This window comes from Pelophylax lessonae, assembly GCF_965119305.1.
Source record: "Pelophylax lessonae genome assembly, chromosome: 6".
Taxonomy (NCBI): Eukaryota; Metazoa; Chordata; class Amphibia; order Anura; family Ranidae; genus Pelophylax; species Pelophylax lessonae.
The window spans coordinates 126,570,399-127,723,831 of record NC_138773.1 but is presented as its reverse complement, the minus strand read 5'-3'; the positions used below and the strand labels follow the sequence as shown (position 1 = coordinate 127,723,831).

General features: G+C 45.8%; 3 protein-coding genes and 1 pseudogene across 5 annotated transcripts in view; 2 read left to right on the top strand and 2 right to left on the bottom strand.

Annotated features, from left to right (window-relative positions):
* The window catches only part of BMERB1 (bMERB domain containing 1), a 633,071-nt gene extending 306,381 nt beyond the window's left edge, over positions 1 to 326,690 (top strand). Inside the window, exons 2-6 of the mRNA XM_082261009.1 lie at positions 87,777 to 87,900; positions 214,394 to 214,467; positions 228,004 to 228,118; positions 266,719 to 266,801; positions 326,330 to 326,690. Of these exons, the coding sequence (XP_082117135.1) occupies positions 87,777 to 87,900; positions 214,394 to 214,467; positions 228,004 to 228,118; positions 266,719 to 266,801; positions 326,330 to 326,442 (509 nt within the window). The 3' untranslated portion in view covers positions 326,443 to 326,690. The remainder of the gene's footprint in view (positions 1 to 87,776; positions 87,901 to 214,393; positions 214,468 to 228,003; positions 228,119 to 266,718; positions 266,802 to 326,329) is intronic.
* A 115,351-nt stretch (positions 326,691 to 442,041) lies between these two features.
* Positions 442,042 to 1,029,388, bottom strand: MARF1 (meiosis regulator and mRNA stability factor 1). Its single transcript, XM_082261010.1, has 26 exons — positions 1,029,271 to 1,029,388; positions 1,003,335 to 1,003,542; positions 996,438 to 997,109; positions 943,488 to 943,656; positions 943,178 to 943,404; positions 942,431 to 942,548; positions 940,477 to 940,649; positions 894,988 to 895,413; positions 855,562 to 855,746; positions 855,080 to 855,229; positions 854,790 to 854,970; positions 854,491 to 854,669; positions 853,987 to 854,067; positions 835,792 to 836,028; positions 767,975 to 768,094; positions 700,161 to 700,336; positions 678,740 to 678,960; positions 640,028 to 640,170; positions 620,092 to 620,225; positions 560,899 to 561,101; positions 560,196 to 560,423; positions 513,845 to 514,075; positions 513,543 to 513,755; positions 513,302 to 513,362; positions 497,705 to 497,860; positions 442,042 to 443,398 (listed from the first exon to the last, which is right to left on the bottom strand). Exons 2-26 carry the CDS (start codon positions 1,003,482 to 1,003,484, stop codon positions 443,169 to 443,171), a joined length of 5,064 nt encoding a protein of 1,687 aa, XP_082117136.1. The 5' UTR covers positions 1,003,485 to 1,003,542; positions 1,029,271 to 1,029,388; the 3' UTR covers positions 442,042 to 443,168.
* On the bottom strand, positions 821,625 to 822,979 carry LOC309558072 (annotated as a pseudogene). Its single transcript has 2 exons — positions 822,648 to 822,979; positions 821,625 to 822,504 (listed from the first exon to the last, which is right to left on the bottom strand). The product of its transcript is annotated as an uncharacterized misc_RNA (transcript).
* A 60,488-nt stretch (positions 1,029,389 to 1,089,876) lies between the features above and the next one.
* Positions 1,089,877 to 1,153,433, top strand: part of NDE1 (nudE neurodevelopment protein 1) — a 126,157-nt gene continuing 62,600 nt past the window's right edge. Inside the window, exons 1-4 of one of the 2 annotated variants that reach the window (XM_082260192.1) lie at positions 1,089,877 to 1,089,909; positions 1,122,785 to 1,122,910; positions 1,122,989 to 1,123,142; positions 1,150,387 to 1,150,535. In XM_082260192.1, coding sequence (XP_082116318.1) covers positions 1,122,825 to 1,122,910; positions 1,122,989 to 1,123,142; positions 1,150,387 to 1,150,535 — 389 coding nt within the window. In that variant the 5' untranslated portion in view covers positions 1,089,877 to 1,089,909; positions 1,122,785 to 1,122,824. Of the gene's footprint in view, positions 1,089,915 to 1,122,784; positions 1,122,911 to 1,122,988; positions 1,123,143 to 1,150,386; positions 1,150,536 to 1,153,433 lie in introns of both variants that reach the window. The other variant, XM_082260193.1, reaches the window with a different exon arrangement.

Here is a 1,153,433-nt window from a genome sequence, read left to right as displayed (position 1 = left end):
CGAGGAGGCCATGGTTTCCCCATCTGGCGGCGTGTCCTCCAATAAGGCTCCCTCAGGTCAGGGACCTTCTCATCTGCAATGGCCACACTCACCCCAAATCGGTCCATCTGGCCTTGACTGCATGGAATTTGAAAGGAGCAAGCTCCATAACCTGAATCTCTCTGACTCAGTAATGTCCACCATTCTGTCATCCAGGAAAGAATCTACTAAGGCCACTTATTATAGAGTGTGGCAGGGGTTCGAGGCTTTCTCAGTCCAACAGGGATTTTCTTTCCGTTTCCCCTCAGTGGCGAATATATTGGATTTTCTGAAGTACAGCCTCGACTCAGGACTAAGCTTCAACATGCTTAAAGTACAAATTTCAGCACTTTCGGCCCTTACCAATACCTCATGGTCAAAGGAGTCTCTAGTAGTTGGATTCCTCCGTGCGGCAATCAAGATATACCCGCCTATTCGTCCTTTTCTTTCCAAAGTGGGATTTACCGTTAGTATTAACGGGGTTGCAAAAAAGCCCCCTTTTTTTCCCCAGATTCGGACAGTCCTTTATGGTACCTGAAATTAAAGACGGTCTCAGCCAGATGAGTCTCAGACACTGAGGCCTTCTCCTACAAAGAGCCGTTATGCACCTTCCTTCAGGACAGCGTGGTGTTACGACCTTCTCTGAAGTCCCTTCCTAAAGTCTTGTCGGAATTTCACTTTAATTGGGAATCGGTTCTCCCGGCCTTTTCACCTTCTCAATCAGCCTTGGAGGAGCCTAGATGGTATGATCTGTATATGAAGTCTCTCCCACAGACATAGCTGCCCAGAACGGTCTCGTTACGGAAAACAGATGCTCTTTTTTTTTTGTATTCCCAAAGGATCCCAGGATGGGTATGCCGGCCCCTCCAAGAGTCCTCTTGACAGGGGTAGTTAAAGCAATCAAAACAGCTTACTCCCTGGAAGGCCTCCCTCCACCTCAGGAGATCCGAACACATTCCACAAGAGCGGTGTCATCCTCCTGGGCAGCTTGGTCCAAAGTATCAGCAGACGTGGTCTGCAAGGCAGCAGGTTGGAGATCCCCTAATACCTGCATAAAACACTATAAGCTGGATGTGATGTCATCCCAGTATGCTCAGATGGGAGCTTCAGTATTGTCTTCTGCTTTATCAAGATATTAAAATTTGTTTCTTGCAGCAGTACCTGGTGTTTGTAATTTATTCTTCCCACCCTGTGTTTTGGCTAGTTAAGTCCCGTAGTACGATGGCATGACGCAGAGCCAGGAAAATGGAAAATTGTTACCAATACTTACCGTAATTTTCCTTTCCTGGCTCTGCGTCATGCCAGCACAAACCATCCCTGGTCTGTCACGAGCTCATACAGAACACCTCCACCAGGTACTGCCTGCCTTTAATGCTATTTCAGGGATGTCCTATGAGGGTCAGAGGGGCAGAGTTGACCCGTAGTATGATGGCATGACGCAGAGCCAGGAAAGGAAAATTACAGTAAGTATTGGTAACAATTTTCCATTTTATATATATATATATATATATATATATATATATACATACATACTTTAACTTATTTATAGTTATTTATTATATTATAATTTATGATTTTGTGTTTCAAAATTTATCATACCCGAGATGTTATAAAGAAGAACGCACAATAAAAAAAAAAATCATATGTAAATAGTTGGTTTGGGCTGCTCGGTTCTTAAGAATTACATGCAAAATAATGGTACCGCTTTCAGCACCTAAAATCGGAAAGAATCATACCGCCAGGGAGGTTAAGCTTATGATCTACCAGAACACCCATATCCTTCTCCACTATGGATTCCCCAGTTCTACTGCATGCATATTCTTAGCCCCCAAGTGCATAACTTTACATTTATCAACATTAAACCTCATTTGCCACAAAGTTGCCCAATAAAACAGTGCATTGAGGTCAGCTTGTAAATTGGAGACATCCTGTAAAGAAGTTATTCCACTGCATAGCTTGTGTCATCTGCAAAGACTGAAATGGTACTTTTAATCCCAAACCCTATATCATTTATGAAGATATTAAAAAGTAAGGGTCCCAACAGTAAACCTTGGGGTACACCACTGATAACCTTAGACCATTCAGATTATGAATCATTAACCACTACTCTCTTAATTCTATCTTTTAGCCAGTTTTCTATTCATTTTTCAAACTTATCTTTCCAGGCCTGTAGACTTTACCTTATACGTTAGTCGTACGTGGGGAATAGGGATGATCGAACTTTTGAAAAGTTCGGTTCGGCCAGAACATCCGAACTACCCGAAAGTTCGGCCCGGATTTCAGAACCCCATTGAAATCAATGGACCCAAACTTCAGTAATCAAAAAACACCATTTTAAATAATTTCATAAATGCCCCTAAAAAGTGCCTAGGGTTCTGGGTCATGCCCCAGGGATTATTAATCACACAAAAGAAGTTCTTAAAAATTGTCATTTTTGATAAAAAAGCCAATTATTGAAAACATTTAAAAAAAAGAGAGATTTTTTTATTTTGACTTTGGATTTAGTATCTGGGGGGTCTAAAAAAGTGTACCTGTGAAGTTTCAGCTCTGTAGCATGTCCAGAACCAGAAAAAAATATAATTTTTCAGTAGAGCAGGGATGGTGGGACCCTACTTTTACACCTATATGATCTTTTTTTGGGGGGTTCTGGACATGCTACAGAGCTGAAACTTCACAGGTACACCTTTTAGACCCCCCCCCCCGACACAAAATCACACAAAAAAAAGTTCTTAAAAATTGTCATTTTTGATAGAGAGTCAATTATTGAAAAAAAAATAAAAAAAATGAAAAAATTATATATACCACTATACACAAGTTCAGATGTTTTGCTTGCCTCCAAAGAACCCAAAAAAATGCCCAAAAAAACGCTAGCGCCAAAAAAAACCGCCCAGGTGTGTTGTTGCAGGCATTTTTTGGGGGTTTTTGGAGGCAGGCAAAACATCTGAACTTGTGCACAGTACCACTATACACAAGTTCAGATGTTTTTCCTGACTCCAAAGAACCCCAAAAAATGCCTGCTATTAAACCGGCAAGGTGTGAAAAGCAAGAAGCCATATTCCAGATCTATAATTGCACTAATACAAACAATCTTTTTTTTATGGTTCTGGACATGCTACAGAGCTGAAACATCACAGATACACTTTTTAGACCCCCCAGATACTAAATCCAAAGAATTTTTTTTATTTTTATTTTTTTTTCAATAATTGGCTCTCTATCAAAAATCTATCAAAAATTACAATTTTTAAGAACTTTTTTGTGTGTAATTTTGTGTCTGGGGGGGTCTAAAAGGTGTACCTGTGAAGTTTCAGCTCTGTAGCATGTCCAGAACCATAAAAAAAAGGATTGTTTGTATTAGTGCACTTATAGAACAGGTTGTTTGCTTCTCTCGCTTTTCACACCTTGCCAGTTTAGTAGCAGGCTTTTTTTTGGGCATTTTTTGGGTTCTTTAGAGGCAGGCAAAACATCTGAACTTGTGTATAGTGGTATATATACCCGTATACACAAGTTCAGATGTTTTGCCTGCCTCCAAAAACCCCAAAAAAATGCCTGCAACAACACACCTGGGCGTTTTTTTTTTTTTTTTGACGCTAGCGTTTTTTTGGGCATTTTTTTGGGTTCTTTGGAGGCAGGCAAAACATCTGAACTTGTGTATAGTGGTGTATATACACACATACTTATATGTATATACACACCTAGCCATATATAGGTGTGATAGGAGCGTAACTATATTGGTGTTAATTATTTCATTAGCGCAAGTAGTTTTTTCTGCTCCTTTCACACCTATATATGTCTAGGTGTATATATACAGACATGGTTGTGTATATATACCCCCTATACACATGTTCAGATGTCATATCTGACTCCAAACATGTGCTCAAAAAATCACTAGCAACGCCTGCAGCCAAAAAGAATGCTGGCGGCGGCGAAGCCATATTACAGAAGCGAAAGTGACTTGAGAGAAACTAGCTTTTCTCTATAGCGGTCACCCTGATATGGAAGGGTTTGGTCACCCTGCCATAGCAGTCACTGTCAGTTAACCCTACACTACACTACGGTCCCCTTACACTTAACACTTTCCCTACAGAAACTGAATAAATTAAAGCTAACTAAAGTGTAAAAGAGCACTCTAACTACACTAGATATCCCTTTCCTCACACTAATAAATGCTAAATGACACTTTGTAACACTTTGTAACAGAAGTAACAGAACAGCATTCCACTCTCTTCCATGTCCGGTATAAGAATGCTAGGAATTTGGCAGGGGCTATCTTATATACTGGGGGGCGTATTCACTAATGATTGGACTATGGACCCCCTAGTCACTCCAATCACATTCCTAGCATTCTCCTGCCCCCTCAATTGGCTTTTGATAATGGTTCTGGTCCAATCACAGGCTTTTAAAGCCCATTTCCTGAACCATTGCATTTTGGTCGGTTCTGGTTGCCGAATTCCGAACTTTTTGGGCAAAAAGTTCTAAATTCGGCCAAACCTCGAACACCCAATGTTCGGGCCGAACCGATGGTCGACCCTAACCGTTCGATCATCCCTAGTGGGGAACTGTGTCAAACGCTTTTGCAAAATCCAACTATACTACATCCACAGCCAACCCTCTGTCCAAGGTTTTACTTACCTCCTTATAAAAAGAAATCAGGTTTGTCTGACAACTTCTGTCTTTCATGAATCCATGCTGTCTGTTGCTTAATTTACATAGAACTCAAATTGCGCACGACACTCTGGACTGCCATTGTGTGCAATAACGTCACTGCCTGTATGCCGCACCTTATATTTTTATTGCATTTTTTTTTTTTTTTGTATTTAAATCTTTTTTATTTTTTTATCGTTGCTGAACGTTACAATCGATGTGTTACACAATATCACCAGAAAAAGAAAAACAAAAGCACGTTCCGTCAACACAAATATAGTTATCAACATTTTCATATTCTTAAATGTATTCAAATAGAAAAACATGTTAACCCATATCTGCTTTAAACCCCCCTCCCCCCCTAACCTGTGAAAAAGAAAAAAAAAAAAAAAAAGAAACAGCCCCACGGGTGAGGGAAAACCCCCTCATACCTCCAAAATCCAACACTATTATCACCATGGAGGAGACCAGTCTACCAACCGAACAACATACTCTACCGACTGCACATTAGTAAGGCTCCTTTCTCAGATGTCACAAATCCATCCCAGCCTCCCCATAGTGAAGTGAATTTCTCATGTTTGTGTTTAGATGCCCATACTAACTCCTCCATCCTCCTGATTGCTTCCACTTTAAGTATCCAACTCGAAACCGAGGGGGGTGAGTTTTGCTTCCATTTTGAGGGTATGCAAGCCTTCGCTGCGCTAAGAAGATGGCCAATAATGCCTTTTTGAAAAACTGACATCGGAAGATCCGACATATTCAATAAAAAGAAAGCAGGATCATTTGGAATCGTGTGTACAGTAAATTTCTGAATGATCCTATGGACTTCCGACCAGAAATGTGTTAATCGGGGGCAAGCCCAGAAAATATGGAACATAGTTCCCTCTGCACTATTACAACGCCAGCATGCCTCTGACGCTTCCGGGTAGCATTTATGCAGTTTAGCTGGTGTATAGTACCACCTTGACATAATCTTATAACTTGTTTCCTGCAATTTAGTGCATCGGGAGGACCTTAATGTTAGTACAAGCATCTTCTTAATTTGGGCTGGTGAGAATGTTCTACTCATCTCAATCTCCCACATATGAATCCAGGGTAAGACCGGTTGAGTCTGAGGGGTAACCAGTAGGCCATACATGTATGACAAAGTACCCTTCTTCTGGCCTTGACTAAAGCAGTAATCCTCAAACTCCGTAAGAGGTCTGATATAAGTACTTGGTGGTAAAGGCTATAATAGTGAAGCTACTGACGGAGGAAGACCCTATAAATATTGAAATAGAACGGGTACACAGGGTTAATGGCCCCAGACAATTGGAAGGGGGTAAAACCCGAGATGTACTATGTCGTTTACTAAGATACCAACAAAGAGAGGAGATTCTACGGAAAACATGGGACCTGGGTACAATTGACTATGAAACAGCAAAAAGTAAGATATTACCAGACATATCAAGACCCACCTTGCAACGTAGAGCCCTATTACGTCCCCTATTGGATAAAGTGAAAGCTAAAGGCTATACCTATAGATGGGGATACCCGTATTCGGTAACTATACGGAAAGGACCTAGGTCGTTTATATTAAGGACCCCAAAAGATCTAGAGAGGCTTTTTAAATTTATGGAGATGAGCCCCGAACAAGTACCCAATTGGCTTATGGATCTCCCCCAGGGATCCTTCTCTTCTAATTTTGGATACCACAAGCACGGGGAAAAGACATCTGAGTAATAATGGAAAGAGAGTGATAGAAAATATCAAGGAAAACAGCCTTAATTTTCTCAATCCCACAGATGGACAGACGTTGGAGACGTTGGACCTTTTTCCTTTTTTTTTTTTTTTTTTTTTTTTTTTTTTTTGGGGGGGTGTACATGGATGCTCCCTACCCACCAAATGGGGGGAAAGGGGAATTATAGACTATATGGTTTTTTTGGGGTGAAATGACCAAGGAGAGGAAAGTATGCTGATGGATAGACAGCTGATGGTCTCCTCCTCGAAAAACTCTTTGGTATCCCCCCCCCCACCTTTTCCCACCTCCCCCCTCTTTTTTTTTTTTTTTTTTTTTTATTACGCTCCTCACCCCCCAAACGGAGGGAAAGGGGAGCTACAGACTATGAAGCTAGAGGATGTTTTATGTGTAAAGATAAGATAAGTGGAGGGCTGGGTGGGGGCAGGGATGGGAGAGAGAAGTGATGGAAGATCTATTTGGAATACATGTATATAGTGTGGTTTAGTAATACTATCCATAGGATGTACATGAACTTTTTTTTTTTTTTTCCTTTACTCGCCGCTCCCTGTCTTTCGCCCCCCCCTGACATCCCCTGGCGACTCTTCGAGTAGAGGGAAAAGAAACACTATGATAATACTTTGAAATGAACGCCCTCAGGTGATATGGTATAGTTTTTGGTATATAATTTTTTATCCCCTCCCCCCTTTTTTTTTTTTTTTTTTTTTTTTTTTTAACTGGACTTTTTCCCATCCGCCAATGAGAAGAAAATGGGCCCTTCCCAAGCCCAGCATAATTAAATATGTTTTTGTTCTTGATTATCTCCCCCCTTTTTTTTTTTTTCATTTTTGAGTGGACACAAGATTTTTTTTTGTTTGGTTTTGATTAGACACAGAGGTTTATTTTTTTTATTTTTTCTGGCTATGTAGCACGAGTAAGTGCCTTTTCACTAAAAATATACACATAAAATAGGGGAAGAAAAAAAACACATTATGATTTTCATCGCACTGATTTTATTTTACTTGAGATTTCACACATCGGAGATAGATGGATATAATACCCTCCCCCCCAGGAAACTGAGAGGGGTCTTTACACCCCCCCGTTTTTTTTTTTTTTTTGTTTTTTTTTTCCCCCACACGGAGGTTTTGTTCAAACATTGAGGTTTTATCACAGTAAACATTAATATTATCACAATTACACACTCGTCCCCCTCCATCTCACCCCTCCTTAGGGTTTTTTTTTTTTTTTTTTTCTCTCTTTCCTTAAATCCCTGGTGGATGGGAATGAACTGTAAGAAATGTTCGATATATCTCCACTTCCCGTTATTTTTCCTCCTCTCCCTTTTTTTTTTTTTGGATAGTAAAGTAAAGCCAATGCCCAACGATTATAATGTGGAATGATGTCATAGTATAGAAAGTAAAGAACTGGGAGTTAAAAATATGCGGTAATGAGTCTGGGTGGGTGAGGAGGGGTGAGGTAGGGGTGAGCTACCCTGATCATATCTGACCCTAAACCCCAATTAGGAAACAAGCTCTAGATAACAGGTGGAAGTCGAAGAAGGGAGCTTCATAACAAGGGTTAAATAAGGAGGAATCTAACCTCTTTTTAGAGGGTCTCGAGGGGTTAGAACCCTGAGAGTTGGTGTTTGTGTTTTAGGGAATTTTTTTTTTTTTTTCTTTTTTGTCTTTTCCATTTCCCTGCACTGACCCAGGGGAGGAATATGGAAACAGTACGTATCTTAACAATAAACGCGAAAGGTCTTAACATACCGGAAAAGAGACGAATTTTGTTAAATGATCTTAAAAGTTCTAAGATAGATATAGCCTTCATACAGGAGACGCATTTTCGAGACGACAGACTACCAATTTTAAAAAATAGATTCTACCCAACAGCATACCATGCAACAAATGAAGAGACCAAATCCAAGGGAGTCTCGATTATCATTGCACATAATGTGCCATGGAAATACGAACAGATGACCAAAGACCCCAATGGGAGATCACTTTTCCTAAAGGGAACCATAGGTAACGTCAAGGTTACACTAGCCACACTCTACGCACCCAACAGTCAACAAGATGCATTTATAGGGAAGAAGATCAGGGAACTATCAGAGTACAAAGAAGGCCATCTAATAGTGGGAGGTGATTTCAATATCCCTCTAATCCCCTCAGAGGACACATCAGTAGGAAAGTCCTCAATTTCAGTAAAGACCAGGAAACACATATCAAATACCCTAAACGACGCCCAGCTGATAGACGCGTGGCGTTTAATACACCCAGGCGAACGCGACTACACGTTTTTCTCCTTGGTACATCATCAATACTCGAGGATTGACTATTTTTTTATACCGCACAACCAACTACACGCTATTAGGAATATCCAGATAGGTCTAATTACATGGTCAGATCACGCCCCAATTAAGATGGATTATGAACTGGGTGGCGATCAGGAGGGGGGACATCGAATATGGAGGTTGAATGAAAGCCTATTACAGGATGAAACAGTTAAAATGGACATAAAAAGAGAATTAGAGGATTTTTTTCTAATCAATAAAACAACAGAGACAGATACAAGTGTCATATGGGAGGCACATAAAGCTGTAATTAGAGGCACTCTGATTAAACATGGCTCTAGAATAAAAAAAAAACGAACAGCACAATTAGAGAACCTTCTTTTAAAACTACAAAAATTAGAGGCAACACATAAACATGAAAATTCTCTATCTACGAAAGATAGCCTGTTGGCAGTAAGGAAGGAAATCAATGACATACTCTTTTATAAAGCAAGATCAGCGCTACAGATTAGTCGTAAAAAGGCATATGAATTGGGAGATAAGTGTGGGAAATCTCTAGCAAGGGCGCTTCGTGAACAGACGTTAAAAACATACGTCCCACAAATAATAACGAGGAAAGGCCAGAAGGTAGTACATACAAGACAGATCGCGCATGAATTTAGAACATACTACTCATCATTATATAATCTGCGACCTCGGAATCTGACTCCATCTCAAATAGAGAATTATTTAGAGACATCTAAGATGCCATGCTTATCAGAGAGTGAGAGAGAGGACTTGGGTTCCGAGATCACAGAAGATGAATTAAATGCAGCAATCTCTAATTTAAAAGAAGGGAAAGCACCAGGTCCTGATGGATATACAATTCACTATTATAAAATGTATGTACCTCAATTAAAGAAATTTATGCTGGAAATGTTTAATGCATGGGGTAAAGGCAAGAAAATATTAAAAGAAACCCTACAAGCACATATAACAGTAATACTTAAAGAAGATAAAGATCCAGCATCCTGTTCAAGTTATAGACCAATCTCGTTACTAAATACAGATTTGAAAATATTCACAAAAATTATAGCTACTAGAATTCAAAACCATCTAGTAAAATTGGTAAATCTAGATCAAGTAGGGTTCACGCCGACAAGAGAAGGTCGTGACAATACAATAAAAGCATTGAATCTGTTATATATTGCTCAGCATAAACAGATAAAAAGTATATTTGTAAGTACAGATGCTGAAAAAGCTTTTGATAGAGTAAGTTGGAGGTTTATGATGGCAGTATTAAGACACGTGGGCATGGACGAAACCATGTTGAACTGGATCTCGCAGATCTATTCGGACCCATCGGCAAAGGTGAGAGTGAATGGCATGTTGTCGGAAGACTTCTCGATCCAGAACGGAACCAGACAAGGTTGCCCCCTTTCCCCTTTATTGTTTATCTTGACATTGGAGCCCTTCTTATGTAAAATAAGATTAAATCCAGATATTACAGGCATTAAAATTGGCCAAACTCAATATAAGATATCAGCCTTTGCAGACGACATGCTGTTCACTCTCACCAATCCGATTATCTCACTCCCGAATCTTCTGAGAGAGTTCGATGAGTATGGAGAATTATCCAATCTTAAGATAAACATAAATAAATCGGAGGCAATGGGAGTGGGGCTAGGACAGGAACTGTTACAACAGTTGAACTCAAATTTTAGATTAAAGTGGACTAGTAGATGGTTGAAATACTTGGGAATACAGATAACATCGAAATTCTCCCAGCTGTACGCAGAAAATTACCCCGTATTGTTGAAATCCGTACATATATTGCTGCAAAAATGGGGAAAGGGAGTGCTCTCATGGATGGCAAGATGCAATATTGTAAAAATGTCTATCTTACCAAAATTTTTGTACTTTTTTCAAACCTTACCCATATTCATTCCACAGAAATACTTTAAACAGATAGACAGTATATTGAAGGAATTTATATGGGCAGCTAAACATCCCAGACTGAGTAAGAAGGTGATGTCACTATGAAAAGAGGAAGGAGGACTGTCAGTCCCAGACATGAGGAGGTATTACCAGACCACACAGTTGGGTAGATTTGTAGATTGGTGCCGCCATAGGAAAACAAAACTATGGCCAACCATGGAACAAGCTCAAGTGGAAATTCCACTGGAAAGAGCTCCGTTTTGCAGTAGCATCCAACCAGCTCCTATGAGAACACACCCGATTATAGGTCTTACAATTAAAACTTGCGCAAAAATTTTTCAACAATATAAATTGACAAGAAAATATTCCGCCTTGTTCCCGGTCCTGGGAAATCCCAAATTCACACCTGGTTACCAAGACAAAAAATTTAGAGATCTGATGGAAAAAAGGTTTTTTATCAGGTAGACCACTTCATGACGTCAGAGGGATGGATAACAGAGAGGGAGCTGGTGGACCCCCTAGGAGACTTTCGGCTGGATAGATGGAGAGCGATCCAGCTTAGACATTTCCTGGGGACTCTACCAAAGCCCAACGAGGTGACATTACAATATACAAAATTTGAAGAGATTTGCGTACAAAAAGGGACACTAGCACATTCTATATCTAAATTATACTCGATGCTGGGGGACAATGGAGATAGCCGCCAATTACTATATATGAATGATTGGGAGAAGGAATTAAATAATACTTTCTCAGACGTAGAGAAAAAGCGGATATTCCAGTTGGCCCACTCAACATCCATTAGTACAAAAATACAAGAGATGAATTACAAAATACTGTCGAGATGGTATCAAACCCCAGTTAAAATGCATAAAATAGTACCAACGAACACAGATGGATGTTGGAGATGGGGAGAGGGAAGAGGAACATTACTACACATATTCTGGCTATGCCCCAAAATGGAAAAATTCTGGAAACAGATTTATGAAATTACACAAACCCTGACAGAATATCGGTTGACAATGGATCCAGCCCTCTTCCTCCTTCACAAAACTAACATACCATCTAAACAATACAAAGATTCAATAATACCCTACCTATTGAACGCAGCGAAAATGTGTATTCCCTTAAAGTGGAAAAAAGAGGAACCACCAGACATAAATATGTGGATAAATAAGGTGGAAGAGATTAACAAATTAGAAAACCTGGTACTGAATGCCAATCATAAAATAGAAAAATATAAAGCAATATGGAATGGATGGAATGAGTATATAATCTCGAGACGGCAGAATCCAGTATGAAGGCTTAGGATATAGGGGGAACCCCATAACCAGGGAGAACTCCCCCTTTACTTTTTCTGGCCACTTTTTTCCCTTCCCCCCTGGGTCTCCCTTTTCCCCTCCCCTCCTTTTTTCTACCCCCCATTTTTTTTTTTTTTCTCTGCTTTGTTTTTATTTAGTGTTCTAGTGTTTAGTGTATAGTCTTGTTGTTTCCTCATGGTCTCTGAGTATTAAAAGAGAGGTCAGAGGGTTAAAAAGGTACACAAACAGACCAGCAAATTGGGGGAATACGTAAGATGCGATTATTTCTCATTGATATTGTTTTGTTTTCCCTTACTTTTGTACCCTCCCCAGAGTGGGAAAGTTATTGAAGCTATAAATCTTAACCTCTGTTATAATGTGAATAATACAGGAAACCATGAATGTATAAGAAATGTATGTGAAAAATTATAAATAAATAAAAAATTTAGTAAAAAATAAGTACTTGGTGGTGAGAGCGAACCTAAAAAATGGCGCAATTGTAAAGCCTGCCATACCGATAGAGTGTAAGGGCCCTGTGTTTCTGTCAGTTCTAATAGTGTAGGCCATCTATCCTCTATCAGGAAGTGTGTTACCTGAAAAAAGCCGGCTCTACGCAGCCGCATAAAGCTACTGGAAGATAATCCTGGCTCAAATTTAGGGTTACCTAAGATTGGGTAAAGTGGGGAGTCTCTTGAGAATAACCTCTGTTTAAGTTGAATTGCCTCGCACAATCTCAGTGTTGCGCCTATCAGAGGATGTGATTTCAACGCCAAAGGGCATTCCCTCCACATCCAGGGGGTCCTACTCAACGTCACAGGGGTCTGTGCTTGCTCTATCTGAACTGATATTTTGTCTTTAAAGTGGCAGCCCCAGTCTACCACTCTACCAAGATGGGCGGCTTGATAGTACTTCCTAATGTCAGGTAAAGCAATCCCTCCCATTCTCTTCGGAAGGCTCAGCCAATTTTTTGATATCCGTGGTTTCCCATGTGGCCAGATGAACTTTAAGAATAGGGTATTTACCTGATTAAAAAGCTTCAATGGGATCTGAGATGGTAGAGTTTGAAATAAATATAGAAATTTTGGGAGGATACACATTTTGATAAGATTACACCTCCCGAACCACGAGTGTAGTCCCTTCTGCCATTTCTCTAACAGTATCCGTGTCATAGACATAAGTGGAGGATAATTCAAATTAAATAGCTGACTTAATTTAGTTGGTATATTAGTTCCTAAATAGCGAATAGCTTGCTCCGGCCATTTAAATTTAAAGTTCTTTTGGATCGACTCTCGCATAGGTATAGTTAAATTTACTCCCATCACCGCAGACTTGGTAAAATTAATTTTGAAATTTGAAAATTTCCCATATATGTCAAATTCCTGCAATAAGTTAGGTAGTGATATCATCGGGTTAGTTAATGAAAACAGCAGATCGTCCGCGTATGCCGATATTTTGTGTTGTACCCCACCCACCAGGATACCTCCGATATCCGGGTGACTTCGTATTTTACATAGAAAGGGTTCTAAAACCAACGCAAATAAAAGGGGTGACAAGGGGCAGCCTTGGCGTGTCCCATTGCTAATGGGGAAGGGATCTGAGAGAAAACTATTTACCTTAACCTGTGCAGATGGCATGGAGTAGGATGCCGAAATCCAATTCCGCATATTGTTTCCCAGGCCCACATGCCTCAGTACTGCGATCATAAAATCCCAATTGACCCGATCGAATGCCTTCTCGGCATCTGTGCTTAAGAAAATTCCCGGTTTGCGGGCATTGGAGGCAATATGAATTAGGTTAAGGTTAAGATTGTGTTGTCCCTAGCCTCTCTATTAGGAATAAACCCGACTTGGTCTAAATGTATCAGCGGTTGTACATGTTGGGACAATCGTGCTGCCAGTAACTTTGTGAAAATTTTTAAATCAAAATTTAAGAGGGAGATCGGTCTATAGCTACTGCAATCTGCTGGGTCCTTATCCTCCTTATGGATTAAAGTAATATGTGCTTTCAGAGTTTCTTTAAGAAAGGCTGGTCCTTCTCTGGCGGTGTTAAAAAGTTTTTCTAAATAGGGGCCTAGTTCTGAAAAAAAAGAGGTGTAATAAAACTGAGTGAACCCGTCCGGTCTAGGCGCCTTACCTGGTTTCATCGATTTAATAATTTGGAGTATTTCTGATTGTGTTATGAGTGTCTCGAGTTTTTCCGTCACCTCTAAGGATAGCCAAGGCATCCCTGAGTTCGCAATATATTCCTTCGCCTGGGCTAAATCCAGGGTAGCAACTGGGAGATTATAGAGATCTTTAAAGAACTCACGAAAAACCTGCGTCATCTGAATTGGCATCACTAGTTTCTTACCCTGCTTATTCTTCACCTGCGTAATATATGATGAAGTCCTAAGGTCACGTACTGCGTTTGCTAATGCCTTCCCACATTTGTCTCCTACCTCGTATCCTATTTTCCTTCCTTTTTGGATACCCTTTTTTGCTCTGTCTTGAAGTATGTCCGTAATCTGGCGGCGGATAGTAACCAGCTCCTGCATATTATTTGATGTTTGAGCGTGTTTATGGCATGCTTCCGCTTTTTGTAGCCTAACCAGTAACGACTGGAGGGTGCTCTCTCTCTCCCTTTTAATGCGTGCCCCATGTTTGATCAGTATACCGCGTATGACGGGTTTGTGAGCTTCCCATAATAGGCCAGTATTACAATCATCCGTATCATTGATCCTGAAGTATTCCCTAAGGGCCTCTGTTACTTCCGCTAACACCCCTGGACTTTCTAGTATACTTTCATTCAATTTTCATACCTTTGAGGGGTTTGATGTCATCCTCCCTAGCGAATATCTAAGGAGCACGGGGGCATGGTCTGACCACGTGATATTGCCTATAGAGGTATTGATTACTGAGTGTAGTTGTGCATGTGGAATCAGGAAATAATCCAGTCTAGTATAAACCTGGTGTGGTGGAGAAAAAAAGTGTAATCCCGTTCTGACGGGTGAAAGAGCCGCCACACATCCATCAATTGCGCCCGGTTAAGGGCGCGGGACACTTCCTTATGCACTCTAGGAGCCGTCGTGGATGATCCCGAAGAGACATCTATCGAGGGTACTAACGAGATGTTTAGATCTCCACCCATTATCAACTGTCCCTCGACAAAATCTGCCAATTTATCCAACATCTGAGATAAATATAAATCTTGCTGATAATTTGGTGCATATAGGGATACCACTGTGATCAAGGCTTCCCCTACCAGGCCTTTTACAAAGATAAAACGACCTCTAGGGTCCACAATAGAGTCTCAGTATATCCAGGGTAATCTGTTTGTGATAAGAATAGATGCTCTCCTAGACTTGGATTCCTCATTAGTAGAGTGGTACACATGAGGAAAATGTCTGGATTGTAGAATTGGGAATTTATTAGATCTAAAATGAGTCTCTTGAATCAGAGCTATATCCACTTTCATACGTCTCAGATCCTCCCTAAGCATACGTCTTTTTTCTGGTTGGTTGAGTCCTTTAGTGTTCAGTGATAGTACCCTAATCTCCTCCATGGTAGACACACAAGTGTAAAGAAAAAAAAAAAAAAAAAAGGAACCACCCCTCAACCCAAAACTACTCCCCTACAGTGTTAGCACTAACGTGCACTGTGCGCTACAATCAAGTGTCCCCCCCTTTGCGCACTGTCCTATTTGGGGGTTTGGGAAAAAATAGCCGTTAGAGGGCGCTTTCCCTCCTACTCCTCCCCAGCAACAATATATATTCCCCTGTTAGAAGTACACCCCTCCTCCCTCCCCTCGCCCCCCTTTCCCCTTTGCCTATACTAAGCAAAGATAGGTAGTACAGTAGGGAAAGGAGGTGTATTTCCCCTGTAATCTCCAAATATTCCCTTTCTCCTTCCTGTTGGTCAACTCGGAAGGGGAAAAAAAAAAAAAAATAATAATAATTTTTCCAAGAGGTCAAAAAACAAAACCGGGGGGGGGATTATTTATTTTCTTTCCCCGTTAGCTACACTTATCTATACCAGAAGTCACCCACAATACAGGTGTGAAGTAAACTGGCGTAAACATTTAACTATATATATATATATATATATATATATCCGTCTTCATCAACTTAGTCTAAAACCAATGCTAATAAACTTATGAGATGGAATCATACTCTATGCTATATCTGTCAGTGTAACAGTAGCTAGCATTAATCCCTTTATAACCCCTATATGTTGGATGAGGGGGGGAGGGAAGCCTTCGTCTCCCCCTTCCCTCACCAACACCTGACTCTTATGTCACCTGACACCAAATGACACCTACCCCATAGTAGCACTGACATTTCTGCCTCTGAAACGTTGATCCTATTCCCTTATCTCCATGAACCTCAATGTATTCCCTCGTTGTTCTTAACTTATGCTTACCCTTCAGTTCAGTAACTTCATTATTTTCCTACAGTCCTATTCATATTTTTTATACCCTTATACCCTTTATCCTTTCTACATTCTTTAATTCTGTATACTATACTCCTGTCAGTGCTCCTATCTGTACAAAAACCATGCAATGGAACCACAGAGTCCATGAGGAGTCCCTCTAAGAGTCTTATAGGTAGGTCACTGATAGGAAACTCTATATACTAAACTCCTAGATGTACTCCTGTCTACATAAAGACCAAAATATTGGAACCATAGAGTTCATAAGGAGTCCTTCTAAGAGTCTTATAATGTGATCACTGATAGGAAATTCTGTATACTAAACTCCTAGATGTTTTCCTGTCTGCATAATAACCCAGATATTGGAACCACCGGGTTCATGGGGAGTCCTTCTAAGGGTCTTATATGACGGTCACTGATAGGAAACCAGATGCACTCCTGGCTGCAGCAAAAAAACTAAATATTAGCACCACAGAGTCCGTGAGGAGACCATCTGAGAGTCTTATAGAGTGGACCCTGGTAGGAAGCAGGCAAAAAAAAAGAAAAGAACACAAAAAAAAGAAAAACCAAAGGGAACGGAGTGGGCAACGACATGGCAAATGAGGTTTAATGTGGAGAAGTGTAAGGTTTTGCACTTGGGGACCAAAAACATAAAAACACAATACACGTTAGGAGGGGAACCCTTGGGGGAATCAAAAATGGAGAAGGATCTGGGAGTCTTAGTTGATGATAGATTAGGCAACAGCATGCAATGCCAAGCGGCAGCTTCCAAAGCCAACAGAATATTAGCATGCATAAAGAAAGGGATGTATTCCAGAGATAAGACTATAATCCTTCCACTTTATAAAACTCTGGTCCGACCGCATCTGGAGTATTCTGTCCAGTTCTGGTCGCCAGTCCTCAGGAGGGATGTGTTGGAGCTGGAGAAAGTCCAGAGAAGGGCAACTAAACTGATTAGGGGGTTGGAGGACCTTACCTATGAAGAGCGGCTGCAATCGCTCGATTTATTTTCCCTGGAGAAAAGACGTCTGAGAGGGGACATGATAGCAATTTATAAATATCTTAATGGGGATCTCAGCTTAGAAGAAAAGCTGTTCATTCGAAGGAATTGCATGAGGACTCGAGGACATACAATGCGATTAGAGGAGAAGCGTTTTAACCTCAGGCAACGTGGGGGGTTCTTTACTGTTAGGGCTACAAGATTGTGGAATTGTCTACCACAAGAGGTGGTTTCTGCGGGTAGTATGGTGACTTTCAAAAGACTCTTAGACTTACATCTCAAGGATCAGGAGATTGAGGGCTATGTTAGATGATTACAGTCACACACACCTACACAGGTTGAACTGGATGGACTATTGTCTTTATTCAACCTCACCTACTATGTAACTATGTAACTATGTAACTATGAACAATTTAGAGAAAAATAGTTGATCATCTCCCAGTAGAGAGGCAAAAAAGAAAAGAGGGAGGTAGGGCCCTCATCCAAAAACCAAAAAGAAAAGAAATTAGTGAAATTCAGGGAAAAAAAAAAAAGGAAAAATCTAATCCAGCCAACTTAATCCGACATGAGTAAAGGCAAAGTCAGGAAAAGTAACTCCGCCCCATCCTCTATGGTCTTCTTCCTCACCTCTTCTTCATCCTAGTTCATTATTACCTTCTTTAGGGTCCCTTTGGGCTTTGCCATTCTTTGTCATAACGATACCTCTTGAAGGGCGAGGGAGAAAAATCATCCAATCAGGCACTTCAAAAGCAGGGACTTCTAAAAAGGAAAAGACCGCTGGTAGGTCCTCTCGAGATCTCATAGTGCAAAAACGGCGCTCTCTCTGAAAAGTAACAGAAAACGGATATCCCCAGCGATATGAAGCATCCTGTGCTCTAGCTCTTTCCAATAGCGGCTTGAGCATTCCTCTCCTCTGCAATGTGGGCCACGATAGGTCCGGGAGTATCCTCAATTTAGCTCCCTTAAAGTTAATATCTCCTAAGTCCCATGCTTTCCGAACTATGCTTTCTCTATGTGGGTAATGATGAATCCTACATATTATTATTTTTTTTTTTTTTAGGCTGCTTCTTTATAGGCATTGGGGTTGGTTTACAAAAGGTCCTAGAAATATTCACTAACCAAATTAGGCTTAGGGGAAAATTTTAACATATACTGTATGTGTTGAAACCCAATACTGTGCAGAGGAACTAAAACAGGATTTTGGCTTGCGTATCAAGGGTTGGTTGAAGAGAATAGAGTTTAATTTGTGTCGCTAAGCTACATCTTCTTTCTCTACACCTTATGTAAACCAACCCACAGAGAGTGCTTACATATTTTTTTTTTTTTTTTTTGTATAATCTTTACTTAGGGCATTTATACACTCATTTGCAGGAAAAATAACTGACAGACATTAACCACTTTAGGACCGGAGGATTTTCCTGCTGCATGTCCAGGCCACTTTTTGCAACTTGGCACTGTGCGACTTTAACTGACAATTGCGCGGTCATGTAACGCTGTACCCAAACAAAATTTACATCCTTTTTTTCCCACAAACAGAGCTTTCTTTTGGTGGTATTTGATCGCCTCTGCATTTTTCATTTTTTGCGATATTAATAAAAAAAGAGCAAAAATTTTGAAAAAATAACAATATTTTTCTACTTTGACAGGTAAAAAATATCCAATATATTCAATTTTTGTCATATATTTAGGCCAAAATGTATTTAGCTACATGTCTTTGACAAAAAAATTCTCAATGAGCGTATTTTTAACCGCTTTAAGACCGGAAGATTTTACCCCCGTTCCTGACCAGGCCATATTTTGCGATTCGGCACTGCCTTATTTTAACGGACAATTGCGCGGTCGTGCAACACTGGACCCAAATTAAATTTATGTCTTTTTTTCCCCACAAATGGAGCTTTCTTTTGGTGGTATTTGATCACCTGTGCGATTTTTACTTTTTGCGCTATAAACAAAAAAAGAGCGACAATTTTTTTCACATTTTTTTATATGAAATTCCCAAAAAAAATGTAAAAATCAAAATTTTTTAACATTTTAGGCCAATTTGTTTTCTGCTACATATTTTTGGTAAAAGCGTATTTTGATTGGTTTGCGCAAAAGTTATCGCGTTTACTAACTACGGGAAAGATTTATGTCATTTTTATTGTTTTTTTTTGCGAGTAATGGCATCGATCTGCGATTTTCTTGCGGGACTGCAACATTGCGGTTGACAGATCGGACCCTTGACTGACATTTTTGACACTTTTGGGGGGACCAGTGACATTACTACAGTAATCAGTGCTATAAATATGCACTGTTACTGTAATAATGACACTGGCAGGGAAGGGGTTAACTTTATTCATGATCACGGGGTTAAATATATGCCTGGTGCTTACTGACGTGTGTGGGGGGAGGGAACTGTGTGACACAGGCACAGATCGCAGGTTCAGCTATGCTTTGTTTACACAAGCGGGCGGATTTCCTCACTCGATCCCCGATGATCGGGTAAGAGCGGGAGCGAGCCTCCGGCGGCACGCGCGCGCCACCCACAAGGGGTTCGCATGAGAACATCTCGAACGGGAAAAGTTCTAGTGAACATTCAAACTCTATAAACCACTTGCCGACCGCCCCCCACGCAGATTTACTTAGAGGGCGGCTCGGCAGTGCATATTTACAGCAGGAGCCAGACCGCAGGAGGAGCAGGTTCGATCGCCGTGGGCCTCCCGCAATCTTCAGGGAAACTGACAGGAATGCTGCCTGCCTATATATAAACACCCAGTATTAACCTCTTCCCTGCCAGCGTCATTTATACAGTAACAGTGCATATTATTTAGCATTGATTACTGTAGTAATGTCACTGGCCCCCCAAAAGTGTCAAAAAAGTTCAGTTAGGTGTCAGATCTGTCTGCCGCAATGGCACAATCCTGCTAATAATCGCATCAAAAAAAAAAAAAATTACATAAATCTTTCCTCTAGTTTCTAGACGCGATAACTTTTGCACAAACTGATCAAAATACGCTTATTACGATTTTTTTTCCAAAAATATGTAGAAGAATACAAATTGGCCTAAAAGGATGAAAAAATTAGATTCTTAATTTTTTTTTTGGGAATGTTATATAGCAGAATGTGAAAAATATTATCACAATTTTATTGTTTACAGCGCAAAAAAAAAAATCGCACAGATGATCAAATACCCCCAAAAGAATGGGGGGGAAAAGGGACATCAATTTTATTTGGATACAACGTAGCACGACCACACAATTTTCCGTTAAATTAACGCAGTGCCAAATCGCAAAAAAATGGCTTGGTCATTAAAGGGGCAAATCCTCCGGTCCAGAACTGGTTAATGATGCTTAAAGTGATACAATAAAAATGCAAAATTCTTTTAAATATCATGCCTGGGGGGGTCCCCTTAGTATGCCTGTAAAGTGGCACATTCGTACAATGTATAGATCTTGCTGCAGCAATACTGACATTTCTAAAGGAAAAAATTTAATTTTAAACTTGCTTGCAGCTGTAATTTGTCGGCTCCCAGCAATACAGATAAAAAAAAAAAATGAAAAAACAGCGAAGGTCCCCCCCAGTCCATACCAGGCCCTTCCAGTCTGGTATGGATTTTAATGGATTTTAAGGGGAACCCAAAAAAACCCAATTTTTTTTCATTTACATTTTCTTTTACAATTTTTTTTTTAATTTAGGTCTCAGCAGGGAAGCCTTAACAGCCTATTGACTGTGCACTCGGTGGACGAACATCCCGCTAAGTGCAGAGAAAGTTGAGGTGTTAGGCGAATACCTGAATGGGCGATGTTTAGACCAAACTAATGCTCGGCCCAAACCGTTCACCAATCCCCAGTGGTGCCTGAACATTGTAACCCCTCACAGTTACTCTTGCTGGGCGCAGGAATAGGCCCTGCTGTTAAAAATTAGAAACAAAAATTGAAATTACATGTACAGGTGCAGAAAAACTGGGCCTTGGGTGTTGGTGGTGCCTGAACACTGTAACCTCTCAGTTACTCTTGCTTGGCACAGGAGCAGGCCATGCTGTTAAAAATAAGAAACAAAAATTTAAATTACATGTACTTGTCATGCAGGTGCAGAAAATTGGGCCTTGAGTGCTGGTGGTGCCTGAACAATGTAACCCCTCACAGTTTCTCTTGCTGGGTGCAGGAACTGGCCCGGCTGTTAAAAATTAGAAACAAAAACTGAAATTACATGCACTCTTCATACAGGTGCAGAAAAATTGGGCCTTGGGTGTTGGTGGTGCCTGAACACTGTAACCCCTCAGTTACTCTTGCTGGGCGCAGGAACAGGCGCTGCTGAAATTTAGAAACAACAATTGAAATTACATGCACCTGTGATACAGGCGCAGAAAAATTGGGCCTTGGGTGTTGGTGGTGCTGTAAACCAGAAACATTGTTGGAAGCTAGTATAATCAAGATTCAGGAATAGGATAGGCAGCATAGTCTTAAAGGGATCCTAGATCCCTAGCAAATTCAATCAGTTACATCAGCATAAAGGGGTTGATAGCTGCTGTTGATCCAGGACTAATTTTGATAAATGCCAGCCAGTCAACGGAGTCTGTGGACAGAGGCACTATTTTATCTGTCACAAAACCTCCAGCAGCACTGACTGTCCATTCAGAAAGCATGCTGGAAGCAGGACAGATCAATAGCTCGATAGAATATTGAGAAAGTTCTGGCCAGTGGTCCATCTTCAAGACCCAGTAACCCAGTGGATGCTCAGTTGGAAAGGTATCCAAGTCTGCTCTTGCCCCTAGATAATCCTGCACCATATGCTGCAGACGCAGCCGATGGTTGCTTAAACCTAACAGCCCTGGGTGCTGAGGACTAAAGAATTGTTAAAAGGCATCGGTCAGCCAGCCGCCTTCTCCACCGCTCCTCCTTTGACCGAACAAAGCTTCAGAAACACGTTGTCTAGGAAATGGTAACCTCCCAGTGTCTGAAAAGGTGTTACACAAAGTTTTATTTAAGGCGTCCTCAAGATGTTTCATCCTCTGCTCCCTCTGTGAAGGCAGGATGAGCTCTGCAACTTTACACTTGTAACGTGGATCAAGAAGGGTTGTCAACCAGTAATGATCCTTCTCCTTGATACCACAAATCCTAGGGTCCTTTCACAGGCTTTGCAGCATCAGGGAGCCCATGCAGCGTAAGTTTGAGGAGGTATGAGATTCTGAATCGTCTGGATCACCAAGGATGACATTGTCAAGAGCAAACTCTCCCCAGCCACGTACAACTCCTGGGGTTTCTGAGGAATGAAAACCACCCCTTGAAGACTGCTGTATGTTATTCTCTACATCCATGCTGCCACAATCCTCCTCCTCCTTCTCCTCTTCCTCCTGTGTGTTTTGTGGCCCCAAAGAAATGGTCTCTGCAGAAAGGGGGCATTGTGAAGAAAGGAAGTCCTCCTCTTCCTCCCGCTGTTCTGCCTCAAATGCCCTGTCCATGATTCCACAAAGCGTGTGCTCCAGCAGGAAGACCAGAGTGACAGTGTCACTGACGCATACATCCTCGCAGCTCACCATCCTTGTGGCCTCCTCAAATGGTGACAGGACAGTGCATGCATCCTTTATCAGCAACCACTGGCTTGGCAAAAATAAACCAGGCTCCCCTGAGCCTGTCCTTGTGCCATACTCACACAGGTACTCATTGATGGCCCTCTGCTGTGTGTGCAGCCGCATCAGCATTGCCAATGTTGAGTTCCACCTGGTGGGTATGTCACAAATGAGGCAGTGGAACTGGAAGATAAGAACAGCGCCACTCTAAGTGCAGTAAAACCAATACTTTATTCGACATATAATAATACTGGGTACTCACAAGATAAAACGTTTAAAAAGCATGGTAAACGTATGTAGAAAGATCCATTAATCCAGTGCCTGGGCAAGGAGGGGCTGATGTGCTCCAAATAGATCCGTCCGACTGCGGGAGTGAGCAGTATCCGGACCCCGAGGACACCTGCAACGCCTCCGGCGGCGGACTTCCGGGTTGGGCGTAGAGCGTGGGCGTGATGACGTAGGCGACGCGTTGTCGGAGCATGCGCTCCTTCCTCAGGCCTATGAACCCGCCATCTTGGAGAAGGGCATTATATAGGGGAGGAATGCTCGACTGCCGCAGGGTCCTAAGAGGAGTCCTGTGCGGCAAATACCCACACTGAGGACACATGGACGGCAGTTCTAACCTAAGAGCTAAGCGGATATGGTAGAATATATGCACACAGGGTATACATCAATAGATAAAAGTGGTCATATAATACAAACTATAGAATTTACTAAAAGAAGGAAATAGACATGATAAATAAAAACCTAATAGTAGGAAATATTGTATCTGGTACCGATCCTGATGGTAGCAACAAATAATAATAATGATGATGAATAATAAATATAATGATAAATAAAAAATTGAATAAAAAAATATTTTGGATAAAAAAATTGAATAAAAAAAAAAAAAAAAAAAAAAAAAAAAAAAAAATATATAATTATGAAATAATAATAATTAAATGAAAATTAAAAAATTAAATGAAAAAATACTAATTAATAAAAATAAATATAAAAAAAAAAAAAAAAAAAAATAAAATAAACAAACAAAATAAATGAAACCTGATGGAATAACTTTGAATGGATGGAGCTAGTGACAATTTAGATAAAAAGAAGGGGAGTAGTAGACTATATCATACACTCTCGCAACCTACTTTTAGATGTGAAGAAGGGGAACTGTGTGCACATGCAAACAGTATCGCAACCTTCATTCACTATCAAGTTTAAAATACCAACTGGACTTGTATAAAAACTATCATATACCGCCTAGAAAAATACACATACATATATGTATATATGCACATATACACATATATATATAAAGGCATGATAGTAAAATGGTAAAACATATGGGTTGTGAATTATAGATGGAAGTTGAAATAAAAATAAATAAAATGGTAATATTAAAAACTTCTGATATTAAAAAAGAGTGATAGGTGGTGTCCAATTCAAGAGAAACTAAATATATCATAGCACATGTAACAGAGGATCATCTCTCTCCCACTCTCCGTTAGCGTGACCCTATTCTTCCACATGGCTGGTCAAACCCCAATGGGTCAGGAGCCTCATACCAGGGAGTTGGTCTCTACTTCCTCGTTAAGGCCCCCAGGTGCTAAAGTATCTAATGTATATATCCAAAACGCTTCTCTTTGGCACAGCTGTTTGAAGCGTTGAGCTGCTGAAGGCATGGCGGGTATGGATTCTAAAACCCAGACTCGTAACCCTAAAGAGGAATGATCATGGTGGATCAAAAAATGGCGGGGAACACTGTGCTTGTCATTACCTCCTTCCACAAACCTACGGTGCTCACCAAACCTCATCCTTAGTGTGCGAATAGTCCTGCCAACATAAAACAAGCCACAAGGGCATGTTAAACAGTACACCACAAACTCTGTGGAGCAATTGAAGAATTTTTTGACAGGATAGGTTTTTCCTATTATGTTGTACTCTTTCTGCCCATGGGTCACATGTTTACATGTCAGACATAGTTTTTTCCGACACTGAAACATGCCCACTAATGGAATCATGTTTAGATGGAATTTTAAGGGGATACTTTTAAGTTTGCTCGGTGCCACCAAACTCTTAATATTTCTGGCTCTTCTGTACGTGATTTGGGGCCTAGGGGGCAAGCTACTCCTCAGATGTGGGTCTTCCAAAAGAATAGGCCAATGTTTCACAATCAGTTTTTCCATCTTCCTAAACTGGTTGTGAAACTGTGTAACAAAACGTGGACCTTGGGATTGTGTGTCCAATTTATTTGTTTTCTTTGCCAAGGGGCCTTTTAGATATAAATTTTGTGCAGTGTCCACCAAGGTTTCGGGAAAGGATTTTTCAATAAATTTAGTTTTCAGATGTCCACTCTGTTCCAAATAATCTTCTTTATTCGTGCAATTTCTCCTCAACCTACAGTACTGGCTCTTCGGAATGTTTTGAATCCACCTGGGGTGGTGACAGCTGTTAAAATGGAGGAACGAGTTCCCCGCTGTCGGCTTAGTATAATTTTTGGCTTCAATCCTTCCTTCTCTGTGGTACAACAACAGATCAAGGAAGGCCAATTCCGATGGGCTAGAAACCGAGGTGAAGGACAGATTGTATGGATTGGCATTGCAATGTTGGACAAAATCCAAGAAAGTTGACTGTGGGCCATCCCAAATCACTACAATGTCATCGATGTACCTCCCATAAAATATCAAGTGGGAGGCAAAGGGGTTATTTTTGAAGACATAGTGGGATTCCCACATACCCATTGTCAAGTTGGCGTAGCTGGGGGCAAAATTTGCCCCCATCGCCGTGCCATTGATCTGTAGGTAAAAGGACCCTTCAAATTCGAAATAATTATGTTTGAGACAAAAACATGTGGCATCCAAAATAAACTGGGCCTGTCCTGGATTAATATTGGAACTGTTGTGCAAGGAGAGGGAGACTGCTTGAAGGCCAACCGAATGGGGGATACTAGTATACAAGGAGTTAACATCCAAAGATGCCCACATATAAGTGGGTTCCCAATGGTAGGGTGCCAGGAGTTCTAGAAGATGTACTCCATCCCGTATGTATGAGGGCAAGTCCTGTGCCAAAGGCTGGAGAAACTGATCCACATACAGGGAGAAGGAATTGGTAACACTTTCCATTGATGCCACAATAGGCCTCCCAGGTGGATTGGTTGGATCTTTATGGACCTTGGGAATATGATAGAAATAGGGCAATGCATAGAAATCTCTAAGAAAAAATGCATATTCTGTTTTGTTAATAATTCCCTCTTCTTTAGCCTTATCCAATAATGATTTGGCCTCCAAGGTGTAGCCTGGCAGGGGGTCACAGCTCAGTTTACAATAAGTAGAACTGTCTGATAATAGACGCTGGGCTTCCCTAAGGTAATCATCTTTGTCTTGGATGACAATGCCTCCCCCTTTATCGGCTGTTCTGATGACCAAATTATAGTCCTTAGACAAATCTGTGAGGGCTTTCCTTTCACTGGGAGTCAAATTGAAATTATTGAACCCAGAAAACTTTTGATGTTTATGATTGTTGGCATGACACATGTTTTTCATCTCGCTAAATACAACCTGATAAAAAGTCTGCACATAGGGCCCCTTGGATTTAACTGGATTGAAATTGGATTTTGGGCATAGGCCCGTGTGTTTAACAGGCGGGGATGTGGATGGGTGCTGGGTAAACAACACCAAATCCTCATCCTCATCACTGATATATAGTTCTTCCAGCAACTGTAGACCAATAGAATCCAATTGGGGACAAGGTTGGATATCCTCCAACGGAGGGTCTGGCCGGATGCCTGCCTGTTCTTTGGTAGCCTGTATACTAAAGTGACGTTTAAGGGTCAATAGACGTATGAAACTATTGAGATCCTTAAAAAGTGTAAACGGATTGGGAGAAGAAGATGGAGCAAAATTTAGGCCTCTATGCAGCAGAGATGTTTCTGCCTCTGACAATATATGTGAGGAGAGATTGAATATTTTCATCGTCTCACTAGTCGTAGCCTTTTTCTGATGAGAGTGTCTTCCCCCCCGCTTGCCTCTACGTCTAGCTTTCGCTTGACGTGGGCAAGTAGAGGGGTATGGCCTAAAAAATCCTGGTCTAATGGATAAAGATCCGAACGACAGGTGGACGGATCACTGGTGGTGAGTCCGTGCAGACCAACATGGTCCGGACCACTGGGGGCATCCGAACAAGGCGACGAACTAAAAGTAAGCACTGATACGGCAACCTCTCCCAAAGTGGCCTGATCAATCTCTTTTTCCCTCAAAGGGGAGGAAGGAGATGGATCAACAGTATCTCTAGTGCATGAGATATCCGAACCTGGATTGTTGAGAAGAACGGTCTCAACAGTCCCACTGTCAATCTGGGAAGCACTAGCCATGGGAACTCTAGGTCTCGATCTTCGTATACGCTGTGATTTGGGCCTAATAGAGTTGGATACAAAGGTGGGATGAGCAGCATTCCTAATTGTTGGAGTTCGCGGATGGGGATGGGTGTATGGTCTATTGTATTTGGGTATGGGCCCATTGGGAGGTATTATGGGAGGAACATGACCATGAGTTTGTTGAGGGGCAGATACCTTCCTTGAACCAGAGATCACTGGGATATCTAGCTCCATAAGCGATGGTATATGTGGGGGAGGGCCTTTCTGATTCTTCCAATTAAATACCCGGTCCAGGTTGTAATCCTCCAGGTCCCGACGTACCTGTAGGTTGAGGAGAAATTGCACAAATAAAGAAGATTATTTGGAACAGAGTGGACATCTGAAAACTAAATTTATTGAAAAATCCTTTCCCGAAACCTTGGTGGACACTGCACAAAATTTATATCTAAAAGGCCCCTTGGCAAAGAAAACAAATAAATTGGACACACAATCCCAAGGTCCACGTTTTGTTACACAGTTTCACAACCAGTTTAGGAAGATGGAAAAACTGATTGTGAAACATTGGCCTATTCTTTTGGAAGACCCACATCTGAGGAGTAGCTTGCCCCCTAGGCCCCAAATCACGTACAGAAGAGCCAGAAATATTAAGAGTTTGGTGGCACCGAGCAAACTTAAAAGTATCCCCTTAAAATTCCATCTAAACATGATTCCATTAGTGGGCATGTTTCAGTGTCGGAAAAAACTATGTCTGACATGTAAACATGTGACCCATGGGCAGAAAGAGTACAACATAAAAGGAAAAACCTATCCTGTCAAAAAATTCTTCAATTGCTCCACAGAGTTTGTGGTGTACTTTTTAACATGCCCTTGTGGCTTGTTTTATGTTGGCAGGACTATTCGCACACTAAGGATGAGGTTTGGTGAGCACCGTAGGTTTGTGGAAGGAGGTAATGACAAGCACAGTGTTCCCCGCCATTTTTTGATCCACCATGATCATTCCTCTTTAGGGTTACGAGTCTGGGTTTTAGAATCCATACCCGCCATGCCTTCAGCAGCTCAACGCTTCAAACAGCTGTGCCAAAGAGAAGCGTTTTGGATATATACATTAGATACTTTAGCACCTGGGGGCCTTAACGAGGAAGTAGAGACCAACTCCCTGGTATGAGGCTCCTGACCCATTGGGGTTTGACCAGCCATGTGGAAGAATAGGGTCACGCTAACGGAGAGTGGGAGAGAGATGATCCTCTGTTACATGTGCTATGATATATTTAGTTTCTCTTGAATTGGACACCACCTATCACTCTTTTTTAATATCAGAAGTTTTTAATATTACCATTTTATTTATTTTTATTTCAACTTCCATCTATAATTCACAACCCATATGTTTTACCATTTTACTATCATGCCTTTATATATATATGTGTATATGTGCATATATACATATATGTATGTGTATTTTTCTAGGCGGTATATGATAGTTTTTATACAAGTCCAGTTGGTATTTTAAACTTGATAGTGAATGAAGGTTGCGATACTGTTTGCATGTGCACACAGTTCCCCTTCTTCACATCTAAAAGTAGGTTGCGAGAGTGTATGATATAGTCTACTACTCCCCTTCTTTTTATCTAAATTGTCACTAGCTCCATCCATTCAAAGTTATTCCATCAGGTTTCATTTATTTTGTTTGTTTATTTTATTTTTTTTTTTTTTTTTTTTTTTTTTTTTTATATTTATTTTTATTTTTATTAATTAGTATTTTTTCATTTAATTTTTTAATTTTCATTTAATTATTATTATTTCATAATTATATATTTTTTTTTTTTTTTTTTTTTTTTTTTTTTATTCAATTTTTTTATCCAAAATATTTTTTTATTCAATTTTTTATTTATCATTATATTTATTATTCATCATCATTATTATTATTTGTTGCTACCATCAGGATCGGTACCAGATACAATATTTCCTACTATTAGGTTTTTATTTATCATGTCTATTTCCTTCTTTTAGTAAATTCTATAGTTTGTATTATATGACCACTTTTATCTATTGATGTATACCCTGTGTGCATATATTCTACCATATCCGCTTAGCTCTTAGGTTAGAACTGCCGTCCATGTGTCCTCAGTGTGGGTATTTGCCGCACAGGACTCCTCTTAGGACCCTGCGGCAGTCGAGCATTCCTCCCCTATATAATGCCCTTCTCCAAGATGGCGGGTTCATAGGCCTGAGGAAGGAGCGCATGCTCCGACAACGCGTCGCCTACGTCATCACGCCCACGCTCTACGCCCAACCCGGAAGTCCGCCGCCGGAGGCGTTGCAGGTGTCCTCGGGGTCCGGATACTGCTCACTCCCGCAGTCGGACGGATCTATTTGGAGCACATCAGCCCCTCCTTGCCCAGGCACTGGATTAATGGATCTTTCTACATACGTTTACCATGCTTTTTAAACGTTTTATCTTGTGAGTACCCAGTATTATTATATGTCGAATAAAGTATTGGTTTTACTGCACTTAGAGTGGCGCTGTTCTTATCTTCCAGTATATTGCAAGTTCCTTCTCGTCTTGAGAATCAGCAGCCTTCTGGAGTGCACAGACCGGTGCTTTTTATGGACTTTTTGGACTTTGCCACACAACATCCAGGTCTGTGCATCTTCCCATTAATATTTTCCTAGGAGGTTATTGAGGTTCATTTTTGAGTCCTGTTGCGCCAGTTTTTTATGTTTGTTACAAATGAGGCAGTGGCTGGGAAGATTGGCAGCAATTGTCAGCCAATAAAAAACAAACAGTGTTGCGCCAGAAAAACAACTGTGATATAAGTGAAATTCATAAATCACAAATAACAACTGTGAAGAGGATAAAAGTAAATAGACTTTCAAAATGTAAATGACTAAACAAAATCATATATAGTGCAATATATGTGAATAAATGTCCATCAAATAAATCCCAGAATCCAAACAGGTGACACCTCAGTGAATGTGTATTCCTTCACCATACAAAGTGGCCTCTCACCTTGTTTCTAGACCTGAGTAATGCAGGTCAATCCAAGCATGTTTCCCTCAAACAGGGGAGATGTCAGACTATAAACAGGGAGGCTGATCCTGGATTCCACTTCCGATCATAGATGATCATACATGAAGATTAAAAAAGAAGAAATCTAGTGCTCTCTGCTTATTTAAACAGTAATTTAATGAATAAATAGCTGCACTTACATACATGGCACTCAGCAGTGCCTGCTTAAAACACAGTTCGTGGCAGATCAGGGAAAGATGCAACATCGGGTATGCAGGCTCCGTTCCCTATACACGTTACGTCAATGCTTCTGAGCTGTGACTTCCTCGGTAGACCCCTATTATTATATAATTCTTTCACATATGGATAACACTCAAGAATCTCCCAATTTAGGAAAATCCCAATTGCAGAAAAAATCTGACAAGTTTCCAACTTCCAATCTAAACCCTAATGTCACATCATTCCTAAAATTGGTAAACAAAGAATTGTATAACTTACATATTCACCCCCCCCCCCCCAATCTTCAACATTATGAAACAGAAAAACAGGCCCTCAGACAGCTCTCAGAAAATCCCTCAATTGTCATCAAACCAGCTGACAAGGTGGGCAACATTGTCCTGATGGATAGCTCCAGATATGTAGCGACGTGCAACAAATACCTAAAAACCAAGATTGGTACCGACGCATTACCACAAACATAGTAGAGAAGTATAACAAAGAATTCTATAAATTGGTAGACTTGGCATACTTTAATGGCACTATCGCTAAACCTAACTGGGACTTCATCAGGGCAGTTTTCCCTATAACCCGACATTCTATTCATTGCCAAAGATCCATAAAAATGCAAAATAAAAAAAAAAAAACCCGGTCAGACCTATTATATCTGGAAGAGGTGCACTTACTGAAAATGCCAGCAAATTGGTAGATGAATATCTTAGACCTTACGTTATTTGCATGCAATCGTAAATTCGGGACACTATACATTTTCTTCAAATCATCGACGATGTCTTCATTACTACCAATACCCATCTGGTGACTATTGATGTGGAGGCACTTTACAGCTCAATCCCTCATGAGAAGGGATTAGCAGCCATCAAACACATTTTATCGGCAAAAGAAAAAAGAACTGGGCTTATTGTAAATGTATTACATCATTACTAGATTTCATCCTCTCACACAATGTATTTGCCTTCAATGGTTCCCACTACCTCCAGGTGAAGGAGGTCGCGATGGGGACTTGCTGTGCCCCATCGTATGCCAACCTGCACCTGGGGGAGTGGGAACATATGTTCCTACTTGATGAGACCTTTTCAATGTACACAGAGCACATTGTCATGTGGCACCGGTACATTGACAATGTCTTCATCCTATAGGATGGACCTCTGGACCTACTAGCCATATGTGTAGAAAGAATGAACAAAAATGAAATTAATCTCTCCTTCAGTATGATTTCCCATCCAGACCAAGTGGCTTTTCTGGATGTGGAGGTCTATAGGGGAGAGGACAATACACTCCACAGCGCCCTACACAGGAAGTCCATGGCAGTGAATACTAGCCTGCACGCTTCGAGCTTCCACCCTAAGCGTTTGCTAAATTCTATTCCATACAGCCAATATTTAAGAATCAAATGGAATTGTTCAGACGATAATACTTTCAAAGCTGTAGCAAATGGGCTACTGTGTATTCAAATGCATCTCTCAAAAAAGCATTTAAGAAAGCACGCTCTAAAATGAGACACAATCTAATATACTCAAAACCCAAACAAAATTAAAATACATATAGGATTATTACAAAATATTCAAATCAACACTCACACATTAGGAAAATTGTGGGCAAATATTGGCACATACTGATCATGGATCCTATACTTGGCCAGTGTGTTCCCCAAATTCCAGAGTTCACCTTCCGCAAGGCCACGGCGGTCAAGGATAAACTGGTCAGAAGTGAATTTAAGGGAGAATTAATGAGAGATCCATGTAAATACAAATGTACTTTTATGTGCGGATCATGCAAATACTGCAAGTATATGTATGTAGACAAAAAGCCCATACTGCCCAATGGTCAAAATTTTCGACCTAAACATTCTGCAAACTGTAGAACATTCGGAGTCGTATATATGCTTATGTGCAACTGCGGATGTTTCTACATTGGTAAAAAAATTTAATTTTGGAAGAGAGCGTATAGACACATCAGAAGCATGCAAACATGTAACCCCAATTTACTACTAGGTCGTCATACCATTGTAGTACACAGCAGAAAATTTCCCAAGACCAGGTTTCTGATCCTTGATCGGATCCACCCAAGCCCCAGAGGAGGGGACTGGAACAAAGTCCTCCTCCAGATGGAGCTCAGGTGGATCCATAATGTCAGGGCCACTCAACCCCCGGGACTTAATGAGGCAATACGTTTTAGACCCATTTTGGAGGGGTTTTCGTCAGGTGGGATGGATAAATTATGTTGAATTTGTAAATTAAATAATACCCCCTTATCTGGGTGAATACTTAGTTTGATTTAACTTTTGAATGTATTGTTATATTAATGTATCTGTCAACTCTCTGCCTAGGACATGTGTATGTGTTGTTTATGTAATGTACATCCTGTCTCATACACTTTGCTAAACTACAATTCTACATCGAGTGCTGTTAGCTTAGGAATCATTGATTACAAATCAAATATAGTCTAATTCTTAGGGAAAATATGTAATCAAACGCCCTGGATGTCAAAATTGGATAAAAACCTTTTTTTTTTTCTAAAGTGAATGGTGAGGGCAAAAAGAAAATGCTGCTGGTATAACTGTAGGTGCACTACATATGTATAAGGCCAAAGAAAAAACTAGCGCAAATTCTTATATAACCCAAACCCGGATAGGATCCACTAATGAAACTCTTTAGATGGACATATGAGGATGCCAACATTTTTTTTATAATTTTAAGTGCCATTGCAAGGTTGTAGAGATCTCTTCTACAAACCTGTAGTGTATGATGCTATTGTAAAAAATATATATAATCATTGCTGTTCAGATACCTTCCATGCCTCACGCTTCATGCCCACAGGTGCAATCACTACTTCCCTCATTCAACCCCACTACTATAGATGAGGTTGCTAAACTACTTGCTAACGTCCACTTAACCACCTGCCCTCTGGATCCTGTTCCCTAGCAAATGCTATGTTCACCCTCTGGCCCTATTCTACGCTCTCTAACCCACATCTTCAATCTCTCCCTCTCTTCTGGCATCTTCCCCAACTCTCTAAAACATGCACTAGTCAGCCCCATACTTAAAAAGCCCTCACTGGACCCAACCTATCTTAACAACCTATTCCCTATTTCTCTGCCCCCCTTTTTATCCAAACTCCTTGAACGTCTGGTCTACAACCGACTGTGCGACCACCTTGCCGAGAATAGCCTCCTTGATCCCCTTCAGTCTTGATTTCGGCCTCAACACTCCACAGAAACTGCTCTCCTAAAACTGACAAACGATCTACTAACTGCCAAAACCAATGGACACTACTCTGTACTCCTACTCCTGGACCTTTCTGCTGCCTTTGATACTGTTGAACATCCCCTCCTCCTCAAAAAACTCTATGCCTTTGGTCTCTGTAACTGTACTCTTCACTGGTTATCTTCCTACATATCCAACCGCACCTTTAGTGTTACTTACAATTCTACTTCCTCCTCTCCTCTTCCTTTTTCTGTTGGGGCCCCCCAAGGCTCTGTTCTCGGACCCCTCCTATTTTCAATCTACACGTCATCTCTAGGTCAGCCTCCCACGGCTTCCAATACCATCTCTACGCTGACGATACTCAAATCTATTTATGCACCCCTCAGCTCTCTCCCTCAGTCTCCTCACGTATCACTAATCTACTATCTGATATATCAGTCTGGATGTCACACCATTACCTTAAACTCAATCCGTCCAAAACCAAGCTTATAATCTTTCCTCCACCACGTGCCCCTTCCCCTGACCTCTCTGTCAATATCGATGGCATTACTATCAGCCCATCCCTGCATGCCAAGGTCCTAGGTGTTGTTCTGGACTCTGAACTCTCTTTTAAGCCCCACATCCAATCACTGTCCAAATCTTGCCGCCTCAACCTCCGCAACATCTCCAAAATATGCCCCTTTCTAACCAAAGACACAACAAAGCTCCTGGTCATCTCGCGCCTCGACTACTGCAATTCCCTTCTCATTGGCTTAACTCTACACAGGCTATCCCCCCTTCAACCCATCATGAATGCTGCCGCCAGGCTCATCCACCTCACCAATCGCTCAGTGTCCGCTGCTCCTCTCTGTCAAGCCCTCCACTGGCTTCTGCTCACTCAACAAATTAAATTCAAAATACTAACAACATCTCACAAAGCCATCCACAACTTAGCCTCCAGCTACATCACTAGCCTAGTCTCAACACACCAACCGAATCGCTCTCTTTGTTCCTCTCAAAACTTCCTGCTCTCTAGCTCCCTCATCACCTCCTCCCATGCTTGCCTCCAGGACTTTACCAGAGCCTCACCAATCCTATGGAACTCCTTACCCTTATCTGTCCAATTATCTCCTACTCTATCTATCTGTCCAATTATCTCCTACTCTATCTATAAATGGCCTTCAAGAAATATAAATCAGAGGGCACATTATCGGCTTTCGAGCAATACAAGGAGGCAAATAAGAAAAGTAAATACGAAATCAAAATGGCTAAAATCAACTTTGAGAGACAAATAGCAGAGGATAGTAAAAAGAACCCAAAGAAATTATTTAAATATATCAACAACAAAAAAACTAGGGCAGAGCATATTGCGCACATAATTAACGATGATGGGAGGATGATTACAGAGGACACTGAAAAAGCAACCATGCTGAACGCTTTTTTCTCATCAGTCTTTACATAGGAAAAGGAGGGGTACACTCACCATGACTGTATGGTTAGTAGCAATACACAGGTCTTTCCGCTATGGCTAACAGAGGATGAAATCAGAGAAAGGCTGGATAAAATTAACACAAACAAATCACCAGGCCCGGATGGCGTACATCCGAGAGTACTCAAGGAACTCAGTAAGATTATATCTAGACCACTGTTCCTGTCAAACCAATCTCTTAACATTCTACGAGGAGGTGAGCTGTGAGCTAGATAGGGGCAGACCAGTGGATGTGGTGTACCTGGATTTCGCTAAGGCGTTTGATACAGTTCCCCACAAGCGCTTAATTTATAAAATAAGGTCTGTAGGTATCGACCGAAGGGTTTGCTCTTGGATACGGAACTGGCTAAAAGGGCGTGTCCAAAGGGTGGTAATAAACAGAGCATACTCAGACTGGTCAGAGGTGGTAAGCGGGGTCCCCCAAGGCTCAGTCCAGGGACCAACCTTGTTCAATTTATTCATAAACAGCATTGAGGACGGGATCAGTAGTTCGATATCAGTTTTTGCAGATGACACAAAATTGGGCAGGGCAATAACTGCACAGCATGAAGCAGGTATCCTACAGAATGACCTGGACAAAATGACAGAGTGGGCAACGACATGGCATGAGGTTTAATGTGGAGAAGTGTAAGGTTTTGCACTTGGGGACTAAAAACATAAAATCACAATACACGTTAGGGGGGGGTACCCTTGGGGGAATCAAAAATGGAGAAAGATCTGGGAGTCTTGGTAGATGATAGACTAGGCAATAGCATGCAATGTCAAGCGGCAGCTGTCAAAGCCAGCAGAATATTAGCATGCATAAAGAAAGGGATGTATTCCAGAGATAAGACTATAATCCTTCCACTTTATAAAACTCTGGTCCGACCACATCTGGAGTATTCTGTCCAGTTCTGGTCGCCAGTCCTCAGGAAGGATGTGTTGGAGCTGGAGAGAGTTCAGAGAACGGCAACTAAACTGATTAGGGGATTGGAGGACCTTAATTATGAAGAGCGTCTGCAATCGCTTGATTTATTCTCCCTGGAGAAGAGACGCCTGACAGGGGACATGATAGCAATTTATAAATAACTCAATGGTGATCTCGGCATAGAAAAACAGCTATTCAGTCGAAGGGATTGCATGAGGACTCGAGGGCATACAATGCGATTAGAGGAGGAGCGTTTTAACCTCAGGCAAGGTGGGGGGTTCTTTACTGTTAGGGCTACAAGATTGTGAAATTCTCTACCACAAGAGGTGGTTTCTGCGGGAAGTATGGTGGCTTTCAAAAGACTATACAACAGGGGGGGGCATAAGGATAATGGGACTTTATATGAGGTAGGTTGCTATTGCAAATATCCAAATGAAAATAAAGATAAAATAGTTTCAAAATATTGGTTTATTTCTTGCTGCACGATAAAAGAATAGATCATGCAGCAATAATCAATAAATAGAATAAATAGAATCTCACATATTTACAGTATAGATACAGACAATTCAGGTATGGACATACAAAAGGTAGTAAAGGAAATGTCTTGCTAGGCATATACACATAATAAATAGATATATAATAGCAGATACAAATATCATACAACGGCATATATATATCAAATACATAGCAAGAATACATCCAGTGGCTCATGGGCTCTTTCATACATATTGCGTAATCCATGTCCTGATAAATCTTCATATTTCATATTTTATGGCTCTACGCGTTTCGTGGAGTTATCATCCACTCTTCAGGAGCTTAGTACAAATTCTCTGTAAATAAGAGCTAGTTTAGGCTAAAAAGATCATATATGGATAAAGGAAACACACCGATAAGTTCCCTCAAAAGTTTTCAAAAAGTCTATACCTCTAAAAATCGCATAGTCTCCCGTCGCTGAGTACACTGTGGATATACGCCTGATCCGGGGCTGAGGCGGGTAAACGCCACTTGGTCCAAAAAGTGGGGGGGGGGGGGGGGAGAAGGAGAAAAAATCCCACAGAAGGAATAGAAGAACCAGTGTTTCATCACATCAGTGACCAAGTTATCTAATCAAGAAAATAAAATTTAAATATATAAAAATGTGTCCGGATTACTTGTCTTTTACAAGATATTAGTGTTGTATGTGATAAGAAAAGGGTGGGAGGACATTAGTAGAAAAAAACGTGTGTGCCAGGTGCAGCATAGCTAAGATTCAGCAAGCAGCCAGAGAAAAAAAAAGGGAGAAAAACAAAGTGCAGAGCGTGGAAAAAGTGGAAGTGCAATAGATGACAGGATAGTAATCTCACCAATAGCAAAGTGATTCAGGAGACAACCTTGCTGCAGGGATAGTCCTAGTGCATTCGAACCATGAAAGACAGGTGTCCAACAACTCCACAGCTTTATACCCCCAAGAGCCAGGGCGGATCACCGCCAACGCCATGTAACCGTCACAGAGAGGGGTGGTAAAGGAGTGAACATGGTATCCGGCATAGGCCGGAAGCCACTCACCACATATTACACCCCCAGCAACCAGAGATGGAATAGCAGCCCTAACCCAGTGATCCACCCATGGATCACAGGCTGGGCTAATCATGACGCCGATGCTCAGCATGACAGCCCCGCCCTCAGCCCAGGATTATAGAGCAGAGGACAGGGCGGCAGACCGAGCATCGCAGCCCCGGAAACAAGCAGCCACAGTGTAATCTCGATCCCACACGGGCCGACGACTTAAAAACAAAAATAAAAATATAAATATCATATGTAATAAAGTTTGTTGAAAATATATATAAAAAAAATATATAAATAAATAAGTAAATATAAATTTATATGCATAAGGGAAAAAATAGGTGTGTTAACCAAAAGTAATGCTACAGATCAGAAAAAGGGAAGGGGTCGGGTGTCTTCCACCCTAATACATATGTATGAAAAAATAAATGATCTGAAGCATCACAGCAACCACCTCCATCCCTAGTATTGTATACAACAGGGGGGGCGTAAGGATAATGGGACTTTATATGAGGTAGGTTGCTATTGCAAATATCCAAATGAAAATAAAGATAAAATAGTTTCAAAATATTGTTTTATTTCTTGCTGCACGATAAAAGAATAGATCATGCAGCAATAATCAATAAATAGAATATATAGAACCTCGCATATTTACAGTATAGATAAAGACAATTCAGGTATGGACATACAAAAGGTAGTAAAGGAAATGTCTTGCTAGGCATATACACATAATAGATATATAATAGCAGATACAAATATCATACAACGGCATATATATATCAAATACATAGCAAGAATACATCCAGTGGTTCATGGGCTTTCATACATATTGCGTAATCCATGTCCTGATAAATCTTCATATTTTATGGCTCTACGCGTTTCGTGGAGTTATCATCCACTCTTCAGGAGCTTAGTACAAATTCTCTGTAAATAAGAGCTAGTTTAGGCAAAAAAGATCATATATGGATAAAGGAAACACACCGATAAGTTCCCTCAAAAGTTTTCAAAAAGTCTATACCTCTGATACTTACATATTAAAAACAACAAAGAAAGTCGCAGAGCTTTCAAAAGACTCTTAGACGTACATCTCAAGGATCAGAACATTCAGGGGTATGTGAGATGATTACAGCCACACACACCTACAAAGGTTGAACTGGATGGACTATTGTCTTAAATCAACCTCACCTACTATGTAACTATGTATTAGCTTTTAGACGATCTCTGAAGACCCTCCTCTTCTCCTCTAGAGAAGCCTATCCTACCCACACCTGACAACTGTACCTCCATTTCCTCCATCAGCTCATCCCCCACAGCTATTGCCTTTTGTTTCACTTGACCCCCCTTCTAGATTGTAAGCTCTAACGAGCAGGGCCCCCTAAGTCCTCCTGTATTGAATTGTATTGTAACTGTATTGTCTTCCCTCATATTGTAAAGTGCTGCACAAACTGTCGGCGCTATATAAATCCTGTATAATAATAATAATAATATGTGCTGGAATAAAAATATACGAGCTGCCTCACACAGCCGAGTAAAGTGAAAATAATTATATATTATAAAATAAGCCTGCACGCTGGAAATTATGTGCCAAGTGCAAATAAGTGAAAAAACATTTTTTTTCTTATATATATGAATTGCAGACTATTAATAAACAATATATATATAGCTGCCTCACACTGCCGTGTGATGTGCAAATATAATATATTATGAAAGTGAGCCGCACACTCGAAATGATGTGCAAATGTGCAAGTAGGTGAACCAATATATAAATGTGTTATTTGAAAACTGCCCACTAGTTAGCAGTATATAAAGTGCAAAAAATGGCCACTGATCTAATAACTAAAGTGCAAAAACATGTAGAAAAAAATAAAAAAATGGTGAAATATGCTATATTAATAAGTATAAAAAATTCTAATTAATGTGACCTTGATGTAAAATGTTTGCTGCACTGTGTACATGCCGGATATCCTAGTGTCGGGCAGACACTATTTTATGTGAGTGTAACCAGTTTTTTTTTTTTAATAAACTTATTCTTGACGGGTTTTGTCTCTCTCCTCCCCCTCAATATAATTTCCCTATCTCTGGGGTTATCATCTCATATGAACGGGATCATCGGGTGGATGGAGCAAGGGTGTTGAATTATACCACCAAGATATTGGTCTTTGAAAGCGAGAATGCTGGTTTTACCAGTTGGTGTTCTGGTGAGTCCATTTAGGGGAAAAGGTTCTGCACGGATGGTGGGATCTCCACGCGTGGACACTGAAAGCACATTATTATCTGTATTGTTTTGCAAATTTCATCACCTGGGAGGAATTAATATGCATTATATGGACTGATTTCTGGACTTATTATTTGATGACAGTTCATTCAGTTATATCTCAGGCGTTGTGTATTGGGTTGATGTTTGGCATAATCTTTTATTTTGCTATGGATTCCTGATACATTTTACATCAAGGTCACATTAGCACTTTACATATTTTTATGCTTATTAATATTGCATATTTCACCATTTTTTCTACATGTTTTTGCACTTTAGTTATTAGATCAGTGGCCTTTTTTGCACTTTATATACTGCCAACTAGTGGCCAGTTTTCAAATAACACATTTATATATTGGATCAGCTAATTGCACATTTGCACATCATTTCCAGTGTGCGGCTCACTTTTATAATATATTATATTTGCACATCACACGGCAGTGTGAGGCAGCTATATATATATATTGTTTATTAATAGTCCGCAATTAACCACTTCACCACTAGAGCATTTTGCTGTCTTACATCTGGGCCACTTTTTGCGATTCGGCGCTGTGCAACTTTAACTGACAATTGCGCGGTCATGCGACGCCGTACCCAAACAAAATTTACGTCCTTTTTTTCCCACAAACAGAGCTTTCTTTTGGTGGTGTTTGATCACCTGTGCACATCAAGTGCCAGAAGAAAATTCTTGGATGGAGGGGGTGCTTCCCAGTGATGGATCAGGATGTGGGTGCCGGGTGAGGGAATTCCATGCTCCCCTTCCTATATAGCCCGCACTCACCAGAGAGCGGTACCCCTACAGGGGTAACCAGCGTTGGATTAATGGGGTATTCCCCGATTTCTTCTGGCACTTTATATCACAATATTGCTGCACATTTTTTGGAAGATCATTATATTGATCAAACTCTGTGGACTTTTTTTCACTTTATATTTATTACGGACTATTTAATTCTTTGTTTATATTTATTTTATTCACCAGATATCAATTATATTTATCCTTGGAATCCCTATAAGTGTTTTTAGAGATCCCAAACACTTTTTATTTCACTTGGCACAATATTTATAATTTCTTATAATATTTTTTTATATATTAATTTTCACCTGGATATCCATTATTTCACCATATTGGAAGACCTTTTAGAAATTGATATTTACTCTTGATAGTAATACATCACTTGGCACGTTTTATCACTTAAAATTGTTTTACTTGGATATCCACACTTGTCATTTTTTACCAGCACTGCCACCTAGTGTCTACATTATTTATTACACTAGTCACTTTAATTATCTATTTAAGATTCACATATCCTTTATTATTTGTATTATATCTATTGCCTTTAGACACTGTTCACAGTTTATTTATTCACGCTGTTTTACCTTATTTATTGGTTATTAACTATTTATTGGATATTAACTATTTATTAGTGCTAAAAGTTTATCAATTGTTGGCTAGGATATATATTGTGGCACAATATCAGAATCATTAGGTATATATAAGGACCATCCTCTATACCATTGGTATTATACATTTATTATTTATATTTACCCAGTTTTTGTGAGATACCCTACTCCCTCGTACATATATATTTTTACAAATATTGGCAGCGCCAATTACCCTATCAATTTCCTACTATCCTGATATAGTCTTACTATATTTTTGGGGTAGGCTGCAGCCAATCAATTAATCAGATCCATTCGCGCGGAATTTTCCTTTTTTCAATCCTTATGCTAGGGTCGCCAGTACAGTATTTGTACATGGATATCATAATCCCCCTCAGTCATCTCTTCTCCAGAGAGAATAAGTTCAGTGCTTGTAGTCTTTCCTCATAGCCGATGCCCTCCATTCCCCTAATTATTTTTGTTGCCCTTCTCTGGACTCTTTCCAGTTCCAGCACATCCTTCCTGAGGATGCCTAGAACTGGACAGCATACTCCAGATGTGGCCGGACCAGAGTCTTGTAGAGTGGGAGAATAATCTCTTTATTTCTGGAGTGAATCCCCTTTTTTATACATGCCAGTATTCTGTTGGCTTTGCTTGCAGCGGCTTGGCATTGCATGCCACTGCCAAGCCTGTTGTCCACCAGTACCCCCAGGTCCTTTTCCTTTTCTTAGATTCACCCAGAGGTTTCCCCCCTAGTGAGTAGCTTGCTTTCGTGTTTCTGACGCCCATTAAACCTCATCTGCCATGTAGTTGCCCACCCCATTATTTTGTTCAGGTCCGCTTGTAAGGTTTCCACATCCTGTATAGAAGATATTGGCATGCTTAGTTTAGTATCATCCGCAAATACTGAGATTGTACTAGATATCCCCTCCTCTAGATCATTTATGAATAAATTAAACAGGATTGGTCCCATGACAGAACCTTGGGGGACCCCACTTTCCACACCCGCCCAATCCGAGTACTCCCCATTAATCACCACCCTCTGGACTCTCCCCTGGAGTCAGTTCTCTATCCAGGTACTCCCATACCTACATCCCTTAGTTTGTACAGTAAGCGTTTGTGGGGAACGGTGTCAAAGGCCTTTGCAAAGTCCAGATACACCACATCCAAGTGGAAGCAGGTACCCGTCAAAACTAGATACACCCCCCCCCCCCCCAAAAAAAATGACAAGGCAAATGTGGTGGGGGGAGGGAGACTGAAGCTCCTCTTTAAAGCGGAGTTCCCCCCCTAAGAAATTTAAAGTCCACAGCTACACATACTATAGCTGCTAACTTGTAATATTAGGACACTCATCTGTCCTGGAACCCAGCAATGCTGGCACCCCAGCCAATCGGCTTTCAGGTGCTGCCGCTGCCATTGCCGGTTAGGGAACCCAGCAGTGAAGCCTTGTGGCATCACAGCCAGTTCCCTACTGCGCATACGCAAATCACGCTATGTTCTCCTACTGGCCCGGCAGCAGGGGAAGGAGGAGGGAGGAGAAGGGGCCAAACTGGTGACGTACCTCGCTGCCGCAGAGTCCAACGGAAGGGCGGATAGGGCACCTGTCAAAAACAGGTACCCACTCCCCCCCAGAAAGGTGCCAAAAGTGGCACCAGAATGGGGGAGGAATCAGATAAGCAGAGGTTCCATTTTTGGGTGGAAAACCACTTTAATTAATATGCTGCATAGCACAACTTCAGAATTTGGTCTGGTAACAAAGGTTTTGATTACCTCTGGACATGAAAGGGTTTAGCAAAGTAGCAATACTATTTATGTGATCTATTACTTGCTGCTTTTGTTTATCTTTCCTTTTTGTAAAATGCAGAAATATTATAACAATTCGGTCCTTTTTTGGCCCAAGATGTGATGCTGAGCGGATTTGTATTGTGACTTCCCTTCACCATAGAACTAACCACAAATGGACTTGTCAGCTATTATTGAAAAGAATGATTCTGTAAAGGTTAAAGCAGTCCAAAAATTACAGCTGGAGTGGAAAATGTGTCATGCTCAATTTTAATTGGCCTTTTCATGTGAAGATAATTGACAGGGTTTTCTTTGCAGTCTTTTACCAGTCTTCATTCTCTGTTATATTTGGTTAAGAATCTGCATAAAGCGTTTTTAAGCCCAACAATGAATGCATTGTTTCTGCTCCCTTTTGCTCTGTTAAATACAGTATGCTATTGAAAGTATTATGTTACATCTGTTAATGCAACAGAATAGTGTGAAAAATACCTATCGATCCTGAAAAAACCTAGTCAGCCTAGAAGGTGTGTCGGCTCTTGAGCTATCAATGTGCGTGTAAAGTACATAAACGAACTGTTGGAAGCTCCTGCTAGCACTTTATAGCTTATCTATAGGCATGGCCTTGCGGTTCGCGGCGAATTTAGCTTGTTCGCTACCCGCCATCGGGACAGCCAATTGAAACATTTCAGCACATGGACATGCCCCTACCTTATAAATAGACCAGAGCAGGCGGCCATTTCACATTCTGCTTTTTGTCAACGTAGGGAGAGGTCTGCTGTGTTCATCAGGGAGAGATTGCCAGACACAAATAGCTCTGTTAAGATCCACAAAAGTCCTTTTCAGGGCTGGTATAGTATTTGGTATTTGGAATAGGTCTACTACAGTCTCTTTTCAGTTTAGGGACAGGTATCCAGTCTGTGCTCCAGAGACAGATAGAGATCCGCAGTGACACAAATCGCTCTGTTAATGTCCATAAAAGTCATTTAAAGGGCTGCAATTTATTTGGTATAGGTGTACAGTTTCTGTTCAGTTTAGGGACAGGTATCCAAGTGTGCTCCAGGGACAGATAGAGATCGGCAGTGACATAAATTGCTCTGTTAATGTCCACAAAAAGTTATTTGAAGGGCTGCAATTTATTTGGTATAGGTGTACAGTTTCTGTTCAGTTTAGGGGCAGGAATCCTGTGTGCTCCAGGGACAGAGATCAGCAGTGACACAAATTGCTCTGTTAATGTCCACAAAAGTAATTTAAAGCATAGGCGTGCGCACAGGGTGTGCCGGGTGTGCCTGGGCACACCCTAATCACCTAGGGCACATTAGCATTATCGCTCTGTTTGCCAGTGAGGAGATGGGAAAGATTTCCCTCGGACCTGCTCTGCCATAAGAGAAGTGCCACACACTTCTATTTCACTTTGCCAGCAGGGAGAGTAATGTACCGGGGCCATATACATGTAGGCAAACATATGCATGTGTATTTAAACTTTGGGGTGCACACCCTAATGCAATAGGCTGCGCACACCTATGATTTAAAGGGCTGCAATTTATCTGGTATAGGTGTTCAGTTTCTGTTCAGTTTAGGGACAGGTATCCAGTGTGCTCTAGGGACAGATCAGCAGTGACACAAATCGCTCTGTTAATGTCCACAAACGTCATTTAAAGGGCTGCTATTTATTTGGTATAGGTGTACAGTTTTTTAGTTTTGGCCTAGGTATTCAGTGTGCTCCGGGGACAGAGATCAGCAGTGACACAAATCGCTCTGTTAATTAGTGATGTCGCGAACCTAAAATTCGCCGTTCGCGAACGGCGAACGCGAACATCGGCAAATGTTCGCGAACCGGCGAACCGGGCGAACCGCCATAGACTTCAATAGGCAGGCGAATTTTAAAACACACAGGGACTCTTTCTGGCCACAATAGTGATGGAAAAGTTGTTTCAAGGGGACTAACACCTGGACTGTGGCATGCCGGAGAGGGATCACGCAAAAAAAAGTTCTTAAAAATTATAATTTTTTGATAGAGAGCCAATTATTGGAAAAATTAAAAAAAAATAAAAATAAAAAATTTCTTTGGATTTAGCATCTGGGGGGTCTAAAAAGTGTACCTGTGAAGTTTCAGCTCTGTAGCATGTCCAGAACCCCTAAAAAACAGCATTTGTCTTATATTTTCAGGAATATGGCTTCTCTGCGGCTGGCTTTTTCTCTTGCAGGCATTTATCGGGCATTTTTTTAGGCAGGCATGTCATTTTTTGTATTTAGTGTCTGGGGGGTCTAAAAAGTGTACCTGTCAAGTTTCAGCTCTGTAGCATGTCCAGAACCCCTAAAAAACAGCATTTTTCTTATATTTTCAGGAATATGGCTTCTCTGCGGCTGGCTTTTTCTCTTGCAGGCATTTAGCGGGCATTTTTTTAGGCAGGCATGTAATTTTTTGTATTTAGTGTCTGGGGGGTCTAAAAAGTGTACCTGTCAAGTTTCAGCTCTGTAGCATGTCCAGAACCCCTAAAAAACAGCATTTTTCTTATATTTTCAGGAATATGGCTTCTCTGCGGCTGGCTTTTTTTCTTGCAGGCATTTAGCGGGCATTTTTTTAGGCAGGCATGTCATTTTTTGTATTCAGTGTCTGGGGGGTCTAAAAAGTGTACCTGTCAAGTTTCAGCTCTGTAGCATGTCCAGAACCCCTAAAAAACAGCATTTTTATTATATTTTCAGGAATATGGCTTCTCTGCGGCTGGCTTTTTCTCTTGCAGGCATTTAGCGGGCATTTTTTTAGGCAGGCATGTAATTTTTTGTATTTAGTGTCTGGGGGGTCTAAAAAGTGTACCTGTCAAGTTTCAGCTCTGTAGCATGTCCAGAACCCCTAAAAAACAGCATTTTTCTTATATTTTCAGGAATACGGCTTCTCTGCGGCTGGCTTTTTCTCTTGCAGGCATTTAGCGGGCATTTTTTTAGGCAGGCATGTCATTTTTTGTATTTAGTGTCTGGGGGGTCTAAAAAGTGTACCTGTCAAGTTTCAGCTCTGTAGCATGTCCAGAACCCCTAAAAAACAGCATTTTTATTATATTTTCAGTAATACGGCTTCTCTGCGGCTGGCTTTTTCTCTTGCAGGCATTTATCGGGCATTTTTTTAGGCAGGCATGTCATTTTTTGTATTTAGTGTCTGGGGGGTCTAAAAAGTGTACCTGTCAAGTTTCAGCTCTGTAGCATGTCCAGAACCCCTAAAAAACAGCATTTTTCTTATATTTTCAGGAATATGGCTTCTCTGCGGCTGGCTTTTTTTCTTGCAGGCATTTAGCAGGCATTTTTTTAGGCAGGCATGTCATTTTTTGTATTTAGTGTCTGGGGGGTCTAAAAAGTGTACCTGTCAAGTTTCAGCTCTGTAGTATGTCCACAACCCAAAAAAAACAGCATTTTTCTTATGATTTTTAGTAGAAAACTAATGCAGTGTCTTTCCAGCTGTCTTTTTTTCTTTCTGGCAAGCTGAAATATGATATGCCAAGGCAAACATGCCTATCAGTTGAGCTATGACACAGACAACACTGCACACATGGGGAAATATGTAAAACAAAAAACAGGAAAAGGAAATTAGGTGACGGTCACAAAACATGATATTGTGATTGGCCAAATAAAAAGTCGCCTCGCGATGAGGTCGCGCCAAAGTCGCGCTAAGTCGCGCCAAAGTCGCACTGGAAGCGACGCTACTTTAGTGGTAGCGGCAGTGTAAACCAGCACTAAAACATCCAGTGTGTGAATACGATCAGGTATGATGTTTTATCGGTCAAGTAGTGTAAGGGTTACGCCCGTCGCCCGCTTCACAGTGACAGACCAAACTCTGACAGACCAAACTCCCCGTTTAACAGTCAGTCAGTCCATTTGCACAACCGCAAACTCCCCATTTGCACAAGGTTGGATACCAAGCTAGCCATGTCCCGTTCCTTGTCCTCACTGACATCATTGAAGGTCTCTTCCTCCACCCAGCCACATACAACACCAAGGGTCCCAGAAAGGTGAGAACAAGCCCCCTGGGACGCCTGCTGTGGCTGGTATTCCACCTCCTCAAAGCCACCTTCCTCCTCTGACTTCTCTTCTTCAGACTCCTCTCTCTGCGTTGCCACAGGTCCAGCAATTGACAACGACAAGGCTGCTTCTGGTGGTGATGAGGACCACAACTCTTCCTCTTCATGCTCATCTACAGCCTGATCCAGTACTCTTCGCAGGGCACGCTCCAGAAAAAACGCATATGGGATGAGGTCGATGATGTTGCCTTGGGTTCGACTGACCACCAGGGTTGTCATCTCCGCAAAAGGACGCATGAGCCTACAGCCATTGTTCATGAGCATTCAGTAACGCGGCCAAAAAATACCCAGCTCCGCAGAAAGAATGAAAGAAAATGAATGTTTTTTTTATGAAAAATTATCCTGCGGATCGCTTTTGGTCTGTACACAATGAAGCAACGACCTTATCATCTGGGGTGTGCCAACACAATCCTAGAGGTGATCGCTTCATTGTGATACGCAAGCCCCTTCACCACGACAAGGTAACGATCACGAAGGGGAATTGACACATGTATGTGCCTTTTTTTTTGTTTTTTGTTTTTTTGCAGCCACAGTGTAGCACCAGAGGCCAGAAAAATTAGGCATGTACACATGCATGAAAAAGTAGGTATTGTTGCAGCCGCTGCTGTAGCAGCGGCCTGAAAAATTGAGGTTTTAAGGCAGAAAGTGCACTAAAACATTGCGGCTTGAACCGTAGTTGGTGGCGGAGACGTCACGTAAGTCATCCAGGATGCAGAGAATGATTATATACAGCAGCGTGTGGACCATTTTTAGGCCAAGGCATCTCAGTCATCACCAGTCCTTTTTTAGTCAAATGCATCCCCCACTGTCAGTCCCTTCGGGATCCATGCCTCATTCATCTTAATAAACGTGAGGTAATCAAGACTTTTTTGACCTAGGCGACTTCTCTTCTCAGTGACAATACCTCCTGCTGCGCTGAAGGTCCTTTCTGACAGCACACTTGAAGCGGGGCAGGCCAGAAGTTCAATGGCAAATTGGGATAGCTCAGGCCACAGGTCAAGCCTGCACACCCAGTAGTCAAGGGGTTCATCGCTCCTCAGAGTGTCGATATCTGCAGTTAAGGCAAGGTAGTCTGCTACCTGTCGGTCGAGTCGTTCTCTGAGGGTGGACCCCGAAGGGCTGTGGCGATGCATAGGACTAAAAAAGCTCCGCATGTCCTCCATCAACAAGACGTCTGTAAAGCGTCCTGTCCTTGCCGGCGTGGTTGTGGTGGTAGGAGGATTACTTTCACCTCTTCCCCTGTTGGATTCCCGTTGTGCTGTGACATCACCCTTATACGCTGTGTAAAGCATAGTTTTTAACTTATTTTGTAGCTGCTGCATCCTTTGCGACTGCCGGTAATTGGGTAACATATCACAGACTTTCTGCTTATACCGGGGGTCTAGTAGCGTGGCCACCCAGTACAGGTCGTTCTCCTTCAGCCTTTTTATACGAGGGTCTCTCAACAGGCATGACAGCATGAAAGACCCCATTTGCACAATGTTGGATGCCGAGCTACTCATGTCCAATTCCTCGTCCTCACTGATGTCATTGAAGGTGTGTTCTTCCCCCCAGCCACGTACAACACCACGGGTACCAGATAGGTGACAACGAGCACCCTGGGATGCCTGCTGTGGTTGGTGTTCCTCCTCCTCAAAGCCACATTCCTCCTCTGACTCCTCTTCCTCACACTCCTCTTCCAGTGTTGCCGCAGGTCCAGCAATCGATGGTAAGGCTGTTTCTGGTGGTGGTGATGGTGACCACAACTCTTCCTCTTCCTCTTCACGCTCATCTACGGCCTGATCCAGCACTCTTCGCAGGGCACGCTCCAGGAAAAAAACATATGGGATGATGTCGCTGATGGTGCCTTCAGTGCGACTCACTAGGTTTGTCACCTCCTCAAAAGGACGCATGAGCCTACAGGCATTGCGCATGAGCGTCCAGTAACGTGGCAAAAAAATACCCAGCTCCGCAGAGGCTGTCCTAGCACCCCGGTCATACAAATACTCGTTGACCGCTTTTTCTTGTTGGAGCAGGCGGTCGAACATTAGCAGTGTTGAATTCCAACGTGTCGGGCTGTCGCAAATCAAGCGCCTCACTGGCATGTTGTTTCGCCGCTGAATATCTGCAAATGTATGGCCATGTAGGAACGCCTGAAATGGCCACACACCTTCCTGGCCTGCTTGAGGACGTCCTGTAAGCCTGGGTACTTCTGCACAAAACGTTGCACAATCAGATTCAACACATGTGCCATGCACGGCACATGTGTCAACTTGCCCAAATTCAATGCCGCCAACAAATTGCTCCCGTTGTCACACACCACTTTGCCGATCTCCAGTTGGTGCGGGGTCAGCCACTGATCCACCTGTGCGTTCAGGGCGGACAGTAGTGCTGGTCCGGTGTGACTCTCTGCTTTCAGGCAAGTCAACCCCAAGACAGCGTGACACTGTCGTATCCGGCATGTGGAATAGCCCCTGGGGAGCTGGGGGGGTGCAGTTGGTGTGGAGCAAGACGCAACAGCAGAAGAGGACTCAGCCGAGGAGGTTAGCAAAGAGGATGGAGTAGGAGGAGTAGAGGAGGTGGCAGCAGGCCTGCCTGCAAGTCGTGGCGGTGTCACCAACTCCTCTGCAGCAGAGCCACGCATTCCATGCTTGGCAGCCGCCAGCAGGTTTACCCAATGCGCAGTGTACGTTATATACCTGCCCTGACCGTGCTTTGCAGACCAGCTATCAGTGGTCAGATGGACCCTTGCCCCAACACTGTGTGCCAGACGTGACATGATTTCCTTTTCCACAATAGAGTACAGGTTGGGGATTGCCTTTTGTGAAAAATAATTTCGGCCGGGTACCTTCCACTGCGGTGTCCCAATAGCGACAAATTTTTTGAAGGCCTCAGACTCCACCAGCTTGTATGGTAAAAGCTGGCGGGCTAAGAGTTCCCGACAAGCCAGCTGTCAGACACCGGGCAAGGGGGTGACTCTGCGAGATTGGCTTTTTACGCTCAAACATTTCCTTGACAGACACCTGACTGTGGGCAGGTGACGAGCAGGAACTGCTGAAGGTGAGAGGCGGAGGGGCGGGTTGTTGATAGGGGGCATGGAGGACAGCAGTGGTTGACATGGCTGAAGATGCTGGACCAGGAGGAGGATGGTGGCTTTCAGTTTGTGTGCTGCTTTTACTCATGTGTTGATCCCATAGGCGTTTGTGATGTGAAATCATGTGCCTTCGCAAAGCAGTTGTACCTAGGTGGGTGTTGGACTTCCCACGACTCAGTTTCTTTTGGCACAGGTTACAAATGGCATCGCTGATATCAGAGGCAGACACACAAAAAAAATGCCACACTGCTGAGCTTTGCAAGGACGGCATTCTGGTGGTGGCAACAGCTTGCGTTGATTGGCGTGCTGTCTGGCTGACCCCGGGTGCCGAATCTACATGCTGTCTGACTGCGCCACTAGCTCCTTGCGATGACCTCCTCCCCCTGCTTCCAACTCGTCTCCTCCTCCTCTCTGTCTCCCCATCTGAACTTTCCCCCTCTTCTTCTGCTCTTCGAGCAGGCACCCAGGTGACATCCACAGACACATCGTCATCATCAGCCGCTTCACTTGACAACTCAGCAAAGGCAGCAGCAGCAGGTACAACATCATCATCATCACAATGTACGTCCATGTGTATAATGCTGCCTGACTGAGACATATCCCCGTTATCTACATCCTCTGGCACTAATAGTTGCGCATCACTTATTTCTTCCAACTGATGTGAAAATAACTCCTCTGACGGATCAAGTGAAGCGGCTGTGGTGCTAGTGTTGGTGGTGGTGCCGGCGGGCTGGCGAGTGGTAAATTGAGAGGTGCCCGAAGCTGAGCTGGAGGAGGATGGTGCATTAGGGTTCCGAGCGGAAGCTGTAGACGATTGGGTGTCTTGTGTAAGCCAGTCAACTATGGCCTCAGAATTTTTTGAGTTCAGGGTCTGTGGTGGCCTCTGAACACTGGGCATTATTCTAGGGCCTAAGGAAATCACAGCACCACGACCACGACGGCCCTTGCGGGGTGGCCTGCCTCTGCCTGTCATTTTCTTTTTTAATGTGTTGTGTACTATGAGTGCAAGGTGCTGTGCCACCCTATAGGAGTGTTGGGCAGTGGGTACAGTACACTCTGTGGACCTGACAGTCACTGGCACTCAGGCAACTGCAATTAAAAAATATATATTTTTTTTTTACTTGGCAAGCTGCTGTGCCACCTTATATATCAGTGGTGGGTGGGCAGTGGCACAGTACACTCTCTGTGGACCTGACAGCAGTCACTGGCACCCAGGCAACTGCAATTTTAAAAAATATATATTTTATTTTACTTTGCAAGCGGATGTGCCACCTTATATATCAGTGGTGGGTGGGCAGTGGCACAGTACACTCTCTGTGGACCTGACAGCAGTCACTGGCACCCAGGCAAGTGCAATTTTAAAAAATATATATTTTATTTTACTTTGCAAGCTGCTGTGCCACCTTATATATCAGTGGTGGGTGGGCAGTGGCACAGTACACTCTCTGTGGACCTGACAGCAGTCACTGGCACCCAGGCAACTGCAATTAAAAAATATATATATTTTTTTTTACTTTGCAAGCTGCTGTGCCACCTTATATATCAGTGGTGGGTGGGCACACAGTGGCACTGCAGTGGGCACAGTACACTCTGTGGACCTGACAGTAACTGGCAGCCCAGGCAACTGCAATAATAAAAAATATATTTTTTTTTCAATTTATTGCAACAAGATGCTGTGCCACCGTATATATATCAGTGGTGGGCACAGCACTCACTGCAATTATGACAGAGGAAAAAAAAAATATTTTTTAAAATGCAAGGTACTGTGCCTGTGCCACCCGAAATGAGTGTGGTGTGCACACAGTACAGTCTGTGGTAGGTCTGTGGCCTCTCACACACAGCGGGCAGGCAACTGCAGTGTACAATAGATATATATAGATATATATATAAAGAAAAAACTCTATTACCTTACCAGCCCTTAAAAGGGCTTTTGGGGACACTATATATATATATATATATATATATATGTATATATATATAAATAAAAAAAATCCTCAATTACCAGCCCTTAAAAGGGCTTTTGGGGACACTAGATAGATATAGATATATATATATAAGAAGAAACAACTCAATTACCAGCCCTTAAAAGGGCTTTTGGGGACGCTAGGTATATATATATATATATATATATATATATATAAAAAACACAAATACCAGCCCTTAGAAGGGCTTTTTGGGGTGCTGATATTACAGCAGTAGTGGACCAAGAACACTGCAAGACCAGGAACACTGACTAACTGTCCCTAGCTTAACAGCAGCAGCAGCAGCAGCAGCAGCTCTCTACCTACTCTCACTACACACACTGCTTCAGAATGATCTAAGATGGATGCTGCCCTTGCTTATTTATAGGAGGTGGGAGGGTGTGGGAGGGAGGTATGCTGATTGGCTGGAAATGTGTCTGCTGACTGTAAAGTTCAGGGTCAAAGTTTGCCTCAATGATGTCTTATGGGGGGCGGACCGAACATCGCATATGTTCGCCGGCAGCGGCGAACGCGAACATGCTAAGTTCGCCGGGAACTGTTCGCCGGCGAACAGTTCTATACATCTCTACTGTTAATGTCCTCAAAAGTCATTTCAAGGGCTGCTATTTATTTGGTATAGGTGTGCAGTGCACTATATAGGGGTGTAATCCACGGTATAATATACTTTTCAATATAGAAAGCACATTATAGTGGATTTGTATTGTGCACTGTGCAGCATTGGGACTGGTGTGGTGACTGAGGGTTGCTGCAGCAATACTACAAACAGTGACAAAAGCACTTTTAATGTATTATAACTGGTGTGATAGACCAGTGGCCCCCCAATACCACATATTGAAGTGGGATGTTATTTAACAGTATACTTTTCTAAGAGTGTATTTTAGTCCTGCAAAAATGTGGCCTCTTTTGCTGTGTCAACTTTGCTACACACAGTGACAACAGTTACTGGCCAATTATTTGTAGAACTGGTGTTATAAACCTGTGGCCCCCAATACCACAGATTGAAGCGGGGTGATATCTGAGTATACTTTCCTAAGTGTATTTGTGTCCTGCAACAATATTGCTTCTTTTGCTGCGTTAACTCTGATACACACAGTGCCAAACTCCCTGGCCAATTTTTTGAACAACTGGTGTGATAGACCAGTGGCCCCCCAATACCACATATTGAAGTGAGGTGTTATCTGAGTATACTTTCCTAAGTGTATTTGTGTCCTGCAACAACGCTTACTGTTCAAACTAAGGAAGGTAGGTATGGACCATAAGGTGAGTACCTGGATAGAGAACTGGCTCCAGGGGAGAGTGCAAAGGGTGGTGATTAATGGGGAGTACTCGGATTGGGCGGGTGTGGAAAGTGGGGCCCCCCAGGGTTCTGTCCTGGGACCAATCCTGTTTAATTTATTCATAAATGATCTAGAGGAGGGGATATCTAGTACAATCTCAGTATTTGTGGATGATACTAAACTAAGCATGCCAATATCTTCTATGCAGGATGTGGAAACCTTACAAGCGGGCCTGAACAAAATAATGGGGTGGGCAACTACATGGCAGATGAGGTTTAATGTTGAAAAATGTAAAGTAATGCACTTGGGTGCCAGAAACCAGAAAGCAAGCAACTCACTAGGGGGGAACCTCTGGGTGAGTCTAGGATGGAAAAGAACCTGGGGGTACTTGTAGACAACAGGCTTGGCAGTGGCATGCAAAGCCAACAGAATACTGGCATGTATAAAAAGGGGATTCACTCCAGATATAAAGAGATTATTCTCCCGCTCTACAAGACTCTGGTCCGGCCACATCTGGAGTATGCAGTCCAGGCCTGGGCACCGGTCCTCAGGAAGGATGTGCTGGAACTGGAAAGAGTCCAGAGAAGGGCAACAAAAATAATTAGGGGAAGGGAGGACATCAGCTATGAGGAAAGACTACAAGCACTGAACTTATTCTCTCTGGAGAAGAGACGATTAAGGGGGGATATGATATCGATGTACAAATACTGTACTGGCAACCTTAGCATAAGGAACAAACTATTCAGAGAAAGGGAATACAATAAGACACGTGGCCACTCACTAAAACTAGAGGAAAGGCGGTTTAACCTTAACGTACGTAGGGGGTTCTTCACTGTCAGAGCAGTAAGGATGTGGAATTCTCTTCCGCAAACAGTCATATCAGCAGGGAGCATCGATAGTTTCAAAAAACTATTAGATGGGCACCTTAAAGACCACAACATACAGGGGTATACAATGTACGGTTAACAGCAAACACACACACACACATCATAGGTTGAACTGGATGGACTGATGTCTTTTTTCAAACTCACTAACTATGTAACTATATAAGGGCATTCCAGAGCCGTATGGCCACGTTCAGCGGCAAGTGAATATATCTCTGGCACACAGTGTTGGTACCAAGATACATCTGACCACAGACACATGGTCTAGAAAACACGGGCAGGGAAGGTATATCACTTTTACTGCCCACTGGGTGAACCTTCTGACGGCCGTCAAGCATGTAACCTGTGGCACCCATGTAGATTTGGTTGTACCGCCACCAGGGCCGCTGATAGAAATCATGGGGCCCCCTACAGCCTACCTGATGGGGCCCCCTTTAGCCCAGCCCTCAACCCAGCCCCTAGCCCCTCCCCAGACCCTGCCCTGAAACAATAATTGCATGTAAAAATCAGACAGGCTGGTTGTACCCGAGTCGATCTATCACTTGAGTACAATCAGCCATTTTCTAGGCGGACCTGATCTGATCCCCCATTCACTACAAAAGAGCGATGGATCTAAACTGACTTTTTACACCCGCCTACCTCCAATCCGATCTGCTAAGCAAAACAGAAAGGGATCTGTTCCCCTCTGTTTAGTGGATCCGATTGGAGGGAAGTCAGATGTAAACAGACAGTTGGTTTGTTTTCACCAGATGCCCTTTGAGCAGTGTAGGCTGTGTCCTGGGCTGATGACCTGTCATCTGCCCACTCTGCTCAGCAGGGGGATCAGTGGACAGATCCCCCAATGAACAAGCAGATTCCACCCTAAGAAGCCTTTATAACAGCAACACAGGCATTTTAAAATCATCAGGATTATGATAACACACAGGCAGGTGCTCTATCATGGCTGGCTCTGTCACAGTGTTTTACATGACATGGCTGTTGGTGGCTGACCTTATTAACTTATGACCAATAAGTTAACAAAATCAGCTCCCAACAGCCATGTCATGTAAAACACTGTGTCAGAGCCAGCCTTGACAGAGCACCTGCACCTGCCTGTGTGTTATAGATGGTGACATAGTAATGTACATTACAATCACTGCTATATATAAAGATATCAATATATTACCCACCCCCCAGGCACCCCTGTGCTGCAGCAGCCACAATGAATTCTAGCTTCCCTCTCCTCCTGGACACTGTCAGATGACTGTTGCCGCCGCCCACCTCACAGCCTCTCACTCCTGATTTCTCTCAAGCCGACTACTGAGTGGGGAGATGAGTGGAGGGATATCACTCTGCCAGTGAAGGAAACAGACAGCAGCAGGCACCCGGACTTTACGCAGCCGGTCTATGCAGAGCAGGAACTGAATACACTGGGCATGCGCCCGAAAATGAAAAAAAAGTTCCTCCACTCCCACCAACATGCATAAACAGAGAGAGGCTCAAAAGATAGTAATAATACACCCCCATAAGCTAGAAGGAGCAGCTGAGCGGGGTGTAATTTAGAAAGACCTTTTTTTTTTTTTGCACTGATCGTCTGCAAAGCTGCCCGGGCCCCCCTGCTGAGCCGAGGATGCCGGGCCCGGTACAACAGGGCTGGTTGTACTGGCCTATCAGTGGCCCTGACTGCCACGGATTGCATGCAGGCCTGCCTCTTCTTCTCCTCCTCCTCCATCCTCCCTCTCCTCCTCAGCTGACACCTCCGTTTCCACTGCTACCGTCTCTCCCGCTGCGCCACCCAAGATCCCCAGACCCTATTCCACATGCCAGGTGAGACGTTGCCATGCTGTGCTGCATCTGTTGTGCCTGGAAGCCAAGAGCCAAACTGGTCCTGCACTCCTTTCAGCTTTGCGTTCACAGGCAGATCAGTGGCTGACACCACTCAATTTGACAGTTGGTAAAGTGGTGTGCAACAACGGTGCCAATCTGCTGAGCGCGCTGAAACAGGGCAAAATAACACATGTGCCATGCATGGCACACGTCCTGAATTTGGTCATGCAGTGATTCGTTGCCAAATACCCTGGGGTTCAGGACGTCTTGCGGCAGGCCAGGAAAATTTCGGGCCATTTCAGAAGATCTTACACAGCCATGACTCGCCTTGCTGACATTCAGCGGCGTCACAACCTGCCCGTCAGGCGTCTTATTTGTGACTGCCCAACGCGATGGAACTCAACGTTGCGTATGCTTGATAGGCTGCTCCAGCAGAAACATGCAGTTAACGACTGCCTGTACGAACTCTGCGGCAGGACAGGTTCTGGGGAGTTTGGGTTTTTTTCACCTCACCAGTGTCTGCTCATGCGCGATGCATGCAGACTTCTGTGGCCATTCGATGAGATCACCAAACTGGTCAGTCACGGCCAGGGCGCCATCAGTGACATCGTACCTTACGCCTTCTTTCTGGAGCGTGCATTGCGTCGTGTAATTGATCAAGCCGTCGAGGAGCAGGAGCAGGAAGATGAGGAAGTCGCAATGTTGGATGAATTCCCAGTGGGTGCTACTCCATCTGAGACAAGTCAACAGCAGGAGTCTGAAGAGGAGTCAGAGGAGGATGGTGCCGAGGGGGATCAGGAGGAGCAAGAAGAGCATGCTTTAAACCTTTCTGGGATCCTGGGTGTTATCCATGGATGGGGGTACAAACAAAAAAATGGCGGAAATGTTACCACAATCACAGAGGGCGGTCAGAATGCAGCACTTCCAGGCCTTGCTGCGGGACACTTTAAAAGCCAAAAAAAGGAAAAAATATTTCAGGAATTTAGAAGATTATAAAGCCTCCTAAGTTTTCAAATGGCAATTAAATATGGCCGAAAAACAAGTGTCTGGACCAGAACCACAAGTACCCTCCCCAGGTAAAGGAACCTCGAGAGGAACAAGTACAGTAGTTGGTTTTAAGGACCCACAAAATGAACGTGGAAGAGACACTGTTCCCTACGAAATACTTGGGAGGAATCAGGGAACTTTGATTCCCAATAATAACAATAAAAAGTTTAAACCATTAAGAGAACAACAACATGGTCAACAAAATAGAGGGAAACAAAAAGCAGAAGGAAAAACAGGAAAAGTACATCCGTTTACATCAGAATTCCCAAGGTATGAGAGAAACCGGAGACGTTCAAGATCGAGATCTCCTAGAAGGGTACCAGTTGAATATATGGGGAATTATTTGGATTCTCCCTATAATCCAAGATCCCAATACTATTCCACTAGGAATAGGTATGAGCCTCTATACTATGAAAAGTAGGATACAAGAGAAGAATGGGAAACAACATATACTCCGCTACCCAGAACACCTATAAATTCTAAGCCGCGTGTTTTTTTAGGACATGGACCCTGAAAGGGGAAAAGAAAAAACAACACGGGGGTGCAGGGGAAGCGGTTCTGGGAAAAAAGAAAAAATAGGAGAACCAGGGATATTCAACTTGAGTGGAGTTGTCCTCACAGACTCGGAAAAAGAGACCCTCAGTAAAGGCCTCAAATATGCCCCCCAAAAAGCCCCTGAACAAGTTCGAGACATTCGTAGACATTCATAAGTATATAAGAAAACATTTCTTATATATGCCTTACATAAGGCATTTCTTATCCAAAGCGAATGAAAGAAATTACGTGTCATACCAGCAAACCACGTGCATTCCCACGTGACTTAGAAATGCCTCTTTGTTTAATCCTGGAGTGACACAGAACAATAATGTTATGGTGTTCAGGGACCTTGTATTAAAAGAACTAGAAGAGAAAGAGATTAAAGCCAAACCCCAAAAAGACCTGATGAGAGGGGTCAAAACCCTGTGTGAAAATAAAGACCTCATCATCAGACCAGCTGATAAGGGGGGAGGCATAGTATTGCTGAGTAAAACGGATTACATTCAAGAGATGGAGAATCTTTTGGGGGATAGAAGTACTTATGAGACTCTGAAAAAAGACCCCACTCTCACGTATAAGAAAAAACTGGAAAAAATTGTAAATAAAGGCTTTAAAAATGGTATTATAAATAAAAAAGAGAAGGAGTTTCTTATACCCCTATCTCCCAGAATGCCAACAATGTATTATCTTCCTAAGATACATAAAAGCCTAATCAAGCCACCCGGAAGACCCATAGTAAGTACGTGGATTTCTTTTTGAAGCCAGTTGTTAAGGAAACTCCAGCTTACCTTAAAGATACGGCCCAATGCATTAGAGAAATCACACAACTTGAAGTAGAAGGGAATGTTCTACTAGTTACAGCTGATGTAGCATCCCTATATACGGTAATCCCACATGACATGGGATACGAAGCTGTCAGTATCTTCTTAGATCTAAACTATGAGATCCCACTTAAACAAAAAAATGTATTCTTGAGTTGTTAATATTTAGCATGGAGCATAACTACTTTTACTATGGGAACAAGTACTACCTTCAACGCAAAGGCGTCGCTATAGGGGCTACATTTGCACCAAGTTTAGCCAACTTATTCATGGCTCTCTGGGAAGACAGAAATATTTTTTCCAGTAAAATTGAGGAGCTCATCCTGTGGAGGCGATATATCCATGATGCCTTATTTGTGTGGAAGGGGGATGTGGCATCCCTACACAAGTTCATGGAACATCTTAACTGTAACAACTGGGGCATCAGATTTACATTCGAGTACAATCACTCCATCATTAACTTTCTGGACTTGACAATTTATAGAAAAGAGACTGGGTTTTATACCAGATCCTATTTCAAGCCCACGGACAGGAACAGGTTTATAGCACTTGACAGCTGTCATCACACTACCTGGTTAAGATCAATTTCAAAAAGTCAGTTCAGAAGGATTAGGAGAAATTGTACGGAGAAGTTGGACTTCCGTGAGCACGCCTAAATACTCAAACAACGGTTCGTAGAAAAAGGATATGACCCTCATTTATTGTAAGAGGATATTCAAGAGGTAACCAATCTAGACCTGAAAGAATTGGTCATTCAAAAAGAGAAGAATGGTTCAAATGAAAATAGCCATAGATTTGAATATGCCTTTACCACAAGATTTTCGAGCCATTATAAATGGCTAAACCACCTATTCAGGAAACATTGGAATGTATTACAGGGGGACAAAATACTAGGACCAACTCTCCCAGCTGTACCACAAATAGTTTATCGGAAAGCACAAAATTTAAAATAAATAATAGCAAAAAATCCTGTGGAAAAACCCCCTATTGTGGAGAGATTCCCAGACATGAAGGGATATTTTCCGTGTAAAAATTGCAGAATGTGTAGAGAGGCGAAAACAGTTAGAACCACCAAATTCAAATCCACGGTTACTAACAAGGAATATAATATAAATAATTTTATTTCCTGTCACACAAAGGGTGTAGTGTATCTCCTAAAATGCGGATGCGGCCAACAGTACGTTGGAAGAACTATTAGGACCGCCAGCATTAGAATAGGAAAACACATCACCAGTATACGCAAGGGTTTTGCATGACATATTGTCTCACAACATTTTGCCAGGTAGCATAACAAGGATCCCACAAATCTTTAAATCACTGTAATTGAGAAGTATGTCCCACACTGGAGGGGAAGTAATTTAAAAAGAACTCTATCCCGCCGCGAAACATTTTGGATCTATGAATTAAAATGTTTTAGGCCGTTGAGACACAACATTGAGTGGGACATAAACGCCCCCATCAATAACAGCTAAATAACCTTCCACATTTTAAACATATATTTAATATTTTTTAATAATTTATATTTATATGTAGTTTAAGTATGTATACCCCATAAGCATTTATTTATACATGAAAATCCTTAATTTATGTGTAACCCCCACCTATTTGCATCGTTTGAATTGCTAAAGCAGAATGGAATAGGAATAATTAGCATATAAGGAATGGGAAAATACATAAGTTTGAAATAAATTATGTAATGTTGAAGATTTAATACTATTTTATATCATTTTATATATAGGGGATATTTTATGGGTGAGAATTGGTCTGTAAATTGCCATATTGTTGTGTATCACAGTCCTGGGAGGAAGTAAGGGCAAACACAGAGCCTGCTGTCATGGTCTTACCTTCTTGCTGTTCTCCTTCGTTTGACATGTGCTGGCGGCCATCTTGGTTTCTGGGTTTCTTGTAGCCTCCCACTCTGTGGCTCCTCCTTCCCACTGGGAGGAGCTGGATGCCTAGCTCATATATATAGGAGGTCTGTGGCTTCAGTTCCTTGCTTGGTCCTCCTGTGTTCACATGCTTCTAAGACTGCTGCTGCTTCTGGTTCCTGATCCTGGCTTCGTCTGATTACCCTGCTGGTTCCTGATCCTGGCTTCGTCTGACTACCCTGCTGGTTCCTGATCCTGGCTTCGTCTGACTACCCTGCTGGTTCCTGATCCCGGCTTCGTCTGACTACCCTCCTGGCTCCTGACCTCTGGCTTCGCAAAGACTCTGCTTCGGTTTTGCCATCCGTTTGGACTTTTGCTTTACAGCTTGATTTTCAATAAAGCCTTCTTATTTTCACTTATCTGTTGTTGTACGTCTGGTTCATGGTTCCGTGACATTAGGACCAAGCCATGAATTCTGACGGTACAGGGCCATCCTCGCTACCCACGCTGGTTGCCAGACTTGATCAGCAGGATCACCTGTTGGGTCAGTTCGCCGTGGCGTTGCAAATCCTGCTTGAACGCACGGCTCATTTCGCTCCCGTTGCCGATGGGTCGGTTGTCGCTCCTGGGCCCGCTCCTACTGCCGCTCCGGTTGTTGCGCCAGAGTCTACCCCGACACCTGTTGTTGCGCCTGCGGTGTTTCGGGGTATGACCGGTTCTGCCCCCCTTCCACAGCGCTTTGGGGGAGAGCCAACTCAGTGCCGAGGTTTCCTTAACCAGGTGGGCATTTATTTCGAGTTGCTGCCACATGCCTTTCCTACTGAGAGATCAAAGGTGGGCTTCTTAATTTCGCTGCTCTCGGACAAGGCCTTGGCCTGGGCCAGCCCTTTATGGGAGAACAACAATCCGGTGGTTGCCGAGTTTTCCGGTTTTGTTGCTTCTCTTCGGAGGGTATTCGATGTGCCGGCTCGTGCTGCCTCTGCTGCGAAGCTCCTTATGTCCATCAGACAGGGTTCACGATCCGTAGCTGAATACACCATTGAGTTTCGTACCCTGGCAGCAGAGGTGGGCTGGAATAATGAGGCTCTGGTCGCTGCTTTCTCTCATGGTCTCTCGGATGCCTTGAAGGATGAGGTTGCAGCTAAGGACCTACCAGTAGAGCTCGAGTCTCTTATTTCTTTCCTGATTTTGATTGACACCAGACTCAGGGAGAGACCTTCCTTTAAGGAGAGTCTGCGGAGGCCTCCTAACAGATTGGCGCCTACCTTTGCTGTCCCACCCGTGCCTCCCTCTCCTCCCACGCCTCCTGGGGATGACTTGGCTGGGGATGAACCCATGCAGCTGGGCTTTGCTCGCCTGTCCGAGGGGGAGAGGGTACTCCGGAGACGCGAGGGCCGATGCATGTACTGTGGTCTCGGTGGGCATTTTCGGTTGGCATGTCCGAACCGTCCGGGAAACGCTCGCACCTGAGATCCTGTCGGGGGCAGATCTTGGGTGGAGTCTCCTCGTCCCCGGTTTCCCGTGTTGACAAACCACTGATCACTGTTGTCCTCTCCTGGGTCGGGGGCTCAGTGACGACCCAGGCGTTGGTGGACTCTGGTGCTGGTGGTTTGTTCATTGATAGTGTGTTCGCTGCCGCCAATTCCATTCCTCTGCAGGTCCTAGGTTCTCCACTGGCTCTTGAGGCGATAGACGGCAGACCCCTTCTGCCGCCACACGTGACTCATGAGACCCTTCCAGTGGGGATAGCCATTGGTGCCGTTCACAGAGAGTCGGCTTCCAGGTTATTTCGTCTCCACACTACTCGGTGGTCTTGGGGTACCCCTGGCTCCAGAAGCATAATCCGATTTTCGATTGGAGATCGGCCGAGATCCTCTCGTGGTCACCACAGTGTGGGGCTAGTTGCATCCATGGGCCTGTCAAGTTGCTGTGTACTTCCTCGGACTCTCTGTTGCCTCCTGAATACGAGGAGTACCGGGATGTATTCGATAAGGTGCGCGCGGTTGCCCTACCTCCGCACCGCCCATACGATTGTGCCATCGAGTTACAACCTGGTGCCGTTCCTCCTCGTGGCAAGGTCTATCCACTGTCGATAGCGGAGAATGAGGCCATGGAGGAGTACGTGAAGGAGGCGCTTTCACGCGGACACATTCGCAAATCCTCGTCCCCGGCAGGGGCTGGATTTTTCTTTGTGAAAAAGAGGGGCGGTGAGTTGAGGCCTTGCATCGATTACAGGGGTCTCAATCGCATCACGATCAAGAACGCTTACCCGATACCCTTGATTTCCGAGCTGTTCGATCGCCTTAAAGGGGCCACGGTCTTTACCAAACTCGACCTGAGGGCGGCATATAACCTCGTAAGGATCAAGGCGGGCGATGAGTGGAAGACCGCGTTTAACACCAGGACCGGTCATTATGAATCCTTGGTTATGCCCTTTGGGTTGTGCAATGCGCCCGCAGTCTTTCAGGAATTCATCAACGATGTTTTCCGTGACCTGTTGCAGCAGTGTGTGGTGGTCTATTTGGATGACATCTTGGTATATTCTGAATCCATGGAGACCCACATTCTGGATGTCAGACGAGTGTTGCAACGGTTACGAGAGAACAAGCTGTTCGGTAAGCTTGAGAAATGCGAATTTCACCGATCCCAGGTAACCTTCTTAGGTTACATCATTTCCGCTGAGGGGTTCTTCATGGATCCTGAGAAGGTTTCGGCTGTCTTACAGTGGCCCCAGCCCAGTGGTCTTCACTCCCTGCAGCGCTTTTTGGGCTTCGCCAATTATTATCGGAAGTTCATCAGGGACTTTTCCATGCTAGCCAAGCCTCTCACGGATCTGACCAGGAAGGGCAGTAATTCCCAGGTCTGGCCGCTCGAGGCCATCCGAGCTTTTGAGGCTCTAAAGTCCGCCTTTGTGTCGGCTCCGATTCTGTCGCATCCCAACCCTGGGTTGCCCTTTGTCCTCGAGGTGGACGCGTCTGAGACGGGAGTAGGCGCCCTTCTGTCTCAGCGTAGAACACCAGAGGGTCCTCTGCTTCCTTGTGGGTTTTACTCCCGGAAACTGTCTTCCGCGGAGTGCAACTATCAGATTGGTGACAGGGAGTTATTGGCCATCGTGCAGGCCCTTAAAGAATGGAGGCACTTGCTCGAGGGTTCGGTGGTTCCGGTCCTCATCCTGACGGACCACAAGAATCTGACCTACCTTTCTGAGGCCAAGAGATTGACACCACGTCAGGCCAGATGGGCTCTGTTCTTGTCACGTTTTAATTACGTGGTCTCCTACCTACCCGGTTCCAAGAACATCAGGGCGGATGCCTTATCACGGCAGTACTCCGACCTGTCCAGGGAGGAGTCGATTCCGACTTCGGTCATACCTCCGAATCAGATCCTGGCCGCCATTCGCACCAGCCTGACCTCTCCCCTGGGTGAGCAGATTTTGGCGGCTCAATCTGGTGCTCCCTCTGGGAGACCCAACGGCAGATGTTTTGTGCCTGAGGAGTTGCGCACTCGGTTGCTGCGAACCTACCATAACTCCAAGACCGCGGGGCATCCTGGAAAGAATCAGCTGTCCTGGGCTGTTTCACGTCTGTTCTGGTGGCCTTCCCTACGTTCCGACATCGCCACATATGTAGCGGCATGCTCCGTTTGTGCCCAGAGTAAGTCCCCTCGGCACCTTCCGTTGGGCCTTCTGCAACCCATAGCCACCGGGGAGCGCCCATGGTCACACCTGGGGATGGATTTCATTGTGGACCTCCCTGCATCCCGAGGCCATACGGTCATTCTCATGATTGTGGATCGGTTTTCCAAAATGTGCCACTGTGTTCCTCTCAAGAAGTTACCCTCTGCACAGGAGTTGGCCACGATTTTTGCCAGGGAGGTTTTCCGGTTGCACGGTTTGCCCAAGGAGATTGTGTCGGATCGGGGGAGTCAGTTTGTGTCCAGGTTCTGGCGTGCCTTTTGCTCCCAGTTGGGGATTCATCTCTCCTTCTCCTCGGCCTACCACCCTCAGTCCAATGGGGCCGCAGAACGATCCAATCAGGCCTTGGAGCAATTCCTTCGTTGCTATGTCTCCGATCACCAAGACAATTGGGTTGACCTCCTGCCTTGGGCTGAGTTTGCCAGGAACACGGCGGTGAACTCTTCCTCTGGGACATCTCCCTTCATGGCCAATTATGGGTTCCAACCTGCCGTGTTACCGGAGGTATTCTCTCCCCAGGATATTCCGGCTGTGGAGGATCACCTTTCCGTCCTACGTGCTTCTTGGGTACAGATCCAGAAGTCCCTTGAGACCTCTGCGCAGCGCCAGAGACTCCAGGCTGATCGCAGACGAGCGCCTGCTCCTTCCTACCAGGCCGGAGACCGTGTATGGTTGTCCACCCGCAACCTCAACCTTCGAGTGCCCACTCCCAAGCTGGCGCCTCGCTTTGTTGGTCCCTTCCGAGTGCTTCGCAGGGTAAACCCGGTAGCCTATGCCCTTGCGCTTCCTCCTGGCATGCGGATCTCCAACGTGTTTCATGTCTCCCTGTTGAAGCCACTGGTGTGTAATCGTTTCACTTCCTCGGTTCCTCGGCCTCATCCGGTCCAAGTGGGCAATCGTGAGGAGTATGAGGTGAGCAATATCCTGGACTCACGCCTGGTCCGCGGTCGGGTGCAGTTTTTGGTTCATTGGCGTGGTTATGGTCCAGAGGAGCGTTCCTGGGTTCCCTCCGCAGATGTCCATGCTCCTGCCTTGCTCCGTGCCTTCCACGCACGCTTCCCTCAGAAACCGTTCTTTACTCCGCGGAGGAGGGGCCCTTGAGGGGGACGTACTGTCATGGTCTTACCTTCTTGCTGTTCTCCTTCGTTTGACATGTGCTGGCGGCCATCTTGGTTTCTGGGTTTCTTGTAGCCTCCCACTCTGCGGCTCCTCCTTCCCACTGGGAGGAGCTGGATGCCTAGCTCATATATATAGGAGGTCTGTGGCTTCAGTTCCTTGCTTGGTCCTCCTGTGTTCACATGCTTCTAAGACTGCTGCTGCTTCTGGTTCCTGATCCTGGCTTCGTCTGATTACCCTGCTGGTTCCTGATCCTGGCTTCGTCTGACTACCCTGCTGGTTCCTGATCCTGGCTTCGTCTGACTACCCTGCTGGTTCCTGATCCCGGCTTCGTCTGACTACCCTCCTGGCTCCTGACCTCTGGCTTCGCAAAGACTCTGCTTCGGTTTTGCCATCCGTTTGGACTTTTGCTTTACAGCTTGATTTTCAATAAAGCCTTCTTATTTTCACTTATCTGTTGTTGTACGTCTGGTTCATGGTTCCGTGACACCTGCAAGGGCTACTTCCGGTTCATAGGTTGCTGACACTGGAAGTGCTATTCCCACAATACATAAATAATGCGGAAGTGTTGGCACAGACACCCTCCTGTATAAGGGAATGCCCTATCGGGTATCGGGGGAAACGCGTCATAGAGGAGGCGCTGCATCGTCTCATCCTACAACCGCGGTCCGCACTGCAGGCGGCCGCGACTACACGAGTGATAGCAAGCCTATTGTCCCCTTTTTACATTGCTGAGAAGAGGAGAGGAGTGCAAAAAGTGGCATCCCCTGAGACCATACAGATAAGATCCAGCAGCAGGAGTCATCACACACTCTGATTGCTATACAGCTCTGGTAAGAGGCTATATTTTTCTCAGGCTGCAGAGAAATACAAACGTGTGATTCTCCCATATGGTAAAGGGGTGTTGTCACTTCAAGGTGTTCTTAATTCCGCATTTATATCCCTTATCTCTGGTAAGAAGCTAATCCTGAAGGTGGTGGGATTGAAGCGTGTCACTGAGCACTGAATATTGTTTCTTTCATCCTTGGATTGTCACTTCTGGATAATTATCGCACGGACTTTATTTTAATTTTAGCACGGATACATATTGTGGACTTGATTTTTTTTGTCACAAACCCTTTGGGGTTAATTAACTTCATGGTTCATATTGGTGTATTTGAATATACACCTTGTTTTAATGGTTGTCACTGCATTGATTGATTTAAATCACATATGACAATTGGCACCTCATTAATTTAGCGCACCAGACCTATTTTTTCAATCTATTATTTGTCCAGATCAGGTATCTGGATCTTTGGTAGCAGCTTAATTTTTTTGCACAGAATTGTCAGGGCACTCACCATTACTTTATCAATGGTTAAACCTGACCCTGTAGGAGTATCAGTGCTCCTATCAGGGTGGTTCCTATGATGAACCATATTAGAACCGTTGGTATAGGATTTCATTTCTACATCATTTCCTGGGTGGGGCTTATTATTCCTGATGTTATTGTGGTCAGTATTCCTTAGATTCCTATTGGATTTGTTATTATAATAGGAGTTGTGCCTCTTCCTTCCTCTAGTTTTGGCCCTTACCTGCCCTACATGGTTGCCCCTAGAAGGTCTATTTCTTTCTACCCAGTTTAAATCACTACCACTTGCAGGATGTAAAGGTGGACCTCTTTTCTAGTTGAATTTATGCCCCTCCTGGTAATCCTGTCTATCTCTCTCAAATCTACCGAATTTCTTACGTATTAGGTCCGTTTCAAAAATGATTATTTGATCATTCACTCTACTATCCCAGGTGTTAAAGGATACAATATCAACAAAAGAGGCCAACTCCCCTTGTATATCCTTGAGATCTGCACATATTTTATCCAAATATCTCTTTCTTTGTATTACTATAGATTTAAGGAGTAGCTTATTGCATTCTCTTAATTTCCCTATCCATTCAGCTTGCAAGTCTTCATCTAACCAAAAACACATTTTAGTAAGTCTTAGACCTCTTGGTATCCTATCCACTTCAAGGTATTTTTTCCAGAAGCAGGATGTCCCACCACTGGGTCATTTCTCTCTCAAAAGTGTGTTTTAATTTATCAAAGAGAGACACCATGGTGTCTTCCCTGTTCACAGGAGAGTGGGCGTATTATGGGCTAAGGTAAAGCAGATAGAGAGGACCTCTTTTGCTTGGTTTGCTGTTTTGAGTCCCATGTCACTGACACTCGCAGGGCCGGTGCTACCAGTAAGGTGACCTAGGCAGCCGCCTAGGGCGCAACTTAGCAGGGGGCGCCAACGGAGCATGACCCGAGGTAAGTGACTTACCGTAAGTCACTGAAGGGGTTTTAACCAGTGGCCGCAGACCCGTCCATTAGGGGCGCAGGGGCGCCGCCCCCCCATCCATGCGTCCGGCCCCCTAATCTACATGCAGGGCGCTGGATGCATGGATTCAAATGAAGGTTTTTTTTTTTTCTTGAAGCACGTGATTACAGCCAGAGGCTCTAATAGGCTTCAAAAAAGCCCACCCAGTTGTGTGACAATAGAAAATGAATATTTGCTATTGCCACACTGATTCTCCTCCCGGCCAATCAGGAAGAGGGTCCTGAGATCAGTTTCCCAATTGGCCAAAGGAGAAGGCATCCTATTGGCAGGGAAGGAGGGAGGAGACTGAGGGGGGAAGCCATCACCTTCCAGAGGAACAAGGTAAGTGAACTGGCGCCCGGGGGGGGGGATATGGTGTGGACTGGACTCTAGAGTGACGGGGGGGGTAGGTCTGTCTGCTCCCCCCCCGACCGATGGAGCACCAGCCGCCACTGGTTTTAACCCCTTCAGCAACTTGGGATGGGGCGTGGGAGAGCATATTGGGGGGGGCAGCAGTTTTTAATTTGCCTAGGGCGGCAAAAATCCTTCCACCGGCCCTGGACACTCGTTCCCGTATGTAGTAAGACCGGAATTAGTGTCAGAGGCGGAAGTGACGGGAGGTGGAAATGACGTAGATGGAACTGACGTCACGGTTTGGAACGCATGACGTGACGGCCCTTCTGGGATCCGGCGGCGTGCATTCCACCCACATCCAGTTACCTGACAAGGGGAAAGGGGCTCATGAGGGTGTATTGAAGCCCCTTCCCCACATTACTTTATATATACACAATATTATGCAGTATGTACCATTAGTGTGTGGACACAAGCATATCCATCCCAGATCTTCAGCAAGGCCCAGGGTGCAGGATGGTCACAATATTATATTTACCACCACACTCTATGGCAGCACCTCCTTGGATTTGTTTGGGTATGTTTTTGTAATTATTTTTTTATTAATTTATCATTTTAGTTGCATTGTCTGCATATTTGATCATGTTATACAATATAATATATGAGTACTATGAATCCACAGTACTGTGGGCTGATGGTAATGGTTTGTGTGGCATGGGTTAATAGTATTAGGACCTCACTAATGAGGAAGGAGTCCCCCAAGGCCCCACAGATGAGTCTTGGGCCATTTTGCTATATAAACTGGTGGTTTGACATGGCCCTTTGGCTCTGAGGAAGAGGCAAAGCCTCGAAACGCGTCAGCTGTCTATCATAAAGGACAGAGGACATTTACATTGACTGCTCCAGAAGTTTGGATTTGATATGCTGGGTTATACCATTGTTTGTGAGTAGTCACTTTTTACTAATAAAGCCTATATTGAGGATAATGCGCTAGGCCGGTGCGCCCTTTTTTTGTTCTTTGTTTGCAACATTAACATTGACACTGCTTACAAGAAGTAGAAAAGCTCAAAGATACATTGCTACAACATTTCAGCAACTTTTTCTAGCATCATTTATGTTATTACCTCTGAATATCTTTGCGAACATTCCTGACCTATAATCAATCCACTTGTTTAACACAAAAATCAGTCTGTAACCATTAACTAGTTACCCAGCTGCCACTGAGCGCTGTCATGAGTAAATCTAGCAAAGGCAAAAGTATGGGAGCCAGATCAAGACACCAACGAGACAAAGGTGACAAAAGTGCCGTCATCAGCAGCCCAGCCAATCCCGCCACTCGGTTAAGATGGCTACACCACGGGCAGAATCTGAAGCTTCATCGCCGGCTCAGTCCATAGATAGCGAGAAGACCGAGAAGACACGCACTGATCGCTGTTCAGAGTCGGGTAGTGACATTGAAAGAGGAGAAATACCTCTGATGTAATATGATGTAATATGTCGGGTACACTTCTTCAAACAGAAAGAAGCAATACTTACTAAAGCGAGGGAGAAAGATAATATAGATTTCAATGGTGCACAAATCACTATGTAGCCAGACCTATCGAAATGGACTTTGGCTAAGCGACGGTCCCTTCGGCAACTAACCAGAGCTCTACAGGAAGCCAAGATCACATATACATGGGGCTTCTCTTTCCATTTACAGATGAAAAAAATGCCCATTCGCCGCTCTCCTGCGGATCTCTCAGCCTTTGCTAAAAATCTTGGGCTGCCATTGGTAGAACTGGATCCTTGGCCAGACCCTTCGATGTGGACTTCCCCAGCTCTACCGGTGTGGGAACCTTGGCAACCAAGGGATCTATATCAGGAAAGTTGCCCACACCAATTGAGAGCAGCCGCCCTAGATGATACAGTAGGTTCTCTGGAGACTAAATAGGAAGACAGATGGAGAAGGTAGAGAAAGATTTTGTTTTCAATGAAAAGTCTAGACATTGTATTCTTTAGATTCTTGTCTACATGATTACTCATGTTGTATGAACTGCCCCCTTTTTTTTTTTTTTCTCCTTTCTCTCATTTACCTTTTGGGAAAGAAGGGGAAGGGGAGGAGGGAGGCGTGGGCAAGTAATGAGCTGAAAGAATGAAAAAGAGAGAAATGTGTATTTTCCTCTCCCAACCCCCCTCCCCATTTTTTCTTTTTTTTTTTCATGTATTTTCTTTTCTTTCTTTCTCTCCTGTGAAAGGAGGGGGTAGGGAGGGGGAGGGGTTGGAAAGGAATGAGAGGAAGAAGGGAAAGGGAGAGAGATATGTATTCTCCTCTCCCACCTTCCTCTCTTTTTCTTTCTTTGAGGGCTGCAACCAACTGCAGTGATGCTACTAAAGATGTGGTATTAACCACCTGGGGTGTCCCTGGGGAGGATTCAGAGACAACGAGTGATTGCTCTGGGCAAACCCATTTGAATATCATCTTTTGGACTGTACTTTTTGCCCAAAAACCTAAGGGGATCCTCTGAATGAGTATTTGTTTAGGGAGTAATATTACCTCTGGGGAGGAAATCACTTTTGCTGCCCATGCTTCCGCCTTGATTTGTATAGGCGGTCAATGTGTCAAAGTAGACACGTCCTATCTATGAGTTCAGTTAGAACTGAACTCACTTTCACCTTATTTTTTTTATTTTATTATTTAATTTCCTTTTATCACTAAAATTTTATTTATTTATTTTTTTCTTTTCTTTTCATCCGGCAGTCATGGTTTGATCAGAGGGCTACGTATATTTTGAATTACCATGGAGGCGATAAAATTTGGGTTCCTTAATGTAAGAGGTCTTAACACATAAGCAATGGGTACAGGTACTTTTCTTACAGGAGACACATTTTAAAGCATCATCAGTTATACCCATGCCTACACGTCATTATGACAAGTGGCACCTATCATGTAATAATCCAGTAAGCTACAATATATTACTATATTACATTTTTTATTTTGGGTTCGCTTTGATGCAGGGCAGCAATATATATTTATTCATTGGTCTTTGTCATGCAACCAGATGGCGTGACTTAAACTGCTAAAAGACATAGAACTTTTTCAGACCCGCTGACTCATTGTCAGTTTACTCACAGCATATAATTATACAGTCAGCACTAATCAAACTGACAATATACATAATATCTACATTTTGAAACATCAAAAGATGTACTTAAATTTATATTAATCCCAAAGCAAACATTTATTATATTGCAGCTTACCAATTCTTAGATGTGGTGGCTGCATTCCTTTTTTTATTTGTTTAGTTTTCTCTTTTTTTTTTTTCACCTGGTGATCCAGTGATCCAGCCAATAAGTCTGTTTTCAACATAACAAGCTGCCTAGCAAAAGTGGCAGTTGAAGGGTTGAGATAAACCATTTTCCACTGATAAAGGTGGTTACAATGGTCAGTTTCTATTTATTTCTGTAAAACCTTTATCCCAAAGGTAACAAATTGTTCTTTTTTTTTTTTTTGCTTAAAAAGTGTGAGTTGGAGTTTGGCTTCAATTCGTTAGTGTATCTAAATCTGCTAGTACATCTAACATTCCCTTCAGATTAACAACACTGCTGTCCAAAGCTGTCTCCGTTGCTATTTCACCGAGAGTAAAAGTACTCTAAGGGCTCTTTCACACAGGCGGACCGTTCAGATCCACCTGTCTGTTTTTTTTGCGGATCTGAATGGTCCCCCCATGCATCCCTATGGGGCATCGGATGTCCGCGGAGACATGTCCGCTGACATCCGATCCGTCAAATCTGGACGGATGGAAACCCTATTTTCCATCCGTCCAGCGGATGGGATCGGATGAGAACGTACCGACGGTCAGTTCCAATCCAATTCCCCCATAGAGATGCATGGGGAACTGACAGCTGTGTCTCCGCACACAGCGCGGAAACACAGCTGTCATCCTCCTGTTCAGCGGGGATAAACGATAGATAAACGGAGTCCAACCGACGGACGGACAGTGTGAAAGGGGCCTAATACAGGAGGTGTGTTACTGGCCAGATCACCAGGTGAAAACAGAAAAAACCTAAAACAATAATGCAGCCATTATATCTATGGATTGGTAAACTGCAATATGTTGACATTTTGGTTTTGGGTTTAGTACCACTTTAAATACAGGAACTGTGTATTTTTCTTTTCTACTCGGTAGAATAATAATACAGATAAATGGCAAACACTTTCACCAAAGCCTCTGATATGTATTTTTTACTATATCTTTGTTTTTACTTTCCATTAGATCAAACAATGAAAATTGCTGGTATTCAATTTCTTTTGTTAAAAATCTTCATCATATATTTTTCTAATTAAAACAAATCTGTACTCATAAAAAAGCATCTCAAAATCATAGCGAGTAGCAGTAAGTCAAATTAAACTGGACTTTTTCTGTAATGTTGAAGATATTTTGGACCGTCTCCAATGCACATCCTCAGCTGAAGTGAGTGTCAGGAAGATACCCCTGCATTTTTTTAAGGTGACATTTTAATCCAACAAAGGAAGGTGTTTATTAATGATTGCCCAGCACTGTTTACCCCTAAAATTGAAACACCATTCACTTCTTGCAACATCTAAAGCCAACAGCCCTCTTTCCCCATTTTTCACGGCATGCTTGAAGTTTTAGGGACCTAGGGTAGGACTCCCACACGTGTTAGCAGAGATACAAGGGACTGGGGCAGAGTGAAAAGACAGCTATTATCAACAGCCTGTAGGCTCAGACTGGGAAAATGCAGGAAGTGATGCCCAGAACAAATATGGTTGGTGGATAGGTGGAGACATGGCAGAATGCAGTTACCCAGAAGTTCCTGAAGTTCCTGGGACAGAGAAACTGGAAGGAGATTGGAGACTCCATCTTTGAAATGGGGACAAAATTAGGGATACTTTTTAATCCGGGGAAAGCTTTCTATAATCGGGGTCCTGTCATCTTATCCAAAAACAGGATGGGAGCTTTTAAAGTTGTGTAACCACCCTGTTCTATTACATATCGGTCAATTCATTATTGTTTACAGCATATGATAACACAGTCACGTGACTCATTTGCATTAATTATCGCATGCGGCAAAAAAATATCCAATTCACGAAAAAAAAAAAAAAAACAATTATGCGGTGTTTACCACAAAATGAAAAATGTGCCAGTAAATATCCCCCAAAAAATATGCGGTAAGCTCTTATGTCCAAATTACAAACAAAACAGTGTTTTAAAAAACATGAAATATTTACCACCAGGGTTTTTTTGGCGGTATCACATGCGGTATTTTGTTAGAATGTGAGGGGTCCCCCCCAAAGCTGGTTGCTTAGGGGCAGGCTGAAAAGCCAGCTGCCTCATCAGCTGTCAGCGACCCCCCCCCCCCCAATGCTTACCAGGCACTTCCGGTCTAGTATGAATTTTAAGAGGAACACCACGCCAAATGTATTTATTTTTTTAATGGCGTTGGGTTCCCCCCAAAATCCAAGCATGCAGCCTGGCAGGTCAGGAAAAGAGGGAGCCAAGGGAGCACCCCACCTCCTGAACCATACCAGGCCACATGCCCTTAACACATGCCCCCCCCCTTTTCCTGACCTGCCAGGCTGCATACTCGGATAAGGGTCTGGTTTAAATTTTTGGGGGACCCCACACCTTTTCTAAGTTTGGCGTGGGTTTCCCTTAAATCCATACCAGAAAGTACTGAAGGGCCTGGAATGCATGGGGGGAGGGGGGGAACCCCACGCTGTTTTTTTTTCATAATCTTCAACTGCTGGCATGTTTTCTTTACATTCAGCTGTCAGTGGGGAACACTTCAGTGCTTGTCTCCAGCACCACTCCCATGGACTAGCAGGGAGGAAAGAGACATTGCAGTGTGACAAGCACTTGTCAGGAATGGGGGGTGTTGGACTCTCTTAACACCCAGCAGAAGTGCATCTGCTGAGCAAGCAAATGAGGTGCTGGCCCCAATGAGAGAAAAAAAAAAAACTTTAATTCTTCAGGTTACCCTTTGCAAACAGAAGTACTTGGGTGTGAGAAAGAAAAGAGGAAAAAAGAGGCTAGGAAACTGAAGAAATGCCGGGGAACCCAACAGGAACCTTTCCACACTCTTGTCCTGAATTATTGGATTTTAAGGGTTGTGAGGTTGTCATAAATAGAAAAACACATAATATTTTTTAAAATATTTTACTATAATTTTAATTTAATCATAATTTTATTATTACAGCGTTCAATGCAAATATAATTTGGTCCAACGCGTTTCTCAGAGCGTTCTGCTCCTTAGAAGGCTTCCTCAGGGACCGTATATGACATACAAAAACTGTTTCCACAGGCTTATAAAGAAAAAGAAAAACATAGAAATAAGAAGAATAATAGGAGAACATAGTATGCATGTATTCTAACAGTATTTTTATATTCTTTACATTGTATTACAATAGTAAAGTGTGCTCACCAATTAGACTAACTGCTGAAGATGCTAGACGTCCAAAACATCCCATGGGGCACATTGATAACTCGCCGATGGCCACAAACCCTCAGCGGCAAACCAGTCTACCGAGGGAAATGGACCCTTGACAGGCACCGGACTGTGCCGGTAACTCACAGAGGGCAGATGTGACAACAAGGTGGGGAACGTGAATATATTCAAAAATGATGCACATTTTGGTATCAGTTTCCATTCTCAGAAGAGGGGGGGGGGAGAAGAGGAGAGGGGGAGGGGGAGAGGAGGAGGGGGGAGAGGAGGAGAGGGGGAGGGGTGGAGAGAAAGAGGGGTGGATGAGAGGGAGGGGGGAAGAAAGGGGAAAGGGGAGAAAAAGGAAAGAGAGGGGAAATGGAGAGAGAGAGAAGGGGGGAGGAAAAGAGAGGAGGGGTAGAGGGAGGGGGGAAGGAAGGGGATGGGAAAAAAGGGGGCAAAAATTGATTCCAATGATGTGTTCAACTAGACTTATAATTGCCTGAATTGCATTAAAGGGTTATGCCTATGTTGGTCTCTGCAGACTATCAAACCCCTTCCCAGATGCTAACAACAATATCAACCTTACTATATGATGTAGATTTATCCATATCCCCCCCAAGCCCCCACACTAAATCGCCATAGGTGTTCTGCTAAACGGCTGCAAAAAGAAGTATCATACCTAGATAAGGATAGCAAAAATCCTGGTTTCCCAAAGGTTTGGAGAGAGTTCTGTCGCAGCCTTGTCATCCATGGATAGCAGGGAGCCACGTCCATCTTCCTCTGCTGCCAGAGACCTATAAGGCCGGTCCCACCAGAAATGACAGGGCCATAAGCTGGCCCCATTTCCTCACTTCCGGTGCGGGCGTCATATTGGTATATGCAAAATAGAACCAGCATGAACCACAAAACAGGAAGTGATGCGATAACACGCCGGTCATTAAGCCACACCATCTCAACCAGGTAGGAACTGCCGGGTGAGTCAGGACCACAGAGAGGAGCATAGCCCATCCCTTGTCCCCGTCTGGCACCTGAATGCCTGTCAATTAGGTACCTAGGCACCGGGCCCAGGTACCTAGGCACCGGGCGAGTACCCCGCGCACCCCCATAAATGTAGACGTCAGGCACCTACAGCTAGCAAGTCTCCATTTACATATCAGGTGTCAAAAAGTATCAGAGCAACAAAACAACATTAATAACAATGTTGCCACTCCATATCATGATATAGCTCATAATGCATGCACTTATTGGTATTTCAGCTACTTGCTTCCCAAAATAAATTCTTACTATCCCATATTTCCATGCTAACTAGGTCTAATGGAAATATGCAATATAATTGTGGAACCATAAAAGATGTTATCTTCCTTATAAGAAAGATTTAAACAACATTGCAGTGTTTAGGCCAGGTGGTTGAGTGGCCTGTAAATGATAAATCTATTTCACCTCTTGCTTGAAGATTTGATTATCAAAATCACCTCCTCTGGGGCTTTTTGGGATTACGTCTAATACTGAGAATGAAATCACATTAGGATTGTAGCTATGGTGAAGACCCACATGTTTACCAATCGGCGTATACAGTAATCCCACATCTATGTAATAGAGGTGGTCCTGTATACGTCGTGCAAAGGGTCTCTTGGTCTTCCCCACATAGAACGATCTGCATGTGCAGTATTTCAAGTATACTACACCTTTGACAATCCGCATAAATTTGGGGTTTTAATATACCACCCCTTGGAAGAGGGAGGGTATTACTCTCCCTCACCCAGGGGCACTGATCACAGCCACCACAACGATAGGTGATTGTACCTCCAACAGCTCCCTTGAGATCTACCCTTGGCAGTGAGTAATGATATGAACGAGACAGTCTCTGATGGACCATGCTCTTCGAAAAAATACTTCTGTTTGGGTATATGTTTAGAGATAATTGGGTCATCTGTAAGAAAATGCCAATTTTGATTCAAAACAGTTATAATGTATTTGTTTAACAGTAAAAACCTCGCGCTTATGGTAAAATATAAAATAAATAAATAAGTGAATAAATATAATTCAAAAAAAGTGTCTGTGCAATCATAAGCTGCTTGCTGCAAATAAAGTGCTAGTGCTCTTTAGATAATGTGAACTCAGTGTTGCAACGCTGCTTAAACAATACGTAGGTAAAATGAATGAATAATCTACTTGCAACAATGTACAAAAGTGCTAAATATACCGTGCAAATATCGCAAAATCATGTATAAAAAATTCAAATTCATACATCAAAATTCATATAAATTATAAAGTCCATATAAAGTCTATTCGAGTGCAAAATAAGGTGCTCCTGTGCTTTCTCTGTGCGTGAAAGGGGATGACCCCCTGTAGTTTTCTACTTACCACAATGCGCTTGGTAGGAAGCATGTACTGTAACAATATAATCCTCTTAATCTTAGGCTTGGAATCCGTGATATCGCTGGGAAAATCCTTGATGGTATAAGTATCCCAGAGTTCCCTCATGGAGAAAAAGAACCATCCATAGTGAAATACATTTTAACCAATTTTATTTAGAACAATCAAGAAATGTACTCACAAACACAGTATAAATGTAGGCATGTAAGACACGGCACGGTGGTTCGCTGCTCCCGCAGCGTGCGCTCCACCGGCCGGATATGATGTGGCAGTCCGCTCAGCCAATTGCTAGGCACGTTTCGCTGTCAATCACAGCGTCAGCTACAGATGACGCTGTGATTGACAGCAAAACGTGTCTAGCAATTGGCTGAGCAGACTGCCACATCATATCCGGCCGGTGGAGCACACGCTGCGGGAGCAGCGAACCATCGTGCCGTGTCTTACATGCCTACATTTATACTATGTTTGTGAGTACATTTCTTGATTGTTCTAAATAAAATTGGTTAAAATGTACTTCAATATGGATGGTTCTTTTTCTCCATGAGGGAACTCTGGGATACTTATACCATCAAGGATTTTCCCAGCAATATCACGGATTCCAAGCCTAAGATTAAGAGGATTATATTGTTACATGCTTCCTACCAAGCGCATTGTGGTAAGTAGAAAACCACAGGGGGTCATCCCCTTTCACGCACAGAGAAAGGACAGGAGCACCTTATTTTGCACTCGAATGGGCTTTATATGGACTTTATAATTTATATGAATTTTGATGTTTGAATTTGAATTTTTTATACATGATTTTGCGATATTTGCACAGTATATTTAGCACTTTTGCACATTGTTGCAAGTAGATTATTCATTCATTTTACCATACATATTGTTTAGGCAGCGCTGCAACACTGAGTTCACATAATGTATTTGTTGATGGGCATTATATTTAATGATAACTTGTTTCACTAGATCTACGTGTCTTTGTTTCAAAAATGTATTTATCTCTTTGGTGTCCTTTCGCTCTATTGTACGCCTTTTTAAATAAACTCCTGCTATATGAACGGGCCAGTAAACGAGTCTATAAGGCTTTGCCTTCTAAAACAAAATCGCAGTCCCTGGCGCAGTTCCTACGTAGCCTCAAGTATTTGCTATATGAGATACTGCGTACCAGGGAGTGCGGGTGGCCACTCGTGGAATGTAGTATAGTATTTCCAGCAGTTCATACTCACGCTCTCCCTGTCTTCCACCACCTCTCCCTCCAACCACCTAACAATTACCTGTAGAAACTTTCACCACTTCAACCCTTCTCTTCTCTATTCTTCTATTTACCACCTCTTTGACTAAAGCTAACCCCTGTTGTCCTGCCCCAATCTAGCCACTTATGTTTGCAATAGATCTCTGTCCTCTGCCCTGCATGAGCTTGACCCCTTCACTACACACAGAATCCGGCCTCGACCCCTGCAACACTGGCAAACAGATAACACCAGAAGTCACAAAAAATGTAACTGTGCTCTTGAGCGTCTGTGGTATAAGACTAAAGCTGGATAAACACTATACAATTTTCTTTAGATTTTTTCCTTTAGACTTACCAAAACCATATAATATGAGGTCAGACCTAAACACTTTCAATTTGTATGCAATCAGACAGGCCCTTTCACTACACAGTTGAAATTAAATCTAGGGAAATCTACCAACAAAAGTTGTATAGTGTGTATCCAGCTTAATTCTCATAAAGACTTCAACCAATATAAATCTGCCCTCTAAAAATACAATTCTTGCCTCCACACTGCCAAGCAGGCCTATTTTATCTCTCTCATTAACACCTTCTCATCCAGTCCCCATCAACTCGTCTCTACCTTTAACACTTTACTTGTTCTCTTTTTCCTGTGCACGCTCTACTTTGTCCTCCTTTTCCTCCGCACACTAATTCACTCACTACCCTGGAGATCACTAATCACTTAAAAAATAAGATTGATTAATTTCATGATTAAGTATCCCCCCCCCCCCACTTAACACACTATGTCCACAGGTACAATTGACACTTCCCTTATTCAACCCTGCTACTGAAGACAAAGTTGCTACACTTATTTCTAATACCCACCTAACCACCTGTCCCCTGGACCATGTTACCTCTCAAATACTGAGGTCACCCTCTGACTCTACCCAAACTCCCTTAACTACATCTTCAATCTCTCCCTCTCTTCTGGCATCTTTCCCAACTCTCTAAAACATGCACTAGTCACCCCCGTACTTAAAAAACATTCCATGAACCCCACTAATCTTAACAACCAATGCCCCATCTCCTTGCCCCCTTTTCCTCCAAACTCCTAGAATGCCTGGTCTACATCCAACTGAGTGACCACCTCTTTAAGAATAACCTTGATCCCCTTCAGCCTGGATTTTGCCCCCAACACTCCTCAGAAACTGCTCTCCTAAAATTCACAAATGATTTACTGACAGCAAACTACTTCCGGACTTTTCGGCTGCCTTTGATATGGTTGACCACCCCCTCCTCAAAAAAAATGTTACTCCTTTGGTCTCCGTGACTGTGCTCTTCTTTGGCTCTCATCCTACCTATCCCACCGCATCTTCAGTGTCACTTTCAATTCTACTTCCTCCTCAGCTCTTCCTTTCTTTGTTGGGTCTTCCAAGGTTCTGTTATTGGACCTCTGCTATTCTCAATCTAAGCCTCCTCCCTGGGTCGGCTGATAGCCTCCCATTGCTTTCAATATCATTTCTATGATGATGAAACCCAAATCTATCTCTTTACCCTTCAGCTCTCAACATCTCTTCAGGCATCACTAATTTGCTGGAAGAAAAGAGAAAACAGGTACCCCTTAGTGTAGACTGCAGGACAATTTTAGTAGTAAATAAGAGTAAAACTCACATAGTTGTAATATAAAACAGGAATGTCACAGGAACAGATCCAAAGACATCCACCCAAATCTATCGCTTTACCCTTCAGCTCACAACATCTCCTCAGGCATCACTACTTTACTGGAAGAAAAGAGAAGACAGGCGCCCCTGAGTGTAGACTGCAGGACAAATTTAATAGTAGATAAGAGTAAAACTCACATAGTTGTAATATAAAACAGGCATGTCAAAGGAACAGATCCAAAGACGTCCACAGGTGGTCACTAATTTACTGACCAACATATCAGTCTGTATGTCACACCACTTCCTCAAACTGAATCTCTCCAAAACCAAGCTTATAATATTTCTTCCCTTATGTGCATCTTCCCTTGATATATCTGTCAAGATCAATGGCACAACCATCAACCCATCCCCGTATGCCAGGGTGCTAGGTGTAATTCTTGATCCTGGACTCTCCTGAATGACACACCACTTCTCCAAACTCAACCTGTCTAAAACTGAGCTCATAATATTTCTTCCCTCGTGTGCATCTTTCCTTGACTTGTCTGTCAAGATCAATGGCACAACCATGAACCAATCCCCGTATGCCAGGGTGCTAGGTGTAGTTCTTGACTCTGGACTCTCCTTTCGGCCCCACGTCCAATGACTTTTCAAAGCTTGCTGTCACAACCTATGCAACATCTCAAAAATATGCCCCTTCCTAACCAATGACACCATAAAGCTCCTAATCCACTCCTTAATTATCTTGCACCTTGACTACTGCAACTCCCTCCACATTGCTTACCTTTACATAGGCTATCCCATATTCAGTTGATCATCAATGTTGCTGCCAGACTGATCCACCTTACAAACCACTCAGCCTCTGCTACCCCTCCCAGCAAATCCCTCCATTGCCTGCCACTCACCCAACAAATCCAATTCAAAATGCTAACAATTTACAAAGTAGGGATCGACCAATTATTGGCAAAGTGGATTATTGGAGGGCCGATATTCACTTTTCCTGATATATCGGTATCGGACCCGGAACTTGTCAATATTACTGATATTGTCTGACGTCATTGCGTGTGTTGCCCCACGCGCCTCCGCGCACTGGGCCTAAATCTCTGCCTTCTTAGGGCTCCTCCCTCGCCTAAGACAGCGTCACATGGAGTCGGGAGTCTCTTGGGAATGTATAACACAGCCATACACGCACACACAGCAGCCTGGTGCCAGCCAGCCACCTACACCCATAGGCCCTGTACCAGCCAGCCATCCACCCACAGACCCTGTACCAGCCAGCCACAGGCACTGTACCAGCCAGCCAGCCACCCTCCCACAGGAGTATATGGAAAAAAAGAAAAAGGAGGCGCACACACCTAGTGCATTACCCGTGGTCACTGTTTGCAAAATTTTAATAAAAATGCCAAATGCATACTCACAGACATAAAGATGCTCCAGCTCTGAAGAAGGGGGCCTGACCCCCGAAACGCGTTAGCGGTCCTGACTGAAGGACTTGTTCCAGTTCACACATGGTGGATGCTTGTAACATGATTTTATCATCTTTATGTCTGTGAGTATGCATTTGGCATTTTTATTAAAATTTTGCAAACAGTGACCACGGGTAATGCACTAGGTGTTTGCGCCTCCTTTTTTTTTTTTCCATGTACCCATGTTGGAATTCCCTGCCTGAGGAGAGCAGCACGCCAGCCTTCCCCTTCGAAGTGAGCGCTAGGCTGAATTTTTGTACCCTCCCACAGGAGTTGTACAAGACAGCCACCCACAGCCCCTTTGCCAGCCATCAACCCACCACAGGGTGCCAGCCAGGCAGCCACCCACCACAGGGTGCCAGCCAGCCAGCCACCCACCACCGGGTGCCAGCCACCCACCACAGGGTGCCAGCCAGCCAGCCACCCACCACAGAGTGCCAGAAAGCCATCCACCACAGGGTGCCAGCAAGCCAGCCACCCACCACAGAGTGCCAGAAAGCCATCCACCACAGGGTGCCAGCAAGCCAGCCACCCACCACAGGGTGACACCAAGCCAGCCACCCACCACAGGGTGCCAGTAAGCCAGCCACCCTCCACAGGGTGTCAGCCAGTCAGTTATCCACCACAGGGTGCAAGCAAGCCAGCCACCCACCACAGGGTGCCAGCCAGACACCCACCCACCCACCACAGGGTGCCAGCCAGCCAGTGACAGTGTTTTATTGGGGCCTCATGCAGAGGATTCTTCTGAATCTGCAATAATGACCCTGGATGATGAACTTCATCTGTATTTGAAGGAACCAGTATTGACAAAAGAAGTGGTGATCCTCTTCCATGGAGGAAAGAAAATGAGGCATGCTACAAAAGACTTGCTTCTCATGCTAGAAGATACCTTTCTGCTCCTCCTTCCTCGGTACCAAGTAAGCGTGTTTTAGTGAAGTGGCAGCAATATATGAAAAAATCAGAAGGCGTTTAACTGGTGAACATGCTGAAATTTTATGCTTTCTGCACTATAATATTGTTCTACTTAACTGGGAGTGTTGAAAGTGAATAGTACTAGTGTCCAGTCCACTGTGTTTTGCATTGCAGCTACTAGATTTAATCATTGCAGACAGTGAGTGCACTACTGCAGCAGTTTATGTAAATTTTGTTTTGGGAAGCTTTTAGTTATTATTTTCCCAGCACTTTATTTTTCACTGTTGTCTACTCTTTTAGGACTCGTTTGTTCACATGATGTGAAACTGATGTACCTGCAAGTGAAAGCTGTGTGGTTTTCCTATAAGTTTTCATGCAGTTAAAGTGTGGAGAACGAGCCTTTAATGTTAAAAATGTTAATAAACAAACATTAACATGTTCTGTACCAGATTTGTGTCAAAATTTGTCTTTCATTTTTCAAAACTTTAAATGTACAAGATATCAGCCCATATCGGCCGATACCGATACTTTGTGAGCAAAATATCGGTATCGGCCCTGAAAAAAAACCATATCGGTCTATCCCTATTACAAAGCCATCCACAACTTGGTCCCCAGCTACATCACTAACCTAGTCTCAAAATACCAACCAACCAAGTCATTCTATTTGTTCCTCCTAAGACCTCCTGCTCTCTTGTTCCCAAGACCTCCTGCTCTCAAGTTCCCTTGTCACCTCCTAGACTTCTACTGTGCATCTCCCATACTTTGGAATTCCCTACCCCAATATGTTTGACTATCTCCTACTCTATCCACTTTTAGGTAATCCCTGAAAACTTTTCTCTTCAGAGAAGCCCATCCTGCCTCCACCTAACAACTGTACTTTTATCCATCAGCTCATCCCCCACAGATATTGCCTTTGTATCACTTGACCCTCCCTTCTAGATTATGAGCTATAACGGGCAGGGCCCTCTGATTCTTCCTGTATTGAATTGTATTTTAACTGTACTGTCTGCCCACACATTGTAAAGCACTGCGCAAACTGTTGACGCTATATAAATCCTGAATAGCAATAATAATAATAGTGGTGTTGATCCCCCTACCCTCAGTGCTCTCTCCTTATTTGTAGCAATTTCCATATTTTGTTTGGTGCCCTCTTTTTATCTTGCCTTGATTCTGTGATTGACTCCTTCAGATGCTGTTTTATTATGATCTCCACATTTGTTAAATCTTTCAGTGGCTGTTGCCCTTGCCTGAATTAGACTGCTTTTGGATGTCCCAACTGCATAAGAATTCCTAAACACTTACCCAAAATTCTCTTCCACAAGCAGTTGTATCAGCAGGGAGCATTGATAGTTTCAAAAAACTATTAGATGGGCACCTTAAAGACCACAACATAAAGGGGTATACAATGTACGGTTAACAGAAAACATACACACACACATTATGGGTTGAACTGGATAGACTGATGTCTTTTTTCAAACTCACTAAATATGTAACTATGTTCCATGAAGTCCATTGAGGGATGCAGGTTATTGGCTTTGTACTGCTTCCACACAAGACAGTTAGGGATGGGGTTATATTGGAACTAGCTTAATGTTTTTTATTTGCCAGGGTCCAAATCCCTTATAGTGGAAGTATAATCCAACTGTTTAAGAATTCCAAAATTCCTATGCCCCTCAATGGACCCCTAGACAAAGATTTTACAGAGAATTCAGAAATGTTAACCCCCCCCACACCGCTAATACTGAACAGTTAAAAAATATATTTTATGTATATATGTACAGTATATATACACACACACACAGTGCTCAGCTTAAATGAGTACACCCCTTTTGAAACGTAAGATTTTAATTAATATCTAAATGAACACAAGAACAATTTCCAAAATTTTGACAAAACTGAGTTTTATATAACATCTGTTTAGCTCATTACATAAAAGTAAAGTTAATAATATAACTTAGACTACAATATCTTTACTCAAATTAATTGATGCAAAATGAATACACCCACAATAAAAACTACTACATCTAGTATTTTGTATGACCACCTTGATTCTTAAGGACAGCACCAAGTCTTCTAAGCATGGGATGAACAAGTTGGCTATTTTATTGCACATCTATCTTTTTCCATTCTTCAAGAACGACCTCTTTTAGATCCTGGATGCTGGATGCAGAGTGATGCTCAACTTTAGAATTCTCCATAGGTGTTCAATTGGATTCAGATCAGGATCACAAGATCACTTACTTGGCCACTAAATCACTTTCACCCTGTTCTTCAGAAATGCAACAGTGGCCTTAGATGTGTGTTTTGGATCATTGCCATGTTGTGCATGATGACCAAGGTCACCGAGGGATGGTAGCATCTTTTTTTTTAATATAGAGCAGTACATCTGTGAATTCATGATACCTTCAATGAAATGCAGCTCAACAACAGCAGCAGCACACATGCAGCCCCTCAAAAGGACACTCCCACCATCATGTTTCACAGTAGGCACCATGCATTTTCTTTTGTACTCCTCACCTTTACAATGCCAAACTGTTTTAAAGTCATCAGTTCCAAAAACATTTATCTTGGTCTCATCACTCTAGAGTACAGAGCCCCAGTAGTCTTCTTTTTTAGCATAGACCCTGGCAAATTATAGGTGGGCTTTTTTGTGCATGGGCTTTAGGAGAGTCTAGGAGGTCTTCCTTCGTGGACAACACCCATGCATGCCATTCCTCTGCAGTGTACGTCGTATTGTACCATGGGAAACAGTCACCCCAGTTTGACTTTCTACTTCTTTAGCTAACTGCAGTAAACTTGCAATAAACATGTTTTTTTCTTCTCATCAAAAGACACTCTTGTCGAGGTGTTAATTTCCATCTTTGTTAAATTCTGACTGATAAGTAAAACTTTGCTGATCTTCTTGCAGCCTTCACCTTTCTTGTGTAAAGAAATGATTTTCTTTCCCAAGCCTTGTGACATTTCTCTTCCATGTAGTGCCATTGCTGACTGCATGAAATGGGAAAGGGTGTCCTTTTATAATCAACTGTCTGCTGGACAACTGTTTAATGAATAATTAGAGTCACCTGTAGTTCAGTTCTTGTAATAAGGATTTTATTGTCTAAAATTTAGCTTTGCTCCTAAGACTTATTGGGGTGTATTCATTTTGCAATACGGTCTTGATTTATTTGTTAGGAAAAATACTTTTTCGTGTGTGCAAATGAACAAATCTTGGTTGCAATCAACAGCCCACATTTGTGGGAGTATTTTGTAGTAAAGTGTCCAATAGAAAATGTTGATTCCCAAAGGAAAGTAAAGATTTTCTGACAAATCTGTTGGGGTATACTAATTTTTGCTGAGTACTAGGTGTGTGTATGTGTATATATATATATATATATATATATACACACACACACACACACACACACACACACACACACACACACACACACACACACACACTATATTACCAAAAGTATCTGCCTTTACATGTGCATGAACTTTAATGGCATCCCAGTCTAAGTCCGTAGGGTTCAATATTGAGTTGGCCCACCCCTTGCAGCTATAACAGCTTCAACTCTTCTAGTGGGAAGGCTGTCCACAAGGTTTAGGGGTTTGGCTATGGGAATGTTTGACCATTCTTCTAGAAGCGCATTTGTGAGGTCAGGCGCTGATATGGGGAGAAGGCCTGGCTCGCAGTCTGCACTAAAACTCATCCCAAAGCTGTTCTATCGGGTTGAGGTCAGGACTCTGTACAGACCAGTCAAGTTTCTCCACCCAAAACTCGCTCATCCATGTCTTTATGGACCTTGCTTTGTGCACTGGTCCAAATCATTTGGTGAAGGGGGAATTATGCTGTGGAGTTGTTTTTCAGGGGTTGGGCTTGGCCCCTTAGTTCCAGTGAAGGGAAATCTTAGGGCATCAGCATACCAAGACATTTTGGACAATTTCATGCTCCCAACTTTGTAGGAACAGTTTGGGGTTGGTCCTTTCTGTTCCAACATGACTGCGCACCTGTGCACAATGCAAGGTCCATAAAGACATGGATGATCGAGTTTGGGGTGGAGGAACTTGACTTGTCTGTACAGAGTCCTGACCTCAACCCGATAGATCACCTTTGGGATGAATTACATAGTTACATAGTCAGGTTGAAAAAAGACACAAGTCCATCTGGCTCAACCAATAAAAAACAAAAAGCAGTAAAGAAAACCCAACCATACAATCCCATATACACAATCCTATACCCGCAGTTGATCCAGAGGATGGCTAAAAAACCCCAGCAAAGCATGATCCAATTCGCTACAGCAGGGGAAAAAAATTCCTTCCTGATCCCCTGAGAGGCAATCAGATATTCCCTGGATCAACTTTATCTATAAATATTAGTACCAATTTATATTGTATACACCTAGGAAAGAATCCAGGCATTTTTAAAGTAATCTACTGAGCTAGCCAGGACCACCTCTGGAGGGATTCTATTCCACATTTTCACAGCTCTTACAGTGAAGAAACCTTTCCGTATTTGAAGACTAAATCGGTTTTCCTCTAGTCCTAAAGAGTGCCCCCTTGTCCTCTGTGTTGATCTTTAAGCGAATAGCTCAACACCAAGTTCACTATATGGACCCCTTATGTATTTATACATGTTGCTAATATCCCCCCTTAATCTCCTCTTCTCAAGAAAGAATAAATTCAGTTCTTCTAATCTTTTCTCATAGCTGAGCTCCTCCATGCCTCTTATCAATTTGGTTGCCCTTCTCTTCACTTTCTCCAGTTCCTCCATATCCTTTTTAAGAACTAATGCCCAAAACTGAACTGCATATTCCAGATGGTCTTACTAATGATTTGTACAGGGGCAAAATAATATCTCTCTCTCTGGAGTCCATGCCTCTGTTAATACAAGAAAGGACTTTGCTTGCTTTGAAAACCGCAGCTTGGCATTGCATGCTGTTATTGGGCTCAGGATTTACCAGAACACCCAGATCCTTCTCCGCTATGGATTCCCCCAGTTCTACTGGAATGAATTAGAGCGCAGACTGTGAGCCAGGCCTTCTCTCCAACATCAGCGCCTGACCTCACAAATGTGCTTCTGGAAGACTGGTCAAAGATTCCCATAGACACACTGCTAAATCTTGTTGACAGTATCCCCAGAAGAATTGAAGCTGTTATAGCTGCAAAAGGTAGCCAACTCAATATTGAAACCTACAAAATAAGACTGGGATGCCATTGGCATCCCAATACTTTTAGTAATATAGTGTGTATATATGGATTTTATCATGTGTAATATAGGAAAACCTAGGTAAATTCTGAAAATATGGCTGGTTATATTTAGAGGGCATTCAAAATCATATACATTTCTGTTATAGGAGGAAACGTCAAATGGAAATGTTATTAACTTTTCTACTGAAACACCAAAGAGTTAATAGTCACCATGCTAAAAACATACAAACAGCCTGTAACCGCATACAGTAAACCCCCCTCCATTGCGGGGGTTACGATCCGGACCCTCCCACATAAAGTGAAAATCCGCGAAATAGAAGTACCCTATTTAAATACACTGTATGCATGTGTTTTTATAACTTTCACTGTACATTTAAAAGCATTTTAAGGTCTTTAAACACACTTTTAAAACAATAGAAACTCATTTAAACACATAAAAGATACTGAGAGACAGAGCAAGAGCTATGGAAAACATAAAAATATTTAATTATCAATGATTTATTAACAAAATAACATTACAGAAAAAAAACACAATATACCAGGACCGCAAAAACGGAACCGCGATATATAACGGGGGTTTACTGTATTTCTTCAGTTGAGAGCTTTATTGTGATTGTCTCTTCATGAAACTTCAAATGTATTTTTGGTTGGTTTATTGCAGAATTTATTAAAGTCTATGTTTCTGTTTGCATATTTAGATCAACTTGACATTGTTTCAATGGCTGAGACAACCATGACGCCAGAGGAAATTGAACTTGAAATGACTAAAATCCAGCGGCTTCGAGAAGTTTTAGTGAGACGGGAATCTGAACTCAGATTCATGTGAGTAGTATTTCAAATGGAAATATTTTTAAAAAGGGGAAAATTAGCAAACAACAATTGCTTGATTTGTGAATAGAACTTTGATCATAGACTCTTCATGCTGCCCAAGATAGTACTATTCTTGGCACACTAAACAGATCCAACCTTTTTCCTAAGGCAAGGGGGGGGCCTTAGGAAAAAGGGCATCACATGGGCATCAATCATCTAGTCTTGTTTTTGCCAAGAAAGATTATATCAGTTAATATCAATTTACACATGTCTACATCAGTTTTGTTGTTGTTGCAGAAACCAATCAAAGGTGACAATTGTATAAACAAAAATGTGTCTTGCCTAAAAACGGACATAAACGGAACAGATGTAAACAGATGGCATCTGATAACATCCTTTCCATTTCATGGGATTTGGGCGTTGGCTGCTTAGAAAAAAAAAAAACGAATGGACGGTGATGTAAATGGATGATCAACCGTTTACATCTAATTGTCCATAGAAATGAATTGCTGTCCATTTTTCATCTGTCAATAGATAGATGAAAAATGGGCAGATGGAATGCCCATGTGAAAGGGTCCTAAGTACCATTCTTACACTTTTGCAGTCATAATTAAATATGTACAGAAATCTCATTCCTCCAGAAGCTCATATGCAATGGATTTTAAGGAGCTACAGTATTTAGTTGCCAAAAGATTACCTGAGACTACCTGCCTTATAACTTTTGCAAGGTTTGTTCATTAAGGTTGTAAGAGCTCTTCCTGTAAATTAGCAAATTAAATTTAATTAACAAAATTTCAGATATCAGCCTATCAATTTAAAAATAACTCTGTCATTATTTAGGATACAGAAATAATGCATATATTTTTGTGGGGGACAAATATTGTTTATTTATGGTGGTATGCAAAAAGTATTTTAAAAAAAAAAACAGGAAAAATAGGATTTTTTTTTCTCACAGTTTGAGCAGTTAATATTTAAAAATAACTTTAAAAAACAAAACAAAAAAAAACAATATATATATATATATATATATATATATATATATATATATGTATGTTTGAAGACGGGCCATTGTTGGCCAGCCTGTATTTGTAGGAGGAGTTTGGGGAGAATATATTTCTCCTCCTCTGGCAGGCACATGTCTGGGTGTTTCCTTCTGCTTCTCTAGATTGCAGTCAGCTGTCATCACTTTCACTTCCGGTTTCCGTTCAACAGAGCAAGGAGCTCTGTCTGGCTTCACTATCAGCGAAGGAAGCCTCTCCTTTCATATATCAGGTTTTTGTGCTATGTGGGGGCTGAGTGTTGCAGGGAGGGGGGAGAAGAGAGGACGGGGCCACAGCAACTGAGCATTCATGAGCAGTCTGGCACTCTGGTTAGTGCACTGCACATTATAACATGGGGGAGGGGAGCAGGAAGCAAAGAGTAAGATCCTGTTGGGGGGGGGGGGGTTCTATTATATCCAGCTCTGCTCAGCTTTCATTAACCCTCGCCTCACTTGTCCTGTCATACTGCAAACTTTTCTTATAAAAAAATAAATAAATAATGTTCCTAGGTTCACCTGCTTCTTGCTTGTCACTGTCAACCAACTGCTTTCATAATCTATGCCTGATCCAACAAAATATATATAAATTAAATAAGGGGGTATTTTCAGTGAATTTTCATTTTATTTTATTTTGTCATTGGGGCTCTCCGTTTGCGACAGCATAGTGACCAAGCCGTTGCAGTAAGATACGCATATGGTTGCATTTGACACACACAAGTGTGTGTGTGTATATATGTTTATATGTGTATATATGTATGATGTATGTATATACAGTGGGGATCGAAAGTTTGGGCACCCCAGGTAAAAATTTGTATTAATATGCATAAGGAAGCCAAGGAAAGATGGAAAAATCTCCAAAAGGCATCAAATTACAGATTAGACATTCTTATAATATATCAACACAAGTTAGATTTTATTTCCATCATTGACACTTTAAAAATTACAGAAAACAAAAAAATGGCTTCTGCAAAAGTTTGGGCACCCTGCAGAATTTATAGCATGCACTGCCCCCTTTGCAAGGCTGAGACCTGCCAGTGTCATGGATTGTTCTCAATCTTCATCTGGGAAGACCAGGTGATGTCAATCTCAAAGGTTTTAAATGCCCAGACTCATCTGACCTTGCCCCAACAATCAGCACCATGGGATCTTCTAAGCAGTTGTCTAGAAAATTCAAACTGAAAATAGTTGACGCTCACAAAGCTGGAGAAGGCTATAAGAAGATAGCAAAGCATTTTCAGATGTCAATATCCTCTGTTCAGAATGTAATTAAGAAATGGCAGTCATCAGGAACAGTGGAAGTTAAAGCAAGATCTGGAAGACCAGGAAAAATATCAGACAGAACAGCTCGCAGGATTGTGAGAAAAACAATTCAAAACCCACGTTTGACTGCACGATCCCTCAAGAAAGATCTGGCAGACACTGGAGTTGTGGTACACTATTCCACTATAAAGAGATACTTGTACAAATATGGTCTTCATGGAAGAGTCATCAGAAGAAAACCTCTTCTACGTCCTCACCACAAAAATCAGCGTTTGAACTTTGCAAATGAACATCTAGACAAGCCTGATGCATTTTGGAAACAAGTTCTGGTCGAAATGGGCAAAAGTACCTTTGGAGAAGAAGGGGCACAGAATTTAATGAAAAGAACCTCTGTCCAACTGTTAAGCATGGGGTGGATCAATCATGCTTTGGGGTTGTATTGCAGCCAGTGGTACAAGGAACATCTCGTGCAGTAGTAGGAGGAGTAGAAGGAAAAATGGATTCAATAAAATTTCAGCAAATTTTGGATGGTAACTTGATGCCATCTGTGAAAAAGCTGAAGGTAAAGAGAGGATGGCTTCTACAAATGGATAATGATCCTAAATACACCTCGAAATCCATGGGGGATTACATCAAGAGGCATAAACTGAAGGTTTTGCCATGGCCTTCACAATCTCCTGACCTCAACATAATTGAAAATCTATGGATAGACCTTAAAAGAGCAGTGTGTAACAGACAGTTCACAAATTTCAAAGAACTGGAAGACTTTTTTAAGAAAGAATGGGCAAAGATACCTCAAACATGAATTGAAAGACTCTTGGCTGGCTACAAAAAGCGTTTACAAGGGGGCAGTACAAGATATTAACTCTGCAGGGTGCCCAAACTTTTGCAGATTTTTTTGTTTTCTGTTATTTTGAAAGTGTAAATGATGGAAATAAAATCTAAGTTTTGTTGACATATTATAAGAATGTCTAATCTGTAATTTGATGCCTTTTGGAGATTTTTCCATCTTTCCTTGGCTTCTTTATGCACATTAATACACATTTTTACCTGGGGCGCCCAAACTTTCAATCCCCACTGTATGTATGTATGTGTGTATGTATATGTGTGTCTATCGCTATAGGGGATTTTATCTTCATGGTTTCATATCTATTGCTTGATAGTAGTTACTGCATTTCTATAATGTTGTTTCAGGTGGATCCTAGGTTATGCTGAGGGTTAGCAGGTTTGTTTTGTGTGGTCCATCATATTGTCTTGTATTTTCCTGTCATGTCAGGGGTTGTGCAGTTAGTTCTCACACATACCAGGACCTGTCACGTCTACAGTTCCATACAGGCTGAGGTTTCGTTTTTAATTGGTTGTAACACATACAATCTCCTCGCCTGTATATCATACGTCATACGTCGCACGTTTATTACGATACACTCCTATTTCTACCTACCACGGTCTGTGGGTACGTTAGCCCTGAGTGTTTTGTTTCTAATTGCCTGGTCTGGTGCTACAGGTTACTCGGGCTCGCTTACTGCATATACACTAGGGTACAGTCACCAGATACATTCTCACGCGCTCTGCTCGCCTTTGTCTAGGTGGCAGCTACCTCATAAACATACATAATTAGTCAGGTGGGGGTGTCCTTGTTTCAGAAACAGTTTGTCAGGATCTTCTCTATTTTTCTTCACAGGTCTAACATTCGCACATATCTGAAGCAACGAATTTACCTTTATCCCTCCTACTTCGTTTAGGCGTTCGGAGCAGCGTAGCATCCCATCCCTGAGAAACTGGACTATACACAAGCTGATAGCTGAGCTTCAGCACAAAAGCATTCCATTTCTAGCCACGGTTAGGAAGCAGAATTGTTCCAGGACCTGTCACGTCTACAGGTTCCATACCGGCTGAGGTTTCATTTTTAATTGGTTGTAGCGCATACAATCTCCTCGCCTGTATATCATACGTCGCACGTTCATTACGATACACTCCTATTTCTACCTACCACGGTCTGTAGGTACGTTAGCCCTGAGTCTTTAGTTTCTAATTGCCTGGTCTGGTGCTACAGGTTACTCGGGGCTCGCTTACTGCATACACACTAGGGTACAGGCATTAGATACATTCTCACTTGGTCTAGGTGGCCGCTACCTCATCAACATACACCTGGGCTCAGTTCCAGGGGGTTACGAGTTGGACCAACCTTGACATTAAGCTGTTCTGCAGGCACTTCACCAACCAGAAATCTCCAGTATGTACTACATGTCAATCATCAGCACACACCACTACTTGGTGTCCCAAATGTTGATCATTCTTTTAGTTACATAGTTACATAGTTAGTGAGGTTGAAAAAAGACATCAGTCCATCCAGTTCAACCTATGATGTGTGTGTGTTTGCTGTTAACCGTACATTGTATACCCCTGTATGTTGTGGTCTTTAAGGTGCCCAACTAATAGTTTTTTGAAACTATCGATGCTCCCTGCTGATATGACTGTTTGCGGAAGAGAATTCCACATCCTTACTGCTCTGACAGTAAAGGACCCCCTACGTACTTTAAGGTTAAACCGCCTTTCCTCTAGTTTTAGTGAGTGGCCACGTGTCTTATTGTATTCCCTTTCTCTGAATAGTTTGTTCCTTATGCTAGGGTCGCCAGTACAGTATTTGTACATTGATATCATATCCCCCCTTAATCTCTCTTCTCCAGAGAGAATAAGTTCAGTGCTTGTAGCACATCCTTCCTGAGGACCGGTGCCCAGAACTGGACAGCATACTCCAGATGTGGCCGGACCAGAGTCTTGTAGAGAGGGAGAATAATCTCTTTATTTCTGGAGTGAATCCCCTTTTTTATACATCCCAGTATTCTGTTGGCTTTGCTTACAGCGGCTTGGCATTGCATGCCACTGCCAAGCCTGTTGTCTACCAGTACCCCCAGGTCCTTTTCCATCTTAGATTCACCCAGAGGTTTCTCCCCTAGTGAGTAGATTGCTTTCTGGTTTCTGGCACCCAAGTGCATTACTTTACATTTTTCAACATTAAACCTCATCTGCCATGTAGTTGCTCACCCCATTATTTTGTTCAGGTCCGCTTGTAAGGTTTCCACATCCTGCATAGAAGATATTGGCATGCTTAGTTTAGTATCATCTTCAAATACTGAGATTTTACTAGATATCCCCTCATCTAGATAATTTATGAATAAATTAAACAGGATTGGCCCCAGGACAGAACCTTGGGGGACCCCACTTTCCACACCCACCCAATCTGAGTACTCCCCATTAATCACCACCCTTTCCCCTGGAGCCAGTTCTCTATCCAGGTACTCACCTTATGGTCCATACCTACCTTCCTTAGTTTGTACAGTAAGCGTTTGTGGGGAACGGTGTCAAAGGCCTTTGCAAAGTCCAGATAAACCACATCCACAGGCTTACCTTTATCTAGGTGGCAGCTCACTTCATAGTTGAAGGTTAATAGATTGGTTTGGCAAGAACGATTTTTCATGAATCCATGCTGATTACTACTAATAATACCATTTTCATTACTTGTATGTGGTCCCTTAACATCCCCTCCAAAATCTTGCAGACTACTGATGTTAGGCTGACGGCCTATAGTTACCCGGGATATATCTTGGCCCTTTTTTAAATATTGGTACCACGTTCGCTTTTTTCCAATCAGCTGGCACCATACCCGTCTGTAAACTATCCTTAAAAATCATGAATAATGGTCTGGCAATCACCTGGCTGAGCTCTTTAAGAACCCCTTGGATGCAAGCCATCTGGTCCCGGTTATTTATTTATGTTAGGTTTCTCTAGTTTAATTCTAAGTGTATCTTCTGTTAGCCATGGCAGTACTTCCTGAGGTGTATTATTTAGTTTGGCCTTACAAGCTGGGTTAGTGTAGCCCCCCGATTCTTTTGTCAAGACTGAAGAGAAGAAATTATTTAACACTACCGCCTTTTCCCTGTCCTCTGTGGCCAAATCTCCCTTGTCGTCTTTTATGGAGCCAATGTGTTCTGGCCTCGCTTTCTTACACTCCTGTACCACTAGGCAGGTGACTATGGATCCTCTGAGAGGGATTTTTGGGTCAGGTGTTCAAGCTGGGCAGACCCATTCATTAACTGGGTAAGGCGCAGTTGTGCAATAATTATAATTATACGGGCTGCAACTATAACCAGTGCAGGCCCCAGTACATCTGCACTAACTGCTTCAGAGTACACCCCAAATCCATCTGTCAGCCCTCTAGTTCTTCCTGTCTAAGCCGATTCAGCGTGTTCTTTCTTGGGGCTTGTTTAGAATACCACCCACACCTTGCTTTCAGATCGTTCTGGCTGGTGGGTTTTTTCGGAAGGTTTTCACACAGGCATTATCGCATTACCATCGGAATCCTTTCATATAACCTAGTATTGGCAGGCAGTCCTGCTCCTATTGTTGATCTGCCCATAAAGTAGATGGCCCTTCTAACACCATTACGTTTCTAGGTATAACTCTTGATACCAATCTTATGCTTGCCCATGGAGAAATTTGTCAGGTCATTCACGAGTATGTTAGGTCCCCGGTCTGTTTCAAAGAGTTAGTCTCTTTTAGGGATGCTTTATTTCACAATGAGGATTATTACACAGGGTAGATCTTTTGTTATAGCTCATTGGCTCTTCTTCCCCCCTGCACCAGGATGCTGACTCGCTGATGAGTTGGCAGGCTGATGCACGAGCTGATTTTGCTCATGTGGGACCAGTTTCCATGTGACTGGAATGGTATTTCCATGTTCATTCCAGGTCCCCTAGAGTGTTTCAAGATGTTGCAGCCTCAGTGGGTTTTGCGGCCATTTTGGGGCATCAATGGTTGGTTAGTCATTGACCCCAAGAGTGTTAAACATTCCCAGTGTTGTTCAGACTTCAGCTTTGTTTGAAATCTACCCGATACTTGCTGCAGCAGTCACATGGGGCCCTGGTTGGTCTGGCACACAGTGATTTCTTAACTGATAGTTTGGCTACAGCCGGAATTGTCAATGAGGGTAGATCCGGGTCCCTCATCATGTTCTTCATGCGCAGGTTGACATGGTTAGGCCTTACTTACAAATTTCATTTACTTGGTGAAATTATCACTGGTAACAACATGTTGCAGCAGACGCCTTATCTCGTTTTAATTTCCCACAATTTGTCTTACAGCATCCAGAGGCAGATCCGGTAGGCATGATGGTACCACCTTATTGCCTGCTGATCATGGATTAGTCACACTCTGGGCTCAGGCGGTTGATCTGGTTAATATTTCGTTATCCAGAAACACAATCAAAGCTTACACTACAGGTTGGAAGACTTTTGTTAAGTTCATGTCCCTATACCCTTGCAGTTCTCCTGGGGATGTCAAATATGTGATGGCTTTCGCTGCCTATTGCCATAGAGAATTGTCCCTATCGCTCAACACCATAAAGTTATCTCTCAGGTATTCAGCATTTCAGGTCCCTGCAGGATCCTGGCAGTCTTTCCATTTTTGCGGCCCACCCCCTCAAGCTATGTCAAGGGGTATTCAGAAACTCAGGGGCAGTCACTTTTCACACATTTACCAGTTACTGGTTAGCTCTCCATAGGCATGTCAGACATGTTGTCCCATTCCCCAATTGATGTAGGTCCCAGTTTAGTTCTCAAAGCAGCCGTTTATTTAAGTTTCTTGGTCTCCTCAGACCCGGGGAGGTGTCCCAGGACAGATGTCATGCACCTGTGCTACTCAAAGGCAGTCTAACTCGGTTCCCCGACCATTTTTCTTTGCAACGTCCCAACAATAAAACAGGCAGAGGAGTCAGGGATTTGTAGTGAATTATTACAGAACCAAAGTAGCTGGTGCCCAATAGTTGTGTTTGACCTACTCGTCAAAGAATTTGCAGCTGCTCCCCTTAACAGTCCGTTACTCCCTTTCCCCACACGTCCTCACAACTCCAAGCAGTTCATTTCTCACGTTAGGATTTTGTTAACGGATTTAGGTTTAAACCCGAAACACTTTTCAGGACATTCGTTTAGGAGCAGTACAGTGTCCACAGCCTCCAAACAGGGGGTTCCTTCACGCATCATCAAATATATGGGACGCTGGAATTCCTCCTGTTACAGTCGATATATGCCAGAACCCCACGCCAAAGTCATTAGGGCATTTGCTACTTACTTGATTAAATTGTTAATGTTATCCTGTCATTAATCATTTTCCCTCATACCTACTCTGGTGTTTTTTGCCCTCTTTTAGGTATACTGACCAGCACGACTTTGGCACACCTCAGGTCGTGGTAGTTACAGTTATCGCATTAATCATTGAAGACTCAGACTACAAGTTTGAAGGCGGGCCATTGTTGGCCAGCCTGTATTTGTAGGAGGAGTCTGGGGGGTATATATATTCCTCCTCCTCTGGCAGGCACATGTTTGAGTGTTTCCTTCTGCTTCTCTCCCACCCGTATCACACCATTTTTTTTCTATTTCAGACACCTCTTTACCTAGAGTATGCCCTCTTTAAGGTATACTGACCAGCACGACTTTGGCACACCTCAGGTTGTGGTAGTTACAGTTATCGCATTAATCATTGAAGACTCAAACTACAAATATATATATATATATATATATATATATATATATATATATATATATATATATATATATATATATGTGTGTGTGTATATATATATATATTGTGGCAGAGCGTTGCCCTGCCAGGGTCTAGAAAGCGATTGTGGCCCAGAATTCTCAACCAGGGAGCTTGTGAAATGAACAGGAAACTGGCTTTTCAGTTTCCTCTGTGTTTTAAAAAGTCCTGTTTGGGACCTGGAGCCTGGAGATTTCTAAATGATCCGGATGGGATAAAATCTCCAATCCTGGGTCCAGCTATTCAGTATAGCCAGCATACTAATTGGTCAGGTGTGTGCTGGGCTTTTAATAATGACCTGGCCATGGTTCTGGGCTCCACCCCGGCAGATAGGAGGTCTGGCCCATGAGTCAGGAAGGCTCCACGTGGGAGTCAGTGCAGCACGAGGCTGCTATCTATGTGCACCCAGTTGGAGAGTGACCAGTCTGTAGGAAACAGACAATGGCCTGGAGTTTAAGTCCAGAGCAGCAGTGCTGCAAGTACAAGCCAGGAGGGCTGAATGTTATTGATGGTAAAGGAGAAAAAATGCTGAAAACCCCTGCGAGGGAAACCTATGTTTGTGTTTTTCTGAACTTTCTTTTAACCACTTCTGGACCGGAGGTATTTGCCCCCTTAATGACCAGGCCATATTTTGCGATTCGGCACAGTGTTATTTTAACGGATACTTGCACGGTTGTAAGACACTGTACCTAAATAAAATTGATGTCCTTTTTTACCACAAATAGAGCTTTTGGTGGTATTTGATCACCTGTGCGATTTTTATTTTTTAAAAATCCAAATTTTCTTACATTTTAGGCCAGTTTGTTTTCTGCTACATATTTTTGGTAAAAAAAAAAATCGCAATAAGAGTATTTTGATTGGTTTGCGCAAAAGTTATCGTGTCTACTAACTATGGGAAAGATTTATGTCATTTTTATTGTTTTTTTTTTTATTGTAATGGCTGCGATCTGTGATTTTTTTGCAGGACTGCGACATTACGGCGGACAGATCGAACCCCTAACTGTCATTTTTGACACTTTAGGGGGGACCAGTGACATTACTACAGTAATCAGTGCTAAAAATATATACTGTTACTGTAATAGTGACACTGGCAGGGAACGGGTTAACATTGTGGGTGAGCAAGGGGTTAAATGTGAGCCTAGGGGAGTGATTTTAACTGTGGGGGGAGGGACTTGTGAAATGACCATAGAGACATGTGATCCTATATAGAAGGATCACAGGGGCTCTATGATCATTCCAGGGAGAAGAACGGTCAGCTGTGTTTACAACAGCTGCCCATCCTTCTCTCTCAGCGGGGAATGATCGCTGGTGTCAGGCGGCAATCAGAGCTTCCCCGCTGACGAGCGCGCTCACCCCCTAGCTCCCCGCGCGCGACCGACATATACCTACGGTGGTTTGCGCAGGAGTAGTCATAAAGCGGTTAGTAAAAATGGGCAAGAAAAGCCCTTAAAAGAAGACAAGTGAGTGGTGGTGTCCTTAAACGCTTTACCTTTGATGCTAATCCTCAAATATGGTAGTGGAGGAAGGGGCAGAAGTGGAGATCCCTGCAAAGATGTAAGTTCATCTGTTCTATGAACTGTGTTTGGTGCATGAGACTGCACAATCTGTGTGTACAGATGAGCAGATCATTTCTAGCCACGGTTAGGAAGCAGAATTGTTCCAGGACCTGTCACGTCTACAGGTTCCATACCGGCTGAGGTTTCATTTTTAATTGGTTGTAGCGCATACAATCTCCTCGCCTGTATATCATACGTCGCACGTTCATTACGATACACTCCTATTTCTACCTACCACGGTCTGTAGGTACGTTAGCCCTGAGTCTTTAGTTTCTAATTGCCTGGTCTGGTGCTACAGGTTACTCGGGGCTCGCTTACTGCATACACACTAGGGTACAGGCATTAGATACATTCTCACTTGGTCTAGGTGGCCGCTACCTCATCAACATACACCTGGGCTCAGTTCCAGGGGGTTACGAGTTGGACCAACCTTGACATTAAGCTGTTCTGCAGGCACTTCACCAACCAGAAATCTCCAGTATGTACTACATGTCAATCATCAGCACACACCACTACTTGGTGTCCCAAATGTTGATCATTCTTTTAGTTACATAGTTACATAGTTAGTGAGGTTGAAAAAAGACATCAGTCCATCCAGTTCAACCTATGATGTGTGTGTGTTTGCTGTTAACCGTACATTGTATACCCCTGTATGTTGTGGTCTTTAAGGTGCCCAACTAATAGTTTTTTGAAACTATCGATGCTCCCTGCTGATATGACTGTTTGCGGAAGAGAATTCCACATCCTTACTGCTCTGACAGTAAAGGACCCCCTACGTACTTTAAGGTTAAACCGCCTTTCCTCTAGTTTTAGTGAGTGGCCACGTGTCTTATTGTATTCCCTTTCTCTGAATAGTTTGTTCCTTATGCTAGGGTCGCCAGTACAGTATTTGTACATTGATATCATATCCCCCCTTAATCTCTCTTCTCCAGAGAGAATAAGTTCAGTGCTTGTAGCACATCCTTCCTGAGGACCGGTGCCCAGAACTGGACAGCATACTCCAGATGTGGCCGGACCAGAGTCTTGTAGAGAGGGAGAATAATCTCTTTATTTCTGGAGTGAATCCCCTTTTTTATACATCCCAGTATTCTGTTGGCTTTGCTTACAGCGGCTTGGCATTGCATGCCACTGCCAAGCCTGTTGTCTACCAGTACCCCCAGGTCCTTTTCCATCTTAGATTCACCCAGAGGTTTCTCCCCTAGTGAGTAGATTGCTTTCTGGTTTCTGGCACCCAAGTGCATTACTTTACATTTTTCAACATTAAACCTCATCTGCCATGTAGTTGCTCACCCCATTATTTTGTTCAGGTCCGCTTGTAAGGTTTCCACATCCTGCATAGAAGATATTGGCATGCTTAGTTTAGTATCATCTTCAAATACTGAGATTTTACTAGATATCCCCTCATCTAGATAATTTATGAATAAATTAAACAGGATTGGCCCCAGGACAGAACCTTGGGGGACCCCACTTTCCACACCCACCCAATCTGAGTACTCCCCATTAATCACCACCCTTTCCCCTGGAGCCAGTTCTCTATCCAGGTACTCACCTTATGGTCCATACCTACCTTCCTTAGTTTGTACAGTAAGCGTTTGTGGGGAACGGTGTCAAAGGCCTTTGCAAAGTCCAGATAAACCACATCCACAGGCTTACCTTTATCTAGGTGGCAGCTCACTTCATAGTTGAAGGTTAATAGATTGGTTTGGCAAGAACGATTTTTCATGAATCCATGCTGATTACTACTAATAATACCATTTTCATTACTTGTATGTGGTCCCTTAACATCCCCTCCAAAATCTTGCAGACTACTGATGTTAGGCTGACGGCCTATAGTTACCCGGGATATATCTTGGCCCTTTTTTAAATATTGGTACCACGTTCGCTTTTTTCCAATCAGCTGGCACCATACCCGTCTGTAAACTATCCTTAAAAATCATGAATAATGGTCTGGCAATCACCTGGCTGAGCTCTTTAAGAACCCCTTGGATGCAAGCCATCTGGTCCCGGTTATTTATTTATGTTAGGTTTCTCTAGTTTAATTCTAAGTGTATCTTCTGTTAGCCATGGCAGTACTTCCTGAGGTGTATTATTTAGTTTGGCCTTACAAGCTGGGTTAGTGTAGCCCCCCGATTCTTTTGTCAAGACTGAAGAGAAGAAATTATTTAACACTACCGCCTTTTCCCTGTCCTCTGTGGCCAAATCTCCCTTGTCGTCTTTTATGGAGCCAATGTGTTCTGGCCTCGCTTTCTTACACTCCTGTACCACTAGGCAGGTGACTATGGATCCTCTGAGAGGGATTTTTGGGTCAGGTGTTCAAGCTGGGCAGACCCATTCATTAACTGGGTAAGGCGCAGTTGTGCAATAATTATAATTATACGGGCTGCAACTATAACCAGTGCAGGCCCCAGTACATCTGCACTAACTGCTTCAGAGTACACCCCAAATCCATCTGTCAGCCCTCTAGTTCTTCCTGTCTAAGCCGATTCAGCGTGTTCTTTCTTGGGGCTTGTTTAGAATACCACCCACACCTTGCTTTCAGATCGTTCTGGCTGGTGGGTTTTTTCGGAAGGTTTTCACACAGGCATTATCGCATTACCATCGGAATCCTTTCATATAACCTAGTATTGGCAGGCAGTCCTGCTCCTATTGTTGATCTGCCCATAAAGTAGATGGCCCTTCTAACACCATTACGTTTCTAGGTATAACTCTTGATACCAATCTTATGCTTGCCCATGGAGAAATTTGTCAGGTCATTCACGAGTATGTTAGGTCCCCGGTCTGTTTCAAAGAGTTAGTCTCTTTTAGGGATGCTTTATTTCACAATGAGGATTATTACACAGGGTAGATCTTTTGTTATAGCTCATTGGCTCTTCTTCCCCCCTGCACCAGGATGCTGACTCGCTGATGAGTTGGCAGGCTGATGCACGAGCTGATTTTGCTCATGTGGGACCAGTTTCCATGTGACTGGAATGGTATTTCCATGTTCATTCCAGGTCCCCTAGAGTGTTTCAAGATGTTGCAGCCTCAGTGGGTTTTGCGGCCATTTTGGGGCATCAATGGTTGGTTAGTCATTGACCCCAAGAGTGTTAAACATTCCCAGTGTTGTTCAGACTTCAGCTTTGTTTGAAATCTACCCGATACTTGCTGCAGCAGTCACATGGGGCCCTGGTTGGTCTGGCACACAGTGATTTCTTAACTGATAGTTTGGCTACAGCCGGAATTGTCAATGAGGGTAGATCCGGGTCCCTCATCATGTTCTTCATGCGCAGGTTGACATGGTTAGGCCTTACTTACAAATTTCATTTACTTGGTGAAATTATCACTGGTAACAACATGTTGCAGCAGACGCCTTATCTCGTTTTAATTTCCCACAATTTGTCTTACAGCATCCAGAGGCAGATCCGGTAGGCATGATGGTACCACCTTATTGCCTGCTGATCATGGATTAGTCACACTCTGGGCTCAGGCGGTTGATCTGGTTAATATTTCGTTATCCAGAAACACAATCAAAGCTTACACTACAGGTTGGAAGACTTTTGTTAAGTTCATGTCCCTATACCCTTGCAGTTCTCCTGGGGATGTCAAATATGTGATGGCTTTCGCTGCCTATTGCCATAGAGAATTGTCCCTATCGCTCAACACCATAAAGTTATCTCTCAGGTATTCAGCATTTCAGGTCCCTGCAGGATCCTGGCAGTCTTTCCATTTTTGCGGCCCACCCCCTCAAGCTATGTCAAGGGGTATTCAGAAACTCAGGGGCAGTCACTTTTCACACATTTACCAGTTACTGGTTAGCTCTCCATAGGCATGTCAGACATGTTGTCCCATTCCCCAATTGATGTAGGTCCCAGTTTAGTTCTCAAAGCAGCCGTTTATTTAAGTTTCTTGGTCTCCTCAGACCCGGGGAGGTGTCCCAGGACAGATGTCATGCACCTGTGCTACTCAAAGGCAGTCTAACTCGGTTCCCCGACCATTTTTCTTTGCAACGTCCCAACAATAAAACAGGCAGAGGAGTCAGGGATTTGTAGTGAATTATTACAGAACCAAAGTAGCTGGTGCCCAATAGTTGTGTTTGACCTACTCGTCAAAGAATTTGCAGCTGCTCCCCTTAACAGTCCGTTACTCCCTTTCCCCACACGTCCTCACAACTCCAAGCAGTTCATTTCTCACGTTAGGATTTTGTTAACGGATTTAGGTTTAAACCCGAAACACTTTTCAGGACATTCGTTTAGGAGCAGTACAGTGTCCACAGCCTCCAAACAGGGGGTTCCTTCACGCATCATCAAATATATGGGACGCTGGAATTCCTCCTGTTACAGTCGATATATGCCAGAACCCCACGCCAAAGTCATTAGGGCATTTGCTACTTACTTGATTAAATTGTTAATGTTATCCTGTCATTAATCATTTTCCCTCATACCTACTCTGGTGTTTTTTGCCCTCTTTTAGGTATACTGACCAGCACGACTTTGGCACACCTCAGGTCGTGGTAGTTACAGTTATCGCATTAATCATTGAAGACTCAGACTACAAGTTTGAAGGCGGGCCATTGTTGGCCAGCCTGTATTTGTAGGAGGAGTCTGGGGGGTATATATATTCCTCCTCCTCTGGCAGGCACATGTTTGAGTGTTTCCTTCTGCTTCTCTCCCACCCGTATCACACCATTTTTTTTCTATTTCAGACACCTCTTTACCTAGAGTATGCCCTCTTTAAGGTATACTGACCAGCACGACTTTGGCACACCTCAGGTTGTGGTAGTTACAGTTATCGCATTAATCATTGAAGACTCAAACTACAAATATATATATATATATATATATATATATATATATATATATATATATATATATATATATATATGTGTGTGTGTATATATATATATATTGTGGCAGAGCGTTGCCCTGCCAGGGTCTAGAAAGCGATTGTGGCCCAGAATTCTCAACCAGGGAGCTTGTGAAATGAACAGGAAACTGGCTTTTCAGTTTCCTCTGTGTTTTAAAAAGTCCTGTTTGGGACCTGGAGCCTGGAGATTTCTAAATGATCCGGATGGGATAAAATCTCCAATCCTGGGTCCAGCTATTCAGTATAGCCAGCATACTAATTGGTCAGGTGTGTGCTGGGCTTTTAATAATGACCTGGCCATGGTTCTGGGCTCCACCCCGGCAGATAGGAGGTCTGGCCCATGAGTCAGGAAGGCTCCACGTGGGAGTCAGTGCAGCACGAGGCTGCTATCTATGTGCACCCAGTTGGAGAGTGACCAGTCTGTAGGAAACAGACAATGGCCTGGAGTTTAAGTCCAGAGCAGCAGTGCTGCAAGTACAAGCCAGGAGGGCTGAATGTTATTGATGGTAAAGGAGAAAAAATGCTGAAAACCCCTGCGAGGGAAACCTATGTTTGTGTTTTTCTGAACTTTCTTTTAACCACTTCTGGACCGGAGGTATTTGCCCCCTTAATGACCAGGCCATATTTTGCGATTCGGCACAGTGTTATTTTAACGGATACTTGCACGGTTGTAAGACACTGTACCTAAATAAAATTGATGTCCTTTTTTACCACAAATAGAGCTTTTGGTGGTATTTGATCACCTGTGCGATTTTTATTTTTTAAAAATCCAAATTTTCTTACATTTTAGGCCAGTTTGTTTTCTGCTACATATTTTTGGTAAAAAAAAAAATCGCAATAAGAGTATTTTGATTGGTTTGCGCAAAAGTTATCGTGTCTACTAACTATGGGAAAGATTTATGTCATTTTTATTGTTTTTTTTTTTATTGTAATGGCTGCGATCTGTGATTTTTTTGCAGGACTGCGACATTACGGCGGACAGATCGAACCCCTAACTGTCATTTTTGACACTTTAGGGGGGACCAGTGACATTACTACAGTAATCAGTGCTAAAAATATATACTGTTACTGTAATAGTGACACTGGCAGGGAACGGGTTAACATTGTGGGTGAGCAAGGGGTTAAATGTGAGCCTAGGGGAGTGATTTTAACTGTGGGGGGAGGGACTTGTGAAATGACCATAGAGACATGTGATCCTATATAGAAGGATCACAGGGGCTCTATGATCATTCCAGGGAGAAGAACGGTCAGCTGTGTTTACAACAGCTGCCCATCCTTCTCTCTCAGCGGGGAATGATCGCTGGTGTCAGGCGGCAATCAGAGCTTCCCCGCTGACGAGCGCGCTCACCCCCTAGCTCCCCGCGCGCGACCGACATATACCTACGGTGGTTTGCGCAGGAGTAGTCATAAAGCGGTTAGTAAAAATGGGCAAGAAAAGCCCTTAAAAGAAGACAAGTGAGTGGTGGTGTCCTTAAACGCTTTACCTTTGATGCTAATCCTCAAATATGGTAGTGGAGGAAGGGGCAGAAGTGGAGATCCCTGCAAAGATGTAAGTTCATCTGTTCTATGAACTGTGTTTGGTGCATGAGACTGCACAATCTGTGTGTACAGATGAGCAGATCATTTCTAGCCACGGTTAGGAAGCAGAATTGTTCCAGGACCTGTCACGTCTACAGGTTCCATACCGGCTGAGGTTTCATTTTTAATTGGTTGTAGCGCATACAATCTCCTCGCCTGTATATCATACGTCGCACGTTCATTACGATACACTCCTATTTCTACCTACCACGGTCTGTAGGTACGTTAGCCCTGAGTCTTTAGTTTCTAATTGCCTGGTCTGGTGCTACAGGTTACTCGGGGCTCGCTTACTGCATACACACTAGGGTACAGGCATTAGATACATTCTCACTTGGTCTAGGTGGCCGCTACCTCATCAACATACACCTGGGCTCAGTTCCAGGGGGTTACGAGTTGGACCAACCTTGACATTAAGCTGTTCTGCAGGCACTTCACCAACCAGAAATCTCCAGTATGTACTACATGTCAATCATCAGCACACACCACTACTTGGTGTCCCAAATGTTGATCATTCTTTTAGTTACATAGTTACATAGTTAGTGAGGTTGAAAAAAGACATCAGTCCATCCAGTTCAACCTATGATGTGTGTGTGTTTGCTGTTAACCGTACATTGTATACCCCTGTATGTTGTGGTCTTTAAGGTGCCCAACTAATAGTTTTTTGAAACTATCGATGCTCCCTGCTGATATGACTGTTTGCGGAAGAGAATTCCACATCCTTACTGCTCTGACAGTAAAGGACCCCCTACGTACTTTAAGGTTAAACCGCCTTTCCTCTAGTTTTAGTGAGTGGCCACGTGTCTTATTGTATTCCCTTTCTCTGAATAGTTTGTTCCTTATGCTAGGGTCGCCAGTACAGTATTTGTACATTGATATCATATCCCCCCTTAATCTCTCTTCTCCAGAGAGAATAAGTTCAGTGCTTGTAGCACATCCTTCCTGAGGACCGGTGCCCAGAACTGGACAGCATACTCCAGATGTGGCCGGACCAGAGTCTTGTAGAGAGGGAGAATAATCTCTTTATTTCTGGAGTGAATCCCCTTTTTTATACATCCCAGTATTCTGTTGGCTTTGCTTACAGCGGCTTGGCATTGCATGCCACTGCCAAGCCTGTTGTCTACCAGTACCCCCAGGTCCTTTTCCATCTTAGATTCACCCAGAGGTTTCTCCCCTAGTGAGTAGATTGCTTTCTGGTTTCTGGCACCCAAGTGCATTACTTTACATTTTTCAACATTAAACCTCATCTGCCATGTAGTTGCTCACCCCATTATTTTGTTCAGGTCCGCTTGTAAGGTTTCCACATCCTGCATAGAAGATATTGGCATGCTTAGTTTAGTATCATCTTCAAATACTGAGATTTTACTAGATATCCCCTCATCTAGATAATTTATGAATAAATTAAACAGGATTGGCCCCAGGACAGAACCTTGGGGGACCCCACTTTCCACACCCACCCAATCTGAGTACTCCCCATTAATCACCACCCTTTCCCCTGGAGCCAGTTCTCTATCCAGGTACTCACCTTATGGTCCATACCTACCTTCCTTAGTTTGTACAGTAAGCGTTTGTGGGGAACGGTGTCAAAGGCCTTTGCAAAGTCCAGATAAACCACATCCACAGGCTTACCTTTATCTAGGTGGCAGCTCACTTCATAGTTGAAGGTTAATAGATTGGTTTGGCAAGAACGATTTTTCATGAATCCATGCTGATTACTACTAATAATACCATTTTCATTACTTGTATGTGGTCCCTTAACATCCCCTCCAAAATCTTGCAGACTACTGATGTTAGGCTGACGGCCTATAGTTACCCGGGATATATCTTGGCCCTTTTTTAAATATTGGTACCACGTTCGCTTTTTTCCAATCAGCTGGCACCATACCCGTCTGTAAACTATCCTTAAAAATCATGAATAATGGTCTGGCAATCACCTGGCTGAGCTCTTTAAGAACCCCTTGGATGCAAGCCATCTGGTCCCGGTTATTTATTTATGTTAGGTTTCTCTAGTTTAATTCTAAGTGTATCTTCTGTTAGCCATGGCAGTACTTCCTGAGGTGTATTATTTAGTTTGGCCTTACAAGCTGGGTTAGTGTAGCCCCCCGATTCTTTTGTCAAGACTGAAGAGAAGAAATTATTTAACACTACCGCCTTTTCCCTGTCCTCTGTGGCCAAATCTCCCTTGTCGTCTTTTATGGAGCCAATGTGTTCTGGCCTCGCTTTCTTACACTCCTGTACCACTAGGCAGGTGACTATGGATCCTCTGAGAGGGATTTTTGGGTCAGGTGTTCAAGCTGGGCAGACCCATTCATTAACTGGGTAAGGCGCAGTTGTGCAATAATTATAATTATACGGGCTGCAACTATAACCAGTGCAGGCCCCAGTACATCTGCACTAACTGCTTCAGAGTACACCCCAAATCCATCTGTCAGCCCTCTAGTTCTTCCTGTCTAAGCCGATTCAGCGTGTTCTTTCTTGGGGCTTGTTTAGAATACCACCCACACCTTGCTTTCAGATCGTTCTGGCTGGTGGGTTTTTTCGGAAGGTTTTCACACAGGCATTATCGCATTACCATCGGAATCCTTTCATATAACCTAGTATTGGCAGGCAGTCCTGCTCCTATTGTTGATCTGCCCATAAAGTAGATGGCCCTTCTAACACCATTACGTTTCTAGGTATAACTCTTGATACCAATCTTATGCTTGCCCATGGAGAAATTTGTCAGGTCATTCACGAGTATGTTAGGTCCCCGGTCTGTTTCAAAGAGTTAGTCTCTTTTAGGGATGCTTTATTTCACAATGAGGATTATTACACAGGGTAGATCTTTTGTTATAGCTCATTGGCTCTTCTTCCCCCCTGCACCAGGATGCTGACTCGCTGATGAGTTGGCAGGCTGATGCACGAGCTGATTTTGCTCATGTGGGACCAGTTTCCATGTGACTGGAATGGTATTTCCATGTTCATTCCAGGTCCCCTAGAGTGTTTCAAGATGTTGCAGCCTCAGTGGGTTTTGCGGCCATTTTGGGGCATCAATGGTTGGTTAGTCATTGACCCCAAGAGTGTTAAACATTCCCAGTGTTGTTCAGACTTCAGCTTTGTTTGAAATCTACCCGATACTTGCTGCAGCAGTCACATGGGGCCCTGGTTGGTCTGGCACACAGTGATTTCTTAACTGATAGTTTGGCTACAGCCGGAATTGTCAATGAGGGTAGATCCGGGTCCCTCATCATGTTCTTCATGCGCAGGTTGACATGGTTAGGCCTTACTTACAAATTTCATTTACTTGGTGAAATTATCACTGGTAACAACATGTTGCAGCAGACGCCTTATCTCGTTTTAATTTCCCACAATTTGTCTTACAGCATCCAGAGGCAGATCCGGTAGGCATGATGGTACCACCTTATTGCCTGCTGATCATGGATTAGTCACACTCTGGGCTCAGGCGGTTGATCTGGTTAATATTTCGTTATCCAGAAACACAATCAAAGCTTACACTACAGGTTGGAAGACTTTTGTTAAGTTCATGTCCCTATACCCTTGCAGTTCTCCTGGGGATGTCAAATATGTGATGGCTTTCGCTGCCTATTGCCATAGAGAATTGTCCCTATCGCTCAACACCATAAAGTTATCTCTCAGGTATTCAGCATTTCAGGTCCCTGCAGGATCCTGGCAGTCTTTCCATTTTTGCGGCCCACCCCCTCAAGCTATGTCAAGGGGTATTCAGAAACTCAGGGGCAGTCACTTTTCACACATTTACCAGTTACTGGTTAGCTCTCCATAGGCATGTCAGACATGTTGTCCCATTCCCCAATTGATGTAGGTCCCAGTTTAGTTCTCAAAGCAGCCGTTTATTTAAGTTTCTTGGTCTCCTCAGACCCGGGGAGGTGTCCCAGGACAGATGTCATGCACCTGTGCTACTCAAAGGCAGTCTAACTCGGTTCCCCGACCATTTTTCTTTGCAACGTCCCAACAATAAAACAGGCAGAGGAGTCAGGGATTTGTAGTGAATTATTACAGAACCAAAGTAGCTGGTGCCCAATAGTTGTGTTTGACCTACTCGTCAAAGAATTTGCAGCTGCTCCCCTTAACAGTCCGTTACTCCCTTTCCCCACACGTCCTCACAACTCCAAGCAGTTCATTTCTCACGTTAGGATTTTGTTAACGGATTTAGGTTTAAACCCGAAACACTTTTCAGGACATTCGTTTAGGAGCAGTACAGTGTCCACAGCCTCCAAACAGGGGGTTCCTTCACGCATCATCAAATATATGGGACGCTGGAATTCCTCCTGTTACAGTCGATATATGCCAGAACCCCACGCCAAAGTCATTAGGGCATTTGCTACTTACTTGATTAAATTGTTAATGTTATCCTGTCATTAATCATTTTCCCTCATACCTACTCTGGTGTTTTTTGCCCTCTTTTAGGTATACTGACCAGCACGACTTTGGCACACCTCAGGTCGTGGTAGTTACAGTTATCGCATTAATCATTGAAGACTCAGACTACAAGTTTGAAGGCGGGCCATTGTTGGCCAGCCTGTATTTGTAGGAGGAGTCTGGGGGGTATATATATTCCTCCTCCTCTGGCAGGCACATGTTTGAGTGTTTCCTTCTGCTTCTCTCCCACCCGTATCACACCATTTTTTTTCTATTTCAGACACCTCTTTACCTAGAGTATGCCCTCTTTAAGGTATACTGACCAGCACGACTTTGGCACACCTCAGGTTGTGGTAGTTACAGTTATCGCATTAATCATTGAAGACTCAAACTACAAATATATATATATATATATATATATATATATATATATATATATATATATATATATATATGTGTGTGTGTGTATATATATATATATTGTGGCAGAGCGTTGCCCTGCCAGGGTCTAGAAAGCGATTGTGGCCCAGAATTCTCAACCAGGGAGCTTGTGAAATGAACAGGAAACTGGCTTTTCAGTTTCCTCTGTGTTTTAAAAAGTCCTGTTTGGGACCTGGAGCCTGGAGATTTCTAAATGATCCGGATGGGATAAAATCTCCAATCCTGGGTCCAGCTATTCAGTATAGCCAGCATACTAATTGGTCAGGTGTGTGCTGGGCTTTTAATAATGACCTGGCCATGGTTCTGGGCTCCACCCCGGCAGATAGGAGGTCTGGCCCATGAGTCAGGAAGGCTCCACGTGGGAGTCAGTGCAGCACGAGGCTGCTATCTATGTGCACCCAGTTGGAGAGTGACCAGTCTGTAGGAAACAGACAATGGCCTGGAGTTTAAGTCCAGAGCAGCAGTGCTGCAAGTACAAGCCAGGAGGGCTGAATGTTATTGATGGTAAAGGAGAAAAAATGCTGAAAACCCCTGCGAGGGAAACCTATGTTTGTGTTTTTCTGAACTTTCTTTTAACCACTTCTGGACCGGAGGTATTTGCCCCCTTAATGACCAGGCCATATTTTGCGATTCGGCACAGTGTTATTTTAACGGATACTTGCACGGTTGTAAGACACTGTACCTAAATAAAATTGATGTCCTTTTTTACCACAAATAGAGCTTTTGGTGGTATTTGATCACCTGTGCGATTTTTATTTTTTAAAAATCCAAATTTTCTTACATTTTAGGCCAGTTTGTTTTCTGCTACATATTTTTGGTAAAAAAAAAAATCGCAATAAGAGTATTTTGATTGGTTTGCGCAAAAGTTATCGTGTCTACTAACTATGGGAAAGATTTATGTCATTTTTATTGTTTTTTTTTTTATTGTAATGGCTGCGATCTGTGATTTTTTTGCAGGACTGCGACATTACGGCGGACAGATCGAACCCCTAACTGTCATTTTTGACACTTTAGGGGGGACCAGTGACATTACTACAGTAATCAGTGCTAAAAATATATACTGTTACTGTAATAGTGACACTGGCAGGGAACGGGTTAACATTGTGGGTGAGCAAGGGGTTAAATGTGAGCCTAGGGGAGTGATTTTAACTGTGGGGGGAGGGACTTGTGAAATGACCATAGAGACATGTGATCCTATATAGAAGGATCACAGGGGCTCTATGATCATTCCAGGGAGAAGAACGGTCAGCTGTGTTTACAACAGCTGCCCATCCTTCTCTCTCAGCGGGGAATGATCGCTGGTGTCAGGCGGCAATCAGAGCTTCCCCGCTGACGAGCGCGCTCACCCCCTAGCTCCCCGCGCGCGACCGACATATACCTACGGTGGTTTGCGCAGGAGTAGTCATAAAGCGGTTAGTAAAAATGGGCAAGAAAAGCCCTTAAAAGAAGACAAGTGAGTGGTGGTGTCCTTAAACGCTTTACCTTTGATGCTAATCCTCAAATATGGTAGTGGAGGAAGGGGCAGAAGTGGAGATCCCTGCAAAGATGTAAGTTCATCTGTTCTATGAACTGTGTTTGGTGCATGAGACTGCACAATCTGTGTGTACAGATGAGCAGATCCTGCAAGAGGAAAGAGACTAGCCTTAAAGAGACCATGCTCCATTTTGTTGCTGAACTGTGAAAAACTGCTCTGGAGTGACTGCAAAGATGGGTCAGTCAAAACTAAAAAAAGAAGCAAAGATGGCTGAGATGAGAGACAGGGCTCTGTGGCGGGAGGGGTTGTTACCCCCAGGAAGAGTCCAATACATGCCTGAACAGAATTTGTCAAGGTAGGATATGTTGCTGTTGCCCCTGGCAACACTGATGCAAGGAGACCAGCCATCAATGTGTAGAGTCCTAAGCTTGCAAGAGGATGCAGTGTGGGAAGCATGGACAAAACACTGAGCCAAGTACGCTGTTTGTGGTGCAATGAGTGGGAGCATGCCTTCTCCAAAGGCCCTTTGACCCTGTCTCCAGTGCAAAATTACCTAGCAAAGCAAAGGTCCACATCTGTGTTTGGGAAGCCTGCTCTGAGTGCTAGGAGTGAGCAACAGGTATACCAGAAGCTGGAGAGGAGTGCCTATAGCAATGTCTGTAATGTCAGGTCTGTGGACTGCAAGACAAAGATCTTGCCTACATAGAATTGTGGCAAGTTTAAAGCAACACCGCTTCATGGAGAGAGAAGTCTACATGTTTGGAAAAGCCAGGCAAGTGTACCTTGGAGATTGCCGTTAACCATAGCAACAGAAGAAAATGTGCCAACTGGAAGGCGGAGCTACAGAGGAGAGGTGGCCCACCATCCCCATAGATATGCCAGTAAGTTTCTGTATGTTAGGAGAGTGCCGCCCCCCTTAGCAACAAGAGAAAGTCGCCAAGTACCATGCCTGGAATGTGGTCAACTTGGGTATGGCATTTTTTCTTGTCCCACATTCTGGAATACTGCTGGGGATAATGTTGCTGGGCAAAAGTGGATGTCTGCAAGCCCAGACTCCTGTTTAAAAATGTTTCCAGTCACCCCTGGCAACAGAGAGGAAATTCCTTTTGTGCCTGCAGGGGGTGCTAAACAGACGGAGATGCCTGCTGTAGTTTCATCCCATGGCCACCAGAGGGAGTTGGCCAGTTGAGGTGCAGTAGAAGAAAGTCAACGTACTCAAGTGAACATGGTAAGACCTGCTACACTGATGGGTAAGACTGATGCTGCTGAAGTCATGGGAAAGACTGACTGTGTGAATGCTCACACTGGACTGGACATGATCCCAACTGGGAGATCCACTGTTGTTGCAGAAAAGGACTTGCCTTGCTGCAGTGCCCTGTCTAGTGGGGAGGCAAGTGTTAAAATTGAATGTGACAATGTGATGTGTAAAACTGCTAATGTGCTGGCTAAAGTTGATGGTCCAGTTGCTAATGGGCTATTGCAGCTCACTAGAAATAAAAACATTGCTACTGTGTCAGCTGGACAAGGTTCTGAGTTTAATGAGGTAGGGGTAATTGCTAAGCAGGATATGCTATTTCCCCCTAGCAACAGTATATAAGGCTGCAGAGGTGTCCCTAGAAACCTCCAGGAAACTGTGTATTGGAGCCGGAAGTTGCCCGGGACAACTGTGGTGCCACTCTGATGGATAAGAGGGTACTTGGACTTGGTGATGAGAATATGTTGAATGGAAAACTAAAACGTCTCAAATTACTTGTGTTCATAATGGGTAATTTGGTCTGTCACAGTTGACAACAAAAGCGTTCATGAGTTTAATTAAGCGCCACCAGAGCAAGGTGGTAAAGTTATGGTATTTGAAGCTTGTTATGTTTAAAAATGTATTGCCACAGTCTAATTTAAACAAAAGTGATATGTGCAATATGTCTGCTGTGGAGCCACTCTGTCCTGTGTCTTCTTGGGCAACTGGAGTGGTACTGCATGGTACCACGGATGGAAGCACAAAGAAAGTAGACTAGGACAGATGGGCAAAAAGCCTGTTGGCTTTTTGGAAAAGGCCTCCATTGGTAACAGTGGAGCGGACATGATTTTGGCAGTGCCAGATGAAGGACCTGCAGAGCAACTTATAGACAAGGTTGCACTTGCTGCTGCAGATGATATGGCTCACAAGATGGAAGTGCCAAGCAAAGGGGCAAACGCACAGCAGAGATCATGCCCATGGTCCGCAAAGGGGATAATGATGTGGTAATGAGTGACATGCTGCCAAACAATCTAGTATTGGTGCCAGATGGCACAAGTAAAAATGATGTGATTGGGTTTAACCGCTTGCCGACTGCTCACAGTATATTTACTGCGGCAGTCGGCCCCTCACAGGCAGAGTGACGTAGGTCTACGTCGCTCGCCTGTGAGGCTCTGGGGAGCGAGCGCGCGCCCGTGGAGGCGCGCTCCCGCGCGGTCACGGACCCCTCCGCGCGTGTGACCAGCGCACCCGATGTCCGCCGGTCACTCGGCGATCGGCGGGGGAGAAGGAGAATGTCAGGCAGCTTGTGTAAACAAGCCATCTGTCATTCTCCTCGCTGTAAAAACACTGATCACTCGGATCTAGTATGTAGATCCGTTGATCAGTGTCCTTACAGCTCAAGCCACAGCCAATCACGGTAGAAAGCACGCCCCTAGGGACACACACAGCCCCTCCCTCCCAAATAAAGTTAACCCCTTCACTACCAGTGTATTTTTACAGTAACAGTGCATATATATAGCACTGATTACTGTAGAAATGTCACTGGTAACCCCAAAAGTGTCAAAAATGTCAGTCAAGGGTCCGATCTGTCCGCCCCAATGTCGCAGTACCGCAAAAAAAATCGCAGATCGCCGCCATTACACGTTAAAAAAAAAAACACCAAAAATGACAGAAATCTTTCCCTTTGTTAGTAAACGCGATAACTTTTGCGCAAACCAATCAAAATACGCTTTTTGCAATTTTTTTTACCAAACATAGGTAGCATAAAACAAATTGGCCGAAAATTTTAAAAAATTTTGATTTTTACATTTTTTTTTTGGGGAATTTCATATAAAAAAATGTGAAAAATATTGTTATTTTTGCAAAATGTACGCTCTTTTTTTGTTTATAGCGCAAAAAGTAAAAATCGCACGGGTGATCAAATACCACCAAAAGAAAGCTCTGTTTGTGGGAAAAAAAGGACGCCAAATTTGTTTAGATACAGCGTCGCACGACCGCGCAATTGTCTGTTAAAGTCACGCAGTGCCGAATCGCAAAATACCCCCTGGTCGTTTAGCAGGAAAATCCTCCGGGGCTTAAGTGGTTAACAATTCGAATAGGAAATTATGTAGTGATGGTCAGTTGTCAGGACAGTTGCTGGAAGAGAGTCATGTGCCAGTGGAGTTGGTGGATATTGATGTCACTGTGGGAGGCGGTCACTCTGCTCTGTGCGATTGCTCTCCAAACACTGCCCTGCCAAACACTGAAATTAATTATGATAAATGTGTTGATGGTTTTGACAATGAGGAAAAGTGCAGCTCACTGGTAAATGTTTTGGTTACCATGGGTGACAACGGAAAAAAAAGGTAGACCTGATGGTCAAGGTGACGTGGTTTCTGCTAATCTTAAAAAATGCAGAAAGATGAATAGTGGTATGACAAACATAGAAGAGGGAAAAGGTGCAGTAAAATTTGGCCCCCTGCAGGTTCAGGGGGGTAATTCTGGGAAAGATTTCCAGAGGTCCAGGAACCTCCCAAGTTATAAGAGTAAAAGATCTGAGGACACTGGCCCAAAGCTTAACAAGGTGTCGTTTAAAAGATTTTAAAATAAAAGAGCCCACACATATTATTGGGAGTGTTTAAAAGTGTGACCTCTTCCAAAATAAATCAAGCAAGAAGGATTGGTCCGGAGGAAATCGAGGGAGCACTTTGTAACTTTAAAGATACCTGACACCTAAAGATCAGTACTTGGCCTAGGGGTAAAAATGGTACTAAGATCACTACTATGCGTATTTCGGATTTTGCACTAATGTTGCCTTATGTACCTCAAGGATTGCATTGCTGTACTGTGTGTACATTCTGACTGAGTTTCAAGTTTTATATTCTCTGTTTTAATAAAGAATTTGAAAAAAAAAATGGTACTAAGATTTGTAAACTCCCTGATGATAAAAGGACTAGTTTGGCCCCCAAGGAAAATAGGCATATGGCGCTTTTGGAAGCGCACTCTTAAAAAGTCAAGGGGTGTCTTTGTAGTACCCATTCAGTGTAGCAGGGGGACATAGGGAAAGTCACCTAATAAGACTGGGTTTGGCCCTTGTGGGTGATAGCTGACACAGAGGTGCCAATATGAAGAGGTTAGGCTGGTGTGTTATGCTCCCTCCGGGGTCTAAACAGGGGGGGGGGGGGAAATGTGGCAGAGCGTTGCCCTGCCAGGGTCTAAAAAGCAGGCAGGTTGAGGGGCTCCAGGGAGCTTGTGAAATGAAGAGGAAACTGACTTTTCAGTTTCCTCTGTGTTTTAAAAAGTCCAGTTTGGGACCTGGAGCCTGGAGATTTCTAAGTGATCCAGTTACATAGTTACATAGTTACATAGTTGGTGAGGTTGAATAAAGACAAAAGTCCATCCAGTTCAACCTGTGTAGATGTGTGTGGCTGTAATCATCTTGCATACCCCTGAATGTTCTGATCCTTGAGATGTACGTCTAAGAGTCTTTTGAAAGCCACCATACTACCCGCAGAAACCACCTCATGTGGTAGAGAATTCCACAATCTTGTAGCCCTAACAGTAAAGAACCCCCCACGTTGCCTGAGGTTAAAACGCTTCTCCTCTAATCGCATTGTATGCCCCCGAGTTCTCATGCAATCCCTTCGACTGAACAGCTTTTTTTCTAAGCCTAGATCCCCATTTAGATATTTAAAAATTGCTATCATGTCCCCCCTCAGGCGTCTCTTCTCCAGGGAGAATAAATCAAGCGATTGCAGACGCTCCTCATAATCAAGGTCCTCCAATCCCCTAATTAGTTTAGTTGCCCTTCTCTGGACTCTCTCCAGCTCCAACACATCCCTTCTGAGGACTGGTGACCAGAACTGGACCGAATACTCCAGATGAGGTCGGACCAGAGTTTTATAAAGTGGAAGGATTATAGTCTTATCTCTGGAATACATCCCTTTCTTTATGCATGCTAATATTCTGCTAGCCTTGGCAGCTGCTGCTTGACATTGCATGCTGTTGCCTAGTCTATCATCAACCAAGACTCCCAGATCCTTCTCCATTTTTGATTCTCCCAAGGGTTCCCCTCCTAACGTGTATTGTGCTTTTATGTTTCTAGTCCCCAAGTGTAAAACCTTACATTTCTCCACGTTAAACCTCATTTGCCATGTCTTTGCCCACTCCGTTATTTTGTCTAGGTCATTCTGTAGGATATCTGCTTCATGCTGTGCTGTTATTGCCCTGCCTAATTTTGTGTCATCTGCAAAAACTGATATTGAACTACTGATCCCGTCCTCAATGCTGTTTATGAATAAATTGAACAAGGTTGGTCCTAGGGGGGACCCCGCTTACTACCTCAGACCAGTCTGAGTACGCGCTGTTTATTACCACCCTTTGGACACGCCCTTTTAGCCAGTTCCGTATCCAAGAGCAAACCCTGCTGTCGATACCTGCAGACCTTATTTTATAAATTAAGCGCTTATGGGGAACTGTATCAAACGCCTTAGCAAAATCTAGGTACACCACATCCACTGGTCTGCCCCTATCTAGCTCACAGCTCACCTCCTCGTAGAATGTTAAGAGATTGGTTTGACAAGAACGCCCATTTGTAAACCCGTGCTGGTTACTACTGATGATGCTGTTGTCCTTAGCAAACTCTACGATATAAGTCCCTTATCATCCCCTCCAGAAGTTTACATACTACTGATGTCAGACTGACAGGCCTATAATTTCCCGGTATATGCCTCTGACCCTTTTTGAATATCGGAATCACATTAGCTTTCCTCCACTCCCCTGGTACATCTCCTGTCCTAATACTGTCCGCAAAGATCAGGAACAGTGGTCTGGATATAACCTTACTGAGTTCCTTGAGTACTCTCGGATGTACGCCATCCGGGCCTGGTGATTTGTTTGTGTTGAGTTTATCCAGCCTTTCCCTGATTTCACCCTCTGTTAGCCATAGTGGCAAGTCCTGTGTATTACTACTAACCATACAGTCATGGTCAGTGTACCCCTCCGATTCCTGTGTAAAGACTGATGAGAAAAAAGCATTCAGCACGGTTGCTTTTTCAGTGTCCTCTGTAACCATCCTCCCATCATTGTTAATTATGTGTGCAATATGCTCTGCCCTAGTTTTTTTGCTGTTGATATACTTAAAGAATTTCTTTGGGTTTTTTTTGCTATCCTCCGCTATTTGTCTCTCAAAGTCTATTTTAGCCATCTTGATTTTGTGTTTACACTTCCTATTTGCCTCCTTGTATTGGTCGAAAGCCAATACTGTGCCCTCTGATTTATATTTCCTGAAGGCCAATTTTTTTCCCCTAATAAGTTTTTTAACGCTCCGGTTTAGCCAGCCAGGTTTGGCTTTGTCCCTTCTAAATTTATTTCCCATAGGAATGCACTGCAAGATGCCTTTGCTTAATATGTTCCTAAAGCATTCCCATTTTTCCTCTGTGGTCAGGGATCCCAGGGTTCGGTCCCAGTTTACCCTTTCCATCAACAAGTACAATTTTGGAAAGTTTGCCCTTCTGAAGTTAAGGGTTCTTATGTTCCCCACTTGCCTTGCTATATTGTTATTTACGCTAAATGTGATCATCCTGTGATCGCTAGAGCCCAGGTTGTCCTGGACTCCTACCTCCGAGATTAGGTCTGGGTCATTAGTGATCAATAGATCCAGGATTGTGTTTTCTCTGGTAGGGGAATCCACCAACTGTGACATGTAATTATCCTGTAAGGTTTCCGTGAATTGACGGCCCTTATGTGAGTGTGTAGTCCCCTCTCCCCAGTCAATGTCGAGATAATTGAAGTCCCCCAATATGATGACTGATCCTAGCTTTGCCACTTTACCCAAAAGTGCTAAAAATTCCAGCTCTACCTCCTCCCCTTGTTTAGGTGGCCTATAGCAAACCCCCACAATTACTTTTCCCTTTTCTCCTTCCCTATGGAGTTCTACCCACACGGATTCTAACTCCATACTCATCCCTTCCGTAATGTCACTCCTCTCTATCACCCTTACATTATTCTTGACGTAGAGACATACCCCTCCCCCTCTTTTTCCTACCCTGTCCTTCCGGTACACTGAATACCCTTGGATATTTGCCAGCCAGTCATGTGAGGGGTCGAACCAAGTCTCCGTTATTCCCACTAGGTCTATGTCCTCCTCATGTACTAACATTTCCAACTCATCCATTTTATTAGCTAGGCTCCTGGCATTAGCATATACCCCTTTTAGTTTTACGGAAGTTAAACGTGATTGGTTATGTTTATTCCTGTTTGGTCCGCGGTTCTCCCGCACAGACCTACCAATAGACGTTGTGGACCTACTGTCGCTGCTGACCCTACAACTGCCTTCAGTCCTTTGCTCCCTCCTAACTGACTCTACTTCTGAGCCCTCCCCCCGTCTCCTAGTTTAAAAGCTCCTCCAACTTGGTGGCCATCTTTCTCCCCAAAAGAGCTGTACCGCCCCCATTAAGGTGCAGCCCATCCTTACTAAAGAGCCGGTAGCCGACTGAGAAGTCAGCCCAGTTCTCCAGGAACCCAAACCCCTCCTTCCTACACCAATTCCTCAGCCACTTGTTAAGTTCCCTAATCTCCTTCTGCCTCTCCTGTGTGGCTCGAGGTACAGGCAGTATTTCAGAGAAAACCACCTTGGAGGTCCTTTTCCTCAATCTATTACCTAAGTCCCTGAAATCGTTCTTAAGGATCCTCCACCTACCTTTAACTTTGTCATTAGTGCCCATATGCACCATGACCGCTGGGTCATCCCCAGCCCCGCACAACAATCTGTCTGCCAGATCTGCGATATGCCGAACGCGGGCGCCCGGTAAACAACATACTGTTCGGTACACGAGATCTTTTTTACAGATTGCCCTCTCTGTCCTCTTGATAATTGAGTCCCCCACTACCACAACCTTTCTAACCTTTCCTGAGTTACGGCCCCCCTTCTTCCTGGAGCCGACCCCCCATTTGGGATGAAATCTTCAATCCTGGGTCCAGCTATTCAGTTTAGCCAGCATACAAATTGGTCAAGTGTGTGCTAAACTTTTAATAATGACCTGACCATGGTTCTGGGCTCCACCTCGGCAGACAGGAGGTCTGGCCCAGGAGTAAGGAGGGCTCCACGTGGGAGTCAGTGCAGCACGATCCTGCTATCTATGTGCACCCAGTTGGAGAGTGACCAGTTTGTAGAAAACAGACAAGGGCCTAGAGTTTAAGGCCAGAGCAGCAGCGCTGCAAGTACAAGCTAGGGCTGAATGTTAGTTATGGTAAAGGAGAAGAAATGCTGAAAACCCCTGCGAGGGAAACCTATGTTTGTGTTTTTCTGAAATTTATTTTAATGACAATGGGCAAGAAAAGCCCTTAAAAAGACACAAACACACACACACACACACCAGACCTGAGATCAGAAAGTGACTTACTCATATGGCAATGGACTACCCCAGACTGGAGGGGTGCTCCAGCTGTTAAATGAGCTTGCAAGTAATGTGCTTTTGTGTAATGTCTCTAAATGTCTCAATTAAGAGACCTTCTAACTGCAGGCTTCAAAGAAGAGGACTCTGTTAATGGGAGCTACAGGAAAAAGTTGTGCATGCACAAAATAAGCACAGCCCACTAGTTCACTGGAGAACGGGCATACCACCCAGCCTAGCATAGCCTACAGCTGTCCATTCAGGTAAGCTGCACTGATCTGAGTTCTGTAGAGGGGACTAGCTGGTTTTGGCATAGGGGAGGAAGTGTGACAGTTTTGGTTAATGTAGTTTGAGCTGAGGAAAGGTAAGAAGTGTGCTTTTGTCTCCCTGCAATAAGCTCTCAGCACCGTAAACAGGCACAGCAATATCCAGAAATGACAAAACTATATACAATAAGGAAAAGAAAAAAAGCATCCAAAACAAAAGATACAATCACTTACCCCCCCCCCCCCCCCCGATGGATTACTCACTAAACATATACAGACCCAAAGTTTAGGGTTACCCCCTCCTGGGGACCTCTAGAAGGTGTGTGGCACTGTTCCTGTTCCATTTACTAGACTAGCGACATCCCTAAGAATACAGTTTCTTCAGCAGAGACCAACTTACAGCACACAGAACAGCCACCTTTAAAAAAAACACTTCAAGGCCTTTTCTGGCACTTTTTGTAAAAATCTGTATTTTTTTATAGAAAATTACTTAAAACCCCCAACAATTTTATTGTTTTTCGTTTGCAATAATTTTTATTAAGTTTTCAGATAACAAGATGACAACCATCAACAGTTCAGAGCAAACAAATTTAGGATCATAAAGGAAACTCATCATAATGAACACAGGCAACAATGGCAACATGATACAGTGGGACAGCTCAAAAACCAGAGTCATATAGGGTGATCCAAATAAGAGTAGAAAAATAGATCACATGTACCAAATGATCTCCCAAAAACCCACATCCGTACCCAACACTGATCGCAACCATAGGCTCCCGGACGCCCAGCGACCCCATGAAGGCAGTCGCCCGGGTACCGCAGGAGGGTGGACGCCACCCCTCCCCCCCCCCCACCTGGCCTCGAACATAACAGGGCCATTCAGTAAGGTGGTTAAGACGCCACAAAGGCCGCTAAAAAATCATAGTCACACCGTAGTTGTGTCACATAAAATGAGAAGGAAGGACAAAGACAAAGAAAAAGTAAAGGGAGAAACGGCAGAAGGAAGAGACAGGAGAGGTAAGAAGTAAGAGCAGTCTCAGAGTGGGCACCATTTGGGCAATGTGGCTCTATCAAATAAGGAAAAGGAGTCTGTTCGGCATTAATTACAATGAGGCCGATAGATATTGGATCCAGGGTTCTCAAACTCTATCAAATTGGCGGCGCCTGTCCAAAAGAGTAGTCAAGAGGCGTTCATTCAGCATGATCCAGGTCAATTTATGCCTGACAAAGTCAAGCGGAATAGTGGGGGACCTCCATTAGCGCGTTATAGCCAGCCTGGCCGCCGTAAGGACAAATGCCACCAATTTCCTAGCCCCACGGGGCACCTGGCCCGGGGCATGTCCAAGAAATGCCTGTTCAGGAGACTTGGACCGGTTGACCTGAGTAAGCGAATAAATAAAATTGTACACCCGGATCCAAAATCTCTGTACCTTAGGGCAGGTCCACCAAATATGGAGGACCGTGCCACCGGTGAACATAGGCAGCTATACGTGTCGGCACCATATGCCAATGCATTAACACCTTAAAATTAGCTTCAATTAAAGAGGTATTCACATATGACCTAGAGGCCTTCCTCCCAATCTAGAACCTGTCCTCTAGTTCATACACAGATCCAAGGTCCTGTTCCCATTTTTGCATGTATGGCAGTTTGACCGAAGAGGAGGTAAGGATGCCATAAATTTGTGAGATGTGCCCCGTATGCTTATCAAAGGACCCACACAAGTATTCCATTGGAGTAGAGTTTGTGAGATCAGAGGTAAATGTAATATAATAAAAACAATCAGCGCAAGCCCTAATTAAATGATACAAAATAATGTGCACAAAGCTGCAAGCAATCAGTGCCAAACACAAAAACACCTAAGATAACTAAATAAATAATATTGCTGCGCTAAGTGAATAAATCAATCGTTGCGTGTAATAAAATATTAAGTGACCAAATCTAATCCAAATCAATCAATATACTGTGATATCAATGTTGAATCAAAATATTAAATCAAAAAATAAACCGTGATAAAAAGTCCCAATACACAGTGAAAATAAAGTGACACAGTAATAACTGAAATCTTAATCCGTGAATGTGATCAAAGGTGCTGCATGCTTCACTCCAAGTGCTCCTGGTGACAAGTGTAAGATTAGCAGCTCACCTCAGAGACAGACTCCTGAGAGTCAAATACACTTTGGGTTAATCACAGTCGCCTGGTACGCCTTCCTATCATCGCCTCCAGATACTTTCTCCAGAAATGTAGGCATCCGGTATAAAAATAAAAAGGAGATCTAATGCTCTCTGTCTTAATATGGCTATTTATTGCAAAAGATGAAAATGCACTTACAATGTCAGGCACTTAAAGTAGTGCGGACTTTCCAGGCATCACAACACTTCCTGCAACCTCCGGGAATCAGCGTGATGTCGTGCAGGCTCCTCCCCCGTACGCGTTGCGTCATAGACTTCGTCAGCGGGGACCTGCCTGTGAGATCAGAGGTACACTGCAAAGAACAGAGGTAATGTGTAAGCTGAACATATCTATAATATTCTGAGTTAGGAAGCTGATGCTTCTCCTGCAAAAATGCCCTCGTCAGAATCCCTCTATGGTTACAATAATCTGCAATGCGAATAAGACCTTTATTGGTCCACCAGGCAAAGGCTTAAGGTTGGAGACCAGTGGTGAAATCAGGATTGCCCACTATTGGAGCCTGAGGGGCATGGGGGGAACGGAATCCATGGGTCACTGATAACCTATCCCAGAGGCCCAGGGAGAAGGATAGTGTCGGGCATAGCATGGGAGGCCTGTCCCTCTGTTTCATCCACATTATGTGGCTAATGGGTTTGGAGGGGTGATGTGCAGATTCAAGATACATCTAGCTCGCCCAGTGGGAAGAGTGGAAATGGATCAGGTGTGACAATTGTGCAGCATAGAAATATTTAACCAGGTCAGACTCTCTCAGCCAGCCCCTGCTCCTTGGCGTAAACAGCGTGCCCCTGTTCCCCCGTGGTCTCCGTTGACCCCACACAAAGCGTAACAGTTTGGCCTGGTAGGCCCATAAGACAGGTATCCTGACATCCCCAGGGAGAGTTCGGAATAGATATAGCAATTGCGGCAAAACATTCATTTTAGGCGTGTACAGTCTGCCAAACCATGAAAGGGGACTCCTCTCCTAGCACTGGAGGTCTTGAAGCAGCAATCTGAATAAGGGAGGGTAGTTGGCTCGATACAGCACGTCTACAGTGGGCGTTAGGTGAATACCCAAATAGGGGAGGTCTTTACTTTGCCACTTGAAGGGAAAGTGATTGCGTAATTGGCGTAAAGTTGTATCATCTAAATTTAAATTCAGTGCATGATTCACTGAGAGGCCTGAAATTTGAGTGAAGTGTTGTAAGGTCCTATAAAGACATGGTATGGAAGTGGTGGGAGAAGAGAGTAGTCATAAAATATCATCCACAAACATAGCACATTTATGTTCAACCCCCCCACAACGTATTCCCTGCACATCCATCTGCAGCCTAAGTTTAATAGCCAAAGGCTCAAGGGCCAGTATAAATAGCAAAGGGGAGAGGGGACACCCCTGTCTGGTTCCTCTCCTAATCTCTATCCCGGATGATTTATGCCCTTTAATGACTACCCTGGCCAAGGGAGATGAATACAGAGCTCTCAGAACCGTAAGGAAATGGGAGCCAAAGCCATATTGCCATAATATATAGAACATATAATCCCAGGACAAGGAGTCAAAAGCCTTGCTAAAGTCCAGGGATAACAACATCCCCCCGGTGAGGACCACCCCATCCCAATCTGAATGGACCGCCGAAAAAACATCTATTAGGTGACTGGTTTGGTCCAGAGCCTGACGTTTGGGCACAAAGCCCACCTGATCCGGGTGGATATACAGGGCCAGGAAAGTGTGCAGTCTGTTGGCCAAGATTTTTGTCATCAGTTTAAGATCTACGTTGATAAGGGAGATTGGGCGGTATTTGGAGCAGTCACTGTGGTCCTTGCCTGGTTTGGGGAGGACGTTAATGAAGGCCTCATTATCGCTGGGCGACAATGATCCCCCGTTCCGCAAGTCAATAAAAAAGGAACATCAATGAGGGGTGAGCAATTCCGCATATTTCTTGTCATAATGTCCCAAGAACCCGTCCGGGCCAGGAGCCCTGGACGGATGCAGGTATTTTATCGCCAGGGATACCTCCCCTTCTGTAAATGGTAGGGCATATCGCTAAAGAAGGACTCGACCTTAGACGTTGGCAAGGGGCCCGGGGGTGTATATAGTCTGGAGTAAAAAGTGTGGTATTTGCATATTATCAGATCAGGGTTTTGAGAAAGTTGTCCCTTTTTGTAAACGCAACTGAGGGAATGCGGGGTTATAAGGACGGGGGTTCAATTTCCCTGCTACTAGCGTAGAAGGCTTATCTCCTAATGTGTAGAAGCGGTGACGAGACCAGCGTAAATATTTCTCTGCCTTGGTAGTAAGGGAGAGGTTGAGGGCCATCCGTGCGGCATTTATTTTAGTCCGGAGATCCCTAAGGGGGTTTTTCTTCTGCTCCAATTTGAGCAGCCGCAAGGCTTCCTCCTGTTCCACAATTGTTTGCATGTTACATAGTTACATAGTGAGGTTGAAAAAAGACATCAGTCCATCCAGTTCAACCTATGATGTGTGTGTGTGTTTGCTGTTAACCGTACATTGAATACCCCTGTACGTTGTGGTCTTTAAGGTGCCCATCTAATAGTTTTTTGAAACTATCGATGCTCCCTGCTGATACGACTGTTTGCGGAAGAGAATTCCACATCCTTACTGCTCTGACAGTGAAGAACCCCCTACGTACTTTAAGGTTAAACCGCCTTTCCTCTAGTTTTACTGAGTGGCCATGTGTCTTATTGTATTCCCTTTCTCTGAATAGTTTGTTCCTTATGCTAGGGTCGCCAGTACAGTATTTGTACATTGATATCATATCCCCCCTTAATCGTCTCTTCTCCAGAGACAATAAGTTCAGTGCTTGTAGTCTTTCCTCATAGCTGATGTCCTCCATTCCCCTAATTATTTTTGTTGCCCTTCTCTGGACTCTTTCCAGTTCCAGCACATCCTTCCTGATGATCGGTGCCCAGAACTGGACAGCATACTCCAGATGTGGCCGGACCAGAGTCTTGTAGAGAGGGAGAATAATCTCTTTATTTCTGGAGTGAATCCCCTTTTTTATACATCCCAGTATTCTGTTGGCTTTGCTTACAGCGGCTTGGCATTGCATGCCACTGCCAAGCCTGTTGTCTACCAGTACCCCCAGGTCCTTTTCCATCCTAGACTCACCCAGGGGTTCCCCCCCTAGTGAGTAGCTTGCATTCTGGTTTCTGGCACCCAAGTGCATTCATTTACATTTTTCAACATTTAGGCTCCATTCACACCTGGGCGTTTTTGTTTCAGGCGTTTTTTCAGGCGTTTTTATGGGCGTTTTTTCAGGCATTTTTTGTGCAGGCGTTTTTAAATTGAATAGAGAACAATGGAAAATGCCTGTGATCTGCCCAAAAAGAAGCTCATGTACTTTTTTGAGCGTTGGGCGTTTTGCTTCAGGCGTTAAAACGCTCAGATGTGAACAGGGGCCATTTAAATGAATGGGATTTTACTTGTTGGGCGTTTTGGAAACGTTTTTTTTTTAGCGTTTTTGGAGCTGAACACGCCCAGGTGTGAATGGAGCCTTAACCTGATCTGCCATGTAGTTGCCCACCCCATTATTTTGTTCAGGTCTGCTTGTGTTTCCACATCCTGCATAGAAGATATTGGCATGCTTAGTTTAGTATCATCCGCAAATACGGAGATTGTACTCGATATCCCCTCCTCTAGATAATTTATGAATAAATTAAACAGGATTGGCCCCAGGACAGAACCTTGGGGGACCCCACTTTCCACACCCGCCCAATCCGAGTACTCCCCATTAATCACCACCCTTTACACTCTCCCCTGGAGCCAGTTCTCTATCCAGGTACTCACCTTATGGTCCATACCTATCTTCCTTAGTTTGAACAGTAAGCGTTTGTGGGGAACGGTGTCAAAGGCCTTTGCAAAGTCCAGATACACCACATCCACAGGCTTACCTTTATCTAGGTGGCAGCTCACTTCATCATAGAAGGTTAATAGATTGGTTTGGCAAGAGCGATTTTTCATGAATCCATGCTGATTACTACTAATATCATTTTCTTTACTAATGTCTTGTATGTGGTCCCTTAACATCCTTTCCAAAATCTTGCAGACTACTGATGCTAGGCTGACCGGCCTATAGTTACCCGGGATATATCTCGGCCCTTTTTTAAATATTGGTACCACGTTGGCTTTTTTCCAATCAGCTGGCACCATACCCTTCTGTAAACTATCCTTAAAGATCAAGAATAATGGTCTGGCAATCACCTGGCTGAGCTCTTTAAGAACCCTCGGGTGCAAGCCATCCAGTCCCAGTGATTTATTTATGTTAAGTTTCTCTAGTTTAGTTCTAAGTCTATCTTCTGTTAGCCATGGCGGTACTTCCTGAGGTGTGTTGTTTAGTTTGGCCTTACAAGCTGGGTTAGTGTAGCCCCCCAATTCTTTTGTGAAGACTGAAGAGAAGAAATTATTTAACACTACCGCCTTTTCCCTGTCCTCTGTGGCCAAATCTCCCTTGTCGTCTTTTATGGGACCAATGTGTTCTGGCCTCGCTTTCTTACTGTTTATATACTTAAAGAATTTTTTGGGGTTCTTTTTATTCTCTTCCGCTATATGTCTCTCATGTTCTATTTTAGCCGCCCTGATTTCGTCTTTACATTTCTTATTACACTCTTTGTAATGCTTGAATGCTGCCAATGACCCCTCAGTCTTGTATTTTTTGAAGGCCTTTTCTTTAGCATTAATATGCATTTTTATGTTGGAGTTTAGCCACCCAGGGTTTAGCTTTGCTCTTTTAAATTTATTTCCCTTTGGAATGCACTGGTCAATCACTTTAAGTATGCTCTTGAAGCACTCCCATTTTTCCTCCGTGTTCTTTGTTCCCAGGGTTCTATCCCATTTGATATTTTCTAGCAGAGAGCGCAGTTTTGGGAAATTGGATCTTTTGAAATTCAGTGTCCTTATATTACCCTTGTGTTTTCTATTACTGTAATTAATACTGAAACTAATTGAACTATGGTTACTCTTTCCTAAGTTTCCTCGTATTTCTATATCCGTGAGCAGGTCTGTATTGTTGGTAATCAGTAGGTCAAGTACCGCATTGTTTCTTGTCGGTGCATTCACCATCTGACCCATGAAATTGTCCCGCAAAACATTTAGGAACTGCCGAGCCTTGGCTGAATGCGCGGTTCCTTCTGCCCAGTCTATGTCTATATCTGGATAATTAAAGTCCCCCATTATAATGACATTTCCCATCCTTGCTGCCAATCCTATCTGTAAAAGGAGGTCCGCCTCCCCCTCCTCCCTCAGGTTGCATACGCCCAATATTACCTTCCCCACAGTGCCTTCCCTTTGAAGTTCTATCAATAGGGATTCTGCCTCGTCCATAGCTCCATTATTAATATCATCCCTCATATTTACCTGTACACTGTTCTTAATATACAGACATACCCCTCCCCCTTTTTTACCTTCTCTATCTTTGCGATAAAGCGAATACCCCTGAATGGTCGCCATCCAGTCATGAGAGCTGTCGAACCAAGTTATTCCCACAAAATCTAAGTCCTCCTCAAACATCAGCAGCTCCAGCTCTACCATCTTGTTGGCCAGGCTTCTGGCATTGGTATACAAACCTCGTCATTTTGGCCGTTTACATATATCCTCATTTGATGTTTTTAGGCTGCTCTTGTGATTTTTTCCCCATATCCACCCTGAGTTTAGGAGCTCCGAGCACCCTACCGCTAATGTCCCCTTTTGTGCCCTCTGAATCTTGCTTTCCACTGGCTAATTCTACATCTGTACCCTCCCACCCATCACCTAGTTCAAAAGCCCCTCTAACTTTTCGGCCATCTTCTCACTCAGTACGGCTGCACCCTCCCCATTTAGGTGCAATCCGTCCCTACCATAGAGCCAGTGGCCGACTGAGAAGTCAGCCCAGTTCTCCAGGAACCCAAAACCCTCCTTACTACACCAGCTCCTCAGCCACTTGTTAACTTCCCTAATCTCCCGCTGCCTCTCTGGTGTGGCTCGAGGTACAGGTAGTATTTCTGAAAATACTACCTTGGAGGTCCTACTCCTCAACTTAGCGCCTAAGTCCCTGAAATCTTTTAGGACTCTCCATCTTCCTCTGCCTATGTCATTGGTACCCACGTGTACCATGACAGCTGGGTCTTCCCCAGCCCCGCCCAATAATCTGTGCACTCGATCCGCGATGTGCCGAACCCGAGCGCCCGGTAAACAACAGACTGTTCGGCGCTCATGGTCTTTGTGACAGATTGCACTGTCTGTCCTTCTGATGATTGAGTCCCCTACCACCAGCACCTGTCTTTCCTTTCCCTTTCTCCCGGCCTCACTGGAGGAGTTCTTCCCCTGGCAGCTAGGGGCGTCGCTCTGCTCCAGCAATGCTGGTCCCTGACTGGTTTCCCCAACATCATGCAACGGGGCGTATTTATTGGGGTGCTCCAGCCCAGGACCGGCCTCCTTGCCTTGTCCCCTTCTACCCCTCCTAATTGTCACCCCTCTACTCTGCTCTGATACCTGCACCTCCATTACTCCGCCCACCTCTGTGCAGGCACCTGCCTGCGCCTAATGGGTACGATCCCGGCTCTCCCTCGGTATGGACATTCGCCTCTGTGTTGCCAGCTGCTTTCCTAGATTCAGGACCTGAGCTTCCAGGGAAGCAACGTGCTTACAATGCCGCCGGGCATTGTACCTACTAATCTAATCTAATGGGGATTCAGTCATTTAAGTCTATCCTGTGTGGCTGTTTCCTGGCTTCCTAACTCTACCTTCTCACCCTCTGGCACTCCGCTACACTCACTTGACACTCAGTCGCACCACACTCACAGTTGCACCACACTCAGTCGCACCACACTCACAGTCGCACAACACTCAAAGTCGTACAACACTCACAATTGCACAGCCTGGTCAGTCGCACAACACTCACAGTCACACAACACTTACAGTCGCACAACATGTGAATGGCACGCATGTGAATGCGTTTAAATCTTGCCACTAGTTGAATCAACCTGCCCCTTATCGTCGCCTTGTGGGCCGCCCAATTAATGCTCGGGTTAGTATTGTAATGATATCTTGCGTTGGCACTCTGGTTTGTCAAGCCGCCATTTCGTTCAGGCGCTGTCACAGGCATCCATCTTGTGTTACAAGCTTAGTTGACAGTGTTAAAGCCAAATGGGTCATTCTTACCAGCTTCATCCTCCAGCCTTTTGGCAGTTTAATGACCCCCTGGGTCACTATATGCCAGGTTCCTGCTAAGCTGACATTTTTCACACCTTTACTATACACAAGCAGAGTGACCAAGCAGGAGTTGTGTCTCCGCGGACAGCAGGGGGTCAGATTAGATGTCCAGTGAAATCGCTTTGTACATTCTCAAAGCCAAATTGTTAACTTACATCTCACCATCCGTGCTCAAATCATATCTTTTTACCCAAACATAACCTATTAACAAAAAGTAGATATTTGAATGCCGCATGGCACGCTGATCATGACGAGACCGCACATGGTCATCCTGTAGTACAGGAAAGTGAAACGATCGATAAGATACCCCTTCTGTGATAAAATATATTCATGTTTGATATTGTTTGACAGCAAATGACATGCTTAGTTATAAAATATCAGGTTCCAGAATCTAACCCTTACATACGTCGAGATATTAAGAGTGGTATGACTCTGTCCACAAAGTACATTTGAAAGAGTCATAAACCACAGGACAGCCCTTTTTGCCACTCTGATTATAATTGGTCAGGGCTGCCCGTCACCACCCCTTTTGAACTCAGGGAAAAGGACAGGAACTGATAGAGAGCTCAGTTCTCATCCTAAGATCGACGGCATAACACCGCCCCAAGGAGAACCAAACATACCTGTTCAACTCTGACACTTAAGGTAATACCAGGACTGTTTTAATGCAAGTATTTTCATTCTTTTATTCTCCTATTTCTAAATTGCTGTATATTGTGTCTCCATTTCTTTGTAACCCATTTTTCTGTAAATATTTTTATTCGCACCAATTTTTAACCTTTCTATAATTAAACCTTATTTTGAAAAGTGTTAAACTTTGTCTCTAAGCTCTTAAACGCAACTTGACCCAAACGGGCCTGCCTCCTGAAGTGCGCTATTGTGTGTTATAGACAGTTATTTTAAAGTCATAATTGATATTTGTACTGTTTAGGCTAACCTATCTGAAATATTCTTGTCAGGTGACAGTGTGTGTTACAGACGGTTATTCTAAAGTCATAATTGATATTTGTGAAATCAGGAGCATCCGCTAAGCTCAAACGTAGCGGTGGTGGCAGTGAACGGGTTAATCGTTTAATTAACCCGGTGACAATCGCTCTCAGTCTGCTGGCATCTAGATTGTGGTCCCGCAAGCTGGACAATCTGTGTGCTGGGTGCAGCTGAGAGTGGCATTGTTACGCAAGTGACGGCAGGGTGTGAGATTGCTTGGTCTTTGGTCACGAGGTGGATGAGAAGGCCAGGGGTCTGATACCCGTATTCGTCACATATTGGCTGGCAGCGTACGTGGGATAGTCTTGCATTTAAGAGCATTCAGTGCACTGTTAGGAATTAGCTCTGCACTGAAGGATTGTAACGGTTGTGGAAAGCAGTCCTTAGAGACAAACTGGTGCATATTTTTTGTTTTTTGAAAAGAGACATACAGCAATCTCTACTTTTTACAGCTCCTTCCTATCTTTGCTTTCTGTTCTATCTTTTCTGCTTGCAAACATGCCTGGTTTATCGGAATATAAAAAAATGAACAAAAATGAACTTGCTACGGAGTGCGCATCAAAAGGACTTGACGTCAGTGGCAAAACTCGTGAAGTAATGATTCATGCCCTGCAGGAGTATGATATGCAGGCAAGCCGAAATCTGGCGGAACCAGAGGAAGAGGCTTCAGTTTCTTCAGAGCCCAGTGATTCAGGAACGGCCACGCAGGATGGGCCAGCAGAGACTGACACTGGAATACCACTGGATGTCACCTCCACTCCACAGCATGTGCAGACCAGCCCCAGCTTGCCTGCAACCAGCATAGACTCTCCTCAAATGCAGGAAACACTACAACGTGTCAAGGAGATGGATCCTATGGCGTACCTGCAGTTTCTAGAACGGCAGGCTGAAAGAGAGGCTGAGAGAGCAGAACGCAGGGCTGAGAGAGAGGCTGCTGAGAGGGAGAGGGAGGCTAATCGTCGGCACGAACTGGAGATGGCTAAGCTCCCGCCGAAGCCCCAGTCTCAGAACCTCGGATCCCTAGAGCACAGGGACACCTCTTTGCTTGTGAGCCTGGCAGCCAAATTTCCAGTCATGGAAAAGGACAGTGACATTGATGTGTACCTGCTGTCGTTTGAAAAGATTTGCCGTCAGTACCAGTTGCCCCAAGCACAATGGGCTCGGTACCTGACGCCAGGGCTGCGAGGCAAGGCCCTGGACGCTTACGTCGAATTGCCAACGGAACAGGATGGTGATTATGAGGCCATCAAGGCTGCAATCACCCAAAAGTACCAGTTAACCCCGGAAGTGTACCGGAAGCGATTTAGGTCCCTGCAAAAGGGACCTGGGGACTCATATATGGATGTGGTAAGCCGCTTACGCACCACGTTCCGTCAGTGGACTAAGGGCCTGAAGGCCATTACGTTTGAGTCCCTGGAGGATCTCATGATTGGAGATCAATTGTTGCACATCTGTCCTACAGACGTCAGACAGTTTGTGCTGGAACGAAAGCCAGCCTCTGCCCAAGAAGCAGCAGAAGTGGCAGATGCCTACATCCACACTCGGGTGTCTGTCCATCGCAAGGCTCATCTGTATGGCGGGAAAGGAGGGAAATCGCCCATGGAAACACCTCCTGCACCTAGGAGTCAAGCTCCCCAGCAACCAGCCCCTGCAGTTCCTGGTGTCACCTTCCCTATAACTGACACCCGCAGATGCTACACTTGTGGAAAAGCGGGACATCTCAGGACACAGTGCCCTGAGCAGAAGCAGATGACATCACCTGGTCAGCTGGCCAGCAACTCTTCCTCCGTGCTGTTTGTCCGCAGGAAATCCCGGGTGACCGCCGCCAACTTGCAGCCCGTCACCGTGGGCAACCGGACTGTAACTGGTTTCCGGGACGCAGGAGCTGAAGTCACTCTGGTCAAACCAGAAGTGATAAGAAGAAGGGACATCATCCCTGGAAAGTTTTTTACCCTCACTGGAGTTGGGGGGACCCGCTCACAGGTACCCCGTGCCCGTGTTTTCCTTGATTGGGGTGCTGGGAGTGGGATGAGGGAGGTGGGAGTCTCTGAGGAAATCCCCACAGATGTTTTGTTGGGTGCCGACCTAGGCACCCTTGTTTCTTACTACACCCCTGCTAAAAGCACCCTGGATGCCTCCACGGAACTCTCTGGACTTGAAAAGGTACTGTGTGCAGATATTGGGTTAATGTCTGGGCAACCTATGGATGGACAGAGGGAGGGAGAGGGGTGGAGTGGTGTTGAATTACCAGGTCCTCCATCTTTTGAAGAAGGAAAGGAGGCCCTCTTGCCTGTGAAGTTACCAGGGGTATGCTGTAGTAATGCTAATGATGATGCAAATAATGTTGATGATGATGATATTAATGATGGAAATGTTGATGATGATAATGTTGATGCTAATAATGCTGGAAATGATGTTGCTGATAATGTTGATGGAAATGATGATAATGCTAAAGATGTTTTGTCAATGTTGGTGGTCCATCGCAGTGTGGCAAAGGCAGGGGAGATGCAGGCCCTGGTTGCAGAGCAGCAGGAGGTGGTCTCTATGTCCTCTCCTTGTTCTGACCCAGTGGACTCCACCTCTGTTAGGCCTCAGCAGCTGTCTTTGTTTGCCACAGGACAGCTTGCTGGGAGTGTCAGGCAGCACTGCGGATCGACCAGGCTATCCGATCACTTAGGACTGGAGCTGAAAGGCCCCCAGCTGTGATGAGTAAACACCAGCTTGACTGGGACAATGGGCAGATAGGTGTGACAGGACAACAGGCAGGAGGCCTGGAGACTGAAGGGGTTAAACAGCTGTTCATTGTGTCCAGTCAACCTCACATGTATTGAAGGTGTCACATGATCTGTTTTGTAAGGATCTCTGTGAGATCAAGCAGGCAGGGCCTGGAGTGAAGCACCAGGGTTTGTGGCTTGACCTGATCCTCACACAGCATCCTAGCCCAGCACATGCCAGGGGCAAAGGTAGTACCCCTGAACTGGGAAAGACAGGTGTCCTGTTAGCGGTAGCCGACACTCAGGGAGTGGGTTTGGGCCTTCAGCTAAAACCCCCTTTCCCCCTCCAGGTATCTATGCTGCTGGCAGGGCTTACTGCATGCCGCATCAGAGATATTGGAGACCCTGGGAGGACACACCCTGACGTCCACGAGATGGGCGCCTGGGTGTCCGCTCCCCCCATACCTGCGACCTCTCCTGTCTCACAGGAGGTGCAGGCCGATGGGGAACAGGAGACCGAGAGAAGGCTTTGTGGAGCCTTTAGCAGGCTGAAGGTCAGCCCTGCGATTGTGGCCTACCCCGTACCCAGGAACCATGAGGTGTTAAAGCAGCTGGCTGGGGCCCGCTGTCTAACCATCCTGAACCTGAGCAGGGGGCGTGGACCAAACCTTCTAACCTGGAAGGCTCAGGATGAGCCAGCCTTCCCCAACCCATGTGGCTTAACTGCGTCTACAGCAATGCTATATGGGGTTGGGAACGCATCAGACACCTCCCTACGGGTCACGTGTGATCCACGGGGAGAGTTCGAACCTGGTGCAATGGCCTGCTTTAGGGGCCTGGTAGTGTTTGGCCCTGTCTGGGTGGAACACCCAGAGCTCTTGTCCACAGTCCCAAACGTTCTGGCACGGCCTAGTTTGACAGTTCTGCATAGTAACTGTCAGATGGTTCTATCAGCGGTTTTGTACTGGGAAAAGCAGAGGGGAGTAGGCACCCAGAGATCTGGAACTGAGGATACCAGGACCTGGCCTACTCCTCAAACCCCAACTTTGGTTACGTCATTCCTGGGTACAGCTGGCCACAGGAGGATGCTGGGATGCGACGAGAGTGGCTCAACTGAACCCGTGACTGGCCTAACCAATGGTATCCTGGTTAAACTGGCATCCTTAGCGCCAGTGTGGCAGGAGGAACGTCCGGCCCTGACGGAGGTACTGGCCCGTGCACCTGGGACATGGGGCCCGGAATTTAAATGCCCAGCCCCGGCACCACCCTATGCCATTACCTTTGGGCCAGATGCAGCCCTAGGCCGGAGGGATGCTAAAGGAGAGGAAACTCTCATCCTCTATTTGAGCCGGAAGCTGCTCCCCAGGGGAGTAGCCTCTGTCACCCAGCAGAAGAAAGGTAGCACCCATGGCAACGCTGATGGGTTGTCACGTCAAGCCGAGCTGCAGGAGACAGGTGCGTCCGGAGGGGAATTGTGCTTCCCCTCCTATGCACCCACAAGAGGGGGAGGTGTAATGATATCTTGCGTTGGCACTCTGGTTTGTCAAGCCGCCATTTCATTCAGGCGCTGTCACAGGCATCCATCTTGTGTTACAAGCTTAGTTGACAGTGTTAAAGCCAAATGGGTCATTCTTACCAGCTTCATCCTCCAGCCTTTTGGCAGTTTAATGACCCCCTGGGTCACTATATGCCAGGTTCCTGCTAAGCTGACATTTTTCACACCTTTACTATACACAAGCAGAGTGACCAAGCAGGAGTTGTGTCTCCGCGGACAGCAGGGGGTCAGATTAGATGTCCAGTGAAATCGCTTTGTACATTCTCAAAGCCAAATTGTTAACTTACATCTCACCATCCGTGCTCAAATCATATCTTTTTACCCAAACATAACCTATTAACAAAAAGTAGATATTTGAATGCCGCATGGCACGCTGATCATGACGAGACCGCACATGGTCATCCTGTAGTACAGGAAAGTGAAACGATCGATAAGTTACCCCTTCTGTGATAAAATATATTCATGTTTGATATTGTGTGACAGCAAATGACATGCTTAGTTATAAAATATCAGGTTCCAGAATCTAACCCTTACATACGTCGAGATATTAAGAGTGGTATGACTCTGTCCACAAAGTACATTTGAAAGAGTCATAAACCACAGGACAGCCCTTTTTGCCACTCTGATTATAATTGGTCAGGGCTGCCCGTCACCACCCCTTTTGAACTCAGGGAAAAGGACAGGAACTGATAGAGAGCTCAGTTCTCATCCTAAGATCGACGGCATAACACCGCCCCAAGGAGAACCAAACATACCTGTTCAACTCTGACACTTAAGGTAATACCAGGACTGTTTTAATGCAAGTATTTTCATTCTTTTATTCTCCTATTTCTAAATTGCTGTATATTGTGTCTCCATTTCTTTGTAACCCATTTTTCTGTAAATATTTTTATTCGCACCAATTTTTAACCTTTCTATAATTAAACCTTATTTTGAAAAGTGTTAAACTTTGTCTCTAAGCTCTTAAACGCAACTTGACCCAAACGGGCCTGCCTCCTGAAGTGCGCTATTGTGTGTTATAGACAGTTATTTTAAAGTCATAATTGATATTTGTACTGTTTAGGCTAACCTATCTGAAACATTCTTGTCAGGTGACAGTGTGTGTTACAGACGGTTATTCTAAAGTCATAATTGATATTTGTGAAATCAGGAGCATCCGCTAAGCTCAAACGCAGCGGTGGTGGCAGTGAACGGGTTAATCGTTTAATTAACCCGGTGACAATCGCTCTCAGTCTGCTGGCATCTAGATTGTGGTCCCGCAAGCTGGACAATCTGTGTGCTGGGTGCAGCTGAGAGTGGCATTGTTACGCAAGTGATGGCAGGGTGTGAGATTGCTTGGTCTTTGGTCACGAGATGGATGAGAAGGCCAGGGGTCTGATACCGTATTCGTCACAAGTATCACTAGATATGTTGTCCCTGAAATATTGACGAATAGCGGTTTCAACTTCAGAAAATAGTGGGGTCATTCAGCAGGGAAGCGTTAAGGCGCCACGAGAACGAACCAGGCCGTAACCCCTGCACCCGTAGCAACACCTGTACTGGAGAATAATCTGACCACGACACCTCTGGGAGCAAAGGATCGACAGAAGCTAAGAGGATAGTGGTCTATACGGGAGTATGTTTTATGGACCAAGGAATAATGAGAAAAATCCCGCTCAGTGGGGTGAAAGTCCCTGCAAACATCAATAAAATCATTGGAATGTAATAAACACGCCAGTTTACAGCCTTGTTTAGGGATATGCTTGACCACCGGCTTGTAAGGGTTGGACCTATCCATCGCTGGATCAAGGGAGACATTACTATCGCCCCCCCCAAAACCACTTGGCCCCTAATATGGGGGAGCAGGGCAGAAAGCATAGAATCAAAAAAAGAAACCTGACCCGAGTTGGGGGCATAATACGATACAAAAGCTACGGGAGACCCATTAATCGTACCAACTACCATAAGATACCTGCCCTCCCTGTCCTTGATCACCACATCGGGGGCAAAATTAGTTTTTTATCTATACATATGGCCACCCCGCCCCTCTTCTCCCGGGAACAGGGCGAATAAAAGGTGGGATATTTAGCGTGCATATATTTAGGGTGCATATATTTAGGCGTGGAGGTAGTAGAAAAGCGTGTCTCCTGTAAGAGGACAACATCAGATTTCCATCTGTGATATTGTTGGAAGGCTTTTATACGCTTGGTAGGGTTGAAACCCTGGACAATGTGTGTTAAAACTGTCAAAGAGGGGATAGTAGAAGCTAACATGATAAAATGGCAGACTGTACTCGCCTGTCGCCGACGATCCCTCCATCGACTAACCACCTGGTCAGCTGTACGGAGCCCCGGAAGCCATCTGGTGCCACACTCCTGGAGAAGAGAGAGACAAAAAGGGTAAAAAGTGCAGAGACTAGAGAAAAGAGACGGAGAAAAAGTACAAAACACATAAACAAAAAAGAGGGCCCCCAGCCATGACTGGCTAGGAGGCATAGGGAAGGCTGCCTTCCCATCACAAGATGTAAGGTTGCCCGCACCGAGTGCGGAGGGGCAAGCTCACAAAGGAGTGGCATGGGACCACGCCACGGCAGCCCCAGCAATCAACATTATGAAAAGAAAACTAGAGCAGCAATCAACCAACATAGCGGACCAATCACCCCCCGCCCATTTAGAGGCAGATCAGGGGACTGCCCACCCGGCTGAGAGCACCCTCGGGTGTAGAGACACCAACATATACCCCAACTAACAACTTGGTGATAAGAGAACCTGTGGCCACACCCCAATTTTATTGTTTTTAAAGCAGAGGTCCTACAGAATAAAATGGTGGGAGTTGCAAACTTTTATATCACACAATATTAGCGCAGTGGTTTTTGGAAAAAATACACTTTTTGAATTGTAAAGCACAAAAACACAATATAATACCCAATTAATTGGAAAAATATAAGAAATTATTATACGCTGATACGAACAGTGACCTTATATTTGTTCCCTCTGGCCAACTAAGCAACTGGCTTCACACTTCCCCCACTAAAGAATCAAAAGGCATGAGTCCAGCAACAAATAAAAGTCAAATAAATAAATAACCTGCTAAATAACTGGAAAAAACAGTAAAGGACAACATTAATTCAACAATTGCCAGAGGATTCATATTTAGATTTGGCCATAAGTCACTGTCAGGGGGTAAGCTATAGTTGACCCCCCACCAAAGTTGTAGTCGACAGGATTGGCAGCTCTTTGAGTCCTTTGGGTGGTAAAGATAGCCTCTTCAAAGCCCTCACTCAATGAGTCATAGGCCAGTTTTTTTTTGGGGGGGGTGGCGAATTACCCTTTTTGGTCTTTGCTCTTTTGGCACAGATGGCCCTTCTCCAGCAGACTCTTCATCTACTGTAGTTCCAGGAGTTATTAGAACATTTGTGTTCCTCGGCACTCTGTGAGGTTGGAAGGTCTACTTGACATCTGGTTGGTGACCCTGGGGAACCTCAGGCCTGAGGGCCCTTGGATTAGTCTCAGGAGAAGGACTAGGCATCCATAGGCATGGATTGCCACAACCAGTCCATACTAGCCATGTGCAATTCGTATTAGTCTGAATCTAAATTCGGACTCATTTTTTGCTTATTCAGAGATTCAGATTTATCCAAATTTCCAAAAAAAAAAAATAGTAACGAATTTTGTTAAAATTTGTTTTGTTTATTAATTTTCCAACGAATTCCAAATTTTTAGAACAATTTGAATTCTATGTGAAGAATGGCTGGTTAAGGAGCAGGCCAGGAATAATGGCTGGTTGTTAAGGAGCGGCCACTCGTCAGCTGTCAGCAGATTTCCCCACTGACAGCCAAATGTAAACAAAAGAATGCCAGCAATGGATAATAAACAGTGTGGGGTCCCCCCCCCTCTATCGGTACCAGACCCTTTGGATCTAGTAGGAATTTTAAGGGTAACCCCATGCCAAAAAAAACAGCCCCCAGATCCTGCCCCCTCTCCCTCATGTTAATGAGCATGGGGTACATTGTACTAAAAAAAAAGTGTAAAAATAAATAAAAACAAAGTTTTTGACAATTCAAAAAGCAATGTCCCCCAAAGTAAAACCAGCATCAAACATGGTAAACACCACCGCCGCTGACTGGAAAGAAAAAAGAGGGGTCCGCATCCAACAAAGGTTTGTGCCATCTGACAGCTCCTAAATAATGGAGGCCTGCCACAGACAATGATGTCACAAGGGGCGTAGGCTTTAAGAACTATAAGACGGTGGGAACCTTCCTCATGTGCAGACCTCTTTTTCAAGTCAGCATCGGAGAAGTTCATCGTGATTGACACTGGATTTACTTCAGGGGACATTGTATTTTTTAATAAAGTAATTGTCAAAAACTGTCTGTGTTTTTAATTGTTTGACACTTTTTTGGTGAATGAGTAGGGGTACAATGTACCCTTACTCATTCACATGGGGGCCCTGGTTCTGGGGGCCCCCTTGTTAAAAAGAGCTTCCAGATTCTGATAAGCCTCCACCCACTGAACCCTACAAACACCAGCCAGGGTTGTGGGAGAGAGGCCCTTGTCCTCATTAACATTGGGACAATATGTTTTGGGGGGGCAGGGCCCCCCTACCCCAATGCACCCACCCAAGTTGAGGGCATGTGTCTTGGTATGGTTCAGGAGGGGGGGCATTGGTTCGCCCCCCCACCCTTTCCTGATCAGCCGGGCTGCATGTTCAGATAAGGGTGGATTTTGAGGAGACCCCACACCATTTTTTATTTTGGCATGGGGGTTCCCACTCTGTTTTTTTTCCTTTATTTTTCATGGCCTGCATTCTTTTGTTTATATTCTACTGTTAGTGGGGATACATTTTTGACTGATTCAGATTCAAATTGTTCTGAAAATTTGGAATTTGTAAGAAAAGAAATAAACAAAACTAAACTAAACAAATTTCGAAAAAAAATCAGTGAAACGAAATTAGTAACATAACACATTTTTCCAAAACTAAACAAAACAATTTTTTCTTTTCTGTACATGTCTAATTTATACAGAAATCTTCCTTTTCACAGTCTTCATCTTCCTCTGCAGCTGGGGAACAAGACCAAGTCACTGGATTTGATACACTGGCAACCCAGGTAATTGCTTGCAAATGACATACAATAAAGCTGGGATTTCCACCAGCCAGCTAGCTTATGCTTCTCAGTAGTGATAAGCTGATTGTTCGAGTCGAACGTTCGACTCGAACATCGTGTGTTCGCTGAACACACAAACAAATGTGGCGGTTGATGGGAAATTCACCCGCTGATTGCTGTCCATTAAGTGCTTGTGATTGGACAAAGCATGCACCTGACCTGTATGCTTCAGACAATCACAGCATAATGTCCTGTCAGAGCCATGATTGGCCAAAGGCAGGGTGCCTTTAGCCCATCATGGCTCAGGGGCTAAGTCCACGCCCCACACTATATAAGGCTGCTTACACGGTAGCTGTGTGTAGTGTGTTGGTGGAGATTAGGCAGGTAGTGGATTGTGCTTTCATATTGATTGTAGTCAGTGCAGTGTAGAGTAGGGCTGATTCTTGTGTAACACAGTGTAGTGCAGTCAGTGTAGTGAAGTGTTGTGCTCATTCTTGTGTAACACAGTGTACTGCAGTCAATTTAGTGTAGTACTGTGCTCATTCTTGTATAACACAGTGTAGTGCTGTGCTGTGATTTTTGTGCAACACAGTGTAGTGGGGCCACTGAAGTGTTGGCATATACAACACGTCTGTGTCACCCCAGTGATACCATTTTTTTTTTTCTTTTCAATTTTTTTTGCAGCATCAGGTTCTAAAGCTGCAATATTAGTACTACCCCTTCTGTGTCGCAGTAGGGTTTTTTTTTTTTTGGGGGGGGGGGGGTTTTGTGGTGTGCAATAGCACAAATTTTATTGAGGGCATAATTGCTTTCCCCCTTTTTGTGTCGCATGTGCTATTCCTTTTGGGTCAGCAGGGGTTTTCTTTTTTTTTTTGGCTTTAAGTTTTTCTTTGTTTAAAAAAAAATATATATTTACCAAGTAAAAAAGTATTGCACCCAAGCACCATATTCCCTTCCCATACTCTATAATAAAAAGTAAATTAAACCCCCCCCCCACCCCAAAAAAAAATAAAAAACAAAGATAAAACAGTTTATAATGCACCAAGCACAAAAGTGTTTCACCCAAGCATCATATATCCATCCCACATTCTATAATAAAAAAAGTTATAAAACGCCCCCAAAAAATCCCCATCATGTCCAAAAGGCCAACAAGGAGAGGCAGACGCTCACAGGCCACGAAAAGAGGGCAATCAGCCTCTGTGTCCACAGTGAAAAGTGTTGGTCGCAGAAATGGTGCATCCTCTGCAGGCGGAGCACGCTTTTCCTTTTTTTTTTTTCCCCGATGCTGACCGTGTTATTGAGCCACAGCATGTAGAAGATTAGTGGAGTGGATAAATAAGCCCTCCTCATCCTCTGTCACTCAGGCTCATACTAGTTTGCCTTCCACCGCAGCTGCCAAAGCAGCCTATTCCACAGGCTCCTTGTCCACAGCTACTCTCCCTGTAGCCTCACTATCATGCACGGAGGAGTCACCTGAATTATTTGATCATAGTGTCAGTTACATAATGCTGGAGGATGTGCAGCAATTTAAATGCTTCGATGTTGGTTCCCAGGGTGAGGAAGGGAATAACCTGAGCCTAGAGAAAGGGGGTGAAATGACAGACAAGAAACTAGCAGTCATGTTTCCCCAGCTGCAGCATACAAGTTTGCTCCAGTGACGAGAAGGGAGGGAATGATGAGGTCACTGACCGTACTTGGGTGCCTGAGAGAATAGAGGAGGAAACTGAGGAGGAGGAGGCTGCACAAATCTAACCAGGCAGAATGTCCTCCAGGGGCTGGCTTAAGGGCAGCCACCCTATTGCATCGCACCACAGAGCTCCACAGGTGCAGGACTCTGCTAACTCTCTGCTGACTTCCAAAAGTTCATTGGTGTGGGCTTTATTCAACACATGTGCAGCAGACGGCAGTGTTGCTGTTTGCAATCTCTGTCTGAAGCAGATCAAGCGTGGCCAGAACACCAGCCGCTTGGGCACCACATGCTTGATAAGACATATGACAACCTGCCATGAACTCTGTTGGCAACAGCACCTGTAAGACCCACATCATAATGACATGCAGACTTCTCCTTGCTCCTCATCTGGGATCTCTACCCCTACTATACCTCAAGTCCTCTCAAAAACCTGCACTGAGAGGGATGAAGGTACAGCAATGGGTGCCACAGGTATTTGCACCCAATTTGCTAGCAGAACACCACCTGTTGATTTCACCAGCAGGCAAATTTTGATACCCTAGTTGCTTTGCTGAACCGTAAAAAAAAAATACTGTCCCAGCCATCCACATGCTCAGTGTTTAAATGCTAGCTTGGCCAAATTGCTAGCACTACAGCTGCTGCCTTTTCATCTGGTAGACTCTGCCCCCTTTCTTGAATTTGCAGAATGTGCTGTACCCCAGTGGAAGGTTTCAAAAATTAATTTCTTTGCACATAAGGCCATTTCAGCTCTGTACCATCATGTGGAAGGCAATGTTTTGCCCTCATTGGACAAAGCAGTTCACATTACTGCTGACTCTTGGTCCAGCAGGCATGGTCAGGGATGTTACATTTCCTTCACAGCGCACTGGGTAACTCTGCTGGCAGCTGGGAAGGATGTCGGACAGGGTTCAGTGCTGGAGCTTGTTCCACCACCACCCCTCCAAAAAGCTGGTGGTGATTCTGCCACCTCTGTCTGCTCCACCCCTCCTCTTCTTCTTCCTCTGTGGCCTCTTCTGCTGAATTGTCCTCTGAACCAGCAGTGCTCCCTAAGCGTTCAAGGGGCTACGCAAGCAGTCAGGCTACAAGATGTCATGCAGTGTTTCAGTTGGTCTGTCTAGGGCACAGGAGCCACACCAGGGTAAAGATTCTGTCAGCTCTGCAGGGGCGGGCTCAGAGATGGTTGATGCCACAGTAGCTTGAGCCAGGAATGGTTGTATGCTACAATGGCACCAACCTTCTCTCCACCCTCCGACAGGGACACTTGACACGTGTTCCATGCTTGGCACATGTCCTGAATTTGGTGGTGCAGCATTTCTTGAACAGGTACCCCAGCTTTTAACAAGATCTTCTGAGGCAGGCCAGAAGTCTGTGGCCATTTCTGGCAGTCCTACATTGCCAGTGCTCGGCTGGCTGACATTCAACAGGAATTCAACCTGCCCATCAACTGCCTCATTTGTGACATGCCTACCAGGTGGAACTCAACATTGGCGATGCTGCAGTGGCTGCACACTTAGCAGAGGGCCATCAATGAGTACCTGTGTGAGTATGGCACAAGGACAGGCTTAGGGGAGCTTGGCTTCTTTTCGACACGCCAGTGGCTTCTGATAAAGGATGCATGCACTGTCCTATCACCATTTAAGGAGGCCACAAGGATGGTGAGCCACGATGATGCATGCATCAGTGACACTGTCCCTCTAGTCTTCCTGCTGGAGCACAAGCTTTGTGGAATCATGGACAGGGCATTTGAGGCAGAACAGCGGGAGGAAGAGGAGGACTTCCTTTCTTGTGGAGCCACAAAACACACAGGAGGAAGAGGAGGAGGATTGTGGCAGAATTGATGTAGAGGATAACATACAGCAGTCTGCAGGGGATGGTTTTCATCAGGGCTTTTTTTCTCAGAGAATAGGTGCAGGTACCCCCCCTTTCGATCACCCCTTATCTCTGCCTCCTACACACCTTTTAGCATGCCCCTTGGTACCACCCCCTAGCCACCTCCCAGTACCGACCCTTTTAGAGAAAACCAAGTATCAATTTTTTTTTTGGTGCCAAGTAATTTGTATGGAATTAAAAATTAATTATATCAAGAAAAGCAGTAAAATAGATACCTACAGCAATTACAGACCCCATCACCAACAATAGATCCCCTAGCAACAACAGATGCCACCACCAAAACAATAGATCCACTTCAGCAACAATAGACCCTCTCTACCAAAATATATATATCTCCTAGCAGCCAACATCAATAGGCCCTTCAGCAGCCAGCAACAACTCAACAGTGGATCTCCCAGCAACAATAGATCCCCCACCAGCAACAACAGACCCTCCCAACCCCTTCCAGCAACAATAAATCCCCAGCAGCTGGCATCAATAGATCCTCCAGCAAATCCCAGCAACCCTTGTCATTACATACATGTAGTGCTAGAGGTGCCGGAACTGCGTTCCCCCGCATTTCCGCTGAAAAAAAGCCCTGGTTTTCATCCCCCAGAAACCCCAGTAGTTGTACATGGCTGGGGAGAGGTTGCTCCTGACAATGTCACCCATAGTGACCCAGAGGACTCAGAATCTCATGCCTCCTCAAACTTATGCTGCATGGGCTCCCTGATGCTGCCAAGCCTGCGAAAGGACCTGAGGATTTGTGGTATCAAGTAGAGGGATTATTTCTGGTTTGCAACCCTTCTTGATCCCCAATACAAGGGTAAAGTTGCAGAGCTCACCCAGCCTTCACAGAGGATGAAACATCTTGAGGATGCCTTAAAGAAAAATTTGTGTCACTTTCTAGACACTGGGAGGTTACCTGGACAAATTGTTTCTGAGGCTTTGTTCAGTCAAAGGTGGAGCGGTGGAGCGGTGGAGAAGGCGACCGGCTGACAGATGCCTTTGAACAATTCTTTAATCTTCAGCACCCAGGGCTGTTAGGTTTAAGCAATCATCGTCAGCATCTGCAACATATGGTGCAGGATTATCTAGGGGCAAGAGCAGATTTGGAGACCTTTCTAACTGAGCATCCTCTAGGTAACTGGGTCTTGACGATGGACCACTGGCCAGAACTTGCTCTATATGCAATCAAGCTACTGGCCTGTCCTGCTTTCAGCGTGCTTTCTGAATGGACATTCAGTGCTGCTGGAGGTTTTGTGATGGATAAAAGAGAGCGTCTGTCCACAGACTCTGTTGACCGGCTGACATTTATCAAAATGAATCAGTCCTGGATCAACAGCAGCTATCAAGCCCGTGATGCTGATGTAACTGGTTGAATTTGCTAGGGATATGGGATCCCTTGAAGATTGTCTATGCTGCCTATCCTATTCCTAAATCTTGATTATGCTACTTCCAACAATGTTTTTGGTTTACGGCACCACCAACACCCAAGGCCCAATTTTTCTGCACCTGTATCACAGATGCATGTAATTTCAATTTTTGTTCCTCATTTTTAACAGCAGGGCCTGTTCCTGCGCCCAGCAAGAGTAACTGTGAGGGGTTACAGTTTTCAGCCACCACTAGGGATGGGTGAATGGTTTGGGCAGAGCATAAGTTCAACCTAAACATTGCCCATTCAGGTACTCGCCTAACAACTGAACTCTGCACTTATCGGGATGTTTGCCCGCTGAACGCACAGTCAATATGTCACAAATGGGGGTCAGGCTCCAAGATCAGTTGCTATAGTAGTGGAAGCTCAAACAGGAACCAGCAGGATAGGAACACAGGCAGGTCATCCTGGCAGATGATGCAGGCTCACCTAAAGTGCGGAATCTAAGTACTAACCCATGTTCACCAGAGCTCCTGATGGTGGAGATGGACTTTGCTGCATGTTAGCACCAGGTCGCGGGCCTCAGGATCGCCCCACCAGGAGGTGATCAAGCCAGGGTCCAGTAGCAGATATAGCAGGTAGGGATCAAGAAGAAGACTAATCGAGGAACAAGCCAAAAGTCAGTAAAGATTTGTAGCGAAGATATGGACGGCAGCAGAAGAGACAAGCGTGATATTGGCTGGCGAAGGCACAATATTCTGGCAACCGGAAAGTGCGGAGACATGGCTTAAATCAGGAAGTTCATATGGTATGGATTTTGGGGGGACCCTACGCCATTTTTTTTAAAATCATGGCGTGGGGTTCCCCTTAAAATCTATATCAGACCCAAAGGACCTGGAATGGACTGGGGGGGGGGGACCTATGCCATTTTGTTCATATTTTTTATCTTTATTACCGGGAGCCAATAATACATTACAGCTGCGAGAAAGTTTAAATGACATTTTTTCCTTTAGAAATGTCAGTATTGCATCAACAGGCTACATACATCGTACAGATGCGCCGCTTTTCATGCACACTAAGGGGACGCTCCAGGCACCATATTTAAATACATTTTTCATTTTTATTGTTTCACTTTAAGCATAGTTAAAATCACTGATCCTTTAAAAACTATAGTTTGAAAAACATTTTTTTGTATTGATGCATGTCCCTCAGGGCAGTACTCGGGTCTCCATATACTTTTATGGCGATAACTTGCTTATAAGCCTTTAAAATGAGGGATTTTTTTCATGTTCATGTCCCATAGGGTTTAATAGGGCTTTGAATGTTCGCTAGAACTTTTCCCCTGTTTCGAGATGTTCTGGTGCAAACTGAACCGGTGGGATGTTCGGCCCATCACTACTTCTCAGGGGCACCATGGTCTCTCAGCAGAATTTATTCACCAGGTTGCAAGTCCTGGAATCCAGCATTCCTTTCTTTTTTGTTGACCCAAAGCATTTGGAGCAGCCTGCACCTTTTAATAAGCCATCTTTAACCCGTTGGTGCTGGCCGTACAAAAATACATTATATTGTCAAAAGTATTGGGGCGACTGCCTTTACATGCGCATGAACTTTAATGGTATCCCAGTCTTAGTCCATAGGGATCAATATTGAGTTGGCCCACCCTTTGCAGCTATAACAGCTTTAATTCTTCTGGGAAGGCTGTCCACAAGGTTTAGAAGTATCTATGGGAATGCTTGACCATTCTTCCAGAAGCTCATTTGTGAATTCAGGCACTGATGTTGGTGCCAAGGTCAATTAAGACATGGATTAGTGAGTTAGGGGTGGAGGAAGTTGACTGGCCTGCACAGAGATCTAACCTCACGATGGCTACTTGCCATCAGGAGCTTTCAGATCATGTGACCGCCATGACAGCCAATCACGGTGGTCACATGTTCTAAAACCCTGCCCCACCTCCTGGCATTCTAATCCCCTTAAAGGGCCAAGAGGTTAAGGCAGCCAACACAGTTTCTCTATGTTTCTCTGGCAGGAACAGTTGTCTTCCAAGGGGCCCTGTCGGTAGATCATACTGTCATGTAGCTGTAATTGATCCTATTCTTTATAGACCAAGCTACTTTCTTTGGAGAGTTCACTAGCAGCAGATTTGTACATCCAGTTTCCAGAGCTTTCAGAGTCACACTGCAGAAAGGAACTTCCATCTGGTCTCTTCTCAATTCTTTCTTAGAAATTGTAGGCAAACCTTCATCCCTGACTGAGATCACAGTAGAGCTTAGAAACATCTCTACTGACTTCAGTTCCTGTTGCACCCCTGGCATAATGCTTAAATCCTTCGCACAAAGCTTGTACCCCTTCTGACATTAGTTGGGTCCACTCTTCTGAGGAAATTTCTGGGTCATAGGGTCCATAGGGTCTCCTCGGCAAAGTGTCAACACCTCTGTTACAAACTACTGAATGGTACTTCAAGCTGAAAACGGAAGCCAGATAGAGCAGCCAACCATCTATGCCCTGTGGCATCTAACTTGGCTGTGGTAAGTATATACTGCATGTAAGCAAGTTTTGGTGGTTTTGACCACAAAGTCTGTGCCCTACAGATAATCTTTCAATATATCCACCATTAGCTACTCAAAGCCAAGAACTCCAACTTGTGCGGGGGATAGTTCTTCTAAGCAGGGGTAAGACTTCTGCTAACATACGCAACCACTTACAAGTAACCATTGTGCTCTTGATACAGCATCCCCCACCCCCAACCCATCTTGGCCGGCATCGTCATGCAGTTTGCAAGGTTTGATTGGATCAGCATAGGCTAAGACAGGGGCATTGGTTACATTTCTCTTTAACTGGTAAAAGGTCTGCTCACACTGATTGTTGTACTGGTCTTGTACTGGCTTTCATGGTTTTCTGGGCCCTTTTCGTTTGGCTGGCTTCGGTGTCTTCCTTACCTTCACTCTTCAGTAACTTATTAAAAGGCTATCTTTGAGAATCTCTATACAAATCTTCTGTAGTACAAGCAGAATCCCAGAAATTACCTCAGTTCAGTCATGTTGTTTGGTCTCAGCCATGAGGTGACCCCTTCTAGCTTGTTGGGGTCAGTATCCACTCCCTCGGCAGAAACCACTCACACCAGATAAGTGACAGGAGCTGGTATAATTGGCAATTTCCCAGAAGTACCTTCTGCCCCTCATCATAAAGTCTCTAGATGCTTCTTATGCTCTACAAGGGTTCTGCCGAAAACGATAATGTCATCTAGGTACACCAAAACTTCAATGACATACATGTCTCCTACTGTTCATTTCATCTGTCATTGGATGGTTGCTGGAGCTTTCAATAGACCTTGAGGTATTCTGTCAAACTTGTAGACCCCAGGGGACAGATAAAGAACTTCTCTCTGTCTTCTGTGTGCAACAAAATCTTCTAGCACACTGAACCACTTGAGTCTGCGGTAATTGATGCACATCCTTAGGGAACTGTTCTTCTTCTGCTCTATGGGATGCATAATGCCTCATTAGCCATTGGCTTTGACCTTCACTGTTATTTCCTCTCATCTTTAAATTTTGAGTTGGCTGTTGTAGGCGGGCACCCAGTTGGATCCCTCACTGTGGCCCTCTGTAGTTTCCCACATGGTTCTGGTGCTGGCTTTCAGACTTTGGCCACATTGAACAGTCACTTTGGTAGGTTCCCACTCCTCCACAGTTAAAGGAAATCACTTGGCCTGCTGGTTTCTCAGCAGTCATAGAGTTTAAAGATGGATTGGGCCCTGGAACACTCTCACCAGGTGATGCGGCAATTTTAGTCTCTGATAAGAGTCATCATCTCCATTATCTGGGTAATCTGGCTCTGATTTCAGGCTCTTATTTTTGTTCTCCAGCATGGTTTTCCCTTCTTGCACAATCCTGATTATTTCAGTTACGTCAAGTTCCCACCATCAGTTTTCAAATGAATCATGATAGATTCTAAGAGGTGAGCTCCCCTTAAAACCTGTTGAGCCCGAACTTCATCTACTGTTCTGGGATCTATAACTTTCTTAAACAGCATTATTTTTTCAAGACGCCTTATGTGTTCAGACAGCTTCTCTCCCACAATCTGTTAAGTACAGTATGCTCAAACTGGCCTTTTCTGTTTTTCACAAGCACATCTTAAGAGATATTTAATCTGGAGGAAATTGAACCATGCTTTATTGGGTCTTTATTTGTGTTCCTCTGGATTAACTGTGGGTAAATGCTCAGTCCTGGGACCAATTTTGTTAAATTTATTCATTAGAAACATAGAGGACAGAATCATTAGCTCAAACTCAGTTTTTGCTGATGACACAAAAATAGGCAGGGCAATAACTTCTCATCAAGATATAGAAATCTTACCAAATGACCTGAACAAAATAACAGAGTGGGCAACTACATGGCATATGAGGTTTAATGTAGAGAAATGTAAGGTATTGGACTTGGGGGCTAAAAACACAAAAGCCAAATAAACTCTAGGGGGGGGGAACCTCTGGGGAAATCCAGGATGGAGAAAGATCTGGGGGTTCTAGTAGAAGATAGACTAAGCAATAGCATGCAATGTCCAGCTGCAGCTGCCAAAGCCAGCAGAATATTAGCATGCATAAGGAAGGGGATATATTTCAGAGATAAAGCTATAATCCTGACACTTTATAAAACCCTGGTCCGGCCACATCTGGAGTATTCTGTTCAGTTCTGGTCGCCAATCCTCAGAAGGGAAGTTCTGGAACTGGAGAGAGTCCAAATAAGGGCAACTAAACAAATTAAGGGATTGGAGGGCCTTAATTATAAGGAGCGATTACAAGTGCTTAATTTATTCTCCCTGGAGAAGAGACGCCTGAGAGGGGACATGATAGTGATTTACAAATACCTCAATGGTGATCCCAGCATAAGAAAAAAAATATTTAGTCTCAAGGGGGGTAAGAGGACACGTGGCCAAACAATAAGATTAGAGGAGAAGCGGTTTAACCTTAAGCTGCGTAAGGGGTTTTTCACTGTAAGGGTCGGTGAGAATGTGAAACAATTGGTGGTAACTGCGGGGAGTATGGCTACATTTAAAAGACTCTTGGACGTGCATCTCATAGATTACAACATTCAGGGTTATGGCAAATGATCACGTCACTGACACACACACATCTACACAGGTTGAACTGGATGGGCTGTTGTCTTTATTCAACCTCAACTACTATGTAAAGGATAGTGTATATGGAGGTTTTCTATTTGCAAATGTTTTTTTTTTAATTGTTTATGGACTATTATTATTTTTCAACCTTCTTCACTATGTAACAATGTACTTAGTGGCATTGTTTTGCTTTATTTTCCAGAACACATGCCTAGTTAACATAGATTGTGCTCACAGCCAGCAGTAAATTATAAAGATCATTACATTTTCAGAGATTTTACCATAGTAACAATGACATCAAAAGAAAATTATCTGATAGAGCTGGTCATGTCATTTTCTTCTCCCATAAAGATAACATTGGAGCAGTTTAATATTCTTTTTAAGCTTGGTAATTTATTCTTTCCGTAAAAGTCCTGTTATATATATATATATATATATATATATATATATATACATACACTGCTCAAAGAAATTAAAGGAACACTTTAACCACCTCCCACCCAGCCACTGTACATGTACGGCCGGGTGGGAGTCTCGTCCTTCTGATCGGACGTTCCGGAACGTCCATCAGAAGGAGCGAGATCGCGCCGCCGCAGGCACGCGCCGCCGCAGGCACGCGCAGCGGCGCGATCTCGATGTGCCTGTGTCCCTCGGACACAGAGCAACAACATGCGGCAGGAGGGCCCTGTGATTGGCCCTCCTGATCACATGACGGCTGTGTCCAATCACAGCTGTCATGTAACGTAAACACAGCCGTTGTAGCGGCTTCAATCTCTTCTCCTCCTGACAGATCCGGTCAGTGAGGAGAAGAAGAGAGGATCAATACTGCAGCCAGGTGGATCAGTGAGTATTTCTAATTGCTCACTGATCACGGGGGGGGGGGGGGGTCTGTGCTGGTAATCAGAACATTGATTACCAGTGCAGCCCTGGGAGCGGGGGTGCCACTAGAGCCACCAGGGATGGCAAACAGGGCTCAGAGAGCCTGCCAGTGGTGCCCTCCCTATCAGTGCTGTCCACCAATGCCATCTATCAGTGCTGCCCACCAGTGCCCATTATTGCCATCTATCAGTGCCACCCACCAGTGCCCATTATTGCCCACCAGTGCTGCCTATCAGTGTACATCAGTGCCACCCATCAGTGCCGATCTGTGCCGCTCATCAGTGCCACCTATCAGTGCCCATCAGTGCCGCCGATCAGTGCCCATCAGCGCTGCCTATCAGTGCCCACCAATGCTGCATATCAGTGCTATCTATCAGTGCCACATATCAGTGCCCATTAGTGCTGCATATCAGTGCTACCTATCAGTGCCCATCCGTGCTGCATATCAGTGCCACCCCATCAGTGCCACCCCATCAGTGTCTCCTCATCAGTGCCTGTCAGTGCGGCGTCATCAGTGCTCATCAGTGCAGGAAAAAACGTATCTATTTACTAAATTTTATAACCTAAACAAAAAAACTTTTTTTTTTTTAAACTTTTCCGTCTTTTTTTATTTGTGCACCAAAAAAGAAAAAACCTGGTGATGATCAAATACCACCAAAAGAAATCTGTATTTGTGGGGAAAAAATTACACAAATTTGGTTTAGGTACAGTGTTGCATGACCGCGCAATTGTCATTCAAAATGCAACAGCGCTAAAAGCTGAAAATTTGTCTGAGAAGGAAGGGGGTTTAAATGCCCAGTATAGAGGTAGTTAAAAAAAACATCAGATCCCAACAATGGGGAAAAAATAAAATATCATACTGGATAGCTATACTGATATGACTGGGTAATGTGTTAGGAACGAAAGGATGCCACATTGTTTTATGGAAATGAAAATGATTAACCTACAGAGGACTAAATTCAAAGCCACCCCAAAAATAAATAAAAGTGAAAAAATGTTGCAGCAGGCTACTCCATTTTGCTGAGATTTCATTGCAGCAACTCAGTTGTTTGTATGGTCCCTACGTGCTTGTATGCATGCCTGACAACGTTGGGGCATGCTCCTAATGAGACGACAGATGGTGTCCTGGGGTATTTACTCCCACATGTGGACCAGGGCATCACTGAGCTCCTGAACAGACTGAGGTGCAACCTGGTGGCGTCGGATGGACTGAAACATAATGTCCTAGAGGTGTTCCATTGGATTTAGGTGAGACGAGCTTGGGGGGCCATTTAATGGTATAAATTCCTTCATCCTCCAGGAACTGACTGCATACTCTTGCCACATGAGGACGGGCATTGTCGTGCACCAGGAAGAACCCAGGACTCACTGCACCAGCGTAGGGTCTGACAATGGGTCTAAGGATTTCATCCTGATACCTAATGGCAGTCAGGGTGCCATTGTCTAGCCTGTAGAGGTCTGAGCGTTTCTCCATGGATATGCCTCCCCAGACCATCACTGACCTACCACCAAACCAAACATGCTAAACGATGTTACAGGCAGTATAATATTCTCCATGGCTTCTCCAGACCCCTTCACGTCTTACACATGTGCTCAGGGTGAAGCTGCACTCATCTGTGAAGAGCACAGGGCGCCATTGGTGGACCTGCCAATTCAGGTGTTCAATGGAAAATGCATATCGAGCACAGTGCCTGGCAATGAGCACAGGGACCACTGCGGAAGGATGTCGGGCCCTCAGGCCACCCTCATGAAGTCTGTTTCTGATTGTTTGATCAGAGACATTAACACCAGTGGCCTACTGGAGGTCATTTTGTAGGGCTCTGACAGTGCTCATCCTGTTCCTCCTTGCAAAACGGAGCAGATACCAATCCCGCTGATGGGTTAACTGCCTGTCTCCTGGAATCTCCCCCATGCTATTGAGACTGGGCCGAGAGACACAGCAAAATGTCTGTTAATGGCATGTATTGATGTGCCATCCTGGAGGAGTTGAACTGCCTGTGCAACTTCTATAGGGTCCAGGTATCGCTTCATGCTGCCAGTAGTGACATGGACCCTAGCTAAATGCAAAACTAGTGAAAAAAAGTCAGAAAAGATGAGTAGGGAAAAAAAATGTCAGTGTTTTAATTTCATTAACACCAAAGCAGCTGAAACTGATTAACAACCCCCTCTGCTACTTTACTGACCAGATCAATATCCCATGAGTTTAATTGACTTAATGATACACTCTGATTAAAAAGTGTTTCTTTAATTTTTTGGAGCACTGTGTGTGTGTGTGTGTATGTATGTGTGTGTGTATGTATGCATGTGTGTGTGTATATATATATATATATATATATATATATATATATATATATAATATATGTTTGGTTCAATACCAATTACCAAGGATACTTTTAACTTTGAACTCAAGCTTGTATGCAAGCTTATTAAAATGCTGTGTTTGAGGTCTAAATATAAAACTGTAGATATTATCCATAGTCTGTAACCATAAGAAATAATTTTTATTTAACTAAAAATACTGTATGTTGGTCATTCAGTTAGTGCAGCAGTTGGCACGTGAATCATTTCTTTAGACAATTCACTGGTGTTGACTTATGCATCACATCCTTCACCCCCACACCAAATTTTTTTTTTTTTGTTTTCGTTTTCTTGTTGGTTTTTCAAGTAATCACATCACAGCTCATTTGTCCTAAGGTAAGCTACCTGTACCAGATTCTCAACTGTGTCCAGTCATTTATTGAAGTGTATGTGTAGCGAGGTTCTCCCCTTTACAATGTGCATAAGAAGACTGTATGACATTTTGAAGGAACTCGGCTCCATCTAGTGGCCAAACTGCCACACTGCAGCTACTTGGTGATTTTCATCAGAAGTTTGTTATACTACAATACCCACAATTCCGTTGGAATACCAGGGTGCATTGCTTCACTGCACAGCCTTTTGGGGGAAGCTTTATAAAGGAAGGGAGGAGCCAGGCTCTCTCTCTTGTCTCCTCACACAACACCTAGAAGGAAGCAGGTGCTGTGGGCTGATGCTGCGGACTAGGCCTGAAGTGACTGAGTGGAAGAGTTTCATCTTTAGTAAAGGAGCCTTCCCAGAGAACCCATCGATGCTCTGCAGAGACTGGGGTCGCCCACATCCAACCACAAGGGTGGGTAAAAGAAAGCTTATGAGTTATCTTTTAGTTGCATAAGTATACAAAAATGGCTATCTTAATCATATTGTTTATTATTGTGACACTAACTTTATCTTCCTTAGTTGACTCTTGTGATGTCTTACAGAGTCAACTTGTACTTTAATTCTCAGTAAAGCTATTTTGGTTAAGCAAAAGTCTGTGTGTTGCACCTTGTGTCGCCCAGAGGGATTGCGGCTGGAGAAAGTTAACAAGTTATTATTCCTTCTTGGGGTGATATATCCTGAATTGTGTTCTCCTGTAGCCATTTGGTATTATAGTCCCATTTCGTGTCAGTTGTGCCTAGGGAGGGTTCGAGCCAATTCCAGGGGTTGGTAGGCAGGACATAGACCCAATAATCTAATCAGCAGCTCCTGCAGGGGTGGTGCTACACGTGGAGGCTTGTCCGGGATTTCTACAGTCCTGCAACACAACCCTCCCATCTGCAAAATCGCTCTCCACCCAGAAATGGATCCTGCCACTGCAGCAAAGTGGTGCAGGGAAGAGAATGTCGTAGTGGGAATTGGCCTGGTGATCGAAATCAAGGGAGAGATCTGGACAGAGGAAAAACTCCTCCCAGTCCTAAGGGCACTGTCCACAGACAGGAAACTCTGGGTGACTGACATAAAGACAGGCACCACCGTTCCACACACTTATGCCTTGTGTGAGTGGAGTCCCTGATCACTTTAAGGGGACCAGTATAAAGACTACTGACCAACAAAAACTTTTCTTGATACATCCAGAGGTCCCTACTGAAGGTCCCACATCCACTATGCCTGGGGGATCCAGTAGAGAAGGAAGTGTTCAAGAAGGGAGTCCAGAGTCACCGCCTTTGACCACCTTTAGCTCAGAACTGTGTGCTGTTCTTGGGGAAATCATAGCAAAATGTAATAAGGACTCCCCAAACTATCTGATGACTGGATATAGGAAGCTCAGGACCTTCTCTGGGAAGCAGCCTGTGCCTTCAGTAGAAGATGTGTTTGAAGAGTGGTTAGATCCCGCCACTCAGGCCCTGGAAGAGTGGGAGGTACCAGAACAGCAGAAGAAACAAAGCATCATGGAAAGTTTGAGGGGACCTGCACTACAGGCCATACGTAATCTCAAGCTTAGCAAAAAGAACTGTACTGCGCAGGATTATCTGGATATTCTGCAAGATTTTTACATATTACATAGTTACATAGTAGGGGAGGTTGAATAAAGACAATAGTCCATCCAGTTCAACCTGTGTAGGTGTGTGTGGCTGTACTCATCTCACATACCCCTGAATGTTCTGATCCTTGAGATGTAAGTCTAAGATGTATTTGGTCGGACGGAAAACGTGACTGAACTTCTTTACCAGTTAGATCACTGTCACCAAGAAGAGGAAGAGAAGTTGTCCGAGTTTATTAGACGCCTGGATAAGATCATTCTTCAGATCCTGCTAAAGAAACGGATAGATCCCCGAAAGGTGGATGAGACTCGTGCACGACAGGTGTTAAGAGGGGCCCAACCTTTAGACCCCATTGCCATACTGTTGCAAACTCGCCAAGACGGTGGCATTCTGGAGTACCCTGACCTGATCCGAATGGTCTGAGAAGAAGAGGTCATGTTGGACAACAAAAGGAAGAGTCGGCAACTTCATTCAACTACCCGAGTCAGAGTGATAAGTGCAGGAGAAGGTGACTCACAAGTTGAACTCCTAAAGACCCAGGTGTCCCAGTTGATAGAAATGGTGTCCATCCTGACTAGTCACACATCCACTATACCTAATGGGGACACGTCAGAGAAACCGGATAAACCTCTTAACTTTAAAGTTGACCCAGACCGAAACCTAGGAGATTGATAACTTGTTTCAACTGTGGGGGAGTAGGACATGTTAGAGGAGTATGTCCCAGCCCAGAAAATGTTGCCTCCAAACCTCGCAAGCCAGCGGAAAACTTCAGAGGGCACCAGTGAAGGAGTCGACCGGGTGCCCGCCAGTTCCAAAGGACTCTAAGAGACTCACTGGTTCAGAGATTCTGAGTCAGGGAGTCAGATCTAGGTACAACGCCCCTAGTTCTATACTCCAGGCTACTGAGAGGAGGAAAATCAATGCACACCGGGCCCAGAGGGGACTGAGGTCCAGAAGAAACTCAAGGAAGAAAAGAGCTTGGGTGCAGAGAACTGAACCAGACAAAAAGGCCACTTCAAAAGAATTCCCAGCTAACTTGGTCGGGCCTTCCCCTGTAGTCTCCGTCCAGGTAGAAGGAATTTACACAAGAGCCCTCCTTGACACTGGGGCACAAGTGACTCTTCTGTATAGAGACTTTTATGATAAACACCTCAGCCATCTACCTCTGCAAAAACTGGAAGACCTTGAGATATGGGGTATCGGGACTCAAAGTTTTCCCTATGACGGGTATCTGCCAATCAAGATGACCTTTGACCCCTCAGTGGCTGGTAAAGCTGAAACTTTCGACACTCTGGCGGTGGTCTGTCCTCATCCACCAGGGGCCAGCAAGAGTTCTCTCATCGTAGGGACCAACACTGACCTGGTAAGGCGCCTGCTGACACAACTGGTCCAAGGACAGGATACTCCAAAGCCAAGGATTCACCCCATGCTAAGGCAGGCCTATCAACGACTAGGAGCAGAAGACCCCTGTAGAAGGAGTTGGGAGGATCTGGAAGTTGGACAGAACTGAAAAGGTCCTGCAGCCGGGAGAGGTGGCTTGTTTAAGAGCTTCGGTCAAACTCACAAGCAGCCAGGCCCTTTTATCATCTTCAAATCAAGTCCACAGGAAGAACAGAGAGGGATAGAAGTGATCCCCGAAGTGATCCCTTTGAAGGTGTTGCAGTAAAACCATGGAATGGTTTTAGTGAGTGTCCGAAATACCTCTCCCACACCGGTGAAGGTACCGGCCAGAGTGCTGTTGGGCCAGGTGAACCCAGCCACCCCAGTTGCCCCATCTGACCTTAAGAAGGAGGAAAGAGGTGAAGTCGTCATAGAGGAGCTCTCCTCTGGATACGCTGCCCTCCCACCGGAATGGGTGAAGAGGACCAAGGCCCAACTTGCTCGATGGAAAGAAATATTTTCTAAGGATGAGTTTGACGTGGGGTGTGCAAGGAGTGCCACTCATAAGATCCGCCTGAATGAAGACAAGCCTTTCAGGGAAAGATTTCGGCGAGTCTCCCTAGGTGACTTAGAAGATCTGCGTCAGCAGCTGGCAGAACTCAATAGGACCGGGTCATTCGAGAATCCAGGAGCCCATACGCTTCTCCGATAGTGGTAGTCCGGAAGAAGACCGGATCCCTGAGGCTTTGTATCGACTACCGAACACTGAACAGAAGAACCATCCCAGACCAGTATACCACTCCTCGAATTGAAGACGCCCTAAAGAGCCTGTCAGGGGCAAAGTGGTTCAGCGTGATGGACTTAAAGAGTGGGTATTATCAGATCCCCATGCACCCTGAAGATCGGGAAAAGACAGCATTCATCACCCCTGTGGGGTTCTTTGAGTTCAAATGCATGCCTCAGGGGTTGTTAGGGGCCCTTGCTACCTTCCAAAGGCTGATGGAAAGGACTGTTGGAGATATGAATCTGATAGAGGTGCTGGTATACTTGGATGATGTTATCGTGTTTGGCAGAACTTTGGAAGAACACAAGGAGAGGCTGGAAAAGGTCCTGAAGAGACTACTTGAAGAAGGCCTGAAACTTTCTCCTGAGAAGTGCCAGTTCTACCAGTCTTCAGTCCATTATCTGGGCCACATCGTGTCTGCAGAAGGGGTGGCCACAGACCCGGACAAGCTGGATGCTGGCCGAGACCTACAAATGTGACCGAACTTCGGTCGTTCCTGGGGTTTTGCTCCTATTACAGGAGGTTTGTGGAGGGGTTCGCCAAGATTGCCCGACCCCTCAATGAGTTACTAAAGAACGAAGAAGATGATGTTCCTGAACTGGACAAGCCGGTGAAGTCCACCATGGGACCAGGAAGGCAAGGAGTCCATCCAGGATCAGTGGACCCCAGGATGTGAAGAGGCCTTCATTCAGTTGAAGAAGAATCTAACCACTGCCCCTGTGTTGGCCTACACAAACCCCACAAAACCATATGAACTACATGTCAATGCCAGTCGAGATGGGCTGGGTAGGGTACTCTACCAGGAACATGAGGGTCACCTGCGACCCGTCGCTTACGTGAGCAGGATGTCTGCTACCTGCTGAAAGGAATTATCCTACACACAAACTTGAATTCCTGGCCTTAAAGAGGGCAGTGGTCGACAAACTGAAAGATTACCTGTACGGAGCTGAATTCATAGTTAAGACCGATAATAATCAACTTACCTACCTGCTGACTACAGCCAAGCTGGATGCCACAGGACATAGATGGTTGGCCGCCCTCTCGAGCATTAAGTTCAGCCTGAAGTATCGGCCAGGAGTTGGAAACAGGGATGCAGCCGCTCTATCCAGAAGGGTGCATGTACCACATGAACTTGATGAAGAATGGACCCACCTGGCTCCTGAAGGGGTGCATGCCCTATATCAGGGAACTGAACTTCGATCCAGAGGAGGATCAAGAGCCGAAGAGATTGGGGTTTCAGCTGTTGGAGTACCCGGATGCTATTGCAGGGTATCGCAAGTTGAAGGGGAAGATTTACCCCGGCTGTCCAAAAGGGACTAGCGGAAGGAACAGCTAGAAGACACTCTGGGAAAACTTCTGCTGGAAGCCTTGGAGATTCAGCGCCCTGAGTTACTTTTAACAGACTCTCTGCAGGGGGCCTGTTTGTTGCATAGAGAATGGACCCGGCTAAGGATTCGAGAGGGGGTGGTATACAGAAGAGGGCCATCTGAAGATTCGGAGTAGAAGTGGCAACTGTTCTTACCAGCTAAATACAGGGAGAGGGTCCTGCCTGCTCTCCATGATCATGGTCATCTGGGACCTGAAAGAACTTTTCAGCTTGTCAGAGACAGGTTCTACTGGCCCTGTATGCGGGCCGAAGACGAAGGATACTGTCATTCCTGTGTTCGATGCATACAAAGGAAGACCCTACCACGTCAAGCAGCCCCAATGGGCCATCTGCAAAGCCAGGGACCCATGGAACTGGTGTGCATTGATTTCCTTTGCCTAGAGCCTAATCTGAGTGGTCAAGGCAATATCCTTGTGGTAACAGACCACTTTACCAGGTACGCCCAAGCATTCCCAACAAAGGACCAGAAGGCCTCAATGGTAGCCAAAGTTCTTGTAGAAAAGTTATTTGTACACTATGGGTTACCACAATGCCTTCATTCAGATCAGGGAAGAGACTTTGAAAGTACACTGATAAAGAGATTGTTAGACCTGTTAGGCATCCAAAAGACTAGAACTACTCCCTACCACCCACAAGGAGATGCCCAGCCTGAACGGTTTAACAGGACTCTTTTAGACATGTTGGGGACTTTGAGCTCAGAGAAGAAACAGCATTGGGGCAAACATGTAGCTGCCATTGTGCATGCCTACAACAGTACTGTCAGTGATGCTACTGGATATTCCCCATATCGTTTAATGTTTGGTCGAGAAGCTCGGTTGCCAGTGGACTTGGCTTTTGGCATCTCGCCTGATCACACCTCATCAGCATCACACAAAGGGTACGTGGACCGATTGAGGAAGAGTCTAAAAACAGCCTATGATAAAGCTCAAGCAACATCTGATCAACAGGGGTTGAGGAATAAAAGGAACTTTGATTTAAAAGTTTGGATCCAAGACTTGCAGCCTGGGGACAGGGTATTGTTGAGGAACCTGGGTATCCCTGGAAGACACAAGTTGGCTGACCGTTGGAAGTCCCAACCTTATGTCATCTGCAGTTACCAAACCTTCCTGTGTATCAGATTCAGCCCGAAGGAAGTGTGGGTCCAATAAAGACTTGGCATAGGAACCATCTACTACCTCTCTCTGAGGCGGTTCGCATGCCTCCTGTCATGGATTCGTCGGAGTCCCCTTCAGCCTCTCGCATGTTCAGACCAGTCACCAGGTCTCAGTCAACACTCCCAGATGTGAGGGATGGAGATTCTACAATTGAAGGTCTGGAAAATGAAGAGGAGATACCTGATTGGATGTGGTCATCTCAGTTACCAGAACCCACAACTGCGTCCCTGTCTTCATCCAAACTGGTTGAAAGAGGAACCCTTTTGGGCAGAAGCTCCTGAATTCGTGCCTTTGCACATGTAGCTGATGATGAAGATCCTGAGGAGGAGGTTGCACCTTTCTCTGAAGAAGAATTAACTGCTTCTGCAATCCCAGAGTCCTATGTGTTGGAACAAGAGGAAGCTTTTGAAGAATCCCCAGAAGCGGCTGGTTCCAGCATTTCTGAGACTGTGACTCCCAAAGAACAGAGGGAAAGAAGAGTCATTCACCCACCCAAAAGACTGACTTATGACCAATTGGGTGAATGCTCGGAAGAAGCTGTCCTTACTTCTAAGAGAACTCTTGATCAGCCTAGTTCTTCCACTGCAGATTTAGTGGAGGACAACCCTAGCCCACCCCCAGGCACATCTGTACAAGCCACTCAAGTGTCGGGGGTTTGTAAACAGAACCACCTTCCCTCCCCCGACAATTGGTGGGAGGTTCCTTTGTCGAATCTGTGTTGTAATATGCAATTACTGAGTTTGAACTCTACTTATAGAAGGGAAGATGATCCACTGTTATGCACATATTAATGTTTTTTTGTGTACTGCCAACACATGTAACGGAGTACATGCTGTTGTCTTCTTTGGGGACCAAAGTTTCTAAAGTGGGGGGAGTGTGTAGCGGGGTTCTCCCCTTTACAATGTGCATAAGAAGACTGTATGACATTTTGAAGGAACTCAGCTCCATCTAGTGGCCAAACTGCCACACTGCAGCTACTTGGAGATTTTCATCAGAAGTTTGTTATACTACAATACCCACAATTCCGTTGGAATACCAGGGTGCATTGCTTCACTGCACAGCCTTTTGGGGGAAGCTTTATAAAGGAAAGGAGGAGCCAGGCTCTCTCTCTTGTCTCCTCACACAACACCTAGAAGGAAGCAAGTGCTGTGGGCTGATGCTGCGGACTAGGCCTGAAGCCTGGGCCTGAAGTGACTGAGTGGAAGAGTTTCATCTTCAGTAAAGGAGCCTTCCCAGAGAACCCATCGATGCTCTACAGAGACTGGCATCGCCCACATCCAATCACAAGCGCGGCTGGTGACAGAAACCGGAGGCGGAGAGCTCCTGAAGAAAGAGGCCGTTTGGTGAGCAGGGCACATGCCCAAATCTGATTCTAGCTTGGAAGAAAGTAACTTTAGCCGGTGCTAACTATACTTCAGATAGTACGCAGTACACTCAGCGGCCTAGTGCACCTTCAAGGAGACTAAGCATTTAAACACAAGTACATAAGGTGTCAGGGGCCTATATATACACCACTAAGAAGATTCATACGCCCAATTACGCAGTAACATTGCGGGTGATTGTAACCTTTTATGGTCACCCTTTTTGACTATATATCCTTACTTTTAGATTACAAATAGCTTGTGCACCAACAATTGCTAGCGAAGATTCCAAACCAAAAGGAAGGAACTGTGTGTGGGATTCAAATAGGTTCTGCCTACCTGATACAAGAGACTAGATGCGTGTAAAGTGCAGTCTGAATTGGGTAAAAGAAAGCTTATGAGTTTTCTTTTAGTTGCATAAGTATACAAAAATAGCTATCTTATTCATATTGTTTATTATTGTGACACTAACTTTATCTTCCTTAGTTGACTCTTGTGATGTCTTACGGAGTCAACTTGTACTTTAATTCTCAGTAAAGTTATTTTGGTTAAGCAAAAGTCTGTGTGTTGCACCTTGTGTCACCCAGAGGGACTGCGGCTGGAGAAAGGTAACAAGTTATTATTCCTTTTTGGGGTGATATATACTGAATTGTGTTCTCCTGTAGCCATTTGGTATTATAGTCCCATTTCGTGTCAGTTGTGCCTAGGGAGGGTTCAAGCCAATTCCAGGGGTTGGTAGGCAGGACGTAGACCTAATAATCTAATCAGCAGCTCCTGCGGGGGAGGTGCTACATATGTAAACTCTAACAAAACAAATAATATCTCTTTTTTGCACCCTTTTGGTCTGCTAAATGTAGTATTAAACATATCATGTTAAATCTGTTCAACATGTGAAAAAATACCTGTTCATTTTGCCAGAATTCTTTGAGCTGATAACTTCCTTTGTACAAGAAGGGATTATAGAGATGAAGAGGGAAGGAAGAGATGAGGAGATGTCTGTATTTTTTTCAGTTCATCAGAATTGGCACCCTGTGCAAAGAAATTCACAGCTGTGTTGTTGTGCCAAAGGGGAATGCAGGAGCATACTATATATCTGACACATCAATAGTTATTATTCTGTACTTCAAGCATGTTTAAAGAACTAAAACATGGGAAATGTACATGGTTGTCTTAATAGACCCCTGGGCAAAGTAATGTACAGAGGCACCCACAAGCGTGCCCCAATTAATACACCTACTCTCAAGAATTAAAGTATTATTTAATAGCATTAATTAATAGTTGATAGAACTAAACAAAAATGTATTAGTACAAAAGTAAAATTTAATTTTAAAAAATAGAAAAATAAGCCATAAATCAAAGACTAATCAACACAAATATCCAAACAATATAAAACGTTTTGAGAAACAAATGCAAAATATTGTGGCTTTTTAGTCTGATTAGAAACAACAAATAAACACAACCAAGAAGTTATCCTAAAATAAAATAAGCCTCTGTACATGCTGTCTCATCCTCTCTACACGCTGTTCCCCTGTGTATATACAGTACACTGACATAAACACCTTTCCCAGCCTGTCAGTGGCCTGTATTTATGTACAGTATGTCTGTGCATTACTGTTAGGCCTTGTTCACATAAGCATACTTAAAAAAGCGGAGTTCCGGGCACAAAATCGATATTTTTTTTTTGTGCCCATCCGCTTCTACACCTTCACCTGAAAAGGAATTGGATAGTTAGGTTTTTTTTTTTTTTTATTTACTCACCTTGTAATTAAAGATCGAAGATACTCACCTAGTCTTCACTTCCTCCCTCTGTGCCGCGGCTCCGTCGTCACTTCCGGGCTTGCACTGATTCCTGGGAGCTGAACGTCATCGCTCCCAGGAATCAATGCGACGGCATCGGCCCCGCTCGTCACTTCCGGGCGACGCCGCATTCCCCTGCTAAACAGCTTCTGGGCATGCCCAGAAGCTGTGGAGGAATGCGGCGCCGCACCGGAAGTGACGAGAGGGGCCGGTGCAGGCGCATTCTGGGAGAAGAAGACACCGAAGAGGACCGCGCTGGCTTCAGCTGCCCACAAGAGAGATGGAAACGCTGTGGAAGAAATTTTATAAGTGAGTATTTCTTCTAAAAGGTAAGTGCGAACCGGGACAGATCAGAGACTAGCCATTGTGGAATGTACTAGCCCTGACTGTCCCGGGGGTATGTTTGTTGAAAAATGATTTCTGTGCCCGGAACTCCGCTTTAAGCTGAAACCCATGTGAGGGCCATGTTGGCCTACACAGGCATGAGGATGCACAGGTGTTCAGTAAATCCTAATGCAGGCAGTCCCAATCATGCCAGTTATGAAGCAGAGGCTGCATAGACACAGACCCAAGCTGACATCCATGTGGGGACTTGCATCCCCATGAACAACAAATTGGGAGAAACAGCTCTGTATGTACAGCCACTGCATCCTAATTGACATAAATGGAACTGCACACGGATGCACGCAACACCTGTGCATCCTCATGCCCATATGGGCAAACATGGCCCTTGCACCGATGTATGCTTAAGTATGCCCATGTGAACAAGGGCATACGGCTCCTGCATGCCCATTAAGTAACAGGTGGTTTCACTTGACATGAACGGGACTACCTGCACTCAGATGAGCGTAACATCTCTGCATCTGCATACCTGTGTGGGCAAACATGGCCCTTGCACAGGTATGCCTTAAGTATGGCCATATAAACAAGGTCATACAATTCCTGTGTGCCTATTGAGTAACAGGCAGCTGCAACCACACGAACAAACTTCTCATTCACACTGTATGGGCCAGACAACTCATGTGGATGAGCCCTAATTTCAAACAAATTTTAACAGATTTTTAAGCAGACCCCTGATGTCTCACTTTTAAGATAGAGAAAGGAACATAAATCCCCTATCCTTTCTCTGCAGCCTCAGCTGTACTGTAAATGGATGAACAGCATTGTGCTTTGTGAAGAGGTACCTGTTCAATTTCTGAATGAATACCATAAGTGATCAGTACTGATCACTCACTATGTTCTTTCAGAAAAGAAAGGGGCCAGTAAATATGAAACATTAGCAGATTCCTTCCCTCCTTCTCCATCCTGAAGTGATCCCCTGTGCCCCTGCAGCAACTGGAGGGATATAGAGGAGGATAAAGCCAGCAGCGCTGCAGGAGGGCCACACACGGAGGCCCAGGCAGCAGGGAGTAGGGGTTTCTGAAGAGGACACAGTGATGGTGCAGTGGGGGGCTTTTACTGGAGCTGATCTTTCTGTAGTTCCACTCTTAAGCAGCTGAAAGCCAGTGGGAGTAGAGAGGAGGTAAGCCGACAGCGCTGCTGGGGGGGGGGGGGGGGGGGGTCAGCAGGGGGATCAGATCCTGAACAGGAGGTGCGATGGGGGGAGAAATTACTGGAACCAATCCCCTGCATGACTCTCCCTCCTGCAGATGAAAGCTTGTGGAAGAGAGAGGAGGAGAAGTTTGCTTTCAGTTTGCTGTATTGGCTCCTACTGAACCTATCACCCCCTCCTGTTCTTGAACTAATTCCCCCTGCTGAACTGATTGGCCCCAGGCCCTTACAGAAGGCCCAGCGGTACTCTCTTATCCACCTGTGGCCCCAGGACAGTGCCCATGGGTGCCAATGCATTATGACGGCCCAGCAAAAGTTTTGCCAAGATGTATGAAATATGTTTTTGCCATGGCATGCCTTTTAATGGAGACAATAGCATGATCAATCTTATTTAATAACAAGATGTAAAGAGTTCCAATGCAGATACACTTGCCAGGTACGAAAATCCAGTGTCTCACTGCTGATGGTACAATAATTGCAGGAACACAGTTTCACACCAGTAAACATGAAGTCATAGTTGATTCAAAATGCTAATTTACTTAGCTTCTACATTGCCTTCCCTATTTATTTCTGTATGGTCCTCATTCTTACAGTCAAGAATGTATTCAAAGCTCCAGTGTTGCCATATAGAGAGGGAGAGGAAAGAACACTTTCATAGTGCAGTATTTTAAATCATTTATTTAAAAAAGAAGGTTGTATTGCACAGTGCACTTACATCAAAGAAGACCGGGATCAGCATGTATTGTACAGGAAGTGCCTTGATGTAAGTGCAATACTACCTACTTTTTTAAATTAATTATTTGAAATACTGCACCATGAGAGTGTTCTTTCCTCTCCCTCTCTATATGGCAACATTGGAGCTTTGAATACGCTATTTCAGGAGTTCCCAAATTTTGGGTCACAAGCTGATTTTTAGTGGGTCGCGCTGAGCCGGATTTTACTTTTTCCTTCTATGTACTGCACTCTTCCTTCCTGTACTCCCTCCCTCTACCCAGCATCTGATGATCATCCCTGTATTAATTTTATGATTGGACAGAGAGCCAAAATCATCCAATCAGCACACAGCTCCACCCTCCTGTACACAGATTCCTTACTCACCGTGTGACTCTCCCTGAGCTGTGTGCGGGGCATGGTTCTGTGTTTTGAGGTCTCTATGAGGAGGAAGAAGATGACCCCCCTCATCTTGATTATTATCGGGGTGTCAGGAGTGTATTGTGGTGAGTCTGTTATAGTTATAATTATGATGTCATATATTTCTTGATATTAGGAGAGAGACCATCTCATATATGAAGAGTAGTGATGCCACACCTGTACAGATATCTCCTGTGTATGGGCAGTAGTGATGTCACACCTGTATAGATATATCCTGTACATGGGGAGTAGTGATGTCACACCTGTACAGATATCACCTGTATATATATATAGAATAGTGATGTCACACCTGTGCAGATATCTCCTGTATATGAGGAGTAGTGATGTCACACCTGTACAGATATCTCCTGTATATGAGTAGTGATGTCACACCTGTACAGATATCTCCTGTATATGAGGAGTAGTGATGTCACACCTATACAGATATCTCCTGTATATGGGAAGTAGTGATGTCACACCTGTACAGATATCTCCTGTATATGGGAAGTAGTGATGTCACACCTGTACAGATATCTCCTCTATATGGGGAGTAGTGATGTCACACCTGTACAGATATCTCCTGTATTTGTAGAGTAGTGATGTCACACCTGTACAGATATCCCCTGTATATGTGGAGTAGTGATTTGCCCCCTTAATGACCAGGCCATTTTTTGCGATTCGGCACTGTGTTACTTTAACTGACAATTGTGCGGTCGTGCGATGCTGTAACTAAATAAAATTGATGTCCTTATTTTCCCACAAATAGAGCTTTCTTACCTTTTAAAGTATAAAAAAGAGAATAAAAAAGAGAAAAATAACCGCGCTAAAGTGAATAATATATAAAGAGCAGCGACTTCAAGTGCGACCACACCCTCAAATAATGTATAGAAAAATAAGCCGCGCTGCGTGAAGTGGGTAAACAAAAAATTAATGTCCAAACAAAAATCAATGTCCCATATAACAACTTGATTGGCGCTGAGAACATAGGTCACACTCCACGGTCTCTGTAGGAAATGTGCTTACCGGATAACCACTAAAGATGTGCAAATTCATATGCTGAGATATGGTCACAGATCCGGGAGATGGGAGTTGTCAGAGTCCTCAGCGAATAACGTGTATAATATGCAAAGGAAAAAAACTTACATAGTGTGATACCGTAATTTAAATAAATTTCCACCACCAATAAGGAATCCCTATCAATCGTGCAGCAGCTCACCAAATGAATAATGAGTAAAACGTGAATAATCCAGAGTGAGAAGAGGAATGTGGAACAAACCACCACCAATTGTGAAGCCTCTTACCGAAAAAATAGGTCAAATGAGCAAATAGATAAATCCAGATCGCCAAGAAACCAGAAACGTCACTCAAAGCCCTATTAGCCTCTTACCAGATGACAAATACTCCAAGCAGTAGATTTAGTAGTGCTTGCCCATCATGTATGAAGCTCCAGGACCAACAGCATCAATGGTGTTGACTAGAAACTCAGTGCCAAGATGTAGCCCGAGTAAAAGAAAAACCGCCAATAGTGTAATAAAATAATGACTGATTTATTTAATAAAGGAAAGAAACACTCACAAGCTTAGTAGATAAAAACGCGATGGATGGGAGCCGCCGGCCGGACGGCAAAGCACATCCGCTCCTACGATAACTTCCGGGATGACGTCAGCACGCCGCGACCGGACGGCGTTTCGTCCAAGAAGACGTTATCAAAGGTACGGACGGCGTGCTGACGCCATCTCTTATAGAAAAAACTGATTATGATACCCGGAAGTGTTTGAACAATTCCGCCCTGAAACTGTGAACCGGACATCCAAAGACCGGAACTGGGGTGGATCTATCTCACCATTTTAATTAAGGGCACTTATCAACTTCACTAACCCAGGAATGTCATGTATTAAATGCAAAATCCATCTAAAGGTATAGCAGGCCCATTTAACACAGCCGATGTCAAATAAGAAATTGCCAAACCATAAATGTAAGCAAAATTAACATAAGGACATATATGGGCATTGTGTGTAACTATATCGTCTTGTGCCCAGATGCACTGAGAACACAAAAATAATTACCGTATTGTGTACAAATTGGATCAAACTATAGCGGAATGAGTTCAAACTCCAACCGGGGATCAACATCATGAATATAGACCAAATGCTAAATATTACAAATACATTAAAACGGTTGAAATAGTATCCCCAATAGAGGAATATATGACCATAAATGACTAATACCATTCAACAAAGCATGATAGCCGTCATATAGTGTGTCATCAATTATACTTATAAACACCATAATGTGTGGTATATATAATTTCAGGGGAAAGAGAAAAATAGATCTACATCTAGTGTTTGAACCAATGTGACCAATTCCTAAGGGTTGATCACTCTATACACATAATAAAAAATTATATATCTAAAAGGAAAAATTAAAAAAATTATTAAGAATTATCTAAAAAAGCATTAACCTCAACATCAACATTAAGGCCATAAGGCACATAGCATTTTACACGATGTATCCAGGACATCTCAAGTTTTGAGATGCCCCTCACAAGAGGTTCACCCCTCCAATGTGGCACAAAGCGATCTATGCCCAAAAAAAGGGTGTGTTTAGGATCTTTATTGTGTACTGCTGCATAATGTTTAGATACTGAGTGTTTAGGGAAGCCCTTCCTTATATTCGCCACATGTTCATTTAATCTTACATTAAGTGGGCGTTTTGTCCTGCCTATATATTGGTGTCCGCAAGGACACTGCAGTAGATAGACAACCCCAGTAGTTGTACATGATATAAAAGGCTCTATATTATGCTTACGTCCTGTGCTATTGGATACAAATTCTTGAACTCTTCTTCGTTTATTAGAACTAAGGGTACAGATTTGGCAACGATTGCACCTATAGTATCCCGTAAGTTGTTGCAAAAAACTGGGTCTGGGGCCAGGGGGTTCCAAGATATTGGGAGAAACTTTGTCCCTCAAAGAGGGGACCCCCCTAAAAACCACCTTAGGTTTAACAGGTAAGTTTTCACGAAGCACCACATCATTATTTAATATGTGCCAATGACGAGCGACCAAATTCTTTATGGTCATATGTTGACTAGAGTATGTGGTCACAAATGGCAGAGTAAAAGGATCTGTCTGATCCTGCTTCCTAGATTTACTCAACAAAGCCTGTCTATCCATTGATCTCACTTCAGACAGAGCATGTTGAAGGAATTCCTCATTATATCCCTTATCCAGGAATCTTGTAGTTAATGTTTGTGCCTGTCTATCAAAGTCTCGTATATCGGAACAATTCCGTCTAATGCGGAGGTATTGTCCCTTGGGGATGGCTCGCAACCAAGGAGCATGGTGGCAACTCTCGACAGGAATATAGGAATTCCTGTCGGTGGACTTGAAGTGGGTGGAGGTGACAAATTGTCCATCCCTGATGGAAATATTCAAGTCCAAAAAATTAACACCTAATTGACTACATTCATAATTTAAATGTATACCTCTGTCATTAGAATTGAGGTCCTCCAAAAATGAGGATAGGTCATCATATGTACCGTCCCATAGGAGGAGGACGTCATCGATATACCTAGCCCACAGAAGAATCTGTGGGTGGTGATATGCATAGATGACGTCCTCCTCCCACTGGGCCATAAACAAATTGGCCAGGGACGGGGCATACTTGGCCCCCATGGCCACGCCAGTGATTTGACGATAAAATTGGCCGTTATACCAAAAATAGTTGTGCTGTGCTGCAAATTTGAGTAACTCCATGATAAAGGAAATTTGGGGTTCTGGTAAATTAGAGTCACGAGTTAAAAACATGTTGACGGCATCAAGACCCACCTCATGCGGAATTACCGTGTAGAGAGATGAAACGTCAGCTGTGACCAGCCATAGATGTTCTGTAGGACTTAAGTCAGCCAACATATTAATGACATGTTTAGTGTCCTTAATAAATGAAGGTGTGGCTTGAACCAAAGGTTGCAAATACGTGTCTATGTATTTCCCCACCCGGGACGTCACAGAGTCAATACCACTGACTATGGGACGCCCGGGGGGGGAAACCAGACTTTTATGTAATTTCGGCAAGTAGTATATCACCGGAGTGCGAGGACACTTAGGGATCAAGAAAGCCTTTTCTTTGTTGTTAAGGATATTGGAATTATAGCCCCTCTCTACCAACGATTGTAAAGTTTTTTTATATGAGGCTTTGGGGTCCTTGGGTAACAACACATAAGTTTGTCTGTCACCAAGGATACGCTGCATTTCGTGCTCATAGTCTTTTTTATCCAGTACTGCGATACCTCCTCCCTTGTCTGCAGGCCTTATCACTAAGTCTTTGCGCGCACATAGGGAGTCCAGTCCCTTTTGCAGATCAGATGAGAGAGAAGATTTATGGACTTGAATATTGTCCAGATCTCTTAACATGACGTCCCTGAACACTTTTAATGAAGGGGCCAAACCTCCAGGGGGATTGAATAGTGATGCATTAGCAAGACCGGAATGTTGAAACTCCGTGCTGACCACTCTATGTTCTTTGATAGGATTACTCAAGACATAACGTTTGATATTAACCCTACGGACAAATTTGTGAATATCCATGTAGGTCTGAAACTTGTCCAGCCTCTTAGGCGGGGCAAATTTCAAACCCTTATCCAAAATCAACTTTTCTTCATGACTCAATTCAACACTACTTAGATTGAAAATCCCCGTGCCTGCTAGCTTTTTGCTTTTTTTGAGTTGGCACCTCCTGCCTCCTCTAGTTCCTCTTCTGATTCTGCCGGACGTTTTACACCTTGTAGGGCCCTGGGAAAACCCCAACCAGGGTAAACTGAATCAGGATCAGTAGAACTGTGGGGCTTATTGTTATCCCTTATTAGTTCCCTTGAAGAGTGAGGGGTGGGATCATTATAAAAGCCCACTGTATTGGTCTTATGGGAGGGTTGTGCACCACTCGGGGCCTCGTTGTCCTTAAGTGGGTAAAACCTGTTCTGGATCGGAACATTGTATTGGCGATTATCAGCCCTATTAAAAGAATGTTATCTATCCTGCCACTGGCGATCGCTTCCTCTTCCTCTCATGGGTTCAGAGGGAGGCTCATACCATTGTGGGCCAGATCTTAGTGGGCTATAATCAAAACGTCCTTGAACTTGTCTCTGTGGACCATAGTCAGGACCCTGATTCCTTTGTGAATGGCGAGGGTCTGGGTACTGATCAGGTCCCCGTCTCCATTGGGGTGTATTGGAGTAAGAGGGTTGAGTGTAAGTCCCTGATTGATGGACAGGGCCATCATAATAATCCCGATTCTGGTTTTGCCAACTATTGTTGGGACCCGGGGGATTAAAATTACCATTAGGTCTCCCTTGATATGGTTGATGATGAATATCCTTACTCGCATTCTGCCCTCTGTAAGGGGATTTGAAAGATGGACGTCTGCCTTTATTGCGAGCCCCTTTCTTTTGTTTTTGAGAGGTTGGAGGGGCTATGGGTACTCCCACTGCTTGAGTGGCTGATGTATCCATTGTCTCTACCTCACCATTCAAATTACCGAGTAATTTTTTTTGCCACTCAAAAACAGTACAAGTCAAATAGTCTTGTAAATCCCTATTGTATTTTTTCCGTTTTTTATTTTTTTGATCTTTTTCTTCCTTCTCTAAATTTTTTAATAAGTCTGCTGAGGCATTTTTATATTCCTCACTTTCTTTGAAGGGGGTCAACTTTTCTTTGACTAATTTGATCTCCTCATCCAATCTGGAGAGCTTGGCGTTTTTTCTGCCTGTCAAATATCTTAAAAAATTGACCCCAGCTTCATTGAAATATTTGTACCAATCCTCCAAATCCACTTCATCAAGTTGGGGACTGACCTCCCACCGGAGGCTTCTGGGTACCATGGACTTCTTGGTGTATGTGTCCAAGAAGGCAATGTCCCACTGGGTGTGTGTTTCAGACACGAGTAGATTCCTCAATCGCATGAACAAGCCACTCATGTCTGTTTCACCTGTGGGGATGGTTTCAAAAACTCCATCTGTGTTCACAGATCTGGAATCTCTATAATCAAATATATCCATATGATGGATTAACTTAAGCTGCAGTTAAAGGTCAGAAACAGAAGAATAAAAAAGAGAAAAATAACCGCGCTAAAGTGAATAATATATAAAGAGCAGCGACTTCAAGTGCGACCACACCCTCAAATAATGTATAGAAAAATAAGCCGCGCTGCGTGAAGTGGGTAAACAAAAAATTAATGTCCAAACAAAAATCAATGTCCCATATAACAACTTGATTGGCGCTGAGAACATAGGTCACACTCCACGGTCTCTGTAGGAAATGTGCTTACCGGATAACCACTAAAGATGTGCAAATTCATATGCTGAGATATGGTCACAGATCCGGGAGATGGGAGTTGTCAGAGTCCTCAGCGAATAACGTGTATAATATGCAAAGGAAAAAAACTTACATAGTGTGATACCGTAATTTAAATAAATTTCCACCACCAATAAGGAATCCCTATCAATCGTGCAGCAGCTCACCAAATGAATAATGAGTAAAACGTGAATAATCCAGAGTGAGAAGAGGAATGTGGAACAAACCACCACCAATTGTGAAGCCTCTTACCGAAAAAATAGGTCAAATGAGCAAATAGATAAATCCAGATCGCCAAGAAACCAGAAACGTCACTCAAAGCCCTATTAGCCTCTTACCAGATGACAAATACTCCAAGCAGTAGATTTAGTAGCGCTTGCCCATCATGTATGAAGCTCCAGGACCAACAGCATCAATGGTGTTGACTAGAAACTCAGTGCCAAGATGTAGCCCGAGTAAAAGAAAAACCGCCAATAGTGTAATAAAATAATGACTGATTTATTTAATAAAGGAAAGAAACACTCACAAGCTTAGTAGATAAAAACGCGATGGATGGGAGCCGCCGGCCGGACGGCAAAGCACATCCGCTCCTACGATAAATTCCGGGATGACGTCAGCACGCCGCGACCTGACGGCGTTTCGTCCAAGAAGACGTTATCAAAGGTACGGACGGCGTGCTGACGCCATCTCTTATAGAAAAAACTGATTATGATACCCGGAAGTGTTTGAACAATTCCGCCCTGAAACTGTGAACCGGACATCCAAAGACCGGAACTGGGGTGGATCTATCTCACCATTTTAATTAAGGGCACTTATCAACTTCACTAACCCAGGAATGTCATGTATTAAATGCAAAATCCATCTAAAGGTATAGCAGGCCCATTTAACACAGCCGATGTCAAATAAGAAATTGCCAAACCATAAATGTAAGCAAAATTAACATAAGGACATATATGGGCATTGTGTGTAACTATATCGTCTTGTGCCCAGATGCACTGAGAACACAAAAATAATTACCGTATTGTGTACAAATTGGATCAAACTATAGCGGAATGAGTTCAAACTCCAACCGGGGATCAACATCATGAATATAGACCAAATGCTAAATATTACAAATACATTAAAACGGTTGAAATAGTATCCCCAATAGAGGAATATATGACCATAAATGACTAATACCATTCAACAAAGCATGATAGCCGTCATATAGTGTGTCATCAATTATACTTATAAACACCATAATGTGTGGTATATATAATTTCAGGGGAAAGAGAAAAATAGATCTACATCTAGTGTTTGAACCAATGTGACCAATTCCTAAGGGTTGATCACTCTATACACATAATAAAAAATTATATATCTAAAAGGAAAAATTAAAAAAATTATTAAGAATTATCTAAAAAAGCATTAACCTCAACATCAACATTAAGGCCATAAGGCACATAGCATTTTACACGATGTATCCAGGACATCTCAAGTTTTGAGATGCCCCTCACAAGAGGTTCACCCCTCCAATGTGGCACAAAGCGATCTATGCCCAAAAAAGGGGTGTGTTTAGGATCTTTATTGTGTACTGCTGCATAATGTTTAGATACTGAGTGTTTAGGGAAGCCCTTCCTTATATTCGCCACATGTTCATTTAATCTTACATTAAGTGGGCGTTTTGTCCTGCCTATATATTGGTGTCCGCAAGGACACTGCAGTAGATAGACAACCCCAGTAGTTGTACATGATATAAAAGGCTCTATATTATGCTTACGTCCTGTGCTATTGGATACAAATTCTTGAACTCTTCTTCGTTTATTAGAACTAAGGGTACAGATTTGGCAACGATTGCACCTATAGTATCCCGTAAGTTGTTGCAAAAAACTGGGTCTGGGGCCAGGGGGTTCCAAGATATTGGGAGAAACTTTGTCCCTCAAAGAGGGGACCCCCCTAAAAACCACCTTAGGTTTAACAGGTAAGTTTTCACGAAGCACCACATCATTATTTAATATGTGCCAATGACGAGCGACCAAATTCTTTATGGTCATATGTTGACTAGAGTATGTGGTCACAAATGGCAGAGTAAAAGGATCTGTCTGATCCTGCTTCCTAGATTTACTCAACAAAGCCTGTCTATCCATTGATCTCACTTCAGACAGAGCATGTTGAAGGAATTCCTCATTATATCCCTTATCCAGGAATCTTGTAGTTAATGTTTGTGCCTGTCTATCAAAGTCTCGTATATCGGAACAATTCCGTCTAATGCGGAGGTATTGTCCCTTGGGGATGGCTCGCAACCAAGGAGCATGGTGGCAACTCTCGACAGGAATATAGGAATTCCTGTCGGTGGACTTGAAGTGGGTGGAGGTGACAAATTGTCCATCCCTGATGGAAATATTCAAGTCCAAAAAATTAACACCTAATTGACTACATTCATAATTTAAATGTATACCTCTGTCATTAGAATTGAGGTCCTCCAAAAATGAGGATAGGTCATCATATGTACCGTCCCATAGGAGGAGGACGTCATCGATATACCTAGCCCACAGAAGAATCTGTGGGCGGTGATATGCATAGATGACGTCCTCCTCCCACTGGGCCATAAACAAATTGGCCAGGGACGGGGCATACTTGGCCCCCATGGCCACGCCAGTGATTTGACGATAAAATTGGCCGTTATACCAAAAATAGTTGTGCTGTGCTGCAAATTTGAGTAACTCCATGATAAAGGAAATTTGGGGTTCTGGTAAATTAGAGTCACGAGTTAAAAACATGTTGACGGCATCAAGACCCACCTCATGCGGAATTACCGTGTAGAGAGATGAAACGTCAGCTGTGACCAGCCATAGATGTTCTGTAGGACTTAAGTCAGCCAACATATTAATGACATGTTTAGTGTCCTTAATAAATGAAGGTGTGGCTTGAACCAAAGGTTGCAAATACGTGTCTATGTATTTCCCCACCCGGGACGTCACAGAGTCAATACCACTGACTATGGGACGCCCCGGGGGGGAACCAGACTTTTATGTAATTTCGGCAAGTAGTATATCACCGGAGTGCGAGGACACTTAGGGATCAAGAAAGCCTTTTCTTTGTTGTTAAGGATATTGGAATTATAGCCCCTCTCTACCAACGATTGTAAAGTTTTTTTATATGAGGCTTTGGGGTCCTTGGGTAACAACACATAAGTTTGTCTGTCTCCAAGGATACGCTGCATTTCGTGCTCATAGTCTTTTTTATCCAGTACTGCGATACCTCCTCCCTTGTCTGCAGGCCTTATCACTAAGTCTTTGCGCGCACATAGGTAGTCCAGTCCCTTTTGCAGATCAGATGAGAGAGAAGATTTATGGACTTGAATATTGTCCAGATCTCTTAACATGACGTCCCTGAACACTTTTAATGAAGGGGCCAAACCTCCAGGGGGATTGAATAGTGATGCATTAGCAAGACCGGAATGTTGAAACTCCGTGCTGACCACTCTATGTTCTTTGATAGGATTACTCAAGACATAACGTTTGATATTAACCCTACGGACAAATTTGTGAATATCCATGTAGGTCTGAAACTTGTCCAGCCTCTTAGGCGGGGCAAATTTCAAACCCTTATCCAAAATCAACTTTTCTTCATGACTCAATTCAACACTACTTAGATTGAAAATCCCCGTGCCTGCTAGCTTTTTGCTTTTTTTGAGTTGGCACCTCCTGCCTCCTCTAGTTCCTCTTCTGATTCTGCCGGACGTTTTACACCTTGTAGGGCCCTGGGAAAACCCCAACCAGGGTAAACTGAATCAGGATCAGTAGAACTGTGGGGCTTATTGTTATCCCTTATTAGTTCCCTTGAAGAGTGAGGGGTGGGATCATTATAAAAGCCCACTGTATTGGTCTTATGGGAGGGTTGTGCACCACTCGGGGCCTCGTTGTCCTTAAGTGGGTAAAACCTGTTCTGGATCGGAACATTGTATTGGCGATTATCAGCCCTATTAAAAGAATGTTCTCTATCCTGCCACTGGCGATCGCTTCCTCTTCCTCTCATGGGTTCAGAGGGAGGCTCATACCATTGTGGGCCAGATCTTAGTGGGCTATAATCAAAACGTCCTTGAACTTGTCTCTGTGGACCATAGTCAGGACCCTGATTCCTTTGTGAATGGCGAGGGTCTGGGTACTGATCAGGTCCCCGTCTCCATTGGGGTATATTGGAGTAAGAGGGTTGAGTGTAAGTCCCTGATTGATGGACAGGGCCATCATAATAATCCCGATTCTGGTTTTGCCAACTATTGTTGGGACCCGGGGGATTAAAATTACCATTAGGTCTCCCTTGATATGGTTGATGATGAATATCCTTACTCGCATTCTGCCCTCTGTAAGGGGATTTGAAAGATGGACGTCTGCCTTTATTGCGAGCCCCTTTCTTTTGTTTTTGAGAGGTTGGAGGGGCTATGGGTACTCCCACTGCTTGAGTGGCTGATGTATCCATTGTCTCTACCTCACCATTCAAATTACCCAGTAATTTTTTTTGCCACTCAAAAACAGTACAAGTCAAATAGTCTTGTAAATCCCTATTGTATTTTTTCCGTTTTTTATTTTTTTGATCTTTTTCTTCCTTCTCTAAATTTTTTAATAAGTCTGCTGAGGCATTTTTATATTCCTCACTTTCTTTGAAGGGGGTCAACTTTTCTTTGACTAATTTGATCTCCTCATCCAATCTGGAGAGCTTGGCGTTTTTTCTGCCTGTCAAATATCTTAAAAAATTGACCCCAGCTTCATTGAAATATTTGTACCAATCCTCCAAATCCACTTCATCAAGTTGGGGACTGACCTCCCACCGGAGGCTTCTGGGTACCATGGACTTCTTGGTGTATGTGTCCAAGAAGGCAATGTCCCACTGGGTGTGTGTTTCAGACACGAGTAGATTCCTCAATCGCATGAACAAGCCACTCATGTCTGTTTCACCTGTGGGGATGGTTTCAAAAACTCCATCTGTGTTCACAGATCTGGAATCTCTATAATCAAATATATCCATATGATGGATTAACTTAAGCTGCAGTTAAAGGTCAGAAACAGAAGAATAAAAAAGAGAAAAATAACCGCGCTAAAGTGAATAATATATAAAGAGCAGCGACTTCAAGTGCGACCACACCCTCAAATAATGTATAGAAAAATAAGCCGCGCTGCGTGAAGTGGGTAAACAAAAAATTAATGTCCAAACAAAAATCAATGTCCCATATAACAACTTGATTGGCGCTGAGAACATAGGTCACACTCCACGGTCTCTGTAGGAAATGTGCTTACCGGATAACCACTAAAGATGTGCAAATTCATATGCTGAGATATGGTCACAGATCCGGGAGATGGGAGTTGTCAGAGTCCTCAGCGAATAACGTGTATAATATGCAAAGGAAAAAAACTTACATAGTGTGATACCGTAATTTAAATAAATTTCCACCACCAATAAGGAATCCCTATCAATCGTGCAGCAGCTCACCAAATGAATAATGAGTAAAACGTGAATAATCCAGAGTGAGAAGAGGAATGTGGAACAAACCACCACCAATTGTGAAGCCTCTTACCGAAAAAATAGGTCAAATGAGCAAATAGATAAATCCAGATCGCCAAGAAACCAGAAACGTCACTCAAAGCCCTATTACCCTCTTACCAGATGACAAATACTCCAAGCAGTAGATTTAGTAGCGCTTGCCCATCATGTATGAAGCTCCGGGACCAACAGCATCAATGGTGTTGACTAGAAACTCAGTGCCAAGATGTAGCCCGAGTAAAAGAAAAACCGCCAATAGTGTAATAAAATAATGACCGATTTATTTAATAAAGGAAAGAAACACTCACAAGCTTAGTAGATAAAAACGCGATGGATGGGAGCCGCCGGCCGGACGGCAAAGCACATCCGCTCCTACGATAACTTCCGGGATGATGTCAGCACGCCGCGACCTGACGGCGTTTCGTCCAAGAAGACGTTATCAAAGGTACGGACGGCGTGCTGACGCCATCTCTTATAGAAAAAACTGATTATGATACCCGGAAGTGTTTGAACAATTCCGCCCTGAAACTGTGAACCGGACATCCAAAGACCGGAACTGGGGTGGATCTATCTCACCATTTTAATTAAGGGCACTTATCAACTTCACTAACCCAGGAATGTCATGTATTAAATGCAAAATCCATCTAAAGGTATAGCAGGCCCATTTAACACAGCCGATGTCAAATAAGAAATTGCCAAACCATAAATGTAAGCAAAATTAACATAAGGACATATATGGGCATTGTGTGTAACTATATCGTCTTGTGCCCAGATGCACTGAGAACACAAAAATAATTACCGTATTGTGTACAAATTGGATCAAACTATAGCGGAATGAGTTCAAACTCCAACCGGGGATCAACATCATGAATATAGACCAAATGCTAAATATTACAAATACATTAAAACGGTTGAAATAGTATCCCCAATAGAGGAATATATGACCATAAATGACTAATACCATTCAACAAAGCATGATAGCCGTCATATAGTGTGTCATCAATTATACTTATAAACACCATAATGTGTGGTATATATAATTTCAGGGGAAAGAGAAAAATAGATCTACATCTAGTGTTTGAACCAATGTGACCAATTCCTAAGGGTTGATCACTCTATACACATAATAAAAAATTATATATCTAAAAGGAAAAATTAAAAAAATTATTAAGAATTATCTAAAAAAGCATTAACCTCAACATCAACATTAAGGCCATAAGGCACATAGCATTTTACACGATGTATCCAGGACATCTCAAGTTTTGAGATGCCCCTCACAAGAGGTTCACCCCTCCAATGTGGCACAAAGCGATCTATGCCCAAAAAAAGGGTGTGTCTAGGATCTTTATTGTGTACTGCTGCATAATGTTTAGATACTGAGTGTTTAGGGAAGCCCTTCCTTATATTCGCCACATGTTCATTTAATCTTACATTAAGTGGGCGTTTTGTCCTGCCTATATATTGGTGTCCGCAAGGACACTGCAGTAGATAGACAACCCCAGTAGTTGTACATGATATAAAAGGCTCTATATTATGCTTACGTCCTGTGCTATTGGATACAAATTCTTGAACTCTTCTTCGTTTATTAGAACTAAGGGTACAGATTTGGCAACGATTGCACCTATAGTATCCCGTAAGTTGTTGCAAAAAACTGGGTCTGGTTTCCCCCCCGGGGCGTCCCATAGTCAGTGGTATTGACTCTGTGACGTCCCGGGTGGGGAAATACATAGACACGTATTTGCAACCTTTGGTTCAAGCCACACCTTCATTTATTAAGGACACTAAACATGTCATTAATATGTTGGCTGACTTAAGTCCTACAGAACATCTATGGCTGGTCACAGCTGACGTTTCATCTCTCTACACGGTAATTCCGCATGAGGTGGGTCTTGATGCCGTCAACATGTTTTTAACTCGTGACTCTAATTTACCAGAACCCCAAATTTCCTTTATCATGGAGTTACTCAAATTTGCAGCACAGCACAACTATTTTTGGTATAACGGCCAATTTTATCGTCAAATCACTGGCGTGGCCATGGGGGCCAAGTATGCCCCGTCCCTGGCCAATTTGTTTATGGCCCAGTGGGAGGAGGACGTCATCTATGCATATCACCGCCCACAGATTCTTCTGTGGGCTAGGTATATCGATGACGTCCTCCTCCTATGGGACGGTACATACATAGTTACATATAGTTACATAGTTAGTGAGGCTGAAAAAAGACACAAGTCCATCCAGTTCAACCTATGTGTGTGTGTTTGCTTTTAACCGTACATTGTATACCCCTGTATGTTGTGGTCTTTAAGGTGTCCATCCAATAGTTTTTTGAAACTATCAATGCTCCCCGCTGATACGACTGCTTGCGGAAGAGAATTCCACATCCTTACCGCTCTTACAGTGAAGAACCCCTTACGCACTTTAAGGTTAAACCGCCTTTCCTCTAGTTTTAGTGAGTGGCCACGTGTCTTATTGTATTCCCTTACTCTAAATAGTTTGTTCCTTATGCTCGGGTCGCCAGTACAGTATTTGTACATTGATATCATATCCCCCCTCAAGCGTCTCTTCTCCAGAGAGAATAGGTTCAGTGCTTGTAGTCTTTCCTCATAGCCGATGTCCTCCATTCCCCTAATTATTTTTGTTGCCCTTCTCTGGACTTTCTCCAGTTCCAGCACATCCTTCCTGAGGACCGGTGCCCAGAACTGGACAGCATACTCCAGATGTGGCCGGACCAGAGTCTTGTAGAGTGGAAGAATAATCTCTTTATTTCTGGAGTGAATCCCCTTTTTTATACAACCCAGTATTCTGTTGGCTTTGCTTGCAGCGGCTTGGCATTGCATGCCACTTCCAAGCCTGTTGTCTACCAGTACCCCCAGGTCCCTTTCCATCCTAGACTCACCCAGAGGTTCCCCCCCTAGTGAGTAGCTTGCTTTCTGGTTTCTGGCCCCCAAGTGCATTACTTTACATTTTTCTACATTAAATCTCATCTGCCATGTAGTTGCCCACCCCGTTATTTTGTTCAGGTCTGCTTGCAAGATTTCCACATCCTGCATAGAAGATATTGGCATGCCTAATTTAGTATCATCTGCAAATACTGAGATTGTACTAGATATCCCCTCCTCTAGATCATTTATGAATAAATTAAACAGGATTGGTCCCAGGACAGAACCCTGGGGGACCCCACTTTCCACACCCACCCAATCCGAGTACTCCCCATTAATCACCACCCTCTGTACTCTCCCCTGGAGCCAGTTCTCTATCCAGGTACTCACCTTATGGTCCATACCTACCTTCCTTAGTTTGTACAGTAAGCGTTTGTGGGGAACGGTGTCAAAGGCCTTTGCAAAGTCCAGATACACCACATCCACAGGCTTACCTTTATCTAAGTGGCAGCTCACTTCATCGTAGAAGGTTAATAGATTGGTTTGGCATGAACGATTTTTCATGAATCCATGCTGATTACTACTTATAATACCGTTTTCATTACTAAAGTCTTGTATGTGGTCCCTTATCATCCCCTCCAAAATTTTGCAGACTACAGATGTTAGGCTGACCGGCCTATAGTTACCCGGGATATATCTCGGCCCCTTTTTAAATATTGGTACCACGTTGGCTTTTTTCCAATCAGCTGGCACCATACCTGTCTGTAAACTATCCTTAAAGATCAAGAATAATGGTCTGGCAATCACCTGACTGAGCTCATTCAGAACCCTTGGGTGCAAGCCATCCGGTCCCGGGGATTTATTTATGTTAAGTTTCTCTAGTTTAGCTCTAAGTCTATCCTCTGTTAGCCATGGCGGCACTTCCTGAGGTGTATTATTTAGTTCGGCCTTACAAGCGGGGTTCATGTAGCCCCCCGATTCCTTTGTGAAGACTGAAGAAAAGAAATTATTTAACACTTCCGCCTTTTCTCTGTCCTCAGTGGCCATTTTTCCTTTATCATCTTTTATGGGGCCAATGTGTTCTGGCCTCGCTTTCTTACTGTTTATATACTTAAAGAATTTCTTGGGGTTCTTTTTACTCTCCTCCGCTATATGTCTCTCGTGTTCTATTTTAGCCGCCCTGATTTCATCTTTACATTTCTTATTACACTCTTTGTAATGCTTAAATGCTGCCAATGACCCCTCAGTCTTGTATTTTTTGAAGGCCTTTTCTTTAGCTCTAATATACATTTTTATGTTGGAGTTTAGCCACCCAGGGTTTAGTTTTGCTCTTTTAAACATATGATGACCTATTTTACATATGATGACCTATCCTCATTTTTGGAGGACCTCAATTCTAATGACAGAGGTATACATTTAAATTATGAATGTAGTCAATTAGGTGTTAATTTTTTGGACTTGAATATTTCCATCAGGGATGGACAATTTGTCACCTCCACCCACTTCAAGTCCACCGACAGGAATTCCTATATTCCTGTCGAGAGTTGCCACCATGCTCCTTGGTTGCGAGCCATCCCCAAGGGACAATACCTCCGCATTAGACGGAATTGTTCCGATATACGAGACTTTGATAGACAGGCACAAACATTAACTACAAGATTCCTGGATAAGGGATATAATGAGGAATTCCTTCAACATGCTCTGTCTGAAGTGAGATCAATGGATAGACAGGCTTTGTTGAGTAAATCTAGGAAGCAGGATCAGACAGATCCTTTTACTCTGCCATTTGTGACCACATACTCTAGTCAACATATGACCATAAAGAATTTGGTCGCTCGTCATTGGCACATATTAAATAATGATGTGGTGCTTCGTGAAAACTTACCTGTTAAACCTAAGGTGGTTTTTAGGGGGGGTCCCCTCTTTGAGGGACAAAGTTTCTCCCAATATCTTGGAACCCCCTGGCCCCAGACCCAGTTTTTTGCAACAACTTACGGGATACTACTATAGGTGCAATCGTTGCCAAATCTGTACCCTTAGTTCTAATAAACGAAGAAGAGTTCAAGAATTTGTATCCAATAGCACAGGACGTAAGCATAATATAGAGCCTTTTATATCATGTACAACTACTGGGGTTGTCTATCTACTGCAGTGTCCTTGCGGACACCAATATATAGGCAGGACAAAACGCCCACTTAATGTAAGATTAAATGAACATGTGGCGAATATAAGGAAGGGCTTCCCTAAACACTCAGTATCTAAACATTATGCAGCAGTACACAATAAAGATCCTAGACACACCCTTTTTTTGGGCATAGATCGCTTTGTGCCACATTGGAGGGGTGAACCTCTTGTGAGGGGCATCTCAAAACTTGAGATGTCCTGGATACATCGTGTAAAATGCTATGTGCCTTATGGCCTTAATGTTGATGTTGAGGTTAATGCTTTTTTAGATAATTCTTAATAATTTTTTTAATTTTTCCTTTTAGATATATAATTTTTTATTATGTGTATAGAGTGATCAACCCTTAGGAATTGGTCACATTGGTTCAAACACTAGATGTAGATCTATTTTTCTCTTTCCCCTGAAATTATATATACCACACATTATGGTGTTTATAAGTATAATTGATGACACACTATATGACGGCTATCATGCTTTGTTGAATGGTATTAGTCATTTATGGTCATATATTCCTCTATTGGGGATACTATTTCAACCGTTTTAATGTATTTGTAATATTTAGCATTTGGTCTATATTCATGATGTTGATCCCCGGTTGGAGTTTGAACTCATTCCGCTATAGTTTGATCCAATTTGTACACAATACGGTAATTATTTTTGTGTTCTCAGTGCATCTGGGCACAAGACGATATAGTTACACACAATGCCCATATATGTCCTTATGTTAATTTTGCTTACATTTATGGTTTGGCAATTTCTTATTTGACATCGGCTGTGTTAAATGGGCCTGCTATACCTTTAGATGGATTTTGCATTTAATACATGACATTCCTGGGTTAGTGAAGTTGATAAGTGCCCTTAATTAAAATGGTGAGATAGATCCACCCCAGTTCCGGTCTTTGGATGTCCGGTTCACAGTTTCAGGGCGGAATTGTTCAAACACTTCCGGGTATCATAATCAGTTTTTTCTATAAGAGATGGCGTCAGCACGCCGTCCGTACCTTTGATAACGTCTTCTTGGACGAAACGCCGTCATCCCGGAAGTTATCGTAGGAGCGGATGTGCTTTGCCGTCCGGCCGGCGGCTCCCATCCATCGCGTTTTTATCTACTAAGCTTGTGAGTGTTTCTTTCCTTTATTAAATAAATCAGTCATTATTTTATTACACTATTGGCGGTTTTTCTTTTACTCGGGCTACATCTTGGCACTGAGTTTCTAGTCAACACCATTGATGCTGTTGGTCCCGGAGCTTCATACATGATGGGCAAGCGCTACTAAATCTACTGCTTGGAGTATTTGTCATCTGGTAAGAGGGTAATAGGGCTTTGAGTGACGTTTCTGGTTTCTTGGCGATCTGGATTTATCTATTTGCTCATTTGACCTATTTTTTCGGTAAGAGGCTTCACAATTGGTGGTGGTTTGTTCCACATTCCTCTTCTCACTCTGGATTATTCACGTTTTACTCATTATTCATTTGGTGAGCTGCTGCACGATTGATAGGGATTCCTTATTGGTGGTGGAAATTTATTTAAATTACGGTATCACACTATGTAAGTTTTTTTCCTTTGCATATTATACACGTTATTCGCTGAGGACTCTGACAACTCCCATCTCCCGGATCTGTGACCATATCTCAGCATATGAATTTGCACATCTTTAGTGGTTATCCGGTAAGCACATTTCCTACAGAGACCGTGGAGTGTGACCTATGTTCTCAGCGCCAATCAAGTTGTTATATGGGACATTGATTTTTGTTTGGACATTAATTTTTTGTTTACCCACTTCATGCAGCGCGGCTTATTTTTCTATACTTTACCTTTTAAAGTGACATCAGTGAAGAAATTACACTTTGCTACAATGTAAAATTGTAGCTAAGAGTGTACAGCTTGTATGACAGTGCAAATGTTCTGTCTCCTCAAAATAACTTAACACACAGCCATTAATGTCTAAACCGCTGGCAACAAAAGTGAGTACATCCCTAAGTGAAAATGTCCAAATTGGACCTAGTTAGCCGTTTTAACTCCCCGTTGCAATGTGACTCATTAGTGTTACAAGGTCTCAGGTGTGATTTGGGAGCAGGGGTGTTAAATTTAGTGTTATCACTGTCACTCTCTCCAACTGGCCCTGGAAGTTCAACATGGCACCTCATGGCTCAGAACTCTCTGAGGATCTGAACAAAAAGAATTGTTGCTCTACATAAAGATGGCCTAGACAAGTGATAGCGAACCTTGGCACCCCAGATGTTTTGGAACTACATTTCCCATGATGCTCATGCACTCTGCAGTGTAGTTGAGTATCATGGGAAATGTAGTTCTAAAACATCTGGGGTGCCAAGTTTCGCCATCACTGGCCTAGGCTATAAGACGATTGCCAAGACCCTCAAACTGAGCTCCAGAATGGCGGCCAAGACCATACAGCAGTTTAACAGGACATGTTCAACTCAGAACAGGCCTCGCCATGGTCATCCAAAGAAGTTGAGTGCATGTGCTCAGCGTCATATCCAGAGGTTGTCTTTGGGAAATAGACATATGAGTGCTGCCAGCATTGCTGCAGAGGTTGAAAAGATGGGGGGATAGCCTGTCAGTGCTCAGACCATGCGCCGCACACTGAATCAAATTGGTCTGCATGGCGGCAGTCCCAGAAGGAAGCCCCTTCTAATGATGACTCACAAGAAAGCCCGCAGACAGTTTGCTGGAGACAAGCACATTATCGACATGGGTTATTTGAAACATGTCCTGTGGTCTGATGAGACCAAGATAACCTTATTTGGTTCAGATGGTGTCAAACGTGTGTGGCGACAACTATGTGAGGAGTACAAAGACAAGTGTGTCTTGCCTACAGTTGAGCATGGTGGTGGGAGGAATATCATGGTCTGGGGCTGAATGAGTGCTGCTGGCACTGGGGAGCTACAGTTAATTGAGAGAACCATGAATGCCAGCTTGTACTGACATACTGAAGCAGAGCATGATCCCCTCCCTTCAGAGACTGGGCCCCAGGGCAGTATTCCAACATGAAAACAACCTCAAACACCACTCCAAGATGACAACTGCCTTGCTAAAGAAGCTGAGGGTAAAGGTGATGGACTGGTCAAGCATGTCTCCGGACCTAAACCCTATTGAGCATCTGTGGGGCATCCTCAAATGGAAGGTAGAGGAGCCAAGATCTCTAACATCCACCAGCTCCGTGATATCATCATGGAGGTGTTGAAAAGTACTCCATTTGCAACCTGTGTACCTCTGGTGAACTCCATGCCCAAGAGGGTTAAGGCAGTGCTGGAAATTAATCGTGGCCACAAAAAATATTGGAATGTCATATTACTCATTTCCATGTGTATATACGTATATGCTGTCATATTTGAATTAATCATATGTATATTATTTACAAATGTATCTAATTGTTGACAGAATACCACCTAAGGTTATAACTACCCCTGAGGAAGAAGTTACTATATACTTTGAAACGCGTTTTTTACTTACCTGCTGTGGTCATCACCTGCACTTTGTGACATGTAATATGTACTTCTTGCTGATTTTATATTCTCTATATTTATGTATCTTCAATAAAGTCTTATTTTGATATTCTACATGTTTTTTCAATTTTTGGAGTGCCTTTAAAATCCCATCATTAGGGGAACCCTTTCTTTTTCTAAATTGATCAAGGGATGTGGCACCATTATTAGAAAGCCTACCTAGAGCAAAACCTCTGTCTGATTAAAGTAGTAAATACCATTCCCCGCTCGCTCTGGGTGGCCTTTCTTAAATTTAGATTACAAATAATTTTAGTTTTTGTATAACAAATAAATATTTTTGCAATAGTAAAAAGTATAATTTTTCTCTCTTGTATTTGTTGACGGTGATCATTGTTAAATTGTTTCTGCAATCAATATGTCCACCTACATAGGTGAGGAATGGGATACTTTAATGTCAAATTATCTAAATGATTTTGGTAAAAAAGAACTTGTGGAATCTGAACTTTCCTTTATGTTTTTCCAGCTTTCAAAACTCCTTGAAAAGAAATCCTAAGTTTTTTTGGCACGTGAAGTCCTTTCAGGATTATTTACGAGACAATATCAATCCGTTTGGTCTCAGGGTCCAGATTTTCCCCTTGTTGGAGGATCTGAGCCCTGAGTTCAAAAATGAGTGGGAAAGATCACTGAATGACTGTTCAAGGGCCATGATGAACCTCCTCATCAGGGAATATACGAGACGTTCAGAGAAAATAGATGTTGAAATTGGGGGAATCTGTGAGAAAATTCAAATCTATAGGACACACAAGATGTTCCAGGAGAGACAAAATAAACTCAAGGAACACCTCAAACTATTCAAAAAAAATATTCTAATAAAAAAAGAAAAGAAGTATAGTCGAGACAAAAAGGCCTTTCAACAAGCAAAGGCCTATAGATGGACACAAAATAGAAGAGTTAATAATCTAACAAACAAAAAAGAATACTACACTAACCCTTTACATTCTTCCTCCGGTGTTCCCCCTACATCTTTTCAGGCACCCATCAAACCCAAAACGTCAGATCGAACCAAACGTCTACACCATGGTGAACCATTACCAGGGCAAGTAATCAAAAAGCCCAACACGAAACAAGATAATAAGGTAGGACTCTCCCTCTTTAAATCTTCTGTACCCAATCAAGATGAGGGCAATGTTTCCCAGCCCTCTCTCTTCCCACATACGAATAGTACACCCAATAAAGTAACCACTGGCCCCCCCACTCACCCTTCCTTCTACAATTGACCTCACGGATCCAACTTTTTTAGAATTTCTTCACCAGAGGGCACTCAAACTTACCCCAACCACACATTAACTTATTTCCATTCCACACAGACTACTATATCTTCTACACCAGTTTCCACTGATCACGTTCAATCAGATTTTTTGATTATCAACTTGTCCAGTTATAAATTATCCGAGGAGGAAACTGAGATCCTATCTAAGGGCCTCAGCTTCTGTCCAAGGGCCAAATTGGACAAATTTGAGTTCCTAAAAGACTTACATCTATTTGCTCGTAAACTTAATTTTAAAGTTCTCTTTCATAAAGAAGGCAATATTGACAAACTAAAAACAGGCAAGGATCCAACCCTTGATACATTAATTTTGTTATTGCAATAAAATGACGATCTTATTGATCGCATTGATCTACCACGTTTACTTGCTGGTCCAGATATGGACAAGACATCCCCCAAAATTCAAGTTTCACATCTCACTAAAAAATCCGACAAATATCCCAAAAAACAAAACACCAATATCACTAACTTTTTGAAATTGGTAACCAAAGAGCTTGACAAGCTTAACATTTATTCTTCGTCTATGTCTAATATCACAATTAAACAAAGACAAGCTCTCAAAAATTTAGCTAATAATCAATCTATTGTAATCAAGCAAGCTGATAAAGGCGGGAATGTTGTTCTTATGGATAACACCTCGTATGTTGAGATGTGCCAATAAATTCTGAAAAACCAGCACTGGTACAGACGTATCACAGCTGACATTGTACTCAAATATCAGAAAGAATTCTATGAATTGATAGACTTGGCATACCTGAATGGCACAATTCTCAAACACACGTGGGAATACATCAGAACAACATTCCCAGTCACACCCACCTTCTATTCACTCTCCAAAGTTCACAAGAATGCCACAAATCCGCCAGGAAGGCCCATTATTTCTGGCCAGGGGTCCATCTCTGAAAATGCACCTACCTTAAACCTTATGTAATTTGTCTGCCCTCTTATGTTCGTGACAAAATTCATTTTTTTGCAAATAATTTAGGACATCATTGCCCCAGACAATTCGTTTCTGGTTACCATTGATGCCGAGGCCCTGTACAGTTCGATTCCCCATGATCGGGGAATTGCAGCTGTACAACACACCATACTACACTGGGGCACTCGTGGTGATGCCTATAGTGAACTCATTCTGTCTCTCTTACAATATATTTTATCGCACAATGTCTTCACCTTCAATGGCTCCCACTACCTCCAGGTACAGGGGGTAGCGATGGGCACATGTTGTGCCCCATCCTATGCCAACCTGTACCTGGGGGAGTGGGAGCAGTACTTTTTGTCTGATGAATCTCTTTTTATGTATACGGACCAAATCAAAATGTGGTGCCGATACATAGATGACATTTTCTTGTTGTGGGAGGGTCCGCTTGACCTTCTACAAAATTGCATGGAAAGGATGAACAGAAATGAGTTTAACTTGACATTTACCATGAGTGCTGACCGCGACCGGGTAACCTTTCTTGATGTTGAGGTCTTTAGAGGTGAGGGCGGTGGGCCTGTATCGCAAGCCCACTGCGGGCAACATCATCCTCCATGCCTCCAGTTTCCATCCTAGATCCCTTGTACGTTCTATTTCATACAGTCAGTATTTGCGCATTAGGCGCAACTGTACAGATTCAGAGACATTTCAAAGAGCAGCCGTTGGATTGCGTGAGAGGCTTTTACAGAGAGGCTATTCTAAGACCTAAAAAGGCCTACAACAGAGACAGACATGAGCTGCTAGCTCCGACTGCCCACAAAGAGGACAAAACAATGAGAATTATTCCAAAATTATCTGAACAACATCTTAGCATAAAGAAAATTATAAAAAAAATATTGGCATCTACTGGCCATGGATCCCATTTTAGGATGCCATGTTCCAGAGACCCCTCAATTAAGTTTTAGGAAAGTCCCAGCCCTAAAAGACAGGCTTGTGCAGAGTGAATTTAGAGGAAACAATGCTAAAGACCCTTGCAAGTATAAGGGCAGTTTTATGTGTGGGAGCTGCAACTATTGTAGGTTCATGTATACACACAAACATGCCATTCTTCCAAAAGGCCAGAAATTTTATGCTAAGTATTTTGCCAATTGTTGCACAAGTGGAGTGATTTATTTGTTCCTGTGCAACTGCGGATGCTTCTACATTGGCAAGACAAAGTTAGAAAAACTAAACGAGTTTGGAAACGAGCATATCGTCACATTAGAAGCATGAGAACCTGCGATCCTGAGCTCCCCCTAGGCCGCCATACCACCCTCGTACATGGAGGAAAATTTCCAAATATAAAATTCCTTATTTTGGACAGAATCCACCCAAATCCAAGGGGTGGAGACTGGAACAAACTACTCCTGCAAATGGAGCTGAGATGGATTCATCTTTGCAGGGCCACAGAACCACCCAGTCTCAATGAAATTATCTCTTTTATACCATTTCTTGAGGGTTTCACTTCGGGTGGGATGGAGAAATAATCAGAATGTTTTCCAATTTTCCATCTCTGATAATAAATAGTTTCCCACACACATTGAACTAAAAACTATTTCAGTGATCTGCCGTTTACATCCCTGGCTGTTTAGCTTTGACTGGTATTACATATATCAACATGATTGGAATAAAAATAAACTTTTTTATCTTCTTTATTGGTGGTTTTGACCGAATGATCAAAATATTGATATGTAGACCCTTCATCTAATTTTTTTATATATATTGGATGTCTTTTACCATATGGACCTACTTGTTCGATCAATATACTCATTCTGCTCCCTTTTTTGAAGTTGGTCTTCTGACCCCTTAGCTTTCTTTTTGGTGGTCATTTTTGGCTTCTATGCTAGGTTTTGGGCAGCCCGGCACGGACACAGGCGCCACCTTGTGTGGACGCCTGTAATTGAGCAAGACGTTTTTCATCTCGATCTCTTCTGAGATTCTGGCGCATGCTCAGTACTTCCCCGCTTGTGTTCCACGCTGGTGGAGTACTTCCGTGCCGGTGGAGCGCTGAGGCTGGTCGCGGTTCCATCGCGTCATGACCCTGCGCATGCACGCAGGATGGGGCGGCGCCGAGCCCAGGCACTCCAGGGAGTCTGTCATAGGAGACAGCTGAGCAAGATCCTCGATTGGAGTCAGTGAATGGGGGGGCCAATTTGCCTTAATTACAGGTATTATTTAAACAAAGCTCTTCTGGCAGTCATTTGCTATTTTGCCTGCCATGAGCGTGTTAATTCCTTGATCTCTGTATGTATACAAAGGTAAGCCTCCCACCCAGGACTCCATATTGATTTATACTTTATATTTCAACATAGAATCTATACTTTGATGCATATACATACGTGGTCTTTTTGCCCCCAATATGCATCTTGATACTCTCTATTTTTTATATAGACATTTTTTCCTTTTTTTAGTAGATTCTTTTTTGACTTTCTGTTCAGCAGGGTCTCTAGTTTCTTGGACTTCAGTTGCCCTACCAGCTTAAGTTGTGAACATACACTTTGAATAGCCATCCTGGGATCTCCACTAATATCGATCATCCCATCCATGCTATGTTTTACCAGTCAGGCTTTCCACAACCTGGTTGTTTTTAACCTTCGCAAGTGATATAATTCAACACAAACGCAGTTGATGTAAGTGTTTCATAATTTATGAGAAATGTTACTCATTTCCATGTGTATATATATGCTGTCATATTTGAATTAAACATATGTATATGTATATTATTTACAAATGTATCTAATTGTTGACAGAATACCACCTAAGGTTATAACTACCCCTGAGGAAGAAGTTACTATATACTTTGAAACGCCTTGGGTACTTACCTGCTGTTCCTATGTGGGCATCACCTGCACTTTGTGACATGTAATATGTACTGCTTGCTGATTTTATATTTTCTATATTTATGTATCTTAAATAAAGTCTTATTTTGATATTCTACATGTTTTTTTGGAGTGCCTTTAAAATCCCACCATTAGGGGAACCCTTTCTTTTTCTCAAGATGTTATCAAGGGTATTGTCCCCCGGGAGGTCTTTCGTCCAGGCTTTCGCTGAGGTTTCATGTAGAGGCTTGGTGAAAGGATATTGGATATTGTTGAGGGTCTAAGAGCTTGTCACACAGTGAGGTTCGAAACCTCTTGGATTTAATGGGGCAAGACTCGGTGACAAAGTCAGTGAGCTGGAGTACATGTAAGAAGTGGCTTTTTGGTATACCAAGTTCAGCTTTCAGAGAAGCAAATGTTTTCGGGGTTCCTGCGGTGACCTCAAACAGGGCAGCCACATTGACCACCCCCCGTGTTTTACATTGAGAGAATGCCTCATATTGCAGTCCTTGAGGAAGCATTGGGTTCCCAATAATTGGCAGGAATGGAGAAATAAAGGGGGACACGTCAAGTTTCTTCCTCGATTTCTTTCCAGGCTACTACAGTGTCCTTGATCAGTAAGTTTTGCTTGAGATGAGGGGGAATCGAATTATGATTACAATGGAGAAGCCCCACTAGGTCACAGGGCTCGACCATTGCAGCCTCCAAGGAGTAGTTCTCCCGGAGTATCCAGTCAAAGCCCATTCTCAGCAAGCAAGATATATTATAAGCTCTAATATTTGGGAGGTTAACTCCCCCCCTTGCTCCTCGGGAGATAAAGTTTACTAAGAGCAATTCGGGGTCTTTTTCTCCGCCAGAGGAAAGACATTAAAGCTGAATTTATTGTTTTGATATCTGCATGTTTTAAAAGTAACAGAATAGTTTGTAAACGGTATAACAGGTGGGAAAAGCTTACCATTTTAAAAAGAGAGCATCTCCCAAAGAGCGACAAAGGAAGCCCCATCCACTTGTCCAGTTCACCAACAATCTTGAACAGACAAGGAGTCACTGCTCAAGGTGGTGTAATTGCCTGATGACTCACACAGGTGCATGCCCCGGCTCGCCTCCGTGAAAACTTGATAAAAGAAAAGGAATTGGCAGCACTCCAGGTTGAGTCAAAATCCAGATTTATTGACTGGACATCCAAATATGACAATCGTGACAAGGTAGACGCGTTTCACACACTGACTGTGTGCTTAATCATTACGTTTTTTTTTTTGACGCGTTTCACACACTGACTGTGTGCTTAATCATTACAAAGAAAAATGGATATAACATCTCAATATATACACACACAAAAATCCAATCATCAATTAAAAAACAGGTGATACAAATAAGGGGTAAACCATTTTCCTAATTACCGAGGACACTGATAGACCCATAAAACATCTATGTGAAACCAGTGAAAAATCAAATGTGAATGCTGTGACACAATTGTGTATGAAAAAATATATAAGTGCAAAAAATCTGATAAAATCTAAATATGTATAAACTATATGTGAAAATTGAATGTATTGTGATTAAAGATATGGATAAAATTACCATTGTTTAATAATATGTGTCAATTATAAAATGAGAATAAAAGCTCAAAAAAAATGCACAAAAAATATACAAAAATAAAAGGAATAGTGAATATATATTGATATCTGTATAATCCGATTATGTGAATATAAAACTATGAAATAGTTTGTTATTAAATTTTAAAAATGTTTTTTGTCAAATATATAAATCTATTTGTGCATATTAGTTGTATGGGTCAGAAGAAAATCGATCGTATGACATACACAGACCAAACGATATACGTACAATAAAAACAATTTTGAACAATATCGTTTTTAAAACAAAATAAACACATATGATCCTGTGTATATATGCATCAACCGGTCACCCATAAAAACAATTACAATCATATCGGGGTGACCGGAGAGAGATATATAGTTCGAGGAGATCAAGACTACATACATCAGATTATAACATTAGATACTGAACAAGATAGAGGATCCATACATGGTAAGATCTAATTGTAAAGAATCCATGATTGGAAGGATATATGGAGGGATAGGGGATCCATACATGGTAAGATCCAATTGTAAAGAATCCATAATTGGAAGGATAAGGGATCCACACATGGTAGGATCTAATTGTAGAGAATCCATAATTGGAAGGATATATGGAGGAATATAGGCATGGAAGATGAACAACTACACAGAGTATATCTGATATTATGCAGGATGATGGCCAAACATTTAAGCTCATTATATAAAAAGAATATAAAGTATATGTAATAATATAAACTCTGCAGTGTTGGCCATATCATGCTATAACTCTTAGGGATGGACGTCGAGATCTAGTCAGAGTTCAAAGGATCCGAGGGACAAAGCTAAATACACCAGACTACAACACTAGATATCGTGCAAGACAGGGGGTCCATACATGGTAAGATCCAACTGCGCAGAATCTGCACATAAAATGACATAAATATGGGAGATAATTAACTATGCAAATTATCGTTAATATTATGTAGGATGATGGCCCAACCTCTAAGCTCATTATATAAATAAAATGTAAAGTGAAAGTAATATAATATGAACTCTTTAGTGTTGGCCACGTCATGCTATGAACTCCCAGGAATGGATATCGAGATCCAGCCAGAATTCAAGGGATCTGAGGAACAAAGGATCAGTTAATCAAAAGATCCAGAGATCCTGGCCCCCAATTGTGAAAAAACATGCGGCTATGTATATGGGCAATTCCTGTTGTAATTGAATGTGGAAATGCAACAAGTTTGGAGGCAATTATGTATCTGGATTTATTACCCGATGTCAACATCCAATCCCAAGCAATGTGTGAAATAAATCATATAGTATACAGTATATTTATTGTTATATCGTATCAACACTATTAGCAGATTGACATGGGAACTGTAACAACACTGGAGATGAATTCTCCAATGTGTTACATTGGACGGACACTGGATATGGAGGATTCCAATCATAAATGGTTTAAATCCATTTTATGCGAAGGAGAAAAATACCCTCAATATTTGTGAATATCCATATGAACCATTTTCTATATAACATACCGAACACACATACGTAGTCTGCGAATAGGGCCAGAAATTATATATAATATCATGAAGATGTATGTTTCCACAAGACCTAATGGATGTTGTATCTACAAATAAGGAAATTATGGTTTGGCCCAACCCATTGTGCCGTATGTGTGCAGATCCAAATGAATCATGTCAATGATCGCCGACATCTCCTGATGTATGAACAAAAGAGATTATAATGGTAAATCGTCGGTTTATTGTACATAAGGATACAGAAAAATGACTTCCTAGATATAGGTCGCTATGGATCATTATCTTTTGGATATGCACACATGTAGCTGATGTTTGGAGATGTAAGAAGGGACCTATTCATAAAAATGGGTTACATTCCATTCAAAGTTCATGCCTTGTGGCAACCTAGTTCGCAAGTGGAAGATCCAAAAGACCTCTCTCTTGCATAGAAGCCGAAATATGTCACCCCCCCCCCCCCCCCCCCCGTGGTGGTGTTTTCATTTTTTCAATAACTTGTATGTTCATAGCTGTGGTGTCTCCATTGTGGCACAAGTTAAAGTGTTTGGCTACATTCGTTTTTGATTTTTTATTGACGCTATATAGGTGTTCATTGAAGCGATCTCGTAGTCGCCTAATCGTTCTACCCACATATTGTACATGGCAGATTTTACATGTTAACAAATATATGATATAGTTGGTGTTACAGTTAAAGAATTCACTTATGTTATATCGTTTGCCTGTACATGTGGAGACAAATTGGTCTCCCCTGAGTATGTGGCTACAACATGGGCATCCAGTACTGCCACATCTATAGTTCCCTTTAAAATGTAGCCAAGTAGGGTTTTTTGGATTATTTCTACGAAAAAAACTAGGGGAGAGTGATTGGCCAAGGGTAGGGGCACGTCTTGGGACTACATTAATGCCTCCCTTAAGTAATTTTGCACAGGTTTCATCGGTACCCAACATAGGGAGGTGTCGATTAATAATGTCCCGAATTTCTCTAAATTCAGAACTGTATGGGGTAGAAAAGGTAAGTTTGGTTTGGTGCATGCTCCTGCTGTGTGATCTTTTTAACCCTATAAGATCTGATCTATTTTTGTTTTTCGCTATATTCCAAGCCCTATTGATCATCCACTTTGGGTAGCCTCTGTCTAAAAACCTATGAAAAAGGGAGGAGGCTTCTCTGTCAAAGTCGGCATCATTTTTACATATCCGTCTAACACGTATAAATTGTCCAACCGGAATGCCTTTTATCGTGTGTTTGGGGTGTCCAAATTGTGCTGACAGGAGTGAATTACCTGACAGGGGTTTTCTGTATAGTGTAGTTATGATTTGTCCATCAATACCTTTTAACAACACATCCAAATAGTGTATTTCTCTAGCGTTGGCTTCTCCTGTAAATTTTAAGTTTTTATTGTTACAATTTAGGAAGTCAAGGAATAAGTTTAACCTTTCAACTCCATCCTCCATGATAAACAGTAGGTCATCTATAAATCGAAAGTAAAATTTAATAAAAGGTCTGAAGGGGTTCTCACCCCCAAAGATGCGGGGCCTCTCCCACCAGCCCATGTATAGGTTGGCGATTGAGGGCGAAAATTTAGAGCCCATCGCAGCCCCGCACCTTTGGAGGTAAAAAACCCCATCAAAACAAAAATAGTTGTGTGACAAAAGGTATTCAAGGACTTCCAAAATGTAATCTTTTTGTTCAACTGGTAGAGATGTTAGTGAGTCTAGGAAAAATGACACCGCTATAACAGCCAGATTGTGTGGAATAGACGAATATAAATTAACCACATCGCATGTAATCCATGCATGGTCAATATTCCATTCAAAGTTTTCTACCATTTCCAATAAGTGGTTGGTGTCTTTAAGATAACCAGGTAGTTGCTGGACTAATGGCTGTAACTGCCTGTCTAACCACTGTCCTAGTCTTTCATTAAGGGAATTGATTCCTGAGATTATAGGACGGCCATACAGGGGGTCTAACCCCTTATGGGTTTTAGGTAGATGGTAAAATGTGGGAATGACAGGATTTTCTGGGATCATTTTTATGGATTCCTTTTCACTGAATACACCTATTTTCACTTCCCTGTTAATGATGCTGGTCAGAATAAATTTATAATGCTTAGTGGGGTTATTTTTAAGTGGTAAATAGGTATGAATATCCGTTAACTGGCGAATAGCCTCACTCACATATATGTCAGCGTTCATGACCACTATTAGACCCCCCTTATCTGAATTGCGGATGATAATTGTATCATCACGCTGCAAATTCTCCCATGCTGATCTTTCTTCCTTTGTTAAATTATCTGACCATTGTGTACAACCATTAATGGCTCTGGTGGATAGGGCTGTCAGATCACGTTCCACAGCTCGTTGGAACCCAATCATTTCAGGGCTACGAGAGTTAACAGGATAAAAGTCTGACTTGATATTTAGTGGAACGGATCTGAGAGCTTCAAAATCACCAGAGTTAGAAGTGTCTATGGCCCCTTCACACAATAAATCTTCCAGATCTCGGATTGCACAGAGTTCCCTAAAGGAGAGTGAGTCCTCCTCTGGGATCGTGCAATCAGGGATCTGGTTACCTTGTTCACCGTCAATTGTAAAAAAATGTTTTCTAATTGTTAAATTCCTAACAAATTTATTAACATCAAGAATTGTTTCAAAAAGGTTAAGATGTCTTTGAGGGCAAAAATTTAACCCTTTAGACAATAAAGACATTTCACTGACAGAAAGAGTCCTGCTAGACAGATTTAAAACATTAGAAAAATTATTAGTATTGATATTCATATTCAAAACTTGCGTGTTGGCCTGGATGGATAGCGTTTTTCTTCCTCCGTATCTCTTGCGGCCCCGCCGTGTCCTTTTGCGTTTCTGTTCCTGTCCCTCCTGCGGGGTCTGCGTTTGCCTACCCCGTTTTTTGAAGTAGTAATTGTAGCTGGGCCCGCCAATTCACCTCTAGTAGTTGACCCCGATGGAGATGAATCAGAGTCCGTGTTAGCTGTAGTGTAGTCCATAGACTCCGATTCAGGATCTGTAAAGCTAACACGTTTGGGGGTGCTCCCCATAGGCTGGAAGGATCCACGGTGTTGTCGCCTCCTTTTCCATACATAGATGTTATTTGTTTCATAGTCTATCTTGTCCCGTAGCATTTTTTCTTTTTTTCCTGAGATGATCTCCTTTTCAAAACGATTCAATTTCTCATTTAAACGTGCATCAAGCTCGGCAAAAGTTGTCACATCTTGTGATGGTTTCAATGCTTCCTGCAAATCAGTTATCTCCTCTTGTAATACCGACATTTCCTTTTTCTTGGAAGCAATGATGATTTCCATCAGAGCAAACGAACAAGCTTATAGTGTGTCAGTCCATGATTGCTTCAATGTTGCATCATGCAATTCAAAAGTTGGGAACTTTTTTATTCTCAATCCCCGAGGTATCTGTTTGTTAGTCAAATACTCAGAGAGAGAACTAATCTCCCAATATGCTCGAATTTCTTTTGTCATGGACTTCTCAAGCTTGTGGAATAGCGTTCCCACCGATCCTTTGTCTCCATTAGTGGTATCATTCAGGGTATTACTGGTATTAGTTCTCAGTGGATTATCTTTCAGCAGACGAAATGTCCTACTATTACCCTGTGATGTATCCAATGTAGCCATCATAGGTCGGTTCAAACAAAGTAAGGCGATTGATGATCGGTGGATGGGATGGGCTCACCACCGAGCTAGTGTGCTGCGAGGTATTGCAATTGAACAGACAAGGAGTCACTGCTCAAGGTGGTGTAATTGCCTGATGACTCGCACAGGTGCATGCCCCGGCTCGCCTCCGTGAAAACTTGATAAAAGAAAAGGAATTGGCAGCACTCCAGGTTGAGTCAAAATCCAGATTTATTGACTGGACATCCAAATATGACAATCGTGACAAGGTAGACGCGTTTCACACACTGACTGTGTGCTTAATCATTACCTGGAGTGCTGCCAATTCCTTTTCTTTTATCACCAACAATCTTGTCAATTAAAGGAGGAAAGTTGTGCTGATAAAGGAAAGGGGGTTCCCTACCGATCCTAATCCCCAAACATGTGATGTGCTTGTTGTTGACTATGAAAGGAGAGGATGAAGACCATTTAAGTAATTTCCTCTTATTGGAGGGGAGTATCTTGCTTTTGCTATAATTAATTTTAAGGCCTAAGCACTTCCTGAAGGACTCAAAGGTCTGTACTAACATATCTAGATCTGAAGCAGGTGACAAGGTAAACACCAGTATGTCGTCTGCAAAAAGGGCTATTTTCAGCTCCTCCTGACCTATACCGATTTCATGCAAGGGAGCATTTGTGTTGAGGTATCTAGTGAGTGGTTCGATGGCTAGGTTAAAAAGTAATGGGGACAAGAGACAACCCTGCCTCATTCCTATTTGGAGTTCAAATGAGTTTGAAATTAATCCTGCCACTACAATTCTGGCTGAGGGGGATGAATAAACACTATTTATGAAGTGACAAAAAGGGCCATAGTTGCCTAGTTGATGTAAAGCCAGAGAAAGCCACTGAAAACTCATTGTCGAAAGCCTTCTCTGCATCTAAAGTGATTATCGCTATGTCCTCTGTGGGGTGGGTTTTTGCATGTTCTAATACCATCAGGACTTTTCTCAGATTAGAGGAGGCTGAGCTACCTCTGGTAAAACCCACTTGAGAAGGGTGTAGCAAAGAAGACATAATGTCTGCCAGACGTGACAATATTTTAGAGTCCACATTGAGCAAGGATATGAGGCGGTATGAGCCTGGATCCATAGGGTCCCTATCCTTTTTTGATAGCAATCTGATATGTGCTTGGTGACCCAAGGGCAAATACGATCCTCCCTCCCATGTAGTGTTATATACCACCCTCAATGTAGATAACATGTCCTCTGATAGTATATAAAACTCTGGGGTAAACTCATCAGGGCCTGGGGCCTTGCCATTAGACATCTTACGAATTGCCAGCGAGATCTCCTCATGAGAGATTGGGGCGTTTAATTGCGACAAATGGGAGGGGTCTATCAAGGGCTAGTCCAAAGGCTCCAATAATTTTTTCTCTTCCTCTAGATCAATGTGGTCTTTAGCATATAGAGAAGTGTAAAACAATTCAAGAATTTTGTTTACCTCTCCAGGGGTCGTATATACAATTCCTTTGTTATCCCTTAGAGATGTAATATGGGTCAGGTGATGCACCCCCTTATTCAGTCTGGCCAACAGCTTACCCGCTTTGTTCCCATGTTTATGGAATTGTGAAGCTGAATAAGAGGACTTGATATGTTCTATATTTTCTGCCCATAGGTCAAAAGATCTCTTAGCTTCCTGACAGTTTTTAAGTTAGTTGGGGTATGTTGTTGTGTCAGGAGTATTTGTGAATCTCTCAACCTGGCGCTAGCAGCGAGATACTGTTCGTGGGTCTAACATAGGAAATTATTTTACCTCATAGAAAAGCCTTTCCTGCTTCCAAAAAACGGATTTTTGTAAAATCTTACCGTAAAATCCTTTTCTCTTAGCTCATTGACAGACGTAGTCCTCGGTGATTCAACACCCTCGGGTTATGCTGCCCTCCACAGGAATAGGACTAGAAAGGAAAGAAAATACTCTGGCCACACCCTAGGGGCAGTCCCCGAGGGTATATCCTCTCTCTCTCTGCTACAGCAAATCAGTTATGTCACAAAGCAGTGTTTAGAGAATTTAACCCAACCCAACTCAAAAACAGAGGGGCGGGTACTACGTCTGTCAATGAGCTAAGAGAAAAGGATTTTACGGTAAGATTTTACAAAAATCCATTTTTCTCTGTCGCTCATTGACAGACGTAGTCCTCGGTGATTCAACACCCTCGGGATGTCCCAAAGCAGTACCACAAATGAGGGGTGGGAAAATGGAAATCAAATCCAATCTAGAAGGCCCAACCGGTGCCAACTAGAAGTTTACAATGCTCATCCTCAGTGATGAGACTCAACAGAAATTTTTCAACAGAAAAAAACCCTCGAGGTAGACCACCGGTCTCCTCAAATTGCGGCCTGCAAAACCTTGCGGCCAAATGAGGCATCCACCGATGCCATCACATCAATCTTATAAAATTTTGTAAAGGTATGTACCGACGACCAAGTGGCCGCCTTAGATACCTGGACTACTGACGCCTGATGGCGGAAGGCCCAGGAAGTACTGAGCACTTGAGTGGAGTGCGCCCTAACAGGGAACGGAGGATTCCGACCCTTAATAGAATAAGCCTGTACCACCATCTGTCTGATCCATTTGGAGATAGTCGCGGCAGATGCAGGCAACCCCTTTCTGGGGCCATCCGGGATCACAAAAAGTAAATCCGTCTTACGGAACGATTCCGTCGCCTTCAGGTATACCCTGATTGCCCGAACCACATCCAAGGAATGCAACGCATGTTCCCGATGATGATTGGGCTGAGGACACAAGGAAGGTAGTACAATATCTTCATTCAGATGAAAATCTGAAACCACCTTTGGAAGAAAGGATGGCTTAGGATGAAGCACTACCTTATCCCTATGAATCACTAAGTATGGGGACTGGCATGATAATGCAGCCAGTTCTGACACCCTGCGTGCAGACGTGATAGCCACCAAGAAGGCTACCTTCTGGGATAAAGTAAGCAAGGGAATCTCCCTGATGTTTTCAAAGGGAGGTTTCTGTAGAACCGACAAAACCAAATTAAGATCCCAGGGCGGTAAGGGCGCGCGGACTGGTGGAGCCAGGTGCCGCACCCCCTGGATGAAATTCCGCACCAAGGACTTAGTAGCTAAAGGCTTCTGAAAGAAGATTGCTAATGCTGAAACTTGACCCTTGATGGTGCTCAAGGCTAGTTTCTGCTCAACCCCTTTTTGCAGAAAGGCCAATATTCGGGTCACCGAATAAGTACGTGGAGGAATCCCTAAAGATTCGCACCACGCGATATAAGTCTTCCATGTGCGATAATAGACCTTGCTGGAAGTCGCTTTCCTTGCTTTAATAAGGGTAGGAATAACTGAAGCTGACAACCCTCTGTCCTTCAGTACCTGGGTCTCAATGGCCAGGCTATTAAAACCAGCGACTGTAAAGCACGATGGAAGATTGGTCCTTGAGACCGCAGACACTCCCTGAGACGAAGTTCCCAAGGAACGTCCGCGACTCGCATGTCCAAGTCGGGTAGATCGGCTTGACGAGGCTAGCCTAGAATTTCTAGGACCACTGGCGCTGACTGGATCTGAACCAGGCGGCCCTAGAGCTATCTGGTCCCGACCATCCGACAAAGTCTGATCGTTCTCCGTTCCCCCACATTTATCAGACACCTGATTCCTAACAGGAACGGTGATCTCTCCTGGTTGAATCTCAGGGACCGAAGTCACCCGGCTAGAGGCTTCTTGGTCTGTCTGTTCAACCGGATCCGATACTTGTGGGGAACTGAGACTAATCTTTGGAAAAGGTAAAGAAAAAGATCTGTTCAGGGGACGGTAACTACCGCTCCCTGTAGTACTTAAATGTTGGAAGGGAAGAATCGCACCGGTAGCAGTGGTCGATGCTCGATCTAATGCCCTGAATACCGGTGAAAACGTCCCCCCACCCTCAAGCCGGGTGGGGGCGCACCTTCAGGCTGTGTAATCCTTTGCTTCAGGTTTGGCTGAGTCGGTCTTTTGTTTGTCCGACCAGCCCTTCTTGAACCCTCCTGGAGGAGCCTTGCCCTTCCCGCTTGCAGCAGTCGGGCGCACAAACCCTTTATGGGCGGTAAAGAAAGGTCCCCGCTTGTTACGAGGTCCTTTAGCTTTAGCAGCCTGTGGCAAGAAAGTGCTCTTGCCCCCAGTGGCATCCTTAATGATCTCATCTAGGGTGGCCCCAAATAGGCGATTCCCCTGAAAGGGGAGATTCGTCAAGGTCTTTTTGGAACCTAGGTCTGCTGACCAGCATTTTAACCACAGCACACGTCTGAGGATTACCGCTGACATAGATGCATGCCCTAATAGGGGGGTAGCATCCAAGGCTGCGTCACAGACGAACTGTAGTCCTTGTATGATCTGTTCCATCAATTCAGATGTTCCCTGGGGGATATCTTTCCCCTACAGGTCCTGGCGCACCAATCTCGCCCATTCCGTTAGTGTCTGGGAAACTTGACTAATGACAATTACTGGTCTAAAGGCTGACCCTATCAGGGAAAAGATAGTGCGGGACTCCGCTTCTACCTTCCGATCCACCGGGTCCTTAAAGGACGAAGTGTCCTCCACTGGAATAACCGTGGCTTTATTCAGTCTGGAAATAGGTGGATCCACCACTGGTGGTACCGTCCATTTCTTAATGAGGGATTCCTCAAATGGATAGCGTCTAGCAATACGCTTGGAAATAGTAAAGGTACGTTTAGAATGCTCCCGTTCTTCTTTAATTTTATTACCAAAACACTTGGGTACAGGAAAAACCTTCACCGTCTTGGTGGGTTTGTTAGTACCAAAGGGAATCTCTGTTTCAGTTGCCTCTGCCGGTAAAACCTCAAGTCTTAAGGTTTCCCGAACCGCCACAACTAGTGCGTCCACCAATGCTTCTTCCCGAATTATGGCGGAAGCATGAACGTCCTCCTCACTGTCTGAAGGAACTTTACCTGAGACAACAGCCCTTGCAGAGGGACCTGCAGCTGCAATGACCATCTCAGAATCTGAGTCTGAAGTGTCAGATGATATAGGGGTAGGCGGGGGTCGCTTTCTTGACCCCCGTTCCTGACAGGCCGTCTCCACCCGAGCCACCAAAGACTCCAAAACTGCTGTAAATGCATCTATACTCCCGCAGCCCCCTCGAGGGAAACAGGTGGGGTTACCTGTGTGGCAGGGTCCATGATAATTCCAGTTACTACCCGGAAAACAATCAATCCAAAAAGAAATAAACTTTTTCTTTTTTTTTTTTTTTTTCAGACCCCCAGCGCCACAAAGCCCCTCAATGTTACCTGCTTAGGGACCCCTATCGAGCGAGAGAGATAGACCCCTAGGCTCACCACTTGATGCTCAGAGTTTACTGCAACTTGTCTCAGCACTGTCTAGAACAGACAGGAAGTCTCTTGGCTGGCTGCCTGGGAAGAAAGGAGGAGGCTCCGCCCCTCTGTACGCCTTCTGGCGCCTCCCCTAGCTCCACGAGGTGTTTGAGTCACCTCAAACATGGCCGCCCCCATGCTGGAGACACGAGGCTACGCCAAAATGGCGGCCTCGTGTGATCTACCAAACAATGGCGGCGGCCTTTTACAGGATAGCGGCGTGACTGCAGAGTATCTCGGCATCAATAAACCTCTCTCTACATGGTGATCCGCGTGGCCGGCGGTACCGGACCCTGGCGGACCGCGTGGCCGTCGGGAGGCATGCTTTTGCTGGAGGAATGACCTGAAAAACAGTATACATGTCCTGTGGCTTCTGACAGGTAGGATACCATATCTATCACAGTAAGATTCTAGTACTGCCACTGATTACAATCATTTAAACATACTTGCAATTAGATTGTCAGCTCCCAAACCAAGCCTCCTGGCTTTTTGTACACAAAAATCACACTCAATAGGAGAATCTGTGCCATGTTATAGGATAGAGGGGAACCCATCCTTACCATACAGAGAGGGGCCCGCGTTCACCACAAGACCCGTCAGGGGAAAGGGGGGAACATACTACTCACCATACCGGAACCAGGCGGGCGCCAACTCCTGACAGTACCCCTCTCCACCGGGGTGGGAGGGCTGTCGACCAATACGGACGCCGTGACTCATGGTCTTTGGCGTTTCAGCGAGACGTTTAACTCGCAGGGTCAGTCCCCGTCCAGTGGAACTATGTCGCGGCCGACCCAGCGCGGAGCTATGGCCTGCACGCGCTCGCAGGCTGAACTGGGGTGACCACTGGATCTCAACATCCAGCCCGTCGCCCAGTTCAGCTTTCTTGCTTGAAGATCTCACAAGAACACTGGAGAAAAAAGCTGTCTAACAAAAAATCTTTCTAAGAAAAAAATCCTGCCAGGACCGAAGATCCCAGCAAGGTATCTAGGTCCTTACTCCTGACTAGACAGAAAAAAACTGATTTGCTGTAGCAGAGAGAGAGAGGATATACCCTCGGGGACTGCCCCTAGGGTGTGGCCAGAGTATTTTCTTTCCTGTCTAGTCCTACTCCTGTGGAGGGCAGCATAACCCGAGGGTGTTGAATCACCGAGGACTACGTCTGTCAATGAGCGACAGAGAAAATAAGTTTGGGTTGTCCATATGATTTGCGTTAGTGTCCAACTATTCAGACCAAGCCTCTTGAAACATTGATTTAAAGGAGTCATTGTGCACACAAAAGGAAGGGAAACGCCATTGAGGACATGTAGATCTGGGAGCAAAATCAGTAAGTTTTTTAGAGATGGGGCTGTGATAACCATGTCATCATGGATAATAGTGTCCTGAATGTAAGGCACTAAGGAAACCGTAGTGAAGATGTAGTACAGCCTAGAAAAGGATTCATGTGGATGAGAGAAGAATGTAAAGTCCCTTTCTGTCGGGTGGGATACCCTCCATAGATCTATCAATTGTAACGAGGAGACCATCTGATTCAAATGGCTTTCCTGTTTGTTCGTGGTCCAACTATGGTGAGCTCCTTTTGGTTAACCTATCTTCAGCCTCTGACATTATGGAGTTATAGTCTACTCCCACTAAGTGGGGAAACTGGGGGTATTGTAAAAGCTTACCTGCTAAGTTGTGAAAGTATGCCCTGTCTGGGTAGATGGGTACATAAACACTGGATATTATAATCTCCTGTAAGTAAAATTTGATGCGGACCGTGACTAGCCTACCCTCATCATCTTTTTCTACAGAAACTAGCCCATGAGATAGTTTTTTTGTTCAATAGAATAAGAACCCCTGCTTTTCTACCTCTGGAAGCGGATCCTAGAACTCTGTCCACCCAAAGCTTTCTCAGGCGGGAGAAGTCATCTTCGGAAAGATGGATCTCCTGGAGAAAAGCGATGTCAGATTTGAGTCTTTTCAAATACCTAAGTATTTTCACTCGTTTGGTTGGGGACCTAAGTACTTTAACATTCTAAGAAATGAAATTCAAAGGGTGTATAACAAGACTGACCTTGCTTGGAGCTTGTGATAATTAATTCCACCTAAGTGAAGGTAGATAGGTGTAATTCCAATTAAGTCTTGTACAGATTTAGTCTCTTTGCTTCAAAGGATCCCCACAGATAGGGTGGGAAAGAGGAGGGAAGGAAAGGGATGAAAAGAAATAATGATTGCAAAGAAAAAAAAAAAAGAAAAAAAAATTATAAAATATATAGAACAATATACTTTTAGGTTTAAACCAGCACAGTAATGACTTTGCTTTTTTCCGTGTGTATATCCCCCACCGGCAAACCGCCAACCCACACAGTACTGGTCAAAAGTGGCAAACCAAGCTGCAGCAATCCTGGGCCTATAATATAGAGACAAAAAGAGCTGAAAGTTGGTATGCGATTAGCATTTGGCCCCTTTGACAAGTCTGCTGGCATGGAGAGATATACCTACAGAAATTGCATAACTGTACAGAACAGTGGTAGAAACTCACAGGACCCTAGCCGAATGGAGCCAGGTGAGCAATTGAAACCTTAGTAACAATCGCAGAGAAAAGGATTCAGCAGTACCCGTGTGCCTTAGTGGGAAAAAGGATCTGAGCACCCAATGAGAAGCCTCTGGTTCAGCAGCCAATAGAGTTATTCAGCGGAAGATTTGACTTCATGCACTTGGGGGGATCTTTTCTAGGACTCCTTTGGTCCCTAGGGCCATGTTTGACCTTGTCTGGGCTGTTGTCTCCAAGTGTAATTTTAACAACTAGGGAATGAAGGTATGTTTCTGCCTTCTCTGGGGTGTGAAAGACAATTTGTTCCCCGTTTTGTGCCTTTAAGCAAAGTATCCCTGGGTATCCCAAAGTAAAGTCTATGCCGTTTTTAAAGATGTCAGCACATATAGGTTGAAATTCCTTTTTGTTTCTTCTAAACCTCTGCAGAATAGTCAGCAAATAACAAAAGTTATGGCCCTCTACTGACAAAGTACAAGCTTTCCTGAATTCCTGAAAAAGAGCCAGGCGGTCAGCATATTTAAGATATTTAACTATGACTGGTCTCGGTTTCTTCTGCTTGTCAGAAACAGTGCCCACCCAGTGTGCCCTTTCCAATATGCATTTTTAAGGCAGGCCCAATGCCTCAGGTATGACCATGGAACAAATGTCTAAGAGAGACCCAGGCATGAAAGTTTCTGGGAGGCCGATTATTCTTAAGTTGTTACGAGTGGATCAGTTTTCCAGGTCTTCGATTCGGTCATATAGTATTTGTTGTGCTTGAGTGTACTGTTCCAGGGCAGCATTGGTATGTATTTGCTCATCCTCTAAGGATGATATTCTGTGTTCCGCTTCAGTAATTCTCTGGGCATGTTCACTCAGGTCTTTACGTATTTGCAGCATCCCTGCTGCCACAGCTTTTTCCACTGTTGTGGTGATAGTGGGAGAGAGCAGAGCAGCAACTGCCCTGGCTATCTGCCCGTGAGTGTCCTCTTGTGTTAATCTCCCTTGCTCACCTGCCTCCATACTGTCCTCCATGGCCAATGGTTTGGTGCTTGGTTACTTAGTCATGGCCGCCATCTTTGGATCCACATACGTGTGTGAGGGAGATGAGTGCCGTGACCTGGAAGACGAGCGGGAATGGGGTCGCGATAAATATTTCTCCATCCAGTCGGTAAGAGAGAGCGTCCAGTGAGGCTGAGCCAGGAAATACTTCCCCGGGAGCTTGTATAGCGGTTTAGTATGCAGGTTAATGCAGAGCCACCAGTGCACATGTCCTCCTACATACGGCACCGGAACCCGGAAGTGCACAATTTTAAAGCATGACATGTTAGGTATCAATTTACTCAATGTAACATTATCTTTCACATTATAGAACAAAAAATGGGCTAACTTTACTGTTTTCTTATTTTTTTTTTTCAAAAAAAATTGCGTTTGTAAGACAGCTGCGCAAATACGGTGTGACAAAGTATTGCAACAATCTCCTTTTTTTTTCTCTAGGGTCTCTGATAGATAAAAAAAAAAAAAAAATGTATAATGCTTGGGGGTTCTAAGTAAACTTATAGCAAAAAATACAGATTTTTAACTTGTAAACAACAAGTGTCAAAAATGAGCTTGGTCCTTAAGTGGTCCTGGGGTCAGGAATAAAGATGCAGATGTTCTGTCAAGACAGAGACCCTATAATTCAGGAGTCTCCTGTGAAGAGTGGGCTCAACTGACACCCAAAAGCATACAAGCCCTATGCCAAGGGGTGAAATACCAAGCCAGAGTCCGGTCAAGAGCTGAAGACATTGGGGCCCCAGCAGCCTGTGTCCCCAAATCTTACTTTGACCCTACCCGAGTTGGGGATAAAAGCTTGCCCAAGCTCTCCAATAAGGATTTGAGAAGTGACCAGATAGAGGATCCCCTTTGCAGTTTGCTGTTGAAGGCTTTGGAGGGCCAACGCCCAGATTTAATACTCAGTCTCCCAAAAAAGAGGCCTGTCTGGTGCATAGAAAATGGTGTGCAGCGGAGTGGTCTACTGAAGGGACCCCTCCAATGATCCTGAAGAGAGGTGGCGTTTTTTTTTTTGCCAAGGAAGCATAGAGAGACTGTGCTAACTGCTATACTTGACAATTCTGGTCACCTAGGGCTCAAAAGGACATTCAACTTGGTGAGAGACTGTTTCCACTGGCCCTGCATGCTGGCTGGTGGTGACTGACCACTTTATCTGGTATGCCCAGACATTTCCCACTAAAGATCAGCAAACATGCCGTTTACTCCGACCAGGGAGATACTTTGAGAGCAATCTCATCAAGAGACTCTAAGGCATTTTGGGCATTCAGAACTCAAGAAATATCCCCTATCACCCTTAAGGGGACCCTCAGCCAGATAGGTTTAATCGCACCCTCTTAGGTATGCTTGGGGCTCTCTCTTTAGAGCAGAAAAACTGCATTGAAGTAAGCATATAGCAGCCATTGTGCATGCCTAAAATAACACTACAAATTATACCACAGTCTACTCCCCTTACCGGCTTAAATGCCAGTTGATTTGGCCTTTGGCACATCCCCGGACCATACCTCAATGACGTCCCACAGAGGATATGTGGACCACTTCAGGAAGAGTCTTAAAACAACGTATGAGAAGGCTCAGGCTGCCTCAGATTCCCAAGGGCACCGAAACAAGAGGAACTTTGACTTGAGTGCTACTGAGGAACTTGGGTGTCCCTGGAAAGCACATGTTGGCTGATTGCTGGAAGTCGCAGCCTTATATCATCTGTTAGCAGCTGCCAGTGCTAAAGACTTGGCACCGCAATTAACTACTGCCTTTATCAGAAGCAGTTTCTGTGCTGCAACAGCAAGATTAGCAGTCTACCCCAACAACCTCTCTGAGACCTTATCCAGTAATCTGGATAGTAACCCTATCCACTCTAAATCTGTGCCCCTAAACGCAGATGAGGGGGACAGTGAAGAGGAAGAAATGGGCATGGACTGGCTGTGGCCATCCAAAATGTTGGAAACTGTCACCCCTCCTCCTTCTAGAGAAACAGATACCAGAATCCTCAGGCCTGAGTTCTCAGAATTCGTACCTCAAAGCCAACCTCTGGAAAGTCTGGAAGACTCCCAAACCTCTGACAGCCGGAGATTCAGAAACCTTTTGATCTCCTATAGTGGAAGAACAAGGATCAGATGCACAGAAGGAAGAGGTAGCTGTACCTGAAGAAGAGGCTAGTGTGCCTACAACACCTGAACCCAGAGAGCTACATATTTTTGGTAAAACAAATTGCAATAAGCGTATTTTGATTGGTTTGCACAAAAGTTATCGCGTTTACTTATTACGGGAAAGATTTATGTCATTTTTATTGTTTTCTTTTTTTTTTACTAGTAATGGCGGCGATCTGCGATTTTTTGCGGGACTGCGACATTGCGGCAGACAGATCGGACCCCTAACTGACATTTTTGACACTTTTGGGGGTACCAGTGACATTACTACAGTAATCAGTGCTATAAATATGCACTGTTACTGTAATCATGACACTGGCAGGTGTGACAGGAAGTCAGGTAAAGACTACTCAAGGTGAGGTCTTGGATTGTTTCTATGTGAAAAGAAACCAATGGACATTTCCTGTGTGAAGGGAAAATGAATTAAGACTGAAGACTACTCAAGGTGAGGTCTGGGCTTGTTTCTATGTGAAAATAAATAAATGAACTATTTCTATGTGAAGAGAAAAGGGACATGTTCAAGGTGAAGAGAAAAGGGACATGTTCAATGTGAAGAGAAAAGGGACATGTTCAATGGACATTTGTTGTATGAAGAGAAAAAACATGGACTATTGAGTGTCTGCTGTAGGATCAGCAAAGTCTGCCCAACAGTAGGTTGGGGACATACTTCCTTAGGTAGGTTCCTGTGTGTGAGAAGGTAGCCGCCCACAGTGGCAAGGATTTATTTTGTGTTTTATTTTATTTTTGCTGTTTTTGACGCTTGCACTTGTGTGAAGAAAATTGCATGAATAAACCAAACTGTTGTTTGCAACCACTTCTCGGCTATCTCCCTGTCTAACGAACCCCCCAAAGGGGTCATCCACACCCGCCACCGAGCTAATCCCCTCACACAGGGAAGGGGTTAACCCTGTTGGTGATCAAGGGGTTAAATGTAAGCCTAGGGGAGTGATTCTAACTGCGGGGGGGGGGGATTGGGCTTGTGAAATGATCACAGAGACATGCGATCCTATATGGCAGGATCGTATGGTCTCTATGATCATTGCAAGCAGAAGGACGGACGGCTGTGTTTACAGTCCGTCCTTCTCTGTCAGCGGGGAGAGATCGAGAGTGTCAGGCAGCAATCGGAGCCACCTGACACATGCGCCAGCTTCCCCGCTGACAAGCGCGCGCGCTCGCCCCCTAGCTCCTGTGAGGCAAGTGACGTACTGATAAGTGACTGCCTGGGAGAGCCACTCTGCCGACGTATATATAAAGTATACGGTCGGCAAGTGGTTAATAAAGGTTTAGGAAGACATCAGGGCTCCCAGTTAGAGACTGCTCCACCCAAGGGAGACAGGAGGTCTCCAGCAGTCAGAGAGGCTGCATGTGGCAGCCAAAGCCTGTATGTCTGTAAGAGACAGTTAATGGCCTGGGGGCCAGAAGAGCTGTGTGCGTCAATGTGGAGCCATCCACACTAGAGGAGCTGTGTGCGTTAGTGTGAAGTCGTCCACACTGAAAGAACCTGTGGTCTTGTGTGACCAGCACAAAGAGCAGAAGTAGTGCTATAGCAAGAGAGCCAGGTGGGCTAGTGTTTTCAGTTGTGTATTTACTGGAGAAGAACCCCTGTGTGGGAAAACCTATGTTACAAATTTTTTTTTTTTGCCTTTTAATAAAAATGGGCTACCAGGCCCTTAAAATATAGTATCTGACTACAGTAAATCACAGGAGAAACGCATCTGCCACTAAGCTAATGGTCCCCCATGTTACAGTGTAAAGGTGAGATCTAAGGTCTTTTTGACCCCAGATCTCACAGTAAAAAAGCACTGTCCTCCTTATTTCTATTACAAGGGATGTTAAGGCACTAGACCACCTCTGTAACTCTAAACTGGTAATCTGAAGACATTTTTAAAGTGTCGCCTATGGAGATTTTTAAGTACCAAAGTTTGTCACCATTCTATGAGCATGCACATTTTTTTTTTTTTCAAATAATCTTTATTGGATTTTTCAGATATAACAAAAACCATAGTACATACAATGAAATCTAACGTCCAACAAGAATAAAAGATACATATGTTTCGTTCTAACTAGTCGAGAGATGACAATTAGACATTCTGACGGTACCAATGCAAAATAACAGGTATTGTAACCTGTTGAAGCTGCCAGGCTTTGTTCCATATTTTCTGGATAAGAGCATATGTGGGAAAGAGTTTATTAGATTTGCTGTAGATTTGGGATTGCAGAAGAGGAGCCAACCCATACAGTGGGTATAGGTCATAAGTAGGGCAGCTGACTCCCCCCTCCCGCATCCCATGGACCTGGCTATATACTGCAACTGAGATGCCAAATAATAAAGCCATGGATTTGGGAGTGTCAGCCCTCCAAGATCTTTTGGTCGCTGGAGATACGCCAGCTTGATGCTAGGGTTCTTAGAAAGCCATAGAAGGGACCTAAAAATATAATTAATAATACGAAATATTCTCAGAGGTATAACCACCGGGGAATTATGAAGAACATATTACAGCTGTGGCATAAGGATCATTTTGATTAGGTTGGCCTGGCCTACTAACGACATGCGAAGCCGGGACCAAACCCTAACTTTTCTCAAAATGTAACCAACAAGGGGGTCACATTAAGGCCTACAAAATCTAGCAATTTAGGAGTAATCTGTATACCCAAATATCGGAAATTCCTCTGAAACAGGAATAGCCGTATCGGATAAGGACCTGTCAACAGGTGACTCATCAATAAACATCAATGAGGACTTCGTCCAGTTAATCAAGAGGCCAGAGTAAGAGCCAAAGTCTGTAATAACGGACATCGCCTCCACCAAGGACTGGGACGTGTCTCCTAATAACAGCATGGTGTCATCTGCATAAAGCAGGATCTTTTCCTCCACTATACCATATCTAAAACCCACTATCTTCACTATCTTCTTATTGTTTCTAATAAGAGCGGCAAGAGGCTATATAGCCACCGCAAATAATAGCGGGGATAGAAGGCATCCCTGCCTAATGCCCCTATATAATGAGAATGGGGAGGACACGCGCCCATTTTCCCTAATAGCTGCCTCCGGTAAATAATGCAAAAGTTGAACCCAGGAGATATATTCTTCCCCAAACCCAAATCTACGCATAACAACCCACAGGTAGTCCCATTCCACGCTGTCAAATGCTTTTTGTGTATCCAAAGACAGTAATGCACGATCGCCGACATTGTCCACTGGAGATTGCAGGTTCAAATAAAGTCTGCGAAGATTAATCGAGGTAGACTTCTGGGGCATAAACCGAGCCTGATCCAAGTGGACAATGGAGGCAATCACCTTATTCAAACATAGCGCCAACACTTTCGCTAATATTTTAATGTCACTTTGTAACAGTGATATAGGTCTATATGATCCCGGGTCCAGCTTGTCCTTACCTGGTTTTAAAAGGAGGATAATATTAGCTTTACGCATTGAGGGAGGCAGTCGCATGGTCTGTTTCGCCTCCTGAAAAACCTCCAGGAGATGTGGTAACGTCTCCTCTGAATATATCTTATAAACTTTGATCGGGATTCCATCCTCACCTGGGGCCTTAGTGTTAGGAAATAAAGAGGTGGCATGTTGCAACTCCTCTAGAGTCAAGGGGGCATCTAAAAGTTCCCTCTCCAACTCAGAGAGGGACACCAATGGAATAGCCTCCACATATTCCAGCAGGTCCATCTCCTAGTGGGCCTGTCTTGACTGATACAATGTAGAATAGTATGATACTAGAATTTCCGGCATCCAGGGTGCTGACCACCCTCCCCCCGCTCCCCTTTAGAGTACCTATAGGGGGAGAGGACTGATTAGAATGGGCAATGGGAATTGGCTAAAAGGCGGCCTGTACACTCCCCTTCCTCATAAAATGCCTGCCGATTAAAAAATCGCTTCCTTTCAGCCCCAGCAGTGTTAATACGCAGGAGAGCCTCCTGCGCCACTACCCAGCTATCACGATTGATCTCCGAGGGGTCAGCAATAAACCGAGCCTCCAGACGACCAACTAATTGCTCGGCCTGAACCCCCTGCGCAGCTGTATTTAGTTTAATGGACTGAACCTCAGTTATAAATAGGCCCCTCATATATGCCTTAAAAGCCTCCCACCTAATACCCAAATCATCCTCTCCTATATTCATTTGCCAGTACTGCTGAAGCTTAGTTCTCACTTTATCATGAGACAGGAACAGATTTAGCCAAAGAGCTAAATATAAGGAGGAGGTTGAAGAAGTACATTCATCAACATAGGGGAAATCTGGGCAAATTTGACAAGCTGTGGGCCCCCTAGCTAGCTATGCCATATGAGTATAATATAATGGAGTAAAACAGAACAAAAAAGAATTGAAAATAAAAGAATAGAATAGAAAAATAATAGAATAAAATTGAAAGAATATAACCATCTTCTGAAATTTGAATAGAAAAAGAATAGAATAGAAAGAATATAACCATTTCCCAAAATAGAATTTGAATTTGAATATAATGAAAAAGTATAGATTAGAATAAAATAGAAAATAACAGAATAGTATAGAAAAACAACAGAATAGAATAGAAAGAATATAATCATCTTCATATTCTATTCTTTTCTAATCTATTCAAGTTTTTTGAATTCTACCCTTTTTCTATTTGTTCATTCTATTCTATTTTTTTTCTATTCAAATTCAAATTTATTTTATTCAAAATTAAAATTTTGGAACATGGTTATATTCGTTCTATTCTAGTCTGTTTTTTTTCTATACTATCTGTTATTTTCTATTCTAATCTATTCTTTTCTATACAAATTAGAATTGATTCTATTTGAATTTTGGGAAATGGTTATATTCTTTCTATTCTATTGTTTTTTTTATTATTTTATGTTCTATTCTATTATAGTCTATTCTATTTTTTTCTATTCCATTCTTTTCTATTCTATTCTTATGTATTTGAATTCAAATGTATTCTATTTGAAATTTGAATTTCAGAAGATGGTTATATTCTATTTTAATCTATTCTTTTTTTTAATTCTATTCTATTTTTTCTATTCTATTCCTGTACTTTCTATTCTTATTTATTCTCTTTGGAAATTGGAAAACAAAAACTATTTAAATTCAAAAACTTTTATCATTTGAAAGCTATTCAAATTTTAAAACTATTCGACTTCGAAAACTATTCAAAATCGATTTGAAAACTATTTGAATCGATTTGAATTTAAATTTCATCCAAATCCTAATTATTTTTCGGATTAGTTTAAATTCGGTGCTATTGTAATTGGAAAATTCAGATGCATCCGAATTTCTAAAAACTGAAAATTCGTCCGAATTTCAATTCAGAAACTAAACAAACTGCACATGTCTAGTTTTAAGCCTGCCGAACAGAAGCTAGGTTTTTCCCAGCAGGACCAGCATGTTAGTGTCTTATGTGTGCATCCTCTTGAAACTTTCTTGTGGATTTTTCTTTCTTTACAAATTCAAAATCCCTTCCCAGACCCAGGCTCCACCCAACTGAGCCTTCTACTACATATTACCTGACTACCTAACTTAATTCTCAGAGAATAGGGTAGAACAGGGACAATCCTATCCCCTTTATCCTTAGCGATAGTCTGCAAACTGATCAATATATTGAACTAGTCAATTCCTAATGTCAGTATTTTGTATTGTTTTCTTGCAGGATTGATGACATTCAGCTGTGCAAAGAAATAATGAGCCTGAAACAAGAATTGCAGACCTTAGTAGATGTGTCTGGTAAGTGTTCAAATCCCTCATGAAATGTAAACTATAAAACAGACATGGGAGTGACACATGTGCAAGTCACAAGCAAGTCTCAAGTCTTAACCTTCAAGTCCCAAATTACTGTGGTGAAAAGCAAGCAAGTCAAGTCATTTATTTTGGTCAAGTGACAAGTCAAGTCAAGTCGATTGATCTACCCCAATTTTCACCTTTAAATCAGTTAAAAGTCAGTGGTCAGTAAAGGTTTTGTTTTATTTTCAACATTAACAAAACTGCTTAGTGCTTTTTTCTTGGCATATTAAAGAAACACTTTGAATGCCCAAACAGCTCAAAATCCTTTGTCTGGTCATGTTTCAACACCACAGTCACTAAAAACATGTTAAGTATTTCCATTGTTAAACAGCCAGTGTCCTAAAAATCAGAACACACTGAGATTTTTTAAGTGACTGTGGTGTCAGAAACATAACAGGCACATTAATTTTGTTTTAACACATCTTGAGAAAATGCAAATATTTAATAACCTAAAAGTAAAGTCATTTCGAGTCATATGTCTCAAGTCAAAGTCAAGTCTCAAGTCATGAATACCAAGTCAAAGTCAAGTTGAGTCTTTTATTAATTTTAGTCAAGCAAGTCTCAAGTCCTCAAACTGGTGACTTAAGTCAAGTCATGTGACTCAAGTCCCCCACCTCTGCTATAAAATCAGGGAAGTTTCTAGGACTATAAAGCTGAGTACACATTGTCCAAAAATCAGCCAGTTCAGTAGGAACTGGCCAACGTTCAGTCAATGTGTACAACAGTCTTTTTGACAGAAGCCGATCAAATAACCAGCTTTTGTCGAAGGGATATGCTGGAAATGCAGCATCCAATCAGTCCTTGCAGCCAATGAGAGAAATTGATGGTGCAGGTACCAACAAAAAACCCACGCAAAGGAAATATTATAAGTGAATAACCGTACCTTCGTGTGAATTATAAATATAAAACTTAATTGTGATAAAGAGTGTAGAAAAAAGGTTTCCTTATCAGAAGCCGGAACAAAAACGTAAAATATGTGAAATGTGGAAAAAATTTAATATTGCTAGATAAGAGTTGCGCTCAACCAAATAACACTTGTGAGAAACACAGACCTTATATTATAGTGAATAGGTGGGTGAATAGTATAGTGCAATAAATAAAGTTAAATACTGAAATATCTGTGCAATCATAAATCCATAAAAGTGAAAAATATATATAAAATATGAATCAAGCATAAAAATGTATGTATGTATATATATTGCAATAAATAAATAGTCCGCAATGGATCCCAATAAATGTCCAATGTGAATAAATAATTGATGGTAATGACTTCAGCACTTGATACGCTTAAACACCTCCACCAAAATAACAGGAACACCCGGTGTGCACTCAAGGCTTACCAGATGAAGTGGACCCCTTAAGTTACAGGGGGTCAATACACCAATGGTATTGACAGCCGATACCAGGATAAGGCAGCACCTCCAATATACTCCAAACAAATCCTCCTGTATAACTCACTGTTGCTGGGGATGGACTCCCATATATCATACACAGGACAAGAGGACTCAAATGGTGAAGTACGTTAATGAAGTATAATTGAATAAAATTACTCAGATGCACTTACATGGTAAAAGGCTTGTACAAAGCATATACATGAAAACAGCCGTGGTCTCCAGGTTGGAACGCCGCTTCCGCGTTCCACCTGCGTTCCACCGGGAGCCAAAAGTGACGAGGTAGCGCGATCACAATCCTACATTCCGACGCGTTTCATCAGCGCGTAACTGAAATCATCAGGGTGCAGCCAATGGCTAAGAGTGCTGATCTGTGTGTCCTGGTCGAGGGTTGGGGAGTCCCCTTGTCAGAATACGATAGCTTAGCGAGGGAGATCGCCGCACCAACATCACTTGTGTTGGTACAGCGATCTGTCAGGTTTTTTTATTTATTTTTGTTTTACCCCTGGATAATCTTTTGGTGAAAATAATATGTATAGTAGTAGTGGGGCAATTAATGGCATGCAGAAATTGAGGACACCAAGATTTGTAAAAATATAATAGCCTATATTTCTCAATATGCTATACACAGGGCTCAAAATTTCAAGTCCTGAGCTACTAGCCAGGCCTTGAGTTACTGGCCACCAGTTGCCCCACCCAACCCCTACCCTGCCCCCCCCCCCCCAAACAGGTCCTTGTAAATTATCTCATGGAATGATTTAGTGCAGATTTAGACTAGATTCTAGGGAATTCACTGCTCTAAAATATACCCTGGATGTGACATGCCTTATAGACAGTTAGATGATATATGTAATGATAGCCATGCATAAACCAGATCCAAAGGCCTCAGACTAGTCCCTTAATATAGAAATTACATAAGCCATTACCGCCCAGGGTATGCTGAGACTTGAAGTTCTACACACAGTCCTACACACCAGCACCCCCCATAATCCTTTCCATGGTGTCACCCCACATTTCATGTCCCTCTTTACCCGACTGGCAGGCTCCTTTGTGCACCTATGCTATTAGGGGGTTGTCCTTGCTGCAGTGCTCTCCGATATTCTAGTTTCAGGTAGCACATGTCATAGGTCTGCCCATCACTGACACACACCTGATAATTATACTTGCACTGGCACCCTTGGTGCCCCTCTTGCCGGTCGGTGGCTTGCAGTGAAAAGTGTCCCCACAGGGAGGATCCTCTTCCCTGGGCCACAGGGAACTCCTTACCCCGTGGCACAGATCAGGCAGCAATTGCAGCAATCCCAGGACAGCACTCACATGCCTCCAACTCACAGGGGAAGTACATGATTTATACTTTTATACAAAAGTATGAATGTACAATGTAATATCACAGAGGTATGATATAAATAATGCATACTTTATGTCCATGTAGCCATCTAGCATGTTTATTGGAGCAAAGTCCAGCTTTTTACGCATGCATATGTGGGTAATAAAAACAAGGCAAATAGGAGAAAAAAAAACACATGTAAGTTTAGATAGGATTAATATATAAGCAATAAATGTGGTATACATTAGCAACCCGTACACATTTTTTCATATAAACAATTCCATAAGAGCACTGAATCCCAAAGGCAGAACCACACCTAAAGATTTTTCAAACAAGCCCCTAAAATGTACTCTCATTGCCTCAGGAGGACGGTCCAGCAAGCAGGTAAAACCCCATGTATGGAGTTCTTGTCACAACCAGTGCTCAGCCTATGAAAAGTTGGAGGATATACAGGCATTCCCCTCCTCTTATACCCCTCCAGAGTCTCTGCTCCTTCCTCCTGGTGGAAGACATGACAGCACCGGCAAGAGGTATGGTCCCACCTGTTTTCTTTCCCAATATTGAACTACCATACCCTTCTGATCATGGTGGACAGTGCTACATCTATAACTTAAAGTGATATAAAAAAAAATCTGCTTTTGATAACAATCATGTCATACTTACCTGCTCTGTGCAGCCTGCCTGCGCTCCTTGCCACTCTTCCCGAGTGCCCTCATAGCAAGCAGCTTGCTATGGGGGGGGGCACTTGAGCAGGTTTGCTCCCGAGCCGCAGCTCTGTTTGTCCATTTAGACATGGAGCATGATTTGGCCTCACCCTGCCCTCTCCCCATTGGCTCACTGGCTTTGATTAACAGTAGTGGAAGCCGATGGCTCCCTCTGCTGAGGAAGAGAGGAAGAGACCTGGGAAGAGAGGAAGAGACCTGCTCACGTGCACATCGCTAGATCAAAATGGGGCTCAGGTAAGTATTAGGGGGACTGGAGGGGGCTGCTGAACACAAAAGGTTTTTTTTTATTTTCATGCATAGAATGCACGAAGATAAAAAAAACCTTCATACCTTACAACCACTTTAATTAAAAAATAAAAGAAATTAATAAAAGCATCATAAGCACCATTTAGGGCACCATATAAAACAAGTCCTGAGATTGCAAAGAACCTTAAATTTATTGCAATATCTATAAAAATAACGACATATACAGAATATAAAATATCCTTAAAACAATGGGGCATATCCTTGTTACATATGACTATTTAAAGGGATTGTAAAGTCTCTTTTTTTTAAAAAATAATGAACATATTATATTTACCTGCTCTGTGCAGCTGATTTTGCACAAGGTGGCCCGGATTCTCCTCTTCTTCAGTCCCTCTTCAGTGTTCCTGTCCCCTCCCTTCTGTTAAGTGCCTCCACAGTGTAATGTTCTGGTACCTTTGGTACCCTAATTCCACTTTTCCTAAGTGTATGCGCCCCACCATTCTCTTTTGGTAAGGTGCGCATACACCTTTAAGACCGATGCTGTCATCACTGAGCGCAGCTGGAGCGGCTATTTCAACCTCCGGCGGTCTCACTCACATGTTCGTTCAACGCCGCATAATCTGCCTTGAAGCTCTCATGCTTGCAAGCATACCTCGCTATCGGAACCACACTGCTGATCCCTGTATCCCGCTACCGGATCATCCGCTCTTGCCGAACCTCTCCTCTACTACATTGCTACTAGTGATAAGTACCCCACAGGGGAAACCTCTATAACCTTCATACTAAAGCTTACACTATCTAGCTCTGCATACTAAGGACTATTACTACATCTGCATTAACTAAGATTGCTAGCTCTTGAGCCTAATACCATCTGCTCTTGCACTGGGTTGGTCTATCCTGTATGTTCACCTGCTACTCTATCATCTGCTACCATACATGATTGCTTAACCTATCTGCATCCCATCTGCTACTATCTTACTTTCAAGAACATTCCTTTCAAGTGTCTGTCATCTACCATCTCTACCCAACCTGTCTCTTCAGCCTATCATCACTATATTACTATACATATAAGTCACTCTAGGAACATCTTATTGAGTGTGTGTATCTACTTGCTGAATTGAGACTATCCACACATGATGAGTCTTGGGAGTTGGGATTGGTGTCTCAGCGTTTCTCTACATGACTACTGAAGTGGAATATTTCTGCAGCTGTAAATCCACATTATACATAAAACGCAGGAGCGTTACAGATTGAACGAACCTCAAATGGATTCAGCAGAAATAACCACTCAGGTGACACAATTAAAACAGCAAGTAACTGCGTTAATACACGCACTTGCTGAATTAAGAGAAGAAAATCAGGCTCTGACGCAGCAGGTAACCAGACTGACACAACTTACCACTGCTCAGTCCCCTGAACCCAAAATAAATCCTCCTTTGGTATTTACAGGCGATCGCAAAAAATTTCGCGAATTTAAAAATGCATGTGAGTTACTTTTCTTGCTAAAACCCCGTACCTACCTTACTGATCACATTAAGGTTTGTACTATTATTTCTTACCTAACAGGCGATCCTCGGGCCTGGGCAGACTCTCTTTTTGAGAAAAACGATCAGCTTCTCAAATCCTATACCTTATTTCTAGCAGAACTTACTAGCCTATATGATGATCCCAATCGGCAGAGTACTGCCGATCTTCAATTAAGGTCCTTGAAACAAGGTAGGAGACCTGTGGAAGACTTTGTCGCAGAATTCAAGAGATGGACCCTTGATTCAGAATGGAATGATGCATCTCTGAAAACTCAATTTAGGCTTGGCCTATCAGAGGCCGTTAAAGATGAGCTCGCCCGAGCGGATCTGCCAAAAACCCTGGATGCATTGATACAACTCAGTATCACCATAGATAGAAGACTACGAGAAAGAAAGGCTGAAAAAATGGGAATGCCATTATCCAGTTCTTCTCGGATTTCGGCCGATGACCCCACTCCTATGGAGGTAGGAACCATACGCCCACCTCTATCAACTATGGAAAGAGCCAGAAGACGATCTGGTAATCTCTGCTTGTACTGTGCATCCCCGGATCACAAGATAAACGTCTGTCCCCTAGTCTACAAAAAGAAGGGTGAGTGTTCACATGTCCTCCTAGGGGGATTGACATCTTCAATTACTAACCCTTACCTTTTTGTTTGCTTAACATTACAGTGGGACCAGAACAGGATTACTACTAAGGCCATGATTGACACAGGATCTTGTGGAAATGATATTGACATACGTTTTGCTGCTTTAAATAAAGTCCCTATTATTTCTAAACCTAAACCTGTCTCAGTGAGTCTTATTAACGGTGTTCCTTTATCCTCTGGTCCGATCACTGATCAGACACAGGCACTCCTAGTCACTACTAACGGGTCTCATATGGAGACCACTACCTTCGATCTAATACCTTCACCCCACTTTCCCATTGTTTTGGGACTTCCCTGGTTACACACACATCAACCAACCATAGATTGGAAGGAACGGACCCTGGCCTTCCTCTGTTGCTATTGCGAGGGTACGTGTAACCTCCCGTCTTCCCGGAAGATCCTGTCTGTGGTGACAGATGAGATTGCACCACTATGTTATCAGGATCTCTCTGAGGTTTTTCTTGAGAAAAATGCTCAAGCACTACCTCCCCATCGAGACTATGATTGTAGTATTGATCTACTCCCAAATAGCAAATTGCCGTTCGGTCATGTTTATCCTCTTTCACAGGATGAACTTTCCCATCTCAAAGAATATTTGGATGAGAATTTGAAAAAAGGTTTTATTAGACCTTCCACTTCTTCCACAGCAGCAGGACTCTTTTTTGTCCGCAATAAGGACTCAAGTCTCAGGCCTATCATCGACTATAGGCAATTGAATGCTATTACAATAAAAGATCGCTATCCTCTACCGCTTATCCCTGAACTCATTGAGCAGGTGCGTGGAGCTACCTATTTTTCAAAATTGGACCTGAAAGGGGCATACAATCTCATTCGAATCCGTGATGGACACGAGTGGAAGACTGCATTCAGAACCAGATACGGATTGTTCGAATATCTTGTAATGCCATTCGGGCTATGCAACGCCCCTGCAGCCTTTCAACGATTTATAAACGATATTTTCAGAGACTTACTAGATGTCTGTGTTGTGGTATATCTGGACGATATACTTATATATTCACGATCCTTGTCTGAACACATAAGACATGTAAGACTAGTATTATCGAGATTGCTTGCACACAACCTATACGTGAAACTGAAAAAATGCTTGTTTCATAAAGAAGAGGTACTGTTTCTAGGCTACATCATATCCAAAACAGGAATCAAGATGGACATGAGTAAGATATCCTGCATTCAGGATTGGCCTACACCAACCACCCGCAAGGCGCTACAGCGATTCCTTGGATTTTCTAATTTCTACAGGAAATTCATCAGGAACTTCTCTGCCATTGTGAGACCCCTCACACAGCTCACTAGCATTAAGAGACCATTCAAATGGTCAGATGAAGCAAATAAAGCTTTTCACCTGTTAAAGACAAGGTTTACTTCTGCTCCCATACTACGCCATCCAGACCCATCCCTCCAATACATTCTGGAAGTAGATGCGTCAAACATGGCAGTAGGAGCAATACTCTCCCAACGACCAACTAACACTTCACCACTCCATCCAGTCGCCTTCTTTTTTAAATCCTTAAGCAGTCCAGAGGTAAATTACCCCGTGGGTGAAAAGGAACTGCTTGCTATAAAATTGGCTCTGGAGATTTGGCGACATCTACTCGAAGGCACCCGATTACCAATACTTATATACACGGACCATAAAAATCTTCAATATCTTCAGACTAACAAAACTCTCTCTCACCGACAGGTACGATGGTCACTATTCTTTCTAAGGTTTAACTTCCTAGTGACCTACACACCTGCAGATAAGAACAAAAAGGCGGATGCACTATCACGACTAACTGAAGAAAACTACTTCGAAATCCCTTCCATTCCTATAATACCTCACAAGCGTATTATTGGAGTTGTCCGTTCTTTGAAGGAAGAGGTTTTGCATGGTATAAGTTTGGATTCACCCCCACCACAACTAAATACCGATGCAGAAGGCTTCCTCTACTACAACGACAAACTTTACATACCACCTACCATGCGCACCAAGATCTTGGAATTATCGCATGATGTGCCTATGGCAGGACATATAGGTATGACAAAGACTCTTAATCTGATTACCAGACAATTCTGGTGGCCTGACATGAAAACATCTATACAAAAATTCGTCTCTTCATGCAATGTCTGTGCCAGGTCCAAAAAACTACGAGACCATCCGGTCTACTATGCAGTCTACCAATACCCCAAACTCCATGGGAAGTTGTGTCCTTGGACTTTATAGTAGAACTACCTCCTTCCAAAGGATTTAATACCATCTTGGTGTCAGTGGACCATGTGACAAAGATGGCACATTTCATTGCTATTCGCAGACTACCTTCGTCCAAACAAACGGCAGAACTCCTGATGAAACATGTCTTTAAGTTACATGGTATCCCAAAAACTCTTCTGTCTGACCGTGGATCAGAATTTATTTCCAAGTTCTGGCGAGAACTATGTCACATACTACGAATTGAGCGGAAGCTCACTTCTCCTTACCATCCGCAGACCAACGGACAGACTGAAAGAGTCAACCAATGCATCGAGCAATATTTACGTTGTTACACTTCTTACCAACAGGATGATTGGGTGGATCTTCTCCCTCTGGCAGAATTTGCCTACAACAACGCAACCCACAGTACGACCAAGCAGAGTCCGTTCTACTTGAACTATGGGTTTCATCCCTCTATTCTTCCACCACGCATCCTTCCTTCAAATAACCCAGTAGCCTCAGACTATCTTACCCAAATAAAGGACTCTCTGGGTTTGCTTAATACTACCATTGCACACGCTCATAGTCAACAAAAGAAGTACTATGATCTTCGCAGAAGACCTTCTCCTCAGTATGCTATTGGGGACCTCGTTTGGCTCTCAACAAAAAATTTAAGACTGAAAATCCCTAGCATAAAGCTTGGACCTCTCTTCTTGGGACCTTTCCCAATCAAGAAACTTATTGGAAAAGCTGCAGTACAGCTTACATTGCCAATAGACCTCAAAATACATCCCATTTTCCATGTGTCGCTACTGAAGCCCCATGTTCCTGACCAAGGAATAAGGCCTACTATCCCACTTCCTCCTCCTGTACAAGTTGAAGGTGGAGAAGAATATGAGATAAAAGAGATTCTGGATTCTCGTATCCACAGAAGAAAACTTCAATACTTAGTTCGATGGAAGAACTATGGGCCCCAAGACGACACCTGGCTAAACACCTCTGACATACATGCCCCTAGATTAATCCGCAACTTTCATGCGAAGTACCCAGACAAACCAGCTCCAGAGGCCTTCAGGAGCCGGCCTTAAGGGGGGGGGTACTGTAATGTTCTGGTACCTTTGGTACCCTAATTCCACTTTTCCTAAGTGTATGCGCCCCACCATTCTCTTTTGGTAAGGTGCGCATACACCTTTAAGACCGATGCTGTCATCACTGAGCGCCGCTGGAGCGGCTATTTCAACCTCCGGCGGTCTCACTCACATGTTCGTTCAACGCCGCATAATCTGCCTTGAAGCTCTCATGCTTGCAAGCATACCTCGCTATCGGAACCACGCTGCTGATCCCTGTATCCCGCTACCGGATCATCCGCTCTTGCCGAACCTCTCCTCTACTACATTGCTACTAGTGATAAGTACCCCACAGGGGAAACCTCTATAACCTTCATACTAAAGCTTACACTATCTAGCTCTGCATACTAAGGACTATTACTACATCTGCATTAACTAAGATTGCTAGCTCTTGAGCCTAATACCATCTGCTCTTGCACTGGGTTGGTCTATCCTGTATGTTCACCTGCTACTCTATCATCTGCTACCATACATGATTGCTTAACCTATCTGCATCCCATCTGCTACTATCTTACTTTCAAGAACATTCCTTTCAAGTGTCTGTCATCTACCATCTCTACCCAACCTGTCTCTTCAGCCTATCATCACTATATTACTATACATATAAGTCACTCTAGGAACATCTTATTGAGTGTGTGTATCTACTTGCTGAATTGAGACTATCCACACATGATGAGTCTTGGGAGTTGGGATTGGTGTCTCAGCGTTTCTCTACATGACTACTGAAGTGGAATATTTCTGCAGCTGTAAATCCACATTATACATAAAACGCAGGAGCGTTACACACAGCAAACAGCATGCTATGGGGGCACCCTAGCCAAGTCACTGCTTCCTGTGTACATTCAGACACGGAACCGCAGCCCGGCCCTGCCCCCTTTCTCCCCTGATTGGCTGACTGACTCTGACACCAGCGGAAGCCAATCACGCTGCGCTGCTGTCTCAGCCAATGAGAAGGGGAGTCCGGGGCAGTTGAGAAACTCCTGCAACATCGCTGGATAAAGATGGGCTCAGGTAAGTATTAGGGGGGCTCAGGGGGGCTGCTGCACACAGAAGATTTTTTTATCTTAATGCATAGAATGCATTAAGATAAAAAAAAAAACCTTCTGTCTTTACAACCCCTTTAATGCTTCAATAACAGACAACCTCCATATGTTAAGCCTTCCCATTTGTCCCCATCCAGCTGTCATGTGATATCAGGCATATCACATATTACAAAGCCATCACGTTTGTGTACAGATTACAAGACTGCAGGCTTCATGGTCAAAGGGGATGCTTCATTCAAGGCATTCAGCAGGCTATAGACACTGCTTTATCAAGAGTTTCATTGGAGGTGAAATCGCATTTACTATAATATATTATGAATGTCTGTACAATCATCTTAAAACATTGGATGCAATCAAATGGTCTCTCCTATGTATGTAACATACAGAGACATTCAGAGATCAAGGAAAACAACCCCAGTCATCAGGAGCAGAGAACTTGTTCAACACATGTCCTTTGTGGGGCCCTAAAAATCCAGGTGTTGGTTTACATCTTTTTTTTTTCTAATATTTTTCACGGTTCTTCAGATGTGAGCGCACAGGCAAGCAGGTGACTCTGGATCCCCAAGGGCGTGGAATCTAAGGGCCAGCCGGTGTTCTGCCAGGGACCTCCTCACGGGAGTTTGGACTTAGCTGAGTGCTGACCCCAGGTCACGACCCCCAGGTTCACGCTGCTCACGAGAGAGTTCCCAAAGAGACAGTTCAGGCACGGATAGATGGATGTATGGATGGATGGAGCAAAAGGAGAGCCGGATAACGAGCCAAGGTCAGGGCAGGCAGCAGACAAACGTAATCAGGAGAACTAGCCGAATCGGTACACAAGAGATCAGTCCAAGAGAAGTCAGGTAGGAATAATAACACGGAAGGAGCTCAGGAACAAGTGTTCCTCAAGCAACCAGAAACTGGTCTGAGTGGAATTTAAATAGGGAGACACATGGGAGGCTGGACAGGAAGTAGCAGGTAGGAAGGTATATAAACCATCTGATCTGTGACAATATTGTAGTGAGAATTTTTTACTTTTAGGTCTCATGCACACTGTGCAGCAAGAACTTGCAATCCAGCTCACGATTCAGTTAGCGCAAATCTCACACGGAAACGCGTGTCAACTCTGCCCACAATTCCAAATCGCCCATATGTGAACGGGGCCTTAGAGATCATCAAAGTGATGCTGGTCAAAATTATTTCCTAGCAAACTACCAACTTTGACAACATTTCGCTAAGATTCAAGCTCTCAATTTAACTAATTTGCAAAGGCAAATTTGCCAAAAAAATACTTTTTTATGTTAATGTAGTGGATGTGCATGTGTAGGAGAGGGGGTAATGGGGTAGTTTAGTTTATTTAGTATTCCTGTATTTCTGCAGGGGGGCTTTTTTAGTGTATGTGATTATTTTTATAAAATTTATCCACTTCAATACTGGGCACTTTCACCTCCTCCCTGCCCAGGCTAATTTTCAGCTTTCAGTGCTGTAGCACTTTGAATGAAAATTGTGCGGTCATGCCACACTGTACCCATATAAAATTCTGATCAAATCTCATTGTCAAGGAGGTTTCCTATGATCTTTTGTTAGTGTAAGGATTCAGCGGCAGAGATGACCAGATCTGCATAGCTATATAAAGAAACTGAGACCAAATGATATATGGTAAAGTAAATGTATTATTAACAATGCAAAAGACAGCGACACACTAGCAAACAGTGAACATAAAAATACAAGTGACCTACAACCATACAATAAAAATGCCTAAGTAAAAGAAACCTAACAAACTCATTATAAATAAACTGAAAATACCCTTCACTTAGCGTCTTACAACAATTGAGACTGCAGCTCCAACTATATCCAGGGCCGGTGCAAGGATTTCTGTGTACATATGCGAAGGTGCATTTTAGTGCCCCCCCCCCCCCCCCCATCCCCATACTGTCCTCCCTCTACCCCCCTCCCCTTGCGTGGAGAGCAGCTCTGCATGAAGGACAGGACACAGCGCCTCTTTAAATTAGCTCTTTCATCAGAATTTGCAGAGTTCCCCTTTATACTGTAAGGGGGGGGGGGGATTCTGATGAAAGGGACTCTGGGTACCATGATTTAAGGGGGAACACTAGCAACTCTGATGTAAGGTGGCATCTGGAGGAACCCTAGGGTTCCATTGAACCCTGGTTGAGAATGCCTGCCTTAACTTATAGGGATTGTCAAAATTCATCCAACTAGAAATCACCAAAAAATTAGCTATTGCTCAGTTAATGTAACTGTTAACAAAATTAGCCTCTAATTTGCCACTAGGAAATCATCATGTTGTTTTAATAAAGAGAGGCTTTAATGCTTACAGGTTTGTCATGAGAGATGGTTGCATGCATGATAGATATTTCTAAGAAGATGCTATAGAACTCTTGTTCAAATTGGAACCCAGAAGAAACTCAGCTAAGCACTTGCATCAGGTAGATCTAGAAAATAACACAAATTAATTGTGTATAAAGAATCGTGTTTTTTTTTTCTCAAGGCAAAGTATTTTGGTATATATTGACTTTGACTTCCTGCAATCCCCCGCACAAAAACACAAAGATAGGGTGGTTGAAGATGAATATTATAGGCTCTGCTGTAATTCACATGTGCTGAAAGGGAACATGTTCACAAAAGAAGATTTAACAGAATTGAACAGAAGAATGATCTCAGTGTGATTCTGTTCCTTCATTTTCCAATCAACAGACTGCTGGAGGTAGATTCAAGACTATGCTGTCCTGCTGCTATAGTAAGGGTTAAAACTATTGTCTAGTACACATGGGCCAAATGTTGACATCGGCTGTTTTAATGAAAACCGGGTGACATTCGGCGCATGTGTATGTCAGCTGGACAGGCATGCTGAAAAAATCAGACTCCCGATCAGCGCTCTCAGCCATTGACTGAAAGTGCAGACCGGCATTTTCTGGTGGGGGTGGGGGGGGGTGGGGATTTTGGTGCGCATCTCTCTGTCTGAACACAATAGCTCAGCAGGGCAGATCGCTGTATGAACGTCGGATCGATAGTACAGTCTGACCGGCGCTGACAGTTTTTTTGTCGCTCAACCCGCTGGATTGAATGAAAAATAACTATTAGTGTTTACCAGGCATTATCACTTTACTGTTTGATAGGGGGGGATCTTAATCACACTGGCTGTACACAATTATAAATGCTTTAGCAGGCAAAAAGCTGGCTTGCCTAGATATCAGTTTTAAAATGCATAACCATTGTGCTGTTCATTTAGTTTTACCATGATTTCCTTTTGCAGAAAAAGAAAAAAACAGTCAGCTGAAAAAAAGAGAAGATGAATTAATTCAGAAGATCCAGAAGTTGGTACAGAAAAGAGATTTCTTAGTAGATGATGCAGAAGTGGAGCGGTTAAGGTGAGGGTTCTAGTTTCTGTAAATCAAGAGTCAAGTTGATTATACTATGTTGTTATCAAGTTCCATCAGTGAGCATTTTAACCCCTTTTGAACCATAGCCATACTACACATGCTCCAAAAATACCATCTAAATACTTTGGCCATGTGTAGCATGCTCCTCTGCATGGCTTGCGGCTATCTGGCCACATTTACTGACAATTCAGCATGACTGGGTCATTGTTACAGGAGCAGATCAGGAGCGATTTTTAACATTAGGAACACTTTTTTCAAAACAAACACTGGTCAATCTAGAAAAAACATTTTTTGTGTTTTGTTATAACGTTATCTATAGATTTCATAAAGAATAAAATAGGAGAATGACAAAGTTATTGCAGAATCAATAGCCCATAGTTAAAATATAAATATTACTCTGGTATATACTGAAGGTTATGCTGGTATGAGAAAGTGGTTAAAGTTGTGGCAAATGGTCTTAGAGTGTAGTCCTAAATAGTAAGTGTAACAGATCCCCAATAGTTGGACCAAGTATTTCTGTCTTAGGTCTCCAGAATCTCACGTGATGCAGTGACCTGGCCCCTTAATCCCCCCCAAACATCAGCCGAAGCTTGATGAAGGGTAAAACAAAAGACACTTTATTCACCAACTCACTTCCAATATATACAGTTTTAGGTGCTTGATTACATCAAGCAAATGTATTGTATACAGAACATAATTAACATACCTGGCCATCTGGACAGACACAGGTGAATGACATTGCAGGCTCAGACAGGATTAGCATTATCATAATTGATTCAACAAACAACAAGCCCACAACATAGCCGAATACACATTCCTAGAAGTGTGAACACACTTCACCTCTAAACAGATGAAAGCAGAAGACATAGGCTCTCAGACTGCCCATCTCCATTTTCAACACACCTTATTATAACTTAAGTGTCAATTCACATCCCCCCAGTATACCATAGCTCATTCTTTTGTCATTAGCATCTGTTTAGTCTCTCATGGTGTGAAGTCCTTTGTTGTAATATGCAGCTTAGGCCCAAAGTCTGTGTCACTTGGGGTGACAGAGACTTGAATTCAAAGTAACAGTACTCCAAGGGTCCCCCAGCATACACCCCCAGCCAGAGCTGCGCTCCCCTACAAGCCAGGGCCTCCACACTCCTCCAGTAACCTGTGACGAACATCCCAGCAAATGGGCATTTGTCACAGTAAGGATGGGCTAACGGTTCGGCCCGAGCATGAGTTCAGGCTAAACATTTGCCTGTTTGGTCATTCTCCGAACAACGAATTTGCAGGGGTGTTCGCCCAGACGAACGCCCTGCAATCCACTGAGCACTACACAATGCATTCTGCACCCTGGTTGGGCAAATCTTCCCCCAATCAGGGCGCAGTGTAAGCTGGCTGTTAATGAGCAGGGTCAGGAAGCTGGGTGTGGCATCCTTAACAACTGATGAGTCATCAGCTGTCAATCAGTTTCCCCACTGACAGTTGGAAAAAAAATGGCATGGGGTCCCAGTGGCCCCACCCCTTGTCTACATAAGAAGATGTCACAGTGCAGAGTGGGTATATGGGGGGAGGCCTCCCGGGAGGCAAGATCGTTTTTTTATTTTTCGGGTCCAGCTGGCAGCGTGATTGACTATGGATTTACATTGAAGGACACTATTTTTTTATTTTTTAAAAAAGGACATGTCAAAAACTGTTTCTTGTGGTTATTTTTTTACATTTTTTTGGTGAATAGGTAGGGGTACAATGTAACCGATACCCATTCAAATAGGGTGAGGCCCAGGACCCCCCTGCCCCAAAGCACCCACCCCCTATGTTGAGGGCATGTGGCCTGGTACAATATGATTCAGGAGGGGGGGGTGCTCGCTTGTCCTCTCCCCTTTCCTCACCTGCCAGGCTGCATACTTTGATTAGGGTCTAGTATAGATTTTGGGGGGACCCCATGCCGTTTTCTTTTTTTTTATTTTTGCTTCCCTTAAAAATCCATACAAGACCTAAAGTGCCTGGTATGGATTGGGGGGAGGGACCCCATGCCTTTTTCTTTCTTTATTTTTTCAATAGCCATCATTTTAAATGGGATTTGACTCTTTTTTTTTTCTTTAGAAATGTCTTTTGCTGTAGCCTGTTTTACGCATGCTACAGATGTGCCACTTTATAGGCACATTAATGGAACTGAAAAGGAATTTCTCAATTTTATTGTTGCACTTTAATGTAACTTTAGTATCACTGCTCCTAAAAAAAATGATTAAAAAAAAAAATTGTTTATGCTACATGCCCACCAGGGCAGTACCTAGACCCCCATACCCCATTAATAGCCAACTACTTGCATATAAGCCTTCAAAATGGGCACTTTTTACTGTTCGGCTCCCATAGACTTCAGTGGGATTTGCCATTCCGGAGTTCTGCTGCGAACCGTATAGGGGGATGTTAAGCCCATCCCTACTGAATAGATTTTATACTACAGTAAAGCAATACAAAGCACTGTTTCTCTAATCTGCTCCGATCACTGTTCTCACTACATCCGAGCATACAGGATGCATGGGGCAGGGTCAGAGCATCAGAGGAGCTCCCAGCCTCGCTCCCTCTCTGCTGGCTTGCTCAGGAATACAGCCTCCTGTGTCCTCTGTGCACTTTGCAATACCCTCATCGGGGCCCCAATTCTCGGGCAGTGCAGGATCAAGTGGCAGCTGCTTTGGGCCCCCCAATTTTTTTATAGAGAGCCAATTATTGAATAAAATATTGAAAAAAAAATGAGATTTTTTGATTTTGACTTTGGATTTAGTGTCTGGTGGGGTCTAAAAAGTGTACCTGTGAAGTTTCAGCTCTGTAGCATGTCCAGAACCAGAAAAAAAAGATTGTTTCTATTAGGTCACTTATAGAACAGGGATATGGCTCTGCTATTTTCACACCTTGCCGGTTTTGTATCAAGCGTTTTTTTGGGGGTTATTGGAGGCAGGCATAACATCAGAACTTCTGTGTAGGGGTATATATACACACACACATATGTATATATACACATACACATATATAGGTGTGAAAATAGCATAACACTATGCTTGCGCTAATGAAATAATTAACAGGCATATGGCTCTGCTCCTATAACACCTATATATGTGTATGTGTGTATATACATACATGTGTGTGTGTATATATACCCCTATACAGAAGTTCAGATGTTTTGCCTGACTCCAAAGACCCCAAAAAAATGCCCCAAAAAAAAGCCTGCAATAACACACCTGGGCGTTTTTTTTTGGCGCAGGCGTTTTTTTGGGCATTTTTTTGGGGTCTTTGGAGGGAGGCAAAACATCTGAACTTCTGTATAGGGGTATATATACACACACACTTATATGTATTATACACATACACACATATAGGTGTGATAGGAGCGGAGCCATATGCCTGTTAATTATTTCATTAGCGCAAGCATAGGGTTCTGTTTTTTCACACCTATATATGTGTAGGTGTATATATACATACATACATGTGTGTGTATATTAGGGCTGCGCATCTTCACTTACCTCACGATTCGATGCGATTACGATTATTAGGGTGGCGATTCGATACGATTCTATTCCGCGATGCATCACGATGCATCACGATTACTGCCCAATGCCCATGCCCAGCCCACTGCCCAATGGTTTTCAAAACTTTATCAAAAAAACAAACAATCAAGCAGTCACAAATAAAAGAATCCTTTTTATTTTCATTTGCTTCAAAGGACACTTTCCTGGACCCTGTCATGGCCTGCAAGCCCTGCATACTTTAGTGCACTTGCACTGCAAACATATAGGAAGGTCTGAAAATGCAAACAGCATAGCAGAGACAGACAACAACACTAGTATTTTACTAGAAGTAAAAGTAAAATTAGTAAAAAACTGTAGTAGTGCAGTTTACTGCTTCATAAAAGAAAATATTAATATAAGCCAGGCCTACCACCATTTAAAGTACAACTAAAGGCAAAACTTTTTGGATTTTGGATAAAGTTTGGCCTATAGTTGTACTTTAAAGGCAAGCCAAGATAGAAGCCAGCCAGCCAGCCAGCCAGCCAAGCTAATATTCTTGTGAAAATGGTCATCATAAATTCCCACAAAACATTATATATAAATCCTTTTATGTGAATATGCATTGCAATAAATTCTAGGTGTGCCATAACCTGTCCTCTACAAAACAGAGCACTTCCTGACTAGTAGCAAACATCAAGGGTGAACCTGGCAATAGTGCACTGCTGCATAACTTCCATGTTCACCGTGATGTTTGTTTCCCTCTGCAACTGCCAGTCAACTCAAGTGAGTTGATGGATTGGCTGCTAGAGGGGAGTTACAAATATAAGCTTTAAGCTTATCAATTCACTTATGTCACTTTTATGTCACTTACTTTACAAAAAACGTTACCTGTCCTGCAGACAGTCTCTGTCTCTACCACGATTAAACCCAACTGAAGCCAAGCCAAAGCCACCATTAGAGGAAGGAAAACCCTTGACAGAGTAAATCATCAACTGAAGCTTACTTACTGAAGACCAGCAGACAGACATGCGTTGCAATAGATTCCAGGCGTGTGCCATAACCTGTCCTCTACAAAACAGAGCACTTCCTGACTAGTAGCAAATATCAAAGGTGAACCTGGCAATAGTGCACTGCTGCATAACTTCCATGTTCACCGTGATGTTTGTTTTCCCCTGCAACTGCCAGTCAACTCAAGTGAAGTGAGTTGATGGCTGCTAGAGGGGAGTTATACAAATATAAGCTTAAGCTTCAATAATTATCAATTCACTTATGTGAATGGACCATTTTTGAAAACAAGCCATTCTCCATCTCTCCAGTGCCAGAAAAGCTGTAAAAAATATAAAATGTTCCAGGTTCACTGCGATTGTGTTTGCCCCTGCCATTGCCAGTCAACTAAACACAGTGTGTGTGTGTCGTGACTCGTGACAACTCAAAAGCTTAGACGCAGCCTCAGCATCAACTCAACACACACACACTGTGTGTGTGTGTTGAGTTAATGCTAGAGCTGTGTTATAAGCTCTTGAGTTGTCACGACAGTCAGTCAGTCAGTCACGTTACAGAAAGAAAACTTTACCTGCACTGCACTGAGCAGCACTCTACCATGTCGATTACATCTGTAACTGAAGCCAAGCTAGCCAACAAGCCACCATTAGAGGAAGGAAAATCCTTGAGAGTATAAATTGTAAACTGAAGCTTAAACTTGAGGAAATCCTATGGGGGTCACATTCACAAACTCACAAATATAGTATATTACACAAGAATCCACAATTGGTGTATTTATTTGTGAACCAATAAGATAAGACTCGAGGTTAAGCTTCAAATGTACAAGTTATTTCTCTCAATGATTTTCCTTCCTATAATGCTGCACCGTGGCTGGCTTGGTGTCAGTCAGTTGTCTAGAAGAAAATACACTTTAATATTATTTATTTGGTTGAGGGTTAAATGAACCCCTGCCTACTTGCCTAGACACTTTTAGTGTGAAGCAAAGGAACGGATTATGGATTGGAAATGGACACATTGGACAGGACAATCTTCAAAAACAAACCATCAGTGCTATAAAGCTATAAAACAAGACTGGTGATGTGACTGACTGGTGACTGGCGGCAGACTGAATTAGTAATTACAGTAATTACTAATTCATTAAAAACGTGAATTAGTAATTATTTCAGTGCTTAGCATTTGGGAACATGTAGGTTTTTCTGTAAGAACACTAGATGATCCACATGCTCAGGTTTAAGACTGCTTCTTTTCGCTGTTATAACATCTCCTGCAGTAGAGAAAACCCGCTCTGCAGATACACTTGTACATGGGATACACAAGTAGTGATTTGACAGCTGAGAGAGGAGGGGGAATATGACCTCATGCTCACACCACCATTTTAAAGGGTCCTCAGTGAGAGGCAGAGGTGGGGCTTTACAATATTTTTCCATTTCGTCTTTTTACTTGGCATAGGGGGTCTTAGGTTCTATTGCACCATCAGTGAAAGACTGCCCCAGCAAAGTCATGAGCAGCGATGTTGTGGCCTTTTTTTTTGGGAGGAGAATGGCTGTCCTCAATGGGTGTTGTTTCTTCTTCCACAGTTGCTTTTTCCCTAGGCACTTCATCCACATTTGTCCTTCTATTAGATGTAATCTGTGTGTTTGAACAAAAGATAATAGTATAAGAAGAGCTGAACTAAGAGTGTGATTCATTGATGAGGTGTGGGAAACTGCACAGTAATCCATACCATACAGTTCCACTTCCCACACCGCATCAGTGAATCAGGGCATGTTATTACACAACACAATGTAGCTGAGCTTCTAGCTGTCTGGCAGGAAACAGTATGAAATTCTAATTACCTCCAAAGATGCAGCCTCCTCAGTCACTCCTCTGTATATCTCCGATCTCTCCTCCTCTGTGAGAATAAAAGGCAGTCCTTTAAAGCGAGGATCCAGTGCAGAGGCTGTATGAAGGATCTTCTTCTCTGCCTTACTGCTGTACCTCTTCAGGAGATCTATTTTGATGGCATTCTTGATCTCATGGGTCATGGCTGTGTCTCCCATGGTGTCTGTCATGCTCTGGAGCAGTTGTGCATTTAGAGCAGTGTTTCTCAACTCCGGTCCTCGGGGCACACTAACAGGCCAGATTTTAAGTATTACCTTGGGGAGATGCAGACTAGAATACTGCAGTCACTGAGCAGCAAATGAGATCACCTGTGATGTATTCAGTTTTCTTGCAAACCTGGCCTGTTAGTGTGCCCTGAGGACCGGAGTTGAGAAACACTGATTTAGAGGGGCAATGAGAGACACTGTTGGGTTGCGCTCTTCTGACATCAGCAAGGTTGCATCCTTCATTGGCTTTAATGCACTCACAGCGTCCTCTGCATTTGACACATCTGTTTCATTGAGAGTGCAGAGATCAGACTCTCCTTTTCTGACTTCTGGAGACAGCAAGGTGGCACAAACTGCGGGTTGTTGTTCTAAGAACCTCTCGACCATGTCATATGCGCTGTTCCATCTTGTTGGCACATCAGTTATTAGCTTATGATTCTTCAGGCCCAGATATTTCTTTTAGAAAGTGGCTTGCTCTAGTGCTGCGATGGAAGAATGTGGATATTCGTCGCACTCTGGCGAGAAGCCTGGAGAGCGTGGCCCCTTTCAGTGCCCGCTGAGGCGCTGACATGCAAGATTGAGTGTATGGGCAAAACATTTAACATGAGGAAATTTACCAACTTGAGCTGCAACTATCATGTTTGCCGCGTTGTCGGTCACAAGCACTACAGATTTATCAGACAGCTGCCATTCTTCCACGACATGAGACAGTAGCTCTGCCAGATGAGCACCTGTGTGAGACTCATAAATGGCTCTTGTTTGCAACACATGTGACAAGACCTGCCAGTCCTTAGTAACATAATGTGCTGTTATTGTAACATAGGACTCTGTTGTGACTGAAGTCCATGAATCACACGTTATTGCGACTCGACTGGCTTGGTTCATTGACGCAAGTACCTGAGCTTTGGTGTCGTGGTAGAGTGCAGGTATAATGTTTTCTGTAAAGTGACTGCGTGATGGGATCTTATAACGTGGCTCTAGCGTCTTCACAAGGTAGCAAAACCCGGAGTTGTCCACAACTCCGAGTAAGGCCGTAGGTCCTTGGCGATGAAAGCTGCCACAGCTTTGGTTAGTTTCTTCCCTTTTTCTGAGTTGGATGGATAAGTTGACAGTATGGCATCAATTCTTGGCTGATCTTGGTCTAGCAGTCTTTCCTTGGCAGTGGTGGCACTGCTGGTGGCGACCGGTGTTACTAACTCAGAGTGAAAACGGCTAACATGGTTTCTCAAGTTCGTAGTATTCCCTAGGTATTTAATTTTTGTGTGACAGTCTTTACATACGGCGTGTGTCTTGTCCAACTCACGCTTCCCTGTGTGTTCGTAAAATCCGAAATGTGCCCAGATGTTTGCTCTTAAAACGCTAGGTGCATTTTTTATCTCTCGATCTTTTTCTCCTTCTGCCATTAGCATATTACCACGTATGTGACGGAGACGGATGACGTAAATTGCCAAACTCTGTCAGTGTTTAAAAAAAAAAAAAACTTGTAAACTAAGCCGCAACAAGTCAACCAAGCAACATCTTTCATAAAATACCCCACAGCTGCCTGTGACAGTGACACTAACAGAGACCCCCCTCCCCCCACAGCTGAGCTGACACTGCAGCCTGACACACTGACAGAGACCTGTATGTCCCACACCTTCCCCAATCCCCCACAGCACTGACAAACACTGAGAGTGAGTCCCCCCCCCTTGCCCAGACCCCCACAGCTGACACTGACAGAGACCTGGATGTCCCACACCTTCCCCAATCCCCCACAGCACTAACAAACACTGAGAGTGAGTCCCCCCCCCCCTTGCCCAGACCCCCACAGCTGACACTGACAGTGTTTGTCAGTGCTGTGGGGGATTGGGGAAGGTGTGGGACATCCAGGTCTCTGAGTGAGTCCCCCCCTTGCCCAGACCCCCACAGCTGACACTGACAGAGACCCCCAGGCCCCCACTGACACTCAGAGAGAGCCCCCTGGCTGCCAGACTGCCACAGCAGAACAGTACCCCCGGGCCCCGACCGACCGTCCCCTGTCCCAGCCCCCCCCCCATCACAGACATCCCCCAGAGATACAGACGAGACCCCCATGAATGATTACACAATTATTTGTTTGGACTACATACCTGCTGTGTGACTGTGTGGGTTGTTGTGCACTGCATTGCAGAGGAGGACAGGTGCTGTGCTGCTCTCTGGGCTCTGTGGCGGGTGGCTGGCGTCACTGGCAGTGGCGTGGCGGCTGGGCCTGTCGGCTACGGTGAGGTGAGGCTGGCGGCGCTGGCTGCGATGGGGACGCACTTGGGGCTCCTGTGTGTGGAGTGTGGACTGGCTTGTGGCTTGGCTGGCTGGCTTCTTGGCTGCAAGGCCGCAGGTGGGACGCCGATACACGCGGGGGATGTCTTGCTGCGCCTCGGCCCGGGTCAAAGAGACGGAAGGGGAGGGGCGGAGCCTTTTTATTAAGCTCCCGCCACTAACCCACCAATCAGCTGCCGATCTTGTGATTTTTTTCTCCCTTGCGCGATAGGGCGTGGCCGCGGCTGATGACGTCATTTCCTAATCGATTATGCCGGCAACCCGCATCGATGCAGAATCGCGAAGGGTCGAATCGCGATGCATCGATCTTTCGATTATATTCCGCAGCCCTAGTGTATATATACCCCTATACACAAGTTCAGATGTCATGCCTGACTCCAAACTTGTCCTCAAAAAAGCCCTATAAACGCCTGCAGCAAAAAGCAGGCTGACAGGGGAGAAGCCATATCACTGCTCTGAAAGTCACATAAGAGAAAACAGTCTTTTCTCTATAGCGGTCACCCTGAAATGGAAGGGTTTTGTCACCCTGCCATAGCAGTCAGAGTCAGTTAACCCTACACTACACTATGGTCCCCTTACACTTAACACTTTCCCTACAGAGACTTGATTTTTGAAGCTAACTATAGTGGAAAATAGCACCCTAACTACACTAGATATCCCTTTCCTCACACTAATAATTGCTAAATGACACCTTGAAGCAGAAGTAACAGAACTGCTTCCACTCTCTTCCATGTCCCTGTATTAAAATGGTAGAAATTTGGCGGGGGCTATCTTATATACTGGGGGGCGTATTCACTAATGATTGGCCTCTGGACCCCCTAGTCACTCCAATCACATTCCTAGCATTCTCCTGCCCCTTCAATTGGCTTTTACTGATGGTTCTGGTCCAATCACGGGCTTTTAAAGCCCATTTCCTGGCCCATTGCATTTTGGTCGGTTCTGGTTGCCGAATTCCAAACTTTTTCAGCAAAAAGTTCTAAATTTGGCCAAACCTCGAACAGTTAATGTTCGGGTCGAACTGATGGTCGACCCGAACCGTTCGATCATCCCTACAGTCAGGTCCATAAATATTGGGACAGCAACACAATTCTAATCTTTTTGGCTCTATACACCACCACAATGGATTTGAAATGAAACAAACAAGATATGCTTTAACTGCAGACTTTCAGCTTTAATTTGAGGGTATTTACATCCAAATCAGGTGAACAGGGTGTAGGAATTACAACAGTTTGTATATGTGCCTCCAACTCTTTAAGGGACCAAAAGTAATGGGACAGATTAACAATCATAAATCAAACTTTCACTTTTTAATACTTTAAATCCTTTGCAGTCAATTACAGCCTGAAGTCTGGAATGCATAGACATCACCAGATGCTGGCTTTCATCCCTGGTGATGCTCTGCCAGTCCTCTACTGCAACTGTCTTCAGTTCCTGCTTGTTCTTGGGGCATTTTCCCTTCAGTTTTGTCTTCAGAAAGTGAAATGCATGCTCAATCGGATTCAGGTCCGGTGATTGACTTGGCCATTGCATAACATTCCACTTCTTTCCCTTAAAAAACTTTTTTTTTAAATCAGAAAACGTCTTTATTGAGAGAAATTCACATCACAACGGTAAACAACATTACAGGGTTCAAGCAGAATAGCAAGAAATCACCATTACCATGCAGAACAAATACATCACATTCCCCCCGAATCAGGCAACCCCCAACAACAATGCCAGTTACAATATCACTGCCCTCCAATCCACCCCCAGTGTAACAAACAGTCATCCCCCAGCGACCCCAACTCATCATCACACAATTAAGACCATAAACGGTCCAGGATGAGGACATTAGGAGCCATTCCCGGGCAGTTCAACCAAGTACCCCAGATTTTAGAGAATTTTTGAGGAGAGCCCCTATGTTGGTATATAACCTTTTCCATTATGAGAGTGCCCCCCATCTGCTCTAACCACATCCTAAAGGTCGGAGGTTCAGGTGCAGTCCACTGTCTCAATATAAGTAAGCGAGCTTGGAACTAGGTGCGGGAGGCCGCCTCCCGCAGGTATCTGTCTTCCACCTGTAGGTCCATAATGCCCATAAGGCAATGTTTAGGGTCCCCAGGTATATCTATCCCCAGAGTTCTATTAATAGCAGAGCGGACCTCAGTCCAGTACCTGTGCAGCTTTGGACAGCGCCATAGCAGGTGGATCAAGTCACCCACCTCCCTTTGGCAACGACCACATATGTCGTCAACCCGGACCCCCATAGAGTACAATTTCAGAGGAGTATGATGGACTCTAATTAAAATATACAATTGGGATACCTGATGTGAAATATTCAAAGAACACGTGCAAACCGACTCCAGGGCCTCCTCCCACTGCTCACCCGGGATCTCCCCCACATCAGTGCTCCATTGATCGCAGGCCTTGCTAGGGTATTTTTCTAAGTACGAGTTCAACAGGGCGTTATAGCAGCTAGATATGAACCCCTTGGTGTCAGTAAACTGTTGCATAAGGTAAAATATAGGAGTAGGTGACAGGTGAAGCTGTCCTGTGGTAGCCTGAGCCCGCAGCGCATGTTGTAATTGTAGGTAGTAGAATTTCATGTGGTTAGGTAGGGAGAATTGCTCCTGTAGCTGCGCAAAGGGTAGCAGGACTCCTCCACGAAGGATGTGCCGCAAATGAGTCACCCCCCAAAGCCCTCCATCTATCCGCCTGATCTAATTTGCACAGTTCCGGGTAAGCGCGGTTGCCCCAGATCGGACTAAATGCGGTGTAACCCATCACTTGTTGCATCTGTTTTGTCTTACCCCACACCTTCTGTAAGAGGCGATACGTCGGGTGACGCCGATTGGGTTTGGTGAACAGCTGCGCCTCCAATCCCTCCGGTACCCCACTTGCCCCCGTAAATTCCAGCATGACTGTCAGTGCTGCACCAACCGGAGTCCCCGACATCGCACCCACCAGGTGTTGCAGTTGGGAGGCCAGAGAGTACAGCCAGGGGTTGGGTAGGGCAAGGCCCCCCCCCCCATCCTGGGGCTTCTGTAGTTGTTCCAAGCGAATCCTAGCCGCTTTTCCTTTCCACAGCAAGGACCGGAAGAGGGTATTAACAATGCGAAAAGTTTGTAAAGTGATAACGATCAGGGAATTGTGCAGGAAGTACAACAATTGAGGCATCAAGATCATTTTGATAAGGTTTACCCGTCCCGCTAGAGAGAGCCAGAGCTTAGTCCAGATCTTAATTTTATCCCGGAACCGCGTTAGAAGAGGGCTTATGTAGAGCACGCTATACTGAGTCGGGTCCGCCGAAAACCACCACCCCCAGATAATTGGATTTTTGACTTACCGTAAAATCCTTTTCTCTTAAGCTCATTGACAGACGCAGACTTCTTGATTAATATCAGTAGGGATATACTGCCCCCTACAGGAGTAGGACACTAGGCAGGAAAAAAGTTCTGGCCACACCTTATGGGCAGTCCCAGGGGGTATATCCTCTCTCTCCCTGCTACAGGATGTCAGTTATGTAACAAAGCAGTGTCAGAGAATTCAACCCAAACCAACTCAAAAATAGAGGGGCGGGTCCTGCGTCTGTCAATGAGCTTAAGAGAAAAGGATTTTACGGTAAGTCAAAAATCCAATTTTCTCTGTCGCTCATTGACAGACGCAGACTTCTTGATTAATATCAGTAGGGACGTCCCAAAGCAGTGCCACAAATGAGGGGTGGGATAACATAAATAAAAATCCAATCCAGAAGGCCCAACCGGAGCCAACCAGAAGCATCAAGGACTCATCGAACAAAAGGATGAGACCCAACTGAAAAAAACAAAAAACCCCCGAGGTAGACCAACGGTCCCCTCAAACAGCGGCCTGCAGAACCTTGCGGCCAAAAGAGGCATCCGCCGATGCCAGCACATCAACTTTATAACATTTTGTAAAGGTATGAACTGACAACCATGTAGCCGCCTTGCAAACCTGAAGCACCGAGGCCTGATGGCGGAAGGCCCAGGAAGCACTAAGAGCCCGAGTGGAGTGCACCTTAACAAGGAACGGAGGAACCCGACCCTTAATAGAATAAGCCTGCACCACCGTCTGTCTGATCCATCTGGAGATAGTCGCGGCAGACGCAGGCAACCCCTTTCTAGGGCCATCCGTGATCACAAAAAGTGAATCAGCCTTACGAAAAGAGTCAGTAGTAGCCAAGTACACCCTGATCGCCCGAACCACATCCAAAGGAGTGTAACGCAAACTCCCAAGGATGACTGGGCTTAGGACACAGGGAAGGCAATACAATATCTTCATTCAAATGAAACTCTGAAACCACCTTAGGAAGGAAGGATGGATTCGGACGAAGAACCACCTTATCCCTATGAACCACCAGATATGGGGAACGACAGGACAATGCGGCCAGTTCCGACACCCTGCATGCAGAAGTGATAGCCATCAAAAAAGCCACCTTCTGGGATAAGGTAAGCAAGGGAATCTCCCTAATATTTTCAAAGGGAGGTTTTTGGAGAACCGACAACACCAAATTAAGATCCCAGGGCGGCAAGGGTGTGCGCACCGGAGGAGCCAGGTGCCGCACCCCCTGGATGAAATTCCGCACCAAAGAATGAGTAGCCAGTGGCCTCTGGAAGAAGATCGCCAATGCTGAAACCTGACCCTTGATAGTGCTCAAGGCCAGCTTCAGCTCAACCCCCCGTTGCAGGAAGGCCAATATCCGAGCCACCGAGTAAGAACGTGGAGGAACCCCGAGGGACTCACACCACGCAATATAAGACTTCCATGTGCGATAATAGATCTTTCTGGAAGTCGCTTTCCTTGCTTTAATCAGAGTAGGAATAACTGAAACAGACAAACCCCTGTCCTTCAGTACCTGGCTCTCAACAGCCAAGCCGTCAAAGCCAGCGATCGTAAAGCAGGATGGAAGATCGGTCCCTGAAACGGCAGATCCTCCCTGAGAGAAAGTCGCTTAAGGAGCGTCTGCGACCAGCCTGACCAAGCATATCAGGCCCGATGAGGCCAATCCGGAGTCACAAGGATGACTGGAATTCCCTCCGCCTCTATCTTGTGAAGAAGTTTCGGTGACAACTTGAGAGGAGGAAAGGCATACAGCAGCTGGTACTGCCCCCACAGAGTATTCAGTGCATCTGCGGCGTCCGCCTGAGGATCGCTGGCACGGGCTACAACCCTCTGCACCTTTCTGTTGCGCCGAGATGCCAACAGATCCACGTCCGGGGTGCCCCAATGAAGGCACAACTGGTGAAACACCTCTGTCTGAAGAGGCCATTCCCCTTGATCCAGGGTCTGACGGTTGAGAAAGTCCGCCTGTCAATTTTCCACACCCAGAACGTAAACTGCAGAAAGAGCTGGAACAAACTGTTCCGCCCAAAACCTGCCGACCACTTCCACGGCCGCCAGAACACTCTTGGTGTCCCCTTGATGATTGACATAGGCCACGGCCGTGGCATTGTCCGACTGAATCCGAACCGAGCAGCCCTGAAGATGCTCGGTCCGGTGAACCAGGCAAAACCTGATCGCTTTCAGTTCCAACACATTTATCGATAACCTGGATACTTTCGGAAAAAAGGGCTTCCCCTGACTGAGCATCGGAGACCGAGGCCCCCAAACCAGAAACTACCTGGTCCGCTCGCTCAGCCGGATCCGATTGTCCAGGGAATCGGAATTTTAGTTCCATTTGAGAAGAATCTCCTTTTGGAGAGTCCGCGTATGACACTGAGCCTGCGGAGACTCCGCATAGAAGAGGAGGTCGTACAGATACCCCAGGACCGATATGCCCTGCTGCCGCAACAACGCAGCAGGGCATATCGGTCCTTTTTTGTTAAGACCCGGAAAGCAGAGGCGAGACCAAAGGGTAACGCCACAAACTGATAATGATCCGCTCCCACCTCAAAGCGCAGATACCGCTGGTGTCCTGCGTAAATAGGAACGTGAAGATAGGCACCTTCTATGGGCGCCCTTTGCATCCAGTGCTGCACTGCCCCCAACAGAGCCATTAGGCGATTCGGGGACAGTCGCATATTGGAAGGGAAGAACCGCATCGGTAGAAGCGATCGCAACTCGATCTTGTGTTCCGACCGCATGACCCCGTGAACCCTTTTGTTTTGAATACTGAAGAGCCACGGGTCCGGGAACCGGCGAAGACATCCCCCCACCCTTGATCTGGGTGGGGGCGCACCTTCAGGCTGAAGCGGTCTTATCCTCAGGTCTGAGAGGACCGGATTTTTGCTTACCAGACCAGGGTCTCTTGAAACCCCCCGGGGGGGCTTTGGAGGACTTTGCCTTATCGCCCGCCCCGGAGGAGCGAAAACATTTCTTGTGAGCTGTAAAGGAAGGTCCCTGTCTGCGACGAGGTTCCTTACCTTTATTAGCCTGTGGTAGAAAGGAAAACCAGGATTGGTGAAATCTGGCTTCTTGTCTCCTCAAAAAGGCGGGAGTACGCCTAGTTGACGCCGCTCCAGTTGACGTCCCTCTGACGAAACGCGTAGGGCGGAGTCACGTAGGTCTAACGTCACTTCCGGTTGTCGGCAGTGGAACGCGGAAGCATCCCGGCGCGCACCGTTCTTACTTCTGATCCTGATCACCGTAACAAGTGAGTTTACTACGTTTTTTTACCACTGTATGGATTTTACATTCACCATGGGGCCTTCTTCTTTTTATGCGAGCACCTAGGGCATCCGCCACCGGCTCAGAGCTGCTCCCCTGCTACGGAGAAGAGACCCCCAGCATTACATGGTACAGGTTGTCACTGAAAACGCCACCTGGTGGCTATTCTTGGACTTTATTTTATCAGCATTTCCCACTTAATCACATTATGTGTCACATTTATTTCTTCACTCTCACCTTTATATTTAAGGGTTGATTGGGGCAGATCACACCTTTATTTTTCACTTTCACTCTCCCACAATATACCACAGTCCGTAGCGCTGGTCATTTTTTCTTTATCATGTGGTAGAAAGGTGCTCTTGCCCCCAGTGAGATCCTTAATAATCTCATCCAAGGTAGCACCAAACAGGCGATCCCCCTGAAAGGGGAGATCAGTCAATGCTTTTTTGGAAGCCTGATCCGCCGACCAGCACTTTAACCATAGCATGCGCCAGAGGACTACCGCCGAGATCGACACACGCCCCAGCAATGGGGCAGCGTCCAGTGCGGCGTCACAAACAAACTGTAGCCCCTGCACTATTTGCTCCAGCAACTCCGGCACGGCAGGAGGGAGACTTCTCCCCTCCAGGTCATGGCGTAATAGCTTGGCCCATTCTGTCAATGTCTGTGAAACCAGAGCAATGGTAAACACTGGCCTTAGGGCCGATCCTGCCAGGGAGAATATGGAACGGGACACAGATTCCGCCCTACGGTCAACTGGATCCCGAAAGGACGGGGAATCCTCCACTGGGATAACTGTGGCTTTATTTAGTCTGGAAACCGGTGGATCCACCACAGGTGGCAGCGTCCATCTTTTAAGGAGGGACTCTTCAAACGGGTAGCGCCTAGCAATCCGTTTAGGCATCCCAGGGGGTCGTTTTGGATGAGCCCACTCGTCTTTAATAATATCATCAAAGCATTTGGGAAAGGGAAACACCTTTTCCACCTTAGAGGGCTTGCGAGTGCCAAAGGCAACTTCCGTCTGAACTGTCTCCACTGGTGCAACCTCCAGTTTTAGGGTCTCCCGGACTGACATAATCAGTGCGTCCACCAGTGCTTTGTCCTGCGCTATGGCAGAGGCAGGAAGATCATCCTCACTGTCAGAGGGACGCGGGACATCAACCCTAAAGGAGGAACCCGCGGCAGCAGCGACCGTCTCAGGATCAGAGTCTGAGGTATCGGACGAGACAGGGGTGGGCGGGGGTCATTTTTTAGCCCCCCGTCCCTGACAGGACACCTCCACCCGGGACATAATTGACTCCAGGACCGCTGAAAGAGAATCAATGGTGAATGGAGAATCGGAGGGCCCTGCGGCCACATCGAGGGGATCAGATGGGGACTCATGTGCAGCAGGGTCCATGGCAATGCCAGGGAAACCTGTCAGCAAAAAATGACAAAATGAAAAAAAAAAAAAAATTTTTTTTTTAAAAGAATCCCCCAGCGCTAAAGTGCCCCCAGTGGTCACGTGCTCGAGACCCCCAAAAGGCTCACCACTTGATGCACCAGAGTTCAAACCAGGACTGCTCTCAGCGCTGTCTATCTGACAGGAAGTCTTTTGTGGAGTGATTTTCCCAGGTCTAGGGAGGGGCCACGCCCTTGGTGATTACTACAGCTGCTCAGCTCTCAAGCAGGACGAACTGGGTGTACCAAGATGGCCGCCTCCATGCAGAGCACATGTATGCTACAACAAAATGGCGGCCCCGCGCGGTCCACGGAAAAATGGCGGCCCTGTGCAGTCCGCAGTGCCAAAAAGGGGACCCTCGCGTGCCTACCCACGGATCGATCGGTGGATGGACCTGAAGGCACAGGTAGTAACCCCCCCCACGATCGTTTAGGGCAACACCAGCGGCGCACCCCACCGCCCCCATATGCGCTCTGTAACCCAGATTGAAGGAGTGGGCAGATAGGTGGGGGGTGCATAACAGGACAGAGGGGAACCCGGGATCATGAGGGTCCGACCATCCCAGGGAGGGGCCCGCGTCCACCCAAAACCCGTCAGGGGGAGAGGGGGAACATTCTACTCACCATACCGGAACAGGCGGGCGCCAACTCCTGACAGAACCCCTCTCCACGATGTGGGGGGGCTGTCGGCCAACACGGACGCCGCGACTCAGATTCAGACTGATCGTAGGCGACCTGGCGAGACTTTTAACTCGCGGGGCCAGTCCCCGTCCAGCGGGACTATGTCGCGGCCAACCCAGTGTGGAGCTAGGGCCTGCACGCGCTCGTAGGCCGGCTGGGGTGACCACCGGATCTCAACATCCAGCCCGTCGCCCAGATCCAGCATAATTGCTTGAAGATCTCACAGGAACAAAATGGAGAAAAAAAGCTAACTAAAAAAGATTTATCTAAAAAAAGCGTGCCAGGACCAGAAAACTAGGCAGAAAAAAACGGACATCCTGTAGCAGGGAGAGAGAGGATATACCCCCGGGACTGCCCATAAGGTGTGGCCAGAACTTTTTTCCTGCCTAGTGTCCTACTCCTGTAGGGGGCAGTATATCCCTACTGATATTAATCAAGAAGTCTGCGTCTGTCAATGAGCGACAGAGAAATTTAAATTTATCAACCACTGGAACCGGGCATTGAGGGTTCAATGGCTGAGCGGCGACCGCTTCCAAATGTAGCAGTGCCGATTTGGACCAGTTGATGGTGAGGTCCGAAAACCTCCCAAACTCTGTGATCTCAGACATAACCGCCCGTAGGGAGCCACCCATGTCTTCCAGTGTCAGGAGCATGTCATCCGCATAGAGGAGTATTTTGTCCTGAAGAGGGCCGTATTTGAAACCCAGTATGGAATCCCGGTGTCTGATACGCGTCGCAAGGGGTTCAATTGCAAGTGCGAATAACAGAGGAGAAAGCGGGCAGCCCTGCCGCATTCCCCTGCCTAGGTCGAAGCCCGCAGAAATCCTGCCTCCCTCCCTTATCGATGCCCGTGGTCGATGGTATAGCAGCCGCACCCATGACAGAAACACTGGGCCAAATCCAAACGCCTCCATCACCACCCACAGATATCCCCATTCCACAGATTATGTAAGTTCCTCCATAATCTCCTCCTGCCTATTCACCAACCGCCCTGTTGGCAACCGAAGGGGCGCGCCAACACCAAACGAGACAGTAAGCGGCCCGTCCGTTCCCCCTCCTCATAAAACGTGGTCTTGGTGAAGAAGCGTTTCTTGTCAACTTTAGATCGGATTTCTCCCAACCACACCGATTGAGCCGAGAGCCAGGATGCCCTCTTCTCCTCAGTAGGGTCAAGAATATAATCCTCCTCCAGCCTCTGCGCGTTACCAGCTAAAAGCTCCTCAAATTGCCTAGACCCCGTCTGAACTTTTCTGATGTGGGTAATCAACACCCCTCGGAGGAAACATTTGAAGGCATCCCATCTCGCCATCACGTCCCCGTGTTGGCCATTGGTCTCAAAAAATTCCCCGATGGCAGCGGCAATGCCGCCGTCCTGCGGGAATAGCTTCAGCCAAAACGTGTTGAGCCTCCAGGGGGCCCTGTTTAAGGCCACCCGGGGGCGCACCGCAAGCTGAGCCACCAGCGGAGAGTGATCAGAGATTCCCCTAAGGGCATATTCCGCCTCCACCACTACCGGAAGAGCGGCCCTATTACACACACAAAGGTCAATCCTAGACAGGGTGGAGTGCATTTTAGAAAAACAAGAAAATTGAACCACGCCAGGGTGCTTCAAACGCCAGACCTCCGACCACTCCACCTCCTCCAGGAAGCGCGAAAGGGCAGTGCCCCTGTCAGCCACCGGGGAGGGGGATGGCGGATGCCTATCCCGGGCGGGATCCAAGATACCATTAAAATCTCCCATAACTATCAGCGGGGTGCCCATTTTGTCCAACGTGAAGTTGAGCAATTCCCTAAGAACTTAGGATGAGAACGGGGGCAGAATGTAAGCCACCGCCAACACACATGTAAACTGAAATAGTACACAATGTAAAAAGACAAACCTCCCCTCCGGGTCCGCCAGCACCCCCAGCTCCCGGAAAGCCAGCGCCCTGTGGACCAGCACGCTGACTCCCCTGGAATACGTGGAGTGGGTGGAGTGATACCCCCAACCCACCCAAGAATACCGCAAACATCCCACAGTGTCCCCATGCAGGTGTGTCTCTTGCAGACCTATGATGGCCGGGTGGTATTTCTTCAATTGTTTAGCAAACATAGACCGCTTTACTGGGCACCCAAGTCCACGGATATTCCACGATATTACAGGTACTCCAGCCATGGGAAAAAAGAAAGAAAGAGATATTGTGGGGCCTCGGCCCCCCCGCACCGCTGTCGTGCAACAGAGCAGGGAGCGACATCTGGCAACAAGAGTAAAAGAGGCATGGTTCGTGGGAGTGTAGAATCCAGAAAGTCCAGTGCGGGTGAAGTTCTCTCAAAAACAGAATCAGAACATAGAATGAGAAGTCTCAGTCCAGCAAGGCACAACGGTGCCTTGGCACAAAACTGAAAGCGGGCGGGCAGACCCGGTACGGTAAACCCGACAACATCCGGACAGTCCAGCATTGTCCACCCGCCCAAAAACGCACAACGCGAAAAAAGCATAACATGCCACACCATCAGTGTGGGTAAATACTGCAAAGTACAGATATGCATAACTTGTGTAGAGCAGCACTGTCCCAACAGGTAACTGTAAATGTCCCCGGCCAGGCCAATTTGTAATCCAAGCGTGTAATTATTTGCATAGGGGAGAAAACCCCAAAACTCAGCAGGAACCGATCACACCACCACCCCAACTCAGTCTCCCGGATCCTCAGGGCGTCTGCGGCGGAGAGCGGGCTCGTGCACGTCGTCCGTCTTATTCCTGTTAGCTTGAGCCTGCCTGGCCGTTTCCCTGGATTCCGCAAGTAATGCGGGCATCTGGTCCTCTAGGTCACAGATGCGACTTTCAGCAGCACTGGTGCGTTCACGTATTTTTTGTAGATCCTGGGGTAAAAGGGCTACTTCCTCCGTGAGACCCCCCAGTCTGTCCTTGACAATATTCACGGAAGCTGTGCACTTCTGCACAGCCATCAGGATATGTCCCAATGTGGGCTGGGACCCCTCCAGCACGTCTCCCTCCAGCTCAGCATCAATCTCAAGCTGCTCAGGTGGTTCCAGAGCCCCCGGGCCCTGCTGTGTATCCTCCAACACCTGTGCATCCGGTCGGGGAACAGCCTCCATAGCACTGGGGCCCGGGATGTCACTTAGTTTCCTTGCATACAATAGGATATCTCCCGCGCTATCCTTTCCTCCTGGGCGCCCGGTCTTGGGCTTAGTGCCGGTGTCCTTCTGCCTGTCAGGGCCCCTCGAGGCGGGCTGTGGTGTCCCCACACCGGCGCCATCTTGGCCGGCCGAGCCTGGCACCGAACCATCTTTCAGCTTGCTCCCCCTGGTCATAGCGGCCCCCGCCCGTGACATACAGGGCTCAGAGAGGTAGGGCCCAAGGTGAGGGTCAGTGCCTGGTGGTCAGTGGGTCTGGGAAGGGGAACCGCAGCTTACCCGATCCGCGCCACCACTGTAGGAAAGGCCGCGGCTCCGGTTCCCTACTAGGCCGCAACCTGGAACTCGGCCAAAAAACTGTCCTCCACAAAAAAAAAGGCAGGCTTGTGTAGCAGGGTAAGCGATAGTTCTGGAGGGGGGTTCGCCAGGTCCCAGTTCCGTAAGGAGAAGGTAGGATGGCTTAGGATTGCAAACCAGCGGTGCGGCCTGCTCCCCGCGGTCCGGAGCAGCAGGTTGTCAGATTCGGATCCGACACCGGCAAGCAGCACTAAGTTCAGGGGGACCCCCGAGCAGGATTGCAGGCCAAAAGAACCGATCCCGGCCGGGGAAAAGGATCTTTAATCCGGTTACTGAAGGGAGCTCTGCGAGTTGCTTCCTCTCACATGCCTGGTCGGCTCCGCCCCCCCCCCCTTAAAAAACTTTGGTTGCTTTTGCAGTATGCTTCGGGTCATTGTCCGTCTGCACTGTGAAGCGCCGCCCAATGAGTTCTGAAGCATTTGGCTTTTTGAGCAGATACTGTAATATTGCCTGAAATACTTCAGAATTCATCCTGCTGCTTTTGTCAGCAGTTACATCATTAATAAATACAAGAGAACCAGTTCCATTGGCAGCCATACATGCCCACGCCATGACACTAGCACCGCCATGCTTCACTGATGAGGCGGTATGCTTTGGATCATGAGCAATTTCTTTCCTTCTCCATACTCTTCTCTTCCCATCACTCTGGTACAAGTTGATCTTGGACTCATCTGTCCATAGGATGTTGTTCCAGAACTGTGAAGGCTATTTTAGATGTTGTTTGGCAAACTCTAATCTGGCCTTTCTGTTTTTGAGGCTCGCCAATGGTTTACATCTTGTGGTGAACCCTCTTCACTCTGGTGAAGTCTTCTCTTGATTGTTGACTTTGACGCACATATACCTACCTCCTGGAGAGTGTTCTTGATCTGGCCAACTGTTGTAAAGGGTGTTTTCTTCACTAGGGAAAGAATTATTCGGTCATCCACCACAGTTGTTTTCCGTGGTCTTCCGGGTCTTTTGGTGTTGCTGAGCTCACCAGTGCGTTCTTTCTTTTTAACCACTTGCCGCCCGCCCACCGTCAAATGACGGCGGAGCGAAGCGGTGCGGCCATTGTTCTGGGCCGACATCATACGACGGCGGCCCATTCAGGCAGGGCAGGCGTGCGATCGTGTGCGTGCCACCCTGCACTGTCGGTGGTGGCGTGTCCCCGAGACACAGCGCGTCACCGGGAGGGGGGAAACAGCCAATGGGCATGGCTGTTTCACACATGATCGGCTGTGATCAAATCACACAGCTGATCACAATAGAGAAGCCCAGAAGAAGACCGCGCATGCGCGATTGGGAGCGCGCTGCGCGGTCATGTCGGTGGCTCTGTGTTCTCTAGGAACACAGCTAGTCACTGGCAGTAGTAAACAGCCACTGACAGTGGCTGTTTACTATGTGATCAGCTGTGAATCCATTCACAGCTGATCACAAATGTAAATGCAGAGCAGTAACTCACTGTTACTAGCTCTTCTCCCCTCACACACTGTTTCCAGTGTGAGGAGAGCAGAGCCAGAAACAGTGAGTTACTGCTCTGTATACCTGTCAAAGTAAAAGCACAGCAATAAATGTCCCCACACAGTCCTCAGCCCCCCCCCCCAATTGCACCTGTCACCCAACAGTCACCTCATCAGTGCCCAGAAATTGCCACCCATAAAGTGCACCTGTCACCAGAGACTGCCATCAGTACCGCTGTGCACCATCGCCTGTCCCCTGTCACCCATCGGTGACCATCGCCCATCACCTGTCACCCCATCAGTCATCGTCATCTGTCACCCCATCAATCATTGTCACTTGTCACCCCATCAGTGATCGTCATCTGTCACCCCATCAATCATATTCACCTGTCACCCCATCAGTGATCGTCATCTGTCACCCCATCAATCATCGTCATCTGTCACCCCATCAGTCATCGTCACCAGTTATCGTCACCCCATCAGTCATCGTCACCTGTCACCCCATCAGTCATCGTCACCTGTCAACCCATCAGTCATCGTCACCTGTCAACCCATCAGTCATCGTCACCTGTCAACCCATCAGTCATCGTCATCTGTCACCCCATCAGTGACCGTCACCTGCCACCTATCAGTCACCTGCCACCTATCAGTCACCTGCCACCCATCAGTGATCATCCGCAGTCAATCGTCATCCGTCGCACAGCCCATCACAGCCAGCATGTCAAAAAGGATGTACGGCAGCAAGGAGGCCCTTTCAGGTCCTCTTCATGACTGATGAGAGCTCTCATCAGTATCCGAATCCAATTCCGAATCCAATTCGGAATTTGAAATCGCTAATAATAGCGTATCGGAGATGGACTCGGACTATTCCTGTACACTTTCCTTTATAGAATGTATTTTGTAGTGTAATTCTTGGTATGTACATGTGTTAGAAATATGAGGGGCCTTCAAAAATGATAGGTTGTCAGGAAATTAGATGTGTATTTTATGTTCTCAGAATGCCTGACGGTGCTACTTGAATGTTGGACCTCTGTATGTGGTCAGGCTATGTAAAAGTCTCACACGTGTGGTATTGCCATACTTAGGAGGAGTAGCAGAATGTATTTTGGGGTGCAATTTTTGCTATATACATGCAACCACTTACCGACCGCCTAACGACTATATACGTCGGCCATTTAAAGCTAAATACTGGGAATATGACAGCAGATAACTGCCATAACCCCAGTATTTTTTTAAACAGCGGGCGGTCGGCTTTCACATAAGGGTGGTCCCAGTGGCAGATTCACTGCGGAATTACCCTTACAGTGCAGGGGAAGAGGTGCCCCCCCTCCCGCCGCGTCCCAGACGTTTTCCCCAGCAGCGGGGAAAACTATCCGGTCCCGGATCCTCAGAGACAGGAAGTCGAGTAAGGGCAAGATGGCCCTCACTTGACTCTATGGTCTTGGAGGACCGGAGCTACGTCAAAAGTCATTGCCTAGCAACCGGTTTAAAGAGCCGTTTTTTTTTTCTTTTTTAGTGTAGTTGTGAGGTCTTTTTGACCCCAGATCTCACAATAAAGAGGATTTGTTATGCCGATGTTTACATTCCTTGTAATAGGAATAAAAATGATCAAAACATTTTTTTTTAAACTGTGTAAAAATAAAAAATTAATAAATAAAAAAAATAGGAAAAAAAAATTAAAGCGCCCTGTCCCCGTTAGCTCGCGCGCAGAAGCGAACGCATACACAAGTCCCACCCACATATGTAAACAGTGTTCAAACCACACATGTAAGGTATCGCCGCGATCGTTAGAGCGACAGCAATAATTTGAGCCCTAGACCTCCTCTGTAACTCTAAGCTGGTAACCTGTAGAAATTTTTAAAATGTTGCCTATGGGGATTTTCAAGTACCAATGTTTGGCGCCATTCCGCGAGCGTGCGCAATTTTGAAGCATGACATGTTAGGTATCTAATTACTCGGCGTAACATTATCTTTCACAATATGGAAAAAAATTGGGCTAAATTTACTATTTTCTTATTTTTTTAATTAAAAAAAGTGATTTTTTTTTTTTCAAAAAAATTGCATTTGGAAGACTGCTGCGCAAATATGGTGTGATAAAAAATATTGCAACGATCTTCATTTTATTCTCTAGGGTCTCTGCTAAAAATATATATATAATTTTTGGGGGTTCTAAGTAGTTTTCTAGCAAAAAAAATGATTTTAGCTTGTAAACACCAAGTGTCAAAAATAGGCCCAGTCTTAAAGTGGATAAATGGACAACTTTGAGTAAAGTGCTACATGGATGTTGGGCTCTGTATGTGGCTAGGCTGTGTAAAAGTGTTACACATGTGGTATCGCCATACTCAGGAGGATTTTTGCTATGTACATGCTATGTGTTGGAAATATTTCATAAATGGACAACTTTGTGTAAAAAAAATGCATTTTCATTTTCTTTTCACAGTTTCCAAAAACTTGTGGAAAAAAATGACATGTTCAAAAGACTCATTATGCCTCAAAAATTATACGTTGGGGTGTTTGCTTTCCAAAATGGGGTCATTTTATGGGTGTTTCCATTGTCCATTGTGATAGGTTGTCAGGAAATTATATGTGTAATTTATGCTCCTAGAATGCCCGATGGTGCTACTTGGATGTTAGGCCTCTGTATGTGGCTATGCTGTGAAAAAGTCTCACACATGTGGTATTGCCATACTCAGGAGGAGTAGTAGAATGTGTTTTGGGGTGTAGTTGCAAGTATACATATGCTGTGTGAGAGAAATAACCTGTTAATACATCAATTTGTAAAAAAAAAAAAATAAAATATATCTTCATTTTGCAAAGAATTGTGGGAAAAAATTACAACTTCAAAAAACTCACCATGCCCCTTATTAAATACCTTGGAATGTCTTCTTTCCAAAAAGGGGTAATTTGGGGGAGATTTGTACTTTCCTGACTTTTTAGTGTCTCAAGAAATGAGATAGGCCTTCAGTACACCAGGTGTGATCAAGTGTGATCAATTTTCAATGATTAGCGTCATAACTTGTGGACTCTATAACTTTCACAAAGACCAAATAATATACAATTATTTGGGTTATTTTTACCAAAGATAAGTAGCAGTATAAATTTTGGCCAAAATTTGTGGAGAAAAATTAGTAATTTGCTAAATTTTATGACAGAAAAATGCATTTTTTCACAATATTTTCAGTCTTTTTTTATTTATAGCACAAAAAATAACCCAGTAGTGATTAAATACCATCAAAAGAAAGCTCTATTTGTGTGAAAAAAGGACACAATTTTTTTATGGGTACAGTGTTGCGTGACTGAGTAATTGTCATTCAAAGTGTGAGAGCGCTGAAAGCTGAAAGGCAAGTGGTTAAGGATGTTCCAAACAGTTGATTTGGCCACACCTAATGTTTTTGCTATCTCTCTGATGGGTTTATGTTTTTTCAGCCTAAATGATGGCTTGCTTCACTGATAGTGACAGCTCTTTGGATCTCATATTGAGAGTTGACAGCAACAGATTCCAAATGCAAATAGCACACTTGAAATTAACTCTAGATCTTTTATCTGCTCCTTCTAAATGGGATAATGAGGGAATAACACACACCTGGCCATGGAACAGCTGAGCAGCCAATTGTCCCATTACTTTTGGTCCCTTAAAAAGTGGGAGGCACATATACATACTGTTGTAATTCCTACACCTTTCACTCGACTTGGATGTAAATACCCTCAAATTAAAGCTGAAAGTCTGCAGTTAAAGCACATCTTGTTTGTTTCATTTCAAATTCATTGTGGTGGTTTATAGAGCCAAAAATATTAGAATTGTGTCGATGTCCCAATATTTATGGACCTGACTGTATATCAGGTTAACATCTCAACTGAAATTAAATATTTACCAGACATGAAAAATGATTATTGTTGCCAGTTAGGAGAGCCAGGGTGTCCCTATATTGCCCCTATATGACTAATCCTCTTTCCTTGCTTGTAGTTATAAGCATTAAATGTCTGTCGAGCTACTGGAGTAGCTGTTTTAGAACCTATGTTCCATCATACATACAGGGGGCAATTATAATACCATGTTAGAGTTATCCGCATTTCAGTAATCTGAATGAGACCAAAGAAAAAGGGACCAGGCTAGGCGACAGCAAGTTTATAAAACTTCTTCGGCGTACCCGTTTCTGTAAATCTGTTGTTTTGTTAGGAGGGAGTCGTTTACTTGGAGATGCCATTCCTCAAAAGAGGGAGGACTGGGAGACAACCATTTCATAGCAATATTCTTGCATGCTATTAACAGTAGTCTGTTAAGTGGCACTAATACTCATCAAGACAACCTAATAAGCATAATTTAGGATCCAAGGCAATCTGCCTCTAAACAAAACCCTATTTATTGTGTTCACCAGCTCTCTCCAATATCTGATCAACTTGGGGCAACTCCATAGCATATGGAGTAAGTCAGCCAGAGATTGTTGACATTGTGAGCACTCCAGTGTGTCCCTCCTGCTCCACTGGTACAACTTTAATTGGGTTTGATAAGTCCTATGTACAATAAACAATTGGGCCAGGCATTGGGCAGATGATTGCGATACTGAGGGAACCATCTCTAAAATTATTTGCCAATCCTCATCTGACAGAATTCCTAGATCCTTTTCCCATCCTTTCCAGTGTGAACTAAAGGAATCATTTTGAGAACTGCTCATTAATTGGCTATATAATAAAAAGATAATGCCTTTTTTCGCAGTGACACCTGCCAGGAAGGATAGCAATGACATGGGTCTTACAGTTATTTTAGCACTTCTAATCTGAGACTGAATTGCGTGCCGTAGTTGTAAGTATTTAAAGAAATCATGGCGGGGGGAGTTGATAAGACTCCTGCAGATCCTGAAAAGTCCTCAGAACATTTTGAAAATAAAATAAAGTTTGTGATATATTGGAGCCCTTGGGTATGCCAGCATTCAAACTCCTCTAGTTTATCAAGCTTTTCGTAGTTTTCGTTTCCCCACAGTGCCGCATATTTCTGACACCCCTTCATGCGCCATTATATGTTTCATTGCCTGCCAGATTTTATTCATAAGTACTAGCAATGGGCAATAGTGGGCATGGGCGAATGCTCCTGATTCTAGCTGGGCCAGTAAGTGAGAGCGTGGGTTTGCTGCTCAAAAGTAGGGTCTGTATAGGGTCTTCCCAGTTTATCGCCCCCAGCCAGCAAAGTGCTGAAGTTGGGAGGCCACGAAGTAAGATCACGGTTGAGGCACTGCTAGACCACCCCCATCTTTAGGTACCTGAAGAGTGGAAAGTTTAATCCTAGAGTTTTTACCTTTCCATAAAAGTAATTGGAATAATGACTATTTGTATGAACCATTTAAGGGATATCCAGATAGGTGAATTGTGGAGGACATAGAGCAATTGAGGGCACAAATCATCTTAAAAAGGTTTGCATGGCCTACCACCGATAAAGACAGCTTTGTCCAAATATTACTCATAAGTTTGAATTTATGGAGAATGGGGGGTCAGACTGTATTTTAGGTAGTCTTCTACCCTAGAATGTACCCATATTCCTAAATTCTTAAAGGAGGACAAAATTTTAATTAGCTGAGCCTCTCTTGGTATGGATAGGCTGAGCTCTTAAGGAAATACGACTGATTTGTCCTAATTAAAAACAAATCTCAAGAAAAAGCCAAAGGTTTGTAAAAATGACATAAAGGAAATTAGGGATTTGTCTGTGTCCCCAAGAAAAAATAATGCTTCATCCGTGTATCTAAGCAGTCATTCCTAATCCACTGAGTGGATTTAAGCAACCTTGATACAATTTCAGTAGATGCAATAAGAAATTGGAATTACAATAATATTGATATTGGTAATGACAATGATAATATACATATGAAAAATATGGATAATGATGATGACCTGAAAAAAGGGGGGTGGGGGGGAAACAAGGAAGCTAGAGGAAAAATGTGTCAGGGTTAGTAATGGATATTGCACTAAAGATAGAAAAAAAAGGGAAAGGGAAAGAAGGGGAAGGCCCTAAAAGTGTCTAACTTGTTTTCTACTATAAAAGGGGAGATGTGTAATTCGAAGGCAAAATGGCTACCAAAATCGATTGAATCTTTCCTCAGACAGTGTGCTAAGTATGAACTGAATAGCTGTGACTCGCTTGAGAGAGGGGTCATTGTTGTGATAAGAGAAGTGTGTGGGAATACTGAGTTTTGAACCCTCATCTTTTACAATTTTTCTATGCTCTCCAAATCTTGAGCAAAGTGTCCCAATTGTTCATCGTGCATAGCAGAGATTGCATGGAGAACAAGTCAGGAATTCATTAACAGGAACAGAGTTCCCTCCGGAGTCAGAAAAGGTCTTCTGGCCATTCAGGATATGTGCACAAGTAAGACAATTATTTTTGCAGCAACGATACATACCCTTCAGGAAAAACATTCTGAGAATAGTCGCTAAGGTGTGGCAGCCTTCATATGTCCTCTGCAAAATGCCCCAATGTCTTGTAATAGATCTTTTGATCGCCCAATGTTTCGCTTTGTAGTAAGTGACAAACCAAGGGCCTTTTTTATGAATAGGAGGGTCCTTGGGGGATGCTCCAGATGTCGTATGGTAATATATTTAATACTTGAAGATGGCTGATTGAATATTCTCTTCCCTGTGACCCTTTTCAAAAAAATATCCTATTCAGGATTTGACTCTTGAACATGTATTCCACTGTACTGCAATTATATCTTAAATGGCAGAATTTACTATAAGGTATACTAGCATGTCCTTCTGGGATGACAGCTCTCTCCATGTAAGTAAGAGTCCCCGCAGTAGGTTTGAAGTGTGCACAGGAAAATATTTTTTAATATGAATCATGATAGAGTTCGAGATCCAAAAAGATTAGACTGGTGGCAGGGTGCCAGGAAACCAGCCCACACAAAGATGCAAGTAAATGAAAGCAGTTTATTAGAGCAACAACAATAAACGCACACACTAATAATGAGGAGCGAAATCAGGAACGGCCGGGGTCAAGTCCAGAGCCTTGAAGCAGGTAGTCATCCAAGCCGGGGTCGAGTCCAAAGGCAGGTAGTCTTCCAAGCCGGAATTGAGTCTAGAAGCGGGTAGTCATCCAAGCCGGGGTCGAGTCCAGAGGCGGGTCGTCTGCCGATGCCAGGTCGTCTGCCGATGTGGAATCGAGAGACTGGAAAGTCGTCAGCCAAGCCAGGTCATGCACAGAGGAACACAGAGAAACATGTAGGGCAGAAGACCGCTAGCAGTGATGCACCTTGAAGCACAAATACAAGGGCAAAGGACTGCAAGCCAACAGGTGATATATATATATAGTCAGGTGTGCAACATCATCACTGAGCGACACCCAGGCAGCAGGCAAGTGATGATGCAAACAGAGTTTATAAAAGACAGCAGTCTGCACATGTCCAAGATGGCTGCCAGCAGGAAGGCAAGGGGTAAGACCTTGACATTACCCTCCCCTCAATGGCCCCTCTTCCGCAGAGCATAAAACAGTTTTCTGAGGAAAGCGAGCATGGAAAGTGCAGAGAAGGGCGGGAGCATGAACATCAGTGGAGGGAGCGCTCCTCAGGACCATAACCCTTCCAGTGCAACAGGTATTGAACCTGACCTCGGAACAGACGAGAATCCAAGATGCTGCTAACCTCATACTCCTCATGATTGCCAACAGGAATGGGATGAGGGTGAGGAACAGAAGAAGTATAGCAACTGCAAATCAGTGGCTTCAAAGGTGACACATGAAGGCATTGGAGATACACATGCCAGGAGTAAGATCAAGGGCATAGGCCACCAGGTTTACCTTACGGAGGATAAGAAAGGGCCCAACAAAATGGGGTGCCAGTTTAGGAGTGAGTACCCTGAGGTTGAGATTACGGGTCGACAACCACACCCTCTCCCCGACCTGGTACGAAGGAGCAGATGAATGTCTCCGGTTTTCCTGGAGCTTCTGACGCTGTGCAGAGACCCGTAAAGACTCTTGAATCTGCACCTAAGAGGAACGGAGGACGCGAAGATGATCCTCCACAGCCAGGATGTCCTGTGGCGAGAATGACTCAGGCAACACAATGGGTTGGAACCCATAATTGGCCATAAATGGAGACATTCTGGAAGACTAGTTGATGGCAGAGTTCCTGGCAAACTCTTCCCAGGGTAGCAGATCAATCCAACTGTTCTGATGGTCAGAGATATAGCAGCGGAGAAATTGCTCCAGAGCTTGGTTGGAATGCTCAGCGGCACCATTGGACCGTGGTTGGTAGGCTGAGGATAAGGAGAGTCGAATACCCAACTGGGAGCAAAAGGCGCGCCAGAACCTGGAGACAAACTGGCTCCCACAGCCCGAGACAATCTCCTTGGGCAACCCTTGTAAGCAGAAAACCTCCCTGGCAAACACAGTGGCAAGCTTCTGAGCGGTAGACAGCTGCTTAAACAGAACACAGGGGCACATTTTGGAGAACCGGTCGATAACTGTGAGGATAACAGTGTAACCCCGAGACATGGGAAGTTCCACAATAACATCCAAGGCCAGGTGAGACCAGGGATGCTCCCAATTTGGAATGGGATGTGGTAGGCTCAAGCGAAGGTGCTGCGGAGATTTGTTCTGGGCACAAACCGAACAAGCAGCCACATACACAACCCACAAGGAAGTAAGGGTCCTTGGGATTTTGGTTTTATATTTATTGTGGAATAGAGAGAAGGGAATAGTGGGATACTCAAATTTGAACTATTTAGAGTTGGTAAGGACAACTCTCACTTAGCCTCACCAGGTTATTTGTGGAAGCAGACGCACTGCTTTAACCATACTGCAGTATAAATAATATAAAATTTAACAAAAAGGTACCAACGTCCCCAAATTAGCATGTTTAAAACGGGGTGCCTTTGAAATTTCAAAAGCTCTCGCGAAAGTGAGAAGAACAGGAGGGCTGAGAACCAGGAAGAGGGACTTTAAGGGTACCACGTAGACATTAAATTTTGATCAAGAAATAGATAAAATGTTAAAGCTTTATTTAAATATACATAAAAAAAAATCATCTGCTTAACAATAGGCAGAATGAAACGACTGAAAGTTACATAAAACAACACAAACAGTTTAGGGGATGTATCACATGAATGTTGTCAACAGTGTTGTCAAGACCATACTGCATTTAGATAGAGGTGGCTAATCCGGTCGATAATCCGGATCTAGTCCATGAAACAGGCGCCCGACATGTTTCGCCGGAGGCTTCTTCAGGGGCGTTTTAGGCTGTTGAATCATGAATGGTCATGGTCATGAATGTTGAATGGTCATGCTAGTATATCAAAAAACAATAAAAAGGAAAAAATAATAGGAAGAAAAAATTAGTGCGAGCAACTATATAATCATGTGGGCATTATGCCATGCAGATCCGAAGAAGGAAGGCCACACCAATTGGAGAAATTACCCAAAAGCCCAAACAGATCCGAGGAGTGACACACATACATAGGGCTGTGGGAGACCAAAAAAGGAAGCTGGGGGGGGGGGGGACGAGTGCGGGAGCAGATATTGAATAGCTCAGATTATAGAAGGGTGTGACTGAATGAAAAAAGAACCACAATTGTAGTGCCACCTACATGCAACAGCACGACTGTGAGTCAAAGATGTACCTTAATCACACATCTGTTTTAATATCTCATTCATGTATGATATATCACATTGTTGTTAGAGAACTGCTGGATAGAAATCATGGGGAGATGAGCAGGAACACGTCAAAAATCGTTCGCCCTGGCAATTAGGTGAATTACCGAGCTGTGAAAAAAATATATAAAAGGGTATATGTAAGAAATGTTCTCACAAGAAAAGAAGAAAATAATATATCCCTACATTAAATTCAATATTGAAGGGGGCCCATTTACACACCTGAAACATTACCTTCAGCCATGTAGGTATGCTGGTTTTAAGAGCTGACAAAGACAGCCAGATCAAGTCTCAAGAGTAACAGCCCAGGCAAAGTCGCTGCTGTCAGACTGAGGGTAACAAACGCACTACAAGGGTATAAAGGAATTAGCAAAGTATTAGACTATTGTATATATGTTAGAATAATATAGATAGATGGTATGTAATAGCTCAGAAAAAAAAAAAAAAACTTGCCTGTAGACGCAATTCCTGCATCGAGTCCCCATGTACTGACGCCATCTCTAATGGCGCCGGTTTATATATCGGCTCCAACCCGATCACGTACTTCCGGAGGAAGTGACGATAGCCGGGTCCGGTCTCAAACTGCGCATGCCCCGAGAAATGGCGCATGCGCTGTGCTAACAAAGAGGGAATCAAGGGAGGCCCTAGTTCCTACAGCCATAGGGCGACGCGGGATGCCAGAAGGAAAAAAAACGGTTGCCCTATGAGGAGACCGCACACTCGTCCCCACACCAGAGTCCACTCCAAAGCCCAATATGCGTGTCCCCATAGGCAACATCCGGGAAGGTGACACCTCAAAAGATCTGAACGGCGCCCATAAGTTGCTTGCACTACTTTTATTGCATACATAAGGGTGTAAAGAATGGCATACTATTGTAAAGCCAAAACCGGCTTCACAACAATGAGCCTAAATACAAACACATTCTGCATACATCTATATATGACCGAAATTGGACATTGAAATACAAGCATATTACAAAAAAAGATAATATAGAAAACACTTAAGAGCAACAAAAATCTAACATCATAATTAGATATAAATGTTTATATATATGAATTTGTACATTGGAACCAAATAAATAGTTCCAATTAGCTTTGTGTTCCACCGATCATAAATGTAGGTCCAACAAAGTGTCGCTCTCCCATCCGGACAGATCACAATAGGATTCCAATAAGTGTCGGGATGGGGACAAACACATAGCTGGACACTACTGGTAAAAATACCAATATAGGAAAAAAGGATGGGAGTTGGGAAAACATGGGAAGGAATAAAGACAATAAAAAAGGAAAAACAAAGGGAAAAAAACAAAAGGGAGAAGGGAAGAGGGAAAAAAAAGGGAAAGAGGGGTAAGGAAGAATGGGAACAACAATGAAGGAAGACTGAAGACTGAGTGTCTCAAACATATAGATGACCTATACGGGGAATACCAGTAATGTTACAAGAAGGGTTTGTATGTGAGTACCTCATTGATGCCGGGAGGTATAGTGGCATCAAGGTACTCTATCCAGCATGTTTCCCGTTGTAGGATCTTTCTGTCCCAATCCCCCCCACAGGGGTCAGGGGGTACCACTTCTAGGACAAAAAAAGAAACAACGGAATTATCATACTTGTGATGGAGGCCAATATGGCGCGTGACGGTAGTGAGAATTTTTCCTCCTCCTGAATAATACAGATGGTCATATATACGCTGATTAAATTGTCTAATTGTCTTGCCTACATAGTAGGCTTTACAGACACATTGCATCAAATAAATGATGACTCTAGTGGTACAATTGGCATGTTGCCTAGGTTTGTGCCAACTGCCGTTGGGTAGCCGAATTCCCCTACCTTCCGAAACCCAGCTGCAGCGTGTGTACTCCCCACATCGATAGGTTCCTTTCCGTATCGAGGGACTCTGTGTTTCTATTTGAAAATGGCTAGAGGTTAAACTATCTCTTAGTGACGGGGCACATCTGAAGACTATATTGGGGTAAGGTTTTAAATATTTGTCCAATGTGTAATCATTGGTTAAGACGTGCCAATGTCTCTCCATGATTTTACGCAGTTCCCTCTTGTGTGCAGAGAATTTGGTGATAAACCGAACATTGTCGGTTTGTTGTTTTGGGCGGGTATTATAAATAAGATCCTCTCTGGATCGTTGTTTGGCGCGATTGAACGCTTTTCTCAGTGTTGATTTGGAGTATCCCCTTTCCAAAAGGCGGTCCCTAAGGTTGTCAGATTGGCTTTGGAAATTCGTCTCATTCGAACAGTTTCTTCTAAGACGTATGTACTGAGCATACGGAATACTGTTGACCAGGGGGGTGGGGTGGGCACTTGCTGCGCACAGGACGGTATTGCCCGCACTAGGTTTTCTGTATAGATCTGTTGCAAGATCACCATTGGGTGATACATTGATAGTGAGGTCTAGGAAAAAGATCCTCTCGTGGCTAATGGTATGGGTAAATTTTAAATTGAGGTTATTGATGTTGAGACTTTCCAGAAAGGATTTTAAATCTGGAAGAGTTCCTGTCCATATAATAAGCAAATCATCAATATACCTGTGCCAACATAGGATATGTGGCAACCAAGATTCCATTAGATCACTCGAGAAGATCTCTCTCTCCCATCCCCCTAGGTATAGGTTTGCGTAAGATGGTGCGCAGCGAGTGCCCATAGCCACCCCCTGGGCCTGAAGATATAGTTGGTTTCCAAAGACTAAATAATTCCTAGTCAATACATACTGTAAGAGTTTTAAGACAAAATTCATTAGAGGCCATTCTCTGTGGTCTGTCTCTTTTAAGAAGGATTCAGCCATCAGGATGCCCTGCTCATGTAGGATACTTGAGTATAGTGCCTCAATATCCACTGCCACGAGCAGGGCATCCGGAGGGATCTGAATCCCCTCAAGATGTTTCAATAGGTCTGCTGTGTCACGTATATAAGACGGTAGTCTCAATACATGTGGCATTAGATATGAATCCACATATCAACTGTTTTTTTCTGTTAGAGAGCCAATGCCCGATACTATGGGCCTACCCGGTGGGTCAGTAAGATTTTTATGAACCTTAGGGATCGTATAAAATGTAGGGGTCCTAGGATGTTTGGGTATAAGGAACTCCATTATGTCTTTATTTATTAGGCCACTGGTAAATGCTTCTGTTACTAGATCACGTAGTTCACCCATAAAACTCTGTACTACTCCATCTTCAATTGGGGTATACCAAGTAGAGTTCCCAAGGACATCAAGGCACATGTTTTCATATTGGCTAACGGTCATGACCACAATGTTTCCTCCTTTGTCAGAAGGTTTAATTACTATGGATTTATTCGTCTGAAGCTGTTTGAGTGCTGAGAGTTATTCTTTACTCATATTATTTTCGAAGGAGGGCCATTGCATGTCCTTGATGTCCTTGGCAACACACTGCACAAATGTCCAAATATGAGGATTCAGTGTCAAATTTGGAAAACGCTGGGATTTGGTTTTACATTTTTCTTTTTGCACGGTTGAATTTAGGGATATGGTTTGAGGAGTGTCAATATTTTCTCCATCTATTATAGAGACTGCCTCTATATTGCCTTCTTCATAGAGGAGAATGAGATCTCTGAGAGCTCGGCATTCCGCCATTGTATAGTTTTTTGTTTTTTCAGCGAATTCTTTCTCTATTTTATTTTGTTTACGTTCCTCATCAAAAAGGTATTTATAAGTTAGATTGCGTGCAAAGAGGTGAAGGTCTTTGATAGTCTCTCTGGGATCTTAGATGGACAAAATCCAAAATCCTAATCCCAACTGGAGTACATCTATTTGAGTGGGGGTGAGTGGAATATTCGATAGATTGATAATATCGGTATTAATCCCGGGGCGTTGTTCTGATGTACGAAAGGATCCAGACTCCCCTGTTTTGTATTTTTGGGGAGGGGAGTTGCTGGTAGGCCTAGAAAAACCCCATCTGTTGTTGTTTGAACATTCGTATTAGATGTGCCTGTGGCGCCTTTACTCAGAACTTTTTGCAAAATTGGAGTAAGGTTAGTATGTGGCGAGGTCCTATCTTGTACGGTACGTGAATTGGAACGTTTTTTGTGATGAACTGTGTCTGTAGGAGAAGGGCCGTTGCTAGCACGGCCTCTTTTTTGTGTTTTTTTACGTGGATTTTGTGCGCCTACTTTTTTAGATTTAGTGCCACTTGTATGGAAGAATTAAATCCTCTTGTTCTCTCTAGCAGCAGACTTGATGCAACTACATTATCTTCAGGACACACTCTAGCATCCCCTTGACTGACACCCATCCACTGACTCTTCCAACAGAAGGGGTGGCCCTCTCAGAACAGACCCCACGACACAGATCTGTACTTACTGTAGGCAGAACAGATCTTCTCTAGTGTCACCCTTCCAGTCAGCTCTGCAGGACATCTAGGTTCAGCTCCCCTCTGACTCTAAGGCCTTCAGGTCGACCACTTGAGGCTGCATGGCAGCTTCCACAGAGGAGGGGCAGCCGCCCCTCTCTCCAGGACCCTGCTCTCCAGCTGAAAGACCCCGAGCACATGTGCCCTTGGCATTTATACAGTATCCCAGCATGCACCGATGCACTTTCCTCTGCCAACCACCAGGGCTGTACTAAATGCCTGTGTACTCATTTGTCAGGTTTCCTCCCACTGTCCAATATGCCTCCCTATTGGACCAGTCTGAAACACTTCGGACAAACTGAGCTGCACCTGAGCACCATGAGCAGACCTTACTAGCAGATCCTGTTGTCTGGTAGGCGGAAAGCAATATAAATTTACCTGACAATCTCTCTGGTAAGCAGAAAAGATCCAAAAACTGTATTCTTTTTTTAGGATGCTACATATTTATTTATTCATGTTATAATAAGATCATTGGTGATACCTTTTAAGCCTATTTTGGTATTAGTTCTGTTTTCTTTCTGATTTAGAACACAGCCTTTACTTTCACTTATAACTTTCACTATAATAGTTGTTGTTACAGTGTATCCGGAAAGTATTCACAGCGCTTCACTTTTTCCACATTTTGTTATGCTACAGCCTTTTTCCAAAATCGATCAAATTCATTATTTTCCTCAAAATTTTACAAAAAAATACCCCATAATGACAATGTGAAAGAAGTTTGTTTGTAATCTTTGCAAATTAAAAAAAAAAAAAAAAAAATCACATGTACGTAAGTACAGTATTTACAGCATTTTCTCAATACTTTGTTGAAGCACCTTTGGCACCAATTACAGCCTCAAGTCTTTTTGAGTATGATGCTACAAGCTTGGCACACCTATTTGGCAGTTTCTCCCATTCTTCTGTGCAGGACCTCTCAAGCTCCATCAGGTTGAATTGGGAGCACCGGGGCACAGCCATTTTCAGATCTCTCCAAAGATGTTCAATCGGGTTCAAGTCTGGGCTCTGGCTGGACCATTCAAGGATGAGTAAGCTCCAGTGGGCAGAGTGAAATGTGTTGGGGGTGTCGCCTGGTGGGAGTCCAGGCTGAGACTGCCACTTGTCTACGCACAGCACGTCTTGTTCTGATGTGCATCACCCAGGATCCTCTGCTCTTATCTGTCATTGTCCGGAGCATGAGTGGGCTCCTTCTCAGCCAGCATTCAAAGCAGCACGCACAGGACTACACTTCCTAGCAGCCTGAGCGGCTCACATACACACCTTGGGTTCACAGTAAAAACTTTTTTTTAACCTATCAGAAACTTTAAAAATATATTAAAAAAATGTCTAAGTAAAGCAAAAAAAAAGCATGGAGACACATAAAAATGTAGTCCTAAAAACTGAAAAAAACTGTTGGATCCATGTACTGTAAACACAAAGGGTGGTGCGCAATATTATTTAAACCACAACAATGCAATTCACAGTCATGTAGCACAATACAGCACGGTGAGTATGGGGTAGGGGGGTACACTATACACTATGTAGCCCATCACACTGCAGTTCACAATATTGTAGCACCATACACCATGAGAGCTATGCAGTATATAGAACTGCATAGCTTTCAGTGTATAGCATTAACTATCCCTCCCTGAAATTTCTTAGCTGTCCCTATCTACAAATCTCCACAGACACTGACAGGAGCAAGAGGTTACTGGAAACCATGATTTTTATAGGGAAGGGGCTAGCACATTAGAAAACCCCCATGATTGGCCCTTCCAAGATGTGTTAATTTGTTGCTAAGGTTAAGAACTATTACATTTGTTTCCTTTTCCAGTTTGAGTTCTGATCAAAGTCATATTCTGCATGAACCCTAAGCTCCTCTATAGCCAACATACCTGACCCCCTAAATATAAAGTTATTGTGTTATACACTGAACTCATGTAACAGTTTGTACAGTGCAGTCCATCAATGTTAAACTAACTAGATGCTATACAAACGTCTCTCTATGTATAAATACTTATTATACCAAGGTCCATGTGTTTATATATTGCTTTTCATTTTCTACCCTCAGAGAAAAAGAAGAAGACAAGGAAATTGCAGACTTCCTTCGCATTAAATTAAAACCTCTTGATAAAGTCACAAGGCCAGCTGCCAGTAAGTTTTATCACTTTTGTTATGCACCATACATATATAAATATGACTCAGCAGACATTTAGATTATTTACGAATTGTGATTAACAGGAATGACACCTGGCTGCCTAAGACCCCTTTCAAACAGGCTTTCACATGCTGAAAAACCTCACATGCGGACCTGATCGGACCCTCCATGCACCCCAATGGAGTCTGCCGGGCAGAAAACCTGTGTGAAAGGACCCTAACTGACAGATTGATCTGGCTTTTAATGAGCTGCAGTGCTTAGAGCTTGAACCAGCTGCCCCTGTTTTTTAAATTTGTCAGCGTGATTGACAATACATTTTTTTTATTGTTTAATAAAGGATTTATTAAAATCTTATCTCTTGTTTTTATTACACTTTTTTACACTTTTTTGGTGAATGGATAGGTCTACTATGTACCCAATAATCATTTACATAGGGGAGGCCCCCACAAGCACCAGCCATGGTTGTGGGGATGAGGCCCTGGTCCCCATCAACATGGAAACAAGGTTCTTTGGGTGGGGGAGGGGCCTGCACCAAAGCACCCACCCCCTACCATGTTGAGGACATGTGGCCTGGTATCGTTCAGGAGGGGGGGCACTCGCCCCCCCCCCTTTCCTGACCTGCCAGGCTGCATGCCTCAGTAAGAATCTGGTATGGACAGGGGGGACCCCATGCAGTTTTTTCTTTATTTTTTCAATAGCTTGGTGTTGGCAATTGTAACTGTGAGTCATTTTAATTAAGATTTGACTTGTTTTTTTTTCTTTAGAAATGTAATTTTTGCTGCAGCATGTTTTATGCATGCAACAGATGTGCCACTTAACATGTACATTAAGGGGACTCCCCCACCCCAGGCACTATATTTAAAGAGGAAGTAAACCCTCCTCTGACACTTTTACCTATAGGTAAGCCTATGATAAGGCTTACCTATAGGTACTGTAAATATCTCCTAAACATGTACCGTTACATAGTTACATAGTTACATAGTTAGTGAGGCTGAAAAAAGACACAAGTCCATCCAGTTCAACCTATGTGTGTGTGTTTGCTTTAACCGTACATTGTATACCCCTGTATGTTGTGGTCTTTAAGGTGTCCATCCAATAGTTTTTTTAAACTATCAATGCTCCCCGCTGATACGACTGCTTGCGGAAGAGAATTCCACATCCTTACCGCTCTTACAGTGAAGAACCCCTTACGCACTTTAAGGTTAAACCGCCTTTCCTCTAGTTTTAGTGAGTGGCCACGTGTCTTATTGTATTCCCTTACTCTAAATAGTTTGTTCCTTATGCTCGGGTCGCCAGTACAGTATTTGTACATTGATATCATATCCCCCCTCAAGCGTCTCTTCTCCAGAGAGAATAGGTTCAGTGCTTGTAGTCTTTCCTCATAGCCGATGTCCTCCATTCCCCTAATTATTTTTGTTGCCCTTCTCTGGACTTTCTCCAGTTCCAGCACATCCTTCCTGAGGACCGGTGCCCAGAACTGGACAGCATACTCCAGATGTGGCCGGACCAGAGTCTTGTAGAGTGGAAGAATAATCTCTTTATTTCCGGAGTGAATCCCCTTTTTTATACAACCCAGTATTCTGTTGGCTTTGCTTGCAGCGGCTTGGCATTGCATGCCACTTCCAAGCCTGTTGTCTACCAGTACCCCCAGGTCCCTTTCCATCCTAGACTCACCCAGAGGTTCCCCCCCTAGTGAGTAGCTTGCTTTCTGGTTTCTGGCCCCCAAGTGCATTACTTTACATTTTTCTACATTAAATCTCATCTGCCATGTAGTTGCCCACCCCGTTATTTTGTTCAGGTCTGCTTGCAAGATTTCCACATCCTGCATAGAAGATATTGGCATGCCTAATTTAGTATCATCTGCAAATACTGAGATTGTACTAGATATCCCCTCCTCTAGATCATTTATGAATAAATTAAACAGGATTGGTCCCAGGACAGAACCCTGGGGGACCCCACTTTCCACACCCGCCCAATCCGAGTACTCCCCATTAATCACCACCCTCTGTACTCTCCCCTGGAGCCAGTTCTCTATCCAGGTACTCACCTTATGGTCCATACCTATCTTCCTTAGTTTGTACAGTAAGCGTTTGTGGGGAACGGTGTCAAAGGCCTTTGCAAAGTCCAGATACACCACATCCACAGGCTTACCTTTATCTAAGTGGCAGCTCACTTCATCGTAGAAGGTTAATAGATTGGTTTGGCATGAACGATTTTTCATGAATCCATGCTGATTACTACTTATAATACCGTTTTCATTACTAAAGTCTTGTATGTGGTCCCTTATCATCCCCTCCAAAATTTTGCAGACTACAGATGTTAGGCTGACCGGCCTATAGTTACCCGGGATATATCTCGGCCCCTTCTTAAATATTGGTACCACGTTGGCTTTTTTCCAATCAGCTGGCACCATACCTGTCTGTAAACTATCCTTAAAGATCAAGAATAATGGTCTGGCAATCACCTGACTGAGCTCATTTAGAACCCTTGGGTGCAAGCCATCCGGTCCCGGGGATTTATTTATGTTAAGTTTCTCTAGTTTAGCTCTAAGTCTATCCTCTGTTAGCCATGGTGGCACTTCCTGAGGTGTATTATTTAGTTCGGCCTTACAAGCGGGGTTCATGTAGCCCCCCGATTCCTTTGTGAAGACTGAAGAAAAGAAATTATTTAACACTTCCGCCTTTTCTCTGTCCTCAGTGGCCATTTTTCCTTTATCATCTTTTATGGGGCCAATGTGTTCTGGCCTTGCTTTCTTACTGTTTATATACTTAAAGAATTTCTTGGGGTTCTTTTTACTCTCCTCCGCTATATGTCTCTCGTGTTCTATTTTAGCCGCCCTGATTTCATCTTTACATTTCTTATTGCACTCTTTGTAATGCTTAAATGCTGCCAATGACCCCTCAGTCTTGTATTTTTTGAAGGCCTTTTCTTTAGCTCTAATATACATTTTTATGTTGGAGTTTAGCCACCCAGGGTTTAGTTTTGCTCTTTTAAATTTATTTCCCAGTGGAATGCACTGGCCCACCCCCTTGTTAAGTATGCTCTTGAAGCACTCCCATTTTTCCTCCGTGTTCTTTGTTCCCAGGGTTCTATCCCATTTGATATTTTCTAGCAGTGAGCGCAGTTTAGGGAAATTGGCTCTTTTGAAATTCAGTGTCCTTATATTACCCTTGTGTTTCCTATTACTGTAATTAATACTGAAACCAATTGACCTATGGTCACTGTTCCCTAAGTTGTCCCGTATTTCTATATCCGTGAGCAGGTCTGTATTGTTGGTAATCAGTAGGTCAAGTACCGCATTGTTTCTTGTCGGTGCATTCACCATCTGACCCATGAAATTGTCCTGCAAAACATTTAGGAACTGCCGAGCCTTGGCTGAATGCGCGGTTCCTTCTGCCCAGTCTATATCTGGATAATTAAAGTCCCCCATTATAATGACATTTCCCATCCTTGCTGCCAATCCTATCTGTAACATGAGGTCTGCCTCACCCTCCTCCCTCTGGTTTGGGGGCCTATAGCATACGCCCAATATTACCTTCCCCACCGTGCCTTTCCTTTGAAGCTCTACCCATAGGGATTCTGCCTCGTCCATAGCTCCATTATTAATATCATCCCTCATATTTACCTGTATACTGTTCTTAATATACAAACATACCCCTCCCCCTTTTTTACCCTCTCTATCTCTGCGATAAAGGGAATACCCCTGAATGGTCGCCATCCAGTCATGAGAGCTGTCAAACCAAGTCTCAGTTATCCCCACAAAATCTAAGTCCTCCTCAAACATCAGCAGCTCCAGCTCTCCCATCTTGTTGGCCAGGCTTCTGGCATTGGTATATAAGCCTCGTAATTTTGATGTTTTTAGGCTGCTCTCTTGATTTTTCCCCGTACCCACCCTGGGTATAGGGGCTCCGAACACCCTACCGCTAATGCCCCCATTTCTGCCCTCTGAAACTTGCTTTCCACTGGCTAATTCTACATCTGTACCCTCCCCCCCATTCCCTAGTTTAAAAGCCCCTCTAACTTTTTGGCCATCCTCTCACCCAGTACGGCTGCACCCACCCCATTTAGGTGCAATCCGTCCCTACCAAAGAGCCGGTGACCGACTGAAAAGTCGGCCCAGTTCTCCAGGAACCCGAAACCCTCCTTACTACACCAGCTCCTCAGCCACTCGTTAACTTCCCTAATCTCCCGCTGCCTCTCTGGTGTGGCTCGAGGTACAGGTAGTATTTCGGAAAATACTACCTTGGAGGTCCTAGTCCTCAACTTAGCGCCCAAGTCCCTGAAATCGTTTAGGACTCTCCGTCTTCCTCTGCCTATGTCATTGGTACCCACGTGTACCATGACAGCTGGGTCTTCCCCAGCCCCACCCAATAATCTGTTCACCCGATCCGCGATGTGCCGAACCCGAGCGCCCGGCAAACAACAGACTGTTCGGCGCACACGGTCTATGTCACAGATTACACTGTCTGCCCTTCTAATAATTGAGTCCCCTACCACCAGCACCTGTCTTTCCTTTCCCTTTCTCCCGGCCTCACTGGAGGAGTTCTTCCCCTGGCAGCTAGGGGCGTCACTCTGCTCCAGCAATGCTGGTCCCTGACTGGTTTCCCCAACATCACACAACGGGGCGTATCTATTGGGGTGCTCCAGCCCAGGATCAGCCTCCTTGCCTTGTCCCCTTCTACCCCTCCTAACTGTCACCCCTCTGCTCTGCTCTGATGCCTGCACCTCCGATACTCCGCCCACCTCTGTGCAGGCCCCTGTCTGCACCTGATTGGTACAATCCTGGCTCTCCTCCGGTATGGACATTCGTCTCAGTGTTGCCAGCTGCTTCCCTAGATTCAGGACCTGAGCTTCCAGGGAAGCAACGTGCTCACATTTTGCGCATTTGTATTCGCCCTCGATCGCATGACCGAGGAACGCATACATATCACAAGATGTACACCGAGTCGCATCTCCACACCCGCCGGGCATTGTACCTACTAATCTAATCTAATGGGGATTCAGCGATTTAAGTCTATCCTATGTGGCTATTTCCTGACTTCCTAACGCTACCTTCTCACCCTCTGGTATTCCGCTCCACTCACTTGACACCGGTCAGTCACCCAACACTCACAATCTCACAGCCCGGTCAGACGCACAACGCTGAGTCGCACAGCCCGGTCAGACGCACAACACTAAGTCGCACAGCCCGGTCAGACGCACAACACTAAGTCGCACAGCCCGGTCAGACGCACAACACTAAGTCGCACAGCCCGGTCAGACGCACAACACTAAGTCGCACAGCCCGGTCAGACGCACAACACTGAGTCGCACAGCGCGGTCAGACGCACAACACTGAGTCGCACAGCCCGGTCAGACGCACCACACAGAGTCGCACAGCCCGGTCAGACGCACAACACCGAGTCGCACAGCCCGGTCAGACGCACAACACCGAGTCGCACAGCCCGGTCAGACGCACAACACCGAGTCGCACAGCCCGGTCAGACGCACAACACCGAGTCGCACAGCCCGGTCAGACGCACAACACCGAGTCGCACAGCCCGGTCAGACGCACAACACTGAGTCGCACAGCCCGGTCAGACGCACAACACTGAGTCGCACAGCCCGGTCAGACGCACAAAACTGAGTCGCACAGCCCGGTCAGACGCACAACACTGAGTCGCACAGCCCGGTCAGACGCACAACGCTCAGTCGCACAGCCCGGTTAGACGCACAACACTGAGTCGCACAGCCCGGACAGACGCACAACACTGAGTCGCACAGCCCGGTCAGACGCACAACACTGAGTCGCACAGCCCGGTCAGACGCACAACACTGAGTCGCACAGCCCGGTCAGACGCACAACACTGAGTCGCACAGCCCGGTCAGACGCACAACACTGAGTCGCACAGCCCGGTCAGACGCACAACACTGAGTCGCACAGCCCGGTCAGACGCACAACACTGAGTCGCACAGCCCGGTCAGACGCACAACGCTCAGTCGCACTTCCCGGTCAGACGCACAACGCTCAGTCGCACAGCCCGGTCAGACGCACAACACTCAGTCGCACAGCCCGGTCAGACGCAAAACACTGAGTCGCACAGCCCGGTCAGACGCAAAACACTGAGTCGCACCGCCCGGTCAGACGCACAACACTGAGTCGCACAGCCCGGTCAGACGCACAACGCTCAGTCGCACAGCCCGGTCAGACGCACAACACTCAGTCGCACAGCCCGGTCAGACGCAAAACACTCAGTCGCACAGCCCGGTCAGACGCAAAACACTGAGTCGCACAGCCCGGTCAGACGCAAAACACTGAGTCGCACAGCCCGGTCAGACGCAAAACACTGAGTCGCACAGCCCGGTCAGACGCAAAACACTGAGTCGCACAGCCCGGTCAGACGCAAAACACTGAGTCGCACAGCCCGGTCAGACGCAAAACACTGAGTCGCACAGCCCGGTCAGACGCAAAACACTGAGTCGCACAGCCCGGTCAGACGCAAAACACTGAGTCGCACAGCCCGGTCAGACGCAAAACACTGAGTCGCACAGCCCGGTCAGACGCAAAACACTGAGTCGCACAGCCCGGTCAGACGCACAACACTGAGTCGCACAGCCCGGTCAGACGCACAACGCTCAGTCACACCGCCCGGTCAGATGCACAACGCTCAGTCGCACCGCCCGGTCAGACGCACAACGCTCAGTCGCACAGCCCGGTCAGACGCAAAACACTCAGGTAGTGATAGGTACTCCCAGACACTCAGGTAGCAACAGGTACTCACAGATACTCAGGTACTCACAGATACTCAGGTACTCACAGGTACTCACAGGTACTCACAGATACTCACAGATACTCAGGTACTCACAGATACTCAGGTACTCACAGATACTCAGGTACTCACAGGTACTCACAGATACTCACAGGTACTCACAGGTACTCACAGATACTCACAGGTACTCACAGGTACTCACAGATACTCAGGTACTCACAGGTACTCACAGATACTCACAGGTACTCACAGGTACTCACATGTACTCACAGATACTCACAGGTACTCACAGATACTCCCAGATACTCCCAGATACTCACAGGTACTCACAGGTACTCACAGGTACTCACAGATACTCAGGTACTCACAGATACTCAGGTACTCACAGATACTCAGGTACTACACTACACCCTCAGTCAGTGTACAATCTCAGTCACCAGTCTTACTTACCTAGTGTATGTCCCTTTAAGTCTGTCTCTAGCAGTTCCTGGCTGTTTTTTTTTTTTTTTTTTTTCCCTCAGACGTTCAGTCTCCGCTCTGCACCCGCCTCCCTCTGTCACTTCCCGGTCAGCCTTTGCTCGCTAGTCTCCTCTGCTCCCTCTCTGTCTGGGGGGGGGGGGGTCCGCACCACTCGCCGCCCGCCGCAAAAAGGGGGGGGGTTTACTGTTCCGCTCGCCACCCGCAACAAGAGAGGGGGGGGGGTTACCGACCCGCTCGCCGCTCGCTTCTGGGGGGGGGGGGGTCGGGATTCGAGCGCCGCTCCCCGCCGCTGCTCTCCTGGGGGGGGGGGGTTACTCACACGCGGTCGGTCACGCACACACTCCACACACACTCCTCTCTCCTGCACGCCCTGACAGCCTCTGATCCCGCGCTCTGCTCCACAGCACCACCTGCTGGCAAGTTTAGGAGATATTTACCTTACATGCAGCCAGTGACGTCACTGGCGCATGCGCTCTGAAGGAATGGCCGCTGGTGCCATTCCTTCAGAGACCCGTGCCGTGACCGTCGGCTCCCATGCGCATGCATGGATCAATCAGATCAATCATCAATCAGATGGTCGGATGCCGCGATCCCAGAAGACAGGCGACTGGACATGTCGCCCGTCATACAAGTAAGCGGATGGCATGGCGAGGGCTCGTTCTAAGTTAAGTATTTCATAATGAGCTAGTATGCGGTGCATACTAGCTCATTATGGGTTTCTCTTACAGGTTGCAAAAAGAAGAAACATTTTTTTTTCAGGTTTACAACCTCTTTAAAGGAACTTTTTAATTTTATTGTTGCATTGTAAGCATAATTAAAATCGCTGCTCCTTAACAATTGTTTTTTAAAATAGAATTTTGCATTAATACATGTCCCTCAGGGCAGTACCCAGACACCCATTCCCCCTTCATGGCCAATTACCTGCATATAAGCCTTAAAAATTGGCACTTTTGGATTTTCCTGTTCAGCTCCCATAGACTTCAATGGGGTTCGCCGTTCGGATTAGAACATTTCCTTTGTTTGGGAGTTCTGCTGCAAACCCAACAGGGGGTATTCGGCCCATGTCTACTGTTCATCTAAGCTTTTTGGGATCATACCCAGTCTCCGTCTGTAGGATTATGTGGGGTGGTCTGTAAAGTTCCTTCAGGCACCTGGATTCTGTGTGGGTGCTCACCTTGGCACTTATCGAGGTCAAGGGCTAGATCTTCCTGAGATATGACACTGCCCCTACAATCCCCTTCAGGATTAAGCCTATCATGGAGTGTGAAGTCAGGATGGGGCTGGTCCTTGGCATCCTGCTACAGACGAAAGACATCTGCCACTGTATTGTGCAATGTACTAGCACCCTCTCGGGTCCCAGTATGCTGGTGCTCCCTTTCCGGTGGCTATGGTGGAGCTTGTATTGCAGCACTTTAAATCAGCCCTCAAAAATTCAATTCGCCTGCTCGCTGGATTGATGAGCAGGGCGAGTAAGAACAGGGCTGTACTGTAGGGGGAATATGCAGCTCCTCCGTTCAGCCTGCCTCCCCTGTCACAAGGCTGTGTGTGTGTGTTTCATAGCCCAGTGAGCAGCTCCCCCCCTCCAGGAATGGGAGAGGCTGCAACTGCTCTGCCTTCTCCCGCCCCTCTCTCTCTCTCCCTGTGCCCGCCCACACACTCAGTACAGCCCGTGCATCCTGTCTGTGAAGGAGATGTGTGGGCGGGAAAGTTTCATTATCAGCCAGCAGCTACATGATGGGGAATTGAGTAAGATGAGCACTGTGACCAGACTTACTCCTCCCTACCCTGTCATTCCCCCCCCTCTGTCCCGGTCATCTTCCCCCCCTCTGTCCCTGTCATCTTCCCCCCCCTCTGTCCCTGTCATCTTCCCCCCCCCCCCTCTGTCCCTGTCATCTTCCCCCTCTGTCCCTGTCATCTTCCCGCCCCCCCTCTGTCCCTGTCATCCTCCCCCCCTCTGTTCCTGTCATCTTCCCCCCTCTGTCCCTGTCACCCCCTCTCACTCTCCCTGTCACCCCCTCTCTTTCTCTCTGTGTCACCCTTTCCTTCTCTCTCTCCGTTTAACCCCCTCTCTATCTCTCTCTCTGTGTCACCCCCTCTATCTCTCTCTTTGTCACCCCCTCTCTCTCTCTCCCTGTCACCCCCTCTCTCTCTCTCCCTCCCTGTTGCCCCCCCCTCTCTCCCTCCGTGTCGCCACCCCCCTCTCCCTCCATGATGCCCCCTCTCTCCCTCCGTGTCACCCCCTCTCTCCCTCTGTGTCACCCCCTCTCTCTCTCTCTCCCTCCGTGTCACCCCTCCCCCCTCTCCCTTCGTGTCACCCCCCTCTCTCCCTCTCCCTTCGTGTCACCCCCCTCTCTCCCTCTCTCTGTGTCAGCCCCTTTCCTCTCTCTGTGTCAGCCCCCTCTCTCTCTCCCTGTCACCCCCCTCTTTCTCCCTGTCACCCCCTTTGCCTCTCTCCGTGTCAGCCCCTTCTCTCTCCCTGTCACCCCCTCTCTCTGTCAACCCCCCCGCTTGTCTCTCTCTGTCAAACCCCCTCTCTCTCTCTCTGTTGAACCCTCTCTCTCTCTCGGTTGTTGTTGTTAATATTTATTTTTGTAACTTAATTCTGAATAAAACATTTAACAGTGTAATTTTATGAGATATTTTACGAGGGCGTGTTTAGGGGCGGAGCAGGGTAGGGTTTGGGTGGGGCAACAAGTGGCAAGTAACTCTTAAGGACTGGCTAGTAGCTCAGGACTTGAAATGTTGAGCCCTGCTTTAAATTATGTGTCAAAGAACAGCAGCATCTGTATTTTTAAATTTGGAACCTTTTTCAGGCCTCCATTTGGAGTAAGTCTATCGTACTGGGTTGCCTCAATCTTCTAGCTCTGCTGCACATTTTCGTTAAGGATAACATTGTTGTCCTTATTGATGTGGTACATGCAAGTTTAGCGCTAGACCAGCCTGAGTCTGCTGACCCTAAGGTCTCCATCATTGGGTTACCTAAAGTTATTCAAACCTGCTAAGACCTTCCTAGTGCACTCCCATAGTCCATCTTGTATGGTGACTAGTCTCATGATGAAAAACTCTTTGCCCCTCCTAAACATTTTGCTCAGCAATATTGAAGAGGGTGTCCTTCCAAAATAGACAATCCCTGTAGTTGACCCAGACATTTCTTGCTTAAAAAAGATGTTAATCCCTGTGGAGGATAATCCTATCTTAAAGCACCTGGTAAAAACAAGATGTTATAAGCTTTGTTTTCTTAGGTGGGCCCCAACAAACAACTTGGAGTTACCGCCACTACCATCTGCCAGAGCCCAGCTGTCTGCAGTGAACACATGGCCTGAGAACCTGGTTCCATTTTATTGTGTCCCTGAGCTCACCACCACTAGGAGCTTTTATTGTGTTTTTTGCGCAAGTGTGTGAAGTTTGGCAGAAATGCTTCACCAGCTCTCCAGGAGGAGCTTCCTGTCCATCCATATGAGAAGGATCCTTTAGGTGAAATGCTGATCAGCAGGATTCCTATGCACCTCAAGAAAATGCCCTTTAAGGAGGAGTGCCTGTGTGATCTTTCCTTATTATATTAAAGAATCCAAGGGGGATAAAGTACTCTCCTCTCCAGAAAAAGTTGATTTATGCTCCTGATGGTAGACATTGGACTCATGAGACTAGGAAAAGCTCTTTTCATCTCTCTCAGGCCTCAAAGTCTAATCCTGGAGCACACTTTTGTCAGAAGCCATGGAACTCCAAGTCCTCCTCACAGTGGGTGGGCACTAAACAAGTGCAGGGACATTTTATGCCATTTTGGCATTCTGGTCTCTTTAAGGGGGTCACTACTCTGTTCCAAAATGAGGAAAGATTTCAGGCTTTCTACTCGAACCCATTCAAAGTTCCCAGGGCAAATGAAGGCACCCAGACCATCCTAGATCTGAAAACGGTCAACTTGTTCTTGCAAGTTCAAAAATTCCGCATGGAATCGGCCTAGTTGGTAATTGCCTCCCTCCTTTCTGGGGACCTTTTGGCCTCAGTAGACATTAAGGATGCCTTCTTGCGCATTCCCATCTTTTTTCCTCACTAGCACTTTTTGCATTTTGTTGTAAGCAATCAACATTATCAATTTGTCACCCTTCCCATTGGCCTGTCTATGCCACACTGGTTTTTCACCAAGGCGCTTGCCCAGTACTATCGCTGCTCTGCTCCTAGGAAATACAAGTTGTGGGTAGGGATGAGCTTTGAGTTTGAGTGGAACGTAAGTTCCACTCGAACATTGGCTGTTCGAATGATGAACAAATGTGCTTCTTCGTGGGAAATTTGAGCGCCGCATCCATAATGCACTGCGCGCGCATGCGTGCAGTGCATTATGTGATTGGCTAAAGCATGCACCCTTACCTCCATGCTTTGGCCAATCAAATCATCTCTGCAATGATTGGACAAAGGCAGGCTGCTTTTAGCCAATCATGGCTCAGGAGCTAAGTACACACTCCACACTATGTAAAGGCTGCTCACACAGCAGCCACATGTAGTGTGACTGTGCGGGCGAGAGAAAAAGTGGTTGAGGCAAGAAGAGGAACGTGATTGAGGCAGGGAGAGGAGAATGATTTGCAGTTTATCAGACAGTGCAGTGTAGTCTAATTAGACACATTGCGAGCAATGAGTTTGGCAGGGAGAGGATTGTGATTGAGGCAGGGAGAGGAAAGTGATTTGCAGTTTATCAGACAGTGCAGTGTAGTCTAATTAAGAAGACATTGCTAGTAGCAGTCAGTTAGGCAGGAAGAGAGATTTGTGCTTTTTACAATTTAAGAGACCAAATAGTGAAGTATATTCAGCAGTGCAGTATATACCATCTATCTATCTAACAATTGATTATATATTAGTCCATTGAGTATCTATCGATCAGTTCAGTATAGGGCATACATTGATCTCTATGCAGGGGCGTACCTAGAGCATTTGGCACCCGGGGCGGATCCTATATCTGGCACCCCCCCCCCCCCGTCATGCAGGCGACGAACCGCACATTGACCCGGTGACCATAGGCCCCTCCTCCTCTGCAAAAACGGCGCCGATTGACTTGAGGCGCCAGACAGAAATACATGTAACTGGCAGTGGCACACTTACTGTGTGCTACTGCTAGTGGTGTCACTAGGGTTGGTGTCACCTGGTGCAGTAAACCATGGTGTCACTCCCCCCAAAAAATTATTTTCCTGTTTTCTGAAAGCGCGCCAAAGATGCAGCATGCAAGACTTTTGGTGCGCTTTCAGAAAATGCAGAAAAAAAATCTATAGGACTGCAGTAATAACTGCGAGTAAAATGTAGGAAGATCCCCTTTACATTACACAGCCCCCGTACCCCTGGACCCCTTTACATTACACAGCCCCCCCATTGGAACCCTTTACATTACACAGCCCCTGTACTCCTGGACCCCTTTACATTACACAGCCCCCCCATTGGAACCCTTTACATTACACAGCCCCCGTACTCCTGGACCCCTTTATATTACACAGCCCCCCCATTGCAACCCTTTACATTACACAGCCCCCCCCCATTGGAACCCTTTACATTACACAGCCCCGTACCCCTGGACCCCTTTACATTACACAGCCCCCCCATTGGAACCCTTTACATTACACAGCCCCCCCCCCATTGGAACCCTTTACAGTACACAGCCCCCATACCCCTGGACCCCTTTACATTACACAGCCCCCCCACATTGGAACCCTTTACATTACACAGCCCACACCCCCCTCATGGAAACCTTTATGTTACACAGCTCCCGCCCCCCATAGAACCTTTTCCATTATACAGCCCCCGTCCCCCAATAGAACCCCTTACATTACACAGCCCCCATCCCCCATGGAACCCTTCACATTACACAGCCCCTGCCCCCCAAAAGAACCCCTTACATTACACAGCCCCCATCCCCCATGGAACCCTTCACTTTACACAGCCCCTGCCCCCCAAAAGAACCCCTTACATTACACAGCCCCCATCCCCCATGGAACCCTTCACATTACACAGCCCCTGCCCCCCAAAAGAACCCCTTACATTACACAGCCCCCACCCCCCCATAGAACCCTTTACATTACACAGTTTCCGCACCCCCCCCCCAATAAAACCCTTTACATGACATTGCCCTCGCCCCCCCTCAATAGAACCCTTTAAATTATACAGCCCCCCAATAGAACCCCTTTACAATACAAATCCCCCCAATAGAACCCCTCTACAATGCAAACCCCCCAATAGAACCCCTTTACAATACAAACCCCCCAATAGAACCCCTTTACAATACAAACCCCCCAATAGTACCCCTTTACAATACAAACCCCCCCAATAGAACCCTTTACAATACAAACCCCCCCCAATAGAACCCTTTACAATACACCCCCCCCATAGAACCCCTCTAAAATGCAGACCCCCCCCCCCCCCCAATAGAACCACTTTACAATACAAGCCCCCCAATAGAACCCCTTTACAATGCAGACAACTCCCCCCCTCCAATAAAACCCCTTTACAATGCAGACCCCCCCCCAATAAAACCCCTCTACAATGCAGACCCCCCCCCCCAATAAAACCCCTCTACAATGCAGACACCCCCCCCCAATAAAACCCTTCCACAATGCAGACACACCCCCCCAACCCCTTTACAGTGCAGACAACCCCTCCCCCCCTTCCAATAAAACCCCTCTACAATGCAGACCCCCCCCCCAATAAAACCCCTCTACAATGCAGACACCCCCCCCCAATAAAACCCCTCCACAATGCAGACACACCCCCCCAACCCCTTTACAGTGCAGACAACCCCTCCCCCCCTTCCAATAAAACCCCTCTACAATGCAGACCCCCTCCCCCCCCGACTGTCTTTACAATACAATTGTTCCCCCCCCCCCCTTACCTTATGAGGAGGAGAGCAGAGAGGGAGGAACTGTTCAAAGCAGAGAATGGGAGAGAGGCTCACGAGCCCTGCATACAGCGGTCAGCGGGAAATGCCGAAGTTTACAGTACTAGTTAATGAGCCGGTGATTGGTTGCTAGGTGGTCCTAGCAACCAATCGCTTCTCATTATCTAGCAGAGTTAACTTCGGCATTTCCCGCTGTGTATGCAGGACTCGTGAGCGAAGTGAGTCTCTCTCCCATTCTCTGCTATACAGCTTCTCCTCCTCTGCGCTCCTGTATAAGCGAGCGGCGGAGGCAGTCCGGCGGCCGGCCCCGGGTGTCACCCTGGTGCTCGCTGACACCCCCCTAATGTGTGGCACCCGGGGCGGACCGCCCCCCCGCCCCCCCTATTGGTACGCCACTGTCTCTATGTGTATATATAGGACAACTGATTATATATAGCTATCGGTCAGTTCGGTATAGAGCATACTTTGATCTATATATATATATATATATATATATATATATATATATATATGTATATGACAATTAAGTATATATTAGGCCATTGAGTATCTATCGCTCTGTTCAGTATAGAGCATACATTGATCTCCTTATATGTAGATACAGTATCTCACAAAAGTGAGTAAATACCTTACATTTTTGTAAATATTTTATTCTGTTTTCATGTGACAACACTAAAGAAATTACACTTTGCTACAATGTGAAGTAGTGAGTGTATAGCTTGTATAACAGTGTAAATTTGCTGTCCCCTCAAAATAACTCAACAGCCATTAATGTCTAAACCGCTGGCAACAAAAGTGAGTACACCACTAAGTGACAATGTCCAAATTGGGCCCAATTAGCCATTTTCCTTCCCCGATGTCATGTGACTGGTTAGTGTTACAACGTCTCAGGTGTGAATGGGGAGCAGGTGTGGTAAATTTGGTGTTATCGCTTTCACTCTCTTATACTTATCACTGGAAGTTCAACATGGTACCCCATGGCAAAGAACTCTCTGAAGATCTGGAAAAAAGATTTGCTGGTCTACATAAAGATGGCCTAGGCTATAAGAAGATTGCTAAGACCCTGAAACTGAGCTGCAGAAAGACATTACGGCCAAGACCATACAGCGGTTTACCAGGACAGGTTCCACTCAAAACAGGCCGCGCAATGGTCGACCAAAGAAGTTAAGTGCACATGCTCATCAAGATGTTGTCTTTGGGAAATAGACGTAGGAGTGCTGCCAGCATTGCTGCAGAGGTGGGAAGGGGTGGGGCGTCAGTTTGTCAGTGCTCAGACCATACGCTGCAAACTGCATCAAATTGGTCTGCATGTCTGTCATGCCAGAAGGAAGCCTCTTCTAAAGATAATGCACAAGAAAGCCCGCAAACAGTTTGCTGAAGAAAAGCAGACTTGGACATGGATTACTGGAACCATGTCCTGTGGTCTGATGAGACCAAGATAAACTTATTTGGTTCAGATGGTGTCAAGCATGTGTGGCGGCAACCAGGTGAGCAGTAGGGATGATCGAACAGTTCGGGTCGACCATCGGTTCGACCCGAACTTTGGGTGTTAGAAATTTGGCCGAATTCCGAACTTTTTGCGGTAAAAGTTCGGAATTCGGCCACCAGAACTGCCCAAAAAATGCAATGGGACAGGAAGTGGGCTTTAAAAGCCCTTGATTGGCCCAGAAACGTCAGTAAAAGCCAATGAGGGGGCAGGAGTTTGCTAGGAAAGTGATTGGAGTGACTACGGGGACCAGAGGCCAATCAGGAGTGAATACGCCCCCCCCCCCAGTATATAACATAGCCCCGCCTAACCTCTAGCACTGTAATAGCACTGTAATACAGAGGATTTCGAAGAGAGTGGAAGCATTTTTGTTTCTCCTGCTGTGTTACAACGTTTGCTGCATTGCTTGTAAAGCTCCAGTGTCATTTTGCAATTATCTTCTGCTGTATGGAGCTGTTCTTTTAGTGTGAGGAAAGGGATATGCAGTGTAGTTAGGGTACTATGTACAACTATAGTTCGATTCAATAATCTAGTTTTTGTAGGGATATTTTTAAGTGTCAGGGTTCCGTCTAGTGAGCAAGTTGCACTGCTGATATATCTACAGCAGGTATACGTGCTTGCGAGTCAGCTATTGTGCAAAATATATTTCAGCGATACACACATCTGCTTTATTTAGCGACAACTTTGGGTCGCATAGCAGTGTGCGTTTTGCAGGTGAATTTCACCCCGCAGAGTTGCTAAAGCCTCAGTGACAACATAACACCTGTTCTTGTTGTAAGCGTTAAGTCCACTGTGCAAAAGGCTTTGCTACTCTGCGGCACACACATCTGCTGTATTTAGCGACAACTTTGGGTCGCATAACACTGTGCGTTTTGCAGGTGAATTTCACTGCGCAGAGTTGCCAAAGCCTCAGTGACAACTTAACGCCTGTTCTTGTTGTAAGCGTTAAGTCCACTGTGCAAAAGGCTTTGCTACTCTGCGGCACACACATCTGCTGTCTTTAGCGACAACTTTGGGTCGCATAGCAGTGTGCGTTTTGCAGGTGAATTTCACCGCGCAGAGTTGCCAAAGCCTCAGTGACAACTATGTCAGGTAGACCAAGGAAAGGCATACGTGGCCCTGCTGTGGAAATGGGCACAGCTTCTAGGGTGTCTAGAGGCAAGGGTGGACGTGGTGGTCAGTCCTCAGCCAGGCCACCATCTTGATTGTTCTCCTGCAGTGGCCAAGCTATACGCCCACAGTACGTACAGGAGGTGGTGGACTATATTACCAAACCCTCATTATCGTCATCATCAGCAACTACAGTGACCCAGGCAGAGAAAAGTGGTCAGTCTTCTGCAGTTGGCAGAGCAAATAAAGATGAGTCCATGTCCACCTCAAGTCCTCCCTTAGACCCAACTTCAGACATGGCAGAGGAGTCAGCTGAGCTGTTTGATCACAGTGTCGGCCATCTACTCCTGCCTGATGCTTAGTCCTTTATGGAGTCTGATGTTGGGTCTGAGGTTCAAGAGGAGGCAGAGCAAGCAAGAGGGGAGAGCAAACGGCCCACTCCATCTAAGGCCGCACCTGTTGTCTCCCAGGCCACACCTGATGCTCAGTCCTTTATGGAGTCTGATGTTGGGTCTGAGGTTGAGGAGGAGGAGGCAGAGCAAGCAAGAGGGGAGAGTAGACGGCCCACTCCATCTAAGGCCGCACCTGTTGTCTCCCGGGCCACGCCTGATGCTCAGTCCTTTATGGAGTCTGATGTTGGGTCTGAGGTTGAGGAGGAGGCAAAGCAAGCAAGAGGGGAGAGCAGACGGCCCACTCCATCTAAGGCCGCACCTGTTGTCTCCCGGGCCACTATACAAACCTCTTCTTGCTGGGCCTTTTTTGAGACATCTCATGCAGATCGAACCATTGCGATCTGCAAGATTTGTCATAAGGGAATAAAACGTGGCAAAAATGTCAACCACTTGGGTACAAGCTGCCTAACCAGGCATTTGACAACCCACCACTTGGCCCGTTTGGCAGGAGCATTTGAAGAACCCACAAAAGGGCCAAAGATCGGTCAGTCGGCCTCCTAGTCCTCCTCGCACTCCTCCATGTGCTCCACCTGCACATCAGTCTGTCCCTACTATAGTCACTTGTCACCTGTTGGCAGCCTCCACTGACAGGGTTGATGATATAGCACGCAGTGTCCCATCTACCTCCAGCACACCACCAGCTGTAAGATCTAGACGGCAAATTTCGATTCCACACATGCTGGAACGAAAAAAAAAGTATACTCCCCGCCACCCACATGCCCAGCGTCTAAACAGTAGTTTGGCAAAACTACTGGCTCTGCAACTGTTACCATTTAACCTGGTAGAGTCTGCTCCCTTCCGAGACTTTGCAAAATGTGCAGTTCCACAGTGGCAGGTCCCAAGTCGGCATTACTTTGTCCGTAAGGCCCTGCCATCCCTATACCAACATGTGGAAGGCAATGTAGTGTCGTCCCTGGCCAAGTCAGTCAGCCGTAAGATACACCTGATGGCTGACACTTGGTCAAGCAAACATGGGCAGGGACGGTATATTTCTGTCACTGCTCATTGGGTGACACTGCTTGCCAGCGGAAGGGATTGTAGCCAGAGCTCGGTGCTGCAGCCAGTATTGCCCCCATGTCTGCAAACAGCTGGTGGTGTCGCTGATCCGGGTAGTTCGATCACTTCTACCCCCTCCTGCTCCTCCTCCTCATCCTCCTCCTTCATTCCCTCCTCTGCAGAATGGTCCTTTGAATATGATGAGGTACCACGTAAGCGTTTGGCCGAAGTGCAGCGCGAGTTTTACCTGCCGATACACCGCCTTGTCTGTGACATGCCCACCCGCTGGAACTCCACCTTGGCTATGCTGCAGTGCCTGTACACGCAGCAGAGGGCCCTCAATGAATATCTCTGCGAGTACGGCACCAGCACTGGGTCAGCGCGCCTGGGCTTTTTTTCGCCACAGCAGTGGCTTTTGATTAAGGATGCATGCGCTGTCCTCTCGCCATTTGAGGAGGCCACAAGGATGGTCAGCCGGGACAGCGCATGCATCGGTGACACCCTACCGGTACTGTTTTTGTTGGAGCACACTCTGCATGGCATTATGGACAGGGCACTGGAGGCAGAGCAGCAGGAGGAAGAGGAGGACTTCCTTGCCTCTCAAGGCCCCCTTTATCCTGAGATTCCTGACCCCATTATGCCTAGCTCCAAGAGGCCCAAGCAGGATCCAGGGGTGGAAGAGGAGGAGGAGGAGGACGATTCTTCGGGAACTTTTGCAGGCTTTGAGGAGGAGGAAGACATGCGGCAATCTGCAAGGCCTAGTTTGACTCCCTCTGGACACTTTGGAGTAGTGCGTGGCTGGGAGGAGGAGGAGCACGTTCAAGATCATGTCATTTTGAGTGACCCCGAGGAGTCAGCTTCTCAGGCCTTTGAAAATTTGCGATGCAAGGCAAACATCATGCTTCAGAGCCTGCGAAAGGACCCCAGAATCAAGGCCATTAAAGAGACTGACCACTATTGGTTGGCCACCCTACTTGACCACCGGTACAAGTCAAAAGTCTCTGAGCTTTTCCCATCCACCCAGAGAGTCCACAGGATCAAATCCCTTGAGGACAGTCTCAAGAGGATTCTGGTGAACACGTTCCCCCGACTCCCGTAGGGTGCAGGGGCGGGGACAACCTACCATGGACTCTACTGCGGGTCACGAGAGGAGCGTTGGAGAAGGCATGCGGTTGACGGATGCCTTTCGGTCTTTTTTTAGTCCTCACCGCCCAGGCCTCTCAGCTGCCACATCGCATCGACAGCGTCTGCATCACATGGTGGACGATTACGTCAGGGCACAAAGTGACACAGAGGGCTTTTCATGTGACGAATCCGATCCATTAGCATACTGGGTCTTAAGATTAGACCACTGGCCAGAAGTGGTCCAGTATGCCATGGAGTTGTTGGCCTGCCCTGCTTCCAGTGTCCTATCGGAACGGGCATTCAGCGCAACAGGAGGATTCATCACAGACCATCGAACGAGACTCTCCACCGACTCAGTCGACCATTTGACATTCGTTAAAATGAATAAGTCGTGGATATCAAGCTTTGATGCACCTGATGCAGACCTTGTAGACTAGTCTATCGTTGCGATGTGGCAGCTGAGCCTCAGTTTAAGCCTGGACCAGGGTGCCACCCTCCAACCCTCCTCTCATTCTGTTTAGGTTCACAGAACCTCATTTTAGTTATACCAAAAATACCATGTTTGCGCACCTGTTCCACAGGTGGACACCTTCATAATTTTTCGGCCTTCTGCAACACCAGGTCTTTGGGCTTATGGTGGGGAGGCTCCGCAAAAACAAAAAATACCATGTTTGCGCACCTGTTCCACAGGTGCACACCTTCATAATTTTTTGGCCTTCTGCAACACCAGCTCTTCGAGCTTACGGTGGGGAGGCTCCGCCAAACAAAAAAATACCATGTTTGCGCACCTGTTCCACATGTGCACACCTTCATAATTTTTACGCCTTCTTCAACACCAGCTCTTTGGGCTTACGGTGGGGAGGCTCCGCCAACACCAAAAATACCATGCTTGCGCACCTGTTCCACAGGTGCACACCTTCATAATTTTTACGCCTTCTTCAACACCAGCTCTTTGGGCTTACGGTGGGGAGGCTCCGCCAACACCAAAAATACCATGCTTGCGCACCTGTTCCACAGGTGCACAACTTCATAATTTTTACGCCTTCTTCAAAACCAGCTCTTTGGGCTTACAGTGGGGAGGCTCCGCCAACACCCAAAACACAGTGTTTGCTCAACTGATCCACAGGTACACATCTTCTTAATTTTTTCACCTACTTCAACACCAGCTCTTTGGGCTTACAGTTGTATGTCTCCGCCAACGCCCAAACAACAATTTATGCGCAACTGTTTTTTTCCTAACAAAGGCAATTATTGCCTTCATGACCAGCACTTTCATAGGGTTATGGTGTCAAGGCATCGTCAGCACCACCAAAGGCCCAATTTTTAAGCATCCTTTACTTCTATTCAAAGTCAAGAGACAACAGTATTCATCCAAAACATCTCTAATCTTGTTCACTGTGCACTACATTGTGGCCCCTACCCCTCAACCTAACCCTCAATGTATCTGTGCATATACAGTATGTCTGTTTCTTGTGAGAATTCAAGTTAAAGTGCACCAAACACCATTTTACATGAAATAAAGTGCATCTACATACATCTTTTGACTTCTTGAAAACATTTGGTAATAATAGCCCCATTGAGAAAATGCACCCGTTAATTATATCCACATTTAAAGAGACAGCACCTTTTTCCAAAAAAAAACCTCTAATCTTGTTCCCAGTGCACTGCATTATGTCCCCATCATACACATTGGCTGTGCAGTTGATTAGGAGCAAAAGAAAGGAGCGGTTAAGCAAAAAAGTTATTTTTGAAGGTTTGGCATGCTATAATTCTGGTTCTGGACATGCTACAGAGCTGAAACTTCACAGGTACACTTTTTAGACCCCCCAGACACTAAATCCAAAGAAATCTCTTTTTTTTCAATAATTTTTTCAATAATTGGCTCTTTATAAAAAATGACAATTTTTAAGAACTTTTTTTTGCCTGATTCATAGTCCCTAGGGAATGACCCAGAACCCTAGGCACTTTTTAGGGGCATTTATTAGGTTTTAGGGCTTCAAAATTGTGTTTTTTTATTCCTGAAGTTTGGCTCCCATTGATTTCAATGGGGTTCGGGAATCCGAACCAAACTTTCGGGGAATTCGGGTGTTCTGGCCGAAACAAACTTTTCAAAAGTTTGATCATCCCTAATGAGGAGTAAAAAGACAAGTGTGTCTTGCCTACAGTCAAGCATGGTGGTGGGAGTGTCATGATCTGGGGCTGCATGAGTGCTGCCAGCAAGGGGGAGCTATAGTTCATTGAGGGAACCATGAATTCCAACATGTACTGTGACATACTGAAGCAGAGCATGATCCCCTCCCTTCGGAGACTGGGCTGAAGGGCAATATTCCAACATGATAATGACCCAAAACACACCTCCAAGACGACCACTGCCTTGCTAAAGAAGCTGAGGGTAAAGGTGATGGACTGGCCAAGAATGTCTCTAGACCTAAACCCTATTGAGCATCTGTGGAACATCCTCAGACGGAAACTGGAGGAGCACAAGGTCTCTAACATCTACCAGCTCTGTGAAGTCATCATGGAGGAGTGGAAGAGGACTCCAGTGGTAACCTGTGAAGCTCTGGTGAACTCCATGCCCAAGAGGGTTAAGGCAGTGCTGGAAAACAATGGTGGCCACACAAAATATTGACACTTTGGGCCCAATTTTGACATTTATACTTAGGGGTGTACTCACTTTTGTAGCCAGTGGTTTAGACATGGCTGTGTGTTGAGTTATTTTGAGGGGACAGCAAACAGCAAATATAAACTGTTATACAAGCTGTACACTCACTACTTTACATTGTGTCATTTCTTCAGTGTTGTCACATGAAAAGATAGAATAAAATATTTACAAAAATGTGAGGAGTGTACTCACTTCTGTGAGATACTGTGTATATATATATATATATATATAGAGAGAGAGAGAGAGAGAGAGAGCATACATTGATCTCTCTCTATATATAGGACAATTGATTATATATTAGGCAGCCATTGAGTATCTATTGGTCAGTTCAGTATAGAGCATACATTGATCTCTATTAATATATAGGACAATTGAGTATATATTAGGCCATTGAGAATCTATCGGTCATTTCAGTATAGAGCATACATTTAGATATATATACGACAATTGATTATATATTAGGCCATTGAGTATCTTTTGATCAGTTCAGAATAGAGCATACATTTATGTATACTGTATATAGGACAACTGATTATATATTAGGCCATTCAGTATCTATCGGTCATTTCAGTATAGACAATATATTGATATCTACATATATATGGGCCACTTGCGTATATATCAGGCCATCCAGTATCTATCGGTCAGTTCAGTACATATCAGCAGTGCATTATATTTAGATTATATATTGATCAACCAGTAATAAACCCCCCCCCCCCCCCCCCAAAATCCACATCCTGTCAGAAAGGCCGACAAGGAGAGGCAGACACTCACAGGCCCCGAAAAGAGGGCAAGCAGCCTCTGTGTCCACAGTGAAAAGTGGTGGTCACACACATGGTGCATCCTCTGCAGGCGGGGCACACCCATCCTTTTTTTTCTGGTGCTGGCCGTGTTATTCAGCCATAACATGTAGAAGAGTTGGTGGAGGGGATAAATAAGCCATCCTTCCTGCCTTTCACTGCAACTGCCAAAGCGGCCTGTTCCACAGGCTCCTTCTCTACAGCTACTCCTTCTGTCACCCCACCATCATGCATAAAGGAGTCACCTGAACTATTCGATCATAATGTCAATGACATGCTGCTGGAGGATGTGCAACAATTTGAATGCTGTGGTGTTGGTTCCCAGGTTGATGAAGGGAATAACGTGAGCCTAGAGAGAAGGGGTGACATTGACGGACAAGAAACTAGCAGTCATGTTCCCCCAGCTGCAGCATACTGCCAAGTTTGCTCCAGTGATGAGGAGGGAGGGGATGATGAGGTCACTCACTGTACAGGATAAAAGAGGAAAGTGAGGGGGAGGAGGAGGAGGAGGTTGCACAACTCCAACGAGGCAGGATGTGCTCCAGGGGCCAACATAGGAATAGCTAACCTATTGCATCACAGCACAGAGCTCCACAGGTGCAGGGTGCTGCAAACTCCCCGCAGACTTCCAAAAGTTCATTAGTGTGGGCTTTTTCCAGCACATGTGCAGTAGACCGCAGCGTTGCTGTTTGCAACATTTGTCTGAAGCGGATCAAGCATGGCCAGAACACCAGCCGCTTGGGCACCACGTGCTTGACAAGACATATGATGACCTGCCATGCAGTCCATTGGCAACAGCACCTGAAAGAGCCACAAGATAAAAACAAGCATACTTCACCTTGCTCCTTTTCTGGGATCTCTAACCCTACTATACCTCATGTCTTCTCAAAAACCTTCATTGAGAGGGATGATGGTATAGCAATGAGTGCCACAGAGACTTGCACCCAATCTGCTAGCAGTACACCACTGCTTGATTTGAGCAGCACGCAAATTTCACTACCCAAGTTGCTGAACCGTAGCAAGAAATACTGTCCCAGGCATCCACATGCTCAGCGTCTTAATGCTAGCTTGGCCAAATTGCTAGCACTACAATTGCTGCCTTTTCATCTGGTAGAATCTGCTCCCTTTTGCAAATTTGTGGAATGTGCTGTACCACAGTGGCAGGTACCAAAATGACATTTCTTTTCCCGTAAGGCCATTCCGACTCTTTACTGTCATGTGGAAGGTAGTGTTTTGGCCTTGTTGGACAGAGCAGTCAGCAGGAAGGTGCACATTACTGCTGACACTTGGTCCAGCAGGCATGGAGAGGGACGTTACATTTACTTCACAGCGAACTGGGTAACTCTGCTGGCGGCTGGGAAGGATGCAGGACAGGTTTCAGTGTTGCAGCGTGTTTTGCCACCACGTCTCCAAAAAGCTGGTGCTGGTCCTGTCACATCTGACTACTCCACCACCTCCTCCTCCTCCTCCTCTTCTTCTTCCTCCATGTCCTCTTCTGCTCCATTGTCTTCTGAAGCAGCAGTGCTCCCTAATTGTTCAAGGGGCTACGCAAGCAGTCAGGCTAAAAGATACCATGCCATGCTTCAGTTGGTCTGTCTCGGGTATAGGAGTCACACCGAGGCAGAGATTCTGTCATCTCTGCTGGGGCAGGCTCAGAGATGGTTGATGCCATGACAGCTTGAGCCAGGAATGGTTGTATGCAACAATGGCACCAACCTTCTCTCCACCCTCCAACAGGGACACTTGACACATCTTTCATGCTTGGCACATGCCCTGAACCTGGTGGTGCAGCGTTTCTTGACCAGATACCAGAGCGTACATGATCCCCTGAGGCAGGCCAGAAAAGGCTTTGGCCATTTCTGTCATTCATACAATGCCAGTGCTCTCTTATCTGACATTCAATGGGAATTCAACCTGCCCACCAACCGCCTCATTTGTGACATGCCCACCAGGTGGAACTCAACATTGGCAATGCTGCAGAGGGCCATCAATGAGTACCTGTGTGAGTATGGCACAAGGACAGAGGGAGCAGAGGATAAGACATCTTGAGGTAACACCTTTCCAGGCACTGGGAGCTTAACATTCTCTGGGCGTGTTTCTGAGGCATCGTTCAGCCAAAGGAGGAGTGGTGGAGAAGTCAGTTCTTTAGTCCTCAGCAGCACCTAAGGCTGTTAGGTTTAAGCAACCATTGGCAGCATCCCCATCATATGGTGCACGACTATCTAGGGGCAAGAGAAGATTTGGAGACCTTTCCAAGTGAGCATCCACTGGGTTACTGGGTCTTGAGGATGGACCACTGGCCAGAACTTGCTCAATATGCAATGGAGCTACTGGCCTGTCCTGCTTCCAGCGTGCTTTCAGAATTGATGTTCAGTGCTGCTGGAGGTTTTTTGATGGACAAAAGAGTGCGACTGTCCACAGACTCTGTTGACCAGCTGACTTTTATCAAAAATAATCAGTCCTGGATCAACAGCAACTATCAAGCCCCTGATGCTGATGTAATTGATTGCATTTGCTAGGGCTCTGCCATCCCTTGAAGACTGCTGCCTATCCTATTCCTCAACCTTGATTCTGCTAGCTTCCAACAAAGTTTAGGTCACCACCAACCCCCAAGGCTAATTTTTTCTGCACTTGTATGACAGGTGCATACAATTTAAATTTTGTATGTCATTCTTAACAGCAGGCCCTGTCCCTGTGCCCTGCACCCAGCAAGAGTAACTGTGAAGGGTTACGGTGTTCAGGCACCACCAACACCAAAGGCCCAATTTTTTGCACCTGTTTGACAAGTACATGCAATTTCAAATCTGTATGGAATTCTTACCAGCATGTCCCGTTCCTGCGCCCAGCAAGAGTAACTAGAAGGCCCAATTTCAGTTTCAGTTCCTGCCGATACTAACCTTCCAAGTCTCAACACACCAGCAGGTTTGCATAGCCGACACCCAACTTTGGCCAGATCAGATGACAGCACAGCGCCCCCACTAGATCACTGATAAGAACACATACAACACTTGATCTTTGACAATTTCATAGTTACATAGTTACATAGTAGGTGAGGTTGAATAAAGACAATAGTCCATCCAGTTCAACCTGTGTAGGTGTGTGTGACTGTAATCATCTAACATAGCCTTTAATCTCCTGATACTTGACATGCAAGTCTAAGAGTCTTTTGAAAGTCACCATACTACCCGCAGAAACCACCTCTTGTGGTAGACAATTCCACAATCTTGTAGCCCTAACAGTAAAGAACCCCCCACGTTGCCTGAGGTTAAAACGCTTCTCCTCTAATCGCATTGTATGTCCTCGAGTCCTCATGCAATTCCTTCGAATGAACAGCTTTTTTTCTAAGCTGAGATCCCCGTTAAGATATTTATAAATTGCTATCATGTCCCCTCTCAGACGTCTCTTCTCCAGGGAGAATAAATCAAGCGATTGCAGACGCTCCTCATAATCAAGGTCCTCCAATCCCCTAATTAGTTTAGTTGCCCTTCTCTGGACTTTCTCCAGCTCCAACACATCCCTCCTGAGGACTGACGACCAGAACTGGACAGAATACTCCAGATGCGGTCGGACCAGAGTTTTATAAAGTGGAAGGATTATAGTCTTATCTTTGGAATACATCCCTTTCTTTATGCATGCTAATATTCTGTTGGCTTTGGAAGCTGCCGCTTGACATTGCATGCTGTTGCCTAATCTATCATCAACCAAGACTCCCAGATCTTTCTCCATTTTTGATTCCCCCAAGGGTTCCCCTCCTAACGTGTATTGTGTTTTTATGTTTTTAGTCCCCAAGTGCAAAACCTTACACTTCTCCACGTTAAACCTCATTTGCCATGTCGTTGCCCACTCCGTAATTTTGTCCAGGTCATTCTGTAGGATATCTGCTTCATGCTGTGCAGTTATTGCCCTGGCCAATTTTGTGTCATCTGCAAAAACTGATAACGAACTACTGATCCCGTCCTCAATGCTGTTTATGAATAAATTGAACAAGGTCGGTCCCAAGACTGAGCCTTGGGGGACCCCGCTTAGCACCTCAGACCAGTCTGAGTATGCGCTGTTTATTACCACCCTTTGGACACGGCCTTTTAGCCAGTTCCATATCCAAGAGCAAACCCTGCTGTCGATACCTGCAGACCTTATTTTATAAATTAAGCGCTTGTGGGGAACTGTATCAAACGCCTTAGCGAAATCCAAGTACACCACATCCACTGGTCTGCCCCTATCTAGCTCACAGCTCACCTCCTCGTAGAATGCTAAGAGATTGGTTTGACAAGAACGCCCATTTGTAAACCCGTGCTGGTTACTACTGATGATGTTGTTGTCTTTAGCATATTCTACGATATAGTCCCTTATCATCCCCTCCAAAAGTTTACAAATTATTGATGTCAAGCTGACAGGCCTATAATTTCCCGGGATATGCCTCTGGCCCTTTTTGAATATCGGAATCACGTTAGCCTTCCTCCAATCCCCTGGTACATCTCCTGTCCTAATACTGTCAGCAAAGATCAGGAACAGTGGTCTAGATATAACCATACTGAGTTCCTTGAGCACTGGTGATTTGTTTGTGTTAAGTTTATCCAGTCTTTCCCTGATTTCACCCTCTGTTAGCCATAGAGGCAAGTCCTGTGTATTACTACTAACCAAACAGTCGTGGTCAGTGTACCCCTCCTTTTCCTGCGTAAAGACTGAGGAGAAAAAAGCATTCAGCACGGTTGCTTTTTCAGTGTCCTCTATAACCATCCTCCCATCATTGTTAATTATGTGTGCAATATGCTCTGCCCTAGTTTTTTTGCTGTTGATATATTTAAAGAATTTCTTTGGGTTTTTTTTACTATCCTCCGCTATTTGTCTCTCAAAGTTGATTTTAGCCATCTTGATTTTGTGTTTACACTTCTTATTTGCCTCCTTGTATTGCTGGAAGGCCAATACTGTGCCCTCTGATTTATATTTCTTGAAGGCCAATTTTTTTCCCCTAATAAGTTTTTTAACGCTACGGTTTAGCCAGCCAGGTTTGGCTTTGTCTCTTCTAAATTTATTCCCCATAGGAATGCACTGCAAGATGCCTTTGCTTAATATGTTCCTAAAGCATTCCCATTTTTCCTCTGTGGTCAGTGATCCCAGGGTTTGGTCCCAGTTTACCCTTTCCATCAATGAGTACAATTTTGGAAAGTTTGCCCGTCTGAAGTTTAGGGTTCTTATGTTCCCCACTTGCCTTTTTATATTGTTATTTATACTAAATGTGATCATCCTGTGATTTCAAATTGGTATGGAATTTTTTCCAGCAGGGCCCGTTCCTGTGCCCAGCAAGAGTAACTGCAATGGGTTGCAGGGTTCAGGCACCACCAACAACCAAGGCCCAATTTTTCTGCATCTGTATGACAAGTACATGTGATTTAAAATCTGTATGGAATTATTACCAGCAGGGCCCATTCCTGCGCCTAACAAGAGTAACTGCGATGGGTTGCGGTGTTCAGGCAACACCGACAACCAAGGACCAATTTTTCTGCACCTGTATGACAAGTACATGCTATTTCAAATTTGTATGGAATTTTTAGGAGCAGGGCTCGTTCCTGCACCCAGCAAGAGTATCTGCGAGGGGTTGCAATGTTCAGACACCACCAACAACCAAGGCCCAAATTTTCTGCACCTGTATGACAAGTACATGCAATTTCCAAATATATATGGAATTTTTACCAGCAGGGCCCGTTCCTGCGCCCAGCAAGAGTAATTGCAAGGGGTTACAGTGTTCAGGCACCACTGACTACCAAGGCCCAATTTTTCTGCACCTGTATGACAAGTACATGCGATTTGAAATTTGTATGTATATTTGTATATGACCTTTTTTCCTTTAGAAATGTCAGAATTGCTGCAGCAGGCTACATACATCATACAGATGCGCTACATTACAGGCACATTAAGGGGACCCCCCAGGCACAATATTTGAAGGCATTTTTCATTTTTATAGTTTCACTTTAAGCCTCATTTAAATCAGTAAATCACTGCTCCTTTAAAAACTATCATTTTTTAAAAAAAAAAAATAGCATTGCTACATGTTCCCCAGGTCAGTACCCGGACCCGCACTGGGTGGACTCTGTAGAAATTCTGTTGTATTCTCAACTTTAAGAAGTCATCTCTGGAACCATTTTACCAATCAGAGTATCCTGGCCTGACTATGGATTATGACCCTGAACAGGGACTTTCTGCCCAGGGACAAACTTCGATCTCCAGGCCATCACTCTATTTATGCCTGCATGAGGATCTTAGGCCTGATGGTAGTCTCTATTGAGGCAGTGCCATACACCTAGTTTTGATCCAGACCATTGCAGCTCAATATTCTTACAGTGTAGAACAAACAGAATTAGTCATTGGACCACCCCATACGTATATCCTGCAAAGCCAGACTCTCCCTAGCTTGAAAGATTTCCTACCCAGCGCTAGGGTAAGAGAAACTCTTTACTTCAAAGATCAGTTCTGCAGAATTAAAATGGAGGTTGTTCCAGTGAGTCTCATGGTACTTGGACATACTGTACTCAGACTCCTGTAGTACTTTCCACAAGCCTTTGCAGATCATCTGGGCCTTCTTTTCCAAGAGCCAGCTCACCAACCTGCTTCCATGGCTTAAATGGCAAAGCTGTGGAGACCATGGTTCTGAGTGACAGCACCTATTGGATTCATAATTCCCTCTGCCTTGACTAAGGCCCATGTTGCAGCTGAAGAAAAACAGCTCCAAAACATGATGCTGCCACCACCATCCTTCACTGTGGGTATGGTGTTCTTTGGTGATGTGCAGTGTTGTTTTTGCTCCAAACATATCTTTTGGAATTTTGGCCAAAAAGTTCAACCTTGGTCCCATCAGACCATAACATATTTTCTCACATGCTTTTGGGAGACTTCAGATGTGTTTTTGCTAAAATTATCCGGGCTTGGATGTTTTTCTTTGTAAGAAAAAGCTTCCATCTTGCCACTCTACCCTATAGCCCAGACATATGAAGAATACAGGAGATTGTTGTTACATGTACCACACAGCCAGTACTTGCCAGATATTCCTGCAGCTCCTTTAATGTTGCTGTAGGCCCCTTGGCAGCCTCCCTAACCATGATGAAGAAAAGGGTGGTGGCACTTCCAGCATAAAATAATTATTAACATGACATGCAGCTACCTCAAAAGTTCAGCAGACTAGTCTCGCACACCTGGGCTTAGTCTTTGCTGATTAATTCAGAGTCACGTGCCTGCATATAGCTCTGATGTTGCAAGTGAAGCACATCTAACTCTCCCTCCACCAACCACACAGCCCCGCAAAGCAATCCAAGTGCATAACATCTTTAAAATGTAAAAACATGAAAACCAAAGAAAAACATATATCAATAGAAAAAATTGTTGTATATATGCTTATACATAAACAAGTCAGATGCATATGACTACTAACCCTGTAAAGAGATGAACAACATCTCTCCAATATACATAATTTCCCACAAACTATCCAATGTACAAACCTATTACAAATTTCATAAATATACGTATGTAAATACTGATTAGCATATACACAAAAATATTTAAAAAAAAAAGCTAAATTATATATAGACAGGAAGAAAATGCCACTGCTACAGTGCTCTATACAACCAAATATTCATGTCCCTATGAATTATACCCTCCAAACTATGCTGACTCACTGAAAGGACCAACAATGAAGAATGTTGCATTTGTCACTGAAAGGAGTAAAATTCCTCCGCTCATCTATAAAGACCATTTATCATTAATAAAGGATCCTCACCTATCCCAGTCTTCTGGATCGTGGAAGACATAGGTAAATTTAGCCTAATCATGTTACCAAAAGAACAAAGAAAAAAGAAAAAGGGAGAAAAATTGCAGAAGGGAGGTATAAGATCACTCATGATAGTGGGAAACATCCCACTCAAAATTCAAGTTGTCAGTTATCCTAGTCTGTAAATGGAAGACCCAAAACTCCTCCTTTCTGCAAAACAGCCCAAACAGGTCACCCCCCCACGGGAAGTTTAACCGTCTCAATGATCTGGACTGGCACAGGACAGGCTGTGTTCCCATTGTGACCCATTGTAATGTTTCACCACATTTGTAGACTGGTTCAGTCATAATGTCATTCAAATGTTCCCTGAATCTATCTCTCAGATGTCTAGTGGTACATCCCACATATTGTGTCATGCAGGATTTACATGAAATAACATACACTGAACAAAATTATAAACGCAACACTTTTGTTTTTAGCCCCTATTTTTCATGAGCTTAACTCAAAGATCTAAGACTTTTTATTTATACACAAAAGGCCTATTTCTCTCAAATATTGTCCACAAATCCGTCTAAATCTGTGTTAGTGAGCACTTCTCCTTTGCCAAGATAATCCATCCACCTCACAGGTGTGGCAAATCAAAATGCTTATTAGACAGCATGATTATTGCACAGGTGTGCCTTAGGCTGGCTACAATAAAGGCTACTCTAAAATGTGCAGTTTTATCACACAGCACAATGTCACAGATGTCGCACATTTTGAGTGAATGTGCAGTTGGTATGCTAACTGCAGGAATGTCCACCAGAGCTGTTGCCAATGAATTGAAAGTTCATTTCTCTACCATAAGCCATCTCCAAAGGTGTTTCAGGGAATTTGGCAGTACATCCAACTGGCCTCACAACCGCAGACCACATGTAACCACACCAGCCCAGGACCTCCACATCCAGCATCTTCACCTCCAAGATCATCTGAGGCCAGCCACCTGGAAAGCTGCTGCAACAATCGGTTTGCATAACCAACGAATTTCTGCACAAACTGTCAGAAACCGTCTCAGGGAAGCTCATCTGCATGCTCGTCATCCTCATCGGGGTCTTGGGCTGACTGCAGTTCATCGTCGTAATCGACTTGAGTGGGCAAATGCTCACATTCAATGGCATCTGGCACTTTGGAAAGGTGTTCCCTTCACAGATGAATCCCGGTTTTCAATGTACAGGGCAGATGGCAGACAGCGTGTATGGCGTCGTGTGGGTGAGGGCTTGCTGATGTCAACGTTGTGGATCGAGTGGCCCATAGTGGCGGTGGGGTTATAGTATGGGCAGGTGTATGTTATGGACAACGAACACAGATGAATTTTATTGATGGCATTTTGAATGCACAGAGATACAGTGACGAGATCCTGACGCCCATCGTTGTGTCCTTCCTACATGGCCATCACCTCATATTGCAGCATGATAATGCACGACTCCAAGGTCCAAGGAATGCAAGGATCTGTACACAATTCCTGGAAACTGAAAACATCCCAGTTCTTGCATGGCCAGCATACTCATCGGACATTTCACCCATTGAGCATGTTTGGGATGTTTTGGATCGGCGTATACGATAGCGTGTTCCGGTTCTGCCAATATCCATCAACTTCACACAGTCATTGAAGAGGACAAACATTCTACAGGCCACAATCAACAACCTAATCAACTCTATGCGAAGGAGATGTGTTGCACTGTGTGAGGCAAATGGTGGTCACACCAGATAATGACTGGTTTTCAAACCCGCCCCCAAAATACAGTTAGGGCTCTTTCTCACGGGCGGTCCGATCAGATCCGCCTGTCAGTTTTTTAGGCGGATCTGATCGGATCCTCCATGCAGCTCTATGGGGCAGCAGATGTCCGCTGACACCCGCTGCCATCCGTATCCAATCCTGTCCGTGAAATCTGGACAGATGGAAACCCTATTTTTCCATCCGTTCAGGGATCGGATCGGATGAGAGCGGACAGGCGGTCCGCTCTCATCCAATTCCCCCATAGAGAGCAGCGGGAGCTGTGACACCTCCCTCTCCACACTGCAAGCGGAGACGGAGCTGTCATCCGCCGGCTCAGCGGGGATCGGCGGATTGATCCCCGCTGAGCAGCACGGATCCGCCTATGGAGGCGGACCGTGTGAAAGAGCCCTTAAACTGCACATTTTAGATAGCCTTTATTGTGGAGAGCCTAAGGCACACCAGTGCAATAATCATGCTGTCTAATCAAACAAAGAAGATCAATGGTTACAAAACCAAAAGAGGGAGTCAGAACAAACTGCTGCCAATCAGCTGCAGGTGGTTCCCACATACAAATAGGAAATAAATAAATCAGAGCATGTTTGTATTCCTCTCTTTTTGGCTAAATAGTATGTTCGGTGTGTCTAAAGTGCTAATGTATCACAGTATCTCATAAAATTAACATAATCATCATATCTAAAAAAAAATTTTAGTGTTGAAAAATCCCACACAAAAGTGGCAAGTGCAATGTGTACTGTGCAATCAAAAAATGTATGTCCTCAAAAAGTGATAGTGCAAAATAAATATCAAAAATCTTGGTGCAAGACAATCAAACCCAATAAGTACTGTATATATAAAAACATTATGAAAAACTACACGTGCAAGACACCCAACGGGCTCCTTCCACCGTATCCCCCAAACCGACTCACCAGATGGGGAGCTGGTCAAATTATATTAATTAAAGGTACAGTTGCTGGTTTATAATTTGACCAGCTCCCCAACTGGTGAGTCAGTTTGGGGGATACGGTGGATGGAGCATGTTGGGTGTCCTGCACGTGTTGTCACAGAAGAAACTGTACCATTTGATAGATATATTTTTTTTTTGCACCTTCTATATTCACTTGGGACTTTACAAAGACTGTTTTTAAGAATAATTTTTTAATTATATTTGTTATATGTGTTTTATATGAGTTTATTGATGAAGTAATTGTGTGTTTTATATATATTTTTTCTTAATGTTTATATATATATATATATATTTACTGTATACTTATTGGGTTTGATTGTCTTGCACAGAGATTTTTGATTTTTATTTTGCACTAACACTTTTTGAGGACATACATTCTTTGATTGCACAGTACACATTGCACTTATTTTTCAACACTAAAAATTTTTTTAAGACATGATGATTATGTTAATTTTATGAGATACTGTGTTGCATTAACACTTTAGACACACATAAGATACTATTTAGCCAATAAGAGAGGAATACAAACATGCGCTGATTTATCTTTTTCCTATGCTATCTAATCATCATCTTGATGATTAGACATTTGCCACACCTGTGAGGTTGATGGATTATCTCAGCAAAGGAGAAATGCTCACTAACACAGATTTAGCCAGATTTGTGAACAATATTTGAGAGAAATAGGCCTTTTGTGTACATAGAAAAAGTCTTATATCTTTGAGTTCAGCTCATGAAAAATGGGGGCAAAAACAAAAATGCTGCGTTTATAATTCTGTTCAGTGTAAATTACATAACTCATATTGCAATTGAAAAATAGTTTCAAATTAAACACTCTCTTTTTCACATTCGATACCACTATCTCACCTGAATCAATATGGGGGCAACAAGGACAATCCCTGGCTCCACACTTGTAATTACCTTTGAAATGTAACCAGGTTGTGCTTCTATTGGTACCTAAGTTAAAGAAACTTGGAGACAAAGAACAGGCTCTACTAGGAATAATATCAATCCCGTGTTGCATTACTTCAGACAATACTTCATCTTCATAAAATAGGGATAAATACCTCTTCACTATTTCACTTACTTTAAGAAATTCCAAACTATATGGAGTGATTAAAGTCGGTCTATTCACCTGTTTGGAACAGGGTACATGTGATTTGTTAAGATGTGCCTGTCTATTTTTAGCTCTAGATATACCATAAGCACGCTCTAAACCCCAGGAAGGGTAACCCCATTCTCTAAATCTATTGAATAAAGAGACGGCCTCCCTTTCAAAGGCCGCATCTTCACTACAAATGCTCCGTATACAGATAAACCAACCCACGTTTATTCCCCTAATTGTATGTTTAGAATGTTTAGAACTGGGCTAGGAGAAGACTATTGCCTGCCATGGGTTTACAGTATAGTTGTGTTATAGCCCAATTACCTGACGCTACTAACAAAACCTCCAGGAAGGGAATCTCCTGGTGTTCCATTTGACCCATAAATGACAAGTTACAAGTGTTGAAATTCAAAACGGACAGAAAGGAATCCAAATTCCCCATTGTCATGTCGCAGATAAACAGTAAATCGTCTATGTAGCGACAGAAGAAATAGATGTAGGGTCTGAATAAGTTGGAAGTTCTATAAATGTGGTACCGCTCCCACCAACCCATGAAAAGGTTGGCGAGGGATGGTGAAAATTTAGCCCCCATCGCAGCCCCTCATTGTTGGAGATAGTAAATACCATTGAAGATGAAAAAATTGTGTGTAAGTGGGTAGTCTAATACTTCAAGGATATAAGCACAATGAGTAGGTGGAAACTCTGTATGGAATTCTAGAAAAAAAATAATCTGCCTCTTTTTCCAGATTATGTGGGATGTTGGAATAAAGACTAGTGACATCCCAGGTAACCCACACAAGTACTGGTTTTCACACAATCTTCCATTAAATTTTAAAGGTGGTTGGAATCCTTGAGATAGCTAGGCAAAAGAATCTACCAGTGGCTGTAGTTGACCATCTAGCCACTGTCCTAGGCGCTCATTGAGTGACCCTATGCCCGTGACAATTGGTCTGCCCTGTAAAGGGCACAGACCTTTGTGCGTTTTGGGAAGATGGTGGAAGGTGGGCAGTACTGGGTGCTCAGGAATCAATGTCTGAACCTTCTTGACACTGAATATTCCCAAATAGACCTCCTTCTGTACCAAGTTCCACAAAGTACCACTATACGACTTAGTTGGATCACCCCTGAGCATGTGATATATATTATCTGACAGTTGTCTTAGGGCTTTCTTCCTGTAACTGTTGGCATCCATGACTACAACTAGACCCCCTTGTCTGCATTACCTATCACAATGGATGTGTCACTCTAAAGATCACGTAAGGCCCATCTCTCTTGTGCATTAAGATGATGTGTATCAGTGTTGGAAGTCATGGAACCTCTCACAAGATGCTCTACACATTTCTGAAACCTGTCCATCCCAGGGGTCCGTGACTGAACAGGATAAAGATCATAATGTGTGTTGAAGTTGACCCTATGTAGCCCAGTACTGACAGTGGCACCAAGGGAAGAGATATGTGAACGTTCCTCCACTAAATCCATCAGATCTTTAGAGATACTATGTTACTGAAAAGAAAAATTCAAGTTAGTAGAAATAACAGTAGCAGGGGAAGTAATGGGAGTTACTTCATTGTTTCCTACAGAATCATGGTAATGTTGCCTGATGGTAACATTATGAATTAATCTATTGATATCAAGCAAAGTACCAAAGAGTTCAAAACGTTGAGAGGGACAAAAATTAAATCCCCTGGATAATAAAGATGTCTCTTCGGGAGTAAGGACCCGTTGAGATACATTAAGCACATTTAGTGATTTTTCATTATTTGTGGTCTGGGGAATTTACTCCTCCTCATGTTTTCTCCTCCTCTCGTTTTTTTTCCATCTCTCTTGCATCCCCATTTCATTCTTCCTCTCTGTGCCCTGTTTTTTTGGGGGGACTGGTGTACTGGCATGCTGACTCATGCCCAGATTGATAGATACATCCATGGAATTGTCAGACCCAGACATCGCAAGTGTCTTATCAATAAAATCAGTCTCAATATCAGAGAAACTCACTCTTTTTTTTTTAGGGGTTTAAGTTCCCTGGCCCCAAGTATAGTTTATTTTCCAGATATATACATTATTGGTCTCATAATCAAATTTATCCCGCATCATCTTATCCTTTTTTCCAATAATAATATTATTCTCCATTTGTGTTACCTTGTCATCCAATTTTTTGTCCAAATCTTCGAATTCTACCAGGTCTTTAATGTCCTGTTGTAGTGCTTGAATTTCATTCTGCAATCTGTCAATCTCCATGGTTTTACATTCAATTATAATTGGCATCAGATGATTGAACGAGCACTCGGATAAAGTGTCAATCCATTTTTTCTTGAATGTGTCATTAGGCAGGTCAAAGGTAGAACATTTTTTTTTACCTTAAGCCTCTCGGAATTCTATCAAGGTTCAAATACTCCATCAATGTGGTCAGGGCTGGTGCAAGGATTTTTGACATCCTAGGCCAAACCGGATTTTGCTGCCCCCCGGCTCCACCCCTGACTCCACCCCCTTTGCCCTGCCCATGAGTGCGATATGCTTATTGTGGAAGGATTCAAGAGTGCATTTCGTACATAGTGCAAGGTTCAGGGGTGCATTTCATACAGGGTGCAAGGTTAAGAAATGCATTGTACATGGTGCAAGGTTCAGGAGTGCATTTCGTACAGGGTGCAAGGTTCAGGAGTGCGTTTAGTACAGGGTACAAGGTTCAGGAGTGCGTTTCGTACAGAGTTCAAGGTTCAGGAATGCATTTCCTACAGAGTGCAAGGTTCAGGAGTGCGTTGTGCAGGGTGCAAGGTTCAGGAGTACATTTCATACAGGGTGTAAGGTTCAGAAGTGAGTTGTACAGAGAGCAGGTTCAGGAATGCACTGTACAGAGTGTAAGGTTCAGGAATGCATTGTACAGAGTGCAGGTTCAGGAATGCATTGTACAGAGTGCAAGATCTTGGAGTGCATTTCATACAGGGTGTAAGATTCAGGAGTGCGTTTCATACAGAGTGCAAGGTTCAGGAATGCATTGTACAGAGTGCAAGGTTCAGGAATGCACTGTACAGAGTGCAAGGTTCAGGAATGCACTGTACAGAGTGCAGGTTCAGAATGCATTGTACAGAGTGCACGGTTCAGAAATCCATTTGCATTGCATCAATGTTTGTAGACTTGGTCTATGTCAGACTTGTATTTTTCTAATTTTCTGGTTCTCTGTTGCATAATAACCTTGATCCACTGGGTTGTACAAAAATTGGAAATGTGCCTCTATTCCCTCAGGAGGTCAGAATTGAGGAAGGTACAGCCTTTGTAGACCCTAAGACCTGTGGGGGTAAATTTTATTTCCAAATATTTCTGTAAAAAAAGATTTTCTGCTACCGATAAATATTCTATCTTGGCGAATAATTTACACATGTAAAGTTCAAATTGCTGGGTGTGTGGTGGTATCAGGGGAAAAGGGGGATGATAAATGGGAGAAACAATGGGAGTGGGGATAGGATAGGGATAGTCACCAAGAAATCATCCAAGCTAAACAGGGACTTTTTCAACTAGATCGGGTTTACTCTTGGGCAGCACACAGACGCAACACACAACATGCCTTTCCGATAATTACACGCCCAGCATCACTACAAGGGTGAACACTTCGCATACACCCCCAATCCTCTGCCTAGTAGCTGTGACTTGCCATTGGCCAGCTCTCAGGGTCCCTTAGCATTCGAGAATATTTCTGGTACACCATCTGTTGAAAACATTATAAATAGTGACTTGCCCTTCAGAGAATCTTTCCCCTTCCAACAACATCATGCGCTCTGTTTCTGGGAATTTTTTAGTTGACACTTCATGTCTCTGGTGGAAAAGATCGCAAAAAGAAAAAAACGAGAAGAGGTAGACGAGGTGGAAAGCACAAACAAAAGACTCCACACAGATAAACTGCAGATACAATAAAAATATTCAATCTATCCTCCCATACATTGTCTATTGAAGAGACTTCCATCTTCAAGAAATGCTTAATTTCGCTCCAAGCAATTCCCCAAACCTTTTTGTTTTAGAGATTTTAAGTTTTATTCGTAAGCTCATCTTGAAACGATTTTTTCACATGAAAAAGTCTTCCAATAGTGCTACCCTGTCCTCCCCCTCCTCCAGTTCCACTGTGGATGTTTGGAGTGAGGAAGATCTCAGAATCTTTCCACATACTGTAGGTGCCTCTTGTCGATGCCTCCTGTCAGTTTGGTTGCGCTTTACTCAACTTTCTCCAGTTCTCCAATATACTTTTTGTGAACTGCTTCCCAAAACTGAACTGCATACTCCAGATGAGGTCTGACCAATGATTTCTACAGGATCCTGGCAGAGCCCTTTGGTACATCTGAAAACACAGAGGAAATTTACCGTGCATGCGCAAGACGGGGAAGGTTTCGGACTACAATGCTAACTGTCTTTGAGCATGACTCAGGACAGGGCTGTCTTTAATAATGATTGGGCCCTGGACAAACGTTCATTCTGAGACATACAAAAAAATAGAAGGTAGACTCAAAATCAGTTTACTGCAGCAGATCATGCAGCGATTACAGTTGGTTGCCAGAGTTTACAGCCTATACTTACCACTCACTGACTTGTTAGAGGTTACAATACATCATTTCTGCTTTCCAATTGGTTGCTAGACATTACTGCACATTATTACTGCTCACTGATTGGTTGCAAGGTTCAGGAGTGCATTTCGTACAGGGTGCAAGGTTAAGAAGTGCGTTTCGTACAGGGTACAAGGTTCAGGAGTGCGTTTCGTACAGAGTTCAAGGTTCAGGAATGCATTTCCTACAGAGTGCAAGGTTCAGGAGTGCGTTGTGCAGGGTGCAAGGTTCAGGAGTACATTTCATACAGGGTGCAAGGTTCAGAAGTGAGTTGTACAGAGAGCAGGTTCAGGAATGCACTGTACAGAGTGCAAGGTTCAGGAATGCATTGTACAGAGTGCAGGTTCAGGAATGCATTGTACAGAGTGCAAGATCTTGGAGTGCATTTCATACAGGGTGTAAGATTCAGGAGTGCGTTTCATACAGAGTGCAAGGTTCAGGAATGCATTGTAGAGTGCAGGTTCAAGAATGCATTGTACAGAGTGCAAGGTTCAGGAATGCACTGTACAGAGTGCAAGGTTCAGAATGCATTGTACAGAGTGCACGGTTCAGAAATCCATTTGCATTGCATCAAAGTTTGTAGACTTGGTCTATGTCGGACTTGTATTTTTCTAATTTTCTGGTTCTCTGTTGCATAATAACCTTGATCCACTGGGTTGTACAAAAATTGGAAATGTGCCTCTATTCCCTCAGGAGGTCAGAATTGAGGAAGGTACAGCCTTTGTAGACCCTAAGACCTGTGGGGGTAAATTTTATTTCCAAATATTTCTGTAAAAAAGATTTTCTGCTACCGATAAATATTCTATCTTGACGAATAATTTACACATGTAAAGTTCAAATTGCTTTGTGTGTGGTGGTATCAGGGGAAAAGGGGGATGATAAATGGGAGAAACAATGGGAGTGGGGATAGGATAGGGATAGTCACCAAGAAATCATCCAAGCTAAACAGGGACTTTTTCAACTAGATCGGGTTTACTCTTGGGCAGCACACAGACGCAACACATGACATGCCTTTCCGATAATTACACGCCCAGCATACATGCCCATCACTACAAGGGTGAACACTTCGCATACACCCCCAATCCTCTGCCTAGTAGTTGTGACTTGCCATTGGCCAGCTCTCAGGGTCCCTTAGCATTCGAGAATATTTCTGGCACACCATCTGTTGAAAACATTATAAATAGTGACTTGCCCTTCAGAGAACCTTTCCCCTTCCAACAACATCATGTGCTCTGTTTCTGGGAATTTTTTAGTTGACACTTCACGTCTCTGGTGGAAAAGATCGCAAAAAGAAAAAAACGAGAAGAGGTAGACGAGGTGGAAAGCACAAACAAAAGACTCCACACAGATAAACTACAGATACAATAAAAATATTCAATCTATCCTCCCATACATTGTCTATTGAAGAGACTTCCATCTTCAAGAAATGCTTAATTTTCGCTCCAAGCAATTCCCCAAACCTTTTTGTTTTAGAGATTTTACAGTTTTATTCGTAAGCTCATCTTGAAACTATTTTTTCACATGAAAAAGTCTTCCAAAAGTGCTACCCTGTCCTCCCCCTCCTCCAGTTCCACTGTGGATGTTTGGAGTGAGGAAGATCTCAGAATCTTTCCACATACTGTAGGTGCCTCTTGTCCATGCCTCCTGTCAGTTTGGTTGCGCTTTACTCAACTTTCTCCAGTTCTCCAATATACTTTTTGTGAACTGCTTCCCAAAACTGAACTGCATACTCCAGATGAGGTCTGACCAATGATTTCTACAGGATCCTGGCAGAGCCCTTTGGTACATCTGCAAACACAGAGGAAATTTACCGTGCATGCGCAAGACGGGGAAGGTTTCGGACTACAATGCTTACTGTCTTTGAGCATGACTCAGGACAGGGCTGTCTTTAATAATGATTGAGCCCTGGACAAACGTTCATTCTGAGACATACAAAAAAATAGAAGGTAGACTCAAAATCAGTTTACTGCAGCAGATCATGCAGCGATTACAATTGGTTGCCAGAGGTTACAGCCTATACTTACCACTCACTGACTTGTTAGAGGTTACAATTTAGTGGAGGAGGACGACGAGGTAGCCAGCGCTGGCTTTGGTTTTTAATTAAAAAAAAATTTTAATTCGGGTACACCCCATAAGAATAAGAAAGATCAAATCCAGCAATGGCTGGGTAAGGCTGGTATACATGTCTATTCTGCACAAGGTACGGACAAGTCCTGTGGGATCCATGCCTGGTTCATTTTAATGAACGTGAGCTTGTCCACATTGGCTCTGGACAGGCGGCTGCGCTTGTACACGTTCAGATAATACACTGGCTGCAGGGCAAGCCAGCACCTCCAAGGCGTAAAGGGAAAGCTCAGGCCATGTGCCAAACTTGGAGACCCAGAAGTTGAAGGGGGCAGACCTGTCATTCAGTACGTCTAGGCTTGTGCACACATACTGCTCCACCAAGTTAGTGAAATGCTGCCTCCTGCTAAGACATTCCATATCAGCTGCTGGTACAGCTGCTTGTTGTGGCGTGCTGACAAAGCTTTTCCACATTTCAGCCATGCTAACCCTGCCTTCTGAGGTGCTGGCGGTGCCCTGGCAGCGTTGACGCTGGGAATGCCACCAGCAGCGCGTCTACCAGCATGCGCTTGTACTCGCGCATCTTCCGATCACGCTTCAGTGAGGGAATTAAGGACGGTATGTTGTCCTTGAAATGGGGATCCAGCAGGGTGGCCACCCAGTAATCAGCACAAGTTACTATGTGGGAAAATCGGCGGTCGTTGCGGAGACACTGCAGCATGTAATCGCTCATGTGTGCCAGGCTGCCCAGAGGCAACGAAAAGCTGTCCTCTGTGAGAGGTGTATCCTCTGTGTCCTCTGTATCCCCCCAGCCATGCACCAGTGAAGGCCATGAGCTGGCCTTGGTGCCACCCTGCTCTGAACATGGTTCCATATCCTCCTCCATCTCCTCATCCTCGTCATCCTCCAGAACTGTGCCCCTGCTGGACAATTGTGTCCCTGGTGTTTGTGTGTGCAGGAAACCACCCTCGGAGCCACTTGCGAATGACTGCCCTGAAAGCCTTGGAAATGTTACCTCTTCATCCTCTTCCTCATCCTGTGCCACATCCTCTTCAATCATCGCCCGAAGTGTTTTTTCAAGAAGGCATAGAAGTGGGATAGTTAAGCTGAGAACGGCGACATCGGCACTGGCCATAGTGGTGGAGTACTCGAAACAGTGCAACAAGGCACACAGGTCTCGCATGGTGGCCCAGTTATTGGTGGTGAAGTGGTGCTGTTCCGCAGAGCGACTCACGCGTGCATGCTGCAGCTGAAACTCCACTATGGCCTGCTGCTGCTCGCACAGTGTGGCCAGCGTGTGCAAGGTGGAGTTAGGAACAGGAGGCAAACTGAAGCGCCCTGCAATCCTCGGTGGTGGAAGGACATACACCAAACTGCTATCCGCCTCAGGCCCAGCTGCCACTGCATTTACCCAATGTGCTGTTAGAGAGAGATAACATCCCTGACCGTGCTTACTGGTCCACGTATCCGTAGTTAGGTGGACCTTGCCACAGATGGCGTTGCGCAGTGCACACCTGATTTTGTCACCTACTTGGTTGTGCAGGGAAGGGATGGCTTGCCTGGAAAAGCAGTGGCGGCTGGGCACAATGTACTGTGGGACAGCCACCGCCATAAGGCTCTTAAATCTCTGCGACTCCACCAGCCGGAATGACAGCATTTCAAAGGCCAGGAATTTTTAAAAGCTGGCATTCAGGGCCAGGGATCACGGGTGGGTAGAGGGGGTACTTCCTCTTCCGCTCCAGTGTTTGGGAGATAGAAAGCTGGACGCTTCCACGGGATATTGTGGAGATGGTTGTTGATGACCCAGGTGGTGGTGTTGCTGGTGGATCCTCTTTTTGCAGGGTGGCAGGTGCTACTGTCACTACAGAGGTGGATGAAGAGGCCGAGACTGCAGCAGCAGAAGAGGAAGCGGGAGGAGCCAGAGACCTTTCTTGGTTTTTGAGGTGTGCACTCCACTGCAGCTCATGCTTTGCACTTAGATGCCTGGTCATGCAGGTTGTGCTCAGGTTGAGGTTTATGCCTCGCTTCAGGCTCTGACTGCACAGCGTGCAAACCACTCAGGTCCTGTCATCATCACATTGTCTGAAGAACTGCCACGCTAGGGAACTCCTGTGAGCTGGCTTTGGTGTGCTCGGTCCCTTGCCGCATTGGGCAGTAGCAGGCGTAGTGTCTAGGCCATGGCCGCTCTGCTTTTGCACCCTGCTATCTCTTCTGCTGTACTGGTGGCTCTGTGCGACCACCGTCTCTTCCTCCAAAAAACTCAGGTCACCTGCATGATGTTCATTCTATGTGGGGTCGAAGACCTCATCGTCCTCCACATCATCTTCCATCCAGTCTTGACCCCTGCAACCCTTGTCGGTCTCCACAATTCGGAATTCCGCAGCAGTTGGCACCTGTGTTTCGTCATCATCCGAGACGTGCTGCGATGGTCCTCCCATGAACTCATCTGGAAACATAAGTGGTTGGGCATTCAATCTCTTCCACTTCTGGCGCAGGGCTAGGTGGATGGCCCTGGGAAACCATGCTAACAGAGTCATCAAAAAGAAGAAGAGATTTCTGCATGAATTGGCTGATTTGCAAGGGGGTGCTGTGACAGATTGATGGACATCGGTTGCAGGTGCCAACTCTGACCTTTCAGCAGAAGACGGGGGGGGGGGAAATGTGAAGGAACTGGAGGCACCGTCAGCTACCCAATCTACTATCGCCTGTACTTGTTCTGGCCTCAACATTTGTAGATGTAACAAATGTAGATTTCACCTGTGCATGTAGCTGGCACAGATCGACCACATCCTCTCCTTGCAACAGGAGCTCCACCAGCAACACCACGACCAAGGCCACGTCCCTTGTTTGACCTTCTCCTCATATTTATCGAATTTTGGATCTTCCCCGAAATGGGTTTTTATTGCAAGGCACAATACAACAGTATGCAATGGGTTTATGTCACTGTAACATATGCGGACAGGGCCGCAATAAACTCTTTTTTCCCCTAAATAGTTTTTTTTTTTGCAAGGCGCAATACAACAGTATGCAATGGGTGTATGTCATTGTAACATATGCAGACAGGGCTGCAATCAACTTTTTTGTCCCCTAAATAGTTTTTTTATTGCAAGGCGCAATACAACAGTATGCAATAGGTGTATCTCACTGTAACATATGCGGACAGGGCTGCAATCAACTTTTTTTGCCCCTAGATGTTTTTTTTTTTATTGCAAGGCGCAATACAACAGTATGCAATGGGTGTATCTCACTAACATATGCGGACAGGGCCGCAATAAACTCTTTTGTCCCCTAAATAGTTTTTTTTATTGCAAGGCGCAATACAACAGTATGCAATTATTATTATTATTATACAGGATTTATATAGCGCCAACAGTTTGCACAGCGCTTTACAATGTGAGGGAAGACAACACAGTTACAATACAATTCAAAACAGGAGGAACTAGAGGGCCCTGCTCGTTAGAGCTTACAATCTAGACGATGGGTGTATCTCACTGTAACATATGCAGACAGGGCCGCAATCAACTTTTTATGCCCCTAAATGTTTTTTTTTATTGCAATGCACAATACAACAGCATGCAATGGGTGTATCGCACTGTAATGTATGAATGAAAAACTGAAAAATAATTGTCTCCTTAATTGGTGCTTGTTGAATAGCAGATTTGAAATGCAGTGTCTGTCTAAACGCTGTAAGTCACAGTAAAATATGAAGGAAAAAAGTTTTTTTCTTTTTAAAATGCAGATTAAGCAGACACATATGCACTGAGGTTGCAGGAAATGCCCGCTACACACCGCAAGCCTAATAGGTTGGATACTGTTGTTGTTCTATTCCGCTATTGAATTAAAAAAAAAACCCATTTGAATGAAAAACTGAAAAATAATTTTTTTACCCTAAATACTGTAAAATAATTATTTTCCCCTCACATTGGTGCTTTTTGAAGAGCAGGTTAGAAAAGCAATGTCTGTCTGACATACAGTCTTTAAAGTTAAATATGAAGGAAAAAATGTTTTTTCTTTTTTAAATGCAGATTAAGCAAACACATATGCACTAAGGTTGCATGAAATGTGCAGCACCGCATGCCTAACAGACTGATAAAATGTTTTTGTTTCTCCCTTCTCCTTCTCACTTGGCTCAGGTCAGGGCATAAAGATCGTTCACTGCAGCCCCACACAATACAATCAATGTAGATCGCTGTCTAGTTAAACGCTTGCTGATTGGCTGCCTTGCACCTGTTGAAAGCACGCCATTAAAACCGCGCCAAAACATCAAATGACGTTACCGAACAACGGACAGTACCCGAACATACAGTGAAATGTCCAGGTTCGGGTCTGGGTACCGAATACCCAAAAGTCCGGTATGAACACGAACAATACAGTCCGGGTTCGCTCAACCCTAGTTGCTAGAGATTACAGCAGATCACTACTGTTCACTGATGGATTGCTACAGGTTATTGCACATCATTACCACTCACTGAGCAGTGGATCAATTTCAAATAATTCAGCAAGTAAGGTGGCACATTGATACACATAATACAGAAGAGGGTCAGAGACTGCAAATATACTACAGGAGAGCATCAGAGACTGCAGGCATACTAGAGGACACGGTCAGAGACTGCAGATATAGTACAAGAGACAGTCAGAGACTGCGGACATACTACAGGAGATGGTCAGAGACTGTGGACATACTATAGGAGACGGCCAGGTACTGCAGACATACTACAGGAGACAGTCAGTAGCTGCAGACATAATACAGGAGACAATCAGGGACTTCGGACATACTACAGGAGACAGTCAGAGAATGCGGATATGGTACAGGAGATGGTCCGAGACTGCGGACATAGTACAAGAGATGGTCAGAGACTGATGACATAGTACAGGAGGCGGTCAGAAAACTTTTAACAATGCACATCTTTACAGTTGAATAACACAGCTCAGGGCATTCTATGGGTGTAAGGGTATACATATATATACAATGCATTGCGGAACTTTTCGACCTTTTGCCACATTTCAGGCTTCAAACATAAAGATATAAAACTGTAATTTTTTGTGAAGAATCAACAAGTGGGACACAATCATGAAGTGGAACGAAATTTATTGGATATTTCAAACTTTTTTAACAAATAAAAAACTGAAAAATTTTGCGTGCAAAATTATTCAGCCCCCTTAAGTTAATACCTTGTAGCGCCACCTTTTGCTGGGATTACAGCTGTAAGTCGCTTGGGGTATGTCTCTATGAGTTTTGCACATCGAGAGACTGAAATTTTTGCCCATTCCTCCTTGCAAAACAGCTCGAGCTCAGTGAGGTTGGATGGAGAGCGTTTGTGAACAGCAGTTTTCAGTTCTTTCCACAGATTCTTGACTGGATTCAGGTCTGGACTTTGACCTGGCCATTCTAACACCTGGATATGTTTATATGTGAACCATTGTAGATTTTGCTTTATGTTTTGGATCATTGTCTTGTTGGAAGACAAATCTCCGTCCCAGTCTCAGGTCTTTTGAAGACTCCATCAGGTTTTCTTCCAGAATGGTCCTGTATTTGGCTCCATCCATCTTCCCATCAATTTTAACCATCTTCCCTGTCCCTGCTGAAGAAAAGCAGGCCCAAACCATGATGCTGCCACCACCATGTTTGACAGTGGGGATGGTGTGTTCAGGGTGATGAGCGGTGTTGCTTTTACGGCAAACATAACATTTTGCATTGTTGCCAAAAAAGTTTGATTTTGGTTTCATCTGACCAGAGCACCTTCTTCCACATGTTTGGTGTGTCTCCCAGGTGGCTTGTGGCAAACTTTAAACTACACTTTTTATGGATATCTTTAAGAAATGGCTTTCTTCTTACCACTCTTCCATAAAAGCCAGATTTGTGCAGTATACGACTGATTGTTGTCATATGGACAGAGTCTCCCACCTCAGCTGTAGATCTCTGCAGTTCATCCAGAGTGATCATGGGCCTCTTGGCTGCATCTCTGATCAGTCTTCTCCTTGTATGAGCTGAAAGTTTAGAGGGACGTCCAGGTCTTCGTAGATTTACAGAGGTCTGATACTCCTTCCATTTCAATATTATCGATTGCACAGTGCTCCTTGGGATGTTTAAAGCTTGGAAAATCTTTTTGTATCCAAACCCGGCTTTAAACTTCTCCACAACAGTATCTCGGACCTGCCTGGTATGTTCCTTGTTCTTCTTGATGCTCTCTGCGCTTTAAACAGAACTCTGAGACTATCACAGTGCAGGTGCATTTATACGGAGACTTGATTACACACAGGTGGATTCTATTTATCATCATTAGTCATTTAGATCAACATTGGATCATTCAGAGATCCTCACTGAACTTCTGGAGAGAGTTTGCTGCACTGAAAGTAAAGGGGCTGAATCATTTTGCATGCCCAATTTTTCCGTTTTTTATTTGTTAACAAAGTTTGAAATATGCAATAAATTTAATTCCACTTCATGATTGTGTCCCACTTGTTGATTCTTCACAAAAAATGACAGTTTTATATTTTTATGTTTGAAGCCTGAAATGTGGCAAAAGGTCGCAAAGTTCAAGGGGGCCGAATACTTTAGCAAGGCACTGTATATGCCAGCTGGGCTCAATATACACTTTCAGAGGTCCATGGGCATGGCTCCCGCTCTGATCTCACTTCAACTGCTCACTCCGGAGCATACAGGCTGCATGGGGCAGGGTCAGAGCATCAGTTGAGCTCCCGGCTCCGCCCCCTCTATACTGGCTGGGGAATGCAGAGGTCCGGGACGAGCCTCACACTCTGATCACTGCTCTCACTACAGCTAGTGATGGGAAGTTCAGATCTTTTTATGTGAATCTGTTCATTTCGAACTACTCATTGAAATGAACCGATTCATGAATCGATTCTTCGGTTCACTTGCTGAGTCTGCTGATAAGCAAGTGAACTGAAGCTCTGGATCTGACTCAACCTTATTAAATGATGTGAATCAGAAGAATGTGATTCACAGAAGGTTGGCAGATCCTTGTTAAGTGAAAAAAAATAAAATAAAAGCTAAAACCATCCCCCCGACCCCAATACCTGCATATGAACGGCATGCATGTGTACATAAACGATGATTGCTTCACACGTTAGGTGGTGCCACAAACAGAGTGAGAGCAATAATTCTAGAAATATAATTCATGGTTAATTCTAAACTGATGTCCTGTACAGGCTTTTCAAGTTGTCATCTATGTAGTATTTGACCCTTTCCTTTTGTGATCAGTATAATCAGAGTTGTAATCAATCGGATGATAGGGTTCTGTGTTAAAACTATTATAAAGTGTCTCATAAGGGTTTCTTTACAGTTTAATAAAAAAATAAAATAAAAAACTTGCTTTTTAAAACAAAGGGTGAAATAATTATGAGGATCTCCTCTCATCCAGACTCTGCGTCCCTGTTGTCTTTAAGGCACTGTTCACACCATGGCATTCTGGATCACGGGCAGAATCAGTGCGATTTTGGCCGAGAATCTGAATTGCTGCAAAACACAGGACACGCTTGCGATCCCTGTTACTTTCAATGGCACCCCGGTAGCAGCACAATATTGCCGCTATTGTCACCCAACAAATCACTGTAATCTCGCGCAAACAAAATCACGGGATGCCTTTTGCCCAAAAGAAGTTCCAGAATTTATTTTGGGCTAGAGGCGTCCCTCGTTTCTGTTTACGCGATTTTACAGTGATTTGTCGGGTGACAATCGCGGCAATATCACGTTGCAATTAGAGTGCCATTGAAAGAAAAGGGGATTACAACAGCATCCTGTGTTTTGTGGCGATTCCACCCCACAATCCGGAATGCCATGGTGTGAATGGAGCCTAAGGCTGTCTGTACCTTATCACTGCTGCTACCTGATCATTGATTTAGTGTATTGTTGTACTGGTAGTGAGTGACTACATAGTTACCTAGGTAGTCAGGTTGAAAAAAGACACAAGTTCATCTGGCTCAGCCGATAAAAAACAAAAACAGTAAAGAAAACCCAAACATACAATCCCATATCAACAATCCTATACCCACAGTTGATCCAGAGGAAGGCGAAAAACCCCAGCAAAGCATAAGCCAACTTGCTACAGCAGGGGAAAAAATTCCTTCCTGATCCCCCAAGAGGCAATCGGATATTCCCTGGATCAACTTTACCTATACTGTAAATATTAGTACCCATTTATATTATGTACACCTAGGAAAGAATCCAGGCGTTTTTTAAAGCATTCTAGTGAGCTAGCCAGAACCACCTCTGGACGGAGTCTATTCCACATTTTCACAGCTCTTACGGTGAATAAACCTTTCCATATTTGGAGACAAAATCTCTTTTCCTCTAGACATAAAGAGTGCCCCCCTATTCTCTGTGTTGACCTTACAGTGAATAACTCAACACCAAGTTCACTTTATGGACCACTTATGTATTTATACATGTTGATCATATCCCCCCTTAATCTCCTCTTCTAAAGAGAGAATAAATTCAGTTCCTCTAATCTTTGCTCATAACTGAGCTCCTCCATGCCATTCTTTCAGTGTACTGTGTTCTAACTGAGGCTCACGATTCTTTGACTCAGTAACTGTTCTGGAGACTAATATGATTCTTTGACTAAGTGTACTGGTGTACTTTAGACTCAGAACTGTTGTAAGTTTGTATCAAGTTCCTGATTGTCAGTGTGAGGTGAGCTGGCTTATTGGTTGCAGGGAGTGGGTGAGCTCTCTCCCTCTAGGATCATATTACCAGACCTGTCTCCTATTGAGTCAATAGTGAACTGTTTCAAATTAATCAGTTCAGTCTGATCAATCGCTTCATCCAGTTCACTGAAAAGAATAGATTCAAAAGAACGATTCGTTCATGAATTGGACATCACTAACTACAGCAGCTCAGTTCCAAGCATACAGGATGCATGGGGTGGGGTGTCAGGAGGTTGCCAGGAAACCAGACCACACTGGGTCTGGTCTTCAGGTAAAATAAAGCAGTTTATTGGAGAAAACAACAATAAACGCACAGCAAGAGTGAGGAAGTGTGAGCAGGAACAAGCCGGGGTCAAGTCCAGAAGCAGGTAGTCATCCAAGCCAGGGTCGAGTCCAGGAGCGGTCTACTGATGCTAGGTCCTCTGCCGATGTGGGATCGAGAGCCAGGAGAGTCGCCAGCCAAGCCAGGACTTACACAGTGGAACACGGAGAACAGAAAACTGCTAGCAGAGATGCACACGGAGGAACACGGAGAATAGAAGACTGCTAGCAGAGATGCACCTTGGAGCACAAACACAAGGGCAAGGACTGCAACCCATCAGGTGATATATATAGTCAGGTGTGCAGCATCATCACTGAGCGACACCAAGGCAGCAGGCAAGTGATGATGCAAACAGAGTTTTTAAGAGACAGCAGTCTGCACATGTCCAAGATGGCTGCCAACAGGAAGGCAAGGTAAGACAGCAAAACTGTTTCTGAGGAAAGTGAGCATGGAAAGTGCAGAGAAGGGCGTGATAATGAACATCAGTGGAGGGAACCCAGGAGTGCTTCTCAGGACCATAACCCTTCCAGTGCAACAGGTATTGAATCTGACCTCGGAAATGACAAGAATCCAAGATGCTGCTAGCCTCATACCTTATGATTGCCCATAGGAATGGCATGAGGGCAAGGAAGTGAAGAAGTATAGCGATTGCAAACCAGTGGCTTCAAAAGTGACACGTGAAAGACATTGGAGATACACATGCCAGGACCTGGAGACAAACTGGCTCTCACGGTCCGAGACAATTTTCTTAGGCAACCTGCGTAAGCAGAAAAACTTCCTGGCAAAAACAGAGGCAAGCTCCTGAGTGGTAGGCAGCCGCCTAAATGGAACACAGTGGCACATTTTGGAGATCCGGTCAACAACCATGAAGATAACCATGTAAACTCGAGACATGGGAAGTTCCACAATAAAATCCATGGCCAGGTGAGACCAGAGATGCTACCTATTGGGAACAGGATGCAGCAGGCCCAAGGGAAGGTGCCGCAAAGATTTGTTCTGGGCACAGACCGAACAATCAGCCACATACGAAGCAACATCAGTGCGGAGAGATGGCCACCAGAACTGATGGGAAATAGCCCAGGACATCTGGTTCTTACCAGGATGACCGTCAGTCTTGGGATTGTGGTACGTGCGCAACAATCTGATGCGCAACCCCTCAGGTACAAAACGTTTGCCAGCAGGTCTCTCTGTGGGAGCATCAGGTTGGGCATCCAAGATCTGTTCCCCAAGAGGAGAGGTTAAGTTGGTTCGACTGGCAGCCAGGATATGATCCGAAGGTATGACCAGTGTCAGCACGGAGTCCTCCCTGGACAACTCAGAACACTGGCAAGACAAGGCATCAGCTTTAACATTCTTGGAGCCGGGCAAATAGGACACCACATAGTTAAAAGGAGACAAGAATAAGGCCCATCTGGCCTGATGGGGTGTGAGCCCCTTGGTCTCCGAGAGATACGTCAGTTTCTTATGATCAGTGAGAGAGTAGGTAGTGTGATTCAATGGAGTCCGAGTAAAAATGGATTTTTGTAAAATCTTACCGTAAAATCCTTTTCTCTTAAGCTCATTGACAGACGCAGTCCTCGTTGATTAATAACAACTCGGGTTATACTGCCCTCTACAGGAGTGGGACTAGACAGGAAAGAAAACATTCTGGCCACACCCTAGGGGCAGTCCCAGAGGGTATATCCTCTCTCTCTCTGCTACAGCAAATCAGTTATGTCACAAAGCAGTGTTTAGAGAATTTAACCCAACCCAACTCAAAAAACAGAGGGACGGGTACTACGTCTGTCAATGAGCTTAAGAGAAAAGGATTTTACGGTAAGATTTTACAAAAATCCATTTTTCTCTGTCGCTCATTGACAGACGTAGTCCTCGTTGATTAATAACAACTCGGGACGTCCCAAAGCAGTACCACAAATGAGGGGTGGGAAAATGGAAATCAAAATCCAATCTAGAAGGCCCAACCGGTGCCAACTAGAAGTTTTAAAGGCTCATCAATCAAACGATGAGACTCAATTGAAATTCCAACGGAAAAAACCCTTGAGGTAGACCACCGGTCTCCTCAAATTGCGGCCTGCAAAACCTTGCGGCCAAATGAGGCATCCGCCGATGCCATCACATCAACTTTATAAAATTTTGTAAAGGTATGCACCGACGACCAGGTGGCCACCTTGCACACCTGGACCACTGACGCCTGATGGCGGTAGGCCCAGGAAGTACTGAGCGCTCGAGTGGAGTGCGCCTTAACAGGGAATGGAGGATTCCGACCCTTAATAGAATAAGCCTGTACCACCGTCTGTCTAATCCATTTGGAGATAGTTGCGGCAGATGCAGGCAACCCCTTTCTGGGGCCATCCGTGATCACAAAAAGTGAATCCGTCTAACGGAACGTTTCCGTAGCCTTCAGGTATACCCTGATTGCCCGAACCACATCCAAGGAATGCAACGCATATTCCCGAGGATGATTGGGCTGAGGACACAAGGAAGGTAGCACAATATCTTCATTCAGATGAAAGTCTGAAACCACCTTAGGAAGAAAGGATGGCTTTGGATGAAGAACTACCTTATCCCTATGAACCACTAGATATGGGGAATGGCATGATAATGCAGCCAGTTCTGACACCCTGCGTGCAGAAGTGATAGCCACCAAGAAGGCCACCTTCTGAGATAATGTAAGCAAGGGAATCTCCCTGATATTTTCAAAGGGAGGTTTCTGCAGAACCGACAAAACCAAATTAAGATCCCAAGGTGGTAAGGGCGCGCGGATTGGCGGAGCCAAGTGCCGCACCCCCTGGATGAAATTCCGCACCAAGGAATGAGTAGCCAAAGGCTTCTGAAAGAAGATTGCTAATGCTGAAACCTGACCCTTGATGGTGCTCAAGGATAGTTTCTGCTCAACCCCCTTTTGCAGAAAAGCCAAGATTCGGGTCACCGAATAGGTACGTGGGGGAAATCCCAAAGATTCACACCACGCAATGTAAGTCTTCCATGTGCGATAATAGACTTTGCTGGAAGTCGCTTTCCTTGCTTTAATTAGAGTAGGAATAACTGAAGCTGACAACCCTCTGCCCTTCAGTACCTGGGTCTCAATGGCCAGGCCATTAAAACCAGCGACTGTAAAGCATGATGGAAGATCGGTCCTTGAGACCGCAGATCCTCCCTGAGAGGAGGTCTCCAAGGAGCGTTCGCGACTAGCATGTCCAAGTCGGCCTGACCGGCCTGACGACCTCGAATTTCCAGGATAACTGGAGTTCCCTCTATCTCTATCCTGCAGAGAAGTCTCAGCAGCAACTTGAGAGGGGGGAAGACGTCTAGTAGCTGATACTGCCTTAGTAGGCCGTTCAGCGCGTCTGCTGCGTCCGCTAGAGGATCGCGGGCGCGCGTTACCAACCTCCGCGCCTTCCTGTTGAGCCGATATGCCAACAGATCCACCTCCGGGATGCTCTGATGAAGACACAGATGGTGAAATCCTTGGTGATCGACCTAAGTCATCACCCTGATCTTGTCTGACTGGATCCGAACCAGGCTGCCCTAGAGCTGCTTGGTCCAGGCAATCCGACAAAGTCTGATCGCTCTCTGTTCCCACACATTTATCAGAAACTTGATTCTTGTCAGGAGTGGTGATTTCTCCTGGTTGAGCATTAGAGACCGAAGTCACCAGACTAGAGGCTCCTTGGTCTGTTTGCTCAACCGGATCCGATTCCTGTAGGGAACTGAAATTAATCTTTGGAAAAGGTAAAGAAAATGATCTGTTCAGGGAACGGTAACTACCGCTCCCTGTAGCACCTAAATGTTGGAAGGGAAGAATTGCACCGGTAGCAGTGATCGACACTCGATCTTGTATCCTGATCATATGATCTCCTGAACCCCTTAGTCCGGGATTCAGGAAAGCCCTAGATCTGAACACCGGTGAAGACGTCCCCCCACCCCTAAGCCGGGTGGGGGCGCACCTTCAGGCTGTATTAGCCTTAACTTCAGGTTTGGCTGAGTCTGCCTTTTTTTTGCCCGACCAGCGCCTCTTGAACCCTCCTAGAGGGGCTTTGCCTTTCCCGCTCGCCCCAGCGGAGCAAACGAACCCTTTATGAGCGGCAAAGAAAGGTCCACGCTTGTTACGAGGTCCTTTAGCTTTAGCAGCCTGCGGCAGAAAAGTGCTCTTGCCCCCAGTGACATCCTTAATGATCTCATCTAGGGTGGCCCCAAATAGGCGATTCCCCTGAAAGGGGAGATTCGCCAAGGCTTTTTTGGAACCTAGATCCGCTGACCAGCACTTTAACCACAGCACACGTCTGAGGATTACCGCTGACATAGATGCATGCCCTAACAAGGGGGTGGCGTGCAGGGCTGCGTCACAGACGAACTACAGTCCTTGTATAATTTGTTCCATCAAATCAGATGCTGCCTGGGGGATACCTTTCCCCTTTAGGTCATGGCGTACCAATCTTGCCCATTCCGTTAATGTCTGTGAAACGAAACCAATGACAATCACTGGTCTAAAGGCTGACCCTATCAGGGAAAAAATAGTGCGGGACTCCGCTTCCATCTTCCGATCCACCGGATCCTTAAAGGACGGAGCGTCCTCCAACGGGATAACAGTGGCTTTATTCAGTCTGGAAATAGGTGGATCCACCACAGGGATTCCTCAAACAGATAGCGTCTAGCAATGCGCTTGGAAACAGTAAAGGTACTTTTTGAATGATCCCATTCCTCTTTAATTTTATTACCAAAACATTTGGGTAAGGGAAAAACCTTCGCCGTCTTGGTAGGTTTACTAGTACCAAAGGGAATTTCCATCTCAGTTGCTTCTGCCGGTAAAACCTCAAGTCTTAAGGTTTCCCGGACCGCCACAACTAGTGCGTCCACCAATGCTTCTTCTTGTGCTATGGCGGAGGCAGGAACGTCCTCCTCACTGTCTGAGGGAACTTTACCTGAGACAACAGCCCCTACAGAGGGACCTGCAGCTGCAACAACCATCTCAGAATCTGAATCTGAAGTATCAGATGACATAGGGGTAGGCGGGGGTCGCTTTCTTGACCCCCGTCTCTGACAGGCCGTCTCCACCCGAGACACCAAAGACTCCAAAACTGCTGTGAGTGCATCCATACTCTGTGAACTGGAGGGTCCTGCGGCCACCTCGAGGGAAACAGCTGGGGATACCTGTGTGGCAGGGTCCATGATTATTCCAGACACTTGCCGGAAAAAATTAATTAGCCAAAAAAAAAATAAAACTTTTTTTTTTCTTAGACCCCCAGCGCCACAGCGCCCCTCAGTGTTACCTGCTTAGGGACCCCTACAGAGCGAGAGAGAGAGAGACCCCAAGGCTCACCACTTGATGCACAGAGTTTCAATACAACTTGTTCCAGCACTGTCTATTACAGACAGGAAGTCTTTGGCTGGCTTTCCCGGGTAAAAGGAGGCGGCTCCGCCCCTTTGCACGCCTTCCGGCGCCTCCCCTTAGCTCCTCGAGGTTTTTTGGTCACCTCAAACATGGCCGCCCCCATGCTGGAGACACGAGGTTACGCCGGGAAAAAGGAGGCGGCTCCGCCCCTTTACACGCCTTCCGGAGCCTCCCCATAGCTCCTTGAGGTGTTTGGTCACCTCAAACATGGCCGCCCCCATGCTGGAGACACGAGGCTACGCCAATATGGCGGCCTCGTGCGATCTGCAAGAAAATGGCGGCGGCCTGTAAAGGATAGCAGCGGGTAGCAGTGGCCTGCGGGATGTTTATGTTCGGCCTGGCGGCCTGCGGGAGTATCTCGGCCCCACAACTTTCACCCTGACTGGTGATAAGCCTGGCCGGCGGTACAGGACCCTGGCGGGCCGCATGCGGTCCGTGGGCCGTCGGGAGGCAGCCTTCTGTCCTTCCGAAGTGACCCTTTGCTGGAGGAATGGCGATCTGGACTGCAGTGACTCAGGCATAGGCATCGGCCTGTGTACACCTCTGACAGGTAGGATACCTTTTACGTCAATAGTAATGCCCCTTATGTACTGCCACTGACTTCAGTCACCCTTATCAGTTTTGCAATGACCTTAGATAGTCAGCTCCCAAACCAAGCCTCCTGGTTTTTGTTCACAAAAATCACACTCAAATTGGGGGATCTGTGACCTGTTATAGGATAGAGGGGAGACCCATCCTACCATTCCAGAGAGGGGCCCGCGTCCACCACAAACCCGACAGGGGGGGAGGGGGAACATACTACTCACCATACCGGAACCAGGCGGGCGCCACTCCTGACAGAACCCCTCTCCACCGGGGTGGGGGGGCTGTCGACCAATATGGACGCCGTGACTCTGTTGGTCATTGGCGTTCAGGCGAGACGTTTAACTCGCAGGGTCAGTCCCCGTCCAGTGGGACTATGTCGCGGCCGACCCAGCGCGGAGCTATGGCCTGCACGCGCTCGTAGGCTGAACTGGGGTGACCACTGGATCTCAACATCCAGCCCGTCGCCCAGTTACAGCTTTCTTGCTTGAAGATCTCACAGGAACACTGGAAAAAAAAGCTGTCTAAAAAAAAATCTTTCTAAGAAAAATTCCTGCCAGGACCGAAGATCCTAGCAAGGCATCTAGGTCCTTACTAACTAGACAGAAAAAAAACTGATTTGCTGTAGCAGAGAGAGAGAGGATATACCCTCTGGGACTGCCCCTAGGGTGTGGCCAGAATGTTTTCTTTCCTGTCTAGTCCTACTCCTGTAGAGGGCAGTATAACCCGAGTTGTTATTAATCAACGAGGACTACGTCTGTCAATGAGCGACAGAGAAATCAAGATGTCGTCTAAATAGACTACCACGCATTGCTGCAACATATCACAAAAACATCATACGTTGGGATGTATGCTTTCCAAAATGGAGTCATTTTTATGAGTGTTTCCACTGTCTTGGTGCTCGAGGGTCTTCAAAAACTCACCATGCCTCTTAATACATTTGACTGCCTACTTTCCAAAAAGGGGTAATTTTGGGGGTATTTGTACTCTGTCCTGGTATTTTGGCATCTCAAGAACTGAGATAGGCAGTCAGAACAACAGGACTGATCAATTTTCAAATATCATACTATAGTTTGTGTAAATGGTATACTCGCGCCAAGGTGTAGAAAAAAATTAATTAATTAATTAATATGTTGGGAAGCAGCAAGTAATGAAGGTCACTATCTACTAAGAGATAATGATCTGGTAATTGTAAAAGAAATGGTAAATACTGCGCTACCCTATGTAAAGGGATTTACTTGTAATATATTTGTGTTCATGTGAATAAATAATTAAATAAATAAATAATGCTGTGCTGTAATTAATATGCTTACTGGAAACAATGTATATTAGCAAATATCAAAAACCTCTAAAGTGCACGTGCAAACATGTAAACAGTATTGGTGATCAACTTAATAAAGTGCTGGTGCTTAATTGGTATTCTTTTCCAGTAAAAAACTCATATCATATGTAATACATTAACAACATCAAAAAAAGGTTAATCCAAGCATGTGTCCAGTGAAGAAAAAGTCCATAAAAGTGAAAAATATACAAAATAAGGGAAGTGCAAAAAAGAAAGGTGCTCAGAAAGAGAGTCTCTTGTGATGAAATGGGGATCGTGCGAGCCTTGATTGCTAACACTCTGTGCCAAAGGTAAGGTAGCCCACTTACCAGACGATGTGGATTCTTATGGCGTATACCAATAAGAATCTAAAACGCTTAAACTGCTGCTCCTTTGATGTGGATGGACGGATGGGCGATCTCGTTATGGGTACGGATGTCGTGTCCCTCTCTGTGCATGAGACAGGGATCGCTAAAACTGGCAGCTTGGTTTATGCTAAAACATCAATCTACAGATTGCAGTCTAAAATGAGTTAACCACTTTACAACCGGAGGATTTTGCTGTCTTCCGTCCAGGCCACTTTTTGCGATTCGGCGCTGTGCGACTTCAACTGACAATTGCGCGGTCGTGCGACGCCGTACCCAAACGAAATTTACGTCCTTTTTTTCCCACAAACAGAGCTTTCTTTTGGTGGTATTTGATCACCTGTGCGATTTTTACTTTTTGCGCTATAAACAAAAAAAGAGCGTTTATTTTGAAAAAATAACAATATTTTTCACATTTTTTTATATGAAATTCCCCCCAAAAAAGATGTAAAAACCAATTTTTTTAAAAGTTTTTGGCCAATTTGTTTTATGCTACATATGTTTGGTAAAAAAAATCGCAATAAGCGTATTTTGATTGGTTTGCGCAAAAGTTATTGCGTTTACTAACAAAGGGAAAGATTTCTGTCATTTTTGGTGTTTTTTTTTTAACGCGTAATGGCGGCGATCTGCGATTTTTTTTGCGGGACTGCGACATTGCGGCGGACAGACCGGACCCCTGACTGACATTTTTGACACTTTTGGGGGTACCAGTGACATTACTGCAGTAATCAGTGCTATATATATGCACTGTTACTGTAAAAATGACACTGGCAGGGAAGGGGTTAATTTTATTGGAGAGGGAGGGGTTAATGTATGCCTGGTGCTTACTGACGTGTAGGGGGGGAGGTGACTGAGTGATTCATGGACAGATCGGATGTCCAGCTATGCTGAACAGTCCGATCTGTCACTCCCTGTCACTATGGAGATCCGCCCGCTGTGTTTACACACAGCGGGCGGATCTCCAGACTCGATCCCCGACGATCGGGTAAGAGCAGCGGCGATCGCCGCTGCTCCTCCCCTGGCCCGACTCCCGCTGTGAATGAAAACAGCGGGAGCGAGCCTCCGGCGGCGCGCAAGCGCCGCCCAGAAGGGGGAGTGTCCAGTCACGTTAATACTACGTGGCTGGACGATAACGAACCACTCTGCCGCAGTAGTATTACTGTGAGCGGTTGCAGAGTGGTTAAAGAGGCCACTCTATGGGCTTTTCTGAAAAGGTATTTCTACTCTCTTTCTCTCTTGCATTTTCACCCCTCTCCCTAAAGAAAACTAGGCAATTTGAAGGCATGAACAGTAGGACCTTTATTATGAGACAAATATCGTAATTTAGGGGGCTATTCACAAAGCCAGGAAGTAAAGCGAAATTACATGATGTGAAAATCTCCACATTGGTATAAAGATTTAGGTTTGCAACTACCTTTTTTAAAAAAACATATCATGACAGAAGTATAAAAGCTGCCATTTCTGGTCTTCTTTTAAAAATGCTAGTTGTCTAGTTTATTCTTACTTTTTATTTACAGACCCAGTAGAAACATTGTTTTATTGTGATGTGTCAAAAAAAGTGTTGAAATTAGTCAGCGACTCAAAGTTTGAAATACTTCAATAGGCCAGACAGGAAACTGGTGTTCTCAAACAGTAAATTCAGAAATGGTAGACTACATAATTTTCCAGTGACAAGAGTGCTTTGAATCTGAACACAGATGAATAATATAGGCTCTGTGGCTAATGAAATAAATGCATGGCACTGACTAGCTCTACCTACCACCACAAATCAGCCATATAATCTATGTTCAGGTTTGAAGGTTAGTTGGCAACCCTATAGGTGTATAACTATCATTTGAACTGGAAAAACATGTAAGCCATTTTCTTAACCCTTTCCAGTCAATTGATTTTAAATTATATTATTATTATTACTACAGGTGTGACTCCGGAGAAGAAAACTGAACTTCCTACAAGCAAAACTTCAATAACAAAAACAGGAATGGCCATCCTCAAAGATTGCTGTGGGACCACCCAGTGCAGCATCATGTAACGCACAGCCTCTATCTGGTTATCTGAATTCTTCTAGAAGTTGCTGGCTGGGTTCTTTAAGAGAGGGTTCAATGCATCTAGAATCCTGCTGTCAAGAACTGTAGATAATGCAGTAACACATTTACCAATAGTGTATAAATAGTGAATCCCTCTCTGTCGCATGGATCACTCAACAAGCATGTTTAAAGAGGAGCGTGTATGTACCAAGAGATATAAAGAAAGAAAAAAAAAAAAATATATATATATATATATATATATATATATATATATATATATATTATATATTTTATTACAGGACGGACAGCAAACAGTATTGATTTGTACAAGCCTGAGTGATGATTACTTAGTAAAAAATAGTAGTCTGTGTTGTCACCTCCTTTGAGATTTTAACATGCTGTGTATATAGTATGACTGAGTATAGCTATCAGATAAACAATGTAAAGCCCTAGAGAGTGAATTCCTATACAATGCAACAACATACAACAGTTCTGCCAGCCCTCCATGATTACCTTAAAGGTGAGAGGCACATGCCATACAGCTCAGTACAATCTAAAACAATACACAGCTGGATAAGAAACAATTTGACCTTTATTTTTTAAGACAAAACACAATGAGTTGAAACCAGTAAGAAATCATCTTTCACTGGCCTGAAACAAGCAACTCAAATGTGATTTCTGAATCAGGGTAGAGGGGGAAAGAAACCATGCCAATGCTCTTTGCACCGTGTTATTTATCACAGCCCTTTAAATTAACATTTCCTTGTTTGCTGCAATCTATATTGATTTGCAATTTCATAACACTTTTGCTTACAGGATTACATCTCATTTAAATCAGCCTAACAATTTTGATTTAGGTAGCCTCAGTTTTACAGAACTAAAAAAGCAAATGTGTACCAGTAGCAATATTAAAATCCTAGCAACACATTAACTTTGTTACATCACCATTTTGTCATTTTTAAGCTAATTTTATCACCAACTCTAAGGGTAGCCATACATGACGTGATGTTGTTGGTTATGTTCCTGACTTAAGCATAGTGTTCATCAATAAAGCAATCTAGGTCTTCCCTGGGGATCAATAACTTGCACTTGTCAGAGACACTTGCAATGTTTCCTAGTCATTCACAATGCACATCACAGCAGGAGTCAGGCTGGGTAGATGTGCAACTCTCCACGGGTCATGGTGACACTTGCATCCTCCCATGGCCATCCCAAGGGTTCAATGTGTAAAGACTATGAAGAAGTAAACATCAGTCAATTGAGAACCCTGTTTGCTCCTATCACACCAGAAAATTTTAAGTTGGAAGAGGGTTAATGAGGTGTTATGGGCCTTCATAGAGATGCATGTATTTTTTATGCGCGCAATCAAGTTATTGCAGCCCATTACTTTAAGGGGGGACTATAGTGTTTTTCCCTTTTACTTTCCTATTTAAAAATATAAATGTGATAAGCTTAATGTAAAGCATTTTATGAAGAGGTGTTCCATTTTTAAAATCTTTTGTTTTTGTGTATAGTATGTAAATATTTTACAATATGTTCAAGCACCAGTCATATCTGTCCATTAGATAGGCTAGCTCTGCTTCCTGCTTAGCACTGGAAATGATTGCTCTCCAATGCTCCTCCGTGTTTCTGATATGACCCTAAGAAAGTATAGGCTGCCATGTTGTAGTATGATTTATTGAAACAGATTTACCTGCTGAGTTATTAACCTAAAAAAAAAAATATTAAGTCATTAAAGTCAAAAATAAAATTCTGTATGCCTGTTCTGTATACTTGTTCCAGGGTCATGTAATCACTTAAGAAGTAAAGTCATAATTAACCCAAGATAACAGCTTGAAACCTAAATTAAAAGAACAAGGCAGCATTGGCAGCTCCCATATTTTTTACACTCACAGGTTACCTTTAGGCAGAAAATGACAATTACATTCCCTAAAATATACATGTGCACTTAAAGAGGATCCTCACCCTTATCTTGAATCTGTATTATAGTAGAAGTTCAAACTTTTTTTAATTTTGGGTAGAGTAAGGGGTACAGCCAATGCCAGTTTTTGTTTTGCCATCTGTGTCACACTGGGGAGATTTCCATCCACTTCCTGTCCCATAGCCAAAACAGGAAGTGAGAGGAAATCCCTCCAAATTAAAGGAATTCCTGTTTGCCACCAGAACTAGTGTTCTCATTGGAAGATGTCCTTACTATTCTTGTTCTGGAGCCAACAGGATTTTACTTTCACTTTTGATGAAAATGGTAAACAGAACAAATAGCGAAAATAAATATCCCTAATGAAGGCACAGACAGCAAAAAAAAAAAGAAAAAAAGATTGACATTGATTCCACTGTATCCAAAATTTAAATAAAAGTTTTGCCTTTAGTTATAGTTTAAACCCAAAGGCAAACATGTATTATATTAATTCTTGAATCTAATGGCCACATTAGTTTTAGTTTGTAGGCTTTCTGTGTAGCTATGAAGCCAGGGATAAATCACCTCACTCAACCGGGAAAAACAGTAATTGTAAGTAAATTGAAAGTAAAAAATGTTTGTTAACTAATGAATGTATAATTATTTCATACCAGCATGCAGAGCTGCAGGATATTGTTTTTTTTTTTTTGGGTGGAAAGGTCCACTCTAAGAACAAAAAACCTTTACAAAGCTTAAAAAGGGAAAATTCCCTATCAGATACTTACCGTAATTTTCCTTTCCTGATGGTCTCCATGGCAGCCTACATGTGGGTTAACCCCCGCCTCTACTCTAAGGGTATAGGACACCCCTCCCATAAATTTCAGCTCACAGGTACAGCCAGTGTTCCATATCTTAGCCGAATCCAAGACCAGAGGGTGGGAACTCCGGCTGCCATGGAGACCATCAGGAAAGGAAAATTACAGTAAGTATCTGATAGGGAATTTTCAGTTTTCCTGACAGTCTCCATGGCAGCCTACGTGTGGGAAATAGCTAGCCCATACCACACGGGTGGGAATTCTTAAACAAAGAAAATTTTAATTCATATTGTTAGCAGACAAAACAGTTAGACCAAAATTAACTGAAGATAAGGAGGCAGGCTCCACACAGTAGTGGGTCATAAAGGTGTTGACAGATGACCAAGAGGCCGCCCTACAGATTACTTCTGGAGCCACTTGACGTGGAGCCACCAAGGACGTTGAGATACCTCTTGTAGAATGGGCCGTCATCGCCTCTGGAGGAGCCAAACCCTCTGCTCTGTAGGCCTGTAGGCCTGTTGTATAGCCGCCACAATCCAAGCTGCGATGGTTCTGGACGAGGCACGCTTCCCTCTGTTTCTTCCCGAGAAGAGGACAAAAACATTGTCTGACTGTCTGAAAGGTGCTGTAGCCTGAAGGTAATATCTCAAGGTTTCACCCACATCCAAGGGATGGAGACTAGATTCATCGGAAGAGCGGAAGGTAGGGGGAACAATCTCCTGGTTCTCATGAAACACCGAGGTGACTTTCAGGTTTGAGTTCAGAAAAACAGAAAGAACACTGCGCAAGGAGAAGCAGCTAACACCTGAAACAATAGTACAAGTTCCAAATAGAAATATTCAAAGCAGTGTGGTGCAGCACTAAATCATGAATAAAAATATAAACCAAACATCTAACAAATCAATGAGGTAAGCAAGCATAAAAAGTCCATATATGAACACACAAAGTTCACAAAAAATGGTGATAGCTCGAACAGATGTCCAGAAAGGAAAAAGCTCCAGATAACAAAATGTTGGAGACGGGAGTGTGGATTTGCGGAGACCACCTCCCCTGGGCTACTTCTGTCAGAGTTGCTGGCGTCCGTCATAATGATGGTCCATGAGACTGGAGTCAGAGAATGGCAATTGAGCAAATTCTTGCGCTGAAGCCACCACAAAAGACTGATCCTCATGCTGGAGGAGATGTGAATACGTTGCTCTTGCTCCTCTGTGTTCCACTGCTGAAGAAAGCCTCTTTGAAAAGGCCGCATTCACCATAGAACCCATTTGACCATGGGAGCTGTGGACACCATCATGCCAATGATTTTGAGGCACTGAGAATCCCTCAGAAGGGAGGAGGAAAGAGCTGGAAGAATCCTTTCCCGAACCAACTAGATTTTCTCCAGAGGAAGGGAGATTGTACGCCTGACGGTGTCGAACTGAGCCCCTAGATAGACTAGGCGTTGAGTAGGCTCCAGCTGGCTTATCTGCAGATTCAACAGCCAGCCAAATTCTACGAGAGTCGCAATGAGTTGATCTCTGTGGGCTAGCAGTTGATCCCTGTCTTGAGACAACAGAAGGTCGTCGAGGTAACGGTGTAAACGTATTCCTCTTAACCTTATGAGGGCCACTACTGCCAGAAGGACCTTGGAAAACACTCTCGGAGATGTAGACAGGCCGAAAGGAAGACAGGTATATTGGGGGTGCCGCTCTTCGACTGCAAAACAGAGGTACCTGCGAAAGTTTTCTGCTACAGGCAAAGTAGCCGTCCTTGAGGTCTATCAAGGCTAACCAGTCGCCTGGTAGCACTGCCTGTTGAATAGTGGAAAGAGTCTCCATTTTTAACTTCTCGTTCTTTATGGACCTGTTTAAATAAGTGAGGCCTATGACGGGCCTCCAGGATCCGTTCTTCTTTTGCACTAGGAAGAGGGATGAATATACGCCCTGGAATTTTTCTTGATCGGGCACCGGAACCACTGCACCTTGAGACATCAAAGTGTCTACATAAGCGAGCAAGTCTCCTCTTTTCTCCTCTTGACAAGGTAAGCAAGTTGGAATAAACCTGGGAACAGGGTCCGCCAGGAAGGACCACGTGTGAACCGTGGAGACCGTTTTGACGGTCCAGAAATCTGAGATTGAGGCCGCCCAGACATGCAGAAAGAGAAGCAGATGTGCCCCCACCTGGAATGTCTGAGTGGGCCAATCTCAAAAAGACTTTGTGGCTTTCTGCCCAGAGGGAGCTGGGTTTCTAGATGATCTTTGGGAGGATGTCTGACCTCCTCTCCAATTCCTCCGAAAGTCCAGACCAGGCCTGTAAGAGCGAGCATCCTTCGAACGCTCTGTATACTGTTTCCTGGGTTAAGACTTCTTCTGGCCAAAAAGACATCTATCTTGGGGAAGGAAGCCTGATTTCCCCCTGGTGGCTCGCACTATGGCGCTGTCAAGTTTGTTCCCAAAGAGGAAAGATCCCTCGAAAGGAATTTTACATCAGGCCTGTTTGGAGGCTGGATCAGCAAGCCAGGGGCGCAGCCATAAGGCCCGCTTAGCCGTAACTGAGGAAAGCATGGTTCTGGATAGGAGACGAAGGATGTCGATGGATGCTTCTCCCAAAAAGACTGAAGCCACTGCCTCATCTGAGATGCCTCCTAGCTTAGTCTTGATGTCGGACACCCAAGTTTCCATGGCCTTGGACATGGCTGCTAGCGCCAGGACAGGTTTACAGGCTGCACCAGTCGTAACGTAAATCCTCTTCAGGTCCAGATCTATCTTTCTGTCCAATGGATCCTTAAAAGAGACTGCATCATCCAATGGCAATGGAACATGTTTTGCCAATCTTGTGACTGCGGCATCCACCAGAGGGGCTGACTCCAGATGAGTTACATCCTCTGACTTAAACGGATATAGCTTCGCCAGCTTGGAGGATAGGGAAGATTTGCTGTCCCCTTTACTCCATTCATTCGTGATGACGTCCTTCAGTTCTGCAAGGCATGGGAAATGAAGGCGCTCCTTACCCAGGTGCTTAAAGAATGCGTCATCTGGGGAGTCACGGGATCTTCCCATTTCAGGGCCTCTTTAATAGCCCTAATCAAAGACGAGACCAGAGCGAAGTCAAAGCCTCCTACAGCTCCATCCTCTTCGGAATCATTCTCAGATGACCTTCCGGAAGTAAAGCTCGGCTGAGAGGAGCCTTGATCTTCTGGGGCCTCAATGTGGGAGCTGGTCGTAGCTAGACCTTGTCCAGGAGTAGTGCCCCATTCTTTCAGGGACTGCTGCACCACCCGCTTCACCAGGGACTTTAACCTCTGGTCCTCAGTCTCCCTCTCACCTGCCGCGCGAGCGAAGCATGGCTCGCAAAGGGACTTGTCCTCCGGGACATGCGCCCCACATCCCCAACAGGCTCTCTGGGCCATATGGCTACTATGGCGGTGTGTGCGATGTCTGGAGGAGGAACTTGAGCATCTCCTCTGCAGCCTGCTCCACGATAGAGACTCACGGCACCTGGACATGGAAGATGAACTCCTTCTTGGCCTGGCACGGTCCCTTTCTTGATGAGTACCAGACCTGAAAGAGCTGGGAGGAAGAGAAAGATTAGGGTGACACGGGATTTAGCCGTGAACCAGAAGCCAGCACCCCGCCCCCCCCCTGAAAACACCAGCACCCACCTTATATGAGAGTGCTGGCCACAGGAGGGCAGTGACGCAGGATCCATGCTTCACGCAAAACCACACTGGTAAGGAAGGGTAACAGGGATCAGGGACAGAGCAGCACAATGAGTACTCCAACCCCCTCTACCTTCCTCCATCCCCCCCCCCCCTCCCACCGCCACCTCTTAAGCTACCGCCACCACCATCCAGTATACAGCATCCAGTAACCAGCAAGCATAATACCAGTCCCACATACCTGTAGCTTGAAAGAAAAAGGCACAGGGAAGCTGTCGCTATGCCCACAGTACTCCCCAAGAGACAGCTGACAGCTGTTTAAATTACCCGCCAGGATGACGTCATCGGTGACCCGGCCGCGATTGCAACTGCGCTTGCACGGACCAGGCCTCGATCCCGATTGCGGCGTACTGCACAAGACCAGGACCAAGCGCCGTCCATCTACTGTGCATGCGCCGGCAAAACCGAGTGGCGGGGAAGGAGGAAGGAGATGCCTGGAACGCAGAGAGCGTTCCAGCAGCCATTGTTCACAGTCTACTAGCCCCAGGGAAGTAAAGGAGAGACAAATACTGACAAATAGAACACAAACACTGCCATGGAGAATCTTGCCCGAAGTCTTCAGACCCTGCCAAAATGCTGCCGGCCATCCAGAAGTAGCACCGCACTGAGCCAGGGGAATTTTAAAGCGCCACTTACCCGCCCATGGCTGGGTCCTGGGCATACAGACACCGCTGATCCAAGATAAGGTAAGCCAGCCATCCTACTCAGATAGTCAAATAGCCTCTTGGTCCCTTGGAGTGGAGGCGGGATTAACCCACACGTAGGCTGCCATGGAGAATTTGAAGGAAATTGTCAGGAAATTGAACATAAAAATCCAAGATATGTTACAGCAAGCAAGTAATGTTAAAATGTCCTCCAAATATACTTGCGTTCGAAGAGACTTAAAATATGTACATGCTGAAAATACACTATAGTCTCCCATTAAAAATAACATTTAATATATGGGCTCAAATGTTGCAAAGAAATGTAAAAGGCACTTAAATGCTTCTGTTCTTTAAAAAAAAAAAAGTGCAGGTGACATAAGATAACCATCTCCTTGTCAACATAGGGATCATTTAAATTGATTTATGGTTAAGCATTATGCTGATTTTTCCTGATTAAGTAAAATCTACTGAATTAGAAAACCTGTTTTCTATTATACCTGTTTGCGGTAATTCTTTATAGTGAGTAACGTCAGATAGAACTCCTGTATGTTGCATTTTTTTGTGCACTGACCTACATTTTCACACCTAAGTCAATATAATGGTGTCTTTCGGGCACATGTAAGAAAAGGAAGAAGAGGGTTCTCCCTCGAAACACGTCAGCCAGGCAAATGTGGATGCCATGACCTCATCCAGCACCATCGGAGTATCCTGGCAGTCCTGGAGGCGATCGGTTCCATTTTCCTTACATATGTGCTATTATAATGCGTTTGTGAGTACAATGTATGCTTTTTGGATTTTAACACATTTTTTAAGTGGTAATGCACAAGGTCGGTGCGCCCTTCAGAGGTTTTTCAGTATATTTGGATAACCTTGGTCCCGAGGGGGCAGCAAAACCCTAGGTGGTGATAACAAAGACCACACAAGACCACTTACCTTCCCATTTACCACTTGAGCACAGGAAAGATACTGTTTTGGATTACCTGGTGTTTTTATATGTAAGAAAATGCCTAAGTGAATTATTATATTATGTATTAACATATACATTTTAGAGCACACCTAGTTGTCCATAGTGCTAATCATTCACTTCAATATCATGCAGGAAACACAATTTAAAACAAATAACAAAAGGTGACATAATGAAAGCTTGCATTTTGACCAAAAAAAGAAAAAAAATTTGAAAAATAATTTTGAGACCTTATACAAAACAGACAACCATTTGCGTTGCAAAATGTGGCTTTGTTTCACAGCTACAAAACAAAAATCAGTGACTGGTTACAAGGAGCCCAAAAGTTTCCCATGCAGCAATAAAAAGATTGCCTTCACACAATTCAATCTTTTGTTAAGCAAAAAGACAAATAAAGTTTGTTCTATTAGCCTGATTACACAGCTGTGGAAAGGAGTTGTACTTAAAATGTATTTTCACTTTTGAAGGCAAGGTGGGATAATATCTCTTATCTTTATTACATGTCCCCATTCACATAGCATACAAATATTTTAAAATGCAGCTTACCTTTTTTAAATGCTCTATTCTGCACCCTCCAGCAAGGAAAAATCCTATATAGTTCTCTTAAATGTTGAGAGGAGTGGGCATCAGTGTTTGACATAAAAAACCCCAAATACTCTGCTCCTTAAATACATTTAACACATTATTAAAAACCAATGTGTTTTTATTATCTGTCCAGGCTTTTAGGCTTGTGTACTTAATGTATTTAATGGTAAAGTACCTAAGAAGTCACAAATAATTACTTTTTGGTTGTTGATTTCTTTTTTTACTGATGTATCAATCATATAGGATGTTGGTATACTCGCTTTAGAGGATCATTTCTAGTGGACTATGCCTCCTTATCAGAATGTACTAGTTTAAGGCAGGCCCACTCTGACATTATTCAGCCACGGTACCTTTTCATGAGCAACATGTAAAAGGTAAGAAATATTTACAAAACAAAAAAAAAAAAAAAAAAAAAACATTTTTTTTTTTAGTTTTGGATAGAGGGGAAGGGTCAGCCTCTCTTTCAATTGTTTTTGCTGTCTATGTCGACATTTGGGAGGATCCCACCCTTCTATTTTGTCATGGTGACTATTGTCACCAACAAAAAGTGAGAGAAGATCCAAAAATTTAGAGAGTTGTCCCCAGAACAAGAGGAAAAGAGAAATCTTCTTATGGGGATACCTGTTACGGGAACAAATATCTAAGAGAGTAACTTCTGTAAATTTGAGAGATTTCTTCTAACTTTCTGTTGTGTCTCTGGGCCAGAAAGTGAACTAATATTTCCCCAGTGATACACAGACCAAAAAAAAAAAAAACTGGCAGAGTTTTAACCTTTTTCACTCTTTAAAAAAATGTTTTGGCTATAAATACACTTTAAAGGTACACAATAATTATTATAAGGAAGTCTATATTTTGTATTTAGATATGTATTATATTTGTTTTCTCATACTGTATGTGCATGTTTATTTTAATAAAAACTTGTGTTTATAGATATATCAAACATTTCAAATTGCTTTGTGCTGCCTCCTTTTCTGAGAATGTTGTCTGCAGTGTTTAGAACACTGATGCTGGAGGCCATTCATTTTTTATTTATCTCCCTCAACACTCTGGGCAGAATGCAGCTCAGAACACCCTCAGGTAATCTATGTATTTTTGTGTCAAATGAAATCCAAAAGAACAACATAATGGCTCATTCCCACCAACATATGAAAAAAGACTAGTGGAAAAAAACATGCATTGTTTAGATGCTTTTTTATGCATATTTCAGTGCGTTTTTATGCATGTTGACATCCATTGATGTGTGTTTTTTATGCATTTTTTCAATATTTATTGTGGTATCATATTACTTTAGTTTCATTTGCATTGTGTTAATGCATACATGTTGCATTTTTCCACACCTCACATCACCATTGCACTGTTTTCTTTGTACCTTTGCAGAGACCTTCATTGATCATAAACAGAAAAACGTAAGTCTCTGCACATGGTATGAATGACTGCTACATATTTTACTCAATTCTATAAACACATACAGTATTTCACAAAAGTGAGTCCACCCCTCACATTTTTGTAAATATTGTATTATATCTTTTCATGTGACAGCACTGAAGAAATTACACTTTGCTACAATGTAAAGTAGTGAGTGTACAGCTTGTATAACAGAGTAAATTTGCTGTCCCCTCAAAATAACTACACACACAGCCATTAATGTCTAAATCACTGGCAACAAAAGTGAGTACACCCCTAAGTGAAAATGTCCAAATTTGGCACAATTAGCCATTTCCCTTCCCGGTGTCATGTGACTCGTTAGTGTTACAAGGTCTGAGGTGTGAATGGTGAGCAGATGTGTTAAATTTGGTGTTATCGTTCTCACTCATACTGGTCACTGGAAATTCAACATGGCACTTCATGGCAAAGAACTCTCTGAGGATCTGATAAAAAGAATTGTTGCTCTACACAAAGACGGTCTAGGCTATAAGAAGATAACCAAGACCCTGAAACTAAGCTGCAGCATGGTGGCCAAGACCATACAGCGGTTCACCAGGACAGGTTCCACTCAGAACAGGCCTTGCCATGGTCGACCAAAGAAGATGAGTGCACCTGCTCAGCGTCCTATCCAGAGGTTGTCTTTGGGAAATAGAAGGATGAGTGCTGCCAGCATTGCTGCAGAGATTGAAGTGGTAGGGGGTCAACCTGTCAGTGCTAAGATCAAACGCTGCACACTGCATCAAATTGGTCTGCATGGCTGCCATCCCAGAAGGAAGCCTCTTATAAAGATGATGCACAAGAAAGCCCAAAAACAGTTTGCTGAAGACAAGCAGACTAAGGACATGGATTACTGGAAACATGTCCTGTGGTCTTATGAGACCAAGATAAACTTGTTTCAAAAATTTGGTTCAGATGGTGTCAAGTGTGTGTGCTGGAAACCAGACAAGGGAGTACAAATTCAAGTGTGTCTTGCCACTTGGTGGTGGGAGTATCATGGTCTGGGGCTGCATGAGTGCTGCCGGCACTGGGGAGCTACAGTTCATTGAGGGAACCATGAATGCCAACATGTACTGTGACATAATGAAGCAAAGCATAATCCCCTCCCTCTGGAGACTGGGCCGCAGGGCAGTATTCCAGCATAACAATGACCCCAAACACACCTCCAAGACAACCCCTGCCTTGCTAAAGAAGCTGAGGGTAAAGGTGATGGACTGGCAAAGCATGTCTCAAGACCTAAACCATATTGAGCATCTGTGGGGCATCCTAAAATGGAAGGTGGAGGAGCGCAAGGTCTGGACATTCATCAGCTCCGTGATGTTGTCATGGGGGAGTGGAGGAGTGGGAGGAGGACTCCAGTGGCAACCTGTGAAGTTCTGGTGAACTCCATGCCCAAGAGGATTAAGGCAGTGCTGGAAAATAATGGTGGCCACACAACAAACATATTGACGCTTTGGGCCATATTTGGACATTTTCACTTAGGGGTGTACTCACTTTTGTTGCCAGCGGTTTAGACATTAATGGCTGTGTGTCATTTCTTCAGTGTTGTCACATGAAAAGATATAATAAAATATTTACAAAAATGTGAGGGGTGTACTCACTTTTGTGAGATACTGTACATATTTGGCAATTGTTCACAGATGCTGGATGCAACCAACACCGACTTAACTTTTGTCAATATCATAGATACAGTATATTTCAAAAGCTCTTTTGCCAGAATATGGTTATAATAATGCCATGAGTATTAATAAAACAAAAAACCTAGAAAAAAAAAAGGTAGCATTAGAGCACATTTCTAGGACTTAATTCCAAATTATATTTAGGTGAGTTGCAAAGGTCCAATAAAATATAGAAATCTGAGCTGGTGTCCTGTCAGAATACCACTACCCATCAGAAAATGTAACGTAAGTGGTGTTCTGAGCAAAAAATGCTTACTGCGCATGCGCCATATGTTCCAACATGGCCGCTATGCGTACCAATAGGTTTCCTAATCTTACAAAACATGAAGACACCAGTGGACATCTTCTTACAATCAGGCAAGTCTTCAATTTAACACTTATTTTAGCATAAAACGTACACAATGGGGATGTGGAAAATGGCAGTGGGTCCTCGCAAGCTGACCAAATTCTTTGGGTCGGCTGGTGCTTTGGCGCCCTGAGATGGTGTCAGCTGCAGCAGTCCCCTTCTGCCAAGGACTCGCCACGGGGCTTCCATTCTAGAGGCAGTTGTCATTCATCTCAGAGGGGCACTCCCCTGAACAGCTCAGTGAAGTACAGCTCAAAAATGTCTCCATCACATCGGTATGCAGGTAAGAGGGATAAAGGGGAAAGATCTGGCAATTCAATTTGAGAATGTATTAAATGTATAGATGACTATCCAAAGCAGGTCAACCCATTTCTGACACCATAATAAAGGACATGTTGGTCTCTTTGAGGACTTCCTCACACAGACAATGTCTATGGTCTCCTAAATCAGGGCTGATGTTAATGCTATAGAGGAAAGGGTTGACCATGTGGAAAAAAAATGGAGGAATATGCAGAAGCCCACAAGTTAGTGGATGCCCATAACAATGTAGAGGAGGAGATTAAGGCTGTAAAAACAAAGTTGGCCGATCTTAAACACTATTCAAGGAGGACAAAGTCAAGTTCAGGGGCATCGACAAATCAGTTTTCCCATCTGAATGTTGCAAGTATACAGCAAATAATCTCTGACCTGCTTCCTGAAATACCTAAACATGAATCAAAGTGATTTTAAAGTCTCATGTTTTTTTTAAAATAACAAACATACTTACCTGCTCTGTGCAGTGGTTTTTAACAGGGCATCCCATCCCCTCCTATCCTCAGGTCCCTCTTCTTGCTATAGGGGCACCTGAGCTGAGCTGCAGCTCCGTGTGTCCATTCAGACATGGGGCTGCCGTTTGGCCTCGCCCCATCTCTTGATAGGCTAACTGACAATGATTGACAGCAGCTGGAGCCAATGGCGCTACTGCTGTGTTTAAGGCAATCAGGGAGGAGAGTCCTGGATGGACAAGGGCCCCGAGGACATTGCTAGATAGAGATGGGGCTCAGGTAAGTATTAGGGGGTGCTGGGGCGGCTGCTACACGCAGAAGGTTTTTAATCTTAATGCATAGAATGCATTAGGATAAAAAAAAAATTCTTCTGCTTTTACAACTCCTTTAATCCCAGACAGAGCCCAAAGGTTATCTAAACCTGCATATTTACTAGATAGTGTACCACGTGATGTTATCGCCAAGATTCCTTTTTTCCAAGTAAAGGAAAGCTTGATGCAATATGCCAGATAAATGCCCCCTTGCCTGATCCTTATTCAAAGCTTGATTTCTATACAGACAAATGCAAGTTCACAGAAATCTTGTCTCTCTAATTAAATTGTACCTTAGCACCAACCTCATCCATCGTTGGGGATTCATTTAATGTTCACCTGAAACAAAGGTTCTTACATAGTGACATCACTTGAGGAAGTAATGAGCCTGGCCAGGCAATGGGGCCTGATCCCCAATGAGAAGAAAACTTCCCCTAAGAGACCCTCACCATCCAGGATGTAACTCCTATGGGAAAAAGCCCCAGACTGAACGTTTTATTTTACTGGCTCACCAAGTCAGCTGTAGTGGGGCTTGGTATAAGCTCTATTTTGGTGTTGCTATAGTGAGCAGATGATTGTGCAGTATAACTCACTCATTGAAAGCAATCTTATGATTTTTTTCTTTTTCACTTCTTTATTTTTGTTTGAAGAAGTTTTTTGTTTTTATACCATGGACACTGAAGTACCACCTGTAAAGAACTTATAGTGGAAGATGGAATTCTGGATCAAATTTACCTGATACACCTTTCTCACTCAGGTTTGAGGCTCCTCGTGAATTGGCCTTATCTTTTTTTTTTTTTTTTTTTTTACTTTTCTATTTCTCCAGCAAATTACTTTGCAAACTACACCACCAATGGGTCTTAAAGTTGTCTTCTTAAATGCTCGCAGCTTGAATAGTTTGTCAGGTGTATTGGGGTGATTAAATCACTAATAGAAAAAAAATGTATTTAAAAAGCCATGTATATTCCATCTTATGCATATAAGATTGTGAACAGCATAGCTTCCATCTTGTTTGAAGGTGAAGTAAAGTTCATATATGTTCATTTGCAAAATGTCTCTTACAAGAGAGATTAGAATTTCAACAGAGATCTTTGTATTTCTTTTAAAATCATAAATAAGAGGCCTTTAGACATTTCATCAGATAAGGCATAATGGTAGTGTCAGCCTGTCTGTAAGTATTGCAACAATAGGCAATGGCTCAGTGTTCTTCATCAGACAAAAATATAAATGTTAAAGATACCTTGTATTATTTGTAAACTGTATATCAACAATTAAGTCTTATTCTATTGTTGATGTGGTGGAGTATGTATATGATGTTATATATATATATATGTGTGTATATAAATGTTAGAATACATTTCTTTTAAGTGTAAGGACATACGTATCGGGTCACTAATTACCTCATTCTAAGAGAAGTTTGTGTTTAAGTGTTTAAGGCATCAAACACTACAAACCAGACACGATGTCTGACAGTATATGGCATGGTCAAATAATTAATGGATCTTCACTGGCCAGACAGGTCAAAAGTCATCAGATAAGAATATGTTATAATTGTTTCTATATACCAAATTTAATGAACAGTACAATACTGCTCCCTTTGGACACACTAATAAATGCAGTCTTGGGATAATGAGATATTTCCAATATAAATATATATACAGTCCGGTCCATAAATATTGGGACATCGACACAATTCTAATCTTTTTGGCTCTATACACCACCACAATGGATTTGAAATGAAACAAACAAGATGTGCTTTAACTGCAGACTTTCAGCTTTAATGTGAGGGTATTTACATTCAAATCAGGTGAACAGTGTAGGAATTACAACAGTTTGTATATGTGCCTCCCACTTTTTAAGGGACCAAAAGTAATGGGACAGATTAACAATCATAAATCAAACTTTCACTTTTTAATACTTGGTTGCAAATCCTTTGCAGTCAATTACAGCCTGAAGTCTGGAAAGCAAAGACATCACCAGACGCTGGGTTTCATCACTGGTGATGCTCTGCCAGGCCTCTACTGCAACTGTCTTCATTTCCTGCTTGTTCTTGGGGCAGTTTCCCTTCAGTTTTGTCTTCAGCAAGTGACATGCATGCTCAATCGGATTCAGGTCAGGTGATTGACTTGGCCATTGCATAACATTCCACTTCTTTCCCTTAAAAAACTCTTTGGTTGCTTTCACAGAATGCTTCGGGTCTTTGTCCATCTGCACTGTGAAGCGCCGTCCAATGAGTTCTGAAGCATTTGGCTGAATATGAGCAGATAATATTGCCCGAAACACTTCAGAATTCATCCTGCTGCTTTTGTCAGCAGTCACATCATCAATAAATACAAGAGAACCAGTTCCATTGGCAGCCATACATGCCCACGCCATGAAACTACCACCACCATGCTTCACTGATGAGGTGGTATGCTTTGGATCATGAGCAGTTCCTTTCCTTCTCCATACTCTTCTCTTCCCATCACTCTGGTAAAAGTTGATCTCGGTCTCATCTGTCCATAGGATGTTGTTCCAGAACTGTGAAGGCTTTTTTAGATGTTGTTTGGCAAACTCTAATCTGGCCTTCCTGTTTTTGAGGCTCACCAATGGTTTACATCTTGTGGTGAACACTCTGTATTCACTCTGATGAAGTCTTCTCTTGATTGTTGACTTTGACACACATACACCTACCTCCTGGAGAGTGTTCTTGATCTGGCCAACTGTTGTGAAGGGTGTATTCTTCACCAGGGAATGAATTCTTCGGTCATCCACCACAGTTGTTTTCCGTGGTCTTCCGGGTCTATTGGTGTTGCTGAGCTCATCGGTGCATTCTTTCTTTTTAAGGATGTTCCAAACAGTTGATTTGGCCACACCTAATGTTTTTGCTATCTCTCTGATGGGTTTGTTTTGTTTTTTCAGCCTAATGATGGCTTGCTCCACTGATAGTGACAGCTCTTTGAATCTCATATTGAGAGTTGACAGCAACAGATTCCAAATGCAAATAGCACACTTGAAATGAACTCTGGACCTTTTATCTGCTCCTTGAAAATGGGATAATGAGGGAATAACACACACCTGGCCATGGAACAGCTGAGCAGCTAATTGTCCCATTACTTATGGTCCCTTAAAAAGTGGGAGGCACATATACAAACTGTTGTAATTCCTACACCGTTCACCTAATATGGATGTAAATACCCTCAAAATAAAGCTGAAAGTCTACAGTTAAAGCACATCTTGTTTCATTTCAAATCCATTGTGGTGGTGTATAGAGCCAAAAAGATTAGAATTGTGTCAATGTCCCAATATTTATGGACCTGACTGTATATTGTATTAAAAATATAATTATTGAAATGGCATTAATTGCCAAGATGAATGATGGAGATATAGATGGACATTTATGTATGTACTGAGAGTATGGACAAAGTTTTATGTTGTGTTTTATGGTTAATCTTGAACATCCTTTAATTTTATTATACAAAATATTGGGTTATTAGGAGAGGTGTGACTATGACCTCACGAGTTAATGGATAGAATATCCCAACCAATGGGGATAATGTTTCATCCCTCTGGGTTTAACTTATGGTAATTTTAATAGCCCTTTGTTCATACCATATAAAAGGAAGAACCCAGATATGAGACCGGACACATTACATTGCCCAACATACAATACACATACATCACACACACTACTACATCCCTCGATATACTCATCCAGACATACTCCATCTTGCTCCATCATTCATCTGAAACTTTGTGGACGCCAAACAAAACTCCTCCCTCACTGTCCACCATCTTAAAAAAGGCATCCATCTTAGGACTTTGGTAACGACCATTTGAAGCTAGCAACCATCTTAAGTGTGGTAAATATAATCTTGCTGTATTATTTGATTTTATTCAATATTGTTTATTCCTTCCTTATATGTTTTATATTGCATATTTAAGGGTAATAGGATTACAATCCCAGCCGTATAAACCATAGTAGATTTTTCTCTAAAAAGCGGATTTTTGTTTTTATACATTTTTATTAATATCAGATTTAGTGCATTAGTGCGAATTTAGTCTTCCGTTTTGCATGGCTTATTCTCGCTCCATCTGCAGTGAAACGACTTTCGGCTATGCAATTCGCAGGCAATTGTGGTCTGTTTATATAGAACACTTAACCATGGTTTATGCTATACCTGGAGAAATGGTAATCTTGCTTTTGTTTTGCTTTCACTTTGTTTCAGTTTCACTTTCATTATTGAGCTCCAGCGGTGCACCCTTTGGGCCCTAATGGCTGTAGTCACCGCTCATAGTCTTTGATGTTGCCAGGGGCTGATCTCCGTGGATCTGGCAAAACTGAGGCAGGGGTGCTGGTTCCTGGGTCTGGTAGGGCTCCCCTCCTGGATGCTGCAGCTGGCCATCCTGCCCTTGATGTGGGTTCCCGTCGCTTGGCATGTCCGAGCAGATCCTCCACCACGGTATACCTTTCAACCAACTCCACCAACCGGTCGACTGTTGCGGGGTTCCATGGCTTACCCAGCGTTGCAGGTCATCCGGCAGGGGCCGCAGGTACCTGTCCATCACCACCCATTCCAGCATTTGTGGGCCAGACAACGTTTCTGGCTGCAGCCATTTTTTGACCAGCTGCACCAGTTCATGCATCTGAGACCTCAGTGGGCGGTCAGGTTGAGCGGTGCACCCTTTGGGCCCTAACGGCTGTAGTCACCCCTAGGCGGGCCAGGATCTCAGCCTTCAGCCGCTCATAGTCTTTGATGTGTTCCGTCGGAAGATCAAAGTAAGCCTTTTGCGGGTCACCGGTAAGGAAGTGGGCAATCAAAGGCTTACTTTGATCTTCCGATGGAACACATCAAAGACTATGAGCGGCTGAAGGCTGAGATCCTGGCCCACCTAGGGGTGACTACAGCTGTTAGGGCCCAAAGGGTGCACCGCTGGAGGTACCAACCTGACCGCCCACCGAGGTCTCAGAAGCAAGAACTGGTGCAGCTGGTCAAAAAATGGCTGCAGCCAGAAACGTTGTCTGGCCCACAAATGCTGGAACGGGTGGTGATGGACAGGTACCTGCGGTCCCTGCCGGATGACCTGCAATGCTGGGTAAGCCATGGAGACCCCGCAACAGTCGACCGGTTGGTGGAGTTGGTTGCAAGGTATACTGTGGTGGAGGATCTGCTCGGACCTGCCCAGCGACAAGAAACTTTCATCAAGGGCCAGACGGCCAGCTGCAGCATCCAGGAGGGGAGCCCTACCAGACCCGGGAACCTGCACCCCTGCCTCAGTTTCGCCAGATCCATGGAGATCAGCCCCTGGCAACCGAATGGGAGACATACAATGTTGGCGTTGTCGATCCTGGGGCCATACCCGGGCACAGTGCCCGCTTCAGGAGGAGCCCATGGAATGGGGGGTAGGCAGGAGAGTCTCCTTCTATGCCCAACTAGCATGTACCACCTATCTCGATTTAACATCAGGACAGTTTGAATGTGAGATTTGGGTGAACCACCTTCCTGCCAAGGCATTACTGGACTCCGGGAGTATGGTGACACTGGTCCACGCTAGAGTGATCGGGAGACTCAGCCCTGTGAGTAAGACTCTTCGGGTAGTATGTATCCATGGGGATACCAGGGAGTACCCCTTGGTACCTGTGACTGTTTCTTATGGCTGCACCTCAGTGACACAGGAAGTAGGGGTGGTAAACAGCTTAATCCACAATATCATAGTGGGGCGGGATTGTCCACTATTCTTTGAACTATGGAACCAGGTGCGAGTGGACTACCTGGACGGCCAAGAGAAGTAGAGACAGTGGGGCCTGATGGGCTAAAGTCTCAGGGGTCCAGTCCAGAACTGCCCACAACACACCCCGTTAGCTTTGGAATGCCTAGGGGTTTTAGTGGTATACTAGAGAGTGTTGATATGATTGATGACGTTCATGTTTCAGGTCTCAAGCCCGAGTTGACCCCTGAGGGGGGGGGGGGAAGACTCTCTGTTACAGGTCATGTTGGGGGAAGATAAGGAGGAACTCTCCCCACTGCAGATTCCCCTTGGGGAGGCCGAAGGGGAGGTTTCCCCCAGACCAGTGCACCCAGACCTGGACATATCCAAGGGGGCATTTAGCTCCGCCCAGTTACAGGATCCCTCTTTAGTCAATGCCCGAGAACAGATTTCAGTGGTGAATGGAGTTCCACAAATACCAGGGGCAGAACAAAAGTTTCCGCACTTTGCGTTCATTGAGGATTTTCTCTATCGAGTGACTGAAAGCCGAGGGGAAATTATTGAACAGTTGCTGGTTCCCCAGTCGTATCGGCGAAGGCTCCTCGATTTAGCTCATAATGATGCATTAGGCGGACACTTGGAGGCGGAGAAAACAGAGGCCAGAATAACTGACCGGTTTTACTGGCCAGGCGTGAAGGCGGAGGTAAAGAGGTACTGTGCTTCCTGCCCCACGTGTCAGTTAACAGCCCCAGTGTCATACTATAGGAACCCCTTAGTTCCCTTGCCTATAATTTCAGCAGATTGCTATGGACCTGGTGGGGCCTTTAGTAAAATCTGCGAGGGGACTCCAATATATATTAGTAGTATTAGACTACGCAACCAGGTATCCGGAGGCAGTCCCATTACGGAAAACAACCTCTAAGGCTATTGCCCGAGAGTTGTTTCAAATGTTTTCACGCACTGGGCTGCCAAAAGAGATCCTGATGGATCAGGGCACCCCGTTTATGTCAAAAGTGATGGCGGACCTCTGCAAACTTTTCCAGATCAAACAGTTGCGAACGTCCGTCTATCCCCCGCAGACAGATGGTCTTGTTGAGAGGTTTAATAAGACCTTAAAATCCATGCTAAAAAGAGTGGTCCAGAGGGATGGCGAAGATTGGGACATGTTGCTCCCGGCCTTGTTATTTGCCATCCGGGAGGTTCCGCAGACCTCCACGGGTTTTTCGCCCTTTGAACTAATGTATGGGCGAAGACCCCGCGGATTGCTGGATATGGTGAAGGAAACGTGGGAAAGTGAGTCCTCACAACACAAAACTGTGGTGGAGCATATTTCCCAAATGAGAGAGAGGGTGGCAAAAGTAATGCCTTTGGTAAGGGAACACCTCCAAAAGGCACAGGATGCCCAGAGGAGGGTGTATAACCGGTCCGCCAGGATAAGACAGTTCCAGGTAGGAGACCGGGTAGCGGTGTTAATACCCACAGTAGAAAGCAAATTCTTGGCCAGGTGGCAGGGTCCATTTTGGTGATGTGAATTACAGGGTACATCAACCTGGGAAGAGGAAACCCTACCAAATCTACCACGTGAATTTTCTAAAACCCTGGAGAGACCGAGATCAGGTATCCACTGTGGTAGGGGTCACTGTAGAGGAGCCTGCAGGAGTTGAGCTAGTGCATGTTGCTGCCACTTTGACTAAGTCCCAAAGCCAACAAGTGAGAGAATTCCTGCAGAGAAATAAAGAGAAGTTTTCAGGATTGCCAGGTTTAACCAATTGTTACAGAGCCCAATGTAAAAATCCACTTAAAGCCCTATCGCATCCCAGAAGCATATAGGAAAGCGGTGTCTGAAGAGGTAAAAAGAATGTTGGAACTTGAGATCATTGAAGAATCGTAGAGTGAATGGTCAAGTCCTACCGTTCAGGTACCAAAACCCAACGGCACTCTGCGATTTTGCAATGACTTCAGAAAACTTAATGAAGTCTCAAAATTGACATCAGGACAGTTTTACATCAGGACAGTTACATGTAACTATGTTACTATGTAACTATAAAATTTGATGAATATCCGATGCCCCGGGTAGACGAATTGACTGAGAGGTTGGGTCCCGCCCGGTACATTACCACACTAGACCTTACCAAAGGGTATTGGCAGATTCCCCTCACCAAGGAAGCCAGGGAAAAAACAGCTTTTTCCACTCCAGAAGGCCACTGGCAATATAAAAGAATGCCGTTTGGTTTACACTCCGCCCCAGCCACGTTTCAAAGGTCTATGGACAAAACATTACAGCTCCATGGACGATACGCGTCGGTATATCTGGATGACATCGTCATTTTCAGCACTGATTGGGAGTCCCATCTATCTCGGGTCCAGGCCGTCCTAGACTCTTTGAAAAGAGCAGGGTTTACTGTAAATCCAGAGAAGTCAGCTGTTGGGATGGAGGAAGTGAAGTACCTGGGGTACATTGTGGGTAGGGGACTAGAAAAGCCTCAGATGAACAAGGTAGAAGCCATCCAGAACTGGCCCTGCCCCCTAACAAAAAAACAGGTCAGGGCCTTTCTAGGCATAGTCAGTTACTATCGAAGGTTCGTCCCCAACTTTGCTACTATTGCGGCCCCATTGACGGACTTAACAAAAGGGAGGAAGTCCGTGATGATAACGTGGAATGCAGGGGCCGAGGAAGCTTTTCAGAAGCTTAAAACCGCATTGTGTGAGCATCCAGTGCTAGTAGTGCCGGATTTTTCCAAGGAGTTTGTAATACAGACGGATGCCTCGAATGCTGGACTGGGTGCTGTCTTGTCGCAAGTGGTCAATGGGGAAGAGCACCCTGTCGTTTTTCTCAGTAGGAAACTGACGGCGGCAGAGAGAAACTATGCTGTGGTGGAGCGGGAGTGTCTCGCCATCAAGTGGGCACTAGACTCTCTGCGCTACTTCCTGCTGGGTATGAAGTTTCGCCTGGTGTCCAACCATGCCCCATTGACCTTGATGTGACAAAACAAGCAGACCAATACCAGGGTGATGAGTCGGTTCCTGTCCCTCCAGGAATTCAACTTTATGGTAGAGCATCGGCCCGGGAGACTGCATCAGAATGCCAATGCGCTCTCCCGAGTCCATTGTATTGTGTCTAATGGTGCCTCCAACACCTCCGCGTTGAGGCAGAGGGGGGGGGGGGGGGCGATATGTGGAGGTCATAGAGGTTGGGTCCTGGATGGGTGTTATATTTCACCAATATTTGGGCTGTGGTCCCTTTAAGGGAAGTATGGGATCACAGGAAGTCAAGGGTTAAGCCCTCTTCCAGAGAGACCATATCTTAACAGACAGGAAGTAGTGTCAGTGGGTGTCGGAGAGTAGGAGCTGGACATACACCTGGGAGACTGAGCTGCTAAAAAAAAAAAAAAAAAAAAAACAAGTGTGTTTGTGTGCTGCATAGTTAATGGAGACAAGCTGCTGCTTGGGACTACATACCTGGGGTAAAAGCCCCTGCCAAAAGCCGGTATCGTATTATAATTTACCATTTATGCTGGAGTTAAGTGGACTTTTAAGTTATACCTGTTTTCTGAACTGTTTGCTGCTGAAAGCTTCATTTCTGTTGTGGAAGAAAATAAACCACGTCTTGTTTAAGTTTACCTGGCTTGTGCACGTGATCCCTTGGAGCCATCACCCCAAATATCCCACTGTGTATAAATATATATATATATCTATTTATACACATAGATATACAGAATATCCTATATAAATAATGCAACAATATACAGGCATACCCCTCCCCCTTTCCTACCCTCCCTTTCTCTACGATAGAGGGAATACCCCTGAATGGTTGCCAGCCAATCATGTGAGCTGTCAAACCAAGTTTCTGAAATTCCCACAAAATTGAAATCCTCCTCATACATTAAAAGCTCCAGTTCTCACATCTTGCATTGGTATACAAGCTTCTTAATTTTGTCCTGTCGCATACTATTTTTGTGTTCGTTGTTAAGAGGCTGCAATTTGGATTAGCCAACCTATTTACCTTGGGTGTTGGTATTCTAGTCACCCTAATGCTAATGTCCCAAATATTACCCGCTGAACCTTGTTCCATGATGGCTAGCTCTACATCTGGACTCTCCCCCCCAACACCTAGTTTCAAAGCCCCTCTAACTTTTCAGCCATTTTCTCTCCCAGCCAAGATGCACCCTCCCCATTTAGATGCAGTCCTTCCCTGCTAAAGTCAGCTAATTTCTCCATCAACTCCTTTCTACACCAACTCCTCAGCCACTTGTGTGGTTCAAGGTACCGGTAATATTTCTGAGAATACTACCTTAGAGGTCCTAATCTTCAATTTAGCTCCTAAGTCCGTAAAATATTTTTTTAGGACTCTACATCTTCCTCTAACTTTGTCATTGGTACTCACGTGTACCATGACAGTTGGGTCTTCCCCAACCCCACCCAATAATATGTCCACAGATCTGAAATGTGCTGAATCTGAGCGCCTGGTAAATAACATACAGTTCAGCGCTTATGGTCTTTGTGACAGATTGCTCTGTCTTTCTTATAATAGAATACACTACCACCAGATTCTGTCTTTCCTTACCCTTGCCCCACCCTCACTGGAGGAGTTTTTCCCCTGGCAGTTCGGAGCATCGCTCTGCTCCAGTAATGACGCTCTTTGACTGGTTTCTCCAACAGGGCATACTTAATGGGATGTTCCAGCCCAGGACCGGCCTCCTTGATGCTTTCCCCTCTACCCCACCTAAATGTCACCCAACTACTGCCTGCACCCCTGCATCTCTACCCCCCCGCCCTGTGCTGGTCCCCGCCAGTACCTGTCTGGTACGTTCCAAGCTCTTTTTCAGGTTGGAGAGGCTACGCAGTGTTGCCAGCTGCTTCCCTAGATTTAGTACATGGGTTTCCAAGGAAGCAACGTGCTCACAGTTTGTGCAGTAGTATTCACAGTCCCAGATTCCTGCAGCTTGCTCCCACACACCACGCTGTTTCAATGTCTCTCTGAACCTCTCCTGAGACAATGCCACAGCACCACCTACTGGCTCTTTCCTCTGCTTGGGTTGCTAAAAGGGAATGGTCTATTAAAATCTATCATTACGTTCCATATGATAATTGTTGACCTGTTGTGGGAACCATACTATAGCTGTAGTAGTAATAGGGGTCTCATGTGGAATGTGATGGGCAGACCTAGGTGTATTCATAATGGCTACAACTTGGGTGATGTCAGTATTGTTATAGATGATCATTTAGATCCCTATTAAATTTTTTCTTCTTTTTTATTTGTGCCTCTTTGTCCCATTGAGCTTATTCTTAAGCTCACAGGAAAGACAGGAAAGTTCCAATCCCTCGTTTGGGGACTCAAAACAATCTTTAATTTCATAATCTGAGAATTTTCCTTTGTTTACATTTACGCAAGAATTCCAAATGTTCGAACCCTTACTTGTTGAAGTCAAACCACCCATTATTGGACACCTCATCCAGCAATCCACCATTTGGTGGGAGATCCGATCTTAAATGTCTGGGAATAAGTTTTAAAGACAGGTAATGTTCAAAAGATACAATATCCCACCAAACTTTAATCTTTTTTTTTAAATATAAGCTAACGTTTAAATGAGAGAGATAATTCCTCTGTATGATCAGATATTTTTTCATAAATATGTAATTTAAATGACCTTCTCTCCATGGTTGCTGCTAAATTGTAGGGAAAAAAACAGCACCAAAAAAAATCAGTGCAATCCAATAATAGGTTGATATTATATGGGAATGCAGGGTGAACACGTGAAGTCTTTTATAAAACATTACCAGCAAGAGAGTGCAGCGCAAACCAACAGTTCATAAACTTTTTTACAGTTATAAAATGTTAATGTTTGTACAAGATAATCCATTAAACAATCCGGTGAAAAAAGAGATGAAACAAATAGGCATTCAGATGACAGATGTGCTGAAAACCACCACCACTGAGCAAAAGTTGGCCGCTGGCGCTTACCTCAATGATGTGACCCCTGAGCTAACAGGATGGTCAAATTAGGCATTCCATTCATGGGGATACATCCATAAGCCCAGGTTCTGGTATTGACTCACTTCCGTCACATGCACTCATCAAATAAACATGAAAAAAGAAGCAACAGAATAATGCTCTCCGTTTCATAAGATTTATTATGTAAAAGCTCAAATGAATACACTCACATTTAAGGGCAATATCCACAGTGCAGGTAAAATCGTATGTAATATCCAAACAATCAGTACTGTTAGCAAGGAGGTGCGGGTGAAACCAGCATCAGCAAAAGGTTTAACCCCCACAGACGCGTTACATCCTGGGTGGGACTTCGTCATCAGGGATAGCACCAAAGCGTTACCCACATGTAAAATAGCAATTCTGATGCCATTGATTCACTGAATAATTGCGGTGGGCCTACTTGGCTAAAAAAAGGAAACATTTTCTATAGGCCATGACTCCAACCATAGGTGGCACTACAGTTGTGCTCATAAGTTTACATACCCTGACAGAAGTTATGATTTCTTGGTCATTTTTCTGAGCATATGAATGATAACACAAACTTTTCTTTCACTCATGGTTGGTGTTTGACTGAAGCCATTTATTATCAATCAGCTGTGTTTACTCTTTTTAAATCATAATGACAACAGAAATTACCCAAATGACCCTTATCAAAAGTTTACATACCCTGGTGATTTTGGCCTGATAACATGCACACAAGTTGACACAAAGGGTTTTGAATGGCTATTAAAAGTAACCATCCTCACCTGTGATCTGTTTGCTTGTAATTAGCATGTGTGTATAAAAGGTCAACGAGTTTCTGGACTCCTGACAGACCCTTGCATCTTTTATCCAGCGCTGCAGTGACGTTTCTGGAACCTGAGTCATGGGGAAATCAAAAGAATTGTCAAAAGATCTGCGGGAAAAGGTAGTTGAACTGTATAAAACAGGAAAGGGATATAAAACGATATCCATGGAATTGAGAATGCCAATCAGCAGTGTTCAAACTCTAATCAAGAAGTGGAAAATGAGGGGTTCTGTTGAAACCAAACCACGTCAGGTAGACCAAGTAAAATTTCAACCACAACTGCCAGGAAAAGAGATGCAAAGAAAAACCCACAAACAACTACAGGTGAAATACAGGACTCTCTGAAAACACGTGGTGTGGCTGTTTCAAGATGCACAATAAGGAGGCACTTGAAGAAAGATGGGCTACATGGTTGAGTCTCAAGAAGAAAGCCATTACTACACAAATGCCACAAAGTATCCCGCTTACAATACGCCAAACAGCACAGAGACAAGCCTCAAACCTTCTGGCACAAAGTAATTTGGAGTGATGAGACCAAAATTGAGCTTATTGGCCACAACTATGAACACTACATTTGGAGAGGAGTCAACAAGGCCTATGATGAGAGGTACACCATTCCTACTGTGAAACACAGAGGTGGATTGCTGATTTTTTGGGGATGTGTGGGCTACAAAGGCCAAGGAAATTTGGTCAGAATTGATTGCAATATGAATGCAGTATGTTATCAAAAAATACTGGAGGAAAATTTGCATTCATAAGCCCGGAAGCTGTGCATGTGACGTACTTGGACATTCCAACATGACAATGATCCTAAACACAAGGCCAAGTCGACCTGTCATTGGCTACAGCAGAATAAAGTGAAGGTTCTGGAGCGGCCATCTCAGTCTCCTGACCTCAATATCATTGAGCCACTCTGGGAAGATCTCAAACGTACAGTTCTTGCAAGACATCCCAAGAATTTACAGGAACTGGAGGCTTTTTGCCAGGTAGAATGGGCAGCTTTACCATCTGGGAAGATAAAGAGCCTCATCCACAAATACCACAAAGGACTTCAAGCTATCATTGATGTTAAAGGGGGCAATATACGATATTAAGAACTTGGGTATGTAAACTTTTGATCAGGGTCATTTGGATAGTTTCTGTTGTCATTATGATTTAAAAAGAGTAAGCACAGTTGATTGATAATAAATGGCTTCAGCCAAACACTAACCATGAGTGAAAGAAAAGTATTTTTGTTATTCATATTCTCTGAAAAATGGCCAATCATAAATTCTGCCAGGGTATGTAAAGTTATGAGCACAACTGTACATATGGTTAAAAAACAAACCTAAGCACAAATCAGAGTAACAATGTAAGAAGAATGTAACACCTTCCTACACAGTCTCAATTAAGAACAATAGTATGCAAAATATTAAACCCAAAAATCCTAAAATCTGGAAAGACACCCACGGCTATCTCTTACATATTATACAGAATGGTATATAAAACAGATTCAGAAAATACAAAATAAGGTAAGATAAATAAAATCATCTATTGAAAATAAAGCAATTTTTTTTTTTTAACAACAAGGAGTGCTTTATTGTGAAAAAAATACACAATTACAGGGTAGGAAATAAACGGTAACAGGCATTACAAAACAGAAGACAAGAGCAGTACAACACAGCAAAAAGAAACACATATCAACCAATCTACATGCTGGAGGTCATAAACCGTTAACAGAAGAATACCCAGCAGCAAAATCAAAACCATAATAAACCAGATAAAAAGGGAACAGAAAGGGAGAGGGGGGGAGGGAAAGGACAGGGAGGGGAGGGGGATAGGGAGGGGAAGGGAACACAAGGCTCAAAATCAGTCAGCAGTACAAGGTGCCCAAACCTTATACTTCCAAGGGCAACCCCTGTTCATATAAGTAAGTTTGTACATAGGCAGATCCGCATCCACCAATTTAAGCCAAGATGCCACATACGGGGGAGAGGAGGCAGCCCATTTAGGAAGTATACCCTTTTTTGCATAATACAAAAAGGTAGGAGATCAGCAGCTTGGAGTGATGCGAGCGCTGATCATCTTCATGGATACCCAACAATGCCAACTCCAGGGAGACCTGCAGCGAGAGCCCCAGCTTGGCATTGATGGCCCCAAAAACAGCCGCCCAGTAACCAGCTATCACCGGGCAGTCCCAGAACATGTGAAGATAAGACCCCGGGTGGGAACGACAGCGATGGCAAGTATCAGCCCAGTCAGGATAGATACTATGCAACCTCTCAGGAGTATAGTACACCCTATGAAGAAATTTCACCTGAACCAATTTGTCCCTGGAAGGGATGACCAACTTGGGACCCGCTTCTAAACAGTCCTCCCTCCCCAATCCAGGGAAATCAGAGCGCCACTGTAACCAGAGTCGCTCAAGTTTAGGGGAGTCCGAACCCAAGAGGGAGGCATACAAGGTAGACAGAGGTTTTTTTCAGATCCCCGGGGGGCCAATATTTTTTCAATGGGATCTAACTGGAGGAGAGGAGGCTCCCGAAACTGCGTCCGGAGGGCATGGCACAGCTGAAAATACCGAAACCTCATCCACAGAGGCAGCCCAAATCTCTCCTGCAACTGAAAATGGCAGAACCCCGTTCGAAGACAGGACATCGGCCAGAGTCTTTACCCCGTACCGCGCCCACACCTGCGGATCCGGAAGCATACGCAAATGGGGCACAGGAAGGGGTTCCCCCACAGAGGATGCTCCGGGGACCACTGGCCAGGCTGGAGGAATTGCCTGCGGGCCGCAACCCAGACACGCCAAGTAACCCGAGACGGCCCAGACACAACCTCATAGGCCCTCGGACCTCTATACACAAAATTCCGCAAATAGGCCAGAGAGCCCCGGTGAGCCGCTTCCAAGCAAGTGGCAGCGTTCAAAGTAGAACCCTGAAACCACCAGTGGAGCGTCACCAAAATCTCCGCCCAAAAATAAACCTGAAAATTTGGTAGCGCCAGACCCCCCAGGCTAGGAGGCAGCCACAAGGTGGATTTGGCCAAACGCGGGACCGAGCCCCCCCAAATAAAGGATCCCACACATTTAACCAAATCGCAAAAAAAACGACCCGGAACCCAGCATAGGGTATTGCGAAAAATATTGGTAAATTTAGGTAATATCATCATTTTAAGGAGATTGATTTTCCCCAAGAGATTTAACGGAAGACTAGCCCAGGAGGAACAATGCGCCTTCAAGTCAGCAAGCAGGGGTATTACATTTTTGTACACAAAAGAATCGAGGGGCTTGGACACCTGAACCCCGAGATATCGGAATTCAGTCACCCAACGAAGGGGGGTCTGCTGGGCCAGCTGCACCGCCGAATCATCAATCGGGAAAAGCACTGATTTGGTCCAATTAATACGAACACCGGAATAGTCCCCAAAAGTATCAAAAATAGTAAGCGATGCCCAAAGAGAGGGACCCGCATCCTAAAAGGTAAAGAAGGGTATCATCTGCATAGAGAAATATCCTCTCCTCCAGGGCACCCAGACGCAACCCCCACACCGCATCCGCCGCCCTGATCAATATAGCAAGTGGCTCCAGGGCCAGAGCAAAAAGGCTGGGAGACAAGGGGCACCCCTGCCGAATACCTCGGCGGAGTGGGAACGAGTCCGAGAGGTCACCATTGGTACTAACACGCGCTCTGGGCTCTCCATACAGCAGCCGCAGGCCATGGAGAAACTTAGGGCCAAAGCCAAATCTGCGCAGAACCTCCCAGAGATACTCCCACACCACCGAGTCAAACGCCTTCTCAGCGTCCAAAGAGGCGATAACCCTGGAGCCAGTGTTGTCATGAGGGATGGAGAGATTGAGAAACAACCGCCTAATATTAATGTCGGTACCCCTACCTGGCATAAATCCGGTTTTGTCCACATTAACCAATTCCTCAATAACCGTGGATAACCTGGAGGCCAAGATCTTAGCAAATATTCTGGCGTCCACGTTTAACAGCGAGATGGGGCGGTATGACGCACAGTCTAGGGGGTCCTTGCCCGACTTGGGGATGAGAACGATCACCGCCTCCTCCATCGAGGTAGGGAGGGACTCCAGGGAGGCAAAGTCCGACAGCAGAGAGAAGAGGCGTGGGGCAAGAATGTCCACATGAACAGAGTAGAACTCCCCAGGTAAACCATCCGCACCCGGCGTCTTACCCTTCTGTAGTCCAGAAATCGCCACCTGAATCTCCTCCAGCGAGATCGCCCCATCCAGGCGGTCCCTAGAAGAGGCCTCCAGGACAGGACAGGAAAGGAAAACCCGTCCAGGTAGCCAGCCAGGTCCGAGAGAGTATAGTTGGCCCTAGATGAATAAATGGATTCAAAAAATTCCGCAAAGCGGGTGTTCACTCGAACTGGAGAAGAGACAAGCTCTCCCCCCTCCAGCCAGACAGAGCCCACCGGAGTAGTCAACGATTGACTCCGCGCCAACCAAGCCAGAAGCCTGCCATTCTTGCCACCATGTTCAAAAACCTGCTGAGCAGAGTGCACCATGGCTTTGTTAGTCGCCTCCATGCGGAAGACAGAAAGAGCGCAGAGAGCCTGCTGGAACTCCACATTGTTTTCCGGGGACGGGTTCGAAGCATATGCCTCCTCCAGGGCAGCCGCCCTCTCCTCCAAGTCCCGCAACGAGCCCGAGGCCCGCCTCTGAATAAAGGATATACGAGAGATAAATTCCCCCCTAATCCAAGCTTTAAAGGAATCCCAGACCACTGGGGGTGAAGCGGCCTCAGCATTGGATTCCCAGTGGGCAGTGATGACCTCAGTCATCTGCGACTGCAGTCTGTCATCCTGAGCCCAATACTTCGAAAGTCTCCAGAGCCTGGGTCCCACAGCTCGAGAGAGCTCGAGGGATAGGCAGAGAGGTGCGTGGTCGGAAATGCCGCGGGAGAGGATCTCCGCCCACGTAATCAGGCGCAGAAGAGGGGCAGACGCGAAGGCCAAATCAATGCGCGACAGGGGCCGATACGAGGTAGAGTGACACGTATAAGCCCTGTCACATGGGTTTAGAAAACCACACATCTCAGTAAGGGCAAACGCCTCTGCCCAGTGCAGGAGGTCTGGGGAATCCCTTCACGCAGCATGCAGTCTGTCCAGGCCTGGATCCAGCACCAAATTAAAGTCAGCCAGTAGTAAAATATTGGGAGTGTCAAATTGCAGCATGGTCTCCATAAGGGAGTAAAGTAATTGGACAGAAGCAGGGGGAGGCAAGTACACCCCCACCAACACCATGCATACCCCATACATACATACAGATAATCACAGACCCCCCCAGGTCTGTTTTAACGGCAAGCACATGAAAGGGAAGGGACTTATGCACCAGTATACTGACACCCCTAGCATAGGACGAGTAAGTTGCATGGTAGTGGGGTCCCACCCAGGGTCTCCTAAGGCTGCGCAATCTGGAGCCCTGCAGGTGTGTTTCCTGCAGCACACAGATGTGGGGATTATGCTGCCACAGGAACTTAAAGACCAGCGAGCGCTTAACTGCAGCATTGAGCCCCCTAACGTTCCAGGAAACAATCTTTAAAGTAGACATGGGAAAAATAAATATGCATAGATTAGGGACAGCAGCCAGCCGCAGGGAGCCCCCCCCCCCAGCAGAGAGAAAGTCCCTCCACCGTGCAGGCCCCCCACAGACGGCAACCCCCAACGGATAAGTCAACATGCACAAACATAAGTTGTTCAATTCCCACCAATTACAAGTTATCAAGGTAGCACTCCAAAAACAAAAAAAACAAAGAGCAAAACAGCAAAAACAAACCCCCCAAACTGGCATCATGTACCAGTGTAACCCCCAACCCCCCACCCCGCATCACCAACCCAAACTTTGGTGCGCATAGATCCCCAAACCGTGCAACTGCACAACCAACAGGAGGGGCGATCACCGTCAGAGATCATCCCGTAGGAGCAGCGGTCCATGCAGCAGAGATGCTGAAAAAGTCAGGATAGGCAGGTATTCAATATAAAAAGTAAACTCTTCGCCAGCCAGTACATGCAAGAATTAGGCCTGGCCAGCCTCACCACCAAGTAACACAAGGGACTAAAAGATATGTAACCAAGGAGTACCAGGGGCAACCCCGCAGGGGTGCCCCAAGGACAAAAAGAGGGAGGAAAAACAAAAAGTAGGGATAAAAGAAGGATCCAGCAAGAAAGGCACTTCCAGATCTTCCAGCCCAGTCCTGAAAAAGGTAGAAGGAGGGAGAACCAGAGGGCTACATCAGGCGACAAGTGTAACACAGTCAGCAGCATAACAGTCTCCTGTAGTTCCAGGGGCACACACTTAAAGGGACCAGGCAGTACTCAGCAAACCCATCCGAAGTAGGCCGAGCAGGCCCAGATCCCAGGTAACAGAGCAACAAAAAAAAAACAGCTCAGTAATCCACAGGTAGGAAAGACAAGGTACTCAACGTTGCGGGGGCAGATTATCCATCCAGGCAGAGACATCCGAGGGGTTCACAAAGAAATGGACAGCTTCCCCATCTTGAACACGAAGGCGCGCTGGAAACAGCACACTGTATTTGATGCCACGGGCACGTAGGGCAGCTTTAACTGCATCAAAGGACTTCCGGAGCTTCTGGGTCTCGATGGAGTAATCCGGGAATATTAGGAGCTTAGTATCCTGGTAGCAGAGGGCACCCTTCAGCCTGGCAGCTCTGAGCACTTCATCTCGGTCCCGGAAATTCAAAAGCCTCAGGATCAGAGTGCGGGGAGGTGCCCCAGGAGGACCCGGTTTAGGTGGGACCCGATGCGCCCTCTCCACAGTGTAGAAGGGGGAGAAGCGGGCCTCGGGAAGCAGGGACCGAAACAGTTCTTCCACAAAAAGAGTAGGATTTGCCCTCTCAACCCCCTCAGCCAGTCCCACAATGCGGAGGTTGTTGCGCCTATTGCGATTCTCCGCATCCTCCGCCTTATATTCCAGAGCCCTGACTTTAGTCTGCAGCGTGCGGATCGCCCCTGTATGGTCCCCGACCAGATCCTCGGTGCGGCCCAGGTGCTTCTCCGCCTCGGACATGCGGGAACGCAGCTTGTCCATATCCTGTCTGATAAGCCCCACATCCAGCTGCACTGCTTAAATTTTTGACGTGAGAACAGATTGGCAGGAAGCAATAGCCGCCATAACGTCCTCTAATCTCAGCTGAGAAGGAGACGAGGAGGACTCGGAGTCCGTTTGAGACGCCATATTGGAGCGGGTGCGCGGGCTTCCCGCCACTAGGCCCGGGGCGCTCGGGGAAGAAACCTCCAAAACGGCCGGAAATTTTAGCTTCTTACCCCGCTCCGCGTGTCTCGAAGATCTCCGGCGCATGAGGAGCAATCCAGTGCAGGTTCGGTAGCCGTAGGAGTAACCCAGCCGACAAAGAAGTTAGAAGGTCCAGCAGAGCTCCAGCAAGTGCAACCGCTCAGGTCTCCATCTTGGCCACGCCCCCCGAAAATAAAGCAATTTAGATCAAATTCTACATTTAAGCCTGTAGAGACCGATACTCTAGCCTCATACATCCAGCCTAATGCAATTCCCCTCTCTTCAGTGATTAATAACTCTTTCAATGCCCCACAATTGTAGGCTACTTTTTTTTTTTTTACACAAATATAGCTTTCTTTGGTGGCATTTGACCACCACTGGGTGACTTTAAGGCCAAAATGTATTCTTCTACATGTCTTTGGTACAAAAAAATCCAAATAATTTTATATTGGCAATATGTATCGGTAATTGGTATCGGTGAGTACTTAAAAATAAAAATGTATTGGTACTCGTACTCGGTGTTCTAAAAAAAAAATGGTATCGGTGCATCTCTAGTGGATAGTGCCCTTAAAATGTGAGTGTATTCATTCGAGCTTTTAAATATTAAATCTTATGAAACAGAAAGCACTATTCTGCTTTTGTCATGTGTATTTTGTAAGTGCATGCAAAGGAGCTCTAAACAGAGAGCAGAGTCAATACCAGCACCTTGGCTTTTGGCTGTATCCCCATGAGGAAATGCCTAATTTGGCCATCCTGTAAGCTCAGGGGTCACTTCATTGAGGTAAGTGGCCAACTTATTTTTTTTTGGTTACATTTTTGTGTACTTCAGCAAGACAGGAAATCTTACATAAAGGGAATAATGGTATGTAGCGGGGTTAAACATGCCTAAAGACACTGTTTGATATGTGGGAAGGAACTAGGCTCCCTCTAGTGGTAGCTGCATGGAATTTCCCGGGCTGTGACTTCCTTTTCACAAGATGAAGAAACTACATCTCCCAGGCTGCTTTGCAAGATCCAGGAACTAGGCTCCCTCTAGTGGTAGCTGCATGGAATTTCCCGGGCTGTGACTTCCTTTTCACAAGATGAAGAAACTACATCTCCCAGGCTGCTTTGCAAGATCCAGGGTGCACGGCTGCACCGCACGGCACTATGGGGGAGGTTATTTAAAGGAAGAGAGAAGCGCGCGAAGGGGGGGCCTTTCTGCGCTGGACTCTGAGGAACCAGCGAGCGAGAGTGAAGGACTGACACTGGATATTGGGCCAGAGCCTTTTAGCCTGGAGGGACGACGTGGAACCGTCCCATCTCAAGCACGAGGCACATTCCTGGAGGTCATACTGCTGTTTGCCGAGACCGGAAGTCATCCGCCAGAAGGACCCCGCGCGGCTGGCATATAGCCAAAGGACTGAGACCGCAGTGGAAGCGCGCGAAGGAGAAACTTCTGTTGGTGAGAGGGCACATGCCCAATAACTGACTTTATCTGCTGAAGAGACAGTTTTATCTACAGATAGCGGTAGCGCAGCAGGAGGTGATAAAACCCCGGGGTTTATCACCATACTCTCTCAGGAGACTCATAGACAAACAATAAGGTCTGTAAAGGAGTCGCCAGAGGCTTATCTCTCTCGCAGAAGTTATTGCTCAGTTACGCAGACACCCTGCGGTGACAACTAACAGCTCGTTGTTTTCTCTCTCTTGATCTTTATTCCTAATCTGGATTACAAATGAGCTCTATTCAATAACCTTGCTAGCGAAGATCAACAAGAAAGAAGAGAACTTTGGGGGAGGGACTCAGATAGGCCCACCTACCTGGTACTGTGTCTAGCCTTAATGCAGGAGGAGTGTGGGGGTATTCTTTTACCTTTTTAAAGCTGTTTTAAATAACCTTTTATGGACTTGTATTGTATTGTATTGTATCTCCCCTATTCAATTTGATATATAGTAAACTAAGTTTGGTTAATTACAATCTTGTGCGTTGTTCCATTGTGTCACCCAGAAGGACTACTATTCAAGAAGGTAACAAGGTATTGTTGCATAGTGAAGTATTGTATTCCAACCTGTGTATCTATTTGATAGTCCAGTCCTATTCTGGGTCAGTTGTGCCTGAGGAGGGATCGAGCCAATTTGATTGGGTTGTTAGGCAGGGTGTAGACCCAATAATATAATCAGCAGCTCCTGCGGGGGTATTGCTACACGTGGGGGCTCGTCCGGGATTTCTACAGTCCTGCAACACAACCCTCTCAGCCCCAGAATCCCCTCCCACGCAGAAATGGATCCTGTCGCTGCTGCTGAGTGGTGCAAGGAAGAGAATGTCATAGTGGAAAATGGCCTGGTGGTTGAAATCAAGGGAGAAGCCTGGACTGAAGAAAAGCTCCTCCCTGTTTTAAGGGCACTATCCACAGACAGGAAATTCTGGGTGATTGACATAAAAACTGACACCACTGCCCCACACACGTATGCACTGTGTGAGTGGAGGAAAGGGGTCCCTGATTATTTCAATGGAAACAGTGTAAAAACTATTGACCAAACAGAACTTTTCCTGATACATCCAGGAGTTCCTACTGCGGGTCCCTCATCCACCACCCCTGGGGTATCCAGCCAAGAAAAAGGTGTCCAAGAAGGGCATCCTGAGTCATCACCTTTGTCGACTTTTAGCTCAGAACTGTGTGCTGTTCTTGGGGAGATTGTGGCAAAATGTAGCAGGGACTCCTCGAGCTATCTGATGACTGGATATAGGAAGCTCCGGACATTCTCTGGGAAACAGCCTGTGCCTTCAGCAGAAGATGGGTTCGAAGAGTGGCTAGATACCGCCACTCAGGCTTTGGAGGAATGGGAGGTACCAGAACAGCACAAGAAGCAGAGGATCACAGAGAGTTTAAGGGGACCTGCATTAGAGGCTGTACGTAATCTAAAGCTTAGCAAGAAGAACTGCACTGCACAGGATTATTTGGACATTCTGCAAGATGTGTTTGGTCGGACGGAGAACGCGGCTGAACTTCTCTACCAGTTGGACCACTGTTATCAAGAAGAGGGGGAGAAGTTGTCCGAATTCATTAAACGTCTGGATAGGATTATCCACCAGATTCTGTTAAAGAAAGGAATAGACCCCCGGAAAATAGATGAGACTCGTGCACGACAGGTTCTGAAAGGGGCTCAACCTTTAGATCCCATTGCCATACTGTTACGAACTCGTCGAGATGGCGGCATTCTAGAATACCCCGATCTGATTCGAATGGTCAGAGAGGAAGAGGTCATGTTGGACAACAAGAAGAAAAGTCGGCAGTTTGACTCAACTGCCCGGGTTGGAGTGATAAGTGTGGAAGAGGGTGACTCTCAAGTTGAACTCCTAAAGACTCAAGTGTCTCAGTTGATAGAAATGGTGTCCATCCTGACTGGTCAGGTATCCACTCTACCCAAGGGGAGTATATCGGAGAGGCCAGATGAACCTGTTAGTCTCAGCACAGATCCAGAGCCACGGCCTGCAAGATTGTTAACTTGTTTCAACTGCGGGGGAGTTGGGCATGTTAGAAGGGTATGTCCCAGCTCAGGAAATGCTGCCGCGAAACCTCGCGAGCCAGCGGGAAACTTCAGAGGACACCGGTGAAGGAGTCAACCGGGTGTCCGCCAGTCTTAAGGGACTCCAGAAGTGGTGCAGGATCAGGGAAACTGAGTCAGGGGGTCAGACCCAAATATAACACCCCCAGTTCTAGACTCCGGGTTACTGAGGGAAGGAAAGTCAATGCACACCGGATTCGGCGGGGGCCTAGATCAAGGAAGAAAAAGGAGAAGAGGGCCAGGGTACAGAGAACTGAATCAGATAACAAGGCTACATCAAGAGAATTCCCAACTAACTTGGTCGGGCCCTCCCCAGTGGTCTCGGTTCAGGTGGAAGGAATTTACACAAGAGCCCTCCTTGACACAGGGGCCCAGGTGACTCTTTTGTATAGAGACTTCTATGATAAATATCTTACCCATCTACCTTTGCAGAAGTTGGAAGATCTGGAGATATGGGGTATTGGGACCCAAAGTTTTCCCTATGACGGGTATCTGCCAATCAAGTTGACCTTTGATCCATCAGTGGCTGGTGAAGCGGAAACCTTCGACACCTTAGCGGTGGTCTGTCCTCGTCCACCCGGGGCCAACAAAAGCTCTCTCATCGTAGGAACAAACACTGACCTGGTAAGGCGCCTTCTGATACAACTGGTCCAGGGACAAGATGCTCAGGCGCCAAGGATCCATCCCATGCTACGGCAGGCCTACCAACGATTAGTGTTGGAGCAAGAGACCCCCGCAGAAGGAGTTGGACGACTCTGGAAGCTGGATAGAGCAGAAAAGGTCTTACAGCCAGGAGAGGTGGCCTGTTTTAAGGCTTCTGTTAAACTCACATGGCAACAGCCGGGTCCCTTCATTATCTTTGAATCAGGTCAAAAGGAGAGACAGAGAGGGATAGAAGTGATCCCTGAGGTGATCCCTTTGAAGGTGTTACAGGAAAACCGTGGAAGGGTTTTAGTGAGTGTCAGAAACACCTCTATTACACCAGTGAAGGTACCGGCCAGAGTGCTCCTGGGCCAAGTCAACCCGGCTACCCCAGTTGCCCCCATTGATTTCAAAGAAAAGGAACAGGGTGAAGCGGTTATAGAGGAGCTTTGCTCTGGAAACGCTGCCCTCCCGCCGGAATGGGTGAAGAGGGCCAAGGCACAACTTGCTCGATGTAGGGAAATATTCTCTAAGGACGAGTTTGACGTGGGATGTGCCAGGAGCGCCACTCATAAGATCCGCCTGAGTGAGGACAAGCCTTTCAGGGAGAGAGTCCGGCGAGTCCCCTTAGGTGACTTAGAAGATCTACGTCAACAGCTGGCAGAGCTCAAAAAGATCGGGATTATCCGAGAATCCAGGAGCCCGTATGCTTCCCCGATAGTGGTAGTCCGAAAGAAAAATGGATCTTTGAGGCTTTGTATCGACTACCGAACGCTGAACAGAAGAACCATCCCAGACCAGTATACCACTCCTCGAATCGAAGATGCCCTACAGAGTCTGTCAGGGGCGAAGTGGTTCAGTGTGATGGACTTAAAGAGTGGGTATTATCAGATCCCCATGCACCCTGAAGATCGGGAGAAAACAGCCTTCATCACCCCTGTGGGGTTCTTTGAGTTCAATCGCATGCCTCAGGGGTTGTCCGGGGCCCCTGCTACCTTCCAAAGGCTGATGGAGAGGACCGTTGGAGATATGAATTTGATAGAGGTACTGGTATACTTGGATGATGTTATCGTGTTTGGCAGAACTTTGGAAGAACATGAGGAGAGGTTGGAAAAGGTCTTGAAGAGGCTACATGAAGAAGGTCTGAAACTTTCTCCTGAGAAGTGCCAATTCTATCAGTCCTCGGTCCATTACCTGGGCCATATCGTGTCTGAAGAAGGGGTGGCCACTGACCCGGACAAGCTGGATGCTGTTGCTTCCTGGCCGAGACCCACAAATGTGACCGAACTCCGGTCATTCTTGGGCTTTTGCTCCTATTACAGGAGGTTTGTGGAGGGGTTCGCCCAGATTGCCCGACCCCTAAATGAGCTCCTGAAGAATGAAGAAGATGATGTCCCTGAGTTGGTAAAGCCGGCGAAGTCCACCATGGGCCCCCGGAAGGCTAAGGAATCCATCCAGGATCAGTGGACCCCGGAATGCGAAGGGGCCTTTGTCCAGCTGAAGGAAACCCTAACCACTGCCCCTGTGTTGGCCTATGCGGACCCCACAAAACCATATGAACTGCATGTTGATGCCAGCCGAGATGGGCTGGGGGGGGTACTTTATCAGGAGCATGAGGGTCATCTGCGACCTGTTGCCTATGTGAGCAGAAGCCTACTGCCTGCTGAAAGGAATTATCCTACTCACAAACTTGAATTCTTGGCCTTGAAGTGGGCAGTGGTTGACAAATTGAAAGACTACCTGTACGGAGCTGAATTCATTGTCAAGACAGATAATAATCCCCTCACCTATCTGTTGACTACGGCCAAGCTGGATGCAACAGGACATCGATGGTTGGCTGCCCTCTCTAGCTTCAATTTTAGCCTGAAGTATCGGCCAGGAATCGGAAATAGGGATGCAGATGCCCTATCCAGAAGGTTGCATGTTCCACAGGAACCTGCGGAAGAATGGACTCATTTGGCTCCAGAAGGGGTGCGTGCCCTATATCAGGGAACTGAATTTCGATCCCGAGGAGGGTCAAGAGCAGAAGAGATTGGGGTTTCGGCTATCGGAGTACCCAAATGCTACTGCCAGGTGACCCAAGTTGAAGGGGAGGGTTTGCCCCGGCTGTCCAAAAGGGACTTGCGGAAGGAGCAGTTGGAAGACCCTTTGGGAAAACTTCTTTTGGAAGCCTTGGAGATCCAGAGCCCTGAGTTGCTTCTAACTGACTCCCCTCAGGGGGCCCGTCTGTTACATAGAGAGTGGACCCGGTTACAGATCAGAGAAGGAGTGGCCTACCGGAGAGGTCCATCTGAAGATCTGGAGGAGAAGTGGCAACTGTTCTTACCAGCTAAATACAGAGAGGGAGTTCTGGCCGCTCTTCATGATAATCATGGCCATCTGGGGCCCGAAAGAACCTTTCAGCTTGTCAGGGACAGGTTCTACTGGCCTTGTATGAGGGCCGAAGTTGAAGGATACTGTCATTCTTGTGTCCGGTGTATACAGAGGAAGACTCTGCCATGTCAAGCAGCCCCAATGGGCCATCTACAAAGTCAGGGACCCATGGAGCTGGTGTGCATTGATTTCCTTTGCTTAGAGCCTGATCTGAGTGGCCAGGGGAATGTCCTTGTGGTAACAGACCATTTTACCAGATATGCTCAAGCATTCCCAACAAGGGATCAGAAGGCCTCAACGGTAGCCAAAGTTCTTGTAGAGAAGTTCTTTGTACATTATGGGTTACCACAACGCCTCCATTCTGATCAGGGAAGGGACTTTGAAAGCAGACTGATCAAGAGACTGTTAGATATGTTAGGCATTCAAAAGACTAGAACCACTCCCTACCATCCACAGGGGGATGCCCAGCCTGAACGATTTAACAGGACTCTTTTGGATATGTTGGGGACTTTGAGCTCAGAGAAGAAACAGCATTGGGGCAAGCACGTAGCTGCCATTGTGCATGCCTACAACAGCACTGTCAGTGATGCTACTGGATATTCCCCTTATCGGCTGATGTTTGGAAGGGAGGCTCGGTTGCCAGTGGATTTGGCCTTTGGCATTTCGCCTGATCATACCTCTTCAGCATCGCATAGAGGATATGTGGACCGACTGCGGAAGAGTCTGAAAGCGGCCTATGACAAGGCTCAGGCCACATCTGATCAACGTGGACTGCGGAATAAAAAAAATTTCGACCTAAAAGTTCGGATCCATGACCTGCAACCAGGGGACAGGGTTTTGTTGAGAAACTTGGGTGTCCCGGGAAAACACAAGTTGGCAGACCGCTGGAAGTCCCAACCTTATGTTATCTGCAAGCAACTGCCAAACCTTCCTGTGTACCAAATTCGGCCTGAAGGAAGTGTGGGTCCATTGAAGGCTTGGCATCGGAACCATTTGCTGCCTCTCTCTGAAGCGGTTCGTATGCCCCCTGTGGAAGACGTGTCAGAGGCCCCTTCGACTTCTCGCCGGTCCAGACCAGTTACCAGATCTCAGACGACGCTCCCAGATGAGGGAGAGGGAAGTTCTCCATCTGAAGATTTGGAAGATGAAGAGGAGGTACCCGACTGGTTGTGGTCATCTCAGTTGCCAGAACCCACACCTGCCTCCCTGTCTTCATCTGACTTGGCTGATAGAGGAGCCCTTCGGGCAGAAGCCCCTGAATTCATACCCTTTCATATGCTTCCAGAAGAAGCAGCTGAGGATGAAGATCCTGAGGAGGAGGTTGCACCCTTCTCTGAAGAAGAACTGACCTCTCTTGAACCATCAGGTTCCTCTGTGTTGGAACATGAGGAGGGGGACATTGAAGAATCCTCAGAAGTGCCTGATCCTAGCACCTCTGAGAGCATGCCTCCACGGGAACAGAGGGAAAGGAGAGTCATTCACCCACCTAAGAGACTGACCTATGATCAATTGGGTGAATGTTCGGAAGAAGCTGTTTTTACCTCCAAAAGATCTCCTGACCAGCCTAGTTCCTCCACTGTAGATTTGGTGGGGGACAACCCTAGCTCACCCCCAGGCACAACTGTACAAGCCACCCAAGTTTTGGGGGGTCTGTGAGAGATCATGAGAACAAAGTATTGAAGTAGAAAACGTTTGCATTTAAGTTTGTACATAAGGATATTGGGTTTGGCCATTATAATAAGCACAGTTTTTGATGTTCACAATTTGGTTTACTTTGTGAGTTAATGTTTGTGCACATTTTGTTGCTCTGACCTCACTATATGTTTTTTTCTCTTTCTCACCTTTTGATGTTTTTTTTTCAACACAAACTTTAAGATGTAAGTGTTTAAGAAATTGTAAAGGCACATGTGCTTTTTAAAGGAGCACTATATAAAAGCACTAGAAATCAGCACTATATTAACACTGTAGAAATCACTTATTTGCTTATTAATTGCACTTTATCGTTTTACTGTTGCACTGCTATTAGAATACAAAATTGGATGTATTCAGATTGACTTATTTCAGCAAAATGTTAATGTTTTTGTTGTATAATGCCAACCTATGCACTAGGGTACATACTGTTGACCTCTTTGGGGACCAAAGTTTCTCAAGTGGGGGGAGTGTGTAGCGGGGTTAAACATGCCTAAAGACACTGTTTGATATGTGGGAAGGAACTAGGCTCCCTCTAGTGGTAGCTGCATGGAATTTCCCGGGCTGTGACTTCCTTTTCACAAGATGAAGAAACTACATCTCCCAGGCTGCTTTGCAAGATCCAGGAACTAGGCTCCCTCTAGTGGTAGCTGCATGGAATTTCCCGGGCTGTGACTTCCTTTTCACAAGATGAAGAAACTACATCTCCCAGGCTGCTTTGCAAGATCCAGGGTGCACGGCTGCACCGCGCGGCACTATGGGGGAGGTTATTTAAAGGAAGAGAGAAGCGCGCGAAGGGGGGGCCTTTCTGCGCTGGACTCTGAGGAACCAGCGAGCGAGAGTGAAGGACTGACACTGGATATTGGGCCAGAGCCTTTTAGCCTGGAGGGACGACGTGGAACCGTCCCATCTCAAGCACGAGGCACATTCCTGGAGGTCATACTGCTGTTTGCCGAGACCGGAAGTCATCCGCCAGAAGGACCCCGCGCGGCTGGCATATAGCCAAAGGACTGAGACCGCAGTGGAAGCGCGCGAAGGAGAAACTTCTGTTGGTGAGAGGGCACATGCCCAATAACTGACTTTATCTGCTGAAGAGACAGTTTTATCTACAGATAGCGGTAGCGCAGCAGGAGGTGATAAAACCCCGGGGTTTATCACCATACTCTCTCAGGAGACTCATAGACAAACAATAAGGTCTGTAAAGGAGTCGCCAGAGGCTTATCTCTCTCGCAGAAGTTATTGCTCAGTTACGCAGACACCCTGCGGTGACAACTAACAGCTCGTTGTTTTCTCTCTCTTGATCTTTATTCCTAATCTGGATTACAAATGAGCTCTATTCAATAACCTTGCTAGCGAAGATCAACAAGAAAGAAGAGAACTTTGGGGGAGGGACTCAGATAGGCCCACCTACCTGGTACTGTGTCTAGCCTTAATGCAGGAGGAGTGTGGGGGTATTCTTTTACCTTTTTAAAGCTGTTTTAAATAACCTTTTATGGACTTGTATTGTATTGTATTGTATCTCCCCTATTCAATTTGATATATAGTAAACTAAGTTTGGTTAATTACAATCTTGTGCGTTGTTCCATTGTGTCACCCAGAAGGACTACTATTCAAGAAGGTAACAAGGTATTGTTGCATAGTGAAGTATTGTATTCCAACCTGTGTATCTATTTGATAGTCCAGTCCTATTCTGGGTCAGTTGTGCCTGAGGAGGGATCGAGCCAATTTGATTGGGTTGTTAGGCAGGGTGTAGACCCAATAATATAATCAGCAGCTCCTGCGGGGGTGGTGCTACAGGTACAATACTCAGAGGTGCACCCTTTAACACTGTACAATCAGAGTAGAATGAGTCACAGCATACTGCAAGCACAGAAACTATACATGAGAACAAAGTTTATCCAGCATGTAATACAAGTGTAGCAACTAGACCAAAAATATCTACCTAAAGGGTGTGGAGCTGTGCTTAGAATTATTGTAGGCAAATTCTGCTGTTGGAAGATAATCTACCCAATCATCCTGTAAATAGCTAACAAAACAGCGAAGATATTGTTCCAAAGTCTGATTTGTTCTTTCCGTTTGGCCATTGGATTGAGGATGAAAGGCAGAGGAAAGATTGACTGTGACACCCAGGGACATGCAGAAACTTCTCCAGAATTTGGAAGTAAATTGAACCCCCCTATCTGAGACCACGTCATCTGGGATCCCATGTAGTTTAAATACTTCCCTGATCATTAATTCTGTAGTAAGTTCCGCATTGTGTACCCTCTTAGTTGGGATGAAGTGAGCCATCTTGGTGAAGCGGTCGACCACTACCAAGATGGTGGTCATTTCCTTCGAAGCAGGGAGCTAACCACAAAATCCATAGAAATTGATCCCCAAGGCCGTGATGGAATTGGAAGCGGTTGAAGCAATCCCACAGGGGAAGATCGGGGTGTCTTATGACGTGCACAAGTTGGACAGGAAGCAACATAGTTCTTTACATCTTTCTTGTAACTAGGCCACCAGAATGAGCGAGACAACAGTTCAGCAGTTTTAAAGGCTCCAAAATGTCCTGCAAGCTTAGAGTCATGAACCAGTCTGAGGACTTCTAGCCGTGCACTTTGAGGGACATAAAGGCACTGATTCTGAATCCAAAAGCCATTTCTGAAGGCGAGACTCAGGTCCTTAGGATGTTGTTTAAGGAGGGTATCAGAAGAGTAGCCATCTTTAAGCAAGGTCAAACATACTTTGGGATTGGTGGCTCCTAAAAAGTTCTTTTGAGAAAGAATAGTGCAGTCAGAGTTGCTTCCTTGAGGGAATTCAGACAAACTCAGTGACAGGGCATCAGCCTTGCCATTTCTTGAGCCAGGTCTTTAAGAAACGATGAAATTAAACCTGGAGAAGAATAAAGACCAGCGTGCTTGTCGTGAGGACAGTCTCTTTACAGAACGGATGAACTAAGTTCCGATGATCGGTAAGAACAGTCACTAAATGCTCAGCCCCTTCCAACAGATGCCTCCATTCAGAGAAAGCTTCCTTTATAGCCAGCAATTCTTTATTCCCAATGTCATAGTTCCTTTCAGCAGAGGACATCAACCGGGAAAAGTACGCACAGGGATGAAGCTGCATCTTTTCACCTGTACGCTGAGAAAGGATAGCTCCAACAGCAGAATTTGAGGCATCTACTTCTACAACAAAGGGCAGTTCGGGGTCAGGATGTACAAGAATTGGTGCAGAGGTAAAGAGTGTCTTTAGTTTACAGAAAGCAGCTTGTGCCTCTGGTGCCCATGTGAAGGGACATCCCTTCTTGGTTAACTCGGTAATTGGTGCAACCACCTTGGAAAAGTCCCTTATAAACTTTCTGTAGAAGTTGGCAAATCCAAGAAATCTTTGAATCTCTTTAACATTCCTAGGAGCAGGCCACTCCACCACTGCTTTAATCTTATCAGGGTCCATGCTCAACCCTTCAGGGGAGATTATGTACCCCAGGAACTGAATCTTGGTCTTTTCAAATTCCTCAGGCGCTTGAAAATAATGGATACGTGTTTGCGATGTTCCTGTAGAGAATCTGAAAAGATAAGAATATCATCTAGATAAGCAATCACAAATTGATCCAATAGATCTCGCAGCACATCATTAATAAAGTGCTGAAAAGTTGCTGGAGCATTGCAAAGACTGAATGGCATGACCAAAGACTCGAAATGTCCATATCTGGTTCTGAAAGCAGTCTTCCATTCATCACCCTTACGAATGCGAATGAGGTTATATGCACCCCGTAAATCCAATTTAGTAAAGATCTTTGCAGAACGAAGTCTTTCCAAAAGCTCGGGAATTAGTGGGAGGGGATAGCAATTCTTGATAGTGATTTTATTTAATTCCCTGTAATCAACGCATGGTCTCAATGTCTTATCCTTCTTCTCACCAAAGAAGAGAGCTGCCCCAGCAGGAGAGGTGGAGTGTCTTATGAACCCCTTTGCCAGGTTTTCATCCAACCACTCCCTTAACACCTTTAATTCAGGTTCGGACATTGAATAGAGACGGCCAAAAGGAATCTCTGCCCCAGGTAAAAGTTCAATAGGACAGTCATAAGGGCGGTGTGGGGGTAGCTGATCTGCATTCTTCTTATCACACACATCATGAAATGCTCTGTATTGAGGTGGCAGGCCTTCATATCCAGGAACCATGTGTTCCTCCATCTGGAGATTCCCGACATGGGAGGAGACAGGTTGACAATGTCCTTTACAGTACTTGGAGGCAAAAGTTAACACTCGTGTTTCCCAGTTGACAGAGGGGTTATGAATAGAGAACCAGGGGATACCTAGAATGATAGGAAACTTTGGTGATGAAATCAACTGAAAACATATGGTCTCTTGGTGATTAGGCTCAAAAAACTGACTAAGAGGAGCAGTCTCATGGGTAACTGGCCCGGAGGATAATGGGGAACCATCAACAGTCTCCATATCTACAATTCAATATGATGGTCTTGAGCAAATCCAATATCCATAAAATTTCCACCCGCTCAAGAGTCCAACATGGCAGAGCAGGGAATGTCATTAGCCCCATCAGAGAGTCGAATGGGAATTATAAAGTGAGTGGGCGGAGCTTGTATAAGATTGCTTCCTTCAAGTATTGGAGAAACAGACTGGGCAATGGAACTAATTTGTTCAATATCTTTAACATCAGTTGCAGCAATTGTTCTCCTTAGCTTATTTGGACAGTTAATAGCATAATGTCCAGAGTCCCCACAATAAACGCATACATTTTCAATCCGACGTCTTTCCTTTTCCTGAGTAGTGATACCCCTTCTAACGGAATCAATCTGCATAGGTTCAGGGTTACTGGAATCATGAAAAACCTGAGAACTCTTCTGAGGAGGTTGACTAAAAGAAAAACGCATACCTTCTGTATTTCCTAGTATTCCCAGTCTCTCTTTTCTCCTTTCAGAAAGTCTCTGGTCAATACGGATGCACAATTGGATAAAGTTCTCCAGATCATCAGGGGCATCACCTCTAGCCAGTTCATCCTTTATTTGCTCAGAAAGCCCCTGCCGAAACTGGCTTCTTTGTGCTGCTGGATTCCAGGTTGTATCTGCGATCCAGCGCCTGAATTCAGTAGTGTATTCCGCAACGGAGCGTCGTCCCTGACGCAAATTATGCAGTTTGGCTTCAGCGGTAGCACATCGATTTGGATCGTCAAAAACTTGGTCCATAGCTTTAGTAAAGGATTCAAAATTATCTAAAATGATGTCATCCTTTTCCACATAGGGAGAGGCCCAAGATAACGCTTCCTCTGTCAGGAGATTGATAATAAACAGTACCTTCTTTCTTTCAGAGAAAAACGCAGCAGGCTGCATTTGGAAGTAAATGCGACACTGATTAAGGAATCCTCTGTAAAGCCGGCGGTCTCCATTGAATTTTTGTGGAAATGGCATTCGAGCACTGGACTCAGAACTGGCGCCATTCACGGAACTAAGATCCAACACCTGTTTCTTTAAGTTCCGAATTTCAGCTTGTTGATCCTTCACCACATTTTGCAGTTCTTTAAATTTTGCCTGATAAGTGACACCAAACTCTTGCAAAGTTTTCATTCAGAAATTTGCTTAGCAAAGGTAGCTGCCACTGCGGACTTCATTGTGGCCAGATTATTCTGTCACGATTACTGGGTCAGGCTCAGAGTCTAGTCGCTGAAAGCAGCAGCACAACCGTGGTCAACAAGCAGGGTCTGGTACACAAGAGATCAGCCGGAGTGAGGGAGCAAGCAGAAGAGTAGTCTTAGTCTTTAGCCGAGGGTCGGTACACAAGCAGTGAAGAGCAAAATGGCAGCAGGCAGAGGCGTAGTCCTGGAATGTAGCTGGAGGTAGGTACACAAGTAAAAGATTCGGGAGGATGAAGCACACAAAGCTAGATCTTGGCAAAAGCACAATAATCTGGCATCAGGAAGTTCCCAGATCAGACTTAAATAGGAAGTTCAAAGGAGTGGCCAAAGGTTCAGAGTTCACAGGAGACTGGGCAAGGAACTAGGCAGGAAACTGGACAAGGCCTAGGTTACCACATAGATTTAGAATGAATAGATATCAGCTGCTGGATAGCTCAGCAAGAAGAAGCGCTGCCAGAAGCAACCAAGGACCTGGGTTTGAATCTGGGCCCTGACACACGAGTTGAGAGGCCAACTTTTGCTTGGTGGTGGTTTGCAGCACGTGTCTCACCTGAATGCCTATTAATCTCAGGTTTTTTGTACCTGATTGTTTAATGGACTATTTTAAACTTTATTACAGTTATAAAATGTTTAGGTTTGATTGTATATGAACTATTGGTTTGCACAGCTCTCTTGCTGTTAATGTTTTATATAGGTATTGTGAAAATGACTTCAAGTGTCCAGCCTGTATTTCCGTATAATATCTACCTATCAATGGCTTGCGCCGATTATTATTTTTTTTTGTTTTGTGCAATTTTTTCACTGCAATTTAGCAGCGGCCATAGCTTTTTTCAATATCTTGAACAGACAGAAGTTAAATGACATATTTAGTGATAAAAAAATATCTGATAATCATACAGATGAATTGGCTCACTCACTTACGTTAGGTTATATTTCAGAAAAAAAGAATAAAGCTTGGTGGGATATCGTATCGTTTGAACAGTACCCGTCTTCTAAACCTATTCCCAGACGTTTAAGGTTGGATCTCCCACCCAATGTTGGATTGCTAGATGAAGAGTCCAATGAGTGGTTTGAATTCTTTAACAAGAAAGGTTTCGAACTTTTGGAATTCTTGCTTAAACAGAAACAGAGGAAAATTAAAGTTTTTGGTTTCTCTGATTGAAGAAATTAAAGTTCGCCTTGAGTCCCAGGAGGAATGGGAACTTTCCAATGAGTTTTCCAATATGCTCATTAAATGGCACAAAGAGGCATAAATAAAAAAAAAAAGAAAAAATGTATTCGGGTTTTAAATACTTTTGAGAATAAGATTTTTGTAAGATCTTACCCTAAAATCTTTTTCTCTGATGTCTATCGGCAAATGCAGCCTCATCGCCATGAGCTGAGTGGGTTATGCTACTCCCATGAGGAGTAGTCTAGGCAGGAAAATTTGAATGTACACGCCCTAGGAGTTGTCCCTCCAGGCATAACCCCCACTGCCACAGCCCAGCACATCAGTTTAGTTTTAAAGCAGTGAAGACAAAAGAACCAACCCCAAACAGAGGGGCGGGTGCTGGGTCTGTTGATGGACATCAGAGAAAGATTTTACAGTAAGATCCTACAAAATCTTATTTTCTCTATTGTCCATCGACAGACGCTGCCTCATCTCCAGCTGAGTGGGATGTCCAAAAGCAGTATAGGCATGAGGGGTGGGAAAAAAACCCAACCAGACAGTAACGTCAACTCCAAGAGGCTAAACCTAGCCAACCGGGCAACAGAGCTCAACCAAACAAAAGGAGCTCACCCAAGTAAAAGTCCCCTAAGAGAATAACAAAAAAAACATTCTCTTATGAAACACCAGCCTGCAAAACCTTGCGGCCAAAAGAGGCATCCAAAGATGCCAACAAATTCACCTTTTAAACTTTTGTAAAGGTGTGCACAGACGACCAAGTCGCTGCCTTACAAACTTGTACAACAGAGGCCTGATGGCGAAAAGCCCATAAGGCACTCAGCGCTCTAGTAGAATGTGTCTTCACAGGGAAAGGAGGAACCTGACCCTTGATTGAGTAAGCCTGAACAACAGTCTGCCTGATGCATCTTGAAATGGTCGCAGCGGACACAGCCAAACCTTTGCGAGGACCATCCGGAAGGACACAGAGTCCGACTTCCTGAAGGACTCCATAACCGTCAGATAAACCCTTATTGCCTGAACCAGATCCAGAGAGTGCAAGGCAATCTCCTTGGGATGTTTAGGCTTAGGACAAAAGGAAGGCAACACGATGCCCTCATTAAGATGAAAATCTGACACCACCTTAGGGAGAAAAGACGGATTAGGTCGGAAGACCACTTTATCCTTGTGGACCATCAAATAAGGCGAACGACAGGACAGCGCCGCCAACTCAGACTCTGTGAGCAGAAGTGATAGCCACTAGGAAGGCAACCTTCTGCGACAAAGAGCAGAGAAATCTCCCTAGTATTCTCAAAAGGAGGATTTTGAAGAACAGACAAAACCAGATTAAGATCCCACGGCGGTATCTCCTCGGAGGGGCCAGATGATGCACCCCCTGAATGAAGGTGCGAATCAAACTATGAGTATATACAAAAAATCCTGGCGCTGTGGTGCCGGTAATCAGAAGGCGGGGATGGAACAGTAAGGTCGGACAATGCCCAAAGAGGTCCACCATTGGTTACATGTCCATGTCCGGGCTGCAGCCTACCCAAACCCATATCCCAACTGAGAAGAAAAGTAGCGACAAAAACGGGTATATTGGCGCTCCCGGACAAAATGGCACAAGGACAAAATGGATACTGCTCGGAATCTTGAAACATTAAAACTTGTTTATTAAAAATAAGTTAAAATATGCTCCTTAACAGAAAAAAACAGGGTGCAGCCAACAGCAGTCAGATGTTAATCCGGTAAAAATACCTCAAAACAAGGAGGACCCAGGAGCGGGGGAACGACGTCTAACCACCTGTGAAGCCTGGATGGTGTGGTGCTTGTGGGTGGAGTGTCAGCCTCGATCAACCCGGGAAGCCTCTCTGCTGGTTTGCCTCCGAACTGGATGATGCCTGAGATGTAAAGAGGAGGGGGGGGAGTGGAGTACTCAACCCCCACAGACAGCTCCGGTACCGGATGGTACACACCCGAGGCGGCGGCCGCTGCTCCTCGGACCCGACTACCGTGGCGCCGGATGATGACGTCACCGGGCGCCTAGCGGAGACATGCGCACCGAGGGCTGCTGCACGGATGTAACTCTACGGCCGCCGGAGTGGTGCAGAGGCAGCGCACCGACGACTGTGCTATTCAACTGGCGGAGCTAATGCAGGTAGCCACGGATGGAGGGGATGACATGTTTCGGGCCAAGCCCTTCTTCAAATCTCCTGTGGCTTTCAGGCAGGGGGCAAATTTAATGGGTGTACAGAGGAAGAGGCGTTGCCCCCCACTCTCTGGCTCCACCTTGCGCAAACAACACACACAATGATGATGATAAATACAAAACAAAACAACCAAGATCAAAATATATGGGAAAAAATGTAATAATGATATGGAAAAATAAAAATAAAATTAAAATAAAATTAAATTAAAAAAAATAAATAAATAAAAATAAAAAATAAAAAAATAATAAAATAAAAAATGAATAATTAATAAATAAATAATGAATTAATAAATAAATGAATAAATGAATGACTAAAGAATAAAAAATGAAAGAATCAAAAATGAAAATCAAACATAAAAACCAAGAAATGTTGGGAGGTATAAGTTGAACAAAAGAAAAGATTGGATTATTTAAATTATTAAATTATTAAAACCTCGACCCCAACAGAATAGATGTTAAACCACAGTATAAGCGTCAAGTTCTTCGTTCAACCCATGGGGGGACAAGGTATTTAGCTTATAAATCCAGAACGTCTCTCTCTTGCAAAGCAAGGAGAGACTTTCGTTGATAGTCAGGGTACCCTTGGGTACGCACTCCACCGCCCACACCTTCAAATCTTGAACTAGACCCTTGTGATGGGTGGCGAAGTGGCGGGGGACACTGTGGGGTGGTTTCCCATTTTTAGTATTCAGTCCTTGTGCAATGGCCCTACGGTGCTCACCACCTATCCGTGTCCGCAGATGGCGGATGGTGCGGCCCACGTAGAGTAAATTGCAAGGACATTGTAGGATGTAAACCCCATATTCTGTGGAGCAGGTGATGAATTGACGTATGGTGTAACTCTTGCCTGAGGAATCGCAAAAGGAATCACGACCATGTTGGATAAAGCAACATGTGAGGCACCCTCTCTTCCTACACTGAAAAATGCCCACCTTGTCACTAAAATAGGACCTAATGTCCAAAGGCCTGTTGGTCGTAGGTACGTTGACTTTGCTGGGAGCTATGGCATTCTTGATGGTCCGTGCCCTCCTATAGACCACCTGGGGAACTACGGGGAGATGGGGACCTAATCTGGGGTCTGAGCGCAATATGGGCCAATGTTCTTCAGGATATGGGAAATTTGTCTGTAGTTATGATTGAACCCGGTAATGAATCGGGCTTGGTGGGTAGTTTGCATTATGGAGGTAGACCCAGGTGGATGGAGAGAAGATGTGTCCCTGCACTCGGTGAAGGCTTTTAGGACCAACTCCTCCGGAAAACCCTTTTCCAGGAATCTCACCTTCATGAGTTGGCCCTGGGTCTCGTAATCTTCCAAACGGGAACAGTTTCTGCGTAACCGCAGGAACTGTCCCTTGGGTATATTGGTCTTCCATGATGGGTGGTGGCAACTCTCATAGTGGAGATAAGAGTTGCCAGCCACCGGTTTGGTATGATTCAGGGTCACAATCACGTTGTCGGCGTGTGTGAGCTCTAGATCAAGGAAGACCAGACGCACGGGGTCAATGACATGGGTGAAGGACAACCCGAAGGTGTTCCCATTGCAGTGATCCACGAAAGCCTGAAAGGTATCCAGGTCCCCATCCCAGATGATCAACACATCGTCTATGTAGCGGCCATAATAGATTAGGTGTTTGGAGAAGGGGTTGTTGTGCCAGACCTGGATCTCTTCCCACAGACCCATCGTGAGATTGGCATAGCAGGGTGCAAAGCTTGCACCCATAGCTGTACCTTTGGTCTGTAAATAAAACTTATCCAAAAAGGAAAAGTAATTGTGCTCAAGACAGAAACGTGTGCCCTCCACTAGAAAGGATACCTGGCGGGAATTGAGTTGGCCATCCTTGGTGAGGAAGTGTTGCAGGGCTCGGATACCCACATCATGGGGGATAGACGTGTACAAGGAGCACACGTCTAGAGAGGCCCAATGGTAGCGACTCTCCCAAGGGTAATGTTTCAATATGTCCAGCACATGGCCCGAGTCACGGATATATGATGGCAGCTGTTGCACTACAGGTTGTAGAAACCAATCCATATATTCGGACAGGCCGCTAGTGAAACTGTTTGTGCCTGCCACAATGGGCCTGCCTGGAGGGTCCACCAGGAATTTGTGGACCTTGGGGAGATGGTAAAAGTACGGTGTGCTACAAACCGAGGGGAGGAGAAATTGGCGTTCCCTCTTGGTAAGCACTCCCGCCTTCGAGGCCGCTTGAACCATCTCCCTAAGGGCCAACTGGTATTCCGGGAGGGGATCGTGGGGGAGAGCAGTGTAGGTGTTGGTATCGGATAGGAGCCGTAAAGACTCACTGATGTAGGTCGTCCGATCCTGTACCACAATGCTCCCTCCCTTGTCGGCTTGTTTGACGACAATATTCTTATTCTGTTTGAGTGCCTTAAGGGCAGTCGTTTCAAAAGATGTCAAGTTGGACCTCTGTGAAGTAGTGTTGTCACACATGTTCAACAACTCCTTGTAAACAACGTGGTAATATGTCTCCAAGAAGGGCCCTCTTGATTGGGAAGGATAAAACAAAGACCGTGGGCGGAAGGATGTATGGATCACGGAGGGATCAAAACAGGCCTCGAGGGGTTGGCTGTCTATGTGACCCTCTTCCCAGAGGTCCCAAAGGTCCTGGAGACAGCCCGTCTCTGAAATGTCCACGGGAGGGCTAATAATGGGGGAAGGGGTGTTGTTAGGTGCTGACGGTGCGGGGAAAAACAGTGGCCGTGGTGGGCTGTATGTAGTGCCGCTGGACCGTCAGGTTCCTGATGAAACGGTTCAGATCTTTGAAAATCTGAAACTTGTTGGCTCTAACATTAGGGCAGAAGCTCAACCCCCTGGACAATAGGGACTGTTCGGCCTCCATCAGGGGATGAGAGGACAGGTTATAAATTTTGATCGTGGACTTACTGTTACCTAATATTCCTTCCTGTCTTTTTTGTGCCTGTTTTCTTCGTTTTGAACCTCCCCTTCTACCTCTTGTAGTTTTCTTTTTTCTGTTGGGCAGAGGGGGGTAGCCCTAAAAAAGGAGACGGGGAGGGCCCAGGGATGCTGGTTGGTACAGCGGGACTGTGTGGGACCCCCACGGGATCACTGATTGGGGGACCGAAGGAGTTGGACAAGGGGAGGCTATGGGAAATGGCATGGGGAGGGTGCGACCGAATGGATGGAAGAAGAGGAGGAGCTACATGGAGCGCCAACTGTTTGGGGAGCAATGTTGTTGGATGTCATGAGTGGGGGTGGTGGACAACCGGATGAAGGTACTTGGCACTGCTGTTCCTTCGGGTGCTTATTTTTGTTTTTGTATTTCCTTCTGCGATTCTTATGACTGGGCTTCGAGGAACCACTGGGCTCCCCTGGACCCATATTATTCACCTGTTTGGTGTGGACCAGTCTACAATTCCTGCTGGGTCGAGTGGGGGCCGTCCCCTGTTGGCCATGTTCGTGGACCCGGGGACCCAAAGGCCCCCTGGGAGTAAAGTCTGGACCCCCGAAGAGCGAGGCCGGCCCAGGCGGCGACTCCAATTGAAGACCCTTCCCTCGTTGTAGTCCTTAAGGTCACGTTCATATTTGTGTAATTTATTTAGTACTAGGTTATCTTCAAACTTAGTTAGGTTCTTATCCAATACCTGCCGCCATTGGGAAAAAAGGCACGACTCAGAGAAGGACTGGACCTCCAATTCGAGAGATGCAACCAGCTCCAGAACCTTGGCCAATTTGCGTTCCCGCTGTTGAATGATGAGCTGGATCCATTTGTTGGTGCAAAATTCGGAAAAGAGGTGCCAGTCATTGTCGAGATCCTCATCAAGGAAATCGCAGCTCTTCTTCACTCTGAGTCCCCTGGCGGTTATCTTAAATCAAACTATGAGTAGCCAATGGACGTTGGAAGTAAAAAGCCAAGGCCGAAACCTGGACCTTGATAGTACCCAATGCCAAGCGCTTCTCAACCCCTTTTTGTAAAAAGGCCAAAACCCTAGCTAAAGAAAACAAGCGAGGGTGCAGCTGCAGCGATTTAAACCAAGAAATGTACAATTTCCACGTACAATGATAGATCTTAGATGTCGACTTCCTGGCCTTCAAAAGGGTAGGAATCACAGAATCAGAGAGACCTCTACCCCTCAACACCTTGCTTTCAACAGCCAAGCCGTTAAAGCCAGCGACCGTAAAGCAGGATGGGAGATCGGTCCTTGAGATAGTAGATCTTCCCGCAGAGGAAGACGCCATGGAGGACTACCAACCATTTTAGCCAGCTCTGCGTATCAAGACCGCCGAGGCCAGTCTGGTGCCACCAGAATGACTGGAATGCCTTCTATTGCTACCCTGCGAAGAAACCTTGGCAGGAGAACTAGCGGAGGGAATGCATATATCAATCTGACTCCAATGAGCCACCAGAGCGTCTATGGCGTCGTCCAGAGGTTCCCGAGACCTGGCCACAAACCTCTGAACTTTCCTGTTGAGGGGAGACGCAAACAGATCCATCTCCAGAGTCCCTCATTGGGCACACAGGAGAGGAAACACCTCCGGATGGAGGGACCACTCCCCCTGATCCAACACCTGACTCAGGTAATCCGCTTGCCAATTCTCCACTTCCGGAATGTGGACTGCGGAAAGAGCCAGAACATTGTGTTCCGCCCACACCAGAATCTCAGCCACCTCTTTGGCTGCCAGGGCACTCCTGGTTCCCCCTTGATGATTGATGTAAGCCGCGGCCGTGGCATTGTCCGACTGGACCTGAACTGGAGAGCCGCGTAACCGACTCAGCGAAGCAGGCAGAGCTTGATCGCCCAAAGTTCCAGAATATTGATCGATCAGGAAGACTCTTCCGTCGCCCAAGTCCCCTGGGCACAGAGCTTCCCCAGCACTTCACCCCAGCCTGACAGGCTGGCGGCCGTGGTGACCACCGTCCAAAACACCACCAGGAAGGACTTTGTGAGTAAAACAATGCCCATGGCCGAGACCCTGGGGAACCGCATCCATAGACGCATCACACAGGAACACCAGAACCTGGATCACCTGGTCCAACAGTTCCAGCTGTACCGGAGGAACAGTCTCAGGGTCCAAGGACTCCCACAAACCCCTAATCCATTCCGTCACCGCCTGTTAAACTAACACAGACACAAAAAACGGTTTCAAAATGGAACCCGCCAGCACATGAAGATGGCAGGAAAGGAATTCCACCCGCTTGTCTACTGGATCCGTAAAAACTGGGGAATCCTCCACAGGCACAAGGGTAGATTTGTTCAATCTTGAAACAGGATGGTCCACTTTAGGTGGCACCGTGCAACGGTCGGAGATCTTTTCAGCAAAGGGTACCGGCGTTTAAAGCTGTTCGGCACCACTAACGTGCTTAACACGCCGTTATTGGTCATTCACAATATCGTGAAAGGTGTCGGGACAAGGGAAAACCCTGTCAGCTTTTGGAGACTTCTGAGAGCCAAAAGCCACCCGAATCACTGCCGGCGTGGGCTCATCAGCCAATTTTAAAGTATCCTGCAGTGAAATAATCAGGGCTTCCACTAAGACGCATTCCCGCGATGCAGCTGAAGACAGGTCCTCTTCACCATCTGACTGCGAGAACAGCAACCCCTCAGGTAGGGGGGCATCCGGGCAACCCCATCAGCCTCTGATCAGAGGAAATCTCCATAGAAGGAGAAGGAGAAGGCAGTTTTGGGCCATCAACCTTTTTCATGACTAAATCAATTTTAGTCACCAGGCTTTCCAGGGCTGCTGAAATCGCAGCAAGGGACTGTGATCCAGCCTGTCCGGGAGTTGCACAGAGTGGGTCTGAGGGTAATTGCACAGTTTGGGATACCATATAGCAATTTTCAAAAACTATGTAATGTCCCTTTAAGAGCACCGATCGCGGTATCCACCACCGATCGCCGCGGTCTGCAGGGAACCCCTTTAAACCAAACTGACAGCAGAAAGTTCAAGGATATGCCCACAGGGACCCAAAGTACTGTACCACCTCAGACAATCCGTCCTCCTGAATCCTTCAGCAGCATGGAGAGAAAGGCAGGAATTGACCTCGGCTCAGCAGCAGGAAATGACTACACAGCAAGTGATGTCTTCTGAATAAGGTTACACTGCTGAGTGTAGCACCAGGGCTACACAAAGTTGGATGCCCATACAAAACAATAGGAAGCTACAGGGAAAAATGGCTGTCCCATACAAGTCTATAGGGAAAAAAAATCACATTGCCCACACTTGACGGCGCCCATGACGAACCATGTGGCTATGGACCAACACATGAAGGCCTCAGAAACAACAACAGATACCAGAAAGCCCAAGGTACCATGTGTTATATTCTCCGTGTTGTGAGAGACACAGGACTGGAACAACGAATGTTTATTCAGGACTCACTGTACACGCCAACATGCATTACAGGACAGCTCTGTATATATCAATACATCTCTTACATGTGTCTAAGATGGCCACTCTGCCCCTTGACCCTTGTCATCACTCCTGGGTGGAGCCAGCCTTAAAGTAACAGTAACTATAATAAACAAGAATAAATTGCGCTAGGACATAATTATATTAAAAATATTAAAAGGAAATAATAGAAGAGTCCATGAAGGGCAAATGAGAAGCAGACACAATGTCCTCTTGGTGAAGGATAATCAGGAATTCAAAATAAGTTAGCCGCGCTCAGAGGAGATACAAAGTTCCAAACCGATCCCCTTAGTGAAGATAAAAGCGAACTTGTGCTGTCCACCAGGAAGGTATAAACATGCAGCCTCTTACCAGATGGTCTAAAGAAAACCGCATTCAATCAGGGTAAACCAAAAGAAGCAGGCATCTGTCGCAGACCAACAGGTGAATCCAACCAGGTAGCATAGATACCAATCATATAAAAGTGTTTGTCTAGGTGAATGGACCCAACATATAGAGTAGTTCCTCGTAATAAAAATGAAATAACAATATCATTGCGCAGACATCCTTAAAAGGGCTTTATTAAACATAAAATGGAACTCTGCACACAGGGTACTCACATTACATCCAAAGATAAAAAGGCATATAATGAAAACAGCGTGTGTCTGTTTCTCATCCAAAAATATGGCCGACCTCCAACAGCATACCAGCATCATGTAGTTAGGCTCCTCCCAACATGTTTTGTCACACTTGACATCAGGGGGCGTGGCCACAAGATACCAATCAAATGTTTTATATAGGGGCTATGCTGGAAGTGAGTGGAGGTCGGAGGTCATGAGGTCACCAATAATAAAAAAAAAAGTAATATATGGGAAATATAAAAACTTTAATGCCCCCCATAGTGTATAAAAAAACAAATAATACGAGGTGGCACTCGGGCAAGAGCGGAGCCACAAATAGCCGCTCTGCCCGGGAATCATAACCGGAAGGGACGTTCCGCTGTACCGGACCTCGTCACTGCGTTACCCATAATAGAAATAATTAAAAGTTGCGGATACTTTGAGTGTACCCCCATAGTGTATAATTAAATAGCCAATATGAGGTGGCGCACGGGCAAGAGCGGAGCCAAAAGAGACCGCTCTGCCCGGAATTCGCGACCGGAAGTGACGCTCTGCTATACTGGAACTCGTCACTACTTCACACATCCCCGGAAGTAAACAAGCGGAGCCACAGGGCAGGACATGAGAGGACACAATCAATCACAGAAGATGTTCAATCAGCCCCGCCTACACATTCGTGACCCCATACACTGTGTACAAAAGCACTTCCAGGCGGGGTGACACCAATCAACTATTTAAAAAAACGAAATTAAAAGATGGTGATAACAGGCAACAAGATGTGTTTGTAAATGAATACCCACACATGTGTATAGTGTGAAACACGGGCAATGTCAATAAATAGCCCAATATTCAACACTATTGTTATAAGTTATACATAATTGAAATATATAAAAATTATGGGGATATAAATAGAGGAGGGACTATTCGCCCAATGATTATATCCCAAATGTAGCATAAATTGATGCAATTACCATGAATATGATTGCATCAAAATTATGGTAATAAAAAGGAGGATAAAAAATGCCGGCCAATCTACTTGACAAGAGACATACAACACTGCCACAATCAATAAAAATGATGTTGATAAAAAATCAATAAATATAGAAAAACAAAATACAATATTCAGGAATAAACAAAAATCAGCTATTAATAAACAAATTTATATCCCAGTCCACATTTAGGCCAAAAGGCCTATAAGATTTAAAATCAAATATCCATCTTGTCTCAAGACGGGAAATGCCTCTCCTAATATTGTCACCTCTCCAATGGGGACAAAACTGTTGAATGGCCATAAATGATGTGCCAATAGGATTCCTACCATGACAAAGGTCATAATGCCTTGAAAGGTTATGTTTGGGGAATCCTTTTTTTATATTGGCAATATGTTCTTTCATGCACACTTGGAAAGCGCGCACAGTGCGGCCAATATAATGTAGGCCACACGGACAAGAAATTACATACACCACTTTCTTAGTAGCACACGTAAGAAATTGATCAAAGTCATAGCTTTTTGAAGTGACAGACTGAAAAGAGGTGTATTTTCTGCTTTTAAGTGAATTTATAGAACATACTGCACACCTTTTGCAAGGATAAAATCCTTTCAATTGACTAAAGAATGTTGGTTTCTTTGGTGTGGTGACAACGTTAGGAGCAATCTGTAAACGAACTGGAGGGACACCTCTAAAGGTGACTTGGGGTCTCTCAGGAAGGAGAGGGCCCAAAACCCTATCATTCTTGAGAACATCCCAATGTTTCCTCATGATATTCTTAACCACATGGTGTCGAGTAGAAAATTAGGTAAAAAAAGAAAACTTAGATGAGAAACTACCTGAAATTCCATCAGTGTTTTTAGGCCGCAAGGCCAACATCTCATTCCTATTTTTCGCACGCATCCACTTCCTGTAAGGCCAGATCCAAAGATTCGGAGGAGTAACCCTTCTCCAAAAATCTGAAATTGAGTATAATCGGCCTCTTTTAGGAAGTCCTCCCTCAAAGTACAATTCCGTTGTGGAGTCACGAGAATTGGCCCTTAGGGATAGCATTTAACCAAGGGCCATAATGGCAACTTGAGATGTTAATGTATTCATTTCGGTCTGAATCCTTAAAGAATGTACTAGTGACCAGTCTCTCACCATCTGCCTTGATATTGAGATCTAGAAAGTGGATCTGCATGTTACTAGACTCATGTTGTAATACAATGCCACGGTCATTGGTATTAAGCCATGAGATGTAGTGATCCAATGAAGAGACATCTCCATGCCAGAGGAGGACGACGTTGTCTATATAGCACCTCCAGAGGACCAATTCGGGTCTCCTGTTGGTATAGACGACATCCTCCTTCCACTTGGCCATGAATAAGTTCGCCATACTGGGCGCGAATTTCGCGCCCATTGTGACTCCCCGGCTTTGCAAATAATAATTACCTTGAACCAGAAAAAATTATGTTTCATTGCAAAGTCTAGTAAATCCAGAATGAATTTCTGCTGTGCTAGAGGGAGGGTAGAGTCTTTGTTCAGATAATATTGGACAGCATCATACCCATGCACATGTGATATTATGGTATACAGGGATGATACATCCCCTGTTACCAATATGTAATCATCTCTCCACTTAATGTCCTGTACTAAGTTAATAACCTGAGTTGAATCCTTAAGGTAGGAAGGGGACTTCACTACCAAGGGTTGTAAAAATTTGTCGATGTATTGTCCGACCCTCGATGTAACTGAATTAATGCCGCTGATAATTGGGCGGCCAGGAGGACAAACAGGGTCTTTGTGGACTTTGGGTAAATAAACAATTGGAATTCTCAGGGCTGAGGGAATCAAAAAATATTTCTCTTTCTTAGTCAAAATGGATGACTGATACCCAACATCAATTAATTTAGACAGTTCTTTTTTATAACTGGAACTCGGATTACCCAGGAGAGGAGTATAAGTAGATGTATCCGAGAGGATTTTTTGCATCTCATCTAAGTATGATTGAGTACTCAGGATGAGGATGCCACCCCCTTTGTCTGCCGGGCGAACTATGATGTCATCTCGTTTTTTTTAAAAGTTCCAAACCCATTTTATATGTTTGATTTAACTGAGGTTTTTTAATTTTTTTTTTTGCTCAACCCCCCGTTGCAGGAAGGTCAATATCCGAGCCACCGAGTAAGAACGTGGAGGAACCCCGAGGGACTCACACCACGCGATATAAGACTTCCATGTGCGATAATAGATCTTTCTGGAAGTCGCTTTCCTCGCTTTAATCAGAGTAGGAATAACTGAAACAGACAAACCCCTGTCCTTCAGCACCTGGCTCTCAACAGCCAAGCCGTCAAAGCCAGCGATAGTAAAGCAGGATGGAAGATCCTACCACCCAGCTGACGAAGTCTATGACGCCATGCGTACGGGGGAGGAGCCTGCACATCATCACGTCGATTCCCGGAGACCACAGGCAGCGTTTGATGCTATGATAAGTCCGCACTGCTGAAGTGCTTTGAAATGTAAGTGCGATTTCACCATTTATGATTTAATAAATAGCCTTAAAATCAGAGAGCACTAGATCTTGCTTTTATTTTTCCACACCGATGCCATATAAACCTGGAGGGACTATCAGGAGGCGGTGATGGGAAGGCAAACCAGACTGCAGTGATTATCCCAGAGTGTGTATTGACTCTCAGGAGTCTGTTCCTAAGGTGAGCTGCTAATCTGTCACTAGTCACTAGGAGCACCTGGAGTGAAGCATGCAGCACTTTTGATCACGTTTGTGGATGAAGATTTTTTGATTTTCTTTCAGTCACTATTTTCACTGAGGATTGGGACTGTTAATATTAATGATTTTATAGTCACGGCTCAGAAATTGATTTATCACTTTAGTATCACAGTTGATGGACTGATTTAGAGCTATTGTGATAACATTTTGTACACCAAACATATTTATTTATCTCCAATGAAAGACTTGGCGCAGCAATATTATTTTCTTTAAGGATGGAAGATCGGTCCCTGAGACAGCAGATCCTCCCTGAGAGGAAGTAGCCAAGGAGCGTCCGCGACCAGCCTGACCAAGTCGGCGTACCAGGCCCGACGAGCCCACTCCGGAGCCACAAGGATGACTGAATTCCCTCCGCCTCTATCCTGCAAAGAAGTTTCGGCAGCAACTTGAGAGGAGGAGAGGCATACAGCAGCTGATACTGCCCCCACAGAGCGACCAGCGCGTCTGCGGCGTCCGCCAGAGGATCGGGGGAGCGGGCTACAAACCTCTGCATCTTCCTGTTGAGTCGAGATGCCAACAGATCCACGTCCGGGGTGCCCCAATGAAGGCACAACTGGTGAAACACCTCTGGATGAAGAGACCATTCCCCTTGATCCAAGGTCTGACGGCTGAGAAAGTCCGCCTGCCAATTTTCCACGCCCGGAATGTGAACTGCGGAAAGAGCCGGAACAAACCGTTCCGCCCAACGAAGAATGCCGGCCACTTCCACGGCCACCAGAACACTCTTGGTGCCCCCTTGGTGATTGACATAAGCCACGGCCGTGGCATTGTCCGACTGAATCCGAACCGGGCAGCCCCGAAGATGCTCGGTCCAGTGAACCAGGCAAAACCTGATCGCTCTCAGTTCCAACACATTTATCGGCAACCTGGATTCTTCCAGGGATCAGAGCCCCTGAAGAGATAGCCTGCCGAGAATCCCTCCCCACCCGGATAGACTGGCATCCGTGGTGACAATCGTCCAATAGATCGGAAGAGAGGACTTCCCCTGACTGAGCATCGGAGACCGAAGCCACCAAACCAGAGACTCCCTGGTCTGCTCGCTCAGCCGGATCCGATTGTCCAGGGAATCAGGATTCCAGTTCCATTTGAGAAGAATCTCCTTTTGGAGAGTCCGCATATGAAACTGAGCCTGCGGAGACTCCGCACAGAGGAGGAGGTCGTCCAGGTAGCCCAGAACTGATATGCCCCATATGGGGCCAAAACCTTTGTGAAAACCCGGGGAGCAGAGGCGAGACCAAAGGGTAACACCCCAAACTGATAATGGTCCTCTCCCACAGCAAAGCGCAGAAACCGCTGGTGTCCTGCGTAAATGGGAACATGAAGATAGGCATCCTTGATGTCTATGGACGCCAGAAAATCCCCCTGATGCAGGGAGGCCACCACTGTGCGAATGGACTCCACTCCTTGTTGCATCAAGTCCTGCACTGCCCCCAACAGAGCCATTAGGCGATCCGGGGACAGTTTATATTGGAAGGGAAGAACCGTACCGGTGGAAGCGATCGAAACTCGATCTTGTATCCCGACCGTATGACCTAGTGAACCCATTTGTCTTGAATCCTGGAGAGCCACAGGTCCGGGAACCGGCGAAGTTGCCCCCCCCACCCCTGATATGGGTGGGGGCGCACCTTCGGGCTGAAGCGGTCTTATCCTCAGGTTTGGAAGGACCGTATTTTTGCTTACCAGACCAGGGTCTCTTGAAACCCCCCGGGGGGGCTTTGGAGGGCTTCGCCTTGTCGCCCACCCCGGAGGAGCGAAAAAACTTCTTGTGAGCTGAAAAGGAAGGTCCCTGTCTGCGACAAGGTTCCTTACCCTTATTAGCCTGTGGTAGAAAGGTGCTCTTGTCCCCAGTGAGATCCTTGATAATATCATCCAAGGTAGCACCAAACAGGCGATCGCCCTGAAAAGGGAGATCAGTCAAGGCTTTTTTGGAAGCCTGATCCGCCGACCAGCACTTCAACCATAGCATGCGCCGGAGGACCACCGAGATCGACACAAGCCCCAGCAATGGAGCAGCGTCCAGCGCGGTGTCACAAACAAATTGTAGCCCCTGCACCATTTGCTCCAGCAACTCCGCCACGGCAGGGGGGAGACTTCTCCCCTCCAGGTCATGGCGTAACAGCTTGGCCCATTCCGTCAACGTCTGCGAAACCAGAGCAATGGTAAACACTGGCCTCAAGGCCGACCCTGCCAGGGAGAATATATAACGGGACACAGATTCCGCCCTACGATCAACTGGATCCTGAAAGGACGGGGAATCCTCCAACGGGATAACAGTAGCCTTATTTAGTCTGGAAACCGGCGGATCCACTGAAGGTGGCACCGTCCATTTTTTAAGGAGGGACTCTTCAAACGGGTAGCGCCTAGCAATCCGTTTGGGCATCCCAGGGGGTCGTTTTGGACGGACCGACTCCTTCTTAATGATATCGTCAAAGCATTTGGGAAAGGGAAACACCTTCGCCACCCTGGAGGGCTTGCGAGTGCCACAGGCAACTTCTGTATGAGCTGCATCCGCAGGTGCAACCTCCAGTTTTAGGGTCTGCCAGACAGACACAATCAGTGTGTCCACCAGTGCCTTGTCTTGCGCTATGGCGGAGTCAGAAAGGTCATCCTCACTATCAGAGGAGACGGGGCGCGAGACAGCAGTCCCAGAGGAGGAACCCGCAGCAGCAGCGACTGGCTCAGGATCAGAATCTGAGGCATCAGATGAGACAGGGGTAGGTGGGGGTCGCTTTTTAGCCCCCTGTCCCTGACAGGCCACCTCCACCCGGGACACAAATGACTCCAGGACCGCTGAAAGCGCATCAATGGTGAGCGGAGAATCGGAGGGCCCCGCGGCCACCTCGAGGGGATCAGGTGGGGACACATGTCCAAGGCAACACCAGGGGAACCCGTCAGCAAAGTATGACAAAATTGAAAAAACACTTTTTTTTTTTTTTTTTTTGCAAAATGTCACCCAGCGCTACAGCGCCCCTCAGACTGCGTGCCTCGAGACCCCCCCGCAGAGAGAGAGAGAGAGACCCCCTAAAGGCTCACCACACGATGCACCAGAGTTCAAAAGGACTGCTTTCAGCGTTGTCTACATGACAAAGAAGTCCTGTGGAGCGATCTTCCCGGGTCTAGGGAGGGGCTCCGCCCCCTCACATGCCCTCAGTAACTCCCATAGCTGCCCAGCTCTGCAAACAAAATGAGCTGGGTGTACCAAGATGGTCGCCGCCATGAGCCACACGAGGGACTCCAGGAAAATGGCGGCCCCCGGAAAGGGGGTCCCTACATCACTAACAGACGATTGATCGGCAGGTAGGCCCTGGGAAGCCAGGGAGGAAGCCCCCCGCACAACAGCCGTCCGCACTGTCGGGACCCCCCCCCCACTCCCCGCCCCCTTAGCAGCCAGCACGAACGGCTAGCCACCCCACACACACACAAACACCCCCCCATAGGGGGGAGGGAGGGGGGAGAGGGACACCACAGGGGGGGGTGCACAGGATAACAGAGGGGAACCCAGATTAGTGGGGGTCCGACCGTCCCAGGGAGGGGCCCGGGTCCACCCCAGAGTCAGCCATGAGGAGAAAGGGGGGGAAGCATTTACTCACCATACCGGCACAAAGCGGGCGCCACTCCAGACAAAACCGCTCGCCGCCCAGTGGGGGGGTGTCGGCCAAAGGAGACGCTGCGACTCGGCCGTCGACCGGTTGTATGCGACTCGGCAGGACGTTTAACCCGCGGGCCAGTCCCCGTCCAGCGGGACTATGTCGCGGCCGACCCAGCACAGAGCTGGGCCTGCATGAGCTCGTAGGCCGGCTGGGGTGACCACTGGATCTCAGCATCCAGCCCGTCGCCCAGGCCCGGCATAATTACTTGAAGACGGGAACAACTGGAGAAAAGAAAAAAATTTAAAAAACTAAAAAAAAATGTATCTAAAAAAAACTTGCCAGGACCAGATCCCAGCAAGGAACTTAGGTCCTTACTCCTGACTAGGCAGAAAAAAACTGACATCCTATAGCAGGGAGAGAGAGGATATACCCCCTGGGACTGCCCATAGGTGTGGCCAGAACTTTTTCCCTGCCTAGTGTCCTACTCCTGTAGGGGGCAGTATAACCCTATGGATATCAAGATATGGATTCTGCGTCTGTCAATGAGCAACAGAGAAATATTTTTTGATTCCCTCAGCCCCGAGAATTCCAATTGTTTATTATTTACCCAAAGTCCACAAAGACCCTGTTTGTCCTCCTGGCCGCCCAATTATCAGCGGCATTAATTCAGTTACATCGAGGGTCAGACAATACATCGACAAATTTTTACAACCCTTGGTAGTGAAGTCCCCTTCCTACCTTAAGGATTAAACTCAGGTTATTAACTTAGTACAGGACATTAAGTGGAGAGATGATTACATATTGGTAACAGCGGATGTATCATCCCTGTATACCATAATATCACATACGCATGGGTATGAGGCTGTCCAATATTATCTGAGCAAAGACTACCCTCCCTCTAGCACAGCAGAAATTCATTCTGGATTTACTAGACTTTGCAATGAAACATAATTTTTTCTGGTTTCAAGGTAATTATTATTTGCAAAGCCGGGCAGTCGCAATGGGCGCGAAATTCGTGCCCAGTATGGCGAACTTATTCATGGCCAAGTGGGAGGAGGACGTTGTCTATACCAACAGGGGACCCAAATTGGTCCTCTGGAGGCCTTATATAGTCGACGTCCTCCTCCTCTGGCATGGAGATGTCTCTTCATTGGATGACTACATCTCATGGCTTAATACCAATGACCGTGGCATTGTATTACAACATGAGTCTAGTAACATGCAGATCCACTTTCTAGATCTCAATATCAAGACAGATGGTGAGAGATTGGTCACTAGTACATTCTTTAAGGATTCGGACCGAAATGGATACATTAACATCTCAAGTTGCCATTATGGCCCTTGGTTAAATGCTATCCCTAAGGGCCAATTCTCGCGACTCAAAGGGAATTGTACTTTGAGGGAGGACTTCCTAAAAGAGGCCAATATACTCAAATCCAGATTTTTGGAGAAGGGTTACTCCTCCGAATCTTTGGATCTGCCCTTACAGGAAGTGGATGCGAAAAATAGGAATGAGATGTTGGCCTTGCGGCCTAAAAACACTGATGGAATTTCAGATAGTTTCTCATCTAAGTTTCTTTTTCACCTCATTTTCTACTCAACACCATGTGGTTAAGAATATCATGAGGAAACATTGGGGTGTTCTCAAGAATGATAGGGTTTTGGGCCCTCTCCTGCCTGAGAGACCCCAAGTCACCTTTAGGCTCCATGTACACGGGACGTTGTTAAAAGTCCCTTTGAATGCTGGAATTTTTAGGACGTTTGAAACGTCCGTTCGGTCGCGTTTGTACCCGCGTTTAGCGGCGTTTGCGGGCGTTTGCGTTTAGAACCGTTCCTATAGGTCAAAAAAATGATTCCCCTTTAAAATGGAAAAAAGCGAACGCTAAACGCGGGTCATCGTGTTCGGATGCGTTCGGACGCGTTCAGACGCGTTTGAAACGCCGGGAAACACACGTTCGAACGCAAATAATTGCGTTCTAAAAACAGTCCCTGAACGCAACTGCCTGCAAATGACTGTAAACGACCTGGTGTACATGGACAGATAAGATAAAATGTAGATGGGTTCAGGGGCTTCTGAAAAAAACGCCCAACTGCTCCTAAACGGCCATTTCCAGCGTCCCGTGTACATGGAGCCTTAGAGGTGTCCCTCCAGTTTGTTTACAGATTGCTCCTAACGTTGTCACCGCACCAAAGAAACCAACATTCTTTAGTCAATTGAAAGGATTTTATCGTTGCAAAAGGTGTGCAGTATGTTCTATAAATTCACTTAAAAGCAGAAAATACACCTCTTTTCAGTCTAATGTCACTTCAAAAAACTATGACATTGATCAATTTCTTACGTGTTCTACTAAGAAAGTGGTGTATGTAATTACTTGTCCGTGTGGCCTACATTATATTGGCCGCACTGTGCGCGCTTTCCAAGTGCGCATGAAAGAACATATTGCCAATATAAAAAAAGGATTCCCCAAACATAACCTTTCAAGGCATTAGGACCTTTGTCATGGTAGGAATCCTATTGGCACATCATTTATGGCCATTCAACAGTTCTGTCCCCATTGGAGAGGTGACAATGTTAAGAGAGGCATTTCCCGTCTCGAGACAAGATGGATATTTGATTTTAAGTGCCGGGTCACACTTGTGCAACGCGGGAAGGCTGCAAATTCGCAGCCTGTTCCCGCATCGCAAATGCACATCTGGCAGTTCACACTGCCATATGCGATACGCAGGGGGTGTAAATTAAATGTTAACGACACCCCCAGATCTGACAGTTCGCACAGGATCGGATTGCACAAGTGTGAACCACTATGCGATCCGATCCTGATGCGGCTGAAAAAAAGGGTCATGTGCGACTTTTGTGCGGGTGCAGTGTGAATTTAGCCATACAAAGTGTATGGCTGAATTCGCACTGCACATCCGATCGCATGTAATGAAGGAGCAGTGCGCTCCGATATTACATGCGATCGCCGCACACGCTATAGTGTGAACCGGCACTAAATCTTATAGGCCTTTTGGCCTAAATGTGGACTGGGATATAAATTTGTTTATTAATAATAGCTGATTTTTGTTTATTCTTGAATATTGTATTTTGTTTTTTTATATTTATTGATTTTTTATCTCTTGTCCAATAGATTGGCCGGCCTTTTTTATCCTCCTTTTTATTACCATAATTTTGATGCAATCATATTCATGGTAATTGCATCAATTTATGCTACATTTGGGATATAATCATTGGGCGAATAGTCCCTCCTCTATTTATTTATATCCCCATAATTTTTATATATTTCAATTATGTATAACTTATAACAATAGTGTTGAATATTGGGCTATTTATTGACATTGCCCGTGTTTCACACTATACACATGTGTGGGTATTCATTTACAAACACATCTTGTTGCCTGTTATCACCATCTTTTAATTTCGTTTTTTTAAATAGTTGATTGGTGTCACCCCGCCTGGAAGTGCTTTTGTACACAGTGTATGGGGTCACGAATGTGTAGGCGGGGCTGATTGAACATCTTCTGTGATTGATTGTGTCCTCTCATGTCCCGCCCTGTGGCTCCGCTTGTTTACTTCCAGGGATGTGTGAAGTAGTGACGAGTTCCAGTATAGCAGAGCGTCACTTCCGGTCGCGAATTCCGGGCAGAGCGGTCTCTTTTGGCTCCGCTCTTGCCCGTGTGCCACCTCATATTGGCTATTTAATTATACACTATGGGGGTACACTCAAAGTATCCGCAACTTTTAATTATTTCTTTTATGGGTAACGCAGTGACGAGGTCCGGTACAGCGGAATGTCACTTCTGGTTATGATTCCTGGGCAGAGCGGCTATTTCTGACTCCGGTCTTGCCCGAGTGCCACCTCGTATTTGTTTTTTTTATACACTATGGGGGGCATTAAAGTTTTTATATTTCCCATATATGACTTTTTTTTATTATTGGTGACCTCATGACTCCACTCACTTCCGGCATAGCCCCTATATAAAACATTTGATTGGTATCATGTGGCCACGCCCCCTGATGTCAAGTGTGACAAAAAATGTTGGGAGGAGCCTAACTACATGATGCTGGTATGCTGTTGGAGGTCAGCCATATTTTTGGATGAGAAAAAGACGCACGCTGTTTTCATTATATGCCTTTTTATCTTTGGATGTAATATGAGTACCCTGTGTGCAGAGTTCCATTATATGTTTAATAAAGCCCTTTTAAGGATGTCTGCGCAATGATATTGTTAAAGTAACAGTACATGTGAAACCCTTCAGGTATAACACCATGTCACCTCCCCCCAGTGTGCTAGGGCACCCCAGACACAGCCCCCGCAGGGACAGGGAAGGGGGGAGGGAAGGACACACAGACTGGGCACCGGGCAGGCAAGGGGGATCTTTTGGGAGGCACAAATCCCATTATCCCCGGGAGAGGGCCCACATCCCCCCAAGGCCAGCAGGGGCAAAGGGGGGTACATTTACTCACCATACCATGGACCGGATCGGCTCCGCTCTGGGCAGACTGCCTCCCGCTCGAAGTGGGGGTGCTGCCAGCTGAGGGGCAAGCTGTGACTCAGGGCGTTCCAGGTCGTCGCGTCCTGGTGAGGCATTCGCTTGCAGGCTCGTCTCCCTCTGGAAAAGGGACACCATCGTGGCTAGGCCTAGGTCGGGACTATAACCTGCTCACGCTCCTAGGCCAGACTGGGAGGACCATAAGGATCTAGATTATCCAGTACGAAGCTCATCAGGAAAATTCTTCCCTGAACACTAGCTAGGAAGTGAGTAAAGAGAAATAAAAGTAAAATATTCTTAAAAGAAATAAAAAACTGAGACCAGAGTCCCAGCAGGAAACCTAGGTCCAACTCCTTCTCTAGGCAGAAACAAACTCATGTGCTGGGCTGTGGCAGTAGGGGTTATGCTTGGAGGGACAGCCCCTAGGGTGTGTATATTAAAATTTTCCTGCCTAGACTACTGCTGATAGGAGGAGCATAACCCACTCAGCTCATGGAGATGAGGCTGCATCTGTCGATGGACGATAGAGAGAAGGAAGTTTATAGATGGCAAAGTAACAATACTGACGTTGCCCCAGATGTAGCCGTTATTTATACACCAAGGTCTGACCATCACACTCCACATGAGCCCCCTATTACTACTACAGCTAATTTATGGTTCCCACAACAGGTCAACAATTATATGGAACTTAATAATTTTAAAAGACCATTTCCTTTTAGGAACCCAGGTAGAGGGAGGAGGCGAGGTAGGGGTTTAGGTCAGTTTAGAGAACCCCGCATGAATTTCTCCCCTCGCAAAGGTTACTCTTAGTATGAATCAGGCTCAGAGGGTGACAGGGTAGGACAACAATATCGCGGCACCCCTAGACATTTCGCTAATGGTGGCCATTGATTTTCATTTAAACGCTCGGCACAGGATAATAGGGGGACCCCAAGATCTGTGGCCTCTCAGGATGCAGACCATAGCTACCAGAATAATGGTCAAGTTTAGACTACTAATTTTTTTTAGCAGTGCCTTAGGCTCCGAATTGGAACAGAGTAAACCACACAACAGTCAGAGGAAGATCTGGGGGACAAAGAAGAGAGAGAGGAAGGAGAGCAGAGAGAAGCTCCCAAAAGAAGAAGTTACCAATAGGAACAGGAATTTATATTAGTGGTGTTCCCCTTTCTAGTGAAGAAGTGAATTTGGGTCCCTGATAAAGGTCTCAAGTTTGCCTCTATTGCCTCAATTCAAAAATATATTCAGAGTCTGAATATTAAGAAATATTTTTTGTCACACCCAGTAAGCTATAGTAGCACCCATTTGGAAGGGAACGACACCAACCTTAGAAACAAATCAGCATTTAATCTCTTGAATACAGATTTGCATGTCTTTAAGAATATGGTTTTGTCAAACCTAGACAATTTAAGTTAAGTTTATAATAAACGAGGAATAGAAGCTCTGGAGAATAAGAGACATTATTATCTGCTCCACTGATAACGGGGGTGGGTTTGGTAGTGATGAGCAAAAACGATTACAGGAAAGAGATGGACAGTTTATTAGGCAACAGAGATACTTACTATATACTTGGCCATAACCCCATTGGTGAAAATAAAAATGAGCTATCTAAACTTATCAAGAAGGGTAAAATGAAGGGAATTTTGAGCCCTAAGGAGGTCTCCTTCCTAGAACCTACAGTTTGTAGAACACTTTTTACCAATCATCAATGGGATTTATTCTGTCACTGCCCAGCTAGACCAATACATTTTTTGTTTTTCTTTTACAGCTACAGCCTCTTGTGGTAAAAACCGAGGCGTATCTGAAGGACACCAAATATATCATATAGGTCCTCTTGAGCACTTCACCTAGCATTCTCATTACAGCAGATGTAAGCCCCCTGTATACTATCATTAACCATCTGGATGCTATTTCATCTAACTAGGCCCTGAGTAGGTCAGATCTTACCAGGCAACATTAAAGGTTTCTATTAAGATGGTCAGACTTTTGCCTATGTAAGAATTATTTCTGGTATGATCATCAATACCTTTTGCAAATAAGGAGTTGCGATGGGCACTCGTTTCGCTCTCAGCGTAGCTATCCTGTTTATGGCACATTTGGAGGAGGTTCAGAGATTACCCTAGCCAATTAGTGTTACAAAAGATATATTTATGACCCGTTTATGATCTGAGAAGGTGATGTTCGTAGCTTGGAATTATTTATGGAGAGACTCTACTAACGACAAAAATATTGCATTAACTTAGAATATGGATTGTAACCATATTTCTTGACAAAGATTTATAAGGAGAATGGTCTGTTCAAGACCAGGAATTTTAACCCTACTGACCGTGGCTACATACCGTTGGACAGTTGTAACCATAAGACCTGGTTATGCAACATACCCCAAAAAATATTCATCCGTCTGTGACTAAATTGTACCCCTGACGAAAATTTCCTTTCACAATTACTAATTCTTGTTGATAGATTTCATCAAAAGGGTTATAACAAGTACAGAGTTCCAATGGGTGAAAACGATGGACAGAAGTTCTCTCATTGCTAACCCTGTATGTAATGTAAATACCAATAGAGAGAATAATCAGGATAAGATTATACTTGATTACAATATTTAATATAGAAAGTTTGAAAGAATTGTGAGGAAACACTGATATATTTTAAGAAACTCTCCCGCAATTCCATTACAGAAAAGCTCCTAACTTGAGAGATGTACTAGTGCATTGAGTTGTAGACCCCCCTCCATTCATACTGAAAAATAGAATTTTTGTAAGAACTTACCATTAAATTATTTTCTCTGAGTCCTCTGACAGATGCAGCCACTTCATAGTTTCCCCACAAATGGGTAATGCGCCACCTACAGGAGTAGACTAGGCAGTGAAACTATTTAGAAAAACTTTTCACTAGACACATCCTTAGGGGCTGTCCCCTTAGACATTACTCCCAGACACATGCAGCTTACTAATCAGTTTCGTAGCAAGCAGTGAAGGAAAAAGTCAACCAAACCCCAATAGAGGGGCGGGGGCTGCATCTGTCAGAGGACTCAGAGAAAATAATTTTACGGTAAGTTCCTACAAAAAATAGAATTTTTGTAAGAACTTACCGTAAAATTCTTTACTCCGAGTACTCTGACAGTCCCCACCCATCCATTTAGCGTTCACTATTGGGTAATGGCGCCCTCTGCAGGAGTAGACTAGGCAGTGAAACTATTTAGAAAAAACTTTTCACTAGACACACCCTTAGGGGTTGTCCCCTTAGACATTACCCCCAGACACATGCAGCTTACTAATCAGTTTTGTAGCAAGCAGTGAAGGAAAAAGACAATCAAAAACCCCAATATAGGACGTCCTTAGACATTATCCTGACCCAGTTACCACTGGTCCTCAGTTTGTAGCAAGGAGTGGAGGGCGGTGACTGTCAGAGACTCAGAGAAAATAATTTTACGGTAAGTTCTTACAAAAATTATATTTTCTCTTACGTCCTCTGACAGTCGCCGCCCATTCATTAAGCCTTCACTATTGGGACGTCCCAAAGGAGTAAAGGTGTGAGGGGTGGGAAGACGCAACCAACTGAAAAGTAAGGAAAAAAAAACACCCCAAGGAAGAGACAGACAAAAATATGTCTCTGCAAACCACCGCACTCAAAACCACGCGGCCAAGGGAAGCATCCGAGGATGCCAGTACATAAATTCTGCAGAATTGTGTGAAATTATGCACAGGCGACCAGGTCGCCGCATTGCACACCTGAGCCACAGAAGCCTAATGGCGAAAAACCCAAGAGGCACTGACGGCGCTAGTAGAATGGGCCTTTACAGGGAAAGAAGGAACTTGACCCTTGATGGAATAGGCCTGAACAATCGTCTGTCTGATCCACTTAGAAATGGTCACCGAGGTCTCTCAGGAAGAACAAACAGGGAATCAGACTTCCGAAGAGAGTCCGTGGCAGAAAGGGAAACACTCTGCAAGCAGACGTGATAGCTACCAGAAAATCAACTTTCAGGAACAACACAGGCAGAGGAATCTCTCTGATGTTCTCAAAGGGAGGTCGTAACACAGACAACACAAAATTCAGGTCCCAAGGAGGCAAGGGAGCCTACCTCGGGGGAGCCAGATGCCGCACGCCTTGAATAAAAGTGCGAATCAAAGAATAAAGCTGGATACACACTATACAACTTTTGTTGGTAGATTTCCTTTAGATTTACCTTCAACTATGTAGTATAAGGGCCTGCCCGATTGCATACAACTTGAAAGTGTTTAGGTTTGACCTCATATTATATGGTTTTGGTAAATCTAAAGTAAAAATTCTAAAGAAAATTGTATAGTGTGTATCCAGTTTTAGTCACCAAGGGACACTGGAAAAAAGATGGCCAAGGCCGACAACTGACCCTTTATTGTGGTCAGCGCCAAACGCTGATCCACCCCTTCCTGCAGGAAGGCCAAAACCTTTGCCACCGAGAAGGAGCGAGGATGGAAACCATGCGACTCGCACCCGGCAATATACGCTGTCCAGGTGCGATGACAAATAGAAGAAGCTTTACGAGCCTTCAACAAGGTAGGGATGACCGCATGCGGAAGACCCCTATCACTCAAGACATGGCTTACAACAGCCACGCCGTGAAAGCCAGAGACTGTAAAGCAGGATGGAAGATCAGCCCCTGAGACAGAAGATCGTCTCTCAGCGGAAGCCGCCGGGGAGGTTCGACGACCATCTTAATGATGTCCGCGTACCAGGACCGACGCGGCCAGTCTGGGCCCACCAGAATGACCTGATCCGTTCCGACGCCAACCTGCAGAGGAACCTGGACAACAGTGGAATTTTAGGGTGAAGGCAAACTTCAGCCGATACCAGTGCCAAGGCACCACCAATGCATCCGAGGCATCGGCCAGAGGATCGCGGGTTCTGGCCACGAACCTTCCCACCTTTTTGTTGAGACAGGATACAAACAGATACCAGTCTGCAGTCCCCCACCGGGCACACAGGAAGCGAAACACCTCCGGACGCAGGGACCAATCTCCCTGGACCAAGGTCTGGCGACTCAGATATCCTGCTTGCCAGTTCTCCACACCAGGAATGTGAACCACCACAACGTGCGATTCGGCCCAAAACAGGATCTCGGCCACTTCCTTGGCCGCCCGGGCCTTCTTGGTGTCCCCTTGGCGATCGACATAAGCCACAGCCGTGGCATTGTTCATCTGTACTTGAACCGGACACCCCGAAGTTGAGATGACCAACGGAACAGACAGAGCTTGATTGCTCGGAGCTCCAAGATGTTTGTTTATCGGCAAGGAAACCTCCTCTGCCATCCACGTCCCCTGGGCACAAAGCGTGCTCAGAACTCCTCCCCAGCCCGACAGGCTGGCATCTGTGGTGAGCACCGTCCACAGCAGAGGCCAGAAAGACTGTCCCTGTGTCAGAGTCGGCGACCGGAGCCACCGCAAAAGATCAGACCATACTTGGTGGCTCAGAGAAATCCTCCTGTCCAAAGACTGAGGAGTTCTGTCTCTCCGCCCGCAAAATCCCTGTGTGAAATTGAGCAAAACGGGACGGCTTCGAAAGCCGAAACCATCAGACCCAGAGACCACATACAGGTCCGCAAGGAGGCGAGATCATTTTCCCTAATGGTCCGGAAGTTGTCTCCTCCGGAAGGAAAACTCTGAGCTGAGTCCAGGACCATCCCCATGTACGGAAGATGAACTGAAGGAGTTAGTGCCGACTTCTGAAAATTGAAGCTCCAACCGAACTCCTGGAGTGTCTGAACCATCATGGCCAGATCCCTCGTCAAAATTGTACACGAGCTCGACCTTAACAGGAGGTCGTCCAGATAACCAAGGACCGCAATCCCCTTTAAATGCAGTAAAGCCAGAACCGGAGCCAAAACCTTGGTGAAAACCCTGAGAGCCGAAGCGAGACCGAAGGGTAACGCCACAAACTGGTAATGCGCCCCTGCCACCGTGTAGCGGAGATATCTCCGAAGACCCTCACAGATAGGGATGTGCATATACGCATCCTTCAAGTCGATGGAGGCCAGGAAGTCCCCTGGACTCAACGACGCCACTACCAACCCGATAGATTTCGTCTGGAATGTCTGCACCCGCACAAAGTGGTGCAGAGACTTGAGGTCCAGAATCGGATGCACTTTGCCCTGTTTCCTGGGCACTGTGAACAGGTTGAAGTAAAAACCGTGAAACCTGTCCCGTGAAAGTACAGGCACAATGACTCCCTGAGCTAGCAGATCATGCACCGCCCCCATGAGAGCTCTGAGACGATCGGGAGTCAGCTGGAGATTAGACAGGAAGAATCTGTCTGCGGGGCGAGATCGAAACTCGATCTTGTACCCTGAACAAATAAGCTTGTGAACCCACCTGTCCCGAATGCTGGACAACCAGGGTTCCGGAAAGCAGCGCAAACGTCCCCCCCACCCCTAAGACGGGTGAGGGCGTCCCTTCAGGAGGAGGTAGACTAGGCCACTGAGCCAGACTGACCGGCCTTTGGCTTACATGACCATGGCTTCTTATGACCACCGGAGGGCTTGAATGATTTGCCCTTGTCCTAACGCGGGAGGACTTACCCTTAGTGACCTGGGGCAACAGAGTACTCTTACCCCCCGTAAGCCCCTTAATCAACTCAGAGTGTTCCCAAAAAGACGACTCCCCCCATAAGGAACATCGGACACCGTCTTTTTGGAAGCGTGGTCAGCCGACCAGCTTTTTAGCCAAATAATGCAGCGGATCGCTACCCCGACTGCAGACAACCGAGCGACTAACGGAGTCTCGTCCAAGGCTGCATCATACAAGTACATCCTAGTCTAGGTAATCTGATCCACCATGTCAAGGGCAGTCGGAGAGGCCGACTCCACCACCAGGGTGCTCCGAAGCACCTTGGACCATGCTGTGAGCCTGAGAGGCCATCACCGAGGCAAAAAACAGGTTTTAACAGAAAGCCTGCCACCAAGTAAACATGTCGGGAAAGCGCCTTCACACGCCTATCAGCCAGGTCTTTAAACACCGGGGAGTCCTCCACTGGCATCAAGGTGAATTTACTAGAGACAGTGTGGTTCACTTTAGGGGACACCGTACGACATTTGTCCACGGCCTCCAAAAAGGGATAGAGGTGGGAAAAACGCTTAGGCACCACCAGCATATGTTTAATGCGAAGCCACTGGTCAGTCACAATTTTGTGAAACTCCTCAGGACAGGGAAAAACCTGACCTGACTTCTGGTCCCTTTGGAACCCGAAAGCAGCCCTCTTACTTGACTGAGATGGCTCATCGTCAAGATTGAGAGTTTCCTCAATGGCGCTAATGAGGGCATCCATCGCAGCGCGCTCCCGCGCCACCGTGGAAGATTCCTCCTCCTCCCCCTCAGAAGCGGAGGACTGGCACCCCTTAGGAGGGACATCGTACATGGCAACCAATTCAGGCTCAGAGTCAGAGGACTAGGAGGGCATAGGCCGCTTTTTAGCAGAGCGTTCCGACATCAGCAGATCCACTTTGGACGCCAAAGTCGCAAGAGCAGCAGAGAATGAGGCCGTGGAAGAAGATTTAGGGGTACCCAAAGCCCGCACCAGGTCTGCAGGGAATTTGTTATCCTGGGAGTCCATTTTTGCCAGATAAAGTAAAATGGACACTGGCCCTTTAAATAGGCGGTTCCCGCGGACCCCCCGGCCTCCTGCACCAATTGAAAGAACCCCCTCCGATAATACAATTGCCACAAGAAAAAACAGTTTTGTCAGTAAAATTGGCTTGGCAAAGGCAAAAATCCCCCAGTGTCAGGTACTTGCCTCACACACTGCCCTGTGAGAAGATGGAAGGGAAAGAGGAAGTGACCTCATGACCCTAGAGGCCTAGCCCTTGAACCACAAAATAATGGTGCTTAATGAAACTCAATGGAAAAAGTCACAGGCAAGATGGCCGCTTGCTCTTAATAGGCATGTGCCCTTAGCCGAGATGGCGCCCGATCGGCATCAGGACAACATAAAATGGCTGCTGCCTACACACAGAGCTCAGCCACCTGCCCTCACCTAAAATAGCGGCCGCGATAAACGGCCAAAATAACCATATACACAGGGTCTGGCCACCACAGGGGACCCCAGGGAGACCCCTCACAGCTATGGAGCCCCCCACACCCCCCAGGAACTACAAGTACCCCACACAGCGCCCTCACCCGGGCCAGAGAGGGAGGGAAATAACACTAAGCCGGCCAGAAGGGGGATCCCACAGAGACCCACCAGCCCTGCCATCCCTTAAGAGTGGGCCCACAAACCCCCCTAAAAGTCCCTAGGGACAAGGTGGTATCAGTACTCACCAGTCCAGGAAAGCGGCACCACTCTGATATGGGAGACCTCCCACCCGAAGTGGGGGTGCCGTCAGCCAAGGAGGGATGCTAGCAACACGCGGGCATTCCAGAGTTGACCTCAGCGAAGACGCACCTTTGCAGGCTCGTCCCCATTCCGAGGGGCACTGTCATTGTGAGGCCTGGGCGCACCAGTAACCTGCGACGATCGTTTGCAGACTGGGACTCCATAAGTATCTTTATTACCCAGTGTGAGGCCCAGCTCTGCAGTCACTTGTAGTTCTCCAGGAAAAGTCCCTAACTATTGATAGTGAGAGAAATAAAAATCTATTTTCCGAAGAAAAACACATAGGTTGGTGAAAAAAACAGAGAAAACTGAGAAGCTAGGTCTCGGCAAGGAAAAAGCTAGCCTACTCCTAACGCTAGGCAGCATAAAACTGTGGACCAGTGGTAACTGGATCAGGATAATGGCTGGGGACGGCCCCCTAGAGGTGTGTCTAAGTATAGAAAAGTTTTTAATTAACATTTAAAACTGCCTACCTTACTCCTGCAGAGGGCGCCATTACCCAATAGTGAAGGCTAAATGGATGGGCGGCGACTGTCAGAGGACGTAAGAGAAATTATATTTTCTCTTATGTCCTCTGACAGATGCAGCCACTTCATAGTTTCCTCACAAATGGGATGTCCCAAAGCAGTGTAGGCATGAGGGATGGGAAGAAATGCCCATCAAGGCAAGAAAAAAAGGTAGCCAACAGGGCAACAGAAGCTTAACCAATAGGAGCTAACCCCAAAATGAAAATTCACCCCAGGAAGAGAAAAACAAGTCTCTTCAGCAAACAGCAGCCTGCAAAACCTTACAACCAAAGGAAGCATCTGAGGATGCCAATAAGTCAACCTTGTAGAATTTTGTAAAAGTGTGTACTGACGACCAAGTCGCCGCCTTACACACCTGAGCCACAGAAGCCTGATGGCGAAAAACCTTAGAGGCACTCATGGCTCTAGTAGAATGTGCCCTCACAGGGAAAGGAGGAACCTGACCCTTTTGTGAATAGGCCTGAACAATAGTCTGATCCACTTGGAAATGGTTGCAGCGGATGCAGCCAAACCCCTACGAGGTCCCTCAGGAATGACAAACAGGGAATCAGACTTCCGAAAAGATTCCGTGGCCGACAGGTAAACATTGACCGCCCGGACAACATCCAGAGTATGCAGAGCAAATTCCTTGGGATGCTTGGGCTTCGCACAAAGCGAAGGCAACACAATATCTTCATTGAGGTGGAAAGCAGACACCACCTTAGGAAGTAAAGATTGGTTGGGTGACAGAACAACCTTATCCCTATGAATGATGAGAAAAGGCGAACGGCAAGACAGATATAGAAAGAGGAAAGGGGCCATAGACCAGCCCCTAAGAGTGGCTGCAATGAGGGATGCTCACACCTGCTTCTTTTTCAAAATCGTCAAAAAACTTTATTGAAGAATATATGACACTCTTGTTTAAAAATACCCCGACATGGGGAACAATGTTCAAATGCATTAATGCAGGATACAAAATTTTATGAATCATGAACATATATGACATAAAAACAAAACAACGATTCACACACACACATGGCCGGCCACACACACACACCTGGAAGCTGAACATTAAGAAGCCAAGGCGAGCTGCGTATATCTCTGAGTGAAAGATTTGTTAACGCTGCTCGTTCATGGGTTCGTTTGTCCGCATGCCACAATACACATGATAATTCTTTAACTTATGTGTGGATCCCACAGTTACACCGATATATCATGGGAATGAACTATGAACATCATATGACTCCACTGTACCGTAAATAGGCAGATATTGTCTTGGTTCACCCAAAACTTGGTATATCGCCTTATGTCTGTAACCTTAGCAACAGGGATATAAATCTGTGTGGGTGTAGTTCATAGTCGGTATTCAGAATAAATCATGGCATCCCCTCTTATAGATGAATTGAATTCAATAATGGCTTCAAGAATAGTCCCTATGCATAGGGGTATAACTGGAGGAATGTCTGTTGGCCAAGGGGAAATATTGGAGTGTGTGACGGAACCGTTGACCCACACCATGCTTGTGGTCTTCCGTCAGTATAAGGCTTCCTCCAGTCTGGACATATAGAGATATTCCAGCCGCCCCCCATACAAAACTAGCCTGAACTTAGCTTGTATGTGTCTGGAAACAACTAACTCCTTTATTAACACAAGCAGTAGACTTTTATACACTTGAGAAGCATGACAGTCACTACATGAACAATGGCCTGAATATTTACATAAAAGCATCACATAATGAATAGATAACGAGGTACAGCTGACTCATGGCTAATCCCATCTAGACAAGGTTATCATTCACATGCTAATTAGCTCAGCGTACTTAAGTCAGCCTGGAAGCCCAGACTGCCGGCACCAAAAGTAAAACAAGATACAAATACACATATTATAGTGTAAATACTGAGAACCCACAGTAAACATTAGATGAGCAAATCAACATGATTTACAATCCATGGAAGACAGGTGTTTGAGCTGATGACATGCATCTGTTACAAGTCTGATCAACTGAGCAGTCCAAACCATCAATTTATCTGTCACATAGTTTTGTTCAGTCTCAGTGACGGCGAGTACCGTCACAGAGTGGATGTTAGTCCTCAGAGGGCAATTTAAACATCATCCCAGAAGGTGGTGAAGTGCAGGTCATACAATGTTATTTAGAGAAAGGGGGGGAGAGATTGGCGCAAACGGACTGAGCGGGTTGCTGCAATAGTCTATGATGTGGGCAAATGGTAAAGGTCCAGTGAGATTGCTTGTACACTTTGCTGGCTGCCGGCTTGTAGAGGGTGAAGCAACCCTGTATAAATCCAAAGAGAGAGAGAGAGAGGGCCAAGCGCCGATCTAAGTCTAGCAATATAGGCAATTTATTGGACACACAAGAAGAATCTTACTCACAAAGGGTGTATAAAAGCAGGCATCTTAAAAGCAGTGGGGGGTCTCTGAAGTCACATCCAGGATGGGCTGTCTGGTCAGGCAGTAGCGCTGATGCTGTAGAGGGTAAGCGGCGATCTCCTGTTGCGAGGCAGGGGACGTGCTGATCCTCAGCGGTGGTGATGCAGCGTGGACCCGCCGGTCGGATTGCCGTGACGTCACTTCCGAGACACCGCTCCTTCTTCAGGCTGCCTGAAGAAACGCGTCGCCTGACCGGACAGCCCATCCTGGATGTGACTTCAGAGACCCCCCACTGCTTTTAAGATGCCTGCTTTTATACACCCTTTGTGAGTAAGATTCTTCTTGTGTGTCCAATAAATTGCCTATATTGCTACACTTAGATCGGCGCTTGGCCCTCTCTCTCACACAATGTTATTTGACCAATTTCAGACCGAGATAGTCATCCAGCAGCAAAAGGCTCTCCTTGGTTTGCTAAGAAGCGGGAGCTGGGGAGAGACGCAGAATGGCAGTATAGCTGCGCAGGCGCACACCAATTGAAGGCTGTGTCACATACTAAGCAAAATAGTGTTTAGCCCACATATGGCCATTAACTGCATTAGACAGGGCTAGCAGAAATGCTCAATACAGCCGGTGCTCACTGCCCTTTCTCCATCCCCTTATGCTATATAGCAATTGCTCGCCGTTAGCATGCCTTCCATGGATATGGAGCTCGTCTGCTGACCATCGATGGATGTGGATGAGAGGAAGACTCGGTTTACTGATGGCTGCTCCGGCGTACCACGAGGGGACAACGTGTACCGCGCACCACGGTTTGCACAGCACCTTCAGCTGGAGCAGGTCAGGTGGCGCTTCCGGGTGACGTGCGGCCGGCGTGTGACGTCAACGCGTTTCGCATGCGTGACGCACGCTTCGTCAGGACGTCGTTGCGTTGGGCGGAGGATACTTTTAAAGGGACGTGGCCTGATTGGTAAGTGCTCTCAGCTGGCAGCACTACAGACATTCCCCCAATTTCACCTCCTAGGGAGTTAAAAACAACCAATGGCGTGCGCCATCTTGTGGTATAATACAGGTAATACTCTACAGTAACCTGCACTGTGACATTTTCGGCGTGGCTCCAGGACCAAATCTCAAAGCTATAAAAAGCAATATATCTAGCCTATACAAGAGACGGCATATAGTCAAGGATAAGATCTTACTATGTATTACCACACATTAATTTGAGAATGGGCTTGTCTCTACCGCTACTTCTAGAGGATACCAGGAAGTTCACTTAGTTTTACCTACAATAGTTTGTCAATGACATATGACATAAAGGACTATCACATAAATAATGCAATTTAATATTTCATATACTAGGCCTATGGCCAATTGTCAAACAGGTCTCAGACATTGTCCCAAGTAGTACCTAAAATTACTTGATTCAAAAGGAAGTTTAATCTGCACTGAAGAGAGCCATAATTCTATTTGGCAAGGGGGGTCGTCTGACCTACACTATTAAGTCAGAGGAGTATCTTATTGTTCTTAGTAGTAGACCCCAAAAGCCGACTTATTCATATGCTCGGGCTTACTCTTAATAGCATATGGTACAGAAAGGGCCTGGGAAGGTATTTTAGATGATTATAGAGGATGGAGAAATTTTAACCAGAGTTAATGCTGGTTGTTTTATGAGTAACCGTATGCCTACAGTTCTAATGAAGAACCCCTCCTCAAGGAAGTATAGCAAGGGAGAATAGAGATAGATTTTGAAAAAAGGGGGCCAATATCTGCATTATAATAGTTACATTTCAATCCCACAGTTTTGTTCAGTAATATCTCCTATTTGGCTATAGTTACTCACATAGTTTTATTTCTCCTATACCAAATGATTACAACTGATTTTGTGGCTTCATGGTTCTAAAAAGATACGCAGACTCATGTCTGTGTTCAGGCCAAAAGGCACCAAAGTTTGGAGTCGAAAAATCCAGGCCTTTTCTTCTTTTAATAATACCCTATCAAAATCGCCTCTTCTAGATGATACTTTCAATGCCCAAAAGCCTTTCATTTTTAGACCTGAGGGGTAACTATTATGTTTTTCAGTGAAATGTAAGCCGATAGGGGTCTCCTCTTTGAGGCGCACACTTTTGAGATGTTCTCCTATCCTTATCCGTAATTGCCTTTTAGTCTTGCCCACGTACATTTTTTGGCATGGGCACTCGATTATATAGAATACTCGCGAGGTTGAGCAATTAATGAAAGACTCAATATTGTATGTCACCTTTCCCTTTGAATCAGTATATGTTTGTGATTTTACTACATGGCTGTAGATTTGACAATGGCCACATGGGTGCATTCCCTTGACAGGTGTTAATTCGGTTAACCAATTGGTTTTTGAAGTACGTGTGAATTTCGGAACGCACCAAGTGTTCATTGAGATTAGTGGCCCTTTCGCCTGCCATAAGTGGCCTAGGGCCCACTATTTTTTTAAGTTGTTCGCTTTTTTGTAAAACATGCCAATGTTGTTGGAGAATTTGCTTCACTTCATTCCAGTGGCATCCATATTTGGTAATTAAGCGTGGTACATTAGGGTTTTCTATTATTGACTTGTTTGAGGCCAAAAGATCATTCCTATCTCTCGCTGCAGCCTTTCTCCTAGTCCTCCTAATTATTCTGTGGGAGTAACCCCGTTTGAGAAACCTCATATAGAGGTCCTTCGATTCCCGTAGATAATCTTCATTGGATGTACAATTTCGCTTGATGCGAATGAATTGTCCCACTGGGATCCCCATTTTTAGGCTGGTCGGGTGATGGCTATCTGCCCTTAAAAGGGTATCGGCAAGACAGCGCCGCCAACTCAGACACCCTGCGAGCAGAGGTGATAGCCACCAGAAAGGCAAACTTCTGGGACAACACAGGCTGAGAGACTTCTCTGATATTCTCAAAGGGCGGTCATTGCAAAGCAGCCAAAACCAAATTCAGATCCCATGGAGACAAGGGGGATCTCCTTGGAGGAGCCGGATGACGCACCCCTTGAACAAAGGTGCGAGTCAAGGAATTAGTGGCCAAGGGACGCTGGAAGTAAATGGCCAAGGCTGACACCTGACCCTTAAGTGTGCCCAAAGCCAAAACGTTGCTCCACACCTTTCTGCAAGAAAGCCAAGACCCTGTTCCAATGCCAACCTGCGGAGGAACTTGGACAACAGTTGAATTGGAGGGAAGGCATAAATCCGCCAATACCAGTGCCAAGGCACCACCAACGCGTCTGTGTCATCCGCCAGAGGATCTGGAGCCCTGGCCACGAACCTGTCCACCTTTCCATTTAGACGAGACGCGAACAGATCCACATCCAGGGTCCCCCAACCAGGCACACAGGAGGCGAAACACTCTTGGATGCAGGAACCATTCCCCCTGATCCAAGGACTGACAACTCAGATAGTCCGCCTGCCAGTTCTCCACTCCGGGAATGTGAACAGCGGAGAGAGCTGGAACATGTGCCTCGGCCCAAGTCAGAATCTCGCCCACTTTCCTGGCCGCCTGGGCACTCCTGGTGCCCCCTTGGTGATTGATGTAAGCCACAGCCGTGACATTGTCGGTTTGAACCCGAACTGGGTGACCATGCAACCGGGAAGCCCAATATAGCAGGCAGAGTTTTATTGCCCTGAACTCCAGGACATTTATCGGCAAGGAAGATTCCTCCCTTGACCACACACCTTGGGCGCAAAGAGTGCCCAGAACTCCACCCCAGCCCATCAGGCTGGCATCTGTGGTGATCACCGCCCACAACAGCGGCAGAAAGGACTTGCCTTGGCACAGAGTGGGCGAAAGAAGCCACCACGAAAGCTCCGACCTCGTAAGAAGGCTCAAATGAACCATGCTGTCCAAGGACTGAGGGTCCTTGTGCCATTTTTCAAGAATTTCTGCTTGCAGAGTCCTTGTGTGAAACTGGGCAAACGGGATTGCCTTGAAGGTCGACACCATCAACCCTAGGGACCGCATGCAGGTCCACAGGGAGGAGAGATTGCTGTGATGAAGACACCCAGCGCTGCAGCAGTCTGACAGTGACTGGAGCATCCCACGGCCGGGGTACATGACATCCAACATCCATCCGGTCACCTGGCTCTTCTGACAGATTACTTCTCCTCCCCCCCCCCCCCATCAGAGAGAGCCCTCCCTTGCCTGCTTCATATACCACTGCCCCAGTGCAGACTCCATCTGCGGAGGATGGAGTGAGGCTTCCTTTCCACAGGTATTCTACCCCCTGCACGATTGTAACTTGCCAATTGATCTGGCTTGTCCTTTTTTATTCCTATTTTTTGTTCCTACAATAAACTTGGCTATTTTTTATGACTAAGTCTCCTAGTGCTCCCTGGTTAGGGCACTGTAGTGAATACCATTATCTATTAGCCTTCTCTTGCTAGCGTTTATTCTTATTACCGTGTGGAAGAGATTCCAGGTGCCTGTCCACTGGGTCCTTAAACACCGGGGATTCCTCCATGGGAACCACCATGGATTTATTCAACCGGAACACAGTGTGGTCCACTTTAGGTGACACAGTCCAACGAGTGGAAACTGCGTCTGCAAAAGGGTAGCGATGTTGAAAACGGACGCAAAAGGGTAGCGATGTTGAAAACGCTTAGGCACTGCCAGCATGTGCTTAATGCGCCGCCATTGCTCATCATCAATATGCAAAGTCTCCCTGACAGAGCGAATCAGTGCTTCCACCAAAGCGTGTTCCTGCGCTGCAGCAGAGGAGCAATCATCCCCCGCGCTGTCCGAGTGTGATGACAGGGAACCCTCAGGGAGGGCAGTGTCAGTGGCAACCACTTCAGGCTCAGATTCAGAAGATTGAGAGGGCATCGACCGTTTTTTAATAGGAACTTGTGACATGACAAGATCAACTTTGGACGCCAGAGCTTCCACGACTGCAGACAGGGATACTAGGGAATGAGATCCGGATGAAACATGCACACACAAGATCAGTGGGGAATCTTTTACTCTGGGACTCCATTTTGACAAATTTACATAAAAAGGTACACTGACCCTTTAAATCCGCACTAGCTGCCGCACCGCCAAATCGCGCTACTGCTGGAGTTCCCCTTTAGCAGGCAGACCCACTGACAAAGGCTAAATGTGTCTGAAGAAAGTCCAAAAGGACTTAAAAAAACCCTTACTGTGTCCAGAGAAACAGGATGAGCAGCCGCTCTCCCCGCTGTCAGCAGAAAGTGAAACTACTGGGAGGAAGTGACCTCAGATCACTAAAGCCCGAACTCCCCCTGAGCCACAAGAAAATGGTGCCATAATAAAAAAATTAGGAGAAGCACAGGGAAAATGGCCTCTGCCCATACAGAGTGGCCTGCTGTATAGACAAAGGTCGCAAGGCGGACTACCGTTACATAACCTGTGGAAATACTACCAAGTGGCCCAGTTAGCCCAATTCTCCACGATTTACACTCGAGGTCCTAAACCGGACTGGATCCAGATAGAGAGGCAAGCCACCCCACACCATACGATCAATCACATTGCTTGGTGCCCGGCTAAACTCCAACCTGCAATCTTAGCTCCAACCCTGTCACACTCTATTAGACTATGCAGACAACTTTACTAACTTAAGTCATTAGCCTCACCTCCATCTCATATTTTTCACAACCACCTCTTTGTACCCGGTCAGGACATTAAGGCCTTCCAGTGGTGGACGAACAAAGGACTGTTCCGTATAGGACACTTTCTCTCGCCCTCTGGCCCCCTCTCCCTATCTCATTGCATCAGTAAACTTAAGATGCCATATAAATTCCGCTTCTTCCAAATTTCTCATTTCATGCACTCACTATGGTCAAATAAAAGTGAACCCCCTTAACTCCGAATGAACGGTGGTGTTCTGAGACCTCTGACATCAGGGGGGCATATCGGTGATATACTCTGCTCTCATAGATTCCCCGGACAAGCCCACCTATGCCCCCAAGTTGGAACAGGATCTACAACTTGAATTCTCCCCAGAGGCCTGGCACCAGATATTCCGCAGATCAGTTAAAGGCATAGTCAATGTTACCCTGATCGAATCGAATGTCAAGATACTTACGGGTTGGTATCTTGTTCTGACGAGGCTAGCACTTATGTTCCCTAATGCCTCTCCACTCTGTTTTCGGGGTTGCGACCTCAACGGATCCTTCCTACATACCTGGTGGTCCTGCCCCAAAATCGGATCATTTTGGAACAAAGCACTCCACCTTATCCGCTCAGTCACGGGACTCCAGAACCCCCCAGACACCCCAGAAGGCGTTTCTGCATGAACACCCTCAGAAATGTCCTAAACATCTATCTGCGTTAATATTCTTCATGCTACTGGGTGCGAAACTCACCCTGGCTAAAGCCTGGAAGAGACCTTCGGTGTCCCACCTGGCCACCAAATGGAAAACCTCATGGATAATGACCCACAAAAAGATCGTGGCTGTCCTACAAGACCGGGTGGAGCGTTTTGAGAGTATATGGGAGCCCTGGGCCCAATACCTTCATATTACACTTTAACCCTGCACTGTGATCGTTTCTCAGGGAACCCCTGGTAACCCCCCTTCCCTACCTTCCTCCCCTTTCCACCTCTTTTTATCCTTACCTTAGCTCTCCCCCTTCGTCTCTGCCTTTTCTCCCATGTTCTCTTCTTTCTTTCACGTACTTCCTGCTCCTCTCTCTCCTAACTTTCCCCACCCCTCCATTTTTGCCTCCATTAACCAAACGTTATGTCACATTGACAGTGCTCCCAGTTTCCGGTGGGAGTCTGCTGTCTTTTTCTTTTTAGTGGTGAGTGGCCTGGTCCCCCAACTGTGTTGCAATCCTTTGAGGTGCTTGGGGTCATAGGAAAACACACGCCGCTGCTGGTTTTCCTTTCTCCTTGAGTTTTCGATCGAGGCGCTAGGGAGGCTTGGGGAATGTTTTCCTCTTTTACTTTGTTCTGAGCTCTCTACCATCACAATAGGCCACTATTTTATGTTCCTATTTGCTTGACTGTGATAACCTTCATACTGGGTTCCTGTACTTCAGGCCCTTTTGCTTATTCGTATTTCTTTGTTACATAATGTTTCAACTAATCCTGTATTACTATTTATGCATTATTTTTGTTTTGTACGTACTTGCTTGTTACCTGATACTGGCTTTTTCTTGTTATTCGTTTTTTTTCCCCTCAATAAATAAAAATGATTGAAAGATAAAATCAGAAAAACTGATTCACGTAATGACCATGATAGAGTGAAGACGTGTCTGGGGAGAGCTCCCGCCCGCCATCTGAACCTCCCAGCTTTTACTGCTGATGTTAGTTAATATGCACACAACCCACAAAAAGAAGCCGAAATCAAAGCCAACATTTAACCCGACCCGATCTACCAAATCTAAGGGGGAAATTCACCACTTTTTCCCGAGTACGAGATCGCGGGTCGCCAGCAGGATGGCTGAAGCACAAGGAGGGCTACAGGAAGCCGTGGCATTACCGGAACATCTATCCTTACCAGCAGTGTCAGGTAGCTCCGACGTACTTGAAGGCCATACAGATTCCCAGCGAGAGGCTCCACAAGCGCCCCTCCAAGTTCCATCCTTGGGGGGAGAGAGTGAAATTCACTCCCTGCTCCTAGCGCTGCCCACTAAAGCAGACATACAAGTGCTTGTGGACTCACCGCCGCAACTGGCAGGCTGTGCGTGAGGAGATCCAGGCGGTGTCCACTCGCCTATCCGCCTATCCATTGGAGAGGCTACTCTATCGACTATGGAGGAGCGTGTCCAAACTTTGGAAAACTCTCGGTCATCTCAGCTAGAGGACATTGCTTCTTTGGGATTGCAGTTTGAATCAATGGAATACAGGAGCCGCCGCAATAACGTGCGCTTGCGGGGTGTGCCGGAGTCAGCGGTAACTGAAGACCTGGAGACAATTGCTACGGTAATATTTTGCACGCTGCCCGGCTTAGAAATACCAGAGAAACCAGAGTTTGATGGTATACACAGGGCATGGGGACCCAAGTCATCCGACCCGACAAAGCCGAGGGATGTGCTCTGCCGCCCACATCATTATTCACTGAAAGAGAAGATCGTCCGCAGGGCATGGGAGGCTGGGACAGTAGACTACCTAGGTTCAGCGGTGAAAATTTTACCAGATATCTCCAAGGCTACTCTTCAGAGGCGCTCGATACTCCGTCCCGTCCTAGACCATGCTCGGCAAGGAGGTTGCACTTACAAATGGGGGTACCCGTTATCACTTACCATTAGGAGAGATCATCAGAGCTACACGCTGAGGACACCAGGTGATTTACCTGGTCTGTTTGCTTTTTTGGAAGTCGATGCCATTTCAGTACAGGACTGGCTTACCTTCGTCCCTGGGCCGATGGCTGGTCGGGTCCATCTAGATCCTAATGGCGGCAAGCATCGGCAAAGTCACAGACCAAGGAGAGATTTACCCCCCCTTTAACCCTGGGATGGCTCCCCCCATGTCTCCCCTATGTCTCCCCCATGATTATATGGTTTCTGTTGTTAACGCTAGCCATTAACATGCTGAGTTGAACTTGGATCATCCTGCTCTGTCCTCTCCTGACTCTGATCTTAGAAGGCTGTTGTAGCTTAAGATAAGTGACCGCCTATAGGTTTAATATTTTTTTGCCCTGGAAGAATGAAAAAGGGGACTATGCTGAATATCAGACCATCACTACCAGGTTGATGGAGGGAACATTTTGGTGTTTTTTTTTTTGGACCAACCATCAAAAACTGACATTGTGCCAACCCCCTCCTATCAGAGAGAGCAATGAACTGTTGATGTAGCTTTCTTCTCACGATCCCCCTTTTTTTTTTTTTCCTAAACAGCGGATAAAAGAGGGACATTAGGGAGATTTTTGGAGATGGCACAGCGCATATAGGCGCACATAGGTGCAGTGGGATGGGGTGGTGCATATGGGGTGGGGGGAGTGCGCTGTTTTGGTGTAGGGGCTTATCTTGTAGGCTTGGATGCCTCCGATTAGTCGGTTCTATACACTGCTATACAATATTAATTTTTTTTTCTTTGGGGTCCCGTCTAAGTAGCCTACTTGGGGGAATGCTATGGGGGGAACTAGCTCTCCTGAGGCTGATATTGAAGTCGTGGATTGGGAATAACGGATGGCCCATGGTGGTTGTAGGGTGCGGAGTGTAGTATAGAGTTTTGTATGGAGTGTAGGATCAAGTGTAATATGATGTGGTATGGGGGCACTGGGGTGACTGGGGTGGTGGTACTGGGAATATTCGGGATATATATATATATATATATATTTCCCCTTGTTCCTCTTCCTTGTCGGATCATTTATATTGTGCTGGCCTGTTTAGGATATTTAATTATGATACTTAGTTGTTATTGCTGGGTGCGGGGTTCTTCCCTTCTTTCCCCTTTTTTTTTTTTGGGAGAGGGTGGCGTGAGGGGCCTCCCCGTGCGGGGTTGGGTTCCTTTTTTTCTCTCCTTCTATACTCCAATTGAGCATTACGTGCGTTGCCTGGGTAGGGTTGACAACGTACGTTTTTTCTATCACTTTTCAGCGGATTTCGGTCTCGGTTTTTCTCCCTTTTTTTTTTGTTTTTTCCCCACGCTATGGATGACCTACAGTTGGTTTCTTTAAATGCAAGAGGCCTAAACACACCAGAAAAACTTCGTCTTTTGCTTTATGACCTGCACCGTTTAGGCACTCATGTAGCATTTATACAAGAAACCCATTTTCGGACTGATAGACTGCCTATTCTGCGGAACAGCTATTTTCCATATGCTTATCACTCGACCTTTGCGGATTCCAAGTCTAGAGGGGTTTCCATCCTAATATCTAGTCGTCTGCCGTGGACGCTCCATGAGACTCTTATAGACCCAGAGGGGCGATACGTATTTGTTAAGGGCACAATCGGAGATGTGTTGGTTATCCTGGCATCGATCTACGCACCAAATGTAGGCCAGGATACGTTCCTTTCAAGGGTATTGGAGGCCCTTTCCGATTTTTCAGAGGGCCAATTAGTGCTGGGCAGGGACCTTAATGTCCCATTGGTGCCGTCTGTTGACTCCTCTACAGGATCCTCATCGGTCCCCTCCAGGGTTAATAAACGAATCGCTCAAGTACTTCATCGGGCTCAACTTATCGATGTTTGGCAGCTACAACATTCAGGCGAGAGGGACTATACGTTCCCCCCCCCCCCCATGGGTCCTATTCTAGGATCGATCTCTTCCTGGTCCCCCACGCACAGCTGCATGCAGTCCGTACATCATCAATTAGTTCTATTGCCTGGTCGGACCATGCACCGGTTTTGCTAACATACACTTTCGGAGGTCCAAGCTTCCAAATTTATGTTTTGGAAGCTCAATGAATTCTTGTGTCTTGGCAGAGGTTAAGAGGGAACTCTACCTATTTTGAGCTGAACAACCTCCTGGACTGCAATCCAGGGGTTCTCTGGGAAGCTCACAAGTCGGTGATACAGGGCGTCCTCATTAAGCATGGTGCAAGATTAAAACTTGAACGATCAGCTCAACTATCATCCCTGTTGGATAACCTGCATAGACTTTAAGCTAGACATAAACATGCCCCTACGCCTGCGATAATGGAGGAATTGCATATTACTCGCAAGTCTATTTTAGACTTGCAGTTATCTAAAGCGAAGGCCTCTCTCCAGTGCTGCCGGAGAGTTTTCTTTGAGTCAGGAGAGAAGTGTGGGAAAACACTTGCTAGGGCAGTGCGAGACCTTCAGGGGTCTAACTATATACCACGTTATGTCCTCTACGGGACGCAAATTTACTTTACCCAAACAGATTGTCCAAACATTCAGGGATTTCTATGCATCATTATATAACCTTAAACTACCTATTTTGCCAGAATCCAAGATGGTGGAGTATATTGCTTCTTCCCAGATGCCTAGTCTTACAGGAGAGGTCGTGGAGATATTAGAGGAACCAATTACTCTCTTAGAAGTGGAGCAGGCCATCGCTTCCACTAAGCCAGGGAAAGCTCCGGGACCTGATGGTTTCACGTTAGCTTACTATAAGACACTGTTCCCCATCTTAAGTCCTCATTTAATACGGCTTTTTAATTCAGTAGGAGAGGACTCTCCATTTCAGATTGATACGTTACGAGTGCACATTACCCTTCTCTTCAAGGAAGGGAAGGGATCCCTCGGCCTGCGGTAATTATAGACCAATCTCCCTCCTCAACTTAGATCTTAAGTTTTTCACCAAGATCTTGGCATCTCGGTTGAGTGGACATCTGTCATCTTTGGTCCACCTTGACCAGGTGGGCTTTGTCCCTAAGAGGGAGGCCAGGGATAATACGGTCAAAGTACTTAATTTGATACAAGCAGCAAATGCCAGAGACATCCCGAGTGTCTTTCTCAGTACGGATGCTGAGAAAGCATTTGACCGCGTGAACTGGCGGTTTATGTTTCTGGTACTACGGCACATTGGCCTAGGGGACACTATGCTTAATTGGATTAAGTCGGTTTATACAGATCCGTGCGCGCAAGTGAAGGCAAACGGTATATTAGCTGATAATTTTGCAATCCGGAATGGTACAAGGCAGGGGTGCCCCGTCACCTCTTTTGTTTGCCCTTACTCTGGAACCTTTTCTCAGCAGGGTCCGCCAAAACCCTGATATAGGAGGGATTTGTGTAGGACGGGGCCATTATAAAGTCTCGGCTTATGCCGATGATATGCTTTTTTCAATCTCTAACCCAGTGGTGTCCCTACTGAACTTGATGAGAGAATTTTGGGAAGTCGGAGGCGATGGGGGTCCGGTTGCCCATGGCTATGACAAAAATCTTGAAGACTAGCTTTGGATTGCGGTGGACGGATAATGCACTTCAATACCTAGGTATTCTGATACCCCCGGACCCTTCAAAAGTATACTCTCTTAACTTACCCCCTCATGTGACCCGGACCCGGCTGTTACTAGATAAATGGGTGAAGGGAACACACTCCTGGTTTGGAAGATGCAACCTTTTAAAAATGTGCATCCTCCCTCAATTTTTGTATCTGTTTCAGGCTTTGCCTGTAAGGATTCCTAGACAGTTCTTGCGTCAGATCAATCCTCTGCTTGTTCGTTTTGTGTGGGCATGTACCTAGGCTACGCAGAAATCTTCTTACATTGCCGAAATGTATGGGGGGTTTGGCCTTCCCAGATATCTATAAATACCAACAGGCATCCCACCAATGTAGGGCCCTGGATTGGTGTAGACATGCTACTTCCAAACTATGGGTCCAGTTGGAACAGGCACAATGTGGCTTTCCAATACAGGGAGCACCATGGCGCATCTGTCATATTCCATCTCGGGTTCGCCGACATCCTCTGATCGGGGCCACTCTTACAGTGATCGAACATCTGAGTGAACGCTTCCATCTGGCCCCCTTGCCCTCCCCCATTCAACTGGTACTGGGCCATCCGTTGTTCCCTCCGGGAACTTCGGATCGTGAGTTGGTGGCTTTGCGGGACAGAGGGATTCATCAGGCCTCCCATTTTTTGATAGGGACTCGTTGGCCAACTGTCTCAGAATGGTTGTCAGAAGGGGGGCCCTTTGCACTTCAGTTCTGGTCTGCCATTAAAATGCATCATTTTCTAGCCTCTCTCCTGACGCCAGTTGCCTATTCTAGGGCCTTGATCCCTTTTGAAGCTTTATGTTTGGGAAGAGGCGCTCTCTCATTCCCTCTCTCAATCGTATAGCTTGCTGCAGCCTCAGAATGACCAGGTTGTACTACCCTGGGTGGAGAAGTGGGAAACAGATATTGGACGTCAGTTTACTGTACAGCAGAAACAGAATATGATTCACCTAGCTCAGAACTCTTCGATTTGTACGAAGACGCAGGAGACGAATTTCAAACTTTTAACACGATGGTACTATACTCCGGAGCGTCTTCGCCGTTTTTTCCCTGAGGCATCAGATCGATGTTGGAGACGTAGAGGTGAAAAGGGTACGTTGTTACATATCTTCTGGTCGTGCCCAATATTGTTAACTTTTTGGGGAGAGGTTCGAAGAATAGTAGCAAAATTCACGGAATTGAAGATCCCAGACGACCCGGCTTTTTTTCTGCTTCAAGTGGTAGATGCTCCACTCGGGGCCTTTAAAAAAATCTATGCTCTGTCCTCTTTTGAATGCCGCTCGGGCATGTATACCATCTATGTGGAAACAGACGACCCCTCCGCAGATTGCTCAAGAGGGTGGAGGAGATTAATAGGATGGAAAATATGATCGCATCCTCCCAGCATAGAGGAGATTGACATGCGGAAAAATGGAAGATGTGGGATCTATTTATTACCTCTGGAGAAGGGGTAAGCCTTATGGCAGAATGATTAAATGAATGGGCAGTTATGTCTAAAATAGTATGTGGTCTGTTGGTAGGGTTAAACATAGTTTGGGGATACATTTTATTTCCTTTCCCCTTTAAATTTTTTTTTTTCTTCTCTTTTCTTTATTATTTGTTCTTAATGGTAGACTTACTGTCTACTTGATAAAAAAAAAAAAAAAAAAAAAAAAAAAAAAAAAAAATTGTATACCAGAGAGGGCATTTTCTTTTTTTGTGGTATTTAAGGGGAGAGTTGATTTATATATGTGATGTCAAACTCTTTCCAAGGTTTTTTTTTTGTATTGCATGTGTATTGCCTGTATCTGGTTGTATCTAATAAACTTTATAAATGTAAAAAAAAAAAAATCAGAAGAACTATATATATTTAGGAAAAAAAATGATATTTTATATATATATATATATATTTGACAAGTAGAACAGTCCTCCAATAATATAACTGACAGAGGAGTGGCAGCTCTCTTGTGGCGTGCCTGCATGGCGGCGAAGACACAGGCTGTGTGACAGCGGGGACACAGGCTGGATGATGGGGGGGGGGGGACACACCTCTTGCATGCCAAACGGTCAGTTTCACACCGGCTGTGGCATGAAGATGTCAGAAGGGGGCAGAATGAGCGGTTCGAGAAGTGGGGGGTTTGTCATGTTACAATAGGTGCAGTCACGGTACAGAACTTAGAAGGGCCACAGCTCGGGCCCTGAATGAGTCCAGGGTCCAATATTTGTCAGAGAGATAGGGAAGATCTACCTCTGGGGAGGCTCTAGTATCCCTGTGCAAAATTTGGTGCCCCTAGCCCCCAAAGTTAGATCGGCTTGGTGCGGTATGGCATTCTTAGAATGGGCACAGTTGAGGGGCAACAGCTCGGGCCCCGAACACGTCCAGTGGGGTCCAAATTTGGCACTGCGTTAGGGGAGGTTTACCATTACCATCTCAAAAATGTTGGGGTCATTAGTAGTGTTGAGCGAACACGGACTGTATTATTCGTGTTCGTACCGAATAATTGGATTTTTTGTACCCGAACACGGACACGGACACTTTACTGTATGTTCGGGTAAAAATCCGTGTTCGGTCGTTTTATTTCCGGGTTTTGCATGCTTTGGCGCTCTTTTCATGGCGGGCTTTCAACAGCCAATCAACAATCGTTTAACTGGTGTGCCTTAAGCCATCCCAGCCATGCCTGCAAATGTCTCAGTAGCTGTGATTGGCCGTCTGAAGCATGTGACCAAGTCTTTATAAGTTCGAGGCAGCCGCAGCGGCGTCATTATGCTGCTTAGATTCAGGGACAGAGCACACATCAACGTGCTGGCTGCTGATTAGGGAAAGATAGGCAGGAAAAAACCATTTGTGTCCGGATAGAATTGAGGGACAGGTCGGAGTGTTTAGGCAGGGCGAGTTGTAGGCATTTTAGGGATAGAGTCTGCTGAATTATATAGGGTCAGTGTCTTCTACAAACTACAATCGATATTGCTGTGTGGGGGGTGGGGTCTGCACTCAATCCTGATCTACGATCTCTTCTCAATCCTGTTAGGGACAGAGTCTGCTGAATTTTAGGGAAACTGTGTTCTACAAACTACAATCGATATTGCTGTGTGGTGTGGGATTGGAGATAGGCAGGTGTCAGTGATCCACATCCATTTTTCTGTGTGTGAGCTGCAGTGAACACAATCTTTTTGGGCTGCAGTGAACACAATCTTTTTGGGCTGCAGTGAACACAATCTTTTTGGGCTGCAGTGAACACAATCTTTTTGGGCTGCAGTGAACACAATCTTTTTGGGGTGCAGTGAACAAAATCTTTTTGGGGTGCAGTGAACACAATCCTTTTTGGTGTGCAGTGAACACAATCTTTGTGGGGTGCAGTGAACAAAATCCTTTGTGGGGTGCAGTGAACACAATCTTTTTGGGGTGCAGTGAACAAAATCCTTTTTGGGGTGCAGTGAACAACATCCTTTTTGGGGTGCAGTGAACACAATCTTTTTGGGGTGCAGTGAACAAAATCCTTTGTGGGGTGCAGTGAACACAATCTTTTTGGGGTGCAGTGAACACAATCTTTTTGGGGTGGAGTGAACAACATCCTTTTTGGGGTGCAGTGAACAAAATCCTTTTTGGGGTGCAGTGAACAAAATCATTTTTGGGGTGCAGTGAACACAATCTTTTTGGGGTGCAGTGAACACAATCTTTGTGGGGTGCAGTGAACACAATCTTTTTGGGGTGGAGTGAACAACATCCTTTTTGGGGTGCAGTGAACAACATCCTTTTTGGGGTGCAGTGAACACAATCTTTTTGGGGTGCAGTGAACACAATCTTTGTGGGGTACAGTGAACAGAATCTTTGTGGGGTGCAGTGAACACAATCTTTGGGGGGTACAGTGAACACAATCTTTGTGAGGTGCAGTGAACACAATCTTTGTGGGGTGCAGTGAACACAATCATTGTGGGGTGCAGTGAACTCAATCTTTGTGGGGTACAGTGAACACAATCTCATACTGAAGGTTTGAGGGTGCTGCCTGTTCCATACTCCCCCTACTCCTCATCTAGCCTTTTAGGGGTACAAACAATAGTAATTGGGGCCTAGTGTGGTTGTGTACGTGTGATATACATACACTTTTTTGGGATCATATTTTCTATTCCGCTATTTAATCAAAAACCTTTGGGGATCAGTTAAATTGGGGGATAGTCTGTGTTGGTACGTGTGAGAGAGATCCACCTTTCCAAGTTGTTGGGGTTCATCTCATACTTCTGAAGGTTTGAGGGTGCTGCCTGTTCCATACTCCCCCTACTCCTAGCCTTTTAGGGGTACAAACAATAGTAATTGGGGCCTAGTGTGGTTGTGTACGTGTGATATACATACACTTTTTTGGGATCATATTTTCTATTCCGCTATTTAATCAAAAACCTTTGGGGATCAGTTAAATTGGGGGATAGTCTGTGTTGGTACGTGTGAGAGAGATCCACCTTTCCAAGTTGTTGGGGTTCATCTCATACTTCTGAAGGTTTGAGGGTGCTGCCTGTTCCATACTCCCCCTACTCCTAGCCTTTTAGGGGTACAAACAATAGTAATTGGGGCCTAGTGTGGTTGTGTACGTGTGATATACATACACTTTTTTGGGATCATATTTTCTATTCCGCTATTTAATCAAAAACCTTTGGGGATCAGTTAAATTGGGGGATAGTCTGTGTTGGTACGTGTGAGAGAGATCCACCTTTCCAAGTTGTTGGGGTTCATCTCATACTTCTGAAGGTTTGAGGGTGCTGCCTGTTCCATACTCCCCCTACTCCTAGCCTTTTAGGGGTACAAACAATAGTAATTGGGGCCTAGTGTGGTTGTGTACGTGTGATATACATACACTTTTTTGGGATCATATTTTCTATTCCGCTATTTAATCAAAAACCTCTGGGGATCAGTTAAATTGGGGGATAGTCTGTGTTGGTACGTGTGAGAGAGATCCACCTTTCCAAGTTGTTGGGGTTCATCTCATACTTCTGAAGGTTTGAGGGTGCTGCCTGTTCCATACTCCCCCTACTCCTAGCCTTTTAGGGGTACAAACAATAGTAATTGGGGCCTAGTGTGGTTGTGTACGTGTGATATACATACACTTTTTTGGGATCATATTTTCTATTCCGCTATTTAATCAAAAACCTTTGGGGATCAGTTAAATTGGGGGATAGTCTGTGTTGGTACGTGTGAGAGAGATCCACCTTTCCAAGTTGTTGGGGTTCATCTCATACTTCTGAAGGTTTGAGGGTGCTGCCTGTTCCATACTCCCCCTACTCCTAGCCTTTTAGGGGTACAAACAATAGTAATTGGGGCCTAGTGTGGTTGTGTACGTGTGATATACATACACTTTTTTGGGATCATATTTTCTATTCCGCTATTTAATCAAAAACCTTTGGGGATCAGTTAAATTGGGGGATAGTCTGTGTTGGTACGTGTGAGAGAGATCCACCTTTCCAAGTTGTTGGGGTTCATCTCATACTTCTGAAGGTTTGAGGGTGCTGCCTGTTCCATACTCCCCCTACTCCTAGCCTTTTAGGGGTACAAACAATAGTAATTGGGGCCTAGTGTGGTTGTGTACGTGTGATATACATACACTTTTTTGGGATCATATTTTCTATTCCGCTATTTAATCAAAAACCTTTGGGGATCAGTTAAATTGGGGGATAGTCTGTGTTGGTACGTGTGAGAGAGATCCACCTTTCCAAGTTGTTGGGGTTCATCTCATACTTCTGAAGGTTTGAGGGTGCTGCCTGTTCCATACTCCCCCTACTCCTAGCCTTTTAGGGGTACAAACAATAGTAATTGGGGCCTAGTGTGGTTGTGTACGTGTGATATACATACACTTTTTTGGGATCATATTTTCTATTCCGCTATTTAATCAAAAACCTCTGGGGATCAGTTAAATTGGGGGATAGTCTGTGTTGGTACGTGTGAGAGAGATCCACCTTTCCAAGTTGTTGGGGTTCATCTCATACTTCTGAAGGTTTGAGGGTGCTGCCTGTTCCATACTCCCCCTACTCCTAGCCTTTTAGGGGTACAAACAATAGTAATTGGGGCCTAGTGTGGTTGTGTACGTGTGATATACATACACTTTTTTGGGATCATATTTTCTATTCCGCTATTTAATCAAAAACCTCTGGGGATCAGTTAAATTGGGGGATAGTCTGTGTTGGTACGTGTGAGAGAGATCCACCTTTCCAAGTTGTTGGGGTTCATCTCATACTTCTGAAGGTTTGAGGGTGCTGCCTGTTCCATACTCCCCCTACTCCTAGCCTTTTAGGGGTACAAACAATAGTAATTGGGGCCTAGTGTGGTTGTGTACGTGTGATATACATACACTTTTTTGGGATCATATTTTCTATTCCGCTATTTAATCAAAAACCTTTGGGGATCAGTTAAATTGGGGGATAGTCTGTGTTGGTACGTGTGAGAGAGATCCACCTTTCCAAGTTGTTGGGGTTCATCTCATACTTCTGAAGGTTTGAGGGTGCTGCCTGTTCCATACCCCCCCTACTCCTCATCTAGCCTTTTAGGGGTACAAACAATAGTAATTGGGGCCTAGTGTGGTTGTGTACGTGCGAGATACATACACTTTTTTTGATCATATTTCCTATTCCGCTATTCAATAAAAACCTTTGAGGATCAATTGAATTGCGGGATAGTCTGTGTCGGTACGTGTGAGAGAGATCCACCTTTCCAAGTTGTTGGGGTTCATCTCATACTTCTGAAGGTTTGAGGGTGCTGCCTGTTCCATACTCCCCCTACTCCTCATCTAGCCTTTTAGGGGTACAAACAATAGTAATTGGGGCCTAGTGTGGTTGTGTACGTGTGATATACATACACTTTTTTTGGATCATATTTTCTATTCCGCTATTCAATAAAAACCTTTCTAGGGCAAGATCTTAAATTACAGAAATATGAGGAGACCGTCAAATAAGGGCCGTGGCCTGGGTCGTGGTGCTGCTGGTAGAGCTCCTGTTGCAAGGAGAGGACATGGTCGATCTGTGCCAGCTACACGCACAAGTGAAACACCTTCCTCAAGTGTGAGTAGGCGACAGAACCTGCATCAGTATTTGGTAGGGCATCAAACGCCCCTAGAAGTGATGAGGCCAGAACAAGTTGAGGCGATAGTAGATTGGTTTGCTGCTGACAGTGCCTCCAGTTCCTTCACATTGTCTCCCACCCAGTCTACTGCAGAAAGGTCAGAGTTGGCACCTGCAGCCAATGTCCAACCGTCTTTCACCTCACCCCCTTGCAAATCAGGCCAGCAGTCTGAGCCCCAAGCCATACAGCAGTCTCTTATTCTTTTTGAGGACTCTGTCAGCAGGGTTTCCCAGGGCCATCCACCTAGCCCTGCCCCAGAAGTGGAAGAGATTGAGTGCAGCGATGCCCAACCACTTATTTCTCAAGATGAGTACATGCAAGGATCATCGCAGCACGTCTCCGATGATGACGAAACGCAGGTGCCAACTGCTGCGGCGTTCAGCATTGTGGAGACCGACAAGGAGGGCAGGGGTGAAGACTGGGTGGAAGATGATGTGGAGGACGATGAGGTCCTCGACCCCACATGGAATGAACGTCATGCAGGTGAACTGAGTAGTTTGGAGGAAGAGGCGGTGGTCGCACAGAGCCACCAGCACAGCAGAAGAGGGAGCAGGGTGCAGAAGCGGAGCGGCCGTGCCCTAGACACTACGCCCGCTACTGCCCAACGCAGCAAGGGAACGAGCGCACCAAAGTCAGCTCAAAGGAGTTCTCTAGCGTGGAAGTTCTTTAGAAAATGTGCTGATGACAGGACACGAGTGGTTTGCACCCTGTGCAATCAGAGCTTGAAGCGAGGCATGAACCTTCTCAACCTGAGCACAACCTGCATGATCAGGCATCTAAGTGCAAAGCACGAGCTGCAGTGGAGTACACACCTTCAAAACCAAGAAACGTCTCTGGCTCATCCTGCTTCCTCTTCTGCTGCAGTCTCGGCCGCTCCAGCCACATCTGTAGTGATACCGGCACCTGCCACCCCGCAAACAGACGATCTGTCAGCAACACCACCACCTGGGTCACCAACAACCATCTCCACAATGTCCCGTGGAAGCGTTCAGCTTTCCATCTCCCAAACACTTGAGAGGAAGAGGAAGTACCCCCCTACCCACCCGCGATCCCTGGCCCTGAATGCCAGCATTTCAAAATTATTGGCCTTTGAAATGCTGTCATTCCGTCTGGTGGAGACGCACAGTTTTAAAAACCTTATGTCGGTGGCTGTCCCACAGTACGTCGTGCCCAGCCGCCACTACTTTTCCAGGCAAGCCATCCCTTCCCTGCACAACCAAGTGGGGGAAAAAATCAGGTGTGCACTGCGCAACGCCATCTGTGCCAAGGTCCACCTAACTACGGATACGTGGACCAGTAAGCACGGTCAGGGGCGTTATATCTCCCTAACGGCACACTGGGTAAATGCAGTGGCGGATGGGCCTGAGGCGGATAGCAATTTGGCGCATGTCCTTCCACCACCGAGGATTGCAGGGCGCTTCAGTTTGCCTCCTGTTCCTAACTCCTCCTACTCCGCTTCCTCATCCTCTACCGCCTCCTCATCCGGACAGCGTAACACCTTCACCACCAACTTCAGCACGGCCAGGGGTAAACGACAGCAGGCAGTTTTACAACTTGCCTGTTTGGGGGACAAACCACACACCGCGCAGGAGTTGTGGAGGAGCATGGAACAGCAGACAAATGAGTGGTTGCTGCCAGCGAGCCTCAAGCCCGGCCTGGTGGTGTGCGATAACGGGCGAAATCTCATAGCAGCTCTGGGCCTAGCCGGTTTGACGCACATCCCTTGCCTGGCGCATGTGCTGAATTTGGTGGTGCAGAGGTTCCTTAAAAACTACCCCGATATGTCAGAGCTGCTGCAGAAAGTGCGGGCCGTTTGTGCGCACTTTCGGCGTTCTCACCCTGCTGCTGCTCGCCTGGCAGCGCTGCAGCGTAACTTCGGCCTTCCCGCTCACCGCCTCATATGTGACGTGCCCACAAGGTGGAACTCCACCTTGCACATGCTGGAAAGACTGTGCGAGCAGCAGCAGGCCATAGTGGAGTTTCAGCTGCAGCACGCACGCGTGAGTCGCTCTGCGGAACAGCACCACTTCACCACCAATAACTGGGCCTCCATGCGAGACCTGTGTGCCTTGTTGCGCTGTTTTGAGTACTCCACCAACATGGCCAGTGGCAATGACGCCGTTCTCAGCTTAACTATCCCACTTCTATGCCTCCTTGAAAAAACAATTCGGGCGATGATGGAAGAGGATGTGGCACAGGATGAGGAGGAGGAGGAGGATGAAGAGGTAACATTTCCAAGGCTTTCAGGGCAGTCATTCGCAAGGGGCTCCGAGGGTGGGTTCCTGCACACGCAAACGCCAGGGACGCAATTGTCCAGCAGGGGCACAGTTCTGGAGGATGAGGAGGATGAGGAGGAGGAGGAGCTGGAGGAGGAGATGGAACCATGTTCACAGCAGGGTGGCACCCAGGCCAGCTCATGGCCATCACTGGTGCGTGGCTGGGGGGATACAGAGGACACGGACCATACACCTCCCACAGAGGACAGCCTTTCGTTGCCTCTGGGCAGCCTGGCACACATGAGCGATTACATGCTGCAGTGTCTCCACAACGACCGCCGAGTTGCCCACATTCTAACTTGTGCTGATTACTGGGTGGCCACGCTGCTGGATCCCCGTTACAAGGACAACGTACCGTCCTTAATTCACTCACTGGAGCGCGATCGCAAGATGCGCGAGTACAAGCGCACGCTGGTAGACGCCATGCTGCTGGCATTCCCATCTGACAGCGGGGCCACAGTGGAAGCACAAGGCAGAGGAGGAGGAGGAGGAGGTCGCCAACGCAACCAGGGCACCGCCAGCACCTCAGAAGGCAGGGTTAGCATGGCCGAAATGTGGAAAAGCTTTGTCAGCACGCCACAACAAACAGCAGCACCAGCAGCTCAGATGGAACGTCTTAGCAGGAGGCAGCATTTTACCAACATGGTGGAGCAGTATGTGTGCACACGCCTACATGTAGTGAATGACGGGTCTGCCCCCTTCAACTTCTGGGTCTCCAAATTGGGCACATGGCCTGAGCTTGCCCTTTACGCCTTGGAGGTGCTGGCGTGCCCTGCAGCCAGTGTATTATCTGAACGGGTATTTAGCACGGCTGGGGGCGTTATAACAGACAAGCGCAGCCGCCTGTCCAGAGACAATGTGGACAAGCTCACGTTCATTAAAATGAACCAGGCATGGATCCCACGGGACTTTTCCGTACCTTATGCAGAATAGCAATGGATACCGACCTTACCCACCCATTGTTCCATTTTTGCTCTTTCTCACTCTTTTGGGGTGTACCCTCATTTAAAATTTGTGAAAAGAAGCAGTGTTGGCTACCTCGTCCTCCTCCTCAGGGCCAGATTAATGTAGGGGCTATTGGAGCTGCAGCTCCAGGCCCCTACCTTTTATATAGGCCCCGGGTTGGCCATATTCACTGTTACCGCTCTTCTGTCACTTGTAAACACAGAAGTCTGGCTTCTATGCTCGCTTCCCCAGGCAGCACCCTCAGAACCTCCCCACACAGCGTGAAGGCCGGACAAGGAGGGACAGTTGGCGATGCATGGATGTGTTTATGGGCTTCAGAGACAGCATCCCATGTTGAATTAGGCATGCATGGCTGCACCCTTCCTCCTCTGGGTGCATGGCAAGGCACGGCCCTAAGGCCCTTCAAAATCCTCAGCACCAAGCCCATGATGCTGTTAATCCGGCCCTGGTCCTCCTCCACCGCCGCTTCCACCTACACCGCCCATAGGTGTGCGCAGCCTATTGCATTAAGGTGTGCACCCCAAAGTTGAAATACACATGCATGTGTTTGCCAGCAGGGAGAGTAATGTATCGGGGCCATGTACCTGTAGGCAAGGAGAAATAGAGCAGAGCAGGTCCCAGGGAGATCTTTCCCATCTCCTCACTGGCAATGCTATGTGCCCTAGGTGATTAGGGTGTGCCCAGGCACACCCAGCACACCCTGTGCGCACGCCTATGTCACCGCCACATCCACCACCACCTCAACCTCCCTCCTACTCCATATGGGCCTCGTCCTTCAGAGATGAAGAAGAACATTGTTTTATTTTTCTGTTTTTTTTTGTTGTTTTAAGTTATTTCCCTATCCACATTTGTTTGCAGAGCACTTGCCATGCTCTAAATTACGTTTTGCTGCCATTTGCAGCACTCTAGCCCTTTCCTTTGGTGTTTTAGAGCCATTTTAGTGCCTTAAAGTTCGGGTCCCCATTGACTTCAATGGGGTTCGGTGTCCGGGAAAAGTTCGGTAAAAGTCCGGGACACGGACCCGGACTTTTTTTTAAAGTTCGGCCGAACCCGTCGAACACGGACATCTAGGTGTCCGCTCAACCCTAGTCATTAGCCCAAAATGTCGGTCAACTTTTTATGGGGTCACTTATGAGCATATGGCCACCAGTCAATACCACAAATCGGGGAGTGCTAAGTACCATATTAATCCCTATAGTCTTAACTATCCATGAAGTGGGGCTTTGCATTACCTATGTTCCGCAGGATTTGGCCAAAGTCTATAAATTTATAGTAGCTTGACCCGCTAACTTTGGCAGTCGTATTCTAGACATTTGAGGGACCACAGTTTGGGCCTCCAATGAGTCTGGGGAGCCATATTTGGCACAGAGGTTGGGGAAGTCTTACTTTACCAAACATGTTGGAGTCACTAGCCAAAAATTTCATGGTCAACTATTTTCAGGGCCACTTGAGAGTGTGTGGCCCTCAGACCGTACCTCAGAGCGGGGAGTGCTGAAAACCATTCAACAGTACCTGCAGAGTGGGGCCTTGCAGTTCCTGTATTCCATAGTGGTTAGCCTATTCTACCCCTATGCTGGTCCCGGAAACAATTAAGCATCGGCCCTGAAAAATGCACGTTTCCCCTGGAGATCCTATAGTATCTCTGAGCCAAGTTTGAGGCCCCTAGCCACCAGGGTTCAGGTACTACGAGGCCCTCAATTTCGGTCAGCTTTGGGCTGTATGTCAATCTTCGAGTGGGCACAGCTGCAGGGCCACAGCTAGTGCATTGAACAAGTCCAGGGGCCCATATTTGGCACAGAGGTAGGGGAGATCTTCCTTTACCACTCTCAAAATGTTGGAGTAGCTAGCCTGAAATTTTCTGGTCAACTTTTTCAGGGGCCTCTTGGGAGTGTGTGGCCTCTCGGGCAGGACCGTGGAGCAGGGACTGCTGGGTACCATATTAATCTCCATATTCTTAGCTATTCAATTGTACCTGGGGAGCAGGGCACCTGCTATGGTACTTCTGTTCCACAGTATTCGGGCAAATTCGACTCCCATGCCAGTCCTTCTGAAAATTAGACATCAGCCCCAAAAAAATGCGTGTGGGGGGGTTATCTAGTATCCCCGTACCAAGTTTGGTGCCCATAACCCCTATGGTTCGGGTACCACAGGGCCCAAATTTATGGTAGATTGGCCCACTATGTTAATCTATGGCTAGGCTGCGGTTGGGAATTTGGGGGGCCAAAGCTCGGGCCCTGAAAGAGCCCAGGCTCTCACAGCTTGAGCCCCTGGACATGTTTGGGGCCCAAGCTGTGGCCCCTCAAAATTCCCTACTGCGCCATAGATTAACATAGGCTCGGCCAAGCTAGCCAAAATGTAGGGCCAGTGCAGTAGCAGAACGATGTTGCCCAGGGGCCCCTAAACTTGGTACAGGGATACTATAGGACCCAAAGGGGCAATTACTTTTTTTGGGGCCAATGCTTAATTTTCATGGGGACCTGCATTGGAGTGGAATTTGCCCAACCATTGCAGGACACAGGCAGTGCGGAGCCCCGCTCTGCAGGTACCGTTGAATAGCTCAAGTCAAGGGATTCCTGCGGTATCCAGCACTCCCTGCTGCGCCATACGGCCCAGAGGCCACAGACTCTCAAGGAGCCCTAGAAAAAGTTGACCATAAAATCTGTTTGGGGTGGTAAAGGAAGGCCTCCCCCTACCCCTGTGCCAAATATGGGCCCCCCGGACTCATTTGGTGTCCAAGCTGTAGCCCCTCAAATTTCCAGACTACGACCCTGCCATAGATTAACATAGCAGACCAAGCTTCCATAAATTTAGGGCCCAAACGACGGGGGTTCAGGGCACCATATTTGGCAAACATACTAGAGGACCTCCAGTAGCCACACAGTATTTTTGGTGGCAATGCCTATTTTCACAGGGACTGGAATGGTGATCGACTTTGGCCAAATACTGCGGAACATAGGTAATGCAAAGCCCCACTTTACGGGTACTATCGGATAGCTAAGACTATGGGGATTAACTACTTGCCGACCGGGGCATAGCCCAATGATGGCTACAGCGCGGTCGGCATTATTCTGGGAGGGCGTACAGGGATGTCCTCCCAGAATCTCGCTTCCCGCGGATTGTGGTAAAGGGCCATGCGCCTCAGCCCAAGACAGGATCTCGGCCACCTCCTCAGCCGCCCGGGCACTCTTGGTGCCCACCTGGTGATTGACTGTTTGAACACGAACCGGGCGACCAGGCAGATGAGTCGACCAATGGAACAAGCAAGGCTTGATCGCCTGGAGCTGCAAGGCAGACCGGCAAGGAAGACTCCGCCGCCGACCACGTCCCTTGGGCACACAGAGTGTCCAGGACACCGCCCCAGCCTCATAGGCTTACATCCGTGGCGACCACCATCCACAGCATAGGCAAGAAAAACTCGCCCTGGGTGACAGGAGCCACCACGAAAAGGTCTGTCCTTGTGAGACAGCTCAAAACACATCCTTCCGTCCAATGACCGAGGATCCTCATTGTGCCTGGCAAGAATCTCTGCATGCAGAGTTCCCGTGTCAAAACTGAGCAAACGGGATGACGTCAAAAGCATAACCCATCAGGCCCCGGGACCACATGCAGGTCCGTAGAGAAGAAAGATCTTTGCCCCTGAGAGACCTGATCACGCTCTGTAAGGTTTGAAGTTGTTTCTCCGGGAGAAAAAACACTCGCTTGAGCGGAATCCAGGACCATCCCCAAAAGAGCGAGGCGAACCGATGGAGTTAGTGTCAACCTCCGGAGGTTGAAGGTCCATCCAAAATCCTGGAGCGTCTGAACTGTCACCGATAGAGCGTTCAATAGAGTAGCATCTGAGCTCGCCCTCAACAGGAGGTCGTCCAGATATCCGAGGACCGCAATCCCCTTCATGCGCCACAAGGCCAGCCTTGGAGCTAAGACCTTCGTGAAGACCCTGGGAGCCGAAGCTAGACCAAAGGGCAATGCCACAAATTGAAACTGGTCCTTTGACACTGCAAAGCGGAGATACCGCAGATGACCCTCGTAGATAGGGAAGTGCAGATACGCATCCTTGAAGTTGATGGAGTCCAGAAAATCTCCTTGACTTAACTATGCCACCATCGACCGGATGGATTCCATCCGCAACTTCTGCACCCGCACAAAGCGGTTCAGAGACCAGAGGGCCAGATTTGGACGAACTGTGCCCTCTTTTCTGGGCACCGGGAACAGGTTGTAATAGAACCCGTGAAAATCTGTCCCGCTGAGGGACTGGTAAAATAACACCTTGGGCAAGAAAATCTTGCACAACCCCCTGGAGATTCTGCAAAGGATCGGGAGACAGAACAGAGATTTGATGGAAAGAACCTGTCTGCGGGGCAAGATCTAAAACTCAAGTTTGTACCCTGAGCGAATTCGTTCATGAACCCATCTGTCCCACATTTTGGACAACCAGGGTTTCCGAAAGCAACAGACATCCCCCCACCCCTGAAACAGGTGAAGGCGGCCCTATTAGGCGGAAGAGGACTGGGCCGCCACACAGGACTGACCGGCCTTTGGCTTCCAGGACCTTGGCTTCTTGTGACCGCCGGAGGCCTTGAAGGATTTCCTTCTCCTGTGCCCGAGGCATGAAAAGACCCATGATGAGCCTTGAAGGAAGGATCCCGCCTAGCACAGGGTGAGTTTCTCTTTGAGGTTTAGGGTAAAATAGTACTCCTACCTCCCGCAAGACCCTTGATCAACTCATCGAAAGTATCACCAAAAAAAGCCGATCTCCCATACAAGGGACATCAGACAGTCTTTTTGGAAACACGGTCAGCCGACAAGCTTTTTATCCAAATAATGCGGCGGATTGTGAACCCAACAGCCAATAACCTTGCGACCAGAGGAGCCTCGGCCAGGGCCGCGTCACATAGTACATTACGGCCCGGGCCATTTTGATCCACCAGGTCAAGGACAGTCTGAGGGACCGACTTCGCCACTAAGGTGCGCCTAGGCACCTTGAACCATTCAGTGATTGTTTGTGAAAAACCAGCACAGAAGTGAACATAGGTGTGAGCAGACAGCCCGCCATCAAAAACAGGAAGAGACTCCACGCGCTCATCGGATGGGACTCTGAACAATTGGGAGTCCTCCACGGGCAGCAACTTGGATTTATTTAACCTGGAAACATTCTGGCCCACCTCAGACAAAGCTGCCCAACGGGTAGCGGCGTTGAAACCGCTTAGGCACCACCAGCATATGCTTGAGGGTACGCCACAGTTCGTTCACGGTAACGTAAAAAAAAAAAATGGGCCAGGGGAAAAACCTGACTCGACTTCTGGGCTTTTCGGGACCTAAAGGAAACCCATTTTACCAGACTGGGCGGGCTCATCAGCAATATTCCAAGTCTCCCTGACGGAAGTAGATAAGTGCTTCAACTATAGCGCGTTTTCACGCCACCGTGGAGGACGACAACTCCTCCACCCCTTCCGAGTGTGAGGACTGGGACCCCTCAGGGGGGACATTGTCCATGGCAACCAAATCAGGCTCTGAGTTATAAAAAACAGAGAGCATAGGCCGGTTTTAACAGTGCTTTCATACAGCAGCAGATCAACCTTAAAACGCTAAGGTCGCAAGTGCAGCAGATAGGGAGGTCATGGCCGGTGATTCAGGAATTCCTGAAGCAAGTACCAGGTCAAAAGCACAGTCCTATGGTGAAATGCCCATAAGAACAGAGAAAAGCAGAGAAAAACAGCCCCACCATGTCACATTGCAAAGAACAGACTTACTAACGAGCTGCTGCAGTATAAAGAAGTGACCTCAGTCACTAGAGGTCGATGTAGCCCTGAGCCACAGTATTATGGATGCCCAATGCATGTAATGTAAAAAGAAGTACTCACAAAATGGCGGCCACCCTTACTAGGCGGCCACCCACAGTTAAGATAGCGCCCAAACTGGCACCAAAGGCCTAGAAAAAGGCTGCTGCCCACACAGCGAAGCCAGTCAAGCCGCCCTCACCCAAAATGGCGGCTGATCAAACGGCGCCAAAAGTCAGGACACCCAGGAGCTGGCAAACCGCGGGGAGCCCTCAGGAGACACCCCCAGGACAAGGTAACAATCTCCACAACCTCCACCAGGTATTGTTCACCACAGAGTGCCCCTAAAGACTCCCCCACAGGCTGACTGTCCCAGGGACATGGGGGGTAGCATCACTCACCATGCCATGGACCGCGGGCTCCTCTCCAATACAGAACACCCCCCACCCTGAGTGGGGGTGCCGTCAGCCTGGAAGGAATGCTAGCAACACAGTGTGTTCCGGAGTTGAGACATCCCAGCCAAGAGGCTCTCCGCAGGCTCGTCCCCATCGACAGGGGCACTGTCGTGGTGAGGCCTGGGAGTACCAATAACCTGCTCATGCTCGTTGGCAGGCTGGGACACTGTAAGGATCTATATTATCCAGTGCGAGGCCCAGAGTGAAAAAATAAAAAAAAAACATTTTCACAAGAAAAATAAAAAACTGACACAAGGCGTCCCCAGCAGGGAACCCTAGTCCTACTCCTGAGCTAGGCAGCAAGAAACTTTAGAGCAGCACCTAGGGGCTGATGGGTAATGTCTGAGGGACAGTCCCCTAGAGGTGTGTCGTGTGTAAAGCATTTGTTAACCTTTTCACAACCTAACCTGCTCCTGCAGAGAGGGCGCATTACCCACTAGTGAAGGCTTACTGAACAGGCTGCAACTGTCAGAGGACGTAAGAGAAAATGGGGATTCAGTCCTTTGACCCAGAACCTGGGAACAAACTTGAGATATTTTTATTGTATTACCTATCAGCGGGTAGACTTTTCGTTTCCCTGGCAGATAGTCAAAACACCAGGCAGCTCTGATCAAAGGTATAGACGTTTTTGATTGTTCCAGTTGTACCCATAGTTTAGCCTCACTATGTCTACACCAATCTATTTGCCTACAAAGATGGGAAGCTTGGTAATATCTGCGTACATCTGGTAATGCTACCCCACCATATTTTTTCGGGAGGGTTAAGAATTTATGTGATAATCTAGGTTTCTTATTTGCCCAAACAAATTTAATAAATAATGTATGAACTTGTTTGAAATATTTGACTGGGATCTTAATAGGTAATGTCTAAAAAAAGATACAAAAGTTTCGGTAGTATAGTCATCTTCATCAAATTGCATCTACCAAACCAGGAGTGCAACCCTGTATTTCATTTCTCCAACAAAGATTTTATTACATTCAGAAGGGGAGAAAAATTATACTTGTATACTCTCTTCAAATTAGGGGATTTAAATGTACCCAGATATTTTATTGCCCTCTCCGGCCATTTAAACCTAAAATTTGGTTTCAGGTTTTGCAGGAGGGAGAAAGGAACTCCAACCCCCATCGCTCTAGATTTCTCAAAATTTATCTTCATGTTGGATAATGTTCCATACTTTTCAAATTCTTTCACCAAATTCGGAAGTGATATCGCTGGTTTGGTAACTGAGAAAAGCAAGTCATCTGCATATGCAGTGACTTTATATTGTCAGTTTTCACTCACCACCCCAGCAATACCTGGGTTTTGTCTAATCCTACAGAGAAAAGGTTCTAGAGAGAGTACAAATAAAAAGGGTGGGGGGGGGGGGCAAGGGACATCCCTGTCTCGTCTCATTTTTGATAGGAAAGGGGTCTGAGAGGTTGCCATTAACCTTGGCTTGGGCCCAAGGTATGGAGTATATGGAATGAATCCATTGCATTATAGTCCTTCCCAGTCCTACATAAGCGTGGAGTACATAAATTCCCAAATGATGCGATCGAACGCCTTTTCTGCATCCGTCCCTATGAATACACAAGGCCGTTGTGAGTTATTTGCTATATGTATTAGATCAATTATCTTTGTATTAACTTTTGATTCATTGTCACCACTGTCAGTTTATATAAATTTTTGCACTAAGCACTGTGCACTTTATATATATATATATATATATTTGTTATAATTCACTATGTTTTGTTTAACATATGCACTTAAAGACTGTTTCACAATTATTCATCTTGCATCAAGTGTTTTGAACCATTTCTAATTCAATTTTCCTTAGTCCAAGGACTTCTAGATGCTGCTCTGAAGTGAGTTAGCGCATCCTATTCTGCAATAAAATTAAATTGCTTAGCAGGAAAAGTGAGCAGATAGGGCTGGACAGGTCTACAGGAAGGAGGCCTGGAGACTAAAAGGGTTCAACAGCTGCTGATTGTGTCCAGTCATCCTAGAAGAAGCATGTATTGAAGGTGTCAATTGATATGGTCTGGGAAAATCCATGCAAAATCACCAAGGCCAGGCCTGAAGTGACGCACAATGGTTTGTGGCCTAGCTTGATTCTCATACAACAGCCCAGCACAGTACAGGGGAGCAGTATATTCCACAGGACCAACCACCCCAGGGAGTACCCGACCACTACACCTCGTCCAGGGACGATGGGGGTGGGGGACAGTTCTACTTACTGATCCAGGTGGAACATGCGGGCAAAGCTCCAATGACCGATCCTCCTCTTCACTGAAGTGGGGGGCTGTAGGCCAGGGATAACACTGACACAGACTATAGGCACCTGGTCATGTGTCCCTGCAATACATTTAACTCGCTGGCTGCACAAGTGTTCACTCGCTAATCAGAGTGAGCAGCTATATCCATCAATGAGCATAAGCAAAAAGGGCATTTTTAATTTATTCTTGATTAAAGCAAATATAAATGTTATGACTAGATAGTATATGGTTCCCCATCGTCTTTCAAAACTTTACCTGACTTCCTTATGGTGTTTCAAGTGTTGTAATTCCTATGTTATTGTGTCCTATCTGGTGAAAATGCTCTAGATTGTTGGGATTCTGGAACAGGGTCCCTATTAAGGTTGCGAGAGTCCCAGTACCACAATTGCCACAAACTACCCTCTTAAATGAACCACTGAAGAGGGTCTTCCGCACCATGCAAACAACTGATCAAATTTATTTTCCTGGCAGCCAAGCTGATCGTAAAGACCTCATGGAAAAATACTTCTGTACCCATTTCTTTGCAAAGGCAAAAGGTTTCTTGGATTATGCGTAATGAAAAACTCGCCAGTATAATTAATGTCCCCAGAAAACAGTTTGAAAGGGTTAGGGCCCATGGGCTAGCAATGTGCATGTTGATCTTTAAAGGTTATAGTCTCTAAGTGGCAGTCACTAAGGTTAACATGTCATTCTCTTTCCTTGTTCACTTTCTTGGGTATTACCTTGAGATTTGCACATAGTGTGAATCATGGTATTGATATCTGCTGTTGACGGATGTCCCTTTCTGAGGAGAGTGATGTTCCTTAAACTGAAGCTGAGAATCAAAAAAGTGCTGATTTCTGTAATTTCTCAGGTTTTATTCATGGACAATGTTAGCTTGTCAGTGGATAACCCTTGTAACAAAGTTACTTCTGTGTTTTTTTTTCACAATCCACTCGTCTCGTATTTTGAATAGTACGAGGTCGCTGTACTTAAAACCGCCAAATACAGCAAATTGGAAGAAGAAATATTGCCTAGGGGAAACCCCTTTGTCTGCTTACATACCCTCAGTTACCCTTATATTGAGCCAGCGCCAAACAGCAATGGTCACATGGCTAGACTAGTTGGTGCTCTGTGCTTCAATAACAGAGAGAAAAGGATTTCACAGCAAGTACACAAAAGTGGAGTTTTGACTTCAAGATATGGGGTTTACAGGCAAAGACATAGGCAACTTATTCATACGCCATGAGATATATAGCTTTGTACCATCAGGTGACTACGGTCATGCTTACCCCTAAAACAGGTGATTAGGCACTATGCCTAGATTCTGTGTTCTTCACTCACAGCAGTTCCCTTTCCCATAAGGCAAGCAGGCCTACTGCTCCTCAGTTGCCCCCGGGACCTATGCACAATGCTATGGTGCCTAGCACGAACTGAGCACAGCAAAACAGTAGACATAGTGGTTCAATAACAGTCCAGGTACAAGGCAGGCAAGGCTCAGAATAGACAGCGTCATATCTGTAGTCAAAAGGCAGGCATAGTTCAGAGAATGGTTCATGTCCAATCCAAGGTAGTGAAGGAGGCATTCTAAACTGGCACTCAGGGGGCTAGCAGCACGTGTTAAAAATGAGCTGGCTTAAATCAGTTTTGGTCTCCACTCAGATGGACAGACAAGAATGCCACAGCCAAAACCAGTTGTAAAAGAGTGCAGCGCTCTTTTTTTTTATTACGGTATGGATTTTATTGGTATTAGTATCAATTTTAAGAATACTGTATGCTTTGTGACCTTTTATATACATTTCTAATTTTACCATTTATGAAAGTGTTTTTTATTTATGTTTTTTACATATGTCTTGGAGTAACTGTCTTTTAGAGATATATATGTTATGTTTTATTTTAGGTCGAGCAACTGTATACAGGGGCTGCGGGTGACATGTCATGATCCCCTCATGTATCTATAGCCTGCTAGGCTTATGTTACGGGTATTCTTTTTCCAAAAATGTCTACCCGTTTGCAATTTTCGTATACTACTGATGTCTCTGCTCTTGAACATCAATGGGCAATATATGATAATATGCCTGTGTTTTTGTTCCGGTGAACAATTAAGGATGCCGTTCCTGCTCCGAGGTTACTATCAACTTCCTCTGCTTAGTGGGTCCCGGAGCACTTCCGGTCTGGCGTCCGAAGTTGCTATGGCAGCAACTATGCGCAATGAGCGAGGGATCGTAGATAAAAGAGTGACGTCCGTCCCTCCGCCCATACGCTGAAGTCCCGCCCACGGACGATACGCGTGCGGAAGGGGGAGGAGATTGTGACGTCACTCGCAGTCCCTGTCGGCAGAGCGTGGCTCTGACCGGAAAGCTACTGTTTGTATTCGGCTTGTGTTTCTACTATATCAAGTAAGAGGCTGTCTGTTCATTACCATTAAACTTGTTTTAAAACGTAATGCACTATGATCTTCCCCTGTTTTCATTCCTATGGGGATTTACTGTGAAATACACTTGAGATAAAGGGATGTCCATTGTGATTGCTGTCCTGGTCGGGAGCTGGTCCATTGCTGAGAGCGTGGTTATTTGAGGCTGATTTTTCACAGCCCTCAGGTGAGAGGCTAGCACTATTGGTGAAGGATCACACCGACAGAGCACTTTTGTCTGTGTTTTATGGAGCACTGAGCACTTTATTGGAATCCTCATCTTGGACCTATTTGTTATTTATTCATTGTGATATTTAAGGACTCTCGGTTTTATCCATAGATCTGTTTTTTAACCCTTTGAGCGCTGCACTCTTTTACAACTTGTCATGATCTTGGGTTTTATCTATTTTTACCTTGGTGTCAGCTGCTTTTATTTTATTTTTATTTTATTTTATTCAGTTGCTTGCGCTGATATATTTTTTGTTTACATAGCCAAAACCAGGCTGCTGGAATAAGGAGCAGGAACGATACATGCTCCCGACAACTACACACTGGCAAGCTTTTAAGGATATGCCCCCCTGGGGAACCTTTTTATAGCCCTACCCCACTTCTTGAGTCCATTTTATAGCAAGCAATGCAGACTCACAGGGAGAGTCTAGGGAGGGTGGTCTGTGTCCTGTACTGTCCTACAAGATATGGAATTTAGAGTCAAGTCAAAAATCCTCTTATCTTCATTACACAGTAAAGAACACAGGTAACTTATTCATACACCATTGCACATCCCAAAGCACCCACTACAAGGGTAGGCAACAGAACTATGCCAACAGGTCCAAAAACAGGGGTATGTATAATAGACATGGGTTTTGTTTTATGCTATGAACTTGCTGTACAAAGCCCTCCTGCACCAACATGGTTTGCTGCCTTTTTGAATAAACTCACAGGGCTGTTCTTGGGTGTCCTCTTCTCATGCATTTGTCTACTCCTGTCACCATCAGTTAAGCCTGCCCCTCTTACAATGGCCCACTTTAAGACAGGCTAAAATATAAAGATATTCAATGGTGTTATACATAAAAAGCCAGCATTCATGATAACGTGCGGTTATAGACCATGAAGACAAGCTTTCCTTCAGACACAAGCATCCTTCATCGACTAATATTCCTTGTATATATTTAGATCGTCTGATCTATATATTCATTGTTCTGTCTGATAGAATAGCTTCTTAACACACAGACACGCATTAGGATACTTGCAGTTTAAAGTTTATTGACACACAAGAATTTGGTCCCAAAACATAAAGTGACTTATTGAGACTTAAGAAAAGAACTTACACAAAAACAGTGCATTCATTCAAGCCCTGACAGCCTAAATTGCCTCCACAAAAAAGGGATAAATATATTTTTTCTTTTTTTTTTTTTTTTACAAAGTAAATGTTGTTACAAATAAGGTTTTATTTAGCCTCATAATGAAGTAATGCAAAGGTTTAAATTGAAAAAAATTTGAATTCATACTGTAGTATGCATGATAACATCCATACCAAACAATTCATCTCAAATAATTTTATGAAAAAAATCCATACCAGTTTTGATCGCAAGCATAAAATAAGCTCTATGCTGCAAAGAACGCTTGTTAACACTGCAAGACTTCTCAGGGTTTCATCTAAAAAACTTGGCCAAACACAAAGTTTATATGCCGTCATAACCTGCTTTTTCCTTGTACGTTTTACAGGCACTAGAAAATGGACAGCTGTCTGATTGCAAGAGAGATGATATTACTTTTCTTCCCACTTTTTTTTTTGTACTTTTTAACTATGATACCAGAGTGTTTCAGGCGACTTGTATGAAAATAAAGGATTACAGATATCTCCCTACAATTTGTGTTCACCTGATATAAAAAAAAAAAAAAAAAAAATCATGCATAAGGTTAAACTGGCTGCTTACACACTATATAGTATTTAAAAACAGTTTAAAACAAAAAAACAAAAACAAAAAAACCCCCACACACTTATCTGGACTTCATGTTTTGAACCGCCACCAAACGTGACTAGTGGAAATGCCTATAGCAACGACTCAAGCTAAGAAGTGCAGAAGAAAAGGGAAAAAAAAAAACAACATACATCTACCCAGTAATTACAACTTTCTGCTGAGAATGGCCACAGTTAAAAGATTCTTGTGCAAAATGAGAAGGTAAAATAACATAGCCATTTTGTAAAAGCATTTTGATTTAGATGGCTATGGATTTGGAGCTTTCCTTCTTTTTCAAGTACACTGCAAAGAACCCAAAATAAGCTTAGAACCTTTGCCGAGAGGCTCTACAAGGAACCATCACCCACCTGGCAGATACAACCCATTGTAAAAGCCAGATTAGCTTAGAAGGAGTCTGAGGCCTTCTGATACCATTTATCAAACAATACCATCAGCTTTCTTCAAAGTGTGGACTTTTTCCAAAAACCACTAGATACTTTCTAAACTGACAAAGGTTTCAAAAACCCATGAAACAATCTGACTAAAAACATCTACAGACAGTTAAAAAGACAAAAAACATACCAACCCACCAAAAGCATTACAGCCCCTTCATCTATCATATCTTAAAAAAGAACAATCCAATTCAAGGTTAACAAAGAGAAACCTTGACATTTCCACCTTCCTTTCAGTGGAAATGGCAACATCTGCAAAAGATAACTAATCTACAACTCCTTCATCCATGATATATGCAGTTAATGCATATCAGTGATAGGAACTGAGAAACTTTTCCTTACGTTAAGTTTCATTATTGCCCTGAGACATTGCCAAGTTAGTCATTATCTTGATGCAAAGCAACTAAAAATCCATTTGACTTTCTAAACTGCATTACAAAAGAACCAACGCAAGTGGCCTCATATGGAAGGACATGACTGTTTTTACATGCAAACAAAAACCAACTCCTAAATTATTGCCACTGCAAAAAGAACTGGACAAACAGACCCACAATCTGAACCTTTCTGTATAGGGTAGGGGTGAAGGAATCCAAAGTTCTTACAAGTCACCTGAAACAGGAAATAACAGATTATTATAGACATGTGCACAACATAATGATGTTTACTAAAATTTTACAACAAAAAAGTTGAATTCATTGTCCCAAATAACTCCATTCCCTTGAGTGCCATGCATGGGAGTAATGGGGAAAAATAGCATCTCAAATTTAGGGTTTTTATTCATATTACAAAATATGTGGAACCATGTAAAAAAGGGAAGGAAAATTAACTAGATGCCTTGCTGAAGGATCATGCCTGAAGAGCAAGTGTCTGAAAAGATGGCTGTAAACAATCTACAGTACAAAAATTGCACTACAATTTGGGATAAAGTTTAGAATGAGGCTTTGGGGAAATAAAAATGTAATTTGCTTTTCACAGGATACTTTTTCCAAAACCTGTAGAGCAAGATCAATATTATACCTTATTTAAAAAATAAAAGCTTTTGAAGTAGCATATTAAATAGAAAGGTATAGGACCAAATGTAATAGTCTACAGCTTGGAAAGGTTTTGCAGATGAATATGCAGGAACTCATGTGTCCAAGTGAACTGCAGACCGATTGTTACAGTTTTGTAACAGGTGCGAAGGAGAAGTTGGCTGCCAATTTCACTCTGCTTCGGCTTTGCTTCTTTACTGGACTTTCTTGCAATTCCTTTAAAAGCTTGGATTCTGGTTCCTCAGAATCTGGAACTGGGTGCTCAGCATTCTTGTGTTTACCATTGGACTTCGTGTAGTTAATGGGTAATAAACAGTCAGAAGGTGGCTTGTTTTGGGATTCATCAATATTCAGGCCTGAATGAAGAAATACAGTTTATTTACAAACACAAAAAAAAAATTACAAAAGAAGCAGTATCAATACAAAATCAATACAGCCAGTGTGCCCAACAATCTAAGAATACAGACCGCCACACAGAAAAGGGATTTGGGCAAAGCTACTGTTCCAATATCCATATCTTTCTATGTGTAGTATGACCCATAACAAATGTATACCACAAAAAGATCGTGTTAACAATTGAGACCTGCTGGGTAACTATTTTATCCACCAAACCTCTCAATGTTTCAATACTGAGACACTACCACTTCTCTAAACTGGGGATGGCATCAATCAGCACAAATGTCAAACTTTTTTTTTTACTACAAATACAATGAGGTTCCCCTTGGGGCGGGACTTTTTAGGCACTATTTGATCAAAAGTACACAATTGTTGATTTTTTTAAACTTTATTGAAAAATATAGTACAAAAGAATAAAATCAAAAGGGCAAGTTGATTAATACATTACATGTACAGTAGAATCTAAACCACATAACCCCCGGGTATTCACCCGACGCGTTTCGGAGTAGAAACACCAAACTCCTTCTTCAGGGGTGCCCGCAGAGGGTGGTATAGTTCACTGTAATGAATGGAAGAACTTGCCTGCCTGTGAAGGCTAAAAACAGGAAATCAGTGTGCCAACATTCGCCAGCTGGAGTGCCGTATATGGATTCTAGATGTTGAACCCGGAAGAGTGAGGAAATTCTTAGGTGTCACAATGATCGAGATTGCTTGCAAACCAGACTCCTACAGGAGGCTGGGTGGGAGTAGCTGAAACCCCAAATTAGGCAATCCTTAAAGTCCAGTTTTCTGGGCAAGAGAATCCACTATGGCAGAGTAGATGTTATGTCATGTTCGGCAAAGGTGCATATGCGATCATATGCTCCTTTGCCGAACATGACATAACATCTACTCTGCCATAGTGGATTCTCTTGCCTAAGAATTCCTCACTCTTCCGGGTTCAACATCTAGAATCCATATACGGCATTCCAGCTGGCGAATGTTGGCACACTGATTTCCTGTTTTTAGCCTTAACAAGCAGGCAAGTTCTTCCATTCCTTTCAGTGAACTATACCACCCTCTGCGGGCACCCCTGAAGAAGGAGTTTGGTGTTTCTACTCCGAAACACGTCGGGTGAATACCCGGGGGTTATGTGGTTTAGATTCTACTATACATGTAATGTATTAATCAGCTTGCCCTTTTGATTTTATTCTTTTGTACTATATTTTTCAATAAAGTTTCAAAAAATCAACAATTGTGTACTTTTGATCAAATAGTGCCTAAAAAGTCCCGCCCCAAGGGGAACCTCATTGTATTTGTAGTTCAAGTCTGGGATGTGGCACTTAAGGGATCCACATGAACACAACGTTCTTGAACTTTTTTTTTTTTACTGCCCTATCGACTGTCTAAAAACAGGTAATTAACCACTTAACCTCTTGAAGTTTTTACCCCCTTCATGAACAAGGGACAGTTTTGCTATTCAACACACTTTAGCTCCGGAAGGTTTCACCCCCTTAATGACCAGGACCATTTTTTGCGATTCGGCACTGCGTTACTTTAACAATTGCGCGGTCATGCAATGCTATACTCAAATACAATTGATGTCCTTTTTTTCCCCACAAATAGAGCTTTCTTTTGGTGGTATTTGATCACCTCGGCGGTTTTTTGATTTTGCGCTATAAAAAAAAAAAAGAGCGACAATTTTGGAAAAAAACAAAAAAAATATTTTTTACTTTCGGTTATAAAACATTCCCAATAATAAAAAAAAAAAAATAGTAAAATGTTATCAGTTTAGGCCAATTTGCGTTCTGCTACATATTTCTGGTAAAAAAAAAATCCCAAAAAGTATATTTTAATTGGTTTGTGCAAAAGTTATCGCGTTTACAAACTATAGGATAGATTTTTGGACTTATTATTTTTTTTTTATTAGTAATGGCGGCGATCAGCGATTTTTAGCGGGACTGTGACATTGCGACAGACAGATCAGACCCCTGACATCTTTGACACTTTTTGGGGACCAGTGACATTATTACAGTAATCAGTGCTAAATAATATGCACTGTTACTGTATAAACGACACTGGCAGGAAAGGGGTTGATACTGGGGATGATCAAAGTGTTAAATGTATGCCTAAATGTGCTTACTGTGTGTGTGGGGGGGGGGGGGGGGGGGAGAGGGCTCTGTGACAGGCACACAGAGATTTGTGCTTCAGCTTAGCTGAAACATAGGATCTCACTGTGCCTGTCTGACTGAAGAGCGGCCCGCTTTGTTTACATAGGCAGGCGGCTCACCTGTCAGTTTCTTTGAAGATTGTGGGAGGCCATCGGCTCCTGTTTACCTACCGTGTATGACCCCGGCTTGCTTCAAGGACTTCTGTTATCCTGTCAGTCTCCTGTGCAAGGTCCCAGACCTTGGCCAGTTCCTGTCTCTTCTACTAAAGACTTGCCTTCGGCTTGTCTTTCAATGTTTGACCCTCTGCCTGGACTTACCTTGGCACAAGGTTGCCCAGCTACCCCGGAGCTCTTGAAGACTTCCACCCTGTCGTGCTTCCAGTTCTTCCATCACGTTCCTGGATTCCTTCAGGATCTACCCATCTGCATCCAGCTGGTAACCTGTGCCACTCGGGGTGCCCCCCCTATGTACCACCTTCAGGGGTGTGCCACACTGAGCAGCAAGGGGAGCCCTCTCAGCACCTCGGCCTTGGATCAGGTACCCTGACAATAATGATTTAGTTTTCCCCTCCTGGTGATACCAACAAAATATTTAAACATGCGTGCTTCATATGGATTGATGAAATGTGCAAATGCTTATTAAAAAAAATCAATTTATTAGGACCCCTACTGGGTGTTGCATCCAAATTACCAGTGCTACAACAATTTGTGCAAAGATAAACACATTAATCTTACAAATTCATCAGTATAACAGTGGGGTTTGTTTACTTGGAAGCGCAGTCGCTGTAGTTCTAAAGGGAAGATCTGAAATTAGGAGAAGCTCTGCTGATTTGTATTATCCAATCATGTGCAAGCAAACATGCTGTTTTTTTTTATTTTTCTTGCATGTCCCCCTCAGATCTACAGTGACTGCACTTTCAAGTGCACTTGCAGTGCGCAGTGGATTTGTCATTAGTAAATAAACCCCAATATATAGTCCATTTGTGTTGACAACACAGAGAAAATGAATACAGGTGTCCATAAATAGGGTGAACTTACAGTCCAGTGTTGTTAAAGTGCATAAAGATGAAAGATGGTGGATGGGAGTGTGATCATTTCACCCGAGGGGTTTCATCTTTATGCACTTAGATTTTAAATCAAGGTGATTTCATACATCTTTTGCAATTATGCCCTAAGGTGATTTCATACATCTTTTGCACTATTGCCCTAAACATGTGGAGCAAAGTGATTTTTAAGATTAACAGTATCTTTGGTATAGACTAGTAACACCCCACTTGAATATGCTGCTTTGAATGCACAATGGGTGTCCTACTGAGGTTCCCCACGTAAGCAGAATGGGTAACGCAACTTAACTGTATTGCATACAAAATACATATGAACATGGAGTCCTACAAAAGTTTCCTTTACTATAGGCAAGAAGGTTAGACACAGCAGCTAGGGATGCCAGAAAGTAATACCGTATTTTCCGGCGTATAAGACGACTGGGCGTATAAGACGACCCCCCTAATTTTCATCTACCAGTAATACTTATACTTAGGTTACCTTGGAGATATTATACTCGGCGTATAAGACGACCCCCCATTTTTGGGGGATTTTGTTGAGGTTCAAAAGTAGTCTTATACGCCAGAAAATACAGTAATCCACATGACCAGTCAATGAACGAGAGTTCTAAGTTATGGCTCGGAAATTATGGGTGGAAGTAAATAAAGCAGATGTGGCTTTTTGTGCTGAAGATTTCCCCGTTAACAACTGCATATTCAAATGAATTATTGTAAGTGCCAACTGTTACATAGTTCTGTGCCATTTTTTTTATCTGAAAAAAGTCTAGTTAAAATAAATTGTGATAGAAAAATATTTTCAGGGGAGAGGTTATTTTTTTTTTTTTTATTATAGTCATTAAAAAAAAATAATTCTATCTCAACGTAATTGCTTTTGTAAAGAGACATATAAGTGCAGGTGACTGGTTCTCTTTAGGGAAGCATCAGGAGTATTAGACCCCTAATATAATCCTTGCATTTTGCCAAGGCAGGTCGAGCACAAACATTGCTTAAGGATGCTTGCTGTAAATGCAGTTAAACAGCCATATCTGAAAATGGCAAATGAAAGAAAGTTAAAATAAGGGAACTATAAAAGTACTATTGGCAGATAAGTCTAAATTTCAGGTGTTTGAATGAAGAATATATAGGTGCGTCTCAAAAAATTAGATCAAAAAGTTAATTTCAGTAAGTCAATTCAAAAAGTGAAACTCCTATTATATAGATTCATTAAACACACAGTTATATATTTTAAGCATTTCTCTTTCTTTTTTTTTTTTGAGGTTTGTGGCTTACAGCTAGTGAAAACCCAAAATCCAGTATCTCAGAAAAATGGGATTTTTGTATTTACCATAAAATCCATTTCTCGGAGTTCGATGGACACAGTGCTCCATAAATCATAACCACTGGATTATATTGCCCCCTCCAGGAGTAGGACTAGGCAGAACAAAAAACACCTAGCTTCAGCAATGGGCATCGTCAGCTGGTATATAACCCCCCTCTCTGCTATAGGTTTTCAGTTTAGCAGCAAGCAGTATTAGAAGTATCAAAAATCCTTATAAGGGTGGGTGCTGTGTCAGTCGAACGCCAAGAAATAGATTTTACGGTAAGTACAAAAATCAAATTTTCTTTTTCATTTGACGGACACGCAGCTCCATAAATCATAACCACTGGGACAACCAAAAGCAGTGTCGAAATGAAAATGAGGGGTGGGCACAAGAGCCTTAAAATTTAAAGAAAAAACACCCCTCAAGAGGGAACAGCCCCTCCTAAACAGCAGCCTGCAAAACTTTGCAACAAAAAGAAGCATTCGCAGATGCCAAAGTATCTACCTTATAGAATTTCTTGGAGGTATGCACAGACGACCAAGTGGCCACCTTGCAAACTTGCGATATTGAAGCCTAAAAGAAAAAATACACTGACCAAGATCAGTAAGCGCTCACTGTCACAGCATGATAAAAGCAAATACACTAACAAGCAAATCAAAAGTGGAGACTAAATCAAATAAAACATAAAAAATGAAGAAGCACACGTATAGAACCTCATCCGTGAACCGTGGATCTTTACTGTGTGATGTCCACTGGGCAAAGTACTACAAAACCAGTAGCAAATTCTTTCTGATGAGAACAGTCTTGATTATCCAAAGGGCAGGAATGATGTTGGGACCGGCAGTTTCAAGAGAGGTTGGGATCCCTCCAGACAAACAGAAAGAAAAAAAGCAAGGGCGCCAGGTCAAAAGGAGTAAATGAAAGATAACTATTATAGCAACTTACATGGGGAATTGCAGTCATCAGCCTGTGTAGTAGCCAGGAAGGATCCTCACAGTGAAGACAGATGGTGCGTGCTCATCTACAGACCCCCGGCGGCAATCTAATCCTGTGTGAAGGGCTGTGCAGGCACTGGGCTGATGCTGGGTGTAGTGGGGACTCCCTGGATGGGCAACCCTCACTGTAGCCCGTGACCGGAAATGACGCAGTGGCGCATTTGAAGACTGATGACGGAAGCCCAAAGGAGCACTCGGTGCCTGAGTAGAATGCGCCATGTCAGGGAAAAGTGGAACCGGACCTTTAATGGAACAGGCCAGAGTCACCGTTCGTCTGATCCATCTGGAGATGGTAGCCGAAGTAGCCGCCATTCCTTTTCTTGGTCTGTAACCGCAAAAAGCTAGGCTGACCTCCAAAAGGACTCAGTAAGCTGCCAGATACACCTGAATCACACAAACCACATTCAAGGTATGCAAGGCAAATTCCTTAGGATGAGCCAGCTTGGGACACAAGGAAGGCAAGATGATGTCCTCATTCAAATGGAAGTCAGAGACAACTTTGGGCAGGAATGATGGACAGGAACGAAGAACCACTTTATCCCTATGGACCACTAAATACAAACTACGACAGGCTAGTGCCCCCAACTCTAAAACCCTGCAGGCCGAGATAATAGCCAACAAGAATGACACTTTATGGGACAATGTAGGCAAGGGAATCTCCTGAACAAGTCTCAAATTGAGGTTGCTGGAGAACCAAAAGCACTAAATTTAAATCCCATGGCGGATTTAAGAGAGACTGTACAGGTGGAGCCACATGTTGAACCCCCTGAATGAAGGTACGAACTAAGGGGTGTGTGGCTAGGGGCTGCTAAAACGGAATTTTTGTAAAATCTTACCGTAAAATTTATTTCTCTGAGTCCTCCGACAGTCGCCTCCCATTCACACAGTCTTCACTTATGGGTATTGACTTCATCTCCACAGGAGTTTCTAGGCATAAGACTTGTAAAAGAACAATAAATCTACATAGTCACACCCATGGGGGCTGTTCTAATAGTCCAATACCCCCCTGCAATAGCCAACCCAATTCAGTTTGGTCGCAAGCAGTGAAAGTGTATAAAAAAACCCAAAAAAAAGGTCGGGGGCGGCGACTGTCGGAGGACTCAGAGAAAGGAATTTTACGGTAAGATTTTACAAAAATTCAGTTTTCTTTTACGTCCTCTGACAGTCGCCGCCCATTCACACAGTCTTCACTTATGGGGATGTCCCAAAGCAGTGTAGACATGAGGGGTGGGCAACGCAACCGCCAGAAAAGCAACATAGTACCCACATCAGAGAAAGGAACCTTAAAATGTACAAGAAGGTAACTTTCTGGGTAACAAAAAACAAAGGCTCAATATGAGCAACAACCCAGGAAAACAAATAACCAAGGGGAAAAAACCCCAACAGCAAGGAACCCGAATAAAACTAGGGTTTCCTAAGGAACAGCCGCACAGAGAACTTTGCGGCCAAGGGATGCATCAGCTGATGCCAGAACATCAATTTTGTAGAATTTTGAGAAAGTGTGCGCCGACGACCAAGTTGCAGCCTTGCACACCTGGGCCACCGAGGCATGATGCCGATAGCTCCAGGACGTACTCATCGACCTGGTAGAGTGCGCCTTGACAGGGAAGGGAGGAACCCGTTCCCGCAACGAGTAGGCCTGTATAATGGTCTGTCTGATCCATTTGGCAATGGTTGCTGCAGACGCAGCCATACCCTTCCGAGGGCCCTCAGGAAGGACAAAGAATCCGATTTTCGAAAGGATTCAGTCGACGACAGGTAGACCCTGATCGCCCGGACCACATCCAAGGCATGTAAAGCAACCTCCTTTGGATGCTTGGGATTCGCGCAAAGCGAAGGCAAAACAATGTCCTCATTCAGGTGGCATTCCGAAACCACCTTTGGCAAGAAGGACTGAATAGGTCGCAGGACCACCTTATCCCTATGAACCACCAGGTAAGGGGAGCGGCAAGACAACGCCGCCAACTCCGACACCCTGCGAGCAGAGGTGATCGCCACCAAGAAAGCCACCTTTTGAAAACACCAGGGAAATCTCGTTGCCTATGCTGTCTAAAACGGGGAACTCTGTAACACGGACAGAACCAAGTTCAAGTCCCATGGAGGTAAAGGCTCCTTCCTAGGAGGGGCCAAGTGCCGCACACCTTGAATAAAGGTGCAAATTAAGGAATGAGACGCCACAGGGTGCTGGAAAAGAACAGCCAGGGCAGAGACCTGACCTTTAATCGTGGCCAGCGCAAGGCGCTGGTCCACACCAGACTGTAAGAAAGCTAACACTCTCGACACCGAGTACAACGAGAAACCCCTGGACTCACACCAGGCAAAAACTGAATTTTTGTAAAATCTTACCGTAAAATTCCTTTCTCTGAGTCTTCCGACAGTCGCCGCCTCTTCATAATCTTCACCAATGGGGTAATTGACCTTTGCTCCGCAGGAGTAGCTAGGCAACAAGATTTGTTAATATCAAAGCTTTTAGCATATCACACCCCTAGGGGGTGGTCCCCTCAGTCAATACCTCCCTGCTTCCAGCATTCTCAACTCAGTTTCAGTAGCATAGCAGTAGAGTACATAAACAAACCCCAAAAGAGGGGCGGGGGCGGCGACTGTCGGAGGACTCAGAGAAAGGAATTTTACGGTAAGATTTTACAAAAATTCCGTTTTCTCTTACGCCCTCCGACAGTCGCCGCCTCTTCATAATCTTCTCAATGGGGACGTCCCAGAGCAGTGTAGACATGAGGGGTGGGAAAAAACGAAGCCGCGCATAAAGCAACGCAGTACCCACATCAGAGAAAGGAACCTTACCAAAGTAAGAGAACCAACCTGGCAACAGGAAAAACGTGCTCAACAGGAGCAACAACCCAGGAAGAACAAGTAACCCAGGGGTCATCTCCTTTTTTGCTTCATGTAAAAACACCCCAACAGCCAAGGGCCCAAACAAGGGACCCTAAGGCACTGCCGCACTAAGAACTTTACGGCCAAAGGAAGCATCTGCCGATGCCTGAACATCCACTTTGTAAAATTTGGAGAAGGTGTGAATGGACGACCAAGTCGCCGCCTTACACACCTGGGCCACAGAAGCCTGATGACGATAGGCCCAAGACGTACTCCGAGATCTGGTAGAGTGCGCCTTCACAGGGAAAGGAGGAACCTTCCCCCTCAAAGCATAGGCTTGCACAATCGTCTGTCTGATCCATTTGGCGATGGTAGCAGCCGACGCCGCCATGCCCTTCCGAGGTCCCTCTGGAAGAACGAATAGGGAATCCGACTTGCGAAAGGACTTAGTCGATGACAGGTAAACCCTGATCGCCCGAACAACATCCAAGGCATGCAAAGCCACCTCCTTCGGATGCTTAGGCTTCGCGCAAAGCGAAGGCAAGACAATGTCCTCATTCAGGTGAAACTCCGAGATCCTTTTCGGAAGAAAAGATGGGTTAGGTGGCAAGACCACCTTATCCTTGTGAATCACCAGGTAGGAAGAGCTGCAGGACAAAGCCGCCAGCTCCGACACCCTGCGAGCCGAAGTGATCGCCACCAAAAAGGCAACCTTCTTGGACAACAGAGACAACGAGATCTCCCTGATCTTTTCAAAGGGAGCCTGTTGTAACACGGACAGAACCAAGTTCAAGTCCCATGGAGGCAAAGGTTCCCTCCTAGGAGGGGCCAAATGTCGCACCCCCCGAACAAAGGTGCTAACCAATGAATTAGACGCCACAGGGCGTTGAAAAAGAACGGCCAGCGCAGAAATCTGACCCTTAATTGTGGCCAGCCCCAAACGCTGGTCCACTCCAGTTTGGAGGAAAGCCAACACTCTCGACACCGAGTATGAGCGAGGGGAATACCCCCTGGACTCACACCAGGCATTTACGGTAGTAAATTTTACCCGAAGAGGCTTTTCTAGCCTTGATCAAAGTGGGTATGACCTCAGGGGAGAGACCCCTATCCTTCAGGACCTGGCTTTCAACAGCCAGGCCGTTAAAGCCAGTGACTGTAAAGCAGGATGGAATATCGGCCCTTGAGACAGAAGGTCTTCCCGAAGCGGCAGGCGCCACGGAGCGTCGACTGCCAGATTTACGAGGTCTGGGTACCAAGACCGGCGAGGCCAGTCCGGTGCCACCAGAATCACCGCGTGCGGTTCCGAGGCCAATCTGCGAAGCAGCCTGGACAGCAGCTGAATCGGTGGAAAGGCATACATCAGACGATACTGATGCCAGGGCGCCACTAACGCGTCTGAGGCGTCTGCCTGAGGATCGCGCGTCCTTGCCACAAACCTTTCCACCTTGTTGTTCAGACGAGACGCGAACAGGTCCACATCCGGGAGACCCCATTTCGCGCACAACTTCTGGAAGACATCCGGGTGAAGGGACCACTCCCCCTGGTCTAGGGTCTGGCGACTCAGATAGTCCGCCTGCCAGTTCTCCACCCCCGGAATGTGCACAGCTGTTATCGCTGGGACGTGCGTCTCGGCCCACGACAGAATGCCGTTTACTTCCCGAGCAGCACGGGCACTTCTGGTGCCCCCTTGATGGTTGATGTAGGCCACCGCTGTGGCATTGTCCGTCTGAACCCGAACCGGACGGCCCTGAAGCCGTTCCGACCAATGCAGAAGGCAAAGTTTTATCGCTCGCAAATCCAGAATGTTGATCAGAAGGGAGGATTCCTCCTCCGACCAAGTTCCCTGGGCGGACAGAACGCCCAGAACACCACCCCAGCCCGACAGGCTGGCATCCGTGGTGATCACCGTCCACGACAAGGGACGAAAGGACTTGCCCCCCGACACCGCCGGGGACTGGAGCCACCACAAAAGACCCCTTCGGGTGTGGCGGCTCAACGAAAGCTGCCGATCCAGAGATTGCGGACGCCAGTCCCACTTGGCCAAGATCTCCGCCTGAAGACCCCGCGTGTGAAACTGGGCGAAGGGAATTGCCTCGAAAGCCGAGACCATTAGACCTAGACATCTCATACATGTCCGGAGGGACGAGCACTGAGTGTCCCTGAGGGACCTGACCTCGTCCTGAAGTGTCCGGAGCTTGTCTTTCGGCAGGAAGACCTTCGCTCGAGCAGAGTCCAGGATCATCCCCAGGTAGGGAAGACGAACCGACGGACACAACGTTGATTTTGGAAAATTTATCGTCCAACCAAACTCCTGCAGAGTCTGCATCGTGGTGGACAGGTCGTTCACCAGGCCCCGACTGGTCGCAGACCGAAGCAAGATATCGTCCAGATATCCAAAGACAGAGACGCCCTGGGCTCTCAATAAAGCCAGGACCGGCGTAAGCACCTTGGTGAAAACCCGCGGAGCCGAAGCGAGACCAAAGGGTAACGCCACGAATTGGTAATGATCCTTCGCAATGGCGAATCGAAGGTACCTCTGGTGACCCTCGAAAATGGGGATGTGAAGGTACGCATCCTTCAGATCGATGGAGGCCATGAATTCCCCCTGACTCAGGGCAGCCACCACTGAGCGCAGGGATTCCATGCGGAACTTGCGAACTCGCACAAAGCGGTTCAAAGCTTTCAAGTCCAGAACTGGACGTACCTTGCCCTCCTTTCTGGGCACAGTGAACAGATTGGAGTAGAACCCCCGAAATCTGTCCCGATGAGGCACCGGAACCACCACTCCCTGGGCCCGCAGGTCCCGCACCGCCAGGTGCAGATCCTGCAAACGCTCCGGAGACAGCTGAAGATTTGAGGGAAAAAATTCCTCCTCGCCGGCCGAGAGAGAAACTCGATCTTGTATCCAGATCGAACTATTTCCTGAACCCACCTGTCCCGAATGCGGGCCAGCCAGGGTTGAAGAAAACCGAGCAAACGTCCCCCCACCCCAGAACCGGGTGAGGGCGCCCCTTCAGGCCGAATTGGTATGGGCAGCGGACCCGGACTGGCCGGACTTCTGCTTACCTGCCCACGGCTTCTTCTGGGAGCCTTGGCCCTTGAAGGGCTTGCCCTTGAATTGCGACCGAAAGGCACGAAAGGATCCCTGAGAGGGCCTAAACTAGGTATTCTTCTTACCGCGAACAAACTTATTCTTGTGAGTTTGGGGTAAGAGAGTGATCTTACCCCCGGAAATTCCCTTTATCAGAGTATCCAAAGACTCGCCAAAAAGGCGAGATCCCGCGTAGGGAAGATTAGCTAGAGTCTTGCGAGAGGATTGGTCAACCGACCAACATTTCAGCCATATCAGGCGACGGTTCAACACCGCTACACTGGAGAGACGTGCAGCCAAAGGGACTAAATCCAAGTCCGCATCGCACAAATACATGACACCCTGATGAATTTGATCTACCATAGCCAACGTTGTCGGCGGAGCAGAGTCAGCCACCAGGGTGCGCCTGAGCACCTGCGTCCAATCCGCAATAGCTTGGGCTGCCATAATGGAAGCAAAAATAGGCTTCAGCATAGAACCAGCAACCGTATAAGTATGACGGGCCAGAGACTCCAATCTCCTGTCCGTAGGGTCCCGGAACACCGGGGTATCCTCAGCAGGAATCGCAGTAGATTTATTCAAAACTGCCACCGCGTGATCCACCTGAGGCGGCACACACCAACGCTCATCAGTGGTGGGTGTAAATGGATTTTTGTTTACCCAACCAGGACTTCTTCTGGCCACCTTGACCCTTGAAGGGTTTCCCCTTGTCCTGCGCCCTGAAGGCACGAAAGGACCCCTGAGTAGGCTTAAAGGATGGGCCCTGCTTACCGCAGAAAAACTTGCCCTTGGGATTCTGGGGGGAGCAGAGTGTTCTTACCCCCAGTGACACCCTTAACCAATTCGTCCAAGGATTCTCCAAAAAGGCGAGACCCCGCATATGGGATGTCAGCCAACATCTTCCTGGACTTCTGGTCAGCCGACCAGCACTTCACCAGATTAATTGACGGTTAACCACAGCGACACTGGACAGGCAAATTGCCAATGGGGCCTTATTCAGAGGCGCATCGCACAAATACATGACCCCACGATGAATCTGCTCCACCATGGCCACAGTAGTGGCAGGGGCCGAGTCGGCCACGAGGGTGCGTTTGAGCACCGTGGTCCAATCCGCCACGGCCTGAGCCACCATCACAGAGGCAAAAATCGGCTTGAGCATGGAACCCACCACCGTGTAGGCATGACGGGCAAGAGACTCCAGTCTCCTATCAGTAGGATCCTGAAACACCGGGGAGTCCTCAGTGGGCAACAGGGTAGACTTGTTCAACCTGGCCACCGTGTGATCCACTTGAGGAGGCACACACCAGCGCGCAGCCATAGTAGCCGCAAAAGGGTAGAGAAGTTGTAACTTCTTAGGCACCACGAAGGTGTGCTTCAGATTACGCCATAGCTCAGTCACCTTAAGAGTGAAATTCAGCGGGGCAAGGAAAAACCTGCGCCGTCTTGCGGGTCCTGTGTGTTCCAAAAGAGGACACAACGCCCGGAGGAGTGGGCTCATCCTCCAAATGTAGTGTATCCTTCACTGCTAGGATCAACTCATCCATAGCTGCGCGTTCCTCAGGAGACCCAGGGGGGGAGTCATCCACCCCTGCGACCTCCGCCTCCCCCTCAGACTCTTGCGGGTCCTGAGAAGAGCGAGACCCTGAAAGAGCCACGCTACCTACAGCAACCATGTCACACTCAGAATCAGAAGAAAAGGAAATCCTAGGCCTTTTCCTAGCAGCACGTTCTGACATCAGCACATCCATTTTTGACACCAAAGTTGCCACAATAGCAGCCAAATCAGTCTGGTTAGAGGATGCAGATGACCCTGAATCCCCCACCAAGGCTGGCGGGAATTTGCTGTCCTGGGATTCCATAGCAGAAAATACATTTTTTTTTTGAACCTGGCCCTTTAAGTGCGCTGCGGAACCCTCCCCAGCACACCGCTATAAGACTGATATACAGAACCCCCACAGGGACAAAACTGACCAGGAAAGGCATTCAAGGCAAGGCAGGAAAAAGAACAGCAGGACAGAACCCCACAAAGTGTTACCAGCTCCTTCGGACTCTCCTGTGAAAAGGGAGGAAGTGATGTCACCGCTGGAGGCTGAGTCAGGCTGCAGGCCAAGGGAAAATGGATGCCTATGTAAACTAATGGGAGGCTTCGGCAAGATGGCCACCGATATGTGCTCGAAACGATCGCATTGCCACACACAAGATGGCGCGAAAATACACTACATAGCATGCTGCTAGAGCGCCCACAGCGAAGCCAGACATTTTGCCCACATGAAAAATGGCGGACCGGCGGTGTGTTACCGTGCAACGGTCGCCGCAAACGTCTGCATCCTCAAGCACCCCAAGTTACATGTAGGATAGGGACCCCCAAAAAAACCCCACACAGCGCAGCTGTGAGAGAAAAGAGCCCCCGCAGGGACCGGAACAGGGAGCCCAAAAACGCACAGACACAAGGGACACCACAGACACACGGACTACCGATCCCAGACTGAGGCCCCACATAGAGTGTACTTACCTGTACCGATGGCGTGGGGTGCCTCAGAACAAGCGGGAAACCGCCCACCCTCAGATGGCAGGGGAGTGCCGCCAGTCAAGAACGCAGGACATTATGAATGCACGGACTAACCTATGCTGTGTCCAGTGAGGTAGCCACCTCACATGGCTGCATCCCTGATGGACAGGGATGGGTCGTTTATGAGGCCAGGGTGAACGCATAGCCTGCAAAACGCTCGATGGCGGGCTGGGATTCCATTCGACCCCCTGTCCTGGAGAACCAGGACTGTCAGGCCTATTCCCAGCTCCGCAATGCCGTCTTCATCCGAAGACCTAACTAACTAGCGCTGACAAAATAAACAGCTAGAAAAGTAAAGAAAAATGAAATTTCCAGAAAATAAATCATAATGAAAAAGAAGGCTGAGACTGTAGCCCCAGCACAGGGAAGCCTATCCACTCCTAATCTAGGCAGAAGACAAACTGAATTGGGTTGGCTATTGCAGGGGAGTATTGGACTATTAGGACAGCCCCCATGGGTGTGACTATGTAGATTTATTGTTCTTTTATAAGTCTTATGCATAGAAACTCCTGTGGAGATTAAGTCAATACCCATAAGTGAAGACTGTGTGAATGGGCGGAGACTGTCGGAGGACGTAAGAGAAAAGAAGATTGCCAAGGCAGACACCTGGCCCTTGATGGTACATAAGACCAACTTTGGCTCAATGCCCCATTAAAGAAAGATCTAAACCACAGAAAAAGATTGAGGATGAGTGCCAATCGACTCACACCAAGCAAAGTATGCTATCCATGTACGATAGTATATCTTGCTTGAAGTCTACTTCCTCGCCTTCAACATAATAGGGATCACTGATCAAAACAAACTTCTATCCCTTAGTACCTGCCTTTTAAAAGCAATTGGTTCCTGAAGATTGTCCAGAGGAAGGACCACCCTAGTCAGAATAAAAATCAGACCTAGGTAATTAAATTTCCTGGACAGGGGGGACCTTAGGTAATTCGGACGTCACCTGAACCATTGCAGGAATTATATCTGCACAAGGGGACTAAAGCTCTTAACCTGAAAAATAAACTTTGGCCCCCTTTCTGGGAACCCCCAGAAGAAACATTATGCAAACCTCGAAGCTCACGAGGTCCACAGGACCAGAAAAAAGCCAAGATGTCCCCCCCACCCCAATAATAGTGAGGGCAGACCTTCATGCTGAAGGGGTCTTGTCTAAGGGTCCAGAGAAATTGGCTCTAGGCTTACCAGACCAAGGTTGCTTGGAACCCCCTGGGGTAGACTTGAACAATCTATTTCCCTTATTTAAAATTCCCTGAAGCACAACATTTTCTATGGGCTGAGGAGGGCCCCAGTCTGACGAGGCTCCTTCCCTTTTCTGTATTGTGGCAGGAAGGTACTCTTACCCCCGTGAGACCCTTAATGTCATCCAGAGTAGACCCAAACAGGCGATCGCCTTAAAAAGCAGATCAATGAGAGCTTTCTTAGAGGCATGGTCTACGAACCAATTCTTAAGCCACAGCAGGCGCCTAATTACCACTGCTGAAACAAAGTTTGGAAAGCACAGGAGCTGTTTTCAAAGCTGCATCACAAAAACTGCAGCCCATGGACCAACTGGTCCGCTAAATCAACATAAGTAGTGGGAACCAGGTCACCCCCCCAGGCCCTGGTGCAAAAGCTTGGCCCATTCAGTTAGGGACTGAGACACCAGGGCTGAGGCCAAAACTGGCCGCAATGCTGAACCAGCCATAGTACACATGCTGCGTGCAACAGCATCTGCTTTCCTGTAAGCCAGGTCTTTAAAGGACGGGGATTCCTCTACTGGGATCAATGTTGCTTTATTCAACCTAGAAACAAGAGGGTCCACCACTGGTGAATTAGTATTTTTTTTTTTTTAAAGGGACTCCTCAAAAGGGTAATGTACAGCAAAACGTTTGGGGACCACAAAGGATAATTTTGGTTGTTCCCATTCCTTACAGGAAAACCTGTCAAAATAAGGCACATAAGGAAACCCCTTTGGAGTACCATGAGACATGTGCTTACCAAATGACACAGCCATGTCCGTGGCTACATCAGCCACATCCTCCATTTTTAAAAAAATGCGTCTACCAGCTCTTTTTCACACGCTGCTGCGACCATGGAGGAATCATCCTCACTAATGGATGGATCTGTGGGTGGGATATTAAGCCCCACTGGACAGGCCGCGTCCACTGCAGCATCAGGCTCAGAATCAGATGGGACATATTGAGCAGGGAAAGGTGGGGGATGCTTCCTCCTGGGTCTTTGCCCACAAGCCACTTCCACCCGGGACACTAAGGACTGCAAGGTCGCCGTCAGCATGGGAAGCTGGGGTTTCGAGGGACCTGCCACCATCATGAGGGGGTCAGTGAGGGAGATGTGACCCTGAGGCTCCATAGGGAAAAACCTTACAGTACAAATGATCTTTTGGCACCACTAAAGGATCCCCCCAATGCTCAGGGTACCTATCAGTAGAGAGAGAGATAACAGGGACCCCCAAGGACTACCGACCGGAGGAGCAAAGCAATTCAAACCCAGCAACCCATGGATGCCATTTGCTTCATATATTCTGGGACAGGGGGACAAAGGGAGACTGAGGAGGAATAGGAGGGGCTCCAGCCTTTCCACAAGGTTGTGGCCGTCTCCAGCGTCTCACCGACTAAGGGAAAATGGCCATGATGTCACCGGGCTACACCGGCCGGAGACCGGCCAAACAAAGGGAAAATGGCCACCATGATGTCATCTGACTTACTAAACATGGCCGCCAGCAGCAGAAAGCATGCTGCCAAGGAACACTGTGCCTTCCAAACTGCTGCGCCCTTTGCAAGAGGACCCCCCCCCCCCACTAAAAGGCACTGTACACCAGGGACATGATTTAGGGGAACTCGGCTGTGTGCCCTGCAATGGGGACCCCCAAACTGCCCCATACCCGCACAGAGGGGCATGCAGCTAGGGGTCTTCACTGTGCCTACTGCACTGGAACCCCCCCCCCCCCCAATACCATCAGGGAAGGACATGCACCACCTCAACAAAAAGGTTATTGCGGAGGAGACCTCCAGGGGTCTCAGCCACCTGCCCTGGGACCCCCCCAGATTGCCACCTTTGGATAAAAATAAATGGCTCACGTCTATTTTTAGATATGGTACAAAAAGAACTTAATGGATTAGACTGGTCAATACGTGGACCTGATAATCTATCCAATGAGGAAAGACAGGCAATAAAAGAACTAAACAAGGATATAGTCATTAGGAAAAGTGATAAAGGAGGTAACGTTGTAATAATGAGTGATGTGTTCTATGAAGGTGAGGTTAAAAGACTGCTTAAATGATAAAAAGACCTATAAAAAAATTAGATCAGAATCCGTCCCCTTAAGTAGTCAAAGAGCTGAATAAAAAACTAAAAAAAGCAAAAGAGGCAAATTTGCCTATTGGACTTTTAAAATAACAAAGCAAACAAATGTAATAAAAAAAAAATAAAAAAATAAAAAAAAAAATACATGTTACTGTATTCGTAAAAAAAATCCTTTAAAGCGGAAATCCAACTTTTCTTTCACTAGAACTGAATAGAATGATCAATCCCAGCACAGATCATACCTCTACCATGTTGCCTGCAGATCCTCTGATAGCCTGGCTTTGGATGGAGCTTTGCATCATGTGTATATCCTGCTGATAGACATTGTCCCTTCCACAACCCCTTCCTGCAGTAGCTAGAGTGTGAAACTCCCCTTTGCAGTCTTTCAAACTCTGCAAATGATGTACCTTCCTTCACAGCACTGATGGTAGGTGGGATTGAATGCATCCTAATTAGCATTCAATCCGATCCAGCCTAAAGGAAGAGTCCAAACCTCTCAAATGCCACCTCACAGATCACAGCTTTATTTAAGAAGGAAACCCTCAGCCTGTTCTGAAAGCTAGCTGCGCTGCTGCTGGGCAGGACTGAATTAGAATTCAGGCCTACCCAGTTAAATATGCCAACCAGTGAGAACAGGGAGAGTCCCATTCACAGGTGAACCGCTCAAGGTGAGGTGCAGGTCGGATCCACCATCCAGATAAATACTAAATCATAAAGGAAAAGTGACCGCACTCCGGTAGTTCAAATAAAAAAATTGGAGTAAATTTATTCTTCATCACAGGCATAAATACAAGACTGGTAAGACATGGGACAGGTAATAGGTTGACGCGTTTCATGACAAAAGTCGCCTACTCATAACCATACAAATAGTGTTTGAGGAGAAACCACAGATAAAGGGAGAGTAGCAGCTGAAATAAATTGATAATTGTGCCATCTGAAAAGAAGCCTCTCCCATCACCTGTTGTATAATCCACAGACATTTGGAAACAACAACAATTTTTCACATATTCTTACACACAACGGGAAGAAAAACCTAAACTAAAATTTCCATTAACATCAGAATTTAAATATATTTATGTATGGATATAGAACACTTAATAGAACGTATCCAAAACACATATAGATGCTATAAAATCAAATCAAAACATATACGTGTATATGGTTCCAAAAATGTGATCCAAAACTAAAAAATAATAAATAATGTGATGTGTAGAATATTATGGAAAAAGGAAGTGCAAAAAAATGTGACTGATATTCTCGTGTTCGATAAATGATCTCACGATCCGACATATACATGAATATTATTGTGTCAAACTTCAAGAAAATCCTGCGTATTAATGTGAATATGGGAATATATAGAACTAATGAAAAAATAAGGGGGTATTTCTGCGCTAATAATTGATATAAATGTGAGGAAAATGGGTGAAAGAAAATAAAAAAAGCAGCTAGCACAAGATCTACAGACAGTGATCAAAAGGTACAAATATTCACAAAAAGTGCAGCGCTAAGTATAAACAATGATAATAAATACAATGACAAAAAAAAAGGGTTCATTCAAAAAAACATTTTGAAAAAACAAGAAGTATAGAGTGACTAAAATTCCCAAGGAAAAATCCAAAGAGAAGCAAATCCAAGAAGGTAATTGTGATAACAGTCCTTCCTTCCTGTGACACCCAGGGAATGTGTAGAGTGGGGACGCCACAGTGCACAAGTGTGGGAAGCATCTTACCAAAAAGCCGTGGCTACTCGAATGAGAAAGCCTCGCCAGATAAAGCATATCACATAGATCTCAGGAACTCCAAGAAACCATGGGTAGCGACGTGGAATAGTAAATTCCTCAAGGAAGCTCCATAGTGGTCAGATGGATGTCCAGTACAGGTCACAGATAGCAATGGCGCTTCCCTCTCAGTGTGCTTGTGTCTCTTCACTCCAAGCAAATGGCTCCTAGCAATCAGTTCCTCACACAGCTTCACACACAGGAGGAGGAGCGGTGTGTGGAGCTTTGTGAGGAACTGATTGCTAGGAGCCGTTTGCTTGGAGTGAAGAGACACAAGCACACAGAGGGAAGCGCCATTGCTATCTGTGACCTGTACTGGACATCCATCTGACCACTATGCTTCCTTGAGGAATTTACTATTCCACGTCGCTACCCATGGTTTCTTGGAGTTCCTGAGATCTATGTGATATGCTTTATCTGGCGAGGCTTTCTCATTCATTTGAGTAGCCACGGCTTTTTGGTAAGCTGCTTCCCACACTTGTGCACTGTGGTGTCCCCACTCTACACATTCCCTGGGTGTCACAGGAAGGAAGGAATGTTATCACAATTACCTTCTTGGATTTGCTTCTTTTTGGACGTTTCCTTGGGAATTTTAGTCACTCTATACTTCTTTATGTTTTTTTAAAATGTTTTTTTGAATGAACCCTTTTTTTGTCATTGTATTTATCATTGTTTATACTTAGCGCTGCACTTTTTGTGAATATATAGATCAAATGTGAATAGTGAGAAAAAAATATTGAAAATATAACTAAATTAATAGATGAAACAAATAAAAAGATGTATATGTAAAAAAAATAATGTACATATAGTCAATTGATAAAATGAAGGCGCATATCCAATATATGTCAATCTGACAAACATATGTCATGAAAGATATACATTCCTCATATCTTTGAAACTATATCAAAAACCGAAAAACCAAGAAAGGGAAGGAGCCAAATATATGTATGACAAAAGTCAATAAACCTTTAGTGTCAATATATTATATTGTTCTGTCACAAAAACGGATCCCAAAAAAAATCAATCATTGTACAAATAGGATCGGAACCTATAAATCGTTGCATCTGTGTCCAAAACATCTGTGTTTTTCATCATATTAAATGTAACAGAAGGACACATATGTAGAATAGATTTATACAAAGTGCTATTTGCATAAAGATTGTGAATCTATTTAGATAATTAGGTTATCAATAATCCCATCCAACAAATTTTTTGAACTGTAATCTGTTGGTCACAGAGTTCATGACCGACTAACAAAAACCCTAGAAAACACTAAAGGAGACCCAATAGTTATCTAAATAGATTATATAAATGGCTAAAAAATATTTTTTTTTTTTTTGGCCATCATGAAGTTGCAAATCCCAAAGGGTGCGTCTGCATAAACGGCATCATGAAGAATAAACATTAGATCTATAGAACTCATTTTAGACAGCTGTTACAAAAACTCTATATAGTATTCATATAGCATGAACACTACAGAACTCAATATACATTGACCTATATCTGTTAGTTGTATTTTATGATCTTTTATACTAATCATATAAATGGCGTGATGACTTATACAAGCGCACCCTTTAAAAAAAGAACATCCACAATATCATGAATCACAATAATATAAATATAAAAATAAATCTAAATATAAATGTGAACTAGATCACAAAAAAGTTTTTAGTCATATAATTGTGCATTATTATTATTATGATTATTATTCAGGATTTCTATAGCGCCAGCAGTTTACGGAGCGCTTTACAATGTTAGAGGGAGACAATACAGTTACAATACAATAAAATACAAGAGGATTAAGAGGGCCCTGCTCAGAAGAGCTTACAATCTAATGGGGTAGGGCAGGTGTTACAAGAGGTTGTAACAGTAGGAAATGAGCTGATGGAAGATTAGTTGGCGGTGTGATAGGCTTCCCCGAAGAGATGAGTTTTCAGGGATTGCCTGAAAGCAGCTAGAGTAGGAGATAGCCGTACAGGTTGAGGTAGAGCATTCCAGAGGAAGGGAGAGGCCATGGAGAAATCCTGGAGACGAGCCTTGGTAGGAGGTGACAAGAGAGCTTGAGAGTAGGTCTTGAGAGGAGCAGAGAGGACGGTTTAGGAGACAAGATTGGTGATGTAGCTTGGGGCAGAGTTGTGAATGGCTTTGTATGTTGTGGTTAGTATTTTGAATTTAATTCGCTGGGCAATCGGGAGCCAGTGTAGGGATTGGGAGAGAGAGGAGGCATACACTGAGCGGTTGGTAAGGTGGATAAGCCTGGCAGCAGCATTCATGATGGACTGATGAAGTGGTAGGCCTATGAGAAGGGAGTTGCAATAGACTACTATACTAATACAAGGAGAACCAACCAACAATCTAGGCATAGAAGTGTGTCACATCCCACTCGAATTTGAGCCCTTAAAGTAAACGAGTCTGGAGCTTGAAAATCCAGAAAACTTCTCTTTTGCAAAGAGTTTGGAAAATGTCACCCCCTCTAATGGTACTAATAATCTTCTCTATGACCTGTACCATGACCAAGGACATGTCCCCATTATGCAAGTTATTAAAGTGACGAGCCATGTTTGTGGATTTAAGACATCTGATATCACTCAGATGTCACTCAGATATTCTCTGAACCTATCTTTTAATTTTCCTGTCGTTCTACCAACATACTGGGTAGAACATGCCCTGCAAGTGATAAGGTATATTAAATATTGAGTATTGCAATTAAAAAATGTATTTATATTGTAAACCCTACCACATGCAGAGGATGTGAAGTGGTTCCCTGACAAAACACGGGGGCAAGTTAAGCAATCTCGCATCCCAAATTTATAGTTACCTTGGCAATGTAGCCAAGGTAAGTATGGTTTTGGTAAGTCTGCAGACAAAAGTCTTCTCATCTAAGGTGAGAGTCAGATGGTATTTATTCATAGAACCCTTTTCTTTGTTAGTTTTATTGGTTTTAGTAGTATCTTTGGAATAGTTGTCAGTTTGATGTGCATTGGCCATATTAGGATGCAAGAGATCCGTTTGTTTTTTGTTCAACGCTAAATGGTATGCTCGATCGAGCATCCATTTAGGATAGCCTCTCTGAAGAAAACGTTCATAGAGGAAAAAACGATTCTCTCTTGAATGTTGGTGTGTCACTGCAAATCCTACGCAGTCTTAGAAACTGTCCTACTGGGATTCCTTTGATGGTATGAATGGGGTGACCTGATTTTGCATGTAAAAGGCTATTCCCAGCCTGGGGCTTTCTATATAAAGTAGTAGTGACTTTGTTTCCTTCATTACTAAGAGTTACATCATCTAAAAATTGTATCACACCAATGCTATTATGACCCGTAAACCTCAAATTGAGCTCATTGTCATTTAGAATTTGTATAAATGTATCAAAATTGACAGTTTGATGACAAATGAAAAGCAGATCATCTATATAACGAAGGTATAAGGCAATATGTTCTCTGAAGGGATTGATGCCCCTAAAGATATGGGACCTCTCCTACCAACCCATATACAGGTTGGCGAGAGAGGGAGAAAACTTTGCCCCCATGGCTGCCCAGCACCTCTGGAGGTAAATAAATCCCAAAGGAAAAATAATTGTGTTTAAGGAGATAATCAAGAACTTCTAAAATAAAACACTGAAGGTTGAAAGGAATATCCGTGTGTACTTCTAGTGTATACCTAATCGCCTCTAATGCCAATTTGTGTGGAATGGAGGAATAAAGACTGGACATGTCACATGTGATTCAGTTAAATTCACTTGACCATTTGAATGTATCCATGAGACTCAAAAAGATGGTTAGTATCTTTTAAGAAACTCGGAACGGCTTCAACCAAATGTTGGAGTTGACCATCTAACCATTCCCCCAAACGCTCATTGAGGGATCCAATGCCGGAGACAATCTGTCTCCCAAGCACTGGATTGGTTCCCTTATGTATCTTAGGGAGATGGTGGAAGATCGGAACTACAGGGAATTCTGGAACCAAATTATTGGACTCTGATGGAAAATGCTCCCAAAGCAGCTCCTTTCTTCACTAGAATGCTCATTTATACTTAATATACTATAGGTATTGGAGTTCATCAGTTGTCTCATGGCTTCATTCTTATATGTTTCGGCATCTAAGACGACTACAGCTCCTCCTTTATCCGCGTTCTTTATAATAGAGGAATCCTCTTTTAAAGATTTTAAAGCTTTTCTTTCATCAATGGCTAAATTGTCTAGTTCTTTGCTGACATAAGGAGGAATTGTAGAAGCCAGTTTGAATATATCTCTCTAAACCAATTTTTGAAATGTATCCATATCCACAGTCCTTGATTGAATGGGATAAACGTTTGAGGGTACGGCTAGCGACACCCGTTAAGTCCTCTTCTGTCTCACTATTGGGAGCATAATTTTCATAAGCCAAGTCTTCCAGCTCTATACTGACACATATTTCTCGAAAAGACAAAAAAGAGGCATTAGTATTCAAAGTGGATTCAGAAACTTGATCCTCCAAACCTTGGTTTTTATTCTCATCAAAAAAATCTCTTAAGGGTTAAATGCCGTATAAACTTGTTCACGTTAAGAATGGTATCAAAAGGATTGAGGTGCGCATAGGGAAAAAAGTTCAAACCTCTAGAAAGTAAAGTAGTCTCACTAAGAGTAAGATTTAGTTGGTATAAGTTGAGGACATTTTTGTATGTTACTTGCATTGTGTCCTGAGACAATATTGTCCGTCTGTACGTCCCATGGTGTTTCCTTCCTCCCCGCCTTTTTTTTTTTTTTTTCTGATTTTTTCTTTGTAAAATTTCCTCCCCTTCTCTGTTAAATTGTTTTTTTGAACTGGCATGGGGACTATTACTGGATCTAGATGTATGGGGATATTCCATAGATGTATCGGAGGTAGTCACCGCTAAAGAAGCATCAGTAATTGCTGTTTCGGGGTCAGAGAAACTCACTCTCTTTTTGTGATGGTAACGGTTCCACGTATTTGTTCTTTTCCAGATATAAACGTTGTTCGTTTTGTAATCAATGCTATCGGAGTAATTTTTCTTTCTTGCCGTTGATAGTATTGGTCTCCAACTTATTGATTCTATCATTAAGTTTCTTGTCAAGTTCTGATAACTGGGAAACTTCTTTCAAAAGGTGCAATTTGAACTTGTAAAATAGATATTTCTTCCTGGAGTTTTTCCAATTCAAGGGATTTTGAATCAGTGATGAGCCTCATAAGATTGAATGAACATACGGATAGTGTCCATCCATTGTTTTTTTAGGTCATCGTTGAACAATTCAAACGTGGGAAACTTTTTAATGCGAAGGCCCCTAGGGAGAGTCCCATTTCTCAGATCCCACCCTCCCAGATCCCTGCTCTCTGTGAAGCGATTGATTTACATATGTAGAGTCTTGCAGTAAACCATTATTCTTTGGCATGCTACAGGACAAGAATGACACAGGAGGTGGTGTGACATTTATGGCACTTTTCCACTGCCAGTACCGGCTCGGCACTGCTTGGCCCTGCTCGGCTTGCTTTTCCACTGCGTGGTACGAGTCGGTACCATTCGGTACTGTATAGGCTCTACTCGGCTCGGTTTGCTTTTCCACTGTTTATAGTACTTTGGTAGTAGTGGGTAGGATTACAACATAGTTGTGCCGCCTCTACTGCCGTGACATCATCTTAAGGAGACACAGCAATGGAGCCTATAGAGGGAATGACGTTCTTGATTCTCGGCATGTGGATTCTTTTCACCGCTCGATGAAGACTCTTTTTGCAAAGGAGGCTGATGGCAGCAAAACTAAATACTGCAGAAAAAAACGAGTATGGGAACTCCTACAACAAAGCAAAGAAGACAATGACAGGCTTGCTCAGCGGCGCACAAGGGTAAGCTTTAGCACTGGTATGTGTGTGTGGTGTGTGTGGTGTGTGTGGTATGTGTGTGTGTGGTATCACAGCCCTCTAGCCCTGAAGACTGGCGTTTCTCACTGCAGTGGTGTCGCATAAACAATGACAGTGATGATTGACCAATCACTGCCTTGTAGGTGAGGACCAATCAGGCTGCATGGGAGGGATTGTGGAATTTGGTATAGGTAAGGAACGCTTGGAACCACAACCGAGATGGTACTGTTTAAGTGAGCAGTACCGTTCGGTTCCATGTAGTGGAAAAGCGCCGCCGTACCGTACCGAACCGTTCCAGCACCGTACCATGCGGTACCATGCAGTGGAAAATCGCAAAAGCGAGCCAAACCGTTCGATTCCATGCAGCCTATACACCTTTCACCACTTACATAAAGGCCCATAAACACCCACAGTAACCCTAGGACCCACTGTATTGTGATTTGCCCTGTACCATGTGGCCACTTTTATCAATCCCAGAGATTAGAGTAGTAAACAGCTGTATAAAATGACAGCTTTTATTTACTACTGTTAATGTGGTCACTGCAATTGTGCTCACAGCGATCACATGGTACAGGGCCAATCACAGCTGCTCTGTTCGCTGATCCACTGTGTCTAGGGCACAGAGCAAAATCACGGATCTTGCTGCTGCGTGCCCCTAAGGGCACATGCACAGGTCCGATAATGTACACGTCATCCCAGAACACCACTTGTCCCGTCTGAGCATATACGTGCAGTGGCTGATGTGCAGTGGCTGGGCAGAAAGCAGTTTAATTCACACTGTAATGTCATCCCATGATAAGTGCTGGATTGATGCAAGTAGAAGCTTTACTATGCAAAGCCTATTTGGTGAATAAACCAGCACGGTTTTTGTTGTACTAGTCCCCACAATCACAAGATCATGCTCATCAAGCTTATGAGGGAAGAGCCTCATTGTAAAATCAGAGTGCCCTACAAGCCAGTTTTTTTTTCTATTCTCCCACACTTCCAAAGTTACGTTTATATGCTGTAAGCTTGTTCTTCTAAGATAAAGTTCCTTCCTCAATTTAATGCTCCCAACCCCAGCTTTTCTTCACCTTGAATGTATGATACGTCCATTATTTTAGCTCCTGAGTGCATAACTATACATTTATCAGCATTAAACCTCATTTGCCAAATAGTTGCCCCATTAAAATAGTGCATTGAGGTCAGCTTGTAAGCTGGAGACATCCTGTGGGGACATTATTTCACTGCATAGCTTGGTGTCATTTGAAACACTGAAATTATACCTTTAATCCCAAACTCTACAACATTTATATATAGGTAAAAAATAAGGAACCCAACAACACAGAACCTTGGCGTACACCACTAATAACCTTAGGCCATTCACAGAGCGAATCATTAAATCACTACTCCGACTACGCTCTCTTAGCCAGTTTTCTAACCGTTTACTAACTTAAAAGTGGAGTTCCACCCAAAATGGAAAACTCTGCTTGTTTGCTTCCCCCCCCCCCACCTCTGCCACATCGGGTACCTGTTTTTGACAGGTACCTGTCCCCACTTCAAGGGGACCGCGCTGAGGCGAAGTCCCCTGCCGCCGGGTCATTTACAAAGTGCAGCGTGCATCTTGTATGCACAGTAGGGAACCGGCTTCACTGCTGGTCTCCCTTACAAGGAATGGTAGCAGCAGCACCCGAGAAACGACTGAAAAATCGCCTGGGGTGCCGACATCGCTGGATCCCTGAACATGCAAGTGTCCTACTACTAAAAGTTAGCAGCTGCATTATTTGTAGCTGCTGACTTAATTTTTTGGTGGGGGAGGTTGAGCTCCTGTAACTTTGTAAGCCTGCAAACTTCACCTTACACATTAGCTGTATGTGAGGAACTATGTCAAATGCTTTTGCCAAAATCCAAGCAGTCTGCAGTTAGGTGAAGACTTAAATTCCTTTTTAAATATAGGCACCACAATTTACACCAATCCAGTGGTACCACAGCAGTCATTAAATAGTCTCTAAAAATTAGACACAATGGCTTTAAAATAATTTCGCTCAACTCTGAGGAAGCGTGGGTGTAAACCATCTGGCCCAGGTGCTTAATTCATATTTATTTTCAATAAGTGTTTCTGGACCATATTAATTTTGAGGCACTGAGGAAAATTTGGGACAATGTCAATACTATCCACATTAAGGACTTAAAGAGTATCTTCACTTTTGCTGAGAGAAAAAAAAAAAAAAAAACACACACACATTTCCCTCTGGGTGATCTATGTACATTGCAAGGATTTGTTGCAGGGGATGCCTGAAATCTGACTTTTATGTTAAGGTAGATTTCTGAGAAAATCAGTGAGCCAATCACACAAGCAGGAAATTATGTTTCTGGGGGGCGTTCTGTACACATTTTGTGTACAGAACACCTCCAGGTAGCCATATTGCATTGCATTTTAGAGAAAATTAGAGCTGCAGAATGAAAAGGAAAGGTGATTTTTATTAACATTCAATCACAATAATACTTGAGTTGTAATTTTATAAGCTATATATTTTTTCCCAATTAAGTGGAGTTACACTTTAAGCTTCTCCATTTTCCTTGGAGTCTCCACAGAGCTGAAGGTATTTTATTAATTTGTATTCTCTTTGTCCCCAGTCACCAACTGGTCAGAACAAATGTTTATGAAAGTGCCTTGAAAACCTATTCATACCCCTTGAAATTTTCCACGTTATGTCAGGTTACAACCAAAAATGTAAAATTGGATTTTTGACTTACCGTAAAATCCTTTTCTCTTAAGCTCATTGACAGACGCAGTCCTCTTTGATTAATATTAGTAGGGTTATACTGCCCCCTACAGGAGTAGGACACTAGGCAGGAAAAACGTTCTGGCCACACCTTAGGGGCAGTCCCAGAGGGTATATCCTCTCTCTCCCTGCTACAGGATGTCAGTTATGTAACAAAGCAGTGTCAGAGAATTCAACCCAACCCAAAATTAGAGGGGCGGGTACTGCGTCTGTCAATGAGCTTAAGAGAAAAGGATTTTACGGTAAGTCAAAAATCCAATTTTCTCTGTCGCTCATTGACAGACGCAGTCCTCTTTGATTAATATCAGTAGGGAAGTCCCAAAGCAGTGCCACAAATGAGGGGTGGGATAACGGAAATCAAAATCCAATCCAGAAGGCCCAACCGGAGCCAACCAGAAGTATTAAAGTCTCATCGGACAAAAAGATGAGACTCAACTGAAAACCCAACAGAAAAAACCCTCGAGGTAGACCAACGGTCCCCTCAAACAGCGGCCTGCAAAACCTTGCGGCCAAAAGAGGCATCCGCCGATGCCAGCACATCAACTTTATATGAATCGACGACCAGGTAGCCGCCTTGCAAACCTGAAGCACCGACGCCAGATGGCGGAAGGCCCAGGAAGCACTAAGCGCCCGAGTGGAGTGCGCCTTAACAGGGAACGGAGGAACCCGACCCTTAATAGAATAAGCCTGCACCACCGTCTGTCTGATCCATCTGGAGATAGTCGCGGCAGACGCAGGCAACCCCTTTTTAGGGCCATCCGTGATCACAAAAAGTGAATCAGTCTTACGAAAATAGTCTGTAGTAGTCAAGTACACCCTGATCGCCCGAACCACATCCAAGGAGTGTAACGCAAACTCCCGAGGATGACTGGGCTTAGGACACAGGGAAGGCAATACAATATCTTCATTCAAATGAAACTCTGAAACCACCTTAGGAAGGAAGGATGGATTCGGACGAAGAACCACCTTATCCCTATGAACCACCAGATATGGGGAACGACAGGACAATGCGGCCAGTTCTGACACCCTGCGTGCAGAAGTGATAGCCACCAAAAAGGCCACCTTCTGGGATAAGGTAAGCAAGGGAATCTCCCTAATATTTTCAAAGGGAGGTTTCTGAAGAACCGACAACACCAAATTAAGATCCCAGGGCGGCAAGGGCGCGCGCACCTGCGGAGCCAGGTGCCGCACCCCCGGATGAAATTCCGCACCAAGGCCTGAGTAGCCAGAGGCTTCTGAAAGAAGATTGCCAACGCTGAAACCTGACCCTTGATAGTGCTCAAGGCCAGTTTCTGCTCAACCCCGTTGCAGAAAAGCCAATATCCGGGCCACCGAGTAAGAACGTGGAGGAAACCCAAGGGATTCACACCACACAATATAAGACTTCCATGTGCGATGATAGTCCTTTCTGGAAGTCGCTTTCCTCGCTCTAATTAGAGTAGGAATAACTGAAGCCGACAACCCCCTGTCCTTTAGCACCTGGGTCTCAACAGCCAGGTCGTTAAAGCCAGCGATCGTAAAGCAGGATGGAAGATCGGCCCTTGCGACAGCAGGTCCTCCCTGAGGGGAAGTTGCCAAGGAACGTCTACGACCATCCTGACTAAGTCGGCGTACCAAGCCCGACGAGGCCAGTCCGGAGCCACAAGGATGACTGGAATTCCCTCCACCTCTATCCTGCGAAGAAGTTTCGGCAGCAATTTGAGAGGAGGGAAGGCATACAGTAACTGGTACTGCCCCCACGGAGCGACCAGCGCGTCTGCGGCGTCCGCTAGAGGATCGCGGGAGCGGGCTACAAACCTCTGCACCTTTCTGTTGAGCCGAGATGCCAACAGATCCACATCCGGGGTGCCCCAACGAAGGCACAATTGGTGAAATACCTCTGGATGAAGGGACCATTCCCCCTGATCCAGAATCTGACGGCTGAAAAAATCTGCCTGCCAATTTTCCATCCCCGGAATGAAAACCGCGGAGAGAGCTGGAACAAATCGTTCCGCCCAACGAAGGATGCCGGCCACTTATACGGCCGCCAGAGCACTCCTGGTGCCCCCTTGGTGATTGACGTAAGCCACGGCCGTGGCATTGTCCGACTGGATCCGAATCGGGCCGCCCCGAAGCTGCTCGGTCCAGTGAATCAGACAAAGTCTGATCGCTCTCAGTTCCAATACATTTAATCGGTAACCTGGATTCTTCCAGGGACCAGAGCCCATGAGCAGATCGTCTGCCGAGAACCCCACCCCACCCAGGTAGACTGGCATCCGTGGTGACAATCGTCCAGTAGATTGGAAGAAATGACTTCCCCTGACTGAGCATCGGCGACCGAAGCCACCAAACCAAAGATTCCCTGGTCCGCTCGCTCAGCCGGATCCGATTGTCCAGGGAATCGGGATTCCGGTTCCATTTGAGAAGAATCTCCTTTTGAAGAATTCGGGTATGGGACTGGGCAAACGGTACTGCCTCGAAGGAGGCCACCATCAGTCCCAGAACCCTCATGCAAGTCCGAAGGGAAGGCCAGTTGACGGACAATAACAACTGAGTCGTCGACTGAATCTTCTGGAGTTTCTCTGCTGGGAGAAACACTTTTGCCAAGGACGTGTCTAAAGTTAGACCCAGATAGTCCAGTCTCCTGGTGGGAACCAGGGATGACTTCTGCAGGTTCACCAGCCACCCGAACTCTTCCAAAGAGATCATAGTGATCTTCAAGTTTAGCAATAGAGCCTGCGGAGATTCCGCACGGAGAAGAAGGTCATCTAGGTAGCCTAGAATCGATATGCCCCGCTGTCGCAACAGCGCCAAAACTGGGGCCAAAACCTTTGTGAAGACCCGAGGAGCAGAGGCGAGACCAAAGGGTAATGCCGCAAACTGATAATGGTTCTCTCCCACGGCAAAGCGAAGGAAACGCTGATGTCCTGCGTAAATGGGAATGTGAAGATAGGCATCCTTGATGTCTATGGACGCCAGAAAATCCCCCTGATGCAGGGAGGCCACCACTGTGCGAATGGACTCCATCTTGAATTTTTGCACCCGGACAAAATAATTGAGCGCTCTCAAGTCCAGAATTGGACGCACCTTGTCCTCTTTCCTGGGTATTGTGAATAGGTTCGAATAGAACCCCTGAAAATGTTCTGTCCAAGGAACGGGGACCACAACTGCTTGTTGCATCAAATCCGTCACTGCCCCCCGCAAAGCTTCTAAGCGATCCGGGGATAGTCGAGTATTGGAAGGGAAGAACCGCACCAGTGGAAGTGATCGAAACTCGATCTTGTATCCCGACCATATGACCTCGCGAACCCACTTGTCTGGAATTCTGGAAAGCCACGGGTCCGGTGAAGACGTCCCCCCTCCCCAGATATGGGTGGGAGCGCACCTTCAGGCTATAGTGGTCTTATCTTCAGGTCTGGAAGAGCCGGACCTTTGTTTACCCGACCAGTGCCCTTTGAAACCCCCTGGGGGGGCTTTGGAGGACTTTGCCTTATCGCCCGCCCCAGAGGAGCGAAAAAACTTCTTATGAGCGGAAAAGGAAGGTCCCCATCTGCGACGAGGTCCTTTCCCCTTAGTAGCCTGTGGTAGAAAGGTGCTCTTGCCACCAGTGAGACCCTTGATGATCTCATCCAAGGTGGCACCAAACAGGCGATCCCCTTGAAAGGGGAGATTAGCCAAGGCTTTTTGGAAGCTTGATCAGCCGACCAGCATTTTAACCACAGCATACGCCAAAGGACCACCGCCGAGATCGATACACGCCCCATCAATGGAGCGGCGTCCAGGGCGGCATCACAGACAAACTGTAGCCCTTGTACCATCTGCTCCAGCAAGTCCGATACTGCCGGGGGGAGACTTCTCCCTTCCAAATCCCGGCGTAACAACTTGGTCCACTCTGTCAATGTTTGTGAAACCAGAGCAATGGTAAACACTGGCCTAAAGGCTGACCCTATCAGGGAAAAAATAGAGCGGGATATAGATTTCGCCTTACGGTCCACCGGATCCCGATAAGACGGAGCGTCCTCCAACGGGATAACAGTAGCTTTATTTAGTCTGGAAATTGGCGAAACCACCGACGGTGGTACCGTCCATTTATTAAGGAGGGATTCTTCAAACGGATAGCGCCTAGCAATCCGTTTGGAAATACCCGGGGTTCGTTTTGGACGGACCCATTCCTCCTTAATTATGTCATCAAAACATTTGGGCAAAGGAAACACCTTCGCCATCTTGGTAGGCTTGCGGGTACCAAAAGCAATTTCAGTATCAACTGCCTCTGCCGGTGTAACCTCAAGTCTTAAGGTTTCCCGGACAGACACAATCAGTGCATCTACCAGCGCTTCGTCTTGCGCTATAGCGGAGGCAGAAACGTCTTCCTCGCTATCCGAGTAGACGGGACACGAGACACCAGCCCCAGAAGAGGGACCTGCAGCCGCAGCAACAGGCTCAGAATCTGTATCTGAAATGTCAGACGAAATAGGGGTAGGCGGGGGTCGTTATTTCGCCCCCCTTCCCTGACAGGCCACCTCCACCCGGGATACAAAAGACTCCAAAACCGCTGATAATGCATCGATAGTGAGTGGAGAATTGGAGGGTCCTGTGGTCACTTCGAGGGGATCAGGTGGGGATACATGTGTAGCAGGGTCCATGGCAAAGCCAGGAATACCTGTCAGCAAACAACTGATAAGATTGAAAAAAGAAAAACTTTTTTTTTTTTTTTTAATGTAATCCCCCAGCACAATAGAGCCCCTCAGTGACCACGCTGCTTAGGAACCCCCACAGAGAGAGAGAGAGAGAGACACCCCAAGGGCTCACCACCTGATGCACAGAAGCTCCTACCGAACTGCTCTCAGCGCTGTCTTTACAGACAGGAAGTCTTATGGATCGATTTACCCGGGTAAAGGAAGCTGCTCCGCCCCTTTGCACGTCTTCCGGCACTCCCACCGCTGCTCCTCGAGGCAAGGCTGGGCGTATCAAAGATGGCCGCCACCATCTAGGCTACGCCAAAATGGCGGCCCCGCATTCGCGCGAAAGGACGGTGCTCGACTGCAGCCGACCGATCGATCGGTAGGTGCTTGTATCCTTCATGATTGTTCTTAATGGTAACGCTTGCGGCGCCCTACTCCATCTTACACAGACCTTAGTCATGGATCCTCATCCCTTCTATAATGCAGCTTGCAGCAATAGACTTACAGGATTGTCAGCTCCCAAACCAAGCCTGCTGGAGTGGTATCCCGGAAGGGGCGGCCTGGGCCCGAGCGGTACTCGGCTCGGCCTGCCGGCGGGAGGGGCCGCGCGGGGATGGATTGCGGCCGCCCCATTTTAGCGTGGGGGAGATAGGAGGAGTATGTTACAGGATAGAGGGGAACCCGGATCATGAGGGTCCGACCATCCCACGGAGGGGCCCGCGTCCACCCGACAGAGGGAGAGGGGGACATTCTACTCACCATACCGGAACAGGCGGACACCAACTCCTGAAAGAACCCCTCTCCACCGAGGTGGGGGGGGGGCTGTCGGCCAACACAGACGCCGCGACTCTGATTCAGACTGGTCGTGGGCACCCTGGCGAGACGTTTAACTCGCGGGGCCAGTCCCCGTCCAATGGGACTATGTCGCGGCCGACCCAGCGCGGAGCTAGGGCCTGCACGCGCTCGTAGGCCGGCTGGGGTGACCACTGGATCTCAACATCCAGCCAGTCGCACAGATCCAGCATAATTGCTTGAAGATCTCGCAGGAACAAAAACTGGAGAGAAAAAGCTAATTAAAAAAGATTTATCTAAAAAATCTTGCCAGGACCAGAGATCCCAGCAAGGAACTTAGGTCCTTACTCCTGACTAGGCAGAAAAAAACGGACATCCTGTAGCAGGGAGAGAGAGGATATACCCTCTGGGACTGCCCCTAAGGTGTGGCCAGAACGTTTTTCCTGCCTAGTGTCCTACTCCTGTAGGGGGCAGTATAACCCTACTGATATTAATCAAAGAGGACTGCGTCTGTCAATGAGCGACAGAGAAATGTATTTTATGTTTTTTTTTTCTTTGATAGACCAACACAAAGTGGCACATAATTGTGAAGTGGAAGGAAAATAATGGGATTTTTGACTTACCGTAAAATCTATTTCTCTGATGTTCATTGATGGACACAGCTCTTCATCTTCATGACTGTAGGGTTATGCTGCCCCCAACAGGAGTAGGACACTAGGAAGAGAAAAGCTTGAGCATGCCTATGGGGCAGTCCCTGGGGGTATACTCCCACTTCCTGCTATGGAGTGACCAGGTAGAGCCAAAGGCTTTGACACGCCCAGGGGGGGCAGGGTCCCTGGGTTATTACCGTAAAATCCATTTCTCTGAGTCCGACGGGCGTAGCTGCTGCTTTAAATCATACAGTTGTGTTCAAAATTATTCAACCCCCACTGAAATTGATTGTTTTGGCCAGTTTGACATTGATTTTGATCATTCAGTCATCCTGCTTACAATTAAATCAAAGAGGCACATGTAGGTCAGACAAATATAACATAACATTTATAATGAAATAACCACAAATGTATTTTCTGTGCTCACATCATTATCAGTTTTATTCAACCCCCAAGTGACATTCAATCTTAGTACAACATCATTTTACAGTTATAACAGCTTTTAAAACGTGAAGCATAGCTTGACACAAGTGTCTTGCAGCGATCTACGGGTATCTTCGCCCATTCGTCATGGGCAAAAGCCTCCGGTTCAGTCACATTCTTAGGCTTGTGCACTGCAACTGCTTTCTTTAAGTCCCACCAGAGGTTCTCAATCGGATTTAAGTCTGGTGACTGTGATGGCCACTCCAAAATGTTCCAGCCTTTAATCTGCAACCATGCTCTAGTGGACTTGGAGGTATGCTTGAGATCATTGTCCTGTTGAAAGGTCCAACGTCTCCCAAGCCTCAGGTTTGTGACGGACTGCATCACATTGTCATCCAATATCTCCTGGTACTTTAGAGAATTCATGGTACCTTGCACACGCTGAAGCTTCCCTGTACCTGCAGAAGCAAAACAGCCCCTAAGCATGATTGACCCTCCGCCATGCTTCACAGTAGGCAAGGTGTTCTTTTCTTCATAGGCCTCCTCCAAACATAGCGTTGATCCATGGGCCCAAACAGTTCTAATTTTGTTTCATCAGTCCACAAAACACTATCCCAAAACTTCTGTGGTTTGTCCACATGACTTTTGGCATACTGCAGTCGACTCTTCTTATTCTTTGGAGACAGCAAGGGGGTGCGCCTGGGAGTTATGGCATGGAGGTCTTCATTACGATGTGTATTGTCTGAGCAGAAACTTCAGTACCCACATCTGACAAATCTTTTCTCAGTTCCTCAGCAGTCACACGGGGACTTTTCTCCACTCTACGCTTCAGGTAGCGCACAGCAGTCAAAGTCAGCATCTTCTTTCTGCCACGACCAGGTAGCGTTCCAACAGTGCCCTTTGCCTTGAATTTGCGAATGATGCTTCCTTTGGTGTCTCTTGGTATGTTTAACATCTTTGCAATCTTCTTATAGCCATTGCCCTTCCTGTGAAGAGTAATCACCTCTTCTCTTGTCTTCCTGGACCATTCTCTTGACTTCACCATGTTTGTAACCACACCAGTAAATGTCTAGAAGGAGCTGAGTATCACAGTCATTTTAAAGCTGCCTAATTGGTGCTTATTAGGCTTTATTGCTGCTCCCTGACATCCACAGGTGTTTTCAATACCTGATTGAAAACACTTCAATGAACCTCTGTTCTTCAGAGTGGTAGTCTTTAAGGGGTTGAATAATTGGGTCAATCAAGAATTCACAAAATAAACATTTACTACTGTATTACAAAACCAATTGATGTAATTTTAGTTGCATATGGTTCTTTAAGAAGTCCTTGTAGGATTTCATTCTGAATACAATTACAAATGTACACTAAATTCCCTAAAACCCTTTACAGCATTGGGGGTTGAATAATTTTGAACACAACTGTAGATGGATGGGTAATAAGCCCCTCCCACTAGGAGTGACCAGGTAGAGCCAAAGACTTTGGCATGCCAAGGGGGGCAGGGTCCCTGGGTTATTACCCCTGGCTTCACTGTTGCATCTTCAGTTTAGTTGCAAGCAGTGAATAGAAACCAAAACCCAACTCTTCAGAGAAAAGAGGGGTGGGTTCTGTTATATTCTCCGTGTTGTGAGAGACACAGGACTCTGATCTGGAACAACGGTTGTTTATTCAGTACTCTCTGTACACTCCAGCATGCATTACAGGACAGCTCTGTATATCACTGCATCTCTTACATGTCTCTAAGATGGCCACTCTGCCCCTTGACATCACTCCTGGGTGGAGCCAGCCTTAAACAGTATATGTGAAACCCTTCAGGTATAAAACCTTCCATCCATCCCTAAAAAAAAAAAAAGTCCCCCCAAGCATCAGTCTCAATGCATCCTGATCCGGTAGGAGCAGATCCTTGAGACACTGGAGGTGCAGCCGATGTCAGGGATTCGGGCAGCTGAGGACACAATTGGTCAGCATGCCGTCTGCAAATGGAAACAGTCCATGGCTGCCGACCCAAAAGAAGTTCAGCTGGAGTTTTCCCAGTGGTTGCATGTGGTGTGTTTCTGTAAGCAGAAAGGAAGGAGTCCAGCTGCTGGGGTGACAGGGACTGTTTACTTGTAGCCACAGTAGCTTTGAAATAGCGTTTGAAGGTCTGTACAAACCTTTCTGCTTGACCATTTGTAGCCGGGTGGTAAGGTGCGGTCAACTTATGTTTGATGTTGTGGGCAGTCAGGAAACTCAAACTCCTGGCTTGTGAATTGTGCATCGTTGTCTGTGACAATTTCTCTGGGGTATCCAAACGTAGCAGCGAGATGTAACAGTATGGAAATAGTCGCCTTAGTCGTCGGCTGGGTAACAGGAATGACCTCAGGCCACTTTGAATGGGCATCAATAATGATCAAAGAGGTGTGCCCTCCGATCGGGCCTGCAAAGTCCAAGTGTAGGCGAAACCAGGGAACCGTGGGCCAAGTCCAGGGCTGGACGCACCCTCGAGGAGGGTCTCTTGCAGTTTGTGCACATCCAGCACACGCATTCACATATGTTGTGATATCGGAGTCTAGGTTCGGCCACCACACATAGCCTCGGGCCTTTTGTTTCATACGTGTGCCCCAGGGATGACCAGTATGTAGCAAGTTCAGAATGCGTCTCCGGAGGGTTTTTGGAACGATCACTTGGTCTCCCCATAAAACAGTTGCCAGTCACAGTTAATTCTAGACGCCTACGGAAGGTTCATAATCCTGTGTGACAGTTGCAGGCCAACCGTACCGTACCCAGGAGAGTATTGTCTTAAGGAAGGTATCCTTGGCTGTATGGGCTGCTACCTCCCCAGAAGACAGAAAGGACAAGCTGGTGTAACGACAACTCTTGACTGGTGGAGAAGAGTCTGTTAATGTCCTTGTCAGACGGGACATGGCGTCCGCATTAGCATTGGCATCATGGCTGCGATACTGGATTTTGTAGCCATATGCTCCCAAGAATAGGGCATAGCGTTGAAGACGGGCCGCAGTCGTCTGGGAGATGCCTTTGTCAGGGCTAAAGATCTGAAGGAGTGGTTTATGATCAGTCAGTATGGTGAATTCCCTACCATACAGGTAAAGATGAAACTTTTTAATTGCCCATATGAGCACTAGAGCCTCTTTGTCAATGTGAGAGTAATTGCTTTCTGCTTTTGTTAAGGACCTGGAGGTGAATGCCACTGGTTTCTCTGACCCATCTGGTAAAACGTGAGATAGCACAGCCCCTAGACCATAGGGTGAGGCATCACAAGCCAAGGTGAGAGGCCTTTGGAGGTCATAGTGCACGAGCATGCGTGACGCCAACAGCTTTTGCTTAGAAACTTTAATAGCACGTTGGCATGCAGCCGACCAGTTCCATCTGGAGTGTTTCTCCAAAAGCTTGTTCAACAGAAACAAAGTGTGTGCTAGATCTGGCAGGAATTTGTGGTAATAGTTCAGCAAGCCCAGGTATAATCGCAGCTGTTGGACGTTGGTTGGAGCTTTTACTAAAGCATCAACTTTGGCTTCCGTGGTGTGTATACGCTCTGCATCCACAAGGTGGCCACAAAACTCCAATTTAGGTACCATGAATTGGCATTTCACCAAGTTCCCTTTTAGACCCTGCTCTTGGAGTCTCGCCAACACAAGCTCCACGTTACACTTGTGTTCCTGGTCCGTCAGGCCCGTGATGAGCATGTAATCTAACAGGCACTGTGTGAAAGGAATGTCCGCCAAAATCTCATCCATTTTGCGTTGCCAAATGGCGGGGGCGGAGGCTACACCAAACACCATCCGATTGTATTCATAGAGTCCCTTGTGAGTGTTGATGGTTAGAAACTTGCGGGACGAAGGGTGGACCTCAACTGTAAATAAGCTTGCCTGAGATCAAGCTTGGTGAACTTTTGACCTCCTGCAAGAGAGGCAAAAATGTCATCTACTCTGGGTAGGGGATACTGGTCTATCTCCAGTTGAGAATTTAGTGCCATGCGGAAATCGCCACAAATGCTGAAGTCCCCATACGCTTTCATTACTGGTACAACTGGTGATGCCCACTCGCTGTGCTCTACCTTTGAGATGACACCTTGTTCCTTCAGCCGGCTTAGTTCAGCTTCCACACCTGCTCGGAGTGCGAAAGGTACCGTCCGAGTTTTGAAGAACCTAGGCTGGGCGTTGGGTTTCAGCCTGAGTCTCACACAGTCATGCTTTATTTTCCCCAAATGGTTATCAAAGACTTGTGGGAATCGCTGTTTCAGGGATTCCACCCATCCCTCTTGATGGCATGGTCACGGTGTTGCAGGGGTTTATGGCGATGTCTGGCATGCCAAAGTGAACAATCCAGTCTCTCCCAAAGAGAGGGGGTCCCCCATGTTCTAGGATATATAATGGCATTCTCTTCGTCTGACGCTTGTAGGATACCTGTACTTTCACGTACCTCAGTGGGTGGAGTATCTGCTTTGAGTATGTCTGCAGTTTGATTGGTGTTGGACGGACAGTTGTTCGGATCAGAAGTTTTCTCCATTGTTTCTGGGTGATAACTGAAACTGCTGCTCCTGTGTCTACATCCATCTTGAGTTTCTTTCCTTCCACGGTTACCTCTACAGTCATTGCTGAGGGTGCTGAATGCATATGATGTATTGAAAAAAGAAAATGAGGTGAAAGACAAGATATCAACCGCAAAAAGGAACAACTAGGGACACTGAGAAGACAATGATTGTGTATAAAAAGATAATGAATTTATTAGGCACGTATGCCTGAAGAGAACAGGGTGATACAAATGAAAATGCGTGACACAGCAAAACCTTAAAATTGGTTAAAAACCATTGCCACAAATAAACTGAATAGCCATGGACAAATAGAACTGTGAGAAGTATATGAAAATGAGCCTATACTGACTCCTTCAGAGAAACATCCGGATGGTTCCTGTTATATAGTATCCCAAAGTATGACTGAAAGCAACTGATTCTCAGAAGGATATTTGGATATTGTGATCGAATAGCATAGTAATGCATCAACCGAGGGAGAACTGTGGTACTGGTTGCGGATAGAGATCAAGATACAAGGCTGTATAATGCCACAGTGCTCATGGACTGTAATACATGGGTCCGTGTATCCCAAAGATAAAAAGAATTGGATTGCAGAGTTATATCCGAAGCCAGGAGTAATGAGGCCACAGTTCAAAACGTCCTCTGATAAAGTAAAACAGATACTTGCCGTAATGGGAATAAATAAGCATCCGGTGCGAGAATGAAGATGACAGATTAGTGTACCTGTAACCTGGTCTCTTAATCGTAAATCACAAATGCAGTTGAAGTGATCAAGGTTGGGTATACAAAGCCAACTAATGGGTCAAAGGCTCATGCCGTGTATGTCCGTACCTCCATATGAAGCCAAGGATCTGCTGGCCGCAGTGTCTCCCTTGTTCGGCGTTCACCCCATGCGCTCACTCAGCCGGTATCCTGATGCGGACGTGCAGGTCCGTGAGCATCGGTCTGACGTCATGTCCGGTTCATAGAGTATGGAGGCGGGGGAACAGCCGGGAAGCCACCGTGCAGAAAACCTAGGGTTACGGAGCAGGCAAATTCAGGATGTATAGGCACTAGACGCCAATTGTGACGCGTTTCACTGACTAAACGTCAGTTTCCTCAGAGCTAAAGGTGGGAATGAACGGTGCTCTATTTTATAATGGCTTAATTAGTTGATCACACACATGTGTGTACGTTCCAGTGGAACCAGCCGGGAATCACTACCCTCGTCTTCCACAAGATGTCACTACTTATGTATGTCCAATCTGTGGAGCACTTCCTCATCCTCTGATTCCGATGACGATGTATATCTTCCTACCATATATGCCTTTGTCCTGGTGTTCAGAGGTTGTTTATTTAGCACCATCTTACTATGGCAGACTAGTTTCAGATGTCCTGCCTTACCACAATTATGACAGAGCTGATCCTTAAACCGGCAGACTTTGTGATCATGGTCTGTATTGCCCTATCGGTAGCAAGCTGACTCCCGGCTTGGTGAGGGTCTATAGTTTGCTGCTGTTGGCTTGACTGCTGTTCTGAAAACTTCCTCTTTAACCTCTTCCCTTCTGCTCTGGGGGTTCAATGCCTCTGTATCTTTCACAGCCATTTCCATCACTGAAGCTATCTCAATTGCCTTTGTAAGGGTAAGATCTTTCTCTGTTAACAGTCTCTTTTGGCTAGACTCACTATTTAGTCCCATGACAAACTTATCCCTCAGTGCAGTCGGTAAATACTCCTCAAAATAACAGGTTGAGGCTAGTCTGCGAAGGGCGAGCACGTAAGCCTTAATATCTTCACCCGGCTGCTGCTGCCGCTGATAGAACCGGAATCTTTCTGCAGTCTCTAGTGGTTTAGGCTGGAAGTGATTCCCTAACAGTGTCAGGAGCTCTACCAAAGTCTTAAGTTTATTGATATCCAAGTTAATTTTTATCTATTTATCGCAGTTATCACTCTGTTTTTGGATTCACTTCGCATTATTCCATTCTGGTTCTCTCTTTAAACCAGAGCATCATTTTCACTCTTGCACCTTATAATATTTATATATTTACTTATAGTGGTTTTATTGTATACTTTTTGTGTATTGATATTTATATACGCACATTAGCACTTTAGGATTTTATTTAATCCAGTGCGAAAATCCATCCCTTTCCATACATATTTTATCACCTATAGGCAGCGCCACCTACCTCACCCTACCCCAGACTTACTGATATAGCCCTTTTGGACTATATTTTGAGTTTGGCTGCAGCCCATTCCTTGTCCATAAGCGCGGAATTTTTTTACCTCCACAAATCAAAGAGTGCATAGCCAAAGGGCGTTGGAAGTACACAGCCAAGACCAAGATCTGACAATTAAGAGTGCCCAATGCCAAATGTTGGTCAACCCCTTTCTGAAGAAAGGTCAGGATCCTGCTGATAGCAAAGGATCTAGGATGCAGCTTCAGCGATTCGCACCAAGCAATGTACGTTTTCCATGTACGATGATACAGTGGGTACGGAAAGTATTCAGACCCCCTTAAATTTTTCACTCTTTGTTATATTGCAGCCATTTGCTAAAATCATTTAAGTTCATTCTTCTTCCTCATGAATGTACACATAGCACCCCATACTGACAGAAAAACACAGAATTGTTGACATTGTTGCAGATTTATTAAAAAAGAAAAACTGAAATATCACATGGTCCTAAGTATTCAGACCTTTTGCTGTGACACTCATATATTTAACTCAGGTGCTTTCCATTTCTTCTGATCATCCTTGAGATGGTTCTACACCTTCATTTGAGTCCAGCTGTGTTTGATTATACTGATTGGACTTGATTAGGAAAGCCACACACCTGTCTATATAAGACCTTCCAGATCACAATGCATGTCAGAGCAAATGAGAATCATGAGGTCAAAAGGAACTGCCTGAAGAGCTCAGAGACAGAATTGTGGCAAGGCACAGATCTGGCCAAGGTTACAAAAATATTTCTGCTGCACTTAAGGTTCCTAAGAGCACAGTGGCCTCCATAATCCTCAAATGGAAGACATTTGGGACGACCAGAACCCTTCCTAGAGCTGGCCGTCCGGCAAAACTGAGCTATAGGGGGAGAAGAGCCTTGGTGAGAGAGGTAAAGAAGAACCCAAAGATCACTGTGGCTGAGCTCCAGAGATGCAGTCAGGAGATGGGAGAAAGTTGTAGAAAGTCAACCATCACTGCATCCCTCCACCAGTCGGGGCTTTATGGCAGAGTGGCCCGACAGAAGCCTCTCCTCAGTGTAAGACACATGAAAGCCCGCATGGGAGTTTGCTAAAAAACACCTGAAGGACTCCAAGATGGTGAGAAATAAGATTCTCTGGTCTAATGAGACCAAAATATAACTTTTTGGCCTTAATTCTAAGCGGTATGTGTGGAGAAAACCAGGCACTGCTCATCACCTGTCCAATACAGTCCCAACAGTGAAGCATGGTGGTGGCAGCATCATGCTGTGGGGGTGTTTTTCAGCTGCAGGGACAGGACGACTGGTTGCAATCGAGGGAAAGATGAATTCGGCCAAGTACAGGGATATCCTGGACAAAAACCTTCTCCAGAGTGCTCTGGACCTCAGACTGGGCCGAAGGTTTACCTTCCAACAAGACAATGACCCTAAGCACACAGCTAAAATAACGAAGGAGTGGCTTCACAACAACTCCGTGACTGTTCTTGAATGGCCCAGCCAGAGCCCTGACTTAAACCCAATTGAGCATCTCTGGAGAGACCTAAAAATGGCTGTCCACCAACGTTTACCATCCAACCTGACAGAACTGGAGAAGATTTGCAAGGAGGAATGGCAGAGGATTCCCAAATCCAGGTGTGAAAGACTTGTTGCATCTGTCCCAAAAAGACTCCTGGCTGTATTAGATCAAAAGGGGGCTTCTACTAAATACTGAGCAAAGGGTCTGAATACTTAGGACCATGTGATGTTTCAGTTTTTCTTTTTTAATAAATCTGCAACAATGTCAACAATTCTGTGTTTTTCTGTCAGTATGGGGTGCTATGTGTACATTCATGAGGAAGAAGAATGTACTTAAATGATTTTAGCAAATGGCTGCAATATAACAAAGAGTGAAAAATTTAAGGGGGTCTGAATACTTTCTGTACCCACTGTAAATCTTCAGAGAAGTGGACTTCCTAGCCTTGAGTAAGGTAGGGATCACAGAATCGGACAGAGCCCTGTCCTTTAACACCTTGCTCTCAACAGCCAAGCCGTTAAAGCCAGCGACTGTAAAGCAGGATGGAAGATCGGACCCAGAGAGAGAAGATCTTCCCGCAGAGGAAGTGTCCACTGACCTGCGACCTTAAGCCGAATCATGTCGGCGTACCAGGATCTCCGGGGGCCAATTTGAAGCCACCAGAATTACCAAAATCCCCTCCAACTCGGCCCTTTGTAGCAGGCGAGATAAAAGTTTCAGCGGAGGAAATGCATAAATTAGCCCGTAATTGGCTCCAGGGAGCCACCAGGGCGTCTACTGCATTGGCCAGAGGATCTCTGGACCGAGTCAGAAACTTTCCTGTTTTGTCTGGAGGCGAAAAGGTCCACATCTGGGGTCCCCCACCAGAGACACAGCTAGTGAAACACTTGTGGATACAGGGACCACTCTCCCTGATCCAGGGTTTGACGATGGTAGTCCACCTGCCAATTGTCTACGCCGGGAATGTACACGGCCGATGGGGCTGGGACGTAGTCCTCTGCCCAGCGCAGGATCTCAGCTACCTCCAGAGCCGCCAGGGCACTCCTGGTGCCCCCTTGATGATTGCCATATGCCACGGCCGTGACATTGTCGGACTGGACTCGCACAGAACACCCCTGGAGATTGTCCATCCAGTGGAACAGGCTCAACTTGATTGCTCTCAGTTCCAGAACGTTGATCGGGAGCATGGACTCTTCCAACGTCCAGGTCCCCTTGAACATTCAGGGTGCCCAGCACTCCCCCCAAACTGGTCAGACAGGCATCTGTCGTCATCACCGTCCAGAATACTGGAAGGAAGGATTTCCCGAGGAGAAGATTCGGAGAGCTGAGCCACCAATTCAGGGAGTCCTTGGATCTCCGACTCAAATTAATCAGACTGTCCAGGGATAGAGGATCCTTGTTCCATTTGACAAGGATCTCCTGTTGCAAAAGTCTCGTGTGGGCCTGAGCATATGGTATGGCCTCGAAGGAGGACACCATCAGGCCCAGCACCTGCATCGATGACCTGAGAGACACCAGGTCGCAGGACAGCAGCAACAGAATCGCGTAACTTCACAGGAGGTAGAAATACATTTGCCGAAGCTGAATCTAGGATCATCCCTAGATACTCCAGTCTAGTTGTTGGAACCAGGGCAGATTTCTGAAGTTGAGATTCCACACAAACTGCTTCAGAGTGTGAATGGTCACCTCCAAATCCCGTTCCAAGGTCACAGACGAGTCCGCTAGGAGAAGAAAATCATCCAGGTACCCCAGAATCGATATTCCTCTCATAGCAGAGCCAGGATAGGGGCCAACACCTTGGTGAAGACCCTGGGAGCAGAGGCGAGACGAAAAGGTAACGCCACAAATTACGCAAGGGAGACTTACCCTTAGTTGAGTGAGGAAGGAGTGTGCTCTTCCCCCTAGTGACCATCTTGATCAAGTCAACCAAGGAGGAACCAAAAAGGCGATCACCCTGAAAGGGAAGATCTGCCAAAAGCTTCTTAGAAGCCTGGTTGGCGGACCAGGACTTTAGCCAGATCGCACGTCTGATGAGCACACTTACCACGAACGCTCTGACCATGAGCAGGAGGAACGTCCAGGTTAGCATCGCATACAAATGACAGAGTCTGCAATAATTGGTCAGCAAGTTCCAAGGCAGATAGCGGTAACGGAGTTACCATCAGTGCCTCTCTCAGAGCCTTTACCCATTCAAACATAGTCTGAGAGACTAGAATGGTAGTCAGGGCAGGCCAGAGAATAGATCCCACTACCGTATACAGGTGTCGGGATAAGACCTCAATACGTCTGTCAACCAGATCAGGCAGAGATGAGGATTCTGCCACCGGGAAAAAGATGGCCTTGTGAATAGGGCTGAACGATAGTCGATATGATATCGACTATCATTCTGCGGGCGTGGGCGATAATCATATCGCCAAAGACACTATATTTAGTATAGGCAGGGAGAAGTCGGGACTCGGCGGGGGGAGGACGACGACTCACAGTGATTACATCCGTCCCCTGTTCCGTGAAGCTCCATTCTCTGCCCATAGATAAGCTCCGCACACCGGGGGGCAGTGTGGGGGATGTAGTTCTTCGCTCCCCTGTTCTTCCACTGGTTGGCGCCTACAAAGACTACATCTCCCGGCATCCCTTGCGCCTTATCAGCTGCCCCTGCACACAGACAGCTCCAGCGGTGTCCTATCACACCGGAGGGGGATGATGTCACCTGCAGGCTGCAGCACGCAGAGACAGTTCAAATAGATCTCCGCCTGTGAGGAGCCCAAGCAGGATTCATGAGGGACCCGGCATGCTCAGGTGAGAGAGACCCTCCCTATGCTAGGAATGGCTGTGCTGGAGAACACGGACAGTACACACTGCAGGGGATGCTGGGGAGACACTCAACCAGCTTATGGGCATGACAGCTATGTGGGGAGACTGCTAATACTCGGTGCGGGGTGCATGGAGGGTGTTCCATTGAGAAGAGCAGCTTGCTGGGTGGCTGGAGCCTCCCATTGATCTGCAGTCACTGGTCTCACTGGACACAATGGGGGCAACTACTGCCTTCCTTTCATTCTCCTCAATTCATACTGTCATCCCACTGGAAGCACGGCGCAGAAGGCTGCTGCCTGCATGCCCTGCTGCAATACTTCATTATTTCCATCCATTCTCAATATCGCAATATATATCGTTGAAAAAAAAAATATTGCAATATATTTTTTTTCCAATATCGTGCAGGCCTACTTGTGAATACCGGATATCTGGGGGTCCACCTGAGGGGGGGCCGTCCATTTGGGTAAGATGGATATTGGGATATCAAAGCATCTACCAGCACCTTTTCCTGTGCCAAGGCGGGTGTAAAAACATTCTCTTCCGCTTCAGAAAAGTATGAATGTGGGGACACATCCTCCAAAAGAAGGTCTGCGTCGCTGGGGACCATATCGGCCTCAGAATCTGAGGTCTGAGATGAGACAGGCGAGGGCGTTTCTTAGTAAATGCTGCTGCAATAACTTTGTCCATTTTTCTGGACATTTCTTGCATCACAGACAAAGTCACATCAAGAGCATTAGAAGCAGGCCCCAACGATACATCGGGGGGGGTCGCAGACAAACTTGGGGAATCCATGTTAGATATATGGCCAAAAAAATGGATTTTTGTAAAATCTTACCATAAAATCCTTTTCTCTTAGCTCATTGACAGACGTAGTCCTCGGTGATTCAACACCCTCGGGTTATGCTGCCCTCTACAGGAGTAGGACTAGACAGGAAAGAAAACGTTCTGGCCACACCCTAGGGGCAGTCCCAGAGGGTATATCCTCTCACTTCCTGCTCTAGCAAATCAGTTATGTCACAAAGCAGTGTTTAGAGAATTTAACCCAACCCAACTTCAAAACAGAGGGGCGGGTACTACGTCTGTCAATGAGCTAAGAGAAAAGGATTTTACGGTAAGATTTTACAAAAATCCATTTTTCTCTATCGCTCATTGACAGACGTAGTCCTTGGTGATTCAACACCCTCGGGACATCCCAAAGCAGTACCACAAATGAGGGGTGGGAAAAATGGAAATCAAATCCAATCTAGAAGGCCCAACCGGTGCCAACTAGAAGTTTACCATGCTCATCCTCAGTGATGAGACTCAACAGAAATTATTCAACAGAAATTTTTCAACAGAAAAAAACCCTCGAGGTAGACCACCGGTCTCCTCAAATTGCGGCCTGCAAAACCTTGCGGCCAAATGAGGCATCCGCCGATGCCATCACATCAATCTTATAAAATTTTGTAAAGGTATGTACCAACGACCAGGTGGTCGCCTTACATACCTGGACCACTGACGCCTGATGGCGATAGGCCCAGCAAGTACTGAGCGCTCAAGTGAAGTGCGCCCTAACAGGAAACGGAGGATTCCGACCCTTAATAGAATAAGCCTGTACCACCGTCTGACTGATCCATCTAGATATGGTCGCGGCAGACACAGGCAATCCCCTTCAAGGGCTATCCGTGATCACAAAAGTGAGTCCGTCTTACGAAAACCACTTTAGGAAGGAAGGATGGATTCGGAAGAACCACCTTATCCCTATGAACCACCAGATCTGGGGAACGACAGGATAATGCGGCCAGTTCTGACACCCTGCGTACAGAAGTAATGGCCACCAAGAAGGCCACCTTCTGGGATAATGTAAGCAGGGGAATCTCCCTGATATCTTCAAAGAGAAGTTTCTGAAGAACCGACCACACTAAATTAAGATCCCAGGCGGTAAGGGTGCGCGCACTGCCGGAGCCAGCTGTCGCACCCCCTGGATGAAATTCCGCACCAAGGAATGATTAGCCAAAGGTTTATAAAAAGAAGATTGCTAACGCCGAAAACCTGACCCTTAATCGTGCTCAAGGATAGTTTCTGCTCAACCCCTTGTTGCAGACAGACCAAGATTCGGATCACCGAATAGGTATGTGGGGGAAATCCAAGAGATTCACACCACGCAATATAAGACTTCCATGTGCTGGAAGTCGCTTTCCTTGCTTTAACTGGAAGTAGGAATAACTGAAGCGGACACTCCCTTGTCCTTCAGTACCTGGGTCTCAATGGCCAGGCCATTAAGCCAGCGACTGTAAAGCAAGATGGAAGATCGGTCCCTGAGACCGCAAATCCTCCCTGAGAGGAAGTCTCCAAGGAGCGTCCGCGACTAGCCTCACCAAGTCGGCGTACCAGGCTCGACGAGGTCAGTCCGGAATTTCCAGAATAACTGGAATTCCCTCCACCTCTATCCTGCGAAGAAGTTCCCGCAGCAACTTGAGAGGATGGAAGGCATGCCGTAGCTGATACTGCCCCCATGGGACAATTAGCGTTTCTGCTGCGTCCGCTAGAGGATCGCGGTGCGAGCTACAAACCTCCGCACCTTCCTGTTGAGCCAAGGTGCCAACAGATCCACATCCGGGATGTCCCAATGAAGGGACAGCTAGTGAAAAACCTCTGGATGAAGAGGCCATATGCGATTGGATCCGAATCGGGCTGCTCTAGAGCTGCTCGATCCAGTAAATCAGACAAAATCTGATCGCTCTCAATTCCGATACCCTATTGGTAATCTGGATACTATCGGAAGAAATGACTTCCCCTGGTTGAGCATCGGAGACTTCCTGGTCCGCTCGCTCAACCGGATCCGATTGTCCAGGGAATCGGAATTCTGATTCCATTAAAAAAGAATCTCCTTCAGGAGAATTCGGGTATGAGACTGGGTATACGGTACTGCCTCTAAGAAGGCCACCATCAGTCCCAGCCAATTGACGGACAGCAACATCCGAATCGTTGACTGAACCTTCTGGAGTTTCTCCGCAAGGAGAAACTCTCTTGCCCAGGATGTATCCAAGGCCCAGATAGTTCAGTCTCCTGGTGGGAACCAGGGATGATCTTTGGGAAAGCGAAAAAATGCTGATGTCCTGCGATGATGGGGATATAAAGATAGGCCTCCTAAATGTCTATGGACGCCAGGAAATCCCCCTGATGCAGGGAGGCCACCACTGTACGGATGGACTCTATCTCTTCCCAAGTCCAGATTTGGACGCACCTTGCCCTCTTTCCTGGGCATTGTGAATAGGTTTGAATAGAACCCCTGAAACCTTTCAATGTTAGAAGGGAAGAATCGCACCGGTGGAAGTGATCGAAACTCGATCCTGTGTCCTCCAGAAACTGGTGAAGACAACCCCCCCACCCCAGAGATGGGTAGGGGCGCATCAGGCTATATTCTTCAGGCTTGGCTGAGCCGGACTCTTTGTTTAGCCGACCAGCGCCCTTTGAAACCCCTCTAAAGGGGCTTTGGAGGGTTTCGCCTTATCGCCCGCCCTCGCGGAACGAACAACTCTTATGAGCAGAAAAGAAAGGTCCTCGTTAGTTACGAGGTCCTTCTATCCTAACAGTCTGTGGCAAGACAGCAGGTGGTACCGTCTATCCTATAAAGAGGAATTCCTCAAACGGATAGCACCTAGCCATGCGTTTGGAAATAACAGGAGTTCGTTTCAAAACGACCCCATTTGGGTAAAGGAAAATCCTTCACCCTTTTGGTAGGCTAACAAGTACCAAAAAAGGAATCTCAGTCTCAGCTACCTCTGCCGGTGTAACCTCAAGACTAAAGGTTTCCCGGACGGACACAACTAGTGCATCCACCACTCTTGTGCTATGGCGGAGGCAGAAACGTGCTCCTCACTGCTGAGGAGATATTACCTGAGACAACAGCCCCCTAGGAGGGACCTGCAACTGCATTGTATCTGAAGTATCTGATAAACAATAGGGGTAGGCGGGGGTCGCTACTTGACCCCCGTCCCTGACAGGCCACCTCCACCCGGGATACCAAAGACTCCAAAACTGCCGATAATGCATTAAAAACAAGTGGGGTACTGGAGGGTCCTGCGGCCACTTTGAGGGGATCAGGTGGGGATACCTATGCGGCAGGGTCAATGATTATACAAGACACTTGCCAGCAACAAAAAATGACAAAGTAAACTTTTTTTTTTTTTTGTGTCCCCCAGTCGCAACAGCGCCCCTCAGTGTTACCTGCCTTTTTGGACCCCCACAGAGAGAGAGAGAGAGAGAGAGAGACCCCAAGGCTCATCCCTGATGCACAGAAGTTTTCATCAGCTTGCTCAGTGCTGTCCTGTTACAGACAGGAAGTCTTTGGCCCTATTTCCTGGGTAAAGGAGGCGGCTCCGCCCCTTAACGCGCCTGCCGGCGCCTCCCCCTGGCTCCACGAGGTGTTTGAGTCACCTCAAACATGGCCGCCCCCATGCTGGAGACACGAGGCTACACCAAAATGGCGGCCTCGTGCGATCTACCAGACAATGGCGGCGGCCTGCACAGAATAGTGGCATGTCTGCAGAAGGATCTCGGCCTCACAACCCTTCACCCTCATGGTGGTCAGCGTGGTCGGCGGTACCGGACCCTGGCGGGCCGTATGCGGTCCGTGGCCGTCGGGAGGCATCTGCTAGCTGGAGGAATGATCTGGGATGCAGTATACATGTATAGACATCGCCCTGTGGCTACTGACAGGTAGGATACCTTATACTATCACAGTAAAGTTCTAGTACTGCCACTGACTACAATCATTTTCACATCTTTACAATTAGATTGTCAGCTCCCAAACCAAGCCTCCTGGCTTCTTGTACACAAAAATCACACTCAATTAGGGGGATCTGTGACATGTTATAGGATAGAGGGGAACCCATCCTTACCATTACAGAGAGGGGCCCGCGTTCACCACAAGACCCGTCAGGGGGAAAGGGGGAACATACTACTCACCATACCGGAACCAGGCGGGCGCCAACTCCTGACAGTACCCCTCTCCACCGAGGTAGGAGGGCTGTTGACCAATACGGACGCCGTGACTCATGGTCTTTGGCGTTTCAGCGAGACGTTTAACTCGCAGGGTCAGTCCCCGTCCAGTGGGACTATGTCGCGGCCGACCCAGCGCGGGGTATGGCCTGCACGCGCTCGTAGGCTGAACTGGGGTGACCACTGGATCTCAACATCCAGCCCGTCGCCCAGTTCAGCTTTCTTGCTTGAAGATCTCACAGGAACACTGGAGAAAAAAGCTGTCTAAAAAATCTTTTCTAAGAAAAAAATCCTGCCAGGACCGAAGATCCCAGCAAGGTATCTAGGTCTTTACTCCTGACTAGACAGAAAAAAAACTGATTTGCTAGAGCAGGAAGTGAGAGGATATACCCTCTGGGACTGCCCCTAGGGTGTGGCCAGAACGTTTTCTTTCCTGTCTAGTCCTACTCCTGTAGAGGGCAGCATAACCCGAGGGTGTTGAATCACCGAGGACTACGTCTGTCAATGAGCGATAGAGAAAGTAGGATTGCACAGTAAGACACAGACAGGGAAACACCAGCACCTGCACCGCAAGGGGTTAAACAGAAGCTTCTCCTGGAAACAGGAGCAATGGCCTAAGAGGGAGCAATCCGCGCCCAATCGCCAAATATTAACGCCCCTGAAGCTACGTGAGGTTACAAAGGCACCACAGGTCCCACCGCTACAGGTGTGCACTGCGCCTTTAAGAGGTGATCGCAATGCACGCAACCCTACTCCAGGGGATAATCCTAAGCCCCCTAAAGTCCTGAAACCCCTGTAAAGATGAAACGGTGAGGGCCAGGGTAATTAAACTCCTCTAGAGTAGTTACCACATGGAGAACACAGCAAGGTCCATCAGCAGCATGGAGAAGAGAAGTAGAAGGAAACACCCCCGCCCACAAGCTCCTGTGTGGTTTTGTTTCCGGCTCCAGCAAAATGGCCATCGGCATTACAGTGATCGGGATACCCAGGCAGGCTGCCGAGGCCCGTTAAGGCTGCTGACCTCGGCAAAATGGCTGCTTCGAGCCGATGAGCACGTGACCTCGGGCCTAGTGAGGCCTACCCTAGTAACAGGCCTGGGGGCCCTGGCAGGGGTCATCCCGGAGGATGAACCCCCCCCCAAGATAGCAGTATGAGGCGCAATCATGTACCCTCCTCCAAGGCCTCCCCCCCACCGTCTACTACCCGGTATAGCACCTGAGGCGACTCACATAGGGGACCCCGCACTAAAAGTGTCCCAGGGGTCTGGAGCCCAGGGTAGGGAGAGGTCAGGGTAGGAGGGGAAGGTCCCAGGTGACCCCTCATAGTGGAGGAGGGTGGTAGGAGTTATGGGTACCCGATGGTCCTACTCACCTATGGAGGAGCCCACGTCCTCCCCAGGCCTGATAACCAGACAGGGGGACTGTACTTACCGGACCACGCTGCTGAGGGTGGGCATTCATCCTGACAGACTGGCTATGCACCGCAGTGAGGGCGCTTTAGGCCAAGGGGCACACTGCGACGCTGGTATGTGTCCCGGCGGGGTGTTTCAACCACAGGCCAGTCCCCGTTCGTGGGACTATAGTCGCTATGGAGACCCAGCGCGGAGCTACGGTCTGCAAGCGCCCGCTGGCACAAACTGGGAGACCGTAATGGCTCTCATATAGCCAGTCAAAAACCTAGCTGGCATTCCACAGGAACTGGAGTCAGCAGCAACAAAAAATAAAAAAGGTTCCCTTGACGTTTAAAACAGAGCTAGGACAAAAAGGTCTCAGCAGGGAGCTGTTTGGCCACTCCTAAGACCAGGCAGCTAAAACTGAAGATGCAACGGTGAGGCCAGGGGTAATAACCCAGGGGACCCCGATTTTGAACACTCATAAGGATTAAAGAAGCACAAGCTCTTTTTCAGCTATTTGGAAATAGCTGCAATTTACACAGGATTATTGTATGGAATGTGTACTGTTAAAACACTATCCCGAACCAGCACTATTTGATTGGTGTCACCTCGTGTATTGTATTGGTTTTATTTAATTATTTTCATCTATATAAGCACCTTTAATTATGCCGTGGTATAATTGATCAGAGGAGGTACTCCATTTAATGTCACCTATTTTTTTATTTCACATTTCCATCTTGCATATTTATTTGTGCACGCCACTCCCTCTAGTGGCTAAGGAAGGGCATCACTTTTTCAGCACTTGGTGTATTTTTTATCCAGCACCATGACACTTTTTTACCATTGATGAATATTTATTTATTAGTATCGCATTCATTCTTGACTTTAGTTTAATATTGGATTGAACACGCACCAGAGAAGCGCCAACCTCATACCCCCCTTTTTTTATTCAGATTTGTGGAGTGCAGGACTAATATTTGTCCTGTGGACAGATTCTCCCAACTGAGCTGTGGATCTCTGCAGCTCCTCCAGACTTACTATGGGCCCCTTGGCTGCTTCTCATTACCTTGCCTGGCATTGTCAGTTTAGGTGGACGGCCACGTCTTGGTAGGTTTTCCAGTTGTGCTATACTCTTCATTTTCGGATGATGAATTGAACATTGCTCCATGAGAAGTTGAAAGCTTTGGATATTGTTTTTCTTCTAACCTCCAAAACTTAATTCCTGACCTGTCTGGGGTGTTCCTTGGCCTTCGTGATGCTGTTTGTTCACTAAGTTTCTCTAACAAACCTCTGAGGGCTTCACAGTACAGCTGTATTTATACCGAGATTAAACTTCACACAGGTGGACTCCTTTTACTAATTAGGTGACTTCTGAAGGCAATTGGTTTAACTAACTTTTAGTTGGGGTATCAGGGTAAAGAGGTCTTTATACAAATGCATGGCATGCTTTTCAGATATTTGTTTGTAAAAAAAAAAAAAAAAGTGAAAACAATTTATAATTTTCCTTCCACTTCATAATTATGTGCCACTTTGTGTTGGTCTACCACATAAAATCCCAAAAAAATGCATTTACGTTTTGGTTGTAACATGACAAAATGTGGAAATTTTCAAGGGGTATGAATACTTTTTCCAGGCACTGTACTTTTAATATATTTGAAGAATTTTTGAGATGTTTGTTCAGCTCTCTTTTGCAACCTGTCATTCGTTTTGAATTTTTGCTGCCTTGATTTCCTTTTGACATATTTTGTTATATTCTTTGGAACTTTTAAATGATGATCATGTTCCTTCATTTATACATTTTTTTACACGCCCCTCTTAATAAATTAAAGCTATTTTAAATTTGAACATAAACCACGTAGCTTTTATTTTGAGCCTTTTAAACATATTGTTCATGGAAATATACAAAATTTTGCAGTGTTTGCAAACAGCCGATTTGAAGCATTACCATATCCTAGTCTACATCGCCCATTCACACTGAATCGGACTTTGAAATCGTGCAACTTAATTGAAATCCTACGATTTCAAAGCCGCAGGTCAGCGTTACACTGATTTGAACAGTTCCATTGCCAACAGTAGGGTGCGACTAGTCATGCGATTTGGACCTGTCAAAATGCATCTGTGTGAATGGTGGAGAGCAGCACTCAGCCTTGGAAAACATTGCGGTCATAAAATGTTCTTGTAATATATTTTTAAATTGTCTGCCCTTTTACTAATCCAGTGGTGACATTACTCCAGTCAATTTCAGGGTAGTTAAAATCCCCCACTATTATCACCTTCCAAGGCCCTGCAGCCCTTTCTATCTGTGCAAGGCGCCAAATCTCCACCCCCCTCAATACTAGGTGGCCTATAACAAACTCAAATAATGAATTTTAGAAGCTCCACCCATAATGCTTCAGCGTCATCACACTCTCCATCAACAAGGTCCTCTTTCACACTTGCTTTGAGATCACTTTTCATAAAGCGACAGACACCTCCACCTTTTCGCTCCACCCAGTCTCTTCAAAAGAGCGCAAAGCCAGGAATATTATTAACCCAATCATCTGAAGAATAGAGCCAAATTTCAGCAATACCAATAAAATCATATACTACAAAACTGTACAAATGGTTAGGTTATCAAAAGCAAAAAGAAAAGAAATCTCACCAGACAGTTGTTCCTCAAACTGTATGAGGTCACCTGACCCCTGGAGAACTGGATCAGGATGCAACTGAGGAGATGGAAGGCAAGAAGGAACAGGACCACCTAAGAGATCAACAGGTGATGTGAGGCAAAGGAGTTCCCTGTCCATCTGGTGAGAAACTGGTAGGGGGAAAAAAAACACATTTAGATAAACACAAGCTAGCCATTATTCTGGATGCTGCAACAGTTACACATTCATGTTTTACGTCATCCTGTCCTACTGCCTTGGACATTGGCAAGATGTTGCCACATAGTGAGGTTGAAAAAAAGACCAGTCTATCCAGTTCAACCTATGTGTGAGTGAGTGCTTGCTGTCAATACTACATTGTATACCCCTGTATGTTGTGGTCGTTAAGGTGCCCATACAAGTTTTTTGAAACTATCTATACTCCGTGCTGATACCACTGCTTGTGGAAGAGAATTCCACATCCTTACCGCTCTGATGATAAAGAACCCTTTACGTAGTTTAAACTGCTTCTCTTCTAATTTTAGTGAATGGCCACATGTCTTTTTAAATTTTCTTTCGCTGAAAAGTTTGTTCCCTATGCTAGGGTCGCCAGCACGATATTTGTACATTGATATCATTGACCCTCTCAAGCGTCGCCTCTCCAGAGAGAAAAAGTTCAATGCTTGTAGTCTCTCCTCTAGCTGAAGTCCTCCATTTCCTTTAATACATTTGTTGCCCTTCTCTGGACTCTCTTCAGTTCCAGCACATCCTTCCTGAGAACTAGTGCCCAGCAGTGGCTGGCATACCCGAGATGTGGCCAGACAAGAGTCTTGTAGAGTGGGAGCAATATTTTATCTCTGGAGTGAAACCCCTTTTTTTTATACATGCCAGTATTCTGTTGGCTTTGCTTGCAGCAGCTTGGCATTGCATTACATTGCTGAGCTTGTTGTCTTCTAGGATTCCTGGGTCCTTTTCCATCTTCGATTCCCCCAATGGTTCTCCCCTTAGTGAGTAACTTGTGTTTGTATTTCTGGCACCCAAATGTATTACCTTACATTTTCCAACATTAAACCTCATTTGCCATGTAAATGCCCAGCCCATTGTTTTGTGCAGTTTTTCCTGTAAGGTTTCCACATCCTGTGTAGAAGTTATTGCTCTGCTTAGCTTTGTATCGTCCACCAATTATCCCATCGTCTAGATCGTTTATGAAGGTGTAAAAAGGATTGGTCCCAGGGCAGATCCTTGCGGGCCCCACTTTCCACACCAGACCATTCTGAGGATATGTTTTTAACATTACAGTCTAGGTTACTGTATCCCCCTGTTTCCTTTGTGAAGACAGAAGAATTGTTTCAGATCCTTTGCCTTCTCTCTGTCCTTTATAGCCACATTCCCTTCATCATCCTTTATGGGGCTCACTTTCTTACTATTTATATACTTACATAATTTTTTTTTTTTTTGTTACTCTCTTCCGCTATATGCCTTTCGTGTTCCATCTTAGCCGCCTTTATTGTGCTCTAACATTTCTTATTACATTCTTTGTAATGTTGCAATGCTGACAATGACCCCTCAGTCTTGTATTTTGAAGCCCTTTAACTTTTGTTTTTATATGCATTTTTACGTTGAAGTTTAGCCACCCAGGCTTTATTTTAGCGCTTTTAAAAGTATTCACTGTTGGAATGCACTGGCCAATACCTTTATTTAGTATGTTCTTAAAGCACTCCCATTTTCCTCAATGTTTCCTTGTTCCTAGGATTCTATCCCATTTAATATTGGCCTAGCAAAACGCAGAAGTTGGCTCCTTTGAAATTCAGTGTCTGTGTTACCCTTGTTTTTCTTATTTCTGTGATTTATACTGAAACTAATTGACCTATGGTCACTGTTTCCCAAGTTGCCCTGTATTTTTACATCCGCAATCAGGTCTGTATTTTTCCGCAATCAGTAGGTCTAGTAACACATTGTTTCTCGTTGGTGCATTCACCATTTGACCAAAGAAATTGTCCTACAAAACATTTAGAACATGGCGAGCCTTCGACGAATGTGCGTTTACTTCTGCCCAGTCTATATCTGGCCATATAAAATCCCCCATTATAATGACCTCTCCCATCCTTGAGCTGTAAAAACGTCTGACGCTGCTAAAGACTGAATAACGTTGCTTATACAGCGTTAAGCCACGTTACATGTTTTTTTTTTAGGTAAAAATCAATGGTTCCCTATAGGAGCCCATTGATTTGAATGGAAGTCGCATCACAAGTCGGATCAGGAGCAAAAAATCTGTCTCAAAACATAAAAAACTAACTAGAATTCCACTTTAGGCTATTGTGGATACATTAGGAATGCGATTAGAAAGATAAGTTAGCACCTACATAAACATTCAAGTAGCGGGGAAAATGTTAGCTGGAAGAAAAACCTAACTACCCAAACTCATCTCAGGGAAGGACAAATCTTTGTCCAAATTATAGTTAAACAGACCATTGTGACATATTACATTAACTAGATACAGTACTGCACAAAGGTTTGTGTGAAGAAATTTATACACCTATGCTTCCATCATCCATATAAAATATTAAACAATGTCCACATTAGCAGCGCCTAAATAAGACCAAATTCATCCTCGGTCATTCAAATCCTTTTAAAAGTCCAACAAAATACTTTAACATTCCCAGGGAGTGTCGATGGGGGGAAAATTTGTTCAGATGTGTAGTGCGCAATGCTCGATCACCTGCCCATCACCACACCATGTGAGACCTCTCCCCTACGGGTTGAACATTCACCAGAGATAGTATTTAAAGCCTTGTTTAATCTAATTCAAAGGTTGGGCTGTCTCATCAGGATAAACTTGCCTTTCCACCTGATATCACCAAGGCACAGATCTCCCAGCCTTTACTGGATCATCCACTCACTCAAACTGTTTTCCACCAACACTCCTATTTTCAAGATATTAAAAAGACTGTGTGCAGGTGAGGTGCAAGCGCTGTGTACAGTCTGGTGCTTCTGTTGGCTCTTCCTGGTGCTTCCCTGGTTACCTTCCTGGTTTCAAGCACCTAACATCACATCCACACGGAGGGGCTTGCTCACTACTGACCACCTTGAAGGCTGCTACCTGCTGGAGACTTATTAATCCGCTTTTTATTATCTTGAAAATAGGAGTGTTGGTGGAAAGAACCAGTTTGAGCGAGAGTGGATGATCCAGTAAAGGCTGGGAGATCTGGGCCTTGGTGAAATCAGAGGTGGAGAGGGAAGTTTATCCTGATGAGACGGCCCGACCTTTGAATTAGTATTAAATCCTGGTTTAATCAATCTCTGATAAGTGTTTAATGCATAGGGGAGAGGGGTCTCAAGTGATGTGGTGATGGGAAGGTGATCGAGCATTTCAAACTAAACATCTGAACAAAACCCCCCCCCCCCATCGACACTCCCTGGGAATGTTTTTAAGTATTTTATTGGACTTTTTAAAGGATTTGAATGAAAGGAGGAGGAATTCTGTCTTATTTAAGCGCTGCTAATGTGGACATTGTTTAATATTCAATGTTTTCCCTCCACCATAAGTTTTGGTCCTGCATACCTATCTCGTTGTTCTGGGATCAAGTCTTATCCTTCATTAAAGATGTGACTGACATTTCTGTACCGAAAGACCCTCTACTGCTCCTGTTCGGCTATTGGGACAAGCGATTGCAGAAGTGGTCAAGCACTCCTGCCAACACTCATCGTCTGTGGATCGATCCTCACCAGTCTTCTAGTAGCCAGACGAGTGATTTTGAAACATTGGATTTCCATGACCCCACCCTCTATTTCTAGGGTGAAAACCGAGCTAACCACACTCCAATAAATTGACCGCCTCAATACTGACTTTACGGCCCCCTCATCCAGCCCTTTTGCAAATAGAGCACTTTTTTGACCTTCCTCTCAAAGGACATGGACTTGCCTTCGGATGATTACACATTTCTTGTTCGAGATCCACTCAATCGTGACTCCTTAATGACCCCCCCTACCTCCACCTAGGTCATCGAGTTCTGACCACAGCTCCCTCCCCCCCCCTTTTACCTTCCACACCCCCGGGTAGGCTCTCTACCCACATTTCTCAAATTGTACGTATCTCAGTTACTTGTATCTGCTTTACCGTGAGTTTTCTTCTGTTATGCTCAAAAATTTTAAATAAAAAAAATAAAATATTCAATGTTTTATATGGACGATGGAAGCATGAGTGTATAAATTTAATATAGCAGCAGCTATTACTATCTATAACAGCATTTTATATATATATATTTACATACATACACACACACACACATAAAGTATATATTTTGTTTATTTGGTCAATTTACAAAATGGAAAGCAAGCAAAACGGAAGAAAAATATAATAATCAAGATTTGATTTGACTACTCTTTGGCTTCAAACCAGCATCAATTCTTACACTTGCACAAAATCAGGGATCTTTTAATATTAAAGTTAGGTGTATGATTAACAAATTATACTAAGCAGTTGCTAATGATCATCAATTTAATATATAGGTTGAAACACTGGCATTAAATTAAACTGCTATGTAGGAGGCTTAAAACTGGGTGAGCAACAGCCAAACTCTGCTACTAAGACCAAAGAAGACTGTTTCATGTCACAATGGGTCCCGGGTACACCCATCTACTGTTTGGAGAAGTCTGGCTAGAAGCAGTCCTAATGAAAGGATTGTGGTCAAAAAGCCATATCTTCACCATGTTAACAAGCCTAATTGACAACTATGCATAAAAAAGAACTTCTGGAGGCTTCGGAAGAGGACCCCGCACTGGCGGAGTCAGGTGTCGAACCGATTCAAAGAAAGTATGCACCGCAGAATGTGGGCCAATGGTCAACGACAGACGACCACCGAGGCAGACACCTGGCCCTTGATGGCACTCAAAGCCAACTTCTGCTCAACACCTTGTTGAAGGAAGGTCAAAATCAAAGCCACCAAAAAGGAAGGAGGTTAGGTTTTACTGGATGGACTGATGTCTTTTTTCAACCTCACTAACTATGTAACTATGAAGGAGGGTGAACACAGATCAACACCAAGAAATGTAAGCTTTCCACGTAGGACGGTAAATCTTTATAGAGGCAGACTTCCTGGCCTTCAGCATAGTAAGAATCACTGACCCAGGCAAACCTCTATCCCTCAGCACCTGGCTTGAAACAACCAGGCCATCAAGGCCAGCAATTGTAAGCAGGATGGAAGATCGGCCCTTGGGAGGGCAGGTCCTCGCTGAGAGGCAGCCTCCAAGGGATGTCAGTGAACAATCACACTAGGTCAATGTAACAAGACCAGTGAGGCCAGTCTGAGTCCACCAGATTGACCTAAATCCCTTTGGCCTCAATCCTGTGCAGAAGCCGCGGAAGAAGCTTGAGAGGAGGGAAGACATAAATCAGACAATACTGGCCCCAAGGGGCCACAAGATCTCTTGATCTTGCCACATACCTTGGTACTTTTCTGATGAACTGAGACGCCAACAGGTTACATAGTTACATAGTTAGTGAGGTTGAAAAAAGACATCAGTCCATCCAGTTCAACCTATGATGTGTGTGTGTGTCTGCTTTTAACCGTACATTGTATACCCCTGTATGTTGTGGTCTTTAAGGTGTCCATCTAATAGTTTTTTGAAACTATCAATGCTCCCTGCTGATACGACTGCTTGTGGAAGAGAATTCCACATCCTTACCGCTCTTACAGTGAAGAACCCCTTACGCATTTTAAGGTTAAACCGCCTTTCCTCTAGTTTTATTGAGTGGCCACGTGTCCACCTTGCGAGTGCCCCACTGCAGAAATATTGGATAAAACACGTCCAGATGAAAGGACCACTCCCCTTGGTCCAAAGCCTGCCAATTTTCCACACCTGGAAAGCGCACGGCAGAGAGGGCCAGAAAGAAACACTCCCTCCACCGGAGAACGCCAGGAACCTCCAGAGCCGCCAACAGACTTTGTTCCACCCTGGTGATTGACACAAGCCACCGCCGTGGTGGATCCGACTGGATCCTTACCGGGAGCTCCCGGAGCCAATCCGTACAGTGATCCAGGCACAGGCTCATCACCCCAAGTTCCAAGACCTTGATCAGTAGTCTGGATTCTTACAGCATACAACAGCCCTGAGCAGAGCTCAGCCCCAGGACACCTCCCCACCAGGACAGACTGGCATCTATCGTGACCACTGTCCAATACAATGGGAGAAAAGACTTGCCCTGCCAAAGAGTCAAAGAACGATGCTACCAGACCAGGGAACTCCTGGTTTCCCATCTCAGCCAAATAGGATTGTCTAAAGACTTTGGACACTTGTTCTATTTCACCAGGATCTCCCTCTGAAGGGACCTCGTATAGAACAGTGCAAACGGTACCGCCTCAAAGCTAGACATCAGGTCCAGCACCCAAATGCAAGTCCAGAGGAAGGACCTCCAGTGGGACAGCAACAGATGAATGGCAGCTTTCAACTTCTGGAGTTTTTCCAGAGGAAGAAACACTCTAGCCAGAGTCAGACTCAGGTAATCAAATTTCCTGGACGGGATCAGAACAGACTTCTGGTAGTTCAGAAACAACCCAAACTCCTTCAAGGTCTGGATAGTCATCCCCACGTCGTTAGTCAATGCCAATGAGGACTCGCAAGAGGAGGTCATCCAAGTAGCCCAGCACAGCAATTCCCCGCTGACGTTGCAAAACACCAAAACTGGGCAAACACTTTCATGAAGACCTGTGGATTCTGGACCAACCCTCAAAGCATGGCACCAACTACAACAAAATAGTCACCATATGCAGCGCCCACAAGGCTCCCAAGGATCTAGAAAACAGTCCTGAAGCCCAGGCCACCACTCCGTAGCAGGAGGGGGACCCGGGCAGCAAGACCACCACACGGCAGCGTCCACCCCATCGGCAGCATGCCCGCCTGCCCCCCCACTGGCACTATGCTGCACACACCACCAACATCCAACACCATCCTTTTACGCTACCTGGGGGGGGGGGGGGGGGGAGGGGTGGTTGTTAGGGGGGCGTGGTGCCGCAATGGTAGCCCACAGGGGCCTGGGGGGGGGGGGAGGAGGGGAATCGCAGGTCCGACTACCCTGGGGGGTGCCCATGTCAACCCCCCACCGCATCCAGGAGGAGAGGGGGGACATCATACTCCCCAAACCAACAGAAACCAGATGGGCACAACTCCAGACAGAACCCCTCACCACTGAAACAGACGGGCTGTCGGCCAGAAGGAATGCTTCGACTCGGGCCAGGACCTGGTCACATGCGACCTCCTGGGATGTTTATCTCGCATGCCAGCCACTGTCCAGTGAGGCTATGTTGCGGCCGACCTAGCGTGCAGCTCTGGTCTGCATGCGCTCGATGGCCAGACTGGAGGGATCACTGGATCTAGCTATCCAGCCCGTCGCCCAGCCCGGCAGTTGAGTCACTTCTATTACTAAAAGCACCTGACCACTTGCTGGCCTGCCACAGTAGATGTACTGTGGCAGGGTGGCAGCTACAGGCTCAGTGATGTACTGATACGTCACTGAGCACACGTGCACTGGGGCGTGCAGCGTGACCAAACTGTCCAGTAGAAAAAGCAGATCACAGCACTCAGTACCCAGCCGCTGTGAACGGCTGGGGTATTGCTCGATTGCCATGATTGGTCAAAGCAATCACATGGATTACAATGTAAACTTCCATTTATGATTGTTTTGCTTATTATTGTGATGTTATAATTCGCCCCATGCCATGGCACCTGGGCCAATTACAGCACCCTGTACCATATGAATAGCTGTATCCAATCACAGATCACAAGCTGTCATTAATGAAAGCCACTCATGACAGGTAAAACTATTGCTTATAACAGTGAACATCGCAGTTATAGGCAAAAATAGTGTGTGTAAAAAAAAAAAAAAAAGAAATCCCTGATCACCACCCAGAGTAGTAGCACTTAAGTACTTTGATGACAGGATGCAAAAAAAAAAAAAAAAAAAATATTTTTTTTTAAGCATACAGTCAGCATAGTGTAGGACCCACTGACAATGGGGTACTTTGACGTAGTGGTTGGCTTGAGCACGATATGGCCATATGGTGGGACCAAATCCCCATTTTTATTTATGGATTGTCTCCATAATTTGATAGTCATTTCTTTTGCATGTGTGCGCTATTCTTTTTTAATATACAGTCAGCAGTCAATGTCCCTGATCAACGTCACACCAATCATATTACTGCTGTACAGCACTGGTGACAGTATGTAAAAAAAAAAAAAAAATGAATGAATAAAAACATTTAACGTTTATTTTCTTCATTTAAATCCAACTTCAGAAAACTCAGCATTCCTCTTACTAAATACTTTGGACTGTCTACTTTCCAAAAAGGGGGTATTTGTACTGTCCTGGCATTTTAGGGCTTCAACAATGGATAATCAATACATCAGGATTGATCAATTTTCAAATAAAGATACCATAGTTTTTAGATGCTATAAAACTTTCACAAAAAACAATATACACTTCTTGGGATTTATTTATTTCTTACACCAAAGGCATGAAGCAGAATACATTTTGTCCTAAATTTAGGTTTAGAAAATATGTTTTTTTTTTTTAAATCTGAGGTCTTTACTGGGTAATATAGAAAAAAACTTTTTTACTTACCGTAAAATCTTTTTCTCTGAAGTTCATTGATAGACACAGCTCCAAATTCTTCTTGACCATTGGGTTATGCTGCCCCTACAGGAGAATGACACTAAGCAGGAAAAATCTTTACCACGACTATGGAGCAGGTCCTGCAGGCATACACCCACTCCCTCTGCTATAGGATTCAGTTTTGTTGCAAGCAGTGTTTAGAAGAAAAAACCCATTACACTCAGAAATAGAGGGACGGGTGCTGCGTCTGTCAATGAACTTCAGAGAAAAGGATTTTACGGTAAGACAAAGTCCAGTTCTCTCTATCTTTCATTGACAGACGCAACTCCATATTCTTCTTGACCATTGGGACGTCGCCAAAACAGTATTTGCATTAATGGGTGGGAAAACAACGCAGAAAAGAACGTAATTCTTCAAAGGCTAAACTTAGCCAACCAGGAACAACTGGAGCTCACCTAGAAAACACACAACCTCAAAGAGAATATTTTCTCTTTTAAAAAGCAGCCTGCAAAACCTTGGGGCCAAAAGGAGCATCCGAGGACGTCAACACATCTACTTTGTAGAATTTTGTGAACTTGTGCACAGACGACCAAGTTGCCTCGTTGCAAACATGCATTACTGACGCCTGATGGCGAAAAGAGGCACTCAGTGTCCTAGAAGAATGCACCTTCATAGGGAAAGGTGGAACCTAACCCTTCAGTGAATAAGCCTGTACCACCGGCTGCCTGATCCATCTGGATATGGTCGTGGTACCCAATCCCTTTCGAGGTCCTTCCGTGAGGACAGAGTCTGGTTTTCTGAAAGATTCAGTAGCCGCCAGGGAAACCCTAATTGCCCGAACCACATCCAAAGAATGCAAGGCAATATCCTAGGGATGCTTGGGCTTCGGACAGAGTGAAGGCAGCACAATGTCTTCATTCAGAAACCACCTTAGGAAGAAACAACTGATCTCAGTATTTGCAGATGATACTAAACTAGGCATGCCATTATCTTCTATGCAGGATGTGGAAACCTTGCAAGCGGACCTGAACAAAATAACGGGGTGGGCAACTACATGGCAGATGAGATTTAATGTTGAAAAATGTAAAGTAATGCACTTGGTGGCCAGAAACCAGAAAGCAAGCTACTCACTAGGGGGGGGAACCTCTGGGCGAGTCTAGGATGGAAAAGGACTTGGGGGTACTGGTAGACAACAGGCTTGGCAGTGGCATGCAATGCAAAGCCGCCGCAAGCAAAGCCAACAGAATACTGGGATGTATAAAAAAGGGGATTCACTCCAGAAATAAAGAGATTATTCTCCCACTATACAAGACTCTGGTCCGGCCACATCTGGAGTATGCTGTCCAGTTCTGGGCACCGGTCCTCAGGAAGGATGTGCTGGAACTGGAGAAAGTCCAGAGAAGGGCAACAAAAATAATTAGGGGAATGGAGGACATCAGCTATGAGGAAAGACTACAAGCACTGAACCTATTCTCTCTGGAAAAGAGATTGAGGGGGGATATGATATCAATGTACAAATACTGTACTGGTGACCCGAGCATAAGGAACAAACTATTCAGACAAAGGAGATACAATAAGACACGTGGCCACTCACTAAAACTAGAGGAAAGGCGGTTTAACCTTAAAGTGCGTAAGGGGTTCTTCACTGTAAGAGCGGTAAGGATGTGGAATTCTCTTCCACAAGCAGTCGTATCAGCAGGGAGCATTGATAGTTTCAAAAAACTATTAGATGGACACCTTAAAGACCACAACATACAGGGGTATACAATGTACGGTTAAAAGCAAACACACACACACATCATAGGTTGAACTGGATGGACTGATGTCTTTTTTCAACCTCACTAACTATGCAACTATGTAACCATGTAACTAGGTAACTAGGTCGAAGTAGCACCTTATCTCTGTGGACAACCAGATAAGGTGAATGGCAGGATAGCGCCACCAATTCAGATACTCTGCGAACAGAGATAAAAGCCACCAAAAAGGCTACCTTCTGTGACAGTGTAAGTAGAAGAATCTCCCTAATGTTCTCAAAGGGAGATTTTTGAAGAACAGACAGTACCAAGTTAAGATCCCACGGAGGTAACGGGGATCATATCGGAGGAGCCATATGGCAAATTCCTTGAATAAAAGTGTGAATCAAAGCATGCGTAGCTAAATGGCTTTGGAAAAAAAACAGCCAAAGCCAACACTTGGCCTTTAATAGTACCCAAGGCCAATCCTAGCCACCGAAAAAAGGCGAGGATGCACCTTCAGCGATTTACACCATGAGATGTACGATTTCCAAGTACGATGATAGATCTTCCTGGAGGTAGATTTTCTAGCCTTCAACAGTGTAGGAATCATTGAGTTAGAAAGACCCCTGTCCTTCAATACCTGGCTTTCAACAGCCACGCCGTTAAAGCCAGTGACTAAAGCAGGATGGAAGATCGGCCCTTGAGACAGCAGATCTTTCCTGAGAGGAAGTCTCCAAGGAGCATCGGTGACCAACCTTACCAGATCTGCGTACCAAGACCGGCAATGCCAGTCTGGGGCCACCAGAATGACCAGAATCCCTTCCACCTCTATTCTGCACAAAAAAGAGCCACCAGTGAGTCTGTGGCGTCAGCCAGAGGATCCCGAGACCTGGCTACAAACCTCTGTACCTTCTTCTTGAGGCGAGAGGCTAACAGGTCGACTTCTGGTGTCCCCCACCGGAAACACAGCAAGTGAAACACCTCGGGGTGCAGGGACCATTCCCCCCGATCCAACACCTGATGACTCTGGTAATCTGCCTGATAGTTCTCCACTCCTGGGATATGCACGGCGGAAAGGGCTGGAACCAAATTTTCTGCCCATTTCAGGATTTCGGCCACCTCCCAGGCCGCCAAGACACTCTTGGTGCCCCCTTGATGATTGACGTAAGCCACAGCCGTGGCATTATCAGATTGAATCCGAACAGAACAACCCTGCAGACAATTTGTCCAGTGACGCAGGCAAAGCTTTATCGCTCTGAGTTCCAGAATATTGATTGGTAGTCTGGACTCCTCCATGGTCCAGGACCCCTGGACACACAGCTTCCCAAGCACTCCTCAACAGCTGGACAGGCTGGCATCTGTGGTTACCACGTTCCAATACAATTAGAGGAAGGACTTGCCCTGGCGTAGGGCCAATGAGCAAAGCCACCACAGGAGAGCACTCCTTGTGCTGTGACTCAACCGAATCATAGTGTCCTAGGATTTTGTAGCTTTGTTCCACTTGACAAGAAATTTCCTTTGTAAGGGTCTCGTGTGGAACTGAGCAAATGGACCACTTCGAAGGCCGACACCTTCAGACCTAAGGCTTGCATGCAAGTCTGCAGAGAGAACAGGTTTCTGGATAACCGCAAACTAATCGTCCTCTGCAACTTTTGCAGCTTTTTCGGGGGAAGAAACACCCTCGCCGAAGCGAGTCCAGAGTCAGGCCCAGATAATCCAGTTTTGAAGATAGTACCAGAGCAGATCCATACAGTGATTGTCAAGTCGCCCAACAGGACTGAATGTGAGTCTGCTCTTAAGAGATCGTCCAGGTACCCCAGTACCGCAATCCCCCGTTGTCACAGTAACGCCAATACTGGAGACAACACTTTGATAATGCTCCTCTCCTACAGGGAAGCAAAGAAAACGCTGGTGTCCAACGTAAATAGGGATGTGTAGATATGCGCCCTTGATATCGATGGAGGCCAAAAAGTCTCCTTGGTGTAGGGACACCACTACCGTGCAAATGGACTCCATTTGAAACTTCTGTACCCGCACAAAGCGGTTCAGAGCCTTGAGGTCTAGAATTGGCACACTTTGACTTCTTTCCTGGAAACAGGTTTGAATAGAACCCCTGAAAGCGTTCACGAGAGGGAACCAGCAAAATGACCCCTTGCAACAGCAGATCTTGTGCCGCCTCTCGTAGATCCCTTAACTCAGTGGTCCTCAACCCTGGCCTACAGGGCCCATTAACAGGCCAGATTTTAGGTATTACCTTGGGAGATGCAGACTAGAGTACTGCAATCACTGAGCAGCAAATTATATCACCTGGGATGTATTTCAGTTATCTTGAAAATCTGGCCTGTTAGTGGGCCCTGTAGGCCAGGGTTGAGGACCAATGCCTTAACTGATCTGGAGATAGGCGCAGAGTGGACGGGAAGAATCTGTCCAACGGTCGAGACCTGAATTTGTTCATCGTTCCGGAAAGAAGCGAAGATGTCCCCCCCCCCACCCCAGTTATGGGTGTGTGTGTCCCTTCATGCAAACGGGGATTTGTAGATCTGGATTGGCCCGCTCCCGGCTTACCCAACCATGTCTTTTTGGAACCTCCAGAAGACTCAAATGGCTTGTATCCTTTCTTCTGCATGCCGGCGGCACGAAAGGGCCGATTGAGGGCTGTAAAATAGGGCCCCCATCTATTACCTGGTGACTTGTCCTTGGAGGATGGAGGAAGAAGAGTGCTCTTCCCACATGTAAAACCCTTGATCAGTTCATCCAATTAGGATCCAAACATTCCCCCGGAAAGGGGAGCTCTGATAGAGCCTTTTTTGAAGCCTGATCCGCAGACCAGCTTTTTAGCCACACCATGCATCTAATAGCTACCTCCACCACAGATACTCTGGCTACAAGAGGGGCCGCATCTAGCGATGCATCAAATATAAATAGTAGGGCTTGGACAATTTGATCCGTTAGCTCTGCCAGGCCGGGAGGGAGCTGTTCTATATCGAGGTCACTTTTTAGTAACTTTGCCCATTCCGTTATGGTCACCAGAGTTATTTCTAGGTCACTTTTCAGTAACTTTGCCCATTCCATTATGGTCTGGGACACCAGAGTGATCACGAAGATCGGTTTAAGTATTGAGCCCGCTATAACATGTAAGTGGCAGGACAGAGACTCAATCCTTCTATCCAGAGGGTCTGTAAAGACCGGGGACTCCTCCACCGGGACCACAGTAGATTTGTTCAATCTGGAGACCAGATGGTTCACCTTCAGTGGAACGATCCATTTTGCGGATACCGCGAATGGATAGCGCCTCTTAAAATGCTTTGGCGCCACTAACATCTGTTTGAGGCACCTGCATTGGTCAGAGACAATTTTGTCAAAAAGTTATGGACAAGGGAAAACCCTGACTTCTGGAATTTGCGAGTGCCAAATGACACCTGCGTCCTTGACACTGCAGAATCATCTGCCATTTTCAGAGTTTCCCACACGGACACTATAAAGTGCCTCCACCAGTGCACTTTCCTGCGTGGCTGCGGATGAGGATATGTCGTCCGCACCATTCGTGTGCAATGATGCAGAACCCTCTGGGTGACATGCGTCCGCAGTGGCCATATGTACCTCAGAATCTAAGGACACAGAAGAGGCAGGGGAGGGCATAGGGCACTTTTTACTAGTGGTATTTTTTTAAAACCAAATTTACTTTGACATCAGGTTTTCCAAAACCGCGGTTAAGGCCGACGGGTTGCAACCCAGAGATCCACGCAACTGCAAGGAAGGGAATCTGTAGGTGAAATTTGTTCCTGGGACTCCATATGAACCCTGGAATAGCGTAGGGACACTTTAAGAAAACTGCAAAAACTGACCCACACTGCTGCACCAGCAGTACTACTAGTCCCAGCCACTAGCACTGCAGATAGTAGGGTGGGAGAGAGGCCTACAGGGACCCCAATAGACATACCACCATTCGATATGGAGGAGAACAGGTCTTCTGTTCAAAGAAAACGATCTTCACAGGAAGAGGAAGTACCTGGGTCATCACTAGAGTAAAGGCCTAGCTGATCCCTGCTGTCCAGCGTTCGTGGACTCCGAGAAAAGGGCCGCCCAATGCATTCCTATGGGGAAACCACAAAAACATGGCCGCCCATGCATTTCAATGGGAACTTCTGCAAAATGAGGCTGAACATTCTACAGTAAAATGGCGGCCCCCACACGGATCCGCTATAGTGGCACCGCGCAATGTGCCAAAGAAAGAGGTGTGGGGGACCGGCAGCTCCTGTGAGAGGTATGGGATCCCTCCGGAATAAATATGCAATAAAAGACAAAAGGTTTCCCTGCTGAAAAGTCTCTAAAATCATTCAGCCACCGAGTCGCATGGGGGGATGGTCTCAATAACCTAAAATCGCAGCCCCCAAGCGGAGCCCCACGTCCACCCCCAGGCTGCCAGAGCTATTGGGGGGACGACGGCAATACTCATCATACCAACGACATCGGGTGGACGCCACTCCGGACAGACTACCTCTCCACTCGGGGTGGGGGTGCTGACAGCCAATGGATATGCTGCGACTCAGGCCGAACCAGGTTGTGTGCGTCCCGGCGAGGTATTTCACTCACGGTCCAGCCCCCGTCCATTGGGGCTCTGTCCTGGCGAGGCCTAGCACTGGGCTATAACCTGTACATGCTCACTGGCCGGGCTGGGAGACCTAAAGGATCCAGGATATTCAGTCCAAAACCCATTCCGGCTGTTGACTGCAGTTCTCTCAGGAACATAACTAGCTAAAAAATAAAAAATTTTAACAAAAGGTTCCCTTTAAAATAAAAAAGACAAGCTAAGACTGAAGTCCCACCAGGGAACTAGGTTCTACTCCTAAACTAGGAAGAAACAAACTGAATGAATCCTCTAGCAGAGTGAGTGGGTGTATGCCTACAGGGACTGCCCCATAGGTGTGGTAAAGATTTTTCCTGTCTAGTGTCCTACTCCTGTAGGGGGCAGCATAACCCAATGGTCAAGAAGAATATGGAGCTGCATCTGTCAATGAACAATAGAGAAAATAAAAACCCAGGGGTGATTAAATACCACCAAAAGAAAGCTCTATTTGTATGAAAAATACACATTTCATTTAAATAGCGTTGCATGACCATGTAAATACCAGTTAAAGTAGCACAGTGCTCAATAGCAAAAAAAATGCTCTGGTCAAAACCATCCAGAGATCAAGTGGTTATTTACAGCATTTTTTTCACACCTGCACAGTAGTGTATTTTACTATATTAGGTACAGTAAAGGTACTTACTCTTCATGTCATTCTTCAGTACAACAATTCTTTTATTGCCATGTCCCTTTATCCAGACCACCTTAAAAAAAAATACAGAAATAGATAAAGTGATCATAAATTTACCTTATTTACCCGTGCAACCAATGTTGGTAAACTGCTTTTCATTCAAGTAGCTTTAACTTTACAAGTTAAAAAAAAAATCTAGCTGTGCACAAATGGTACATAAAATAAATACAAAGAACCCAGCAGGACAAATTACCTGTGCAATTGCCCCCAACATCTCCTCCAAGCTGTTAAAACCATACTGCTTGGGCTCAAGTACTTCCCCGATATATTTGCTATATGCAGTAGTAAACTCATGTAGGAAGATCTGCTGATAGTGATAAGTATGCAGCAATGAACGCACATTCTTTGCAAACAGATAAAGTGCCGTCAGCTGTATGCATTCCGCATTCATGTCATTAGTATATACCTGCCAGAAAAAAAAAAAAAGTAATGCATTGCCAGCAAAACTTAAAATCCACTGTTCAAAATGGTGTAAAAAAAAAAAAAAATGTTTACCTCAACCAAGTAAGGAAGGCTTTTTAAGAGGTCAGTCAAAGACACAAAACCATATTCACATGGATTTAGGGGAATTCCATGGACACTTTCATATATCTGGCACAGCTGGCCAACAGCAAGTGGCGATGGCTCATCCCATGACATGAGCAAAATAAGGAGCTGTGCAGTTAAAGAGCGTAGAGATTTTCTATTAATCAACTGGATTTGCTTACCACAGACAGTGTCTGTAACCTAAAGGAAAAAAAAAAAGTGAGAAACTCTGTTCAATGAAGCATATTTATAGCCTTACTCCTCAAATCTGAAAAATATACTCTTTACTGAGGGGGGCCTACTAGCCCTGCAATGGTTAAATGTTCATTATATCTAGGGGTGCTGGAATAAGTAGTAAATACCTAGGGGTGCTGGAATAAGTAGTAAATACTTATCTTATTCCATGTGCTCCTGAATGGGGGGTCCTCCAGCACAGCAACCAGCCCCCCACTGCAATGTTGCAGTCGCACTCCATCCTTCTACATGTACAATATAGGGCTAATGTCTCTATTGTGTGCGAGGGAGCACATAGACCGGAGCTTTGAGAAAAGGAGGGTGCTAAAGCCAGCTGGAGCGTGCAGCAACACAGCCTGCATCCCTAAAAGTGAATGAGAATCTAACCTTCGGCTATGCAGCTGTGGGCATTTCAAGGGTGGATTTTTATCGTCAAATTTGTGGGGGTTTTTTTTTAATATAACAAAGATTGTCAAAATTTTGTACATACAAGGATGGTGGTACAATATTTAAATCATAATAAAGCTAAACACATCGATTTATGAACAGGATGAGTAAGTATATAACAGTGTAAAAAATGGATTTTTGTAAAATCTTACCGTAAAATCCTTTTCTCTTAGCTCATCGACAGACGTAGTCCTCGGTGATACACCACCTTCGGGTTATGTTACCTCCGCAGGAGCAGGACTAGACAGGAAATTAAAAAGCTCTGGCCACACCCTAGGGGCAGTCCCAGAGGGTATATCCTCTCTCTCTCTGCCTCAGCAAATCAGTTATGTGAAAAAGCAGTGCTTAGAGAATTTAACCCAACCCAACTCCAAAACAGAGGGGCGGGGACTACGTCTGTCGATGAGCTAAGAGAAAAGGATTTTACGGTAAGATTTTACAAAAATCCATTTTTCTCTAGCGCTCATCGACAGACGTAGTCCTCGGTGATACACCACCTTCGGGACGTCCCAGAGCAGTATCACAACTGAGGGGTGGGAAAATGGAATCAAATCCCAATCTAGAAGGCCCAACCGGTGCCAACTAGAAGTTTACAATGCTCATCCTTAATGATGAGACTCAACCAAAAAAAGAGAAAACAATTTTTTTTTTTTTTTCAAACAGAAAAAAACCCTCGAGGTAGACCACCGGTCTCCTCAAATTGCGGCCTGCAAAACCTTGCGGCCAAATGAGGCATCCGCCGATGCCGTCACATCAATTTTATAGAATTTTGTAAAGGTATGTACCGACGACCAGGTGGCCGCCTTACATACCTGGACCACTGACGCCTGATGGCGAAAGGCCCAGGAAGTACTGAGCGCTCGAGTGGAGTGCGCCCTAACAGGGAACGGAGGACTCTGACCCTTAATAGAATAAGCCTGTACCACCGTTTGTCTAATCCATTTGGCAATGGTCGCGGCAGATGCAGGCAAACCCTTTCTGGGGCCATCCGTGATCACAAAAAGTGAATCCGTCTTACGGAATGATTCCGTAGCTTTCAGGTATACCCTGATTGCCCGAACCACATCTAAGGAATGCAACGCATGTTCCCGATGATGCTTGGGCTGAGGACACAAGGAAGGTAGTACAATATCTTCATTCAGATGAAAATCTGAAACCACCTTGGGAAGAAAAGATGGCTTAGGATGAAGTACTACCTTATCCCTATGAATCACTAGGTATGGTGACTGGCATGATAATGCAGCCAGTTCTGACACCCTGCGAGCAGAAGTAATAGCCACCAAGAAGGCCACCTTCTGGGATAAAGTAAGCAAGGGAATCTCCCTGATGTTTTCAAAGGGAGGTTTCTGTAGAACCGACAAAACCAAATTAAGATCCCAGGGCGGTAAGGGCGCGCGGACTGGAGGAGCCAGGTGCCGCACCCCCTGGATGAAATTCCGCACCAAGGATTTGGTAGCTAAAGGCTTCTGAAAGAAGATTGCTAATGCTGAAACTTGACCCTTGATGGTGCTCAAGGCTAGCTTCTGCTCAACCCCTTGTTGCAAAAAGGCCAATATTCGAGTCACCGAATAGGTACGTGGAGGAAATCCTAAAGATTCGCACCACGCAATATAAGTCTTCCATGTGTGATAATAGACTTTGCTGGAAGTCTCTTTCCTTGCTTTAATAAGGGTAGGAATGACTGAAGTAGACAAACCTCTGTCCTTCAGTACTTGGGTCTCAATGGCCAGGCCATTAAAACCAGCGACTGTAAAGCACGAAGGTAAATTGGTCCTTGAGACCACAGACACTCCCTGAGACGAAGTTCCCACGGAACGTCTGCGACTAACATGTCCAAGTCGGCCAGGCCGGCTTGAGGAGGCCAGCCTAGAATTTCTAGGACCACTGGCGCTGATTGGATCTGAACCAGGCGTCCCTAGAGCTATCTGGCCCCGACCATCCGAGCAAGTCTGGTCGTTTTCTGTTCCCACACATTTATCAGATACCTGATAGTTATCAGGAAAGGTGATCTTTTCTGGTTGAACCTCAGGGACCGAAGTCACCCGACTAGAGGCTACTTGGCCTATCTGGTCAACCAGATCCGATTCCTGTGAGGTATCGGGACTAATCTTAGGAAAAGGTAAAGGAAAAGATCTTTTCAGGGAACGGTAACTACCGCTTCCTGTGGTACTTAAATGTTGGAAGGGAAGAATCGCACCGGTAGTAGTGGTTGATGCTCGATCTAATGTCCTGAATACCGGTGAAAACGTCCCCCCACCCTGAAACCGGGTGGGGGCGCACCTTCAGGCTGTGTACTCCTTTGCTTCGGGTTTGGCTGGGTTGGTCCCCTTCTTGAACCCTCCTGGAGGAGTCTTGCCTTTCCCGCTAGTACCAGCCGGGCGCCCTTTATGGGCGGTAAAGAAAGGTCCTCGCTTGTTGCGAGGTCCCTTAGCTTTTGCAGCCTGTGGCAAAAAAGTGCTCTTGCCCCCAGTGGCATCCTTAATGATTTCATCTAGGTTGGCTCCAAATAGACGATTCCCCTGAAAGGGGAGATTGGTCAAGGTCTTTTTGGAACCTAGGTCAGCTGACCAGCATTTTAACCACAGCACACGTCTGAGGATCACTGCTAACTTAGATGCATGCCCTAATAGGGGAGTAGTGTCCAAGGCTGCGTCACAGATAAACCGTAGCCCTTGTATGATCTGTTCCATCAAATCAGATGTCTCCTGGGGAATATCTTTTCCCCTAAGATCTTGGCGTACCATTTTCGCCCATTCCGTAAGTGTCTGGGAAACTAGACCAATAACGATTACTGGTCTAAATGCTGACCCTATCAGAGAAAAGATAGTGCGGGACTCTGCTTCTATCTTTCGATCCACCGGATCCTTAAAGGACGAAGTGTCCTCCACTGGGATAACCGTGGCTTTATTCAGCCTGGAAATAGGCGGATCCACGACTGGTGGTACCGTCCATTTCTTAATGATGGATTCCTCAAACGGATAGCGTCTAGCAATACGCTTGGAAATAGTAAAGGTACGTTTAGAATGCTCCCATTCTCCTTTAATCTGATTACCAAAACATTTAGGTACAGGAAAAGCCTTCACCGTCTTGATGGGCTTATTAGTCCCAAAAGGCCTCTCTGTTTCAGTTGCCTCTGCCGGTAAAGCCTCAAGTTTTAAGGTTTCTTGCACTGCCACAACTAGTGCGTCCACCAATGCTTCTTCCTGAATTACAGCAAGAGAAGAAGCGTCCTCCTCACTGTCTGAGGGGGCTTTACCTGGGATAACAGCCCTTGCAGAGGAACCTGCAACTGCCGTGACCATCTCTGAATCTGAGTCAGAGGTGTCAGATGGTATAGGGGTAGGCGGGGGTCGCTTCCTTGACCCCCGTCCCTGACAGGCCGCCTCCACCCGAGCCACCATAGACTCCAAAATTGCTGTAAATGACTCTATACTCTGTGCACCGGCGGGTCCCGAGGCCCCCTCGAGGGAAACAGGTGGGGGAATATGTGTGGCAGGGTCCATAATAACTCCAGTTACTTCCTGGATAATATAATTCAAAAGTAAAGAAAAAAACTTTTTTTTTTTTTTTTTTTCTGACCCCCAGCGCCACAAAAAACCCCTTAGTGTTACCTGCTTAGGGATCCCTATCGATCGAGAGAGAGAGAGAGATAGACCCCCAGGCTCACCACTTGATGCTCAGAGTTAAACTGCAACAGCTTACAGCGCTGTCTTGACAAACAGGAAGTCTTTTGGCTGGCTGCCCAGGAAGAAAGGAGGCGGCTCCGCCCCTCTGCACGCCTTCCGGCGCCTCCCCCAAGCTCCACGAGGTGTAGAATCACCTCAAACATGGCCGCCCCCATGCTGGAGACACGAGGCTACGCCAAAATGGCGGCTCGTGCGATCCAGCAAAAAAAATGGCGGCGGCCTAAACTGAATAGCGGTGTGCTGCAGGGCACACAACACTCTCTCTGCATGGGGATATGGCGTGGTTGGCGGTACCGGCCCTGGCGGACCGCGTGGCCGTTCGGGAGGCCTGCTAAATAGCTGGAGATCTGATTTGGAAGGCAGTCTACATGTCCGTGGCTTCTGACTGGTAGGTAGCTTATACTTAACCCATAAGATTCCCAGAATGCCACAGATTACATCTTTAAAACATGTATACAATAGATTGTTAGCTCCCAAGCCAAGCCTCCTGGCTTTTGCACACATAAATCACACTCAAAGTAGGAGGATTTGTGACATGTTATAGGATAGAAAGGACTCTTTCTTACCATACAGAGAGGGGCCCGCGTTCACCACAAAACCCGTCAGGGAAAAAGGGGGAACATACTACTCACCATACCGGAACCAGGCGGGCACCAACTCCTGACAGTACCCCTCTCCACCGGGGCGGGAGGGCTGTCGACCAATACGGACGCCGTGACTCATGGTCTTTGGCGTTTCAGCGAGACGTTTAACTCGCGGGGTCAGTCCCTTAATGGGACTTTGTCGCGGCCGACCCAGCGCGGAGCTATGGCCTGCACGCGCTCGTAGGCTGAACTGGGGTGACCACCGGATCTCAACATCCAGCCCGTCGCCCAGTTCAGCTTTCTTGCTTGAAGATCTCACAGGAACACTGGAGAAAAAAGCTGTCTAAAAAATCTTTTTAAGAAAAAAATCTTGCCAGGACCGAAGATCCCAGCAAGGTATCTAGGTCCTTACTCCTAACTAGACAGAAAATAACTGATTTGCTGAGGCAGAGAGAGAGAGGATATACCCTCTGGGACTGCCCCTAGGGTGTGGCCAGAGCTTTTTAATTTCCTGTCTAGTCCTGCTCCTGCGGAGGTAACATAACCCGAAGGTGGTGTATCACCGAGGACTACGTCTGTCGATGAGCGCTAGAGAAAATGTAACGAGCAGAGAGCAACGCATAAACCAACAAAGCATTACATCAAAAACATTACGAAATTCCATCAGAAGGAAAAAAGTAAGCTAGTGGCTATTGGTTCATTTTGCAAGAGCAGTAATTAGGAGAACAATCTAACCAGGTATATATTAAAAACAGAAGAGATAGTTTATACGTAACACAATATTAAAAGAAACGTAGAAAACAAAAAATAGGAGTAGAGAGAAGAGGATAGATAAGGGGGGGGGGGGGGTTTACAAGTGGAGATGCGATCCCAAGGCAAATAGAGAAAAATTACCAAGGAAATAATAGTGTGTCATCAAACTCTGGGGGTAAACAATGCTTAATTCAAGGAAGCCAGATTTTCTCAAATTGACCAATTTGATCTCTTTCAATTGCTTCCATTTTAGCATGATTAGGAGCTATATTAGTTGTGTATGGTTTCATTTTTTTTTAACACTTTATTCGACTTTGTATTAAAAAAACATCCAATATGTCAAGTACAAAAATAGGTTATCAATACATACATAATCCCCAACTTTCCCCTCCCTCCTCCCCCATCCATTGTGCCGGTCTCCCCTACTCGTCCTATCATCCTCCATTTCTCCCCCCCCCCCCCCCACCTACTCTGTCCATTTCTCTATATCCACTAGTTTTCTTGAAATCGATCCATTTTTTTTTCATATGCAGTTAAATCTTTCAACTTGGTCTTCTTCTCTACTATAGAGATATTCCATTATATATATATATATATATATATATATATATATATATATATATATATATATATATATATATATTTTTTTTTTTATATTCTTCCAAACCATTCTTTTATAGGAGGGTTTCCCCGGATGTAGCCATTTTTTAGGTATTCCTTTCGCTGCATTTATCAGGTGTGGTAGCAAGGTTACATAGTTCGTCAGGTTGAAAAAAGACAAGCCCATCTGGCTCAACCAATTAAAAAAAAAAAAAAACAGTAATGAAAATCCAACCATACAATACCATATACACAATCCTATACCCGCAGTTGATCCAGAGGAAGGCGAAAAAACCCCAGCAAAGCATGATCCAATTTGCTACAGCAGGGGAAAAATTCCTTCCTGATCCCCCGAGAGGCAATTGGATATTCCCTGGATCAACTTTACCTATAAATATTAGTACCCACTTATAATAAGTCCACCCAGGAAAGAATCCAGGCCTTTTTTAAAGCAATCTAGTGAGCTAGCCAGAACTACCTCTGGAGGGAGTCTATTCCACATTTTCACAGCTCTTACGGTGAAGAAACCTTTCCGTATTTGGCGACGAAATCTGTTTTCCTCTAGACGTAAAGAGTGCCCACTTGTCCTCTGTGTTAACCTTAAAGTGAACAACTCAACACCAAGTTCACTATATGGACCCCTTATGTATTTATACATGTTGATCATATCCCCCATTAATCTCCTCTTCTCAAGAGAATAAATTCTGTTCCTCTAATCTTTTCTCATAGCTGAGCTCCTCCATGCCTCTTACCAGTTTGGTTGCTCTTCTCTGCATTTTCTCCAGTTCCCAGGTATCCTTTTTAAGAACTAGTGTTCAAAACTGAACTGCATATTCCAGATGAGGTCTTACTAATGATTTGCACAGGGGCAAAATGATACATCTCTCTCTCTCTGGAGTCCATGCCTATGTTAATACAAGAAAGGACTTTTCTTGCTTTGGAAACCGCAGCTTGGCATTGCATGCTATTAAGCTTATGATCTACCAGAACACCCAGATCCTTCGCCGCTATGGAATCCCCCAGTTCTACTCTGCCTAGTATATGTATGATGCATGCATATTTTTAGCCCCCAAGTGCATAACTTTACATTTATCAACATTAAACCTCATTTGCCACATAGCTGCTCAATGAAACAGTGCATTGAGGTTAGCTTGTAAGTTGGAGACATCCTGTAAAGAAGTTATTCCACTGCAAAGCTTGGTGTCACCTGTAAAGACTAAAATGGTACTTTTAATCCCAGACCCTACATCATTTATAAAGATATTAAAAAGTAAGGGTCCCAACACTGAACCTTTGGGTACACCAATGATAACCTTAGACCATTCAGAGTAAGAATCAATAATCACTACTCTCTGAATTCTAGCTTTTAGACAATTTTCTATCCATTTACAAACTGATCTTTCCAAGACTGTAGACTTTACCTTAGGCTCCTTTCACACGGCCGCTCCGTGTGAAAGGTCCGCTGTGGGACTTTTTTTTTTTTTTTTTTTCCACGGAGCGGATGACATTTCTGTCATCCGCTCCGTGTGCCCGCATATCATCCCATCCGTTTGCGGATGATATGCGGACATAATGTAAGTATATGGCACTGCGGATGTCAGCGGATGACACCGCTGACATCCGATTTTCCTTCCTTTCCGTTTTTTACACGGAAGAAAAAATGGGGTTCTGTTCCATTCGTAAAAACGGAACAGAACTGAAAGGAGGAAAATCGGATGTCAGCGGATGGTATTCCGCTGATACCCGCAGTGCCATTCACTTACATTATGTCCGCAAACGGATGGGATGGTTTGCGGACACACGGAGCGGCCGTGTGAAAGGACCCTTACACATTAGCCGTGTCAAACGCTTTTGCAAAATCCAAGTATACTACGTCCACAGCCACCCCTCTGTCCAAGGTTTTACTTATCACCTCATAAAAAGAAATCAGGTTTGTTTGACAACATCTGTCTTTCATGAATCTATGCTGTCTGTTGCTTAAAATATTTTTTTCCAGCAAGAACTTATCTATGTGGTCTTTTATTAAACTCCAGTATCTTCCCAACTATAGAAATTAAACTAAAAGGTCTATAGTTACTTGGCAAAAACTTTGATCCCTTTTTTAAATATAGGCACCACATTGGTCCTATGCCAATCCAGTGGTACTATTCCAGTCCTTAACGAGTCCCTAAAAATGAGAAACAAAGGCTTTGAAATTACAGCGCTCAATTCTTTTAGGATGCGTGGGTGGATGCAATCTGGTCCAGGTGCTTTATCCACCCTTATTCTGTCTAAATATTTCTGGACCGTATCACTTTTGAGCCATTGTGGAACATTTGGGGCTGTGTCAATACCATCCTCATTATGGCCATGAGCTCCACCATGCTCCTTTGTATACACAGAGCTGAAGAAAGTATTTAATAATCTGCCTTCTCCTGATTATTTTGTAAAGGGCCTTCATGCTCAGACCTAACCTTTTTATTATTAATATATTTGAAGAATTTTTTAGGGTTTGTCCTACTATATTTTGCCATCTGTCATTCATTTTGAATTTTTGTGTCCTTGATTTCCTTTTTACATATTCTGTTATATTCTTTGTAACAATTAAACAATGACCGTGTTCCTTCATTTTTATATATTTTAAACGCTCTTCTCTTTTTATTTATAGCTTTTTTTAACTTTAGCCGTGAGCCACATAGGTTTTATTTTTAGCATTTTAAACTTATCACTTAATATAAGGTTCTCTTCTACTGTTTTCGTGTGCTATTTGTATTATGAAATAGGCATGCCCATGGGTCATTTGGTATCTCCTCTCCTGTAATCCCCCTTATAAGATGTGTCTCTTGCCAGTATTTCTTAATTTTTTTTTAACAATGCCACCAGATATGGTCCATAGTGCCCTTCCGATTGCAACCTCTCCAACACAAAGGCAAATTACTTTGTTGATATTTTTGAGCCTTCACAGGTGTGATGTACCATCGTATTAGGCATTTATAATTTATTTCTATTGTATTTATGGTCGGTCACGTAACCGTGTGCCACGCTCAGCACTTTAGCCACTTCTTGTTCTTCCAATCGTGTACCCTAGCCACTTCTTGTTCTTCCAATCGTGTGCCCAACTCCTTTTCCCATTTTCTAATGAATGTAGGCATTTCCAGTCCCTTAAAATCTGTAAGTATTCTATAAATCAAAAATATTCCGTGTTTCACCATTGTCTGAGTTGCATAATTGTTCAATTGAATTCAGGTTCTCCTCTGACCTTATTAACTCTGGCGATGTAGTCACGAAGTGCTTCAGCTGTAAATATCTCCATGAATTTACCTTTGTCAATTAGGCTTTGTGTTTTAATTCCTGAAATGATCATATTTTCCCTTTACTCACTATATATTAATTGTGTAACCAATTTCCAGATAATGCCCCTTTACCAGGTAATAAAAAAAAAAAATAGATTTTTGCCTTACCGTAAAAATCCTTTTTTTTCTGAGGTTCACTGACAAAAGGTTCAATTCTTGAGACCAGTGGGCTTTATGCTGTATCTCTTCAGGAGTAGGACTAGGCAGAAACCTTTAAGCGCCCTCATAGAATGTGCTTTAACAGGGAAAGGAGGAACCTGACCCTTAATAGGAGTAGGCCTGCACCACCGTCTGCCTGATCCACTTGGAAATGGTTGCAGCAGATGCGGCCAGCCCCTTACAAGGTCCATCCATAAGAACAAACAAGGAATCGTATTTTCTAATAGGTGCAGTCAACGCCAGGTACACACGATTCACCCTTACCACATCTAAGGAATGTAAGGCAATTTCCTTAGATGTGTAGGCTTAGGACATAGGGATGGTACCACAATGTCTTCATTCAAATGAAACCCAGAGACAACCTTAGGAAGGATTGCCTGACAGGGTCGCACCACCACTTTGTCCCAATGTATTACCAAGTAAGGTGACCGACAGGACAACGCAGCCAACTCCGACACGAGACGTGCGGAAGTAATAGCTACTAAGAAAGCCACCTTCTGCAACAGAGTGAGCAGAGGAATTTCTCAAATTATTTCAAAGGGAGGCTTTTGAAGCACCGACAACCAAATTGAGATCCCATGGAGGTACCAGGGATCGCACCAGAGGAGCCAGATGGCAAACTCCCTGCAAAAAAGTGTGATCCAAGGACTTTGCTGCCAACGCCCTTTGGAAAGAAATAGCCAAGGCGGAAATCAGGCCCTTGATGGTGCCCAGAGCTAAATGATCTACACCGAATTGTATAAACTCCAACAGGCGAGACACGGAAAAGGAGCAGGAAGAAACCCCCGGCGACTCACACCAAGTAATATATGCCTTCCAAACTCGATGATAAACCTTCCTGGAAGAAGATTTCCTATCCTTCAACAGCATAGAAATCACTGGCTCCGACAGCCCTCTGTCTTTCAGCACCTGGCTTTCCACAGCCAAGCCGTTAAAGTCAGCGACCGTATAGCAGGATGGAAGATTAGTCCCCGAGACAGACAAACTTCCCTGAGCGGAAGTTTCCAAGGGACGTCTGCTACCAGCCTTACCAGGCCTGCGTATCAAGACTGGCGAGGTCAGTCTGGTGCCAACAGAATGACTGGAATCCCTTCTACCTCGATTCTGCATAGCAGTCTCAACAGAAGTTGTATGGGAGGAAAGGCATAAATCAGACGATGTAAAAATAGAATAACCGCGCTAGTGGAAAATAAAGAAAAGCTGCAACTTCAAGTGTGACCACAGCCCAGTGAAACAATATATAAATGAATGTCGCGCTAAACATTAGAATGGAACAAATAAAGTCCATATAAAGTCCATAAATTGTAGATAATGCAATTCGTGATTCTCAAACCAGGCTCCTCATGGATATATGCTTACCAAAAAGGTGAACAATAAAGCGGGTTCTTAGACCAAAATCTTATCCACTTGATAGAAGAAGGAAACCAATAAGGCTCGTGATAATGATGTGATCATTGGGTCATAAATAATGTAAAAAAGGAAAAATGAAATAGCATAAAACCCAACAAAAATTGGTACATTTAAACTAATGACACCAATGTGGTTATCCAGTGATTAGATAAAGGAATGGTGCTCAAATGGTGAAATGAGTGAAACCTCCACCAATTTTTTGCGCTGCTTACCAGAACACAAAATGGGTGTGCACAAAAAACACATCAGAGGAAATTAGGATCCCATATAGAAACACACCTATAGGTACTCCTTACCAAAGATCAATATTGGCAATCACATAAACACCCAAGAAACAGTGCTGTCCTCCACCAGATGAAATTGCCTCTTACCAAACAGAAAAGTAGTAAACACTTGCAGGTAACAAGCTCCAAAGGATGAAGGCACTTGTATCTAGAACTTATCTATTTGTTGCAGGCTCCGAACCAGGTAACTCCAAGGAATAACCCCAAGGTAATCACCGCCATAAAGAAAGAAGCAGCTCCATAGTGTAAAACCGCATATAATTTTATTAAAAAAAGAGGGGGTAAAACTCACATTCAGGAGTACAAGTGATAGTTTTGTATAAGCCGCCGGACGGACGGCTCCGCACATCCGCACTTCCTGATCGCAGTAAGATGACATCAGTACGCCGTGTCCTTACGCTGTTTCGTCACAGATGACGTCATCTGTGACATAACGGCGTAAGGGCACGGCGTACTGACGTGTATATATATATATATATATATATATATATATACACACACACACACACTGGTTTTTGCATACTCATGTAAGATATATATATATATATATATATATATATATATATATATATATATATATATATATATATATATATATATATATATATTTTATTATTTTTTTTCCTATTATTTTTCTACCATTGTTTTGTTTTTCTTTAGCTAAAATTCCTTGCCCATCAGCGCCTTTGGCCCTGAGTTTTTCCTGTCGTTTATGTGGTGGTCTCGCTGATACCCCTCGGTTTGTCCTCCTCCCTTTGTTGCAATTGGGATGTCGTACCTCCTTCCAACTATCCAGAGACCGGATTGTGCATATTTTATTGTCATGTATGGCTTTATCTAATTGACTTACCATTATTATGCAAGTACTACTAGCAAGGTCTCATATATATGGAATTTTTTGATATTGCTATTATACATCTTGCTGCATCTGCCTCACTTTGCCTCTTTTTGTTTCATTAGAGGTACTTTGTACTCCACAAAATATGTTCAACACCCCTGAAGACGGATAACCTCCAAAAACGCGTCGGGGGTGTACTCATTATAATATGTGTCTTTGCCTATGTACCTATATACTCATATGATGATGTCATTTTAGGGCTAGCCACCTACATGTTGTCCTATGTATTTATGTCATATTTTGTATTTCCCATTTCCCTTTTTTATACTTGTGTAAAATAAAATTTAATTTTTTTATATAAAGACCTAAAAAGTCCCACTAGGGGTTTTCCCTCTTTGTTCCTAGAGCCGGGAAGTGGAGCCAGCTTAGGAGAGACTCCCTCAAACCCCGACTCAACAGGATCAGATTGTCCAATGACAGCAGATCCCTGTTCCATTTGATCAGAATCTCCCTTTGCAAAGGTCTGGTGTGGAATTGCGCAAAACGGATTTGCCTCGAAGGTGGAGACCATCAGACCCAGCACGTGCATTCAAGTCCTGAGTGATGATTGATGCTCGGACAACAGGAGCCAAACAGCATCCTGTAGCTTCAGAAGTCTGCGGAAGAAAAACCCAGGCTGGTGCTAAATCCAGCGTCAGACCTAAGTATTCCAGCTTTGTGGACAGAAATAGTGCTGATTCCTGAAAATTCAGTGTTCACCCAAACTCCTGCAGAGTTTGCACCGTAATGTCCCAGTCGGCTTCTAGAGTAACCTAGTACCGAAATCCCCTTCTGCCATAACAAGGCCAACACTGGGGCCAAAACCTTTGTGAATATCCGAGGAGCTAAGGCGAGACCAAAGGGTAACGCCACAAATTGAAAGTGCTCCTCGCCCACAGCAAAGCAAAGGAAACGTTGATGCCTGACATATATTGAAATATTAAGGTAAGCGTTCTTGAGATTGATAGAACCCAGGAGATCTCCTTGATGAAGAAAAGCTACTACTGTGCGGATGGACTCCATCCAAAATTTCTGAACCCGCACAAAGTGGTTCAGAGCCTTGAGATCCAAGATTGGTCAAACCTTGCCTTCCTTTCTGGGAACTGTAAACAGATTTGAACAACCTTGGAAACGTTCCGACTCTGGAACTAGCACAATAACTCCTTGTGTTAAAAGGTCCTGTAGCCGCTCTGGAGACAGGCGTAAGTTGGGAGGAGAGAACCTTGCTGGAGGCAAGGACTGAAACTCGATCTTGTAACCGAACCAAATCAGTTTGTGGACCCTTTTGTCCTGAATGAGCAAGGTCCACGGATCCGGAAAGCAGCAAAGACGTCCCCTCACCCCAAATGTGGGTGAGGGCGCCCCTTTGGGCTGGGGAAGCCTTGCCTGAGGAACCAAAGTCCCCGCTTTGCACTTACCATTCCAGGGTCTCTTGTTGGAGCCTCCTGCAAAGTTACGGGTGGATCTCGAGCCCTTTTCGTCCAACCAGACGGACGAGCTTGTGAGCCGAAAAGAAGGGACCCCGCTTATGGTGAGGTACCTTACACTTAGCAGCCTGCGGAAGCAATGTACTCTTGCCTCCCGTAAGGCCCTTAATGATCTCTTTCATAGAGGCACCGAACATATGGTCACCTACAAAAGGAAGATCAGTTAGCACCTTTTTAAGAAGCCTGGTCAGCTGACCAGTACTTCAACCAGATCATGTGGCGAAGAATCAGCGTCCTCACAGAAACCCTGCCGGCTAAGGGGGCTGCATCCAGGGATGCATCACAAATATACTGTAACCCTTGGATCAACTGATCCGCCAGGTCAGAAGGGTGTTGACTCCCCTCCAGATCCTGGCAGAAAATCTTAGCCCATTCTGTGAAGGTCTAGGATACCAAGGTAATAGCAAACACCGGTCTTAAAATTGAACCAGCCACGGTGAAGAGGTACTGGACCAGAGCCTCAGTTCTTTTGTCCACGGGGGCCTTAAAAGACGGGGATCCTCCACCAGCAAAAGTGTGTCCTTATTAAGCATGGAAACCTGACAATCCACGACGGTGGAACTGTTCGTTTCTTCAGAAGAGACTCCTCAAAGGGATATCTCCTAACAAAATGCTTAGGTATTCCAACCATACGTTTCAGGGAACCCCATTGACTAGTGACAATCTCGTCAAAATAGGTAGGAAAGGGAAACACCTTGGTCAATTTGTGGTTGCCAAACTGCACCAGCATCACCAACTCAGCCTTAGCTGAGTCCTCCAACTTTAAAGTTTCCTGCACTGACAATTAGGGCCTCCACCTGTGCTTTTTCATGCGTGGCTGCGGAGGACGACTTTTCCTCACTATTCGCGCACTCAGCGTGCGTGGACGCAGACCCAGTGGGCTGACTGTCGTCCGTGGTGGCTGAATCCACCTCAGAATTGGAGGAAGCAGATGATGCAGGTGAAGGCGGGGGGCGCCTTTTGCCAGGCCTCCTTTGCATGGCCATATCTACTTTGGCTACTAGCGACTGCAGGGCTGCCAACATGGTCGACAGGGCAGACAGACTCAGAGGGTCCCGCAGCTTCCAGGAGCGGATCAGGTGGTGAAACGAGCTACATAGGCTCCATGACCATAAAGGGTTAAACAGAACCGCGCTGCTCAAAGAAAAAAAATAGAATTTTTGTAAGAACTTACCGTAAAATTATTTTCTATGAGTTCTCTGACAGTCGCCCCCATCCATATTAGCCTTCACTATTGGATAATGGCGCCCTCTGCAGGAGTAAGCTAAGCAGATAGAACTGTTAATACAAAACTTTTTCTATACTTAGATCATCCCCAGCTATTATCCCTGATCCAGTTACAACTGGTCCTCAGTTTGTAGCAAGCAGTACCGGAAGGCAATAACCCCCAGATCCAAAAAAACAGAGGGGCGGGGGCGGCGACTGTCAGAGGACTCCTAGAAAATAATTTTACGGTAATTTCTTACAAAAATTCTATTTTCTCTTACGTCCTCTGACAGTCGCCACCCATCCATATTAGCCTTCACTATTGGGATGTCCCAAAGCAGTGCAGGTGTGAGGGGTGGGAAGATGCAACCAACTGAAAAGGTAGCGAAAAAACATCCCAAGGAAGAGACAGAAAAAAAAATATGTCTCTGCAAACAACAGCCGCACTCAAAACTTTGCGGCCAAGGGAAGCATCCGAGGATGCCAATACATCAATTCTGTAGAATTTTGTGAAAGAATGCACAGACGACCAGGTCGCCGCTTTGCACACCTGAGTCACAGAAGCCCGATGGCGAAAAACCCAAGAGGCGCTAACGGCTGTAGTAGAATGGGCCTTTACAGGGAAAGGAGGAACCCGTCCCTGGATGGAACAGGCCTGAACAATCGTCTGTCTGATCCACTGAGAAATGGTTGCCGCGGAGGCGGCCGAGCCCTTCCGAGGTCCCTCAGGAAGAACAAACAGGGAATCAGACTGGCGAACAGATTCCGTGGCAGACAGGTAAAACCTGACCACACCCAAGGAATGCAAAGCCACCTCCTTGGGATGCTTGGGCTTCGCACAAAGCAAAGGCAACACGATAACCTCGTTGAGGTGGAACTAAGAAACCACCTTGGGAATAAAAGACTGATTGGGTCGCAGAACCTCTCTATCCCTATGAGGCACCAGATAAGGAGAACGGCAAGACAAAACCGCCAATTCAGACACTCTGCGAGCAGACATGATAGCCACCAGAAAAGCAACTTTCTGGGAAAAAACAGGCAGAGGAATATCTCTGATGTTCTCAAAGGGAGGTCGTTGCAACACAAACACCAAATTCAGGTCCCAGGGAAGCAAGGGAGCCTTCCTCGGGGGAGCCAGATACCGCCCCCCTTGAATGAAAGGGCGAATCAAAGAATTTGACGCCAAGGGACATTAGCCAAGGTGGACAACCGACCCTTGATGGTGGTCAGCGCCAAATGCTGATCCACCTCTTCCCGCAGGAAGGCCAAAACCTTCGCCACCGAGAAGAAGCGAGGATGGAAACCATGCGACTCGCACCAGGCAATATACGCTTTCCAGGTGCGATGATAAATCCTTCTAGAAGTAGCTTTACGAGCCTTTAATAAGGTAGGGGTGACCGCAGTCGGAAGACCCCTATCGCTCAAGACCTGGCTTTCAACACACAGTTAGAGCCAGAGACTGTTAAGCAGGATGGAAGATCAGCCCTTGAGACACAAGATCTACTCTCAGCGGAAGCCGCCAGGGAGGCTCGACGACCAACTGAACGATGTCCGCGTACTAGGACTGACGTGACCAGTCTGGGGCCACCAGAATGACTGGTATCCATTCCGACGCCAATCTGCGGAGGAACCTGGACAAGAGTTAAATCGGAGGGAAAGCATATATCAGCTGATACCGGTGCCAAGACACCCCTAACGCATCCATGGTGTCTCAAATAGTACGCCTGCCGGTTATCCACACCCGGAATGGGAACAGCCGAAGTCACCGGAATGAGCAATTCGGCCCAGGACAGGATCATGGCCACTTCCTTGGCTGCCCGGGCACTTTTGGTGCCCCCTTAGTGATATAAGCCACAGCCGTGGCATTGTCTGTATGTACTCGAACCAGACACTCCTGAAGCTGAGATGACCAACGAAACAGAAAAAGCTTGATTGCGCGAAGCTCCAAGACGTTTATCGACAAGGATGCCTCCACCGCTGACCACGACCCCTGGACTCCGCCCCAGCCCCACAGGCTGGCATCCGTGGTGAGCACCGTCCACAGTAGAGGCCCGAAGGACTGGCCCTGTGTCAGGGTCGGCGATTGGAGCCACCACAAAAGATCCGACCGCACTCAGTGGCTCAGAGAAATCCTCCTGTCCAACGACCGAGGCGTTCTGTCCCACCTGGCCAGGATCCCCACTGGCAGGGTCCTTGTGTGGAATGGAGCAAACGGGACGGCTTCGAACGCCGAAACCATCAGACCCAGAGACCGCATATAGGTCCGCATGGAGGAGAGATGGTTGTCCCTGAGGGACCCGATCCTGTCCCACAGGGTCCAGAGCGTGTCCCCCGGAAGAAAAACTCGTGCCTGAGCCGAGTCCAGGACCATCCCCAGGTACTAAAGACCAACTGAAGGAGTCAGCGCTGACTACTGAAAATTGATTATCCACCCGAACTCCCGGAGTGTCTGAAACCAGCACGGCCAGAAAACTCACAAAGTCGCACACAAGCTCAACCTTAACCGGAGGTCGGCCAGACAACCAAGGACCACAATCCCCATTAAGCGCAGTAAGGCCGGCACCGGAGCCAAAATCTTGGTGAAAACCCTGGGAGCCAAAGCGAAACCGAAGGGTAATGCCACAAAACTGGTAAAGCTCCCCTGCCACCACAAAGCAGACAGCTCTCTGAGGACCCTTGTAGATAGGGATGTATAGACACGCATCCAGCAAGGCGATGGGAGGCCAGGAAGTCCCCCGGACCCAATGACGCCATGACCGGCTTTAAAGGGGTTCCATCCAGAACTTCTGCACCCGCACAAAGCGATTCAGAGACTTCAAGTCCCGAAATGGATTCACTGTGCCCCCCGTTCTGTGCACCATGAACAGGTTGGAAGAAAAAAAAAAACGCAAAAACCGTCTCGCAAAAGACACGGGCACAAAGACTCCTTGGGCGAGCAGAACACGCCCCACCCCCATGAGACCCCTGAGACGAGCAGGAGGCAGCTGGAGAGCCGACAGGAAGAACCTGTCTGCGGGGCGAGATTGAAACCCGATCTTGTACCCTAAAACGAGGCAGCTCGTGAACCCCCCTGTCCTGAATGCTGGAAACCAGGGTTCCTGGAAGCAATGCGGATGTCCCACCACCCCTAAGACAGGTGAGGGTGTCCCTGCAGGAAGAGGTGGACTGGGCCGCCAAGCCAGACTGACCGGCCTTAGGCTTACCTGACCACTGGAGGGCTTGAAGCCCTTGTCCTGCGCCCCTAAGGCACGAAAGGACCCATGCTGAGCTTTGAAGGAAGGCCCCCCGCCTAGCGACCTGGGGCAACTGAGTACTCTTACCCCCCATGAGCCCCTTAATCAACTCAGTCCGAGTGTTCCCAAAAGGACGACTCCCCACATAAGGAACATCAGACACCGTCTTTCTGGAAGCGTGGAAAGCTGACCAGCTTTTCTGCCAAAAAAAGCGGCGGATCGCGACCCCGACCGCAGAAAACCGAGCGTCTAACGGAGCCTCGTCCAAGGCTGCTTCACACAGGTACATCGCCGTTCGGGTAACCTGATGCACCATGTCAAGGGCAGACCAGAGTGCTCTGAAGCACCTTGGCCAATGCCGTGACAGCCTGAGAGGCCATCACCGAGTCAACCACAGGTTTAAGCAGGAAAGCGCCTCAACACGCCCATCAGCCAGATCTTTGAACACCGGGGAGTCCTCAGTCAAACTGGAGTCCTACAGCAGGAAGTGATGGTATATCCTCCGGGACGGCCCCAGGGGCGTAACCAAAAAGATTTCCACCTAGTCCTACTCCTGAAGAGAGACAGCATAAAGCCCACTGGTCTGAAGAATTAAAGCTGTGTCTGTCAGTGAACAAAAGAGAAAGAAAAATTGTCCATTCTAGTGAAAACTGGATTTTTGACTTACCGTAAAATCCTTTTCTCTTAAGTTCATTGACGGACGCAGTTCTCTCTGATTCATATCAGTAGGGTAATACTACAGGAGAAGGACACTAGGTAGAAAAAAGTTCTGGCTACGCCTATGGGCAGTCCCGGAGGGTACACCCTTTATTCCTGCATAGGATGCCAGTTTTGTATCAAAGCAGTGTCAGAAAAGTAACACCAACCCAACTCAAAATAGGGGGCGGGGACTGCATCCGTCAATGAACAAGAGAAAAGGATTTTACGGAAAGTCAAAAATCCAGTTTTCTCTATCAGTCATTGACAGACGCAGTTCTCTGATTCATATCAGTAGGAAAATCCCAAAGCAATTCCATAAAATGAGGGGTGGCCTACCAGGCCACAAGACTCATCAGCACAAAAGATGAGGCCCACCTGAAATCAACAGTAAACGCCCTCAAGGAAGGTCAAAAGCCCTCCAAACAGCAGCCAGCAAAAAACCTTGCGGCCGAAAAGAGGCATCTGCAGATGCCAGCACATCCACCTTGTAAAATGTGGTAACGGTGTGAACAGACTACCAGGTAGCCGACTTGCAACCTGGAGCACAGATGCCCACAAGGCGAAAAGCCCAGGAAGCACTAGGTGCCCGAGTAGAATGCGCCTAAAAACAGGGAAAGGCAGGTCCTGACCCCTAAGTGAATAAACCTGCACCACCGTCTGTCCAATCCATCCGGGAATAGACGCAGGCAGTCCCGTTTATGGGCCATCTAAGTACAGAGAGTGAGCCTGACTCACGAAAAGACTCAGTCGCCAAGTACACCTGGAGTGCCCCCACACTAAACCGAGTAAGCAATGCACATTCCTTAGGATGTGAGGGCTCAGGACACAAGATGGGAATACAACGTCCCCGTGCAAGTTAACACCAGAAACCACCTTCGGAGGGAAGGATGGATCCGGGCGAAGTACCACTTGGCTTCATGATCAACATATAGGGAGAACGACAGGACAATGTCATCAGTGCTGACACCTGCGCGTAGAGTGACAGCAACCGAGAAGGCCACCTTCTGTAATAAGGTAGGCAGGGGATACTCTCGAATTCTCGCAAACAGAGGGTCTAAAAGAACCAACTTCACCAAATCAAGGTACCCAGTGGGGGACGGAGGTCACACCAGAAGCACCAAGTGTCGCACCCCCTGGAAGAAGTCCAGCACCAGGGCACAGGTGGCCAACGGCCTTCGGAAGAAATATGCCAAAACCGAAACCCGACCCTTGACAGTACTCAAGGCCAACTTGTGATGAACTCCCCATTGAAGGAAGCCAAGATCAAGGCCACCGAGTAAGAGTGCCCATGCAATATATGACTGTCTTGTATGATGAACAAAAATCACCCTAGAAGTCGCTTCCCACGCTTCAAGCAGGGTAGGAATCAGACTGGTATGAGGTGGTAAGCGGGGTCCCCCAAGGCTCAGTCCTAGGACCAACCTTGTTCAATTTATTCATAAACAGCATTGAGGACAGGATCAGTAGTTCAATATCAGTTTTTGCAGATGACACAAAATTAGGCAGGGCAATAACAGCACAGCATGAAGCAGATATCCTACAGAATGACCTGGACAAAATAACGGAATGGGCAACGACATGGCAAATGAGGTTTAACGTGGAGAAATGTAAGGTTTTGCACTTGGGGACTAGAAACATAAAAGCACAATACACGTTAGGAGGGGAACCCTTGGGAGAATCAAAAATGGAGAAGGATCTGGGAGTCTTGGTTGATGATAGATTAGGCAACAGCATGCAATGTCAAGCGGCAGCTGCCAAGGCTAGCAGAATATTAGCATGCATAAAGAAAGGGATGTATTCCAGAGATAAGACTATAATCCTTCCACTATATAAAACTCTGGTCCGACCTCATCTGGAGTATTCTGTCCAGTTCTGGTCACCAGTCCTCAGAAGGGATGTGTTGGAGCTGGAGAGGGTCCAGAGAAGGGCAACTAAACTAATTAGGGGATTGGAGGACCTTGGTTATGAGGAGCGTCTGCAATTGCTTGATTTATTCTCCCTGGAGAAGAGACGCCTGAGGGGGGACATGATAGCAATTTTTAAATATCTCAATGGGGATCTCAGCTTAGAAAAAAAACGGTTCAGACGAAGGGATTGCATGAGGACTCGGGGGCATACAATGCGATTAGAGGAGAAGCGTTTTAACCTCAGGCAACGTGGGGGGTTCTTTACAAGAGGGCTACAAGATTGTGGAATTCTCTACCACAAGAGGTGGTTTCTGCAGGTAGTATGGTGGCTTTCAAAAGACTACTAGACGTACATCTCAAGAATCAGAACATTCAGGGGTATGCGAGATGATTACAGCCACACACACCTACACAGGTTGAACTGGATGGACTATTGTCTTTATTCAACCTCACCTACTATGTAACTATGTAACTAAGGAATCACTGAAGCAGGAATCACTGTTGAATGCCAGGTGCTGAAGGATGGGGGTTCAGCACCTAGCATTCAACAGTCAAGTCGGCAAAGTCAACGACCGCAAAGTTGGACGGGAGATGGGCCCTGGACACAGTAACTACTCCCTGAGGGGGAATTCTCCAAGGAGCGTCTGCGGCCAGCCTGAGCAGGGTGGCGTGCCAAGCTTGGCGAGGCCCGTCCGGAACCACAAGAAAGATCGGAATCCTTCCGCCTCGATCCTGCGAAAAATTCTTGGCAGCAACTTGGGAGGAGGAAAAGCAGACCGCAGCTGAGACTGACCTTGGCCCATCCGTGAGCACGCACACATGACCATGCCGGCGGCAAACGTGCGCAGGTGACCATGCAAAACTCCACAGCATCGTTCAAGTTGAACCTGTCGCATGTTCTTTCCCATGACAGAACCCATGGTTCCACCACTGTACCCGCCAGAATGTCCGGGGAGCGGGCCACAGGCCGCAGCACTATCCAGTAGATGCGACGCCAACAGGTCCACGTCTGGAGTGCCCCCAACAAAGGCACAACTGCAAAAAACCCCTCCGGATGAAGGGACCATTCCCCTGCATTCAAGGCCTTTTGACTGAGGCAATCCACCCGCCAAGGTTTCCACACTTGAAAAGGGAACAGCGGAAGAGCTGGAACAAGGCACACTGCCCAACGAGGAATTGACACATCCAATGCCGCAAGGACACCCTTTGTGCCCCCTTGGTGAATGACATAAGCCACGGTCGTGGCGTAGTCGATTGAATGTGCACCAGGCAGCTGCAGGTGCCCAAGCCAGTAAACCAGGCAAAGCCAGATTGCTCTCAGCCCCAGGACATTAATCAGTAACCTGGATCTTCCAGGGACCATACTTCCGAAGCAGAGAAACTGCCGAGGACTCCTTCCCACTCAGACAGGCTTGCATCCACGGTGATAAGTGTTCAGGAAAAAGGGGAGGGAGGATTCCAGCTCAAGACTCCCTGGTCAGCCAGCTCAGCCAGATCCGAAAGTCCAGAGAGTTTGGATTCTAGTCCCATTCGAGAAGGAGCATCTTCTGGGGGATCCCCGAGAGGGATTGAGCGATAGGGAACGTCTCAAAAAGATGGCACCATCAGTCCCAGAACTCGCATACAGGTCCGAAGTGCTGACCATGCACGGGACATGAACCACAGTCTGAAGTTCTAAGAGTCTTTTCCCCGGAAGGAGAAAACACCCTGACTGAGGGCGAGTCCAAAGTCAGGCCCAGATAGTCCAGTCCCATGGAAGGGACCATGGAAGACTTCTGAACATTCAGAACCCACCTGAACTCCTCCAGAGTTCTTGTGGTGACTTCCAAATCCGTTTGTCAGCACCATAGGAGACTCCACATGGAGAAGCAAATCGGCCAGGAACCCCGGACCGATACGCCCTGCTGCCGCAACAGCGCCAGGACCGGAGCCACACCTTTGTGAAGACCCTATTAGCATAAGCGAACCCCAAGGGCAACGCCACAAACCGATAGAGATCCCTCCCCACGGCATAAAAACTGAGAAACCGTAGGTGTCCCGAGCATAACAGGATGTGAAGGTAGGCAGCTTGATGTCCATGGAGGCCAGGAATCCCCCCTGATGCAGGGAAGCCACCGCCGTGCGAAACGCTACCAACTTTAATTTTTGATTTGCACGGAACCGTCAGAGGACCAGTTCGTCCAGCTTGTTGAACCAGAGCCTGAACTGCCCCACAGAGTGCCAGTAAGCGATCCGGGGACAGCCGTACATTGGAAGAGAAAAAACCTTACCGGAAATAAACGGATCGGGACTAGATCTTGCAACTGGACCGCATGACCTCCTGAACCCAGCAGCCTGGGATCTGGGCCAGCCGCAGGTCCTTGACTGGCGAAGACCTCCCCCCCACCCCATAGATGGCTGAGGAAGCACCTTCAGGCCAAATAGGTCTAGTTCCCAGGTCTGGTAAAAAAAAAAAAAAAAAAAAAAATCTCATGTTCTCCAGACCAGGGTCATTTGGAACCACACGCAGAAGTCTAGAAGAACTTCACCACATCGACCGTGCCAGAGGGACGAAGAAACGGTTTGCGAGCCAAAAGGGAAGAACCCCGACTGCAAAGGCCCTTACCCTTGTTAGCCTGTGGAAGAAAACACTCTTCCCCCCGTGAGACCCTTATATAATGTCATCCAGGGCAGCGCCAAACAGGCGATCCCCCCAAAACAGGGAGATCGATTAACACCGTCGTAAAAGTTTGATCAGCAGACCAAACACTACGGTCAAGTAGATGCTGGACAACCACAGCTGAAAACGACAAAGTGACCCATACGGGGGGGGGGGGGGGGCCTCGACCAGCACAGCATCACAAACAAATTGCAGCCCCTGCACCAGCTGGTCCAACAGCTCCCCCAGGGCAAGAGGGACATGTCCCACACCAAGTCACGCCGTGTCTGCGTGGCAAGGGAAAACAAACACTGTTCCCAGTGCAGACTACGCCGGGGAGTACAGATTGCAGGCCACAGCCCGCGCCATCCTATCCCCCAAGTCCTTACAGGACAGGGATTCCTCCACTGGAACAACGGTAGTCCCATTCAGCTAGAGACCATATGTCCACCTAAGGCGGAACAGGAGGAGTACCAAAGACTCCCCAAAAAGGCAACATCTAACGGCCGCTGAGCTGCTAACGGCACGTCTGCTGCGGCTGAGCCAGACTCAGTCTCCGAGACATCAGATGAGGTAGGTGGAGAAACGTCTCAGCGCACATACCACCTTCACGGGGGCCCAAATGCTTCCCGAACTGCCGGAAAGGCATCGACGGACAGTGGAGATCCGGGAGGCCCTCTGGCTTCCGTGAGGGGGGTCAGGTGGGAACAACTTGCAGGGTCCATGCTGAACCTGAGGAACCCGCCAGCAACTTTAAAAAAAAAAAAAAAAAAAACACAAAAAACAAATTTTTTTTAAAGCGGCCCCCACAGCGATACAGTGCCCTCCGGAGGTCAGGCACACGCTAATAGACCCCCACCCTCATGACACACTGTCCTCCAGGCACTCCCACTGGCCTCCACAGCAAAAATCTACCGCAAAATGGCTGAAAACGGGTGTACCAAGAAGGCCGCTCCCAGAGAAACAGACAGAGGCTACAACAAAATGGGGCCCCGCAAATCGCGGTAATTGGGGCCCACAGGGGGGACCCCCCAAATGCCCATCCACAGCAAAAAACCCCACCAAGGCCCCCCCCCTGCAGGATTGGTCGGGCGCCGCGGACAGCGCACTCCCTCGGCTCCCCCATGCGGCCTGCACACTAGGCCATAGCCTCAGGTAGGCCCAAACAGTCCCCCACGTGGGAGGGTGGGTCACAACAGGACAGAGGGAACCCAGGAGTGAGGGTCTGACCATCCCAGAGAGAGGGCCCGCGTCCACCCCAAAGTCCCCCCAGGGAAGGGGGGTTACTCACCATACTGGGAACACAGGTGGGCGCCATCTCATGACAGGACCCCATGCCACCGGAGTAGGGGGGCTGTCAGCCAAATAGGAACGCTGCAACATCAGCCTAGACCCTAGCGTGTGCGTCCTGGCAAGACATTTAACTTGTGGGGCCAGGCCCCGTCCAGTGGGACTATGTCGCGGCCGACCCAGCGTGGAGCTAAGGCCTGTACACGCTCGATGGCCAGTTTGGTGTGACCACTGGATATTGAGGTCCAGTCTGTCGCCCAGCCCAGCATAATTGCTAGAAGATCTCACAGGAAAAAACGATCTGGAGAAAAAAAGAATAGCTAAAAAAAATCTACATAAACAAATTACTTCTATGCCAGGACCAAAGATCCCAGCAAGGAACTAGGTCCTGACTCCTAACTCGGCAGATTAAAACTCGCATCCTATTCAGGAAGAGAGGGTGTACCCTCCGGGACTGCCCATAGGCGTAGCCAGAACTTTTTTCTGCCTAGTGTCCTACTCCTGTAGGGGGCAGTATTACACTACTGATATCAATTGGAGAGAACTGCCTCCGTCAATGAACGATAGAGAAATTAAATGGTTAGTTCCATTCCCATTTTCTTGTCTGCAAGTTAAATCCCAACTTTCTATATATCTATATATAGACTCTGTTAAAGACTTTCGTGAATGATTACATATACCAATGCGGGGATCCCTTATTCAGTTATATCGCATTACCCATCTATGCTCTGGTGAGTGGGAACACAAAGGGGAGCACAGATTGCCCACCAAATGAGCACGCATTGGTCCATTTTCGAGCACAGCAGCAGCACTTTATGGATTGTTATATGGATGTTTTATTTTGCACAGATTACCAATCATACATTGTCACCTTTTTGCACTAAGCACTTTGGTACAGTATATATGTGTACGAGTTGATATATTTATGCACAGATTATATATTGGGTTTATTTATAGGAGCAGCACTGACATCCACCACTATCATTTAAAGGCACACACCCTTATACCAGCAGCAGCCCATACACTATAGCAAATTTGATTTATTTTATTCCTATTTATCTAACTTTTAGATGAGGAAATTTATTTGCACAAGAAAAGCTTTTATTCCATAGCGCGGGGACTCATTTAACTTTACATTTATATGGATAATTATTACACAAGTTTGCCCCTTTTCTGCCACCTGTACCTGAAGAAAACTTTGGCCTGCAGTACAGCAAGAAAAAATAGGAAGGGCTTCCCGCAGCATCTAGTCACCACAAAGATACAAAGCGGGAATCCGCAAGCATTAGGAATGAGGAAGTGTTGGCCGTGAAGTGGAGGGATAGGAAAGACGTTTACATCATGTCCACCATCCACGATGACACCTCAGTGGAACTTCAAAGACGACTCGGGCCCATTCAAAAGCCTGGCTGTATCCACGAGTACAATAAGTTCATGGGGGGGGGGTGGATTTAAACGATCAAACGGTGCAGCCCCATCTCCCAATACGAAAGTTCCTCTGCTGGTATAAAAAAGTCGCAATTTACTTTTTCTACTTGGCCATTTACAATGCATATGTCCCCTATCAAAAGTCTACGGAAACACCAAAAACCTTCCTCCAGTTTATCGAAGATATTGCCACTGCCCTGATTTACCAGCAAGGATCTCCCTCCCCCCCCCCCCCCCCAGAAAGCATTCGTTCCAATTGTGTCAGCAGACTTCATGAGGGCCATTTACCCGACCATATCCCACCATCAGAAACTGGAAGACGACGCCAAATAAAGTGTCAGGCATGTAGCAAAAGAGGAATTAGGAAAGACACCAGTTTAAAATTGTGCCCAATGTCCCTCCCAACCTGGTCTATGCATCGGAGAATGATTCAGGCTATCACACTGCCCAAAACTATTAGCCCATATTTCAATCAGACTGCCATTTCCCCTTTTTCAATTTCTGTGCTAAATATTTTCCTGCTCCCTCAACCAACCATATCACTGCCTTCCATGTAAACCGACCCTGGCCTGTATATCGACTATGCCTCAGCCTGCATTGTTTATCCATTTCTGCCTTTCACGTGAACTGACCCTTGACTGTTTATCGACTATACCTTAGCCTACCGTCTATTTCTGCCTTTTACCTGCACTGACATCGGCCTATTATGACCATGTTTTTTGCCTGCTACTGTAGTAGTGGGATTCAAAATAACACAAGGGTCTCACTTTTGTGAGGGGTTTCAGAGTTTAGAAAACCTGCTTTTGGTTCTCTCTGGGTTTTGTAATTTCAGAACAGGGTCTTGAGTCCGGAGGCTTCAAAGTGATTTGGGTGGGAGAAGCCTCTACCCCTATCCCCATTCTTTCTGGACCAAGAAAAGGCCCTAAGCTTGATGGTACTGCCTGCTGCCTGGACCAATACTTTTGGCTGTGCTGATAATCTCTGCTTGCTGCCTGTACTAATTATGGACAGTATTCCTGCCTGCTGCATGGACAATCCTTTCGCTGCTGCTGAAAAAAACCCTGCCTGCCTGCTACCTGGACCAATGCTTTGGCTGTGCTGACAATATCTCTGCCTGTACTATGGACAGTATTCCTGCCTGCTGCCTGGACGATCCTTACACAGATGTCTACGTTCCTGCCTGCTGCCTGGACCACTGCACTGCTAAAACCACAGGTAATATTTTGCTTACCCTTTGCTCAGCAGAATATATTTTGGTATGTATTATGCTATGTGTTAGGGGCCTTCAACAATGCGATAGGTTGTCAGGAATGTATGTGTGATTTATGTCCCTAGATCACATGATGGTGCTCCTTGGATGTTGGGCCCCTCTATGTGGCTAGGCTGTGAAAAAGTCTCACATGTGGTATTCCCATACTCCGGAGGAGTGGCAAAATGTATTTTGGGGTGTCATTTTTGCCGTGTACATGCTATGTGTTAGGAATATCCTATAAATTGACAACTTTGTGTAAAAAAAAAAAAATAGGTTTTCATTTTTCCCCCAGTTTCCAAAAACTTGTGGAAAAAAAGGACATGTTCAAAAGACTCATAATGCCTCATAGAATATACGTTGGGAGTGTTTGCTTTCCAAAATGGGGTCATTTTGTGGGTGTTTCCATTGTCTTGGTGCTCTAGGGCCTTCAAAAGTGTGATAGGTAGATAGAAAATTGTGTGTAAAATGTGTGTAATTTATGCTCCTAGAAAGCCTGAAGGTGCTACTTGGATGTTGAGTCTCTTTATGTGACCAGGCTGTGTAAGTCTCACACGTGGTATCACCATACTCAGGAAGAGTAGCAGAATGTATTTTGGGGTGTCATTTTTGAGTTGTACATGCTATGTGTTAGAAATAGCTTATAAATTGACAACTTTGTGGGGAAAAAAAAAAAAGAAAAAAAATTACAACTTCAAAAAACTCACCAAGTCTCTTACTAAATACCTTGGACTGTATACTTTCCAAAAAGGGGTATTTGTACTGTCCTGACATTTCAGGGCCTCGAGAAAGGAGATAGGCAGTCAGTACATAAGGTGTGATACATTTTCAGTAATTGGTGCCATAGCTTCTAGACTCAATAACTTTCACACAGACTAAATAATATACACCAGTTTTTTTTTGTTTTTCACCAGAGATATGTAGCAGTATAAATTTTGACCCAAATGTATGAAGAAAAAATTTTTTTGCAAATTTTTATAATAGGAACTATAAAAAAGTTTTTTTTCAAAAATTTTGCTTTTTTTTTTGCTTATATCAACAAAACCCAGTTGTGATCAAATACTACCAAAAGAAAGCTCTATTTGTGTGAAAAGAATGATAGAAATTGAGTTTGGTTACAGTGTAGCATGACTGAGCAATTGACATTCAAATTGTGAGAGTTCTGAAAGCTGAAAATTGGTCTGGGCAGGAAGGGGGTGCAACTGCCCTTTATTGAAGTGGTTAAACTAATGTTTAGAAGTTCCAATTTTACCAGATTGATTTTCAAATTCGAAAGCTACCCATACGTTTTCAGTTCTTTTATTAGGTTTTGAAGTGCTGTTCTAGGGTTGGATATATTGAACAGGATATCATCCGCATATGCCGTAACCATGTTTTTGTCCCATCTTCACCTCTATCTACAATATTTCGTATGGTTGCCAATAAAGGCTCCAATGAAAGTACATACAGAAGGGGCGACAGCGGGCATCCCGGTCTTGTTCTATTGAACATCTCAAAGGATGGTGACATACAGTGGATATAAAAAGTCTACACACGCCTGTTAAAATGTCAGGTTTCTGTGATGTAAAAAAATGAGACAAAAATTTCAGAACTTTTTTCACCTTTAATTTGACCTACTAACTGTAAAACAAACAAATCTTTAAGGTGGAGGGAAGTAAAAAAAAAAAAAAAAAACCCGAAAATTTGGTTGCATGATTGTGCACACCCTTAAAGTAAAATTTTGTTTAAGCACCTTTTGTTTAGTTTTTTTAAAGCATTCAGTCTTTTTGGGTAGGAGTCTATCAGCATGGCACATCTTTGACTTTGCGATATTTGCCCACTTTTCTTTGCAAAAACACTCCAAATCTGTCAGATTGCAAGGGCATCTTCTGTGCACAGCCCTCTTCAGAACACCCCACAGTTTTTCAATCAGGTTCAGGTCTGGGCTCTGGCTGGGTCATTCCAAAACTTCAATCTTCTGGTGAAGCCATTCCTTTGTTGTTGTTTTGGATGTATGCTTTGGGTCGTTGTCATGCTGAAAGATGAAGTTCCTCTTCATGTTCAGTTTCTAGCAGAAGCCTGAAGGTTTTGTGCCAATATTGACTGGCATTTGAAATGGTTCATAATTCCCTCTACCTTGACTAAGGCCCCTGTTCCAGCTGAAGAAAAAAAGCCCAAAGCATGATGCGGACACCACCATGCTTCTCTGTGGGTATGGTGTTTTTCTGGTGATGTGCAGTGTTTTTGCGCCAAACATATCTTTTGGAAGTAAGGCCAAAAAGTTCAACCTTGGTTTCATCAGACCATAACACATTTTTTCCCCACATGCTTTTGGGAGACTTCAGGTTTTTTTTTTTTTTTTTTAATTTAGCCGGGCTTGGATGTTTTCCTTCATAAGAAAAGGCTTCCATCTAGCCACTCTACCCCAAATCCAAGACATATGAAGAATACGGGGGGATTGTTGTCACATGTACCACAAAGCCAGTACTTGCCAGATATTCCTGAAGCTCCTTTAATGTTGCTGTAGGCCTCTTGGCAGCCTCCCTGACCAGTTTTCTTCTCGTCTTTTCATCAGTTTTGGAGGGACATCCAGATCTTCGTTAAATCACTGTTGTACCATATTTTCTCCACTTGATGACTGTCTTCATTGTGTTCCATGGTATAGCTAATGCTTTGGAAATTCTTTTGTACCCTTCTCCTGACTGATACCTTTTAACAATGAGATCACTGATGCTTTGGAAGCTCTCTGCAGACCATGGCTTTTGCTGAAGGATGCGAATAAGAATGTCAGGAAAAACCTACTAGAACAGCTGAACTTTATTTGGGGCTAATCGGAGGCACTTTAAATGTTGGTAGGTGTGTACTGACTCACTATTTAAGCACTTCTGGACTGGAAGGATTTGCCCCCTTAATGACCAGGCCATTTTTGGGGATTTGGCACTGTGTTACTTTAAGGGATAATTGTGCAGTCATGCAACGCTCTACCCTAAATAAAATTAATTTCCCTTTTTCCCCCACAAATAGAGCTTTATTTTGGTGGTATTTGATCACCTCTGCGATTTTTATTTTTTTGGGCTATAAACAAAAATAGAGCGACAATTCTGAAAAAAAAAAAAAAAAAAATGTTTTTCACATTCTGCTACATAACAGTCCCATAAAAAAAAAAAAGAAAAAAATCAAAATGTAACATTTCAGACCAATTTGTATTCTGCTACATATTTTGGGTAAAACGCAATCAGCGTATTTTGGTTTGCGCAAAAGTTATTGCGTCTACCAAGTACCGGAAAGATTGTCATTTTTATTATTTTTATTTTTTTACGAGTAATGGCGGCGATCTGCAATTTTTAGCAGTACTGCGGCGGACAGATCGGACCCCTGACATTTTTTACACTTTTGGGCCAGTGACATTACTACAGTAATCAGTGCTAAAAATATGCACTGTTACTGTAATGACACTGGCAGGGAAGGGGTTAACAGTGGGTGATCAAGGGGTTAAATATGTACCTAGGGGAGTGTTTCTAACTGTATGGGGTTGGTCTTTTGAAATGATTACAGAGACCTGTGATCCCATATAGAAGCATCACAGGCACTCTGATCATTCCAGAGAGAACAACGGTCAGCTGTGTTTACAATAGCTGACCGTCCCCTCTCAGAGGGGAGTGATCGCGGGTGGCAGGTGGCAATGGGAGCCACCTGCCCTGTGTATCGGAGTGCCCACTGCCGAGTGGGGACTGGAACGCGGCGCACGACCGACGTAGAGCTACATCGGTTCGTGCAGGAGGGGCTGCTAGTCGCAGTAAAACTGCGGCGGTCAGTCGGTAAGTAGTTAACATGAGTTTGAAAGTGATTTCTTTATTCTGAACACAGCTACATCCCCAGTTATGAGGGTGTGCACACTTATGCAACCACATTATTAGGTTGTTTTTTTTTTTTTGACAGCTTAGATGTCACATTAAAGGTGGAAAAAGATCTGAAATGATTTATCTTGGTTTCATTTTTTTTTACATCACAGAAACATGACAATGTAGCAGGGGTGTGTAGACTGTTTATCCACTAATTCTGTTGACCTTGACCGATGCAGTAGGATGGCTGTATACGTTTTTGATCTATTGGGCCATTTTGGGGCCTATTCCCAGGTTTTCTATTGTGTCCATCATGATTCCCCAGTCCACGCTGTCAAATGCTTTTTCAGCATCTATCGACAGGAAAAGGGTGGGGATTTTCCACTCCTCTTTTTGCAGCATTAATAATGTTCATATTCCATTATCTTTACCTTCCCTTCCTGGAATAAATCCTGTTTGATGCACGTGGATCCACTCCGGCATCAGCTTTTAATCTTATCACCAACACTTTTGCGTACATTTTTGTGTCCGCATTCAACAGTGCTATTGGTCTGTAGCTAGAGCATAGTGTTAGGTCTTTACCCTCCTTAGTTATAACTGACATATGCCAGTAATGACTCCATCCTCATTTCTTTCCCATCACCCAATTTGTTCAGGTATGCACTTATTTTTGGTATTAATGGTTACATTTTTTATAGTATTTTATTGTGAATCCGTCGGGTCCTGGGCTCTTTCCGGTTAGTGTATTTTTTATTGCTCTTCTAATCTCCTCTCCTCTGTTATCGGGTCTTCTACGGCCTGCAGTTTATCTTCTGGGACTTTTGGTAGTTTTAATTCTGTTAGGTATTCCTGTATTTTCTGTTTCCTTTTTATTTCGGTTTCTCTTGTCTTCTTTTGCCTCATCAAATAGAGGGCACTATAGTAGCTTTGGAAAACCTTTGGGATTTCTGACATTGCATATATCATCTCTCCTTTATTATTTGTCATCGTCCTTTTTCTATAAAATTAATTTTTTTTAAGGATTTGTGCGAGATATTTTCCTGGTTTATTCCACCATTTATACCTATCTTTTAAATTGGTCTCTTTATTATTAGTGACTAGTACTTTGGTGTCTACTTTCTTTTTATGTATCTGTTCCAACTCATTTCTTCTCCCCTCTCCTTCCCTGTACCAATGATCTTGAAAATTTAAATTTTGACAATCTCCTGGTCATAGAGCAGATCCAGGTTTCTATTGGGGTCTTCCTTGCCCATCTGCTATTTCCGTTCTAGGGTGGTGCTCTATCTAGCACACTCACTGGACCCACTTCCCCTGACTTTGGGCCAAAGGACCGGGCAAATATCCAGGTTTACCTTTTTTTTTTTGTCCAACTCTTCTACCCATGACAATATATGGCCAAGATCTGTGCATTGTTGTCATCTCTGTTTTTAAGGAATATTCTAGTGCTGCGAACATGGCCGCCATTTCTATTTTTGTGGGCAATTGGCTGTTCATATTTTGTTCTTCCTTATATCCCAACTCTGAATCACTTTCAAGATCCTGGTCCATTCTTGACTAAGTATTTGTACCTGTTGATAGTCTATTTTGTCAATTTTTATCCTTTGCCTCTTGCCTGTTTTGCACGAGTGCCTTGTTTTTCCACTGCTTATCTGAACCTCCTTATTGGGACATACACTTTATTGTTCCTGGGCTTGAGCTTATTTTAGGTGATTTTGTGACTGCCCCTCTTTGCTGATTTCGCTCACGTTTAGGGGACTCTCTTTATAATAGTATCTTATTTTCTACGCCCCTTTACGTATGTTGTAAGCATGTAGAAGTAAACTGGACTAGTCCTTCGTAATAGTCCTTGGCAATATGTTCAAAGCAAGTGGTAGTCAAAAATTCAAAATAAAGACTTTACTGTTTCTGGGCATTAGTTTGTTGGTCTATGTGGGGACTGCTGTGGTTTTCCAAGGCAAGGTCCACTCCTATGTAATTATTTAGTTCAGTGGGGCTTCAGGAGAGCATTGTTGGAGTCGCTTTTTTTTTTTTTTTGTCTGTCCGCTGCTCTGTTTTGTCTCCTGCCGGGGTGCCGGAATCCCTGCGCTCCATCGGGTCCCAGATTTTTCAACCAAACTGTCACACTGGACGTACAGCGGAGCTCCTCCGCTCTCCCCTGAGTTGCGCCGAGCACTATCGAGTATTTTCTATTTCCCTCAGTCGCTTCTGTGTCCCGGCCGAGTCACCCGATCTCAGCCTGGAGACGATGGTTCGCACAGGCCTTTGGGTCTCGCCTGCCACCGCTCCCCCCTCTGTTGGGTCAGACCTAGTCGGCTCGGATCTCTCTCTACCCAACATGCTACGGCGAAGGGCCCACTCCCACAGCAACTCAGAGGGGGATAGAGGAGGGGAGTAAGGGGCAGAGGGAGATTATGACTCTACTGCTGCATTGGTAAGATGGCTTCCCCTAAAGCTCCCTTGCCCATGCCATTTGTAGGCTCCTCTCCCGATTGGAGTGTATGGTTTCAGATAGAATTAAAAAAATCCATGCCTTCGCAATGGCTTGTTTTGCGACTGTTAGGAGCTGTAAAAGGCAAAATTGATTCTGTGTGATCCCATCAGGTTTCAGGTTTAATAGGGCTGTAGCAGGATTGGGCTGTAACATTTTGGAGGCTAAGTCAAAAACGGCCTTCCAGAATTTGTGGGCAATACCAAACAGGAAATTGAGTGCTGAACAGCCACAAAAACAAGCTCTAGGGTAATCAGAAGCATATTTCGATAATCTAGTTGGGACCAAATACCAATGGGTTAGCACCCTAAAGTTTGTTTCCACAACATTAGAAGAAACAGGCTTAGTGGCGGACTGTATGCCAAATAATTCAGTAGCATTAAATGAGCGATTAAGGTCTAGTTCCCATTTGGAGACATATGAGGGAGGACCAGTGTTGGTACTAGCTAAAATTTGTTTTTATAAAGAAACAAAACAAGTCCTCTAGCATGAGGATCAGAAATGTATATGCGTTTAAAATGTGACATCAGGGATAGTTGGGAGATGGAATTGAGAGAAGATTGGAAAAAAATTGATTTGCAAATATTGGAACAAATCTGATTCAGGAAGTTTAAATGCATCACACAAAGTAGGAAAAAAACTTATGGAGGAGGTAGATACAGAATTATATAAAACGGGATAAATTAGCTGTATTCTATGCTTTGAAAAAGTTAGGAGTGATCCAGGCAGGGTAAAAAAGCGAGATTTTTAACAAAAAAAAGGAGCAGTAAAGGGGGAGATTGAAGGCCAAGAGAAGTTTTAAATCTGTCCCAGATGGATAAAGAATGTTTTGTGATAGGCTTGCAAATAGAAGATCAGTTGGTATTAACCTTGTCATAATATACACTGAAATAGGGTCACAAACCATGGACTCAATTGTCACCCATAAAGGAATTTATTTGATTGCATGGTATTTTGGTAAATGTGCAAGGTCTGCAGCATGATAGTAAGCAGAAATATTTGGGAGACCTAACCTTCTGCAGCCCTGTGGGAGCCAGAGTGGATTTAAAGGTTCGAGGTTTCGTTTTACCCCAGATAAAGGAGATAATTCTGCGCTGCGTAAGTCGTAAAAAATTAGATGGAACTGGGATAGACAAGACTCTAAAAAGATATAAATTTGGGCAATATAGCCATCTTAATTACAATAATTTTGCCAATGCAGGATAGAGGACCACTGTGAAAATAATTCAGTAACCTTTTTTTTAGTAATGGAGAGAAGTTAGCTGAGTATAAGTTAATTATCTTAGGAGTGAGTCGTATTCCTAGGTATGGAAGTCTATAATGTGTCCAAAAGAAGGGAAGTGAAGATTTAACAAGCCGAAGGTGGTAAGGAAATGCCCAAAATGTGTGCAAAATAGATTAGGGGCTGTGATATGGGGAGAGGATATGAAGAGTAAAATGTCATCTGCAAAAAGACATACTTTATGATGACATCCAGCTAATTTAATACCTTTTATGTTTGGAACAGATCTGCCTAAATGGGCCAAGCAAAGGGTTCAATGAGGAGTGCAAATAGGAGGGGAGAGCGGACATCCTTGACGGGTGCCTCTTCCAATAGGAAAAGGGTCTGATTTAAAACCAGCGTATTTGATAAATGCATTTGGCTTGTCGTATAAGGATAAAATCCACTTAAAAAAATGAGGTCCAAACCCCCATTTTTGAAGAATATATTTTAAGTATGGCCATGAGACAGTGTCAAAATGCTTTTCTAATATCGAGCGATAAAAAAAAAAAAAAATAGGATTTTTGTCTTATCGTAAAAGCCATTTCTCTAAAGTTCATTGACGGACGCAGTCTCTGTTCTATATAACAGTGGGGTTATACTGCCCCCTACAGGAGTAGGACACTAGGCAGAAAAAAAATTCTGACTACACCTATGGGCAGTCCCAGGAGGTATACGGTTTCTCTGCTATAGGTAGTCAGTTTTGTAACAAAGCAGTGTCAGAGAAAACAATACCAACCCAACTCAAAATAGAGGCGCGGGTACTTCGTCCGTCAATGAACTTCAGAGAAAAGGATTTTACGGTAAGACAAAAATCCAATTTGCTCTATTGTTTTCTCCACCTATGCACTCCTTGCAACCTCTCCGACTACACTTACCCTCTCTCTGATCACCACCTTATAAGTTCCACTCTCTCCTCCACCTCCTCTCCCTCCAACTGCCTTACAGTTACCCGTAGAAACATACGCCATCTCAAACCTTGCCTTCTCTATTCTGCTACCGACTGCCTCTGACAAAAATCGCACCACTATCCTGCAGCAACCTAGCCACTTCTGTCTACAACGCCTCACTCTCAGCCTCCCTGGACTCACTGGCTCCACTCACTACACATCAAATCAGGACCCGACCCCTGCAGCCTTAGCAAACCAATAACACTAGAAGTCTGAAAACGTATAGCCATGCTCTTGAGCGCCTATGGCGTAAGACAAGGTCTCAGAAAGACTTCAAACAATATAAATCTGCCCTCCAAAAATACAATTCCAGTCTCCACACGGCCAAACAGACCTATTTTATCACTCTCATTAACTTATTATCCCGTCTCCGGCAACTCTTCTCTACTTTGTCCTCCACCCAATAACTCACTCACTGCCCAGGAGATCGCCAATCACTTCAAACAGAAGACTGATACAATTCAGGAGGAGATCTCTGCTGTTCAGTTACCTTCCAAACTCTATACTTCACGCCCACAGGTACAATAACTACTTCCCTCATTCAAACCCACCACCATAGACGAGGTTGCAAAACTACTTGCTAACGTCCATTTAGCCACTTGCCCTCCGGATCCTGTTCCCTCCCAAATGCTACACTCTCTAACCCACATCTTCAATCTCTCCCTCTTCTGGCATCTTCCCCAACTCTCTAAAACATGAACTGGTCAACCCAATACCTAAAAAGCCCTCACTGGACCCAACCAATCTTAAAAATCAACGCCCTATTTCCTTGCTCCTCTTTTTATCCAAACTCCTTGAACGTCTGGTCTACAACAGACTGAGCAACCACCTTGCTGAGAATAGCCTTTTTGAACCACTTCAGTCTGGATTACGGCCTCAACACTCCACAGAAACTGCTCTCCTAAAGCTAACAAACGATCTACTAACGGCCAAAACCAATGGACACTATTGTTTACTCCTACTCCTAGACCTTTCTGCTGGCTTTGATACGGTTGACCACCCTCTCCTCCTCAAAAAACTCCACGCCTTTGGTCTCCGTAACTGTACTCTTCATTGGTTCTCTTCCTACTAATCCAACCACATCTTTAGCGTTATTTACAATTCTACTTCCTTCTCTCCCTTTCTCTGTTGGGGTCCCACAAAGTTCTGTTGTCGGACCCCTCCTATTTTCAGCCTACACCACCTCTCTGGGTCAGCTGATAGCCTCCCATGGCTTCCTTAACCATCTCTATGCTGACGATACTCAAATCTACTTATCCACCCCTCAGCTGCCTCTCGTATTACTAATTTACTAGCAGATATATCAGTATGGATGACAAACCACTTCCTCAAACTCAATCTATCCAAAACTGAACTTAAAATTTTTCCTCCACCACGTGCCCCTTCCCCCGATCTCTGTCATAATCAATGGCACTACTATCAGCCCATCCCCGCAAGCCAAGGTCCTAGGTGTTGTCCAGGACTCTGAACTCTCCTACAAGTCCCACATCCAAGCACTGTCCAAATCTTGCTGCCTCAACCTCTGCAACATCTCCAAAATACGCCCCTGTCTAACCAATGACACAACAAAGCTCCTAGTTCACTCCCTGGTCATTTCGCGCCTTGACTATTGCAATTCCCTTCTCACTGGCTTACCACTACATAGGCTAACCCCCCTTTAATCCATCATGAATGCTGCTGCCAGACTCATCCACCTGACCAATCGCTCAGTGTCTGCTATTCCGCTCAGTCAATCCTTCCACTGGCTCCAGCTCACCTAACAAATTAAATTCAAAATCATTACAACTTACAAAGCCATCCACAATTTAGCCCCCAGTTACATCACTAACCTGGTCTCATACCAATCTAATCGCTCTCTTCGTTCCTCTCAAAACTTCGTGCTCTCTAGCTCCCTCATCACCACCTCCCATGCTCGCCTCCAGGACTTTTCCAGAGCCTCGCCAATCCTATGGCACTCCTTACCCCAATCTGTTCGATTATCTTCTACTCTATTAGCTTTTAGACAATCTCTGAAAACCCTCCTCTTCAGAGAAGCCTATCCTAACTGCACCTAACAATCTACTCCCTTTTCTCTATCAGCTATTCCCCTACAGTTATTGTCTTTTGTTTCGCTTGACCCTCCCTTCTAATTTGTAAGCTCTAAGGAGCAGGACCTTCTAAGTCCTCCTGCATTGAATTGTCTTGTACCTGTATTGTCTTCCCTCATAGAGTAAAGCGCTGCACAAACTGTTGGCGCTATATAAATCCCATATAAAATAATAATAATTATTCATTGACGGATGCAGTCTCTTTTCTTCATAACAGTAGGGACGTCCCAAAGCAGTGCCATAAAACATGAGGGGTGGGAACAGCAGAAAATAATTCCCCCAAGGCTGAACCACAGCCAACCAGGCAACATAGGACCCATCAGAACAACAAGATGAGACCCATCTGAAAAAAAACTTTAAACACCCTCAAGGGAGACTAAAACACCCTTAAACGGCAGCCTGCAAAACTTTGCGGCCAAAGGAGGCATCTGCAGATGCCAGCAATCCACCTTATAAAACTTTGTGAAGGTATGAACAGACGACCAGGTAGCCGCCTTCCAAACCTGAACCACATATGACTGATGGCGAAATGCCCAGGAAGCACTTAGCACCCAAGTAGAATGCATCTTAACAGGGAAAGGAGAAACCTGACCCTTAATTGAATAACCATGCAAAACCATCTGTCTGATCCATCTGGAAATTGTCGCAGCGGACGCAGGCAGCCCTTTCTTTGGTCCATCCGTGAGTACAAAGATTGAATCTGACTTTCGAAAAGACTCAGTTGTCGCCAAGTACACCCCGATTGCCAAACCACATTTAAAGTATGCAGTACAAATTCCTTAGGATGTTTAGGCTTTGAACACGAGGGTAGCACAATGTCCTCCGTGTCCTCAATGTCCCCCGGGTCCACAAATACCGCCATTATATAGGAGGGGTGGACCTCAACGACCAGATGATGGTGCCATACTTAGTTGCGAATAAGACCAGATGCTGGTGTTTGTATACAGTGTCTGTATACTTACTACAATTGGCTCTGCTGAACGTTTATGTGCTTTACAAAACTTCAGGAAGAAGTGGATCCTACCTAAAATTCCAGGAAGCGATCATCACAGCCCTTCTGTATCCAGGAGGTGCTGTGGCCCAAATCCACTCTCCAGGAAATCTTACTGGGTGGGGCTGGGGAAGACCCAGCTGTCATGGTACACGTGGGTACCAATGACATAGGCAGAGGAAGATGGAGAGTCCTTAACGATTTCAGGGACTTAGGAGCTAAGTTGAGGACTAGGACCTCCAAGGTAGTATTTTCAGAAATACTACCTGTACCTCGAGCGACACCAGAGAGGCAGCGGGAGATTAGGGAAGTTAACAAGTGGCTAAGGAGCTGGTGTAGTAAGGAGGGTTTCGGGTTCCTGGAGAACTGGGCCGACTTCTCAGTTGGCCACCAGCTCTATGGTAGGGACGGATTGCACCTAAATGGGGAGGGTGCAACCGTACTGGGTGAGGGGGAGGTTACAGATGTAGAATTAGCCAGTGGAAAGCAAGATCCAGAGGGCAGAAATGGGGACATTAGTGGTAGGGTGTTCGAAGCTCCTAAACCCAGGAGGGGGGTATGGGGAGAAATCACAAGAGCAGCCTAAAAACATAAAATGAGGATATATGCAACCGGTCAAAATTACAAGGCTTGTATACCAATGCCAGAAGCCTGGCTAACAAGATAGCTGGATCTGCTGATGTTTGAGGAGGACTTAGATTTTGTGGAGATAACTGAGACTTGGTTTGACAGCTCTCATGACTGGATGGCGACCATTCAAGGGTAATTCCCTTTATCGCAGAGATAGAGAAGGTAAAAAAGGGGGAGGGGTATGTCTGTATATTAAGAACAGTATACAGGTAAATATGAGGGATGATAATAATGGAGCTATGGACGAGGCAGAATCCCTATGGGTAGAACTTCAAAGGGAAGGCACTGTGGGGAAAGTAATATTGGGCGTATGCTATAGGCCCCCCAACCTGAGGGAGGAGGGGGAGGCGGACCTCCTTTTACAAATAGGATTGGTAGCAAGGATGGGAAATGTCATAATGGGGGACTTTAATTATCCAGATATAGACTGGGCAGGAGGAACCGCGCATTCAGCCAAGGCTCAGCAGTTCCTAAATGTTTTGCAGGAAAATTTCATAGGTCAGATGGTGAATGCACCGACAAGAAACAATGCGGTTCTTGACCTACTGATTACTAACAATACAGACCTGCTCACGGATGTAGAAATACAGGACAACTTGGGAAACAGTGACCATAGGTCAATAAGTTTCAGTATTAATTACAGTAATAGGAAACACAAAGCAATATAAGGACACTGAATTTCAAGAGAGCCAATTTCCCAAAACTGTGCTCTCTGCTAGGAAATATCAAAAGGGATAGAACTCTGGGAACAAAGAACACGGAGGAAAAATGGGAGTGTTTCAAGAGCATACTTAACAAGGGGATTGGCCAGTGCATTGCAAAGGGAAATTTAAAAAAGAGCAAAACTAAACCCTGGGTGGCTAAACTCCAACATAAAAATGCATATTAATGCTAAAGGAAGGCCTTCAAAAAATACAAGACTGAGGGGTCATTGGCAGCATTCAAGCATTACAAAGAGTCAAAGAGTGTAATAAGAAATGTAAAGACGAAATCAGGGCAGCTAAAATAGAACACGAGAGACATATAGCGGAAGAGAGTAAAAAGAACCCCAAGAAATTTTTTAAGTATATAAACAGTAAGAAAGCGAGGCCAGAACACATTGGCCCCATAAAAGACGATAAGGGAGTTTTGGCCACAGAGGACAGGGAAAAGGCGGTAGTGTTTAATAATTTCTTCTCTTCAGTCTTCACAAAAGAATCGGGGGGCTACACTAACCCAGCTTGTAAGGCCAAACTAAACAACACACCTCAGGAAATACAGCCGTGGCTAACAGAAGATAGACTTAGAACTAAACTAGAGAAACTTAACATAAATAAAAAACCGGGACCGGATGGCTTGCACCCAAGGGTTCTTAAAGAGCTCAGCCAGGTGATTGCCAGACCATTATTCTTGATCTTTAAGGATAGTTTACAGACGGGTATGGTGCCAGCTGATTGGAAAAAAGCCAACGTGGTACCAATATTTAAAAAGGGGCCGAGCTATAACCCGGGTAACTATAGGCCGGTCAGCCTAACATCAGCAGTCTGCAAGATTTTGGAGGGGATGTTAAGGGACCACAGACAAAGACTTTAGTAATGAAAACGGTATTAGTAATCAGCATGGATTCATGAAAAATCGTTCTTGCCAAACCAATCTATTAACCTTCTATGATGAAGTGAGCTGCCACCTAGATAAAGGTAAGCCTGTGGATGTGGTGTACCTGGACTTCGCAAAGGCCTTTGACACCGTTCCCCACAAACGCTTACTGTTCAAACTAAGGAAGGTAGGTATGGACCATAAGGTGAGTACCTGGATAGAGAACTGGCTCCAGGGGAGGTTGCAAAGGGTGGTGATTAATGGGGAGTACTCAGATTGGGCAGGTGTGGAAAGCGGGGTCCACCAGGGTTCTGTCCTGGGGCCAATCCTGTTTAATTTATTCATAAATGATCTAGAGGAGGGGATATCGAGTAAAATCTCAGTATTTGCGGATGATACTAAACTAAGCATGCCAATATCTTCTGTGCAGGATGTGGAAACCTTACAAGCGGACCTGAACAAAATTATGGGGTGGGCAACTACATGGCAGATGAGGTTCAATGTTGATAAATGTAAAGTAATGCACCTGGGTGCCAGAAACCAGAAAGCAAGCTACTCACTGAGGGGGGAACCTCTGGGTGAGTCTAGGATGGAAAAGGACCTGGGGGTACTGGTAGACAACAGGCTTGGCAGTGGCATGCAATGCCAAGCCGCTACAAGCAAAGCCAACAGAATACTGGGATGTATAAAAAAGGGGATTTACTCCAGAAATAAAGAGATTATTCTTCCACTCTACAAGACTCTGGTCCGGCCACATCTGGAGTATGCTGTCCAGTTCTGGGCACCGGTCCTCAGGAAGGATGTGTTGGAACTGGAGAAAGTCCAGAGAAGGGCAACAAAAATAATTAGGGGAATGGAGGACATCAGCTATGAGGAAAGACTACAAGCACTGAACTTATTTTCTCTGGAGAAGAGACGATTGAGGGGGTATATGATATCAATGTACAAATATTGTATTGGAAATCCTAGCATATGGAAAAACATATTCAGAGAAAGGAAATACAATAAGACGCGTGGCCACTCACTAAAACTAGAGGAAAGGCGGTTTAACCTCAAAATACGCAGGGGGTTCTTCACTGTAAGAGCAGTAAGGATGTGGAATTCTCTTCCGCAAACAGTCGTATCAGCAGGGAGCATTGATAGTTTTAAAAAACTATTAGATGGGCACCTTAAAGACCACAACATACAGGGGTATACAATGTGTGGTTAACAGTAGACACACACACCATAGGTTGAACTGGATGGACTGGTCTTTTTTCAACCACACTAACTATGTAGCTATGTAAGATGCAGTGAGCAGGCTGCATGAGGGGCATTTTCCGGATGTCCCCTTAGTACCTCTACCCAAAGAGCAGCCCAAAGAAGAGGTTGGTTCTGTAGAAAAAGCGGATATAGGCGTGACACCAGCTATTTTTGTCCCTCCTGTCCTGGCCAACCTGATCTCTGCAACGGGGACTGTTTCCATCGCTACCACACACACTAGTAGAGTATTAGTATAGGTAGAGCACGGCACAGTCTAGGGCACACTTTTTCACACAGGGTCTCGAAAGACAACGGCAATCGCATTTTGAGAGACCCTAGCCTGGAACAGATTTTTTAAAGTTACATAAAAAGTGTTTAAAAAAAATTAAAAAATAAAAAAGCCTTAAACAGTGGTTTTATTGAGTTAATTTTCTGTTCTCACTCTACTTTTAGGGTACTTTATTCAATACTGTTATACTGTAATGTTTTATAGTTACTGTGTTTTATTGTTAACCATTGCTTGCTTTGTAGGTACGCCCATCAGCTGCAGCACGGATTTGTTTATTCTGACAGCAAAAGCCTTTGCTCGCACCTTAGACGTAATCAATGACTGTAGCGCTGTAGGAGGTGATATCACCACCGCAGTTAAGAAAAAGAGCATATATGGTGAAGCATAGGGGATGGGGTGGACACAGAGGGCAGATCACCCCCTGTGCTTCACCATATATTTAACACTTTTCTTGGCAGAAATTTCTTCATCCATGTTGATTGATGCGAATGGAGGAATCTGCTATTTTTTTTTTCCTTTAGGCCAAGGAAAAAGAAAACACGGCATGTATGCCCATCATTAGAAGTGGGTGGATGCTGGGAGGTCTAATGGTGGGCATACCACACACTTTCTGGTATCTTTTTTTTTTTTTACAGCCAGTGGTCAGCTTACATGTAAAGGCAATGCTAGCAGATAATTAGTCGCAAGACTGCTTTTACAAGCAGTTGGGAGGAGACCCCTTCCCCCCTCCTGCAGCCTTCCACGGTTTTCTCAGGCTCTCCTGTCCCACTGGGTAACCAGAGACTGCAGCCGTTGGTTTAGTCAGCTGACCATAGAGCCGACTAGAGACCAGAATGGCTCCAATCATCTCTATGGCCTAAGATACCGGAAGCTACAAGCATTTCATGACTTTGGTTTTATCAGATATAAACAGAACCAATGAGAAATTGGGAAAGCATCTTATCACACCAATCTTGGCCTGGTCAGATGCTTTAACCACTTCAAAACCACTTTAAGACCGCTCACTGTGCTGCTACTGTGGCACTTCGGCTCTGCTGTGTCCAGCGACGTAGACCTACATCAGGCGCACTCCCGCGTGCCCGATCCTGGTCTGATTCGGCTCAGAAGCGATCAGTCACTAGATGCAGACCAATGATTTTGGGTCTGGATCTGGTGATCGGTTATGGCCAATGGCATCATGTCCCCTGCTTGTGTAATGTAAACACAGGCAGGGGAAGTGATGTAATTTTCCCTCCTGGAGCCCTTTCGGTTCCAGAAGGAGAAACATCTAAAAACGGGAGTTCCACAACACTACACTGACACTACCACACAAAGGTACACTTTTAACCCCTTGATCACCCCCCAAACCCCTCACTGTGTACACTATATATAGTGGTATACAGATTTTTTTGCTGATCACTGTATTTAGTGTCACTCCTGAAACTAAATTGCGCTTGCGCTAGGCCCAAATAGGTTTAGGGCACCCGCCATCTATTCCCTAATAAAGTTTTAACCCCTTGATCACCCCCAGTTAACCCCTTCACTCCCTATCCCACTGTGCACTAAATACAGTATATAGGTAACTACTGATCACTATTAGTGTCACTTCTGACCCTAATTTGTGCTTGTGCTAGGCCCAAATAGGTTTAGGGCACCCGCCATCTATCCCCTAATCAGGGTTCATACACATTTTTACCAATAAAATTCCATTACTTTTCCAAGACTTCAAGTAAATATTCATGATTTAATGTTTCATGAAATGTCTATGTATACATGTTAAATAAGAAGAAAAATCATGTTACACCCAGCATATTTTTATTAAAATAAATGACAAGCTTTGTAGTGTACAGTAGAATATGACTATTGTAATTTAACCAATATTATCAACTATATTTGAATATACTGGAGAAAGAAAAAGATTTGATGGGTGCTCCGGCTTGGGGATAAAGCTTCAGTTCAGGCAATCATGATGGATAAGGTGCAGACTGACTGGTATGGATGGCACAGATGCACAAATGCGGTGCTTACATTGAGGGCAGATCTTTGTTAGGCCAAAGCAACTGTCCCACAAACAGGCAGAAAACAGAGAAAGGCGCCACTCAGTGGAGCATGTAAATAATTTTATTGACACATATAATTAAGAAACTACATGGAGGTGTAAGCATCTATCATAGCTCGGCGTCCTTACGGGTCCGCTGTGTTTCCGTCCCAGGCTGGCCAGCAGCCGGGAGAGGGGAGAACCAATTAGGGGACTCAGTGTGATCGAGGCCCTGGTGAAGCGCATACCTCACCTTCGAGGGCCGCACAAAAGTGATGACGCGGGGGGAGGGGGGGTGTTAACCGGTTTCGGAGCATCCTTGAAGGAGAGGTTCACGCATACGCCCTAACCAGTTACCACCCCGGTGGTCCATCAGCTTTGGGAGGTGTGAGGGCTCTATGAACCCTGTCCATTTCCATTCATTTGACTGGTATGGAAGGCTGTAGTTATTGAAATTGGGATAGCATAGTGGCTTGCAAATTAGTGACAGATTCAGATATTCCATATATATAGGGATATTGGAACTTGGGGCCCTTTTTTGGTAATCTTCTAAATCTCCTTTGAAGTTTTCAAATTCAACTGCATAAGCCTGGGTGTTATTTTCAAGTTTATCAACCCGCAGTTTAAGATTTGCAGTGCATTGGCCCAGTTCTCCGATTTCCCTCAGAATGTAATATGATCTGAGGTCTGTATAATTTGTGAATTATTTTTTCAAAATTGCCTCGGAACAGAAGAATGAGCAGGGTCTGTAAGGGATGTCACTTGTGAAGTTTTTATAGATGAATTTAAATCATATTTGCCCTGTGTTTCCAGAGATACCTTAGAGTGCTGGGGGGATTTCACCGAGTGTGAGGTGCCGGGAGGAGGGGATGAAGTTAGTGCCATTCTGGCTGAAGCCCAAGACAGCGTTTCTTTGTTGCTTTTTGGCTTCATTTTTAGGTGAGAACTACTAAGAACTATTACATTATGTGTGTGTGTGTGTGTGTGTGTGTGTGTGTGTGTGTGTGTGTGTGTGTGTGTGTGTGTGGGGGGGGGGGGGGGATATTAGTAGACCGAGTAACAATTTTTACCAGGTGAAGCTGAGCAGGGACAATATAACTACGGCAGAGACATCTCTTCAGGAGTGGAGCTCTAAGCTGGCATGTCTGCTCAGTAAGGCTCCACCCATGAGCCTTTCAGGGTGGATTTTTCATATTCCTAGTCTTGGGCTTGAAGATTTTGCTGCCAACTATAAACGGCATAAGCTTGACACGTGTCAGCCTCCTAAAGCTTTTATGTAGGCTTATAGTTTGGTATCAAATATGTGATTTCTACACCACCAGGTAAATTTCCCACTTCTTACTTGGATCAGAAAGACTTTCTACAGACATCAGTGTGACAGTATTCATGCCAGTCAGCAGGATGGAGAGTTAAAAGCAATAAAAAAATTATCATACTCAATTTGCAACTCATCAAGTAGCCAGTTACCTTAACAACATGGCACAATTTTTGCATCAATGCCATTACAGAGCTGACATCATAGTCGTGAAGTCTCAGGCTGTAGCCAAATGTCTTGCTATATTCTGTAAGCAAGTCAGGAATCATTAAGGAGGTGTCTTTTTGAGAACGCAGCAGTTTTACAAGTTGGGAGGCCAAAGCTTTAATACGCTCCATTTCAGTCAGGGTCAAAATCTTTTCCTCCCCACACTCTAAAACCTATAAAATGATTGAGACAGAAAATTCAGACTCTTCACTCCTGGATGCAGACAACAGCACATATGCAGCATATAGGGATGACTTTGAACACATCCTAAAAGGTTGACATGGCTGGAATAAGGTTCAGAGATACAAAAAGGTCTCAACAGGTCAAAATAAATTACAAACAGCTGAAAGACATTTGTTCTAAACCACATTACACAAATTATCTATGGTATTACCAATAATATCACTGCATTGCCTGCATAACGATCTGAAATAGGTGCAATAGAGTAGACCACCCAACGGTATTCCAGAGGATGGAAGATTAGTTACTTTCTCATTGTAACTTTAGCTGAGACAGGTAGTTTAAACCTATACAGCTTTTCTATGCATGTCAACTAACAAAGCAACATAACTTGGTAATGATGGATTTTTCTTTATATCATGCTCATCTACTGGTAAGTGTGTATGACCAAGTATAAGCTGTACTTACTTGTAAGACATCCGGTATGGCTTCAAAAAGGTCAAGCAGTTTTGTAAAACCATAATAAGTAAGTTTGCACTGACGACCAAAGTGGTGGTGATAGGATGGAATAAACTTATTAAATGGCATCCTGAAATGAGGTTGGTGACGTAAAAGGTCAACTACTTCCTTTGCAAACTGTTTTGTCCTCTCAATCTCTTCTGGAGTACGTTCTACAAACAGATAAGCAGTCTAAACATCAAGATATACAAAATGCGCAGGTGGTAATGTACAATATGACCAAAACACAAGAGAAAACTTGAAGCAACCTACATAGGACTACAGGATCAAGAAGGGTAGTTACTGTAAAGAACATATGCAAAAGAAGAGCCGTGCTAAATTGACACAGTGATACTAAAATCAAACTGAAAAAACTGAATTTTCGTAAAATCTTACCTGTAAAAATCCTTTCTCTGAGTCCTCCGACAGTCGCCACCTCCTCTAAGTCATCACTATTGGGTATTGACTTATGCCTAGAGTAGCTAGGCATAAGACTTAGTCAAAAGAACAAAAGCATTTAGCATAGACACACCCATGGGGGCTGTCCCACTGGTCAATACCCTCCTGCAGTGATCCCTCCCAACTCAGTTTGGTAGAATAGCAGTAGGTGTACAAGAAAAAACCCCAAAAGAGGGGCGGGGCGGCGACTGTCGGAGGACTCAGAGAAAGGAATTTTACGGTAAGATTTTACAAAAATTCAGTTTTCTCTTACGTCCGCCGACAGTCGCCGCCTCCTCTAAGTCATCACTATTGGGATGTCCCAAAGCAGTGTAGACATGAGGGGTGGGAGACGCAACCGTAGAAAAGGCAACGCAGTACCCACATCAGAGAAAGGAACCTTACACGCACAGTAAGAGAACCTTCTGGGCAATAGAAAAGGCTCAACAGGAGCAACAACCCAGGAAAACAAATATCCAGGGGATAAACACCCCAACAGCCAGGGACCCACAAAAAACACAAGGGTCCCCTATGGCACTGCCGCACTGAGAACTTTGCGGCCAAAGGAGGCATCAGCTGATGCCAGAACATCAAGCTTATAGAATTTGGAAAAGGTGTGCACCGACGACCAAGTCGCAGCCTTGCACACCTGGGCCACCGAAGCCTGATGCCGGTAGGCCCAGGACGTACTCATCGATCTGGTAGAGTGTGCCTTAACAGGGAAGGGTGGAACCCTTCCTTCAAAGCATAGGCCTGTACAATCGTCTGACTGATCCATTTGGCAATGGTCGCCGCAGACATGCCCTTCCGAGGTCCCTCAGGAAGGACAAAGAGGGAATCCGATTTCCGAAAGGATTCAGTGGACGACAGGTATACCCTGATCGCCCTAACAACATCCAAGGAATGCAACGCAACCTCCTTGGGATGTTTGGGCTTCGCACAGAGCGAGGGCAACACAATGTCCTCATTCAGGTGAAAATCAGACACCACTTTAGGAAGAAAGGAAGAGTTAGGTCGCAAGACCACCTTATCCTTATGAACCACCAAGTAAGGAGAGCGGCAAGACAACGCCGCCAACTCCGACACCCTGTGAGCCGAAGTGATCGCCACTAAAAAAGCAACCTTCTTAGACAGCAGAGGCAACGATATCTCCTGAATGTTTTCAAAGGGAGAACGCTGTAACACGGACAGAACTAAGTTCAAGTCCCATGGAGGTAAAGGCGCCCTCCGGGGAGGGGCCAAATGTCGCACACCTTGAATAAAGGTGCGAATCAAGGAATGAGACGCCACAGGGCGTTGGAAAAGAATAGCCAGTGCAGATACCTGGCCCTTTATCGTGGCCAGCGCCAGGCGCTGGTCCACACCAGTCTGGAGAAAAGCCAACACTCTCGACACAGAGTACAAGTGAGGGGAGAACCCCCTGGACTCACACCAGGCGAAATAAGCTTTCCAGGTACGGTAATAGAATTTACCAGATGAGGCTTTCCTAGCCTTGATTAGAGTAGGAATGACCTCTGGGGAGAGACCCCTGTCTCTCAGGACCTGGTTTTCAACAGCCAGGCCGTTAAAGCCAGTGACTGTAAAGCAGGATGGAAGATCAGTCCCTGAGACAGCAGATCTTCCCGAATTGGCAGCCGCCAAGGAGACGCCACTGCCAGGGGAACAACGTTGGCGTACCAGGACCGGAGTGGCCAGTCCGGCGCTACCAGAATCACCAAGTGCGGTTCCGAGGCTAACCTGCGAAGGAACCTGGACAACAACTGAATCGGAGGAAAGGCATACATCAGACGATACTGATGCCAAGGGGCCACCAACGCATCTGAGGTGTCTGCCAGAGGATCGCGCGTTCTTGCCACGAACCTTTCCACCTTGCGATTTAGCCGAGATGCAAACAGATCCACGTTGGGGGATCCCCACTTCGCACACAGCATTTGGAAGACCTCCGGGTGCAGGGACCATTCCCCCTGGTCCAGGGTCTGGCGGCTCAGATAGTCGGCCTGCCAATTCTCCACACCCGGAATGTGAACTGCTGAAATTGCCGAGACATGAGTCTCGGCCCAAGACAGAAGGTAGGTCACCTCCAGGGCCGCCCAGGCACTCCTGGTGTCCCCTTGGTGGTTGATGTAAGCCACCGCCGTAGCATTGTCCGTCTGTACCCGAACAGGACGGCCCCAAAGTCGATCCGACCACTGGAAGAGACAGAGCTTGATCGCTCTCAATTCCAATATGTTGATCGGAAGGGAGGATTCCTCCCCCGGGCAAGTGCCCACAGCTCATCCATAGTCGCGCGTTCTTCAGGCGACCCCGGGGGAGAATCAACCCCCTCCACCTCCGCCTCCCCCTCAGACCCCAGCGGGTCCAGGGATGAGCGAGACCCTGAAAAGGGCACGCCCGCCACAGCAACCACATCACCATCTGAATCAGAGGAGATAGATAATCTAGGCCTTTTCCTAGCAGCTCGTTCAGCCATCAGCACCTCTATTTTGGACACTAAAGACGCCACTACGGCGGCCAAATCAGATATAACAGGGGGTACAGTAGGACTGGGGTCCCCCACCAGGGCTGTAGGGAATTTGCTGTCCTGAGACTCCATTGCCCAAGTTATATAAAAAAATGCAATAAAAAGGTACTGGCCCTTTAAGATCGCTGCGGAGCGTGCAGCCCACCGCTATATGCACAGTGAACACAGACCCCCAAAAGGAGACAAAACTGAGCCAGGAAGGACAAAACAGAGTTATGGAAGAGACAGTCTGCAGAGCCCCCACAGAGTGTTACCACACCGATCGCTGCTTCAGAGAAAAAGGAAGTGAGGCTGAACTATAAGCTGCAAGACCCAGGAAAAATGGCTGCCCATAGAACTGAATGGGAGGCTTCGGCAAGATGGCCGCCGAACATGTGCTCGGAACGATCGTTCTGCCACACACAAGATGGCACCAGATGGCGCCAAAAAAGCATGCAGTTAAGCCTACAGTGAAGCCAGACATGCTTGCCCATGCTTAAAATGACGGACCGCGCGGTTTTTACCCGCTGCGGCCGCCGCACACACAGTCTGCACCCCCAAAACACCGCAGTGACAAAGGGGAAAGGGCCCCCAAACCCACACAGCACCGCAGCGCATGTAAAAGGAGACCCCCACAGGGATCGCATCAGGGAGCCTCACACAAGCACAGACATGGGGAATACACAGCAATGCAGGACTGCCACCCAAGACAGAGGCCCCAGACAGAAAGTACTTACCTGTACCGGATGGCGTGGGGTGCCTCTATGAACGGAAAGCAGCTGTCCTCATCTGACAGGGAATGCCGTTAGCCAAGGAAAGGACACTGCAGCACCACAGATGTGTCCAGTGAGGTAGCCACCTCACAGGCTGCATCCCTGCTGCGAGCAGGGATGGGTTGTTCATAATGCCAGGACAAACACATGGCTGAGCCCTCGATGGCGGGCCGGGTGTCCCTCTGATCCTCTGCCCTGGAGAACCAGGGCGACCAGTCCGATTCCCAGCTCCGCAAGAATCCATCTTCATCCGAAGATCCGACTAAAACTATAGCTGACAAAATAAACAGCTAGTAAATCAAAGAAAAAAAAGATTAGACAGGCTGAGACTGTAGCCCCAGCACAGGGAAGCCTAACTACTCCTGACGCTAGGCAGAAACAAACTGAGTTGGGAGGGATCACTGCAGGGGGGTATTGACCAGTGGGACAGCCCCCATGGGTGTGTCTATGCTAAATGCTTTTGTTCTTTTTACTAAGTCTTATGCCTAGCTACTCCTGCGGAGCGGAAGTCAATACCCAATAGTGATGACTTAGAGGAGGCGGTGACTGTCAGAGGACGTAAGAGAAATAGTGATAACAATAAAATGTGCTTTAAATTATACCAGAATGTCCAATTGAATAAATCATGGCAGTGAAACAATCTAAAGGTAAAATAATGTCCATAAAGGAGAAATTGGAAAGTCCACAAATGGGTGCCAAGTGCAAGAAAGGAATCCTTCACCAAATATCGTGACTTCCTCCACAATCAGTGCTGCATGCTATGGGCACAATTTATATTGGATGCTTTTTTTTGTCTTCCCTCCGGTAAGCGTTTAGTGTGCCCATAGCATGCAGCACTGATTGTGGAGGAAGTCACGATATTTGGTGAAGGATTCCTTTCTTGCACTTGGCACCCATTTTTGGACTTTCCAATTTCTCCTTACTTTATGGAAATTATTTTACCTTTAGATTGTTTCACTGCCATGATTTATTCAATTGGACATTATGGTATAATTTAAAGCACATTTTATTGTTATCACTATTTTTCAGTTTGATTTTAGTATCACTGTGTCAATTTAGTGCGGCTCTTCGTTTGCATTTATTATTTGGTGTTTTCCTACTACAGCTGCAGCTTTTCACATTTATATTGGTTTATTACCATTTATATTGGTTTATTCACTTTTTTACGTTCGTGCCTAGCGCGGTTATTTTTGATACACTGTAAAGAACATGTCAAGCTGAAAATAATTTTACTAGTTTTGCAGAGTGGGGGGGAAGATTAGAACTCCAGTAAAAATGTTACTGCCATTTAAGCTATGTTAAGAATGAGGAAAAAAGTCTGAGTTATTACCTGATAACTCCCTTTAAAGGAATCCTCCAGAACGGGCACATAAGAGATAGGCTCCACCTCTTGCAGGAAACACAAGCATAGATAGGCTGCCCCTTAGTGGTATAAAGATGACCTGAACAGTAAAGGCTAACAATCAAATATACATAGTCTAGTATTTTCTTCCTATTATTATTTCTTAATATTTATTAGTAAGGGCGGGGGTCCACCGTCCTGGAGGATTCATGGAAAGGGAGTTACCAGGTAATAACTCAGACTTTCCCAAGTCATCCTCCAGGACGGTCACATGAGACCACAATGATGCGTACCTAGGGTGGGCCTACCGCTTGCAGGAGCTTTCAACTAAAGGTCAGATCTTGGGTGGAGACCATATCAATACTGTAGTGCCTCACACGTGTGGAGTCGCTGGACCAGGTAGTTGCGCGGCAAAATTTGTTCAAAGGTTGCCCCAGCCCTTTCCGCCCAGGAAGTAGCTACAGAGCGAGTGGAGTGCGCCTTCACATTCAGATACCTGGCCTGGACTTGGGTCGAGTATGCTGTTTCTATGCCCTCCTGATCCACCTGCCTATAAAACTTTTGAAAGCGGACCTTCCTTTGTGAGCGCCTCTGAACAAAATGAAGAGGTTGGGTGCTTTCCTAAAGGGTTTGGCAACTTCCAGATAGTGAAGGACACGCATCCTGATGTTTAGTGTTGCAAAGGCTTCCTCCCCCTAATTAGAGGGGTTCTGGCAGAAAGATGGCAATATGGCGCCTTGTGTCCGAAGGAACGCCGAGGCAACTTTTGAGAGAAACAGTGGGTCTGTTTTGAGTACCAGTTTATTTGGGAATATCTTGAGTCAAGGTTCTTTTTCATAGATAGGGCTTGTAATTCACTTACACATCTAGCTGATGTGATGGCAACTAGCCAATGTCACCTTGATAGTGAGGCGTTTCAGATTTGTGTGAGTGGCAAAATAGAGTCTTTGGTGAGCCCTTTGAGCACCAACGAGAGATCCCAGGGGTCTGCCCAGATGCTCTTGCTGGGGTGGGTTCTCTCAATAGACTTAAAAAGTCTTTTGACTAGCGGATTGTCGTTGAGCAGTGTCCAGGAACACTGATAGGGCTGCCGCATGGACCTTGAGGGTGACCACTGCGAGCCTGGCTTCTGCGCCCTCCAGGAGGAAGTCTAAAAATGGTGCTTATGTTCTGCAGACTCCTGTACTCCTGTTTTCGGACAGCATTTTTGATATACATTTCCTCCAAACTTTCCCATAAATCTTACTGGTTACCGGCTTTCTGCTTTGTAGTAAGGTGGAGAATCTCTTATTTAGCAAAGTGTGCCATTCAGGATCCATGCTGATAGTTTCAAGGTTTGGATTTGCAGGTGGTAAGCTCCCGATTGTGAATGTAGGTTGCTAGGCAGGACCCACGGGTCTTCTGCCATATTTCGCTGAGGCATGAACCATGCCCTTTTTGCCCAGAAGGGTGCCAGCAGGATCACTCATATCTTCTCCATTCAAATCTTCCTTATCGTCCTGGGAGGGAGCTGGAATGGTGGAAAAGCGTAGGCAAGGCTGAACAGCCATGGGAACCCCAGGTAGTCTATCCCTCAGGAGTTTCTCTTTTCAGGGAGAAGTATTTCGTCAACTTCTTGTCCTTTGCTGTGAACAAGTCTAACTCTGCAGAGCCCCATCTTAAGGTGAGTGCTTTGAAAATGGTGTGGTCCTGCTCCCATTCTGTTGGCTCTAGCTGTCTGCGACTTAGAAAATCCGCAAGAACATTGTCCGTCGTCCTAATTTGTATGGCTGAAAGAACAGATGTAAGCCACTGTGGTGACATTGTACGCCAGCACCTGGATGTGCCTGCCTGCCGTCCTACTGGAAGGCGAGTAGGGATTCCCATATTGCCATGAGCTCCTTTAGGTTGGAGGAAGCTTCTGGCCCCAATTTCTCCCAGACCCCGTCTGACCTGGTGGCCTATGTGGGCCCCCCAACTGAGAACGCTTGTGTCCGTGGTGACTTGGACCTGAACAGGTGGGAGCCAGAGTCTGCCGCTTGCTAGCGAGTCCTTTTTGAGCCACCATACTAAGGAATTCCTGATGATTCGAGGGACAGGAATCTCCTCCAGTGAGGTTGTTTTTCCATCCCAATGGTTCAGAAGGTGGCACTGTAGTGCCCTCATATGTAATTGGCCCCATTGTACCGCTAGGACTTGTCTTTGGTCGCATTCAGGCCTCTATACAACTGTTTACGAACTGAGTCAGTGGGCTGAATTTCCCGGATATCTTCCATTATGTAGATGGCCTTAAGCTCCTCTATTTCCTCTGCTGGAAACACATGTGTGGGAATTTTCTGTGGTTCTGCCCAGCCTAGCTCGCTGTCTGAGTCGGAACTGTCCTTAAACAGGAGCGCCCCTTCTTCCGATTAAGAGTTGGAGGAACTTCGCTGTAGCTGAGGAATGATTGGAGGCTTCAGAGTTTTCTCCCGATGAGGTGTATTTTTCAGAGTGGAAGATGAGGTCGACAGTTTATTCCCATCCTTCATCTCACTAATGGATGTCTGAAGGGATGGTAAAGTGGATGGTATTTCTTTTTCTTTTTTGAAATCTAGGAGATCCTTCGCCAATGGCTTTATTTCCTCGTTGACAATCTTCTTTATGCATCTGTAGCATAGCAGCTTGTCACTATCCTGGGGGGGTCTTTACGCCGCAAGAGCGGCAATGCTACTTTTTTTTGCCTTACCTGATCCATCTGCAGCTTCTTGGGTTTTGGGCCTTGAGAAGGAAGATCAGGCAGAGGGAGGTCCCATCAGACATGATTTCCCAGAAAATTGCAGAGACTCCCCCCCCCCCCCCCCCCACACCCTTTCCCGGGAGTAGCTGCCTGCATAAGACCATATCCCTTCCATGTCCTTCCTTCCCACTTGCCAGGATCAGGCTGAAGCCTGGCTCTGCAGCTTCTGGTAGGGGGGCTTGGTCCTCTGCCATTAGAACCGCCTGGAGGGAAGGGAGCACACCAGCTCATTGTTCTGACTGCTGCTATCTTGCAGTGCAGATAAAAGGGAAGGAGGAGGGGCTGAGCTCTGACCCACCCCTCGCTCGGCCGCCGGCCAATTACTGCCTTAAAGGGCACCACAGAATGTCAGCCGCATCTTTGCCCCATCCAAAAGGGCCGCGGACTACTTCCGGTAGCGACGCCATCTTGAAATGTCACTGTTGCTGCAATACTTGGGCTGAAATTGGCGTGCTGCGTGAGGCTTTCCAGCTCCCTGGTGTCCCCGCACAAGCCCATATAGGAGGGGAGGCAGGTAGCCTAAAACAGGCTCTCCTTGCGGGCGAGTGTGCCTCAAGCTTTTCACTGCCCCATACTTAGCCTAAAGCAGGTGTGAGTGGAAAGGGGGAGACAACGCACCCCCTCCCCCTGCCACCACTACTACACCCTTGGTGCAGGACTGGCAGGGAGATGTGTAGAAAAAAAAATAAGGGGGGGGGAAGCAACCCGTGGAGAGACAGACTAAATTCTCCCCTGGGTTTCCTCCATCCCTCCTCCAAAGGTAAGGTACCTGAGGCTGGCTGCCTCACCAGTTTGTAACAGGTGGAGGGAGAAGTCATCCAGGGAAGCCTGCCGTGGACAAGACACAAAACAAGATGTAAAAATTACTAAATGGGGATGGATGGTGGCTTTTTTAAAACTATCTGTACTTGTGTTTCCTGCAGAAGGAGGAGCCTATCTATCATGTCACCATCCTGAAAAATGGCTTGGGAATTTTTTTTTTTTTTATATACTTGAAAATAAATTTTTGGGGAATATAGTACAGAACACCAGCTGTTAATCATAAAGGATGGGTTATATGTGTCACCTTCAGGTGACTGGACACTGGCAAAGTCACTCAAAGCTTTAACACTCCCTCACATTAGCCCTCCCACCAGGTGACCCTCAGTTTTGTAGCAAACAATCAAAGACCAAAAACACAAAGGGGAGGGTCTTGTGTTCTGTACCATCCTGTGCCAGCCAACAAACCCTCAAAACAATGGCTAAACTCAGTAGAACATAGCTAGAATTTGTGTGAGAAATGATCTGGGGAATCTACCTAGCAATCATGGATTACAAAACAAAAGACCAGTTTGACACCGGTGGCCAAAACAAAAAGCAAATCCAATTTTCGGAGGTAGGCTGTGACCACAATACAAACCCTCACAATCCACACCATAGCAAGACATTGGAAAGCTGCTTCCTTAGAGCCCTTGTGAGGACAAAAAGGAGAACAAAAATATATACTGCAAGTAGAAGCTAGACACCACTTTAGGTAAAAATGAAACGTATGGATGCAAAAACCACTGTGTGCTTACATGTTTCTCAAAGAAAAGTTCCGGAATCGCTGCGCTCTAAATCCTTTATTGTGCATCACAAAAACATCACAGACACCATGGGGATATCACAGATGGAACATGTTTCATGCTAGTAGGAGCCCTTCCTCAACCTATAAGGATATACCAAGACTGACCAATATATGTAGATGGCATAGGTGCAGGCACTTGATTGTGTGTGCCTCTAGCTAAACACAGCAACTCCTCTCATACAATCAAATCTTGTGTCATGTGCCATAATCATGTAAATTAAGTAAATAAAAAACATGAGATCATTAAAAGAATTTGGTCGTTCGTGTCAAACCCATGACCCCAAAGATAGAATGCAGCCCACTCACACATGTAAATATCCTGAAAAACAGCTCTAATTGGGTGGTGTAGGCTTGAATGGCATCAATGGGGAGACAAAACCCAATGAAAAAATACAGCACAGCAGCATGTAAGCAAGATAACTGGGACTAGGACAGGCTCCTCACCACCCACCTGTACACCCATACCTCTGAAAACACAGTTGTTTTGTAACGCGGTTAAATATAGTGTGTTTATTGGCGTATAACATGCACCTTCATTTTAAGAGGGACATTTCAGGAAAAAAAATTGATTTTTGTCTTACCGTAAAATACTTTTCTCTGATGTTCATTGACGAACACCACTCCATATCTTCTTGACCCTTGGGTTATGCTGCCTCCTACAGGAGTAGGTCACTAGGCGGAAAAAAGTTTGACTATGCCTATAGGGTAGTTCCAGGAGGTATACTCCCACTTCCTGCTACAGGTCTTCAGTTTTGTAACAAGCAGTGTCAGAAGAATATATAACAACTCATTAGAGGAGCGGGTGCTGTGTCCATCAATGAACATCAGAGAAAAGGATTTTACGGTAAGTCAAAAATCCAGTTCTCATTCGTTCATTGACAGAAACAGCTCCATGTCTCCTTGACCCTTGGGACGTCCCAAAGCAGTGACAACTGGAGTAGGAAGAACACAGCAATAAACATACTTCCCTTGATGGTACCCAAGGCAAGACGCTGCTCAACACCTCGCTGGAGGAAGCCAAACTCCAAGTCACCGCAAAAAAAAGCGAGGGTGAACCCCAAGAGAATCACATCCCCAAACGCAATGGTAAGTCTACCAAGAAGTAGATTTACTAGCTTGCAGCAGCGTGGGAATCACAGATACAGACAACCCTCTAGCCTTCAGCACTGGGCTTCCGACAGCCAAGTCGTTAAAAGCCAGCGACTGTAAGGCAAGATGGAAGGTGGGCCCTTGAGCCAACAGATCTCCTCTTAAGAGGAAGTCTCAAAGGAGCATCGACGACCAACCGTATCAGATCTGCGTACCAAGACCAGCGAGGCCAGTCTGGAGCCACAAGGATGGCTATAATCCCTTCTGGTGTGGTGGTGAAATTTGTGCGCTAATGAGAATTAAATATTTAGGGAAAAAAAAAAAATAAGCTGTTGCACACAAGGAATCATAGAAAAACCTAAATATAAATACAATTGAAATCAAGAATGTGCTGAGCTAAAAATAGTGGTTGTGAAATCACCAAAATATAACATTCGAATCCTATTAAAAAGTCATAAAACTTCAAAATCAAATCTAAACCATCAGTGATTGTGATATCACTAAAAATATATCATATGTGTTCAAAACAATTGATACTTAAATAATATCACATATAATAAAACAATCCGTGCAAAATAGAAAGTGAAAAAATGGAGGATATTTAAATCCAAATAAAGTCCATAGTGATAAAGTGTAGAAAATTAGGAAGATCAGCCACAAATCCCAGAGATCATTAAATCCACACGGCACTTTTTAAGGATAAGGAGGACACCGATGTGCAAATCACCAGGTAGTTGAATAAGTTGGCTGCTTACCAGAAGGAGTTGGTCACTCAAACTAATGAGTAGACCTATATGAGCTTGTATGTAATGCCGGAATTGGCCACAGGGTGTCGCCTTACAGACTCAAATACGATATCCACATGGTAAAAATAGGGAAGAAAGCGTAGACAGGGACATAGCGTAACTCCGCATAAAAACTTTTATGTTAAAAGCAGGTATCACACTCACATTTATGATGAATGTTTAGGGCATGTAAAGCTGGAAGGAACCGCATCAGAAGTGAACGAACATCTCCCACAGTATGGTGTATCTTGGTAGCCGGCTGTTGGGGGCGTGGTTGCGTCATAAACGTTTTTATGCGGAGTTGCGGAGGGGCCGAAAATTAGTTTTTGGCTGTTGAAAGCACTATACTAACAATCTGAAAATCGGCAGATCGTTGGTCGGATGAAATTTTACTTCCGATTTTCGTATCGTGTGTACAGGCCTTAAGTCTGAGGCCATATTGAGCAAGGGATATAAAGCTGGTGGGGATGGGTGGTGGATGTTAACATTTAGTGTATTCACAAGTAACATGTGCGTTGAAAGATCCAGAGATCCCAGTGGTCCTGAGCAGCACTCTGGGATTCACAGGGGCCACAACAATAGATTTTTCCAAATTATCTGTGGGGCCATATTAAAGAGGCCTGGGGGCCGCAAATGGCCCGCGGGCCGTACTTTGGACATGCCTGTTCTAGAAGACCAAAGACTTATATGAGACGATACCAGCCCCAAAAGAGCCACCAGTGTGTCTGTGGTGTTGGCCAGAGGATCCAGAGACCGTGCCACAAACCCAAGCACCTTCCTGTTGACATGAGATGCCAACAGGACCAACTCAAGAGTTCCCCACCGGTGATAACTGATGAAAAACACCTCCAGAGAAAATGTCCAGTATATCAGTAGTCTGGATTCTTCCAGAGTCCAGACCCCTGAGCACAATCCGTGCCAAAAAACGCCACCCTACTCAGACAGGCTGGCATCCATAGTGAGCATTGTCCAGTACAGGGGAAGGAAGATTAAATCTATCGAATCGCCGGAGGGAGAAGCCACCGAACCAGGGATCCTCATGCACCCCCGCTCAACAGGGTCAGATTGTCCAGAGACTGTTGATTCTTGCCCCATATGGCAAGAATCTCTCTTTGGACAGATTTTGGAACTCGTCCCAAGGGAAGAACACCCTGGCTCAGGCCGAGTCCAGAACAGACCCAGATAGTCCAGCTAGGTGGACGGAACCAAAGCCAACACCTAGAAATGTAATTTCCAACCAAACTACTGCAGAGTCCTCACAGTAATCCAGTAATCTCCCGATTGTCCATTAGAGCAGTCAGACTCTGCTCGCAGAAGATCATCCAGGTAATCCAGTACCGCAATCCCCCGCTGGAGCAACAATGCCAACACCTGGGTCTACACTTGTGAAAACCTGAGGGGCTGAGATGGGACCTCTTGATAATGCGCCTTGCCCACGGCAAGCAGAGAAATAGTGAATGACTGACATATCGGAATATGAAGGTAAACGTCGTTAAAGCAGAAGTCCAGCCAAATACCCTAAATTCTCCCCTGCAATCATTAATGTGAGCGGAGTTCAGCCTTATGTGTCAAACTGAAAAAATCCCAGTTTTTGTACCTGAATTCTGTAGTTTTCAGTACTGTCACATGACTTCAATTCCACTTCCTGCTGAGCCTAAGAGAAGCAAGTGGGTGTGGTTACTGAAAGCCGGTGACATCAATTCCAGGGAGGGACACAGTTCCTAGTAGCCAGTGGCGTATACAGGATGGGAGGAGATGAACACAGGTTCCCACCCAGTGTCCTCATCAGTAAGGATGCATTGTATATCCTAATTCATGAGAAAATGAAGAAATAATCCACACAGGACACAGGAGGGGGTGGTGCACATATACAGTATAGCTGTGCTGGGCTTTGAATGAAGACTCCCATAGGAGAAGAATGTTGGACACAGGGGGGGGGGGGGGTGTCCAGTGTATCAGGAAGTGCTCTGGGGTCTCAGCTCCGTGTCTACAATGATCATAGTACAGGCAACCACACTAAAGTCTACGTTTCCACTAGTACGACTAACGACTAATCAATGACAACCGTTCCAATCTATGCAGCTTTGAAAAAGGTACCTGCACTACTTCAATCAAAATTTGCATCCAAGGCAGAGAGTGTAAAGTTGAATCAAGATTGCATCTAAGTCACATTCTAAATTGCAATAGTGGTTAAGTAGACTAAAGCTTTGTTTCCACTGGTGTGACTTGTCAAGAGACTTTGGACACAAAGTCGCATGAAAAGTCACAGCCCATTGATTTCAATGGCACCCATTTCCATCTATGCGACTTAGAAAATCAGCAACCTTGAAAAGGTACCTGCACTACTTTGATGCAATTTTTGGTGTGGCTGATCCAGAGAGTGTAAAGTTGGATCAATGTTGCACCAAAGTCTCACTCCAAGTTGCATTAGTGGAAATTTAAACTAAGGCCTCTTTCACACTTGTGCGACTTGACCTGCAATTTGGGACTGAAAACTTGCGTGACAAGTCACACTCCATGATTTCCAATGAGTACTGTTCGTAACTGTGCGACTTCAATTTGCAACAACTTTAAAGTAGTCCCTGCACTACTTTACCTAGCCCAGTCAAAATTGCAGCAAAAAATTGCAGTAAAAATTGAGTAAAAAAATTGCGGTAAAATTGAGCGACTTTTAGGCCGCACAAGTGTGAAAAGGGCCTCAAGCTCCGTTTCCACTAGTGCAACTAATTAATGACACCCGTTCCCATCTACGCAACTTTGAAAAGGTACCTGCAACTTTTGATGCGACTTTGATCCAGAGAGTGTTAAGTTGGATCAAAGTTGCAACAAAGTCGCACTCTAAATCGCAATAGTGGTAAAGCTCCGTTTCCACTAATGGGACTTATGAAACTTTGGACACAAAGTCGCATGCCAAGTCACCGCCCATTAATTTCAACAGCACCTTTTCCCATCTATGCGACTTTGAAAATTGGCGACTCTGAAAAAGGTACCTGCACTACTTTGATGCAACTTTGATCCAGAGTGTAAATCACAATAGTGGAAATGTAGACTAAAGCTCAGTTTCCACTAATGCAACTTGTCATGCGACTTTGGACACAGACAAAGTTGCATGAAAAGTCACAGCCCATTGATTTCAATGGCATCCGTTCCCCATCTATGTGACTTAGAACATCAGCGACCTTGAAAAAGATACCTGCACTAATTTAGTGCAACTTTTAATGCGACTTTGGAGTGCAACTTTGATCCAACTTTACACTCTGGATCAAGTCACACTATAGCCTAGTGGCTATGTTTCCACTAGTGCTAATCTTTGAGTGCAGCTTCGATCCAACTTTATACTCTCTGGATCAAAGTCTCATCAAGGTAGTGCAGGCACATTTTCAAAGTCTCTGATTTTCAAAGTGGCATAGATTGCAAATCAATGGGCTGTGACTTGTCATGCGACTTAATGTGTCCAAAGTTGCATGACAAGTGGCACTAGTGGAAACGGAGCCTAAAACTAATTCCTTAAATGTAATGAGCAATAGAAATTAATCTGTATCCTTCTAAACTTTCACAAATGCTCCTTTGTACCTCATTTCTTTCATATATTGTGCCGGTCACATGACCATCACCCCCCTTCCCCTCTGTCCCAGGAGAAGCTGCTGGTCTAAACAAGGCAATGAAGACCGGAGGAGGTCATGGTGAAAGATAGGAGGGGAGTGGAGAGGAGTGTGGGGTGGGGCTGGGCAGGTTTAGGCACGCATGTCTAAGAAAGCTTGACAACCTGATCAGGAAGTGAAATACAGTTTAGCAAATTTCAGATAACAGGAAATAGTGTTGTCAGTGAAGAACAGAAAGAAACTGTTTGTCCACCTTAGATAGGACTTTCTAAGCTTCACAAGCAGCTAGGCAGAAAATGAATATCAAAAGAGAAAGATATTTAACATACTATTAGGAAAAATTTCATTTTTGACTGGAGTTTCCCTTTAATATTGATAAAGGCCAGAAGATCCCCTAATATTGATAAAGGCCAGAAGATCCCCCATAAAAGGATACCACAACCGTGCGAATGGACTCAATTTGAAAAATCTGTACCCACACAAAGCAGCTCAGAGCTTGAGGTCCAAAATTGGACGTAGCTCACTTTCCTTCCTGGAACATGCTAACATGTTTGAATAAAACCCATGAAAGAAACGCCCAAATTCTGAGACTGGAACAACCATCCCTTGTAGTGTCAAGTTTTGCACTATCCCAAAGAGACGGTTTGGGGATAAACGCAGGTTGGAAGGAAAGAACCTCTCTGGAGGAGAAGACCGAAGGCTTGATCTTATAGCCAGACCAAATCAGCTCGTGGGACCCACTTGTCTGGAATCAGGGAGGTCAACGGGTCCAGAAGGAAGCAAAGACATTTTTCCCCACCCCAAATTTGGGTGATGGGGCCCCTTCAGGTAGAAGAGGGCTTGTCTGTAGGTCTGGATAAACCCACTCTCGTCATACCAGACCAGGTCCTCATGAAACCACCGGAGGAGGCCCTTTCACGGAGGCTCCAAACAGGCTATTCCCCACAATTGGAAGATCACATAAGGCCTTCTAGAAAGCCTGGTCCGCAGAACAGTATATTAGCCATATCATGTGCCGAAGGATCATTGCTGTCACAAACAGCCTAGAGACTAAGGAAGCCACGTCCAGACAGGCATCACAGATGAACTGCAACCCCTGGACCAAATAGTCCGACAGCTCCGCAAAGGCAGGTGGAAGCGGTTCCCCCTCCAGATCCTGGCGCAAAAGCTTAGCTCGCTCAGGACAGTCAGGGACACCAATGCTATGGTGAACACTGGCCTAAGGACCAAACCAGCCCCAGTAAACATGTGGTGGACCAAAATCTCGGCTCTCTTGTCAAAAGGGTCTTTTAAAAACCGGAGACCCCTCCACTGGAATTAAGGTGGATTTAATCAGCCTGGAGACCCCGAGAGTCCTCCACAGGTGGGACTGCCCACGTACTCCACTGAGACTCAAGCGATACCGTCTATCGAGATGCTTAGGCACAGCCATATTGCTTTTAGAACTCCACTGATTCATGACATTTTGTCACAGTAGGAGGGAAAAAATTGGACGTGGCTTGCTGCTTAATCATAGAGGGTTGGGCAATAGTTCCTCCCACTAGGAGTGACCAGGCACTTCAGACAAAGGTTTAACACGCCCAGGGGGCATACCCTGGGCTATTACCCTCAGCCTCACCAAAGCACAAACAGTTTGGTTGCAAACAGTGGAGAATCCCAAAAGAACCCTCATAAAAAGACAGAGGGGTGGGAGCCCCGTTCGTCGGACTCAGAGAAATGGATTTTACGGTAAGTACAAAAATACCATTTTCTCCATCGTCCACTGACGGACGTGGCTTGCTGCTTAATCATAGATGGTTGGGACGTCCTAAAGCAGTAACCACAGAGGGGTGGGGAACGGACAAACAGAATGCAAATTCCCACAGCTAACATTGCCAACATAGTAACATGGAGCACAAAAAAAAAAAAAAAACTGTGGCTCAAATGTAAGAAAACCAAAAAAGGAGGGTCAAGAAACCACTCCTTCACACGGTGGCCTGCAAAACCTTGCGGCCAAAGGACGCATCCGCGGATGTCAGCACATCCACTCTATAAAACTTGATGAATGTCCTTCAACACCGAGCTCTCAACAGCAAACCCGTTAAAGCCAGCGACCGTAGACGGGACCTTGCGACAAAAAATCTTCCCTCAGAGGAAGAGCCCACGGCCCTGCTACCTTCAGCCGAACCACGTTAGCGTACCAGGATCTCCGAGGCCAATCTGGCATGACCAGAATTACCGGAATCCCCTCCAGCTCCATCTTGCGTAGCAGGCGAGACAACAGTTGCAGTAGAGGAAACGCATAAAGGAGCCGGTACTGACTCCAGGGAGCCGCCAGGGCGTCCACGGTTTCAGCCAGAGGATCTCTGGACCAAGCCACAAACCTTGGAACTTTTGTTTTGTCCAGAGGCGAACAGATCCACATCCGGGGTTCCCCACCGGAGACACAACTGGTGAAACACTTGCAGATGTGGAGACCACTCGCCCTGATCCAGGGCTTGTCGACTCAGGTAATCCGCCTGCCAGTTGTCCACGCCGGGGATATACACAGTCAGTAGGGCTGGCACATAAGTCTCTGCCCAACTCAGAATCTCTGCTGCCTCCAAAGCCGCCAGGGAACTCTTGGTGCCCCCTTAAAGATGGACATATGCCACAGCCGTGACATTGTCCGACTGGACACGGACAGGACACCCCATGAGAACATCCGTCCAATGGATCAAGCTCAACTTGATAATCCTCAGTTCCAGAACGTTGATATGAAGTTTGGATTCCTCCATAGTCCAAGTACCTTGGACGGTCAAAGTTTCCAGCACTCCCCCCCAACCAGTCAGACAGGCATCCGTTGTCAGCACCGTCCATAGCATGGGAAGAAAGGACTTCCCGTGAAGGAGGTTCGGAGAATTGAGCCACCAATGTAGGGAGCCCCCCGGAGCTCTGACTCAAAAGAATCAGATTGTCCAGGGATGCAGGGTCCTTGTTCCTTTTGACAAGGATCTCCTGTTAAAGAATTCTCGTGTGTGGCTGAGCGTAAGCCACGGCTGCGAAGGAAGACACCATGAGGCCCAATACTTGCATGGAGGACGGGAGCGAAACCAGGTCGCAAGCCAGCAGAGACAGAATCACCTCCCTCAACTTCGCAGGAGGAAGAAATACCTTTGCCGCAGTCGAGTCCAGGATCATCCCCAGGTACTCCAACCTGGTTGTTGGAACCAAAGCAGATTTCTGAAGGTTGAGATTCCAACCGAACTGCTGTAGAGTGAATAGTCACTTCCAGATCGCGTTACAATTGTGCAGACGACTCTGCTCGGAGAAGGAGATTGTCCAGATAACCCAAGATTGCTATCCCCCTCTACCGAAGCCGCGCTAATATCGGGGCTAACACCTTGGTGAAAACCCTGGGAGCAGAGGCAAGCCCAACGGCAAAGCCACAAACTGAAAATGCTCCCGTCTCACTGCAAAACGGAGAAACCGTTGATGGGCCTAACAAAAGGGGACATAAAGATAGGCATCCTTGATATTGATTGAGGCCAACAGGTCCACCTGATGCAGGAAAGCCACCACTGATCGCAGGGATTCCATGCAAAACTTCTGGACGCGCACAAAGTGGTTCAACAGTTTGAGGTCCAAGATTGGACGCAATTTGACCTCCTTCCTCGGAACAGTAAAGAGGTTTGAATAAAAAACTTCAAAAGCGTTTCGAATGAGGGACTGGAACAATCATCCCTTGGGTCAGCAAGTCCCGAATTGCAGTCTGCAACCCAGCCAGACGGTCCGAGGACAGCCGAAGATTGGAAGGAAAAAAATCTGTCCGGAGGACAGGAACAAAACCCTATCTTGTACCTGGACTGAATCACCTCGTGAATCCACCTGTCATGTAACAGAGAAATCCACGGTCCTGGAAAGAAACTGAGACATCCCCCCACCCCTGGAATGGGTGGGGGCGCCCCTTCAGGCACAGGAGGCCTGCTTGGGGTTTGCTGGGGATGGAAGGTTTTGGCTTCCCAGCCCAACGTTTCCTGGAGCCTTTACCACCGGACGTCTGTTTCGATTGCTGCGAACTGGTCGCACAAAAAAGACGCTTCTGGGCAGTAAACAAAGGACCACGCTTGCGCGAGGGGGCCTACGGCTTCGAGGAACGGGCAGTTACCCCCAGTGACCGACTTGATCAAGTCTTCCAAGGCGGAGCCAAAATGGCGATCACCCTGGTATGGAAGATCGGACAATTTTTTGGAAGCTTGGTCAGCCGACCAAGATTTCAACAATATCACACGTCTGATAAGCACACTAACCACCGATGCCCTAGCTGCAAGAGGGAGGACATCCAGATTAGCATCACATACGAATCGCAGAGTCTGCGATAATTGGTCAGTAAGCTCCAAAGTAGCTGACGGTACCTGAACAGCTGTCAGCGCCTCTCTGAGCCTTCACCCAAACAGTCTGGGAGAATAGTATCGTAACCATGGCAGGCCTGAGAATAGAGCCAACCACCGTATACAGGTGGCGAGACAAGACGTCGATACGTCCATCAGTCACATCAGATAAGGATGAGGATTCTGCCATTGGCAAAACCGTGGCCTTATGAATACAACATATCTGGCAGTCCACCGAAGGAGGAACGGTCAACTTGTGCAAAATCCCTTCCTCAAACGGATAGTGCCTGGCTAAACGTTTGGGAATCGCAGGCGTGCTACTAGTTCTCCGCCATTGTTCTTCCACTAAGGTGGATAAAACTTCAGGACAGGGAAAAACTATGGCCGACTTCTTCGCTCTGAGGGATCCAAAGGAGACCGAGCCCCATTACGATGTAGAAATCGCATCCGTGAGTTTAAGGGTGTCTCTCACTGAGGATATTAGGGCATCCACCAAGGCCTTTTTCTGCACCAAGATGGGTGTAGAAATATCCTCTTCAGCATCAGAAGCATCTAAATGCAGGGACACATCCTCCAGGAGAGGGTCTGCGTTGCCAGCGACCATGTCAGCCTCAGAATCTGAGGTCTGAGAGGAGACAGGCGAGGGCGTTTCTTAGAAAAAGCAGCTGCAATAACCTTGTCCATTTTCTTGGACATTTCTTGCATGACAGATAGACACATCATGAGCGTCAGATGCTGGCCCCAGGGATCGCAGATAAACTAGAGTCGTCCATGTTAGAAATATGGCCTAAGTGCACTTACACAGACCAGACAAGGAACGTGGTAGTACTGGAACCTGTACCGCAAGGGTTAAACAGGGGACACCTACAGGCAAGAACAAATGCCTCCTGTAGCAAACAAAAAATTTTGAAGCATCACAGGTTCCAGCAAGATCGCTGTGCACAAAATATATCAGGGAATAACTAAAGCCCCTCCAGGGCCTGAAAACCCCCTGTAAATGCAGCAATGAGGCCAAGAATTAGCACGATCCCCAAGCTAGTTACCACACCAGCAGCATGTCTGGACAGCACTGATCAGTGAGAAAGAAACACGCACGGAGACCCCGACCCCTAGAGGCAGCGGCTTCCCGCTCTCTAGGCGTCCTTGGTCTCCAAGAAAATGGCCGCCGGCTCCAGTGAAGGAGACCTAGCCAGCTGTGCAAGCCCGCCCTGAGAAAAAGGCGCCAGACCACGAAAAAAAAATGGCTGCGCGCACTTGTAACATGCGGTGGCGGCCTAGAAAAGCCCGCCAAGTAACAGACTTGGGGGTCCCGGCGGGGGCTTCTACGGTGAAGACTCGCCCCCCGCAGCGGACAGAGCAGCCCACACACCCCCTAAGCCCCCATACCATCATCCACCACCCCGCAGAGCACCCACAGGTGCTACAACACAAAAGGGAGCCCCCACTACAACTAGTGAACCGGGGTCCATCAGGGCAGGGAGAAGGCCATGGTAGGAGAGGAGGATCCCAGGGGACCCGCACAAAACAAGGGGGGTGAAAAGCGTGAGTGGGTACCTACAGACCCACTTACCTCATCTGTCGCCCACGTCCACCCCAAGCCCGCTAACCAGGCGGGGGGACAGTACTTACCATACCACGCTGCTAAGGAAAAGCATCAATCTAGACAGGCAGCTTCTGCACCGCAGTGCGGGCGCTGTCGGCCGAGGGGCACGCTGCGACTCGGGCATGCCAGGTGTGAGCGTCCCCGAGCAATATCGCCGCAGGCCAGTCCCCGTACATGGGACTATAGTCGCTGTGCAGACCCAGCGCGGAGCTACAGTCGGCAAGCGCTCCCTGGCACAAACTGGGAGACTGTAAGGCTCTCATATAGCCAGTCCTCAACCCAGCAGCAACAAACTCCGCAGCAACAAAAATAAAATAAAAAAAATTGTAAGAGAACAAAATGTTCCCTTTAAGACATTTAAAAATGAAGCCAGGACAAACATCCGAGCAGGGAACTGTTTGGCCACTCCTTAAACCAGGCAGCAAAAAACTGGGCGTGTCAAACCTTTGTCTGAAGTGCCTGGTCACTCCTGGTGGGAGGAGCTATTACCCAACCACCTATGATTAAGCAGCAAGCCACGTCCGTCGGTGGACGATAGAGAAAAGGGAATACCTTTGCCACTTTAGAGGATCTGCGGGGCCCAAAGGGGACCAGGGTCTTTGACGCAGCAGCATCCCCCATATTCCAAGTTTACTGCACAGATACAATCAGTGCATCCACCAGCACCTTATCGTATGCATGCAGTAAAAGAGGAATCATCCTCACTGTCAGAGCACTCGAAGTGCGTGGACGCAGACCCAGTAGGGTCGCATTATACTAAGCTCACCCTGAAAACATAAGCAGGGGAGACTCCAAAACAAACAAGAGGGTCGATCACCATAGAAGACATAATAGGACATAGCCCCCTTTTGGAGCATGTGGCAAAGCCAGCTCCTACCTTAGCCGAGGTGGGGGGGGGGGAAGGTTGGGGGCCCAAAGACCCAACGTGACTGTTTAGATGGGCTGGGGGGATGGATGGGAACCCGGGAGTTTGACCACCCTAGAGAGGGTCCCACGTCCACCCCAAATGACCTTCAAGGGAGAGGGGAACACTACTTCCCATTCCATGGAATAGGGTGGGCACCACTCCAGGCAGACCACCGCACCATCTTGGGATGGGGATTCTGAGGACCAGAGGCACGCTGCAACATAGGTTGTGACCAGGGCTATGCATCTTCACAAGGTGTTCAACTCGCCGGCCATCCCCTGTCCAGTGGGGCTATGTCGCAGCCAACCTAGCGCGGAGCTAAGGTTGGGTCACGCTCGCTGGCCAGACTGGGAAGACCGTAAGGATATAGGATATCCAGTGCGTCGAACAGTCCGGCAGTTGATTGTAGTTCTCACAAGAACCAAATTGACTGCAGCTCTCACAGGAACAGAAAATAATAAAAAGAAAAAGGAAAAAATGCAAGGACCAGAGATCCCAGCAAGGAACTAGGTCCTTACTCCTGACTAGGTAGAAAAAAACTGAAGACCTATAGCAGGAAGTGGGAGTATACCTCCTGGGACTGCCCTATATTCAAACTTGTTTCCGTTTAGTGTCCTACTCCTTTAGGGGGCAGCCTAACCCAAGGGTCAAGAAGATACAGAGCTGTGTCCCTCAATTAACGAAAGAGAAAAATTTTAATCAAAGAAGTTTGAAGCAAAATAAGGGAAGCTCAGAACTTAATATTTAAACCACTTATAAGGTAAATACAGTAATATTAACGCATATTAAATAACCCCCCTGCACATTTCACAGACCCCCTGCACTCCCAGGAGACCCCTAGTCATCTGAGACCGCCCTGCCAATGTACTCTAAAGTTTAAAAAAAATCACTGCCAGACCCTTTTCATAGATCCTCCCTATATTGTGTCAGTGTCATTGTAAACCGATGCCTCTAAATACCTTATTAGTTCTGTTCTTTCTTTCTGTTCTGCTCTCCTCCTCCAATGTAAAGCTACACTCAGAAAAGGAGGAGCGGGAGGAGGGAAGCAGCCAGAAAGAACATAGCTAATAAGGTATTGACAGGCACTGTTTTTCACCGACACTGATGTAGGAAGGATCTATAAAAAATGGCCTGGCAGTGATTTTTTTCTTAACTGCAGAGTACGCTGGCAGGCCTGTCCCAGGGCCAGGAGAGGCAGGGCCGGCCTGACAATCCCTCAATATGAGCCACTCGGGGCGGACCGCCCGATCAACGCCTCCACCTGCCCCCCCTCCCCCCGGTTGGTAAAAAAGATAAAACATTTTGCCATATAACATGCATGCATTATTTGCATTATTTTTAGGGGGAAAAGGTGTGTTAAAAGCCGATAAATATGGTATTTATAATTACATTGCCACAACTGCTTTTAGGAAACCAGACTCCCAACAACCACCCCAGCTCAGTCACTGTATACCAATCAAATCTGTAGACATTTAGTACGCCAGAGAAGAAAAAAATTATGTGTATAATTATGTGGACAAAATTACGGAGTGGGCAACGACATGGCAAATGAGGTTTAATGTGGAGAAGTGTAAGGTTTTGCACTTGGGGACCAAAAACATAAAAACACAATACACGTTAGGAGGGGAACCCTTGGGGGAATCAAAAATGGAGAAAGATCTGGGAGTCTTAGTTGATGATAGATTAGGCAACAGCATGCAATGCCAAGCGGCAGCTTCCAAAGCCAACAGAATATTAGCATGCATAAAGAAAGGGATGTATTCCAGAGATAAGACTATAATCCTTCCACTTTATAAAACTCTGGTCCGACCGCATCTGGAGTATTCTGTCCAGTTCTGGTCGCCAGTCCTCAGGAGGGATGTGTTGGAGCTGGAGAAAGTCCAGAGAAGGGCAACTAAACTGATTAGGGGGTTGGAGGACCTTACCTATGAAGAGCGGCTGCAATCGCTCGATTTATTTTCCCTGGAGAAAAGACGTCTGAGAGGGGACATGATAGCAATTTATAAATATCTTAATGGGGATCTCAGCTTAGAAGAAAAGCTGTTCATTCGAAGGAATTGCATGAGGACTCGAGGACATACAATGCGATTAGAGGAGAAGCGTTTTAACCTCAGGCAACGTGGGGGGTTCTTTACTGTTAGGGCTACAAGATTGTGGAATTGTCTACCACAAGAGGTGGTTTCTGCGGGTAGTATGGTGACTTTCAAAAGACTCTTAGACTTACATCTCAAGGATCAGGAGATTGAGGGCTATGTTAGATGATTACAGTCACACACACCTACACAGGTTGAACTGGATGGACTATTGTCTTTATTCAACCTCACCTACTATGTAACTATATATATATATATATATATATATATATATATATATATATATATATATATATATATATATATATATATATATATATATATATATATATATATATATATATATATATATATATATATATAGCGGGTACCTTGCATCTCCCGTGCCATGCCAAGCTGACTGAGGCTCTACTGAGGGAGAAAGAGCCTGTCAGTATCTGCGGGGGATTCCCCAGGGGAATTCCTCCCCCCCCCCCTCATAAGACACAGACTGTTCTGCTCCCTCCCACTGCATCCTCATTGGCAGGAAGAAGGGAGCCACTCAGCAGCAATGTACAAAGCATTCTGGGGCATGTGGTCTTCACCTGCAATGGCTCTATAAACTTATGTTATGACAGAACTACATTTCCCAGAGTTCTCTGGAAAGAGGAGAATAGGCTTCCACCTTAGCTGGAAGGAGATCAGTCCACATGAGGCAGGGGAAGAAACTGGATGCAAGAACAGGATAGAGCTGCAATCTTTCCAGTCAACCCACCGCTGTGCTTCAGATGCCAAGCCTGATTATAGGGGAATCCCGGGCACCTGTGAAGTGAGAAAATCCCTCTGATGCAAGGTATGCCGCCACCATTTGAATGGACTCGATTCTGAATTTCTGTACCCACACAAACCAGTTTAGCGCCTTGAGGTCCAGGATTAGATGCACTTGGTCTTCCTTCCTGGGAACTGTTAACAGGTTTGAGTAAAAATCCTGAAAACTTTCCGAGGTCAGGACCGGGACAAACACCCCTTAAAGGTTCTGTACTGCCCCAAACACACACATATATATACATACACACACACACAGTATCTCACAAAATTGAGTACATTCCCTCACATTTTTATAATATTTTGTTATACCTTTTCAAGTGACAATACTGAAAAGGTACTCAATTTAAAATAGGTAAACGAGAATAAAGGCCGCCTCTGATAACGTCTGACTGACGAAACGCGTAAGCGGCAATTGTGTCACTTCCGCTGTTACTTGGAATGCACTTCCGGTGTTTGGAGCGCACGGCGTTCGGGAAGCCTCGCCATACACCCGGGAGAGATGCGGTTCGGTTTTCCTTTATGCTCGTTTACCTATTTGAAATTGTACCTTTTCATTTGTATAATAAAGTGTTTGTCAAAACAATACTTTACTATGTGAGGCTCTTCTTCCACCCATGCTCCGGATCCCCTTACCCCACTGATCTGCTATGGGGGAGATTGTTGCTGGGCACTGCTAACCAGGGACGGGAACTCACCGCTGTTAGATCACCTGCTGCTAACGATTATATACATGGGGTATACCTCTTCTGGAACTTTTTGACTCATTAAAGTGTTCTTATTTTGAATTTTACATCAAACCCAGTGGACTTATTATTACCCTAAGCGCTTCCTGAGTGTAACCGCATGTCCATCATGATCATCAACAGATCCAATTATTATTGCATATTTTTGACAGGGTCACTGTAGACAACAAACAAGCTTGTAATCCTGACAATAGGACATTCAGTCCTAATACTAAAGTACAACCCCCACATACGGAGACTTTTAAAGTGAACATGAGGAAATCATTTTTTCAGTTGCAACCGGCAAACCAATATGAACACACAATGGTGGGACTTAGCCTTCGTGCAAAAGTATTTACTATTGGGGATCACGCAACGAGGGTTGCGAATTAAATAATGTAGCTTTCTAGATTTGACCAAAGAGTGGAGATTCCTAGCTAAGTTCTGCACCGTAAAATGGATCAATATAATCATCCAACAAAGAGAAAGCTCAAACTAGCACAACAGACTGTACAGGATAGAGAAAAGGCAGTCCTCGCTTTTCAGTTCTCTTGCCTTTTCACTAAATGGCTAGAAACCTTAGAACAGAATGTTAAAATTCATGAAGATAAACTTGTCAATAGTAAAAATCACAAAATTAGAACAAGACATTTGACTAAAAATGGCCATATTTTCAAGTGGAAACATCCCAAGTCTGCCAGGGCACCAGTTATTCTATATACTGCTAATTCCAGAGGAGAGGGGACCAATAACGTGCCACCCCAAAAAAGGTCCAAGAAAAATAAAAGACGCCCTCAAAGTAGATTAGAAGTTAAACAGCACATCCAGAAACAAGGTTCTAAACTACAGATGTGAGCACATGGCTTCTGCTGCCATGTTTGTTTGAGTGTGGAGAAAGAAAAAAAAAGGGCTACTGCACTGAAGTGGAAACCATCTTTACCTGTGGTGTGACCTATCCTATGGTAACATTGGGATCTGTTACCTACATGCGCATAATGCTCATTTATGAGAGTAAGTGAGCAAATGCATCCGGTGAGTGGCCATTTCTTACTTCCCCTGCACTTGGTGGTGGACTTGTGGTGATCCTATCAGATTGCACGGAGTTTTGGCATATCCAAACACTGTCATCATTAATACATGAATCTTTATGGTGATTGAAGATCTGAAAGTGGACTGTTGTTCATATTTCACCTATGGGATCATTTGACTAAAAGACTGTGAGGACTGTTTATCAACCGCACTGTTAATTTGATGATCATCCACGGGTGATAGTAGGAACTCTTCCGGGAACTTTTTTAGATTGTTCTAGCGCTACTATTATTCCTTTTTATTGTTATCAAGTATTTTATATTTGTTTAAGTGGCAGCTTTAGTTTTAGAGTTTTTTGTTACCAGCAGTCTGCTGGTGCTACCTAGAGCGCGGAGTTAATCACACAGTTTGGGCGGGAGACTGAGGATTAATATCTACAAGGTTCTAAACTGCTAATGGACAAACTAGAATCTCGTCTAGATTTGTCACTTGTCCTTTTAGATAGAGGCCATTCCTATGGTCACAAACATTGATCCTGCGCCTGAGACTGCTACAGCTGTATCGGTTCTCTTGTCCGATTCCCCTTCCCCTACCAACACAGTTAATCTAGCCTATCCAACCAACAATACTAGTATTTCCATACCACTCACAATAAATATAGTCCATTGTCCAGAGACCTTGAAGGTTACATTAGGGAAGGACGACGACCCAAAATTCATGGATCTTTCAATAAGGCCATCAGGTCCCCTCCCACCGAGAACATTTTCTCTCCAGATGTCCCGGTTTTTCAAACTCTGCCTCCAAAGGGGGCAATGAAAGAAAAAAGAAAACTAGACTAGGACGAAGAGCCGGCCAGTGCCTTAAAAGTAAACAAGAGAACAGGCTCAAGGTAACCAATGAAACAATTAAGATCTATAACTTCTCCCATGCTAATACTGATGTGGAATCATACTTGCTTAACCGCTTGCCGCCCGCCCGCCGTCATATGACGGCGGAGCGGAGCGACCATTATCCTGGGCCGCCGTCATATGACGGCGGCACTTTAAGCAGGGCAGGCGCGCGATCGCGTGCGCGCCGCCCTGCACTGCCGGTGTCGGGGTGTCCCCGGGACACCCCCCGTCACCGGCAGGGGGGAAACAGCCAATGGGCGTGGCTGTTTCCCACGTGATCGGCTGTGTTCCAATGACACAGCCGATCACAATGAAGGCGCCCACTAGATGACCGCGCATGCGCGATCGGGAGCGCGCAGCGCGGTCATGTCGGTGGCACTGTGTTCCGTAGGAACACAGCTGTCACCGGCGGTAGTAAACAGTCACTGACAGTGACTGTTTACTATGTGATCGGCTGTGAATCCATTCACAGCCGATCAGAAAATGTAAACAAAGAGCAGTAACTCAGTGTTACTAGCTCTTCTCTCCTCATACAGTTTCCAGTATGAGGGGAGAAGAACTAGAAACAGTGAGTTACTGCTCTGTGTACCTGTAAAAGTAAAATCACACTAATAAATGTCCCCACACAGTCCTCAGCCCCCCCCAATGTCACCTGTCACCCAACAGTCACCTCATCAGTGCCCAGAAATTGACACCCATAACGTTCACATGTGAGCGCAGCGATCGCAGGCAGAATCACAGCGATTCTGCCCGCGATCCGGAAATCATTGCAAATCGCAGGACGCCTGTGCGTTGCCCTTGATTTGCAATAGCACCCCAAACGCTGTGCGATGTTGCCGCCATTTCCACCTGCCGAATCGCGGTAACATCGCGCAAACATCGCATGACGCCCAAAAAAGGTACAAGAGTTTCTTTGGAGCGTCATGCGTTGTTTGCGCAATGTTACCGCGATTCGGCAGGCGGAAATCGCAGCAACATTGCACAGCATTTGGGGTGCTATTGCAAATCACGGGCAACGCACAGGCGTCCCGCAATTTGCAATGATTTCTGGATCACGGGCAGAATCGCAGTGATTCTGACCGTGATCACTACGCTCACATGTGAACATAGCCTAAAGTTCACCGGTCACCAGAGACTGCCATCAGCAATGCACCATCGCCCGTCACCTGTCACCCATCAGTGACCATCGCCCGTCACCTGTCACCCCATCAATCACCGTCACCTGTCACCCCATCAGTCATCGTCACCTGTGACCCCATCAGTCATCGTCACTTGACACCCCATCAGTGATCGTCACTTGTCACCCCATCAATCATCGTCACATGTCACCCCGTCAGTGACTGTCATCTGTCACCCCATCAATCATCGTCATCTGTCACCCCATCAATCATCGTCACCTGTCACCCCATCAATCATCGTCACCTGTCACCCCATCAATCATCGTCACCTGTCACCCCATCAATCATCGTCACCTGTCACCTCATCAATCATCATCACCTGTCACCTCACCAATCATCGTCACCTGTCACCCCATCAGTCATCGTCACCTGTCACCCCATCAGTCATCGTCACCTGTCACCCCGTCAGTCATCGTCACCTGTTTGCCATATACATGCAATCACTTACTGACCGCCTAACGACTATATACGTCGGCCATTAAAAGCTAAATACTGGAGTTATGGCAGCAGATAGCCCCCATAACCCCGGTATTTTTTGAAACGGCGGGCGGTCGGCTTTCAGATAAGGGTGGTCCCAGTGGCGGATTCGCCGCGGAATTACCCTTACGGTGCAGGGGAAGAGGTGCCCCCCCCCCTCCTGCCGCGTCCCAGACGTTTTCCCAGCTTACCGGACCCGCCGGCAGCGGAGAAAACTATCCGGTCCCGGATCCTCAGAGACAGGAAGTCGAGTGAGGGCAAGATGGCCCTCACTCAACTCTATGGTCTTGGAGGACCGGAGCTACGTCAAAAGACGTTGCCTAGCAACCGGTTTAAAGGGCCGCTTTTTTTTTTTGCTTTTTTTTTTTCCCTCTTTCAACAATTTTTTTTTTTTTTTTTCTTTTTTAGTGTAGTTGTGAGGTGTGATGTCTTTTTGACCCCAGATCTCACAATAAAGAGGACCTGTCATGCCTATTTCTATTACAAGGGATGTTTACATTCCTTGTAATAGGAATAAAAATGATCAAAACATTTTTTTTTTTTAAACTGTGTAAAAATAAAAAAATAATAAATAAAATAAATAGGAAAAAAAAAAATAAAAAAAAATTAAAGCGCCCTGTCCCCGTTAGCTCGCGCGCAGAAGCAAACGCATACGCAAGTCCCGCCCACATATGTAAACGGTGTTCAAACCATACATGTGAGGTATCGCCGCGATCGTTAGAGCGAGTGCAATAATTTAAGCCCTAGACCTCCTCTGTAACTCTAAGCTAGTAACCTGCAGAAATTTTTAAAATGTTGCCTATGGGGATTTTTAAGTACCAATGTTTGGCGCCATTCTGTGAGCATGCGCAATTTTGAAGCATGACATGTTTGGTATCTAATTACTCGGCGTAACATTATCTTTCATATTATGGAAAAAAATTGGGCTAAATTTACTGTTTTCTTATTTTTTAGTTCAAAAAAGTGAATTTTTTTCAAAAAAATCGCATTTGGAAGACTGCTGCGCAAATATGGTGTGATAAAAAATATTGCAACAATCTCCATTTTATTCTCTAGGGTCTCTGCTAAAAAAAAATATATAATGTTTGGGGGTTCAAAGTAGTTTTCTAGCAAAAAAAATTATTTTAGCTTGTAAACACCAAGTGTCAAAAATAGGCCCAGTCTTAAAGTGGATAAATGGACAACTTTGTGTAAAGCGCTACTTGGATGTGAGGCCTATGTATGTGGCCAGGCTGTGAAAAAGTGTTACACATGTGGTATCGCCATACTCAGGAGGAATAGCAGAATGTATTTTGGGGTGCAAGTTTTGCTATGTACATGCGATGTGTTAGAAATATTGCATAAATGGACAGCTTTGTGTAAAAAAAATGTGTTTTCATTTTCTTTCCACATTTTCCAAAAACTTGTGGAAAAAAATGACATATTCAAAAGACTCATTATGCCTCAAAAATTATACGTTGGGCTGTTTGCTTTCCAAAATGGGGTCATTTTATGGGGGTTTCCATTGTCCTGGTGCTCCAGGGCCTTCAAAAGTGCGATAGGTTGTCAGGAAATGATATGTGTAATTTGTGCTCCTAGAATGCCGGACGCTGCTTCTCGGATGTTAGGCCTCTGTATGTGGCCAGGCTGTGAAAAAGTCTCACACATGTGGTATCGCCATACTCAGGCAGAGTAGTAGAATGTGTTTTGGGGTGTAGTTGCAAGTATACATGTGCTGTGTGAGAGAAATAACCTGTTAATACGGCAATTTGTAAAAAAAAAAAAAATAAAAAAAAAAAAATCTTCATTTTGCAAAGCATTGTGGGAAAAAATTACAACTTCAAAAAACTCATCATGCCCCTTATTAAATACCTTGGAATGTCTACTTTCCAAAAAGGGGTCATTTGGGGGGTATTTGTACTTTCCTGACCTTTTAGTGTCTCAAGAAATGAGATAGGCCTTCAGTACATCAGGTGTGATCAAGTGTGATCAATTTTCAATGAATAGCACCATAACTTGTGGACTCTATAACTTTCACAAAGACCAAATAATATACACTTACTTGGGTTATTTTTACCAAAGATAAGTAGCAGTATAAATTTTGGCCAAAATTTGTGAAGAAAAATGACTAATTTGCAAAATTTTATGACAGAAACAAAGAAAAATGTGTTTTTTCACGATATTTTCAGTCTTTTTTTATTTATAGCACAAAAAATAAAAAACCCAGTATTGATCAAATACCATCAAAAGAAAGCTCTATTTGTGTGAAAAAAAGGACACAATTTTTGTATGGGTACAGTGTTGCATGACTGAGTAATTCTCAGTCAAAGTGTGAGAGCGCTGAAAGCTGAAAATCAGTCTGGGCAGGAAGGGGGTGAAAGTGCACTGTAGGCAAGTGGTTAAAAAGGGTCTCGGTTTTCCTCCTTCACAGGACCAAATAATTTTGGTCTATTCAAAGATCTAAATAAGTTTATATGCTTACTCACACTGAAAAGACACTATACCAAGGGCAATATTCAGAGTGTGGTCACTCCTACACAACCCCCCCCCCCCCCCTCTTCCTCTTAGTATAATGATTCACTGGAAGGAATTTCCTTCCAGAAAGTCAATTTTGAATATATTGGAGCAACAATGATTAGAAAACAATACTGAAGGTTTGTCTATTACTCCATTTTTGGATACAGAAATCACACACATAAATTTAGGACCAAAACCCACATTTTATCTGGTCCAGTCCAAAGGACCATATATTACCAAGCGGTACATAAAGATTTTTTACAAAACTCAGACTTCTATAAAAGCCATCTGAGGCAACCTTACTTCGCAAGAACAGGCCCCTAAAGAGCTAACTAACAAGCAGATCATCATCATCCTCATCAAGCAGGCCGACAAGGGAGGTAGTTTAGCAGTGCAGAACAGGGCAGACTATCTTAAGGAGGCATGTGGCCTCCTCGCAGATACTAATACCTATATGCAACTGGCCTCTGATCCCTTACCCAGTTTTCAATCAGAATGTAAGATCTTAGTAGAGAGGGTGTGGCAGGGAGGAGTATTCCATGATAGAGAGAAGTTTCTGCTCCCTTTTGATTGCAGTATACAAGTCCCTAGACAATCCACCGGGTAGACCCCTAGTTGCTAGCACCAATAGCTTTACAAGTGGATTATCCTAATACATTGACCATTTTCTTCAGCCAATTATGTGCCAGCTTCCCTCGCACATCAGGGACTCTAAACATATTCTAGAGGCTCTCAGACCCTACTCCTGGGAAGACCATTATATATGGGCATCATTGGACGTCTCTTCCCTTTACACGTCCATTCTTCACGATGTGGGTCTGGCTGCTCTTTATTTCTTGTCTAACAAGCCATCTTCCTGTTGATTGCACTGACTTTTAAGACACAATTATTTCACATTTTTTAATCAGTTCTTTCTGCTGGTTAAAGGTATTGCCATGGGTGCAAATTTTGCCCTGGGATATGCCAATCTCACAATGGGATATTGGGAGGAGAGGTACGTCTGGGCCCATAACCCCCAACACATTGTGATCTATGGCCGGTATATAGAGGACATACTCCTTATTTGGGGTGGTGGCCATGACGTCTTCTCCTCCTTTGTAGAGATGTGCCGGTTTTAGGTAATTCAATATATCGCGGTATTGCATACCCAGGGTATTGTTATTGTGGCATTTTTAAAATACCGTCTTTATCTGCTCCTCAAGTCTGACTTTTGAAATGATACATTTCAGTGAGCTGGGTGACTCATTCACTCATTCAACAGAAACAGCTCTGGTAATATGATCCTAGAGTGAGAGACTTAGCTCCTCCCTGTAACCAATCAGACTACTCCCACTCAGCACACACCCACATGCTTCTTCCAGGGCTCAGACACAGAAACACTGCTAATACAAGCAAGTTTCTGCAGATAGATAGAATTAGATAGAATTAGATAGATAAGATAGATAGATATAATTAGATAGATAAAATTAGATAGATATAGATAGATATCATATATATATATTTATAGATAGAGATATACATACATACATACATACATGGGTATAGCAGCATATATATATATATATATATATATACACACACACACACACACACACACACACACACACAGGCATAGCAGCCCACATTACATTATTATATAGCCATCAAGCAGTGTCTGGCCTACCTGGTGATGACTGGTCCTGGCGCTCTGATCCGATGGCCTGGTCTTTAAAGGGGAAAATCCATGCGGTCCAGAAGTGGTTAAACCTGCAGGAGGACCGGTGTTTTTATCTATAAATGACTTTACTATTGCTTTAGGCCTGGTTCACATGTATACGGGTTGGCGGTTCACATGTATGGGGGTTGGGGGCCCACATTTGCACAGGCATAGCAGCCCATTTATTTGAATGGGCTTGAGCCGTTATGCCTGCGCTTTCGGCTGAAAAAAGGTGCATGCAGAATTGAAAAAAATTAGGTGGCCATGAAATCCATCCTTCTTTTGCACCATGCGACTTGCCTGCCATTGCTGCACACGCAAACTGTGTTTTTAAATGCCATGCCCACGTATATAAAAAATGCAGAAAGCTTGCCAGAGCAGGAACTGCAGGTTAGTCACATGGTGCAAAAACAGGTTGGCTTTCAAGGCCACTGAATTTAAAAAAAATGCTGCATGCACCTTTTTTCTGCGGAAAATGAGGGCATAGCAGCCCGTTCAAATCTATAGGCTGCTATGCCTGTGCAAATGTGGGCCGCCAACCCGCATACATGTGAACCGCCAACCCGCATACATGTGAACCAGGCCTAAAGCAATAGTAAAGTAATTTATAAATGACACCGGTCCTCCTTCAGGTTTAACCACTTCTTGACCACAAGGATTTGCCCCCTTAATGACCAGGCCATCGGATCGGAGCCGAGCGCCAGGACCAGTCATCACCAGTTAGGCCAGACACTGCTTGATGGCTTATTTTAGGCCTGGTTCACAGAGTCTGTACTGACTGACTATATAATAATGTGCATAAGTGAACCAAAGCCCCTAAATTCAGCAATGAAATTCAAGTGAGGTAGAAATGTAATGATTTAAATTTAATAATTGAATAACGTGATAATACCGTATAACATGGCAAAACCTTAATCAATCGCAGCATGGAAATCTGATACCGTCACAAGCCTACTCCTTTGTGGACAATTGTAACCCTAACCCTCTAGGTCCATCCTTCACACATGGGATTGATCCAAGTGAACTAGTTTTCCTAGATTTGGTTTTGTCACATGAGGACGGCACCATCAGCAGAAATCACACCAAACCCACCAGTGGAAACTCTTATCTTCATTACTCCAGTTATTATCCTGCCTGGAAGCGGAATATCCCTGGTGGACAATTTAATAAGGAATGTAGGTATGGACCATAGGGTTAGTACCTGGATAGAGAACTGACTCCAGGGGAGAGTCCAGAGGGTGGTGATTAATGGGGAGTACTTGAATTGGGTGGGTGTGGAAAGTGGGGTCCCCCAAGGTTGTGTTCTGGGACCAATCCTGCTTAATTTATTCATAAATGATCTAGGAGGAGGGGATAGCTAGTACAATCTCAGTATTTGCGGATGATATTTAACTAAGCATGCCAATATCTTCTATACAGGATGTGGAAACCTTATAAGCGGACCTGAACAAAATATTGGGGTGGGCAACTACATGGCAGATGAGGATTAATGTTGAGAAATGTAAAAGTAATGCATTTGGGCCTCAGAAACATGAAAGCAAGCTACTCACTAGGGGGGAAACCTCTGGGTGAATCTAACATGGAAAAGGACCTTGGGGTACTGGTGGACAATAGGCTTGGCAGTGGCATGCAATGCCAAGCCGCTGCAAGCAAAGCCAACAGAATACTGGCATGTATAAAAAGAGGATTCACTCCAGAAATAAAGAAATTATTCTACCACACTAGAAGACTCTGGTCCGGCCACATCTGGAGTATGCTGTCCAGTTCTGGGCACCGGGTCCTCAGGAAGGATGTGCTGGAACTGGAGAGAGTCCAGAGAAAGGCAACAAAAATAATTAGGGGAATGGAGGGCATCGGCTATGAGGAAAGACTACAAGCACTGAACTTATTCTCTCTGGAGAAGAGACAATTGAGGGGGATATGATATCCATGTACAAATACTGTACTGGCGACCCTAGCATAAGGAACAAACTTTTTAGAGAAAGGGAATACAATAAGACACGTGGCCACTCCCTAAAACTAGAGGAAAAATGGTTTAACCTTAAAATACGTAGGGGGTTCTTAACTGTCAGAGCAGTAAGGATGTGGAATTCTCTTCCACAAGCAGTGGTATCAGCAGGGAGCATTGATAGTTTCAAAAAACTATTAGATGGGCACCTTAAAGATCACAACATACAGGGGTATACAATGTATGGTTAACAGCAAACACACACACACATCATAGGTTGAACTGGATAGACTGTCTTTTTTCAAACTCACAAACTATGTAACTATGTAACCATAGACTACAGGGAAATTGCTTGAAAGTGGAAGACAATGACACACGGATCATTGATGAAGAAGTTTAAAGATAAAGGGTATCCGTCATCATTAATCAGAGAAGATTTTAATGCACACCTAAACCTGTCACAGCCAGTAATAGAGACGAACCACAGTTAGTAACGATAATGATACAATAAGATTCACCACAGTTTTTAATATAGGTCCATAACTAATATTTTAAAAAAACATTACAGTAACCTCAAGCTTGACCAAAGATTTGCTCAAATATTACCTCCTGCCCCTTCAAGTTACATTCAAAAGGGCTCAAACGATAAAGAACATTTTAGCCCCCAGTAAATTACAGACGACGAACAAGAAGTCCCTTTTTGACATCACATCCTATTTTGAGAACAGGACTGGAATTTTCCAATGTAGGAAAAGGGCGTGTCTCACATGCCAGTCCATCCCTCATGGACGGACTGAAATCTGTGACAAGGGCAAAATGTTTCAGATCAGGCAGTTCATCACATGCTCAAGTGAATTAGTGAACTACGTCTTGAGGTGCCCTTGTAGCTTGCTATATGTCGGCCGCGCCATGCGCACTTTGCACAAACGTGTGTGGGATCATCATAGATTTATACATAAAGGTTGTGATAAACAGTGTTCTTCGCCATTTCCTCGAAGCACACAGCAAAAATGCTGGATGCCTGGAGGTAATGGCGATTAAAAAGCATTCCCAAAGGAACGCTAACTGACAAGGAGCGTTTTTCCCTTCTCTGTAGGAGGGAAGTTTTTTGGATCTTTACATACAGAGTAGTTGAGGTTGAATAAAGACAACAGTCCATCTAGTTCAACCTGTGTAGGTGTGGGGATGCATTTCCCATAATCCTGAATGTTGTGCTCATTGAGATGCACGTCCAAGAGTCTTTTAAAAGTAGCTATACTCCCCGCAGTTACCACCAATTGTGGAAGAGAGTTCCAGAATCTCATCTCCCCTACAGTGAAAAACACCTTACGTAGCTTAAAGTTAAACTGCCTCTCCTCTAATCTCATTGTGTGGCCATGTTTCCTCTTACAATCCTTCAGACTAAAACATTTTTTCCCCTACGCGGAGATCACCATTGAGGTATTTGTAAATCGCTATCATATCCCCTCTCAGGCGTCTCTTCTCCAGGGAAAATAAATTAAACGTTTGCAAATGCTCCTCATGATTAAGGCCCTCCAATCCCCTAGTTTTGCTGCCCTTCTCTGGACTCTCTCCAGTTTCAGCACATCCTCTGAGGATTGGCGACCAGAACTGGACAGAGTACTCCAGATGTGGCCGGACCATGTGTTTTTTAAAATGGTAGGATTATAGCTATTTTTGGAATATAGCCCCTTGCTTTTGCATGCTAATATTCTGCCTGCTTTGGCAGCTGCTGCTTGACATTGCATGTTATTGCTTAGTCCATCTTCCACTAAGACTACCAGATCTTTCTCCATTTTTCATTTCCCAAGAGGTTTCCCCCCTAAAGTGTATTTTGCGTTTATGTTTTTAGCCCACTAGTGCAAAACCTTACATTTCTCCACATTAAACCTCATTTGCCATGCAATTGTCCACTCTTATTTTGTTCAGGTCATTCTGTAAGATTTCTTAATCTTGATGAGAAGTTATTTCCCTGCCTATTTTTTTGTGTCATCCGCAAAAACTGAGATTGAGCAAATTATCCAGTCCTCAATGTTATTTATCAATAAATGTATATATAAATGTCTTATTTTGGATCTCTGTCGCCTAATTGTCTGAATGAGGACCTAAAAATACATAATATAGTTTAGATACAGAGTTCCCCTTAACCCCTTCTCCCTAGGTGGACGTCATGTGATGTCCGTAAACTTTGCGGGGGTATACCGGGATGATGTCTCTAGCTAGAGGCATCATCCCGGTACCGTGGTTTAAAGCAGACGGTCGGCTTTCCGTCGGTACCGACCAATGCGGCTCGGGAGCCGCTCGATCGTTACCCGGGGGGGCGGGAGGGGACGTCCGCGGCTTTTACCTGGGCTCCCGTCCCACCGGGAGCCCCGAGCACCCAGCCGGCGCGTCCGCCGGCTGGATGGAGTCCCGATCAATGCCGGAAACGGCTTTGATCGGGTCTCCGATAACGTAACCCGGAGGCGGCGTCCATGACGTCACTTCCGGGTTAGTGTGCTGCAAAAGGCGGCAAATTTGAAAAACGGCTGTATGCAAAAAAGCCTTTTTCGGCGTTTTGCATACAGGGAAGTGTAGTGGAGGGGTCTAGGGTCTTTTAGACCCTCGATCCCTCCATAAAGTGTACCTGTCACTGCATATTGCTGTCACAAGGGATGTTTACATTGCTTGTGACAGCAATAAAAGTGATCAGATTTTTTTTTTTTTTTTTTTAAACTGTAATAAAGTAAAAAAAATGAATAAAATAAATGGGAAAAAAAAAAATTTAGCCGCCCCCGTCACCGTTAGCTCGCGCACAAAAAAAACGTATTCGGAAGTCGAGTCGCAAATGAAATCGCTGTTCAAACCACACGTGAGGTATCGCCGCAATCGCCAGAGTGTGAGCAATAATTAAAAAAAAAGAGCTACACTCTAACTCTAAACTGGTAACCGTTAAATAAATTTAAAGTGTCGCCTATTGAGATCTCTATTGACCGTAGTTTGTCGCCATCCCACGGGGGGGCGCAATTTTAAACCGTAACATGTTGGGTATCTATTTACTCGGCGTGACATCATCTTTCACAATATACAAAAAAAATGGGCTAACTTTACGGTTTAGTATTTTTTAAATGCAGTGAAATTTGATTTTTCTAAATTTTTCCCAAAAAAATGGCGTTTTAAAGACCGCTGCGCAAATACCGCGTGACAAAAAATATTTCAATGACCACCATTTTATTCTCCAGAGTCTTTGCTAAAAAATATATATATATATAATGTTTGGGGGTTCTAAGTAGTTTTCTAGGAAAAAAATACTGATTTTAACTTGTAAACAAAAAGTGTCCGAAATAGGCCTGGTGGGTAAGCGGTTAAATAAGGTTTTTCTCTGACAACTTAAACGTCTTCAGTTAAACGTGTATCTTGTTTTATTTGTACGTCATGATTATCATTTTTTAACCAATCCCCCCCACTTTTTTTATTCACACGCGTAATTTCAGTCCCTTTAATACCTTTTATTACCATTTAGACCCATGGCACAATTATACTTTCTTAGCCAAATGTTATTGTTTTTATTATACTTAGGTGCTCAGCCTAGGCATATGCATCACCAAATGGTTTACATACTATGTTACATGATTTTATTATATATTCCATATTTACAGTTTCTTTTTATGACAACTCATCTATTGTGGCAACTATTTTCACTATACTTAGGTGCTCAGCCTATGCATGTGCACTGCTTACATTGTTATAGAAGACAGTGAAAAGTTGCGTGAAGATTTGCCAAGAGTGGTTTCTCCATAAGTAAGAAGAGGCTCATCACCTTAGGACAACAGCAAAAAAAAAAAGAAAAGAAGAGGACCTTAGTAGTGAGGTAGGGCTGTAGGGGTGACAACCAAAAGTTGTGACCTAAAAGTTTTCCACGGTTCAATCACTTGAAGGTACCAGCCTATAACCCAGTGCCTAGGAATATTCAGCCTGCGTATTGTACTATTAAGATGAATCCTTCACTAAGACATGAACAGGAAAAAACATGTTTATTCAGTTTCCCTGAACCCATGCGGATCACTTTTGGGTCCTCATTTTTTCTACAAGAACCAGAATGGTATGTTTTCATTACAGAAGGGCCTTCTTCCACAGATGAGCCAAAAGAGTCTGCCCCTTTGTTACATCATACTCCTCCAAATCTGACCAGACGGACCCTGAACCAGAAAATTGAAAAACAGTGGGGTTGAGAGCTCTAGCCTTTTTAGCTTATCTTTTGAGAATCCTCCCCATGGAAAAAAGAGAATTTTTCTTTGCATGACCAAACAAATGTAGTATGTCATGACCAAACAAATGTAGTATGTCAGATGACTGCTACAGAGTGAGGATAAAAAAACCTAATAGTCTGAGGAGTAGCTCCAGATCCCTGTCCTGTCGGAAATAGAATACCCAAGATAAAAAGGAAAAGGCCGTATCTCAGTTGAGCTGCCTTTAACCTCTCCATTTTGCCTAATCACTTCCCTACCGGGCCAATTCTGGCATTTCTCACCTACATGTAAACTTTTTTTTTTTTTTAAATTGTCAACGTACAGAGGGCTTAATTCACAGACACCCCAAAAATCAAAATGGAAAAAAAAAATAAAATGATGCAGCAGGCTAGTCCATTTTGCTAAAATTTCATTGCAGCAACTCAAAATGGTACGCAGTAGTTTTTATGGCCCCCACCTGCTTGTATGCATGCCTGACATCGGGGCATGCTCCACCGGAGTTCCTGAACAGACTGAAGTGCAACCTGGTGGTGTCAGATGGACTGAAACAATGTTCTAGAGGTGGTCTATTGGATTCAGGTCAGGCGAGCATGGAGGCCCTTCAATTATATCAATGTCTTCATTCTCCAGGAACTGGCTGCATACCCATTACATGAAGTCGGGCACTGTCATGCACCAGGAGGAACTTAGGAACCACTGCACCAGTCTCAAGTCTGACAATGTGTTCAAGGATTTTATCTAATGGCAGTCAGGGTGCCGTTGTCTAGCCTGTAGAGGTCTGTGCGTCCCTACATGGATATACCTTCCCAGAGCATCACTTACCCACCACCGAACTCGTCATGCTAAATGATGTTCTAGGCAGCATAACATTCTATACAGCTTCTCTAGACCCTTTCACGTCTGTCACATGTGCTCAGGTGAAACCTACTCTCATCTGTGAAAAGCACAGGGCGCCAGTCAACGACCTGCCAAATTTGGTGTTCAATGGCAAATGCCAATCGAGCTCCACGGTGCCTGGCAGTGAGCACAGGGCCCACTAGAGGACGTCGGGCCCTCAGGCCACCCTCAGAAAGTCTGTTTCTGATTGTTTGGCCAGATACATTCACACCAGTGGCCTGCTGGAGGTCATTTTGTAGGGCTCTGGCAGTGCTTTTCCTGTTCCTCTTTGCACAAAAGGAGCAGATGACGGGCCTGCTGATGGGTTAAGGACCTTCTACTGCCCTGTCCAGCTCTCCTAGAGTAACTGTCTCCTGAAATCTCCTCTATGCTCTTGACACTGCTGGGAGACACAGAAAAACCGTCTGGCAATGGCACGTATTGATGTGCAATCCTGGAGTGGACTGCCTGTGCAACCTCTATAGGGTCCAGGCATCACCTCATGCTACCAGTAGTGACACTGGCCCTTAAATGCAAAGCTAGAGAAAAACAGTCAGAAAAGGAGTAGAGAGTTTAGTTTTTTTCTAAACTTTCAGTACCTTCAGAGACAAAACATTGGGAAGAATTTTACATTTACTGCCGAGTACAGATTTCTTTTTTTTTTTTTTAATTCTCGTTCGCACGAATATAAACTTCAAGATTTTATAACTATTACGTTGCAAATTTCTCCTGCTAACCTTTGGATTTCTGAAAAAAAAAAAAAAAAACCTGGAAACAGCACCAAAAGGGAGGATCTTCCAGAAAAAACGGGGGGAGGGGGGATGTTGTGATGCTTTAGTAAAAGAATGTGAAGCAAAAGATATATATAAAAAATACCAAACTTTATTCATACAATTAATACATAAAAGACTTCTATACCGAAAATAATACACGAAATACAAGAAACGAATCACCGGATATACCGATTAGTAAAAAACAATGAATATGAGTGTGTAGGTTAAAAGACCTACACACAGATACTTGTTATAAGAATTGTGGACCAATATATATACCCCCTGAAGAAGGCTTATATCAAGTTAAAACGCGTTGGGGTTTATTGGGGATCCATTCATTTTCGTTGGTTGCCACCATTTTTTTTTTTTATTAACCCCTTTATGCCTAACGTTACGTAAATATGTGGCCTTCGGCTTCAAGAGGTTGTGCCTTATCAACCACTCAACTAATTACAAGCAGCAGGAGGGGACGTCCTGGGCTCGTCTGGGCTCTCCCGTCCCACCGGAAGGCCCAAACGACCAGCCAGCATGTCCATCGGCTTTGATTGCGTCTCAGATTTAGTAAACCGGAAGAGAGGTCATGATATCACTTTGTTTACTGGAGCCTTAAGACGCCAGATTTTAAAAAAAGGCCAATATTCAATACATCTGATATTGGCGTTTAAATGCTTTTAAGTGCAAAGGAGGGATTCCCAGATCCCTCCAGAATACATGTCACTGCATATTACTGTCACAAGGGATGTTAACATTCCTTGTGACAGCAATAAAAGTGAAAAAAAAAAATAAAAAATTAAAAAAAAAAGGGACAGTGTAAAAATAAAAAAAATACAGAAAGAAAATTTTAAAGCACCCATCCCTACATGCTCGTGCGCAGAAGCGAGCGCATATGTAAGTCACGCCCGCAAATGTAAACCATGTTCAAACCACACGTGAGGTATAGCCCCGATCGTTCGAGTGGGAGAAATAATTCTAGCACTAGGCCTCCTCTAGCTCTAAACTAGTAACCAAAAATGGATTTTTGTAAAATCTTACCGTAAAATCCTTTTCTCTTAAGCTCATTGACAGACGTAGTCCTCCTTGATTAATATCAACTCGGGTTATACTGCCCTCTACAGGAGTAGGACTAGACAGGAAAGAAAACGTTCTGGCCACACCCTAAGGGCAGTCCCAGAGGGTATATCCTCTCACTTCCTGCTACAGCAAATCAGTTATGTCACAAAGCAGTGTTTAGAGAATTTAACCCAACCCAACTCAAAAACAGAGGGGCGGGTACTACGTCTGTCAATGAGCTTAAGAGAAAAGGATTTTACGGTAAGATTTTACAAAAATCCATTTTTCTCTGTCGCTCATTGACAGACGTAGTCCTCCTTGATTAATATCAACTCGGGACGTCCCAAAGCAGTGCCACAAATGAGGGGTGGGAAAATGGAAATCAAAATCCAATCTAGAAGGCCCAACCGTTGCCAACTAGAAGTTTTAAAGGCTCATCAATCACACGATGAGACTCAACTGAAATTCCAACGGAAAAAACCCTCGAGGTAGACCACCGGTCTCCTCAAATTGCGGCCTGCAAAACCTTGCGGCCAAATGAGGCATCCGCCGATGCCATCACATCAACTTTATAAAATTTTGTAAAGGTATGAACCGACGACCAGGTAGCCGCCTTGCACACCTGGACCACTGACGCCTGATGGCGGTAGGCCCAGGAAGTACTGAGCGCTCGAGTGGAGTGCGCCTTAACAGGGAACGGAGGATTCCGACCCTTAATAGAATAAGCCTGTACCACCGTCTGTCTAATCCATTTGGAGATAGTAGCGGCAGATGCAGGCAACCCCTTTCTGGGGCCATCCCTGATCACAAAAAGTGAATCCGTCTTACGGAACGATTCCGTAGTCTTCAGGTATACCCTGATTGCCTGAACCACATCCAAGGAATGCAACGCATATTCCTAAGGATGATTGGGCTTAGGACACAAGGAAGGTAGCACATTATCTTCATTCAGATGAAAATCTGAAAACACCTTAGGAAGAAAGGATGGCTTTGGATGAAGAACTACCTTATCCCTATGAACCACGAGATATGGGGAATGGCATGATAATGCAGCCAGTTCTGACACCCTGCGTGCAGAAGTGATAGCCACCAAGAAGGCCACCTTCTGGGATAATGTAAGCAAGGGAATCTCCCTGATATTTTCAAAGGAAGGTTTCTGAAGAACCGACAAACACCAAATTAAGATCCCAGGGCGGTAAGGGCGTGCGCACTGGCGGAGCCAAGTGCCGCACCCCCTGGACACCAAGGAATGAGTAGCCCAAGGCTTCTGAAAGAAGATTGCTAATGCTGAAACCTGACCCTTGATAGTGCTCAAGGATAGTTTCTGCTCAACCCCCTTTTGCAGAAAAGCCAAGATTCGGGTCACCGAATAGGTACGTGGGGGAAATTCCAAAGATTCACACCACGCGATATAAGTCTTCCATGTGCGATAATAGACTTTGCTGGAAGTCGCTTTCCTTGCTTTAATTCGAGTAGGAATAACTGAAGCGGACAACCCTCTGTCCTTCAGTACCTGGGTCTCAATAGACAGGCCATTAAAACCAGCAACTGTAAAGCACGATGGCAGATCGGTCCTTGAGATCGCAGATCCTCCCTGAGAGGAAGTCTCCAAGGAGCGTCCGCGACTAGCCTGTCCAGTCGGCGTACCCGGCTTGACGAGGCCAGCTCGGAATTTCCAGGATAACTGGAGTTCCCTCCACCTCTATCCTGCGGAGAAATCTCAGCAGCAATTTGAGAGGGGAGGGGAAGACATATAGTAGCTGATACTGCCTTTACAGGCCGTTCAGCGCGTCTGCTGCGTCCGCTAGAGGATCGCGGGTGTGAGCCCTGTTGAGCCAACCTACCAACAGAGCCATATCCGGGGTGCCCCAATGAAGGGACAGCTGGTGAAATACCTCTGGATGAAGAGACTATTCCTCTTGATCCAGAAGCTGACGGCTGAAATAATCTGCCTGTCCACCCCCGTGATAAATATTGCGGAGAGAACTGGAACAACTGTTCCCCCAATAAGAATGTTGGCCACTTCTATGGCCGCCAGGGCACTCTTGGTGCCCCTTGGTGATCGACCTAAGTCATGACTGTGGCATAGTCCGATTGGATCCGAACCGGGCTGCCCTGGAGGTGCTCGGTCCAGTAAATCAGACAGTCTGATCGCTCTCAGTTCCAACACATTTTTCGGTAACCTGGAATTTATCAGAAGAAATGACTTCCCCTGGCTGAGCATCGGAGACCGAAGCCACTAGACCAGAGCCTCCCTGGTCCGCTCACTCAATCGGATCCGATTGTCCAGGGAATCGGGATTCCGTTTCCATATGAGAAGAATCTCCTCTTTGGAGAATTTGGGTATGAGACTGGGCAAACGGTACTGCCTCTAAGGAGGCGACCATCAATCCCAGCCAGTTGACGGACAGCAACATCCGAATCATTGACTGAATCTTCTGGAGTTTCTCCGCATGGAGAAACACTCTTGCCAAGGATGTATCCAAAATTGGGCCCAGATAGTTCAGTCTCCTGGTGGGAACCAGGGATGATCTTTGGGAAAAGCAACAAAAATGCTGATGTCCTGCGAAGATGGGGATATAAGGATAGGCATCCTAAATGTCTATGGACGCCAGGAAATCCCCCTGATGCAGGGAGGCCACCACTGTATGGATGGACTCCATTTCTTCCAAGACCAGAATTGGACGCACCTAGTCCTTTTTCCTGGGCATTGTGAACAACTAGAACTCCTCCAAGGAATGGGAACTACCACTGCTTGTTGTATCAATCTGTCCCCCGCAAAGCTTTTAAGCGACCCGGGGATGTCGACTATTGGAAGGGAAGAATCGCACCGGTGGAAGTGATTGAAACTCGATCTTGTATCCCGACCATATGACCTTGCGAACCCCTTTATCCGGGATTCTGGAAAGCCCTGGATCCGGAAACCGGTGAAGACGTCCCCCCACCCTAGAGATGGGTGGGGCCCATTCTGTCAATCCAACGGGATAACAGTGGCTTTATTTAGTCTGGAAATCGGTGAGTCCACTATTGGTGGTACTGTCCAATTTTGTAATGAGGGATTCCTCAAAATGATAGCGCCTAGCAATGCGTTTGGAAATAGCAGGGCTCATTTACGGACGACCCTATTTGGGCAAGGGAAACCCTTTACCATTTTGGTAGGCTTGCTAGTGCCAAAAAAGGAATACGAGTCTCAGCTACCTCTGCCGGTGCAACCTCAAGATTTAAGGTTTCCCAGACAGACACAACTAGTGCTTCCACCAACGCTTCTTGTGCTATGGCGGAGGCAGAAGCGTCCTCCTTACTGTCTGAGGAGACCGTACCTGAGACAACAACCCCAGAAAAGGGACTGCAATGACCAGCTCAGAATCCGTATCTGAAGTATCAGATGACATAGGGGTAGGCGGGGGTCGCTCTTCTTGACCCCCGTCCCTGACAGGCTACCTCCACCCGGGATACCAAAGACTCCAAAACTGCTGATAATGCATCATCACAAGTGGGGTACTGGAGGGTCCTGCGGCCACCCTGAGGGGATCAGGTGGGGATACATGTGTGGCAGGGTTCATGTAACAAGACACTTGCCAGCAAACACAAAAAAATTAATTGCAAGAAAAAAATATTTTTTTTTCTTTTTTTTTTTTTAACTTAGTCCCCCAGCGCAGTAGCGCCCCTCAGTCTACCTGCTTGGACCCCTCAGAAAGAGAGAGAGAGAGAGAGAGAGAGAGAGAGAGACCCAAGGCTCACCTGATGCACAGAAGTTTCTTATCAACCTGCTTCCAGCACTGTCCGTTACAGACAGGAAGTCTTTGGCTTGCTTTCCCTGGGCCAAGGAGGCGGCTCCGCCCCTTTACACGCCTTCCGGCGCCTCCCAATTACTCCACGAGGTGTTTGGTCACCTCAAACATGGCCGCCCCCATGCTGGAGACACGAGGCTACGCCAATATGGCGGCCTCGTGCGATCTGCAGGAAAATGGCGGCGGCCTGTGTAGGATAGCGGGGGCTTGCAAGTTAGCAGCGGCCTGTGGGATGTGTGCATTCGGCCTGTGCGGCCTGCGGAAGTGCCTCGGCCTGCGGGAGGTGTCCTCGGCCTGCGGGAGGCTGTGCGGCCTGTGGAAGTGACCGGCTTTCTGGAGGGATGGCGATCTGTGGCTGCAGTAACTCAGGCATAGGCATCGGCCTGTGTACACCCTATGACAGGTAGGATACCTCTATACCTCAATAGTAATGCCTTTTAGTAGTCTGCCACTGACTTCAGTCACCCTTACAGTCATATAGTGACTTTAGATAGTCAGCTCCCGAACCAAGCCTCCTGGTTTCTATTCACAAAAATCACACTCAAATTGGGGGATCTGTGACCTGTTATAGGCTAGAGGGGAGACCCAGAAACTGAGTGTCCGACCATCCCAGAGAGGGGCCCGCGTCCACCAACAAACCCGACAGGGGGAGAGGGGGAACATTCTACTCACCATACCGGAACCAGACGGGCGCCAACTCCTGACAGAACCCCTCTCCACCGGGGTGGGGGGACTGTCGACCAATACGGACGCTTGAAGATCTCACAGGAACACTGGAGAAAAAAAGCTGTCTAAAAAAAGTATTTCTAAAAAAATCCTGCCAGGACCGAAGATCCTAGCAAGGAATCTAGGTCCTTACTCCTAACTAGACAGAAAAAAACTGATTTGCTGTAGCAGGAAGTGAGAGGATATACCCTCTGGGACTGCCCCTAGGGTGTGGCCAGAACGTTTTCTTTCCTGTCTAGTCCTACTCCTGTAGAGGGCAGTATAACCCGAGTTGATATTAATCAAGGAGGACTACGTCTGTCAATGAGCGACTTAGAAAACATTTTTAAAGCATCGCCTTTGGAGATAAAGTACCGTAGTTTGTCGCCATTCCACAAGCGTGCGCATGTTTAAAGCATGACATGTAAGGTATCTATTTACTTGGTGTAACATCAAGTTTCACATTATACAAAAAAATTGGGCTAGCTTTACTTTTTTTTTTTATTCATGAAAGTGTATTTCTTTCAAAAATATTGCCTTTGAAAGACCGCTGCGCAAAAACAGCGTGATAAAAAATATTTCAACGATCGCCATTTTATTCTCTAGTGCAGGGCTTCCCAAACTTTTTTAGGCCGAGCCCCACTTTTGAATAGTTATTTTTCAGGGCCCATTTGCTTGTAATTGAATATTGTAAAGCGCTACAGAATTTGTTGGCGCTATATAAATGCAAATAATAATAATGCATATTTAAAAGGGAGGGGGATGTTAAATTAATATCAATTGACTACTTTTCAATTATTGTTTAAACTTGCCAGATGTTCTAAGTAAGGGGTCAGAAACCTGTGCCAAGTGTGGCATATAAGCGAAGTTGTAAGTAATCAGCACTGTCAGACAGTGGACAGAAATTAACCATCCCAGGACACTGATCAGCAGGCTATATGGCACTCACCCTCCTTCCTCTCCCAGCAGTCCACAGTGAAGGTGAAGCCCCTGTTTGCCCTCTCCAGGGCCCAGCACACCTCACCCAGAGTCTCCATGATGAGGAGGTCTCTGCTGGTCTTGGTGTCCTGGCTCTTCTTCAGATCCTCTACTGGGGTCACAGAAGCTGCCATGAACGGACACCGCCAGGCCACCTGGTCCTCCTATGACACAGAGGCTGCCGTCTCTACCCGCTATAGCTGAGAGAAACCCGCAGCCAGTCTAGCCACCACCACTGCCGCCAGCAGGACCGAGGAGCTGGCTCTGCACCCTATAAAGATATCCTACATAACAGCCCACATAAAGTACTCACTGATGCAAGTATCCTCCTCACGGGAAATGCAGACCAGCCTCCGTAAACTGTGTGGGCGGGGTCCTGAATCCATCGCAATTTGACTGCTCTGGCTCTCTGTAATATGCACGGGCTCGTACAGCACAATTTAAGCGGGCCCGCTCTCAGTGATTTCCTGCTCTGTGTGACCCACTCAAACACAGCTCGCGACCCACCAGTGGGTCCTGACCTACAGTTTGGGAACTCATGCACTAGTGTCTCAAATATATATATATATATATATATATATATATATATATATATATATATATATATATATATATATATATATATATATATATAAAGAAATAAAATGTTTGAGGATCCAAGTAATTTTCTTATAAAAAAACTGAATTTTTGTAAAATCTTACCGTAAAATTCCTTTCTCTGAGTCCTCCGACAGTCGCCGCCCCTTCCCAAGTCTTCACCAATGGGTATTGACCTTTGCTCCGTAGGAGTAGCTAGGCAACAAGAATTGTTAATACAAAAGCTTTTAGCATAGACACACCCCTAGGGGCTGTCCCTCCCCTCAGTCAATACCTCCCTGCACCAGCATTCCCAACTCAGTTTGGTAGCATAGAGTACACAAAAACCCCAAAAGAGGGGCGGGGGGCAGCGACTGTCGGAGGACTCAGAGAAAGGAATTTTACGGTAAGATTTTACAAAAATTCAGTTTTCTCTTACGTCCTCCGACAGTTGCCGCCCCTTCCCAAGTCTTCACCAATGGGACGTCCCAAAGCAGTGTAGACATGAGGGGTGGGAGACGCAACCGTGGAAAAGGCAACGCAGTACCCACATCAGAGAAAGGAACCTTACCACAGTAAGAGAACCAACTGGGCAACAGGAACACGTGCTCAACAGGAGCAACAACCCAGGAAAGACAAGTAACCCAGGGGTAAAACACCCCAATATCCAAGGGCCCAGAAAAACAAGGGTCCCTAAGAAACTGCCGCACTGAGAACTTTATGGCCAAAGGAGGCATCGGCCGATGCCTGAACATCCACCTTATAGAATTTTGAGAAGGTGTGAACGGACGACCAAGTCGCCGCCATACACACCTGGGCCACAGAAGCCTGATGACAGTAAGCCCAAGACGTACTCAAGGATCTGGTAGAGTGCGCTTTCACAGGGAAAGGTGGAACCTTCCCCTTCAAGGCATAGGCTTGCTCAATGATCTGTCTGATCCATTTGGCGATGGTCGCAGCCGATGCCGCCATGCCCTTCCGAGGTCCCTCATGAAGGACAAAGAGGGAATCCGACTTGCGAAAAGATTTAGTGGATGACAGGTAAACCCTGATCGCCCGGACAACATCCAAGGAATGTAAGGCAACCTCCTTCGGATGCTTAGGCTTCGCATAGAGCGAAGGCAAGACAATGTCTTCATTTAGGTGAAACTCCGAGATCCTTTTCGGAAGAAAAGATGGGTTAGGTCGCAAGACCACCTTATCCTTGTGAATCACCAGGTAGGGAGAGCTGCAGGACAAAGCCGCCAGCTCCGACACCCTGCGAGCCGAAGTGATCGCCACCAAAAAGGCAACCTTTTTGGACAACAGAGACAACGAGATCTCCCTGATCTTTTCAAAGGGAGCCTGTTGTAACACGGACAGAACCAAGTTCAAGTCCCATGGAGGCAAAGGCTCCCTCCTAGGAGGGGCCAAATGTCGCACCCCCTGAACAAAGGTGCTAACCAAGGAATTAGACGCCACAGGGCGTTGAAAGAGAACGGCCAGCGCAGAAATCTGACCCTTAATTGTGGCTAGCGCCAAACGCTGGTCCACTCCAGTTTGGAGGAAAGCCAACACTCCCGACACCGAGTATGAGCGAGGGGAATACCCCCTGGACTCACACCAGGCAAAGTACTCTTTCCAAGTACGGTAGTAAATTTTTCCCGAAGAGGCTTTTCTAGCCTTGATCAAAGTGGGAATGACCTCAGGGGAGAGACCCCTATCCTTCAGGACCTGGCTTTCAACAGCCAGGCCGTTAAAGCCAGCGACTGTAAAGCAGGTTTTCTCGAAGTGGCAGGCGCCACGGAGCGTCGACTGCCAGATTTACGAGGTCTGCGTACCAAGACCGGCGAGGCCAGTCCGGTGCCACCAGAATCACCGTGTGCAGTTCCGAGGCCAATCTGCGAAGCAGCCTGGACAGTAGTTGAATCGGTGGAAAAGCATACATCAGACGATACTGATGCCATGGCACCACTAACGCGTCTGAGGCGTCTGCCTGAGGATCGCGCGTCCTTGCCACGAACCTTTCCACCTTGTTGTTTAGACGAGACGCGAACAGGTCCACATCCGGAGAACCCGACTTCGCGCACAACATCTGGAAGACATCCGGGTGAAGGGACCATTCCCCCTGGTCCAGGGTCTGGCGACTCAGATAGTCCGCCTGCCAGTTCTCCACCCCCGGTATGTGAACTGCCGTTATCGCCGGGACGTGCGTCTCGGCCCAAGACAGAATGTCGGCCACTTCCCGAGCCGCCCGGGCACTCCTGGTGCCCCCTTGATGGTTGACATAGGCCACCGCGGTGGCATTGTCCGTCTGAACCCGAACCGGACGGCCCCGAAGCCGGTCCGTCCATCGCAAAAGGCAAAGCTTTATTGCCCTCAATTCCAGAATGTTGATCGGAAGGGAGGACTCCTCCTCCGACCAAGTTTCCTGGGCGGACAAAACGCCCAGAACACCACCCCAGCCCGACAGGCGGGCATCCGTGGTGATCACTGTCCACAACAATGGACGAAAAGACTTGCCCCCCGACACCGCCGGGGACTGGAGCCACCACAGAAGATCCCTTCTGGTGCTGTGGCTCAACGAGATCCGCAGATCCAGGGATTGCGGCCGCCCGTCCCACTTGGCAAGAATCTCCGCTTGGAGACCCCGCGTGTGAAACTGGGCAAAAGGGATCGCCTCGAAAGCCGAGACCATTAAACCCAGACATCTCATGCATGTCCGGAGAGACGAGTGCCGGTTGTCCCTGAGGGACCTGACCTCGTCCTGAAGAGTCCGAAGCTTGTCTTCCGGCAGGAAGACCTTCGCTTGGACAGAGTCCAGAATCATTCCCAGGTAGGGAAGACGAACCGAAGGACACAGAGTCGACTTCGGAATGTTTATAGTCCAACCGAACTCCTGCAGTGTCCGCATCGTGGTGGACAGGTCGGTCACCAGGCTCTGACTGGCGTTTGACCGTATCAGGATATCGTCCAGATACCCCAAGACAGCAATGCCCTGTGCTCGCAACAGGGCCAGAACCGGCGCCAGCACCTTGGTAAAAACCCGCAGAGCCGAAGCGAGACCGAAAGGTAACGCCACGAATTGGTAGTGATCCTCCGCAATGGCGAACCGAAGGTACCTCTGGTGACCCTCGAAAATGGGGATGTGTAGGTACGCATCCTTCAGATCGATGGAGGCCATGAATTCCCCCGGACTCAGGGCAGCCACCACTGAGCACAGGGATTCCATGTGGAACTTGCGAACCCGCACAAAGCGGTTCAGAGCTTTCAAGTCCAGAATCGGACGCACTTTGCCCTCCTTTCTGGGCACGGTGAACAGATTGGAGTAAAACCCCCGAAACCTGTCCCGATAAGGCACCGGAACAACCACCCCTTGGGCCCGCAGGCCCCGCACCGCCCGGTGCAGATCCTGCAAGCGCTCCGAAAACAGCTGAAGATTCGAGGGAAAAAATCTGCCCGCCGGCCGAGAGAGAAATTCGATCTTTTAACCAGATCGAACGATTTCCTGAACCCATCTGTCCCGAATGTGGGTCAGCCAAGGTTGTGGGAAACCGCGCAGACGTCCACCCACCCCAGAAATGGGTGAGGGCGCCCCTTCAGGCGGAAGTGGTATGGGAAGTCGAGCCGGACTTCTGCTTCCCTGCCCACGGCTTCTTCTGGGAGCCTTGGCCTTTGAAGGGCTTGCCCTTGGATTGTGATCTAAAGGCACGAAAGGACCCCTGAGAGGGCCTAGACGAGGAATTCCGTTTACCACGGAAGGACTTATGCTTGTGAGACTGGGGTAGGAGAGTACTCTTGCCCCCCGTAACCCCTTTTATCAGAGTATCCAAAGCCTCGCCAAAAAGGCGAGCTCCCGCGTAGGGAAAATCCGCCAGCGTCCTGCGAGAAGATTGGTCGACCGACCAATTTTTCAGCCAAATCAGACGACGGTTCAGTATCGCCACGCTGGACAGGCGCGCAGCCAAGGGAGCTAAATTCAAGTCCGCATCACACAAGTACATGACACCCTGATGGATCTGGTCCACCATAGCCAACGTGGTAGGCGAAGCTGAATCAGCCACCAAGGTGCGTCTAAGCATCTTTGTCCAATCTGCAACAGCCTGTGCTGCCATAATGGAAGCAAAAATAGGCTTCAGCATAGAACCAGCAACCATATAGGCATGACGGGCAAGAGACTCCATTCTCCTTTCCGTAGGGTCCCGGAAAACCGGGGTATCCTCAGAAGGCACCGCAGTAGCCTTGTTCAAAATGGGCACCGCGTGATCCACCTGAGGTGCCACACACCAACGCTCGTCGGTGGAGGGCGCAAACGGATAAAGCAGTTTAAACTTATTTGGCACAGTAAAGGGCTTCTTTAAATTGCGCCACTGTTCATTAACAGTATGGTGAAATTCAGCAGGACAGGGAAAAACCTGCGCTGATTTTCGAGTCCTCTGTGTTCCAAAAGAGGACACCCTAGCAGGAGGAGTAGGCTCATCCTCTAGGTGCAAGGTATCTTTAATGGAAGCAATCAGCTCATTCATGAGTGCAAGCTCTTCAGGCGAGCCAGGGGGAGAAACATCAACCCCCTCCACCTCTGCCTCCCCCTCGGACCCCAGAAGGTCCAAAGATGAACGGGACCCCGAGAAGGGTACGCCAGCCACAGCAGCCACATCGCCCTCTGAATCAGAGGAAATGGATACCCTGGCCTTTTTTGCGGATCGTTCAGCCATCAGCATCTGCACCTGAGACACTAAGGAAGCCACTACAGCGGTCAGATCGGCCCCCTCGGGGGGTGCAGCAGCCCCCTGGTCCCCCACCAGGGCGGGGGGAAACTTGTTATCCTGAGAATCCATGCCCCAGTAATGGAAAGCAAAAAAAGGTACTGGCCCTTTAACACCACAGCGAGCGCAGCCCACCGTACACTACTGTATGCACCGACCCCGCAGGGAAAAATAACACTGAACAAGGAATGACAGGACAAAGAAGGTAAAAACCTGGAGAGAGCACAACAGGCTGCTGCCACCGATCGCTGTTCCCAGAGAAAGAGGAAGTGATGCAATAGCTGGCTGACTGATATAGCCTATAAGGCTCTGCAAACATGGCCGCTCGGCTGAGGGATGAGGCAAATGGCGCCGCCATGTGCTTGGACGAGCACAGCCCGCCAAAATGGCTGCGAATGGCGCCAAAAACACGGCGCTGTACAGGGACAGGGCCGGTCACAGCATTCAAGCAAAGAAAATGGCGGATCGCCGCACAACACAACACATGTCTGCACCCAGAACTGCACCCAGAGCATAACTCACAGCAGGGTAGGATGCCCCCCCCCCTCGCAGCCCACAGGCAGTGATTATATATATATATATATATATATATATATAATCTTTTTTTTTTTTTCCCCCTCATCGCCATGCCACAGCCAAAGCCGAAGGCCCCTTTCACACGGGCTGTCTGATCAGGTCCGCCTGTCAGTTTTTCAGGCAGACCTGATCGGACCCTTCATTCTCCTCTATGGAGCAGTAATCTGTCGCCATCTGATCCTGTCCACCAAAAACAGACGGATAGTGGTTCTATTTTCTATCCACCCTGTGGATCGGATCAGATGGCATCGGATGGATAGAGACAGACAGTCTGTTTCCATCCAATTGCGCTATAGAGGAGAGTGGGGTTCTAGTCGTATTTATGTGTAAATTTAGTGTCCGTTTTACTAAATAAAGCTTGGTTGTTAGTTTAAAAAAAGAAAAAAACTGGCTCCTAACTTTAGCTGGCTCCTAGATTTCAGGCAAATTTGTCAAGCCCTGACCTAAGCCATCATATATACCTAAAGAAGTACCCAGAGATGTTCTCATGCGCATTCACTTTTTCCAAGTAAAGGAGAAGATTTTGGATTAATTTAGGAAAATTGACTCACTGCCGGAGAAACTCAGAAATCTCCAAGTCTTTCCAGACAATTCGCAACATACCATACACAGACGACAGAACCTGTCCACAATAACTAAGGCCCTGCGCAACCATAGTATTCCCTACAAGTGGAAATATCCAGTTAACCTGGTAATCACAAATGGAGTGACTACGACCATAAGATCCCTGGAAGGTGTCCCTCTCCTCAAAAACTGTAATTTTTTGCCACATGTTCCGGCTCTACCTGGATCTACACAACACCGCAATTAAGCGGTATGGAATACTGTTCTCTCAATTAGACATCCACCATCATCGGAGGTTCTCTGATCTCAACACGTGCCAACACTTGTCTATAACATTCCCTGGTCTCTTTTCTCCTTGTTGTTTATGAGCACCCCCTGCTTATCTTCCCCCAACCTGGCGCAGCTACTGCAGTTCGAAGATCTATTTTTTAGGGCCTTCCCCTTTTTATGTCTTATGTTCGAGACCTCCCTTCTTATCTCGACCCAAAAGATGCAATGTTACAGGCTATATCTGACCATGTTCACGTTGTCCTCATGCAAGAGCCAATTTATCTTCCTTGATATTAGTATTGACTGCCAGTACTCATTGACACGATCATCCCACTGCTTTATCTTCATGATCGTTTGGATCCCAGCAAGAGACTGTCTTGTCCTCCTAGCCTTTCCCTTCATTACACACCTACGTATTCGGAGCTTCTTCCCTCTCTGGTACACCGATGGGACTTAATGTACTCTCACTGAATGCCAACGGACTCAACCATCCAGCCAAGTGAAGATCCATGTGGAAAGAGGTGGCGAAACAAAGCGGACATTTTGACGATCCAAGAAACCCATTTTCAAACTAACGCTGTTCCCTATTGTCAACACCAATCCTACCCCCATGTTTTTCTGTCTACTGCCCCGGTCAAGAAGCGAGGTATTCTTCTAGCAATCAGAGACTGTCGACTTTACTCTCCATGAATCCTTCATTGAACGGGATGGTAGATATATCATTCTTAACTGTTCTATCGAAAAAATTTCATTAACATCTTGTTTCACTGTATGCTCCCAATTCGCACCCGTTGAGATTTTTGCGTAAACTTTTCAACAAGATCTCAAATGTGCGCAAAAGGGAATTTATTAATATGTGGAGGTTTCAATGTTGTGCCTGACCCCACCCTGGATTCTTCTTCCTTGGGCAGGGGCCCTGTACTTTCCTTTCATGGCCTACTGCACAAGGAGGAATTATATGACGCATGGCGCTGCCTCCATGCAAATGAGAAGGACTATACTTTTCTACTCCCCCAGACACAAATCCTGTTCCAGAATAGATCTACTTGTTGACAAAATGCTCCTCCAACAGATAGCATCGACAGATATCAATGACATAACGTGGTCAGATCACGCTACTATCACTACCTCCTTCAAAACAGGCACCGACATTCCTGGAGATGCAACAGAGTGGTAGAGGACTCCGAACATGCCAAACTGTTGCTGCACCACCTAGACACTTATTTCTCTACCAATGACTGCCCTGACATTTCAGCCACTACCCTCTGGACCACTCACAGGGCATATATGAGAGGTATCTTAAAACAGTTTAATGCTAGGGAAAAGAAAAAATGCCAACATTATTTGCTCTGATTACCAAAATTCATTCCCTGGAACACCAGAACAAATTGAGCCCTAATGATCACACTTCCAACCGTTTATTTACACTACGAGCAGGCTTGAGACTACTAATTAAAGACCATGACAGAATGTTGCGATCCCTGAAACTTAATTACTATAAAGCACAACAAAGCAGGAAAATCCTTGGCAGCTAAACAAAGCATGCAAAACTAAAACCAAAATTGCCTTCCCATCCCTTCACTAAAGATAAACTGGTCAACCCACAGGACATAGCAAATGCATTCGCGGACTACTATAGGGTCCTCTATAATTTAAAGGATGACTGCACGACCCCACAACCCACTGATTGTGACATCAACCAATTCTTGGAAGCTTTAAAATAACCTACTCTCACAACACCCCAATTGACATTCCTAAACCGCCCATTCACTGTGGTGGATATCACCAAATCTATTGTCTTTCTACCTAATGAAAAGTCACCGGGACCTGACGGCTTTAACAATGAATATTACAAAACCTTAGCCCCAGCTCTAGGTCCTTATATTCTCAAACTATTTCAATAACTCCCCTCCTCATCCTCCATAGCACCAGTTTCTGAAAGCCTACATCGTGACACTCCCTAAACCGGGGAAATCCCCCGATACGCCTGCAAATTTCAGGCCAATCTCACTGCTTAATGCAGATATCAAAATATACGCCAAACTATTGGCGAGGAGACTGGCTGCTTTTATGCCAGCTTTAATAAAATCTGACTAAATGGGGTTCATGGCTGGAAGACCGGTCCCAGATGCCACCAGACAGATCCTCAACCTGATACACCATGCCTCACATACGAAAACGCCTTCTCTGCTTCTCTCTATTGACATAGAGAAGGCGTTTGACAGAGTGCGCTGGCGCTATAGGACAATGACACTAAAAAAATTTGGCTTTAATGGTATGATCTTTGATGTAATCATGACCCTATACTCTTCCCCATCAGCCCAGGTTTTTACTTCTGATTTACTGTCTAGCCCTTTCTATATAACAAACAGAAAGAGACAAGGGTGCCCTCTTTCCCCGACGATTTTTAACCTTATGACTGAACCTCCGGCTGAAACCATCAGAACTAATCCACACATTTCGGGATTTAAACTCCAAGGGAAAGCCCACATCATCAGCTTATTCGCTGATGGCGTCATTCTATCCTTAACGAACCCTATCATATCTCTCCCGTTTACACATCGCACACTGGAGGCATTTAGTAAGGTCTCATATTACAAAGTCAATTTCCATAAATCCCTTATCTTAGATTTGGGGACTCATACCTCAACTAGACGCCACTTGGAGACCACACTCCCATATGGTTGGGCTACCACTGACAACCCATATCTTAGGCATCAAACTAACATCATCCCTCGACACTACAGTAGCAGCAAATTACAAACCCTTAATTCAGAAAGTAACTCAAGATCTCTCACAACGGGCATTTAAGGAGCTCTTGGTTGGGCAGAATGGCGGCACTAAAAATGATGGTACTCCCGCAAGTGCTGTATATTTTTCGCACCCTACCTATTCAGGTTGCCCCGTCTTATATATGTCGTCTCTTCAAACTCTCTTCAAGCGCTATATTTGGCAGGGCAAACCACCAAGATGCTCTTGGAAACATGCAAACATAAAAAAGTTGGGGGGCTAGGTATGGTGGATCTCCACGATTACTACTTGGCAGCACAACTAGCACATAGGTAACATTGGTTTGCACCAAACTCACAGTCGGTGGGTTCAGGTAGAAAAAGCTTTAGTTACAACGACTCGCCTACCCACATTACTTTTTGCAGACAGCTGGAAACAAGTCCCTCCTACATAACTATCCGAACACCATCCAAACCTCTATTAAGGCTTGGAAAACTGTTATATCCTGGTGACCCTCCCACACTCCTTCCCTTACGAATTCCCCTTGAAACTTTGGAAATCCTTATTCCCTATTTATTTCTTCAGAAGTGGGTTGACTGAAATCTCAAATGGATAGATGATCTATATGATGGAGGCTCCATGAAATCGTTATCTCAGTTACAACTTCCCCCTTCCCGAGACATTTACATATCTCTGCAAAGCAAAATTCGTTCAATCAAACCCTATACCAGTAATCAAAATCCAGCCGACACTGTGGGCTTTCTTTGAACAAATTCCTCAAATCCCAAAAGGAATTTCACTTTTTTATGAAACACTCCAAAATAAAAAGCAGTTTACCAAAACTAATCCCATGTTGAAATGGGAATCTGATCTCCAAAAATCCTTCACCCCAGAACAATGGAAACAGGCGTTTCAATATGTATACTACATATCTCACTGCACTAACCACTGGGAGCTTTCCTATAAGGTAATCTCCAGATTGTATCTCACTCCCTTTAGACTAGCTACATTTTATCCCTCTCATTCTCCACTTTGCTGGCGAGACTGATCAAGTTGGCAATCTTTTACATATATTGTGGACTTGCAAAAATCTCACAAGTTTTTGGAACCAATATTCAAATTAAATTGAATCTGTTAAAGGTATTTTAACTCCGCCCAATCCGGCCTTGGCTTGATTGAATTTTAAGATAGGAGAATTTCCCCCACATTTCCGCATTATAGTCGCACATATTTTACTTGCATCAAGACTATATATCACTAGAAAGTGGAAATCAACAGCTACCCTGACTGTCTCAGAGGTTATAATCAGTGTTGGGGGTAACTAGTTACAAAGTAACTAATTACAGTAACTAAATTACTTTTTTTGGTAACTAAGTAAAGTAACTAGTTACAATACTAATATTGGTAACTACACTACTTTACTAGGCTATAAGAAGTAACTACACTACTTTACTAGGCTATAGGAGGTAACTACACTACTTTACTAGGCTATAGGAGGTAACTACACTACTTTACTAGGCTATAGGAACGCGCTTTCATGCGTTACCCAAGCCGTGCGATACAATCGTTATTTCGAAGAATAGAGAGGGATGAAGTCTATGACTTTTTGTTGCACTTTATGTTTTATTCTGTTTTTTCAGGTTTTGTTCTCATGTTTCCCAAAGCCTGTGTTTATACAATAAACTCTATGCAGAAAGAGTGTCATGTATCTTCTTCTACACGGTCAATTATGAAAGAGGAAAGTAAAGTAATAAGTAGTGAAGTTACTTTTCAAATGCAGTAACTAGTAAAGTAATCTCATTACAATTTACAGAAGTAACTAGTAACTAGTTACATTTTTTGAGTAACTACCCCAACACTGGTTATAATCTATGTAAACTATACATATGAATATGAAAAACAATTAGCCACGCGATCGGGCAAATCTTCCTCATGCCAACAAATGTGGAAAGCATGGTTACCTTGGACCAACAAACTACCATAATGCCATAACCTTACTCATTCCATGTTATCCATCGATGTTCAATTTATATCCTCATACTGTGTTCATTGGTCTCTTGTATGTAACTTGCATGTGAGAATGTAACCCTACTCACATCTACGTTGTCGTTTGATTGATTGTTATTTTTATTCAAAAACCCAATAAAAATTGAAAAAAAAAAAAAAACATACTGCTCCTAAATTGTATCTTAATAAAACATAATATGTTTATTACCCCTTCTAGGAATGGAGATTACAGTCTCATGGTCTTGCTGAGTAACACATATAGTAGTATCAGGTATCTCTGATACAATATCCACCAGTTCACACACTCCATATTCTGTTACGTCCCAGTCTCTTGAAAATGACCTAGAAGTGTAAAATAAAAAAATATATTAAACCCACTGCATTCTAAAAGGAGGAGACTTGATACAAAGTCAGGCTTTTATATCAGAGAACATTCAGAAAACAGTTAGTAAAAAACTGTGCAATTGCTCTTGTTATGAAAATTGTCTATTTACAATAAAAGAACAAAGTTAGCCTTCAAGTGCTGCTTTTTCTAAAAGTACACTGGCTACATAATTAATAACACACAGCATGAGCCAAAAAAATGAGCATATTAACCACTTCAGCTCCAGAAGTTTTTACCCCCTTAATGACAAGTCCAAGTTTTACGATACGGCCACTGGACCCGCTGATTGGCTTCTGCAGCGTGCACATGCCCCCCGACAGCACCTGCACAAACTCACGTACATGTACGTGATTTTGCTCAGCCGGGCCGCTCTGCCACAGTATATGTCCGGAAATGGTAACACAAGAAAAAAAGCATTGGATTTTTGTCATACCGGAAAACCATTTTCTCCTCTGTTCACTGATGGACACCTCTCCATGTCTTGTAGATCATTGGGCTTATGCTGCTCTTGCTTCAGAAGTAGGACTACATGGAAACCTTTTTGGTCACGTCCCTGAGGCAGTCCCAGAGGGTATACCATCACTTCCTGCTATAGGACTTCAGTTTTTAACAAGCAGTGTCAGCGGGAGCAGCAACCACCGGACCTCACAGCGAAATTGTACATTTTGTTTGTAAGTGCAACATTTTTTTGACCCAACAAAATTACTAAAACGTATTTCACTATGGCGGGCATTATTTTCGGTTTTTGATGAGGGGGATACAGCCAGCAATAGTTTCCCAGCAGCCTTGCAAAGTAATATATAGGAAGAGAATTGAAATGCCTACACTGAAAGAAAAGCATCCGGGTATAAGGCTCTACACATACAGTGTTTCGGTGAGTGGGGACACTGAGGGGGAGCACCAGCACTTTGAAAGAAGCAGAGCACTGAAGCACTTGTCACATTGTCACTTTATGAACTGTGCACCATTTATACATTGAAGGACTTCCATTTATTGTGGATGATATATATTTATCTATTTATTCACCTATTGATTTTTTATGTATTATTGAGCACAGTTTTCACCCAGCACTTTGTATTTAGTATTTATTGATATATTTATTCATTTTTTCATCTATTGATTTTTATGTATAATTAAGTACGTCATTTAATATTTATTTATATATTTAGAATTTTTTCACACTTTGAGCAGCGTTGACCCACACACTTTTCCATTTAGAAGAACACATAACTCAACCCAACAAAGGGGCATGTGATGCGTCAGTCAGTGAACCTCAGAGAAAAGGATTTTACGGTAAGACAAAAATCCAGTTTTCCCTTTCGTTCACTGACGGACACAGCTTCAGGTTTTTTAGACCATTGGGATGTCCCAAAGCAGTGTCAACATAAGGGGTTGGGAAAACACAGCAATATATAGAATTCCCAACAGGGTTAAACATAGCCAACCAGGTAAAAACAGGAGCTCACCACGAGGAAAAAAATTACACTCAAGAAACTGATGCCTCTCCAACCTCAGCCTGCAAAACCTTGCAGCCAAACACTGCATCCAAAGATGCAAGTACATCCACCTTATAAAACTTTGTGAATGTGTGTCCAGACGACCAGGTAGCTGCCATGCACACCTGAACCACTGACACCTGATTACTGAAGGCCCAGGAGGCACTGAGCGTCCTAGTAGAATGCGCCTAACGCAGAAAGGAAGAACCTGACCCTTAATAGCATAGGCCTGCACCACCATCTGCCTGATCCCCTTGAAAATGGTCGCAGCAGATGCAGCCTGCCCCTTACGAGGTTCATCCGTAAGAACAAAGAATCTGATTTTCTAATCGGATCAGTCACCGCCAGGTACACCCGAATCACCCTTACCACATCTAAGGAATGTAAGGCAATTTTCTTAGGATGTATAGGCTTAGGTCATAGGGACAGTAGCACAATGGGTTCATTCACATGAAACCCCAGGACAACCCTAGGAAGGAACGCCTGACAGGGTCGCAACACCACTTTGTCGCTATGAATTACTAAGTAAGGTGACCGATAGGACAACGAAGCCAACGTCGACACCATACGTGCAGAAGTAAAACAAAAGCAGAAAAATCGCTCTGGGTGCAGACTGCTTTAATAAAGTGTATAAAAGCAAATAATTTACAGCAACTCACAAAATTAGAAAAACAAAATTCGGTGTAACCGAAAAAAAGAACTGCGCAAATGGAGTGATATTTAACAATGAATAAATAAATGTGAAAAATTAGGGAATTTCTTCCTCTAGCGAGCAGCAATAAAAACGTGAAAACGCAATATGTGATAGTGAATATGGGTTATTGCGCTCAGCAGTATACTCACAATAAAGTGCTAATGCATAATTAACATAAACATATGAACCAATTATTTGCAAGTGAATATTCCAATGGATATAACAATAATAAAATTAATAAAACATAGTCCTTGAAAAGTGCTCGGTGCAAACTTTAAGTTCCAGCAGCAAATACAATTGGACTTGATGTGAAATGCCTTCACCAATCACCATACACCCAGTGCTCGGATAAAATACTTCTTACCAAAAGAAGTTGACCCCTTAGTTATAGGGGGTCATGATCGCAATGTATCTCCACAAGAGCTCCAAAATCTCCTATTACAGTCTTCACATCCAGTGTGTGATAAGCCAGAAGTAAACAGATGACTCCGAGACTCCGCACACCACCGTCTCACGTGAGACCGTAGAGTTCCGGTGAGGTGGAACGCAGACGCGGAAGCGGCGTCCCATCCACCAGGAGAAGCTGAACGATTTGTACTACTGTGGCGTTTATTTACCACTATGGAGTAAGTGCATTACTTTTATTAAATCTCTTTATATGGCAATATTACGCTATTGGAGTTTCCTTATTTCTTATGACATGTTGTCCGGAGTCTCGGAGTCATCTGTTTACTTCTGGCTTATCACACACTGGATGTGAAGACTGTAATAGGAGATTTTGGAGCTCTTGTGGAGATACATTGCGATCATGACCCCCTATAACTAAGGGGTCAACTTCTTTTGGTAAGAAGTATTTTATCCGAGCACTGGGTGTATGGTGATTGGTGAAGGCATTTCACATCAAGTCCAATTGTATTTGCTGCTGGAACTTAAAGTTTGCACCGAGCACTTTTCAAGGACTATGTTTTATTAATTTTATTATTGTTATATCCATTGGAATATTCACTTGCAAATAATTGGTTCATATGTTTATGTTAATTATGCATTAGCACTTTATTGTGAGTATACTGCTGAGCGCAATAACCCATATTCACTAACTCACAAAATTAGTTGGTAATAAGCAGAAATGTGAGAGAGATAATCCACCGGGTGGTGCCGTCCCTCTGATGGATGTGCGGTGTGCCTTGAGCTTGTGAAGCCGTGGAGCAGGAGAGAAGGTGGTCGGCCTCAGGGGCGGATCCAGAGTCTAATCTCGGGAGGGGCACTGTCATTTTTATTTTTTTACTAGTAATGGCGGCGAAAAGCGATTTTTAGCGGGACTGCGACATTGCAGCAGACAGAACGGACCCCTAACTGACATTTTTGACACTTTTGGGAGAACCAGTGAGTGACATTACTACAGCAATCAGTGCTAAAAATATGCACAGTTACTGTAATAATGACACTGGCAGGGAAGGTGTTAACCCAGGGGTGATCAAAGGCTTAAGTGTGAGCCTGGGGGGGCTTGTAATATCAACACAGACCTAAATAGGAGGAACACAGGAGCTCTGCAGTGATTCCTGAGACAATGGTCTGCTGCGTTTCCAACTGCAGACCGTCGTTCTCTCTTCACAGGGAGCGATTGCAGGTGCCCGGCGCCAGTCGCGGCTGCTGGCCCTGCGCCTCAGCTTCCCCACTGGCAAGTGGGCGCGCACGCCCCCAGGATCGCTCCCGCACACCACCGTACAGGTACGGTGATTTGCAAGAACCTGCCGCCATATACTGTGGTGGCTGGTCGGCAAGTGGTTAAAACAGTGACACTGTTTTAAAGTGTTCCATGCATCCCCATGCCGGCATGCCATTTATTTGTATTCTGACACATGGCTGCACTGTCCTAAAACGACATGCTGGTGCAGGTCAATGAAAGCACCCTGCATGCACACCGGGAAGCATGACATATTGGGACACAATGGCTGTGTGTCTCAGTAGAAATAAATGGGATGCCGGCACAAGGATATATGCAACACTTTATGCATCCTACAGCCAGTAAATGACAGCCCTGCATGTTAGACTCATGTCTGCAGCACACCCTGTGTAAAGGAGGCAGAAAGATTATTTTCACTGTCATTCTATATCATTATCATCATGACAATCACACAATACAGGTGCAGTGGCTCAATGCATCTGTACTGTGTTATTATCATGAGGATAATGATGATGAATCACATTTAGCTGCTGTCTATTTCCTCAAGGTGGCTGGGCAGCAGCAAGGACATGGCATAGGTGAAGGATGTTACTGTACCTTTTTGGAGACAAATTAATTCATTGCAGTTTAGATGTTTTCCTCACTGCCCCTGTCTGCTGTGAAGACCTGTCCCTCTCGGTGTGTTCACACACACAGACGCACGCTGCTGTGTCTCCGGCTAATTCCCCCTCAGCCTGAGCCCGCCCTCTCCTCTCTGCACCCATTGGCTGCAGGAGTCCGGCAGTGATGAGGCTGCTGACTGATATCACTCCACCTGGCCGGAACCTTCATTTTATTGTCGCAAAATGCGGCTCCTGGTGGTATTAATCCACCTGAGCAGGGAAATAAAAAAAAAAAAAACTCTATGAAACAGCATTCCTGGGCCCCTCTAAATGAACTGATGGGGCTCAGGGATTAAAATTTAGGTCTCCTGGAAGCCGGGGGGAGCAGAAATAAAGTACCTGCAGCTGCATTTAGATAATGCCTATGTAAACTTAAATCTGGTCAATTGCCTCGATGACATACCACCCCCCCCCGTGGATCCGCCACTGGTCGGCCTTCGTCCAGGTCCAGATCACCCGGCAAAAGCTAATACTGGACGGCACCCACCGGTGTATTATCTCACACACGTCTGCTTATTGCCAACTAATGAGTTGCTACTAATTATTTGCTTTTATAAACTTTATTAAAGCAGTCTGCACCCAGAGCGCTTTTTCTGCTTTTGTTTTACATGTTGCTCCAGAGTTTCTTCCCTCATCTCTGAAAAAAAGCTGCCAGGTGCAGCAGGACTTTTTACCACATTCCTCATGATTGTTTTCATAAGACTTTTTTTAAAAAAAGACTCCCTTATTGGACTTATATTGTTTATTTTAATATTCTGCGATGCGGATGGACTTCTTAGCGCCTATATGGTTGTGTGTTTTTTTTCTGTTCTTCTTAAGAGGTTAATAGAGCTGCTTAGTCGGTTTGTATCAGTTTTTCATTACTCCATTGTTATTATATGCAGCCTTCCAGCAGTCCTCTTTATTCTTATGGTTCACATGGTGGGTTGCATACCATGAGTACCCTTATGGTACATTGGTTGTGACACACATTAGGGTAATGTGATTTATATACAAACATATAATTTATTACCATTTATTTTTTTAATTATGGATCTCATCGGTGATATTGAGTTCCATAAATATGATAGATTAGATGCCATGTTTTTTTTTTTTTCTACTGATTTGTTTTCCAACAATCCCATTATAAAACGCTCAAACCGACATATTCTGTGCAGCATGTTCAAAAAATTAGAGAGACTCATGCATTCTGCTAACACCCAACGGTGGGATGAATTTTTTCTCAACAAATATTTGTCAGCCAAAATTTCTCCCAGAGGGCTTAGAGTTACTAATACCTGCTCCTTCCTAGACTCGAGACATCTTAAGGAATGGCAGAATGTTGCTGAATTCTGCACCTCCAAGTGGGTTGGGCTCTTGGCCCAACATCAACATATCAAATATGACTCTCTCATATATAAAACATCCAGATTTTGGTCCAGGATATTGAAAATTTCCAGATCCATATCCCTTTTGGGTGGTTAGACACCCTCAAAGGGAATACTAAGAAGAAAGAGGATTTTTTGCTGGCCAATAAGTTAGGTGAATTCAAGAGATCTTGATTATAGGAATAATACGTTTTTTTTCTTGGAAATGCAGTAACTTCATACACCCTTTAATGTCCCTGGATACCAACTCAGTTCCATACAGAACTGTACCCCCCAGGGCATGTGAAGGAACGGTCCCTATTCCCATTTTCAGACATAAACCCTCATCTCAGTCCAACAAAAATAAAAACAATCGTCCTAACACCAAATTATAAAATAAAAATAGAAACAAAAATAATAAAAATTTAATAAAAATTTACACCACAATAATATCAAGAAGAAGAATCCTACTGATACACGGGAGAAAGTAAATTCCCGTAATCATCCCCCCATACATCAGCCACAGAGGCTTCCCCCCACTTTCCACCATACCGACACATACAATACATTCTCCTAAACGATTTTCCAAGAATCTTACCAACATCATCAATAGTGCCAAGGCTGTACCATCCATTACTCCCAAGGCTTTACCGGTCCCTGTTATTTTACCCACAAATGCCTTACTCGAGTTCCCTTGTACCAGTTCCACTTTACTTGTGGAGAATAATCCTCTGCATCGGCGGCCTAGGCCCTCGTTTTCCACTACAGAGGTCGCCGACCCTATTATTATTTGAGAAGTCGAGAATAGTCTACTATCATCCGCCCTTTCTCCAGTGTCTTTTTTAGAGATGGGCCCATGGCCCAAACCTCATACAAAAAGAAAAACACACAGACGGGGATGCAGAGGAGGACGTCGCATCCCCAAACACAAATATAAAACAGCGGAGACTATACAAATCTTTAACCTCTCCTCAGTACAGCTTACCTCCGAAGACACCTCTCTTTTACATAAAGGTCTTAGTTTTTCACCTACTACCCTTCCCAAGTCCTTTTTATTATTTCGAGGATCTACATAAATTCATTTGAAACCTTACATCGAAGCGTTATTTCAATATCAAGTCCAATCAGTGTCATATCTCTTCCTAATAAAAATATAGAGCCTTGTCCCTTTAGTCCTTCCATCAGTAGTTTATTAGGGAGCCCCTTCAGCACATATGACTCGTGTGAAGAGGGAGATTTAGACTTGGATGCCCTTTTGTTGTCCCAACATCCTTCCAAATCACCCACTTTTGTCCATAGTAACTTGCTCCCCAAATCTGTCTTATCCCACCCGCTCCAAATGCCCATATCTGGAAACCTTCTATAGGATGGTCTTCTCTTGTTGATGACTCATCCAGAGAGAAAAAAAAAAATCACACTCTAACCTTAGCAAGGGAGAATTCTTGGCCCTTAAGAGATTTGTTGATAACCCTGACCTTATCAAATCAGATAAGGGAGGAGGGATTGTCCTACAAGACAAAAAAGACTATCTAACTGAGGCATTATGCTTACTTGCCGACAGTCAGACTTATTTAAAACTCCCAAAAGATCCTTTACCAACATTTAAAATTGAGGTAGAATGACTAGTTCAGGTAGCCCTCAAAAAGAAAGTGATCAATAAGGAGGAAGCGTCATTTCTGCAAAGAAACTATTACCACACCCCTTATTTTTACCATTTACCAAAGGTCCATAAAGATCCTGTGCACCCTCCAGGTAGGCCTATTATTGCAGCTATGAATAGTGTGACAAGTGGTTTGTCACAATATGTTGACATCTATCTTTAACCACTTGCACAAAACTTACCATCTTACATACTGTAAGAAATCACTACTTCCTGCCTTTTCTGTTTACGTTCCATCCTTACGTCCGGTGGAACGCATACAGCACGTAGTGACGCTGACGTCGCGCTTGACATCTTCTAGCGCCGCTCAAGCGGCTATTTTAACCACTTAAGCCCCGGAGGATTTTCCTGCTAAAAGACCAGGGGGTATTTTGCGATTCGGCACTGCGTGACTTTAACGGACAATTGCGCGGTCGTGCGACGCTGTACCTAAACGAATTTGACGTCCTTTTTTTCCCACAAACAGAGCTTTCTTTTGGTGGTATTTGATCACCTGTGCGATTTTTTGATCACGCGCTATAAACAAAAAAAGAGCGACAATTTTGCAAAAATAGCAATATTTTTCACATTTTTTTATATGAAATTCCCCCAAAAAAAAAAAGTAAAAATCAAAATTTTTTAACATTTTTGGCCAATTTGTTTTATCCTACCTATGTTTGGTAAAAAAAAAATCGCAAAAAGCGTATTTTGATTGGTTTGCGCAAAAGTTATCGCGTTTACTAACAAAGGGAAAGATTTTTGTCATTTTTGTTGTTTTTTTTTTTAACGCGTAATGGCGGCGATCTGCGATTTTTTTTGCGGTACTGCGACATTGCGGCGGACAGATCGGACCCTTGACTGACATTTTTGACACTTTTGGGGTTACCAGTGACATTTCTACAGTAATCAGTGCTATACATATGCACTGTTACTGTAAAAATACACTGGCAGTGAAGGGGTTAACTTTATTTGGGAGGGAGGGGCTGTGTGTGTCCCTAGGGGCGTGATTCTTACTGTGATTGGCTGTGGCTCTAGCTGTAAGGACACTGATCAACGGATCTACATACTAGATCCGAGTAATCAGTGTCTTTACAGCGATGAGAATGACAGGCAGCTTGTTTACACAAGCTGCCTGACATTCTCCCTCTTCCCCCGACGATCGCCGAGTGGCCGGCGGACATCGGGTCCGCTGGTCACACGCGCGGGGGGGTGCGTGACCGCGCGGGAGCGCGCCTCCGCGGGCGCGCGCTCGCTCCCCAGACACTCCCAGGCTAGTGACGTTAATTAACGTCACTCTGCCTGGCAGGGGCTGACCGCCGCAGTAAATCTACTTGCGGCGGTCGGCAAGCAGTTAAACAGTGGTATGCACAGACAGATTGTTTGTGCAACGGCTCACACCGGTAGCCTTACCTGTTCCTCGTTCCTACTCACAACCGAAGCCTGCTGGAAGACCCTGCACCGCTGAATCTTCTCCCCAGACCGGAACATTGCCTACCTGCTTCACCCTAGATTCCTATTGTCTCTGATCCCTCAGATCCTGAACTGCTTGCTATGATAAGTACCCCACAGGGGACCCAGCTATTCTACTGCTACTTACATAACTGCAAGTTACTCAATATTAACTGTTTGGCTGCCTGCTTAAGTTGCATACATGTTCCTTACATTGCATTAAGAGGATATATTCTCCTGTCTGTTTGCTTGCTCTTCCTATGTGCCTAGCTACCAGTACTTGTGCAGTCAGGCCATTGCCACCTGTTGTTCACGCTGCTACATAAGTGTTGTGCTACTGCTTTACATGTGTGTTATGTGTGTACTGGGACTGGAAGTCCTACCACTGTGATGAGTATAGAGATTTAAGTTAATTGACTTACCACTATCTCTGCACATACTACTGAATGGTCTCTGCAGCGGACGATCCACTCCCTCAGACAAACTAGAGAGAGCGTGACACATACACGACTCTAGCCATTAGAACAGATTCTTGTGTACCCATGGGAGGAAAGTTACCTTTGGTTGTCTTTGGACGCAAGTTCCTTGTACACCTCCATACCCCATCATGTCGGTCTACAAGCCATACAACATTTCTCCTGCAAGAGTCCGCTTTACCAAGTATGCATCTTGGATGCTACACACTTTTGCTTGACAACTTTTTTCAGTTTGAGGAAGATTTTTTCCTACAAATTCACGGGACTGCCATGGGGGCCAATCTTTCCCCGCCATATGCCAACTTGACAATGGGGTATTGGGAAATGTTTATTTGGAAGAATAATGCCTTTGCAAAACATCTAAAGTTTTTTGGTCGGTATATTGATGATGTGATAATCATTTGGGATGGCCCTGTCTCTCTGATACAGGACTTTGTCCAACACTGTAACAACAACCCGTTTGGGCTTAGTTTCACATCAGTGTGGCATGCCAACACAAATTTTTTGTGAAGAATCAACAAGTTGGACACAATCATGAAATGGAACAAAATTTATTGGATATTTCAAACTGTTAACAAATAAACTGAAAAATTGGGTGTGCAAAATTATTCAGCCCCTTTACTTTCAGTGCAGCAAACTCTTTCCAGAAGTTCAGTGAGGATCTCTGAATGATCCAAGGTTGACCTAAATGACTAATGATGATAAATAGAATCCACCTGTGTGTAATCAAGTCTCCGTATAAACACACCAGGCAGGTCCGAGATACTGTTGTGGAGAAGTTTAAAGCTGGATTTGGATACAAAAAGATTTCCCAAGCTTTAAACATCCCAAGGAGCACTGTGCAAGCGATAATATTGAAATGGAAGGAGTATCAGACCACTGCAAATCTACGAAGACCTGGCCGTCCCTCTAAACTTTCAGCTCATACAAGGAGAAGACTGATCAGAGATGCAGCCAAGAGGCCCATGATCACTCTGGATGAACTGCATGAACTGCAAATCTACGAAGACCTGGCCGTCACTCTAAACTTTCAGCTCATACAAGGAGAAGACTGATCAGAGATGCAGCCAAGAGGCCCATGATCACTCTGGATGAACTGCATGAACTGCAGAGATCTACAGCTGAGGTGGGAGACTCTGTCCATAAGACAACAATCAGTCGTATACTGCACAAATCTGGCCTTTATGGAAGAGTGGCAAGAAGAAAGCCATTAACGATATCCATAAAAAGTGTTGTTTAAAGTTTGCCACAAGCCACCTGGGAAACACACCAAACATATGGAAGAAGGTGCTCTGGTCAGATGAAACCAAAATCAAACTTTTTGGCAACAATGCAAAACGTTATGTTTGGAGTAAATGCAACACAGCTCATCACCCTGAACACACCATCCCCACTGTCAAACATGGTGGTGGCAGCATCATGGTTTGGGTCTGCTTTTCTTCAGCAGGGACAGGGAAGATGGTTAAAATTGATGGGAAGATGGATGGAGCCAAATACAGGACCATTCTGGAAGAAAACCTGATGGGAGTCTGCAAAAGACCTGAGACTGGGACGGAGATTTGTCTTCCAACAAGACAATGATCCAAAACATTAAGCAAAATCTACAAAGGAATGGTTCACGAATAAACATATACAGGTGTTAGAATGGCCAAGTCAAAGACCAGACATGAATCCAATCGAGAATATGTGGAAAGTACTGAAAACTGCTGTTCACAAACGCTCTCCATTCAACCTCACTGAGCTCAAGCTGTTTTGCAAGGAGGAATGGGCAAAAATTTCAGTATCTCGATGTGCAAAACTGATAGAGACATACCCCAAGCGACTTACAGCTGTAATCGCAGCAAAAGGTGGTGCTACAAAGTATTAACTGAATAATTTTGCACGCGTGGGGGCTGAATAATTTTGCACGCCCAATTTTCCAGTTTATTTGTTAAAAAAGTTTGAAATATCCAATAAATTTCGTTCCACTTCATGATTGTGTCACACTTGTTAATTCTTCACAAAAAATGAGTTTTATATCTGTTTGAAGCCTGAAATGTGGTAAAAGGTCGAAAAGTTCAAGGAGGCCGAATACTTTTGCAAGGCACTGTGGGTATATATATATATATCAACTTACGCAGTGCTTTACATATACATTGCACATTGACATCAGTCCCTGCCCTCAAGCTTACAATCTAAGGTACCTAACTCACACTCATACATGCACATAGTAAGGCCAATTTTTTTTTTTTTTTTTTTTTTTTTATACAGGATCCAATTAACCTACCAGCATGTCTTTGGAGTGTGGGAGGAAACCGGAGTACCCGGGGGAAACCCACGCAGGCACAGGCAGAGGAGCATGCAAACTGCAGGCAGGTAGTGTCGTGATTGGGATTCGAACCAGCGACCCTCTTGCTGCTAGGTGAAAGTGCTAACCACTACACCACTGTGCGTATTGTATTTATCCACATACCCATGATGGCTATAGTTTTTATTATATATGGTCTATTTTTAAACTTTTTAGATAGCCTTTTAGTTGTGTATAATTAGCTTCAAGTGCCCATTGTGTATAAACAGCCCTTCCCCTGGTGGAGAATCGCTCTATATAGGTGTTCATCTCCTTTTGGTCACTAATGAGTGAAGCGCTCCTCCTCTCTCCATATATACCCGGCATTATGATCTCCCCCCAGCACCTCAAGAAAGGACGCGCATGTCCATTGCCGACTTAGCGCATGCTCAGAAACGCATCGTGCTTTCCGGGCCCTGGTATACCAGTGAGCGTCACGGACGTGACCCTCCCTCCCTCCACTGCAGTGTTAGCTTTTGCCGGATGACCTGGACCTGGACACACCAAGACTAAGGCCGGCCAGCTTCTCTCCTGCTTCGCAGCACCACCCGGTGGATTATCTCACACACGTTTGCTTATTACCAACTAATTGTGAGTTGTTGCTAATTATTTGCTTTTATAATCTATATTAAAGCAGTCTGCACCCAGAGCGCTTTTTCTGCTTTTGTTTTACATGTTGCTCCAGTTTCTTTCCTCATCTCTGAAAAATGGCTGCCAGGTGCAGCAGGACTTACCACATCCCTCATGATTTTTTTTTTTTTTTTTTAAAAAGTCTTATGAAAACAGACTCCCTTATTGGACTTATATTGTTTATTTTAATATTATGCAATGCGGATGGACTTCTTAGCGCCTATATGGTTGTGTGTTTTTATACGTGCGGAAGTAATCGCGACTAAAAAGGTCACCTTCTGCGACAGAGTGAGCAGAGGAAGTGCTCGAATATTTTCAAAGGGAGGCTTTTGAAGCACTGACAGTACCAAATTGAGATTCCACTGAGGCACCAGGGATCACACTGGAGGAGCCAGATGGCGAACTTCCTGCACAAAAGTGTGAACCAAGGACTTCGCCGCTAACGGCCTTTGGGAAAAACACAGCCAAAGCAAAGATCTGGCCCTTGACCGTGCCCAGAGCCAAACGTTGATCTACACCCAGCTGTAGTAACTCTAACAGGCGAGACAGTAAAAGGTACGGGGAGAAATTCCCCCCCCCCCCCAAGACTCACACCAAGCAATGTATGCCTTCCGAACTAAGATAAGCCTTCCTGAAAGTAGATTTTCTAGCTTTTAAGAGCGTAGGAATCACAGACTCAGACAGCCCCCTGCCTCTCAGCACCTAGCTTTAACAGCCAAGCCGTTGACGCCAGTGACTGTAAAGCAGGATGGAAGATTGGTCCCTGAGACAGAAGATCTTCCCTGAGAGGAAGTCATTTAAGGGATGTCTGCTACCAGCCTTACCAGGCCTGCGTACCAAGACCAACGAGGCCAGACTGGTGCCACAAGAATGACTGGCATCCCTTCTACCTCAATTCTGCATAGCAGTCCCGACAGAAGTTGTATTTGAGGAAAGGTGTAAATCAGACAATATTGACCCCAAGGTGCCACTAGGGCGTTTGCGGCATTTGCCAATGGTTCCCGAGACCTTGACACGAACCTCTGCACCTTCCTGTTGAGACGAGAGGCCAACAGGTCCACATCGGTGGACCCCCACCAAAAGCACATTTGATTAAAACACCTTGGGGTGAAGAGACCATTCTCCCGGATCCAACGTCTGCCGATATAGTTTGCGTGCCAATTCTTTACCCCTGGAATGCGCATAGCAGAGAGGGCCAGAACATAGTTCTGCCCACCTCAAGATATCGGCCACTTCCCGGGCCGCCAGTGCACTGCTTGTGCCCCCTTGATGATTGACGTGCCACAGCCGTAGCATTTCCAATTGTATCCTCACAGGGCGTCCCTGCAGATGATCCGTCCAAGACAAAGCCTGATCATCCGGATCTCCAGGATGTTGAGCAGAAGACTGAAATTCTCTTGAGTCCAAACGCCTTGGTCCGAGTACACTCCCAAGACACCTCCCCACCTGGACAGACTGGCATCTGTGGTGATTACAAACCAATACAGGGGAAGAAAGGATTTTCCCAGACAAAGCAGCAGGGAGCGGAGTCCCCATAACAGACTCCCTTTAAACCCGACTGAACAGGATCAGTTTGTCCAGTGACAGCGGATCCTTATTCCATTTTGACAGAATCTCCCTTTGCAGAGGTCTGGTAAGGAACTAAGCATACGGAACCGCCTCGAAGGTGGAAACCATCAGGCCCAGCACTTGCATGCAAGTCCTGAGCTGCAAACAATGGTTGGACAACAGGAGCCGAACCGCATCCTGTAGCTTCAGAGGTTTCGTCTGAGGAAGAAACACCCTGGCCGATGCAGAGTCAGACCCAAGTAGTCCAGCTTGGTGGACAGAGTCCATGCCGATTTCTGAAAATTTAGTGTCCATCCGAACTCCTGTAGAGTTTGCACAGTAATGTCCAACTCGGCTTCTAAAGCCGAGGATGACTCTGCATGCAAAAGCAGATTAAGGTAACCCGGTACCGTGATCCTTTTTGCTGTAGCAAGGCCAGAACTGGGGCCAAAACCTTTGTGAACACCTGAGGAGCTGGGGGCGAGACCAAAAGGTAACGCCACAAACTGATAGTGCTCCTTTCCCACGGCAAAAGAAAATGCTGATGCCCGACATATTTTGGAATATGAAGGTAAACGTCCTTGAGTTCGAAAGAAGCCAGAAGATCACCTTGATGAAGGAATGCCCCTACTGTGTGAACTGACGCCATCTGAAATTTTTGAACCCGCATAAAGTGGTTCAGAGCCTTGAGATCCAAGATCAGACGGACCTTGCCTTCCTTCCTGGGAAATGTAAACAGATTTGAATAAAAACCTAGAAAACTTTCAAACTTTGGAAGCGGCACAATGACTCCTTGTGCTAACAGGTTCTGCACTGCCCCTTAAGGGCCCTGTAGCCAATCGTGCTACAAGGCACAATTTGGAAGGAAAGAACCTTACCGGAGGCAAGGACCGAAACTCGATCTTGTAACCGAATCAATTTATGGACCCAGCTGTGCTGAGTGAACAAGGTCCACGGATCCAGAAAAAGGTGAAGACGTCCCCCCACCCCAGATGCGGGTGAGGGTGTCCCTTCAGGCTGGGGAAGGCTTGTCTGCAGAACCAGAAGTGCCTGCTTTCGACTTTTAAATTTTTATTTAACTATTCAAGTGTCTCTTAGAGCCTCCCTGGGGGGTCCCCTTGTGGTGGATTAAACCATTTCTGAGGTTTTTTGACGTGTGCTTTGGGGCACTGTCCTGCTGCAAGACCCATGACCTCCGACAGAGACCCAACGTTGACACTGGGCCATAAATTGCAGCCCTAAACTCTTTGGTAGTCTTCAGATTTCAAAATGCCATGCACACAGTCAAGTCAGCCATGTTAGAGATTTAGAGTTTAATATTATTTTAAAGGATCAACGTCTCTGAAATACATATGAATGTTATAATGTAATTTGTTAGTTTTGAAGGTTCCTTTAATATGTCTTTGTCAAGGACAGAGAAGCAATTTTGCTAAGTATGTACTTCTATTCTGATTTTCCATGTTAGTATGTTGGGTGGAGTTGTGTCTGACTATAAACTCAAACCATATATGCAAGAGTGGGTGCTACTTTTAAATTTAGAATTACTACCTTCTTGGGACACTTTTTGCCGACATCTTTACGTATAGTATAAAAGACAACTATATCTACAGATCAAGCAGAGATGAGAAAAGAACATCCTACACTCTGAAGACACTCAACACCTCGCTCCTTTTGATACCTTTCTGTTTTGTTCTGTTTCGTATGTCTTGCTTTACTTTAAGAAAAATTAACAACTTTCCTGAGGTATCGTGACAGCTGAGAAGTCTATTTCTAACAATCCAGTGCCTGAAGCCGCAAAGCAACCCCAAAACATCAGTATCAACCAGAATACAAGGACTGTATTCTTTTCTTTAAAGGCCTCATTTATTTTTCTGAAAACAGTAGAATTATGAGCTTTACTAAAAAGCTGTAATTATGTTTTAGTCTGTCCCCAGCACATTTTCCCAAAAAGATTTTGGCTTCCTCAGGTAAGTTTTGGCAAACTCAAATGCTTCTCTTTCATCCACGCGAGGGAGATTAGCCACAATGCCATAGGTTGTAAACTTGACATTGTTGCGCACAGTGGACACAGTAACATTACGATATCTTAAAATGGACTTGTAACGTTGAGATTGTTGTTGCTTTTCCATTATTTTTGTTCTCAAATCCTCAGACAATTCTTTGCTGTTTTTTCTTCTCTGCATGCTCTGTGTGTTACACAGACACAACAGAAAGGTTGAGTCAATTTTTTTACTGGTTGCCGGTGAGATTTCTGTTACTTGGTACATGTGAGTTTATTAAACTACAGCAGCATCAAAAACTTAGAATGCAATTATTTTAGTCCTCATGCACACTGGACATTTTAACAGCTGCTGTTTTGGGCTTCAGGAGTTTTTTTTCTGCAGCCACTAAACTCTCCAGCATGTTATCCTATGTGTCCATGCAACTACCATGAGACTTCATGTTAATAGCACAATCTTAATTCTACAGGTGCCATAAATAACAAAATTGTAAAAATAGCAAGAAAGAAATAAGGAAAAATAAACAAAAAATAATCTGGTCACCGAAGGTGAAAAATTGGAGAAAAGGAAAAGGAATGGCAGCTGAAGGGTTGCATTATACAAATACTATATGCAATTTATGCTTGGGTAAACACATTCGCACCTGTATACAGTATCCCACAAAGTGAGTTTACCCCTCACATTTTTGCAAATTTTTTGTTCTATCTTTTAATGTGACAACACTGAAGAAATGACACTGTTATAAAAGCTGTACACTCACTACTTTGTACAGTGAGTACACCCCTAAGTGACCATGTCCAAATAGGGCCCAATTAGTAATTTTCCCTCCCAGTGTCATGTTACTCAGTTACAAGATCTCAAGTGCGAATGGGGAGTAGGTGTGTTAAATTTGGTGTTATTGCTCTCTCTCTCTTATACTGGTCATTGGAAGTTCAACATGGCACCTCGTTGCATGGCACCTCGTGGCAAAGAACTCTGAGGATCTGAAAAAAATAATTGTTGCTCTACATTAAGATGGCCTAGACTAGAGCCCGCATGCGATCCGCCAGGGTCCTGTACCCGGCCCGCCGGCCGGGATGTATCATTCATGTTTTTTTTATTCTGTATCACCTAATTAGAGCCAGAGGCTCTAATAGGCTTAAGAAAAGGGAGGACCCAGGGCGCAGAGCAGTGGGCCCTAGCCCACCCATTTGTGTGACAATAGTGAATGAAAATTCGCTATTGTCACAGGGATCCTCCTCCCGGCCAATCAGGAACCGGGTCTGAGGCCTACTTCCTGAATGGCCGAAAGGCAAACCCATGCCATTGGCCGAGGCGGCGGGAGGGCTCGAGGCGACGCGGGGGACTGAAGAGAAGCCGCTGCTGCAGGTAGGGGCATGCTGTGGGCACTCTGCATTGAAAGGGGGCACGCTGTGGGCACTCTGCATTGAAAGGGGGCACGCTGTGGGCACTCTGCATTGAAAGGGAACACGCTGTGGGCACTCTGCATTGAATGGGAACACGCTGTGGGCACTCTGCATTGAATGGGAACACGCTGTGGGCACTCTGCATTGAATGGGAACACGCTGTGGGCACTCTGCATTGAATGGGAACACGCTGTGGGCACTCTGCATTGAATGGGAACACGCTGTGGGCACTCTGCATTGAATGGGAACACGCTGTGGGCACTCTGCATTGAATGGGAACACGCTGTGGGCACTCTGCATTGAATGGGAACACGCTGTGGGCACTCTGCATTGAATGGGAACACGCTGTGGGCACTCTGCATTGAATGGGAACACGCTGTGGGCACTCTGCATTGAATGGGAACACGCTGTGGGCACTCTGCATTGAATGGGAACACGCTGTGGGCACTCTGCATTGAATGGGAACACGCTGTGGGCACTCTGCATTGAATGGGAACACGCTGTGGGCACTCTGCATTGAATGGGAACACGCTGTGGGCACTCTGCATTGATGGGAACACGCTGTGGGCACTCTGCATTGATGGGAACACGCTGTGGGCACTCTGCATTGATGGGAACACGCTGTGGGCACTCTGCATTGATGGGAACACGCTGTGGGCACTCTGCATTGATGGGAACACGCTGTGGGCACTCTACATTGATTGGAACACGCTGTGGGCACTCTACATTGATTGGAACACGCTGTGGGCACTCTACATTGATTGGAACACGCTGTGGGCACTCTACATTGATGGGGGCACACTATACCTTGATTACCGAAGGCCCCTTTCACACTTTTGGGACCTCAAAGTCACGCAATTTTTAACAGCGTTTTTTGCCGCAAAGCAATGCCTATTACATTTTTCTGTTTACGCCCCCCCCCCCCAAAAAAAAAAAAGAATTTTGAGCACCAGCCGCCACTATATAAATAGAACAATAAAAAATATGTGCATTGGAATTCGTTCATATTTTCTTTCAAACTATAGTCCGGCCCCCAGCAGTGTCTGAGGGACTGTGAACTGGCTAAAAGTTTGAGGACCCCTGGCCTAGACTAAAAGAAGATTGCCAAGACCCTGAAACTGAGCTGCAGCACAATGGCCAAGACAGTAGAGTATTAGGACAAGTTCCACTCAGAACAGGCCTCGCCATGATCGACCAAAACAAGTGAAGTGCACCTGGTTAGCATCATAGCCAGAGGTGGTCTTTGGGAAATGGACATATGAGTGCTGCCATAATTGTTGCAGAGGTTGAAAGGGTGGGGGGGGGGGGGGAATCAGCCTGTCAGTGCTCAAACCATACGTCGCACACTGCATCAAATTGGTCTGCATGGCTGTCGCCACAGAAGGAACCCTTTTCTAAAGATGATGCACAAGAAAGCCCACAGCTTGCTGAAGACAAGCAGACAAAGGACATGGATTACTTGAACCATGTTCTGTGGGCTAATGAGACCAAGATAAAACGTATTTGGTTTAGATGGTATCATGCGTGTGTGGCGGCCACCAGGTGAGGAGTACAAAGACAAGCGTGTCTTGACTACAGTCAAGCATGGTGGTGAGAGTGCCATAGCCTGCATTTGTGCTGCAAACACTGAGGGAACCATGAATGCCAACATGAACTGTGACATAATTAAGCAGAGCATGATCCCACTTCCCTTCCGAGTCTGGGCCGCAGGGCAGTATTCCAACATAACCCCAAACACACCTCCAAGACGACCACTGCCTTGTTACAGAAGTTGAGGGGAAAGGCGATGGACTGGCCAAGCATGTCTCCAGACCTAAACCCTATTGAGCATCTGTGGGGCATCCTCAAACAGAAGATGGAGGAGGGCAAGGTCTTCAACATCCACCAGCTCCAGGATGTCGCCATGGAGAAGTGTTAGAGGACTCCAGTGGCAACCTGTGAAGCTCTGGTGAACTCCATGCCCAAGAGGATTAAGGCAGTGCTGAAAAATAATGGTGGCCACACAAAATATTGTGCACTTTGGGCCCATTTTGGACATTTTCACTTAGGAGTGTACTCATGGTTGTTGCCAGCAGTTTAGACATTAATGGCTGTGTGTTTGGTAATTTTGAGGGGACAGCAAATTTACACTCTTATACAAGCTGTACACTCATTACTTTGCATTGTAGCTAAGCCTAAATTCTTCAGTGTTATCACATAGAAAAGGATATAATAAAATATTTATACTCATATTGTAAGGCGCTGCGCAAACTGTCGGCGCTATATAAATCCTGTATAATAATAATATTTACAAAAATGTGAGGGGTGTACTCACTTTTGGGAGAAATTGTATGTCCTTGATCAGATTATGATTATACCCAGTGAAAACACAAGATAAAGAAATTACTAATTGCACATACATACCAGTGGTAAGCTTGTAGGAATTCCCTTACAATAACCTGTTTGCTGGCTTGGGACTTGAGAAGTTTTAAAAGATCTTGGGTAAAACGCTTTACCTGCGCTCTATGAGTCAGAGTCAAGAAACGTTTGGAGCCCATGCCTAGAATCTAAATGGAAAAAACAATTAATCTACAAATATTACTGTGCTACAATTAGCCAATATGGTTTACAGTGGTAAAAGAAGCATTTATAAAAAAAAGGGAACCAGCAACTAAAAACTTTGTGGACTACATTCACAAAGACGTTTGCATCTGTGAGCAGATAAATGAAAATCTGCACGGGAAAAAAAGCGGAACTATATCTAGCAGATATCTGCGATTTGTAAATGGAGTTTAGCTGCATTCAGGTGCGTCCTGCGATTACAGGCATTTTTTTCTCAATATTCCATTCTAAGGCGGATGTTATACCAAAACCACCTCCTCTTTCACTTGTTGGTAGTTTTCTAAGCAAGGAGATAGAGCTGTGTAAAATTAAGTGCAGAGCAAAGCTGGTGCTTACCATTGTGTCTACTTGAGGAGAGAAGACTGAAGGCCAGTTCACACACATGGCATTACTTTTAAAAATGCACTGCATCAAACTGCACAGTACTGTGGTAACGTTATTTTGTACCCGCAAACACACTGCGTTACACACTGCGTTGCAACCTGCCTTTAAAGGTGCCCTTAACAGTTGATTGGTACCCACATGCGATTTGCAGGGGTAGTGCAGGGGAACAAGCCTTCCCCACACAGTGTACTGGTGTGAGCCAGCCCTGAGGTAGAGCAGCAGATGAAGCTTAAGAGTACAACCCCTAACATCCCAGCATCTAACTATGGGATATTTTGTCCTGATGTATGAGGAAATCATAACATATCTATATTTTACAACCTTCCTAGAATGTCGTGTCCACCTTTGACAGCTAACTATTGTTAGTTCACGTCTGTATAAATTGAATACCAGCATGGGGATATATGGGAACACGTGAAGGAATACAAACATTTCTGGAAGAAAAACAAGAAGCGTTTTATGTTCTGCTGCTAAACGCACTGCAGCTATCTATAGTGAAACGCAATGTACGTTTAGCTGTAGATATTCGACCCTGGACGGAGCACAATTAGCAACATTTAGATGCAGACCGCAAAACGGTTTGAAACTCTCCCATATAGATTAGTTGTGGATTGCAGCAGAAGCGACAGCCATCTTCAAGAGTGTGGCCAGCTCTGTGGGGGATAAGAATAAAAGAAAGGAGGGGAGGGGCCACCTAATTGCAGTATTTAGGGGAAAAGGTTATTGACATAAGATTAAAAAGACTCACAAGATGTCAGTGGGAAAGATCGCTCATCACATATTTAAAGTTGATGGCTCATCTCTTGTCCTGCAGGCTTCCTTTGGTGGTCTGGACAGCTAGAAGATGGTAGTGATTGGCATGGACATCTAGTGGATTCAGGAAGTCCACGCCAGCCAGCGCGGACCCCACCAGCCTATTACTGCCCTGTTAGATGCAGCTTTTATTGGGGAGTTTTTGACCGTGGCTGTGGGACTACAATAGCAAGCGGTGCCTAAAGCGAGCACATATAAAAAAGGAACATGGTGTGGGCAATAAGCAGCCAATACACTATATCATAAGACATCAGCTGTAAATCGATATGCATATCAATATAAACAAAAAATACATTATAAATGTATAGGAGTCTGCATGCAAGTTTTGACAATACCAGAAAGAAAAAAACCTTATTAGATCAAAATATATGCCAAAGAAATCCAAAAGGAGGAGTTTTTTTTTTTTTTTTTTATAAGATAAATGTTTAACCTGCACCTTCTATTTCAAACACAGGATAATACCACAAGTATACAAAGGTAAATCAATAGACCTCTTTGTGTACCTTATTTAATATACATGTAAACCATCCCCAGAGGACTAAGATCACTCCGCTATCCATAGTTATAGGTGACCGGAAAAGTCCACTGTAAAAATAAAAATTTGTATATTTATTGTAGGAATGTGATATACAGTTGTGCTCATAAGTTTACATACCCTGGCAGAATGTATGATTTCTTGGCCATCTTTCCGAGAATATGAATAACACAAAAACTTTTCTTTCGTGTCAACTTGTGTGCATGTTAACAGGCCAAAATCATCAGGGTATGTAAACTTTTGATCAGGGTCATTTGGGTAGTTTCTGTTGTCATTATGATTTAAAAAGAGTAAACCGTTGATTGATAATAAATGGCTTCAGTCAAACACTAACCATGAGTGAAAAAAGTTTGTGTTATTCATATTCTCTGAAAAATGGCCAAGAAATCAAATTCTGCCACGGTATGTAAACTTAAGAGCACAACTGTATATATTTAAATTAAGAATGAACACCTCTGAAAGTGTATTCTGTGTTTAAAGGGGAACTAACAGCATCAGTTTATAATAGTCTATGCAACTCAATCTCTCTGTTTAGTCCCCCAGATGTAAGGGTGTTCAGAGAATAAATCCAATAGATTTCTTGCTGGCATAAACGTTTGGAACGTTCAGCCACGGGAAGTGTCCTGTGGATCGCTTCAATTACCCAAACCTTTAAACCAAACCAGTGGTAGGTTTTTGAGGTTACTGTAAAAATGGAGGTTTCTGGAAAACCAAGAGTATGAAGTTTAAATCCCACGGCAGCAAGAGAGACTGTATAGGTGGAGCCACGTGTCAAACCCCCTAAATGAAGGTATGAACAACCAGTGCATGGCTAGGGGTCGTTGAAAGAAGATTGCCAAGGCAGACACCTGGCCCTTGATACTCAAGGCCAACTTCTGCTCAATGCCCCGCTGAAAAAAAAGGCCAAGATCCGAGCCATAGAAAAGGAGCGAGGATGAGCGCCAATCGACTCACACCAAGAAATGTGCGCTTTCCACGTACGATGGTATATCTTGCTAGAAATCTACTTCTGCGCCTTCACCCTAGTAGGGATCACTGATCCAGACAAACCTTTATCCTTCAGTACCTGGCTCTCAATAGCTAAGCCAATAATAGTCAATAGCTAAGAGGTAGCCCCCAAGGGACGTTTACGGCAACCAGAGCGATTGGAAGACTCTCGTCCTCGATTTGTTGCAGGAACTGCGGCTTGAGCCGAGGATAATGCTGGCCTTACAGTGCCCTTAGAACATCTGTGGCATCTGCCAGAGAAACCCGTGACCTCGCCACAAACCTCGCTATCCTCCTGTGGAGCCGAGCCTGCTGAAGGAGCTGCAAACAGGACTGTGCAAACAGAACTGTCTTGAAGGTGGACACCACCAGACCCAGAACCTGTATGAAAGTTAGGAGTGAAGACAAACTGACAGCAGCCGGTGAATCACAGCCTGTGGTTCCCAAAGTTTGTCCAGAGGAAGGACCACCCCCTGGTCAGTAGTAAAACCAGACCTAGGTAATTCAATTTACTGGACAGGGACAGGGGGACCCAAGGTTGTTTGGGCGTCACCCGAACCTTTGCAAGAATTATATCGGCACAAGGAGGCTCCGGGGATAAAACCCCGGAAAACGGACAAACTCTGCCCCCCTACTTTGTTACCCCAAAATGGATCATTTTGTGGATCTCCTTGAAATTCACAAAAGGAGGTCCCATAGGGGCCAGAAACCAGCGAAGGTTTCCCCCTACCCCAGTTGTGGGTGAGGGCAGACCTTCATGCTTAAGGGGACATGTCTGCTGGTCTGGAGAAGCCAGCACTAGGCTTACCAGACCAAGGCTGCATAGGACCTCCCGGGGGAAGACTTGAAAAGATCTATTTCTCTTATCTGCAGTCCCAGGAGCACAAAATATTTTTTATGCGCGCTGAGGAGGGGGGGGGGGACCAATGTTTACGATGAAGCTTGCAGTGACGTCATGGACTACACAAACATGGCCACTAGACAGAGACCAAGAGAAACCAAGGAAAAAAACTGCCGCTGTGACGTTACAGGCTTCCCAAACATGGCCACCGGGTGCACCGAAACGCTCGGTACAGGCTCTCTGCGCCCTCTGCATTGGGAACCCCCCCCCCCCCAAGGTACTGTAAACTACACATGGAGGGACATACATCTAGGGCCCCCCAACCCATGGATTTTACAGAGGGGGGATGGAGGGGAGAGACAACCAGGGGTCTCCGCTGCACTGGGACCCTCACCAGACTCCAGGTCAGGGAAACATTCGCAAGGGGGGGGGACCCAGCTCCACTTAGAGTCCATGAGGCCATGTTGCGGCCGACCTAGCGCATACCTACGGTCTGTAGGCGCTTGCTGGCAGGACTAGGGGGGGACCACTGGATCTAGATTATCCAGCATGTAGCCCAGCCCCAATGTTGATTGTAGATCTACCAGTATAAAAAGCAAAAAGATGCATGGAAGGAGAAAATTGATAGGACCTAGAGATCCCAGCAGGGAGCCTAGGTCTTTATTCTTGACTAGACAGAATAAAACTAAAAACCTACAGCAGAGAGGGGGTTATATACCAGTTGAGGGTGGCCCATGGGCATAGCCAAATTTTTTGTTCTGCCTAGTACTACTCCTGCAGAACAGGGACATAACCCTGTAGTTATGATTTATGGAGCGCTGTGTCCCTCGAACGAAAGAGAAAAGGTTTTTTGGCCATGCCTGACGCATTGGCACATAAGATAGTCTCTTTCTTGCACTGGTACATACCCACCAATAGAATAAGAGGGGTAATTTGTACATTGGTGCAGCCTGCATTTTTAATTTTGCTAGGAGCCACTCTGCTTTTAATGTTTTCTGCTTTAAGATAGGATACCTTAGGTTTTTATATATGGGATGTGTGTAGGAGAGGGCCCTCAAATAAGATAGTCCAGTGTTTCAAGAGGAAGTTTTTATTTTTTTTATATGGACCATGAAACTGGGAGGTAAAGCGCATTGGCTGTATTGTACTCCGTTCTACTGGAGTTTTGTGGAGCTCAGTGGTATAATGCTGAAAGGCTTCTTTTACAAGGGTTACCCTTTTTCCAGTAATTTTTGGCAAGGGAATCACCATGTGAAAGGTAGTCTTCATCCCTTGTACAATTATTTTGAAATCCTACAGAACTGACTTCTGGGAATGTTGCTTACCCACCGGGGGGAGATGACCACAATTCAAGTGGATGAAAGAATTTCCTGCAGTGGGCTTCACTAAGTTTTCTGCATATTTTAAGCGACCATGACAACATAATTCCAGATCCATAAAGGACAAGCTATTCAGATCTTGGACATGGGTAAAGGAGAGTTCTGGTCACAATATTTAGTGAAGGCATCCACTATATGGGCTGGGCCATCCCCTATGAGTACTATGTCATAAATATAGCGACCGTAGTAGACCACATGGGCAGGATATGGGTTGTTATGGGTAACATGCTGGAGCTCCCAATAACCCATTGTTAGATTAGCATAACTGGGGGCAAAATTGGCCCCCAAGAATGTGCTGTTGGACTGTAGATAGTAGGTGCCAACAAGTTCATAAAAGTTGTGTTGGAGACAGAATTGTGTGGCTTCTAGACTGAACTGTGCTTTTCTGGGGTTTTTAAAGGGATCTTCAGCTAAGTGCTGTACAGTCCAAAGATCTACCTTATGAGGTATTGGGAAATTTAGGTATAGATGGACGTGACAGGAAACCCATAGATGTGTCGGTTCCCAGGAATTCAGTAAGAGCATGTCCAGGCAGTGAGCACTATCCCGGATATTGGATGGCAGATTCTGATCAAGAGGCTATAGGAACTGATCGATATACATAGAAGCCGCTAAAACGTTCCACTGCTGCCACTTTTAAGGAGGCCCAGAGGGTTATGTAGGTCCTTAAGAATATTTGGCAAGTGTTAACAGAACAGTGTTTTGTAGAATTCCATTTTTGATTTTAAGGTTTGGGTCACTAAAGCCATCCCCAGGACGCTGCCCGTGGCTGGACGTCACAAATGTTTGCCAGGTGGAAAAATACTATATTTTTTCCCTGAAAATCCTTACACCTAGGGGACTAAACAAAGATTGAGGTGGTTACACTACTACAACTAGTCTTTTTTAAATCAAATGGTGCTGTTCGTGCCCCTTTAAAACAAAAAAGACACAAAGAGATGCTCATTATAAATTGAAACGAAATATATTATAACATATTCCTACACTAAATGTATTAATTCTTATTTTTACAGTGGACCCTTACGGTTAGCTACAACTATGGATATTGGACTGGTCTTAGTCAACTAGGGGTGGTTTACATGCATAGTAAAGTGCATATAGTACACAGTAAGGTCTATTCACCATTGTATACTTGTGTTATTAGCCTGTGAGATATGAGGTGCTAAATTAACATATTTTTAAAAAGAATATGTAATTCGTCATATTTTGTTTTTGGGGGGGGGGTGTGATTTTTGACTTACCATAAAATCCATTTCTCTGATGTTCATTGACGGACACTGCTCCTGATATTCTTAACCATTTGGTTATACTGCCCCCTACAGGAGTAGGACACTAGGCAGAAAAAAAGTTTGGCTATGCCTATGGGCTGTCCAAGGGGGTATACCCCCTCTCTGCTATAGGTACTCAGTTTTGTTACAAGCAATGTCAGAGAAAAATACTCAAATGAGGTTTGGGTGCTGTGTCCGTCAATGAACATCAGAGAAATGGATTTTACATTAAGTAAAAAATCCTATTTTTTTCTTTCGTCCATTGACTGACACAGCTCCTGATATTCTTAACTATTGGGAAATCCTGTGCAGTGTTTAACATGAGGGGTGGGAAAAGCAAAAAATTCCCAAGGAAAACAGTAGCCAACCAGGTAATAGGGGCTCAACCAAAAAAAACTGGAGCCTACCTGAAAAAAAAAAAAAAAACAATACAAGCTCAAAGAAGACCAAGTCCTCTAAACCGCAGCCTGCAAAACCTTGCGGCCAAAAGAAGCATCCCCAGATGCCAACACATCCACTTTATACAACTTTGTGAAAGTGTGCACCGACAACCAGGTGGTCGCTGACGCCTGATGACGGAAGGCCCAGGAGGAACTGAGGGCCCCAGTAGAGTGCGCCTTGATAGGGTAAGAAGGAACCTGACCCCTGATGGAATAGGCCTGAATCATTGTCTGATCCATCTGAGAATGGTCGCATAGGAAGCAGGCAACCCTGTCCGAGACCCATCTGTAAGCACAAATAGGGAGTCTGACTTCCTAAAGGACTCTGTAGCTGCCAGGTACACCCTAATTACCCGAACCACATTTAAGGCATGAAAGGCAACACAATGTCTTCATTCAAATGAAAATCAGAGACAACCTTTGGAAGGAATGACGGACAGTGCTAGAACCAACTTATCTCTGTGAACCACCAAGTAAGGTGAACGACAGGATAACGCAGCCAGTCCACATAATGTCTTAATTCCCAACTTCTGAGACCACGTACACAAGGGAATCTCCCAAAGAATTTCAAAGGTAAACTTCTTGAGGACCAAAAGCACCAAAATGAGGTCCCAAGGTGGCAACGGGGATGGCACTGGAAGAACCAAATGAAAAACACCCTGAAGAAAGGTGCACACCAGGGAGTGTGTGGCCAAGGGCCATTGAAAGAAGACTGCCAAACCAGACACCTGACCTTTGACTCCAGGCCAATTTCTGTTCAACTCCCCGTGAAGGAAGGTAAAGATCCAAGCCACCGAGAAGGAGCCCCAAGGGACTCGCACCAAACTATATACGTCTTCCACGTACAATGATAGATCTTCCTAGATGTAGATTTCCTAGCTTTTGAAAGTGTTGGGAGTCACCGACTCAGATCAACCCCTATCCTTCAATACCTTGCTTTCAACAGCCAAGCCATCAAAGCCAGCGACCAAAGCAGGGTGGCAGATTGGCCCTTGGGGACAGCAGACACTACCTGAAAAGAAGCTTCCAATGAATGTCGGCAACCAGCTGCACCATAATCAGCGTACCAAGCCTGGCGAGGCCAGTATGGGGCCACTAAGATGACAAAATACCTTCTGCCTTAATCTGGCATAGAAGTCTAGGGAGACGCTTGAGAGGGAAGGCGGAAATCTGATACTGACCCCACGGGGCCACCAGCGCGTCCGTGGCATCCGCCAGAGGAACCCATGACCGTGCCACGAGCCTCTGCACCTTTCAGTTGAGCTGAGATGCCAACAGATCCACCTCGGAGGTGCTCCACCAGAGACAACTGATGAAACGCCTCCAGATAAAAAGACCATTTCCTTGGTACAACGTAACGACTGAGGTAATCCCGTCTGCCAGTTTTCCAATCCGGGAATGTGTAAAAGGGTTGGAAAGAAATGTTCTTTTAAAAATGTTCTGCCTACCTGAGAATGCTGGCTACCTCCAGAGCCACCAGGACACTTCTTGTGCCCCCTGGGTGATTTAACATAAGCCACGGCAGTGGCATTGTCTGAATGCGCACTGGACATCCTTGGAGAGGATTCGTCCAATGTTCTAGGCACAGTCTGTTCGCTCAGCGCTCCAGGATATTGATCGGTAGTCTGCACTCTTCCAGGGTTCAGACCCCTTGTAGCATTTCTGTCGAAAGGGCCTCCCCACCACAACAGGCTGGCATTCGTGGTGACCACCGTCCAATACAAGGGGAGGAAGGATTTGCTCTGCCGGAGCACAAGGACACCAGATCAGGGACCCTTTTGCACCCTGGCTCAGCTGGATTTGGTTGTCCAGAGACTGTGGAGTCTTGTCATATTTGATCAGAATCTCCCTTGCAGGGACGTCATATGGAACTGTGCAAACGGGACTGCCACGAAGGGAGACACCATCAGGAGCAGCACTCGCATGCAAGTCCAGGGGAATTACCATCTGCTGGACAGCAGGAGGCAAATTGCTGCCTGCAGTTTCTGGAGTTTGTCCATAGGAACGAGTACTCTGGCCAAGGCCGAGTCCATAGTCAGACCCACACAGTCTTGTTTCATGGAAGGAACCAAGGTGGATTCCAGCCAAACTTCCTCAGGGTCCATATGGAGATGTCCAGATTTTCCACCAGCGCAGTAGGAGACTCTGCTCGCAGAACAAGGCCGTCCAAGGAGCTGTGGACTGTGATCCCCTGCTGACGTAACAATGCAATCACCGGGGCAAACACTTTCGTAAAGACCAGAGGACCAGAGGCAAGACCAAAGGGTCAAGCCACAAAACGATAATTCTCCTCTCCCATGGCAAAGCAGAGGGAGCGCTGGTGACTGACACACATTGGAAGGTGAAGGTAAGCGTCCCTGATGTCGATGGAGGCAAGAAAATCCCCCTGATGCAGGGAAGCAACCACCATGTGAACAGACTCCATTCTGAACTTCTGCACCTGCACAAGCAGTTCAGCACCTTGCCTGAGGTCCAGGATTGGACGCACCTTGCCTTCCTTTCCGCGGACTGTAAACAGGTTTAAGTAAAATCCCTGAAAACATTCCGAAGTCCGAATTGGAACAATCCCCCCTTGAAGTAAAAGGTCTTACACCGGCCCAAAGAAAGCATTTAAGCAGACTGGGGACAGTCGCACATTGGAAGGAAAGAACCTTTCCAGAAGGCAAGAATGAAACTCGATCTTGTAGCCGGACCGTATTACACTTGTCTTGTACTAGGGAAGTCCACGGGTCCGGGAACCAGCGAAGACCTTCCCCCAGCCCAGATACGGGTGAGGGCACACCTTTCACCTGAAAGGGCCTTGTCCTTGGGTCTGGAAAAACCCGCTCTTGGACTTGCCAGATCAAGTTTGCTTGGATCAAGGGATCGAAGCCCTTCTGGCTCTGGAGGCCCGGAAGGGCTTAGATCCCTTGTCCGTCGACCCTGAGGGATGACAAAAACTTATGAGCCGAGAAGGAGGGCCCACGTCTACGACGAGGGTTCTTGCCCTTAGTAGCCTGCGGAAGAAGGGTACTATTCCCCCCCACCCCCCACTGTGAGACCTTTAATTACAGTGCCTTGCGAAAGTATTCGGCCCCACATTTCAGGCTTCAAACAAAGATATAAAACTGTAATTTTTTGTGAAGAATCAACAAGTGGGACACAATCATGAAGTGGAACAAAATTTATTGGATTTCAAACTTTGTTAACAAATAAAAAACTAAAAAATTGGGCGTGCAAAATTATTCAGCCCCTTTACTTTCAGTGCAGCAAACTCTCTCCAGAAGTTCAGTGGGGATCTCTGAATGATCCAATGTTGACCCAAAGGACTACTAATAAATAGAATCCACCTGTGTGTAATCAAGTCTCTGTATAAATGCACCTGCAATGTGATAGTCTCAAAGGTCAGTTTAAAGCGCAGAGAGCATCATGAAGAACAAGGAACACACCAGGCAGGTCCGAGATACTGTTGTGGAGAAGTTTAAAGCCGGATTTGGATGCCGGATTTGGATACAAAAAGATTTCCCAAGCTTTAAAGATCTCAAGGAGCAGTGTGTAAGCGATAATATTGAAATGGGAGTATCAGACCACTGCAAATCTACGAAGACCTGGCCGTCCCTCTAAACTTTCAGCTCATACAAGGAGAAGACTGATCAGAGATGCAGCCAAGAGGCCCATGATCACTCTGGCAGAGATCTACAGCTGAGGTGGGAGACTCTGTCCATAGGGCAACAATCAGTCGTATACTGCACAAATCTGGCCTTTATGGAAGAGTGGCAAGAAAAAAGCCATTTCTTAAAGATATCCATAAAAAGTGTCATTTAAAGTTTGCCACAAGCCACCTGGGAGACACACCAAACATGTGGAAGGTGCGCTGGTCAGATGAAACCAAAATCCAACTTTTTGGCAACAATGCAAAACGTTATGTTTGGCGTAAAAGCAACACAGCTCATCACCCTTAACCACTTAAGCCCCGGAGGATTTGGCTGCTAAAGGACCAGACCCCTTTTTTCAACTTGGCACTTCGTGACTTTAACTGATAATTGCTCGGTCATGCAATGCTGTACCTAAACGAAATTTACGTCCTTTTTTTCCCACAAACAGAGCTTTCTTTTGGTGGCATTTGATCACCTCTGCGCTTTTTATTTTTTGCGATATTAATAAAAAAAGAGCGAAAATTTTGCAAAAAAATGACATTTTCAACTTTGTCTTTTAAAAAATATCCAATATACTCAATTTATGTCATTTTTTTTGGCCAAAATATATTTAGCTACATGTCTTTGACAAAAAAAAAAATCAATGAGCGTATTTTTATTGGTTTGCGCAAAAGTTATAGCGTCTACAAACTATGGTGTAAATACTGAAATTTACGAAGCTTTAATTTCTGACTGCCTATCTCATTTCATGAAGTGCTAAAATGGCGGGGCAGTACAAAACCCCCAAACTACCACTTTTTGGAAAGTAGACATCCTAAGGAATGTTCTGAGAGGCATGTTGAGCTCATTGAATATTTTATTTTTTTGTCACAGGTGTTTGAAAAATGACTAAAAAAATTTTTTTTTTTTTTTTTACACAAAGTTGTCATTGAAATGATATATTGCTCACACATGCCATGGGTATATGTGTAATTACACCCCAAAATATATTCTGCTGCTTCTCCTGAGTACAGGGATACCACATATGTGAGACTTTTTGGGAGCGTAGCTGTGTACGGGAGCCGGAAAACAAATCACCACCATCAGAATTTCAAAGGGCGTACATTTTTCATTGCATTTTCTCACTACCTATAACGGTTTAGGAGGCCCTGAAATGTCAAGATACCACAAAACCCCCCCAAATGACCCCATTTTGGAAAGTAGACACCCCAAGCTGTTTGCTGAGAGGCATGGTGAGTCCATGGAATATTTTATATTTTGCCACAAGTTTCGGGAAAATTACAATTTTTTTTTTTAATTTTTTTTTTTTACACAACGTTGTCACTAAAAGATAAATTTCTCACACATGACATGGGTATATGTGGAATGACACCCCAAAATACATTCTGCCGCTTCTCCTGAGTATGGGGATGCCCCATGTGTGAGACTTTTTGGGAGCCTAGCTGTGTACAGGACCGCGAAAACCAATCAACACTCTCAGGTTTTCTAATGGCGTAAATTGTTCATGTCACCTCTGCACTACCTGTCGCAGTTTCGGAGGCCCTAAAATTCCAAGATAGCACAAAACCCCCCCAAATGACCCCATTTTGGAAAGTAGACACCCCAAGCTATTTGCCGAGAGGCATGGTGAGTCCATGGAATATTTTATATTTTGCCACAAGTTCCGGGAAATATATATATATATATTTTTTTTTTTTTTTTTTACACAAAGCTGTCAGTAAATGATATATTGCTCACACATGCCATGGGTATATGTGAAATGACACCCCAAAATACATTCTGCTGCTTCTCCTGAGTACAGGGATACCCCATGTGTGAGACTTTTTTGCAGTCTAGCCGAGTACAGGACCCCGAAAACCAACCTCCACTTTCAGGCTTTCCAAGGGCGTAAATTGTTGATTTCACTCCTGACTACCAATCACAGTTTCGGAGGCCCTAAAATTCCAAGATAGCACAAAACCCCCCCAAATGACCCCATTTTGGAAAGTAGACACCCCAAGCTGTTTGCTGAGAGGCATGGTGAGTCCATGGAATATTTTATATTTTGCCACAAGTTCCGGGAAATATATATATATATTTTTTTTTTTTTTTACACAAAGCTGTCAGTAAATGATATATTGCTCACACATGCCATGTGTATATGTGAAATGACACCCCAAAATACATTCTGCTGCTTCTCCTGAGTACAGGGATACCCCATGTGTGAGACTTTTTTGCAGTCTAGCCGAGTACAGGACCCCGAAAACCAACCTCCACTTTCAGGCTTTCCAAAGGCGTAAATTGTTGATTTCACTCCTGACTACCTATCACAGTTTCGGAGGCCCTAAAATTCCAAGATAGCACAAAACCCCCCCAAATGACCCCATTTTGGAAAGTAGACACCCCAAGCTGTTTGCTGAGAGGCATGGTGAGTCCATGGAATATTTTATATTTTGCCACAAGTTCCGGGAAATATATATATATATATATATATTTATTTTTTTTTTACACAAAGCTGTCAGTAAATGATATATTGCTCACACATGCCATGGGTATATGTGAAATGACACCCCAAAATACATTCTGCTGCTTCTCCTGAGTACAGGGATACCCCATGTGTGAGACTTTTTTGCAGTCTAGCCGAGTACAGGACCCCGAAAACCAACCTCCACTTTCAGGCTTTCCAAGGGCGTAAATTGTTGATTTCACTCCTGACTACCTATCACAGTTTCGGAGGCCCTAAAATTCCAAGATAGCACAAAACCCCCCCAAATGACCCCATTTTGGAAAGTAGACACCCTGAGCTATTTGCAGAGAGGCATGTTGAGTGTTTTGCAGATCTCACTTTTTGTCACAAAGTTTTGGAAATTGAAAAAAGAGGAAAAAAAATGCATTTTCCTGTTTTTTCTTCATTTTCCAAAAAAAATGAGAGCTGCAAAATACTCACCATGCCTCTCAGCAAATAGATTGGAGTGTCTACTTTGCAAAATTGGGTCATTTGGGGGGGTTTTGTGCTATCTTGGAATTTTAGGGCCTCCGAAACTGTGATAGGTAGTCAGGAGTGAAATCAACAATTTACGCCCTTGGAAAGCCTGAAAGTGGAGGTTGGTTTTCGGGGTCCTGTACTCGGCTAGACTGCAAAAAAGTCTCACACATGGGGTATCCCTGTACTCAGGAGAAGCAGCAGAATGTATTTTGGGGTGTCATTTCACATATACCCATGGCATGCGTGAGCATTATATCATTTACTGACAACTTTGTGTTAAAAAAAAAAAAAAAAATTATTTTCCCGAAACTTGTGGCAAAATATAAACTATTCCATGGACTCACCATGCTTCTCAGCCAATAGCTTGGAGTGTCTACTTTGCAAAATGGGGTCATTTGGGGGGGTTTTGTGCTATCTTGAAATTTCAGGGCCTCTGAAACTGTGACAGGTAGTCAGGGGTAAAATCAGCAATTTACGCCATTAGAAAACCTGAAGATGTGGATTGGTTTTCGGGGGCGCGTACACAGCTACGCTGCCAAAAAGTCTCACACATGGGGTATCCCTGTACTCAGGAGAAGCAGCAGAATGTATTTTGGGGTGTCATTTCACATATACACATGGCATGTGTGAGCAATATATCATTTAGTGACAACTTTCTGTAAAAAAACAACAAAAAAAAAAGAAATAATAATTTTCCCGACACTTGTAGCAAAATATAAAATATTCCATGGACTCACCATGCCTCTCAGCAAATAGCTTTGGGTGTCTACTTTTCAAAAAGGGGTCATTTGGGGGGTGTTTGAACTGTCCCGGCATTTTATGCTCAATCTTATCCACACATCACCCACTCTTCTAACCACTTGAAAACCAAGCCTTTTCTGTGCCTTTTTGTTTACATGAAAAAATATTTTTTTTTTACTAGAAAATTACTTTGAACCCCCAAACATTATATATTTCTTTAAAGCAGAGGCCCTATAGAATAAAATGGGGGATGTTGCAAATTTTTTTGTCACACGGTATTTGCGCACAGATTTTCCAAACGCAATTTTTGCGAAAAAAATACATTTTTTTTTAATTTATTGCACAAATACACTATATAATTCCAATTTTTTTGGTAAAATTTAAAAGATGATCTTATGCCGAGTTCATAGACACCTGACATGACATGCTTTAAAAATTGCGCACGCCTGCGCAGCGGCAACAACGTACGTACATTTTTAAAAACTTTAAAAGTCTCTACAGGTTACCACTTTAGACTTACAGAGGAGGTCTACTGCAAAAATTACTGCACTCGATCTGGCGATCGCGGCGATACCTCACATGCATGCTGAAATTGCGGTTTACATATGACACTAGACCAACGCTTGCGTGTGCCATTGCGTGCAAGCACGGGGGGAAAGGGGGGGGGCTCAATTTTTTTTTTTTTTTTTTTTGCTTTTTTATGTTATTTTGACACCTTTCCTTTAATTTTTTTTTTTTAAATCATTTTTATTGTTATCACAGTGAATTTAGATATCCCCTATGATAGCAATCGGTAGTGACAGGTACTCTTTTTTAAAAAAATTGGGGTCTTTTATACTCTAGATCTCTCCTCTGACCTTAATGTATCTGACCACGCCAAAATTGGTGTGATAAAATACTTTCCCAATTTCCCAATGGCCCTGTTTATTTCTGGCGAAAAAGAAGTCATGAAATGCTCGTAGCCTCCGGCATCTTAGGCCATAGAGATGATTGGAGCCATTCTAATCTTCAATTAGCTCTATGGTTAGATAACTGAACCACCGGCTGCACTCTCGGGTTAACCGGTGGGACAGGAGAGCCCGAGAAAAACCACGGAAGGCTGCGGAAGGCGGCGGTGGGGGGGGGGGGGAGACCCCTCCCACTGCATGTAAAAGCAGTCTAGCGGCCAATTACCTGCTAGGATTGCTTTTACATGTTAGCCGACCGCTGGCTGTAAAAAACGATACCAAGATGATGCCTAAATCTGCAGGCATCATCCTGGTACAACCACTCAAAGTCCAGCAACGTACCAGTACATTGCTGGTCCTTGTTTGGCATATAGGTTTTTTTTTTTCATGCAGCCTGTGGGCTGAACGGAAAAAAAGAGAACCTATCAGAAATCAGCACAGGAATAATGCGTAGTATTACTCATCATTAACCGCCCAAACAACCACCCACTGAATTTAATGATGGGTATACACGACACTATCCACGTATACCAAAATAGGATTTTAACTGCAGTGCTGAAATCAGAAAATCACCACAGCTGCTATCAGCAAAGGTATCCATATATGCTGAGCGCAAACACTGTTTGTGTCAGAATATATAAAATCAATGCATGGTAGCCGACGAGGGACCTGCAAGAGAAACAGGTCACAAAAGAATGAAAAAACAAACAAAGTACATTAAAAAAAAGTACATTAGGAAGAGTAGGACATATAAAATGACTGACACAACAAAAGTTTTTGGATTCTCATCATTAACCGCCCAAACAACCACCCACTGAATTTAATGATGGGTATACACGGCGCTATCCACGTATACCAAAATAAGATTTTAACTGCAGTGCTGAAATCAGAAAATCACCACAGCTGCTATCAGCAAAGGTATCCATATATGCTGAGCGCAAACGCTGTTTGTGTCAGAATATATAAAATCAATGCGTGGTAGCCGACAATTACCTGCAAGAGAAACAGGTCACAAAAGAATGAAAAAACAAACAAAGTACATTAAAAAAAAGTACATTAGGAAGAGTAGGACATATAAAATGACTGACACAACAAAAAATTTTGGATTCTCATCATTAACCGCCCAAACAACCACCCACTGAATTTAATGATGGGTATACACGGCGCTATCCACATATACCAAAATAAGATTTTAACTGCAGTGCTGAAATCAGAAAATCACCACAGCTGCTATCAGCAAAGGTATCCATATATGCTGAGCGCAAACGCTGTTTGTGTCAGAATATATAAAATCAATGCGTGGTAGCCGACAATTACCTGCAAGAGAAACAGGTCACAAAAGAATGAAAAAACAAACAAAGGACATTGAAAAAAGTATAGTAGGAAGGAGTAGAAGGACATATAAAATTACTGACACCACAACAGTTTTTGGATCCTTTTATTTTACTTTCTAACTGTTCCTTTATTTCTTGATTTGGGAGGGAGTGCGATCTTCTGCGATCTTCTCTTCCAGCTTGGGTCTCTCAAAATGTCGATGGACATCCAACATCCTTCGAGACCCTGTGTTTATGTGCCCTACACTGTGTCGTGCTGTACCCTACACTAATACTCCACTAGTGTATGGTAGCGCTCAAAACATTCCCCGATGCAGAGACCAGGATGGTCAGGACATTTGGGACAATAATAACGGGTGTCACGCCTAAATCCGCGCCTGCTACAGACACGACATCGTCTTTGGGGTCGTATTTGGGTAGGGGTACTCGGGAGGGCATAAGGAAAATGCCTCTCATGCAGCCGGCTCACTGCATCTGGAAGGGGAAGTTGGGCAGGCATGCCTCCTGGGTACAGGTAGGCAAGGATGACCGCTTCCTGGAATTCCCGGAAGGGTCCAGTTCGTCCTGACGCCCTGTATAGGACAAAGGCGTTCAGCATAGCCAATTGGAAAAGGTAAACAGACACTTTTTTGTACCAGCGTCTGGCTTTACGGGCAACTAAATACGGCGCCAAAAGCTGGTCGTTAAGGTCCACCCCTCCCATGTTAAGGTTATATTCGTGGACACAGAGGGGTTTCTCCATAACGCCAGTTGCCGTAGGGATTTGGACTGTCGTGTCTGCGTGAAGGGAGGACAGAACATAAACATCCCGTGTATCCTTCCACTTCACCGCAAGTAATTTGTCCGTTTTCAAGCAGGCTCTCGCCCCCCGACTAAGACGGGAATTTACAAGCCGTTGGGGGAAGCCCCGGCGATTAGGTCGCACGGTGCCACATGCGCCAATTTGTAAATCAAGCAGGTGACTAAATAGTGGCACGCTTGTGTAAAAATTGTCCACGTACAAATGGTACCCCTTTCCGGATAAGGGTGACACCAAGTCCCAAACAATCTTACCGCTGCTCCCTATGTAGTCTGGGCAGTTCGGGGGCTCCACAGTGCTATCTTTTCCCTCATAGACACGGAAATTAACTGTATAGCCTGTGGCCCTGTCACAGAGCTTATACAACTTGACCCCGTATCTGGCACGCTTGCTGGGGAGGTACTGTTTGATAGCAAGACGGCCAGTAAATTTAATCAGGGACTCGTCAATGCAGACAACTTGTTCGGGGGTAAACAAGGCTGCAAACCGCTGATTGAAGTGGTCTATGAGGGGCCGAATTTTGTGGAGCCGATCGTATGCAGGGTCTCCCCGAGGACGACAGATTTCATTGTCGCTGAAATGCATAAATCGCAGAATTTGCTCGTATCTCCCCCTGGACATGGAGGCAGAGTACATGCGCATATGGTGAGCTGGGCTAGTGGACCAATATAGCCGCAATTCACTTTGTTTAGTTATGCCCATGTGGAGGGAAAGGCCCAGAAAGATCTTAAATTCGGAAACCGTTATAGGATTCCAGCCGAATCGTCTGGCAAGGTGCGAATTTGGGTTGGCGGCGATAAATTGTTGAGCATATAAATTTGATTGATCCACAATAGATCTGAAAAGATCTTCCGTGAAGAACAGCTCAAAAAAGTTCAGGGGCGTAAAACCAGCTGTCTCCACGTGGATTCCAGGTTGGGCGGTGAATGGGGGAAGTACTGGCGCTGTAGAATCAGTGGGTTGCCAATTGGGATATGCCAGCGCATCAGGGAGGGCACTATGGGCTCTACGGGCCTGTCTTCGAATACGCGGTGGCTGCGGGCCACTACTTGTGCTAGCCACCGCACCAGCTTCAACTGCACTTAGGGGACTCGCCACGTCACCAGGTCTTACTGCAGTGCTGGTTGTACTAGGTCCAGGTTGTACTAGGCCGCTGGCGCTTGCCAGGTCGCCAGAAGGATGAGCGGCACTAGTACCCACACTCTGCTCCATACGAGCACCCTGCGATTCCTGCATTTCAACAACACCAGAATGGGGTCGGGTACGCCTGGGTCTAACAGGGACCCATCTGTCGTCGGAGCTGTCTGTCAGGGAGCCGCTGCTGTCATCTGGTTCGTATACTGACCCTGATTCTGCCGGTGAGGCTTCCCCATCGCTCTCACCTGACATGGTCATCATACTGTAAATAGCTTCATCACTGTACGAACGTTTAGACATTTTGGTAACTAAATTTACCCGTACAGTGATGCGACTCACAGGTAATAAAAGCACCTGGTTGTCGAAGACTATTTCAAGCGCTACCAAAAAAACTGCTAATGCTAGCAGGGATCAGGCCTGACTCTGCTAACACAGCGGTTTTGTGTCTTGTGTTTTTTGTAAGTGACAGTAATCTATTGATTACTACACTTACCTGGGTGAAAGGGTTAAACGCAGGTGCTGGCCGGAATCAGTGCTGATCGTGCAAACACCGCGTTTTGGGAACCCTAAACTATGGGGGCGCTAGTATAGCTCTGATCAGATCAGATATTGATCTGTTCAAACACTATACTAGAAATGGAAGTGTAGGTGCGTGCGTGCGTGTGTGGTGATCAAGGGGTTACTTCTAAACTATGCGCCGGGGATCTGGGGGGGGGTGGCGGGGACCCTAAACCTCCTTTGGGAAAGAAACTAGCTAGCTAGCGCAACCTCAAGTCACAATGACACCAATACAAAATACAGTAAAAACAGTATATTATGTGTGTATTAGTGCTAATGTGACAGAGGGTGTAGGGGTTAACGGGATGTGATCAGGGGGGGATCAGGGGTTTAAATCTTTATTGGGAGGGACTGGCGGGTATCCTAAGGATAAAAGGAACGGTGGCAAGCGCTAAACCTGGTCACAAGTCACACTTATACGGGTATATAGAAAATGCTATATACTGTATACAGTGTGCGTTGTGGCAGGGGGTGTAGGGGTGATCAGGAGGGGATCAGGGGATTAAATCTTTATTGGGCGGGTGGGGGGGACCCTAAACCTGCTTGGGACACAAACTTAGTCGCCTGCGCTAATTCTGATCACAATCACACTAATACAAAAATACAAAAACACAGTATATTACGTTTGTATTAGTGCTGATGTGACAGAGGGTGTAGGGGTCAACTAGCGGTGATCAGGGGGGGGTCAGGGGAGATCAGGGGCTCAAATCTTTATTAGGGGGGGGTGGCGGGTAATTCAAGTGGAAAAAAGGGGGTCGCAAGCGCTAGACCTGACCACAAATCACACTTATACGGGTATATAGCAAAATGCTATATACTGTATACGGTGTGTGTTATGGCAGGGGGTGTAGGGGTGATCAGGGGGGGGTCAGGGGCTTAAATCTTTATTGGGCGGGTGGCGGGGACCCTAAACCTTCTTGGGACAGAAACTTAGTCGCCTGCGCTAATTCTGATCACAATCACACTAATACAAAAATACAATAACACCGTATATTGCGTTTGTATTAGTGCTGATGTGACAGAGGGTGTAGGGGTTAACGGCGGTGATCAGGGGGGGGTCAGGGGAGATCAGTGGGTTAAATCTTTATTAGGGGGGGGTGGGGGGTAATTTGAGTGGAAAAGGGGGGGTCGCAAGGGCTACACCTGTTCACAAATCACACTTATACAGGTATATAGGTATATGCTATATGCTGTATATAGTGTGTGTTGTGTCAGGTGCTGTAGGGGTTAATTGGGGGGGCGATCGGGGGTGAAATGTGCCTATCTAAGTGTGTATGTACGTGCTTGGTGCTGTACTTACAATTAGATGTGCTCTCCTCTCACGCTGGATCCGAAAAGACCGTTGGGAGGGGAGGGCACATCTCCTCTAAGCCTGTGTTTACATTTCACAGGCTTAGAGGGAGATCTGATTGGGCAGGACCGATCAACAGGTCCAGACCAAAAATGATTGGCCTGGACCTGATGACTGATCGGTTCTGAACCCAATCGAGTCATCGGCGGGACCGCGGGTGCGCGCGCGCGCGCGCCAGAGCGGCGAAGGCTAGTGACGTACCGCTACGTCACTCTGCCTGGCCGGGGCTGACCGCCGCAGTATATAGTCGTGCGGCGGTCGGCAACCGGTTAACACACCATCTCCACTGTCAAACATGGTGGTGGCAGTATCATGGTTTGGGTCTGCTTTTCTTCAGCAGGGACAGGGAAGATGGTTAAATTTGATGGGAAGATGGATGGAGCCAAATACAGGACCATTCTGGAAGAAAACCTGATGGGAGTCTGCAAAAGACCTGAGACTGGGACGGAGATTTGTCTTCCAACAAGACAATGATCCAAAACATAAAGCAAAATCTACAATGGAACGGTTCACAAATAAACATATCCAGGTGTTAGAATGGCCAAGTCAAAGTCCAGACCTGAATCCAATCAAGAATCTGTGGAAAGAACTGAAAACTGCTGTTCACAAATGCTCTCCATCCAACCTCACTGAGCTCGAGCTGTTTTGCAAGGAGGAATGGGCAAAAATGTCAGTCTCTCGATGTGCAAAACTGATCGAGACATACCCCAAGCGACTTACAGCTGTAATCGCAGCAAAAGGTGGCGCTACAAAGTATTAACTTAAGGGGGCTGAATAATTTTGCACGCCCAATTTTTCAGATTTGTTAAAAAAGTTTGAAATATCCAATAAATTTCGTTCCACTTCATGATTGTGTCCCACTTGTTGTTGATTCTTCACAAAAAATTACAGTTTTATATCTTTATGTTTGAAGCCTGAAATGTGGCAAAAGGTCGCAAAGTTCAAGGGGGCCAAATACTTTGGCAAGGCACTGTATGTCATCCAGGTTAGCACCAAACAGGCGAGCTCCTCGAAAAGGAAGATTAGTCAAGCCTTCTTAGAAGTCTGGTCTGCAGACCAGCATTTGAGCCAAAAGACACGCCGAAAGACACTGTTGAAACAGAACTGAGCCACTAGGGGAGCTGCATCATAAGAGGCATCACAGATAAACTGCAGTCCCTGGTCCGCCACCTTAGCAAAGGCGGGGGGAGCTGTTCTCCCTCCAAGTCAAGGCGTAAAAGCTTAACCCACTCAGTCAGAGTCTGCAACACCAAGGCAATGGAGAATAACAGCCTCAGTGCAGAACCAGACACGGTGTACATATTGTGGGCCACAGGCTCCGTCTTCCTGTCAGCCGGGTTATTCAAGGCCGGGACTCTTCAACCGGAATCATGGTTGCGTTTCCTTGTTTAATCTGGAAAAAGGACCACCACCTGTTGGAACTGTCCACTTCTGAAGGGACTCCTTATAGAGGTATCACCTATCAAAGTGCTGAGGGATCCCAAGGGGACGCTTTGGTCATCCCCACTCTGTAGTGACAATTCTATCAAAATAGGAGGGGAAAGGTTACACCTTGTAACCAAAGGGGACCTGCGCCTCCGTCACAGCTGCGTCCTTTATCTTTAAGTTCTCACGCACAGATCTAATCAGTGCGTCCCCCAGCGGCATTTCATATGCAGTTGCAGAAGTGGAGAAATCCTCCACACTATCTGAGGATTAAGGGCGCGTGGTCACAAACCCATGCAGGGTGACCCACGTCCACAGCAGCCGAATCAGATTAAGGACCTGAGGGGACAGATGAGGCAAAGGAAGGCGGGGGGCGCTTTTTTGCCAGCCCATCGCCCAAAAGCCAACTCCACCCAGGACACAAAGGACTCCAGGACCACCGTCAGTGCATCCATGGATGGTTGGGACCTGGGGGGTCTGGCAGCCCAAGAGGGGATCGGGTGGGAAAACGTGCTCTAAAAGACTCCATGAGTCACCAGGGGGACCCCACAAAAGAGTGTAACACTACTAAGGGACAGCCCCGCCACACAGGTAGCACACCTGGTAGCCAGTCAGAGCCCCGACCAATCCTCAGCAGAGAGGGAGAGGACCCCACCAGACTCACCACCCAGCAGAAAGCAGGCACCGCTACCACCAGGAGAATATGCACGTACATTGATCAGGAAAGAAAAGGCTCCAGGAGTCAGCACCAGGGGAGGAGGGGCTTTCACCGCCCATAGGGTTCCACTGTCATGGCCACCACTGTTTTTCTATGGCCACTGCGGTTTTACATGGCCACCGTACATTGCAGTACAAAGGCTAAAAGAAAATTATGGCACCAGGAGAGATCCCTAGGCCTCAAAACCGGCACAGGCAGGACAGCGGGCCATGGCAGGAGCCCCCACTAGGTTAAACCCCTCCCGCCCCAGCCAATTGTCCGGTCGCCGGCAGCGCACCCCCTGCCCCCATTACCAGCATAGCGCCCTGCCCCCTCCCCGGGAGGTGTACCAGACCATCCACACAGCCCCAGCATTAGCGCAGGGGGGGGGGGGGAGAGAAGAATGAAGGGACAGGTGAGTGGGGTGCCTAATGGAAAGGAGGGAAACCCGGGGGTCTGACCGTCCCATGGAGGGACCCGCATCCACCCCAAAACCCTTCAGAGGGAGGGGGGGGGGTCCAGCTACTCACCATACCAGGAACCAGGCGGGCACAGCTCCAGACAGAACCCCTCCTTATTGAAATGGAGGGGCTGTCAGCCAGGAAGCATGCTGCAACTCGGGCCAAGACCGGTCGCATGCGACCTCACGAAACCTTTAACTCGCAGGCCAGCTCCTGTCCGGTGGGGCTAGTGAAGAGCTGAGGTCTGCACGCGCTGACCACTGGATATAGATTATCCAGCCCATCGCTGAGTCTAGCAGTTGATTGTAGATCTCACAGGAACATCCAGGAGAAAAAATATCTAAAAAAAAAAAAAAAATTGCCAGGACTAGAGATCCCAGTAAGGAACTAGGTTCTTACTCCTGACTAGGCAGAAAAATCTGAGTACCTATAGCAGAGAGGGGTAGTATACCCCCTGGGACTGCCCATAGGCATAGCCAGACTTTATTTTTGCCTAGTGTCCGTCAAAATGAATGAAAGAAAAAACAGCCGTTAGACTTACCGGTAACGGAGTTTCTACAAACCTTCCAGGACGGCAAACGTATGAGAGATGAGTCTCCTACCTACAGGAAACACAATCAGTTCAAAGCTGTTAAAAGGCTCCACCCTTCCCCTTGTCCCTCAGTTGTAAAAAAGTAGTTCTCCAACCGATTAACAAGGGATGAATTATCACCTAGGTACTTACCACCTATTGTATACATTCTTCCTTACCCTTTTAACAAGGCAGGAAGTAGGCCTGCCGCCCTGGAAGGTTCGTAGAAACACTGTTAACGGTAAGTCTAACGGCTAGTTTTCTCCTCTCACCTTCCAGGACGGAAAACGTATGAGAGGATAATAAAGTACCCACAGACCTACCTTATGATGGGACCACTGCCTGCAAGATCTTACTGCCAAATGCAAGGCTTGCAGAGTGTTTTATCTACACCCCATTTGGAGTGATGCAGATATCTTGGATGAAGAGGCTGATCAGCAGGTTTGTCCCTTTGAAATCTCTGCCTTCTCTGCTTCCGATACAGGACCTATCTGGAGTGAGCCAGCGACCAGAAAGCAGAATGGAAGATTGGCCCCTGAAACAGTAAATCCTCCCTGAGAGGAAGTCTCCAAGGAGCGTCTGTGACCAGCCTGACCAGGTCAGCGTACCAAGCTCGGCGAGGCCAGTCCAGAGCCACAAGAATGACCAGAATCCCTTCAGCCTCGATCCTTCAAATTAGTTTTGGCAGCAACTTGAGAGAAGGAAAGGCATACATCAGCCGATACTGACCCCACGGGACCACCAGCGCGTCTGCGGCATCTACCAGAAGGTCCCGAGAGCGGGCCACAAACCTCTGCACTTTCCTTTTGATCCGAGATGCCAACAGATCTACATCTGGAGTTCCCCAACAAAGGCACTACTGCTGGAATACCTCCAGATGTAGAGACCATTCCCCTGCATCCAAAGCCTGTAGATTGAGGTAATCCGCCTGCCAATTTTCCACTCCTGGAATGTGAACAGCGAAGAGAGCTGGAACAAAGCATTCCGCCCAGCGAAGGATCCCTGCCACTTTCAAGCCGCAAGAACACTTTCGGTGCCCCCTTGGTGATTGACATAAGCCACAGCCATGGCATTGTTGGATTGAATGTGCACAGGACAACCCTGCAGGTGCTCGGTCCAGTGGACTAGGCAGAGCCTGATCGTTCTCAGCTCCAGAACATTGATCAGTAACCTGGATTCTTCCAGGGACCAGACTCCTTGAGCAGAAAACCTGCAGAGAACCCCTCCCCATCCGGACAGACTGGCATCCGTGGTGGCATTCGTCCAATATACAGGGAGGAATGATATTCCTTGCTTGAGCACCGGGGACCAAAGCCACCACATCAGGGACTCCCTGGTCACCTGGCTCAGCTGGATCGGATTGTCCAGAGAATTTAAATTATTGTTCCATTTAAGAAGGATTTTCTTCTGGAGGGTTCTCGTGTGGAATTGAGGGAAGGGGACCGCCTCGAAGGACGACACCATCAGTCCCAGAACTCTCATACAGATTCGAAGGGACAACCATTTGCTGGACAGCAACAGCTGAATCGCAGTCTGGAGATTTTGCAGAGGAAGAAACACCCTGGCTGAGGACGAGTCCAAAGTCAGGCCCAGAGAGTCCAGTCTCATAGAAGTGACCAAGGACGACTTCTGAAGGTTCAGAATCCACCCAAACTCCTCCAGAGTGATCATGGTGATTGCCAAATTTGTTTCCAGCACCATGGGAGACTCCGTGCGTACAATCAGATCATCCAGGTAAGCCAGGACCGATATCCCCCGCTGTCACAACAGCGCCAGAATAGGAGCTAACACCTTTGTGAAGACCCAAGGAGCGTAGACCAAAGGGTAACGCCACAAACTGATCGTGATCCTCTCCCACGGCAAAACGAAGAACCCGTTGGTGTCCTGCACAAAACGGGATGTGAAGGTAGGCATCTTGATGTCTATGGAGGCCAGGAATCCCCCTGATGTAGGTAAACCAGAGCCTGCAAGTGTTCCGGGGACAGCCGTACATTGGAAGGGAAAACCTTACCGGAAAAAATGGATTGAAACTCCATCTTGCAACTGGACCGCAAGGCCTCCTGAACCCAGCTGCCTGGGAACCGGGCCAGCTGCAGGTCCAAGAACCAGCAAAGACGTTCCCCTCACCCCATATATGGGTGAGGACGCACCTCCAGGCTGAGTAAGCCTTGTCCGCAGGTCTGGAAAAAAACTCTTTTGCCAGACCACCCGAGGAAGTCTTAAAGGACTCGCTACATTGACTGTCCCCGAGGGATGAAGAAACGGTTTGTGAGCTGAAAAAGAGGGACCCCGTCTGCGACGAAGGCCCTTACCCTTGTTAGCCTGTGGAAGAAAAGCACTCTTCCCCCCGTGAGACCCTTACATAATGTCATCCAGGGCAGCGCCAAACAGGCGATCTCCCTGAAAAGGGAGATCCATTAAGGTCTTCTTAGAAGTTTGATCCGCAGACAAACACTTTGGCCAAGTATACGCAGGACAACCACCACCGAAACCGACAGGTGACCCAATAAAGGAGCCATGACCAGTGCGGCATCGGAAACAAATTGCAGCCCCTGTGCCAGCTGGTCCAATATCTTCCCCAGGGCAGGAGGGACTTGCTCCTCACCAAGTCACGGCGTTGGAACTCCGCCCATCAGGCAGAGTCTGCGTGGCAATGGAGATCATAAACACTTTTCCCAGTGCAGACCCCGCCAGGGAGTACAGATCGCGGGCCACAGCCCGTGCCATCCTATCCCCCGGTCCTTAAAGGACAGGGATTCCGCCACTGGAACAACAGTAGTCCTATTAAGCCTAGAGTCCGGTAGGTCCACCTTAGGCGGAACAGTCCACTTTACCAGAGACTCCTCAAAGGGTCATGTCTATAAGCCACTTAGACACCCCAGAGGCCCACATCTGCGGCGGCTGAGTCAAACTCAGATCCGAGACATCAGATGAGGCAGGGGTAGGTGGGGAAACGTTTTAGAGCACCTCTTTCAAGGCCACCTCCACCAGCCATCCTAACACCATCCAGCTGGAGGAAACCACCGAGGCACCCCCACCTCGGCGCTCGCTGGCCAGACTAGGGTGACCACTGAATCTAGATATCCAGCCCATCATAGTTGCTTGAAGATCTCACAGGAAAAATTCCAGAGAAAAAGGCTAGCTAAAAAAAATTTTACAGGAAAAAAAAAAAAATACTTAAATGCCAGGACCAAAGATCCCAGCAAGGAACTAGGTCCTTAATTCTGACTAGGCAGAATAAAAATGACATCCTAAGCAAGAAGAGAGAGGGTGTACCCTCCGGGTCTGCCCATAGGCATAGCCAGAACTTTTTTTCTGCCTAGTGTCCTGCTCATGTAGGAGGCAGTATAACCCTACTGATGTGGATCAGAGGACTGAGTCCGTCAATGAACGATCGAGAAAAACTTCTTGTGTGCTAAAAAGTAGGAACCCTGTCTGCGACTCAGGTTCTTACCCTTGTTAGCCTCTGGGAGAAAGGTACTCTTACCCCCGTGAGACCTTTGATAATGTCATCCAGGGTAGCCCCAAATAGGAGATCTCCTTGAAAAGGTAGATCAGTTAAGGCCTTCTTTGAAGTCTGATCTACAGACCAGCATTTTAGCCAAAGTATACGTCGGAAGACCACTGCTGAAACCGACAGTTGGCCCAATATGGGAGCAGTATCCAGCGCAACATTGCAAACAAATTGCAGCCCCGGCACCAGCTGGTCCAACAGCTCCTCAAAGGCAGGAGGAAGATGCTTCCCCTCCAGGTCACGGCGTAGTAACTTAGCCCATTCAGTCAATGTTTGCGAGACCAGGGCAACCGTAAATACAGGTCTGAGTGCAGACCCCGCCAGGGAGTACATATTGCGGGGCAACAGACTCCGCCTTTCCATCTGCCGGATCCTTAAAGGAAGGGGAATCCTCCACTAGGATCATGGTAGCTTTATTAATTCTTGAGACCGGATTGCCCACCGTAGGTGGCACAGTCCACTTCTTTATAAAGGGACTCCTCAAAAGGGATAGAGTCTAGCAATCCCCTTAGGCGTCCCAAGGGAATGCTTTGGGCAGTCCCATTCTTTTTTGAGCATATTGTCAAAAAACGCTCTGGATGGCTTGTGAGCACCAAAACGTAACCTGCGCCTAAGTTGCAGTCGTAGCTGCGTCCTCCATAATTAGGGTCTCACGCACAGATACAACCAGTGCGTCCACCAGTGCCGTGCGCGGTTGCGGAGGTAGAAATGTCATCCTAACTATCAGAGGAGACAGGGCGCAAGGTAGTAGACCCGGCAGGGAGACCCACATCTGCGGTGGCTGAGTCAGACTCAAAATCTGAGACATCCGCTAAAGCAGGGGTAGGCAGAGCTTTTTAGCACCTTGCCCTTTAAAGGCCACCTCCACCCGGGACAAAAACGATTCCAGGACCACCGGAAGTGCATCTATTGACAGCTGGGATCTGGAGGGCCCTGCGGCCTGCTTGAGGGGGTCAGGTGGGGATACATGTCCTGCAGGGTCCATGTTACATCAGAGGAACCCGTCAGCAAAAAATAAAAAAAATATATTTTTTTTTTAAATGTCCCACCGCTCTAAAGCTCCCCCAAGAGGTCAGGCAGGGCGAACTTGAGACCCCCAGCAGAGAGAGAGATAAAGAAAGAGACCCACCAGACTCACCACCCTACAACAAAGATGCACCAGGATGCCCTGAACGTCTGCACAGCACGTGGCAGCAGCGATCTCGATCCAGAAAGAAAGATCTGGAGATCAGCACAAGGGTATAGGGAGGGACTCCACCCAGAAAAATGCCTCCAGGCACTCCCATTCAGTGATTCCTATCAGAAAACCACCGCAAAAGTGTACCAAGATGACTGCCGATTCATGCAGAGCACTTGGGCTACAAGAAAATGGCAGCCCCGCGCGGCCTGCAGAGCTACAGAGGACCCTCATGGGGACCCCCCAGCCTGCTGACGGGATCAATTGGAAGGTGGGCCCTGGAGTGACTGACTACAGCTCGATCCCAGCCCCCGGGAGTAGTCACAAATGTCCCAATAGCCCCTAGTAGTGAGGGGGGGGCAGTGAGGGGAGGGGCAGTTAGGTGGGGAGTGCATGACAGGACAGAGGGGAACCCGAGGTTGTGAGGGTCCGACCGTCTTAGGGAGGGGCCCGCGTCCACCCCAAATCCAGCCAGGGGAGAGGGTGGGACATTTATTCACCATACCAGGAACAAGCGGGCGCCATCTCCTGACAGAACCCCGCTCCGCCGAAGTGGGGGGGCTGTTAGCCAAATAGAAATGCTGCGACTCAGGCATAGACCCCGGTCGTATGCAACCTGGCGAGACGTTTAACTCCCGGGGCCAGTCCTCGTCCAGTGGGACTATGTCGCCGCAGAGCTAAGGTCTGCGCGCTCGTTGGCCGGCTGGGGTTACCACTGGATCTATATATCCAGCCCGTCGCCCAGATCCAGCATAGTTGCTTGTAAAACTCACAGGAAAAAAAAAAAACTAGGAAAAAAAAAACTAGGAAAAAAAAACAGAAAAAAACTGCCAGGACCAGAGATCCCGGCAAGGAATTAGGTCTTTACTGCTGACTAGGCAAATTAAAACTGACATCCTATAGCAGGGAGAGAGAGGGATTACCCCCTGGGACTGCCCATAGGTGTAGCCAAAACATTTTTTTTTCTGCCTAGTGTCCTACTCCTGTAGGGGGCAGTATAACCCTACTGATATGAAGATCAGAAGATTGCGTTCGTCGTGAATGACAGACGTTTTTTCTTCTTTGCGGAGTATTTATCGCTTATATACAGACTCATTAAGTGTTCGTGCATGGCAAGACCATTTACTGTTATCTCACATATATATTCTTATTATAGCCAAATTTACCACCCTAACTCCTCCCACAGTTTTTACACTACATAGACCGTAATATACCGAAACGTGCGGATTGTTCCCGATTGGTGTGCTATTACTTTGTGGAATGTTTCGCCGAATGGTTCATGAAATAATCGGCATTTTTGTGGCAAAATTGGTCCAATAGGAATGAGTGGCGGAATGTTCAAAACTAGAGTGGGACCTAAAAAAACTGAATTTTTGTAAAATCTTACCGTAAAATTCCTTTCTCTGAGTCCTCTGACAGTTGTCGCCCACTCATTCAGTCTTCATCAATGGGTATTGACATCTTATCCATAGGAGCAAGCTAGGCATAAGACTTGTTAAAAACAAAGCATTTTACATAGACACACCTATGGGGGCTGTCCCACTGGTCCAATACCCCCCTGCTATCAGCCATCCCAACTCAGTTTGGTAGCAAGCAGTTAAAGTCCAAAGAACCCAAATAGATGGGCAGGGGCTGCGACTGTCAGAGGACTCAGAGAAAGGAATTTTACGGTAAGATTTTACAAATCCTCTGACAGTCGCCGCCCACTCATTCAGTCTTCACCAATGGGATGTCCCAAAGCAGTGTAGACATGAGGGGTGGGAAACGTAACCGTCATAAAGGCAACGCAGCACCCACATCAGAGAAAGGAACCTTACTTGAACAGAAAGGTAAATCCTCTGGGAAACAGAAAAGCTCAACTGGAGCAAACAACCCAGTAAAGCAAATAAACAAGGGGAAAACAACCCCAACAGTCAGGGAACCACAAAAACCAGGGTCCCCTCAAGGTACTGCCGCACAGAGAACTTTGCGGCCAAAGGAGGCATCAGCTGATGCCAGAATATCAAGTCTGTAAAATTTGGAAAAGGTGTGCACTGACGACCAAGTCGCAGCCTTGCACACCTGGACCACCGAAGCCTGATGCCGGAAGGTCCATGACGCACTCACCGCTCTGGTAGAGTGCGCCTTGACAGGGAAGGGCGGAGACCGGCCCCTAAGCGAATAGGCCTGTACAATCGTCTGTCTAATCGATTTTGAAATGGTCGCCGCAGACGCAGCCATACCCTTCCGAGGTCCCTCAGGAAGAACAAAGAGAATCCGACTTCCGAAAGGATTCAGTGGACGACAGGTAAACCCTGATCGCCCGGACAACATCCAAGGAATGCAAGGCAAACTCCTTCGGATGTTTAGGATTTGCACATAGCGAAGGCAAAACAATGTCCTCGTTAAGGTGAAAATCAGAGACCACCTTAGGAAGGAAGGACTGGTAAGGTGCAAGACCACCTTATCCCTATGAACCACCAGGTAGGAGGAGCGGCATGACAGGGCCGCCAACTCTGACACTCTGCGAGCAGATGTGATTGCCACCAGAAAGGCAACCTTTTGTGACAGCACAGGCAGAGGAATCTCCCTGATGTTTTCAAAGGGAGGACGTTGCAAAAAGGACAAGACCAAGTTCAGGTCCCAAGGAGGCAAAGGTGCCCTCCTAGGAGGAGCCAAATGACGCACCCCTTGAATAAAGGTGCGTATCAAAAAGTTCAACGCCAAAGGGCGTTGGAAAAGAATGGCCAGAGCCGACAACTGACCTTTGATCGTGGTCAGCGCAAGACGCTGATCCACACCAGTTGCGGGAAGGCTAGCACCCTCGCCACCGAAAAGGAGCGAGGATAGAAGCCCCTGGACTCACACCAGGCAAAATAAGCCTTCCAGGCACGGTAATTGATCTTACCGGACAAAGCCTTCCTAGCCTTATGTAGGGTAGGAATGACCGCTGCAGAGACCTCAATCTCTCAGGACCTGGCTTAAAACAGACACGCTGTTAAAGCCAGCGACTGTAAAGCAGGATGGAATATCGGTCCCTGAGACAGGAGATCCTCTCGTAACGGGAGCCGCCAGGGAGGCTCGACCACCAGTTGCATGATGTCCGCGTACCAAGACCGGCGCGGCCAGTCCGGGGCCACCAGAATCACCAACGTCGGTTCCCAGACCAACCTGCGAAGGAACCTGGACAACAACTGAATCGGGGGGGGGGGGGTCATAAATCAGACGATACTGATGCCAAGGCACCACCAGTGCATCAGAGGCGTCTGCCAGAGGATCGCGTGTTCTTGCCACAAACATTCCCACCTTGTTGTTTAGCCGGGACGCGAACAGATCCACATCTGGGGATCCCCATCTCGCACACTGCATCTGAAACACCTCTGGGTGCAGGGACCATTCCCCCTGGTCCAGGGTCTGGCGGCTCAGATAATCGGCCTGCCAATTCTCCACACCCGGAATGTGCACTGCCGAGATCGCCGGGACGTGCGTCTCGGCCCAAGACAGAATTCTGGTCACTTCCTGGGCCGCCCGGGCACTCCTGGTGCCCCCTTGGCGATTGATGTAGGCCACCGCAGTGGCATTGTCCGTCTGCACCCGGACAGGGTGGCCCCGAAGATGATCCGACCAATGGAGCAGGCACAGCCTGATCGCTCGCAATTCCAAGATGTTTATCAGTAGGGAGGCTCCTCCTCTGATCATGTGCCCTGGGTAGACAGTTTGCCCAGAACACCACCCCAGTCCGACAGGCTGGCATCCATGGTAATCACCATCAACAACGGCCGGAAGGACTTCCCCTCCGCTACGGCCGGAGACTGGAGCCACCACAGAAGATCCTCTCTGGTCAGGCGACTCAAAGATACCCTCAGCTCCAAGGACTGAGGAAGTCTGTCCCACATGGCCAGTATCTCCGCCTGGAGAGACCGCGTGTGAAACAGTGCAAACGGTATCGCCTTGAAGGCTGACACCATCAACCCCAGAGACCGTATGCAGGTCCTGAGTGACGAGGACTCGTTGTCCCTGACCCCTGACCTCGTTCTGCAGAGTCCGGAGCTTGTCCTCTGGCAGAAACACCTTAGCTCGGACGGAGTCCAGGACCATCCCCAAGTAGGGGAGACGAACCCAAGGAGACAAGGTCGACTTCTGAACGTTGATGGTCCACCCGAACTCCTGGAGCGTCTGAACCGTAGTGGACAGATCGCGCAGCAGGCTCTGACTGGCACTCGACCTTAACAGGAGATCGTCCAGATATCCCAAGATCACAATTCCCTGCGCCCGTAACAGGGTCAAGACAGGAGCCAGTACTTTGGTAAACACCCTTGGAGTCGAAGGAAGACTGAAAGGTAACGCTACAAACTGATAGTGGTCCTCCGCGATTGCGAATCGGAGGTACCTCTGATGACCCTCGAATATGGGGATGTGTAAATACGCATCCTTGAGGTCGATGGAAGCCAGGAAATCTCCCGGGCTCAGAGAGGCTACCACCGAGCGGAGTGATTCCATGCGGAATATTTGAACGCAACGAAGCGGTTCAGAGCTTTCAAGTCCAGAATTGGACGTACCTTGCCCTCCTTTCTGGGCACAGTGAACAGATTTGAATTAAACCCCCGAAATCTGTCCCGATGCGGCACCGGGACTATCACCCCCTGGGCGAGAAGATCCTGAACCGCCCGATGAAGATCTTGCAAACGATCTGGGGTCAAATGAAGATTTGAGGGAAAGAACCTGTCCGCTGGCCACGAAAGGAATTCGATCTTATAACCCGATCAAATGATTTCCTGAACCCACCTGTCCGAAATCCGGAGCAGCCAAGGTTCGAGAAAACTTTGCAGACGTCCCCCCACCCCTGGAACGGGTGAGGGCGTCCCTTCATGTTGAGGCAGCCTGGGCGGCTTTTGACTTACCCGCCCAAGGCTTCCTCTGGCCGCCATGGCCTTTAAAGGGTTCCCCTTATCCTGTGCTTTGAAGGCACGAAAGGACCCCTGATTCGGTTTAAAGGAAAGGCCCCGCCTGCCGTGGAAAAAAACGTACCCTTAGGATTCTGGGGTAGCAGAGTGCTTTTGCCCCCCAGTGACACCTTTAACCAATTTGTCCAGGGATTCCCCAAAAAGACGAATCCCCGCGTAAGGGATGTCAGACACCATCTTCCTGGAAGTCTGGTCAGCCGACCAGCTTTTCAGCCAAATCATGCGACGCTTAAGCACTGCGACACCAGACAGGCGCGCGGCTAAAGGGGCCTCATCCAAGGCCGCGTCACACAGGTACAGGACAGCCTGACTAATCTGGTCCATCATCTCCAAAGTAGTAGGGGGGCCAGAGTCAGCCATGAGGATGCGCCTAAGCACCTTGGTCTAATCTGCCACAGCCTGAGACACCATGACGGAGGCGAAAATAGGTTTCAGCATGGAGCCCGCCACCATATAGGCATGGCGGGCAAGAGATTCCAACTGCCTATCCGTAGGGTCCCTGAACACCGGAGAATCCTCGGTGGGTACCAGAGTGGCCCTGTTCAATCTGGACACCGCGTGGTCCACCTTAGGGGCCACAGACCAGCGCGAATCCGTAGGAGACGCAAGGGGGTAACGGAGTTGAAACCGTTTTGGCACCACAAAATTGCACTTCATATTGCGCCATTGCTCATTCACTGTCTCGTGAAACTCAGCGTGGCAAGGAAACACCTGCGCTGCTTTTTGGGATCTGCGGGTCCCAAAAGAGGACCGCTTACCCGGAGGATTGGGCTCATCCTCTAAATGTAGTGTCTCCTTAACAGCAGTAATCAGCGCAGCCATAGCAGCGTGTTCTCTGGCCGTCCCAGGGGGGGAATCATCCCCCTCCCCGTCCTCCGCCTCAGACTGGGAGGAATGGGACCCCTCAAGGGGCACACTATCTACGGCAACCATGTCAGATTCAGAATCAGAAGAGTGAGAAAACCTAGGCCTTTTCGTAGAATCCTGTTCAGCCATCAAAAGATCCACCTTGGACGCTAAAGTCGCAAGTGCAGCAGTAAGTGCAGATGATTCAGAGGAGCCTGAATCATCCACCAAAGCTGGGGGAAATTTGTTATCCTGGGACTCAATAAAAGAAACTTTTTGGCGTTGGCCCTTTAAATCGCACAGCGATCCCACCGTAATACACCGCTGTTAAGGACTACGCTTATAGACCCCACAGGCAGGAATAAAGCTGATAGCCAGAGATATTCCCCACAAAAACAGTAAGAACAGACCCCCACAAGTGTTACCATGCTGGCTGACGATCTCCTCTGTATAAGAAAGAAAGTGATGTCACACCGCATGAGGCTGAACAGGACTCAGGCTAAGGGAAAATGGTTGCCCATAGAAAGTAAAAGGAGGCTCGGGGAAAATGGCCGCCGACATGTGCACAGAAGAAAAAACAGTGCCACATGCAAGATGGCGCCCGAAGGCGCCAAAAAACACTACATAGAGAGCTACAGAAGTGCCCATAGTGAAGCTACGCAGCTGCCCACACTAAAAATGGCGGACCTGCGGTTTTTTACACCGCAGCGGGCCGCCTAAGCATGTCTGCACCCAAACACACCACAACAGTGTCACCCAGGGAAGGGACCCCCACAACCCCCCACATAGCGTCCTAGACGTGGTAGAGCCCCTGCAGGGATCGGGAAAAAGGCGAGCCCCAGACACACCGACATGAGGGGATACCACAGACCTAGCAGACTGCCATCCCCAGACAGAGGCCCCACACAGAAAGTACTTACCGTACCCGACGGCGTGGGCGCCTCTCAGCGACGGGAAGCCTCCCACCCCAGGTGGTGGGGTGCCGTCATAAAAAACGCAGGACTCTAGCAAAGCACGGAACCGCGGTTGAGACCTCCAAGCAAGGTGGCCACCTCGCGGGCTTTCGTCCCTGAGGACAGGGACAGGTCGTTTGCGAGGCCAGGGCGTACGCATAGCCTGCTAAACGCTCGATGGTGGGCTGGGATTCCACAAGGCCCTCTGTCCTGGAACACCAGGACGACCAGTCCGACTCCCAGCTCCGCAAACGCTGTAGTCTTCCGAAGATCCGACTAAGCGCAGGAACAAATAAAAAGCTAGTAGTGCTAGAGAAAAAAAAAACACTTAGCATAAAATAAAAGTAATAAATCAGAAGAAGGCTGAGACTGTAGCCCCAGCACAGGGAGAGCCTATCTTACTCCTAACTAGGCAGAAGACAAACTGAGTTGGGATGGCTGATAGCAGGGGGGTATTGGACCAGTGGGACAGCCCCCATAGGTGTGTCTATGTAAATTGCCTTGTTTTTAACAAGTCTTATGCCTAGCTTGCTCCTATGGATAAGAGGTCAATACCCATTGGTGAAGACTGAATATGTGGGCGGCGACTGCCAGAGGACGTAAGAGAAATCAGGACACGATTTCTAAACTACCACCACTCCCTCATTTTCAAGCCCACCCACACAAATCTTATATCAAAACGTTCAGCTATCCCTTCTGCCACTATAAATGTCCACGGCTAAGCCATTGTCCTGATAGTTTTCACACTTTCTTAATTGATGCCACTCCCACACACACACCCCACCCACACGGCAAGAACATTTCACACAATTTCCCCAGAAATTGTAAGTTTTCTAGTTCATATATAATGCTTTTATAATTTATCTTTTGTTTATATTGATATGCATATCCATTTACATCTGATGTCTTCTGATATAATGTATTATTGCCCACATGTTCCTTTTTATATGTGCTCGCTTTGGGCACCGCTGGCTGTTGTAGGCCCACAGCCATGGTCAACAACTCCCCAATATACTTCTTACCAGAAGAAGATGACCCCTTAATTACAGGGGGTCAAAACCGGCATTTATCTCCGCACAGGCTCAAGACTGTCCTCATCGCTGTCACCCCTGATGACGTCAGCGAGGCTGACGAAACGTGCGTCGGGAGCGTGAGACCGTAGAGTTCCGGTGAGGTGGAGCGCAGAGCGCGAGCGGCGTCCCATCCACCAGACCAGCCGAATGTATTGTACTTCCAGGCGTTGAAACTACTGCTATGATGTAAGTGCAATCTATCTTATTAAAATGCCAGTATATGACGATAATACACTATCGGAGTTTCCTTTATTTTTTGCATTATGATGCCCGGAGATCCGGAGCTTTGTAAAGGCATTGGGGCTAAAATCCTTTGATGTGGTGACAGCGATGAGGACAGTCTTGAGCCTGTGTGGAGATAAATGCCGGTTTTGACCCCCTGTAATTAAGGGGTCATCTTCTTCTGGTAAGAAGTATATTGTCTAACCACTGGGTGGAGGTGTATGGTGAAGGTTTCTCATCAAGTCCAAGTTTGTTGCTGAAGACACAGTCTGCACTGAGCACTTTAAGGACTTTAGTTTTTATCACATGAACCACCATTGATTTATTTATTTATTCATTCACTGATTTATGCATTTTATCTATACTGAATAGGTTTGCCTGTATATTGCAAGTTTGTGACCAATCACATATGCACTATAGCACAATTGATTGCTGAACGCAATACTCACCCTTGCTAACAATTTTTCACGTTTTTACGTTTATATTGCGGCTCGCAGTGTGGAAGAAATTCCCAGAAACTATTTCACATTTATTTATTGAAAATTTCTGTCAAATATTATTTCTTTTGCGCAGGTCTTTTTTGGTTAGCACCAATTATTTTTCGTAACTCCCCAATATAAGTTGCATCTAAAGTACAGCAATAGGCCTGTAGAAGGAGCTGGGGGCTCAGAGGGCATAGCCTGGTACAACCAGAGATCCGACTCTTGATTCCTCCACGTGACGTCACTTCTGCTGGTGCATTCCACCCTGGCTGGTGTGGACATTCTGAATCCACTAGACATCCATGCCTATCACTACCACCCCCTAGCAGTCTAGCCCACAAAAGGAAGCTTACAGGACAGAGGAAACACCGATTTTCAAATATGTGATGAGCGATCGATCTTTTATACTGACATCTTGTCTTAGACTGACAGTCTTTTTAATCTTTTGTCATTAAAATTTTACCCTTAAATACTGCAATTAGGTGGCATCTCCCCTCCTTTCTTTTATTCTTATCCCCACAGAGCTGGCCACACTCTTGAAAATGGCTGTCGTTTCTGCTGCAAACCACAACTAATCTATATTGAATTGCATGCACCCTATGGACTTTTAGAGCACTTATGGCCTGGCCCCTTTGCCCTCTATATACAATAATCTCTAGCATTGCCTTTGAACTATGCTGATCAGCCAAGTACACACCCTCTGTGCCCCTAAATTCCCTGATCCCTTAGCTGCATTTAGAAGACTTTTCTAACTGACTGACCTCGTGAGTCTGTAATTGTAGGTCAATAAAATTTTACCCTTAAATACTGCACTTGGCTGGTGTTTAGACGTCCATGTAAATGTAGACTTACACTTAATTGGTTCTGATGCCCTTCCTTAATCACTTTGGCAAGTATCATACAGGCGGTCCCCGGATTACAAACATCTGACTTGCAAAGGACTCCTACTTACAAACGGAGGGAGACAACAGGAAGTGAGGAGAAATCCCCCCCCTAGGAAGGGAAATTCACTCCTGGAAGAGTTCTCATGGGAAAAAAAAGGTGTCTCCACTGAAGCTTTATTACCAATCCTTGTCTCCACAACAACCCAAAATTTTCAAAATCCAGTTGTCATAGGGACAGAAAGTGAAGTGAAATCTTCTGAACAGGGGTACAGACAGCAAAACAAGTGGCATAGAAGAGTTACCCCTTCCCTATGCTATCCAAAAATATTCTTTTGGCTTTAGCTAAACCTAATAAATGTACCTGATCTGACTTAAAAATTTGACTCAAGAACAAACCTACAGTCACTATCTTGTTTGTAACTCGGGGACCGCTTGTACTAATTTGTGCCCGCTCTTTGGGCTGCTTAACACCACATAACCTCTTCAAACCGACGCCAAGACAAACCGCATACAAATAGCCTACAGAACTTATGGGATAGATTGCAGCGTGTATGCATAGGATCTGACAGAATTTTAAAGGGAATGCATGGCTTAACATCTAAGTCTACTCAATACAAACTGTGAAGTTCTGTAATTGATTACAAACTTAGGCCCCTTCCCCATGGAGGCGAGCTCCATTTGTGTCCGCCCTCTCAGCGGGGAATCTGTCTGCTAATCCCCGCTAAGCAGGCGGATGGCTAGTCTGTGTCTACTCCACTTATACAGAGCAGGCAGACATTGCCCACTGTCCTCTATGGGTGGTCAGATGTAAAATGGATCCCCATCTATGTTTTTAGCGGATAGGATCGGACGGCCGTTGACACCTTCTGCTTCATAGAGGTCAATCGATGGTCTGATCACTTTAGCCTAAAAAACTGACAGGCAGATCCGTCTGTGTGAAAGTGGCTTAACTCTCCACCGGTTTTTCTCAGAATTAAATCTCTTAAAGATCTTCTCAAATGTAAGCACAGCCCTAAAACTCTCAAGCAAAACTATCTATCTTTCTGGAGACATATCATGGAAGAAGGCTAGCTGAACCTCACATGTGAAGAAGGTGTTATTAGTTTTGTCAATAACTTAACAATTAGGATTCCCTACTCTGAAGTTGCTTACCTGCAGAACATGTGGCACAGCCTCAAGCAGTTCCATCAGCTTAGTGTAGCCATAATCAGACACACGACATTGTTTTGCAAAATGATGATGATAGGTTGGAATAAACTTGGTGACTGGCATAATGCACGACGGTTGATTTTTTAATAAGTCGATCACTTCTCGACTGAACTGTATCAACTGAGGGTTCCCAACTGGGCTCTTTGATCGCAACATCCAAGGATCTAAGGGCAAAAAAAAAAAAAAGTCATAAACATCTCTCCCTTCCACTGATTATACACTGTCTGGCAAGTGCTGGTATACAGCTGCACTTCTTTAGTTGTACCACAACAGAAATGCTGACACAGTCGCTGTATTGATCACAGTGGAGAAAGCAAAAAGCTTTGGCTTGAAGTTAATTGAAGTAAATTGGACTGGACTGTTTTTACATTTCTGTTCTACTACCACCTCCAGGACGCTTGGACACAGGCAAACCGAAAACCTGTAAGCTAGCCATGTATAATTCCCTCCTCTACCCAACATACTTTTACACATACAATTTAGATAATACACAAAACCAGCAAAAAACAAACAGGGGTGGTTAGAACCATGTCCCTCAAAATCCAAGAAAATATATATATTTTTGTTACTTGACATCAAATCTAATTTTTATTTTGTATTTATTCAGGGACATGGGAATACAGAAACAGTTGAGTCCAGAAGCAGTCCAACTGACAGGTGGGCAACAGCTACAGACAAATCCAATAAAATAACGTTTGTAACTCAGGAATACCTGAAGGACAGATACGGAAATCTGAACCAAAGTGATGTCCCCAGGAGGACAAAGGAATCTGGCAAAGACCAAAAGGAAAACAACAGAATCATCCTGATTCTTAAGACCAGGACAGAAAAGCTACCTGCCAAGGAAAACTAAACTCAAATACAGCCTGCACATCAATGATAGCCTATGAAAAAAAAAAAACCATCAAAAACAGATGAAACCACATAACTGCCCAATTAAGAACAAACAGGCCAGCAACAAAATAAGGTATAAATAAATAAAAAAACTGGGACTAGTCCACAGAGAGAACCTTGGACACAGACCATAAGAAAGGACCAGCTGGTCTACCAGCAAAAGACCCAAGCCTTACACTATTCTCAAACCACAGGGAGCAGATTTCTTTGGCGAGGGTTTGCGCTACGCCCTTCCCTTGCCCGTTGTTGACTAACAGTTGCCAACACTAGATACCTGTGATGCCCTATGATCTGGGTAAAGCTTAGGTTCTTCACAAAGTACTGACTGCAGGGAAGGCCATTTAAGTTTCACAATAAGGATGCCAAAAAAAAAAAAAGGCACTAGAATGGACACAAGTTGCATTTATTCAAGAAATAGAAGGTGCCTGTGAAGAACAGATCAGAATCTTGTTATGAAGTATTGGTGAAAACTAGCCTGGTCGACCTTGTAAAACAGAGGGGCACTCTGGAAAGCAGAAATCCTGAAGGATTCAGCAGTATTGAAAGAAAAATGAAAAATACATTTTCCTGACATAAGGAACGCATTTGGGGTAAAAACGCCCAAAGTCAAGTTCCCATCTTAACCAGTTCCGGATCGCCCACAGCATATAACCTGCGGCAGGGTGGCCCGGCTGCGCAAAATTGGATTTTTGTAAGAACCTACCGTAAAATCCTTTTCTCTGAGTCCTCTCACAGACGCAGCTCTCAATGCTTTTTCACTTTTGGGTTATGCGCCATCTACAGGAATAGACTAGGCAGTGAAAAGTTTTCACTCGACACGCCTATAGGGGCTGTCCCTTACAACATAACCCCAGACACACTGTGCTCTCAAATCAGTTTTGTAGCAAGCTGTGAAAGATAACACAACCAACCAACCCCATATAGAGGGGCGGGAGCTTCGTCTGTCAGAGGACTCAGAGAAATGGATTTTACGGTAAGTTCTTACAAAAATCAAATTTTCTCTATCGTCCTCTGACAGACACAGCTCTCAATGCTTCTTCACTATTGGGACATCCCAAAGCAGTGTAGGCATGAGGGGTGGGAAGAACGCAACCAACTGTTAACGTACATCCAAGGCTAAAACGTAGCCAACTGGGTGACAAAAGAAAAAAAAAAAGCTCGACCCCAAAACAAAAATTCACCCCCGCAAAGAGAAAACCAATTCTCTTTATCAAACCGCAGCCTGCAAAACCTTGCGGCCAAAGGCAGCATCCGAGGAAGCCAACTAATCAAACTTTGTAGAAATTGGTAAAAGTGTGAACAGACGACCAGGTCGCCGCTTTACACACCTGAGCAACTGAAGCCTGATGGCGAAAAGCCCAAGAGGCACTCAGCGCTCTCGTAGAATGCATCCTCACAGGGAACAGAGGAACCTGACCCTTCGATGAATAGGCCTGAACAATGGTCTGCCTGATCCATATAGATATGGTCGCAGCACATGTAGTCAAACCCTTCCAAGATCCCTTAGGAAGGACAAAAACAATCAGATGTCTGAAAAGATAGGTAAATCCTGTTCGCCCGAACCACATCCAGCGAATGCAAGGCAAATTCCTTAGGATGCTTGGGCTTAGCACAGATGGAAGGCAAAACAATATCTTCATTGAGGTGGAAGGCAGACACCACCTTAGGAAGAAAGGATTGGTTCGGTCGTAGAACAACCTTATCCCAATGAACGACCAAATAAGGCGAACGGCAGGACAGAGCTGCCAACTCAGACACTCTGTAGGCAGAAGTGATAGCCACCAGAATGGCAACCTTCAGGGACAACAAAATAAGACAGAGGTGTATAGGCGCTTAAGGGTATAGGTGTACATATAGCAGCATAAATAAATATAAAATCGTGATTAAAAGTACAGTGCTGTTAGCACGGGGAGGGGGAAGCACAGGGGGGGGGGGATTTAAAGTCCATGTGCATGTAAATGGCAGTCTTTAAAGAAGGTCCGTGGATCAGGACCAGTACCTGGGGTAGGTGTCCGCAGCTCAGGGCCAGCTCTTCAGCAAGAGAGAAGTCAGCTCTAAAAACCAGATAAGAAAGAGGGAAAAGCACCTCTGAGTGCAGGATAGTAATTTATTATAACAATGAAAACATAGCCACTTACATACAGTGCCTTGTGAAAGTATTCGGCCCCCCTTGAACTTTGCGACCTTTTGCCACATTTCAGGCTTCAAACCTAAAGATATAAAACTGATTTTTTTGTGAACAAACAACAAGTGGGACACAATCATGAAGTGGAACGAAATTTATTGGATATTTCAAACTTTGTTAAATAAAAAACTGAAAAATTGGGCGAGCAAAATTATTCAGCCCCTTTACTTTCAGAGCAGCAAACTCTCTCCAGAAGTTCAGTGAGGATCTCTGAATGATCCAATTTTGACCTAAATGACTGATGATCAATAGAATCCATCTGTGTGTGATCAAGTCTCCGTATAAATGCTCTGTATAAATGCACCTGCACTGTGATAGTCTCAGAGGTACGTTTAAAGCGCAGAGAGCATCATGAAGAACAAGGAACACACCAGGCAGGTCCGAGATACAGTAAAACCTTGGATTGCGAGCATAATTCGTTCCGGAAGCATGCTTGTAATCCAAAGCACTCTTATATCAAAGCGAATTTCCCCATAAGAAATAATGGAAACTCAGATGATTCGTTCCACAACCATTTATTCATAAATCCTTCAGTTTATAGTCCACAGAAAAAGATTATAGCATTGCGATAGGTTGTGTAACTACTGTATAAAATGTCCATCCACAAATGGCCGCTTCCACAAGGAGATTGGAAGCAAAATCCAGCAGGAGCTACAGAGTATCAAAGAGAAGAGAGGCGCCTCTAAGTGTAGCAATATGGTTCCATTAAATGAAGGTTCAACATTTAGCAACTCACATGGTTGATGAATAAAACAGGCACATCTAAGTATGCAGGCATCCGGGGTAAAGCTGTCCACATAGACCATCTTCTGCACCACCGGCTGCCAGTCTGTAATCCTGACCGGGAAGACCACCCTGCAGTAAAGCGATCTGAAAGTGAGGGGCAGCATGGAAAGGATGACCTTGATGGCGGTGCAGAGGATGGTCTATGTGGACAGCTTTAGCCTGGATGCCTGCATACTTAGATATGCCTCTTTATCATCAACCATGTGAGTTGCTAAATGTTGTACCTTCATTAAATGTAACCATATTGCAACACTTAGAGGCTCCTCTCTTCTCTTTTATACTCAGCTGTGACTTGAGGCTACTTGTATATCAAGGCATCGCTTGTATATCAAGTCAAAATTTATTTGAAAATTTTGCTTGTCTTGCAAAGCGCTCTTAAACCAAGTTACTCTCAAACCAAGGTTTTACTGTACTTTTGTGGAGAAGTTTAAAGCCGGATTTGGATACAAAAAGATTTACCAAGCTTTAAACATCCCAAGGAGCACTGTGCAAGTGATAATATTGAAATGGAAGGAGTATCAGACCACTGCAAATCTACGAAGACCTGGCCATCCCTCTAAACTTTCAGCTCATGCAAGGAGACTGATCAGAGATGCAGCCAAGAGGCCCATGATCACTCTGGATGAACTGCAGAGACCTACAGCTGAGGTGGAAGACTCTGTCCATAGGACAACAATCAGTCGTATACTGCACAAATCTGGCCTTTATGGAAGAGTGGCAAGAAGAAAGCCATTTCTTAAAGATATCCATAAAAAGTGTTGTTTAAAGTTTGCCACAAGCCACCTGGGAGACACAATAAACATGTGGAAGAAGGTGTTCTGGTCAGATGAAACCAAAATCGAACTTTTTGGCAACAATGCAAAACATTATGTTTGGCGTAAAAGCAACACAGCTCATCACCCTGAACACACCATTCCCACTGTCAAACATGGTGGTGGCAGCATCATGGTTTGGGCCTGCTTTTCTTCAACAGGGACAGGGAAGATGGTTAAAATTGATGGGAAGATGGATGGAGCCAAATACAGGACCATTCTGGAAGAAAAATGGATTTTTGTAAGAACTTACCGTAAAATCCTTTTCTCTTAAGCTCATTGACAGACGTAGTCTTCTTGATTCTCAAGAGCTGGGTTATGTTGTCTCCGCAGGAGTAGGACTAGGCAGAATGACAAAACGTTCTGGCTCCACCCTAGGGGGCAGTCCCTGAGGGTATATCCTCCCTCTCTCTGCTACAGGGAATCAGTTCTGTTTAAAGCAGTACAGAGAAATTAACCCAACCCAACTCAATGATAGAGGGGCGGGTACTACGTCTGTCAATGAGCTTAAGAGAAAAGGATTTTACGGTAAGTTCTTACAAAAATCCATTTTTCTCTATCGCTCATTGACAGACGTAGTCTTCTTGATTCTCAAGAGCTGGGACATCCAGAAGCAGTGCCACAAATGAGGGGTGGGATTGACAAAATCAAATCCAATCTAGTAGGCCCAACCGGTGCCAAACTAGAAGTTTTAAAGGCTCATTATAAACAAAGAATGAGACTAAAGAAAAATTTTCCAATGGAAAAAACCCTCGAGGTAGACCACTGGTCTCCTCAAATTGCGGCCTGCAAAACCTTGCGGCCAAATGAGGCATCAGACGATGCCATTACATCAACTTTATAATGTTTAGAGAAGGTATGCACCGACGACCAGGTAGCCGCCTTGCACACCTGGACCACTGACGCCTGATGGCGAAAGGCCCATGACGCACTAAGTGCCCGAGTGGAGTGCGCCTTAACAGGGAACGGGGGCTCCCGACCCTTAATAGAATAAGCCTGCACTACCGTCTGTCTGATCCATCTGGAAATGGTCGCGGCAGATGCAGGCAACCCCTTTTTGGGTCCATCTGGGATCACAAAAAGTGAATCCGTCTTGCGAAACGAGTCTGTCGTTTTCAAGTATACCCTGATCGCCCGGACCACATCCAAGGAGTGCAAAGCAAATTCCCGAGGATGACTGGGCTTAGGACACAGGGAAGGTAATACAATATCTTCATTCAGATGAAATTCTGAAACTACTTTTGGTAGGAAGGATGGATTCGGACGAAGAACCACCTTATCTCTATGAACCACCAGATATGGTGAACGACAAGATAATGCGGCCAGTTCTGACGCCCTGCGTGCAGAAGTAATAGCCACCAAGAAGGCCACCTTCTGGGACAACGTGGGTAGAGGAATCTCCCTAATATCTTCAAAGGGAGGTTTCTGAAGAACCGACAACACTAAATTAAGATCCCAGGGGGGTAACGGCGCGTGCACTGGCGGAGCCAGATGTCGCACCCCCTGGATGAAATTCCGCACCAAGGAATGAGTAGCCAAAGGCTTCTGAAAGAAGATGGCTAATGCTGAGACCTGACCCTTGATAGTACTCAAGGCCAGTTTCTGCTCAACCCCTTGTTGCAGAAAAGCCAATATTCGACTAATCGAATAAGACCGAGGACGGAACCCCAAAGGTTCACACCATGCAATGTAGGACTTCCATGTGCGATGATAAATCTTTCTGGAAGTCGCTTTCCTTGCTTCAACTAGAGTAGGAATAACTGAAGCTGACAAACCTTTGTCCTTCAGCACCTGGGTCTCAATAGCCAGGCCGTTAAAGCCAGCGATCGTAAAGCAGGATGGAAGATCGGTCCCTGAGACAGTAGATCCTCTCTGAGAGGAAGTCTCCACGGGACGTCCGCCACCAGTCTGACCATGTCGGCGTACCAAGCTCGACGAGGCCAGTCCGGAGCTACCAGGATTACTGGGATTCCTTCCTCCTCTACCCTGCGAAGAAGTCTTGGCAGTAACGCGAGAGGAGGGAAGGCATATATTAGCTGGTATTGCCCCCACGGGGCGATCAGTGCGTCTGCGGTTTCTGCTAGAGGATCGCGGGAGCGAGCCATGAATCTCTGAACTTTCCTGTTGAATCGTGATGCCAACAGATCCACATCCGGGGTGCCCCACCGTAGGCACAACTGGTGGAAAACGTCTGGATGGAGGGACCATTCCCCCTGATCCAGGGTCTGACGGCTGAGATAATCTGCCTGCCAATTCTCCACCCCCGGAATGAACACCGCAGAGATTGCTGGAACAAATCGTTCCGCCCAGCGAAGAATGCAAGCCACTTCTTTGGCCGCTCGGACACTCTTGGTGCCCCCCTGGTGATTGACATAAGCCACGGCCGTGGCATTGTCCGACTGGATCCGAACCGGGCTGCCCTGGAGCTGCTCGGTCCAGTGAATCAGACAAAGTCTGATCGCTCTCAGTTCCAATACATATATCGGTAATCTGGATTCTTCCGGGGACCAAAGTCCCTGGGCAGATAATTGACCGAGAATTCCTCCCCATCCGGATAGACTGGCATCCGTGGTCACTATCGTCCAATATATTGGCAGAAATGACTTTCCCTGGCTGAGCATTGGAGACCAAAGCCACCAAACCAGAGACTCTCTGGTCTGTTTGCTCAATCGTATCTGATTGTCCAGGGATTCCGGATTCCGATTCCATCTGAGGAGAATCTCTTGCTGAAGAATTCGGGTATGGGACTGGGCAAATGGGACTGCTTCGAATGAAGCCACCATCAACCACAGAACCCTCATGCAAGTCCGAAGGGCAGACCAGCTGTTGGACAGTAACAACTGGACTGCTGATTGAATCTTTCGAAGTTTCCCTACCGGAAGAAACACTCTTGTCCTGACTGTGTCTAGAATTAGACCCAGATATTCGAGCCTCTGGGTGGGAACCATAAAAGACTTTTGCTGGTTCACCAGCCACCCGAATTCCTGTAAAGAAATCATAGTAATTTCTATGTTTTGTAGCAAGGTCTGAGGAGACTCTGCATGAAGCAGAAGATCGTCTAGGTAACCTAGAATCGATATACCTCTTTGGCGCAGAAGTGCCAACATTGGGGCCAACACTTTTGTGAAGACCCGCGGAGCCGTGGCGAGACCGAAAGGTAACGCCACAAACTGATAGTGGTTCTCCTCTACGGAAAAGCGTAGAAAACGCTGATGTCCTGCGAAAATGGGAATGTGAAGATAGGCGTCCTTGATGTCTATGGACGCTAGGACATCCCCTGGATGCAGGAAGGCTGCTACCGTGCGAATGGACTCCATTCTGAATCTTCTTATGTTGACGAAAGAATTGAGTGCTCTTAAGTCCAGAATTGGACGCACTTTGCCCTCTTTCCTGGGTATTGTAAACAGGTTTGAATAAAACCCTTGAAACCGTTCTGTCCAAGGAACGTGGACTACCACTCCTTGTTGTAGTAGATCTGTGACTGCTCTCCGCAGATCTTCTAGACGATCCGGAGATAGTCGGATATTGGAAGGGAAGAATCGCGCCGGTGGGAGAGATCGAAACTCGATCTTGTACCCTGACTTTATGACTTCGCAAACCCATTTGTCCGGGATTCTGGAAAGCCATGGATCCGGGAACCGGCGAAGACGTCCCCCCACCCCAGTTATGGGTGGGGGCGCACCTTCAGGTTTTGGATGGTTTATCTTCAGGTCTGGAGGGGGCGGGCTTTTGCTTGCCCGACCAACGACCCCTGACGCCTCCTGTAGGAACCTTGGAGGACTTAGTTTTTTCACCCGCTGGACGAAAAAACCTCTTGTGAGCAGAAAAAGAAGGCCCTCGTCTTTGACGAGTTCCTCTACCTTTAAAATTTTGCGGTAAAAAGGTGCTTTTTCCACCGGTGAGATCCTTAATGATCTCATCTAAGTTGGCTCCAAATAGACGTTCTCCTGAAAAGGGGATATTAGCCAATGCTTTTTTGGAACCTTGGTCGGCTATCCAACCTTTTAGCCACAGTGTACGCCTGAGAACCACTGCTGAGACTGATGCTCGCGCCATTAATGGAGTGGCGTCTAACGCCGCATCACATACAAACTGTAACCCCTGTATCATTTGTTCCAACAAATCTGATACCGCCTGAGGGACTTCTTCTAAGTCCCGGCGTAACCACTTGGTCCATTCAGTTACAGCCTGCGAAACCAGACCAATAGCAATTATTGGCCTGAAAGCTGATCCAATCAAGGAAAACATGGTGCGAGACATAGCTTCTATCTTGCGATCCACTGGATCTTTAAAAGACGGAGCGTCTTCTAAAGGAATAACCGTGGCTTTATTCAATCTAGCAATTGGTGAATCCACCACAGGTGGTTCTGTCCATTTCTTAATAAGGGTTTCCTCAAACGGATAACGCCTGTCAATGCGTTTGGAAATATTAAAAGTGCGTTTTGGCAGACGCCATTCTTCATCGATTGGATTGCCAAAACATTTGGGCAATGGAAAAACCTTTGCCACTTTGATGCGCTTTTTAGTCCCAAAAGGGATCTCAGTTTCAGCTATTTCTGATGGAATACCCTGTAACCTTAAAGTCTCTTGAACAGATACAATGAGTGCGTTTACCAACGCTTCCTCTCGGGCTATGGCAGATGCCGAAACATCCTCCTCACTGTCTGAAGAGACAGGACCCGAGACACCAATACCAGATGAAGTACCTGCAACTGCAGAAATAGGCTCAGAGTCTGAATCCGAGGTTTCAGATAATAAGGGGTTAGGCGGGGGTCGCTTTCTTGCGCCCTGTCCCTGACAAGCCACTTCCACCCGGGACACAAAAGTTTCCATAATGGCTGACAAAGATTCAATTGTCAATGGGGTGCTGGAGGATCCCGCAGACCCCTCTCGAGGGGATCCGGAGGAGATACATGAGTGGCAGGGTCCATGTTAATACAGGACACTTTTGCCAGCAATAAACAAAAAAACTTTTTTTTTTTTTTTTTTGTGTGTCTCCCCCTAGCGCAATAGCGCCCCTCAGAGTACCTGCTTCTCGATCCCAGAGAGAGAGAGAGAGGGACCCCCAAGGCTCACCAACCGATGCAGTGCAGTTTCCAACAAACTGCAGCCAGCGTCTGTCTTACACAGACTGGAAGGAGCTGTTTGCTTTTTCCCGGGCAGAAGGCGTGGCTCCGCCCCCTGTGTACGCCTTCCGGCGTTCCCAGCCCTCCACGAGGAAGCTGGGCTCACAAAACATGGCCGCCCCCATAGAAGAGACATAAGACTCCAAAAACATGGCGGCCGGCGTGACCTGAGGACATACATGCATTCGGTCTACGGCAAAATGGCGGCGGACCGCCGATATCGTCTTTCCAGCACATCCACCTGCACTCTGCTGAGAGGTGACATATGGATCTACAGAGATACACTGCACATAAGGTAGGATTATACCTCCTATGTTTGCTGTAATGTTACAGTCTGCTGGGTAGAGTGTTAGCTCTTGAACCAAGTCCACTTCCCACAAACACATGCTGTATTACAAGGGGGACTTGTAAGTGTCAGATATATACTAACCATATATGGAGGGGCCCATAATATATACTGCCTCATAAATGAGGAAAAAAGGGAACGTTTTACTCACCATACCGAACCGACAGGCACCCTCTCTTCATAATACCCTCTCCACCGAGGTGGGGGTTTGTGGACGCCTCGACTCTCTGGTCCTGGCGTCCAAGCGAGCTTTTAACTCGCGAAGTCAGTCCCTTTACTGGGACTCCGTCGCGGCCGACTCAGCGCACTGGTCTGCACGCGCTTTTAGGCAGAAACCGGGGTGACCACTGGATCTCACATCCAGCCCGTCGCCCGGCCCCGCATACTTACTTGAATATGTCGCGGCCGACCAAGCGCAATGCCTGGTCTGCACGCGCTCGTAGGCCGGCTGGGGTGACCACAAGTGTCGCCCAGTCCGGCATTTTTGCTTGAAGATCTCACAGGAAAAAAACACTGGAGAAAACTACCTAAAAAATGTCTTTTTCTTAAAGAAAAAAAGTCTTGCCAGGACCAAAAGATCCCAGCAAGGAACTTAGGTCCTTACTCCTGACTAGACAGAAAAAAACTGATTCCCTGTAGCAGAGAGAGGGAGGATATACCCTCAGGGACTGCCCCCTAGGGTGGAGCCAGAACGTTTTGTCATTCTGCCTAGTCCTACTCCTGCGGAGACAACATAACCCAGCTCTTGAGAATCAAGAAGACTACGTCTGTCAATGAGCGATAGAGAAAACCTGATGGAGTCTGCAAAAGACCTGAGACTGGGACGGAGATTTGTCTTCCAACAAGACAATGATCCAAAACAAAGCAAAATCTACAATGGAGAATCTGTGGAAAGAACTGAAAAGTGCTGTTCACAAAGGCTCTCCATCCAACCTCACTGAGCTTGAGCTGTTTTGCAAGGAGGAATGGGCAAAAATGTCAGTCTCTCGATGTGCAAAACTGATAGAGACATACCCCAAGCGACTTACAGCTGTAATCGCAGCAAAAGGTGGCGCTACAAAGTATTAACTTAAGGGGGCTAAGTAATTTTGCGCGCCTAATTTTTCAGTTTTTTGTTTAAAAAGTTTGAAATATCCAATAAATTTCGTTCCACTTCATGATTGTGTCCAACTTGTTGTTGATTCTTCACAAAAAATTACAGTTTTATATCTTTATGTTTGAAGCCTGAAATGTGGCAAAAGGTCGCAAAGTTCAAGGGGGGCGAATACCTTCGTAAGGCACTGTATAAGTAAGGGTAAAAGCGTGTGTCAGATCGCAGCAGTCCCGAGATGGAGTACAGGGGGTCCACAGAATCCTGGAGAGCCTTCGGTGCAGACAGCCAGGCCAGCTGACTGTGTGAGTACGGGCGGGTGGAGCACTGCGGCCGTGATGCAGGAACCGAACGGCGTCTGACGTCAGGGCAGGAGAAAGCAAGATGGTGGAGTAGGCTTCACAAAAGTTATAATAAATTACTATCCTGCACTATCCTGCACTTCCCTCTTTCTTTTCTGGGACAACAAAGGCAGAGAAATTTCCCTAATATTTTCAAAGGGAGGCCATTGAAGAACAGACAGAACCAAGTTCAGATCCCAGGAAGGCAAAGGGGATCTTCTTGGTGGAGCCAGGTGACGCACCCCATGAATAACGGAATTTTTGCAAAATCTTACACTAAAATTCCTTTCTCTGAGTCCTCCGACAGTCGCCGCCCACCCATACAGTCTTCACCAATGGGTATTGACCTCTTATCCACAGGAGCAAGCTAGGCATAAGACTTGTTAAAAACAAAGCAATTCACATAGACACACCTGTAGGGGGCTGTCCCACTGGTCCAATACCACCCTGCTATCAGCCTTTCCAACTCAGTTTGGTAGCAAGCAGTTAAAGTCCAAAAAACCCCAAAAGAGGGGCGGGGGCGGCGACTGTCGGAGGACTCAGAGAAAGGAATTTTACGGTAAGATTTTACAAAAATTCTTTTTTCTCTTAAGTCTTCTAACAGTCACCACCCACTCATACAGTCTTCACCAATGGGATGTCCCAAAGCAGTGTAGACATGAGGGGTGGGAAGCGCAACCCTCAAAAAGGCAACGCAGCACCCAGCTCAGAGAAAGGAACCTTATCTGAACAGAAAGTTAAACCCTCTGGGCAACCGAAAAGCTCAACTGGAGCAACAACCCAGGAAAGCAAATAACCAAGGGGAAAACTAACCCCAACAGACAGGGACCAGCAAAGCCAGGGCCCCCTCAAGGTACTGCCGCACACATAACTTTGCGGCCAAAGGAGGCATCTGCTGATGCCAAAACATCAAGTTTGTAAAATTTGGAGAAGGTGTGCACTGACGACCAAGTCGCAGCCTTGCACACCAGGGCCACCGAAGCCTGATGCCGGAAGGCCCATGACGCACTCACCGCTCTGGTAGAGTGCGCCTTGACAGGGAAGGGCGGTGCCCGTTCCTTAATCGAATAGGCCTGTACAATCGTCTGTCTGATCCATCTTGAAATGGTTGCCGCACACGCAGCCATACCCTTCCAAGGTCCCTCAGGAAGGACAAAAAGAGAATCCGACTTCCTAAAGGATTCAGTGGACGACAGGTAAACCCTGATCGCCCGGACAACATCCAAGGAATGCAAGGCAAACTCCTTAGGATGCTTGGGATTCGCACACAGCGAAGGTAAGACAATATCCTCGTTAAGGTGAAAATCAGAAACCACCTTAGGAAGTAAAGATTGGTTAGGTCGCAAGACCACCTTATCCCTATGAACTACCAGGGGAGCGGCAAGACAGGGCCGCCAACTCCGACACTCTGTGGGCAGATGTGATCGCCACCAGAAAGGCAACCTTTTGTGACAGCAGAGGCAGAGAAATTTCCCTGATGTTTTCAAAGGGAGGACGTTGCAAAACGGACAGAACCAAGTTCAAGTCCCAAGGAGGTAAAGGTGCTCTCCGAGGAGGAGCCAAATGACGCACACCTTGAATAAAGGTGCGTATCAAAGAATTTGACGACAAGGGGCGCTGAAAAAGGATCGCCAGTACAGATAACTGGCCCTAAATCGTGGTCAACGCAAGGCGCTGGTCCACACCAGATTGCAGGAAGGCTAACACCCTCGCCACCGAAAAGGAGCGAGGATGAATGCCCCTGGAATCACACCAGGCAAAATAAGCCTTCCAGGTATGGTAATAAATCTTACCGGATGAGGCCTTCCTAGCCTTGAGCAGGATAGGAATGACCGCCGATGAGAGACCCGGCTTTCAACAGCCACGCCGTTAAAGCCAGCGACCGTAAAGCAGGATGGAAGATCGGCCCCTGAGACAGCAGATCGCCTCGTAACGGGAGCCGCCACGGAGGCTCGACGACCAGTTGTATGATGTCCGCGTACCAAGACCGGTGCGGCCAGTCTGGGGCCACCAGAATCACCAACTTCGGTTCCGAGACCAACCTGCGAAGGAACCTGGACAATAACTGAATCGGAGGGAAGGCATAAATCAGGCGATACGGATTCCAAGGCACCACCAGCGCATCCGAGGCGACTGCCAGAGGATTGCGCGTTCTTGCCACAAACCTTCCCACCTTGTTGTTTAGCCGAGATGCGAACAGATCCACATCTGGGGTTCCCCATCTCGCACACAGCATCTGAAACACCTCCGGGTGTAGGGACCATTCTCCCTGGTCCAGGGTCTGGCGGCTCAGATAATCGGCCTGCCAATTCTCCACATCCGGAATGAGAACTGCCGAAATCGCCGGGACGTGCGTCTCGGCCCAAGACAGAATTTTGATCACTTCCTGGGCCGCCCGGGCACTCCTGGTGCCCCCTTGGTGATTGATGTAAGCCACCGCAGTGGCGTTGTCCATCTGGACCCGCACAGGGCGGCCCCGAAGATGATCCGACCAACGGAGCAAGCACAGTCTGATCGCTCGCAATTCCAATATGTTTATTGGCAGGGAGGATTCCTCCTCCGACCAAGTGCCCTGGGCAGACAGAATGCCCAGAACGCCACCCCAGCCTGACAGGCTGGCATCCGTGGTGATCACCGTCCACAACAATGGGCGGAAGGATTTCCCCTCCGTCAGAGCCGGGGACAGGAGCCACCAGAGAAGATCCTCTCTAAATTGGAAACTCAGATATCCTCCTTTCCAAGGATTGAGGATGCCTGTCTCACCTGGCCAAGATCTCCGCTTGAAGAGATCGCGTGTGGAACTGTGAAAACAGTATTGCCTCGAAGGCTGACACCATCAACCCCAGGGACTGCATGCAGGCCCCGAGTGACGAGGAATCCTTGTCCCGGAGGGACCTGACCTCATCCTGTAGAGTCCGGAGCTAGTCCTCCGGCAGAAAAACCTTTGCTTGGGCAGAGTCCAGGACCATTCCCAGATAAGGGAGACGAACAGAAGGGGACAAGGTCGACTTCTGAACGTTGATGGTCCACCCAAACTCTTGGAGCGTCTGAACGGTAGTTGACAGATCGCGTAAGAGACTGGGGCTGGCACTCGATCTTAACAGGAGATCGTCCAGATATCCCAAGACTGCAATCCCCTGCGCCCGCAACAGGGCCAGAACAGGAGCCAGCACTTTACACACCCTTGGAGCCGAAGCGAGACCGAAAGGTAACGCCACAAACTGATCGTGATCCTCCGCGATTGCGAATCGGAGGAACATCTGATGACCCTCGAATATGGGGATGTGTAAATACACATCCTTGAGATCGATGGAAGCCAGGAAATCTCCCGGGCTTAAGGAGGCCACCACCGAACGGAGGGATTCCATGCGGAACCTTTAAACCCGCACGAAGCGCTTCAGAGCTTTCAAGTCCAGAATCGGACGTACCTTGCCCTCCTTTCTGGGCACAGTGAACGGATTCGAGTAAAACCCCCGAAACCTGTCCCGATGAGGCACCGGGACGACCACACCCTGGGTAAGGAGATCCTGAACCGGCCGATAAAGATCGTGTAACCGATCGGGTCAAATGAAGATTTGAGTGAAAGAATCTGTCCGCTGGACGCGAAAGGAATTCGATCTTGTATCCCGATCGAATGATTTCCTGAACCCACCTGTCCGGAATCCGGAGCAGCCAAGGTTCTAGGAAATCGTGCAGACGATCCCCCACCCCGTGGAACGGGTGAGGGCGTCCCTTTGGGTTGAGGCGGAAGGACCCGCCAAGGCAGCGTGGGTGGATTTTTGCTTGCCTGCCCAGGGCTTCCGCTGACCACCCTGACCCCCAAAGGGTTTCCCCTTGTCCTGTGCCTTGAAGGGACGAAAGGACCCCTGATTCGGTTTAAAGGAAGGGCCCTGCTTACAGCGGAAAAACTTACCCTTGTGGTTCTGGGGCAGCAGAGTGCTCTTGCCCCCAGTGACCCCTTTAACCAACTCGTCCAGGGAATCCCCAAAAAGACGATTCCCCGCATAAGGGATGTCAGACACCGCGTCACACAGGTACAAAACCGCCAGACGCATCTGCTCCACCATCTCCACAGTAGTCGGAGGGGCGAAATCTGCCTCAAGAGTGCGTTTGAGCACCTGGGCCCAATCAGCCACAGCCTGAGAGACCATAACAGAGGCGAAGATGGGCTTCAGTAAGGAACCCGCCACCATATACGAGTGGCGAGTAAGAGATTCCACCCTCCTATCCGTAGGGTCCCTGAACACCGGAGAATCCTCCGAGGGCATGAGAGTGGCCTTGTTTAACCTGGACACCGTGTGATCCACTTTAGGGGACACGGTCCATCGCCAATCCGTAGGAGACGCGAAAGGGTAACGGAATTGAAACCGTTTTGGTACCACAAAAAGGCACTTTAAATTACACCATTGTTCGTTCACCATTTCGTAAAACTCAGCGGGACAAGGAAACACCTGTGCCGCTTTCCGGGTTCTGCGAGTCCCAAAGGAAGACTGCTTACCCGGTGGGTTGGGCTCATCCTCTAAATGTAGCGTCTCTTTAACAGAAGCAAAAAGTGCATACACAGCAGCGCGTTCTTTTGCCACTTCAGGGGAAGGATCATCCTCATCCTCCTCCACCACCTCCACATCAGAATGAACTGAATGGACTGAGACCCCTCAGGGGGTAAACTGTCTAGGGCAACCATATCAGACTCAGAATCAGAGGATAATGAAATCCTAGTACTTTCTAGAACCCCGCTCTGACATCAATAAATCCACCTTGGACGCTAAAGTCTCAAGTGCAGCAGCAAGAGAAGGTGAAGGTACAGGAGTACCTGAATCATTCACCAAGGCTGATGGGAGTTTGCAGTCCTGGGACTCCATGAGAAGAATACTATGGCGCTGGCCCTTTAAGAAGCGATCGCGGCGACCCACCGCAATAAGGATTACACTAAGGTACCCCCTTGAGATGGGAAAAGCACTGAAAACAGAAGAATATACCCCAAAACCAGCAAAAAGAACCCCCCCAGAAGTGTTACCACGCTGCTGAAACGATCACTGCATACAGGAAAGGAAGTGATGTCACCCTCTAGAGGCTGAACAGGATCTAGGCTAAGGGAAAATGGTTGCCAATGCATCTGAATGGGAGGCTCCGGGAAAATGGCTGCTGACCATGTGTAAAAAAAGAACACCTTGCCACACACAAGATGGTGCCCGAAGGCGCCAAAAACACTACATAGAGAGCTGCAGGAAGTGCTCACAGTGAGGCCAGAGCAGCTGCCCATACCCAAAATGGCGGACCCACGTTTTTTTTTCACCGCAGTGGTCCGCACCGCCATGTCTGCACCCCCAAACACACTGATAAAGTGGACAGGAATAGGGACCCCCACAGACCCCCCCACCCCACGGCGATACATGCGCCTAGAGGCCCCCGCAGGGTCCGGGAGGGATGCGAGCCCCGGACACAGACATGAGGGGAGAGCACAGACATCAGCAGACTGTCATCCCCAAACAGAGGCCCCACACAGAAGTTACTTACCGCTCCATATGGCGTGGGCACCTCGATATCGCGGGAACCTCCCACCCCAGATGGCGGGGGGGGGGGGCGTCAGCCGAAATGGGATGCGTCGCACGGTCAAAATCGCATGTTGAGGCATCCCGGCGAGGTAGTCACCTCGCGGGCTTTTGCCCCTGAGGACAGGGGCAGGTAGTTTGCTAGGCCAGGGCGCACGCATAGCCCGCTAAACGCTCGATGGCAGGCTGGGATTCCATAAGATCCTCTGTCCTGGAGTACCAGGACGCCCAGTCCGATTCCAAACTCAGCAAACGCTGTAGTCTTCCGAAGATCCGACTAAGCGCAGAACAAATAAAAAGCTAGTAGTGCAAAGAAAACACATTTGCAGAAAATAAAAGTAATAAAACAGAAGAATGGCTGAGACATGTAGCCCCAGCACAGGGATAGCCTTACTCCCAACTAGGCAGAAGACAAACTGAGTTGGGAAGGCTGATAGCAGGGGGGTATTGGACCAGTGGGACAACCCCCTACAGGTGTGTCTATGTAAATTTCTTTGTTTTTAACAAGTCCTATGCCTAGCTTGCTCCTGTGGATAAGAGGTCAATACCCATTGGTAAAGACTGTATGAGTGGGCGGCGACTGTCAGAGGACGTAAGAGAAAAAGGTGCGGATCAAAGAATTAGTCGCCAAGGGGCGCTGAAAGTAAATGGCTAAGGCTGACACCTGACCCTTAATCATTCCTAAAGCCAAGCGTTGCTCAACACCCTTCTGTAAGAAGGCTAAGACCCTCGCCACCGAAAAAAGAGCAAGGATTCAACTACTGCCATTCACACCAGGCAATATACATCTTCCAAGGGCGATGATAAACCTTCCTGGAAGTGGCCTTCTGAGCTCTCAACAAAGTAGGAATCACAGAATCAGAGACCCGTCCCTCAACACCTGTAAAGCAGGATGGAAGATCAGCCCTTGAGACAGCAGATCCTCTTGCAGAGGCAGCCGCCAGGAAGGCTCGACTACCATCTTTACTAGGTCTGCGTACCAAGACGGGCGTGGCCAGTTTGGGGCCACCAGAATCACCAGCACCTTTTCCACCGCCAGCCTGAGGAGGAACCGTGACAAGAGCTGAATCAGAGGAAAGGCATAAATTAGCTGATAGTGGCTCCAAGGCACCACCCAACGCGTCTGTGGCGTCAGCCAGAGGGTCTCGAGCCCGGGCCACAAACTGCCCTACCTTTTTTATCAGACGAAATGAACAGATCTACCTCCTAAGTTCCCCATTGGGCACACAGGAAGCAAAAAACCTCTGGATGCAGGGACCATTCCCCCTGATCCAGAACCTGACGACTCAGGTAATCCGCCTGCCAATTCTCCACATCTGGCATGTGAACAGCGGAGAGAGCCGGAACACGATCCGCAGCCCAAGTCAGGATCTCAGCCACTTCCCTGGCTACCCGGGGACTATTGGTGCCCCCCTGATGATTGATGTAAACCACAGCTGTGGCATTGTACCCGAGTAGCCGAGGCGTCCAATGGAGAAGGCAGAGCTTGATCGCCCTGAGCTCCACAACATTTATCAGCAAGGATGTTTCCTCCGTCTACCAAACACCCTGGACACAACGATTGTCCAGCACTCCACCCCAGCCCGACAGGCTGGCATCGGTGGTGACCACCGTACACAACAGTGGCAGAAAAGACCTGCCCTGGCTCAGAGTGGGTGACAGAAAGCACCACGAGAGCTCCAACCTTAAACAGATCATTCCGTCCAAGGACTGTGGGTCCTTGTTCCACTTGACAAGAATCCCTGTTTGTAGAGGCCTAGTGTGAAACTGAGCAAGTGGGACCGCCTCGAAGGTCGACACCATCAGCGCCAGGGACCTCATACACGTCCGCAGGGATGAGAGATCGTTGTTCATCAGTAATCTTCTCGCCCTGCAATGTCTGGAGTTTTTCCTCGGGAAGAAAGACCCTCGCCTGACAGGAGTCCAAGATCCTTCCCAAGTAGTTCAGATGCACTGACGTCAGCGCAGACTTCTGGAAGTTGATAGTCCACCTGAACTCCTGAAGTGTCCGGACCGTAAATGCCAGGTCGACCAACAGGTTGGCCGGAGAGCTTGCTCTCAACAGGAAATGGTCCAGATACCTGAGGATTACAATCCCTTTTTGCGCAGTGAAGCCAGCTCCGGGGCCAAAACCTTGAAGATTCTGGGAGCGGAAGCTAGACCAAAGGGTAATGCCACAAATTGAAAGTGCTCCTCCTACACTGTGAAACGGAGATGCCGCGGATGACCCTCGAAGATAGGGATGTGCAGATATGCATCCTTTAAATCGACGGAGGCCAAAAAATCCCCCTGATTTAGAGATGCCACCACCGACTGAACGGATTCCATCGGGTTCGAACTTCTGCACCCACACAAAGCGGTTCAGTGATTTGAGGTCCAGAATTGGACGCACCTTGCCCTCCTGGCATCGCGAACAGGTTCTAGTAAAAACCCTGAAACCTGTCCAGCTGGGGAACCAGAACAATTAAGCCTTGTGCAAGGAGATTCTGCACTGCCCCCCGAGATCCTTCACTCGATCTGGAGACAGACTGAGATTGGATGGAAAGAACCTGTCTGCTGGGCGAGACCGAAATTCGATCTTTTACCCTGAACGAATCAGTTTGTGAACCCACTTGTCTTGAATCAGAGACGTCCAGGGTTCCTGAAAGTAATGCAGACGCCCCCCCCCCACCCCTGAAACGGGTGAGGGCGTCCCTTCATGCAGGGGTGGACTTGGCTGCCGAACCAGACTGGCCGGCCTTGGGCTTACCCGACCAAACCTTCTTATTCCCTCCAGAGGCAGGTTTGCCTTTTTCTTGTGCCCCTGAGGCACAAGAAAGCCCCCTGTGAGCCTTGAAGGAAGGCCCCTGCTTACCCCGAGGTGCCCTACCTTGTGAAGATTGGGGGGAGAAGAGTACTCTTACCCCCCCCGCTGGCCCTTGATTAGCTCATCCAAAGAGTCACCAAACAGGCGTTAACCCAAAAAGGGGAGATCCATTAAGGTCTTCTTAGAAGTTTGGTCCGCTAACCAGCTCTTCAGCCATACCATGCAGCGTATGGCAATCCCCACCACAGACACTCTGGCAACCAGGAGGAGCCGCGTCCAGGGCCACATCACACAGGCACAGGTACACCAAGGCATGGGCCATCTGATCATTGAGCTCAATCAGAGTCGGGGGAACCAACTCAGCATTCAAGTTACCCCAAAGTACCTTGACCCATTCCCTAACCGTCTGGGAAACCAGGACGGACGGATGCGAATACAGGTTTAAGAATCGATCCTGCCAACAAGTGCAGGTGGCGGAAAAGGGATTCCAACCATCTGTCCATTGGGTGCTTAAACAACAGGGAGTCTTCCACTGGGACCACAGGACAAGCTTTCAGGGTATGTCCACTTCATCAAGGTCCAAGCATTACTGATTCACAAAAGTTTTAGCAGAATGGTAAAAAAAAAATCTCTAAGCCAAATGAAAAAAGGGAAAAAAAGAGAAAACCTAACAAAATGTAACTGGCAATGGTAATAAAACTAGCATAGTGAGATGAGACAGAGGGAGAGCTATACAAGGGGGTGGGAATAGTCACAGAGGGGGTCATAAAAATGTAGGATAATGAGGAAACCCATATCTAAATTTAGGTTATTTTTTGTGTCACAAAGAAGTATCATTCTTAATTCAAAAGTTTTCCTTTCCTGGATACTTCTGAAATTCTCTTTAACTGGCTTTCAGACAACCACCTAACCTCAGACATACACTAATCAGCAGGAAACTTCATTCTGATTATGAAGTCACAAATAGGAGCAAACCCTGCAATAAAAAACGCTGTAAACTGTGCAACCAGGTAAATCTGTCTAAAAGTGTCACACACACAAATGGGACCTTCAATATAACAGGATCAAACAGCTGCACCGCCAGTAATGTTGTGTACCTCATCCAATGCAAAAGATGTAGCAAAGGATCTTATGTAGGTGAAAGAGGACATTAGTTACAAGTAAGGATGAATTTGCACAGACATACCATCAAGGACCATAAAGAAGATAGTTCCTGCACACCTGTGGGGACATCATTTCACAATTAATGACTGTTCTATTTTGCTTTGTGACCAATCAGGCTTGTGGATTGGATGTTTTTGAACACGCCAGTATTTTTTGATTGCTTTTTTTTTGTTTTTTTTTATTAATAACAGAGCAAGGAGGGGTTAGAATAAGGTTTACTTATTGGAGTCAAACTAAATTACACAAAAATAAATACACTCACCAGAATTTGGGGGTGGAGGCTTGTTGTGTATCCACTTAACTACTTTAACCCCATTTTGGGTCGTTGCGATGTTAACACCAGGAACGCAGGTAATCAAGTGCTCCAGAGGTACACCTCCTTGTCCTTCTCCAACCTCACGCAAGGAGCTAAATTCTGCAGCATAACAATCAGGGAAACTGGAAGGGGATAAAAAGCAAGCACATGGCTACACTGTAAAAATAGAATTGATTTTCTAGTAAGCTTACTGTCAGTAGGACAGAAAAAAAAAAGTTATACTGCAAAGTAACGCAAGTCAGCAAGTACATATAAGAAAAACGAATGTCTCTGCTCGGAAGACCTCATACAAATACTAACTGCTGTCATCTGAAGTGATAAAACTCAAGCAGTGTTGGCTGCTTCAGAGATAACCTTATTGAAGTGGTTCTTAACCTTGTTGGAGGAACTGAACCCCACCATGTGCATTCATCGAACCCTTCTTAATTGGAAAAATAAAATATGATTTTTTCAAATTCAAAACATAGGTATATATTATTTTAGGTATATATGACCATCGTGCCCCCTTTCAATGCACAGTGACCAGCGTGACCCCTTTCAATGCAGAGACCAGTGTGCCCCCTTTCAATGCAGAGAGACCAGCGTGACCCCTTTCAATGCAGAGAGACCAGCGTGACCCCTTTCAATGCAGAGACCAGTGTGCCCCCTTTCAATGCAGAGACCAGTGTTTCCCCTTTCAATGCAGATACCAGCGTGCGGTGTGCCCCCTTCAATGCAGAAATCATCATTCGTGCCCCCTTCAATGCAGAAATCATCATTTGTGCCCCCTTCAATGCAGAGATCATCATTCGTGCCCCCTTTCAATGCAGAGAACAGCATGCTGCGTGCCCCCTTCAATGCAGAGAACATCATTCGTGCCCCCTTTCAAAGCAGAGACCAGCGTGCTGCGTGCCCCCTTCAATGCAGAGATCATCGTTCGTGCCCCCTTTCAATGCAGAGACCAGAGTGCTGCGTGCCCCCTTCAATGCAGAGTGAACAGCGTGCCAACTTGCCAAGCCCCCCCGAGACCAGTGCACTTGACTTACCTGTTGTAGCGGCGGCTTCTTCTCTTCAGTCCCTGCGTCTCCTTGAGTCCTCCCGCCTCCTCCACAGCCAATGCCATTGGCCGAGGAGATGTGACAATAGCGAATTTTCATTCGCTATTGCCACACAATGGGTGGGCTCATGGCGCACTGCTCTGCGCCTGGGTCCACCCTTTCCTACTAGAGTCAAACTGTAATAGGCGGGGAGTCAGGGACTGTCTGGGAGGCGGAGGCCTGGAGGAGAAAGGGGTGACGTCACTGGTTGCTAGATGCTAAGCGGCTCTAGCCTAGCAACCAGTGTGAGCTCCGGCCGCCTCCCTGCAGAGAGAGAGCACCGACAGAGGACAGAGAGCAGCAGAGCGGTCAGCGGATCAGGAGGATGATGTACTGAATCACACCACTGTGCGTGTCATCACGAATCATACGAGTCGGGTGTGCCTCCGCCGAACCCACGAGACTGACTCACCGAACCCCTGGGGTTCGATCGAACCCAGGTTAAGAACCAGTGCCTTATTGAAAAAAAAAAAAAAACCTTCAGGATGAAGTCCATTTAAAAGAACTATATGCTTAATATTTCCACCATGTAGTAGATCTAAAAGGTCTACACGCCCCTGTTAAAATGTCAGGTTTCTGTGTTGTAAAAAAAAAATGAGACAAAGAAATAATTTCATAACTTTTTCCAGCTTTAATGTGACCCATAAACTGTACAACTCAGTTGAACAACAAACCTTTTAGGTGGAGGGAAGTAAATATAAACAAATAAAAAAATATGGTTTCATAAGTGTGCACACCCTTATACTAATACTTTGTTAAAGCACCTTTTGTTTTTATTACAGCACTCAGTCTTTTTGTGTATGAGTCAGTCTATTAGCATGGCACAGCTTGACTTAGCAATATTTGCCCAATCTTTGCAAAAACACTGAGGGCATCTCCTGTGCACAGCCCTCTTCAGATCACCCCACATATTTTCAATCAGATTCAAGTCTGGCCCATTACAAAACTTTAATCATCTTCTGGTGAAGCCATTCCTTTGTTGATTTGGATGTATGCTTTTGGTCGTCGTCATGCTGAAAGATGAAGTTCCTCTATATGTTCAACTCTCTAGCAAAAGCCTGAATGTTTTGTGCCAATATGGACAGGTATTTGGAACGGTTCATAATTCCCTTTATCTTGACTAAGGCCCCTGTTCCAGCTGAAGTAAAAACCGTCCCAAAGCATGATGTTGCCACCACCATGCTGCATTGTGGGTATGGTGTTTATTTTGGTGATGTGAAGTAGTGTTTTTGCACCAAACATCTTTTGGAATTATAGCCAAAAAGTTAAACCTTGGTTTCATCAGACCATAACATTTTCCTAACTACTTCTGGGAGACTTCAGATGCGTTTTTGCAAAATTTAGCTGGTCTTGGATGTTTTTCTTCATAATAAAAGGCTTCCGTCTAGCCACTCTACTCCAAAGCCCAGACAAATGAATACGGGAGATTGTCACACGTACCAAGTAGCTGGTACTTGCCAGATATTCCTGCAGCTCCTTTAAAGCGGAGTTCTGGCCTCGGAAACTATTTTTCACTAAAAATACCCCCAGGACAGTCAGGGCTAGTGCATTCCACAATGGATAGCCTCTGAACTGTCTCAGGTCGCACTTGCCTTTTAGAAGACATACTTACCTTGAAAATTTCTTCTCCAGAGCTGCCATCTCAGGTGTGGGCAGCTAAAGCCAGCGCGTCCTCTTCTGCATGCTCTTCAGTGTCCTCTTCAGTCCCACAATGCACTGCACCGGCCCCGCTCGTCACTTCCGGGGCAGGCGCGACAACACTGCACAGCTTCTGGGCATGCCCAGAAGCTGTTTTAGCAGGGAATGACGCGCCTGCAACGGAACTGACAAGCAGGGCCGGTGCAGGCGCATTGATTCCTGGGAGCGATGACGTTCAGCTCCCAGGAATCAATGCAAGCAGGAAGTTACGGCGTGGGCCTCGGCTGCAGAGGAAGGAAGTGGAAGAAAGGTAAGTATATTTTCTTCAATAACAAGTTAAGGAAAAAAAAAATAAAACCGGGACTATCCATTTCTTTTACAGGTGACACAGAGCAAGCAAGTGGCCCAAAGTAAGTTTTAAAGGCCGGAACTCCGCTTTAATGTTGCTGTAGGCCTCTTGACCACCTCCCAGACCAGTTTTCTTCTCGTCTTTTCATCAATCTTGTAGAGACGTTCAGTTCTTGGTAGGGTCATTGCTGTGCCATATTTTCTCCACTTGATGACTGTCTTCATTGTGTTCCATGGTATATCTAATGCCTTGGAAATTCTTTTGTACCCTTCTCCTGACTAATACCTTTTAACAATGAGATCCCTCTGATGCTTTGGAAGCTCTCCGCAGACCATGACTTTTGCTGTAGGATGAGACTTCTGCTGGCCATACACTAGCCGACAAATTGTTAGAAAATCTGTAATTTGGTCAGTTCGTTCATTTTTCGTCCAGGTAATGGGCACAAATAGAAAATCGGTTTTAACTTTTCAGAGCTGCTGCAAAAATCGAAGGAACAGTTTGGAAATTTCTGCCGAACGATAAATTGAAAGGTTAAGGTGTTTCTCGCCCGAACAGTTTGCACTAGGCATATGTTACAAAATAAACAAAAAACTGATGTCCATTGAACGATTTATCAATCACAATTCGGTCATAAAACTGATGTCCATTGAACGATTTATCGATCAAAATTCGGTCATTACATGATAGCATGATCAACTGCTCTCATGGCCGAGTTTTCAAAAATTAGTTTGAATGATTTTTCATATAGTGTATGGCCAGCATAAGAAAATATCAGGAAAGACCAACTAGAAGAGCTGAACTTTATTTTGGGTTAATCAGAGGCCCTTTAAATGATGGCAGGTGTGTACTGACTCCTATTTACCATAAGCTTGAATGTGATTGCTTAATTCTAAACAGATACATCCCCATTTATAAGAGGGTGTGTGATCGTGTCGTTTTTACATCACAAAAATCTGACATTTCAACAGGGGTGTGTAGACTTTTTATATCCACTATAGGTGGCTGCAGTGCCTCCCAGTGGAGGTTAACAAACCAAGCTTAAAAAGTCTACTAAAATACTGCAAGGGATGTAGCAAGCTATTGGACTGCTTCGGATTCAGTGGAAGTGACTACAGTTAGCTCATGGTGTGAAGTTTGGCACCAACAAAATCACATACTTTATACTTTTAGGAAAAACACACACTGTACTAAACGGGGACATAAAATTTAGGATTGAAGTAAATACATGTTTCTTTACTTTACAAGCACTGGAACAGCTGAAGGGAACAGAATCACGAGGAGGAGAGAGGAGAGGCTCTCAGACTACGGAACTGAGGGGGAGGGAGAGTGGGGGAGCTGGATGACAGAGGCACGCAAACTGACCACACTATCAGATCAGCAGCCATAATAAACGTGATCAGTTTACAGAGGGGAAGACAGGAACAAGCAGGACCATCCAGGTATAGTACAACATAGAAAGGGCCAACTGACATGGCAAAAGCACTGTGCTTCATCTTGTGCCTTAAAGGGACAGGGACATTTTTCAAATTTTTTTTAGGGTTACAACCACTTAAATGGTGTTCTCTAAATCAAAATGGGAAGGAGAGGATTAATTTCTATATTTCATACGAAGAACATTTTGGCAAATCCTACAAATACTTGTTGATCTTGCAAGAAACCATGTCCTTGTCACCACCTGTGAGCTGAAAAGGACTGCATAAACCATGCCCTCTCTAGTGAACTGCTAGTGTACCTATAAACCACCATGTAATGTAGATGAATAAAGACATGTTTGATAACCACGGTTCCTTCCATCGATACCATGGAGGAGTGTAGAAACAAATCTCAGGAAGGGTCAGTGTGCTATTTACAGTATTACCAGACGGGGGTGAAAAAAAAGTAAATGCAGCCTTCACACACAAATTAGGCTGCATCAGAAAAAACAACCTAACAGGGTTTTACAGCCCCACCTACAGGGGTAGGACACTTTATGCCTCTCTGGGCATAAAATCTCTCTGCTATAGGCCTTCCGTCAGTCACATTTTCAAAGGAGAATTTCCATAGAGGGGGTAGGTGCTGTGTCTATCAATTAACTCAGAGAAAGGGATATTACGGTAACAAAAAAATCTAGTTTTCTCTTCCGTTCATTGAGGGACACATCTCCTTTATCCATTACCAAACAAGGATGTCCCCATGCAGTGACCCAATGGGGTGTGGGCAAACCAACCAATGGAGAAGAAACCCAAGACTACATACCAACACTCTTGAGTCCTAAAAAGCAGCCTGCAACACTTTGCAGCCAAAACATCAGAAGATGCAGATACCTCATCTGAAAAGAATTTCATAAACGTGTGCACAGACAACCAGGTCGCTGCCTTGTAAACCTGAGATACAGGCGCTTGATGTCGTAACGCCCAGGCGGCCCTAACTGCCCTGTAGGAGAGCGCTGTAAGAGGGAAGGGAGGTTCCTGCCCCTTAATGGCATAGGCTTGCGCAATCGTCTGCTGAATCCAACAGGAAATAGTGATAGAAAACGTCAAGCCTTACTTCGGACCATCCGTGAGCACAGAGAATTGGACTTCCGAAAACTCGCCATTATGGAGAGGTACACGTAAATTGGGTGAACCTCATCCAGGGAGAGCAAGGCCAACTTCTTAGGGTTCAATGGTCGAAGGCACACAGAAGGATAATGTTCTCATACTCCTGAAGACACTAGGCAAAACCTGGATTTTTGTAAGAACTTACCATAATATCCTTGTCTCTGAAGTTCAGCGACAGACGCAGCTCCATCTAGTCAGACTATAAGGTTATGCTCCTCCTATCAGGAATAGGCACTAGACAGGAAAATAAAACTTAACCACACCTATGGGGGCTGTCCCTGCAGGCATAACCCCACACACCCTGCTATCATCAAGCAGTTTAGTTGCAAGCAGTGTTTAGAATAGAAAAAACACCATTCACTCAGAAGAGGGGCGGGTGCTGCGTCTGTACAACTTTAGATAAAAGCATTTTACAGTAAGTTCTTAAAAAAATCCAGTTTTCTCTATCGTTCATCGATAGAAGCAGCTCCATCTAGTCAGAAACTATAGGGATGTCCCAAAGCAGTATATTCAGGAGGGGTGGGAAGACAAAGCAAAACAGAAACGTAACTCCCCAAAGGTTAACTTCGCCAACCAGGTAACATGGAGCTTAACCAGGAACAACTGGAGCTCACCCTGAAAACACAATACACCCTCAAAGAGGAAAAAAATAAAACATGTTCTCTTTAAACAGCAGCCAGCAAAACCTTGCTAACAAAGGAAGCAACCGAAGATGCCAACACGTAGAATTTTGTAAACCTATGCACAAACGACCAAGTTGCCACCTTGCAAACTTTTAGCACCATCGCCCGATGGTGAAAAGCCCAAGAGGCACTCAGCGCTCTCGTAGAATGTGCTTTCAACGGAAAAGGAGGAACCTGACCCTTCAGTAAATAAGAAAACAACAAGAGAAGGGTGCACCGACCTTGTGCATTACCACTTAAAAGTTTAGTAAAAACAAATAAGGGTAGCGTACAATATACTCACAAACGTAGGATATGAACAAGCATAAAGGAAATGGGCACCGCACGCTTCCAGGACACTTCTCTACTGCTGGATAGCATGATGGCGTCCTCAAAACCCATTTGTGGCTTACGCGTCTCGAGGGAGGGCACTCTTCTTTAGAGCCAAAATCGCCACTGACCCACCATGCACTCCTAGGAAGTTGTATAGTCAGTGTGCACCGCCCACACCACCCCGCCCTGGGGAGGGGCAAAAGGTCAGGGACAGGTGTAGGAGAAAAACTGGGATGTGTGTCCCAATGGTCAGGTGCTTGCAATAGAAGATGTTCATAATATGGCAATAGTACTGGGTGCAAACAACTAAGGATAGCATTGATGGTAATGGCCCAAAAAGTATAGAATGGATGCTTGTGATTAGACATATGCCAGTTTTCGGTAATTCGATATATCGCGGTATTGCATAGCCACGGTATTGTTATTGTGGCATTTTTAAAATACAGAGTTTCTCTGCTCCTGGGTCTGACTTGTGAATTGATACATTTCAGTGAGCTGGATGACTCATTCACTCACACAGCTAAGGCCTTTCAGCATTAAGTCTCCCAGTAACTATAAACAAAAATTATTACATTGTATCTTTTCCTTCCCTCTGCCAGGGAGAAAGGAAGTTTAACCTCTTAAAGACTGGACCTTTTTCTGACACTTGTTGCTTGCAAGTTAAAATCAGTTTTTTTTTTGCTAGAAAAGTACTTAGAACCCCCAAACATTTTATATATTTTTTTAGCAGAGACCCTACAGAAAAAAATGGCGATTGTTGTAATATTTTATGTCACACTGTATTTGCGCAGCAGTCTTTCAAAGCAATTAATAGACTTTAATGAATAAAAAAAAAAAAAAAAAAAAAAGGAACAGTAAAGTTATCCCAATTTTTTTTTTTTTGTTACACAGAGAATCGTGAGAGAATCGTGATCTTTATTCCAAGCTAAAAAAATCTTGATTCTCATTTTGGCCAGAATCGTGCAGCTCATATATATATATATATATATATATATATATATACACACATACATATATACACACACGCATAGCAGCCCACATTACATTATTATATAGCCATCAAGCAGTGTCTGGCCTACCTGGTGATGACAGGTCCTGGCGCTCCGATCCGATGGCCTGGTCTTTAAAGGGGCAAATCCTTGCGATCCAGAAGTGGTTAAACCTGCAGGAGGACCGGTGTTTTTATCTATTAATGACTTTACTATTGCTTTAGGCCTGGTTCACATGTATGCGGGTTGGTGGTTCACATGTATGCGGGTTGGCGGTTCACATGTATGCGGGTTGGCGGTTCACATGTATGCGGGTTGGCGGTTCACATTTGCACAGGCATAGCAGCCCATTGATTTTAACGGGCTGCTATGCCCTCATTTTCCGCAGAAAAAAGGTGCATGCAGCATTTTTTTTAAAATTCAGTGGCCTTGAAATCCATCCTGCTTTTGCACCATGCGACTTACCTGCAGTTCCTGCTCTGGCAAGCTTTCTGCATTTTTTGTATACGTGGGCACGGCATTTAAAAACAGTTTGCGTGTGCAGCAACGGCAGGTAAGTCGCATGGTGCAAAAGAAGGATGGATTTCATGGCCACTACATTTTTTTAAATTCTGCATGCACCTTTTTTCAGCTGAAAATGCAGGCATAGCAGCTCAAGCCCATTCACATCAATGGGCTGCTATGCCTGTGCAAATGTGGGCCCCCAACCCGCATACATGTGAACCAGGCCTAAAGCAATAGTAAAGTCATTAATAGATAAAAACACCGGTCCTCCTGCAGGTTTAACCAATTAATGACTTTACTATTGCTTTAGGCCTGGTTCACATGTATGTGGGTTGGGGGCCCACATTTGCACAGGCATAGCAGCCCATTGATGTGAATGGGCTTGAGCTGCTATGCCTGCATTTTCAGCAGAAAAAAGGTGCATGCAGAATTTAAAAAAATGTAGTGACCATGAAATCCATCCTTCTTTTGCACCATGCGACTTACCTGCCGTTGCTGCACACGCAAACTGTTTTTAAATGCCGTGCCCACGTATACAAAAAATGCAGAAAGCTTGCCAGAGCAGGAACTGCAGGTTAGTCGCATGGTGCAAAAGCAGGATGGATTTCAAGGCCACTGAATTTAAAAAAAATGCTGCATGCACCTTTTTTCTGCGGAAAATGAGGGCATAGCAGCCCGTTCAAATCAATGGGCTGCTATGCCTGTGCAAATGTGGGCCGCCAACGTAGCATACATGTGAACCGCCAACCCGCATACATGTGAACCAGGCCTAAAGCAATAGTAAAGTAAATTTATAAACAACACCTCCCTCAGGTTTAACCACTTCTTGACCACAAGGATTTGCCCTCTTAATGACCAGGCCATCGGATCGGAGCCGAGCGCCAGGACCAGTTATCACCAGTTAGGCCAGACACTGCTTGATGACCTATTTTAGGCCTGGTTCACAGAGTCTGTACTGACTGACACTATATAATTATGTGCATAAGTGAACCAAAGCCCCTAAATTCAGCAATGAAATTGAAGTGAGGTGGAAATTTAATAATTTAAATTTAATAATAGAATACCGTGATAATACCGTATACCGTGGCAAAACCTTAATTAATCGCAGCATGAAAATCTGATACCGTTACAAGCCTACTTGTGATACAGGAAAAAGCATCCATACTATACTTTTTGGGCCATTACCATCAATGCTATCCTTGGTTGTTTGCACCCAGTGCTATTGCCATATTATGAACATCTTCTACTGCATGCACCTGACCATTGGGACACGCACCCCAGTTTGTTTTCTCCTACACGTGTCCCTGACCTTTTGCCCCTCCCAGGGCAGGGACCATTTGGATATGGTCGCCGCAGACGCAGCCAATCCCTTACGAGATCCTTCGGTAAGGATAAAAAGATCGTCCGATTTTCTAAAAGACCCAGTGGTCTCCAGGTAGACCCTGATCGCCCAAACCACATCCAAAGAGTGCAACGTAAATTCTTTAGATTGTTTGGGCTTAGGGCAGAATGAAGGCAACACGTCTTCATTCAGATGAAGATCATTAACAATTTCTGTGCTGCATGATATAATTGATTATGATGAACTCTTAGATGGGCCCAAAGATTTGACGTATTTTTGTTTTTTGCAGTTACTGATCCCATGCTTTTCCTGGAGATGGTTGAGACGAGAAATAGTCCCACACCACACTTTTTCTGTCCTCATCCATCTCCATTGCAATTTGAAAGACAAAAAAGTTAAAACAATGGCTGGCTGGCTCCCTGCCCTGCTGTGGGTGGCTTGCTGGCACCCTGTTGTGGGTCGGTCAGTGGCTGATGCCTGGCAGGTGGGTGGCTTGCTCAGTTGCTGGCACCCTGTTGTGAGTCGGTGGCTGACACCTGGCAGTGTGGGTGGCTGGCACCCTGTTGTGGGTCGGTGGCTGACACCTAGCAGTGTGGGTGGCTGTCTGGCACCCTGTTGTGGGTAAGTGGCTGATACCTGGCAGTGTGGGTGGCTGGATGGCCAGGCACCCTGTTGTGAGTCGGTTGCTGACGCCTGGCAGTGTGGGTGACTTGCTGAGTTGCTGGCACCCTGTTGTGGGACACAACAGGCTGCTGTTACCCTGTTGTGGGTCGGTGGGAGACACCTGGCAGTGTTGGTGGCTTGGTGTCACCCTGTTGTGGATGGCTGGCTGGAACACTGTGGTGGGTGGCTGGCTTGGTGTCACCCTGTTATGGGTCGGTGGCTGGCTCCTGGCAGTGTGGCTGGCTTGGTGTCACCCTGTTGTGGGTGGCTGGCTTGCTGGAACACTGTGGTGGGTGGCTGGCTTGCTTGGGGTCACCCTGTTGTGGGGTGAGTGGCTGGATGCTGGCCTGGCACCCTGTTGTGGGGTGGGTGGCTGGATGCTGGCCTGGCACCCTGTGGTGGCTGGCACCGTGACCGGACTGTAGCTGGCTGCACAAGAGGCATGGGAGGCGGTCTTAGAAGGCAGAACGTGTGCAGCGCAACATACGCAATGACGCCACTAAAATATCGGCATCTTCAGAGGCAGTTTGATATATCGGGGAAAGTGCATATCGGCCCTCGATATATCGGCTTTGCCGATAATCGGTCAATTTAGCTGATACCATCAGACCCAAGGCCGCAAACTCGAAGTGAGGACAGATTCTTTGCCTACAACATCCAAATCCCCCTCCTGCAAATTTTGCAGCTTGTCTGGGGGAAGAAACACCATGGCCAAGGCTGATACCAGAGTCAAGCCCAGATAATCCAGTCTCAAGACAGGTTTCAGCCCGGATTTCTTTAAATTGATGTTCCAACCGAAATCCTGCAGAGTTCTGACAGTGACCGCCAGATCCCCCAACAAGGAGGAGAGTTCGCTCTCAACAGGACATCGTATAGGTACCCCAGTACCGCAATTCCCCGCTGACGAGCAATACCAATACCGGTGCCAAGACCTTGGTAAACACTCTGGGAGCTGAGGCGAGACCAAAATGTAACGCCATAAATTGATAGTGCTCCTCTGCGACTGCAAAGCGAAGAAACAGCTGGTGTCCAGCGTAGATATGCGTCCTTGATATCTATGGAGGCTAAGAAATCTCCCTGGTGTAGTGACACCACTACCGTGCAGATGGATTCCATCTGAAAATTCTGTACCCGCACAAAGTGGTTCAGGGCCTTGAGATCCAGGATGGGACCCACCTTGCCTTACTTCCTGTGCACGGTGAAGAAGTTTGAATAAAACCCTTAAAAACGTTCCTGAAAAAGGAACTGGTACAATCACTCCTTGCCACAGTAAATCGTGTACTGCTCCTCGCAAATCCCTTAACCAGTCTGGAGATAGGTGAAGACTGGACTGGAAGAACCTGTCTGACGGACCAGACCGAAATTTGATCTTGTACCCAGATGGGTTCAGTTGGTGAACCCCTTTGTCCTGAATCAAGGAGGTCCAGGATTCCAGAAAGAAACAAAGACGTCCCACTCACCCCAGAATTGGGTGAGGGTGCCCCTTTCTGCAGATGAGAACTTGTCTGCAGGTCCAGACTGGCTAGTCTTTGCTTTCACCGACCACGGCTTCTTGGAACCCCCAGAAGACATGAATGATTTACCTCTTTCTTGTGACCCGGAGGCACAAAAACAACGTTTATGAGCATTAAAGGAAGGCCCCCGCCTAGGACGTGGCGCCTTGCCATTAGATTGGGGATGAGGATTGCTCTTGCCCCCCCTCCCCCCCCGAATACCTTTTATCAACTCGTACAGAGATGATTCACCTTTTATCAACTCGTACAGAGATGATTCAAACAGCCTCTCCCCTGAGAAGGGAAGATCAGTCAAGGCCTTTTTAGAAGCCTAGTCCACCGATCAGCTTTTTAGCCACACCATGCACCCAATAACAATCCCCACTGCCGATGCCCTTGCAACAAACGGGGCTGAATCCAGGGATGTTTCACACATGAACACCAGGGCTTGAGCCAACTGGTCCAGTAGTCCCAACACCGCAAGGGGGAGTCGTTCAGCTTCCAAGTTACTTTTAGGTAACTTCACCCATTCTGTAGCAGTCTGCGCTACCAAACCATTCTCAAAGTTAGTCTAATATGTGATCTGCTACCACGTGCAAATAGCAGGACAAGGATTCCACCCATCTATCCACAGGGTCCGCAAAAGTTGGAGACTCTTCCACCAGTACCAGAGTCGCTTTATTCAACCTGGACCCTGGGGGGATCCACTTTTGGTGGTACAGTCCACCTAGTGGACACTGCCTCCGCAAGGGAAGGGTGTGCAAAACGCTTAGACACCACTAATGTGCTTACTGCGCCGCCATTGTTCATCCACAATAGTATTAAACAATTCTGGACAAGGTAACACCTTGTCTGATTTACGGGATCTGCGAGAGCCAAAAGACATCTGTGTACCTGGCTCTATGGGTTCAAAATTTTAACATTTCCCACACAAACTATCAGAGCTTCCACCAAAGTGCGTTCCCGCACGACAGCTGATGAGGACAGGTCCTCTTCACCGTCAGAATGAGACCACACCGACCCCTCAGGGTGGTCTGCGTCGGCCATGTCTATCTCAGAGTCCAAAGACCCTGCTGATGGAGATGAGGGTGGAAGGAGTTTGTGGCTGGCAGCACTAGAAATGACAAAAGTTTGCCTTAGACCTCAGATTTTGCAAAAAAGCTACAATCTCTGGCTGAGACTGAACCAAAAGGTCCCGCAATCGCTCCCAGGGGGTCTGCAGGTAAATTATTCTGGGACTCCATGTTACACTTTAAAATATTTGGGCAGTGTCTCCTTAAGACCACCAAAAACGCAGTCCCACCGCTATAAGTGCGGACTCACAATCCTTGGTTATTATAAGAGAATAGAGTGAATAAAGAAAAACCCACAGGGAATCCCAGTAAATCGTTGACAGGCCACAGAGAAGACCTCCAGCGCGATCTGTGCAAAAACGAAACTGACACTGACTATACAGAAAGAGAAAAGGGAAAACTCTGTCTCTATATTTAAAAAACCATGCCGCATGCCTGTCCAGACTATTGACCTCAGGAAAATGGCCGCTCATGCATTCTCAATGGGGAATTATAGAAGTGTTCTGCCCATATAATCTAATGGGAATATAAAAATCATGATCCAAAGCAAAACAGCGGCCCCCACGTCCCCCAAAAGAAGGCCCAGAACAATAGGCATCGGAATGTCCCTGACCAAGGGCCCACACAGGACAAGTCACTCTCCTCAGCAACAGCCGCATTACCGTGCCCCCCCCCGCCAAAGTTAAAAACCTGCTAGGGGTAGGGGAATGCTGAGGGGTAACACAGGACTAGTCCTCCGAGGTGCCAGGGGAACCGAGGGAGCCGTTAAGGTTCGACTATTCCAGGGAAGGGCCCACATCCACCCCGAGACGTCCACCCCGAGGTGGGGGACAACTTACTCACCATACCACAGTAACAGGTGGGAGCCATTCCGAAACAGATCAACTCCTACCCAGGACGGGGATGCTGTCAGCCAAGGGGAAGCTGCGACTCAGGGCATTCCAGGTCATGTGCGGCCCAGCAAGACGGTCCACTCGCAGGCTCGTCCCCATCTGTCTGGGCACTGTTGTGGCAAGGCCTAGTTCTAGACTATAACCTGCTCACGCTCGCTGGCCAGGCTGGGAGACCTTAAGGATCTAGATTATACAGTGCAAAACCTCAGCTGGCTGTTGCTTGTAGTTCCTCTGGATCTTGGTCCTCAGGAACTAACCAGTGAAAATAAAAAAAAAATTAAAATTAAAAATCAAACAAACTTTCCCATAACAGCCAAGACCGAAGTCCCAGCAGGAAGCTAGGTCCTATTCCTTAAACTAGGCAGAAACAAACGGCTTGATGATAGCTGGGTGTGTGGTGTAATGCCTGCAGGGACAGCCCCCATTAGGTGTGGTGAAGCTTTTTTCACACCTATTCCAGATAGGAGGAGCATAACCCTACAGTCTGACTAGATGGAGCTGTGTCTGTCGAACGATAGAGAAAAGACTGGAGGCCGATAGCAGAGGAGGGGGTTGTATGCCCACAGATGACCGTAGGGAATAAAAGAGAAAGTTTTTGGGTATACAATTTACAAATTGTGTGCATGCATACACATTTTCAGTTCTGCTTTATATAAAGCTGGATCCATATCTTATGCCAGCTTGCAAAATCTGTTCCATGACCCCTTTCAGAATTAGGCAACAGTGGTGAAGGCAGTTCTGGTCTACAAAAGGGAAAGCGAGGTAATCTTTCACTCAAAAACAAGTTCTCTAGCAACTAGTTTCATTGTTTGAGAGGAACCCAGTGTGTAATGGGGTGATCCAATGCCTGCCCTAAGCCTCCAGGAAATTAGAGAATCTTAGGTCCTAATGCTTTTCCTGCAAAGCAGCTGGAAAACATTAAGAAATTCACAAGGCACAAAATTTTGAAGGCATGCTTGTGTTATCAAGCCAACGTGCAATTACAGAGTGTTCAAAATGGAAAAAAAATAATGTTCCTGCTATCGTAAGTAAAACGATAGAATGGAAGCGTCCTAGCAACAGCGACTATCCAGGTTGTCCGGGTGGGAGGCTCAGGCAGCTTCCACAGCAGAAGGATTTCTCTCCTAGCATAAAATAGAGCATAAGTGATACACAATTTGGCATATTTATCCCCAGCCACGTCCCTAAGATTATTCAGTAGGGTCACCACTGGGTCCAATGGGACAGTGGTATCGAAAATTTCACCTAGAGTGTCCGTCACCGCTTTCCAAAAGGACGCAAGCTCAGGGCACGACCAAACATGAAAAAGGGTACCAATATCATCACGGCCGCTTCGGGTACAAGAGGGGTCACTCATGGAGTATATTCTGGCAAGGCGTTGTGGTGTATAATATATTCTATGTAGAAACTTAACTTGTGTAAATCTATCTCTAGCCGATATCATAGAGGGAATATAGTTACTAACAGAGTCTTCCCAGTCCTCAACAGTCAAGTCTGGGATATCCCCTTTCCATTTATTATAAATTTTCTCAAGAGACTGACTATGATCCATCGATAGCCGCAGATATATAGAGGAGAGGGGCTTACCTATGACCTTAAAGGTCAACATTCGTTCCAAAGGGTCCGATTCCAAAACAACCGGGTCCTGGAACTGGGCCAGCATAGCATGACGGAGTTGCCAATAGCGAAACTCCATCGTTCTAGGCAATGAGTGTAATTGTTGGAAGACCTCAAACACTGGGAATCTTCCATTTTCGATAACATGTTTCATGGTCACAATCCCTTTAGCAGCCCATATCTGAGGATCAGGAAGTTGTTGCAGATGTAATAAATTAGGATTACCCCACAGTGGGGTATGGGGGGGATATATGCAAGGGCTTCTTATACACCGCTCGGGCCCGAGCCCATACCCGTAGTACCGTACACATCGGGCCGGTGGTCTGGGGGTGAGCCTGTTCACCCCGAAAAACGAGGTTGCTCAGAGCCGCGTAGGATCCCAGTAAGGCTGCATCCAGAGTCACTGCAGAGTTAAACTTGGGTTGGGAGAACCACCACCAGACCGTCACCAACACAGTGGCCCAAAAATAGAGCTGGAAGTTAGGGAGCGCCAAATCCCCCCTTGAAAGTGGGAGATACAGCATCCTTCTGGCAACCCGAGGAGTGCGCCCAGCCCACACAAAAGATGTTACAGCAATTGTCCTAAGAAAGTGGCTCCTAGGGGAAAACTCACTCACTCGCAGACATCCTCCCACCTGCCCTGTCAATTTAAAGCGGTCCCAGATACCGGCATGGAACACTGTGCCAACTGCCCACAACCCCCCACTCCGGGTCTACAAAGGAGAAACAAGCTTCTGAAAGAATGGCCAGGCTGTCACCTCTCCTCAACAATCACAGCAGCAGGGGCAGGAACAGCCGCCCCCAATGCACCTTGTTCCTATGTTGATTGGGACAAGGGTCTCTTACCCATGTCCCAATCAAACTGATCCCAGTAAGGCTGCATCCAGAGTCACTGCAGAGTTAAACTTGGGTTGGGAGAACCACCACCAGACCGTCACCAACACAGTGGCCCAAAAATAGAGCTGGAAGTTAGGGAGCGCCAAATCCCCCCTTGAAAGTGGGAGATACAGCGTCCTTCTGGCAACCCGAGGAGTGCGCCCAGCCCACACAAAAGATGTTACAGCAATTGTCCTAAGAATTTCGATAAAGTTTGGTCTGCTTGGATTGATGCTGTAGGTGTGCCAATGACTGACTCTGATGATGTGAGCTATATATCAATTTTTTTTTTTTTTCTTCCCATCTCCTTTTTTTGGTTTTATTCCCCTCCCCTCTTCAAATATATATTTTTTTTTCTTCTCTCTTTTCTCCTTAGTGATTTGATAATGAACGTTTATGCTCTTTATGGTAGTTATTCCTTTTGTATGTATTGATAACTTTTGTATAGGGCGATGTGCCTTATTTGTAAGTGTTTGTCTTGTCTATATGTTCAATAAAAAGAAAATTTGTGAAAAAAAAATTGTTAGGAATAAGAAAAAAACACTGGGATGCTCAGAAGCAGTATAACTGAGGTTTGGGCAATACAGGAACAAAACACTAGGACCACCACAAGTAGCATGTTAAGGCAACAGGCCCTATAGAACTCTCAGAGCTGCTTGAATAACCTAAATACCCAATAGAGAACCAAGTGGCAGACTTGGTGAACAGTTTGTTGAACATTTAATACTAAGTCTGACGACGATCCCACAGTAGACAGTTGTCCGTGTAGCCCAAAAGGGGATTTCCTGTGAGCAAGGTACAGTGGCTAGCATCTTTGAAAATACCAAAAGGTGTCGCAGACAGGCCAAAGGGTAAGGGGCAATGGCTTAGTAATGTTGAGTGCCAGAACAAATTACTCTTTCACAAGGTAGCTGCTCCAACGCTCCTTTGTGATGACATTTGCACGTTTGACAACATGACGTGGGGAGGATGCAGATTTTGAAATTCTAGCTGGTCACCCCTGGACCCAAACAGGGGGCCTCAATGTGAGGATTTGGGCGCAGATTTGGAGGGAAAAAAAAAAAAGTGTTTCCCAGACTGAGGTTTAGCCTTTTGCCTTTTCATTTTGGTAACGTCCATGACATTGTCTAGGGATGAGACCGTGGCATTCCCCAATAAAAAGGAACAAAAAAGGTTTTCACCTATGGTCTTATTCATCTTTTTAAGCGAGTGTAAACCAAATTTCTGTGTTTTATATTAAAAGTGAAATTACAGCTTTCAGATCTGGCACCGTAGGGAGTAGTTGCACGTTCCTGCAGCTCTGGCTGAACTTACTCATACCGGCTTGTAATATCTGCCAGGAGCCCTCTCGGTCCAGCCTTCCCTCTGCTAACCACTGGGCGCATCTTATGGAGTGGCTCCTAGGGGAAAACTCACTCACTCGCAGACATCCTCCCACCTGCCCTGTCAATTTAAAGCGGTCCCAGATACCGGCATGGAACACTACCAACTGCCCACAACCCCCCACTCCGGGTCTACAAAGGAGAAACAAGCTTCTGAAAGAATGGCCAGGCTGTCACCTCTCCTCAACAATCACAGCAGCAGGGGCAGGAACAGCCGCCCCCAATGCACCTTGTTCCTATGTTGATTGGGACAAGGGTCTCTTACCCACAACCTGCGAGCAAGGGTCTGCGAGCAGGGGGCTTATCAGAATCCAGAAGCCCCCCTTTAAGGAGGCCCCCAGATCCTACTTAAAGGGGGGCAGCCCCCCATGTGAAAAAGAGGGGTACCCCTACCCACTCAAAAAAAAAAAAAAAAAAAGTGTAGTGCAAAAAAAAAAAAACAAAAACACGACAAACCCTTCATTAAAAATGAATAATATCCCCAATGTAGTTTGAATGTCAATCACGATGGCAGTCATTGACCTGGTATGGATTTGGGAAGGACCCCCATGTTCTAAAATTTTCAGATCAAAAATCAGACCCTGTTCATTAAAGTCGCATGGAAGCGAGATAGATGTCAGACAGAAGTTGCAGGGCAAAATCGGATCAACAGTCGCAGACCGCCCTAATCCATGTCAGAATTCACCAATATAAGGCTACAACAGGGCCCTGTGGAAACACCCTAGGGTACATTAGTTTAAAGACTTTCTATCTTTATTGATTAGCTTTCATGGTACATCTCTATTCGTTTCTTGGAATGTCAAAGGTTTACTTTTCCACCTCAAACGCTTAGAAACTGACATTGCACTTCCATAGGAAACTCCCCTTCAAACCTGATTTTCCCCACATGAAAAAGCTTTGAGTAGGTAGAGTGTGCAAGGCTGGGGTTCGCATACTCCTACATAAAAATCTCCCTTGTGAGCTTAAATCCACTAAAACCGATGACCAGGGACGACTTGTAATGGCCGAACTCCCCAGAAAAAACATTGTTTAGTTATCAGGACAAAACTACTATTATGCTCTCTTCAAACCCCATACCACGTTACAAGGCAAATTCAATAGGGTAATGCATAACCTTGGAGGATAGATCTCACTCCAAGTCTCACCTATACAACTGGCCTACGACTCAGTCTACTTTGCTTTCTCAAACAATGCCAGCATTGGACATGACTGATATTTGGCGACTGCTTTACCCTTTCAGATTGGGAGTTCACCTTCTCTCCGCAACATAATAGGTTAGCCAGACTTTGCTTGTGTACTAACTCAATTTAACCATTTATACTGGAAGCCACGATTTTGAAGATTGTTTTCTCTGATTATAACCAGAAAGTGGTTGACCTTGATGGCATTGGCACTCCGGGTATGCAACACTCAGATTACCTTCTTACTTGGCAAACAGTGGATTTTCACCACACAATTCATAAAGCCTGGTCAGATTATGTAGTCTCCAACACATCTCACAAAGAGACAACCCCAATATTTTCTGAGAAGCCAGAAAGGCTTTGCTTAGTGGACAGATCATCTCCTACGCAGCCTCCTACAAGAAACCTATAATCTCACAATGCAAAGAGGCCAGTTAACATCTAAGAGTGGCTCAACAATCCCTCACATCCAACACCCCAGAACACAGGACCACGTGCCAAGCCACTAAAGCTAGCTTTGACCTGTGAGCAGAACAATTTGAGCTCTTAAAAACACTCCTGCATGGACAGGTCACTTCACAAATATGGTAATAAAAAAGGGAAAATCTTAGCAAGGCTAAGCAAAGGGCAGCATCACCCTACCCATTATTGATTCTCTGGGACCATTCCGATTTAGAACTAAAAAAAAAAAAAAAAACGGAATTTTTGTAAAATCTTACCTGTAAAACTCCTTTCTCTGAGTCCTCCGACAGTTGCCGCCTCTTCATATTCGTCACATATGGGGTATTAGACTTTGCTCCGAAGGAGTAGCTAGGCAACAGAATATGTTAACATTAAAGCTTTTAACATATCCCACCCTCAAAGGGTGGTCCCCTCAGTCAATACCCTCCTACTTCCTGCAACCATATCTCAGTTTCAGTGGAATAGCAGTAGAGTATACAACCAAACCCCAAAAGAGGGGCGGGGGCGGCGACTGTCGGAGGACTCAGAGAAAGGAATTTTACAGGTAAGATTTTACAAAAATTCAGTTTTCTCTTACGTCCTCCGACAGTCGCCGCCTCTTCATATTCGTCACATATGGGGACGTCCCAAAGCAGTGCAAACATGAGGGGTGGGAAACGCATCCGCGCCGAAAGGCAACGCAGTCTCCGCATCTAAGAAAGGAACCTTACCAAAGGAAGGAAACCAGCTGGGCTACAGGAAAAATAAATTGCTCAACAGGAGCAACAACCCAGGAAAAGACAAATAACCAGGGGATAAAAAACTTATCCCAACAGCCAGAGGTCCCCAACAAGGGACCCTAGGGAATTGCCGCACTAAGAACCTTGCGGCCAAAGGAAGCATCCGCCGATGCCTGAACATCTACTTTGTAGAATTTTGTGAAAGTGTGCACGGTCGACCAGGTCGCCGCCTTACACACCTGGGCTACAGAAGCCCCATGACGACAGGCCCAAGACGTACTCAGAGATCTAGTAGAGTGCGCCTTCACAGGCACAGGGGGAACCTTCCCCTGCAAAGCATAGGCCTGTTCAATGGTCTGCCTGATCCATTTGGCGATGGTAGAGGCCGACGCCGCCATGCCCTTCCGAGGACCCTCTGGAAGAACAAACAAGGAGTCCGTCTTTCGAAAAGACTCAGTCGATTTAAGGTAAACCCTTATCGCCCGAACAACATCCAAAGAATGTAGTCTCACCTCCTTTGGATGTTTAGGCTTCGCGCACAGCGAAGGCAAGACAATATCCTCATTAAGATGGAATTCCGAAACTCGCTTCGGAAGAAAAGAAGGATTAGGTCGCAAGACCACCTTATCCAAATGAATAACCAGATACGGAGACTTGCAGGACAAAGCCGCCAGCTCCGACACTCTGCGAGCCGAAGTGATCGCAACCAAAAAGGCGACCTTTTTGGACAACATAGACAACGAGATCTCCCTGATCTGTTCAAAAGGAGCACGTTGTAACACAGATAGAACGAGATTCAAGTCCCAAGGGGGCAGAGGATCCCTCCTAGGAGGAACCAGATGCCGCACTCCCTGAACAAAAGTGCCAACCAAGGAGTTGGAAGCCACGGGACGTTGAAACAGAACGGCCAGCGCAGACACCTGACCCTTTATCGTAGCCAGCGCTAAACGCTGATCGACACCTGTTTGAAGGAAGGACAGCACTCGGGAAACCGAGTACGTGCGGGGTGAAAACCCCCTGGACTCACACCAGGCAAAATAGGCCTTCCGAGTACGGTAATAAACCTTCCCCGAGGAAGACTTCCTCGCGTTGATCAAGGTATGAACGACCTCTGGGGAGAGACCCTTCTCCTTCAGGACCTCGGTCTCAACAGCCAGGCCGTCAAAGCCAGCGACTGTAAAGCAGGATGGTATATCGGCCCTTGAGACAGGAGATCGTCTCGAAGAGGCAGACGCCACGGGGCATCGACCGCCAGATTCACGAGGTCTGCGTACCAGGACCGGCGAGGCCAGTCCGGTGCCACAAGAATCACCGTGCTGCGTTCCGAGTGTAACCTGAGAAGGAACCTGGACAGCAACAGAATCGGTGGAAACGCGTACATCAGCTTGTACTGATGCCACGGGGCCACTAACGCGTCTGCCCGAGGGTCGCGCGTCCTTGCCACGAACCTTCTCACCTTGTTGTTGAGACGAGACGCGAACAGGTCCACATCTGGAAGACCCCACTTCGCGCACAACATCTGGAAGACAGCCGGGTGGAGAGATCATTCCCCCTGATGCAGGGTCTGGCGACTCATAGTCCGCCTGCCAGTTCTCCACCCCCGGAATGTGCACCGCCGTTATCGCCGGGACATGAGTCTCGGCCCAAGACAGAATGTCGGCCACTTCTCGAGCCGCTCGGGCACTCCTGGTGCCCCCTTGGTGGTTGATGTAGGCCACCGCCGTGGCATTGTCCGTCTGCACCCGAACCGGGCAGCCCTGCAGCCGGTCCGTCCAGCGATGAAGACAGAGATTTATCGCACGCAATTCCAGAATGTTGATCGGAAGGGAGGACTCCCCCTCCGACCAAGTTCCCTGGGCGGAAAGAACGCCCAGAACACCACCCCAGCCCGACAGGCTGGCATCCGTGGTGATTACCGTCCACGAGATAGGACGAAACGACTTGCCCCCGGACACCATTGGGGACTGGAGCCACCACAGAAGGTCTCTTCTGGTGCGATGACTCAACGAGATTTGAAGATCCAGAGATTGAGGTTGCCCGTCCCACATGGACAGGATCTCCGCTTGGAGACCCCGCGTGTGAAACTGGGCGAAGGGAATCGCCTCGAAGGCCGAGACCATCAATCCCAGACATCTCATGCACGTCCGCAGAGACGAGTGCGGAACGTCCCTGAGGGACCTGACTTCCTCCTGAAGAGTTCTGAGTTTGTCTTCCGGCAGGAAGACCTTCGCCTGCACCGAGTCCAGGATCATTCCCAGGTAGGGAAGACGAACCGACGGACTCAGTGTCGACTTTGGAAAATTCATCGTCCAACCAAACTCCTGCAGAGTTTGCATCGTGACAGACAGGTCCTTCTCCAGACCCTGGCTGGTCGCAGACCGAACCAGAATGTCGTCCAGATACCCCAGGACAGAAATGCCCTGGGCCCTCAATAATGCCAGAACCGGGGTGAAGACCCGCGGAGCCGAGGCGAGACCAAAAGGCAACGCCACGAACTGGTAGTGATCCTCCGCAATGGCGAATCGAAGGTACCTCTGGTGACCCTCGAATCGGGATGTGAAGGTACGTATCCTTCAAATCGATGGAGGCCATGAATTCCCCCGGAACCAGGGCAGCCACCACCGACCGCAGGGATTCCATGCGGAACTTGCGAACCCGCACAGAGCGGTTCAGAGCCTTCAAGTCCAGAATTGGACGAACTTTGCCCTCCTTCCTGGGCACGGTGAACAGATTGGAATAAAACCCCCGAAATCTGTCCCGATGAGGCACCGGAACCACCACTCCCTGAGCCCTCAGGTCCCGCACCGCCAGGTGCAGGTCCCCTAAACGCTCTGGAGACAGTTGAAGATTTGAGGGAAAAAATCTGCTCTCCGGCCGAGAGAGAAACTCGATCTTGTAACCAGATCGAACGATCTCCTGAACCCATCTGTCCTGCACGCGGGCCAACCAGGGTTGAAGAAAACCGAGCAAGCGTCCCCCCACCCCAAAACTGGGTGAGGGTGCCCCTTCAGGCCGCACTGTTATGGGCTGCGGATCCGGATTGACCGGACTTCTGTTTCCCAGACCAGGGCTTCTTCTGAGAGCCATGACCTTTGAACAGGGAAAAACCTGCGGCGTCCTGCGTTTTCTCTGCGTCCCATAAGCCGCCAAGGCAGCGGGGGGACACACTTCATCCTGCAAACGCAGCGTTTGTTTTATGGAAGCAATCAATTCATCCATGATTGCAAGCTCTTCAGGCGAGCCAGGGGGAGAATTATCAACCCCTTCAACTTCAGCCTCCACCTCGGACCCCACTAGATCCAGGGAGGAGCGGGACCCCGATAAGGAGGCCCCCGCCATAACAGCCCCATCACCTTCACCCTCAGAATCAGAGGAAAGAGAAACTCTGGGTCTCTTAGTAGATTGAGCAGCCACCAGCATCTGCATCTGAGCAGCAAGGCCAGCCACAATAGTGGCTAAATCCCCCCCTGGGGGTGAAACAGCGGTTCCCTGGCTTTCCACCAAGGCGGTAGGAAATTTGCCCTCCTGAGAATACATTGCCCCAATATCAAATGCCGGATAATAAAGGGTTAACTGCCCCTTTAACAAGCACGGCGAGCGCAGCCCACCGCACCACACACAAGCACAATGAGACCCCCACAGGGACAATAAAACTGACACAGGCAATGGATAAGAAGGATATAACCTGAGGAGACCCTCGCCGCTGCCTCGATCGGTGTATCCTGGAGAAGAGGAAGTGATGCGGCCAGGGCGCTCTATTAAAGCCTATGGGAGGCTACAAGAAAATGGCCGCCATGCATGTAGAACATGCGGCCGGAGCGAGTGTAGGCAAAATGGCGCCGTTTGGCGCCGAAACCGCCGCTCCACAGTACAGCAATGCACACATGTTATCCATGTATAAAAAAACATGGTAGATCGCCACAGCGATCGCTGTATAGTGCCCAAACATGCCACAAAACATGCCCCACAGCACACAGCTTCTCACACTGACAAGGCTGACACACACAGTGTCACACAGCTCCCCCCCCCCCCCTCGCAGCCCACAGCATGCAGCCGAGTGATAGGGAGACAAACAGTGAGAACAGAGGCAGGTTACACAGTCCCAGACTGACACCCCCCCAGACAGACAGGTCCCCACATAGATACACTTACCTCACAATGGCGTGGGGGACCCGCACAGGCGAACAAGCCGCTGCACATGAGGCAGGGAGAGTTGCATACAAGACGCACAGAATGGGGGTTAAGAAACCGCACAGCGTCCAGTGAGGTAGCCACCTCACCAATCATCCCTGCACCGAACAGGGATGGGTCGTTCACTGTGCCAGGAGCGTTACCTGGCTGAACGCTCGATGGCAGGCTGGGAAGCCACTGACCCACGACCTGCGACCAGGGGGATCAGCCCGAGACCCAGCCCGCATGATCCTCTTCATCAGAAGAACTAACTAATGCTGACAAAAAGAACAGCTAAGTAAAGGTAGAGAGAAAACTCAAACAAAAAATCAAAAAAGAAGAAAGAGTCTGGGGCACAAAGCCCCAGCACAGAGAGAGCCAGCCACTCCTGACAAGCTAGATATTGAAACTGAGAAATGGTTGCAGGAAGTAGGAGGGTATTGACTGAGGGGACCACCCTTTGAGGGTGGGATAGGTTAAAAGCTTTAATGTTAACATATTCTGTTGCCTAGCTACTCCTTCGGAGCAAAGTCTAATACCCCATATGTGACGAATATGAAGAGGCGGCGACTGTCGGAGGACGTAAGAGAAAATGGATTTTTGTCTTACCGTAAAAACCTTTGGGTTTATGCTGCTCTTCGCAGGAGTAGGACTAGGCAGAAACAATTTGACTACGCCCAAAGGGCAGTCCTAGGGTGTATGCTCCCACTTCCTGCTATAGGACTTCAGTTTTGTAGCAAGCAGTGACAGAAGAATACATAACCTAACTCCACAGAGGGGTGGGTGCCTTGTCCGTCAATTAACATCAGAGAAAAGGATTTTACGGTAAGACAAAAATCCAGTTCTCTTTCGTTCATTGATGGACACAGCTCCATATCTTTGATCCTTGGGATGTCCCAAAGCAGTGTCAACATGAAGGCTGGGAAAACAGCAGCAGATCTAATTCCCAAAAGGGCTAAACATAGCCAACCACGTAAAGCAGGATCTCAACCAGTAACAACTGAAGCTCACCAACCAAGAAAAACACTCCCTCAAGAGGCAGGAGCCTCTGCAACTAGAGCCTGCAAAAATGTGTCGCCGAACGCAGCATCTGCAGAAGCAAGTACACCCACCTTGTAAAACTTTGTGAATTTGTGTACAGACACTTTTTTTGGGGTAAAGCTGCCTCTGACCAGGGGTGACTCTTGGGTCAGAGATTAAGGTGAGAGGCTTTGATTTTTGGGTGGCAGTGAAGTGGAACACATCACCGAGATGCAGTGGGGATCACAGATGTGAAGATATTTTTCGCACGAGACTTAGTAAATCTTTATGAATGGACACTTGGAGCACATATAGTTAATTCTTTATTGTATGTTTTCTGGCGCAGCACTGTTTGACTTTAATTTAATTGTGGAGTGGATAACACTGTTTTGTGTTAGCAGCTGGATATTTATGCACTAGTAGCACGGTATTTAATACAGCACGTTCTATTGATTTGTATTATCACTATTACCCTGATAGTTTTTCACCTTTATACATCACAGCAAGGTGCCCCTCGTACTCCGGTTCAACGTGATCAGATTGTCCAGGGATCGAGGCTTCTTGTCCCATTTGGCCAGAATCTCCCTTTGCAGAGGTCTGGTGAAGAACTGAGCAAACTGAACCCCCTGGAAAGTGGAGACCATCAAACGCAGCACTTGCATGCAAGTCCTGAGAGATGACCAGCAGTCGGACAACAGGAGCTGAATCGCATGCTGCAATTTTTGTAGTTTCGTCTCAGGGAGAAACACCAGAGGCTGAATCCAAAGTCAAATCCAGGTAATTCAATTTGCTGGATGGAGCCAGAGCTGATTTTTAAAAATTAAGCGTCCAGCCGAACTCTTGCAAAGTGCGCACAGTGATCTTGTAGGGCAGACGAGACTCTGCTTGCAGAAGGAGATCATCCAGGTACCCCAGTACCGCAATCCCCCTCTGTCTGAGCAAGGCTAGCACAGGGGCCAACACTTTTGTTAACACCCGAGGAGCTGAAGCGAGACCAAAAGGGTACTACGAATGGATAGTGCTCCTCACCCATGGCAAAGTGAAGAAAACTGCTGATGCTCGACAGATTGGGATATGAAGGCAAGTGTCTGATATCGATAGAGGCCAGAAAATCCCCTTGATTAAGTTTAGCCACTACAGTGCGAATTGACTCCATTCTGAATTTCTGAACCTGCACAAAGCGGTTCAGCGCCTTGAGGTCCAAGATCGGACGGATCAAGAACTTGCCCTTCTTCCTGGAAACAGTAAATCGGTTTGAATAGAACCCCTGAAAACATTCCAACTCCTGAACTGGTACAATGACCTCTTTTGAAAGCAAATCCTGTACCGCCCCGAGAAGTCCCTGTAGCCGATCTAGGGACAGACGCAGGTTGGAAGGAAAGAACCTTGCTGGGGGCAAGGACCGAAACTCGATCTTGTAACCGGACTGGATTAACTCGCGGACCCATTAGTCTTTAACAAAAGAGGTCCACAGGTCTGAAAAAAGCAAAGACATCCCCCAACCCCATGTATGAGTGAGGGTGCCCCTTCAAGCAGAGGAGGACTTGTCTGCGGGGTCGGCGGAGTCTGCTTTGGACTTAGCAACCCAGGGTCTCCTGGGACTTCCCAAGAAGGCACTGGAGGATTTTGAACCCTTGGATTGGACTGGAGTCAGTGGACTACCTCTGCAGTATGGCACTCACTGCAACTACTGCATTTAGTGCAAAACTGCTAGAAAAAAAAGCTAGGCAACAACAGCTACACATACACAGTGGATTGGACTGGAGTCAATGGACTACTGCTGTAGTAGGGCACTCATTCACTGCAATCATTTTAAATCACTACTGCAGTAGCGATTTAAAATTATTGCAGCAGTGAGAAGCACTCTACTGCAGTAATAGTCCACTGTGGCGCCCTGTGGTGGCTGGCTGGCAGTGGCGCCCTGTGGTGGCTGGCTGGCAGTGGCGCCCTGTCGTGGCTGGCTGGCTGGCAGTGGCGCCCTGTCGTGGCTGGCTGGCTGGCAGTGGCGCCCTGTCGTGGCTGGCTGGCTGGCAGTGGCACCCTGTCGTGGCTGGCTGGCTGGCAGTGGCACCCTGTCGTGGCTGGCTGGCAGTGGCACCCTGTCGTGGCTGGCTGGCTGGCAGTGGCACCCTGTCGTGGCTGGCTGGCTGGCAGTGGCACCCTGTCGTGGCTGGCTGGCTGGCAGTGGCACCCTGTCGTGGCTGGCTGGCTGGCAGTGGCACCCTGTCGTGGCTGGCTGGCTGGCAGTGGCACCCTGTCGTGGCTGGCTGGCAGTGGCACCCTGTCGTGGCTGGCTGGCAGTGGCACCCTGTCGTGGCTGGCAGTGGCACCCTGTCGTGGCTGGCAGTGGCACCCTGTCGTGGCTGGCAGTGGCACCCTGTCGTGGCTGGCTGGCTGGCAGTGGCACCCTGTCGTGGCTGGCTGGCTGGCAGTGGCACCCTGTCGTGGCTGGCTGGCTGGCAGTGGCACCCTGTCGTGGCTGGCTGGCTGGCAGTGGCACCCTGTCGTGGCTGGCTGGCTGGCAGTGGCACCCTGTCGTGGCTGGCTGGCTGGCAGTGGCACCCTGTCGTGGCTGGCTGGCTGGCAGTGGCACCCTGTCGTGGCTGGCTGGCTGGCAGTGGCACCCTGTCGTGGCTGGCTGGCTGGCAGTGGCACCCTGTCGTGGCTGGCTGGCTGGCAGTGGCACCCTGTCGTGGCTGGCTGGCTGGCAGTGGCACCCTGTCGTGGCTGGCTGGCTGGCAGTGGCACCCTGTCGTGGCTGGCTGGCTGGCAGTGGCACCCTGTCCTGGCTGGCTGGCAGTGGCACCCTGTCCTGGCTGGCTGGCAGTGGCACCCTGTCCTGGCTGGCTGGCAGTGGCACCCTGTCCTGGCTGGCTGGCAGTGGCACCCTGTCCTGGCTGGCAGTGGCACCCTGTCCTGGCTGGCAGTGGCACCCTGTCCTGGCTGGCAGTGGCACCCTGTCCTGGCTGGCAGTGGCACCCTGTCCTGGCTGGCAGTGGCACCCTGTCCTGGCTGGCAGTGGCACCCTGTCGTGGCTGGCTGGCTGGCAGTGGCACCCTGTCGTGGCTGGCTGGCTGGCAGTGGCACCCTGTCGTGGCTGGCTGGCTGGCAGTGGCACCCTGTCGTGGCTGGCTGGCAGTGGCACCCTGTCGTGGCTGGCTGGCTGGCAGTGGCACCCTGTCGTGGCTGGCACCGGGTGGCTGGCTGGCTGGTACCCTTTGATGGCTGGCTGGCATGTACAGGCCCAGGGCCTATGGGTGGTTAGCTGGTACAGTCAGGACTCAGGCAGGGCCTGTGGCTGGCTGGCTGGTACACAGTGGGTGTATGGGACTGGGTGAAAATACAAAAATATCGGCACTCCAAAGGCCGATTCCGATATCGGGGTAAGTGCATATCTCCCCCCCCCCCGATATATCGAAAAAAAGGCGGGAAAGGGAAACACCGTAGTCGCCTTGGAAGGTCTGTGGGTACCAAATTGCAGTGGCACGGTCGACAGCAGTATCTGTTCCTCAATTTTTAATGTTTCCCTCTGCATCTAAATCATCCTCAGAATCTGAGGATGCGGAGGAAGCAGATGAAGGTGGAGGGTGCTTTTTACTAGGAGTCTTCTGAAGAGCCATATCCACTTTTGACACCAGTGACTGCAGGACCGCCGTCATGGCTGCCAGAGCGGAATGAGATCCAGAGGGTCTCGCAGCTTCCAAAAAAGGGACATGCTCTGGGGCACCATGGTAACCTGGGGACCACCACCAAATTTGCACAAGAAGGCAGTGAAAATAAACCACTGATGTACCGATGGAACTAAAGATCCCAGCGCACCAGCAGCGCTGCTATAACAGAAGGAGGGCGTATATCCAGCCCCAGGGAATCACGACCACTTCAGTAGGGAGAGAAAAAGCGCCAGGAGCTTGCTCCATGCCGACCAGAGAGGAAGAGAAAACAACCGTACTACCACTAGAGGCCCATAGCCTACAAGAAAATGGCCACTGCATAGACTAATGGGAAACTACAAAAATATGGCTGCCTGACCAACACAAACATGGCCGCCGAGCTCCCATGCAGTCCGCTTTGAGAAAATGGTTGCCCCACACGACGGGCCTGTGACTCCCCGGACCATCCAGATACCCCATCTAGCAAGGGGGGGCTAGCTAGGGACCCTCTTCCAGAGCACTATGGCACATAATAAACTCCAAATAGAGCCAAATCAGCGCACTCCCACTCCAGCCACAGCTCTCACACAACCCACACCAACTCAGCAAAGCCACCCCAGGAGGGAGGCTAGGGAAGGAGAAGCTAGCACAGGTGACCCAACTAGGAAGGAGGGGGTGCCATTAGGGTAAGAAGGAAACATGGGGAGAAGACCAACCCGGGGAGAGGCCCGCGTCCACCCCAAAATTTCCCAGAGGAGAAAAGGGACCTACTTGCCACACCTTCAGAACTGGGCGGCAGATGACCTCCCCGTCTTGGAGTGGGGGGTCCTGCAGGCCAGAGGTATGCTGCGACTAAGGCTGAGACCCAGTCGTGTGTGTCCTAGCGAGGTGTTTTTCTCGCCAGCCAGCCGCCGTCCAGTGGGGCTATGTCGCGGCAGACGTAATGCACAGGTGAAGTCTGCACGCGCTCGCTGGCCAGACTGGGGAGACCGTAAGGATCTAGGATATCCAGTGCGTCACCCAGTCCGGCATTTGATTGCAGTTCTCACGGAACAGACTTGATTGAAGAAAAAAAAAAACAAAGGAACTAAAGCTCAGTTTAAAAAAGGGAAAAAATGCTAGGACCAAAGATCCCAGCAAGGAGCTAGGTCCTTACTCCTGACTAAGCAGAAAAAAACTGAAGACCTATAGAAGGAAGTGGGAGTATACCCCCTAGGACTGCCCAATGGGCGTAGTCAAATTTGTTTCTGCCTAGTCCTACTCCTATGAAGAGCAACATAACCCAAAGGTCAAAGAAGATATGGAGCTGTGTCCATCAATGAATGAAAGAAATGGGATTTTTGACTTAACATAATATCCTTTTCTCTGATGTTCATTGACACAACACTTTCATCTTCTTGACCTTAGGGTTATACTGCTCCCTACAGGAGTAAGGCAAGGCAGAGAAAAAAAGCTTGAGCACACCTATGGGGCAGTCCCTGGGGGTATACTCCCACTTCCTGCTATAGGTATTCAGTTTTCTAACAGTGTTACAAAGCAAGAAACAAACCCAACTCCATTGAGGGGCAGGTGCTGTGCCCGTCAATGAAAATCACAGAAATCTAATTTACAGTAAGTCCAAAATCCCATTTTCTTTTTTTTGTTCATTGACGGACACAGCACTTAATTTTCTTGACCGTAGGGCCATCCCAAAGCAGTGTCAAACATGAGGGGTGGGAACAGCAGAACAAAAACAACTTCCCCAAGCCTAAACCTAGTCAACCAAGTAACTTGGAGCTCAAACATCATCTGGAGCTCACCTTAAAAAAATGCCCTCGAAGAGGACAAGTCCTCTAAACAGCAACCTGCAAAACTTTGCGGCCAAAGAAAGCATCCGCAGATGCCAACACATCCCCTTTAAAAAAAACGTAATGAATGCGTGTACAGACAACCAAGCAGCTGCCTTGTAAACCTGCATCACTGACGCCTGGTGGCGGAAGGCCCAGGAGGCACTAAGCGCCCAAGTGGAGTGCGCCTTGACAGGGAAAGAAGGAACCTGACCCTCAATAGAATAAGCCTGAACCAAGGTGTGTGATCCATCTGGAAATGGTCGCAGCAGAGGCAGCCAGCCCTTGTGAGGTCCATCCGTGAGGACAAATAGTGAGTCTGATTTCCTGAAAAGACTCCATTGCTGCCAGATACACCCTTATTGCCTGAACCACATACAAAGAGTGTAGAGCAACTTCCTTCAGATGCTTAGGCTTGGGACACAGGGAGGGCAACACAATGTCCTCATTTCTTATTTAGATGAAAATCAGAGACGACCTTTGGAAGGACCGACGGACATGGACGAAGTACCACCTTAACCCTGTGAACCCTCAGATAAGGTGGACAAGACAGCGCCGCCAGTCCATACACCCTGCGCTCAGAAGTAATGGCCACCGAAAAAAAAAAAATGACTAAAAACGTAAGCAGGGGAATCTCCCAAATATTTTCAAAGGGAGGCTTTCTGGAGAACTGACACCACCAAATTGAGGTCCCACGGCAGCAATGGAGACCGCACTGGGGGAACCAACCATCTCATGCCCTGCAGAAAGGTAAGCACCAAGGAGTGTTGGTGAACGGACGTTGAAAGAAAAACGGCAAGTCCAAGACCTGGCCCTTGATGGTACCCAAGGCCAGGCGCTGCTCAACACCTCGGAGGAAAGCCAAGATCCGAGTCACCGAAAAGGAACGAGGATGAACTCTGAGGGATTCACACCATGCAATGTACGTCTTCCAAGTATCACTGAGTTAGACAACCCTCTATCCTTCAGTACCTGGCTTTTAACAGCCAAGCCGATAAAGCCAGTGACTGTAAGGCCTCATGCACACTGGATGTTTTTACAGCTGCTGTTAGCAGCGTCAGACGTTTTTTTTTGCAGCTGCAGAACGCCCATCCATGTTATTCTATGGACTCATGCACACATAGAGCTTTTAGGAGCTCCAAGTGGCATAGGCGTTTTACAGCTCCAAAAAAAACCCAGGAACTGTGGGTTCAGGAGCTCCAGCGTCAAGCTGCAAAAAACGTCTGACGCTGCTAAAGGCTCCATAACGTTGCTTAACGTGCGTTAAGCCACGTTATACGTTTTTTTTCTTCCATTCAAAATCAATGGCTCCCTATGGGAGCCTATTGGTTTGAATGGAAGTCACACCGCAGGTCGGATCAGAGTGATCCGACTTGCGGTGCGACCTGCACTGTGAGAATCTTGAGGGGGAACTCCACGCCAAAATGGGGGAAAAAAAAAAAACGGTGTGGGGTTCCCCCCCCAGGTTCCAAACCAGGCCCTTCGGGTCTGGTATGGAATTTGAGGGTAGCCCCATGCCAAAAAATGGCGTGGGGTCCCCCCCAAAATCCATACGAGACCCTTATCCGAGCATGCAGCCCGGCATGCCAAGAAAGGGGAGGGGACGAGCGAGCGGCCCCACCCCCCCTGGATCATACCAGGCCACACGCCCTCAACATGGGGGGGTGTGGGTGCTTTGGGGCAGGGGGGGCTCTGCACCCCCCACCTCAAAGCACCTTGCCCCCATGTTGATGAGGACAAGGGCCTCATCCCCACAACCCTGGCCGGTGGTTGTGGGGGTCTGCGGGCAGGGGGCTCATCGGAATCTGGAAGCCCCCTTTAACAAGGGAACCCCCCCAGATCCCCTCCCTATGTGAATGGGGTACACTGTACCCCTACTCATTCACCCCATAAAATGCAGTGTATGGAAATGACAGGAGACGTTTTGGAAAATTTATTAAAAATCTTCATCCGGCTCTTGTCCTCTCCGGGGGTCTTCTGCTCTTTTGCTGTCCGCCCTTCTTGTCTTCTCCTCTCCGGGGGTCTTCTGCTGTCTTCTCCTCTCCGGGGGTCTTCTGCTGTCTTCTCTCCGGGGGTCTTCTGCTGTCTTCTCCTCTCCGGGGGTCTTCTGCTGTCTTCTCCTCTCCGGGGGTCTTCTGCTGTCTTCTCCTCTCCGGGGTCTTCTGCTCTTTTGCTGTCCGCCCTTCTGACGTCGTCATCGGGAGACCACGCCCCCTTGTGTCACAGATGACGTCATCTGTGACACAAGGGGGCATGGTCTCCCGATGACATCATCTGACGGCCACGCCCCTAATGGCTATATAATAAGCTGCAGAGACCAGAGGCCGGCATAATCGCTGGAGACGTCGTCGGAGGAGGACCGGAGGAAGAAGGACAGCCGACAGCAAAAGAGCAGAAGACCGGAGAGGAGAAGACAAGAAGATTGGACAGCAGAAGGGCGGACAGCAAAAGAGCAGAAGACCCTCGGAGAGGAGAAGACAGCAGAAGACCCCCGGAGAGGAGAAGACAGCAGAAGACCCCCGGAGAGGAGAAGACAGCAGAAGACCCCCGGAGAGGAGAAGACAAGAAGGGCGGATAGCAAAAGAGCAGAAGACCCCCGGAGAGGACAAGACAGCAGAAGACCCCCGGAGAGGAGAAGACAAGAAGGGCGGATAGCAAAAGAGCAGAAGACCCCCGGAGAGGACAAGAGCCGGATGAAGATTTTTAATAAATTTTCCAAAATGTCTCCCGTCGTTATTTCCATACACTGCATTTTATGGGGTGAATGAGTAGGGGTACAGTGTACCCCATACCCATTCACATAGGGAGGGGGTCCGGGATCTGGGGGGGCCCCCTTGTTAAAGGGGGCTTCCAGATTCCGATGAGCCCCCTGCCCGCAGACCCCCACAACCACCGGCCAGGGTTGTGGGGATGAGGCCCTTGTCCTCATCAACATGGGGGCAAGGTGCTTTGAGGTGGGGGGTGCAGAGCCCCCCCTGCCCCAAAGCACCCACACCCCCCCATGTTGAGGGCGTGTGGCCTGGTATGATCCAGGGGGGGTGGGGCCGCTCGCTCGTCCCCTCCCCTTTCCTGGTATGCCGGGCTGCATGCTTGGATTAAGGGTCTGGTATGGATTTTGGGGGGACCCCACGCCATTTTTTCGGCGTGGGGCTACCCTCAAATTCCATACCAGACCCGAAGGGCCTGGTTTGGAACCTGGGGGGGAACCCCACGCCAGTTTTTTTTTTTCCCCATTTTGGCGTGGAGTTCCCCCTCAAGATTCTCACAGCGCAGGTCGCGCCGCAAGTCGGATCACCCTGATCCGACCTACGGTGCGACTTCCATTCAAATCAATAGGCTCCCATAGGGAACCATTGATTTTGAATGGAGGCAGAAAAAACGCTGCTAACAGCTACTGTGGCCAAACGTGCAATAACGCTAGTAGAAAAAGCTACTGAAAGCACGTTTTTACAGCTGCGGTTTCCCGGCGTTATGTAAACAGCTTTGGAGCACGTTTTTATGACGCCCTGTGTGCATGGAGCCTAAAGCAGGATGGAAGTCTGGCCCTTGGGACAACAGATCTTCCCTGAGGGGGAAGTCTACAAGAAGCATCGGTGACCAGCAGTATCAGATCGGGCTATCAAGACCGGCAAGGCCAGTCTGGAGCCACTAGGATAAATAAAAAGATGTATCCACAACATTAATTGTGCAACAAGCAAGAATAGTCCGTGAAAATAAATGAGTTCAAGGTGGTTTTGTGCTCCAAATGTACCCTTGATAAAATAAGCAATCTTGATAATATAAGCAATAAGGTCGCGACCCAAAGCCATCTGGTAAGAGGCAGAGATTGCTTATTTTATCAAGAGCACATTTGGAGCACAAAATCACCTTGAACTCATTTATTTTCACGGACTATTCTCACTTGTTGCACAATTAACGTTGTGGATACATCTTTTCATTGCATATGTTTTATAAAGATTTTATGCATTTTTATTAATAGCATTATTATTATTTCACAGCACCACCACCAGTGTCACTCATATTTGTTTTCACAACAAGTCACCTATCATGCACAATGTTTGTGTCCAAATATTTTAAATTATTTTAATTTTACCAAAAATGTTCATTTAATGGTATCATAATTTTATTTGAGTTACACACGGGTTGCACTTTAAATTGGATAAAGAACACTAACATAACTACCAGAACACATTTAAACCATCCAGACTTCCAAACACATCTTTAGCCTTAATGAATTAATTCCCATGAACCCATTAATTCCCATTAACCCATTAATTCCCATTAACAGCGCCTTTTTTTCATTGATATTAACCTGTAATTTTTGGGGTGACTCACCACAAAAATAAAAAGGGCAGCAGGTATCCTAAATTCATATAGGATTAATCCATATACAAAAAGAACCAGGCACCCTCACCCTGATAAGTAAAAATAATGTCCCCTTAAACAACTGCCACACTCAAAACGTCGCGGCCAAAGGAAGAATCTGAAGATGCCAAAACATCAAGTTTGTAAAACTTTTGAAAATGTGCACGGACGACCAGGTCGCCGCCTTGCACACCTGAGCCACAGACGCCTGATGGCGAAAAGCCCAAGAGGCACTAACAGCTCGAGTAGAACAGCCTTTACTGGGAAAGGAGGAACCTGACCCGTGATGGAATAGGCCTGAACAATCGTCTGTCTGATCCACTTTGAAATGGTCGCCGCGGAGGCGGCCGATACCTTCCGAGGTCCCTCAGGAAGAACAAATAGAAAATCAGACTGTCGAATCGACTCCGTGGCGGACAGGTAGAACTTGACCACCCGGACCACATCCAGAGAATGCAAGGCAAACTCCCTAGGATGCTTGGGTCGTGCACACAGCAAAGGCAACAAGATATCCTCATTGAGGTGGAATGAAGAAAACCACCTTGGGAAGAAAAGACAGATTCGGTTGCAGAACTACCTTATCTCTATGAAGTACCAGATAAGGAAACGGCAGGACAAGGCGGCCAATTCAGACACCCTGCGAGCTGACGTGATAGCCACCAGAAAGGCAACATTCTGTGACAACACAGACAGAGGAATCTCTCTGATGTCCTCGAAGGGAGGCTTTTGTAACACTGAGAAAACCAAATTCAGATCCCAGGGAAGCAAGAGAGCTCTCCTCGGGGGAGCCAAATGCCACACCCCTTGAATGAAGGTGCGGACCAAAGAATGTGATGCCAAAGGTCGTTGAAAAAAGACTGCCAAGGCCGCCAACTGACCCTTGACAGTCAGCCCCAGATGCCGATCCACGCCCTTCTGCAGGAAGGCCAAGACCTTCGACACCGAGAAGGAACGAGGGTGAAAACGATGCACTTCGCACCAATCGATATACGCTTTCCAGGTGCAGCGAGCCAGGTGTTGCGAGCCTGCAACAAGGTAGGGATGAACGCCTGAGGAAGACCTCTATCCCTCAGGACCTGGCTTTCAACATCCATGTCGTTAAAGCCAGAGACTGTAAAGCAGGATGGAAGATCGGTCCTTGAGACAGAAGACAGGTTGAACTGGATGGACTATTGTCTTTATTCACCCTCACCTACTATGAAAGATCATCTCTCAGCGGAAACGGCCAGAGAGGTTAGACGACCATCTGAACGATGTCCGCGTACCAGGACCGTCGAGGCCAGTCCAGAAAAAAAAAAAAAAAACAAAGAAAACCGAGACTCTAGGTCTCAGCAGGGAAGACCTAGCTCTACTCCTGACGCTAGGCAGTATAAAACCGAGGCAATATCAGATTGGGTTCAGGATAATGGCTGAGGGATGGCCCTCTAGTGGCGTGCAGAAGTATAAACGTTTTTTTGTATTAACCTGATAATTATCTGCCTAACCTGCTCCTGCAGAGTGTGCCATTACCCATTAGTGAAGGCTAATACCATCGGGCGGCGACTCTCAGAGGAGGTAAAAGAAAAATTAAATAAAAAAAAAAAAATTGCCAGGACCAGAGAATCCCAGCAAGGAAATAGGTCCTTAATCCTGATTATGCAGAAAAAAAACTGGAGACCTATAGCAGGAAGTGTCAGTATATCCCCATGGACTGCCCAAGCTTTTTTCTCTGCCTAGTGTCCTACTCCTGTAGGGGCAGTATAACCCTACAGTCAAGATGAAGTGCTGTGTCCGTCAATGAAAGAAAGAGAAATATTGTTTGCTATGGGATCCTTTTATATCGTATAAAATAGTGTAGCGCAGTCCATATATAAATAAACTCAATTGGTAATAAATAAATTAAAACCAAACAATTAATAAAAATGGCATTATGATGAATAAAGGAGAAAGTTCATATGGTGATGTAAAAGATGATAAGATGATAAAAGAGACACAGTCCACTGGTGATCCGGTGAAAACAATAGCAGCAAGTGTGACTTCTGTGCTCATAAAATTCCCATCACCTGGCACTATCTGCCTCTCACCTCCTCGACTCGACCCCAGAGGGTCAAACAGCATGAACAATCACCACGATATTCAGCCAATGATAATCAAATGGAAAACAGGACCACAGCCTCCAGCATAAAACCGCCTAGAAATCGATTATGGCAGAGGATACAGCTTCCCAGATCGTGCTCAAACATAAGGAAAAAAAAGAAGAACAGATCTAGTGCTCTCTGTTGCGGTTTAAACGATTTATTGCTCAAATAAAAGTATTGCACTTACATAATATTGCACAAAAACGAGCATGTAATGCAGAGCCTGCAGCGTGCTGGATGGTGCCTGATTTCCGGGTTTTTAGACAGCCTTCGGACCGTGTGACCAATCCCCCGTACGCGTTACGTCATGTGGGCGTAGACTTCTTCAGCGGGGATGCTGATAGGTCAATGGTCCGGCTCTTTATACTGTCCTTGGGCGGTACCTATTGCGTCATGTCCGGCGTTTCACCGTCGCCACGGAGATCAAACGTCTCTCTGGACAGGAAGCAGATGGGCGGGCCCCGATCGTGTTGTTTACTGTATAGATCTCCATGGGGACATTGCAATATCTCCCACAGACAGCACGATCTTTATAAGACAAATTAAATTCCTTATGTTTAGCAAATACTTATGCGGTATTGTCTTAGGTATTTAATCCTAAAGGGCAATTATTAATCATTTACTGATTATTTATGATATGATCAAACGGACCTGACGGCTGTACCTGACATCAGACACCAGATGGCAGCATTCTGCTCACTCCATAGAAAACAATGCAAAATACAATACATTACATACAGATTAGATAAAAACATTTGCACATTACTACAAATATATCTACAGATACATAAAACCTGATTAATGTCTAAAATAAAAAGTGAATTAAAAAGGTATAAAATTGATAGAGTAAAAAATGACCATAAAAAATTATCTATCTGAAATAAAACAATTAAGATCAAAGTCAACATTCAAACCCAGGGGTGTTAAAACTTTAGCCTCGTAGATCCAAAAGGATTCACGACGGCTGAGTTGTCTAATAAAGTTGCCACCCCTCCAATGGTAGCTAACTTTCTCGATCCCCCAAAATTTTAAAGTGCTAGGATTTTTGTGATTGCAGTTTTTAAAATGTCTCGATACACTGTGGGTGGTAAGTCCTTTACGTATATTATTAACGTGTTCCCCAACACGTACATGTAAAGCTCTTGACGTGCGGCCAATGTACTGTAACCCACAGTCACACTCTAACATGTAAACCACTCCCTGTGTGGCACATGTTATCAGATTTTTTATTATATAACTTTTTTGTGTGACCGTGGAGATGAAATCCTTACGTTTCTTGATGTTCTTCCTACAGCTTTTGCAAGTGGCGCACTTTCCACACGCATAAAAACCTGCCAGGAAAGGAAAGATACCATTGTTCTTGACCTGAGGGGGATTAACCACCCCGGGAGCTACCTTATCTCTAAGGGAGGGGGCTTTTCTGTAAACAAATTTCGGCTGTTCTGATAAGACAGGCCCCAAGATCCTGTCTTCTTTCAGAATAGCCCAATGTTTACGTACAATTCTCTCAACTTTTTTATGTTGGATATTGAAGTCCAGAACTAGTCGGAACTGTGTGTTTGTTTCCCTGGGCCTAGAATTTTCCAAGAGGCGTTCTCGATCAGTATTTTTAACCCATTCAAGTTCTTTAGATATATCCTTTTTGTCATATCCCTTCTCTAAAAACCTTCCTGTTAAGGTATTTGACTGTGCAATAAAGTCCTCCTCCGTGGTGCAATTACGCCTTAGGCGTGTAAATTGCCCACGGGGGATATTGCACAGCCACTGTTTGTGGTGGCAACTATCAAGAGGGATAAAAGAATTTCTATCTGTGGGTTTAAAATAATTACGAGTTTTAAAACCACCATCAGCTTTAAAAATCTCCAAGTCTAAAAATACAATATTTTCGAGTTGTAAATTCCACGTAAGGACGATGTTCTTCTCATTGCTATTTAATCTGTCCATGAAGGCTTCCAAGCTGGCCATGTCTCCCTGCCATATCATGAACAGATCGTCGATATAACGACGATAGCAAATGAGTTGAGGGGGCAAGTTTTCAAAAACCACTTCTTCCTCCCAGTGGGCCATGAATAGATTGGCCACACTGGGAGCAAACTTGGCCCCCATCGCAACTCCCTTGATCTGTAGATAAAAACTATGATTATACCAAAAGTAGTTTTTATTAAGACAAAACTTAAGACTCCTCTGAATGAACCTGATCTGTTTTCTGGGTAACTGCGATTGCAATAACCCCCATTTTACCGCACTAAGTGCGTCGGAATGATCAATAATGGTGTATAATGATCCAACGTCCGCTGTAATCATTATGCATTCAGAGGAGCTTGGTAGCGTTTTTAATATTTGAATAATATGTTTCGTGTCTTTAAGGAAAGATTTCGTTTTCTGAACTACTGGCTGGAGGAAAAAGTCTATGTATTGCCCCAACCTGGCCGTAATGGAATCAATTCCATTGACTATAGGACGGCCAGGTGGGTTCTCCAGTTGTTTGTGTATTTTAGGCAAGAAATATATTATAGGCCTCCTACAAAACAAGGGATCTAGATACAGAGCTTCCTTGTGGGTAAGTACCTCATTATGTTCCCCCCTTGTAACACCCCTGGGTTTGAATGTTGACTTTGATCTTAATTGTTTTATTTCAGATAGATAATTTTTTATGGTCATTTTTTACTCTATCAATTTTATACCTTTTAATTCACTTTTTATTTTAGACATTAATCAGGTTTTATGTATCTGTAGATATATTTGTAGTAATGTGCAAATGTTTTTATCTAATCTGTATGTAATGTATTGTATTTTGCATTGTTTTCTATGGAGTGAGCAGAATGCTGCCATCTGGTGTCTGATGTCAGGTACAGCCGTCAGGTCCGTTTGATCATATCATAAATAATCAGTAAATGATTAATAATTGCCCTTTAGGATTAAATACCTAAGACAATACCGCATAAGTATTTGCTAAACATAAGGAATTTAATTTGTCTTATAAAGATCGTGCTGTCTGTGGGAGATATTGCAATGTCCCCATGGAGATCTATACAGTAAACAACACGATCGGGGCCCGCCCATCTGCTTCCTGTCCAGAGAGACGTTTGATCTCCGTGGCGACGGTGAAACGCCGGACATGACGCAATAGGTACCGCCCAAGGACAGTATAAAGAGCCGGACCATTGACCTATCAGCATCCCCGCTGAAGAAGTCTACGCCCACATGACGTAACGCGTACGGGGGATTGGTCACACGGTCCGAAGGCTGTCTAACAACCCGGAAATCAGGCACCATCCAGCACGCTGCAGGCTCTGCATTACATGCTCGTTTTTGTGCAATATTATGTAAGTGCAATACTTTTATTTGAGCAATAAATCGTTTAAACCGCAACAGAGAGCACTAGATCTGTTCTTTTTTTTCCTTATGTTTGAGCACGATCTGGGAAGCTGTATCCTCTGCCATAATCGATTTCTAGGCGGTTTTATGCTGGAGGCTGTGGTCCTGTTTTCCATTTGATTATCATTGGCTGAATATCGTGGTGATTGTTCATGCTGTTTGACCCTCTGGGGTCGATTCGAGGAGGTGAGAGGCAGATAGTGCCAGGTGATGGGAATTTTATGAGCACAGAAGTCACACTTGCTGCTATTGTTTTCACCGGATCACCAGTGGACTGTGTCTCTTTTATCATCTTATCATCTTTTACATCACCATATGAACTTTCTCCTTTATTCATCATAATGCCATTTTTATTAATTGTTTGGTTTTAATTTATTTATTACCAATTGAGTTTATTTATATATGGACTGCGCTACACTATTTTATACTATATTACTGTGAAGGTGTTGGATTACCCTTTTAGTGTTAGCTGCTGGTCCTTGATAATTTGTTCAGCGCTGAATCTTTTACAATAATTTTTTAGATCCTTTTATATCGTCTTATACACTCAGGATCCTACTGACCTATCATGCACCTTAGCCTTTCTGGAGACTGTCTCCCTTCAGTCTCGCCAGCTCAGTTAGAGGTCAAACGCTCTCCTTTCCCATCCCAACATCACGATTTGTGGTCTGGCCAATACCAAAGCATCCTGTCCCAATGGTTACTTCTCAAAATGTTTTAAATTTTGACAATCTCTCAGAGGTGTACAATGGAATATGGTCTGCAGGTCCATATCTTCCTAATGGAAATCAGGCCTATATAATAAACTCCTAGCCAAGAAAGTTAAGGATCCCACAGTTCCAGGGTCTTATTGACCTATCCCCCTTTTAAACCTCAATAATATGCAATCCTGCTTTTAGAAAGGTTGAACAGCCTCGGCTAATAAACAGAAAGCTTTACTGTATTAGAACATGCCAAATGGATTTTGCTATTCTCACCCTAGATATCGAGAAAGCCTTCGACAATGTTAGTTTTAACTGGCTTTCCCTGGTCCTCCGCAAGCTGGTTTCTCCGGCCCCTTCTTACATTTCATGAAAAATATGTACGCCTCTCCCTCAGCAAACCGCGTGATCGCAGCCCTCCTTTAAAACACTTACAGGTTGCATAAGGGTGCAAGACAGGGCTCCCCCCTCCTCTTCAACCTGGCTGTTGAACCCCCTGGCTGTTGAACCCCGGTCTAGATATTTCATTGTTTATGCGCCTCATGGTGTCAAATTTGTCTAAATTGAGTTACGTTCTGAACTAGGAGGATGAAATTTTGAGCCTTACTTGGGATCTTCCTTCGATGCGCCTATTACATTTCTAGAGAATTTCAGGAGCGTGCTGCGCAGTCATGTCCATGGCGGCGTGTTCCCAGGAACATAGCTCATCACCGACAGTGGTAAACAGCCTATGACAATGGCTGTTTACCACGTGATCGGCCTTGATAAATTCACAGCCAGTCACAAATGTAAACACATAGCTCTTTTCTCCTCACACAACATTTCCAGTGTGAGGAGAGAAGAGCGAGGAGCAGTGAGTTACTGATCTGTGTTAAGTCAGTTTACTACACTAAAACACAAATAAAGATAACCTGTTTACAACAGCAGTATGCAATCTTCAGCCCCCCCCCCATATTGCTCCTGTAACCATCAGTGACTGACATCAGTACCTTCTGCGGTGCAAATGCTACCCATCACTGACCGTCACCTGCCACCCATTAGTGACCATCAGCGGTCATCTGTCACCCGTCGCATAGCCTATCACCAAAGTACTTGCACAGCAACCATCATATCCAAAAAAAAAGTGTACCGCAGCGAGGCGTTTCAGATCCTCTCCCTGTCTGATGAGGGCAGCGGGGAGTTCTCATCAGATTCCAATTCCGAAATCAATTTAGAATTTGAATCAATTGATAGCAGTGGATCAGCGACAGAATCGGAAGGAAGAATGGGTCCCTCCTAAAACGGCACGGAGCTCTGGAAACCAAGCAGCCGCCAGCAATAGACCCCAGGATCAAATGCCCAGGCCCAGTACCAGCACTGCCACCAGCGATCGATACACCCCAGGATCAAATGCCCAGCACCAGAGCTGCAGTATCACTCTCAAGTACCAGCGCAGGAATTTCAAATCCCTCAACTACCAGCACTGGATTGTAACATCTCCCAAGAGACAGGGCCACTACATACCTCCCAGATGGCTCTTGCCAACCCAACACAGCTGCTTTCCAACTCCAGATCAGCAAATATTCCATCTTTCAATGCACAACCAGGTGCACAGGCCAATTCTGAGAATTTCTCAGAAAAGGATTCTTTATTTTTGACACTTTGCTGCAATTTATTGTGGGCCAGACCAATCTCTATGCCCAGCAGTATATTGCAAACAACCCCAATCATCCTATGATCACCCGTTTGAGTGGAGAGATTTGACTTTGGAGGAGTTAACATAGTTTATAAATATTTATTCTGCCATCATGTCCAGGTCCCGATTTAAGCTAATTATGTGCTTCCTTCACTTCAGCAACACCCAGTGCATTCCCTGAAACCATCCAAATTATGACAAATTATATAAAATTCACTCACTCAAAATTTTTTTCCCAAAACTTTGCACAACTTGATGTCCCTGATCAGAACATATGTGTGGATGAGTCCTGGTGCACTTTACAGGCCGGGTAGGAATAAAACAACATATTCCTAGCAAAAGGGCCAAATACAGAGTCAAAATATACAAGTTATGTGAAAGAGCCACGGATATCTGTATGCGTTTGGCATATATGAAGGAAGAGATTCCCAGCTCCAGCCCCCTCAGTGTCCTTCTCATCCTTGTCTGCTATCCAGTGTTGCCTCGGCCGAGACTGTGGCGCACGCACGCAGTCGGGAGTAGCCAGCGGGTTTGTGCGCAGGTGCACTGTGGACCCACATGCAGGTACCTGGAAGGGAGAACGGAGATAGATGGACCAACAGTGGCGGTGTCCTGGGCAGATTGTCGGTTACAGGGAATACCGTAGGCCATCCGAAAGGGAGAGGAGGAGAAGGTCCTTGCTGAAGCGCGTGTCATTTTTATTGGACATGTGAGTGGAAAAGATTTGGTATGTGTTATGTGTTTTGAATAAACGTTATCACGCAAGGTCGGCTGTGCCCTGTTTGTCTCCTTTCTGCAGCTGTGTTTCTTTGAGTCCGCCACCCAGAGGATCTAAGGAGGAGCTGCAACAACCACGCACTGAAAAGTAACACACCACATTGAACTGGGGACTGTTCATCGGATCAGCACATGCTCTGGTGATATACAGCAATTTATGTGTATATAAGTGTCCCGCCTACACAGGCAAAACCAGAAAAATTTGTATGGGACCTGGCATACCCACTGCTGAACAAAGATTATCATATATATCTGGATAACTACTATACCAGCCGGTCCTTTTTCAAACGCCTACACGTTCCAAAAACCCTGGCCTGCAGAACTACCAGAAAGAACAGGAAGGGCTTTTCACAATCTTTGGTCAACAATAGAATGTAAAGGGGGGGGGGGAAAAAACTATAAGAAGCAACAATTTGCGGGCCTTAAGGTGGAAGGATAGCAGCAATGTATATATCGTGTGCAAGGGGGGCACGTCTGCTTTTGGGGCTGTTTCCTCAAAGTGGGGCTATTTTATATAAGTGGAAGCACTTCTGACTTCTGCACTTCAGCGACTGCACAAAGCGATTGAACAAAGGAAAGCAGATTTAAACACCACACAGACTACAGGTGACCTTATTTGACCCTTCAGCTCTCTCTCCTTGTAAAATGCACTCTCTACCACTTCTTCCGACAGCCCTGCCCTCTATCCTTAAACTCTCTCTCCTTCACCCCTCTTCTCCACCCCACAGCTTATATATGATCACCCTCACTTCTGTCCTCTCTATTGCACATACCATCTACTGCTATTTTTGAATCCGCACGCACACAATACCTCAAGGACACAGGGGCATGTCCCTTCATATAAATCACACTCTCATATTACTACCCTCACCTTTCGGCTTCTCATAACCTCTGGAGACATATACCCAAACCCTGGGCCTCCATCTTCTACCCATACTCAACGCGCCCATTACCCTGCACCCTCTGGCAACAGCAAGAATCAGCACAATTTAATTCCCATCTCTCTTCTTCCCATACCCAGACTCCCTTTCTCTTGCGCCCTTTGGAATGCCCGCTCTGTCTGTAATAAACTCACCTCTCTCCATGACCTTTTTAATCGCAAACTCATTTAATCTACTCGCCATCACCGAAACCTGGCTTCACGAATCCGACACCACGTCTTCTGCTGCCCTATCCCAAGGTGGTCTTCTCTGGACTCACTCCCCCAGACCCAGCGGACAAAAAGGAGGGGGTGTTGGGGTCCTTCCAGCCCCACATAGCACCTTTCAGGTACTTCACCCACCTCCCTCTCTGTCACTCTCCTCATTTGAGGTACACTGCATTCGTTTTTTCTCCCGTTTCTCTAAGGATAGCTGTGATCCACTGCCCCCCTGGACCAGTATCGACCTATCTTGACGACTTCTCTGCCTGGCTACCCTACTTTCTCTCTTCCGAAATCCCCACAATCATTCTCTGTGACTTCACCATCCCTATTAATACTAACAATCCTGCCACTTCCAAACGTCTCAGTCTAACCTCCTCCTTCAACCTGAAGCAATGGATACATGCTTCTACTCACTCTGAAGGCAATACACTTGACCTGGTTTTATTCCCACCTATGCACTTCGCACAAGCTTTCAAACAACCCTTTCCCTCTCTCTGATCACTACCTTATTAGTTTCACTCTCTCCCTCTCCTCCGCCTCCTCTCCCTCTAGCTACCTTACAGTTACCCGCAGAAACCTACACCATCTCAACCCTTCTCTTCTCTACTCTGCTACCGACCACCTCTGACAAAATTGCACCCCTTTCCTGCACCAACCTAGCCACTTCTGTCTACAACACTTCACTTTTAGCCTCCCTAGACATACTGGCCCCCCTCACTACATATCGAATCAGGCCCGACCCCTTCAAGCTTGGCAAAAAGAGAACATTAGAAGTCTGAAAAAGTATAGCCGTGCTCTTGAGCGCCTGTGGCGAAAGACTAGGTCTCAGATAGATTTCCACCAATATAAATCTGCCCTCCATTAATACAATTCCAGTCTCCACACCGCCAAGCAGACCTATTTTATCACTCTCATTAACAACTTGTCATCCCGCCCCCGGCAACTTTTCGCTACATTTAATTCTCTACTCCGTCCTCCACTACCTCCTCCCACTGACTCACTCACTGCCCAGGAAATTGCCAACCACTTTAAACAGAAGATCGATGCAATTTGTGAGGAAATCATTGCTGATCAGATACCTTCAATGCCTCATGCTTCATGCCCACAGGTGCGATCACTACTTCCCTCATTCAACCCCACGACTATAGATGAGGTTTCTAAACTACTTGCTAATGTCCACTTAACCACCTGCGCTCTGGAGCCTGTTCCCTCGCAAATGCTACGTTCACCCTATGGTCCTATTCTACGCTCTCTAACCCACATCTTCAATCTCTCCCTCTCTTCTGGCATCTTCCCCAACTCTCTAAAACATGCACTAGTCCGCCCAATACTTAAAAAGCCCTCACTGGACCCAACTGATCCTAACAACCTACGCCCTATTTTCCTGCTCCCCTTTTTATCCAAACTCCTTGAACGTCTGGTCTACAACCGACTGTGCGACCACCTTGCCGAGAATAGCCTCCTTGATCCCCCTCAGTCTGGATTTCGACCTCAACACGCCACTGAAACTGCTCTCCTAAAACTGACAAACGATCTACTAACTGCCAAAACCAATGGACACTACTCTGTACTCCTACTCCTGGACCTTTCTGCTGCCTTTGATACGGTTGACCATTCCCTCCTCAAAAAAACTCTACGCCTTTCTTCTCTGTGACTGTACTCTTCAATGGTTATCTTCCTACTTATCCAATCGCACCTTATGTCCCGGTTTACACTACCGCGACTTGTCAGGCGACTGGTCAGCCTGACAAGTCACGGTCCATTCTGTGCAGGAACAGGAACCGTTCTAATAAGAGCAACTCAAGTTCCTCCGACTTGGAAAACAGTTCCTGTACTACTTCGGGGCGACATCAGAGCGACTTGCATTGACTTCCATTGTGTGAAGTCCGTGCAAGTCGCGGTGCACACGACTTCACAGGTCGCCCCCGAAGTTGGATCGCCATAGTGTGAACCGACCCTTAGCGTTACTTACAATTCTACTTCCTTCTCTCCTCTTCCTTTTTCTGTTGGGGTCCCCAAAGGCTGTTCTCGGACCCCTCCAATTTTCAATCTACACGTCCTCTCTAGGTCAGCATCCCACGGCTTCCAATACCATCTCTAGGCTGACGATACTCAAATAATTTATCCACTCCTCAGCTCTCTCCCTCAGTCTCCTCACGTATCACTAATCTACTATCTGATATATCAGTCTGGATGTCACACCATTAAATCAAACTCAATCCATCCAAAACCCAGCTTATAATTTTTCCTCCACCACATGCCCCTTCCCCTAATCTCTCTGTCAATATCGACGGCATTACTATCAGCCCATCCCCGCATGCCAAGGTCCTAGGTGTTCTGGACTCTGAACTCTCCTTCAAGCCCCACATCCAATCACTGTCCAAATCTTGCCGCCTAAACCTTCGCAACATCTCCAAAATACGCCCCTTTCTAACCAAAGACACAACAAAGCTCCTAGTTCACTCCCTGGTCATCTCGTGCCTCGACTACTGCAATTCCCTTCTCATTGGCTTACCTCTACACAGGCTATCCCCCTTCAATCCATCCACCTCAACAATCGCTCAGTGTCGGCTGCTCCTCTCTGTCAAGCCCTCCACTGGCTTCCGCTCACTCAACTAATTCAAAATACTAACATCTTACAAAGCCATCCACAACTTAGCCCCCAGCTACATCACTAGCCTAGTCTCAAAACACCAACCGAAATCGCTCTTCGTTCCTCTCAAAACCTCCTGCTCTCTAGCTCCCTCATCACCTCCTCCCATGCTCGCCTCCAAGACTTTACCAGAGCCTCACCAATCCTATGGAACTCCTTACCCTTATCTGTCAGATTATCTCCTACTCTATTAGCTTTTAGACGATCTCTGAAAACCCTCCTCTTCAGAGAAGCCTAGCCTACCCACACCTGACAACTGTATCGCCATTTTCAGCCTATCCCCCACAGCTATTGCCTTCTGTTTCACTTGACCCCCCTTCTAGATTGTAAGCTCTAACGTGCAGGGCCCTCTAAATCCTCCTGTATTGAATTGTATTGTAACTGTATTGTCTTCCCTCATATTGTAAAGCGCTGCGCAAACTGTCAGCACTATATAAATCCTGTATAATAATATATGGTGTCCACCATCCATAATACCACAGTTGAGGTTCAAAGAAGAGGTCCCATTCAAAAGCCAACATGCGTCCAAGAATGTAATCTTTACATTGGGGTGGGGGGAATTTCAATTACCAAATGCTTCAGCCCTACAGTGCCTTGCGAAAGTATTCGGCCCCCTTGAACTTTGCGACCTTTTGCCACATTTCAGGCTTCAAAAATAAACTAATTTTTTTGTGAAGAATCAACAAGTGGGACACAATCATGAAGTGGAACGAAATTGGATATTTCAAACTTTTAACAAGTAAAAAACTGAAAAATTGGGTGTGAAAAGTTATTCAGCCCCCTTAAGTTAATACTTTGTAGTGCCACCTTTTGCTGCGATTACAGCTGTAAGTCGCTTGGGGTATGTCTCTATCAGTTTTGCACATCGAGAGACTGACATTTTTGCCCATTCCTCCTTGCAAAACAGCTCGAGCTCAGTGAGGTTGGATGGAGAGCCTTTGTGAACAGCACTTTTCAGTTTCCACAGATTCTCGATTGGATTCAGGTCTGAACTTTGACTTGGCCATTTTAACACCTGGATATGTTTATTTGTGAACCATTCCATTGTAGATTTTGCTTTATGTTTTGGATCATTGTCTTGCAGGAAGACAAATGTCCGTCCCAGTCTCAGGTCTTTTGCAGACTCCATCAGGTTTTCTTCCAGAATGGTCCTGTATTTGGCTCCATCCAGCTTCCCATCAATTTTAACCATCTTCCCTGTCCCTGCTGAAAAAAAGCAGGCCCAAACCATGATGCTGCCAACACCATGTTTGACTGTGGAGATGGTGTGTTCAGGGTGATGAGCTGTGTTGCTTTTACGCCAAACATAACGTTTTGCATTGTTGCCAAAAAGTTCGATTTTAGTTTCATCTGACCAGAGCACCTTCTTCCACATGTTTGGTGTGTCTTCCAGGTGGCTTGTGGCAAACTTTAAACACCACTTTTTATGAATATCTTTAAGAAATGGCTTTCTTCTTGCCACTCTTCCATAAAGGCCAGATTTGTGCAGTATACGACTGATTGTTGTCCTATGGACAGAGTCTCCCACCTCAGCTGTAGATCTCTGCAGTTCATCCAGAGTGATCATGGGCCTCTTGGCTGCATCTCTGATCAGTCTTCTCCTTGTATGAGCTGAAAGTTTAGATGGACGGCCAGGTCTTCGTAGATTTGCAGTGGTCTGATACGCCTTCCATTTCCATATTAATCGCTTGCACAGTGCTCCTTGGGGTTTTTAAAGCTTGGGAAATCTTTTTGTATCCAAATCCGGCTTTAAACTTCTCCACAACAGTATCTCGGACCTGCCTGGTGTGTTTCTTGTTCTTCATGATGCTCTCTGCGTTTTAACCGAACCTCTGAGACTATCACAGTGCAGGTGCATTTATACGGAGACTTGATTAAAACACAGGTGGATTCCATTTATCATCATTAGTCATTTAGGTCAACATTGGATCATTCAGAGATCCTCACTGAACTTCTGGAGAGAGTTTGCTGCACTGAAAGTAGAGGGGCTGAATAATTTTGCACACCCAATTTTTCAGTTTTTTATTTAACAAAGTTTGAAATATCCAATACCACTTGTTGATCCTTCACAAAAAATTAGTTTTATATCTATGTTTGAAGCCTGAAATGTGGCAAAAGGTTGCAAAGTTCAAGGGGGCCCGAATACTTTCGCAAGGCACTGTATTTGACAAAAAAAAAAAAAAAAAAGGGAGGTCCTGTCTCTGGTACAAGAAAGTAGCGATTTATTTCATAAATTTGGCCATTTATAATGCATATATTATCTACACCAAACCCAGGGAAAGCCCCACCCCTTTCCTAAAATTAATCGAAGAAATGGTCATGTCCCTCATCTATCAATAAAGACCCCACCAGAAATCCTTTGCTCTAAAGCTTTTAGCCGACTTTATGAGGGCCACTTCCCGGACAACATTTCATCATCTGAAGCAGATCAAAAGCACAAAAAAAGATGTTGCGTATGCAGCAAAAGAGGATTTCGAAGAGATACCAGCTACCATTGTCCCCAGTGTCCCTCCCAACCCGGTCTTTGCATTGTAGAAAGTTTGACACATCTCTAAACTATTAACCATGCCATTGCCTTCCATGTAAACTGACCCTGGCCTGTTATTCGACTACGCCGCTGCCTACCGTTTGGACTGCTTTCACGTGAACTGGCCCTGGCCTGTTTTATAGATTACGTGTCTGCCTACCATTTGGAATGCTTGCACGTGACCTGACCCTGGCCTGTTTTATTGACTATGCTTCTGCCTATTGCTTGGACTGATCTGTTGCCCTGCTACTGTAGCACACAGGGGTATCACATGTGAGGGACTCCAAAATTGTTTTTCGGGATGGAGAAAACTTTTTTGGTTCTCTTGCGGATTAGGGTCTGGAGTCCGGAGGCTTCAAAGAGATTTGGGTGTGAGAAGCCTCTACCCCTGTGTCCAGGTCTTAACTGACCGAGGCCCTCAGCCGGCTGCTGACTTGCTGCCAACATTTCTCTGCCCGCCGCATGTACTGACCACACCTCTGCCTGCTACCTGTACTATGGGAATAATTAGCTGTAGGAAAAGGCAGTATGTTTACGAAGGGCTAGAGAGCTGTACAATAATGATTGTCTGCAGGTAACAGTGGACCAGGACCAATATTATGGCTGTGCTGATCACATCTCTGCCTGGACAATGCCTTTGGACAAATGCTTTGGCTGTGCTGACAATATCCCAGTACTGACTATAGACAAAATGCCTGCCTGCTGCCTGGATAATGACCATTGTTGTCACTAAGCATGTTCCTGCCTGCTGCCTGGACCAATGCTCTCCTCTGCGGAAACTGCACTACTAAAACCACAGGTAATACTTTTTTTTTTACGCTTTCCTTAATATGTGTTTTGGAGTGTAATTGTTGGTATGTAGATGCTATGTGTTAGAAATATTAAGGGCATTCAAATTTAATAGGTTCTCAGGAAATTAGATGTGTATATTATGTTCCTAGAATGCTTGATGGTGCTACTTGAATGTTAGGCCTCTGCATGTGGCTAGGCTGTGTAAAAGTCTCACGTGTAGTGCCGCCATACTCAGGAGTAGCAGCAGAATGTATTTTGGGGTGCAGTTTTTGCTATGTACATGCTATGTGTTAGAAATATTGTAAAAATGGACAACTATGTGTAAAAATATGTTTTCATTTTCTTTACACATTTTACAAAAACTTGTGGGGAAAAAAAAAAAAATGTTCAAAAGACCTATTATGCCTCAAAGATTATACATTGTTGTGTTTGCTTTCTAAAATGGGGTCATTTTGTGGGAGTTTCCACTGTCCTAGTGCTCAAGGGCCTTCAAAATGTGTGATAAGCCGTCGTGTCATTTATGTCCATAGAACACCTGACTGTGCTCCCAGCATGTTGGGCCTGTGTATGTGGCGAGGCTGTGACAGTCTCACATGTGGTATCGCCATACTAAGGAGTAGCAGAATGTGTTTTAGGGTGTAGCTGCAAGTATACATATACCGTGTGAGAAAAATAACCTGTTAATATAACAATTTTGTAAAAAAAAAAAAAAAAAGAAACCCTGCATTTCGCAAAGAATTTAAGAAAAAAATGAAAGCTTTAAAAAACCTCACCATACCCCTTACTAAATACCTTGGAATGTCTACTTTCCAAAAAGGGGTAATTTTTTTTTTTTTTGGGGGGAGGGGGGGGTATTTGTACTTTCCTGGCTTGTTAGGGTCTCAAGAAATGATAGGTCTTCAGTACATCAAGTGTGATCAATTTTCAACGAATGGCATCACAGCTTGTAGACTAACTTTCACAATGACCAAATATACATCTCATTTGGGTTATTTTTTTACCAAAGATATGTAGCAGAATACATTTTGGCCAAAATTTATGAAGAAAAATTACTAATTTGCTAAATTTTTGACAGGAACAAAGAAAAATGTGTTTGTCACAAAACAACATTTGCTCTTTTTTTAATTATAGCACAAAATATAAACTCAGTGGTAAATATATACCAACAAAAGAAAGTTCTATATGTTTTTCAAAAAAGGGAAATTTTATATGGGTACAGTGTTGCATGACTGAGTAATGGTCAAAGAGTGAGCACTGAAAGCTGAAAAATGATCTGGGCAGTGAGGTGGCAAGATGGCTGCTTAGAAAAAGATGGCTTGAAGTATTAATCTCTTGTTTTTCTCAATTTCATGTCTATGCAACATGCAACCTTGCAAAAAAAGCCATAAAATATATCTCATGACTTAGGAATATTTTGCAACAAAAAAATGGATTTTTGTAAGATCTTACCGTAAAATCCTTTTCTCTTAAGCTCATTGACAGACGTAGTCTTCTTGATTCTCAAGAGCTGGGTTATGTTGTCTCCGCAGGAGTAGGACTAGGCAGAAAGACAAAACGTTCTGGCTCCACCTTAGGGGCAGTCCCTGAGGGTATATCCTCCCTCTCTCTGCTACAGGGAATCAGTTCTGTTCTAAAGCAGTAACAGAGAATTTAACCCAACCCAACTCAATGATAGAGGGGCGGGTACTACGTCTGTCAATGAGCTTAAGAGAAAAGGATTTTACGGTAAGATCTTACAAAAATCCATTTTTCTCTATCGCTCATTGACAGACGTAGTCTTCTTGATTCTCAAGAGCTGGGACATCCAGAAGCAGTGCCACAAATGAGGGGTGGGATTGACAAAAATCAAAATCCAATCTAGAAGGCCCAACCGGTGCCAAACTAGAAGTTTTAAAGGCTCATTATAAACAAAGAATGAGACTCAAAAGAAAAATTTCCAACGGAAAAAAACCCTCGAGGCAGACCACTGGTCTCCTCAAATGGCGGCCTGCAAAACCTTGCGGCCAAACACGGCATCAGATGATGCCATTACATCAACTTTATAATGTTTTGTAAAGGTATGCACCGACGACCAGGTAGCCGCCTTGCACACCTGGACCACTGACGCCTGATGGCGAAAGGCCCATGACGCACTAAGCGCCCGAGTGGAGTGCGCCTTAACAGGGAACGGGGCTCCCGACCCTTAATAGAATAAGCCTGTACCACCGTCTGTCTGATCCATTTGGAAATGGTCGCGGCAGATGCAGGCAACCCCTTTTTGGGTCCATCCGGGATCACAAAAAGTGAATCCGTCTTGCGAAACGAGTCTGTCGTTTTTAAGTATACCCTGATCGCCCGGACCACATCCAAGGAGTGTAAAGCAAACTCCCGAGGATGACTGGGCTTAGGACACAGGGAAGGTAATACAATTTCTTCATTCAGATGAAATTCTGACACCACTTTTGGTAGGAAGGATGGATTCGGACGAAGAACCACCTTATCTTTATGAACCACCAGATATGGGGAACGACAAGATAATGCGGCCAGTTCTGACACCCTGCGTGCAGAAGTAATAGCCACCAAGAAGGACACCTTCTGGGACAACGTAGGTAGAGGAATCTCCCTAATATCTTCAAAGGGAGGTTTCTGAAGAACCGACAATACTAAATTAAGATCCCAGGGTGGTAACGGCGCGCGCACTGGCGGAGCCAGATGTCGCACCCCCTGGATGAAATTCCGCACCAAGGAATGAGTAGCCAAAGGCTTCTTAAAGAAGATAGCTAATGCTGAGACCTGACCCTTGATAGTACTCAAGGCCAGTTTCTGCTCAACCCCTTGTTGCAGAAAAGCTAATATTCGACTAACCGAATAAGACCGTGGACGGAACCCCAGAGGTTCACACCATGCAATGTAGGACTTCCATGTGCGATGATAAATCTTTCTGGAAGTCGCTTTCCTTGCTTCAACTAGAGTAGGAATAACTGAAGCTGACAAACCTTTGTCCTTCAGCACCTGGGTCTCAATAGCCAGGCCGTTAAAGCCAGCGATCGTAAAGCAGGATGGAAGATCGGTCCCTGAGAAAGTAGGTCCTCCCTGAGAGGAAGTCTCCACGGGACGTCCGCCACCAGTCTGACCACGTCGGCGTACCAAGCTCGACGAGGCCAGTCCGGAGCTACCAGAATTACTGGAATTCCTTCCTCCTCTATCCTGCGAAGAAGTCTTGGCAGTAACCCGAGAGGAGGGAAGGCATACATTAGCTGGTATTGCCCCCACGGGGCGATCAGTGCGTCTGCGGTCTCTGCTAGAGGATCGCGGGAGCGAGCCACGAATCTCTGTACTTTCCTGTTGAATCGTGATGCCAACAGATCCACATCCGGGGTGCCCCACCGTAGGCACAACTGGTGGAAAACTTCTGGATGGAGGGACCATTCCCCCTGATCCAGAGTCTGACGGCTGAGATAATCTGCCTGCCAATTCTCCACCCCCGGAATGAACACCGCAGAGATAGCTGGAACAAATCGTTCCGCCCAGCGAAGAATGCAAGCCACTTCTTTGGCCGCTCGGACACTCTTGGTGCCCCCCTGGTGATTGACATAAGCCACAGCCGTGGCATTGTCCGACTGGATCCGAACTGGGCTGCCCTGGAGCTGCTCGGTCCAGTGAATCAGACAAAGTTTGATCGCTCTCAGTTCCAATACATTTATCGGCAATCTGGATTCTTCCAGGGACCAAAGTCCCTGGACAGATAACTGACCGAGAATTCCTCCCCATCCGGATAGACTGGCATCCGTGGTCACTATTGTCCAATATATTGGCAGAAATGACTTTCCCTGGCTGAGCATCGGAGACCGAAGCCACCAGACCAGAGACTCTCTGGTCTGTTTGCTCAATCGGATCTGATTGTCCAGGGATTCCGGATTCCGATTCCATCTGAGAAGAATCTCTTGCTGAAGAATTCGGGTATGGGACTGGGCAAATGGGACTGCTTCGAAGGAAGCCACCATCAATCCCAGAACCCTCATGCAAGTTCGAAGAGAAGACCAGCTGTTGGATAGTAACAACTGGACTGCTGATTGAATCTTCCGGAGTTTCCCTACCGGAAGGAAAACTCTTGACCTGACTGTGTCTAGAATTAGACCCAGATATTCGAGCCTCTGGGTGGGAACCAGAAATGACTTTTGCTGGTTCACCAGCCACCCGAATTCCTGTAAAGAAATTATAGTAATTTCTATGTTTTGTAGCAAGGTCTGAGGAGACTCTGCATGAAGCAGAAGATCGTCTAGGTAACCAAGAATCGATATGCCTCTTTGGCGCAGTAGTGCCAACATTGGGGCCAACACCTTCGTGAAGACCCGAGGAGCCGTGGCAAGACCGAAAGGTAACGCCACAAACTGATAGTGGTTCTCTTCTACGGAAAAGCGTAGAAACCGCTGATGTCCTGCGAAAATGGGAATGTGAAGATATGCGTCCTTGATGTCTATGCCTGGATGCAGGAAGGCTGCTACTGTGCGAATGGACTCCATTCTGAATTTTCTTATGTTGACAAAAGAATTGAGTGCCCTTAAGTCCAGAATTGGACGCACTTTGCCCTCTTTCCTGGGTATTGTAAATAGGTTTGAATAAAACCCCTGAAAACGTTCTGTCCAAGGAACGTGGACTACCACTCCTTGTTGTAGTAAATCCGTGACTGCTCTCCGCAGATCTTCTAAACGATCCGGGGATAGTCGAATATTGGAAGGGAAGAATCGCGCCGGTGGGAGAGATCGAAACTCGATCTTGTACCCTGATCTTATGACTTCGCAAACCCACTTGTCCGGGATTCTGGAAAGCCATGGATCCGGGAACCGGCGAAGACGTCCCCCCACCCCAGTTATGGGTGGGGGCGCACCTTCAGGCTTTGGACGATTTATCTTCAGGTCTGGAGGGGGCGGGCTTTTGCTTGCCTGACCAACGTCCCCTGAAGCCTCCTGAAGGAGCTTTGGAGGACTTAATTTTTTCACCCGCGGGACGAAAAAAACCTCTTGTGAGCAGAGAAAGAAGGCCCTCGTCTTTGACGAGTTCCTTTACCCTTAACATCTTGCGGTAAAAAGGTGCTCTTTCCACCCGTGAGATCCTTAATGATCTCTAAGTTGGCTCCAAATAGACGCTCTCCTAAAAAGGGGATATTAGCCAATGCTTTTTTGGAACCTTGGTCGGCTAACCAACCTTTTAGCCACAGTGTACGCCTGAGAACCACCGCTGAGACTGATGCTCGCGCCAATAATGGAGTGGTGTCTAACGCCGCATCACATACAAACTGTAACCCCTGTATCATTTGTTCCAACAAATCTGATACCGCCTGAGGGACCTCTTCTAAGTCCCGGCGTAACCACTTGGTCCATTCAGTTACAGCCTGCGAAACCAGACCAATAGCAATTATTGGTCTGAAAGCTGATCCAATCAAGGTAAACATGGTGCGAGACATAGCTTCTATCTTGCGATCCACTGGATCTTTAAAAGACGGAGCGTCTTCTAGAGGAATAACCGTGGCTTTATTCAATCTAGCAATTGGTGAATCCACCACAGGTGGTTCTGTCCATTTCTTAATGAGGGTTTCCTCAAACGGATAACGCCTGTTAATGAGTTTAGAAATAGTAGACTGATTCCCTGTAGCAGAGAGAGGGAGGATATACCCTCAGGGACTGCCCCTAAGGTGGAGCCAGAACGTTTTGTCTTTCTGCCTAGTCCTACTCCTGCGGAGACAACATAACCCAGCTCTTGAGAATCAAGAAGACTACGTCTGTCAATGAGCGATAGAGAAAATCCCCTCCTTGGAGAATGAGAAACACTCTGAGAAGTCATTGTCTGGATATCATGATCACAAGATGTATACAAATATAATGGAAAACCCCTTCCAAAATTGCAAACACCGCAATATCGACTTAACTCGGAGCTTGCCGAAGCTTTTACTAACTTTTGATTGGTCAAATGATATCTTGATGCAACCTACCTTTTTTTTATATGTCATTGTATATTTAATCTCAAACGCGGAATAATAAATTTAGATCACTTTGATTCAATTCACTGACTCTGGTTGATCTCTATGTAGCTACAAAGCTGATTTGGAATCACTGACTAATAGGTGTCAGGTATTTGTACCTGAGAGGAAAAGATTCCACAACAGCAGGAAGGGGGTGAAATTGCCCTGTATTGAACTGGCTAAATAAATGGGGACAATACAATTCAACCATAAAATTAGTACATGGAAAATAAATGAGAAGCCCAGACACATTTCAAATTAATGAAGATGTTGGCCCAGAGAAGACTTCATTAAGTGGAAACGTGCTGGACTTCTCTCCTTTGGCACATGTCATGATTACGGCCATGTGTGTCTCCGATTGCAGTATTGCACCAGCCAAGGTGCAAGTCATTCATTTTTAATTTACTAGATTTATGGTTGAATGATGTTGTCCCCCATTTATCTAGGGGTTAATGTTAGTATTGTTCTGAATACAATGCTAATGTGTTAATTTTTTTCATTTCATTCAGTGGTACATATTTCTTATTTGTTTTGGATCTGAAAGTTCCAAATTTCCCCTCTTTTCTTTTCGTTTGTGGGTTTTTGTCTCAGGTAAATCATTTTGTGGTTCAAGCAGTCCCTGACAGCCAGGTGCTTTTTTTCACTTTGCAGTAGGTACCTGTTAATCTAGTAGTCAAAATGGCCAATGAAGAGTACGCTAGTGAAGAGGCCTATAGGATTCTGAGTATGTCAGATGAGATTAAAGGGGAACCCTTAGACAAGTCAGGCTCAGAAAACTAACCTTTAGAGAGCAGCGGCACTCTGACAGATACAGTATCTCTCAAAAGTGAGTACACCCCTCACATTTTTGTAAACGCATATCTTTTCATGTGACAACACTGAATAAATTACACTTTGCCTTTAAAGCCGGGGACTCTTTACCTGGAATCATGGTTGCCTTGTTCAATCCTGAAACCGGAGGGCCCACCACCGGTGGAACAGTCCACTTCTTAATAAGGGACTCCTCATAGGGGTAACGCCTAGTACATCGCTTAGGGACCACAAGGGGTTGCTTTGGTCGTCCACACTCTTTAGCAACAATTCTGTCAAAATTGGCGGGGGAAACTAAACACTTTTGCCGCTCTGGGTGGCTAGCGAGTGCCAAAGCGAACCCGCGCCTCCATCGCAGCTGCGTCCTCCATCTTCAAGGTCTCACGCACAAATACAACCAGTGCTTCCACCAGCGCCTTCTCATGCGCAGTTGCAGACGTGGAGGAATCATCCTCACTATGAGGATGCTGGGCGTGTAGTCGCATTACCAGCAGGGTGACCCACGCCCATGCCGACAAAATCAGATTCAGGTTTTGATGAGGCGGGGTGCTTTTTGCTGGCCCGTCGCCCGAAAGAGACCTTCACCTGGGACACAAAGGACTCCAGGACCGCCGTAAGTTCAGTGATGGATGGTTGTGACTCGGAGGGCCCCGCAGCCTCAGAGAGGGAATCAGGTGGAGAGATGCGCTCCAAAGACTCCATGAGTCACCAGGGGGACCCCACAAAGTGTAACACACTGCAAAGGGACAGCCCCCACCGTGCTTGCAGCACCACCTGGTCGCCAGGCACAAAGGACCAAGCGATCCTCAGCAGAGAGGGAAAGAACCCACTCTTTTCGTTAAGTTTTGGGAACCAGTTCTTAAAAAGGATATCAGGGAACTGGAGAAAGTGCAGAGAATGGCAACCAAATTGATAAGAGGCAAAGAGGAGCTCAGCTATGAGAAAAGATTAGAGGAACCGAATTTATTCGCTCTTGAGAAGAGGCAATTAAGGGGGGGGATATGGTCAAGTTTAAATACATAAGGATTTCGTCTACAAATACGGAAAGGTTTCTTCAATGTAAGAGCTGTGAAAATGTGGAATAGACTCCCTCCAGGAGGTGGTTCTGGCTAGCTCACTATATTGCTTTAAAAAAAAGGCCTGGATTCTTTCCTGGGTGGACTTAAATAAATGTGGGTACTAATAATAATAGTTAAAGTTGATCCAGGGAATATCAGATTGCCTCTCGGCGGATCAGGAAGGACTTTTTTTCCCCTGCTGTAGCAAATTGGATGATGCTTTGCTGGGGTTTTTTCGCCTTCCTCTGGATCAACTGCGGGTATAAGATTGTGTATAACGGAATTTTTGTAAGATCTTACCTGTAAAATTCCTGACAGTCGCAGCCACTTCATATTCATCACTAATGAGGTTATTGACCTTTTCTCCGCAGGAGTAGCTAGGCAACAAAATAGTTAATATCAAAGCTTTTAGCATATCCCACCCCTAGGGGGTGGTCCCCTCAATCAATACCTCCCTGCTTCCTGCATTCCCAACTCAGTTTCAGTAGCATAGCAGTAGAGTACATAAACAAACCCCAAAAGAGGGGCAGGGGCGGCGACTGTCTGAGGACTCAGAGAAAGGAATTTAACAGGTAAGATCTTACAAAAATTCAGTTTTCTCTTACGTCCTCCGACAGTCGCCGCCACTTCATATTCATCACTAATGGGGACGTCCCATAGCAGTGTAGACATGAGGGGTGGGAAAAAAAAAAAGCAGCCGCGCCTAAAGCAACGCAGTACCCACATCAGAGAAAGGAACCTTATCAAAGTAAGAGAACCAACTGGGCAACAGGAAAAAAACGTGCTCAACAGGAGCAACAACCCAGGAAAACAAGTAACCAAGGGATAAAGACATCCCAACAGCCAAGGACCCAAAACAAGGGGCCCTAAGGCACTGCCGCACTAAGAACCTTGCGGCCAAAGGAAGCATCCGCCGGTGCCTGAACATCCACCTTGTAGAATTTTGAGAAGGTGTGAACTGACGACCAAGTCGCCGCCTTACACACCTGGGCCACAGAAGCCTGATAACGATAGGCCCAAGACGTACTCGGAGACCTGGTAGAGTGCGCCTTCACAGGGAAAGGGGGAACCTTCCCCTTCAAAGCATAGGCTTGCAAAATGGTCTGTCTGATCCATTTGGCGATGGTCGCAGCCAACGCTGCCATGCCCTTCCGAGGACCCTCTGGAAGAACAAAAAGAGAATCCGACTTGCGAAAGGATTTTGTCGATGACAGGTAAACCCTGATCGCGCGAACAACATCCAAGGAATGCAAAGCCACCTCCCTTGGATGCTTAGGCTTCGCGCAAAGCGAAGGCAAGACAATGTCCTCATTGGAGGTGAAATTCCAAGATCCTCTTCGGAAGAAAAGAAGGGTTAGGTCGTAAGACCACCTTATCCAGGTGAATCACCAAGTAGGGAGAGCTGCAGGACAAGGCCGCCAGCTCCGATACCCTGCGAGCCGAAGTGATTGCCACCAAAAAGGCAACCTTCTTAGACAAGAGAGACAACGAGATCTCCCTGATCTTCTCAAAGGGAGCATGTTGCAATACGGACACAACAAGATTCAAGTCCCATGGAGGTAAAGGATTCCTCCGAGGAGGAGCCAAGTGACGCACCCCTTGAACAAAGGTGCTAACCAAAGAATTATACGCCACAGGGCGTTGAAAAAGAACGGCCAGCGCAGAAATCTGACCCTTAATCGTGGCCAACGCCAAACGATTAAGGGTCAGATTGAAGGAAAGCCAACACTCTCGATACCGAGTACGAGTGAGGGGAATACCCCCTGGACTCACACCAGGCAAAATACACCTACCAAGTACTGTAGTAAATCTTCCCCGAAGAGGCTTTTCTAGCCTTGATCAAAGTGGGAGAGACCCCTATCCTTCAGGACCTGGCTTTCAACAGCCAGGCCGTTAAAGCCAGCGACTGTAAAGCAGGATGGAATATCGGTCCTTGAGACAGGAGATCTTCTCGAAGAGGCAGACGCCACGGAGCGTCGACCACCAGATTCACGAGGTCTGCGTACCAAGACCGGCGAGGCCAGTCCGGTGCCACCAGAATCACCGTGCGCAGTTCCGAGGCCAACCTGCGAAGGAACCTGGACAGCAGCTGAATCGGTGGAAAGGCATACATCAGACGATACTGACTCCAGGACGTCACTAACGCGTCTGAGGCGTCTGCCCGAGGATCGCGCGTCCTTGCTACGAACCTTTCCACCTTGTTATTTAGACGAGACGCGAACAGGTCCACATCTGGGGACCCCCACTTCGCGCACAGCATCTGAAAGACATCCGGGTGAAGGGACCATTCTCCCTGGTCCAGGGTCTGGCGACTCAGATAATCCGCCTGCCAGTTCTCCACTCCCGGAATGTGAACTGCCGTTATCGCCGGGACGTGCGTCTCGGCCCAAGACAGAATGTTGGCCACTTCCTAAGCCGCGCGGGCACTCCTGGTGCCCCCTTGGTGGTTGATGTAGGCCACCGCTGTGGCATTGTCCGTCTGCACCCGAACCGGACAGCCTTGAAGCCTGTCCGTCCAACGCAGAAGGCAGAGATGTATTGCTTGCAATTCCAGAATGTTGATCGGAAGGGAGGATTCCTCCCCCGACCAAGTTCCCTGGGCGGACAGGACGCCCAGGACACCACCCCAGCCCGACAGGCTGGCATCCGTGGTGATCACCGTCCACGACAAAGGACGAAAAGACTTGCCCCCTGACACCGCCGGGGACTGGAGCCACCACAAAAGACCCCTACGGGTGAGGCGGCTCAACGAAATCCGCAGATCCAGAGATTGCGGACGCCCGTCCCACTTGGCCAGGACCTCCGCCTGAAGATCCCGTGTGTGAAACTGGGAGAAGGGAATCGCCTCGAAAGCCGAGACCATCAATCCCAGACACCTCATACACGTCTGGAGGGACGAGCACTGATTGTCCCTGAGGGACCTGACCTCGTCCTGAAGTGTCCGGAGCTTGTCTTCCGGCAGGAAGACCTTCGCTTGAACAGAGTCCAGTATCATTCCCAGGTAGGGAAGACGAACGGACGGACACAACGTTGACTTTGGGAAATTTATCGTCCAACCGAACTCCTGCAGAGTCTGCATCGTGATGGACAGGTCGTTCACCAGGCCCCGACTGGTCGCAGACCGAATCAAGATATCGTCCAGATACCCCAAGACAGAGATGCCCTGGGCTCTCAGTAAAGCCAGGACCGGCGCAAGCACCTTGGTTAAAACCCGCGATGCCGAAGAGAGACCGAAGGGTAACGCCATAAATTGGTAGTGTTCCTCCGCAATGGCGAATCGAAGGTACCTCTGGTGACCCTCGAAAATTGGAATGTGAAGATACGCATCCTTCAAATCGATGGAGGCCATGAATTCCCCCGGAACCAGGGCAGCCACCACCGAGCGCAGGGATTCCATGCGAAAATTGCGAACCCGCACAAAGTGGTTCAGAGCTTTCATGTCCAGAATCGGACGTACCTTGCCCTCCTTTCTGGGCACAGTGAACAGATTGGAATAGAACCCCCGAAATCTGTCCCGATGAGGCACCGGAATCACCACTCCCTGGGCCCGCAGGTCCCGCACCGCCAGGTGCAGATCCCGCAAGCGCTCCGGAGTCAGCTGAAGGTTTGAGGGAAAAAATCTGCCCGCCGGCCGAGAGAGAAACTCGATCTTGTAACCAGATCGAACGATTTCCTGAACCCACCTGTCCCGAATGAGGTCCAGCAAGGGTTGAAGAAAACCGAGCAAACGTCCCCCCACCCCAGAACTGGGTGAGGGCGTCCCTTCAGGCCGTATTGTTATGGGCAGCGGACCCGGACTGGCTGGACTTCTGCTTACCCGTCCATGGCTTCGTCTGGGAGCCTTGGCCCTTGAAGGGCTTGCCCTTATAGTGCGACCGAAAGGCACGAAAGGACCCCTGAGAGGGTCTAAACGAGGCATTCTTCTTACCACGAACAAACTTATTCTTGTGAGTTTGGGGCAAGAGAGTGCTCTTACCCCCAGAAATACCCTTTATCAGAGTATCCAAAGATTCGCCAAAAAGGCGAGATCCCGCGTAGGGCAAGTTAGCTAAAGTCTTGCGAGAAGATTGGTCAACAGACCAACATTTCAGCCACATCAGGCGACGGTTCAATACCGCCACACTTGAAAGACGCGCAGCCAAAGGAACCAAATCTAAGTCCGCATCACACAAATACATGACACCCTGATGGATCTGATCCACCATAGCCAAAGTTGTCGGCCGGGCAGAGTCCGCCACCAGGGTGCGCCTGAGCACCTGCGTCCAATCCGCAATAGCCTGGGCTGCCATAATGGAAGCAAAAATAGGCTTCAGCATAGAGCCAGCAACCGTATAAGAATGACGGGCCAGAGACTCCAATCTCCTGTCCTTCGGGTCCCGGAACACCGGGGTATCCTCAGCAGGGATCGCAGTGGATTTATTTAAAATCGCCACTGCATGATCCACCTGAGGCGGCACACACCAGCGCTCATCAGTGGCGGGTGTAAATGGATAACGCAGCTTGAACCTACTCGGCACAGCAAAAGGCTTTTTTAAATTGCGCCATTGCTCATCAACCGAGCGCTGAAATTCCGTAGAGCAAGGAAAAACCTGCGATGTTTTGCGTTTACTTTGCGTCCCATAAGAGGACATCAAAACAGGAGGACATGGTTCATCCTGCAAATGCAGCGCTTGCTTGATAGAAGCAACCAACTCATCCATGAGTGCAAGCTCTTCAGACGAGCCAGGGGGGAGAATTATCAACCCCTTCCACCTCAGCCTCCCCCTCAGACCCAACAAGGTCTAGAGTTGAATGAGACCCTGAGAAGGGCACTCCAGCCATAGCAGCCCCATCGCCCTCTGAATCAGAGGAAATAGACACTCTGGGCCGTTTTGTGGATCGATCAGCCACCAGCATCTGCACCTGAGCAGCCAAATTTGCCACAATAGTAGCCAGATCAGCCCCCTCGGGGGAAGCAGCAGCCCCTTGGCCCCCCACCAAGGCAGGAGGAAACTTGCAATCCTGAGAATCCATGCCCCAGTAGTATTAGGAAAAAAGGAGTACTGCCCCTTTAAGATCGCGGCGAGCGTAGCCCACCGCACCCACTGAATACACCGACCCCCACAGGGATAAGAACACTAGGCAAGGAATACAGGAAAATGGAAGGTAAAAACCTGGAGAGATCACACAGGCTGCTGCCACCGATCGCTGTCCCAGAGCAAAAGGAAGTGATGCAATGACTGACCGCCCCTGTAAAGCCTATGTAAGGCTACACAAACATGGCCGCTCGGCTGAGGATTTCCTAGGCAAATAGAAAATGGCGCCGACATGTGGCCTGATCGATCGCCACCAAAATTGCGGCGTTTGGCGCCAAAATGCCGCGCCTCCCCACACAGGACCGGCCACCACAATTCTGCCGCAAAAAAATGGCGGGTCGCCGCAGCGATCGCCGCACAGCATGTCCAAACCCAGACTGCTTCATGTATGCACTCAGCAGAGCAGGAGAGCCCCCCCCCCCCTCGCAGCCCACACACAGGCAGTAATTCCACACAGGAACTGACAGGGAGCTCAGCAGCCACACAGACATGCAGGGTCACACAGTCCCAGACTGACACCCAATAGACAGGTCCCCACATAGAGATACACTTACCAGTCCGGATGGCGTGGGGAGCCTGCTCCAGCGACCAAACCGCTGTACTGAGGACAGGGAGTGTCGCAGCCGTGACGCAGTGGAACTGCGGTGCAAAACCGCAATGGCGTCCAGTGAGGTAGCCACCTCACAGATAGCATCCCTGCAGCGAACAGGGATGGGTCGTTCAATGTGCCTGGGAAACCTGTGCTGAACGCTCGATGGCAGGCTGGGAAGCCCCTGGCCCTGAGCCCTGGGATCCAGGGTGGCCAGTCCGAGACCCAGCTCCGCACGATCATCTTCATCAGAAGAAGCTAACTAATGCTGAAAATAAACAGCTAAGTAAAAGAAAGAGAACAAAACTCCAAATAAAATCAAAAAGAGAAAAGAAGCTGAGACCCCCAGCACAGGAACAGCCAGCCTACTCCTAAGATAGGCATTAGAAACTGAGTTGGGAATGCAGGAAGCAGGGAGGTATTGACTGAGGGGACCACCCCCTAGGGGTGGGATATGCTAAAAGCTTTGATATTAACTATTTTGTTGCCTAGCTACTCCTGCGGAGCAAAGGTCAATAACCCCATTAGTGATGAATATGAAGTGAAATGGGATTTTATGGTTGTGTTTTCATTACTGTTGATTTTTTGTTTTTTTGTTTTTTTATTGGTTGAGCCAGATGGACTTGTCTCTTTTTTCAACCTGACTATGTAACCCTACCAGACTCACCACCCAGCAGAAACCGGCACCTGCAGCCACAAGGATAACCTGCACTCACATTTGGCGATCAGGAAATGAAAAGACCCAGGAGTCAGAACCAGGGGATAAGGGGGGACTCAACGCCGAAATCGCCGCCCACAGGGCTCCACTGACATGGCCACTGCTATTTTCAATGGCAAACCACCGCCGGACTACACAAACATGGCTGCTGTGCATAGAAACACACAGGCTACAGCAAAATGGCGGCACCACAAGGCTCCCAGGAGGGATCCCTAGGCCTTAGGGACAGGCCCTGGCAGGATCCCCCACCAGGTCCAACCCCCACACACAGCCGACTGTACGGTCGCCAATGGTGCACCCCCGCCTCCATTGACAGCATGGCGCCCTGCCACCACTCCAGGTGGTGGACCAGATCACCCACACAGCCCCAGCATAAATGAAGAAAGGGGGTAGGATGGGGACATTTGACAGGAGGGTGCCTGACAGGAAGGAGGGGAACTGGGGGTTCGATAGTCCCACACCAAAACCCTCCATGGGGGGGGGCGACAGATGCTTCCCATAACCGGAACCAGATGGGCACCACTCCAGACAGAACCCCTGCCATTGAAATGGGGGGCTGTCGGGCAGGAGGAATGCTGCGACTCGGGCCGAGACCCAGTCGTATGCAACCTCGCAAGGAGTTTTAACTTGCAGGCCAGCCCCCATGCAGTTGAGCTATGTTGAGGGCCGACGTAGTTCGGAGCTGAGGTCTGCGCATGCTCGCTGGCCACACTGGGGTGACCACTGGATCTAGATTATCCACCTTGTCGCCCAGCCCGGCAGATGATTGTAGATATCACAGGAAGAAACAAAGAAAAAAAATTTCTATCTAAAAAGGAAAAAAAATTGCCAGGACCAGAGATCCCAGCAAGGAACTAGGTCCTTACTCCTGACTAAGCAGAAAAAAAAACTGAGTACCTATAGCAGGGAGAGGGAGTGTACCCCCTGGGACTGGCCATAGGCATAGCCAGAATCTATTCCTGCCTAGTGTCCTACTTCTGTAGGGGGGCAGTATAATCCAATGGTTATGAAGATTAGGAGCTGTGTCCGTCAATGAACGAAAGTGAAATATTTTCCGGTTCTAAAGCCTGCAAAACCTAATTTCAAACAGCCTCCGATATAATGCCCAAGTCCTCTTTCCATTTTTGTTTACACTGTAGAGTGAATCTCCTAAGGATCTGTGTAGTGGGGCAAGTTGAGCTAGAGACCTTGATACCACGGAAGCATACTATACCATCTAAAGTTGTTGTAGTATTACCAAATTTCGGGGGGGGTATTATTCCAAATTGGGCTCGTAACGCATGCCCAAATTGGGGATACTGATAAAATGCTGTTTTATGTGGTGAGAATTTCAATTGTAAGGTTTGAAAATGTTCAACGTGACCTTGAGCACACAGTTGGAAAAGATCATTGATGGCAGCAGATTTTCACGTATGAAACCCTGATAGTTTGTATAGCTCAGTAGGAAGTTCACTGTCTCACATAAGACTTTACTTAGGAGGGCCCCCGAACTTTTTTTTTTTTTTTTTCCCCAGACCCTCCTAATCAGCACTATTGTAGGTTATCAAAGTGTTTTAGTAACAAGGAAAGCCTCAAGGTAGTAAAAATGTAAAAAGTCTGGAATTGGGGGCAAAAAAGACTGACAGCAGACCAGATTCCTGTTTTTCTCAATATTTATTCGATATATATTTAAAGGCCAATAGACTTTGCTTTCCAATGTGGTGTCCTGTCTTGTTCCTTCCTCTTGCCCTCCTTTTTAAGTTAGGGCTAGTCATTTTTCATGCATATATTAGAAATGTCTTTTTTGTACATTTTTGGTATATGCTGGCTTGCATTTTAGTTTTTTCGTCTTTATACTTAATGGGTTTTATTAGTTTTAAGTTTAGGAGTTCCCTTTTAGAGTGATATTGACAGTTGTATACATCGTAGCAATAGTTTGATTAAGCCCCTGTTCACACTGCTGCGATTCGCATGAAAAGTTGCACCCCATTGCCAGCAATGGAAACATTCAAATTGCCACAACTCATGTCGGAGCGACTTTGAAAAAGCCTTCTGCACTACATTTTTGCAGATTTCATTGTGATTAAGATAGATTTCTGTTGTGCAATGGTTTTGCAGAGCAGCACCTATTCTCCTCTTTCTGGGTACAGACGAGTGCCCTCATAGTAAACCATTTTAAAACTAGAGCAAAGCCGGCCGTGTGTCTATTGACACAGTGCGCGGCTGTACAAACAGAGGGTTAGGGGTCCTGCAGCCTTATAGGACAGTCAGTAGAATGAAAACTTTTCATACAAGTTTTAACCAGACACTGATTGAAGTCACAAGACTGCTATATACTGCTGATTAAGGTATTTAGCAGTTTAGATATGTTAAAATTGTTGCATTTCCACGTTCTGTGTACTGTAGGAGACCAGATCTAGTAAACGCAGGGGGTCCTGGGATTAGAAAATACATTAGGGTAAAAAACAAAAAAAAAAAAAAACATTCAGCCTTTAGTCCCCGTTCACACTAAGGCGACCTGTGAGGCGACCTGGTCGCCTCACAGGTGGCCGTAGGTCGCCTCCCATAGGGAAGCTGCGGACCCGTTCTAATAGGAGCGACACAAGTCGCTCCGACTTAGAAAAAGGGTCCGGAGCTTCTTTGGGGCGACCGCCATAGACTTCAATGTTATGAAGTCCGTGGCGGCCGCTCCGAGGTCGCTTGTATGTGAACGGGGACTTAGATCCACTTTAACTTTTCACCTCCCATATCCAGCACACCTATATTTAACCCCTTAATCACCATCATGACGCTATTTAACTTGTAAATTGACCCTTTCATCCACTCATTCATTGTTACAGATCATGTAACTGGTTAGTTAAACAAAAAAAAAAAAAATGAAAGTTAAATATTGAGAAGGCTACATACCTATAGAGAGGAACAGTGCCCTCATGTGTCTGCAAGAGGCTGTGTACTTGAGAAGCAAATGTTTTTAAGGAAAGGATAACATATGGGAATACGTAACAATCTGGATCAAAGTCATGTGTGCTGAAATGAAAAAGGAAAAAAATTAAACTAATTAGGTACGCATAAAAACTGAAAAAATAGAAAAAAAAAAAAAGTTTTGCATACATAAAACATTAAATATTAAAGAGATTCATGTAGGAGCATTAAAAAAAAAAAATGTGTCATATTTAAATCTCTAAAAATTATAATGCAGGTCTGTGAATAATATGCAAATTAACATAACTAAATCCAAAAAAAAGAAAAAAGTGAAAAATATTGCAGCTTACCAGACCTAAGATGTGACTGCATCTAGGTTTTTTTTAAAACCAAAGAACATTTTTAGTAAAGAACAGAAACACAGAATTTTTTTACTTACCGAAAAATCTATTTCTTGGAGTTCATTTAAGAATACGTAAACCCAACCTGTCATATTTTCGATATGTGCCAGCTTGTACCATATGCTTGCATGAAACCGTATTCTGTTCTCCGTATTGCTTTCTTTATGTAAAATCCCTGATGTCCCTGAAAGTCACTCTGCTATTGAAAACTGACCACACTAGGCATGAAAGCATACTGCGGTCAGTTCTCTTAACTGTGCTGCTGTTTCTCCTCCCCTAGCTCTTGAAGATCATTATGCAGCTGCAACATTACATATACTTGGAGACAGAACACTGCTGCTAAAAAGGAGGAGGTAGAAATGGTTATGGCCAGACAAGTATAGCCCCTCCAACTCAAATTAGGCTTCAGTTTTTGCAGAAATGGTATTAGGAGTACATCACAAAAAAACAGATGGATGGAATCTGTCACTCAATGAACTACATGCAACTGATCTTACACAGTTAAAGTTAAAAAAGTGGGATTATTTTTTTAATTACCTATAAAAAACGGTTCCTGGAGAAAATACCTATACCATATTATTAGAGTATTAGAGCCTTCTTGAAGCACCAGGGATCAGAGCAGCCAAAGTAGAGATCCTCTCGCACCCCGACTCAACAGAATCAAAGTGTGAAGAGACTTTATCCTTGTCCCATTTGGTTAGAATTTCCTTTTGCAAAAGTCTGTTTTGGAACTGGGCGAAAGGAACAGCTTAAAAAGGTGGAAACCATCAGGCCCAGAACCTGCATGCAAGTTCTGAGAGGCGACCAACGTCGAATCTCATGCTGCAATTTTTTAATCATCGTTCCCGGAAGGAACACCCGGGCTGAGGCTGAATCCAGAGTCAGCCCTAGGAAGTCCAACTTGGTGGACAGAGTCAAGGCTGACTTTTGAAAATTCAGAGTTCAGCCGAACTCCCGCAGAGTTCTCACTGTGATGTCCAGATCCTCCTGCAGGACAGATGACGATTTCACCCTCAGAAGGAGATCGTCCAGGTACCCCAGTACCGAAATCCCCTGCTGTCTGAGCAAGGCTAACACCGGAGCCAAACCTTTGTGAAAACCTGAGGAGCTAAAGTGAGACCAAAGGGCAAAGTTACAAATTGATAGTGCTCCTCGCCTATGGCAAAACAGAGAAAACGCTGATGCCCGACGTAGATCGGGACATGAAGGTAAACGTCCTCGATGTTGATGGAGGCTAGAAAGTCCCCTTGATGAAGATTAACCACAAATGTACAAATGGATTCCACTCTGAATTTTTGAACCGACACAAAGTGGTTCAGGGCCTTGAGATCCAGGATTGGACAAACCTTCACCTCCTTCCTGGGTACCGTGACAAGGTTTGAATAAAACCCCTGAAAACGTTCTGACTGTGGAAATGGGACTATTACCCCTTGTGACAACAAATCCTGTACCGCTCCTAGAAAGCCGTGAAGCCAATCAGCGGACAGACACAAATTAGAAGGGAAGAACCTTCATGGGAGCAAGGATCGAAATTCGATCTTGTAACCGGACCGAATCAAGTACCCACTTGTCCAGGATAAACTTGGTCCAGGGGTCCGGAAAGAAACAAAGACGTCCCCCCACCCCTATAATGGGTGAGGGTGTCCCTTTAGGCGGAGGAGGGCTTGTCCGCTGGGCAGTTAGAACCCACCTTGGACTTACTACCCCAGAGTCTCTAGGAACCCCCTTGGAAGGAGCGAGAAGATTTTGACCTGTTGTCCTGCGACCCTGTGGGACAAAAAGGCCGCTTGGGAGCTGAAAAAAAAATAGGACCACATTTGCAGCGAGGCTCTCTGCTCTTAGAAACCTGCGGAAGCAAGGTGCTCTTGCCTCCCGTGAACCCCTAATGATCCTTTCCATGGAGGCTCCAGACGGTCCCCTACAATGGGAAGGTCTGTCAGAACCATTTTGGAGGCTTGGTCTGCAGACCAACATTTCAACCAGATCATGCTGTGTAAAGTCACTGCTGCTCTGCAGGCCAATGGAGCTGCATCCAAGGAGGCATTACAAATGTATTGCGACCCCTGTATCAACTGATCCACCAACTCCACCATTTCATGTGGTGCTGACCCTCCTTCAAATCCTGGCGTTAAAGTTTTGCCTACTCTGTCAAGAGTCTGAGAGACCAAGGTTAAGGCAAATACTGGTCTTAGGATCAACCCCACCACAGTAAAAAGATGGCAGGCCAAGGATACTGGTAGTAACGACTTTATTCAGCCTAGAAACCTGGGAATCCACCACCGGTGATATCGTCAGTTTCTTCAAAAAAGAATCTTCAAAAGGATACCTCCTAGCAAAATGTATCACAGCCATGCATTTGAGACCCCTACTGACTAGTGACAATCTCAAAATAAGCGGGGAAGGGAAGCACTTTAGTCGCTCTGGATGGCCTGCAAATTCCAAAATTGCACCGGAGTCCTCCATCTTTAAAGTTTCTCGCAACGACACAATCAGTGCCTCTACCAGGCGCTTTCTCATGCGTGAAGGTGGGAGAGGAGTCATCCTCACTATCCGAGCACTCAAAGTGGGTGGACGCAGACCTCGTGGGGTGGCTTGCGTCAGAGGTGGCCCATTCAGCCTCAGTCTGAGGAGGCAGAGAGCACTTTCTGCCAGGTCTTTTCTGCAAAACCAGGTCCTCTGTAGACACTGACTGTAGGACCGCCGTCATGGCGGAGTGGGACCTTGAGGAACCACCCCCCCTTCTGAGAGAAGGTCCGGTGGTGAGATGTGTTCTGCAGGCTCCATGACACCCTGGTGCCACAGTGATATTCTCGCACCAATACAGGGAGATTATATATATATATATATATATATATATATATATATATATACACACACACACACATATATATACACACACACACACACATATATATATATATATATATATATATATATATATATATATATATATATATATATATATATATATATATATATATATATATATATATACACACACACATACTAAAAAAAAAATATATATATATATATATATATATATATATATATATATATATATACATATACATATACATATACATATACACACACACACACACACACACACACACACGAGCATATACCACAGGCTGTGAAATCAACAACCTCCGCAGTACTGACACCCGTGGGACTAAAAGTACCAGCCTCACTGCAATGAGAAGGGAACAGGCTGGGAGATACCACCAAGGACTCACCACCACCACGTCTCAGCCGAACTAGTGATAGGATAAAATACGTGCCAATCTGCAGCACGCTGATCCTAGGAAGCGGCTGTGCTGACAATAGAGAGACAAAGCAACACCGGCCAAAGTCGGTGGATCAGCGCGAACTGGTACATACTAATAATTGTAAATGTATAAAAACAGGATAATAAGAAACAAATAATTAGTGCATAAATGAAAACCATAAAAACATGAAAAACAAATATAAAAAGCCAAAGCTGGCATACATGCAAGGCAAATAGAGGGGGAGGAGAAAAGTTTGTTGATGAGATAGCCAAGGGCACTGTCAGACTATATCCAAAGGAGAGATGTAAGCAACCGGCAGCTCCTATGAGCGGTATGGGATCCATTTCGGATTAATGCAGGTCGGTGTGGTGACAGGCAGATCATCCTCAGAATTGCAATCTCCAGATGATGATGTGGGCTGGAGGGTAACAGTGGCCGTGGTGCCAGCGCAGGCACTGCTGTATGCAAGTTGCCGATTGCAGCAGCAGGGAGATGTGTATACAAATAGCACTGTCTACTGCCGTGCCTCCCACAGAGGCGTCAGCAGCTAGATGCTGGAAACCGGAAGTGTCGTCACCCTCAGATGACGGATCCTCCATGGATACCGACGAGTCAGAAGTCAGAAGGCCAAAGGGGGTCCAACCCAGTACTAGCAAGGTGTGCCTAAAAGTGGCTGGTGAGTATATATATTATACAGTGCTCAAATGAGTACACCACCAACAGATGTTAGAAAACCTTTGCCTTTCTTTCAGAATCAACATTTTCCTTTAGGACACTGTACTACAAAATACTCCCACAACTGCAGGCCATTGAATGAAACTAAGATTTGTTAATTTGCACACACAAGTGTTTTTTTCCAACAAATCAATTCAAGACCAGGTTGCAGAAACAAATACACCCCAAAGAAAGTCTTAGGAGCAAAGCTAAATTTTAGAGAAAATCCTAATGAACAAGAATTGAACTGGAGGAGATCTAATTATTAAACAGGTGTCCAGAAGACAGTTGATTTTAAAATTACTTAAAAAGAAAACACCTTCCAATTTCATGCTGTCCGCAATAGCGCCACATGGAAAAGGAATGTCACAAAGGCGGAGAAAAAAACCTACCGTTAATTCACCGGTATTGGTGTTTCTTCAAACCTTCCAGGATTGCCAACATAAGAGATGATAGGCTCCTCCCTACAGGAAACACAATCAATTTACAGTTTGTTAAAAGGCCCCACCCTTCCCCTTGTCCCTCAGTTGTAACAAAGTAGCTTCCACAACCAATTCACAAGGGATTTATAAGCACCAGAGCACTCACCAGCTGCCATTTACCTTCTCTTACCTTACTCACCCTTTTAAGAGGGCGGGAAGTAGGCCTGCCATCCTGGAAGGTTTGAACAAACACCGTTACTGGTGAACTAACGGTAGGTTTTCTCTCTGCACCTTCCAGGACGGCCAACATATGAGAAGATAATAAAGAATCACACATGCCTACCTTAGGGTGGGACCACTGCCTGCAGTACCTTTCGGCCAAAGGCTAGGTCTTGCTGAGACAACACCTCCACACGCTTCAGAAAAGTGTCATGGCTGCACTGCAAAATCCGTTCCCAGGAAGATCCTGCTTTTTCAGCCAAGGATGTTGCCAGTGCCCTTGTAGAATGTGCCTTCAACTTTGCTGGAACCAAAACACCTGCAACCCCATAAGACCTGTTAATGGCTTGTCTAATCCACCTAGAGACAGTCCTTTTCTTGGTCTAGTGGTCCAGAGTAGAGGATCAAAAGACGATTAGAACTCCTAAACTTCCTGGTCCTCTGTAGATAAGTGAGGAGGCACCTCCTCACATCTTAACAGTGACAGTTTCTTTTTTTTAGGGTTATCAAACGGTTATCTATAGGTTCAAAAGGGCTGGCCTGGTATATACCCAAAGTACAGCAAACCTATGACTTCCGTCACCACTGAATGTTGGAATGTCAGTTTGTGAAAAAAAAGTTCTATATACCTGGAACCTCATACACCTGCCCGCAAATGCAATGAAATTACGCGGAAAGGAGTTTGTTAAAGAATGTTTTTAACCATATCGTAGCGATCAGGTATCCTACCTGATGTCTGGAACTATAAACCACTCCTTATAGATCTTTCCACAACTAATCAGGTGTCCTACCTGATTTGTAACAGATGTAATTAACAACCCCTAAAGTTGCGCACTGATTAATACCAGTGTAGTTATAACAGAAATTACACTGGGAATCTTTGTGCATTTCTGACTTGGCAGTCAGGGTACAGCCAAGTAACCAACAGAAAAGTTACTAACAACAATGTAGTGAATTTCTTATGTACAGAAGAATAAGGTGTAATAGAAAGACATCCCCGACTTTCAATGTGGTGTATTTCTATTAAGAAAAAGAACCATATAACCAAAATAAACAGAAGACAGACAACCAGTGTTGCATATTTTCTGAATAGCCGTAAAACACCACAAAGACACAACTAAAACGTCCACATTGTCTATTTCTGAGACGCAGCCAGACCAGGCATAAAGTCAGAGTTATGGTGATTTCAACTAAAAAACAGCCAGCAGAGGGCAAGCTTTATATAAGCATTGCTTGGAATCTAGATACTAAAGCTTCCTCCACCAGAGGAGAACCAGGGTAGTTCCAAATAATGGAAGTCTAAGGTGGGTGTATACACCACAATGGTAGTAGCGGTTAACCTACCATTTTATGAGGTGTAGTTGTCCCACACACAGGTTGGAATCCAAGTCTCCCAGCATTTAAGGTCTTAACGAGCACAGACCTGGAGATCAATTAAGTCAGCCTTAGGAAGAGCTGGACACAATTTTAGCTTGGAAGCAATCAGACACCTGAAGGGCTTAAGCAACCATTAAATATAGGTTAATATATGCAGCTCTTTGTATAGAAGTTTTTTCACCCAAAAAAAAAAAATCAGTTGCAGAAGACAATGATTCTAGTTCATCAAGCGGTGGGTAGTAGCCCAAACCACCAGGAGTTCCAATTAACTCTTACACACTAACCGATCTAACAGCAATGCAAGGAGGAAACAATAGGTTGCAGCTTGTTAAGTTGTTACACGTTGCATGTTAAACATAGCAAGCCACTCCATAAGAAAAAAGGTTCCCTAAGGGTACCCCCTAAATTACTAAATCACCCATCTTGGAGGTTCGTGCCAGAATCATAGCAGCTGGCCTAATACATTCAGATTATCTGGTGTGCATTGCTGACCAGGGAAAAAAAAAATGATATTATTCATATAATCTTCGGGTTCCTGAAAACCACCTTACATACCAATTGTTTAACCCTTTAGGAATGTCTAACTTGTTCAGTGGCAGAAATGGCCTGTAAGAGACTGTCTAACAGGTGTCACTCCTTCACTAGAATTACCCTTATTGATGTGCAATAGGGTTTATTGTGAGAGACTGACAAATTAAAGTTGAAATGACCACAGCATCTCCTGATTTAAAAAGAAGCTGTGGACATGGGTCTAGCTGAAACTTCTGGGTTACTTATTCCCAGGGCTAAAGGGAAAGATAGTGGTACCCTCATTAGCGGAGGGAGTACTATGACAAGCCAAAGAAACCAACTGGCTGCTATCAGGGATACTGCTAAGCTCCCCAGGTAAAAGGAAGTACACATCACTGTTTTTCCCCATTTTACCACAGCCACAGGGCTTGCTCATCTATCCTCATGAACACTGGGAAAGAAGGAAATCTTGCATTAACCCTGAGGCCTCTTCACCTGCCAGTTTGTTAATACAGGTGTAACAAAAAGGCTTTGTATACCATCTAGACCAGTGTTACTCAACTCCAGTCCTCAGGGCACACTAACAGGCCAGATTTTAGGGATTACCTTGTGAAGATGCAGACTAGAATACTGCAATCACTGAGCAGCAAATTATATCATCTGTGATGTATTTCAGTTTTCACGCAAACCTGGCCTGTTAGTGTGCCCTGAGGACCGGAGTTTAGAAACCCTGATCTAAACAAACTATCCCCACAATTACCACCTCTGTTAGAGGAGCTAGTGCTAGCTGCAATAGGGGGTGGTATGATAGAGGCCTCCTGGGTCCCAGTTCTGCAAGAACTGCAACAATCAGAAACATAGGCTACAGTTCCAAAGGGGAAACATGGGGGGTCACCAGGGCCTAAAGCAGACATCTGTACAACCGCCGCGCCCCCCCCCCCCCCTGCAGACAAGGGAAAGAAAAACGGCCTTACCAGGATCCGGTCTGCTTTAGTTGTAGCCACTCGGAGCGACTTTCCCTCTTCCATGAGGAGAGTAGCGCCAGGCTTTGTTTCTTTGGGAGTCTTCCCGTTCTTCAGGACCGAAGAGTCTGCCATCTCACCGCCAAGAGGTTTCAGCGTCTACTCCAGGTACTCTCTTCCTCTTCCATGTTGCACTGCGCCCTCGGGAAAACGGAAGAAAGCGAGGCTTGAGGCGCGCTGTGGCAGGCTTTTTGAAATACAAAGATGCTGAGATATCCTGGAAAACTGGAGGAGACCCCTGCAGGGAATCAGGACCCAGGCATGGAAGAACCAATAAGAGGAACGACTGCCTGGGGCTCGGGGCAACATGCAAGAAGCCCAAGGAGGAGGCAGGTAGGGAGCAGCCTTCACTGGCCCGGTCGTACCTGGCTTACAGGGGGACCGTCCAACACCCACTGTTTTGGGTCAGACAAAAAAAAAAAACAATGTTCCGCTGTGGGAGAAACACAATCTAAACTGAGGGACAAGGGGAAGGGTGGGGCCTTTTAACAAGCTGTAAAATTGATTGCGTTTCCTGTAGGGAGGAGCCTATCATCTCTCATATGTTGGCTGTCCTGGAAGGTGCAGAGAGAGAACTGGATTTTTGACTTACCGTAAAATCCTTTTCTCTGAAGTTCATTGACAGACGCAGCTGCATATTCTTTTTAACCATTGGGTTATGCTGCCCCCTACAGGAGTAGGACACTAGGCAGGAAAAATATTTTTACCACACCTATGGGGCGGTCCCTGCAGGCATACACCAACTTACTCTGCTATAGGATTTAGTTTTGCTGCAAGCAGTGATAGAAGTATAAAAAAACCCAACCCACTCAGAAATAGAGGGGTGTTTGCTGCGTCTGTCAATGAACTTTAGAGAAAAGGATTTTACGGTAAGTCAAAAATCCAGTTTTCTCGATCGTTCAGTGACAGATGCAGCTCCATATTCTTCTTAACCATTGGGACGTCCCAAAGAAGTATTTGCATGAGGGATGGGAAAACAATGGAGAAAGAACGTAATTCCAAAAAAAGGCTAAAACTTTATCTAACCAGGTAACATGGAGCTCAACCAGGAACTGGAGCTCACCTGGAACAAACACCCTCAAAGAGACTAAAGTCTTTCAAAAAGCAGCATGCAAAACCTTGCAGCCAAAAAAAAGTAGCCGAGGATGCCAACACATCTACTCTATAGAATTTTGTGAACGTTTGCACAGACGACCAAGTTGTCGCCTTGCAAACTTGTATCACTGATGCCTGATGGCGAAAAGCCTAAGAAGCACTCAGCGCCCTAGTAGAATGCGCCTTCACAGGGAAAGGTGGAACCTGACCCTTCAGTGAATTAAGCCTGTACCACTGTCTGCCATCTGGATATGTTCGCAGCAGACGTAGACAATCCTTAAGGAAGAAACTACTGATTAGGTCAAAGTACCACTTTATCTGTGGACCACCAGATAAGGTGAACGGCAGGATAGCGCCGCCAATTCAGATAATCTGCAAGCAGAGATAATAGCCACCAAAAAGGCTACCTTCTTATGACAGTGTAAGCAGAGGAATCTCCCTAAAGTTCTCAAAGGGAGGTTTTTGAAGAACAGACAGTACCCAAGGCCAACCGCTGTTCAACCCCTTTGGAGAAAGGCCAAAATCCTAGCCACAGAAAAAAAAGCAAGGATGCACACGTACAATGATATATCTTCCTGGGAGGTAGATTTTTCAGCCTTCAACAGTGTAAGAATTATTGAGTAAGAAAGACCCCTGTTCAACACCTGGCTTTTAATAGCCACGCCATTAAAGCCCGCGACTAAAGCACGATGGAAGATCAGCCCTTGAGACAGCAGATCTTCCCTGAGAGGAAGTTTCCAAAGAGCATTGGCGACCAACCTTACCAGATCTGCGTGCTAAGACTGGCGAGGCCAGTCTGGGGCCACCAGAATGAACAGAATCCCTTCTACCTCTATTCTGTGCAGAGTCCTCGGCAGGAGCTTCAGCAGAGGAACGCATAAATCAAATAGATAGACCCCAAGGAGCCCCCAGAGCGTCTGTAGGGTCGGCCAGAGGATCCTGAGACCTGGCTTCAAACCTCTGTACCTTCTTGTAGGGTCGAGAGGTTAACAGGTCAATGTCTGGTGTCCCCCACCGGACACACAGCAGGTGACATCTCCGGGTGCAGGGACCATTCCCCCCTGATCCAACACCTAACGACTCAGGTAATCCACCTGCCAGTTCTCCACTCCTGCGATAAGCATGGCAGAAAAGGCTGGAACAACATTTTCTGCCCATTTCAGGATCTCTGCCACCTCCCAGGACACCAGGACACTCTTTGTGCCCCCTTGATGATTGACATAAGCCACAGCCATTGCATTGTCCGATTGAAGCCAAACTGGACAACCCTGCAGACGATTCCTCCAGTGACTCAGGCAAAGCTTTATCACTCCCAGAACACTTACTGGCAGTCTGGACTGCTGCACGGTCCAGGACCCTCGGACACCGGCTTCCCAAGCACTCCTCCCAAGCCGGACAGGCTGGCATCTGTGGTCACTACGGTCCATACAAAGGAAGGAAGGATTTGCCCTGGCGTAGCGCCAAAGAGCGAAGCCACTACAGAAGAGTACTCCTTGTGCTGTGGCTCAACCGAATCATAGTGTCCAAGGGTTTTGGATCTTTGTTCCACTTGACAAGAATTACCCTTCGTAAGGGTCTTGTGTAAAACTGAGCAAACAGAACTCGAAGTTTGACACAGACCGAAGGCTCGCGTGCAAGTCCGCAGAGAGGACAGGCAGCTGGAGAACGGCAGGCGAATCGCCTTCTGCAACTTTTGCAGCTCTCCCGGGGAAGAAACACCCTCACCGAAGCTGAGTCCAGAGTCAGACCCAGATATCCCAGCTTTGAAGATGGGACCAGAGCAGATTTTTTATTAATTGGATGTTCCAACCGAACTCTTGCAGAGTCCGTACAGTGATTGACAAGTCGCCCAGACTGAATGCAAGTCTGCTCTTAAGAGGAGATCGTCCAGGGACCCCAGTACCACAATCTCCCGCTGTCACAGAAATGCAAATACCGGAGCCAACACGTTGGTAAAGACACTGTGGGCGGAGGCAAGACCAAATGGTGATGACACAAATTGATAATGTTCCTCTCCTACAGTGAAGCAAAGAAAGATGCTGGTGTCTAGCGTAAATAGGAATTAATTTAAAATAAAAGACAAGCCAAGACCACAGTCCCAGCCGGGAACTAGGTCTTACTTCTAAAGTAGGCAGAAAAACTGTATCCTATAGCAGAGTGAGTGGGTATATGACTTCAGGGACTGCCCATAGGCATGGTAAAGTGTTTTCCTGCCTAGTGTCCTACTCCAGTAGGGGGCAGCATAACCCAATGGTTAAGAATATGGAGCAGCTTCTGTCAATGAATTCTATAGCAATTAAAGAACATTTCTAAATGGAGCAAGAGGAAGAAGGGGGCAGGTTCTCCTCAGGAACTTTGACAGGGGCTTCACAGAAGACCCAATGCTATTACCCCAGGAAATTCAGAGACCATAAGAGGACAAGGCATCCATACACAGACGGTCCTGAAGTCAGCAGTTCGCACACTAACGCAATAGAGGTTATTTTTAATTTGCTAAACTTCAGCTTTACATCTTTCCATGTAAACCAACAAAACAGGAGGTAATGGTGGCGTTTAACAAGTACCAGCAATGTAGACGTTTCTTTTTTTTTTATAAATTTGATAATTGTTTTCAAAAAAAGATACAAATACATTTCACACAATATCCTCTTCCCTCCCCTATTTCTCCCCTCCACCTTCCCCTTCTCCATATTAGTTGTCTCTTTTTCTCCACTCCATTTAGTAAACTCTCGTTTTCTTTAACTCCTTCCAATTTTCCCATGTGTCGCCCCATTCGTCTATCTCCTCCTTCTCCCACTCCCTTAGAAATTCCAGTGTTCTTATTCTCTCTACTCTTTGCACCCAATCTCCTATAGTTGGTGCTTCTTTCTGCCAAAATAACGGGATTAGTCCTTATGCTGCATTCATCAAATGGGGTACCAGTGTTACTTTATATTGCCTTACTGAGTTTTTTGTACCATGGAATAGGCAATACCAAGGTTATTCCGGGATGTCCATTTTCGTGATATTTTTAATTTGAGCAAGAATTTCCTTCCAGAACTTTTTAATTTTTGGACATTCCCACCATAGGTGGGCCATTGTACCCACTTCTGTGCAACCCCTCCAATAATTTTTTTATTTTTCTTTTTGGTAATTAGGAGTTTTATCGGGGGTAATAAATGGATTTTTGTAAGAACTTACCGTAAAATCCTTTTCTCTTAAGCTCATTGACAGACGTAGTCTTCTTGATTCTCAAGAGCTGGGTTATGTTGTCTCCGCAGGAGTAGGACTAGGCAGAATGACAAAACGTTCTGGCTCCACCCTAGGGGGCAGTCCCTGAGGGTATATCCTCCCTCTCTCTGCTACAGGGAATCAGTTCTGTTTAAAGCAGTACAGAGAAATTAACCCAACCCAACTCAATGATAGAGGGGCGGGTACTACGTCTGTCAATGAGCTTAAGAGAAAAGGATTTTACGGTAAGTTCTTACAAAAATCCATTTTTCTCTATCGCTCATTGACAGACGTAGTCTTCTTGATTCTCAAGAGCTGGGACATCCAGAAGCAGTGCCACAAATGAGGGGTGGGATTGACAAAATCAAATCCAATCTAGTAGGCCCAACCGGTGCCAAACTAGAAGTTTTAAAGGCTCATTATAAACAAAGAATGAGACTAAAAGAAAAAAATTTCCAACGGAAAAAAACCCTCGAGGTAGACCACTGGTCTCCTCAAATTGCGGCCTGCAAAACCTTGCGGCCAAATGAGGCATCAGAGATGCCATTACATCAACTTTATAATGTTTAGAGAAGGTATGCACCGACGACCAGGTAGCCGCCTTGCACACCTGGACCACTGACGCCTGATGGCGAAAGGCCCATGACGCACTAAGTGCCCGAGTGGAGTGCGCCTTAACAGGGAACGGGGGCTCCCGACCCTTAATAGAATAAGCCTGCACTACCGTCTGTCTGATCCATTTGGAAATGGTCGCGGCAGATGCAGGCAACCCCTTTTTGGGTCCATCTGGGATCACAAAAAGTGAATCCGTCTTGCGAAACGAGTCTGTCGTTTTCAAGTATACCCTGATCGCCCGGACCACATCCAAGGAGTGCAAAGCAAATTCCCGAGGATGACTGGGCTTAGGACACAGGGAAGGTAATACAATTTCTTCATTCAGATGAAATTCTGAAACTACTTTTGGTAGGAAGGATGGATTCGGACGAAGAACCACCTTATCTCTATGAACCACCAGATATGGTGAACGACAAGATAATGCGGCCAGTTCTGACACCCTGCGTGCAGAAGTAATAGCCACCAAGAAGGCCACCTTCTGGGACAACGTGGGTAGAGGAATCTCCCTAATATCTTCAAAGGGAGGTTTCTGAAGAACCGACAACACTAAATTAAGATCCCAGGGGGGTAACGGCGCGTGCACTGGCGGAGCCAGATGTCGCACCCCCTGGATGAAATTCCGCACCAAGGAATGAGTAGCCAAAGGCTTCTGAAAGAAGATGGCTAATGCTGAGACCTGACCCTTGATAGTACTCAAGGCCAGTTTCTGCTCAACCCTTTGTTGCAGAAAAGCCAATATTCGACTAATCGAATAAGACCGAGGACGGAACCCCAAAGGTTCACACCATGCAATGTAGGACTTCCATGTGCGATGATAAATCTTTCTGGAAGTCGCTTTCCTTGCTTCAACTAGAGTAGGAATAACTGAAGCTGACAAACCTTTGTCCTTCAGCACCTGGGTCTCAATAGCCAGGCCGTTAAAGCCAGCGATCGTAAAGCAGGATGGAAGATCGGTCCCTGAGACAGTAGATCCTCCCTGAGAGGAAGTCTCCATGGGACGTCCGCCACCAGTCTGACCATGTCGGCGTACCAAGCTCGACGAGGCCAGTCCGGAGCTACCAGGATTACTGGGATTCCTTCCTCCTCTACCCTGCGAAGAAGTCTTGGCAGTAACGCGAGAGGAGGGAAGGCATATATTAGCTGGTATTGCCCCCACGGGGCGATCAGTGCGTCTGCGGTTTCTGCTAGAGGATCGCGGGAGCGAGCCACGAATCTCTGAACTTTCCTGTTGAATCGTGATGCCAACAGATCCACATCCGGTGTGCCCCACCGTAGGCACAACTGGTGGAAAACGTCTGGATGGAGGGACCATTCCCCCTGATCCAGGGTCTGACGGCTGAGATAATCTGCCTGCCAATTCTCCACCCCCGGAATGAACACCGCAGAGATTGCTGGAACAAATCGTTCCGCCCAGCGAAGAATGCAAGCCACTTCTTTGGCCGCTCGGACACTCTTGGTGCCCCCCTGATGATTGACATAAGTCACGGCCGTGGCATTGTCCGACTGGATCCGAACCGGGCTGCCCTGGAGCTGCTCGGTCCAGTGAATCAGACAAAGTCTGATCGCTCTCAGTTCCAATACATTTATCGGTAATCTGGATTCTTCCGGGGACCAAAGTCCCTGGACAGATAACTGACCGAGAATTCCTCCCCATCCGGATAGACTGGCATCCGTGGTCACTATCGTCCAATATATTGGCAGAAATGACTTTCCCTGGCTGAGCATTGGAGACCGAAGCCACCAAACCAGAGACTCTCTGGTCTGTTTGCTCAATCGTATCTGATTGTCCAGGGATTCCGGATTCCGATTCCATCTGAGAAGAATCTCTTGCTGAAGAATTCGGGTATGGGACTGGGCAAATGGGACTGCTTCGAATGAAGCCACCATCAACCCCAGAACCCTCATGCACGTCCGAAGGGAAGACCAGCTGTTGGACAGTAACAACTGGACTGCTGATTGAATCTTTCGAAGTTTCCCTACCGGAAGGAAAACTCTCGTCCTGACTGTGTCTAGAATTAGACCCAGATATTCGAGCCTCTGGGTGGGAACCAGAAATGACTTTTGCTGGTTCACCAGCCACCCGAATTCCTGTAAAGAAATCATAGTAATTTCTATGTTTTGTAGCAAGGTCTGAGGAGATTCTGCATGAAGCAGAAGATCGTCTAGGCAACCTAGAATCGATATACCTCTTTGGCGCAGAAGTGCCAACCAGGAAAGGTTAAAGGACCTTAACATGTATAGCTTGGAAGAAAGAAGAGACAGAGGGGATATGATAGAAACTTTTAAATACATAAAGGGAATCAACTCGGTAAAGGAGGAGAGCATATTTAAAAGAAGAAAAACTACCACAAGAGGACACAGTTTTAAATTAGAGGGGCAAAGGTTTAAAAGTAATATGAGGAAGTATTACTTTACTGAGAGAGTAGTGGATGCATGGAATAACCTTCCTGCAGAAGTGGTAGCTGCAAATACAGTGAAGGAGTTTAAGCATGCATGGGATAGGCATAAGGCTATCCTTCATATAAGATAGGGCCAGGGACTATTCATAGGATTCAGATATATTGGGCAGACTAGATGGGCCAAATGGTTCTTATCTGCCGACACTTTCTATGTCTATAGGGGCCAACACCTTTGTGAAGACCCGCGGAGCCGTGGCGAGACCGAAAGGTAACGCCACAAACTGATAGTGGTTCTCCTCTACGGAAAAGCGTAGAAAACGCTGATGTCCTGCGAAAATGGGAATGTGAAGATAGGCGTCCTTGATGTCTATGGACGCTAGGACATCCCCTGGATGCAGGAAGGCTGCTACCGTGCGAATGGACTCCATTCTGAATCTTCTTATGTTGACGAAAGAATTGAGCGCTCTTAAGTCCAGAATTGGACGCACTTTGCCCTCTTTCCTGGGTATTGTAAACAGGTTTGAATAAAACCCTTGAAACCGTTCTGTCCAAGGAACGTGGACTACCACTCCTTGTTGTAGTAGATCTGTGACTGCTCTCCGCAGATCTTCTAGACGATCCGGAGATAGTCGGATATTGGAAGGGAAGAATCGCGCCGGTGGGAGAGATCGAAACTCGATCTTGTACCCTGACTTTATGACTTCGCAAACCCATTTGTCCGGGATTCTGGAAAGCCATGGATCCGGGAACCGGCGAAGACGTCCCCCCACCCCAGTTATGGGTGGGGGCGCACCTTCAGGCTTTGGATGGTTTATCTTCGGGTCTGGAGGGGGCGGGCTTTTGCTTGCCCGACCACCGACCCCTGACGCCTCCTGCAGGAGCTTTGGAGGACTTAGTTTTTTCACCCGCTGGACGAAAAAACCTCTTGTGAGCAGAAAAAGAAGGCCCTCGTCTTTGACGAGTTCCTTTACCTTTAAAATTTTGCGGTAAAAAGGTGCTTTTTCCACCGGTGAGATCCTTAATGATCTCATCTAAGTTGGCTCCAAATAGACGCTCTCCTGAAAAGGGGATATTAGCCAATGCTTTTTTGGAACCTTGGTCGGCTATCCAGCCTTTTAGCCACAGTGTACGCCTGAGAACCACTGCTGAGACTGATGCTCGCGCCATTAATGGAGTGGCGTCTAACGCCGCATCACATACAAACTGTAACCCCTGTATCATTTGTTCCAACAAATCTGATACCGCCTGAGGGACTTCTTCTAAGTCCCGGCGTAACCACTTGGTCCATTCAGTTACAGCCTGCGAAACCAGACCAATAGCAATTATTGGCCTGAAAGCTGATCCAATCAAGGAAAACATGGTGCGAGACATAGCTTCTATCTTGCGATCCACTGGATCTTTAAAAGACGGAGCGTCTTCTAAAGGAATAACCGTGGCTTTATTCAATCTAGCAATAGGTGAATCCACCACAGGTGGTTCTGTCCATTTCTTAATAAGGGTTTCCTCAAACGGATAACGCCTGTCAATGCGTTTGGAAATATTGAAAGTGCGTTTTGGCAGACGCCATTCTTCATCGATTGGATTGCCAAAACATTTGGGCAATGGAAAAACCTTTGCCACTTTGATGCGCTTTTTAGTCCCAAAAGGGATCTCAGTTTCAGCTATTTCTGATGGAATACCCTGTAACCTTAAAGTCTCTTGAACAGATACAATGAGTGCGTTTACCAACGCTTCCTCTCGGGCTATGGCAGATGCCGAAACATCCTCCTCACTGTCTGAAGAGACAGGACCCGAGACACCAATACCAGATGAAGTACCTGCAACTGCAGAAATAGGCTCAGAGTCTGAATCCGAGGTTTCAGATAATAAGGGGTTAGGCGGGGGTCGCTTTCTTGCGCCCTGTCCCTGACAAGCCACTTCCACCCGGGACACAAAAGTTTCCATAATGGCTGACAAAGATTCAATTGTCAATGGGGTGCTGGAGGATCCCGCAGACCCCTCGAGGGGATCCGGAGGAGATACATGAGTGGCAGGGTCCATGTTAATACAGGACACTTTTGCCAGCAATAAACAAAAAAACTTTTTTTTTTTTTTTTTTTGTGTGTCTCCCCCTAGCGCAACAGCGCCCCTCAGAGTACCTGCTTCTCGATCCCAGAGAGAGAGAGAGGGACCCCCAAGGCTCACCAACCGATGCAGTGCAGTTTCCAACAAACTGCAGCCAGCGTCTGTCTTACACAGACTGGAAGGAGCTGTTTGCTTTTTCCCGGGCAGAAGGCGTGGCTCCGCCCCCTGTGTACGCCTTCCGGCGTTCCCAGCCCTCCACGAGGAAGCTGGGCTCACAAAACATGGCCGCCCCCATAGAAGAGACATAAGACTCCAAAAACATGGCGGCCGGCGTGACCTGAGGACATACATGCATTCGGTCTACGGCAAAATGGCGGCGGACCGCCGATATCGTCTTCCCAGCACATCCACCTGCACTCTGCTGAGAGGTGACATATGGATCTACAGAGATACACTGCACATAAGGTAGGATTATACCTCCTATGTTTGCTGTAATGTTACAGTCTGCTGGGTAGAGTGTTAGCTCTTGAACCAAGTCCACTTCCCACAAACACATGCTGTATTACAAGGGGGACTTGTAAGTGTCAGATATATACTGACCATATATGGAGGGGCCCATAATATATACTGCCTCATAAATGAGGAAAAAAGGGAACGTTTTACTCACCATACCGAACCGACAGGCACCCTCTCTTCATAATACCCTCTCCACCGAGGTGGGGGTTTGTGGACGCCTCGACTCTCTGGTCCTGGCGTCCAAGCGAGCTTTTAACTCGCAAAGTCAGTCCCTTTACTGGGACTCCGTCGCGGCCGACTCAGCGCACTGGTCTGCACGCGCTTTTAGGCAGAAACCGGGGTGACCACTGGATCTCACATCCAGCCCGTCGCCCGGCCCCGCATACTTACTTGAATATGTCGCGGCCGACCAAGCGCAATGCCTGGTCTGCACGCGCTCGTAGGCCGGCTGGGGTGACCACAAGTGTCGCCCAGTCCGGCATTTTTGCTTGAAGATCTCACAGGAAAAAAACACTGGAGAAAACTACCTAAAAAATGTCTTTTTCTTAAAGAAAAAAAGTCTTGCCAGGACCAAAAGATCCCAGCAAGGAACTTAGGTCCTTACTCCTGACTAGACAGAAAAAAACTGATTCCCTGTAGCAGAGAGAGGGAGGATATACCCTCAGGGACTGCCCCCTAGGGTGGAGCCAGAACGTTTTGTCATTCTGCCTAGTCCTACTCCTGCGGAGACAACATAACCCAGCTCTTGAGAATCAAGAAGACTACGTCTGTCAATGAGCGATAGAGAAATACCATCTTGCAATGCATTTATAATTCATTTCAACTGTGTTTACGTCTACTGTAGAGCTGTGTATTAATTTTAAACTTTTTTCTAAGTGAAAGTCCTTATTCCATGTTCCCAATTCTCTATCCCATTTATCGATTAATGGCGGTACCGCCGACCCTGTCATATCAATCAGTATTTTATATATATTTGAAACACTGTTCTTATATTTCTCAGAGGAGCAGATCTGCTCGGAAGGGAGCAAGTCTTCTCCTCTTAACGGCTTTGGCAAAGAAGTCACAAAGTGCTTCAGCTGGCAATAGCGCCATTCATCGATTCTCAAAAAAAAATTTTTTTTGTTTTAGTTCCTCTATTGTGTATATTTGCCCTTTGTCCGTAATATCCCTCAAGCGTGTATCCTCATTTCCTATCCACTTTCCTCCCATCTTTTCTTGTCCTGGTGGAAAAAAAATGAGTGCCTTTTAAAGGAATTAATGGCGAGTTATATTGCCATTTGTTTCTTTTGTGAATTAAATCCCAAATTCTAAGCGCTTGAATTGTGATCAAGTGCATATTTAAATTCAAATTCCTGTATTGTGCAGATATCCATATAATTTTTCCTAAGTGAGTGCAGCTCATAGTAAATTCTATTTCTACCCAACTCTTTTCACTTTTTATTTTCCCCCATTCTATTACTCGTGAAAGTAATGTTGCATCATAATATTTTTTGAAGTCTGGTACCGCTAGAGCCCCTTGGTTTTTGCCTTTTACCAATACTGCATAATGTATTCTGGGTTTGGCTTTTCTCCATATGAATTTAGTTATTAAAGATTTCAAGATTCTAAAATATACCTGGGGGATCGGAATAGGTAACATTTGGAATTTATAGGTTATTTTTGGTAGAATTCTCATTTTTATTATGTTTATTCTCCCTATCTATGATAACGGTCTATGTGATAGCCTTATTAAGTTCTGTTTTTATTTCATTTAGTAGCGGGATATAATTTTCTTTATAGAGTCTTTCGGGTTTCGTTGTCAAAGTAATGCCTAAATATTTTATTCCTTGATTTTTCCAAGTGAAAGGGAATTCTAGTTTTAATTTATCTTCTTGTTTTTTTACATTAATATTTAATATCTCTGATTTAACTGTTTAACTTTAACCAAGTTAGATAGTTCTCCATATTTTTTCAAGCTATCACATTTGGTATCCTTGTTCTGGAGATGTAAAGCAATATATCGTCCGCAAATGCGGCAACCTTATGCTCTACATCCCCCACCTCTACTCTTACATCTGGGCTCACCCTAATTGTAGCTAAGAGGGGTTCCAGTGAGAGAACGAACAACAACGGGGACAGTGGGCAGCCCCGCCTTGTTCCGTTGGACATCCCAAATGGCTCTGAGTGGGTCCCATTTACTCTCACCTTGGCAGTGGGGTGGCTATACAGAGTTTTTATCCAGGCCATCATTTTCTCTCCAATTCCCAACTCCTCCAAAGTTCTTATCATGAAGTCCCAACTGACTGTCGAATGCTTTCTCAGCATCTATCGACAGTATTAATCCATGGGATCCTCCACTCTTAGCCATCTGCTGCATCAGCAGGATTGTTCTTACCCCATTATCTCTGCCCTGTCTCCCGGGTATAAAACCTACTTGGTCCTTATGGACCCATTCCGTCAAATTTTTCATCCTAGTCGCCAATACTTTTGCGAAGAGTTTTGTGTCGATATTTAAGAGCGAAATAGGTCTATAGCTTGAACATACAGTCGCGTCTTTTCCTTCTTTCAGGATTACCGTAATTGATGCTAAGAGGGCTTCCTAGTTGATCTAGTTTATCCTGTGGTATTTTAGGTAATTTTGCTTCTCTCAAAGTATTGTTTAATTTTTCCCATTTTATTTAAATCCCTCTCTCCTCCTGTTTTTGATATTATAGCGTTTCCCATAGTATTCCTGAAATATTTTGTTATATCGGCCATTGAGTATACCATTTCCCCCTTTGCATCTCTCATTTTCTCTATATAATTTATTGATTTCTTTTTTTTATAATCTTCGCCAATTTCTTCCCAATTTTGTTGTTCCCATGGTAGTTCTCTTTAGTGATTCTCTTGATCCCTTGTCTAATTTCTTGTTCTAGTAATTCTTTAAATTCTTCTCTTTTTATTACCAACTGATGTTGGGTCTCGACCATCTGTGTATTTTTATGTCTTTGTCCTAACTCGTAGATCTCTTATCAGTTTTTCTTTATGTTCTACTCTCTCATTTTTTTTCCTTGCCCCTTTTGAGATTAAGATCCCCCTCATGTAAGCTTTTTGTGCCTCCCAGAGTGTATTTTTTAATGTTTCTTCATTTTCATTAATTTGATAGTATAATTCTAATTCTTTTCTAATTTCTTCTCCCCATTTTTTTTCTCTCAATAATTCCTCATTTAATCTCCAGGCGTTTGTTTTAGGTTGTCCCCCTACTATTTTCAGCTTTATTTTGACTGGTGCATGATCCGACCAGGTCTTAATCCCTATTTTAGCCTGTCACCGATTCGATCCCTCTATGATCTATCATAATGTAGTCGATCCTCGCATATGTCTTATGTACAGAGGAGTAGAACGTGTAATCTCTCTCTTTCGGGGTGTAACACCCTCCAGGTATCCAATAGTTGACATTGGAATAGTTTCTTTTTGATCATTTTCAGGTGTGCTGTTCTACCCCTCTGTACAACCGACGTACTGTCTATTTCTGGATCTAGGCAGAAAATGAAATCTCCCGCCAATATCACCCACCCTTTTTTAAACTCTATTAGTTTGTCTAGAATTTTCGAGGTATCCCATGGGTTTGTCATTTGGGCAATAAATATTTACCAGAGTCACCTCTCTTGTAAATAATTTCCCTTTCAGAAAGAGGAATCTTCCCTCCTGGTCTACCATCCTCTCTTCCAGGACAAAGTTGGTTCCTCTGGCAAACCCAATAGCTATCCCTTTTGATTTTTTTAGTTGTAGAGTCAGCATAATACCAAGTGGGATGTTCTTTTGAAGATAGCCTAATATTAGATGTGTAGGATGTGGGTTTCCTGTAGGAAAACTAAGTCAGCTCCCATATTTTTAATTTCTTTCAACATTTTCTGTCTATTTTCTTCGGAGTTTAAACCTCTGATGTTATACGCAACACAATTAACTTCTATCATTATTTACGGAATTAAAGGAGGTATTGCATTCTTCCCCAGTAAAGAAAAAAAGAGAGAAATCAAACTTAAGAAACTTAAGAAAATGGTGTATACATCGAGTTGTAGTTCACCCTTCCTCCCTCCTCCCCCACCCCCCTCCTCTCCCCCTCCCCCTCCTCTCACCCTCCCCCTCTTCTCTCCTCCCCACCCCCCCAATCCTGCCCACCTCCCCCCTCCCTCCCAGCTCTCCCCTTCCATCCCCTAAAATATATACTAGTGGCTATTTGGCCCTTTCCTCCTGGGCCTCTCCTGTCGATCTACTCCCTCCCAACTCGTAGCAACATTTCTCCCTAAGGTGGTGCTCTGCACCTGGACACCTGGTTCCCCCCTCTTCTCCCATGGAACCATAGGGGGTAGAGTTAGCCAATACCCCAGCGTCTCGTCCAGTGCTCTCGAGTCTCTTCTTACATCTTCCGCCTCCCCCCCGCCGATCCCCCCCGCCGATCCCCCCCCCTCCTGTCTCTACTATATTTTATCTCTTTCTCTATTATTTCTTCTTAGTTTTTAAATGCCATTGATCTTCTTCCTCTCCTCCCATCTCCCTTGAGGCTGTCCATCCAGGGATTACAGGATTTTCAAATTTTCACAGAACTCTTCCAGTTCTTCTGGGAATCTCAATTTTATTGTCTTCCCTTCTTTTCTAACTCCAAGACAAGCCGGAGATCCCCAGAAATACGCAATATTTTGCGGTTTCGAAAGATCCTTGTTAATGTCTCCTGTGATAGATCAGCATATACTTGTATCTCTGCTTATTTGTATTTCAGTGGGGGTCGGTTTTTTAATTTTTCCCAGATATGTGCTCTTGTTTCATAACTGTGAAATTTTACTATAACGTCTCTCGAAAGCTCTTTTGATGTATTATGTGGTTTCCTAATTCTATGGATTCTTTCAATTCCCAATTTTGTTGTAATTTATCTTTCTAGAGGGTTAAATACTCTGACTCCTAAATTTTCCTTCTAGCTGTTTTCCTTGTCTTCCAATTTATAGAGTATATTTCTTTGAATTATTTGTGTTCTCCTCATTTCTTCCTTGCATGCCTTCAATGCTTTTCCTTGGTTTTCTGTTTTTTCCTCTACATCTTCCACTCTCTTCAATATTTGTCCTAAATCTCCATGAAGGATTGCCATATATCTTTTTTAATGGACTGTTCCAAGTTTGAAAACATTTCCCTCATTTCATCTCTTGCGGGAAGTTGATCTTTAATTCTAGACACTTCCTCTCCCCCTATATCGGGATCTTTATCCATCTGTCCATTATCCGTCTGTCCCGGAGCATTTCCTTCATTTATCTCTATTATTTTCTGATTACAGTTTTTTTTTACTGCTTTCATTATTTTGTTTTGGCTTTGTTGGTGTTTGCCTTTTGCCATTTTCCCCCATTGCCTCAGGGGTCATATTTTTAATGGAGCCTGGGCTGGCGCTTAATTTTGGTAATTTTCCTCCTTCGTCTTTTGCTGGTTTATTTCTCATTTTAAGCGACCCCCCTCCTTTTCTCTACTTCTCCCCAGTATGAGGCTTAGTTTTTTTTTTTTGGGGGGGGGGGGGTATAAATATCAGCTATCCAGGTTTTAACTGATGGCTCTTTTATTTGTCCCCCCAACTTTGCCTCTGGTTTTATGTCCGGGGAAAAAAAAAACAAAAAAAAAAAACTATGGGGGGGGGTACTTTTGCAAATTGCTCATAGATAATATATTAAACAGTTTCTCCAGGGATGATTATAGATTCTTTGCAGATCTCAAAAAAAAAAATTGGAAGTGTCTCCCACATAGATAATATGTGTCATGCAGACGAAAGAGAGTTTGTAATTTACTTTGTATCCACATTAGTTACTTTTACATTTGCGTGGTAATCATATTTTCATCATATACATTTTTCCAAACTGGGGGGGGGGGGGGGGGGGGAATTACCCTCTCACCTCTCCCTTCCTGGCTCCTCTCTGGATGTGCTTCAGCGGCTGCCGGCTATCTGGGTACTCGGTCTGTGTGCTGTGTCTTGCTTTCCAGTGTACAACTGCAGGTCAGCGTCTCCTCACACTGACCGCCGGGCACACGTGACCTCCCGGCGTCTGCCGCGCTTCCTCCCCGATGTCTTGCCGGGGCTGTCAGCACGTCTCCCTCGATACTCCCTCCAGTGGGGCCGGCGTACACCGCAAATATGTCAGTAAAGCAGGTAGGCAGAGAAGGCAGGCAGGAGGGGACGGATCGAGGATCGAGCGGTGGGGGTTCTCAAACTTGCGGGGGGGTATGAGAGTTAACTCCGTGGGTCATACTGGACGGGTGCTTCCTGGAGTCTAGCCAGCTCTACCTCCCGGCGCCATTAGCAGGCTCCTCCCTCCCCTACACACCAATTGTTTGACCAATGTAGACGTTTCTATTGCTCAGAGACAAAAAAAAAAAAAAAAAAAAAGGAGTTCCTACAGACTTGACACCATCCTAGACTTGGAACAGTGGCTTAACAAGGGACTAGGGTCCAGTTAAGTTACATTACAGGTTAACATTGCCATGTGCATGCTAGCAAAGCAAGTTTTCAGACACAGGGGCCAACAGAACACAAAATTCTGAAAATTACATCAAGCCATTGGCTAAAAAGTGGAAAAGGAGCATACAGATTTTGGCTCCTATCTGCTTACCTCACTTCTAAAACGAAACGTGGACGTAAAAATTTCTTTACAAAAACCATAGCCACTAGACTAGTTGATATAATGGAAGATTTTATACATACAGCTCAATTAGGTTTTGTCAAGGGTAGGACTGCCTTGCCAATATACATAAGATTCCAGCAGTTTTAGAACAAGCAAAATCAACCCCCTCTGGAAACACTGCAATTACAGCATCACCCTAGATGCCGAGAACATATACAATAAAAGGTGGGTTTTCCAAGGCTCTCCTTAGTCCTTTCCAAACCTCATGAATCCCTTCACATTTCAGCAGTAGCATGTATTCTTACTACAGCTAGACTATTGGCGGCAGGCCTCTTATCTGCCAACATGCAGTTACACAAGCAACCAGACAGGGCTGTCAACTCTACGGGTAAATTACCAATATGGCACACCTGCAAAGCATCACAATAGGTGTTATGGCACTGAGAACAGTACTTTTTACCAATGACATCTTAATCTTCACATTAGATCCCCTTTCCGACATGCACACCATAAAGCAATTTACATAGTTACATAGTAGGTGAGGTTGAAGACAATAGTCCATCCAGTTCAACCTGTGTAGGTGTGTGTGGCTGTAATCATCTCACATAGCCCTGAATGTTCTGATCCTTGAGATGTCGGTCTAATAGTCTTTTGAAAGCCACCATACTACCCGCAGAAACCACCTCTTGTGGTAGAGAATTCCACAATCTTGTAGCCCTAACAGTAAAGAACCCCCCACGTTGCCTGAGGTTAAAACGCTTCTCTAAATCGCATTGTATGCCCTCGAGTCCTCATGCAATCCCTTCGACTGAAGAGCTTTTTTTCTAAGCTGAGATCCCCATTGAGATATTTAAAAATTGCTATCATGTCCCCCCTCAGGCGTCTCTTCTCCAGGGAGAATAAAACAGTGGCTAAGAGACAAATCATCTATCTAGGCAAGGACGGTGTGACAACCACCATTGATACATAATCTAAACTATCCTCCATTGATAAACACTGAGTGACTTGGCGGTATGGAAGGACCATTTTGCTTTTCGGGAGGTGCCATTAGTTCAAAATAATCAGTTTTGCTCAATTACTGTATACACTTCAGACCATACCACTTACTGGAGCACAAAGATCAACACAATTAAACAGTGACATCATCGTTTGGTGATACAAAAGATTTTGAATCAGTTTGTCCAAACAACGTATCCCCAGAAGAAAATATGGGCTTACGCAACTTAAAGTGGTTGTAAATTCCATTCATGAAAGTTGAACTAAGCGCATATATATGTAGTGTTAACTCATCTCTCTCCAAAGCTCCAAGTATCGTTTCTCTGGTGCTTTGTTCCTTTATCTGCATGAGTCACTTCTGATAAGTACTCGGACACACGTAATGTTGAAGTGGAAGCAAAATGATACATAGTTATCAAATTTTTCTACAAATATCTGAAAAGTATCCTTTGTAGAGCCACCTTCCTCTGCAATTACAGTTGCAAGTCTTTTTGGGTAGGTCGCTACCAGATTTGCACATCTGGGGTGACATTTTTGCCTATTCTTCTTTGCAAAATAGCTCAAGCTCTGTCAGATTGTATGGAGCGAGTCTGAACAGTAATTTTCAAGTATTGCAGCAGATTCTCAATTGGATTTAGGTCTGGACTTTGACTGGGCCATTCTAACACATGAATAAGCTTTTATCTAAACCATTCCATTGTAGCTCTGACTGTATATTTAGGGTTGTTGCTCTGCTGGAAGGTGAATCTCTGTCCCAGTCTCAAGATTTTTGCAGACTAGCAGGTTTTCTTCTAAGATTGGGCTGGATTTGGCTCCATCCATCTTCCCATCAGCTCTTACCAGATTCCATGTTCCTGCTAAAGAAAAGCATCACCACAACATGATTCTGTTACCACCATGTTTCATGGTGGGGATGGTGCGTTCAGGGTTATGTGCAGTGTTAGTTTTCCACCACACATAGCATTTTGCTTTTGGGACAAAAAGTTCAATATTGGTCTCATCTGACCAGAGCACCTTCTTCCACATGTTTGCTGGGTCCCCCACATGGCTTCTCGCAAACTACAAACGGAACTTCTTATGGCTTTCATTCATCAATGGCTTTCTTCTTGCCACTCTTCCATAAAGGCCAGATTTGTGGAGTGCATGACTAATAAGTTGCCCTGTGGACAGATTCTCCCCCCTGAGCGGTGGATCTCTGCAGCTCCTCCAGAGTTACCATGGGCCTCCTGGCTGCTTCTCTGATTAATGCTCTCCTTACCCGGCCTGAGAGTTTAGGTAGACGGCCATGTCTTGGTAGGTTTGCAATTGTGCCATACTCTTTCAATTTTCAGATGAGATGTTCAAAGCTTGGGATATTTTTTTTTTTTTTTTTTATAACCTAACCCTGCTTTAAAAAACTTCTCCACGACATTATCCCTGACGTGTCTGGTGTGTTCCTTGGCCTTCATGTTGCTATTTGTTCACTAAGGTTCTCCAACAAACCTCTGAGGGCTTTATACTGAGATAGAGTCCACCTGTGTGTAACTTTATTTACCAATTAGGTGACTTCTGAAAGCAACTGATTCCAATAGATATTAGTTAGGGGTATCAGAGTAAAAGGAGCTGAACACCAATGCAAGCCACACTTTAAAGATATTTGTGAAAGATTTTGAAAACCATTTATCATTTTCCTTCCACTTCACACAATTATGTGCCACTTTGTGTTTGGTCGATCACATAAAATCCCAATACAATTTAGGTTTTTGGTTGCAACATGACAAAATGAAAACGTATTCATACCCCTTGACATTTTCTATAAGGCACTGTACAAATAAAAAAAACTTATATAGGAGGATTTGTTTCATCTCTGTGTATAATCTGAGGCTATTCACTTCACTGGGTATATTAGAGGGTTGTCAAACACATTAATGATACAGGAAACTGAAAACTTGGGAGAGAAGCCCCTAAAACTGCATCTTCCCTAGATACACGAAACAAACCACACCTCCGTAGTCCTTTAACCACTTTAGGACCGGAAGGATTTGCCCCTTAATGACCAGGCCCTATTTTTTTTTTTACTAGTAAAGTCGGCGAGCTTTGATTTTTTGCGGGACTGCAACATTGTGGCAGACAGATCGGACCCCTGACATTTGACACTTTTGGGGGGTACCAGTGACATTGCTACAGTAATTAGTGCTAAAAATATGCACTGTTACTGTAATAATGACACTGGCAGGGAAGGGGTTAACCCTGTGGGTTATCAAGGGGTTGAATGTGAGCCTAGGGGAGCGATTCTAACTGTGGGAGGGGCGTGACTTGTGAAACTATCACAGAGACGTGCAATCCTATATAGCAGGATCACATGAACTATCCCAGGGAGGAGGACGGTCGGCTGTGTTTACAACAGCCGACAGTCCTCTCTCAGCGGGGAACGATCGCGGGTGTCAGGCGGCAATCGGAGCCGCCTGACACTCGTATCAGCTTCCCCGCTGATAATCGGGGGTGCGCCGCCGGTGGCGCATGCTCACCCCCCTAGCTGCTCCCAGGCAAGCGACGTAGATCTACGTAGTTTTGCCTGCACGAGCCAGCCTGCCGCAGTAAATATACAGTAAGCGGTCCGGAAGTGCTTAAAGTCTGCAACATTAGATCTACCCCATTAAGAAACACAAGGGCCTTTCACAAGTCTAGGGCTGAAACAACTAATCGATTAATTGTCAACTAAACAATTAAAATAGTTGTCAACCATTTTCGCAATCGATTAATCGGTCAGCCGATTAGTTGTCCTGCATACAGAATGCATTATTTGTTTACATATTAGAATATACAGTGCAACGCACATACAGCTCAGTACACCGTCCATACATGTATGTAGATGGCAGCGAACATGTGAACCTGTGAGGAGCAATGCCTCATGGGAAATGTAGTCCTGGGCAAGAGAAGGAACCAAGTGATTATAAAGGCAGAGTTTTTACCTTGCTATAGGGACACTCTATACAGTACTATACTTTGCTGCTTCCTATAGGGACACTATACAGTACTATACTTTGCTGCTTCCTATAGGGACACTATACAGTACTATACTTTGCTGCTTCCTATAGGGGGGGGGGGGCTTTGAAGGCAGGAAGGGCCAGAAGTGACGTGGGGGGGGGGGGCAGAAGAGGAGAATCAGTGCTGCTCTGTGCAAAATCATTACACAGAGAGGGTAAGTATGACATGATCGTTAAAAAAAAAAAAAAAAACACAGCGTTTACAATCACTTTAAGGGCTCTGTGCAGGGAAGATAAGAATCTGAACCCAGAGAAGGTGGAGGCCCATAGGCTAGAGGTGATATAAGGCATTACAATTACATTTAAAATAAAAGTTTACTAGTATTTTGCATTATATTTAAAATTATTATATCCATGAAAAAAATGTATCAGCTTTTAGTACTACTTTAATATAAAAAAAAAATGTATTTTCCCCCCTCATGTCTGACTCCCAGTTAAAATATCCTGCAGATCCGACTTCTGGGCATATTTTTTTGATATACATACACTTGATACAAGATATAATTGTTTCACAGTAGAAATTGTAATTATATTACAGTAGCGATATCTGCTGTTTTTTATTTTTACTATAAAGGGCTATTTGTTTTTTTAACCCCATTATGACAGGTGATAAAAAAAAAAAAAAAGCATGCTGTTGCTACGGTCTTCTGCTGCCCATACATGTATTGGATTTTTGGACAAAAATATTTGCATCTATATTTGTACAAAAATTATATGTATATTCGTTGAATGGACGAGTGTTTGAAAATTCCACTTGCTTTTAACGTTCAATTTGAAAATGAATATAACTTCTGAGCAAAAACCACATACACCATTTTAAGATTAGTGTGATCGAGAAGTTTTCTATTCTGCTCCTTCAAATTTTCCTGTCACTGTGGTTGACAACGAACACTGAATAGACCCCACTAATGAATGAATCAGGAAATCAGATAAATGTTTTTAAAACTTTCAAAAAAAATGTAGTATGGCCAGCATAAGTGACAGCAGGCGCAGGGAGCTCGTTTCAAGCTACCTGCCTATTAAAAAGGGAGTCTATCATGAATATTATATACCAATCCGGTCTGAAAATTTGCAAAACAGTTTTAGGTCTTTTAAAAATATTGATCTCTTGAGTCTGATATGTACCACATTTAAACCTCTAATAATGCATATATCTGTCTCAGAGTGGATTAAATATCCAACTATATAGCTGGATATTTACAGTTCCCACTGCATATAGATATTCAAGAACTTAAAACTATACACCAAGCTTTGAGGTTTTTATCCGATTAATCGAAACAATAAATCGGCCAACTAATTGATTATGAAAATAATCGTTAGTTGCAGCCCTACACAAGTCGTATTTGACCCAGACTCTGGAAATCCGAAACCCTTTAAGGTCCCTTCCGCCGCTTATGATCTACCAAACCATCATTACATCTATTACTTACAGTGTACTGAACATGCAAAACCATGCAGTTGGGAGAAAATCAAAGATTGGATTTTTGTCTTACCGTAAAATCCTTTTCTCTGAAGCTCATTCAGTAGGGTTATACTGCCCCCGACAGGAGGACGACACTAGGCAGAAAAAAAAGTTCTGGCTACGTCTATGGGATGGCCCAGGGGGTATACTTCCCCCTTTGCTATAGGATGTCCGTTTTGTAACAAAGCCGTATCAGAGAAAACAATACCATCCCAACTCAAAATAGAAGGGCGGGATTTTACAGTAAGACAAAAACCCAATTTTCTCTATCGTTCATTGACAGACGCAGTCGGTTCTTTACAACAGTAGGGACATCCCCAAGCAGTGCCATAAAAATGTGGTGTGGGAATAGCAGAAAATAATTTCCCAAGGCTGAACCATAGCCAACCAGGCAACATAGGACCCATCATTACAAGATGAGAACAAACTGAAAAAACATTAAACACCCTCCAGGGAGACTAAACACCCTTAAAAACAGCAGCCTGCAAAACTTTGCAGCCAAAAGGAGGCATCTGCAGAAGCCAGCACATCCACCTTGTAAAACTTTGTGAAGGTATGAAAAGATGACCAGGTAGCCGCCAGGCAAACCTGAACCACAGATGCTCGATGGCGAAAGGCCCAGGAAGCATTAAGCGCCTGAGTAGAATGAGCCATAACAGGGAAAGGTAAAACTTGACCCTTAATTGAATAAGCCCGCACAACTGTCTGTCTGATCCATGTGGAAATAGTAGCAGCAGACGCAGGCAGCCCTTTCTTAGGTCCATTTGTGAGTACAAAGAGGGTATCGGACTTTCGAAAAGGCTCAGTAGTCGCCAAGTAAACCCCGATTGCCCAAACCACATCCAAAGTATGCAGTGCAAATTCCTTAGGATGTTTAGGCTTAGGACAAAAGGAGGGTAGCACAATGTCCTCATTTAAGTGGAAACTGGAAACCATCTTGGGAAGGAAGGAAGGACGGATCCAGACAGCACTACTTTATCCCTGTGAAAAACCAGATAGAGAGAACAGGACCACGCCGCCAGTTCCGACACCCTGCGCGCAGAAGTATTAGCGGACACATTCTGGGATAAGGTAAGCAGAGGTATCTCCTGAATATTTTCAAAGGGAGGATTCTGGAGAAACAACAGCACCAAATTAAGATCCCAAGGTGACAACGGAGGTCGCACCGGAGTTGCAAAGTGTCCTACCCCCTGGATAAAGTTAGGCACCAGGAAATGGGAGGCTAGTTGCCTTTAGAAGAAAATTGCCAGGGCCGAGACCTGACCCTTAAAAAGTACTCAAGGCCAATTTTTGATCAACTCCCCATTGAAGGAAAGCCAAGATCCAAGCTACTTAGTAAGAGTGAGGGGGAACCCCAAGAGACTCACACCACGCAATATAAGACTTCCACGTACGACGATAGATCTTTATAGAAGTCGTTTTTTCGCTTTAAGCACAGTGGGGATCACTGAAGCAGACAATTCCCTGTCCTTCAGCACCTGACTTTCAACAGCCAAGCCATCAAAGCCAGCGACTGTAAAGCAGGATGGAAGATTGGCCTATAAGACAGTAGATCCTCCAGAGGAAGTCTCCAAGAACGTCTGCGATTAGCCTGACCAGGTCAGCGTACCAAGCATGGCAAGGCCAGTCCAGAGCCACAAGGATGACTGGAATCCCTTCCACCTCGATCCTGCAAAGAAGTTTTGGCAGCCACTTGAAAGGCATACATCAGCTGATACTGACCCCACAGAGCTACCAGTGCGTCTGTCAGAGGGTCCCAAGAGCAGGCCACAAACCTCTGCATTTTCCGGTTGATCTGAGATGCCAACAGATCTACTTCTGGAGTGCCCCAACGAAGGCTGAAACACCTCCAGTTGGAGAGACCATTCCCCTTGATCCAAAGTCTGTCGACTGAGGTAATCCGCATGCCAATTTTCCACTCCTGGAATGTGAACAGCAGAGAGAGCTGGAACAAAGTGATCCACCCACTGAAGGATGCCTGCCACCTTCAAAGCCGCAAGGACACTTCTGGTGCCCCCTTGGTGATTGATATAAGCCACGGCCGTGGCATTGTCTGATTGAATGCGCACTGGAAAGCACTGAAGGTACTCCATCCAGTGTACTAGTCAAAGCCTGATCACTCTCAGCTCCAGAACATTGCTCTGTAACCTGGATTCTTCCAGGGACTAGACTCCTTGAGCAGAAAGCTTGCCGGAGAACACCTCCCCATGCGGACTGGCATTCATGGTGAAAACTGTCCTATACAGGGGGAAGAAAAAGTAGACCGAAGACACCATATCAGACCCCCTGGTCACCTGGCTCAGCTGGACCTGGTTGTCCAGGGAATTTGGATCTTTGTTCCATTTGAGGAGAATTTCCTTCCAGAGGATTCTCGTGTGGAACTGAGCAAAAGGGCTCATACAAGTCCGAAGGGACGACCATTTGCTGGACAGCAATAGGTGAATCGCAGTCTGGAGTTGTTCTCAGCCAGGGTGTTTCTTCCTCCAGACAGAGTAAAAAGTCAGGCCCAGATAATCCAGTCTCATGGAAGGGACCAAGGACAACTTCTGAAGGTTCAAAATCAACCCAAACTCCTCCAGGAGTTCTCATGGTGACCTCCACGTTTGTCACCAGTGCCGTGGGAGACTCTGCACACAGGAGCAGATCGTCCAGGTAACCCAGGACCAATATCCCTCGCTTGTGTAAAAACGCCAGGACCGGAGCCAAGACCTTCATGAAGACCCGATAAGCAGAGGCGAGACCAAAGGTTAACGCCACAAACTGATAGTGATCAGGCAAAAACGCAGAAACAGTTGACGTCCTGCACATATTGGGATGTGAAGGTAGGAATCTGATGTCTATAGAGGCCAGGAAATCCCTGATGTAGGGAAGCCACCACCGTGCAAACCGATTCCATCTTGAATTTTTGAACTTGTACGAAGCAATTCAGGGCTTTTAGGTCCAGAATTGGACACGCTCTGCCTTCTTTCTTGGGGACCGTAAACAGGTTTGAGTAAAAGCCCTGAAAATGTTCCTAATTCGGAACTGGAACTATTACTGCTTGTTGTAATAGGTCCTGCACTGCCCCAAAGAAAGCCTGTAAGCGATCCGGGGACAGTTGCACATTGGAAGGGGAGAACCTTAGAGGAGGGACAGATCAAAACTCGATCCTGTAACCCGACCGTGTGACCTCATGTACCCACTTGTTTTGTATCCGGGATAGCCACAGGTCCGGGAACCGGCAAAGACATCCCCCCACTCCAGATACGGGTGAGGGCACACCTTCAGGCCGAAGGGTTCTTATCTGCAGGTCTGGAGAAAACCGATTTCTCTTTGCCAGACCAAGGTCACTTGGAGTCCCCAGAGGGGGCAATGAAGGCCTTTGATCCCTTATCCCTTGACCCTGAGGGACGAAAAAACTGTGTGCTAAAAAGGAGGGACCCCGTCTACGACGAGGGTCCTTACCGTTGTTAGCCTGCGGGTGAAAGGTACTCTTACGCCCTGTAAGACCTTTGATAAGGTCATCAAGGGTAGCCCCAAACAGGCGATCACCTTGAAAAGGTAGATCAGACAAGGCCTTATTGGAGGTCTGATCCGCAGACCAGCATTTTAACCAAAATATAAGCCGAACGACCACTGCAGACACAGACAGTCATGCCAACAGTGGAGCCATATCCAGCCAGACCCCGCCAGGGAGTACATATTGCAGGCCACGGAATCCACCTTTCTATTCCGCCGGATCCTTAAAAAAAGGGGAATCCTCCACTGGAATCATGGTAGCGTTATTCAGTCAGGAGACCAAAGGGTCCACCATAGGTGGCACAGTCCACTCCTTTATAAGGGACTCCTCAAAAAGGGGTAGTGTCTAGCACCTCGCTTAGGTACCCCAGGGGGGCGCTCCCACTCTTTGACCATGTTGCCAAAACACGAGGGAAAGGGGAAAACCTCACAGCTGCGTCCTCCATTTTTAGGGGTTAGCTGCAAGCGCCCATATCCCCCAGTAGGTGAGGGAAGGAGGGGGGACAGAAAAGGGGGGGTACATAACAGGACAGAAGGGAATCCTGGGGGTCCAACCATTCTAGGAAAGGGCCCGTGTCCACCCCAAAACCCACTGGGGGAGTGGGGGGGGGAACAATTACTCACCATACCTGGAACAGGCGGGCACCATCTCCTGACAGAACATCTCTCTCCACCGAAGTGGAGGGTCTGTCGGCCAATAGGAACGCTGTGACTCAGGCCTAGACCCCGGTTGTGTGCGACTTTACGAGACATTTAACTCGCAGGGCCAGTCCCCGTCCAGTGGGACTGTCGCGGCTGACCCAGCACGGAGCTGGGGTCTGCGTGCACTCGCTTGCCGGCTGGGGTGGCCACTGGATCTAAATATCCAGCCCGTCGCCCAGATCAGTCTTAGTTTTTTCCCCTGGATTTTTTTCCTGTGAGATCTTCAAGCAACTAACTAGAAAAAAAAAATTTTGCTAGGACCACAGATCCCAGCAAAGAACTAGATCCTCACTCCTGACTAGGCAAGATTAAAACTGATATCCTATAGCAGAGAGGGGGAGTATACCTCGTGACTGCCCATAAAACGTAGCCAGAACTTTTTTTCTGCCTAGTGTCCTACTCCTGTAGGGGGCAGTATAACCCTACTGTTCTGAATAACAGAGACTGCATCTGTCAATGAACGATAGAGAAACATCTTTGCCATTCCAAAGCTTCCCTCCAACCACTTTGAATATTTTATCTATACTGTGATTCGGTCATGCCAAATATGCTACAGAAACCTCCCTCCACTAAGTCTGGCTGCAGCTATTTTAACTCTGGGCAGCTGAAACACTGCCTGTTCACTTCCTGGACTCACACACACACACACAGCCAGACACACACACACAGTATTTACTGGCAGAAAAAAAAACTGTTTTTGACCTACCGTAAAAACCTTTTCTCTTAAGCTCATTGACAGACGCAGCCTTCATGATTGATATCAGTAGGGTTATACTGCCCCCTACAGTAGTAGGACACTAGGCAGAAAAAACATTTTCTGGCCACGCCTAAGGGCAGTCCCAAGGGGTATACCCTTTCACTTCCTCCTATAGGATGCATGTTCTGTAACAAAGCAGTGTCAGAGAAATCATATAAACCCAACTCAAAAACAGAGGGGCGGGTACCGAGTCTGTCAATGACCCTACGAGAAAAGGATTTTACGTTAAGGCAAAAATCCAGTTTTCTGTCGCTCATTGAAAGACGCAGACATCATGATTGACATCAGTAGGGACGTCCCAAAGTAGTGCCATAAATGAGGGGTGGGACAGCAGAAACAAATCCACAAGGCTAAACATAGCCCACCAGGTAACACAGGACTCCTCAAAATAAGATGAGACCCACCTGAGAAAACAGAAACCTCAAGGGAGACAGAGGGCCCCCTTAAACAGCAGCCCGCAAAACTTTGCGGCAAAAAGGAGGCATCCACAGATGCCAGCAGTCAACTTTATAAAACTTATGTAAAAGGTGGAAACAGATGACCAGGTAGCCGCCTCGCCAAGCTGAAGTACAGAAGCCGGAAGGCGAAAAAAAAAACAGAAAGCACTAAGCGCCCGAGCAGAATGCGCCTACACAGGGAGGGGAGGAACCTAACCCTTATTGAATAATCCTGTACTACCGTCTGTCTGACCCATCCGGAAACCGTAGCAGCAGACACAGGCAACCCTTTTCCAGGGCCATCCTCGAGCACAAAAAAGGAATGCGACTTGCGAAAAAAGTCAATAGTTGCCAGGTACACCCAGATTGCCCGAGCCACAACCAAGGCATGCATGCAATTTTTTGGACGTGTAGGCTGAGGACACAAGGAGGCAAACAAGACAACTTCATGCAAATGAAAAACGGAAACCACCTCCGGAAGGAAGGACGGTTCCGGACGAAGTATCACTGTATCCCTATGAACCATTAGATAGGAAGAATGAAAGGACAACGCCGCCAGTACCGACACCCTGCGCTCAGCAGTAATAGCCACAAATAAAGGCCACCTTAAGGGAACCGACAGCACCAATTAAGGTTCCAAGGTGGTAATTGGAGGGCGCTCCAGAGATACCAGGTGTCGCACCTCCTGGATGAAGTACGCACCAGGGAAAAAGGTGGCCAATAGCCTTAGGAATAATATTGCCAAGGCCAAGACATGACCCTCGATATACTCAAGGCCAACCTTTGAGAAACTCCCCGTGGAAAAAAAATCAAACAATCGAGCCACCGAGCAAGAGCTTGGGGGTAACCCAACAGACGCACACCACGCAATATACGACTTCCACGTATGACGATTGATCGTTCTAGAAGTCGCTTTCCTTAGTGTGAGCAGAATAGGAATGACTGAAGCAGACAATCCCCTTTTCTTCAGCACCGGCTATAAACAGCCAAGCAATCGAAGCCAGCGACTGTAAAACAGGATGGAAGATCTGCCCCTGACAGTAGGTCCTCCCTGAGAGAAGTCACCAGGGAGCGTCCGCGACTAGCCCAACCAGGTCGGCGTGCCAAGCCCAATGAGGCCAGTCTGGAACAACAAGAATGACCGGAATCCCTACCACCTCTATCCCGCAAAGCAGTCTCAGTAGCAACCTGAGAGGAGAAAAGGCATACAGCAGCTGATACAGACCCCACGGGGCCACCAGCGCGACAGTCCCGAGAATCCCGGGAGCGGGCCACAACCCGTAAACATCACAGTTGATCCGGGACGCCAACAGATCCCTATCTGAAGTGCCCCAACTAGGGCACAACTGGTGGAACACCTCCGGATGGAGAGGCCATTCTCCTAGATCCAAGGTCCGTCGGAGGAAATCTGCCAGCCCATTTCCCACTCCTGAAAAGGGAAAAGCGGAGAAAGCTGGAACAAGCGTTCCACCCATCGGAGGATGCTGGCCACTTCCAATTGACATAAGCCACGGCCGTGGCATTATCGGATTGAAAGCGCACTGGACAATCCCAAAGACATTCAGTCCAGCAAAACAGGCAAGCCTGATCTCTCTCAGTTCCAGCAAAGTAAGAGGCCAACCTGGATACTTCCAGGGACCACACTCCCTGAACAGAAAATCCACGAGAACCCCTCCCCACCCGGATAGACTGACTTCCGTGGTAACAATAGACCAATAAATTGAAAAGGAGGGACTTCCCTGGAGTCAGCATCAGGGACTGAAGCCACCATATCAGGGACTCCCTGGGCACCAGGCTCAGCTGGATCGGACTGTCCAGGGAAATGTGATTATTGTTCCATGTGAGAAGGGTGTCCTTCTGGAGGATTCTCGTGCAGAATGAGCAAAAGAGACCACCTCGAAGGACGACACCATCAGTCCCGGAACTCACATACAGGCCCGAATGGACAACTATTTGCTGGACAGCAACAGCTGATCGCAGTCCGGAGCTCATGGTGTGTCTGAAGGAAGAAACCCCCTGGCTAAGGGCGAGGCCAAGTCAGGCCCAGAAAGGCCAGTCTCCCAGACAGACAGTCTCCACTTTCACAACAGCGCCAGAACTAGAGCCAAACACCTATGTGAAGACCCAAGGAGCAGAAGCGAGACCAAAGCAACACACCACAAATAGATAATGGGCCACTCCCACTGCAAAGCGCAGAAAACGTTGGTGCCTGCGCATAGGGGGTGTGAAGGCAGGCATCATTGATAGCCATGGAGACCAGCAAGTCCGATGCAGGGAGGCCACCACCGTGCGATGGATTCCATCTTGAAATTTTGAACCAGCACGAAACAAGTCAGCTCCTTAATTCCAGGATTGGACCCAGTCTTGAATCAAGGAAAGCCACAGGTCCGGGAACTGACAAAGATGTCTCCCCACCCCAGATATGGGTGGGGGTGCACCTTCAGGCCGAAGTGGCCTTGTCCACAGGTCTGGAGAGATTTGATTCTGGTTTTCCAGACCAGGGTTGCTTGGAACCCCCTGAGGGAGCCTTGAAGGACTTTGCCCCATCAACTGACCCTGAGGGACGAGGGAACTCCCTGTGTGCTGAAAAGGAGGGTCCTTGTCCGCGACGGGGGTCCTCACCGTTGGTAGCCTACGGGAGAAAGGTACTTTAACCCCCAGTGAGACTTTGAAAAAGTCAGCCAAGGTAGCCCAAACAGGCAATCCCGGGAGGGGAAGATCAGTTAAGCGATCATCCAAGGCTGATCCGCAGACCAACACTTCAGCCACAACATGCGCCAGAGGAACACTGCCCAAAAGGACAAACGGCCCAGCATCGGAGCAGTGTCCAATGCAGGACCACCAGCGCCTAGTCTTGCGAGGCAGCGAAGGCAGAAAGGATATGCTCACTATCAGAGGAGACGGGGCGCCAGGCAGAAGACCCGACAGGGAGACCAGTGTCAGCAGCGACTGACGCAGACCCAGAGTATGAGGCATCAGATGAGGCAGGGGTAGGCGGAGGGCGTTTATTAGCACCTCGCCCTTTAAAGACCAACTCCAGCCGGGACACAAACGATTCCAGGACCACCGAAAGTGCATCTATAGCCAGCCAGGAGCCCGGGGCCCCTGCGGGCACCTCGAGGGGGTCAGGTGGGGACACATGTTCAGCAGGGTCCATGTTACACCAGGGGAACCCGTTCCCAAATTGAGAAAAAAAATGTTTTTTTTTTTTTTTAAATCATCCCGCCGTCCTATAGCGCCCCCAAGTGGACAAGCAGCGCGCACTAGAGACCCCCCAGCAGAGAGAGACCCCAAGGCTCACCAACCCACAGCCAGATGCACCAGAAGGCCCAGAGTGTTGCAGCAGCAGCACGTGTCAGCAGCGATCCTTCTGCAGAGAATTGCGCCCGGGTTTGGGGAGGGGCTCCACCCACATGCATGTCTCCAGGAACTCCAATACAGTGAACTCAAGCACTGAAATACGAGCCGGGTATACTAAGATGGCCGCCGCCGTGCAAAGCACATGCAGGCTACAAGAAAATGGCGGCCCCGCCCAGCCAGCGGCGCCAAAGGGGACTCTTGGGGCACCGCGCCCCCCCCCCCGTGCCTACCCACGGATCCATCGGCCTGGAAAGAACAGGTAGCAACCCCCCCCCCCCGCACGATCGTTTGGGCGTCACCAGCGGTTGACCCCCCCCCGCCCCCATCTGCGGCCTGTAACCCAGATTCAGCCCCCTGGAGTCACCTCCCAACATCCCCACTAGTAAGGGGGGGTAGGGGGGCAGATAGGCGTGGGTGCGTAACAGGACAGAGGGGAATCCAGAATTGTGAGGGTCCGACCATCCCAGGGAGGGGCCCGCATTCACCCCAAAACCCATCATGGGTAACATTTTACTCAACATACTGGAACAGGCGGGCGCCAACTCCTAAAAGAACCCATCGCCACCTGGGCTGTCGGCCAAAAAGGACGCTGCGACTCGGCTCAGACCGGCCGTAGGTGACCTGGCGAGACGTTTAACTCGCAGGGCCAGTCCCGTCCAGTGGGACTATGTCACGGCCGACCCAGCGCGGAGCTAGGAACAGCACGTGCTCGTTGGGCAGCTGGGGTGACCACTGGATCTCAACAGCCAGCCTGTCGCCCTGATCCGGCATAATTGCTTGTAGATCTCACAGGAACAGTCCGGAGAAAAAAACTAGCTAAAAAAAAAAAAAAATAAAAAAAATAAAGACTTGCCAGTACCAGAGATCCCAGCAAGGAACTTAGGTCCTTTCTCCTGACTAGACAAAAAAAAAACTGGCATCCTATAGCAGGAAGTGAAAGAGTATACCCCCCCGGGACTGCCCATGGGCGTAGCCAGAACTTTTTTTTTCTGCCTAGTGTCCTACTCCTGTAGGGGGCACTATAACCCTACTGATATCAATCATGAAGTCTGCGTCTGTCAATGAGCGACAGAAAATGTTTTACTATCCAAAGTTAAAACAGTAAGGGCAAAAGATTTAATAAATGGGGGAAAATTACTGAAGTAACGCAGTGCCATATCGCAATAAAATGGTCTAGTAAAGAGGGGGGTAAATCTTCGGGAGATCAAGTGGTTAAAAAGACCAAGTATTTACATGAAAAATAGCACTGAGCACATTTTTGAAACATTCTTGTGCAATAAAAAAAATCCCAAAAAGCCCACCTGAACCATTTTGGGCATGGAGCGACGTAAGGTTTTTCAATACACGTTTTGGCACATTTGTCAAATGGTGTGGCAAAACTCATGCCTAACTGCATTTGGGGTGCAATTAATGAATGGCACCCAAAAGTGCACTGCATATTATGATACAATTTTAGCACATTTTGGAATCACACACAGGTACACAGAATCCTTCTTCCTCACATCATAGCTTCTCATCCAGATTTTCCACCTCAGTACTGGGGAAGCAGTGACCAAGTTATTTTACAGAGAAGGCCAGTGAGATCTTTAAGATCTTACCTTCATAAACCGGCCAGCTCATGTCAAGGACAGAAGGGTGTGTCCTGCGATGAGAAGTGAAGAACATGCTCCACTCTATCTCAGCTACATAAACTGGCACACATGACAGCTTTTCTTGCTTTTATACCGTATTTTTCCGTGTACAAGACGCACCCATGTATAAGACGCCCCCCATTTTTCCAACCCAAACTTCAGAAATCAATATTTTAAACATAAGGAGTTGTTCTTCCTGTTTTCTCCACTCTGACCATGCACTCAGTGGGCGGAGGTCCAAACTGTCTCTCTGCAGCCCTATTGCCATGCTCTTTTGCATAGCGAATTACATTTAGTTTGAATTTAGCAGTGTAAGACAATCGCTTACCAGTACTAATTTTTTTATTCTCTGACATCTGGGGTCCGTTCTCGCATCTCTCTCTCGCATCTGCGCACTCCAACCTCCAATGGCATCGCATCTGCAGTCTCCGCCTTTACAGCATTATCTGATGTACATAGCTTGCAATTGTAGGAAGCCTCTTTGACAATATGGCCAGCTACGCACCCACGCACTGCTTACTAACCGTGTATAAGACACCCCTCGATTTTCAGCATAAAAATTTGAGCAAAAAGTAGCGTCTTATACACGGAAAAATACGGTAATTGGACACCTAACAACAGACGGCCGTCGTCTGCAATAGATACTTTTACGCCCGCTGATTGCAAACAGAGCCTCACTCAAAAAATGGACCTCATTCAATGTGCCAACTATTTCAGGTGTCAACCATTACATGACATGGGGGGAACCACCCCGATGTCCTCCTTCCATAACCCCGAATACATGTTTCCTCAACCCGCTCAAACATCTGGCTCCCTCACTGACACCTTTAAAGTTGCGGATTCTCCAACTGTTCTATTTTGGTACCTTCTTAAAACTCTCTCTCTCCCCAACCGCTCCCCCTCATCTCCTTTATTCATTTTCCTAAAGTGTCGGTTCACACTATGGCGATCCGACTTCGGGGGCGACTAGTGAAGTCGCCGTGCCCCGCGACTTCGGCGCGACTTGCATGGACTTCACATAATGGAAGTCAATGCAAGTCGCTCCGACTTCTGTCAAAAGTAGTACAGGAACTATTTTCTAAGTCGGAGCAACTTGAAGTCACTCCTATTAGAACGGTTCCCATAGCACTGAATGGACCGCGACTTGTCAGGCTGACAAGTCGCGGTAGTGTGAACCGGGACTAAAACCCTTGCCTCGTATATTTGTTTGAATATTTAGGCCTAAATAAGCCCTCCCTGAGGCTGCTCTCATCAGATGGGTTGGTTGCAACTCCAGAGGGACCCTACATCCATCCACACCTTTCTGCCCAATTAGAATTAACATCTTCATTAGTCATGTAGAACAGATTAAGTATGATGGATATGTTTATGTGAACTATTTGATCTACTATAAAATGCCTATTTCTAGCATCATAAAATGCTAATATGTACGGTGAGAGTCTATATATTTACACAACTCAAACTAAAAAAAAAAAAAAAAAAAAAAAACAGACACCTTATATTTTCTTAATTTTGGAAACAATTACACCCAATTATTCCCATGTAAGCAAGATGAACAAAAGCAGACATGGTGGGAATCCAACCTGGGTGAGTGAGCATAGCCACTTAAGACAGAAGGGTGTTTGAAGGGATGACCAGGCGAAAATAATTAAAAAAAAATTGAATACAAGCAGCTCATCTAGGGTCTGGAAAACTACAATACTGAGTACTTTTGCCACAATCCACTTAAATGTATTCACAGGTCATTTCTTTGTAACTTTCCAATGTAATGTGTGTTTCTGCCATTTGCGAAGATTCCTCACACAGCTGAGCGGCAAGGTTTACAAACATTAGCCAGGTTTTCCAGCAGCCTATTTCAAGCCTCATCTTGGACAGCAGCAGAGGAAAGATTAACAAGTAGCTCTTAGAACACAGAATAAGGCCAGCCTTAGACGGATCGAACTGTGTATGGGCAGGCTGAATGTACCAAGCTGATCAATAAGCACTGTGGGTTGATTGAGTTGCAAGAAAGAAGGTCACACAATATCTCAGTTTCAGGAAAATATACCTACCCAACTCTTCACTTTCCCTAGCACACCATCTCACCCCCAAATTCCTTGCCAAACATTTGAGATGCCTGATATTTCACATACTGCTCCAGGCGAGATAAGGCTTCACCCTACATAATCGCATCTCAGCTGTTGACTCCACTAAGAGCTTTGTCTATATTCCCATCGCACATTTCTGGGTCACTAGGCTCCCCTGTAGCAGGTGTTGTAGTGACTACCAGCTAGACACTGGATATACCAGATCAATGAACATACTTCGCCAGCACATCATGGATCTTCAATTGCAATTCAAATCTTTATTGCAGAGGTAACATCACCAAAAAAAAAAGTGCAACGTTTCGGAGCCGCGCAGGACACCATCAGGCATATGATAAAAATTATATAGTGATACAAGAGAAAATAAAAATTAACTACCATCAATCAAAAATCATGAGAAAAATGACACCCCCCTTCTCTGACGTCCTATAACCGCCAAAAATAAATAAAAATTAAAGTCATATGTACATCTGTAAAGGGATATCCCGTTGGCTAGTAACCCAGGGGAGCCAGCTACATCCTCTTATCTAGTGATTTATTAGCAATCAGGCACATCAATGAGATGTGTGATTGAAACTTGCCATCAGCGGGGTCTGGCATCCTGGCTGTCAAGGAAACATGAAAATGCTTTGGCAAACACAGCCGGTTCATTAAGGCGGGCAGGGATGAACATAATGTCCCCAGACACTTTGCCAAACCCCACGAACAATCCACCACTGGCTTGAAGGTATGGATTATTGAGTCCATCCCTCCCACCTTCCCTGAGGCAAAATGGTTTCAATGCCTTTGCCGCAGAGAAACCTATTTGATATAAGTCTTAGGTATACTGTCACCAGGGGGATGAATGAAATATAAATCAACAGTTTACACTAACCACCACATATCAGACTTGCATGATTACTGATGAGTCTATGTTGACCCAAACATAATCGCTGACAAGTTGTTATGCACATACAGCACACAGCTCCATCCTTCAACATTTACCTACAGATACTCGATAATGGCTACCATCTTTAGATCACCACATAATTTTAAATATATATATATATATTATATATATATATATATATATTTTTTTTTTTTTCTCTTCTTCTCCAGTGTATATTATACAGAATTTATATAGCTAACTATAGGAACTATAGGGCCCTGCTCGTTAGAGCTTACAATCTAGAAGGGGGGGTCAAGTGAAAAAAGGCAAAAACCGTGGGGGATGGGCTGATGGAGAAAATGGAGGTATATATTTGTTAAGTGTGGGTAGGATAGGCTTCTCTGAAAAGGAGGGTTTTCAGAGATCGCCTAAAAGCTAATATAGTAGGAAATAAATCGGACAGATAAGGTATATTTTCATGATTATTTTTATTGTGATTTATATTTATTGTGATTTATATTTATTTTATTATCCAATTTATTTTATTTTCAATTTCTGTATGTATGCATGTATTTTACACATTGCCCCATACTTCATTTTGTACCCTTGCCTATGATTTTGCAAGTCTTAGATTTTTTTTCAGGATTTTTACCAGAGCAGTACCCCATACACGTAAAGAAAAAAAGGGGGGAATACAGCTGTACAGTACAGACTGTATAAAGTAGGATTCAAAGGAATGAATGAATTAGTTTAATATGAATATTCAGAATATAACCAAAATTAGTATTCCATACCTTCCAGAAACCATAACAATACATAAAAAAACTCAATACATAGTTAAAAAGCACCCTGGCCCTTCAGTGCCGCTTAGCCAATATAGGAAAAGTGCTCTTCCACACCATCTAAACGCAGGCAAACAACTGCTTCTAGTTCATTGGAAAACCGATCGGGTCTCTAGCCGGGAGGAGTGGTTACAGAAGGTGCGGGAGATAATGGACGCCGATGAATGGGTAGCGACATGTAGGAGCACAGGGGAAAAACACGCCCATGTATGGGCTCTGTGGAGGGAGCAACATCCTGATCCTACTCTTGCCCCATCAGCCTTAGATTCAGCAATTTTAGAACTAGCAGACACGTCACTTAGGAGACGCCATGAACAAGGGTCTGACTACTAGGCCTTGACAGGCTGGCTTATCTTTTGTCCGGGTGTGGCGGTGGAAGTCCCAGGTGTGGGTGCTCGGTAATCACTGCATGATGAGAGAAACACTATGTGCCATACTCTTTGTATTCCCTTTCCATATTTTTCCTTCTTTCCCAACTTCTTTCTGATCTTCCCCTCTTTACTACCCGTTTGTCTAGGTTATACCAGATTACTATGTATCAATGTAGTGGCGCCGTCACATCACTTGCGGTTCTGGTTACCATTGGAACGCACTGCGTTCCGGAAGCTTGCTTTTATCGCTGTATATTTACTTTGAGACTGAGTACCCATTTCTATTGTTTATTTAATAAACCATACACTGCAATATTACACTATGTTGCCCTCTCCTTACTCTTTATGATGACTTCATCCACCCCAACACCCTGCTGATACCCCCGGAGCATAGGGGCTAGCATCCCATACAGAATGTGGATCCATCCACTTGGAACCCCTAGGATATCCATGAACCCCTAATAGCACCGGCAGAGTACCCCAGAACCTTACAGGGATTACCCGGCCTATACTCCAGGATCTCCCGAGGGAATCAGGATCCATCAGAGGGATTACTCTACAATATTATATATACCCGCTCTATACTAGGCCTGCGGAATATAATCGGCGCATCGCGATGCGACCCTTCGCGATTCTGCATCGATTCGGGGTGCCGTCAACATCGATTAGGAAATGACGTCATCAGTCGCGGCCACGCACTACCGCGCCTGGGAGAAAAAAAAGTCACAAGAACACAGCTGATTGGTGGATTAGTGCGGAAGCATAATAAAAAGGCTCCGCCCCATTCCTCTTCCCTCTCTTTGACCGGAGCCGAGGCGCAGCAAGAACATCCCCCGCATGTATCGACGTCCCACCTGCGGCCTTGCAGCCAAGAAGCCAGCCAGCAAGCCAAGCCAGTCCACACAGGAGCCCCGAGTGTTGCAGCCATCCAGGACCTGGAGCCCCAAGCGTCCCCATCGCAGCCAGCCAGCGCCACCTCACCGTGGTCGTCCCAGGCCCAGCCGCCACGCCACACGCCAGCCAGCCACTGGAGCCAGAGAGCAGAGCACCTGTCCTCCTCAGTGTGGTATATGCAATGCAGTGCACAACAACCCACACACAGCAGGTATGTTAAGTCCGAACTAATAATTGTATTAATCATGGGTCTCTCTGTATCTCTGGGGGGGATGTCTGTGATGGGGGGTACCTGGGACAGGGGACGGTCGGTCGGGGTTAGTAGTATCTCTGTTCTGCGGTGGCAGGGGGGGGGGGTCTCTGACTGTCAGTGGGGGGTCTCTGTCACTGTCAGCTGTGGGAGTCTGTGGAAGGGGGGTCTGTCAGTGCTGTGGGGGATTCGGGAAGGTGTGGGAAGGAAGGTCTCTGTCAGTGTGTCAGCTCAGCTGTGGGGGGAGGGGGGTCTCTGTCAGTGTCAGCTGTGGGGGTCTGGGGAAGGGGGGTCTGTCAGTGCTGGGGGGGATTGGGGAAGGTGTGGGAAGGAAGGTCTCTGTCAGTGTGTCAGCTCAGCTGTGGGGGGAGGGGGGTCTGTCAGTGTCACTGTCAGGCAGCCCAGCTGTGGGGGAAGGGGTCTCTGGCTCAGTGCATGCATAAAAGGGACTGACAGACAGACACACAGTAATATTTTATGAAAGATGTTGCTTGCTTGTTGCAGCTTCGTTTCCAAGTGCTTTTTTTTTATTTTTTTAAACACTGACAGACTTGAGTCATCCGTCTCAGTCACATACATGGTTGTATGGTAATGGCAGAAGGAGAAAAAGATCGAGAGATAAAAAATGCACCTAGCGTTTTAAGATCAAACATCTGAGCACATTTCGGATTTTACGAACACACAGGGAAGCGTGAGTTGGACAAGACACACGCTGTGTGTAAAGCCTGTCACACAAAAATTAAATGCCTAGGGAATACTACAAACTTGAGAAACCATGTTAGCCGTTTTCACTCTAAATTAGTAACACCTGTCGCCACCAGCAGTGCCACCACTGCCAAGACTAGACCCAGATCAGCCAAGAATTGATGCCATACTGTCAACTTATCCGCCCAACTCTGAAAAAGGGAAGAAACTAACCAAAGCTGTGGCAGCTTTCATCGCCAAGGACCTACGGCCTTACTCTGTTGGACAACCCCGGGTTTCGTTACCTTTTGAAGACGCTAGAGCCACGTTATAAGAGCCCGTCACGCAGTCACTTTACAGAAAACGTTATACCTGCACTCTACCACGACACCAAAGCTCAGGTACTTGCGTCAATGAACCAAGCCAGTCGAGTCCCAATAACGTGCGTTTCATGGACTTCAGTCACAACGGAGTCCTATATTACAATAACAGCACATTACGCTACTAAGGACTGGCAGGTCTTGTCACATGTGTTGCAAACGAGAGCCATTTATGAGTCTCACACAGGTGCTCATCCGGCAGAGCTACTGTCTCATGTCATGGAAGAATGGCAGCTGTCTGATAAATCTGTAGTGCTTGTGACCGACAACATGGCGAACATGATAGTTGCAGCTCAAGTTGTTAAATTTCCTCATGTTAAATGTTTCACCCATACACTCAATCTTGCATGTCAGTGGGCACTTAAAGGGGCCACGCACTCCAGGCTTCTCGGCAGAGTGCGACGAAAATCCACATTCTTTCATTGCAGCACTAGAGCAAGCCACTGTCTAATAGAGAAACAAATGTCTCGGCCTGAAGAATCAAAAGCTATTAACTGATGTGCCAACAAGATGGAACAGCGCATATGACATGGTCGAGAGGTTCTTCGAACAACCACCTGCAGTTTGTGCCACCTTGCTGTCTCCAGAAGTCAGAAAAGGAGAATCTCTGCACTCTCAATGAAACAGAAGTGTCAAATAAAGAGGATGCTGTGAATGCATTAAAGCCAATGAAGGATGCAACCTTGCTGATGTCAGAAGAGCGCAACCCAACAGTGTCTCTAATTGCCCTTGTAAATGCACAACTGCTCCAGAGCATGACAGACACCATGGGAGACACAGCCATGACCCATGAGATCAAGAATGCCATCAAAACAGATCTCCTGAAGAGGTACAGCACTGAGGCAGAGAAGAAGATCCTTCATACAGCCTCTGCACTGGATCCTCGCTTTAAAGGACTGCCTTTTATTCTCACAGAGGAGGAGAGATCGGAGATATACAGAGTAGTGACTGAGGAGGCTGCATCTTTGGAGGTAATTAGAATTCCATCATGTTTCCTCCCAGACAGCTAGAAACTCAGCTACATTGTGTTGTGTAATAAGCCCTGATTCACTGATGCGGTGTGGGAAGTGGAACTGTATGGATTACTGTGCGGTTTCCCACACCTCATCAGAATGAATCACACTCTTAGACAGTTCAGCTCTTCTTATACTATTATATTTTGTTCAAACACAGATTACATATAATAGAAGGACAAATGTGGATGAAGTGCCTAGGGAAAAAGAAAATCTGGAAGAAGAAACAACCATTGAGGACAGCCATTCTCCTCCCAAAAAAAAAGGCCACAACATCGCTGCTCATGACTTTGCTGGGGCAGTCTTTCACTGATGGTGCAATAGAACCTAAGACCCCCTATGCCAAGGCAGAAGACGAAATGGAAAAATATTGTAAAGCCCCACCTCTGCCTCTCACTGAGGACCCTTTGAAATGGTGGTGTGAGCATGAGGTCATATTTCCCCTCCTCTCTCAGCTGTCAAAGCAATACTTGTGTATCCCGGGTACAAGTATCTGCAGAGCTGGTTTTCTCTACTGCAGGAGATGTTATAACTGCAAAAAGAAGCAGTCTGAAACCTGAGCATGTGGATCAGCTAGTGTTCTTACAGAAAAACCTACATGTTCCCAAATGCTAAGCACTGCAATAATTACTAATTCATGTTTTTAATGAATTAGTAATTACTAATTCAGTCTGCCAGTCACACCCGTGTTGTTTTATAGCACTGATGGTTTGTTTTTGAAGATTGTCCTGTCCAATGTCCATTGCCAATCCATAATCCGTTGCTTCACACTAAAAGTGTTTAGGGGTTCATTTAACCCTCAACCAAATAAAGAATATTAAAGTGTAATTTCTTCTAGACAACTGACACCAAGCAACGGTGCAAGCATTATAGGAAGGAAAATCATTGAGAGAAATAACTTGTACATTGAAGCTTAACCTCGAGTAAATCTTATCTTATTGGATCACAAATAAATACACAGATTTTGGATTCTTGTGTAACATTACTATATTTGTGAGTTTGTGAATGTGACCCCATAAGGATTTCCGCAAGGTTAAGCTTCAGTTGACAATTTATTCTCTCAAGGATTTCTCTTGCTCTAATGGTAGCTTGTTGGCTAGCTTGGCTTCAGTTACAGATATAATCAACGTGGTAGAGTGCAGGTAACGTTTTCTTTCTGTAAGGTGACTGACTGAGTGTCGTGACAACTCAAGTGCTTATAACGCAGCTCTAGCATTAACTCAACACACACTGTGTTGATGCTAGAGCTGCGTATAAGCTTTTGAGTTGTCACGACACACACACACACAGTGTGTTTAGTTGACTGGCAATGGCAGGGGCAAACACAATCATCGCAGTGAACCTGGAACATTTTATATTGTTTACAGCTTTTCTGGCACTGGAGAGATGGAGAATGGCTTGTTTTCAAAAATGGTCCATTCACATAAGTGAATTGATAAGCTTAAAGCTTATATTTATATAGTTACATAGTTACATAGTAGGTGAGGTTGAATAAAGACAATAGTCCATCCAGTTCAACCTGTGTAGGTGTGTGTGGCTGTAATCATCTCACATACCCCTGAATGTTCTGATCCTTGAGATGTAAGTCTAAGAGTCTTTTGAAAGCCACCATACTACCCGCAGAAACCACCTCTTGTGGTAGAGAATTCCACAATCTTGTAGCCCTAACAGTAAAGAACCCCCCACGTTGCCTGAGGTTAAAACGCTTCAATATAAGCTCCCCTCTAGCAGCCATCAACTCACTTGAGTTGACTGGCAGTTGCAGGGGGAAACAAACATCATGGTGAACATGAAAGTTATGCAGCAGTGCACTATTGCCAGGTTCACCTTGATGTTTGCTACTAGACTAGTCAGGAAGGAATTGCTCTGTTTTGTAGAGGACAGGTTATGGCACACCTGGAATTTATTGCAACGCATGTCTGTTGTACTCTGTAGCAATAGCAAGTGTAGGGGTTCCCTCAACCAAACAAATACTAAAAGGTAAAAGTATCTCTAGACAACTGAAGGCAAGCCAGCCACGGTACAGGAAGGAACATCCTTGAAAGATTAAATCATACATTGAAGCGTAAAACCTTGATTAAATCTTTACTGGATCACAAATACACACAAACCTGACCTGGAATTTATTGCAATGCATATATTCACATAAAGGATTTATATATAATGTTTTGTGGGAATTTATGATTACCATTTTCACAAGAATATTAGCTTGGCTGGCTTCTATCTTGGCTTTAAAGTACAACTATAGGCAAAACTTTTTTAAATTTTGGATAGAGCAAGGGAAGGTTCTTTAATTATTACACCTGTAAGATTTTTGCCATGTTGCCCCCATTGTAGAAATTAACACTCACTTTTTGTCCCAAACAAAGTGAGAGGAAAATGGAAGTCCCATAAAATTTGGGGGTTTTTCATTTTACTTTCAATGATAATCATAAATACACAGGAGAAATGGAGGGGGTGAATCTCTCCAGCCTGGGACAACAGACAGCTGTATTTAGAACATATGTCAGCGTTTTATTGCTATGTCCAAACTATGGCCCTCCAGCTGGCAGATGTTCAGAAACTACAATTCCAATCATGCCTAGTTATGTCTAACTGTGTGATTTGAAGGTCATAGATGCTTCATGGGAATTGTAGTTCCTAAACAGCTGGAGGCCAGGGCCATAGTTTGGACATCACTGTTATAATACATCTCCTCCTCTCTATCCAAAATCAAAAAAGTTTTGCCTTTAGTTGTACTTTAAAAGGTAGACCTTATATTAATATTTTCTTTTATGAAGCAGTAAACTGCACTACTACAGTTTTTACTAATTTTACTGTTAGTTCTAGTAAATACTATTGTTTTTCTCTGCTATGCTATTTTCATTTTCAGACCTTCCTATATGTTTGCAGTGCAAGTGCACTATGAGCATGCAGGGCTTGCAGGCCATGACAGGGTCCAGGGAAGTGTCCTTAAGGCCCCATGCACACGGGGCGTTTTTAACGCCGCTGTAAGCAGCGTCAGACGTTTTCCTCTTGCAGCCTAAAAACGCCCCTCCATGTTATTCTATGGCCTCATGCACACAAAGACGTTTTTAAGCTGTAAGTGGCCTAAGCGTTTTTCAGCTGCAACAAGAACCCACGGCCTGCGCGTTCTGAGGCCCAGCGTTAGAGCGTTAAAAGCGCTTGACGCTATTTAACGCTATTTAACGTTTTTATCGGCGTTTTCCAGCGTCCGGCGTTATTAAGCTGTAGAAATTTTCAGAAATGTGATTGGTCACTGTAATGGAGTAAAAACACAGGAAATGCATTTTTACATTTCCCAAGTGTCCTTTGCTCAGCCGTGTGGGTGGGTGGGTGTGTCTGTGTGGACATACAGGAGAGAGAGGGACAATGGCTGCTGATATAGGTCAGACAGAGCTTATCTCTGCAGTTGAGGCCCATCCAGAGCTGTGGGATGTCTCCCATCCCTTCTATAGTGACAGGATTAAAAAATCAAAAACCTGGATGGATATATCTGAAGCCCTAACACCAGGCTGGGACTGATTGAGCACCGCAGAGAAGAAGGAAAGAAGTAAGTTTTTCAGAAATGCATGACTTGTGTGCTGTATAATTACAAAGAATGCATATTTTAACCTTACTTCACTTTTCTTCTTAGGCAAAATTTTCCAAAAGAGGTGGAAGTCCCTGCGTGATCGGGTCAGGAGGGATCTGACAGAGGAGGAAAAAGCTAACACAAGTGGTGCAGCTGCCTCCCACAAAAGAAGACACGTGTACCACAACCACCTGGCATTCCTGCGTCAAGCAATGATAGCCAGCAGTAGAAAGTAAGTCGCACATACTGTATTTTTGACTTGCATATAGGGGTGCTCAGAGCATCGTTTTCTGTGAATGTATTGCTATTCTGCAGCCATTTTTTTTTACATATTTTTCAGGACAACATCTAATATTGCGGACCTGACTCAGGATGCTAGTCAGGAGGTGGTTGAAGAACCAGAGGACAGACCCCCCAGTGCTGCCACTGAAAACAGTGACATGACGATCCAATCCAGTGGATCTCATGTCTGCGATGAATCCACAATACAGGTTAGTGTCTGTCTAGTCTGTCTGCCATTCTTTTCTTCATTGTATGTATGTGACAAACTGAACCTTTTTCTTTCTTAACAGGAATCCAGGGACCAGGAATGTGTTGTGGAAGAAATTCCCGATAGTGGTGTGGGGCGTGGCCGTGGCGAGGTACCCGTTCGTGGCAACGAGGTATGTGTGCGTGGCCGTGGCGCTGTGCGTGGCCGTGGCCGCAATCAGCGTCAGAGGGGTGGCGGTATTGTCCCTCAAAACGAGGACGGGGTGTTAGCGTTGCTGCAGGAAGTGCGGCAGGAGAGGCGCAGTGGGGATGTGTTCCTCGATCCTGGCAACTCACGCGCCGCCTTCTGCCGTGCTGCATACTACATCCTGGAGGACATTGGGGGACCTGAAGAAAAGCTTTGTATGGATCGTGTGCTCGCCATCATGACACAATATAGGCATGCAAAACTAAGTGGTGGCCCGCCACCATCAAACGATCCATTCAACACTTTTCTTGATCCCCCAATGCCCTCTGTGACCTCAGCAACGCTAACACCCCACTTTCAATACCGCCCCCCTCCGCAACGCCACCTACCTACCTTGTCCCCTCCGCAACGCCACCCAACACCTGTCTTGTCCACGCCCTCCTATTTCCCACCCCACTCCTCCATTGATTTCTCCCAACCACCTACCCAGTTCCCTCCCCCAAACTTACCTGGACCCCCTTACCACCATGAGGTTGCGCAGGAACGACATGTCCAAGCCACCCACTCGCATCCTGACATCAGCTATCCACGTTCAAAGTCACCGCGGTCAAGCCAGGACGATCAGTCAGGATACACCTACCAGCATTTGTGATTTTTTTTCTTTTTTTTGTGTTTATTTGAATAAAAACCTTTTTTTGAAATGATATTTTGCCTCATTTTTTTTTAAAGTTGTATGTTGAAATAGAAGTACATCTGCACAGGCCATTGGGCTGGCACACACTTGCCACATGCAGAAGGAAACCCCCCTCCTTCTTCTGCATGTGGCAAGTGTATGCACAGGCCATTGGGCTGGCACACACTTGCCACATGCAGAAGGAAACCCCCCTCCTTCTTCTGCATGTGGCAAGTGTATGCACAGGCCATTGGGCTGGCACACACTTGCCACATGCAGAAGGAAACCCCCCTCCTTCTTCTGCATGTGGCAAGTGTATGCACAGGCCATTGGGCTGGCACACACTTGCCACATGCAGAAGGAAACCCCCCTCCTTCTTCTGCATGTGGCAAGTGTATGCACAAGCCATTGGGCTGGCACACACTTGCCACATGCAGAAGGAAACCCCCCTCCTTCTTCTGCATGTGGCAAGTGTATGCACAGGCCATTGGGCTGGCACACACTTGCCACATGCAGAAGGAAACCCCCTCCTTCTTCTGCATGTGGCAAGTGTATGCACAGGCCAGGGCTGGCACACACTTGCCACATGCAGAAGGAAACCCCCCTCCTTCTTCTGCATGTGGCAAGTGTATGCACAGGCCATTGGGCTGGCACACACTTGCCACATGCAGAAGGAAACCCCCCTCCTTCTTCTGCATGTGGCAAGTGTATGCACAGGCCAGGGCTGGCACACACTTGCCACATGCAGAAGGAAACCCCCCTCCTTCTTCTGCATGTGGCAAGTGTATGCACAGGCCAGGGCTGGCACACACTTGCCACATGCAGAAGGAAACCCCCCTCCTTCTTCTGCATGTGGCAAGTGTATGCACAGGCCATTGGGCTGGCACACACTTGCCACATGCAACATTGAACTAGAACAATGGAAGAATGATAGACATCAAAAGAACTGACATACATGTTTAATAAAAGCTGTATGTGAAGATATCACAAAGTTTACAAGATGAATGATTTTAGACAAAATTATCCTGCCATGCCACTTCCCCATCAGGCGAGACAAAGAAATCCGCAAACTTATCTCTGATGGTCATGACTCGTGCTGTTGTTCGTAAGTCCATAAACTGCACGCGGTGCATGGGGTTACGTGGCTCTGGTTCAACGCTGCTCCTGTCGCTTCTCCTTAGGAAATTGTGCAAAACACAGCAGGCCAGGACAACCTTGGTGGCATTGTCAACATCCAGTTGCATACATGACAGCAAAACCCTCCATTTTGCTGAGCACACACCAAACGCACACTCCACAACACGACGAGCTCGGCTCAGCCGATAATTGAATATACGTTTGGTGTGACTCAGTCCATAGCTACTGTATGGCCTCATCAGATTTTCTGCCAGTCCAAATGCTTCGTCGGCCACCATGACCAATGGCAAGCTTGGTTCCTCAGTACACGGTAGCGGCCTGCTTGTTGGTATGTTGAGTCGTCCTTCGTGTAGCCGACGTCCAAAGGCCGATTCTCGAAAGATGCGGGCATCACCCTGGCTGCCATATGCTCCTACATCAACAGCAAGGAATTGAAGATGGGCATCAGACAATGCCAGGAGTACCACAGAAAAATATTTCTTGTAGTTAAAGTATGCAGAGCCGGAATGGGGGGGCTTCTTCACCCTGATGTGTTTTCCATCAAGGGCACCGATACAGTTGGGGAACTGGGTTTTCTCCCAAAATTCGTCGACAACTGCTTCCCACATCTCTTCAGTCGGCTCCGGCATGACCACCTCCTTCAACTGCTCTCATATTGCCGCACATGTCTCCTTAACAATTTTGGCCACCGTGGAGACACCGAGCAGAAAATAGTGGTGTAAGGAGACAAAGCTTTGGCCAGTAGCAAGAAACCTAAAATAAAAATAAAAAATGATTACATATTACATCTATCTTTCAAAAATACATTGAAAATGTTTTAACTAGGACCTCACCACCTAACCCTCTTAACCCAAGTACTAACCCTATACAAAACACCCACAAATGATTTCACTTACCGAAGTGTCACAAGCAGCCTTTCCTCCGGTGACACACTGCTTCGCATGTTCGTGTCCATCCTGGATAGCCTTGGCCTGAGCTTCTCCAGCAGGTCATCGAAAAGCGGAACGGACATACGTGAGAAGTTGTACCACTTGTCCGGATACATGCGGAGTTGGGTGTACATGGTGGTAAAGTACCCCACGGACAGACGCTGCAACATGACAGGATGCACCCAGAACCTTCGCCGTATGCTCCTCTCATTCTCCTCCTCCAACTGTCTCCTTCTACGCATCCTTCTCAAGATGATGAGCAGGATCGCCTCATCAACCTTCTGCATAACAGGATCCATGACTCAGAAATGCAAAAAATACTCCGAAAATACAAGAAACACTCTCAACCGATCTGAAAATGCTCTCTCCTCTCTCTCTCTCCTACCAAAATGGCTTCCACACATTGCATTGTGGTTATTTTGGGTGTGGAAAATGGAGGAGGACTGATTTTTTAAAAAAACGCTATTTAGCGCTGACGCGGCTTAACGCGGCTTAACGCTCATTAACATAATTTGAGAAACGCTGTTTAACGCGCGTTTTTAACGCCGGTTTTTCCCGGCGTTATAACTAGCTTGGACGTACGTTTTTTTGAACGCCCCGTGTGCATGGGGCCTTAAAAGCAAATGAAAATAAAAAAGAGATCTTTTAATTTGTGACTGCTTGATTGTTTGTTTGTATAAAGTTTTGAAAACCATTGCGCAGTGGGCTGGGCATTGGGCAGTAATCGTGATGCATCGCGGAATCGAATCGTATCGAATCGTGACCTTAATTATCGTAATCGCATTGAATCGTGAAGTGAAGATGCGTAGCCCTACTCTATACCCGTGTCAGGTGGGTATTTCTAGAGAGCAGGCTTTTTACTCAGAGTACAAGCACCCCACCACTTTACCCGCCACAGGGATTACTGCATGAGGATTCACCACCTGTTAACATTGTTTATGGACTTTTTGCATTAGGAGTCAATTATCACTTCTGGCACATTGTCACTTTATCATTTATATTTTGTGCACAGCGTCACTTATATGACTTTTGAGGATTATTTATACATAATTTGTATACACCTTGTACCCAATCCTGTTCACCTATTGGTGACATCATCACTAGTTAGTCATTTTCCTAATACCTGAGCACCTTACCTAATGTCATTCACCTGATATACTTCACGTTTTCCATCAGTGATTTATTTTATATTATTCCTTGCGGCACTTGGCACTTTAATAATTTGTCTATTTATTTATTGTTTATTCACTGTATCAGTCACTTAATTTATTTGCTTATATTTATGGCACCTGCCACTTTACATTATTTGTGCAATATTAGATATATTGTTCATTCACCTGACATGTGTGGGTTTACATAGACATTACATTGGTTTTGCCCTATATATCTTATCTTAATTCATTAATTTGCTTGTTTATTGCACTAGTCACTTCAGATTATTTGTGCAATATTGGATTCACTGCCTTTTATCTCATTATTGTGTGATGTCTGTGACATCAAATTGGCTCCGCCATACCATCTTATTATCTTTATTATTAATTTTACATACTCATATACCCTCTCCCTACACTCTTTCCTAGAGACTATTTCCCATTTCACCCGGCAGCGCCATTTCCCTCTCTTTCTCTTCTCTACATATCCCCCCCCCCCTAATCTCCTCTTCTCAAGAGAGCATAAATTCAGTTCCTCTAATCTTTTCTCATAGCTGAGCTCCTCCATGCCTCTTATGAGTTTGGTTGCCCTTCTCTGCACTGTCTCCAGTTCCCCGATATCCTTTTTAAGAACTGGTGCCCAAAACTGAACAGCATATTCCAGATGAGGTCTTACTTATGATTTGTACAGGGGAAAAATTATCTCTCTCTGGAGTCCATGCCTCTGTTAATACAAGAAAGGACTTTGCTTGCTTTTGAAACCGCAGCTATTATTAAGCTTATGATCTACCAGAACACCCAGATCCTTCTCAGCTATGGATTCCCCCAGTTCTACTCCACCTAGTATGTATGATGCATGCTTATTCTTAGCCCCCCAAGTGCATAACTTTACATTCATCAACAATAAACCTCATTTGCCACACAGTTGCCCAATGAAACAGTGCATTGAGGTCAGCTTGTAAGGTGGAGACATACTGTAAAGAAGTTATTCCACTGCAAAGCTTGGTGTCATCTGCAAAAATTGTACTTTTAATCCCAGACCCTATATCATTTATAAAGATATAAAAAAGTAAGGGTCCCAACACTGAACCTTGGGGTACACCACTGATAACGTTAGACCATTCAGAGTAAGAATCATTAACCACTACTCTCTGAATTCTATCTTTTACCCAATTTTCTATCCATTTACAAACTGATCTTTCCAAGCCTGTAGACTTTACCTTACACATTAGCCCTGTGTAGGGAACTGTGTCAAACACTTTTGCGAAATCCAAGTATACTACGTCCACAGTCACCCCTCTGTCCAAGGTTTTACTTGCCTCCTCAAAAAGAAATCAGGTACTCTTTTTAAAAAATTGGGGTCTATTAGACTCTAGATCTCTCCTCTGACCTTTAAGCATCTGACCACACCAAGATTGGTGTGCCAAGATGCTTTCTGAATTTCCCAATGGCGCTGTTTATTTATGACGAATCCAAAGTCATGAAATGCTCGCAGCTTCCGGTATCTTAGGCCATAGAGAGGATTGGAGCCATTCTCGTCTCCAATCAGCTCTATGGTCAGATAATGGAACCACTGGCTGCACACTCGGGTAAACCGGTGGGACAGGAAAGCCCAAGAAAAAACGCGGAAGGGGGTGGGTGTCCAATCCCACTGCTTGTAAAAGCAGTCTAGTGGCTAATTATCCACTAGGATCGCTTTTACATGTAAGCCGACCGCTGGCTGTAAAAAACTATACCAAGATAATGCCTAAATCTGCAGGCATCATCCTGGTATACCCAAAGTCCAGCAACATACCAGTACATTGCTGGACCTTCTTTGGCATTTATTGCATTTATTGTAGGGTTTTGTTTTCCATGCAGCCTGAGGGCTGAACGAAAAAATAGAATTTTTGTAAGAACTTACCGTAAAAAATTTTCTGAGTCCTCTGCCAAACACAGCCTCTTCCAAGTTTCATCACTATTGGGTAATGGCACCCTCTAGACATTACCCTCAGACACTTAGAGCTTACTAATCAGTTTCACAGCAAGCAGTACAGGAAGACAAACAACCCCAAAATAGAGGGACGGGGGCTGCGTCTATCAGAGGACTCAGAAAATAATTTTACAGTAAGTTTACAAATATTCTATTTTCTCTTACGTCCTCTGACAGACGCAGCCTCTTCCAAGTTTCATCACTATTGGGATGTCCCAAAGCAGTGCAGGTGTGAGGGGTGGGAAAAAAACAAAACCAACAGAACAGTAATGTGCCAACAAGGCCAGAACAAAACGTGACCAACAGGGCAACAAAAGCTCAACCAACAGGAGCTACCTACCCACATATCCCCCCCGCCAGAGGACTGTCCCAGGGACAGGGGGGGGTAGCATCACTCAACATACCAAGGACCGCGGGCTGCGCTCCGATTCAGCTCGCCTCCCACCCTGAGTGGGGCTGCCGTCAGTAAAGAAGGGTCGTTGCAACACAGGGCGTTCCAGGGTTGATGCGTCCTGGCGAAGAACTTACTCCGCAGGCTCATCCCCATCCATCTGAGAACCGTCGTGGTGAGGCCTGGGCGTACCACAACCTACGCACGCTTGTAGGCCAGTCTGGGGTAACATAAGTATCCCGATAATCCAGTGTCGCTCGTAGTTCTTCAGGAGGATCCTCCTGACTACCTAGCGTTAGTGAGTGAGAAAATACATTTTTCAAAGAAAAAAATCAAAACTGAGCCCAGGTTTCTTAGCAGGGTATTCTAGGTCCTACTCCTGAGCTAGGCAGCAAGAAACCGATTAGTAAGCTTTAAGGGTAATGTCTAGAGGGACAGCCCCTAAGGTGTGTCTAGTTAAAGCTTTTTAATGAAGTTTCACTACCTAGTGTGCTCCAGCAGAGGGCGCCATTACCCAATAGTGATGAAACTTGGGAAGAGGCTGCGTTTGTCAGAGGACGTAAAAGAAAAGGAGAACCTAACAGATTCCTTCATCTACATCGATCGATGTGGATAAAGAAATCTCCGCCAGAAAATGTGTAGTATATTAACCACTTGCCGACCGCCGCACGACTATCTACGTCGGCGGTCAGCCCCTCACAGGCAAAGTGACGTAGGGCTACGTCACTAGCTTGTGAGGGTCTAGGGAGCGAGCGCGCGCCGCCGGAGGCGCGCTCCCGCTCCCGCATGATCACGGACCCCCCCCCGGCGCGTGACCGGCGGACCCGATGTCCGCCGGTCACTCTGCGATCGGCGGGGGAGAGGGAGAAAGTCAGGCGGCTTGTGTAAACAAGCTGCCTGTCATTCTCCCCTGTGTATGAAGGATGATCATACGGTTCTACTATGTAGAACCGTTGATCAATCTTCATACATCTGAAGCCACAGCCAATCATAGTAGAAAGCACGCCCCTAGGGACACACATAGCCCCTCCCTTTCAAAAAAAGTACACTGCCAGTGTATTTTTACAGTAACAGTGCATATGTATAGCACTGATTACTGTAGAAATGTCACTGGTAACCCCAAAAATGGCAAAAATGTCAGTCAAGGGTCCGATCTGTCCGCCGCAATGTCGCAGTACCACAAAAAAAAAAAAAAAATTGCAGATCGCCGCCATTACGCGTTAAAAAAAAAAAACAACAAAAATGACAAAAATCTTTCCCTTTGTTAGTAAACGCGATAACTTTTGCGCAAACCAATCAAAATACGCTTTTTTTTTTACCAAACATAGGTAGCATAAAACAAATTGGCCGAAAATGTTAAAAAATTTTGATTTTTACATTTTTTTGGGGGGGAATTTCATATAAAGAAATGTGAAAAATATTGCTATTTTTGCAAAATTTACACTCTTTTTGTTTATAGCGCGTGATCAAAAAAAAAAAAAAAAAAAAAAAAAAAAAAAAAAAAAAAAAAAAAAAAATCGCACAGGTGATCAAATACTACCAAAAGAAAGCTCTGTTTGTGGGAAAAAAAGGACGCCAAATTCGTTTAGATACAGCGTCGCACGACCGCGCAAGTGCCGCAGTGCCGAATCGCAAAATACCCCCTGGTCAGGAAGGGGGTAAAATCTTCCGGGGCTTAAGTGGTTAATGTAAAATGTGTAGTATACATGATGAAAGCCATGTATACTTTTTTTTTTTTTTTAAACTCAGGTGGTGAAATCGCCTCCTACAGCGCTGCCATCATAGATATCCATATATGCTGAGCGCAAGCCATGTTTGTGTCAGAATGTATATAAATCAGTGTGGCGGCTGATGGGTGTACCTACAAGGCAAACTGGGTAATAGAACAGTAAACCTAAAACATTACATTGGTACCTGAAAAGTAAAAAATGGTTACCAATGAAAAACAGTAACAGAGTACAGTAAAAGTAGAAAGAGTAGAAGTAGAAATAGAAGAGCAGAGTAAGAACCGAAAATTAACTCAAACGACAACTATTTTTGGCTTTATCTTATGGGTTTTTTTTGTAACTTGTTTTTTTTACGTTTTTCTTCAACTGTAACATTCCAGCTTAGGGTCTCTCAAAAGGACGATAGCCATCAAACATCTTTTGAGACCCTGTGTAAGTGTGCCCTAGACTGTGCCGTGCTGTACCCTATGCTAATAATCCACTAGTCTGTGGTAGCGTTCAAAACAGTCCCCGATGCAGAGACCAGGTTGGTCCGGACAGGAGGGACAATAAGTTTGGGTGTCATGCCTAAATCCGCGCTTACAACAGACACGACATCTTCTTTGGGGTGCTCTTTTGGTAGGGTACTCGGGAGGACATGTGGAAAATGCCTCATGCAGCCGGCTCACTGCATCTGGTAGGGGAAGTTGGGCAGGAGCACCTCCTGGATACACAAGCACTGATAATCTTTTCCTGAAATTGGAGGAAGGATCCACTTCATGTTGACGCTTTGTATAGCACAAAAGTGTTCAGCAAAGCCAATTGAAATATAGACTTTTTTCTACCAGCGTCTGGCCTTATGGGCAACTAAGTACAGCAACAAAAGCTGGTCGTGAGGGCCACCCCTCCCATATTAAGGTTATATTCGTGGACATAGAGGGGCTTCTCCAAAACACCAGTTGCCGTATGAATTTGGACCGTCGTGTCTGCGTAAAGGGATGACAGAACGGAAACATTCAGTGTATTCCTCCACTTCACTGCAAGCAATTTGTCAGTTTTCAAGCAGGCTCTCTCCCCCCCCCGACTAAGACGGGAATCTACAAGCCGTTGGGGGAAGCCACGGCAATTAGGTCGCACAGTGCCACATGTGCCAATTTGAAATTCGAGCAGGCGACTAAAAAGTGACACGCTTGAATAAGAATTGTCCACATACAAATAGTAGCCCTTTCCAAATACGGGTGACACCAAGTCCCACACAATCTTGCTGCTGCTCCCTATGTAGTGTGGGCAGTTGGGGGGCTCAACAGTGCCATCATTACCCTCGTAAACATGAAAACTAACTGTATAGCCTGTAGCCCTGTCACAGACCTTATACAGCTTGACCCCTTATCTGGCACGCTTGCTGAGGATATACTGCTTGAAAGCAAGGCAGCCAAAAAACAATCAGGGACTCATCAACGCAGACAGCTTGTTGGGGGGTAAACAAGGCTGCAAACCGGTGATTGAAGTGGTTTACAAGGGGCCGAATTTTGTGGAGCCGGTCATATCCAGGGACTCCCTGAGGACGACAGAGTTCATTGTCACTGAAGTGCACGAACCGCAGAATTTGCTTGAATCTCATCCTGCCTATGGAAGCAGAGAACACGCGCATATGGTGAATTGTGGACCAACATAACCGCAACTCACTCCTTTTAGTTATGCCCATGTTGAGGTATAGGCCCAAAAGTCTAAAACTCGGAAACCGTCATAGGTTTCCAGCCAAATGGTCTGGCAAGGGACGAATTTGGATTGGCTGCGATGAATTGACCAGCATATAAATTGCTTTGGTTCCCAATAGATCTGTAAAAATCTTAAGTGAAAAACAGTACGAAAAAATTAAGGGTAAAATTGGCTGTTTCCACCTGAATTGCAGGTGGGCAGTGAATGGGGGGGGGGTGAAGTAGGCGCACTGTAGAATCTGGGGCTGCCAATTAGGATATGCCAGCGCATCAGGGAGGACACTATAGGCTCTACGGGCCTGTGTTCAAATTCTCGGTGGCTGCAGGCCACTACTTGTGCAAGCCACTGCACCAGCTTGAACTGCACTTATGGGACTCGCCATGTCACAAAGTGTTACTGCAGTGCTGGTTTGTCTACGACCAGGGTGTACTAGGCCGCTGGTGTCTGCCAGTTCACCAGAAGTTTGAGTGGCACTAGTACCAACACTCTGCTCCATATGAGCACCCTGCGATCTCTGCACCTCAGCAACTCCAGAATGGGGTCGGGTACGCCTGACCTTAGCAGGGACCCCTCCGTCGTCTGAACCATCTTTCAGAGAGCCACTACAGGTTCGTATACTGACCCCGATTCTGCCAGTGAGGGGTTCCTATCGCTCTCATCTGACATGGTCAGTATCCTGTAGGCCTCTTCACTAGTGTACCTCCGTTTGGACATTTTAGCCACTAAATTTAGGAGGGACCTAGTGCGACTCACAGGTAAAAAAGCACCTGGTTGTCGAGCACTATTTCAACCGCTACAAAAAAAAAAAAAAAACACTAGTGCTCTGCTAACGCTGCGGTTTTGTGTGTTTTGTTTTTGTAAGTGACAGTTATCTATTGCCGGGGTGGGGTGGGGTGGGCTGGACGAGGGGCTAAACGCAGGTGCTGGCAGGTGTCGTGACCGATCCTGCTAATGCTGCGTTTTGGGAACCCTAAACTATTGGGGACGCTAGTATAGTTCTGATCGGATCAAAGATATTGATCCATTCAGATTCTATACTAGTAATGGAGGTGTTTGGTGTGTTACTAGCAATCAAAGGGTTAAATAACATTTCTAACTATACGACGGGGATCTGCGCTGTCCTAGACTGACGTTAACTAGCGTTAACGCTAATGTCACCTGCGACACTAATAGTAATCAGAAAAAAAAAAAACTGTACACTATAAAAGTGACACTGACAGGGCAATTAAGCAGTTAACTGGGGGTGTTCAGGGGGTTAAATCTTTATTGGGGGCGGGGGGGGGCTGGTACCCTAAACCTATTTGGGTCAGAAACTGTCACTAGCGTTAAATGAAGTCAGAAGGCACACTATTACAGAAATCAGCAATACCGCTGTATATTGTGCACTGTGACTGGGGGTAAAGGGGTTAACTGGGGGTGATATATTTATTGGGGGGGGTGGCGGGGCGGGTACCCAAAACCTAAAACTAACGGTCACTAGCACTAAATCAAGTCACAAGGCACACTATTACAGAAATACAGAAAAATGCTATATACTGTATATAGTATGCAATGTGACAGGGGGTGTACGGGTTAACTGGTGGGTGATCGGGGAGTTAAAAGTGCCCATAGGTGTGTGTGTGTGCTGTTGGGTGCACTTCCAGTTGATCCTCTCACGCTGGAATCCAAAAGGACTCCACAAGGGAAGAGGGGACCTTTTCCTGTGCCTGTGTTTACATTACATAGGAACAGGTCAGTCTGTCATTGGTTAGAATCGATCACCAGGTACAGGCCAAAAATCATTGGCTTGGACCGGTCTGATCGGTTCTGTACTGAATCAGACCATCGCGGGGACCGAGAGCGCACCCCAGAGACCCGGGAGCGAGCATCGTACATGTACAGCGCTTTGCCTGTACGAGCCAGCCTGCCGCAGTAAATCTGCGGCGGGCGGGCGGGCGGGCGGTCGGAAAGGTGTTCATAAGCTGTGCATGGTTTGAGATTATCAGGTCCAACAGAACATCATTTCTAGTGGGGGGCCTCAAACTGCACCATAAAATTGTCTTGTTAGGTTTATAAATTTTTGCCCTTTAACTGTTCCAGCAGTGCCATTACTCCAGTCAATGTCTGGGTAGTTAAAATCCCTCATTATTAACACTGTCCCAGCCCTTTCCATCTGTGCCACCTCCTCATTAATACTGGGAGGTCATAACAAACTCCAATGATAATCTTTGTACTATGCACACGCATGTACATTTCAACCCATACTGCTTCAGACTCCGCACACTCTCCATCAACTAGGTCCTCTTTCACACTCACTTTGTCTCTGTGAGAATTGAACTCAGACACCACCACCCCTCTGTTTTACCCTGTCTTTCCGAAAGAGCATAGCCAGGAATAGTAACAGCCCAGTCATGTGACGAATGAAGCCAAGATTCAGCAATACCAATTAAGTCATAGTTCTCCTCGTGCACCAGAGCTTCCAACTCACCTATTTCGCTTGGCAGACTTCTGGCATTGGTGAACAGTAACCGTGCTATAATTTATTTTCAACGTAAGTATCAATTTTAGTCTAAATTAGACAATCAAGGTGGAGCTAGTAGGGATATCTAGTAACAATACATTTGTAAAGCAACTGCGAATATACAATTATGTCTGTTGTGCGAGGAATGTCAAGTTGAATAGTATTCCTTTTTCAGTGGCAGAGGCTATTTATAGTAATCGAATATAGTTCCCATGTTGGTTTTAGTGATTTTATTGCCGATACCGATATTTTGGTCATTGCATATCAGTATTGGCCGATATCTGCCGATATTTTCGGACATTTAAAAAATAATGTTACTCTTGTGGAGGGATCTGGGGGTCTAAGAGACCCCCAAACCCCTCCTCTGCACTTAGCATTTAAAACCCCAAGTTTGGCTGTTTTGAATGCGGTCATATTTTTGAATTTGAGTGCGTGCTGAAAAGAATAACTGGACCAAGGTTTCTGTAACACAGAAGCGCCCATATCCTCCTCACTGTCAAAGAAACACAGTCTGGAACTAATAGAAGCTCGCCACAATGTCGGGCAATGGTAGGACGCCAAGCTGCGGGGCCATTGATGTCATGGGGACCCATGATGTCAGGCCGCCCTGCTGTCAAAATCTAGACATGGCACCGGAGGGGGAAAAGGTGCATAAATGAGTGAAGCTGCAAGCAGGCAGAGTAATAAAAAGAAAAGAAAAGGAAGAGAAAAAAAAAAAAAAAGGGCAGCCAACTAAAGAAAAAAATAAAGAAAAAAAAACCCAAAAACAAAAAGAAAATATAGGTGATTTAATAAATAAGGGAGATTAAAAGAAGGATAACCGGCAAAAAGAAAAAAGACACCTTACAAAATTTTTATTTTTCCCCGTTATCCCTCTTAATCTCCTTTTACCATGGTGGGACATTTACAACGCGGTATTTCATTTTCCTGTGGGTCAAGGGGCACCGCAATAGTTTTAAAGGTCCATGATGATGTATTTTGGACCCAGTCAGCGGGGGGGGGGGGGGGACCACTTAGACAACTGTCCTATAGTGCCCTCTTTTGCCATTGCTTAGAATTTACTGCTTTTTTTTTTTTTGTTTCGGACCATGGTTAATGGGGTTTCTCAGGAGTAGTTTTCCATCGTCCTTTTCTCTCCTTTCTTCCATTTATTTATTTTTATCACGCTGCCTACTTGCGGCTTCACTCATTATTGCACCCTTCCCCACGGCTTGGAGTCCTCCCATTGCCCAAAACTGTAGCACTCTACAGTGCACACTCGGCCCATGCGATGCGCTTCTATTGGTTCCAGGCTGTGTTGCCTTGACAATCAGAACGACAGACCCTGCCCAATCGCTAACAAAAAGCCGGATGAGAAAGGTCGTATCTGGCCCCCCCTTGTTTAAAAAAATAGCCAACAGGGATATCCCTTTACTGATGTACATGTGAATCTTTTTAACTAAGTTTAATTGCTTTTTGCCAGGAATATAACTTCATATGATGTCAGAGGTTATCGCTTTACTTATGATTTTTGATTGGTGGTAGTTCATTTATATTCTGCGGTATCACTATATGCACTTTTATCACGCTTGACGAGGGCGTCCTACAATGCTCTGAAACATTGCACTTGTTCTTTTGTGATGTGAGCTCTGCAATAAAAGCTTTGGACTGCAATTGAAGAACCATGTAGTGCTGAAGAGTATGTGCATTGATCCATTCAGAGCCTGTCTCCACTGAACCAACAATTGTGCCAGCAACAGCAACAAACACCACACACGACCTCCTGCTCTCTAGCTCCCTTGTCACCTCCTCCCATGCTTGCCTCCAGGGTTTCTCTCAACCTATGGAACTCCCTAACCTAATCTGTTCGACTATATCCTACCCTATCTACTTTCAGACAAACACTGAAAACCCCTTTTCTTCAGGAGGCATATATTGCCCCCACCTAACTGTCCTTTATTTTCTTCATTTGCTCAACCCTACACGTTAATACCTTTTGTGTATCTTTATCCTCCCTCTCGGACCGTGAGCTCTAATAAGCAGGGCCCTCCGATTCCTCCTGTATTGAATTGAATTGTACAGTCTAACCTTATGTTGGAAAGCGCTGCACAAACTGTTAGCACTAACAATTATGAATTCATATTTTAGGTTACAAACATATGCAAAACACTTATTCAACTTCTTGTCAAATTTCACTACTGCAGACTGAGAAAATAGAAGAAGACTTATGCAGAACCTTAAAGGATTTTTAAAGTCAGGAAGGTTTTTTTATCTTAATGCATTCTATGCATTAAGATAAAAAGCCTTCTGTGTATAGCAGCTGCCCCAGCACCCCCTAATACTTAACTGTGCCCCCTCTGTCCAGCGATGTCCAAGAGTTCCTCAGCCGTCCTGGGACTCTCCCTCTTCATTGGCTGAGATACAGCCGTGGGAACCAATGGCGTCAAAGTCAGTGAGCCAATTAGGGGAGAGAGGAGGCGGGCCAAACAGTAGCTCGGTGTTTGAATGGACACAGCTGCAGCTCGGCTCAGGTGCCCCCATAGCAAGCTGCTTGCTGTGGGGGCACTCGATAAGAGGGAGGAGCAAGGAGCAGCAACCAGGGACCTGAGAAGAGGAGGATCTGGGCTGCTCTGTGCAAAACCAACTGAATAGAGCAGGTAAGTATAACATGTTTGTTATTTTTAATTAAAAAAAAAAAAACACAAGACTTTGCAATCGCTTTAAACCAAGACAGCATGGAGCTGGATTACGAGGGGAGGGGCTGGACAATGGCGGAAGCTACAGGCGTTTGCTAAGCGATGCCGCAAAGAGTTACGGACAAGTGCTCGCTAAGGATGAAGAAAGCCCTGCTGCTCTAGCCGCTGACCCCGCATCCCCTACCCGCCCGCCTACTCTCCCTATAGCAGCGGTATACACCGAGAGCTGTAAACACCGTGACCGCAGGAGGCCGCTGGAACATTGCATCACAGCCAGGAGGATCAGCTGAGGGAAGTGCCGCGAGACGCTGAGAGGAGACGAGCACCCGGCGTCCGGCATCCCAAGTTTGCTCGAGCCTGCAGAAAGGACGTGATCCTCATGAGCCTGGAGAAGCAACAAGCCTGCTCCGAGACCTACAGAGGGCAGAGGATCTAGCCACAAATTCCATTCCGCAAGAACCTTGGCATTGTTTATTCCATGGAACTAAGAGTTCAGTCAAACAATACAAAGCCTCTCTGATCCCCCACTTAATGAATGCTGCTAAAAGGTCTGATTCCGTTGTTTTGGCAGAGAGAGCAAGCCCCGACATTAGGAGAATGGTATAAGAGTGGAAAAAATAAGATTCTTAGAATACTTAAGAGAATGGAGGGAAGACTATCCAGAAGGGTGGAACAACATCTGGGATGACTGGATAGAGTTTAAAAAATCAAGGGAATATACTAAATGGAATGGGGAAAGATAAAAGGTTAATGAATGAGGGGGGATGGGGGGGGGGGGGGGGGAAATAGGGGAAGGGAGGAAAAAAAAATTGTAAAAACGTGGTAATATATGAAATTAGTTGTTTTTGTACAGGTTTTGTATTAGTACACTTTTACTTTTGAAAATGAATCAAGAAGTATATAAAAAAAATAAAATAAACCAAAACAGCATGACAAGCAAGCAGGTAACTACTAACACTCAAGAGACACCAACTGCCGATTTTTAAAGCACATGTACCTGAATTTTGTACTGGTGCAATGCTGTCTGCAGACTGGTTCGTGGTACTCCAGTTCTTCAAATACCACAGGACTGCAGGTGGAGGATGAGCCATCATGTGACTGAGAAGACCCCAAAGGACTTTGTCTTGCCTGAAAACTCGGTAGCAGACAAACCAGTCTTCCACTCCCTTGGTCACGGATAGTAACGGTGTCTGTTAATCTGTACAAGTCCGACACAATAAGCTTGTTTCCAAACCTAGAAAAATGTGAAAGGCTTAGCTAAATGAAGGATTAGTCCATAACCAAAACATTAGGTTAGCAGAACAAAAAAAGTTAAGTGTTGGAGGTGGAAGAATATTGACTTGTCTGTAAACTCTCCATTTTGCAGTACAGTATTGTAGTTGTAGACCATGGGATTTTAGGTTATTGGACACTAGTAAATAATGTTACTAGGGCTGCCCTTAGATCCATGCCCCTATATAACCTCAACCACTCAGTTTAAGCTAGAAATAAAATGCAACTGTAGGAACAGAGGAAGAGCCCTGTGTCATGTACTGTATTCTTAAAATAAGGGGTTTACAGGCAAGGCAATATGACCTTTATCTTAATCATACAGTACAGGATACAGGAATGCATTCACAGACCATGGGACCTACTGAAGCAATAAACTTGAGGGGCGGGTAACATAGCAAGCATAACTGCCAACAGGCCCTTATTCTGTGGCATCAACTAGAAAAATGGCCTGTTCCGAGTTGATGTCACCGGCCTTCAGCAAGAAATGTTGGAGAGCAGCTCCAACCTCATGCATGCATCCCCCATGAGGTGGGCCTTGCTGCTCTTAAACATTTCTTGCTGAAGGCCGGTAACAACTCGGAACAGGCTAGATTTTTAGTTGATGCTGCTGAATTTTGCCTACGACATAACTTTCACATTTTTGGATCAGTTTTTCTTACAAGTTGAAGGCACTGCCATGGGGGCTAACTTTTCCCTAGGCTATGCCAACCTCACAATGGGTTTTTGGGAAGAGAGGTACATCTGGCCACACAACCCCTTTGCCCAACACAGTGTTTCATGGGCGTTTTATAGACGATATACTTTTGATCTGGGACGGTGGCCTGGATGTCTTCTCTTTCGTCAATCATTGTAATGCCAACCCCATGAGTTTATCCTTCACCCATATGTTCGATCCTCTAGAATTAGTATTTTTAGATCTTGTCTTGTCCCATGAGGGTGGCACCATCATTAGTAGGAATCACACCAAGCCTACCAGTGGCAACTCATATCTTCACTACTCTAGTTGCCACCACCCCTCCTGGAAGCGAAACATTCCCGGAGGCAAGTTCAACAGGCTAAGGAGGAATTGCAAATAAAAATCAAAAAAATTTCCGCGCTAGTGTGATAAGTGAGATAATAATAAATGTCAGCAGCCAACACAAAATCAACCAACAATGACTCAAATTAATAATAAAACGTAAAAGTGTAGCGCTAAAGGTAAAAAATGATAAATAGTGTCCAAATGAATAAACAGCTGATAATCACAATACTGTGTATATGAGAAAAAAGGAAAAAATTAGTGTCCAAATGAATGAGTCCCATAGAAAACTGGTGTGAAGTCAAATCAATCCGCATGCACAATAATCCAAGGGGAGATCTTCCCGTGACACCAAGGGTATGTGGAAGAAAGGAACACCTCTGTGATGGGATAATAAAAGCAGCTTACCAGATTTCCATGGCTGCTCAACTTAATGAGTCAGCCTCTCCCAGCTTTTAATCAAGACCACTGAAGATCTGATATTACATGGATGCTTATTCAGTACAGATGAACCACCTCTCAAGTTGTGTAAAGGGATCAATACAGGATAAAGTTTCCTTATGTGGAAACTTCCCGAAATCTTCACAAAGTCAACATTCACTTCATCCTTGTAGATAACATCCAGCAAAAGTGATGTCCATTCCTGCCTGTTACACCTCGGCGCTGGCTTTGCTCTCTGTGCTGTCGATCTGAGCTGCCTTCAATGGATCGCTGCACTTGTGCGGCTTTGGGTGACTTTCCAAGTCAGGGAAATGTGTGATCGGACGGAGTTCGGCGCATGCAGGAGGAATTGCACCAAGGTGGAGGACTACATTACACAGGGCTCGTCCAGGACTAAAGTTTATAGACAAAGGGTACCCTCCATCTTTAGTTAAGGAAGCCTTTTATGCCCATTTGAGTTCTGCTAAGAATACACATAGCAAGGCAAACCCAAGATCAGGGCACAATTAGATTTACAACAGTGTTCAACGACAAAATATAGAGCCATATCTGGCATCATAAAAAAGCACTTCAAGACCATCCAGCTCGATCAACGTTTGGCCCCAAGTAAATTACATTCCAACAAAAATAGATTGCCTCTTTTGATATAAGATTATATTTTGATCATAGGACCGGAATATTCCAATGCAAGAAAAGAGGGTGTTCTCACATGCCAGTCCATTCCACATGGATTGGCTGGCATTAGACAATACAATAAAGGGAGATTTTTGAACATCAAACAATTTATTACATGTTCAGCAGAGTTTGTGGTCTATGTCCTGAGGTGCCCCGGTGGCCTGCTCTACATAGGGCACACTATGCATACATTACGTACAGAAGTTGGTGAGCACCACAGACTTATTAAGAAAGGATGTGACAAACAGCGTTGCCCGGCATTTTTTTTTACACACGCACCATAAGGACGCCTCTGTTTTACAAGTTATGGCCATAGAATCAATCCCTAAGGGTACATTGACGGACAATGAGCGGTTTTTACTTCTTTGCAAAGAGGTATTCTGGATATTTTGTTTTGGCTCTTTGTCACCCAATGGTCTTAATGAGGACTTGGAGGTTCACAACATAGTGTGAATCCTATTCATGTGGTATATTTGGCTGTTTTTTTACACAACTATTCACCTTCATTTATTCACCTTCATTTATATCCCTTTTTTTTTTGCGTAGGTGCATTAGCAATTAACACCTTAATTATTTCATTCATTCTGATGTGTACATCACAATTACACACAACAATAATAAGTGATATTGCTGACCTCTATTTATAGTGCCATTTAATTTTTTACGTTTTAACTGTTTAAATTTTATACTCAATACTGTATACTCTGCATCTTCCAGTTATTGTCATTTTCTTGTATATTTTTTAATTGAGAGCATTTGTGCGTATTTTAAACTTTTTTATTTTTTTATATTTATTTTTTATTGAGAAACAACATGGTGTACAAACAATGTGAACAGTACAGTAAGGCAACAATAGGGTTCACGTTTTACCACAAAATCATGAGGCAGTGCTTAAACTTGTGGGTCCAAAAGTTCACAGAAGAAGGCAGAAATAATAAATATATACTGCAGGTTCTCGGGGAAGAAAGGTAGCAAAGGGTGTTGAAACATTCTCGCATGGGACAGGAGGAGAACATCAAACGAAAAACTTCACAATGACAGATTCAGATGACTCTGCACTGGCCACATAACCTGAACATAAGCTAGAATAGTGATGTTGGGGGTGGTAAGGGGGGAGGGAATAGGATATAGGGATATGGGGGGGGGGGGTGTATTTGGAATACGACCATGAGAATCAGATTGAAGTGAGGTTAGAAGGGTTAAGTTGCATTCCATGAGACTGATATGGGTCTTAGAATGTCCTAGACCTTCAGACTGCCCAAGGCGTTTGCAGATACCATTTTGTATACTGGAATGAGGACATTAAAGTTTTCCTTTCTTTCTGCTTCGTTGAATTTTCGCTCAATGAAAGACTGCCATCTAGCAAAAAACTTTTTCGTGGATAGAAACTTCCTGATCTCCAGGTCCGTCTTTTCCATATAGGAGCAGGGATTTCAAGTCGTTGCATACCATAGAGATTGTGGGGGGGGACGTTCGAGATCCAGGTCTTTAATATAAAACTTTCCTGGCCGCCAAGGCGCAGAGGTAGGCCCATTGAGGAGTCGGTGCGGACGTCTTGTTAGAGAACCCTATATGCAAGCTCGGAACTTCACAACCGAAAAGCAGAAAGTGTGTAGACTTCTATAGGCGAACGTCCAGAACGGATTGGATAAAGTGTAAAACAAGGTCCCAAAACACCGAGATCACCTGGCAATGCCAGAATCTGTGAGCCACGGCTGGCTTGTTTTTATTGCACTTGGGGCAAGTAGCAGTGGTGCCTGGGTTGGACTCGTAGAAAGCTGGTATAAAAGCCCTGTGGATCAATTTAAACTGAGTTTCTCTCCACGTTTCGGCAAGTACATATTTCCTCAATTTTAAATAACCGTTCAGAATGTTCTGTGCCAGGTCTGTTTGAGGGAAGTCCGAGCCCCACTTATCGAACAGCGTTTCCACCTTAATCTTATTCGTGTGTAGCACAAGCTGGCCTGAAAACTCTTTGAAGGGTTACAAGAACAAGTGTTGTCTGAAAACTCTTTGAAGGGTTACAAGAACAAGATTTGATGAAGGAGATTGTTTGACGGTAATAAAAAAAGATGAGACTGTGGCAGGCTGAATTCCGCAGCTAGCTCTGAGAATGATTTGATGGAGGAGTCGGACGTCCGGATAAAAGAGTAGACTGAGGTGAGACCTTCGCGTGCCCACAATTGGTACGGAGCATAGTCACCAGATTGGGGAAAGGATGGGTTACCATGAAGCGGAAGGTATTTTGATATAGGACGATACTCCGAGGTGTTTCCTTATTTCTCTCCAAGCGATTAAGGTATCGCAGATGAGTAGATGTCGGAGAGATTCTGGGAGAGATTGCAGTTTGCTATGGAGTATGCCAGAAAGTTTCAACGGTCTAGCCACATTGGCTTCAAGGGCATAGTTGAAGAAGGTGAAGGTCTCTGTAAGCCAGTCAAGGCCATAGCGTAGAAGGCATGCCAAATTGTAAAGCCTGACATTTGGTAGGCCAGCTCCCCCCTCGCTCTTCGGAAGGTGCAGTTTGACAATGGCGATGCGAGATCTTTTCTTGTTCCAAAGAAATGAGGCTATAGCTCTGTTTAAAGTGCGGACATCCTTATGTTTAAGGAGAATAGGGATTGTCTGAAGAGGGTATAGCAAGCGTGGAAAACTAACCATTTTGACCAGGTGGCACCTTCCGAAGAACGACAGGGGTAGAGTCATCCACATCTCAAGTTCCCTAACAATCTTTTCTAGAAGAGGGACATAATTGAGTTAAAATAAAGAGGAGGGGAGTCTGCCTATCTTGATACCCAAATAGGTAAATGTGGGTGAGGGTAAGCAGGAAGGGGAGAGAGGGGTCCCAATGGTCAATTACTGGTTGGGTTAAAGGGAGAACTTCACTTTTATCAAAGTTAACTTTCAGTCCTGTCATGGTCCTAAATTCTTCTAGCAGGGAGCAGATTATTGGGAGATCGTTGTTGGGCTGCGACGTAAAAAGTAAAAGATCGTCCGCGAAGAGGGCGGTTTTCAACTCTTCCTCCCCCAAAGTGATCCCACGAATGGGGGCCGAAGAGAGTAGATACCGGGAAAGAGGTTCCATGGCCATGTTGAACAGTACGGGGGATAGTGGGCAACCTTGACGCGTCCCTTTGTGGAGTGATATGGGGTTCGTCATTCCTAATGAGGTGAGGATGCGTGCTGAGGGGGATGCATACAGGGCTTTCAAGAAACTCAAACTTCTACCAGAGAAGCCCAACTTTGTCAGGGACAGGAACAGCCAGTCAAAATTGATGTTATCGAAAGCCTTCTCGGCATCTAGTGTAACTATAGCCAATTGACCAGAAGGATTGGCTTTAGCATGTTCCAGGACCGCTATAACTTTGCGGATGTTTGCTGTGGCTGACCTGCCCTTGACAAAGCCTGCCTGGGAAGGGTGGATGAGCGTATGGAGAACTTGGGCAATCCTGGACGCTATGATTTTGGACAAGATTTTCGCGTCCATGTTCAGTAAGGATATTGGGCGATACGATCCGGGTAAGGTAGGATCCTTGCCCTTCTTGGCTAACAGCTTTATGTATGCTTGAGTGCCCGATGGTAAATACCTGCCCCCCTGCCACATAGCGCTGTAGAGCAAAGTGAGCGTAGGTAAGAGTATTTTATAAAATTCAGGTGGGTATCCATCAGGCCCCGGAGCTTTATGGGAAGCCAAATTAGAAATGGTTTTACTATTGTCTTCTGAAGTAATTGGGGCGTTAATCTGTTCCAATTGCGTGTCAGAGAGAGGGGAGGGATAAGGCATTTAAAAAGATTTGGGCAGACTCGTGGTTTATGGGGTCCTCACTATAGAGAGCTTTGAAATAATTCTCCAAGATGTCACTAAATCTCTTGTGGGGTGTGGGTAAGAGTCCCAGAGCCGTCTTTGAGAGCTAGGATGTGCGTCGGTCGGTGGGGGCCCTTAGTCTGGAGAGCAATTTGCCGGGCTTATTGCCGAATCGGAAAAGTGTTGCTGCGAATCGCGAACGTTTAGTGTTCTCCATTTGTTCGGCCCAATGATCAAATTGCCTCTTGGCTGAATGCCAGTCAGCAATACGATCGGGGGAGTCGGAGACAGTGAGATCTAGTTGTGCCTTGTGGAGACTATCACTGGCTTTGCTGTAGTGTTGCATAAGGGACTTGCGGTATGAAGCTGTGTACGCTATGATGGCCCCCCCGGAGTACCGCTTTGCCCGATTCCCAGAACAAGACAGGGTCATCCAAATGACCCTGGTCCAGTGAAGCATAGTCCTCCTATGACTTAAAAACATGTTGGAAATCTTCATTATCTAAAAGAAACCCAGGGAGTCTCCAAGAGCTATTAGAGGGGGCAGCAGAGGGGGCCACTAGTAAGGTCAATGAAACCGGAGAGTGGTCGGAAATGGCAATACTATGGATATCAGTGTGGTGGATGGACTTTACCAATTCCGGAGTAACAAAAAGGTACTCCAGTCTTGCCATAGAGTCCTGTGGGGGGGGGGGGGGGATAGAATGAAAATTCCCTGTCAGTGGGATGGCTAAGGAGCCAAGAGTCCACCAGATGCAGGGCAGCTGACATAGAATTGAGCGCAGTTTCGCTCGTGGACCGTGTCTGAGCATGTGAGGGGGGTCTCGGCCTGCGTTGCTTCCAGTCCTCCTGTATATTCATAACATCATTGAAGTCTCCTCCAATGATGTGGAAGGGTGCAGGATTTTGGAGCAGCCAGGTCAAGGTATCTCTGTTGAATTCTGCCGAGGGGGGTGTAGGGGCGTAAATATTGGAGATTTGCATGGTGCGGGATGGCAGTTTGAGCGAGATTGACAGGGGAGATTTTTGTGTAGCAGTATGGCAACTCCAGCTTTGCGGCCTGCCGCCGGAGAGCCAAGTGCCCTTACCAACCCAGAGCTTCTTTAAAAAGCGCAAGTCGTCCTCCGCAAGCTGCATCTCCTGCAGGAGTGCCACGTCCGCCCCTAATCTCTTAAGATGGCGGAGGATCATCCTTTTGTTAGGGGAGCAAATCGGTAGCCAAGGATTTTGGATCTTAACGGTAGTCTCATAGCGTAGTCGTCAAAATAGAGGGTAGGTACCAGGGGTGGTGAGAGAGGAAGGGAAGAAACGGAGGCGTGCCAGTGCAAGGGGGATGAGAAGAGACTAACAGGGGAGTAGGGGACACGAGATCCGAGGGGAAGCGCAAAGTAAGGACTTCACTTTTTTCACCATGTGGAAGGAAGTGAACAAGGGCGGCTCCACAACCCTAATGCCTAAGATACCAACCAACGAGGGCATGGAGGCACGCTAGGGGGCTAGGTATTCATGTGCTACCTGGTAGTGCAAAGAGGCCATGAATGTACAACAGAGACAATAAAAATTTACCATCAACAATTCAAATGTACAAGCCACCTTAACAGTAAACTACATTTGTGATCAAACCTGTTCGCCCATAATCAGGTGGATATAGCTGCTCGAGGGGGAGCAGTAGCGTAGACCGAGAGGTTAAAAGTGAAACCAAGCCTTTTCCTGGTTTGTAATCACCGTCCCGCCCCTTCCCCTATCTTTCCCTGTTGCCATTCCTTTCCACGACTTAATAAAGCCCATGGTGCGAAACATGTAGTAATGGCAACCATATAGCTTGTGTTCCACCCTGGTTCCTGGTGTTTTCCCACAAGTGGCGCCTGTCCGGCTGATGTCAGCACTCCGGAACTACATCGGAGTCCGTTCATCCTTGCATCGGCTGCTTTCCGGCTTTGTGCACACACTGCTCAGCAGCCCTGGGAAACGGACCTCCTCGCACTCGTGTTGCTTGCTGCCAGGTGCCCTTGTCCACTCCAGCCCAAGGGGATGTAAGCATTTTATGTACTTTGTTTTCCGGATATCAATACCAATAAACTGTTAACCCTTTCTATACTGGATGTTCACCTGACTCCGTTATCCATTGCATCCCGGTGTGGTCCATGCGCTGCCATCCTCATGTACTTTTGTCCGAGATAAGGGGTCAATTAGATCCATGAATCCATAAAGAGAACTGGTCTCTACCCCAGTGATCACAAGGGATGTTGTTCATACCTTGTGATAGCAATCATTTAAAAACAAAAGGTTTTTTTAAAAAAAAGCACGTCGGCCCCGCACACTTGTAAACTGAATGCACAACACATGAAGTTTCGCTGCGACAGAGCAACAATTCTAGCGCCAAAGCTCACATTTAGCTCTAAACTGGTAAACTGTAAAGGCTCTTAAAGCAGTGCCTATGGAGTTTTTAAAGGTATATCGACAGGTTTTGCATCAACTCGGTGGAACAGCATTTTTATATTTTAAACGAATTGGGTATTATAATTTTTTTATGCACTAAAATTAATTTAAATAGATTTTTTCAGAAAATTTATGTTTGATAAATGGCTGTGCAAATATCAAGCAACAAAAACTTTTAACAATCACCATTTTATTTTACAGCGCCTCAGGTTTCAGAAAATCTAAAATGTTAGGGGCCAAGTAGTTTTCTAGCACGAAATGCTGATTTTAACACGCGAGAATGTCAAAATTGGCCTTGACAAGTGGATAAGCATATACATACACAGGGAAAACCGCTCAGGTGTGTAGTGTCCAAAAGATCCAAGTCGGGTGCTCGTTAGATCCGCAATCCTGGCAGCTGTATTCATTAAATTCGCTTAATCATAACTATGATTAAACAAATTTAATTTCGTGAAACGCGTCAACTATGTCTTGTCCCCCGTCTGATATTTTTGTCAACGATGGATTTTTGGATTTTTCAATAAATATATTTTTATTCATCTTCAAGTCGGAGTGCAGTTTTCTACTTCTAATGAATACAAGTGGATAAGCATGTATCAATCTCCTCCACACAAACTATATAGCATGCAAGGTTTCCCCTATTAGGCAGGTAAATTGTTGCAATCAAGTTAGTATTTACATTTGAGTACACGCAATTAAAAGCTATATATCCAGAGACTCCTCCTACCTTTTTTGGACATCTGCGATTATAAAACAGTCTCCACTGTGTTTGTTCAGAAGTGGTTATGGTCTATAAAACTTAGTAGAATAAGACCGTCCCAGGAAGGATCAAATGGGGGTTTGCTGCGCTGCAAGCACAGACACCACAACAAACAGTTCCAAGAAGCGGTGTGAGAAGCCACATTGGGCTGAAAAGGCACACTGTAGTGGGTAAAGCAAAGAATTGCTGAATGTCTGGATTAGACTTTTCTAATCAGACATTAAGGAATGGATTAGACTGTTTCTGATCAGACGACATTTAGGAATTTCAATGCTGCATAATACATTAGATAATCCATAAAAATAGCTGGATTTTTGTCTTACTGTAAAAACCTTTTCTCTGATGTTCATTGACGGACACCGCTTCATATCTTCATTGGACAGATGGGTTATGCTATTCCTAGGAGTACGACACTTGGTGGAAAAGGGTTACCAAAGCTTAACTACGCCTATAGAGTAGTCCCAGGTGGTACACTCCCACTTCCTGCACTAGGATCTCAGTTTTGTAACAAGCAGTGTCAGAAGAATACATAACCCAACCCCAGAGAGGGGTGGGTGCTGTGCCCGTCAAACATCTGAGAAAAGGATTTTACGGTAAGACAAAAATCCAGATTTCTCTTTCGTTCATTGACAAACACAACTTCATATCTTCATATGACAAATGGGACGTCCCATAGCAGTATCAGCATGAGAGGTGGGAAAAAAAACAGCAGTAGAGCTACACCATTAATCGTTAAAGAAATCGCAATCTCAATTGAATTTCCAGGATGTTAAACGGCAGACTGGACTCCTCCCGTGACTAGAACACTTGGGCTAATTCCATACCCAGGACACCTCCCCACCCAGACAGGCTGGCATCTGAGGAAACCACTGTTCAGAACAGGGGGAGAAAAGACATTCCTTGTCAAAGCACTGGGGAGCGGAGCCACCAAAGCAGAGATCCTCTCGCATCCCGACTGCACAGAATCTCATAGTCCAGGGACTGTGGATTCTTGTCCCATTTGGATAGAATCTCCTTTTGCAGAATCTGGTGTGGAACTGATCGAATGGAACAGCCTCGAAGGTGGAAACCATCCGGCCCAGCACCTTCATGCAAGTTCTGACAGACGACAGGCGGTTAAACAAGAGCCGAATTGCATGCTGCAACTTCAAGAGTTTTGTTTCTGGGAGAAAAACCCAGGCTGAGGCAGAATCCAGAGTCAGCCCCAGGAAGTCCAATTTGTTGGACGGAGTCAAGGTTGACTTTTAAAAATGCAGAGTTCAGCCGAACTCTGCAGAGTTCTTACCGTGAGGTCCAGGTCCTCCTTCAGGACAGATGACGATTCCGCCCTCAGAAGATCGTCCAGGTACCCCAGTACCGAAATCCCCCACTGTCTGAGTAAGGCCAACTCCGGGGCCAACACTTTTGTGAACTCCCGAGCAGCTGAGGCAAGACCAAAGGGTAACACCACGAATTGATAGTGCTCCTCCCCTTTGGCACAGCGAAAAAACGATGTCCGATGTAGATCGGGATATATGAAGGTAAGCATCCTTGATGTCGATGGAGGCTAGAAAGTCCCCTTGATGAAGAGAAGCCACAACTGTGCAAATGGATTCCATTCTGAATTTCTGAACCCGCACAAAGTGGTTTGGGGCCTTGAGATCCAGGATTGGGCGAACCTTCCCCTCCTACGGGGACCGTAAAGAGGTTTGAATAAAACCCCTGAAAACATTCTGACTCTAGAACTGGGACTATGACCCCTTGTGACAACAAATTCTGCACCACTCCCAGAAGGCCTTGATGCCGATCCGAGGACAGATGCAGATTGGAAAGGAAGAACCTTTCCAGGGGCAATGATCGCAACTCTATCTAGTAACCAGACCGAATCAACTCGAGTACCCAATTGTCTTGGATGCACAAGGTCCACATGGTCCGGAAAAAAACAAAAAAAGACATCCCCCCACCAGATCAACATTCCAACCAGATCATGCAATGTAAGGTCACCGATGCCTTGCAGGCCAACGGGGCTGCATCACAAATATATTGCAACCCCTGTATTAACTGGTTTGCCAGCTCTGCCATTTCATGGAGGGTTCTGCTCCTCTTTCAAATGCCAGCATAAAAGCTTGGCCCACTCCATCAAGGTCTGGGAGACCAAGGTTTTGGCAAACACCGGCCGCAGGATTGAACCTGCCACGGTAAAAAGTTGGCAGACCAAGGATTCAGCCTTGCTATCTGTAGGAGCCTTAAAGGACGGAGTGTCCTCCACTGGTAATAACGTGACTTTATTTAGCCTAGAAACCTGAGAGTCCACTACAGGTGACATGGTTTCTTCAAAAGGGACTCCTCAAAAGGATATCTCCTAGCGAAACGTTTAGGTATCCCAGCCATGCGTTTCGGGGACCCACGCTGGCTAGCAGCAATATCGTGGAAATAGGCAGGGAAGTAAACACTTTAGTCACTCTGGATGGCCTGCGGGTGCCAAATTGCACCAGAATGGCCGATGCAGCATGCGCTGCGTCATCCATTTTTAAAGTTTTACACTGAAACAAGCAGTGCCTCTAAAGTCGCTTTTTTTTTGCGCGGAGTTGGTGGAAGAGGAATCATCCTCACTATCAGAGCATTCAAAGTGCATGGACGCGGGGGCCAGATCAGTCGCAGAATCTGAGGAAACAGAGTAAACGTGAAATTGGAGGGTGCTTTTTGACAGGTCTTTTTTGTACGGCAGGACTGTCGTCATGGCCGCCATAGCAGAGTGGAACCCCCGAGGATCCTCCCCCTCTAAGAGTGGGTCTGGTGGTGAGACATGTTTTACAGGCTCCATAACACCCTAGGGCCGCCGTTAAAAAAAAAAAAAAAAAAAACCTGTACATTTTTCAATAGGCTGAAAACCCCACCAGCGCCGATTCCTGTGATACCACAGGTCCCAGTAACTCTGCAACAAAAAAACAGGCAGGGAGATACTGCCCCAGGGCTCACCACCAAACGTGTATCAGCAAGAAACCGGGAGACAGAGGAAAGAGTGCCAACAGCCTTCAGCACGCAGGAAGAGGAAAACGGCTGTGCTGCCACTAGAGGCCGCCCGCCGAGCACCGCTTCATGCGGCTACAAGAAAATGGGTCGCCGCATCTACTTATAGAAACCACCAAAACCTGGCAGCCGAACAGCCGCACATGTGGCCACAATAGCTGCGCCGCCGGCCACGCAAATCCCATGAGACATGTACACGGCACAGGGGGACCTTTGTAGGGACCCACCTCAGTAGGCAACACTCCCAAAGCAGACATCCAGCCTCAGCGGCTCAAAGCAACCCAGATGGGACTCAATGTTCCCACCCCACTATCAAGACACAGCTCCCCTCACGGAGGTGACAGCTTTTCCACTAAAAAATTTTAAAATTACCAGCACACCCCACGGGAGTAGGAGAGGGGGGGGGGGCTATGTCACGGCCAACCTAGCACGCAGCTGAGGTTGGGACGACTGTACAACTATAGGATATCCAGTGTATCACCCAATCCGGAAGTTGATTGTAGTTTTCACAGGAACAGACTTGATTGTAGAGGAAAGAAAAAAAAAAACCAAGAGAAAAAAAAGTTCAGCTTAAAAAAGGGAAAAAATGCCAGAGATTCCAGCAATGCGCTAGGTCCTTACTCCTGACTAGGCAGAAAAAAACTGAGATCCTAGAGCTGGAAGTGGGAGTATACCACCTGGGACTGCCCTATAGGCATAGTTAAGCTTTGTCAACCCTTCAACTAGTGTCCTACTCCTAGGAGGAGCAGCATAACCCATCTGTCAAATGAAGATATGAAGCTGTGTCCGTCAATGAACGAAAGAGAAAAACGGAATTTTTGTAAAATCTTACCTGTAAAATTCCTTTCTCTGAGTCCTCCGACAGTCGCCGCCTCTTCATATTCGTCACATATGGGTATTAGACTTTGCTCCGAAGGAGTAGCTAGGCAACAGAATATGTTAACATTAAAGCTTTTAACATATCCCACCCTCAAGGGGTGGTCCCCTCAGTCAATACCCTCCTACTTCCTGCAACCATATCTCAGTTTCAGTAGAATAGCAGTAGAGTATACAACCAAACCCCAAAAGAGGGGCGGGGGCGGCGACTGTCGGAGGACTCAGAGAAAGGAATTTTACAGGTAAGATTTTACAAAAATTCCGTTTTCTCTTACGTTCTCCGACAGTCGCCGCCTCTTCATATTCGTCACATATGGGGACTTCCCAAAGCAGTGCAAACATGAGGGGTGGGAAGCGCATCCGCGCCGAAAGACAACGCAGTCTCCGCATCAAAGAAAGGAACCTTACCAAAAGGAAGGAAACCAGCTGGGCTACAGGAAAAATAATTGCTCAACAGGAGCAACAACCCAGGAAAAGAAATAACCAGGGGATAAAAAAACTTATCCCAACAGCCAGAGGTCCCCAACAAGGGACCCTAGGGAATTGCCGCACTAAGAACCTTGCGGCCAAAGGAAGCATCCGCCGATGCCTGAACATCTACTTTGTAGAATTTTGTGAAAGTGTGCACGGTCGACCAGGTCGCCGCCTTACACACCTGGGCTACAGAAGCCCCATGACGACAGGCCCAAGACGTACTCAGAGAGCTAGTAGAGTGCGCCTTCACAGGCACAGGGGGAACCTTCCCCTGCAAAGCATAGGCCTGTTCAATGGTCTGCCTGATCCATTTGGCGATGGTAGAGGCCGACGCCGCCATGCCCTTCCGAGGACCCTCTGGAAGAACAAACAAAGAGTCCGTCTTTCGAAAGGACTCAGCCGATTTAAGGTAAACCCTTATCGCCCGAACAACATCCAAAGAATGCAGTCTCACCTCCTTTGGATGTTTAGGCTTCGCGCACAGCGAAGGCAAGACAATATCTTCATTAAGATGGAATTCCGAAACTCGCTTCGGAAGAAAAGGAGGATTAGGTCGCAAGACCACCTTATCCTAATGAACAACCAGATACGGAGACTTGCAGGACAAAGCCGCCAGCTCCGACACTCTGCGAGCCGAAGTGATCGCAACCAAAAAGGCGACCTTTTTGGACAACATAGACAACGAGATCTCCCTGATCTGTTCAAAAAGAGCACGTTGTAACACAGATAGAACGAGATTCAAGTCCCAAGGGGGCAGAGGATCCCTCCTAGGAGGAACCAGATGCCGCACTCCCTGAACAAAAGTGCCAACCAAGGAGTTGGAAGCCACGGGACGTTGAAACAGAACGGCCAGCGCAGACACCTGACCCTTTATCGTAGCCAGCGCCAAACGCTGATCGACACCCGTTTGAAGGAAGGACAGCACTCGGGAAACCGAGTACATGCGGGGTGAAAACCCCCTGGACTCACACCAGGCAAAATAGGCCTTCCAAGTACGGTAATAAACCTTCCCCGAGGAAGACTTCCTCGCGTTGATCAAGGTATGAACGACCTCTGGGGAGAGACCCTTCTCCTTCAGGACCTCGGTCTCAACAGCCAGGCCGTCAAAGCCAGCGACTGTAAAGCAGGATGGCATATCGGCCCTTGAGACAGGAGATCGTCTCGAAGAGGCAGACGCCACGGGGCGTCGACCGCCAGATTCACGAGGTCTGCGTACCAGGACCGGCGAGGCCAGTCCGGTGCCACAAGAATCACCGTGCTGCGTTCCGAGTGTAACCTGCGAAGGAACCTGGACAGCAACTGAATCGGTGGAAACGCGTACATCAGCTTGTACTGATGCCACGGGGCCACTAACGCGTCCGACGCGTCTGCCCGAGGGTCGCGCGTCCTTGCCACGAACCTTCTCACCTTGTTGAGACGAGACGCGAACAGGTCCACATCTGGAAGACCCCACTTCGCGCACAACATCTGGAAGACAGCCGGGTGGAGAGACCATTCCCCCTGATCCAGGGTCTGGCGACTCAGATAGTCCGCCTGCCAGTTCTCCACCCCTGGAATGTGAACCGCCGTTATCGCCGGGACATGAGTCTCGGCCCAAGACAGAATGTCGGCCACTTCTCGAGCCGCTCGGGCACTCCTGGTGCCCCCTTGGTGGTTGATGTAGGCCACCGCCGTGGCATTGTCCGTCTGCACCCGAACCGGGCAGCCCTGCAGCCGGTCCGTCCAGCGATGAAGACAGAGATTTATCGCACGCAATTCCAGAATGTTGATCGGAAGGGAGGACTCCCCCTCCGACCAAGTCCCCTGGGCGGACAGAATGCCCAGAACACCACCCCAGCCCGACAGGCTGGCATCCGTGGTGATTACCGTCCACGAGATAGGACGAAACGACTTGCCCCCGGACACCATCGGGGACTGGAGCCACCACAGAAGGTCTCTTCTGGTGCGATGACTCAACAAGATTTGAAGATCCAGAGATTGAGGTCGCCCGTCCCACATGGACAGGATCTCCGCTTGGAGACCCCGCGTGTGAAACTGGGCGAAGGGAATCGCCTCGAAGGCCGAGACCATCAATCCCAGACATCTCATGCACGTCCGCAGAGACGAGTGTGGAACGTCCCTGAGGGACCTGACTTCCTCCTGAAGAGTTCCGAGTTTGTCTTCCGGCAGGAAGACCTTCGCCTGCACCGAGTCCAGGATCATTCCCTGGTAGGGAAGACGAACCGACGGACTCAGTGTCGACTTTGGAAAATTTATCGTCCAACCAAACTCCTGCAGAGTTTGCATCGTGACAGACAGGTCCTTCTCCAGACCCTGGCTGGTCGCAGACCGAACCAGAATGTCGTCCAGATACCCCAGGACAGAAATGCCCTGGGCCCTCAATAATGCCAGAACCGGTGCAAGCACCTTGGTGAAGACCCGCGGAGCCGAGGCGAGACCAAAAGGCAACGCCACGAACTGGTAGTGATCCTCCGCAATGGCGAATCGAAGGTACCTCTGGTGACCCTCGAAGATGGGGATGTGAAGATACGCATCCTTCAAATCGATGGAGGCCATGAATTCCCCCGGAACCAGGGCAGCCACCACCGACCGCAGGGATTCCATGCGGAACTTGCGAACCCGCACAGAGCGGTTCAGAGCCTTCAAGTCCAGAATTGGACGAACCTTGCCCTCCTTCCTGGGCACGGTGAACAGATTGGAATAAAACCCCCGAAATCTGTCCCGATGAGGCACTGGAACCACCACTCCCTGAGCCCTCAGGTCCCGCACCGCCAGGTGCAGGTCCCGTAAACGCTCTGGAGACAGTTGAAGATTTGAGGGAAAAAATCTGCTCTCCGGCCGAGAGAGAAACTCGATCTTGTAACCAGATCGAACGATCTCCTGAACCCATCTGTCCCGCACGCGGGCCAACCAGGGTTGAAGAAAACCGAGCAAGCGTCCCCCCACCCCAAAACTGGGTGAGGGCGCCCCTTCAGGCCGCACCGTTATGGGCTGCGGATCCGGATTGACCGGACTTCGGTTTCCCAGACCAGGGCTTCTTCTGAGAGCTTTGACCTTTGAACGGTTTGCCCTTGTAGTGCGACCGAGGCACGAAAGGACCCCTGAGGGGGCCGAAAATTAGCATGCTTCTTCCCAGAAGCCCCCTTAGCCTTGGGGAAATGGGGCAAGAGAGTGCTCTTACCTCCGGTGATCCCCTTAAATCAACACATCCAAGGACTCCCCAAAAGGGCGAGACCCATCATAAGGCAGATTGGCTAAGGTCTTACGTGAAGATTGGTCCACCGACCACAGTGTCACACAGCTCCCCCCCCCCCCCCTCGCAGCCCACAGCATGCAGCCGAGTGATAGGGAGACAAACCGTGAGAACAGAGGCAGGTTACACAGTCCCAGACTGACACCCCCCCAGACAGACAGGTCCCCACATAGATACACTTACCTCACAATGGCGTGGGGGACCCGCACAGGCGAACAAGCCGCTGCACATGAGGCAGGGAGAGTCGCATACAAGACGCACAGAATGGGGGTTAAGAAACCGCACAGCGTCCAGTGAGGTAGCCACCTCACCAATCATCCCTGCACCGAACAGGGATGGGTCGTTCACTGTGCCAGGAGCGTTACCTGGCTGAACGCTCTATGGCAGGCTGGGAAGCCACTGACCCACGACCTGCGACCAGGGGGATCAGCCCGAGACCCAGCCCGCATGATCCTCTTCATCCGAAGAACTAACTAATGCTGACAAAAAGAACAGCTAAGTAAAGGTAGAGAGAAAACTCAAACAAAAAATCAAAAAAGAAGAAAGAGTCTGGGGCACAAAGCCCCAGCACAGAGAGAGCCAGCCACTCCTGACAAGCTAGACATTGAAACTGAGATATGGTTGCAGGAAGTAGGAGGGTATTGACTGAGGGGACCACCCCTTGAGGGTGGGATATGTTAAAAGCTTTAATGTTAACATATTCTGTTGCCTAGCTACTCCTTCGGAGCAAAGTCTAATACCCATATGTGACGAATATGAAGAGGCGGCGACTGTCGGAGGACGTAAGAGAAAAGGGGTATTTATTTTTCATGGAATTCCGCTTGAAATTACAAATATTTTTAATAAATTTGAAAGCTAGAATTCAGCTTTGTCTGAACAAAGACTCCGAGGGTTTTAACATCTGCCCTGAATTCAGCAGCAGCTGTTGATCAAAAAAAAAAAAAAAAAGTCCTAAACTAGAAAAGCAGGAGACACTCAGCTAAACTGAGCACGCACTAAGGAAGAGGATATAGCCCATTGGGACTGGCTCCTTTGGTATCCATTATGAAAACCCTGAGATGTGTGCCCCCATGAAAAAAATTATTTTGCTAGTAAAATTTTTCAAACGATTACAATTATTTGCGGAGCAGGCCAACCAATGTAGTAAAAGCTATAAAATATAATACATACTTTTTCTCATAGATCTCAGTGAATTTAAATAAAGGTAAGCAGCAAGCTGGGGCATCTTGAAGGATGGAAATGGCTCCAAAGCTGTTTAAGAAACCAGAGAGGGAAAAAAAGTCAATAATAAAAAACACAATGAAAAAGGCATGAAGGTCAAAAAACTCTGTAGGCATGAGCTTTTACTATAGTCTGCAAGTGCCCACACAAAAAATATACAGGTTATTATGACACATCTTCCATATTCTGTATTCAGTCCTTCAGCAATAAGGGGTCCAGGATCTGGTCACTGCTGCACCCCCAACCTCCAGCATCTCTTGTGGTTACACTGTCTCCAAAACATAGCTCTACTCTCAGCATGCCATTATTAGAGCTGAGCTATACATTGCATGACTCATGTGCCATGAAGCATAAGCAGAGAGAAGTCACCAGGTGTCAGCAAAAGGTTTGTTAGAAAGAAATCTTACAGGAGGGTTTAGTCTTACTTCAAAAGAAAGGGCAAATTTAACTCACCTCAGTAAAGAGAGTGATTTATTGGCTGCGCCTGTAGCCAGGGACACTTGAATTCTCTTGCTACCAATTTTGTATCTATGCAGACTGTTAACGGCACAGATCGCTTCCTGAAGGTTTTCCATCTGAACTGTGGCTTTCAGCTGATAATCGGTATGAGGACTGAGCTCAAGATGATTTATCTATTCCAAACAAAATGGGGGGAAAAAAAAAAAAAAAAGTTTAACTCCTAATCAAGAGTCTGCTCTTACACAAAACAGATAAACCAAGGCACACACAAACTCTGCAGCACACAAACACACCTTTCCATATCTGGAAAATATGTCACGCAGCGTCTGGAGAAGCTCCTTTCTAGACCTCCTATAATCTAGATTTCCAATGTGTATATCAGCACCATTTGCAAACGGATCAACAGATGAATCTGTGGCATCAGTCTCATTTGAAGTCACAGGTGAAGGATTAGAAAGGTTTGGGGACAAACTTCTTTAGAGGAAATAAAAAAAAAAAAAAAAAAAAATCAAATCACAGGAAAGGGATTTTTTTCCCCTCCTTTTTAACAAAAAAAAAATAAATAATAATCAGTAGGTCTTACCTGGAAGACCAGCCAGATTGAGGAACAGGACTAAACTGCCTAGTATCAGAAAGTTTACTGAAAGCTGACGGATTACTAATTTGAAAAGTTTCCTCCTTTTTACTACTTTCCACAGAAAAAGAAAGACTTCCATTGATAGAACCCTGCCACCTAGAAAAGACGGAATAAAATATTGATTTAGTGGACTAAAATCATGCATCAATTAAACCTAACATAAAAAAAAAAATACAAAAAAAAAAAAAAAAAAAACACACACTTCATTGGATATATCATCAAGTCTGGATACGTTTTTCAGGCTGAGGTTTAGTCCCACAGGTAATGACCCAAAAAAAAAAAAATATATACCACTAAATAAACCACAAGGACAACACTTTATTGCTTTTCAAGTCTAATCATAAAAAAAAAAAAAAAAAGGAATGAAAACCCAAGAAACCTTACAAAGCAGAGAGGCCTAAACCAGATTTTAATACACTTAAACATACTTTTTTCCACTGATACACACATCTTCTAGTCCAGCACTTTTTGTGGTAACCAACACGTGCCTAGAAACAGAAGTGTTGCTAGAACATGCTGTTGAGTTTAACCTATCTCCATTTTTCTTTTTGTCTTTGTCTTCTGGGTATTGATTCAGCTTGGTAGAAGCTTTGGATTGTAATTGGCACAGCTCCTGTGAAAAAGAGGAAGTAGTAGTTAAACAATTTGGCCTTTAAACATTCAAAAAATATAGCACAAACTGAGTTAAAGAAGATTATTGTTAAAAAAATACATAACATAAATCAAAAAAGATCATGATGCAGGATTACCAAACCAACGTGCATCTGGAAAATAATCACAGCGCTTCACTTGTTTCACATTTTGATTTGTTACAGCCTTATTCTAAAATGAAGTCAATTCCCTATTTTCCTCAAAGTTCTACAAACCTTACCCCATAATAACAACGTAAAATACGTTTTTGCAAAGATTTCAAACATTTATAAAAAAAAAAAATAATAATAAAAACTACAACCTGTACACGAGTATTTATAGCCTTAACGCAATACTTTAAGCACCTTTGGCTCCAACTAAAGCTGGCCATACACTAGACGAAAAATCGTTCAAACTCATTTTTGAAAAACGAAAAATCCGCCGTGAGAGCAGACAATTGTGCCATCATGTAATGACCAAATTTCAAACGATAAATCGTTCAATGGACATAAATGTGTTTTCGTTCATTTTATCACATATGCCTAGTGCAAACAGTTCGGGCGAGAAACACATTAAGCTTTCCATTTATCGTTCATTCGGCAGAATTTTCCAAACTGTTCCTTCGAATTTTTCGGCTCTGAAAAGTTTAAACCGATTTTCTATTTGTGCCCATTAACTCGTCGAAAAATGAACGAACGAATCAAATGACAGATTTTCTAACTATTTTTCGGCTAGTGTATGGCCAGCATAAGGCCTAAAGTCTGAGTATGACGCTACAAGCTTGACGCACCAATTTTTGGACAGTTTCTCCCATTCTTTGCAGGACCTGTCAAGCACAAACAGGTTGGATGGGGAGCGTCAGTGCACAGCCATTTTCAGACATCTCCAGAGATGTTCAATCGGGTTCAAGTTTGGGCTCTGGCTGGGCCACTCAGGGACATTGTCAGAGTTGTCCCCTAGACACTACTTTATCTTGGCTGTGTGCTTCGGGTCACTGTCCTGTTGGAAGATGAAACTTCGTCTAAGGTCCAGAACGCTCTGGAGCAGGATTTCATTAAGGATGTCTCTGTACATTGCAGCATTCATCTTTCCCTCGATCCTGGCCAGTCTCTGAGGTCCTGCCGCTGAAAAACATCCCCACAGCCTGATGCTGCCACCACCATGTTTTAATGTAGGGATGGTATTGGCCAGGTGATGAGTGGTGCCTGGTTTCCTCCAGACATGACGCTTGCCTTTGAGAGCAAAGAGTTCAATCTGTTTTACCAGAACAAAGAATTTTGTTTCCCATGGTCAGAGTCCTTCAGGTGCCTTTTGGCGAAATTCAGGTGAGCTGTTATGTGCCTTTTACTGAGTGGCTTCCATCTGGCCACAATACCATACAGGCTAGATTGGAGGTGTGCTGCAGAAACGGTTCTTCTGGAAGCTTCTACTCCCTCCGCAAAGAAATGTTGGCGTTCTGTCAAAGTGACCATAACGTTTCTGTTCACCTCCCTAAGGCCCTTCTCCACAATCACTCAGTTTGGCCGGGTGGCCTGCTCTAGGAAGAGTCTTAGGGGTTCCAAGCCGCTGCCATTTATGGATGATGGAGGCCACTGTGCTCATAGGGACCTTCAATGCAGCAGAGATTTTTTTCTTTCCCCTTCCTGAGATCTGTGCCTCGATAAAATCCTGTCTCAGTGGTCTACATACAATTACTTGGAGTTCACGGCTTGGTTTGTGCTCTGACAGTCACTGTTACTGTGGGGCCCCTATATAGACAAGTTTGTGCCTTTTCAAATCATGTCCAATCAACTGAATTTACCACAGTTGGACTCCATTCAAAATTGTAAAAACAAAGGATGATCAGTTAAAACAGAATGCAATGGAGCTCAATTTTGAGTGTAATGGCAAAGGCTGTGTATATGTAGCACCCTCCAATGTAGGTGCTAGGTAAAGTATAGTGGGCCTTGTCTGATTATCAGCAGGGCCATGTTTTCAGTTAAGCTGGAATGTGTTCCCAGGTGTGCTGGGGAGTCTCCCCACTGAATCCCAATGAGGGCTCTCATTGGGCAGTGGAGGTAACCTGACCAATAGCACACCAGGGCTTGTATCCATCCTGGAAAGGAAAATTCTGCCTCACAGCATTCTGGGAGGGGATACAAGTCTGTGGGGAGCATATGACCAATTGTCTTTGGTGGGAAGCAGAGTCCCAGGAGAGAGGGTAAAGCTGTCTCTCCTCCTGTCAGGAAGAATCGGGTGTCCCAGGCGGCTGGCCTAAGTGAACACAGGGCTGAGATGAGCTGCAGTGAGGATCCAGGTGTGCTGAGGACCAGCGGAACGTTGGGGTTTAGTTTCAGGAAAGCATTCTGAGTCGTAAGTACTGAAAACTACCCCTGAGTGTCTGCCTAGCAGAGGGGACTCCACAGAAAGTAAGAGGGATCCAGGAGCTAGCTAGCTGATGCAGGATTATGGTAAAGGGGGTGCCAGTGATAACCCTGAAGAGTAAAGGGGGGGCCAGCAGTTGGACCCTGAAGTGTAAAGTGTTGCTGCAGCATTGCAGGTAGCTACCTCAGTCAGTGAAGACTACAGGGAGCAGTAAAAAGGACCTTTGAGCTGTGAGGAAATATCAGAAGTCAAGTTTCAAGTGACAGACAGCAAGTCAGATTCACAAGCGTCAGTAACCGTTGGTAGGCATTTTTCTCAAGTGTCCCATTCTTTTACCTAGGTGAGCCATGGACGGGCCATTGAGATCACATGATGCCTTCCATACATACTCGTTTGCGAGTATATTGGTGTTTATTGCCATGTTGTATTAAAGCCTTCCTACTGCACTTAAGAGTGGCGCCTGTTTTTTCTCTACAGTAATCTGAGGAAGAAACACCCTGGCCGACTGAGTCAAGCATCAGACCCAAGTTGTCCAGCTTGGAGGATGGAGTCAATGCCGTTTTCTGAAAATTGAGTGTCCATCCGAACTCCTGTAGAGTTTGCACAGTAATATCCAAGTCAGCGAAGAGAGCGGAGAAAGACTCCGCACGCAGAAGCAGATCATCCAGGTAACCCAGTACTGTGATCCCTTTCTGCCGTATCAAGGCCAGAACTGGGGCCAAAACCTTTGTGAGCACCAAAAGAGCTGAGGCGAGACCAAAAGGTAACGCCACAAATTGATAGTGCTCCTCACCCATGGCAAAATTCAGAAAACCCAGATGACCAACATATATTGGAATATGAAGGTAAGCGTCCTTGAGATCGATAGCAAGAAGACCTCCTTGATCAAGGAAAGCTACTGCAGCGCGGATGAAGTCCATCCAAAATTTCTGAACCCGCATGGTGGTTCAGAGCCTTGAGATCCAAGATCAGACCAACCTTGCCTTCCTCCCTGGGAACTGTAAACAGATTAGAATAAAAACCTTGAAAACGTTCCGACTCTGGAACCAGCACAATGACTCCTTGTGCAAACAGGTCCTTCACTGCCCGGTAGAGTCCCTGTAGCCGATTGTGAGACAGGCACACGTTGGAAGGAGAGAACCTAGCCAATGGCAAGGACCGAGACTCAATCTTGTAACCAAAGCAACTCGTGGACCCATCTGTCCTGATTGAGCAAGGTCCACGGATCCGGAAAAAGGTAAAGAAGTCCCCCCACCCCAGATGCGGTTGAGGGCACCCCTTCAGGTTGGGGAAGGCTTGTCTGATGTCTTAATGATCTCTTAATGATCTCTTCCATATAGAGGCACCGAACAATCGGTCACCTACAAAATGGCAGATCCGTCAGCACCTTTTCGGAAGCCTGGTTGGCCGACCAGTACTTCAACCATATCATGCGCCAAAGAATCAAGGCCGTCACAGAAACCCTGCCGGCCAAGGGGGACCACAACCAAAGATGCATCGCAAATGTACTGTAACCCCTGGATCAACTGATCTGCCATTCAGTAGGGTTTTGATACCCTTTCAGATCCTGGCGTAAAACCTTTGCCTATCCTGTTAAGGTCTGGGATACCAAGGTGATAGCAAACACCAGCCTCAACATTGAAACAGCCATGGTGAAAAGATACCGGACCAGAGCCTCAGCTCTCTTGTCCACGAGATCCTTAAAGGATGAAGAGTCATCCATTGGCAAAAGCATAGCCTTATTTAACCTGGAAACCTGAGAGTCCACCGACGGTGGAACCGCAAGTTTCTTCAGGAGAGACTCCTCAAAGGGATATCTCCTAGCTAAGCGCTTAGGTATTCGAACCATGCATTTGGGGGAACCTCACTGACAAGTGACAAACTCGTCAAAATTGGCTGGAAAGGGGAACACCTTAGTCACCTTGGAAGATGTGCGGGTGCCAAACTGCACCGGCGTCGCCGACTCAGCATTAGCCGAGTCCTCCAATGTTAAAAGTTACCCACACTGACACAATTAGGGCCTCCACCAACGCTTTTTCGTGTGCGACTGCAGAGGAGGACGACTTAATGTTAGAACACTCAGCGTGCGTGGATGCAGACCCAGTGGGCCGACTCTCGTCTGTGGTGACCAAATCCACCTCAGACCCTGAGTAAGCAGAGGATACAGGTATAAGCGGGGGGCGCTTCTTGCTAGGCCTCCTTTTCAGGGCCATATCTACCTTGGAGGATACAGGAGGGGGCCTGCCATCAACAGGGAGGGTCTGCGACCACCCCAGCAATTCCAAAATAAAGGAGGGGGGACACTACTCACCACACCAAGGCACCAGGCAGAAGCTGCTCCCAGCAGTCCACCGCACCATCTTGGAATGGGGGTGCTGCGGCCTGATGTATGCTGCGACTCTGATCATTAACAGGGCCATGCAACCTAGCGAGGTGTTTAACTCGCCAGCCAGCCCTCGTCCAGTGGGGCTATGTCGCCGCCAACCTAATGCAGAGATAATAGTTGGGTTGCGATCGCAGTCCAGACTGGGTAGACCATAAGGATCTAGGGTATCCAGTGCGTCGCCCACTCCGGCTGTTGATTGTAGTTCACACAGGAACAGGATGATTGTAGTTAACATAGGACCAAAAAGAAAAACATTTACACAAAAAAGGAAAGGATGCCAGGACCGCAGATCCCAGCAGAGAGCCAGGTCCTGACTAAGCGGAAAAAAAAAAAAAACTCAAGTCCTATAGCAGGAAGTGATGGTATACCCTCAGGGACTGCCTCAGGGACTTAACTAAAAACGTTTCCGCCTAGTCCTACTCCTAAAGAGAGCAGCATAAGCCCAATGGTCTAGAAGACATGGAGCTGGGTGTCAGTAAATGAAAGAGAAACGATGAATTTAATCCAGTTTGAAATTTAGAAATGTGGAAAAAGTGAAGTGCCGTTAATACTTTCCGGACACACTGTATAATGAGCAAAAATTAGCAGACTTCTTGAAGGTCTGCTGCTACCAGTGAGCATTGGGTAATTTATACTTACTCTCAAAATGTCCACTCACCTGCTTGCATTGGCAAGTGGAAATAAGCTGAGGGTGAGTGTGGACAGGGCTGAGGGTAATGAGCGCCGCCACACTTTGCAGACTGCTTAATGTATAGTCAGTCCCCCCCACCCTGGCTCGCAGTGTGGGAATTTTCAATGAGTACTGTACAGCTGCCTGGGGCAGCCACTCTCCACCTCCCTCCTGCATGTTTCCTCAGCAAGGCAGTCCCAAGTGGGCAGGGCTCAAACCCTCCCGGCCTGCCCTTCCTCAGTGTCCTCTGACCCTTAGCGTGCACCAATGTCTGACCCATGGCCGCTAGACACAGATGTTAATGACAGTGTGCTGGGATTGGATTGGAAGCAGTACATGTGCTGGAGCGGAGGTGGTTGGAGGCGTTGACATGTGGGATGGAACGAAGGGAGTTTGGATTGAAAATACAGATGTGCTGGACTGTGGGTGCAAACGTTAAAAGTAGTAAATATTTTTGTAACTTAATTCTGCATAAAAACATTCAATGGTGTCATTTCACGGGATAATTTATAAGTACGTGTTTAGGGGCAGAATTAGGAGTGGGGCATAGTAGGTGTTCGGTAGGGCAACTGGTAGTGAGTAACTCTTAAGACCTTGCTAGTAGCTCAGGACCTAAAATTAAGCCCTGGTTTACATCATTAAAAACCCCAATATTATGAGATTTATACCCTTCTATGAAAAATATTTTGTATTCCCTGTATAATCCTTCCTCTGGAATATACAGTTAAAGTTATAGAGGTTTGGAAAAAAAAAAAAAAACACATCTCTTGGGGGGTTAGAGCTCTAGGCCAGCATTAGTATAACCACTCCCATGACAAGTGGGATTTTACATACAGTACAAAAGTTCTTTACTGTCCATTGAACCACAGAATGCTTGAATTTGGAGATCCAAAAGCATTCCAAATGAAGGGCTATACATGCACCCCAACAAGAACAAGGGACTGCAAACAGCTGGCATCGGTGGAGGCTAAAACATCCATCTGGGAAAATACAACAGAAGACTTTGTGGCAGCCTTACAAACCTAGGAATCAGATATCTTATGCCAAAATGCCCAAGAAAGGCTCAAAAGCAAATGGAGAAGCTTTAACATAAGGGTGAAGATCTAGATCTAACATGAACCAAACACTGAACTGGTAAACTTGTGACAGGCACAAGAACGTTTAGACTATCGTGGTAAAAGGGAGGCAGTATCAAAAGCAATGAACGAAATAAAAATCCCATGGATGGAGAGGCTATTTGACAGAGGAAGCCACATGGGTGACCCATTGAACACAAGTGTCTATGATTGGTACTCCCTGATTGTGGCCATACTCCAAAGCCCCGACACTTAACTGTATACAAATATTAGGAGCTCCCTCAACACAATCAGTTCAAGGCTGAAGTGAAAACCCAATAAGACCCTAGTTTCAAGATCTGATTGGAAATCAGGAGTTGCTCTGACAAGGAAGCCCCCTACAATGCCCCAGTGCCCAGAACTCCTCCCTAGCCTAACAGATGTTGGAATCTATGGTAAGCATGGTCCAGAATTATGAAAAGAATGACTTGCCCAAGTCAGCTGGGACCCAAAGCCACTAAAAACAGACTGTCTTTTTGGCCCAGACAATGGGCCCATCTTGAGACCGAGGCAATTTATCCTACATCTACAATATGTTATGCTGTGTGTGTAGTTTCCTGGACTTGAAGCAAAAACACTGGTTCCAGGGAAGCCAACATTACACCCAAAAGATTCATACAAACAGAGTCTGTCTGCTACGGGACTAAAAGGAACAAACCTGAAACTTGAGGGCCATACACACGCTGAATATTGGACCGTTTTGGCTGGCTCAACATTTGACCAGAGTGTACAGCAGCCAGCCAAACGCCTGGCTTCTGTCAAAGAGGCGTGACCAAAAAAGGTCTGCCGATCAGCATTCGATCAGAGATCTCTGCCAGAGATCACTTACTGCAGGGTGTTCTGGCAGGAGGTGCCTTTACCTCAGTGAGGGAGATCACTGTACTAACAGATTGTTAGTACAAGATCTACTCCCAAACTTTTTTTTTCCATTCAGCCCACTGGGTTGAAAAGAAAAAAAAAAAAAACCTGATAGTGTGTACCAGGCTTTAACCACTTCAGCCTCCGAGGATTTGGCTGCTCAAAGACCAGGCCCCTTTTTTCAACTTGGCACTGGGTAACTTCTTTCCCCCACAGAGCTTTCTTTTGGCGGCATTTGATCACCTCTGCGCTTTTTATATTTGCAATATTAATAAAACAAGAGCGAACATTTTGAGAAAAAAATTACATTTTCAACTTTGCCTTTTAAAAAATATCCAATATACTCAATTTATGTCATATATTTTGGCCAAAATGTATTTAGCTACATGTCTTTGACAAAAAAAAAAATCTCAATGAGCGTATTTTTATTGGTTTGCGCAAAAGTTATAGCATCTACAAACTATGGTGTAAATACTGGAATTTATGCAGCTTTTACCTTCTGACTGCCTATCCTCATTTCATGAAGTGCTAAAATGGCAGGGAAGTACAAAAACCCACCAAATTACCACTTTTTGGAAAGTAGACATCCTAAGAAATGTCCTGAGAGACATGTTGAGCTCAATGAATATTTCATTTTTCTGTCACAGGTGTTTGAAAAATGACTAAAAGTTTTTTGTTTTTTTGTTTTTTTACACAAAGTTGTCATTGAAATGATATATTACGGGGCGTGTCCTGAACATGGCGGCGCGAGGACGCACATTGCTGGAGCACCAGCTACCTCACCCTGTCCAACGTTTTTCTGCCACAATTTGCCTCGGAATGATCACCGGTCGCAGGAGGGGACCTAGGAAATCTCTACGCACCTCACCTGGAGCGGATATCCACCGGTATTTCCCTGGGACCCGCTCTTCCTCAACCCGCGCCGGTCGACTCCAGCCACGTGTGGCCTCTACGGCATCTATGGCCTCTGCTCCAACATCACAAACTGCCCCGCTTCTCTTCCAACTTGGGTCGCAATCCCCGTCCTCTGCAAGCTCCACAAATAACTCCCTTACCGCACCTGCTCCTACTGGGGACACGGGGGACTTGCGGGCATTGATTCAGGCCCTGCCCACAAAGTAGGACTTTGAGGCCTTGGCCTTGCGTTTGGAGGAAGCCCACGCCAAGGACATTCAAGCGGTCCGTTCTGACGTCCACAACCTTACGGACAGGGCGGCTGTTGGAGAATCATCAGTGTCCTCTCTTGCGGCGAGGATTTCTCAACTGGAGGCTGTCCAAACCACGCTATCCACGTAGGAGAACTGCAGCTGCACTTGGAAGAGATGAAGGACCGCAGCCGCTGGAACAACTTGCGGCTGCGGGGGCTGCCGGAGGCCACGGGCCAGGAGTCGCTTCAGCACACTGTCCGGGCCATTTGTCAGCGCCTGGCCCCGGATATCCCGCCCGCCTCCCTGGAGTTTGACCGGGTGCACAGGGCTCTGGGGCCCCGGTCCTCTGATGCCACACGATGTCATCTGCCAGCTACACCGCTACAGGCCTGGGATGTGGACTTTGACGGGGCTAACATACGGATCTTACCCGACCTGTCGCGGGCCACGCTTCAGAAAAGAGCACTGATGCGCCCCCCTCTTGGAGCGGATCCGACAATTGGGCTGTACTCATCAGTGGGGGTTTCCCATATCCCTCACAGTCCGGAAAGGCTCCTTTTCGTTTTCTGTCCATCATTCGGATGATCTGCCTAAAGGGGGACCTCTACGCCTTTCTGGATATGTAACTGATGGTGGTCCCCAACTGGCTACTGCACCTTCCGAGTCCGAACCGCAGACCATAGTCAACCTCCGGCAGAGACAGGCATTCCCCCTCGCACCCTCACGGAACCGGCGACGTCGGTGAGAGTGGATTGAGGTCTCCCTTCGACTACCCCCTGAGCCCGGCTGCCAGATAAGTATATCGTTTTCTTTGCACCTCCACCTTCTTATTTGCCCCATGGCTCCCATTTATTGACACCGGCCTCTTGCTCTTCCCCCAGTTGAGGTGGGTCTCCCGGTCCTCCCCAATGTACCATGCCCTGGGCTGCTGAACTGGACAATCGGCTGCTGTGTTTGATGTTGCCTTGGACTTTCGCTCCCCACAGTACCCTCTATAGACAGTACAGAGACTGATGCCCTCCCCAGCCCTCTGATTGTCCCGCAGTGACCCCCTGGGGACGTTTGTGGACCCGCCATACCCTTTACACTCCTGCCCACACTCAAGGAGTCCGTAGACCTTCCATTTTTGCCCGGTGCAGACTCTAAAGTATCCTGGACGATAGCCCTGTCGCCCCCCCTCTTTTCTGTGGAACTGCTTTCTTGGAGTTCTGAGGATCCCCCGGACTTTTACTTTTATTTTTTTTTATTTTTCTTCTCTTCTATTTTTTTTTTGGACTTCCTTATATGTTGGAGGGTTCTGACCCCCCACGTTACGTTGCTCGATCTAATGCATTACAGGTCTTAGTCTTCACAGTATGTTGGATGCCTCTTCTATGTAGACATGTTGGGGGGGGTGGGATGCTGCTCCTCCCACATCTTTGGCAAGCTCGGTCTTCTCAGAGGGGGATGGTCGGCGCGGGGATGATAGAGTTGATAGCATGATGAGTCTTTGCTCCCTGGAGTCCTGTTCCCCACAGCGACACCAACCGGCTGGGGGTTGGAGGGATGGGTCCGCGGTCGCGACCGCAATGCTGTGCAGGGTGCCCGGAGATGGATGGGGTCATGCCCTGTCCCTGGGGGGGGGGGGGGGGGGAGGAGAGTCCTGGCTGAACAGGTGCCTTCTATGGTACTCCCGGGGGGATGGCTCCGGAGGAGAGTGGGGAGCCGTGGTCTGGCGGGTACTGGCTGCAGATCCCCGTGGACTGGCGGTGGCCCTGCCCTCTGGAAGGAGCGGGGGAGGGGTGGCTGAGAATTTGTCAACTGGAGGGAGTTATCTGTGTGGGGCCCGCTGTATTTACGTATGTGTACTTCTCAAGGTGAGGGCTCACTCGAGGGTGCTGATCCCTGGAGGCCGCGGGGGCAGGGGATTGTCCCTTTAGTAAGGGCAGGTGGGTGATAATGCCGTGGTTGATACTGCATCTCTTTTAAGGCTCGGAGGGGAACGGCACGGTGCCTCCGGACTGGGTACCTGCATTGTTGTGGATGCCTCTCTCCTCTCATGGGTTTTCGACCGGTGGGAGAATAGCGGCTCCAGTCTTTAGGGCTCATTTAATTTTATTTTATCTCATTTTGTTTTGTTAAATAATTGGCATTCCATTTTTTTTTTACTCCCATCTTAGGACGGGTTGGGCTCTGACCGTGTAGCTTGCCCACCCCTATATAGTCTCCAGCTTCAGGCCTTCGTCCCCCACTAAGCCTACGCCCCGCTGTCGAGTTCTACCTCCATTGGAGAGTGGACCCCGGGGTGTCTTACTTCTGGTTCTCTTAGCTTTTTTCCCCGTCTACTTACCTTTGCTAACCCTAGTCCCTCTGCTCAGGTGTCTGAGTCTCTCCCCCTCCCCCTTTCCTTCTCCCCTTCCCAGCACCTTCCCTTCCCCCCTCTCTCCTCTTGCATCCCTTCCCCTGTCCTCCTCCCCCGATCCCCCCTACCCTGCTCCCCTTCTCTTCCTCCTCATGGATCCCGTGCGGGTGACCTCTCTCAATGCCAGGGGGCTCAATGTGCCGGGGAAGAGACGCATGCTGCTTGGCGAGCTGCGCAGTCTCCATGCAGACGTCACTTTCATTCAAGAAACTCACTTAAAGAGGGGGGGGGGTTTCCCCTCCAGAATCGGTTCTACCCGTGTGTGTACCATGCCGCCAACTCTGAATCCAAATCCAGGGGGGTATCTTAATCTTGAGTTGTCTTCCATGGACACTCCTGGACCGCAGGACGGACCCAAGGAGCAGATTCTTGTTTCTTAAGGGCCGCCTGGGAGAGGTGAAGGTTACCCTCGCCTCAGTATATGCCCCTAATGTAAACCAGGAGGTTTTTCTCCGGAAATCCCTGTCATCTTTGCTGAATTTTGCGGAGGGCAAACTCCTCTTGGGTGGTGATTTCAACCTCCCGCTTGGTATACGGCGCCAAGTTCAGGCCCTGTTGCCTGACATGCAGCTTGTCAATGCATGGCATATCCTGCATGCGGGAGAACGGGATTACACGTACTTCTCCACCCCCCATAAGGCATATTCTCGGATTGACCTTTTTTTGATTCCCCACCGCTTCCTCCAAACAGGTGGTGGACATAGAAATCGGCGCCATCACCTGGTCAGATCATGCACCAGTAACTTTAACGGTCAACCTTAGTGGGACTCCCCGGGACTCTGATTGGCACTGGCGGCTGAATGAGAGTCTCCTTCAGGACCCCGAGGTCCTAGCTGATGTCACAAGGCATCTACAGACGTACTTTCAATTGAACACCACTCGGGATAGCGACCCGGGAGTGATTTGGGAAGCTCACAAATGCGTGATAAGAGGTGTTCTCATTAGTCATGGGGCTCGCATTAAAAGAGAGGGAGGCTCGGCTAAAAGTACTGCTAGCAGAGGTGGTGTCCCTGGAGGGACATCACAAATAGGGTCCGGACCGGGAAACCGGTTTGAAGTTGGCCAGTCTTGGGCGCAGATTGCAGATCTGCTGCGCTACCGGGCCAAGGCAGCATTGCAACGGTGTAAGCGGTTCTCGTACAAGGTCGGGCGACAAATGTGGGAAGCTGCTGGCTCGCTCCCTACGAGATCAGCGGATGGCGTCATATGTCCCCTATTTACTGGATGCCGGAGGGTCCAAGGTCCACCTTCCCAAGGACATTTCACTGTGCTTTGGCACCTTCTACTCTCGTTTGTATGGTCTACCCCAACAGACCCACCTGACAACCACGTCATCCTACCTGGACTGTGTAAATATACTGCGCATCTCGTCGCTGGACTCTCCCTTTACTCTGGAGGAACTGGGGGCGATCATCACCTCTGCGAAGAGGGGAAAGGCACCCGGACCGGACGGTTTTACGGTGTCATAAACCAAACGCTCCTAGCTGTCCTCGCTCCCCCTTGCTACAACTCTAACACGGTTGGTGTTTCTTCCTTTCGGGAGGAAACCCTGGGTGCCCACATCTCTGTAATACCCAAGGTAGGGAAGGACCCCTCGGTTTGCGGCAGTTACTGCCCGATCTCGTTACTCAATGCAGATCTAAAATTCTTTACCAAACTTCTGGCCCTTCGCCTTCAATCGCACCTCCCTGACCTGATACATTTAGATCAGGTGGGGTTTGTCCCCACGCGGGAAGCTAGGGGCAACACAATCAAGGTCATCAATATCATACACCAAGTCCGACGCTCTTGATACCCCAACCATTTTCTTGAGCACTGACGCGGAAAAAGCCAGTTCGATAAAGTCAGCTGGCCCTACATGTTCGAAACCCTCCGTCGCTTTGGACTGGGCCACCAGATGATGTCATGGATGCAGAGTGTCTACACCAATCCCGATGCTAGGGTGAAAGCAAATGGGGTCCTTTCGGACCCAATCCGTATCTGTAATGGAACACGCCAGGGATACCCCTTGTTGCCACTACTCTTCGCCCTTTCTTTAGAACCCTTCTTGGCCAAGGTCCGATAGAACGAGGACATCTCGGGACTCCCGGTAGGGACGGCCACGTATAAGGTCTCAGCGTACGCCGATGACCTCCTTTTCTCCCTCTCCCAACCCTTGATTTCCCTACCGTGTCTTTTGAAAGAATTTGAGATATTTGGCTCCGTCTCCAACCTCATAATCAACTTTACCAAATCGGAAATTATGGGTGTGGCCTTATCGCAGGCTTTACAGGACCTTTTGACTCACAACTTCCCCTTTAGGTGGGCGCCTGTGGGACTTAAATACATGGGCACATTGATTTTGTCGGATCCTGCGGAGTTGTTCCGTTTGAACTTTGCCCCTCTCCTCGCGACAATCCGCACCTTGCTTATGAAGTGATCCGTGGGACTCCACTCATGGTTCGGTCAGTGCAACATCCTAAAGATGTCGATTCTCCCCAAGCTCTTATTCTTGTTTCAGACACTCCCGATCTCTATCCCGGCGGCCTTCTTTACCAACTTTAGGCTGGGCAAAGACCGCGACTGGCCCGCCGCCTACTCCTGCTACCCAAACCGTACAGAGGGGTGGCGCTACCGAATCCCAGACGTTACTATCAAGCGGCCATGCTAACATGGTGGATAGACTGGGCACGACACGCACACCTGAAGCTTTGTGTCACTTCGGAATGCTCCTTAGTCTCTATACACCTCACGAGAGCCCCCCTGAAACCTCGCGACATCCCTGTTGAGGTTAGGCGACACCCAACAATAGGGCAGACGATTAGATTGTGCTCCTCGGTTGTCTCTGGGAGGGGTCTCTCAGAGGGTCGCGGCCTGCTCTATTCGATTAGGGGGGAACCCGGATTACCCCCCTGGTTGCGTGAAAGACAGATTTGGCGAGCTGCTTCGGGAGGGCACCTTTCAGGTATCACACTTTACCTCGGGTGGTGAGTGACCGTCTCTCTCCCAACTGACTTCCCAGAGCGGAGCATTTCGCCTATCCAGGTGGCAGGCATTACAACTCCTTCACTTTCTCCGTGAACTGGGTCTCCCCTCACTCTTTACGAGAGACCTGTCGCTTTTTGAACACTTCCTGGTAACCTAAGGCCACATGCCCCATGCACTCTCTGTTTTACGCACTTATCTCCCAGCTGCCTGAGGAATTTGTCCTACCAGGTATTCTCAAGTGGGAAGGGGGAACGTAATCTGACGTTCTCCGAACCCCAAAGACGTAACATCATCCGATTCTCCCTTAAATATTCCATATGCACACAAATCCAGGAATCCAACTACAAAATCCTCACTCACTGGTATTACTCCCCAGCCAGGCTCAGATATATTTTCCCCAGAGACGTCCGACAGGTGTTGGAGGTGCCAGCAGGATAGGGGTACTTTATCCCACATATTCTGGAGTTGTCCCAAACTTAAAGATTTCTGGACTTGAGTACGTCGCATTTCTCAATTGATGACTGAAAGATACATCCCAGATGACCCAGCTTTTTTCTTGCTTCATTACTCTGGCATGGCTCCGAAACGATACAAACATTCCGTACTGCGGCATCATCATGTATTAGCCTTTGCTGGAAGAGCGAGACCCCTCCGACGACTGCCCTCTGGCTGCAGAGGGTGAAATGGATTAACGACTTGGAGGACCTGGTACTTACCGCACAAGGTAGAAGAGCAATACTCTAAAACATGGGCTTGCTGGAATGCATTTATACTCTCCGATAAGGGACGGGCTTTGAGTGTTCCCTCCCGCAGTCTGTGGCCTGACTGGTACTGGGGTCACCCGCACGGGATGAACATACGCACAACCCCCCGTCACCACAGCTCCCTGCCCCTTCCCCCAACTCTTCTGGCCTTTCCCATGCCTATACCACACCCAGCGTTAGCCTTCCGCCTTTTTCCCTCCTTTTCCTGATATCCTTCTTCCCCATGTTCCAGTTCAGTATTCCCCTCTCTCCCCCCCCCCTTTTTCCTTTGTTTCTCTACTCAATGTATGGACCGCAGGGTTCAGGTTTTATATGTATATTCTTCCCTAATATACCGAACCCACAAACCACACTGACCGTAGCTGTCATCCGATACAATACTTAACATGTTGATTCCTATTTCAGTTATCTGCCTTATGAATGCTATGTATACATGTGAGAGGATTCCTTGCTTATTCTTTTATTGAGACTAAAGGCCCGTACACACGTACCGATTGTTGGCCGTGAATTTTCGGCCGCCGTCCGATCGGCCGATTATGGGCTTGTTAGTATGATACTTCCGACAACAGACTGCGACTTTTCGGCCAAACAAAATCTGGTGTGCAGGCTATACATTTTTTGTTGGCCGTCAGCAGAACGGCCGATTGTTCCTCAGTCAGTACAGATTTCGGCCGACAAAAATCAGATGATCAGGACTGGGCATGCTCAGTGAAGAAAAAACACACGAAAAGTAGACCAGAACATGACATCACTTCTGCAGTTGGTTGTTGGCCGACAAAATTCGTGTGCAGTCTAGAGCACATTTCAACCGACACAACAAGAACACTGGACAAAAGACGGCCGATCGGTCGGCCTCAATCGCTGCGTGTGTACGGGGCTTTAGTCTCTTGCACTTTCTAGTGCTTATGTTTGCTGATTTTTCGATTGTGTGTCGATGCACTTTGTATCCTTTCTATGTTTTAATAAAGAAATTAAATTTTAAAAAAGAAATGATATATTGCTCACGCATGCCATGGTTATATGTGTAATTACACCCCAAAATATATTCAGCTGCTTCTCCTGAGTAAAGGGATACCACATATGTGAGACTTTTTGGGAACCTAGCTGTGTACGGGCCCCCGAAAACCAATCACCACCTTCAGAATTTCAAAGGTTGTATTTTTCATTGCATTTTCTCACTACCTATCACGGTTTAGGAGGCCCTGAAATGTTAAGATATCACAAAACCCCCCCAATTGACCCCATTTTGGAAAGTAGACACACCAAGCTATTTGCTGAGAGGCATGGTAAGTCCATGGAAAATTTTATATTTTGCCACAAGTTTCGGGAAAATGACTTTTTTTTTTTTTTTAATTTTTTTTTTTTAACACAAAATTGTCACTAAAAGATAAATTGATCACATATGCCATGGGTATATGTGGAATAACACCCCAAAATACATTCTGCTGCTTCTCCCGAGTACAGCGATACCACATGTGTGAGACTTTTTGGGAGCCTAGCTGTGTACGGGACCCGAAAACCAATCACCACTTTTAGGCTCTCCAAGGGCGTAAATTGTTGATTTCACTCCTGACTACCTATCACAGTTTCGGAGGCCATTAAATGCCAAGACAGCACAAATCCCCCCCCCCCCCCCCCAAAAGGCCCCTTTTCGGAAAGTAGACACCCTAAGGTATTTGCCGAGAGGCATGTTGAGTGTTTTGCAGATCTCACTTTTTGTCACAAAGTTTTGGAAATTGACAAAAAGAGGAAAAAAATGCATTTTCCTGTTTTTTTCTTGGTTTCCAAAATAATGAGAGCTGCAAAATACTCGCCATGCCTCTCAGCAAATAGCTTGGAGTGTCTACTTTGCAAAACGGGGTCATTGGGGGGGGGGGGGGGGGGGAGTTTGTGCTATCTTGGCAATTCATGGCCTTCAAAACTGACAGCTAGTGCGGAAGCAAAATGCACAATTTAGGCTATTAGAAAACCTGAGGGCGGTGATTGGTTTTCGGGGGCCCATACACAGCTAGGCTCTCAAAAAGTATCACACATGGGGTATCCCTGTACCCAGGAGAAGCAGCAGAATGTATTTTGGGGTGTCATTTCACATATACCCATGGCATGCGTGAGCAATATATCATTAAGTGACAACTTTGTGTAAAAAAAACACAAAAAAAAAAAAAAAAACAAATTGTCACATTCCCGAAACTCAGGGCAAAATATAAAATACTCCATGGACTCAATATGCCTCTCGGCAAATAGCTTTGGGTGTCTACTTTTTAAAAAGGGGTCATTTGGGGGGTGTTTGAACTGTCCCGGCATTTTATGCTCAATCTTAGCCACACATCACTCACTCTAACCACTTGAAAACCAAGCAATTTCTGTGACTTTCCCTAGTAAAAGAAAAAAAAAAATTTCATGTAAACAATTACTTTGAACCCCCAAACATATATTTCTTTAAAGCAGAGGCCCTATAGAACAAAATGGTGGATTTTGCAAATTTTTTTTGTCACACTGTATTTGCGCACAGATTTTCCAAACGCAATTTCTGCGAAAAAAACACTTTTTTTTAATTTAATGCACAAATACACTATAAAATTCCAAATTGTTTGGTAAAATTTATAAGATGATCTTATGCCGGCCGAGTACATAGATACCAAACATGACATGCTTTAAAAATTGCGCACGCCTGTGCAGCGGCAACAAACTACGTACATTTTTAAAAGCCTTTAAAAGTCTTTACAGGTTACCACTTTAGACTTACAGAGGTCTACTGCAAGAATTATTCCCCTCGACCTGGCGTTCACGGCGATACCTCACATGCATGCTGCAATTGCGGTTTACATACGACACTAGACAAACGCTTGGTCAGGGGGGCTTCATTTTTTTTATGTTATTTTGACCCCTTTCCTTTCATTTTTATTGTTATCACAGTTAATTTAAATATCCCCTATGATAGCAATCTGTAGTAACCGGTACTTTTAAAAAAAAAAAAAAAAAAAAATTGCGGTCTTTTAGACTCTAGATATCTCCTCTGACCTTAACGCATCTGACCATACCAAAATTGCCTCTCCCACTGCTTGTAAAAATAGAATTTTTGTAAGAACGTACCGTATAATTAGTATGAGTCCTCTGTCAGTCGCCGCCCACTCACACAATCTGCACGTCTGGGTATTGGCTTTCTCCACAGGAGTAAGCTAAGCAGAAGATTTTGTTAGAATATTCACAAAAACTTTGTATAGACACACCTAAAGGGGGCTGTCCCTATGGTCAATACCCCCAGCTAGCCTCATTCCCAATTCAGTTTGGTAGCAAGCAGTATAGAGATCCACGAACCCCAAAAGAGGGGCGGCGAGTGTCAGAGGACTCAGAGAAAAGAAATTCTATTTTTTCTTACGTCCTTGACAGTCGCCGCCCACTCATACAATCTGCACGTCTGGGACGTCCCAAAGCAGTGTAGATGTGAGGGGTGGGAAAATGTAACCGCCAAGAAAGGCAACGCAGCACCCAGGTCAGTGAAAAGAACCTTTTCTGAACCAGAAAGGTAAACACTGGGCAACTAGAAAGCTCAACAGGAGCGAAAACCCAGGAAAAACAAATAAAAAGGGGAAACCCCAACAGGAGGAGAAAGGCCAAAAATACCCCGTCTCCCCTAAGGCACTGCCGGACTCAAAACTTTGCGGCCAAAAGGGGCATCCGCCGATGCCAAGACATCAAGTTGGTAAAATTTTGTAAAGGTATGCACGGATGACCAGGTCGCCGCTTTGCACACCTGAGTCACCGACGCCTGATAGCAGAAGGCCCAAGACGCACTAAATCGCTCTGGTAGAGTGCGCTGTGACAGGGAACGGCGGAAGCTGATCCCTAATTGAATAGGCCTGCACAATCGTTTGCCTGATCCATTTTGAAATAGTTGCCACAGACGCAGCCGTACCCTTCAGAGGTCCCTCAGGAAGGACAAAAAGACAATCCGACTTCTAAAGGATTCAGTAGACAGGTAAAACCCGATCGCCCGTACCACATCCAAGGAATGCAAGGCAAACTCCTTAGGATGCTTAGGCTTCGCACACAGCGAAGGTAAGACGATGTCCTCGTTGAGACGGAAATCCGACACCACTTTCGGAAGAAAGGACTGATGAGGTCGCAAGACCACTTTATCCCTATGAACAGGATAGGGGAGAGCAGCAAGACAAGGCCACCAACTCCGACACTGCGATCAGATGTGATCGCCACCAGAAAGGCAACTTTCCGTGACCGCACCGGCGGCGGAATCTCCCGGATGTTTTCAAAGGAAGGACGTTGCAAAACGGACAGAACCAAATTCAGGTCCCAAGGAGGCAAGGGTGCCCTCCTAGGGGGAGCCAGATGACGCACCCCTTGAATGAAGGTGCGGATCAAAGAATTTGACGTCAAAGGCCGCTGAAAAAGAATTGCCAGCGCAGACAACTGGCCCTTAATAGTGGTAAGCGCAAGATGCTGCTCCACACCAGTTTGCAGGAAAGTCAACAATCTCGCCCAAAAAAAAAAAAAAAAAGGAGCCTGGATGGAACCCCTGCAACTCGCACCAGGCAAAATAAGCCTTCCAGGTACGATAATAAATCTTACCTGAAGAGGCCTTCCTGGCCTTGAGCAAGGTAGGAATGACCGGCGACGAGAGACCTCCGTCTCTCAAGACCTGGCTTTCAACAGCCACACCGTCAAAGCCAGCGACTGTAAAGCAGGATGGAAAATCAGCCATTGAGACAGAAGATCGTCTCTTAGCGGGAGCGGCCAGGGAGGCTCGGCGGCCAGTTGCATGATGTCCGCGTACCAAGACCGACGCAGCCAGTCTGGGACCGCCAGAATCACCAACCTGGGTTCCGAGACCAACCTGTGGAGGAATCTGGACAACAACTGAATCGAGGGAAAGGCATAAATCAGTCTATACCGATTCAAGGCACGTCCGAGGCGTCCGCCAGAGGGTCACCCGTTCGTACCACGAACCTTTCCACCTTGCTGTTGAGACGAACGGATTCACGTCCGGGGATCCCCACCGCGCACACAGCATCTGAAACACCTGCGAGTGGAGGGACCAATCCCCTTGGTCCAGGGTCTAGCGACTCAGATAGTCCGCCTGCCAGTTCTCCACACCTGGAATGTAAACTGCCGAAATCGCCGGGACCGGCGTCTCGGCTTAGGACAGAATCTCGGACACTTCCTTGGCCGCCCGGGCACTCCTGGTGCTCCGTTGGTGATTGATGTAAGCCACCGCAGTTGTGTCGTCCATCTGCAACTGCACTGGGCAGCCCCGAAGACGATCCGACCAATGGAGCAAACAGCCTGATTTCCTGCAGTTCCAAGACATTTATCGACAGGGAGGATTCCCCCTCCGACCAAGTGCCCTGGGCAGACAACTTGCCCAGAACTCCACCCCAGCTAGACAGGCTGGCGTCCATGGTGACCGCAGTCCATAGCGATGGACTAAAGGACTTGCCTTCCTTCAGAGCCGGAGACTGGAGCCACCACAGGAGATCCGATCTGACTTGGGGGCTCAAAGCAATCCTCCTTTCCAAGGACTGAGGATGCCTGTACCACCGGACCACAATCTCCGCTTGAAGAGATTTTGTGTGAAACTGTGCAAATGGGATCGCCTCGAAAGCCGACACCATCAAGCCCCAGGGACCGCATGCAGGTCTGAAGCAGGAGAACTTGTTGCCCCTGAGGGACCTGACCTCGCTCTGCAGGATCCGGAGCTTGTCCTCCGGAAGAAAGACCTTCGCCTGGGCGGAGTCAAGAATCATCCCCAGGTAAGGGAGGCGAACAGAAGGGGACAAAGTCGACTTCTGAAAATTGATGGTCCACCCGAACTCCTGGAGCGTCTGAACCGTGTTCGACAGATCGCGCAACATAGTGGCACTGGAGCTCGACCTTAATAGGAGATCGTCCAGGTAACCAAGGATGGCAATCCCTTGCACCCGCAACAAAGCAAGAACAGGAGCCAAAACTTTGGTAAAAACCCTTGGAGCCGAAGCGAGGCCGAAAGGCAACGCCACAAACTGATAGTGCTCCTCCGCTATTGCGAATCGGAGGTACCTCTGATGACCCTCGTAAATAGGGATGTGTACATACGCATCCTTGGAGGTCGATGGAAGCCAGAAAATCCCCTGGACTCAGGGATGCCACCACCGACAGGAGGGACTCCATTCGGAAACTTCTGAACCCGCACAAAGTGGTTTAGAAACTTCAAGTCCAGAATCGGACGCACCTTGCCCTCCTTTCTGGGCACTGAATAGATTTGAGTAAAAACCCCGAAATCTGTCCCACTGTGGAACCGGGACAACCACCCCTTGGGCGATGAGTTCCTGAATGCCCGATGGAGATCTCGGAAGTGATCGGGGGTTAAATGAAGATTTGAGGGAAAGAATCTGTCTGATGGGCGTGATCGAAACTCGATCTTGTACCCTGACCGAATGAGTTCTTGAACCCATCTGTCCTGAATCTTGGCAAGCCAAGGTTCGGGAAAATAGCGCAGACGTCCCCCACCCCTGAAACAGGTGAGGGAGCCCCTTCAGTTCGAAGCGGACTGAGCTGCTGTGCCAGTGTGGGCGGCTATTGACTTGCCCGCCCAAGGCTTCTTCTGGCCATTAGAGGCCTTGAAGGACTTACCTTTGTCTTGTGCCTTGAATGCACGAAAAGACCCCTGGTTAGGTTTAAAGGAGGGACCCCACTTGCTGCAGAATGATTTTCCCCTGGACACCTGGGGCAACAGAGTGCTCTTGCCCCCAGTGATCCCCTTGACCAGTTCATCCGGAGAGTCCCCAAAAAGACCCCCCCCCCCCGCCGCATAAGGGATAAGGGATGGCCGACCAGATTTTTAACCAAACGATGCGACGAATCGCAACTGCGACCGCTGAAAGTCCTGCGACTAAATAAAGGGGCCTCATCTAAGGCCGCGTCACACAGGTATAAAAAAGCCTGACCCATTTGAGCCACCATCTCCAGAGCAGCGGGAGAGGCGGAGTCAGCAATCAGAGTGCGCTTAAGCACCTTGGCCCACTCCACAACAGCCTGAGAGACCATTACCGAAGCGAAAACGGGTTTCAGCAAGGAACCCACTACCAGATAGATGTGGCGGAAAAGAGCCTATCCGCTGGGACTTTAAACACCAGAGAATCCTCCACGAGCATTAAAGTAGCCTTATTTAACCTGGACACAGTGTGATCCACCTTAGGAGCCGCAGTCCAGCGAGAATCCACCGGATCCGCAAAGGGATAACTGTACTGAAATCTCTTTGGCACCACAAAATTACGTTTCAAATGACGCCATTGTTCATTCACGGTATCGTGAAACTCTGCGGGCAAGGAAAAGCCTGATCCAATTTTTGGGCTTTGCGGGTCCAAAAGGAAGACCGCTTACCCGACAGGTGGGGCTCATCATCCAAATTTCAAGTGTCTTTAACAGAGCTAATAAGCGCGGACACCGCAGCGCTGTCCCGTGCTGATCCGGAGGAGGAATCCTCCTCCTCCACATCCTACTGAGAGGACTGAGATCCCTCAGGGGGTACGCTGTCCGTGGCAACCAAATATGGCTCTGAATCAGAAGACTGAGAGGGCATAGGCCTTTTCTTAGAAGCCCGGTCAGACATCAACAAATCCCCTTTTGACGCTAAAGTCGCAAGTGCAGCAGTAAGGGAGACTATAGCAGAGGATTCAGGAGTACCTGGACCCTCTAACAGATGTGGGGGGAATTTGCTATCCTGGGACTCCATAATAGCAATCTCAATTTAAATGACGCTGGCCCTTAAAATCAGCGAATCCCACGGTCCCCACCGCAAATGCACCGCAAATGGAGAGCAAGTCCTGTGCTACAGGAAACTGCAAAAAATGAATGCTAGCAGGAATGCAGGCCAGGAAACACAATAAAAGCCCCCCACAGTGTGCTATACTTGCCACGCTGCTGAATCGATCTGAATGTGAAGAAAGAGGAAGTGACCTCACGCCTCTAGAGGCAGACACAGCCCTGAGCCACAAGAAAATGGTTGCCAATACAAGTCTATGGGAAAAGCTCTGGGAAAATGGCCGCTGTCCACATAAGGACATTTTGCCCACACTAAAGATGGTGCCCGATCGGCACCAACAGCATAGTAGAAAATGGCTGCTGCCCTAACAATGAGGCCAAACAGCCTGCCCACACCTAAAATGGCGGCCGTGCGGTTTCGCGCCGATTGCGGCCCCCACACACCATGTACTGTTCCCCAAATAGTTGCACAAGCACCTCAGGGACATAGGAGACCCCCGCAACCCCCCATACAGCGGTGGAACTGCCACAGCGCCCCCGCAGGGACCGGGAAGGGACACACAGGGACCGCACCTACAGACATGAGGGGGACATTACAGAACCCATGCCCATAAAACAAAGGGCCCACATACACACCCCAACAGACATTGCCAGAGACAGAGGGGTAGCATGGTACTCACGGTCCATCGAAAACATGAAAACGTGGGTACCGCTCTGTGACCGGAAGCCTCCCATTCTGAGTGGTGGTGCCGTCAGCAGAAGTGGACGCTAGCAACACGCGGGCGTACCGCAGTTGAGACATCCCGGCGAAGATAGCAACTACACAGGCTCGACCGAGGTCCGGGACATAGTAATTTCCAAGGCCTGGGCGTACCAATAACCTGCTAATGCTCGATGGCAGTCTGGGATTCCGTAAGGCTCTATAATAACCAGTGCGATTCCCAGCTCCGCAAACGCTGTAGTCTTCCGAAGTCCAACTAAGCGCAGGAACAAATAAAAAGCCATCTTTTAAAGAAAAAATACTTTTCTAGAGAGAAAAAATAAAAAGAAAGAAAGAAGGCTGAGACCGCAGCCCCAGCCAGGGAAAAACCAGCCTACTCCTAAGCTAGGCAGCAAACTGAAATGGGAATAAGGCTAGCTGGGGGTATTGACCATAGGGACAGCCCCCTGTAGGTGTGTCTAACAAAATCTTCTGCCAAGCTTACTCCTGTGGAGAAGGCCAATACCCAGACGTGCAGATTGTATGAGTGGGCGGCGACTGTCAGAGGACATAGAAGAAAGCAGTCTAGCGGCCAATTATCCGCTAGGATTGCTTTTACATGCAAGCCGACGATACCAAGATGATGCCTAAATCTGCAGGCATCATCCTGGTATAACCACTCAAAGTCCAGCAACGTATCAGTACATTTCTGGTCCTTGTTTGGCATATAGTGTAGGTTTTTTTTTTTTTTCATGCAGCCTGTGGGCTGAACGAAAAAAAGAGAACCCAACAGAAATCACCACAGGAAAGTTGTGTAGTATACACACCATTAACCGCCCAAACATCCAAACCCACGTATTTAATGGCAGGTATACATGACAATATTCCACGTATACCTAAAGGTATATATCCTGTTTAATTTATTCATAAATGATCTAGAGGAGGGGATATCTAGTACAATCTTAGTATTTGCAGAGGATACTAAACTAGGCTTGCCAATATCTTATATGCAGGATGTGGAAACCTTGCAAGCGGACCTGAACAAAATAACGGGGTGGGCAACTACATGGCAGATGAGGTTTAATGTTGAAAAATGTAAAGTAATGCACCTGGGGGCCAGAAACCAGAAATCAAGCTACTCACTAGGGGGGAAACCTCTGGGTGAGTCTAGGATGGAAAAGGACTTGGGGGTACTGGTAGACAACAGGCTTGGCAGTGGCATGCAATGCCAAGCCGCCGCAAGCAAAGCCAACAGAATACTGGGATGTATAAAAAAGGGGATTCACTCCAGAAATAGAGATTATTCTCCCACTCTACAAGACTCTGGTCCGGCCACATCTGGAGTATGCTGTCCAGTTCTGGGCACCGGTCCTCAGGAAGGATGTGCTGGAACTGGAGAAAGTCCAGAGAAGGGCAACAAAAATGATTAGGGGAATGGAAGACATCAGCTATGAGGAAAGGCTACAAGCACTGAACCTATTCTCTCTGGAGAAGAGACGATTGAGGGGGGATATGATATCAATGTACAAATACTGTACTGGCGACCCTAGCATAAGGAACAAACTATTCAGAGAAAGGAGATACAATAAGACACGTGGCCACTCACTAAAACTAGAGGAAAGGCGGTTTAACCTTAAAGTGCGTAAGAGGTTCTTCACTGTAAGAGCGGTAAGGGTGTGGAATTCTCTTCCACAAGCAGTCGTATCAGCAGGGAGCATTGATAGTTTCAAAAAACTATTAGATGGGCACCTTAGAGACCACAAAATACAGGGGTATACAATGTACGGTTAAAAGCAAACACACACATCATAGGTTGAACTGGATGGACTGATGTCTTTTTTCAACCTCATTAATTAACTATGTAACTGCAGTGGTGAAATCAACCTACCACAGCGCTGCCATCAGAGGTATCCATATATGCTGAGCGCAAACGCGGTTTGTGTCAGAATATATAAAATCAGTGTGGCAGCCGACGAGTACCTGCAAAGGAAACAGGTTAAGAAAAGAATGAAAAAAACAAAGTACAGTAAAAGTACAGTAGGAAGAGTAGAAGAACCTAAAATAACTGAGACAACTGTTTTTGGCTTTTTTATTTTATATTTTTTTTTAAACACTTTTTTGTGAACTGCAATTTTCCAGCTTAGGGTCTCTCAAAATGTCGATAGCCATCGAACATCTTTCGAGACCCTGTGTTAGTGTGCCCTACACTATGTCGTGCTGTACCCTACACTAAACTCCACTAGTGTGTGGTAGCGCTCGAAACATTGCCCGATGCAGAGACCAGGTTGGTCAGGACAGGTGGGACAATAATAACGGGCGTCACGCCTAAATCCGTGCCTGCTACAGACACAACATCTTCTTTGGGTACAGGTACTCGGGAGGACATGTGAAAAATGCCTCTCATGCAGCCAGCTCTCTGCATCTGGAAGTAGAAGTTGGGCAGGAACACCTCCTGGGTACAGGTAGGCATTGATGATCTCTTCCTGGAATTCTCGGAAGGATCCGGTTTAGCCAATTGTAATAGACACTTTTTTTGTAGCAGCGTCTGGCTTATGGGAAACTAAGTACGGCGCCAAAAGCTGGTCGTTAAAGTCCACCCCTCCCATATTAAGGTTATAGTCGTGGACACAGAGGGGTTTCTCCATAACGCCAGTTGCCGTAGTAATTTGGTTCGTCGTGCCTGCGTGAAGGGAGGACAGAGCGAAAATATCCCATGTATCCCTCCACTTCACTGCAAGCAATTTGTCCATTTTCAAGCAGGCTCTCTCCCCCCGACTAAGACGGGAATTTAGAAGCCATTGGGGGAAGCCCCGGAGATAAGGTTGCATGGTGCCACATACGCCAATTTGTAATTCGCGAAGGTGACTAAAAAGTGGCACGCTTGTGTAAAAGTTGTCCGCGTACAAATGGTACCCCTTTCCGGATAAGGGCGACACCAAGTCTCAAACCATCTTGCCGCTGCTCCCTATGTAGTCTGAGCAGATGGGGAGCTCCACAGTGCTATCTTTTCCCTCGTAGACCCGGAAACTAACTGTATAGCCTGTGGCCCTGTCACACAGCTTGTACAATTTGACCCCGTATCTGGCACGCTTGCTGGGGAGATACGGTTTCATAGCAAGGCAGCCAGTAAACTGGGACTGGTCAACGCAGACAACTTGTTCGGGGGTAAACAAAACTGCAAACTGCTGATTGAAGTGGTCTACGAGGGGCCAAATTTTGTGGAGCCGATCATGTTCAGGGTTTCCCGGGAAAACAACCGATTCCATTGTCGTTTAAATGCATAAACCGCAGAATCTGCTTGTATCTCGCCCTGGACATAGAGGCAAAGTACACGCGCATATGGTGAATAGGGCAAGTGGACCAATATTGCTGCAATTCACTCTTTTTGGTTATGCCCATGTGGAGGGAAAGGCCCAGAAAGATTTTAAAATCGGAAAAAAGGTATAGGTTTCCAGCCGAACGGTCTGGCAAGGGGCGAATTTGGTTGGCGGCAATGAATTGACGAGCCTACAAATTTGATTGGTCCACAATAGATCTGAAAAGATCTTCCATGAAGAACAGCTCATAAAAATTAAGGGGCGTAAAATTGGCTGTTTCCACATGGATTTCAGGTTGGGCAGTGAATGGGGGGGGCTCGGGCACTGTAGTATCAATTAGGATATGCCAGCGCACCAGGGAGGGCACTATGGGCTCTACGGGCCTGTCTCTGAATATGCGGTGGCTGCGGGCCACTACTTGTGCTAGCCACCGCACCAGCTTCACCTGCACTTATGGGACTCGCCACGTAACCAAGTGTTACTGCAGTGCTGGTTGTAGGTGCTGGTGGTAGGTCCAGGGTGTACTAGGCCGCTGGCACTTGCCAGGCCACCAGAAGGATTTGCGGCACTAGTACCGACACTCTGCTCCATATGAGCATGCTGCGATCTCTGCGCCTCAGCAACTCCAGAATGGGTTCAGGTACACCTGGATCTAACAGGGACCCATCCGTCATCAGAGCTGTCTGTCAGGGAGCCGTTGCTCTCTTCAGGTTTGTATACTGACCCCGATTCTGCCAGTGAGGCTTCCCCTTCGCTCTCATCTGACATGGTCAGCATACTGTAAGCCTCTGCACTACTGTACCACCATTTTGACATTTTAGTAACTAAAAGTTTACCGGTACAGTAGTGTGACTCACAGGAAAAAAAAGCACCTGGTTGTCAAGGACTATTTCAACTGCTACCAAAAAAACTGCTAATGCTAGCAGGGATCAGGCCTGACTCTGCTAACACAGCGGTTTTGTGTGTTGTGTTATTTTGTAAGTGATAGTAATCTATTTATTACTACACTTCCCTGGGTGGGGTGGGCTGGGCGGAGGGGTTAAACGCAGGTTCTTGCAGGAATCAGTGCTGATCGTGCAAACACTGCGTTTTGGGAACCCTAAACTATGGGGACGCTAGAATAGTTCTGACCAGCTCTTGATCTGTTCAAACACTATACTACTAATGGAAGTGTGTGTGTGTGTGTGGTAATCAAGGGGTTATTTCTAACTATGAGCTGGGGATCAGCGCCATCTTAGACTGATGCTAACACTAACTAATGTCACCTGTGTAACTAATAATAGTGATCAGAAAAAAAAAACTGTACACTATAAAAAAAGTGACACTGACAGGGCAATGAAGGGGTTAACTGGGGGTGATCAGGTGGTTAAATCTTTATTGGGGGGTGGCGGGGACCCCAATCCTACTTGGAACAGAAAATATTTCGCAAGTGCTAACTCAAGTTACAATCACACTAATACAAAAATACAGTAAACCACTATATTACCTGTGTATAGTGTGCAATGTGACGGGGGGGGGGGGGGTTAACTAGGAGTGATCAGGCTGGGGATCAGGGGGTTAAATCTTTATTGGGGGGGTGGCCGGTATCCCAAGTATAAAAGGAAGGGCCGCAAGCGCTAAACCTGGTCACAAGTCACACTTATACGGGTATATAGGAAACTGCTGTATACAGTATACAGCGTGTGTGTTGTGACAGGGGGTGTAGGGGTTAACTGGGGGGAATCGGGGGTTAAATGTGCCTAACTGTGTTTGGGTGTGCTGGTGCAGTACTCACAGTTTAGATCCGCTCTCTCCCCTCGATGAATCCAAAAAGGATTTGGGGAGGAGAGAGCGGGTCTTTTCTGTGCCTGCGTTTACACGACACAGGCACAGATCAGTATCTGATGGGGCAGGACCGATCAACAGGTCCAGGCCAAAAATCATTGGCCTGGACCTGATGACTGATCGGTTCTGAACCCAATCAGACCACCAGCTGGGACAGGGACGCGCCCCAGAGCGGCGAGAGCAAGCGACGTACCGATACATCTGTTTCCCTGTAGGAGGCTGACTGCCGCAGTATATAGTCGTGCGGCGGTCGGCAAGTGGTTAAGGGGTTTAGAAAACATTAACATCCAGTGCATACTACGGGTCAGATGCAGATATTCCAGCTGATAGTAACACTTTCTGCAGGTTTAAAATCCAGTCATGGCTCATGAAGGTTCCACAGTATGCAGATCACCAGGAGGATCCCCCCTGAACACTAGCTGGCAAAGTGAGTAAAGAAAAATAAAAAAACAAAAATATTCTGAAAATTATAGAAAAACTGAGACCGAAGTCCCAGAAGGAAACCTAGGTCCTACTCCTTCTCTAGGCCGAAATAAACTGGTTTGCTGGAGCAGAGGGTGTGTGGATTATGCATGTGGGGACAGCCCTGTGGGAGTGGAGATTTACATTTTTCCTGCCTAGAACTACTCCTGCAGGGGGGCAGAATAACCCAATGGCTAATGAAGATGGAGGCTGCATCAGTCAATGGATGATCGAGAAATACTTTTTTTTTACCCCTCACTTAAGTATATTTCTGTACTTGCAATGTTTTTGAAGAGGAAAAAAATAAATAGCTGTTCAGACAATGCATTGGAAAAATGTGCATGCATTACAAATATGTACTCCATTTTATTTTTAATTTTTGTTTTACCTGAAAACTTTAAATCAAAGAACTTTCAGTGCTAAAGCCCAAATTATATGTCATCTTACCACAAGTAAACAGTCTGCACTATGACAATTAAAACGTTGAAATTTAGACTACAAAATGCCCATTGGTGACCCCCCTTTTTTTTATCGATCTTTTATCTAAAATAGCTGTCCATGCAATTTAATAGGAAAAGAAAAGACCTGAATCCACAGCAAAAGAGGCTCCCGGCCCCACCAAAGGGGTCCTAGACGAGAAGCATCAGAGGGACCCTAGGAAGGGACCCCACCAGGACAAGGCCACCCCTGAAGAAAAAAGCAGCCGCGGCAGCAATTTTAACATGACTTAGTACTTGGTGGCAAAATCCTTGTTGGCAATCACAAAGGTCACATTTCTTGTAGTGGGCCACCAGGTTTGCACACATCTGAGGAAGGATTTTGTCCCACACCTCTTTTCAGATCCTCTCCAAGTCATTAAGGTTGACGTTTGGTAACTCGAATCTTCAGCTCCCTCCACTTATGTTCTATGGGAATCAGGTCTGGATACTGACTAGGCCACACCTGGACCTTAATGCGATTCTTCTTAAACTACTCCATTGTTGCCTTGGCCGTGTCTTTTGGGTCGTTGTCAAGCTGGAATACCCATCCACGACCCATTTTCAATGCCCCGGCTGAGAGAAGGAGGTGCTTATCCAATATTTGACAGTACATGGCCCTGCCCATCATCCCTTTGATGCAGTGAAGTTGTCCTGTCACCTTAGCAGAAGAACATCCCCAAGAGCATTATGTTCCCACCTCCACGTTTTACGGTGGGGATGGTGTTCTTAGGGACATCGGCAGCATTCGTCCTCATCCAAACACATGGAGTTGATCCCAAAGAGCTCAATTTTGGTCTCATTTGAATACAATGCTTTCACCCAGTTCTCCTCTGAATTATTCAGATGTTTATTAGCAAACTTCAGACGGGCCTGTACATGTGCTTTCTTTAGTAGGGAGACTGCAAGATTTTATTCCTTCAAGGCGTACTGTGTTCGCATTTTATTTTTTTAGTGACTAATTCCAGTGTCGTTTCAGACTGATGCCTCACCATTCTCATGATCATTGAAACTGCACGAGGTGAGATTTTGAATGGAGCCCCAGACCGAGGGAAAATGACAATTATTTTGGGTTTCTTCCGTTTGCGAATAATGGCACCTCTCACCAAGCTGCTTGGTGATGGTCTCGTAGCCCAGTCCAGTCTTGTGTATGTCTACAATCTTGTTCCTGACATCCTTGGACAGCTTTGGTCTTGGCCACGGTGGAGAGATTGAAATCTGATAGATTGCTTCTGTGGACAGGTGTCTTTTATACAGGTAACAAGCGGAGATTAGGAGCAATCCCTTTGAGAGTGTTCCTAATCTCAGCTAGTTACCTGTATAGAAGACAACTGGGTGCCAGAAATCTTGCTGATTGATAGGGGATCAAATACTTTTCACTTATTAAAATGAAAATCAATATCTAACCTTTTTGAAATGCGTTTTTTGGGATTTTTGTGTTATTCTGTCTCTAACCGTTACACTAAACCTACCAGTACAATTCTAGACTAATCCTTTGTCAGTGGGAAAACTTTACAAAATCAGCAGGGGATCAAAACAAGATTTTTGTAAGATCTTACCGTAAAAAATGTTTCTCTGAAGTCCATTGACAGACGCAGCCTCCATCTTCATTAGTCATTGGGTTATGCTGCCCCTACAGGAGTTCTAGGCATGAAAAATTTAAATCTCCACGCCCACAGGGCTGTCCCCAAAGGCATAACCCACACACCCTCTGCTCCAGCAAACCAGTTTAGTTGTAAGCAGTGAAGAGAGAAAAAACCATCCCCATATCAGAGGGGCGGGTGCGGCATCTGTCAATGGACTTCAGAGAAACCGATTTTAAGGTAAGATCTTACAAAAATCTTGTTTTCTCTATGGTTTGACAGACGCAGCCTCCATCTTCATTAGCCATTGGGTGTAGGTATGAGGGGTGGGAAGAACGCAACCAGATAGTAACAAAGTCCAAAGGCTAAACTTAGCCAACAGGGTAACATGAAGTTCAACCAAAAACAGGAGCTCACCCAGGCCAAAAAAAAACCCTAAGAGACAAAAACATTCTCTTACGAAAACAGCAGCCTGAAAAATTTTACAGCCAAAAGAGGCATCCGAAGATGCCAACAAATCCACCTTGTAGAATTTTGTAAAAAAAAAAAAAGTGTGCACAGATGACCAAGTCGCTGCATTAAAAAATTGTACAACAGGACTGACAGTGAAAGGCCCAAGAAGCAATCAGCGCTCTAGTAGAATGCGCCTTCACAAGGAAAGGAGGAACCTGACCCTTGAGTGAATAAGCCTGAACAACTGTCTGCCTGATCCATCTTGATATGGTCGCAGCAGATGCAGCCAAACCTTTGAGGTCCATCTGTAAGTACAAAGTCAGTTTTGCTAAAAGACTCAGTAACCATCAGATAAACCTTTATTGCAGGAACCACATCCAAAGAGTGCAAGGCAAATTCCTTGGGATGCTTAGGCTTAGACATAAAGGAAGGCAACACAATGTCTTCATTGAGATGAAAATCCGACACCACCTTAGGGAGGAAGGACGGATTGGGATGGGGAACCACTATCTCTGTAGACCACCAAATAAGGCGAACGACAGGACAGCGCCGCTAACTCAGATACTCTGCAAGCAGAAGTGATAGCTACCAGGAAGGCAACCTTCTGCGTAAAAAGGCCAAAACCCTAGCTATAGAAAGCAAGGGTGCCGCAGCAACTCAAGCCATGAAATGTACCATTTTCATGTAAGATGATAGATCTTCCTTGACTTCGATTTCCTGGCCTTCAAAAGCGTAGGAATCACCAAGTCAGAAAGGCCTCTATTTCTCAATTCCTTGCCAAGCCCTTAAAGCCAGCGACCGTAAAGCAGGATGAAAGATCGGTGCTTGAGACAGCAGATCCTCCAGCGGAGGAAGTCTCCATGGAGGATCTACGACACTTTTTACCAGGTCTGCATACCAAGACCTCCAGGGCCAGTCTGGTGCCACCAGAATAACTGGAATGCCTCCCACCGCCACCCCGCGAAGAAACCTCAGCAGGAGTAAGAGCGGAGGGAAGGCATAAATCAGCTGATGCAAGAAAGGAGAGAGCGGCGCCAGCTTAGTATAGTACAAGTTTATTTAACACTGTTAAAATTGGTGACTCACTGTCCGAGGTTGGGTGAGACCGGTACACAAAGACTGTTAGGGTCATCCATCTTCCTCTTCCAGGATAGTGGTCATAGGAGAAGGTGGTGAGGTTCCAGAGGTATAGCCGAGCCGCTGTGGGGCTGCTAGTTGTCACTGGCCGCGGCGGAGCATGCACAACAGGGCTCCAGCTGCCGACTTCTGATCCGATTACATTACTTCCTGGCAGGAGAAAAATAGGGGTTGCACGCGTTCAGAGCATCCGTGCTCCTTCGTCAGGCAATGGGAGTGTCTAAGGTGGGGCAGGGAATTTATACCCTGTTGCCGGACTAATTGCAAAGACATCTGTCTGTGGGGGGGGCGGAGCCAAAAGACTCTAAGAAAGTCATCTCAGTAAAAACACAATTGGGGATACATGTCTCTAGGAAATCCATAAGAGTACATAAAAATACATAAAATTATATTTTATGTATTCTTATGTATTTTTATGTACTCTTATGGATTTCCTAGAGACATGTATGGGTATACAGCTTCGGAGAACAGGACAGCTTCGAAGATTGATACCATCAGGCCCAGGGGCCTCATGCAAGCCCACAAGGAGGACTGATCGGTTTCCATCAGCAACCTGATCGCCCTTTGTATCTTCTGTAGCTTTCCCAAGGGGAGAAAGACAGAGTCGAGAGTAAGCCCAAGATAAGTGACCCGTGCGGATGGTGACAGAGCAGATTTCCTGAAATTGATCATCCACCCAAATTCCTTGACGGTCTGAATTGTAATAGAGATGTTGCCCAACAAATCCAAATGAGAGTCCGCTCGCAACAGAAGATCGTCCAGATATCCCAAAATTGAAATTCCTCTCTGAAGTAACAAGGCCAGGACATTGGTAAAAACTCTGAGCGGAGACGAGACCAAAGGGTAACCCCACAAACTGAAAGTGCTCCTCAGCCACCACAAAGCGGAAGAATCACTGATGTCCCTCAAATATTGGGACGTGCAGATAAGCATCTTTAATATCGATGGAGGCCAGAAAATCCGCCTGATTCAAGGACGCCACCACCAACCGAATGGACTCGGACATGGACATTCTAAACTTCTGCACCCGCACAAAGCGGTTCAGAGCCTTGAGATGCAGGATTGGACGCACCTTGCCCTCCTTTCTGGGCACCGTAAACAGGTTTGAATAGAAACCTTGAGAGCATTCCTACGGGGGAACTGGCACAATCACTTCTTGAGCCCGGAGATCCTGCACAGCCTCCCGGAGATCCTTCAAACGCTCTGGAGACAGGTGAAGATTTGATTTTAAAAAATCCTGTCCCCCAGCCAGGACCAAAATTCGATCTTTTACCCAGAACAAATCAGTTTGCAAACCCATTTGTCTTGAACAAACGAAGTCCAGGGTTCCTGAAAGAAGCGCAGAAGTAACCCCCACCCCAGAAACCGGTGAGGGCGTCCCTTCATGCTGAAGAGGACTTGTCCACGGAACCAAGCTGACTGGCCTTGGGCTTGCCCCAGTGCTTCTTAGCCCCTCCAGAAGCTCTGAACGTCTTATTTTTTTCTTGCGCCCCGGAGGCACGAAAGAACGGCCTATGAGCGGTAAAGGCAGGTCCCCACTTAGCACGGGGTGTTTTACCTTTGGAGGATTGAGTAAGAAGAGTACTCTTCCTGCCAGTCATACCCTTGATCAACTCATCCAGTGAGTCCCCAAACACTCTCCCAGAAAAGGGAGATCTGTCAGCGCTTTCTTGAAAGCCAGGTCAGGCGACCAGCTCTTCAGCCAAGCCATGCGTCAGAGGGCAATCACCACAGCTGAAACTCTGGCCACCAGGGGAGCCGCATCCAGGGATGCACCACACAGGAACACATCGGCCTGAGCCATCTGGTCCAAAAGTTCCATCAGCTCCGGGGGGAACTAAGTCAGGGTCCAAGTTCCCTTTCAGAACCTTAATCCATTCCATAACCGTCTGATACCAAAACAGACACAAAAAACTGTTTTAGAATAGAACCCGCCAACACGTGAAAATGGCGGGAAAGGGATTCCACTCGCCTGTTGACCGGATCTGTAAAAAACCAGGGAATCCCCCTCAGGAACAATCGTAGATATGTTCAATCTGGAGACTGGGTGGTCCACCTTAGGCAGCACTGTCCAACGGATTGAAAGTGTCTCAGCAAAAGGATATCGGTGTATAAAGCGCTTAGGCACTACTAGCACATGCTTGATGCACCGCCATTGATCATTAACAATATCATGAAAAGTCTAGGGACAAGGGAAAACCTTACCCAACTTTTGGGTCTTGCGGGAGCCAAGAGACACCCGCGTGTCCCTGCCAGCGTGGGCTCATCTGCCAATTTTAAAGTTTCCCTTACTGAAGCAATCAGGGCTTCCACCAGAGCGCATTTCTGCGCTGCAGCTGAAGACAGGTCCTCTTCACCATTCGACTGTGAGGACAGCAACCCCTGATCTATGGGGGCGTCTGTGGTGACCATCTCAGTCTCTGAATCAGAGGACCCCACCAAAGATAGGGAAGGCAGCAGCCGTTTTCGCCTAGTAACCCCTTTCATTACAAAATCAACTTTGTCGCCAGGCTTTCAAGAGCTGCTGAAATCACGGCCAGCAACTGCGATCCGGACAGTCAGGGTGTCGCACTGAGCGGGTCTGAAGGTGAATTTACAGCCTGGGACTCCATAATCAATGCGACAGAAAAACAGTACTGTAACTTTAACCACTTAAGGGACCAGGCCCATTTTTGGCACATTTTCTTTACAATTTAAAAAAAACTTTTTTGCTAGAAAATTAGTTAGAACCACCAAACATTGTATATATTTTTTTAGCAAAGACTCAGGAGAATAAAATGACGGTCATTGCAATATTTTTTTGTCACGCGGTATTTGCGCAGCGGTCTTTCAAACGCCATTTTTTTGGAAAAAATTATGAAAAACTCCATTTCACTGCATTTAAAAAAAACTACCTATTTTTTTGTATATTGTGAAAGATGAGGGCACGCCGAGTAAATAGATAGCCAACATGTTACGGTTTAAAATTGCACACACCCGCGGAATGGCGACAAACTACGGTCAATAAAAATCTCCATAGGCGGCGCTTTAAAAAATTTTAACGGTTACCAGTTTAGAGTTAAAAGTGTAGCTTTTTTTTTTTTTTTTTTTTTTTTAATTATTGCTCACACTCTGGCGATCACCGCGACACCTCACGTGTGGTTTGAACCGCGATTTCATTTGCGGCGCGACTTCCGTATACGTTTTCTTTTGTGCATGAGCTCACGGCGACTAAATTTATTTATTTCTATTTATTTTTATTTTTTTTTTTTTTAATTTTAACACCGTTTTTTAAAAAAAAAAAATCTGATCACTTTTATTGCTGTCACAAGCAATGTAAACATCCCTTGTGACAGGAGGGATCGTGGGTCTAAAAGACCTTAGACTCCTCCACTACAATTCCATGTATTCAAAACGCCGAAAATGGCATTTTTGAATACATTCCGTTTTTGAGTCTGCCGCCTTTAGCAGTCGAATAACCCGGATGTGATGTCATGGACGCCACCCCGGGGTTACGTCATCGCAGACCCGATCGAAGCCCCATCAGGGCCATCGGTGGGACGTGAGACCCGGGCAGAGACGCAGAAGGCGGCGGGAGGGGGACGTCACCTCCAGCTCACCGGGGTAACGGTCAAGCGGCTCCAGAGCTGCATCGGTTATCATCGCCGATAAGCAGACTAAACAATGGAACTGGGATGATGCCTCTAGCAAGAGGCATCATCACGGTACAACCACGCAAAGTCAGCTGACGTAGAGCTACGTGATTTTGCGTGACGTGGTTAAGAAGCGCCAATCGCGGTTCCCACCGCCGATCGAAGAGGTCTGCGGAGTGTCCCCCTTAAATATAAACTGACAGCAGATTGTGCAGGGATAAGACCCCAGTACAGTACCACCTCCAGAGAAAAACCTCCTGATCGAACTTTGCAGCAGGAAGAAAAATTACAGAAAGTGACCTCTGCCTGGATGTAAAAGGTCAGGATGCCTGTGTAGCTCAATAGGACTAAACAAAAATGGAGGCCAACCCAATTAAATAGGAAGCACAGGGAAAATGGCTGCCCCATACAAGTCAATGGGAAAAAAATTATACATTGCCCACACGCAAGATTGCGGCGCCCACGGCATGCCATGCGGCCAGGGAACCCAAACATGAAGGCCTCAAGGATCTACAACCAGACCCAGCGAGAAACAAGGTACGATTGCCTCCACCATTAGGGTGCCAGGCGCCCCAGTTACATATCCCCCTGTGGGGATGGGAGAGGGAGACAGGGCACAGGGCTGGGTACCTGACAGGCCAGGAGGATCTTTTAGGAAGACCATGTCCTATTATCCCCAGGAGAGGGCCCACATCCCCCCGAGACCACCAAGGGACAAGGGGGAGGGGGGTTACATTTACTCACCATACCATGGAACCGCGTGGGCCCCACTCTGGCCAGACCGCCTCCCAACCGAAGTGGGGGTGCTGACTCAAGGCATTATAGGTTGTCGCGTCCCAGCGAGACATCCACTCGCCAGCTTGTCCCCATCCAGGAAAGGGGCACCGTTGTGGCGAGGCCTAGTGCGGGACTATAACCTGCTCACACTCGTAGGCCAGGCTGGGGAGACCTTAAGGATCTAAATTATTCAGTGCGAAACCCCAGCCGGCATTGCTTGCAGATCACCAGGAGGATCCCCCTGAACACTAGCTGGCAAAGCGAGTAAAGAAAAACAAAAATATTCTGAAAAGAATAAAAAACTGAGACCGAAGTCCCAGAAGGAAACCTAGGTCCTACTCCTTCTGTAGGCAGAAACAAACTGGTGTGCTGGAGCAGAGGGTGTGTGGGTTACAGCCCTGTGGGCGTGGAGATTTACATTTTTCCTGCCTAGAACTACTCCTGCAGGGGGGCAGCATAACCCAATGGCTAATGAAAATGGAGGCTGCGTCTGTCAATGGATGATCGAGAAATACCTTTTTTTTTACCCCTCACTTAAGTATATTTCTGTACTTGCAATGTTTTAAACAGGAAAAAAATAGTTGTTCAGACAAAGCATTGGAAAAATGTGCATGCATTACAAAGATGTACTCCATTTTATTTTTAATTTTTGTTTTACCTGAAGGATTTTAATCATAGAACTTTCAGTGCTAAAGCACAAAATATATGTCCTCTTACCACAAGTAACAAACAGTCTGCACTATTACAATTAAAGAGATGAAATTTAGACTACAAAATACCCATTGGTGACCCCCCTTTTTTAATCTATTATAGCACCCCTCTCTTCCCCAAGCATATTTATATTGGGTGTGGGGGGGGGGGGGGTTTGATATAATTACTGAAATTAGAGCATAGTTGATCTATAGGCTAAGAGCTCACATGCCACTGGGCCTAAACGATAATCTTTTTTTTTTTTTTACCGTTATCTTTAATTTTGTTTTTCTAATTAAAAACAATTAAAATATAATTAGCTTTGGCTAATTTACAGTTCGTTAGTAACAATTTGTAGAATTATTTGTATTATTTCTAAGTTTTGGCCAACTGTCTCCTACATGGTGCCATTTGGGTGTTTTAATTTGCCTTGTTAGAGTAAACGTCAGGACACTTGTGTGCATTATGAAGTCGTGTATATTGCGACATGTTCATTGGCTGCATTATGATATTGGTGCCATTTTGGTCTATTTAGCTTGTTTGACAGCCTCTAGCACATTGGCATAGATCAGCAGTTCGTGGGTGGTCAAATACAACCGGGAGTTAATGATGCTCAAATTCATTCAACCCAGACATCTGCAGCAAGCAGGGGAGAGCAGCAAGTTCTTTGAAGGTAGGAACAATGTCAGAAGAGTGTTTTAACGTCGGCTGGCCAAGTAATTCTTGATTTGAGCTTGAATTGAGACAGAGAAAGTTGGGTCATCCTCCTGGTTGTGTAGACATCCAAACTGAATAAAAATAAAGGAGCTTTTGGTAGGTAAACCAATTTCCTTAGAATGCAATTACCCTGGAACTCCCCTTTGAAAACTGAATACCTGTCTAACATAACCAGGATTTAAAAAAGGCCTTCTACCCCTCCTTAACTTATCTGAAAAATAAAAAAAAACAGAATATTTTGGGAAAATATAAAAGCCGAGCAAAAAGATACCCAACATAGCAAACCATAAAAAAGGTCAGTACCCTATATTTTCCATAGGCGACCCTTTAAAACACCCCATAGGTCATCGGTTTAACATTACAAAAGGATGTCTGGTGCTACAATTATTGCTCTCATTTTGGCAAGTGCACCAATATGCAACATGTATCACAATCAAATTTAAAGGCATAGGCGCTCCACCATGTGCATACACATTTGTACGTGCGTATATGTAGCTGTGCCTCGATTTGGGGATTAGGAGGGATTTTATGTGCTTCGTTGTAACCATTTTTTTTTTTACAGTGACATTTTTTTTACTTCACTTTCACCACATGGGAGACAAGGAGTCCCTTATGTGATGATTTGGTTGGGGGGGGGGGGGGTGACCTTTTCTTTAATGAGTCATGCAGGGTCTAAGAGACCATGCATGTCTCCCGTGTGTTCCACTAGGTGTAATGCAATGCACTTTGCACTGCAGTAGATTCCTTCCCAGCGTTGATGGCTGGGGTAACGGTCAACAGGGACCCGGAAGTAACGTGTGACCTTACTTCCGGGTGCATGCACAAGAATGCAATCATTCCAGCGTAGAGCCAGAATGTAAACGGAGCTTTGCTTGCGCAGCTCAGTGTACATTCCAAAGAAGGCTGCAAATAGGCAGAACTTTCTTTCCTAGCAGAACAGCCCGCCTTCAGTTTTTGGGAGAAGAACTTTGGTTTCACATTAACCTTAAGGGAGAAAAAAAAGAGCAAGCCAAAATGTTGTTTACCTGCAAACTTTTAACATTTGAGTTTCTGCCCCCAGTGCTGTAAGTCTTGCTGGCAGAGCCCTTGCCATTTTGGGAGGATTCTTGCTGATCTTTAGCAATGAGGCACAGTTTGGTATTCCTATTTACTTTTTTGGGAGATTTTGATTTGTCACCGATAGTGCAGATGGTGGTCTTTGCTTCAGTTGCATCACGATTTTTAGGTGCAAATGAAACTGTGATACTGTTACCAAACACATCTTCGTTCTCCATGCGTTTCTGTGCCCGCTCTGCGCTTTCTTGATTGATAAACCGGAGGATGGCGCTACTGCCGGAAATACTCATCACTTTGCCCCCACAGTTATCAGAAAGGCGCCGAAGGCGATTGTTGATACTTTTTGCATCTTTGTTTGTTGGCAAGTTGTAGACATACAACAGAGTATGGCACTGCTGGAGAAAACAAAAAGGTGGCAATTTTACATAGCAACCATGAAATCTAAAAACTTGCAAAACACTGAAGAGAATACTAGCTATTACTAGGAAGCTTAAAGGGGGTTAGCTTACTTGAAAATCCATATCTGAGTATAGTGTATTACTGAATAATCAGATATTCATAGGCCGCACCTTGTTATAGGCTTCAACCTTCAAGCGATTGGCTAAGATTTTGAACTTTCCCTCCTTGAACATACCTCTATAGCCCTACCCCACTCCATGAGACTTTTTTTTTTTTTAGCTCGCAAGCAATGCAGAGTAACACAGGAACAGAGGAGAGGTTGGTCCATGCCCTGTATTGTAGTCCAAGATCTTAATTGTACAGTACAGAACGCAAGATTGATATATGCATAGACCTCCAAAGCAATAAAATCACAAGGTTGGGCAACAAGGCAACCAGAAGCTTGAAGGTAAGAAGCCTAGGTATTGCTGGGGAATAAAAGGCTGAAGACATTAAAAACCTCAATGTATACTCCATTGCAGATAGTTGTGAAGGAGATTAATCCTTCAGAAGAAGGTAGTCTAGGTACCCTGTGACCTAAAGTACGCAGTTCTTAAGAGGGTGGAGAAGGGGGTTCAAGCTCCTTTTTAAATACGCTTGAATGCAGGGAACAGGCCAAAAACAGCAGTGTGACAGAATGGAAGGTATCTCCTGCAAAGTGCAAGACAACACTGACAGGGTGGGTAAATGGGAATATATAGGTAGGCATCATGAATGTATTATGCCAAGTATTCTACAGGGAGGCAATAAACAGACCTTGATGAATTTAGGAGAAAGATACTCTTAGGGATTTTAGGCCCAGGATAGGATGAAAATAATGCTTTTGCCTTGTAGAGGGACCAGAATGACCTGGGACTAGAGCTTTTCTAGGGCAGTCTGTAAATCTCACTATCACTAGGCAGATTTCAGATTGAGGGGGAAAAAAAAAAAAAAGAAAAGAGGTAGGAGTTTAAAACTATTTTGAACCCCTTTGAAACCACGGATTAAGCCCATAGGTCTGTGAACCAGAGGAATGCAAACCGAAATAGGTACGTACCCTGTCCACACTTCTGTCGGACCTCGCCACGGTGGGGTACATCAGAAGTTCAAACCCCCTCCTTTTTCAACGGTTTCTAGTCCAGTAAGAGCAGAGTGTGCTTCGTGCAAGTGCAGTAGGGACCCGGCGGTGAAGCCGCAAGGCCGGATTAACTTATCGGCAAAGGCGTCGGCAGCATTCGACAGCCGATGGAAACATCGGCTGCGGTGCCGACATTGCTGGACTCCAGGACAGGTAAGTGTCCTAATATTAAAAGACAGCAGCTACAGTATGTGTAGCCGCAGACTTAATTTTTGGAGGAACGGAACACCGCTTTAAGGGGCACTCGAGTCAGGCACCTTTCAGGCAGCTTCAGCTGACTAGTCTTTCAACCATAAGATTCTGCATTTCTAGATAGAAATGGGAGCCCTGGTCCAGTTAGCTGCAGTTTGGACAAACCAAAACTGCAGCAATAGATGGTTGCATGGCTGGATATGCAAAATTAAAGAGCCTTTAAAAAAAAGCCCTCAACACTTGTCTTTAAAATCCTTAAATGAAGCAAAATCTGGTATAGGTACAGTAAGAGGTTTAAAGATAGACAGCACAGTCTACTACTGGACCAGTCCACTTGTTAGTGATTTTTTTCTTCATTTACATTGGATATAGTTTGACAATGATGATCAGGGAGATGAAAACTTAACACAACCGCCATAAATTGCCCATTCTATTTGTCCGAGGATGGGAAGTGACTTTTCTTTACAGGCATCTGGTGAAATTGAGGAGAATCCAGTGTCACTATAGCGAGGCTTTTGCACACAGCAAAAGTAAGCATCTCTACATGGACAAGCACGTTGCATGAAGCTATAGCATCGAATGGACGGGGTAAAAAGTCTCCCACTGAATCCTCCAACACCACCTCCAGGTCTTGTATCAAAACAACCGTGAACTATTGGCCATCATCCATAATTACATAATTAGCAAAAAATGAAAGAAAAAAAAAATTGGATTTTGAAGGTCACAAAAAGGAGGAATGGTGAAAATTAAAGTAAAATAAAACTTTTTTTTACATCCAAAAAAACATTTAAAATCATTTAGAAAAGAAGACAATATACATTTAAAAAAATATTCCTAGTTGGAATATTGATAAATACAAATGATCCAAGTATGTAGTGTAGGTCTCCAAAGCCAAAGCGTTTAGCCACAAGCTTCTTCAGGGCTAATGCAGACCTTACATTACTTGTTTACAAAAAAATATACACATTTTTACATCCAAAACTTACTTTTCTTCATATTGTACATTACTACAGTGAAAGGCATTCGGCCACAGACCTGATAACTGCATGTGCAAGGCGCCAGGATCATATATTAAAGTGACCATCTGTGTTAGACAATAGGTGATAACAATTGGAGTCATGTAATCAATAGGAACTAGAAGGCTCAAGCTGACACACGAACTTACTCGTATTAGTTGTAAATTAGTCCTCAAATGAGCCACCGAGAAGGGAAAAAAAACAACGAAATGAACACTTGGCACACCTTATTGCCTATGGGGCAGATTCCTATCAATACAAGTCCATATCCATGCGCAAAGAAAATAGGTAATAGGCAGATAATACTATAAGTATCATGGTAAAAAAAAAAAAAAAAAAAGAAGAAGGGGGGGACCTACATATTAAGTTCAACATAAGTAACAAGTTCATGTTGACAATTTGGTTGTTGTTGACAACCATAAGTTCATGTTCATGATCCCTTTTACACTATAATCCAAAATGCCTATGTTAACTTATCAAGCAAGATGTATCTACTTGGTCGCTCTTACACAATCCGGTGATATCACCGGATGATATATGGTCCCCTCTGGCCGTTTTGGCGCCAAAAGGCACCGGATGATGACGCACATACTGGTGGAGAGGAGTAGCGCCCCTTCCCGTGATGTCCTCATACAACCTCACTTGCGCATGTCGACCATCAGCAGAAGAAGTGAAGGGCAGAGTGGCTGGCAGTCTACAGTGGGGTGCAGGACGGGAAGTCCTGCGGTGCTCCGCCGTCACTCAAAAACCCAGCAGGAAATAACCACAGCGCAAAGCATCGTCCGGGGACACAGCTGGACAAAATACCATAGCTGCACTCCATGCCGCGTCCAGATTGCCAGTGAGCCAGCCAAACACCTGCCCAAAAAAAAAAATAAGACCAAGCACAGGCAGCCAATAACTGGTCAATGATGTAAAAGAAATGTCACACACATGCCCCTGACCAGTAGCAAGATATGAGACCACTAAACAATAAACATTTTCCATATATCATATTCCTATTTCTCGTTGGTGTAGTTGGAGATAGTGAGCAAAATACCACATCTTCCCTATTACTGTCTATCCTGAATTTGATCCTAGATTTAAGTAGATTACGGAATTCAGGCTAGGGTTTTAGATTTTAATAATTATAGGAAGTATTTAAAACTAAGCATGTTGTTGAGGCCCGGGGGATAGGTGGCTCATAACTCATAAATCCAATGAGATTCGCTTGCCCCAGCGGGAACTTTCTTGCACAGGAGGTGATCAGGTCTGTGTCCATATGCCCTTCATTGTAGTAATGTACAATATGAAGTTTTTTTTTTTTTTTTTTTTTTATATTTTATTTATTAAGATCTTACCATAAAATTATTTTCTCTGATGTCCGTCGACAGACGCAGCCTCATCTCCATGAGCTGTTTTATGCTTCTCCTATCAGGAGTAGTCTATGCAGTAAAATTTGAATACACATGCCCAGGGGGCTGTCCCTCTAGGCATAAACCTCCACTGCACAACTCAGCGCATCAGTTTAGTTTAAAAGCAGTGAAGACAAAAGAACCAACCCCAAACAGAGGGGTGGGTGCTGAGTCTGTCGACGGACATCAGAGAAAAATATTTACGGTAAGATCTTACAAAAATCTTATTTTCTCTATCGTCCATCGACAGACGCAGCCTCATCTCCATGAGCCGAGTTATATGACAAAGCAGTATGAGAGGTGGGAAAAATGCAACCAGATAGTAACGTCAACTCCAAAAAAGCTAAACTTAGCCAACCGGGCAACATGGAGCTAAACCAAATAGGAGCTAACCCAGAAAAAAAAAGACCCAGAAGTACAAAAACATTCTATTATGAAACAGCAGCCTGCAAAACCTTGCGGCCAAAAGAGGCATCGAAGATAACAAATCCACCTTGTAAAATTTGGTAAAGGTATGCACAGACGACCAAGTCGCTGCCTTACAAACTTGTACAACAGAGGCCTAATGGCGAAAAGCCCAAGAAGGCGCTCTAGTAGAATGTGCCTTCACCTGATCCTTGATTGAATAAGCCTGAACCACCGTCTGCCTAAATCAACTTGAAATGCTTGCAGCGGATGCACCCAAACCTTTGTGAGGACCGTTCGGAAGGACAAAGAGTCCGACTTCCTGAAGGACTCGGTAACCGTCAGAACGGTAAACTCTCATCGCTCGAACCACATCCAGAGAGCGCAAGGCAACTTTTGTGAGGTTTAGGCTTAGAACATAAGGAAGTAAACACAATGTCTTCATTCAGGTGAAAATCTGACAGCACCTTAGGAAGAAAATTCAGATTAGGTCAGAGGACCACTTTATCCCTGTGGACCACCAAAAAATGCTAAAGACAGGACGCCACCAACTCAGACTCTGCGGGCAGAAGTAATAGCCACTAGGAAGGCAACCTTCTGCGACAAAGCAGAGAAATCTCCCTAATCTCAAAAGAAGGTTTTTGAATTACAGACAAAACCACATTAAGATCCCACAGAGGCAACGGGGATCTCCTCGGAGGGGCCAGATGACACACCCCTGAATGAAGGTGCGAATCAAACTGAGTAGCCAACGGACGTTGGAAGTAAATAGCCAAGGCAGACACCTGGCCCTTGAGAGAGTCCAATGCCAAGCGCTGCTCAAACCCTTTTTGCAAAAAGGCCAGAACCCTAGCTATCAAAAGAGCTGCAGCGATTCACACCAGGAAATGTACAATATCCACATAAGAGGATAGATCTTCCTAGAGGCCGATTTCCTGAGGCTAGGAATCACCGAGTCAGAGACCTCTATCCCTCAACAACTCTTTCAACAGCCAAGCCGTTGAAGCCAGCGACCGTAAAGCAGGTTGGAAAATCGGTCCTTGAGATAGAAGATCTTCCCGGAGAGGAAGACGCCATGGAGGATCCACGACCATTTTTAACAGTTCTGTGTACCAAGACCGCTGAGGCCAGTCTGGAGCGGCCGGAATGCCATCCATCGCCACCCGGCGAAGAAGCCACGACAGGAGAACGAGCGAAGCAAAGGCATACAACAGGCGATACAGACAACTAGCAGCCACCAGAGTGTCTGTGGTGTCGGCTAGGGGATCCCGAGACCTGGCCACAAACCTCTGAACATTCCTGTTGAGGTGAGACACAAACAGATCCACCTCCAGAGTCCCCCACCGGGCACACAGAAGATGAAACACCTCCGGATGCAGGGACCATTCCCCCTGATCCAACACCTGACGACTCAGTTAACCCGCTTGCCAATACTCCACACCCAGGATGTGGACTGTGGAAAGAGCCGGAACATTGTGTTCCACCCATCACTCCTGATGCCCCCTTGATTGATGTAAGCCACGGCTGTGGCATTTTCCGACTGGACCCTGAACGGAGAGCCATGTAGAGGACTCGTCCAGTGAAGCAGACAGAGCTTGATTGCTCTCAGCTCCAGAATATTGATCGGTAAGGAAGACTCTTCTGTCCTCCAAGTTCCCTGGGCAGAGCTTCCCCAGCCTGCCAGGCTGGCGTCCGTTGTGACCATCGTCCAACACAACGGCAGGAAGGACTTGCCCTAGCATAGGACAGGCGATTGGAGCCACCAAGAGAGCCCACTTTGTGAGATGGCTCAACCAAATCTTCTGGTCCATTTTGGCAGAATCTCTTTCTGCAGCTGTCTCCTGTGAGACTGAGCAAGCGGGGACCGCTTCGAAGGTCAAGACCATCAGATCCAGGGCCCTCTTGCAAGCCCGCAAGGAGGACCGATCGGCCTACATATCAGCAACCTGACTGCCCCTTGCAAATTCTGAAGCTTGTCCAAGGGAAGGAAGACCCTCGCAAGAGCAGAGTCGAGGATCAGCCCCAGATAGGTGACCCGCACAGACGGAGTCAGGGCAGATGTGGTGACATTGATCAGCCACACAATTTCTTCAAGGGTCCGAAGGGTGATGGAGACGTGGTCCAGCAGATCCGAATGGGAAACTGCTCGCAAAAAGGAGGAGATCGTCCAGATATTCCACAACAGAGATACCTCGTTGACGCAACAAGGCCAGCACAGGGGCTAGGACCTTGGTAAAAACTCTGGGAGCCGAGGTGAGACCAAAGGGCAACGCAACAAATTGAAAGTGCTCATCTGCAACCGCAAAAACGGAAGAATCGCTGGTGTCCCTCGAATATGGGGACATGGAGATCCGTATCCTTGAGATTGATGGAAGCCATAAAATTCCTGATTTCAAAGATTCAAAGATGCCACCACCGACCGAATGGACTCCATTCAAAACTTCTGCACTCGCATAAAGCGGTTGGGAGCCTTGAGGTGCAGGATTGGATGCACTTTGCCCTCCTTCCTGGGCACAGTGAACAGGTTTGAATAGAAACCTCGAGAGCGTTCCTTTTGGAGAACCGGCAAAATCACCCCTTGAGCCAGAAGATCTCGCACAGCCTTCCGCAGATCCTTCAAACGCTCAGGAGACAGGTGAAGATTTGACTAAAAGAACCTGTCCCCTGGCTGGGACTGGAATTCCATCTTGTACCCGGAACAAACCATTTCACAAACCCAATCGTCCTGAATGAAGGAAGTCCAGGGTTCCTGAAAGAAGCGCAAATGGGAGCCAAAAGCCACCTGCTGTCCCTGCCGGCATGGGCTCATCAGCCAATTTTAAAGTATCCCGCACTGAAATAATCAGAGTTTCCACTAAAGCACGTTCCCGCGCTGCAGCTGGAGACCGGTCCTCTTCACCATCTGACTGCGAGGACAGCGACCCCTCAGGTAAGGGGGCGCCCGGGTTGACCCCATCAGTCTCTGAATCAGTTGACACCTCTATAGAAGGAGAAGGCAGCGGCCCTTTTCAGCTTTTAACCTTTTTCATGACTAAATCAACTTTTGTCGCCAGGCTTTCCAGGGCAGCTGAAATTGAGGCCAGCAGCTGCGATCCGGACTGTCCGGGAGTTGCACAGAGTGGGTCCGAGGGTGATTTTCCAGTTTGGGACTCCATAGTGCAAAATGCAAAAAAACGTACTGTCGCTTTAAGGGCACCGATCGCGGTATCTACCACTAATCGCAGGGGTCTGCAGGAAACCCCTTTAAACCAAACTGATAGCAGAAAGTGTAAGGATATGCCCACAGGGACCCCCAATACATTACCACCTCAGACACACTTCCTTCTGAATCTACCACAGCATGGAGAGAAAAGCAGGAGGGGACCTCTGCACAGCAGCAGGAAATGACCACACAGGAAGTTATGTCGCCTGATAGGGAAACACTGCCGAGTGTAGCACCAGGGCTACTCAAAGATGGACGCCCCTAGAACACAATAGGAAGCTGCAGGGAAAATGGCTGCCCCATACAAGTCTATGGGGAAAAGAATCTCATTGCCCACATCTAAGATAGCGGGCGCCCACAGCACACCATGCAGCTAGGGACCGACACATGAAGGCCTCAGGAACCACAACAGGGACCAGCAAGCCCAAGGTACCATGTCACACAAACCCCCCCCCCCCCAATAGCACCAGAGCACACCAAACACACAGCCCCCGCAGGAACAGGGAGAGGGAAGGACACAGACCGGGTAGCAGGCAGACCAGGGAGATCTCTTGGGAGGCACAAATCCCATTATGCCCAGGGAAGGGCCCACATCCCCCCCAAGGCCAGCAGGGGCAAGGAGGGCACATTTACTCATCATACCATGGACTGGTTAGGCTCTGCTCTGGGCAGACTGCCTGCCATCTGAAGTGGGGGTGCTGCCAGCCAATGGCTACTCTGACTCAGGGCAATCCAGGTCAATGCGTCCCGGTGAGGCATCCGCTCGCAGGCTCCTCCCCCGCGGGACCAGAGAGCATTGTCATGGCTAGACCTAGGTTGGAACTATAACGTGCTCAAGCATGTAGGCCAGACTAGGGGGGACCATAAGGATCTAGATTATCCTGTGCATAGTCCCAGCCGGCATCGTCACTTGTAGATCGCCAGGAAAAGTCTTCTCTGAACACTAGCTAGCAAGTAAAGATAAAAGAAAATAGTCTGAAAAGGGAAAAAAACAAACAAACAAAAAAAACTTAGACCAGAAACCCAGCAGGGAACCTAGGTCCTACGCCTTCTCTAGGCAGAAACAAACTGATGTGCTGGGTTGTGCAGTGGGGGGTTTATGCCTAGAGGGGCAGCCCCCCTGGGTGTGTGTATTCAAATTTTACTGCTTTAAACTACTCCTGATGGGAGGAGCATAAACCAACTCTGCTCATGGAGATGAGGCTGCGTCTGTCAACGGACGATAGAGAAAGTACGTTTTAGATGTAAAAATGATGTGTGTAGGTTTTCTTGTAGACAAGAAATGTAAGGTCTGTATAGCCCTGAAAAAGCTTGTGGCGAAAGGCGTTGGCTTTGAAGCCTTACACTACATACTTGGATCTTTTGTATTTATCAATATTCCAACTAGGAATATTTTTTAAACTTCTATTGTCTTGTCATATGTAAATGATTTTTGGATGTAATAAAAAATTGAATTTTTGTAAGAACTTACCGTAAAATGATTTTCTGGGAGTCCTCCGACAGACTAAGCTCTTGAAGTTTCTTCTTTAATGGGTTATGTGCGCCCTTTTCAGGAGTAGCTAGGCAGTGAAAGCTTTCACTAGGCATGCCTTTAGGGGCTGTCCTATCCATATGACCCTAGACACACCTGCTCATAGAATCAATTTCGTAGCAAACCAATTAAGGAGAACACAACCAACCCAAATATAGAGGGGCTGGACCTGCGTCTGTCAGAGGACTCCCAGAAAATTTTACGGTAAGTTCTTACAAAAATTCAATTTTCTCTTATGTCCTCTGACAGACGCAGCTCTGGAAGTTTCTTCACTAATGGGACATCCCATAGCAGCGTAGGCATGAGGGGTGGTTAGAACGCAACAACTGTTAACATTTCAACAAAGCTAAAAAACATAGCCAACAGGGCAACAGAAGCTAAAACACTTCAACAGGACCTTACCCCAAAACAAAAAATTCACCCCTGAAAAAGAACACTCAGTCTCTTCGTCAAACAGCAGCCTGCAAAACCTTGGGGCCAGAGGAGGCATTCGAGAATGTCATCAAATCAATCTTGTAGAATTTTGTAAGGTGTGTACAGACGGCCAGGTCGCCGCTTTACACACCTGAGCCACAAAAGCCTGATGGCGAAAAGCCCAAGAGGCACTCAGCGCTCTAGTAGAATGTGCCATCACAGGGAAAGGAGGAACTTAACCCTTCAATGAATAGGCCTGAACAATAGCCTGTCTGATCCATTTTGATATGGTGCAGCAGTTGCAGGCGAACCCTTACGAGATTCCTCAGGAAGGACAAACAGGGAATCAAGATGTCCGAAAGGATTCCGTGGCCGACAGGTAAACCCTGATCGCCCGAACCACATCCAGCGAATGCAGGGCAAATTCTCTAGAATGCTTGGGCTTCGCACAGAGCGAAGGCAACACAATATCCTCATTCAGGTGGAAAGCCGACAACACCTTCGGGAGAAAAGATTGGTTAGGTCTTAGAACAACCTTATCCCTATGAACGACCAGATAAGGCAAACGGCAGGACAGAGCCGCCAATTCAGACACCCTGCAAGCAGAGGTGATAGCTACCAGAAAGGCAACTTTCTGAGACAACAAAAGCAGAGAAATTTCTCTAATATTTCCAAAAGGAGGTCACTGTAGAACGGACAAAACCAAGTTCAGATCCCACTGAGGTAAAGGGGACCTCTTTGGCGGAGCTAGATGACGCACCCCTTGAATAAAGGTGTGAATCAAGGAGTTAGTCACCAAGGGACGTAGGAAATAAAATGGCTAAGGCTGACACCTGACTTTTAAATCGTGCCTAGAGCCAAACGTTACTCCACTCCTTTCTGCAAGAAAGCCAAGACCCTCGCCACCGAAAAGGAACGAGGATGCAACCCTTGCGACTCACACTAGGCAATATACATCTTCCTGGAAGTAGCCTTCCTAGCTCTTAACAAGGTAGGAATCACAGCAACAGAGAGAACTCTGTCCCTCAACACCTGGCCTTCAACTGCCAAGCCATTAAAGCCAGCGATTGTAAAAGCAGGATGGAAGATAAATCCTTGAGACAGCAGATCTTCTCTCAGAGGCAGCCGCCATGGAGGCTCGACAGCCATCCTCACCACGTTTGCGCACCAAGACTGGCGAGGCCAGTCTGGCGCTACTAGGATCACCTTCACCGTCTCCACCACCAACCTACGGAGAAACCGAGGCAACAGTTGTAGCGGAGGAAAGGCATAGATCAGCCGATAAAGGCTCCAAGGTACCACCAATGCGTCCGCGGCGTCGCCCAGAGGATCTCGAGCCCTGGCCACAAACGGCTCTACTTTTCTTTTAAGACGAGATGCAAACAGATCCACCTCCGGAGTTCCCCATCGGGCACAAAGGAGGTGAAAGACTTCTGGATGCAGGGACCATTCCCCCTGATCCAGAGTCTGACGACTCAGGTAATCTGCCTGCCAGTTCTCCACCCTTGGGAAAAGACGCGGAACGTGCGCCTCGGCCCAGGTCAGAATCTCGGCCACTTCCTTGGTCGCCCGAGCACTCTTTGTGCCCCCTTGGTGATTGATGTAAGCCACAGCCGTGGCATTGTCAGTTTGAACTCGAACCGGGAGACACTGTAACCGAGGCTCCCAATGTAGCAGGCAGAGATAGACCACCCCGAGTTCCAGGACATCGATAGGTAGACGACTCCACTGCCGACCACGTTGCTTGGACGCAAAGTGTCCAGTACTGCACCCCAGCCCATCAGGCTGGCATCCGTGGTGATCACCGTCCACAAAAGTGGCAGAAAGGACCTGCCCTGGCTCAGAGCGGGCGACAGAAGCCACCACGAGAACACTGACCAAGTGAGACGGCTCAGGCAAATCATCATGTCCAAGACTGCGGATCCTTATTCCACTTGGCAAGAATCTCTGCTTTTAGAGGTCTCATATGAAACTGAAAAAGCCCTCATACAGGTGGTCCGCAGAGAGGAGAGATCGTTGTCCTTAAGGATCCTGATCTCGTCCTGCAAGGTCCGGAGCTTTTTCTCCGGGAGAAAGACCCTCGCTTGAGCAGAGTCCAAGATCATGCCCAGAAAACTCAGTCATACTGATGGGAGTCAGCACAGATTTCAGGAAGTTATTGGTCCACCCGAACTCCTGAAGCGTCTGAACTGTGAATGCCAGGTCACCCGATAGGGTGACAAGAGCTCACCCTTAACAGGAGATCGTACAGATAACCAAGGACTGCAATCCCCTTCTTGCGGAGCAAAGCCAACACCGGGGCCAAAACCTTGAAGACCCTGGGAGCGGAGGCTAGACCAAAGGGTAATGCCACAAATTGATAGTGCTCCTCCACCACCGCGAAACGGAGATACCGTTGCTGGCCTTCGAAAATAGGGATGTGCAGATACGCATCTTTTAAATCGATAGAGGCCAGAAAGTCTCCTTGTTGCAAAGACGCCACCACTGACCGGATGCATTCCATCCGAAACTTCTGTACCCGCACAAAGTGGTTCATCGATTTGAGGTCCAGAACTGGACGCACCTTGCCCTCCTTCCTGGGCAGCGTGAACAGGTTTGAGTAAAAACCCCGAAACCTGTCTGGCTGACAACTCCCTGTGTAAGGCGATCCTGCACTGCCTCCCTGAGATCGGCCAAAGGATCCGGAGACAGATGGAGATTTGATGGGAAGAACCTGTCTGCAGGGCGAGACCAGAATTCGCTCTTGTATCATGTACAAATCAATTAGTGAACCCATTTGTCTGGGTACAGAGACATCTAGGGTTCCCGAAAATTACGCAGACGTCCCGCACCCCTGAACCGGGTGAGGGTATCCCTTCATGCAGAGAAGGACTTGTCCATCGAACCGGACTGACCAGCCCTGGGCTTACCCGACCAAGACTTGTTATTTCCTCTGGAGGCTCTTAACGGTTTGCCTTTTTTCTGCGCCAAGCCATGAAAAAGCCCCCGGTGAGCCTTGAACGAAGGTCCCGGCTTACTGCGAGGTGCCTTACCTTTTGAGGATTGGGGGAGAAGAGTACTCTTGCCCCATTTTAGGCCCTTGATTAACTCATCCAAGGAGTCGCCAAAGAGGAAAGGTCAGCCACAGCCTTCTTAGAAGCCTGGTCCGCCGAACAGCTCTTCAGCCACACCATGCGGCGTAATGCGACCCCTACCGCAGACACCGACAACCAGAGGCGTCTAGTCCAGGGCCGCATCACACAGGTACACCATGGCTTGGGCCACCTGATCCGTGAGTTCAATTCGAGTCGGAAGAATCGACTCAGCCTGCGGGTGGCTCTTAAAGCGGTAGTATCCCGCTTTTTGACACTTTTACCTACAGGTAAGCCTATAATAAGGCTTACCTGTAGGTACAAATGCGCTCTGAAGGTCCGGAGGGACATTCAATTAATTTGCCGGGAGCTTGCGGGAGTGACGTCATCGCGGCTCCGGCCAATCATCGTGCCGGAGCCGTCTCTTCCGGCCAATCGCCGCGCCGGAGCCGACGAACCCGGAAGAGACGGCGAGGGATCATGGCAGCGCCCGCAGCGATGTCCGGGGGTCCGTGTGGGGGCTTCGTTCTAAGGTAAGTTACACATAATGGGCTAGTATGCGATGCATACTAGCCCATTATGCCTTTGTCTTGCAGGTTTTTTTTTTCCTAGGGTTTACAACCGCTTTAAGCACCTTGATCCATTCCGTAACCGTCTGAGAAACTAAGACGGAGGCGAACCCGGGTTTGAGCAGCGAACCTGCCACCAAGTGTAAGTGGCGGGAAAGTGCCTCTGTACGCCTGTCCACTGGGTCTTTAACCACTTCCATACAAGTCACTTTCACCCCCTTCCTGCCCAGGCCAATTTTCAGCTTTTAGTGCTGTTGCATTTTGAATGACAATTGCGCGGTCATGCAACACTGTACCTACACCAAATTTATGTCATTTTCCCCCCACAAATAGAGCTTTCTTTTGGTGGTATTTGATCACCGCAAGGTTTTTTCTTTTTTGCTAAACAAATAAAAAAATGACCGAAAAGTTTGAAAAAAAAAAACAAGTGTTTTTGTTTACGTTACACAATTTTGTAAATAAATACGTTTTTTCCTGCACTGATAAGCACTGATAAGGCTGCACTGACACGCACTGAGGCACTGGTGGGGTGGCACTGATATGTGGCACTGATGGGCGGCACTGCTGGGCACTGATAGGCGGCATTGATGGGCACTAATGGGCACTGATACATGGCAATGATGGGCACTGGTGGGCAGCACTGATGGGGAGGGCACTGGCGGGCTGTGCCCTGATTGCCATCCCTGGTGTTTCTAGAGGCATCCCCCCCCCCAAAGGGTCAGCACGGGTAATCAATGATCTGATTACCAGTGCAGACCCCCCCCCCGTCAGGAGAGCCGCAGATCGGCTCTCCTCTACTCCTGCCTGTCAGGCACATACTGAGGAAAGCCGATCAACGGCACTTCCTATTTACTATGTGACCAGCCGTGATTGGACATGGCTGGTCGCATGGTAAAGAGCCTACATCAGTAGGCTCATCAGTAGCCTACATCAGTAGGCTCTTTACCGAGATCGGAGATCGGTGTGTCAGAGTGACACGCCGCATCACGATCGCCGCTCTGCGCGCCCCCGGGGGGCACGCAGAGCACATTGTCCTGCCGCCGTCATACGACGTCGGGTCAGGATAATCCAACCACTTTGCCTCCGTCAATCTGCTATAGGGCGGGCGGGAAATGGGTAAACACCGGGGAATCTTCCACGGGTACCACAGTTGATTTATTCAAATGTAAAACAGTGTGATCCACCTTAGATGACACTGTCCAGCGAGTGTGGAAAATGAGTCCACAAAAGGATAACAGTGCAGAAAGCGCTTGGGCACCACCAGCATGTGCTTAATGCGCCGCCATTTCTCATTCACGATGGGACAAGGAAAAACCTGACCTGACTTCTGGGCTTTGCGTGAGCTGAAGACAACCCGCTTTCCTGACTGTGTGGGCTCATCATCCAGTTGTAATGTTTCCCTCACTGAACAAATCAATGTTACATAGTTTGTGAGGTTGAAAAAAGACATCAGTCCATCCAGTTCAACCTATGAAGTGTGTGTGTGTGTGTGTGTGTGTGTGTGTGTGTGTTTGCTGTTAACCATACATTGTATACCCCTGTATGTTGTGGTCTTTAAGGTGCCCATCTAATAGTTTTTTAAAACTATCGATGCTCCCTGCTGATACGACTGCTTGTGGAAGAGAATTCCACATCCTTACTGCTCTTACAGTGAAGAACCCCCTACGTATTTTAAGGTTAAACCGTTTTAGTGAGTGGCCACGTGTCTTATTGTATTCCCTTTCTCTAAAAAGTTTGTTCCTTATGCTAGGGTCACCAGTACAGTATTTGTACATTGATATCATATCCCCCCTCAATGGTCTCTTCTCCAGAGAGAAGTTCAATGCTTGTAGTCTTTCCTCATAGCCGATGTCCTCCATTCCCCTAATTATTTTTGTTGCCCTTCTTTGGACTCTCTCCAGTTACCGCACATCCTTCCTGAGGACTGGTGCCCAGAAGTGGACAGCATACTCCAGATGTTGCCGGACCAGAGTCTTGTAGAGTGGGAGAATAATCTCTATTTCTGGAGTGAATCCCCTTTTTTATACATCCCAGTATTCTGTTGGCTTTGCTAGCAGCAGCTTGGCATTGCATGCCACTGCCAAGCCTGTTGTCCACCAGTACCCCCAGGTCCTTTTCCATCCTAGACTCACCCAGAGGTTCCCCCCTCAGTGAGTAGCTTGCTTTCGTGTTTCTGATGTCCAAGTGCATTACTTTACATTTTTCAACATTAAACCTCATCTGCCATGTAGTTGCCCACCCCATTATTTTGTTCAGGTCCGCTTGTAAGGTTTCCGCATCCTGTATAGAAGATATTGCCATGCTTAGTTTAGAATCAGCCGCAAATACTGAGATTGTACTAGATATCCCCTCCTCTAGATCATTTATGAATAAATTAAACAGGATTGGTCTAAGGACAGAACCTTGGGGGACCCCACTTTCCACACCCGCCCAATACCAGTACTCCCCATTTATCACCACCCTCTGGACTCTCCCCTGGAGCCAGTTCTCTATCCAGGTACTCACCTTATGGTCCATACCTACCTTCCTTAGTTTGTACAGTAAGCGTTTGTGGGGAACGGTGTCAAATGCCTTTGCGAAGTCCACATATACCACATCGACAGGCTTCCCTTTATCTAGGTGGCAGCTCACTTCATCATAGAAGGTTAATAGATTGGTTTGGAAAGAACAATTTTTCATTAATCCATGCTGATTACTACTAATAATACAGTTTTCATTACTAAAGTCTTGTATGTGGTCCCTTAACATCCCCTCCAAAATCTTGCAGACTACTGATGTTAGGCTGACCGGCCTATAGTTACCCGGGATACATCTCTGCCCTTTTTTAAATATTGGTACCACGTTGGTCTGGCAATCACCTGGCTGAGCTCTTTAAGAACCCTCGGGTGCAAGCCATCCAGTCCCGGTGATTTATTTATGTCAAGTTTCTCTAGTTTAGTTCCAAGTCTATCCTCTGTTAGCCATGGGGGTACATCCTGAGGTGGATTATTTAGTTTGGCATTACAAGCTGGGTTAGTGTAGCCCCCAGAATATTTTGTGAAGACTGAAGAGAAAAAATTATTCAACACTTCCGCCTTTTCTCTGTCCTCTGTGGTCAAATTTCCTTTGTCATCTTTTATGGGGCCAATGTGTTCTGGCCTCGCTTTCTTACTGTTTATATACTTAAAGAACTTCTTGGGGTTCTTTTTACTCTCTTCCGCTATATGTCTCTTGTGTTCCATTTTAGCTGCCTTGATTTCGTCTTTACATTTCTTATTACACTCTTTGTAATGCTTAAATGCTGCCAATGACCCCTCATATTTTTTGAAGGCCTTTTCTTTAGTATTAATATGCATTTTAAGTTGGAGTTTAGCCACCCAGGGTTTAGTTTTGCTTTTTTAAATTTATTTCCCTTTGGAATGCATTGGTCAATCCCTTTAAGTATGCTCCTGAAGCACTCATTTTTCCTCTGTGTTCTTTGTTCCCAGGGTTCTATCCCATTTGATAATTTTCTAGCAGAGCACAGTTTTGGGAAATTGGCTCTTTTGAAATTCAGTGTCCTTATATTACACTTGTGTTTCCTATTACTGTAATACTGAAACTTATTGACCTATGGTCACTGTTTCCTAAGTTGCCCCATATTTCTAGACTTGTGATTAGGTCTGGTAATCAGTAGATCAAGTACCGCATTGTTTGTCGGTGCGTTCACCATCTGACCCATGAAATTGTCCTGCAAAACATTTAGGAACTGCCGAGCCTTGGCTGAATGCGCAGTTCCTTCTGCCCAGTCTATATCTGGATAATTAAAGTCCCCTATTATAATGGCATGACATTTTCCCTCCTTGCTGTCAATTCTATCTGTAAAAGGAGGTCCGCCTCCCCCTCCTCCCTCTGATTGGAGGGCCTATAGCATACGCCCAATATTACCTTCCCTATAGTGCTTTCCCTTTGAAGTTTTACCCATAGGGATTCTGCCTCGTCCATAGCTCCATTATTAATATCATCCCTCATATTTACCTGTACACTTTTCTTAATATACAGAAATACCCCTCCCCCTTTTTTACCTTCTCTATCCCTGCGATAAAAGGGAATACCCCTGAATGGTCGCCATCCAATCATGAGAGCTGTTGAACCAAGTCTCTGTTATCCCCACAAAATCTAGGTCATCCTCAAACATCAGCAGCTCCAGCTCTCCCATCTAGTTTGCCAGGCTTCTGGCATTGCTATACAAACCTCGCAATTTTGACCGGTTGCATATATCCTGGTTTGATGGTTTTAGGCTGCTCTTGTGATTTTTTCACCTTGGATTTAGGTACTCCAAACACCCTACCATTAATGTCCCCATTTGTGCCCTCTGAAACTTGCTTCCCGCTGGCTAATTCTACATCTGTACCCCCCCCCCCCCAATCACCTAGTTTAAAAGCCCCTCTAACTTTTTGGCCATCCTCTCACTCAATACGGTTGCACCCTCCCCATTTAGGTGCAATCCGTCCCTACCAAAGAGCCGACTGAGGACAGGGATCCCTCAGGGGAGCGTTGTCCGTGGCAACCATATCAGGCTCTGAATTAGAGGGCATAGGCCTTTTTTTAACTCCCTTAGCGGTAACCCCGAGCGTGACTCGGGGTGTTTTTTTCATGCTACTATCGGTATCCCCGAGTCACGCTCAGTGTAGATGTGCAGAGCCTGCAGCGGGGTTCCTTACCTTCTGGCGATCTAGCGATGATCTCCCATTGCTGTGATCGCCACCAAGATCCCCGCTGCTCGTCCTTCGCTCTGATGACTTCCTGGTTCCATTCCCTGCAGCAGCAATGGTGCATGGGAGCGGAACTAGGAGGGAAATTCAAATGTTGCACAAAACACACACATAAAAAAGGAGGTGATACAGTGTCATCTGAGAGGATTACACTGTATCACCTTCGTATCAGAAAAATATCAAATATTATAAATATTAATATACAATATTATATATATATTATAAATATCAAAAAATTGTACCGCTTTTGGTACATAATTCCTGACGTAATCATACCGCCAGGGAGGTTATAAGCAATTGGTTTCATTACAAGGTCCACTTTGGATGCCACAGTTTCTAAGGCTGCAGACAGAGACCCCAGAGAAGGTGAACCGAATGGGCTGGCTGCACAAAAAAGTTCAGAGGGGAAATTTCCACTTGGGACTCAAAATTGAGTACACTGGCCATTTAAAATGTTGCGCTCGCGGTCCACACCACTATGCCGCGCTATAGCCAGAGTCCCTCTTTAAGGCTAGCAGGTAACCTGACAGGAGCCAACTGTGTCTGAGGAATGTTAAAAGGACTAAAAATAACCCTAACTACTAGCCAACGTGGATAAGTAAACCGCTCTGTCAGTAGCAAGTGAAACTCCAATACAAAAAGGATAGGAAACAGCCAAAATGGCCACCACACATACAGCGCAGTTGCCCACACTTAAGACGGCGCCCAAAAATGGCACCTAACACTCAGGGAAACAAGAAAAATGGCTGCTGCCCTTAGATAGATGCAGCTTGATGCCCACACTTTAAAATGAGTCGAAAACTGCACCAGTGGTCAGGAGCCCAGGCAATGAGGCCTTCACAGGGACCCACTACAGGGAATCCACCCCCCCCCCCCTCAGGACAACTTAACATTGTCACATCCCTTCCCCAGGTGGTAGGTCGCCACTATAGCGTCCCCAGTAGGAGCAGGGAGGGCAGGACCTGTCCTGACAGGAGAGGGGGATATTTTAGGAAACCCAGCCCTTTTATCCCCCAGGGGCGGGCCCACAGCTCCCCCACAGGCATCTGTCACATGAACACGGAGGGCTTGTAGCACTCACCATACCATGAACCGTGGAGCTCCGCTCCAATACAGCTCGCCTCACACCATGAGTGGGGGTGCTGCCAGCCAAGAGGGGTACGCTGCAACTCAGGGCGTTTCAGGTTGAGGCGTCCCAGCGAAAGCATCTGTTAGCAGGCTCATCCCCATCAGTTGGTGCTCTGAAGTGGCGAGGCTTGGGCGGACCACAACCAGCTCACGGTCGTTAGCCAGGCTGGGAGACCCTAAGGATCTAGATTAGCCAGGGCGAAACCTCAGCCCGGCTGTCGCTTGTAGTTCACCAGGAGGATCCCCCTGACACTAGCTAGCGATAGTCAGAAAAGAAAAATAAACATGCCTTAAAAGAAAAAAACAGAGACTGAAGTCCCAGCAGGGAACCTAGGTTCTACTCCTAAGCAGCAAGAAACTGATTCTATGACTCCTAAGCTAGGCACCAAGAAACTGATTCTATGAGCAGGTGTGTCTGGGGTCATGTGGATAGAACGGCCCCTAAAAGGCGTGCCTAGTGAAAGCCTTCACTGCCTAGCTACTCCTGAAGAGGGCGCGCATTACCCATTAGTGAAGATACTTCCAGAGCTGCGTCTGTCAGAGGACGTAAGATTCAGCGTCAAAATAGTTTGAGTCCTTTGCAGCTCAATGGCAGATTGAATGTTTGCCTGAGCTTTTGTTGTTGTTCCCTTGTGCCTGGATTATGCCACTGAGGTCATTTCACTGTAGCGTACTTACAGATTAAGGTGTGGAAATGGAGTGGTGTACAGTCCCAAAGCAATTAGCAAGCTTCCACTGCTTCGATTATAGAAGGCAGTGAATTATTGATTGAAGCATTTCCAAGTATATCAGAAGAAGCAATCAATTCTTCAAACGGTAGAAACTTCTGTACAACGGAGACTAGTTACAGGACACTCGCACAAAAAGGAAAAAAAAACAAAACTTGTCTCATGGAGTGCGATAGGTGAGTACATACCGAAAGCTTTACCAGTGTCCAATAGACCTGAAGGTAGCAGCCTGTAACCCAGGGCCTAATCATATCCAGCCCGTGTACTGGACAACCAAGGCTGCTTTACACATGGATGCATTTTTGTTCTATTTCAACCTTGCTAAAAAAAATAAGGCAAAAATGCAAGGAAATTGAATTTTTGTCTTATCGTAAAATCGTTTCCTCTGAGGTCCACTGACGGATACAGCTCCATGTCTTCAGACCACTGGACTTTATGCTGCTCTCTCTTCAGGAGTAGGACTAGGCAGAAACCCTTTTGGTTATGCCCCTGGAGCAGTCCCAGAGGGTATATCACTTCCTGCTATAGGACTTCAGTTTGTAACAAGCAGTGTCAGAACAACATAACACAACCCAACAGAGGGGCGAGTGATGTGTCCATCAGTGAACCTCAGAGAAAAGGATTTTACTCTAAGACAACAATTTTCTCTTTCGTTCACTGATGGACACAGCTCCATGTCGGACCATCAGGATGTCCAAAAGCAGTGTCAATATGAGGGGGGGAAAAAACACAGCAATAGGCAGAATTCCCAACAAGGCTAAACATAGCCAACCAGGTAAAAACAGGTGCTCACCACCAGAAAAAAAAGAAGCCTCTGCAACCGTAGCCTGCAAAATTTTGCGGCCAAACACCACATTCGAAGATGCAAGTACATCCACCTAAAACTTTGTGAATGTGTGTACAGGTGACCACGTAGTCAAGAACAAAGCCTGACCGCCCAACTTTCCAGTATGTTGATCTGCAGCCTGGACTCTTCCCGAATCCTGACACCTTGGACCGAACACACTCCAAAGACACCTCCCCATCCAGACAGACTGGCATCCATGGTGATCCCAGTCCAATACAGGGGAAGAAAGGATTTTCCCCAGACGCAGAGCCTGGGAGCAGAGCCACCATAGAAGAGACTTCCTCGAACCCTGACTCAACAGGATCAGATTGACCAATGACAGCAGATCCCTGTTCCATTTGGTCAGAATCTCTCCTTGCAAAGGTCTGGTGTGGAACTGTGCAAACAGAACTGCCATGAAGGAAACCATCAGACCCAGCACTTGCATGAAAGTCCTGAGTGATGACTGCTGGTTGGACAACAGGAGACGAACCGCATCCTGTAGCTTCAGAAGTTTCATCTGAGAAAGAAACACCCAGGCCGACTGAGTCTAGCGTCAGAACAAAGAAGTCCAGCTTGGTGGAAAGAGTCAAAGCCGATCTCTACAATTCAGTGTCCACCCGACCTCCTGTAGAGTTGGCACAGTATTGTCCAAGTCGGCTTCTAGAGCCGAGGAAGACTCTGCACACTGAAGTAGACCGTCCAGGTAACCTAGTACCGTGATCCCTACCTGTCGTAACAAGGCCAGAATCGGGCCAAAACATTTGCGAACATCCGAGACTGAAAAGGTAACGCCACAAATCGATCGTGCTCCTCGCCCATGGCAAAAAGAAGAAAACGCTGATGTCCAACATATATTGGAATATGAAGGTAAGCATCCTTGAGATCGATAAAAGCCAGGAGATCTCCTTGAGTAAGGAAATCTACTAAAGTGCGGATGGACTCCATCCAAAATTTCCGAACAAGCACAAAGTGGTTCAGAACTTTGAGATCCAAGATCAGACAAACCTTGCCTTCCTTCTTGAGAATTGTAAACAGGTTTAAATAAAAACCTTGAAAAGGTTCAGACTCTGGAATGGGCACAACACCACCTTGTGCTAACAGGTCCTGCACTGCTCTGTAGAGGCCCTGTAGCTGCTCGTGAGAAAGGCGTAAGTTGGAAGGAAAGAACCTTGCCAGAGGAAAGGACTGAAACTCGATCTTGTAACCGAACCAACTCGTGAACCCATTTGTCCTGAATGAGCAAGGTCCACGGTTTCGGAAAAAGACAGACATCCCCTCCACCCCAGATGTGGGTTAGGGCGCCCATTCAGGCTGGTCTGCGGAAAGGGAAGTGCTCGCTTTGGACTTGCCATCCTAGGGTCTCTTGGAGACTACCGCAAAGTTACGGGTAGATCTCTAACCCTTTTCCTGCAATCAAGACTGATGAAAGGTCCGCTTGTGAGCCTAGAAAAAAAAAAGGACCACATTTAGGACAAGGTTCCTTGCTCCTAGCAATCTGCAGAAATCATGCACTCTTACCTCCTGTAAGACCCGTAATGATCTCTTCCATAGAGGCACTGAACAAATGATCACCTACAAAAAGGTAGATCAGACCTACAAAAGGTAGACCAGTAAGCACCTTTTTAGAAACCTGGTCGGCCGACCAGTACTTCAACCATATCATGAGGCGAAGGATCACCACCGTCACAGATACCTGCCGGCCAAGGGGGTCACATCCAAGGATGTTTCACAAATATAATGTAAACCCTGGATCAACTGATCTGCCAGGAGAGCTGGAGAGTTGACCCCCTTCAAGATCCTGGCATAAAATCTTTACCCAATCTGTTAAGGTCTGAGATACCAAGGTGATGGCAAACACCGATCTCAAAATTGAGCCAGCCACAGTGAAAAAGGTACCGGACCAGAGCCTCAGCTCTCTTGTCCACGGGGTCATTAAAGGACAGAGAATCCTCCACTGGCAACAGTCTGGCTTTATTTAGCCTGGAAACATGAGAGTCTGATGGTGGAACCATTCGTTTCTTAAGAGATTCCTCAAAGGGAAATCTCATAGCGAAACGCTTTGGTATGCCAACCCTGTGTTTCAGGGAACCCCGATAACTAGTGACAATCTCGTCAAAATAGGCTGGAAAGGGAAAAAACAGTAGTCACCTTGGAAGATTTGCAGGTGCCAAACTGAACTGGCGTCGCCGACTCCGCATCAGCTGAGTCCTCAAACTTCAAAGTTTATCGCACTGACACAACTAGGGCCTCCCCCAGCGCTCTTTCATGCGCGGCTGCGGAGGACGACGGACTCATCCTCACTATTCGAGCACTCAGCGTGTGTGGACACAGACCCAGTGGGCTCTCATGCACTGCAGCCAGACCCACCTCAATCTGCGGACGCAGGGGATATAGGTGAAGGGGGGGGGCTTTTCTTGCTAGGCCTCCGTTGCAGGGTCATATCTACTTTGGATACTAGTGACTGCAGAGCTGCCGTCATGGCCGCCAAAGCAGACTGAGACCCAGAGGGTCCTGCAGCATCCAGGAATGGATCAGGTGGTGATAAGCGCTCCAGAGGCTTCACGGTCAATAAAGGGATAATAGGAGCTGGGTCAACAAAGTAGAAAAAAAAAATGGGATTTTTTTACTTACCATAAAATCCATTTTTCTGAGTCCGACGGACATAGCTGCTGCTTTAAATCATAGACGGATGTGTAAAAATCCCCTCCCACTAGGAATGACCAGGTAGAGCCAAAGGCATGGAAATGCCCAGGGGGGCGGGGTCCCTGGGTTATTACCCCTGGACTCACCGTTGCATCTTCAGTTTACTTGCAAGCAGTGAAAAACAACCAAAACCCAACTCTTCAGATAAAAGAGGGGTGGGAGCTACGTCCGTCGGACTCAGAGAAATGGATTTTACGGTAAGTAAAAAATCCCATTTTCTCTTTCGTCCGACGGACGTAGCTGCTGCTTTAAAACATAGGCATATGGGACTTCCAAAAGCAGTAACCACTGAGGGGGTGGGGAAAGGACAAACTTAAAAGAATGCAATTCCCACAGCTAACAGTCAACTATATAACATTGAGCCCAACAAGCAACAACTGGGGCACAATTGTAGCAAAACCATAAAGGGGAAGGAAAAGTAGACTGCCCCTTAAATGGCGGCCTGCAAAATCTTGCGGCCAAAGGATGCATTCGAGGACGCTAACACATCCACTCTGTAAAACTTGGTGAACGTATGTACAGACGACCAAGTGGCCGCCTTGCAAACCTGCATCATTGACGCCTGATGGCGGAAAGCCCAAGAGGCACCGTGACAGGGAAAGGAGGAACCTTGCCCTTAAGAGAATACGCCTTCACCACCGTCTGTCTGATCCATTGAGAGATGGTCGCTGCAGACGCAATCTGACCATTACGGAGTCCATCTGAATTCACAGAATCCACCTTACGAAAGGACTCAGTCTCCAGATACACCCATATCGCCCGAACCACATCCAGGCAATGCACGGAAATCTCCTTAGGATGTGAAGGTTTTAGACAGAGTGACGGAACCACTATGTCTTCGTTCAGATGGAAGTCTGAAACCACCTTAGGAAGAAATGACAGATTAGGCCGTAACACTACTTTATCCCTGTGTATTACCAGATAAGGAGAGCGGCAAGATAGCGCCGCTAGTTCAGAAACCCTGTGAGCTGAGGCTATAGCCACCAAAAAGCCAACTTCCTGCAACAAGGCGAGCAAGGATATGTGTCTTATGTTCTCGAAAGGAGATTTCTGAAGAACCGATTGAACCAAATTAAGGTCCCAAGGAGGTAACAGATCTCCTGGGGGGGGGGGTAGACAAATGGCAATCCCCCTGAAGAAACGTACGATTCAAAGAGTGCGTAGCCAAAGGGCGTTGGAAGTACGCAGCCAAAGCCGAGATCTGACACTGTAGAAAGGACAGGATCCAGCTGATCGAAAAGGGATATAGAAGCAGCTTCAGCGATTCGCAACAAGCAATGTACGCTTTCCGCGTACAATGATAAATCTTCAGAGAAGTGGACTTCCTAGCCTCGAGTAAGGTAGGGATAACAGAATCTGACAGACCCCTGTCCTTTAACACCTTGCTCTAAACAGCCAAGCCGTTAAAGCCAGCGACTGTAAAGCAGGATGGAAGATCGGACCCTGAGATAGAAGATCTTCCCGCAGAGGAAGTGTCCACGGACCTGCGACCTTCAGCCAAATCACGTCAGCGTACAAGGATCTCTGGGGCCAATCAGGAGCCACCAGTATTACTGGAATCCCCTCCAACTGGACCCTGCTTAGCAGGTGAGATAAAAGTTTCAGCGGAGGAAACGCATAAATTAACCCGTACTGGCTCCAGGGAGCAACCAGGGTGGCTACTGCGTTGGCCAGAGGATCTCTGGACCAGGCCACAAACTTTGAAACTTTCCTGTTTTGTCTGGAGGCGAACAGGTGCACACATACTGGGTCCCCCACCGGAGAAACTGGTGGAACACCTGTGGATGCAGGGACCACTCTCCCTGATCCAGGGTTTGACGACTCGGGTAGTCCGCCTGCCAATTGTCTACGCCAAGAATGTACATGGCGGATAGGGCTGGAACGTAGTCCTCTGCCCAGCGCAGGATCTCCTGGTGCCCCCTTGATGATTTACATATGCCACGGCTGTGACATTGTCGGGCTGGACTCGGACAGAACACCCCTTGAGATTGTCTGTCCAGTGGAACAGGCTCAACTTGATTGCTCTAAGTTCCAGAACGTTGATTGGGAGCTTGGACTCTTCCAACGTCCAGATCCCTTAAACATTCAGGGTGCCCAGCACTCCCCCAGACAGGCATCTGTCATCACCACCGTCCAGAATACTGGAAGGAATTATTTCCCGTGGAGAAGATTCGGAGAGCTGAGCCACCAATTCAGGGAGTCCTTGGATCTCCGACTCAAACGAATCAGACTGTCCAGGGATAGAGGATCCTTGTCCCATTTGACAAGGATCTCCTGTTGCAAAAGTCTCGTGTGGGCCTGAGCATATGGTACGGCTTCGAAGGAGGACACAATCAGACCCAGCACCTGCATAGATGACCTAAGAGACACCAGGTCGCAAGCCAGCAGTGACAGAAATAGCTTCCCTTAACTTCTGTAGTTTCACAGGAAGTAGAAATACCTTTGCCAAAGCTCAATCTAGGATCATCCCTAGATACTCCAGTCTGGTTGTTGGAACCAAGGCACATTTCTGAAGGTTGAGATTCCAACCAAACTGCTTCAGAGTGCGAATGGTCACCTCCAAATCCCGTCCCAAGGTCACAGAGGAGTCCACTCAGAGAAGATCGTCCAGGTACCCCAGAATAGCTATTCCTCTCTGTCGTAGCAGAGCCAGGATAGGGGCCAACACCTTGGTGAAGGCCCTGGGAGCAGAGGCAAGAACAACCGGTAATGCCACAAATTGAAAATGGTCGTTGACCAACGCGAAGCGGAGGAATCGATGACCCTGGCAAATGGGGACATGGAGATAGGCATCCTTGATATCGATCGAGCCCAGCAGGTCCCCCTGATGCAAGAACGCCACCACTAACCGCAGGGACTCCATGCAAAAAATTCCCTTAAACTCCCTGATTATTTTCTGCTGTTCATTTCTTCCTTCTTCTCCTTTCTCATTTTGCTTTCCTTTTCTCTTGCTTTCTTTCCCTCCTACCCCCTTTCCTACTCTCTTTCTTTTGTCAGTTTTCGGCTGACTTTTCTATGTACCATCCCAGCGCCGGGTGTAGGTCCCCCCGGCGCGGGTAGGGGGAGCCCTTGAGGGTGTCTCCCCCCATTCATACCAGCGTTCCTCCCGAACTGCTGGTTTCCCGCGTCGGTGCCCGTGGAGCGCAGACGCGGCCTCTCCTTCCGGGATGGGCGGGGTCTGCGCTACACGGGCAGATGATCGGATTGGCTCTTACACTATTGTGATGACGCCGCATGCCTCTAGTGCGCATGCGCTGGCGTCTGTTTCACCCTATATCAACAGCCCGGGCTGGCGTCCCTCTGCAGAGGATGCCAAGCCCATAGCGAGATAGGAGACAGGTAAGCTGGTTTTCTCACTATATTGGTCGATACCACTTAACATAATGGCACATTTTTCACCTTTTCCTTGTCACATTATAATTATATTTTATTTTGTTCCTCACGGGCACCCTCCTTCCCCTTATATGGGGACCTTCTCTGCACGTTTCATTGGCACACTTGCTTTTTGTGTTTCTCTCTATTGGTTTTTGCCATCTGTATGGGTCTGTACACTGCTCTCTACTGCATGCGTTTTTGCATTATCCCCTTTCATACCTCAATGTTCTTACATAGAGGTTTGTGGCTATATATTTTGACTTATAGATAGCACCCTTTACCCAAGATAAGTATGCATATATACATACCGCTACAAATCTGCCTTTGACGCTTATATATATGCCCAAAGTGTTCTCTCCCCCCCTTCTGGGATAAACGTTATTACGAGCGGCTACTGATATTGCTTTATTAGAAGCCATGACGAAATAAATAGATGCATATTCTGGGGCTAAAGGAGTACTACCCTTTCTCATGTTTTTACTTTCTTTGACACTCACCTTATATACTTCCACATTTCTCACAATTCTATGGTGTTCTCTTCCTCTTTGGGCGTTGGTTCCGAATTATCAAACTATCTAAGTCACTACCCCTTACTTAAGATGGTTTAACATTATCTGTTATTCACCTATTGGTATACCATCTACATTTACAGATACACATACACCTTGATCTTACCTATACAAGATTATTACTACTCGTACTATTCTGGACCCTCTGCGGTCTCATCCTTCCTGTGTAATACAGGTAAATATTTGCCTCTTGTCACTTTAAACGTACAGTGACGAATTTGTTGTATATTCCTACCATCAGCTAATTTACTTTTTACTATTCTTGCTACTTCATCTTCTGTGTACTAGGTTGTTATATGGATATATCCCTCTCCCCCTCACGGGAGTAGTTTATACTGAGCCAATTTCTTTTGCCGGTCATCGTGGTGCCTCCCTGGTTCCTCTGGGCGGATGCTACTACTCCTTTCATACTCTCACGGACTTCGCAGCCCCGGAACGGGCCTGTGGGAATTTGGGCATTCCTCCCAATGGTAGCAATACCATCTTTTAGCTGACAGACCAATCCAACCCATAGGGATAGACGCTAAGGGTAGGTCCATGAACATTGAGTATATATTATGAAACTCAAAATATTAAACATACTGTCTACTTACTTACATATATATATACGGACTAACCTTGTTATACCACACTTAAAACATTTCTTCCTTGTTTTAGATATACTAGGTACTGTATCTGGAGCTTTGGGTGACCCCTGAAGAAGGGCTCTTTTGCCCGAAACGCGTAGGGTCGGTTCCGGTTCCACGATCACCTTGTACTCCTAAGCGCCCCTAGTGTGTTCGGTAATTGGTCTGTCATATGCATGCATATTTTTATGCCCTGTGATGTTATTGATTTATGTTATCATTGTATGTATTTTGTATTAATAAAGACATTTTATGCATAACACAGTGTTCAGTGGCATTTACAGTCCCATACACAGGGGAATCCTTTCTTGTTTATGCAAAAATTTCTGGACGCGCACAAGGCGGTTCAAAGTTTTGATGTCCAAGATTGGACGCAAGTTGCCCTCCTTCCATGGAATGGTAAACAGGATCTAATAGTACCCTCAAAAGTATTCCTGATGAGGAACTGGTACAATCATGCCATGTGACAGCATATCCCGAATCATTTCCTGCAGCCCCGCAAGGCGGTCTGGGGACAGCTGAAGATTGGAGGGAAAAAAAAAAAAAATCTGTCTGGTGGACAGGAACGAAACCATCTTGTACCCGGACTGAATTACCTCGTGGATCCACCTGTCATGACACAGTGAGGTCCAAGGATCCGGGAAGAAACAGACGTCCCCACCCCTGAAGTGGATGGGGGCACCCCTTCAGGCAGAAGGGGTCTGCTTGGAGGTGCTAGGGGCAGAGGATTTAGGCTTACCAGCCCACCGTTTCCCGAATCCTTTTCCGCCCGAAGTCGGTTTGGTTTTCTGTGACACGGTCACCCGAAAAAGACCCATCTGGGCTGTAAAAAGGAAGGACCTTGCTTACGCGAGGGAGACTTAACCTTAGTCGAGTGAGGAAGGAGTGTGCTCTTCCCCCCAGTGACCGACTTAATCAAGTCATCCAAGGAGGAACCAAAAAGGCAATCACCCTGAAAGGGCAGATCTGCCAAAAGCTTCTTAGAAGCCTGGTCAGCCGACCAGGGCTTCAGCCAGATCGCACGTCTGATGAGCACACTTACCACGGACGCTCTGGCCACGAGCAGACGAACATCCAGGTTGGCATTGCATACAAATTACAGACGCTGCGATAATTGGTCAGGTGTCGGGATAAGACCTCGATACGTCTGTCAACCGGATCAGGGAGAGATGAGGATTCTGCAACTGGTAAAACCGTGGCCTTGTGAATACCGCATATCTGGGGATCCACCTCAGGGGGGAGCGTCCATTTGAGTAAGATCTCTTCCTCAAGACGGGTAGCATCTAGACAAAAGTTTGGGAATCGCAAGCGTACGATTAGGTCACCGCCATTGTTCCTCCACTAAAGCGGACAAGACTTCGGGACAAGGGAAAACCTTGGCCGATTTCTTTGCCGAGAGATCCAAAGGATACCAAGGCTCCTTGCAATTTAGAAATCGCATCTGTGATTTTTAGAGTGTCCCTCACTGAGGATATCAAAGCATCTACCAGCACCTTTTCCTGTGCCAAGGCGGGTGTGGAGACATCCTCTTCCGCGTCAGAAAAGTCAATGCGGGGACGCATCCTCCAAAAGGGGGTCTGCGTCGCCGGCGACCAGATCGGTCTCAGAATCTGAGAGGTCCGAGATGAGACAGGCGAGAGCCGAGAGCATTTCTTAGTAAATGCTGTTGCAATAACTTTGTCCATTTTTCTGGGCATTTATTGCATCACAGACAACAAAGTCACATCATGAGCATCAGAAGCGGGCCCCAATGATACATCGGGGGTTGCAGACAAACTTGGGGAATCCATGTTCGACATACGGCCCAACAGCAGGATTGAACAGCAAGAATGTAAAGAGCAGAATGGGAAATGGGGAAACACCGGAACCTGCACCGCAAGGGGTTAAAAAGAAGCTTCTCCTGAAAACGGGAGTAATGGCCTAAGGCGGAGCAATCCGCACCCAATTGCCAAATATGAATGCCCCTGAGGCTAAGTGAGGTTACAAAGGCACCACAGGTCCCAGCAAGTCTGCCGCTACCAGCGTGCACTGCTCCTTTAAGAGGTGATCACGATCCATGCAGCGCTACTCCGGGGGATAATCTAAGCCCCCTAAAGGCCTGAAACCCCTCTGAAAATGAAAAGGTGAAGGCCAGGGTAATTAAACTCCTCTAGAGTAGTTACCACATGGAGAACACAGCAAGGTCCACCAGCAGCATGGAGAAGAGAAGGCAGACGGAAACACCCCCACCCACAAGAGCCAGAAGCTTCCTGTGCTGTTTTGTCTCCAGCTCCAGCAAAATGGCCCCCAGCATTACAGTGATGGGGATACCCAGGCAGGCTGCTAAGGCCTGTTAAGGCAAAATGGCAGCTTCGTGCCGATGAGCACGTGACCTCGGGCCTAGTGAGGCCTACCCTAGTAACAGGCCTGGGGGCCCTGGTGGGGGTCATCCCGGCGAATGAAACCCCCCCCCCCCCAAGGTAGCAGTATGAAGCGCAACCATGTATCCCCCTCCGAGGCATCCCCCCCCCACCGTCCACTACCTGGTATAGCACCTGAGGCGACTTGCATAGGGGACCCCCCACTAAAATTGTCCCATAGGGTCCAGAGCCCAGGGTAGGGAGAGGTCAGGGTAGGAGGGGAAGGTCCCAGGTGACCCCTCAGTGGAGGAGGATGGTAGGAGGTATGGGTCCTACACACCTATGAAGGAGCCCATGTCCGCCCCAGGCCCGCTAACCAGACGGGGGACTGTACTTACCGGACCATGCAAGGGCGATGTCGGCCAAGGGGCACACTGCGACGATGGCATGCCAGGTGTGTGCGTCCTGGAGGGGCGTTAAACCCGCAGGCCAGTCCCCATTCGTGGGACTATAGTCACTATGGAGACCCAGCGTGGAGCTACGGTCTGCAAGCGCTCGCTGGCACAAACTGGGAGACCGTAAGGCTCTCTTATAGAAAGTCCGAAACCCAGCCGGCATTCCACAGGAACTGGAGTTAGCAGCAAAAAAAAAAAAAAAAAAAAGGTTCCCTTTAAGACGTTTAAAACAGCGCTAGGGAAAAAGGTCTCAGCAGGGAACCGTTTGGCCACTCCGAAGATCAGGCAGCTAAAACTGAAGATGCAACGGTGAGGCCAGGGGTAATAACCCAGGGACCCCGCCCCCAGGGCGTGTCAAAGCCTTTGGCTCTACCTGGTGACTCCTAGTGGGAGGGGCTTATTACCCATCCATCTATGATTTAAAGCAGCAGCTACGTCCATCTGTGGACGAAAAAAAAAAAAAAAAAAAAGTTTGTGTTCTTTTGCAAAAGAAAACAGAGCTAATATTTGGGCTCGCAGGCCAGACTAGGAAGACCATGAGAATCTAGAATATCCAGTGCGTCGCCCTGTCTGGCTGTTGACTGTAGTTCATACAGGAACAAAATAAAGAAAAAGTAAATTCTATTTAAAAAGGAAAAAATGCCAGGACCGCAGGTCACAGCAGAGAGCGAGGCCCTTACTCCTGGCTAGGCAGAAAAAACTGAGGTCCTATAGCAGGAAGTGATGATATACCCTCTGGGACTGCCACAGGGACGTAACCAAAAAGGATTCTGCCTAATCCTACTCCTGAAGAGAGCAGCATAAAGCCCAATGGCCTGAAGACATAAAGCTTTGTCTGTCAGTGAAATATTTTCCTTTAAATCCTATAGGACTCTTTACACCACTGTACTTTGGGTGTGATGCATTTTAAAAAGTCCTACACATGCCACATCTTTGGTGTGCTTTTCAAAACCGCACCAAAAAATAGAATGTTTGTAAGACCTTACCATAAAATTCATTTCTCTGAGTCCTCTGATAGACGCAGCCTCTTCCAAGTATCATCACTATTGGGTAATGGCGCCCTCTGCAGGAGCAGGCTAGGTATTGAAACTTCAATAAAAAAGCTTTTACTGTACACACCTTTAGGGGCTGTCCCTCTAAACATTACCCTCAAGATACATAGAGCTTACTAATCAGTTTCATAGCAAGCAGTACAGGAAGACAAACCACCCCAAAATAGAGGGGGCGGGGGCTGCGTCTGACAGAGGACTCAGAAAATAATTTTACGGTAAGTTCTTACAAACATGCTATTTTCTCTTACACCCTCTGACAGAAACAGCCTCTTCCAAATTTCATCACTATTGGGATGTCCCAAAGCAGTGCAGGTGTGAGGGGTGGGAAAAAAGACGCAACAGAACGGTAACGTGCCAACAAGGCCAGAAAAAAACGCGACCAACAGGGCAACAAAAGCTAAACCAACAGGAGCTACCCCAGAATAAATTCACAACAAGAAGAGAAAAACATGTCTCTTCAACAAACCGCAGCGCTCAAAACTTTGCGGTTAAAGGAAGCATCTGAGGATGCCATAAAGTCAATTTTGTAGAATTTGGTAAAAGTGTGCACAGACGACCAGTTCACCGCTTTGCAGACCTGAGCCACAGAATCCTGATGGCAAAAAGCCCAAGAGGCACTAACAGCTCTAATATAATGTGACCTCACAGGGAAAGGAGGCACCTGACCCCTTGAGTGAATTGTTCTAAACAATAGTCTGTCTGATCCATTAAGAAATGGTGGCAGCGGATGCAGCCGAACCCTTCCGAGGTCCCTCAGGAAGGACAAACAGGGAATCAGACTTCCTAAAGGATTCCGTGGCCGACAGGTAAACCCTGATCAACCGAACAACAGCCAACGAATGCAAGGCAAGTTCCTTGGGATGCTTTGGCTTCGCACAAAGCGAAGGCAAAACAATATCCTCATTGAGGTGGAAGGCAGACACCACCTTAGGGAGAAGACTGGTTGGGTCGCAGAACAACCTTATCCCTACAAACGTCCAGATAAGGCGAACGGCAGGACAGAGCCGCCAATTCAGACACTCTGCAAGCAGAGGTGATCGCCACCAGAAAGGCAACCTTCTGGGACAACACAGGCAGGAGGTATTTCTCTGATATTTTCAAAGGGAGGTCGTTGCAAAACGGACAAAACCATATTTAAATCCAACGGAGGCAAGGGGGCCCTCTGCAGGGGAGCCAGGTGACGCAACCCTTGAATAAAGGTGCGAATCAGGTAATTAGTCGCCAAGGGACGCTGGAAGAAAACGGCCAATGCGGACACCTGACCTTTAGTCGTGCCCAATGCCAAACGCTGTACCACAACTTTCTGCAAGAAAGCTAGGACCCTCTACCTCGAAAAAGAGTGAGGATGCAACCCTTGGGACTCACAAGGCAATATTCGCCTTTAAGGTACGATGATAAATCTTCCTGAAGGTAGCCTTCCAAGCTCTCAGCAAGGTTGGGATAACCGCATCAGAGAGACCTCTGTTTCTCAACACCTGGCCTTCAACCGCTACGTCGTTAAAGCCAGAGACCGTAAAGCAGGGTGGAAGATCGGCCCTTGAGACAGCAGATCTTCTCTCAAAGGTAGCCCCCAGGGGAGCTCTACAACCATCTTGACGAGGTCCACGTACCAAGGACGAGGCAAGTCTGGGGCCACCAGAATCACTTGTCCAGGTTCCTCAGCAGGTTAGCGCTGGAACAGGTACAACAGTTGAATGGGGGGAAAGGCATAAATCAGACGATACTGGTGCCAAGGCACCACCCACACGTCCGTGGCATCTGTCCCTTTCCCCCTTCTTGTTGAGACGATACACAAACAGATCCACGTCAGGAGTCCCCCACCGGGCACACAGGAGCCGAAACACCTCTGGATGCAGGGACCATTCCCCCTGATCCAAGGACTGACTCAGATAGCCCGCCTGCCAGTTCTCCACTCCAGGAATGCGAACAGCAGAAATAGCGGGAACGTGCTCCTCGGCCCAAGACAGAATCTCGGCCACTTCCTTGCCTGGCCGGGCACTCCTAGTGCCAGCTTGGTGATTGATGTAAGCCACAGCCGTGGCGTTGTCAGTTTGAACCCAAACTAGGCGACTGCGCAACCGAGTCACCCAATGGAGCAGGCAAAGTGTTAGCGCCCTGAACGCCAGAACATTTATTGGTAAGGAGGATTCCACCACTGACCACGTCCCCTGGGCACAAAGTGTCCAGTACTCCACCCCAGCCCGTCAGGCTGGCAACGGTGGTGATCACCATCCGCAACAGGGGCAGAAAGGACTTGCCCTGTGTCAGAGTGGGAGACCGAAGCCACAATGAAAGCTCTGTCCTCGTGAGACGGCTCAAACACACCATCCTGTCCGCAGGACTGGGGATCCCCGTTTAATTTAGCAAGAATCTCTGCTTGCAGAGTCCTTGTGTGAAACTGTGCAAACGTGATCGCCTCGAAAGCTAAAACCAACAGCCCCAGGGACCTCACGCAGGTCCGCAGGGAGGAGAGATCATTGTCCCTGAGGGATCTGATCTCGTCCTGCAAGGTCTGAAGTTTTTCCTCCGGGAGAAAAACTTGCTTGAGCGGAGTCCAGGACAATTCCCAAAAAATTCAGACATACTGACTGAGTCAGCGCGACTTCTGGACGTTGATGGTCCATCCTAACTCCTGGAGATGACTGTCAGATCGCCCGACAGAGTGGCAGACGAGCTCGCCCATACCCAAAAGATCATCCAGATAACCGAGGACCACAATCCCCTTCTTGCGTAGCAGAGCCAGCACCGGGGCCAAAACCTTGGTGAAGACCCTGGGAGCTGAAGCCAGACCAAAGGGTAACATGCTCCTCAGCCGCTGCGAAGTAGAGATACTGCTGATGACCCTCGTAGATCGGGATGGGCAGATACGCATCCTTAAATCGATGGAGGCCAGAAAACCTCCTTGACTTAAAGACGCCACCACCGACCGGATGGATTCCATCCAGAACTTCTGCACCCGCACAAATTGGTTCAGTGACTTTAGGTCCAGAATCGGACGCACTTTGCCCTCTTTTCAGGGCACCGTGAACAGATTGGAATAAAAACCGCAAAACCTGTTCCGTGCAGGGACTGGCACAATGACTCCTTGGGTGAGCAGATCTCGCACAGCCCCCTTGAGATCTCTAACGATCGGGAGTCAGATGGAAATTTGATGGAAAGAACCTGTCTGCGGGGCGAGAGAGAAACTTCATCTTGTACCCTGAACGAATCAGTTAGAGAACCCACCCGTCCTGAATTCGGGACAACCAAGGTTCCTGAAAGTAACACAGACGTCCCCCAACCCCTGAAACAGGTGAGGGCGTCCCTTCAGGAAGAGGCAGACTGGGCCGCCGAACCGGACCATGGTTTCTTGTGACCACCTGAGGTCTTGAAGGATTTCCCTTTATCCTGTGACCCGAAGGCACGAAAGGACCCACAATGAGCCTTGAAAGAAGGACCCCGCCTAGCAAGGGGGCATTTCCCCTTAGAGGCTTGGGGCAAAAGGGTACTCTTACCCCCTGTAAGCCCCTTGATCAACTCATCCAGAGTGTCCCCAAAAAGACAACTACCCACATAAGGGACATCAGATAGTCTTTTTGGAAGCGTGGTCCGCCGGCCAACTCTTTAGCCAAATAATGCGGCGGATCGCAACCCCCACCGCAGACAACCGTGCGACCAAAGGAGCCTCGACCAAGGCCGCATCAAACAGGTACATCACAGCCTGGGTCACTTGATCCACCATGTCAAGGGCAGTCGGAGAGGCCTACTCCGCCATCAGGGTGCGCGGAACCACCCTGGACCATCCCGTGACAGCTTGAGGGACCATCAAAGTACATGTGGAGGGAAAGTGTCTCCACACACCTATCTGCCGGATCCCTGAACACAGGGGAGTCCTCCACAGACATCAAGGTGGATTTATTCAACCTAGTAACAGTGTGGTCCACCTTAGGCGACACCGTCCAACGTTTGTCTACAGGATCCGCAAAAGGATAATGGTATTTAAACCGCTTTAGGCACCACCAGCATAGGTTTGATGCAATGCCATTGGTCGTTCACTGTTTCGTGAAACTCCTCGGGGCAGGGGAAAACATGACCTGACCTCTAGGCTTTGCAGAACCCGAAGGCAACCCGCTTACCTGACTGGGAGGGCTCATCGTCAAGATTCAAAGTCTCCTTAACGAAGCTAATAATTGCATCCACTGCTACTCATTCTCGCGCCGCTGTTGAGGAAGACTCTTCCTCCTCCCCATCTGAATGTGAGGACTGGGACCCCTTAGGTGGTATGTTGTCCTTGGCAACCAAATCAGGCGCTGCGTCAGAGGGCATAGGCCGTTTGAGGAGTGCGTTCAGACATCAGCAGATCCACTTTGGACGCCAAAGTCGCAAGAGCAGCAGATAATGAGGCAATGGAAGAGGATTCAAGGATTCCTGAAGCACCAACCAGGTCTGCGGGGTATTTGCTATCCTGGGACTCCATTTTAGCAATAAAAAGTTTTTGGGACGCTGGCCCTTTAAAAACGGCGGTTACCGCAGACCCCTACTGCAAAACTGCACCGCCCGTGGAGACCCCTTAAAAACAGCTACAGCCACAACAAGAAACAGTTTTTGCAGGGAAATGCCTGAAAAAAAACAGTTAAAATCACTCCACAGTGTACTTGCCACACAAGCTGCTGCAGCAAAGAGAAAAGAGGAAGTGACCTCACTCACTAGAGGCCTATACCTTGCCTGGCGCTGCAAAAATATGGTGCCCGATAGAAAATATATGGGAGGAAGCACTGACAAAATGGCCGCCGCACTTACAAGGCGGTCACCCACACCAAAGATGGCGCCCGAATCTGCGCCAAAACGATGAGCTAAAATGGCTGCTGCCCATACAAAGAGGCCTAAACAGCCTGCCCTCACCTAGAATGGTAGCCGTGCAAACGGCGCCAAATAAAGCAAAAAACACACGCACTAGCCCCCACAGGGAACCCCAGAGAGCACCCCCGGGATGTATTAAGCCCCCACACCCCCCAGCCATAGCAGTATGCACCGCAGAGCGCCCGAGAGCAGGGGCAAGGAGGAAGAGTGCCGTACCAATCGGCCAGGAGGGGGATACCACAGAAGCCACCATGTACTGTCATCCCCCAAGAGTGGGCCCACAGATAATAGTCTCTTTTTAGGGACACAGGAGTAGTAGCACTCACCAGTCCAGCGAACGCGGGCACCGCTCTGATACATAACACCTCCCACCCTGAGTGGGGGTGCAGTCAGCCAGGAAGGATGCTAGCAACAAAAGGGTGTTCGTGTTGACATTCCGGCGAAGAAGGGACTCCGCAGATTCGTCCCCATCTCAAGGGGCACGGTCATTGCGAGGCCAGGGCGCACCAATGACCTGCGACGCTCGGTGCCAGGCTGGGACTCCATAGGGATCTATACTATCCAGTGCGAGGCCCAGCTCTGCTGTCGCTTGTAGTACTCCAGGAACTCCCCTAACTAGCGATAGAAAAAAAAAAAGTTTTCAAGAAAAAAAACATAGAAGCTGAGAGACACTAGGTTCCAGCTGGGAAGACCTAGCCTACTGCTGATGCTAGGCAGCATAAAACTGAAAGACTGCTCCTAAACCCAGGGTGGGTATGGGGGAAAAAAAAAAAAAAATCACAAGAGCAGCCTAAAAACATCAAATGAGGATATATGTAAACAGCCAAAATTACGAGGTTTGTATACGAATGCCAGAAGCCTGGCCAACAAGATGGGAGAGCTGGAGCTTCTGATGTTTGAGGAAGACTTAGATTTTGTGGGAATAACAGACTTGGTTCGACAGCTCTCATGACTGGATGGCGACCATTCAGAGGTATTCCCTTTATCGCAGAGATAGAGAAGGTAAAAAAGGGGGAGGGGTATGTCTGTATATTAAGAACAGTGTACAGGTAAATATGAGGGATGATAATAATGGAGCTATGGACGAGGCAGAATGCCTATGGGTAGAACTTCAAAGGGAAGGCACTGTGGGAAAGGTAATATTGGGTGTATGCTATAGGCCCCCCAACCTGATGGAGGAGGGGGAGGCGGTCCTCCTTTTACAGATATGATTGGCAGCAAGGATGGGAAATGTCATAATGGGGGATTTTAATTATCCAGATATAGACTGGGCAGAAGGAACCGCGGATTTAGCCAAGGCTCTGCAGTTCCTAAATGTTTTGCAGGACAATTTCATGGGTCAGATGCTGAATGCACCGACGAGAAACAATGCGGTACTTGACCTACTGATTACCAACAATACAGATCTGCTCACGGATATAGATATAAGGGGCAACTTAGGAAACAGTGACCATACGTCAATTAGTTTCAGTATTAATCATAGTAATAAGGGACGCACCGAAATTTCGGCCACCGAAATTTTCGGCCGAAAATGGGCCTATCCCATTTCGGCCGAAAATGGGTTAAAAATGCCGAAATTAATGGCCGCCGTGAGGAAGGAGGGCGCAGCGCAGGTTTGAAAAGTCCCGCCTCTGGCCGGCCGCCCGCCTGTCAATGATGTCCCTACTATTATGATGTGTATGAATAATAGCTATAACTATGTGAGCGCTTCACTTCCCTGTCATGCGGGTATCTCCTCTGACAGGGAAGTGAAGCGCTCACATAGTTATAGCCATTAGCGGCCGCTCGCCCGCCCTCCCGCCCGGTGTCAGTTCATTCATGCACAGATCGTAGTAGTGACATCACAGGGAGGCGGGCCGCCGGCCAGAGGCGCGTATTTTGAAACTGGAAGGACACCGAAGGAGCAGAGTGAGTGAGTAGGAGATTTTGCATCCTTGGGATAGGGAGGGTGTACTGCCTGAGGCAGTGGGGGGGGGGGGGGCTGAGGCGAGCTTACCAATGTTATTAGTATTATGCAGCATGAGGGGGTTAATGTATTGCCACTGATCAATGATGCATTAGTGACCGACCAGTGGCAGTTAATTAACCCCTTTGTGCTCCATTAGTGCAACCAGTATCGGTGCAACCAGTGTTCATTAACACTGTGCTGCATTAGTGCAACCAGTATCAAAGGGGTTAATTAACTGCCACTGGTTGGTCACTAATGCATCAGTGACAATACATTAACCCCCTCATTCTGCATAATACAAATACCATTGGTAATTAAATTAACCTCTTGCCAACCCGTCACAGTACATATACTGTGAAAGGGTGGCAGCGACAGGTGTACGTCGCTGCCTGTTTTTGGTGTATGCCCCTCTTCTAATTTAAAATTATATGGGGGAAAAAGTCATTTTCGGTTTTCGGCCAAGGGCATCCTGCATTTTCATTTCGGTGCATCCCTAATAGTAATAATAAAAATTAAACACAAGGGTAATATAAGGACACTGAATTTCAAAAGAGACAATTTCCCAAAACTGCACTCTGCTAGAAAATATCAAATGGGATAGACCCTGGGAACAAAGAACACGGAGGAAAAATGGGAGTGCTTCAAGGAGCATACTAAACAAAGTGATTGACCAGTGCATTCAAAGGGAAATAAAAGAGCAAAAACTAAACCCTGGGTGGCTAAACTCCAACATAAAAATGCATATTAATACTAAAGAAAAGGCCTTCAAAAAATACAAGACCGAGGGGTCATTGGCAGCAGTCAAGCATTACAAAGAGTGTAATAAGAAATGTAAAGACTAAATCAGGGCGGCTAAAATAGAACACGAGAGACATAAAAATTGGCCCCATAAAAGAGGACAAGGGAGATTTGGCCACAGACGACTGGGAAAAGGTGGTAGTGTTAAATAATTTCTTCTCTTCAGTCTTCACAAAAGAATTGGGGGGCTACTCTAACCCAGCTTGTAGGGCCAAACTAAACAACACACCTCAGGAAGTACCGTCATGGCTAACAGAAGATAGACTTAGAACTAAACTAGAGAAACTTAACATAAATAAATCACCGGGACCAGATGGCTTGCACCCGAGGGTTCTTAAAGAGCTCAGCCAGGTGATTACCAGACCATTATTCATGATTTTTAAGGATAGTTTACAAAAGGGTATGGTGCCAGCTGATTGGAAAAAAGCCAACGTGGTACCAATATTTAAAAAAGGGCTGAGATATATCCCGGGTAGCCGGTCAGCCTAACATCAGTAGTCTGCAAGTTTTTGGAGGGGATGTTAAGGGACCACATACAAGACTTTAGTAATGAAAACTATTAGTAGTAATCAGCATGGATTCATGAAATATCGTTCTTGCCAAACCAATCTATAAATCTCTGGTCCGACCGCATCTGGAGTATTCTGCCCAGTTCTGGTCGCCAGCCCTAAGGAGGGATGTGTTGGAGCTGGAGAGAGTCCAGAGAAGGGCAACTAAACTGATTAGGACAGTCATGTCCAAAGTCCGGCCCGCGGGCCAGTTGTGGCCCGTGCTTCAGTTTAATACGGCCCCAGGGACACCGCTGACTTTTCCCAATGTCTCTCTCTGAGACTCGTCACATCCCGCTTTACCCCCCTGCTTGGCTCTATCTGGCCGGCACTGCCCACAAGTGAACTAGTGGCGGGGAGAGACATGCGACTGCATGGGAGATGGAGTGAGGAACGATCTATGGGCCCTGGCTGGGGGAGGGACTGAGACTGAGGAGTGGACTAGTCAACTGTGCACTGCAGCGATGCTGCCAAAGTGTGGGAGGATAACTGGATGGAGAGAGGATTTGGACTGGAAGAATAAATTCTTGGAGACTGGACAGAGAGGCTGGACCGGAGGACATGATACAGCAGCCTAAGGTAGGTGAAGTAAAAAGAGAACTTCAGTCAAGACAGAGTCACTCATTACAGTACTCACTGTGGAGGAGATATTTTCTACGGGGGAGGGACATGCCCTGGCCTGCTCAAAGGGGGATCCTGGCCTGCTCAAAGGGAGGGGGGATCTATAATGGGAGGGGGACCCTGGCCTGCTCTAAGGGGGATCTATAATGGGAGGGGGAAGACCCTGGCCTGCTCTAAGGGGGGATCTATATGGAGGTCGGGGGACCCTAGCCTGTCCTGCTCTATAGGGGACCTGACCTAGTCTGTTTTAAAGGGGGGTGTATTTTTTTAACTTAAAGTTGACAACCTTTATTACCAATAATATGGAATGTACTTTACAATGTTCCTGACATACATTTCAGCTTCCTGTTTTTTTTTTAATCTGGCTTTCAGATATGAAAGGCAGAGTGATTTAACAACTGTTTAGATTTGTCATCCAAATCGTTGGCAATAAACTTTTTGCATAAAATAGTTAATTTGTATTTAATTTTAAAGGTTTGAATGTCAGGCAAAATGGTCGGCCCTCACACATGTTCACTTCATCAAGTCTGGCCCTCTTTGAAAAAAGTTTAGACACCCCTGGATTAGGGGATTGGAGGACCTTAATTATGAAGAACGTCTGCAATCGCCTGATTTATTCTCCCTGGAGAAGAGACGCCTGAGGGGGGACATAGTAGCAATTTATAAATACTGTATTTTCTGGCGTATAAGACTACTTTTGAACCTCAAAAAAATCCCCCAAAAATGGGAGGTCGTCTTATACGCCGAGTAGAATATCTCCAAGGTAACCTAAGTATAAGTATTACCGGTAGATCATGTAATAGGGGGGGGGTCGTCTTATACGCCGGAAAATATGGTATCTCAATTCAGAAAAGAAGCTGTTCAGTCGAAGGGATTGCATGAGGACTCGAGGGCATACAATGCGATTAGAGGAGAAGCGTTTTAACCTCGGGCAACGTGGGGGGGTTCTTTACCGTCAGGGCTACAAGATTGTGGAATTCTATACCACAAGAGGTGGTTTCTGCGGAAAGTATGGTGGCTTTCAAAAGACTCTTAACCCTGAATGTTTTGATCCTTGAGATGTACGTCTATGTGAGATGATTACAGCCACACACACCTACACAGGTTGAACTGGATGGACTATTGTCTTTATTCAACCTCACCTACTATGTAACTATATGTAACTATGTAACCTTCTATGATGAAGTGAGCTGCCGCCTAGATAAAGGTAAGCCTGTGGATGTGGTGTATCTGGACTTTGCAAAGGCCTTTGACACCGTTCCCCACAAACGCTTACTGTTCAAACTAAGGAAGGTAGGTATGGACCATAAGGTGAGTACCTGGATAGAGAACTGGCTCCAAGGGAGAGTGCAAAGGGTGGTGATTAATGGGGAGTACTCGGATTGAGCGGGTGTGGAAAGTGGGGTCCCCCAGTGTTCTGTCCTGGGGCCAATCCCGTTTAATTTATTCATAAATCTAGAGGAGGTGACATCTAGTACAATCTTAGTATTTGCGGATGATACTAAACTAAACATGCCAATTTCTTCTATGCAGGATGTGGAAACCTTACAAGCTGACCTGAACAAAATAGGGTGGGCAACTACATGGCAGATGAGGTTTAAGGTTGAAAAATTTAAAGTAATGCACTTGGGTGCCAGAAACCAAAAAGCAAGCTACTCACTAGGGGGGGGAACCTCTGGGTGAATAAGATGAAAAAAGGACCTGGGGGTACTGGTAGACAACAGGCTTGCATTGCAATGCCAATGCCAAGCGGCTGCAAACAAAGCCAACAGAATACTGGGATGTATAAAAAAGGGGATTCACTCCAGAAAGATTATTCTCCCTCTCCACAAGACTCTGGTCCGGCCACATCTGGAGTATGCTGGCCAGTTCTGGCCACCGGTTGTCAGGAAGGATGTGTTGGAACTGGAAAGAGTCCAGAGAAGGGCAACAAAAACAATTAGGGGAATGGAGGACATCTGCTATGAGGAAAGACTACAAGCATTGAACTTCTCTCTGGAGAAGAGACGATTCAGGGGGGGATATGATATCAATGTACAAATACTGTACTGGCAACCCTAGCATATGGAAAAACCTATTCAGAGAAAGGGAATACAATAAGACACGTGGCCACTCACTAAAACTAGAGGAAAGGCGGTTTAACCTTAAAATACCTAAGGGGTTCTTCACTGTCAGCAGTAAGGATGTGGAATTCTCTTCCGCAAACAGTCGTATCAGCAGGGAGCATCGATAGTTTCAAAAAACTATTAGATGGGCACCTTAAAGACCACATAACATACAGGCGTATACAATGTACGGTTAACAGCAAACACACATACACATCATAGGTTGAACTGGATGGACTAAGGTCTTTTTTCAACCTCACTAACTACGTAACTATGTAGTAACTGTCAGGATAATGGCTGAGGGACAGCCCCCTGGAGGTGTGTCTAAGTGTAGAAAGTTTTTATTAACCTTTCAAACTGCATAGTTTGCTCCTGCAGAAGGCGACATTACCCACTTGTGAAGGTTTAATGAGGGGCTGCGACTGTCGGAGGACGTAAGAGAAATAACATTTTTCAAAGAAAAAATAAAAAACAGACCGGAGTCCCAGCAGGGTATCCTAGGTCCTACTCCTGAGCTAGGCAGCAAGAAAACTGATTAGTAAGCTCTATGTGTCTGAGGGTATTGTCTAGAGCAGGGATTCCCAAACTACGGCCCTCCAGTTGTTCAGGAACTACAATTCCCATGATGTCTAGTCATGTATGTGAATGTCAGAGTTTTACAATGCCCCACGGCATGTATAGTTCTGCAAAAGGCTGCAGGGTCGTAGTTTGGGAATACCTGGTCTAAAGGGACAGCCCCTAAAGGTGTGCCTAGTAAAATCTTTTTTATGGATTTAGCTGGACCTCTCCCTGTCTTCTTCTTCTCCCCCCTTCCCCCTCTTCTCTTCTACTCTACCCTTCCTCCGTTCCTGTTCCCATTTTTTTCTCTCCTCCCCACCGTTTTGCCTTTCTAGCTTTTTCCTCCTCCAAGTGAACTACCTTAGTGCCTGGGTCAACTTCGGGTACCTTGCTTCATGTTCCGGGCACGTTGATATCTTTATTGGTTGTAGGATTGTTTAAAATGTTGGTCTGTGAACTCATACTGGTCTCTCTCCTGTCATCCTCCCGGGGGACAGTTTGTTGCCCTTGGGGCGATGTCAAAAGTGTTATAGATATGTTCACTCACCGGTATACATATGCTATGGCACAGTGATACTTGTAGTTGCTTTATCTCAATGTTATGCCCTTTATGCCTTGACTTCATTTGTACTGCTTTGATATGATCACTTGGCTGTTTATCCTCGTTATGCTTGTCAAAACTTAAAAACTATTGAAACTAAAAAAGATTTTTTAATGAAGTTTCACTACCTAGCCTGCTCCTGCAGAGGGCGCCATTACCGAATAGTGATGAAACTTGGAAGAGGCTGTGTCTGTCAGAGGACGTAAGAGAAGAAGCGCAACTTCCCATTGCATTTTTGTTTGTTTTTTTGAGCCACATGACCATGTTTCAAAAGGTGCAACCTGGAGAATTGGCCGCCAGAAAAAAAAAAAACACACCTCATCAAAAAAAACACATGCGTTTTTAATGCTTTTTTTAAACAAATCAGCGTGAAAGTGCTTTAAGGGCAGCTTTACACTTACCCGCTGCACTTTTGCTAAAAGCGCAGCTAAACCCTGGTTTTCGTTTCAGAAACCACACCAAATCCACAAAATCTCATAGAAGTCTCTAGGAAAGCGTAGCTAACCAACAGGAAAACTGAATTCGCTGCTTTTTTTGGGAAGAAAAAAAAAAAAAAAAAAAAGGAAAAAAAAAGGAAAAAAAAAAAAAAAAAAAAAAACAACGGCGGCAGTGTGAAGCCACCCCAAGATATGCATTTTGCATTTAATAGGAAATCATACTAAAGAAATAAAAGTAAACTTGCTAAAGTAAATGCTATGTGTAACCGCCCGAATTCACTGGCCTGATTCAGTTATAGTATGAGCATATGAAGTTTAAGTGGTTCTAAAGGCAGGTGGTTTTTATCTTAATGCATTAAGATAAAAAAAAAAAAAAGCCTGTATGCAGCTTCCCCTTTCAGCCTCCCTAATACTTACTGGAGCCTCATTTTAATCCAGAGATGTTGCACCAGAGACTCGGCTATCCAGGTCTCTCCCTCCTGAGTGGCTGAGACTCTCAGTGGGCACCATTGGCTCCTACTATCAAAGTCAGTAAGCCAATGAGGAGAGAGGAAGAGCCTCGGCTCCATGTCTGAATGGACACAAAGAGCAGCGGCTAGGCTGTCCCCATAGCAAGTTGTTTGCTATGAGGGCACTCAGCAGGAGGGAATGGCCAGGAGCACCGGCAAGGGACCAAAAAACACGAGAATCGGGGCTGCTCTGAGCATAACCACTGCACAGATTAATTATTTGTTTAAAAATATTACATCTCTGCTTCACGGTAGGGAGGTTAGGCATTAGGAATGACAAAGGACCTTTTTTTGACAAATCGAGCAAAGGGGATTAAATCCTATAAGGCCAAAAAACTGGTCACGTCAAATAAAAACTATTATGTTGCAGCCAATATGGTAACAATTACCATACTAGTTGCAGCTTTTATTTCAAGCCCTTAAAATTATCAAAAAAGAAAAAGTTTTCCCTGCACTAAATATTTGCTGCCCCAACAACTTATCTGGTACAAATTCTAACTGCAAAGCATCCAAAAGGAATATCCCTCAATCTAAATTTACCTGCCTACGTTTGACAAGCATCAAGACAGATACTTCTGTACAACCTTGGGTAGTACAAAACATCTTACCTGAGTTTTAAGGGTTAACCTGGGTGGAAGGTCAGAGATAAACTCTTCAAACCGAATAAGTTCATGAGCATGGTGAAGCAACGCTTCAGAGGCTTGATTCTTATGTACAAGTATGATATGGAAGCCATGCCTGTGACGCAGGTCACTCAGTTCAAGAGCAAAATTGACATCCGCTAGAAAACAGAAAAATATACATAAATAAAATTTGAAAAAAAAAAAAAAAAAAACGAGAGGTCAAAACAGGTAATTTCTCTGTCCTTCCTCACAACTCACTGGCCCCTTGCTTGTTACAGATCAGTAATGGAAGGTAACATTTCCTGAGGCTTCATTATTTTGCAGTGTGTTTCACATGTCAAAACTCCCAAAATTCAATGAAGCACCCACTAGAGTGCTAGAAGTGTATAAAGTAGGCTGGGTTTACACTATTGCGATACGGGAATCAGTGTGATTACAGTGCAGTTCACACTGCCCTATGCAAAACGCTGTGGGTGTGAATACAAAGTTAATGACACCCCCAGATTGGTTCGCAGATCGCAGTGCAAACTGTCAAATAGTGCAGGAATCGAATCGCATGGGTGTCCACACCCATGCTAACCGATTCCAGTCCGGACCAAAAAAAATAAATAAAAATGGGGCCTGCACAATTTTTGTCCGAATCCGATGCAAATTCAGCCAGTTTGTATGGCTGAAATTGCATCGCACAGACATTGTATGTGTTCTGCACAGCAATGCTGTGTGAATCACATGCGAGGTCTAACATAGCAAAAGTGTGAACCCAGCCATATAGAGTAGGTTAATAGTTTGGCTTGGCTGGTAGCCAAGCCTGGGCTGAATCTTAGGGTGAGTGACTAAGGGAGACTTGGTGACTCAGGCATTGCCTTGGAGAAGTATCCAGAAGAATGGGGAGGGAGGTAAGGAGGAGCTGCCTGGAGTATCGAAGAGTGCCCCACTCAATCCCAGGAAGTGTGCTGGCAGGGGTAAGCCCCTCATTTATACTCCGGGTCAGCCAATTTGGGGCAGTGGTGTCGGGAAAAGTGGAGATGGAGTGCCGAGGAGGCTGTTGGGAGCTTTTAAGTGTGCCTGTAGTTTGGGGGGGGGGGGTGGCCTTGGGTGCAGGAGGGATCTTCTACAACATACCAAGACAGGAGCAGGTGTAAGGACAGCGGGAGAGTCAGCACGTCTGGGAGATCTCCAGGGAGAAGTCAGCCAAGACGGCTGGTGAGTGTGCAGTCTGGCAGGACAGTGGGCAGTAGTCAGGGGGCCTAGTGAGAGGCAGATGCAGCCTGGCAAGCTGGCAGTGCCTAAAAAGGTGGTGCTGGGATCAGTATTCGCAGGGATATTAGCTGGACACTGACTTTTGCTACACAACTAAGGGGGCCGCTGTCCCTGCCTGTAAAACGGCCTTTGTTTCAATCGGACTATTGCTGTTTTGTCAGATCAACTAACAGTGTTCCAGCAGAAACAAAATTTTCTGCTGCAAGCAAGTGATGTGCTGGAGGAAGCTGAGGAGTATAAAGAATCTGTACATGGGAGAGTGTTCCTGAAGCGTTCTTTGAAGTCATGCGGGCACCCCATAATACTCCCATCCAAGTTCAATACCCCTAATTAACGAAAAATAAACCAAAGCTGTTAGACTGTTTCCTGACTCAAGTGTGTCTGGCTGTGCAATCCTATTCACCAGTGGCTCCTATGAGAGATGCTTTACAGCAATAAAGCAGGATACATCCTTTTTAGAATTTACAACAGTGAAATTTACCAGAGTAGGCCATTCTCACACATACCATACAAAATATCTGAATCAGACCAGTGTCCCAGATTCCATTATGGTCACCAACACACTAACCAAAACATAAGCCTTCAACCCTCCTTCATACAGGAGCAGACAACTTGCGTGTAATTACATGGACAGATGCAAAGTAATAAGACATGCATTTATTAAATGGGAATTGCTTACTGGAAACCAAAACCACCGTTGCTGGAGAAGTGTGGGTATCTGCAAACCTCCTTAAACTCTGTCGAAGTTTATCATCTGCAGCGTTCTTTGCTGTAGCATTGATATGGGCAACTGTTACCTGTTAAGGACAAACAAGTTTGCAAGTAAACCAAAAAATGACTTCAAATCATTTGACATCTGTCAGATGGCTTGTATATTAAAAAAAAAAAAAAAATTTAAATTAAAAAACTAGCAGAATGCATAGTCCAATACCAAAGTGCATGACATTCTTACTAACTGAAAAACATGCAAAGAACCCAAGATAGGTCTATGCAAGGTTCACATAATGGAAAAGTTACCTCTGGTACCAATAGCCAAAAAAACAACAGGCAGCAGGACATTAAATAATTCACCTTACCTAAAATCAATTGTAATTTTTGTAGACAATAGAGCATTAAAATGTTTAATGGAATCTTATGCCTCTTGAGGATTTTGGTTATGCAAACTCCTTTGGAAGCAATAGCTACAAGGAGGTTTCACTTTGTAGAATGACATGAGATTTTTTTTGTCACTGTAGCAGAAACTGAAACAAGCAGAACCGCCATATCGACTTAGTGACTCTCCAATTTGACCTGGAACAGAGCTGGATGTTGGTGGCAAGAATGTTCCAATTGTAGTTTCAAGAGATAACCTAGATAATCAGAAAGTGACAAAGGATGCCCATAAAAAAGGAGAGAGAAAAGAAAAAAAAAAAAAAAAGAAGAATACCTGACAGTTATTTAGTTCCTCAATTACTTCCTTGTTTTCTTTACTGATATCACAGACACAGATGAATTCTGCCTCTCTGTGACCTTTGAAAAAACGTTCGCGAATTCTCTTTACGACAGTTACAGCTGAGCGACCGCTGGGCACAGAGCAGTTTTCTATGTCCCAAAACACACCAATAGGGGGAAGATTTTCCTGCACCTGTCCAGCAGATGACATCTCAGGGGCTCCTACAAAAATGCAACTTTATTAAACCACAAAACACATTTAAGGGTCACATTATTCGCAGCAAAACAAGGGAAATTAGGCTTACCACAATTTTGTGATGCTTTACAGAAATTCTTAGTTCGGATGACAGTAGTATCCTTCACGTTTCCCTGTGTTCCACAGCCATTGCACAAGGGTAGTGCAGCATTCTGGGTGCTTGGAGGTGGAATATTGGGCCACATTTTGTTTCTATCATTTACACTACTGATAGGGGGCTGCAGAAAGAAAAAAAAAAAAAAAAAAATTTAAAGATTAAGCAGAATTTGCTCAAACATTTCAATTATGCTTGGCACAATTTCTTTTTAATGAAGCATACGCATGACTATATCAAAGGCTGACTGGCTGATCAAATTCAAACAAGGATACTGACTAAACAAAGTTATGAGCATAAGGAGTTGACAAGACTATCAGTTAAACACAGCTCAATGCATTAATACTAAAACAGTCTTAAAAAACAACCCTCAAAGTATCCAAATCCAAGAACAAACCTTTTTCATAATTCAGCTTACCAATCCATAGATGTGGAGGAGATATCCATTCATATCTACATACATCCACGAACAAACATTAAACTTACATACAACTCGTACTGAAGAACAGAGGCAGCGTGATGTAACGCTGGTCCCAGAAACCTACTGTCTGGCAGACCTGTCTGCAATTTCACAGAACTATGGCCAGTAAACTCTTCCCTATAGTATCCAAAAACTCTTAATTTTAAATTTCTAAGAATTATGCTATTAATGATCGACAAAGATACTTCTGTCACAGTGAAAACAGATCTCTGAAAAGTAATTAAAAAGGGTATCTATGGTCAAAATGTAAAATTATTATTTTCCACATGGCACTTTAGATATTTTCAGCCTGTTCCTATTAATCTGAACAACCTCAAAGTTTGTATTCCCACAAATTGAAAATTAGGTTCTGTGACATGTATTCACCATTCTCTGAGTAGGTACTGCTGTTTAACATTTCATAAAGTTGTGCTTAGAAAAAGTAAACAGCAGTGAAAAGTTGTACAAAGATAGCCAAACAGACAGGCAGCAATATACATGGAGATTTTTCAAGTCAGCTGTTAGACAATTAGGACTAATGTTTGTATTGATATTACAATGTTGAGATTGCATAAAGAAAGTGAATTCTGTGACCATAGAATATAGACTGCATAAGTATAAACTTAAGGACAGTATTTAGCATATGTACCTTGTAACAAATTTAGCTTTGAATCGGTGTAGATGTGTATTGGTTTTGCACACTTGCCAAAACAGTTCAAACCCTTTTAGGTTGCACACGGATAGTAAACAGCCTTCCTGAAGTCTGGCAACAAATTCTGTATTGTATCACTATCGTTACTGACTGCTGCGGTCTCAAAACACTAGTGTAAGTATTGAAATACAACTGTAGGCACCTCTAAAGCTAAACTCCATGAATTCTGCCACGTTTGTAAAATCTTCTACCTTACTTTGGGTCCATTGAGGTGCATGTCACTTAATGCACTATTACTCTTTACATTTTTACATCGTGCCGGGAAGTACAACTATCACTATACAGGCATTCCCTGGGTTACAAAGAAGATAGGGTCTGTAGGTTTGTTCCTAAGTTGAATTTTTTCATAAGTCGGAAAAGGTAAATTTTTTAAGTGTAGCTCCAGCCAAAAAATAAATAAATGTATGTTTTTTGGAGAGCATAGGGAAGGGTTAACACCCCTGTAACATTTGTTTTGCTGTCTGTGCCCCTGTTCAAAAGATTTCACCTTACTTTCTGTCCCTATGACAATTGCATTTTGAAAATTTTGAGTTGTTGTGGAAACAAGGATTGGCAATAAGACTTCAGTGGAGACACATTCTTCCCCATGATAATAACTCTTGAAGGAATTAATTTCCCTTACTAGAGGAAAATTTCCTCTCACTTCCTGTTGTCTCTCAGATGTTTGCAAGTCGGATGTTTGCAACCCAGGGACCGCCTGTGTGACGGTGGCGGGTATCAGGTCCCTGCCCTTCTCACTAACTCGTGACCAAGGACCAGCCAATCTCACACCCTGCCGTCACTTGCGTAACAATGCCACTCTCAGCTGCACCTGGCACATAGATTTTCCAGCTTGCGGGACCACAATCTAGATGCCAGAAGGCTGAGAGCGATGGTCACCGAGCTAATTAAGCAATTAACCCTTTCACTGCCACCACCGCTACGTTATGAGCCCAGCGGATGCTCGTAATTTTAGAAATACCAATTATGATTTTAGAATATTCGTCTGTAACACGCACTGTCACCACAGACAGGAATGTTCAAAGGATTTATTCTATACAGTAGCACTCAAGAGACAGGTTCGTTGTTAGTTTGCATTAAGAGCTTAGGGACAAGATTAACACTTTTCAAAATAAAGTTTAATAATAAAAAGGTTAAAATTGGTGCAAATAAAATATTTACAGAAAAAAAAGTGTTTCAAAGAAATAGCGACATAATTCAGCAATTAGAGAAATGAGGTAGAATTGAGAAAATGAAAATACTTGCATTCAATGTCCTGAGTATAATCAGAGTTTCAGAAGCTGAGCCATGGTGATTAGTCCTCAAACTTGATAGATGTTTCTTTCTTGATGGTACATGAGAACTGAAACCCCATCTGCTTCTCTCTTTTCTCTGAGACCGCAGGGGGTGGTAATAGAGGTCCCTGAACAATAAACACCGTGGCCATGGGTGGCCCTAAGGTTTAGACAATACCAAGGAACCTCCCGTATAGACAGATTTATAACCTAATTCATATCTCGAAATATGTAATGGTTACATTCTTTTAACTGCTAGTTTATAACTCAGCATGTCATTTGGCTTTAATAGATACTAAACATGAATAACTATCATACAAGGAATATCTTATCACTATGTTCTATTCTATATGCGATAGGGTGGTCATGCATGATCTTGTTACGTTCAGCATTTTATTTCTCATCCAAATATATACTTTCTAGAGATACATCTTGTTTGTGTTTAAAGTTATGAATTGGTGTGTGTATGTGTTACATCTCCAATTAACAGCTAAGCTGTGGAATTTACGACACAGCTCTGGCCAGCCATAATGGCTAGCTCTGTTTATGACCCGGCCGGTACATCTGCCAGGGTTCCTGTCTGTGGAGAAAAGGTTCTTTGAAGAGACGTTTCTTTGAAGTCCAAGCCCTGCATTCCAGGAATTAAGGTAGGGAGGGGGCTGTGTGAGTGAGTGGTCTCTGGTCTACTTGTCATGGCTGCTTTAAACAAAATGGTTGCTTGCGACAGCTATCGTATCCAGTGCAGGATATCATTACAGCCTGTACTGGCCTTTTTTGTCTAGTATCCAGTGGCAGCTCCTTCTCCCTTTCCCAATAAGAGTGCCTTGAATTTTGTGAACCCATTTACAAAATACAAAGCCTTCTGTAAATGAACAGCAGAGGGGAGAGGCAGGCAGAGATGCTGTGTATGACCAGACTGCAGCTACATCAGAGCACAGGAGTGTAGTAACAGCTGTACTCCTGGTGCACAGTAAAGCCATGCAGATTCAGACGAAACCATCTGAGAATTGAACCATGTATGGGCAGGCTAACACAGGGCTTGACAAATTTGTTTGGAATCTAGGAGCCAGCTAAAAAAGTTAGGAGCCAGTTTTTTTTTTTTTTTTTTTAACAAAGCTTTATTTTTAATGACGAAAATAACCGATCTTAAATTTAAACATAAAGACGACTAGAACTAAACATCATAGGCATTTAACTTGTGTAGATAATGAATATATTCTGATGTGACACACCAGCTGTTTAATGCAAGGTCATTTTTTTTTCACTTGGCTTTTTGTGATTCGATTCACTGGACGGATGGTAAATAGAACCACCATCCGTCTGTTTTTGGCGGACATGATCGGATGGCAGCTGCTTGCCACTCCATAGAGACTGAAGGGTCGGATTAGGTCCGCCTTTTTTTTTTTCCATAAAAGATTCTTATTGTGAATAAGGGATTATAATGCAAAACAAAAAGATCAACACATTGCAAGGAGATTACAAAATGCATTTTTTAAAGTAAGGCCCCTTTCACACGGTTCGCATTCCGTTGCGGACCGTGCTCTGCTCAGTGGGGATCGATCCGCCGATCCCCGCTGAGCCGGCGGATGACAGCTCCGTCTCCGCACTGGGAGGTGTCAGAACCCCGCTGCTCTTTATGGGGAATCGGATGAGAGCGGACCCCCTGTCCGCTCGCATCCGATCCCCTGGACTAATGGAAAATAGGGTTTCCATCCGTCCGGATTTCACGGACAGGATCGGATGCGGATGGCAGTGGGTGTCAGCGGACATGTCACAGCTGACATCCACTGCTCCATAGGGCTGAATGGGGCATCCGATCAGATCCGCCTAAAAAACTGACAGGCGGATCTGATTGGAACGCCCGTGTGAAAGAACTAACACTCTTTTGCAGAAGTGCATAAATATGTAGAACACATTATCCTTTAACTTCCAGGAGAGAGCAGTGTAAAATGGGATTTAAAAATAAAATAATAACCACACTCCCCTGCACACTTATCTTTAATCAAAGGGCGCCAGATGAAGACTGCAAAAACTTCCGTCTCTCCACATCTTGGGAAGGAGAAGGGCGGGCATTCAGAACAAGCAGTGGAAATTCCTTGCAGCACGGTTAGTTACTGCTTGTTGTAATACTCCCGGCCACCACAAGAGGCCGCCAGTTCCCCATTGGCAGCATCTCCATGAAGAAGGCCCAAAAGCCGAGGACTAAATTTTCAGATGATGCAGTAGTTCGAGCGCTCGGGGGGGGGGGGCGCAAAGCGGCAGGACATCTCCTGCAGTGCACCCCAGGCGCCAGGTCGATAATTCTAGTCGCAAATGCGACCTGGCGCCCGGGGATTGTCGAACCCTGGTCTAAAATGTACCCAAGCTGATTGATAGATCAACATGTGTACAACCAACCTCCTGTATTTTATATGCGATTATTGCTTGTGGCTGTTATAGCCGCTGGCAATAAACTGTTCTCCCAGCGGGGAAAGCTTCCCCCGCCAGGAGAGCACAATTTCTTTGCTGGAGGGATTCCCCTCAACACTGCCTGTGTTGATGGGGGAACTGAGCCAATTTCTTTCCTGCAAGAAACATGGCCCATAAAAAAAAAAAAAAAATGACCCATATGTAAAGCCCTGTACACACGGGCCAAATGCGGGCCAACATCAGCCAGATCAAAACAAGTAAAAAAAATGGCCATTTGCCTGGCTTCCATCGAACAAGCATGATGGAAAACCAGCAGCCAACTGGCTCCATATCAGAGCTCTCAGCCAATGGCAAAGTTTACTGATCGGAGTGTTCTGGTGGAGGGGGCCGTCCCCCAGTCAGAGCACAACTCAGCAGGGGAGATCGCTGTACCAGTGTTGGGTCGTTAGTACAGTGGCTCTGACCAGAGTAGACCTTTTTATTTTTCCATTCAAACCAGCCAATAGTGTATACCATGCTTGAATCTGGATTGGCTCAAGGTGTGAACTGTAGATTGCACAAATCCATTGATGTACACACAAAAAAAAAAAAAATATATTAAATCGACACGTACAATAGTCACAATCAGGATAATGACAACTGTATTTGAATTAAACAAGAACTACATAGTAATACTATTTAAAGCAGAATGAACATTAGAAGTGTCCACTAGCGAGAATAGCAGGGCGTTATTGGAGTATGCACATCCTGCACTGTATGGCATCTTGCGGTTTATTTGCTTTCACAAGTTGTATTTTTGCGAAACTCCATCTTTTCCAGTTTCTCACTCTACTGCAAATCCCTTTAACCGTCTTAGCAAAAAAATTGGGGAATTTTAACTAACCGTAAAAAGCCATTTCTCCGAGTCCGGACATAGCTGCTGCTTTAAATCATAGACGGATGGGTAATAAACAAAAAATTTGACACCTTTGGCATTACCTCTGGCCTCACCGTTGCATCTTCAGTTTAGTTGCAAGCAGTGAATAATGACCAAAACCCAACTCTTCAGAGAAAAGAGGGGTGGGAGCTACGTCTGTCGGTGTAAAAAATCCCATTTTCTTTCGTCCACCGCAGGACATAGCTGCTGCTTTAAACCATAGAGGGATGGGACATCCAAAAGGCAGTAACCACTGAGGGGTGGGGAAAGGACAAACTTAAAAGAATGCAATTCCCATGGCTAACATAGCCAACTATATAACTTTGAGCCCAACAAACAACTGGGGCTCAATTGTAGCAAAACCATAAAGGGGAAGGAAAAGTAGACTGCCCCTTAAATGGCGGCCTGCAAAATCTTGCGGCCAAAGGACGCATTCGAGGATGCTAACACATCCACTCTGTAAAACTTAGTGAACGTATGTACAAACGACCAAGTGGCCACCTTGCAAACCTGCATCAGACACCTGATGGCGGAAAGCCCAAGAGGCACTCAATGCCCACGTAGAGTGAGCCGTGACAGGGAAAGGAGGAACCTTGCCCTTAATACACCTTCACCACCGTCTGTCTGATCCATTGAGAGATGGTCGCCACAGATGCAGCATGACCCCTACGGGGTCCATCCATATTCACAGAGTCCGACTTACGAAAGGACTCAGTCTCCAAATACACCCTTATTTCCCGAACCACATCCAAGCAAAGCAAGGCAATTTCCTTAGGACGTGAAGGTTTCAGACAGAGTGACGGAACCACTATGTCTTCGTTCAGATGGAAGTCTGAAACCACCTTAGGAAGAAATGACAGATTGGGCCTCAACACTACCTTATCCCTGTGTATTACCAGATAAGGAGAGTGCCAAGATAACGCCGCTAGTTCAGAAACCCTGTGAGCAGAGGTGATAGCCACCAAAAAGGCAACGTTCTGCAACAAGTCGAGCAAGGATATGTGTCTTATGTTCCCGAAAGGAGATTTCTGAAGAACCGATAAAACCAAATTAAGGTCCCAAGGAGGTAACAGAGACCTCCTGGGGGGGGGGGGGGGAGACAAATGGCAAACCCCCTGAAGAAATGTAGGAATCAAAGAGTGCGCAGCCAAAGGGCATTGGAAGTACACAGCCAAGGCAGAGATCTGACACTTAAGAGTGCCCAACGCCAAACGTTGGTCAACCCCTTTCTGTAGAAAGGACAGGATCTTGCTGAACGAAAGGGATATAGAAGCAGCTTCAGCGATTCGCACCAAGCAATGTTCGTTTTCCATGATAAATCTTCTGAGAAGTGGACTTCCTAGGCTTGAGAAGGTAGAAATCACAGAATCGGACAGACCCCTGTCCTTTAACACCTTGCTCTCAACAGCAAAGCCGTTAAAGCCAGCGACTATAAAGCAGGATGGAAGATCGGACCTTGAGATAGAAGATCTTCCTGCAGAGGACCTGCAACCTTCACCCGAATCACGTTGGCGTACAAGGATCTCATGGGCCAATTTGGAGCCACCAGAATTAACGGAATCCCCTCCAACTCGACCCTGCGTAGCAGGCGAGATAAAAGCTTCAGTGGAGGAAACGCATAAATGGGAGCCACCAGGGTGTCTACTGCATCGGCCAGAAGATCTCTGGACTGAGCTACAAACTTTGAAACTTTCCTGTTTTGTCTGGAGGCAAACCAGTCCACATCCGGGGTCCCCCACAGGAGACACAGCTGGTGGAACACCTGTGGATGCAGGGACCACTCTCCCTGATCAAGGGTTTGATGACTCGGGTAGTCCGCCTGCAAATTGTATACGCCAAGAATGTACACGGTGGATAGGGCTGGGACGTAGTCCTCTGCCCAGCGCAGGATCTCCTGGTGCCCCCTTGATGATTTACATATGCCTCAGCCGTGACATTGTCGGGCTGGACTCGGACAGAACACCCCTTGAGATTGTCCGTCCAGTGGACCAGGCTCAACTTGATTGCTCTTCAGTTTCAGAACGTTGATCGGGAGCTTGGACTCCCAACGTCCAGATCCCTTGAACATTCAGGGTGCCCGGCACTGCCCCCCCAACCGGTCAGACAGGCATCTGTCGTCACCACCGTCCAGAATACTGAAAGGAAGGATTTCCCGTGCAGAAGATTCGGAGAGCTGAGCTACCAATTCAGGGAGTCCTTGGATCTCCGACTCAAACGAATCAGACTGTCCAGGGAGACAGATTTGACAAGAATCTCCTGTTGCAAAAGTCTCATGTAGGCCTGAGCATATGGTACGGCCTCGAAGGATGACACCATCAGGCCCAGCACCTGCATAGATGACCTGAGAGACACCAGGTCGCAAGCCAGCAGCGACAGAATCACTTCCCCTAACTTCTGTAACTTCACAGGAAGTAGAAATACCTTTGCCAAAGCTGAAACTAGGATCATCCCTAGATACTCCAGTCTGGTTGTTGGAACCAGGGCAGATTTCTGAAGGTTGAGATTCCAACGGAACTGCTTCAGAGTGTGAATGGTCACCTCCAAATCCCGTTCCAAAGTCACAGACAAGTCCGCTCGGAGAAGATCGTCCAGGTACCCCAGAAATCGCTATTACTCGCTTTCCTAGAAGAGCCAGGATAGGGGCCAACACCTTGGTTAAGACCCTGGGAGCAGAGGCGAGACCAAACGGTAATGCCACAAACTGAGAATAGTCCTTGCCCACCGCGAAGCAGAGGAATCATTGATGACCCTGGCAAACAGGGACATGGAGATAGGCATCCTTGATATCGATCGAGGCCAGCAGGTCCCCCTGATGCAAGAACGCCACCCCCGACTGCAGGGACTCCTTGCAAAATTTCTGGAAGCGCACAAAACGGTTCGGATTTTTGAGGTCCAAGGTTGGACGCAATTTGCCCTCCTTCCGTGGAACGGTAAACGGGTTCTAATAGAACCCACGAAAGCGTTCCCGATGAGGAACTGGTACAATCACGCCTTGTGACAGCATATTCTGAATCGCTTCCTGCAGCACCGCAAGGAAAATCTTTACAGCGGACGGGAACTAAACTAACTTGTACCCCGACTGAATTACCACGTGGACCCACCTGTCGTGCAACAGTGAGATCCAAGGATTCGGGAAGAAATTGAGACGTCCCCCCACCCCTGAAGTGGGTGTGAGCTCTCCTTCAGGCAGAAGGGGTCTGCTTGGAGGTGCTGGGAGCAGAGGATTTCGGCTTACCAGCCCACCATTTCCCAGATCCTTTTCCGCCCAAAGTCTGTTTGGTATTCTGTGACACGGCGCACGAAAAATACACTTCTGGGCTGTAAAGGAAGAACCTTGCTTACCTGAGGGAAACTTACACTTAAGAGTGAGGAACAAGTGTGCTCTTCCCCCCTAGTGACCGTCTTGATCAAGTCATCCAAGGAGGAACCAAAAAGGCGATCACCCTAAAATAAATCTGCCAAAAAGTTTCTTAGAAGCCTGCTCGGCCAACCAGGACTTTAGCCAGATCGCACGTCTAATGAGCACACTTTTCACTGTCGCTCTGGCCCCGAGCGGAAGAACATCCAGGTTAGCATCGCATACAAATTGCAGAGTCTGCGATAATTGGTCAGCAAGTTCCAGGGTAGATGATGGTAATGTCCATTTGAGGAAGAGCTCTTAATCAAACGGGTAGTGTCTAGCAAAACGTTTGGGAATTGCAAGCGTGCGATTAGGTTGCCGCCATTGTTCCTCCACTAAGGCGGACAAGGGAAAACCTTTGCAGATTTCTTTGCCCTGAAAAATCCAAAAGGATTCCGAGGCTCCTTGCGATTTAGAAAAATTGCATCCGTGATTTTTAGGGTGTCCCACACTGAGGATATCAAAGCATCTACCAGCGCCTTTTCCTGTGCCAAGACGGGTGTGGAGACATCCTCTTCCGCGTCATAAAAGTCTGAAGGCGGGGACGCATCCTCCCAAAGGGGGTCAGCGTCGCCGGCAACCATATCGGCCATCAAGGTCTGAGATAAGATAAGCGAGGGCGTTTCTTAGTAAATGCTGCCACAATAACTTTTGTCAATTTTACTGGACATTTCTTGCATCAAAGTCACATCAAGAGCATTAGAAGTGGGCCCCAACGATACATCGGGGGTCGCAGACAAACTTGGGGAATCCATGTCAGACATATGGCCAAAAAGTAGGATTGGGCAGTAAGAATGTAAAGAGCAGACAGGGAAACGGGGAAACACTGGAACCTGCACCACAAGGGGTTAAACAGAAGCTTCTCCTGAAAACCGGAGCAATGGCCTAAAAGGGAGCAATCCAAGCCCAATCGCTAAAAATATAAACGCCCCTGAGGCTAAGTGAGGTTACAAAGGCACTACAGGTCCCAGCATGTCCACCGCTACAGGCGTGCACTGCGCCTTTAAGAGTCGATTGCGATGCACACAGCACTACTCCGGGGGATAGTCCTAAGCCCCCTATGAAGATGAAAAGGTGAAGGCCAAGTTAATTAAACTCCTCTAAAGTAGTTACTACATGGAGAACACAGCAAGGTCCATCAGCAGCATGGAGACGAGAAGTAAAAGCAAACGCCCCTGACCCCAAGAGCCAGAAGCTCCTGTGCCGTTTGTCTCCAGCTCCAGCAAAAAGGCCCCTGGCATTACAGTGATCGGGATACCCAGGCCGGCTGCAGAAGCCTGTTAAGGCTGCCTGCCACAACAAAATGGCTGCTTCGCGCGGATGAGCACGTGACCTCGGGCCTAGTGAAGCCTACCCTAGTAACAGGCCTGTGGGCCCTGGCAGGGGTCATCCCGGCGGATGAAACCCCCCCAAGGTAGCAGTATGAGGTGCAACCATGTTCCCCCCTCCAAGGCCTCCCCCAACCGTCCATTACCCGGTATAGCGGCAACTTACATAGGGGACCCCCCACTAAAAGTGTCCAGGGGGTCCGGAGCCCAGGGTAGGAGGGGGAAGGTCCCAGGTTACCCCTCATAGTGAAGGAGGGTGGTAGGAGGTATGGGTACCCGAGGGTCCTACTCACCTATGGGAGGAGCCCATGTCCTCCCCAGGACTGCTAACTAGACGGGGGGACTTTACTTACCGGACCACGCTGCGAATGGTGGGCGTCCATCCTTAGACTGCCTCTGCACCGCAGTGAGGGCGCTGTCAGGTCAGGGACAAGCTGCCATGCTGGCAGGCCTGTGCGGGACGGCAGGGTGTTTCACCTGCAGGCCAGTTCCCGTCCATGGGACTTTAGTCGCTATGGAGACTCCGCACGGAGCTACGGTCTGGAAGCGCTCGCTGGCACAGACTGGGAGACCGTAGGGCTCTCGTATAGCCAGTCCAAAACCCAGCCAGCATTCCACAGGAACTGGAGTCAGCAGCAACAAAAAATAAAAAAGGTTCCCTTTAAGACGTTTAAAACAGAGCTAGGACAAAAAGGTCCCAACAAGGAGCTGTTTGGCCACTCCTAAGACCAGGCAACTAAAACTGAAGATACAACGGTGAGGCCAGGGGTAATAACCCAGGGACCCCACCCCCTTGGGCGTGTCAAAGCCTTTGGCTCTACCTGGTCACTCTTAGTGGGAGGGGCTTATTACCCATTCGTCTGATTTAAAGCAGCAGCTATGCCCATCAGTGGACGAAAGAGAAAAGGTGATTTGGGAGCTACTGTACTGTCTTGGCATCTTTATGGCCTCAACAAACGGGATAGCCAGTCAATATATCAGGACCGATCAATTTTTAAATATAACATATCTCTATATAGACAGACACACACACACACACACACACTAGTTTGTAAACTCCATAGCTTTCACATATACTAAACACTGATTTAGGTTATTTTTACCCAAGAAATAAAAGCATAATATACTTAGTCCTAAATTTATGAAAAAGAGGATTTGCAACATTATATAAACAAACTGTTTTTTCAGTATGGGGATACCAAAATGTGTGAGTTTTATAGCCTAGGTGCATAGTGAGGTCCAAAATCCAAGGAGCACACATTACATTTAATTTCTGAAAATACCATTACATTTTTGGAGGCCCTAGGGCAACAAGGATAGAGGAAATAGCCACAAATTGACTACATTTTGGGAAGCAAACATCCTAAGTATTTTCTAAGAAACATGATGAGCATTCTGAAGACTTAAAACGGTTACCCAAACACCATATTCCTGACATGTGCCTGCTGTACCATGTACTTGTATGAGAGTGAGAGTGAGAGTGAGAGAAGTATCTTGTTCTTTGTATTGTTTCCTTTATGTGAAAACCCTGGTGTTCCTACTAGACCCCTTCCTTTCCTAATAAAAAATGACCACACTAAAAAGGGAGAGCACACCGTGGTCCGTTCTCTAGCTATGCTTAGAGTTTACACTCCTCCAATGATTAAACTTGTCCTGACATGCCCCCGCTGCACAGCCATTCACTGGCAAGCTCAGTGTGCTGCTGCTGCTTCTCCTCTCCCCAGCTATTATGCAGCGCAGAACAGAAGGTACAGTGCTTTGAAAAACAATTTATACCCCTTGAAATTTCCCACATTGTCATGTTACAACCAAAAACATTGTGATTTTTTGCGATAGACAAACAAATTTTTTTTAAATAAATTGTGAATTTTTTTACATTTATTCAGCCCCCTTTACTCTGAAACCCCTAATTAAAATCTAGTGGAACCAATTGCCTTCAGAAGTCACCCAATTAGTAAATAGAGTCCACCTGTGTGTAACTTAAGCCCCGTACACACGTACCGATCGTCAGCCGAACGATCGGCCGTCTTTTGTCAAGGGCTGTCGTGTCTGTTGAAAACAGCAAAAGACTGCACACAAATTTTGTCGGCCAACAACAGCCGACTGCAGAAGTGATGTCATGTGATGGTTAACTTTCCGTGTGTTTTTTCTTTTCTGAGCATGCCCAGTCTTGCAAATCTGCTGTCTGTCGGCCAAAATCTGTACTGACTGTCGAACAATCGGCCGTTCTGGTGTTGGCCTACAAAAATTTTAATGCCTGCACGACAGATTCTGTTCGGTCGAAAATGCGCTGTCGGCTGTCGGAAGCTTGATACTAACAAGCCTATAATCGGCCGATCGGTCGGCGGCCGAATATTTGCGGCCGACAATCGGTACGTGTGTACGGGGCTTTTATCTCAGTATAAATGCAGCTGTTCAGTGAAGCCCTCAGGAGATTTGTTAGAGGCAGCATCATGAAGGCTATATATGATGATGAGCTGCAGAGATCCACATCTCAGGTGGGAGAATCTGTCCACAGGAAAACTATTAGTCCTGCACACCACAAGTCTGGCCTTTTTAGAAGAGTAGCAAGAATAAAGACATAAGTACAGTTAGCGGGAAGCCATGTGGGGGACACAGCAAGCATGTGAAAGGAGGTGCCCTGGTCAGATGAGACCAAAATGTAACCTTTTGGCCTGAAAGTAAAACGCTGTGTGGCAGAAAAAAACAGTACATCACCCTGAACACACCATTACCACTGTGAAACATGGCGGTGGAAGCATCATGTTGTGAGGATGTTTTTCTTCATCAAGGACAGGGAAGTTAGTCAGATGATGGGAAGATGGATGGAGCCAAATACAGGCCAGAGTCTGCAAAATACTTGAGAATGGGGGGGGGGGGGGTTGGAGCTTCCCTTCAACAGGAGACGGACCCTAAACCTGCAGAGCTACAATGCAATGGTTTAGATCAAAGTGTGTGTGTGTATATTAGGCATGCACCGAATATTCGGCGGCCGAAAATAGAAAAAGTAGCACTTTCGGTGTTCGGCCGAATAAGTCAAAAGGCAAAATAATTTTGTGCTGAACAATAGGGCTGAACGATAGTCGATATGATATAGACTATCGTTCTGTGGCCGTAGGCGATATTCATATCGCCGAGGTCACGATATTTACAGGGGGAAGGGACTCTGAGGAGGACAGGAGGACTCACAGACTTCCGTGTTAGGCAGGGGAAGCCGGGACACTTCAGCGGTGAGCATACATACATTACTCACTCGTGCACTGCAGCCCGCCCCACACATTCAGTGAGTCTTACTCTCCTCCCTAGTTTTTTCAATGGCACATTCAGGAAGCCAATCACGCCGTGATTAGCTGCACAGCGAACCAATCACGCGTGCCTGCACACCTGATTGGCTTCCTGAATGTGCCATTGAAAAAACTAGGGAGGAGAGTAAGACTCACTGAATGTGTGGGGCGGGCTGCAGTGCACGAGTGAGTAATGTATGTATGCGGCTGTGTTCCTTTCCAGGCTCCTACTAGTCCACCTCCAGCCTCCTACTACCACCACTATGAGAGACTGTCTGTCACTGTATAATCTGATCGAGTCCACACTGACTGACTGTCACTGAGTAATTGATGTTACCACATTAACCCTGACCTGCCCAGTGCCCTGTATCTGCAATTAAAATTTACAAAGCTGCCTGCATGCTTCCTGATTTCCATTCCCAGCATCCTTCCCAATCCCTACAGTGTCACTAACATTAACCCTATGGTACAAGGCTGCAGTGTGCACTGAATCCCATTCCCTACAGTAACATTTAGGGAGAGAGACATTAGAGGACAAGAGAGATAGAGAGAGAGAGAGAGAGAGAGAGAGAGACACACGAGAGGACAAGAGAGAGGACAAAAAATTGGCAAAATAAATGGAAAAAATGCGAAACACCGCGTTCGGTATTCGGCCAAACATTTCATTATTATTCGGCTTCGGCCAAGAATTTCATTTCGGTGCATCCCTAATATATATATATATATATATATATATATATATATATACACACATTATATATATATATATATATATATATATATATATATATACACACATACATACATACATACATACATACATACAGTGCCTTGCAAAAGTATTCACCCACCTTAGCATTTTTCGGGTTTTGTTGCCTCACAACCTGGAATTAACATGGATTGTTTGAGGATTTTTTTTTTTTTTTTTTTTTTTTAAATTGTGAAGCAAACAGGGGGAAAAAAAAACAGAAAAAAGTCAATGTGCATAACTGTTCACCCCCCTACAGTCAATACTTTGTAGAGCCACCTTTTGTGGCAGTCACAGCTCCAAGTCGCTTTGGGTAAGCCTCTATGAACTTGCCACATCTTACCACTGGGAATTTTTGCCCATTCCTCCTTGCAAAACTGCTCCAGCTCCTTCAGGTCGGATGGTTTGCACTTGTAAACAGCAATCCAAGTCTGACCACAGATTTTCTATTGGATTGAGGTCTGGGCTTGGACTAGGCCATTCCCACACATTTACATGTTTCCCCTTAAACCACTCAAGTGTTGCTTTAGCAGTGTGTTTGGGGTCATTGTCCTGCTTGAAGGTGAACCTCTGTCCTAACCTCAAATCACGCAGAGAGTGGTACAGGTTTTCCTCAAGAATAACCATGTATTTAGCACGATTCCTCTATCCCTCAACTCTGACCAGTTTCCTAGTCCCGGCTGCTGAAAAACATCCCCACATATTTCACTGTGGATGGTGTTCTTTGGGTGATGTGATGTGTTGGGTTTGCGCCAGACATAACGTTTTCTTTGATGGCCGAAAAGTTCAATTTTAGTCTCATCAAACAAGAGCACCATCCTCCATACATTTTGAGAGTATCCCACATGCCTTTTCACAAACTCAAAACGTGCCATTTTGTTTTTTGCTGAAGTAATGGCTTTCTTCTGGCCACTCTGCCATAAGGCCCAACTCTACGGAGCATACGGCTTATTGTCATCCTATGTACAGATTACGCCACTCTGCTTTGGAACTCTGCAGCTCCTCCAGGGTTACCTTAGGTCTCTGGGCTGCCTCTCTGATTAATGCCCTCCTTGCCCAGTCCATGAGTTTTGGTGGGCGGCCATCTCTTGGCAGGTTTGCTGTTGTGCCATGTTCTTTCCATTTGGTTATGATAGATTTGATGGTGCTCCCGGGGATCATAAAAAGATATATTTTTTTTTTTTTTTTTTAACCTAACCCTGACTTGTACTTAACATTGTCCCTTACTTGTTAGGAGAGTTCCTTGGTCTTCGTGGCAGTGTTTGGTTAGTGGTGCTTCTTGCTTAGGTGTTGCAGCCTTTTAGGCCTTTCAAAAAACTGAATTTTTGTAAAATCTTACCTATAAAATTCCTTTCTCTGAGTCCTCCGACAGTCGCCGCCTCCTCTAAGTCATCACTGTTGGGTATTGACTTCCGCTCCGCAGGAGTAGCTAGGCATAAAGACTTCGTCAAAAGAACAAAGGCATTTGCATATACACACCAATGGGGGCTGTCCCAGCTGGTCAATACCCCCCTGCAGTGACCACTCCCAACTCAGTTTGGTAGCATAGCAGTAGGTAATAAGAACCCCAAAAGAGGGGCGGGGGCGGCGACTGTCGGAGGACTCAGAGAAAGGAATTTTACAGGTAAGATTTTACAAAAATTCAGTTTTCTCTTACGTCCCCCGACAGTCGCCGCCACCTCCAAGTCATCACTGTTGGGATGTCCCAAAGCAGTATAGACATGAGGGGTGGGAGACGCACCCGTAGACAAGGCAACGCAGTACCCACATCAGAGAAAGGAACTTTACATGCACAGTAAGAGAACCACTGGGCAACAGAAAAAAACAATGCTTAACAGGAGCAACAGCCCAAGAAAGCAAATACCAACAGCCAGAGACCCATAAAAAAAAACAAGGGTCCTTCATGGCACTGCCGCACTGAGAACCTTGCGGCCAAAGGAGGCATCAGCTGATGCCAGAACATCTACCTTGTAGAATTTGGAAAAAGTGTGCACCGACGACCAAGCCGCAGCCTTGCACACCTGGGCCACCGTGGCCCGATGCCAATAGGCCCAGGACGCATTCACAGATCTGGTAGAGTGCGCATTAACAGGGAAGGGTGGAACCCGTTCCTTCAAAGCATAAGCCTGTTCAATGGTCTGTCTGATCCATTTGGCAATAGTCGCTGCGGATGCAGCCATGCCCTTCCGAGGTCCCTCAGGAAGGACAAAGAGGGAATCCGTCTTCCGAAAAGATTCCATAGACAGGTAAACCCTGATCGCCCTGACAACATCCAAAGAATGCAGAGCAGCCTCCTTAGGATGCTTAGGCTTCGTACAAAGCGAAGGTAGGACAATGTCCTCATTAATGTGGAACTCAGAGACCACCTTAGGAAGAAAGGAGGGATGCGAACGCAAAACCACCTTATCCCGGTGAATCACCAAGTATGGAGAACGGCAAGATAACGCTGCCAGTTCTGACACCCTGTGAGCCGAAGTGATCGCCACCAAAAAGGCAACCTTAGACAGCAGAGGCAACGATGTATCCCGAATGTTTTCAAAGGGAGCACGCTGTAACACGGACAGAACCAAGTTCAAGTCCCATGGAGGTAAAGGCTCCTTCCTGGGAGGAGCCAAATGTCACACACCTTGAATGAAGGTGCGAACCAGAGAATGGGACGCCACAGGGCGTTGGAAAAGAATAGCCAGTGCGGACACCTGGCCCATGATCATGGCCAGCGCCAGGCGCTGATCCACCCCAGACTGGAGGAAGGCCAAAACTCTCGACACCGAGTACGAGCGAGGGGAGAACCCCCTGGACTCACACCAGGCGAAATAAGCCTTCCAGGTACAGTAATAGATTTTACCAGAGGAGGATTTTCTAGCCCTGACAAGGGTAGGAATGACCTCAGGAGGGGAGACCCCTGTCCCTCAGGACCTGGGTCTCAACCGCCAGGCCGTTAAAGCCAGCGACTGTAAAGCAGGATGGAAGATCGGACCCTGAGACAGGAGATCTTCCCGCATTGGCAGCCGCCACGGAGGCGCCACTGCCAGGTGAACAACGTCGGCGTACCAGGACCAGCGTGGCTAGTCCGGCGCCACCAAAATCACCAGGTGCGGTTCCGAGGCTAACCTGTGGAGGAACCAGGATAGCAACTGAATCGGAGGAAAGGCATACATCAGACGATACTGATGCCAAGGGGCCACCAACGCATCCGAGGCGTCCGCCAGGGCATAGCGCGTTCTTGCCACGAACCCTTCCACCTTTCGGTTTAGCCGAGATGCGAACAGATCCACGTCTGGGGATCCCCACTTCGCACACAGCATTTGGGAAGACCTCCGGGTGTAGGGACCATTCCCACCGGTCCAGGGTCTGGCGGCCCAGATAGTCGGCCTGCCAATTTTCCACACCCGGAATGTGAACTGAGATCGCCGAGACATGAGTCTCAGCCCAAACCTGCACCCCCAACAAGCACCGAAATGACACAGGGAAGGGGACCCCCAAAAACATACAGCACCGCAGCACATGCACAAGCGATCCCCGCAGGGACCGCATCAGGGAGTCACAGGTACAGACATGAGGGACACACAGCAACACAGGACTGCCACCCCAGACAAAGGCCCCACACAAACACTTACCTGTACCAGATGGCGTGGGGTGCCTCTGAACGGAAAGCCGCTGTCCTCATATGACAGGGAGTGCCGTTTGCCAGGGACATGACACTGCAGCATCGCAGATGTGTCCTGTGAGGTAGCCACCTCACGGCTGCATCCCTGCTGCGAACAGGGATGGGTCGTTCATAGTGCCAGTACGAACCACGGCTGAAACGCTCGATGGCGGGCTGGGGGTCCATCTGACCCTCTGCCCTGGAGAACCAGGGCGGTCAGTCCGAATCCCAGCACCGCAGGAATCCATCTTCTTCCGAAGAATCGACTAAAACTAAAGCTGACAAAATAAACAGCTAGTAAAGTAAGAGAAAACTGACATTTTCAACTGACATTTTCAAAAGAAAATCAAATAAAAAAAAGAAGATTAGATAGGCTGAGACTGTAGCCCCAGCACAGGGAAGCCTAACTACTCCTGACGCTAGGCAGATTAAAACTGAGTTGGGAGTGGTCACTGCAGGGGGGTATTGACCAGATGGGACAGCCCCCATGGGTGTGTATATGCAAATGCCTTTGTTCTTTTGACTAAGTCTTTATGCCTAGCTACTCCTGCGTAGCGGAAGTCAATACCCAACAGTGATGACTTAGAGGAGGCGGCGACTGTCGGAGGACGCAAGAGAAAAAGGTGTGTATATAAAATGACAGATCATGTGACACTTAGATTGCACACAGGTGGACATCATTTCACGAATTATGTGGCTTCTAAAGATAATTGGTTGCACCAGAGCTTTTTATGTGTTTTATAACAAAGGGGGTGAATACACATACACGCCAATTTTCTGTTTTTTTATTTCTAAAAAAAATTGTTTTATTCTCATTTTACTTTAAACTATTGCGTTCTGACCCATCACATAAAATTCAGAATAATAAAACATTGAACTTAAGGCTGTAATGTAACAAAAAAGTAAAAAGACAAGGGGGTGAATACTTTTGCAAGGCACCATGTGTTAGAACAGTGTTTCTCAACCTTATTTCAGTCAAGGTACCCTTTAAAATTCTTGACAGGCTCGAGGCACCCCGTTCTAAAATGTAAAAACTATTCTAATAGGGTTACATAATGCAGCAACATCCACACGTTAGAGGTTATATATTCTTCCAAATCCAATACACTTTTGGTACTGACTAGTATTCCAATGTTTCTCTTCCCCCTCATTTTCTCTCCAGTCATCTTATATGACCACCAGTGCTGAAGGAGAGCGGCACAGGAGGGTCAAACAAGGATGCTGTGGAGGCGACAGACCGCTTCATTAGCGGACATCATTAATTGTTAGGATGCCAATGTTGCATAATTAAAACCTGTGGCTTTGTGTAACTAAAAGGCTTCATCCACCTGCTGGCTTGTATACAATTTTTGATCAATTTTTAGGCATTTTGCAAAGGCACCCCTGAAGAAAACTCAAGGCACCCTGGTTTAAAAAGACTACGTTCGAATGGCCCAATCAACGTCCAGAACTAAATCCAACTGACAATATGTGGCAAGACTTGAGAATTGCTGTTCAGACACTCTCCATCCAATCTGACAGAGCTTGAGCGATTTTGCAAATAATGGGCAAAAATTAGCAAAGCTGGTGGAGACATACCCAAAAAGACTTGTAATATCAGCGAAAGGTGGTTCTACAAAGTTTTGACTCAGGGGTGCTGAACACAAATGCATGCCACATTTTTCAGATATTTGTAAAAAAAATGTTGAAACCCATTTATCATTTTCCTCCCACTTCACAACTATGTGCCACATATCACAAAATCCCCCCCCCCCCTCCCCCAAAAAAAAAAAAAAAAAACATTTACTTTTTGGTTGCAACGTGACAAAAATGTGGAAAATTTCAAGGAGTAGTAATACTTTAACCACTTTACTACCAGTCACGTAACCTCTACGTCGGCTGACTTTGAGTGGTTATACCGGGATGATGCCTCTAGCTAGAGGCATCATCCCGGTACCGTTGTTTGAAGCCGACGGTCGGCTTTCCGTCGGTAACGATCGATGCGGCTCGGGAGCCGCTCGATCGTTACCCGGGGGGGCGGGAGGGGACGTCCCCCCCCTCCCGCCGCCTTCCGCGGCTTTGCTCGGGGCTACCGTCCCACCGGGAGCCCCGAGCACCCAGCCGGCACGTCCGCCGGCTGGATGGAGTCCCGATGAATGCCGGAAACGGCATCGATCGGGTCTCCGATGACGTAACCCGGAGGCGGCGTCCATGACGTCACTTCCGGGTTACTGTGCTGCAAAAGGCGGCAGATTTGAAAAACGGCTGTATGCAAAAATGCCGTTTTCGGCGTTTTGCATACAGGGAAGTGTAGTGGAGGGGTCTAGGGTCTTTTAGACCCTCGATCCCTCCATAAAGTGTACCTGTCACGACATATTGCTGTCACCAGGGATGTTTACATTGCTTGTGACAGCAATAAAAGTGATCAGATTTTTTTTTTTTTAAAAAACCTGTAATAAAGTTTAAAAAAAAAGAAAAAATAAATAGGAAAAAAAAATAAAAAATTTAGCCATCCCCGTCACCGTTAGCTCGCGCACAAAAAAAAACGTATACGCAAGTCGAGCCGCAAATGAAATCGCTGTTCAAACCACACATGTGAGGTATCGCCGCGATCGCCAGAGCGTGGGCAATAATTAAAAAAAAAGAGCTACACTCTAACTCTAAACTGGTAACCGTTAAATAAATTTAAAGCGTCGCAGATTGAGATCTCTATTGACCGTAGTTTGTCGCCATCCCACGGGGGGGCGCAATTTTAAACCGTAACATGTTTGGTATCTATTTACTCGGCGTGACATCATCTTTCACAATATACAAAAAAAATGGGCTAACTTTACTGTTTAGTATTTTTTAAATGCAGTGAAATGTGATTTTTCAAATTTTTTCCAAAAAAATGGCGTTTTAAAGACCGCTGCGCAAATACCGCGTGACAAAAAATTTTGCAATGACCGACATTTTATTCTCCAGAGTCTTTGCTAAAAAAATATATATAATGTTTGGGGGTTCTAAGTAGTTTTCTAGGAAAAAATACTGGTTTTAACTTGTGAGCAAAAAGTGTCCGAAATAGGGCTGGGGCTAAAGTGGTTAAGGTACAGTATGTAATCCAGAAAATATATATATTTTTTTAATAATTATACAAAAATATGTTTTGCCTTTCACTTCCATTTTAAACTGAATGGGATGTTTTACAAGGTGATCACTTAAAAATCACTTTTTTTGGTCAATCAAGATTTATCATACACAGCACGGGGATACTTATAATTACAACCCAGAACACATTCTACTACTCCTCCCAAGTATGGCAATACCACGTGTGAGACTTTTTCGATGTCTAGACTGATTATATACTGGACATTGTATTTTGTGTATCACACAAATCACCCAATTGTATTAAAACCAATGTACGTTAATGGTCAACTCTACACAAGGGGTCAGGAAATCTAGCTTAGTGTAGAGTCACCTATAGCATTCACAGTTCCTATAAGTCAAGCAAGCCTATCCTACTGGAATGCAATTCTCCCTGCCCAGGAAGTACAGGAAGAAAGCAAGAACAAAAAAGTTCCTATGGTTACAGGGGAGCAGTTTTTCGCAGGGGGGGGGGGGGGGGGGGGGAGAACGGTCTCACAGGAATGTAGTTAGTAGGATTTACAGATGGCAGACACATGGTCAGCAAACAGGCAAAGGATCGATCCAGGCAGCAACTTGGTCAACAAGCTAGGGTTAGTACAGGCAGAGGCAACACTGCACTGGTTGAGGTGGTGATCAAGAATACAGCTGATGGTGTGGTGGTGATCAGGGACACTGGTACTGGTGTGGTGGTCATCAAGAATATAACACTGGGCTGGTGACAGTGTACTACGGTGGTGGTGATCAGAGACTATGGCTGGCAGTACTGACAAACATGGATACATGAACAATACCACAGCAGTACAATGTCACCACAATGACACTGCACTAGCTCTGGTGACACCATGTACAAAATAAATACATTTTTATAGTTTTTTTTTTTTTTTGTGGAGTGATCAGGATTTTTTTTTTTTTTTTTTAAATACTATGATCAAAGGGTTACTAAACCTACAACAGAAAAAACAAACATTCTGTAGATGCAGTAAAGCATGCTCGTTATACTCAGTGTGGAACCTAGGGGGTTTATCATGCGTACTGTGTAAAAACCTGTTTGATCTTGTCTTCTCCGATTCAACCCTCCTTTTACTGTCCCAACTATCTGCTGATAGAACAGAGTCTTGGAGGCACTTTGCACATGCTCAGTTTCGTTTGTATTACTAGGAGTTTTTTTTTTTGTTTTTTTTTGATAGGATGCATATGATCAGCACAGGGCCGATCAGCACTATCCAGACAGAAAATCAGAGGCCATGCAGTCTCGTAGGACAGTCAGAGGAGAATTAAAATTTGATGCCACCGTTTACTATGGTGACTGCTGTGATGGCCCGCAGCTATCACATGGTACAGGGCCAATCAAAGATCATAGTAGTAAGCAATCGCTTAAAAAATGACAGCCATCATTTACTACTGTTTATGTGATCGCTGTGACTTGTCATAACATTTACATGGCACCAGGGCCACTCACAGTGTTCCAGTAACCCAATCCGAGATCCAATGTGTACAACATGGATTTTGCTTCTGCGTGGGCCTGAGGCGGTGCACTTGCCCTAGAAGTGGGAGGCGGCAAAAATGGATACATGAGACAAAAGGGTCTTCTCAGAAGCCATCCAGGGATGATTTGTAAGGAAGCATCCAATAGCATGCTTCGTGCTGGCAACGGGGGTGGTAGGGGTTTGGAGGATGTTCAATGTTCTTACAAAAAAAAAAAAAATTTGCAAGTCCTGGTTGATGTGAACCAGTTAATACTGATGTGATTTTAGTAAGCTACAATAATATATTTTACTGCAGGAACGGGTAGTAAACCCATTCTGTACTCAATAAGACACAGACGTATTCAGGTGACCACCTTGACACAGGAGACCTAGGCCTCTCTCCGCACGGCGCTGGCCGAGCCTCCCACCATAGGCCTGTATCCAGACACCGCTCCCTGCTTAGACAGACTGAAGCTCCAAGCGTCGCTCTGAAGTAGCAGCACTAGTGAGTGGCCTCCCTATTAAATCAGAGACTGCCTTTATGCTTCATAGCTTGGAGAGTGCAATAAGGTAAGAGTCCTCAGCTGTCTGATCCAATCTCTCTCAAGTCTTGATCCGTACGGAGGAATCTAAACAGCGCCTGAACCACCACGGGGTGGCCATTCCTGAACTTCAGGCCCGCACACGCAGTCTGGCTATTGCTCACAGAATAGCCCTCTATAAAAATTGAATACCAGGAAAACCTCAATCAGAAAACGAGCCTGTGACTCTTGTCACACCCCTAATGACCTACAGGTACGAAACTCTTACACCCATACCTAATCTACAGGTTTAACATTGAATGTTTGTGATCTACCTATATTGAAACTAACAAAATCTTCTATGCAACTAATTTATATAACATTTACTATGTTATGTAGGAAATCACAAATCTCCCCACTTTAAGACCCCTGAAGAAAGGCCTGCGTGCCTGAAACGTTTTGGGTGGGAGGATTTCCTTCAAGAATACAACATATACCCTTGAGTATATGCATCACCGCTTTATTTATATACTTTTTTAAATCATATCAAACTGTTCTTTGTACAATTTATGTAACACTCCAGATCTAGTTAAGATCCATTTTAAAATTTGTTAATAAAATTATTTAACTTTTATATTTCTGTGGAAGTGTGTCTGCCGGTAAAGTCCCACACCCTGGGGGACCCCCCATTCTGTTTGTTCAGTCCAGGGATGTTGGCAAACTACTTCCAAGCTTTCATATAGCCGGGGTATACATCTTTGGACCTCACAGAAGCGACCAGGGATGAAGACCTCCCTGCTACGTTAAAAGGTATTTTTGAAGACACACTCGGCAACACAGCAGACCATTCCCAAAAGCTTGACTGGGTAGTCCCTAAAGCTTGACTGGGTACACGGTGCTCTCCGCCCTCACAATCTAGCTTCTGAAACCCCGCAGGATGTTATATGCCGGGTTCAATATTACGAAGAAAAGAAGCCGATTATGTGGAAAGCCAGGGAGGCTTCTGATGGGGCAACCCTATCCTCCTTTGTTGATCTTGTGAAGGAGACCTTGGATAGCGCCGGGCCTTGAGACCCCTCATTGACAAACTTTTTAATAAAGCCATTAACTACTGGTGGGGTTTTCTGGAAGATCTGGAGAAGTTCTGCCTCGACCGCAACATCATCCCCCAGATCTTCAAGGCTGGCAGGAGGAGATTCCAGCCCTGGCACCATTGCCCGATTTGTAATGGCAGAAAGTTTTGTTAGTAGCATCGCTCTAATACACATTGCTTCACTCCAAATCTTGAATGAGCCCTGCCCTTCTGCATATTTCACCCATGGGTGTGCGCCCGCCCCCCACCACCACTATTGTTCAGTGTCCATTGAGACCCTTCTCACCCCTGTCTTGTTGCTTATGACCATTTCACTGCTTTTATTTTTTTTCTCAATCCCTACAGGTTGTCTGTTGCGTCTAAGTACATACAAGCATACTTGTTGGACTCGTTCCTTTAAACCAGTGGTCCTCAACCCTGGTCCTCGGGGCCCACTAACAGGCCAGGTTTGCAAGATAACAAATACATCCCAGGTGATATAATTTGCTGCTCAGTGATTGCAGTACTCTAGTCTGCATCTCCGGAAGGCAGTACTTAAAAATTTGTCCTTCCTGTTAGTGGGCCCTGAGGACCGGAGTTGAGGACCACTGCTTTAAACAATTCAGCTCCGGAAGGTTTTACGTCTTTAATGACCAAGCCATTTTCTGCGATTTGGCAATGCGTTAACAATTGCACGGTCGTGCAACGCTGTACCCGAATACAATTGATGTCCTTTTTTTCCCCACAAATAGAGCTTTTGGTGGTATTTGATTACCTCTGCATTTAGATTTTGCGCTATAAACAAAAAAAAAAAAAAAAAAAAAAAAAAAAAAAACCCCAGCGACAATTTTGGATAAAAAAAAGAAAAATATTTTTACTTTCTGCTAGAAAACCGTGGCTTGCCCTTCTTCAGGCATTCTACGCTGGTGCCTTAAGACTTGCTGGCCTCCTGTACTTGCATTGCAAGGCTTTACGTGCATATCAGAGGTTTCTGCAAGATTCATATATTTCTCAGGTCTTTTTTTCTTCTTTTGCCCCCTTTCCTCCTCCCCATACTTGCCCTACGTTCCTTCCCCTTTTCCTCTCCTGCTTCATAATTGAATGTTTATGGTATTCGATTTTAATGATCTTCTCCTGTGAGCCCAGTGGCGACAGTTAATCTAATATACCTCAATGTCAGCGGACTGCCTATGGCAAGAGATGCAATTTAGAGATGACGGTGACAGTCCTCTTACAAAAAAGACCCACCTCACTACTTCGGTAAAGCTTTTTTCGCCTAATTTTCCAATGTGGCATATTAGCTTATTGGATGTGCATTAAGCGAAGAGTGTCACCATTGGCCTTCACAGGTGGACTTCTTCTATATGCAAAACCTTGCTAGTGGATGACTGGGAGTTACCTGGGAGGCACTCTGGGGAAACTTAGCTTGCACGCTAGCAAGCATACGCTCCCAACAATGATCAAGCTGGGTTTTTATCTACAACTCTGTCCAAACTGAATTACTTCATGCAAGGATGTATTGCATTCTCGCGGGTGACTTCAATGCCCCCCCTAGAAGCTAAAATAAAGACAGACATTTCAGGGCACTTCCTCTACCCTCACAAAATGCTATCAATTTGCAAACGCCTCCATGACGTGCAAACTATGGATACCTGGCAAGGGCTCCACCCAAATGAAAGATTACTCATTCTATTCCCACCTCCATCAATCCTACTCCAAGAAAGACTAAATTTTCATTGACCACCACCACTTAGGTTTCAACATTTTCTGACCAAGCCCCGCTGTGTCTCCTCTTAAAAGTCCTTCACTCACTCTAAAAGCTAACAATTGGAAACTAAACTATTAAACTTTTATCGGATGTAGGGGACAAGGCACAAATTGGCGCTGATCTTTACCTTTAATTTCACAGAAAATAATGTACCAGATGTCATGCCTGGCATACTCTGGGAAGCCAATAAAACTCATAAGTGGGAAGCTTAGAGTTGAGCGCCCGCAAAAAAGGGGAACGCATACGTCACCGGTCTGTGCTTATCCAAGACCTTAAAGAAAAGGGAATTAAAGGAATTATAAAAACCTAAAAATCAGACTCCTAGACTATTGCACTCAACCCAAAAACACAAAAAGTTATAATCCCTTTACCACACTGAACAAAAGCGCCACTTCCGTTTTGCAAAAGGTTTATTGTGGGATAGTATTTTCCTGATGCCTTGGGAACAAATACGTGGGAAAAGAATCACTGGTATTGTTGATCTTCAGGTACAGGCACCACCTGCTGTTCCTGCATTCCCTCCAGAAGGGCCAATTTCTAAACAGCATCCCTGGGAGGATGTGGTAATGTGATCATTGAAGGGGGCCTTGCTGAGAATTCTGACCCTACTCTAGGATTCTAACCTTCTCATAGGATCTGGCAAACTTAGTTTCTATCTATTTTCTCCCACCGGGAGACCAAATAAGACTGATGGCCCCCTATTCTGATCTTGGTGTGATTTTGCCTCCTTGGTGCTGTCACCAAGGGAGGAAAACAGATTGTTAATTTGCCTTCCCCTACCACTGCCCCACTTCTTTATTGGGCTCTTGGTTTCTTGCTAAATGCCACATAAATTTGCCACAATAGAGGCAGAAACGACTTGCCCTGTGTCAAGGTAGGAGAAAGGAGCCACCACAACTCCCTCATGAGGTGGCTTAGGGATATCCTCTCGTCTAGAGACAGAGGCCGCTTGTCCCATCTGGCAAGAATCTCTGCTTGCAGGGTTCTTGTGTGGAACTGGGCAAATGGCACGGCCTCGAATGAAGAGACCATCAGACCCAGGGCCTGCATGCAGGTCCGCAGCGAGGAGAGATCCGCTTCCCTGAGGGACCTGATCTCGCAGCGTAGGGTCCGAAGCTTCTCTTCTGGGAGAAAAACCTATGCTTGGACTAAGTCCAGGACCATCCCCAGAAAAGCGAGACGAACTGATGGGGTCAGTTTAGACTTCTGAAAGTTTATGGTCCAACCGAACTCCTGGAGCGTCTGAACGGTAACTGACAGATCGCTCCACAGATGCGCTGGATTGCACCCTCAATAGGAGATCATCCAGGTAGCCGATGACTGCAATCCCCTTCATACGCAACAAAGCCAACACCGGAGCCAAGACCTTAGTAAACACCCTGGGAGCCGAATCGAGACCAAAGGGTAAGGCCACAAACTGAAAGTGCTCCTCGGCCACTGAAGCGGAGATACCGCTGATGACCTTCGAAGATCGGGACGTGCAGATAGGCATCCTTTTAGGTCAACGGAGGCCATGAAGTCTCCTGGACTCAAGGACGCCATCAACAAGCGGACGGACTCCATCCTGAGCTTCTGCACCCACACAAATCTGTTCAGGGACTTAAGGTCCAGAATCTGACACACCTTGCCCTCTTTCCAGGGCACCGTTCATAGGTTGGAATAATACCCGTGGAACCTGTCCCGCTGAGGAACCGGGACAATCACTCCTTGGGCAACCAGATCCTGCACCGCCCCCTTGAGATCTTTTAATCAGTCGGGGGGACAAAGTGAGGTTTGAAGGAAAGAATCTGTCTGCGGGACAAGAGCGAAACTATCTTGTACCCTGAGCAAATCAGCTCGTGAACCCATCTGTCCTGAATCTCGGACAACCATGGTACCTGAAAGTAATGCAGACGCCCCCCCCACCCCTACAAAGGGTGAGGGCGTCCTTTCAGGCGGAGGAGGACTGGGCCGCCGAGTCGGACTGACCCCTCTTGGACTTACCAGACCAGGATTTCTTGGTCCCCCCGGGGACCTTGAAGGATCTTCCTTTGTACTGTGACCCTGAGGCACGAAAGGACCCCCAATAAGCCTTGAAGGAAGGACCCCTCTGAGGGCAGGGCTACTTACCCCTAGAATTTTGGGGTAGTAGGGTACCACCCGTAAGACCCTTGATCAATTCATCACAAGTATCCCCAAAAAGTTGGATTCCCCATAAAAAAAAAAAATGGGACATCTGACAGTTTTCTTGGAGGCGTGGTCAGCTGACCAACTGCTTAGCCACATAATGCCACGGATAGCGATCCCCACCGCAGACAGCCTAGTGACCAAAGGAGCCTCGTCCAAAGCCGCATCACAAAGATACAATACGGCGTGGGCCATTTGATCCACCAGATCGAGGGCCGCAGGGGGAGACGATTACGCCACCAGGATGCGCTTCAGCTCCTTGAGCTATTCGGTGACCGCCTGAGACACCATCACAGAAGTGAAAACCGGTTTGAGTAGGGAGCCCGCCAAACAGATATAGCGGGAAAGCGTTTCCGTGCGTCTGTCCGCCGAGTCTTTAACCGCTTGCCGACTGCTCACAGTATATTTACTGCGGCAGTCAGCCCCTCACAGGCAGAGCGACGTAGGTCTACGTCGCTAGCCTGTGAGGCTCTGGGGAGCGAGGGCGCGCTCCCGCGTGACGATCGTCGGGGGAGAGGGAGAAAGTCAGGCGGCTTGTGTAAACAAGCCACCTGTCATTCTCCCCGGTGTAGAAACACTGATCACACGGTTCTACAATGTAGGACCGTTGATCAGTGTTCCTACAGCTCAAGCCACAGCCAATCACAGTAAGAATCACGCCCCTAGGGACACACACAGCCCCTCCCTCTCAAATAAAGTAAACCCCTTCACTACCAGTGTATTTTTACAGTAACAGTGCATATGTATAGCACTGATTACTGTAGAAATGTCACTGGTAACCCCAAAAGTGTCAAAAATGTCAGTCAAGGGTCCGATCTGTCCGCCGCAATGTCGCAGTACCGCGTTAAAAAAAAAAAAACAAACAAAAATGACAAAAATCTTTCCCTTTGTTAGTAAACGCGATAACTTTTGCGCAAACCAATAAAAATACGCTTTTTTTTACCAAACAGATGTAGCATAAAACAAATTGGCCGAAAATGTTAAAAAATTCTGATTTTTACATTTTTTTTGGGGGGGAATTTCATATAATAAATGTGAAAAATATTGTTATTTTTGCAAAATTTACGCTTTTTGTTTATAGTGCATGATCAAAAAAAAAAAAAAACGCACAGGTGATCAAATACCACCAAAAGAAAGCTCCGTTTGTGGGGGAAAAAAGGACGTCAAATTAGTTTAGGTAGAGCGTCGCACGACCGCGCAATTGTCAAAGTCACGCAGTGCCAAATCGCAAAATACCCCCTGGTCTTCTAGCAGCCAAATCCTCCGGGGCTTAAGTGGTTAAAAACCGGGGAGTCCTCCACGGGCATTAATGTGGACTTGTTTAACCACTTAAGCCCCGGAGGATTTGGCTGCTAAACGACCAGAGGGTATTTTGCGATTCGGCACTGCGTGACTTTAACGGACAATTGCGCGGTCGTGCGACGCTGTACCTAAACGAATTTGGCGTCCTTTTTTTCCCACAGAGCTTTCTTTTGGCGGTATTTGATCACCTGTGCGATTTTTTGATCGCGCGCTATAAACAAAAAAAGAGCGTAAATTTTGCAAAAATAGCAATATTTTTCCCTTTTTTTTATATGAAATTCCCCCAAAAAAAATGTAAAAATCAAAATTTTTTAATATTTTCGGCCAATTTGTTTTATGCTACCTATGTTTGGTAAAAAAAAAAAAAAAAAATCGCAAAAAGCATATTTTCATTGGTTTGCGCAAAAGTTATTGCGTTTACTAACAAAGGGAAAGATTTTTGTCATTTTTGTTTTTTTTTTTAACGCGTAATGGCGGCGATCTGCAATTTTTTTTGCGGTACTGCGACATTGCGGCGGAAAGATCGGACCCTTGACTGACATTTTTGACACTTTTGGGGTTACCAGTGACATTTCTACAGTAATCAGTGCTATATATATGCACTGTTACTGTAAAAATACACTGGTAGTGAAGGGGTTAACTTTATTTGAGAGGGAGGGGCTGTGTGTGTCCCTAGGTGCGTGATTCTAACTGATTGGCTGTGGCTTCAACTGTATGCAGAGTGATCAATGGATCTACATAGTAGATCCATGTGATCATCTCTCATACAGAGAGGAGAATGACAGGCAGCTTGTTTACACAAGCTGCCTGACTTTCTCCCTCTCCCCCGCCGATCGCAGAGTGGCCGGCGGCGATCGGGTCCGCCGGTCACACACGCGGGGGGGTCCGTGACCACGCGGGAGCGCGCCTCCGGCGGCGCGCGCTCGCTCCCTAAACCCTCACAGGCGAGCGACGTAGACCTACGTCACTTTGCCTGTGAGGGGCTGACCGCCGCCGTAGATAGTCGTGCGGCGGTCGGCAAGTGGTTAACCTAGAAACCGTATGGTCCACCTTATGCGCCACAGACCAGCGGTTGTCAACTGCATCCGCAAAGGGATAACGGTACTGAGAGTGCTTAGGTACTATCAGCGTAGGTTTTATGCGACGCCATTGTTCGTTCACTGTGTCGTGAAACTCCTCGGGACCGGGAAAAACCTGACCTCTGGGCCTTGCTGGACCCAAAAGAAACCCGCTTACCTGACTGAGGGTTCTTGTACAATATTTAAGGTCTCCCTGACAAAAGAAATTAGTGCATCCATCATAGTGCGTTCCCGTGCCGCATTGGAGAGAGACGACTCCTCCCCATCTGAGTGCGAGGACAGGGACCCCTCCAGGGTCTAAGTCAGAAGACAGAGGGCATTGGCCTATTTTTGAGTAGTGCGTTCTGACATCAGCAGATCCACCTTAGACGCTAAAGTAGTAAGTGCAGCAGATAAGGAGGCCATGGAAGAAGATTCAGGTGACCCTGAAGCCCCAACCAGGTCTGGAGGCAATTTGCTGTCCTGTGACTCCATGTGCTCACAAAAATTTTCGGGGGGACACTGGCCCTTTCTAAAATCAGTGGTTCCCACCGCAAATCCACACCGCCGCTAGAGACCCCCTTAAAACTGAACTAGAGCAGAGAAAGTAAGTATTGCAGGGGAAAACCGCAAAAATCAGCCCCCATTGTCACAGTGTACTGTACCAGACATCCACGCGCTGCTGCAGTGAAGAAAGGGAAGTGATGTAATGCACTAAGGCCGCCCCAGCCCTATCTGCCTATCAGTACGGGAGAGGAGAGATTAAAGATGACCGCTGCACTCACACGGCAGCTGCCCAAATCCAAGATGGTGTCCGAACGGCAGAAAAAAAATGGCTGCTGCCCACACAGTGACTAGAAGCCTTCCCTTACCCAAAATGGCGGACAAAGGAGGAGGGATAGTAATGCAAAATAGGGAGGATTATATTGGGGAAGCGGTAAGACTATTGTCGGACCATAAACACCTATGAGGTTCTGAGCCAGGATGCCCTCCCTCAGTATAAGATAGAACTGCAGGAGCTTATTAATAAGGCCTTTAACAGTAAAATCATCAATAAATCTGAGAAACTTTTTTCTAAATAATTATTTTAGAACCCCGTACTTCTATCATATCCCAAAGATACACAAAAATCCAGTTTGTCCTCCTGGTAGGCCAATTGTAGCGGCCATGGAGAGTATTACTAGCAGACTCTCCCAATATGTGGATCTCCATCTACAGCCGATAGTTACATCACTCCCGGCATACATTAGGGATTCCACACAGGTGCTGGAGATACTACAGAATTATAGGTGGGAACCCAACTATCTGTGGCTATCCCTGGATGTGTGCTCCCTGTATACTTCGATACCCCATGAGGGTGGACTAAAGGCCGTAGAACACTTCCTGTCGGGTGCGGAGTACCTCAATCCGGACCAGTCAGGATTTATCAGTGCTTGCACGCAGTTTGCACTGGAAAGGAACTATTTCGAGTTCCAGGGAAAACACTATAGACAGATTTCAGGCACTGCGATGGGCGCACATTTTGCACCATGCTATGCAAACTTATTCATGGGGTTTTGGGAAAAATTCCATATCTGGATGCAGAACCCTTTTGCACAGCACTTGGTGTACTATGGGCGTTACATCGATGATGTAATAGTAATATGGGATGGTACAGCTGACAGGGCAGTAGAATTTGTGAACTACTGTAACACCAATCCATATGGCATTAGGTTTACGCATGTACTAGATGCAAAGTCCCTTGTATTTCTGGATCTAGAATTGACCTGGAATGAAAAAAGGGGCTATCACCTCCAAAATGCACTTTAAGGAAACCGCAGGTAACTCTTATTTACACTGGAAGAGCTGCCATTTGCCCAAATGGAAAGAAAACATACCCTACAGTCAATTCTGTAGGCTGCGTAGAAATTGCACAGATACTGAGCAATATCTGTTGCAAGCTAAAATTTTAGAGAAAAAATTTATGGAGAAAGGGTATGCTGTGCAGCATATACAAAAAGCCAGAGATCGCTATATAGAAGGCTGTAGTAGCAAGGCAGCTGTGGAGAACGGTGCTCCCCGAGAGGTTATGTTTATTACAAAATTCAATGACCAACATTGAGCCATTAAGAGAGCTTTGCAGAAACATTGGCCTATTCTGCAGCAGGATTCAGCCCTAGGTAGAGTGCTCCCTAAAAAACCCAAAGTGGTGTTTAGGCGGGCTAGCAATGTAAAGAGTCTGGTTGCTCCAAGCAAAAAAAAAAAAAAAAAAAAGTATGAAATGCCATAATAGAACATCCACTATCCCAGTTCTCTTTAATATGGTAGGCTCCTACAAATGCAAGCAGAGCAGATGTAAGGCTTGTGCATTTATGCAACATGGCAAAAGTAGCTTTACATCAGTTGCAGGGTGCTCCTATAATATCAAACAATTCATTAGCTGTGGTACACAGTTTGTGGTCTATGGCTTGAGGTGCCCATGTGGCTTAATTTATAATCGGCAGGACAGTTCGAGCAATGAGCACCAGGTTTGGCGAACATCGCCGGTTTATTGAGCAGAAAAAAGACAAGCACATCGTGCCAAGACACTTCTGTAAAGCGCATGGTGGGGATACTGCAGGCCTGGAAGTATTTGGGATTGAAGCCATATCTATGACTCTCCCAGAAGGTGAAAGGTTTTCGATCCTGTGCAGGCAAGAAACATTCTGGATCTTTACGCTTGGGTCCATGTCGCCGGGTGGGCTCAATGAGGAGCTGGAAGTCAACACGATCATTTGACATATCAGCACGGGGGTGTGGGCATGGTAGAGTGGGTTCTAGCACATGCACATGGTTACTAAGGGTAGGAAACACAGTCCCTGCCCGGGCCATGTGTCTGTGAAGTGTGAACGGAGGCATATGCACATTCGTTCCCACACAATATCTGAGCAGCCGGGTATGAGAGTAGGTGTATATATACAGATATATATTTGGGGATACTCAGGGTGTCACCACCGATGGGTATGTGTAGGTATATGTATTTCTCGTGTGTGTGTGTGTGTATTATATATATATATTTCTCTTACGTCCTCCGACAGTCGCCGCCATCTTCATATTCATCACAATGGGGGGTATTAGACTTTGCTCCGAAGGAGTAGCTAGGCAACAGAATATGTTCACATTAAAGCTTTTAACATATCCCACCCACAGGGGGTGGTCCCCTCAGTCAATACCCTCCTACTTCCTGCATCCATATCTCAGTTTCAATGTCTAGCTTGTCAGGAGTAGCTGGATCTCTCTATGCTGGGGCATTTTGCCTCAGCCTCTCTTCTTTTTTGATTTTTTGTTTGAGTTTTTTTCTCTCTCTTTATTTAGCTGTTCTTTTTGTCAGCATTAGTTAGTTCTTCTGATGAAGAGGATTCGTGCGGGCTGGGTCTCGGGCTGATCCCCCTGGTCGCAGGTTGTGGGTCAGTGGCTTCCCATCCTGCCGTCGAGCGTTCAGCCAGGTAACGCTCCTGGCGCATTGAACGACCCATCCCTGTTTGGTGCAGGGATGATTGGTGAGGTGGCTACCTCACTGGACGCTGTGCGGTTTCTTAACCCCGATTTTTTGCGTCCTGGATGCGACTCTCCCTGCCACATGTGCAGCGGCTTGTTCGCCTGTGCGGATTCCCCACGCCATTAGGAGGTAAGTATCTATGTGGGGTCCTGTCTGTTGGAGGGGGTGTCAGTCTGGGACTGTGTAACCTGCCTCTGTTCACACTGTTTAGCTCCCTATCGCTCTGGCTGCACGCTGTGGGCTGCAAGGGGGGGGCTGTGCGGCACTGTCTGTGTCAGACTGTGGGATGTGTGACAGGCTGTGTGCTGTGGGGCATGTTTTTGTCATGTTTGGGCACAATACAGCGATCGCTGCGGCGATCCGCCATGTTTTTTACATGTGTAGTGTTATACTGCGGTTCGCACAGTAGTGGGGGAGCGGCGGTTTCGGTGCCAAACGGCGCCATTTTGGCTGCGGTCGCTCCGGCCGCATGTTTTCACTGCGGGCGGCCATTTTCTTGAAGCCTTCCATAGGCTTTAATAGAGCGCCCTGATTTCATCACTTCCTCTTTCCTGGGTGCACCGATCGAGGCGGCAGCAGCAGCAGTGGTCTCTTCAGGTTTTATCCTCTGTTCTTCCTATCTCCATTGCCTGTGTTCAGTTTTATCCATTGTGCTTGTGTGTGTGCGGTGGGCTGCGCTCGCCGCGCTTGTTAAAGGGGCAGTTAACCCTTTATTCTCCGGCATATTTTTTTGGGGCAATGGATTCTCAGGAGGGCAAATTTCCTGCCACCTTGGTGGGAAGCCAGGGGACTGCTGTTTCCCCCCCAGGGGGGGGATTTAGCTGAAGTGGTGGCTAACCTTGCTGCTCAGGTGCAGATGCTGGTGGCTGCTCAATCCACTAAAAGACCCAGAGTTTCTATTTCCTCTGATTCTGAGGGTGAGGGTGATGGGGCTGCTATGGCTGGGGTCTCCTTGTCTGGGTCCTGTTCCTACCTGGATCTCGTGGGGTCCGAGGTGGAGGCTGAGGTTAAAGGGGTTGATAATTCTCCCCCTGGCTCGCCTGAAGAGCTTGCAATCATGGATGAATTGGTTGCTTCTATAAAACAAACGCTGCGTTTGCAGGATGAACTGTGTCCTCCTGCTGCCCTGGCGGCTTATGGGACGCAGAAAAGACGCAAGACATCGCAGGTCTTTCCCTGCACTGATGATTTTCAGCGTGCTGTTCGGGAACAATGACGCAATTTACGCAAACCTTTTGCTGTGCCAAGTAGGTTCAGGCTGCGTTATCCTTTCACGCCTGCCACTGATGAACGGTGGTGTGTGCCACCCCCGGTGGATCACGCGATTGCGGTTTTGAATAAATCCACTGCGATTCCCGCAGAGGATGCTCCGGTGTTCCGAGATGCCACGGATAGGAGAATGGAGTCTCTTGCCCGTCATACTTATTCTGTTACGGGTTCGATGCTAAAAGCTCTGTTTGCCTCTCTTATGGCAGCCCAGGCTGTCGCAAGTTGGACGCAGGTGCTTAGGCGCGTCTTAGTGGCTGATTCGGCCTCACCGGCGACATTGGATATGGTGGATCAAATCCATCAGGGTGTCATGTATCTGTGTGATGCGGACTTGGATTTAGTGCCGTTGGCTGCACGTGTACAAAGCCTGGCGTTGTTTTTCTTGCCGCCTGGTTTGGTTAAAGTGTTGGTCTGTGGACCAGTCTTCGCGCAAGACCTTAGCCAATCTGCCTTATGATGGATTTCGCCTTTTTGGGGAATCCTTGGATACGTTGATAAAGGGGATCACGGGCGGCAAGAGCACTCTCTTGCCCCACTTCCCCAAGGCTAAGGGGGCTCCTGGTAAGAAGCATACTAATTTTCGGCCTCCTCAGGGGTCCTTTCGGTCGCACTACAAGGGCAAACCGTTCAAGGGCCAAGGCTCCCAAAAGAAGCCGTGGTCTGGCAAACAAAAGTCCGGTCAGTCCGGACCCGCTGCCCATAACAATGCGGCCTGAAGGGGCGCCCTCACCCAGTTCTGGGGTGGGGGGGACGCTTGCTCGGTTTTCTTCAACCCTGACTGGCCCGCGTGCGGGACCGGTGGGTTCAGGAAATCGTTCGATCTGGCTACAAGATTGAGTTTCTCTCTCGGCCGGAGTGCAGATTCTTTCCCTCGAATCTTCAACTGTCTCCGGAGCATTTGCGGGATCTGCACCTAGCGGTGCGGGACCTGAGGGCTCAGGGAGTGGTGGTTCCGGTGCCTCATCGGGACAGATTAAGGGGGTTTTATTCGAATCTGTTCACCGTGCCCAGGAAGGAGGGCAATGTTCGTCCAATTCTGGACTTGAAGGCTCTGAACCGCTTTGTGCGGGTTCGCAAGTTCCGCATGGAATCCCTGCGGTCGGTGGTGGCTGCCCTGGTTCCGGGGGAATTCATGGCCTCCATCGATTTGAAGGATACGTACCTTCACATCCCGATTCGAGGGTCACCAGAGGTACCTTCGATTCGCCATTGCGGAGGATCATTACCAATTCGTGGCGTTACCTTTTGGTCTCGCCTCGGCTCCACGGGTCTTCACCAAGGTGCTTGCACTCGTTCTGGCTTTGCTGAAAGCCCAGGGCATCTCTGTCCTGGGGTATCTGGACAACATTCTGGTTCGGTCTGCGACCAGCCAGGGTCTGGAGAAGGACCTGTCTGTCACGATGCAAACTCTGCAGGAGTTTGGTTGGACGATAAATTTTCCAAAGTCGACGCTGAGTCCGTCGGTTCGTCTTCCCTACCTGGGGATGATCCTGGACTCGGTCCAGGCGAAGGTCTTCCTATCGGAAGACAAACTCAGGACTCTTCAAGAGGAAGTCGGGTCCCTCAGGGACGTTCCGCACTCGTCTCTGCGGACGTGCATGAGATGTCTGGGATTGATGGTCTCGGCCTTCGAGGCGATTCCCTTCGCCCAGTTTCACACGCGGGGTCTCCAAGCGGAGATCCTGTCCAGGTGGGACGGGCAACCTCAATCTCTGGATCTTCAAATTTCGTTGAGCCATCGCACCAGAAGGGATCTTCTGTGGTGGCTCCAGTCCCCGATGGTATCGGGGGGCAAGTCCTTTCGTCCTCTCATGGACAGTGGTCACCACGGATGCCAGCCTGTCGGGCTGGGGTGGTGTTCAGGGCGTTCTGTCCGCCCAGGGAACTTGGTCGGAGGGGGGAGTCCTCCCTTCCGATCAACATTCTAGAATTGCGTGCGATAAATCTCTGCCTTCGTCGCTGGACGGACCGGCTGCAGGGCTGTCCGGTTCGGGTGCAGACGGACAATACCACGGCGGTGGCCTACATCAACCACCAAGGGGGCACCAGGAGTGCCCGAGCGGCTCGGGAAGTGGCCGACATTCTGTCTTGGGCCGAGACTCATGTCCCGGCGATAACGGCGGTGCACATTCCGGGGGTGGAGAACTGGCAGGCGGACTGAGTCGCCAGACCCTGGATCAGGGGGAATGGTCTCTCCACCCAGCTGTCTTCCAGATGTTGTGCGCGAAGTGGGGTCTTCCAGATGTGGACCTGTTCGCGTCTCGTCTGAACAACAAGGTGAGAAGGTTTGCAGGAAGGACGCGCGACCCTCGGGCAGACGCATCAGACGCGTTGGTAGTCCCGTGGCATCAGTACAGACTGATGTATGCGTTTCCACCGATTCAGTTGCTGTCCAGGTTCCTTCGCAGGTTGCACTCGGAACGCGGCACGGTGATTCTTGTGGCACCGGACTGGCCTCGCCGGTCCTGGTACGCAGACCTCGTGAATCTGGCGGTCGACGCCCCGTGGCGTCTGCCTCTTCGAGACGATCTCCTGTCTCAAGGGCCGATATGCCATCCTGCTTTACAGTCGCTGGCTTTGACGGCCTGGCTGTTGAGACCGAGGTCCTGAGGGATAGGGGTCTCTCCCCTGAGGTCATTCACACTTTGATCAACGCGAGGAAATCTTCCTCTGGGAAGGTCTATTACCGTACTTGGAAGGCCTATTTCGCCTGGTGTGAGTCCAGGGGGTTTTCGCCTCGCACGTACTCGGTTTCTCGAGTGTTGTCCTTCCTTCAAACGGGTGTCGACCAGCGTTTGGCGCTGGTTACGATCAAGGGTCAGGTGTCTGCGCTGGCCGTTCTTTTTCAACGTCCTGTGGCTACTAACTCCTTGGTTGGCACTTTTGTTCAAGGGGTGCGGCATCTGGTCCCTCCTAGGAGGGAACCTCTGCCTCCTTGGGACTTGAATCTCGTTCTGTGTTACAACGTGCTCCTTTTGAACAGATCAGGGAGATCTCGTTGTCAATGTTGTCCAAGAAGGTCCTGCAAGTCTCCGTATCTGGTCATTCACTTGGATAAGGTGGTCTTACGACCTAATCCTTCTTTTCTTCCGAAGCGAGTTTCGGAATTTCATCTCAATGAGGATATGGTCTTGCCTTCGCTTTGCGCGAAGCCTAAACATCCGAAGGAGGTGAGGTTGCACTCTTTGGATGTTGTTCGAGCGATAAGGGTTTACCTTAAATCGACTGAGTCTTTTCGCAAGACGGATTCTTTGTTTGTTCTTCCGGAAGGTCTTTGGAAGGGCATGGCGGCGTCGGCTTCTACCATCGCCAAATGGATCAGACAGACCATTGAACAGGCATATGCTTTGCAGGGAAAAGTTCCCCCTATGCCTGTGAAGGCGCACTCTACTAGATCTTTAAAGTACGTCTTGGGCCTGTCGTCATGGGGCTTCTGTAGCCCAGGTGTTTAAGGCGGCGACCTGGTCGACCGTACACACTTTCACAAAATTCTACAGAGTGGATGTTCAGGCATCGGCAGATGCTTCCTTTGGCCGCAAGGTTCTTAGTGCGGCAGTTCCTTAGGGTCCCGTGTTTTGGACCCCTGGCTGTTTGGGATATGTTTTTTATCCCTGGGTGATTTGCTTTTCCTGGGTTGTTGCTCCTGTTGAGCAAGTTTTTTTCATGTTGCCCAGCTGGTTTCCTTCCTTTGGTAAGGTGCCTTTCTTTGTTGTGGAGACTGCGTTGCCTTACGGCGCGGCTGCGTTTCCCACCCCTCATGTTTGCACTGCTTTGGGACGTCCCCATTGTGACGAATATGAAGATGGCGGCGACTGTCGGAGGACGTTAAGAGAAAAACTGAATTTTTGTAAAATCTTACCTGTAAAATTCCTTTCTCTGAGTCCTCCGACAGTCGCCGCCTCTTCATATTCGTCACATATGGGGTATTAGACTTTGCTCCGAAGGAGTAGCTAGGCAACAGAATATGTTCACAATCAAGCTTTTAACATATCCCACCCTCAAGGGGTGGTCCCCTCAGTCAATACCCTCCTACTTCCTGCAACCATATCTCAGTTTTAGTGGAATAGCAGTAGAGTATACAACCAAACCCCAAAAGCGGGGCGGGGGCGGCGACTGTCGGAGGACTCAGAGAAAGGAATTTTACAGGTAAGATTTTACAAAAATTCCGTTTTCTCTTACGTCCTCCGACAGTCGCCGCCTCTTCATATTCGTCACATATGGGGACGTCCCAAAGCAGTGCAAACATGAGGGGTGGGAATCGCATCCGCGCCGAAAGGCAACGCAGTCTCCGCATCAAAGAAAGGAACCTTACCAAAGGAAGGAAACCAGCTGGGCAACAGCAAAAAACAAGTGCTCAACAGGAGCAACAACCCAGGAAAAGACAAAAAAACCAGGGGATACAAAACTTATCCCAACAGCCAGGAGTCCCCAACAAGGGACCCTAGGGAACAGCCGCACTAAGAACCTTGCGGCCAAAGGAAGCATCCGCCGATGCCTGAACATCTACTTTGTAGAATTTTGTGAAAGTGTGCACGGTCGACCAAGTCGCCGCCTTACACACCTGGGCTACAGAAGCCCCATGACGACAGGCCCAAGACGTACTCAGAGATCTAGTAGAGTGCGCCTTCACAGGCACAGGGGGAACCTTCCCCTGCAAAGCATAGGCCTGTTCAATGGTCTGCCTGATCCATTTGGCGATGGTAGAGGCCGAAGCCGCCACGCCCTTCCGAGGACCCTCTGGAAGAACAAACAAGGAGTCCGTCTTTCGAAAAGACTCAGTCGATTTAAGGTAAACCCTTATCGCCCGAACAACATCCAGAGAATGCAATCTCACTTCCTTTGGATGTTTAGGCTTCGCGCACAACGAAGGCAAGACAATATCCTCATTAAGATGGAATTCCGAAACTCGTTTCAGAAGAAACGAAGGATTAGGTCGCAAGACCACCTTATCCAAATGAATAACCAGATACGGAGACTTGCAGGACAAAGCCGCCAGCTCCGACACTCTGCGAGCCGAAGTGATCGCCACCAAAAAGGCGACCTTTTTGGACAACATAGACAACGAGATCTCCCTGATCTGTTCAAAAGGAGCACGTTGTAACACAGATAGAACGAGATTCAAGTCCCAAGGGGGCAGAGGATCCCGCCTAGGGGGGACCAGATGCCGCACACCCTGAACAAAGGTGCCAACCAAGGAGTTGGAAGCCACGGGACGTTGAAACAGAACGGCCAGTGCAGACACCTGACCCTTTATCGTAGCGAGCGCCAAACGCTGATCAACACCCGTTTGAAGGAAAGACAGCACACGGGAAACAGAGTACGTGCGGGGTGAAAACCCCCTGGACTCACACCAGGCAAAATAGGCCTTCCAAGTACGGTAATAAACCTTCCCCGAGGAAGACTTCCTCGCGTTGATTAAAGTATGAACGACCTCTGGAGAGAGACCCCTCTCCTTCAGGACCTCGGTCTCAACAGCCAGGCCGTCAAAGCCAGCGACTGTAAAGCAGGATGGAATATCGGTCCTTGAGACAGTAGATCGTCTCGAAGAGGCAGACGCCACGGGACGTCGACCGCCAGATTCACGAGGTCTGCGTACCAGGACCGGCGAGGCCAGTCCGGTGCCACAAGAATCACCGTGCTGCGTTCCGAGTGTAACCTGCGAAGGAACCTGGACAGCAACTGAATCGGTGGAAACGCGTACATCAGCCTGTACTGATGCCACGGGGCCACTAACGCATCCGACGCGTCTGCCCGAGGGTCGCGCGTCCTTGCCACGAACCTCTTCACCTTGTTGTTGAGACGAGACGCGAACAGGTCCACATCTGGAAGACCCCACTTCGCGCACAACATCTGGAAGACAGCCGGGTGGAGAGACCATTCCCCCTGATCCAGGGTCTGGCGACTCAGATAGTCCGCCTGCCAGTTCTCCACCCCTGGAATGTGAACCGCCGTTATCGCCGGGACATGAGTCTCGGCCCAAGACAGAATGTCGGCCACTTCTCGAGCCGCTCGGGCACTCCTGGTGCCCCCTTGGTGGTTGATGTAGGCCACCGCCGTGGCATTGTCCGTCTGCACCCGAACCGGGCAGCCGTCCAGCGATGAAGACAGACTTATCGCACGCAATTCCAGAATGTTGATCGGAAAGGAAGACTCCCCCTCCGACCAAGTCCCCTGGGCGGACAGAACGCCCAGAACTCCACCCCAGCCCGACAGGCTGGCATCCGTGGTGATTACCGTCCACGAGATCGGACGAAACGACTTGCCCCCGGACACCAACGGGGACTGGAGCCACCACAGAAGGTTTTCTCTGGTGCGATGACTTAACGAGATTTGAAGATCCAGAGATTGAGGTCGCCCGTCCCACCTGGACAGGATCTCCGCTTGGAGACCCCGCGTGTGAAACTGGGCGAATGGAATCGCCTCGAAGGCCGAGACCATCAATCCCAGACATCTCATACACGTCCGCAGAGACGAGTGCGAAACGTCCCTGAGGGACCTGACTTCCTCCCGGAGAGTCCTGAGTTTGTCTTCCGGCAGGAAGACCTTCGCCTGCACCGAGTCCAGGATCATTCCCTGGTAGGGAAGACGAACCGACGGACTCAGTGTCGACTTTGGAAAATTTATCGTCCAACCAAACTCCTGCAGAGTTTGCATCGTGACAGACAGGTCCTTCTCCAGACCCTGTCGTCCAGATACCCCAGGACAGAAACGCCCTGGGCCCTCAATAATGCCAGAACCGGTGCAAGCACCTTGATGAAGACCCGCGGAGCCGAGGCGAGACCAAAGGGCAACGCCACGAACTGGTAGTGATCCCCGCAATGGCAAATCGAAGGTATCTCTGGTGACCCTCGAAAATGGGGATGTGAAGATACGCATTCCTTCAAATCGATGGAGGCCATGAATTCCCCCGGAACCAGGGCAGCCACCACCGACCGCAGGGATTCCATGCGGAACTTGCGAACCCGCACAGAGCAGTTCAGAGCCTTCAAGTCCAGAATTGGACGAACCTTGCCCTCCTTTCTGGGCACGGTGAACAGATTGGAATAAAACCCCCGAAACCTGTCCCGATGAGGCACCGGAACCACCACTCTCTGAGCCCTCAGGTCCCGCACCGCCAGGTGCAGGTCCCGCAAGCGCTCTGGAGACAGTTGAAGATTTGAGGGAAAAAATCTGCTCTCTGGCCGAGAGAGAAACTCGATCTTGTAACCAGATCGAACGATTTCCTGAACCCATCTGTCCCGCACACGGGCCAACCAGGGCTGAAGAAAACCGAGCAAACGTCCCCCCACCCCAAAACTGGGTGAGGGCTTCTTCTGAGAGCCTTGACCTTTGAACGGTTTGCCCTTGTAGTGCGGCCGAAAGGCACGAAAGGACCCCTGAGGGGGCCGAAAATTAGCATGCTTCTTCCCAGAAGCCCCCTTAGCCTTGGGGAAATGGGGCAAGAGAGTGCTCTTACCCCCGGTGATCCCCTTAATCAACACATCCAGGGACTCCCCAAAAAGGCGAGACCCATCATAAGGTAGATTGGCTAAGGTCTTACGTGAAGATTGGTCCACCGACCAACATTTTAACCAAACCAGGCGGCGAGACAACACCGCCACGCTGTGCACACGTGAAGCCAACGGAACCAGGTCCAGGTCCGCATCACACAGATACATGACCCCCTGGTGGATTTGATCCACCATATCCATGGTCGCCGGCGAGGCCGAGTCGGCCACTAGGACGCGCCTAAGCATCTGCGTCCAACTTGCGATCGCCTGGGCCGCCATGAGAGAAGCAAACAGAGCCTTAAGCATAGAACCCGTAACAGAATCTCCTATCCGTGGCATCACGGAACACAGGGGAATCCTCTGCAGGAATCGCAGTGGCTTTGTTCAAAACCGCAACTGCGTGATCCACTGGGGGAGGCACACACCACCTTTCATCAGTGGAAGGCGAAAAAGGATAACGCAGCTTGAATCTACTTGGTACCGCAAAAGGTTTGCGCAGATTGCGCCATTGATCCCTAACAGCGCGCTGAAAATCATCATTGCAGGGAAAAACCTGCGGCGTCCTGCGTTTTCTCTGCGTCCCATAAGCCGCCAAGGCAGCGGGGGGGACACACTTCGTCCTGCAAACGCAGCGTTTGCTTAATGGAAGCAATCAACTCATCCATGATTGCAAGCTCTTCAGGCGAGCCAGGGGGAGAATTATCAACCCCCTCAACTTCAGCCTCCACCTCAGACCCCACTAGATCAAGAGAGGAGCGGGACCCCGATAAGGAGGCCCCCGCCATAACAGCCCCATCACCTTCACCCTCAGAATCAGAGGAAAGAGCAACTCTGGGCCTTTTAGTAGATTGAGCAGCCACCAGCATCTGCACCTGAGCAGCAAGGCCAGCCACAATAGTGGCTAAATCCCCCCCTGGGGGGGAAACAGTGGTCCCCTGGCTTTCCACCAATGCTGTAGGAAATTTGCCCTCCTGAGAATCCATTGCCCCTGTAATGCCAGACAACAAAGGGTTAACTGCCCCTTTTAAGCAAGCGCAGCCCACCGCACCACACTCAAGCACAATAAGACCCCCACAGGGAATATGCAAACTGAACACAGGCAATGGATAGCAAGAACAGAAGGATAAAACCTGAGGAGACCCTCGCCGCTGCTGCTGCCTCGATCGGTGTCCTCCTGACAAGCTAGACATTAAAACTGAGATATGGTTGCAGGAAGTAGGAGGGTATTGACTGAGGGGACCACCCCTTGAGGGTGGGATATGTTAAAAGCTTTATTGTTAACATATTCTGTTGCCTAGCTACTCCTTCGGAGCAAAGTCTAATACCCCATATGTGACGAATATGAAGAGGCGGCGACTGTCGGAGGACGTAAGAGAAACTGAATTTTTTTAAAATCTTACCTGTAAAATTCCTTTCTCTGAGTCCTCCGACAGTCGCCGCCCCCGCCCCTCTTTTGGGGTTTGGTTGTATACTCTACTGCTATTCCACTGAAACATGGATGCAGGAAGTAGGAGGGTATTGACTGAGGGGACCACCCCCTGTGGGTGGGATATGTTAAAAGCTTTAATGTTAACATATTCTGTTGCCTAGCTACTCCTTCGGAGCAAAGTCTAATACCCCCCATTGTGACGAATATGAAGATGGCGGCGACTGTCGGAGGACTCAGAGAAAGGAATTTTACAGGTAAGATTTTACAAAAATTCCGTTATATATATTAGGGCTGTGCATCTTCACTTACCTCACGATTCGATGCGATTACGATTATTAGGGTCGGGATTCGATACGATTCCGCGATGCATCACGATTACTGCCCAATGCCCATGCCCAGCCCACTGGTTTTCAATCAAGCAGTCACAAATAAAAGAATCCTTTTTATTTTCATTTGCTTCAAAGGACACTTTCCTGGACCCTGTCATGGCCTGCAAGCCCTGCATACCTTAGTGCACTTGCACTGCAAACATATAGGAAGGTCTGAAAATGCAAACAGCATAGCAGAGAGAGACAACAACACTAGTATTTTACTAGAAGTAACAGTAAAATTAGTAAAAAAAACTGTAGTAGTGCAGTTTACTGCTTCATAAAAGAAAATTTTAATATAAGCCAGGCCTACCACCATTTAAAGTACAACTAAAGGCAAAACTTGGATAAAGTTTGGCCTATAGTTGTACTTTAAGGCAAGCCAAGATAGAAGAAGCCAGCCAGCCAGCCAAGCTAATATTCTTGTGAAAATGGTCATCATAAATTCCCACAAAACATTATATATAAATCCTTTTATGTGCATATGCATTGCAATAAATTCCAGGTGTGCCATAACCTGTCCTCTACAAAACAGAGCACTTCCTGACTAGTAGCAAACATCAAGGGTGAACCTGGCAATAGTGCACTGCTGCATAACTTCCATGTTCACCGTGATGTTTGTTTCCCTCTGCAACTGCCAGTCAACTCAAGTGAGTTGATGGATTGGCTGCTAGAGGGGAGTTACACAAATATAAGCTTTAAGCTTATCAATTCACTTATGTCACTTTTATGTCACTTTTATGTCACTTACTTTACAAAAAACGTTACCTGTCCTGCAGACAGTCTCTGTCTCTACCACGATTAAACCCAACTGAAGCCAAGCCAAAGCCACCATTAGAGGAAGGAAAACCCTTGACAGAGTAAATCATCAACTAAAGCTTAAACCTTGAGTAAATCTTCATGGGATCACAAAAAAAACACACAACACGATTGTCTGCATCAGAATCATGAGAACTGAAGAAAGGTTTGGCATTGCCACACTGGTACAACTCAAGGCATATAGGTTAGGTCAGGTTTGTGTGTATTTGTGATCCAGTAAAGATTTAATCAAGGTTTTACGCTTCAATGTATGATTGATTTAATCTTTCAAGGATGTCCTTTCCTGTACCGTGGCTGCCTGGCTTGCCTTCAGTTGTCTAGATACACTTTTACCTTTAGTATTTGTTTGGTTGAGGGAACCCCCTACACTTGCTATTGCTACAGAGTACAACAGACCAGCAGACCGACATGCGTTGCAATAATTTCCAGGTGTGTGCCATAACCTGTCCTCTACAAAACAGAGCACTTCCTGACTAGTAGCAAATATCAAAGGTGAACCTGGCAATAGTGCACTGCTGCATAACTTCCATGTTCACCGTGATGTTTGTTTCCCCCTGCAACTGCCAGTCAACTCAAGTGAAGTGAGTTGATGGCTGCTAGAGGGGAGTTATACAAATATAAGCTTAAGCTTCAATAATTATCAATTCACTTATGTGAATGGACCATTTTTGAAAACAAGCCATTCTCCATCTCTCCAGTGCCAGAAAAGCTGTAAAAAATATAAAATGTTCCAGGTTCACTGCGATTGTGTTTGCCCCTGCCATTGCCAGTCAACTAAACACAGTGTGTGTGTGTCGTGACTCGTGACAACTCAAAAGCTTATACGCAGCCTCAGCATCAACTCAACACACACACACTGTGTGTGTGTGTGTGTGTTGAGTTAATGCTAGAGCTGCGTTATAAGCTCTTGAGTTGTCACGACAGTCAGTCAGTCACGTTACAGAAAGAAAACTTTACCTGCACTGCACTGAGCAGCACTCTACCATGTCGATTACATCTGTAACTGAAGCCAAGCTAGCCAACAAGCCACCATTAGAGGAAGGAAAATCCTTGAGAGAATAAATTGTAAACTGAAGCTTAACCTTGAGGAAATCCTATGGGGGTCACATTCACAAACTCACAAATATAGTATATTACACAAGAATCCACAATTGGTGTTTGTGATCCAATAAGATAAGATTTACTCGAGGTTAAGCTTCAAATGTACAAGTTATTTTTTTCAATGATTTTTCTTCCTATAATGCTGCACCGTGGCTGGCTTGGTGTCAGTTGTCTAGAAGAAAATACACTTTAATATTATTTATTTGGTTGAGGGTTAAATGAACCCCTGCCTACTTGCCTAGACACTTTTAGTGTGAAGCAACGGAACGGATTATGGATTGGAAATGGACACATTGGACAGGACAATCTTCAAAAACAAACCATCAGTGCTATAAAGCTATAAAAAGACTGGTGATGTGACTGACTGGTGACTGGCGGCAGACTGAATTAGTAATTACTAATTCATTAAAAACATGAATTAGTAATTATTTCAGTGCTTAGCATTTGGGAACATGTAGGTTTTTCTGTAAGAACACTAGATGATCCACATGCTCAGGTTTAAGACTGCTTCTTTTCGCTGTTATAACATCTCCTGCAGTAGAGAAAACCCGCTCTGCAGATACACTTGTACCTGGGATACACAAGTATTGCTTTGACAGCTGAGAGAGGAGGGGGAATATGACCTCATGCTCATGCCACCATTTTAAAGGGTCCTCAGTGAGAAGCAGAGGTGGGGCTTTACAATATTTTTCCATTTTGTCTTCTGCCTTGGCATAGGGGGTCTTAGGTTCTATTGCACCATCAGTGAAAGACTGCCCCAGCAAAGTCATGAGCAGCGATGTTGTGGCCTTTTTTTTGGGAGGAGAATGGCTGTCCTCAATGGGTGTTGTTTCTTCTTCCACAGTTGCTTTTTCCCTAGGCACTTCATCCACATTTGTCCTTCTATTAGATGTAATCTGTGTGTTTGAACAAAAGATAATAGTATAAGAAGAGCTGAACTAAGAGTGTGATTCATTGATGAGGTGTGGGAAACTGCACGGTAATCCATACCATACAGTTCCACTTCCCACACCGCATCAGTGAATCAGGGCATGTTATTACACAACACAATGTAGCTGAGCTTCTAGCTGTCTGGCAGGAAACATGATGAAATTCTAATTACCGCCAAAGATGCAGCCTCCTCAGTCACTCCTTTGTATATCTCCGATCTCTCCTCCTCTGTGAGAATAAAAGGCAGTCCTTTAAAGTGAGGATCCAGAGCAGAGGCTGTATGAAGGATCTTCTTCTCTGCCTCACTGCTGTACCTCTTCAGGAGATCTGTTTTGATTGCATTCTTGATCTCATGGGTCATGGCTGTGTCTCCCATGGTGTGTGTCATGCTCTGGAGCAGTTGTGCATTTAGAGGGGCAATGAGAGACACTGTTGGGTTGCGCTCTTCTGACATCAGCAAGGTTGCATCCTTCATTGGCTTTAATGCACTCACAGCGTCCTCTGCATTTGACACTTCTGTTTCATTGAGAGTGCAGAGATTCTCCTTTTCTGACTTCTGGAGACAGCAAGGTGGCACAAACTGCAGGTGGTTGTTCTAAGAACCTCTCGACCATGTCATATGCGCTGTTCCATCTTGTTGGCACATCAGTTATTAGCTTATGATTCTTCAGGCCCAGACATTTCTGTTTCTCTTTTAGACAGTGGCTTGTTCTAGTGCTGCGATGGAAGAATGTGGATATTCGTCGCACTCTGGCGAGAAGCCTGGAGAGCGTGGCCCCTTTCAGTGCCCGCTGACATGCAAGATTGAGTGTATGGGCAAAACATTTAACATGAGGAAATTTACCAACTTGAGCTGCAACTATCATGTTTGCCGCGTTGTCGGTCACAAGCACTACAGATTTATCAGACAGCTGCCATTCTTCCACAACATGAGACAGTAGCTCTGCCAGATGAGCACCTGTGTGAGACTCATAAATGGCTCTTGTTTGCAACACATGTGACAAGACCTGCCAGTCCTTAGTAACATAATGTGCTGTTATTGTAACATAGGACTCCGTTGTGACTGACGTCCATGAATCACACGTTATTGCGACTCGACTGGCTTGGTTCATTGACGCAAGTACCTGAGCTTTGGTGTCGTGGTAGAGTGCAGGTATAACGTTTTCTGTAAAGTGCCTGCGTGATGGGATCTTATAACGTGGCTCTAGCGACTTCACAAGGTAGCGAAACCCAGCGTTGTCCACAACTGAGTAAGGCCGTAGGTCCTTGGCGATGAAAGCTGCCACAGCTTTGGTTAGTTTCTTCCCTTTTTCTGAGTTGGGCGGATAAGTTGACAGTATGGCATCAATTCTTGGCTGATCTGGGTCTAGCAGTCTTTCCTTGGCAGTGGTGGCACTGCTGGTGGCGACAGGTGTTACTAACTCAAGAGTGAAAACGGCTAACATGGTTTCTCAAGTTTGTAGTATTCCCTAGGTATTTAATTTTTGTGTGACAGGCTTTACATACAGCGTGTGTCTTGTCCAACTCACGCTTCCCTGTGTGTTTTTAAAATCCGAAATGTGCCCAGATGTTTGCTCTTAAAACGCTAGGTGCATTTTTTATCTCTCGATCTTTTTCTCCTTCTGCCATATTTACCACCATACTACCACGTATATGACGGAGACGGATGACGTAAGTTGCCAAACTCTGTCAGTGTTTAAAAAAAAACTAAAAAAAAAAAAAAAAAAAAACTTGTAAACTAAGCCGCAAAACAAATCAACCAAGCAACATCTTTCATAAAATATAACTGTCTGTCTGACTCCCTTCCTTGCATGCACTGAGCCAAAACCCCCGGGGCCCCCCCTTACCCCACAGCTGCCTTTGACAGTGACAGTGACCCCCTTCCCCCCAAAGCTGAGCTGACTGCAGCCTGACACACTGACAGAGACCTGGGTGGATGTCCCACACCTTCCCCAATCCCCCACAGCACTGACAAACACTGAGAGTGAGTGAGTCCCCCCCCCCCCCTTGCCCAGACTACCACACTGACAGAGACCTGGAAGTCCCACACCTTCACCAATCCCCCACAGCACTGACAAACACTTGACTGAGAGTGAGTCCCCCCCTTGCACAGACCCCCATAGCTGACTGACACTGACAGAGACCCCCAGGCCCCCACTGACTGACCCCCCTGGCTGCCAGACTGCCACAGCAGAACAGTACCCCTGGGCCCCGACCGACCGTCCCCTGTCCCAGCCCCCCCCCCCCCATCACAGACATCCCCCAGAGATACAGACGAGAGACCCTCATGAATGATAACACAATTATTTGTTCGGACATACCTGCTGTGTGACTGTGTGGGTTGTTGTGCACTGCATTGCAGAGGAGGACAGGTGCTGTGCTGCTCTCTGGGCTCTGTGGCAGGCGGCTGGCGTCACTGGCAGTGGCGTGGCGTGGCGGCTGGGCTTCCAGGGCCTGTCGGCTACGATGAGGTGAGGCTGGCGGCGCTGGCTGGCTGCGATGGGGACGCACTTGGGGCTCCTCGCTCCTGTGTGTGGACTCACTGGACTGGCGGCTTCTGGCTTGGATGGCTGGCTTCTAGGCCGCAGGTGGGACGCCGATTCACGCAGGGGATGTCTTGCTGCGCCTCGGCCCGGGTCAAAGAGGCGGAAGGGGAGGGGCGGAGCCTTTTTATTAAGCTCCCGCCACTAACCCACCAATCCGCTGCCGATCCTGCGATCTTGTGATTATTTTATTTTTTTTCCCTTGCGCGATAGGGCGTGGCCGCGGCTGATGACGTCACCTTGTATAATCGATTATGCCGGCAGCCCGCATCGATGCAGAATCGCGAAGGGTCGAATCGCAATGCATCGATCTTTCGATTATATTCCCCAGCCCATATATATATATGAAATATAAAACAACTGCCGTGTAGTATATTTGGTTGGCCTATATGGAGTAGTATCCTCATATGCTAATTGATATTTGCATATCTGCCATATGGAATTGAATCTTATCTTGTTGAATTTTAATGAGTCTAGTATTTTTATTATATATTTATTATGTGTATTATCCTGACTTATGAAATTGTTCTGGTAGATGGATGAGAGATAATGTGGAATTAATATGATCTGTCGATTATTGGTATTAGGAAATGCTGATGTAGTTTAGAGTCATATATACACATATACTCTTAAGATACGTTAGTGTATTTTTAGCAGGAGACAACCATTGCTATGTAGGGAATGCGATATCCAAACATGTATCTATAATAGCTCTGGTTAATATCTGCGCTGGTATTGTACTGTTTTAAATTGTATCTTAAATTGTATTTTTAATATATGTTTTTTAAAAGTGGATAGCCCCTTGCTTATCCCATCCCAGCCAAGGTGGATAAGGATTATTGGTTACTGGCCCCTTTAAGAATATACAATTAAATAATTAGGGCTGATGGTATCCCAGGTATATAGGGAGGGGCGTTAGCAGGAAGCAAGGTGGGACATGAGGAAGGAGGCTCCGCCTCTGAAACGCGTTGTCCGTAGTAACAGCAGAGGCAGTGCACCCGTGTCTTGAATCCCCCACCTCGCAGCTCTGTAAAACTTGTGGCTCTGGCTTTGGCTGAGGCTCTCCTGAGGCGCCGTAGATCACGTCGGTATAGTGTGCAGGCGCACTAGAACCGGCATCCGGTGACCAGGCAACACAGGAAGTGAAGGAGAGCGGGGATACAACGGCGGCAGCTGCGGATGAGGAGACCGCAGAGTCACCATCTGGAGGGACGGGAGGAGCGAGTAGCTCCTGTTGGAATGCTGTAAAGCGATTGCCTTAAAGGAAAAGTGTGAGTGCAATTCCAATGCACTGTGTTATTGTCCTTTATTAAAGCGCTATTGCCCGAGGTTGCGTGCGCTTTTCTTTAAAGATTTGAATTGTTTTGATCCCCCCCCCCCCAGTGGAGTGAGAGAGGAGCAGCAGCAACCAGGACATTTCAGCTAAACAACAAACAAAGGAGGTGAACACATGGACAGCGCCATGGGCTGGTGAAGTACTCCTCTTTGTACTTGTATATCAGCATGTGCAGGATCTGTCCTTTTTGATTGTTTGTTTTTTTTAGTAAAGATAATTAAATACACAGGTATGCTGTGTCACAGAAATCAAGAGTCTGTCTTTTGAACTAGAAGTGCTGAGAGAGTATCAGGAGACACAGTCTGTCTGTACAGAAATCACAGCTTGCTGGCAACAACATACCATGGTATATGCATGTAATCCTTAGAAATTGCAAGTAAATGGCAGTGGAGAAGCTGCAAAGCATAAAGGGAATCCAGGAAGCTGGGTAAAGTTACGGCCAGCAGACAGCCCACCCTCAACATAAAAGACTAAATTATTAAGTAAACTTATATTGGAATTTTCACTTAAAACACAGTTTGCAGTGCTATTATATTTCTAATGTTAAATAATGATAATGCTTTGACCATAGATTTCCTTCCAATATGGAACATTTATCTTACAGAAAACACATTCTGTATTCTACAACATTTTTAGGCACTTTTTATGCCTTCACATTAGAAATACCATGGCTATTTTAAAGTAAAACTAAAAAAACATTTTTTTTTTTTTTTAAGTTTTGGAGTGGAGAGGGATTAGAACACCTGTCAGTTTCTTTTTGCTCCGTGCCTCTTAGACCTGATTCATACTAGCGCGACTTATCAGGCGACTTGTCAGCCTGACAAGTCGCGCTCCCTCGCGGTCCATTGACTGCTACAGGACCCGTTCTAATAGGAGCGACACAAGACGCTCCAACTTAGAAAAAGGGTCCTGTACTACTTCGGGGCGACCTCGGAGCGACTTACATAGACTTCCAATATGTGAAGTCCATGCAGTCGTGAACCGACTCTTAGGGAGATTCAAATACATTCTCCATTTGTCCTGTTTGCCATTATAATTGAAAGTGAAAGTAAAAGAAAACCCTACATTTTGGGTTGTTCCAAAGGAACACAAGAGGGAAAATCTTCCAAAGTTCTGATCCTGGGGGTCCCCAAGGGATTCCCTTAATTTTCATGGATTTGCTATGACTTCCCGTTTTAGCTATGGGACAGGAAGTGAAACCTCCCAAAGGAGACACTGAGGGCAAAAAATAAAACTGACAGGGGGTTATGACCCTCCACTTACTCTACCCAAAATGGAAAAGAAAAAAAACATAATACACGTGTGTGTGTGTGTCCCCATCTATCTCCACTGTAATGGAGAAAAACAAAATAGAAAGGAAAAAAAAAAAAAAAAAAAACAAACACACACATACACACACACACACACACGCACACACACACACGCACACACACACACGCACACTAAAGAGAAGAAGAAATGAACAAACCTTTTCCAAGCAGGCTTGACAGAAGGAAGAACTTTTGAGAAACCCAGATGGTGCAGAGTTTAGATGAAGAGAACCCGTGCAAAAATGTGATAAGATTTCAGACTGTGCAAGAGGTTCCTTAAAATGTTGTGTAGCCCCATTAGTGAAGTCTGAGAAAGGGTAATATCCAGGTGAAGTGCCAAAATTAGGGACTTGAAACTTATGGAGATCATTGTGAAGCTGATTCAAACGAACACTGGTGAAGCAGGAAACTGGGTGAGAAGGGTGAAACTGGCAGGGAGACAGGCGCTTTTCCATACACACATTCGAACAGCTGGGGGGATGGCTGCTGCAATTGCCTGTAGCAGCACCTTTCTTGAAAGGACTGTCAGAAGTAAAGGGCAGCACAGGGGCTATCTGGCAAGTAACTGTGCCTGCAACCGTTTTCTCCAGGATAGGATTAGGCCGAACACACCCACTACCACCGAAATTAACATCGGGTGTGCAAGATATGCCATTAGAACAAAGTGCACAGCAGCTTACTTTAGGGCCGGTTTGAAGCTGGATTTGCCTTATAGAAGGAGGTTGGATTTTCGAAAGTGGAAAGGTATTTGAACAAGGTTGAAGTGGGTTTGCTGAAGGGGTTGGAACACCCTTTAGTTCCATTGCAGGTTCGCTGTTCTTGTAAGAGTTCTAAAAAAAAAAAAAAAAAAAAAGTTAAAAATCACAAATTAACTTACCATTACTGACTTGCTATGAACTAGATATAAAGTTTAGTTCTTAGGGTTGCAACTCTATGTCAGGGCCAAACGAGCTTTAGTCAGATTTCCTGCCTAAAATTGACACAAAAAAAGGTGCAGGTTGCTTGCGACATCAATGAACCATTAGGACTACCTCAATATTAAGGCCATGAGCATCCTTGCCTCTTTGTATACGTCAGCTGTGGGGCAAAGCGTATCCGACCCACAACCCTCTGGTCCGCAAAAAAAAAAAAAAAAACACAAAAGTGTAAACCTCCAGTTAAGAAAATCACAAGCTTATCCCTACTTCAGGCAAACCATTTCCCTGCATAAGAAAATCAATTTGGCTAGCAAGCATTACAAAAGAGAAAATAACTGGATTTTTGACTTACCGTAAAATCCTTTTCTTTTAACTTCATTGACGGACGCAGTTCTCTCCGATTCATATCAGTAGGGTTATACTGCCCCCTACAGGAGTAGGACACTAGGCAGGAAAAAGTTCTGGCTACGCCTATGGGCAGTCCCAGAGGGTACACCCTCTCTCTTCCTGCATAGGATGTCAGTTTTGTAACAAATCAGTGTCAGAAACACCAACCCAACTCAAAATAGAGGGGCGGGTACAGCGTCCGCCAATGAACTTCAGAGAAAAGGATTTTACGGTAAGTCAAAAATCCAGTTTTCTCTATCGTTCATTGACGGACGGATTGATTCTCTCCGATTCATATCAGTAGGGACGTCCCAAAGCAGTGCAATAAAATGAGGGGTGGGAACAGTAGAAAGAACAAGTCCCCAAGGCCAAAAACAAGCAACCAGGCAACATAGGACTCATCAGAACAAAAAGATGAGGCCCACCAGAAAAAAAAAAAAAAAAAACAGTAACCACCCTTAAGGAAGGCCAAAAGCCCTCCAAACAGCAGCCCGCAAAAAACCTTGCGGCCGAAAAGAGGCAAGCCCGTAAGCCATCGAATGTAAAGCTGGACGGGAGATCGTCCCCGGAGAGAAGAAAACCCAAGGAGCGTTAGCGGCAAGCCTGACCAGGTCCCGGCGAGGCAACTCCGGAGCCATGAGAATGACCGAAATCCTGTCGCCTCGATCCTGCGAAGGATTCTTGGCAACAACAGGAGAGGAGGAAAGGCAGACCGCAGCTGACACTGACCTCGGCCCATCCGCGAGTACTCTCGCACGACCATGCCGACGACAGCCTTGCACAGGTGACCACGCCAAACATCTCAGCATTGAACATGTTGAACCTAGCGAATGTTCTTGCCCATGACAGAACCCATGAGGCCACCATTGCATCCGCCAGAGGGTCCCAGGAGCGGGCCACGACCTCTGCACTATCCTGTAGATTTGATGCCAACAGGCCAACGTCCAGAGTGACCCCAAACAAAGGCACAACTGCTGAAACGACTCCGGATGAAGGGACCATTGCCCTGCATCCAGGGCCAGTAAACTGAGGCAAACCGCCTACCAATTGTTTTGTTTACCCCCTGGAAAGGGAACAGCGGATAGAGCCGAACAAGGCGCTCTGCCCTAACGAAGAAACATCACCTCCAAGGCAGAAAGGACACTTATGGTGCCCCCATGGTTAATGACACAAGCCACGGTCGCAGCGTAGTCAATTGAAAGTGGACCGGACAGCTGCAGGTGCCAGATCCAGTGAACTAGACAAAGCTGGAATGCTTTCTGCTTCGGGACCATACTCCCGAAGCAGAAAACCTGCCGAGGACCCCTCCCCAGCCGGACAAGCTTGAATCCATGCTGACAATTGTCAAGTAGATGGGGGAGGAAGGATTCCAGAGCAAGACTCCCCGGGCACCCGGCCCAGCCGGAGCCGCAAGTCCAGAGAGTTTGGATTCCAGACGCCTTCGAGAAGGAGTGCCTCCTGGGGGATCCCAGAGGGATTAAGCGAAAGGGACCGTCTTGAAAAACAACACCATCAGTCCCAGAACTCGCATGCAGGTCCAAAGAGAAGACCATGTGCGGAACAGCAACAGGCGACCGCAGTCTAAAGTGCCAAGAGTTTTGACCCCGGAGGGAGAAACACCCTGACTGAGGACAAGTCCAAAGTCAGACTCAGAAAATCCAGTCTCATGGAAAATACCAGGGATGATTTCGGAAGGTTCAGAACCAACCTCAACTCCACCAGAGTTCCCACGGTGACAACCAACTTCATTGTCAGCACTGTAGGGGACTCCAGAGCGGCCAGGAAACCAGGGCCGATATGCCCCGCTGCCGCAACAGCGCCAGGACCGGAGCCAACACCGTCGTGAAGACCCTAGCAGCATAAGCGAGACCAAAGGGTAACGCCACAAACCAAGAGATCCTTCCCCACTGCAAAAAACGGAGAACCCATAGCTGTCCAGAACATAATGGGACGTGAAGGTAGGCAGCTTGATGTCTATGGAGGCCAGGAAGCCCCCTTATGTAGAGAAGCCACCACTGTGCAAACCAATACCAACTTAAATTTGTGATCCGTACGGAACCAACAAAAGACCAGTAGGTCCAGCTTGTTGAACCAGAGCCTGAACTGCCCCACAGTAAGCGCCTGTAAGCGATCCGGAGACAGACGCACATTGGAAGGGAAAAAAACCTTACCGGAAATAACCGGATCGAAACTCGATCTTGCATATGGACCGCATGACCTGAACCCCAGTCAGCCTGGGATCCGGGCCAGCCACAGGTCCTCGACCCCCTAGATGGGAGAGGAAGCACCTTCAGGCCACTTCGGCCTTGGCAGCAGGTCTGGAAAAAACCAAACCCATGTATGCCAGACCAGGGTCGTCTGGAACCCACGCGGAAGTCTGGAAGGACTTCACCACATCGACTGTCCCCGAGGGACGAAGAAACTGTTTGCGAGCCGAAAGGGAGGAACCTCGACTGCGACGAAGGCCCTCACCCCTGACAGCCTGCGTCAGCCAGGGCAGCGCCAAACAGGTGCTGAAAAGGGAGATCCATTAAGACCTTCTTAGAAATTTGATCCGCAGACCAACACTCCGGTCAAGTAGACTCCGGCCAACCACCGTCAAAAACGACAAGGTGTTATACAAGGAAGCCTCGACCAGCACGGCATCGCAAGCAAAATGCAGCCCCTGCGCCAGCTGGTCCAACAGCTCCCCCAGAGCAAGAGGGACATGCCCCACACCAAAGTGTGGTGATGGGACTCCGTCCATCAGGCAGAGTCTGCGTGGCAAGGGCAAACATGAACACTGTTCCCAGTGCAGCTACGCCAGGGAGCACAGAGTGCAGGCCACAGCCCGTGCCATCCTATCCCCCAAGTCCTTAAAGGACTGGGATTCCTCCACCGGAACAACGGTAGTCCCATTCAGCCAGAGACCGTACGTCCACCAAGGGCGGAAACAGTCCTCTGTACCAGAGACTTCACCAAAAGGGCAACGGCTAACGGCCGCTTAGACACCCCAGGGGAACGTCTGACAGTTCCACTCCTACATGAGCAGCCAACAAAATGAGCAGCCAACAAAATTAGCAGCTCCGGGAGGCATGCGTGTGCCAGATGCCACCTGTGCCCTAGGCGCAGCTGCCGCAACCCCCAAATTGCAGGGTGCCACGCACCGAAAACAGCCAGTGCATCCACCTGCGCCTGTCGCAGCAGGGGAGGTGGAAAGGTCATCCTCATCATCCGAGGAGACAGGGCGCAAGGTAACAGACCCAGCAGGGAGGCCAACGTCAAGCCCACGCCAGACTCAGACACCGAGCCATCAGAAGAAGCAGAGGTAGGTGGAGAAACGTTTTAGCGCACCTACCACCACCCCCCCTGGGCCCAAATGCGTCCCAAACTGCCGAAAAGGCATAGACGGGACAGTGGAGATCGGGAAGGCCCTGTGGCCTCCATGAGGGGGATCAGGTGGGAAAAATGCCCCTTAGGGTCCCATACTGAACCTGAGGAACCCGCCGGCAACTTTTTATTAAAAAAAAATCCTTTTTTTTTCTTTAAAAATGAACCCACAGCGCTACAGCGCCCCCCGGAGGTCAGGCACGCGCTAACGGACCCCCACAGGGAGGGAGAGACCACCCTCAAGACTCACTGTCCTTCAGGCACTCCCACCGGCCTTCACTGCAAAAAATCTCCAGCAAAAATGGCTGAAAACGGGTGTACCAAGATGGCCGCCTCCATAGAAGCAGAGGCTACAACAAAATGGCAGCCCTCACGAAAATCGCGGTATTCGGGGGCCTTTTGGGGGACCCCCCCAAACGCCTATCCGCACCATCCACTTCAAAAGAACCCCAGCAAGGCCCCCCTGCACGATCATTGAGCACCGCAGACAGCGCACACTCGCCCGGCCCCCCATGCGGCCTGCACACTAGGCCCCAGGCTCAGGTAGGCCCAAACAGTCCCCCACATGGGGGGGGGGGTCACAATAGGACAGAGGGAAACCCAGGAGTGCGAGGGTCCGCCCATCCCAGGGAGAGGGCCCGCGTCCACCACAAAGTCAGCCAGGGAGGGGGGGGGGGCCTTGGGGGGGGGGGGAATACATTTACTCACCACATCGGGAACACAGGCGGGCGCCATCTCTTGACAGGACCCCACGCCACTGGAGTAGGGGGCTGTCGGCCAAATAGGAACGCTGCGACATCAGCCTAGACCCTGTCGTGTGTGTCCTGGCGAGACGTTTAACTCGCAGAGCCAGTCCCCATCCAGTAGGACTATGTTGCGGCCGACCCAGCGTGGAGCTAAGGCCTGCACACACTCGCTGGCCAGACTGGGATGACCACTGGATATGGGGGTCCAGTCTGTCGCCCAGCCCGGCATAATTGCTTGAAGATCTCACAGGAAAAAAGTTCCGGAGAAAAAAAAAAAAAAAAAAGGATAGCTAAACAAAAAAATCTACATAAAAAATTTTTATATACCAGGACCAGAGATCCCAGCAGGGAACAGGGTCCTTACTCCTGACTAGGCAGATTAAAACTGACATCCTATGCAGGAAGAGAGAGGGTGTACCCTCCGGGACTGCCCATAGGCGTAGCCAGAACTTTTTCCTGCCCAGTGTCCTACCCTACTGATATGAATCAGAGAGAACTGCGTCCGTCAAAGAACGATAGAGAAATAAGCGTTTACAAAAAAAAAAAAAAACCCTTAGAGCCGGTTCACACTGCCGCGACCATAAGTCACCCAATGTCGGAGCGACTTTTTACCGCGACTTGTGAATTATTTTGCGCGACTTATATGACAGACGACTTTGTGTTTGGCCAATCAGAATATGATGTGTTGTGACCCAATTCCCCTTTTCTGTTTTTTTTTTACTCATTTCCTCATTGCCCACCAGTGCCACTCACACAGACCAAGCAGAGATAATGGAATATATAGTGTGTGTGTGTATATTTATATATATATATATATATATATATATATGCATGGCTGCAATGTGGGGAATGCCTGGCTAATCTCTTGCTTCTTCCTGGAAAGTCTGATAACAGGTCGCTTCAATTAAGATAAGGAGGCGACTCCCATTGAAGTATATGGGACAAGTCGGATCACAGGTCGCCTCAAAGTAGTACAGGACCCTTTTCTAAAGTCAGAGGGACTTCAGTAGTGCCAATTAAGACGGCACTGATTGATTAACATTGCTTTTCTTATGTCAAGCGACCTGGGGCGACACAAGTCGCGCTAGTGTGAATGGGCTCTTATACTTCTACTCTACAGCACCAGTGTGATACTGCATCTGCCTCCTGCTGCACCTGAGAACACACAGCTGATCACTCAGATCTCTCCTCCGCTCTGAGTGGAGAACCTGACTGTCAGTCATCAGCTCTCTGCTTTGCACCTCAAGCTTTTACTGGAGTGCTGGGCTTGGGAGGAAGCAGTGCAGCTGAGAGGCTAAGCCAGCTGCTGGTCCAGGCATCTGATGGAAACCCAACTGTAGAGTCAGGATCGTTCCTCAACCTGGACCTGCTGAATGACATCAGCCAACAGCGGGCTTTAGCATGCGGTGAACAGAAAAGGGGTCACGCGAGTACAGAAGGAAGTGTACACATTTGATTAATAGGAGAAGTATAGCCAAAAAAGCTTTGGTCATACATCTAACATACTACCCGAAAGAAGAAAAAAAAAAATTACACTTTTTTTTACGTCCCCTATTTGGAAGATGAATAAATAGGTTACAATAAGCATCAGAAGTCTGAGATATTCGACTGCAGTGTAGCCTGAAAGAACACTTACTCGTTTTTCTCTTGTACTGGGTAATGCCTGCTCAACAGTTGAAAAGCAATTTGAGAGTTTCCACAGCCAGGGCTCAGCATTTTTGTCTTGATGCTCAAGCCATCCAATAGTCTTAGCACACAGGTTTGCTTTCTCCTTCTCTTCCATCATATATCCATGTGTAGCACTTCAGCATCCTATAGCACCTCTTTTCTTTCATCATTCCTTCCTTTTAGGGGTGGGGGCAAAAAAAAAAAAAAAAACATTAACTTTATATGCAACATAAATAAGTGAAAATAGATAAGTAGGCAAAACCTCAACCTTCCCCCATAGAGAGGGCCCCTTTCACACAATGCGGTACAGTTTGGGTGTAGCGCAGTGTACCAATGGGTTTGGTGCAGGTTAGCTGCATTTTCCCATAGAGTTCTATTCTGTCCCACGGTTTTGATGCGCTTTCTGAAAACGTACCAAAACCATTGGACATAACTGCACTGAACAACACCAGCGGTGCAGTCAAACCACACATCAGTGTTAAAAGGGGCCTAAAGAATTAAGTTCTAGTCAAGCGATAAGGTCTATACACACACACACACACACACACACACACACACACACACACACACAAAGTCTGACCCTCTGCACACTGCTATACACTCGGCTTTTCCAGCAAACTATGCAATGAAAAAACTTTGTAAAATCTTACCTGTAAAATTCTTTTCTCTGAGTCCTCCGACAGTCGCCGCCATCTTCATATTCGTCACAATGGGGTATTAGACTTTGCTCCGTAGGAGTAGCTAGGCAACAGAATATGTCAATATTAAAGCTTTTAACATATCCCCACCCCAGGGGGTGGTCCCCTCAGTCTATACCCTCCTGCTTCCTGTTTCCTACTTCAGTTTCAGTGGAATAGCAGTAGAGTACCTAAACCCCAAAAGAGGGGCGGGGGTGGCGACTGTCAGAGGACTCAGAGAAAGGAATTTTACAGGTAAGATTTTACAAAAATTCCGTTTTCTCTTACGTCCTCCGACAGTCGCCACCAACTTCATATTGGTCACAATGGGGACGTCCCAAAGCAGTGCAAACATGAGGGGTGGGAAACGCAGCCGCGCCTAAAGGCAACGCAGTCTCCACATCAAAGAAAGTAACCTTACCAAAGGAAGGAAACCAGCTGGGCAACATGAGAAAAAAAACTTGCTCAACGGGAGCAATAACCCAGGAAAAAAACAAATAACCCAGGGATAAAAAGAAATCCCAAACAGCCCAAAGGTCCAAAACAAGGGACCCTAAGGAACCGCCGCACTAAGAACCTTGCGCCAAAGGAAGCATCTGCCGATGCTTGAAAAGCCACTCCGTAGAATAGAGTGAAGGTGTGCACGGTCGACCAAGTCGCCGCCTTACACACCCGGGCCACAGAAGCCCCATGACGACAGGCCCAAGACGTACTCAGAGATCTGGTAGAGTGCGCCTTCACAGGCATAGGGGAAACTTTTCCCTGCAAAGCATAGGCCTGTTCAATGGCCTGTCTGAACCAATTGGCGACGGCAGAAGCCGATGCCGCTACGCCCTTCCGAGGACCCCCAGAAGGACAAACAAGAATCTGACTTGCGAAAAGATCCAGACGATTTTAGGTAAATTCTAATCGCCCGAACAACATCCAAGGAGTGCAACTCCACCTCCATCGGATGTTTAGACTTCGCGCAAGGCAAAGGCAAGACAATGTCCTCATTGAGGTGAAATTCCGAAATCCTCTTCGGAAAAAAAGAAGGCTTAGGTCGCAAGACCACCTTAACCAAGTGAGTGACCAGATACGGACATTTGCAGGACAAGCTGCCAGCTCCCACACTCTGCGAGCCGAAGTGATCGCCACCAAAAAAGGTGACCTTCTTGGACAACATAGACAACGAGATCTACCTGATTTGTTCAAAAGGACCATGTTGTAACACGGACAGAACAAGATTCCAGTCCCAAGGAGGCAGAGGCACCCTCCTAGGAGGGACCAGATGCCCCTGAACAAAAGTGCCAACCAAGGAGTTAGATGCCATAGGACGTTGAAAGAGAACGGCCATCGCAGACACCTGACCCTTGATCGTAGCCAGCGCCAAACGCTGGCAACACCCTTTTCGAAGGAAGGACAACACCCTAGACACCGAGCACGGGCGAGGTGAAAACCCCCTGGACTCACATCAGGCAAAATAGGCTTTCCAAGTACGGTAATAGACCTTCCGAGGAAAATTTCCTCGCGTCGATCAAAGTGTGAATGACCTCAGGGGAGAGACCCCTATCCCTCAGGACCTCTGTTTTAACAGCCAGGCCGTCAAAGCCAGCGACTGTAAGGCAGGATGGAATATCAGCCCTTGAGACCGGAGATCTTCTCGAAGAGGCAGACGCCACAGGGCGTCGACCGCCAAATGCACGAGGTCTGCGCACCAGGACCGGCAAGGCCAGTCCGGTGCCACAAGAATCACTGTGTTCTGGTTCCGAGTTCAACCTGCGAAGGAACCTGGACAGCCAATGAAACGGTGAAAACGCACACATCAGTCGTTACTGATGCCACGGAGCTACCAACACGTCTGACACGTCTGCCCGAGGATCGCGCGGCCCTGCCACGAATCTTTTCACCTTGCTGTTCAGACGAGACGCGAACAGGTCTACCTCCGGAAGACCCCACTTCGCGCACCACATCTGGAAGACATCCGGGTGGAAGGACCATTCCCCCTGGTCCAGGGACTGGCGGCTTCAGATAATCCGCCTACCAGTTCTCCACCCCCGGAATGTGAACCGCCGATATCGCCGGGACGTGTGTCTCGGCCCAAGACAGAATGTCGGCCACTTCCCGAGCCGCTCGGGCTCTCTTGGTGCCCCCTTGGCGATTGACGTATGCCACCACTGCGGTATTGTCAGTCTGCACCCGAACCGGACAGCCCTGCAGCCCGTCCGGCCAACGTTGAAGGCAGAGATTCATCGCACGCAATTCCAGAATGTTGATCGGAAGGGAGGAGACCTCCCCCGACCAAGTTCCCAGGGCGGACAGAACGCCCAGAACACCACCCCAGCCCGACAGGCTGGCATCCGTGGTGACCACCGTCCATGAGAGAGGACGAAAAGACTTGCCCCCCCGACACCGCCGGGGACTGGAGCCACCACAGAAGATCCCTTTTGGTGCGATGGCCCAATGAAATCTGGAGATCCAGAGATTGCGGTCGCCCGTCCCACCTGGACAGGATCTCCGCTTGGAGACCCCGCGTGTGAAACTGGGCGAAGGGAATCGCCTCGAAAGCCGAGACCATCAATCCCAGACATCTCATGCGCGTCCGGAGTGACGAGCACGGAACGTCCCTGAGGGACCTGACTTCTTCCTGAAGAGTCCTGAGTTTGTCGTCTGGTAGGAAGATCTTCGCCTGGACCGAGTCCAGAATCATTCCCAGGTAGACATATGCCGGTTTTCGGTAATTCGATATATCGCGGTATTGCATAGCCACGGTATTGTTATTGTGGCATTTTTAAAATACCGAGTTTCTCTGCTCCTGGGTCTGACTTGTGAATTGATACATTTCAGTGAGCTGGATGACTCATTCACTCACACAGCTAACACCTTTCAGCATTAAGTCTCCCAGTAACTATAAACAAAAATGATTAAATTGTATCTTTTCCTTCCCTCTGCCAGGGAGAAAGGAAGTTTAACCTCTTAAAGACTGGACCTTTTTCTGACACTTGTTGCTTGCAAGTTAAAATCATTTTTTTTTTTGCTAGAAAAGTACTTAGAACCCCCAAACATTTTATATATTTTTTTAGCAGAGACCCTACAGAAAAAAATGGCGATTGTTGTAATATTTTATGTCACACTGTATTTGCGCAGCAGTCTTTCAAACGCAATTAATAGACTTTAATGAATAAAAAAAAAAAAAAAAAAAAAAAGGAACAGTAAAGTTATCCCAATTTTTTTTTTGTTACACAGAGAATCGTGATCTTTATTCCAAGCTAAAAAATCGTGATTCTCATTTTGGCCAGAATCGTGCAGCTCTAATACATACACATATATACATATACGCATAGCAGCCCACATTACATTATTATATAGCCATCAAGCAGTGTCTGGCCTACCTGGTGATGACTGGTCCTGGCGCTCTGATCCGATGGCCTGGTCTTTAAAGAGGCAAATCCTTGCGATCCAGAAGTGGTTAAACCTGCAGGAGGACCGGTGTTTTTATCTATTAATGACTTTACTATTGCTTTAGGCCTGGTTCACATGTATGCGGGTTGGCGGTTCACATGTACGCGGGTTGGCGGTTCACATGTACGCGGGTTGGCGGCCCACATTTGCACAGGCATAGCAGCCCATTGATTTGAACGGGCTGCTATGCCCTCATTTTCCGCAGAAAAAAGGTGCATGCAGCATTTTTTTTAAATTCAGTGGCCTTGAAATCCATCCTGCTTTTGCACCATGCGACTAACCTGCAGTACCTGCTCTGGCAAGCTTTCCGCATTTTTTGTATACGTGGGCACGGCATTTAAAAACAGTTTGCGTGTGCAGCAACGGCAGGTAAGTCGCATGGTGCAAAAGGAGGATGGATTTCATGGCCACTGCATTTTTTTAAATTCTGCATGCACCTTTTTTCAGCTGAAAACGCAGGCATAGCAGCTCAAGCCCATTCACATCAATGGGCTGCTATGCCTGTGCAAATGTGGGCCCCCAAAGCGCATACATGTGAACCAGGCCTAAAGCAATAGTAAAGTCATTAATAGATAAAAACACCGGTCCTCATGCAGGTTTAACCAATTAATGACTTTACTATTGCTTTAGGCCTGGTTCGCACAGGCATAGCAGCCCATTGATGTGAATGGGCTTGAGCTGCTATGCTTGCGTTTTCAGCTGAAAAAAGGTGCATGCAGAATTTAAAAAAAATGCAGTGGCCATGAAATCCATCCTTCTTTTGCACCATGCGACTTACCTGCCGTTGCTTCACACGCAAACTGTTTTTAAATGCCGTGCCCACGTATACAAAAAATGCAGAAAGCTTGCCAGAGCAGGAACTGCAGGTTAGTCGCATGGTGCAAAAGCAGGATGGATTTCAAGGCCACTGAATTTTAAAAAAATGCTGCATGCACCTTTTTTCTGCGGAAAATGAGGGCATAGCAGCCCGTTCAAATCAATGGGCTGCTATGCCTGTGCAAATGTGGGCCGCCAACCCGCATACATGTGAACCATCAACCCGCATATATGTGAACCAGGCCTAAAGCAATAGTAAAGTAATTTATAAACAACACCTCCTTCAGGTTTAACCACTTCTTGACCACAAGGATTTGCCCTCTTAATGACCAGGCCATCGGATCGGAGCCGAGCGCCAGGACCAGTTATCACCAGTTAGGCCAGACACTGCTTGATGACCTATTTTAGGCCTGGTTCACAGAGTCTGTACTGACTGACTATATAATAATGTGCATAAGTGAACCAAAGCCCCTAAATTCAGCAATGAAATTGAAGTGAGGTGGAAATTTAATAATTTAAAATAATAGAATACCGTGATAATACCGTATACCGTGGCAAAACCTTAATCAATTAATCGCAGCATGAAAATCTGATACCGTCACAAGCCTATTCCCAGGTAGGGAAGACGAATCGACGGACACAGCGTCGACTTTGGAAAATTTATCGTCCAACCAAACTCCTGTAGAGTCAGCATCGTGATGGACAGGTCCTCCTCCAGACCCTGGCTGGTCGCAGACCGAACCAGAACATCTTCCAGATACCCCAGGACAGAGATGCCCTGGGCTCTCAACAAAACCAGAAACCGGTGCAAGCACCTTGGCGAAAAACCGTGGAGCCGAAGCGAGACCAAAAGGTAACGCCACGAATAGGTAGAGATCCTCCGCAATGGCGAATCGAAGGTACCTCTGGTGACCCTCGAAAAACGGGATGTGAAGGCACGCATCCTTCAAGTCGATGGAAGCCATGAATTCCCCCGGAACCAGGGCAGCCACCACCGACCGCAGGGATTCCATGCGGAACTTGCGAACCCGCACAAAGCGGGTCAGAGCCTGTAAGTCCAGAATTGGACGTACCCTGCCCTCCTTCCTGGGCACAGTGAACAGATTGGAAGAGAACCCCCGAAATCTGTCCTGATGAGGCACCGGAACCGCCTGAGGGAAAAATCTGCTCTCCGGCCGAGAGAGAAAACTCGATCTTGTAGCCAGAACGAACGATTTCCTGAACCCACCTGTCCCGAACACGGGCCAACCAGGGTTGAAGAAAAACCGAGCAAGCGTCCCCCCCCACCCCAGAACTGGGTGAGGGCGCCCCTGCAGGCCGCATTGTTATGGGCAGCGGGTCCGGACTGGCTGGACTTCTGTTTACCTGACCACGGCTTCTTTTGGGAGCCTTGACCTTTGAACGGCTTGCCCTTATAGTGCGCCCGAAAGGCACGAAAGGACCCCTGAGAGGGCCTAAAAGAAGCAGTCTTCTTACCATGAGCAACCTTAGCCTTGTGGGATTGGGGCAAGAGTGTGCTCTTACCACCCGTGATCCCCTTTATCAGTGTATCCAAGGATTCTCCAAAAAGGCGAGATCCATCATAGGGCAGATTGGCTAAGGTCTTGCGCGAAGATTGGTCCACAGACCAACACTGCAACCAAACCAGGCGGCGAGACAATACCGCCACACTTCCAAGACCGCATCACACAAATACATGACACCCTGATGGATTTGATCCACCATATCCAATGTCGCCGGTGAGGCCGAATCAGCCACCAGGACGAGTCTAAGCACCTGCGTCCAACTCGCGACAGCCTGGGCTGCCAGAAGAGAAGCAAATAGAGCTTTTCGCATAGAACCCGTAATAGAATAAGTACGACGGGCAAGAGACTCCAGCCTCCCGTCCGTGGCATCCCGGAACACCAGGGTATCTTCTACAGGAATCGCAGTGGACTTATTCAAAACCGCTACCGTGTGATCCACCGGAGGCGGTACACACCACCGCTCATCATAAGCGGACGTGAAAGGATAACACAGCTGAACCTACTTGGCACAGCAAAAGGCTTGCATATAGTGCGCCATTGTTCCCTAACAGCGTGCTGAAAATCATCAGTGCAGGGAAAGACCTGCGATGTCTGGCGTCTTTTCTGTGTCCCCCAAGCTGCCAGGGCAGCAGGAGGACATGGTTCATCCTGCAAACGCAGAGTATGTTTAAAAGAAGCAACCAAGTCATCCATGAGTGCAAGCTCTTCAGACGAGCCAGGGGGAGAATTATCAACCCCTTTAACCTCAGCCTCCACCTCGGACCCCACAAGATCCAGGGAGGAAAGAGACCCCGATAAGGAGACCCCAGCACCATCACCCTCTGAACCAGAGGAAATTGAAAACTCTGGGCCGTTTTGTGGATTGAGCAGCCATAAGCATTTTCACCTGAGCAGCAAGGTTAGCCCCAACCTCAGCCAAATCCCCCCCTGGGGGGGCGAAAACAGCAGTCCCTTGGCCTCCCACCAAGTGGTAGGAGATTTGCTTCCCTGAGAATCCATTGCCCCCAAACAATATTCTGGAGAATAAAGGGTTAACTGCCTGCCCCTTTAACAAGCGCGGCGAGCGCAGCCCACCGCACTCACACACTAGCACAAGAAGACCCCCACAGGGATAAAGCTCAACTCAGGCAAGGATATAGGGATAGAGGATAAAAAAACCTGGATAGACCACTGCTGCTGCCTCGATCGGTGCGCCCAGGGAAAAGGAATGATGCAACTCAGGGCGCTCCATCAAAGCCTATGGAAGGCTACAAGAAAATGGCCGCCTGCAGAGTTAACATGCGGCCGGAGCGAGCGCAGCCAAAATGGCGCCGTTTGGCGCCGAAAACGCCACTCCTCCACCTCAGTGAAGTGGAAAAAACACAACACATTATAGTAAAACATGGCGGACCGCCGCAGCGGTCGCTGTAATGTGCCCCAAACACGATATAATCATGCCCCACAGCACACAGCCTTTCACACATTCACAGTCTGACACAGATAGTTCAGCACAGCCCCCCTCCTTGCAGCCCACAGCATGCAGCCAGAGAGATAGGGAACTTAACAGTGTGAACACAGGCAGGGTTACACAGTCCCAGACTGACACCCCCCAAACAGACAGGTCCCCACACAAATACACTTACCTCCTAGATGGCGTGGGGAACCCGCACAGGCGAACAAGCCACTGCACATGTGACAGGGAGAGTCGCATCCAGGACGCAGAAAAAACTGGGGTTAAACCGCACAGCGTCCAGTGAGGTAGCCACCTCACCATAGCATCCCTGCACCGAACAGGGATGGGTCGTTCATTGTGCCAGGAGCGTTACCTGGCTGAACGCTCGATGGCAGGCTGGGAAGCCACTGACCCACAACCTGCGACCAGGGGGATCAGCCCGAGACCCAGCCCGCACGAATCCTCTTCATCAGAAGAACTAACTAATGCTGACAAAAAGAACAGCTAAATAAAGAGAGAGAAAAAACTTAAACAAAAATCAAAAAAGAATAGAAAGGCTGAGACAAAATGCCCCAGCATAGAGACATCCAGCTACTCCTGACAAGCTAGACATTGAAACTGAGGTATGAAACAGGAAGCAGGAGGGTATAGACTGAGGGGACCACCCCCTGGGGTGGGGATATGTTAAAAGCTTTAATATTGACATATTCTGTTGCCTAGCTATTCCTACGGAGTAAAGTCTAATACCCCATTGTGACGAATATGAAGATGGCGGCGACTGTCGGAGGACGTAAGAGAAACAAGTATTTTTAGTTCACACACATTACAATACATGCTTTAACTGGTCCAACTGCGTCAAAGTAATCCCTCTATTGGCCAGTCGTACACCGCTTTGCCACTGTAAATGCTATGGTGGACACTATGCCAACCTGCAGAGGGTCCATCTAGAATTTGTAGTGTTAATGCGGTTGTTAACAGCTGCATTTTTTTTTTAATTTACCTGCAAGGTAAAGGCATAATGTGCTAGTATGCATCGCACACTACCACATTATGTCAAACTTACCTGGAAACGAAATGTTCCAGCGATGCCATCGCTGGAGGAAGCGTCCACCTCTATCCAGTCTTTTGGGATTCCAGCCTTTAGGCTTGCCTTGTTGATCAAAGGCATTCATCTTGAAAATTATACGATTTTATCTCCTTCCCATCTCCCCTAGTAACTCCAGTGCATTTATAAAACTTTCTTACCCTTAAACGATTGTTTATTTGGTGGCCCTCCTTGACTGTGGTCTTCTAAGTGATTGTAGTATTTATGTACTAACCCTCCCAAGAGCATGGGACCCTTATATAGCTCGCATGTGTATCCGATCTGAAGATAATCAACATGTGTCCCCTGTATTTGTTATACCGCATAACGCACTGCTGCCATTTTACCAGTTTTTTTTGTACGTTTAGTCGTGGTTCACACTGGTGCAATGAGGGAAACCCTGCCATTCAGTGGCAGTTCCTGCATCGCACTATGGTTCACAATGACATCTGCGAACCGCATGTGGTATCAATGCAAATTTAATGACACCTGCAGATTGCAGTGAAAACTGTCAAATGGTGCAGGAATCGGATCGCATAGGGCCCTGCACAATTTTGGTGCGAAGGCGATTTCAGCTACTTTGTATGGCTGAATTTGCATGCGATCTGCACAGCAATGTGGTGCGTATCACATGCAATGTCTGGGATCGCAACAGTGAACAAAAAAAAAACAAGTGTAGCACCCTACAGGTAGGTGCTAGGTAAAAGGTATAGTGGGCCTTGTTTGCCTAACAGCAGGGCTGTGATTTATTAGTCAGGGTGTCATGATTTCCAGGTGTGCCTGCTGAAGGGGGAATCTCCCCATAGGCTCCTGTGAGAGGCTTCTCATAGGGCGGTGGAGAAAACCCAATCAGGGGACACATCCAGGCTTGTAACTACCCCAGAAGGCAGATTGTGCTGCAAAGGATTCTGGGAGTGGGTGTAAGTTTGGGGGTGGCACATGACAATGTCTTTGGCGGGAGCAGAGTCCCAGGAGGGAGAGAACGGCTGTCTCCCCTCCTGTCTGAAGAGGAGGATCTCGGGGTGCTGCCTGAAGATCCAGAGAGTGCTGAGCTAAGTCGAGGAGATCTGGTGTGCCGAGAACCTGCAGAGAGTTAGAGGGGTCCAGTCCCAGGAAAGCCAAAACAGGTCGTGAGTACTGAGGATTGTCCCTGGGGGGTCTGCCTGAAGTTAGAGGGGACCACTGCGGAAGAGGTTCGGAATCTAGTGCCAGCTAGTGGTGAAAGGGGGTACCTACGTTGAGGACCCTGAAGTGACAGAGGGGGTACATAGTCAGTGGACCCTGAAGATCTTAAAGTGTAAATGGGGCGGCTGCTGTTTGGGCCCTGAAGTGATAGTGCAGTGTGAAGTGTGCCAGTTTAGAGTTGCAGCAGTACAGGAACTTACAAAGAGTTTCTCAGCCAGTGCAGTGCTGGAGGGAGCCATTCAGTGACTCTGAGCTATTGTATTGTTACAAGTCAAGCAGTTCTACAGTCCTGGATCTTCTGGACTATCCAGCACAGTTTCAGAAATTATACAGTGTTCAAGCATCAGGAAGCGTTGGCTAGCGTCGGCTGGCGTTAAAACAGCACTAATAGGCATTTTTGCCAGAAAAGTCCCACAATTGTATCTAGCTGAGCCTAAAAGGAGTATCCCACACATTCCCTTATCCCATCCTCTTAAATACAATAAAACCACAAAACAAAGATGCTGGAGTTATCAGTGCTCACACCCAGGGCTGCAGCTCACAAGGGCTGGAGGGGTAACCAGTACCGATGGCAGACCCACAGGCCACAGGCCTGGAAAACCTGCTACACAAAAAACACACATCAACACCACCACCACACACCAAACATGTTATATACTTACTTGCTCTGTGCAGTTGGTTTAGCACAGAGTGGCCCGGTTCCTACTCTGCTCGGGTCCCTCCCTTCTGTTAAGTGCCCCCACAGCATGCAGCTTGCTGTGGGGGAAGCCAAGTCACAGCTTCCTGTGTACATTCATACATGGAGCCGTGGCCCGGCCTTGCCTCCTCACTCAGATTGGCTGGCTGACTTTGATAGCAGCGGGAGCATATCGCGCTGCTGTCTTAGCAAATGAGGAGGGGAGTCACGGGCAGCTGGGAACCTCCTGCAACACAGCTGGGCTAAGGTAAGTATTAGAGGGGCAGAGGGTGGCTGCTGCCAACAGGTTTTCTTATTTTAATGCATAGAATGCATTAAGATAAATAAACCTTCTGCTTTTAACAATTTCTTTAATGCAGAAGACATCATGCTTACTATGCACTCCGACATTTTCTGATGTTGAAGCCATCAGCATGGAACTGGAGGAAACCAGTGAGACCCAGGTACACCCATCTAGAGTTCAAAGAGGTCAGGCCAGAAGTGGTCTTTGTCTGAGCTTTACAGCCAAAAAGCCATACCTTGGATGTGGATACAAGGCCAAGTTACTCAACTATGCAGAAAAACATGAGAACTTGGGTTGCAAGAAAATGGCAGCAGGTGTTCTAGACTGGATCAAAATTTTAAATCTAAGGTGGAAAGGATCATTTCTGCTTTAAATTGACTAGCCCTATGGATGAGCATTAGAATACGCTTGCACCCTATGCTCTGGGACAGATATGCATTCAACAGATTTAAGTCTAGTTTTTAGATATTTACTGCAGCAGAAGGCAGTTTTGCCCATTGAAGGATCTCTGCAGGCAACAGTAAAGTATGGTAGAGGTTCCTTCTAAGTTTGGGGCTGCATTTCTGCAAATAAAGTTGGCGATTTGGTCAGGATCAATGGTGAGAAATAGAAGCAGAGATTTATTCATCATGCTATAGCATCAGGAAGGGGTGTGACCAGGGGCATACCGAGGGGTAGGCTAGAATGGCGCCCGCCAGGGGGCGCAAAAACATTGGCAGTGTAGCAGTGAAATACCGCTCCTCCGTTCAGCTGGCGCCCGCCCCCCCCCCCCCCCCAATCCCAGAGCTCTCTGTGTGTCTAGGCAGGCGGCGACAGTCAGTGTCAAGAGCTCTGTGCGATAGGTGGCTCCCCTCGTCACAGAGCTCCGCCTCTGCCCACATGACATCATCAGTCGGCTGCTCTACGCAGTTCAGCGGTGGATTGATGTACCGATACAGTTCTAGCTTTTTTTTCCTTCATTAAAAACAAACATGTTATGTTATACTAACCTGCTCTGTGTTAAAGTTTTTCACATAGTGGCCCATATCCTCCTCTTCTCGGGTCCCACACCGGTGCTCCCAGCTCCTCCCACCCTAGCAGCTTGCTTTTGGGGCAGGAGAGTTGCTGCTTTGTGTGTCCATTCAGAGTCGCGATCCTACCCTGTGCCCCATTCTCCTGATTGGCTCCTGCTTCTGTTAATTACAGAGTGAACCAATCAGGAGTGAGAGTCTCCGGAGAAGCAAAGCTATCGCTCAATCGACAGGCGGCTCAGATAAGCATTAGGAGGGGCTGCTGCACACAAGGTTTTTTACCTTCACGCCTTGTGCCTTTACAACCACTTTAAGAACTCTTCTGCTCAACCTATTGGAGCCTAAGCCTTTTTATGACATATGTTGCTAACAAGTTAAAATCAGTATTCTTTGCTAGAAAAATATTAGAACCACCAAACAGATTTTTTTAGCAGAGACCCCAGAGAATAAAATGGCAAATTGTTACAATATTTTATGTCACACAGTATTTGTGTCTTTTAAAGCATTTTTTTGGGAAGACATACACCATCATGAATAAAAAAAAAAAAAAAGTAACCCAATTTTTTTTTTATAATGTGAAAGATGATGTTACACCAGGTAAATGGATACCCAACATGGCAAGCTTTAAAATTACGCACAATCGTGGAATGGCGACAAATTTCGCAACTTTCGGTGTCCATAGGCGACACTTTAAAAAAACGTAAACGGTTACCTGTTTAAAGTTCCAGAAGAAGTCTTGTGCTAGAAATATTGCTCTAACGATCGCAGGAATACTTCACGTGTGGTTTGAACACCGTTAACATATGCGGGCGCAACTTGCCTATGCGTTGTCTTCTGCGCGCGAGTATGGATCGCTTTTTTTTTCTTGTTTTATTTTTACACTATTCATTTAACACTTTAATCAATCACTTTTATTGCTGTCACAGGGAATGTAAACATCCCTTGTGACAGTAATGGGCAGTGACAGGTGCTCTTAATGGAGTGATCTGGGGTCTAGTTTGGCTCTTTTGAATGCAGTGTTTTGGTTTCGTTTTTTTATCTGGCGCCTTTAGGGCTCCAGTACCCGGAACTAATGTCATGACATCGCTTCCAGGTTTTTACATCAGAGAACCGATCAGAGCCAAATGTGTTGACATCCCCTTTACGTTCCTTGTAATGACAGTCGAGTAGCTACTCAGCCGCATCAGTTTTCATTACAAGAAAGCTGACCGTCTGCTCTAAACAAGGGTATGCTGCAGGCATCACCCCGGTACAACCTCCTGAAGCCAAGGCCTCATATTAGCGTTCCATTGGCGCTAAGGGGTTAAAGTACAACAAGAAGTCCTGGAAAGTGATGGTTTGGCCCCAACAGATTCAGCATGGGATTACATGGAGACAGGAAAAAAAAAAAAAAAAAAAAAAAAAAAAAAAAAAAATCGGCGCCAATTCTTATTCTTCCAATAAATTCCAAAAACGATATTAAATCAATATGAGAGGATGAATCTTGTGTGAAGAATAAAGAAAGTTTATCTTCTTATAATCGGGTGTAAAAAAGACTAAAATTCCAATATTATTTATATAGGTGCAGATGGATAAATCCATATAGTAAGAATTGTAAAACACAGAAAGTATCTTCTTATGTAATAATCTGATATAAAAAACTAAAATTCCAATGGTGCAGATGGATAAATCCGTGTGGTGGATGGGTAAAAAAAAAAAAAAAAAAAAAAAAAAAAAACACTCCTCAATAAAGTGTGAATATATAAAAAAATTGATCCAAAGTGGAATGTTCGAATAAAAAAGGATAAATCAGATAAATAAATATAAGTGCGTGCTTAAACCATGATCTATTAAAAAAAAAAAAAAAAATCCTGTCTCAATCCATGAATGAATAAAAAAAACGATGATAAGCAATCAATATTGTAAAATGTCCAAGGATAAATTCATAAATGTAGCAAATTGTCCCAATGAATACAATAATCTGTGCAAATGAAATGTGCACTCCTATGTGCAAAAACCAATAAAAGTGTCCAAGGATAAATTCATAAAAGTGACAAATTGTCCCAATAAATTCAATCATTTCTGTGCAAATGAAATGTGGACTCCTATGTGCAAAAAACAAATCTTCATCAATAGTGTCCAATAATGTGATGAGAGTGAAAAACAAAGATACAAATCTCGATGATGTGTAAGATCCGATAATGAGGGTAACTTGCTCCAGATCCGCTCCACAGACCGTTCCTCTCCACTAGGTGGATGGCTGGATTTTTCATCTACCGATTCCCATATGATGATACAGATCCTCCGCTACGAACTCCTATATCGCAGATACCGATTCAACCTCACAGGGATATGAAGGAAAGATCGCTTATGGTGTGATATCTTCAAAATTATTTATAAAAAAGTATTCCACTTACAAAATAGAAAGTGGATACACGCTGACACCGCTAAACAAGCGGTTTACAATAGAACTTCCGGTCACGGCCGTAGACACGGAAGGGACGTTACCCAGCTCCTCCCGACGCGTTGCGTCACTAGATCACATGACTTTATCAAGGGATCCCTTGATGAGAGACGACCAGGTCTTCGTAGATTTGCAGTGGTCCGATACTCCTTCCATTTCAATATTATCGCTTGCACGGTGCTCCTTGGGATGTTTAAAGCTTGGGAAATCTTTTTGTATCCAAATCCGGCTTTAAACCTCTCCACAACAGTATCTCGGACCTGCCTGGTGTGTTCCTTGTTCTTCATGATGCTCTCTGCGCTTTAAACGGACCTCTGAGACTATCACAGTGCAGGTGCATTTATACGGAGACTTGATTACACACAGGTGGATTCTATTTATCATCATTAGTCATTTAGGTCAACATTGGATCATTTAGTCCCCGTTCACACTAAGGCGACCTGTGAGGCGACCTGGTCGCCTCACAGGTCGCCTTCCATAGGGAAGCTCGGAGTTTTACAATGCCTTATGGGACGTGTAGTTCCTCAACAGTTGGAGGGCCTTAGTTTGGAGATCCCTGTTTTTAAGCATCACCTATGGAGATTTTGAAGTACCATTGTTTGTTGCTATTTCACTAGCATACACAATTTTGAAGCATGATATGTTATCAATTTACTTGACATAAAGTTAGCTTGTGCTTTTTATAAGGAAAAAAAATTGGGCTAACTTTACTGTGTTTTTTATTTATTAGTGTATTTTTTCCAAAACAAAATTTTTTCCAAAACACCGCGACCTCAGAGCGGCCGCCACGGACTTCATAACATTGAAGTCTATGGCGGTCGCCTCCGGGTCACCCCAAAGAAGCTCCGGACCCTTTTTCTAAGTCGGAGCGACTTGTGTCGCTGCTATTAGAACGGGTCCGCAGCTTCCCTATGGAAGGCGACCTACGGCGACCTGTGAGGCGACCAGGTCGCCTTAGTGTGAACGGGGGCTTACTTTCCATTTTCTTAATCGATATAACTATTAAAATACATTTCTGAAAACATTCTCAACTGAAAAGCATTTATTCCACACCTGCTCAAAATGTTTGCATAGTAGTGTGTATAATTAACCATTTCTGGACCAAGCCCATTTGACACTTCTTGTTTACAAGTTAAAATCAGTATTTTTTTGCTAGAAAAATTACTTTAGAACAGGCCTCGACAAATCCCGGGCGCCAGGTCGCATTTGCGACTAGAATTAGCGACCTGGCGCCTGGGGTGCCCTGCTTGAGCTGTCCTGTCCCTTTTGCGCCCCCCACCTCCTCTTCGAGTTCACGGACTTCCACGCCGTCCAGAAATTTAGTCCCCGGCTTTTCGGCCTTCTTCTGTGAGATGAGAAGCTAGGGGAACTGGCGCCCTCTTGTGGTGGCCGGGAGTAATGCATGTTCTCAATGCCTTTTTCTTCTCCTTCCAAAGAGGAGAAGAGAGGGAAGTTTTTTAAGGCTTCATCTCTCTGTCCAGTTACCTTTGCTTAAAAGGTAAGTGGACAGGGAGTGTGGTTATTATTATTAATTTATTTTTTAAATGTAAAAAAAATAATAATTTTTTCTTTTTTTTTTTTAATTATTAAAAAAATAAAAAAATGTTTTCTTTTTTTTTCTTCAATTCTTATTAAAAAAAAATATATATATATATATATATATATATATATATATATATATATATATATATATATATATATATATATATATATATATATATATATATATATATATATATATATATATATATATATATATATATATATATATATATATATATATATATATATATATCTTTTTTTTTTTCCTCATCGCCGTGCCACAGCCAAAGGCCCCTTTCACACGGGCTGTCTGATCAGGTCCGCCTGTCAGTTTTTCAGGCAGACCTGATCGGACCGTTCAGTCTCCTCTATGGAGCGGTAATCTGCCGCCATCTGACCCTGCCCGCCAAAAACAGACGGATGGTGGTTCTATTTTCTATCCATCCCGTGGATCCGATCAGATGGCATCGGATGGAAAGAGACAGACAGTCTGTTTCCATCCAATTGCGCTATATAGGAGAGTGGGGTTCTAGTCGTATTTATGTGTAAATTTAGTATCAGTTTTATTAAATAAAGCTTGGTTGTTAGTTTAAAAAAAAAAAAAAAACTGGCTCCTAACTTTTTTAGCTGGCTCCTAGATTTCAGGCAAATTTGTCAAGCCCTGCTTTAGAACCCCCCCAAACTAACTTTTTTTTTAGCGGAGACACTAGAGAATAAATTGGAGGTTATGTCACACCGTATTTGCGCAGCAGTCTTACAATTTGTTTTGGAAAAAAATACACTAATAAATAAAAAACAGTAAAGTTAGCCCAATTTTTTTTCCTTATAAAAAGCACAAGCTAACTTGATGTCAAGTAAATTGATAACATATCATGCTTCAAAATTGTGTATGCTAGTGAAATGGCAACAAACAATGGTACTTCAAAATCTCCATAGGTGATGCTTAAAAACAGGGATCTCCAAACTAAGGCCCTCCAACTGTTGAGGAACTACACGTCCCATAAGGCATTGTAAAACTCTGACATTCACAGACATGACTAAAGCCCCGTACACACGCACCGATTGTCGGCCGCCGACAGATCGGCCGATTGTAGGCTTGTTAGTATGATGCTTCCGACAGCCGACAGCGCATTTTCGGCCAAACAGAATCGGTCGTGCAGACTTTAAAATATTTGTTGGCCGTCACCAGAACGGCCGATTGTTCCTCAGTCAGTACAGAATTCGTCCGACAAACAGCAGATTAGCAAGACTGGGCATGCTGAGAAAAGAAAAAAAAGACAAGGAAAGTTAACCATCACATGACATCACTTCTGCAGTCGGCTGTTGTTGGCCGACAAAATTCGTGTGCAGTCTTTTGAAGTTTTCAACAGACACGACAGACCTGGACAAAAGACGGCCGATCTTTCGGTCGACGATCAGTACGTGTGTACGGGGCTTCAGCATGATGGGAATTGTAGTTCCTGAACAACTGGAGGCCGTAGTTTGGAGACCCCTGCTTACCAGTTTGGTGTTACAGAGGAGGTCTAGTGCTAGAATTATTGCTCTCGCTCTAACAATCATGGCAATACCTCACGTGTGTAGTTTGAACACAATCTACATATGCGTGTGCAACTTACATATGCGTTCGCTTCTGCGTGCAAGCTCACAGAGACAGGGTGCTTTTAAAAAGTTTTGATCACTTTTATTCCTATTACAAGTAATGTAAACATCCCTTGTAATAGAAATAAGCAGGACAGGTCCTCTTTATTGTGAAACCTCACATCTACACTTAGAAGGCAAAAAAAAAAAAAAGAACTGGATTTTGGTCTTACCATAAAACCCCTTTCTCTGATGTTCAATAACGGACACAGCAAAATATGTTCATTAGTCGAATAGGTTATGCTGCACTTCCTTGGAGTAGGACACTAGGCAGAAAAAAGGGTCAACATAGTTGACAGCTTTAACTACACCTATGTGGCAGTCCCAGGTGGTATACTCCACTTACTGCTCTAGGATCTCAGTTTAGTAAGAAGCAGTGTCAGAAGAACACATAACCCAACTCCACAGAGGGGTGGGTGCTGTGTCAGTCAATGATCAGAGAAAAGGATTTACAGTTAACCACTTTAATACAGGGCACTTCCCTCCCTTCCTGCCCAGGCCAATTTTCCCCTTTTAGCGCTGTTGCAATTTGAATGACAATTGCGCGGTCATGCAACACTGTACCGACACCAAATTTATGTCATTTTCCCCCCACAAATAGAGCTTTCTTTTGGTGGTATTTGATCACCTGTGCGATTTTTACTTTTTGCTAAACAAATAAAAAAAGACCGAAAAGTTTGAAAAAAAAAAAAAAAGTTTTTGTTTAGGTTATACAATTTTGTAAATAAATAAGTTTTTTCCTGCACTGATGAGACTGCACTGATGGGGTGGCACTGATGGGTACTGATAGGTAGCACAGATATGCAGCATTGGTGGGCACTGATAGGCGGCACTGATGGGCACTGATAGGCGGCATTGATGGACACTGATAGGTGGCACTGATGGGCACTGATAGGTGGCACTGGGCAATAATGGGCACTGGTGGGCAGCACTGATAGGGAGGACACTGGTGGGCATCACTGATGGGGAGGGCAATGGGGGGCTCCCTGAGCCCTGATTGCCATCCCTGGTGACCATAGTGGGCATCCCTGGGGTCATAGTGGGCATCCCTGGTGGATCTAGTGGCATCCCCCCCCCCCCCCCCGAGGGTCTGCACTGGTAATCAATGATCTGATTACCAGTGCTGACCCCCCCCGTCAGGGGAGCCGCCGACCGGCGCTCCTTTGCTCGTGCCTGTCAGGCACGAACTAAGGAAAGCCGATCAACGGCTGTTCCTATTTACTATGTGACCAGCCGTGATTGGACACGGCTGATCACATGGTAAAGAGCCTCCGTCAGAGGCTCTTTACCAAAATCGGAGATGCAGGGTGTCAGGCTGACACCTCGCATCACCGGGGGGCGCCCAGAGCTGCGTTATCCTGCCGCCGTCATATGACGTCCGGTCAGGATAACACAACCACATTCCCGCCGTCAATTTGTAATAGGGCGGGCGGGAAGTGGTTAAGACAAAAATCCAGTTCTTTCATTCATTGACAGACACAGCGGCATATCTTCATTATTTGAATGGGACATCCCAAAGCAGTATCAGCATGAGGGGTGGGAAACAAAGCAAGAAACAATTCCCAAAAGGGCTAAACATAGCCAACCAGGTAACCCAGGAGCTCAACCAGGAACTGCAGCTCAACTAAAAAAATAAATGTACACCCTCAAGGAGGACTAATCCTCTCTAACAGCATCCTGCAAACCCTTGCAGCCAAAAAGGAGCCATCTGCAGATGCCACACATCCACCTTATAAACATTTTGTGGAAGTCTGCACGGACGACCAGGTGGCCGCCTTCCAAACCTGCACCGCTGACACCTGATGAGGAAAGTCCCAAGAGGCACTAAGCGCCCATATAAAATGTGCCATAACAAGGAAGCAGGATCCTGACCCTTAATGATATAGGCCTGCACCACCGTCTGTCTATGCATCTGGAAATGGTCCCAGGAGACACGGCCAGCCCCGAGAGAATCCATCGCAAGGACAAATAGGGAATCTTATTTTTGGAATGACTAGTCGTCGCCAGGAACATCCTGATTGCCCGAGACATCTAAAAAGAGTCTAATGCCCCGTACACACGTGCAGATTATCTGCAGACTTTTGTCTGCAGACTTACCAAAACCATATAATATGAGGTCAAACCTAAACACTTTCAATTTGTATGCAATCCGGCAGGCCCTCGCACTACATAGAAAAGGTAAGTCTGCAGACAAAAGTCTGCAGATAATCTGCACGTGTGTACAGGGCATAAGTCAAGCTCTTTAGGGTGCTTAGGCTAGGACACAAGGAGGGTAACACATGCCTTCTTTAAATGAAAACCAGAGACGACTTCTTCTGGAAAGAACGACTGGCAGGGTTGGGGAACCACTTTCTCTACGTGAACCACCAATTAAGGTGGACAAGACAAACTGCCATCTCCGACACCCTACGTGCAGAGTAAAAATCCACCAAGACCACCTTCAGGGACACGTAAGCAGAGGAATCTTGTGAACAATTTTCCAACAGCGGTTATTGAAGAACCGACAGCACCAAGATGAGATCTCACGAGAGCAATGCAAACAACGATAATGGTCCCAAAAAGAGCCCCCAGTGCGTCTGTGGTTTCGGCCAGAGGATCCCAAGACCGTGTCCCAAACCCAAGCACTTTCCTGTTGAAACGAGAGGCCAACAGGACCACCTCGGGAGTACCCTACCAGAGACAACTGATAAAACGCCTCCAGAAGTAGTGACCAATATATCGATCGGTAGTCTGGATTCTTCCAAAGTCCAGACCCCCTGAGCATAACCGTGCCAAAAAAATACCACCCCACCCGGACAGGCTGGCATCGGTGGTGAGCAAAGCCCCATACGGGGGGGGAATCTACCGAAGCGCCAGAGAAAGAAGCCACCATGTCAGGGACCCTCTCGTACCCTGGCTCAACAGGATCAGAGTGTCTAGAGCCACATGACAAGAATCTCCCTTGCAACTAGGTGGACAGAACCAGAGCCAATACATGGAAATTTAAAATTCCAACCAAACTCATGCAGAGTCTCCACACAATAATCACCCGGTTATCCTTCAGAGCAGTCAGGAGACTGCTCACAGAAGATTGGGCCAGTTACTCCAGTATCGCAATCCCCTGCTGGCAAAACAATGCAAACACCTAGGGCCAGCACTAGCGAAAAACCTGAGGGGTTGAGGTGAGACCTCTTTATAATGCTCCTCACTCACAGAAAGTGGAGGAAATGCAGAAGACTGACATATCTCGGAATATGAAGGCAAGTGTCCTTAATATCGATAAAGGCCAGAAGATCCCCTTGATGTAGAGATACCACTGTTGCATGATTAGACTCCATTTGAAACATCTGTACCCACACAAGGTGGTTCAAAGCTTTAGGTCCAAAATTGAACGTACCTCACTCTTCTACAGCACCTGGTATTCCCAGGCGGTCTCCCATCCAAATACTAACAAGGCCCGACCCTGCTTAGCTCCTAAGATCAGACAAGATCTGGAGCATTCAGGGTGGTGTGGCCGGAGGCTCCTGGGACCTGCAAACATGAAACAAACGTTCCAATTCTGAGACTGGAACAATTACCCTTCGTAGTAGCAAGAAAAACCCTTGCAAGCATTTGGGGGGGAAAAAAAACAAAGACCGAAACTCAATTTTGTAGCCGGATCGAAACAGCTTGTGGGCTCACTTGTCTTGAAACAGGGAGATCAACGGGTCTGGAAAAAGACGAAGACGTCCTCACCCCACCCCAAATACGGGTGAGAGCTACCCTTCAGGCCTAAAGGGTGTTTGTCTGCAGGTCTGGAAGGCCCCGTCGGCATACCAGGCCAGGTCCTCATGGAACCTCCGGAAGAGATCCTTCCAGGAAGTCTCCAAACAGACGATTCCCCACCAAGGAAAGATCACATGAGGCCATCTGGAAAGTCTGGTCCGCAGACCAGCATTTTAGCCATATCGTGCGCCGAAGGATCATTGCTGTCACAGACAGCCCAGAGATTAAAGCCCCATACACACACGCAGATCGTCTTCATACAAACGTCGGCGGACGAAAGATCTGCCGATTGTATGCGTGTTAGTATGGTGCCTCCGACAGCTGTCTGCACACAATCCGCGGACAAGAGTCTTTCTTGCAAACATGAAAATTTTTGTCTGCAGACACCAGAACGGACAATTGTTTGCCTGTCAGTACAGAAATCAGCCGACAGACCGCAGATTTGCAAGACTGGGCATGCTCAGAAAATAAAAAACACAGGGAAAGTTAACCATTACATGACATCACTTCTGCAGTCAGCTGAAGTCTGCGGACAAAATTCTTGTGCTGTCCTTGTGCTGTCTTTGCACTTTTCAACAGACACCGACATCCCGGGGAGAAAAGACGAACATTTGTATGACGACGATCTGCGTGTGTGTATGGGGCTTAAGGGAGCCACATCCAGAGAGACATCACAGACTAACTGCAACCCCTGGACCAACTAGTCCATCAGCTCCGCAAAAGCAGGAGGGAATCTGTTCCCCTCCAGATCCTGGCGCACAAGCTTTGTCCACTCAGGAAAGTCAAGGAAAACCATGCACCGGTGAACACCGGCCGAAGGACAAAAGCGGCCACAGACATGTGACAGACTAAAGCCCCGTACACACGTACCGAATGTCAGCCGAACGATCGGCCGTCTTTTGTCCGGTGCTGTCCTTTCGGTTGAAAAGTGCTGAAGACTGCACACGAATTTTGTCGGCCAACAACAGCCGACTGCAGAAGTGATGCCATGTGATGGTTAACTTTCCGTGTGTTTTTTCTTCTCTGTGCATGCCCAGTCTTGCTCATCTGCTGTTAGTCGGCCAAACTCTGTACTGACTGGCGAACAATCGGCCGTTCTGGTGACGGCCAACAAAAATTTTATAGCCTGCACACCCGATTCTGTTCGGCCGAAAATTCGCAGTCGGTTGTCGGAAGCATCATACTAACAAGCCGACAATCGGCCGATCGTTCGGCGGCCGAATATTTACGGCTGACAATCGCTACCTGTGTACGGGCCTTAACGTCTCGGCTCTCCCGTCAAAAGGATCTTTTAAATATCGGAGACTCCTCTACCGGAAATGGGACTAAATTATCCAGCCTGGAAACCTGAGAGTCCACCACAGATGGGACTTCCCCATGTACTCAGACTCAAGGGATAACGTCTACCGAAACATTCAGACACCGCCATATTGCGTTTAGAACAACTCCACTGACTCGCAAAAATTTGTCACAGTAAGCAGGAAAAGGGAATACCTTGCCACTGTAAGGGGATATGCGGGCCCCGAGGGGACAGACGCCTGACGCGACAGCATCCCCCAAGTTTAGAGTTTCCTGCACCAATACAATCAGAGCATTCACCAGCGCCCTTGCATGCGAATGCAAAAACAGTGGGGGGGGGCTTGTACCAGTGTATGCTCAGCCTGTGGGGGGGGGGCTTGTACCAGTGTATGCTCAGCCTGTGGGGGGGGGGGCTTGTACCAGTGTATGCTCAGCCTGTGGGGGGGGGGGGGCTTGTACCAGTGTATGCTCAGCCTGTGGGGGGGGGGGGCTTGTACCAGTGTATGCTCAGCCTGTGGGGGGGGGGGCTTGTACCAGTGTATGCTCAGCCTGTGGGGGGGGGGGGGGGGCTTGTACCAGTGTATGCTCAGCCTGTGGGGGGGGGGGCTTGTACCAGTGTATGCTCAGCCTGTGGGGGGGGGGGCTTGTACCAGTGTATGCTCAGCCTGTGGGGGGGGGGGCTTGTACCAGTGTATGCTCAGCCTGTGGGGGGGGGCTTGTACCAGTGTATGCTTAGCCTGTGGGGGGGGGGGGGCTTGTACCAGTGTATGCTAAGCCTGTGGGGGGGGGGGGGCTTGTACCAGTGTATGCTAAGCCTGTGGGGGGGGGGCTTGTACCAGTGTATGCTAAGCCTGTGGGGGGGGGGCTTGTACCAGTGTATGCTAAGCCTGTGGGGGGGGGCTTGTACCAGTGTATGCTAAGCCTGTGGGGGGGGGGCTTGTACCAGTGTATGCTCAGCCTGTGGGGGGGGGGGCTTGTACCAGTGTATGCTCAGCCTGTGGGGGGGGGGGGGCTTGTACCAGTGTATGCTCAGCCTGTGGGGGGGGGGGGGGCTTGTACCAGTGTATGCTCAGCCTGTGGGGGGGGGGGGGGGCTTGTACCAGTGTATGCTCAGCCTGTGGGGGGGGGGGCTTGTACCAGTGTATGCTCAGCCTGTGGGGGGGCGGGCTTGTACCAGTGTATGCTCAGCCTGTGGGGGGGGGCTTGTACCAGTGTATGCTCAGCCTGTGGGGGGGGGCTTGTACCAGTGTATCCTAAGCCTGTGGGGGGGGGGCTTGTACCAGTGTATGCTAAGCCTGTGGGGGGGGGGGGCTTGTACCAGTGTATGCTAAGCCTGTGGGGGGGGGGGCTTGTACCAGTGTATGCTAAGCCTGTGGGGGGGGGCTTGTACCAGTGTATGCTAAGCCTGTGGGGGGGGGGCTTGTACCAGTGTATGCTAAGCCTGTGGGGGGGGGGGGCTTGTACCAGTGTATGCTAAGCCTGTGGGGGGGGGCTTGTACCAGTGTATGCTAAGCATGTGGGGGGGGGCTTGTACCAGTGTATGCTAAGCCTGTGGGGGGGGGGCTTGTACCAGTGTATGCTAAGCCTGTGGGGGGGGGGGCTTGTACCAGTGTATGCTAAGCCTGTGGGGGGGGGGGCTTGTACCAGTGTATGCCAAGCCTGTGGGGGGGGGGGGCTTGTACCGGTGTATGCTAAGCCGGGGGGGGGCGGCTTGTACCAGTGTATGCTAAGCCTGTGGGGGGGGGGCTTGTACCAGTGTATGCTAAGCCTGTGGGGGGGGGCTTGTACCAGTGTATGCTAAGCCTGTGGGGGGGGCTTGTACCAGTGTATGCTAAGCCTGTGGGGGGGGGGGGGGCTTGTGCCAGTGTATGCTAAGCCTGTGGGGGGGGGGGGCTTGTATCAGTGTATGCTAAGCCTGTGGGGGGGGGGGCTTGTACCGGTGTATGCCAAGCCGGGGGGGGGCGGCTTGTACCAGTGTATGCTAAGCCTGTGGGGGGGCTTGTACCAGTGTATGCTAAGCCTGTGGGGGGGGGGGCTTGTACCAGTGCATGCTAAGCCTGTGGGGGGGGGGGGCTTGTACCAGTGCATGCTAAGCCTGTGGGGGGGGGGGGGCTTGTACCAGTGTATGCTAAGCCTGTGGGGGGGGGGCTTGTGCCAGTGTATGCTAAGCCTGTGGGGGGGGGGCTTGTACCAGTGTATGCCAAGCCTGTGGGGGGGGGGGGGGCTTGTGCCAGTGTATGCTAAGCCTGTGGGGGGGGGGCTTGTGCCAGTGTATGCTAAGCCTGTGGGGGGGGGGGCTTGTACCAGTGTATGCTAAGCCTGTGGGGGGGGGGGGCTTGTACCAGTGTATGCTAAGCCTGTGGGGGGGGGGCTTGTACCAGTGTATGCTAAGCCTGTGGGGGGGGGCTTGTGCCAGTGTATGCTAAGCCTGTGGGGGGGGGGCTTGTGCCAGTGTATGCTAAGCCTGTGGGGGGGGGGGGCTTGTACCAGTGTATGCTAAGCCTGTGGGGGGGGGGGCTTGTACCAGTGTATGCTCAGCTTGTAGGGGGGGGGCTTGTACAAGTGTATGCTCAGCCTGTGGGGGGGGAGGGGGGGGGCTTGTACAAGTGTATGCTCAGCCTGTGGGGGGGGAGGGGGGGCTTGTACCAGTGTATGCTCAGCCTGTGGGGGGGGGAGGGGGGGCTTGTACAAGTGTATGCTCAGCCTGTGGGGGGGGGGGAGGGGGGGGCTTGTACCAGTGTATGCTCAGCCTGTGGGGGGGGCTTGTACCAGTGAGATAGTGCAGAGTACATAGTTTATATGAGTGTAAAACTATTAACACACCAGCATACCCTGCTTGTTCTGTAATATCCCTGACCGCCTACTCCTGGTGGAGGACTTGCAGATCAGGCACATAAAGTCAATAATAAGACAAGATGCTGGTAAACATCACACACAACCAAAAGCAAGCCGCCAGGCACTGAAAGCATAGAGGGGAAGCCCTTCTGTTCAAAAACGACTGCTGCAGTACAGAACGCATAGAAGTAGGGCGACCTGTGCCTCTCATGAACCTTCCCAATCCCCCAAAAACCAATCACCAGAGCTCACCTGGCCCTCTACCTTCTCTCACTCCCCCTGCTTGTCTCACATCTTCCTTCTTTGTGATTACTCACACACTCTTCCGCTTTCTGACGACGTTCACTCCTTTCTTTCTTTACGCAGGACGCATCTATGACGTCGCCCCGCCTCCTTTCCTCTCTGAGCCTCTGCTGTCCAAAGTGATAGAAAAAGGCGGGTCGAATTTCTACATTCCGCTCTTTATGTGTGGAGTGTTGTGGCTTTTAGTTGTGCACTTTGTTATGGTGCTCTGTCAGTAGTTAGCGTCTCGGTAATGGATACAAAAGCTGATGAGCTTTACGACCAAATGGGCGCAGTGTTTAGTTTTCATACAACTGCAGTGACAACAGAGCGACTTCTGTGGAGTAACCGCTCCGATTCTGTTCTTCACAGGCCCGCCTCCACTGTTTTTTTTTTTTCAGGTGAAGAATCGTCTTTCTATTTTGTCGTGTGACGTCACATTCTACAAACGAGAATGTATTTGATGACTTAGCTAGGCAATCTGTGTCAATGTACAATACCTGGTAGTGGTCAGAATCTAATATAAACTCAGAAATACAGTGCCTTGAAAAAGTATTCATACCCCTTGAAATGTTCCACATTTTGTCATGCTACAACCAAAAACGCAAATGTATAGTATTGGGATTTTATGTGACACATAGTGGCACATCATTGTGAAGTGGAAGGAAAATGATAAATGGTTTTCAACATTTTTTACAAATATGTGAAAAGTGTGGCGTGCATTTGTATACAGCCCCTTTACTCTGATGCCTTAACCACTTCTGACCCAGAAGATTTTCCTGCTTAATGACCAGGCCCTATTTTGCGATTCGTCACTGCGTTACTTTAACCACTTTACCACCGGAGGATTTTGCTGTCTTACGTCCAGGCCACTTTTTGCGATTCGGCGCTGTGCGAATTTAACTGACAATTGCGCGGTCGTGCGGCGCCGTACCAAAACGAAATTTACGTCCTTTTTTTTTCCCACAAACAGAGCTTTCTTTTGGTGGTATTTGATCACCTGTGCGATTTTTACTTTTTGCGCTATAAACAAAAAAAGAACGTTTATTTTGAAAAAATAACAATATTTTTAAAAAAATTTTATATGAAATTCCCCCCCAAAAAAATGTAAAAATCAAATTTTTTTTAAATTTTTTGGCCAATTTGTTTTCTGCTACCTATGTTTGGTAAAAAAAAATCACAATAAGCGTATTTTGATTGGTTTGCGCAAAAGTTATTGCGTTTACTAACTAAGGGAAATATTTCTGTCATTTTTGTTTTTTTTTGTTTTTTAACGAGTAATGGCGGCGATCTGCGATTTTTTTTTTGCGGGACTGCGACATTGCGGTGGACAGATTGGACCCTTGACTGACATTTTTGACACTTTTGGGGGTACCAGTGACATTACTGCAGTAATCAGTGCTATATATATGCACTGTTACTGTAAAAATTACACTGGCAGGGAAGGGGTTAATTTTATTGGAGAGGGAGGGGTTAATGTATGCCTGGTGCTTACTAACGTGTGTGGGGGGAGGTGACTGAGTGAGTCAGGGACAGATCGCATGTTCAGCTATGCTGAACCATATGCTATCTGTCCGCCCGCTCTGTTTACACAAGCTGGCGGATCTCCACACTCGATTCCCCGACGATCAGGGAAGAGCAGCGGCGATCGCCGCCGCTCCTCCCCTGGCCCGACTCCCGCTGTGACTGAAAACAGCGGGAGCGCCGCCTACAGGGGGAGTAGTCCAGCGACGTAGGTCTACGTCGCTGGACGATAACGACCCACATTGCTGCAGTAGCAGCAATGTGAGCAGAGGTCAAGTGGTTAACGGACAATTGCCTGGTCGTGCAACGCTTTACCCAAATAAAGTTGACGTCCTTTTTTTCCCACAGATAGAGCTTTCTTTTGGTGGTATTTGATCACCTGTGCGATTTTTATTTTTTACACTATAAACAAAAAAAGAGCGACAATTTTGAAAAAAAAAAAAAAAACAATATTTTTCACATTCTGCTATATAACATTTAGATTTTTTAACGTTTTAGGCCAATTTGTTTTCTGCTACATATTTTTGATTAAAAAAATCGCAAAAAATGTATTTTGATTGATTTACGCAAAAGTTATTGCTACTAACTATCTACTAACTACAGGGAAGATTTATGTCAGCATTCAAGCATTACGAAGAGTGTAATAAAAAATGTAAAGACGAAATCAAGGCGGCTAAAATAGAACACGAGAGACATATAGCGGAAGAGAGTAAAAAGATCCCCAAGAAATTCTTTAAGTATATAAATAGTAAGAAAGCGAGGCCAGAACACATTGGCCCAATAAAAGAGGACAAGGGAAATATGGCCACAGAGGACAGGGGAAAAGGCAGTAGTGTTAAATAATTTCTTCTCTTCAGTCTTCACAAAAGAATCGGGGGGGGGGGCTACACCAACCCAGCTTGTAAGGCTAAACTAAATAATACACCTCAGGAAATACCGCTATGGGTAACAGAAGATAGAGTTAGAACTAAACTAGAGAAACTTAACATAAATAAATCACCAGGACCGGATGGCTTGCACCCGAGGATTCTTAAAGAGCTCACCCAGGTGATTGCCGGACCATTATTCCTGATCTTTAAGGTTAGTCTACAGACGGGTATGGTGCCAGCTGATTGGAAAAAAGCCAACGTGGTACCAATATTTAACCACTTTACCACCAGAGGATTTTGCTGTCTTCCGTCCAGGCCACTTTTTGCGATTCGGCACTGTGCGAATTTAACTGACAATTGCGCGGTCGTGCGACACCGTACCCAAACCAAATTTACGTCCTTTTTTTCCCACAAACAGAGCTTTCTTTTGGTGGTATTTGATCACCTGTGCGATTTTTACTTTTTGCGCTATAAACAAAAAAAGAGCGTTTATTTTGAAAAAATAACAATATTTTTCACATTTTTTTATATGAAATTCCCCCCAAAAAAAATGTAAAAATCAAATTTTTTTTAAATTTTTGGCCAATTTGTTTTCTGCTACCTATGTTTAGTAAAAAAAATCTCAATAAGCGTATTTTGATTGGTTTGCGCAAAAGTTATTGCGTTTACTAACTAAGGGGAAGATTTCTGTCATTTTTGATGTTTTTTTTTTTAACGCGTAATGGCGGTGATCTGCGATTTTTTTTGCGGGACTGCGACATTGCGGCGGACAGATCGGACCCTTGACTGACATTTTTGACACTTTTGGGGGTACCAGTGACATTTCTATAGTAATCAGGTCTATATATATGCACTGTTACTGTAAAAATGACACTGGCAGGGAAGGGGTTAATTTTATTGGAGAGGGAGGGGTTAATGTATGCCTGGTGCTTACTGACGTGTGGGGGGGGAGGTGACTGTGTGACAGAAGGACAGATCGGATGTCCAGCTATGCTGAACACTCCGATCTGTCAGTCCCTGTCACTATGGAGATCCGCCCGCTGTGTTTACACACAGTGGGCAGATCTCCAGACTCGATCCACGACGATCAGGGCAGAGCAGCGGCAATCGCCGCTGCTCCTCCCCTGGCCTGACTCCCGCTGTGAATGAACACAGCGGGAGCGAGCCTCCGGCGGCGCGCGAGCGCCGCCCACAGGGGGCGGAGTCCAGCGACGTAGGTCTACGTCGCTGGACGGGATCGCAGCACTTTGCCGCAGTTGCCTCCATGTGAGCGGGGCTAAAGTGGTTAAAAAAGGGCCGAGATATATCCAGGGTAACTATAGGTCAGTCAGCCTAACATCAGTAGTCTGCAAGATTTTGGAGGGGATGTTAAGGGACCACATACAAGACTTTAGTTATGTATTATTAGTAGTAATCAGCATGGATTCATGAAAAATCGTTCTTGCCAAACCAATCTATTAACCTTCTACGATGAAGTGAGCTGCCACCTAGATAAAGGTAAACCTGTGGATGTGGTGTATCTGGACTTTGCAAAGGCCTTTGACGGCGTTCCCCACAAATGCTTACTGTACAAACTAAGGAATGTAGGTATGGACCATAGTGTGAGTACCTGGATAGAGAACTGGCTCCAGGGGAGAGTCCAGAGGGTGGTGATAAATGGGGAGTACTCGGATTGGGCGGGTGTGGAAAGCGGGGTCCCCCAAGGTTCTGTCCTGGGACCAATCTTGTTTAATTTATTCATAAATGATCTAGAGGAGGGGATATCTAGCACAATCTCGGTATTTGTGGATGATACTAAACTAAGCATGCCAATATATTCTATGCAGGATGTGGAAATCTTACAAGCGGACCAAAATAATGGGGTGGGCAACTACATGGCAAATGAGGTTTAATGTTGAAAAATGTAAAGTAATGCACTTGGGCGTCAGAAACACGAAAGCAAGCTACTCACTATGGGGGAAACCTCTGGGTGAATCTAAGATGGAAAAGGACCTGGGGGTCCTAGTGGACAACAGGCTTGGCAGTGGCATGCAAGCAAAGCCCACATAATACTGGCATGTAAAAAAAAAAGGGGATTCACTCCAGAAATAAAGAGATTATTCTCCCACTCTACAAGACTCTGGTCCGGCCACATCTGGAGTATGCTATCTAGTTCTGGGCATCGGTCCTCAGGAAGGATGTGCTGGAACTGTAGAGAGTCCAGAGAAGGGCAACAAAAATAATTAAAGACTACAAGCATTGAACTTATTCTCTCTGGAGAAGAGACGCTTGAGGGGGGATATGATATCAATGTACAAATACTGCACTGGTGAGGACCCTAGCATAAGGAACAAACTTTTTAGAGAAAGGGAATACAATAAGACACGTGGCCATTCTCAAATTGGGCGTGGTCAGGACATGGCGGAGTAGAGGCACACATCTACTGAGCTCCCGAATCACTCCGTCTCCACCGGCATATATTGAACAGACCTGGCAATGATATTAACCAAAAAACGGAAAACTAAAAGCTCGGTTAAGAAAACAAGCCTGCTGAAACCTGAGGGGGAGATTTTGCAGTTCTTCCCGATCTCGGCTCCCGGCCCACAGGGGTCTAAGATGGCGGTACCTCGTGGTTCGCAGACTAGACTGATGGATCCTGCCTGGGTGGAGAGTGACCGGGTAGGTTCCTTTGTTCCACTGGAGGCGCCTGGAGTGCGTGCTGTTGCCTCGGCGGTGACTGAGGTCAGGCCCGAGGAAGGTGTACAATCCCTGCTGGCAGATGCGGAACTACGGGCTTTGTTACAAGCCCTACCCACCAAGGCTGATTTTGCCGCAATGGTAGCCCGTATGGAAGAGAAACAACAGGCCGCCATTGAAGAGGTACGTGGCGAGGTACAAGCTGTGGCACAGAAGATGTTGGTGAGTGAGTCGGCCCTTACCTCTCTGGAAGGACGGGTGCAGTCTCTGGAAAGCCATATTAGATTTCATATAGATGCAGAGGTGTCCTTACAACTTTGTATGGAGGAGTTGGAGGACAGAAGCCGACGCAACAATGTGCGTCTGAGGGGTCTCCCAGAGAATACAGAAACGGAAAATTTAGAGGAGATGGCAAAAAATATATTTCGGGGAATCCTCTGAGATTTATACCCTAATAGACTGCAGTTTGATAGGATCCATCGTTCTTTAGGTCCCCGCTCCACCAATCCCGACAGACCCCGGGATGTGGTCTGCCGGATACATCATTTTGCGGACAAAGAGTTAATTCTACGGGGTGCTTGGGACAAAGGCACAGTAGACTTTAATGGGGTACCTATTAAAATCCTTCCGGATTTATCCAAGGCCACACTGCAAAGGAGAGCTATTCTCAGACCAGTACTAGATAAGGCAAGACAGCAGGGCCTGACATATCGCTGGGGTTTCCCCTTGACTGTTACCTTTCGTAACCCTCAGGGCTCCTTCACATTACGTACGCCAAAGGACCTACCAAGTCTTTTTTCATTTATGGATATAGTCCCTTTTCAGGTCCCGAATTGGCTGGTTTTCTTCCCTAGTTTAGGGGGGAACAGAAACAGAGTACCATCAGGTAGGAGACGACAATCATGCCAGGAACAACAGATAACAGCAGAGGGACCATCCAAGTTGTTACAAGAGACTGGTCTGACATGAATGGAAGGCTAAGGGATTCTTTGAGAGAGACTTTTCGAATAATTCCTCCATATCAGTTATTTTAATGATAGGGGACAGATTGATACTTTTTTCCCTCTTTTCTCTTCTGGTTCTTTCCCTCTCTCTCCCTTCCCCCTACTCTCTTCTTCTTTTCTTTTTTTTTCCCCTCTGTCCTCCCACCTTCCCCCCTTTTCCCTGTATTCCTTCTAATTCTTATGAATGACTGGAGTGGGTGGAAGGAGTTGGGAGGATGGGTTGAGGGAAGGATATAGTAAGGGTTGGATTTGCAGGGGGATTCCCCTGCATGGCCCGTGTGGGCTGGGATGGGGCCTGCATCTGCTGCTCATCTAACATTGAATATCACATTTTTTCTTTTTGGTGTGTTCCTCTTTGAGTTATGTAATAACTCTCCTTAAGCACAAGTAATTATGAGGCCTCAAGTGGAGAAGGCCTCTCCTCCCTTTTTTTTTTTTCTCACTATTTATATTTTTATATATATTTTTTTTTCACTAGCACAGTTATAATGCCCCTCTTTTTTTTTTTTCTTTAAATTTATTTGTACACTAGAACGATGGACGCAGATGTATGGCTCGATTTTGGCAAACGCGGGACCTGTATGGGGTATCCTTCGGGCGATTGGCCTCTGAGTAGTGGGATACTGATAGGTTATTGGTATAAAGGTATTAATTTTTCCTTTTTTTTTTTTTTTTTTACTTTTGGTAAATGCAGGAACATCTTGGATATTGAGTGGTATTGAGGGATCATGAATAATTTTAGTTTTCACCAGGAGCATCTATATACCTCCCTTTTTTGTGGACCCCCCCCCCTTTTTTTTTTTTTTTTTTTTTTTAGAGAGGCTTACTGATCTATAGGGTGGTCAATATAGTTGTATACCTCTTGCTTACTCTTCCCCCCTCTCCCCGTTCCTCCTTTCCTTTTTGAATGGATCAAGAGATGTAAGAAAGGGAAGGGTTCTGCTTTTTGTTTTTTTCTCCCTTTCCCTTTTTGGGCTGTTAAGACCCCCCGTCTATTTTTATGGTCATAGGTCCCTGAATAGGATTCAGTAGGAGTAAGGTATAGGGCCCGGCCGATAGGTGGGCAAGAGGGGGAAGTAGGTACTCACTTCGGGATGGGGGGATATTTAGTTTAGAGAGGACTGGGGAGGGAGGATATGAGCTTAGCTTTGCGTCCTCCCCCCTCTCTTCCTTTTTTTCTTTTTTGGAGGATTATTAAGTCATTAAGTTTTTTTGATCTTTGCTGGAGGGGGGGCCGGGAGCGCAGTGTTTATTTCTGGATATTTTTTTCTCTCAATTTTTTTTTTTTTTAAGGTTTTTATCCTATCTCTGCTTGCTGTCCATGTTCTAGATTATCGCCCCATTTAGGCCAGTACACTGAGGGGTGACTTTAGTCACATAGTGTACACGGGAATTTCCTGTGCTAGGGGGAGGGTGTATTGTGAGGGGTGGGTGGGGGGACAATAAATTTTATTTTTTTTTTTCCCCCATCGTGAAGATGGAGGATATCACCGTCTTCTCCTTGAATGCTAGAGGCCTTAATACACCGGAGAAGAGAAGGATGCTGCTTAATGATCTCAAGCGATCTAAGGTGGATGTCGCTTTTATCCAGGAGACACACTTTAGGGGTGACAGAGCTCCCAGGCTCACGAATAGAGGTTACAATTCAGCATACCACTCTATGAATATCGACGCTAAATCTAGAGGAGTGACCATTTTACTGTCTTCCAAACTTCCCTGGACATTGCAGGATATCCAGACTGACCCGGCGGGACGGTTCCTATTTGTTAAGGGGAGAGTGGGGGACATACAACTCACATTTGCAACATTATATGCGCCAAATGACTGTCAAGCAGGGTTTCTTAAGCGAGTGACTAAATTGCTTATGGAGTTTATGGAGGGACAGCTCATCTTAGGCGGGGACTTTAATGTCCCACCTCTGGCTCGACTTGATACATCTTCGGGTAGATCGGCTATATTACCGTCTGCAAGTAAAAGTATCACACAGACGTTTTATAATGCTCAATGGATAGATGTGTGGCATTTGCTGCACCCTTCTGAAAGGGATTACACATTTTATTCAGTTCCTCATAAGGCCTACTCACGGATTGATTATTTTTTAATCCCGCACAGACAGCTCCATGCGATTAAGACATCAACAATTGGGGACATAACATGGTCAGATCATGCGCCGGTGTTGCTTACTTACTCTTTATCGGATTTTGCCTCTTCTCGTCAGTGCTTATGGAGGTTGAATGAGAGCCTCCTACAGATTCCTGAAGTCCTGACGGACATCTCATCTAAACTGCAGGAATATTTTCAGATAAATGACTTGGAGGAATGTGAGATAGGGAATCTGTGGGAGGCCCATAAAACTGTCTTAAGGGGACTTCTTATTAATCACGGAGCTAGACTTAAAAAGGAACGAGATAAACAATTAGCGCAGCTTTTAGATACGCTTCGTCATCTTGAATCTAAATATAAACATGCTACGTCACCGGCTCTGGAAACTGAACTTATAAAAATATGGCAACAAATAGCCGATCTTCTTTTGTTCAGAGCTAAAGCGGCTCTTCAGAGGAGCCGAGGTTGGGGATATGAATATGGAGACAAATGCGGGAAATTGCTTGCACACTCTGTGAGAGACCCGAAATTGTCGACATATGTCCCCAACATTGTTTCAAGGCAGGGCCACAAGTTGACACCTCCCAAACAGATTGTGGGGGAGTTTGGTCCCTACTGCTTATTGTACTCACTAATGGATAATTCCATCCCTATATCGGTAATGGAGGAATATCTTGCAAAGTCCCATCTTCCTACACTCTCTACTGAGATAAGTGAGCAGCTAGACGATCCGATTACCTTGACAGACGTTCAACAGACCATAAGTACTATGAAGTTAAAGAAGGCCCCTGGCCCAGACGGCTTTACGCTTCAATATTTTCAAGTTTTTTCTTCTATTTTGGGCCCGTATCTGGTTAGATTTTATAATTCTACGAAAGAAGGCGCCAACATGCTTAGAGACACCTTAGCGGCACATATTACGGTGATTTTGAAAGAGGGAAAGGATCCTACATCTTGTGGTAGCTATAGGCCTATTTCTTTACTTAATATTGATCTAAAAATTTTGACAAAAATCTTGGCCAATCGATTAGCTCCGCATATCCTTGATCTCGTTCACCTTGACCAGGTGGGGTTTGTCCCTAGCCGAGAGGCTAGGGACAACACCACTAAAGTGCTAAATATGATTCACGTTGCTAATACCTCTCGAATATCGACGTCATCTGTGACATGAGGGGGAGGGGCCTCCCGATGACGTCATCGGGGCCACGCCCCTAATGGCTATATAATAAGCTGCAGAGACCGGAGACCGGCATAATCACCGGAGACATCGTCGGAGGAGGTCCGGAGAAAGAAAAAGAGCCGACAGCAAAAGAGCAGAAGACCGGAGAGGAGAAGAAAAGAAGAGAGGACAGCAGAAGAGCGGACAGCAAAAGAGCAGAAGACCCCAGAGAGGAGAACACAAGAAGAGCGGACAGCAAAAGAGCAGAAGACCCTGGAGAGGAGAAGACAAGAAGAGCGGACAGCAAAAGAGCAGAAGACCGGAGAGGAGAATACAAGAATAGCCGGATGAAGATTTTTAATAAACTTTCCAAAACGTCTCCTGTCGTTATTTCCATACACTGCCTTTTATGTGGTGAATGAGTAGGGGTACAGTGTACCCCATACCCATTCACATAGGGAGGGGGTCCGGGATCTGGGGGGCCCCCTTGTTAAAGGGTTGTGGGGATGAGGCCCTTGTCCTCATCAACATGGGGGCAAGGTGCTTTGAGGTGGGGGGTGCAGAGCTCCCCCTGCCCCAAAGCACCAACACCCCCCCATGTTGAGGGCATGTGGTCCAGGGGGGGTGGGGACGCTCGCTCGTCCCCTCCCCTTTCCTGGCCTGCCGGGCTGCATGCTCGGATAAGGGTCTGGTATGGATTTTGGGTGGGACCCCACGCCGTTTTTTCAGCGTGGGGCTACCCTCAAATTCCATACTGGACCCGAAGGGCCTGGTTTGGAACCTGGGGGGGACCCCCACGCAGTTTTTTTCCCATTTTTGGCGTGGAGTTCCCCCTCAAGATTCTCACAGTGCAGGTCGCGCCGCAAGTCGGATCCCATAGGGAACCATTGATTTTGAATGGAGGCAGAAAAACGCTGCTAAAAGCAACGTGGCCAAACGTGCAATAACGCAAATGGAAAAAGCTACTGAAAGCACGTTTAACAGCTGCTTTTTCCCGGCGTCAGAAATAGCTTTGCAGGACGTTTTTTCTAACGTCCCGTGTACATGGAGCCTAATACTGATGCGGAGAAAGCCTTTGATAGGGTGAACTGGCGTTTCCTGTTTACAGTTCTAAAATATATAGGTTTGGGAAGTAATATGCAGCATTGGATCACTAATATATACTCAAATCCCTCCACACAGGTCAAGGTTAACGTTTTTTTATCTGATCCTTTCCCTATTAAGAATGGTACAAGACAGGGGTGCCCCCTGTCCCCCCTCTTATTTGCCCTTTCGTTGGAACCTTTTCTCTGTACTATCCGTCAGAATCCAGATATTCAGGGATTGAAGGTTGGTGGAAGTCATTATAAGATATCCGCTTATGCGGATGATCTTATGTTTTCACTGAAGAACTTGACCCTTTCTTGACAAATTTTTTACGAGAACTGACAAGATACGGATGTCTTTCAAACTTTAAAATCAATTTTGGTAAGTGGGAGTGGGGGTGTGCCCGCCTCTCTTACGCGACTTACAATCGAGTTTCAGCTTTCGATGGACCGATAGGGCCCTACGATACCTGGGTATTTATATTCCACCGTGTTTGACTAGGGTTTATGATTTTAACTTTCCCCCTCTGATTGAGGAGACACGTAGGCTACTGGAAAAGTGGCATACAGGCCTCCACTCATGGTTTGGCAGGTGCAATTTGATAAAGATGAGTATATTGCCCAAGCATATTTATTTGATAAGGGCTCTTCCGGTTCAGTTGCCTGCTCTGTACTTTCATTTGATTCATGCTATTTTCATTAAGTTTGTTTGGGCAAAGAAAAGACCTCTATGGGAATATGTGGAAGTGCGCTGATAATTATTGACGTGTAAAGCTGCAACCAAGAAGCTGTACCTAGCAAAATAATATGTGAAAAATGGGTTGGTGCGCTAAACAAATTGTGTAGGACAACAAATATGTTGATATACACTACATAAAAGGTGTGTGAAATGTGACAAAATCAAAATAAACAATTCCAAACAGCTGAAGAGACTAAAATGTCCAAAACTGTGATTCACAACAAAATCAAAGTCCATCAGGTGATAACAAATGAATTGAAGTATCTTGACATGTGGGTGCTTGAAATATTCAAAGGAAGGTGATGTTAAAGTGATAAAGGATCCCACCACCAGCTGACAATCCTGCTTACCAGATAGATAAATTTCTCAGGCATTAACTCTATGCAATGGCATGCACAGTTCACCCTGGTGTGACACACAGTGGAACCTCTTACCAGATGTCTCTAATAACTTGCGTATCTGAGATAATTCCCCTGGTTGAATTGGATAATGATGTTGGTATCCTCCTGAGTGTTCCCCAGACTATCAGTTTATTCACTCTTCCAATGATATAGCTCAGCTTGTAGCTCTAGTGCATACCATGTAATGAAACAAATGAACCGCCCGTAGTGTATTATCCTTGGTTTATTAAGAAAACATAGGCAAATGTACTTACATGAAACAGGTCTTGGTATTGGCATGTAAATGTGGAGCCTTTCAGTATCCTGTGTCCGGCTGCAGCACGGACACCTCAGATGACGTGGGTGGCAGGCGCGACACGCCTCCTCTCCAACGCGTTTCCTCTGAAAAGACTTCTACTGGGATAGTCAGGCACTCCAGCTCCTCCGTGAGTTTTAGGGAGGTTGATTTTGTGTATTTTAGTCTGGGACGGTTTGTGTGCCATATAAATCGTGAGAGAGATCGGCAACGTTTTTTAAAGTAAGAAGTCAGTATGTGGATAGAGATGCATGGATTAAGTAAAGAACCCGGGGGAGAACGTCCATTTTTAAAACGTTGATCCGCCCAAACCACGACAGTCGTTTTGTGGAGTAGGTAGAGAGGTCGGATTGAGTCTTGAGGAGTAAGGGTTCAAAATTCTCGGCAAACAGGCGGGACACATTAGAAGGTAGGTTGACTCCCAGGTATCGGATGGAGGAGGACCCGGTTTTGGAGGGATACGTACTCGAGATCTGCCCAAGGGTTTCCTGGGACAGGGTTATGTTTAGGATTTCTGATTTGTTATGGTTGACTTTAAAGTTTTCCATATTTCCGAACTCCCGAAATTCTTCCATAATCGCAGGTAGTAATATCCGAGGTGAGGTAACATAAAGTAACAAATCGTCTGCAAATAAGGCGAGTTTGGAATGCAGGGGGGCCGATAATAAGAGGGGTTTTGCGAATGGCAATGGCTAGATGTTCCATAATGAGAACATATAAGAGTGGGGACAAAGGGCATCTCTGACGCGTTCCGTTGTGTATGTTAAATGTGGGGGACAGGGAACCATTAACACGAATTCTAATGGATGGGGTCGTGTATAGAGCCATCAGCTGCAACAGCATATTCGGGCTGAGACCTATCTGTTGCAGGGTTAAACGGCGGATTAGCTAATCCACTCTAGCAAAAGCCTTTTCGGCATCAACTGTCAGGAGGCAGAGTGGAAAATCATGTGCCCGAGCATGTTCCAAGAGGAGGAGAATTTTCAGGGTATTATCCCTGGCCTCACGTCCCCGGACAAAACCTACCTGGTCCATATGTATAAGCTAGGGCATCAAAGGCTGTAGCCTGTTCGCTAGAATTTTGGCATATATTTTAAGGTCTACTCCACTCAAAGAGATGGCGCGGTTATTGGCACAGAGAGAAGGGTCTTTGCCGGATTTTGGAATGAGGGTGGTTTGGGCCTCTAATGTCTGGTGGGGAAAGGTAGAGCCTTCCGAAATGGAATTAAATACTCTAGACAGGAAAGGAGTAATAATAGGGCCGAATGTTTTATAAAATTTGGGGGGTAAAACCATCAGGACCGGGACTCTTGCCAGATGGGGTAGTATTGATGGCTTTCGCCACCTCAGCCTCCGAGATCGATGACTCCAGATCTGACACTGTGTCAGAGACCAGACCCAGTTGGGCAGTCCTCGTAATATATGATGCCTTATCTGCGTCAGAGACAATAGAGGGGTGAGAGGGTGAGGGGTGTGAAATATGATATAAGGATTGGTAAAAGTCAGTGAATGACTGGCCAATCTGTGATGGTGCCAAAACCAGGTCCCCGGCACTGTTGCAAATATGAATAATGAAGGTAGAGGAGGCTTTCTGGTGAAGGGTGCGGGCCAGTGGCCTGCCACACTTGTCTTGTAGCTTGTATTGATGAAGGGCCAGCTTGCCTTTGTATGTACGAGCAGAGGCTTCATACAATTCCCTAAGTTGAGATCTAGCTACAGAGATGTCAGCAAGAGCGTCTATAGTGGGGACTTTCTTGTGGTCAGATTCCAGGGTATAGAGTCTGAGTACTGCTGCCTCTATAGTGGCAGAGCGCTCTTTCTTAAGGCGAGCTCCAAGTTGGATAAAGGTTCCACGTGGGACCGCTTTGAGCGCCTCCCATTGCATTGGGAGTGAAGTGGGATCGTCAACATGGTCTGAGAGAAAGCTAGTAATGGTCTCTGTGATTGTACAAACACAGTCGGGGTTCGCTAGTAGGGAGTCACTTAGATGTCAAGTCCATTCCCTGACAGGTGTGGAGCGTAAGGTAAATCGGCAAGTGATCTGACCAGACCATTGTGCCTATCTCACAGTCTGGAGACCAATCCAGACAACTGTGGTCCATGAAAAAGTAGTCTATCTGACTGTAAGACTGGTGGACAGAGGAGAAGTAGGTGTAGTTCCTAGCAGTTGGATACAAGACCCTCCACACGTCAATACATTTTTTTATCAGTTTAGGCCAATTTGTATTCTGCTACATATTTTTGGTAAAAAAAAATCCCAAAAAGCGTATTTTAATTGGTTTGCGCAAAATTTATAGCGTTTACAAACTACTGGATCGTTTTTTGGACATTTTATTTATTTATTATTCTTTTATTAGTAATGGCTGCAATCTGCGATTTTTAGCGGGACTGCGACATTGTGGCGGACAGATCGGACCCCTAACTGACATTTTTGACACTTTTTGGGAACCAGTGACACTAATACAGTAATCAGTGCTAAATAATATGCACTGTTACTGTATAAATGACACTGGCAGGGAAGAGGTTAATACTGGGGTTGATCAAAGGGGTTAAATGTATGCCTATGTGCTTACTCACTGTGTGTGGGAGGTTCTGTCACAGGCACAGACAGATTGCAGTTTCAGCTTAGCTGAAACTGCTGATCTGTCCCTGCTTGTCTGAGAAAAGATCCGCCTGTTTTGTTTACATAAGCAGGCAGGACTTCTCTCCGTTTCCCGGACGATCGCGGGAGGAAGGCGGCAATCACCGCCTCTCCTCCCGCAGCCCGCCTCCCACTGTATCTAAACAGGAACCATAAACCGAGAAACTAGGCCGAGTCGTGAGCCAGGATGATAGGTAGAGCGCCCCAGCACCGGGCTACGCTAAGGTCAACTATGGACGGTGCTCTCCATGATGCCCGGCTTTGAAGGGCCCCCTCAGAGGACAACATAACCTACGCCTCAGCCAAGGATAGGAGAAGGTGCAGTCATTGGCAACAGGTTCCGGAGTCCCACCAACAGAAGGGATGAAGTAGATCATCGTGACCCACATGTATCATGGCTATGACTCTCCTTGAACCCCAGCTAGCCCAACACAGCAGCAAAGGGCAGGAGTAAGATCAACCAGATAGTGGGTAGGGTGTCCTCGGCCGTCCAATGGTGAGAAGTCAGAGGGAATGAACTTTGCCTGGGCAAAGAAACATGAAGGGAGAGACACAGATAAGTATATTCTGAAAATCTTATCTAGGTTCAGAGAGAGGGAGACAACTCAGTGCAGCACAGGGAGGCCCCACAACTGGAAGTCCTTGAGGGGGGTTCTGGAGGGAGGTAGCAGTTAGTTCTCAGGCGATGCAGGACGTTGCATCCCTCGGCCCACAGAGACGGATCTGGATCTCTGTCGCCAATGTCTCTGCGGGAGGGGTCCAGTGTTCAGCAGCCTCAAGCGGTCATCCAGCGGGTCCAGCCACTTTGGGACCTCTACGGGAGCATGCCCCATTAAGGAGAAGAAGTCAGGTAGCTGATCCGGGTCCAAGAGGACGAACTTCTGGGTGTTGCAGGTCACCTTGATGCTGAAGGGGTGCCCCCAGGTATATGTAGCTCCTGTTTGGTGGATCAGTTCCAGTAGTGGGCGAACCACTCTCCTCATATGTAAAGTATTACGAAAAGGTAAGGGTATAAGTGGATTGTCTATGGGCCCCAAACGCCACGCTTTATGCATGATGTCTTCCTTTAGGATGTAATAGTGGACTCTGCATAACACGTCATGTGGACGGCCCCCATCTGGCCCCCCACCCTGTGCACCAGGTCCAGTTCAATGGGGGTAGAGGGCTCTCTGTTTTGGACCTGGTTCAGGATAGCAACCACTTTAGGCCTTAGATCTGCACAAGAAGTGGCTTCAGGCAAGCCCTGGAGCCTAATATTGTTCCTGCAGATCCTATTTTCCCCATCCTCTATACGGAGCTGATGCTGCCTTAGGCGGGAGAGATGTTCTCTGGATGCGGATTCTGGATTCAGATTCCAATGCTGCTACTCAAATCGCATGGTTCCCATGTGTAGCAGACAAAGCAGAAACAGCTGTGTTAGTTTTAGAGACCTGCTGCTTTAAGGAGTTCAGTTCAGTATGCAGAGACGACTCCATTTTAGCTGCGCAGGACTCAAAGTAAGCTCTAAAGGCGATTAAAAGGGCTGCAGCCTCAGATTTAAGTGCCCCCCCCCCCCTGCTGCAGATGGGTCAGCCCCCATGATGGATGTAGATCCATGTACTGACCTGCTAGCCGAAGGTGGAGGTTCTGGAGAGGGAGTCCTGAGTCCTCTCTACCATGTGATGACTGTGTGGCCGGGGGCGAAGGCTTAGCTTTGCCTGCATTGCGGCCAGGCACTATCTTGTCCGGTCTGGGTTATCTAGGTTCCGGAGGAGCTGTAACGAAGCAGGTACCACTGTATTGTGCTCTGTTGGAGCTCCGCAAGGTCAGCTGGATGAAGGCTGTCCGCCGACATGCAGATCGTAGGTTTGTGAATCAAATAAAGCCCTCTGCCGTGGCCAGGAGTTCACGGAGCTCAGCAATGCATGTCTTCCTCCGTGCGTCATCGGCCACGCCCCCCCATGCAGACCAATTTGATGCAGTGAGTGGCGTATGTGCTGAGCACTGACAGGCTGACCCCCCACCCCTTCAACCTCCTCAGAAATGCTGGCAGCACTCATACGTCTATTTGCCAAAGACAACCTCTGGATATGACACTGGGCATGTGCACTTAACTTCTTTGGTCAACCATGGTGAGGCCTGTTCTGAGTGGAACCTGTGCTGGTAAACCACTGTATGGTCTTGGGCACCGTGCTGCGGCTCAGTTTCAGATTCTTGGCAATCTTCTTATGGCCTAGGCCATATTTATCTAGAGCAGCAATTCTTTTTTTCAGATCCCCAGAGAGTTCTTTGCCATGAGGTGCCATGTTGAACTTCCAGTGACCAGTATGAGAGAGAGCGATAACACCAAATTGAACACACCTGCTCCCCATTCACAACTGAGACCTTGTTACACTAACGAGTCACATGACAACGGGGAGGGAAAATGGCTTCCCATTCGTTGGTTCAAACCTTCGTCCGGGGAATATTGCGTTTGCTCCGACCAGTGAAGCAACCGTTGTGTCCTTGGGACTTAAATTTGGTGTTGGCAGTTTTGCAAAAACAGCCTTTTGAACCTCGGGGCAGGTCTTTTTGATAGCGATAACACCAAATTTAACACACCTGAGACCTTGTAACACTAACGAGTCAGATGACACTGGGGAGGGGGGGGGGTGTCGCCTAATTGGGCCATTTGTGGACATTTTCACTTAGGGGTGTACTCACTTTTGTTGCCAAGTGGTTTAGACATTAATGGCTGTGTGTTGAGTTATTTTGAGGGGACAGCAAAGTTACACTGTTATACAAGCTGTACACTCACTACTTTACATTGTACAAAAGTGTAATTTCTTCAGTGTTTTCACATGAAAAGATATAATAAAATATTTACAACCATTTCGAGGGGTGTACTCACTTTTGTGGGATTCTGTATATATATTGTAGAAGAGCGTCCCAGAGAGAGCCGGGAAAAGTCTTGTTTGGGGTTTATACATCCCCCAGGCACCTCTCATACACCTTTAGGGATCTCTGATTCATGATCCAGTTCGGATCTTGGTCCTCTCCCCCAGGCCAATTTAAACTCACCTGAGACAGACAGCCAGTGCTCTCTCAAACAACGTTTGTCAATGAGAGCAGAAGGTTGGTAAAACTGTCAGATTGTGTCTGTGGAAGCTGACAAGCTGTAGGCTTGCTCAGCCTGTTAGTGAGGGCCTGCATTTTGTATAGTAAGCGCTAGGACACGGCTAGGTTTTTGTTTTGTTATTCTTTCTCCTGCTTGTTTTTCCTTAAAGCACTGTACAGCACTTGTATAAAGACTTGTATATAGCACCAATAAACACTGCACTGTTTATCACTACCTTACTGGATTTGGTATCTGTGCCTGAAAGACTGCTTATCCCAGGGAGCTTTGCACCTGCTACCTGTTCCCCAACTTACAATATATATATATATATATATATCTTTGTATATGTTCCCATACTGATGACTATATCATTCTTACTATATAAAAATGTCTTGTTATCTCACCCCTGAAATTCCTGAAGAAGCAGGTAACCGCAAAATATGTTGAGTATTGACCAGCTGTGCTGCTAATGGTATAGTATCATCTAATACTGTCTGGAAACAATAGACTAACGCACAATTGAGTTATTGTAATGGGTGTAATCTTTTAATGCACACTCTTATTTTCTACAAATATTTTTGTTATGTTGTTATTTTTGTAATAAAATTATATTGATTTTAAATGGCTTAATATGTGTCTATTGGTACCAAGAAAATCCTCCAGCCCCTCCTCCCCCTTTTTTCTATATACGAAATTACGTACATTTTTAAAAGCCACTCATTTACAGAGGAGGTCTACTGCTATAATTACTGCCCTTGATCTGACGTTACCTCACATGCATGGTGCATTTGCGGTTTACAAACGACATGAGACCATTGCTTGCGTTCACCTTTTGTTCAAAGAGAAAGTTTGACCGCCCTCAGGAGTAAATAAACTGGAAGTGTTTTATTCCCATAAACTTGAATATATAGGTGCATCACACAGACATGGGACAGGTTGACGCGTTTCACGATTCTACAGATCGCTTACTCATAACTAATAGTTGGGAATCGGTGAGTGATCCGTATAAATGGGCTGGCAACATATCAGGTGAATCAGATTCAGGGAAATGATCCAACACACCCAGAATCTGATGTTAAAATGCCTAGCACCTGCGGATCAGTCACCTCAAACCAACTAATATTGAAAGACAAAACAGAACAAATAAACACAAAAAAACAACACACGCAGTGTGTCCATAGCAATAAAACATTCTTGTAAAATCACAGATGTATGAAGAGTGTCCAACAATGAACTCCCCCCTAATACATAATAACTTGAGTGAGCAAATGAGTATATGTATAAGTAAACACATATGTATGTGCAGAAAAAACACTAAGTATATTAATGACAAAAATTCTCATTTGTAAAAAAGATAATGACTATGAATGACTATGACTAAGACTCTCCCACCCTCCCATTTATATATATATATATATATATATATATATATATATATATATATATATATGTATGTGTATATATATATATATATATATATATATACACACATAGATTCTGGGTGTGTTGGATCACTTCCCTGAATCTGTTTCACCTGATATGTTGCCAGCCCATTTATACGGCTCACTCACCGATTCCCAACTATAGGTTATGAGTAAGCGATCTGTAGAATTGTGAAACGCGTCAACCTGTCCCATGTCTGTGTGATGCACCTATGTATTCAAGTTTATGGGAATAAAACAATTCCAGTTTATTTACTCCTGAGTGCGGTCAAACTTTCTCTTTAAACACTTGACGATTGGATGGTGGATCCGACCGGCACCGGAGTGCTTTGCTTCACCTGAGCAGCTTTTTTCTGTTGCTACAATTGTTTCTCCGTGAGTGATTGCCTGCCCGGTGAGTGTTTCTGGATATTTATCCTGAAGTTTTACAATATTCCCTCAGCTATTTATAGACTGTCTATTACTACATAGCAGTACATCCACACACAGACATGAAGGAGCCTTCAACTAGCCGGACATTTAGACATCTAAATAATAACCCACTAAGACAAGATGCACAAGCCAAGGATGACACCTCATGCTCAGCTAAAACTCTATTCCAAAAACTAGAGAAGCTGATAGTCAAAGAGGTCAAGGCTTATTGGGAGAAAACTACTTTAACAGAATATATTGATGTAGCACGTATTCCCAGAGGTCTTCGTATCAAAAAATTCCCTACATTTGAATTATTCAATGAGGAATCGAAACAGCAGTGGACTGAAACACTTTCCCACTGTTCATTCAGTCTTATGAAATTAATCATCAGTTCTAAATCTTTGGAGTTGGATAAATTACAAGAGGAAATCTCAGCAATACAGGCGGAGATAGTACCCTTAAAAGAAGTGTCTCAATTTTCTGAATTTGACCACAAACTGAACGAGAAGATCAATAAATTGGAAAATGACACTATCTAAGGTAAAAAAGAAAAACTTCTCAGAGACAAAACTGACTATGAAACAAATAACGTCTACACTTGGAAAAAGCTCAATTCATGGAATTGACATTATGTCAAAAAGAGGGTGAGCTTTTCAGATCCAGAGACGGGTGTCACAGATACATCTGTAGCTTTGACAACATCTGACACTTCCATGGAATATACTAATACACACCGTTCAGGAGGTGGTCCACATACCCCTTCCACTGTTCCAAAAAACGATACAGCAAAGAAGGCAAGGAAATTTACAAAGAAAAAAGAGAAAAAAGGAAAAAAGCAACTAGGAGAGGAGGAAGGAGACACCACAGGACGCATGGATGGTCAAGCTCATCTGAGGACCTATCGGAGATAACAAGAGAGAACTCGGACATTTCCAGAAATGTCATTAATTTATCACAAAGAATTCTTGCTGATAGTGAAATCAGTCTCCTGTCCAAAGGTTTGAAATTTTGCCCTCAAACTCACTTTAACCCTTTTGATGTAATACTGAATGTCAACAGATTCATTCGTAATTTGACACTGAAAAGGCATTTTTTCAACAATGACACCACTAGTCCAGATATCTGTTTACAAGAATCATCAATGGAGTCTCTTACATCTTCCACTTCCCCTACTTTGTTTTTTCTAATTTTTTGATATTTGTGCTCTTACTGAATTGGAAGATCTGGCCATTGACAGCGATATACATTTAAATGACAATCAAAAGACTAAAAGAGTACATCTATCTGTTTTTTCAGACTTTTACCCTATCCAATCACCATCCCCAGACATGGATACCTTTCAAAATTTGGTGGAGAAGGATATCTTTAATTTAGCTACAACTACTCCCCCATACATTCACAGATCGCTGGACAATCTCTCAATCAGTGAAAGGGAAGCCTTAAAATTATTGAAGGATGATACATCCATTATCCACTTAAGCCCCGGAAGATTTTACCCCCATTCCGACCAGGGGGTATTTTGCGATTCGGCACTGCGTGACTTTAACGGACAATTGCGCGGTCGTGCGACGCTGTACCTAAATGAATTTGGCGTCCTTTTTTTCCCACAAACAGAGCTTTCTTTTGGTGGTATTTGATCACCTGTGCGATTTTTTGATCACGCGCTATAAACAAAAAAAGAGCGTCAATTTTGCAAAAATAGCAATATTTTTCACATTTTTTTATATGAAATTCCCCAAAAAAAAAATTTAAAAATCAAAATTTTTTTACTTTTTCGGCCAATTTGTTTTATGCTACCTATGTTTGGTAAAAAAAATCGCAAAAAGCGTATTTTGATTGGTTTGCGCAAAAGTTATCGCGTTTACTAACAAAGGGAAAGATTTCTGTCATTTTTGTTGTTTTTTTTTTTTAACGTGTAATGGCGGCGATCTGCGATTTTTTTTGCGGTACTGCGACATTGGGGCGGACAGATCGGACCTTTGACTGACATTTTTGACACTTTTGGGGTTACCAGTGACATTTCTACAGTAATCAGTGCTATATATATGCACTGTTACTGTAAAAATACACTGGTAGTGAAGGGGTTAACTTTATTTGGGAGGGAGGGGCTGTGTGTATCCCTAGGGGCGTGCTTTCTACTGTGATTGGCTGGGGCTTGAGCTGTATGGACACTGATCAACGGATCTACATACTAGATCCGAGTGATCAGTATCCTAACAGCAAGGAGAATGACAGGTGGCTTGTTTACACAAGCTGCCTGACATTCTCCCTCTCCCCCGCCGATCGCCGAGTGACCGGCGGACATCGGGTCCGCCGGTCACACGCGCGGGGGGGTCCGTGACCACGCGGGAGCGGGAGCGCGCCTCCGGGGGCGCGTGCTCGCTCCCTAGACCCTCACAAGCTAGTGACGTAGCCCTACGTCACTTTGCCTGTGAGGGGCTGACTGCCGACGTAGATCGGCGTTAGGCAGTCGGCAAGTGGTTATAATAAGAAATGCTGATAAAGGAGGAGCTGTTGTAGTTTTAGATATTGATACATACAAAGATGAAGCATCTAGACAATTAAAAGACACCAACACTTATACCATCTTAAAAAGTGATCCTACAAATAGATTCAAAACACAATTAAAAGCCCTGGTGGATAAGGGGGTAGCTTTTGGAGCCTTGTTAATTGGGGAATCAGAAAAAAATGATACCATAATTTCCAGTGATTCCAATTTTCCACCATCTCCCCAAGATACATAAGGGTACAAACCCGGTCCTTGGGAGACCAATTGTCTCCGGGATCGGATCCCTGAACGAGCATCTTGGGGAATGGTTGGATGGCCAACTTCAGGACATAGTACAGTCTCTTCCGGGATATTTAAAAGATACTAATAATTTATTAAACATCATGGACAAATTCCAATAGAAGGATGAGTATGTCTGGATCACATGTGACGTATCCAGCCTTTACTCCTCAATTCCTCATAAACTAGCATTGGATGCAATTAAATATACTCTTGAACACTATACCAGTCTGTCAATTTCTTTACAATCCTTTATCCTGGAGACACTACATTTCCTGTTGACTCACAACTATTTTTCTTTTTATGGGGATTTCTACCTCCAGAGATGTGGGGCAGCTATGGGAGCTAAATTTTCACCCTCCCTCGCCACTCTTTATATGGGATGGTGGGAGAGGTCCCACATCTTTGGAGGTAGAAATCCCTTCAGAGATCAGATCGCTATGTTTTACAGGTACATAGACGATCTGATCTTTGTTTGTCATCAGAGTGTCCATCTTGATGATTGTTTGCTGTATCTGAATGACAACCATTTAAATCTCAAATTTACTGGTTGTAGAAGTACTGACCGGATTGAGTTTTTAGATGTCGCTTTAAGTCATGAGGGCACAAAAGTAGTTACTGGCCTGTACAGAAAACCTCTGTCGGGTAACAGTCTTTAGCAGGCTCTGAAGAAGAGGCGCAGCCTCGAAACCGGTAACCCTGTACAGCTTCGGGGGACGATGGAATCCCGATCTTGATGCTGAGGATTTTATGCTATGTTTGATGTGCCTTTTATCAAGAACTCGTTTGTGAGTATTTTTAATTCATCATTTTAATACACCTGTTTTAAGGATAATGCACTAGGCCGGTGCGCCCTTGTGTTTGTTTGTCGTTTCACAGGGTAACAGTCTTTTACATGCCAAATCCAGTCACCCATTACATACAATAAAAGGAAAACCAGTGGGACAATTCCTGAGATTGCGTAGGATTTGTAGCAGTATATCATCCTTTAAGAAAGAAGCTATCACTTTATCTGCACGGTTCCTCAATATAGGTTATCCTAAGTGGATGATCAACAGAGCCTATTATCTGGCTCTAAACAAGGATCGTGCAGATCTTTTACACACAGCCAAATCTCGCAATTATCAGGATCAGACCACAGCAGAAGTTCACAATAAAAATCAACATTCCATTCATAAATCCAAATTAACTCCGTCCATTACTCTGTCTTTTCCCTACAGTATTGAGTTTGATAAGGTCAAAAACATTGTTAAAAAATATCTACCAATTCTTTATACTGATGAAATCTGTGCAAATGTGTTAAAAGACGGAGTTAATATAGTAGCAAAGAGAGCTGTCACTTTTGGCAATTCTCTTTCACCTAGTTATTTTTCTTCCAAAAAGAAGACACTATCGTCTACATGGCTTCACTGTAGAGGCAATTACAAATGCGGCATGCGAGATTGCCTTACATGCCCACACATTATACTAAGTGATACTTTTAGATCTTCTACATGTGACAAATCATATCGCATTGATAGATTTTTCAACTGCAATACACAATACCTTATCTACCTTATTACATGCAAGCAATGTTCTATTCAGTATGTAGGTAGAACTATACGCAAATTAAAAGACCGTTTTAGAGCACACTTAAGAGACATAAAAGGATTGAAATCAACCAATGTTGCCCGTCATTTCAATAATGAACATGGAGGGGACATTTCTTTGGTACAAGTTCAAGTTATTGATAAAATCATCAAACCAATTAGAAGGGGAGAAATTTTTCGTTCTTTGTGCAAAAAAGAGGTGTTCTGGATTTTTAGCCTCCAGACACATTTACCGTCTGGTTTAAAGTTTGAGTGGGATTTCACTCATTTATATGAGTGAAACCCTTTCCCTGAACAATAACACTTCAATTTGCATAAGGCTTGGATTTGTTTTTGCCTATTTTTTGTCCTATGATGAGATATGTTTTGTCCGATGATGAGATGTGTTAATGGACACATGCATTGGACTGTCATTATTTTACATATATAACCTATTTTTTTTCATATAATCGTTTTAGAATATTTACATATAGGTCCCCTTTTTTGTGCATGTGTCCATTTCATTTCAGGCTCTTCTCCCCCTCGCCTCAATAATCAATACTGCCGGCGGGATGTTGGGAGATGTTTTGGCTTACATTGACCGATTCGTCTTGTCGGTGTGTGGGCTGTTGTGGCAGCTGTTAAATTTACAGCAACCACTCAGCTCTCCCCACACCAGTGGGCAATAGATGCACTTTACATCAACTTCAAAGGTTTCATCTATCAATCTCTCACAGTTCCACTGATGTACCCGTTTGGTCCTCAATGGGTTAACTTCTTAGTTGTAAGGCTCCTCAGAAGAATAAGGTCAAGGAACAAAATAAAATAAATTAAATTAAGTTTAAACAATATGGGTTAAGATAGAGACAATAAAGATGAGGGTTATAATTAAGTTAAACAAAACTATTTAAAATAGGAATTTAATGATGTTGATAAGATCTTTAGGGAGAGTTATTTATTCACTTTTCATCATATGTATCTGGATTCATATTATATTGTCTATGTATTTGAATATTTATTTAGTCAGTGATGAAATATTACTACATTACATTGTGCATTTGCATGCATTTTACTATGTTGCATTTATGATCCCCTGATGAGGTCAGCCTTGACTGACGAAATGTCGTGAACGTGAGACCATACACATCCGGGTCTGAGGTCTGAGGAGCGCAGCGTGGATCGGCGTCTCCCATCCCCAGCAAACGATTTTATTGAAGGCTTTTATCTGCTTTTTGTCTAGTAAGTGCAATTTGTCTCAAATAAATGCTTGATTGATAAGAGATACTGCACCATGAGACTATTTTTTCATCCCTGCATATGGCTTGGCTTTCTGATTATGGCACTGACTCTGGCTGTGATGACCTCTACTTATGGGAGCAAGATGCATTAGAGTTCCTTACTGGAGTACACAGCGCATTTGACCCCCTATAATCAAGGGGTCCATTAAATCTGGTAAGCGGCTCATATAGTTATTCCACTGGGTGATCGTGTGAAGGTGAAGGCTTTGCTAAGGAAACCACCCTATCAAGTCTGTGTCCTCCATATTGGCTGTCAATTATCTAATTGCTTTGGACACCAGAGACTTTATTGCACGAATCATCCTATATGGTTTATATGGTTCACATGGTTGTATTTATTTTATATATTTCTGTCGAGCGCTACATCCCCATTTGTTCACTATTTATCACGATTCCACGTTTGTGTAGCAGCTGACAGCGTGGGATAAATCCCACTTTATCACTTTATATTCAAATTTATATATAAATTTATTTATAATAATTAATTTTTTCACACCATTTGCGCAGTTTTTTTACCCCTTTTCTCATTTTAACATCAGATTCTGGGTGTGTTGGATCATTTCCCTGAATCTGTTTCACCTGATATGTAGCCAGCCCATTTTTACGGCTCATTCACCGATTCCCAACTATTGGTTATGAGTAAGCGATCTGTAGAATCGTGAAACACGTCAACCTGTCCCATGTCTGTGTGATGCACCTATGTATTCAAATTTATAAGAATAATACACTTCCAGTTTATTTACTCCTGAGTGCGGTCAAACTTTCTCTTTGAACACTTGACGATTGGATGGCGGATCCGACCGGCACCGGAGTGCTTTGCCTCACCTGAGCAGCTTTTTTCTGTTGCTACAATTGTTTCTCCGTGAGTGATTGCCTGCCCGGTGAGTGTTTCTGGATATTTATCCTGAAGTTTTACAATATTCCCTCAGCTATTAATAGACTGTCTATTACTACATAGCAGTACATCCACGCACAGACATGAAGGAGCCTTCAACTAGCCGGACATTTAGACATCTAAATAATAGCTTTGCCTCACCTGAGCGGCTTTTTTCTGTTGCTACAATTGCGTTTGCCTTTGCACGCAAACACGGGGGGACAGGAGTGCTTTTTTTTTATTTTTTATTTATTTTGCTTATTTTATTTTATTTTTACACCTTCCTTTTCAAAATTTTTTTTTGTTATCACAGGGAATGTAAATATCCCCTATGATAGCAATAAGTAGTGACAGGTACTCTTTTTTGAAACAATTGGGGTCTATTAGACTCTAGATCTCTCCTTTGCCCTTAAAGCATCTGACCCCACCAAGATTGGTGTGATAAGATGCTTTTCCAATTTAAAATGACGCTGTTTATATTCAGCTTAACTGAAGTGATAAAATGCCCAGGGGGTCTGGTATATTAGGCCATAGAGATGACTGGAGTCATTCTGGTATCCGATCAGCTCTATGGTTAGCTCACGGGACTACCGGCTGCATTCCTGGGTTACCCGCTGGAACAGGGGAGCCCGAGAAAACCATGGAAGGCAGCGGGGGGAGGGGGGGGATGGGGAGTCCCCACTGCTTGTAAAAGCATTATAGTGGCTAATTTTCCACTAGGAATGCTTTTACATGCTTTTACATGAAAGCCTACCGCCAGCTGAAAAAACAATACCAAGATGATGCCTAAACCTGCAGGCATCATCCCAGTATGACCACTTAAATTCCAGCAACGTACCAGTGCTGGTCCTTGTTGGGCATATATTGTAATGTTCTTTTTTTTTTCATGCAGCCTGTGGGCTGAATGAAAAAAGGGAACCTAACAGATTCCTTTATTCACATAGATCAATGTGGATGAAGAATTCTCTGCCAGAAAGTGTGTGGTATGCCCACCATTAGACCGCACAGCACCCACCCACTTCTAAAGATGGGAATATATGCAATGTTCTTTTTTTTTGTTCAGACCAAAAAAAAAAGAACATAACATATTCCTCCATTCATACTGAAAAGGGAAAAAAATATATGGGGAAGCATAGGGAAGATCCGCACTCTGTGTCCACCCCATTCCCTATGCTTCGCCATATATGCTTTTTTTTTAACTGCAGTGGTGAAATCATCTCCTACAGTGTGTAACGTTCATGCGTTTTTGTTAGTGGATGGATTTACAGCTGCAGAATTATTACACTCAGTAGCCTTGTAAAGATTCTGTTGAACAAACATATCCAACTCTCAGGACTTCATCACAGTGCACAGCCTGTTATGCAATATACATATACTCAATCAGATGTTTAATGGAGGGATAGAATATATGAGAATGTATAGATGAGAGACAGGCTATTGTATGGTGAGCACTAGGAGTAGTATTAGGAGAGTTGCAGGTGATGGTAAAGCAGATAGGTTCTGATGTCAAGTATAGTGCAGATGGTAAGAGGACACAGATGGAGTATACTTAGAAAGAGTAACCTAGTGCAAGGATAGTTGAAGGTAGTCCCAAGAGCTAACAGTCTATGCAGATGATAGGGAATAGATAGATACAGATAGTCCTGGTAATTGCAGTAGATGACAGTAGGAGATTGGTTAGTAAGGAATCCCCTGCTGGGTACTTATCACTTAGATAGGTTAGTAGCAGACTTGTATAAAGTACTCGAAATTTCTACTTGAGTAAAAGTACAAGTGCTCGATCAAAAAATTACTTGAGTAGAAGTGGAAGTGCTCGCAGAAAAAGTTACTTAAGTAGAAGTACTAAAGTATTCAACATTTTTTTTACTTAAGTATTGCAAGTAGTTTTTTCAAAAAATTTGCTACTTAAGTACTAAAAGTAAAAAGTACCAGTAGTTTTGAAAAAAAAATTCTACTCAAGTACTGAAAGTAGAAGTAGAAGTACTGTGTTATGTAGTTATTAAAGAAATAAGTCAAAAGTTTGAACATCATATTGTTTTTATTATTTCAAATGATTTATTCAAATGATTAACCTGTGTTTGTTAGTAGTTTCTTGATGCACTTTAAGCGCTGTAGCACCATTTATTTGTTTGTTTCATATTTTCTTTTTATTGGAAAGATTTGGTATAGCAGCTTTTATTATACACAGCCTTTATTTTCGTATGCGCTGATTTACAAATGACATTATACACATTTTTTTGAGCTTTATGCAACCTGCCATCTACTGTTCTGGCAGTGGTAATTTTTTTAAAAGTAACGAGTAACTATGCAGCACAAAAAAAAAATACTTGAGTAGAAGTATCGAAATCATCGAAAAAATGTAGTGAAGTAAAAGTAGAAGTAGGAGAATAAAATCCTACTCTAGGAAAGTACAGATACCGCATTTCGGTACTTAAGTACAGTACTTAAGTAGTTCTACTTCGTTACTATACATCTCTGGTTAGTAGTAACAGTGTCCATTAGAGAGAGGTGATCCCGTAGCGAGATGCGGATCAGCAGCGAGGTTCCGGCTTCAGTTCAGCAAAGGGAAATGTCAGCAGCTCCGACTTCACAGGAGAAGGTGCGGTGAACATGTGGTTTGAACGAGCAATGAGTGAGAGAAAGCCGGCGATTGAAATAGCCGCTCATAGCGGCGCTCAGCAATGATGTCATCCGGTCTTAAAGGTGTATGCGTCTCTTGGATAACAAGATGGGACGCAATTTAGTAAGAGAGAAATATTGAACAAGGGTACCAGAGGTACCAGAACATTACACAGTGCTGCAATAATTGATTTACGTATATGCTGAGAGCATATGCTAAAAGCAAACACTGTTGCTGTCAGGATAAACAGATCAGTGCTGTAGCTGAAAGGTATAACTGCAAGTAAACAATGGTTAACAATATAACACAGTAACAGTAAAACATAACAATATAATAGTATACAGTACAGTAAAACAGTAGAATGGCAGTATCTGCAAAGCAGACTATGGTGAACAATGAAAAACACAGTAACTATAAAACATTACAATATAATAGTATACAGTACAGTAAATCAGTAGAATGCAAACCCAGAAGAGGTGCCAATTGGCTGCCTTCTGGGGGGCGTAACCTGGGCGCAAGGCACATCGCTTGGAAACCCCCACTTCGTGGATTCCTGGCTGTGATTGGTCCAGCCTCCAGCCTGGACCAATCACAGCATCCAGGACATCCGACGCTGACCCCGCTGACGTCACTCACGTGCGTCATTCTCAGCAGTGGACCGGACCCGGACGGACGATGGAGTCGGGTGGACACCGGACGGGAGTGACGGTGGCACCGGAGAGGAGACCACCAGCATCTGATCCAGACGACCGGACCAGTCACCTCACCAGGCCGCAGCTCGAGGAGCGGAGGTCATCTGCTGGAAGAAGAGAAGACATCACCACCGGTAAGTGAGTCCTCGTGGTCCTCCTGTCCTGTCAGTCCTCCACTCCAGGCTGAGGCTAGTAGTACAGGGATCCACTTTTTTATAATTGGATTGCTGGGATCATCTATGGAGTGTTGAGTTTGGTCTATACTGGAATTCTTACACCGCTTGCCTGCTGCCTCTGCTCCTACTGCTCCGCACTGTCTGCCTGCTACTCTTTGCTGCTAACATCTTGGATGATTATCTATTGTCTTTTCTATGAATGATGCTGTTGTCTACAGATGATATCACATTATCTCATGTAGCAATACTCACTGCCGCTTACCTGCCACATCATGTAATTACTGCTTTGACCCTTTACAATTGCTTTCTACATGGTGGTCATCTGTTCCATTTTACAGCTTAGCATCTGTACAGTGATTTTAAATTCTGGACTATTCTTCAGATTTATCTATTGAGTTTCAATTCAGCAGATTCCAGTGTATAATCAACCCTATATATGTGGTGCGCTCCTGGTGACTCAGTCCATTGCTGCAGCATTGTTAGGGATACAGGTTGCCAGTGGCGGCCTGTCTATAGGGGGCCACCTCCCCCCCCCCAAAAAAAGAAGAAAAAAAAAAGATTAAAAAAAAGAGAATTTAAATTTTTAGCCCACTAGGGGTGCCAGACCTAGTGGTGGGTATGGGGGGGTGAGGCTTTCCGTGCGGTGGGCAGAGGCGCCGATTGGCGACCTTCTGGGGGTCATCGGGTGCAGAGCAATGCGCCCCTACTCTCCCCACTTTACTGATGTCCTAGCTGTGATTGGTCCAGACTCCAGCCTGGACCAATCACAGGAGGACATCCCGGGACCTGGTGACATGAAGCATGGAGGCGGTGCACTGCCCCAGTGTCACGTGATCACCTTCCCGCCCGCCGGAGAGAGGAGAGCCGCCGCCGCGCCCGCGTGAGGAGTCGGAGTGGTCGGAAGTCGCAGAAGAAGCACCGCTGCAGGTCACCGTCCGTCCGGTCCGTCCGTGAGTGTCACTGTCAGTGAGGTAAGTTTGTGATGCCTAAGGGGGCTCGCCCAGCCAACACACTGTCACTGACAGCTTTGAAGGGGGCACGCACGCACGCTGATCTCTGCATTGGGGGCACCACGTATGCTGGTCACTACATTGGGGGCACGCACGCTGATCTCTGCTTTGGGGGCATGTATGCTGGTCACTACATTGGGGGCACGCACGCTGATCTCTGCATTGGGGGCACCACGTATATGCTGGTCACTACATTGGGGGCACGCACGCTGATCTCTGCATTGGGGCATGTATGCTGGTCACTACATTGGGGGCACGCATGCTGATCTCTGCATTGGGGGCACCACGTATGCTGGTCACTACATTGGGGGCACGCACGCTGATCTCTGCATTGGGGGCATGTATGCTGGTCACGTCATTGGGGGCACGCACGCTGATCTCTACATTGGGGGCACGTATGCTGGTCACTACATTGGGGGCACGCACGCTGATCTCTGCATTGGGGGCATGCATGCTGGTCACTACATTGGGGGCACGCACGCTGATCTCTGCATTGGGGGCATGTATGCTGGTCACTACATTAGGGGCACGCACGATGATCTCTGCATTGGGGGCATGTATGCTGGTCACTACATTGGGGGCACGCATGCTGATCTCTGCATTGGAGGCATGTATACTGGTCACTACGTTGAAAGGGGCATGTATGCTGGTCACTACATTGAAAGGGGGCATGTATACTGGTCTCTGCATTGAAAGGGGGCATGTATACTGGTCACTACATTGAAAGGGGGCATGTATACTGGTCACTGCATTGAAAGGGGGCATGTATACTGGTCACTACATTGAAAGGGGGCATGTATATTGGTCACTGCATTGAAAGGGGCCATGTATACTGGTCACTACATTGAAAGGGGGCATGTATGCTGGTCACTTCATTGAAAGGGGGCATGTATACTGGTCACTGCATTGAAAGAGGGCATGTATACTGGTCACTACATGGAAAGGGGGCATGTATACTGGTCACTACATTGAAAGTGGGCATGTATACTGGTCACTACATTGAAAGGGGGCATGTACGCTGGTCACTGCATTGAAAGGGGGCCTGTACTGTGGGGTTTGTGCTAGGGGGCCTGTACTGTGGGATTTGTGCTAGGGGGTCTGTACTGTGGGGTTTGTGCTAGGGGGTCTGTACTGTGGGGTTTGTGCTAGGGGGCCTGTACTGTGGGATTAGTGCTAGGGTGCCTGTACTGTGGGGTTTGTGCTAGGGGGCCTGTACTGTGGGGTTTGTGCTAGGGGGCCTGTACTGTGGGATTTTTGCTAGAGGGCTTGTAATGTTGGATTAGTGCTAGGGGGTCTGTACTGTGGGATTAGTGCTAGGGGGCCTGTACTGTGGGGTTTGTGCTAGGGGGCCTGTACTGTGGGGTTTGTGCTAGGGGGCCTGTACTGTGAGGTTTGTGCTAGGGGGCTTGTACTGTTGGATTAGTGCTAGGGGGTCTGTACTGTGGGATTAGTGCTAGGGGGCCTGTACTGTGGGGTTTGTGCTAGGGGGCCTGTACTGTGGGGTTTGTGCTAGGGGGCCTGTACTGTGGGGTTTGTGCTAGGGGGCCTGTACTGTGGGGTTTGTGCTAGGGGGCCTGTACTGTGGGGTTTGTGCTAGGGGGCCTGTACTGTGGGGTTTGTGCTAGGGGGTGTGTACTGTGGGGTTTGTGCTAGGGGGTGTGTACTGTGGGATTAGTGCTAGGGGGTCTGTACTGTGGGGTTTGTGCTAGGGGGCCTGTACTGTGGGGTTTGTGCTAGGGGGTTTGTGCTTGAGGGGTTTGGGTGGGGTTTGTGCTTGAGGGGTTTGTGCTGGGGGGGTCTGTACTGTGGGGTTTGTGCCACTCTCAGTCCATGTATCCCATAATAGGATGTCTCTCACAGTATATCCCATAATAGGGCCCCTGTTCCCTATTATGGGATATACTAGTACTGATGGACCCCTTAATATGTGATATATTGGGAGAATTTGTTCACGCAAGCAAAATACAGGGGACAAAATGGGTGGAGTCTATAAGGGGTGTGGCTTCTGAGAAATGGGAGGGGTCAAAATGGAAGGGCGGGGTCTTGCGCCCCACCATCTTAAAACTTCACCAGCCGCCACTGATTGTTGATATATGTGTAATCTGGCACCTGTGGTTCAGTGACCAACTGAAAACAATGCAATAAATACATTCAAGTAACAAAGACTGATGTAGTTACATTACATGTATACATTATATTCAAATTCTGATAATAAAGATAATACATCAGTACACAGAGTCCACATCCATCTTAAAGCCCTATTAAGGGTAAGTAGATGTTATATTTTGGACAATCTTGTGAGCAATCTTCATTAGGAAACTAATAGGAGCGATTGGATATTATTGAATATTATTATTTGACAATATTGTGGGCAGGCTTCATTATAAACTAAGGAGTAAATTTCTTATTACCATAAATTTATTGTGTAGATGATAATGTAATTATTTATAATAAAGGGAGTGTGATGATGTATTAAAACCATATATCATTATATATAGATTGGGAAAATAAATAACATTAACACAAAGTTAAATTGGTGTATAGAGTGATAATATAATAGGTTATATTTGGGGGGAGAAATCCCAAACAAGGAGAAAGGTAGAAAGGGATGTGCTCAATGGGTACATTTTTTGGAAAAAAATGCTCAAACTTAGGGTGTCCGTAGGATAATGTATGAAAGGGTAAAGAAATTTATAGGACCCTAAAGAAAAAAGAAAAAACTGAATAAAAAGATAAGTAGGTAGTCCTATGTGAAAAGGGTGAGATTGATAAAATACATGTTAGGACTGTATGAGAACAGATATGTTAGGGAGGTACATGTGAAACCTATGTAAACCCAGTTATATTAGTATGGTATCAGCCTCACCACTGTGGTTAAAAAAACACATTTGGTGTTGTAGGAAATTAAAGGTATATAAAATGTAAGATTAATCTTGGAAGGTATAAGAAGTATATGTTGCCTGGACACTACTAGTTAGAAATCTGAAATTAAGCAGTTTAGGTCAATATCCAGGTTAAGTCCTTTGGGCTGGAGGGATTCAAGTTGATAGATCCACCCGGTCTCGTTTTGTGAGATCTTTTTCTTTTTATTTTCCCCTCTCCAGTGACCTTTGATCTTATCTTTGCCATAAAATACCAGTCCTCTCCCAGATCCTTATTGTGAACCTCCAGGAAATGCCGAGATAGACTATGTTTTGGGAAGCCTTTTTAATGTTGTTTATATGCTCCTTGATTCTAACATGGAGTGGTCTGGTGGTACGTCCCATATATTGTAGTTGGCAGGAGCATTCGATGGCGTAGGTCACATGTGTGGTGTTACAGGTAATCAGATTTCTGATTTGAAAGCATCTATGATTTATCCTTGATTTGAAACTAGTGATCTTCTTTGGTTGAGAGAGATTGTTCCTACACGCTAAACATTTCCTGCATCTGACAAATCCTTTCATATCTGGGAAAAGGTTGATCTCCTTAGGGGGATCAATAACATTATGGACTTGCCTGTTTCTCAGTGTGGGTGCTTTCCGATAGATGAACCTTAGTTTGTTTGGAAGTATCTTGGCCAGGGATTTGTCGGATTTCAAGACAGGCCAATATTTCTTGAAAATCTTCTCCACTGATTTATATTGTCTGTTATAACCGGTAATGAAAGACGTACATTATATTTTGATCTTTCTTGTTACCTTTCAATAATTCCTCCCTTTCCATATTCCTAACCTTTTCCTTCGTAATCTCCAATGTGTTTCTAGAGTATCCTTTTTCCTCAAACTTCTTGGTGATAATCATCGCTTGGTTGTCATAATCTTCTATTTTGCCACAATTCCTTCTTATTCTCATGTATTGCCCCTTAGGAATGTTGTTTTTCCATTTTGGGTGGTGGCAACTTGACTTAGGAATATATCCATTTTTATCAGTAGTCTTGAAAAACGTCTTTGTTTGAAGTCTACTCCCTTTCTTGAATATCTGTAAATCTAAATAGTCAATTTGTTCCGTGTTCCAATTCCCTGTGAAGGTTAAACCATATCTATTGGAATTCATTTCTGACAGGAAGGCTTCCAGGGAGGTCACTGATCCATCCCATATCATAATAATATCATCAATGTACCGTCGATAATACCTGAGATGTGGTCAATTGATGTTATATATTTGTTCCTCCTCCCACATATTCATAAACATATTGTTGTAGTCCTGGGTCCCCTCTCAGTGCTCCCCAAGTTTTGTGCCCCTGTCACTTAAAGTTCATGAGCAGTGCCATGCCAAGCGGACTGAGATTTCCCAAAGACGCCAATGTTAGACAGGGAACATTGCCATGTTAAGCTGACCGAGATTTCCCATAGATGCCAATGTTAACCACTTGGGCACTTAAACCCCCTTCCTAACCAGACCATTTTTTAGCTTTCAGTGCTCTCACATTTTCATTGGTTTTTTATTTTTTTGCGCTATAAATGAAAAAAGACCGGAAATTTTGTGAAAAAAAATGCATTTTTCTTCATTTCGGTTTTAAAATTTTGCAAATGTAGTAGTTTTTCTTCATAAATATTTGCCAACATTTATACTGCTACATATCTTTAGTAAAAATAACCCAAATAAGTATAATTTTGTTGGTCTTTATGAAGGTTATAGAGTCTACAAGCTATGGTGCCAATCATTAAAAATCGATCACACCTGATGTACCGACGGCCTTTCTAATTTCTCGAGAACCTAACAAGCCTGTAAAGTACAAATACCCCCCAAATTACCCCTTTTTGGAAAGTAGACATTCCAAGGTATTTAGTAAGATGCATGGGGAATTTTTTGAAGTTGTAATTTTTTTTCCACAACTTTTTGCAAAATGGAGATTTTTTTTTTCCACAAAATGGTCATATTACAAAGTTATTTCTCACACACTGTATAGGCATACTTGCAACTACACCCCAAAATACATTCTGCTACTCCTCCTGAGTATGACGATACCACATGTGGGACTTTTCCACGGCCTTACCACATAAGGAGGTCCAACCACCAAGTAGAACCCCCAGGTGTTCTAGGAGCAAAAATTACACATATCATTTCCTGACAACCTATCACACTTTTGAAGGCCCTGGAGCACCAGGACAATGGAAACTCCCACAAAATGACCCCATTTTGGAAAGCAAAAACCCAAACACATAATCTAGGAGCCATAATGCATCTTTTGAACATGTAATTTTTTTCCAAAAGTCTTTGGAAAATGTGAAAAGAAAAGAAAAACACATTTTTTTTTTAAAGTTGTCTATTTATAAGATATTTCTAACACATGGCATGTACATAGCAAAAATGAAATCCCCAAAATACATTCTGCTACTCCCAACATGCAGGGAGCACCGTCATTTCCTGACTTCCCATTACAATTTTTTGAGGCACTGTAGGGCACTCATAAGCACTGTAGTGGCACGGATGAGCAATGATTTGGCATGGATGTGGCACGGATGAGCACTGATGTGGTACGGATGAGCACTGATGTAGCACGGATGTGGCACAGATGAGCACTGATTTGGCACGGATGAGCACTGATGTGGCATGGATGAGCACTGACGTGGCATGGATGTGGCACGGATGAGCACTGACATGGCATAGATGAGGAACAGATGAGCACTGACGTGGCATGGATGTGGCACAAATAAGCACTGATGTGGCATGGATGTAGCACGGATGACCACTGACGTGGCATGATGTGGCACAGATGAGCACTGACATGGCATGGATGTGGCACGAATGAGCACTGATGTGGCATGGATGAGGCACGGATGACCACTGATGTGGCATGGATGTGGTACGGATAAGCACTGACGTGGCATGAATGTGGCATGGATTAGCACTGACGTGGCATGGATGAGTACTGATGTGGCATGGATGAGCACTGACGTGGCACGGATGAAGCACTGATGTGGCATGGATGGGCACAGATGTGGTATGGATGAGCCACGGATGAGCACTGAGGTGGCATGGGTGGGCACAGATTTGGCACGAATGGGCATGGATGTGGCATGGATGTGGCATGGATGAGGCACGGATGGGCATAATTAAAGTATGGAGGAGGCAGAGGATGGGTGCAGCTGCAGTTTCTTTCCTGTCCTCGCACGCTGTACCGATCGTTGTGTACAGTGTGCGAGGAGAGGAGAGAAATTAACCGGACATGCGCCGCTTTGTTGACAAGTGTTCGCTCCGTCATTGGCTGTCGTTGGCCCTTTACCGCGATCCATGATGCGCCGGGTCCATAGGACCCGGCAAGCATGAATATTTAGGTGTGCGCGATTCTGGGAGGACGTCATAGGACGCCCTCCCAGAATAAGCCGACCGCGCTGTAAAGAAGAAAATACCTATGCGCTGCTAATCAGGTATAAGATAAGAGGATAAAAGATGATGGATTCAAATGATGTGATATAAGAAGAAATAAAAGGAAATAAGCGGCCAGTTCTGTATTTACAGTGCTTTGCGAAAGTATTCGGCCCCCTTGAACTTTTCGACCTTTTGCCACATTTCAGGCTTCAAACATAAAGATATAAAACTGTAATTTTTTGTGAAGAATCAACAACAAGTGGGACACAATCATGAAGTGGAACGAAATTTATTGGATATTTCAAATTTTTTTAACAAATAAAAACTGAAAAATTGGGCGTGCAAAATTATTTAGCCCCCTTAAGTTAATACTTTGTAGCGCCACCTTTTGCTGCGATTACAGCTGTAAGTCGCTTGGGGTATGTCTCTATCAGTTTTGCACATCGAGAGACTGAAATTTTTGCCCATTCCTCCTTGCAAAACAGCTTGAGCTCAGTGAGGTTGGATGGAGAGCGTTTGTGAACAGCAGTTTTCAGTTCTTTCCACAGATTCTCGATTGGATTTAGTGCCGGTTCACACTTGTGCGGTTTGCGAGATCGCATGTAATTCGGAGCGCACTGCTCCTTCATTACATGCGATCTCATGTGCGGATGTGAGTTCAGCCATACTATTTGTATGGCTGAATTCGCAGTGCATCCGCAGCAAACTCGCATATGAGGCTTTTTTTGAGCCGCATCAGAATCGGATCGCACAGTGGTTCACACTTGTGCGATCCGATTCTGTGCGAACTTGCAGATCGCACTGCGATATGCGATCGCGACTGGGGGTGTCGTTAACTTTTAATTGACACCCCCTGCGTATCGCATATGGCAGTGTGAACTGCCAGATGTGCGGATGTGATGCGGGAACACACTGCATATTCGCAGCGTTCCCCCATCGCACAACTGTGAACCGGCACTCAGGTCTGGACTTTGACTTGGCCATTCTAACACCTGGATATGTTTATTTGTGAACCATTCCATTGTAGATTTTGCTTTATGTTTTGGATCATTGTCTTGTTGGAAGACAAATCTCCGTCCCAGTCTCAGGTCTTTTGCAGACTCCCATCAGGTTTTCTTCCAGAATGGTCCTGTATTTGGCTCCATCCCTCTTCCCATCAATTTTAACCATCTTCCCTGTCCCTGCTGAAGAAAAGCAGGCCCAAACCATGAAGCTGCCACCACCATATTTGACAGTGCGGATGGTGTGTTCAGGGTGATGAGCTGTGTTGCTTTTACGCCAAACACAACGTTTTGCATTGTTGCCAAAAAGTTCCATTTTGGTTTCATCTGACCAGAGCACCTTCTTCCACATGTTTGGTGTGTCTCCCAGGTGGCTTGTGGCAAACTTTAAACAACACTTTTTATGGATATCTTTAAGAAATGGCTTTCTCCTTGCCACTCTTTCATAAAGGCCAGATTTGTGCAGTATACGACTGATTGTTGTCCTATGGACAGAGTCTCCCACCTCAGCTGTAGATCTCTGCAGTCCATCCAGAGTGATCATGGGCCTCTTGGCTACATCTCTAATCAGTCTTCTCCTTATATGAGCTGAAAGTTTAGAGGGATGGCCAGGTCTTCGTAGATTTGCAGTGGTCTGATACTCCCTCCATTTCAATATTATCGCTTGCACAGTGCTCTTTGGGATGTTTAAAGCTTGGGAAATATTTTTGTATCCAAATCCAGCTTTAAACTTCTCCACAACAGTATCTCGGACCTGCCTGGTGTATTCCTTGTTCTTCATGATGCTCTCTGCGCTTTAAACGGACCTCTGAGACTATCACAGTGCAGGTGCAGGGCCGATCCTAGGGTCACAGGCGCCTGGGTGCAGAAATTTTTCTGGCGCCCCCACGTGGGCGTAGTCATCTTACTAACTCCTCCCCTTTACAAATGTTTCTATGGCAATGGCTCAAACACAGAGATGCTCCCCTAAGACGTCTTCCTTACCGCGGGACTCCCAGAGTACTCTAATGGGAACTGGAGGGGGGTCTATCTAATGGACACAGAGAGGGCATCTGTTAGAGAGTCTGTTAGACAGAGCCCCCAAACAGGAGATGGTAAGAGACTGCAGACTTGATACAAGAGATCAATGCATCAATGCAGACTGATCAGTGCCTACCAAATGCAGCCTCATCAGTGCCCACCAAATGCAGCCTACCAGTGCCCACCAAATGCAGCTTACCAGTGCCCACCAAATGCAGCTTACCAGTGCCCACCAAATGCAGCCTACCAGTGCCCACCAAATGCAGCCTACCAGTGCCCACCAAATGCAGCCTACCAGTGCCTACCAGTGCCCACCAAATGCAGCCTACCAGTGCCCACCAAATGCAGCCTACCAGTGCCCACCAAATGCAGCCTTATCAGTGCCCACCAAATGGACATGGTACAGGGGGAGATGGTTAGAGGCTGTGGACATGGTACAAGGGTGAGATGGTTAGAGGCTGTGGACATGGTACAGGGGGAGATGGTTAGAGGCTGTGGACATGGTACAGGGGGGAGATTGTTAGAGCCTGTGGACATGGTACAGGGGGGAGATGGTTAGAGGCTGCGGACATGGTACAGGGGGGGGAGATGTCTGAGGCTGCGGACATGGTACAGGGGGGGGGAGATGTCTGAGGCTGCGGACATGGTACAGTGGGGGAGATGTCTGAGGCTGCGGGCATGGTACAGGGGGGGAGATGTCTGAGGCTGCGGACATGGTACAGGGGGGAGATGTCTGAGGCTGCGGGCATGGTACAGGGGGGAGATGTCTGAGGCTGCGGACATGGAACAGGGGGGAGATGTCTGAGGCTGCAGACATGGTACAGGGGGAGACGTCTGAGGATGCGGGCATGGTACAGGGGGAGATGTCTGAGACTGCGGGCATGGTACAGGGGGAGATGTCTGAGACTGCTGGCATGGTACAGGGGGAGATGTCTGAGACTGCGGGCATGGTACAGGGGGGAGATGTCTGAGGCTGCGGACATGGTAAAGGGGGAGATGTCTGAGGCTGCGGACATGGTACAGGGGGAGACGTCTGAGGCTGCGGGCATGGTACAGGGGGGGATGTCTGAGACTGCGGGCATGGTACAGGGGGAGACGTCTGAGGCTGCGGGCATGCTACAGGGGGAGACGTCTGAGGCTGCGGGCATGCTACAGGGGGAGGTGGTCAGAAGCTGTGGAGGGGTCTTACCTGGCCGTGATGAGAGGCACGCGCCACTGCTGGGCCACTGCAGTTTACTTTAGATTTAAAAATGGCGCCCCGCCGGCACCATTACATCACTGCTGACAGAGAGGACAGGAGGCAGGACTGCTGATTACTTAGCTGAGAGGAGACAGGACGGAGAGGAGGCGGGGCAGAGGCGGGACGAAGTTCTTAGCTGGGAGGAGGCGGGATGCAGAGAAGACATCCTTGGGTCTGAGAGGAGGCGGGACAAACTGCTTAGCTGGGAGGAGGCAGGATGGAGAGAAGACATCCTCGGGTCTGAGAGGAGGCGGGGTGGAGGCGGGACAAACTGCTTAGCTGGGAGGAGGCGGGACGAACTGCTTAGCTGGGAGGAGGCGGGACGGCGGTCGAGCATAATTGTAATAATGCAGAGCTTGCTGATTACATTTTTTTCTCTACCTCCGTCCCATCTCCTCCCAGCTAAGCAATCCGTCCCGCCTCCTCTCAGACCCGAGAATGTCTTCTCTCCATCCCGCCTCCTCCCAGCTAAGCAACCAGTCCTGCTGCCTCCCCTCCTCTCTGTCAGCTGTGTATTAAATTTTAGAACACCGGCACTGTCACTGGAGCTTCGGCGCCCCTCCTCCGCCTCAGCTCGCGGCGCCTGGGTGCAATGCACCCCGTGCACCCGCCTCGGACCGGCCCTGTGCAGGTGCATTTATACGGAGACTTGATTACACACAGGTGGATTCTATTTATCATCATTAGTCATTTAGGTCAACATTGGATCATTCAGAGATCCTCACTGAACTTCTGGAGAGAGTTTGCTGCACTGAAAGTAAAGGGGCTGAATAATTTTGCACGCCCATTTTTCAGTTTTTTTAATTGTTAACAAAGTTTGAAATATCCAATAAATTTCGTTCCACTTCATGATTGTGTCCCATTTGTTGTTGATTCTTCACAAAAAATTACAGTTTTATATCTTTATATTTGAAGCCTGAAATGTGGCAAAAGGTTGCAAAGTTCAAGGGGGCCGAATACTTTCGCAAGGCACTGTATCACAAAATACTAGTATTGATGAATAAAAGAAGGGGTGAATCTGCGCTAATCCCAAAAATAGTAGAATAAAACCAATAAAATTTAGGATAATATATAAATAATATCAATAAGAAAGTGTGGGAAACTTTTAAAGTGCGGGAAATGTTTGCGTGATGATGGTGAAAAATCGTGAAGATAAAAATTGTGAAGATAAAGTGCTAGTGCCTATAAATACACAAATGATGAGTGGCCACACAATGTGTAAAAACTTAAATATGAAGCAATGAATCAAGTGCACAAAATATATTGAATTAAAATATTCTTGTGAACAGATGAAGTGAAGCTGCAAATTAAAAGAATTGTCCCAGTGCAGCAAAAAATACATAAAAACGTGGCTTATGAAGTGGTATCTTGACATATAAAATTGGTGACTTTTCTTATTGTGAGATCCAAAATGGTGTCATGCAGAGTGAGCAAACGAATCCAAAAACAGGTGCAATGGCCGCTCACCTCACATTACACCAGTAAAGGCATTTTTTATATTAAGCTGTTGGTTCACAGATCCAGGCAATGGGTTCCTCCTTTTCTCCCTTGGGATTTGATATAGGGGGGTTGCACCTCACTGGCCACTCTTTAATGGTATGGACTTTGCTTGTAAATTCTGTTCTATATCCCAGTTGGCTCAAAGAAATAAAATAGGAGCTCCCATGGTGAAGTATATCGCATTTATTATAAGAAAAAACATGTAGAAACTTACATTCAAGCAGAGTACAGTCAGCAGCCGCACACATTCGGCTATGGCCCGGTCGGCAAGTGGTTAAAGGCAGGGAGCAGTGCCATGTCAAACTGACCGAGATTCCTCATTGACGCCAATGAGCACTGAATGCTGAAAATTGATCTAAGCAGGAAGGGGGTGAAAGTGCCCTGTATTTAAGTGGTTAAGGGGAACCCTATGACAGAATAAAAAAGAACAAAAAACAAAAAAAACAGGGTGGGGGGGGAGGTGGTCTCCCCCCCAAAAAAAAATTTATACCAGACCCTTTAAGTCTGGTACAGATTTTAAGAAGGGCAACTCCACAACAAAATTAACAAAAAAATAAAACGGCATTGGGTCCCCCCCAAAATCCATACCAGACTCTTATCTGAGCAAGCAGCCTGGCTGGACTGGATGGGGTGGGGGGGGCGAGAGTGCGCCTCCCCCCTCCCGAACCATACCAGGCCGCTTGCCCTCAACATGGAGAGGGTGCTTTGGGGTGCCCCCCCAAAGCACCTTGTCCCCATGTTGATGGGGACAAGAGCCTCTTCTGGACAACCCTGGGCTGTGGCTGTTGGGGTTTCCGGGTGGGGGGCTTATTGGAATCTGGAAGATTCCCCCAGATCCCGGCCCCCCCATGTTAATGCCCCCCCTCCACACCCGGTGGTATGGTTCAGGAGGGGGGGGGGCGCTCGCTCGCCCCCTCCATCCTGGCCAGCCAGGCTGCTTTCACGGATAAGGGCCTGGTATAGACTGGGGGGGACCCCACGCCATTTTTCTTAATCTGTATTGCCGGGAGCTGACAATACATTACAGCTGCGAGCAAGTTTAAATTACATTTTATCCTTTAGAAATGTCAGTATTGCTGCAGCAGCCTACATACATCGCACAAATGCGCCACTTTATTGGAACATTAAGGGGACCCCCCAGGCACAGTATTTAAAGGAATTTTTCATTTTTATTGTTTCACCTTAAGAATCATTAAAATCACTGCTCCTGTAAAAACGATTGTTTTAGAAAAAAAAGTGATGCATGTGCTCCAGGGCAGTACCCAGGTCCACATACACTTTTTATGGCAATAACTTGCATATAAGCCTTTAAAATTAGGACTTTTGATTTTTCGTGTTTGTGTCCCATAGACTTTAATAGAGTTTGCATGTTCGCTAGAACTTTTTCCCTGTTGTAGATGTTCTGGTGTGAACCGAACGGGGGTTGTTTGGCTCATCACTACTGCTCACACTAACTGAAGTCACTAGTGACACTAATCAGTAAAATATCTGTACACTGTATATATTCACACTGTGACAGGGAGTGAAATGGTTAACTGGGGCGATCAGGGGTTGAAATATGTGCCTAGGTGTACTGGTGCCAGTGTAGTGCTTGTAGTCACTGTCTGATGCTCTCCTCGCTCGCTGGAACCGAAAAGGGCTCCGGGGGGGGGGGGGGATTGCATACTTCCTGTGCCTGTGTTTACAATACACAGACACAGGACATTCTGCGATTCACCATAACTGATCAGCAGGTCAAGATCATAAATCATTGACCTGGACCCGACAAGTGATCAGTTCTGAAAGGAATTCAATCACTGATTGCTGACCTGTAGTTTAGTGAATATTTCCTAAACTTGCACTGTTTAGGAGATATTTACAATGTATGCAGCTGGTGATGTCACTGGCGCATTTGCCCTGAATGGACAGCATACCCGTGCCGTCCCTTCAGAGCTCTGTGCTGCCGCCAGGACTCCCATGCGCATGGGCGGAAGTGACTTCATCATGGCTCAGCCAATTAGACGGCCAGGGGATGCAAATCTGGATGGAAGACCGGATGAAGATGGAAACCCTGTCAGCGGTGACAGCGTGCCGCTGGAGGTCTTAGTTCTAAGGTGAGCATTTCCTAATGTGCTAATATGCAATGCATACTAGCACATTATGCCTTTACCTCGTAGGTTTAAAAAAAAAGGCTGCGGTTTACTACCAGTTTAAATAATTAGTAATAGACTCACTTTTTAAAGACTTGCTGACAGGCAGGGTTTTTGTAAACAGAAAAGACCCAACCAGTGTCTTCTGCCGTAAATGCTTCCTCCTGCCTCCGTAAATTACTCCTCCTCCTCTAATGTACCTTGAGTAGTGCATGTGCAACCCAGCATACATTTATGGCACTCGCTGTGTGAGGACCTGCAAGATCGGTGATAGCGCAGCACTGGAGGGCACATTATGTCAGATCAGTCTGTAATATTCTGCTAATATTTGGTGCATCATATTATTGCAATTATGGCATAATCCACTAAGGGGCCCATGTAGACTTCAACAAAATGGTGGCTGTCTGCACACAGACATCGACTCTCTGTTGCATAAATGTGAAGGAGAAACTGAGGAGTTCTCTACAGGTGCATAGTTGGCAACATTCTCAAAAAATTTTAAGGACACTCTTTTTGTGGATTATTATTTTAATTAGGAGCAGGGGCATTCATTTGTAGGTGTGGCCTAGCTGAAGTGGAAAAATGTGGCGTTAGCGTGCTGCGGCAAAAAATAAGCATGGTTTAAATATGGTTAGAGTCTGAGATGAAAGAGGGGTGGAGGGAGAAGGAAGAGAGGGGTAAAGGGAGAGAGAAAGAGAGAGAGAAAGAGAAAAAGAAAGGGAGAAGGAGGGTGAGAGAAAGAAAGAAATAGAGATAGAGAGGGAAGAAAAGAGAGGCAAAGAAAGAAGGAAAGAAAGAGGGATGGAGGGCCGGCAGGCCCAGATCCTACACCACAATAGCAATATGTGTTTGCCAGAAAGTTTAACAATCACCAGATAAAGATACTCTAAACACCATCCCCCCAGGCAGATCCCATCAAACAGATACAAAAGATGATGTGAGACTGCAGACATGATGCAGAAGATGGTCAAAGACTGTGCGGACATGATGCAAGAGATGGTCAGAGACTGCGGACATGATGCAGGAGATGGTCAGAGACTGTGCGGACATGATGCAGGTGATGGTCAGAGACTGTGCGCACATGATGGAGGAGATGGTCAGAGACCCTGTGGACATGATGCAGGAGATGGTGTCACATACCTGGTAGAAGAGCCTGATATGATGAGGAAAGCCTCTCTTACACCTCTGACTCGGGCCCCTGATACAGCAGACAGGTAGCACAGGAGTGCAGAGGGGCACGAGTGCCTATTGGTCTTGATAGTAGCTTAGCCGGATGAACTGTCAGGATCAAGCAGGGGAAGACTGTCGGTAGATCGCAGCGGAGCAGGAGTGCCGTATGGACACCACTGAACAGGAGACAGGAGCAGGCTGAGTCTGTCAGTAGGTTGCAGCAGAGCAGGAATGCCAGATGGACACCAGTGGAAAGTAGGCAGAGACTAGCAGCAGGCAGTCCAGCAGGGTAGTAGGCAGGAACAGGGTCAGGCAAACCGGGTCATACACTGGCAGACGGATCAGGTGCAGATGTACAGGCAGAAGCGTGGTAAAGGACAAGCTGGGGTCAATGCAGGCAGAGTTCAGGAGAAGTCAAGGCAAGCCGGGTCGATAACAATAATCAGATGCGGGTTTACAGGTAGCAGGTATACACAGAAACGCTGTAGACAAGACAACACTGAAGCACAGCACAAGCTCAGTTTAAATAGATCCCTTGATGACCATACAAGCAACAGGTGCACGCACTTGTCTAGAAGAGCCATTCTGTCTATGGGAATGCCCTTCCTGACATTGCCCCCTCACAATGGGCAGCCTCCGGATGCCCAACTAGAATATCTTCTCTGGGTGGGCACGATGAAATGCTTGAATAAGTCTCCTAGCATGGATATTATTTTCAGGCTCCCATGAGTTATCTTCAGGGCCATACCCCTTCCATTTAATCAGGTACTGAATTTGATTCCTTCTTTTCCTACAGTCCAGAATTGATTCAGCTTCATATTCCTCTTCCCCATCAACTACTACTGGCTCAGGTGGACCCATATTTCGGTTAGGAAAAGGATCTGAAATAGTGGGCTTTAATAATGTTACATGAAAAACGGGGTGAACCTTGAAGGAATCTGGCAAAGTTAGCTCATAAGTAACATCATTGATTCTCCTTTTCACAGGAAATGGCCCCACATATTTAGGTCCAAGTTTCCTTGAAGGGCAGGCCAACTTTAAGTTTGTAGTAGATAGCCATACCTCATCACCAGGTTCCAAGATTAAATCTCAACGTCTCTTTTTATCAAAGTTTCTCTTATTATCCTCCTGTGCTTTGGCCATTGCTTCCTGCAACAATTTATTATTAGAACTGAAGAAAGCCACTGTATCTTGAACAGCAGGAACTGGGCACTCAGGGATTGCGTTAAGCACAAAGGACGGATGAAATCCAAAGTTGGCAAAAAATGGAGATTGCTTAGTAGCAGAATGATTTGAGTTGTTATAAGCAAATTCAGCTAATGGCAATAATGACACCCAGTCATTTTGAGAGAAGGAGGAAAAACAACTTAAATACTGCTCCAAGGTCTGATTGGTTCTTTCAGTCTGACCATTAGTTTGTGGGTGATAAGCCGAGGAAAAAGACAACTCAATCTTCAAGGATGAACACAGCGCCCTCCAAAATCTGGAGGTGAATTGGACCCCGCGATCGGACACAATATTACCAGGAATTCCATGGAGTCTTACTATTTCTTTAATAAATATTCGTGCTGTCTCCGGGGCTGACGGTGTACCTTTCATGGGTACAAAGTGTGCCATTTTTGTCAACCGATCTACAACCACAAAGATGGCAGTATAACCCTCTGATGGAGGGAGCTCCACAATGAAGTCCATTGATATCTTCTCCCAGGATCTGTTAGGAACCGGCAGTGGTTTAAGCAGGCCCCATTCTTTGGTCTTGTTGCTTTTATTCCGAATACAGGTGGAGCAGGCCTCAACATACCTCTTACAGTCCTTTTCCAGAGTAGGCCACCAGAAGGTACGTTGTGTCAGCTCAGTCATTTTGCAGATACCAAAATGTCCCGCTAGCGCATGGTCATGACACAGACCCAGGACAGCAACACGCACATTCTCTGGTACAAAGATTTTGTTTTTGAACCATAACAGTCCATCTTTCACTTGTAAAGTTATTCCAGGAGGTGACTCCAGTAGAAGCCTGCTTGATTTGAGACAGCAGATCCCCCTGTAGGAGCAGAAAGTTTCCAGAAGACAGAATAGTGTCAGGAGAAGAAGGTTCTTCAGAATCGCCAAACATGCGGGAAAGCGCATCTGGTTTGATATTTTTTGACCCAGGCCTGTAAGTAATGTGAAAGGCGAACCTCGAGAAGAACAGTGCCCACCTGGCCTGGCGTGGTTTTTAAGCGTTTTACAGTTCTCAGATATTCCAGGTTCTTGTGGTCAGTGAAAATTAATATTGGGTGAGCTGCCCCTTCCAGGAGATACCTCCATTCCTCAAGTGCAGCTTTAATCGCTAAAAGTTCACGGTCTGCCACATCATAATTATTTTCTGCCGACAAAAGTTTACGGGAAAAGAAAGCAACCGGATGCAATAAAGCTTTGGATCCTTGCCTTTCTGACAATACTGCTTCTACTGCTGATTCTGAGGCATCTACTTCCAGGACATATGGCAGGGCTGGGTCAGGGTGTCTTAATATAGGTGCAGAAGTAAATAGTCTTTTCAGGCTTTGAAAGGCAGACTGTGCCTCAGGTGTCCAGCAGAACCAGTTGTTGTGCCTGGTCAGTTGTGTGATGGGGGAGATGATGGCTGAAAATCCTTTGATAAATTTCCGATAAAAATTTGCGAACCCTACAAAGCGCTGTATCCCTTTCTTGTCTGTGGGAGCTGGCCAATCCAAGATGGCGGAGACCTTCTGGGGATCAATCCTTATACCCTCCGTGAAGATTATTAAGCCCAGGAATTGGATACTTTGACGTTCAAACTCGCATTTCTCAGGTTTGGCATACAGACCATGCTGTCTGAGTCGGAAAAGTACACTCTTGACGTGACCCCGATGAATCTCTAGAGAGGCAGAAAAGATCAGAATGTCATCTAAGTATACAATGACAAAAAGATCCAAATAGTCCCAAAAATGTCATTGATAAAGTGCTGGAATGTAGCAGGAGCGTTGCACAGACCGAAGGGCATAACCAGGTATTCAAAATGCCCAAATCGGGTGCGGAAAGCAGTCTTCCACTCGTCACCTTCCCATATGCGGACCAAGTTGTATGCCCCACGCAGTTCCAATTTCGTGAAAATGGTTGCTGCTCTAAGTCTTTGTCATGGTCTTACCTTCTTGCTGTTCTCCTTCGTTTGACATGTGCTGGCGGCCATCTTGGTTTCTGGGTTTCTTGTAGCCTCCCACCCTGCGGCTCCTCCTTCCCACTGGGAGGAGCTGGATGCCTAGCTCATATATATAGGAGGTCTGTGGCTTCAGTTCCTTGCTTGGTCCTCCTGTGTTCACATGCTTCTAAGACTGCTGCTGCTTCTGGTCCCTGATCCTGGCTTCGTCTGACTACCCTGCTGGTTCCTGATCCTGGCTTCGTCTGACTACCCTGCTGGTTCCTGATCCTGGCTTCGTCTGACTACCCTGCTGGTTCCTGATCCCGGCTTCGTCTGACTACCCTCCTGGTTCCTGACCTCTGGCTTCGCAAGGACTCTGCCTCGGTTTCGCCATCCGTTTGGACTTTTGCTTTACAGCTTGATTTTCAATAAAGCCTTCTTATTTTCACTTATCTGTTGTTGTACGTCTAGTTCATGGTTCCGTGACATTAGGACCAAGCCATGAATTCTGACGGTACAGGGCCATCCTCGCTACCCACGCTGGTTGCCAGACTTGATCAGCAGGATCACCTGTTGGGTCGGTTCGCCGTGGCGTTGCAAACCCTGCTTGAACGCACGGCTCATTTCGCTCCCGTTGCCGATGGGTCGGTTGTCGCTCCTGGGCCCGCTCCTACTGCCGCTCCGGTTGTTGCGCCAGAGTCTACCCCGACACCTGTTGTTGCGCCTGCGGTGTTTCGGGGTATGACCGGTTCTGCCCCCCTTCCACAGCGCTTTGGGGGAGAGCCAACTCAGTGCCGAGGTTTCCTTAACCAGGTGGGCATTTATTTCGAGTTGCTGCCACATGCCTTTCCTACTGAGAGATCAAAGGTGGGCTTCTTAATTTCGCTGCTCTCAGACAAGGCCTTGGCCTGGGCCAGCCCTTTATGGGAGAACAACAATCCGGTGGTTGCCGAGTTTTCCGGTTTTGTTGCTTCTCTTCGGAGGGTATTCGATGTGCCGGCTCGTGCTGCCTCTGCTGCGAAGCTCCTTATGTCCATCAGACAGGGTTCACGATCCGTAGCTGAATACGCCATTGAGTTTCGTACCCTGGCAGCAGAGGTGGGCTGGAATAATGAGGCTCTGGTCGCTGCTTTCTCTCATGGTCTCTCGGATGCCTTGAAGGATGAGGTTGCAGCTAAGGACCTACCAGTGGAGCTCTAGTCTCTTATTTCTTTCTTGATTTTGATTGACACCAGACTCAGGGAGAGACCTTCCTTTAAGGAGAGTCTGCGGAGGCCTCCTAACAGATTGGCGCCTACCTTTGCTGTCCCACCCGTGCCTCCCTCTCCTCCCACGCCTCCTGGGGATGACTTGGCTGGGGGTGAACCCATGCAGCTGGGCTTTGCTCGCCTGTCCGAGGGGGAGAGGGTACTCCGAAGACGCGAGGGTCGATGCATGTACTGTGGTCTCGGTGGGCATTTTCGGTTGGCATGTCCGAACCGTCCGGGAAACGCTCGCACCTGAGATCCTGTCGGGGGCAGATCTTGGGTGGAGTCTCCTCGTCCCCGGTTTCCCGTGTTGACAAACCACTGATCACTGTTGTCCTCTCCTGGGTCGGGGGCTCAGTGACGACCCAGGCGTTGGTGGACTCTGGTGCTGGTGGTTTGTTCATTGATAGTGTGTTCGCTGCCGCCAATTCCATTCCTCTGCAGGCCCGAGGTTCTCCACTGGCACTTGAGGCGATAGACGGCAGACCCCTTCTGCCGCCACACGTGACTCATGAGACCCTTCCAGTGGGGATAGCCATTGGTGCCGTTCACAGAGAGTCAGTCTGCTTCCAGGTTATTTCGTCTCCACACTACTCGGTGGTCTTGGGGTACCCCTGGCTCCAGAAGCATAATCCGACTTTCGATTGGAGATCGGCCGAGATCCTCTCGTGGTCACCGCAGTGTGGGGCTAGTTGCATCCATGGGCCTGTCAAGTTGCTGTGTACTTCCTCGGACTCTCTGTTGCCTCCTGAATACGAGGAGTACCGGGATGTATTCGATAAGGTGCGCGCGGTTGCCCTACCTCCGCACCGCCCATACGATTGTGCCATCGAGTTACAACCTGGTGCCGTTCCTCCTCGTGGCAAGGTCTATCCACTGTCGGTAGCGGAGAATGAGGCCATGGAGGAGTACGTGAAGGAGGCGCTTTCACGCGGACACATTCGCAAATCCTCGTCCCCGGCAGGGGCTGGATTTTTCTTTGTGAAAAAGAAGGGCGGTGAGTTGAGGCCTTGCATCGATTACAGGGGTCTCAATCGCATCACGATCAAGAACGCTTACCCGATACCCTTGATTTCCGAGCTGTTCGATCGCCTTAAAGGGGCCACGGTCTTTACCAAACTCGACCTGAGGGCGGCATATAACCTCGTAAGGATCAAGGCGGGCGATGAGTGGAAGACCGCGTTTAACACCAGGACCGGTCATTATGAATCCTTGGTTATGCCCTTTGGGTTGTGCAATGCGCCCGCAGTCTTTCAGGAATTCATTAACGATGTTTTCCGTGACCTGTTGCAGCAGTGTGTGGTGGTCTATTTGGATGACATCTTGGTATATTCTGAATCCATGGAGACCCACATTCTGGATGTCAGACGAGTGTTGCAACGGTTACGAGAGAACAAGCTGTTCGGTAAGCTTGAGAAATGCGAATTTCACCGATCCCAGGTAACCTTCTTAGGTTACATCATTTCCGCTGAGGGGTTCTCCATGGATCCTGAGAAGGTTTCGGCTGTCTTACAGTGGCCCCAGCCCAGTGGTCTTCGCTCCCTGCAGCGCTTTTTGGGCTTCGCCAATTATTATCGGAAGTTCATCAGGGACTTTTCCATGCTTGCCAAGCCTCTCACGGATCTGACCAGGAAGGGCAGTAATTCCCAGGTCTGGCCGCTCGAGGCCATCCGAGCTTTTGAGGCTCCAAAGTCCGCCTTTGTGTCGGCTCCGATTCTGTCGCATCCCAACTCTGGCTTGCCCTTTGTCCTCGAGGTGGACGCATCTGAGACGGGAGTAGGCGCCCTTCTGTCTCAGCGTAGAACACCAGAGGGTCCTCTGCTTCCTTGTGGGTTTTACTCCCGGAAACTGTCCTCCGCGGAGTGCAACTATCAGATTGGTGACAGGGAGTTATTGGCCATCGTGCAGGCCCTTAAAGAATGGAGGCACTTGCTCGAGGGTTCGGTGGTTCCGGTCCTCATCCTGACGGACCACAAGAATCTGACCTACCTTTCTGAGGCCAAGAGATTGACACCACGTCAGGCCAGATGGGCTCTGTTCTTGTCACGTTTTAATTACGTGGTCTCCTACCTACCCGGTTCCAAGAACATCAGGGCGGATGCCTTATCACGGCAGTACTCCGACCTGTCCAGGGAGGAGTCGATTCCGACTTCGGTCATACCTCCGAATCAGATCCTGGCCGCCATTCGCACCAGCCTGACCTCTCCCCTGGGTGAGCAGATTTTGGCGGCTCAATCTGGTGCTCCCTCTGGGAGACCCAACGGCAGATGTTTTGTGCCTGAGGAGTTGCGCACTCGGTTGTTGCGAACCTACCATAACTCCAAGACCGCGGGGCATCCTGGAAAGAATCAGCTGTCCTGGGCTGTTTCACGTCTGTTCTGGTGGCCTTCCCTACGTTCCGACATCGCCGCATATGTAGCGGCATGCTCCGTTTGTGCCCAGAGTAAGTCCCCTCGGCACCTTCCGTTGGGCCTTCTGCAACCCATAGCTACCGGGGAGCGCCCATGGTCACACCTGGGGATGGATTTCATTGTGGACCTCCCTGCATCCCGAGGCCATACGGTCATTCTCATGATTGTGGATCGATTTTCCAAAATGTGCCACTGTGTTCCTCTCAAGAAGTTACCCTCTGCACAGGAGTTGGCCACGATTTTTGCCAGGGAGGTCTTCCGGTTGCACGGTTTGCCCAAGGAGATTGTGTCGGATCGGGGGAGTCAGTTTGTGTCCAGGTTCTGGCGCGCCTTTTGCTCCCAGTTGGGGATTCATCTCTCCTTCTCCTCGGCCTACCACCCTCAGTCCAATGGGGCCGCAGAACGATCCAATCAGGCCTTGGAGCAATTCCTTCGTTGCTATGTCTCCGATCACCAAGACAATTGGGTTGACCTCCTGCCTTGGGCTGAGTTTGCCAGGAACACGGCGGTGAACTCTTCCTCTGGGACGTCTCCCTTCATGGCCAATTATGGGTTCCAACCTGCCGTGTTACCGGAGGTATTCTCTCCCCAGGATATTCCGGCTGTGGAGGATCACCTTTCCGTCCTACGTGCTTCTTGGGTACAGATCCAGAAGTCCCTTGAGGTCTCTGCGCAGCGCCAGAGACTCCAGGCTGATCGCAGACGAGCGCCTGCTCCTTCCTACCAGGCCGGAGACCGTGTATGGTTGTCCACCCGCAACCTCAACCTTCGAGTGCCCACTCCCAAGCTGGCGCCTCGCTTTGTTGGTCCCTTCCGAGTGCTTCGCAGGGTAAACCCGGTAGCCTATGCCCTTGCGCTTCCTCCTGTCATGAGGATCTCCAACGTGTTTCATGTCTCCCTGTTGAAGCCACTGGTGTGTAATCGTTTCACTTCCTCGGTTCCTCGGCCTCGTCCGGTCCAAGTGGGCAATCGTGAGGAGTATGAGGTGAGCAATATCCTGGACTCACGCCTGGTCCGTGGTCGGGTGCAGTTTTTGGTTCATTGGCGTGGTTATGGTCCTGAGGAGCGTTCCTGGGTTCCCTCCGCAGATGTCCATGCTCCTGCCTTGCTCCGAGCCTTCCACGCACGCTTCCCTCAGAAACCGTTCTTTACTCCGCGGAGGAGGGGCCCTTGAGGGGGAGGTACTGTCATGGTCTTACCTTCTTGCTGTTCTCCTTCGTTTGACATGTGCTGGCGGCCATCTTGGTTTCTGGGTTTCTTGTAGCCTCCCACCCTGCGGCTCCTCCTTCCCACTGGGAGGAGCTGGATGCCTAGCTCATATATATAGGAGGTCTGTGGCTTCAGTTCCTTGCTTGGTCCTCCTGTGTTCACATGCTTCTAAGACTGCTGCTGCTTCTGGTCCCTGATCCTGGCTTCGTCTGACTACCCTGCTGGTTCCTGATCCTGGCTTCGTCTGACTACCCTGCTGGTTCCTGATCCTGGCTTCGTCTGACTACCCTGCTGGTTCCTGATCCCGGCTTCGTCTGACTACCCTCCTGGTTCCTGACCTCTGGCTTCGCAAGGACTCTGCCTCGGTTTCGCCATCCGTTTGGACTTTTGCTTTACAGCTTGATTTTCAATAAAGCCTTCTTATTTTCACTTATCTGTTGTTGTACGTCTGGTTCATGGTTCCGTGACAGTCTTTGAAAAAGTTCAGGAACCAATGGTAAAGGATAACGGTTCTTGACCGTGATCTTATTAAGTTCACGGTAGTCAACACAGGGCCGAAGGCAATGATCCTTCTTCTCAACAAAAAAGATGCCAGCCCCGGCAGGAGAAGAGAAGGGGCGGATGAAACCCTTCCTCAGACTGTCATCTATGTACTCCTTTAGAGCCACAAGCTCAAGTTCAGTTAGGGGGAAAATCCGGTCGAAGGGTATTTCAGCTCCAGGAAGTAGCTCAATCGGACAGTCATAAGGTCTATGGGAAGGAAGAGTCTCTGCTCCCTTTTTGCTGAAAACATACAGGAAGTCTCGGTATGCTGCAGGTACAGATGAACATATGTCAGAATCAGAGTCCGTACATAACAAAGACAGAGGGGGAGGTTCCTGCAGGCAGTGCTGTTGACAGTAGGCTGATTCAAACTTGATTTCTCCCGTGGCCCAGTTAATGCAAGGATTGTGTGCCTGTAGCCATGGCATACCCAGTATGATGGGAAACAAGGGCGAAGCAATAGCATCCAATCGCAACAGTTCCTTGTGGTTAGTGGTTGTAGTCGTGGGTAAGGGAACAGTCTCTTGGGTGACAAGCCCAGATTTGATGAAAGATCCATCAGCCAGGTGGACTGAAAGTCTCTGAGTCTTGGGCAGCAATGGTATCTGATGCTGAGCTGCAAATGACAGATCAATAAAGCAACTGCAGGCCCCCGAATCAATTATGGCTGATACCTGGATAGCTCTTCCTGGAAGCTGTAATGAAATGGGAAGAGCTAGGTGAGTAAAGTCTCTTGACAGGAGTGGCTAGTTAATAGAAGAAATGGACAGACACTTACGGAGCTTGGCAGGACAGGACCTCACAAAATTACCGGGTTTCCCACAGTAGAGGCATAAATTATTCTGGCGACGACGCTGACGTTTTTCAGGTGAAAGTGAGGGTCGAAGCAGACCAAATTGCATGGGTTCAGTAGCATCAGAGGTGGGTGCCATTGGGACTGGAGGAGCTGGGCCCGGTGTGCTGACTATTCGTGGTAACATCCATACAGGGCGAGACAGGCTGGTAAATTTCTCAGACCTACCTGCGCTCCCTCAGCCGGCGATCAATTTGGATGGCTAAGTTCATTAGAGCCTCCATTGAGTTTGGAATTCCAACTCGGGCCAACTCGTCTTTCAAGGGTTCTGAGAGCCCTAAACGGAACTGATAAAGGAGGGCAGCATCATTCCAGTTGGTATCAGCACTCCAGCGCCTAAAGTCCGTTACATAGTCCTCAGCTGCTCTGCGGCCTTGTTGGAGCGCATGGAGGGCTGCCTCTGCAGTAGTGGTTCGCTGTGGATCCTCATAGAGCTGTGCCATAGCATCCAGGAATGTAGATAGGGTCGACAGCACAGAGTTATTTTGTTCCAGTAAGCGATGGACCCATGACTGGGGTTCACCTAGCAGCAAGGAGATGACAAATCCCACCTTAGTGGATTCAAGTGAAAAGGATGTAGTGCGAAATAAAGTTCACAGGCATTACGGAAAGACCTGAATTTGCTGCGGTCTCCTGCAAATTTTTCAGGGGTAGGAACTCTTAGTTCAGATGGTAGCATCACAACAGCGCATGCTGCGGGTACCTCAGCATGAGTGGTTGATGAAGAAGCAGTCCCAGGAGAAGCAGACGGTGATGACAAAGTCTGGACACGCTCCTCAAGTCGTGTGTAACCCTCCTGCAGGCTTTTGACGGCTTGTGTGAGATCTGCCAGATGTTGGCACAGTTCGTCCATGGGGGAGGTTCCTCGTTCAGGCTCAGACATGGCTCTCTTGTACTGTCACGTACCTGATAGAAGAGCCTGATACGATGAGGAAAGCCTCTCTTACACCTCTGACTCGGGCCCCTGATACAGCAGACAGGTAGCACAGGAGTGCAGAGGGGCACGAGTACTTATTGTTCTTGATAGTAGCTTAGCCGGACGAACTATCAGGATCAAGCAGGGGAAGACTGTCGGTGGATCGCAGCGGAGCAGGAGTGCAGTATGGACACCACTGAACAGGAGACAGGAGCAGGCTGAGTCTGTCAGTAGGTTGCAGCAGAGCAGGAATGCCGGATGGACACCAGTGGAAAGTAGGCAGAGACTAGCAGCAGGCAGTCCAGCAGGGTAGTAGGCAGGAACAGGGTCAGGCAAACCGGGTCATACACTGGCAGACAGATCAGGTGCAGATGTACAGGCAGAAGCGTGGTCAAGGACAAGCTGGGGTCAATGCAGGCAGAGTTCAGGAGAAGTCAAGGCAAGCCGGGTCGATAACAGTAATCAGATGCGGGTTTACAGGTAGCAGGTATACACAGAAACGCTGTAGACAAGACAGCACTGAAGCACAGCAAAAGCTCAGTTTAAATAGATCCCTTGATGACCATACAAGCAACAGGTGCACGCACTTGTGCAATGGGCGTAGCCTATGCACAGCAAGCTGTCTAGAAGAGCCATTCTGTCTATGGGAATGCCCTTCCTGACAGATGGTCAGAGACTGTGCAGACATGATGGAGGAGATGGTCAGAGACTGTGCAGAAACTTTTGTACTAGCTAAAAACATGCATGGAGAAATCCTTGAAACAACTTTTTATCTTCAGGGAACCCCTGCTAATATTGCATTTACAGCTCACAGTATATTAGTATGATGGTGACTGGGAAGAATGCTCCATACATTTGTGGTCAAAGGGAAGAATTGTTCAAGGAACCCCTAGCAACCTCTGGAAGAACCCTGGTTGAGAAACCCTGTGCTAAAGGGCTTTCCTCTTTCCCATCTCAGAAAGTTGGGAGATATGTTTTTACTCCTATAATGAGCAAACCCAAAAAGTGATTGCAATTTCCCATAGGGTTCATTTAGTCAGGGACACATGCCCTGAATGCAGAAATTCCATGTTTGGGGCCAACGTCCCTGAACACATATGAACCTAGACGTCAGTGTTATGTAACGTTATCAGCCAAATGAACAGACCAGTGGTGATATGCAATTTCTACTTTACTTAACAATGAAAATCAACTTAGATTACACAGGAGATCATGTGTACAGGGGTTTGCAGTACAAAACAGTAATATGAGCAGTTGGAAAGCAGAGTTAAAACATTTGAAAACAATTCTACTGCAGTTCTACTATTGGCCACTGAATGGCAGCAGAGTGCTCTGAGTTCAGTTTACTGATAGAATAGAGAGCTGAAGAATCTCATGTGTCCAAGATAGTAATTGTTCATTCAACAGACTCTGGGTGCTGAAGATAGGACCACCTCACTGCATGGACAGCTTCTCCACATGGACTGTAACAGAGTCCTCTCCAGTGGTGGGGCTTGGACAGATGCTGCATACTCTTGTGCTCACTGCTGGTGGCCCGCACACCAGACTTATCAGGTGAGGACCCAGCACCTGGGGACAGCTCACTTGCCCAGTCACTGCTGTCCAATCAGGCAGGATCTCTATGAGCACAGGAAGCTGAGAGGAGCTGGCATTTAAACTCCCTTAGCGTGTCCAGGAGCTCAGAGGATGCTGGGAGCCAAGAGGATTGTGGGGAGTTGAGTTAAAGGGACTTGCACCTGAATCTGGATAAAGGGGCACACCACTACGAGTACGCCCTGTAGGCCCTGTGGGCTGTTCAGCGCCCAGATGCTGCGTATTCTGGGATTTGACGCTGACGAGCCAAAGTGCAGACTTAGGCGCGTATTTACATCTGAGTATTTTGCACGTTTTTGTGCCTAAGCCTACATGCGACGATGCTCAGCAATCAGATGGCCCCTTTTTACTATCTCATAAAAAAAGGTACATGAGCTTTTTTGGAGAAATGTCACTTGTTTTTGGCTCCATAGACTTCAATGGAAGCACCTTTAAAAGCACATCACAAGCGTTTTTGCATGGACTTTTGCAGCAGAATAACTGTGTCCTCTTGCACACACAGGCAAAAAAATAGTGTATATCTGTGTAAAAAAAAAAGGAATAAGTGCATGGGCTGTGTTTACACATGCAGTTGAAGCTTGAAATTTCGCTCTTCTTTCTCAACTCACTCCATCGGCATATTTGGATTATTGTTTTTTTTTTTTTTTTTTGAGGTGGGGAGCGGGTAGCAATCTGAGCAGAAGTTCTCCAGGTCCCAGAAATTTGGGGGACCATTCAAAAAGCAGGGCACAACTCACACATGTGCAGTGGGCAAGATGGCTGTGAAGCTGCAAAGGAGTCGCTACCAGCTGCCCACAGACGACACCACGGATTAAAGCGGTTGTATACTGCCTAAAAAACATTGCATACTAGCTCATTATGAAATACTTACCTTAAAACTAAGCCCCGACATGGATCCCCGGACACCGCTGTGGGAGCTGACATGCTCCCTCTGCGTCTCTTCTGGGTTCGGCGGCTCCGGCGCTGTGAGTGGCCAGAACCGCGTTGACGTCACTCCTGGCAAGGAACTCTGAAGGTCCGCAGGACCTTCAGAGCGCATGCGCCGCTAGTGTCAGCGGCTGCATGCAGGGTAAATATCTCGTAGCCCTGCAGGTTTAGGAGATATTAATTGTACCTACAGGTAAGCCTTATTATAGGCTTAACTGTAGGTAAAAGAAAAAAAAAGGAGTATACTACCGCTTTAAAGACTGGAGTTCCCGCCACGAAAATGTTTTTTCAATAAAAATACCCCCGAGACAGTCAGGGCTAGTACATTCCACAACGGATAGCCTCTGTACTGTCCCAGGTCGCACTTACCTTTTTGAAGAAATACTAACCTTGAAAATTTCTTCTCCAGCGCTGCCATCTCGGATGTGGGCAGCTGAAGCCAGCGTGTCCTCTTCTGCGTCCTCTTCCCCCAGAATGCCCCTGCAACGGCCCCGCTCGTCACTTCCGGTGCGGGCGTGTCATCCCTCCACAGTTTCTGGGCATGCCCAGAAGCTGTTTAGCAGGGAATGAGCGCCCACACCGGAAGTGACGAGTGGGGCCGGTGCAGGCGCATTGATTCCTGGGAGCGATGACATTCAGCTCCCAGGAATCAATGCAAGGAAGTGACGGCGCGGGCCGCGGCCGCAGAGGGGGAAAGTGGAAGAAAGGTGAGTATATTTTTCTTCACTAACAAGGTAAGTAAACAAAAAAAAAAAAATTGTAACTATCCATTTCTTTTTCAGGTGACCAAAAGCAAGCGGATGGCCCAAAAATCGATTATGTCGATTTTGTGGCCGGAACTCCGCTTTAACCACTTTAGCCCCGGAAGATTTTACCCCCTTCCTGACCAGGGCCTATTTTGCGATTCGGCACTGCGTGACTTTAACGGACAATTGCGCGGTCGTGCGACGCTGTAACTAAACTAATTTGACGTCCTTTTTTTCCCACAAACAGAGCTTTTTTGGTGGTATTTGATCACCTGTGCGATTTTTACTTTTTGCGCTATAAACAAAAAAAGAGCGTCAATTTTGCAAAAATAACAATATTTTTTTAATTTTTTTATATGAAATTCCCCCCCAAAAAAATGTAAAAATCAAAATTTTTTAACATTTTAGGCCAAATTGTTTTATGCTACATATGTTTGGTAAAAAAAATCGCAAAAAGCGTATTTTGATTGGTTTGCGCAAAAGTTATTGCGTTTACTAACTAAGGGAAAGATTTTTGTCATTTTTGTTGTTTTTTTTTTAACGCGTAATGGCGGGGATCGGCGATTTTTTTTTGCGGTACTGCGACATTGCGGCGGACAGATCGGACCCTTGACTGACATTTTTGACACTTTTGGGGTTACCAGTGACATTACTACAGTAATCAGTGCTATACATATGCACTGTTACTGTAAAATGACACTGGCAGTGAAGGGGTTAACTTTTTTGAGAGGGCGGGGCTATGTGTGTCCCTAGGGGCGTGATTCTAACTGTGAATGGCTGTGGCTTGAGGTGTAGGAACAGTGATCAACAGTCCTACATAGTAGAACCGTATGATCACTATTCATACACAGGGGAGAATGACAGGCGGCTTGTTTACATTAGCCGCCTGCCTTTCTCCTGCTCTAACGGACGATCGCGAGTGCGGGGGGGGTCCGTGACCGCGCGGGAGCGCGCCTCCGGCGGTGCGCGCTCGCTCCCTAGACCCTCACAGGCTAGCGACGTAGCCCTACGTCGCTCTGCCTGTGAGGGGCTGACTGCCGACATAAATAGTCGTGCGGCAGTTGGCAAGTCGTTAAAAGCAGCTCGTTTTTTTTTTTTTTATAGCTGCTCACTTTTCATTTTTGCACATCTGACTAATATTCCTGTTTGAGCTGCAGAGGCAAAAGATATACAGTAAACCCCCGTTATATCATGGTTCAGCTTTTCGCGGTCCCGGTAGTTTGCGTTTTTTTCTGTAAGACCTATTACTATTGTTTTATTAAATAAATCATTGTTAATTCAATATTTTTGTGTTTTCCATGGCTCTTGCTCTGTCTCTCAGTATCTTTTATGTGTTTAAATGTGTTTTTATTGTTTTAAAAGTATGTTTAAAGACCTTAAAATGCTTTTAAGCGCCCATTCAGACTAGCGCAACACGACTTGCTGGGGCGAACTGTAAAGTCGCGGTGCACCGCGCGACTTCATATAAGTCAATGCAAGTCGCCTCCAGGTCGCCCCAAAGTAGTACAGGACCCTTTTTCTAAGTCGGAGCGACTTGTGTCGCTCCTATTAGAACGGGTCCTGTACTATTCAATGGCGACCGACCGACCGCGACTTGTCAGGCGACCAAGTCGCATTAGTGTGAATGGACCCTAAAAGTACTGTAAAAGTTATAAAAACATGCCTATGGTGTGTTTAAATAGGGTATTTCTATTTTGCAGATTTTCACTTATTGCGGGTGGGTCTGGAACATAACCCCCGTGATGGAGGGGGGTTTACTGTACCATCCAAAAACGAAAGATAAAAACTGATTGGTTGCCATGAACATCTTCAATTTTCTTAAAACCCCCTCAATGAATTCGGAGGCTCAAAATGACAGGCAAACCACTGGCAATCTTTAGAGGGAGGCAGATAAAGTAGTTGCAGGCAATACTAATGTTCCTATATAGGCATGCTTGTATGCTACGCGTCCTTTCTAGCGTTCTACGTAGCCTTCCATCCCGAAAGTGAACGCACATCGCACTGTTAATAAAGTTGTTACAAAGTGAAAAAAAAAAGCACTGTAGCCGCTGCCTCTTTCCTTAGCGGGTTGGTTGGAAATGGCGACGCCTATGTACAAGTATAAGCCAATAGGATTGCGGGAAAGTTTGAGTTTGACTCGAGGCGTTTATTAGTGATTTGTATTTGTAATCAGCAGTGGAGGCCGGGCGCTTGACTGGAAGATCGGTTGAGAGGGAGGTGAGGTCAGTGCTCGGGCGCTGTGAGGTATGAGGAGCTTCCTTCCATCGCTGTTATAGGATCATTCTTCTACTGCTAGCTGTGGTTTGTTTTCACCATTTCAGCAGAGGATTTCTTCGTGTGTACCTGACCAGTGTACGGCATTGTATATGACAAAGCCGTCAATTGATCCATTACAAGGGGGAAGGTCCTGGAGCTGAAAGTTGTGATTGCTGGAGTTCCTCTCACGATCTCTTTTAAATACTCCATTAACTGTCTACAATATGTATGACTTAGTAATGGATCTGTGTATGATTTTACCTTAGTAACAGTCACCAACTGAAAAGAATAGACACTGTTGTTCTGTGCTTTGTCAGTGTGGAGTCATCAGTCAGTGGGACCTCTGTAGTTGTAGTGTTTATATCATGCCTGTAAGGGCTCATTCACACTAGGAATTGCATGTGAATCACAAAGGAATGCTGTGCCATTCACATGCAGTTCTGTGCAGTGTCATTTCAGCCCATTAGTCTTGGATGGGCTAAAATTGCACCACACTACTTTTTAAGTGCAGGGAGTGCGACCAGGTGCCTTCAGATGCAGTGCGTTTGCGACCTGCGTTTGGGCTGTCAACTTTATCTGAGCCCGTAGCAGATCGCAAAGGTATCGCTTTCAGAATGCAGTGCGGGAACACGGCTATCCCGCATTGCATTCATGTGTGAACAGTCCCTAATGCCAGACATGACATGTGAGTCGCACCACATTGCTGAGCAGATCCCATGCGATGTAAATTCAGCCATACAGTTTGGTTGAAATCGCATGGTATTTGCACCAAAATGGTGCAGGACCCCCCCCCCCTTTTTTTTTTTTTTTGTTCCATACTGGAATCTGTTCGCATTAGTGTTCGGACCCATGCGATCTGATTCCACAGTTTCCACTGCGATGTCAGTGTGAGCTGCCTGCGATTCAGATGCTATGCGGGAACCTGCACAGGAATTATGATGGTTCCCGCATTGCACCAATGTGAACAGTTCCTCAAGCTGGGTACACGCTGGCCAAAAACTGGCTGGTTCACCAAGAACTTACTGACTTTAGATCAGTGTGTACGTCTGTCTGTCAGTAGCCAGTCAACCGTCTTCTGACAAAGGTACATGCTGGAAAAATCAACATCTGATCAGCGCTTATGACCAATGTTTTGCTGATCTGTGTGTTCTGGCGGGAGTGTATTCTGAGCCTCGGTTCACACTAGGGCGACCTGTGAGGCGACCTGGTCACCTCGCAGGTCGCCTCCCATAGGGAAGCTGCGGACCCGTTCTAATAGGAGCGACACAAGTCGCTCCGACCTAGAAAAAGGGTCCGGAGCTTCTTTGGGGCGACCAGGAGGCGACCGCTATAGACTTCAATGTTATGAAGTCCGTGGCGGCTGCTCCGAGGTCGCGGCGCGCTGCTCGCACCGCGATCTCGGAGGTCGCCCCCCGGGAAGTAGCGTCGCGGTAGTGTGAACCGGCGCTAGCAGTTTCCCTGTAAAAAAAAAAAAAAAAAAAACAAGACACAGCTGGGAAGATCACCGCACCAACGTTGCGTTGGTACAGCTATCTGATATATATATATATATATCTATATCTATCTATTATTATATATATATATATATTATTATGATTTTTTTTTTTTTTTTTTATTTTTTTTTCCCTTATGCCCGCTGGGTTGAACAAATAAAAACTTCCGTTTTGTATTAGGCTTTAAGGGGAACTAAACTGGACTATGGTTTTCAGGAAGCTGCTATTTTGGCCTTTGTTTGATCTGCATCTTCCACGATACTGCACATGCGATCGAATATGACCCAAGCCATTTGATGGGTTGGTAGTTTGGTTGACAGCACAACTAATATGACAGTTATATTTTCTGCCAATGGTTTTAATTCCACTTTATGATTAATTTCCCCTACAGTACATTCTGTTGACAGGGAAAGGAGAGTGTATGTTTATGGACAAACCCGTGCATGAAAAAGCGCTCGTGGAGGCTTTGTGTCTGCAGGAAACTTTAAAGTTGGAGGACACAGCCGTTGCAGTCGGCGACACCGGGGCAGTTTGGCACCCACAAATCTTCCAAGGTTGTGGTAGAAAAAATGCTGCGCTAACATAAATAGTCAACAAATAGCCGCTGACACTCCAACAGACTGTGATGGCAACCAAATATAAACATAAATTGTGCAGTGCTCAAATGTTAAAGTGAGTACAATGGGATACACACTGAAATGCAAAAATAAAGTCCAATATTCAAAATTGGACAAAAAAGGAAGGTGATCAGTCCCACATAGAAGAGTATATAAAGGTAAGTTGCTCTAAGCAATGAATAATAATTAACCAAAAATATTATATCAAAAAATGTGAATGAAAGTGACAAAGTGAAGTCATACACAAATATACTTAAAATGTGTGAAACACAAATGCTTCCAATAATTTGAGTTCAGAAGTCCATTAAAATGATGATAAACTATCAAAAGGAAATAAAGTCTGTGTGAAGTCCTTAAAATCTACAAAATGCTGGAAAAGGCCACTGGAAGTGCAAACTCCTTACCGGATAGAAATAAATAAATTGCCCAGATCAAATAATATCGAATCCAGCCAGGAACGACTTCTGGATAAATCCTCAGGTGTCCGGGAAGACTCAGCAATCATATACCAGGTGCATGTAAAAAATAAGAGATTCCATAGCATAATACTGCATAAATTCAATAGGTATCTACACCCAAAGTGCAATCCACTGCGGTATGTGCTGCCAGGATAGGTACCACCACCAATACAAGCTGCTTACCAGACATGTATTAGATAATGACCAAAGGAAAGTGATAGATAGTGATGACCATCACCCATAAGTCCGATCTGCTTACCAGAAAAGAGCAAATAGGTGAATATCGAGTAGCCAGTAAGAGCAACCTCTTATAACACCCCAAATGGCAATCAAGGGGAGACCACCGCACCAACGATGCGTTGGTACAGCTATCTGATAGATAGAGATATATTGTAATGTTCCGGTACCTTTGGTACCCTAAATTACACTTTCCACAAGTGTATGCGCCCCACCATTTACTTTTGGAAAGGTGCGCATACACCTTTAAGACTGGAGCTGTCATCACCCAGCGCCGGACTAGATGGCTATTTAAAGCGCCGGTTCTCACTCACATGTGTTCGTTCAAACACCCTTACCTGGATGCTAACCTTGCTTGAAGCTTCCATGCTTGCAAGCTTACCTCGCTGACGGAACCTCGCCGCGCTGATCCCTGTATCCCGCTACTGGATCATCCGCCTCTCCTGAACCACCCTTCGGCTGTATCGCTAATAGTGCTAAGTACCCCGCAGGGGAATTCTCTATAAACTTATACTAAGCTTACTCTATCTAGCTCTGCATAGTAAAGACTGTTTATCAAATCTGCATAACTAGATTGCTAGCTCTTGAGACTACTGCTACTTTTCTGCACTGGGTTGATCTCTTTTGTATGTCCACCGGCTATTCTGTCATCTGCTACCATACAACATTGCTAAACCTTCCTGCATCCATCTGCTACTGTCTCACCTTCAAGTGTCTATCACCTACCACCTCCACTCAACCTATCCCTCAACCTTCATCATTGTGTTACCACATACATAAAGTCATTCTAGGAACCAGCTTGCTAATTGTGTGTATTTACTGGCTGAAATAAGACCTTCCACACATGAGTCATTGAGGTTGGGAATGGTATCTCAGCATATCTCTTACATGACTACTGACGTGGAACTATTTCTGCAGCTGAAAATCCACACCATATAAGAAACGCAGGAGCGTTATATATTTTGTTTAGTTTGTCGCACTTTAAGTTGCTGCTCACCTATTTAGGAGCTTAGCGCAGTTATCCCCCCAATTTTCCACATAGAAGAGTGAATACTTGTGATAAATCCCACACCAAAAAGAGAATATAATTCACTCACGAGATGGCATGGACCCAAAGTACCTTACAGCAATTGGGTCATGCAGGCTGAAAGTGATGATCTCCTTGGAACAGATGGCAGAGGCTTCCACAAATTCTCCTCCAAATTGTGGATATAGGAAGGTCACTCAAGGATGGTACACATATGGATATCTGGAAATTCCCACTCAGAAAGGTGTATGTGGGATGAATCGAAAGACACCATAGCGTTATACCATTTAAATGGTTTATTAAAGCAAAGAAAGTAATACTTACCATGGGTCAGATGGTAAGAAGCATTCAATACAATTCGGCACTCTTGACAATTCTAACCCTATGGAAGGGTGACATGACATCTCTCGATTCTTTCATGAGCTTCTTAAACTGTAACGATAGGGGCATTCAATTGTCCTATGAAGCTAGTGATGTGCAGATACATTTTCTAGATCTTGAGATCTCCCTTAGTAATAATCAGATCATTACAAAGACTTATTTCAAAAGTACAGATCGCAACTCGTATCTCCCTACAGACAGTTGCCACCACAAGTTGGTTGAGTTCAATACCAAAAAGCCAATTTACCAGGCTTAAGCGGAACAGCACCCGTAGTGAAGATTTCCTGAAAAATAGATTTATTGTAAAAGGTTATAAATCTACAGATTTGGATATCCAAAAATTTTCCCATATTGATAGGTCTTCTTTATTATCAGACTCACAAAGACGGGTGAACTCGGACTATGCCAAGTGGTCGTTTTTTTTTTTTTTTTTAAACTGAATTTTCTTTACAGTACACGTCCATTAAGAATATTATTAGAAAACATTGGGACATTCTTAGAAATGATAGAATTTTACAATCTGTCCCCCAGAACGGGCTATGACTACTTTTAGGGGAGCCCCATCCCTAAGAGGCCAATTGGCCCCTAATGTTATAAATGAACCTGTTAAACCCACTTTTTTTTCACAATTTTATTGTTTTTTTCCCGTGCAGAAAATGCAGAGTCTGCAAATTGAATGCGGACTCTAGGAGGAAGTTTCTGACTTTCCAATCCAATACCACCAATGGGATTTACGATATCAAGTTTTTTGCTACCTGTAACACTACCTATGTAGTTTATTTGATTACATGTCTGTGCAAAAAACAATTTTATATTGGTTGGACTAAAAGAACTTTCTCCATCCGTGTAAATGAACACATCTCTAATATTATTGCTGGAAAAATCAATCATAGTGTCCCAAAACACTATTTAACCCATCATAATAAAGATCCCAAGGGCACTACCTTTCAAGTGAATGACAGATATGCTATCCCATGGAGAGGAGGGTCTGGTTAACGGTGAGTTTCCCGCCTTATGGCCTAAATGTTGAGTGAGACATCAACGCTTTTATTAGTACCTCTTAAGTTTTGATGTTCCCACCCACATTTGTCCTGGGATTGGACACATATTTGTACACAATTTTATTTAACTTTTAATATTATGGTCCTTTGTCTGTGTTGCTTTTTAATGTACCTTTTTTTAGATTAATATTTTATAACGAATCCAGAGAGGTTCTATATGCTTTTACATGGTTTTATCATTCCATTTATGGAGTTTTTATAAATCTATTTATGTAATTTTATGCGGTTAATTGGCACAATTGTTATGATGTATATTCTATGAGATTTTTATTATGTAATCTATTGTTCCCCAATTCAATATTTTTAATTTATTCCATTGAGCGTACTTAATTTATCACCAGCCATTGTTGGTGAATTGCTGTTGATCTATCATCCTTATGGTTTATGGTCACTTCCTGGTCTGAGATGGAGGCTTGGGTGCATCCTAGGGTCACTTCCGGGTACGTGATTGCGTCATTTCCTGGCGCCACAGGAAGTGATGCTAAATGTACACAATCACTGTTTGGCCAGTGAGAAAAGCTGACAGCGTCACTTTCTGATGACGCTTAGTTTTTTCCAACCAATTGGACATGTTTACTTTTTAAGAGTGTCATTTCCTGGCGACGGAACGCCCCCTTTGAATTCATAGGGAGGCTTGAACCGCAAGCCAATGTGGCATGGCCACAACAATGTGAGATATTGAAACAATGCCCATTTGGATTGGTTCTTAATAATGAAGATGCCTCCTAATTGGTGCACTAAAAGGAGGCTTGATTTACATGCTGGCACCATATTTGAATGGTCCGGTTTGTCATCATTTTCTGATTTCTATCAGCTGCTCCTATACACCTCCTATAAATACAAGGTATGTTGATTCAGGCACCAGGCTAATTCCTTTGAAAATGTTGTGTAATGAAACGCGTTAGAATTGTCAAGAGTGCCGAATTGTATTGAATGCTTCTTACCATCTGACCCATTGTAAGTTCATTGCTTTCTTTGCTTTAATAAACTATTTAAACGGTATCACGCTATGGTGTCTTTTCGATTTATCCCACATACACCTTTCTGAGTGGGGATTTCCAGATATCCTTGCGTGTACCATCCTTGAGTGACCTTCCTATATCCACCATTTGGAGGAGAATTTGTGGAAGCCTCTGCCATCTGTTCCAAGGAGATCATCACTTTCAGCCTGCGTGACCCAATTGCTGTAAGGTACTTTGGGTCCATGCCATCTGGTGAGCGAATTATATTCTCTTTTTGGTGTGGCATTTATCACAAGGATTCACTCTTCTATGTGGAACTGGTCACCTTCCTTTTTTGTCTAATTTTGAATATTGGACTTTATTTTTGCATTTCAGTGTGTATCCCATTGTAAATCTTCCAAGGTGACAAAGGTGTTCCCCCTATTCTACCGGTTTTGACAAGATTGTCACTAGTTAGTGGAGTTCCCCAAAACGCATGGTTGGAATACCTAAGCGCTTCGTTAGGAGATATCCCTTTGAGGAGTCACTTCTGAAGAAACAAAGGGTTCCACTGTCGGTGGACTCTCAGGATTCCCGGCTAAATAAGGCCACAGTTTGCCGGTGGAGGATTCTCCATCCTTTTTAAGGATCATGTGGACAAGAGAGCTGAGGATCTGGTCCATTATCTTTTCACCGTGGCATGTTCAATGTTGTCAAAGTAAATATCTCTTAAACGTTTAGGACAGGGCTTGACAAATTTGCCTGAAATCTAGGAGCCAGCTAAAGTTAGGAGCCAGTTTTTTTTTTTTTTTTAAACAACCAAGCTTTATTTCCAAAAAAATAACATACAAAATTTACACATAAAGACTACTAGAACCCCACTCTCCTCTATAGGGCAATCTGATGGAAACAGACCGTCTGTCTGTTTCCATCTGATGCCATCTGATCCGATCCAGGGGATGGATAGAAAATAGAACCACCATCCGTCTGTTTTTGGCGAACAGGATCCGATGGCGGCAGATTACCGCTCCATAGAGCAGACTGAAGGGTCCGATCAGGTCTGCCTTCAGGCAGACCTGATCAGACAGCCCGTGTGAAAGGGGCCTTCGGCTGTGGGCATGGCGATCAGGGAAAAAAAGATTATATAATTTTTTTTTTTTTTTTTAATTATTAAAACCTTTTAAGCAAAGGTAAGTGGACAGGGAGATGAAGCCTGTAAAAACTTCCCTCTCATCTCTCCTCTTGGGGAAGGAGATGGAAAGGCAGGGGAAACAGCCATTAGGTTACTGCTTGTCAAGCTCCCAGCCACCACAAGAGGGCACCAGTTCCCCATTCTCTCACTAAAAAAGGCCGAAAAGCCGCTGCCTCAATTTTCGGACGGCGCGGAAGTCCGTGCACTCGGGTAGAAGGTGGGGGGCGCAAAAGGGACAGGACACCTCCTGCAGGGCATCCCAGGCGCCAGGTCGCTATTTCTAGTCGCCAATGCGTCCTGGTGCCCGGGGTTTGTCGAGCCCTGGTTTAGGAGATATTTAGAGTACCTATAGGTAAGCCTTAGCTTGCCTATAAGTTTAAGTTCAAAGATAGGGTTTACAGCCTCTTTAAGGGACACCCACATCTGGGGTCGGGGGACGTCTTTGCCTTTTTTCAGACTGTGGACCTTGCTCATTCAGGACAAATGGATCCACGAGTTGATTCAGTTTGGTTACAGGATCAAGTTTCGGCCTTGCCTCCGGCTAAGTTCTTTCCTTCAAACTTTTGCCTTTCTCACAATCGGCTACGTGGCAGTGGAGGACCTGTTGGCGCAAGGAGTCATTTTGTCGGTTCCAGAGTCTGAACGTTTTCAAGGTTTTTATTCAAATCTGTTTACAGTTCCCAGAAACGTTTTGCCATGGAAGAGGAACACTATAGATTAGTGGCGCTACCATTTGGTTTCCCCTCCACTCCTCGGATGTGCACAAAGGTTTTGGCCCCAATGCTGGCCTTGCTATGATGGCAGAAGGGGATTGCGGTACTGGATTATCTGGACGAGTCTTCTTCGGCTCTAGAAGCCGACTTGGGACATTACTATGCAAACTCTTAAGGAGTTCGGATGGAAGCTGAATTTTCAAAAATCGGCTTTGACTACTTGGGTCTGACGCTGGACTCGGCGTTGGCCTGGATGTTTCTTTCACAGGCGACTCATCTGAAGTTGCAGGATGCGATTCGGCTCTTGTTGTCCAACCGTTAGTTGTTACTCAGAATTTGCATGTAAGTGCTGGGCCTGATGATCTCCATTTTTGAGGCGATTCCGTTTGCTCAGTTTCATACCAGACCTCTGCAAAGAGAGCTTCTTGCCAAATGGAGCAAGGATCTGCAGTCGCTGGACGTTCTGATCCTGTTGAGTCGGGGGGTCTCTGATATGGTTGCTCTACTCCCCGGCCCTTTGCCTAGGAAAGTATTTCTTCCCCTGTATTGGACAATAGTTCCACAGATGCCAGTCTGTTCCGGTGGAGAGGTGTCTTGGGAATATACTCGGCTCAAGGTGTTTGGACTCGAGGAGTCCTGGCTGCCGATCCACATCCTGGAGATTCGGGCGATCAGACTGTCTGTCTTAGTGGATGGATCGTCTGCAAGGATGCCCAGTGAGAATACAGTCAGAAAATGCTACGGCGGTGGCATATGTCAATCAAGGGGGCCCAAGGAGTGCCCTGGCAGCTCGGGAGGTAGCCAGCATGCTGAGAAGGGCAAAACGATAAGTTCTGGCCCTCTCTGCTATGCACTTTCTGGGGGTAGCTAATTGGCAAGCGAACTATCTTAGTCGGCAGATGTTGGATCAGGGAGAATGGTCCCTTCATCCAAAGGTGTTACATCAACTGTCTCCGGTGGAGGACTCCCCATGTGGACCTGTTGGCCTCCCGTCTCAACAGGAAGGTGCAGAGGTTCGTGTCAATGTCTCGGGATCCTCTGGCCGACGCTGCATATGTCCTGGTGGCCCCTTGGTCAGTATGTCTGATTTACGCCTTTCCTCCAATACAACTTCTTCTGTTGAGACTGTTACGCAGAATGGATTCCAGTAATTCTGGTGGTGACCAGGGCCTATTTTGCGATTCGGCACTGCGTGACTTTAACGGACAATTGTGCGGTTGTGCGACGCTGTACCTAAACTAATTTGACGTCCTTTTCTTCCCACGAACAGAGCTTTCTTTTGGTTGTATCTGATCACCTGTGCAAATTTTTTTTTTTTTTTTTTATTTTTTTTTGCGGGATTTCAGCGGACAGATCGGACCCTTGACTGACATTTTTGACACTTTTGGGGTTACCAGTGACATTACTACAGTAAACAGTGGTATACATATGCACTGTTACTGTAAAAATGACACTGGCAGTGAAGGGGTTAACCTTTTTTAGAGGGTGGGGCTAAGTGTGTCCCTAGGGGCGTGCTTCTAACTGTGATTGGATGTGGCTTGAGGTGTAAGAACAGAGATCAACAGTCCTACATAGCAGAACCGCATGATCTCCATTCTTACACAGGGAAGAATGACAGTCAGCTTTGTTTACATTAGCCGCCTGCCTTTCTCCCGGTGTAATGAATGATCGAAAGTGCCCGGCGGATATCGGGTCCGCCTAGCACGCGGTGGGGGGGGGGGGGGTTGTCCGTGACCGAGTGGAAGCGCGCCTCTGTCGGCCCTCGCTCCCTAGAGCCTCACAGGCTAGTGACGTAGCCCTACGTCGCTTTGCCTGTGAGGGTCTGACCGCCGCCGTAAATAGTTGTGCGTCGGTCAGCAAGTGGTTAACTGTGAGTCGGACATGAAGATATATTAAGGGTGGAGGCGGGGATAACATTTTTTATATTAAAGTAGTACTAAAAGCTGAGTAGTTTTTTTTTTTTTTTTTTTTTTTTTTTTCCATGGATATAATAATTTTAAATAAAATGCACAATACTAGTAAACTTTTAAAAAGGATATATACAAAGTATATTCCCTGCGCCAAAGTTTTAGAGTAACCGGTAAGTATGAAAGATGGTATAGGCAATATGTATTATAAATTAAAATTAATTAAAAAATATTAAAATGTTAGATTAGACTATATATGCAGCTGCTGTAGAAAATGAATAAATTGTCACAAAAATGGTCTTTAAAAAAAGGCCAAATACAGCGCTAGCTAAATATTAATTAAAAACATTTAATCCTAAGAATTTAAATTACCAATGAAGTTATAAAGTGCCAATGTGTCTCCATAAATATCATTTGATTAGTGAACAAAATATATTACCATACATTAATTATTTAAAATTCATAAAACATAGCGGTGGGTCATGTGCTTGGTAAACTTTTGACTGTAATAATTAAATAACATCAAACAGTCTATAAAAGGGGACGAGTTAATATATATAAAAGTCCATCAATCAGTGGTGATTTTGCTCAGGCAATGAATGTCCTCAATAGGTAGTTATCCATAAAGGTGCAAGTGCTCTGGCTTGACTGTTCAAGATATCAATGGCTGGTTCAAAAATTTAATAAGATGGGTCACTTACCAGACAACGTGGGTCCTATGTGTCGTACGACACGAAGACCATTCAGGCTTAGGTTGCCCTCTGGGCAAGGTAACTTTCCCCTCTATGCGGTCCTGCGGGTTTCCCTGGACTCCAAATTGCAGTATTCAGAAAGGCAATATAAGGGAAGAAAGGCTCCAAATAGCGTAATATTTAAAATTGATTTATTTACCCATCCTTCGGGTTCAGACAAGTTAAAACATAAGACACACTATCCCTGGTGGTCAGCGGTGCGGGCCGCACGTCCTCCTCGCGGAATAATGGCTAACTTCCAGCTTGCGTTCCAACTAGGGTAGTGGGATGACTTTATGCGGTCCAAACTGACGCGTTTCGTCACTTCCGGTGACGTCTTCAGAGTTGAGCAAAATCACCACTGATTGATGGACATATATATATATCTCTCGTCCCCCTTTTATAGACTGTGTTGTTGGATGTTATTTATTACAGTCAAAAGTTTACCAAGCACATGACCCACCGCTATGTTTTATGAATTTTAAATAATGTGTGGTAATATATTTTGTTCACTAATCAAATGATATTTATGGAGACACATTGGCACTTTATAACTTCATTGGTAATTTAAATTCTTAGGATTAACTATTTTTAATTAATATTTAGCAAGCGCTGTATTTGGCCTTTTTTTAAAGACTAGTAAACTTTTACTTTAAATGTAATCTTTAAATGTAATTGTAATGCCTCTATCACCTCTAGTCTATTGGCCTACACCTTATCTGGGTTCAGATGCTCATCTTCCCTGCACAAAGCCCTTAAAGTGGTTTGTAAACGTTGGATTTCTTCTGAACAACAATCTTGTCATACTTATCCTCTCTGTGTAATGATTTTGCACAGAGCAGCACTGATTCTCCTCTTCTGCTCTCCCCCCAATGGAGGGGGGGCTCAATGGCCCCTCCTCCTTTCAAAGTGTCCCTTTAGGAAGCAGCAAAGTATAGTACTATATAGAGTGTTCCTATAGCAAGGTACAAAAACCTTTGCCTTTTAGAATCGGTTCCTTCTCTTGCCCAGGACTACATTTCCCATGAGGCATTGCTCCTCACACAATCACAAGTTCTCTGCCATCTACATGTATGTATGCTACGTATACATTGCACTGTTTTTCTGATATGTAAACAAATAATGCATTCTGTATGCAGGACAACTAATCGTTTGTCCGATTAATCAATTCCGAAAATAGTTGACAACTATGTTCTCGTTGTTTAATCTCCACAACCTTCACATGGGAGGGGTGGACTTCAATGGCCAGATGATGGCACCGTATTGAATTGCCCATAAGGCCAGATGCTAGGGCTGCACGATTAATCGTAACAGAATCGAGATCGCGATTCACTCCCCCTGACGATCTTAACATGACACTTGCTCAATTCTTTACATAGCTGTGAGGGAGCAGCTGTCAAAAAAAAAAAAAGCCTATTAGCATTAGTCTCCCACTGAACTGTAAACACAAATGATTACATTGTAACTTTTCTTTACCTCTGCCGGAGGAAGGAAGTTTAACCTCAAAGACTAAACCTTTTTCCTACACTTGTTGCTTGCAAGTTAAATCAGTTTATTTTTCCTAGAAAAGTAGTTAGAACCCCCAACATTTATATATATTTTTTTTTTTTAGCAGAGACCCTGCAGAATAAAATGGTGATTGTTGTAAATATTTATGTCACACTGTATTTGCGCAGCAGTCTTTTAAACGCAATTAATACACTTTAATGAATAAAAAAAAAAATAAAACCCGTAAAGTTATCCCAATTTTTTTTATAGAAAAAATGTAAAAGATGTTACACAGAGAATCGTGAGAGAATCGTGATCTTTATTCCAAGCAAAAAAATAGTGATTCTCATTTTGGCCAGAATCGTGCAGCTCTACCAGATGCTAGTACAAGAAAGTGTCAGTATATTTATTCCAATTGGCTCTGCTGAACGCTTATATGCTATACAAAGCATCAGGAAGAAGTGGCTTCTTCCAAAATTCCAGGAAAAGATCATCACAGCCCTTCTGTGGCCCAAATTCACAATTCAGATGCAGAGAGTTGGCTGCATGAGGCATTTTCCGGATGTCCTCCCTGGTACCTCTATCCAAAGAGCACCCCAAAGAAGAGGTCCTGTCTTTATTTTAAAAAAAAAAAAAAAAAAAAAAAAAAAAAAATTTGGTATAGGCGTGACACCCGCTTTGTTTTTTTTTTTTTTTGTACCTAATGTCTTGGGCAACCTGCTCTCTGCATCGGGGACTTTCTGTTACTACCACACTAGTGGAGTATTCCTATAGGGTGCAGCACAGCTTAGGGCACACTTTCACACAGGGTTTCGAAAGATGTTAGATGGCTATCCCATTTTGAGGCCCTAGCCTTTAACCACTTGCCGACCGCCGCACGACTATCTACGTCGGCGGTCAGCCCCTCACAGGCAAACTAACGTAGGGCTACGTTGCTTGCTTGTGAGGGTCTAGGGAGCGAGCGCGCGCCCCCGGAGGCGCGCTCCCGCGTGGTCACGTACCCCCCCCCCCCGCGCGTGTGACCAGCGGACCCGATGTCCGCCGGCCACTCGGCGATCGGCGGGGGAGAGGGAGAATGTCAGGCAGCTTGTGTAAACAAACTGCCTGTCATTCTCCTCGCTGCAAAGACACTGATAAAACGGATCTGGTATGTAGATCCGTTGATCAGTGTCCTTACAGCTAGAGCCACAGCCAATCACAGTAGAAACCACGCCCCTAGGGACACACACAGCCCCTCCCTTCCAAATAAAGTTAACCCCTTCACTACCAGTGTATTTTTACAGTAACAGTGCATATGTATAGCACTGATTACTGTAGAAATGTCACTGGTAACCCCAAAAGTGTCAAAAATGTCAGTCAAGGGTCCGATCTGTCCGCCGCAATGTCGCAGTACCGCAAAAAAAATCGCAGATCGCCGCCATTACGCGTTAAAAAAAAAAAAACAACAAAAATGACAAAAATCTTTCCCTTTGTTAGTAAACGCGATAACTTTTGCGCAAACCAATCAAAATACGCTTTTTGCGATTTTTTATTTACCAAACATAGGTAGCATAAAACAAATTGGCCGAAAATTTTTAAAAATTTTGATTTTTACATTTTTTTTTGGGGGGAATTTCATATAAAAAAAATGTGAAAAATATTGCTATTTTTGCAAAATTCACGCTCTTTTTTTTGTTTATAGCGCGTGATCAAAAAATCGCACAGGTGATCAAATACCACCAAAAGAAAGCTCGGTTTGTGGGAAAAAAAGGACGTCAAATTCGTTTAGGTACAGCGTCGCACGACCGCGCAATTGTGCGTTAAATTCACGCAGTGCCGAATCGCAAAATACCCCCTGGTCGGAATGGGGGTAAAATCTTCCGGGGCTTAAGTGGTTAAAGTTTTTCTTTACAGTTACAAAAGTGTGAAAAATAAAAGCCCAAAAAAATGTAGTATTGAGTTAATTTTCTGTTACGGTTTTACTGTAATTTATAATGTACTGTAATGTTGTTGCTGTGTTTTTCATTGTTAACCATAGTTTGCTTTGCAGATACTACCACTGTACTGTTTTACTGCACTGTATAATATTCTGTAATGCATGGGTGTTCAACCTTTTTGCTTCTCTGGGCCACATTGAGTGTAGAGAAATTTTTCTCGGGCTGCATATAAAACGTATATTATAGTTGAGGTATACAAGTAATAAAACGCTGCAGCGACCCCCCCCCCCCCCCCCGCACTAATTTAACACAACTAGAGGATGATCAAATGGAATCAGTATACAGAGGTTTACTTCTTCTGAGAGATATTAAAGGAACACTCTAACCACCATGACCACTTCAGTGATTTGAAAGTGGTCATGGTGGTAGGAGTCAGAAACACTGCACATGCTGGGATATTTACAGTTCTGTGCTGGGGGCTACTTTGCACCACTAGCACATATAACTTAGGCAGCCAGAAAATGTCATGTCCTTATTCATACATGTTTGAACAAGGACATGACCTATTATGACAAGACACAACTAGGTATTAAAAAACATTTCTCTTGCGTCCTCCGACAGTCGCCGCCTCTTCATATTCGTCACTAATTGGGTTATTGACCTTTTCTCCGTAGGAGTAGCTAGGCAAAAGAATATATTAATATCAAAGCTTTTAACATATCCCACCCCCAGTTGGTGGTCCCCTCAGTCAATACCTCCCTGCTTCCTGCATACCAACTCAGTTTCATATGCCTAGCTCAGGAGTATGCAGGCTGTTCCTGTGCTGGGGCTCTTAGTCTCAGCTACTTTTCTCTTTTTTTGATTTTATTTGAAGTTTTTTCTCTTTCTTTTACTTAGCTGTTTATTTTCAGCGTTAGTTAGTTTCTTCTGATGAAGATGATCGTGCGGCGCTGGGTCTCAGTCTGGCCACCCTGGATCCCAGGGCCAGGGGCTTCCCAGCCTGCCATCGAGCGTTCAGCTTAGGTTTTGCCCTGGCACATTGAACGACCCATCCCTGTTCGCTGCAGGGATGCTATCGGTGAGGTGGCTACCTCACTGGACGCCATTGCGGTTTCGCACCGCAACTCTACTGCGTCATGCTTGCGACACTCCCAGTCCTCAGTACTGCGGTTTGGTCGCTGGAGCAGGCTCCCCACGCCATCCGGACTGGTAAGTGTAACTCTATGTGGGGACCTGTCTATTTGGGTGTCAGTCTGGGACTGTGTGACCCTGCCTGTCTGTGTGGCTGCTGTGCTCCCTGTCAGCTCCTGTGTGGACTTGCTGCCTTTGTGTGGGCTGTGAAGGGGGGGGGCTCTCCCGCTCTGCTGGGTGTCATATGAAGCAGTCAAGTTTTAGGCATGCTGTGCGGCGATCCGCCATTTTTTTGGGGCAAAATTATGGTGGCAGGTCCTGTGAGGTACTGCACAGCGTTTTTGGCGCCAAACGCCGCCATTTTGAGCGGCGATCGATCAGGCCACATGTCAGCGCCATGTTCTATTTGCCCAGGGTTTTCCTCAGCCGAGCGGCCATGTTTGTGTAGCCTTGCATAGGCTTCATAGGGGCGGTCAGTCTTGCATCACTTCCTTTTGCTCTGGGACAGCGATCGGTGCAGCAGCCTGTGTGATCTCTCCAGGTTTTTATATTTCCTTCTTTCCTGTATACCTTGCCCAGTTTCTTGTCCCTGTGGGGGTCAGTGTATTAAGTGGGTGCGGTGGGCTACGCTCGCCATGATCTTAAAGGGGTAGTACCCTTTATTATTTGGCTGGGGCATGGATTCTCAGGATTGCAAGTTTCCTCCCACCTTGGTGGGGGGCCAAGGGGCTGCTGCTTCCCCCGAGGGGGCTGATCTGGCCACTATTGTGGCAAACTTAGCTGCTCAAGTGCAGATGCTGGTGGCTGATCGATCCACTAAACGGCCCAGGGTGTCTATTTCCTCTGATTCAGAGGGCGATGGGGCTGCTATGGCTGGAGTGCCCTTCTCAGGGTCTCACTCATCCCTAGACCTTGTGGGGTCTGACGGGGAGGCTGAGGTGGAAGGGGTTGATAATTCTCCCCCTGGCTCGTCTGAAGAGCTTGCACTCATGGATGAGTTAGTTGCTTCTATCAAGCAAACGCTGCATTTGCAGGATGAACCATGTCCTCCTGCTTTGATGTCCTCTTATGGGACGCAGAGGAAACGCAAAACATCGCAGGTTTTCCCTTGCTCTACGGAATTTCAGCGCGCGGTTGATGAGCAATGGCGCAATTTAAAGAAGCCTTTTGCTGTACCGAGTAGGTTCAAACTGCATTATCCCTTTACACCAGCTACTGATGAGCGTTGGTGTGTGCCGCTTCAGGTGGATCACGCGGTGAATAAATCTACTGCGATCCCTGCTGAGGATACCCCGGTGTTCCGGGACCCGACGGACAGGAGATTGGAATCTCTGGCCAATCATGCCTATGCGGTTGCTGGCTCTATGCTGAAGCCTATTTTTGCTTCCATTATGGCAGCCCAGGCTATTGCGGATTGGACGCAGGTGCCCAAGCGCACTCTGGTGGCTGACTCTGCCCCGCTGACAACTTTGGCTATGGTGGATCAGATCCATCAGGGTGTCATGTATTTGTGTGATGCGGACTTGGATTTAGTCCCTTTTGGCTGCGCGTCTTTCTAGTGTGGCGGTCTTGAACCGTCGCCTGATATGGCTGAAATGTTGGTCGATTGACCAATCTTCTCGCAAGACTTTGGCTAATTTGCCCTACGCGGGATCTCGCCTTTTTGGCAAATCTTTGGATACTCTAAAGGGTATTTCTGGGGGTAAGAGCACTCTCTTGCCCCAATCTCACAAGAATAAGTTTGTTCGTGGTAAGAAGAATGCTTCGTTTACGCCCTCTCAGGGGTCCTTTCGTGCCTTTCGGTCGCATTATAAGGGCAAGCCCTTCAAAGGCCAAGGCTCCCAGAAGAAGCCGTGGGCGGGTAAGCAGAAGTCCGGCCAGTCCGGATCCGCTGCCCATAACAATGCGGCCTGAAGGGGCGCCCTCACCCGTTTCTGGGGTGGGGGGACGTTTGCTCGGTTTTCTTCAACCCTGGCTGGACCGCGTTCGGGACAGGTGGGTTCAGGAAATCGTTCGATCTGGATACAAGATCGAGTTTCTCGGCCGGCGGGCAGATTTTTCCCCTCAAACCTTCAGCTGACTCCGGAGCGCTTGCAGGATCTGCACCTGGCGGTGCGGGACCTGCGGGCCCAGGGAGTGGTGGTTCCGGTGCCTCATCGGGACAGATTTCGGGGGTTCTACTCCAATCTGTTCACTGTGCCCAGAAAGGAGGGCAAGGTACGTCCGATTCTGGACTTGAAAGCTCTGAACCGCTTTGTGCGGATTCGCAGGTTCCGCATGGAATCCCTGCGATTAGTGGTGGCTGCCCTGGTTCCGGGGGAATTCATGGCCTCCATCGACTTGAAGGATGCATACCTTCACATTCCCATTTTCGAGGGTCACCAGAGGTACCTTCGGTTTGCCATTGCGGAGGATAATTATCAATTCGTGGCGTTGCCCTTTGGTCTCGCCTCGGCTCCGCGGGTTTTCATCAAGGTGCTTGCACCGGTTCTGGCCTTGCTGAGGGCCCAGGGCATTTCTGTCCTGGGGTACCTGGACGATATCCTGATTCGGTCCGCGACCAGTCAGGGCCTGGTGAACGACCTATCCATCACGATGCAGACTCTGCAGGAATTCGGCTGGACGATAAATGTTCCAAAATCGACGTTGTGTCCGTCTGTTCGTCTTCCCTACCTGGGGATGATCCTGGACTCTGTTCAAGCGAGGGTCTTCCTACCGGAAGACAAGCTTCGGACGCTTCAGTGCGAAGTCAGGTCCCTTAGGGACAATCAGTGCTCCTCCCTCCGGACGTGTATGAGGTGTCTGGGATTGATGGTTTCGGCCTTCGAGGCGATTCCCTTCGCCCAGTTTCACACACAGGAGCTTCAGGCGGAGGTCCTGGCCGTGTGGGATGGGCGTCCGCAATCTCTGGATCTGCGGCTGTCATTGAGCCATCTCACCCGAAGGGGTCTTTTGTGGTGGCTCCAGTCCCCGGCGGTGTCGGGGGGCAAGTCCTTTCGTCCTTTGTCGCAGACGTTGATCACCACGGATGCCAGCCTGTCGGGCTGGGGTGGTGTTCTGGGCGTTCTGTCCGCCCAGGGAACTTGGTCGGAAGAAGAATCCTCCCTTCCGATCAACATTCTGGAATTGCGAGCGATAAATCTCTGTCTTCTGCGTTGGACGGACAGGCTTCAGGGCCGTCCAGTTCGGGTGCAGACGGACAATGCCACAGCTGTGGCCTACATCAACCACCAAGGGGGCACCAGGAGTGCCCGGGCGGCTCGGGAAGTAGCCGACATTCTGTCTTGGGCCGAGACTCACGTCCCGGCGATATCTGCAGTTCACATTCTGGGGGTGGAAAACTGGCAGGCGGATTATCTGAGCCGCCAGACCCTGGACCAGGGGGAATGGTCCCTTCACCCGAATGTCTTCCAGTTGTGCACGAAGTGGGGGTCCCCAGATTTGGACCTGTTCGCATCTCGTCTAAACTACAAGGTGGAAAGGTTCGTGGCAAGGACGCGCGATCCTCGGGCAGATGCCTCGGACGCGTTGGTGACGCCCTGGCATCAGTATCGCCTGATGTATGCCTTTCCACCGATTCAGCTGCTGTCCAGGTTCCTTCGCAGGTTGGCCTCGGAACCGAAAACGGTGATTCTGGTGGCACCGGACTGGCCTCGCCGGTCTTGGTACGCAGACCTCGTGAATCTGGTGGTCGACGCTCCGTGGCGTCTGCCTCTTCGAGAAGATCTCCTGTCTCAAGGACCGATATTCCATCCTGCTTTACAGTCGCTGGCTTTAACGGCCTGGCTGTTGAAAGACAGGTCCTGAAGGATAGGGGTCTTTCCCCCCGAGGTCATTCCCACTTTGATCAAGGCTAGGAAGGCCTCTTCGGGGAAGATTTACTACCGTACTTGGAAGGCTTACTTTGCCTGGTGTGAGTCCAGGGGGTATTCCCCTCGCTCGTACTCGGTGTCGAGAGTGTTGGCTTTCCTTCAAACGGGCGTGGACCAGCGTTTGGCGTTGGCCACGATTAAGGGTCAGATTTCTGCGCTGGCCATTCTTTCAACGCCCTGTGGCGTCTAACTCTTTGGTTAGCACCTTTGTTCAAGGGGTGCGACATTTGGTCCCTCCTAAGAGGGAGTCTTTACCTCCATGGGATTTGAACCTTGTTCTGTCCGTTTTGCAACGTGCTCCTTTTGAAAATATCAGGGGGATCTCGTTTTCCTTGTTGTCCAAGAAGGTTGCCTTCTTAGTGGCGATCACTTCGGCTCGCAGGGTGTCAGAGCTGGCGGCCTTGTCCTGCAAGTCTCCGTATTTGGTGATTCACTTGGATAAGGTGGTCTTGCGACCTAACCCGTCTTTTCTTCCGAAGAGGATCTCGGAATTTCACCTCAATGAGGATATTGTTCTGCCTTCGCTTTGCGCGAAGCCTAAGCATCCGAAGGAGGTGGCTTTGCATTCCTTGGATGTTGTTAGGGCGATCAGGGTTTACCTGTCATCGACAAAATCCTTTCGCAAGTCGGATTCTCTTTGTCCTTCCTGAGGGACCTCGAAAGGGCATGGCGGCGTCGGCTGCTACCATCGCCAAATGGATCAGACAGACCATTGTACATTGTAAAAGCCTATGCTTTGAAGGGGAAGGTTCCTCCTTTTCCTGTGAAGGCGCACTCTACCAGGTCTCTGAGTACGTCTTGGGCCTATCGTCATCAGGCTTCTGTGGCCCAGGTGTGTAAGGCGGCGACTTGGTCGTCCGTTCACACTTTCTCAAAATTTTACAAGGTGGATGTTCAGGCATCGGCAGATGCTTCTTTTGGCCGCAAAGTTCTTAGTGCGGCAGTGCCTTAGGGTCCCTTGTTTGGGTCCTTGGCTGTTGGGGTGTTGTTAACCCTGAGTTACTTGTTTTTTCCTGGGTTGTTGCTCCTGTTGAGCACGTTTTTTCCTGTTGCCCGGTTGGTTCTCTTACTTTGGTAAGGTTCCTTTCTCTGATGTGGGTACTGCGTTGCTTTAGGCGCGGCTGCTTTTTTTCCCACCCCTCATGTCTACACTGCTATGGGACGTCCCCATTAGTGACGAATATGAAGAGGCGGCGACTGTCGGAGGACGTAAGAGAACTGAATTTTTGTAAAATCTTACCTGTAAAATTCCTTTCTCTGAGTCCTCCGACAGTCGCCGCCCCCGCCCCTCTTTTGGGGTTTGTTTATGTACTCTACTGCTATTCTACTGAAACTGAGTTGGTATGCAGGGAGGTATTGACTGAGGGGACCACCCCCTGGGGGTGGGATATGTCAAAAGCTTTGATCTTAATATATTCTGTTGCCTAGCTACTCCTACGGAGCAAAGGTCAATAACCCCATTAGTGACGAATATGAAGAGGCGGCGACTGTCGGAGAACTCAGAGAAAGGAATTTTACAAAAATTCCGTTATTGCAATAATTTACACACGCTAATGCACATACCTTTTTCTACTTATTTGCAGACACAGGCAGAGTGCATTTCATATCACTCTGCCTGTGACAGAGCCGGAATTATACAGAAAGCAGCGGCTCGGTCACTGACTGCAGACATCCAAAGTCTCCCGCACAGCACTTGCAGCCTAGTACGTGCCTGTGTAAAGGTTAAGGAACCTCAATCAGGTTCAAAATAGATTTCTTGCTGCTGGATCTGATTAAATATGTAATTAGAGTGCATGCACATGAATATCATAGACTGACACATTGTTCAGGTAAATGATACTACTATTTCTAATGGACAGTATATTATATAGTTAGTAGGCGGTGTCATATGTTAGTACGTCATAAGCATAATATTAGCATAATACTGATTATTTGCAGCTTTCTGATTAGTCAGGTCCGTTATAAGGTGGTCCCTTTCGAGTTCAGGAATGTTATCTTCTTTTGAAGGCACTGTGCCAAGGCTCCATCTTTCTTTTCTCGTTCCATCTCGGTGGTGGGGGGTGAGAGGTATCTAGTAACGGCCATTTTGAGTAAGGACGACAGGAAAAATATATATATACATGTAGAGAAGAATACACATTTTGCTTAATTCACAAGTGTTCATCACATTCCTTCACAAGCCCCCCTAAAATGGCTATTTTTCTTCTGTCCCTCATACTAAAGTGCCTACTCACCTGGCCCAAACTCCTCTGGAACTTTTTTAGGGCTGTACATAGAGAAGAGCAGTAACTAGTTCACTACCCCCCTCGATACAGCCTGGAGAGGGCAGTCAGGTGCTATCTATCCCTATAACCCTATAGAACTGTGAAATTATGAACAGGGACTGACTGTAGAGGGGTGAAGGGTTTGTCCTCTTCCATCATAGGGCGGTCTTCTTCTTGGTGGAGAAATGTAGGTGTGCTATTGTCTACAGCTTTGCTCATTAGCTTCTTTACAAATGTTAGTATACAGCATACAATCAGGGCTAAAAGAACTAGGAGTAACAATACTGATAATCCTATCTGGGCGAGCGCCTTCTGCCACCCACTCATCCAGCTAAAATATTGATCCCAAGGGTCTGTAATACCTGAGTTCTTCAATTCAAATGACAGATCTTCCAATTTCTTGATAGCTAGAGTACCTTACCATTTGGACCAGTGTTGTCAGGAAGGTTATTATGGGGAGCAAAGACTCAAAACCAGCTTTTACCTGATCCCTAGCTTGGAATTCATCTGGGACCCCCCTTGGGACCCCGATGGCATCTATGTACACATGAGGATCAAAGCTTCCAGAGGGAGCTGCTTGCTTCCTCCTGTGGTTGGGTGCGGAGTCAGTGTATTTATCAGGGGTATCATACTACAAAGATAAAAAATAAATAAATAAACGTAACCACTTATGTGCTGGATGAATTGTACCAAAATGTAGCGACACCATTTGTCTTAGCGATGGCCGCCCGTTTGAGTACCTGTTTTGGTGATAATCACCTGCTGAGCTTTTATCAAACTTGTAAGAAAAAAGGATATACAGCACAATCATTGTGCTGCCAGCAGAATCTTGTCTTCAGGAGATTGGGCTTTCTTGCAGTGAAAGGTGTGTATCCAGGTGCTTTGTATCGGGGATCAAGTGAATTTTTCCTTGTGTATTTCTTCACTAACACCCAATCTCCTGGCTGAAGACTGTGGGTTCCCGAGTCTGTTTCTGGATCTGGAATGGAGGAAAATACTCGAGAATGGATATTAGTTAAGGCTTTAGACAAATATGTAACATAACAAGTTAACATATCAGATTGTAACTGCGACTGCTGTGGGGAGTAACAGCCAAGTCTGGGGCTGAACCAAACAAAATGGGTGTGTCTGACACTGAACAGGGCAATAGGCAAACTGTCTGGTCAACTCATGTTAGTCTCTTGGGCCATCTTTAACATCCTATTCTTTAGAATCCCATTCATCCTTTCTACCTTCCAACTACTTTGAGGGTGGTATGGGGTGTGTAAAGCCAACTGAACTCCCAGTGCTGCCCAAATCTTTTTGTTAGAGAGCGATCAGGGCCCAGCTTTCACAGCAACCCTATCACCTCTTGGACCCCAAATCTACGTACTATCTCACTAAGTCGTTTTTTCTTTTTTTTTAGCCGTGGTTCTAGCTGTCATGTTTGTGACTGCATAGGCTCTTGGCCAGCCCGAGAACATGTCCACCACCACTAGGGCGTATTCTTATCAGCTGCTTTTTGGCATCTGTATGTGATCAATGTGTATCCTCTTGGATGGATATAAGGGTTTTTTCAAATGTTTCTGCAGTGTCTTTTCTGTCCTCACCGTCTTTCGTGTTCTTCTCCTTTGTCGATCCATTCCAGCTTTTCACCTGTGTAGGCTGCCTTTGCATAGAGGCTAGGTATAGTCTGTCAGATTGCACATGCACTGCCAAAGGCATCTGCACTGAGGATTCACTCTGCTCTTCAGCCGCTTCGGCCGTTTCTCGTTGGTTTGCCCGCTTTATCCGCCAAGTGGTTTCCCCTGGCTTCTTGAGAGTTCAGCTTGCCATGTGCTTTAACCTTTAAGACAGCCACTTGTTCCGGTAGAAGTAGTGCATCCATTAAATCTTTGATGGCAGGACCATGTTTCACCGGTGTTCCGGCCGCTGTAAGGAACCCTCTAGCTCTCCAGATGATACCAAAATCATGAGCTACTCCAAGGGTGTATCTTGAGTCTGTGTAAATGTTGGCTCTTTTGCCTTCTGCTATCTTGCACGCTGCAGTGAGGGCTTGAAGCTCTGCTTCCTGGGCAGATACAGTTGGTGATAATGCTTCTGCTTGTAGGATTTCAAATTCAGAAGTCACAGCATAACCTGTGTGGTACTGTAGTCAGGGTTTTCCAGAGGAATTTCACTCACTGTAGGGAGATGAGGTTTCCAAGCGCATCATTTCAAGGCAGTCATGTGGAGTGTCATAGGGGTCTCCTTCACCTTCTCCTTCTCCCCCCTCGAAAAACGGCACAAGGGTGGCCGGGTTGAGAGTGAGACACCTTTTTGGAGGGTTACATTGTCCGGAAGTAGGAGGGAGCTTTGCAGCCGTAGATGTCTGGCCGTGGACAGGTGTCGGAGTTGCACCTGATTTAAGATGGCAGCAATGTCATGCGGTGCCAGAAGAAGCAGGGGGTGTGCTAAGACAAGGTCTGAAGTTTATTCTAAGAGTGCTTGGGCAGCAAAGACAGCCCTTAGACAGGAAGGACCACCTCTAGCCACGGGGTCTAGACGGCAAGAGTAGTAACCAATGGGTCTAGTCCGTCCTCTATGTTCCTGAGCCAGGACCCCTGTGGCGTGGCCATTCTTCTCTGACACAAACAGTTTGAAGAGTTTCTCATTATCTGGAAGGCCCAAAGCAGGAGCTGTGGATATTGCTTGCTTCAGCAGAATAAAATTGTCCAGGGCCTCGTTTGACAGGGTAAATGGCACGGACTTGAGAGCATCATAGAGTGGTTGCATGAGGATGGATGCATCAGGGATCCATGCCCTGCAGTAAGATATGAGTCCAAGAAAGGCATGCAGTTGTTTAGCTGCTTTTGGTGGAAGAATATCCTGGTTTGCAGCCACTCGGTCTAAAAAGGTGACCGTCTTGGAACACCACTGTATTTTTTTTTCTCTTTGGAGGCCTTACAGCCTTGTTCTGCAAGGTACGTTTATCATCTGCAACACTGATTTGTTTATCCTGACTGCCACAGCGTTTACTCTCAGCATATACGTAAAACAATGATTGCAGTGCTGAAAGTGATTTCACCACCGCACACTTCCAACATTTGTATTTTTGCTTATGAATTTAGATATCTTTAACGTGGAGAGTCAACCTGTCTCAGATATTGGCTCTGTGTCTTTTTCAGATAGTAGCATCCATATTTATACAGGTTTCCTTTATTGTAATAATAAGTCGCGCTATGATATGATCAATGGAGATGTAAAGTCCATACAGTCCAAACATAAAGTAAAGATGTAATCCGGAACCAGGAACCCCAAAGGGTATAAGCTTACCAGATTGAGGTAAGGTAAAGGCGGTTTCCTTGGATAAACTTGTCACCTTGATAGTAGATCCAGGTCCACGTGAACAGTTAGCTCAATGGTCACAGGATCATGGAAGTAAAGGTAAAAGCGCAATAGCGTAAAACCTTACAAACTAATTTGATTAAACACCCCAGTGTTCGTGAAAAATGAATACTATTGTGTAAAAGAATAAACCTCCACCAATAAAATTGTTCACTGATGACAGTGAATAAAAAAACATGCAAAAATTGAAATAATGATGGGTACCCCTTACCAAAGGTGATAGAGGTATAAACCAAATATAAAACGTGTTGTAGCTGAAGTCGCCTCTTACCGGACAACTTTTAAACGGAAGGCAAAAAAGTGTGAGATTTGCGTGTTGAACCACCACCTTTATGGCTAGATTCGCCTCTTACCATATGGAATAAGGATTATAGCAAAACGTGCAGATCACAATTCAGTGTGAACCCAAAGCCAATGATGAAATAAACCAATAGGGGTCGCCTCTTACCAGATACAGGTAATGTTAAGCCTGTATGGTGATCCAGCATCCAAGGACCCGACTCTCAAACTGGGGTGCTGATTTCCTCAAATGGCGGAGGTATTGTCAGTGTTCACCCACGTAAAGAAAAGAGAGGCTCCCATAGCGTAAAACCATTAAAAATTTATTCACAAAATAAAATCAAAAAACTTACAGCAAGACCAGGAATGAGGAGCAATGTTTGTCAGCCGCCGGCCGGACGGCTTCGCTCGCCCGCACTCTCCGGTCGCAATCCGATGACGTCAGTACGCCGTGACCCGACGACGTTTCGTCACAGATGACGTTTTCAAAGGTGCGGACGGCGTACTGACGCCATCTATTTGAGCTAAATGACCGGAAGAGGGTGAGGATCATTCCGCCATCTTGAGTGGGGGAATTTATAACCAGAAGGGTAACCCGCACATCAACCCGCCAATAGCAACAACAAAGGGTTTATACATTTACAAAATAGAGAGGAGCATCACGCAAAACAACCATATTTTGTACTTAAGATATAGGGTAAAATTAACAAACAAATAATCGTCATATCCGCCTAGAATAGGTCAATAAAGGCACCATCTAGTGGATATTTAAGGATATCATCTCTATTGACCGGAAGAGGGTGAGGATCATTCCGCCATCTTAAGTGGGGGAATTCATAACCGGAATGATAACCCCCATATCTACCCGCAAATAGCGACAACAAAGGGTTTATCCAGAAGAACATCATACAAGGCAACTATATTTTGTGCTCAAATTATAAAACTAAAATTAGCAAACAGATATTCGTCATATCCACCTAGAATGGGTCAATGAAGGCACCATCTAGTGGATATTTAAGGATATTACAGATTTTAATAGCATATTGATTACAACTGGACAGCACCTATCCAAACCATCATAATTAAAGAGGGAGGAAGGCTATATATCAAAGGATTAATGATGTAAACAAAAAAATCCTTTCATTCATAGATATTGTTATATCCAACTCAATCAGCCCCTTATTTAATAATGGGGCCCGACATAATATTGACAATTATAATAACTGTCACACACATGTCAAATATAGCTGGTTGGTGTTGTCCAATTGTATTGACATTCAGATAGTATGCTTAGATAAAAAATCAATAATAAATAATAAATTGATTTTAATAAATACATAAAAATATAATTGAAAAAGAGGGAATAAAGGGTAATGTTAAATTTAGGCGTTATCTATGAAAGCATTTATTTCGATATCTACATTGAGTCCAAACGGAACATATGTTTTGGCTCGATGAATCCAGTTCATCTCTAGTTTTGAGATACCTCTAACTAGGGGTTCACCCCTCCAATGGGGTACAAATTTATCTATCCCTAGGAATAAGGTATTCCTGGGATTTTTATCATGGACAAGGGCATAGTGTTTGGACACTGAATGCTTAGGAAAACCTTTGAGTATATTTGATATATGTTCATTAAGTCTTACTTGTAATGGTCTTTTGGTTCGTCCTATATATTGAAGCCCGCATGGGCACTGGAGCATGTAAACAATGCCAGTGGTCATGCAGGAAATGAATGGCTTGATAGCGTGAACTCTACCTGTAGCTGTGGACGTAAATTCTTTAATTGATCTACATTTGTTAGAGCTGAAAGAACAAACACGGCACCTGTTACATTTATAAAACCCAGTCAACTGACTTAAAGTAGGTCTGGGAGCTGGTGGTTCCAAAATGTTGGGTGCCACTTTATCTCTCAAAGTTGGAGCTCCTTTAAATACCACCCGTGGTCTATCCGACAGAGTACTACCCAGGACTGGATCATTACCAAGGATGTGCCAGTGACGATTGACAATATTTTTAATAGTCATATGCTGACTTGAAAAGGAAGTAACAAAAGGTAAATTATAAGAAGAGTTTTTTCTATCCGTTTAAGACTCATTGTTCAGTAATTGGGTTCTATCCAATTGGCTAACCTCCATAAGTGTTTCGTTGAGAAATTCCTCACTATAACCCTTATCGAGAAACCTCTCAGTAAGAATACGGGCCTGAGCTTGAAACTCATGGAATTCACTACAGTTACGCCTAATACGAAGGTATTGGCCTTTGGGTATAGCCCTCAGCCAAGGTGCGTAATGACAGCTATCGACAGGAATGTATGAATTCCTGTCGGTAGTTTTGAAGTATGTAGATGTAGAGAATTGTCCATCTTTAATGCTTATGGTGAGATCAAGAAAATGAATAGTGGACTGGCTACACTCATAATTCAACTGGATACCCCGATCATTGGAATTCAAATACTCCAAGAAGGATATCAGGTCACTGTGGTGGCTATCCCAGAGGAGGAGCACGTCATCTATATACCTAGCCCAAAGCAGTATTTGCGGCCTGCGATGGGCATGGATGACGTCCTCCTCCCACTGGGCCATAAACAAATTGGCGAGAGACGGGGCATATTTAGCGCCCATGGCCACCCCAGTGACCTGGCGATAAAACTGCCCATTATACCAAAAATAATTATGGTGAGTGGCGAACTCAAGTAGCTCCATAATAAAGGATATCTGAATTGATGGTAAATCAGAATCTCTATTAAGATACATATTGACCGCGTTCAACCCCATATTGTGTGGGATAATTGTGTAAAGAGAGGAGACATCGGCGGTGACCATCCAAAGGTGGTCACTAGGAGTTAAACCTGTCAGAAGGCCAATGACATGTCTCGTGTCTTTAATGTATGAAGGTGTGGTTTGCACCAATGGCTGTAGGTAAGAGTCTATATACTTCCCCACCCGGGACGTCACAGAGTCGATGCCACTGACAATGGGACAACCCGGGGGGGAAGTTAGACTCTTATGCAATTTGGGTAAATAATATATAACCGGAGTGCGAGGGCACTTGGGGATCAGAAACTCCTTTTCTTTTTTATTTATGATATTTTGATCATAACCCCTCGTTACAATACCCTCAAGAGTCTTTTTGTAAGAGACTTTAGGGTCTTTAGAAAGTGGGACATAGGTTTGACTATCTCCTAAAATGCGTTGCATCTCCTGATTATATTGTCAATCGTCACTGGCACATCCTTGGTAATGATCCAGTCCTGGGTAGTACTCTGTCGGATAGACCACGGGTGGTATTTAAAGGAGCTCCAACTTTGAGAGATAAAGTGGCACCCAACATTTTGGAACCACCAGCTCCCAGACCTACTTTAAGTCAGTTGACTGGGTTTTATAAATGTAACAGGTGCCGTGTTTGTTCTTTCAGCTCTAACAAATGTAGATCAATTAAAGAATTTACGTCCACAGCTACAGGTAGAGTTCACGCTATCAAGCCATTCATTTCCTGCATGACCACTGGCATTGTTTACATGCTCCAGTGCCCATGCGGGCTTCAATATATAGGACGAACCAAAAGACCATTACAAGTAAGACTTAATGAACATATATCAAATATACTCAAAGGTTTTCCTAAGCATTCAGTGTCCAAACACTATGCCCTTGTCCATGATAAAAATCCCAGGAATACCTTATTCCTAGGGATAGATAAATTTGTACCCCATTGGAGGGGTGAACCCCTAGTTAGAGGTATCTCAAAACTAGAGATGAACTGGATTCATCGAGCCAAAACATATGTTCCGTTTGGACTCAATGTAGATATCGAAATAAATGCTTTCATAGATAACGCCTAAATTTAACATTACCCTTTATTCCCTCTTTTTCAATTATATTTTTATGTATTTATTAAAATCAATTTATTATTTATTATTGATTTTTTATCTAAGCATACTATCTGAATGTCAATACAATTGGACAACACCAACCAGCTATATTTGACATGTGTGTGACAGTTATTATAATTGTCAATATTATGTCGGGCCCCATTATTAAATAAGGGGCTGATTGAGTTGGATATAACAATATCTATGAATGAAAGGATTTTTTTGTTTACATCATTAATCCTTTGATATATAGCCTTCCTCCCTCTTTAATTATGATGGTTTGGATAGGTGCTGTCCAGTTGTAATCAATATGCTATTAAAATCTGTAATATCCTTAAATATCCACTAGATGGTGCCTTCATTGACCCATTCTAGGTGGATATGACGAATATCTGTTTGCTAATTTTAGTTTTATAATTTGAGCACAAAATATAGTTGCCTTGTATGATGTTCTTCTGGATAAACCCTTTGTTGTCGCTATTTGCGGGTAGATATGGGGGTTATCATTCCGGTTATGAATTCCCCCACTTAAGATGGCGGAATGATCCTCACCCTCTTCCGGTCAATAGAGATGATATCCTTAAATATCCACTAGATGGTGCCTTTATTGACCTATTCTAGGCGGATATGACGATTATTTGTTTGTTAATTTTACCCTATATCTTAAGTACAAAATATGGTTGTTTTGCGTGATGCTCCTCTCTATTTTGTATATGTATAAACCCTTTGTTGTTGCTATTGGCGGGTTGATGTGCGGGTTACCCTTCTGGTTATAAATTCCCCCACTCAAGATGGCGGAATGATCCTCACCCTCTTCCGGTCATTTAGCTCAAATAGATGGCGTCAGTACGGCGTCCGCACCTTTGAAAACGTCATCTGTGACGAAACGTCGTCGGGTCACGGCGTACTGACGTCATCGGATTGCGACCGGAGAGTGCGGGCGAGCGAAGCCGTCCGGCCGGCGGCTGACAAACATTGCTCCTCATTCCTGGTCTTGCTGTAAGTTTTTTGATTTTATTTTGTGAATAAATTTTTAATGGTTTTACGCTATGGGAGCCTCTCTTTTCTTTACGTGGGTGAACACTGACAATACCTCCGCCATTTGAGGAAATCAGCACCCCAGTTTGAGAGTCGGGTCCTTGGATGCTGGATCACCATACAGGCTTAACATTACCTGTATCTGGTAAGAGGCGACCCCTATTGGTTTATTTCATCATTGGCTTTGGGTTCACACTGAATTGTGATCTGCACGTTTTGCTATAATCCTTATTCCATATGGTAAGAGGCGAATCTAGCCATAAAGGTGGTGGTTCAACACGCAAATCTCACACTTTTTTGCCTTCCGTTTAAAAGTTGTCCGGTAAGAGGCGACTTCAGCTACAACACGTTTTATATTTGGTTTATACCTCTATCACCTTTGGTAAGGGGTACCCATCATTATTTCAATTTTTGCATGTTTTTTATTCACTGTCATCAGTGAACAATTTTATTGGTGGAGGTTTATTCTTTTACACAATAGTATTCATTTTTCACGAACACTGGGGTGTTTAAATCAAATTAGTTTGTAAGGTTTTACGCTATTGCGCTTTTACCTTTACTTCCATGATCCTGTGACCATTGAGCTAACTGTTCACGTGGACCTGGATCTACTATCAAGGTGACAAGTTTATCCAAGGAAACCGCCTTTACCTTACCTCAATCTGGTAAGCTTATACCCTTTGGGGTTCCTGGTTCCGGATTACATCTTTACTTTATGTTTGGACTGTATGGACTTTACATCTCCATTGATCATATCATAGCGCGACTTATTATTACAATATTCTACAGGGTGTGGTCACACTAGAAGTTGCTGCTGTTTCACTGTACTTTTCCTTTAGCACGGTTAACATCTTTACATTACTATTCCTTTATTGGCATAGTGCAAAAGTGTTGTATGCATCATACAATATTCTAGGGGTGTGCATCTTCACTGGTCTCACAATTCGGTTACGATTATCATGTCAACGATTCGATTCCACGATGCATCACGATTACTGTCCACAATGTGCCCATGGTTTTCATCAAAAAATTCAAGCAATCAGAAATTGAAAAACTATTTTTAAAAAAAGACACTTTCCTGCATATTGCAAAGTCTGAACATCAAACAGTCGGTGATAATTTAATGGCGCAATTTACTTTTCAGAGGCTCTCAAAGTGACCGTACAATCCGTGCGCATGCGTGTCAGTGATGAGCAAAACCATAAATAATACAAAAAAGGTATCAATGAAGGATTTGTGAATCTATCACGAAGACATAAACCATAAATAAGATATTCTAATATATTATACATATAAAGGACACAGACCGCTACAAACAAAACACATGTCCCCAAACATATGCCATTTCCATTAATTATGGTTTGATTCACAAATACTTCATTACCTTTTTTTTTTTTTTAATTTTTTTTTTTTTTTTTTTTTCATGATTTTTGGATTTGGTCATCACTGACTATCCCATGCACACAGTCATTTTATTGTTTAGGTCGATTATAATTTGCACATGAATTAACTGATGTGGAAGTTACTGTCAGTGTGCCTGTGTTTACACAAATGACTACTGTGCAATTGTGAAAATTGTCTCTTAACATCTGAGCAAAGTGAGCTGTAAAAGAGTCTTCTTCTCGAACATCTTCATTATTCCCTCTGGCAGTGTCTTGTGTTAAATAACATTTGTAATAGTATTTAAAGAGTTAAGCCCCGTACACACGCATCGAAAATTGGCAGGGAGTTTTCGTCCAACGTCCGATCTGCCGATTTTCAGCTTGTTAGTATGATGCTTCCGACAACCGACACCAGATTTTTTTCGGCCGAAAAGTCGGTGTGCAGACTATAACATTTTTGTTGGCCGTCAAAACATGGCCGATTTTCGTGCAGTCAGTACTGATTTCGACAGGGAAAAATCTTATGAGCAAGTCTCAGATAAGAAAACGCAAAGAAAGCAAACCAACACATGACATCACTTCAGAAGCAGATTTTTGTTGGGCGAGAAAATTCGTGTGCAGTCTAGGCACATACCAACCACCAAAACACAACTCTGGACAAAAGTCGGACGATCAGTCGGCCGATAATCGTTGCGTGTGTACGGGGCTTTAGACTAGTACCTGATCAGTGATGAGTGATGACAGATTGCAGACGCCTGAGCCAAGGAGGACTGGGAGTTGGGTTCCGGGCCGCTCATTCAGATGCCTGTGTGAGGAGGACTGAGGACAGTGTGCACTGGACAGTGGACACTTGATGGAGGACGGTCAGGACAGACACTCGCTGGGGGAGGACGCCTGTTGGAGCTGGGGATGTTCGCTCCGCCACTCGAGTCTCCCGCAGCAGACTGTCCGAGAGTAGAGATGACAGTCCTCACGTGCCTGATCCCGCCAGGAAGCTGACACTGCACTCCAGTAATTCCTATTAGTGCAGCTGCTGATCGGGAAGTGTCTCACTGGCTGTAATTAGCAGAGTGCAGTGTTGGCTCACTGGCGGGATCGGGCACGTGGAAACTCAAACACACCGGGGCTCATCTCGATCCAAGAGTCAGGGACGGTCGTTCCTAGTGTCTCCTCCTGCAGCGACGCCAGTAGGCCGGGTATGATGTCAGTGGGAGGCAGGAAAACAGACGGATTTCAAAGAGCCATCGCTGTGTGGAGAGAGGGGGGTGGCACTACATGACGTTATTACCACGTTGATTAAGCCGGTCACAGCATCAATGCTACAAATTCAGCACCCCTACAATATTCACATCTTGGTTACCTAGTGTAGTCAGATAAGACTAGGTGCTTTTTTCCATCATGTATAGAATGTAATGGCAAGTATGTTTTGGAGAATTGATTTGTTAGTAATTATAACTGCTGCTTGTTGCAGAATTTGTGGCAAACTGAAAAAAGCTAATGGAATTGCTGATATGGATGATTTAGCTGAAGAGACCTTTCATTCTTTGGAGGAAGAAGCACAGTACTGGAAAGATCTAGCAATGAAATATAAGAAATGGTATGTTCATTTTCTTTTCCTACATACAGATGGGTTTGACGCATGAGCTAGAAGGGTAACTGTGTATTTCTGTGTTAGTTCTGCGGATGCAAGTGAAGAGCTAAATGAGTTTCAAGAGGCTAGTCGAGAGTATGAAGCCGAGCTGGAAGCACAGCTTCTGCAGACTGAGAGCAGGAACAGAGATCTGCTCTCAGAAAATAACCGCTTGCGGATGGAACTTGAGTCAATGAAGGTAAGACCACTATTTGTTTCAAAGCCAAACTCTATGCTGATACGTGTGTGTGTGTGTTTGTGTTAGTGTGTGTGTGTGTGTATACATATGTACGGGTGAGTTTGTGTTTAAATAAATGCGCATCTTATTTTGCAGGTTACAAAAATAGTTTTTTTTTTTTTTTTTTTTTTTTTTTTAATTTTGGGAGCCTGCAATGCGTTGTACCCATGATCAGCAGATTGTGGATGCAATGCAGGGCTCTGGCAGACTGTGTGTGTGTGTTAGCTGTCTGGCCACGTTCTTTGCAGATTGTGACGGGGGGGGGGGGGTGAACTTATCCTTTGGAGATTTTTTATTTATTTTTCTCTTCTTTCCTTGATCTGTGTATTCCACATGCTTTAACTGTATATCTGTTCTGTGTTGTGTGGAGTGACAATGAAAATCCCAGGAATGTTGGGGAAAAAGTACTTTGAATATCAATTTTGGAATAAGATATTCTGTGGAGCGCTAAGCCAGATGCCCAATGCACAGCTTCAATACTTTCTGCGTGAACGCATTGTAGGGAAGAAATGGAACTTACAGCTAAAGTGAAGAAGGCACTGGACCTCAAAGCTGATTGAAGGATCTGGAACATAAAATCAATATGGTGTATTTATTCATAAAATCTAAAAATGCACATTTTGTAATGTTGGGGAAGAAGTACGTGCCTATATTTGCCACCACTTCAAATGCATGAAATTTGGATCGGCTGTAGAAAAGTATGGGGGGGGGGGCTGCGTGATTGGCCGTGGAGCAAGATGGCTGCTTGACCCATGAGCTCTGCTCAGCCTTGGGACAAAGAGCAACCCTTTACCTAACACGGCAACCTTTTCCCCCCTCTCTCCGCATCAGTAGAGAGACGGATCATTGGGTGGGGGAGCCCAGTGGTATGTTTAGGAAGAAAAACCGCTGCCTCTACAATTCACACTGCCTCACCGACTTCTACACAGACAGGCATGCAGTGCAGCCAAAATGGTGTTGGAGCAGCCTTTCCTCCTTCACCTGCGCCAGCAGAAACATTGCCACAGAACCCCCATGCTTAACTGAACAGCACTGAGCCGATCCACCACCTCACCAAAGCGCACTATCTGACAGAGGTACAAAGTCCCGTTGTATAAGAAACCAGACTGGGATGCCCCTGATCATTTCCAGAGCGAAGGCACGCCGGAATCTCTGGCTGCACACCTTGTCAGTGACCAGCTTGCCTCACAGCAAACCCTAAAACTCGTGCTATTGTCTTTACAAAATGACCTTCGCAAGGAGCTCCGCTCATCTTTATGCTTCCTTCACTCCAGAGTGCAACAGGTAGAAGAACGTACAGATGCGCTTGAGGCATACCACCAGGACTCTGAAGAAAGAAATATGATTTCTCTTCCGTCCTCCCAACAGTCGCCGCCCATTCACACAGTCTTCACTTATGGGGTACTGACTTCATCTCCACAGGAGTTTCTAGGCATAAGACTTGTAAAAGAACAATAAATCTACATAGTCACACCCATGGGGGCTGTCCTACTAGTCCAATACCCCCCTGCAATAGCCATCCCAATTCAGTTTGTCTTCTGCCTAGCTTAGTAGTGGATAGGCTTCCCTGTGCTGGGGCTACAGCCTCAGCCTTCCTCTTTTTTTTTTTTTTTTCTTTATGATTTATTTTCTGAAAAATGTCATTTTTCTTTACGTTGCTAGCTGTTTGTTTTGTCAGCGCTAGTTAGTTAGATCTTTGGATGAAGACGGCGTTGCGGAGCTGGGAATCGGACTGACCATCCTGGTTTATCCAGGACAGTGGGTCAGATGGAATGCCAGTCCTCTATCGAGCGTTTTGCGGGCTATGTGTTCGCCATGGCCTCATAAACGACCCATCCCTGTCCATCAGGGATGCAGCCAGGTGAGTTGGCTAGCTCACTGGACACAGCATAGGTTCGTCCGTGCATCCTAGTGTCCTGCGTTTTTGGCTGGCGGCACTCCCCTGCCATCTGAGGGCGGGCGGTTTCCCGCTTGATCTGAGGCACCCCACGCCATCGGTACAGGTAAGTACATTCTATGTGGGGCCTCTGTCTGGGGTCGGCAGTCCATGGGTGTCTGCAGTGTCCCCTGTGTGTGCGTTTTTTGGGCTCCATGTTCCGGTCCCGGCGGGGGCGCTTTCCCTCACAGCAGCGCTGTGTGGGGTTTTTGGGGGTCCCTCTCCTACATGTCACTTAGGGTGCTTGGGGATGCAGACACATGCGACCGCTGCGTGGTAAAACACAGCCGGTCCGCCATTTTTAATGTGGGCAGCGTGTCTGGCTTCACTGTGGGCGCTTTTGCAGCCTATGTAGTGTATTTTCGCGCCTTGCGACGCCATCTTTGTGTGTGTGGCAATGCGATCGTTCCGAGCACATGTCGGCGTCCATCTTGCCGAAGCCTCCCATTAGTTTACTTAGGCATCCATTTTCCCTTAGCCTGCAGCCTGGTTCAGCCTCCAGCGGTGACATCACTTCCTCCTTTCTCACAGGAGAGTCCGAAGGAGCTGGTAACACTTTGTTGGGTTCTATCCTGCTGTTCTTTTTCCTGCCTTGCCTTGTGTGCTTTTCCTGGTCAGTTTTATCCCTGCGGGGGCTCTGTGTGTCAGTCTTATAGCGGTGTGCTGGGGAGGGGTCCCCAGCGCACATAAAGGGCCAGGTTCAAGAAGAAAAAAAAAAAAACACTTTTCTTTTCTAATATGGAATCCCAGGACAGCAAATTCCCGCCAGCTTTGGTGGGGGATTCAGGGTCCACTGCATCCTCTAACCAGACTGATTTGGCTGCTATTGTGGCAACTTTGGTGTCAAAAATGGATGTGCTGATGTCTGAACGTGCTGCTAAGAAAAGGCCTAGGATTTCCTTTTCTGATTCTGAATGTGACATGGTTGCTGTAGGTAGCGTGGCTCTTTCAGGATCTCACTCTTCTCAGGACCCGCAAGAGTCTTAGGGGGAGGCGGAGGTCGCAGGGGTGGATGAATCTCCCCCTGGGTCGCCCGAGGAACGCGCAGCTATGGATGAGTTGATCCTAGCAGTGAAGGATACACTACATTTGGAGGATGAGCCCACTCCTGCGGGCGTTGTCCTCTTTTGGAACACACAGGACCCGCAAGACCGCGCAGGTTTTTCCTTGCCCCGCAGAATTTCACCGTAAGGTGACTGAGCTATGGCGTAATCTGAAGCACACCTTCGTGGTGCCTAAGAAGTTACAACTTCTCTACCCTTTTGCGGCTGCTACGGCTGCGCGCTGGTGTGCCACCTCAAGTGGATCACACGGTGGCCAGGTTGAACAAGTCTATCCTGTTACCCACTGAGGACTCCCCGGTGTTTAGGGATCCTACTGATCGGAGACTGGAGTCTCTTGCCCGCCATGCCTACACGGTGGCAGGTTCCATGCTCAAGCCTATTTTTTGCCTCTGTAATGGTGGCTCAGGCTGTGGCGGATTGGACCAAGGTGCTCAAACGCACCCTCGTGGCCGACTCTGCCCCTCCCACTACAGTGGAAATGGTGGAGCAGATTCATCGTGGGGTCATGTATTTGTGTGATGCGGCTCTGAATGAGGCCCCATTGGCGATACGCCTGTCCAGTGTCGCTGTGGTTAACCGTCGATTAATCTGGTTAAAATGCTGGTCGGCTGACCAAAAGTCCAGGAAGACTGTGGCTGACATCCCCCTATGCGGGGTCTCTCCTTTATGGGGAATCCTTGAACGAATTGGTTAAAGGTGTCACTGGGGGTAATAGCACTCTGCTCCCCCAGAATCCCAAGGGCAAGTTTTTCCGCGGTAAGCGGGGCCCGTCCTTTAAACCTACTCAAGGGTCCTTTCGTGCCTTCAGGGCGCAGAACAAGGGAAAACCATTCAAGGGCCAAGGTAGCCAGAAGAAGCCCTGGTTTGGCAAACAAAAATCTGGCCAGACCGGTGCGGCGGTTCAGTCCGCCTCTGCCTGAAGGGGTGCCCTCACCCATTGGGTGATGTTAGCACGGTTTCCTACAACCTTGGCTGCTCCGAATCACGGACAGGTGGGTTCAGTAAATCCTTCGGTCAGGGTACAAGATCGAATTTCTTTCATGGCCGGCAAACAGATTCTTTCCCTCAAATCTTCATTTGACCCCAGGGCGGTTACAGGACCTGCATCAGGCAGTGCAGGATCTTCTCGCTCAGGGGGTGATTGTCCCGGTGCCTCATCGGGACAGGTTTTGGGGTTATTACTCGAATCTGTTCACTGTGCCCAGAAAGGAGGGCAAAGTGCGTCCGATTCTGGACTTGAAAGCGCTAAACCGCTTTTTGCGCGTTAAAAAATTCCACATGGAGTCACTCCGTTCAGTGGTGGCCTCCCTGAATCCGGGAGAGTTCCTGGCTTCCATAGACCTGAAGGATGCGTATCAGCACATCCCCATTTTCGAGGGTCATCAGAGGTACCTCTGATATGCTATCGCGGAGGATCATTACCAGTTTGTGGCGTTACATTTCGGTCTCGCTTCGGCTCCAAGGGTCTTTACCAAAGTCTTGGCGCCTGTTGCGGGCTCAGGGCATCGTGGTCTTGGGATCTTAGGATATCTGGAATATCTCCTGTTAAGATCGAGTGCCAGTCAGGACTTGCTGCGCGATCTGTCCACTACGGTCCAGACGCTTTAGGAGTTCGGTTGGACGATCAAAGTTCAGAAGTCGACCTTGTCGCCTTCGGTTCATCTCCAGTATCTGGGAATGGTTCTGGACTCTGCTCAAGCGAGGGTGTACTTGCCGGAGGACAAGCTCCGGACTCTGCAGAACGAGCTCAGGTCCCTCAGGGACAACGACGACTCATCACTCAGGACCTGTATGCGGTCCCTGGGGCTGATGGTGTCAGCCTTTGAGGCGATACCATTTGCCCAGTTTCACACGAGGGCTCTCCAGGCGGAGATCCTCGCCAGGTGGGACAGACTACCTCAGTCTTTGAACCTTAGTGTCTCTGAGCCACCAGACCAGAACGGATCTCTTGTGGTGGCTTCAGTCCCCGGCGGTGTCGGATGGAAAATCCTTCCGGCCAATTCTGTGGACGGTAGTAACCACGGATGCCAGCCTGTCGGGCTGGGGTGGCGTCCTGGGCAACCTGTCTGCCCAGGGCACCTGGTCCAAGGAGGAGTCTTCCCTTCCGATAAACGTTTGGAATTGAGAGCGATCAGGCTGTGCCTGCTCCATTGGTCGGATCGCCTTCAGGGCCGTCCTGTTTGGGGGCAGACGGACAATGCCACTGCGGTGGCTTGCATCAACCACCAAGGGGGCACCAGGAGTGGTTATCCGCTGACATCCGCAATCCTATAGACATTCATTATGTCCGTAAATCACCCGCAAACGGGATGGGGTTATTTACGGACATACGGAACGTCCGTGTGAAAAAGCCCTTAGTCTTTTGTTTACCCTTTGCTCAGCAGAATGTATTTTGGGGTGTATTTGCTATGTACATGCTATGTGTTAGAAATATGAAGGGCCTTCAAAAATGCAATAGGTTGTCACGAAATTAAATTTATAATTTATGCTCTTAGAACCTCTGAAGGTGACTACTTGGATGTTGGGCCTCTGTATATGGCCAGGCTGTGTAAAAGTCTAACATGTGGCATCGCCATACTCGAGAGGAGTAGCAGAAATTTTGTTTTGAGGTGACATTTTTGCTATTTACATACTATGTGATAGAAATATCATAAATTTACATGTTTGTGTAAAATTTGTTTTATTTTCTTTCCACTTTTTCCACAAATTTGTGGGGAAGAAAATTTTAACATGTTCAAAAGACACTCATAATGCCTCAGAGAATATGTTGGGGAGGTTATTTTATTGGTGTTTTCATTGTTCTGCTGCTCCAGGGCCTTCAAAAGTGTTGTAGGTAGGAATAAAATTAGATATGTAAATATTCCAAAGTTGCTCAGCTTTTCTGCATTTCCGTCGGCCATCTTGGTTGTGAGCAATTTTTCTTGCACTTACAATGGCTTTCTAGTCGGTGGCAGAATATGGTATGAGACTAGCGTCCACTGTAATGGATGATATGCAACTATAGAATTGGGACCCATGTGTATTCGAGAAAACTTCTTTGAAATAGCTGTCCACTCTAGTGACCACTATGCGTGAAATGATTCATTTGTATGGACTAGTTGTTTTGTAGCAACTAGATGGTGCAATATTGCACATTGTCTTCTCAACGCTGCACGTGCTGTTTATATTATGGGCTTTTACTTGTAATCCACTTTATACTATTAGGTAGTGCAGTATAACAACGTTTTTTACATCACTGTGGGCAGATTTCCTGTCATAGAATTGTATATAAACTAAGCGGTGAGAAGTCATTGCTTTCTTCTGGGTTTGTGACTTTGCCATGCACGCATGGTTCCAAATTGCAATGAGAGATGCATAGTTCCTTTTTGGAAGGTGTGATGCCGATTATTTTTTTTTTTTTTTGATGTGTTTTTTTAATAAAGCACCACCCGCAATTTCACACTATGCTAGCCTGGTGCTCTTTCTCTTCATTTTTTGGGGACCCTAAACAGTAGAACATCTTCCATGGAGGCCTGCTGGAGGATCCTGGATGACACGTGAGGTTTTACTCGCACTTTCTGACTTCTCTGCACAGGGAGATTCACACTAATTCTAGTAAGCAGATATACATGTGGGGTTGAAAGGACAGTTTTTTTCCTTTTTGCTTGGACATCTGATTTGGCATCCACAAATGATTTCTTGTGCTGCTATATCCCATAATCTTAAGTCATGTTTGGTGTGTGACTTTTTTCAGTTCGGTGTATGAACTTTCTTTTTATTTATGATATGAATTTTCCACTTTTTAGGTTTATGTAAATCACCATTTGCACATTTTGTTTTATGGTTTCATTAAACCTGAACTTATGTGGTTATCAATTCATTTTAGTCCGAGCGGAATCCCACAGAGTAACATCCTACTGTAGTACACCTAAAAAGTTTATAGACATTTACCATAAATGGAGATGGAATTATTATTCATGTTTAGCATATCCATCATCATAGTATTCTATTAATTATATAGGAAAAATGTCCTGTAGTACATTTACTGCAGTAACACTTTACTTGTGTTTTTAAACCAATGTAATTATTTTTGGTGTGAAAGGCTTTTGTTAAGAATGCTTAACTGGCTCGTGGTGTTAATGTCTATGTAACATGTATTATGAGACAGTGGAGAGGCTAACAGAAATGCCATGTTATTGTGAAGTGGCAGCTGGTACCACTGTCCTTCTTGCATTCTAAACAATATCCTTTTGTTAGGGGAAACTGTTGCATACCCAAGTAATTCTGTACTAAACAATATTATTATTAGGCTTGTATATCTTCTTCAGACCCCAGATATGATGATCATTATTGTACTAACCAAGCCTTGTGTTTTGCAACATATTCAAAAAGTAAATATTTCTTGAGAATGTAACGCTTAACCGCTTCTGGACGGGAAGATTTTACCCCCTAATGACCAGGCCATGGCACTGAGTTACCTTAACTCAAAATTGCGCAGGTGTGCGATGCTGTACCCAAAAAAAGTGTCCTTTCCCCACAAATAAAGCTTTTCTTTTTGTGATATTTTATCACCCCTGCGGCTTATTTTTCGTGGTAAATTCTTGTGGCACAATTTTGAGAAAAAAAAAAAAAAGAGATGATCGCATCTACAAACAATGCAATATTTTAATGGAATGTATTTGTTTTTACCAGCAATGGCAGCAATCCTGCTTTTTTTTTTTTTTTTGTTTCTTCTTTTTAATTGCGGCAAAGAGATCGGACATCTGACCATTTTTGGGGACTACTGACACAAATACTACAGGGTGCTTACTAACTGGAGAGGTTGCACTGTTTGGGGGAAGACCGAGAACCGGGTTCCTCCTTAAAAAACACAAGCTCTCCATCTTGTCCCCTTGCAAAACTCTGCCTCTCCTGGGGATGATTGCGGGTGGCTAGCGGACATCTGGTCCACCGGACCCGTTGATTGACATCCCCGCTTGCCAATCACGGCGTGATCGTGCCTCCGGCGGCACGATGGCACCATCTAGTGGCTATTGAACATAACGTTCAGGTTTGTCATTTCATGCAGGAGCGTTTCTTTGCCACAGTATATACATGGCAGCTGGTCAGCAAGTGGTTACGATTTATGGGAGTCAGTTTTTTTTCCCCATTTATGCTTACCTAGATGCAGCATCGGTCCGATGCTATCCCGGCGCCTCTACACTGATAACCTAGCGATCGAGCATCGTTGATCGCTTGGTTTTGACAACCCCCGGAGCTTTGCTCCCTCCTCGCTCATTTGAGCGCTGGGCTATGGAGGGGTGGAGAACGCCCATCTCAGGCTCATAGCGGCTCGCTGAGTCGGGTGTCGGTCCAGGCACCTGGCGGATCCCGACTCCCATGGTTGTGATGACGCGGTGCCTGGACAGACTTTTGTGACATCAGCAGAGAGCAGACTTCAGCCCACTCTCTGCTGAAAACTGGTCACAGGAGTGCAGAACAAACTGCACTCCTGTGATCCGTAGATGTACAGCCAAAAAAGCTTTGGGTGTACATCTCCCTTTTTTTTTTTTTTTTTTTTTTTTTTTTTTTTTTTAAAGTGAACCTAGAAAAACAAATATGAAGTGTAACCTTTTAATATACATACATCTCCTCTGGCAGAAACTCTTTCTACAGCCTGTATCCCCCAAAGTAGTTTGCATAATACAAAACACGGATAAGGGTCTAGTATAGTCTTTGAAAAGGGGACCCCGCATTTTTTTTCCCCCGTCCGTTTTGGCGTGGAGTTCCCCTCTGAAGATCCTCGGAGCACAAGTCTGATCATCATGATCGGACTTTGATGCGACTTCCATTCAAATCAAAGACAACCATTGATTTTAAATTGGAGGCAAAAAAAATGCTGCTAAAAGCTAACGCTTTAACGCCAATGGAAAAAGCTACTAAAAGCACATTTTTTTTATAGCTGCTTTTTCCTGGTGTTGGTAGTGGCTTTGCAGCTCGTTTTTGTGTCAGTATAGTAACAGTGCATATTTTTTAGCACTTATTACTGTAGTAATGTCACTGGTCTCCCCAAAAGTGTCAGATGTTCGATCAGTCCGCCGCAATGTCACAGTCCTGCTAAGAATCGCCGATTGCCGCCATTACTAGTAAATAGAAATTAATCTTTGCCCTAGTTTTGTAGATGCGGTAACTTTTGTGCAGACCAATCAATATACACTAATTGGGATTTTTTTTTTTTTTTTTTAAACCAAAAATATATGTATGAGAAATACATATTGGCCTAAAATGATGTTGTGGTGTGTTTTTTTTTTTTTTTTTTTTTTTTTTTTTTTTTTTTTTTTGCAGAATTGGCGTTCTTTGTTTATAGCACAAAAAAAACAAAAAAAAAACCGCAAGGGTGAGCAAATACTACCAAAAAGTTCTATTTATGGGTGGAAAAAGACAAAGACATCAAATTTATTTGGGTACAGCATCGTACAGCCGCACAATTGTCAAAGTATCGCAGTGCCCTATCGCAAAAAATGGTCTGGTCATTAAGGGGGTAAACTTCAGTCCAGAAGTGGTTAAAGTGGTTCTCAAGGCAGAAGTTTTTTTTATCTTAATGCATTAGGATAAAACTCTTATGTGCAGCAGCCCCCCCTAATACTTATCTGCGCCCCATCTCGATCCACCGATGTTGCACGAGAGCCTCTGCTGTCTGGGACTCTAGCTCCTGATTGGCGCTCCTGCTGTTGTCTACTAAACTTAGTGAGCCAATGAGGAGAGGGGGTGGGGCAGAGCTGCAGCTCCATGTCTGAATAGACAGAGCAGTAGCTTGGCTCGGGTGCCCCCATAGCAAGCTGCTTGCTGTGGTGGCACGCAACAGGAGGGAGGGGCCAGAAAGGAACACAAGATGAGGAGGATCTGGGCTGCTCTGTGCAAAACCACTGCACAGAGCAGGTAAGTAGAACGTGTTTGTTATTTAAAAAAAAAAAATAATAATACAAGACTTATACAACCACTTGCCGACCAGCCCCTGTAGTTTTACTGCAGCAGGTTGGCTCTATTATGTGAAACGATGTACCTGTACGTCGCTTTGTGTAATAGACAGTAGGGGGGGGGCGAGCGTGCTGATTGGCCAGAGGGGGAGCCAATCAGCAGGCTTGTCCGCCGACTATAGGAAATTGACAGAACAACAATTGCATAAACAATGCAGACCACCATTCTGTCACAGATGAACATAGGGATCCTGTGGACTGCGAGTCCATCCTCCACACAGTTGGAACTCCCTAGGAGCACACAACCCTTTGATTGCCCCTTCTGTTAACCACTTCCCTGCCAGTGTCATTAGGACAGTAACAGTGCAGATTTTTAGCACTGATTACTTTTTGGGGACCACTGACACGAATACAGTAAGGTCACTGGTCCCCTCAAAAGTGTCAGGTGTCCAATCTGTCCTCTGCAATGTCGCAGTCCCGTTAAAGATCGCTGCCATTACTAGTAATGTAGACGCACCAACTTTTGCGGAAACCAATGAATATACACCTATTGGGACTTTTTTGGTTAAAAAAAAAAAAAAATGTAGAATACATATTGGCCTAAAATGATAACATATATATTTTATTTTTTTTATTTTCAGATTTGTTGCTCTTTTTTATAGTGCAAAAAATAAAAACCGCAGAGGTGATTAAATGCCTCCAAAAGAAAGCTCTATTTGTGGGGAAAAAAGACATCAATTTTGTTTGAGTACAGCCTTGCATGACCGCAATTATCAGTTAACCACTTGCCGACCGCCGCAAGTACATATGCGGTCAGCCCCTCACAGGCAAAGTGACGTATGGGTACGTCACTAGCCTGTGAGGCTCTGGTGAGCCAGCGCGCGCCGCCGGAGGCGCGCTCCCGCTCGGTCACGGACCCCCCCATGCGTGTGCCCGGCGGACCCGATCGTCTGTGACAGCGGGAGAAAGGCAGGCGGCTGATGTAAAACAAGCCGCCTGTCCTTCTCCCCTGTGTAGAAACAGTGATCATACGGTTCTACTATGTAGGACCGTTTATCACTGTTCCTACACCTCAAGCCACAGCCAATCACAGTAAGAATCACGCCCCTAGGGACACACACCACCCCTCCCTCTCAATCAAAGTTAACCCCTTCACTACCAGTGTAATTTTACAGTAACAGTGTATATGTATAGCACTGATTACTGTATTAATGTCACTGGTAACCCCAAAAATGTCAGTCAAGGGTCCGATCTGTCTGCCGTAATGTCACAGTCCCGCAAAAACAAACCGCAGATCGCCGCCATTACGCGCTAAAAAAAACAGCAACAAAAATGACAAAAATCTTTCCCTTAGTTAAATTTTGAAAAATATTGCTAGAGATTTAGAACAATGGAAAGCACCACATCCCTATAATAAATGGTAACTACAATAGAGGGGGCAAAGTGGGACTTTATAGGTGCAAATGATGGAGAAAAATCTGGATTCTCAAAAATTACACATTTTATTAAACATACAGAATTAGGACAAGACAGTACATTAATTTAAAATGTTAAAAGCAAAAAAAATGCACTCGATAATATCAACTCTACATGTTTCGCCATCTTCATAATAGCTTCTTCAGGAGTTTTGACAGATATTTTTCGAGAGTGAACTTTTCCAAATTGCAAAAGAGAGAACATGAACAATAGGACAAATATACTTTTTATAGGGCATATAACAATAGTCCTAAATTGAATGCCCAAATAGATTTCGTAATTCTAGTACTAATATCAAAATGTACCTTAGGAAGACCTGAGCCCTTTCTTTTGCCGAAAGTGAAGGCAACGAAGGTGCTGAAGCCGGGGTGAATAGAGAGGAGAGGACTGAGACATCTGACCTCTTAAAGTTGACCCATAGAGAAGATGATAGCCAAGCCGAATATAACACGTATTGAGAATAAGACTGCAATATAGGAATACATTTCAGACGATATAGATTGCATGACCTCCTCTTAGGGAGTAGATATCAAATTACTTAGCTTTAAATATATTTACCAATTTGAATGAGGAGTGAAAATACTTCAGGGGGCACCCCAATATCAAAAACGGGGAGGGAAAACTATCCCATAAAAATCCCAAGAAGGAGGTATCCCTTTAAGATAACAAGGAGAGGTATTATAAATACATCCTAAATTGAGGGAAGACTGACAGACATGTTGATAGTTTGTCCAATTATGAAGAAATGACTATTTACCCTGATGATACAATGTTGAAGACATCGAAATTGCCATGCACAATTGCGTATAGAAGGCCGCCCATTCGCAGAAATTCTCCCAATGGTGCGTTCCAATAAGGGGGGCTGCACAAGAGAAAAGGGGCACAAGGCAGTTTAGTTAGCATATCGAAGCCCAAAGAGATGGAAAGGAGAGTCAAAGAAAGAAAGTTCCATTACCGCATAAGTCTTCAAATGGATGTGTTGTTCCCCGGTGGTCTAGTGGAATACTGACCATGTTGCGCCGGCATTTATACATCCTCTCCACTCCCTCGGCGTCTGACGTCACCGAGGGAGTGAGGGCAAGGCGCGCCCAGTTGTCCAATCGGAGCCGGACAGGAAGTGCATCATAAAGACGCGACAGCATCACATGGTAAGGCCCAGAAACCGGAAGTCGGGGATGACAACATCCGGTCCGGCCGCCATGTAAGCAGAGGAAGTAACTAGATCGAGTCAAGCAGTCTGAGATGAGCTGACATACAATAAAGCAATGCCGAAGTTAGAATTTCAACGACAATGATGCCTGAATATTATCAAGTATTAAGGGAGACTTTATAGGAACTCAGTCACATACAAAAGTCAACCCGATTTATTTATCTCTATATTTAAGATAAAGAGTATTTGCTCATCTACCAAGAAGGGAATTCAAAGAAGGGGAATATCAAAAGGCTCCAATGGGGGACCGACTGGGAATCCAAGGTGGTGTTTCTACTAACCAGGTCGGACCAAGTTGCCTGGAAAATAATGTAGGGCACCGCGGGTGCCCATATGGGCAACAAAAGCAGAGGCAGAAAAGGGGGCTCAGTCCAGAGTTCCTCTCAATGGGATGGAAATAGTCACCTAATCGGCTCACCACCCATAGTCATTTTCACTTATCGGCAAGGGTCAGGAGTCATCAAAAAAGTTGTACCAGAGAAAATCCCTTGTTCAATCATGAGTAGTTAAACTACATCTGAAAAATACAATGCAGATAGTTTTATATCCAAAAGGTACATATTATCACTGCATAAAGCAAAGAAAAAAGGGGATTTGTAACAGAAGTACAAAATCCAATCTGTTAGTTTTCAACCAAAATTTGGATTAGACTAACAATGAATATATTGACATTATCCTAGCCAAGAAAGGGTTTGAAACTAATGGATTCATTTATACCAGGATACTGAATGTAGAGCCTGCAAGGGGATAGCAGAGAGGAGCAGCCTGAGGAGAGGAGAGCTGCCAGTGTGGAGCAGCATTGGGCTAGTGGGCGGGGCTTGTGTGTGATCCCAGAGCAGTGCTGCAGCGGGCCGTGTACAGGGCAGCACCTGAGGACAGCTGCATGACTATAGCAAAGTCCGGAGTCTCGGAGTCATCTGTTTACTTCTGGCTTATCACACACTGGATGTGAAGACTGTAATAGGAGATTTTGGAGCTCTTGTGGAGATACATTGCGATCATGACCCCCTATAATTAAGGGGTCAACTTCTTTTGGTAAGAAGTATTTTATCCGAGCACTGGGTGTATGGTGATTGGTGAAGGCATTTCACATCAAGTCCAATTGTATTTGCTGCTGGAACTTAAAGTTTGCACCGAGCACTTTTCAAGGACTATGTTTATTATTTTTATTATTGCTATATTCATTGGAATATTCACCTTTAAATAATTGGTTCATATGTTTATGTTATTTATGCATTAGCACTTTATTGTGAGTATACTGCTGAGCGCAATAACCCACATTCACTATCACAGGATACTGAATGGCTGATAGATTAAATATCCACTTAGTTTCACGTTGCAATAGATTTTTATCTACAGTTCCACCTCGTTCACTCAGTGGAATGTGTTCCAAAGCAAAGAAAGTCATCATTTTATCATTAAAACCATGGTACAGGCCCATATGGCGGCTAATGGGACTTTCGAACTTTTTGTTCTTGACAAGTTTGACATAGTCACGAATTCTATTAAAGAAAGGTCTTTTAGTTTTGCCTATATAGAAGGCTTTACAACTACAGTACATTATATATACGACTCCAACAGTTTGACAATTTGCATAAAAGTTGGGTCTATATAATTTTCCGTTAGGGAGAATAATTTCACTCAAATTGGGCAAATATCTGCATAAGTTGCATCTTCTGCAAGAATATGTGCCCGTCATTGACCTTTTACATTTGCTTGAGGGGGTATAATGACTATGGACCAATTGGTCCCTTAATGATCGGGACCTTTTAAAAGTTATCTGAGGACGGTCTCCAATGTGTTTGGATACCTTTTCATCAGCCTCCAAGAGGTACCAAAACTTTTTTAGGATTGATCGTACCTGGTCATGTTGGCCAGAGTACCGTGTAATTAAACGTACCCCATCAGCGTTAGTTGTTGTTTTTTTGTTTTTCTTTTTGCCAAAGATCAAATCAGTCCTGTTCCATTTTTTTGCTCTATGATAAGATCTTTTAAGACAAGCCCTACTATAACCTCTACATAGAAGTCGTCTCTGTAAATTTTTTGCCCCTCTCTCAATCTTCTGATTTTGTACAATTACGCCGCAATCTTAAATATTGGCTATATAGTATACTCGATACCAAAGGCTGGGGGTGGGAGCTATCTGCCCTCAAAATAGTATTGCCTGCAGTGGTTTTCCAAAAAAGGGTGGAACCCAAGACTCCATCCTCATCCACATAGATTGTAATATCCAAAAAGTCCAAGGATTGTTGGTTATATGCATAGGTAAATTTGAGATTAAAGTCATTGGTTTTCAATACCTCAAGAAATCTCAATAACATAGTCAAAGAACCTGTCCAAATCATAAAAATGTCATCAATAAATCTTCTCCACAGGAGCACACAGGAGAGAAATGACTCAAGATCGTCCCTGGAGAAGAGATCACGTTCCCATCCCCCCAGGTGCAGGTTGGCATAAGAGGGGGCACACTTGGTCCCCATAGCCACCCCCTGCACCTGGAGGTAATGGGAGCTGTTAAACAAAAAAACATTATTGGACAAGATAAATCTAAGGAGTGAGATAATTAAAGAGGAAGTAAACCCTCCTCAGGAAGTTGTACCTATAGGTAAGCCTATAATAAGGCTTACCTATAGGTACTGTAAATATCTCCTAAACATGTACGGTTTAGGAGATATTTACCTTTAATGCAGCCAGTGACGTCACTGGCGCATGCGCTCTGAAGGAACGGCTGATCGTGCCGTTCCTTCAGAGCCCCGTGCCGTGACCGTCTGCTCCCGCGCGCACGGCGGGGGCTCGTTCTAAGGTAAGAGAGCGGCACGGCGGGGGCTCGTTCTAAGGTAAGTATTTCATAATGAGCTAGTATGCGATGCATACTAGCTCATTATGTCTTTCTCTTGCAGGTTGTAAAAAAAAAAAAAAAAATGTTTGAACGAGTTTACAACCTCTTTAAGGCATTATATTCTGATGAGGAACCACCTCTCTCGGATAAGAAGCCCTCTACAACTCTGACCCCCCAATGGTGCGGGATGGAGTTGTAGAGGGCCTCCACATCAATACCCACCAGCCATGCATTTTTTGGAACCTGAATGCCATCTATGGCTTTAATCAAGTCACTAGTATCTCTAATATAAGAGGGTAAAGCCAATACGTGGGGACGTAAATAGTCCTCCACTAATTGGCTAGCTCGCTCAGTTAGGCATCCATTGCCAGAGACTATCGGTCTACCCGGGGTTTTTTTAGGTTTTTGTGAACCTTTGGTAGGGCATACATAGTGGGTGTTTTTGGATCTTTAATGTTCAAAAACTCCCATGTTTTCTTGTTTATCAAGGCTCTAGAATAGGCCTCAGAGATGAGTTGGCGATATTGGATGACTATTCTTGCTAGGAAACTTTCAGAGATTTTTCTATACCAATCTTTGTTGTTTAGAATATCTAAAACCATAGCCTCATATCCCGTTGTGTCCATTACGACGTTCCCACCCTTATCTGAGGGTTTAATAGTGAGGGAGGGGTTTTTCTGAAGCGATTGAATGGCCTTAATCTGACTATCATTCAGATTGGAGGAATTCAAGTCTTTCCACCTAGTTTTTTGGATCTCCCTAATCACTTGTTGGGTGAAAGCCCAAATGTTAGGGTTTGATTGCAGTAAAGGGAAAAAATTGCGATTTAGATTTATAGGTGGATGGAGGTGGAAAAATAGCATCCACTTCAAGGCCCTTTGAAGTGGCCAACGGTTTAGTTGGCTCATCGGTAAAAGGCCAGCCTGACGATTCTCCTTCTTCCCAGAGCTCCATCAAGTCACTGAGTGCCTGCATTTCTGCCAAGGAAAGTTCATGGTCCTGTGCAGGCCGACAATGAGATTGACTGAGCTGATCTGAAGAATGATCATTTTTGTCATAGATTACTTTAAACATCAATCTGCGAGCAAACGGATGAACATCCTTAATTAGCTCGAAGGTATCAATCTTTTGAGTAGGACAGTAAGTTAGACCAAGAGATAGAACATGTATTTGTTCTTCATTGAGTTTTTTACTTGATAGATTTATGACTCTCAAAGCGTCAGAATCCAAGTTCTGAGGCTCAAGAGATGGTTGCTAACTGTTGACTCTTTGGGGGCTGAAAAATAGGTGCCGTGCGAACATCATTATTCACCACCATGTTGTGACTCATTTTAGAGGAATGTGTGGTGTTGGGACTTGGAGTGACTACAGGGTTTTCAATAACTGAATCCCCAAAATTTTGTGAAAATTGGGAAGGGGATTGGGGAGGTAATTGGTGATGTTCAGGAGGGAGTAGGGGAGTGCGTTTTGAAGACATATTAGGATTTCTTTTGCTCTCTATTTTACGTTTATGTGAGCCATTAGGGTTAGTGTAGTGTTGGGACTTAGCATACGAGGATGAAGTGGATGATTGAGACGACATGTCTGAATCACTAACCTCATTTGTGTGCGTTTGTGAATGAAAAGAGCCTGAATGAAAGTTTTTTGTTGTTCGTTTGTTATTTCTTTCTCTAGTCCAGTGATAAGCTTCATCTTGTTGATATGCTTGCTTATCTCTGGCAAACTTTTTTTTTTTTCTTTTATTTTTATCAAATTGCCTACAAATGATTCTAATTGTTTTTGCATTTTAATTTCTCTCTGGGAAAAGGAGGGATCATTCAGTAAGAATGTGCTATCAAGATATAATTGCTTAATGTCATTGTTCACATTATCCAAATCTTCATCATCATCTTCTCTATGGGTCAACTTTAAGAGGTCAGATGTCTCAGTCCTCTCTATTCACCCCAGCTTCAGCACCTTCGTTGCCTTCACTTTCGGCAAAAGAAAGGGCTCAGGTCTTCCTAAGGTACATTTTGATATTAGTACTAGAATTATGAAATCTATTTGGGCATTCAATTTAGGACTATTGTTATATGCCCTATAAAAAGTATATTTGTCCTATTGTTCATGTTCTTTCTTTTTCAATGTGGAAAAGTTCACTCTCGAAAAATATCTGTCAAAACTCCTGAAGAAGCTATTATGAAGATGGCGAAACATGTAGAGTTGATATTATCGAGTGCATTTTTTTGCTTTTAACATTTTAAATTAATGTACTGTCTTGTACTAATTCTGTATGTTTAATAAAATGTGTAATATTTGAGAATCCAGATTTTTCTCCATTTGCACCTATAAAGTCCCACTTTGCCCCCTCTATTGTACTTTCCCTTAGTTAGTAAACGCAATAACTTTTGCGCAAACCAATCAAAATACGCTTTTTGGGGTTTTTATTATTTTACCAAAAATATGTAGCATAAAACAAATTGGCCTAAAATGTTAAATTTTAATTTTTAAATTTTTTTTTTGGGAATTTCATATAAAAAAAAATGTGAAAAATATTGTTGTTTTTGCAAAATTGACGCTTTTTTTTTTTGTTTATAGCGCATGATCAAAAAATCGCACAGGGGATCAAATACCACCAAAAGAAAGCTCTGTTTGTGGGAAAAAAAGGATGTCAAATTAGTTTAGGTACAGCGTCGCACGACCGCGCAATTGTCCGTTAAAGTCACGCAGTGCCGAATTGCAAACTACCCCCTGGTCAGGAAGGAGGTAAAATCTTCCGGGGCTTAAGTGGTTAAAGTAATGCAGTGCTTAAAATGGGGGGGGGGGGGGGTTATGGTGCGCTTCAAAAGTGAATTAAACTTCAAAAAAATGATTTAATTCTTAAAATATAGTTGATTTATTTATTAGTGCTGTGCTTGTGAGGAATGGGGTGTTTATTTTTGGTAAATACGCATCCTTATAACCTTAAATATATAATAGTGCTTCAATAGGTCTTGTGATCAAATAAATCGTGGAATTAACAATTTTTCAATCTCTAAAGTGCTGGGTGCTATAATTCATCTATAAATACAAATAATGCAAAAAAAAGTCCTTAAAATCCTTAAAAAACAAATAGTGATTTAAATGTCCGTTCTTCCAAATCACCATAAGAAAAATAATCAAGTGTGTGACTTCAATCGCCAACTTAAACCACAAGGTGCTTCCGTGCAATTAAAGTGCTGTGACTTTCTCCTCCACCAGGTGTCACTTCTAGGTGCTCTAAACTCTCACCTCAGTAATATACATAAATCGCCTGTGTATATATATATTTTTTTTTCCCCCGATTTGGTGCTTCACGGCTCCCGGGTCCTGTCTGAAGGATCTTATCCGTGGTCCCGAAATGCCTCTAGGGGTCCGTATTGGGGTACTTTTTACTATGGATTCCTTAACTGCTGCCACGACCTCAGGGGCTCATCAAATAAAGAGGGCCATCATGGTGCAGTATTAAAACCAATTTATTTCGCATAAAAAAACAAATTCACTTACATTCGGTCCGCTTGTTTCAGGCGTGTAAACAAACGAATCGCAAACTACCCCCTGGTCAGGAAGGGGGTAAAATCTTCCGCGGCTTAAGTGGTTAAAGTAATGCAGTGCTGTATTGCAAAAAATGGCCTGGTCCTTTAAAACATTCTGATGCTTATGGGCATTAAAGTAATATAATAAAAGTAATATAAACCACTTAAGTGTTGCTTTCTTAATGGGAAGTTCTTAAAGGGGAAGTGGTGTAGAGGAAATTATCTACTTTGAGGTGTGGCTAGCTTGTGGTGTTATAGCAGGCGGTTTTGTGAATTCTAAAAGATGGATTTGTATACTTTTGTTGTTGACTTTTAGCGTTGGTCCAACACAAGTTTGCTGAAACATGAAGCTTTGCCACTGGCAATAATGCTCAATTCCTCCGCTCCTGCCAGGTGTGGTCAGTATTGCTGCCTGGCTTGATGCTTTTGCCCACACGGAAGCAAACCATGTTACCACAAGATTGTTGTGTACAAACAGGAAATGGCAGGAGCTGTTCTGTCCTAGTTCTTTATTTCCCAGTGAATTCTGGGATATAGAAACATCTAATGCCTCGGTCAGTGCCCAGTTAACACTTTTTTTTTTTTTTTTTTTTAATGCTTCACTAACATACCATAGATGCTGTTAAAGCGCAGTTACAGATAGTTAAGTGTTCTTGCATGGCAAGACCACTTACTGTTCTCTTGCATATATATTCTTATTACAGCCAAATTTACCACCCTAACTCCTCCCACAGTTTTTACACTACATAGACAGTGTAGCAGGATTTCCAGGCATTGGGCCTGATGTGGCATTGGGCCTGATGTGGGTCTGCCATGGTTACCGTAAACGCCAGCAGCCCCTTTGACTCAAATCTCACACTTGGGTATTCAGCTTAAAGACCAGTCCGGCATCTTTGGTTTGTTTTTGTTTATTTTATATTGGGGATGGGAGAAGGTAATGAGTGGGATCCTCCTCTGGCTCAACTAGGTACAAATGGGACACTTTGAAGAAAATTGCCTTTCAGCGCTGTCTGGATGCCGACAAACGCTTTCTGGTGCTTGAAAAACACTGACTTGCTGAACTGTACTTGAACTTGACTTCTAACAATCTGGTTAGCTCAAAAGTCCCGAACACTGCTCCCTCCAGTCCTTCCTGACTGAGGTAGCTTCTGTAAACTGTTTCTGCTGCTGCAACTCTCAACACTACACGTAAGTGTACACTTTAACACTTCAGGACTCAATCGCTGGCACCCCCTCTGTACTTCAGGGTCCTCTCACTAGGCACCCTCTACACTTCAGGGTCCTCTCACTAGGCACCCTCTACACTTCAGGGTCCTCTCACTAGGCACCCTCTACACTTCAGGGTCCTCTCACTAGGCACCCTCTACACTTCAGGGTCCTCTCACTAGGCACCCTCTACACTTCAGGGTCCTCTCACTAGGCACCCTCTCTACACTTCAGGGTCCACTCACTGGCACACCCTCTTTGCTCTTCAGGGTCAACACTGGCACCTCCGTTACACTTGCTCCTGGATCCATATAACCTTCACGGAGTGGTCCCCTCTCTCTAGGCAGACCCTCAAGAGGAGTTTGCAGTACTCACGAACTGGGAATGCTTTCCTGAAACTGGACCCCTCTCAGCTCCGCTGTTCCTCTGCACTGGATCCTCTGCAGCTCAGCCTTCTGTCCCCTCTCACTAGGCAAGCCGCCTTGGACACCCGATTCCTCTGACGGGAGGAGAGACAACTGCACTCTCCCTCCTGGGACTCTGCTTCCCACCAAAGACCTGCGTCATGTGCTCCCCTCAAACTTATACCCACTCCCAGAATGCTGTGTGGCAGAATCTGCCTTTCTGGGGTAGATACAGGCCTGAGTGTGCCATTGACTGGATTTCCTCCACTGCCCAATGAGGACCCTCTCATGGAGCACAGTGTGGAGACTCCATAATAAACCGAAAATGTGCGGATTGTTCCCAATTTGTGTGATATTACTTTGTGGAACATTTCGCTGAATGGTTTACGAAATATCGGCGTTTTTGTGGCAAAATTGGTCCATAGGAATGCATGGCGGAATCTTCAAAACTAGAGTGGCAGCTGACAAAAGCTAGAGTGTGAGCTGAAAAATCAGGACATGATTTCTAAACTGCCACCACTCCCTCATTTTCAAGCCCACCTACACAAATCTTATATCAAAATGTTCAGCTATCCCTGCTGCCACTAAAAATATCCACGGCTAAGCCATAGTCTTGATAGTTTTCACAATATGACTGATGGAGTAAAGAATGCTTTACACAATTTCCCCAGAAATTGTAGCTTTTCTAGTTACTGTTGAAATCAATGGAGGAAGCTGACAAATTTCGATGCCTCAGGAAAGGGCCATGCTTAAAGTGGAACTTTACCCATAACAACTTGATAAAAAAAAAAAAAAAAAAAAAAAAAGTTCTTTAGCAAGAAACATACGTTTCACATTGATAATTTATACTAACAAAATGTTTGTTGTAAATTGCCTCCAGCATTTTCACTTTCCTTGCTGAAGGATGCCATTTTGCTGAAGCCCAGAGCCCCTGAGCAGTAGTAAATCCTAAAGTGGAACAAAAACCTATCGATTTTTTTAAGGGTTTCAAAAAAGTTACATTCCTGGAATGCTGGGATTGCTAACTGTCACGCTTGCTTGTTTTCTCAACCAAACTGTCAAGCCATCAAATGGATGGGGTCAAAACTTATCACATGTGCAGCAGCATGGCAGTTGCAGCTCAAACAGAGACAACTTTCTTGGCTGTAAAGGATTGGAGAGTTTCATTCTGCTTTAAAGCGGAGTTCCACCCAAAAGTGGAACTTCCGCTTTAGTTATTCTTACCCCCTGACATGCCACATTTGGCATGTCATTTTTTTTGGGGGGGGGGGGAGCGGGTACCTAGTTTTGACAGGTACCCGCTCCCACTTCCGCTCGGAGCGCCGCGGCGCCCTGAACGGAAGTTCTCCTCTCCCCCTCCCTCCCTGCAATCTTCTGGGACATGTCGGAGGTCCCAGAACCAGAAGATTGCCGGCCAATCAAGACGCGCAGCGCGACTCGCGCATGCGCAGTGGGTACCCGGCTGTGAAGCCGCAAACTGTCACAGCCGGGTGCCCACAGCAGTGATGCCGAGGGAGAGGATTGAGGCTTCGGGCGGCCGCATCGCTGGACCGTTGGACAGCTGAGTGAAATGGCTGGAACTCAGATTTAAGGCTGTCAGCAGATCAGCCTCTACAAATTTGTCAGTGCCTAAAAATGTCTAAAATTGGAGAGCAACTGAGCATGTGCAGAGCAGGGTGAGACAGTGTATTATTGGATTTTAAACAGTTTGGACCTTTTTTTTATTTTTATTTTTTACATATCTATACCTGCAAAAAAGGGCCAGCCTGAAGTGATCTAGCAGATCTTCATTTTCTGGCTAAAGTTCAATTCTTGTGTGATTAGTACTGTCTACATTAGCACATGTGTGATCGAGCCCTTAACAAGAGAAGCATAGAATTCTAAAAAACAAAAATAAACGATCATACTTTCCTAGATGGCTGCAGCTGTCCCCCACCACCTCCAAGAACAAAGTGCTCAAACATCGCTGACCGCTCAGCTCTGTCAGTTACTGTCTCACTGGAGTGCTGGGTGTGTAGGGGATGGGAACACGTGCTTTCTGAGCCAGCTGCCGGTTCAGACTTCTGGATGGATCCCAACCATATTTTCGGGAGCTTTTCAGAGGCTTTACTGGGTCTGTGATGTCAGCTGACAGCAGGCTTTAGCCCACTGTTGGCTGAAAACAGATCACAGGATTGGAGAACGAACTGCACTCCTGTGATCCATAGCTTTTTGCTTTCTTTTCTTTTCTTTTTTTGTTAAACACAGCTGTTGGGTGATCACAGTAGCAATAAGTCAAAATGCTGCCATCTGCATTAATATTTTTGAAAAATATCTTAGAGAGGCCCTCATAGGACATGAAATAGAGTTGCACTATTTCTGTGAAAAGAATCTTCCAGGCACCTGGGTTCCAGCCTCAGAAATTAAAGTGGTTTTAAACCCACTTTAATGACTTTTACCTATAGGTAAGCCTATATTAAGGCTTGCCTATAGGTGCTGACAAGATCTCCTAAACTTGCACCATTTAGGAGATACTTGCAGTGCATGCGCTCTGAAGATACAGCCGCCCGTGCCGTTTCTTCAGAGCCCTGTGCCCTGACTGGCGGCTCCCGTGCGCATGCGTGGGAGTGACGTTACATTAAAGCAGAGTTCCGGCCACCAGAAAAAAAATTTCAATGAAAATACCCCCGGGACAGTCAGGGCTAGTACATTCCACAATGGATAGCCTCTGATCTGTCTTGGTTCGCACTTACCTTTTTAGAAGAAATACTTACTTTGAAAATTTCTTCTCCAGCGCTGCCATCTCAGGTGTGGGCAGCTGAAGCCAGCGTGATCCTCTTCTGCGTCCTTCCGTCCTCTTCGGTCTCACGATGCACTGCGCCGGCCCCGCCGTCACTTCCGGGGCTGCAGCATCATCCCTGCACAGCTTCTGGGCATGCCCAGAAGCTGTTTAGCAAGGTATGACTGCGCCTGCCCCGGAACTGACGTCAGGCCGGTGCAGGCGCATTGATTCCTGGGAGCGATGACGTTCAGCTCCCAGGAATCATTTCAAAGCGGAAGTGACGGCGCGGGCAGTGGCCGCCGAGGGAGGAAGTGGAAGAAAGGGGAGTATATTTTTCTGCAATTACAAGGTAAGTAAAAAAAAAAAAAAAATCGTAATTGTCCATTTCTGTTTCAGGTGACCTAGAAGCAAGCAGATAGCCCAAAATTGACTATGTCGATTTTGGGGCCAAAACTCAGCTTTAAGAGTTTACTTCCTCTTTAAGAGCAGCTGTAGCCATGAGGCAAGGACTAAGCAATGGCAGATTTTCTGCTGTTCGGCTGTATCTGCATGTTTGGCAGTTAGGGACAGATGATTGTCCCTGGATGCAATCTGTGTCCAAGACTGATCATCTCTCCTTAAGTAACCACTGGATGTGTGGTTACATGGGGACTGCAGCGGAGCTTGTCATTTGTATTGTTTTAAGCTGGAGTAAACCCATCCATTCAACAGTTTTTCAAATTGTTACATTTCCAGCACGTGCCAGGAATTTAAGGGTCACATTGGTTGTGCTCTCAACCAAACTGTCAAACCATCCAATGGCTGGTGTCCTAACTGATAACATGTGCAGCATCATGGCAGTTGTAGATTAAACAGAGGCCAAGATGGCAGCTTCCTTGGCTGAAAACGATAAGAGTGTTTGTTTATTTTAACTTTAAAGGCTTTCCAGCTTGCAGCTGGTTGTATACAACTTTGAATCAAGCCACAGGACTTGGCAGATTCATGCAGCTGGAAACCACTGACTGCCGTATTTTCAAATCTGAAGTCTCATTTAGGACACAAGTCTGTTTAAAGTACATTTTACCTTTTTTAGCACAATTGTCCTTTTTAATAAATCCACCTCAGTACCCCGAGAGTCCAACTGGTAAAATACCCAATATCAATTTTAAATCAGTGGTTCTCAACTCCTGTCCTCAGGACCCATTAACAGGCCAGGTTTGCAAGATGACTGAAATACATTGCAGGTGATATAATTTGCTGCTCAGCGATTGCAGAATTCTAGTCTGCATCTCCCTAAGGGAATACTTTAAAATCTGGCCTGTTAGCAGGTCCTGAGAACCACTGCTTTAAATTGTTCATTTGGGCCAGCTTGGCCCAAATAAACTATATCCATTAGACAGTGATGTGGCTGCAGGGTGTGCTGTACCAGATGAGCCTGGACCTGTCCTTTACCTACTAAGCCTTTTTAGGAAGCCTGATGATCCAAAAGGAAGGCTTAAAGAGTTACTAAACCATAACAGTAAAATAATTCTGTACATGTAGTAAAGTATGCTGGTTATACTCGCTGTGGAACCTAAGGGGTTAATCCTGCTCCTTGTGGGAAAAAGGCTGATTCTGTCTTCTCTGATCCTCCCCTCTTCCACTGTCCATAATCCATCTCCTGATAGAACAGAGGGCAGGGGGCAAGCTGCACATGCTCACTTTGGTGTGTATTGATGGAGGTTTTTTTTTTTTTTTCTGTGAGGGTGCATGTGGTCAGCACAGGGCCAATTAGCACTGTTCAGACAAAGTCAAGAGTCATGCAGTCTCATAGGACAGTCAGAGGAGAATTGAAAATGCCTCCTACAAGCTTTAGCCATTGCGCGGCTGGACACTGATAGAAGTCACTAAAATGCTTTATACTGCTGATGAGAAAAGGCATTTGGCAGTTGATATTTACTAAAATAATTGCATTTCCATGTACTGTGGGAGGCAAGTGTGTGTGTGTGTGTGTGATTTCCTGAGGAAGGTCTCTGAAAGTGTTTAGAAAGTAAAGAACCCTTTACACAATTTAAGGTTAAACCTTCTTTTCTTCTGACCCTAAATTGTGGCCACATGTTCACTTCTGGGACCTTTTTTGAGTCCACTTTTAATCTGTTACTGAGATTATTTGTATCATGTATTCCTATACCCACTTAGGGCTGGTTCACACCGGTGTGATGCGGGAAACCCTATGAATTTTGTGCGGGTACTCGCATTGCACCTGAATCGCCAGCGGTTCACACTGCCCTCTGTGAACCTCTACAAGTGTCAATAAAAAGTTAACGACACCCCCAGATCGGTTCATAGATCGCTGTGCAATCTGTGAATTTGGACAGGAATTGGATTGCATGGTTGTGAACATCCATGTGATCCGATTCTGGTACAGACAAAAAAGGGTCCTGCACGAGTTTGGCCCAAATGTGATGTGAATTCAGCCATACAGTTTTTATGGCTGAATTTGCATCGCACAGACATCACATGTTTGCACAGCAATGCGGTGGCATCGTACCAGTGTGAACCGGCCCTCAAGAGTCTCTTCTCCAGAATAACTGTAATGTATTTAATTGATTCTCATTGCTGGGATCCTCCATCATTGTTTGTTTTATTATTTTTGTTGCCTGTAGCTGAAATCTCAGTCCCCGTTCACACTAAGGCGACCTGGTCGCCTCACAGGTCGCCTTCCATAGGGAAGCTGCGGACCCGTTCTAATAGGAGCGACACAAGTTCAATGTTATGAAGTCCGTGGCGGCCACTCCGAGGTCGCGGCGCGCTGCTCTCACCGCGACCTCGGAGGTCGCCCCCCCAAGTCGGATCGCGGCAATCAATGCATCAATGGCTTCCTGTTTATTTTGGCTTCCTAAGAGGTGTTTTTTTTTTGAAAGACCCCGTTCACACTGGGGCGACCTGTCAGGCGACCTGGTCGCCTGACAGGTCGACGTAGGTCGCCTGCCATAGAGAAGCTGTGGACCCGTTCTAATAGGAGCGACACAAGTCGCTCCGACTTAGAAAAAGGGCCCGGAGCTTCTTTGGGGCGACCCGGAGTGACCTGCATTGACTTCAATGATATGAAGTCCGTGCCGGCCACTCCGAGGTCGCGGTGCCAGCTGCGCACCGCGACCAGCGAGGTGGCCCCGGCAAGTAGCGTCGCCCCAGTGTGAACGGGGTCTAAAGGGGTAGAATTATTGATCTACCTTTTTTGGACTGAATGTAACGTACAAGTATTTTGCTTGTTTTGTTAGCAATCGCATGCTAAGCTTCAGCTACTTCTGATGTACAAGCACCCCCAGTTTCTGTTCAATATCTTTCCTGAGGATTGTTGACCATACTGCATTTAGATCTAGTGGATTGTGTTGCCCAATACCATCTTTGCCTGCACCCTTTCGGTACAGGTTGACTGATCTACGTAACAGCTCCTAAAAATTTCCTTTGTACTTGAAATTCAATTTCATATTCATACACCAGCAATAGGCAAACGCTGCATGTTTTAGTCCCGGTTCACACTTGTACGATGCGGGAAGGCTGCGAATATGCAGCCTGTTCCCGCATCGCAAATGCACATCTGGAAGTTCACACTGCCATATGCGATACGCAGGGGGTGTCAATGAAATGTTAACGACACCCCCAGTTTGATCGCAGTGCGATCTGACAGTTCGCACAGGATCGGATCGCACAAGTGTGAACCACTGTATCTGATCGCATGTAATGAAGAAGCAGTGCGCTCCGAATTGCATGCGATCGCCGCACTCGCACAAATGTGAACCGGCCCTTACCCAATTTTTTCACGTTTCTTATAAGAATAGCGTTGTACAATTTTGACTTACTGACGCTTTTCAAAATGCAGGAGAAGTATGAAGAGCAACATGCAGAAAGCTACCTGCACATCTCTACACTTGAAAATGACCTTTCTCAAACTACAGCAGTCAAAGACCAACTACAGAAATATATCAGGGAACTGGAACAATCTAATGATGACTTGGAAAGAGCAAAGAGGTATGTGAGTCCTTTCCTTTTTTTCTTTTACTTTTTTTTTTTTCTTCCTTCCTTCCTTCCTTCCTTCCTTCCTTCCTTCCTTCCTTCCTTCCTTCCTTTCTCTTAAAAAAAAAAAAAAAAAAACTACACAAAGCTGTCCCTGCAAAATAAGAATGCCACGAAAATAAATATACAAAACGATTACCAGTTGCTACTAGATCTACTCTGGCATAAATCTAACAAAGTTATTATACTATAAATCGCTGTTCACAGCACTTTCCTTATGCTACCAAGAGCACAGTATTTCCACCATCTATGCATCCTTATTACATAAACATTTGTGTGTGTATATGTATGTGTGTGTGGAATGTATTGAAACTCTGGAGAGAGAGATATTTATAATATATATATATATATATTATAAATCTCTCTCTCTCTCCAGAGTTTCAATACATTCCAAAGAATATTTCTTGCAAAGTGTCTGAGGCTTAAGGTGCTTCCTGTCATAAAGTGCTGCATGCATTGCTCTGTGCCCAGTGTTGCTCACCAAATGCTTTTGACTTTGTGCAGCTTTAACTCTTCAGGGAATGCTGTCCACAAGGTTTAGAAGTGTGTCTATGGGAATGTTTGACCATTCTTCCAGAAGCACATTTGTGAGATAAGGCAGTGATGTTGGAGAGAAGGCCTGGTTCGCGGTCTGCGCTCACATTTATCCCAAAGGTGTTCTATTGGGTTGAGGTCAGGACTCTGTACAGGTTAGTCAAGTTTCTCCACCCCAAACTCGCTCATCCATGTCTTTTATGGACCTTGCTTTGTGCACTGGTCCAAATCATTTGGTGTAGGGGGGATTATGATGTTCAGTGGTTGGGCTCGGCCCCTTAGTTCCAGTGAAGGGAACTCTTAAGGCATCAGCATACCAAGACATTTGGGGATGGCCCTTTCCTGTTCCAACATAACTGCGCACAAATGCAAAAAGGTCCTTAAAGACCTAGATAAGCGAGCTTAGGGTGGAGGAACTTGACTGGTCTGCACAGATTCTTGACCCCAACCCAAAACAACACCTTTGGGATGAATTGGAGCATAGACTGTGAGACAGGCCTTTTCATCCACATCAGTGCCTGACCTCACAAATGGGCTTCTGGAAGAATGGTCAAACATTCCCATAGACCATTAGTAAACCTTGTGGCCAGCCTTCCCAGAAGAGTTAAAACTTTTCCAAAGGGTGGGCTAACTCCATATTGAACCCTTGGGACCAAGACTTAAACTCCATTAACTTTCGTGTGTGTGTGTGTGTGTGTGTGTGTGTGTGTGTGTGTGTGTGTGTGTGTGTAAAGGCAGGCGTCCCAATACTTTTGATAAGTTTTCATGTGATAACACTGAAGAAATGACACTTTGCTGAAAGGAAAAGTAGTGAGTGAACAGCTTCTGTAACAGTGAAAATTTGCTGTCCCCTCAATTATTACACACCTGCTCCCCATTCACACCTGAGACCTTGTAACACTAACAAGTCACATGACACCGAGGAGGTGAAATGGCTAATTGGGCCCAATTTGGACATTGTCACTTGAGGGTGTACTCACTTTTGTTGCCAGCAGTTTAGGCATTAATGGCTGTGTTCAGTTATTTTTAGGGGACAGCAAATATACACTGCTACAATGTAAAGTAGTAAGTGTACAGCTTGTATAACAAAGTGTCATTTTTTCAGTGTTGTCACATGAAAAGATATAATGAAATATTTACAAAAATGTGAGGGGTGTACTCCCTTTTGTGAGATACTGTGTGTGTGTGTGTGTGTGTGTGTGTGTGTGTGTGCGCATAGACTCAATAGCATTGTAATATATAAATGCATATTAATATTAGTGTGTGTATGTGTATATGTATATATGTATGTATATATATATATATATATATATATATATATATATATATATATATATATATATATATATATATATATATATATATATATATATATATATATTTCTATTGTCCATTGACAGACGCAACTCTTATGCTTCTTGTATCATAGGATTATGCTGCCCCCTACAGGAGAGTAGTACTAGGCAGTGAAAAAATACACTGACACGCCTACAGGGGCTGTCCTTCATGGCATAACTCCACACACTCTGCCACAAGCCAGTTACTTGCTGCCTTGTGAAGGAGTAGGTAGGTTTCCTGCTGGGACTTCGGGCTCAGTTTGTTTTTTTTTTTTTTTGTTCTTTTAAGGGTATTTCTGTTTATTTCTCTTTACTCACTAACGCTAGCTAGTGTCAGGGGGATCCTCCTGGTTCACTACAAGCGACAGCCGGCTGAGGTTTCACACTGGATAATATCGATCCTTATGGTCCCCCAACCTGGCTGACAAGCGCGAACAGGTTATAGTCCCGCACTAGGCCTCGCCACGACAGAGCCCCTGTGGATGGGGATGAGCCTGCAAATGGCTATCTTGCCGGGACTCATCCACTTGGAACACCCTAAGTCGCAGCGTACCCCTCGGCTGGCAGCACCCCCACTCGGGGTGGGAGGTCTGTTTGGGGCAGGGTCCACCTGGTCCATGGTATGGTGAGTAAACTGAGCCCCTCCCATGTCCCTAGTGGCCTCTGGGGGGGGGGGGGGGGGGGTCATGTGTGCCAACTCCTGGGGATAATAGGACCCCGTATTCCTAAAAGATCCCCCTGGCCTATCAGGATTCCATCCCTGCCTTCCCTGCTCTAGCATGGGGGCGTTCTATTCAACGCCTGGTGCCCAAGGGGGATGGGTATACAGCGCCACCTTACTCTGTGGGGTCATTTTAGGTAGAGCCCTGGTGTGGCCTTGTATCTGGGTCCTGACCGCATGGCGGCGTTTGGTCGCCATCTTGGGTATGGGCATTGGCTCCCTGTGTGTGAGGTGATGTGGCCATTTTGGCCATTGTATTGG

Excerpts from the sequence above, each read along its gene's own strand:
- MARF1 (XM_082261010.1), bottom strand. The coding sequence starts at position 1,003,484 with ATGATGGAAGAGAAGGAGAAAGCAAACCTGTGTGCTAAGACTATTGGA. Across the intron at positions 560,424-560,898 it reads CCATACCGGATGTCTTACAA|GTTTTAGAGTGTGGGGAGGA; the intron begins GTAAGTACAGCT and ends ATCATTTTATAG. Across the intron at positions 443,399-497,704 it reads GTTTGAGGAACAACTGTCTG|GCCTGAATATTGATGAATCC; the intron begins GTGAGATTTCTT and ends TTCTTCATTCAG.